Raw genomic sequence first — 1,086,457 nt, forward strand, 5'->3', positions numbered from 1 at the left:
AAGTAATTATCACAAGATAGTTAGTTACGCAATACGTAAATAAATATGACTTGAAGAAAAAAAACACAATGTTAACTTGACCTGTTACAGATTAGAGAGAGACATGTGTGACCTGGCCTGGCCTGAATCTAGATCTCTAAATTCGCATTGGACAAGTAGGTACGTACTTACGACGACAGTGGTTTAGATATTTTTGCAAAAAATGTGGTGGTAAATTTGGCAAAAAACGTGGTGGTTAATGCGGCAAAAAATGAGGAGATGGTTAATTAAGACAAGAAAAAAAAGTTGAGGTGAATAAGTAAGTTGAAAATGAAAACAGGAAAGTTATTGGTTTAATGAAAATGCGAATGAAAATGAGATGGTGACCGTGAATAATTATACAATTTGGATTACATTTTTTTTTAATTTTTTTTTATAATTGTAGGATGAAAATTTGCTAATTTTTGCAATGTTTGTCCTACTTCGTGTTCTGGATAGGCTAAAATAGACAAATCTGAGTTATTATGCAGATGCAAAAAAAAGTTATTTTAAAGAGTTTAATGAAAATGAGACGGTGATCGCAAATAATTTGAAGCTGTATACAATTTGAAATCAATTTTTAGAATTTTGCAATTGTGGAATGAAGGTTGGGAAATTTGTGCAATTTGTACCCCGTTTTGGGTTATGGGTGTTACAAAAATAAGTAAATCTCCGTTATTAGTAGTGGTCTCAACGGTGCGGTTCGGTTCGGTTCGGTTCGGTTCTTGGAAGAACCGGTTTGGAACCGAGAACCAGAATTGAAGAACCGAAACAGAACCGAACTTTTTTAACTGGAACCGAACCGGAACCGGCCAGAACCGTGATCGAACCGGCGGTTCGGGTCAAACCGGTAGTGTTATTAATATGCAATAAACAACAAACAATGCTAATTCACGTGTTTCTGATGAAATTTCACATACAAGCCAATAACTTATCTGTATTTAAACAAGCAAATTCTAACACATGTCAAAAGCAAAACCACTTATGTATGTATTATTGAAGTTAGAAAACAATTCCAAGTTTGGGGTGCAACCAAGTCAAAATTCCATTTTGGAAACATTTGGGGTGTGACCAAGTAAAAATTTCATTTTGGAAACATGGGGGGTGTAACCAATTCAAAATTTCATTTTGGAAAGTTTGGGGTGCAGTCACGTCAAAATTTCATTTCGGAAACTTTTGGGGGTAAAAATTTCGTTTAGGAAACTTTGGGGGTGAAAATTTCATTTTGGAAACTTTGGAGGTGTCATCAAGTCCAAATTTGGTTTTGCAAACATTGTGGATGTAACTGTAACCAGGTCAAAATTTCGTTTTGGGTAACTTGGGGGGTGTGGCCATGTCAAAATTTCATTTTGGGAACTTTGGAGGTACGGCCACGTCAAAATTTAATTTTGGAAACTAGGTGTATTTCGGGAAATTCGTAAAACTTTTTCGGAAATATGATCAACTTCGCTAATGTATTTATGTATGTAGTTCGGTTCAACCCGAACCGGCCGGTTCGGTTCGGTTCTCTAAGACTTGGAACCGGAACCGAACCGGTAATAAAAGTTTCGGTTCGGTTCGGTTCTCCGTATAAACCGGAACCGAACCGAGCCATCGGTTCCGGTTCGGTTCTATGAGAACCGAGAACCGTTGAGATCACTAGTTATTAGGTGTAAAAAGGGCTTTTGAAATATAGGAAAATGAGAATGAAAATAATTTTCCCCTTTTTTGTAATTTTTGTAACTTTTGTACCACTAAAAATTTGCAATGTTTTTGTAATTTATCCTATTTTATGTTCTTGAAAATAAACAAATCTGAGGTATTTAAAAGATGTACAAAATTTAGCATGGAAAATTGTTATAAATTGTAAAAATAGAGAACAAAATCTCTATCATGAAAATTAAGTTTGCAAATATGTGGATATAATTATTTGTGTCGTGTCAATTTACTTTATTTGCAAAAGAAATGAATGTGCATAAATCAGTGCAAATTTTTTTCGGGGTGTGTACGTGTGTGACACACTTCTCGTATCATTTTGTCACCAGGAAGAGAAGAGAGTCGAACATGAAATAAATGGATAAATATTTGACCAATTGTTATGTAATTGGTGTCTAATCTGATGGGTACATATTTACTCTGCGGAAATTAATTAGCCGTATCACCCTGTCTACATTATCACATTTTTCGGTATCATCACTTTCCACAAGAGAAGATTCGACAAATGTGCAAAATTAAACATATTTTGCAAAATGTGTCAATTTTTATGTACATTTTCTACATATCTCTGTAATTTTACTACTAATTGTACCACAATTTTCGGTATCACCATTTCTCACGTTACGTGAGTCACGTAGAAGAGAAGATTTTGAAATGTGCAAAATTAATGTGCAAAATTAATGCAAAATGTGCGAAGTTATTGCAAACTGTGCGAAATTTTTTTTCTGGAATCTTGTATCTCTATAACTTAATTTCACTACTACATAATTTTAATTTATTCTGATATATGCTTTTTCACAAAAAATTTATTCGAAATCTGAGAAATATTGAGTTTTAAGTTTTAAATAAAACTCATGACAGAAAAATAATTACAATTTTTTGGAGAAATTCAATACTATCTGTGTACTTTAATATTAACTCATTCCTAAATCTTAAAATCTTCATTTTAGTCATTTTAGTCTCACACTTCTCCAAAAATTTCACTATACATTTCAGTAAAAATTAAAAATAACAATATTTTTGGAAATATAAAAAACGATTCATATTTAAGCTACATTTTAGATTAGATGATTCATTGTTTACGGAAATCTTGGAAATATTGAAAGTTATGAAATTATAAAGCTTTACTAAAACTCTTGAAAAATAATTTAAACCGAAGCAATCAAACCTATTTAATTAATTACTACTTCAGAAATAAAAAAAAATTCCATGTCGTCATTGTAGTCTCACGTTTAGATTTCACAAAAAATTAAAAATGGAAAAAAATGAATGAAAAATGAAAACAAATGAATTAAAAAGTTGACTTAAAAAGTAAGAAATTTAATCCACCTTTTAAATTACATAGATGGTTAATTATTTTCGGAAATCTTGGAAATATTGAAAGTTTCAAAATTTACATTTGGATTTCCCTAAAAATGACAAATTACAAAATTTTTAAACAGGAAAAAATACGACATATTTAATCCACCTTTTAAATCAGATGATTGATCAGCTTCGTTGATCTAAATCGAATCGAAGGTGAATTACGGATAAGTAATTTTATGATGAATGAGATGAACTAATCCCAAAAATCGGACAGTGACAGATTTTTCTTTGTAATGGGGACGCAAACCATGTTCAACCCGGATTATTTTTTATCATGTTAGTTTGGAAGAGCAACTCTTTAGAAATAATGTTTAGTACGGAATTTGCGCAGACGCGAAAAAAATCAGTAAGTTTTCGGCGCCACAAGTTCGCGCAAACGCGCAAATGCTCCGGCAAGGCACAGATTCCGCTGGAAAACTAAGCGTTTTAGCGAACTTGTGGCTCCCAAAACTTACTGAATTTTTCGCATTTGTGCAAAATGTTGTTTCTAAAGGGTTTCTATTTCAGAGTAACATGGTCAAAAAATAATCTGGGTTGAACATGGTTTGCGTCCATACATACACAGCTTATCTATGTATGCACGTACCCAGTCAAGTTCATATATTTAGCTTATCTTAACCTGGGATGGGTTATCCTTCACATTAATTAACGTGTCACATTACTACAAAAGATAGCTTTCCGACGAGGGGGCGGCGATGACGCGGACATTTCCTTCCAGTATGCACATTTTACATTTATGTATCATGCAATAAATATGTAAGAAAAGATGTCATACAAAAAAATCTGTGGTGATTAATCCGCTAAAAATGTGCAAGTCTGGCTGGGTTATTATTTTAATGCTTAATCATACATAAAATTAGTTAATAGTTAAAATGACTAATTACTTATTATAATATGACACAACTGTTATGAATTGGATGTAAAATTCATGCTAATTTTAATGTTCCATGTAGCGGTGGTTGCATCTGAATAAAATAAACCCTTACAAACGAATATAAAAAAGTAGCGTCAGAACGATCGAAATTTCCTTAAAAATGACATCATATCTGACAATTGTGTATTTTTGACCCCTGACCTCGTCCTTATGGTCATGAGGTCAAAAATATTAACGTCCTTGAAATCGGGGTCAAATTTCCTTTAAAATGACACCCCATATGACAATTAAGTATCTTTTTGACCTGTGACCTCGTCCTTATGGTCATGAGGTCAAAAATATTAACGTCCTTGAAATCGGGGTCAAATTTCCTTTAAAATGACACCCAATATGACACTTAAGTATCTTTTTGACCTGTGACCTTGTCCACAAGGTCATGAGGTCAAAAACATTAACGTCATTGAAATCGCGGTCAAATTTCCTTTAAAATGACACCCCATATGAAAATTAACCTGAATTTAATTTTGGACCACACCCCCCGGCGCTGTGGGGGGTGGTCCGATTGACCCCACTTTCGAACTCGGCCGAGAACTAAAAATTAGAAGCAGAATGGCGAAAACCGCGTTTGATTATCTTGACTCGTTCTGGAGTTATCCTGCTGACGGACGGACAGACGGACGGACAGACGGACGGACAAAACGATCACAATAAGTAGCTAACGCTACTTACTAATTATTTATACGTAAACTTTTCAGATTCCTCTTTTCGACACTGTGGTTTTACATTTTTCATAAGTTTTTCATAAATTTATCATAATATAAGTAAATCGTAAATTTATTGCGATTATTTATTGCTCATTTTCATTAAATATTTCGTAACTTTTGTAAAAAAAATATAAACTTTCACTGCTCAGAAACAATTATCTATAAGCATTTATAATATAAACCTTTTACACATTTCCCTCTTCGACGCTGTGGTTTTACGTTTTTCAGAAATTTGTTATAAATTCGTATTCATGGCTATTTATTCCTCATTATCATATGTAAATTCGATAGAATATATTTTACTGAATTTGTAATTTACATATATTTTTAGTAAATTTTATTTAATCGTAAATTTTGTTTTTCAAAATTTCGTAAATTCGATTCACAATTGAAAATTATGAAATCATCTCGTGATAATGACGATTCGTCTCAAAGTTTAAGTTTTGCTGGATCTGAATGAATCACTCATTCCGTAATTTTCCTACATGAATGACCAGGTAATGTCTAATTAATGACCATATATCACACTTGGACTGGACTGGACTTGCCTATTTTTTTTACATCTTCATGTGCAAGTAAATACAATGACATAAAACCCAAGCCACCGGTTTTTGTCCTGTTCAAGGTCCAAAAATTGTATGTATGTACAAATACAGATAAGCAGTAATTATCAATCATCAAGTACAAAAGGCCATTATGCGATCTCATCCCAATTTCAGTCACACACTTTCATTCAATTGAATCAGTCAAGCAGTAGAAAGATAATAAGTCATGCTAATAATCGCGTAAACCACACATTACACAAAATCAGGGGCCGCGGAAGCCGTGGGGACATCGGGGGACATTAACATTGTAGGATGGGGGGAGGGAGGCAGGGGTTTATATAACATGGGGAGATGATGCGGACATCGAACAACCGTGGGGACATTGTCCCTCTGTCCCCACCCACGCTTCCGCGGCCACTGCATAAAAGCACGCTATACTCGTCTAATCAGTGACCGCGGAAGCCGTGGGGACATCGGGGGACGGTAACATTGTAGGATGGGGGGAGGGCGGGATTTATATAAGATGGGGAGATGATGCGGACATCGAACAACCCTGGGGGCATTGTCCCCCTGTCCCCACCCACGCTTCCGCGGCCACTGGCGTAAACCACACATTACAAAGTATAAGTAATTAAGTAAGTAGTGTTGTACTTGCACCTTTGCAGTTTGTACCGTGTTTTTTTTAAACCGACTTTTTGGCACAATGTAGTATTGCATCCGTGGTTTGGAGTTTGGTTTGGTGATGATGATGACTGATGATCATGTTAGTTTATTAATGTTAACGTATGTATCGTCACTTTGTTTAAGTGTGACAAAAAGCATTGTAATTTGCACAAGATGCAATTTTCCATGGTGGGATTGGCGATGATATAAATTTGTGATGTGGACCCACTTCCTCTTCACTTGCTGATTTGTCTCTCCATTAGTCGGACTGGATTCTTCTCTTTGGTCGTAAAAAAGTAAGTAATTTAACACTTGTTAGTTTATAAATTCGTTAATTTTTATGGGGGCGAGTAATAAAATGTAATAAAATAAACATCCATCAGGTTACTCAGTCAGTGGTTCTGAATGTATGGAGAGGAGTTAGATTTATAGTGTGATTTAATTATGGGGATTAAATTAGGGATTAAATTTATGATTAAATCTTGACGAACAAAAATTATGGATTAAATTAGCAATTAAATCTTGGCGAATAAATTTAGGAATCCACTTGCGATTAAATCATGTGGAATAAATTAGGGATTTAATTTGCGAATAAATCATTACAAATAAATCAGGGAATAAATAATAAATTTGGGATTAAATTTGCGAATAAATGCGAATAAATTATGGGGAATAGATTTGCGAATTAGTCCTGGATTCTGACATGTGCACTAAAAGTTTTTCTGTTTTTTTTTTTGTTCTTTCAGAAACTCAAATACTTCAAAATGTCTATTGTCGGAAAGTACGAAATGATCTCCAGCGACAACTTCGGGGAATACTTGAAGGCTGTCGGTAAGTAAAATTATTTGGAAATTTACTGTTTTTTAAGAGTTAAAGTTTCCATCATTCATTAAATGCATGCAAAGAGATAAAAAGCGAAAAAAACTTTGTTCAAGTATGTAAAATTCAATTAGTTCTCGTCTTATCGCGAATTTCTTGCCTGGACATTGTGATTGATTACAAGTTGACGTTTAGAATCGCGACAAGGCTAAAATTAAATAAATAGATTACACGATTACATGAAATAACACTTGAACTTGAAACTTATACTTTGTTGGATGGATCTGTCATAAAGATAAAAGTGTGCCATTTTTTTCGCGATATGCAATAAATTGCAACTTTTACATGCAGTGTTTTGGCTGCAATAAGTAACCACTTGCAAGAAATAACGGCAAGAAAGTGGTTTCTTGAAGCTAAATATTTTTGCAAAGTGCGCGAAATGCATGGCGCAAAAATGCCGAGAAAAATGCATGTTTCTTGCGTTTCTTGCTCTGTAGTCCAAAAAAATGTAGCAAACCCGCAAAAAACGAAACACTTTCTACATCATTTCTGGAAACTAATCCAAATAAATTATGAACAGGAAATAAATTCCCAATTTTCTTCCAGGTGTCGGCATGATCCAGCGAAACCTCGCGGAGAAGGCCAAGCCCACCGTGGAGATTAGCGAAAGTGGGGGCAAATACACCCTCAAGACGCTCACAGCCCTGAAAAATACGGAAATTGTGTTCACCCTGGGCCAAGAATTCGACGAGGAGACGGCCGACGGGCGCAAATCCAAGTCGACCATGACCAAGGAGGGCGACAAGTTGGTCCACGTCCAAAAAATTGGTGACGAGGCGGCCACCACGACCAGAGAATTTTTCCCCACCGAAATGAAGGCCGTCTTCTCCGCCAAGGGCGTCGTTGCGACGAGAGTGTACAAAAGATTGTAGATTTTTTTGTCCTGTTTTTCAAAAATTTGTAAATTGATCTTTTAAAAAATGAGGTGAATAAAGTGTGAATTTGGATTTAAAATATAATTTTTTTCAAAATCTTTCATACTTATTCAACATTCTTTAAACATCATTTTTTCAATTGTTTTCTTCAACATTTTTAAGAAAGTCGTGCATTGAATTGCTCCAGCATACATAAAATTTGAAATAATTTGAGAGTTAAAATAAACATTTCGAAAATTTAAGAGAGCAGTTTACAACAATATGAAAAAATGAGAATTGACAATTTCCGGAAATTTCATTTGTTTTAAGAATTAATGTCACAAATTGAAATGTTCATCAAGCATAAATAAAATTTGGAATAATTCGAAATTTCACCGATGCTAAAATTTGCTTAAAACTTTTCGAAAACCAGTTTACAAAAATAAAAATCCAAGTCGACCATTACCATAAATTTTAAATTTTTAACATTGATAAAATCCTTTTAAGGTCGGAATCCAGTGTGTACTTAAAAAATGCATTGCACTGAAATTATCTAGTATGCCAAGGGCCGAAATTTGGTTTCCCGAAAATTGAGGAGTGAAGTTGATAATTATTATTTTAAAAAACAGTGGATAATATTGAAGCAAGAAGTGCGTTGGAGAGGAAATTGAAACACCAATTTGAGACGGGAAAAGGCAGAAAGTTGAGACGGGAAATTGAGACAAAAAGTTGAGACGGGAAATTGAGACAAAAAGTTGAGACGAGAAAAGCCAGAAAGTTGAGACGGGAAATTGAGGCAAGAAATTGAGACTGTAATAAATCTAAACGATATATGGGCTAACTTCTAAATATAATTAATTAATCACTACATTTCATTATAATGATGTATATTTTTTGCGAAGTTTCGCCAAAATTTCGACGTGGAAATGCGATACGCACCGATATTTCGCAACGAACCCCGAATGTTCAGGCCGGGATCTGATTTTGGATCTGATTCTCTCCAGCCAGAAAACGTGACTTTGTTTTTTAATCGCTAAATTTAATTAAAATTAATTCTTTCTCCTTACTTAAAATACTTTTTGTGATAAATAAATTATACTTTTTACCAGACTGGTTGTGCTTATCTAAAAAGATAACGTAAAAAGTTGGCCTGAACGGGAACAAGGAGAATAAAATGAATACGTCCAGTGGATCTGGTAATTTCAAATTTATTTAGTTTAAATTCAATTATTTACAAATTTAGAAATAGTGTTAACTTATAATTGATAACGTCTTATCCTTTAGCCTCAGGTTCTTCGATTGGTGGCAGCGGCGGCATTGGGGCTTTAACTTCCTTCATAAAACTAGGATTTTTGGGAATTGGAATCTTCGGAATTGTCCATCTTATCGGGTGCTACTTCTTATCTTGGATTATCGGACATGACTTCTCCACCGTGGTTTACGTCACGGCCGCCGCAGTGGTGACGGGGACCCTGGTCGTGTTTACAATTTCGTTTCTCGTCACATTAAATATCGTGTTAACGGCAGTTACAGGTAAAAATTAAGAATTGTTAAAATACAGTATTTTGAACTCCGTTCTTGCCAGGATTTGGAGTTCCGGAGCTGTTACACCCACAAAACGAAAATCTACTTAGAGAAGGCAACAGTCACACGAAAATACGTTTTTTTGCTAAGAAATTAACTTTTTATCGTGGTCAAACTACTTTATTTAAAAAAAATCGTGAAAAAAATGCATTTTGACACCGATAAAATGTCAATTTTATCATATCATAATATCATAAAACCAGTATTTTAGTATGACTGCTGCCTTCTCCACGTAGATTTTCCGTCGTTTTGTGGGTGTAACATCACTGCAAATCCAAGAAAGGAGCTTAAAACACTGTGTTTTGACCATCTTTGAAATTACAAAAATAACGATTAATTAATTAATTATTTAATTACTGTGTTAATTATTTATTCGTGTCCTGATCTTATTTATTTATTTATAGGTCTCAGTCAAGGCGCTATGAACATGTTTGGTGGAATGGGTACAATGCCCGGTGGGGGAGGAGGAGGAAGTCGCGAATCAAGCATGGGTTCCGTCAATGGAAACCAGAGATCTCACATTTCCGAAGTGATTGGAGACATCGACCTCGATCATACCGACGGAGGGATGAAATTGGATTAATTAATTCAGTGGCTAAATTTAAATACGCTTTTAATTAAAGTATTTATTTATATGTATTTATTTAATATTGCGAGAAGTGTAGATTAAGGTAGGACTCGTCATCAAAATTGTCAAAATCATCACATTTGTAATCATTTCTTGGCTCTGGGAACTTATTTTAAAATTCTGGATCACAAATTTGTAGTCAGTGAGTTGATTAATGGAATGGTGACGAGTTTTTTGGGCCAGTTTCGACGAGTTCCAATGTTTCTGAAGGTGTCTTAAATTTCCTCCTTCAAAAAAGTTTCAAAATCTTGAGTGTATATTTCTTTTAAAAAATTGGCTACGACCTCCTGTACAATTTTGACATTTTTTGAAGGAGGAGCTCTCAAGTTTAAGAAACCTTCAGAAAAATTGGAACTCGTCGAAACCGGCTCAAAAGCTACGCCATTCCATTAATCAACTCACTGACTACAAATTTGTCGTCCAGAATTTTAAAATAAATTCCCAGAAACGAGAAATTACTAAAAATGTACTGATTTTGACCAATTTATGTCGATAAGTCATCGTGTCTTATCTTAAATAAGTTATTTTGTGATGTACAAATCCATATTCTTCAGTCAATAGTTCTTTATTATGGCGTCAATCGTGTTTAACTTAATTAAAAGGCATTTCATTATATTATTTAAAAATTAATTGAGCAAAATTCCATCATTTTTATTATCATTGTTCACGTCACATTTAAAATCTTGTTCCTTTTTTTCTAAAATTTTTCACAAGTCACGTCCCAACCGATCCAATTCGTCAATGAGGAAGTCAATATCGTCCTTCTGCACGGCCGGGTTTGAAATTATGTTTCTGAAAAAGTTGGGAATTTTGCCCTGCGGTTGATAACTGATCATCAAGGTGCCCTTCTCCATCATTCTGCGTTTCAGTTGGAGCGTCACTTTGCCTAGGATTTCCTGCTTTTCGGCGGAATGGGGCTGATTTCGGTACCGTTCGGGAATGTACCAGAAGCAAACGTTGGTGCATTCGGGTTCTTCTACGATAAGGTAGAACTTATCGGGATGGGATTTTAAGCAGGCGACCATATACTCGGTGACGCCCATCATGTGGTCGATGGCTTTTTCGAGGCCGGATGTTCCCTGAATTTTTGAGGAAATTTAGAATTTACACAATTAATCAAGGTCTCGCAGCGTATGCTCTCCGATTTTGAGCAAACTAGTGTCAATCGATCGCAAATTTGATTAGGATGAAATTTGCGAATGACACGATCTCCCAATGGGCACGTGAGGCAGAGATATTTGCATCCGAAGAGGAGAAATAGCGCAGTGAAGTTGGAAAGTGTAAAATTTGTCAACTTTAAAAGTTATGAATCAAGTGCAACTATTTCACAAAGATGTGAAAGCATGCGAAAGCTACATGTGATTTATGACTCGTCACCAAAATTGCCACAGTTTTAATCATTTCTCATCTTTGGAAATTTATTTTAAAATACAATTCTGGAGGTAGATTTGATGTCTTTATCTATTTGTTAACCTTTTAAAAACGGATTCCACCAATAAGGTGGAGGGCGATTTCGATCTCTTGGCGACGGACTACACCAATAAGGTGTAGGCCAACTTTTTCTCGTTGGCGACGGATTCCACCAATAAGGTGTATGGTTACAGAATTCCGTTGAGACCGGGCTACATCAATAAGGTGTAGGAAAAAATAAAAATAAAATGACCGAGAAAATTTTCTCAGTTCCATTCTTTCCTCCTTATTTGTCGTTGGTTTTTCTTCAAGCCTGAACTAATTTTTTTAGAGTTGTAGTTGTAGTGGGGGGAGGAACTCGGAGGAAGTGCATCAGAGGTCACGCCGCGCCCCCGAAAAATTATCCAACATTGGCGCCGCTAATAAATTGGTCGGCGTTGACCTCTGACCTGTATCATGTTGTAAATATGATACAGTTCATATTTTTTTTAAATTATCACAACGTTCTCTTTAGCTAATATATTCGCAATAGTGTCACCACCGATCGGAACAAGTCACAGAACACTGAAGGACAAAATTATAGCTAATAACTTGTTTAAAATATAAAATGCATCCCAAAATCAGTGTCATCAAATTGATGACATGAATGATGACGATTTATTCGTTTAGTTTATTTTTGTAGTACTATCAAAATCAAATCCGATCTTTTTATCAAAATTAATATCGTGTGTTCATTTGGTTCAGTTGCAATTTCATGTTAAAAATGTATTATGTTCTAATTTTTGTTGTCGAATCAGTTCCAGGTCTCTAATAAATCATAACTGCATCAGTAGAATATTCAAAATCGGTTTGCATTAATTCAGTCCCCAACTGATTTTATCACCGCCCCACAAGTCGGTCTCAATGGTATTCTGCCCCCCAGTAAATCCGCCCCCAAATGCAATAGAAACCATTTTTAATTCCGTTTTTAAATGGTATCCAGGTCAAAATTAATTAGTTTTTATAAGGTTAAAAGAAAACCTACATGAAAATTACATATATGTAATGGTATTCACAGTAACCGATTATTGCGATTATAATCATTATCGATTATAATCACCGAAAAATTCTCTATGGGGAAAAATAAACCAATGTGATTATAATCGTCAAAAAAATAATCCTCTCCGAGGACGATTATTTGGATTATAATCCTTGATCCAAATGCAATTTTTTTAAAGCGTCCGAAAAAGTAGCCGTTGCTATGATACCATTTAATGAATCCTGCTGGATATTTTAGGCAAAATAATCAAAATACAACAATAATCTGGTGCGTTCATGGTATATGATTATAATCGATTGTGATTATAATCGTCCTCACGATTATAATCGGTTACTGTGAATACCACTATCTAAACTATATAAAGCAGGCGAGTGTATCGCTGCTGGCTGGCTGGGTCGGTGGCTTATTTGAGAAGTTAGCCTCTCCTTTTCTCTCTCCACTCTGCAGAGAGAACAGGAGAGGCTAACTTCACTAATGTTGGGGCAACGGGCTTATCGACGGGCCTATTTTGCACGTCGATTGACGGGCTTCTACACTAGTTACATATAATTACCATTACATATATCGTCGTCAAAACGATCAAATTTTCAAGTACTATTTGTTTACTTAGGGTTAGTCTAGATTACAGAACGTGTCGAAAACTATTAATTTTTGGGCGAAATATTCGTTGTTGGATATTTTGAATGATTTCATCGTATTCCTTTTCTCATGAGGAATGAAGTTATCATTTCCAAAAAGCATAGCTTTTAAAGCCGGCAGCAGATTTTCTTTGAACCACTGTTCATCTAAAAGTTTGCAAAATGCATAAAAAAAATTTTATGTCCATTTGAAAAAAGTGTCGATCTGAAGTTTCAAATCAGAATTAAAGCACTGAAGGCGCATAACCGGACGTAACTACTTTATCTTTATGCAAAATAATTTAAATTCCGAATATTAAAAAAAGAATGGCTGCGTACTGGGCGGTAATCCGAGCGCTGTCAGAGAAAAACTTTCGCGTCGACCTCATATCTTCTGATCCTCGCTGAAGCTGTGCATATCTTGGTGAATAATTCAGCTCAGTGTACGCCCAGGGACCTGACACTTCGTTGCCAGTTGATTTTGAATTGAGAAAAAAATTATTGCCTTGTCCACATCAATTTTTCTTACGAGCGTCGGGTTTCTTACAGTTCGGGGAGCATGCGTTCGACGAGTGTGGCACCATCAAATTTCTTGCCTGGTTCCTTTTTTCAACTGAATCCTTTATTTTAGATATTGGGCCATTATAAATGACAATTTTTTCATTCTGGAGTTGGTTTAGTATTGTTTTGTACGTCATTATTGGCTGGCAAACTATTTTAACGGCATGTAGCTCTTTGGGGTCAATTTTTGGACCCATCTTTAAAATTTCGAAATTGAGCTTTTTAGTCGCGGTGCAGCTTGAACCGAGCTTCCAGAAAAGTTTCGAATATTTGGAATTGGCGCCATTATTTAACGTATATGGGAAAATTGCTACACGTTCTGTAATCTAGACTAACCCTCAGGAGGGGAGCTTGCGAGGTTGATAATAACAGATCTTGGTGCCCTTTGGATATGTGGTAGGGACCTATGAGTGTACTAAAACCCTGAAGTAGTTTGACTCCATGGCCACATTTGCGCCCGCCACACCCACTCAAAAATGCCCAAAAAACGCTTTCAATCGAGTTTTTACTCACTCGAATCCACGTCAAAAATCCAATTTTACTCGGATTTTGAAATTTCTTTCACCATTATACTCCCAGATAGTTGCTTTCTTCAATCCAATATCAAACCCAATTTTATTGATGATTATTTCGCAAACATAATTTGTTTTGTTGATGACTACAACAATGCTCATTCAGAATTTTAAATTTTAAAAATACTAAAAATTTCGAAAAAATTGAGTTTGACATTGGATTGAAGAAAGCAACTATCTGGGAGTATAATGGTGAAAGAAATTTCAAAATCCGAGTAAAATTGGATTTTTGGCGTGGATTTGAGTGAGTGAAAACTGGGGTGAAAGCGTTTTTTGGACATTTTTGAGTGGGTGTGGCGGGCGCAAATGTGGCCATGGAGTCAAACTACTTCAGGGTTTTAGTACACTCATAGGTCCCTACCACATATCCAAAGGGCACCAAGATCTGTTATTATCAACCTCGCAAGCTCCCCTCCTCAGTAATTTAAAATTTGCACATAAAATTAACGAATGAATTTTCTGTGCAAATTTGGGGGTCGATTTTATAGGATGCGTTTTCTCCTCTTCGGATGCAAATATCACGGCGAAATGTGTCCATTAGGAGATCGTACCTTTCACAAACTTCATCCTAATTTTTGTCATCGATTACGTGTGCAAAAAATTGCAAAAATTTATGATCCAAATGAACTTTACAAAATAAAAATTAATACTTATGTGATGTCTAACCAAGTTAGGTTAGGTTAAAAAAAGACGATCTTTCGAGAGAAATACTGCTAACCGAAATTTGCATAATTAAAAATTATAACAAATTAAAAAATCGTATCTTCCCTGAATAAAAACTTGTTCGAAATGTGATTGCAATTTGCAAACGAATTAGAAAATTTTTGCAATAGTTATCAAATTAAATGTTGTTGTTTGTGCAAAATGTGCATTTTTCGCAATTTTGCTTACTTACATGAGCACGCCATTTCAACCACAATTTGTAAATGTCGTTCCGTCTCCCACACTGGATGACCTTATCGCCCGTGTCGTACCGCACGTCGTAGTGCTTATCGGGTTGGAAGAGGTAGGCGGCGTGGGTCGAGTTGCAACTGGCCAAGTGACCCTGTAAAATTAGGTCTAGGTCAATATTTTGCGTATTTTTAAGGGGACTGATAAGACGACAAACCTTTTCCTTAAAGTGGACGGTGGAACATTGCAGCGACGTGGTGAGAAGTTTGTGAGGGTTCCAGGTTAAAGATCTCGCCCTGAAGGAAAGATTATTTTATATTATGCAAATTTTGGCAGGAAGTTTAATGATATTAATCGGAGTATTTATGTAATTCTTAAGAAAAAACGCCAAAATATTTTCGAAATAGGCACAAAAAGAGGTAAGATTCTTCGGAAAATTTGTAAGGGGATATGTATTCACGAAAAATTGCTGCTGAAATATGTGGTTATTTAATATTCACGAAAAATAACGCCAAAATATTTACCAAATATGTACGAAATAAATCATATTTTCGCAAAATTCATATTTTTGAATATTAATGCTCTGGATTTTTTTTGCTTTACTTTGAGCAAAAAAATGTCGTCCCACATCGTTTACATAAATACCTATCTACAAAATATGTACGTATTAAAAAAAATATGAAGGTTTCCACATTCTTTAAATAATAGCGGAAATATTTATATGCCTGAAAACCTCGAAATATGCGACAATGTGTAAAAATATTTTGAAATTTTTAAAAGTTTATTTGAAATTTTTGTGCTCTATGCGAGTTAGTGAACACAAGCACAAAGTTTGACCATCGGTCATCAAGTGAATGAAAAAGTTGAAAATAAATACATATCCGCCCTCTGATAACAACTTACCTCTCAACCCCGTCAAATCGACCTTGACGATACTTCTTGGAGAGGAGGAGACTTCCACCCCAGGCCCCCTGAAATTAAAAAAATGAATAAATTCCTCCTAAATTATTATTTGTAATAATAATAGTAATAGTGAAATGCCACTTAAATTATTTAGACAATTTTGTCTGTTTAAAATGTGTGGCAGATGATATTTCTAAATTCTTAAACAAATTCGCAAAAATTATTTCCTTCTCGATTTTATTATCCTTACGTCTTTTATCGATATAAAATTCGTATTTTTATTAATCTTGTCTCTTAAAATGAGCAATTTTGTAATTTGATGTGATTGCATATTTAAAATTGAATATTTTCTCAATTCACCAAGTTTTCGCACATAAATGTACCCAGACAATTAATAATATGTGAATAAATTTCGCACTTTTTATGCGCAAAAGTTTCTCATAATGACCTAATTTATCTTTTCAATTATTTATTATAAAAATATCTACTTCCGGCGCATCATTCTGTCAAATTTGCAAACCTCTAATTTTTGCATAATTTGCATTTCTGAACACAATTTCAAATCTCCTCTGCAAAAATTTGTAAACGTAACTCACATCAATATGCAACCACAAGTTGTGCTTGTCGCAAATATCGGCGATGTCATTGATGGGGTCGAACGCTCCAAAAACGGTACTCCCGCCCATCGCGGTGACAAAGAAGGGTTGCGATCCTGCCTCCTTCGCCTTCACGACGAGTCTCTCCAACTCCTCGGGAATCATCTTTCCCCTGAAAGGAAAGCGATATCATCTTATCATTATCAACCGATAAGCCAGAACTGTAATAAATTCGATAAGTACCTCTGGTCACAAGGAACGTTTACACAATGTTCCGTCCCGAATCCTGCCACTACGGCGGCTTTCATGATGGAATAGTGCGACTATTTAAAAGAGTAAAATGTTGATAAGTGTGTCTTATTAAAGATAAGTCGTTATCAATTAAATCTTGATGTTTCTTACATGCTCGGAAGTAAAAATAATGGGTTCCTTCACCATCGACCGCATCCCTTGCTTCTTATAATCCGGAAACATGCAGTGTCTCGCGACAATTACGGCGTACAAGTTGGAAATTGAGCCACCTGGGTAAGATATCATCAATGATAACTTATCATTGATAAGGCAACTCAAAATGGAGGTCTCCCAGCGATTTTGGGCAAATTAGTCTCAATCTACCACAAATTTAATTAGTATGAAATTTGCGAAAGACACGATCTCCCAATGGGCACGTTTGACAGAGATATTTGCATCCGAAAAGGAAAAAACACACAGAAAATTTGGAAAGTGTAAAATTTGTCGGCTTTTTGGTGCGTTTTCTCCTCTTCGGACGCAAATATCTCTTAATTCATTTCGTCTTCTATGTGATTTTGTAAATTTTTATTGTTTAACGCCGTTGAAATTATTTTCAAATAGATTTGATCAATTTTAGTTTTAAATTAGATTAAATTTTAGTAAACCAGCAAAAAACATTTGTCCGAGTTCATAAAAAAATTTTTTTTTCAAAAGACACGATCTCCAAATTTGTCCGAGATATTTGCATCAGAAGTGGAGAAAGCACACCCGAATTCCGACAAATTTTACACTTTCCAACACTAGGGTGCGTTTTCTCCTCTTCGGATGCAAATATTTCTCTCTGTCAAAAGCGCCCATTGGGAGGTCGCGTCTTTTGCAAATTTCAATTTCATACTAATCAAATTCGTGATCAATTGACACGTGCTGAAAATCGGAGAGCATGCGTAGGGAGACCTCCATTGTCAGCACAGGTCGCGGAAGCTGTGGGGACATCCGGGGAGGACATTAACATTGCAGGATAGGAGAGGGAGGGATTTATATAGCAAGGACAGATGATGGGAACACATTATCCTTCCGTTCCGTACCCGCACTTCTGCGGTCACTGATTATCAGTACAAGATAAGCTCTTACCCGGCGCCATGATCGTATCCCCTCTCGTATACCCGATAATCTCTCGCATCTTTCTAAACACGAATTTCTCCATGAGTATGAAAACGGGGGCGATCTCGTACGTGAACATGTTCGTGTTGGCCGTCGCCGTGATGAACTCGCCGGCCAAGGACATCGTATCCAAGCCGTTGGAGAGCTGGTTAAAAAAATGGGGGTGTCCCGTTCTCACGACGTGTTTCAGCGTGGTTTCGCAATCCTGCAGAATTTCGGCGAGGTTTCGAGGCTCATCGGGGAGGGAGAAGTCCATCAGTTTCATGAGTTCGGGTGGGTGGTGAATTCCAAGACGGGTTCGTTCCTATCACTGGATTTTTTTACGTAGTCGAGAATTAGGGAGAGCACCCGGGTGTAGAAGGTGGTGAGAGGGGGGAAACCGGAAGTCGGGTTGTGGGGGAGGAGATCTGTGAGAAACAAAGGAGGAAAATTTGCAGTGTGCGAAATGTATGCAAATTTTTGCAAGAGTGGGCAAAATCCAGTGTTTTGAGCTCGGTTCTTGCCAGGGTTTAGATTTCCACGGGCGTTAACCCCCCCCCCAAAAAAAGATGAGAATCTGCATCCAGAAGGCAACAGTCTTATGAAAATAGAGGTTTTGTGCAGAAATTAACTTTTTATCGCTGTCAAAACCGCATTGATTTCATGATTTAAAAAAATACAGTGTTTGACCGCGTTTAAAACATTAATTTCTTCAGAAAACCCATATTTTCGTACAACTGTTGCCTTCCCCATGTAGATTTTCGTCATTTTGTGGGTATAACAGCCCCGAAAATCCACCCTGGCAAGAACTGAGGTCAAAATACGCTATTTTTCCCACGTCCGAAATTTTGTCAGCAAAAATTGTGACCTTTGTAGAAAAGTTTGCTAATGTCAGATGACGTTGGGGTGGAATTGTCCCCCCGCTTGGTGGACATGGTCCGTCTGTCGTTGTGGTGGTCATTGAAAAGGTCATTGAAACTCCGAGGAACGCCACGACGTGACGAGAAGATCGTTCTGAATATGATTGGTGGCTGTGTGCAAAAGCGTCACATTCATTAAATTAGGTTGGGTTTCGATAATTCGTGTTTTTATAAAGCTTACCAACATGATAAGATAAAATTTTTGGTATTCAAAACTTTCCCCAGAATATCAACAATACATTTTCCGAAATTGTTTTATATTTATTAGTAATATTATTTTTAATTACTGTTGGAGATCTAAAAACAACCTGTCACAAAATTAGTTCGATAAAAATCTGCGTCCAATAAAATCAGTCGTGTCAGTGTAAAAATTTATAAAATAGAAATTCCTGTGTTTTATTTAAAAATCCACATTTACACATTGAACATTATATCTCTTCCCTTCCGACCGAACAAAAGTTTATAGTTTTCACAATTATAAATTAACTAATATTAATCATGCAAATGTTCTAAATTCCAATTATTCTTATTTTAAAATTCTTCCTAACTCGTAAATCTCACAAAATTCCTTCTGACCGGATGTCATACAGGATGAACTGACCTCTCAATTTCGGGTCAAGCTGAAGAAGAAGAAGGACCACGAAATCGGAGAAGGTACAAGATAAGATAGAATAAAATCAAATGTGTGTGCTTGTCAGCCTAGATTTTTTTAACATGAGCATTCTTAAAACTTATCATTATGTACATACACTCTTAATTATCTTAATTATAACGCAATTTGCATATTTGTTGTGGTGATAGATAAGAGCATCAAAATAAATTTACCTAATTTGATACCATATAAATTCTAACTTTTATGAATGAATGAAAGAATGAGGTGACTGCATGTTAATGAAGTACGGCGACTCACAGTTTGCGAGGGGTGGAATGGAAACTCTTATTCTTAAAATCTGTGGAGTAACTGGAACGTTTTTTTTTTGCTTGCTTGCTAAAGAATAAAGACGAACCAATCAAGCAATCACAGGAAAGTGTGGCAGCCAGCAGATTTACTTTAGTTTTAGTGTGTTCGATTCTCGACCAGGTTGACGAGACTCTGATCGAGCCAAAATATTAATTTGCCGTGTCTTGGTTTTGGTCTTCGTCCAGAACAGGTGAGTTTTGTTTAATTACTTTTAAATTAATTTGGTAAAGTTTAGGTCGCTTTGTATCATGTGCCAATTGATAGATAAGTATGTGTGGTTAGATCTCTTATCTATGTTGTAAGGGGCACGTTCGTAAACTTCGTAACGCAAATTTTTGTTTTTTTGACACCCACCAACCCCCTTTCTAACATGTGTCACATAGGCACGATATCATTGGGTCCTGACCACCCACCCCTTTATGTTGTGAAGTTTACAAATGTCCCCTCGAGCAGGAACAGACAGTTTTTGTGTTTTGCATATTAATAATTAATATTTAATTAATATGTGCAATTAATTGGTGCAGGCTATTGTTTTAAATACAAAATGGAGGTTCGACAGCGACCTGTAGAGCAGGCGCAGGCCCAAGAACATGTGGGTAAGTAAACAAAGAAGAAATTATTAAATTTCTTGACTTTTATAATTAATTTTCAAGTAATCATTTTAAACGTGGTTAATAAAATTTAGGCCCAATTAATTTTATGACATTTAGTTTATGATTGTTTATAAATGCAGGGCCACCCCCACCACGACGAGAAGGGTACGGATTCGGCCGAGGTTACGACCACGTTCGAACCAGACCGGACGGCTTGGGAAAAACCGGAACATCTGGCACCCCCCAAAAATTATTCGCCAACTATTTTAAATTCCAGATGAAGAAAACCATCGAGTTTTTCCTTTACAAGGTCACATTCTCCCCAGAAATCGAAACGATCGGAAAACGTTCCAAACTCCTCCACACCCTAGACGACCAGCTCGGCCCCTACTTATTCGAGGGCGTCCAACTCTTCACGACACACATCATCCCTCCCGAACACATGTCGCTGACCGCCTCCTTCCCCTCCCATCCTGAACAAGAGTGGACCGTCACGATCCAATTTATCCGCCCATGCGACCCCGGAGAACCCGTCGTCACCCAGTTGTACAACGTTCTCGTCAAATCCTGCCAAGAAATCCACGGTCTCACCCGCCTCGGCCAGTACTATTTCGACGCCACCCAGAAAATCGACATTCTCCACCACAAACTCCAACTTTGGCCGGGATTCGTCACCTCGATTCGTCAAATGGAGGACGACGTCTTGTTCAACGTCGACCTGACGTTTAAGGTCTGCCGAACGGAAAGTGTTTACACGCTGATTCGAAGTATTCGAGACAGCACTCGGGGCGATTTTCGGAAAGAGTGCGAAGCCGCGATCGTCGGAAGTACGGTGATGACCATCTACAACTCGAGAACGTATAAAATCACGGGAATCAATTGGGATCAACGACCGACCGACACTTTTGAAGCGAGGGTGAAAGGGGTCCTGACGCAGGTGTCGTTTTTACAGTATTTTAAAAAGAAGGGGCTCGATATTCAACCGTCGCAGCCGATGTTGGTGGTCGGACCGACGAAACGAGATATTCGTCGGGGGCATACAGGGGATAAGATACTGCCGCCGGATATTTCTTACAAAACTGGGATCGATAATGAGATGAGGAGGAACTTTAAATTGATGAAGGATTTGGCGACCCATTTTCATTTGCCGGCACAAGGAAGGATTAATCAGATTGTGAAGTTTGTTCGGAGTATGATTGAAAATCCGCTGGTGAGTTGGGTTGGGGGTGGGATTGATGATTTTAAATGTTTGATAATTTGTTAGAAATATGTTAAAATACAAGATTTTGAGGACAAGTTTGGGTTTGGATTTTCAAGGCTGTTACACCCATAAAAAGAGGAGAATGCACGTGGAGAAGGCAACAGCTGGGCTAAAAAATGCATGCTTTGTGCAGAAATTGACTTTTTATTGTTGTCGAAATACTTTATTTTTAAGAAAATCGTGAAAACAATGAATTTTGACGACGATGAAAAGTTAATTTCTTCACAAAACTTGTATTTTCCTGTGACAGTTGCCTTCTCCACGTAGATTCTCGTATTTTTGTAGGTGTAATACCCCCGGAAATCCAAACCCTGGGAAGAAAGGAGCTCAAAATATTGTACTTTGTCCGAGTTTGTCCACCCCTGTAATTTATAAATCTATTTTTGTATTTTTAGGTGGGACAATATTTACTCCGTTGGGGAGCCCGGATTCTGGGGGTTCCGGTAGACGTGCAGGGTCGTTTATTGAGCCAGGAACTTATTCGATTTCTTGATGGCCGTAATTATTCGCCTGGCGACGATGCAGATTGGACCGCAGCGTTGAGGAGTAAATAGACTAGTTGTGATTTGTACTCATTTAAAAAAACGTTTGCTTGGGTAATACAGATGAAAAGATGTTCCTGGCAATCCCCTTGATCCACTGGGCCCTCATGTACCCTCCCAGACAGTCGGAAAACATTGACGCTTTGGTCACCATGATGCGCCAAGTCAGTCGTCAGATTGGATTTCAAGTTTCGCCGCCTTTGCCGTAAGAAAAATGATGCAAGCAGTGTTTCGAATCTGCAAGAAATGCAAGGCGCAAGAAACTGCGCCCCGCCGCTGTACCATACCTGTTCAAGAATTTAGTTTGCATTCAAAAGTCACTCATCTGAAATGACTGAATCCTTCATTCATTTACACTCAAATAGCAGAAAATTCATTTTCATTCACAACGTATCATTCACCATCATAATGAATCAAATGAATGAAAGTGAACAGGTATGCGGCGCGTGGCTAGATGGCGCATATTTCTTGATCTGTCTTCCAATTTCTGGCACCTCGCATTTTCTTCCGTGGCTTGCTTTCCATGCAGTGCAAGAAATATAGCAAACCCGCAAAAGCGAAACACTGTTTGGCTTTTAGAAGTACATATTTCGATGGTGGAAATTTATGATTACAAATTTTTGGTTTCCAGCATACGACTGAATAACGATTCAAGAAACGAATACGTAAATCAGATCAACGCCGTCGTGAATAGTTTCAGTGGTCAGCAGGCCGATCTCGCAATGGTATTTATCGTTTTGCCGCATGAAAACTCGGATATCTATGCAGCAGTCAAAGTCCAATGTACCATCCAGCGCGGAAGTGAGGACATCATTATTATTATTTGAAGTCTAATTAACAATGGAGGTTTCGCAGCGTATGCGCTCTGATTTTGAGCAAATTAGTGTCAATCGATGTCAAGTTTAATTAGGATTAAATTTGCGAAAGACACAATCTCCCAATGGGCACGTTTGGCCGAGATATTTGCATCCGAAGAGAAGAAAACGCACCGTAAAGTCGACAAATATTACACTTTCCAAATTTGCTGCACGTTTTTTCCTCTTCGGGTGCAAATATCTCGGCCAAACGTGCCCATTGGAAGATCACGGCTTTCGCAAATTTCATCCTAATTAAATTCCTGATCGATTAACGCTAATTTGCTAAAAATCGAAGAGCATACGATGGGAGACCTTCATTTTTGTAAGGGCAGATTACTTATCGAAATGTCCTATTTTTCCAGTTCCATCGCAATGTTTCTTGGCAAAGAACACGACAAGCCGGAATCTTCGATCAATCTGCATGAAAATGCTCATACAAATGAACGCCAAGCTGGGTGGGCAACCGTGGGGCCTGGTCAATCCGCTCGAGGTGATGTTTATACAAATAAATTAATAACTACCGCCGCAATTAATTAATAATATGTAAATTATTGACTTAATATTTCAGGGCCTGATGGTTATTGGCTTCGATGTCCATCATGGAACTGGGCGAAGCTATGGAGCACTTGCGGCCACAACGTCGGCAAATTTGGCGTCGTATTTCTCAACAGTTATCACATTGGAACAGGGGAATAACATGGGCGGTGAAATCGGGGCGGCGATGATAAGTCCGTTTTCTTTAATGATTTCTATAATTAATGCCAAGTTTTTAGCCCGAGTCAGGGCTTTTGTACCCGTTAGGGGTGTATGTCTGTCTTTTTATAAAACTTTTCCAATTCCGTCTTGAAATTAAAATTTGGCACCCACGTGGAATATTCAAAAGCAGAATTTACGTTCGACGATGAAGGCAAAATTTGCTGAAAAAAAGTTGTATAATCCATCTCGAAATTATTACTTGTTAGTAACAACCCGACTCGAGCTAACATTCTGGGTTTTTGTGAAAATGATAGATTTTCGTCGCAATCTTTTTTCTGTTTTCTTTCCAGAATGTTTAAAAGCGTATGGAGCCCGGAACGGAGTTTTGCCGAGCAGGTGAATTTAAAAAAATCTGTATTTCCAATTTTCTTGCTTTTTTCAATCCCAAAATCTAACTTATTGGTTTATCTTCACAGGATAATTTTCTACCGTGACGGGGTCGGAGATGGTCAACTTCGTGTTGTTGTCGACACTGAAGTGGAAGCTATCAAAGTGCGTTTTACTTTAATGAAACGTGTCTCTCATCGGTATTTAATTTTATTTTTATGATTTATGTATCTTTCTTTTCAGAGTGCTATGGCCGAAGTTTACAAAAATGCGAACCAAATGTACCCCAAGTTTACGATGATCATTGTAACGAGACGCATTAACACGCGAATCTTTCTCGCAACTGGAGATAAAAATTGCGTGCTAAACCCACTACCTGGCTCGGTTGTGGATGATGTGATCACCTGCCCGGAAAAGTGAGTGGATAATTAATTGGTTGAAATTAACGTAGGAGTGGATGCCTCATCGTCAAAATCAACACATTTGAAATCATCTGGGAATTTATTTTAAAATTCTGGACGGGAAATTTGTAGAGCAAAAGTCGTTGCCAATTTTTTGAGAAATATACACTCCAGATTTTGACACTTTTTGAAGGAGATCTCAAGTTTAAGAAGCCTTCAGAAAAATTGGAACTCATTAAAACTGGCTCAAAAAACTCGACGCCATTCCATTAAACAACTCACTGACTGCAAATTTGTCGTCCAGAATTTTAAAATAAATTCCCAGAGGCGAGAAATGATTTAAAATGTGACGATTTTGACAAGTTATGGTGCTTCGTCGTCCAGTCCTGCGTTAATTATGCGATTTAATTGGTCATTTATGAATTAACTACTACATCATTAACAAAAAACAATGCTGGCATTAATTTTTACTATGAATATATTTCCAGATACGATTTCTACCTTGTGGCACAGACGGCTAGACAGGGAACCGTGTCCCCCGTGGCGTTCAACGTCATTTACGACACGTCTGGCCTGTCAGCGGACCAAATGCAGCGTTTCACGTTCAAAGTGTGTCATGGCTATTTTAACTGGACGGGCACAGTTGCAGTTCCGGCGCCTTGTCAGTACGCCCGCAAATTGTCCATGCTGACCGGAACGGCCCTGCTGAACGAGGCGAATACCGCATTGCTGAATAATCTACATTTTCTCTGAAATTATGTATTTAACTGACTTTATGAATGAATCATTGACATGTAAAATTCTTATTTATTTAGTGATTTAGAAGATACGTAGATTAGTGTAGAGTTTTTTTTAGTGGGGGTGACGACAAAACTTGTCGAAAAGTTAGTAGTAAAATTAGCTTGACGATACGAATGCGTAGTTATTTACATATCCGATAGTTTATTTTTTTTTAACCACTCTTTTACTGTTATTGTAACGCAGATCGTGTATTTAGTTTAGGAGGGTACAAAAACTTGAGTACAATTTTTGTAATAAATTTATTATGTAAAACGACTTTGGGGTTTGAATTATGCATTATTTTGGCACTTTCGGAATTGATAGAGATGTTTTGACTGTATATATTCGTTGAAAAAGTTGCATATTTTTGGAAAAGGTTGAATATTTTTTTGAAATGGTTGCATACATAATTTTTAAAGCTTGCACATTTTTAAAAAAAAGCTTGCATATTTTTGGTATTTCTTGAATCGTGTTATGCGTTACAATTAATTCAGATGCTGTCAGGTCATGAAATGTACAAGAAATTTTGCATGAAAATCTGTATGAAATAAAAATCTGCATGAAATGAAATTTTGCATGGAATAAAATTTTGCATGAAATGAAATTTTACACGAAATGAAATTCTGCATGAAATGAAATCCTTTTAAATTTATGCTAAATAGGTTTCATAAAAACCCAATAATTTCCAAAGTTTCCCCCAAAAATTTAAAAAATACAACAATTTAAAAGTAATTTTATTACTTTCTACAAAATCTAAGCAAATTCTGGATTCATGGTACACTCTTGGTTAACATATACAACAAAGTAAATTACAAATTACTCGAATCAAAATTACATAAAATTTGTTATGATACAAAAATGTCGCAAATTTATGCCAATTTGTGTTAACAAAAATACAAACCAAAATCATACATTTTTTTCATAAAATAAATTTCTGGCGTATGTAATAAACCGATAATTTTTTTACAATTTTTTTTACCACCATCACCACCACATCACGTGTTACATTAAATTACAGTTTTCTAATTCGTTTACTATTTTAGTTTTTCCACTAATTTTTCGTATTTTCTACGGAAGACGAAGACAATTTTTTAAGGTTCTTGGTAATATTGTCGTCTATTTTAAAATTTTGACATTTTTTTGGACCAAATTTCAATTCTACTTTTTTTTACGACGGATAGAAATTCTATATTTTTCTTGGCTAAATTTCATTTTCTAAGTTCATTCCTGCTAAAATTTCAGAGAGAAATCTGAAATTTGTTTGGTTTTTTCAGGAAATTTCGGATTTGTCTCGAAATTTTCTGAAAAAAGAGTAAACAAATTTCGGATTTTTCTCAGTTTTTCACTTATCTAAGTATGTAAATTTACACCTTATGCTAATTAGTTGTCACTGAGTTATTGTCACGATAGTCGACATGATACGGGACCTTGTAACGACGACGTGTTATTGTCAGTACAGCATTTAAAGTATAATTAGTTATTTAAATATTTAATTATTTGTCAACTGGAAGACTTGGATTCTGTGTCGAGAGGAGGATTTTTGTGGAAAATCGCTCTCTTTATAGTCGATTTATGTATGTATTGATAAGATGTTATCAGTGGTTATTACTTACATATTTACATAGTTAGGTTATCAGTTAATATATAATTTGTAGAAATAAATAGTATTCATTTTTTAACTAATTTTTTAAAAATGATTACGTAATTTTTAGGAAATAAATAATCTTCGAAAATTTGGGGAAAATTTTGAAAGTTACATAGTTATCCAGATTAATTTCGAATTTATGTAAATTAAGTTTCCGCATTAATTTAGAATTTTTGCAAATTACTCATCCACATTGATTTAAAATTTATGTAAATTAAGTGGCCCATTAATTTTGAATTTATGTAAATTAATTTAAGGGATTAATAAAACATTACGTAATTAAGTCACTAATTAATTACGATTAAAATTTGTATTAATTATTGTCTATGATACACAACTGATTATGTAGTGATACAGATGCATCTCGTCTAAGTAGATGATTTTCTTTCCTCTCTTTTATAATTAGTAATTTTAGTATAATTAATTACTTAATTAGTAAATTAATTGTAATTAATTAATTAATTAATTATGTATTGCTAACTAGCCTAGATTTCTATGATACAAATATTGCTACGATACCATAAAGCTGATTGATTGCTCTGCTACGTTGATGATTTTTTTTATTGATTTAGTTTAGTTTAATTAATTAATTAGTTAATTAGTTAATTAATTATACGAGGCTGAAATTGTGGGGGACGACACGATGCAATTAAGGCTATAATTTGGTAAGAAGGGGGATGAGTAAGATTTATTTATGTAAATTTTACTCAGCCACGGGTTTCCTTTTTTTACACAAGCTGTTAACAGATTTTTAGGAATGTTTATGTATGTCTAATATATTGTCCAAACCGGCAGACTTTCTGTTAGAATGAGAGATAGAGATAAGTAGGGGTTATCTGTTTTTTTAGGAGGAAATATAGTGTGCAAAAAGTTGTGAGAGAAGTGAATTTGTGCGAATTTGAGAGAGAATTGTGGTGAAAGCAAGTAGTAAAATTTGTGCAATTTGAAGTGAAAGCAAAATAGCGTGCAATTCGTGGTGAAAGCAAGTGCAAAATTTGTGCAATTTGTGCAGTTCGTGGTGAAAGCAAAATAGCAGAATTTGTGAAATTCGCGGTGAAAGCAAGTGCAAAATTTGTGCAATTTATTCAATTCGTGGTGAAAGCAAAATAGCAAAATTTGTGCAATTTGTGGTGAAAGCAAGTGCAAAATTTGTGCAATTCGTGGTGATAGCAAAAAGCGTGCAATTTGCGTAATTTTATATAATTTATATGCAGAATCATTACTTTTGACCTATTTTTCCTCCCCGTTTCTCCACCTTATCGCAACCATTATACTCTCGATAAGTCGGCATATGTATCTCGAGCAAATATTCCAATAGGATCAAGAAACGTATATGTATGCACAAATTAGATAACCCCAACTTATCTTATTTCTCTAATTACATAAATAATTAAATAATTACGATACATAATTAAATATCTCACTTTTCCCATTTCATGATTATTTCCTGTCTCAATTTATCACAACTTTTCTTCTTCTTTCTGTTCATCACTTTTCGTCTCAGCAATTTACATAAATTTATGTCCAGCACAATCCTTTTCTACACTTTCCTAAACAATATTTCTGAATTTCAAAATTCCTTCCCAGGTTTTTAAATACTCTGTCATAAAATTTCTGTCGTCATAATTTTTCTCTTCAATTTTCTAAATATTTAGAACACATAATAGTTTTCTTTAATGGTTTACACACTACCAGTTTGCAGCAGTTTTCGCAGGTACGTCCTAAGCACGCTTAATTACTCGTTCCATAATCTTTTGGTATATATTTAATTTACATATCATTTGCATATCCACCAATCGCATTTAATTAGTTAATTAGTAGTTAGTTAATCTTCCCTTAAATACTTTTCCAACTTAAAAATAGGGGCAATTAAGTAAATACAATTGATAAGAAGTTATCCGTGCGAAAAATTGTTGCGATCCTGCCTCAAAAACGGGATTTTGTCGGCAGAAGAACAGGTTTGCAATTTAAAAGAGTGCAAAATTTCGTTTTTATTTTCCCAAAATTTTGCAAAGTTTCTTGATTTATTTCATGTAAAATTGTAACCCTGCCTCAAAAACTGGATCCTTTTAATTGTCGGCGGAACAGATTTCGAGCCAGGATTGCAATTTAAAAAAAACAGTGCAAAATTTCAGATTTTTTTTGTCCCCAAAATTCTGCAAAGTTTCCTGCAATTGATTTATCTATTTCAAAATTGCAATCCTCTCCTCCAAAACAAAATTCTTTTAAGTAATTCTCGGCAGAAGAACAGATTTCGAGCCAGGATCGCAAATTTAAACAAAAACCTGTGCAAATTTTTCTCCTCAAAATTTTGCAAAAATTATTTAGAGATCATGTCCCAATCGATCAATCTCCGTGATGAGGAAGTCAATATCATACTTTTTCACGGCCGGGTTGGAAATAATGTTTCTGAAAAAGTTGGGAATTTTGCCCTGCGGTTGGTACGCGATCATTAGCGTGCCAGCGTTCATCATGCGCTGCTTGATCGTGGGGGTCACCTCGCCCAACATTTGCTCCTTCTGAACGGAGTGCGGGATGCTGCGGAAACGTTCGGGAATGTACCAGAAGCAAACGTTCGTACATTCGGGGTCTTCCAGGACGAGGTGGAACTTGTCCGGCATGGATTTGAGGCGTTCCACCATGTATTCTTGGATACCCATCATGTGGTCGATCGCTTTTTCGAGACCGTTGGTGCCCTGTGGGGATGGAATGAAAATGGGGGGAATTAATTTAGGGGGTTTTTGTAAATTAATGGATCTTTGAGGTTAAAATTAGGTTGGGAATGAAAATTCGATCTAGACGGGTACCAAATGTGGGAAATATTTCGAAAATGTGTGAATTTTATAATTTTATAATTATAATGAATTTAAAAAAATTAAAATTTCTAAGGTAAAAATCAGTTTGGATATGAAAATCGGATCTGATAGGGTACGAAATGTGCGAAATATTGCGAAAATTTGGGATTGAAATGAAATTTAAAGAATATAAATATGTAGGATTATCAGTTTGAAAATGAAAATTGGATCTTTCTCGAAAGTATGTAAATGTGTACAAAGTGTGCGAAATATTGCCAAAATTTGAGATAGAACTGTATTTTGCAAAATAAAAATGTGTCGAACAAAAAGCAGTTCGGAAATGAAAATTCGGTAAAAAAAAATGTACGAAATGTGTGCGAAATATTGCGAAAATTCGGGATAGAAATGGATTTTAATTAATAACAAATTTGTCGCGTAATCAGTTTGGAAATGAAAATTGGAGCTTTCTCGAAATTATATAACTGTGTAACAAATGTGCGAAATATTGCAAAAATTTGAGATAGAACTGTATTTTGTAAAATAAATTTGCAAGATAATCAGTTCGTAATTGAATATTTGAACTTTCAGGAACCTGAAAGTGTACGAAATGTGCGAAATATTACGATAATTAATTTGACATAAAAGTGTATTTCTTACAACAAATTTATCCGATGTACAGTTTAGAGATATAAACAAATGACCCCCCTGAATGGATCTGAATGTTTAAAATATGTGCGAAATATTGCAAAAATTTGTGATCGGCGTGCACTTTGCACGAGTAAATTTGCACAAGTAAATATGTTGCAACAGAAATAAAAATTGGATCTTTCCCCAACCAAAATTTTGCGAAATGTAACTCCTAAATTTCGGGATAATTCCGGATACAAATTCACAAAATAAACAAAAATGTAAGAAATCATAATCGTGTCTTTCGAAATTTGTATACAATCTAGGAAATTTCAGAACTTATCAAATTACAAAAAAATCGTGTCTTTTTGTACCAAATTTTGTACGAAATATGTATTTTTTTCTACTTACATGAGCACGCCATTGCAACCACAGTTTGTAAATGTCGTTATGTCGTCCGCACTGGATGACCTTGTCGCCCGTGTCGTATCGCACGTCGTAGTGCTTATCTTGTTGGAAGAGATAATCCGCATTCATCGAGTTGCACCCGGCCAAGATTCCCTGCGGAGGTCCAATTTACAGAATTTAGATTTTTTTCAATTAATACTAACAAATTGATAAAATATGGAGTACGAAATTTTTTGTGATCGAAATGCATTTTACGAAATGAAAATATGTCAGTTTAGAAATTTAAAAAACTGATCTTTCCCGTACCAAAATTTTCCGAAATCTTAATAGGTACGAAATCTTGAGAAAATTAGGGTTAGAAATTTCCAAAATGGGAAAATTTAAGAAACTTGTACATAAATGTGTGGGTTACACTACTTAACAAATGGAGGTCTCGCAGCGTATGCTCTCAGATTTTGAGCAAATTAGTGTGAATCAAATTTAATTAGGATGAAATTTGCGAAAATCTCGATCTCCCAATGGGCACGTTTGGCAGAGATTTTTGCATCCCAAGAGGAGAAAATTATGTTTGGAAAATGTACATTTTGAAATTTGTCAACTTTTTTTTCTCCTCTTTGAAGAAAGCGTTAAAATTGGCCTAAATTTGTGTCCAATTTATTTTAGCAAGTCTTACAAAACAGCGTCGATCGATCTAATTTGGAATTATAACTAATCAAATCTATTTAAAATAATTTCAACGGCATTAAACAATACAATTTCACAAAATGAAATAATTACAATAATAATTAGGATTTATTTGTTCACGTAAAATCAGTCCTTTACATTATCATTTCTACAACATATCATGCCTAATAGTTGATAGTATTTTCGTCACATAATTGAATAAATAATATAATTCTTAAAAGAGATATTTGCATCCGAAGAGGAGAAAACGAGCGGTAAAGTCGACACATTTTACACTTTTCCAAATTTACGGCACATTTTCTCCTCTTGGGATGCAAATATCTCTGCCAAACGTGCCCATTGGGAGGTCGTGTCTTTCGCAAATTTCATCCTAATTAAATTTGTCATCGATTGACACTAGTTTGCTCAAAATCGGAGAGCATACGCTGGGAGTCCTCTAATTTACAGTATTGTGGAACGGTAGTAAATAGTAAACACACAAGCCAGAAAACTTACGCGTTCCCTGAAATGTACGGTGGAACACTGGAGCGAAGTGGTCATCAATTTGTGCGGATTCCAAGATATAGATCGTGCCCTAGAATAAAGAAAAAAACATTAATTTTAAATTTTAAATTTTAAATTTTAATTACTTAAAATCTTACAAACTGCCTAAAAAACACGAAACTTTTATTTTGAACGGTGCAAAAATAGATACGTTACGCAGAAAGTAGGTAAATTCTTATTTAGGTAGTAAAATTTTTCTAAATTTTCTACCGAAATTTTGAAATTTACAAGTTATACCGAAAAAATAAAATGTAAATATTGAAGAGGTAATTCATACAGGTTTTGGTAAACTCTTTCATATATTTCTGAGTTTCCCAATTTTACAAATTGTATTACCACAAAAGGACAATCAACCTTTTTATTTTTAGAAATGACCGAGTTTTCAAAATTCTTTAAGCGGCGGTATAATTCGCAATTTTTTTATCCGTGCTATTTTTATGTAGTTTCTCAAGCAATTTATGCATTGAAGCGAAAATATTAAATAAGGCTTTATTTTTTTACACCATTTTATGAAAATTGGGCCGTTTTCATCATTTTATATTACTTTATACATACCGACAATATTAGGTCGTATTAACCTATTTAATTATAATGAACTGTTTTAACAAATAACTATTTATTTTGAACAAGTTCGACAATTTTGTGAAAATGATGCCTTATTTTTTGCAGTTATTTACTCATAAGATAAATTTCATGAAAATTTTGCAGTTTTATGATTTTAAAATTTATATGCAAATTATATCTATGATTCTACACCCAAATAACTTGATGAATCTAAATCTATTTAAGAAAACATAACTATTTATTTACTTTTACACAATTTTAAAAATTATGTTGAATAAAATTTAAGGTTGAAAACTTTGCAGTTTTCACCATTTCATAATTTATATTGCAACGTGTACTCCTCACCTCAGATACCTGAGTAATTTAAAACTATTAAACAAATGAGTATTTATTTTGAACGGAGCAAAAGTTACGCAAAATTTTGAGCTGATAATGCTTTCTTTTTTACACCATTATTCATTTACGGCATAAATTTTATGAAAATTTTGAAATTTTTATTATTTATGTTCAATTTACACATTTCTACATCCCATTGACCTGAATAATCTATATCCGGTTAAGACATAAATGTTTATTTTCAACGGTGCACAAGTTACGCTATAAGCACAATTATCTATGCTATAAGTACGAAATTATTTGCACGAAATTTGTGCAATGGAAAACATTCTTTATAATTTTACACAGTTTTTTTATAAATTTTATGAAAATTTGTTTAGTGGGAAAAAAAGTAGTAGAAAAATTACGTAGAATAAAATTTAAAGTTGAAAATTTTGCAGTTTTTATCATTTTAAGTTTTATACAAATATATGGCATCATTATTATATCCCATGAATCTGAGTTATCTAAAAGCATTTAAGAAATAAATATTTATTTGGAACGGTGCATAAGTTTTACGCAATTTTTGTGCAAATATTTAGTGCCTTATTTTTTACGGTGCATAAGTTTTACGCAATTTTTGTGCAAATATTTAGTGCCTTATTTTTCACACCGTTTTATGACAAATTTTGTGATAAAATTTTATGGTTTTTGTCATTTTATTATTTGTATGCGAATTCTACCTACAATCCAGCAGCCCAATAACCTTAATAATGTAAACCTACTTAAGAAATAACATGTATTTTGAACGATGCACAGATAAGGCAATTTTATGAAAATAATTTTTCTTTTATTTAATTAAAATAAATAACGGTGTAAAAAAGTATTTTCATTATGCATAGTTTTTGTTATAAATAATTTATGAATATATATGAACATTGTAGTTTCTAAAATTTTAATGCAAATTATGCTCGCACTTATATATATTTGATCTGCACAACTTAAACTGATTTAAGAAATTGATATCTTGGACGGTGCAAAAGTTGCGCAATTTTTGTAACGAAATTGTACATAATCATACCAATTCAAAAATTTAGATTTCATTCAAAGTCAGTCATCCCGATTTCTGATTGAAGATTTTCATTCACATTCAGTCATTTTCGTTTAAATTGATTTCATTTCACTTCATCAGCCTTCATTTCTTACTCGCCCCATGTATTAAGCATAGGGTGAAAAATGAAATGAGTGAGAAATCCTTTCATTCACAGCCTGAAATTACTGAATCTGTAACTCATTTTCATTCAAATCACAGGAAATTCATGTTTATTCACCATCATAATTAGTCAAATGAATGAAAATGAACAAGTATGGCTGCTCGTAATCCATCGTTATTTTCGTTTCAAATTTTTAACCTCATCATAAATATCTATTTTGAACGGTGCACCAGGCACACAATTTATGCAGCGAATGGAAAATAGTCAATAATGTTTTATTTTTTACAACGTTTTGTGAAAATCGTACAATTTTTATCATTTAAAAATTGATATACAATTTGTGCCCACGTCGTAATAACCTATATAATTTATACTTATTTAAGAAATAAATATTCTTCTTGAATGGTGCACAAGTTAGGCAATTTTGTAAAAATAAGGTTTTTTTTTCTTTTTTTACATTGCTATTTATAAATTTTATAGAAATTTTTGCCAGTTTTTTTTTATATTTTATAATTTATATTTAAGTATATCCCATGGACCTGCATAATCTAAGGCTGTTTACGAAATAACTATTTATTTTGAAAGGTGTACAATTTACGCAATAAAATGCACGCTGGCCAAAATCCTAAAGTTATTATGCGTAAACTTCTAATAATAACTTTCTCCTGGACGAAAATCGTAATCTTATTTAATTTCTTACGAAATTACTATTTTCGTTTCAAATTTAAAAAAATCCAAGCAATTTATAACACAAATTTTACAAAGATTTCTTTAACATGAAAAAAAGTAATGGAAAAAATCTCCTTGATAAAACTAAAAGTTAAAAATTTTGCAGTTTTTACCATTTCATAAATTTTATATAAGTATCTCCGCTATGGATCTGAATTATCTAAAACCATTTAAGAAATAACTATTTATTTTGAATGGTGCACAATTTACGCAATAAAATGCAGGCTGTTCATAATCCTAAAGTTATTTACGTACATTTCTAATAATAACTTTCTCCTGTACGAAAATCGTAATCTTATTTAATTTCTTATAAGAAATTACTATTTTCGTTTCAAATTTAAAAATATCTAATCAATTTATAACACAAATTTTATAAAAATTTCTTTCATATGAAAAAAGTAATGGAGAAAATCTCCCTGATAAAACTAAAAGTTGAAAATTTTTCAATTTTTATCGCTTTATATTTGAATACATTTCTGCATTCCAAGTAATTTAAGAAAATAATTTGAACTTTATGTTCTTTGAAGTTTGCAAGTTTTACGCAATAAAATGCACGCTGTTCGTAATCCTAAAATTATACGTAAACTTCTAATAATAACTTTTACCTGGAGAATCGTAATCTTACTTAATTTCTTAATATTTTCGTTTAAAATTTTAAATCTCAGGAATTTATAACATACATAAATTTTATGAAAATAAAGTAATAGAAAAATTATGATGGATAAAATTTAAAGTTGGAAATTTTACAGATTTTATCATTTTATAGTTTATATCATACAAATCAACATCAGGAACCTGTGACCTGAATAATCTAAAACTATTTAAGAAATAAATATTTATTTTAAACGGTGCACAAGTTAAGCCAACGGTAAATTGTATATATTTTTTTTGGCAGTTTTTAGCATTTTATAATTTACATTTAAGTATATCTCATGGAACTTAATATTCTAACGGTATTTAAGAAATAACTACAGGCAATGGAAAAAGTATGGGCAACCCCCACGCCAGCTAAATAAAATTGGCTGTAACCTTGGACTGCATTATACAATGTGCATGAACATCTGTTCGCATTTAGCAAATACAATGTAGTTTTCGATTATAATCATGTTTTATTTATTAAAATTAGATAAACAGTTTTCAAATAATTTGTTGGAAAATTTGCAAAATTAACCCGCAAAAAGTATTGGCAACCCTTAAATTTAAAAATCATTGTCAAAGATACGGCAATCTTGTTTCGATAAACTGCTTCCAGTACCGCGTAGCACCTCGCCTCGATGCAATAGAAGCAGAAATACGCCTTGGAATTGACTGGACAAAGTTCTTTATAACGCTTTTGGATATGGCTTCCCAATCTTGTTTCGAAGTTTTGACAAGCCCGTTTTTTGTAGAGTGATTTCCCACCAGTCCCTCTTTTCTCATCCCGGACAATCAGAATCACATCGGGAGACTGTGCAGCCAACGAAAGAAGCTTAATATTTTCGGTCCCCAAAAATGTGCATCGTTAATGTGGATGCATGTTTTGGGGCCACTGCATTTTTGGAATATGAAATTACTTCCTAGGTCAAATGTTTTCAAATTATCGTTTCGAATGATTAATTAGACCTCATTGGTCATAACTTCATCGATAGTGACCAGCTAACTACGCAACGACCTAGTCATTCAACCCCAAACCATATTCGATCCTCCTCCGAGCTTGACTCCCAGACGGCAGCATTCATTTTTGAGAGCCTCATTTTGCATCCTCTAAACTCTAACATCCAACCCGCACCGAATAGTTAAATTTACTGATATGAGACCACTAGACCCTTCTTCATCAATTGGAAGTCTATTTAGGGTGGTATTTAGCTGATTTAAATACCTTGGGTTGGTTCGTTTCGGGGGCCTTCTCTTCTATAGGGCTGCTGGACCCTGAAACCCCATGGCATGATTTTTGATTGATCACCATATGATATGAAATGTTGATTCCACAGTTGGTTCTCAAATTCTAATTGGTTTTGGGTATTGAAATCTTCCGATTTCAAGTAATTTGTTGCTTGATTCATCACTTGCGTTCGGGCGTAGGTGACTTTTTTCTTCCGCATCATGGAAAAATGGATACTAGAATTGTCATTTTATATTTCTTGGCTACATTTCCAATAGAAAATATGAAAAAGTATGTTTTGCATTGATTTTTCGATATCCAAATTATTTTTGCGAAAAAGCAATGAATATTTCTCGCCGCGCCAAATATAGCTCGTTTGGTGTCGCCATTTTGGTTCCAGACAACATAACTGCTGACTTAAAATGTAGCTATCGTCATATTTTGTCACCTAATTAACTTACCGTAATGAAATGTGGTAGGTGATTAAGAAATTGTTTCGCGTAATTAATTTGGCCACATGTTGCCAATACTTTTTGCGGGTTAATTTTGCAAATTTTCCAACAAATTATTTAAAAACTTTGTTTATCTAATTTTACTCAATAAAACATGATTATAATCGAAAACTACATTATATTTGCTAAATGCGAACAGATTTTCATGCATATTGTATAATGCATTCCAAGGTTACAGCCAATTTTATTTAGCTGGCGTGGGGGTTGCCAATACTTTTTCCATTGACTGTATTTACTGTTGAACGGTGTACAAATTTTACGCAATAAAATGCAGGCTGCTCGTAATCCCAAAATTATTTACGTCAAAATTAACTTTCTCCTGGGCGAAAATCGTAACCTTATTTACTTTCTTAATTACATAATATGTCACATATATCAAATTTTAAAAAATCTCAGTAAATTATTACAAATTTTTTGAAAAATTACGTTGAATAAAATTTAAAGTTGAAAATTTTGCAGTTTTTACCATTTCATAAATTGCATATTTAAGTACATCCCATATGGATCTGAATTATCTGAAACCATTTAAGAAATAACTATTTATTTTGAACGGTGCACAAGGTTTACGCAATAAAATGCAGGCTGCTCGTAATCCTAAAGTTATTATACGTAAACTTCTAATAATAACTTTCTCCTGGACGAAAATCGTAATCTTATTTACTTTCTCTTCCCCTCCTATTTCCCATAAAAGTGAGTCAAGTGCCTGCATTTTATGGGGGCAAGATACATAAATCTGCTACAAATAATGCCTTCCTTAATGCCCGAAATCCCACCGGATTTACTTAAAAGTAAATGTACCATAATAAACAAAATAGTACCACTAATCCCCCCATAATTGGAAATTATTCGTTGCATATGTACATAATTAATTAATTAATCAATTAAGGTTACCCTTTTAATTAATTGGATAATTAAAAGATTGGATCAATTAATCAGGGAAGGAGGAGAAGAAGATTAATTAATTAATGACATCACTCCCGATGAAAGTGAACACTTTCCCGTTCTGCTCAGCGGGACAGGGACAATGTCAAAGTGAGAGTGAAAGTGGTGTGACTTTGCATCTCCGAGTGGAATTAGGCCCTCGTTTCATTCTGTGACTTTGTGAAGGGCAAAAAGTGAGGCTGTTTGGAAATTTATTGATGATGGAAATTATGGAGAGTGTGGTGTGGTTGGTTTTGATAGGGAGGAGGAGGGTAATTAAGTATGCACTTTCTTCTAGATAGGACAGTGCGTAAACGATGTGGGTGAACTTTGACCTATAATTACCAGAGGGCGGATATGTATCCATTTCAAGCTTTTCATATTTAAAAAAAGGCATTGTCGCATATTTCTAGATTTTCAGCGTAATATATTTATAAATGTTTCCACCATTATTTGAAAATACTTAAATCTTTTACAGTTAAATTAATCTTTACAATTAAATTATTTTTATAAACAAATATTTCAACAATGTGAAATGAAATTTTGTTGCTGAAAGAAATTGTACCACAAAAAATTCAAGTGAGCAAATTCAAAAATATAAATTTTTGACAAAAATCTTGTGTTTTTTTGCGCATAGTTAGCAAATATTGTGGAGTTTTTATTGTAAATTTTTATTCCACAATTTTTCGTAAATACATATCCATATCTGATTATTAACGTAACAAGGTTGACATGACTTTGTTAAAATGATGACATTTTTATTGCACGGTCCCCGTATTCAGATCAGATCGGACAAGAAAGACGAACAGAAATCCTGATTGATTATGCAGACATGAGATTGAGCCGTACGTATTTAATACGCAGTGCCATTTGGAAACTTTGATTGTCACATGGAAAAGATGGATGGATGCTGATTTACGATTTTGTGTGTTCGAAATATTTCTTAAAATTCTATAAAAACTTTTCGTGCTACTTACCTCTCAACCCCGTCAAATCGACCTTGGCGATATTTCTTGGAGAGGAGAAGACTTGCACCCCATGCGCCCTGAAATATTTAAATGGTGTAAAAATAAACAAGGTCCCAAAAAATGGGAAATCTTAGTGAGGCAGTGCAATCTCAACTCAGAAATAAAATTAAATTGCAGAATTTTTGAATCACCGCTCTCAGAAATACACCCCATTAATAGTAGGGTGTGTATTTCTAAAACATAATGGTCCATTATATTTGATCTCAGTTAATTTAGCACATTTCTTTTTCACTAGTAAAAACGCATTAAATTCGCAAATTAAGATTGGAGAATTCATTCTTATAAGCAAAATTTAGTGCATCCAGTGAAAATGATATTCAGAGCGGTGATGCAAAAATTCTGCAATCTAATTTTATTTCTGAGTTGAGATTGCACTGCCTCACTAAGATTTCCCATTTTTTGGGACCTTGTTTATTTAAAACTTGTAAGTCGGTTGTCAACGACATTATTGCACCGCATTATACTTGCATCCACAGTAATTTTACTAAATTTTTAATTTTCAAAATTGAATAGCGTCGTGATTTCTTAACCGATTTCGGTCAACTTGGTCTTAAAATGATCAGAAGGAATAAGCGTAACTTTTTCCAATAATTTAGGACAATGTGATGCTCTGAAATGGAACAATGGATGGAAAGGTGACTCCGAGTGCAAATTTTTGCTCCATTTCGCCCATAACTCGGGTAAAAATCAAAAATTCGCCAAGTCAACTAGTACATCGTTTCTAAATCCTGTAACAATGATCTGTGCAAAATTTCATCAAAATCGGTTGAGAAATGGCCGAGAAATCGACTTATGTCACTTTTTTTGGGTGGGGTAAATGCATACTTAGTAAATTTTTTCGTTGTTAGGTATTTGCCTCACTAAGAAAAAGATTGTAAGTTTTTTTAGAAAATTTAATAAAATTCGTCTCTATTTTTTTAAATGGTTTCATAAATTCCTTTTTGAGTTAGTTTAAACGGTATGTAGACTGCAGATTAGTGAAATTTTTCGTGCGAAAAATGGCGAACTTTGTGCAATATTTTATAATAATTTTTGTAGAAAATGTTTTTCTATAAAATTCTCTTTAACTTTTTGTAATTCCATTTTAAGCTATTGTATTTTTTTAGTAATTTTCCGTGCAAATAATGGCGAAAAATCCAAAATATTTTATGCAATATTTATGAATATTTTTTAATTAAATTGCATGTCCGGTTTGTTGAGCTTGTCTTTACTTTTCGTTTTTGCATAGCGATTCTGCGCAGATCTATCTTTGTATTCTGTTTTTTTTTATCAATTATGTACATTTTTTCATATTGTCGCCCAAATTTCGCAAATTAAATAATTTAATTTTTATTGTAAATTTATAGAAAGCTCAGAGTTATAAATAAAGTTTAAAGTTCCTTGAAAAATAGTCCACAAATTGTTAAATGAATAAAATTTAATGTTTTTGTTTTAATCTTGGAAATAAATATTATTATTCATTTTCTTCCTCATTATTTACATATTACGAGTCTGATAGTGTATTGAAAATTTACCATTATTTTTGCGAATTATTTTGGCACATTGCATTGAGTATGCAAAACAGACTCTAAACTTTTTCGCCATTTTTGTCGAAAAAAAACATCGAAATTTTGCTGTAAATTTCTTGTGCACAAATCTTATCAGGTTTTGTAAATTCTTGTAATGTGAATAATTGCAAAAAATCTACCCGAGTTTTTCTGCACCGTGGTTATGTTTACCCTAAAAATTACATATGCCATTTTTTGCATTACGCAAAATTTTCCTATTTATCCGCCCTAAACAATCTACCTTGTGAATTTTATTATAATATATTTATTTGCTATTTTCACTTCCTGACGCATAACTTTACCACCGCGTCTTGCAAACTTTTTATAATCTGCGAAGTGTCAACTTTCGCGTGAAATAATGGAGCAAAATTTCCACGCTGTTTCTTTTGCATTATACACATTTTTCTATTTATTATACAACCAATCTTTTGATTCTTACCAAATAATTTTGTTGCAATTTTCACTTTCTGGTGCATAACTTTACCAATTTGCAAACCTTTTCTTACTAATTTTAAGTGTCAACTTTCGCGTACAAAAAAAATATGGATCAAAACTTACACCCTGTTTTTTTGCACGATGCATAAGTATTTTCCATATTTAAAAACATCTGTACTAGAATTAAATCTGCTAAATTTTACCAAATGAAGTTTTTGCAATTTTCTCCTACTGGCGCATAACTCTACCAATTTGCAAACCTTTTCTTACTAATTTTACAAAGTGTCAACTTTTGTGTATAAAAAATAATAGATGACAACTTACACGCTGTTTTTTGCACTATGCAAATTTTTCATATTTAAAAACGTCCGCACTAGAATCAATCTTCTGAATTTTACCTAATGATTTTTTTGCAATTTTCTCCTCCTGGCGCATAACTCCCCCAATTTGCAAACCTCTTTTTCCTAATTTGCATACATATTTGCATCTCTGCAAAATCTCACCTAACAAATAAGGGAACTCAACTTACATCAATATGCAACCAGAGTCCGTGCTTATCGCAAATATCAGCGAGATCATTGATGGGGTCGAACGCTCCGAAAACCGTGGTGCCTGCCGTCGCGTTGACAAAGTAGGGATGCTTCCCTTCTTCTTTTGCGACCAGGATGAGCCTCTCCAACTCGGAGGGGATCATTTTACCCCTGTAAAAAAACATTATGATAACATGTTATCGAGTAACTTGCCTTTTTGTTACTCTATGCTATAACATTGGGCGCAAATAGGAATAATAATTGCACTTCACTCACTTTTCATCGCACGGGACCGACACACAGTTATCCGTTCCTAGTCCGGTCACCATTGCGGCACTTTTGATGGAATAGTGACACTGTAAGAAGTAAGATGACATTATTAAATATGATAACATGTTATCCGATGTGTTATAAATTTTCAAGGGTGGGCTAAATACATGCTTTGTCAAAATCTGTACAGAATTTTAAGCTCGTTAGGATTTCCAGGCACAAAAAAATCGAGAATCTACATGGAGAATTCAACAGTCATACGAAAATGCAGTTTTAGGCCTTTTAAGATGGCCTTATAGATTTGTCAAGATGTCTGTCTGTCCGTCCGTCTGTGCGTACGTCTGTGCGCACGATAACTCTCTTTAAACACATGCTATCGACTTGAAATTTTGCACACTTCATCTTCGGGTCAAAAGTAAGGATGAGTTCGGAGATAGGCATGATCGGCCAAGTAGTTGGCCAGTAGGGGTCTTTTCCACCCAAATGTGTTGCCATTAACTACCAAGATGGTATTAATGCCATCTTAAAAGGCCCCGCAAAGTTGCTTGGAGTAGGTTTTTTTAAAAGAAATTAATGTTTTATCGCAGTCAAAAAGCCAAAATATTTTAGTTTTAAAAAATCGTAAAACCAATTTAAATATTTTGACAGATGAAAAGTTAATTTCTTTAAAAAGATTTTTGCCTTCTGAATCTAAATTCTAGTATTTTGCAGCTTTGATAATTCTGGAAATTTATTGCTTAAAATGCTGCACTTTCAGCAATTCTAATTTGCCCAACACTGTAAATTTTGGGCCTTACATGTTCCGAAGCAAACATGACCAATCCTTTGGGAAGGGAGCGAAGTCCGTTCTTCTTGTAGTCCGGGAACATGCAGTGTCTCGCGACAATGATGGCGTACAAGTTGGAGATTGATCCACCTGAAGGATTATATTATTTATTAGGGGAGGGCGGATATGCATTTACAAAAATCAATGAAATATTTATGAAAAAAACGTCAAGATATGTATGTACAAAATATGTATGCACAAAAAAATCTACTAAAATTAGTATTTCTGAATTTAATACTCCAGATTATTTTGTGGTCGAATTTCTTTAAGCAAAAACAAAAAGATTCGTCTCATATCATTGAAATATGTACAAAATGTAGTAATTTTTGAAAAAAAATATCTAAAATATTTAACCGTATTTTCAAAATAATAGCGGAAATATTTAGAACTTTTTTCTATTTCTATAAACAAAAAAAACTATTTTGAAATTTTTTTGCGATCTGTGAAAATTAGGGGACACACCCACAGCAAAGTTTGACCGTAGGTCGTGATTAAATGAAACATTTGATGATAAATACAAATCCTGATAAGTGCGATGATAACCCACGATATGTTCTTACCTGGCGCTAGGATCGAATCGCCGGCATGAAATCCGACAATTTCTCGCATCTTTTTGAGAATGAAATTTTCCATGAGGATGAAAACGGGAGCGATCTCGTACGTGAACATGTTCGTGTTGGCCGTCGCCGTGATGAATTCTCCAGCCAAGGAAATCGTGTCCAGGCCGCAGGATAGCTGGTTGAAAAAGTAGGGATGACCTGGAATAGATTAAAACAGTATTTCGTAAGTTTAAAAAATATATTTTGGAAATTAACGGGAATTTTAGAAATTTCAATTTGACAAAGATTAGGAAAATCGTGATATAATAATTTTTCTCATTTTACACAATCCGAGATTTTTCCAAAGTCCGAAAAATTATAAAGTACTAAATGCAAATTTGAACTCTTAATAGAGTTGCCAGCGAGTCGACTCATTGAGTTGTGAGTCAAAGCGAGTCGACTCATTGAGTTGTGAGTCGAAGCAAGCCGAGTCAGAAGCAAGCCGGCTTGGCTTGACTCGACTCATTACGAATCTGAGTGAGTCGAGTGAGTCGAGCGAGTGCAGGCAGCTATTGACGGAGCATACGTACATACGTGTACGTGCATTCTATGTTTACAAGTTGGAGACAACTGAATTTGTTTGTGCATGTGTGTAAGTACGAGGAGGCGGAGCCAGCCAGCTTATTGAGTGAGTGAGTCAAGCCGAGTCCAACTCACTCACAACTCACAACTCAATAAGCCGACTCATTGAGTTGACGGCTTACTTGAGGTCAACTCGACTCGGCTTGACTCGACTCACTCAATAAGCTGAGTCAAGCCGAGTTGAAGTGGCAACTCTAACTCTTAAACAATCTTAAATAAATTTTTTTTTCAAAAAAACTTAGACCAAAATCTCATTACAATTTAACAAAAAATGAAAACTAGAAAAATGCAGATTCAAATATTTTTCCATAAAGAAATATCAAATTTTGTGTAATGACACAATTTGCTCAGTTTATGCGACAAATAACAAAACATATTAAATATTATACGGTTGGTTATAATAGTTAGATCCGTACAGGGCAACAGAAGCATCTAATAAGGCATGACTGGGTTGGTTATACATTTTAAATTCAAAATCCAAAATTCAAAATATAGGCCAAAAACATGAAATATAATGGGCTCGTATAAAATACATTATTTGCAAATTTGACCAACAATGCGATGGTGTGAAGTGTAACCCTCCGATTTGGTTGAAATTTTGAAATTAAGTGGTCCATATCAATACAACCAACGTTCTTGAGACAGTTTGTGCGATGGTCAGAATTTGCCAAAATACTTGATGTTAAAGTTGAAAAACGAGCGATTTTTACCAGGCGGAAGAAGCAAACTCAAATTCCTGTGCTAAAAATTGCACATTTTTCACCCTTAACCTCAAATTTTTTGCCAAATTCTGACCATCGCACAAACCGCCTGAAGAAACGTTGGTTGTATTGATATGGACCACTTAATTTCGAAATTTCAACCAAATCGGAGGGTTACACTTCACACCATCGCATTGTAAATGCAAAATATCTATCTACTTTGGGATTTTTTGGCCATAAAAATAGTAAATTATTCCAAATTTACACGTGATTATTAACATTTTTTTAAAGAATTCTACATAGTCGGAAACACTCAAGTGTCAATGACATATAGCCTTATTACTTTTGTAAATCTCAGCTTAGCAATTTTTGATTTATTTTACCGAAAAGCCAGATAAATTTCAATTCAAAAACAATTTTTAGTCTTAAAAATTTCCTCCTCCTGCGTCAATGCCACGCTAAAGACGAGACGACCACTCCTCGATGGAATTACGCACCGATTCCAGGGACATTTTGTGGCATTCCGGGGTCAGAAATTTTTTCCAAGCCTCCGCACTTCTACGGGGCTTAGAACACACCTTTGCCCCTAACTTTGACCATTCTTCATATTCCGGTGGTTCAAATCCATCAAGGATGATGACCAATTCTGATTGGAGATAAAGACCGGAATTCGTTTTTTTAGCTACGCTTGGGTCATTTTTTGCACTATAAATTCGTGCTGAGTCCTGCTGAGAGGTCCCGTCGATTCCATTGAATTGGATCTCACTTAGGGGATGTACCACGGACTCAAAAACATATTTTAAGAAATTTGATTCCCCCACCTCCCCCCAATTTTCAGCAAAATGTAGAGAAATTACCCCAATTAGCTCCCACCTGCCAAAATCATCAAAAAACCTGGATAATGTGACTTTCTGACCTTTTATCTATATCGGGGGATGTCTCTGACCGATTTTGCGTATATTAGGACAATTCGCTTGTTAAAAGATTTTTCCTATGTTAAAATCTCCTCATTTTTAAAAAGTATCCTGCTCACTTTTCTGGAGCGTACCGCTTGAGGTGACTCCTGCATATATTTAATCTGGTTTTCCTTTGGGGTACGATCAGGATGTGGCAAGTACCACATTTCAAAGCCTTAAGCCTAAGCTTCAATTTGAGCACTCATTGGATAATTTGCATCGACACTGTCAGCAGTGAGCCCGGTTTCCCTTGGAATGTCGTGAATTTCTTCGGATGCCAGGCTTGAGAGGCTTCATGATGGGTGTGGTCCTTGGAGGTTTTCAAAAAATTCTTCTTCGACTGTTCATTGTCGATTCGGTCCCCATGAATGTTTTATAGTCCGTTGGGCTAAATTAAAGTACACCTTTGACTTTTTCAGCACATGTCAAATTCACTGTTTTTCTTCGATTTTTTTTGAGAAAAACTATCGCCGCCCGCTTCTCTTCAATTTCCTGTATATTTATCCAGATGTTCAAAAATTACAAAGTCCATAGTGAATCATAATGTAAATCGCATGGCGAATCTAATGCACTTATCAGATTTTAATTCTGCGGCGTAGTTTTTTAGCAATCGGCTGTTGACACTTGAGTGTTCCCGACTATGTATTGTAAGAAATTTACGGAATTAAAAAACTACACGAAATATCTTAATTAGGTTTGCGATAAGTATTTAATATATATTATTAATTTATTCCCTGTCTAAAACCATTCATAATTCTGAAAAACCAAAAAATCTATTCCCTCAAATTTTTGAAATTTTACACAAATTTATTTCATCAAATTACACAAAATATCTGGAATATGTACATTTGGGACAAGGAAATGTCTTATTTTCTTGTCAAATCCACCCCAAATTATGAAAAATGTTGCAAATCTGTCCAACCAATAATCCCCTCAAATTTTATGTGACATCCTAATCACACACAGACACAATATGTCATCTTTATTGTTCCTTTCTATTTTCAGATCAATTAATAATTTACACATGATTATTTATTAACACTCATTTTTTTTGGAATTCTGTAATCTAAATAGAAGAAATTTGAGTTTAAAAACTACACAAAATATCTCCATTACATACATTTTAATATTTCCTATTTTCCTGTTCAAATCCACCCAAAATTATGCAAAATAAAAAATCTGTTCACATAATCTCCCAAATTTTACAGAAATTTATGTCGTTAAATTAAACTACACAAAATTTCTGTATTGCATTTGTGACAAGTATTCATATTTCTTATTTTCCACATCAAAATCCACGCAAACTTGTTCGAAATAAATCTCAATCCCTCCAATTTTACGTGACATCCTAATCACACAATGCACAATATGTCATCCTTATTATTGCTCCATTTTCAGATCAATTTTAATATTTGGATGATGGGAGGATTTTGATCTTCTGTCAGGATTAGGGATGGTTCACTTGGCTTGGTTTCGTGGAGGGGGCCGAGGTCACCCGGGTGGAAGTAAGTCCGACAGGGAAACTATTACACGGCTCAATCCACCCGGATAAAAGGGAACGACCCTCTTTAAAAGCAGATCAACAACAAATACATACTTTCCAGGAATGACGAATGAACAAGTAAATAATCAGAAATCAGCAAGATTAATTATTATTTCGGGGAGAAAAATATCTGTATTTATTTTGTAAATATTTGTAAACTTTTTGTATGAATACGTCGATATTTAAAAAAATCGAATATTATTAACAGCTTAAATATTAAGGTCAAATCACCAATTTTGGATGATTCTATGCTCATGCAGTCAGACAATTGCAAATAATTGCATTAGCAGCAGGAACAAGATCGTAAAATTCTCGATAATTTTATGAATATGCATTGAGTCAATTTTTTATCCCTCTTTAAAAGCACATCAACAACAAATACATAAGTACTTGCCACGAAAAATGAAGAAATGCATAAATAATTCCAGCATCAGAAATAAGTAAAATATTAATTATTTCATTATTCTGCGTCGCTACAATGTGTAATAAAATTTAGAATATTTATAACCACTTGAAAATTAAGGTGTAATTGTTATATAACTTGAAATGATTTTATGATCATGCAATTTATCAGTTGTAAATAAGTTCAACAGCAGAAATCAATGAAAGATTCGTTATTTCCGGAGAAAAATATAAGTTATTGTACGACTACAATAGGGGCTTACAATGGACTTATTTTGTTTCCCCGCAAATTATAAGTCATTTCAATAAACCAATTATAAGTGGGTGAGCTATGAATGCTCCAGTTTTTGTTTGAATTTTATGTTGTATGCAATTCAGGCGATCGAATTGCATTAAACGTCAAAATCATTGCAAAAATAAACATAGTAACTTGAAAAGCCTAAAACTTCAACAATAGGTACAACCTTTGAATTCTTGCCTAATATATAAATTACATGATATTTGTGACGTGGAATGATTGAAAATTAATCTTCACTCTCATTTGAATTCCCCATTTTAAATATTTCACGGCACTATCGTAATTAAACCAATTTCAATTATGCACTATTTTAAATAGCTTGAATACGGATTAAAACTCCATTGAAAAATAATTTATTGAGCAGAAAGTACCCTGCAGCAAATTTAAGTGAGTGAAATTTCAACGGCAGCTGATGCTCAAAACAAGCGAAATAAGTGTCTTATTTCAGAAAAAAGTCAATCCAGGAGACTTATTTTCCGATCACTTATAAGTGAAATACTAGCTACTGCGCATGCTCGCGCAGTGTCATTTAAAAGTGGAAATGACTTATAAGTGGTCGGTACACTTATAAGTGATCACTTTGTAAACCCCTAATGTACGAGTTGGGCGTCGATATTAAGGAAAATTATAATAATTGAATATTTGAAGGTTTAGGTTTCATTGTAGATTTCGATTGAACTCATAGAAGATGTTGAGTAATAAAAATGCATAAGCCACATTCAGGGCCAAACTGACCAATAACGCTTATTTTATATCTGTAAGTACTTTTTGTATTCTAAATATCTCGTTTTATTAAACGTGTCGCATAAACTGTGCAATTTTAGGATAAATTTGTGATGTCTGTAATCTATTTAAAAACTTATTTTATTCGGTTTTAGAAATAATTAGTAAATCGGGATTTGAAATTTCAAAAATTTCAATAATTTCAAAAAGATTTGTAATATCGCGGCAATTTCATGTCATGGATTTTTATTCCTTGGTTCTGCTCAGTTTACTGTAGAATCCGAGATTTTCACATAGTCGGAAAATTAGAACATTTTATTCTGCTAATACTACGTGTAATTTTAAGATTTGCGATTTCTGCAATTTGTGAATTTCTTTTATTTTAATCGTTAAAATAATATCTGCCAAATTGCCCGATTTTCACTTCAAAAAAGAGGCACTTAAAAATGATGAAAATACGAGCAAAGATTATCAAAAAATTTATGAAAGTATATTTTTTTTTCAAGGTTAATATTAACATGTACAAATTATTTGTTGCTTTCTTTTCTTTACTTAAAAGTCTATCAATTAATTACATTTTTGAACATAAATTAGCTACATTTTTTCCACAAAAAGGGGCAAAAATCTACAAGGGAAAAGTAAAGTCGTCCCTGGAAAAAAATCTCTCCTATTAAAGAAATCCACTCCATTCTTTTCAGTAGTGCTAAAACATTGCAAATTTTAGAATTGCAGAAATTTCCTCAACCAACTTACAATTTTCCAGCTTTTTTGCACACTAAACATCTCGTTTTATAAAAATTGCTGCCAAAAACGTGTAAATTTTATTTTTTATTTCAATCCTCAAAATAGTATCTGAATTGTTCACTACTAAAAAAATCAGTATTTAAAATGCGATAAATATACCCAAAAAGTTGAACAAAGGATACTTTCTTTCGAGATTAATATCCAAATTTCTAAATTATTTGTTACTTCTTTTTTTACTTAAAAGTGTACAAATTAATTACACTTTCAGACATAAACTGTCTACTTTTTGTTTGGGTTGGTCATCCGATCCGATCGGATTATCCGAGATTATCCGACCACTTACTATAACATGTATCCGATCCGACCCAATACGATCCGTCGGATCGGAGCGGATGGTATCCGATCCTACCATGTTGTAGCAAATGGTCGGATACAAATATCCGATCCGATCCGACGGATCGGATATTATCGGATCGGATGGGACCAACCCTATATTTTGTTCACAAAAAAGGGGGAAAAATCTGGAAGGGAAAAGTAAATTCAGCCCTGGACAAAAAATCTTTCCTATTAAGAAAATCCATCCCATTCTTCTCAGAAGAATCCTACCCAAAACTCGTCGTAATCCTTTTCATTGCCCAAGTTCACATCAAATCAAGACAATCTTACACTTTTAACGAGAGCGAACAAACGGGAAACGAAATAAGTCTATCTTGCTCAATTTTACAAAAGTTCTAAATTGCTCAAGTTTCATGCCTTTTATTAAAATAAATTAAAATTGAGATGATTTTAGTAAAATTGAGATAAGGTGGGTGGATCTAACAATTGATGTGAAATGATTGCAATTAATGAAATTTTTATAACAAATTTGTGCAAAAAATTTGTTGTACAAATAAGTTGGAAAAAATTACAAACAAATTGTGAAAAAAATTTATACCAAAAATTTCTTGACTTCAGTATTTGTTAGGTTTTCCGTCTCTTGCAAAAAAAAATAAATGATTGCCAATTTAACTATCAACTTGATTTAATGATACTTGTGAAAAAATTAGCGTGAAAAAATTATCAAAAATTTTGCAACTAATTTTGCAACGAATCTCTAATAGAAAAAAATATTGCGACAAATTATATTATGACAAATTATTCATACACTTAAATTTAATAATCAGCTTCTTCAGAAAAATCGTATTAAATAAAGTTTCCAATTTGCTCAAATTGTTCCGTCTTTTTTTTAAGAAAACTTAAATGTATGTTAAATTTAATGATAATAAGGTTATATCATTCCAATTTCTTAATAAAAAATACTAATAATAATTAATAAATATCCTTAAATGTGTAATGTGATATTTATAAAAAAAAGCTGTCTCAAATTTTGCCATTTTTGTTGCCCCATGAAATCCAAAATACTAGGTGTAGAAATTTGTTTTTTAAAAAATATTTCCAACTTGTTCTAGTTTTCCGTCGCTTATAAGAAAATCTAAAATTGATATTAAATTTTGTAACACGCAGATATTCGTTAAGCCAGTTTCACAAGTAATAAAAAGTAAATTTTTGCAAAAATAAATATTTTTAAATGCAAAAATAAATATTTTTAAATGTATAATATGAATTTTTACAGAAAAAAATCATTTCGAAAAATTTTGTCATGTCAAATTTCTTTCTACACATTAAATAACACGTTAAATATGGCAATACTGTAGCATACCCCGGTTAAAGAAAATTGTAGTTGAAAAAGTTTTAGATTTCTCAAGTTTTCCGTCTTTTATAATAAAATCTAAAATTTATACTTGATTTTGTGACAATCAGATGTTCGTCTAGCCAATTCCATAAGTTAAGTTTACATAAAGAAATAAATGCTTTTAACTACGTAATTATGAATTTTTACAAAAAATTTAAAATTTTGCCTTTTTTGTATGAAATTAAAAATACGGCTCCCTTCATACCTCAGACCTTTCTATAGGGGCACGTACCAATGTATGACACACACTTCTTCAGAAATTTAAGGGTTTCCAATTGGTCAAGTTTTCCGTCGTTTTCAAGAAAAACTAAAATTTATAGTAAATTTTATGCCACTCAGGTAATAATATCATGGAAGTAAATATTTTTTTATAAAATTTTTAATACAAAAGTTAATGTTTGCATTAATTAATTAATTAATTAATTCGTAAATATATAATATGAATTTTTTAAAAAGTTATTTTAAACTTTTCCCGTCTTTTCGACTCATATGAAATAAATCCAAAATACGGGCTCTTTTTCTTCCAAACTTTTCGGAACATAGGGGCACGTTAAATATCTAGCATACTGTAAGATACAAAAGGTTAAAAAATATTTTGAAATGTGTAACGTGAATTTAAAATTAGAATCTCAAATTTTGCCCGTGTTGTGTTCCATGAAATACATAAATCCAAAATACGGGCTCTTTTCTTCCAAACCTTTCTGAATATAGGGGCACGTTAAATATGTATGTTGCATACTGTAAGATTCAAAACATATGATATATTTGGAAAAATGTAATGTGAATTTTTTTTGGAAATCTAAAATTTTGCTCGTTTTTTTCGCCCCACGAAATAAATCCAAAATACTGGCTCTTTTCTGTCATACCTTAAACATTCCAAAATATACGGGCACATTAAATATGTAACATACTGTAAGTAACATACCCTCATCCGTCCTTCTGCACCCTCTTCTCCATCTCATCTCATCTCCCTCGTCGTTCTCCTTATTGTCGCAAACAATTGGAGCCACAAACAAGTCAAATGAGCCAAAGCCACCCTAATTACGAGGGCTTCCTTCCACAAACAACGCTGGAATCCTATCCATCCATCCCTCTCGAACCAATGAATTACATCACATCACACAAGGAGGAAATAATCAATTGGAAATCAAACATGTCATGTCCATGATGATGCGCAGTGGCCGCGGAAGCTGTGGGGACTTTAACATTGTGGGATAGGGGGAGGGAGGGGTTTATATAACCATACCTGTTCACTTTCATTCATCTGAGTGATTATGGAGGTGAATGATGGTGAATGAAAATGAATTTCCTGTGATTTGAATCAAAATGAGTGAAAAATTCCGTCATTTCAGATAAGCGACTGTGAATGAAAGGATTATTTACTCATTTCATTTTTCACCCTATGCTTAATACATGGGGTGAAGTAAGAAATGAAGTCCGATGAAGTGAAATGAATTTGAACGAAAATGACTGAATGTGAATGAAAATCTTCAGTCAGAAATCGGGATGACTGACTTTTGAATAAAAACTAAATTTTTGAACAGGTATGGGGAACATTGCCCCTTTGTCCACCTCCACGCTTCCGCCGCCACTGCCCAAAATTGCATCATTTCATGCCATTCTGAACGGCAAATGCATTCCAGCATCGAAATTCCTATTGGATTTTCTATGCCACGTTCTTCCTCAAAGAATATCAATCTATCGTAGTGGAAAGGAATTTCATTTCATTTAGTTTTGTGGGACCAGAATTTGTTACTCTTTTTCGTTTTTTACTGGGGAGGAAAAAAAGACCAATAATTTGTTATTTTCTTCACCATTAAAGAGGGACAATGGAGTCAATAAACGGAGCGGGATTTGGCACAAGGCTGACGTGGGGGTCGGGGGGAATGTAGCGGAGAAAGCATTAAACTAAGCCGACCAACCCCATCCACTTTCACTTACGGAAATCTTTTAAGCTTTCTCTTTTCCATTCTTTTTTCGTGGGGGAAGATTCTTTTGGGTGGGATTTGATAGTGCTGTCTCCTTAAGGAAGATGTATTGTTGTATGTGTGAGGTCTAATTATTGGTTGAGAGTGGGTTTAAATGGTGAGGAGGAAGATGAGAAGAAACAAATTTTTTGGGGTATTTTTGGGGAAATAAAAACTGGGCAAGAAATTGCGATTTTGGAAAGTTAAAAAGTCTAATTCAGTGTAAAGTTGGTGAAGAAGAAGAGGAGAAATTTTAATATGGCATTTTTTGGCAATATTTGGCGAAATTTGCGAAATAATATAGAATTTTAATAAATTATTATTTCAAAAGTAAGAGTAAAAAGTCGAAAATAATTTGCAAAAATGGTTAACCTCCTAAAAATCAGGGGAATCAGATGATTAAAATTTGGGATTTGAAATTAATACGCCAGAAATTTTGGGCTGGTCAATTATTGCTGGTCAATTATTGAGAATTTTGAATTGATTTTTTTTCGAGTTGTGACATAGTTAGCCTTGGATATTTTAACGCTTTACAGATTTTCAAAATTAATACTTGTAAGAATTACCATTATTCGAAATATTTGAGATCATAATATTCGTAAGTCTTTAAAAAATCATGGAGTCAATTCACGCAATCATTCATTCATAACTTGTACATAAAATGCGTAAATTCACTAAACTAATAAACAGCCTGGCGTGAACTTCACTTTTAAGTACAATTTTGTATTTTACTAAAAATGTATCAAATAAACGAGAAACAATCCAAATTCATTTCCGTAAAAACGAAATTTATGGAAGAAACCTGTGAGGTTGGATTTATTGAAATCATAAACATCCCTATCAGCCTCGTCTAGCTAACCTCTTAACTTATTAAATTGTTTAATTCCAGTAAATTGCAAAAATGACGTTTTAATCGTACTTTTCCTAAATATTTATACACGGGGCGATTGTACACTTTATTCCAAGTCTGGAATCCAATAAAAGGTGTAAAAAGTGAATATTTACAAAGGTTTAAGAGCTTGACGTGAATTCACTTTTACATTATGTATGCATTTTAGTAAAAAAAACATATATCTAATAACACAATAAAATCCTGATCATTTCTAGAAAACGGAAATTACTAAAGGAAATTTGTGAGGTTGCATTTGTTGAAATAATAAACCGTCCGTTAGATCTAAGTCTCCATTTACCTCTTAACTTCTGAAATTGTTTAATTATAATTACTTAATTCTAACGCTGATGTGTAAAGTAAATCGTGTTATTGTAAGAAATGTTTATACATTTATTGAAGTTATAAATAGTTTTTCGTAAAAATTGACAGGATGATCTCATAATTTAATAAATTGTGTAACCAAATTTAATTACAAAAATGGCTTTAAAATCGTGCTTTTTTTAAATTTTTATACACGAGGCGATTCTGCATTTCATTCTAAGTCTGGAATCTAATAAAGGGTGAAAGAAGTATAAAATGTACAAATTTACCAGTTTGATGGGAATTAGTTTTTACAATTATGCACATTTTTAAATAAAAAATAGTGCCAAAATGCTGATCATTTCCAGAAAACGGAAATTTGTGAGGTTGCATTTGTTGAAATAATAAACAATCTTTTCCAGAAAAATTCCTGCTCATCTCATAATTTATTAAGTTAATAATCTAAAATGGAAGTTTCCATCTTCTAAATTTCAAATTTTATATAAATTTAAAAATAATTGTACAAACGACTTTTCAATCGTTCTTTTTTAATAAATATTTATACACGTGGCGATTGTGCATAAATTAAAATTTAATCAAAATAAAATTTTTAATTTTTAAACTTTGATTTTCAAAATTTCAATTTGATAGTTTAAATTAAAATTAATTATACAAATGGCGTTTAAATCATTTTTTTCAATAAATGTTTATCTACGAGGCGATTGTGCATTTCATTCCAAGTCTGGAATCCAATAAAGGGCGGTGGTGGAAGAAGTAGGAAAAAAGTGGATATTTACAGAACGGGGTGGCTGTGAAAATAGAGATTACGTATGAAAATAAGGTCGTGGTCTGTTGGGTTTGTTGGTGCATGTAAATTGCAGATTGGTTTGGGAACGAAAGCTATAGAATAATCAAGATTCGACTCGCTGCTGCTGGTTCCTATTCTCATTCTCATTTCATTCTCCGAACGTCCCAAATAACGAGGAGCAGGAGAACACAATGCGAGTTTAATTTCGAGAGAATAATAATGAAAGGAGGAAAGAATGTGGATGATAAATTGGCTGTTTTTTATATAAGCCAGAAACTTGCTGTTTTACAAAACCCAAAAATTTTCTGTGTTACAAACCCCAGAAATTTTGTACGTACGAAATGGTGCAATTTTGTAAATATTTATTAACATTTTGAGTGGCTTGGAATATAAATGAGAGAATTTTTAGAATTATATGAAATTTTCGGTTTTACACATCCAAAAAATTTGCTGTTTTACACAACAAAGAAAATTGCTGATTTACAAATCCTAGAAATTTGCTGCTTTAGAGAAATTTTTGTGAAAAAAATGTACAATTTTGCAAATATTTATTAACATTTTAACTGCCTCGGAAATAAAAGAGTGAATTTTAAGAAATATCGGTTTCACAAAGTCCAAAAATTTACACATGCAAAGCTTACCTGCATTTGTCCCTGTTCTGTATGTAGCGTTGTTTTATTTTTGCTAGAAATTTTTTAAATGCCCAAATTTCAAATAAATAAATAAAATTTGAACATTATTACAAACGTTCCACCGCTATCGTTTTCCAGACGAATGAAAACTTCGAAAATGGATACGAAATTCTTTGTAGAAATATATCTAAAAATACATAGATTTGCTGAGAAATAAATGCATCATAAAGGGACCTAACTTGAATTGTGGTTTAAATAAACTCAAAAAATTTCTATACGACTCCTGTATTTTTCAAATTTTAATATTTTTCTTGGTCAGAAATTAACGAATACATTTTCACAAATTGTGCATCGCATTCATGTCAAAGACGATACAAGATTTGTAGAAATATTAGATTTCGATTGGCTTTGGAATTTCTGAATTTCTAAAAATTTCTGCCAAAAATATGACTACAAATGCAAGAAAGGATTTTTAAATATTCGGAGCCCAAAATTTAAAAAAAATATGAAATTCTTCGTAGAATTCCCAAACCAGGCATAGTGGAATCTAGATATTTATTGAGTTGGTTATTAGAGAGATTTGGGTCGAAGCTGAAATCAAATCCGTTTCGGTTTGGCTTCAACATTTTACGAAGCCAAGCCAAAACAGATTGTCTTGGACGAAACAGGTTTGGCTACAAGCTAAATTGATATCAGCTTGGCCAGCCCGCAAAATTTAAACTTTGTTGACATTTAAAATGTGTTCACATTTCTTCCTCGGTGATAAAATTAGTTAATTTTTCGCCCTGGGCTATAGACACTTCCTCCATGCTTATTTACACTATGAGATGCTATTTCTAATTAGTTAATTGAAGAAAATGAAACTTTTGTAACAAGGAGAAACTGATGATAAATTCTCACATGTGTGAGATTCCGTTCAAAAAGTGCGCGGTACAAGGTGAGACAAAAAACTCGCTCTCTGATTGGCTGAGAGCGAGTTTTGGCGAAGCCAAAACACCAGCTTCTGGAGCCGCTCCCGAAGCCAGAACTTTCAGTTTAGCTAGCGATTCTGGCTTCAAGAAAAAAATAGTGACGTCATCAGTGACGTCACCAAGCCAAATTGGAAGCTAAAATGCAAAAACGCTTCGACCCAAACCTCTCTATTATATAAACCCCAAAAATTTCTGTACGACTCTGAAATTTTCTAATTTTAATATTTTACTTTGACCAGAACTGAATGAATGCATTTTCACAAATTGTGCATCCCATTCATGTCAAAGACGTTAAAAGATTTATAGAATTATTTGATTTTGATTGATCCTAGAATTTATGCATTTCTAAAAATGTCTACCAAAAATAGAGGGTGTTCCGAAAGTAATGCAACTTTGGTAAAATGCATATATCCAAGGGTATCAATTTGCCCCAAATTCGAAATAGGGTAAATATTGTAGTCCATACGTTTATCTAGTAGAATCCGAAAACCAGAAGTCGATATCTCTATCCGTTCCAAAATGAGGTCAAATACCACCAAGCAACTCGCAACCATCGTCTGCCACTATAACGAAAAAGTGGTTACGCGCTCCAAGAAATTGAGCTGTGTTCACTTTAAAAAAGAACAAATTTCAAAAGTGACAATTTGCTGTGTACTACTAAGGTATGAGCTGCAAAAAACTACTAATCGCAAAAAAATATCTGGTCGGCCCATTCGTGTGGCAGCCCCGAAAGTAATAAACTTCGTGAAAACAGAAATTTGCAATGTCGGAGCGAAATTCGCTGAAGTACTTGAAGTTGTCACCTAACACCATACATTATTTTAAAGCTTAGAAGTTGGACATCAAATCCTAGAAGGTTATATAAGCTTATAAATATAGTGAAGAGTAAAATAAAAGTAGCAAGCGGGAGGCCAGAAAAAATCCTTGACCTGAAGTAATCAAAATTAATCAAAATTGATCGTCCTGTACAAGACGATTTACTGCTCAGATTATCAAAATGCTTTTATTTGCACATAGTACAACTCTCCCACCTTCAAGAAAACCATTTATGCAAAACTGGGAAATAAATCTAAGCCAAAGTATCCCGTTCCGCCTTAAAACGGATCAAATGCAATTAACATGGGAGAGGTGAACAACGTTCCCAAATTTGTCAAATACAAGACCTATTGAACAATTTTAGTTTTTATCCAAAAAAAAATATTGCAATCGAAAAACTTCAGTCAAAAATTTGAACTTATTTCACCACATGTTGTCAAAAATCCCAAAAAAGGTAACCAGAAACAGTGGCGAAGCACGAATGGGAAGCCCCCGACAAAAGCTTCCCCAAATTGGGCGGAAGGAGATGTATGGACCATTCGAAACAAAAAGTAATTAGCTTTAACCTTTGTATATTTCTGACCAAAATTTCGCCTAAACTAATGCATTGCTTCAGTTTATATGTGCATTTGACCAAAGTTGCATTACTTCCGGAACACCCTCTAACTTCACAGAACAAAGGCAAATGCAAATATGTATAACAATTCGTTCAGAAATAATTCTAAAATTATCGGAACTCAAATTTTTAAAAAATAGGATATTCTTAGATAATCAGATCTACAAATAGATTTCGCCAGAAATAGAAGTTTCTTGGATTGGATCTAATTTAAATTTATAATTATAAATACACTCAACAAAATTCTAAACGGTTCTGAAATTTTCAAAGTTTGCAAATATTAATATTTTACTTGAATTAGAAATGAATTAATGTATTTTCACAAATTGTGCATCCCATTCGTCTCAAGATTATACAAGATTTGTAGAAATATAGATTTTGCTTGGCTTTGGGATGCATGTTCAGGAATTTACGAGTTTTTATTTTATTAATTTCAGATAAAAATAACTCAATAGAACAGTCTACATCAAAATTTGAAAATTTCTATAAATTTTATTAAATGTATTGGCATATAGGCATACAATTAAATATGTAAATTAGCTCAGAAATTTCTGCAATTTTCGAACAAAAGAACTCAACCGAAGAACAAAAAAGAAAATTTAACAATTTAATAAGATTTAGCATTTTAAGAAACTTAAAATTCTGTAAATGTCTACAATTTCATACATTTGCACTAATGCAAATATTAACATTTTGATTGTCTCAGAAATATTCACATGAGTGCCTGCATTTTTGCACAAGATTTATTCCTCCGGTACACTGAGAATAAAATGTTAGCAAATTGCTACTGGGCGGTGTCTATATATGACCTCACCGGTTTGGTAGCGATTTTCTACGGAATTGTAGTAAATTTGCTACCATCTTGTAGCATTTCCTTATCTCGCTGTTACGGTTAGTCAAAATGTGGTAGAAAATTTACTACAATTCTGTGGAAAATCGCTACCAAACCGGTGAGGTCATATATAGACACCGCCCAGTAGCAATTTGCTAACATTTTATTCTCAGTGTATACATAACTGAATTGAAATTTTGAAAGCTCTTTAAAAACTTACTGCACTGTTCAAATATTAACATTTTAATCACAAATATTTAAATGAGTGCATTTTTACACATGATTCATTCCTCCGAATTTCAGACCAAAATACAGTAACTCAATCAAACAATAAATCAAAATTCAAAAATGTTACCAGATTTTGAATTTTAAGAAACTTAAATTTCTGTAAAATGTCTGCAATTTCACTTATTTGCACTTATTCAAATTTTGATTGGCCCCTCAAATATTTAAATGAGTGCCTGCATTTTTGCACATGATTCATTCCTCCACAATTTCGGGTTCTGGACCAGATGCGGGTGACAGGGTGGGTCGCAGATGGGCTGGAATTCGGATTTTCATTTTATCCGAACTACTACCCGGACTTCCCCCTCCCGGGGCAGCAGCAGTGTTTCGGAGTCAGTGAAGAGTAAGTAAAAGGCAGGGGCTCTAAATCCCTTCACCTTTTTACTGTATTTCCTCTCCAGCCGACCAGATAAGTTTGGAGAGAGTCGGATTATGCCCACTTTTACTCAAGCCGCAATAATGTCAGAATCAGATAGTGCTCTCCTTTTCTCCCTTCGGATGAACCTCTTAATGCACATCAATCATTTCGTGGACTGGAAGGAGATGCAAGTTTTGGACATGCAAATTTTATCGCGAAATATATAATTACCGAAAAAATACAAATGAAAATTATGTTCATAAATTTTGCCACTTTTAATTAGATTTTTGCAATATAGTTGAATTATGTCTCTAAATACGTAATTACGAAGCAAAAAAGAAATATTCTTTAACAAATTTTCAAAAAAATGTATAGCTTTGAATTAGATTTTGCAACGTTTTTGCAATTTGCTCGATTTTTTCGTAAAATAATAATTACGACGAAAAAATTAAATACAATAAATGTTCATAAACTTCTCTTAATGCATACAAAAAACCACGTCAAATTTGATACGAGATACAATTTCTGAAACTCGATTTTTATCGAAAAATGATAATTACGGAGAAAAAACGAAATACGATAAAAAAATCATGATTTTTATAAATTTTGTAATCAATTATTTGGACAGAGTCGGATTATGCCCACTTTTACTCCTAAACCCGCAATAATGTCAGAATCAGACAGTGGCTGATTCTCCCTTCGGACGAACCTCTTAATGCACATCAATCATTTCGTGGCATAAAATGTAATTCCTGATAAGCAATTCTTATCGCGAAATGTATAATTATGAAGAGACGAATAAACAGAATTTTTTGTATATTTTCATAAATTTTGTAACTTTTAGTCAGATTTTTGCGACGGTTTTCGTTTTTTTAAAGAGTGCATTAGAGCATTAATTTAATTGGAGGTTGTAAAGAGAGTGGTTCTTTTTTGCAGTTAAAGTAACTAAAATCTACAATTACGATTATTACTTATTGCAGTCATTTCCGCGTTAATAGTATATTTAAATTACTTTGGGAGTATTTTAGCAATTATTTGCAAAGTTTTATAAATTTCAAATTTGCAATTTTGTAAGTTGAGCGTTGTGAATTGGTTGAAATTTTTGTAAACAGCTAATTTTTGTAAGTCGGATTATTAATAATTGACTAATTAATTGTTCGCCTATAATTACAGAGAAAAAAGTTTACAATTCTGTGCCAATTTTAAAGTGAAATTTAGAACAACTTTAAGCGTATTTCGTCATTATTATTACTTGAGCGTTGTAAGTAAATTGGTTGAAATTTACGGAAACCATTAAATCGAACTAATTAATTGTGGTCTTAATTACATAGAAAAAAGTCTGCTTACCCGTCTTGACCTGATATTTCAAGGTATCTTTGCAGTCAACGAGGAGCTGATCGAGATTCTGCGGTTCGTCTGGGATTGAAAAGTCCATGACTTCCATGAGCTGCGCGGGGTGGTGAAAGTCGACAATCTTCTCGTTCCGGTCGTTCGTCTTGTCCACAAATTCCAAAATGTAGGTCAAAAGTCGCTGGTAAAACTCGTGGAGTTCTTTCCCACCTTCTGGATTCCAGGGGACAAGGTCTACCGCAAAAAAATTGGAATTCAAAAACATGTCAGTACAGATAGGGATTTTTTATGAGTAGAATTATTTATGCAATTTCGAGGATACAAAAATTAGGAATTTTGGTAATAAAAACATCGAAATTGTAGAAATTTTTGTGTGCAAATATTTTGCATTGTGTGCACGAATATGAATTCCAGGCATTTGGGGAATAAAAAGTGGTAACAATTTTTTGCATGAAAATATCCTGCATTTTTTTGCACGAAAATGAATTTCTGACAAATTTAAATATCCACATTTTCGGTATTTCGTGCATAAAAATCAATTCTGACCATTTGCATGTTATACATACATACATAAATTCATTGAATATGAACTGCAATATTGGCATTAATTTAACTCCTGGATAAAAAATATTAGATATACGTACAGCCATAAATGCTACTCTGAATTTACATGAAAGTGAACGAGTGTGCTGAGCACATATTGAAAAAGTCAGGATGATTTCCAGGGGAGGAAAAGGAGAAGGATATTTATTGCCTCCAACGAGATTTTGATGAAGGGTGCGGATGGATGAAATATGTCCAGGGAGACACGTTTTAAGTGATCCCATCTCAAACTCAGTCGCCAAAATAAGTGATTTTTAACATGAAAATTTCCAACATTTCGGGGACCAAAACGAATTCCTTGCATTTTAAGTTTGAAAATTTTCGCAATTTCATGCATACAAATCAATTCTTGCCATTTGAACGTCATACATAAATGCATTGAATCCTAATTATGCATGTATAATATAATATTATACATGGGAGGAAAAGGAGCAGCATATTTATTGCCTCCAACGAGATTTTGATGAAGGGTGAGGATGGATGAAATACGTCCAGAGAGACACGTTTTAAGTGATCCCATCTCAAACTCAGTCACCCCTTGAGAGAGAGAGTGAGAATAACGAAGGAGAGATACATACATAAATAAATATGACACTGTTGCACTGCACCCAGATTATTGGGGTGATTGCATAAACTGCTTTAATCGAAAGGGTGGAGTGGAATAATTTAATTGGGGATTGAATATGTAGAGAAGAAAGTGCGTTAAAAAACTTAAAATATATTCACGTCAACTTTATCAATGATTTTTGTAAAATTTGCAAAATTATTTCTAATATGTTTCCTTGTTCGGAATATTTGTAAATTGTGAGGCAATTAACGCAATTCTTGGTAAGTTTGTAACGTTCGTAAATTTTATAACATAATTTTACAAACTTGTTCAAACCTTTGAATTACAAATTTGTAGGCTAATTTTCACTGGAATTTTTTGTAAAAGATTGTATAAACCAGGCAGTTCATGAATTTTACAAAGTTACTAACAATGCAAGTCTTTTACGTGTACAACTCAGATCTGGTTGGGACCAATTTTATTTTGTTCAGCACAAAAAATAAGCATACCCGTATTTTTGCATTTTTCATAATGCGCTAATTTGAGCGCGGGGCGCGAATTTTAAAACATTTTTCAGCCAAAACCTCGGTTTTTAAAAATTCTGTAAATTTTCGAATTTTAGCCCGAATCAAAAAATTCGAAAACATGTCTCCTCAGAATGTCTTACCTGACTTATGAAAAATCCACATGTATTATTTTTTGAAAAACTAAAAATTTGAAAGAGTTTATAATTTTAATAAATTTCAAAAACTGGCAAAAAATTTTGAAAATCAAATTTCGAGACAATTGGATTTTTCATAAGTCAGGTAAGTCATTCTGAGGAGACATGTTTTCGAATTTTTTGATTCGGGCTAAAATTCGAAAATTTACAGAATTTTTAAAAACCGAGGTTTTGGCTGAAAAATGTTTTAAAATTCGCGCCCCGCGCTCAAATTAGCGCATTGTGATAAATGCAAAAATACGGGTATGCTTATTTTTTGTGGTGAACAAAATAAAATTGGTCCCATCCAGATCTGAGTTGTACACGTAAAAGACTTGCATTGTAAGGCCTACGTGAATTACCTCTATTAATAGCAATATGATTATATGATTGATATGTCTCAAACGTTTCATGGAATGATGAAATTTCTCATGTTTGTCCACAAAATTTTTTTTATATCAAATTTCAACTTTTTTTCAGAAATTCATACCGCTGAAAGATTCTCTCTCTTCTCAAATTTCCTGGAACAACCCTACGGAAATGTTCGTACACCAGAATTTGGTGGCGGATATGTATCCCTGGGGAGTCGTGGTTGAGGGAGATATGGACACTTTGCCCAGAAAAAAAACGTCCCATTGTTTGCTTTCACCAACACCAACACCACCATCACTTTTACTTCTGTGTGTGCTCATCCAGTGGCCGCGGAAGCGTGGGGTCAGGAGAAAGGGACAATGTCCCCACGGTTGTTCGATGTACCCATTATGTGCCCATACCCCTCCCTCCCCTATCCTAACTGTCCCCCGATGCCCCCACGGCTTCCGCGGCCACTGTGTGCTCATCGCCACTGTATCTGAATTGAAGAGTAGATTCATTCAAGAGCTGACAATGGCAGACCACAATTGACTTGATTGATGCACCAGCCACACGTCCCCATTCAATTCAATTCAGAAGGGGGGAAACTTGTCGGGTGAAAGTGAAAGTTATCACGGGACAGATTTGATTATGACTGCGGCGGCTTATCAGGGATAATCCAAACGGAGGAATTTTTTGAGATTGGCAATAGCAACTTATTAATCACGGGACAGATTTGATTATTATTATTGCGGTGGGGGCTTATCATGGATAATCCATAGGCAGGAATTTGTCTCATATTTCCCCCGAACTCATCCTCTCAATTGATAAGCCAAGGGCATTGACATGCATTTATGAAAATTCGATGAAATATGTATTTAATATTTACGAAAAAAACGCCAAAATATTTACGAAATAAATATGTGCGAAAAAAGGCATAAAAATATAAAATATTCGCAAAATGTGTACATATTTCTGAACATAATGATGGCTATTTTTTGTGTTCAAATTTTGTTCAGTAAAAAAAATTCCATCTCGTGTACATACTTCAAATATTTATAAAAATATACGTTTTTTGTGAAAAAATATGTAAGTTTTCGTATTTTTCAAATAATAGCGGAAATATTTATATTTCTAAAAACCTAAAAGTATGTTCCAATATGCAAAAATATTTTGAAATTTTTGTGCTCCATCCGGCTTAGGGGACACACCCACACCGTATTAAATGAAAAAGTTGAACATTATTATCATTGATAAGACGGATGTGTACTTATCTGTGATAAGTTATCATTCATAAGGCGGAGAAGTGACTTAAATACTTATCATCTTATCATTGATAAGGCGTATAAGTGACTTACCCGTGTAGTAGAGATGACCAATGTCCTTAACCTGTCCTCCACCGCTGACGATGTTGGAGCTCTTGTTCATGGCCGTGTTCATGGTTTCCTTCACTTTGTCAGACGCTTCAGTGATCGTCTTCGAAATTGACTTCATTCCTTCACACGACTCCAGATCAATTTTGTGTAAGTTTTTTTTACACGGCACGAATTCCTAGATAATCTGTAGAGAAAATGGATTTTTTACAATTTTTTGGTAAATTTTTTTTATGTTTTAAGTAACAAAAATTAAACACATGTTTTTGTGTGACTAAAATGTCGAGAAATAGAAATTAAAAATAGTTGAATTTTGAAATATTAATGAAGATCGAGGTGACATCAAAGAGCAAGGAAAATAATAATTTGGAAGCAGATATTTGTTTTCGAAAAAATTATTAATATTATTATATTAAAAAATTATTGTTTCAAAAATAAAATACTGTTTTTTTTATATTAATATTTTTGTTTTTGTTTATTTTGTGTAAAAACAACTTTTGTGTGACTAAAACGTCGAGAAATGAAAATTAAAAATAATTTAATTAAAAATTTGTATTGAAGATTGATGTATCGGTAAAAAGTAAGGAAATTTAGAATTTGGAAGTAGGTAGATATTTTTTATTCGAAAAAATTAATCACGGTTAACTGATTTTTAGCGATTAATTGTAGATATATAGCTGTAATTACTACAGAAGAAAGAATAAACGGAAATCTACAATATATTTTCGTTTCTTTTTTTGGTTTGTGGTTAAATTTTCTGTCAATTTGAGCAATTTTTAAAAATTTATTTTTAAATGCAAAATTTAGTTAGAAAACGGAAATCTGCAATATTATCATCTTCCCCATACTTTTTTCGCTTACTGCCCAAATTTCTTGTCTTAATTTGAGTAATTAAAAAAATTACTTAAAAATTCAAAATCTAGATATAAAATCTTCAATATTCATATTTTAATTTTTCCCATACTTTTTTGGTTTCTGACTAAATTTCCTGTCTCAACTGGAGTAATTTTAAAAATCATATTCAACCCAAAGTATGTAACAAAACGACCTTCCCCTGTCCTTCATAAATATCGAATTAAGGGGGCAAATTGAGACAACTCACCTCTCTTTCACTCACCACTTCCAACTTTCTCTTCCACCTCAACCTTATGATTTCACCTCACAACCCTGAAAAATACGCTATTTTACTTTCTATATCACAAATTTGTCCGCACTAATTCACAAATCCAGTTTTCGCACAGGAGGAAAACTCAAAAATTTAGAACAATGAAACCACACAACAAATCGAAATTTTATTAAAGATGAAAGTGAAAGCTGTTACTTTTTTATAGATTAATTTTTATTTCCGAATAAAATTTTGAAACTTTTTTGAAACAATAATTTGGGAGAGCGGAGAAGAGGGTGAAAGTATTTAAGGGAGGACGTGTATCGGTGGAGTGAGTGGAAAGTGGGGTGCGGCGGTTGGGTCTGGTGTGGAGAAAGGAGGTGGGTCGTCTGCTGGAGAGGCTGCCGTTCCACTTTCTCCCCACCAATGGAACGCCTCGTCCTCATCGATTCTCAATTTCTCACCTTTGACATTCACGCAGAGTGGGTGGTGGAAGTGGTGCAAGTGGAATAAGTCGTCGTGGTCGTGGTGGTGAAAGTGAAAGTGAAAGTAAAAGCGATGGTGGTGAAAGTCGAATTTGCTACGTATTTACAGATACGTTTTGGGTGGATATTCAGACATTTTGAGGAAAAGAGGGAGAGAAATTGGAGAAAGTAAAGGCTTTAGAATGAATAAGGAGGAGTGTGAGATATTGTACTTCAAAATTGTAATTTGCAATTCTTGACGGATTTGTTAACGTTTTGGATCCCAATAGTCAGACATTTTGAGGAAAAAGAGGGAGAGAAATTGGAGAAAGTGAAGAGTTTGAAATGGTTGAGGTGATTCTTAACGAGAAGAAAGTGTGAAATATTGTACTTAAAAATTGTAAATTTTGACGGACTTGTTAACGTTTTGCATGCAAATAGTCAGACATTTTGAGGAAAAAGAGAGTGAGGAAAATTAGAGAAAGTAAAACTTGGAATGGTTGAGCGTTAAAACGAAGAAAATTTGAAATATAGACAAAATTTGGAAATTTTAACGAATTTTTTACCGTTTCGAATGAATTGGCATTCAGAAATTTTCAGGAAAAGAGTGAAAATTTGGAGAAATTGAAGAAGATTTTGACATTGTTGAGTTGAGCGTTAACAGAATAATGTCTGCAATATGTATTTACACATATTGAAAATTGTAATGGTTGACCGTCAACAAGAATAAAAATGAAGTAATTTGTATAAAAAATTAAATCAGGTGAATTTTTGAGCATGTATAATGTTAATTAAAGTACTAATTAAGTTAGGTTTTCATTTCATAATTTGCATCAAAAATATTCCTTTGGGAATTGTATTTCTCGAGTGATTTTTTTCATGAAATTATTTTATTCACTTAAATTTCAGAGAGGAATGATCATGTGAAAATTATGACTTTATATTTTCAGCCACGTGATCCCCTTCCATTTCCTCGTTGTCGACCGGAATTATTAATTTCCGATTTTGGCGTCCCTTCCTTTTGTTGAGAAGTGTGATTCCCTAAAAAATGATACTCGTCACACCACACACTTTGTTAAAAAGTACAAACTTTTTAAAAAAAATAGATAGAAATGATCCCTGATTCACATTGCATTTCCTGGGTGAAAACATGCTAACGTGATTTTTATCAAAAAGTTTTTGTTAAAAGTTATAATAAAAGGAATAATGGTAAAAAACCCAAGATATTTTATGAAATGGCTACAATACAAACTGGGTACAGGAATTTGTAACCAAGCGGTAACAATATTTATTACCACACTTTTTAACGGAACGAGTTCGACGAGTTGTGAATTTTAATACGATTTTTACCAACGTTTTGTAAAAAGTTGAGACGTTAAGTAAAAGTAAAATATTTTTTAAATATTTTACTATTTTTAATATTAAAGTGAGGAAATTTACTCACGTAAATTTGTAAAATTCGTAAATTTCGTAAAATAATGGAACAAAGTTTTTCAAAATAATGAGATGCCCTTGATCTGAACAAGTTTACAAAAAATTGGGAGCTAATTTTTCTCAGAAATTTTTCTCTAAAAGTTTGTAAGTTTATGGATTTTACGAAGTTACAAAGCACTCCGTGAACAAATATCGGGGACCTCATTTTTTACCGGACGGGAACAAGTGAATCAGTGGACGCATACGAAATGAAAATTCTCTCCTAGCGAAGGGAGAAAATCGTCTCATCGGGTTGCGTAATTCGTGCCATAAATCACATAATCGAGGAACGGAATGTTGTCAGAAGGGTTCCCAGGGCCGTACAGAAAGCCTGTCATCTAAAAATTGTTTATTTGTAAATTTGTAAAAAATCAAAAAATTGTCAAGATTCTTTAAAAAGTTGTTGAAATTTTCAAAATATCGAATTTTCAAAAATCTACCACATGGGTCCCGTCCCTATACATAAATACACAGAATTGGTAGGATTCCTAGGACCCAATATAAAGCATGAAGTCGTAAAATAATGGGCAAATTTTTTTAAAATCAAAAATTGTCGATTCTTAAAAAATTCTTTAAATTTTCAAAATATCGAATTTTCAAAAATCCAGGACGTACTTTACGAGGGGTCCCTTCCCTACGCTTACATGGAATTCTTTGTTTGGCAGGATTTAATTTGTTTGTGCGCAGTAATTCGTTCATTCGCTTCACAAGGATAATTCCGACACGAGGATGAAGACAATCTCGGTCGACGGATGGGATGGGACCGGACGGGATGAAATGATGATGATAATGGTCGCGTAGGATATTAAGATGATGATGATCTAGCCTCCCATGTGGCTGTAATGACTGACCAAAAATACCACTCATTTGTAGACAATTTAGGTGAAAGTGAAAGTAAGTAAGTAAATGGATATGAAATGTTTGTAAATTTTGAACAGGTAACAATTTTAGGATTGAAAAATTGACAAAAAACCTCGCGTTTATATTAACGAGACAATTTAGGTGAAAATTAATGAATAGGAAAAAGCTGGTAAATTTTGTCGAGTTTAAAATTCTTGTATTTAAAAATTATCCAAAAAATCTATAGGTTATCAAGCAGACAAATTTTAATTTCTTTATTTATCTCGTTTATTTGGACAATTGGTTAGTGTAGAATGCTCAACATTTTAAATTTTGTCGTCTTAAAATTTGGAAACAAAATTTACCTTATAAATGTCATATTTATGGATTTCTAAATTGCCCAGAAGTTTATAAACTAATAAACTGCTCTATAATTTTCAATTTTTCTCAAGTTTTTCCTAAAATTTTGAACCAAATTCAGTTCATATATACATCAATACAGACGCCTCTTAATTACCCACAACCGAAGTTTACAACCAAAACTATTGTACATACACACATAACCTTTTATCCAGTTTACGTAAAATAACCTCTTCTCATTTATGTAAATACTTTCGACAAAACTTTCGCCACAGAAGGAAATTACATAACATCTCGTTGCCGAGATTTTATTATACTTATTTTCCATTACCAATGAGGTAATTTCGTGACAAAAGCAATATAATCTTCTGCAATAAGAGAAATCTGGAACTGGCCCGGGCATTACTTCACTTTTACCGTATCGAGCTCTTAATTATCCAGAAATTTGCAAAGCTAAACTGTCATGTAATAACGCCACACATGCCAAATTTTTGCACAGTTTACATACGTAGATATGTAAAATAGCGTCATAACATTTATGTAAATACTTTCCTCAAAACTTTCTCCCCATAAAGAAATTAGATAACATCTCATCTCCGTGATTTATTTTTGCGCAGTTTACACAAAACAGCGTCATAACATTTATTTATACTTTCCTCAAAACTTTCTCCCCATAACATCTTGTCGCCGTGATTTTATTGTATTTTCCAGACAGCGAAGCCAGGAAATGGTGACAAAATTAATATAATCTTTTGCAATAAGAGGAATCTGGATGTGGATCTGGCCCTGTCATTACTTCACTTTCTTTACTTTTACCGTATCGAGTTGGGGGAGAAAATGGGCCATTATTTGCATCCTCTCTCACTCGCTAGCACCCCAACAACTTGTAATGTCAGAGTCAAGCTGTTGTTCCTGCGAGTGAGTGAGTGGGGTCCTCTTCATTTAAGGGATGGATGGATGGATGCTGGAGGGTTTGATCTCCATAATCTCAAATCTGTCCCTTCCTTCTGCTACGTTATTCGTCGTCTATGTACATGCGGGTAAAAAATAAGGAGATAGATACACTGTTAAAAATCTGGTAGAGTGACATACTTATTTTATTCCATCCTGGTATTGATTTGGTAATAATTTCCTACCGGATTGGTAGTAATTTGTTTCTGAGTTGTACATTTTCCCTACCACAACATTCCTTAACGGTAATCCCCGTTATCACCTGGGCTGGTAAAGTCATCCGTATATTTACCCCGGTTAGTAATGATTTAATACCAGTTTTCTAGGAGTGTTCTTCATACCCGTCGTCAACATACGGGCAAGAAATAAGCAAATATGCATCCAAGCAGTGGGGACACTTTGTGGAGTAAATAGTCGTAAAAATACTTACTTAGATACTTATATGTACCATCTAACAGTAAATGTCTTACATTTTTGACAATATTGAGAATAGGAAAGCAACAACAAGAGTCTTAATATCGGGGTGATTTGAAATTTGGAACTTTTTGCAGTTTTTAGTAGATAAAAATTAATACACCACAGAAAATTTTAATGCTTCGGAATTTTTTTGTAATTTTTAATTCGTTTTTGTAATTTTTTAAAATAACCATAACCTTTCAAGAATCGCAAGGATTACAGAAAATTCTCATATTTCTGCAAATTATTTGTGTACACGTAATTCTGTTTAGGATAAAATTTGATATTACCATTTGTAAGTTATGTTAATGTCGAAAATAATTAATTTAAGTTAAGTTAAGATAATTCCCATTTTCGAGATGAGATGGGACGCCATTCAAGAATTGATGGAAGAAAGTCGCACCGTTTCCTGAAATATGAATGCTGCCCGACGGGAGGAATATAAGTAAGTACCCACTTCACTGCACTGCTCCCCGGATTGCGTAACGGGCACCATGTGCACTTGACATGGCATCAGCCGTGTGGGCGACCTATTTATGTGTAGATGTAGGGCTCACTTTTTAGAACGACGTCATCCTTTCCGGCTTACGTCACCAGCCCGGCCCGATCCGTCGTTCGGTGGAAAACACGAAGTAACTTTCTTCTGGTAACTGAATTACGTCACATTTTGTGGTATAAACTATGATTTAAGTGTAAAAAATGCCTAAAAACGAGTTTTTTTAGGACAAGATTTTATCATAATTCCTTCATGGTGTTTAAGCAAACATGTATGTAAACAAATTTATTTGCAAATTTCTAATTAGAAACTTTCCACATGTACATTTTGATGTAAATCGTACAAGAAATCACATTTTGTGATATGTAAATTTTGATCTTGGTTAAAAAAGATCTCTAAAAATTAGTTTTCAGAACGAAATTTTATCATAATTTCTTCATCGTGTTTATGCAAAAAAAATTATTTGGCAAACTTCTAATTACAAACTTTGCATATGCAGATTTTGATTTAAACCGTACACGAAGTCACATTTTGTGGTTAAAATTCTGAATTTGGTGCTCCAATTAGGAATTTCTTCAGGACAAACGACTTTTAGGAGATATTTAATCACAATTTCTTTGTCGTACTTAAATATTTTTTATTTATTTGGCATACTAATTTATTAGTAATTTTGTAGATGTAAGGGTACGTGAAACGGATTAAAGTTTCGTGAAAAGTATGGCCAATTTACATACATAATATGAAGAAACCGTACATTCCCAGAAATAAAAACGGGTGAAAACTTTCTCCCCAACTATTTACTCCGCAATTCCATGAAATTCTCATCCTCAGTTTTGCGTCACAACCAAAATGTGAAATCAATACGGAAGAAGTGATCATCATCGCATCTCCTTGGTCACGAAAACTGCAAAAAAATCCAGTATTTAATTGCCAAAACGGGAGAATAAAACCCGGACAAAAAATGCGGGTAAAATTTATTACGTCGTAAAAATATTGGGGACCACCTACCTCCATATAAACAAACGGGTTAAAAATAGAAGGTAATTCGCAAATCCCACCCTTCTGGCTGCGCAGAAATATTGGCGAAAGTCGGGACGTGACTCTGCCAAAAAGTTGGAATCGTTTATCTTCAGTCCTATATATTCTCCAGGGTCTTGTTTGTCTCCTTTCTTCTTTCGGGCTTCTCGTAAATTTTCGAGCCTTGTGTGAGGTTTCCGAAATAAGATATGAATGACGCAGATTGTGCACGGTAAATAATCTGGGAGCAAAATTTGATAGAGTTGTGTATGCGACCAAAAATTAATTTCGGAAATCCATTAAAGTTAATTATGTATCATCTCGCAGTAAGAAATTTGAAAATTGTTGATACCGCTTTGTAGTAAATTTTAAGAATTTCAACACAATTTTGTTTTTAAAAAATTCTTTACTGGCTTCGGGTCTCAAAATTTGAAGAAAGTGGATCGAATTTAAAGAACAAAAACTTTTTTGCTACCGCTCGGTTGTCGGTGGTAAATTTCAGGAGTAGCTACATATGTACACAATTTTGTAACCATCAATTTTTACCTGTACGAGTAATTTTAAGAAAATTGACGAAATATCGAAGTTAAAAATTTGGTAGAGCGTAAAATTAAATTTTCTTTATTACCAAATTAGAATAAGTGTGTAGCGACCGAAATTTTCAGAAATGGAAAAATTTGAAGAAAATAGGTCGAATTTCGAAGAAAAATTAGTTTCCGTTCCGTAAATTTTGATAGACAATTTTCTTAATAAAATTTTTACCGGGTATTATAATCCCACAATTTGAATAAAATCCATTGAATTTAGTTTAAATTAATTTTTTGTTCCCAAATTATTAAGCGTGTACCCCCCGAAATTTGCGGAACTGGTCGGATCACTGTTTTGAGAAAAAGGGGAAAGTTGTACATGGAAGTTGGTCGTTGGGGTGAAAGTGGGTCAGGGATTAGGTTAAATCCACTCGTGAGAAGGAAGCACATAGGGTGCGAGAGACTCCGGTGCAGTGGCCGCGGAAGTGTGGGTGGGGACAGAGGGACAATGTCCCCACGGTTGTTCGATGTCCGCATCATCTGCCCATGTTATACAAACCCCTCCCTCCCCCTATCCTACAATGTTAATGTCCCCATATGTCCCCACCGCTTCCGCGGCCACTGCCCCCCCGGTGAAAGTACAAATTGCCTTCTCACGCCAGATATTTGCACCATTTGGACGGATACAAAATGATGCCTGGATTGGAATTTGGGGCAGAATTGAGACTCGGAATTGGGTCACTGACTGATGGCACTCGTGAATGATGGCTGTTTATTTGCAATATGCTGTATTATGCCAATTTTGGGTTATTATTTATCTGATTTTTGTGTCACGGGAAAAATGAGATATTTAGCAAGATGAAGACATTAACGTTATTAAGACTGGATTACTCGTCGCAAAAATCGTCAAAATCAGCACATTTTTAATCATTTCTCCGCCATGGGAATTTTTTTTAAATTCTGGACGATAAAGTTTTTTTATGACAAAATAATTTATATTTTTAAAAACGTAATAATTTCGAAGGGTTCGTAAGATCTTGGCACATTACGACGAATCAATTTTTCTAATTATTATTATTTCGACTTTGAAATTTGCAAAAAAATTGAGCATTATTTTAAAAATTCTGTTGTAAGCTTTTGAAATGATTGGTACTAATTTTGAGTTGGACTTTGTATCAACCTTAATTTCAAATTTTGATTTTGAAAATTAACTTTTACATGTAATTTTGAAATTTACGAAATTGTTAGATTATCATGTCGTCTGGTATGCATCTAATGATAAACAGCTATTTGTTCAGAGTTTTTCCTAAAATTTGCATTTCGACTTTGAAGTTGGTCAAAGGTTGGAGAAGATTTTCGTGAAATTTCCTAAAACAGAAGATGCCATATTTTTTAGAGAATTATTTCGGTCTCAAAATTTATTTCGAGTTAGAATTCGGTTTAGGAAACTGAAACATTTGCATAAAGTTTTCATGAAATTTTGAAATTTTTCCAGGCTATAAAGAAAAGCTATAAATATATTCAACATATATAATTTTCGCACAAATATTAAGTAAATATTTCGACTTTGAAGGTATTAGAAATTTTTTGAGATACATTAAAATTAATTTTGGCTCTACTCATTTGTCAGTCGGATACATTTTAAAATGTGGTTTTACTAAATTGGTTACGAGATTAGAAATTTCCCAGAAATTAAAAATCTGATTGTATTTTTCTTGTAAAAATTTGTTTTCCAGATTGAAGTTTTATGATTCAATCCGTTTAGAAAACTAGTTTTGAGACATTTAATTAAGTGAATATATAGAATTATCTGGAAATTTTAAAATAAAATAAATCTAAATTTTAAAATAAATCTGTCCCGGACGATCTAGACATAATTTTGACAACTACGTTTCAAACAAAAAATATTATTTCCACTTTAAGTGATAAGAATGTTTTCCCGATTTTCATTAATTTTTTTTACTCTTTAGTTGAAAATAGAGTTTAAATCGGATATATATACAAATTTCTTTGGTTTGTACATAGTCGGGAACACTCAAGTGTCAACAGCTGATTGCTAAAAAACTACGCTGCAAAATAAAAATCTGATAAGTGCATTAGATTCGCCATGCCATTTACATTATGATGCACTATAGACTTTGCAATTTTTGAACATCTGGATAAATATATAGGAAATTGAAGAGAAGCGGGCGGCGATAGTTTTTCACAAAAAAAAATCGAAGAAAAACAGTGAATTTGACATGTGCTGAAAAAGTCAAGGTTGCACTTTAATTTAGCCCAACGGACTATAAAACATTCATGGGGACCGAATCGACAATGAACAGTCGAAGAAGAATTTTTTGAAAACCTCCAAGGACCACACCCATCATGAAGCCTCTCAAGCCTGGCATCCGAAGAAATTCACGACATTCCAAGGGAAACCGGGCTCACTGCTGACAGTGTCGATGCAAATTATCCAATGAGTGCTCAAATTGAAGCTTAGGCTTAAGGCTTTGAAATGTGGTACTTGCCACATCCTGATCGTACCCGAAAGGAAAGCCAGATTAAATAAATGCAGGAGTCACCTCAAGCGGTACGCTCCAAAAAAGGGAGCAGGATTCTTTTTACGAATGAGGAGATTTTCACATCGGAAAAATCTTTTAACAAGCGAGTTGTCCTAATCTACGCAAAATTGATCAAAGACATCCCCCGATATAGACAAAAGGTCAGAAAGTCACATTTTCCAGGTTTTTTGATGATTTTGGCAGGTGGGAGATAATTGGGGTAATTTCTCTACATTTTGCTGAAAATTGGGGGGAGGTGGGGGAATAAAATTTCTTAAAATATGTTTTTGAGTCCGTGGTACATCCCCTAAGTCAGACCCAATTCAATGGAATCGATGGGACCTCTTACCAGGACTCAGCACGAATTTATAGTGCAAAAAATGACCCAAGCGTAGCTAAAAAAAGAAATTCCGGTCTTTATCTCCAATCAGAATTGGTCATCATCCTTGATGGATTTGAACCACCGGAATATGAAGAATGGTCAAAGTTAGGGGCAAAGGTGTGTTCTAAGCCCCGTAGAAGTGCGGAGGCTTGGAAAAAATTTCTGACCCCGGAATGCCACAAAATGTCCCTGGAATCTGTGCGTAATTCCATCGAGGAGTGGCCGCCTCGTCTTTAGCGTGGCATTGACGCAGGAGGAGGAAATTTTTAAGACTAAAAATTGTTTTTGAATTGAAATTTATCTGGCTTTTCGGTAAAATAAATCAAAAATTGCTAAGTTGAAATTTACAAAAGTAATAAAGCTATATGTCATTGACACTTGAGTGTTTCCGACTATGTATATATGTACAATTTTCTTTGGTTTTTGGTTTCTACTAAATTTTTTACAATATTAGAAATTCCGAAATGAAAAATTTCAAATTTGATCCAACTTCTAGTCGAGATTTTTGTGTACAAAATTAATTTCAATTTTGAATTATGACAATTAACTTATTAAATCAGGTTTGAGACAAACTTGCATTAAAACAATCGTTTATCGATTCCAACCCATCTAATAGTAGTTTGACGATTAATGTTTTTCACAAAAATTTTATTTCGACTTTAAGTTTGCGAAATTTTATTGTCAGATTTTCATTAATTTGGGATTTTTTTTACTTTTAAATATGTAAATAGAGTTTAAGTAGGAAATATTTTACGAGACAATTTTTCTAATTAAATTTGTCACGTGATTAGAAATTTCGTAATTCAAAAATGAAAAATCTAATCCAACTTCATGCTGAATTTTTAACAAAAAAAATTTTCAAATTTGAAGATTTATGATTCAGTCCGTTAAGAAAAACTAGATTTGAAACATTTACATATAATTTTCACAAAATTTTATAACATTTCACGAAATCTTCAATAATTTGCAATCGATCTAAAAATAGGTTGGTAATTATATTTTTCACAAAAATTTTATTTTGACTTCGAGTCTGTGAATTTATTTTGTCAGATTTTCATTAATTTGGGATCTGTTTACTTTTCAGTAAATAAATAGAGTTTAAGTAGGATATATTTTAAAAAGCGTTTTTTTACAAAATTTGTTACGAGATTAGAAATTTCATAATTCAAAAATGAAAAATCTAATCTTTTTAGTCCAAAAATGTATTTCAATTTTGAACCCAGGTTTGAGTCTGACGCATTTTTTACTTGTATTAGGGGGGCTCACTTCAAAGTTGACAATGGAATATTTTTTCAAGCTACACCGGGATTGTGTAACGAGTTAAATCAAAAAATCAAGCCAAAAATTAGGAATCACGTGACGCTTATCTTTCGGTTGATTTGCCCTTTGAAGAAAAATATTGGCGCCAAAGGTCACGCGCCCGCCTTAGTTTTCGCCCCGTGGAGGAAAATGTGAGAGAAAATAAACCCGAAAATCGAACTTTGCTGCTAATATTTTTCTTCAAAGGGACCTTTCAATGAAAAGATAAGTGCCACTTAATTCCTAATTTTTGGCCTGATTTTTCAATATAACTCGCTAAAAAATACGAGTGTAGCTTGAAAAAAGTTTTAAATTGTGTGTAGAACTTTATAAGTTTGCGTCAGGACTCCGTAAATTTTGAGGAAGTTTGCACATTACGAAATTTTTAAGTATTTGTTTTTTGTAATATTTTGTAGAAACAATTTCATCAGGGAAATTTAATTTTGCACAACTCTATAATAAAACCTACTAATAATATGTTAACTAATTTTTGTAGTACATTTTATTTCGGCTGTTTAGTATCTCAAATTTTGCAAAAAAAATAATTTGACGAAAGTTAAAACTTTGATATTGCGATTTAATAATTACGTCATTAAATCATTAATGACGTCAGTGATTAATTTTACATTGACCAAATTTTGGTTAAGACCACATGGATCATGTACACCTTCGCAAAATACGAGGTTTCTAAACGTAAAATATTTTTAGAAACAATTTAATTAAGAAATTTCAATTTTCAAAAAAATGTATTAGTTAATTTTTACATAAATTTTATTTCAGCTTGTTAGTAAATTTTGTAAAAGCCATTTTTTCTTATACAAAGTAAAGATTGTGATATTTTCTTGAAATTGTGAAATTTTAAGTGAAATTTATTTGTAAAAATATTAATAAAGCAAAGTTATAACCTTAGAGGAAATCCGACATCAAGCAAAATTCAATTGAAGGAATTTTCATGTGAATCTGGATCAGGGGACGTTTTTAAGAGTAAAATACTTTTAGAAACAGTTTCATTAATAAATTAAAATTTTCACCAATAAATTAATAAAATCTAGCGATATTTTCTTAAATTAATTAATTTTTATTAAGATCTTTTTCGGCTTTTAAGTATCGCGTAAAAATTGTTAAACTTTTTGAAAATACCTAGAAAAATACATTTTTTGAACAAAATAATGAGGTAAATCAAAATTTATAAATTTATACATTTTTTGAACAAAATAATGAGGTAAATCAAAATTTGTGCATTTTTATTCCATGAAAATTTTCACCCTTGTAAAAGTATGAATTTTGTCATACTTTTGCACTGGCAATACTTCAAATCAAAGATCGAGGTCAAATATTTTGCACTACAAATAAAGCAGTAACGTTTTCCGTGCCGTTTTTTGCTTCCATTGCTGTTCGGAACATGGAATTTGCAAAATTATAGCAAAATGGCGTGTGATATATGAAGGATAGTCTTTTTAGTTTTTGAAGTCCGAATTAGATAATTCATATTTATTTATCAGAACATTAGAATGTTCAAGTTTTCCTGGTCTCTGTTATTTAGTGGCATATTCACAGCCTATGTATTACACTCAATTTATTCCATTGTCGGGATTTACATTCCACCAACATGTGGGGACGGAAGTCATTGTCTCAAATCGTTCCTGGCGAACAAGCCCAAACTTCAACTTATCCTAGGGACCACTCACAAGTCAGAGTTAAGGTCATGGAAAGAACTCACCCTCGTGGACAGATGGACACCCTTCGACTACACCAAAGACTTAATTATCAAAAACATCACCATTCCACTGCCGAGACAAACGAGAAAAAATGGGACCCTTCATATTTATGCGTTTGCTGCGCCCATGCCACGTTCTGCGGATGAAACTGAATATTGGGACAAGAGTTTACAGAGCCCTACATGGAATTGAATGGAATTACCCGTATAACTCCCCCAATTACTCGGTAATGACGTCCCCACTACCCGCACACCACATCAAAAAAGCCTCTGAGGTCGCCCTGCGCCACATAAATATGGAAACGAGTTAGACCCCTCTATTTATGTATGGCTGCGACCTCAGCTGGCCAACAGGCCAGGCAAGTTGTATATAGTTATATAGTACCGTATATTATTTTGTGGAACTAAAATTCTAACGGGTTCCTCTTAAACTTCCATGAGGATGATATGCCAAATATGTAACATCCCCATCACTGGAAGATTTTACTACCTACAATGTCAACTTTGCTACAACCACTTTCACTGGAAAAAATGTGCCGTTATCCCCCATGGTGGAATCTATTCACAATTAAAACGTGAAGGATGGACTTGTCATCTCTGTAGCACATCTTCTCAACAATGTCTAACAACGACCGCACAACTTAATTCTACACTTCACATTTTACCATTTTCGACATCCGACCCCAATTCCTCCTCGACATTCGACCACTCACCGCCTCGTCGACCAAGTCAACTCAACGACAACTCTACACAACTATACAGCACACTCAAGTCGACGAAAGGACTAAAAATATGCCATCAAAATATTAATAGTCTGCGTAATAAGTTTGATGACATTCTAAACTTGCTCTCTGACTGTAAACCTGACATAATATCCTTCACGGAGTCAAAACTTAATTCAGACAGAGACAAGGATGGTATGTATATTGTTAATGGTTATAATATATTGAGAACAGACCGTAATTATAATTCAGGTGGGGGAATAATAAGTTATATCAAAACTAAAATTAATTTTGAACAAATAGAATGTCTTGTTCCGCTTGATGCAAAATCTGAATGTCAAATATTCAAAATTATTCTAAAAAACTGTAAACCAATTTTAGTAACTGTACTTTATAGCCATCCAGCTGTACCCGGAGCCAGATTAATCAGTTTTTTCCGAGAACTCAACACTTTTCTTTTATCTTTTGACTACGAATATTACATTTTAGGTGATTTCAACTTAGATCTTTTAAAAACTGACTCTAATTCATTTTCACTGTTTACTGCCTGCAGAGAATTCAAATTATGGCAGCACATAACTGGTCCAACTTTTCGGGGCTCCTCCCAGCTAGACCACATATACTCAAATATAAAAAGCAATGTAATAACATCAGGTCACTTTCCTTATTCTAGTTCAGACCATGACCTAACCTATGTAATAAGAAAAGTTAAGTACATGAAATATTTACCCACTTTATTAACTTATAGATGCTACAAACTTTGTAATTTTGAGGACCTCGAAAAAGATCTTGCCACCTACAACTTTGATGTAAATTCTAGCCCACATTTAGAATTTTGTAGATACAACAGTCATGTTATGCAACTGTTGGATAAATATGCTCCCATCAAGAAGAGACTAGTGAAGCCTAAACTTAACCCTTGGTACACCAGCAAACTTGCAGACTTACGCAAATGCAGAGATAGGTTACGAACTATATCAGATACTTCTAAATCTTCTTCTGATAAAAAACTATACACAAAAGCTCGAAACCACTATAATACTAGTTTAACCAATGCAAAAAAATCCTACTTTAACAAAGAATTTGTAAATTCATGCAAAAATACTATAAACCTTTGGCAAAATGTTAATGTACTCACTGGTTACCGTAAATCTAATTACACACCAATTAATAAATTAGTAGATCCTGATAATACTGTAATTTATGATACCCCTAATACTATCAATGATGCACTTGCGTCACATTTTGTTGTAACCTCAGATAATTTAATTCCTGAACATACTGTATTAGAAGAGATTACACGTTATGAGAATATTTACAATAACTCTGAATCACCTGACAAATTTGAATTAGTCACTGTTGAGGAAGTGAATAAGGCTATTTCAGACACAAAGAAAGATAGTAAATCAGACTTTTTTGTACCTTTATCAATTCTCAAACGCTGCTGCAATGTAGTTTCCTTTCAAATAGCTATTCTATTTAATATAATATTCACTAATTGTAAACTGCCCCACGATTTTAAAACAACATATGTAACTCCTATATATAAAGGGAAAGGTCCGCGTTTGAGCCCATACAGCTATAGACCAATAAGCTGTTTAATCACATATTGTAAACTATTCGAGAGAATACTTTTCCATAGAACACAAATTAGATTAGAATCGAAACTTTGTAATCAACAACACGGTTTTAGGACAAATCGGTCATGTCATACAGCCGTAACTGAATTCTCAAATTTCATTTATAAATCGTTAGATAATCCGAATACTAAATGTGTAGCTATTTATTTCGATGCGAAATCTGCATTCAATAGTATTGACAGATCTCTATTAATTAAAAAGCTAATGTTTAAGTACAAGTTACACCCCATATATATTAAAACAATACATAATTATGTTAGCGATACATTATTTAGATTTAAAAATAGTGATAAATACTATATTAATTCTACAGGTATAATTCAAGGTGGTACGATCGGACCTGTTGTTTACGGAGCTTATCAGGACGATATCGCTGAAATAATTACATTGCCGTTCTTATTACATGCCGATGATCTCGTTGTGTATATTGCAGGAACAGATTTGGACTTATTATTACAAACACTGAAAGACCAAGTAATTCGTATTCAACAATGGTACACTGACAATAACATGACATTAAATTACGAAAAAACTAAATACCAAATTTTTCATAAAAGTAGAGACCCCATCCCGGACAAGTATGTAAACTCGCCATTGGTGCTAGATAGTGGTCATATTATCGAGCAAGTTTCTTGTTTTAAATATCTTGGGGTGGAACTTGACTCGACACTGAGTTTTAAACAACACTTTGAGTCAGTAAGTAAGCGTATTTCCGGTAATCTAGGTTACTTATATGGGTTGAAGCGATATTTAAGTGAAAATGTAATGACGGTTATGATGAATAGTCACATACATTCTATTGCAGATTATTGTATTGACATATGGGCGACATTAACTAATCCACAACTTGACACTATACAACGAAAAGTTGACAATTACCTAATAAATTTTTATTTGCCCATTATTGCGAAAAAAGCTCGTACCCGCAAATCTCGACACTACAAAGACCTCAGACATAAGTTAAGTATAGTAGATTTACGATCAAAGTGTAATATGTTAACAATAACGGAGAGAAGAGACCTTTTTCTACTTAAGTATGCGTTTAAGAACCTGGCACATCTTAAATCTGTATCCTCAATTAGACGTACATTTCCTCTGTTAGCTGTTCCCAGTACTAAAACGACTTTCTCCCAGAAAAGCATAAATTATCGAGCTATTAAGCTATGGAACTCGCTGCCGCGTGACTGGGAAGATAACATAACTTATCCTAAATTTGTTGAGTCGCGAATGGATAATTTCTAGACGCAAGGAAGAATATATTTACTATTAATTTTAGTTGATAATTAGATACATGCTTATATATAGAGAATTAGCTTATAGTGTCACGGATTGTAAACCAGTTTGTATTTAACTGATATTTAATGACAGATGAATAAAGGATATCAAATCAAATCAAATCCTGTTTTCGTGTTGGTTAAAAGTGAAGGAATTTTCATGTGAACGAATCTGGATCATGGAATTGAGGGGGGGGGGCATTTTTAAGATTAGAATATTTTTAGAAACAGTTTCATTAAGAAATTTTAATTTTAACAAAACCTAATAAAAATTTGACAATTAATCTTTTTACAGATTTTATTTCGGCTTTTAAGTATCAAATTCTACTTTTTTTGAGTAACGATTGTCATACTATTTAAACAGTAAGAAATTGGAAAATTTTAAGCTAAATTTTCCAAATTTGGAACTTTCGAAGAAAAATTCAATTTTACACCAAAAGCTTGAGATGGGTCAAAATTTCTATCACATGAAAATCTTCCCCCTGTTTTCCTACGGGATTGAAGGAATTTTCATGAAATGGCTCATGGAATTGATGGGTGGGGAGACGTTTTTGGCTGAAATAATATTTTCCCAAGTAACAATGGATTGATTAATGTGTGAGGACAAAAACAGACCTAATCTGGTCGGATGTGATGTAAGAGTGGGATTTAGTTAGACTCTCGACTCAATCAAATCGGATAAATTGCCATATAAATCCTCCCCCTCCTCTTTTCTCCCATTCTTCTCCTCAACTAATTTGACATTTCGAGATGTCGGAAATTTAAGAAAAAATTTTAAAATGTTTTTTTTTTCGGCAAATTTTCTAAATAATTATAAAGAGAGTAAAAAATTGTTTAGTCTGATTATTTAGTGATGGGCAATTTTGGGCTGATTTTTGAAAATGTTTTCCTTCGATTCCTTTTGTGCCAACTAATTTAATATTTTTAGGAAATTTAACAAAAAAAGCCAAAAATTATCCTTTAAACGTTAACTGTAACATCACACACCCACTAAGTTCATCTAAAGTGGAATTTAACCAACGAAATTTTCTATATATTTTATTTCGACTTTGTGCATTACAAATTTATATTTCGGTCGATTTTTACTTATTTTTTGTTAGGAAGTAAGCAATAATTTGTGTATTTCACTTCTTAATAAATTTTTACCGGTAATCTTAGAAATTTATAGCCGGTCGTATATTTACCAAGTCGGTAAATATACTATTGGTAACGATTTTATGAATTATAGTGCGTGCACAAACCTAAATGAAGGACCATTCGTGAAGCTTTCTATTTAATAAAAATCTCCTAATTCCTCCTCCCGATTGTTACCAGCTAGTAAAAATTTGTTGTTTTACCATTCGGTAGTAAATCGGTCGCTTTTGGTAAGGATTTTATGAATTGCGTGAATAAATCTAAATGAGGGATTATTACTCGTGGAGCTTTCTATTTAACAAAAATCTCCTAATTCCTCCGCCCGAGGAGGAAAGTGCAAGTTGTGAGTTAAGTGGAAAACCTTGCTCGGGAAGAAAAGGACCTGTCACCTCGTGGGAACTGCATCTTCCGAACTGTTGAATGCAATCCTGGAGCTAATCCGCGTGGGAATGTTGTCACTTTTCCTGGACAAATTTGTCCCGTTATTTCATTTAAGTTGCGGAAATTGTCGTTTTTTTGATCAATTCTGAGTCGTCAGAAATTTTTTTTGGACGAATTATGAGGCTGGTTTTTAGGGGGGGGGGGGCGATACCGATAAATAAAAAGCAATACAATTATTTAACGAATGTGTTAAGTGCTCATTTAAAAAATATTTGTAAATTTCTATCGGCCGAAAATACGCAAAATTTCCGTAAATCAATTAGTAAATTTTCATAATAGTGGAACATAAATCATTTCCTGATTTTGTACATGTTTTATGAACAGACTCCGTTGTGATACAAATTAGATTTTTGAAGTTTTTATTAAAACAAAATATTTTGAAAATACGCTAAATTTCCGTAAATCTACAAACAGTATTAGCACATTTCATAAAAATGCATCCATAATTTTTATGAGCAAGCGAGACTGATTTTTGAGGGGGGAACGATGATAATGCATAGAAAACAAAATAAATAAAGTGAATGCTAGAAAGTTTTCATCAAAAAAATATTTATAAATTTCCATCAGCCGAAAATCCCACATTTTCATAAATTTGAAATATCAGCATACAAATAAATAATTTACAAATTTGTATCAAATCACGCGCCCGAATCGGATTAGAAATTAGTGCAAATATTAACAAAATAGTGTACCCCGTCATCAATTACGTACATACAAAACCCGCATACCTTTCCCCTCGCTCGTTCGTTCGCTCCCCCATTTTCAGCCCGACAGAAGAACAATCCGGAGGACAAAACAACATTCCAGAGAAGGATTTGAAGTGGGGGAGCAGATGCGGGTGACACGAAGGAACCCGGGTAGCAGATGGAATTCGGATTTTCATTTTGTTCCCCCTTCTCCTTCTCCGAAGAGTGAAGTGAAAGTAAAGTAAATGCTCAAATCCCTTCCACCTTCACCCATCCGGACGTGACGGAAATAGGGTTTCGCATGCAAGAAATGTCAGTTGCAAGAAATGTCAGTTGCAAGAAATAAGGGGGAGAAAGTGGTTTCTTGCAGGTAAATATTTTGACCTGTGCGAAATGCGAGGCGCAAGAAATTTACTTTCATACGGCTATATTTCATACGGGACGTGGATAGATGACGTATATTTTTTGAAGTTTCTTGCAGTTTCGTGCACCCTTGCATTTCTTGAATTTTTTGCAAATTCTTGCACCTCGCATTTCTTGCAATTTCTTGCAGTTCACATTTCTTGCAGTTTCTTGTGCTTCTTGCAATTTCTTGCACTTTGCACTTCTTGCAATTTCTCCCACCTCACATTTATTGTAGTTTTTTTGTGCTTCTTGCAATTTGCACTTCTTGCGATTTCTTGCACCTCACATTTCTTGCAGTTTCTTGTGCTTCTTGCAATTTCTTGCACTTTGCACGTCTTGCAATTTCTTGCATCTCACATTTCTTGCATCTCACATTTCTTGCAGTTTCTTGCACTTTCTTACAGTTTCTTCCACCTCTCATTTCTCTCCCGTTTCTTGCTTTCCTCTGCAAGAAATGTATGTAGCAAACCCGCACGACCCGAAACCCTGGATACATATCCCGATCTGTGTACGTCCTGCTGGGTGGGGTGAAAGGAGAGAGAAAGTGTGTGTATAAGTACTCTCATCTTGTGTCGGATTATGCCCACTTTTACAGTCCGAATGTCAGACCAGACCCGTCACTCTCTCACCCACCCAGAGAAACTTAAAAGGCCATCAATCAAGGGATGAGCAAGATTCGGATTAAGTTTTTTTTCGGGGAAAATTGTAAGAATTTGAAAATATTGGAAAAAATTTTATTACAGGATTTCGCACGAGGAAATAATAAGTGCAAATTTTAAACTGTAAATTAATAAATTGTAACACATTTAATTTAATCATAACAAAATATTTTTCAAATTTCCAATTTTAGTTTTCATTTTTTGCAAATTTTTAATCTTCCATAAATGCATTACCCGCGTGTCATATATTCGAGAAAAATATACAAAATATTTATATTTCTTGTTCCCCATTTCCACAATTTTGTGAACTTCCGCTTACATTTCTGGGAAAAATAAAATCAATTGGATTATTTTTAAATTAAAGCTATCTATCTCATTTTCTTGGGACATCTTTTATTTTCAATTTAAATGAAGCTCAACATAAAATACATAAGTTTTCAAGCTTTGAAACATGTATGATATACAAAAAGTAATTTTATTGTACTTAAATATTTCCATAATTCGTTTTCTTCATGAAATCAATGACCCTACTTTTATTTTTGGATAAAATAAAATAAAAAATACGAATTTGTTATCGAAACTGTCTCATTTTTTGTGTCATGTTTTACTTTTCAAAAATTCATTACAGGCGCAACAAGAAATTTCAAATTTTCAAATTTATTATATATAAAACGTACTCTGTTTTATTTCCACTTGCACGTTTGGGTAAAATCAATATGATTTTTTTATCAAAACTATCTCACTTTTTATGGCATGTTTTACTTTTCAATTTAAACGAAACCGAAGTACGGGTGCGTTTGAGGAGATGATTATGATGATGATGCCGAGGATTTGAGGGGGAGAGGGACGGGACGGAGGAAACGGAAGGAAGTGGCCGCGATAAGAAGCTGTCTCCGGTTTACAGCTTTTGGTTTTGTAAATAGTCTGGTGGTGGTCGCGATAAGGGGCTGATTTCCATATCGGGATGGAATTGACTACCAAATCGAAATCCTCACCACTACCATTCAATAAGTCGGTTTGTGTGTGTGGTGCGAATGACGCAAATCTGATTGTAAATTTACATTTTCAAACTACACCGTGTCCTGTGAGTTATATCAAAAAATCGAGCCAAAAATTTGGAAGCAAATGACACTTATCATTCCGCTGATTGAAGAAAAATATTGGAGACAAAGTTTAATTTCTTAGCAAATTTTCTGTCCACGAGGCGAAAACCAAGGCGCTCGTGGGTACTTTGACCCCCAATATTTTTCTTCAAAGGGGCCTTTCAATGGAAAAATAAGTGTCATCTGACTCCTAATTTTTGGCTTCATTTTTTAATATAACTCGCCATCGGTGTAGCTTGAAAAAAGGTTCCATTGTGAGTACCTTAGTACAAACTGGTATTACATAAATCTTTACTGACGTGAGTACGTATTTATGTATATATATGTATTTATGACTCTACCGGCACGGTAATAACCGTTTTGTGGTAATGAAAATATACCACTCACTCATTCTCAAAAAAACTACTACAAATCTGGTAGGAAATTATTACCAAATCAATACCAGTACAGAGTACATGTGTACTTTTCCCTTTTTATGGGTGGATCAGTTTAAATGGGGAAAGTACATAACTTTGCTTAGAGATCGGATTTTTGGGAAATATATTTTTTAATGAAGCTTTCTTCTTGATTGTAATGCGTAATTATGAAATTTTCCACAGGAAAATATAGATAAACGGATAATGTCAAAGTTTCTCAGCTAAATATTTTGTAATTACTGAATCAATAAGCTAGTAGAACTGTTAAATTAGGTGAAGGTATCTATTTATGTACATAAATATGTTGTTAAATTTTTACTTAAAGTTAAGAAATTTAATTGCCCTATTTATTTTTCTGATTTTACACCAATTTAAAACTTGTGAAATTTATAAAAATACATTTCACCACAATTTTCCTACCGATTTACGAATTAGGACGTCGTGGAAGATGAAAGGGATTTGTATCAGTGTCCAGGTGAATTTGAAGCTCTCGGTCAAAACAATGCTTATCTGGGACGAGATCTTTTCTCGGTTTGGGTTGTGCCAAACGATCCGAGGTTTTTATCTGGTGCCGGATCCTGCCGGGTATCCGGGGACGTTTCGGTCGTAACTTTGGCTGCGTGTTGAAAGCCGATTTTGGGCGTGGCGATACATCGACATCACCACTTCCTTCCACCTCGCCGGGTATGCGGTCACTCAAAATCGGCTGAGAAATCTGGGGGCGCAAAACATGTTCAAACTGAAGTGGTCAAAAAATAATCTGGGTTTAATTTCTGAGTTTTTACCTCGTTTTTCTTGATTACCCTGCGTTGCTGGAAAATGTTGAGGATTTGTTTCTCCTGAGTTACGTTGGGGGCAAAGGTCACATTCTTTCGGATGGGGGGTCGTCTCGTCGCCTCCATTTTGACGGGTCGACTATAGAAGAAAGCAAAATAATAGGGTATTTTGAGTTCCGTTCTAATTCCCAGGGTTTGGATTTCCGGGGCTGTTACACCCCCAAAAAGACCAAAATCTACGTGGAGAAGGCAGCAGTCGTGCGAAGATACAGATTTTGTTAAGAAATAAACTTTCTATCATTGCCAGAAATTCTTTATTTTCAGAAAATCGTGAAAACAATGAATTTTGACAGCGATAAAAAGTTAGTAGTTTCTTCACAATACGTTTAATTTCGTATGATTGCTGTATTCTCAGTGTTTCGTTTCTAGCTGGTTTGTTGCACATCTTGCAATGCCAAGGAAAAAAATACGAGGTTCAAATACGCCCCATCTAACCACGCGCCGTATGAATTATAACCGCGGGAAGGAGTTTCTTGCGCCTTGCATTTCTTGCAGGTCAGAATAGGAACCCTAATTTTTTCCACCCGAAACACTACATTTTTCACTTAATTTTTCGTCTTTAAGTCCTGGAGATGCAGTGGCCGTGGAAGCGACAGAGGACAGCGTCCCCACGGTTTTTCGATGTCCGCATCATATATAAACCCGGCCCTCCCACATCCTTCCTACAATGGCAATGTTCCCAGATGTCCCCACGGCTTCCGCGGCCCCTGATTGCACGAGGTTATGCATTGGTGATCGTAGCGTGGAAACAAAGGGACAATCTCCGCACAGTTATTCGATGTTATACAAACCCATCCCTCCCCTATCCTCCAATGTTAATGTCCCCACAGCTTCAGCGGCCCCTGCGAAATTCCAAACCATGGGAAGAACCGAGCTCAAAATACGGTATTTTAACCACCCTTGATCACTTCCGTTTCTCCACTCTTTCTCGAACTGTTCCCTCACCAAAGCTGTCGCGATTTCGTCCGCGGCCAGAGCGAGGCGCTGAATCCGTTTGAAATTCTTTTTCCTCTCGGCGCGGTCATAGTTGAGGTCAAGATTCGAGTACTCACTGCTGCTGGAGGAGCGAGGTGGCCGATTTTTGGCCACGTAGGAGGAAAACACGCGGATTTGGGTGTCCTGAAAGTTAGAGTGGGCTTAAAATTAGCATAAAATGAACTTTATTTTGGACTGGTCCAAGATTTTGAAAATGATCATAATTTTAAATTAAATAAAAAAGTGTTTCGTTTCTTGCTGGTGGTTTGCTAGATAAATTTCTTGCAGTGCAGAGTGAAAAAACTGCAAGAAACTGGGAGAAAGTGGGAGAAATAAGCGCGAAGCAGTAATTAAAAAGGATAAAAATTGATATCAGTTCATAGATATGATGGGGTACAATAAAAATTGTGCAAATTTAGAATAGTGGCCGCGGAAGCGTGGGTGCGGAAGGGGGACAATGTCCCCACAGTTATTCGATGTCCGCATCATCCCCATATTATAAACCTCTCTCTCCCTTATCCTACAATGACAATGTCCCCACAGCTTCCGCGGCCACTGACTTAGAATGACGCCGGTGCGGGTACCGTGAGAGGAAATGAGATCTTCCACGGGATCATGGGGTCAGAAAAGGACTCGGTTGGCAAGGTCCACACACAAGTTTGCATAGATGGCGATTTCCGGTCGAGTTTGTCCTCACTTTTTATTTTGGGTGTTACGTCGGGTAGTCCCGATTCTTTGCCCGGTTTGACCTTTGACCTCGTCCGTCGACTGAAGCTGAGATAGGACCCCATAATAAATTGGGGGGTATTTTTATGCCAGGCGGAAAAAAACTAGGGGGAAATTTTGAGAGTAAGTTATTTATCAGTACAATTTCTGAAAAAAAACACTTTTTCCAATGTTTCCAATCTGACCATTTATAAACAAGTGGTCAACTTGGAAACGTTCGAAAAAGTGATTTTTTAGGTTGATTGAGAAGCGACAATAAATGCACGAGATGCCAAAGTCCATAAAGTGACATTTTTTTAAATTTTTACTTTGTAAATTCTACTTTTTGATTGTATTTACTCTGATTATTTTTCGCACTCTTTTTACGAAATAACTAGTTTTTGCAAATTTGCATATATATTGAAGACCAAAATGGATTAAAATTTTGATTCGTAATTCGACTATAAAATAAAATTGGTAAAATTATTTCTCCAATTTTTACAATCCCGACAATCTTGCGAATAATTGGGAGGCAAAGCCAAATTTTTAAAATCAATTATCAATCACGTTTAAACCATAAAATTATTAACTAATCAATGAATTTAATATTCAATTATTTAATTAAGTGAGTCAAATTTATGAATTTTTCAATTAAGTTTTAACCCTCGCTTTAATTTCAAGGAAATTTTGGAAGGGTGCATGGGAAAAATTACTAAAAATAAGCAGCACATTTAAATTAAAGGAATCATTATGAAAATAAATTACAAACATTAAATTATTAAATTCCAATCAAAATTTATTAATCTCTCTAATCAAACTTACAAATCAAATTTCAATTTTTATGCGACATAAACAATTTAAATTTCTATAAAAAACTTACAAGTTCATAAACATTTATACAGAATCTTTACCACATGAAATTTGTGAAATCCAATAATTTTAATTTTGTTCAAATAACATCAATTATATATGTGAAATATACTTTAAGAACTGCCCTCGGTAGGAATGGGATGGTTAGCATTTCTGAAATTTGCATTTTAAATATTTAAAAAAAATCCAAAAAAATTAAATTCTAAAAAAAATTTTCAAAGTCCTCACCCTCCCGTCAGTGATACATTTTCTCATCTGCGCAAAGTCTGCGCAGTCGCCCTTGAAGTCGGTCGGAATCTTCTTGCCGGCTGGGACTGTGTGTGGGTAAAAAATTAAGTAGTTAAACCCAAAAATAAAAAAATGAAATTAGTAAAATATAGGGGGCTTCCTCAGACACAGGAAAAAATCGTCGCTTTGAATTTCGCTTAGTTTTTCGCTTACTTCCTGATAAGCGAGCTCTGGGGTAAGCGACCAGAAACTCAACTCAAAAGTGGGGTTAAGGTCCGTTTGCTGAAGTCGGAGCAAAATTTTGAAATTTTCATAATTTCTGCCATGCTATCGATAAGCGAAAAACAAAGCGAAATTCGAAGCGACGAATTTTTCGTGTGTCTGAGGAGGCCCAGGGTAAAAAAAATGCCCCTCTCACATTTCTCCGTGCATTTCTCCGCTTCCGTCACCCACTTGGTGATGGTTGCCTTTGATTCGGCAGTGTCGTCAAAAAGGGCCTTTAAGTCCTTCTCCCTCTCCGACTCGTGCTCTTCTCCAGCTTTGTAAATGCCCTCCTCCGTCCCCACGCAGGCGACGAAACACTGGAAAAAAAGTATCAGATTTGCATATCAATAGCTTAAATTTTAGGAAACAAAGCTCAATTTCAAAATATTGCGGAGGATGTACAAACGTAAATACGTAGGAAAAAAGCTTACAAATTTCCAAAAATATTTCTATAAAAGTTATGTAGGCAACAGAACACTGGAAAATATGAACAAAAAGAGTCTTCATCTGGAATCATGTTATTTACACGACAAATGTATTTTAAGCTTGTTAAATATTTTATTATACATTTAAATACGAACGATGGCTGAAATTTGTATTAAAGTTTAGAGGGGAAAAAATAACGCAAAATTATCACGAAGGAAAAAATAATAATCCAAAATTTCCGGAAAACTTTGTATTTTTCTATATACTTATGCCTGAAAATCTATCAATATGTATAGAAAAAAATGAAATTTTTTAGCTCTAAAAAAGTTAGGTAGCACACCGCCAAAGTTTGACCATCGGCATGGGCATGAAATATGAAAAAGTTGAAAATAGATAGATACATATCCGCCCTCTGTAAATAAACCGTCGCAAACACACATAAGGAAGTAGCTTCAGCCTCACTTCACCCCAATTTCACTAAAAATCTCATTTTACCCCGACCACACCCCCTGGCGCCAAGGGGTGTGGTCCCCAAAAGTTGATAGGATCCTCCCCCTGGGATCCTATGTATGATGGTGAAAACCGATTTCGATTATCTCAATCCGTTCTCCCGTTATCCTGCTTACAGACAGACGGACAGACGGACAGACGGACGGACAAAGTCTTCGCATAAAGTAGCTGAAGCTACTTAATAAATAACTCTTCGTCGTGCCAATGTCAGGCCTATTGCTCGGGATTTTTTGCAATCGAATTAAAAAGTCACTGTGCTCACGGGATAGGCGGTGATGTCCTTGCCCGAGCAGGTTTTAAGGGCCGCTTCCGTGGACCCAGCAGGCTTCCCGACGTAGCCCTTGTGGCACTTGTACGCAGCATATTCACTGTGCCATTCCGCGTCGAGATTTGATTGGATAGAAACAACCTGGAAGAAATTTTTTTTTAAAATTAGAGAAAATTATGACTTATTTTACCGCATATCTGTTCACTTTCATTCATATGACTGATTACGATAGTGAATGAAAATGAATTTCCTGTGATTTGAATGAAAATGACTGAAAGATTCCGTCGTCTCAGATGAATGAAGGATTTCTCACTCATTTCATTTTTCACCCTGTGCTTAATACATGGGGCGAAGTAAGAAATGAAGTGAAATGAAATGAATTTGAACGAAAATGATTGAATGTGAATGAAAATCTTGAGTCAGAAATTGGAACTTTGAATTGAAAAAAGTTTTTTTTGAACAGGTATGTTTTAGAGACAATTTTTTGTTTGCGAAAAGTAGGTGTGCCTGGAGACTTACGAGACTGAGGGCGAAGGCGACTTTCAAAAGGGACGAAAACATCTTCTTGTTTAGATTTGGTCAAGAGTACGAGAAAGTCGAGGGGTGGAGTAGCAGTGTTGTAGAGGGGCCTATTCTGAAGAGTTTTATACTCTCGGCAAATAAGTACATATTTTAATGTTTAAATTGTTGTGAATGTTCACAGCCTCAAATTATTGTGACCAAGGTTAAATTTCGCTTTGGAACAATAGGCCTGACGTTGGTACGGCGAAGAGGTACTTATTTACAGGGGGCGGATATGTATCTATTTGCAATTTTTTGATTTCATCGCGGTTAAACTTTGGAGGTGTGTTAACTAACTTTTATAAAGCTCGAAAATTTAGTTTTTTTATACATATTTATAGATTTTCAGAAATAAATATTTAAAATTTTGGTCAGACATATACGTAAGCTTTTTAGATACTTTTTCAAGAATACATTTCATATTTCAAGGATATGATACGATACGATTTTTTTTCCTCCAAAAAATTTTACCGTACAAAATCAAGAACATAATATTCAGAAATTCAAATTTTGTACAAAATTGTTATTTTTATGGTTTTTCTCGAACTTATTTCGTATACAATTTTTGAAAATAAATATTGACAGCATATTTCAGCTATTTGTCTTAAATACATATCCATCCTCTGATTATTAAACTTGAAGGCCTGCTGACGTAATGTGTAATGTTTAACTGTTTCGAGTGCATTTTGACTGCATTTTGTGCAGTCAATTTATGATTAGGCTGGTTTATGTTTAGGGGCTGTGCAGAAAGGATGCCATAGATTTTGGGGGGGAGGATTGGGGGTCAAGGCATCCTACCCTTCCCTATAACTGTTCAAAAACAATTTTTTCATTCAAAAGTCAATCGTCCTAATTTCTGACTGAAGATTTTTATTCACATTTAGTCATTTTGGTTCAAATTCATTTCATTTCACTTCATCTGACTTCATTTCTTACTTCGCCCCATGTATTAAGCATAGGGTGAAAAATGAAATGAGTGAAAAATCCTTTCATTCTCAGCCATTCATCCGAAATGAGAGAATCCTTCAATCATCCAAATCACAGGAAATTAATTTTCATTCACTATCATAATCAGTCAAATGAATGAAAGTGAACACGTATGTCCTACCATGTTAACTATAACGTGGAGCATATAGGTCACTCCGGGAGGGTAGGGGTCAAAATTCCCCAAAAATCGGTCACACGTTTTATGTATGGCCCCCAACTTCAATTTAAAAGCAGAGTTTAGAATTTGCATTGTGTTTGTAATCAGTCGTTAAGAATTAGTTTACGTCATTCGTAAACATGCATTCCGATTCGCACCCTATGCCCACCGCAACCTTCATAAATGCAAAATTAAACAATGTAAAATGCTGCTCAACACTATAAAATTAAAACACTTTGTTCTTTTTGCGACAATTTTTTTTATCAAAATCGTCACATTTTTAATCATTTCTCATGCGCCTGTGAGAACTTATTTTAAAATTCTGAACGACAAATTTGTAGAGCAGGGAGTTCCCAATTTTTTAAAAAGGTACACTTCAGATTTTCCCCATTTTTGACGCATCATTCGTAAACATTTTCCATGCTACACTCACCGCAACCTTCATAAATGTAAAATTAAACAATGCAAAATGCAGCTCAACGTAAATATTTGTATACAATTTGAAAGCCTTTATTATTTTCGGGTATTTACAATTTTAACGTACATACATCGATGACTCATCGCGAAATCACCACCATTTAAATCATTTCTCATGCACATGTGGGAATTTATTTTAAAATTCTGGATGACAAATTTGGAGAGCACGTCTTTCCCAACTTAAAAAATGATTTATTTCCCAAGAATTTCAAAATGTCACAAATTTTTGCAAGGACAGAAATAATAGCTTTATTTGCACACAATTTCAAAATGTAACACATTTTTGAAAGTGCAGAAATAAAAGTTTTATTTGCGCAGAATTTCAAAATGTCACACATTTTTGGAAGGACAGAAATAAAGGCTTTATTTGCAAAGCATTTCAAAATGTAACAAATTTTTGAAAGTGCAGAAATAAAAACTTTATTTGCACAAAATTACAAAATGTCACAAATTTTTGCAAGCGCAGAAATATTATCTTTATTTACACAGAATTTCAAAATGTCACAAATTTTCGCTAGCGCAGAAAGTATGAATTATTCATACTTTTTCTACATAATTTCTCCTCACTAATTAATAATTGCGATGTCTGCACATCCTCGAAATGTTTCTTGAGGACCGCAACCGATCGCGTAGGTTCCATCTTCACACTCGCCCCATGAATTGCCTAGATAAAATTAGGATAAAATTACAAAAAAAATACTTTTCCATAGAGTGGGTTGATAACGTTGCGTGAATTAAGGTCCCATTGCATTCGGGTCTTGAATTTAAATTTTTGTCTCAACTTTCCCTTCATCCATGAATTCAGAGTTATATGGTGAAGAGGAACCGTCATGGTTTGCAAACCAGATTTTCAATCTGATCCAATGACGTTAAAGGATAAATTTTCCAAAAAATTTTTTTTTCAAATGGCGATTTTTTAACCGGTTGAGTGAGACTAAAAACTCTAACAATGCGATGGTTTGAAGTGTAACGCTCCGATTTGGTTGAAATTTTGAAATTATGTCAATACAACCAACGTTTCTTCAGGCAATTTGTGCGATGGTCAGAATTTGGCAAAATATTTGAGGTCAAAGTTGAAAAACGGGCGATTTTTAACACGGGGAGAGAATGGAAGTTGTTAGCTTCCTCCGCCTGGTAAAAATCGCCCGTTTTTCAACTTTGACCTCAAATATTTTGCCAAATTCTGACCATCGCACAAATTGCCTGAAGAAACGTTGGTTGTGTTGACATGGACCACATAATTTCAAAATTTCAACCAAATCGGAGGGTTACACTTCACACCATCGCATTGTAAGTAAGACGAAGATATGGGACCTTAAGTACCCACCTGCATAGTAATGCCACTGGAGGACGCAATGGAAACAAACCAGGTTGGTGGGCAGGCTCGCTTTGATATTGTACCAGCCCACGCCACTGGTCGGGATTGGGTACCGGGTTGGAATCGTGGGGCTTCCGTTGCTCAATTGGAGCAAATTTTGCTCGAAACAGGCCTCACTTTCGGATTGATCATTGTCCAAGTTGCAGACTCTGAATTCGAAATAACCCATGTGGCCGAACGTTAGTTCGACAAGGATGACGATTTCCTGGAAATTTTGTGACATATGGTGTAATAATTGAGGTTGAAGGGTGGGCTAGATTTGTGGGGGCAGGGAAGCGGGGGAAAGTTTCCGGGAATTTTCAAGAATTTTTAGGACATTTGGTTTCCGGAAATTTTGGACCATTTTTAAACTGTTAGAAATCTGGTATTAAAGTTGCTACAGCTTTGTAATACCGGTCCGTGCAAATTTTCTACCGATTTGGTAAAACTTTAGTACCGAGGTATTATTACAGGGTATTATATACATATCAATACCTCTATGGTAAAGTCACATATAAATTGTATTACCGCTTGGTATTATTTTAATACTGGATTTCTAACAGTATAGGTAACCTACTTGACCCCTGGTGTACGTCTTGGTGATGATCCCCTTCCCGTAAAACCCCCCGTGCTCGTTCTCCCGGGGTTTCGTCGAGTTAAAAGAGTCCCCACATTCGCCACATTTCCCGTCATTGTGTTCATACTGGATCTGCAAGAAGATTTTGCGAAGTTTGCTAAGATGTCAACCTCATCGTCAAAATCGGCACGTTTTTAGTCATTTTTCCGCTGTGGGAATTTATTTTGAAATTCGGAACGATTAGTTTGCAGAGCAGAGAGTTGCCAATTTTTTGAATATGTACACTCTAGATTTTGACACTTTTTGAAGGAGGATATCTCAAGTTTAGGAAGCCTTCAGAAAAATTAGAACTCGTCGAAACTTTAAAAAAAACTCACTTTAATTCCATTAATCAACTAATTGACAAATTATGTAGAACTCAATGACTTATCGCCAAAATCGTAAAAAAATTATTTTAAAATTCTGAACCTCAAATTTCTAAAGTTGATTAATGGAATGGCTTCGAGTTTTTTAATCCAGTTTCGATGAGTTCCAATGTTTCTGAAGGCTTCTTAAACTTGAGACCTCCTCCTTCAAAAAGTGTCAAAATCTGGAGTGTACATTTCTTTTAACAAAATTGGCAACTCCCAGCTCTAAAAATTTGTTGTTCAGAATTTAAAAATAAATTCCCAGATTAAAAATGTGCTGATTTTTTTTGCTGTACTAGATTTGTTATACATATTTTTTTAAAAATTAAAATAAAATTACGATAAATCCACCACAAAATAGTTCATTGTCGTTGTAATTGATTGGTGGGTGGAGTTCCTCGTACTCGACCCGTCTCCAAATTGACGACCTGTTCGGAGGCTCCATCATTCTCCCGTGGCCAGAAACAAGTCGGTCGCCGGAGTGAAAGGCCACGAGTAAAGTGACCACAACGAGGTAAAGTGAGAATGGATGGAAGTTACCCATTTTTTTGGGGGGAGGTGGGATATCTGAAATTTTATGAAATTTTGAAATCCGTGTTTCGGGCAAAAGTAAGTAACCAACTGCAAGAAATAACGGAAAGAAAGCGGTTTCTTGCAGGGGAATATTTTGATCTGCAAGAAATACAATTTTCTTCTTACAATATTTCTTGCACTTTCTCCCAGTTTCTTGCACTTTCTTGGTTTAAAGTGCAAGAAATGTAACAACCTCGCAAGAAATGGTTTCTTGCAGCTAAATATTTTGACCTGCAAGAAATGCAAGGCGCAAAAAACTACGCCCCGCCGTGATAAATATTTCATACGGCGCGTGGCTAGATGGCGCATATTTCTTGCAGGTCAAATTATTTACCTGCAAGAAATCACTTTCTCCCAGTTTCTTGCACCTCACATTTCTTGCATTTTTTGGATTGAAGTACAAGAAATGTAACAAATTCGCAAGAAACTGCAAGAAAGTGATTTCTTGCAGGTAAATAATTTGACCTGGAAGAAATGCACGGCGTAAGAAACTAATTTCCGCCGATATTCCTTCATACTTCGCGTGGCTAGATGGCGCTTATTTCTTGCAGTTTCTTGCACCATGCATTTCTTACTTTGCACTGCAAAAAATATACCTGCAAAAAACGAAACACTGTTTAAACCACGGAAATATTGATAATTCGATAGAATTGGTGTAATTGAAGTGATGATGGTTTTCCTATTGCTTAATAATTATTAATGGATTTGGCAAACTTGACACGAGCAGGAGATTACATAATTGATCAATCGTGTTATGAAGAACTTGCGTTAATGATGACAAATTCTGATTGATTACGGTGTCGAAACGTCAATGAGAAATAAATTCGTTACCTACCGAGTCATCGTATCAAGTGCATGGTAAGTGTGTTTAAGTGCTTATCAACGATCAATTAATACTTGTCAGGAATAAGAGGATTCAAAAACGTTGGGGTTAAAGGGTTACATCAGCTTTTTGAAAGGGAAATCCCGGATAGATTAGTCAATAATTCGTCCGCTGCTTTATGTAATCGTTTTGTCCGTCCGTTTCAGGATTAATTTGTGCGAAAATTCACATAAAAATTTGCATGAAATACAATAAAATGCAGCGTTATGTCTGCATCATTTTCCATGTTCACTAGGCTGATTATCTATGTTTCACGATCAATTCGTGCAAAAATATATGCAAATAATAGCGAAATCTGCATGAAGTAAAATGTAGCGTTGTGTTTCATAATTTTCCACTCAGGATTAATTCGTGCAAAAATAAAACCTATTTCTGTTTTTTATGTTACGTTATATCTAACCGATCTAATCTAATTAACAAATTTTTCGCAATATTTGATTCGCCGTTGAACTCTCAAATTCACAAATAATTCTTAATTGCAGCAATTTTTATTAATCATTTTTCCCAATTACACAAATATTATGGAAGAAAATTTGTAAATACTATAATTACATATTTGTGTAATAAAATGCTCCCTTAAATTGACCCGTGTGTTAAACTGTTATAATTTTAGTTTTTTAGTTTCTTAAAGAATTGCGACGTCCGCGCAGCCTCGGAAAGTTTCTTGTTCGCCGCAACCAATCTGTTCCGTCCCGTTGGGACAAAGACCCCATGAGTTTCCTAAAAAAATGGAAGATTGAATTTCAAAATTTCCTAAAAATGGATTTTTAAATTTCTATGCAAAAAGGGTAAAAGGACTGGGTTTTTTGAAAAATCTACAAAAATCGTCAACTTTATTTCAAAAATTTTTCTCAACAAATTGCCAATTGGTTTCAAAGTTTATCTACAAAAATTGTCACTTGATTTCAAAATTTGTCTAGCAAAATGAGAAAACGAAAGAAACATTTCAAAATTTCCTGAAAACTAACTTCTAAATTTCTCTATACCTGGTATAAAAAAATTCTACGAAAATTCTCAACTTGATTAAAAAAAATTTTCTATCAAGATGATCACTAGATTTCAATTTTTTCTCAAAAAAAGTCGCCAATTGACTTCAAAATTTTTCTACAGCTATTTTCATTTAATTTTTGGCAAAAATTGTAACTCGGTTTCAAATTTTTTATCCAAAAATTGTCACTCGATTTCTAAGCTTTCAAAAAAAAAGTTGTAACCAGATTTCCAAATTTCCCCACAAAATTATGACTTGATTAGCTCACCGGTCAAATAGTGCCACTGGACGACGCAGTGGTCACACTTGATCTCCTGGGGCAGCTTGGCTTGGAGAAAGTATTCCTGCATTTCTTCATCCGTGACGGGATATTTCGTCAAACCGTTGGCAAATTGGAGGATATTTTGCTCAAAACAAGCCTCCTCCTCCAACTCGGTGGACGAAGAGAGTGGACACAGACGAATTTCGAAATGGCCAAGATGCACGGCGGTGAGTTGAACGTGAATATCGATCCACTAATTAAAATTCAAAAAAACTAAGGTTTACAAATTTAAGATTAAGGTTCTCTTGTATGCGGGGTCTGGATTTGAATTTTCATGTCTCAGCTTTCCCTTCGGGTATGGATTCAAATGGCGATTTTGAAACGTGTTCCAAGCCGTGGGTTTTTTATAAAATGAAGATTTTATGGCATCTAAAAATGGAGGATTTTTAGGTTTACAAAGTTAGGAGGGTGGAATTTTGATTTTTTCTTCCATGAGAAGATATTTAATTTTTGCTTACTATTTTTTATCAATTTTATTTTATTTTCACATGGAAGATAAAAATCAAAATTTTAACCTTGTAACTTTTTCAAACCTAAAAATGATCGGTTTTTGGTAGCAATAAAATCTACATTTTGTAATAGATAAGCCCACGGCGATGAACACGTTTCAAAATCGCCATTTGAATACGTCGAAGAAGGGAAAGTTGAGACAAAAAAAAATTAAATTCAAACCCCGCATACAGAAGAGCCTTAATGAATATGGTATTCTTAATTAGAAAATTTGTAATTATTCTTTATTTAATGGGGACCTGTCCAGCCGTGTAATTTCGGACGATGATCCCCCTCCCGAAGAGTCCCCCATTTTCATTATCCCGTGGTCTAGTTTGATTCCAGGAATCGCCACACTCGCCACATTTTCCTGCGTTGTGTTCATGTTGGACCTGAGGTGAGGGGCAGAATTTTCACGTATTTTTAGTGCATTTAAGTACAATTTATTGAATCATTATGCGGCGTTTATTGTGGTCGTTTGTCCGTCCGTCCGTCCGTCCGTCTGTCTGTCCATTTTGGGCAAAATATCTCCACAATTGTTAGTCCTCACTCGAGCTCAAAAAATGGGGCCAATCGCACCAGATCGAGGGGGTTCGGTCCAAAATTAAGTTTAACCTTAATTTTCATATGGAATGTCATTTTAAAGGAAACTTCACGAACTAAATTTTCCAAAATTTAAAAGAGATCCGTAAATTCCATAAAATATCCGGAAATTTATTTGCTAAAAAGTCATAAAAAAGAAGTCGCAGAAAGCTTTCCCATTTCCTTTCAATTTGGAAAATTTTTGACAGCGTTGGAAAATTTTAGACAGTTTTCAGTCCATAAAGGTTTTAGACGCCTAAAACGACCAAAGTCATGCACGCGCATGCATGCAAAAATATCGACAACTTTCTTACCACAACACCGCCACAGAATAAATTTGTCCATAAATTTAATGCGACCGATGACCGGAGTTACCAAATACTCAACAATCAAAGAATACTTCTTGAAATTTGTAACTAGAGTGACGGATTATACGATTGATCTCATTTTAGCGAAGCAATGATCTGATGATGCGCGATAATATGGAGGCTCGACAAAATATGAAAATCTCCGAAAGCTATTAAACCCATTTCTACGTTGTAATTAGTATAGTTTTCTTGGCATTGATAATAAAATATGGCAGTATTTGCGTAATTTTCTTAATTAATTAATGCCAAGTGGGTTTTTCATCGCTCTGGTTCCTACCAAACTAAGACCTGATTAAGTATATGTATACTTAATAGCATATGTATACTTAATAATTGAATTTGCGCTTGATAATAATGTACATTATTACCAAGCGCAAATTCCGGCGCTAGAGTTTTTGGGGACCCTACCAAATTAACTTATAATTTTAAGTTTAAATTTTATTGCACCTCATTGCAATGAGATGCAATACCGTAATAGTTCACAGAATCCCGAAAGATTAGCCGTGGTCGTGTCGTGGATAATTCATATTATGTAAACATACAAAATTCTAATAATTTCTTCCATTGTTTACGGGTGGTAAATGGTTATTTGCTCAAGCTAAAAACTGACCAACTTCCGCGCGAAAGTAGTTTTGCGTATTTATGTAATTTTTTTGTGAAACTGGAGTTGTCATAGGCCAATAAAAAAATTGGTTCGAAAAAGTTAGTCTAAAAATGCTGAAGAAATTGACCCCCGAAGTCGACCATCTCATTAAGCACTTTTCCAAAGGAAGATTGTCACACACAAATTGTTGAAAAGTTGAAATTATCCGGATATAGTGTTTCTCAAAGAACAGTGCCCAATGTACTTAATTGGAATTAGAACAAAATCTTAATTAGCAAGACTCCCCTCGAAAAAAGAGTTCCAGTCCCCAAAAAAGGTGTCTCGTACCGTTTTTCGAAGACTTGACGCCCTGGGAAGTGGGGACAATCCTGGTTCCAAACTAAAAAGTAGGGAACTTGTCAAAATCTCGCAGAAATATGAAAATAACATCATTATGAACAAGCTTCACATAATGGTCCGGAAAATCACAGAAATTCATGTGAAAACAAACTTAACGCTCAAAATTTCCCGGAAAACGACCCCGTATGCAGCGTGCTAAAAAAATGAGTTGGTAATTTCGATCATTTCGAATACCCAGATACATGTCAGAAGTCAATATATCCATCTCAATGGTTTATAAGGGGTTGGGACTAGCAAAAACCAAGGTTTACAAATCTACGAGGTACAAATTTTGGTGGGTTTTGGAAACTTTTTTAAAACGAGTATAATCTATTCACCTATAAAAATATGCAAAAAATGAATCTGCGGAAACGGCGATGTAGGCAAGTTAGCTAGAGGTCTGGGGAACACGTTGAACAAACGAAAAAAATTCATCGACGTCGACTTCATTTTTAAGGTCAGTTTTTAGTTTGAGCAAATAAGCGTAAGCAACCCTCGGTATTACTAAAAAATCTGACTACGAGCAATAACAAAACTCGGGATTGATAAAAGCATTGTTTGAAATTACTCAGGTAATCATATCGAACTTAAATTATTACAACTGCTTTTTAAACCAAGTTGTATTTAGTCATTTAATTAGGATGCAGCAGAAATTTGTAATAAACTAAATTGTTAATAGGCAAGTCAATTAGTAAATATATAGAGTAGCTAACAAAGTAATAACTATCAAGGAATTTAGGACAAAGTAATGTCAAGTTGAAGGTCAATAAGGATGAATAATGATAAAAAAATTTATATGCGGAGAATACATAAGTTGAAATAGCGTTGATTTTCCGTGAACCGTTGGACGTTAGTGGAAGAATGAGGTTGTAACCATGTTGTGTAGGGTTTTAATAACGAGTGGGATATATGGAGGTTAAGAAGCAATGGCAAAATGTGGGGCTCTATGGTCTAAAGGTATGACGCTTCGGATCTATCGAAGAAGTACAGGTTTCGAGTCCTGTTGGGTCCCCTATTTTTGCCAATTCGCCTATTATCCTCCAGAGAAGTTCTCAATACACTCACCTCCGAATTCCAAAGTCAATATTATCAGTTTACATATTCTATTTATCAATCATTCAAACTAACTACCATTCACTACCTCTCAATAATGTATCCCACAGTTGTGACCAGTTTTTCGGGCTTATCCTTAGAGGATTTCGCAAAGTTTTGTTCCAGGGGCGGCCCGGACGCTGCCTCGCACGAGCGACGCCAGCTTGTGAGGGTACTGAAATAAACTCCAAAATCAATATTCAACAATCCGAGAACATATTGACGAATAAAAAAGAAAGTTACCTGTGTCATGGCATGGCAGGGACGCGGACTGTTCCAGGCCGCGATGAAGGATTATACATGAAGGATGATACGTACGACATTTTTTGAATAATATCGGGTTTGGTGTCACCCACGTCAGAGATTACTGTGTGGGAGAGTGAGACGAGGACCCAGCGATGCGGACCCAACCGCTCAGTCCCCAGTACGATGAGTCCCCAGTGCAGTGAGTCCCCAATTTTTAGAAACGTGAATATGTGCATGCGAGTAACACAGGACCACGATAGTAAAATAACTCATCATTTAATTCGGTCATGTAATTCATAAATGGGCATAAAATATGCATACTAATTCAATCATTAAATTAAGATTATAAAAATCATAATTGAATGTATTTCATTGTATTTACGTATGAATCTGAAATTTTCACAATGAATTGAAAATAATTCTATATATTTACATGCAAACATATACATAGCAGTTCAACATTATTCCCCACGACATAAAATGTGACCCTGATCAAGCTATTGGATAATTTGTCCATGTATATATGTATGGCCTTACAAACGGACGTTGCGCATAGTTTATTTTGCAATTCCATAATGTGCGGAGTGAGGAATATGAATGTCAAATTTGTTTAAGTTCTATTGTTTAAATTCTACTAAATAGTAGTAAGCTTCCACTCAGGCTCCGATTTTGGGGCGGGCAACCCGGGTAGTTGCCCGGGGCGCCAAATCTCAGGGGCGCCGACAGGCGCCCTTGTCTATACTAGATATAATTGGCCTTTGCTGTAATCTACTCCATAAATAAGTTTGGCACTTAAATTTATCTCAAGAGATAGAGTAGGCAAAGATATAGGGTGTGTAGTCTCATCCTGTCATTGTAAGTTGATTTCGAAACCTGTGCATCCCTTATCTAACGCCGTATTTATTTTTTGAGTAATGAGAATGTGCACATTCTTGAACATTCATTTAATATTTTTTCCAAACATAATGTCGTTAAGAGGAAATAAATATGTATAGGGCGGAGAATAGAAAACACCAAGCAGCCAATGCTGAAAATTTTCGAATGATGATGGACGGTTACCCAAAAATTGGATTTTGTTTATGCTCTCCGAGCCCGCCAGCATGTGCCGAAATATTTCAGAGTTAAACTGTACGTTTTAATTCCAACACGTGAATAATTTCAACCTGAAATCAGACTCTGTATAAACCTGATGGTGGTAAATCCGGCTGGAATCACTAAAACCATAAAGCTACGTAATTGTAAACGATCTAGATGCTCTGTCCGAATTTCAGAGGACGAGCATTTTGAGAATTCCGCTCGATTTGAAGCATTATACTTTTTCTCCCACATGTAAAAACGCTGTCAATCTGGTACGAAATTTTAAATCGTATTAATGTTTATAACCATAGCGCCCACGCTTAAATTGAAATTAAGTAGGGGCTGACCTTGGCTTTTCAGACGACTAGTTGAAATATGCAGGAATCATATAAAGAAGGAAAATCAATTTGTGCCGAATCCCATCCGAATAAGTCCAAACAATTGCATGGACGCCGAGAAAAATACAAAGTTTCAAATTTTCTTAGATGTGTGGAGGTGATTGTTGCATCAAGTGGGAATTTATGATGAATAAATTACAGAAGTGCAGAATTTTGTTCGACTCTAACCTAATTTCGACAAACCGTCACAAGTGAGCTACGTACTTTCCCATTGCAAGGATTTACATATTTTAACGAATTTAAACTCAGAATTCTGACTTTGACGGATTACAACTTCATCAGAAATTATTAATTTTCAAAGATTCGTTTAATAGTAACTGTGAAAAGAACCCCGAGGAAATGCATATTTACTACAGCTCCTAAGGGAAATGTAAATGGACGAGGCCTTTCAAAAAATATAGGTATAATCCTTTGGATATCTTAATAATTCCAATAAATTTGGCAAGCTGCGAATGATCCTTCTCGAAGCTGAAGTTTATAAATACATTTGAAGTCCACAATGGGTCAAAGTTGATTTACAGAACTAGTTACTCTTTTAATTGAGGCCTTGCCACGAAAATTTAATTTCGGGTCACCATAGAATTTGTCACAAATACATATATAGTAAATCCCGCACAGCCAAATTTTAAAATCTGTCGACGGTACCAACCCCATAACAAATTTAGGGTTTTATTAAATTTTTTAACTATGTGTGCTTTTTATTTAACACATGTCTACAATTTATTGATAAACGATATTTATGTGTTAGTCAAAGAGCACTGGTTTTACTCATTGTCTATGTCAACGAGGGTAATTCTTACGCAATAAATGCTAATCTCTTATTGCGTACAAAAGAAAGCGGGGATGCAGGCGCGAGCGGCTTGGGGCCAGGATTTTTTGCCCGGGTTAGGTTTTTGGCAAGATCGGGGCCTGCAGTTCCACTGACGTATGTATAAAAGTTTACCTTAAATTATCCCAATTAAATTCCAATTCTTCCGATTCATGCAAATTGATCCATAAATTGTTATTTCCGGTCATAAAAAATTTGTACATTTCTTATGGGGTTACGTATTATGATATATATAATCACGTGTGTATGTACATATGTAAAGTAATTAGTCACAAGTAGTCGGTTAGGTACATACTTAAGTACATTTACATATGCATGTATACATGCATTAAGGTTGCTCATAATCGTCATTATTTCGCCAACCAAATAGACAGCAAAGTTATGAGCAAATACAATTTCCTTGTTGCTCCTGCACAGAATTTAACTTCATGTATTTAAGTTTCACTATTATTAATTATGAAGAGATTTCAAAATTTCATTGCAAAAAATTACTTCGGGTATCTCGTTACACTATATTTTGCCAGTTACGTCACCGGTCAGGAAGTAAGAATGAACTCCCCTTCTGCAATTTCTTCTTCAGATGTGCAAATTGCCGATTACGTAAAAGTATTTGAAAATTGCATCAACATACTAATTCTTTCCATAAATATAAAACTTGACAAAACTCCTGTCGTCATAACTAACTCGATTAACCAACAATCCAAATTAATTTATACAAAACTCTCAGTTCAGCCAAGGAAAACTCCATCCCTTCATTGTTGGGCAGTCTTCGAATTTCCACCACCACGGGAAAATGTCAGGAGCTATTTTGAAGAGGAAGGCAACAATCTGATCAAGTCATTAGTGTCGCCACAATATGTTATTCTACTTACTAATTCGAAATTCAATCTTCAGCGGAAAATTGGAAATTTGACACACCACATTGGCTCACTTTTTGGAAGAGACATTTTAATCCTGGACATAACTCTGGATCCCGATGGAATTATCTGGCCGACGCCTAAAAATCGGATAGAATTATACTATCATAATATTTATCACCATGACAGCCTACTTCTGGTGGGACAACCATCCAAACCCTGGTACAATGTGAATTGTTCAATTGTTGAAAAACATCTTTGTTTCAGCAAATTACAAGGAATTAGGAAAAAAGTGAGAAATATGAACAAATATTTTTGGCGAATGAAAAGAATTTATAACTTGGAAGATGCCAAATTGGAACATAACCTGAAAAATTGGTACGACAAGGGATCAAAGGAGCTGAAGATGAAGGAAGTATCCGGGTTAGAAAATATCGATCAGTTTGTACAATTTTGGTTGATCCAAGATGCAAATGAATATGCTCACCTAAATCTTTCGGCAATCTACACAAGTCCAAAAATAGGCAAATTTGGATTGCATAGTTACCCATTTGTAATTCAGCAAGTGCAAACCTTCAGCTTCCTCTCTTGCCACAAAGTGAGGCCGGAAACATTTATTATGAGCTCGCTCATCAGCCCATTCGATCTTGCATCATGGGTTTGCATAGTGCTAACATTGCTAATTGTTGTGCTTATTTTAACCGCACTGGTGGTTCCTCCTGGGTTGAACGGGGTTCGAGTTGCTATTGGAATATGCTTAGAAAATTCTGTGCTGGATAAATTGAACTCATTTCAGAGTAGATTTCCTGGGCAAGGAGACATATTAGGAGTGCATCTTTTAATTGGTATGTGGGTGGTTTTGACTGGAACTGTGCTAACAAACTGGTATAAAACCATCTTAACAATGGAAATGATTGTCCCTGCTACGTATCACACGCCGTGGGAAAGCCTTTTCGACATTGAAGAGTTGCAAGTTCTCCTTCCCTTCAACTTTCCGAATCCGATCGGTAAAATACCCTTGGAGTACCGTTATATGTATTTCTTACTTCAGATATACGAATTATTTGTCCCACAAAACGTACCAATTGGGTAAGTCTGTTTAACACATTGGCTTAGCGTTTTATTATACTTGAATGTGCATATGTACTTAATTGTATACATGTACGTACAAAGGTTGTTCAGAGTTTTAGTTACAAAACCCATACAGAACCTAAGTGAGGATGCATAGATAGTCTCCACACGCAGATAGGTCAGACTCTGAATAAATTGAGATTTCAAACCATGTCACTCTGAGTTTCGCATTCCCGCACCGAAATAATTAAATGTATGCAGGGTTAAATAATGCATAAACATATGTATGTACATATGTAAGTATGTATATTTATGCATTATTTAACCCTACATATATACATTTAACGGAGTCGATGCGGTGATCAAAGTGAAGAAGTTGTGTGCAATTAATTTATTTCACATGCGTATAATAATTTCATACAAACGTACAGATATTTACATATATATTTAATTTATCAAAGTCAGTTAAATGAATTTGTTAGGTCAGAGGGATGGAACCTGATGCCTGCCGGATACAAAAGGATGTCAAGATTATTTCGTGACATGTTTCATCTGTCTAGATACGAAATGCAGGAAAAAGACGGAGAAAACCAATTTGACGCATTTGCAAGGATCGAACAAAAGATGTACAATGATACAATCGCAATGTCCCCATTAAAGCCAATCGATTACAGAGAAACAGAAAGATTCCTGACGACACTGTCGACTTGCGACAAAATTGGATTTTGGGACACAAAAGAAAATATTGATTCTTTGTTACCTTTCGTAAATGATAATCCGAACGGCCAAAAGTATTTGAGAGTAGTTGAAACATACATTACTGTAATTACCGGTTGGCCAAATTTCCAGATTCTTGAAAATTATGCAGAAAAACGACTCAAGATTATGATATCCTCAGGAATCTATGCACATTGGGAAGGCTGGTTGCGATTAATGAGCAGGCCTCCCAAACTATTTCATCACTATGCTAATTGGACCCACCCGAGATTTGATGCTGAATCTCAACTCACCCCAGAGTCAAAAATTGTAGCTGGATTTTATTTATTTGGGATTTGCATAACGGGTTGTCTATTTTGTCTTTTGTTTGAAACGGCATTGCTGAGACGGAACTCGAAGAAAGCAAGAACAATTACGTTTGAATTTAAATATTTGGAATAAATTGTAATTTAGACATTTTATGTTAAGGTATTGAAAAACGGTTAGGTTTAATGGCATGCATCATTTGAAACTGAAATAAATGTTACAGGATCTAATGTTATATTCTGCAGAAATTAACTTTGAATTTGGGTAACCATTTGGATAAGACCAAAGACAGTTATGGCACCATTACATATTTATGTATTTAATAGGAATGTATGTACATACATACGTCTATGTATTGTGACTTCATCATTGTGACATTTGATTACTTATGACTAAATATTGTATTCACAATTTGTTTGAATTGGGTTTGATATCGGCAATACTTACATATGTATGTTATTTAAGTTAACGGAATTGTTAGCATGATATCGAACAATCTTTACTCGCGTAATCATTGGAACTGCCTGATTTATCGATGCGAAGCCTTGGAATAAAATATTGCCTACCATGAACACTTACCACTGTCCAAGGCAGAGCTACATAAATAAATAAAAATATATCAACCTCCCGACAAACGTTTATGTATTTACATACATGTATATAGTTCATGCCCTGAGTATAAATCCCCTAGAAACTTTAAAATACAGCCATGAAAAACAAAGAAAAAGCACAAAATCACAAAATTCCCATCCTTCAACTCCTCTTCATCGAGTTTTATCCATTCCAGTACAAACCACGCGTCGAAATAATTATCGACAAAAATGGCATCGCTATAATTCGGAAGACACGTCAAAGGTTTCCCCATTTCGTTGATTGGATCTCAATGATATTACTCAACTCTGTCTGGGTCATGTGCGTGGCTGCGATTTGGATTGTTGTCAAGGAAACTAAATCATATGGCAAGATGGGGATGGATCCACGAATATGGATGTGGAGCGTGTGGTTCCTTCTCGGATTTTGTGGCACGATCGCCTACAAAGTTTGGGTGCTTGATATCTTAGACATGGCAGTTCACATGGCAAACGAGATGATCCAGATGGACACCGAATCGACGGCAGGTATTCTAAATTCAAAATTAAAGCGTACCCCCAAAATCATGTAGTGCATAATGTGTGAGTGGACTTACGTTTTCAGAAACTGGTGGCAGAAAAAGTACTTCAGAAACTACTAGATTCGCGGGAACATTCGAATCTCTCACAATGATTTTATACCTTTCCCCACCGATTACGCTCGTTTCCATTGTTTCCAATGGGAACGACCCTGTCTACTACATTGTCATGTACCTCATGTCGTTCCCTCATTTCAATTCCTTCGTAAAAAATTGTTGGCTTCCCGGTTTCGGAAAAGTATTCCAAATTATTTTCATAATCTTGACGGCATGGCCAACTTGCAATTTTTTAATGTACGAGGGCGTCCGAATTTTTGTCTTTTTCATTTCTGCCGCTACTAATTTGGGCGCAAAAGCGACCTCAATTTTGCAAAAGTTGATAGAAATTGGCCCAAATCAGGGTCAGAAACGCTTTCAGTATTATAACAGATTTCGCATAATTTCTCAAAGTGTGGAGAACGCTGTAAAACTTTCCGTTGTCCTGATTCTTGCCGCAGTTGGAGTTATGCTTTGTGGATTTGCATTTCTCTTGGTTCGCCTTTATGGACGAGGTTCTCACCTAATGTTTGTCATTAATGGATTCACAGTTATATTATCCGTCCTAATTTTAGAGCTGCTGCTGACAATGTTTGGAAAATGTGATGCCTTGTGTAGAATTTTTTTTCGGTGTTGCAAAAACGAGCGTCACCTTGTCGGGAAGAGCGGATGTCGAAGAACAGTGTACCGGAAGAAAGTAAGAAGTCTGAGATTGCTCATTCTGCCCGTGGGATTGGGACAGTTTAGTTTAAGCAGAATAACGAAAGATAGCAAGTCAAGTATCTTATTTTATTTGGTGGAAATAATTGGCAATGTGCTAATAGCGTTTTGATCATAGTGCGAAATGGTCGTGTATTGCAAATTAACATAATTTCACATGGTACTTTAAAGAAATTGTTCTTATCAATTTCGTTATTTATTGACTTCTTTGGAATAAATGTTGGTTTTAGGATTGTCTCAAATTGATTTTAAATATTTACCTACTAAGAAATTGTCTTGGCCAATTTTCCACGAGTTATATTGAATTCATCGCCTAATCTTACGCTTATTTAATTTGATAGCATATCGAGATATACACAAAACCCACTCTACATACAACCAATATATGCATATGTGCATATGTACATAAGACCCTTGGTACAATACAATTCATCAACCGTTTACTTGAGAAGTCTAATTTTCGCCTCTTTTATCATCCACAAAATTAATTTAAATTCTTCATCATCTTTCAATCTGTCTGTCTCAAAATGACTTAGGTATGCACCAAATCCGCCCAAGTTTTACACACAATTCCACTTCACGGAAAAATCATACGACACGGTCATAACAGATAGCATGAGATTTATTTTACATGATTTATGCATTTATCATGCAAGGATTCACGCAAAGTTAAAGCAGGCAAATTTTCAGACATGCAAAACTAATTGGTGACATCAGTTTCATTATAATTCACATGAAGATAATTTGAGCATACATATGTAACCCTGCCTCATCACCCATGATAAATTTAATTCCCTCAAAGTCAACATCACATGAAAATTTAACGCGAGATGATAAGTAATTATCGCGATTTGCCAAACGTTTCCTCATTTCCGTCCTTCGTCATCGCCACATTCCTGTATTAACTTTCAACACAGATACAAAAATTGTCCTTTAAAAAAACAACATGAATTACGAAATTCTAAAAACCGAAGAGAGAACTGTTTCTCGCGGTACTGTGATGAAAAACGCTCACATGGGATTTAATGGGGTCACGTATCGTGTCACGTAAGCAAACTTAACTAATCAATAAGAAATTCTCCTGATTTTTTTTACAAATGTTTGCAATATTTCCAGGGTGAAAGTTAATCAACGCATCGGTCTGACCGGTCTAGGCTTCTTGGGTCCCTTCCTGTCCGATGGGTACTTCAAAGCGACCATTGTTATTGAAAGCGTCCCCAAGTGGCGTATTGTCCTTGACCATGCAAAGTTTAGCGTTTATGCGAAACAAGGGGAAATATTCTATATCAATTTCGACAAGATGTTCACCATGGAGGCGGATACTTACTACAGCATTGGCTTCATGTTGGATGTAGGTTGAAATATTTATGCAACAAATCTTTGTCAATAACGTGGTAACGATCCCGGTGACAATTTTAACAAATTATTGAAGTAAAACTTAGAAAATTGTACTGAACTTAAATACCTTAATTTTATATTTTACTTTATTATCATGTATACTTTAAGTCAACGCGTGCATTGACAAATAACATACATGTACATACTTTCTAAAACTGCTCCTAAATGTGTGTAATTTTCTTCAAATAATTTCGGTGTTGATCAGTAGTTAAATAAATATATACCAAATCGTGATAAATTGCAAATATATAATAAATGTAGAAACCATGAGTAGAAATGAAATATTTACAAGCTCAAACGATTTTTACCTGTATTTTCGGTCTTGTCAACGCACATAAACACAGGTATTCTCAGAAATGTGGGAAAGCAGCCTTCCAGGAAATGGATGCGATCGTTATTTTTATCAAGGTGCGACAAGTTAAGACGTGTATGTATTTATGTAAATGGAATGCATTTCCACATACCGTAAATTCTCTTTTAGAGGCCCGGGCCTATAATTGAAACTTCGAGCCTCGAGACCCGGCCTATATTAGAGGCCGGCCTTTATTAGAGACCCGGCCAATAACCAAAACCTGGTGTTGTTGACCCGGCTTGTATTAGAGACACTTTGCGGAATTTGTTAAATAAATAAATATAGCAAACTTAATTTATCTTCCTTCAAACAAAGAATAATGTTATCTTCTCAGCCATTCAATGGGCTTGTTAAACCACATATTTATTAAATATTGCGCCTGATGATAAACTATCCCATGCTTTCAAACCCCACTCGACAATTAAAGATTTTCCTTATTCGAAGATCAATTGAAGATTTTTTTATTTCGTGCATCCTCGCTGAATTATCTTTTGCTTGTTGTTTCGAAAACGAAAATTTTTGATGACATTTGTCATTCTCCTGTAAGTCTCGAGCCGCAGAATCGCTCGGAAAAGTCTACTGCTGGTAGTTTAAATTTTAATGTAAAGCTTCGGTGTGGAAGAATTATTCGTTATTAGTTATTACATACTTATTACTACATTTATTTATAATTACAAGTAGTATTAATTCGTCGTGGCGTATTGGGGGAGAAACCCGGCCTATATTGGAGACCGGCCTCTAATAGAGACCCGGCCAATAAACCAAAAAGCAGGCCTGTAGACCCGGCCTTTATTAGAGGCCCGGCCTCTGTTAGAACCCCGGCCAGTAATAGAGAATTTACGGTATGCGTATAAATACTTTAGCGAAATACAATAAAGGGTTCTTCTACCACAAAATTAACCCTCTCGACCAACAGTCGTAGTCTTCATCTCTCTCAAGTAATAGTGCCAGCGAAATTTACAGTATTTTTTTTAAAACAATCGTTGTTGACAACAGATTTTGTACAAAACAGAAATTTTTAAATATGTCGAGTGAAATTAAATTCGTTTTCACCATGATCACAGTGTTCATGATAAGTGCTACGAACGCGTATTCCGACACAACACTCCAACTCGACGCAAACTGTAGAAACTCTCTGAACAACTTTCTCTATGATTCTAACATGTATCCAACCGAAGTAAATTTTACTACAACAAAGGTCTCGGTATATGTTAACGCTAAAGTTGATAAAAGTTGGAATTCCAGTGCGATGGATAAGCTACCCGTCCAAGTTACTTATTCGTTAGCATGGAACGATCCCAGACTTGCTTATGGGAACCAGCCAGGTTTGTCCAACGTTGCAAAATTAAGCATGTAAATCGATTCATTGAGATGTCAATGAGTAAATTGGATCCATTCTCTTAAAATTACGAAAAATAACTGTTATCTTGAAATTTTGAAATATGTGAAATTTTCAAAATTATTTTAGGTTGTAAGCAGCGCTACGTAAAACTGGACCGTATTACGCCCTACTTGTGGATTTGGTACCCTGCCTTGGACCACGAGCCTGGAATGATAGATTACATTGGTAGCCATTTCTGCCGGAGGAAATTAATAGGGGCAAATGGAGACGTAAGGTCAATTATGGATAATTCAGTACGTGTCACTAAATAATATCACGATTTCTGACAGGTTTTCAAGAAATGTACACTTGGTCATATTTTGGACTTGGAGAGGCGAGGAGATACAAGAGCCGACTGGGCTGGGGTGCCTGAGGTCATCATGGAGGAAGACGAGGTCGACGGGTACAAAATTACTGGAGTGGGCAGTAAGTGTGAATCCTTGGAAAATCACGGACCCTTCGGTCCCATAGGAAGAAGCTGTCTCCGAGTTAAGTTGGACCTTAAGTCCTTGGTATAAGATATTCTACGAGTAGATTACAGCAATTATTTAAAAATTGCAGAGTAAGAAATTCAAATATTTTATAACAAGCAATTTATTGGTTTCAAATAAAGTAGTTTTTAGTTGTAAATGCACCTGCATGTTTTTTTATTGGACACAACGTGTATGATTTTGCCTACATAATGCTTTTGGAAATTTATCCAAGTAATTAAACGGAGCAGCCCAGGTGGAATAATTTAATTGAGGCGAATTGTGCTTCTACGATCTCGCATTGTTCTGCAAGTTGCACCAACTCGGTAGTCTCGCTTTGCCTCATCTGTGAGAACCAAGCAGAATGAGACAGACATCGGTCTCTTCCTGCCTCGCTTCGATAATATCATTACTACTACCTCTCTCAATTCGATTTAAATACGTGTGCGAATAAATTTTTCCATGACGACATTTCCTTGATTTCTTAATTGTATCTACATACATATATACAAATTTATTACTAAAATTCCATCACTAAATTCTCATCCTGATCTTTGTACAAATAACCATTTGGTGGTGGAGCATTTCTTCATTATTTTCAGACAAAAACAAGTGAGTCAACCTTAAATTTCTTCGTATTCATTATCCTTCCGAAATATCTAAATGTACAATTTAATGTAGCATATCTTTATATCCATTCTTACTTGAACGAACCTAACTGCAATCATGTTTTGCCTTAAGAGCGAGAACTTCCACATCAGCAGAATATTTGGAATCGGAGCATAATAAAATAATTTGTTTAAACTATTTTATTATTTACCAGTATTCGATATGTTAAATGTGTCGGTATGCACAACGCTTTAAAGAAAGTGAGGATAGATATCACTATTTTACTTATTTAACTGATGGCTTAAGACCAGCCAGATTAATACGAACGAGAAAGAGGAGAGAGAGTGGTTATATATATTGATTTAGTAAGCCATGGGTCATCGTATCGTGGTCTTCTCGCTTAAGACTCTTAAGCGATTTCATTAGGAAGATGCGTCCGATGAGTTTAATGGAAACGTCCTCACCTAATTGTCTTGTCACACATACATACATATTTAATTTATAGCAGCTGCATGATAATGGCATGTCAAATGAGATGAAACTGAATTCTAGGAAATTAACAAGGCAGCAACATTTTTTGGGGAATATGTTAATACTAAATTTGACGCGAGACTAGGAGATTTTGGTCAGTTTAAATTTTATTAACATTTTGTAGGTACAGATTTATATACGAGAGATTTAATCACTGACTTTTTTCCTTATTTTGTAGATAACTCCTGGTTTTTGGCAGCATTGGGAAATTTAACACTGAATGATACCCTGTTTACTAAAGTCGTACCGATCGACAACGAATGGTCTGGAAATAATAATGTTTACGCTCGGGTGTGCCATTTCAAGTATGTACATATGTACGAATAATATTCTAAGTTTCTTTGGAAAATGAAATTTAATATGCAATAGTCTTGCATTGGATTTCACAGTTTCTTCCAGGGTAACAAATGGAATGAAGTTATAATTGACGATAGGTTACCGACCAAGAATGGAGAACTGATTTACATGCGCTTCACGTGCGTTTCACTGACCCAAAAGTGTTTTGGAGTGCACTTATCGAAAAAGCGCTGGCAAAGTATATTAATAGCAAAGTATTTTATATATTTATTTTCTCCAGTTACATACCTTATATATTTATTCCATTAGCAAGTTGAACAAAATGTTATGTATCTATTGAAGTACATATTCATGTATATATGTAATCTACATATACTCATAAATAGTTACTTTGGTATTTTGGTATTGCTCATTTTGGTCAGGTTCTCAAGTTTTAGTTAAACAGAAGCACTCTTGTCGGCCTATTTCTCCCCTTTCCCCATAAAATCTCACATACAAACACCCCCAAACTAAGACCTATCCCAATCAATAAAATAATAAAAAATCCCTGCAAATTGCTCAACCCAAGCACCTTCACGCTCACCTCTCCCCCCATTATAACTTCCTCCCTTATTACCCTCCCCAGCCCCATAAGTCTCAGAAAAGCGTTTTAGCGTGGCAGACCAGTTAAACGACATTTTTACATTTTTACATAAACTTCCGCCCACGTCCCGTGCAAACGTTTCCTTGACCTCTCCAAAATTCCTGAAACGACCAAACCCTTAAACACACCTAACGTTTCGATCAAACCAGGTCGATTGTACAAAATCCAAACTTTCTTTCCCATGACAACATCCAACGACGCGCTGGCACTTCCAGTACCAATGAGTTGACGGAAGAGAACTTCCAACATTTGGATGTACTCGGTCGCTCCGACGAACGCAGTGGGCTTTGTGGTCAGGTTTTTGAATAGATCGACCAGGTCCGTCTCACCTCCAGAGCAGCACATTATAAAATATTTTTTCTCAAATTTTGGCTGCATGTGGGCAAAAATTGAGGCGTGTTCAGAGTCGGGAGAAGTGATGGATTTGAATTTTGATGAGGTCGTGATCACCGCATAGTCTGGAGAGCTAATCAGTTGGTCGAAATTTTGCGGGGGTGTTGTATAAGAAGGGAGAAATAAGTACTTGTACACGTTACTGCGATAAACTTCGGTCATAATGAGGCAATATACGAGCCAAGTTGTAATGACCAATTTGAACGTGAAATCCTTAGCAGGGGTATTACGACTACATTTCGAGTACATTTTGACCTCCTGGCTGAGTAGAGGACTTATGAAGAGCAGGAAGAAATTTGGATGGGAAAACTTCCGATATGTGAATAGAAGGTGGCACAATGCTGAAATTCCAAATAGAAGGGCGATTGTGACCAGTAAAAGCTCTAAACCGATGGGACATATTATCGCGGCAAATGCATAATTTCTCGGGTGTAAATAGTTGTAGGTGAGGAAGGAAATTTCAAACCGACTATCGGTGTAAAATCGGTGGTGCCTATTTTTGAATGATGCACCATCATAATCGCTCGCACTAAAGAAGAAGTTCATTTTTCGCTTGAAACACTTAGGTGGTGACTTACCTGTCGGTGCTAAGGGATGTCCTCGACAGGTGTGAAATGTGGCGTTAAGTTTTTCCGAGAGGTGAAATAGTGCGAGCAATTGTGGGAAGATGAAACGATTATCGTCTCTGTTGGCGAATTGGGTTTTAATTAAGTAAAAATTGTTGGGTTGTCCGGTTAGGTCAACGTCCCAGGAGAGTAATTCGTATCGCAGAAAATTGTTGAGATTTTTGTAAAAATTATTACTGGAATTATTAAAAGGTTTCCAAACCGGGGTGTAAAATGTGGAAGGGTGACAATTTCGGGAGAGATAATTTACATTAAAGCGTTGCTCGTTTTCCCAGTGTATTTCGAGGACGAAACGTAGGTCGCCATAGATGGATGTATCGGATAGGGAATTAGGGGATAGATTGATGGATACGACAGTATCCGACGTGAGGGTGAGAATTGAGGATTTGGTCATGGCAGACAGTAAATTTTGGATCCATTGTTGGGACGAGAAAATGACAATGTATCGTACTGATAGTTTGTCACTAAATTTCCTTAAAATTTTGAAACCTTTTCGTGTTTGATGATACGATAGTGTGATGTAGTTTTGGTTGAGGGTTACCAAAATGTGGGTAAGACAAGGTGATGATGAATCTTCCCATGTAACTGTTGATGAGCGAAGAGGGGTGTTTTGGAGTAATGATGAAAGTGCATGTAGCTTGGAGACTTTTTCAGTACAAAATATTGCTGAGGTTGTTAGAGCAGGAGAAATTAAAATTATTGACAACAAGTAAAGTGCTGAATTCATTATGTTGAACGCAAGCCTTAATACGGATTAATGAAGGAATGTTTCTCTTTGAAAATGGATGGATGTTGGCACCAGATTGGTTTCAGAATGCAACCTAAACTATGCACATGATTCATGTACATAGTATGCAATTCATGTAACATGAATTATATATGTATATGTAATAGATCGAAATTAGAGAACTGGGTATATATACTTACATCTATATAGGTATCTATATCAACTTACATAACAATGTACGTGTTTGTATCTATGATGTGTACACCAGTTCGATTATTCCACGAAATCTTACTTTTCACAAATTTCGTAATTGGAAAAAAGTTCGAGTATAAATAATTAGGATAATGGTACATGGATTTATTTGTGTTCGCTAAAACACACATTACGCCAATTTGGTAAGTTGGACCGGATAAAAAAACCATCCACACTCTTAAATATGTAGCTCAATTTAATTTGAGACTTTACGTAAATATAATCGTCGTGCATATATGTACATATTTGTATCTCTTCACTGCTATTTAGGCATTAAGTTTATAACCACTGCAAATATGATATCTGAATAAAATGTCATGATACATACATATGTCAAGTTGTTGCAGAAGGACGAGCTGTACCATCGACTAAAAACTTATTTTTTACTTTAATTGGAACAAATTATTTCGATTTATGCCATTTGTTTTACTTCACCCACGTACATAATTAGAAATTTTGCAGAAAAGTTTCAAAGTTCGATAAACATGTATAATTTGTGTTCGAATTTAACATATTCAACATTACCTATCCCTATATAATATTTATCATATGTATTATACATGTAGGAAATGCGAGGTCCAATTTTGTGGGAATATGCAGCTGCTTAAATAAACTCACATTTTTTTTACAGATAAAAAGACCATGAGAACAAATGCATGACTGATTCGTAAGAAAAAACTTTCAAGCATGAAATGTTGAATAAACATTTGACGAAATCTTTTGCCAGCGTTTCCTATGGTAAATTTATTTATAGATAGATAGATAGTTTATTAAAGATTAATTTAGCGTCGGCCTTTACAATCATAATTATTAAATTACAAATATTATTATGTTCATATGGATCTTGGTTTGGATTCATTTCTGCAATTGCTAGCTTATTTTACAAAATTTATTTGTAATTAGGACAATAAATAAGTCGGATTTATAATGCGACATCTTACAAATGTGTCTTCATTTAAAATTTTTGTTTTGAATTTATTGGGGTGCTGTACTAAATAAAGAATGTCCCAAAAGGTTTCGGACCAGACGCCTTTAACACCAAAACGGTTTAATGGAATTGGAATATTTTTTCATTTGTTCAAGGTCAAAGACACAGGATTGTAAAATAATTCACAGTGGAATTTTTACGACGTTTTTCCTCCTTCCAGACTCGATTTCTTCCTTAATGCTTTGAATTTTCGGAATGTAGTGGGCTTATCTTGAAGTGTTAAATCTGTTGATTCGGAAAAATACCACAATTTTTATATTCGTAAAATTGTGACACATTTGCAAGAGACTGAATATTTGGTGTATACTTAACAATGCTAAACATGCATGGCTTAATCAGTATATGTTTGCGGAATAATTTTTTTCTAGTTTTTTCTTCATAATCCACCTTAGAAGGCCTGGGGCTATAGAAAAGGCTTCCGGAAAAAATTTTCAGCGTAGCATACGAGCTATCATCCTGTGCGACGACTTTTTCGCAAATTATCTCCAAAAAATTCTTGCAACATTTTTTGGTCCAAGGACCTTAAAGCGTCTTATAGTTTGGGGCACTTTTCTTTGGCCAAGAGTTAATCCCCAGTTTGTGGACCTTAATTTGGCATAAGTGGTATTGAGAAATTTTGACTCTACTAGAAGCTACAGTCGCTGATATAGAGTGGCGAGATTTGAAAATTTTTTAAACCATATTTTTAACTTTGGTGTTCCATAACTTTACAAGGCGATAAGGTAGCTTCATGAAACATTCATTTTCGGAATCCTTTGGCATTTTTACGCAGGAATGCATATTTACTTCAATTATTTTCAGTTTTTTGTTGCTGCAAAAATTTCCAGGTACGTTTACAACAAGTGCTGGCCACAATTTTATATATTTTATGAAACTCAATCACCAAATTCGCGAGTCGCTGATTTTCAACCCAATTTTTTCCACCTTTGGCTTTGTTGAACAATTTAAAGTTGTATACCAAAATGGACCTATTGACATCATGTCAATGACATGGCCCTTCAAAAACAAAAATAGTCTTAATAATTGGTTTTCTCGTTTACTCAAATTCCCCGCCAGAGGGCGTCGTCTGAAACCTTTTGGGACATACCTTATTAGTATTTTTGACGCGATTAACAGTTTTGTAAATATATTTAATGTATGAAATTGTAAGGGATTTACGGATACATATGTTGGTTGATCATCTTGATTGCTTTCACATGTCCATCCTTAATGATATTGGTTATGGCTTTAATAATCATTACTTAAATCGATGCATTTATGCTTTTATTTGAATAAAATTTGTACACGTATGTATGTATCTTTATCAGTCGGTTCATATTAGCGTGTACATTGTATATACAATGTATATATTTATACGCATATGTACACATTGATAATACTATTATGTATGTACGTATGTGTACCCAAGTACTACATACGCAAGTATGTATGTGTTGTTCTCTCTCTAAAGCTGTCCTACTTTATCCAGACATGATTGCATATTACCAAGACTCGTTTTCATGCATTTACATATAACTATATATTTATGCGTAGAAATACATATTTACATTTGCCTAACGTGGGATTTCCAACAAACTAGTCCTTGTTCAAGTCTACAGATGATAAGGCAAGATGAGGCTTAGCTGCTAATGTTGAGAATGTTGAGGGTTGTCGAAGTAAAAATTTATGTATTGATTTTAAGCGAAGGCGACAAAAACTACACTTTTATGATTTTTGTCGTCTGAATTCTTAACTCAATTAACTGGATGTGGTACAAAATATGTATCACCTTTCTAGTTTGTGCTGAAGTTTATTAAGTGGTTCTCATGCTTGATTGATTGATTGATTTATTTCATCAAACTTGCTTTTTACAAAGCTTGTTACGTTTGACGGCTCATATTATTTTTACAATAATTATAAGGTTTGTTCAATTGAACAATTCGTAAACACGTTAATTAGTCATAAATTAGATTAGATTAGAAATATAGTGATGTGTCATTAATCAGTTATACATTAGTTACTTAATTTTATAGAAATTGGTCATTTAGTAGTATATGGGTTCGTAATTTTGTCTTAAATACGTTATCATCTACACAATTCTTTAACTCCTCCGGGAGTTTATTCCATGCAATAACAGGGTGAAAATGAATACTTCTCTCACTTATTCTATTTTTAGGACAAAAGTTACCTCTTAAGTTTAAACAGTTACGCGTAGAATATTTGTGAAAATTCATGCTCTTTTTGATAAAGTCCTGGAAGAATGGAATATGGTTGTTTTGTAAAGAATGCAAGAAACACAAAGACTTATAATAATAATTTTGCTTCGGGAGAAACCACTTTAAATTATCCTTAATCATGACCCGTATTGGATCATAACGTGATTTCCCCAGAATGAATCTTGCAACTCTACGCACCCCTTTCTCAATTATTTTTAGGTTTTTGGAACAAGACGAACCCCATATTATTATCATGTAGTTAAATAATGAAATTAGGCATGCATTAAAAATTAGTATGAGGTTCTTTTGTGACATCAGAGGCTTAAGCGGATAGATCGACCGTGCTACAAAGTGAAATTTACGAGACAACATGTTGATATGATTGTACCAGGATAGTTTTGAATCAATTGTTAAGCCCAGGCTCTTGATTTGATCTTGACTAAATATTTGTACCCCTTCCACCTCGATGGTTAACTGACCAACTTTTGCCAAGTTTGCAGCACTACCCATTATTATCATCTGAGTTTTTTGTAAATTTAATTTCATGCCATTACATTTCATCCAGTGTATTACAGCAGTCAAGTCCAGTTGTAGTTGTGTGACCATGTCAGTCAGTCGACTTACGTCGCCACTTTTGCATAGCTGGCTGTCGTCCGCAAAAAGTACCAATAAGCAGTGCCGTACAACTAGGGGGAGGGCATTTATGTAAATACAGAAAATTAAGCTCCCCATTACGCTTCCTTGTGGACATCCATGTACAGTAAATCGAACTGCTGACATTTTCCAATTCGAGTCTTTTACTACTTGTGCACGATAACTAAGGTATGACCTAAACCACTTTGGGTCGATGCCGTACCATTTAAGTTTTTCAAAAAGAAAATCCCTAACTATTAGGTCAAAAGCACGTGATAGGTCTAACGCCACCAGTATGCAAATCTGACCTTTATTAATGTTTTCATAAATAGACTCCGTTACGGCTAACATTGCAGATTCACAAGAGTGTTTAGTTCTGAAACCAAACTGTCCTTTGTAAAACATATTGTGAGAGTAAAGATAATTAATTATTTGGGAATGTGCACATTTTTCTATTAACAGAGAAAGAAAAGGTTGCACGGCAACGGGGCGATAATGTGCCGGCTCAGAAGAGCGTCAATCTTTGGAATTGGGGTAATTGTTCCAGTTTTCAAGAAATAAGGGAATTCTCCGCACATTAATGACCTATTGACAATATCGGTAATAGCTTGAGCAATTGTGGGGCTACCTATCGTATATTTTAACATTATTGGTGCAAAGTCAGTACTGTCATGGGTTGTTCTGCTACGAGTTTTCAATTTGTTGTATAGTTTAATGAGTCGATGGATGGTAACCTTTGTAAATTGGAATTTGGCGTCAAAAATGGTGTATGGGTTCGCTGGGCATGTACAGTTAACTTCTTCATTAGAAACACCTGCGAAAAAGTCATTCAAGATGTCGGGGTCAAAGTCGTTTGATCTGTTTTGGGAAAATAAATATTTCTTAGTTTTCCATACACCATTCTTTTTAATGTCGTTGTCAATTTTATTCCTGCAGTCGCGCCTAAACCAAATTTTAATAAGATTGTTTAGTATCCTTAGTCGAGTTTGTGTCAAGTGTGAAGGTGAGGTTTTATGTATAGCGTACAAATTGTCCCTATATGTCACCAAGCGTTTTGTATCATCTGACATATACCTGGGGGCTGTCGTTTCCCTAATCGATTTGGTAAGTATTGGTGCATATTTATTAAATAATTGAACATGCTTATAGATGAAGATTTGGCACGCTTCACTAACTGTCATAAATTTCAGCCCTGACAAGTCCAATTCCATTACCTCCGCCGCTAGTGTTGCTGTGTCCATCTTATTATAAGGCCTAAATGTGATTGTCTTCTTTTTCTTTGGGTACCTATCTATTCTCTTGTCAATAATTGTAGATTCGTGGTCAGAAATGTGTGGTTGTTCTACTGTCACAATTGTCACTTTCGCCTTGTCATTTGAGATTATTAGGTCAAGTCGTGCTTTTCCCCTTGTAGAGGATTGTATAATTTCGACAAGGTCGAGCCTATTTAGCAAGTTGTTGAACTTTTTAATATGCGTTTTGTTAGTGTCCTCCAAGTGGATATTAAAGTCCCCACATATGTAGAAAGTTAGGTTGGTACTGGCATGAGCAAAAAATATACTTTCCAAAATGTCAAGGTCAATATTTGTCAGTGTAAATTTTGGACGGTAAAGGCATGAAACAATAAATGTTTTGTTCTTACGTACTTGAATCTTCAGGGTCAATAACTCTATCTTCGAGCTACCCAGGTCAATATCGAGTTGTATTTTTTTACATTTGTACTCATCCCTATATAGCACGGCCAATCCTCCCCCTCTTTCAGTTCTGTCACATCTTGTTATTTTAAAACCTGGAATTGATATTAACTTTAAATCATGCTCAATTTTAGTTTCCGTCATGCAGAATATATCTATATTTTTTGCATGCATGTAATCTGATATTGTGAATATTTTATATCTTAACGAATTAACATTTAAGTGACCTATCCTTAAGTATGTCCTTGTCCTTGAAGAAGAATCCGTTCTGGGGATGTCGTGTAGTCAGTCCATATCCATCGTTGTATTAGCAGTAGATTTGATAATTTTTGTTGGAATAGTAGTTGGATTTTCGCCCTCCATTTGCTGGTTTTTTCGTTTTGCAACTCTCGCCCTAGTCTGTACCGGCGTCCTTTTTTGTAGCACCTGCTGCATTTTAGTGAGATCTTTTTTCACCGATACTTTGTTGAAATTATGTAGTCCTTTAAGTTTTTTGCAATTATTTAAGGCCGTTTGTTTCTCTACTTCATTGGAAAGTCGGATTCTCATTGGGCGGGGTTTTTCAGCATTTAAGTCGCGTCCTAATCTCTCATCCTTTATTTCAATAGTAGAGTTTGGTAGAATAATTTGCATTAGTTCCTCTGCAAGTCTGACTCCATCCTCCCCCTCTGGTAAACCCATCACGATGATATTGTTGATTCTCCTTAACCTATTTATTTCTTCATCTATTTTTCCATCAAGTTGGTCCAAATGTTGCCCCATATCTGTTCTCAGTGTTTTGACTTGCTCCTGTATAACGCTGTGGTTACTTTTTAGCTCGTCCTTTTCTTTTTCGACTTTGTCCAACCTCTCCAAAATATCGTTGTTGGATTTTTTTAATTCATCCAGCTGTGTCATAATGATTCCATTTTGATTTGTGAGTGTCGTGTATACAAGCTCCAAGGTCACGTTGCCAGGAATTTTAACTGGGGCCATCCTGTTTCACAAGAGAAGGGGGCTGACAGTATCTTTTGGGTCTCAAGAATAATGGAATTCCACCAGGGAGGACATATACAAAGTTTTGTGACTTACTTCTATGCGAGTGTATCGTTCTCTTTTTTTTGTGAAGAGTGTAGTCTGTAGTGGTAGTCACGGTAAAGATAATTTCCAATTTCTACTTCCTCCTCCTTCAGTTTTGTGGCGACATGTGTCGATTACCAATTAAAGGCGTAGGATAATTTTGTAGTACAATTGATCTGTAGAGTTGGGGCTTCAAAATGATGTAAGATTTGACCAGAAGGCCAAGGCCAAGTGGCAAGAAGGCCTTCTTGCCACAAAAGGCCACTCTTTTATTATAAGGCATGTATGTCTCACGTATGTAGATATATATCTACATACATGATATATATCATGCATGTCTCGTAATATATTACAGCTTACAATATGTACATTTGTGCATGTATCTTCATCCATGGTTCCTTATGAGTCGATCATTTAAAAATACTGTTAAGTATACTTGACTTAACAGTATTTAACCATGCAACTATAGTTGCATGGTTTGTGAAAAAGGGTTACTTTCCTTGAATCTTTCTATCCACATAATTTTAGGAAAAAGGCACAATATTTTTCAATCACGCGACATATGTATGTATGTAGCACATATCCGTGCTATACGCTACACTTCAAAGAATAGAAATCATCGTACATATTTATATGTATGTAAAATATATGTAGGCTGTGACGACTTCAACAAATAAATTCATTAGGAGCTCAACTTTCTCAAGAAATGGTTCAAAACTTTTCGTACATAGTTGGTGCATATCTCCCTACTGAATGCAATGTACGATTAGGATTTATGGCTCTCTGACGTCAACTAATGTCCATATCCATGTGAAGATACATATGTACTTGTACATACGTTAAATGCGCGTGTACGTATGCCGTAAAAATGGTTTAAAAATTTCACATCCACACTTGTACCTTATTTTTAAGTACCTCATCAACCTATGTATGTACCAGTCCGCGCCTGACTACAACGACCTTCACTTCTTAAAATCCCAGCTAAATAAAACCACAAGAATTTCCCAAACTTCACAATCACAATCATGCCTTATCAAATCTCACGATACATCCTACTTCTCTCCATTATCACGACATATCTCGGCCTCGCCCAAGATAACTACCAAATTCTGCAAGTGCACTCTAACTGCATTAATCAAACAAATATGAACAAATTTGATAACGCCTACGAAAAGTCCCCTACGAAATTTACCAACACTCCAACGGTCGTCATGCTAACCGCAAATGCGAAACTTGTCTCAATTTCTGACGCCCCTGAGGGCAAAGTGTCCATCAATTTCGATATATGGCAGTCGTGGAGCGATCCGAGACTCGCCTTTCACGAACCGTCCAGCTCAGGTTGGTCATAGACACATAATTAATAAATTACAAAATAACCTTAAAATGTTGGATTTCTAAAAAAAAACACGGACTTATAATGCATAAAAAAATGCGATAATTTTTTTCATGTTGCAATCGCTCTTCCATAAGTAAGGACGCCATTTACCCACCCCTTTCAATTTGGGTTCCATCAATGCTCGCAGGTTTTTACAACATTGGAGAACAGCAAACCTCCATCGGATCCAATGGGGAAGTAAGTAAAATTCATAAAATCCGATTTAACAAGTTTCTTAAAGCATGGATCTGTAGGTCTTTCGCCAAGTGTTGGCCGGTATTGATGCACCATTGACCGAAGTTGGCGATACAAAGTTTCGCACGAACGTAATGTTCAATCCCACCGAGTTGGAGGATGATGTCGTTTACAGGTGGAGTCCAAAGCCGGTCACTGTTTCAGAGAATAAAATTCGTGGGTGTGGAATTGCGGGTGTACCAACGACCTGTCCAACTTCCGAAGACACGGAGGGAGACGACAGAAGAATGAACTGCATTCGTGTCATGATCGATATTTCGTGTGCCTAAGGCTCAATATAAAATATGTCTCAACAGTTAATAGATAATTTGTAGCGAGTTTTAATACATATAGATCGCCCGCATATATTTGTATTTATCTATATAAATGTACCTATGTATGTACATTTCACAATAATTGGTAACATAAAAGAAAAAATTATGTACACAATTAATTTTATACTGATTTTTCTAATATCCGACGTGTTGGTGTTAATTCACGTAAGCTCATCGACATCTCATGACTCGTAGATACATACATGTATGTAAGTAAATCGAGTTGACTGCATGGGTCAATTTCAACATGCCATCACTAAAAGGCAGCTTTAGATTCAGCTTTGTGTACATGTTTGCCTGGGTCCATTTCTTATTCTTACCCCCAAATTTATAAAATAACGCTCGTTTTCTAGTCTTTCCTTGGGATGCATTCAAAGTTATGCATTCCTGTTCGGTGCCGTCCATAAATTACGTAACGCGATTTTCTAGACCCCCTTTAACATGTGCAACATAGGCACTATATCATTGGAGCCTGTACCCCTCCTCCCCCTCTCGTGTTACGTAATTGATGGACAGCTCCTCATGCAATTTTCCATGTAAGGAATAAAAGCCACAAGATAATTGTAATGCTCCCACTTTAGTTTACCCGTTTACTACCCCTTTTAATTCTATAAATAAAAGGGTAATAAATGCCATTTTTCATTTATAAGTTTATTTCATTTTTAGGATGATTTCACCCACGCCACATTCCTAGGGCTAGCCATTCTAAAATTTAACACTGTTGGAGAATAGATAGCATTCAGCCAGCTCGACATTCTACTTTGCATATCTTTCTGAAATTCCATTGATTGCAAAATGTGCTGGAAGGAAGACTCAGGAGATGTTCAATCTCAACCATTGGAAACTCTTGGGATGCCAAATCTGGTAATATGCATATCTAAATTTACAAAACTTATTTGTGAGTAGAGACATCAGTATATGAAATTATCTATACAATCTGGTCAGTTTCCTTCAGTCTGGTGGATTAATTATTTCAAGTTAGTTTTCTATATTTTTAATTATTTTTCCTTACCACGGTTACAGGTAATTTGTGTCTTCTATAATACTGATGTTATTCGTTCCTGTAATGTGCAAACCCCAAATAAATATAATTTTCATGTCGTGCTGTTACTAGATAATTTTGCTGTTTGTGCAATGTACAATTGTATATTATACATAATTAATTAATTGATCCTTTTCTAGAATCGTGTTGTAGAACAGCCAGCCGCGAGCAGGATGACCTGTCGACAACGTTTAGATGAGCTAGTCGGGAGATCGAGTATTATGTTCGGTAAGTAATACTTTCCCAATTTTTGGATTTAAACTCGAGAAAATGACGAATAATATTCCAGTTCGGTCGTATGTGTCACATATTTTTTTGTAGAAATGGTGGAATCCAATTGTAAAATTGCGAAAAAAATTCTCGCTGATGCGAAAGCTGAGCTAGAAAGTAAGTCGAATTTTATCATTTTAAAAATTATCCTTATCCTTCCAAAATAAAAAAGAAAGTGTAAATGAGAATTAATTTGGAAATTTTCAAAAGCATTTCCGTTGTTGAGTGGGTACGAAATTCGCAACCGTTTGACGCCACCATTGTGGGTGACGATGAGGGCGTATACATTCTTGCACCTATTTTTATTTTACGTTTATTTTTATATTTATTTTAGAATTTAACTTACCTGGTAACATTCGGGCCACCCTTGGCAGTGGTAACGTCGCTCCTATCTCACTCTGGGATGATATCGTAAAAGAAGTTATCGAATACAACGCAAAACATCAGCAAAACATTCTTCCATATACAAGTAAGATATACAATACGATTTAAACATTTAATTTTTTAACTGATGGGAGTTCAATCTAATTTTTTCAGGAGCACTGAAGGATTATATTGGTAAGATTTAAATACAAATACATAGAAATGTCCCGCAGTATGTAAAAATCTTAAGTACGTGAATTACTAATCTTGTCTATGTGTTACCAGACGCATTCAAGTTGGGACTGCGATCGTATCCACGACTTCAGGACGTTATCAAAAACCTAAACATTGCTGAATCATTTGCAACCAAATATGGTAATTCCAATTGTATAATTGATATTGTGTTCTGCAATTAATTGGCTCATATTTCTATTTTAAAGGTTCGGATTAAATGTTCCACCATTACACCGTATGCTCTCCATATTAAAAAAGCAACAACAGCATCTTTAACTTTTCTACTCAATGATATGTTTAATTCAGTTTATGGTGGATACTGCTACTTGTAGTAAAACAAGATGAATTTCTTTCAATTATAATTTGAATTATATACCAATTCAATAATATTAATATTGCATCGGCAATATAATCATAGTAATGTAGAATAACATTCGAAACAATATATTATTTTTGTTGTGTGAGTGTTTTCAAATTCTTTAATTAATTTTGAGCAGTAAAAAAAACTTTAAATTTAAAAAACAAAAACAAATTTTCCTAAAAATTTTCCTACTGATGTTTAATTTATAAGAAAATTCAAAAATAAATATTAAATATTAAATAAATACATGCATTATCATTATTTATGTATGCTTGACATCTGCTGAATTCAATGATCCATAATTTAATTCAATAGCTTGATACTTGACATTTGCAGTACTTAACATCCCACAAATGCTTAATTGCAATGCAAGTCACACAAAACTCGTCTGGCACGTCATCCCATTTAAATCTTCACAAATTAAGTGTCATTGGTTTTAATTCTGTGTCGGAGTCAGGTTTGCTGGGCAGAATCTTGTTGTTACGTCAATGGACTTGGCGTTATTTTCATATGAAAATAGACTTTTCTAGACCAGCAGAGATCTATAACACTAAACTATAATTATCGGGTTACTTTGCTTGACGGGTTTCGTAAATTTACGGGTGTTTAGTATTGTCCCAGATCAAACAGACAAACGAACAAAAAGTTGGAACCAAGTATGTACTGAAGTACCATTTAAATACATCACAAAATTTTACTCGGTTGCAATTCGCCAGATTTAAAATAATAAATTTCGACGAGCTCTTAAGTAGACTACGTCATATTTCGATTGAATTGTTTTGTAAAACATACATACATATGTACCACTGAACACGTGGACCATGCCATGGACTTAACGTCTACACGATACATTTGCATGAAACATTAATTGAAAAAAAAATTCGCATATGTTTGACATCTTCCAGTCAATTAAATAAATTAATCTTAGTTGCCCTAAATTTACAAGTAATACACTACAAATATAATACACATTGCATTTTCTCATTTCATAGTATCATCCAGACCGAGCTCTTAGTCTCAAAATAATCAAAATTCTTCAAAATTGCAGGGTTTAAACTAATTATACGACAATCAAACAGTTACCAATATAATCTTTGCAAAATATAATAATTCTAAAAATGGGCGAGCCGTCCATTGCTGGTGATGATCCTGCCAAACATTTCGGCACTATCGACTACCTGGTTTTTACCATCATGCTCGCAATATCTACCGGAATTGGTGTGTTTTACGGTTGCTTTGGTAACCGGCAGAAGACCACAAAGGACTTCCTAATGGGGGGCAGAACCATGGGATTAATCCCAGTCACCTTATCACTCTTGGCGAGTAAGCAAACCTCAAATAATGAATTACATATCTGTATTACTGATCGAAATACGCAGTGAAAATAATGTACAGATATACGGCTCAAGGTGCATAAATTGCATTGACTCTATCGTGTGAGAAATTATAGTCCACGGAAAACCGATAGTTTATTGTCACCGTTGTTTGTTACGTACAAATTCCTGTTTATGAACAGTACTAAATTTAATTTTTATAGACTATGAATTAAAAGATTTAAAAAGATTTAAAAAGACTCATATGTTGAACATAATTAACATTTCAGCATTCTTCTCTGCCATTGCACTGCTCTCGGTTCCTGCAGAAATCTATTTAAATGGTAAAATATTTTACTTGATTCATTATTTAAACATTAAATTTGTCATGCTACTTATGTAATATTTCTTTGAAATACAGGCACGATTTACATGATGATGGCACCTGCACACTTTGCCGTCATGGCGGTCTCAGCGTATCTGTATTTGCCTGTTTTTTATAATCTCCAATTGACATCAACATATGAAGTGTGTAATTACAAAAGTCCTATTCATAAATACTCCTTGTCCTGTAAAGTACATACAATTTGTATGTACTTTACAGGACAAGGAGTATTTATATTCATACAATTTATATACTGTATATAAATTGTATGATACAATTTATATACTCTAATTTTTACAGTATTTAGAGATGCGATTTTCCAAGTCTGTCAGAATTCTGGCCTCGTTTGCTTTCACAGTACAAATGGCAAGATACAATAATTCACATAAAAAATATGTATGCATGCACTTTGATGTAATTCAAACGTATCCATAAAACTCACATTATTAAATCATAGGTTCTGTACCAGTCTGTCGTTATCTACGCTCCAGCACTTGCCCTAAGTCAAGGTAAAGCGTTTTACAATATCAATTCTAAATAATTTCAATTAAAAAAATCACTATAATTTCCTAACATTTTTACTTTGACAGTTACTGGAATAAATCTTTATGGCTGTGTCACAACACTGTTCGCCATTGTAATCTTCTACACGTCCTTGGTAATTCGGATTCAATTAAACTTGTTAAGCATTTCATTCAAGTCTGACGCACAAAGATGTATGAACTTAAATTTTCATCTCGTGCTTAAAAACAGGGAGGAATAAAATCCGTTATGTGGACCGACGTTGTACAGATTATCGTAATGTAAGCAACATACATTACGTACACAATTTGTCCAAATAAAATGTCATTGATTATTTTTTATTATAATTTAATTTGTATAAATATTTACAAATAAATAATTTCGAAAAATTAAGCAATAGTTTTCAAATGCATCAAAGTAATTCGAACATTAAACATAAATATTTCACAGGTTTGGTGCCATGATCGTTGTCCTTGTGAAAGGTGGGATGGACTTGGGTGGATTTGGGAACATTTTTCAAATCGCTTACGACGATGGACACATCAAATATTTCGAGTATGTAAGCTTACTTACATACAACTCCTCATTACATATTTGTTTAGAAAATACATATGTATGTATTTATGATTTAATTATTTATTCTCACATCGGAACAGCTTTGATCCCGATCCGAGAACTCGACAGACCACTTGGACATTATGGATTGGGGCATTTTTCATGTGGCTGGCTGTATATGGAGTCAACCAAGCGCAGGTAAATTTTCGTTAATTGCAACGCTACCCCAAAAATATATGAAATGTAAATAATTTTTTTAAACAAAATTTTAGGTTCAACGCTATCTTACCCTCCCAACGATACGACAGGCTAAAATGTGAGTAGAAATTTTAAAACATTTTGAAATGGCATTAGTTGAAAATAAATTTCATTATTTTTAAACTTGAATTAAATAAATGTCTACAGCGCCATTTGGCTGAATGGTTTGGGTCGTTTCGTGTTATTAGTTCTCAATATATTGACTGGATTGGTACTTTACGCCAAGTATTCGAAATGCGACCCACTAATGACCAAGGTACTGCACTGCAATATATATTTATATATTTACCATGAGTTTCTATAAGTAAACAATTACCATTCTTAGCGAATACGGACAACCGATCAGATACTTCCAATATTCGTGATGGATACATTGGGCGATTTTAAAGGTTTTCCTGGCTTGTTCGTTGCAGGAATATTTTCCGGAGCATTGAGGTAAATAATTTGTTACGAAGATTAATAATTAATTTTCCATGTTTCCAAAGTAACGAGTTTTATTAAGTTTGTGTCCAGATTATTGCCTATAATTATTATAATATTACATGACTTGTTTGCAATAATTTGGCAAATATACATCTTTTGGCGCGAATCAACATTATCGCTAATCTTTGACAGACCTTAGTATTTCCATAAAAAAATGATTTATATATTTTGTCCGTAATAACGTGTATTTTCCCCACAGCACCGTATCGAGTGGACTCAACAGCCTGGCTTCCATAACTCTTGAAGATTACGTGAAATACTTTTACCCGAATATAAATGACGCCAGGGCGACGAATATTTCCAAACTCGCTTCCGTCCTTTATGGACTACTATCTTTTGGCCTGGTTTTCATTGCCGAAAGACTAGGCGGGATTTTCGACGTTTCATTCAGCATCTTCGGAATGGTGGGTGGAACTTTGTTAGGAGTTTTCAATTTAGGAATGTTTGTGCCTTGGTGTAATTCGAAGGGTGCATTTTGGGGCACGCTGACATCGCTCGTATTCATGTTGTGGCTGGGGATTGGAACGGCGTTGGCGAATAGTGGGAAACGCGGAGTGTCGAAATTGATATTAAGGTGATATTATATGTTACGTTTATCTGATGTGACTTAAGGCATGTGTATGCCTTGTATGTACATACATGCATACGTACATATGATTGTACCTCACTAATTTTAAAATTTGTATTTATATTCATTACATATTTCACGGAGAACGTATTTTATTTTCACGAAGCTGCAACCATACTCAATGACTTTACGATTCTATTTCGTAATTATGCATATATATATATATGTACCGCATTGCGAGATCGGATAATCACATTTAAAGCGTAAAGTATTGGACTAGCCTAAGTTCGTTAGCCAAAATTATCTTATACACAAATGCATGTTAAGTTGTTAACACTTGTGTGTTGTGATGCTTAGGTAAATATTTAGATACACATCTTCAGAGGATTTACGTGAGTACTCCCATTAATCATTATATTTACTTCTTCAATTAACAGTGTTGAAGGATGTTCCAACTATACTGCGCCAGCGACTAATTTCCTCAATCAACCTGTAGAAAGGTTAATTATTAAAATTTTAGTTTCCTTTGATTTCCCTGTCAATAAAATTTTACTGTTTTTCTGCAAGGATAGCCACGAAATATCCGAATTTTACAAAATATCCTACTATTGGTACGCTTTGATCGGATGCTGTGTCAACATGTTGGTAGGTACGGTTGTCAGTTTCCTCACAGGAAATCAGGACCCTCGAGACCTCAATCCACAGCTTATCAGTCCACCTTGGGATAAATTTATCACGAAATTTGTTCCTTTACACATACGGCAAAAAATATTCTGGGATTTGGGAGCAAATATCGTAAGCAACTTCTACTCGGTTTTGTAAAAATCTAAACTCAAATCGAAAGGACAATAACATTTTACTGTGTCATTGACGTATAGAATACCGATCATCATAAAAGTCAGAAATATGCTGGGAACCATGAACTTGGTAAAATTAATGGAAAAAGTTAATTATGTAGAAGTAGTAACTTGTTAAGCAAAATAAACCATATCGATTTAATTTTCGAAATAAATACATACATATGTGCACAAAAAATATTTCAACATTTGATGCAAATTGTATTCAATACCGAAAGTAAATACTTAAATTCATTGCGTTGATTAAACACAATTCAATGCTTAAGCAACTATAAAAAGTTATTTGATGTACACAAATTGCATGACAATTATTGCAAAAATAATCCAACTTATGTATTTAATTCAATTTTCTTAAATACAAACTGTTCCGCACCGGAGAGTTTGGCATTCGGAAAGATGAGCATAGAAGTAAAGAGAAATCGGAATAATTTCAAATATTTTTCGCTGTACAACACACTAATTTTCTTCCAGTTCTTCTAAAAATTTGCAAGCCAATGATACCCGGTGGCCTTTAAATCATCACTCATATCGAGGTAACCCTCCAGTCGAAAATACTTCCCACTTTGACGTAGAATTTTGTCAATGCTGAACACATAATGTCCGGGGAAGAAATATTTTGTTGCTGTTGCCAAGTTGTGGGGCATGTCGGGATGATTCCAGAAATCTTGAATGACGCAAATTCCATCGGGCTTTAAACAGGAGGAAATTTTGGCAAAGAATTCATCCAAGTTGTGCCGCCCCACGCGGAACATGACTTCAATTCCGACAACCCTGTCGAATCTGCCAATCTCGTCCAAGTCTCGCCAATCTACCTCTAACACGGTAACGTCAAGCCCCGCGCAATTCTTTTTTGAATATGCCGCCATTTCCCGTGAGTTTGTTATAGCGACGATACTTACGCCATGTTCGGATGCTAAATATCGACTCAGGCCGCCAAATCCGCAGCCAACATCTAGCACGCGCATGCCCTTTTTAAGTTTAAGCTTTTCGGCAGTCAGCGCCATCTTGTGGGCTTGTGCTTCTTCAAGGGATTTCGCACCTCGACCATAATAGGCGACAGAAAAGAGGAGTGAGCTACCCAGAAATTAGGTGAAAAAGTCGCTGGAAAAAATATTAGTAATTTACTTACATATATAGTAGTAGTGGCTTAGAGAGGATGTCAGCTCATGAAAATATGCCAGCTCGCTATATAAACTAATTTCGATTATTGTATTCTCTGGTTATAGTAAGTGAGGATAATAAAGGCTTATTATTATTATATAGTTAGCATTATTTGCAGGATTGATGTACATATGTAGGTATGCATAAATTAATATTTAATAAATTCCCGCTTACCAATTTGCGGAAAAATTAGGCATTTATTGGATGGAAATTTATCACATATTTAGATGTACTCACCCAAATTATATGCCGGATTACAAAATAATTTCGCCCTGTCTTTCGTCTGAATATTTAACATGTTCCATCGAATATGATACAGCGGAGCGATTAGGCCTGGTTCGAATTTAATAAATTTTACAACATGACGCGCTACATCGGTCAATCTGCCCATGCAGGTTTCCAGATTGTTAATCTTAATCCAACCTTCCAGCCAGGAATCCACCACACCCACGGTGCCATAGGTTACCATTTTGGAGTACGCTCTCCAGTTTAAAATTTGCACGTCGCCAGCGCCCTTCCCATTCAGGTGGATGTTGAACTGGGCGAAAAAATTTGTTAATGCTGCCCTTATCAATATAGTGAACGGGAGGAGGGTCAAGTATGTGACATGACCACAAATCAGGATCAATTTATCCACAAGAAAAATCACTCCAGTTACCAAGGAGTCCATGCTGGCTGAGGGGACTTTGCAACTTTGCTGATTGCTGGATGCACGGGAACAACAAATTATGTAGACGCTTTATCAAGGTTATAGATTTGTACATAGATAAAAATGCAATGTTGGGGATCATGGATGAAAATGTTGCTGACTTTCAGTTAAGGAAATCCGTCATTCTAAAATTTTATTCGCATTGGATTGTAAAAAAAACTTGATATGTGAACTTATCAGCTTTGTGAACCTGGGGGTTGTTGGAGGACTGGGAAAAGTTTCGCGTTTTAAAGTAGTTGCATAGACAATTTAATGGTATGTTTATATGTGTATGCATTTATAACATGAATTTGAATTCAAGTTTTTGCGGTTTCCCATGATTTAATATAGTCATGTAATTTTATTTTAATTCCGTGTAGGTGATGACCAAAATTATACATATATGCCATCACGATATATCTATGTATGTACAGATATTAGCGGAGCATTGGTTTAGCAAGTTAATTTAAGTGAATAATTTATATCGCTCAGTTGTCAGTTGTATACATATATCTAGTCACATATGTACATATATATGTGACTAGATATGTGAATAATGGAAGTGATGCAACTTCCATTATGCAGGAAATGCTGCATCAATAAATAATTTTAATTGTTCATTTCATAATTTGTATCGTTTCTTGTGCTCTTAAAACATATTTGAAATTGAGGAATTTTTATGCTTTGTAGAAGGTATTCTCGATAAATTCTCCGCATATTAAATATGTGCTCATTCTGAGTATCTGTATTTTCATAGTACACATATGTATGTCGAATAATAATTGGTGGATATCAGATGATTTACTCTGATTTCTGAAGAACAGATTTTTATGTAGGTCTCGTTTCTTCATTAGTTTCATATTTCGGCTAGTGATGAAATTTAAGAAATCGGTGCATATGAGTTATTTTAAAAAGAGACCATTTGCTACTAAATGCATTTTAACATTACTTCAAATATGGCAAGTTCTTTGTTTACATCTTTGTTTATATATTGCATGTGTATTACATATGTACTTCTTTAATCATACAGAATTTCCAAATATTTATTACGGCATTTAACCCATTTTTAAACTCTGTAATAACCTGAGGATTCATAGAAAGTATGATTTTATGGTAAAATTTTCAAACTGTGAAAATCAAAACTGAACTGTTCAAAATTACTATTGTCAAAATCTGATATGATCATTTAGTATTTTAGGTGGGGTATGTTATCAGTTGCAGTCCAGTGAATTGAACAGATTGATACGGATGGATGGAGAGTGGAAATTGATCAGAGTTATCGGCAATATGCGTCAATTTCATTTCGCAAGTTACCGATAACGAACGACGTACATATCTACATACATATTTATGTATAACGAGAGGAACGAGTGACTGATCACACTACACAAGTAAAAGATAACACATTTTACTGAACATATTCGTATATTTTACACATTGACTGATCAACTATTGTTTTGATCCATCAATTCCATACCTGAATTAGTTTTGCACACAGAGTTTGCAGTTATATTAATATTTCATTTGCTTAAACAGTAATATTAAATTTAAAATTATATTTAAACTTCTACTCTCAAGTCAAATTTACGGAATTTCTTCGTAATTTGAAACTTCGGTAAAACAACTATATATTTTCACATACCTAAATTTTGCAAAAAATAAAGACCGATCTATAAAATACTTCTTTTGTTCCTTCCTGCGATTTTAATAATTTTACTGTATTTTAACATTTTTATTCCAGTTTATGAAATGTCTCTTTCAACGTTGAAAGGAAAGCCGATCTCTATCTTGAAGATTACCAAGGAGAAAGTTACCATTGACACGCAGGCTATAAAATCCATCCTTGAAAAGATTGGGAACCACCATTTCGTAATCTACTCGATCAATGGGCCCAAACGGACTGGAAAGAGTTTCATGCTTTCGAATTTTATTCGACATCTGAATCAGCAAAGTACTGGGAACCAGGGGAACGACTGGGTTTTGAATTCTGGAGATATGAACAATTTTACTTGGAGGGGTAAGTCAGTTCATTTTGCTTATATGTATTACGTTTTATGGGACCATACACAGAGCATGTGACAGTAGAATTTGCGAGTAGTTGGGACAAGGCATCTTGTGCTAATTTTGTACAGCATTTAGCACATTTACATGCCTACATACATAAATATATATGTATCTCAATATTGTGTACAAAATGTTGCAAAAATATAGCATACGCATTTTGTACGGTTTCTAATTTATAAATGAATGCATATGTACATATTGTGTATGTATGCATATATGTATGTATTTATATACCTGCATAATATGCAGGTATGAAATTTACAAAGTACATATGTAAATACGAAAAATTCGAGCGAATTGTGCGCACATATTTTTCATAGCGTTTAATGTAATTGTACACTAATCTTTCAGGCGGATCTGAACGTCAAACGACAGGAATTGATGTGTGGTCAGAGCCCTTTTGGACCACAAACAAGGGGCGTCGAATCGCAGTCCTTCTAATGGACACGCAGGGGTCATTCGACGACCAAACGACTATGCAGCAGAACGCGATCATTTTTGCCATCTCGACCCTCCTCTCGTCCGTCCTCATCTTCAATATCAAGAACGACGTGGGGGAAGATGTGCTCCAGTTTTTCCAATTCTTCTCCAGCTTTGCCACCCTGACTATCCCACAAGTCGAAGGGGACTCAGCGAGTTTGGGGCATGGGTCCGGTGCCTTCCAAAAACTGGTCTTCCTCATCAGAGATTTTCAGTTTGTGCAAGACTACGAGTTTGGATTCTACGACGATAGTAATGTTCCTCAAAGGCAGGATCGGAGAAAGAATTATAAAAAGGATAAGTTGGACTCGAACCCTGACCAACCGACGGAAGTGCGATTCACCCATGATCAAGTTGTCCAAAGCTATCGGGTATTATTTTCAAAAATGAAAATACGATGTTCATTTTTCTTGTTTAATTACAAATTTGAGTAGGCTCTGTAAAATATGTACCCAACATTATTTATAAATTTATTATACTTCAAATGTGTGCCTATTATTTGTCTCTTTTCATTACGATACTTGCAACTAAACAAAATATTAAATTTCCTTCCAGGATGTCGGCGTCTATCTCATGCCCGAACCTGACAAGGGTTTAAAACAACGCGACACACTGGACAACCTCGACCCGGAATTTGCCACCCATGTCGCCGATTTCATCACCCTCATGCTATCTCCAGCTCATTTAGTCACAAAGCAAATGGGTGGCGTTGAGGTCACAGGGTTCGAAATGATTAAATACATCAAATCCTGGGCCACTCTGTTTGATGGCAACGAGCTCCCAGAAATCAAAAGCGTCTACCACTCCGCAGCAGAGAGCCAATTCATCATCGCCAAACGTTTGTCGCTAACGTTCTATGCGACCGAAATGGAGAAATTTATTCAACACAATTCCTTCGGCGTGGGTGAGCCTGCATTAGTGAAGAAACACTCTGAGCTGGTCAAGGAATGCTTCGCCATTTATAAGAGCAAATCCAAACTGGGTGGTGCAAACATGGATGCCAAATTTAGCGAAGAATTTGCCGCGGAGTCAGATCCTCTTTTTGCCACATATAAGTCCGTTAACGACAATAAGTTGCAGGCACAAGAGAGGGAGCGGAAACTACAGCGCGAAATTGAAGCTGAGAGGAAGGCGAATCATGATTTGAAGGCTGCCGTAGAGGCACAAAATAAGCAACAAGAACGTGCACAGAAGGAGGCGAAAGAAAGAGACCTGGAATTTCAAAGGCAGTTGAACCGTCAAAAAATGTTACAACTTTTCCAAGACCTACTAGTACCAGTAGTGGCTGGAACTGTGGCAACTGCTTATGTTGCAAAGAGTGGATCCCCAAATATGTTGGGGGCAGCAATGGGGGGTGGGTTACTTCCTGGGCTGCGAATGGAGGACAGTTTTGCATCTGGGAGGAACACGAGCAATAATCCGAGGTGGCAGGATTCAAGAGGAAGAGAGATGGCGTTTCAAAGGACGCTGGATCGTGCGAATAGGCCGGGGTTTCCCGGCCCTCAAATGGGTGCCAGCAGCAGTAGCGAGTTCTTGTCCTGCACCAGTTAACATTGGTAGAATCGAAGTTAAGGGTTTTCAAAATTTGTCCAGTCAACTGAAGCCAATTTAATGATTTTCACAATATCAATCATTATTCCAACTTCAAATCGTCGTTTTACGTAGATTAAATTTAGTTTAGCCTCGTGTAATTTTTATAATTATGTATAATGTTTTAAATAAAAGGTTGACATTTCCTAAAATAAATTTGTATGTATGTGCGTAAATCATGGACAAATGTATCTGTTTGAGTTTACAATTTCTTGGTTCAAATACGTGTTACATAATTTAAAGCATTAGCATAACTCATAAATTATTATAATAATTTACTATATATAGTAACCTCACATGAATATATAAATATATTTATTCATGACAACTTTTTATGTACATACATATGTATTCGCATCACAACTATTTAGCCAAGCCAACTCAGTAAAACTTGGGCGTGCATGGATTCGCAAACTATAATTTAACAAATCTAGCAACAACACATTAATTTCAATGGGTTATACATATGTTGTATGTATAAGAAAGAGATAGAGTTTGAGAAATCTTACAAAATAAAAACCTCCATTTTCCAGATATATATTTAAATCTTGAATATTTACCAAAAAATTCTCTACTCACTAAGCACTCATGTTATGTAATTAATTGTTGCAAATTTATATTCACTCCGACTCATTCTTCCGTTTCATAAGAGAATTGAAGGTGACCATTTTATACAATAATTTGATAAATAATTAACAATTACGACTACAAATTACTTAACGTGACCCACTCTTCTCATCCGAGTCTCTGAATTGGGCCAACACAATCAGCAAAGTCATCAAGATGGACAAAACCTAAAAGAAACAACTTCATCAATATTGCGATTTATTCCAATGAAATATGCTTCCGCCGTTGACGGGTGCCAGATGATTCATAGCGCATATAATAAAGTTACAATTCCTAGCGTGCTACAATTCATAGCACGTTTAATTCGTAGTTTTAACGTCTGATAGCTTGATACAATTCATTGCAATATAACTGATAGCATTTTTGTCACCTTCATTAGAATTGCCATTCAAAATTTAAAATCCTTGGACAAAATAGCATGTACGTGCTACGAATTGTATGCTATGAACTGTTAGTCTATGAATCGTTTGCTATGAATTGCCCTTGAATCGCCGTTGACCCACCGAAAGAATGAAGCTTCGATTAAGTGCAAAAAAATTTTCTGGAGTTATCCTCAGCTTGCAAGTGACCACTTTCCTCTGGAAATCTCGAATCTGCAAAACCACAAAATAGAGAACACATAATGTTAAAAACATTTTCTTTTTTTACTAACTGACACCTTATTTGCTGCGCCCATCTCCCAAGGTCCGTCACTTTCCTCCACCTCACACAGCAAATTCACCAATTTCAATCTCGCAACTTCCAAATTTTCACAATCGTTCCCATAAACGTACAACACATGCATCGATAACAGTGCACACGTCGCGTTTGTAATGGCATTACCATATTCACCCATCTTACCGGAAACAATGATGAAATAGGTGCTACCCAAAATAAAAATTAGATTGAATCCCACCTCCAAAAATATTCTTCCCCCCATTTCATCATTAAAGTGGTCTACAAGATTAACTAAAACATTGTACGTTTTCGAAAGTCTTGATATCTGTGCCCCCGTAATTTTACCCCCCTCAAACTCCCCCCGAATTGAAGACACCCCAGCGGAGTACAGTTTAATAAAGAAACTCAACCAAAGTGACAAAAATGCATTTGAAAAATAGGAATATGTCCAAAGTAACCCACCAACTAGGATGGGACCATTCTGACCCAAAACGGAATCCGTGATAACGCTATATTTAGAGATTTGGAAGATATCCACCAAAATAAAATCACTGCAAAACACAGTCATCAAGACGGCACAGAGGAAGAAAACAGTGCGCAAAAATGAAGCACGAATTTCTTTCTGTAAATCTGAAACAGTCTTGAAATCCCATAAATTTGGTTGGATAAGGCGAACCTTATCGACCTGATAAGTCCAAAATGCAAGGTTTTTTTTTACCCTGATCAAACTCCAGATTCTAATTCCCATCGTATAGCTGAAACCGCAGAGACTGTAAGCAGCAAGGATTCCTGCGTCTGATGACAGCTTTTCCATCCGTTTGAATGCGCTGTATCCTGTCTGTCCGAAGCAGATGATAATAACGGAGAATATCGTTAGGAGCAAGGCATGGAATACGAATGGGACACTATAAAAGTGAAATTGCAAAGATTTGCGATATTTCTTTGGTTGGGATTCTACATCGTTGTTTAATTTGCGTGAGATCACGGAGAGGGAGAGATGCCCGTTAAACTGGACACCAAAAATGGGCCACTTTGCCCATTTGATGAGAAGTTCTTCTTCTGGATAAGTTGATTTTTCAGACGAATCAGATAGTTTCATGGGGACAATTTTATTTATGAAATTTGAGTGTGGAAATTATGGGATTTTTGTGCTTTGCGAATACTGTCGAACTGTACATTTGTAAGATATTTGATTCGAAGGTAAATTGTTTGTACATTCCGTGACACGTTGTGAATCAAGTAGTAAAATTAGTGATCAAATTTCTCAATTAATTTTTTTGGGCGTTCGCCGTTTGTTTGCCTAATTTCATTTTTCTTGTTAATGTCATCACATTAACAAGATACCAAATGAATTTGGTATTTGAATTACGAAGCAAATAAATATGTACTTATGTACTAATGAAATTTGGCGTCGATGATGCTAAAGAAATTAGTCCGCAGGAATAATTGTATTGATTTTTATGTCAAGTAAGTGGTATGCATGAAAAATGAAGAAACAATATTTTTTGTCGTTTTTCATTTAATTATTTCACAAATATTGAATCCGGTAACTTATCACTGTATGCCAATGTGTAGTGTGTTAATTATTTGAGGAAGTGCACAAGCCCATGACACACATGTTTATAAATAAGCTCAAAATTACAACTAGACAAAATATTAATGCGAAATTTGTCTCATGGCAATCAGCAAGCTAACGCGACCTACATATATGGAAAAAAATAGCTAATGCAAATTTTACAACAGGAAATGTTGGTGAAAATTATTTCCTGTCAAAAATTAATTTGTGCTTGTTTTTTTTTACTCCTCTTGTAAAAATCACATCTATTTAGTCCATCCATTTTCTTGTCACCGTTCTTGAGAATACAACGAGTCACTGTATTCTTATGGAGGAAAATCTTTATTTTGTTAGTCGTTGACAACGACTAACAAAATAAAGGAAACAGTTTTATTTTGTTAGTAAATAAATAAAGGTAACAGTCAGAAAGGACAACAATTTTAAACAAAAATTGCACCATCATGATCACAGGATTAGTATTACTTCTCAGCCTGATAGCACAGGAGAGACCTCAAATCAACTCTGGAATTGCCTTATCCACCCTCCCCTGGGGCCAAATGTTTCATTATGGTCATTTCAACCACCAAACGACAATGTTTGAATGTTTGAATTATCATACAACCAGATCAAACCACTTCATCTTGCCCTCTTGGAATAATTTGCTGCCGAAATAGTTTGACGTTCAGCAAATAATTTGGTATGCATGCATATTGTAACAGAAATGCTTTCATACACTTAATTGTACACTTAATTGTAAATTTTGCCAACATTAATTAAGAATTTTATTAAAATAGAATCACATCAAGTCTTTACCACCAGTTTTTCCTGTACATGGACACGACACAAATATGTAAAACCGGATAATCTCCGGGAAACAATTATATTTGTTTTCAAAATGTTATTTTAAAACTACACGTAAAAAATTGTACCATCAGAGGCTTTTAATGACTTTGGATTAAGTCGTGAATGAAAACCTCGGCTAAAAAATTGCAACGAATGGTAAAAAAACACAAAAACTCAATTACAAATTAGTATAATACACATTAAAATTATGACCATAAAAATTATGACCATGTTGAGGATTCTTCTAGTGTCAATTCGATAGGTATGACTTTGATTCATACAGTGACACATTGAAGGAGCCAATTACGGCAAACGTGGAAGTTTTGCGATACGCTCACGGTCTTCCGGAGTGAGATCCTTTGCAATCAACAGTGAATGTCCAAACCCACACGCAATGTCCAAGATTTGGATTCCTAAAATAAAATATTACTATGATTGCAATATTATTAGACCGTAATTTACAAATGCTATAAACATGTGAAAACTTATATACTCACCCTCTAAGGGTTTAGCTTCCTTTGGAACTGTTGAGCTCTTATTTTGCCCATCACCTATAAATGCATGACACTAAAATTAGTTTTTCTGCACTATGTAATAATTGTAATAGGGGTTTGTCTTTTTTACCATAACAAAGTTCTCCATATGTTGGGCTTGGTCCCCAAGCTATTACCTGCATTAATTCAACTGTTTAGTTTTTGATAGTAATTAACCTAAATATTAATCTAATAAAATTCAGTTTTCGTTTAATCTGTCAAGTAAAGCACTACTAATTAATTAAATTTACACAATTCTGGATTTTGACTTACTGTATCATCGGCTACAACCATAATACTAAATAATAATAATAAATGAGATTCTATTATAACACATATGCACTTCTAAATAAGTGTAGTTATATATAATTCATACCTTTTGTTCGCACACGCAATGTTATTTATATTCCAGCCTGACAAATCCAGTACGGGTTTAGGGTACATTGTTGCTGGAATAAATTACAATTTACTTCAGTAAATTTGTAGTCACACACAAACTACATGGTCTGTGTATTATAATTAGAGCCAATTATCCATGCATTTCTTAAGAATTGTCTCTAATTATAATACACACACCATAACATGAAACATATAATGCATACCCTCGCCAGAGCTTTTTGTCTGTCCCCAGAAATAGAGGTTTTTAGTTGTTGCCTGCAAGAACAAGTGATATAATTTATTATAAAAAAATTTGGTTTAACATACCGCAGCAAGACAAAACGTCGACCCGGCTTAAATAACAAATAAATAATTAGGTCCTGTATAATTTTATAACCGCAATACCATTGGTACTGCGGTATATATACATATAACTTGGTATTATACCAAGTTATATGTATATATGCGAACACCTGCAATCTTGCTTATGACACAACGGAAATTTTCCAGTTGCTATAAAATAAATCGTAAACAGTAATTAACAAATTATATATGACATGATAATAAGCATTATTATGAAAAATATTCACACCTTTACTTGACGTGGAACCATCTCATCTTTAGTTTCAGCGTGCCCTAAACGACCATAGCCAGCAAAACCGAACGTGAAAACATGCGATTTATCATCCAAAACACTACAAAACAGACATTTGAACAAAATTAATAACCAGAACAAATAGGTTATGTAATGTAATGTAATGTAATGAAACACCTACATAGTATGATTTGTGCCACACTTGACGTCGGCAATGGAAACGTTCGTAATGGGTGTTGCAACTTGTTTGTTTTTCTCCACAAACTTGGTAATTTGTCGTGGGGATTTCTCACACACAAAGCTGATTTTGTTGGCCTTTTCTAGTAATTTGCCATCCGTACCGTGTCCCCTACGGAAAAAAATGTGCGGAAAATGAGAAAATTTAGTGAGTAGTTTATATGGTTGAAACAACAAATTACATACAATTGTCCATATTCAGGAGAACCGAATGACCAAATTCCTCCACCTATATCTACAATCATGGAGAAGTCCGCCCCACACGCCATCCTTACAATAGGCTTGCCAGTATAATCGATCTAAGCACCAAATAAGGTATCAATTACATTACATGATTTATTAATGATTTAAAATTGGCTTACCTTGGATGGAGTAAGTTTATCTTTTCCTTTGGTTCCTTGTCCTAACTGGCCCATTTTGTCGCTACCGCAAGCTAAAAAACAATTAGTTTATTAGTAACACATTGTATCCACTGATTGAAAAAAAGCTTACAGTACACAGCTCCATAATCCGTCAAGAACAACGTATGTCCTCTGCCCATAGCCACATTGACAATAGTATAATCAGAAAGATGTTTTACTAAGGTTGGCTTATGTTTGGTCTTCGTATCACCGTGGCCCAACTACATATGCACATGTATAACATATATAAGTTAAAAATTTTAACTTCAAACTATTTGTCATTGTTGCCCCATGTATCTAATGTACATAAATCCCACTCATCCGCTATCCACCAGACAAAGACATGCAAAAAATAATAAGGACGGTTCGAGTATCGAGTCGAGTACTCGATACCCGGTTACCCGGCATGATTTGACCTGTTTTTCGAGTACTCGTACTCGATCGAGTACGAAATGTGCATTTGTAACGGAAAGTTGCACAAAAAATACTAAAAATTGCGCACTCTACCACCGCTAGATTTGAAAACATTCCGCATGATTGATTACTAAATTTTGGTTTGTTTGCATCCAAAATTAACTGCATTTTTATTTATACGTAAAATGACCACATTGCCATCAGGGGGCTCGACCTCTTGGTTGGTTGGTAGTCATTTATTAACATGTTATTCCTTGATCAGTACAATTAAATGACTGGTTTACATCAAGTAACACGAAAAAAGAGAATGAGTAAAGAATTAATCTAACTTTTTAAAAACAAATAACAAGTCTCGTATTAAACAAACATATTTTTACGCTTATTCATGATCACTTCTGTGATTCGACTTCTTACATTTCCCGATACATGTATATCATCATCTAGTATTTGTTGAATCATCTTCTACATCAGATGAGACGGTCATGTTGACCAATACACTTCTTACTGCTCGACGTAATGCAGCAATTTTACGGGAGGGAAGTAAAGTAAACTCCAACTAGAAATGAACGACATCAACGAAGCACGAGCATTTGTTCAACCGGACGTGATTCAAGGTCAAGAAATAGTTAACCTCTTATCCCAAGCTGCGTCTACCAACCAACTGTCACAGCAAGGACCGTTGAACATCAATGATAATGCTCATGTTAGTTTTTGGTCTTGTTTTGAAGCTCTTTGTGCCCAACAGTCATTCTGTAATAACTTGCCCACCGAGTCTGAAACTCAAAAATTAGCAATTTCAGCCGAGATCAGTTTGTTTTTATCTGTCGAAAAGCTTCCGATGCAGTCTGAACAACAACAACTGATGCAAGAACAATGGGGGAATACAAGGCCGGTTGAACTGAATGATCCACGACTTTGGTGGAAGAATAATAAAGATTCCCAACTCTGCAGAAGCATGTTAAAAAATACTTAACAGCTCCAGCCACCAGTGTTTACAGTGAAAGAATGTTCTCCGAAGCAGGTCAAATTTATGATGACATGCGAAACCGACTTTCACCTGAGCATGCAGAATCACTTTTGTTTCTCTAACATAACTTGCCGATTCTGAATTACAAGTATTAATTTGTTCAACTCTTATGTTCTATAAAGTTAACCGCTTTGTTATTTGATTGTTATTAATATTTTATCGGATGAAATATAAATAAACCAGTGATTTAGCTTGTTGAGCAAGTAATAATAATGCATTTTTTGTTGTTATTTACACGCATAAGTGCATATTAAAAAAATTTAAATACCCGGGTATTGGCCCGGGTACTCGGTCAATATAGGTTCGAGTATCGAGTAGTACTCGACCCGGTTTATATGGTACTCGAACCATCCTTAAAAAATAATAACCTGTCCGCAGTCATTCCTCCCCCAGGTATACAATTTTCCATCCTCCGAGATAATTGCAGAGTCGCAAGCAACCTACAATATTTGAAGTGGTCAATATTTGAAGTCTTTGGTAACGAATGAGTTCCTGCTTCTGAGTTGATCTGAAAAATATATATAGCACACGCAAAACTGTAAATAATATCTGACATAAAATTGTAGATTAATTTTACTTTATTAACGGACGATGTTGGTTTTTGGAGACGTTATAGTCGTCCGTCTGTCTGTATGTCCTTCCAGACGATAACTCTCGTAAATTTCAAAATTTCAAAACAAATTTTGCACATGTTATTCGTACTAGCCTGGGATTGCTCAGAAATAAAAATGAACGATTTAGCGCGCGCCGAGCGCGCGTAGGCTCGAATAAACTATCTAGTGACAACTTTGTACGCAAATCTTATTAACTAGGCTTTAAGGGCCAACTATTGGCCCTAGAAGGTATGTGAGGTCACTTCCACCCCATCGTAACTATTTAAGCCCGTCATTCCACGTACTGAAGAAGAACATTGATTTTGGGGCAAGTGAGACTGTGTGCGGGCAGTTCAACGGCGCACAGACAGACAGATACACAGATACACATACAAACTTGTCGACTCGATTCTTTAATTAGATGATTTAGCAAGCAACACATAACAATTTCTACTATAATGGAGCACCACAAGCGAAAACAAATTGTCACCAAACCTTGAAGAGTCGCATTTTTATCACATTTATACTATAATACAGAAATACATAAATTGGTAAATGACCAATTTTTTTCCCTCACCTCACCAAATAGCCTAAAGAATCCAAAATAAATCGAATCCCGGGAAAGAGGACGATGAAAACGGACCAAAAGGCATTCGTCAATTCAAACATGTTCATCCAAAGATCGAACAAGGTGAGAATGGATTTTGACAACAAATGAGTCCCATCTTGAACGCTACAGTCAATCAACACTGCTCCAACAAAAGGTGCTTCGCACGACATCGTAGCTCCTAATATTGTTAGACAAAGTGGCAAAATTATCGAGCTGTAACATCCCAGCTTCATTACCAGGTCGGCAAGTGTATCCTTGGCGCAAATTGAGGAACCTGATAACAAAATGAACAAATACACAATACATACAATTATCAATTTTTAGAAACTTGGATAGTAATCGTTGAACAATAAATTACGAAATATTAGTGCAAAAATCCAAAAGAAATTGGAAAAGAACATACTTTTGTATCACCAGAGTTCACCATAAGTTATGGCTTGCATTTTAAGGAACAGGGGCTTTACTACGCTAAACTTATTAATACAGATATGTCTCACCTTCATCTTCTCCATAGTCGATAAATAGTTGTAACATGTCCAGGATTTCGACCCTTTTTGTAAAATTATACACATTGAAAAGGTTCAACAAGGCAGCCCCGTTCGCAAAAAAGATGCAGGTTGCGTGTCTCACGGGTGAGACATCCGGCGATAAAATGCACATGTAAAATAACCCGTTCATGAAAACCATTCGCCAAAAACAAATCGTCAAACCAAACATGTACAGGATAATTTTCAGTTTGGAAAATTCTTGCAGTGTCGTAATTTTCTGCTGCTTCCATAGAACCTTGATCTGGTGGGATGACCTTGACAAGCCACCTCCGGTTGATGAATTGGATGATAGGTATCCATTAAATTAATTTTATTCATTAAATTTATTCATATATTTTTTACACATTTTAACTATAAAAATAAAAGTGGTCTTTGTCATTGTTTGAAAAATAATTTTGAAAATAATTTTTGAAAGACATGTTTAACCAATTTTTGATAATGAAAATTTCCTTAATTTTGTTTTATTTTTAAAAAAATAATCATTATCGGTAAGGATTTGAAGCCGTTAGAAGTTTTATTTGTGAATGAATATCATTCATATAGTTCATTCACAAATAACAATAAAACTGTTACGGCTTCAAATCCTCACAGTTAATGATTATTTTTTTTCGAAATCAAACAAAATTAGGGAAATTTTCATTATCAAAAATTGGTTCATAATTAAGTTTGAAAATTATTATTCAAACAATGACAAAGACCACTTTTATTCAATTTCTAACCGCAAGATGTTAAATTATGTAGAGTTTCGATACCGAGTTTTGTTACCATTCAAGGGCAGATTCTTTACCAGCGTGGTGATGATTTTGTTAATAAGTTTGATAAATTATGATTTTTATTAAATTTTAACAGCCCGGTTTGGACAATTCGGCTGGAAATGATTTGAGGTTGAACTGCGCTGGGGGTCTGGTCCTAGAAGGAGACGGAATTACGGAATGGGGCGACTGGACGACGCCACAGCAATGTCCAAGGGGCACCGTCTTGTGTGGAATTCAGACACAAGTGGAAACTGCTGATGGTAAAAAAATATCTAAAGAACGTGAAATGAAAGTTTCCAATTCCAAGTTTTTCATATTTTTGATTTGATTTTTTCAGTCACGGATGAAACCGGGTTGAATAACGTGAAGATGGTGTGCTACGATAGGCCGACTTAATTTTTTGACAAAATTCTAAAATTATTTGACCTTTCAATTGTTGACACGATAATATAAAAGTGTTATTTGGAATAAATATGAAAATTGCAATGTATAAAATTAGTGGAAATTTTAAGCTAATTTCGCAAAAACGGATGGACATTAAATTCTCGGAAATTTTGCACCAAATGCTGAGATACCAAACGGTGACTGCGGAAGGGTAGGGACAGAGAGACAAAGGTTTTTGGATGTCTCCATCATCTCCCCATGTTATATAAACCCCTCCCTCCCCTATCCTACAATGTTAATGTCCCGACATGTCCCCACGGCTTCCGCGGACTCTGATACCAAATACTGTATGAGATACATATGTGCGCCGCAATTAAAGTTCAACCAAAAATGGAGGTCTCCCACCGTATGCTCCCCGATTTTGAGCAAATTAGTGTCAATCGATCACAAATTTAATTAGTGCGAAATTTGCGAAAGCCGCAATCTTCCAATGGGCACGTTTGGCACAGATATTTGCATCCCAAGAGGAGAAAATGCGCAGTAAATTTGGAGAGTTGGAAATTTGTCGACTTTTTGGTTTTTCTCCCCGTCGGATGTATGTAAATATCTCCTAATTCATTGAGTCTTCTATTTCATTTTCTGAATTTTATTGTTTAACGCCGTTGAAATTATTTAAATAGATTTGATTTATTGTAGACGCAAAATAAGATTAAATTGACGCTGTAAACAAATTCACGCCATTTTTATTGTTCCAGCATTACAAAAACGCCTTCGTCATTAAGGTTCCCATGGATGACGCGTTGGCGCGTAATCTCACTCTGCCCCTATCCAATGTATTCAAATGCAATTTCTAAAATGGCATCAACTTCATGAGTGTTGAGATAAATGGGACTTTTGATATTTTAATGTCAAGCTAATTTTTGGTACTACAAAACCTTGGTGTTTTGAAAAATTAGAAAATTCATTTGCTATTTTTGCACACTAATTTTTTTCAAAAATGAATTTTCTAATTTTTCAAAACACCAAGGTTTTGTAGTACCAAAAATTAGCTTAGTAAACCGTCTGCGCCCGAATTCATAAACTTTTTTTTCAAAAGACGCGATCTACTATTCGTAATAGGAATGCACACAAGGTAAGGAAATCCTGAAGGATTGTTCAAATATTTCTTGGAACAGCACCTTGAAAATGAAATGCATTGAAATGCATTCATCTGACTATGTAAGCTACCTGCTAATTATTATTACTGGTTGAGTGAACAATTGCTATTGCCATAATTGTCATCGAGGTCTTAAAAAGCCTGTATAATATCACGAGTAATTCGCACTTGTGATTAATTCTGTGACTAATTCGCACACGTGGATCTTCGCTTAATTCTGATCTTTTGGTGACCTTAACCTTACAAACAAGTAAGTCGTATTTGTCTGCAAGTAACCAAACAAATATTAATTGTCGTCTTGTGCTATGAAATTGTTTAATTAATTGTCGAAATAATTATTTCTGGTTTAAATTTTCCGGAAATTTCAACCTGCAAGCATAAAATTATTTAAAAAATTCGCACGTGTAGTTTGATTTCATCTTTTGGTAACCTTAACCTTGCAACGAGTCGTATTTACATTTATAGTAATTTGTCTGCATCAAGATTTTGTTCTTGTATTATGAAATATATTAATTATCTATATAATTTCTGAAATAATTATGATTTAAAATTTCCTGGAAATTTAAACCAGAGAATACGTATGTAGCAGTCTAAAAATAGTCATAAATGAATAATAATTGGTCACTCATCCGACTTTTAAAGTCATGACATCATCCTCCTCGTACCCAGAAACAGCACATCGTTAAAAACCTGCAAAAATATATTCATTCACCCCTATTTTTGCAAATATTTAACTTTGTTGTTCTGCAATCTGCATGCATGCGTTCGGGTGCATGATGATAATTACTGAAAGTGTTATTAACATGGATTACGTATAATTATAGCATTTCTCTACATGTTCATGAACTAGCCTGGTACAGATTTTTGCAAAAAAAAATTCGCAACACGGAGCAGAATACAATGCGCATAATATTCGCAAACCAAACTAACCCACTGTCCAGTAAAACTCGTTACCATCATCGTCATCATTTCATGATGATGATGAAGACATGATAATTTTATGTATTGTTTATGGATGGAGAACCTTTACGCAAATTTCTTTTGTGCAAAATATGTGTGCGGACTGTGGAAAGATGATGAGCGGAATTGCATTGTTGACTGGTTCTTTTTGATGGTGGGGTTTAATCGTTGGTTGGTGGAGGTACAGTGGCCGCGGAAGCGTGGGTGGGGACAGAGGGATAATGTCCCCACGCTTGTTCGATGTCCGTATCATCTCCCCATCTTATATAAACCCCTCCTTCCCCTATCCTACAATGTTAGCGTCCCCACATGTCCCCACAGCTTCCGCGGCCACTTCATATGTATGAAGTCATGATCGTCATCAGCCAAGTTTTTTGGTCATATTTGTTACCCCGAGATGATAAAATAATGGACACGAATGAAAGCCAAGTCGTTAAATGAAATGGACAATGCTGATCCTGATGATGATGGAGGGTATTCCCGCAGGGATGTTTTTACATGAGAGGATTTATATTTCTTCTTATTAGTTTTAGTAGTAATCTTGCCGAGTTAAGATTCGCACTAATTTGCATGGCTGGAAAAAATTCGAGATTTGTACATATAATTGAGATTACAAAGATTTCTGTGTGATCCAAATTTTAGTATTTTACATCCTTACAAATTACTTATCTATTGTGGAGAGTTTGTCTGTGCGTGGTATGATTTGTTGAGGGTGCATTGTTGAAATTTGGTTTTGAAAGTTTTCAAACAAATTTTCATGAAAATGTGGAAATTAATAGTAAGCTTGGAAAATTTCATTGTAATGCTGGCCTTGCTGGCGGGATCTTGTAGTGGGCAAGGTACGCAAAATAATAATGTCTAACTTATCTTAATTTTATTAGTGTCATATGTGCATTTAAATATTTTTGCAAATGACGTTAAAATCAAGCTGACCTGGAAAATGAAGGTTTCCCAGCGTATGCTCTCCGATTTTGGGCAAGTGTCAATCGATGACAAATTTAATTAAAATGAAGTTTGCGAAAGACGATCTCTCAATGGGCACGTTTGGCAGAGATATTTGCATCCCAAGAGGAGAAAACGCACCGAAAAGTCCACAAAGTGTACACTTTCCAAATTCCCTGCGCGTTTTCTCCTCTTGATGCAAATATCCCTGCCAAACGTGCCCATTGGGAGATCGTGTCTTTCGCAAATTTCATACTAGTTAAATTTGCCATCGATTCACACTAGTTTGCTCAAAATCTGAGAGCATACGCTGGGAGACCTCCATTCCCATGGCCAATTTTAAACTGTTTTTTAACCAGGGAAAAAATTTCCATGCAAAAATAAGCATTAATTTTTATTCTATTTGTACCGGCCAGCAGTGGTTTTCGAAGAGGAGACGCCACCTGCACCAAGCCAGCAGAGGAGACCGCAACAATGGAACAATGGAAATTGGGGAGGTGGTGGATTTGGGCAAGCTTCTTCATCAGCACCAGCATCAGCAAGTAGTAGTTCGGGGGGAGGGTTTGGGGGTGGAAATAGTCCCGGTTTCGGGAATGGAAATACTCCCGGGTTTGGGAATGGAAATACTCCCGGAAATGGAAATACTCCCGGCTTCGGGAATGGAAATACTCCCGGCTTCGGAAACAATAATGGAAATGGTCAAGGTTTCGGAAACAATAATAATGGAAATGGTCAAGGTTTCGGAAACAATAATAATGGAAATGGTCAAGGTTTCGGAAACAATGGGAACGGTCAAGGAAATAACGGTCAGTCCTCCCAATTTCAAAATGACCCCGACTTCCGAACCCCAGATTGCGAAACGTTTAACCAAGAAGGTGGCATCTGCACGCCGCTCACGAGTTGCGAACGAATCGGTCGCATGCTCCGAAATCGACCCCCCTTCGTCGCCGCGAGACTTTTGCGTAGATCCATTTGTGGTTTTAACGGCCTGTTTCCGAACGTTTGCTGTCCTCTGGGGAGAAATCAGGGGGGAGGGGATAATTCACTGGGTAATTTGTGCTAGCCATTCTATTTATATATTGATGACATAAAATTCGTGCAAAAATTCACTACGATGTTTGTAACTTTACAAATCTTGCAAAAATGTTAATTTGCAAAATTTTGCAAAATAATTTGCATATATTACAAGGTCGTAAAATTTTTGTGGGTTATGTTTCTTCCTAAATTATTGCAAGTTTTCGAATTTTACAGGCTTTATTAAACAAAGAGACGCCCGTCAAGGGCGTCTCTTCGTAGACAATTGTTTTGCACGCCTAGTTTCATTCTTAATCTTTGTAAAGTTTTGTACGATTAAGAATTTTAGAGAGACTAGTACATTACAAATATCGGAGTTAATTGCTGCTCGAGTAGAAAATTGTACTTGAGTCATTGACATTTTAATGTATGTAAAATTCGTCGCCAAAATCAGCACATTTTTACCCATTTCTCTCCTCTGAGAATTTGTTTTACAATTCTGGACGACTAATTTGCATAGCAGGTCGTTCCCAATTTTTTAAAAGAAATATACACTCCAGATTTTGACACATTTTGAAGGATGAGATCTCTAGCTTAAGAAGCCTCCAGAAAAATTGGAACTTATCGAAACTGGCCCAAAAAACTTATCGCCATTCCATCAATCAACTCGCTGACTTCAAATTTGTCGTCCAGAATTTTAAAATAAGTTCCCAGAAGCGGAGAAATGATTAAAAATGTGCTGATTTTACCACTTTTTGCGATGAACCATCGAGTCTTACGTTCTGAAATTTCATCCTCTTTTAGGAAACGGAAATGAGAACAGCTTCCCCCCACAAACCTTCCCCACCACGACGACGAGGACGACCACCTTCCGTCCCCCGCAAACGTTTCCACCAACACGACCACCCCCACCACAAACTTTCCCCACCACGCAACGAATCCAACCGACCCCCACCACGACGCGAAACCCGTTCGGATCCGGGGGAAATGTTGGGGTTACGCTAGTACCCCCAAAAACCACCACGGTTGGAGGCGGTAAGTACGAAAAAAATGCCCCCCCCCCCCAGATTTTTAGTTAAGAATATCCTGTTTTTTAGGCGGTGGGCTTATCATCATTGGACCAACTGCGTCTCCTCCCACGTCCGGTGGAGGATCAAGTCCTGGCCTCAGCGATAGCGGTCTTCCAAACGATTGTGGATTTAGCAATGCCAGCCATACGAGAATTGTGGGGGGACATGCGGCCTCTAAAGGTGAGCAAAAGTTTTACAATTATTAGACTTATTTTGCGCAGATTTGGCAAAATAAGCTTAATCATCAGAGGGCGGTATGTATTTATGGTACGAAAAACCACTGAAATATGTACTACTCCATTCGAGCACAATTGAATTTTACAGAAATTGAGAATTCCGAGAAGGAATTCTCATTTTCGGTGTTAAACTGCAAAGGAAAGATAGGTCGACGAAGGCGATTGACGATATATCAGAGGGCGAGTATGTTTGCGAAATATTGCGAAATATAATATCTATTTGCGAAAAGTTGCTGGTAAAATATTTACGAAAAAAACGCCATCTTTACGAAATACTTACAAAAAAATATGAAAATAAGAATTTTTGAAAAATTTGTATTTTTGAGTATTTATAATGCTCTGTATCCACTTTCTTTGAGGTTGAAGATTTCGTCCCACATCATTAAAATATTTACAAAATATGTTTATTTTTGACCAAAATATTTACGTAATTTTAATCCGCTCTCTGTTAAGAATCCTTTGTGATGAAATATTGTATTTTAAAAAAGTTTAAAATCCATACAAATTTTGAAATTGTTTAAGCAAAAAAATTATACATGTACAACTCGATCTAAAACTTTTCAGAAGCGGATAAGCACCCTCAATGGGTGTAAAATTTGAAAAAAAACTTATGGAACCATGTGTTTATAAAGTTTTTGAAAGTTCCGTCTTCTGAAGACTTTTTGAAAGTTTTTAAAATTGTGAGAAATTTATGTGGAAAAAGTTTTTGAAGTCACTTCTTTTGAAAGATTTTTGAAATTTATGTGCAAAAGTTTTTGAAAGTCAGGTATTTTGGACTTGTTTTTATCTTGATGCAAACTAATTTTTCAGGCGCGTGGCCATGGATTGCTGCCCTCGGGTATAAAGATGACTCTGGGAATGTCAACTATTTGTGTGGCGGCGCCCTGATTTCGAAGGACTTTGTCGTCACGGCGAGTCACTGCGTGTTTAAGAGGAACGACTTGTAAGCGAAAAATTAGCATGAAGAAAATTTTGCAAATTTGCGCATAGAAAATTTTGCAAATTATTTACACAGGGTAACAATTCGTCTCGGTGATCACGACCTCTTCACCGATTCGGATGGCGTGACCCCGCTCGACCTTGAGATAGGGGAAATTATCCAACACCCGAAATACGACTCGGCAACTTTCTACAATGACGTGGCCTTAATCAGATTGAAACGATCGGTCCCATTTAGTCGTACGTTGCATATTTCGAACACTAATTTTCAGTGATTGATTTCTTGCAAATCTTTCATATTTCTTGCAAATTTTTCACATTTCTTGCACTGTAAATAGCACAAGAAATTGCAGACGTTGTGAGGTGTAAGAAATGTGAGAAATGCATAGGAGCCAGTTGGCGGTTCTCCTTTTGTTCTAGGCATTATTATATAGATTTTCCGCTAGATGGCGCTTATTACTTGCATTGCTTGCACTGATGCAAGAAATTGTTTCTTTTGCAGACACAATTTCTTGCACCTGCATGTATTTTTTTACCGTAAAAACTGATCATTTTATGATAATTTTTTTTAATGTTTCCAAAAATTTAGGTCAAATTCATCCCATCTGTCTCCCGTCGTCTCCACAGCTGAGGACTAACCGGTTTGAGGACAACACCCCGTTCGTCGCGGGATGGGGGGCAGTTCAATTCAGTAACTAATTCGAAAAATTAGGCTATTTTTGAAATTTTATTCGCAATTTTTTATTTACCAGACGGCCCCTCGAGCTCATACCTGAAAGAAGTTCAACTACCAATCGTCCCAGATTCCGTGTGCCAAGAAAAGTTTAAATCTTTCAAATCCGTGAATGTCGACGGAACAAATATTTGCGCCGGGTTTGCAGCAGGAGGAAAAGGTACATTTTCTATTTTTTTTTTTTTGTGAATTACAAAATGAGTTTTGAATGAATTTTGAAATTTCAGATGCATGTCAGGGTGATTCGGGAGGTAATAATTAAATCCATACTTTACTCCGATGTAACCCGTGCCATAATTTTTCTGTCTTATAACATTGGCGCAAGTTGCTGTCGAATTTTGCGAATTGAATTTTGCAACTTTTGAGGTGCAAGTAACAATTTGCAAAAAATTAGGGCAAGAAAGTGGTTTTTGCAAATATTTTGACCTGCAAGAATGCAAGACGTAAGAAACTAAATTCCGCCGCTCTAAATACTTCATACCGCGCGTGGCTAGATGGCGCTTATTTTTCGCAATTTTTTGCAGTTTCTTGCACCTTTGACCTTGCATTTCTTGCGTTTTTTGATTTGCACTGCAAAAAATTTATTTGGCAAACCCGCAAAAAACGAAACACTAATTTGAATTTTGCAATGAAAACTTGACATTTTCTTAAATTTTCTAGGGCCGCTTATGCAACCCGTCGGAAACAATAAGTACGTGCTTATCGGGGTCGTCTCGTTCGGATTTAAATGCGCAGAGCCCGGTTATCCCGGTGTGTATTCGAGAATTACGACGCATCTGGATTGGATTGAGAGAACGATTAAAACCTGATAATTAACAATTAAGATTATTTCAATTGTTCTTATGTTAAGTTAATTTAACTGCAAAATAAACTCGGATTTACATATTTACTTGTTAAAACTGTTGGAACTGAAGTACTTTGAAATTCAGGAAATTTGTATAATAATGTGCACCATTTTTAAAATTACTTTGCAAATTTGAACTTGTTCGAGGTTATAAATGTTATTTCTGTAAAAATTGCAAGTATAGTACAGTGCCAAATTTTAGGTGAAAGTAATTGCAAAATTTGCATTTTGCATCTCAATTAAATGAAAACTGAAGGATTAATTCTACATCTCATTGTTTGAAAATATAGCACAGTGCAAAATTGTATTTGCAAAATTTACATTTTGCACCTCAATTAAATAAAACACTTACATATTATGAAGGATTACTTACATCACCTCATTGAGCAGAAACGTTTTAGTCCGCATTTGCGAAAAATCGCCAACTCAACTCAACCACAATTCGCGAATACTGTACATGATTTTAACCACTTTTTCTCCCATCAGCATCGGCCTGTTAGCACATTACAAAAAATAGAATTTTTTCTAATGTAAAGTTGCGAGATCGCATCTCACACAGGCCACGTCTCTTTTTGCAAATTATTTTTTTTGCAACTTGTATTGAAATGTGATCCTGCATTTTCTGCTGAAATTTTTTTTCAGTATTTTTTTTCATGTCCATTTCATTAGTAAAATAGAATTTAAACTTGTAAATTTTTGTGATAGCTGTAACAATATGTTTAATCCTGACGCCAGTTACATAAAATATTGAAATGTCACATAAATATAATGAATTTGAGATGTAATCCAATTGTTAATGAATTGTGTTAATCAATTATTAACAGTTTAATTATAAATATTTACAAAAATGTGTCATTAATTATTTTAGTGGATACAATTCATCCTCCGTTTAAAGAATTTAAGTAATTACTTACAATGGGGAAGTAAACCATGTTCAGTCCAGATTATTTTGCTCACAATAGATCTATTGTGAAGACCTCGAGGTCTTCCAGCGTATATTCTCCGATTTTGAGGAGCAAACTAGTCTCAATCGAGGACAAATTTAATTAGGATGAAATTTACGAAAAACATGATCTCCCAATGGGCACGTTTGGCCGGGATGTTTGCATCCAAAGAGGAGAAAACGCGCAGTAAATTTAGAAAGTGTAAATTTTGGCAAAATTATGGCCGCTACAAGTTTCTGTTTTCCAGCGGAATATGTGCCTATTCGTATTCCGCTGGAAGACAGAGGGGAGATGGACACGTTTCAAAATCGAAATTTGAATACATTCAAAACCCGCATGCTATCGACCAGTTTAAAATATCACCTATTTTTTAAGGGAAATTAGCGTTACCAAGATACTTTAGTCAAGCTTACATTTATTTTCAGAAATTAGTTATTTTCAGAAATTCTAAAATGTAAATAAATAAATACCCCCTTTCGAAATCTGCAACATTTTCATCCCAATTAAAACCACGTGCATACACCATGGCGAAAGGTAAACCTGGCAAGACGCATCATGACGCCGGTGGTGGCACCCATCGTCGTCCCGCCTCTGCCGAGGATTTGTCGGAAATCGACCATCCCACCACCGCTGCCACTGGGGAGGAAGTCTCCTCCACGTCCGACCCGACCCATCCGACCACTCATTCAAATAAAGGAGGCCCACACCGACGCGATGGCGGCGGTCATCATGACCACCACCATATCAACCTGTTCAAAAAGATGTCGGAGTACTGGAAGGGGAGCGCGATTTTGAAAGATGACACGGCAAATCCTGCAAGGATCGAGTCCCCGGCGAAAAAAGATTCCCCCGCGACGTCCGGAATGTTGGTGAATATGCGCGGAAAGGTGGTCAAAGACTTGTGGAAGGTTTGTTGTAATGGTGAGGAATTAATTAATTGTGGAATTTGAGGGGCATAGTGATATAGGATTTTTTTGCATGTTTTTTTTACATTTTTTGCAATGCGTAGGAGGAAATTGCAAGAAATGAAAGAAATTGGCAAAGCCATTTGGGACATATTTAATTATGGGTGGCTCTTGTTTTTTGCATTTTTTATACTCGTGTAAAAAAGTGCAGAAAATTGCAAGAAATTTAAGAAATTTACCCCACCATTTGTGGTACTTATTTAAAGATGATCCTTATTTCTTGCAATTCTTGGACTCGTGCAAAAAATTATACCTGCTAAAACCGATTTTTACTAAATGCGTATGTCCGTAGAAGTGGCAGCTGAAAGAGAGGATTGCAACAGAATATTAGCATCCCTTGGACTCCCACCGTACCAATTTTGTAAAGACAAGGCTTACCCGCTCACGGATTATGATATCGCACCGGATCTTGAAACAAGTAAAAATATATGATGAATGTCAAAATCTTAGTCATTTCTCTGTTCTGGGAATTTAATTAAAAATTCTGACGACGATTTTGTAGTCAGTTGATAAACGAGTTTTTTTAGCCAGTTTCGACGAGTTCCAATTTCTTTGAAGGCTTCCTGAACTTGAGGAACTTTTCCTTCAAAAAGTGTCAAAATCTGGGGTGTACACTATTAAAAAATCGGGAACTCTACAAATTCGTCGAGCAGAATTTTAAAATAAATTCCCAGAGAGGAAAAATGATTAAAAATGATTTTGACGTTTTTTTCAAATTTTTATTTATGTATTCAGGTAAAGGCAAAGATTTCCTGGATTTTTACATCTTTCCCGTTCTCCTCCCCGGAATTCAGGCTCTCCTCCAGTACGCCAAAGATAGTCGAGTTTTCCAGTGCAAATTTCACAGTTTCGACCCCATCGATTACATTGTGCACTATTTGCACAACAACAACCCACGCTATCCGGATAGAACGGCAAACCCGCGGGACTTGCATGACATCCCCTTCGTCAAGACGTGGCTGCATCGCTAGTAAGATTATTGTTTTTATATAATTATGATCAGTGTATCGGGTGGAAGAAATAATGGGAAGAAAATGGTTTCTTGCAGAGAAATATTTTGACCTGCAAAAAATGCAAGGTGCACGCGCAAGAAACTACGTGCCGCTATACATAGTTCATACGGCGCGTGGCTAGATGGCGCATATTTCTTGCACCGTCTCCCAGTTTCTTGCAATTTCTTACTTTGCACTGCAAAAAATTTAGCAAACCTGCAAGAAACTAAGCACTGTTTAAACCACGGAAATTTTAATAATTCGACAGAAATGATGTAGCTGTAGTTCATAGGGCGCGTGGGGAGATGGCGCCTATTTCTGGCGTTTCTTGCACCCCGCAATTCCTACGTTGCTTGTTTTGCAGTGCGAAAAATGTAGCAAACCTTGCAAGAAATAACTGTAAGAAAGTGGTTTTTACAGCTATTTTGACCTTTAAGAAATGCACAGCGCACGAAACGACGCCCCGCTGCGATAAATACTTCATACGGCGCGTGGCTAATGGCGCATATTTCTTGCACTTTCTCCCAGTTTCTTGCACCTCACATTTCTTGCATTGCTTTCTTTTCAGTGCAAGAAATGTGGCAAACCTTGCAAAAAACCAAACACTGATTGTTACGGTGAAGAAATTAAATATATATTAATTTTCTGATATTTCTCCCCAGCCCGCGACGCGCGTTAGCGAAATGGTTAACAATGCCAAGGGACGAAGCAGCTCGCATCATTCAGCGACACGTGAGAGGATTTTTTGCCCGAATTCGGCCCGACGTTCTGGAAATGCGACAATTTTGGAAGGTTTGCACATTTAAATGTACTCAAGTTTTTAGTATTAGTGTGAAATTTTGGTGTCTTTTTGGTTACAAATCAACCAAAAAATTGGGATCATCATTCAGTAAAAAAATTTCTACAAAAAACTACATTTTGTTTTCGAATTTCTAACCAAAGAACCTGAAGTGTTAAAAACTTTGCAAACACACCTTTCTACGAATCCGATTTTTATTTTTACTTTTTAAATTTCTGAAAAAAAAACTACTCTCACCTTTTTCCAGCTTCTTCGCAAAGAACAATTCGAAGCGAAACTCCGTACGGTGCAATCTTGGCGAAAACGTGGCGCAAAAATGACCCTTTACATGGCCGCGCTCACAATTCAGCGCGCCATTCGCGGCTTCATTATTCGGAAGCAGCCAGCAATTGCGGAAATGCGGGCGGGCTGGAAGGAAAAGCATGAGGAGGAGGGCTTCGACTTATTCAATTTGGACAGCCTGCTCGACGACGAGGGCGACGCGGACGGCGGCGGCGGTGGTGGCGCCGGGGTCGGCGGTGGTGGCGCCGGGGTCGGCGGTGACATGGATCTCACTCATTCGGAAACATGCGTCATATGTGCGAGATTACGGGAACTTTTGAAAATTGAGGAAACCAAGGAACCCATTCATCGTCCGAGTGTTAAGACGCCCCAAGCAGTTGATAAGCAAGGAGGAGTGTAGAAGAGAATCGCAGTTTGCGAATAATTTGCACATTCAACGTAGGACTGGATGACTTATCATCACTAAAATCGACGCATTTTTAAGCATTTCTCCGCCTCTGGAAATTTATTTTAAAATTCTGGACGACAAATTTGCAGTCAGTGAGTTGATTGATGGAATGGCGTCGAGTTTTTTGAGCCAGTTTCGACCAGTTCCAATTTTTCTGAAGGCTTCCTAAACTTGAGATCTCCTCCTTCAGAATCTGGAGTGTACATATATTTTTTGCGATTGGGAACGACCTGCTTTACAAATTTGTCATCCAGAATTTTAAAATAAATTCCCAAAGCCGACAAATCATTAAAAATGTACTGATTTTGACTTTGGCTACGAGTCCTACGTTAATAGAGAACATCAGAATAATTAACTGAAACCAAGTTGTTAAATGACTAACATTTAGTAAAATAAAATCTAATATTAAGCACGAATGGAAATTTTACTTTTAAAGTTTAAAATGCAATGATGCTCATACCGTAATAGATATTTGGTAATTATGGTTTATAAATATTTCCGCTATAATCTGAAAAATAGGAGAATATCTTATATATTTTTTTGTAAATGCGTATATATTTTACAAATATTTCAACCATGTTAGACGAAACTTTTTGCTTAAAGAAATTGGATCACAAAAAAATCAGAGAATTTAAATTTAAAAATACAAATTATGTTAAAATTCTTACTGTTTATGATTCTTTCATAAATATTTTGGCGTTTTTTCCCTAAATATTCAATACATATTTCTCCTTCGTAAATAAATAAGCGCCCTCTGAATTTCAGAAACAATAAAAAAACTTCCAAATTTTTGCCCAATCAATTTACGAGACATTAAAACTAGCATGGTTGTCAACAGAAATAATTGTTACTAAACTTCCTTGAAATTTCGTGTCTAGACCTTTCGCATTTTCGCAACAAATACCAATTCGCAAAAAAGTTTCGTACTCTCGAAACGTTCCAAACTACGTATTCAATTGTACTAAACAGGTTTTGTCCTCGGACTCCGCAGACATGGCGTCGATTTCGCGACCAGTTCGACACCTGTGTCCCACCGCGGCGCCATTATTTCTCCTCCTTCTCCTCGTATCCGCGCAGATGGGCGCTGTCTCCCCCCAATTGTACACTTATCTTGAAGACATCGCCCAAATCTGGGACCTCCACCTGCAAAACGTCGACCCGGACAACAAGAACGCGGTCAAGGATCCGAACGATGTTGCTTCGAATTATCACAAAGTCAGATATGTCACTTGTCTCGCTCTAAGCCCGGTGTAAGTAGAAAACTGATGCAGTGGCCGCGGAAGTGTGGGTGTGGACAGAGCGACAAGGTCCCCACGGCTGTTCGATGTCCGCATAATCTGCCCATCTTATCCTACAATGTTAATTCCCCCAGATGTATCCCACGGCTTCCGTGGCCACTGGTTTTAAGAATAAACCAACCAAGAATGGAGGTCTCCCAGCGTATGCTCCCCGATTTTGAGCAAACCAGTGTCAATCGGTAACAAATTTAATTAGTGTGAAATTTGCGAAAGACACGATCTCCCAATGGGCACGTTTGGCAGAGATATTTGCATCCGAAGAGGAGAAAATGCGCAGTAAATTTGGAAAGTACAAAATTTGTCGACTTTATTGTGCATTTTCTCCTCTTCGGATGCAAATATCTCTGCCCCACGTGCCCATTGGGAGGTCGTGTCTTTCGCAAATTTCATCCTAATTAAATTTGCGATCGATTGACACTGGTTTGCTCAAAATCGGAGAGCATACGCTGGGAGGCTTCCATTGTTTATTTATTTTGTCAATGTGTTTTTGTAAATTTTTCGGAAATACAAAATAAATTTGTGTATTTTTTCTAAATTTCGTAGCTACACCACGATCACCATCAACCCCGGGAGCGAGCTGTTAGAACCCTGGGACTTATTTCGAAATCAGGCACCATGGAATTTTAACCCGCACTACTTTTGCTCCAACGTCCCCAATCCGCGCGTTCGAGATGATAATGATGACCGTGAGTTTGGTTTTAAATTAATGCAAACTCTTGAACAGTGTGCAAATAAGTAATCAATTGCAAAAAATAACTGTAAGAAAGTGGTTTCTTGAAGGTAAATAATTTAACATGCAAGAAATGCACGCGCGAGAAACGACGCCCCGCCGAGGTAAATACTTCATACGACGCGTGACATCAAATAATTTACCTGCAAGGGACCTCTTTCTTCCCGTATTTCTTACGTACTTTCACCCGAAACACTGCTATACATTTCTTTGATGAGGTGAAACAGTGCCCGCGGAAGTTTGGGTGTGGACAGAGGGGCAATATCGCACTGCATTGGGGCCAAGATGATTGCCGGGACACTAATTCGACATTACTTGCCCCCCTCTGTCCCCCCATCCTCCAATGTTAATCAATGTCCCCACGATTTCCGCGGCCACTGGTTTCAGCAATTCTACCTCAACCCATATTTTAGCCAGTGGCCGCGGAATCATGTGGACAGAGGGACAATGTTCCCACGGTTATTCGATGTCGGCATCATCTCCCCATGTTACACAAACCCCACCCTCCCCCCCCATTCTACAATGTTAACGCCCGCCCCAGATGTCCCCACGGCATCCGCGGCCACTGAATCTAATCGATTTATATTATCCTTGCCTTGCCTTCCAGCAAATAAAGAAGCAAAACCGACGATTTCCGACGAAGTTGGCTACCGCACGCCGCATTCTCGTTTTTGGATGCGGGAGCCCACTTCCTGGCACTGGTTTCCGCGTTGGACTCCCAGCGGTCCAATCCGAGCCCAAGCATTACAACGAGCCAAAGGTTCAGAAACGGCGTACATTTTCCGCATCGAGGCGACCGGGATTCAAAGCAGGGGACGATTCCTCAAAGGTAAGAGTGGTCATTTGTACTGGTAAATTTGATCAGAGGGCGGATATGTAGTTACAAAAAATATATTTGCGGAATTTGTACGAAATGTAGTAACTCCCCAAAAATTATGTGACCACTCCCCCACAACAAAAGTTTCCGAAAAATTTGTATTTTGAAATATTTTTTAATTTCTTGGAGAAAAAAGCTTTCGTCGAAATATTTACAAAATGTACGTTTTTTAAGAAAAAATTGTAAAACGTGTATTTCAAATAATGGCGGAATAACATTTATAAATATTTCTATTTATAAAAAGCTTGAAATATGAAAAAATATTTTGAATTGTTTGTAATATATGCGAGTTAGGCAGCACACCGACAAAGTTTGACCGTCGGTCGTACCTGTTCAAAAATTCACTTTTCATTCAAATTTCAGTCATCCAGATTTCTGACGGAAGACTTTCATTCACACTCACGTCATTTTCTTTCAAACTCATTTCATTTCACTTCATCTGCCTTCATTTCTTACTTCGCCCCATGGGGTGAAAAATGAAATGAATGAGAAATCATTCACAGTTGCTCATCTAAAATAATTGAATCTTTCACTCATTTGCATTCAAATCACACGAAATTCATTTTCATTCAATATCATTCACCATCATAATCAGTCACATGAATGAAAGTGAACAGGTATGGTCGGAATCAAATGAAAAAGTAGAAAATATTTAAATACATAGCCGCTCTCTGGTCATAATTTTGTAAATTATTAACTCTGAATTCCTTAGGCTGGTTTCACCTGAAAATTACGCTCGAGAATGACCACAACGCCGGCAGCGGGCACACTTATCAACATTCCATAAATGAATCGGCGGTCGAACATGTTCGGAAAAATATCGTCGTGGACAAGATGATCGTCACGGCGCGGGGGAGAGCGCTCGTCCACTCAAAACCGCGCTATGTTAATAGAAGTATGCTAAATAAGTAGGGGGGGGGATCATTGCGGGATAGGCGAATTTATTAACATGGGCAAGATACATAGAATTTCTGTGGGGGGTCAATGTTCCCCGACTTCCCCCACTGCAAAAACCTATCAAATATTTAATAAATAACGGAGTGGATTATGTAGATTTTTTTCGGAAAACGGGGGAAGCAAATCGTGAAAAAGGTCGAAAATTTCCGAAAAATATTTCTTTAAAATATGTACTGGAAAAGTTTAAAAATTGTTTCACAGGGTGTTTACATACTCTTTTCCTCCCAGTAAACGCGTATTTAAAGAAATTTTTAAACATTTTTTGGAAATTTCGACCTTTCTTCTTCTCCCGTTCTTTTCGAAAGAAAAAACAGAAACCGAACCCACAATGGTTACTTTTTTCCGTTAGAGAACCAGTACGCGAGACGCTCCTGGGTCGGCGGAATTGGTCAGTTCGTTCAGGATTTTCCTAACTGTGCAGAGACCGGATATACGCAGGAATACGTGACGCAGCAGTTCATGCCGTGTGGAGTGGTGCAGTACGGAGAGGCCGTGGTGAGTGGTGAATATCTAAGAAATGGTCCATCGATGGACAAACAATGGTCATTAATCAAGTGAAAAATGGTTAATCGATGACACCTAAAAAATGGTAGATCCGTGACCATTTGAAAAATGTTCAAACGACAACAACTAAAAAATGGTCGATCGATGATCATCAAAAAAATGATCCATACTCCATCGATGACTATTCCAAAAAAATTGTCCATTGATGATCATCTAAAAAAAATCGTCCATGTTCCATTAATGACCACCTAAAAAAATGGTCCATGGTTCATCGATGAACATCTAATAAATGGTCTAAAGATGACAATGTAATGCTTCATGGACCAATGTTTTTTGTGGCCCATGGTCCATTACGACCAATGAGTTCATATTTCGGTCAGGATTTGTCCTTTGATAAGTGTTTTTTCTTCTGTTATCGTTCGCAGTATGGAAATAATTTCTACTACACGAGGACACAGAATGGCGCCCAAACCAAGTACGGCAAGACGCAGGTCAACAATGCAACTAACTTTACGGAAATTCATCTCAATTTCAAGTTGGATAACTCACTCTGTAATCGATATTATGATCTGGACTTTGTGTGAGTAAAAAAATTATGATAGTGAAATTACCTAAAATAAGATGAGCACTTTTGAGTAAAATGTAGGTACATGTAATTTCAGAGCCAACGGGATCGTTATCAGGAAAGATAAATGGGACGACAATTCAGTTTACCCCAACTTTAAGAATGATCGCAACATAGTAGCGAGTAAGTTATTTATAAGGATGCGATAATATGTATGACTCGTCGCCAGAATGGTCAAAATCAACGCATTTTTAATCATTGCACCGCTCTGGGAATTTATTTTTTTTTAATTCTGGGCGACGAATTTGTAGCCAGTGAGTTGATTCATGGAATGGCGCTGAGTTTTTTGAGGTAGTTTCGACGAGTTACAATTTTTCTGAAGGCTTCTTAAAATTGAGATCTCCTCCGCCAAAAAGTGTCAAAATCTGGAGTGTATATATTCCTAAAAAAATGACAACGACTTGCTCTGCAAATTTGATGTCCAGTATTTTTTATCATTCAATAATTTCTCGAGTTTGCGAATTTATTTTAACATACTTGACGACAAATTGGGAGCGCAGGTCGTTCCCAATTTTTTTGAAATATACACTCCAGATTTTGATGCATTTTGTAGGAGGAGATCTCAAGTTTAAGAAGCCTTCAGAAAAATTGAAACTCGACGAGGCTGGCTCAAAAAACTCAGCGCCATTCCATTAATCTGACGGCACTGACGGTAAATTTGTCGTTCAGAATTTTAAAATAAGTTTCCAGAGGAGAGAAATGATTAAAATTGTACAGATTTTGACAATTTTAATTAAAGAGTCATCGAGTTCTATGTACGTAGGTGTTTTATTATTAATTTTCAAAAGGTATGTTCCGCACTGTTTCTGACAAAAATTTTGATGAAATAACAAACTTCAAATACATTTAGGAGGCTGTGATTTTTTTCAGCTCTGTGGGTTAGCATAAACACTAGCAATAAATCGGCAAACTTTACCTCGACGGAAAAAATGCTAGATTTGCAAATTAAATATCGTAGTGTGATTTAATTTTTAATGCTGGATGGGCAATACGTGTCGCAGATTTATGATTGAATGCTTAAAATTTACGATGAAAACTGCCCAACACAAAACACAAATTCAATTGGGTTAATAATTTTAAATGATGGCGAAACGAGGTCTCGGGCAAAAAGTCGCCAGGACGCTCAAAATCCGTTTCTTCCACAGAAAGGCTCCGGAAACTAGAAGAACCAATAATGAGAGATCCGCGATTGAAACTGTCCTATTTAGCAGATGAGATGGGTGTTCCAAAACCAGCAATTTGTTCCATGTTAACTGAAGACTTAGGTATGAAAATGGATTCCGTCCGTTGGGTACGAAAATTGCTTTCGGCATCTCAAAAACATGATCGAGTCGACTTTTGCAATGCCAATTTTAACCTATTAAATGAAGACTTGAACCTGCTCAATATTTTATTAGCTAAATATGGTACCTGAGTTTACTATTATGACCCGGTGACCAAATAATAATTCCCTCAATGGAAGCAGGAGGGGTAGCCACCGCCCGAGAATTGAAAAGTGCAAAAATCTGACAAAAAATTGATGATGACCATTTTCAAGGATACCAAAGGTCCCCTCCTTATAAAATTTATTGCTGTAAATACTACAATAAATGGGGCCGTGTATGCAGGAACCCCGAAGGAGCTGCGTCCTCCGGTTGAAAAGAAACGTGGGGTCAAAATAAAGAGTTGGCCTTTTTTTAGACGACAACGCGCCACCTAATACCTGGCTTTTTGCGAGGGTTAGTGCAGACGAAAATCGCTTTACCTGCACAAACCACGCCCCGTGCAGTCCAGACTTGTCCCTTAGTGATTATTATTCGTTTCGAAACTTAAAGAAAAACATCAGGGGAAAACGGTTTTCGGATGATAATGAAATCAAGTCGTAAATTTTGGCATACTTTCGAGGTAAATTTTAATGAGTTATTGCTAGTGTTAATGTTAACCTACAGAACTGAAAAAAATCACAGCATTCTAAAAGTACTTGAAGTTTGTTATTTCATCAAAAGTTTGGTCAGAAACAGTGTGGAACATACATTTTGAAAATTAATAATAAAACACCCACGTACTATCCTCGTATTTAAGCTTCTCACCTCATTTGCATAAATCGTATTATACCAATTTTCGGCGATACGGGCTTGAATAAACTTTATGTCTGTCGCGAATGTGTCAAAATATGCAAATTAAGTGATCACCTATAAAAAGTCGACATTTCGAAATAACTTTTGACCTTTTTTTCTTATCCCGCAGTTGTCCAGCGTTCCATCTCGACGCGGTTTGTGTTCTCCTCCTCGCACGCCATGCATGGGCCGACCTTCTACGAAAATGGGGACCCCGACCCCCGCGGGGTCGAAAGTGTCAACTGTTCCGTCCCCCTGCAAGGCGAATGGGTCATGAACAACTCGACCAACTTCACGTGGCCCGGGACAAAAACGAAGCACCGCGCCTCCGTCACCGCCGGGGCAGACTTGGTCCTCAACCCGGACGCCACGGCGGATTCGACCTTCGGCGGCGCCATCAAGTTCGTCTTCCACCATACCTGTTCATTTTCATTCATTCATTTGACTCATTATGATGAAGATGTGAGTGAAAATGACTGAAGGATTCCTTCATTTCGGATGAATAACTGTGAATGAAAGGATTTTTCACTCCTTTTTTTACCCTGTATGCTTAATGCATGGGGTGAAATGAAGTCCGATGAAGTAAAGTGAAGTGAACTGAATTTTGACCAAAATGATTGAATGTGAATGTAAATCTTCAGTCCAAAAAAAAACTTTCTTCATTCAAAATTCAGTCATTCCGATTTCTGATTTTCATTCACATTCATTTCACTTCGCTTCATCTAACTTCATTCTTACTTCGCCCCATGTATTAAGCAAAGGAGCGAGAAATCCTTTGATTCACAGTCACTCATCTTAAATGACTCATCTTAAATGAATCGTTCACTCATTTCCATTCAAATCACAGGAATTTCATTAATTTTCATTCTCCATCATAATTAGTCACATGATTGAAAATGAACAAGTATGCTTCAGTCAGAAATCAAATCGGGATGACTGACTTTTGAATGAATGAAAACTGAATTTTTGAACAGGTTCGTCTTCAACGTGCCGACGAGTGCCGAACTGCTGAACTTGCACCCGCCTTGGTACAACGACTCGGGCAAACCGTACACCATCGAGAATGACGAGATTCGCAAAAAGTTTGGGGGTCGACGCACCTGGACGTTGCAAAACGGGTCCTACACGAGTCAAGCGCCTGGCGGGGCTATATCAGCTTGGACCGGGTGGGACGACTATTACGAATACCCGAGCAGTGGTAACACCAACAAACCGGAGGTAAAAGGCAGGAAAATCGGCGATTTTCCGACTTCGTACTACAACTAATTTTTGTAAAACCGGTTTTTATAACCTAATTTCTCCGAAATATGTTTAACCCCTAAAGTTTATTACACTTTAAATTTTACCAAATCAAATTTACAAAATTGTTAAAAGTTGGTGTAAAACCGGTATTTTAATAGAAAGTGGAAAATCGGTTTTACGAAACCTAAAAAAATCGAAAATCGATTGCAGGAAAGTATCCCAAAATCAAAATAATAAAGAAAAACAATTTTTCAAAATTTCAGGCCCACTACCACGCCGCCGTACAACGCGTCCTTAACGAATTCGACTGGGAGACGTATCGTGCCCACGCGGCTGACCGAATGCCCGGAGCACCACCGTGGGTCGAGCGCTGCATCCTCTACGATAAGACGCCCGGGACACAATACTTCGCAGCGTATGCGCACCCCCAAACTTGTTCACTTTTATTCATGTCACTGATTATGATGAGAATGAAAATGAATTTCCCATTATTTGAATGAAAATGAATGAAGGGTTCCTTCATTTCGGATGAATGACTGTGAATGAAATGATTTCTCACTCATTTCATTTTTCACCCTATGCTTAATACATGGGGCGAAGTAAGAAATTAAGTCAGATGAAGTGAAGTGAAATGAAATGAAATGAATTTGAAAGAAAATGACTGAATGTGAATGAAAATCTTCAGTCAGAAGTAGGCATTACTGTGAACAATGAATGAAAAAAGTTTTTTTTTGAACAGGTATGCGCACCCCTACTACGACATCACCTGTACCGGCATCGACGTCCAGTTTGATGGGAAGGGGTACACCCGAAAACCGCCGCGATTGGCAGAAATGATAAATTCCGATACGCTTGAAGGCCAGTTCCCCTACGGGGCCAAGGACACGGAGCAGATACTCCCGATCACGGGGCGTTGCCTGGACTCTATTTGGAATACGGAAGGCTACGGCAGGCAGAGATTCGCGCCACCGAAATGTGACTCCTTCTTTGCCCAGCACAACATAGTCAGCGTGGGTAAGTTAAGGATCGGGTGGATAAGAAATCAGGGTATGCTACCCCGGGTTTTTGGGGTATTGGTGGGTTTTGAGTTTTGGTTTCAAAAATGAGCAATACCCACGGTTTCAAAGTTAATAAAGTATAGTAACAGGGCTTTACTAACAATTCTATGAATTAATTAGTGTTTAAAACTGAATTAAAATGAGATTGTTTTCAAAGCTTAACACACGAGACACTGCCTCAATTTACCCCGATTACCCCAAAATTACCCCTTGGGTAAGGGTTTCAATAGCAAAACCCCGTAGTTTTCCTTACCCTGCAAGAAATATGAGGTTTCAAACGAGGAAATATTTTGCCCTGCAAGAAATGCAAGGTGCGTGAACAGGGTGGACAATTAATGGGTAGATAGTCCCTCCCTCAACCAGTTTTTCTCAATAGGGGCTCTCAAGAGCTGCTGTAAGCTGGTCCCAAATGTAAACAACTCAAAATTGGGCGATCGACTCGGAATTCAAAACTTAAGGGTTTAGTGACCTTAAAAAATTATTCCTATTATATTTTCATCGCCATGACCTTTTTTCGACACGATATGACCTGACTGGAAAAAATTGGGCGATCAATTCGAAATTCAAAACTTAAGAGTTTAGTGACCTTAAAAGTTATTGATACTCTATTTTCATTGCCATGACCCATTTTGGACAAGATATGACCTGACTGGCTAAAATTGGGTGATCTGTTTGCAAATTTAGTGCATGGATTAGGTCGGAAACAAGTCATGGCGATAAATATAGTAAAAATAAATTTTTAAGGTCATTAAACCCTTAAGTTTTGAATTCCGAGTCGATCGCCCAATTTTTGCAAGTCAGGTCATATAGTGTCGAAAAAAAGGTCATGGCGATGAAAATATAATAGGAATAATTTTTAAGGTCACTAAACCCTTAAGTTTTGAATTCCGAGTCGATCGCCCAATTTTGAGTTGTTTACATTTGGGACCAGCTTACAGCAGCTCTTGAGAGCCCCTATTGAGAAAAACTGGTTGAGGGAGGGACTATCTACCCATTAATTGTCCACCCTGTGCGTGAAACTGCTCCCTAGTACCGCTACTTCAAACAGCGCTTGGCTAGATGGCGCATATTTCCTGCGACTCGCATTTCCTGCTTCGCAATGAAAGCAAACAGTGAAAAATATCATGATTTTTGCCCCCATACATAAATTACAGATCCCGCGCTGGGAGTGGTCAAAAAAACGGTGGAAGCCCAGAGGAACAACGGCGCACGGATCACGCACGCGAAAAGATTGAAGCAAAACAGCGATAGGAACGAGATCATTTGCGATTTGGTTAAGGGGATGCGTGAGGCCGGGTTCAAAGAGTGCCCTTTGGTCCCCCCGAGACCCTTCACCATCCTCACAACGTTTGCCCCTGGATGTGAGCCATTTTCAGTCATATATAATTGTATATACAGTGGCCGCGGAAGCGTGGGTGTGGACAGAGACACAATATCGCCTAGGTTCTTCGATGTCCCCATCATCTGTCCATCTTATTAAACCCCTCCCTCCCCTATCCCGCAATAGCAATGTCCGCATCTTCCGCAGCCACTGATTTCATGGGTAAAAAATGTCTGTGACAAATTCTTGCCCCCGTTTTCCGAAAAAAAAACAGAAATTGTTTTCCCTACGTAATTATGACCTAGATAATTAACATATCGTACTGCCGTAAAAAATAAATTATTTCTCATTTCTGACAGCTAAGGAAGATTTACTTGAGAAAAAACTTGCAGCCCGTTTCAAGATGACTTTCAGAAAGTCGAACGCGTACAAAAGGGGCATGATGGCGGCGGAAGATCCCTTCTCGCTCTTCGTCTGGGTGAGTCCGTTTCATTCACGTGAACGACTTCCGGCAGGGATGGGCAAAATACTGGGTTTTTTATGGCGGCAGAAAATTCCGTCGTGGTTAAATAAATACTTATGAAATGTGGTTTAGGTCCACCTTTCCCTCTCTTTCGTCACGGTGCTTCTCTTCATCGTCGGGTTGACGCGACAAGTTGGGAGCAAGGCGATTTTCGGCGTCAGTTTGAGCCACTCAGCCACCGCGCATCGCATCATGGGCTGGACTTCCGTCGTAATTTCGGTCCTGCTCTTTCTCCTGGGTGGAATACGACCGATTAAGAGAGAAATTCGGGCAGTCACAATTATTATGCATGGCGTCATGGGGTTCTTGTTCTACTGGCTGGGTCGTAAGTACCATTTTACGACGAAGAATGGAGCCCTCCCAACGGATGCGATCCGATGTTGAGCAAAAAAAGTGTTAATCGATCGCAAATTTAATTAGGATCAAATTTGCAAAAGGACATGATCTCCCATCGGGCACGTTTGCAAATTTTGCGATTTTCAAATTTCACCCCGGGTGAAAAATTTAAGGGATTTTATGCATAAATTAGGCTGGGTTTTATGCAGGGAATTGGCTGGATTTTATACAGAAAAATTTATGCCGAAACAATTTGTGCACAAAATATGCAGAATTATGCATAATTGGGCAAAACCTTTCTGCAGAATATATCTGTCAGAAGTTTTAAGCAGAATCGTTCATATTTTTTCTGCACAAACCATTGTTCCGGGCACTTGTGTCGAATTATGTCAAATTCGACATACAATTTTGACCCGGGACATTTCTGATGTGATTGTGAAATTAGTGTCAATTGATGACGAATTTAATTAGGATGAAATTTGCGAAAGACACGACCTCTCAAGGGGCACTTTTCGCAGGGATATTTGCATCCGAAGACGAGAAAACGCCCAGTAAATTTGGAAAGTATAAAATTTGTCAATTTTACGACGCGTTTTCTCCCCTTGGGATGCAAATATCTCTGCCAAACGTGCCCCTTGAGAGGCCGTGTCCTTTGCAAATTTCATCCTAATTAAATTTGCGATCAATTGACAATAATTTGCTCAAAATCAAAGAGCATCCGCTGGGAGACGTCCGTTGTAGGACGTTTTGTGACCTCTGAATCCGTAGTGGCGTGCATGATAACGGCGAACGCGATTCCCGGCTCACCCGCGGCCTACCAGGATTTTGCGGTCCTCTCTTTTTTTGGACATCTGGATAAGGAGGCTGTCTTCCTCATTGTAACGTTTTGGATCCACTTCGATATTGCGATGCACGTCGTGATGACGGTATGATTCAGACCGTATGCATTGAGTGGTTATCAATTTTGCAGTGGTTATCGTCATATTTTTTTTACTTGCAGATTTTGCAATGTCGCAGTGACAAAGAAATGAAGCTGACCCAACGTCGTCTCATCCTCTTCTCGCCGATTCCCGTTTTCGATGAAAAGGAACGATTCGACGCGCCTGTGAGAGCAATAAATATGGAAATCGTGGAAATCGACACATTTTTAAGCATTTCTCCGCTCTCGGAATTTATTTTAAACTTCTGGACGACAAATTGATTGATGGAGTGGCGCTGAGTTTTTTGAGCCAGTTTCGACGAGTTCCAGGTTTTCTGATGACTTCCTAAACTTGAAATCTCCTCCTTCAAAAAGTGTCCAAATCTTAAATTAATTTTTTTATAGAAATATCCACTCCAGATTTTGACACTTTTTGGCGGAGGAGATCTCAAGTTTAGGAAGCCTTCAGAAAAATTGGAACTGGCTCAAAAACCTCTCCGCAATTCCATGAATCAACTCACTGACTGCAAATTTGTCGTCCAGAATTTTAAAATAAGTTCCCAGAGGGGAGAAATGAATAAAAATGTGCTGACTCGACGATCTATTTCTACGTTAATATTTTTGAAAATTTATATCAAAATTATGGAAATTATTGATCGAAGGGTCGTTTCGCCCGGATTTACATGCTGACCGCGTACATAGCTGTAGCGCTGATCTGCACCGTGACGATCTGCACCTTCATGCTGAACTATTCCCCGCGGAAGAAGGGGCTCGGATTCATGTCCTGCACGCACGAGGGGACCGACAACGAAATCCGCGAGGAGTACATGTGTTAAGTCATCTTATCACGGAAAAATCGCCTATTAGTCAAATCGACCCCGCGTAATTAATTTATGACGAAAAATGAAAAAAAGGACGTTCAGAACTATTTTGTCATGAAATATTCAATTTAAGTGCTAAATATGTACCTAATATAATAAAATAATAAAAGTTAAAAAAAATTACGAAAAACCGTGGTATTAACCAAATTAAGAGAAGGTATTTAAATCAGAAACATATTTCTTTTAATTTCAGTTTCAGCATAAAATAGAATTTTGAGAAAAATGACATCAATCTAATTTATGAATATTTGGGGTAAACTTTATTTTTAAAATAATATTTTGGCGTTTAAGTCATTCATGAAATTTTATATTTTGATAAATTTCATATAGATTTTTTTTGGGCTTAAGCAGATTTCGCATGTTTGATGGGATTAAAAATATTTATCGTAATAAATTTTCAATGATTTTTAATTACATGTTTTTTTTGGATCACATCGTGGCGCAAGTGTTAAAAAAATTCTGTAATCGATCTCAATAATGGAACCGATTATGATATTGACGTCTTTTCGTGTCATGTTCGTATTGACGGAAGCGAAAATGAAATCAAAATCATACAAATAAATCAGACATATATTTTTGTCTTTATAAAATTTCAGTTTCAACATAAAATAGAATTTTGTTGACAAATAGTACACCCACCAATCTAATTTTCTATCTAATTGGTTATTTGAGGTAAATTTTATTCAGAAAAAATATTGTGGCGTTTAAGTCATTTATGAAAATTTATATTTTGATAAATTTCATATAGATTTTTTTTGGGCTTAAGCGGATTTCACATGTTTGATGCGATTAAAAATATTTATCGTAATAAATTTTCAAGTATTATTTATTCGTCATAAGTTTTAATTACATGTTTTTTTATCACATCGTGGCGCAAGTGTTAAAAAAATTCTGTAATCGATCTCAATAATTGAGCCGATTATGATATTGACGTCTTTTCGTGTCATTTTCGTGGTGACGGAAGCGAAAGTGAAATTAAAATTATTAAAAATAATTCAGAAATATATTTTTGTTTTTATAAAATTTCAGTTTGACCATGAAATAGAATTTTGGTAGTTATAATGCGTGAATCCATCTAATTTGTTTATTTTAGGTAAATTTTACACTAAAAACAGATTTTGGCATTTAAGTCATGCATGAAATTTTATATTTGCTAATTTTCATATAGATTTTTCGGGTTTATGCAGATTTCGCATGTTTCATGCGATTAAAAATATTGACCATAATAAATTTGAAAGTATTATTTATTCGTCAAAATTTGTACATGGTTTTTGGACCACATCGTGGAGAAAGTGTTAAAAAAATGCTGCAATCGATCTCAATAATGGAGCCGATTATGATATTGACGTCTTTTCGCGTCATCTTCGTGGTGACGCTGAATTCGCGCAGGACGTGGGACAGGACAGATTTCATTTGAAGCATGGCGTACTTTTGGCCTAAATAAAAAATTGAGTTGAGATTAGTGAATAATTTGAATATTTTTGTATGATTTTATGTGCACTGTTAAAAATCTGGTAAAATCAGATATATTCTCCGTACTGGTAGCATACCTGTTCACTTTCATTCATTTGACTGATTATGATAGTGAATGAAAATGAAACTACTGTCATTTGAATGAAAATGGCTGAAGGATTCAGTCATTTCGGATGAATGATTGTGAATAAAAGGATTTTTCACTCATTTAATTTTTCATCCTATGCTTAATACATGAGGCAACGTAAAAACAGTGAAATGAAATGAATTTGAAGGAAAATGCTTGAAAATCTTCAGTACAATCATTAGTACAATCACTTCCGGGTTTGCTTTGTTTCCCTGAAGTTTGTTTGCAAAAATTTCATACTTGTTCAAAAATTTTGGTTTTCATTCAAAAGTCAGTCATCCCAGACTGAAGATTTTCATTCACATTTAGTCATTTTCTTTCAAATTCATTTCATTTCACTTCATCGGACTTCATTTCTTACTTCGCCCCATGTATTAAGCATAGGGTGAAAAATGAAGGAGTGAAAAATCCTTTCATTCACAGTCATTCATCTGACGTGAAGGAATCCTTCAGTCATTTTCATTCAAATGACAGGAATTTCATATTCATTCATTATCATCATAATCACTCAAATGAATGAAAATGAACAGGTATGCTGTTGATCGACGATTTAATGTAAAGTTATTTCAGAAAGGATCAAAGTGATATCTATCTAATAAGAAAGCAGTTAATTTACCGATACAACTACGGGGGCCTTTTGAAAATGGGATGTACGAGTAGTTGTGTCTCTTTTTTACTTCCGCGGGTAAAAATCGGTCCGGGTCGAATTTTTCGGGGTGCGGAAATACGGCGGGATCGTTGTGCACTTCGTACACGAAAATGCCAACGTCCGCTCCTTTCGGGACGAGGGTTCCGTCATCTAAAAATTATTAGAAATTTCATAAATCAAAATAATGAAAATAAATCTGAAATATATTTTTTTATGAAATTTCAATTTTGTCAGAAAATATCATTTCGATGAAGATGGCCCAAATCTAAGTTGTACGTATTATGTAAATTTTATTTTTAAAATTATTTTGGCACTTATATCATTCATAAATTGTTCCAAATTACAATTATTTGAGATTTCTGGGTTCGGCAAAAGTGCAAAATTTACTTATTTCTAAATTTAGTTGATGAAAAATGCAATTGTATGAGTACAAAAATTGGGAAACGTTATTTAATATAATTTTTTCAATTTTAGTTTCGTCAAAAATTAGAAATTTAAAATTTAAATATGTATATGGCCATAAAAGGATCTATTTTACGTAAATTTTACGTAAACTTGATAAATAAATATATTTGGGCATTTAAGTCATTCATAAATTGTTCCAAATACATTCATAAATTGTTCCAAATACTAATTATTTGGGAAATCTGAGTTTGGCTAAATTTCTAAATTTTTTTTTTCAATTTAGTTGATGATGCAAAAATGTAATTTTACGAGTGCAAAAAGGGACGACGTTTTTAAATATTTTATTACAATTTTAGCTTCGTCGAGAAACTAGAAATTTATGTAGTTTAAATCTGAGTTACACCCCTGTGATCTAATTTATGAGTAGTCTATGTAAACTTGATAAATGAATATATTTTGGCATTTAAGTCATTCAAGAATTGTTCCAAGTTACAATTATTTGAAATTTCTAGGTTGGCTTAATTTCAAAATTTCCTTATTAGTTTCTAAAAACATGTAAGATATGTATGCATGCAAAAAAGTGTAACGTTTTTTGCCATTTTTTGGTTTGGTTTGGTCTGGTTTGGTTTGGTTTCACTATTTTGCAATAATAGTAAAAATTTGGTCGAGAAATCAATCTTACAATGAAGGTCTCTCAGGTATGCTTTCCGATTTTGACCAAATTATTGTGAATCCATCACAAGTTTTAGTTAACACAAAATTTACAAAAAAAGATACTATTTTCTAATGGGTCCATTTGGCACAGATATTTGCATCCGAAGAGGAGAAAACGCGCTTTAAAGTCGACAAATTTTACTCTCTACAAATTTACTGCTCGTTTTCTCCTCTTTGGATGCAAATATCTCTGCCAAACGTGCCCGTTGGGAGATCGTGTCTTTCGCAAATTTCATCCCAAGTAAATTTGCGATCGATTGACACTAATTTGCCCAAAATCTGTGAGCATACGATGGGAGAGACCTCCATCATCAGTTATAGAATTTTTGTACATTACCGAGAACAATATCGGTCTCCAAATTTCTGGAAAACATTGGTGCCGGTGGGAAGTGCCGCATCGTTTCGAGAATGCACATTTCCATGTATTTTAGTTCTTTGATGTCCTTCGCAGTGGCGTCTCGTCTGCGGAAATTATTCGCAAAAAAATATATTCAAAACTAAACCAAGTTTTTCTGTGGAAAATTTTCATAATTTTGTGGGAACTATTCCCAAATTGTTACCGGTCCCCGTTAAAAACTTCGTCCAATTCTTGATGTACTTTTTTCTGACACGCCGGATTCAGTGCGAGGAGAAAAAGCAGAAAGTTCATCGCGGTCGCGTTTGTTTCGAAGGCCTGAATAAAATTTGGTTTTGAAATTTCGAAATTTTATATGTAAATTAAATTTCTTAAATTTGAAATTTATTTTATTTTGTCTCACCGCCGCAAAAATTGTGAAAGCATGATCCACAAGATTTTGATTTGAGCGAGATTCCAATAAAACGTCGATAAATGCTCGGGACGCGTCGTCACCTAATTTTTCAAAATGCAGAAACCGAAATTTTGTATTTTTTTCAAAATTCTACTTTTTTAACTTAAAAATTTACCTGGATTGTTTTTCAGGCTCTTTTTACGCCCATCAATAACCTAAATATTTTTTAACAAATATTTTCATATTTAAAATTTACAAAAAAAATATTAAAATTTTGATTTATAATTCCACCTTAATCATAAATTTTGTAAAATTCTTTTTCGTTTCTCTCTCTATTTTTGCAATTCCGAGAATATTGCGAACAATTGGGAGGCAAAGCCAAGGTTTTAAGCCCCTCGTTCTGTATGACATCATCACCCTGAAGAAAATTTACAAATTATTCAAATTTAAAAAAACACAAAAGATGAACGGTGGTCATAAAATTAAAATAATTATCCTGGAAATAAATTAGGAATTAGCTAATACATAACTTAAACGATTAATTACGGAACTAAACGTTTAATTAATTAAGTTAAATTTATTAATTTTTCAGCCTCACTTTGAAGAAAATTTTGCAATTTTTCAAATTAAAATAAATTGGTCAAAATATCCGTGAAACACATTGAAACTAAAATAGGTAATCGTTATAAAATTATATTTCGAACCGGTTAATACATGAAATTACTAATTGATTAAGTTAAGTTAGTTAATTTGTCGAATAAATTGTAAACCTCCCGTTCTGTAGGGCATCACCACCCTGAAGGAAATTTTGGAATTGATGGCATTAAAAATGACCAATAAAGATAACAAGGCCATCATCTCCAAGTAAAAATAATCATCATTATCTAAGAATATATAAGTTACGATCCGGTTAATAGGTAGGTAGGTAGGTAAATTTATTAGTGCTCGATTGATGTGGCCACGGCCTTTACAATCATATACAAAAAAGTTTCATAAATTTGCTTAAATATATAGAGATATTACTATTTCGATAATGATTTAGCCTAGTTTAAGTATTAAATATTAGCCTAATACTGCATCAGTATTATTATAGGCTTCTCTCGCCTCAGTAGCTTGAGTCAAATAATGCTTAATACATTTTAATTTAGTCTCATCTAAATCGCCTAGAAAACTTACAAAATCGTTTCTACTTGTGGGAAGACACTGGTCAAGTTTGGTATTAAGTACTTTGCGGATTAAGTTGTAGCATGGGCAAATACATATGACGATCCGGTTAATAAATGAAATAATTAATTAATTAGTTAAATAATTACTTAACTAAATGTCTAATTAATTAAGTTAAATTTATGAATTTTTCTAATCAGATTTTAAGCCTCTCGTTCTATGAAATTATTAATAAGTTAATTAGTTGATTACACATTTTGCTAAATAAATAAACAAAATTGACAAATTTCTCTAATTAAATAAGATTTCTTAAAAAAACTTACGATTTTAATCCTTCATACATCACATGCCCCTCGCCAACATACCCTTCGGAAGATTCTGATTGAATATTAAACGTGGCACCAAGAACGCTCTCTTAGGTAAAATATACATAAAAAATTGCAAAAATTAGTAAAAATTGCAAAAATAATAGTAGCATGAATTTAAAAATTCCCGCTCTCTTATTAAGGAAATGAATACAAATTCAAAAAAATTAGATCCGTATTAATTTAAGAACTCACGCTCTGTTATTTTAAAAAAATAGACAAAAAATTACCACAAATTTCAAAAATTAGTAAAAAAAAATATCAAAAATCAGAGCCGCATACATTTAAAAATACACGCTCTCTTATTAAGCAAATAAAAATTTAGCACAAATTGTAAAAATTTGCACAAATACAAAAATCCTCATGAATCGTTGATAAAATCGGTGTAATTTTTCTCCTCACCGAAAATGGTGTCCATCGTACAACGACAAAGGGCCGGATGCAGATCGACCTTTTGATCCCCATTTTTGAAATACTTTTTCAACACGGAGACTAAAATTTTGCCATTTTTATTAAAAGAATCCAGGAATCCGTCAAACCGTTGGTATTTGAAGGATGGATTTAGCAATTTTCTGTCTTCACGCCATACGTCGCCTGCAGAAAAAATGGAATTTTGAAATTTTGAGAGGACTAAACGCCATAAAATTATTTTGTGAAAAAGTAATATTATTAAGTCACGAGTAGGTCAAGTTTTCGTGGAACTACAAAGATACAAATTTCGGTTTATTCTTGGGCAAATCCGATTGAAACGGATCGGATCGGGTTTTTTGAAGAATTAAAAAAACGGATCGGATTAAGCTTTTTTCAACAAATTGATCGGATCGGAGAGTAAATTATTTTTTGCCTATGTGAATTAAAAAGTAAGCTATATATTACTTGTATTTTGCTAATTAGTTACCGTATTTCTGACAGGAATTTAAAAATTATTAAAAAGTTTTCATATTTCAAAAATCACTTTTCTACTCTAGCTTTCATTTAACCTAATTTTTTAAATCAAAATTTACCCCCTGACGTAATTAACCCGTTTCCATTCATCCAGTGAAGTTGGTGATAATCCCGACCTTTGTTGATGTGCTGGTTGGACGAGAGCACGTGCTAATTTCATAAAGCGAAAAAAAAATCAGCAAATCAAAAATGATCTATAAAAACCAATTGATTTTTATAATGTATACGTGCAGTGGCCGCGGAAGCTGTGGGGACATCTGGGGACATTGCCCCTGTAGGATAGGGGGAAGGGGTTTATATAACATGGGGATATGATGCGGACATCGAACGACCGTGGGGACATTGTCCCTCTGTCCGCACCCACGCTTCCGCGGCCACTGCGGAAATTCTGACCTCGATATCCTTCCCATCTACGAGGATGACGTACGGATTGTGAAATTTCCACAGGCGGAAACGTCGCCCATACTTTTTTATTAGGCCAGCAATTGTTGGAAGTACGTCTGCAGGCATAATAAATAAATTTATTTAGAAATCAAATACTTAAATAATAAATAAAATATGGGTTAAGTTTATGTACCATTAAAATTAAAATTTGTTTAGAGGGAAATTTCGACTAAACGTTTTACATCCTATTTAGTTTTTATGTTTGCATAGTCATAAATAAAATATATTTTCAATCTCTTGGACAATGATGATCAGAGGGCGGCTATCCATTTATTTTCAACTTTTTCACTAGATAGCGACCGATGGTCAAATATTGCGGGTGTGTCCGCTTACTCGAATACAAAAATTTCAATTTTTTTACATATTTCTAAATATTTTCGATATTATTTGAAAAATACGGAAATCTTTGAGTTATTTTCAAACTATATATATTTTGTAAATATTTCTGAATAAGACTGAATTTCATTTTTCAATTTAAAACAAATTTTTCAAATAAGTGAAATTTTCTTATATCTGTTAATTTTCACCCAGGCACGGATAATATTAGATTTTAGCAAACGGAAATAAATATGCACATAAAACTTGTTTGCAGCCGCAGGTATGTAGAAAGAAACCAAATCGATTCAATCGTATTTATTTTTTACCTGGAATGAGTTTATTTATATAATATAAAATTGTTTTAAATCTCGTAAACGACGTGAAACTATCTTTTTGTGGTAAACGTTATCATTATGCTAAACTAAATAGTTTAGATATTTTTTAAACGAGTATTTCAGGTTTTTTCTAATACTACTCTTTTTCAAGCTTTTTTGCCCCATGTTTCGGAGAAAATTGTAAATTTTCTGGAAATGCTTATATTTATGTTTTTGAAGTATGTAAATCTTTCAGATCTTTTTTTTCAAACGTACATTTTTTTGTAATTATTTCAACGATATGAGACGAAATTGTTTTGCTTAAAGAAATTGGATCACAAAAAAATCTAAAACATTAAATTCAAAGATAGAAAATACAAAATTTTGTAAAAATTTTGATTTTTTTTGCATATTGCATAAATGTTTTTTTTGCAAATATTAAACACGCATTTAAGCGATTTTATTAAATGCATATCCGTCCTCTGAATAAATAAACTCACTTTTAGGAGGTCCAAGGAATAAGTAGGCATTTCCGGCGCAAGGGACGAGCGGGGGTCCGGGAAATTTGCCAAGTAATCGAGACATCCGACTTCCGAACATGATTTTCCAATAGGACCAAATGCATAGGCCGATAAGACAGTACGGGATAAAATATGCGATAAATTGAAGTGTTGTGGACAATGCTGTAAAAAAAATATGAAAAGATTGTATGGAAATTTAAAGTCAAAAGTTTTGAATGATACTAAAATTAAAATTAATTACTTATACTTTATTAGTTAATTATTTACTTAATCATAGTTTAGAAAATTATTAATTTACCGAATTGAATTTCCATCTTGTAAAATGCAATGTGAAATTCCCTTGTCAAAAATCAATTGTAATAAAATTGCAATTGTTTTAAAAGACTTTTTTAATAACAACTTTTTATGAAATTCTTTATTCTAGCAAAGTTCGCGGAAATGTAAATAACAGTGTAAAAAATTCAGACAATTAATGAACAAAGCTGCGAAATTTATTTTGTCAAAAATCGCGTGTAATAAAAATGCAAGTTTTTTTAAGACGATTATCTTTCGAAAATATTAAACACAAATTTCACTCTTTAACTTGAAATGCTTTATTTCAGCACAATTTGAAGAAATGAAACAATTTTCAAAAATTTAGAGGAATGCACAAAGCTATCCAAATTTCAGGGAGCGACTAAAGGAAAATATTTTTATAGGCGTCGATGTTCCTTAATAGATACGCGTTTTTATACCCCATAAAATGCATCGAATAAGGAAAACAAAACAAAAAACAATTTTCTTCCGTCATCCGTGTAACGGAAGAATAAAAAAAGTGTATATACAATTAATCAGAGAATAGAATGTTTGATGCAAACAGTTATTATTCGGAAATACTTGTTATCTAAGAGACTGAATTTGCCATTAAATTACATTTATAATACAGTTAACTAACGAAGTAGTTTGTTAATTAAGTTGTAATATTGTCCCGGTTTATTACAGAATCTGGGTATCATCCCCAACTCCAGCGTTTCTCAGGGCTTCTAAAAACATATAAATAATATACAAATAGATAATTTCAAATTTCAATAAATTAACTAGTTGTAGTGTTTCGTTTCTTGCAGGCTTGCTGCATTTCTTGCAGTGCAAAGCAAGCCATGCGAGGTGCAAGAAGCTGGGAGAAAGTGCAAGAAATATGTGTCATCTAGCCATTTATCGCAAATTTTTATTAGCCAATTATCGCGGCGGGCTTAGTTTTTTGCGCCGCGCATTTCTCGCAGGTGAAACCATCTACAAGAAATCACTTTCTTCCATCCGAAACACTAATAATTTTGAGTTTCCGTTTTTTTCAGAAATTTAAAAACCTAGCTAAAAAATGTACAACAAAACAAACTCACGTGCCGCATCTAAATGTCCGCCATCTACCAAACATCTAAGGAGATGGCTTCCCTTGGCGTCTCTATCGTATCGAGAAGATCTCCACTGAACTAACACTTTACTGATAAAATGATCCGTCGTGTCCACGCCCATTATCATCCGGTGGAGAGCTGTATGAACGTCGCCAGGCGGCACGCCGAAATTTTCGTGAAGTTCCGCCAAACTTGTGAGAACGGAGGGAGTTCCTATATTTGAGGCGACTCTGGATGTCGTCATTGTTGCCTGGACTTGTACCCCGGGTGTCAGTGGTGGCAAAGGTATTTCGGCCATGGCGTAAAAAATTTGTATGTAAATAGTTGAAAAATTCGAAAATTTTGGTTAATTTTTAGTGGCTAATTTGGCAATTTTGTATACTGATGACAGTTGCAGAGTAAGTTATTTACTGGGGAAATCTAACGTTTGACCAAGTTTGTGCGTAATTTGTGTGTGTTTTGCAATGGTTGTATAAAATATTCAGATAAAAAATACGAAAAATTGTAATTTTGAGTAATTATTTGTGGAAAATTTTACAATTTAAGTAACGACTGATGCGCAGTAAGGGATTTTCTGGAAAAATCTGACCGTTGATGAATTTTATTTGCAATGTATGTTCATTCAATACATGGTTATCTTTGGAGCGATAAGCTACTGGGAAATGATGGGCTTCGGTGTATTAATACAATTACATATTTTATTTGCATATGTACATACAACATGCTTATCTATGCAAAATTCGTTACCAAATCGTCGCAAGTTTTATAATGACGTTTTGGGCGTTAAAAAACTACTACTGTTAGGCGGATGTCAATGAAAAACGTGGAATTAGGTATTTATAATTATTGAAAATATTAAAAAACTATATTTAAAAACACAATCAAAATAGTGATTCGAAATTATCTATCACAAAATAAATATTTGCAGAATTTTTCATGTTATGATTTAACGTCGGTGTGGAAAATAAAACATTTTGATATTTATGATTGATTGGAAAGATTACCAGTACCATCCCATGAATCCTAAGCTAATAAAAAAATATGCAAAATTTTAGGTCATGAAAATTTTACGCATTAAAAAAAATATGGATAAACGCGAAACATTGTGTTTGTTTCTTCTCTAGTAACGAATTTTTGCCTATAACTTTTTTTTCGCGAAAAAAATTTGCACATGATTTTTTTAAAGAAAAAACTTTTTTATTTTTATTACACCCACAATTAAACATTATTACAACAACGATTACATACATCCATACAACACATCACATGACTTCAACAAGCTAAATACTAAATACCATTGAACACCTACTTATTCATCTACGTATGTACGTATGCAAATTTCTATTGTTTTTTGCAGTGCGTTAATTTTATTAACTTGTCCGTACTTCTGCTGTTTCAACATCGTCAAACATTAATTATTTCTTAACAATTCTGTCTAAATTTTAATCTCAACACAAAATTGAGACAAATTTATTTCCTGTAACATCACAATCTAAATAATTTCAAGAAAGAAATCAAGAAATCTTTTTTATTCGTTTTTTTACTCAATTTTTTATTTTTTTGTCAATTTTTTTATAATTATTATTTGGAAACCCAGTCGGAGCAGTTTATGTATGCTTTTCATCTAAAATCGAAAAATACTTAAAGCTGCGAATATTTCAACGCACTTTCGCAATATTTCATTCAACTGTCTGCCCACCAAATTGCACTGCAAATGGGGTTTGATGTATGTAAAATTTGCAAAAACGATGATGCATGCATGACACAGAAGTTAAATAAATAAATGCTAATAATTCGCCAATTGTATTTAATCGTGCACTTAAAATTGATACGTTACAAATCATACACGCATCACAAAATCGGTCTTCTTATCAAGCCAGCCAGACTTATCGGATACAAAATAAAAACATGCAAATAAAACTGAATTGACCAGGAGCACACAGTTTATAGATGGATAAATAATATTGTCATTTCCTGTTTCTTTATGATACAATGACTCGAAATAATTTTTACATTCAAACATCATGCACAGTTCAAAAATTGGAAGATATCAGATTTTGGACAGAAAGGTATTGAATTGTTTTTTCAAAGATTACGTATTACGTGTGCACTGTAAAACATGTCGCACTGATTTCGAATTTCATGCAGAATTTGAAATTTTGATCAGCCTGAAATGCATTTATGAATCTTTGCATTGTTAAAAAACATGTATTGAACGGGGATTATTTTGAATTAGTGAGAAATAAATTTTAAGCACGTGATTTATTATTGCAATATTTATAGACACGTTTTTAGACGTCACGTCTCGTCTTAACTGTTAAAATTAAATTAAGATTATCTAAATTAAATGCCAATTTTCCCCAAAATTTGTATCTATCCATCCAGTATGGAGCAATCCAAGTTGTACTTTTTTCTCAAACTTTCTGAAAATCAAAATTATGCATGTGTAAAAAATAAAGACTAAAATCACAATAAAAAAACTCATTATGTTTTCGCAAATTACTTGCAGCCTCCATAAAACAAAGCCCGTCAGCGTCTTCTTTCTCCAAAATGGTGATCAGACCAGCGACGGTGGCGTTATTTCCGTTCTTCCCCTTCCATGAAGTTAAGACCTAGTTTTTGACATAATTTTTGACATTTTTTGAAGAAAATTTGATGTTTAAAATGGGTCAAGTTGAAGGAAACAATCAGTGCGGGTTTTGCTACATTTCGTGCATTGCAAAGTAAGCAATGCAAAAAATGCAAGAAACTGGGAGAAAGTGCAAGAAATGTGCCATCGAGCCACGCGCGTATGAAGTATAACGGTGGGAAGTAGTTTTTAGTATCTTGCATTTCTTGCAGGTCAAAACAGTTGCAAAAAACTGTAAGAAATTCAAGGTGAAATAAACAGCAAGAAATTCTTGGTGCAAGAAATTCAAGATGCAAGAAACTGGGAGAAAGTGCAAGCAATCCGCGCCACCTAGCCACGCGCGTATGAAGTATAGTAGCGGGGCGCAGTTTTTTGTATCTTGCATTTCTTGCAGGTCAAAACAGTTGCAAAAAAAAGGAAGAAATTCAAGGTGCAAGAAACCGGGAGAAAATGCAAGAAATGCTAGCAGCCATCTAGCCAAGAATCGTATGAAGTATAACGGCGCGGCCTAGTTTCTCGTGCCGTGCATTTCTTGCAGGTCTAAATATGTAGCTGCACGAAACCACTTTCTTCCAGTTATTTCTTGCGCTGTGCATTTCTTGAACCCGAAAGAGTGGGAAAGATTTCAAAATTCGCGAAATAAAAGAGCAGGTCAAACCTTTCGGATAACGTCTCTCGAATTCGTTGACCCATTGTTAAACTTGTCCAGAAATTGTTTCATATCGCTTAACCTGACTTTTGGAAATCGCGGGTAAAATGTGGTCAGATTTTCGATAATTTCATCACTTGTGTTCAAAATTGAGGCTATGTCGGACACTTTGACATCTCCAGTGATGAGAGTGGGGGTGGGTTCATTGGTGGCGCTAGGAGCAGCATTCTTGTGTAAAATAAGGAAATGATAATTTTGTGAGCATTTTAAAATTTGACGTAACAATGAAGGTCCCCCAGCGTATGCTCTCCGATTTTGAGCAAATTAGTGTGAATCAATCGCAAATTTAATTAGGATGAAATTTGCAAAAGACGCGATCTCCCAATGGGCACGTTTGGAAGAGATATTTGCATCCGAAGAGGAAAAAACGCGCTCTGAAGTTGACAGATTTTACACTTTCCAAAGTTACTGAGCGTTTTCTCCTCTTCGGATGCAAATATCTCCAAAAATGCCAAACGTCCCCACTGGGAGATCGTGTCTTTCGCAAATTTTACCCTAATTAAAGTTGTGATCGATTGACACTAATTTGCTCAAAATCGGAAAGCATACGCTTGGAGACCTCCATCCATTGTAAGGTGAAAAAATGCAAATTTTAATACCGTTCCCACACTGGCACTGACATTGGACTGGTCACTTTGTTGCGATATCGCGGATTCTAACGCCCTCAAGGCTTTCGTATTTGCAGATTTTTTCAGGGCTTCTTTCACCGTTGGAAGAGCTTCGTCGACGGCATTATTCTTTAGGAAAGTGTACAAACGAAGTGCTCGCCGTTTCGGGTCTGAGTCACTTTCCTGAAAAAATTGGAAATTTAGCCAAAATTTTATGGTAAAATTTTTTGAAGTTTTTTTTGTAGTACAATTTTAGAAACGAGGACTTCCGTGATAATCCCGCTTATTTGGAGCTCAGTTAGTAAAGGCGACGATGTACAAATATCGGTGCACGAACAAAGCTCGGCAATTAAGGTATCCGTAAAAATTTGCATATTTGCGAATCAAAATTAACTGAAACACTGGTATTTTTTCCGGTTTTATTAGACCGTAACTTTGCGAACTTTGCGAATAAAACGCACTTACAAACTTACAACGCAGTTTTTCAACGGTCCGCTCAGTAAATTGCACTGCAAAATCAATAATTTGCACTTATACAAATAGGATTTGATGAATGTAAAATTCGCAATAATAATGATGACACAGAAGTTAAATAAATACTGATAATTCGCCAATTGTATTTAAAATTGACACGTTATAAATCATACACGCGTAACAAAGTCGGTCCTCTTATCAAGCCAGACTTATCGGATACATAATAAAAAAACATGCAAATAAAACTGAATTGACCAGCAAAGATAAATAATATTGTCATTCCTGTGTCTTTCTTTACAATGCAAAAATGAGTTTTGAATTTATTTATGCATTCAAATTTTATACACAATTGTAAAAATTTGAAATTTTAGACTGCTAGACTTTAGACAGAATTTATGGATTTCTTTAATTTTCAGATTTTGCTATGTACATAAGTAAAATAAATAATTGTATGTATTATAAGACGAGTTTTGTAACTAAATATTTAAGTCGACAGAACTATCTAGCTAAATACCCATGAATTACATAAATCAGTCAAAATATGTAAATATTTGGCATATTATTGTCCTACAAAAATTGCAATGATTAAGAATTTAGTCAACTGAAAAGATGACAAGCTTATTGATATTTTGAGTAGATTTGACATGAATAATTTTTGTCTTGTTTTTCATGTAGATTTTTTTTTACAGAATTGATACATATATGATTTTTATTAATTTTTAGATTTTCTAAATAAGTGAAATAAATATTTATGTAAGGCGAGTTTTGTACTCTTAAAACAATATAAATAGGACTAACTGTCTGGAAAATATATAAGTCGGAATATGTAAATATTTAGCATGTTATTATCCTAAAAAAAAGTTGCAACCATTAAGAATTTAGATCGACTGCAATTGAAAATCCAAAATTTTACGTGGATAATTTTTGGCATTTTTGGCATCACATTTTTGATTTTGGCATAATTTTCCAGTGTTTAAATATGTAGCTCTACGATATGTGCACACTTTCAGTCTTTTTAATACTTTTAGAACGACGGTTTCTGATCATTCTTCAAAAAAGGGGGTAGAATTTTGTTCTTTGAAAAAATTTCAGTCACATCTTTAGTTCAGCAGGATCGAGGTGGAAGCTTGACTGGAAGTTGACGCTGTGGAGGACTGTCTGCTAAATCCTAAAAGTTTGCAAAAATAAAAATACAATTTAGAAATCTTATCATTCGTGGTTCGTCAGGTCATGTCGTTGCATTTTTAGCAAAGTTTTGGCAACAATTTATTGCGAATTGTATTTGCATATTTTGTGTGAAGTATGTTATATATCTGACCGACTAGCAATAGTAGATACTTTTTAGAACTGTACATGAGTTCAAAAACTTTCGCAATTTCACAAATTTGCCAATCGTAAATGTGCATATTGTTTAAATTAGTTATGATCTTACTTTGTTTGAGTCTCGCTTTAAAGCTCGAGCTTCTCTGCTGTTGTTTTTCCAGTTTCCGGTTTTGTCCCGTATTTTCGTCCTCATTGTTATCGGGCTGTGCTTGCGCCCCTTTGCTGAGGTAGGAGGCGAGGACGATTAAAAATATGGCTTTCGAGACCAAAGTCATCTCAATTTGTGGATTTTAATTTAATTTTATGGAAATATTGGCGAAAGTAAAATTTTTCTAGTTCTGTGAATTTTTTTTCACATTTTCACCTTAAAATCTTGAATTTGCAGAAATATAACTCTTTAACTTGATAGCACTTTTGTTGCAAAAATTTGTGTAATAAATTGTGCACAAGTTTTAATAAATTTCGCACAACTTTTAATACAATTTTGCACAAGTTCTACTAAATTTTGCACAGATTGTACCTTCTTCTTTAAGGAAAGACGAGTCGAGAATGATGAAAATTTCGCAAGTCAAGCAGAGATTATTATTATTCTACTATTTTTTGCTTGGTTGAATGCGATGCGCAATAAAAGGAGACGCTATAGTCCGAAGTTCTTAGATGCGGCTAGAATAATGGAGGTGAGAGATGATGTTGAACAACAAAACAAGGTGATTGATTGTCGTGCTAAAAAAGAGATGATGGATAAATTGCAAGACTTTGCATGGCGAATTTTATGATTTTGTAGACAAAAAAAAATTTATGATTTTTGTAGACAAATTTTGGTACTGAAGGTATTTTAACGATGCTTGGCCAGAGTACTGACTGACTGCCCTTAGCAATCCGGAATTTTGCGAATTCTATGATTTTTTGTAGACCTTTGTATTATAATTTATGATGAGATTTTTAACTGCAGATTTAGTGAAGAGTGTGATTAGAAAGTTCGAGTATTTATATAAATAATAGCCCTCAGCAATTCTATGATTCCAAAAGTAGCAACAAATTGTACACTTTACATACATAAGTCTGTACTGTACGCATCGCATCTGTTGGCTGGAAGGCACACGTGTTGCACTTTTTTTATAGGAAAGTTGTCCGACCAGCTTTCGGCTTTGGGAGGGCGATGCAATGTCATGTCATAAATTTGACGCTTAGTCGGTATTAACACGAAGGAATCCTCTATGATTAAATGGAATGGAACCTGCCATTAAAACAATGACGGAAAACAGGAGCACGTGGAGGATGTAGGTTTATAAATATTTAAAAGTCAGTCGGCATTTTGCAAGCATAAGGAAATGAAAATTAAATTTGTAAGAATTTTTATCCGGGTTTTTGAGGATGTTCAACTAAATAAAATGAAATTGCTTGCGTCTCTATCGGAAATATGTACGTAAAACTGTGCAAAAACATGCAAAATGTTACGGCCCGTTTGACAAAAAGTTTCGGAAACAAAATCGATTTTATTACTCAAGTAGAAAAAAAGTGCGTAAAACACAAAACAATCAGATGAACAGAGAGTTCCTAATAATATGTATGTCACTTTCACTCTGCATTTGCATAACTTATGTACATACATACTTACGCTTTCTTTAGATCGTAAATTATAAAGTTACTAAAGTTAACATGTTTAAACTTTACGAAGAATTATAATTATAATAACTGACAACTAAATACGGCAAGACCAATTTAATCGGAATGTTTCGATCTTCTCTCCTTGGATCTGGACCTATCCCTTCGTTCCTTGGAGCGTGACCTTTTTTTATCTTTATGGCTTCGCTTATGATCGCGGTCTCGTGGGCTTCTCGATCTCGATTTGGAACGACGGCTTCTCTTCTTCCTGTCATGGTCACTTCCTCGACGCCGGTCGCGGTCGTCACGTCCGGCCGACTTGTCCCTGAAATAATTCGATATTACTAAATTTTGACAGATAATGGAGGTTACGGACCAGATTATTTTGTGAAATAGAAAAAAAGTAAAGAAAACTTTAAAATAAGGAAACTATAAAAATAGGATTTGATAAATTAATGAAAATGCCACATTTTGAGAATCACAATTTTAAAAAACTTACAAAAAAAATTTGTTAGTGAAAAATTTAACGTGACTTTTGCTTATTTATTTACCTTGACGGAGAGTTAGATCTTTTCCTCTCAGATCGTTCTTTATCTCGCAATTCTCTCTCGCGACGACGCGTTTTCTCCTCCTCGTCAAGTCGGGCGAGACGCATGTGATCCCTCCGTTTTCTACGACGCTCTTCCGCAATTTCCTACAAAATCGAGAGCATATAATTAAATTCCCATTTATACATTTTGAACTAATAACGGACACAAAAAATACCTGGAATTCTTTCAACGTTTCCCGTATCTTGATAAATCCGAGGTGCAACTTCCCCCCAAAATGGTCCGCGAGTCGCCTGTCGTTATCATGAATTCCAAGATAAGCACAACAAACATCGCACACCCTCAGTTTTTGTTGTTGATACGTCGCCGCGGGGATGGAGGAGCGATAGTCCGACTCCGCCTCAGATTTTTGCTTTCGCAAAGCGTCAATTTCCTCCATAAGTTTCATACTCTCGTCGACGAGGCCTTCCGCTCCGAGCTGTTCCGCCCTTGCCAACGCCTCTCCAATTTTTTCTCCCAGCTCGTGAACCTTATCCGCCTTCCCGGAAACTTCGGTGGATAGTTCCTCCTGTGTTTCGGCGAGACGCTTGCGAGCCTGCTCCGTCTTACGGTCAGCTTCCGCCACGAAGATGGAGAGTTGTTCGAGCGCCTGTACAACAATTAAAATATGTACATTTAACAATTAAAGTCAACAATTAGTCGTAAAAATTAGCTAGTCTTACGTCCAAATCGTAAAAATAATCCTTCCCCGGACTCGCAATTTCGTAATCCGCCTTCAACGCGAGGTTATGCATCTTGACGCAATCTCCGAGGTCCATCCTCTGCAAGAAACAAGACCAAACGAAACGATAAGTGATTACCCCACATACTAACAAAGACAATAAATCCCAGGGCTAATTATTATTTAAATGACATCAACTTACGGCCGGGACAAAGTGTTTTTTACGAAATATTTACCATACCACCACGAGAGCAGAGACAGACTTAAACCAAATACAACGAACGGGGGCAGAGAGGTGAGAAGTTTCTTTAAAAATTGATAACGACATTTTTTGGACCAAAATGCGATATGGTCAACTTACCACATAAATGGTCAACCATGGAACCATGCACCCACACCGAATTATAATGATATCAACAATCAATCAATATAAAACAAGTATTCATTCATCAGTGATAAATGCCGAATTAATTAATTAGATAATTAACTAACTGACTGACTGATTAACTGACCAGAACTTTAAAAACTGTTTGTGACGATGCCTGGCTCGAGTATAGCGTATGAAATAGCGACATATGATACGACTGACTGGCTACTTTTTTAAAATTATGAACGTGCACTGTTAGAAATCTGGTAAAGTCAGGCAGCTAAGGTATTGAATTCTCGGTAGTAAAGTTGCTACCGCTTGGTATTCAAATTATACGTAAGAATTTCCTACCGAAATGGTAAAACTTTTGTACCGCGCTATTACTATAATTATCAACACCACTTTGGTAAAGTGACTGTGATGATACATATATGATTACCGTTTGGTATCGTTTTAATACTCGATTTCTAAGAGTGCGTTGTCCCAGCCATGCTTACTCATGACCAGTGAAGGAAGTTAGTTATCAACTTTTGTGTACTTACAGCAGCCAGGCGCAATCAAGACCAGCCCTCATCATGACCACAATCTATAAACTGTGCCCTGCCGTTTATTGTCTCTCTGGGATGATCCAGAACCGAGACGAGCTCATCCTTCTCTTCTAGTTAATTACACACCCACGACATTCATCATATTTATTTTAACAACAAAAAAATTAAACAATCGGTCGGTGCCAAGTAAGTTGCAGTGGAAAGAGCAACTTTTTTTCGAAATGAGCAAGGTTCACTTACAAAAATAGTACGAGGTATGGACATTGTTTTGTTTCGATAAAGCCTGAAAGAGGAGGATGTAACATTATAAGAGAGGAATTAGCGAGTAAAAAACAACCTGCTGCGCCAGTAATTAATTAATTATTCATTTTCGTGTTGAATTAATTAAAGGGTTGAAATAAAATTGGTAATTGGAATTTGAGGATGAAGTTTTATAGCATAAATCTCGATTCGGGCGGCGTTCGACTGACTATCAATTTGCGAATGACGGACCAGTTAGGTAACCCATCCATATTAAATGCGTACAAAGTTATTTATACTAACGATCGACACAATAATTAATTATTTTTAGGTAAAAAAACAACGCAACAAGTTTGACTCACCGTGGAGGCTAAAATCTCATGGGGACAACACCCCAGCAAGAAACTCTTACAGACTCGGGGGTCATCGAATTTGATGGATAGTTTTTCCTCCTCTCCTGAAATTCGAAATTGTGAAACACAATTAATTAATTAATAAACAAATAAAACGATGAGTCATTGATTAAATAAATAATAATATTGATTTTGTTTTTTTTTTACCATTGCGACTCGTCCCCATCAACTGATCTAGCATGGCCCTAATCTGGTCGTGTGCAGACATCTTGTCTCAACGCCTATTTTACTACTCAATTTGATAACTTTAAAGTTATTTCAATTAGTAATTTTTAATTTAATTATTTATTTCCCTTTTCAATAACAAACAACGAAAGTTCTGGCAATCAAACAATTCTGCAAAGTTTATCGTTCCCGGTGCGATGGAGCAGAATTTAGTCTTGCTTAACTACTTGCATACGTGTTGCATCTTTGTTGCATGCATGAAATGCCTAATCATGAATGTCGAATTGTCGAATTTGAATTCGACATGAATAATTAATGTCGAAAATTCATGATGAATTTTCGATCTGGCGTTCACCAATTACAAAATTGCTGTTCATATCATGTTGCCAGAAATTATAATATGCATGTCTTGTACCAAATTGAAAAACAGTACGATTAATATTTAAAAAATAATATATGTCCATGTTATTATTGATCTTATAAAATTGCATCAATACATATTTAGCAACGATTTTCATATATTATTTAAATATTTAAGCATCAATTATTACAACAGTATCATAACATTAAAAATAAGTGAGGTATAAACTTTGTCAAGAATTGTAACGCTTAAAGCAACAATTATTTTAAACAATAAAAACCCGCAGAATTTGTAGTGTTTAGTATCGGTGTAAAAAATAGCCTCCACCCGTTCCACAGTATTTGAAAGGCCTTCTAAGATTCCGACCACTAAATCAAAAAAAATTATGAATAAAATAAGTGCACTGAATAATTTATAACATTTTGATGATTCACTTACGTCGACGCCCGGAGGAATAATTTCTCCCTGGTAAATTCTGAAGGACCGGCGGATTCCTCGACCATAAAATCTGTCTCTAAAATAATGTCAATCCCTTGCAACAGTCGGAGTAGTTGAAGGCTGACCAGAATTTTGGGCCATTGTTGGAAATCTTCGAGGCAGTAAATATTGACTTCACATTCTAAATCCTGCATGTTAAAAATAACATCCAATTTAAAGCTGAGCAAGGAACAGGAATTTTCAAGATTATCAGATTAAGTACCCGAATTACAGCATCATTTGTGGAATTTCTTTCTCCATTCCCCTCCTTTTCAAGCTGAATGCAAAACACGGGCGGCGTTTCGGGGAAATTGGGGGTAAGTGTGACCAATGCAGTGACCAGAGCTAGAAAGTATTTAATTAACGTTAAATAATTAGCTTTTTCAGAGCTTCATTTTTAAGCGTCAAGTATTACCTCGACCTCGCTCCAGACATGCTCTAAAAAACAGATTCTCTTCGCTCACAATATCCGTCCGTAAATGTTCTTGTGCAAAGGAGTAGCTGCAATAAGTGGGAAAATTGATTGATTCCCAAGATTTAAACGTGGTGGACAGCTTGGCTGGGAACAGTTCCTTTGCATCGGTTGGAATCTGCAAATTTTTCGCTTCTGCAAACATAATCAGTTAAAAAAATAAATATACAATTAACATATATTAATTCGCTAGAAGGGATGCCTAAGACTGAGCATCTATTCTTCAAGTTAGGTATTGAAAATTGAAATACCTAAAAGTTTTAACTGGTTGTGTAACGTTGCTTGGTTCGAAAGACGCGATTGGATCGATTTTAAGACGTTTTCGATATTAAGATAACTCGTTTCCATCTTGGGACGAGTTAAATTTTCGTAATTTGCATCGTTATGATCCTATTTAAAAATAGAAATCGAGAATGTTAGTGGTTTTGCCCCTTAGAATGAAAACAATTAACAACTGTTACATATTAATCTTACAGTTAAAGGAGGAAATTCCACACCCGCGAGTCTCTGCGCCCAGAGAAACGGTCTGCCCGTCTCGGACACAAAATCTGCAATTTCCTTCGTATCAACTTTTTGAAATAGGTACTGATTTGCAGGATTTGGGCTGTTTAATCCCTTGTCGCCTGGAAATAAGTCTTCCAACAGACTATCCGATGACACGATTTCGCCACTATCAACAGTAACAAGCCAAAATAAAAATAAGAATGGTTTCCCATCAATTATAATTTTATATACAATTATTACGTCGGAATTTTCTTGACGTCATCCACCATTTTGGCCTTTACAGTAACAATTTTGAGTTTAATGAGGTAAAAGAATTGGATCAGTACTGCGTTTGACCCTGAAATAATTTTAATGAAAAAATACAAGTGTTATAATTTTCACGCGAGTTATTTTTATTGTTAATTTGATACCCTTCGAGCTCACGACCCACTCAATCCAGAACGGATGCTTTTCTATTAATTTTTGCTTGGCATCTTCCGGTGACAAGTTAATTGAGCTCTTTTTCCGCATTAATTGTCTTCTTGACGTCTAAAAAGATCGTAAATAATCATTTAATTGATCAAAAATTGAATAAACTTAATATTTACCTCAGTCACATCGGGATCTAATTCTTTATCCGAATCAGAATCCTCTTCATCTTCTTCTGGGGTAACAATTAACTCTTTAGCTGCCTCCAGATTTCCGTGCAGATTAACTACCAAATCTGTTTTTCCGGCTATTAAAAAAGTACAAAATTACAAATAGAGACCATTTGCATATAAAAATACTTGTTAAATATTTGTTATACCGTTTGCTTCCCTGAACGCATTCGACTGAATGAACAAAACATACAATTCTGCAGGAAGATATTGTGCGATCTCGTTTTGTTCCTTTTTCGACGATATTTCAATTCCAAAAATCTGCTGGAGAGGTTTTGTCGCCTCCAGTACACTGTTCAACAAGGGACCAATGCTGTCCAATTTTCCTTGCGTGTCGTCAATGCGTTTGGACGCAGATTCCTTTTCTTTTTCCAAGGAGTTGCAATCCTCAGTAAGTTTTTGTCTTTGAACAAACTCGTACTCCAGTCTTGCGATTCGGAGTAAGTGGGGATCCGACTTGGTAGCTTTCTAAGAGATGATTAATTGAATTATTAGCTCACCCTGCGTAGCATGAGAGCTATTGAATTCCTCTTGTTTAATTGTGCACGCTAAAATACTAATTGATGTCTAAATTACGGTTTTAGTTATCTTCTCTGGGGCCTCTTCATAAAATTGCTCGACGGGAATGAGGTCAATTGATTCATCCTTTCCCCTAAAATTTGAAAAACAATTATGAAATATAGATAAAATACTAAACCAGTTTTTGCAAACATCATGCTTTGCATAATTTCTTCTTACTTGTAATCCTGCACGGCTGCGACTTGGTTTTGCAAATGTGTCGCTTCATACAAAAGGTTTTGAAGGAGAAGGTGATCAGAATCGACGTCATTTCTTACACTGAGCTGCTCGTCCTTGACCGACTTTAGTTTCAATTTCATCATCCGATTTATTAAACGGAGGCTGGATATTTTTACGAGTCCTTCTTCCATTTTTTCTTCAAAATCGTCCTATATCAATAAAATATTAGCATAATTTAGCATCACAGTAAGATAAGATCACACACCAACCTCATCTGTCGTGGGCGCCGACAGCATTGACATAATTTCCTGCAAATTCTTTTCCAGTTGTGCACAAATATCGTGGCCTTCGCTCAAACTTTTAGCTGCGTCCAGAGACTTGGCCAAATTATTTTCATGCTCGACGACGCTCTAAAAATACAATACAATTAAAATAAGTGAAAGTGGGACCATTAATTTCTACTACGAAATCTATATCTTACTTCATACAACTCTTTCTTATCCAACGTTACAGGAAGTGGATCTTTATCCACTTCCATCTTCGATTCTGTGGGTGGCATTGGATTGGTTTTGCTTGAAGAAGAACTGGAAGTCTGTTTCGAACTAGAAAGGTCGGATTTGTTGGGGGATGATGACGACGATCCGCCGGATTTTACATGCGGTTCACCTTCATTTCTGAGCCGTTTTTCCTCCTTGATCGCTAGGCGATCTCTTCCGTCCCTTTCTCGTTCACGTAGGCTACTACTGCTGTCCCTCCGCCCTCCTGAATTGGAACGGTCAAGGCGATCTCGATCACTTCGGCTGGGTTCTTTCGCCATGAAAATATTGTCTCGGGGGAGCTCTCTAGAAATTAATACAATTTCAAATTAAAATCTCGACGTACTTTGATATCCCACCACTTTTATGATTAATACACTTACCACCCACACCGTGTCAAATAATTAATTGATTTTAAGTACAATTAACTAATTACAAATTAATTGGTGAAAGAGCGAAAAGAAAACCACAACTTTGTTGGTCAGCTCTTTGAATAAGCGGTGTCCACTAAATATTTAAACTTCCCGCCGGGGCAGACTTTAGTCTCTTTGAAATTTGTCCTCCACCTCCATTGTGATTTTCCAGGTGTTCGTTTCTCTCTGTTTTTGGGGCACGTTTAATTAATTAATTATTCGCCCAATTCGACACAAATTTTCGACATGATGCGTACCACCAATTCCTCCTCGGACCACGTTCTTTCCCCCGAAAGGACTGGATAAGCAAGTGGGACACATACTAAAACGAAGACAGGAGAGTTTTGGTGGAGTTTTGGACTGGAAATAAATAAATAAGTGAGATTTTAATCAACCAAAGATTGTGAGGTGACGACAAAGTTTTAAGGACTAATCGAGGTGATTTTTGGGTAAGCTGTTATCATATTAGATGCTCAGTTAGTTAGTTAATGAGATGAAATGAATTAATTAATCCAGCACATTTAACTAACTACACCAATTTACAATCTGTCATCTTCTTAAAGACCCGTGCCGTGCTGCCTGGCCTGGCCTGACCAGACGAGACGACGACTGATTGATTGCTTGATAAGCGTCGCCATCGCCGTCGCCGCTGCCATTTCTCCTTCTCGTCGCCATTGATTGGTCGCGCTGCTAAGTACGCTTGTCGCCATCCAGTTTGTCGTCGTCGTTTCGAACTCATCTCGAACCCACGACCACGACGACGAAGAAGATAAGAGAAACTCTGACTCAATTTTATGCATTGCATTTTACTGCTGCTGTTTATAGGCTGATCCCGTCTTGTCACTAGTGTACCTTCATTTATCGTGTTCATTAATAATTATCTGTGACACTAAAATAACTATAATCATTACAACATCATTATCATCAACATCACCTCAAAAAACCTCATCTCTTGACAAAGACTGTGTCTACAGAAGAAAAAAAAACAAACATTTTTTTGATCTTATACACAAATAATTGACTTCCAGTCAGTTTGTTAATTATACTCACTACTTGTCCTTAAAAAACACTTAACTAACATACCAAATATCAAGAGTTCAAAGGAAAGAAAGATTGTTATTTACTACTAATTAAGTAAGTCTTGAGATATAAAAAGTATTATTATTCGTAAAATAATTCAAAGAAAACTGTATTTATTTAATAATAATAATAATAATAGTGACCTGCTTAATTAATTAATTAATTACTGGACTGGACTTCTCAAGAAATCGTGTGCTCGAATCATCATTTAAAGTTTTAATAATAATTTAATTTAATTAAATCTCTGTCTCTGTACCACTTTAAGAAAATCCGGGTGATATTACTTACGACGACGACGAAGACGACAAAGTTCAAAAGTGGTGATTTTGCTCCTCCTCCTCCTCAATTAAGCAGATACAACTATTTATAAATACATAAATATCCATCTATATTTATCTATTTAGTATTACTAATAATTAAGCAGAATACTTATCGTCGACCTAATTAATTCTCAACTTTCCTCAGAAGATTGGTTATCGTCTGACTGTGAATCTGAACTGAATTTATCTTGTGCTGAGCTGAGATTCCTTAAAAAGTTGGGTAATTAAATGACATTTGACCCACGTAAATAAAACTACGGCCAATTAATTAATTAACAATCAAGTGATATATTTAACCAACGACGACTTTAGAAGAAGACAAGAGTGTGACATTGCTATTTACCAGCAGAGTGCCAATAATAATAATAGTAATAATTTTTTTGACGAAAGAAGAATAACTAACTTTTAATTATTAATTAATTGGTGTACCATTTAAGAGACGAGAAGAAAAGGGAGCTTTCCGTGCGGGATTAATAAGGAATCAATCACGTAAAAATAATCATCTCATCGCCAAATAAGAAGACGAAGACGAGACGACGACCCCTGCGCCTAACTGGATAATAAAGAGGAAGAAAGACGAATAATTGACCTCGTATATTCTAATCAAGCGATATTAATAAGGTAAGAGACACGTTTTATTAATTGGTAGTAGTTAATTAGGGTTTAATTAATTGCTAATTAAGGCTTAATTGTTAAGCATCATACAAATATCGACCACCACCACAACCAATGAAAATCGCACTAATTATTTTTCCAAAATACAAATTAAAATTAATAGAAATTCCAAGTCCGAATTGAGTCGCATATCTAAATTTAAGACAAGCTTGAATATCATGATGCCATGGCTTATGCATACAGTTTCCGAAAATCCGAATTGAGTGAGTCGCATAAATTTAAGATAAGATTGAATATCATCACGATACCATGCTTATCTGCACGTCATCACGTAAATTAGCAACTCCGCTCGATTTCTGTGTTTAGTTTATGTTATGCATATAATTTCCGAAAATCTGAATTAAGTCATCTCATCTAGTTCATAAATTTAAGATAAGCTTGAATATAATGATACCATGCTTATCATGACGTAAATTTCGGTATTTTAACAACCCGTCCCGTCTCTCTTTCTCTTGGCTGGTTTACTTTACCCAGATCCACTCTTCTATTTACTTATCCTCTGCATTCCCCACGTTCCAAAACTTGACCAAGTTTTCGTTTACCAACAAAGAGACCGACGAAAGGAAACCAAATCACCGAACCGAATTCGGGTTTCTTCTTTCTCGGGGTTGATTGGCTGCCTGCTGCTGCTCTGCTGTGATTACATTCTTACATTCGCTCTTCTTACTGCGTATCGGACGGGGGATACATTTTAGCCAAACCATGCGCACCGACCCTACCAACCAACCAGCTAAAAACTCCTCCATAGTCTAAGAAGGAAGTAGAATGGTAATGGTGGGAGAGGAGCCTAGTCGAGTGTGACCTTTTTCTTGACACAGTGGCCGCGGAAGGGTTTGGACAATGTCCCCACTGTTGTTCGATGTCCGCATCATTTGTCCACCTAATATAAACCCCTCTAATAGTAATGCCCCCACGGCTTCCGCGGTCAATATCTTCGGAGAAAGGTCGCTCCATGAAATCGGTGAAGTTTACCAATACAACAAAGTATTACGTAAAAGGGTGTCGTGTTCTCGCTCGGAACGGCACAAATGATCATTGGTTCACGTGTAAAAGCAACAGCTATTTATTTACGTACGAATCGCATGGTACTGATGATGATAATATGAATATGGGACACACTTATCTGGCTGGATAAGTGAGTGAAATTTCGCGTCGCGTGGGGGAGAAAAAGAAGACGTGGCATGATTTTTTTAAAGAAATGTTACGCCTCGTGTAAAAGCAACAGCTATTTATGTACGAATTGCATGGATTTTGTCCTTTTGATGATGATAATATGAATATGACGACACTTATCTGGCTGGATAAGTAAGTGAAAAATGTCATCTCGTGGGGAAAAAACATTTTTTAAAGAAATGCCATGCCACGCCACGAGACGGATGAGTTTTATGGTATGCATGGATTTGTACCTAGTTTGTAGTCCCGTCATGAAATATATTATTTACTACTTTTAACTCCTCTCTCTGGCTCTGTAAGTAAAATATATTTTGTGTTTTTTAGCCATTATATGAGAAGAGAGGAGCTAGGCGTGTAAAAAAGTAACTCGTTTTCATGTTATGTTATCCTCCTCTTTAAGCTGGCTGATTCCTCCTCTGGTTTAATAAGATGCAGACTTGGTTGGGTTCGTTCGTGATGTGAATAAAATGTTGTGTATTGTGGATGTGGAGGAGTTGGTTCGGCAGTGCATGTGTAGCTTATTATATACATGGTTTAATGGGTTTAGTTTAGTTAGTAGTTAGCTGGTTGGTGAGTGAGTCCATGTGAGTAAAGTAAAGTATGCAGCAAAAGTTGAATTGAATTTGGCGAGGAGAGTGGCCGCGGAGGGTGCAAGGGGGACATGTGGGGGCATTAATATTGTGTATTGGATAAGGGTTTAAATATAAGAGGGGGAGATGATGGGGACTTCGAATACCCTTGGGGACATTGTCCCTCCACTGCCCTAGCATACGCTTCCGCGGTGAGGACAGTGGCCAGGGAAGCTGTGGGGACATCTGGGGATGTTAACATTGTTTATAGGGGAGGGAGGGGTTTAAATAACATGGGGGACATGGAATACCCGTGGGGACATGGCCCCTCTGCCCTCATATCCACGCTTCCGCGGCAAGGGCCATGGCCAGGGAAGGTTGGGGGGACATTAATATTGTAGGGGGGTAGATAGCGAAGAGAGGGGTTTAAATAACATGGGGGACGTCAAATACCCCTGGGGACATTGTCCCCCTGTCCCCACCCACGCTCCCGCGGCCACTGGACGAGCTGCTGCTGCACGGGATAAAGTTTAGGTTTCATTTCAGTTGACAACATGATAGCCAAGTGCAGCCAGATATACATTGAGTTTTAGTTGGAGAAAGAATAAAGAAAGGTTGCTTGGTTGGATGGATGGATGGATAAAATGTATGCGCTTAGGTTCAGCTTCTGCTAAAGGGAACCACTTTTGGATGGAAGGATGGATGGAAACAAGCAGTTTTATACATACGTATAAAGACCTTTCAGTTAGTTAGCGTTGTTCGTTGGATTGGATATGATGACGATGATAGCCAAGTAAAAGGATGGATGGATGGATGAATTCTCTGCATGTATATAAGTACGTTACGTACATTACAACTCTTGCTTTAACCGAATAACCCAAAGTAAGTCAGCCTAAAGTAAGGGCGAGGTCGATTCACTCACCGTTTCTGAAACGAAATAATGAAATCTTCCCACAATTTGGGAACTTTTTAAGAAAAGAGAAAGCCTCATAGTCAAATTATCTTCTGGGGAGGAGAAAGTCCGAATTTTTTTTTCAAATTTACCCAGAAATTTTAGACCTAGCAAAATGCAACGATTCGTTTAAAGGAATCATTCCATCCTCGTTTTAACCCTTTCCTCCTTTCACTCTGTTGCTATGCTATGTCGCGTACCGTGGTATGAATCGACCCAAGCGTTTGAAGAGCATATCTCCTCCATTCTCTGAAAAATATATATATTCCCAAGTTACCCAATCCTGTTATGTCGTAGATGGATGTGTATATGTATGTACGTATATGTCGTAAAGTTCTCACCCTCCCTCCCTGTTGTCCCACCAACCAACCTCTCCCCCACTCCACTCCAATCCACGGCCCCACAAAACCTAAGCTATACCACCATCAATATTATTATGCCCAGGCAGGCAGCAGAGGCTTTTAACAGAAAATGCACACAAGCAGATCCTCTCTTTTGCCTCTATTCTACTTTAGTGGTGGAGAAGAAGAAGAGAGACGAGAAAAGAATCAGAATCAATACTAATATGGACAAGCCAAAGCCAAATACTTAACACAAAACAAAAAAACATGAAGATAATCTGGGCATAAGTTCACTTCACCCAAGAAGAAATTGACCAAAGTTGTATTCGAGAAGGGGGGTGGACAGTGGACTGGACGGACGTCTTTCCTGAAAAAAAAATAATAATAAAGCTACAAATCGAATCTCTGTACGCCGTATTAGAGAGAAGAGAGAGAGAGAGACGACTGAGCTCAAAAAAATTTGGGGGGGTTTTTGTGAAAATTTTGTGTTTTTTTTTCGGAGAGATCAAGAGTACAAGGAAAATAAAAATAGGACTAAATAATAAAATTCCTCCTGCTAAAAAAGAATGCCTAATATTACATGCCCTTATATATTCTCTCTGCTGATATTCGTCTAAGTCATATATATTTGAAAGTAAAGTAGGTTCCGAACCGATAAGAGAAGGGGTATGAAAAAAAGTGCTTAAAAAACAATATCTCAAACAAAACTTTGTTGTTCCACATACATCCAGAAGAGTGCTATTAATTAATTAAGACTAATAATTATCTTATCCCAGACTGATAACTCTGGTGTTGTTACCTTATCCATTTCTTGGTTATCATCGTTATCATCATCATCATCATCATCGAATTTCTCTCTTCGATATTAAATAACTCGCGCACAACTAACCTCATTGTTACGACAGAGTATTAAAAATTGTGGTGAAAAAGAAAGAAAGAAACACATAGATTTTTAATTTTTATGGAAAAGTATTTTAAAACTAGTTAATTAATTAAGTAATCTTGCCCGGAGGAGAAGAGAGACGAAGCCATTTACACTTATACAAAATTGATACTCATTCATCACTGATAAGCAAGGAAGAAGGAACTGCTGTGTTTTTTTTTCTGAAAAAAAATATCCAAAAAAGAACCCAGTCCAGATTTTGACATTAATCGTCCAATCCAAAAAATCCAGTGAGATAATTATTACTATATTGATAAAAAATATATATATATTTCTGTCTGTGTTCTCTCTATACAAAAAACAATTTTGAAAAAATATATTTTCTAGTTTTACTTTTTAGAGGAAAAGAAGAGAAAGACTTGTTTTTTTGATTTTGGGAGACTAAAAATATTACGATCTACATATGTACAAAAAAGATAGAAAAGAGTGACAAATAGTTACGTTACAACAATAATTAATTGGTGATATTTTGAAGAAGCTGACTTGGATAATTGATAATTGATGAGAGCTAAATAAGATTACTACTGCTAATAATTAATTAATTACTACTTGGGCTTTGATTGATATCGTGGATACTCTCCAAGTAGTATGTGAATACTGCTGCTAAAAAAAGTACTACCTCTCTACATACATAGATACATACACTGCATGGGAAGCAATATTGTAAGGTGAGTAAGTTTTCGGAAATTTATGCAAATTTTTTAGAAAAATATTGAGGTGTTTTTTTTTGTTTGGAGAAGATTAACGTATTTACGTAAGGAATTTTATAGGTTTTATTGCATATTTTTCTTGTTAGGGAATTTTGGCATTGTTTCGTCTGGAATTTTTGCATCTTAAAAAATACATGGTGCATACGTGGGTGTTTTATTATTAATTTTCAAAAGGTATGTTCCGCACTGTTTCTCACCAAAATTTTGATGAAAGAACAAACTTCAAATACATTTAGGAGGCTGTGATTTTTTTCAGTTCTGTAGGTTAACATTAACACTAGCAATAACTCATTAAAATTTACCTCGAAAAATATGCCAAAATTTACGACTTCATATCATTATCATCCGAAAACCGTTTTCCCCTGATGTCTTTCTTTAAGTTTCGAAACGAATAATAATCACTAAGGGTCAAGTCTGGACTGCTCGGGGTGTGGTTTGTGCAGGTAAAGCGATTTTCGTCTGCACTAACCCTCGCAAAAAGCCAGGTATGAGGAGGAGCGTTGTCGTCTAAAAAAAGGCCAACTCTATATTTTGACCCCACGTTTCTTTTCAACCGGAGGACGCAGCTCCTTCTGGGTACCTGCATACGCGGCCCCATTTATTGTAGTATTTCCAGCAATAAATTTTATAAGGAGGGGACCTTTGATATCCTTGAAAATGGTCATCAATTTTTTGTCAGATTTTTGCACTTTTCAATTCTCGGGCGGTGGCTACCCCTCCTGCTTCCATTGAGGGAATTATTATTTGGTCACCGGGTCATAATAGTAAACTCAGGTACCATATTTAGCTAATAAAATATTGAGCAGGTTCAAGTCTTCATTTAATAGGTTAAAATTGGCATTGCAAAAGTCGACTCGATCATGTTTTTGAGATGCCGAAAGCAATTTTCGTACCCAACGGACGGAATCCATTTTCATACCTAAGTCTTCAGTTAACATGGAACAAATTGCTGGTTTTGGAACACCCATCTCATCTGCTAAATAGGACAGTTTCAATCGCGGATCTCTCATTATTGGTTCTTCTAGTTTCCGGAGCCTTTCTGTGGAAGAAACGGATTTTGAGCGTCCTGGCGACTTTTTGCCCGAGACCTCGTTTCGCCATCATTTAAAATTATTAACCCAATTGAATTTGTGTTTTGTGTTGGGCAGTTTTCATCGTAAATTTTAAGCATTCAATCATAAATCTGCGACACGTATTGCCCATCCAGCATTAAAAATTAAATCACACTACGATATTTAATTTGCAAATCTAGCATTTTTTCCGTCGAGGTAAAGTTTGCCGATTTATTGCTAGTGTTTATGCTAACCCACAGAGCTGAAAAAAATCACAGCCTCCTAAATGTATTTGAAGTTTGTTATTTCATCAAAATTTTGGTCAGAAACACTGCGGAACATACCTTTTGAAAATCAATAATAAAACACCTACGTATTTTTAAGTTTTCGGAAATGTGTTTAAATTTTTAGAAAAATGTGGAGATTTTTCAACATGCAAGGAATTTTATATTGGGTACATTTTTCTTATTAGATGACGAATTTTGACATTGTTTCGTCTGGAATTTTTGCATCCTAACAAGACAAAGAATAAATGGTGCATAGTTCCAGGAGTTAAAATTTGTAGAAAAATATTTTGGTTTTCATTTTTTGTAATAGATTGACGTATTTATGTAGGGAATTTTATGTCGGGTTTTTATTACACCATTATTATTTTTCTTGCTAATTTTAGCATTGTTTCGTCTGGAATTTGTGCATCCTAAAAGGAATAAATGGTGCATATTTTTCATACTGTTTGAGTGAGGCGACAAAACAATATGCTGGAGTCAAATGGCAGTCGTTGTTTTTGTTTATTATTAATTGAGCCATGAGGAGGAGGAGGGGAATGAAAGAATTTGAAACAATTGGTGCGCATTGGCCGCGGAATCAGGGACAGGGGGGATTTCCCTCCCAGAAATTCGGCTAAACTCGTATATATCTTTCCATGTTAATAACTCCATCGTCCATTCCTTTGGTCCCCATATCCCCCCCCCCAACTTCCGCCGCCACTGCGTCTGCGTCGTCGTTTTACTTACACGACCAATTTATGCATGGTGCTGGAACTGGCACGATTTAAATTGTGATCATCACATTACTGAAGTGTTTCCCTCTGTTAAATTGGTAGTAACGGGGAGTGATTTGATGTATTGTATGTATGACAGTGGCCGCGGAAGCCGTGGGGACAGAGTCAGAGGACAATGTCCCCACGGTTATTCGGTGTCCCCATCATCTCCTCATGTTACATAAATCCCGCCCTCCCCTATCCTACAATGTTAATGTCCCCAGATGTCCCCACGGCCACTGATGTATTCATGGCGTAGCTGGAAATAAATGGCATGTTACGTTACTTACGTATTTACGTTGTTATTTCATTATCCGTTATTATTGTTGTTAGTTGTTGTACGTACAATAAGTGCCAAGTTTGGACGGACGGACTCGACTAATAATAACGGTAACATATAAACTAAATGGTACTTATGTACGTATTTATTTTGGTTTTTGATACGATGGCGATGCAGCATTCCGTATCTTTTTTATGATCACGAAAGAGGCAAGATTTAGATTGCACTTTGTACCAATAAAAAATAAATAAAATGGAGAGGAGATTGGATTGCAATAATAAAAGGCAGGATATTATAGCACAGCGCTGCCTGTGTCGCTCTATTGTTCTGTTACTTATTGCTGTACTATATAATTGTTACATATTTTTTTTAGGGTTGAGTTTACGTAGAGATTGCGAGATTGGTAGGTAGGGATTTACATATCTATGCAAATATATTTAGGAGAGGAGAGGAGAAGGAACGAATCTAAAATATGTATCGCAGATCGCTGTGTAGATGATCAGTGGCCGCGGAAGCCGTGGGGACATCTGGGGACGCTAACACTGTAGGATGGGGGGAGGGAGGGGTTTATATAAGATGGGGAGATGATGCGGGCATCGAACAACCGTGGGGACATTGTACCCGCGGTCACTGGTAGATGAAATGAGACGATGATGTTGAAATGGGCTACGTGTGTGCAGTTTAGTTTAACTCTGTGCATGTATTTATTATCTAACTAGCGTATAGCCCGGCCAAGGCCGGGTTCTAGAGTTCCAGTGGGGGGTGTGCCCAAAGCGAAAAATCCGTCATACTATACTTTAAATAATTCCCAGTGGAGACTTTGTCATACCACATACATACATCAGAGTGAGGGTTTGCCCAAGTCATACTGCATTTTAATTAATCTGGTCACAGTACAATTTGATTTCCCTCTGTGGGAGTAGTTGAATAGCTAATTACTTAAATTCCCGTCGCGTGGGAGTAACTGCATAGCTAACTATTTAAATTCCCACGCTCCCGTTAAGTTCCATAAACCCCGTTAACTTCTACAATTAACGCCAAGCTATTGACGGATTCGGATTCAGCGGCAAAAATACATTCGAATTGATGTGCGACATCACTAATAAGCCATATTTGGACACCACGGTCACGGCAAGGTCACGGGGGTCTCGCAGGTTGAAACCATTGGCGTTGGATTCACCGTCAAAAATACATTCGAATTGATATGCCACTCGCTGTGGGTGGAGTTTCTCAAACTAAAATAATTAATTAATAGTGTTTATCACGATCACTTATCATGATAACCACCATTGATGAGTGATGTATGTATGTGGGGTAGCAGTATGTACATGTTCATGCATGCATTCATTCATGCAGTATAGTGCATGCATGCAGTCGTCCGCTTCCTTCTTTGTCTCCTCTATGGGGCAACTTGCATTACGAAGACGGACCCAGGGACCCAGGGATCATACTAACACTTTATTAGAGTTGATAAGGAGTTGGAGTTGATGTGCATAATGTGCAACAAGAAGAGAAGGAAGAAGAAAACCTTATCTATTTACAGTTACTTCAGTATTTAGGGAGATAAATAGATGGGAGAAATTGTTATGAGAGAAGAATGCACGTGTTGTGAGAATGGGCTTCGTCGTTAAGGTGGTCGTGGTGGTATGGTGTGGTTGATTGGTTATTTAGGCAAATTAGGTGATCAAGTTAATAGTTAGTTATCAACAAAAGTTACCAACAAAAGTGCTCGCGTACATGGGGCAAAAGGTTGACAAATTTCAAGTCATTGTATAATGTATCAAAAAAGTTGAGTCAAAGTGAGATTAAGTTTTAATATGGAGTGGCCGCGGAAGCTGTGGGGACATCTGGGGACATTAGCATTGTAGGATAGGGGTAGGGAGGGGTTTATATAGCATTGGCGGATGATGATAGGAACATCGAATACCCTGTGGGGACATTGTCCCTCTGTTCCGCGGCCACTAGTTTTATTCTCCCAGTTTACTTTTTTTGGATGGACCTGCTCCTTTTGCTTGTGATTTAATGGCGTCAAGCCTGCATCGCATCCATGTAAATAAGTGTCGTCAAAAAAGAAGTCGCCATCATTAGGCCAAAAAAATAAAAGTCGAGCATATGATGGTGATAACAATGACGCAGGCGGTGGCGGCGGCGGCGGCGGTAGGGATTATGGAGAGAGAGAGAAAGAGGAGGAACAAGTTAGTTCGTTTTGGTGATGGTGACGAGGTGACACGATGCTGATGATGCTGGTTGGTGGTATGTGTGGTGCAGGTTGCATTCCTACTTGGTTTCATGGCGCAGTGCCAAAACCCTCCTGGAGAGCAAATCTTCCATGATGTTGCTTTTGCTTTGGGTAGAAATAGCAGACCTTTTTGGCTCGGGGTTTACTGTATGGTTGACTAAAAAACAGCATGTCACTTACTTATTTAGGAGGATATAATAATGATAATATGTATCTTTTTACGCTATGTCGAATGTCGTCGTCGTTGATGATGATAGTACAAGGAAAACTTGAAGTTTCTTTTTTGTTCCTGCATATTTTTCGACGCGGAATATGTGGAGAAACAGGGGCGGCGGAAGCAGGGGGACCCAGAAATTCAGGAAAATCGTATCTTACCCATGTTGATAAGTCCCACAATGATAATGTCCCCCCAATTCCGCCGTCACTGTGCCGAGAATATGAAGCATATTGTGATGCGACGTGACAGGGTGTGGAATTTACAAATGACTTGTTGCTGGCTGCCTGATTATCTATCACGAGAGGTTAGGTTAAATGCATGGCAAAATTCTGCGATGCGAGCTGGTTAAGGAAGAAAGAAGGTTAAGAATTAATTAGTGTCAGTCAATCAAAAGTAGGTGGAATGTAGCGAAATGAAAATGCAACCCCGCCATATTTTTAAGAAATTTACAGTTTGCCTTTTAGAAAAAAAAAGTAGTTGACGAGATGATATGATCGAGATTGAATTGAATAATATTATTGACTAGCAGACACATGATTAATGTCCCGACTTAAGCTGATTTAATCATCATACGTTCGTATTATCTTGTCAGCGGAGAGCATTTATCATTATCACTTTCTTCGCGTAAATAAATAGTGTGTGTGCATTTTAGTCGTGTTTCGTAATATGTAGAAAAATGGAGCTGATATTCGTTCAGTGGAGTCGAAGATATTAATGAATAAGTAACTGGGTTGACATTTGGCCTCGGATTTTAACTCTGTTTTCTGTCTCTGAATGCGAATGAGTCGTATGTGTAATGGTCCGACAGGACAGTGATGAATAAATGTCATTATTTTGAGGCGATTAGAGGACCATAAAGTTCCAAAGTCTTCACTACATTTTAAGCGTCTTGTTTTGCTTGCGGGATGAGATGACTGCGAATTAAGAGAGGGGAGATAATTACATATTGATAAACATTAGTCCACGTCCACATTTAGCACAATGTTTGTTGCCATTTGTTTGTGTAGTAAAGTAATGTGTGTGGGTAGATTTAGGATTTAGCTGGGATTTGGTAATCAAGAGGAGGAATTGGAAGATGAGGATCAGTGGCCGCGGAAGGACAGAGGGACAATGTCCCCACGGTTATTCGATGTCCGGATCATCCGCCTATGTTATACAAACCCGTCCCTCCTCTATCCGGCAATGTTTATGTCCCCACAGCTTCCGCGGCATCTGATGATGATCATTTTGTGTCTACGGAGTCAACGAGCCAGCTAAAATGGGATGAATTAAAGAGCGATAAAACCATGCAAATCAGTCCCCGTCGGACTAAATTAGTGACGATGATGATGTCGAATCCAGTAATTAATGACAATAGAGAGAGGTGACAGGGAGGGAATAATACATATAATTTCGGGGAGTGTGTATAGGGATTTGTATGTAATTTGCATATTTAATCGACTTTCGACTCGATGAGCAGGAGGTGAAAGGAAGGAGATTTCTTGTCGCATGAATATGGGCGAAATAAATAAATGAGTTTGAATTCCGGCCTTTACAGATATTTCATTTATTTATTCGGTGAGTGGAAATGAGGTGAAGGCTGAATAATAAATACTAAATTATTCCACTGTTTCATTTTCATTTTCATACGTGTAATCGTAAACTCGGGTTGGTGCTCAGGGGCCGCGGGGGCATATGAGGGGACGTTAACACTGTTTTTGGATAGGGGAGGGAGGGGTTTTTTTGGTTATATAACTTGGGCACATCGAGTAATCGTGGGGACATTGTCCCCTTGGCTCCACACTTCCGCGGCCACTGGTTGATCCTTACATTTCTAATGCATACTCCTGGTAAATTTTGGATTATTGTATGTGGAAATTTATTTATTTTGTCGTTCTCAGAAGAGAAGTTTTGTGTTAATAAGAGGAAAATGTGGCGGTGGTTAAATTGGATCGTTGGTTGGTTTGGTTTGATGGCAATTAAAATTTCCTAGTTAAAATAAAATGACCCTAAAATTTATAACTAACTATGTATCCGTTGTAAAAGTGTGATTTTTTAAGCCTTAAAATTTGTTCTTGTTTATCATTTAACCCTTTTCTGCATATAAAATGGATGGTAGGTGTCTGCCTGCCGTGATTGTGGTGGTCCTCCTGTGGTGCTACCATTCATAAATTAGGCGCATATTTTTTTATTCCATGTATTTTATTTCTGCAACGGCGGATTTCTGGTTAATTACCAGACTGCCAAGAGAGAACGACAACTAGTCGACGATGACATTGCTGGTTGTTTGGTTGCTGCGGCATTTTAAAAGGAGAGACGAGACACCAGAATTTTTTTAATAGCTTTTAACCCTTCCTTTAAAATTTAAAATTCCCTGCTGATTTCTTGGGGTTAGGAATCATTTACCTTTTTGGCTTTTAAATTTTGTACTTAACGAATGCATTTTGAAAAGAGTTGTTATTGTTGTTATTGTTAAGAAAAGGGTTTAAATTTTTGGGGACAGGATTTTAAGCCTGTGAGAAATGGCACTTGGCACTTTGTTTAATTTTATTTTAATAGAACTGGTTATTAAGTGGGTAAAGTAAGTAAAATTAGACAGAAGTACTTAAGGCGACATAAAAGGGTCAGAAAAAAGGGTACACAATTTTGGAAGGAAGAATGTCATGTTGTAAATACCCAGACCACTCTGGTTAAGTTAATTATGCACAAAATGGAATAAAATGTCGCTCTTTTTTATTTTATTACACTTTGTCAACTCTTTTTAATTGCTGGCTGGCAGTGGTCCTGAACTTATTAATAGTGGAATAATAAACATGCAAGGAGAAGTTTCTTATACCGCATTGATTGCATAACACTGCAATTTTATTTTAGTGATTAATTGGTTATTATATGGATCATGAACTCTTATATCACATCACATATTTTGGCGTACATTTTTTTAAATGGATTGCATGTAAAAAAGAGAGACGAGAATTAAACAGACTTGCTTCACGATTACATAGCAGCAGCAAGTAAAAGGTTTTACCTTGAGTTGTGCATTGAACTTATTTCACTTTATACCTGAGAAGCAGAAGCAAGAAGTTGCTACTCCTAGTAAAAACTACTACTGTTCTTGGCTTAGCAATCCAACCCAATCCACGGATGGATGGATGGATGGACGGGTTTCTTATGTAGACACATAAGTCTCAAGAAGATTCTTCAGTTTCATCTTTGTACTTTGTATATAGTAAGTAAGATGCGTTGCTTGCAGACTTGCCCGTGGCGTGGCTGTAAGAAATGCCATGTCTCTAAGGAAGATGCAACATTACATTATGTATTCTTAAGATTTATAATACTGACCACGTCCACCGAGTCCGAGTGGAATGGTCTTCAGTACATATGACGGATTGGATAACAAACGCCAAGATTTTTGGTCTGGCTAGCTGTTGGTTTTATATAACGTGTGACGAAGATGACTGGTTTGGTTTTGTTTGAAAATCACTTTTGGATACATTTTTGAGACGAGACTTTCTCTATGATTTGCATGCAATTGCAGTGCAGTTGTTACAGCGTCTGTATGTGTGCATTCTTTGGGCCTGATTTTTATTATATTTTGGGTCCCATTGTTGTCATCGAATGGTTGGGGATGAAAAAGGTTCCCGTTTTGTGTCAGTCTCTGGGTACCTTTCTTTTCTTTGGATTTATTATTATTTGGGTGCATCTGCTGCTAGTCATAAAAGGAAGGAACAAGTTTCAACAATAATTAAGAGCAAGAAAAGAAGGGTCCTTTTTATAAATAAGAAGTAGAGAGAGCTGAGGTTGAGGTTGTTGAGGTCCTTGGACTGGACCGTTTTGTTATTCATTATTCCGCCCGAGGTGAGTTACTGCGTAGGAGAAGGAATAAGGGCTTTCTGGGTCCCTTGGATTTTAGGAGACCTTGAGGCTGCCTACTTGAATTTGGATTTAAAGAAAGTTTCCTTGAGAGTTGAGGTGGCGTGACATGAAATGAAATTGTATGGACTTGAAGAAGACGGCTCAGGCTTATCTTAATGTTCGTGACGTTTCTTGACGATCGATTGACTTGACCAACAACAATGTGCCGATAAAGTATTGATTGATTTTTCTGACTATTGCAAATTGAAGGAGGGCGGAGGACGAGAAGGCAGCAGTGGCGGCGGAAGTGGGGGACAGGGGGACATTGTTCCCTCAGAAATTCTGAAAAATCATATCTTCGTCATATTAATAAGCCCCTCCTTTTTACAATGCTAATGTCCCCCCATATGTCCCTCCTCCAACTTCCGCCGCCACTGGAAGTCAGAGTGAAAATAATATATTTAATATTTATTTGCTTCCTCTCAAGTAGAAATATCTAGATGAAATTGCACCAGATAAGAGAAGACTATTGGTTTGGTTGGTGTAGATAGGCACGTAAAATATGCATTATTAATATTTGTACACAAAAGAGAGAGAGAGAAGTGGCTTGGCTATTTCGAGAGGGGGAAGAAAAGTGTTGGTGTGGTGTCTTTAATGAAGAATACATAAATAATTCAAGGAAATATTAAAATCAATCAGAATTTCCGATATGTTCTCTAACAAATAATATTGTTCTTCTTCTTATTTCTTCGCATGTTAGCGTCTTATCGTGCATGCAGTAGTCAGGCAGTTATTCATTATTAATCAGATTCTCATGTTTTTCGAGTACTGTAAGACTGTAATGTACTCGTGATGGTAAAAAGTAAACAGTGGTGACGAAGAAGAAGAGGGGGGAATTTTTGGTAGTGTTTCGGGTGCAAGTATTTTTAATAACCACGTGCAGGAAATAAGGGGGAGAAAGTGTTTTTTTTGCAGGTGAATATTTTGACCTGTGCAAGAAATTAAAAGTGCAAAAAACTACGTCCCGCGGCTATATTTCATACAGCGCGTGGGTAAAATGGCGCATATTTCTTGCACTTTCTCCCAGTTTCTTGCACCTCGCATTTCTCACGTTGCTTACTTTGCATTGCAAGACCAGTGTACCAAACCCGTAAGAAACGAAACCCTGATTATTTTATTATTCTGACAAAACAACTCTGTATGTGCCACCAAATTCTATTTTTTGTTTGTTTGTTTTATACATTTACATAAATTGAAATGGTCTCTTCTGGACTTTGTGCTGGAAGGAACAAAATCGATAAAAGTGATCGATCTTTTGTTTAAATATTTTGAAAGGAAAGGAAGAGAAATGACTGGATTTCATTATTATTTAGGTTTGATTTTAAGATATTGATCGTCGTATCAATAATAAATATAGATTGTAATTAGTAATTAGGACAACTCCACATGAATTATTCGGTACAAATGTACATATGCATGCGTGATAGAGAGTCTGTCCAGTTGACTGATTATATTTATGAACTTTCCATAAGTCGAGTGGGTTGTACGTGCACAGTGACCGCGGATGTCGTGGGGACATCTGGGGACATTAACATTGTAGGATGGGGGGAGGGAGGGGATTAAATAACACGGAGAGATGATGGAGACATTGAACAACCGGGGGGACATTGTCCCTCTGTCCGTCCTCACCCATGCTTCCGCGGTCACTGCATAAAAGTATGTTATACTCGTGGAATCAGTGGCTGCGGAAGCCGTGGGGACATCTGGGGACATTAACATTGTAGGATGGGGGTAGGGAGTGGTTTGTATATGGGAAGATTATGGGGACATATGTCCCTCTGTCCCCACCCACTCTTCCGCGGCCACTGGTTGACGTGGATTTTATTTATTTTGAGGAAAATGTGGGAGCGAAATTGTGTAGACTGTAGATTTATTGCAATCTCTTCTTTTCAATATGCAGCCTAGACCACTTGACTGATTTTTTTATCCAACCCAACCCAACAACTGTTGCACTTCATTTGTGCATGCATGCAAATTATGAGGAGGATGAAAAATAATATATAAATATGGCCACGACTGTTGGATTACGGCCGGAGTGCCATTATTTTTATCAAATGAAGAGAGAACGAGGAATCAAAATGTGATAACAAAATTCAGTTTGGTCTGGTTCTCGGTCTGATTGGGTAACTAAATATGTAGCAGTAGAGCAGTTAAAAGTTAATAAGTAACAGAAAGTTGGTGATTATCAAAGGGCGGATAAGTATGTATTTATTTTCAAATTTTTTAGACGACAGAGGGTCAAATTTTGTGGGTGTGTTCTCTAACTCGTAGAGATCGCAAAAATTTCGAAATATTTTTACATATCGGTACATATTAGATTTTTGGACATAGGTATCAATGTTTCCGCTATTATTTGAAAAATATGGAAATGTTTTAGCTATTTTTTAGAAATATATATATATTTTATAAAGATTTTGGGAGAATTTTTTTACAAAAAAATCCAGAACAGTACATTATGTACAGGTTTTGTGAAAATTCTTATGTTTTTCGTGAATATTTTGGTTCTTTTTTTGTAAATTCATATCCACCCTCTGGTCATGAATATAGATTATCAATTTCGAACATATTTTGGCGTTTTTTCATGCATATAAAATACATATTTCAACAATTTTTCGCACTTAAATACATATCCTCGGTCTGATCACGATAGATATATGTTACCGAGAGAGAGGAGGAGGAGGAGAGTAGATAAGCGCGCATCCAGTAGTTGTTGTTGTGGTGGTGGTGCAGTGGTGGTTTGGCGATAAGTTGCTTACTATTTACCCAGTGAAATTGACCGACCGTATGTTTTTATTTGCTTGCAGTTATAGTCCAAAACTATCGATTCGTGCTGTGTCAGAATGCGTCACAACGTTCACAATGCCTCTTAATACAATCGTAGTCAATCAGGTGAGTGTCAACAATACGAAGAAGCGGTATTTATACTCTTAGAAATCCGGTGGCAAACAGTTAAGTGGTTGGTATTGATGATGAGTAATTTCTCGGTATTAGAGTTTTACCAGTTCGGTAAGAAATTTGTACGGACCGGTGTAAATAAATTTGAATATCAACTTTAAAACCGAGAAATCAATCAATTTCTCGGTGATTTCTCGGTGTTAAAGTTGGTATTAAAATTATTTATATCGGTCCGTACCGAACTGGTCAAACTTTAATACCAAACGGTAGAAATCACTTATCATCAATGGCACTTTAATATCGTTTGGTATTAGTTTGTTACCGGATTTCTAAGAGTGTCCCGTAAATAATATGGTGCCTAAAATTTGTTATTGTTTTTGCAGGGTGATTTCCAAACCAATGTGCCAGAAGGCAATAGCGTACAAGAAATTATCCTTCCTTCTCCTACACGGACAACAAATAAGTTATCACTTTCTTCTGACCCTCCTTCATGGACTGAGACTCTTCTCGTGGGTGGAACCGTAGTAGAAGACGAATCCTCATCCTTATTACTGTCATGTCGGCCATCTTCACCGGGATCATCACCCGGAGGATCCCTCATTATTTCTACGCCCACTCATTGTGCTGAAGACAACAAAGATAATTCCCGTGCAAATCTAGGTTTAAGTCCTCCCACCCAAGTGCCTAGCCCGTCTTCCTCAGCAGCAGCACAAGTTATTATGACCACGATGAATATGCCGAGTTCCGGCCCGGTGACGACAAAGACGATGAATGAATCTGATGATGGAAGCCAAGGTGAGGGTTGGACGGGTTGAAATTGGGGAAAATTTTAATTAATTTTTAATTGGGACAAATTTTTTACTAATTAAATTCTACTTGTGTTAACAGGTTGTGATCTCGGAGGCTTTACCGTAGCTTCGAACAAAGGTTGGGGCCTTTCCGCCGGCTCCGGACTACGTGGCGGTGGTCTCAACTCGCTCAACAATGGAACTTCCGGCTGGGGTGCGGTTTGCATTGATTTAGTGGGATTTGTACACTGTTAGAAATCCAGTGGTAAAATAATTAATACCAGGCGGTATTCATGTATATTGTGGGGTTGATAAATAGTAGCTCGGTATTGAAAGTTTTACTATGTCGGTAGCGAATTTGTACGGACTGGTATACAACTTTAATACCAAGCGGTAGCAACTTTAATGCCGAGAAATCAATACCTGCCTAACTATACTAGATTTCTAACAGTGTAATCAGCCAATTTAAGCGAAATGCTTAACTAACAATTATGCAAATTTCTGTTGTAGGTGCGCCCCCCACAAATCCGAATGCAGCGTCCGGCTGGGGCACTCCCCCCGGCCCTGGCGCCCCTGGAAATAACCCTGCGCAAGGTGGACCTCATACCGGGAATCCGGTGGGACTTCAAGGAGGTGGTGGTGGTGCTCCATGCTCGTCGTCTTCCTCATCCTCTCCACCCGGAAATTTATTGACCGGGAACAATAACCACCAACAAGGCGGATCAAATCAGTGGGCTTCAAACTCTCCCAATCGTAATAATAATCCTAGTCAAAATGGGCAACAAAATATTTCTGGTAGATTATAGAATATAATTTAAAAAATCCCCCATAAAAATTCAAAATTCGAATGTTTTTACAACATTTTAAAAATTTGTGTCTAAAAAAGACAAAAATCCCTACACATTCACGCGTGGGTTCGATTTGTGGTGCAAGCGTTGGCCGGGAAGCCCTTGTTTTTGGGGTCCGTTTTGTACGAACTGTTTGAATTTTCCGGGATTTATTCCCCCCGTTTAAAAAAAAACAGAAATCGAACCCGCGCATTCACACTTATTTTTATCATGACTCGATTTGTAAAGCTTTGCTTCATGTATGCAATTTTTTGGATTGGACAGGATCTCAAATTAATAACAATCCAAACGGAAATGCAAGCGGAGGCGGTGGTCCTTCCCAACTGCCCATGCCCCCCGTTGGGAGTGGCTCTTCTTCATCCGCCGCAATGCAACTGAATAATCAGAACAACATGAACCCGAATTCTCAGCAGCAAGGAGGCATCATCCCGATCGGTGGTGGAGGAAATCCTTCCGTGGGAATCCCCTCATCAGGCTCCTCCTGGGCCCAAGCAGCCGGCAAGTCTCTACAAGCTAGTGGTGGTGGTGGTGGGGGTGGTGTTGGTGTTGTTGGTGGTGGTGGTGGTTCACTTCTTGGTGGTGGGTCTGGGTGCACTTCTAACTCGAATCCCAATCAACCCGGCAATTCTTCTATAGGCTCCAATTCTTCCTCCTCGTCATCCTCTGGCGGTGGGGGTGTGGCCGCTCAGACGTCTGGCGCTCCTGCTGCGGCCGGTGGTGCATCGAGCGTGACGAGCAAGCAGATCGAACAACTCAACAGCATGAGAGAGGCGTTGTTCAGTCATGATGGATGGGGTGGGGTGAGTAGAAAGAAGAATAAACAAGGTGTGTGTGGGGAAGGTGTGTTATAATAATTGTGCTTTTTTCTTTTGTAGAACGTGAATCAAGACTCAACCTGGGACATTCCTGGTAAATATAGGATTCTAGTGTGATTTTAAATAAATGGTTAAAAAATTTACTCAAAATTTCTACTAAATTGTGTCAGGTTCTCCAGAGCCAACTCATAAAGACTTGGGCGGTGGACAGATGTCCGCCCCGGCAGGAACGAACGTGTGGAAAGTCAACGTGAACAATGGGACTGATCTTTGGGAGGCAAACCTCCGAAATGGGGGTGCTCCCACGGTGGCACCCGTCGTCCAGAAGGCGCCCTGGGGACATACTCCCTCCAATAATATTGGTGCGTGGAGGAGGAGAAATTTTCTTATCAACTAACTTAATATTAATGGATTTTAATACATTGTTTTTAGGAGGAACATGGGGTGAGGAGGATGACGGAAGTGGTGAATCTGCCAGCGTGTGGTCCGGTCCTTCCGGAGGGCCTGGTCAAGGTCCAGTTAATAATAACAGCTCTGGCGGATCTGGCGGAAGCGGGGGCGGTGGCGCTGGTGCGAGCGGTTGGATGAATAATGGACCCCAGCAACAAGTCGGACCTGGACGTGGTGGCGGGGATGGAAATGGAATGTGGAATTCTGCCCCAAGTAAGATTCATAACATTGAAAAAATAGTGGATAGACTTTAATTTGTTGGCTTTGTTAACAGTGAAAAAGGAACAGTCCGAATGGGACCGTAGCGGCGGTGGGGGTGGTGGTCGCCCCATTGATTCTCGCGGACATTTAGGCGGCGGTGGACTTGGCGGAGTTGGTCCTGATTCCCGCAACGTTGTGGGTGGAATTGGCGGTGGTGGCGTCGTCGGAATGGTCAGTGGACACGAGAACAGCCACAATAGTCACAATGCCGTGCGAGGCGGTTGGGACAATGATGTACGAGGTGGTGGCGGCGGTGGAGGAAGGAGCAATCTTGACGGTGGAAATCCAGGCATGTGGAACAAACCGCAAGTCCAAGTTCAGCAGCAGCAACAACCCCCACTCCAACAGCAAGGTGGCGGATGGGGTGGACCAGGAGGTGAGGAAACTCGTAATAATAATACATAATTAGTACTTAAGTTTATGCTAATTTATTTATCGTGCGTTTTTTTTATTGGCGCAGGACACTCTGGTCTCGGTGGAATGGGCGGTGGCGGGATGAAACCTGACAAAGGGCCCGGCTCATCTGGATGGGACGATGTTTCTCCCACGACGCAGAGACGCCCAGTCCCCAACATTCCGAACTATGACGATGGCACTGCTGTCTGGGGAGGTGGCGGTGGTCCACAACAACAGCATCCCGGCGTTCGAGGAATGCCGCCAGGTCGGGGTGGCATGCCGAATAAGATGGATGATGCTCCAGTTGGATGGGGTGCAAACAGGTAATTTTTTAGACACACGAGTAATTACAGAGGCGGGGAAAATACTTTATTAAAAACCCTGCATTTTGAGCTCCGTTCTTCCCAGGGTTTGGATTTCCAGGACTGTTACACCCACAAAAGGACGAGAATCTACGTGCGGAAGGCAGCAACCAGACGAAAATTTGTGTTTTGCGAAGAAATTCGGTGTTTATCGCTGACAAAATACATTGTTTTTATATTTTTAAAAATCTAAAGTATTTTGAGAGCAATGAAAAGTTAATTTCTTCACAACACCTTTATTTTCGTACTCCTACTGAGTTATCCACGTAGATTCTCGTCTTTTTGTGGGTGCAACAACCCAACTCTGGGAATAAGGGAGCTCAAAATGCTATATTTTGGAAAACATTTTTCTCACCCCTGATAAATTAATAAATAAATCTGTCAATGTGACACTGGATGATACTTTCTTCTTTCAGAAGTAACGGATGGTCCGGCCCCGACGGTCCAGGCGGTGACCTTGGTGGTTTTAACGGCGGTCGTGGCGGTGGAGGTGGATGGGAAGACAAATCCATCGGCTCATGGGGTGAACCTCCCTCCATGCAGCAGCAACAACAACAAGGCGGCAACTCTCAGTGGGGCGGTAAACCTAAAACCCCCACCAACAATCCTTCCAGCTGGGGGGATGATGGCGGCATTGTGGACACATCAAATTGGGGCGCTCCTCCTAAAAATTCCGTACGTCACTCTTTTTCTCCCTTATTCATTAATTTCCAGCTAATAATAATCTCGTCGTCGTTTCCTTTAACTTATTAATTTCCGCTAAACACAAAAGTTGTAAAATTTCATAACAATAATTTGTATCCTTATCATTTACTTAATTTATTTTGGCGGTGATGGTGTTTACCAAATAATTTGCAAATATTTGTACATTTATTTTGCCATAATTATTTATAATTTTCTTTCTTTTAGTACCTTTTAATTTTGCTGAATAGCTACTTAAATATCCGCAAACTAGTAGAGTCTCAGTCTCACACACGCACCTACCAAAATCAATCAATCAATAGAAATTAATATGGCAAAAGTTAATTTATTATCATTTTTTATTAATTTGATTTTGTTTGTTGTGCTCGTTCTTCTCTCCTTTTGGACCAAACTCTTGACACTGAATTGACTGACCACAGAATTCGAACGCGACGTCCTCCTCTTCCACGATAAGCTCGAGTAGATACTGTAACGGTAGTCCCAATAATAATAACAACAATTCGATGTCCAATTCCTCCTCCTCCTCCGCGAACGGCATGGGTCTCAAGGAAGCCGCCTACTGGGCCGCACAAGCTAATAGTCACGCTAACAATGGTGGAAATCGCGGATACAACTCCTCCTCCTCTTCCTCCTCGAACAACAACAACATTTTGAAAAACCTCCAAGATTTTGGAGGATATAACAAGGTCAGAAGAACTAAAAGAGTGTGACGCACGCACGCACATCGGCGAAAATTCCTGTTTGTCGCTGTGTAGAAAATTTTGTGTTGTCCGGCCTTGTGTGTAAAATTATTAACAAAACTTGTCCAATTTTTAACACGGAATGCAAAAAAGAAGGGCGACGACGATTATTTAAGAGATTTAAACACGTGGTGTTTGTTAACTTCTTTTTCTGTGTGGCGTTAGTTAATAATAATATTGATTGATTATGGCTTTTTAAATTACATAATTGCTTTGTTTAAATGGTGGTGGATTTTAAAATGGGAATGCTTTTTTATGGCTTTTTTTGGTTTTTCTAAAAAGTTTTATGGAAATTTTGCTTGTTTTTTTTGTGATTAATTAACCCCGTTGAAATTAAGGTTTTATAAGGGAGGAGGTTGATCATGTTACGTTGAAATCTAAAATGAGTGCCCTTTCGTCTAGAAGGAAGACATGGAGCTCGCCCTGCGCGCCTCGCACATGAACCTTTCCGACGCCATAGATTCCTTGGACGGGGGACGTGGCGTGGTGCCGGTGGGGCCGGGTGGGATGGAGCCTCCATTGTGGGGTGGACCTTCAACTGGATCTGGAATGCCGGGACGACACGGTCGCCTTCCTGGTGGCGGACCACCCGTAGTGGATCATGATTTTGACCTTGGCGTCGGTGGTCCCATGGGAATGGGTGGACCTCCGCCCCAGCAACGATACGGGGTTCCGAACCCCAAAGGATTCTCCGGCAGTGGGGGTGGAAACTCACTGATGAACAATGTAGGGAACAACCCAGCTAGTCTTGGGGGCGGTGGGGGTGGTGGAAGTATTAATCCGACCTTGTTGCAACGGATCTTGAATCAACAGCAGCAACAACAAGGCCCCAATAATCCACAAGCGGTAATATATTTAGTAAATAAAATTGATGGGGTGTGGTTTGAACTCGTGTCAATATTTTGGAAATTGTGGGATGAAATTAGTCGATTTTTGGCGACATAATACGGAGTTAGTAAATCTGCGTTTTCAAGATTTCAGTAACTTTTCCTCTCTGAGGTTAAAATTTTCAGAAAAATTTTTAGAGGAGAGCCAATAAAGAGTGATTTCAAAATCGGCTCCGGAAATTTAGAGATAGGAAAAGTTACGGAAATTTATAAAAACAAAGATTTGCTAATTGCCTAATAATTTATAAATTTTAAATATTGACGCGAGTACGTCCACGGTTATTTTGGTGGGATCGTTTGTTTCATATTTTCCCCCTGTCCAGGGCCGACTTCAGCCGAACAATGGTGGCGGCGGATCACAAGGTGGTGGTGGTGGGAGCTCTGGTGGAGGTGCGTTCCCTCCCTTCAACAAGTCTGTGACCGTTTTGGTCCAACAAATCCAAATGGCTGTGCAAGCGGGCTACCTCTCCAACCAGATTTTGGCTCATCCCCTCCCCCCGCAAAGTCTCGTCCTTCTCAACTCGCTCCTCCAGCATATCAAAAGCTTCCAAATCCTGACACAGGCTCAGCAACAAATGGGGAACTCAAACTCACCCAGCGCGCTCCAACTTTCTGTCCAGATTACAAAGACGAAGCAAAACATTCACAATTTGCATAATCAGATCGCAGCGCAACAAGCGCATCATGCCAAACAGGTGGGAAAAGTGGAATAATTAATTTTATGCAAAATCAGAAAATTTTTACTCATTTTTCGGCTCTGGGAATTTATTTTAAAATTCTGGACGACAAATTTATAGAGCGTGTCGTTCCCAATTTTTTAAAATATACACTCCATATTTTGACACTTTTTGAAGGAGATTTCAAGTTTAAGAAGCCTTCAGAAAAATTAGAACTAATCAAAGTCCCTAGAAAAACTCGACGCGATTCCATCAATCAACTCGCTGACTACAAATTCATCGTCCAGAATTTTAAAACAAATTCCCAGAGCAGAGAAATTATTAAAACTGTATTAATTTTAACGATTTATTTGTCTTACATATAATAGTTTTTATAATGACATATCCTTAATTTCACCTTTACAGCAACACCATCACGGCGGTGGTGGTCCTGGTGGTGGAAATGATTTCATGAAGGCTGGCGGCGGTCCTCCTCTGATCAGTGGAGGCGGCGACGGTCGTGGTGGGGGTGGTCCCGGCGGAAATTTGATGGATCCCCTCGGCTCTTTCGGATCCGACTTCCTCCTCAATAATAAAGACGGCGGTGGACCTCCACACCAGCAGCAACAGCAACCACAATCCAGACTGAGCCAGTGGACCAAGATTCCATCCATGGAGAAGGAAGAGGTCGGTGGGGGCAATCAGGGTGGAGATTTCTCACGAGCACCCGGCCCACAAAGTGGCAATGGGGGAAGTGGACTTAAGAATAACTCGAGCTTGATTCTTGGCCCGTCAGAGTGAGTATTATTAATTAATTAATTAATTATCGGGGTGAAATTAATATTTATTTGTCACAGCACGTGGTCCACTTCTGTCGGCTCCCGATCCGGCGGGGACGGTTGGCCTACAGATCACGGAAATTCTGGCTCCGGCGGAAATGACAACGATCCCATGAAAGGCGGTGGCAATGTTGGTGACGGATGGCAAACTGATCTCGTGCCGGAGTTTGAGCCAGGAAAACCGTGGAAAGGGACGCAAATAATGACATCGGTGGAGAATGATCCCACCCTGACGCCAGGATCGGTACGTTACTTATAAAAATAATTATAATTAATTAGGGTTAAAATCAATTTGCTAATTAACTACGTATGCAGGTTGTCCGATCTCCTTTGAGCTTGGCAACTGTCGCTGCAGCCGAGATTTTCGCCAAGAGCTCCAACTCTCTGCAGAGCTCTTCCCTTGCCTCGGACTCACTGCCTTTGAGCCTCAGTTCTAGTAGTACTTGGAGCTACACGCCCACCTCGGGAGGGGGCGGTGGATCTACCTCCATTGCAAAGTGAGTAACTAATCCTCCCAACTGAAAATGGAGATCTCCGAGCGTATGCTCTCAGATTTTGAGCAAACCAGTGTCAATCGATGAGAATTTTAATTAGTATGAAATTTGCAAAAGACACGATCTCGAAGTTGATAAAATTTACACTTTCCAAATTTACTAAGCATTTTTTCCCATTCGAATGCAAATATCTCAAAATGTCAAAGCTGCATATGGGGGATCGTGCCTTTCGCAAATTTCAAATCAATTTATGGTCGATTAATACTAATTTGGTCAAAATCGCTGGGAGATCTCCATTGTAAATTAATTATTAATTAATTCGAATTAATTAAACTAATTACTAATTTCCACCAGTTCCTTGGCCAAACTCAACTCAACCCGGGACCTTTGGGACTACGGCGGTGGAAGTGGAAACAGTGGGCAACAGCAGCAACAACAACAGCAGCAGCAGCAACAACAGCAGCAACAACAACAAGGATCTCGCCCACCTCCAGGTCTACCCAAGAAGCAAGGAGCCCCTGTCCCCTCCGTGCCCTCGGGTGGAGGTACATGCTCCGGGGTGAATTTCTTTATCGAGCCCAAAAAACCAACTGACCTTTTGTTATTTCGTACAGGCAATCCACTCTGCTGGCTCCTCTTGAGAAATCTGTCCCCACAAACGGACGGCTCCACGCTGCGAACTTTGTGCATGCAGCATGGTCCCTTGCAAAAGTTCCACCTCAACCTCAACCATGGCATCGCTCTGGTCAAGTACAACGGACGAGATGAGACAGCCAAGGTAATAAATAAATAATTAATTAATTATGAAATTGTGAGAATATGAAAGAATCTAATCTGAATTTTTGTGAACAGACGTTTCTATTCCAGGCGCAACACGCCTTGAATAATTGTGTTCTCGGAAATACTACAATTTTGGCGGAAATGGCGTCCGAAAATGATGTCCAAGGTTTACTTCACAGCCTTAACTTAGCTCAGCAGAGTAATTCAGGTAGATATTACTTAATTTTTGACCTTACATTATGTCAATCCCCTTATCAATCTATAACTCACCTTATCTTCCAGGATTCTCATCCTCCTCCTCCTCCAACCGGGGTGGAAATGGAAACGGAGGCGGCGACGATAATCCCTGGGGTCTCCGTGATAACTCCCCCTTGTGGTCCAACAACCCATGGGGTTCTTCCGGATTGGACGCTCCAGATCGTGCCACACCCTCCTCGCTAAACTCCCTCCTCCCCGACGGTCTCCTCGGGGGCGAGTCCGCCTAAGAGAACCCCTTCTCTCTCTAAAAAAACCGTAACTATGTATTACGTCACACCCACACACATTACGTAATAACTTGTATTTAACCAACCAACCAACCAACTCACCACACACAATAAAAACCATCGTCTCGTCGACATCGACATCATCATCATCATCACTTCTCAACAAAGAATCGTGTCCTGTATACTCCAAGAAGAAGAAGAAAAAAAATGCTTGATTATTTTATTTAGCAACATTGCCACAATAAGTACTTCACTATTGTGTGACACTGTTCATCAACTACAACTACGTATTCAACTACAAGACTTATATAGCAAAGATATGTATGTATAATCCTATACAACTACTAACTAACCGTTACGAACGAAGAAAAACCATCCATCTCTCTTTTTTATGAATTATTAAGTAAAAAATAATTAATCATCATTGATTGGATTGTAGATATTTCATCCAATCCAATCCAACCCACTACCTACCAAAACCCTAACCAACCAACCAACCAACAAAAAACCTACCACAAACAAAGAAAGTGAGTGATTACACTATTACCTAAAATGAAAAACACTATGAACACAACATAGTACTGCTACCTACCTAAATAATTAATTAAGCGTCGTTATTAAGTATTAAGAATGTTCTAAATAACGAGTTTTTTTTCTGTTTTTAACCTACTTTTTAAGACGAAAGCCAACCTGCATTTTTATTATGATGCTGATAATGATATAAATATATATCGTGACTATTAATAATAATTAGGGGGAGACAGAAATCATGATATATATATAAATATATATTTATTATTGTCGTATTATGTATTATCGATATCCGATCTTATCATGAAGAAAGAGGCACAATTGACCATTATTATTATTATTATTGTTATTACTACTTTATCGTTGTGAATGCGTTGATTTGCTGATTTTCTTAAAGAAATGAAATATAGTTCAATTTTACCTGACAAGCGAGGATTTATGGAAAAGTTGAGAGAGAGAGAAAAATCCAATCCAAACCCAATCATCCCATGAATTAAATATTTAAAGTCAGTAATTAAGTAAGACTAGACTTGTTTTTTTGCCATCATTTTACCCAAGTTCGTACATAAATAGTTGAGTGTGACAAAAATGAGATGATAATAATACTACATAATTACATAAATATGCAATTAGTGTAATTAATCTTCTGTAAAAAAAAAAGTTGCACACATCAATTCAATTTCGATAGGTAGCGGGTGGTCGTGGTGGGGGTGGTGGCGATCACTAATTATACCACCCACCAATTTCAATCCAATCCAAAAAGAAGACAAAGACTTGTTGCTATTCATTCATCAATAATTAATAATAATTACGAAAACACAATTGTACAATTTTTGGCACTATTCACGCCGCAGTTTGCCTGCAAGAAGAAGAAGTTCTTGTTTTAATTAATTAAAATCAGCTTAATTATTATTATTTTTAGCCAAATTTACATATACATATTTAGAAAAATCTCCATAATCCAATCCAATCCAGCCAGTGTGTGTATGAAAAGGAAAACAATTACGATTGATTTTTCAAGCTCATTTTATTTAAAAATAAATAAATAAATAGTCAATCGATAAGTCAGGAAGGAAGGAAGGAGAGAGTGAGATGGTATAATGAATGATGGATTTTTTTGGCGTGGCGTGTGTTCAGATTCAGATTTAGATCCGATTGTGTTCCCAGAAGCAATTTTGTGTTTTTTTGTTTTCTTAAGTGCAGCAGGCCGGCGATAAATCGATCGATGTATGTATTTAGAGCAATAATACTACATTTAAAGATGAAGAATGACATATTATTATACATGCATATTTAATTAATTAATAATTAAAAACTACTATAATGTTGATCTTATCCTCTCGGGTGTGGTTTGATGACGATGACGACGATGATTACACTTTTAAGTTTGTTTTTCTTCCTCCTCGTCGCCAGTGATATATAAAAAGCCAAGCTAATAATACTATTTAGGGGAAAAACAAGCTCATTTTTAAGCAATTTTCACTATTATTTCACTCCCCAAACCCCCCGAGTAGCTTAAAAATATTTGAGGTGGATAAAAATCAATAATCAATTTACATACAAAGCTTTCTCCCAACCCAAACTTCTCAGAACCGATTCTAGTTCATTTTTTAAATTGACTTTTCTGTGTTTTTCTTGTATCTCTTAATTTAATCTTAATTAGTAAAAGTGTTAATTATAATTAAGTAAAACTTCTCCTATGCTAAATATTATGATCCTATTTACAGTACGTTACATTACCAATTGTGAAAGACTTATCTGTTTTATTACACTCTACGAAATAGTATTAATTATTGTTATCATCATCATTAATTATTATGCTTATTCAATTTTAAGTGCTGATAATTGATCTCACTCTACGATGAGTTATCTAAATATGTAGGAAGTTGTATCATATCATCGCAAGAAGGATGGGTCGATTGATTGATTGATTATCGATTGCTTATCGATTAATTCATGATAAGGTTGTTGTTCTATCAGGAAAGAGAAGAGAAGATGAAGAAAGTGATATTAAGAATCAACCAATAATTATAACATAATTTGTTAAATTGTTTATTATTGTTATTGTTAAAATAAGTTAGTTAATTTTCTCCCTCCTTTTTCCGATTTCATTTAATTGATGCTAATTAACTTTAAGGATTGATTTTACCGATTTAACCCCCCATAATTAAGAGCTAATTAATTAATTAATTATAATATTGTGTTTGTTTCAATCCTGGCAAAAAAAATTGATACGAGGAATTAATCGTTATTAATTGTATCATGAATGATGAAATTGAAATCGGGGGAATTAATAAGTATGAGACACATTTATTATTAATTAACTAATTATTATTACTTACGATTATTATGTAATTACATAACTAACTTAATTTTGTTTTATGCTTGTGTCCCGTTTAAAACTATAATATATTGAAAAATATGTACCTATAAGAATGAGAATGAGTTTTAAGGGGGCATCTTTTTTTCTTTTAGTTCATAGCATGTTTAGTTAATTGATTAATTAATTACTAATTATTTAGTAAGTGTGCTTAAAAAATCGCGGCCTATCAACCAAGATACATCACGAAGAAAGAACGCTTCTTACAAAAATGTTGTCTTAATTAATGCACACACATTAATTAATTACTAATAATAATCTTTAGGACAATATTGATTAATTGATTGATCAATTATCGATTAATTAATTACTGTATATAGATTTAAAAAATAGCGCAAGCATTCCCACCAGAAAAAAATAACCACCAACCAATCACATTTTGATGAAAATGTTACACACAATTTGCTAAATATTTACCACGTGTTTTAGGACCACGTGAGAAAAATGTCATGTGCTTTTGATAGGCTGTCGTAATACGTACGTACAAAGGAGTAAAAAGTAGGGCGCAATACGAAAATAACTCTTGTCCATGAGGTGATTTATCTTTCATTAGTTAATTAATTAATTAATTATTTAGTTAATTACTTACATTACATAATTACTCACACTCACCTACTCACAACCTGTTGACATTGCATTGATTGATAGGAAAATATTTTAGTCATGATGAATATTTCGTAGTTGGTGATCTGACTGATCCTTGATAAGACTAGTTCATTCATTCATTCATTCATTACTGATTTTTAATTCATTAATTAATTAGTAATTAAATATTTGTTTTAATTGTTAAGGGAAGAGCTTTTGCATGGTTGTTTGTTTGTTTATCAGGTCATGAAAGTTTTTTTGACGGGATTACGGATTAGTACAAAAACAAGTTGAAATGAAATTTTAATTCAGAAATTTTCAGAAATAGTCATGAATTTATTTACATCTTGATTTTTTTTCGGACAAATCTCTTGTCAAATTTAGCACAAAATTCTGCGCAAAATTCTGCATGAAAATTAGCAAATTCTGCCCAAATTTAAATATATTCCGCATTTATTAAAAAAAATTGTGCAACATTTTTGCTCACGGGAAGATGAAGAAGAAGGAAAAAAGTGCATATTTTTAATTGATCTTTAATTTTTGTGTTATTTAAAAAAATGATTGATATTACTAGAAAATAGTTAAATTTTTTAGTTCACGATGGGAAATCGAGGAGAATTTTAAAAAGTGTGCAGAAATCACTGGAATATTCAGGGTTCGCATTTTTTTGAAAATTGTAGTCAATTTCTATAATATTTTAATTTTTAGTGAAATTTTTCGTGAAAAATTTCACCTAATAAAATCGGATCAGATATCAGGGACTCATATATGCAAATGAGAATCGAAAGGAAAGAATCAGTAGTATAACAACAACGAAACGAGGCTTAATTACTTACCTGATTAATTAATTAACTAATTAATTACAATTACACACGTACACACACAATTGTTGGGGCAATACTTCTCATCTCGGGTAGGAAGGAGGACGTAAAAATAATATCTTAAAGATAACTAAGACTGCAAAAGAAGAATTCAATATTCCGAAAAATTAATTAGTGTAATTAATTAATTAAAATTCCTTAAAAATATACAACGTCCAGTCGAACAATCCAGTCCAATTTTACAGGAAAAAATTGATTTTTTTTTTAAATCAATTTTTCTCGTTAAAAGTAAAACCTATGCAATTCTTTAAATAATGACAATTTTTTCCTATTTATCTTGTTGTTCTCTTCTCTCTTGAATCGAGTGTAAAACAAAAAGGCATTTATTATATCTAGAGTTATGGTTTGTATTTTAAAATTAGACTCTTTTTTGTATACAGAAAATGGTCAAATTATAAAATACAAAAGGTTAACTAATTAATTGCATAACACGTCAGACATTTGTCTGATACGTACAAATAGTCAAGACTTGAAAAAGAAATCAAATTATTACTCTTATCACGGAGACTTTTTTAGCGGGAGGACTGATAAGGAAGATTTTTTTGCTTGGTTGAATTGAAAAAATATAGTTAAAATAGTTCCTTTTCTTTTTCGAATTTCTAGAAATTCAGAATTTCTAAAGAAAAAGAAAGAATAAACCGCCTTAAAATTCCAAATTGACAAATGCAAAGCAAAACAATTTAATTAATCGGGACTAATCATTATTATTCACGCTTGCCAAAAGATACGAATCAAAATAATTATTACTGAGATTTTTAAGTATACAAGAAGAAGAATTTCTGTTAATTTCTCTCTTTAATAATTTGCATAATTTCGTGATTTTGTGATAGATAAATTCCTGGGAAAATCTCTTGCAAAGTATTTTGTATTAATTTAATTGTTATTATTATATTTATTAATGATCTCTGTTTAAAAACCGATTGGCTGATTATTAATTAGTGATTTATTAGGTGACATTATTGATTAGTTAATTAATTAATTAATTAATTAATTAACGGACTAAATACATACACATGTACCGCCTTATTTTTCCTTCAATCATTGTTGTTTGAGACACGCTTAATTAAATATCTGATCAGCTCACAAGTTTAAATATGTAGCTTAAATGTATGTACGTTAAAAGCTGGATGTTAAAAAACTGGACCTTTCATTCTCAATAATTATACAAAAAATTAATTATAATTATCATAGTTAATTAATTAATTGATGAGATCTTTCCTTGTAATACAGAGGGTGCGACTGCATTGTTGTAACAATTTTTTTCCCTAAAAAATCCACAACAATGCATTCTCACCCAAATTATTTGATGATGACGAAGACCAACCAATGACAAAAAAATGTAATTGTGATTAATTAAGTTCTCAAGTTATTAAGGTAAATATTTAAAGAAGTAGAAGGAAAGCAGAGTCGATCCCGGTTTTAATTGATAATCTCCTCATCATAAAAATGCATTTCTTGTCTAAAAGTTCAACACGAAATTAATTATGTAATTATTAATTATTAAATATTATTACTTTCCCGTCTGTGATGTATTTACGTAGATAAAAGGATTATATTTGGCAATATTATAAACCTTAATTATAATTAATTTCCCTCTCTGTGTTCCATTTTAAGTTGGTTGGTTCTTGCTAAGAAAATATGTACTTATAATTTACATATTTTGTAAGGTTTACAACAATCTCAGAAAAGTATGCAAAACAAGGGAATTGTAAATTTGACGAGCAGCTACATATTTGCGAAATATTTGCAAAAAGAAAGCTTAAAAGAACAAGGATAGACTTTTTTGCGTGTTTTTTTAGCCTAATTTAAGGCATAGTTACCCTCTGTATTTAGTTTTTAGGTTAAATGCACCACCATTTTTAAGGAAAGATCATCGACCATGATGTATGTGAGTGAGATCAGTATTGTGAAGAAGAATTATACTTTGTGAGAGAACAAGGTGCATGCAAAAATGCAAAAAATAATGGCGAATTTCGCACTGCGAAAATGCGAAAACTCCAATTTTACGGAAATATCTACCTAACATAACAACAAAGATAACGAGACTAGTGTTTTTTTCGAAAAAAAACAGTTCAATTTTCAAATTCATACCAAAACTCCAAGACTTTACTAACAAGTTGATGTTGATGTTGATGAAATGAAGTACATGGAAATTCATGGAAAATCATGGAAAATTATACATAAATACACGCACATATTTACTTATAATTATGTAAATAAATACATAAATAAATATGTAAACGTAGGTACACCTGCCATGCCCAACTTTAAAATAGTCAGTTTGAATCATGTCATAAAAAATAATTACATAAATTATAATTATAATTAATTAATTATTAATTAAATAAGTGCTAATGGTTGAGGAGAAGAAGTGAAGTGATATTCATGAATTTTTAGCGTGGTAAAAATACATACACAAATTTTTAGAATTTTTAGGAAATATATCATCATTATCATCAGTATATATGCAATTATAAAGTAAAGTGCTAATTGAATAGTTAGTTAACTATTTAATTAAATAATTAGTGATTGTAAAGGACAGTCAATTGTGCCACACTGGAAGAAGAATGGACGGAGTTAATTAATGTCACATAATTACTAATTAATTAGTAATTAATTAGTGGTGGGTAATTAAGAAAACACTTCCATTTTACATAGTCCAAAAGCTATTAAGTGAGAAGAGAGGTGGATGGATGGATGGGTTTGGTTTGGTCAAAATATGTAATAATATGCAAATTATTACCAAAAACGAAAAATAATTTCGAAAAATGAAGAGACGATGATGAATATACAGGTTAAAAATGTACCAAAAAAGGTGAGAAATCGGTATCAAAAACATCGCAGATTTTGCCCCTAAATAAGATCTGATTAACTAAATGATGACGTAAATATGTAAATAATGCCTCATTTGACTATTAACAATGATGTGCAATTTACAATGGATTTCAAAAAACGAGTGAGAAGTGAAAGAAAGAAAAAAGAGGATGATTTTTTTTTCTGGAAATTTTAACCGGGATTTTTCAGGTTTACTTTTTCCTCCTGCGATTACATACGAAGTGTGTAAAAAATTTCAGAAATGTAAAGTACTTGACATTCATTATTATGCATTCAAAAAATACAATACAATTATTAATCTAGATTAATTTTAAATTGTTAATTAAAGACGATATCAAAATATTATACGTATGTATACTTGATGATTTACATAATTAGTTAATTACATACACACATTTTATCCCTCACATATTACACATTATGCATTGTACTCTTGTTCTAATTTTAATGATTTATTATTTTAAGTAAAATGTAAAAAATTATGTGTTTTCTTGTGTTCTTTTATTTTTTGCATAGCACGGATTTTTTTAAACGATTTTTCAAATTTTTGCAAATAAGATTTTTTTTGCAAAAATGGGTTCATGATCATTTTTGCAAAACCTTGTTTTATGATTATTGCTGCAAAAATTGCTTTAGGATTTACTGCAAAAATGGTTTTACGACTCTTTTTTTTTGGAAAAATGGTTTTATGGTTTTTTGCAAAAATAGTTATCTGATTTTTTTGCAAATATTTAATGGGTCAAAATTTCGGTAAAATTCAACTCAATCCATATCGATCCAGAAGAATAAAAAAACTCTAGGAAAATACGTCAGGGAATTAAATTACGTACATAAATACTTTGTCTCCATCCATGTGATACATACGTATTTATGCTTAGAAGATAACTAGTTATCAATGATAACTTATCATCATCCATTTTTCTGATAAGGTGAAAAAGAAATTGGGGGTTGGATTGGATTTTTTCTTCTTCTTCTTCTTTACTATTTCTTGTCGGGAAAAAATAAGTGATAAACATTTTACTGGCCAATTGTTCGAAAGAAAGAAATTACACAATAATAATCTCAGCGTTTTTGCATAATTAATTAATTAAATATGCTCATTAATTAATTACTTAATTAATTACAAGTATTTCTTCTTCTTTTCAGAGAAAAAAACTTTAATTAATTGTCACTCTTCGTAAATATTTAAGAAAAATATGTAAAAATTCGTCCACGTGCCGAGTATGCAATTTGGGTGCGATTCTATCTAAAATTAAGTAATAAACTGCTTTAATAGACATTTACCAAACTTATCAAGAAAAAACGACGACAACGAGACGATGATATCAACTTATCCTCGATAAGCAAAAAACAAATCAGTATTTCTTTAAAAATTCAGCTATTTATGCAAAAGAAAGAGAAGCTTATTATAAAAATAGTAAATAATTCTGCACACTGAAAAAACCAAACTTTGAGGCTATGCAATTTTAGGCGAAATATTTTGCAAAAATATTTTGCACAATAGTTAATCTCTCTTCTAATTCTAAACTCTTAGAACACTTATGTAGAGAACACACGGCTCAATGAAAATTGAAAAAAGCACAAGAACAATAATAGTAATATATAATCCTGATTGGCTTCATTATTTCTCTCTCAGAAATTTTCGAAAATTTTGAAAAATTTTATTTTTAATAAATATGTATGTACCAAGATAACTAAATAATCCGCTGTGTGATATCCTATATTCCAGACGAATACAAAATGTGTGCTGCTTACTAACAAGTATAAAAAAATGTGTAGATTTTTAAAAGAAGAAATACTTAAGAGTTAATTAATAATTATAATTAAATAATTAATCGTAATTAAAAAATTGCTCCTTCCGCTATACATAAATACATTTAAAAGAATTGTAAATACGTACTAAAAAACAAAACATTCCCGTCTGAGACCCATTTTTTAGGCTTAATTAGGGTTTCCATTTGCGCCAGACGTTGTAGCTTTTTAACTATGGCGCAAGTTAGTCGCACCTTAAATTCCAGACAGAGTATTAAAAATATGCAAGTCGTCCTAATAATAATTAGCTAATTAATTGCGAGGAAGCGCACTTATTTAAAAATGGGCCACAGATAACAGAGGAGAAAATGACATTGTGTTGAATTGCAAAATTTCAAAAATCCATAAATTTCCAATGAAAGTTTCCGAGAAATGTTTCCACTCCCTCAATTTATGCAGTAGCTTAAAATAGAAAATGATACTGTTTTAAACAATTATCAATTTCAAAACTGTGTAATTAAAAACAATTTGTTTTTAGTTACAAAATTCACTTCTTTTTTGCAATCAAAGTTTCCCTACAATGTTTCCACTCTTAATTTCTCCTCAATTTAGAAAGGCTTAAACAAGAAGTGGCTCATTAAAAATAACACGAAGATGATGATGTAACACTACACATAAGTCTGACCGATTGACTCGTAGGTTATTTATTAGTGTAAAAAACTGGATGCGATGACAATTTACATGATGACATTGTGACAAAAAACCAGAAATATAAAAAGGCCAACCATAATATTTTTATTTCTGATAAATAATTAATCATTATGAAAAATAATACCGGCCCGGCCTACGCAATTAAGTATTTATAGGATGCAAAAACGATGGTGGTGAAAGTGGAGAAAGTCGATGATGAATTATTCAAAAAAATGCGGGCAAATTTTAACTGCGCGGGAAAATTATTTGAATAACCCGCCAATTAAATATTTACCTAGTAAAAAAGAAGACACCTTAAAATGAAATGTCTTATCCCGAAACAATATATCTCAGACAAAGAAATTCACAACACAAGAAACGAAAAACTTTCCATGCAAAAAATATGGTCTGATTTTTCACAATATGTGAAAAAAATTGTGGAAACTCAAATAAAGTGGAACACCGGGATGCAATTATCCCGAAATAAATGGTCAAAATTTTGACGAAATACTTAATAAATGTCTTTTAAAGTAGTTCAATAATTAATAATTAAATAATGAAATTATCCAAAAAATGTATATATCACATCACCGCCAAGCAATTCTAAGCAAGTGGTAAAATTTATTTTAAACGGAGAATTGCAAAATTCCCAAAAATTTTGGCACAATGAAGACGAAACTGTACATACATATATATTTATTTAATTAATTAATTAATGGTAATAACAATTAAACGTTAAATATTTAGAAAATTAGCTCATTTTCTCGTTAAAAAAATTAGTAATAATTAAATAAATATCACGACGTATTTAAAAAAGTGTCCTAAACCACAATGACGAAAAACAACAGACTTAAAAAAAAACTAGTCCACGACTCCAATCCAGGCAAAGTTTTTCTCGGAAATTTTGCAGCCTTGATAAAACCCTTTCAAGGATTTCTTTCAAATTTCTGTGACAAAAAACATACATAAAAAACCAAATTGTTAATTGGGACGTGTGCTGAAGTGTGTGTATAAAAAATAATTAATTAATTACTAATTAATTAATTACCAATTAAGAATATGTAGTTTGTAGAAAATTAACACATCCCAAAGCAACACACACATTTCGACGGCATGCAATCAAACGGGAATTTACGGTGAGAATAATAAGATGCCAATTTTAATCATGTAGATTTTGATGGAGAATATCATGAAATTTTTCGTAATTTTTCCCAAAATGTGCAAAAATTTCCAGGAAGAAGGTAAGGATACGTAGAAATGCGAAACTGAAGGGTAAACAAAAAATATCTTCCTCTCTTTAAATTACTTAAAAATCATCACAAAAAACAAAATAATTACCTGTTCCATAAGTCTTAAAGAGAAGAGAAAGAAGTAAATTATGAATCGAAATTGAGCTGCTTAATTAACAAATAATTAATTAATTAACTATAGAATTAGTAAAAAGTTAGGAAAAAATCATCAAATTAGGTGAGTGGGTGTGCCTCTCTAGAAGAGCAAGCAATCTTGATCATTTCTGAAAATATTTAATTCCCAGTGTCAAAAAATAAATCATCATCAAAAAATGTGTTGAGATATGTAAAAAAAGAAACAGTGATTTGAAAATACAATGATGCAATTATTTAATAATTAGTTAATTATGGTTTCAAATCGTAAATAAATAACATTGATGAGTCTGCAATAGAAATCAGCCTATAATTAGAAATATTTAGGAGCCATGTTTCCGAAATTTGTCAAAAAAATGGGAAGGAAAAGTTCGTGTAATTTACTAATTTCTGACATAACCCGGCCTGGTTATAAATTGTTGTTGGGACATTAATTTTTTGTGAAATAGATACACAAAACTGGTAAAAAACGTCCATAAATTGGTAAAAATTACATACATTTGTTGGGAAAGTTGGGCAGGAAAAGTGCTAAACGTTTTGATATCAAAACGGGAAGAGAAAGTTGGTTGGATGCAAATAAATAAATAATGGAGCGTGGTTTTGGGTTTAAATTTATTATTTGTGACAATTAAGTATGTTAATTAGAAATTAATTATAATTAAAATTTAGCCAATTATGCCAACATAATTACTATAATTAGCAGAGAAAATATGTATATACGAGACGCATTTAAGAAAAGAGCTTCACCAAAAAATGTAAAAAATGAAAAGAAAAAAGATCAAAAATTGTATAAAATTTGAAAAAAATGTATACAAAAATTTGAAAATCATATAAAAAAACAATAATAATTTATGATCTCATAAAAGTCAGTAGGATATTAATAAATGTTGTTGTTTAGTGGAAAACTTTACATTCCGTGCAAATGGAAAACTTTAATGGTTGAGAAATAAACGTGTAAAACGTGTTAATTAGTTAGTTAATTAATTAAGCAATTAATTAGTTATGTATAAAAAAATGTATACAAAATATGGAAACCCAGTCGGTTCGGAAACGTCGAAAAAGGTGGAAAATCTGCCAAAAAATCCCGCGAGCAAATTCCAATTTTTCCTCTTTATTTCTTACTTTCACTCTAATTTCGAAAAGAAAACCGTACCTGACTTTCTCCTAATTTACATATTTCCTTTCTCCAAAAATATTTCATTTTTTAAGCGTACTGCCTAAAAAAACGGAAACCTTTTGACTTGATGATGATGATAAAAATGGAGATGCTCATATTCAATCAAATCAATCAATCCTATAAAAATAATAATAATTAAAATAAATAAATAAATACCTGTAATTAATTAGTCGTAAAAAAAAGCTGCTCTCATTTTCTCTCTGTGATTAAATACTTACAAAAATCTCCACCCAGTCAAAAAATCAAAATTCTCAATAATTTTTCTTTTTCCTTTCCTTGCTTATCCTTTCTCCTTAACGAATACTGATAATATCACGAAATTATTAATGCCTTCCTGAAAGAACAACGGATTAATTTTAGGATTATGTAGCACTAAATATTTAGAAAGAAAAGCTATACTTTCTTCAGTATATGAGGGTAATTACTAATTGATTAATTAGTTAATTGACTAATTAACTGATTAATTAATTGACTAGTTTTTACTTTATCTCCTTCCAAAACTTACTTACTTAACGTAGGACTCGATGACGCGTAACCAAATCTTGAAAATCTGAACATTTTTAATCATTTCTAAGCTCCGGGAATTAATTTTAAAATTCTGACGAATTTGTAGCCGGTGAATTGATTAATGGAATGTCGTTGAGTTTTTTGAGCCAGTTTCGACGAGTTCCAATTTTTCTGAAGGCTTCTTAAACTTGAGATCTCCTCCTTCAAGAAGTGTCAAAATCTGAAGTGAATATTTTTTAAAAATTCGCTCCGACCTGCTCCACAAATTTGTCGTTCAGAATTTTAAAATAAATTCCCACAGCCGAGAAATGACTAAAAATGTGCAGATTTTCACCATTTTGGTTATGCGTCATCCAATTCTACCTTAACTGCTGCAGCCATTAGAAAATGATAAGTTATCATTGATAACCTAGCGAAAAAATAATCATGACGAGTGACTTGATGAAAAAGTGAAAACGTGTACCTTGCTAAAAACAGAAACAACACAATTTTACAAACAAAAACCTTTTTGCTCTTATCAGGAAATGTGTTCATAAAAAAGTGGGACATTTTTCAAACTACAAAATTTCAAAGGTATGTAGGAAACCTTTTTCTTGTTTAGAATTTTCGAGTAAAAAAAACGATGAAATTTTGAATTGATTTTTGAACTAGTGTTCTTTCTCCCTCGCGCGATGAAATGATAGAATGATGCAAAAATTTATTAAATAGTTAGTTAATTGTCTAATTAAACTGAGCTTGAAACGCTTGATTGGCTTGTCTTGAGAGTCAATATAGTGATTCTAATGCTCAATAAGGTATAAAATGTGGGAAGAAATAGTCAGGAATTTTCGGGGTTGAAATTTTAAAAATAAAATAATTATTATTTTTGTTCATTATCATTTTTTTTAATTTCATTTTTCTCTTTCCGGGATTATAATAAGAGTTGAAATAAAAGCGTTGAAAATCGATAATCTGCTCCGACTGGGTTTCCAAATAATTATAATAAAAAAATCACATCAAAAAACAAAATTTGCAAAAAAAATATTTAAAAATTGGGTAAAAAATAACGAATAAAAAAAACATTTCTTGATTTCTTTCTTGAAATTATTTAGATTGTGATGTTACAGGAAATAAATTTGTCTCAATTTTGTGTTGAGATTAAGATTTAGACAGAATTGTTAAGAAATAATTAATGTTTGACGATGTTGAAACAGCAGAAGTACGGACAAGTTAATAAAATTAACGCACTGCAAAAAACAATAGAAATTTGCATACGTACATACGTAGATGAATAAGTAGGTGTTCAATGGTATTTAGTATTTAGCTTGTTGAAGTCATGTGATGTGTTGTATGGATGTATGTAATCGTTGTTGTAATAATGTTTAATTGTGGGTGTAATAAAAATAAAAAAGTTTTTTCTTTAAAAAAATCATGTGCAAATTTTTTTCGCGAAAAAAAAGTTATAGGCAAAAATTCGTTACTAGAGAAGAAACAAACACAATGTTTCGCGTTTATCCATATTTTTTTTAATGCGTAAAATTTTCATGACCTAAAATTTTGCATATTTTTTTATTAGCTTAGGATTCATGGGATGGTACTGGTAATCTTTCCAATCAATCATAAATATCAAAATGTTTTATTTTCCACACCGACGTTAAATCATAACATGAAAAATTCTGCAAATATTTATTTTGTGATAGATAATTTCGAATCACTATTTTGATTGTGTTTTTAAATATAGTTTTTTAATATTTTCAATAATTATAAATACCTAATTCCACGTTTTTCATTGACATCCGCCTAACAGTAGTAGTTTTTTAACGCCCAAAACGTCATTATAAAACTTGCGACGATTTGGTAACGAATTTTGCATAGATAAGCATGTTGTATGTACATATGCAAATAAAATATGTAATTGTATTAATACACCGAAGCCCATCATTTCCCAGTAGCTTATCGCTCCAAAGATAACCATGTATTGAATGAACATACATTGCAAATAAAATTCATCAACGGTCAGATTTTTCCAGAAAATCCCTTACTGCGCATCAGTCGTTACTTAAATTGTAAAATTTTCCACAAATAATTACTCAAAATTACAATTTTTCGTATTTTTTATCTGAATATTTTATACAACCATTGCAAAACACACACAAATTACGCACAAACTTGGTCAAACGTTAGATTTCCCCAGTAAATAACTTACTCTGCAACTGTCATCAGTATACAAAATTGCCAAATTAGCCACTAAAAATTAACCAAAATTTTCGAATTTTTCAACTATTTACATACAAATTTTTTACGCCATGGCCGAAATACCTTTGCCACCACTGACACCCGGGGTACAAGTCCAGGCAACAATGACGACATCCAGAGTCGCCTCAAATATAGGAACTCCCTCCGTTCTCACAAGTTTGGCGGAACTTCACGAAAATTTCGGCGTGCCGCCTGGCGACGTTCATACAGCTCTCCACCGGATGATAATGGGCGTGGACACGACGGATCATTTTATCAGTAAAGTGTTAGTTCAGTGGAGATCTTCTCGATACGATAGAGACGCCAAGGGAAGCCATCTCCTTAGATGTTTGGTAGATGGCGGACATTTAGATGCGGCACGTGAGTTTGTTTTGTTGTACATTTTTTAGCTAGGTTTTTAAATTTCTGAAAAAAACGGAAACTCAAAATTATTAGTGTTTCGGATGGAAGAAAGTGATTTCTTGTAGATGGTTTCACCTGCGAGAAATGCGCGGCGCAAAAAACTAAGCCCGCCGCGATAATTGGCTAATAAAAATTTGCGATAAATGGCTAGATGACACATATTTCTTGCACTTTCTCCCAGCTTCTTGCACCTCGCATGGCTTGCTTTGCACTGCAAGAAATGCAGCAAGCCTGCAAGAAACGAAACACTACAACTAGTTAATTTATTGAAATTTGAAATTATCTATTTGTATATTATTTATATGTTTTTAGAAGCCCTGAGAAACGCTGGAGTTGGGGATGATACCCAGATTCTGTAATAAACCGGGACAATATTACAACTTAATTAACAAACTACTTCGTTAGTTAACTGTATTATAAATGTAATTTAATGGCAAATTCAGTCTCTTAGATAACAAGTATTTCCGAATAATAACTGTTTGCATCAAACATTCTATTCTCTGATTAATTGTATATACACTTTTTTTATTCTTCCGTTACACGGATGACGGAAGAAAATTGTTTTTTGTTTTGTTTTCCTTATTCGATGCATTTTATGGGGTATAAAAACGCGTATCTATTAAGGAACATCGACGCCTATAAAAATATTTTCCTTTAGTCGCTCCCTGAAATTTGGATAGCTTTGTGCATTCCTCTAAATTTTTGAAAATTGTTTCATTTCTTCAAATTGTGCTGAAATAAAGCATTTCAAGTTAAAGAGTGAAATTTGTGTTTAATATTTTCGAAAGATAATCGTCTTAAAAAAACTTGCATTTTTATTACACGCGATTTTTGACAAAATAAATTTCGCAGCTTTGTTCATTAATTGTCTGAATTTTTTACACTGTTATTTACATTTCCGCGAACTTTGCTAGAATATGTTGTATTGATGGATGTAATTGTTGTTGTAATAATGTTTAATTGTGGGTGTAATAAAAATAAAAAAGTTTTTTCTTTAAAAAAATTGTGTGCAAATTTTTTTCGCGAAAAATGTTACAGGAAAAAAATAAGTTATTATAAGAAAAGAGACAAATAATAATTATAATTTTTCGCGTTTGCTAATTCACAAATTTTAAAAATGTGAAAATTTTTCCCGATTTATTTGACGTGACAGCTAGTTCGCTAAAATTATGTATACAATTTTTGCGTCTGATGTATTTTGTTAATTTGCAACCGATTCATCTATCTACGTTGCGCAATATAAACTTCAACATATTGTATTTTTCGTACCGGCGTTAATATGACAAATACTGCAAAATATTTATTTTGTGATTATTTCGCATTTTTACTAAAGCGAAAAACTTAGTTAATTCATCCCAAAGTTTCTTTTCAAAATAATTATTTCTCAAAAGTAAGTACCAAACCACATTTTTGTCGAGAGAAGAACTCGTTCAAAAGTGTCCAAAGGACCTTTGGCAAAGGTATACACGAATCAATTTGTAGGTGCAAAACTAGTCAAAAATCAATATCTACTTTGAATCCATTGATCTTCACGGTACTAGATTGTTCATCAACATATTTGTGTTATGTTAATAAAAAATGTGTTGATTTACCAATTACACCATGTTTTTGATAACCTTAAACTAGCTCCTGGTTTTGATTACGTGGCATGACTCGTGAAAAATTTTGACGGACGGAAGGAAGTACCAATACGTGACTTTTTGAAGTGTATATATCACTAACATTGTATGTAAATAGCGTCAATGTACAGAAAGATCATGTCCAAGATACCGTCTCAAATTCCCGAACCTTGGTGTCACCTCATATTCACTTGATGAAAGGATAAGGATTCACGGGATGATGACTGCATGCTTTTACATACAAAAATTGGTTTATTTATTTTTACATATTTATTTATTTCCGTTTAAAACAAATTATTTTATAAAAATTGGTCTCTTTTTGTACACAGTTTTATCCAAATAAATACATAAAAAATAATACAAATAAAAGAGAATTAAGAAATTATACTAATTTCAATTTTTGCAGATAAATACATTTGCAAAATTATGTAGGTTTGTAACCGCGACTATAATTTTAACCACCTATGTATGACCACTACTATTCCATCGCATTGCTTGACACGAGTTTTGCCTACATTTTTTGCACTTAAATAATTGGTTAAATGATTACAATTATTACGCTGGGTACCTACGTACACCTTTATTTATCCATTATCTATGGTACTAACAAAACCCAACCGACGCTATTTCTACGTAAAAGATGTCAATAAATTGAATAGAACAAAAATTGGGTCCGAAAAGCAACCTTAATTAGAAACATTTGCAAAAAACAAAATTGCAAAAAAATTAAGCAACATTGACCCACCCACAAATCAAAAGAAACCACTAATGATTACATACAGTAATTATTTGTCTACTCTTGTTTTATGGCGCACTCATCACTCATTTATTACCAAGTTTATGCTAATATACATAATTTCAATTTCAATTATTTATAAGCAACATTTATTTAATAGTTTAATGTCACGTCACTTTACCACGAGACATAAATCCAAAAAATCCAAGTCAAGATCACATCAGGATGTTGTTGTTTGGTGTCACTTAAATCTGCTACGGATCACTGACCACTATTATCTACGTATTGATTGAATCTATCTGTGCGTGGAGTCGTTTGGTACGAAAAATAAGTACAAAAAAATAATACAAAATAAATACATGAAAGTAAAGTAACAAACAGTAAATAAGCATATGCAATTTTCTTAGCATAACAGAAACAGAACAGACCCACACACATGCATAAACGTAATCACATCACGGTGCACATTATTTTCATGTAAAAGATCAGATCATGTAAAGGAAATGTTGTGGAGATTGTTAACGTATGTAATTCTAGTGGGCGAATCTGTGTTTAATGGATTGCAAAAAATCTGCACATAGTAAATGGCAGAATGGCACTTTTGTCTACTTATTGCCATCACTGGAGGGTACTTTGTATGTGTGTATGTATGTATGTACCTCTTTTTTAGCCAATAAATCCCCACAAAATGTCAAGTATGACTAACTAACTAACCTATTTTAATGTAAGCAGTAAGTTACTCAGGTTAATTTAAATGGTGGCAAGATTTGTTGCTCTCCAGGTCAGACTAATTGAACGACAAGTTCAATATTTTGTATAAAAGGGGAAACTATTCTGTAGGTCGGAATCACTTCAGTTTCTGACATCAGCAGCTTTACAGAGTTATAAAAAAGTAGCTAGACGCTAAATAAGAGCATCATGTCTCCTAAGGTTTTCGCCATTTTCGCCATTCTTGTCGTCGTCGCGGCCCTTGTGGCAGCGAAGGAGGAAGATAAGAAGGAAGAGATTCAGGAGGGGGCAGAAGGCAGATTTTATGGGTATGGTGGTTATGGTAAGAGAATTATGAATTTTTGGTAAATTTGGAAGGGTTTTTATGAAATTTTGATTTGGTTAATGGATAATTTTTATGAAATTTTGGGATGGTTAATGGGAAAGGGTATAATTTTTATGAAATTTAAGAATGCCTTTAATTGAAAGTTATCGAATTTTTATGAAATTTGGATTTGGTTAATGGGAAGGGGTAGAATTTTTATTAAATTTTTATTTTATTAATTGAAAAGTGTGGAATTTTTATGAAATTTTGAATTAATTAAGCAACGCAGCTAATAAATAAATTGAAAAGTGTGGAATTTTTATTAAATTTTGTTTTCTCTTAAATTTCAGGAGGATATGGTCTAGGTAATTTTTGCGAGGATTTCTGATTTTTGGCGTGCAAATATTTTTGCAGGGACAACTTTTATGTGTTTGATTTTTGCAGGTGGTTATGGTGGGTACGGTCTGGGTGGTTATGGACGTGGTAATTTTTTGCAATTTTTTTTGCACAATTTTAAATATAAGGGATCAATTTCATGGAACATTTTTGCGCAGGTTTTGGCTACGGTCACGGCGGTTATGGTCACGGATTCGGACGTGGATACGGTAAATTTTTATTGACGAACATAATTTTGAGATAATTTCATGCAAATTTGCTAAAATATTTGCTATCTATATTTCCAGGTGGATTTGGCCATGGCGGTTATGGTACTAATTTTTTAAAGACGGGTTTTAAAAATTTTGGAATATTTCTGGAATTATGAAAATGTATGCATTTAATTTGCAGGAGGATACGGATTCTACGGATAATTTCGCCCCTCAAATACTCTCAAAATTTGAAGCCTAAATTTTACGCCATACTTAATTATGTATCCTAAAATATAATCAGATAATTGGAGCTTAATTATTATCAAAATTGGAGTTTATTACAGAATGTTTGTAAATTATGAAAAAAATTCTAATTGACGAAAAACGAAATATAAACACCCACCTACATATTTTTCAAGAATTTTAATACAATTGTGTCTATTTATTGGAACCCATAATATTTCTGGAGGAATTTACATATTTCACAAAATTTGGTTTACATACATCTCGCAACAAATAACAAGGGATGAGTTTTATTGGTTTAAGAAAAATACGACAAATTTTCGCATGGATTTTATCTCAATTAAAAAGAAAATGAATTTTAATCCATAAATCTGTCGAAATTGGAAATTGAAAAAATCTTATATTAATTTTAATTAAAATAGATTTCAAGTTTTGCAACAAACAATTTTTTTATTTCGTACTTTTTATTTTATTTCGTTTTTTCCTTCGTGTTCTAAAACTGGCAGTTTAGTATCAGTTTCTGACGTCAAAAGTGGAAATTCTAAAAATACAAATTATATAAATTGTAGTTTAAAATAGATAAGTGAGTTTGTTACTAGTAAGAGCATTATTTTTTTTTTTACTAAAATAGTGTTTTTATTCCATATTTTTTAATTAGTTTTTTTAAACCTTTTTGAAATTATGAATTATGTCGTAATATGAGATATTTTTGTTTTAAGAAAAATGTAACAAATTTTCGTATTTAGTTTATCAATTAAAACGAAAATGAATTTTTATCCAAAAATCTGTCCTTGTCTAACGCCGAAATTGGAAATTGCAAAAATCTTATATTAATTTGAATTAAAATAGATGAATAATTTTGTAACGAATAATTCTTTTATTGTTTATTCGTTCGTTTTTTTCAATAATTATGAAATATGAAGTACAACTGTACAAGGAAATTAAGTTTTCAGTAAAACCTGACAAATTTTTGTAGATCTACGAAAATTTAGTAAAGTTGATGATTTTAATGGAAGAAAGGCATCTACGTCTTTCTGATCGGTATTCGAGGATAAAATTGGAAATTAAAAAAAAACGATCATACAAATTTTATTTTTTAAACTAGATTTTTATATTTCATTTAAATGATCTTTTAATTCCGGATTTTGAACTTGTTTTTCTTCGAAATTATTTTCGAATTATGGAGTCCGTAGATAGACAGGATTTTAGAAAACTGTTTCGTTTCTTGCATAAAATGAGTAAAGAACAGGAAAAGCTGCAAATATCTGGACATCGAAAATATGAAAATTTTTCGTAGGTGTCTTATACGAAACTGAACTTTTATAAGGATCGAGTTTTATCCTAAATTTTTCTGTGGTGGAAATGAAATATGTGAACTTAAATATCATCATTAAAATCGTGACCAATAATTGATTCCGGTGACCAATCAATTTAAAGATTTTACAATGCTTTTTTTGTATGTTTTGCATTTTTTCTCGTGAAACTTGGACTGAATATGAAGTTTTTTTGGACTATTTACTAATCATAAAAATCTTGAAAATGGGTGAGTTTTGAAGTTATAATGCGGCACTTAAATCGAATATAAACCTGCAACGTCGAAAATGAGTTATCCAGGAATTAATTAAGTAGTTAAAGTAATTCTTTAGATGAAATAGTGAGCAATTTTCTTGTTACCCACTATACAAAATTAAATTCAAGTTTTTTCGAAATTTTAGTTCAGAACAATATTTTGGATTTTTTGATCCTAATAAAATCTGAGGTACAACTATTCAAAGTGAAGAATTATGTTAATTACAACATTTTACAATAATTTGTTTCGGGTTTCGCATTGTTTCAAAGAAATTTGGACTGAAAATGAAGTACTTTTAAATAAAATCTTGAAAACTTGGGTGAGTTTTGAGATTGAAATGCAGCAGTTAAATCTAGTGTAAAACTGCAACGTCGAAAATAAATTATGTACGGAAATTAATTAGTTAAATAATCCTTTCAGATAAAATTTCAGAGACAGCGACATTTCGTAATGTCCAATATAAAAGTTCAACTGTTTGAATTGTTGGTTTAGCAAATTAAAAAAAAAATGTTTTGGGTTTATTTTTAATTTTGTTAAAAAAAATCTGAGGTACAATTGTTCAAAATGAAGAAGTTTGAAATTGATTGAATACACATTCTTCGAAAAATGATGGCATATATCAGATTTAAATGATAAATGATACAAAAATACAGAATTGGTCTATATATTAATGTAGAATTTTAATCAATTATCTGCAAAAAATACATTTGATAAAATAAAATAAATTTTCGCAACTAAAATTGCATGCATGCATGCACCCATTTTTTGCGTCATTTTGCAAACAAAGAGAAAAAATACACCTTCCAACTTGAGACGAAAGTGTGCATTGGCTCAAATTCCAACTCGTCAAGTCATTCGTCAAAATCTTTATTTTGTTTTGTCCAGAAAATAATTGAAATTAAACTTTAACCTATAAATAAAATAATTAATTGTGTTAGAATTTAGTTAATTGTCGTCGTTGGTTAAGAAAAGCTGCATTTAAATTACACGAAAAGCAGCTACGATGGAGCGACACTTGGACGAAAAGATGGACGACATGTGAGTTTGTTTACTTTATTTGGTTTCGCAATTTTGCAAAATAATTAACTAACTGCTTAATTATTCTTTAAATTTAACGTTGTTTTTGTAACTTGGTTTTCAGAATGAAGAAACCTGGTGTGGTGGGTGCTATGTGTGTGGATAAGAGGGGCCTTTGCTTATCAGGTGAGTGAAAGCAACAGATGTCAATAAATTAGGAATTCTCAAGCTAACCGTTGCACTTAGAAAATTAGTAAGGTTTTGATAAGCAATAGGTATCGAACAGACAGCAGATAAGCTAATTTTCGATCGCACCAATTTATTAGTTAGACGAGCAGTTATTTAATTCAATTGCACATTAAATCTTTGAAAACTGGCCAAATTTTTGCACGAAATATGACCAATTGGGAATTTGCAATTTAATTGATTCTCCTAATTATTTATGTCCACGATTGCTTAACATTTAGCATTTAAAAGCTTTTATATTAACTAAATGTCAAACAATCGTGATTTTTATGTCGTTATCTAATATTTAGCGAAGGGTGTGGCCCCTCCCGACATGGGTGGCGTTATCAGTAGTTTGGCAGATCAAGCTAGGAAACTTGACCCAAATTCTTCTTCGTCTTCTTTTCCCGTCATCCGACTCGAATCTGACCAAGGGTTAGTTAATTATTACATTTAATTGTGATTAGCTTTTCTCTCTGGGTCAAGTTTTTTGAAGTCATACACTTAATTAATTGCAGATACTGCTTGGTTCAAAAGAAGGGCGACGTTACGTTGGGCATTTTCAAGTCGGCTGATTAATTAACTAACTGAGCTATTTATAAAAATCAATTAAATTATAACAATTTCGGTTAATTCTTGTTTCAAAGTTAGTTAGCGTCGTAAATTAAGGCTGAATTAACTAACGATTATATCAGCGGCTTATCAATTACAATTTCCGTTAATTCTTGTTTAGAAGTCAGTTAGCCTCATAATCTTCCAGATAAGCTGTCTGTCAGTTTAATTAGTAATTAATTATCGTGTTACTTTTAGCAAGGGTTTTTGCAACTTAATAAACATTTTGTATGTAAATATGCATAAATATGAAAGAAATTGTAATGATTAAATAAAGTTAAATGCAATAAATAATTAGTTAATCACATATTTTCTTCTTATTCAAGACACACCTCCACCAACTTTTCGCAGTCCGACGCCCTTATCTAGTCCCCCATCGCCGTCGCCGCACTCCTCCCATGCCGACTGGAGTTCGTCCTCCTCGGATGAGGCTGAAATGGCCGGGTCCCCCAGACGGAGTCGCGCCGAGAGGCGGAAACCAGACCAAATTTTGTCCGGAAGTGTAAAGTCGGCTTCGTATAATATCGTTTTCCAGGTAAACGGTCACTAAAGTCAGGACATTTTAAATCATTTCTTGCCTCTGGGAATTTATTTTCAGATTCTGGATGACAAATTTGTAGAGCAGGAAGTTGCCGTTTTTTTTAGAAATATACACTGCAGATTTTGACACTTTTTGAAGGAGATCTCAAGTTTAAGAAGCCTTTAGAAAAATTGGAACTCGTTGAAACTGGGTTAAAACTCAACGCCATTTTATTAATCTGACTACAAATTTGCCGTCCAGAATTTTAAAATAAATTCCCAGAGGCGAGAAATGATGAAAAATGTGTTCATTTTGACAATTTTTGTGATGAATCGTCGAGTCTAACTTAAATTGATTAATTTTTTTGTGTTGATCAGGTGCTTACGCGAATTTTCACCTTTGCCCTGAACGCCTTCATCCTGCGGTACGTGTCGCACGAGGTTTTAGGCGTGTGCAACGTGCGTCTCGCCCTCCTCTACTCGTCCGTCATGTTCCTAAGCAGGGAACCATTTCGAAGGGCGGTTCTTCGCAAGAAGGAGACTGACTCGTGGAGCGATACGGTCAACTTAATTTGGCTGGTGTGAGTTTTTTATGTGTGTGCTGTTATATATTTTTTGTGTAAAGAATTTGCATAATTATGCTAAAATTTGTACAGTGTTCCCGTCACGACGTTCTGGTCGCTACTTTTTGGCTACACGTGGGCAAACGTGCTCTCGAATCCGGGGCCTAGTCCTGATTCTGCTGTGGCTCAACAATACCGGTCCTCCGTGTGGTGCATCGTTTTCGCACTGATTGTCGACTCCTTCTCCGAAGTGCCATACATTATAGGGCAGTATTTTCTATTCGCAAAGTTGAGGGTAACGACATTTTTTGTTTTGCACAAGTCTAAAACTTCAAATTTATTTGAACGAGTGGAACGAAGTGAAAGCAAAGTTATTGGGATCGTTTCGTTTTGTTTTGTTTTGTCCGTCTGTCCGTATGCATGCATGCAAACTCAGTCTCAAAAATTAATTTTATTCGCCAAAATGTATTTTTGCAAATAATTTTCTAAAATTTTGCACTACTATATCTACCAATTTTGTATTATTAAATGGACTCAGTCGATAAATTATGATCGTCTTGTCCTCCAAAGTTGAATTTAACCTTAATTTTCAAACTGAATCTCATTTTAAAGCAAATTTCCACGAAAGAAATCAGCGCCTTCAATATTTTTGACAATCCATGACCGCTTTCACTCCGTTTCCGCTTGTTTATTACATCTGTTCTAGAATTTACTTATATTTAGCCTAAAATTTGTTCCAGATCGTTGGCGACACTACGCTAATCATGGTGCGATCCATATTTCTCCTATGGACTGTGATTTTCTACCCGTCTTACTCAATCCTGGGTTACGCCGTGGGCTCGTTTGTAGCAGTATTAGTCGTGGGTGGGATTTACTACGGATATTTCTACTACTACATTGGCTTGGCGAGGAGAGATATCCCCTTTTTTGGGGTAAAAGACTTTTTTCCCCGCTATTGGAGTCGTGAAAGCGAAACAACTTTCCCCACCGAGTTGGGAATCTTGTCGTGGTCATTTTTCAAGCAGGGAATCCTTAAACAGCTCTTGACTGAGGGGGAACGCTACTTAATGACGTTTTTTGACATATTGGCCTTCGACGAACAAGGGGTTTATGATCTCGTGGCGAATTTAGGCTCTCTCGCGGCGCGCTTCATTTTCCTCCCGGTGGAAGAAAGTGCATACTTTTACTTTGCACAGACGCTTGAGAGGAGGGATTCGTTTTCAAGGAAGGATAAAGTACGTAGTAGCAGACGTCGGACTTGATGACTCAAAATAGTCAAAACAGCACATTTTTAAACATTTCTCAGCTCTGGGAATTTATTTTAAAATTCTGGACGACAAATTTGTAGTCGGTGAGTTGATTAAATAGTGGAATGGCTTTGAGTTTTTTAAGCTAGTTTCGAGGAGTTCCAACTTTTCTGAAGGGTTCTTAAACTTGAGATCTTCTTCAAAAAGTGTCAAAATCTGGAGGGTATATTTTCCAAAAATTTGCAACGACCTGCCCTACAAATTTTGTCGTCCAGAGTTGTAAACTAAATTCTCAGAGCTGAGAAATGACTAAAAAAAAATGTCCTGATTTTGACAATGAATCATCCAGTCCGACGTTAATCATTAAAATTTCTGACGAACTAAATTAAAATTGTGTATAAAATTGTATCAACAGAAATTAGCCCAAGCCACAGCCGAAGTTTTGGGAAATTTGGTAAAAATGATGCTCCTCATCGGATCCGTAATGATCGTGTATGGCATCCCGTACAGCAACACGGTCCTCTTTTTGTACGGAGGGTCAAAGTTGAGTGAACAGGGACCCGGGACGAGACTTCTTCAGGCGAATTGTGCTTACATATTCATCATGGCGTTGAACGGTGTCACGGAAGCGTTCACTTTTGCAGCCATGACGCAGGCCCAGATGGATAAGTACGTAAATGATAAGCGAAGCGATACTCAATTTTTACAAAATAATCAACTAAAGTTTCGTCTTATTTGTGCAGATTTAACCGGAGATTAATAGGCTTATCCTGCGTCGTGTTGGCAGCTTCGTACTTATTTACGAGATTATTTGGCAGCGTTGGATTCTTTTTGGCGAACTCGGTCAACATGGGGTTGCGAGTTTGGCAAAGGTATGTAGCTTTTATGCAAATTTTATGCAAATATGTAACTGCAAAATTTATAAGAATTCTAATCCAATTTTTTAGTATGATGCTGATTCGTAACGTGTTCATCTACTGTGACATCAACCCGTTCGAGAGCTGGAAATTGAAAAAGACTGTGACCCTCTATTTTGCAGCTGCGTTTATTATAATTAATTTGTTTTCCGTGAGTGTGATTTCCTTAATAATTAATTTGTTAAATGTGAATTTTGCCATTAATTAGTTTAATTTTGTCTAGATTTTCATCTACATCAACCGCTCCATCCATGTCGCCTTTGGAATTATGATATTTGGAGGAAATTGCTTAACAATTTATCACTTTGATCGTGAATTAATCCAATTTTTTGTTAAGATCTTTAAATCTAAGTCAGTCTAATTATTTACTTGACCGAGTCACACAATCGCAATTTACCAATTTATTTTTCTAATAACATGACCTCGAGGCTATTCAACTAATTAATAATGATAAGTAAGACTAATAAACTGGCGGAAGCCACGTGCTGAATATTCTATGTTAATTATCGATTATGCATTATCATTTGCCACTAAATTTTGACAAGAATCAAAGTTGCACAAGATATATAATCAATCATTTAATCATAATTTATTAAGTTCTCAAAATTAATTAAGTTTCAAAAGTAATTAAGTTCAAAATTAAACTAATACATATCAATCTTGCATATCTTCCGCGATTTCGTGCGGATTTAAAATTCCAGGCACGGACATTTGCACTTTCCTTTTTTCTGTCTCGATCTGTTGCAACATGGATTCACGCTCCTCCAAATAAAGGTCAGAGTCGTCCTCGCCAGTAAATTCCTAAAAGAATGCACAAATTGTATTTACAAAGTTTAACACAAAAAGACGCTTTAATAAAACTCACCCTAATCTGAACAAGAAAATCTCTTAAATGTTCTTTAAATCCGTTCACGTCCTGATCAAGAGAGAACATTCCTTGAACCGTGATCTTGACCTGGTTATCCGTCAAGTGGGGAAATGCACGCTTAAGGAGATCCGCTACGTAGGCTTGCACCACACTCACGACGCCATTACTACCTGCAATTAACCCATCACCAGAACAATTAAGTATACATATACTCATGTAATTAAGGATTTTACTTAGGACTAAATAATTCATCACCAAAATCGTCAAAATCAACACATTTTTAATCATTACTCAGTTCCGGGAATTTATTTTAAAATTCTGAATACCTTTGTAGATCAGTAAGTTAATTAATTGAATGGTGGCGAGTTTTTAAGCCAGTTTCGGTAAGTTCCAATTTGTCTGAAGGCGTCTTAAAACCCTCTAAATAACTAAAGATATCCTCTTTCAAAAACTCAAAATCTATTTTTAAAATATTGCTCTACAAGTTTGTCTTCCAGAATTTCAAAATAGATTGCCAGAGCCGAGAAATCATTAAAATATTCTGATTTTGGTGATGATTCATCCAGTCCTACGTTAATCTCAATTAATTAATAATCCACTAACCCGCTGGAGCTCCGGGTAGTTGAACTCGACCCATTTCCACGATGGAGAAGAGGTAAGCCAAAATGGTGGCGTGCATTGAGAGGGACGCGGTGTGGGAGGTGTCCGTCACGACGGAGAATATGTGTTGAAGAATATCGAGGAAGTAGGTCTCATAAAAAGATTGGGCGATCTCGGCCGGTTGGAGGGACATGCTTTGGAGGAGGGTGTACAAAATTTGGAGCCCGATATCCGCCACGTTACGCATCGTATGTTTTAACGCCCAAATTATCGAGTCCAGCACAAGTTTAAATTGTGGAGGTGGGATACTTAGGTACGCTGTAAAACAGTGGGTTGTCACGGCCTATTTGATATCAGAATAGTAAATGTTAAGTGGTTATCATTCGTATTAAATAATTCATAATCAGAGGGCGGATATGTTTACAAAAAATCGCCAAAACATTTATGAAACAGGTATGAAAAAACATTTAAATTAAAATTTTCGTATTTCTGAGCTCTGGTTTTTTTGTGATCGAATGTCTTCGACCAAAAAATTTCGTCTCGGATCGTTGAAATAATTACGAAATGTGTATTTTAAAAAACATGTAGAAGATTTACGTATTTCTTAAAATATCGGAAATATTTATGTCTGAAAACCTAGAAATATGTTCTAATATGTAAAAACTTGAAAATCAAAACATATCCACCCTCTCCTTACATATTTAACAATTTAATTACCTGAACCACTTCAAAGAATCCTAACCGATGTTCGGGAAACTCTTCGAAATCTTTGTTAATCATGTTAAGCGTGCATTCGAACACGGCATCAAATATTTTGGGCACTTGGGGCGTAATGCTGCCCTCCAACTTGTTCACGATGGCGGCGATGGTGGTCAGTACTTCCGGTTCACGGGCTGAGGGAACGGAGCAGAGCTGGTAATCGAGCAGGAGGGCGTCTAACAAGGGAGGAATAAAGTTTTCTAGGACCATTTGTGGATTATTGGAACGTGAGATCCAGCCCGAAATCAATTTGAGAGTTTCCTTCTTCACGACACGGATCCCTTTGATGATCGGCTGCTTCGTGACGGACTCGCCGTAGGTGCCAATCGCGGTCGTGATGTTGTCCGACATCACTTTGTACACGTTTAGCATGTCGAGATAAATGCGGCCGAGCTAATAATTAAGACAAATAATTTGTTAGTTAGTAAACCATTTAACTAAATGGGAGAGTTAACCTCATGCTCGTAAACTAATCCTAAGAATGAAGGTTTCCCAACGTATGTTCAAAGATTTTTATGATTTAGCGTCAATAGATCACAAATTTAATTAGTACGTAGTCATTTTGGAAGTGTAAAATTTGCCGACTTTAGTGCACGCTTTCTTCTCTTTGGATGCAAATATCTCGACCAAACGTGCCCATTGGGAGATTGTTTTCTTTGCAAATTTCATCCTAATTAAATTTGCGATCGATTGACACTAGTTTTGTCAAAATCTGAAGCTGAGTGGCATCCATTGTAAGCTGATTATAATAAAAACTTTGCAAATTTAAAAAATCATACCTTCCAGGAACTGGGCAAAAAATGGCAATGTCCGGAGAAATGGTTCGAACTTTTGGCGACTTAGCCGCCAGAAGAACGCTTCGGACCTCTGGTGACTTAGCCCCCAGAAGTCCGGACAAGGAAGAAAAGTTTGACCGACTTAGCCGATCAAACAATGTCTTCCGCCACAAAAAAGTGACAAGAGGCTTTCGGCGATTACCGAAAAGACACTCCAGGCAGGAAATAAATAAAAGTTTGACTGACTTAGCCAACCTAACAAAATTATTCCGCCGTCAAAAAATGAGGACTCTTCAGGCAGGGGGAGAAAGCAAGCAGAGCAAACTTCTTCAAGCAAGAAATCAGCTCCCAAACTGTTAGTCATAAAGGCAATAAAAAAACATGGTAAAAATTGGTACAGTTTGTAAACTGAATTTGTCCCCAGATTATAAAAACCAAAAAATGCGAATTTAACAAAGCTTACAAAGTTAGTTGGATAACCGTTAAATTTACCTGCACAACGTAAACATGTCCCAACGACTTGACCGCACGGACATTCGTCTTTAAAATGCTTCCCAACTGGCGAACGCACTCAATTTCTTTGAGAACGGAGACATTGGTGGCCGCCTGGCTAATTATTTCATCCCAAACCTGTGCAAAATTCAATTATTGTTAATTTCCTTCCATTTAACTAATTGTTTTGTTAATTATTTATGACAAACAATTAACCCACCTGATTCGGCAAAGCCATGTATTTCTCTATCAACGCCTCCTGCACGATACTGTCCGTCTGGGCGGAGATCATGTAACCAACGGCTTCATAAAATGTGTGCACCTGTCCCGGCATCAAGTCGCAAATTATGGTCGATGTTGTCGTCAGAATTTCCTCGATGAAGGGACAAATCTCTCCCATTTGTACGGTTACAAAGTGGCGGCGACACTTTTGAGCTGGATATCAAACAATTATAAATTAAATGTTCTTGAATTTAACAATTTGAGGGACGTACCAATCTTGATAAAAGTATCACAAGCCATGTCCTGCACTCCGTCGTGAGTCTCGTGCATAAATTCGAAGAGTTTGTTGACCACGGTTTTAAGAAATTTCCAATGAGCTCGGAGAAAGCGGGGGTATTGTCCCACGACGTACATGATGTTGGAGGCGATGATGGCCTTGTTGTCTTTTCCCTTCTTTTGCTCGCACAGCCCGAGCAAATCCTTTATCACGGTTACGATAAAGCGCTTTTCATCCTCGTCGTGCATAGAGCCAGAAATGGAGCCGATTGCCCAGCAGAGCTATGAACGAAATAATAATTAGTTAATTAATTTAAAGTTTAAGGTTATCAATTAGTTTAAAGTTTGACGTTGTCATTTAGTTTCGTGGGTTCAATTTGTTATGCAAACGTGACGCGTTTATCAGGAAGACGGCATAAGAACCGGAAAAATGGCCCTTTGCCGATTGAGGACCTTTTTTATGGTCCGTTTTTTTACGGGAATTTGTCTCTCCAGTAACTCCCGTTTTTTTTATAAAAAAAAACAGAAATTAAACCCACGAATTTTAATTTTTGCTCACCGTATTCAAATTCTTCCAACTCCACTCGCTTCCGTTGACTTGATTTTGCAATTTTTTCGTCATAATTTTCTCAGTATCCGAACAATCCAAGTGGGTCAAGTAGACGAGCGTTTCTCTCATATTTTTGTACAAGTTGATCGAATCTGTATCCTTCATGAACTCTCGGACCACTTCGCCATGCTCGTTCTCCACGACAAGAACTTCTTCCGGTTTTGCCATCCGAGATATCATTGTGAATCGAACTCTGGAGAGGAGAGGGGCATAGAAAATGCGGCGATTCGACTCAAACGAAGTGGAAGAGGGTTGGATTGGTGTTAAGAAGAGGGGCGTGGGCGATGTGGGGAAGGGGGTTTCCCTGTAAATACAATTTAGTGTTACAATTTGGATTTGAATTAGATTTTGTGAAAGAAAAACGCACTCAATGGAGATCTCCTAGCGTATGCTATGCTGTCCGATTTTGACCAAATTATTGTCAATTTGTAGCAAATTTAATCAATAGGAAATTTGCAAACGACACGATCTCCCGATGGGCACGTTTGGCAGAGATATTTTCATTCGAAGACGAGAAAACGGGCAGCAAATTTGGAAAGTGCAAAATTTGTCAACTTTATGGCGCGTTTTCTCCTCTTCTGATGCAAATATCTCTGCAAAACGTGCCTTTTGCAAATTTAATACTAATTAAATAAATTTGTGATTGATTCACACTAATTTGCTCAAAATCTGAGTGCATACGCTAAGAGACCTCCATTATTACTTAAAAACCTGCTCACCTATACAGCTCACTCGCCAAGGCGTTCCAATATTCCAAGCAGATTTTGAAAATCTCAACGTCGTCTACCTCAGAAATTAATGCGAGGTATTGCAACCCCTTGACAAGCACGTCGGGCGCCTGTGACTCCGCCAGTTGACCATGCTCTTTAAGAAAGGTGCACAAAAACATGGCCAGATTTTGGATAAATTGCTGCTCCTTGTCTGCCCCACGGGAATACGCTTCGCGAATGTTGATCGAGAGGGGGATCATCGTTTCCAGTTCGGACATTGTTTGGGTGAAAAGCTGGATAAATTTGGGGTCATAATTTGTCACCGTGACGGAGGCAATTTCCGTGAGACATTTCAACGTCGGGTTACGAAACGGAGGAGAAGAGAGGAACTGGAAATGAACAATAGTTAAATGTTAAATTAGTTTCAATTTGAGGGTAATTAATTAACGATATATGATATAATTAACGTATGCATGGATAATTTATCACCAAAATCATCAAAATCAAAACATTTTTACTCGTATCGTGGCTCTGAGAATTTATTTTAAAATTCTGGACGACAGATTTGTAGCACAAGTAGTTGCCAGTGTTTTTTATAAGTATACACTCCAAATTTTAAGTTTTTGAAAGAGGAGATCTCAAATTTAAGAGACCTTCAGAAAAATTGGAACTCATTGAAACCAGCTTAATAAACTCACCTTTATTCTATTAATCGACTTACTGACTATATATCTCTCTCCAAAAATATCAAAATAAATTCCAAGAGTCGAGAAATGATTAAAAATATATTGGTTTTAATGATTTTGTGATCTGTTATCAAGTCCTACGTTAAATAATAACTCACCTTCTTTGTCAACACGGAGATTAACTCAGTCTCAAATATATACCCTAATGGAATCCAGTTTAGAAATCGCAACAAAGTTTCTAACGTGGCCAACACGAGGCCAGGACTGGTCGTATTTTCCATAACGAATTGACAAAGGTTAAAAATTTGGGAGAATTCTTGGCACATTGTGTCTTTGAGGTGTTTCGCCTTGGTTTGGGTCATCTGGCCGGAAGAGAAGTCAAACACTTCCTCCGAGAGAAGTTTTAAAATCGCCATGTTGTTCTGACACAGGGATTCGTTGGTTTTCGAAGCGCCGACAATATCGGGGATGAAGGTGGTCCAGTTTTTCGGCCATTCTCTTTTTAAGATCTGGACAAACAAATTATTACCAAATTAAAATTTTGCAAACTTTATGGCTTATTAAATTATTAGTTTATGAAGTTATAAATTATTAATTTGGACAGAGGTGGGGCAAAATACTTTGTCAAAATACAGTATTTTGAGCTCGGTTCCTCCCAGGGTTTGGACTTACACATCTGTTACACCCACAGAATACGAGAATCTACGTGGAGATTACAAAAGTCATACGAAAATACATGTTTTGTGAAGAAATTTGCTTTTTATACGTCAAAATACTCTATTTTTTTAATCGTGCAAATATGTATTTTGACCGTTATAAAAATTTAATTTCTTCGCAAAACCCGTATATTCGTACAACTGTTGCCTTCTCCACGTAGATTCTTCGCTTTTTGTGGGTGTAACACCACAGGAAATCAATACCTTGATAATAACAGAGCTCAAAATACCGTAATTTCACTAAATACTTTCCCCACCCTGCAAATTAATTACTACTCACCTGTACTAATATAATATTAAGCTTATTAACATAAACCCTCTGATCCCCCTCCAACGCGCCGGGGACAGAACTCGTCTTAATGATAAGCGCCACAATAAACTTCTTAATCCCTTCACACTGCACTCTCGGCAGCGCTTTCCACCTCGTTTTGATAACCTGCTCCAATATTTGTAACGCATAATATTTCGTCTGCTGATTTTGTGAGTATTCTAAAATAGTGTCGACCCTGGTCCAGGATTCGGGGTGATTTTTCAACGTCGTTAAAATTTCCTGGGCTAGTTTTTGCTACAACAAAAAGTACAAGATACAATTAACTAACCATAATTAACGACCTTTAACCCTAATTAACTCACCTGTTCCCCCGTCCCTCCATACATGCAGGACACGACATGATCCAACAAGTCGATGTCTAACCGTTGCGTGAAATCGAGCAGTTTTGCCCCCGTGTCGGAAGGTATGATCATTTTTGTGTGGAATGTGGAAATTTGCACTTTTTTATGTTCAGAAATTTACGAAATTTCGTAAAAAAAAAACGTTTTCGAGAAAGTTTACGTCAGTCAGATCGAGAAGCAAAGTCAGATGCGAAGTGTGTGTGGCTGAGAAGAATATTCATTCGCATTGAGTAAAAGTGGGCAAAAGCAGCCGTGGTTGGTGGTGGTGGGTGCTTGCTTTTGGTGCTCGCTTTTACGTCCACACGACGAAGAAGGGCCACTAAAGTCTTTGTTGTCTAAAAAGTTAGTGAGCGAGGACAGGATTTTTCGTGTCGTGAAATGAACCGACGTTTCTGGGGATTGTGAGATGAGATGAGGTGAGATGAGATTTTGAGGAGGTGGGGGAAGGTGAGATTGTGAGATTTTTTGAGGAAAGTTGAGATTTTGAGATGGACTGGATTATGTATTTTTGGGGAGGTTGGGATTGTGAGATTTTTGTGAAAAGAGAGATGTTGATTTGATTTTGAAGAATGTGAGATTTTGAGATGGATTATGTAATTTTGGGGAATTTAGGATTGTGAGATTTTCAATTTTGAGGAATGTGAGATTGTTAGATTGATTGGATTATGTATTTTTAGGGAATTTGAGATTGAGATTTTTATTAAAGTGAGATTTCTAATGATTAATTTTAATTCTGAGGAATGTGAGTTTGATAAAGTGAGATTTTGTGTTTTGGGGGAATATGAGATTGTGAGATTTTTATGTAATGTTTATGAGAAATGTGACATTGCTGGTGAATGATTGATTCATTTTTGAAGGTTTTATAAAACATCTCCGGAGGAGGGGAATTTTTTAATTTTACGCAAAAAAGAGACATATTTACTTGTTACTCATAAATTTATAACATGTGTACTTTTGTAACCTGTTTGCAAATTTTTGCGACGAGTTGCAAAAAAAACTTTGTAAAACGTGATTTCAGTAAGTTGTAAACCATAAATGTGTTTATTTAATAAATAAGCAAAAAGTTATCAACAATTATGCAAAAATATACTTAAAGACAGCCGCCCCCACGGTAAAAATAACAGCAGCACTAACTTTAAGGGTGGCGGCACCCTGGGTCGTGGGGTCGTCCGTAGGCGCGGTCGTGGGGGCGCCTGTGGGAGCGGTCGTTGGGGCAGCGGTCGTTGGGGCAGCGGTAGGCGCGACCGTAGGCGCGGTCGTGGGGGCGCCTGTGGGAGCGGTCGTTGGGGCAGCGGTAGGCGCGACCGTAGGCGCGGTCGTGGGGGCGCCTGTGGGAGCGGTCGTTGGGGCAGCGGTAGGCGCGACCGTAGGCGCGGTCGTGGGGGCGCCTGTGGGAGCGGTCGTTGGGGCAGCGGTAGGCGCGACCGTAGGCGCGGTGGTAACGTCGACTACACAACCGCGGGCAGTTCCATCGTCAGTTTCTGGAACATAACCCTCGCTGCAAATGCACACATTCTCCACGCAAACCAAGTTCAGGCTAGGATTGCAAAACATGGAATGGTCGTCCCCACCACCAGATTCGTCACAATGTCCCCCAGTTCCACGTCATGGCCGAGGACGCAAGTGACCAGCAGGACCACGCCGAGAAGCAAGATTGTCTTCATGTTTATATGTATTTTTTCTGAAAATTTTGAAAATATTTTTTTATAAGAACGCAGCCATTTATCAATCTTTGTGTTCTAAATTTTTAATAAGAACGCAAAAATTGATTTTTTTATAAGAACGCAGCCATTTATCAATCTTTGTGTTCTAAATTTTTAATAAGAACGCAAAAATTGATTTTTTTATAAGAACGCAGCCATTTATCAATCTTTGTGTTCTAAATTTTTAATAAGAACGCAAAAATTGATGAATCTTTACATCAAATTTGTTTATTTATTTTTAAAATATTTACGTTAAATAGACAACAATTTATCCATTTTTCGTATAAAAATCTGGTACGGAAAAGAATGTCTAAAAGCCAATTTTCGATAAGAATTTTTAGTAAAGAACAAGATTTATCTCAAAATTTTATTAAATTGGGTACAGTGAAAAATGCAAATTTTTAAAAACTCGAATTTTCCGATACCTTATTATAATTTGTGACAAAGCAGACTTTCCTCCCCGATCTGGACTTGGGTGATGAATGATACGCACGTAATGAAACCCTGACCAGACAAAATTTCTTGGTAAGTCACCACTATTAGGTTATCCTCAGTAGATAACCCATCAATATTGTGTTATCTTTTCCATCCCTTAGTGAAGCATATGCACAACTATTTATTTATGTAGTAGTACTTTTTTAATTTGAATTATCTGCATGGAAAGCATAGCATTTCTATTGTGGTGCATCATCCATGTACAAAATGCGACCTTATCAATCATGCAGCTAATTTATTTATATTGGAATTCTACGTGTTCATCAATAAAATGTGGGCATGGATGACTAATGCGTAAAAATTTGGCACAACGGCACCGACTACACGTATCTAGTTAGTGACCACTCTTTAAGAGCATGAGCGTGATAAAAATAATACGGAATGTTAATGTTTACCTGATCATGATTAAATACTGCATGCACTCTTAAATAGAAAACTGGTATTAACCGGGGTACATATTTATACGACTCTACCGGCCCGGTAATAACTGGAATTACCGTTTTAGTAATGTTCTAGTAAGAAAATTTACCACGCAAAAACAAACTGTATTCAGCCAGGTTATTTTCAACTCTTTACAAACAATTTTTAGTGCGACAATTGGGCAGATGCGCAAAATTATGAGCGCCGCAATTCCGCGAAAACGCTCCTCGAGCGGAACTTCCGGCGCCTGGAATTCGCTGAATTTTTAGCACGCTCAAGTATCGGATTAAATCTTACTTTTAAAGAATCGGTCTTTCAACATGAAAAAAATATCAACAAATTAATTTATTAGTTCTTTTTAGAAATAATAAAACACAATTTTTCTCTACCCAATTAATCATTCAATTTTAATTAATCAAACTAATAAATTAACAACTATTATACAAAAATATACTTAAAGACAGCCGCTCCCACAGTAAAGATAACAGCGGCGCTAACTTTAAGCGTGGCAGCCCCCTGGGTCGTCGTAGGGTTGGGGTCGACACAACCGCGGGCAGTTCCATCGTCAGTTTCCGGAACATGTCCCTCGCTGCAGACGCAGAAATTCGCCACGCAGACCAAGTTCAGGCTGGGGTTGCAAAAAAGGGAGTGGTCGTGCTCCCCTTCGCCAGATTCGTCGCAATGTCCCCCCAATTCCACGTCATGTCCGAGGACGCAAGTGACAAGCAGGACCACGCCGAGAAGCAAGATTGTCTTCATGTTTTTTTTGGGGTCTGGAAATTTTGAAGATATTTTGGTTAAGAAGACAATTTAGAAATCTTTATAATTATCAAAATCTGAGTTTTCTGAAAATTTACGACATATTTTCGATAAGAACGCTACAATTTTTCAATCATTACATCGAAATCTGGTACGGAAAAAGTTTTGAAACACATATTTTTTCTCTAAGAATTTTTAGTACAGAACAATTTGTATCGAAATCTTGTCCAAATTTACGCAGAAAAAATTTCAAAATTTCTTAAATGCTCAAATTTTCCTTTAATTTACCATACGTCCAATGTGTGGCAGACTTTCCTCTCCAATCTAATGATACACAATGAAATGAAACCCTGACCAGTCAACACTAATCTCAAATTTCTTGGCAGACAAGTCACCACCACATTATTGCGTTATCTTTGTAACTAATTGTCAGTTATATCTAGATAACCCATCAATAATGTGTTATCTTTTTCCCGTCCTTTGTGAATCATATGCACAAGTATTTATGTGTACTACAAGTGCTTTCGTGGTGTGGACAGCATACGTATTTCTATTGTTTTGTACATAAACCACTTATCGGGATAAAATGTGACCTTATCATGCAATTTATTTATATTGCAATTAATTGGACGTGGGTATTCAGTGGCCGCGGAAGGGTGGGTGTGGACAGAGGGACAATGTCCCCACGGTTGTTTGATGTCCGGATCATCTGCCCATCTTATACAAACCCCTATCCTGCAATGTTAATGTCCCCACGGCTTCCGCGGCCACTGTCACCAGTGCATGACTAATAAGTAAAAATTGGGCACACCTGCACCGAATACGTGCCACACCACCTGCAATTAATTAGTGACCACTCTTTGGGGGCATGATCCCGATAATAAAGGACAATCAGGCCATGGTTTCTGTCCTCTGGAGTCACGTAATCAAAAATTACAAGCATTAGCGAGGGAGGATTTTAAATGATACGCATATTAAAATATTTAATAAATGATAACATTTACATTTACATTTTTTTGTAGTACAGATTAACATTTTTCTCTGAGAATTTTATTCGACATGTGACACGATGACGATAAAAATAGAATGTGTATGTACGTATTTTCGTAATTATGATGGCGAATTGGTCAATACAGGGTCAGACTTTTTGGCGAACCTTTAAAATATGTCAAATTAATTTTGCAATCTGTGTGTTGTCATTTCTCACGAAAACAGTGATGATGAACGTTAAAATTACTACCATAAATACATGGTGTAATTGATTTATGACTAGTTAGCATGAGGAACATTGGGCATTGACAGTGGCCGCGGAAGCGGTGGGGACATCTGGGGACATTCCCATTACAGGATAGGAGAGGGCGGGGTTTATATAAGATGGGCAGATGGTGCGGACATCGAACAACCGTGGGGACATTGTCCCTCTGTCCCCACACTTCCGCGGCCATTGATGATGGCAGCAAGGGTACATTGTTCCCGCAGAAATTCAACAAAATCGCACCTTTCCCATTTTAGTAAGTCTGTCATCCTTCAATCCAACAAAGCTAATGCCCCCCCCAAAGTTTAGACCGAAATTGTATAAGTGGCACGTCAAAATAAAAACAAACGGAAAATAAATAATAATATTTATTGGAGCCGTTCACTTCAGTAAAATCTCACATGTTTTCTTCCTCCACTCCGAAATAGTCCGAAATCTATAATGGATTTCGAAAACAATGGAGAAAACAATGTACGATAATCCATTGTTGACTCCATTGTTTGTATCTAATCATTCCAAATTCGCCTTTCATGGACAACTTTACGATCAAACGCCCGAAAGACTTCATCGTCATTTCGTCATCATATCATCAATCATCATGTTCTGCTCCGAATCCGATTTTTTAAATCAAAAGTTTCACCCACCACCGACAACAATTGAAAATTTCTACCACTCAAAATGATAACAAGCTCGGTACGATCTCCGTTTTGATGGAAAAAAGGCCGCGGTGCCATAGTCACTCAACCTGATTTATCAACAAACAATGGAATTTTGACAAAAAATGTCAAGTTTCCAGAAAATTTACCATCACACTCTCGAACGAAACGTTCCAAACTTATCGATATTACACAAAACTAACAGTCTTCCGTCTGACCCAGATTGTGTATGGCGCCTATTTCGCGACCCCTGTTTTCCACCACGACCTTGGCGACGTTTGTCCTCCTTCTAGTGACCGTGCAAGTCGGCGACGTTTCCCCCCAACTGTACACGTATCTGGAGGACCTCGCCAAGATCTGGGACCTCCCCCTCTTCAACATTGATCCAGACAACATTGACCTCGACAGGAATCAAGGTGACGTTAACGATAACATTGAAAAATTCAGACTTGTCACCTGCCTCGCCAAAGTTCCGGCGTAAGTAGAATTTCAAAATACCGTATTTTGAGCTCCGTTCTTCCCAGGGTTTGGATTTCCGGGGCTGTCACACCCACAAGAAGACGAAAATCCACGCGGAGAAGACAGCAGCCCCATGAAAATATAAGATTTATCAAGAAATGAGCTTTTTATCGCTGTCAAAATACTTCATTTTAATAAAATCGTGAAAATAATGTATTTCTGCAGCGATAAAAGTTAATTTCTTCACAAAACCCGTATTTTCGTATGACTGCTGCCCTTCCCCACGTAGATTTTCGTCTTTTTGTGGGTGTAACAGCCCCGGAACTCCAAACCCTGGGAAAAACGGAGCTCAAAATACTATATTTTGGCAAAATATTGGCAAAATAATTTTGCCAATATTTTGCCCACCCTCTTGACGGCGACTTTTATTTTTCGCAGGGTTGCCACCAACTCCTTCCATGACGGGAAGTGGATGATGGAGTGGTACGACTTTTTCCGCAGCGACCACGAGGGGAATTTTAACCCACATTATTTCTGCGCCAACGTCCCCAATCCGCGACTTAAGGTGGACAGAGATCTAAGTAAGTTTGGAGTGGGGTTAGAGTTAACGCGTAGAACTCGATGACTCGTCGTCAAAATCAGCACATTTTTAATCATTTCTCTCCTCTGGGAATTTATTTTAAATTTCTGGACGATTTTGTAGTCAGTGAATTAATTGATGGAATTGCGGTGCGTTTTTAGCCCATGAGGTCTAATTTTTAAGAAGGCTTCTTAAACTTGAGATGTCCTCCAAAAAGTGTCAAGATCTAGAGTATGCATTTTTTTAAATTGGCAACTCCCTGCTCTACAAATTCGATAATCATTTCTCGCCTCTGGGAATTAATTTAAAATCCTGAACGACAAATTTATCGTAAGTCGTTGTCATTTTTTCAGAAATATACACTCCAGACTTTGACACTTTTTGAAGAAAGAGATCTCAAGGTTAAGAAGCCTTCAGAAAAATTGGAACTCGTCGAAACTGGCTAAAAAAACTCACCACAATTCCATAAATCAACTCACTGACTACAAATTTTGTCGTCCAGAATTTTAAAATAATTTCCCAGAACCGAGAAATGAATTAAAATATGCTGATTTTGACGCTCATTAATTGAGTGATTAAGTATTAATTATAAATGAGGAAACACATTAAAAATGACACTATTTTATCCAGAGTTACAACCTGATCGGCCGGATAAGGTTTCAAAGGATGCTGGTTACCGGACACCCCACTCTCGCTTCTGGTTGGGAGAGCCCACTGCTTGGAACTGGTTTCCGAGATGGAGCATGTCCGGCTTGTCGATGGGCGAAGTCATCCACATGGCGAAACACAACGAGAACGATAACTACCCAACAGGGTACATCTTCCGCGTGGACGTTACCGGAATCAAGAGCAGGGGGAGGTTTCTCAAGGGTGACAATTAATGCAACGCTTTTATAATGATCAGTGTTTCGTGTGGAAGTTACAACTTGGAAGAAATAACTGCAAGAAAGTGGTTTCTTGCAGGTAAATATTTTGACCTGCAAGAAATGCAAGGCGCAAAAAAATACTTCATACGCCGCGTGTCTAGATGGCGCATATTTATTGCACTTTGTTTTGCAGTGCAAAAAAATGTAGCAAACTCCAACACGAAACACTGACAATTCGTAGTTAAAAAAATTTTAAATATTGATGGCATTTAACTTTAAAAGGCTGGTTCCACCTCAAAATCACGTTGGACGTGGATCACAACGTCTTCACGCTGAACGCCACCAGCCCTGTCCCGGTCATAGATCGCAAGCGCGTCGCTGAAGTTCTGAACAACAGTGTGGTTGACAAGTTGATGGTTACGGCGCGAGGAAGGATGGCCACCTCGGGGAAACCGCGCGCCATAAACGGTGAGGAGATAACCGCTAAGTCAGGACGCTTAAGGTTCCAGTGCATGCGGGTTTGAGTTTTAATTTTTGTGTCTCAACTTTCCCTTCGTGAATGTATTCAAATGGCGATTTTGAAACGTTTTCATCGCCAGGCGTTTTTTAAAAAATGGTGATTTTATTGGATCTAAAAGTCGATAATTTTTAGGTTTGTAAAGTTAGGAGGTTAGAATTTTGACTTATTTCTTACATGAAAAAATAGTTCAAAAATAAATATTAAATACTTTCTCCTGGAAGAAAAGAATTCAAATTTTGCCCTCCTAACTTTGCAAAGCTAAAAATTATCGATTTTTAGATGCAATAAAATTTGCCATAATTTGCAATAAAATTTGCCATGATTTGCAATAAAATTTTTTATAAACGCACGGAGATGAACACGTTTCAAGATCGATATTTGAATATGAAGGGAAAGTGAAAGTTGAGATACAAAAATTCAAATCGAAAACACCCAAATAATGGAAACCTTAACTTGAATAATCTTTCTTTTGCAGTACAAGGAATCATACGACGCTCCTGGGTCGGCGGAATTGGTCAGTTCGTTCAGGATTTTCCTAACTGTGCAGAGACCGGATATACGCAGGAATACGTGACGCAGCAGTTCATGCCGTGTGGCGTGGTGCAGTACGGAGAGGCCGTGGTGAGTAGGAAATACTTCCGGTTAGAACAATGGCCGTGGAAGGGTAGGGACAGAGGGACAATGTCCCCACGGTTATTCGATGTCGGCACCATGTTATATCAACCCCTCCCTCCCCTAATGTCCCCAGATGTCCGTACACCTTCCGCGGCTACTGGGTCAGAATTTGTCATTAGGCTTAAATGTGTCACTCTCCTTATCAGTACGGAAATAATTTCTACTACACGCGGACAGCCGACAACTTCACCCGGACCAAGTATGGCAAGACCCATTTGAATAAGGATGGTTTGACCGAAATCCATCTCAACTATAGGCTGGACAACTCATTCAGCAACCACTACTACGATCTGGACTTTGTGTGAGTAGAGTTATCATCAGTGACCTGGCCGCGGCAGGTGTGGGGACATCTGGGGAGATTAATATTGTAGGATGGGGGAGGGCGGGGTTTACAGAACATGGGGAGATGATGGTTACATCGAATAACTGTAGGGACATTGTCCCTCTGTCCATACCCTTCCGCGGCCACTGGTTACCACATGCATACATAAGCACTTATCGGATGATTTTGGCGGGTGTAACATTACAGGGTGAACGGCATCGTGGCGAAGGCTAACATATGGGACAATCCACCTTACCCGCCCTATCCGAAACATGCCGACAAAATTTTCAGTAAGTCTCGAGCATTTAGAAAACTGACAATGGAGGTCTCCCAGCGTATGTTCTCCGAATTTGAAGGAAACTAGTGTCAATCGATCACAAATTTAATTAGGATGAAATTTGCTGCGAAAGACGCGATCTCCCAATGGGCACGTTTGGCAGAGATATTTGCATCCGACGAGGAGAGAACGAGCCCTAAAGTTGACAAATTTTATACTTTCCAACTGTTAAATGTAAAATAAGTTTATGTATGAAATTTATTGATTACGCGTCTACAATTGCCCCCTGTCGTGGTAGTGGTTGCCATGGAGACGACGGGGGTGGGATTTTTGGGTGCGCGTCTCTCTTTGTTAAGTCGTAGTAAGTAAGTAGGAATAGTCAGTACAGTCGAGTTTTAGTCGTTGTCAGAGTCAGACATTTTGGATTTAGTCGTCGTGGTAGGCAGTCAAATTTATGAATTGTTAGTTCTTTTTTGTTGCCCACGATCAATTTATAATTAAAGTAAGTCATCAATCAACTCGTGTTAGTGCAGAGCTCTGAATTGTGTTGACAATTAGTAATTTGTTTGAAATAAAATCTAGTTTAAGTAGATAAAATAATCGTATATTCACTCAGTCACTTTCTTGAATTCCAACGAGCAAAGCACAATTAAATATTCGTAAAGACACTATACTCCGGGTAGGTGATAGCTTGGTTTTTACATTAGTGGTTTTTACATTACATTATCGAGGATTCACATCAAGCCTTGCCTCATTGAGGACCCGACCCTGAGTATTCGGGGGCTGTTCAGGTGATACCTTTCAAGTTTTTATTGTTGCTGTGAAGTAGTCCGTGAGGAAGGAGTGACCGACCAGATTGAAATCGGCGTGTCCGACCCGAGAGGAACTTCAACTTTATTCGTCTATTACTCAATTACTGTCTTGCCTCTTTTGAGGGCCCCATCCTGAGCGTTCGGGAGCCATAGAGGTCGGCGTTGTTGCTGATTGAGTTGATTAACGTGTACTGTTCTAATTGTTTTTGTTTGTTGACTTCGAGATATCAACATGGATCGACTGAAGAAGGCGAGGACTCCTGTTCGAGCTTCGATTACAAAGACAATTGATGGAGCAGTTGCTGAGTTGGCGAAGGATCCGAAGGATACAATGGAACTTACCATCAGGCTCAGAAAATTGCAATCTCTGCAGACGACGATCAGAGAACATGATGAAAAAGTGCTCACCCAGATGTTGGATGATAACTGTATGGCGGAGGCTTATACGGAAGAAAGTGCAGCAAATGAAGAATATTCAGACAAAATTAGTGTAGCTATTTTGAAAATTGAAAAGGTTCTTGATGCAGAAATCCGTCCACTAAGCCCAAGTCCTGCCAGCAGTTATACCACAGCGAACGGTGAACGTGTAAGAAGAAATAGGACTTTTAAACTTCCCAAGATTCAACTTCAGAAATTCAGCGGTGATACAAAGGAATGGCTGGGATGGTGGTCGCAGTTTAGGAAGATCGACGAAGATGATGAACTACATGCAAGTGACAAATTCCAGTACCTACTACAGAGTACGGTATCTGGGTCAAGGGCACGTGGACTGGTCGAAAGCTTCCCAATGACGACAGAAAACTACCCAAAGGCCGTCATCGCTTTGAAGGAAAGATTTGGGAAAGAGAAGTTCCTTCAGCAAGTGTATGTGAGAGAACTACTTCGGCTGGTTATCACAACCGCAAAATCAAAGGAAGTAGTCGTGCTCTCCAAACTTTATGATGACATCGAGACTCAATTAAGGGCATTGGAGTCTTTAGGAATTAAGGCGGAGCAGTCGACCCAGTTCCTGTTTCCTATGGTGCAATCCTGCCTCCCAGAAGAAATCCTACTCGTTTGGCAAAGAAGTCCTCTTCGCAAACAAGATGGGTCACAGCTTAACCCGAAGAAAAATGAATTGGATTTTCTAATGGAGTTTCTTCGAGAAGAAGTGGAGGGCGAGGAGAATAGAAAGTTGGTGCGATCCGGCTTCGATGCAGCCATCAAGGGAAAAGAAAAGAACAAGAAGAAGGGTCAATTGGAGAAGAATGAAGAATTCCCCACTGATGCCGGCCTCTATTCAGGTCAACAAGTTGAACAATGCGTTTTTTGTGGAAAATCTAACCACAAAAACCAGAAGTGTTTCAAAGCGCAGAAGATGCCACTCGAGGAGAAGAAGATCCTGGTTAAAGAAAATAAGGGATGCTTCATCTGCCTAGGAAGGGGTCATATTGCGAAGAAGTGTAAAGCGTCGGTGTCATGTCGTGTGTGCAAGAGTAATCATCATGAAGTAATGTGTTCTCAAGTCGAGAAGGATGATCAACAGGACAACTCGTACACGCTTATTTCCACCGATGCAGCTCAAACAAACATCCAATGCCAGAGTGATGTTTTGTTGAAGACAGTGCTAGTGAAAGTCGGCTGTCAAGAAAAGAAAGAAGATCGTGTTGTCAGGCTGCTTTTCGACGAAGGAAGTCAAAGAAGCTATATAACCTACAGCACTGCAAAAGCCATCAGAAGCAAGCCAATGGGATCAGAATTCTCCAGAAATGTGCTGTTCGATGGTTCCGTTACTGATGTTGGGCAAGTTTATAAGCATCAAATTTTGCTCCGAAGTCTGTACGGAAGAAATGAAGTCAAAGTGGTTTTGAGAGAGAAGCCAATTATTGGAGGGATAGTGCCAAGAGTTCAAAATGGTCCATGGATTCAAGAGTTGAAAGCCAAGGGGATCTTGCTCTCGGACTCGTCATCAAGTCGCCGAACCAGACATTCAGATTCTAATAGGAAGCGACCTGTGGGGAAGCATCATGACAGGAAGAATGATCAAGTTACGATGTGGGCTCGTCGCGTGTGAATCAATTTTTGGATGGAGTCTGAGCGGTCCAGTTCCAAAGTTTAACAGTGTGCTGAATGAATCGATCTCCATGTTCACGACTGAAGAAAACGTGCAGGAAATGTGGACATTGGAAGCACTCGGCATTAAGGATCCAATCGAGGTGAAATCGAAGTTGGATCAAGAGTTGATAGCGAAGAAGCATTTTGCAGAGACAGTATCTCGTCAAGCTGATGGACGTTATTCAGTTGGCCTACCATGGATTGGTGAAGAGAAGAATATTCCCAACAATAGGATGGTGGCAGAGAATAGACTCCAGTCAACAACAAGGAGATTACTAAGTACAGGAAAGTTTGACGTATACGGGAACATTTTCAAATCGTGGAAGGAAGAGGGAATAGTGGAGGAAGTAAACGTGTATCATTTGGATGACTTAAACTGCCACTACTTGCCCCACCATCCCGTGTTCAAGGAAAGTGTGACGACCCCGGTGCGACCTGTATTTGATGCCTCTTGCAAGACAAAAAGATATCCATCTCTGAATGATTGTCTTCATAAAGGACCTAATCTTATGGAACTCATCCCGTCAGTTTTACTCAGATTTCGGGAGAAGAAGATTGGGGTCGTCTCTGATATTAGGAAGGCGTTTCAAATGATAGACGTACAGGAATCCGACAGGGATTATTTGAGATTCCTGTGGTGGGAGGACCCTTCCGGAAAGAAAATCAAAATCTACCGTCACTGTCGAGTTGTGTTTGGTGTTAATTGTTCACCCTTCTTGCTTGCAGCAGTCGTCGACATGCATCTATCATCAATTGTGGATGGACGACAAGAAGAAGCCCTGAAATTAATGGGAGCACTATACGTGGACAATTGTGTCACGTCAGTCGACAGCGTGGACGAGTATGAAAAATTCAAAGAGACTTCAACCAAGATTATGGAAGAAGCGAAGATGGAGTTGAGACAGTGGGAGTGTAGTGTTGTGGGGGTTCCCGGAGTCGACTCGCCTGCCATGAGAGGGTGCGGATTGGGAGACGGCAACACTGACACTCCACAGGAGTCAAGAATACTCCCTACAACAATGGTACTTGGTCTAATTTGGGAAAAGTATGAAGATACGCTGTCATGTGACATAAAGATGGACAATCTCCCGGATAAGTTTACCAAGAGGAGCGTCCTTTCCATGGTTCATAAAGTGTACGATCCCATCGGTTTCAGTTGTCCAGCCTTAATAAAGCCGAAGATGTTATTACAGAAGGCGTGGGAGAGGAAGACCGGATGGGATGAACCGTTACCAGTGGAGGAGGCAAAGGAATTCAAGAAATGGTGCGAGGAGCTACCTCACCTAAAATCAATTCACCTCCCACGGTTTATGAAATTAGAAAGTACACGTGTATTGCAGATGCATGTGTTTTGTGATGCGAGTCAAGATGCATATGCTGCTGTCGTGTTTCTTCGCAGCGAAGTTGGGGATCAAGTGGAGATAAGCCTCCTTCAAGCAAAGGCGAGGGTGGCTCCTTTGAAGAAACCAACAATTCCAAGACTCGAGTTAATGGCTGCGTTAATTGGGGTGCGACTTTGTGAATCTGTCAAGAGTGCACTCAATTATGAGACCATCCCCACTACATATTGGAGCGACTCAACCACCGTGCTGGCGTGGATTCGAGGTAACGACAATTGGGGGACTTTTGTTGGAAACAGGGTACGAGAAATTTGCACGTATACGGATTCTAAGAAATGGAGACATGTTCCGGGTCTTCTCAACCCTGCTGACCTACCATCACGAGGATGCAATGCCAGAGAATTGCTACAGTCAGGATGGTGGATGGGGCCTGATTGGCTCAAAGAATCAGAAGAAACTTGGCCTCACTCAGATGAAGTTATGGACGAGGAGGAAATTAACCAAGAAATGAAGAAATTCAGCAGTGTTGACTTGGCTGGTACTACCGCCGTGGAGATAATTCCAGATCCGAGATTCTCTACCTACGTGAAGAATGTTGCAGTAGTTGGCTGGCAGCGTCGTTTTGTAGAGAATACTCGTGTACCAAAAGAAGACAGGATCATGAAGAATTATCTGACAGTCCAGGAATTAAGAGAAGCTGAAATAGTGCTGCTGAGAGAAATTCAGGCTAGCTTCGTGGACAAATTCCAGACTGGTGGCGGAGTAAAAGTTCAGAAAATGGAAGATGGACTTTTACACGTGAAGACAAGACTACTGAATCGAATTGATTCTGAAGAGTTCAAGATGCCGATGTTACTCCCAAAATCCCATCCGATGGTGCTGCAATTGATTCGAGATGCACATCGGAATTATTGTCATGCTGGTGTTCAGTTCATCATGGGGAAGTTACGAGAGAAGTATTGGATCTTGCAAGCTAGGAAGACGATCAGAAGTGTCATTCATAATTGTTCCACGTGTAGAAGATTCGAATCAAAGAAGGTCGAGGTGGAAGAAGCTGCTCTACCAGAGAAGAGGGTCGCTGCGACCGAGCCATTTCAGACGACAGGTGTTGACCTGGCTGGACCACTCTACCTTAAAGATGGATCGAAAGTGTGGATCGTTTTGTATACTTGTGCTGTGTTCAGAGGAATACACGTGGACTTGATCACCTCCTTGAGCACGGAAGCATTTTTGGAATCTTTGGAAAGATTCATTAACCAATGTGGACGTCCCAATACAATTTATAGTGACAATGGGACTAATTTTGTTGGAGCCGTCAACCTCTTCAAGTCACTGGATTGGACCAAGATCGAGAAAGAAAGTCAAGTGAAGAGAATCCAGTGGATCTTGAACCCACCCACAGGAGCGTGGTGGGGCGGATGGTGGGAGCGACTTATCAGATCAATTAAGGATCTTTTAAAGAGGATGCTGGGACGAGCCAGGCTGACCTATGACCAGTTGAGGACCTGTCTTTCTTCCGCAGCAGCAGTCATCAATAGTCGTCCACTGACAACCGTGAATGAGGATGAAGATGACCTCATTCCTTTGACACCAGTAATGTTCATGAAAGGAGCTTTAACGTGTAATTTTCCTGAAAGTATGGAAATCGGATCAAGAGAATTGCAGTCTCATTACAAAAGAACAAGGAGACTACAACAAGACCTTCAAGCAAGATTTAGGAAGGAATATCTCGGTCAATTGGTCCAGAAACAGAACGAGAAGAAAGCACGACAACTTCAAGTAGGAGATGTTGTCTTAGTCGGTGCTGATAACAAGAAGCGTTTTGACTGGCCGATGGGGCGAATTTTTGAGCTTATTCCAGGGAAGGACGGAGTGTGCAGAGTTGCGAATGTCAAGACGTCGAAAGGAACACTCAAGAGACCACTGCAACGACTCTATCCATTGGAAATCGCTTCCCCTACGGCAGCCGCTTTACCTATTTCAAGACCCTCACTGGACTCCAAGAAGAAGAAGCAAGTCCAGAATAAACCGGAAGTTGATACTATCGATGAAGAGATAGTGACCAAATCAGGGAGGATCTCTAAGAAACCAATTAGATATTCGCAGTGGAATTTGTAGATTACTCGTATTTTTTAATTGGATTTAATATTTTTGATTTTTTCTTAGGGTAGTTCTTTTGCTCTCACAAAAGAAAGTGGGAGGATGTTAAATGTAAAATAAGTTTATGTATGAAATTCATTGATTACGCGTCTACAATTGCCCCCTGTCGTGGTGGTGGTTGCCATGGAGACGACGGGGGTGGGATTTTTGGGTGCGCGTCTCTCTTTGTTAAGTCGTAGTAAGTAAGTAGGAATAGTCAGTACAGTCGAGTTTTAGTCGTTGTCAGAGTCAGACATTTTGGATTTAGTCGTCGTGGTAGGCAGTCAAATTTATGAATTGTTAGTTCTTTTTTGTTGCCCACGATCAATTTATAATTAAAGTAAGTCATCAATCAACTCGTGTTAGTGCAGAGCTCTGAATTGTGTTGACCATCGTTTAATTGATTTAAATAAAATCTAGTTTAAGTAGATAAAATAATCGTATATTCACTCAGTCACTTTCTTTAATTCCAACGAGCAAAGCACAATTAAATATTCGTAAAGACACTATACTCCGGGTAGGTGATAGCTTGGTTTTTACACCAACTTTAGGGCGCGTTTTCTCCTCCTTGGATGCGAATATTTCTGCCAAACGTGCCCAAATTCGCAAATTTCATCATAATTAAATTTGTGATCGATTGACACTAATTTCCCCAAATTCGGAGAGCATACGCTGGGAGACCTCCATTCTAAGCGTTTCTACTTTCGCAGTGGTCCAACGTTCCATCTCCACCCGGTTTGTATTCATCTCCACCCACCCCATGTTCGGACCGACCTTCTACGAAAATGCGGACCCTGTCCCCCGCGGCGTGGAAAATGTCACGTGCTCCGCCCCCCTGCAAGGCGAATGGATCATGAACCCTGACCCTCCCACCTTCACGTGGCCCGGCAACAGATACAAGCATCGCGTCTCCATCACCGCCGGGGCGGACTTGGTCTTCAACCCGAACGCCACGGCAGACTCGACCTTCGGCGGCGCCATCAAGTTCGTCTTCCACCATACCTGTTCATTTTCATTCATTCATTTGACTCATTATGATAGTGAATGAAAATGAATTTCGTCTCATTTGAATGAAAATCACTGAAGGATTCCTTCATTTCGGATGAATAACTGTGAATGAAATTTTTTTCACTCCTTATTCATTTTTTCACCCTATGTTTAAATGCATATGGCGAAGTAAGAAATGAAGTCGGATGAAGTGAAATGAAATGAATTTGAACTAAAATGATTGAATATGAATGAACATCATCCGGCAGAAATCAGGATGACTTTTGAATTTTGAATGAAAACTAAATTTTTGAACAGGTTCATCTACGCCTTACCAACGTCCGAAGAACTCTACAGCCTCCACCCACCCTGGTACAACGACTCGGGCCGGGCGTACACCATCGAGAATGACGAGATTCGCAAAAAATTCGGGGCTCGACGCACCTGGACGCATCAAGACGTCCCCTTCTCCCATCACGCGCGCAATTTTCACGGCGACAATTCAGGCTGGGCGGCGTAGGACGATTATTACGAATACCCGCGCCGCGGGAATATCAAAAACGAGCCGGAACCCCACTACTTCGCGGCGGTACAACGCGTCCTTAACGAGTTCAACTGGGAGACGTGGCGGGCCTATGCGCATGATAATCCGGATGTCCCAGGAAACACGTATGAGCACTGGATAGATGTGGATGGCAAAAAGCGTTGTATCCTCTACGAAACGGACCATAGTCAGGTACATTTTAAGGATGGAGCTTGTCCGTGTCAGGCTGAGATATGTCATAATTGTCATATTCGTGATATTTGTCACAAATGTCAATTTGACCATACAACTTCAATGTGACGACATTAATGACAAATATGTATGACGGATAAATTGGACATTTATGAGAATTTGGACTTGTCATATTTGTCTGACGAATTGGGCATTTCTAACTCTATCTAACCACAGAGTTGGATATTTAGGTAGAGGGAGTTACTCCGAGAAAACATGGCCAGATTTGCAGGAAGAAATATGGATAGTCAATAAGGCGTTATAAATTTTCCACCCTTGTGGAAAATTTGTAAGGGGAATTAAAGTTAAAATTTCGAAGTTTAAATTTACCAAAAATTACTGAATTGTTTTTGTAAAGCATAAGGTCAAAAATAGAAAGGCTTGCCCACAACGTTTGAACGCTCCTGACTTTCCAATTCTTCTATTGAAAGTTAGGGTTACCGCAGTTAAATTGTACCTCAAATTGTGTCCGGCTTTAAGTAAATCCCTTTACCTAAATATTCAACTCTGTAATTAGCATGTCAATTTGTCAATGACATGTCCGAACACATCCCTAGGTATATTTCGCCAATAGTTACACTCACCCCTACTACGATGCGACCTGCATCGGTCTGGACGCCCAGCACCTCGCGCGAAACCAAGTACCGCTGGATACCGTGACCCCCGCCAAACTGAGGGCACCGATAGTGCCGCAATTATCAGCGAATGAGGATGTCACCTTCATCCGGGGGCCGAAGCATGACGACAGACTGCCCCCCATCACAGGGCGGTGCTTTCCATCCCTCTTTGGCAACGATGGCGTGGGCAGTCTCCACAACAGTCCGCCGTCAGGGGATGCATTCTTCCAGCAGTACAGAGCTCACACAACTTTGGGTAAGTCGAGCCGTGCAAAATATATGTGGCTTTTTTGCGAAAAAATGATTTTTACTAGCGAAAATTACATATGTAGACAAGCTTCACTTTAACGTTTAACTTCACTTTAAGTTGTTTTTTTTTCATTTTGGACACTCCCAATGAAATTGATCTGTTAAATTCTATTCAAATCATAAATTGGCTAGACTGAGGATGGATGTATCTCAGCGAATGCTATCAGATTTTGAGCAAACTAGTGTTAGTCAATCGATCGCAAATTTAATCAGGATGAAATTTGCGAAAGACACGACCTCCAAATGGGCACGTTTGGCCGAGATATTTGCATCCCAAGAGGAGAAAACGCGCAGTAAAGTTGACAAATTTTACACTTTCCAAATTTTCTGCGCGTTTTCTCCTCTTTCGATGCAAATATCTCTTCGAAACGTGCCCATTTGGAGGTCGTGTCTTTCGCAAATTTCATCCTGATTAAATTTGCGATCGATTGACTGACACAGTGTCAGTGAGACTAGTTTGCTCAAAATCGGAGAGGATTCGCTGGGATACCCCTATTGTAAGAAGATTTCTAGTAACAGGCTAGAAATCTGGTAAAGTCAAGCAGGTATTAATTTCTCGGTATAAAAATGGCTCCGGTTGGTATTAAAATTATACGTTTGGTATTAAACTTTGCTACCGAACTGGCAAACCTTTGATACCAACCTATCCATCAGCACACAGTTATAAATACCACATTAGCAGAGTCATAAATATATTTAGATATACCGTTTGGTATTATTTTAATACTGGATTTCTCATAAGAATGCCTTAATTGCAGATCCTGCCCTGGGAAGGATCATCAAAACGGTGGATCTCCAGTGGAGAACTCAGTCCAGGAAAACGTTCAAAGTAAGCTTGGTAGAAAAACAGACGAAGAACAACTTGCTTTGCAACTTGGCCAAGGACATGAAGAATCTCACGAAAAACAAATGTCCCCTCCTCGTCCCGAGACCCTTCACCACCGCACCTACTCATCCCCATAGACGTGAGATTTCATAATTTTGACCCTGTCCACGTGATCTCTTATTTGTTTTTAAATATGCAGTAAAACTCCAAGAACAACTACAGAAAAGGCCAAGTTTCAAGAAGACAAACGCGTACAAAAGGGGCATGATGGTGGCGGAAGATCCGTTCACGCTTTTCATCTGGGTGAGCATCAGGTTTCGTTTCGTTTCTGGCGGGTTTGCTACATACATTTCTTGCACTGCAAAGTAAGGAATGCAAGAAAGAGCGAGAAATATGCATGCGCCATCTGGCGATGCGCTGTATGAAGTATGGCGAATTGGCGACGGGGTATCGTTTCTTGCGCCTTGCATTTCGTACGGGTCAAAATTTGTAGCTTCTAGTAATCGCTTTCTTCCCGTATTTCTTCCAAGTGGTTACTTGCGCCCGATAACAACTTATGGAGTTCGGGTTTATGCTAATTTTTCATGCTCTTTTTTGGAGACAGGATACGAGACTGATTCACGGGATTTTTATGACCATCATTGCCATGTTTGTGACGCCGGTGAGCTTCTTCTTGACGCGATATTTCAAAGAGACCTTCATGAATAGTCGGATTTTTCTCCTTCGGGTCTGGTACTTTGTGAGTGACAAGTTTAATGCAGGTTTAATCAAGTTTAATCATCATCAAATTCAACACATTTTTGGTCATTTCTCGGCTCTGGGAATTCATTTTAAAATTCTGGACGATAAACAAATAAATCAAATAATTAATGGAATGACGTAGAGTTTTTTATGCCGGTTTCGATCAGTTTCAATTTTTCTGAAGGCTTCTTAAATTCAAGATCTCATTCAAAAAGTGTCAAAATCTGAAGTGTACATTTCTAAAAAAAAATTGGTAACAACCTACTCTATAAATTTGTCGTCCATAATTTTAAAATAAATTCCCAGACCGGAGAAACGAGTAAAAATGTGCTGATTTTGACAATTTTGGCGATAAGTTATCGTTTCCTACCTAAATTGACTGAATTTGTGAAATAATAAATAATAGCTCATCGTGAATTCATTTACAGGTCCACCTTTCCCTCTCCTTCATCACCATCCTTCTCTTCATGGTCGGATTGTCGCGACAAATTGGGAGCAAGGCGATTTTAGGGGTCAGTTTGAGCCGCTCAGGGCTGGCGCATCGCATCATGGGTTGGATGTCTGTCGTAATTTCGATCCTGCTCTTCGTCCTGGGGGGAATACGACCGCTGAACCGGCAATTTCGGGCAATAGTTATCATTTTGCATGGCGTCATGGGGCTCGCATTCTACTGGATGAGTCGTAAGTGGTCAATATAAAAAGCAGCCTGGCAAAATCTAAAGTTTTGGAGGAATTTGTGAATATTATTGGGAATTATCAAAAGTTTAGGAGGAATTTATACCGGGAATTTTAGAGTTTGTGGATATCACCGGGAATTTACGAGAGTTTTCAAGGAATTTTTAAAATATTCCCGACAATTTTCGAAGTTTTCGAAAAACTTGACAATATAATTGGGAATTTATTTTCGAAAGTTCTCAAGGAATTTTTGAGTATTTCTGGGAAATTGTGAATGTTTCCGGAAATGTCTTGGCCCAAAACACACTCATTCCCTGGTTCGGAAATTTTTTGCCAGAATGATAAGAAGATTATCAAAGATCGCTAAACTGCAATGTTTTGTGACCTCTGAATCCGTAGTGGCGTGCATGATAACGGCGAACGCAATTCCCGGCTCACCCGCGGCCTACCAAGATTTTTCGGTCCTTTCTTTCTCCGGAGGACATCTGAGGAAGGAGGCCGTCTTCGTCATCGTCACGTTTTGGATTTTCTTCGATATTGCAATGCACGTCATGATGACGGTATGAAATGAAATTTTCACTAGGTTATCGTTTATGAAATGAGGGTTATCCTTCATATACTTTTTTTCTTAATTTCAGATTCTGCAATCTCGCAGTGACAAAGAAATGAAGCTGAATGAACGTCGTCTAATTCTGTTTTCAATGATTCCAGTCTTGTTGGAGAGGGAACGATTCGATGCACCGGTAAGAGCAAGGAGGAAAATTATAATAATGAATGAACAGTGTTTCGGGTGCAAGTAACCACCTGCAAGAAATGATGGGGGAGAAAGTGGTTTCTTGCAGGGAAATATTTCGACCTGTGAGAAATGCAAGGCGCAAGAAACTACGTCCCGCCGCTATAAATATTTCTTACAGCGCGTGGCTAGATGGCGCGCATTTCTTGTAGTTTCTTGCGATTTCTTGCAATTTTTGACAGTTTCTGCGCTTCCTTGGAGTTTCTTGCAATTTTTGGCAGTTTCTTGCGCTTCCTTGGAGTTTCTTGCAATTTTTGGCAGTTTCTTGCGCTTCCTTGCAGTTTTTTGAAGTTTCTCCCAGTTTCTTGCACTTCCTTTGAGTTCCTTGCAGTTTCTTGCAATTTCTTGCCATTTCTTACACTTTCTTGCAGTTTATTGCACTTTGCATGTCTTGCTTTGTACTGCAAGAAATGTAGCAAACACGCAAGAAATGAAACACTAGTTTAAATTAATTTCATAAGATGAACTTTGTAACCCTTATTTGTCTCGCAGGGTCGTTTCGCTCGGATTTACATGCTGCGCGCGTACATCGTTATGGCGCTGGCGTGCACCGTTACAATCTGTATTTTCATGTTGAACTACTCTCCGCGGAAGAAGGGGCTCGGATTCATGGTCTGTACGCATGAAGGGCATGATTTCAACATCCGCCAGATATACTCGTGTTAACTCATCTCGTCACGCGAAAAAAATAAACCGACGCTGTCAACTTTGTCACAATTGAAGAAAAACAACGCTCCAAACCGGCATAAAATTTAGGGGTGAACTAAACATTCCATTTCAGCGAATAATTTAAGTGCTTCGGATTCAGTGGGTTAGACTGCTAGCTAATCTTGTCCCCGAAAAATCGCCTCAAAATCAACCCAACGCCACCAAATTTGTCAGACTGGAAGAAAATCAACGTCCCAAAAGCTATGAAAATTTACCATTTAAAAGATCCGACTTTCGTGAGCAATATAAGTGATAAATAAGTAGAAATTAATTTATTCGGGATCCGTTGTTTTATAGAACTGTGCACATTTAAAAAATCTCTAAATCTAACTATTTTACATATACGGAAATTTATAAAAAATAAAACGTATTTTCATTTTGTGTAAATGTTTATGTTTCCAATATCACACGACACATTCAAGGTGAAGGTTGACTTGTATCGTAGAGCAGCTATGACGGCATACCTCAATTCGATCGAGATGTATGTACAGACTGGTAATTATGTAAATGAATTAATCAATGACTAATTAACTTATTAAATACATAATACTTTTAATATGACGGTAGCTAAGTAAGTTAAGTAATTGTGGAGTGAAACGCGAGACTAGAAATTATGTAATACAGATAATTACGTATTATTATTGGCAGTTATTTAATTTCGAGAAGGAAAAAAATCACGTGTATTTTTTTGACATTGATCCAGATTTTGATCCAGTTTTTTGGTCAATTATGAAAAAGTGCATGCAATTGCATTGTATAAAATTCGTCCCATTTTAAGATTTAAAAACCCTGTTTTTTTCTACAGATTGATTACTATTTTAGTAATCAATGTGCTTTTAGTAATCAATGTGCTTTTAGTAATGAGCTCATTTAAGTTAAATTAAAAAGTGGACCAGTCAACTTTCTTCATTTTGAATTCACATGGATTTTTTCTGACATTGATCCAGTTTTTTAAGTTAAATGTAAAAAGTGCATCAAATTAGTCCCATTTTTACGATTAGTGCAAAACTGATCTATGTTTTTGCAATTTGATTACTATTTTGGTAACGAGCTCAGTTGAATTAAATTAAATTAAAAAGTGGAATAGTCAACTTTCTTCATTTTAAAGTTAACTGCAAATTATTATGTTTACCTTGATGATTTAAATGGTTTGCAATTTAGCTGTTGCAGAAATTAAATATTATGATATGAGTCGTTCGTTATCGTTAATATTCATTCATAACAAGTTAATTCGCCTCATAGTTAAATAAATAGTTAAATAAAATCTATTGTTAAAAAAACTTGTCTGATTGTCAACTCGATGAAATGAATGACATTTGCTTGCCAAACTGAACAAACAAGTTCGTTCATCACGGAGGAAATAAGTAATAAATCGTGATTTGTATATTTATTAAAATTTTGCATGCAAAAAACTATTTGCAAAAATTGAGTCCAGTTACATCCAGATTTGTGATTTCGAATTTTGCGAATAAAAAAGTTGTATCGTGTGCTAATATTTTGCGCATGTTGTGTAATTTTATTGTCACTCACATCGTGCTGATTGACGGATCGTTGCGAATCGCAATTGTCGGTTTTTACGATTTTATTTAATTTGTTAAACACGCAGAAGTTGCAAATTTTGGCGTGCATGCAAATTATAAGATCCATATTTATGCGCAGTTAGTGAATAAATGTGCAAAAATACGTAATACGGATATCACATTAATCTCCTATTAAACAGTTTATGTTCTACCACCATTAATTAATTCCTAGTGGGAGAATATCTGTATTTAATAATAGTGCAAATTTAATTGCAATGTGTGCAAATTAAGGTATCTAAATAAGTTGAGGTAGGAAGGATCTCGAATTCGCGATACAGCTACCTTTTCATACATTTGACCCTGGATTATATAGCATGCATTTTTGCGAAATGTCCTTTAATCAATATCATGAAGGTGGTGGTGCTGATGATGTCATCCAAATTCGCGAATTATTGCCAATTTTCCACTGTCACCTTACACCAATAATTATACAGGTGTATGTATAAGTTAGTCGTGAACTTGTCCATGCAAACTAGAGACCAAACAAGTTTTGCTATTCTGCACACAATTCGCGAAATCTGGTGGAAGATAGAGTTGTTTTATTGGATTGGATTTGGATAAAATTCCAGTTTTGCACTTTCTCAGAAAAAAATTCCCCACTATTTAATTTATCAAATGGTCAATTTAATGGTTGATTTAAACTTCAAACTTGTATGTCAATGTCAAAACTCGTCAGAATTTAGTTGGTTCTTCGTGGTCACGGATTCGTCACGTCACGACGATTTACATATTTGGACGTTTTCATTTCCAGACAAAATTATGTAATTAATTAGAGTTGAGTGCGAACTGGAATCTTAAAAAAAGAAGAAACTTGCGACTTTGTTGCAAATTTCATGCAAATTTTGTGCAAATTTGTTTTTCGCAAGTGTCAAAATCATGTCACGATTGGAACTTTTTCCAACTAATTCGTCTCTGAGAAGAGTGCAGAAACGTTTAGAGGAGAGATTTTGGTTGGAAATTATTTGAAATTAAGGCGTGAAAAAATAAATAAAATTTCAGGAAATTAATTTCAAAATTTATGAAGTACCTACAAAGTTAGAAGTTAGGGTCAAAAGGAAGATTTCTTGAAAATTTACATACTAACGGAAAATTCCGTATTAGTGGCAATTTGTCACCGTATGCAAATTAGTTGTGTGACAGAGTCATAAATATTTAAAAATGGGACTAAAACAACAACAAATAAAAGAAAGTGCAAATTACTTGTGTTAGTGAACTTTTTTGCAAAACAAGAAACTCGTGTATTCTGCAAATTTGCAAAGAGCTTTGTGTCGACAAATCTAGGTACAAATAATAATTGCAACAAAAATCACATTATTTTGCCAATTCGTAACTAATCGGGATAAGTGAATTTTAAACCTAAAAAGTGTAACTAACATTAAATAAAATCAGTGTCGTACATATTTTAATTTATAAATAGTTTCAAAAAATCAAATAAAATTCAGAAAACTTCAAAATCAAAAATAATTTATTTTGCAAAAATATACAATTCTACAATTTGCGTATGTAAAGTTATTTCCAATTGTTTTAAAGATTTTATTATCTAAAAGTGCAAGCAGTACAAATTAAAAATACGATTAGTGATTAACAATTAATTAATCACTAATTAACTAATAATTTATAAGTAAATAAGACTTTAATTAAACGGTACAAACAAAATGGATGCGGTGATAACAGTGACATCGACGAGATATGAGGGCACGCAGCAGTCACAAAATTACGCCAGATCACTGCTCCTTGAGAAAAAGTCTTGTTCAAGAAAATGCAGGAAATTGGGTGGTTATCAACACTTACAAATATTTGGGATAAGGCCAGCCTCAACTTTTCTTTTCCTGATCCTGACAATTTTAGCAATTAGTGCTGCATTTAATATCGGACCAGTATCAGCAGCAGCAGCGTCTAAGGAACGTGATGTAAGATTAAATTATTGCAAAATTGCAAATTTTATGTTTTTGAAAAAAATAAGTTTGTGATTTTTTAATTTTTGTCCAAAAAATTTTACATACTTTTTCAAGATGATTTTCAAATTTTAAGGTATAATTACTCCAAGTAATTTTAAATTGCTTGAAAATTGGGCATGTCCTGCTAAAAATATTTACCTAACTGTGATTTTCATCCGAAATTTTTTTATACCAAGCTTTTTATAGTTTTTTATTTATTTTATGAATTTTTTTAAAACTTTGGAATAAATAAGCCACCCTTACTGATTTTACACAGTTTAAAGTATGATCAAGCTAATTTTTCAGATTCATTCTTTCTTCCCGTTGAAATTAATTTTTGTTTTGTGAATTAATTAATTGAATTAGACTGCTACCAATTGCTCATCATATTACTTTTGTCGAAGTGATTTGAAAATTCTGAATTGTTTTTTTGAATTTTGAAAGATGTAATCAATTATTTTGGCGAAGTACAAAATATGTATGATCCATTTCTGTCAAAATTTCAAAATTCATAAATAACGAACACGAAAACTTAACCCGACACAATTGTAATTTAATCAAATCACGCAAGAATTACTTTACCATCATAAATTTTATTCGACTTTAATTCCGAATTAAGAAAAAAAGATAAAGCAACGTTTTCGTACTTTTCAAAATTTGATTTTTAAAATTTAAACGCCAATAATAAATATTTGCTTTGTTATCAAAGTGAAAAATTTTGAAAGATTTTAAATACAATTATTAGAGTTAAATTAAAATTTAAGAACATCTGTTAACTAACATAAAAATTTCATATTTAAAACAACCCTGGGCAATTAATTAAGCAGTAATGCAAAATCTAGAAACTTACGTGGGAAATTTACAATTATTTACAGTCTGAGAAAATTCATGGCATCTTTCTCCCACAAAATATCGAAGTGACGTCTTCCTAAACATTTGTAATTTAGTCAAATTATGCAATAATTAATATTTCGTGATAAATTTTATCGATTAAATTGCACATCAAGTAAGAATAAAGGGCAAAACTTTATTAAATTGGGTTTTCCTCCTCCAACGCCAATAATGAATTTTCGCAGTCCTATCAAAATCAAACGTGCTATGAGATACAAAAAACTCTAGATATTGCAAAATGATTGTGTAAGTCCGCTAATTAACGTTAAAATTGCATAATTGCATATCTAAAATTAACCTGGACAATTAATTAAACAATGAATTAGTGCATGCCCCAGAATTTGCAATATTTTAAATTAATTAGTACAATTTTTACGTACTTTTAGAGTCTGAGGAAATTCATGCATCTTTCTCCTACAAGATATCGACTTCCAAAACATTTGTAATTTAATCAAGTTACGCAGAATTAATCTATCAGCATAAATTTTAAATTACAAATTAAATAAAAGAAAGAAAAAGCAACATTTAATTATTTTCGAAAAATTTGGGTTTTCAACCTTAAACGCCAATAATGAATATTTGCTGTGCTAAGCGACCATTAAATATTTTAAGATACCCATGGGTCCAAGTACAGTTAATTAAGGTTAAAATTGTGTAATCTGGGCACGTGGCCAAATTAGAAAAAAAATTCCAGGCACATCCAAAAAATTTGTAATATTGTAAATTAACCAGCACCATTTTTTACTTATAAATACGTCCTTGAAATTACATTTATATAATTAATCTAGACAATTATTTAATTAAACGATAAATTAGTGCAAAAAGCCGAAAATTTGCAATATTATAAGCTGATTAAAATATTTAACCATTTTTTGCATACTTAAAGTGTTGACTGACATCCTTCTCCTACAAGGTGTCGAAGTGACGTCTTCCTAAATATTTATCATTTAATCAAATTACGCAAAAATTAACATGAACATAACTTTTATTCTACGTATTTAAAGCACGAATTAAGTAAAACAAAGTCAGTATTTCAGAATTTTTGAAATTTGTAATTTCAACCTTAAACGCCAATAAAGAATTTTTACTGTGGTAAAAGAAAGAACGAAGCAGAAGATTTTACCAAACCGTATAATTGACACGACCCAATTGTTTGTGGGCTTTTAGTATTTAATATTTATGTACATACGTATGCTAATTAAGGTCAAAATTATTATTAAGCTGGACACTTAAATAATTAATAAATAAACAATAATTAATAAATAAACAATAATTAATAAATAAACAATAATTAATAAATAAACAATAATTAATAAATAAACAATAATTAATAAATAAACAATAATTAATAAATAAACAGTAATTAAACAAAAAATAAACAATAAATTTAAATTTAACAAGAAATTTAAAAGAAATTCCAGGCACATGCATAAAATTTGCAATACTATAAACTATGTAATCAGCACCATTTTTAATTAATCCGTTAATTAAGGTTAAAATTGCATTTCTATAATTAATCTAGAAAATTAATTAAGCAATAACTTAGTGCAAAATCCAGGTACGCAGAGAATTTGCAATATTGCAAAATTAATCTGTACCATTTTCGTATATTTACAGTCTGAGGAAATTCATGACATCCTTCTCCCCCAAGATATCGAAGAAGTGACGTCTTCATACCAGTTTTCGTCGGAAAGGTCGCTTCTCTTAGAAGCGGAAGGACACAAGTACGAAGACGATGACGACGACAAAATTCCACCCCCGCAAAACTTGCGGGTGAAAATTAGCGATGATTCTTCCACCCCGGTGGCAGCGTTTATTTGGGAGACGCCACAATTCACGGTATGCTAGCATTTTTTACAGTGTTTCGGATTCAAGTAAATAACCATTTGCAAGAAATAACTGGGAGAAAATGGTTTCTTGCAGCTAAAAACTTTTACCTGCAGCAAATGCAAGACGCAAGAAACCACCCTCCACCGCTATAAATATTTTATACGACGTGTGGCTAGAAGGTCCATGTTTCTTGCACTTTCTTGCACCTCGCATTTCTTGCGTTTCTGGATTTGCATTGCAAGAAATATAGTAAACCCGCAAGAAATGAAACACTGCTTGTAAAAAATAACCGCGAGAAATTGGTTTCTTGCATCAATTTTTACCTGCAACAAATGCAAGGCGCAGGAAATAAGATGGCGCCTGTTTTTTGCACTTTTTTACAGTTTATTGCAAATTGAATTTCTTGCACTTTCTTGCAGTTCCTTGCACCTCTCATTTCTTGCATTGCTTGCTTCCCAGTGCAAAAAATGTATGTAGCAAAACTGATAATTTTTCCAACGAAACCGGAAGTGGAACTTTAAAAAATTGCTCCTCATAATTTCAGCCCGTGTCGAAACGAAGGTCGCAAAAACTGACCGGATTTAAGGTCACTATAACGTCCCACCTACTCCCCAGCGAGGAGGCGTCATCCCCTTTGCGACACGTGCTCCACGCCGGGGAAGACGTGGACGTCCACTCAGACTCATTTTTGGTCGACGTGGACCAAACGACTTTCACCACGGATAAAGTTTATCGGCTCGAAAAAGGGAGAAGTTACGAGGTTGAGATTCAGACGGAATTTCATACCAGGCTGAGTGACCCGATTAGCGCGAATTTTACGATAAGTGAGTGCAGAAAAAATTTGCAAATTTGCGAAATAAATATGAAATAAATATAAATATGAAATGTTTTTCAGGGCCGAATCCACCGGATCGATTTGTCGTGTGGTATCGAAATGAGACGTGTTTCCTAGTTTTGTGGCAACCACCGACGGACGGAGTTTTCCAGCGGTATAAGGTAAGGGAAGTAATATTTATTTTGGAAAATTTTGGAAAATTTTTGAATAGATCAAAATTTCGAGAAATACGTAAAAACAAAATTATGTAGATTTTAAAAACTCGAGACTGTCAAAATATGTACGTTGCACTTAAAACTGATCAAATAGGATTGAGTCTTCCTGAATCTATGTTTCGAAATACTCCTGAATTTGAGTGAAAATTTCAAGTAGCATAATTTTGAAATTTCTGTAAAAAAAAATTAGGAATTAAATTTTTTTATTGAAAAATTTTGTTAAAAACGGAATCCGAGCCTGAAAATTCATTCATCTTGAATTCGTTTCTTATGAAAACTTATGAAAACTTATGAAAACCCAATTTTCATATTTCACCTGAGCTGACAGCTAATTTTTTCATATCCCACAGCTATTTTTAATTATCTTAACTTGCAAGAAAATTTTGGAGAATTTGAACGTCGTTAAGAAATTTTTATATAAAATTTAACGTGGAATAGTATTGGACAGATAAGCTAGCATCAGTAATTTATGGACCATAAATAAGCAACTTGTTAATTGTTGTAAATTAACGTTTTAATTGTGAGTCACAATTTGTGACTGTTAATTTGTATAATTTTGAAATGTGCGTAAAAAAAACTCAGAGTTGGAAACTGCTCACATTTTCTGAAAATTTTGAATTTCCTCAATTTCCATATTTCAAATAGAATAAATAATTTAGAATGTTTAAAACATTTGGAAATCAATATGTAAAAGAACTCTTCAGTTGGCCTTCAAAATCCATTGTTTGATTACGTAAAATTCATGCTTTGAAAATTTTTAATTTTTTTACTGTAAAAATCTGGGAAACTTTTACCTCAAAATTTTACAAATTTAAATATTTCCAGGCGAAACTTTCTCCCTCGAAATCATCAAAATATGTTTCACTTAAAACTGATAACATTTTCTGTAGATTTTAAATTTACTGTATTTATGTGAAAATTTCAAGTTGCATAATTTTGAAATTTCCTTAAAAAAAAGTTTGATGTAACTCAGAAACTCGAAACCTTTAAAATATCTATATTTTACTTGAAACTGACCAAATTTTCTGAAGATTTTCAGAAATCCGTAAAAAAGACTTCAAAATCTATAGTAAAATTTTACTATAGATTTTACGTAAAATTCATCACTGTCTAAAAATTTTGAATTTTTCTCAATGTCTAAAAATTTCTAAAACTTTTATCTCAAAATTTTTCAAATTTCTATATTTCCAGGCGAAACTTTCTCCCCCGCAGTCGCCCATTTCGACCTTGTACGTGACCCGGTGGGAGTACCAGTTTGGCGGCGTGCGTCCCGGTTTCTTTGCCCTCACGCCGGGTAAATCGTACAATATTTCGGTGTCGACGATTTCCGATGATCCCGTCGCTGGGACGGAAGTCGAATCCATCGCAGTGTTCAAGGAGTACAGGACGATGCCACTTCCGGTCAAAAATGTCACCATTTCACTCGTCTCGTTCGGAGTGGGGGGAGGAACTGGGCAGAAAGTTTTGGTCGAGTGGGATCCTCCGTCAAGTTTAGATGGGTATGCAAATTTTTCAAAATTTCAAAATATTTTTTTTTATTTCTAGGTTTTTCGACAGGTTTTGTAAATATTTCGCCGAAATATTTACAAAACCATTTTTGAAAATAGCCCGAAATAATTTCGGGCTATTTTCAAAAATGCGCAAATTTTGTTAAATTATATTTCTATATAGCCAGGTTTTCCGAAATAATTTTTTTTTCAATATTTTAGACAATTTTTCAAAAATGCGTAAATTTTGTTAAATTAAAAAAGGCATTATTTCTAGCCAGGTTTTCCGAAATATTTTGCCAACAAGTATTTCAAGCTATTTTTCAAAAAGGCGTAAATTTTGTTAATACGCCAGCAATTTAGAAATAAGTTATAAATTTTGTCAATTTTTCAAAAACTGCGTAAATTTTATCAGTATGCGGCCTATTTTTTCAAAATGCATAAATTTTGTCAATATTACTGCTGTTTTTTGACTAATGATTTTTGACTGACGCTTTTTGACTGACGATTTTTGACTGACGATTTTTGACTGACGATTTTTGACTGACGATTTTTGACTGACGATTTTTGACTGACGATTTTTGACTGACGATTTTTGACTGACGATTTTTGACTGACGATTTTTGACTGACGATTTTTGACTGACGATTTTTGACTGACGATTTTTGACTGACGATTTTTGACTGACGATTTTTGACTGACGATTTTTGACTGACGATTTTTGACTGACGATTTTTGACTGACGATTTTTGACTGACGATTTTTGACTGACGATTTTTGACTGACGATTTTTGACTGACGATTTTTGACTGACGATTTTTGACTGACGATTTTTGACTGACGATTTTTGACTGACGATTTTTGACTGACGATTTTTGACTGACGATTTTTGACTGGCGATTTTTGAAAATTCGATTTTTTTGTAATACAAAAAAGTCGAAGATTTATTTATGTATAATTTATATTTAAAATTATTCATGAAGATCGAAAGCTGGCAAAGCGAAAAATGAATTTGTAAAGATATTTCAGCTATTTGGAAAATTAAGTCGTCGAAAAAATTAAAAATCATTATTTTTCGAAATTTGTCACAAATTTCAAAACTATAACCAATCATTGAAATTTTGTACACAGTGAGCACGACGGTTTTAACGTGTACATCCAAAAGGAGAACTCGTGGGGGAAGCCGGTTCAGAAATTCGTGCCGAGAAGCAAGCCCCCCCGAACGCACCTCGACAACACGGGCCTCCTTCTGGGGGAAGAGTACTCCGTCGTGGTCAAAACAGTGTCCGGAAAAGTCTCCTCACTTCCGGTTTCGGCCAGATTTACGTATTTTATTCCGCCGCAAAAAAATGATGACGACGACACAAATATCGATGAAACGAAAGAAGAACAATTAACCTTGGGAGGACAAAGAGAGGAAGAAATTGGTCCAATTTTAGACGACGAACCGGTCATGATTCTGGAAAAGTGATGCCAAAATTTCGAAAATTTTGTAGCTGCAAAATTCTAAATTAAGCAAATTTGAAAATGTGAACTTTAGTGGAAAGCAATTCCATTATATGTCTCCAAATTTGGCGTAATTATTGTAATTTTAGGTAAACTGCTTTGTTAATTGTGCAAAATAATTAAGTAATATGTAGATGCATAACTTTGTGAAAATGTACAAATTATTGTAATAAATAAAATCAAGTTTAAAAAAGTTACAATTTTTGGAATGTGAAATTTTTTTATATGAAAACCTAGATTTTCAAATAATTTCATAATTGATGATAAAAAATACTGCGTCGTGGTGAAAACCGTGTTCGGAAAAGTGTCCTCACTTCCGGTTTCGGCCAGATTTACGTATTTTATTCCGCCGCAAAAAAGTGATGACGACGACACAAATGACGACACGAAAGAAGAACAATTAACCTTGGGAGGACAAAGAGAGGAAGAAATTGGTCCAATTTTAGACGACGAACCTGTCATGATTTTGGAAAAGTGATTTCAAAATTTGCAGGTTTTTTTAGTTTCTAAATTCTAAACTCTGTAAATATGAATTTTATTAGAACTCAATTCCATTATATTCCTTCAAATTTTGCGTAATTACAATAATTTTAGGTAAACTGTTCTGTTAATTGTGCAAAATAATTAAGCAATACATACATACATAAACTTTGTGAAAATGATGTACAAATTATTGTTAAAATAAAATAAAGTTAAACCTAACTTGTACTGGTTGAATATCAAAAAAAAATTTTATTTCGAAATTGAAAACCAAGATTTCAAAATAATTTGATAATTGATGATAAAGAATGCTCCATTGTGGTTAAAACCCTGTCGGAAAAAGTGCCTCACTTCCGGTTTCGGCTAGATTTAGATATGTACTTTATCTCCCCGCAAAAAAATGACGGTGACGTCAACGCGAAGGAATTATTGGTCCAGTTTTAGACGACGAACCTGTCATGATTTTGGAAAAGCGATTTGAAAATTTCGAAATTTTTAAACTTCTAAATTCTTAAATTATGCCACATATGAAAAACGGATCATACTGATGGATCTATGAATTTTAGAGGAAATCAATTATTACATTTTTCCAAATTCGGCGTAATTGTTATGCGAAAATGTACAAATTACGATTAAATTATTGTAAAATTACGAATGTTTTGTAAAGGTTGCAAATTTATCCGAAAATTTTTTAAATATAAAATTCATAATTTATTTAAAAATGACAAAGTTGGCCACGTTAGTGATTTTGCAAAATTAAAATGTTATTAAAGCATATTTAGATCTAGAAGAGCCGACGAATCATTGATTTTTTATTGTTTAGTTAGTTGGATTAAACTGTAATCATTTTTTCATCAAATTTTTTTATGTAGAAGTTATTTTAAAATTCTGAACTGGTTTTTTGAATTCTGGAAGTTTAATAGTTGTAATAGGTAAAATATTTTTATTCAGGTGTGGTTTACAGTCAAGAACGAGACGAAAGATTAAATTATTGCAAAATTGTGCAATAATTTAACTAGGGTATGCTACCCCGGGTTTTTGGGGTATTGGGGTTTTGATGGGTTTTGGGGTAGCAAATTAGAGCAATACCCACGGGTAGTCGGGGTAGTCGGGGTTTTCAAATTTTACAAAATATGATAACAGGGCTTTACTAGCAATTCAACAAATTAATTACCTATTAAAATATAATTAATAAGCAGTTTTGTTACGAAATTACTGAAAAACTGATTTTTTCATTAATTTCTGAAGTTAATACATGAGACACTGACTCAGTTTGCCCCAAAACCCCGACTACCTCGACCACCCCGACTACCCCGACTACCCCGACTACCCCTACTACCCCGACTACCCCGACCCAGGTAAAACCCCGGGGTATGGGTTTTCAATAGCAAAACCCCGGGTTTTCCTTACCCTGAATTTAACATTATTTGCCAAAAAAATAGGATTGCAAATTGATCCGAGTTTATTTTTGTACCAAACATACAGCTAAAAAAAATATGATTTTAATTTTTTTGCATAGTTTGCCACCTTTAGTGATTTTACAACATTGAAAGTACTAATATGCCAATTTCTAAGATAAATAAATGTGTAATTAGGGACCTGATTTATTATTATTGTTTAATTAATTGGATTAAACTATCATCATTTTCATTGTTTTGTAGAAGCGATTTTAAAATTCTGAACTGGTTTTTTGAATTATGGAAGTTCAATTTGTAATTAGTAAAATATTTTGTATTTAAGCGTGATCTACAGTAAAGAATACGACGAAAGATTACATTATTGTGAAATTGTGGTAAACGTTTTGCTAATAATAAAATTTAGAATTTTTTAATCCAAAAATCCAAAATCTTTTTGAAGTTTTTTAAAAAATATGATTTACATTTTTTTCGCATAGTTAGCCACCTTGAGTGATTTTACAACATTAAAAGTATCATTATACCAATTGCTAAGATAACAAATAGGGTGGTTTAAATGTCAGGTTACAATGGAAAATTTTTCAATGGGAAAAATTCGCAAATCTCCATTAGTTACCGAAATTTTGCCTTTGAAATTCAATATTTTAAGAATTTTGTCATCAGTGTTCCATAAGTTTTGATAAAAATTAATAAAAATCTCAATCCCAAATCCGTAACTAATGGAAATTTACGAATTTTTCTCATTGAAAAATTTTCCATTGTAACCTGACATTTAAACCACCCTGAATATAAGTTTCCAGAACTAATTTATTTATTTTTTTAATTAATTGGATTAATCTATCAAAAAATCGCCGTGAGCAGTAAAAAAGTTATTACACAAATGTGTGTACTTCGCCGTTAAGAGGTTAACCTCTTAGAAGTGACTTTAAAATTCTGAACTGGTTTTCGAATTCCGAAAATCTAACTAGTTTTAATCCTTTATTTGTTGTATTACTTTATTTTGATTTAGCACAAAATATGACGCTTAACTTGATTTCTGCTAACAAAATTCATAAATTATGAGGGAAGAAGAAAACCTCAACATAAGAAATTGTATTAAATAGGGCAAGAATTAATTTAAGCATTTAGCATCACAAAATGTATTCGATTAAATTGCAAATTTCATAAGCAAAAAAAAATAGGAAACTGTTTTTTAAAATTTGCCTAATTTTTCAACGTTAAACGCCTATAATGAATATTTGCATTGATATTTATTAAAAGTACTTTAAGATATAATGAATGTATGGTAGTCCGTTAATTAGTGTTAAAATTGCACATCTATAATCAATCTGGGCAATTAATTAAACAATAAGTTAGTGCAAAACCAAGAAATGCCGAAAATTTGCAATATTGCCAATTAATCGGTACCACTTTTACACATATACAGTCAGAAGAAGTTTATGACATCCTTCTCGCACAAGATATCAAAATAAAGTTCTCCTAAACGTTTGCTACTTAATCAAATTACACAAAATTAATATAGCAGCATAAATTTCATTAGATTATATAAATTTCAAAAAAGAAAATAAAAAAGAAAATTATTTTTCAAAATTAGCCCAATTTTTCAACGTTAAATAAATGTTATAATGAATATTTGCAGCGGTATTGATTTAAAACGTATTTTAAAATACCGTAAATTCGTGGTGTAGTTGAATTGTTTGTGCTAAACTTTTGAAAAAAGTTTTTTTCTTCAAATTTTATGAATTATAAAAACAATCATTTTTGTATAAGTAAGCCACTCGTAGTGATTTTGCAAAATTTAATAACATTTTCTGCAGATTTTGAATTTTTTAAATTTGAGTGAACATTTTAAGTAGCATAATTTCGAAAGTTTACAACTCAAATGAAAACCAAGATTTCAAAATAATTTGATAATTCATGCCAAAAAAAAAGTTGATCACACTTTCATTTTTTACTCATAATTTTCTCTTTTTATTTATTTCTTAATTAATTAAATTTTTCTCTCTTAATTAATTAATTACCACATTGTTTTTTACACTGTATAGATTTTTTAAAGATTTACATACAATATAATAATTTCAGTCTCTCCTTCTGCTTTAAAACTTTAGCCCCGAAAAAGTTTTAAAAGTGCATGTTTTTTCAGTGTCGGTGTGTGTAATAAGCTTTGTAAATATTCTTTTTTTTTGCAAATTTTGACCCTCAACTGACATCCATAAATCGATTAATTAATGTTTAATTAATTAAAATCTACTTAATTAACTAAACGAGAGAAATTTTTATCAACGGCTAAAAAGTGACTTCTTTTTCCTAGTGGAATACAATACATAAAATTCGAAATTCATGATTTTCACACAATATCAATCAATCAACCTTCTTAACTTGATAAGCTTTTAACTTATCGTGAAGATTATCTTCTACAATTACGAATTCCGTGCTTATCCACCAGTTCAATACTGCTATTCATTTACAACTAAATATATTAATTACATCACAAAAAAATTCTTCCCAAAATTCGTTTACAACAATTATGGAAGAAAAATCACAAATTTTTCAAACTTTCCGAAATTATCTGATCAAAAATTAGTTGTCATTCAACTAAAAAAATCATAATCGGCGTCATCACAAGACTCGATGACTCATCGTCAAAATCAGCACATTTCTCAATTCTGGAAATTTATTTTAAAATTCTGAAAGACAAATTTGTAGAGCATAAATCGTTCCCAATTATTCAAAAATATACACTCCAGACTTTGACACTTTTTGAAGGAGGAGATCTCAAGTTTAAGAAACCTTCCGAAAAATTGGAACTCGTCGAAACTGGCTCAAAAAACTCAACGCCATTCCATTAATCAACTCACTGACTACAAGTTTGTCTTTCAGAAATTTAAAATAAGTTTCCAGAGCTAGAAGAAATTGTTAAAAATGTACTGATTTTGACGATGATTCATCTTTTCCCCAAAAATGTGGAAATTTTCAATTCAATTCGATGTTTCAAATTATTTTCGAAATTATTCCCCTCTGGCCTGGCCCAAGTCAAGTATTTTTTTTTAATATTTACGAATGATTGTGCATTTGTTAAATTTTGTTTTACATTTTTTTATACTCTGTCTTGTTTTCTCTCACGCATAAAAATATTAATTGTATAATTTTGTGGGTAATTAATTAGTTATTTTAAGGTTTTTTATAAAGGTACCACGGATAGGATTTAATTTGGACATAAAGATCCTGATATTTCTGCAGGTTGTTAGTTAATTAGTTAGTTAATTAACTACTCGTAAAATTTTGGAGGCAATTTTGTTCCTAAATTTTCCCGTTGTTAGTAAGTAATTAATAATTAGTACATAATTAATTACTAATTAAAATGACAAGAATCTATGTAAATCTAAATCTAATCATCATCATCACAGAACTTAAAATATCAAATTCTTATCTTTCTTCTGAGGTATTCGATAAGCCTGAGTTTCAAGAATTATTAAGTAACCAATTTAATTAATTAATTGGTATATGCTATTTAATTAATCAATTAATTAATTACTATTAAATTCTTCCCCTTATCATGAATACCTCTTAAAATTTAGTTTGCTACAAAAGTCTAGAAAATTTTACTTTTTGAAAATCTACCCAATTTCTAAAAATTGGTTGGTGAGACAAAATTTTTCTAAATTTTGGTGATGCGATCGGCGTGCGTGTGGCTGGCACGTTGCTAAATCATCTCGATTTTACTGTAATAATACTCCTAAAAATTTCTAGGATTTTTGATAACGATTAACTATTTACTAATTTACATAATTAGCTAAGCTATCTAACTAACTTTTGTTACGATGACATGATTTTCTTAAAATGGTTATAAAATGATGATGTTCTTCTTCTTCTTTCTTTTATAACAAGGATTCGAAAATCCACGAGAAATACTAAATTGCCAAAATTAATGCTTCAGCTAATTATTAACAATGGAGGTCTCCCAGTGGGTGCTCTCCGATTTTGGGCAAATTAGTGTCAATCGATGACAAATTTAATTAGGATAAAATTTGCGAAATACACGATCTCCCAATGGGCATGTTTGGCCGAGATATTTGCATTCAAAGAGGAGAAAACGCGTCTTAAAATCGAAAAATTTAACACTTTCTAAATTTACGGCACGTTTTCTCCTCTTCGGATGCAAATATCTCTGCCAAACGTGCCCATTGGGAGATCGTGTATTTCGCAAATTTCATCCTAATTAAATTTGTCCTCGATTGACACTAATTTGCTTAAAATCTGAGATAATCCGCTGAAAATCCTCCCTTGTTTTACAGATTTTGATTGGCAATAATCAGGGTGGAATACATATCGGCTGGCTGGTTGGCTATCTCACTAAAAATTACCTCTTGGCTTTTCTAAATATTCTGTGCGTCTATCTTTTTCTTCTTCTTTTTTACAGGGATTTATAAAAACCTGCCCAGAAAAAAAGAAACTAGAAAAATTCGGTCACAGTAAGAAATCAAAAATTATGAAAATAAATTATTATCCGTAATTTGAAAAGTTTACACAAAAAATGGAAAAAGTTTTTTAAACCAAAAATAATGTAATGTAGGTAGGAAACTAAAAATTGACTGTAAATAAAAAGTGTACAAGGGGAATTTATTCTTATCATTACAGTTAGTGAGCGACTTGTGTAGGGTGGCATTATTAGGTTATCATCAGTTCTTATCCATGTGGCGATAAGGTAAATATTTATAGTAATAATGACTGAATTTTTGCAGACTAAAAAAACGTAGAGGGTCAAATAAATCAGTAATTGACTCCAGTGTTTGTTATATTTTTTGACCTGCAAGAAATGCAAGGCGCAAAAAAAGAGGCCCCGCCGCCAGATTTCATACGGCGCTTGGCTTGATGGCGCCAATTTTTTGCACAGTTTCTTGCAATTTCTTGCACCTCGCATTTCATGCATTGGTTGTTTTGCAAAGTAGCAAACCTGCAAAAACACTGCTGACTCCTCATCTCTAATTAATTAGTCATTTTCTAAATTAATTACATAATTAATTAATACAATTTTAATTGTCCTCCCTGGTTTCTCGTTAAACAACCAAAAGTCATACCTAGTAAATACATAAATGACTTAAAATCACTAATTAATTAATTATTGTTAAAGTTAGTGATGATTATTGATTGATTGATTTTTAGAGAATCGCAGGGTCCTGTGGGATCAGCGGGGCCATGGTGTTGGGCATTTTTCCGCCTGGAAGCAGGTTTGGATTTTCTAAGTCCACGAGATCCGAATCCGTCCCGCCTTGACGACGTTTAGACCTCTCGGGAATAAACAGGGCAACGCCGATGGCCAGCGCGACGGTGAACGCGCCGAAAACGAAGGGCGGCCCAGGTATTATCTAAGGAGGAAAAGAAAGTGGCGGTTAAAAATGTGCGAAAAAATGCAAAATTGCGAATTCAGTGTTTCAAGTGCAAGTAATAAGGACAATAAAGTGGTATTTTGACCCGCACGAAATCCAAAGCGCAAAAATATACGTCCCGCCGAGCGTAGTTCATACGGCGCGTATTTGTACATTCTTGAAATTTTTTGCACCTTGCATTTCTAGTTTTTTTTGCAAATGGCTTAGTTTTTGCGATATTGCGAAACTTCTTGCGAAACTTGCAGGAAATAACGGGAAGAAAGTGTTTTTAGCTGTTTTGACCTTGCAAGATGATAGAAACTAATTCCCGCCGCTATGATCATACGGCGCGTGGCTAGATGGCGCTTATTTTTTGCACTTTCTTGCACCTCGCATTTCTTGCATTTCTCGCTTTGCAGTGCGTAATTTGATTGCAAATGGATTTAGCAAGACACGAAACACTTGGCGAATTATGTATAAATCTATTTACATGACTAAGCGCATGATGAGGCTCGATTAATTCGGCCGTGACATTGTTGACCACCCCGCCTTCGCCGGCCGTGTCGAAAGTGACATGTTGCCCACTTCCGGTCCCCGTCATCTGATCAACTTTACTCAATTTGGCTTCATCCTCATTCAAGTCGACGTGAAAGAGGTAGAAGATCACGCCAAAAACGGCAGGACCCAGTCCATTGCATAAACCACGCATGCCAGTGATCATCCCTTGGGCCAGCCCTAAAAAGGTCAAGGGTCAAAGGTTAAATCAAGGTGACTCTATAATTTTTTGTCATTTTATTTCTTCGTCACCTTGTTTATCTGGATCTGCATGGGTGGACGCGAACGCAGAAATGGCAGGGTATGTAATGCTTGATAACGCGGCGAGAATCCCGGCAGCCCACATCATCCTGAATTTAAAAGATAACAAAAATGGTCACATTTACATTTTCGTCGTTCGTCGTCACATTTACATTTTCGTCACTCATCGTCACATTTACATTTTCGTCATTCGTCGTCACATTTGCATATTCGTCATTCGTCGTCACATTTGCATATTCGTCATTCGTCGTCACATTTGCATATTCGTCATTCGTCGTCACATTTGCATATTCGTCATTCGTCGTCACATTTGCACATTCGAAACTCCTCGCCACATGTATATATTTGTCACTCGTCGTCACATTTATGTACATTTTCGTCACTCATCGTCACATTTGCATTTTCGTCACTCATCGTCACATTTACATCTTCGTCACTTACCAAGTCTGAGAACCGAATCCGTACCAGGCAAGTTGCGTCATTTCTGAAATTTAAAGTGATTATTAATGAATGCAAATTGAATAAATTCGTACATACGTTTTGCTAATTAAGATAGAAACCTTACCGAACAGCAATCCAATCACTATTGTCTTCCTTGGTCCTACGTTTTTCATTAAGAGTCCCATTATCTGTGTAAAAATGAAAAAAAATCCGTAATTAATTATCATCCATCTATGCATAAGACTTTATCATTATGATAAGTTTTCCTACCGCAGTCTGCGCAACGACGGACATTATTCCCACGACGGCAATGAATGTGGCGACCTCTTCCTGATTAAAGCCCACGACGAGGCGCAGGTACACGAAGAAGCAGGAGTACTGACCCGCCTAAAAAAAGAAAGAGGTATACAAATGATAACATAAAAGTGCTTATCCATATTTCGATAAGATAACCACCCACCTCTGGCAGATAACTCAACAAGACGGCGACACACAGGAGCAAGACGGTCTTGTCTTTGCCGACTTTTCGCAACGCGGCGAATGGGTCGGCCTGCTCCCAGGCGAGTGGCGCCCACGCGTTCTGCTTCAATTTTTGCGGTAGTGACTCTGGCACCGCGACGAGGACTTTTGGAAAAATTCGAAATTTTTAAAATTTCTGAATAAAAATTTATGTAAAATTATGTAAGTAATTTATGTACCGAAGAGCACGTCCAGCGCGGCGATAGCGGTCGCCAATGCGACCACGGTTTCTCGCCCGTAGTTTCGAAACACGTAAACGCCTAGGGCTGGTGAGGTGACTAAGGAAGCCGCAAAAGTGGCGGAAACGAGCCCATATGCGGCGGTGCGTTCTTGCTCACCTGCAAAAATATAAAAATGATATTGCTTGGTTTTGCAACTGTGTAAAAATACACTGCAAAAAATTGCAAAGATTTTTCGCAATGTGTTAAGAATTTGGGGATTTGTTTTGCAACACATTTTTATAACATAGAATTGCAAGGCTTACAATCTGCAAAAACATAACATCAGCTATGGAAAAATACACTGCAAAAAATTGCACATAGTTTTCTTCGCAATGACTTAAAAACTTTGGGGCATTTGTTTTGTGACAGATTCTGGCAAGATTTTGATTTTGACAACATGGAATTACAAGATTTACAGTTTTTTTGTACATTATTTTTGCAAAATGTTTGCCAAAATTGTTCTTCACATTGCAAAAATTTCCATCCCCCGAATTGTGACTTACCCTCGATAACGTCCGCCACATAGGCAAATACGACGGAGAATGTGACCGCAAAGACGCCCGAAATCGAGATCATTGCGAAATACCACCACGTGTTGAGTTGCATGAGTGGAATTGGGGCACACGTGAAAAAGACGGTCAAGACTTAAAAAAAAATTGAATCCAACATTTTAACCAATTCATTATTATTTTAAATGTAAAAAACTTACGGAGAAACAATTTTCGCCCCCAAACATCACTTAACGCTCCGATAAGCGGAGCACTTAAAAAGGATAAAAGCCCCTGGAAAAAATATGCAGGAATTAAAATCCATTGTCAAAAATTAAATTATGTATAAAATTCCTTGCAAACTTCGCCAAGTTTCGCAAAATTCCTTGCAAAACTCTCACCTTTATTCCCACTATGAGTCCATTCATGAGAAATGTGTGGTCTGGGAAAGTCTCGTTGAGTACCTAAAAAAACCCAAAATTATAAAAATTACGATAACCACTTATCCATACAAAAGTTAGTCTTATCAGCCATGCTTACCGCAATCATCGGCGTGGTGAGAAGTCCCCAGGCGAAGAATTCTAGGAAAATAACGACTAACGCGTGATGCACGCTGGGCTCTCCGATTCCAGAACCCTGCAAGAAACAACATCAAATCATGAATTAAATTTTCAAAATTTCTAAACATTTCTGATCGTTTTTTTTTTTGAAAATTTTTGAAATCAAAACTCAAAGAAGATTCAAAAAACCTTAACACCTAAAATTAAACTATAAAATTTTATTTTCTTACAAAAAGGTGGCAAACTCGTTCAAAATTCCAGCACACCATGATTATTTTTTGTGATTGGCAAGTTAATTTACAACGTTTCCTCAGCACAACGAAGAATTTATTGCGTAACTTATTAAGTATTTACATATTATTATTCTCAGTCAAGTTCAAGACCGATCAATCAATGAGTCAGAACTTTTTCGTATTTATGTAAGTACATACTGAACTTTCCATTGTTAATTGTTCGTCAATTTTGTTAATGTGTGCAAATTTATATTTATACGTCGCAAATTTTACAGTGATTCACAAAATTTTTCGGCTTAAATAAAGTGTTAATTTGTAAAATTTTGTTAGTTGGACGCACTTGTTTTTGTTTTTAAGAGATGATTTAACTGGACAATAATATTTGTCAGATGTGAAGAGATGATGACGCTTATGCAGAAAATAATGGGACTGATTACTTTAAATTAATGGGTTTAATAAGTGGTGACTTATGTAAATTGAGTAGAAATTTAAATGTAGTTTTCCATTCATGGAATGGAAACGGAATTGAAGTTTCGTTTTTTTTATAATCGTAAATTTTTGTTTATGGTTTTATATTGTCATAAAATAAGTAAAATAATGTCTTATAATTTGAATAACCTCAAATTATGTAAATGTAAATATGTATGACTCGTTAAATGGCAAGTTGGTTAAAAATAGTGACGTTGCCTCTTAATTAAGTAATCGTTATTCCCTAACCTAGCCACGAATTAAGCAATAATTATTATTTACTTTTCGCCTAAATGAATGGCAATTTTACTCAAATTTATCCCAAATTAGGGCTATTTTTAAGGTACACTTATTCCATAAGCACCATTCGAACGCATATTTTGCCAGATATTTCAAAATTTTGGGCAAAAAATCATAGCTTTTCTTCCCTGCACAAAAATATTTTCAATATCAAGATCAATCAATATAGGAGTCTATACTTGGTAAAGAAAAATATCGATTTTCGACCACTCGAACCTGCCCAGCAATTGTCTTTGGGAGCCCGTTGTGCAAAAAATATTGCGAATCGTGACGACAGCCTGGTAATGTGAATAACTAAATAAATAACGGATTAATCAATAATTCTAGAGGTCAGGATTTTGACGTATGTATTTAATAAATATTTTCCGAAAAAGAAATTATGAAAATATTTCCAATATTTTTTAATGTTTTTAGTTTTATGCAAAAATTAAATATTCCTTTTCGGTTTTATGCAAACTATTTATATTTCAATTTTTATGAAAATTAGATATTTTCAAGGTTTATGCAAATTAAAAATATATCTTAACAGCCAACCAGCAGCTATTAATCTCTTCTAAATCCAACAACTTTCACTCGTGGTGGCGGTGACAGTTATTTATGGCAAATATTTAAATGGATTATTTATAATTCGCAAATAATTTTTGCACGAATTTGATCAGGATCCTTAATCTCGCGTATGTATTGTAACTTTCACTGGTGGTGGTGGTGGCAGTTAATTATGGAAAATTCTTCTAAAATTATTATTCGCAAATTATTTTTGCACGATTTTAAAGGTACTTTTTGTGTCTCTCTACTTAAACTACTTGACAATTCATGTGTCTTGTGTGGCTTCGGTTTGAGGACTGGGTGAACTGAATGGGAGAAGTGAAACCAAGGCCAGGCGAGATTTCCTCGTCGTCTGCTTTCTCTCTGGCTTTCTCTTTCTCGTCGGAGGAACAACGACCACTGCGGCTGCAGCTACACGATACGACGCGATATGCGATATGCTTTCTCCACCAGAGGAGCCTAACCACGAAAAGGGAACACACATTATTATTAAGGCTCTCTGCCTAAGCTAGGCCACCCGGGAGTTAGTTCAAGTATGTAGAGCAGGATCGGGTATCCTGAAACCCCCGCATATTGGTCAGACTGGCATCATTAATATGCATCCAGCGAATATGGAGAAAGTAATTTTTTAGTTGGACGTAAGTATTGTGTGGATTATTGTAGGGAAAAAATGAGCCTAAGATTACGTATTATTAGGTTTTTTGCAAAGAAAAATGGGGTGCCGGGTTTAAGACGAGATTTGGAAATTGTTCGTTTAATTTATCATGTGAAGTTTTAATGAGATTGTGGTTTTTTTGCCATTTTTGTACCTAAAAATTATCACTTAAATTTACGACGTTAAAATTTGACGATTTGATGAGATTGTGAATTTTTTGCACATTTTTTTTGCAACTAAAAATTTTGCGTGTAAAATTTATTGTGTAAAGTTTTAAGTATTTTGTTAATCATTTTTTGCAGTTACAACTAAAAATTATCCTACATTAGCTATAGAAGAAGTATACACCTCTCTTTGGTTTGACAACCTCTCTTTTCTGCGAGACGCCTTTGAGAGCGGTGAGCTTAAAGGCGTCTTATTCAGTCTGGACCAGGAGGCAGCTTATGATCGGTTAGGTCACGATTATTTATTTAAAATCTTAGAAAAATTTGGTTTCCCTTCAAAACTTATTAATTTTGTGAGATTACTTCACACCGAATCTTCTGTTTTGATTTCGGTTGGAAGTGATCTTACCGCCCCAATTATTGTCCGAACAGGAATCAAACAGGGCGATCCTGTTGCCTCGGCCCTATATTGTCTCGGGATTGAACCTCTGCTCTTTAGATTGCACAAAAAACTGTGTATTTCTGGCCCCAGTGCATGGCGCAAGCATCCTGATAAGTATTTATCGGCGTATGCTGATGATACAAACGCCCTTCTTGGTCACCCCAGCCAAATCACTATCATCGAAACGGAATATAAAAAGTACTCACAATTTTCCTCCTCGAAATTAAATACTCAGAAATCTGTAATTTTATTGCTTGGCGGTCAATTGCCACCCGTTACCAGATTCCCAGTAGTTTCTGATGGTATAAAAATACTCGGAATCTATTTTGGGAATAATAGCTATACGGCTCAAAATTTCATAATTTTAATGGATAAGTTTAGGTCAAAGTTGGATTTTTACACGAAAAAATGTGCCCCTGTAAGTCATATCTCTCGTAGTAAAATTATAAACACATTTTTGCTCCCCATATTTTGGTACCTTTTCAAGATCTTAGATCCTCCGGTGGAAATATTGGAGGAGATATGCAAGGAAATTGAAAAATACATATGGTCAGGGTCGAAGCGATGGGTGGCTAGACCATTTGTTTACTTACCGCTTTTAAACGGGGGTCTTGGCGTGCGAAATCCAGCGGCACAGATTGCCACGTTCCGACTCACTTTTCTAAACAAAATTTTAGCAATAAGTTGTGAACAATACTTTCACTCTGAATCTTTGAACCAAGTCCATAAGGTAATTAATTCTGACATTAATAATTTAACACCATTTTATAAACAATTATATGCTGTGACCCAGACGCTAGGCGTGGGACTTACTTCGTGCTGTAGAGATCTTTTACGTGAGATGATGATTAGTAGCAAATTTCTGTTCCGAAATTTGAGTGATAATTATATCTCACGTTGTAATATTATTAAGGTTTGTGATTTATTTAGCTTACGTCACATAAAAGCATTAGAATCATTACCAGCATCATCCAAACGGCATGCTTTTTCTGAGAGAAAAAAATACATAGATATTGGTGCCATGGTTACCGACTCGATTGAAACGAAATTTGATTGCTTCTCAATTTTTGACAAGTCAGTGAGGGTTATGGTTGCCAAGCAGACTAATTATTTGCATTGCTTACGAGTATTTCAAAAAATACGGTGGGTAGAGCCTAACATGGCTTTTTGCTCGCACAAAAAGTGGTCGCGCTTGGCTACCACTGCAGTAACCAACCCGGAGAAAGACACGGTTTTTAAGTTTTGGCACAACGTTGGGCTTACTCCCTCGATGGCTTTCTCTTTAAAAATTTATGATAATTATCTATGCCCTTTTTGCAATATGTCAAAACCAAAGGTTGCCCATTATTTGGAGTGTCCATATACGTTAAACTTGAGAAAAATTGTTGCAAAATTTCTGTTCAAAATAGGAATTGACACACGAGCCTTCGATGAGGCGTTCCTTCATGGGGTTTCGCATGCGGGAGGAAATATTTTGATCTTTTACGCTTATAATATTATATACAAAGCTTTCATTCATAAATTGAATAAATATTCTGGTGAATTTGACCAGATTTCCTCATACCGTCACATTTTATATGGGCGGATTCTCACTGATTTTTATGCATGCTCATTAAATGCAAGCCTTCTGCCGAAATTTCATACAAATTGGAATAGGTTCGATATTTACAAAATTTCAAATAATAAAATAAATATTAAATTAGGTTTTTGATACGCCATTAACTTTCTTATTCTGCATGAACTAACTTTTGACTGAAATATAGCAGTAAGGTTAAATCAGTTAAAGTAATCATTTTATGCAATGTGATAAGATGTGATAATACGCGTTTCACGTATTTTTTTACTAGGATTACTGATATTAGCATCATAAATTAATTTAATTAGTGAAATTTTGTAATTTTATAAAATAATTTTTAGACTTACTTAAGATTATGTTGCAAAAATACTTACAAATTTAAGAGACAAGAAGATTATAGGAGACAGGCCATGGCTTAGTTTCTACCTTGACGGCCAATAAAAGTAAAGTCCTGTCAAGAAGACGTCGTCTCATTTTACTAAAATCTGATATGTAATTGATTATTATAAACCATGATAATGATAAATTGGAATAAATTCAAGTGTTTTGTTAAAAAAAAAAAAAGAAGTATACAATTTTTTTGCAAATACCGTGCTAGACGAAATTTATTTACCCCGGATTTGCAGAATTTTATAAATTATTTGAAGTTTTTGATGAGATTTGTACCCTTCTTTTGAAGAAAATTGTTGGTGTGAAAGGGAGCCCTAATTTTGCAATGGCGTCGTGGCGAATCTATTTCCATTTCCATACGCGGGGCTCCTAAGTGGATGGACCACTCGACCGAGTAATCCCTATAAAATCCTTTCATGTCCTCATCTCGGGCGGAATGCTGATCAACAATATTTTATTTACGAGCAGAATCATCAAAATGAAAATATCGATGAAAGGAAGGAAACCGAAAGAGATTAGACGATAACAACAAAAATGTGTGCAAAAAATTCGCACACGTTCCACACAAACAAGGCAAGACCATAAATGCACATATATAGATAGTTCATACTACATATAGATGTCTCGAAATCGTAGATGATTCTCGACTTGCAAAAAAATAAGATCCGCGAAATAATAAAATTCGCACATGTTCTACACAAGCGAGGGGTAAATAAATAGGTGCATATAAGTACTACATACTACTTCTCGAATCGAATCTTCTCGATCGTAGATCGCTGCTCAGTTTGCAAAACAATGAAGATTTGCGAAAAGATTTTTCAAAAAAATTTTAAGGATTCTCGATATACAAAATAAATTCGCCTTTTGCAACACAAACACTACTGAAATTTTGCACTACTTTCCAAAACAATTTGAAATTTGCAAAAATGTTTATGTTCCAAAGTACCTACCTACATATTTCCATTACTTATTCCTATATACCAAACATATTTACATAATTTAATCTCCACAATAACAAAGCTTGCCACTTTTCCCATTAATCCCCAATTCGCAAAAACAAACAAAAACATCACGTCATCCAAACAAAAAATCCTGCCAAGAAAAGTGGAGATTTATCTCGAATCATCAGCCCAATTTCGCTCCCTTAATCTGGTTTTAATTGGGTCCTTATCTATCATCCACTTTCTCCTCTCGCTGCTTCTCCCTAACGACCGACCAGCATCCATCCATCCTCCGAGGAGAAAGTAGACTAAACTATATCGGATATGGACCAAGTGAGCCATCACACGTTGCCCTCATTCTTCTCTTACGGGGAGAAAGTAAGTAGAGTGAAAGCAAGGGCAGGCAGCAGAAAGTTTTGCTGGGTGAAAGTAGGACCCAACCCCCGATCTTTCTCTTCCAGTGGCCGCGGAAGCTGTGGGGACATCGGGGGACATTAACATTGTAGGATGGCGGGAGGGAGGGGTTTATGTAAGATGGGGAGATGATGCGGACATCGAACAACCGTGGGGACATTGTCCGCATGCTTCCGCGGCCACTGTTTCTTCCTTCCTTCATCCATCCATCCTCGTCCCAGTAACCTTGAGATCTTCTTCTCCTTTTCCTACCCGAAATGGTGGTGGAGAAAGTATTGATTCTATGATGAACTTTCTCCACCGACCGACCACACGCGCCACGCCACTTTCTCTCTCTTAATCAGTATACGACAAGACATGAACAAACGAGTAATGCTGAGGAAGACGAGAGAGGAGGGAAAACAAGTAAACAAAAATTAATGAAAAGTGTCACTCGATTTACTTATTTACTTCTGACACGACAAGAGCCCGCACTTTGAGAGGACGGAAAATATATAAAATCAAGGACGGGCTCGGAAGAGATGGAAATGGGAACCTCGTTACGAATTCTGGCCACATGTTTACTTGATGGTTGTCGTTGTCACTTTTATTCATTGATGGTTAGCGTGGATGGAGTGGTGCACTTTACTTCGGAGGCTAGAAATCGGTGGGGAGGGAGGTGATCATCTTTATTTTTTGGGGGAAGAGAAAGTGGGACAGAAACAGGAGACAAAAAAGGGATGGAAGAAAGAGAGATGATATGTAGGACATTAAGGGAAAAAAAGGTGGGAGGGATATAATGTTCGCAAAAAAATATTTGCAAAAAATTTACTACATTAAGATTATATTTGCATGCATATCGTATGTGTGAAAGACACGTTGTATATTGCAATTTTAGGAAAAAATTGTGTACCAAAAGTGCAAAATTCATGAAAAATTATTATATGTATTTACAATTTGCAAAAAATATGCAAAAACTGCAAAACTAATGAAAAATGATTACATGTATTTACAGTTTGCAAAAAATATGCAGAAAAATATGCAGTGCAAAATTCATGAAAAATGGACTCTCTTATGAATAAGGAAAATAGGCCACCATCACACCGCACATTGGAAATTTGCAATCTTTGCAAAAATCCAGTTTAACTTGACTCAATAAAATAACATTCCTTCAACATAGTGATAATCAAATCATGACCTTTCAGAATTTAATAAAACCAAACCACCACCACTAACACCGCAAATATTGTAAGAATGCAAATAATTTTTAGCACGAATTTTAGCCACGCCATACCACATCTGACCACACCACCACATTTTTCCTTCCCGTGATTCATTCACACCCTGTCAATAATTTCGCGAGCAAATAAACAAATCGGGATCCAATCCGGTTAAGAAAGAAATTGAATTTGAACCATAACGAAACTCAACTTTTGACCATGTTACGCAACGTAGCTCACTCAATTCTCACCAGTTTTCTAAACATTTACGTTATAATAATAACGTGCTAACTTTTGCCGCATATTTTTGCATATCGATGATGTGTAGCGAGGCTCGTTAGTTTGCACTTTTTTTGCAGTACTAACAAGCTTTTTCCAGACTAGAAGTCAAGGTCTTGGGCGTATTTACTACTTAATATTTATAACTTTTCATACATATTGCAACTTTGGACTTTGCAAAATTTTTGCAAACTTTTTTTTAAACTAGACTTAAATTAACCCAAACTTCCCCAAGAGAGAGTTAGTTCTGCATAAAGTAAAAACTCTATGTAAATAATGGTATGAATTTATGATTTAGTAAAATATTGAAAATGTAGACCAAAATGTGCACATTTTCTAAAAAAATAAAATGGATATATAATTTCGTTTTGGAAGATTTTTTTGTTCGAATTTATGCAAATATTCGACATTATTACAGTTGCAAAGTGTAAATATCATGTTTATAAGTGAAGATAAAATCGAAAAAATTTTGAAAAGTTTTAAAATCAAAAAAATATATGTATATAATTTCTTTTTTTGCAATAATTGTTGGTCCTATTAATCCGAATAATCGATATTATTCACAGAGTGTAAGTATCATGAACAGAAAATTTTGAAAATTTTAAAGATTTTCAAAATATTCAAAAATTTATAAATTTTGAAAATACGAACACTTTTCAAACCACAATAATATAATACTTAGATATCTGATTGGATTTCAACCAATACAAACTTTGCATTAAATTTATCACCGGCACCAAGATCTCGCAAATTACGCGATCTTTCATAACTTCGAGCTTATTAAATTCGCAACTCGTGCAAAAACATGGACTATTTTGCGATTTTGTCGTGTTGATCATAAGTTTCCTCGCTTTTACATAAGTTTCGTTTCATTTGAGTGAACGGATTCCATTAAAGGATTGAGCTTTGATTCGATCATGATCCAATTATTTAAGCAGAATTGGGTTTAAATTCAGTCAAGTGAGTTTTGCATACTGGCCTTGAATTTATTTGTTTATGCTTCGTTCCATCCGCACAAAACACTTTCTACTTTCTCCGAAACTTTCTTTCACGTCACTTCATTTGCATAAGTAACAAATTTTGTCGAATTTGTGTACCAGATTTATCGCGATTTGTTATCCTGGCCTATTTTTTTGCGAGTTGCAAATTATTTAGCATATTATAATATTGAATTTGCTCGAAAATAATTGAAATATGCAAAACAAATATGTTTTTGATGCATATTTTTGGCAATTTTTTTCCAATTCATTCCGTCACTTTATTTGCACAAGTAACAAATTTTGTCGAATTTGTGTACCTACAAGATTTATCGCGATTTGTTATCCTAACCTGATTTTTTGACATGCTAAATGTATTTGCAAACAGCTCGAAAATAATTGAATTTGTGCTAATTTTTTCTTGAAGTATCGGTTTTTAGTAAACCTTTTCTTCAAAGAATGAATAACTGTTTGAAAATAATTGAAATATGCAAAAATTTACTTTTTGGTGGTGAATAATTTTTTAGCAAACTATTTCTCTAAAGAAGGCGATTTTAGTAATTTTGTGTTTACTCAAAAATTTGCAATCAAAATTCAAAATTTAAATTTGAGACGTATCTTTTGCCAAAATTTCGTGTGCAAATTAGAATTTCAACTAGAAAATATGCATGCATTTTGGATTTTAGACAAACTTTGGTAAATTGAGAACCCAAAAATAAAAATATTTCTATAAGTACTCCCAAATTAAAGTAGCTTATCATCTCATTTGCATAAATCTCACAATTCCCCTTTTCGTCTTTATAAGAAAATATGCAAATGAACTAACATGCAAGTTTAATTTGAGCGTATGTACATATTTTGAACTTGTCAAAATCAGAAGCTCATTCCTTGAAACCTTAATTATTATTATCTACGCAGCATTTGTACCAAGTTTAGAATTTCAGCCTTGAATTTCAACCAAGGCCAACTGACAAAAGCACAAAGCGAATATCGGAAACTAATTTAATTTCGTGAAATAGAAAACCATCCCGATTAACAAACCGTAAATCTTGGCCGATTTTCAGCCTTATCCAAGTCTGCAAATGTGTCACTCGTGGAAGAGCATGGTTTGTTACTGTGAACTTGGTAGACACTTGAATAAAGCATAATCAATCAATCAATCAATCAATCAATCAAATTCACATGATTCTTCGGTAACCATCGCCCAATTTCGCGGATAAACCGTTATTTGCAACAAGTTTGGCGCCCGTTACGCTTTTAACAAGTTGGAAAAATATTGTCACAAATAGTCACAATACAAGATTTTGACCTCAATCTTCTAACGGCTTGGATTTCCAGAGCTGTTACAGCTTCAAAAAGACGCGAATATAGGAATTATGCATAAATATTTAAATATTTTGTGAAGAAGTTAACTTTTTATCATCAAAACTACTTTATTTATTTTTAATCTTGAAAATAAAGTATTCTGACTGTGGTAAAAAGTTAATTTCTTAACAAAAACCTAACTATATTTTGCTATGATTGCTACCTTCTCCACGTAGATTTCCATCTTTTTGTGGCTGTAAAATCCCCAGAAATCTAAAACTCTTTCAAAATACTGCATTTTCACAAAGTATTTCGCCCACCCTTTACTTTCAACATGTCAACTTTTGGCCACATGTCGACCCTGTTTGTCGGGCCGTATTTGTCGAGATTCTTTCCAACTTTGAACTTCATTTGATACAAAGTATGCTTCAAGCCTGGGGAGAAAGTAGCTAGATTTTGGCTTGACGTCCTCCTCCCTTGACGAGAGCGGAGATTGAATCCTGCTCCCCTTTGATTTCTTCCCGACGGGAGATTGAACATATTCTGCTTGAAAAGGGAATCCTTTGTCAAACAGAAAACATCAAAGTGCACAATGGAAAAGGCGACCTTGTTGAATGCAATTATACACATTTTTGTATACAGTTTTATTAAATTCTTTCTTCCCCTTTTTGTAGAGATCAAAAAAGTTTATACGAAATGAAAACCGGGTTCAGGTGTCTGTTGGGGAAAAAAGGCTAAATAAATTAAAAATTGGATACATTTTCAGGGTAGATTTTTATAAAAAGAATTCTCCTTTTGGAACAAAGTGGACTTTGTAACGTGTCAAAACAAACAGGGGCATGAGAAATGTGCAGGTTTAAATATTTAGAGAATTCAGGCAATACTTGGTAACTTTGTATGAAAAAAATCTATTTAAAACTCTAAATTTAAAAATCTAAATAAACTATTATAGAAACTTTTTTCAAAATTTTACAAATATTTCGAATAGCTTCCAAATTTTTGTAAACTTATTCGGGATCAGATCACGGGCGCATCTTTATTTTGCAAAATTATGTTGTAAAGGTTACACATTTTGTAAAGTGAATTGCGTCAAGCATGAAATTTCGACAAAATAATCAACTTTCTCTTAATTTTCATAAAATTTTTGTCACAAGTTAAGTTTTCCAAAACAAGGTTTAATTGGAAAATATGTGTTGGAGAAAATAAAAAGAGTAATAAATTGTCATAATTCTTCTCCAAAAAGAAATTTCCTCTGAAATTTGCCTGTTTGAATTTATTAAAAAAACACTTCTTTCTTCACGTCTCAAAAACTTAGAATTTATACGAAACAGAAATATTAAAATTTTAAAGCACTCTTGTCAGAATCCTGTCCAAAAACACAAAACAGAACAAAAGATTCGTTCTTTTGCATATCAGTTGAAAGATCTAAATATACACGCTTCACAATGTCAGTTAACTTTATGTAAGAAAACTATTTTAAACTTGAACTTACATCAGAAAATGTCGCCTTAAATACAAAAACGTCAAGGTAAAATCATCTCAACTTTTCTTCGCACAAAAGAAATCACAAATTCTGTCTGTCTTTCTCCCTCAGTTTAAAATAAAATATAAACTTTTTAGACAAAATCCGACTAAAAATCTAACCATATGACAAAATAATCTCCGTCTGGGATGAGAAAAGATCAAGTCGTGGCCACCAAGGTTTCAGGTGTTTAAAATACACTTTTCCAAGGACAGGTGGGATAAAGGGGGAAAATTGGAGAAATTCGGTGGGGAAAATGAGAAAAAGTCAGTGGGGCAAAAAGACACGGTTTCCCACCAATTTTGAATAGTAGTGGCGGTAAAGCGACACTTTGTCCCACGTGGTTTTTACCAGTCTTTCGTTTTGTTTGCCAAATTTCGTGCACTTCAAAGCAAGCCGTGCCAGAAATGCGAGGTGCAAGAAATATGCGCCATCTACCCACGCGCCGTATGAACTATTTATGGCCGCGGGATTTAGTTTCTCGCGCCTTATATTTCTTGCAGGTCAAAATATTCACCTGCGAGAAACCACTTTATTCCCGTTATGTCTTGCACCCGACACACTGCTTTTTACCAATGGTAACCTTAAGTTCCTACCAACTCCAACTTTCTCTAGGAATTACGTTTATCGCATACAAAACAACAATTCGTTTTCTTTCTTTCTTCCTTTTTTTACGACAACGTTCACCTTGCCAACTTTCTCTCGCCCGACAAATAAGAATATTCACATGCACCTGAGAGCTGAGCTGAATTGAACTCCCTTGAACTCAAGCTTTTCTAGTGTTATTTTTCTCCAAGTTTCACTTCTTTTTTCTGTTTTTTTCATCCATCCATTACTTACGAGTACAATATAACAATCGGATGCGGGGAAACATTTACGACATGATTTACATGGCGGGCATGATGATCGTCTCTATTTTTCGGGGTAACTTTCTCCCCGCAATTCCACTTCCGATCCGTCAGTTGAGCCATCCATCACTTTTTGGGGAATGAAGTCGCATCCGATTAGAGATGTGCAAAAAAATGTTTGTTTCGCATTAAGAAATTGCAAGTTTCATGATCTTTAAGAATTTTTAATAAATCATAAAATCATAAAGTTGAGTAAATTTGTATCTGTTTGGTGCTAATATATTTCAAAATTTGACAAATAATTTTGCAAATTGTTTAACTTTCAGTTTAATTTGATAAAGCCTTGATGAAATTTGGGAAATTTCCCCTCTTTGGCTGAAATAAGCTTGACAAATAATTGTGTATTTGATAAAACCAAGAAATTTCGTAAAAATTTTCCGTTGTTTACGACCATGCTTGCAAAAATTATATGCCTTGCTTCCCCTAAATTCGGGACACGTTTGTGCACGAGTTACTTATTTTATCTTGCCGCGTGTAATTCGTAAACTTTCCTCTAAAAACAAAAAGCAGAAACTTTGAAAATTTTATAACTGCGAAACTTTCTTCTCTTCCTGCAATTTTGCAGAGATCATGTCCTATGAGAATGTTAGGTTGTAATATATTTACAACTTAATTTTATACAATTTGTTGGAATGCCTTGCTTCCCATACGTTTGAAAATTTTGTGAATTATTTATCAAAATTCGACGCAAGTTTGTAAGTTGGTTATCTTGACACGTGCAAAATTTGCCTAAAACCAAAAGCATAAACTTTGAAAATTATCCCTACATTTAAATTTTTCACTTCGCTAAAATTTTATTACTGCGAAACTTTCTTCCCTTCCTGCAATTTTGCACACATCGTGTGCTATGCGAATATTAGGTTGTAATATATTTCAAAATTTCGCAAATAATTGTGCAAATTGTTTACTTTAAATTTTAAATTATATTTACAACTGATCATTTTATAAAATTTGTACGCCATACATTTGCAAAAATTGCAAAATTCGGCAAGTCAAGTTTGTGAGCAAACTTATCTTGCCACGTGTAATTCGTAAACTTTGCGCTAAAAACAAAAAGTAGAAACTTTGAAAATTCTCTGTATGTCTATATAAATTTTCCATTTCGCCAAATTTTATAACTATGCGAAACCACGTGTACCTCGCAAAATTCCCGTTAAAACAAACCCAGAAACTTTAAAACTCTAAATCTAAATTTTCCGCATCGTCGAATCCCCAAAAATTTTATAACCTCCAAACTTTCTTCCCTTCCTACAATTTTGCACATATCGTGTGCAAAATCCTATGTAATGCGAATATTTAATGAATGAAACGAAACGAGACAACAGATCAAGCCGAACTATGTAAGTAAAAGCTCAAAAGTGAAAGTAGCTCTCCTCGCAAACAATTTACAACCCTGGTCGTGAATAAATTATGAGCCTTCTACTTTTACTAACCAAGCAAAATTAAGTTTCACTCGGACAAGAAGAATGAGTCGAAAGTGAGTAAATCCTAAATTCAATCTCAGCCAAACAAAGTTTAATCGCTCTCCAGAGACGCATTTTACTCCGGATTGCATGTATTCCATTAAAGGAATGACTTTAATGTGGGCAGGAGGAATAAATCTTGGGAGGGTAGATTCCATCATCAGATTTTCTGCACTGGATTAAGAACAAGGCTATTTACGTGTGCTATTTAGGTGTGCAAATCTTGGGGGGATTTGGGCTTCATTCAGGATGAATTACAAAATTTTGAAAAGGTGTCTCACGAGAAATAATTAAATTATGTATTTATCTAAATTGGCACAGAAATTTAAGACTGGTTTTGATTTCCGAATCAAATAGCAAGAAACGCTTTCTTTGCAGTGCAAGAAATCTAGCAAACCCGCAAAAAAACGAAGAAGCATAGTTGCAAAAATTTTGCTGTTTCATTTCTCCCATATTCCAAAACTAACGAACTGATACATTTTTTTGCAGCTACATATTTCCTCCATCGGTAAATGTACAAATGTAACTTGCAAATTTACTGTAGGCCTGATTTTCGGTTAAAATAACATAAGTATCGTAGTTGGAACTGTTATGTGAATTTCCAATCAAAGTTTGCACATTTTCATGCGAAAACGATATGCCTCCATTTATAGCGTATGTTCATGTAGTGACATTACAGTTATATCTAAAATGCAATAAATATGTGTAACTTGCGTCATCTACTATTTTATAATGGTTGTTCCACCCGAGTAATTTCGTACAAAGTGACAACGTAAGAAAGTCGATCAACGGGAAAATCATGGTCGAATGGTGTTAACTAATTTCCCATGTCGAATTATTTCTTTTCCTTCACATCGTTCAAGACGAGTACTTTTAGGCACAAGATTTTATTACGATACATAAAATGTACCGAAATTTTACAAAGTTTCCAAAATATTTGATTTCAAGAAGTCTTTCTTTTCCATATAATTCTAACGTGTGTTGTGCTAATAAGTTTGCAAATTTTTGCAATAGCAAGACTCGAATTGGGTTGGTTGGATGCCTAATATTATTTTTGTGCGTTATTTTATTACTAGTTTATTGTCAAGATGGGTTGATTGTGCACGAAAATGTAAGTTATTTTTTATCCTATAAAAATTACGTCTCATAATTTAAAAAATCTTGCTTCAAAAATCTATCGAAGATGTCTCATGCCGTCAAAATCGACACACTTTTAATCATTTCTCAGCTCTGGGAATCTATTTTAAAATTCGAAAAATTTGTAGAGCAGGGAGTTGCCAATTTTTTAAAAATATACACTCCAGATTTTGACACTTTTTGAAGGAGGAGATCTCTAATTTAAGAAGCCTTCAGAAACATTGGAACTCGTCGAACTGGCTCAAAAAACTCAACGCCATTCCATCAATCAATTCACTGACTACAAATTTGTCGTCCAGAATTTTAAAATAAGTTCCCAGAACGGAAAAATGATTACAAATGTATTGCTTTTTACGATTTCGGTAATACGTCATCAAGTCCTTCAAGTTAACAAAAATTCTTCTCGAATTTTCAGAACGATTTGAAAACTCTACCGATTTTTCGGAGTGAATTGTACACCTCTCGAAATTCCACCTCCACCTCGTCAGCATCTGTCCTGCTCTCGGTGAGAGGTGGGATTGGAAACCAACTTTTCCAATTTGCTTGTGCTTACGCGTTGGCGAGAAAGTTTGGATGGCCACTTTACATCCATGTCCCATCGAGAACGACGCCGGCGGAAGTGGTGGAGAGATCATTTTCACTGGACCACTTTCATGTTCCGATCCACTCCTGGAATCGGGTGGACGATAAGTGGATATCAGAACGACAAGAGGACATTGTCCAGCTCGAAGATAGAGAGTTGCTAGGAATGACTGGTAGGTAATATGAACCGGAGATAAGTATTTTTGCAGGAAATGTGACAAAATCATGTGAAAAAATAGGTAATAAGAACCCGAGGATATAAGCAACTTTTTGCAGGAAATGGGGCAGAATCATGTTGCAAAAAAATACAGATTGTCCAAAAAACACGCAAAAATATCCCTTCAAAATTCTGAATAATTTAAAGTTGATGAGAAACTGGAGTATTTAGAAATTAAAGAGTTATAAATTAAAAATTAATGACAGACAAAATCGTGTGGGCTTTGATTTCTCGTAATTTTCTGTAAAAAAGCTACGCTTTTCCGAAAACATTTGGGCTTATTTACCATTATCTTTTCAAAAGATTCGATTTATTAACTAAATTTTCCTTCTTTTTCAAACCATTTGTAACAAAATCGACTTACAATGTATGTAAACACAACCTCCTATTTTTTCCACTGCAGAAACGCCACATTTTTTTGCAATACAACCCTTTATCAGAACCTCAGTTCTTACAAAAATTTTAAAATTAAAAATCATGTACACCTAAATTTCCAAGTTTTTTGACATCGTGTAGTAAAAATCTCCTATTTTTCTCCTACATAGAACGCCACCCATCAATCTCCGCCCACAAAATCGTCCAACTCTCTCCCAAAGATTACTGTCAATCTGAAACCTTCTTCGAACCTTATCGTTCCGAAATTGTCACCCTTTTCCAACTAAAACCCACCCCTCTTCATTCCAATAATAATACGGCCCTCTTCCACCACTACCACACCCTCATCACCTCCACCTCTTCCACCTCTTCCATCGCGGTCCACATTCGTCGCGGAGATTTCGTCTCGACCGGAAACGCCGTCCCTCTTTCCTATTATGTCGACGGGATCACATATTTCAACTCGGTTTTCAAAAACCCCACATTTTTCATTTTTTCGGATGAAATTTTGACCCCCAAAGATAAAGAAAAGTTAGGACTGGAGAAAAATTTCTGTTACGTTGAGGGACTAAACTCTGCCATTATGGATTTCGAACTTATGACTATATGTTCTCATGGATTGATAGGAAACAGTACGTTTGCCTGGTGGGCGGTATATTTGATGAAAAATAGGGACAAAATTGTACTAGCGGCAAGCCCGAATTTGCAAAATATTTGGTCACCTTATTTTCGATGGCAGTATAAATATCTGTATTATCCGGTTAGTTGGAGAAAGATTGAGGTAAAGTATGAATGACGGCACACTCTTAGAAAACTGGTATTAAATCATTACCGACCAGAGTACAAATATATGTAATGACTCGACCGTCCCTGGTAATAACGGGCATTACCGTTTAGTAATGTTGTGACAATAAGAAATTTACCAAAAAGAAAGAAACTATTACCAATCCGGTAGAAACTTATTACCAAAGCAATGCCAGGGCAAAGTACATATCTGACTCTACCAGATTTTTAACAGTGTATAATAAATTTGCGATTTATGTACATAAATTTGCGTTTTTTTTTACCCGGCGTGTAAGCAAATTTGGTATTTAATGGTACGAATTCAACCAAACTTTGAGAAATCATCCGTACATCTGTCATTAAGTATTTAATCGTTTTAAAACAATAAATGGACATTGGCGCTGGACTTGTACAGCACAAAAAAAAAATACAAAATTTATTTAACATAAAAAAAATTAAAATTTTATTTTTGAATTGCAAAATTTATTCTTAAGAATTTATTAACTTATCAAAACCGGTTTTTTAAGAGTAGATAATTTACCAAGTTGAATTTCTTTTACCGATTATCCTAAGGCATCTGTTAGAAAATGATCTTATTTTTTAGGCTGAATAAATAGATATTGACGTTGGCGTTTTACATTGCAAAAAAAAATATTTTACTTTGAATTTTTTATGCTTTCCATTCAAAAAAATTTTGTAAGTTTGTAACATTTGTCATTTCGCAAATTGTTGGCACTGAATAAATTGCAATGCAAAATTGCAAATGTGCCATTACATTCAGCAATACAATGTTCCTATCTTTATAATAAATGAGTAATAAACTAACGCACAAAAATAAAATTAGGCGTCCAACCAGCACAATTCGAGTCTTGCTATTGCAAAAATTTGCAAAATTATTATTGCAAATTCCAAGAAATGTGCGTACATACATATTTCGTACATCTAACAACATCTTTTGCCAGTATTGTTAGCTTTCCAACAAGATAAGCCCGTTACATACATATATTCTTATTTACTTTCTCCTCGCTTTCATATGCAAAAAAAATGCATTAATTTTCATGGAAATCTACACAAGTAGATTATGTCAAAGAAGAACAGTGGCCGCGGAAGCTGTGGGGACATGTGGGGACGTTAACATTGTAAGATAGGGGAGGGAGGGGCTGGTTTGTATAAGATGGGCAGATGATGAGGACATCGAACAACCGTGGGGACATTGCCCCTCTGTCCCCACTCACGCTTCCACGGTCACTGACGAAGAAAAACAGACGAATTTACTGAACAAGCGGAATAATTCTATAGGTTAATTTGCTCCAAAACTGAGGATTGACTATTGTATGTGACTCATAATTAGGGAGATGACTACAGTACGTAAGTAAAAGGATAGACTTCCTTCATAATTCAACAACCACGTTTGGACAGACAAACAGACAGACAAAACAAGGAATGGAGAGAGGCTAAATAATGAAACGGAATATTGCGACAGGGCGAAAACCGACCTAAACTGGAAATGTTTACTTCATTCGACTTTCCCAGCTCAGCATCCAGCATTTAATATTTCATAACATTTCAACCTCGCAAATTACGAATGGCTATATAACAAAGTTTGGCTAAATTAGTAAACAAAATTGCCACTGTTATATACCGAAAAGGGAGGTGACAAGTCTGCATGTTACAAAGTCATTGGAGTACGTAATCCTACAAATTTCAAAATTTTTATACAAACCCCAAATTTGCAATAACCAAGTAAAATTTTGTATTAAATTTGAAAAATTTGTCGCCAAATTTGTACCATTATTGACTGAACCTATTCGAGTGCATAAAAGATTTCGACGCAAAATCAGAAGTTGTATAACCCAAATAAAACTTTGCATCAATTTTTTCTCCAAATTTATACGCTTGCTGATTTGACCAAGTGCATAGAAAATTTCGAACTTGCATAGCATTCCAAATTACGAATGAAAATATACCAAAGCCTAACTAAATTGCATAGTAAACAAATTTATCCCTGCTATTCTACCTAGTTTCAACAATTTCCCACAACAGTGAAAATTATGTTACAACCTTATTTGGACTCATAATGAATTTCAAAAATCTCTTAGTTTTTACTCCAAAATAAAAATGTTCTCTAAATTTGTTTTGTACTCAAAATGCATAAAAGTTCTATAAATGTGATCCCCAACGTATACAAAAATATTTCACGTGCTTCAAGAAATTAGTCCAAAATTTCAAAATTGCTCCGGACTTTCACAAATCTCACAATTTTTATTTTTATTTTTCTTACTCCTAAATAATAATTTTCGCTAAATTTGAACTCAAAATTCATAAAACCTCCATAAAATGTGATCCAAATATACATAATTGCACGTGCTTCACAAAATGAGTCCATACTCCTACATGCAGATTAATTCGGCCAAAACTAATGCGCGCCCACATTACATTAAGAGAAGAGAAAGTGCTTTCTCCAAATTACCAAGCCGGGAGTAATCAGAGATGATGGAAAAGTACCAGACAAACAATTAGATCGCAACGTACATACGTAAGTAAACAAACCATAAACAATTATGCCATTTTATGTATGTATATCTACCCTCCTTTGCATGTTTGCAAATAGACCCTGGTCATGCTACCACTTACCCTAACAAAAAAAATGAAACGTAACACAACCCACAAAATAAATGGGTTCACTTTCATTTCATCCACTTTTTCACAAGCAAACAGCAAAAAATGGTGAAGAGAAAGTCAGAATGTAACAAAAAGAAAGTCGGAATTTTCTCGATTGGCAGAACCAGTGGCCGCGGAAGGGTGTGGACAGAGGCACAATGTCCCCACGCTTATTCGATGTCCGCATCATCTGCCAATGTTATATAAACCCCTCCCTCCCATATCCTGCAATTTTAACGTCCCCACATGTCCCCACAGCTTCCGCGGCCACTGATTACACGAATATAACATACTTTTATACAATGGCCGCGGAAACGTGTGGACAGAGGGACAATGTCCCCACGCTTATTCGATGTCCGCATCATCTGCCAATGTTACACAAACCCCTCCCTCCCCCATTCTACAATGTTAACGTCCCCCGATACCCCCGCAGCTTCCGCGGCCACTGTGCGACGCTACACTGTAAATATTTATCGTAATGTTTGAACAACAAAAGTTAATGAGAAGAAGAGAGAAAAAAAGAAAACAGATGAAAGTCAGTATGTATTTACTGTAATTAATAAAATGGCGTTTCTGTCCTGTTAGTTCATCCCATGTCACGGTCTGTACTGTTTAATGTTTCGTATTTGTTTAGCCGAAGAAATTAAGCAACTGAGCTGAGCGGGAGCCTAAAAATAAATAAAACAAGAGCAGAGTGAAAGCTCATCCGAGGTGAAAGTGGGTGGACTGGACGACCAAATGGTAATCATTATCTCGAATGGAACCCAACCCGAGCGTGTGAGTGAAAGTTAGTGGACGTGGACGACGAGGTGAAAATAGACCTCGAAAGTAAGTAAAGTAACGAACGGATAATGAAGCCTGTTTGATTACTGTTTTTATCTATGTACACTCTAAAATATGTAGTGGCAAAACTATAAGCGGCGGGAAAATGTAAATTTCTCAGGAAATGAAGTAGGCCTAAATCTTACCATTCGGTAAAAAGTAATTTGTACTTCGGGTGACAATTTTGTTACCATATTATTCACAAAACTATAACTAATCTCCGAGTAATTCGAATGATCATAAAACAATTATATAGTTAAAAAATGCATGTATTTACTCACCGTGAAATTTAAATTTGTCAAAATGAATGAATCGGAAACAAACATTTTGCTAATACCCTTTGTTACCACAGTCTTAACAAACTGGTATTAAATCATTACCAACCGGAATACATGTTTTAATATATGACTCTGCCGGCACGGTAATAATGTGAATTATCGTTTAGTATATGTGATGTTGCGGCAGTGACAAATTTCCTACTCAGAAACAAACTACTACCAATCCGGTAACAAATTACTACCAAATCAGTACCAGTACGGAGTATGTATGTGATTCTACCAGATTTTTAACAGTGCATACTATTTACAGTGTTATGAATCTATGATTAGTACATATGTTAATCCCTGAGTAACTTATTTACCGCGAATTTTAAATTTGCGACCATACCAGAAATCGGTAACAAACTTACTGGTAATACCGTTTGTTACCACCGAATTATTTGCAGTGTCCCCATAACCAAATGAATAATGACACCTGAAACCCTTGACAAGACCAGCATTATTATATTTTCCTTTTTTGGGGGAGAGAAAGCTTTGTAAGTTTCGTCCAATTTCATGCTAGAAACTTTTTGCTGCAGAAAATGAAAGTCGCCCACACGTTGTTTTTCTGCGTGATAAATTAGTCCTTATCGCCTCCAGCTTTCTTTCCCCACTTCAATTAACTTGCTTTCACAGAAAAACAGATTTCCCACACAAAATTGGAATCACCAACAATTTTCATTACTGCAGAAATATTTATATTTACAGGAGATTGCAGATTTTCGTTGTACAACTTTCTATCGTAGAAATCCGTTATTTTTTTCACCATTTGGAAACATTTGGAAGAACCTTTGTTTTTTGTCATTTGCTTTATTTTGAGACAAATTAAGGCAGATTTTTTTACAAAATTGGAATCACCAACAATTTTCATTACGGCAAATAAAAATATTTATATTTATGGGAAATGGAAAATTTTTCTTCTAGAAATCCCATTATATTTTTTCACCATTTGGAAGAACCACTATATTTTTTAAATGTGCTTCATTTTAGTGGTGCAAATTAAGGCAGATTTTCCACATAAAATTGGAATTAACAACAATTCTGATTACTGTACAAATATCAAATATTTTATTTACTGGAAATTGCTAATTAACGAAATTTTCATTGTGCAACTTTCTCTCCTGGAAATCTATCAACTTCTTTCACCAGAAACCTTTGGAAGAACCCCTGTTTTTTCAATGTGCTTAATTTCGACGAAAATTAAGGCAGATTCCACACAAAATTGGAATTACCAACAATTTTCATTACTGTAAGAATATTTATATTTTCGGGAAATTGCAAATGTTCATTGTGCAACTTTCTCTCCGAGGAATCCATCAACTTATTTTCACCTTGAAATAGAAACCTTTGGAAGAACCCCTATTTTCACCATCTGCTTCATTTTGCCGTAAATTAAGGCAGATTTTATTACATATTATTCCAAATTGGGGAGAAGAAATGATAGAAATTTACTGAGGATTTCCTGAGAGATTGATTTCTTTGTGTAATAATTCAATTTACCAAAAATGTTCTTTATTGTAAAAATAGTTATTGTAAATTTCTCTAGTATTTAGAAATTTAAAAGAAATCAAAATATATCAACTTTTTTTCACCTTGAAAAAGAATCTTTGGAAGAACCCATATTTTTGTCATCTGCTCATTTAGCCGTAAATCAAGGCAGACTTTGTTACATATTATTCAAAATTAGGAATAATGAGAAGAAATGATAGAAATTTCGTGAGAGATTGATTTCATTTTCTTGTGTAATAATTCAATTTAGCAACAATTTTCATTACTTGAAAAATAGTTATTGTAAATTGAAAATTTATTAAGTTTTCATTTTGGAACTTTCTTTCGTATTTAGAAATTTATAAGAAATTAAAATCCATCAACTTTTTTTCACCTTGAAATAGAAACCTTTGAAGAATCCCTATTTTTACCATCTGCTTCATTTTTCCGTAAATTAAGGCAGATTTTATTGCATATTATTTCAAATTGGAGAGAAGAAATGATAGAAATTTTGTGAGAGATAGATTTCTTTTCAACTTAAATTTTCTAACAATTTTCATTATTCAAAAAATGCTTACTGTAAATTGAAAATTCATTAAATTTTCATTTTGCAACTTTCTCTCATATTTAGAAAATTATAGAAAATCAAAATTCATAAACTTTTTTTCACCTTGAGACGGAAAGCTTTAGAAGAACCCATATTTTCACCATCTGCTTCATTTTGTAACGTAAATTAAGGCAGATTTTATTACATATTATTCCAAATTGGGGAGAAGAAATGCTAGAAATTTTGTGAGAGATAGATTTCTTTGTGTAATAATTCAATTTCCAATTTTCCTTTTAGTAGTAAAAAATGTGAACTTTTTTCCTCTTTTCACTTCGTCTCCGTCACGTTATTATACTTTCTTTGATTGCTTTTTCCGACTCCTCTTCTCCTCTTGTTAGTGAAGGATCTCGGATCTCATGGTTCGTCTGCTTTCACTCTGTGCAGTGGCGGCGGAAGAATGCGTGGGGACAGAGGGACAATGTCCCCACGGTGGTTCGAAGTCCGCATCATCTGCCCATGTTATACAAGGCCCTCCCTCCCCTATCAAGTTAATGACCCCAGATCTGCCCACAGCTTCCGCGGCCACTGATTACACTAGTGTAACATACTTTTATGCAGTGGCCGCGGAAGGGTGGGGACAGAGGGATAATGTCCCCACGGTTGTTCGAAGTCCCCATCATCCGCCCATGTTGAATGAACCTTTCCCTCCCTATCGTACCTAATGTCCCCAGATGCCCCACGGCTTCCGCGGCCACTGCCTCTGTGTGTCTATTATATACCAACTTTTTTTAAAAAATCACTAAAAGTAAAATCTCACAGGAGTCGGAATAAATGAAAGTATTCATCAACTCTTGTGTTGTGACCCTTACGATACGAATGGCCAATCCATCTATTCATTCAGCCATTCATCTTGTAAGGTCACATTTCTAGCGTTTACTTTCACCTTGCCATAACTTTTTGCGGTATTAACAACTTTTTCGCATCTGTATTTTTTTTAGCAAAATCACTCAAGCAAATTAACGACCGGGTAAATGAGTAACTTGAGTAAAAAATATAATTGAAACCTATGTACTTCTAGGGTAAAAAAGTTTTAGCAAAATGTTTGCAAATCGTTCAATTTGCAAGGTTTGACGTGACCACGCCATAAATACATACGTTAGATTATGTAACCCTCATCTTGTTTAAAGGAGGCATAACTTTACCAAAGTAAACGCATTTCAGACCAAAATTGCACATCTCGCCGCAATTTTTGCAAACGGTCCCATCCCCAAAAAGTTTACTTTGCCGTGTCCCCACACCAAACCAGGGTCATATTCCAAATTATGCAGATTATGCAACCCTACCCCATCTTTTTTTAAAGCGGCATACATAACTTTACCAAATTACGATCAAGGTGAACGCCAAAAATTTCGCCACAATTTTTGCAAACTGTCCAATCCGGAAAAACTTCACACTGCCACGACTATGCATACTGACATATATTCAAAATTATGTAACTCTTCTTACGCAATTTTATACCCTATTTTGCAAAACCTTTAAAATACAGTGTCATCATAAAGTTAAGGTTTATGCACAACGTCCAGTCCACTCTATCCACAAAGTCGACTTTATTGCTCCAGTAACATGAAGTGAAAGTGCCCCAGTTACTTAAACCCAAACCAACTTTTCCTACGTATGTAGCTTTCTCCATCCAAACTTTAAATTCCTTCGGGGAATGAAAGATCCGAATTTTCCAGGGATTTGAATTTCCACGAATTTTCAAACATCCCCATTTATTTTGCTATACAGCCTTCAGCCCAGCTCAGCTTAACGTTTAACCCCCGCATTTTATGGAGAACAACAAAAGACAGCCAAGTGAAAGTTAGTAGCTCGACGCTCGACGGGATTAAGGTCGACGTGATCATGGCGTGATTTTCCTCCTTGTTTTTCTTACTTGTTTCATACATATGCAAATCTAGCCAAGTCTGGGTCTATGATGGGTTTTATATATCCTTATAAAAATGGAGGTGTTCCAGCGTATTCTCCCTGATTTTGGGCAAACTAATGTCAATCGAGGACAGATTTAGTTAGGAAGAAATTTGCGAAAGACATGATCTCCCAATGGAAATATTTGCATCTGAAATCTGCTAAATTTGCTAGATTTGCAAAAATTTGCAAAATATAATTTTCTATCTGCAAACTTACAATGGAAGTCTCCCAGCGAATGCTCTCAGATTTTGAGCAAACTAGTGTCAATCGATCGCGAATTTAGTTAGGATGAAATTTGCGAAAAACACGATCTCGCAATTTGGCACAGATTTTTGCACCCAAGGAGGAGAAACTGCTCCCTAAAGTTGACATATTTTACACTTTCCAAATTTACTGTATGTTTTCTCCTCTTTGGATGCAAATATCTCTGCCAAACGTTATTCCCATTGGGAGATCGTGTGTTTCGCAAATTTCATCCTAATTAAACTTTTCCTCGATTGAAACTAGTTTGCTCACAATCGGAGAGCATACGCTGAGAGACCTCCATTGTGAGTAACCTCATAAAAATTGGATGATGGTGGTGAAAAAAAATCCCCAATTTTCTCTCCTACACACAAAACTGGAATAATGAACAGAGATTATACTTCATATTATGCGGCGATACATACAACACATCACGGCTTTAGTACAGATCAGCTCAACAACCTCATAAAAAGGATAAAAATACATGAAAAAAAATCCAGGCTAAAATAAACATAGAATAATTTCAGAAATTTAAAAAAATCCATGACCAAAAAATTCAAAGATGAAAATAACATCTCAAAACTTTAAGAAATACCGCATTTCTAGCCAAAAAAAATCAAATCACCTGCTTAACAATTTCGTAAAAGGGATAAAAATCCAGGTTAAACTAAGCACAGAGAAAAGAGTTTCAGAACTTCAGAATTTCGAATTTTATTAAATTCCATTATTGAATATCTACATTTCTGAGATTTGTTGTTTTGGTAGAATTTAGCCTCTAATTTTAGCACTTCAGAAAATTATACAACTAAAATTTCTGAAATTCCTAATTTAAAAAAATTCTATATCGAGAAATCTTAACCGAAACATCTCAAAAATTTCTAGTAAACCGCATTCCAGTAAAAAATCAAATTCGACTTTTAACCTGCCCAAATTTTTGCTCTGAACAAAAATTCCAACCAAATTCTACCCTGAAAAATCGGTTCTGTATTTACGTCCACACAAAAAAATTGTGTCCATATGTTGCCACATGTTTCCTTCCTTGGATGGATAAAGGAAACCCGAGAATCCGCTCGTAAATTTACATCCGCCCGGCGTCGTCACATTTTGTTATCCTTCCCGTAAAAAAATAGTGACCCAGATCGGATTTATGGGAACAAAAGGGTCCAATTTCTACCAATCTGTCTTTTATGTAGGAAACTGAATTAGCAAGTTAACGGAAATGTCCATCTCTGCATCGCAGTCTCATCTCAGCCAGGGTATGGTTTTTTGCACTATTTCTTGCACTACTCTGCAAGAAATGCATGCATGCAAAATATTGGCGCCACCTAACGGCTCTCCCAGTCTTTTGGGTTCAAGTAACCATTTAATTTGCAAGAAATAGCGGGGAGAAAGTGGTTTCTTGCAGGTAATATTTTGACCTGCAAGAAATGCAAGGTGCAAGAAACTACGCCCCACCGAGGTAAATACTTCATGCGACGTTTGGCTAGATGGCGTTTAATTCTTGCACTTTCTCCCAGTTTCTTGCATTTCACATTTCTTGTTTTGCACTCGAAGAAAGTAGTACAACCGCAAAAAAACATTGGGTCACCCTCTGTAAATACTATGCTGAGTTCAGTGTTGTAGTAATTAATTACAAAAGTAATTAATTACGTAATTAATTACAAGAAAAATCGAGAAAGTAATTAGTAATTAGACTTTAATTACTTTGTGGCAATGTAATTGTAATTAGTAATTAATTACTTCGCTTCAATTGAGTAACAAAGTAATTAATTACTTTGAGTAATTAATTACTTGATTGCATGGAATTGGAATGCATATTAGCAAAATCGTGATTTGCAAGATCACTTTTAGACTATCGTGAAGATTACTTTTGCGTTAATTACTCTCCCAGTATCAATTATTCATTTTCTTTTAATTTGATTTGTTGGAATATATATACTTAGAATTAGATTAATTTTAAAAGGTTAATTGCAGTTCTTTAGTATATTGCCGCTCTTAGAAATATAGCATTAAAATATTACCAAGCGGTATTCATATGTGACTCTACCAAAGTGGTAGTGGTTAGTAATGCAGTGTAGTAATACCTCGGTATTAAAGTTTTACCATATCGGTAACAAATTTTTACCGATCGGTAAAAATAGACCGGTGTCGACCGGTATACTTTTAAGACCAAGCGGTAGCAACTTTGACACCAGGAAATTAATACCTGTGTGACTATACCATACTTATAAAATTGCGCCGTCATGATTATATAAAAAATGTAATTAATTTGTAATTAAGTAATTAATTACTTTCGATGGAAGTAATTGTAATTGTAATTAATTACTTGACTGATGTAATTAGTAATTGAGTAATTAATTACTTTCTCTCGTCAAATGTAATTAAGTAATTAGTAATTAATTACAAATTCAAGTAATTAAGCAACACTGGCTGAGTTATACAGATTTCCCGCTAGATGCTGCTTATTTCCTGCATTTCCAGCACTCCAGCAATAAATTATTTCCCCAAAATAACAAATTCTTCCATTTCTCACACTAGTGCAAGAAATAATTTCTGCAAAAAAAAACAATTTCTTCCCATAATTTCTACCAGCTGTTTTTTTTCTGGGGAACCCTAATCTCATCTCATTATCCCTCCACAGAACAATTTCATCCCTAACAAAGCAAGCAAAATACTGCATTTTCTTCCCCACGACGATCACCTCAATCTCATCGCATTTTCATTTCATCGCCGCACAATGAAAATAATGTACCGTCGTTCGTCGGCCTGATTGGATTGGATGTCACGTCCACGTCACGGAGAAAGTTGAGAGCTTTCTTTTCTCTTCTGTCCGACACCCACACACACGAACAATAAGTTCACAATGTGACCAGTGGCCGCGGAAGGGTGGGTGGGGACAGAGGGACAATTTCCCCAGGGTTGTTCAATGTCCCTATCATCTCTCCATGTTATATAAACCCCTCCCTCGCCTATCCTGCATTGTTAACATCCCCACAGCTTCCGCGGCCACTGATTACACGAGTATAACATACGTTTGTGCAGTGGCCGCGGAAGTGTGTGTGGGGACAGAGGAACAATGTCACCACGGTTATTTCGAGGTCCCCATCACCTGCCCATCTTATACAAACCCCTCCCTTACCTTACCCTACAATGTTAATATCCCCCGATGTCCCCACACCTTCCGCGGCCACTGGTTCACACCATCACCACCACGACCAACCACCCGGCCCGGCAATGGGTGTCCTGACACGGAAAATGTTCATTATTCGGTCAAGTCCATGTAATTCGAGGTAAACTTTCACGCCAAAAGTTCCCCGTATAACGGATCGATTAGAAATACGGACTTTTGGCGTATTTCTGCATTGCGGATGCATTGCGAACTATGGAGAAGAGAGAGGAAGAGAGTGGCATATTGGGAATGAAATGAAGAGTGACTCGTGTTTGGACAGGAGGACAAAGTGGTTGTCGGATCGGATTGATAGGAAATTGTACTAATCTGATTGCGACATTGGTAAGTGGGGACCAAATTGTGAGACAGTTTGAATGAAAATGAGTCGTTAATTTGATGATAATGCTAAATTGGCACACCTGCAAGCGGCGAGATTAAGAAAATCTTTCGAATGCTGGTAAATTGTATAAAATTCGTAAATTTCTAGACAAATTTGGTTTCCCTTTCTCTGCAAAAGTTTGGCCAATTTTCTGCAGAGCGGTTTGTGCAAAAAAAGTTGCAGAATTATTCACATACAGTTCTTCACAATACAACGGGTAGAAATTTTCAGATTGCAAAAACAATAAATATGCAGAATACAATATAAATCGATTTCTACTGAACTGTATTCGTAATCTTTGTAAATTTTTGAAATTAGAAATATTCTGGATACAAACTATTTCAAATTGACACCGATCAAGGCCCCGTGGCTCTGATCTGCTTGGTAAAGTGGGCAAAAAATAATGCCACAAACATTTACTTCGTTACAAAGATCAGCGTGAAAACGTTCAACTTTTACTGGACACCAATTCTCCAAATTTTTAGGATATTAATAATAATTACCAAAAAAATGAATAATTCGACACACCTGAAACATGGCTAATCCCCCCGACCGCGGAATCACTATCCGACCACCACCCCCACTCCCTTTTCTCTTCATTACGCTAAAACTTGGCAGAATTGCATATTTTCCTCCTCCCCCTTTGAAGTTACACAGGCATCGCGAACAAATTATAAATTTCCAACAGGACGTGAAAAACCTTCGTTTTGGCCACCAAAGTATGGCCATTGAAGAGTGTAGTGTTGTAACGAAATCGTACAACACTACACTCTTCACGGGAACAATTGCCAATCAAAACTGAAACTGCGTCTATTAAAATGGTGGAACAATGAACCTTAAAAACTATTAAACACAATCCGCCACAATAACACGTGAAGTGTCAACAATCAATTCGGTGAATCGAGTTATAAAACATGGTTATTATTATCCGACTTGTTGGCATAATATTTGACTAATTAATCAATATCTACGGTTTGTATAATTTTGGAGGAATAATAATTCCTAATTTTAGCGGTATCCGTGAAATGGATCAATTATCGGAATTATTTACATGTCTGACGTTACTTATTAATGTTAAGTGGGTGATAAATAAGTAAGTGTAAATTTTTGAGAAAATTGAGACACGCACGGATGACTTTGACCTTCAGAGGTTCGTCAAAAATCCAATTTTCCTAAGGTTTTGAAAATTCTTACATAAAGAGTCCCCCGAGAGATGATATTACCCCCAATATCAAATTGAACTGTTTTATTTTTTTAACATTTCCTGACCTTCAAAATATCAAAAAAGCTCGAGTTTACTAATGAATACGTAAACGTAACGTAGCTAATATTTGAGCGAGAGTGTGTAGTAATGGCGCAAGGATTTTCAAAATCTGAGCAAAATTTGATTTTTGGCAAGGGTTTTGTAATCAATGTAAACTGTGCAAATTTTGTGGAACCAGGCAGTGCAATGGATGCCTCTTAAATGTTGTGCATACATAAATTGCTTCAAAATTTCTTGAAAACCTTACTTTATTCGTCCCATTAAAAAATATTCGTGCACCAAATTCTCGACGCTACCGCAAATAAATTGGACACCAGGATTGCAAACCGGTCCAAAAATCAAAGCGATAATCGTGCATACATGTGCAAAAGACGCATCCGAAATGTTGTACATAACTTTTTTCGACATTTCTTGAAAATATTACTTTGTCGCATTAAAAAATATTTATCCTTCATTCATCCCCCAAATTTTCGACGCTACCAACCACAAACAAATTGGACCCCAGGATTACAAACCAGTCCAAAAACCAAACCGATAATCGATTTCAATATCCACATTATTCCTTCTGTCCTGTCGGTGCCTAAGTAAGTACAAAAGTGCTCAAAAACTAGTATCTACTAATCGAACCATACAGAGTCCACACCGACACTTACTTAGTTATTAAGCAAACATGCAACTACACCCTTTCTGAAGGACACAAGCGAAGAATAACTAATATTGATTTGATTGATCAATTCCCACCCGAACGACCAACTTCAATTTTATTTGGCATTTCATTTCCACGCGGAAAAAGAAATAAGGTAGCAGTTTTATTAACACGCGAAAAAAATGGTGTGCAATAAAGTTGACCCATTTCATACCTACCTACATTCATATTGCACAATGAACGTGTTTGGTTACATGTGTGGAACTATGCAAATATTAATATACCTTCTTTCGCTATACATAAGGCTTTAAAAAAATAACGGAATTATTTATTCGTCACCTTTACGTGAGGAGAGAAGAGTAATCAATACAAAACTTTTTTTGGTGACATTTTGTATTTCATAGATGTTTGAACTTTAGAAAAGTTTGTGAACTTTGAAATATGTGGCCAAATATGAAATATGTACTCGATTCTCGAAAAAAAAACATGATAAAAAATGTGCAAATTTTCAATTTACTTGAGAAAATGAAAGAAAATGGGGCTTACTTTTCATTACACTATTCTTTTAAAACGGATACACTTTTGAAATATGAAATCATGCCCAAATTTTGGATCTTCTCTATTGTTCAGAATTTTTATTAAATCAAAATCCAAACAAACCACCGGAAATGACTATGCCAAACTTCTATTAGCCAATAAATCTTAATACAATTCTTTACGTGAGAGGCCAGTAATCAAATCAAATCAATGCGAATTTTTTTGTGATATTTTTTTCGTACGTGTTTCAACTTCACGCCGAAAGAGAAAAGTTTGTAAAGTTGGCCATATTTATATTGAAATATGTAGGTAGAAGAACGTTCTGATATTTGCTTTTCAGAAAGAAATGTGCAAATTCCGATTTACTGAAGAAAAACAGGGGTTTAAACAATTAAAAAAACAAACCGATAAACTTATAAAATCATAAAATATGGACCAAGTTTGGAATTTTCTCGCTTTTCATAATTGTTTGTGCTACCAGTTATTTAATCCAAACCAATTAAACGACCAGAAATGAGCATGATAAAATTAGTATTGGCATATCTAATTAGCTAATAAATCTTAATACAAGGCCTTACGTGAGGAGAGACGAGGAATCAATACGAAACTTTTTTTCATAAGTGTTTCACCTTTACGCCCAGGGCGAAAAGTTTGAGAAGTTTGATATATTTTTAAAACATGCAGATACATTGGGATTCGATTTTGCAAAAAAATGCGCAAATTTCCACTTACGAAAGAAAACATGTATGCAAATCTATCACCCAAATTCATACCTATGCAGAAATTTCTCAATATACTGAACCTTTGACAAATTAAAAAAACACGCAAAAAAATAAAATTAAAAAAAATCCCCCAATTTCCCCCCAATGACACAAACTTATCAATTCCCTTGTTGGTTATAGATATGCAAATCTCTCACCCAAATATGCAAATTTAACTGAACCTACACAAACTAAAAAAAATATGCGTAAAAAAATCAAAATTTGCAAAAACCCCTGGGTCAACCACGACAAAATTAGCATATGTATGCTTAATTAGCCAATAAATCTTTATGCAAATCACGCAATTCTTTACCAAATCAATATTTTCTAGCTACAGATATGTGTGCAAATCTCGCACCCGAATTCATACCTATGCAAAAACTTGTCACACTAAAAACCACGCAAAAATTCAAAATCTGAAAATAATCCCCCAATTTTTCCTCTCCAAATTACACACATTTATTCCTAAATATTTTCTGCTCATAGATATGCAAATCTCTCACCCAAATATGCCAATTTAACTAAACTTTGACAAACTAAACAAAAAACACCCAAATTTCTTTTAAAAAATCCCTCCAACTAAAACTTACGCAGGCATCGTTCAGAAAACAGAAGAGGAATTTGATGGAGTAAAAGTCATTCCGATTCCGTTCCCTGCGTTTCTTCAGATCTGTTTCCGTCGTCGTCGTCGTCGTTATCGTGTCCTCATCCGAGGTCGCTGAAATTTTCGAATTCGACCTTCCACCACCATTGCAACTCGTCGTCGTAATCGACGTGCACGTGGTCGACGGTGACGACGAACAACCGGCAATAAAAGTAGGGGCAAACTCATCGGATGGTTGCATAGTAAGATAAGATAAGATAAGTACTTAACACTTGCACTGCATTATCGTCTTCTCATCTCCTACTAATCCGGCCGGAAATATGTATGGGATCAAGTTAAATGGACATTTTTAGGTCTAAATTGGCCCATTTTTTGAAATTATTTTTGAAATGGCGATGAAAGATGTCGACAGATGGTTGACTTCCTCATTTTTTTCCCTTTACATACGTTTCCGACGTCGGGGCAAAAAATGTCATGGCACGAAAGCCGAGTTTGTAGGATGTGTTATGACATGAGGTGACACACGTGGTGACGAGTAGTGATGGTAATCCGTAACCGATCCTATCCTAGGATCGTAAAAACTCGGATAGGATCGGATTTTCACACGGATCGGATAGAGGATCCGAGGATCAGACAATCTGATCCGATCCGAACCGATGAAATCCTAGGATCGCACAGGATCCTCGGATCATCCCATGTAAACTCGTTTCACATTTGGTGAGTTCATCACATGGCGTACATTACCCGAATGAGCCGAATTATTTTATTATTTTACGCCAGTTATTTTTATTTTGGCGTTGAAATCATACGAAATTGAATAATTTAAACGCCGAAATAAAAATAACTGGCGTAAAATAATAAAATAATTCGGCTCATTCGGATAATGTACGCCATGTGATGAACTCGAAATAAAGAAAAGCAGCTGGTAAAGTTTTTCCATAGTTAGACACAAGGTGTCTCACACATATCAAGTGAATCTTGGATCATCCGCGGATATCCTACGATCCTAGGGTCGGATCGCATCGGATTTCGTGTAGAACCGGGAGCCGATCCGATCCTAAAGCGAGCAAATCCGATCCGATCCGATCCTGTATTTATCCGATCCTATCCTACGGATCGGTTAATTTAGGATACGGATTACCATCCCTAGTGACGAGAAGGTAAATAATTTCCGGAAAGATTAAGTTGAAAACTATTTTTAGATGTTCAAAATTTCCTAAAATTGTTATGTGGTTTTTAAATATATATAAACTTTTGTGTATATTTTTCTTCTCTTGAAGGTATTCTCAAATTTTCACACGTGGTGGAGACAGGATAAATAAATTGCAAGATTAAGAAACGAGAGAATTTTTTAAGTGTCTAAAATTTCCTAAAATTTTATTTTTATTTTTAAATATATAAACTCTTCTGTATATTCTTCTTCCCTTTTGAGGTTAAAAATTTTGTACTAGTAAATTTCTAAATTGTACTAGGTTTTATATTCTTTAATATATAAACTCGAATAAATAGCACACAGAGAATTATCCAGTCCAGGTACCCACAAAGATATGCAAATTTTTTCGCAAAAATCTCTTCACATAAATTGCAACAGGTACATACATACAGATAACGTAACCGGTAACGTAACGATAAGCTCAGGTACGTACATACGTTCACTCACCCCACTTTTTACAATAGCACCACCATAAAAACCTCTTTAAAAATCCGAAACTCTCTCTCCAAAAACTCCAAACTTTTTCCACATCCACGTGTCCGTGTCCGTAAAACTTATCGTGCGTCTAAATGTGAAACGATACAAAAAAATTGCACATTACACCACGCCACGCTCCACTCCGAAACTAACTAACCAACGAAAATGTTAACGGAGGACACGACCCGGTTGGCTGGCTGGCAAAGTCCCCGAGAAATGTGCAACTAAAGAGTGAGGAATCAAAATTTGCGACTAAACCCAGCTACATGGCTCAAATAGTCGTCGTCCGTCTTCTTCTTGATTCATGACATTACAGACGCGAGTAGGAGCTCCTCGGAACAAAAATCTGGCTCTGGTTCTAACTCGTCCCGTGGAACAAGAACAGAACAGAACAGACCAAGAACAACGAAGGAACAAGAGAAGATGAACATATATTATATCACATCACATCAAATATCATGTCACTAAGGCACTCTTAGAAAACTGGTGTTAAATCATTATTTTGTACCGGAGTTATATGACTTTACCGGAACTGGTAATAACGGGCATTACCGGTTAAGATTTACCACTGAGAAACAAACTATTACCAATCGGGTAGAAAGTTATTACTAATAACTAATAGTTATTACTAATAACGGGCATCACGATTTGTTTAGTAATGAAAAATTTACCACTTCTTATAAACAAACTACTACCAATCCGATAGAACCTTATTACCAAATCTTTACCAGTATATATATCTGTCTCTACCAGATTTTTAACAGTGCACACACCACACACGAGCGATACTAACTAAAAAAATACGAGATGATGATCCAATAATACTCGTAATATTTCGTCCCATGTAAAAACTTCTGGGCACTATATTTCATTTCATTTTGTCATTGTAATCCCGTCTCATTGTTAAAAAAGTAGACTGTTTATCTACATAATTCAGCTTTTAGTATTTTTGGCATGCCATCCATCCCTCCGTCGTTCTATAGCATAGCCCAATTATTTACGTAAAGAGCACACGCCAACAAAATTTAGACTCACTTATTAAATCTAAGCACTAAACTAAACGAATCCGCATTGTTCTCAACAATGAACTTGATGAACTAAATTGTAACTGAGACTGCCAGCCAACTCGGTAAACAATACGATCTGAATCCTGACCTCAAAGAAGAAGACTGAACTGTCTGAACTTTATCAAACTTCAGAATTGATCCATTTTTAAATCACTACAATGTGATTCACAACGTGATTCTTGTCCGAGATATGAGGCACAATCTTGTCAAATCGTGGTCTGTACATGTACAAATCCATTCACCGTGAACGACGCGAGCAGAAATTGTTGATCATTTATTAAGGCCAAGAAACATGATTAATGCCGTGGTGTGGTAAATATTATTAGCAAAGTGTGTACATAAATCGTCGTAAAGATCACTTCTAATCACAGTAATTTTTCACTCCCACGATAAATATCTGGCACTCGTCGATTATTATTTCGGGCGGACACACTTGCATATTTTTATGAAAACTTTGCCCCAACGGGACTACAAGATGAAGGTGGAGGGAGGGATGGGTCAGTTAATTCCTTATCTTTTAAACCATTTAAATCGCCACGAACAACCAAGCTAAACCTGTCTGGTCATCTTGGCTCGCAATTCTTGACTAACTCGGCTTCACCTTCGCTTGCCTCGTGTACAGGTAAAACAATTTATGTATGTGCATACATACATCTTTACTGAGTAAAGTAAAGTAAAGTAGTAACACTCCTCAAAAAAAAACTGGCCAGACCAGAGAAGAAGATGTAGAAGAAGAAGAAGTGGACAAGATTTTTATTTCACTCACAATGAGACGAGCACATTATAGTACACACTCTTAAAAAACTGGTACTAAATCATTACTGACCGGAGTACATATGTACATGACTTTACCCTCACTGGTAATAACGGGCATTACCGTTTAGTAATGTTGGGGTAATGAAAAATTTACCACTTCTTAGAAACCAGAAACTACCAATCCGGTAAAAAGTTATTACCAAATCAATTTCAGGACGGAGTATATATCTGACTCTACCGGCACTGGTAATAACGGGCGTTACCATTTAGTGTGGTAATGAAAAATTTACCACTTCTTAGAAACAAACTGCCACCAATCCGGTAAAAAGTTATTACCAGTATACCAGATTTTTAACAGTGCATAAATAAATAAATCTGTATGTACGTTACATAGACAGAGATGCATGCAATCTGCATCCTCATAGCTCAGCTCATGCCAAACGACTAGTAAAAACCAACACGAATAGAATAAAACATTGTTATTATTACGATACTACTACGACTACATTTAGCACGAGGATAACGTTAACCTCAACCCGAGAAGAAGAAAACCAACCCAAACCAAACTAAACCACAAAATTGTCGAGAAATGAAACACGACTTTTATTCACAAGACAATACAATGATGCTAAGAAATCGGCACGTCAAGACAAGAGTGTGGGTTGCGAATATATTTGCATACGTACATACTGTGCAAAATTAAATCCATCCGAATCCCATATAGTCCTCTGACTGAATATGCTAATGAATTATACGAAAATACAGAGGATTATAAATTGAGTTTTGTGCGAATATTTGCACACTGTGCGAAATCAAATCCACCCGGATCCCATATTGTTCCTTGATTATGGCTAATTAATTATTCGCTAATAAAGAAAAAGTTATGGCTGGTGGATGCGGATGGTAAATTGAGTTTTGTGCGAATATTTGCACACTGTGCGAAACCAAGTCCCATATTGTCCTCTGACTGAATATGGTTAATTAATTATTCGCTAATAAAAAATGTATTTATGGACAAGTTACAACTGGTAAATTGAATTTTGTCCCGTCATCGTCCCAACAAAAATGGATAATATTAATTGTTATGTCATCATCATTTTTCTATTATGCCATGAAATCATCACTGCTTTTACATTTACTTGCGTGTATATTTATCTATGTATAAAGCTCAGATTTGCAAAAAAAAGGTGAAGGTGAACAAAAGAATAGGTTTAAATGAGAATATTTAACTGAGAGTGATCTCATGAATTTTAATAATTTTTGTTGAATTTTAACAATTTTCGTTGCATTTTAATAATTCTTCATTGAATTTTAATAATTTCCGTTGAATTTTAACAATTTCTCGTTTTATACACAGATCAAAAATTAACTTCGAATGTATATAATTTCACGAATTTTAGATGAACTGATGCTTACCTAATTCAACCAAATTGTGTGCTGTACGATACTTTAGAGAGAATTGACAAGTTGTCGAAGCTATGCAAGCTGACGAGATGAATAAATTATTACATACACTCTTCGAGGGTGTAAACTCTGTAATGTGTAAATTATGAGTATTATGACATAGTATGGGTTTGATGGACGCTACAAATTTGTCATAGTTGTTATTTTATTAGCTATACTTGTAATTATTTACTGGGTTGTGTTTATTATAATCTGTACATGACATAATTAATTGCAACTTTGCTAAATTATTTGCAACGACGTCAAACTTTAGCGAAACAAAGGAAGCAGCAAAAAATATGGCAAAAACTAAATAGCAAAGAAAACATACATCCGAAGAAGCCGGCCGGTCGGTCGTGCTATCAATAATTAATTAATCACATTTGTTCTTATACGTTCTGTGTGACTGGGCAAATTCAATTTAGCAATTTCTTCATTCGTGACGAGTTGCAGAGATTGATCTGTTTGAGTGGAGATGAATTTGAATTTGAGCTTTGGCTGCTTCTATTTTCAATTTCGACTTGAAATTTTGAGGAATTGTTGGTTTAAAATTGCAATTCGTTAATATCAGATATATTTACGATGTAAATTTTACATTCGAAAATACAGTCACAAAAAAAACTTCCAAAACTGTATACTATTTTTTAGTTCGTTATATTTTTCAAACTCTGTAAAATTGTTCATTATTTAAAGAAATTGATGTGCATATGTAGTGTAAGTAAATATTTTTGATCTCTCTATACGAAAAAGATGATAGATTTCGAGCATTTTTTCACCAAAATATTGCTAGTGCATAGTTCAAAATGACAAAAAGTTTGTGGTCAAAATTTCCCCAGAAAATTTGGCAACAAAATTTATCGAAAGCATTTAAATAAATATTTAAAATTCAAATTTTAAATTAGTAAACTACGTATGTACAATAATCCATCCATATTGTAAAAGAATGGTTGAAATAATTAGGAAATTTTGAAACCTCATGAATTATTATTTTTTAACTCAAGATCTAAAAAGTTATGACGCTAATAAAATTCGAAAATAAATAAAAACCCGTCGTACTCATGAAATATATTTATAAAATGAAACTACAAAAAAAACAAAGAATTGATATTTCATGAAACCGGACATAACCCAACCAACCAACCAAAATAATCTATACATACATTAACCATCCTGCATATAATTACTCATAATTAGTTACTCTATATTATCCCCCAATTACTCATGATGATATCCCGTATCGCAATTACGTACGTACGTAGCTTGTGGCTTTGTTTGTCCTTCTACTTCATCATCAACTAATAGATAGAAATGTCCCAACACGAAATGAAACTCAAAACGAGGCAATATTTGGATATTGTATGACACAATTAAGCCTCGCAAATATTTGCTCTTCTTCCCTATCATGTCTTCTTTCCTCTTTGTACGGACACGATTTCCTTTTGTGGGAGATAATAATTCGTCATAATTTCGATTCATTATTTATTCACTATTCCTTTATTTATATCGATAGTTAAGTGAAATATGAGTGACGTAGGAAGATCTAAATATTGACATTCACTAAAAAGAATGGAGGTCTCGCAGCGTATGCGAACCGATTTTGAGCAAAAAAGTATTAATCGATCGCAAATTTAATTGGGATGAAATTTGTGAAAGACACGATCTCCCAATGGGCACGTTTGGCAGAAATGTTTGCATCCGAAGAGGAGAAAATGTGCCTTAAAGTTGACAAATTTTACATTTTGCAAATTTACTGGACGTCTTCTCCTCGTGGGATGCAAATATCTCTGCCAAACGTGCCCATTGGGGATCGTGCTTTCGCAAACTTCGCCCTAATTAAATTTGTGATCAATTGACACTAATTCGCTCAAAATCGGAGAGCATACGCTGGGAGACCTCCATTGTTAGTTTTACAAGTACGGATAAAAAAAAATATTTAGAAACACGACCCAAAAACCCTGACCGTCCAATCTATACTTAAAATAGTACGATCTTTTCTCAATTTATTTTTTGTTTTGGCGTGTAACTTGCACTATTAAATTTTAAAAATATTTTTTAAAGCATAAATAATAATGCTGAATTAATCAAATCCATTAAACAAATTGAGACTCTGAAATATTTAATTCAGATTTATTTGTTTGGTCCATCAATTCATTAGTGTTTTGTTTTGCAGCTTGTCCTAATTTTCGCCAAATTGAAGATTTATCATCATCTCCGATTCAAGACAAGCGTTAAATCTCTATCTCCCAACCGAATCAATAACACGACTTTGTTACATATAAATTCCGACTTGGGCTTAATCCCGATTCAATATTTATTACTGTGCCTCCCATTCATCAATCAGTCAATGAATCGAGTCGATATTCCAATAAATCTCACATTTCTCACGTTATTTTTCTCAACAATAAATCTCAATTTGGTTGATACGATGAGAAAATAAATTGAGGCAATTCATTCACGCACATCTTTGTAATTTTGTACATTTCGTAAACTTACAAACTTTCACAGATATAATTCGAAGGAAAATAAGCTAAAAATTTTTTGTAAACTTGCTCAGATCAAGAGCGTCTCTTTATTTTGCAAAGTTTGTAAAATTATTGCACGAAAGTTACGGATTTTACAAAGTTACGAAGGACTGCGTAAGTTTTCAGAAAATTTACAAACATCTCCACAAGTGATAAGTACTTATATTTCCGCAAATTAAGGAAGAAAGTCAGGTTATAAATCTATCCTACCCAAATTCAAATGGTCGTGGTTACATATCTCCTAAAACTTTATGAAGGTTAAAAAAATTGGTGAAATTCAGACGCTAAAAATAGAAATTTATGAAATTTACCATTATACGTTATGTTAAGTAGATTCTTGCGGAGCGTGTGGATTATTGAGTTAGTACAAACCTCAAAGTTACAAAGGACTGCGTGAATTGCCTCATTTCAGAAACCTATGCAAATTTTGACCCGAATTTAACCTTCTTTAAGAAAATCTAAGAAATTTTTTAGTAGGATAATCGTCTCCTCCTCGTGCCAGACACCTGTCCAATTGTGCAACCTCATTAAATATTTGAACTTGAATCGATTTCATTCAAGTAAGATTCCAGTGCAGTGGCCGCAGAAGCGTTGGTGGGGACAGAGGAACAATGTCCCCACGGTTGTTCGATGTCGGCATCATCTGGCCATGTAAATAAACCCCTCCCCCTCCCTATCCTACAATGTTAATGTCCCCACATGTCCCCACGGCCATTGCGCCCAAGGTCATTTATACGTAAAAAAAGAATCAAACAGAAATTCAATCCGCCAGACTGAAATCAATCAATATATGCCTAGTCGATCTCATCAATTGTAAATCGTTAGGACCCAATTGTCTTCGAGGGTGTATTAAACAATTAGATTTTTTGTAATTCAAGATTTTGATGTGTTTTTTTGAAAATGGAAAACTATTGACTGTTGAAAATAATGATAGTTTTTTCTCCTGGAATTTTTCATACTGAATTTAATCGGTCGAATCCAGACTTATCCAGCTGTCAGATAAGTAAAACACGAGAAAAACAAATAACAACGAGACAATTTCTTATCTTAAGGAAATACTGCGTGTTTTATTTTTGGTGTAACTTCGAACAACAACAAAAGTGGGTCAAATTCAGTCAGTCATTGCTGACTTGTTAAAAAAACATGACAAATTTTCGATAATTTTGTTAACTGTAATCAATTCCAAATCCAGCAGGTGACAAATAACAATGCAATTCCGTTACATGGAATGTGATAAATATGTATGTAAACTACATAAATTATGTAAATATGTAGTTGCGATTAAAATGATGTTTGTGCAATTTTGCTAAATAGTAAATTATTTAAATGGATTAATTTTAATGTTAATTATTTTATGTGCTAAAACTGATATTGTCATTATTTAATGGATTAATTTCTATACTAGTCTATTAACGTGGTAAAACTGATATTTTTAGAAAATTTGTCCAGAAATAATTCAACGCCATAAATTGTAAATATACGAAATGATGATATCATTTATGCGAGCAGATTGCAGATCTAGTAGTCACCAACTAAAAAATAATCATGATTTTTCTGCACAAAAATGAATTCGCCACCTTAAAATAGATGCAATAATTAATAATTAATCGATGGTTACAATTACCCGCATAATAGCCCAGGAACTCGAACCCCTCTTCCGTCCCCGCTTGGTCAAGTATCCGATCGATCTCCGGGCCGGGTTGCGTCCCATTTTTTATCCGATTTTTATGCGATTGATTACGATCTATTTCTAATTAATATCCACAATTAGCTTATCGGTGGGTGAGTCTAATTGATGGGAAGAGCACTTTTTTTAACCCATCGATTAAGCAGGTGATGGGCTAAGCAAGCCGCACATAATTTTAAGTAAGACACTTAAAAGTTTCCGAATTCTAAACTAATTTCCGTGTCGTGGAAGAAGAACGAATGCGAATTTGAGTCTTACTTCATTGTGACCGATTTTTTGCGTTTACAGCGACGTTTTTTGCGTGGTCAATTTGTTAAAACAATTATTTTTAGCGTATTTTAGCAGTTAATTGGTAACTTTAATTAAAAATACAGTCTTGCTTTTCTAGTAACTACTAGTAAGTAAGTTTTAAGAACTGTGCACTGTTTCTGCGTTCTGATAAGTCGTCATCGTGGTGTGGTCACTTTTAAATATTTTGTAAATGTAATCTGTAATTGCGCTTTGGTTTGGTTTATTAACTGGCGAATTTGACCATAGTTTTCTCCAGTAAAATTTGAGCTTATGGTCGATTGCTGCTCAATCTTGTTCCAATTTGCAATTATTCCTGTTTAGGAAACAAAATGAATCAGTCGTCAAGATTAGTCAAAATTAACGAAATACTGTTTTTATTTTAAAAATTTATTAACGAAGCCTAGTATAGTAACAGACCTGTCTCTTATCTTGTCGCTTATCCAATCCGCTCCTCCTTTCTTAACTGTAATCAAAAACGCTTATATAAATATCGCCAAATTCAGTCAAAATTAACGAAATTCTATTATTATTTTTAGAATTTCTTAACTAAGCTTTGCTCAATTAACAGACCTGTATCTCTTGTCTTCTCGCTTATCCAATACAATCCAATCCACCTCTTTCTCAACCGTTTCGTTTACCGTTGTTCTTATCAAAAACGGTTATACAAATTGAGTTCATTTTGCAAAAATCCGATTGCTATGTATTTGCAATTCTGGTTCGTGGCCTGGCAGATGGGCAATTTTTTTTATTGTTCCATTTATATCTCGTTGTCGAATGTGTCCAGCCCAGAGAGAGATAATAAATTAATTATGACGAAGACAAGTCAGCCCGTGACGATTTATTGTTATTATTTTTTATTGCGCAAATAATTTGCAATTATTTGGGATCGCACGCACGTTAATTTCAGAGTTCAGGCAGTATGTGGCTTTTATAAAGGATGATGATATTATTGTTACTCAGTTAGTAAAGTCAGACTTTATCCCACAGCAGTTAAAGTTAATTAAGGTGAAGAAGAGTGAATTGATGACGATTAAAAGAATACAAGTGGAGAATTGAGCAATAAAAATTCAAGCCTACCGCCACACTTTTCATTCGGGGGAGGGTAACATTTCCTAAAAATTTATAAATTTCTGTAAAAAATGGGGAAAGTTTTTTATTTTGGATGGAAAGAGTTGTTTAAATAGAAAATTTCATGATTTTGCAAAAAATTGTTAAAAATTTGCAACATTCGCAATTCATGAATCGTTTGGGGTAAAGGTAGATGTGAGACGGGCCGGGAGGTTTGAATATCTTGTATTCATGAAAATACAGACCCACCCAGAAATAAGAAACTGCTGTGAAACAATTAAATTTGCAATATTTTGTAAAATAATTAAATTTTAAAAGTTTTTCTGTAATTGGAGAAAGAAGTTGGGAAGCAGGGGTGGAATTAGAGTCAAAGGGGAACGATTTGTGGTCAAATATTTGCAAGAAAGTTGGTAAGAAAGTGATTATTTTGGAAAACTTTAAATTTAATTATTTTTTCGTCGTATTCGTTTTGAATTAGTTATGCCAATTAATTATGTTGTAAAATCTGCACTTAAATTCCTACACATTAATCGTTACGTTAGGAAACTAGTGTCGTAAAAGCAGTGAAAGTGAAGCTAAATGCAATTCTAATTAACTTTAATCATTGTCAACTTCACACTTTACAGGATTCTCTTTAAATTAAGTACGCCAATGAATTATGTTGTTAATTCTGCACCTAAATAGCTACACAGTAATCGTTATATTAGGAAAATAATGTCATAAATGAAATGAAAGTGAAAGTGAATTTAAATGCAAGTCTAATTAATTAAACTTTAACCATTGTCAACTTTACAGGTCCCCATCACCACCCACCCATTCACGCACTTTTGGCATCATGGCAGTCTGCGGTCCTAAATTATCCCTCTGCTGTCTCCTTCTCAGCGTTTGGGGGGTTATCCAGCTCGTAAGAAAGCTGAAATTCTAATCTATTTTTGTAAAATCTTAATTCTCCATCAAATTTAACCTCTTCTTTCTCTTTGCAGGGTTTGATGGGCATATTTTTCTACGTTAAGAGCGTCGCCCTCGTCGAAGATCTCGAGCTGGGCGAATACGGTCCACATGAATATCAACAATTCTACGCCGACGTGGATCAAGCTTATTCCCAGAGCGCGTACAACTGCTGGATCGCGGCTTGTCTTTACATTGGCACCTTCCTCTTCTCCGCGCAGCAATTTTATTCCAATAATAAGAGCAGCTCGTCCCCCACGGCGTTCTAATTAGAAGGAGAATGATCTGATCTAAAAATATAAAAATTTCCTGATTTCTTTCCGAGAATTTCGGAAAATGAAATTATGTATCAAGTCAATTTTTTTTGCGTTCCGATATATTTCTTGCATTCCAATATAAGATTATTTCCATACGTATGTATAATCGTCTCGGGTAAAATCAATTGTACTTGTAATTTCGAAAAGTAGTTAGTGGGCAGGGCACGTAGAATAGATAATGCAAGATGTCGATAAATGTATGTACAGTAGTCAATTCAGTCATTAAATTTAAATAAATAAATGTTGAATCAAGATTGTTGATGTATACTAATTAGCAAGAATCGTCACTTTATGTGCAATATTTTATTTCGCAAATTTTTTAAGATCACAATTTCGCTAATATGATAATTGTTCAGAAATTAAAAATTTTGACATACGTCACCTGTATCTTTTCTATCCATTATTATATGGGAATTATTATAATTTCCCGTAAGTGGTTTTACAACTTTACAAAAAAAATGACTTACAAAAATTGTCTTTCTCTCAAGATCGAAGAAAGTGAGAATTTAGTTATTTACACGAGTTAAAGTTCTGCAATTAATTAAATATTATGCAAAGGGACTAACATTTTAATAATTTATTTTTTTAAATAGGGCCATCACGATAATTAAGTAGAAAGTAATACGAAAATTTAGATTTTAAGTGTGTGAATTTTCGCCAAACCTCGGCTGGATTCTGAGAAATCTGTCATCTTCCGGAAATCAAAAATTTATTTGTCAAAAAACATGATTTGGAATAATTGTCGGAAAATTAGTACAGCAGGTATCTCTGATTTTGATAATTTAATAATTTATACGAATTAACGTTTTTTCAATTAATTAAAAGCACAAATGGAGTTACATTTTTAAAATAAATTTTAAAAAATTACGGTCACCACGATAAATAATTGGAAAAGCAAAGCTTTACTTTACTTTGAGGTGAGGAAAATACATTTTCAAATACAGTATTTTGAGCTCGGTTCTTCCCTTAGTTTTTATTTCCTGGGCTGTTACACCCACAAAAACATGAAAAATCTGCATGGAGAAGACAACTGTCTGTCGAAAATAGAGGTTTTCTGAAGAAATTAACTTTTTCTTGCAGACAAAATACAATGTTTTCACGATTATCACGATTTTCACGAAGTAAAAACAAATATTATTTATTTTTTTCATAATCAAAATAAATTTTTTTTAAATACATTTGTAAAATTTATAACTCTTTGTACACTTTAACGCCGAGACTAACTTATTATTTAATTCTTAATGCGACACAAGAGTTTAGATTCAACTTCATGGGGTTCGTTTAATTTATTGCGTTGATTACATATTTACAAATAAAATAATTTTATGATTCTAAAATGTGAACATTTTTAAAAGTTCGAAATTTCTTTTAAACTTGAACTAGTTATTTCAAAAAGCAAAATTATTTTTATTAATTAATTTTTAGTTAATTTTAAATTAAAAAATTTTTCAACCCATGCATTCGGGGTTATTTTTATTTTTTTGCAATAATTGCAAAAAAACAATTATTGTTTTGAGTTATTTAAGCAAAGTAAAAGCAAAGCTTAGATTTTAGTGTGTGAATTTTTGCAAAATCTTTGGATGATGAGAAATCTGTCTATTTCCGGAAATCTAAAATTTATCGGTAAAAAATACTGCACAAATTATCATGAGGAATGAAAAATTTCATGAAATTTCAGATTTTTTGTGCTTACTTAAGAATCTTCATCCTGGGTGTCCATGAAATTCAAGTTATTTGATTGTCATGTACGCTTGTTCTAGGAGCACAGCGTTGGATTTGGTTTACTTACGGATACTAAAATGCAAAATATAGATATTTGTTAATTCCGATGTTAAACTCGATTTAAAATTAGGAAAAACAATCTGTATTTAGAGTAATGTGATTGATATAAAAAACGAAATTCAATTTTTTCAGTTTTTTTTTTGAAAATATTGTGCCTGATGAACATATGCATTTGTGGTATTACTACTAAAATTCTGAAAATTGTATGTTGTTAGAGCTAACAACTAAGATTTTTAGAAAATCTTACCTACAGAAAATTACTTATTTTCTGCAAAATAGTCATCAGAGAAAGTTGTGATTTGCAAAATTTTCCAAAAGGTCATCAGAGAAAGTTGTGGTTTACACAATTTTGCAAAATAGTCATCAGAGAAAGTTGTGATTTGCACAATTTTGCAAAATGGTCACCGGAGAAAGTTGTGCTTTACACAATTTTGCAAAATAGTCATCAGAAAAAGTTATGATTTGCACAATTTTGCAAAATGGTCCCCAGAGAAAGTTGTGATTTGCACAATTTTTCAAAATGGTCACCGGAGAAAGTTGTGATTTGCACAATTTAGCAAAATGGTTATCAGAGAAAGTCGTGGTTTACACAATTTTGCAAAATTGTCCCCAGAGAAAGTTGTGATTTGCAAAATTTTGCAAAATGGTCATCGGAGAAAGTTGTGATTTGCACAGTTTTGCATAAATTTAAGTTTAATTTTTATTTAAAACTATGAGTCACATAGAATAACCTATTTATCAAATCTTCTCGTTTGCTCTGGTTGAGGCGTTCTGGAAATATCTCGCTTACGGACGGACAGACAGACAGAAAGACAGGATTACATATTAAAAAATGATAATAAATGCTACTGGAGATCGATAAGATTTTTTAAATATTTACAAGATTAATTTTTTTACAATTCGATTACAGAATGGAGACTATTTACTAAATAAACTTTTTAATACTTAAATTTTATGATACATACATATGCACATATATCGTACGACGTAATTTGTCTCTTTTTTAAAGACCTGTTTAATAATACGTCATATGATGTAATTTACGTGAGTGAAAGTGAATTAAGAAATTCTTTATTTTAACATTATTTAAATAATTTTATAATATCTGATATAATATTTAAACCGAAATATAATTACCATTTGCCTCCACGGCAAAAGAGATGATCCCGATGATAAAAGGGGTTATCATGGTTGATGGTGTAAGAAGTATTTTAATTCGTTTAACAAATAAGTAAGTACACTCACAAAGGATCGTTTTGCAATTAACTTAAAGAAACAAAATGTCCAGGCAGGCATTTTTAGGTCACCCAGTTACACGTGTGTAAACAAAGACGAGAACAATGGACTGGATTGGACTTCTTCCGGGTTGATAATTAATTAACGATATGACGCAATTCGAATGTCTTTACTCGTGATAAGGTCGATCCCGGATGGAGGTTAACATGTAAGGGATGGGGCTGTGCAGAAAGCATGGGGGGATAGGGGTCAGGTCAAGGCATCCTATCCGTCCCATGTTAATTATCACATGGGACATATAATCATGTAGGTCACACGGGGGGTGGGGGGGGATAGGGGTCAAAATTTCCCGGAAATGGATCACATTCTTTATGTTATGTCCAGCCCCGAAGACAATGCTGACCTAGATAAATATTTAAAAACAATTGACTCATAATAAGTTTATAAATTTACAAATAATTCACTCCAACCTGTGTAAAAATATATTTCTGAGCAGTAAATTTTATAAAGGTTTTGTAAGTTTATAAATTTACGAATATTGAAGTGAACTGCCTCAGTATTCATGGGAGCTTTACAATTTTGTAAAATTTGAGGAGTTATTTTACTCTAGTTTTAAAGACATTGCTGTCTTCTGATATTTTGTGGGGTGAGAAATTTGACAAAAATTACATGCACAGTTACAAAACTTCGCGTGAATGGTTTTAATGGTTTGTTTGTATATCCACGCCGAGACGGATTTTTGTAAGTTTACGGAGTTACATATGCACAAATATCTAAGCGAATTGTCTCAGTATTTAGGTAAGCTTCGTAATTTTATAAATTCTGTGAAGTTATTGTACTCAATTATTCAAAAGTTTTAAAGACATTCCTGTCATGAGTGAAAGACTGAGATTTTTGTGGGTTGAGCAATTTTACAAAAAATTGCAAAGTTACAAAGTTTTGCGTGAATTGTCTTATCAATTGTTTTTTGTTTATGTATGATTTTTTTTACCATGCAATTTTAGAAATCGAAGCGCTTCTATCCATCCGAGTAAAAGAAGCAAATTCAGCCTTCCGCTGAATTTATGCATCTCTGAGAAATCGGTAGGTTGAACAATTTTACAAAAAAAATATAAAGTTACAAAGCTTGGCATGAATTGTCTCATCAATTGTTTTTTATTTATGTATAACTTGTTTCTTACAATTTAATCAGGAAATTCGTGAAATCGAGACGCACCAATCCGCGCTGCTCGGTCGCTTAAAAAATTTCCCCTGACGCCACCAAACGCCATCAACTCGTCTTCCTCCCCGTCATCCAGCACATTTTACATCTCGACGAAAATTTTTGTGGGTTGAGCAATTTTACAAAAAAATACAAAGTTACAAAGCTTCGCGTGCATTATCTTATCAATTATTTTTGTTCATAAATGAATTAGTTTCTTGCAATTTTACAGAAAATTTTAGAAATCGAGGCGCTCCAATCCGCCCTGGGCTCAGTCGCTAAAAAATACAAAGTTACAAAGGTTCGCGTGAATTGTGTTACAAATTGTTTTTTGGTTATATAAAAATTTGTTTACCATGCAATTTTAGAAATCGAAGCGCTCAATCGCTGCGCTCTGTCGCGGAAAGATTTTTCCTGACGCCACCAAACGCCATCAACTCTTGATCCAGCACATTTTGCAAAATTTTTATCCTACCAACAATGGAACCTTTTTTCAAGCTACACGGGGATTGTCTAACGAGTTATAGTAAAAAATCTGGCAAAAATTAGGAGCCACATAGCGCTTATCTTTCCGTTGAATGGCCCGTTTGAAGACAAATATTGGCCGCAAAGTTCAATTTTTTCGTAAATTTCCTCTCCACGTGGTGAAAACCAAGGCGCTCTTGGGTGCTTTGAACCCATATATTTTTCTTCAAAGGGGCCATTCAAAGCAATGATAAGCGCCACGTGATTCCTAATTTTTGGTTTGATTTTTTGATATAACTCGTTACCCAATCCCGGTGTAGCTTGAAAAAAGGTTCCATTGTAAATGTCATTTTAACCGTGGCTATCCTTGCCTACAGAGAAAATGCTCAGGTAATCGTCGTCTTCATCGTCAACTTATCGTCAGTCCGTCCCTTAAGATGACGACCCACCATTCCGGACCCAGATGAATTTATTCATTCATTTACGGTGCATCGGAGCGGTCAAATAGTCCGTGGAGTCATTCGTTAAGGTGGCATATTATGCGGGGTTTGAATTTGAATATGTGTGTCTCAACTTTCCCTTCTTCCTTGTATCCAAATGGCGATTTGGAATTATTCATCTCTGTGGGCTTTTTACAATATGAAGATTTTACAAAATTACGAGGGTAGAAATTTGATTTTTTTGTGAGAAAATGAATATAAAATAGATTAAAAATAAGTAATAAATAAAAATTAAATATTTTCTCATTAGAAAGATAAATTTCTACCCTTGTAACTTTGTAAACCTAAAAATATAATGGCACGTTAATATAGTGCATGAATAGCACATGCACTGGATCTTACTTAAGTCATTAGCGTAGAACTTAATGACTTTAAGCAATTAAAAAGAAATTAATCTCTGAGATTTGTAGCTCCTCCAGATCATGAATGGTTATAATCATGATAAAATAAACTGGTCAAACATACATTTGTAATTTTTTAGTGATGATAACTACTTATCACTGCACTGATATAGTTGCCCAAATAGACTAGAAAGGCTAAAATATAAATATGCACAAATTGTATAAATAAATTTGTTCCGTTGATTTATTTGGTCAGATTATGAATCACGGTCTTATCCAGTGACCGCGGAAGCGTGGGGTCAGAATGTAGGGACAATGTCCCCACGGTTATTCGATATCCGTATCATCTCCCCATCTTATATAAACCCCTCCCTTCTCTATCCTGCAATATTAATATGTCCAGATGCCCCTCACAGCTTCGGTGGCCTGTGGTCTTATCCGTTCATGGCGTTGTTGACTCGTTCGATTCATGACTCGAAGAACACTTTACGCACGTTCTCCAAATGTAAATTTGTGTAATACTCAAGCAATTTTTATATTTAGATGATTTATACGCCGATTTCGGGTTTGTAATTTACCCGGAGTTATTTCTGATTGTCTGGTAGATTCGCCATCTTGAGTCGACCATGAAAAGGTAGTTAAATCATGAATGGTCATGAACAACTATGTATACACTTATCTAGATTCGTGCTTTACACGGTAAACATGTGTAATTTGGTACGGATGATAACTACTTATCACCGATATGGTAACCCAAACTAATCATCAGCACGGCCAAAATGTGTATGAAATTCATACTATGAATGTGTACAAATTGTGCAAATGCCTTTCTTTATTTGGCCAGATTATGAATCACGGTCTTATCCGAAGATACCCATTCCGTTCATAAACTCGAACATCAGATACGCAGTTTTTCCACATGTTAAAAGTAATCTTGATCTGCTACTGTTTTCGAGATATTTAAATCTGAAAATTGCCTAAATACTTGGCGTTAAAGCTAAGAAATCTAAAATTTTTGGAAAATCTTATTTACAGAAAGATTACTAATTTTCTGTAAACTGGCCAGCAGTGTTTGCACAATTTTACATAATTTGGTTTTTGGAGACTAAATAGCAAGAAGTCAACTGTGATGTTTTAAAAATTCAGGAAAATTAATTAACAATTTCTGTCCAAGGTAATAATGTGATGTGATCGATACAAAATTTGATAATTTGTATATTTTTGAAAAATATTATCTTCGGTAAATAAACTTAATCATAAGAGATTGGATCCAAGCTGTATCTGTTATGATTTTTGCCATGCATACATTCTGAAATTCGTCTATATGGCATTAAAACTAAGAAAATTTTGAAAATTTTATTTACAGGGAAAATTCTGCTGTGCACAATTTTCCAAAATAGCCAGAAGAGAAAGTCGTGATTTGCACAATTTTGCATAATTTGGATTTGGTTTTTGAAGACTAAATGACAATATAACGAGAATTACTTACATAAATTAATTGTAAAATTTTAAGAATTTAGAAAAATCTATTAAAGATTTCCGCCTAGATAAATCATGTTATTAATACGAAATTCAATTCGATTTTTTAAAAATATTGTCTTCGGTAAATAGTGTTTGATAGATAATGATCATAGATCGCCAGCCACAGGTGCATCTGTTATGGGTTTTATGACTTTTAACTTTCGTAATTTGTCAATATGGCGTTAAAGCTAAGAAAAAAAATAGTATTTTTAACTATTTCTTAAGAAAATGTTATTTACAGAAAAAGCTCTATTTTGCAAAATGGTCACAACAGAGAAAGAGGTGATTTGCACAGTTTTACAAAATGGACTACAGGGACAGTTGCGATTTGCAGAAATTGTAAAATAGAAGTGGTGATTTGGACAATTTTTCAAAATGGTCACCAGAGAAAGTTGGTACAATTTGCAAAATGGCAATCGAAGTATGTTGCGATTTGGATAATAGTCACCAGAAAAACTGTGATTTGCATAGTTTGCATTAGGCATTTGAAACTAAATTACAAAATTACAAAACGTACATTAATCAGTGAGATTGTGCTACGATTTTTACGATTCTTAAATTTTGAGATTTGTCCATATGGCGTTAAAATGCCAAAACTGGTTCAATTAATGCATGATTTTTTACTTTTCTGACTTCAAAGTCAACTAATACAAATACTTTTTGAAATACTGAAAACTTATAACAGATAGCCATAAGATATTCATTACTTCTTTATAGTGTTTCAACTGTCAAAAAACTCCTGCAGGGAAATAGTGCCCAAAAATATCGTTTGGTGTAGGTTGATGAGTTTTTCATACGGGTCACAGTTGTAATTTTGTAATATGTATTGGAAAAAGTCTGTCCAGTTTGAAGTAAGAAATACATGGCCCTATTTCTTTCAATTAAAATTCGCGAAATCCCAAATCCATACATAAATCTATATCTATGCATAAAAAATCTTATAGCTTACTTAAATAATCCTATTGAATAAATAAATTCTTTAAAAAAAGCTTAGGTGAGGCTTGCTTAAAAGGGGAAAACAAGCTGTTATCATCGTGTACTAAAATAATGTGGTGCATCAGTGTTTATCCCAGAATTATAATTTTCGGTAAATATCCCAGCAAATAATATGCATTAGTGACCATTTGCCTCACCGGGGGCCGTGATCAATTGGTTGATACAAATATACCTTCTTGACATATATATTGATATCATGTATTGATATGAAAAATTTACAATAATTAAACTCTGTCACTATTTGATTATGATATTATCTTTGATGACCAGCATGAATATATTTCACAAATTTATTGATGATGGACAAAATTCTTGAAATTCAGTATCATAAGTTTGACCATTAATCGATTATACGTAGATAACGAAATTCGATGAGTCTTACTCAATGATCAGAGCAAATTACTCAAAATTAGGAACGCACAGGAATATATTAAATAAGCAACAAATTAGACTACTCAACCCCAATTACCACATTAATGAAATTAAAAATTTATTTCAATTGTTTGTATTACAACACGGCCCAGGGTGAGGCAAATGGTCCCTAATGCATATTATTTGTTGGGATATTTACCGAAAATTATAATTCTGGGATAAACACTGATGCACCACATTATTTTAGTACACGATGATAACAGCTTGTTTTCCCCTTTTAAGCAAGCCTCACCTAAGCTTTTTTTAAAGAATTTATTTATTTTTTGTTTTTAAGCCTACAAATAACCTAGAGTCCAAAATTAACTATGCCCCTAGAGTGTAGATGCATACCAAATTAATTCCAACGTGTGACGTGTGGGTGCGTTACATGCCAGATTAATTCCCGTAAATGTGAATGCATACACTTTAAAAATCTGGTGTAGTGACGCCAGTATTGATTTTTTTGGTATTAAAGTTACTACCGTTTGGCATTAAAATTATAAGATTATACCGGTCCGTAAAATTTTGCTACCAAGCTATTACTACAATTTATTGCTTACCATTTATTGATACCAGTTTTAATTTGCTACCGATACTTACTACGCAGTATTACGTATGTATCAATACCACTGGTAGATTCATATATGAATATTGCTTGGTATTATTTTAATACTGGATTTCTAAGATTGTACATGCAGATGCACATATTTACATACGTCAGCACAAGTCTCAATAATTTCTCGTATGCTGGTTACTAATGGAGACCTCGTATTTAGGTATGCATGATAAGTAATGGAGAACTGTTATAAGTAACGTAACTGGTTGCAGATACCACCAAGAAAAGTCCTTCATTTCTTATCCGATTTCGCTCGGGTTTGTTTTAAATGACGCGTTATAGATTTCTGCATATGAAAATTAAGGTCCCGCACTATCATTGCATGGTAAAAGTGAATTTGCCAGTCATTTGAAAGTTTAAAATCGATTTTAAATGCGTTGAAATAAGATTGTCATGTCTCTAGACCTGACGGGCATCATCTACCCAGCAATGTCTGCACGATTGCCTTTTACACCATTTTGATACGATTAGTCGTTTTGCCACAATCTTCGGTGGAATATTTGGAGGGGGGGTCTGTTTGCATACTAAGGCTTCGCCGTAACCATGCAATTTTTTATGTGGTCATGGTTACTATGCCTCACCTAAGAAAAAGCATAGAAAATCAGAGTAAAATGTTTTTTCCAGTGCAAAACACCAACGTCAATACATATTTAGTATAAAAAAATATTATACTTATTTAGCGATAGATGTGTTTCATCGAAATTGGTTTTACTCTATATAAATAAATTCAAATTTAGTACTCTACTCATAAAAAACCATTTTGAAAAAGAAATAACTTTTCCAGAATAAAATTTGCGATTAAAAAAATACGTAATTTTTTTGTTAGATATTGCCTGGTATGAATATAAAATATAGCTTGAAAAAGTAAAAATTTCTAAGGTGAGGAAGTGCACTTAAAAGTATTAAACAAGCTCCCCACACCTCCGCCCAGATAATTTTACTTCGCCTGGGCTGTCTACTGCATGCAAAAAATATCTATAAATATTAATAAATGAAATCGTGCATTACCAATATTCAACAAAAAATAAATTTGTTGGACTTTATTACGTTATTAAAGTGTAACACAGACTGCTAAACCGGAATTTTACACGGTTATTAAAAAATCGGTTGTAATTAAGCCGCACAAAGACTTACCCAAAAAATCTAAAAACAATGGTTGCCACTGTATAGTGCATACATTCGGAACCTCCTTCAACGAGAACGATGACGAAGTAGTTACACAAATAATTGATGAATATTTAGAGACGGATGAGCCATAATAATTACTATCAAATGAACATAATTGGTAATACCCTAGCATCCAGAATTATTAATTGTTAATATTGTTGTATATTGTTTGTATATTGTTGATTTGTAAATTAACCAGTTCAAAAGTTACCTTTAGGTGAAGAAATTAATTCTAATGTTTATTTTCTTAAATGACGCCATTACTGTCGATTTTTTTTTGCATGCAGTAGACAGCCCAGGCGAAGTAAAATTATCTGGGTGGAGGTGTGGGGAGCTTGTATAATACTTTTAAGTGCACTTCCTCACCTTAGAAATTTTTACTTTTTCAAGCTATATTTTATTTAATTCTTTTTTAGGTTATATAGAACATAACCACTGTTGTACGCTATAAAGAAACATTTACACCGTTAGCCTTGCGGATATCGTAGCCAAATTAATTCGTTCAAATTTACAGCACACATTTTAAAAGTGTCAGTTGAAAGATATCAAGTTTTGATATTCCTAACCACTCTCAAATTTGTGCTTCGACTTATGGGTAAAGCTATATATAAGACCATTGGTGACAATTTCTACAAGGTGTGGGTGACTTCAAAGGGTCCCTCCACAAAAATTTCCCAATTCCAGTTCATATTCTGCAATTAGGTGCGACTAGAAACCGCTGTACTAAATTACAAATCAATTTGACGGTTATGAGAAATCAGAATGGGTGACCCCATAGGGTCCCTCCAGATGAAAATTGTTCCAATCTGAATTCATATTCTTCCGTTAAGAGCCATTAACCATCTGTATGCCAAATTTCGGCTTTCTATAATTTTAAAATCTGGTACATAGACCCCATCCACTTACATAACCCCCACGGGTCAACCATTTGACCGATTTCGCCCACCCTCGAACCCGTTTCCTAACTTTGTCAAATATCGTAAAATTGCAAGTCTATCGTGTTCACAGACGGACATGACGGTCCCATAAGCCCTGGCTCGGGCTATGACTATAAATACTCCATAGCGAGGGTGTGACTATATAGCAACCACTATGAAATTTTCCTTATAAGGAAAAGTCGCTGGTTTCTCAACCAATCGATCCAATTCTTGTTTCCCCTTATAGTACATTGGGGGCGATCTTTCATAAATTTAAATACCCAGCTATGCAGGTAGTCTCCTTCATACTTAAACTGTGAAACGCAACCATTCACCACCATCAAAACTTTTTTCTGGGAGGTCATATCGAAAAATCCCTTAGGATAGCACTAGATTATGTCCGTAATTGATTTTTCGGTCTCTTTATTTTTTTCTCTAAAACGCACCCCCTTGGCTGTAGGAGGCGGTCAAGGTTTTCGAAGGGGGGGGGGGGGGGTGAATGCATACTAAGGTGTAACTGTAACTATAGTTTTTTACCTCACCTTAGAAAAAAGTATTAAATACTGCATAGTAACAAGGAAAAGTAAAAGCACCCAAAATTAGTAAAAGGTAAAGCTGGAAGCATTTACTTGACTTGGTATGAATAAACCTTTACTTTTACTGCAAAGTAAATACTTGTACTTTTTAGCAAGTACTTGATTTTATTGCATGGAAACAGAGTATTTTCGAATTGAAATTAAAATTTAGCATAATTTCGGTTCAGCAATTTCACTATAAATTATTACTATTAGCAGGTGACTTTTTTAAAATATATTTTCCCTATTTAATAAATAACTTGCAATAATTATTACTCAGTAAACCATCTAGAATACGAATATTTTTTCGCTGTGACCCATCCTTAGCGATCAAAAATATTGCAAATGCATTTTTGAATTTAATTAGCTGCATTTTAGGGATAGCTGCATTTTAATATTTATAATTGTTTTTTTGTAATGTAAAACCATACCTTCAAAATTTGTAATCTGGTCGAAGATTCGCCATCCCCAAAAATTAGCAAAGGTGTAATTTGTACAATTTTTCAAAATGGGTTTCCGAGAAAATTCATTATTGATACAACTCATTTTTTTAAATGCGTCCAAAAATTTCTGGCCATGCACTCTCGAACTAAAATATTTACCTAGTAAGGTTGCAAAATGAAAATTTATTTAACGGATACAAAAATTAACATACAAAGTGAGCTGTGTAATGGGAATTCCAAAGTAATTAATTCATTTCATATCAATTACTGCACTCGTGTGGCCACACCTGTTTTAATCTGTGTTCATTAGGCTTGCATAGAATTTTTTAAATAGTCGTTTAACCTTTACATATTTTTTGCTAATATGGCTTTTTTGGCGAATATCTTTTTTTTGCAAATGCGATTCCTTCAGAAACAATTGATTTGCGTATTAATCCTACGTAAATGATAAATCCAGTGTAAGAAATAACTGCAAGAAAGTAGTCCTCGTCCGGGTCAACGCCAGATCAAAAATAAAATATCAAACTTATGGTGCCTGTAAATTTAATCCTTAGGATTTCATAGTAATCTGCAACAATTTTCTTAAACTACGTATTTATGATCGTTGATTTCATAAATTGAAAACTATTAGAAAAACAAATATTTTGGAAATGCATAGTTTGCCACAGAATATAGATTCTACCAGAAGAATCGATCTTATGTATTCGAGTGACGCTTATGGAGGAACGGGGAGAGCCAACCAAATAACTCGGTGTACATTTGGCCCACCTGGGGGATGGCACCTCCGCATCATCATCGTCACCACATCTCCTGGCATCAAAAAATGATGATGAAAGCACATAGGTGGCGGTGGCACCCCGATTTGTGCACCAGAACACACCCTCGTAGAGCATCAAATTCGTGGAGACGCAGCTCAGAATGGTGTGTTCTGGTGCACAAATGGGGGTGCCACCGCCACCTATGTGCTTTCATCATCATTTTTTGATGCCAGGAGATGTGGCGATGATGATGATGCGTAGGCACCTCCCCCAAATGTACACCGAGTTATTTGGTTGGCTCTCCCCGTTCCTCCATAAGCGTCACTCGAATACATAAGATCGATTCTTCTGGTAGAATCTATATTCTGTGATTGCTGCAAAGTTGCTACAAATGTGTGGCTTGAATAAAAATCAGTAAAATGATAAAACTGTTTTTGTACAGTTAAACTTTCTTTATGATTTGGTTCCCGACTAAAATTTCCAGTTAAACAATATGTCCAGCATAGTTAACAAAACTTTTAGCATTTTAAAAATTCAGACATAAACGAAACTGGCTTAAACGCCGATTTGTTTCAGATTTCGAATTTATTCAATGCTATAATTTCTTACTAGATTGATTTTTACGTTGATGTTATATAAAATGAAATTGCTTAAGTAATAATTTATGTCACGAAATTATTTTCAAAAGTACAATTTTACTCTGAATGTATTTAATCAAAATTTAGTATCAGATTTCAAAATGTTATCAGAATGGATATGTCGAGACACATATTTTGTTTATGGTATAGAATTCTATTGAATATGTAAATGCAGATAAGCTGGAGAATAGTTCGACGTGAACGATGTTTTGGGATTTTTTATTAACTCAAAATTCTTAAAGTTAAAATACTTAGAAACGATTATACTTGTGTCGTAAAATATTTAACTAATAATACAAACTCAAGAAAAACCAAGATATAATGATAAAAATGTGTTTATAATGTGTTGAAATTTTGTTATGGATTGATTTCCGAGTAAAGTTCTCATCCTGAATATTATGCCCGGCATAGTTAACAAAACTTTTAGCATTTTGAAAATTCATCTTTCAGATTTTCAGCATGGTTTAAACACCTATTTCAGATTTTGCATTTGTTTATAACTTAATTGCTGATTTGTTAGATGTGGTCACTACCTTGTTGAATTTTTTTTATTTTTCAAATAAGAATCAATCTCTAGAATTTTTTAAAAAGTTACAATTACTTACATTATTCGAGTTGTATTCATCAAAATTTATCATCAGTATGCAAAATTTTGTAATAATGGATACATATACACTCTCAGAAAAATTGTAACCAGATTATAACCAAAGTTTAGACGTATATGACTCTACCGGTTTGGTTATAATCAACACCGGAATGGTGTTAAATTGTATTGTCTTCAGCGCGGTGTTAATTATCACCGCAATGTATACCAACCACACCATAATGTACTACGCGTGCACAAAATTCCTGTAGTATTCCTTTACTTCATTGGTGATGATTAATACCGTTATGGTGACCGACTAGTTTTACGCGGTGACGTTTATAACCGGTATGTTGTAAATGATTAAGGTTACGGTGACGATTTTGCTTGAAAAATACGGTTTTATTTGATTTAATATAATGTATAATGTAATGTCTTTATTGCATAAATGGCCATTAGCCCTTGCAAATCACAATCATTTTGTTATTTACAAATATATAGAGATTATTATAACTCAAAATGAGAGAAAATTCTATAAATAGTCAGTGCATAGATCGAGGTATTTAGCAACATTATTCCAAAATAGAAATATATTTGAAAAGTACTTATTGGGGTCATCAGGTGTGATGGTGAGAATGTTGACTAGTTTTTCCTGGGAGCAACAGGATTCATCGGTGATGTAGTTTTTTAGAAGTGTTTGGCGTTCGGTGTTGAGGGGTCTACAATCAAACATGTTGTACATTGTTGGGGGCGTGAGACGTGCAAAGTGGACATCTTGTTTTAAGCTTGATGTAGTGGGGCCCAAGTTTAACGCTGAAACGGTTAAGTCTGAGTTGTGCGTATAGTTGGACAATAGGGAGTGAAAGGTTTTGGTTAAGGTATGACGGTCTGTTCTCGTCAGGTCGGAGGTATTGATACAGAGGGATAAAATTTGAGAGTCGGCATCTATCTAAGTCCTGCTGGTGAAGTATATCTGCATATTTGGCAATCATAACATTTCGAAGGGGTGATAATTCGTCATGAGAGAGGAGAGACTGGTAGGAAAGATCGCTTGACTTGATTATAGTTTCTACAATCTTGGCTGCCCAGCAATATTTGGAGGAATATATTGTGCTATTAGTGTCTCTATACTCGTACCATTTGAACTGTTCTTTTAAACATGAGAAAGTGAGAGAGGTGGAGTTTTTGATAGTCTTGATCCAAAAGTCGAGAGTGGCTTTAAAAATTTGTAGTTGGATTTTGGTAACTCCAGATTCTAATCTGCAGAAATATGCTGGGGTTGTTGGGGGTAGTCGTAAGAGTTTCCGGACGAAAGATGACTGGGCTTTTTCCGCTGTTTCTTCTTGACCCCACCCCCATATTGGTGAAGCATAAAGGAGTGTGGATTTAACAAGTGAGTTGAATAATTTTAGGTGAGTATCAATGGGTGGGACCCCGCTTTTTCTGCATATATCCCAGACTTTGGTTGCTGCCGTAGCTATTTTGACTCGTGATTCTAATGTATGGGTGGTGAATGTACCATTTGCGGAAAATGTTACTCCTAGATACTTGTAGGAGGGGGCAATTTCAAGTGATTGGTTTTCCCAGTGAAAATGGCTGCGAGCTAATAGTTTTGTAGATTTTTTCTTCGCGAAGATAACGACCTTGGTTTTATCTACATTGACTTGCAGCGATCTGCGGTGGAAAAATCTGGCTGCAATGTTGATCTTTTGCTGAATTTGTGATGGTGTGTCCCCAAGTAGAGCGATATCGTCAACGAAGAGGAGGAGGTGAAGCTTGGCATCTCCCACTTGTATTGGGGGTGGACCTTTTTCATCTAACTCTTTTACTAGGTCATTGATAAATATATTGAAATTAAGTCCAGATTGTGGTTCACCCTGTAACACCCCTTTTCGAATCTTGAATTTGTCAGAGAGGCCGGAAGGAAGCTTCACTTGTCCATTTTCTCGAGAATACAATGATATAAGTACGTTGATGATTTTTGATCCCATTCCAGCATTCGAGAGGACGTCCCATAAATCAGCATGGCCTGGCGAGTCATATGCAGATTTTAAGTCTACAAAAGTTACGTACAAACGCCCTTTTGGTAATCTTAGTCTTGATTGGATGAGGGTGAGTAGGGTAAAAAGATGTTCTTGGGTCCCCATCCCTTTCTTGCATCCTGCTTGGAATTTGGAAATTTTGTTGTTGGTAACAGCCCAATCATGGACTCGTTTGGAGATGATTGTAGAGAAAACTTTTAGTATTGTAGGAGCAAGTGCAATAGGTCGGTAGTTTTGGGGTAGAAGGGGGTCTCCTTTTTTGTAAATTGGTTGGAGGAGGATTGTTGTCCATTCCTGAGGAACGGTACCATTATCGAGAATGTTGTTGAAGATACGTTGCATTTGTTGTATGTAAGGGAGGGGAAGGGATTTCCAAACTTCATTTGGGATGCCATCGTGTCCTGGAGCTTTTTTGGTTTTCAGTTTGTGAAGTACATGCATGACTTCATTGAGTGTGATGGGGTAATCAAGTTGCGTATTTTCAGATTTGGAGATCGGTAGAGAGGGGGTGGTGGTTTTTGACGCGAAGAGTGTTTCGTAGTGGCAGGTCCATGATTCTGGAGGAATTTTATTCTGTGTGAATTCACGAGTTCTCATTTTATTTACTGTAGCCCAGAAATCAGTAGTATTTCTGTGGTTTAGCATTGCTTTGATTATGTCATTTTTGTATTTTTGTTTCGAGGCTTTGAGTTGTAGCGAGTATTCTTGTCGACTCTGGACGTACTTATCTTTTGCTTGTTCAAAGTCACTGGAGGGAGCTTTGCGTAATGATTTCAGTAAGGACTTTGTCCTTTGTTTGAGGGAGGAACACATCTCGCAAAACCAGGGGGGATTTGTTGGTCTCGATTTAGTGCTGCTTGGGGGTAGTTTGCGTTGATTTATCATATTTGCATCTCGCAAGGCCTGTGAGATCGCTTTTTGAAAATTGTGATAGCTATCATGGGATGAGTCAATTTCTGGGAGAGATGAAGTGAAAGTGTCCAGTATTGCGGGATTCCATGTGACCTTCGGAGGGAGTTTGTGCGGTGGTATTGGCAGGCTTTCACCTTGAGGTATTTGGCTTACTGCATGCAAGTCAAGCTGGACGGGAAGATGGGTCGATGTTACTGACTCTAGAACAGTAAATTGTTTTAGTTTTGAGAGGAGTGTGTGTGTAATGAAACACAAGTCAGGTATGCTACAGCCATTTTTGTTGATGAAGGTAAATTGGGCAGGTACGTCCGTAGGGAACCATCCATTAAGTAGGATAAGCTGTGATAAGTGGGCGTACTTCATCACTTTCTTTCCCCTTGAATTTTGGATTTTGTCTGAGCTACTCCTTTTTAAAGATTCGCCGTCATCGGGGTCTCGATTTGGTATTTCCCCGGTTCTGGCGTTGAAGTCGCCGATTACTACGAGGTTATTTGTTGGTTCGTTGTCCGTGTTTGAACAAATGTCGTTGAAGTTTTCGTCTCCTTCTTTGGTCGGTGCTAGGTATGTACAAATTATATTTATATTAGTGATTTTGACCATGATGTAGTGGTCTTTCTTGCTGATGAGAGTTGGGTGGATATGGTCTTTGTATCCAAGAAGTAGTCCACCTCTTTTTCTTCCACGATTGGTGGGTGAGGTAGCACTGACAGCAAGCAGAGTGAAACTTTTGGAGAGAATGGGAGTGGCGCATGCTTCCTTTTCGGAGCACCACGTTTCGCATAAAAAGAAAATGTCTGGGTCAAGTGAAATTAGTTCGTGGGAGAATGATGAGTTTTTGTTCAATAATCCGTCAATGTTCCACGAAATAATTCGTGTTGTCTTTCTTGGTATGTACATATTTGATTGGGATTTGAAAGGGAGGCCGATCTCTCATGCACGCATTGGCGATGGTGCATGTAAACGTCGCTTGGACATTGATCCGTCGAGTTGAAGATCGTACCACACACCGTCAGCTTTTATGGCACTTTCGTAAATGTATACGGTTTTTGCAGATTTGTTGTCCAATAGTTCCCTCCTTTTCGCTAGTAAAATTTTCCTATTGGTCAGTTGTTTGGGCGTCAGGTCATCAGTGACAGAGATCTTGGAGCCTTTCAAGTTTTTGTAATTTGATTGGAGATATTCTTTTTCTTGCATTGAGCCCAATGTCACAAGAAGGGGAGAGTGGGGGCCTTTGCCGAGGAAACGTGACTCTATAACGTGGATCCGTTTGTTATCTGCTTTAAGGTTTTCTTGCACTATTTGCCGGAAACACTGGTTTGGACCCGTGTCGGTTTTCGTGACCCCGTGAAGAATGATGTTGTTTTTCTTCTTGTGGATGAGTAGGTCTTCGACCTTTTTCTCAAGGTGGGCGATCTTATTGGCTTGTTCGGCTCCTTTAGTTATTTCATTTTGTAGATTTTGATCTAAAGTTTTGACTTTGTTTTCCAGTGACATGATGCGAGCAAGTAAATTTGCATAATCCGGGTGGTCATGATTAGATTTTGTAGCTTGCGAGGTGTTTTTGTTATTTGTTGCTTTAGAGGTGGTGGATTTGTTGGAGAGGGTCGAGCTTCTATCGGGGGTTGAGTTCGTATCACTGAGCGAGGAGTTGTTCGCCATCGTCGTGGACCTGGTGGTGACCTTTCCTTGTGCAGGTTTTACCATCTTGGCGAAGTCGCTTAAAAAAGATGGAGAGCTTTAGGTTGGTAAAAAATATTTATGATATTTTTAGGATGTTAAAACTTGCCAGCTTTGGGCACCTAAAGTGCGTCGCGGTGTACCTCCTTAGGGATCCAGTCTGGTAAGACTTCCCCGGTCCGACACACCGTATTTTAAAAAGCTTGGATTAATTTCTGCTAGGCACATTCATACCCGATATAACTCGTGATTGAAAGCAACTTTTAACGGTCAAGGAGCGAAGTATTTATATCAAATTAAGTTTTACTTATTCAGATCAATTTGGGCTACGTTATGTAATAATTTTTCTTATATGGTGGTGTCAGGATAATTAAAAATTTGAAAATTAAAAATATAAAATTGAGCATATGATGAAAGAAAGTCTGCTCAGTTCCGTCTATTTGATTTAATATTAAAATCCCATTGCTACTACACAAACAGATTAATAAAATTCATTTTAAATGGTTAATTACACAGTGAACTAATACTATACAAAATTATTCTAATAAATTTAAATAAGCTAGAGGTGTTGACGAGCAGATACAAAATTCCCATTAGCTTTACAATTTTGCATAATTTCCATGCAATCATGAATTACTAAATCTTTTACATTAATAAGACTAAAACTATCATTGCAATGTGTTACTCTATATGAGAAATAGTGACGGTCAAAATATTCAACCTGTAAGTTTTGAACAAGAAAAAAACAATTATTGTCATCAGTGAGCATAATTTCAGAAATAACCCCAAATTTACGGAATATATCTCCCATTCCAACACAGACCACAAAATTTAATTTATATATATAATTTCTGAACGAAATCTTATTAGATGTAAAAATTTCAGTTTGCAAGTTGCATTGCTCGAAGCCCGAAATTTTTCTAAGCAGCTCAACGATGTCAAACGAGTTTGAAAACTGTGAAAGTTTTGCACAAAGTATCTTGTCGGCTTTGATTTCACCATGTGAAATGTTGCGAAACATAACAGAGCTATATTGTTGATGCCGCATTGACAAAGAGTAGCAAATATTTTTAAAGTTTTTAATATTGTTTGCTAACCGAGAAAAATAATTATGTTTCCCTTCAAACCTCATGGTCCAAAGAGAAACCAGCGGCCCTGACTGCCTAATTACGTACGAATAGTGACACATAAAATGATGTTTAGGAATTAACCGATTTTCCGGGAAAAGTTTCAAAAATAACGAATGATGTGTATATATAAATTCGTCCAGTTTAATCAGACTCGCCTCGAAAAATTGTCTGCAAAAAACTATGCTTAAAATTTCCAAAAGCTGCAAAATCAACTCCCAAAATTTTTTTGCTCAGTAGATGATACTAAATCCCCCAATATAATTGGTAAATGGCGAATTAGGCACCGTGCTTGTGCAGCTTTTTGCCCAATTTTATTGCCAATTGAGTCAAGCTTAATTGAACTTGGTCTATTCTTAGCTTCCAAATATCCAAAATTATACGCCGAAACACGTTGATTTATAATTTCTAAACTAAAACATTTCAAGGTGATTAATTTTTGTAAAACGAGTTTTATCTCATAAGGAATTACACCCTCCAACAAGTCATGCATTATGTCGACTGTGGGAGAGTCAAGAAAGTGGAAATACTCAAGTTCATTAAATACGCATGAACGCTGTACGCCAAAACTTTTATCAGATAAGTGTTGCGCGTAATTAGTTTTATTCCTAATCGTCATTTGCGAATGTCTGAAAACTGTTTGCGCTTCATTTTTGCTTGTGCAACATATTCTGCAATAATAATGGGAACTAAAAGAGTCTGAAAACCCAAGAAGTGAATTAGCTCCCGAATTGTCAAATACAATTGTACTCACACTACCAAATACTTGACCTATTCCGGTAACATTTATTCCGACACTTTCTAAAATTTTAATATCTGGAATGATATGTTTAAATATGGCATTTATTCCATACTTTTTAGCATCCTTGGAATAAAATAATGCTAATAAATTGATTTTACTTAATTGAGAATTGTAAAAATCTGGAAAATTCCTTAAAACAAAATAAATACCTCCAATCTTGTGCACCCCCCGTTTTGATCCCAGCGGATTAACGGTTTCAAAGTCATCATAAAAAATCTGAATCTGCAAAGCTGTTGGATTTTGCGCAAACAATTTGTTATTTTTATATAAATTAGAATCTTTAAAACCTGAATATTGTCCTACTCTAGAATTTGTTTTGGACTTGAAATATTTAAAGTACACGGGTAACGAAATTATTCTCTCTAAACTTTTAAGGAGAGGAACATACATAAACGTGTCCTCTATAATAACTTGATGTTGTTTAAAATCCTTGAATTTTGTGTCAATTCTACTGCCTAAAGTAATTTCTCGTGGCAGAATTATTTTGTCATTTAATTCATAAAGTTTCTGCCTTTTATAAACTGACTTCACTTTTTCAAAAGCCTTAAGTAGTGATTTTGTTTTACTCGAAAAAGCTTGAAAATCTTTCTCACAATATTCTCTACCAATTTTTAAAATAATATCCGTGACTTCTGAGAAAGTGTGTTCTAATTCTTTAACTATAAAATCTATAGTCGAATTATTAATGCCTTCTTCAAGCAAGGAACCACAGAATTCTCCTAACTTTTTAACTAACAAACTAATTCCAAGTTCGACGGATATGTTTTGATCTTCACCTGTAATGACCTCAAATTCGTCCTCATAGTTATTGAGATCTGAACAAAAATCTACATCTACTCCTAAGTTTATACTCAGATTATTATTTTGAGTTACAGGGACATAATCATGAGTTTTAATATGACGCAAATACCCGCTCCAGGTGCTAAGTTCAGCGACACAATTTTTGAATGGACAAACTGAGCTCTTAAAACTTAAATGACCATAGTTGTGAACATACTTGACATGGTTCTGCAATTCTCTACTGCTAATAACTATCGTATTACAATGTAAACAAATAAACATTTTAAAGGTTTAATTAAAAAATTCCTGAAGTTGGCAGAAAACTTGCTTTACTCTGTTATTAGTAGACATCTCTGCGGTTTTCGAGGATAATACTTGATTTATTGAAAAATTGCTAGCTTTCAGTGACCCACAGTCATCTTCATCAGGCATGTCTTTGCTTTACTCTGGTTGGCAACTGGGAATTCAAGTCGAGCTTGTAAACATAAACTTGGAGAAACTTCCATAATCCTTTTAAGTTGACGTCGTAGTCCGTGCCAAATACGTAATGCGCTTTGAATAGTGAGTCAATCGCTTCTGTTGTATTCTGAGCGGCTACCGGAATCAGCACTCCATCGCAGATTACAAAAAAACTCGACAGTTTAGAAGAACTTTCCCCCAGGCTAAGTAGATTAGGCTGCGTAATTTCCTTATTCCATGTATCAATTATTGACTGAAGTGGGGTTCCTGTCTGTTATAATCAGGAGTATTTATAAACAATGAGAATCTTTCATCGATCAAGCAATTCTTAAAATTAATATTTCTTACCTTGTGAAATGTTATTATACGCCCCTTTGCTCCGTCAATTTTGCATCTTCCGCCTTTCCCCTTCCCTTGTGCGGTTGGGGGAATGAGATGTAACAAAATTAACAAAGCACCAATTTCCTTGTCCCAATTACCTACGCAAATTAGTAATACATGTGAGAAGGGTATTTCAAACGGATTTCTAATGCGTGTAAATTCGTAACAAAATTGGACATTACTAAATTCATCAGCTAAGAATTTCAAAAGGGATGGAGACTTGCTTATCTCCCGTGCGATTTTAATAATCCCTTCTGCCAAAGTGGGCCACAATTCAAGAAAATTGTTGCTTTCATTTTCATGCATCAAGAAAAACTCATAATTGATCTGGAAGAATTTAAATTATTTTATAATATAAGCTGCCATTTAAAATTAATTAATATGCGAGATACTAACCATAAAATCACACTCGGCAAATTTAGTGTAAGTCTTTAATATGGAATTGTCGCCTACAGATCGCAAGTGATTCCTGTGGCCAACTGTCTTTTCCATCAGCTGCTTAATGTCCGCAAGCCCTCCACCCTTTGATGTAGACGAATTCAACTCCGTCACCAAATTCTCGTCAAATGATGTAATATCTGCAGAAACTTGCTTGGAAATCTTTGCTGCAGGTCCACCATTCTTTTTCTGGGAAGATTCACGCTTCGATTTTGAAGTCGACTGATGCAAGTTTTTACAGATAACCCGCAATCGGGATTGGATGAGACCTGACATATTAATCTCGTCAAATAAAATATCCTAAAAGTAAATTAATAGTATTTTAGCAAAACCTAATTCACATAATGATGAAATCAAGTTTAACATTACAATTCCTTCGGTAGACAAAGAATATTTCCAGCAGGGTAAAATTGTCACAATTGCTTTTGCCAGCAATTTTTGATCGGCTGATGAAGGCGTCTCTCTATTAAAGTAAGAAGGAAAAATAATGAAAAAGTAAATAGACATTATAGATTAATGAATTTAGAATGTTCAATTCTTACCCTTTAACCTCTACTAATTTAGCAACAAATGCGTTTATTAATATAGCGGATGCACTCTGGTCAACACATCCTTTCCTGTTGCAATCCGCGACCACTTGTTTTAGGTCAGGACTGTTGTCCACTGTGAACTCCAAGATCTAAACATATAATCCTTCTAATTCAATTCAGTATTAAATATTTAAAACTTAAAAGTACCTGTGTAAAGTAGTTAGCATCTAAATAATGGGGCAAGGATCCAGAAGGCTGAGCATATTGCTGGGAAACTACAAATTAACAATTAAATATGTTAGGAATACGATCATTTTTAATTTAAACAATTTACTTACGATAAACAATTGGAGAAATTGTTGCAGGATTCACGGTCAACTCTGTTTGGATTTCGCCCTTCACTAAAAACTCGATGTTGGGGGTTGCCTGCTGCTTGACAAAAAAAGAGAAAACTTTTTCACTGATTTCTGCCCCTTGGTCATCTTGGAGAGAAATGTCTGATTGGTCATCCAACTCGAAGTCTAATTTAACTGAACCAAAAACATTTTATGCATTAAAAGTTTAAACCATGGTTACATATTTAAAAAAACATTTTTACCTTCGATTAAAAACTCCTGATAATTGTCAATCGAAACAATTATTTTTTTTCCACGTGTAATATTCGAGACACGAATTAAATAAGACATTTTGGCGAAGAGTTATACAAAAAAATGACTCAGCGCCACTAGCGTAGCATTGTTGAATCTCAACATCACCGAGTGGTGTAAAATTATAAAAAAATCTTAAAGAAACATAACCAAATAGTAAAATAAAGTATAACCAGACAATTTTCAGGCTGCATTACAACCCGGTAACAATATTGGTTATAATGCAATATAGCTTTTCGGTTATAATCATAACCATGTGGCAACAAAATGATACCGACTCTGTACAGCGAATGATTATCAGGCCGGTTTTAACATTTTTGTGCATTTGGTTATAATCTGGTTATAATATCCTTAAAATTATGGTGGTGATCGTTATCACCAGCGGCTTGGTGATAACGTTTATTAGAAAATCATAACCAGAATTCTAAGAGTGTATCCAGACATATGTACCTCTTCAAAAATTTGATTTTCACTCAAAAGTCAGTCATCAGGATTTCTGATTGATGATTTTCATTCACATTCAGTCATTTTCTTTCAAATTCATTTCATTTCACTTCATCTGACTTCATTTCTTAATTCGCCCCTTGAAATAAGCATAGGGTGAAAAAAATGATATCAGTGTGTAATCTTTCATTCGCAGTTATTCATCTGACACAGAATATAGATTCTACCAGAAGAATCGATCTTATGTATTCGAGTGACGCTTATGGAGGAACGGGAGAGCCAACCAAATAACTCGGTGTACATTTGACCCACCTGGGGGATGGCACCTCCGCATCATCATCGTCACCACACCTCCTGGCATCAAAAAATGATGATGAAAGCACATAGGTGGCGGTGGCACCCCGATTTGTGCACCAGAACACACCCTCGTAGAGCATCAAATTCGTGGAGACGCAGCTCAGAATGGTGTGTTCTGGTGCACAAATCGGGGTGCCACCGCCACCTATGTGCTGTCATCATCATTTTTTGATGCCAGGAGATGTGGCGATGATGATGATGCGTAGGCACCTCCCCCAGGTGGGCCAAATGTACACCGAGTTATTTGGTTGGCTCTCCCCGTTCCTCCATAAGCGTCACTCGAATACATAAGATCGATTCTTCTGGTAGAATCTATATTCTGTGTTCATCTGAAATGACGGAATACTTCAATAATTTTTCCTCAATTCATAGGTAATTCATTTTCATTCACTATCACTCACCATCATAATTACTCAAATGAATGAACGTGAACAGGTATGTATCCAGACGCGTAATTTGATTACGACTTAGCACTGCAAATGAAGGCAAATTATAAATTATTTAGACTTGAATACCGGTTTGAGATTTTTTAATGATTCAAAATCTAATCTAATCTAATTAATTTCAAGGGTATATACTTACGATTTCATTTTGCCGTGTTGTTATAAAATTGAATTTATTTATGATTTAATGTCCTAGTGTAATTTTGATTCTGGAACTTAGGAATTACATGACGCTTATCAATCCGTTGTATGGCCACTTTAAAGAAAAATATTTGGGGTCAAAGTATCCACGGGCGCGTTGGTTTTCGCCTCGTGGAGCGAATTGGGAGAGAAAATTTACTAAAAAATTGGACTTTACCTCCAATATTTTTATTCGAAAGGCCATTCAACGAAACGATAAGCGTTATGTGATTCGTAATTTTTGACTTGATTTTGTATTTATATAACTCACCAACTAATCCCTGTATAGCTTGAAAAAAGGTTCCATTGTGAGGAAAATTTTGCACCTCAATTAACATGCCCGGCATTGTTAACAGAACTTTTAGCACTTTATATTTGCATTTTTAAACGCCGATTACAGATTTTGCATTTGTTTGAAATTAAATTGATTATTTACTAGGTATTTCGTCTATTGGAATTCGTAAGTGATAATCAAAGTAGAGAAATTATTTTTAAAATTGCGATTTTGATTGGAATGTATTCCATCAAAATTTTGTTATGATGAATACATATATCCAGATGCAGAATTTGTCTATGGTTTCGCAATGTAAGTGTAGATTACATACATACCTAGCGAAATTATAGATTATTATGACTTGAACTCCGGTTTGAGTTTTTTTATTGATTCAAAGTCCGTATAATTTTGACACTAGATACTATCCTGGTTGTGATGTTCTTATAAAGTTAAAATTTTTCCTGGTTTACCGATTATACAAAATTTTCATCGTAAATAATATGCCTGGTACATGTAGGTAACAAAACTTTTATGATTTTAAAATTTGAATCTTCAAACTCCAATGGTTTAAACGTCGATTTCAGACTTTGAACTTGCTCAATAATTTGATTGTCTACCAGATAAAACAGTACATGGTGAAAATCAACGTGAACAAATTGTTTTGAAAATTACAATTTTGATTGAAATGTATTTCATCAAAATTTAGCATCAGTATGCAAAATTTTTTCATGATCGATACGTCCAGACGCATAATTTCTCTACGGTATAGAATTGTGAATGTGTAAATTCAAGCAAATTATGGATTATTTTGAGTAGAACTCCGGTTTGTGATTTTAGTTATTTCTTAAAAATTCCACTAATTTTATTCTAGGTGTTGTTTTCTATCCAGATAAGGGTCGAATATAAATATGCTCGGCATAGTTAACAAAATTTTTAGCATATCAAAAAGTCAGCCTTCAGATTAGTACAGTTTGAACGCCGATGTCAGATTAAAAAAAAATTATTCTGTAATTTAATTGCCTTCTAGATCACTTGGTTTTTTAGTTTAAGTGACAATCGAGGTCAAGAAACTGTGGTCAAAATTTTAATTTTGCTCTGGATGTATCCGTTAAAATGCGGTATCAGTATATGCAAAATTTTGTAATGATGTCCATACGCATAATTTGTCTATGGTTTTTTTTATAAAAGGCAAATTATAGATTATTTTTACTTGTACGCCTATTCGAGATTTTTTTAATTAAAAATTTTCATAATTTTATTTTAGATGTGATTATCCTTATAGATAAGCTGCTATAAATATGTAAATGACCCTATTTAATTTATAAGGGGGGCATAACCAGTGTAAAATCGTGTTGTTTTTCTAGATTGAAGGCACCGTAGGTTCGATTTCTGCTTTATTCCCAGAAAACGGGGGAAGAAAATCCCGGGAATTCCCACGGTGGACCCTAAAATTGCTAGGAAATTGACGGGAAGGTTCATAATTTCAGAAGCATGTTCGAAAATTTCCTAATAATGGTCAAAAATTCCTGAAAACTTTCCAAATCTAAATCTCATATTAGCACAGTGTGAACGCCGATGTCAGAGTTGTTTAAGATTGTTAAATAATTTAATTGCCTTGTAGATAGCGTTATTTCCAATCTGGCAAACGCATTTGCACCAAAAATTTGATAAACTATTAAAAATACATAAGTATTTTTCCAAACAATAAGTAAGACAAAATTTCAAAATATGAGCCAAATTTTTACTATTAGTAAACTCCATTTATTCAATTTTACTCGATTAACAATCTGTAACTTAATCTTCAGGTGAATATGTAGATTCATATAAATTGGCAAACTAAATAATTTCACAAAATTTGAAGTCATCAAGCAACAAAGGTTACAAAGTTCTGGGTAAAAATACACAGCATGTGCCAAAATATTGTATTAACAGGGAAAAATAATGTAATTAATTACATTATTTCTTGTTAGAAATAAGAAATGTTTTTGGACGAAATTTAATAATTTCCTCGAATTTTAAAAATTTTGCCTAGTTCGGGGCCGCAAACGTTATTTTTGTAAAAATTTAAAGCGCTTATTGTGGAACAAGATAGGAGAATTGTGAAAATTATTCTCCGAGTATTGACATTCTCCTTGAATTACGCAAAAGTTTTTAATTCAAAAATTTCTTACGGCAAAAAACAAACAAATAAATCACGATTTTACAAAATTTTCAAAGCAGTTCGAACATATTTGAAAAAAATTGCTGTAAATATTGCACAGTGAGAAAGTGCTACAAATATATTCTCTTACGTATGTCGAGTATCTTGATTCGCGTCGGTATGGATAATTATAATTTATAAAACATTGAAAATTTCGATAAAACAATTTTTGTGACATTTTTTTGCTTAATTATGAAAAGAACATTTCCACTCAATTGATTCCGAGCGTTTGCACAGAAATCCATTCTTAATTATGCAAACGGTATTTCTACCTGTATTTACAAATCAAGCAGACATTTTTTATGAAAAATTTTACTATTGTGTTCCGTTAACACTTTTCTCGATGTGTTAAATAGATTCTGAAAATTCATTGAGCAATAAGAAATCTTTATTGCATTTCATAAGACAATAAATGTTAAAAAATAGGAGATTTTTAGCATATAATAACTTTTACATACAAACACGGATCCAGAAATTTCAGACCAATTACCTATTTATTATTGGACTACTCAAACCTCCCACAAATTAAAATATGGCATCCACTCTTAGCAATCGTCAAAAATTAATCTTCCAGACTTCTGTACCTCTTCGAATTTATGCAATTCATTAACGGTTATGATCATGATCAACTAGATTCGGATTACACACTGAGCTCGTTTAAGGTGTAATCTGGTAGTGTTGATAACTACTAATCCGGATTTCAGGTTAAAAGCTGATTTCAGATTTTGAATTTCACAGAGGACTTGACTGTTTAAGAGGCACGTTGTTTCTCAAATGATTAACAAGGTTAACAAATTATTTTTAATATACTATTTTGCTCGAGATGTGGTGTCAGAATAGGCAAAATTTTGTCATGACAGATATGCCCAGATGCACACATAATTTGTTTATGGTTTACCATTCTAAATAAATGCATGCAACTTATTATGACTTAAACGCCGGTTGAAAAGCTTATAGCGATTTTAGAATTATGATGTCAGATACTATTCGCCTTTTAGCACATAAATTTTATTTTAATCCTGTTTTTATGAAGTTAAAATTTCTTTATGGCCTAATTTCCGAGTAAAATTTTCATCTTAAATAACATACCCATCATAGTTAACAAAACTTTTAGCATTTTAAAAATTCAAATACCATTTCAGATTAACGTGGTTTAAACGCCGAATTCAGAGTTTGCATTTGTTGCATAATTTAATAACTAATTTACTAGGTGTATTATAAGCTCATGCGTAGCACGGGAACTATTGAATTCCTCTTGTTCGTCTGTCCGTTGTGTGTTGACGAGTTTTTTGCATCAATTGATGCTAATTAAAAAGTCCATTATTGAATTGATTGGTCGCACCATTGGTGTCGATCAATCCATGACGCAAATGGTGCGTATCAATTGAAAACATCGATCGAGAAATGACACACCGTTAGGTGACGATTACTTCCGGGCTTTTGAGCGTGTACAGTTTTTATAAAGTTGGAATTTCTTTTGATTTTTAATAAAATTTCCATCTTATTAAACAATGTGCCTGGAGGTTTAAGTATTTAAAAAAATCCGACCTCCAGATTAGCATGGTTTAAACGCCGACTTCGCATTTTGCAATTGTTCGACTTTAACTGTCCACCAGTTGACGAGGCCTTGAATTTAAGTTCTGTATCAAATGGAAAACCAACATTCAGAAGTTATTTTGAAAATTGCAATTTTTCTTGGCACGTATTTCATAAAAATTTAGTACCAGCAAAAATATGCGTTAAGCTGTATATTTTGTTTATGGTGTAGAATTGTGAATAAATGCAGGCAAATTAGTAATTATTTAGTATGACTCAAACGCCGGTTTGAGATTTCGTATTAATTCAAAATCCTTACAATTATGATTTTAGATGTGGTTCTCATTAGCCCAAAGTTGATATAAATATACCTGTTCGCTTTCATTCATTTGGCTGATTATGATATTGAATGACATTGGATGAAAATGCATGTCCTGTCATTTGAATGGAAATAACTGAAATATTCCGTAATTTCAGATAAATGATTATGAATCACAAATTTTTCACTCATTTCATTGTTCACCCAATGCTTAATACATACATGCGGCGAAGTACGAAATGAAGTCGAATGAAGTGAAGTGAATTTGAAAGAAAATCACTGAATTTGAAAGAAAATCTTCTGTTAGAAATCGGGACGAGTGACTTTTGAATGCATACTAAATTTTTGAACATGTATGAATATAAATATGTCGATTTTGTCGAGAGAATAAAAATCAATAAAAATATAATACTGTTTTTATAAAGTTGAAATTTCTTAATGATTTGATTTCCGACTAAAATTGTCATCTCAAACAATATACCCGGCATGGTTCAGAAGACTTCTAGCATTTTAAAAATTCAGCCTTCACATTTGCATGTATAAACGCCGATTGCGGATTTTTAATTTATTTCCCAAATTTTACTTCCTAATAGGTGCTTCCAGGGTTTGGTGATCTCAAGTACACACACAAAGGCGTCTAAGATCCGAACATTTTTTAAAAACCGGGTTTTCGAGTATTTCGGTGTTTAAAATTTTGGTAAAACCGGTTTTCGATTAATCGGATTTTGAAAAATTCTAAGAAACCGGGTTTCGATTAATCGGATTTTGTAAGATCTTAAGAAACCGGTGTTCGATTCTGTGCAAAACAGGTTCTTAAAATTAGTTTTGGTTCAAATTTTGAAAAGTTTGCAAATATAATTACCAAAAATCAAAATTAATTGTAAGCTTTCGAATAAGGTATTACAGAACAATTATTTCTTATCTCAACAATGAGAAACATTAAATATTAGCTCCAAAAAAGTTTGTTTATACTTTTAAAATTTTGTTAACTAAAGTTAAATTTCTTCAGGCAAATTACAGACTGTTTTGACTTAAACGCCATTTTGAGATTTTTTATTAATTCAAAATTCTTAGAATTGTGATTTAGATGTGATGATTTTCCTTCCGGAAGAATTGATACAAGAAGAATAAAAATTAAGAAAAGATAATACCGTTTTATCAAGTTAAAATCTCTTTATTGTCTGATTTCTGATTTCCAACTAAATTTTGTGTCTTAAGCAATATACCCGGCATAGTTAACAAAACTTTGAGCATTTACAAAAATTCGGTTTTCAAGCATGGTTTGCCGATGTCAGATTCTGAATTTGTTCCATAGTTTAAATGCCTACTAGATATCGTCGGTAGTGGGTGGACTGTTGAAGTTGAAGTGATAGTCACTTAAATCATTTTCAAAACTGCAGTTTTACCCAGAATGTATTTCATCTAAATTTGGTATCAGTATATAAAACTTTGTCATGATGGACATGTTCAGCCAGACGCGTAATTTGTTTACGCCTTTGTTTACGCATTGAAAATGTCAGTAATTTATAGATGATTATAACTTAAACCAGATATACCTGTTCAAAAACTTAGTTTTCATTCAAAAGTCAGTCATCCCGATTTCTGATTGAAGTTTTTTATTCACGTTTAATCATTTTGATTCAAATTCATTTCATTTCACTTCATCGGACTTCATTTCTTACGTCGCCACATGTATTAAGTATAGGGTGATAAATGAAATGAATGAAATATTTTTCATTCATAATCATTCATCTGAAATGACAGAATCTTTCAGTCATTTCCATTCAAATGACAAAAAATTCATTTTCATTCAATATGATTCACCATCGTAATCAGTCATATGAAGGAAAGCGAACAGGTATGAAGTTGGATAAGTATTTAGATCCTCATTTTAAGGAGTCCGAGCATATATAACAAGCAGTATTTCATCAAAATTTGGTGTCAGAATGCAAAATTTTGTCATTTCGGATATGTCCAGGCGCGTAATTTGTTTTCAACCTTAGCACTGTAAATGTATAGATAAATTATAAATAATTTTGACTTACACGCCGGTTTGAGATTTTTTATTGATTTAAAATTCTTATAATTATATGTCAGGTAATGACATTTTTCTCCAAAAAAAATTTGTATAAGAATTTGAAATAAATAAAATTCAAGAAAAGGATTATACCCTTTTTATAAAGTTTAAATTTCTTTATGGTTTGATTTCCAACTAAAATTTCCACAATATTTCCGGAATAGTTAACAAAACTTTTAGCATTTAAAAAATTAAACTTCCAGATTTGCATTTTTAAACGCCAATTTAAGATTTTGAATTTGTTTTATACTTAAATTGACTACCAGATACATCCTTCCTTATCTCATCTGTATAGAACCAAGTGATATTGTTCAAGTGATAATCAGCGTTTAGAAATTATTTGTAAAATTGCAATTTTTTGGGTTGTATTCGTCAAAATCTGGTATCAGTATGAAAGGTTTTGTCATGATGAATAATCTCAGAAGCATAATTTGTTTATAGTTTAACATTGAAAATGCAAGCAAATTATAGATTATTATGATTTAAACGCCGGTTTAAGATTTTTTAGTGATTCAAAATTCCTATAATGTTAATTTAGGTCGCAAGTTTGTGAAGTTTTGCTTGTAGGAAAGGTGAAATAAATAGTATTGCATGGTCAGAGGCCGCGGAAGCATGAGTGGGGACAGGGGACAATGTCCCCACGGTTGTTCGATGTCCGCATCATCTCCCCATCTTGTGTAAGCCCTTAACCCCCTAAGACTGCAATGACAATGTCCCCACGGCTTCCGCGGCTACTACACTCTCAATAATTTTTTGACGATATTGTTACCGGCGGAGGTACTATGCAATTCTACCGCTCGGGTAATAATTTATCACCGAAGGACAGCATATGTACATAGGCTAAATCCTGCTCAACCCCCAATGTCAACGCTCAGGTAATAAAAATATTACCGATACCGGAGGCAATTTCTTACCCTCAGAAGACAGTTTGTTACTATATTGTTACGTGGTAGAGTTGCATAGTATCTCCGCCGGTAACAATTTTGTCAAAAAATTATTGAGAGTGTAGGGACAGGTATGTAGCGTGCCATTTGTGTATGTACCATTATTGGAAAATATGCATGGATGTACATCTGTATGTCCTGCCTCGTATAGAATTTTTTGTGGTTGTATTACTCACGTATTTTTTGTTACCGAGTTTTGCACGAAACTTCAGAATGGATATGCCGAGTTTCACGCATGTTTTGTTACAGAGCTGTTGAAATTGTGAATAAATTTTAAGAATGGACACGTCGAGTTGATTGAGTTGTAAATGCGCAGTTTAAATAGGCGAATTGGCGAATATGGGGATTTTGGGATTTATCCTGTATGAATGTATCAATAAAATTATGTATGCACATTTTAAACACGTTTCTGAGAAAAACAATGACATTTTTCTGGGAAATGTATGCAAATTACATATGAGTTACCTGATTGCATATGAGGACTTTTTCTGAAATGCAGATTGGTGTACATTTTGGGGGAATATGCTTTTAAATGATGGCATGCCTGAAGAATGCGAAAATCGGTTAGATTAGTGCACTATCGGAAAGCATGTTACCCACAATTTGCATGCAAATTGTGAGTCACGTGCTTTCCGATGAGATGAGATGACAAGAATACGAAAATCAGTTCCGGTGGGAATGACAAGCTTCTTTTTTTATCATTTAAAAATTTAGAGGTGAAAATTGACTATATGTAAATTGATTAACCCGTGGTTTTGGTCTGTTTAGCATTTTTTGCGCCTTTTTTGACCCCCTTTTTCGCCACTATTTTCTTCTTCCTGAGGTTCAAATTAAGCGGGGCGAGCCCGACGGCTTTGTTCTTGTTCCTAACTTTTTTTCCAGTCGTGAAACGGGACAGTTTGGTGGTACTTTTGAGACGGAAACCTTTCGTGACGCCCATGGAAGTGAGACCCACGCCGATGGAGGTAGTTCGAGAGAGGCTTTTGCCCTTACCGCCCTTCTTTTTTAAGCCGCCGGTTTTAAGGAGGGAGGAGGATAAGCGCCATTTTAACCCGCGACCGGCCAGGGCGCCCCCACCGACGAGAGATTTAGTCTTTTTCTTCGAGTTACGGGCCGCGTTGGCCATTAGTTTAGACTGTTTCCAGCCAAAGTTGCGTTTAACAAGGTTCATTTTGCCGCCGCGGGCGCCACCGCCGCCACCGGTAGTGGAGGACGAGGAAGAGGAGGAAGATTTTGATTTTCGGTTGCGGGTCTTCATGTTCCACTGATTGTTCCAGGCGGAGCGTTGGCGACCAGAGCGGCGACGGGAGGCGGCGGAGCCACCGGATTGTTTGATGCCGGATTTATTACTGGCTTGATTTTTTCTCTTGGCACCGCCGACTTTCCCTCCTCTACCGCCCGCATTTCCGCCTCCACCGTTGGCTTTTCCGCCTACACCGTTGGCTTTTCCGCCTCCACCGCCGGCTTTCCCGCCTCCACCGCCGGCTTTCACGCCTCCATTGCCGCCGCCACCACCGGCTTTTCCGCCACCGCTGGATGTGGATGAAGAACCCCCCGATGTAGCTGAGCCGGAAGAGGAGCCCCCTGAGGAAGAAGTCCCACTGGATGTGCTCCCACCAGAGGAGGATCCGGAAGATGACCCGGACGATGAACCCCCACTTCCGGAAGAAGACCCACCGGTTGGTCCACCCACTCCGACTAATCCTCCACCGGTGGATGACCCAGTTCCGCCAGAAGTACCCAAACCAAGGTCGACTCCTGCTCCACTACTTCCACTTCCGGTAGAGGATCCTCCTCCCGAACTTCCACTTCCGGTAGACGATCCTCCTCCCGAACTTCCACTTCCGGTGGAGGATCCCCCTCCCGAACTTCCACTTCCGGTAGAGGATCCCCCTCCCGAACTTCCACTTCCGGTAGAGGATCCTCCTCCTGAACTTCCACTTCCGGCAGACGATCCTCCTCCCGAACTTCCACTTCCGGTAGAGGATCCCCCTCCCGAACTTCCACTTCCGGTAGAGGATCCTCCTCCCGAACTTCCACTTCCGGTAGACGATCCTCCTCCAGAACTTCCACTTCCGGTAGAGGATCCTCCTCCCGTGCTTCCGCTTGAAGTCCCTCCTCCTCCAGCACTTCCCTTTGAAGCCCCACCCCCAGCGTTACCCCCACCTCCTTCACTTCCCTTTGAAGATCCACCCCCGGCGTTACCCCCACCGCCTTGACTTTCCTTTGAAGATCCACCCCCATCGTTACCCCCACCGCCTTGACTTCCCTTTGCAGATCCACCCCCAGAATTGCTTCCATTTCCTTCATTTCCCTTTGAAGCTCCACCCCCAGCGTTACCCCCACCTCCTTCACTTCCCTTTGAAGATCCACCCCCAGCGTTACCCCCACCGCCTTGACTTTCCTTTGAAGATCCACCCCCATCGTTACCCCACCGCCTTGACTTCCCTTTGCAGATCCACCCCCAGAATTGCTTCCATTTCCTTCATTTCCCTTTGAAGCTCCACCCCCAGAATTGCTTCCCCCTCCTTCATTTCCCTTTGAAGCTCCACCCCCAGAATTGTTTCCCCCTTTTTCATTTCCCTTTGAAGATCCACCCCCATCGTTACCCCCACCGCCTTGACTTCCCTTTGCAGATCCACCCCCAGAATTGCTTCCATTTCCTTCATTTCCCTTTGAAGCTCCACCCCCAGAATTGTTTCCCCCTCCTTCATTTCCCTTTGAAGCTCCGCCCCCAGAATTGTGTCCATTTCCTTCATTTCCCTTTGAAGCTCCACCCCCAGAATTGCTTGCCCCTCCTTCATTTCCCTTAGAAGCTCCACCCCCAGAATTGTTTCCCCCTTTTTCATTTCCCTTTGAAGATCCACCCCCATCGTTACCCCCACCGCCTTGACTTCCCTTTGCAGATCCACCCCCAGAATTGCTTCCATTTCCTTCATTTCCCTTTGAAGCTCCACCCCCAGAATTGCTTCCCCCTCCTTCATTTCCCTTTGAAGCTCCACCCCCAGAATTGTTTCCCCCTCCTTCATTTCCCTTTGAAGCTCCGCCCCCAGAATTGTGTCCATTTCCTTCATTTCCCTTTGAAGCTCCACCCCCAGAATTGCTTGCCCCTCCTTCATTTCCCTTAGAAGCTCCACCCCCAGAATTGTTTCCCCCTCCTTCACTTCCCTTTGAAGCTCCACCCCCAGAATTGCCTCCATTTCCCTTTGATGCTCCACCCCCAGAATTGTTTCCCCCTCCTTCATTTCCCTTTGAAGCTCCACCCCCAGCGCCAACTCCACCACCACGACCTGCACTGCCCCCTGCACCACTACCACCAATATCTAGCCCACCACCCGCACCACCTGCTCCAGCCCCTCCTCCCATCCCAGGACCAGCACTACCTCCTCCTCCCGCCCCAGCCCCTCCCCCCAATAATCCCGCCAGATCAACTCCCCCTCCACCGCTGGCACCACCCAGTAATGCGCTCAAATCCACTCCTGCACCCCCACCAGCGGCCGCATCTCCTCCCAACATGCTCGTCAAACTGGCCAAATCCAAGCCAGCCCCACCCCCTCCAGTTCCCAATCCTAGATCAAGCCCAGTTCCACCTCTGCCCCCGCCCGCCGATCCACGCCCACCCGCTCCGAGATCTTAAAATCCCAAAATAAATGCAAAATAAAATTCATGCAAAATTCATACCAAAAAATAAATACAAAATAAATTCATGCAAAAAATATGCACTCTTAGAAAACTGGTAGTAAATCATTACTGCCTGGAGTCCCATACAAATGTGACTCTACCGGCACGGTCGGTATTAACGGACATTACCGTTCAGTAATATCGTGTCAATGAAATTATTACCAATCCAGTAGGAAGCTATTACCTATCAACACCCATTTGGCACACTAGATTTCTAATAGTGTGTCAAATTTTCGCTTACCCAATAATTTCGCATTTGCAGGTTGGATTATTTGCACCCCACATAACGCCACCCCCACAATTACAGTGGCTACAAGTCTTCCCGACTGCAAACCACCCCTACGCAAATTGTCCCACAATTTCATGTCAATTTTAAATTAAAGACTTCCTTTCACCTGGCCTGTCCCCCAGTGAATAATCGCATCGTACTGTTTGACATCGTCGCACCGGGGTCGAATTTTTTTTTACGACTCGTGTGTCGCGTGTCGTCGAGTAACATGGTAAAATTTTATTAAAAATAAAATATGTAATACTTTCCGGGCACGTTTCGTCATTGAACTTTGATCTTGAGGATACAGCCTTTTTTTGGGTTTTATTCGGGAGGTGACGGCACGTGGGACATGAGATGACGAGATTTTATCGAGACATGCGGCATGCATGGCTAATTGGCTCTATTCTTGCTGTTGTGATTTAATCTTATTTATTTACGCGTATTTTTGTATTATATTTTTTTATAGATATTTTTTTCTGAATTGTATCCATACTTTTTTGTTTATTATGTAAAATGTTTTCATATTTCATTCATGCAAAACTTTTATTTATGTACTTATTGCTTTTCAGGAAGTCGCACAAAGGCATAAATGTCAAAAATGACTAATTGAGCTGTATATGTACATGCGATACGCTTTTGTTAAGCTGTATCTATATTTTATGTGGATAGGATTCGAAAGATTTTATGTAAATTTGAAATTTAAAAATAGATAATTAGTGAAACTGAAAATGAATTAAGACGTCGATATGACATCGTTTTCATACGATTTGCACCAAATTTTGACACATTTTTGTTCTTGATTTCGTCAAAATTTCTCATCATGTGGTGGTCTCATTTGGTCACCTCACTAAATCTGAAATTTGGCAAAAAAGTTAAAATGCGCTACTTCCGGTCTGAAAATATTTCTGGAAACATCTTGCACCACATACTCGTTTACTAAAATTCATGTATTTTCTTTTTAAAAAAGTGACTTGTTCCCATTTCATAGCATATATAGCATTTTCATGACATAATATTTACCCTTGTACCACAATTTCTGAAAACATCTAAAATTTTGGACCACTTTATTACACCCGTTTATACTAACAAGCTTCATGTCTTTTCTTTTTAGAAAATGTGTTCCCGTTTCATTTTTCCATGACATGCATATCGTCGTACTAATTCAGAAAAGACCTAAGTGCACAGAAAAAAAGCAAAAAAGACCTATGTGCAAGCATGTATTTACTTATGGCTAAATCTTGCCAAAATGATTTTTCATATATATCGCGCGATTTAGCCATAAGTAAATACATACTTGCACATAGGTTTTTTTTGTTTTTTTTCTGTGCACTTAGGTCTTTTCTGAATTGAGCATCGACTGGACTTCGGTCGTTTCTGAATTAAACACCGACTGCACTTAGGTCTTTTCTGAATAAAGCATCCACTGCACTTACAAGGGACACTCACGACCTGTCGTTTGAGTCCAGGGTACCCACTATGTTTTTTAGAATCTACTAGGACCCCAGATGAAGGATTCATTCATATTTCTGTGTAAAACTCATATTTGGCGCCATGGCGTGGCGCCAAATTCGCCAAATTTGATGGTTTTTCATTTTAAAACCGCCGTAACTTTTGAAATCCTGGACGGATTTTCAAAATTTTTGGCAAAAATCATGACAAGGAGTTCAACTTTCGTATTCTATGAAATTTTTTCCAAAATTGTCGCTTTTAACTTTTCGCAAAATTTCGAAATTTCGGGTTCGTCGAAAAAATGCTAAAAATATCTCAAAAATTAAAATTTTTTTATTTTTATTTTTTTCTCTAAAATTTCGACTTTTCTGATCATTTTAAGCATAAAATTTTAAAAATCCGACATAAACTGCAAAAGTTATGGGGGTTTGAAATTGGTCGAAAATGCAAATTTTTAAGTTTGGCGCCACGCCATGGCGCCAAATATGAGTTTTACACGGAAATATGAATGGATCCTTCATCTGGGGTCCTAGTAGATTCTGAAAAACATAGTGGGTACCCTGGACTCAAACGACAGGTCGTGAGTGTCCCTTGTTAGGTCTTTTCTGAATTAGTACGACGATATGTACATGATCCATACATACATATTTACATGTTTAATTATTGGTTCAAGTCTGTCTCGTCGTCATTTCATGGCATATGGGCCAATATGCCATGAAATATTATTGGCGTGGCCCTCCACCTGGACATTGTTTGGTTAGATGGTCCTCTCTCCAGGAATGCATGAAATGAAATAAGTCTCCATATTGTGCACGATGCGATGGAAATTCAAGTCATTCCTCACAAGGGACAAAAAATAAGGGCTGCCAGACCTCATATTCAGTCCAGATACTAACGATTCATTCGGCATTTTATGTCGTAGACAAAAAAAAGTGGTCTGTTTACAGTCTGAATAGTAACCAGTGGCCGCGGAAGCTGGGGGGACATCTGGGGAAATTAATATTGCAGGATATATAGGGGAGGGAGGGGCTTATATAACATGAGGAGATGAAGGGGGCATCGAATAACTGTGGGGACAGTCCTCACACTTCCGCGGCGACTGTGAGTAAATCAAACTTTTAAGTACTGCATGTCAATCCTGATATGATCTGATTTCCTGCACGAGCCATAGGTAATTCTGACGAATTTGAAGAGTAGCAAAAATAAATGTGGATACAACGGTAGTGCAAATTGACTATTTACAAATAAGTAAATATATATTGTGCACACTACACGTGTTACTCATGTACATTGTTTGGAATTTTTGCATAGTCAATGGCATGCTTTTTAGAGGCAATTTATGTAAATTGGTTTCAAAAAAAACAACATGCAATTATCGTCAGTTGCTATTATAAAGTAACGCGATAAGTATTTCATCAAATTATCGGTTTTCCCAAATTCACGAACTGTTTGGCATTTTTGCATGGTCAGTGTCATGTTTTTTTTTCAGGCAATTTATTTATATAAATTGGTTGTAAAAAAAACAATTGTTTTGTGCACACTAGATATACGTGCTGCTCGTTTACATTGTTTGGCATTAATGTCATGTTTGTTTCAGGCAATTTATGTAAATTGGTTTTAAAAAAACTACATGCAATTATCGTCAGTTGCTATTATAAAGTAACGCGATAAGTATTTCATCAAATTATCGGCTTTCCCAAATTCATGAAGAAATTTTATGGCAGTTTTGAAAAAGTTTTTCGGAGCTTTTTCTTTAGTCTCAAAATTGTGTGGCAGAATTGCTTTGCTTTACTTTTGGTATCTTAAGGAGCGCTGCAATTGTAATGTTTTATTTATTGGCTTGCAATTATTTTTAGCGTTGTTAATTTTTTTCAAAAATGAAACTTTTTCAGCAAAAACTCGCCATTCTGCGTAACATTAGCAGGGAAAGCCTTGTGGTTTTTATACGGTATTCAACACATAACCAAAATAGGGACTCATTTTTCGGAGGGACACAAGGGGACTTTACCTTGACAATCCTGCCGGCCGCTAAAAATTCGGCCCGCAAAAAAAAAACACATGTACAAACACAGTTTTGTTTCTTGCGGGTTTGCTACATTTCAAGAAAGGCAAGAAATGCGAGGTGCAAGAAATATGCGCCATCTTGCCACGCGCCGTGTGAAAATGCGCAGCGGGCATAATTTTGTGCAGGTCCAAATAAACCACTTTCTTGTGCTTATTTCTTGCAAGGCGTTACTTGCATTCGAAACGGTTTGGCAATATATATTCGCAAAAAAAGACGCATGAAAGAAACTAAGAAAAAAGCGCCATATAGCCGCGCGCCGTATGAAGTACAACGGTGTACAGTACACTAGATTTTTGCGCCGTACATTTCTTGCAGGTCGAAATACCTGCAAGAAATGTTAATTAGTTTAGTTAGCTTTTAAAAAAAATTTTAGCTTTAAAGTGTCATGGTTTTCAAACCAGTTTTGTAAACTGATATCCATTAACCTTTTAAGCATTTACATTTTATAGTCGAAAATGGGGAATGAACTTTGACCATGAATGTCATGGAGAAAAATTTTACACCAAGTTTCCTAAACCATGGTGTTCATGTCATATTTTTTACACATCGAAAGACCAAAACCATGTTAGTCATGGTCGCAAAAATTTGCATTGCAGGACCAATACCATCAAAGTCATGGCGATTGTTTTTGCAAGAAAATACTTTGACCATGACATACATGGAAGTCGAAAATAATAATTTCCACAGCTTTTTAGCCCGAGTCAGGGCTTATGGAACCGTCATGTCCGTCCGTCCGTCCGTCCGTAAACAGGATAACTCTCTTTAAACACAAGCTACCGACTTGAAATTTTTACCATGTGCATATTGGACAAAGTTAGGAATCGAGTTCGAAGATGGGCGAAATCGGTTAACTGGTTACCCGGTGGGGGTCATCTGAGTGGGTGGGGTCTTATGCACCAAAATTTCAAAATTGTCGTAGAAAGCTGAAATTTGGCACAGAGGTTGCTAATGGCTCCTAATAGATAAAACCTACAGTGCAGACTCCATATAGCCCGAGTCAGGGACATAGTCCCTGACTCAATAAGTCAGAGCCCGCTTCTAAATTTTTTCCGAATTGACGAACATAATATCACCAACTTCCGTGTTGTGGATGGTTAAAAGTTTGTTAGATAGTTTCTATTATTTGGTCCCAAATTTTTGAGCAAGTTACAGATCATGTGTCTTGACCACCATGACCAGTGGGCTTCTTTAACATCCTGAAGCTCTAAGCTGTATGTATGTGCTATCCAGCAGTGGTTTTCAGCCTCCATATCAAATTTCAGCTTGATATAATGATTTTGAAAAATCAGTATGGGTCACCCCATAGGGTCACTCTGGTTGCACTTTACTCACTTTTAACTTCATATTCTTTAATTAGAAGCCATTAAGTACCATTGTGCCGGATTTCATCTTTTTAAAGTAATTTCTAAAAATCAGTATGGGTCACCCCACAGGGTCCCTCAAGATTAAAATTTTTCCAACCTGAAGTTATTTTTTTCTATTAGGAGCCATTAGCAACCTCTGTATCAAATTTCAGCTCTCTACAACAATTTTGAAATTTTGGTGCAAAATACCCTACCCACTTATATGACCCCCACCGGTTCAAAACTTTTCTGATCGAACCCATCTTCTAACTCGGTCGTTGCATTGCCCAGATACATGTCTGCACCAAATTTGGTCAAAATTGGTTAACTCGTTCGACAGTTCGACTGACATGACAATTACATAAGTCCTGGTTCGGGCTAAAAATCACGACTCGAGAAAAAGTCAGTCTTTGGATGTAATCCGAATATTTTAACGTTGCGATGTGATTAAAAGTCGACAATAATTACTTAATAAATTTCGTAAAAAATTGATATATGTAACTAAGGACGGATCTTTTTAATTGTTGTGTTTTCGTCCGGCACTTCGTGTAAAATTGTTCGCCATGACATACATGGTCAAAATGCTTAAAAGGTTAACACTCGATTAAAGGTTGACTTGACTTGACTTGACTTGACCTGCAAGAAAACACTTTCTTTCCCTTATTTCTTGCAGTTTTTACAAGTTTTAATTTCCATTCTCTCCCAGGACCACGGACCCCTAAACTATAATGTCATTTTCCTCGTACGACTCGTACGATTCCTATTCGGTCGCAGTGGAATGTGAAATTGACCCGGTCATCTATCCCCCAACTAGCAACATGGGTCACGGACAATGTAATAATTTAATTACGTAATGCATCTATGTACATATATAGAACTCGATGACTTGTCGCCAAAATCGACAAAATTCCAACTTTTTAACCATGTTTTTGCCTCTGGGAATTTATTTTAAAATTCTGGACGACAAATTTGCATTCAGTGAGTTGATTACTGGAATGGCGTCGAGTCTTTTGAGCCAGTTTCGACGAGGTCCAATTTTTCTGAAGGATTCTTAAACTTGAGATCTCCTCCTTCAAAAACTGTCAAAATCTGGATTGTACATTGTGTAAAAAAAATTAGGAATGACCTGCTCTATAAATTTGTAGTTCAGAATTTTGAAATAAAATCCCAAAGGGGAGAAATGCTTAAAAATGTTCTGATTTAAACGATTTTTGCGATGATTCACGTTACAAAAAATATTTGGAATTTTTAAGAAATGACTTATTTAATTATCCCGAAAGGTGACCACTATCATGACGATGATGATGACGACGGTTACGTAGGATGCAACCAAAATCAAAATTTCGGCTGGAAAGGAATGTGCATCGTATTTCTTATAACTTCTGTGATTGTGGCGGTTATAGTCGGTGTTTCGTATCATTTCATCGGTGGGATCGGTGGTAGAAGTAGTCCGGCTATTCTTCATAACCGCCCGGTAGCCTGTTTGCACTGCCGAAGCCACCATGGGAGATGACAAGGAACCCAATGTTTTTAACGTACGCGTGGATAATTATCGAACAAATAGTCAAAATCTGCATATTTATAGTCATTTCTCCCCTCTGGGAATTTATTTTGAAATTCTGGACGAAAAATTTGTAGAGCAGGGAGTTCCCTACCTTTTTTAAGAAATATACACTCCAGATTTTGACACTTTTTGAAGGAGGATCTCAAGTATAAGAAAACTTCAAAAAAATTGGAACTCGTCGAAACTAGCTCAAAAAACTCAGCACCATTCCATTAATCAACTCTTTGACTACAAACTTGTCGTCTAGAATTTTGAAATAAATTCCCAGAGGCGAGAAACAATTAAAAAAGTACTGGATTTTGACGATTTTGGTGATTAGTCATCGATTCCAATATGCGTTAATTTCACCAGGAATCAGTCACACCCAGCTCTCAGGAATGACTCCAGATTTCTAATGGCGACTTTGCGACTGACCAAAGGAGCGAATGAGATTCGGGAAATTTCATGTTTTCAAAATATTTTGAAGAAAGTGATTGATAATGACTTTGTCAATAAAATTCATGATTCATTGCTTTAAAATATTTAATTGTCGATACCGTTAATAAATATTTTTTTACAGGAAGAAAATGCACGAAATATGCGCCATATAACCACCCACGGTATGGAGTATAGCGCCGGTGCATAATTTTTCGCACCATGCATTTCTCCAAGGTCAAAATAATTACGTGCAAGAAACCACTTTCTTGTTGCCGTTATTTCTTGCAAGTGATTCTTACTTTCACCGGAAACGCTACTTGGAAATTTTGCGAGTATCTGGATAGTTTTGAAAATTTACGGTCTCCCCAAAAATTTTGTGACACATTGAGGGTATTCATTTCGAGTTCGCATCGTTAGCAACGTTCGCAAAACAATAAAGTTCGCAAGTTCGCAAAAATTATTGGCTTGAGTCTTCGTGTCTTAGGAACATTGGTATTGTAATATTTTGTTGATTGGAATTGATTTTTCGTTTACATTTTCAAAACTGAAACTTTTTTTAAAGTCCCCAAAATTATTCTTTTTTCAACACTTCACTAAAATACGAGACACTTTGTTTTTGGGGAAGGCAAATCGGTCTCGACCTTGATAATCCTGCCGGTCAGTAAAAATTCAACCCGCAAAAATTTTACTGTGATTTGTAACACGTTTTAATTTCCATATATCCCCAGCAAGGGTCACGGCAGCTGATGGTACGCCGTCGAAAAATCATTCAACATTGATGTCGTCGCTGCTGCAGAATAGGTCGCGTTGACCCCGGATTCCCAAGACGCGTTGATCCACAATGGCATATTACTCGTACGACACGTACGATCCGTACTATTCCTACCCGGTCGCGGAAGTTGCAGTTGTCGACGTTCCCGTGGTTGAATACGGAATTGAACCGGTCATCTATCCACCAACGAGCAACATGGGTTACGCACAATGTAATAATTTAATTACTTAACTTACGTATGTACTTAGACAAAATCAGCACATTTCTAATCATTTCTCGCCTCTGGGAATTTGTTTCAAAATTCTGGACGACAAATTTGTAGTCACAGAGTTGATTAATGGAATGGTGCTGAGTTTTTTGAGCCAGTTTCGACGAGGTCCAATTTTTCTGAAGGCTTCTTAACCTTGAGATCTCCTCCTTCAAAAAATCTCAAAATCTGATTAATAAATTAGAAACTAACTCCCTGCTCTACAAATTGGTCGGACATAATTTTAAAATAAGTTCCTAAAGGATAAAAATGATTAAAAATATGGCGATAAATCATCCAGTCATGTGTTGAAAAAATATTATTAATTAATTTTCTCTCCTAGCATAGATGACGGGTATTACGACGCAGGCTACGTGGACGTTGGGTACGTCGACACTTCAAGTAGCATCAGGACAAAGCGGGCCATCGCCTTTATTGCTACCTTTATAATTGTTATGATTCTAATAATCGTTGCCGCATTCACCATTGGCCCTCGAAATTTTGGAGGAGGACGTGCCTACGTGTCGACGTACCATCCTCGCCCGGTTCGCACGATCGTCTATGGCCGTCCCCCTCCTCGCCGGTGGGGAAGATAAAATGGGGTGCAACATTTACATATTTACGATAATTAATTCGAGGCGACGAATCCAACTCTCCGAGAGCGTTAGTCAGTGACCCCGCCGGAAATAGTCTATATTTCTATAATGACAAAGAATATGAAAAAAATCGAAGTTTTTCATAACATTTCAGAAAGAAAGTGATGAATGAATGACTTTGTGAATAAAATTCATGATTCGATCCTCCGGCATTGAAATGTTTAATTGGCGTCGCCAATTTGGCGATACCGATCGTTATGTAGTAAATATTTTTTGGTGGAAGTAAGCATACCTGTTCACTTTCATTCATTCATTTGAGTGATTTTGATGGTGAGTGAACATGAATTTCGTGTGATTTGAATGAAAATGATTGAAAGTTTCTGTGATTTCAGAATCTGAAATTCAGATGAATGACAAGGATTTCTGACTCATTTTATTTTTCACCCTATGCTTGAAACATGTGGCGAGGTAAAAAATGAAGTTAGATGAAGTGAAATGACTGAATGTGAATGAAAATCTTCAGTCAGAAATCGTGATGATTGGGCTTTGAATGAAAACTAAATTTTTGAACAGGAATGGCTCTATCTCTGCTCCTGATTTCGACTTGACGATATGCTTATTCTCGAAATACGCTCACGTTACTCATCGAGTTTTAAATTTGTCACGTATTCTGAAACCCGGTGACCTCTGATCTCTACATTTTTACATGAATTAAGTATTCATAATGATTAAGATAGCATTGCGCCTTGCGCCTTTTCATTATTCCGGATTGATAAGGCGCTGTTCGTAAACTTCGTAACGCTGGCTAACCATAGGAAGATAGGGATTTTTCCCTATCTATTTAGCCGATTTTTCCCTAAGGGATTTTGACAAACAATTCGAATTTGTGTACTTCATGAAGCCGATAAAATAGATGTCATGAATTGCCATGATTATGATGGAATAAAGGAAGGATGATGATAAGTGCTTATCACTACATACAGACACATGTACATACTTAGACATAGAGCTGTTTACCTTATCCAACTGCAGCTTATCCGGCACAGTATGTATGCGATTTTGGGATGATGACCCAACTCACTCGACATCATGAACGCATCTCAATTTAAACAATGTTGTTAACTGATTCATAAACAAGTTCATAAACAGAAAGTCATGACCAAGAATTTCATAGTGTCGAAATTTGCATATAAAAAGGAAATTATGAACGACCAAAATTCACAAGCTTGCAGTCGGACCTGGATACAAGTAGAAAACTTTACCAACAAATATAAACACAATTGCACAAACAAACATTCCAAATAAATCAGGTTGGTTTAATTTTTCGTAATCATTTACATATTTTTATTGAAATCTTTGTCTTATTTCCGAAAATTATTTAGCTGAGCACCGATCATTGACCATGGCGTTTCAACATCCTCTTCACCACGGAATGACCACCGGATCCTCGTCCCGAATTTCGACCTGGGGGACGTGGACGTGGCCGAGCTGGGGATCCGATGATGACAGCAGTCCTGCCACGCAGTGCTCCACGTGCGGCGCGTATATTCATGGAAGTCACACTTGTTCAAAGTAACGTTTATCCAAATTTTTCGTGCCAATTTTTTTTATTCTAAATCACAATGGACATTGATGTGAATTAATAAGAATAAAGACTGAATAATTGACATTCATTTGTACTTCATACATAATTCATAATACATACATTTTATTGCGTTACTTTTTAAGAATTTCTAACCCGTACATAAATATAACATGGCATCAACCTTGTTGAAATAATAATGCGGAACATTTTTGCACAAAAATAGCAGAAATCCAATATAGGCAACTTAGCAAAATTCCGAAGGTACGGGAGCATGGGGACAGAGGGACAATGTCCCCACGGTTATTCGATGTCTGCATCAGCTCCCCATCTTCACAGAATATAGATTCTACCAGAAGAATCGATCTTATGTATTCGAGTGACGCTTATGGAGGAACGGGAGAGCCAACCAAATAACTCGGTGTACATTTGGCCCACCTGGGGGATGGCACCTCCGCATCATCATCGTCACCACATCTCCTGGCATCAAAAAATGATGATGAAAGCACATAGGTGGCGGTGGCACCCCGATTTGTGCACCAGAACACACAATTCTGAGCTGCGTCTCCACAAATTTGATGCTCTACGACGGTGTGTTCTGGTGCACAAATGGGGGTGCCACCGCCACCTATGTGCTGTCATCATCATTTTTTGATGCCAGGAGATGTGGCGATGATGATGATGCGTAGGCACCTCCCCCAGGTGGGCCAAATGTACACCGAGTTATTTGGTTGGCTCTCCCCTTTCCTCCATAAGCGTCACTCGAATACATAAGATCGATTCTTCTGGTAGAATCTATATTCTGTGCTCCCTCCCCAATCCTACAATGTTAATGTCCCAAATGTCCCCACTTGTAAGACACCATTGCACGATTGTTTGACTTTTAGTATCTTAACAACACCGGTATGGATTGTAATATTTTATTTATTGCCGTACAATTTTTTTCAAAAATAAAATGAAACTTTTTTAAAAATAACTGGCCATTTGACACGAACGATAATTCGTTTCTTCAAAGTCTTCTGGTCTTTATTCCATATTCAACACGTCACTAAAATACTGGCCGCTTTATTTTTTGGTGGGCAAAGAGAAGACCTTGACAATCCTTCCGGTCAGTAAAAATTCAGCCCGCAAAAATTACAGTTACATATTTACAAGTTTTAATTTCCATCCATCCCCAAAAAAGGTCAACACCACCGATCGTACGCCCGGAAGCCGCAGAAAATCTGCGGTATAATCCAACATTGATACCGCCGCCGAAAAATCGTCCAGAATTGACATCGCCTAAAAATAATTCAAAATTGACGCCGCCGCTTCCGCCAAGTGGTCGGCGTTGACCCCAAGAAGCGTTAATTCAGAATGGCATATTACTCGTACGACACGTACGATCCGTACTATTCCTACCCGGTCGCGGAAGTTGCAGTTGTCGACGTTCCCGTGGTTGAATACGGAATTGAACCGGTCATCTATCCACCAACGAGCAACATGGGTTACGCACAATGTAATAATTTAATTACTTAACACATTTATGTACATAGAACTCACCCAAATCGTCAAAATCAGCACATTTTTGGACATTTCTCACCTCTGGGAATTTATTTCAAAATTTTGGACAACAAATTTGTTGAGCAGGTCGTTCCCAATTTTTTAGAAATATACACTCCAGATTTTGACACTTTTTGACGGAGGAGATCTCAAGTTTAAGAAGCCTTCAGAAAAATTGGACCTCTTCGAAACTGGCTCCAAAAACTCAACGCCATTCCATTAATCACCTCACTGACTGCAAATTTGTCGTCCAGAATTTTAAAATAAGTTCCCAGAGGGGAGAAATAATTAAAAAAAACTGTCCTGATTTTGACGCTATATCGTCGAGTGCTTCGAATTAAACGAAATATTTAAAATTAACAAACCCATTTAACTTAACTTAATCATCTCCCCCCCAGATGACCCTGGCTACTACGACGCCGGCTACGTGAACGTCGCACCGGTGGCATACGTCGACAATTCGTCGTGCAACCTAAAACAATGTCTCATAACGGGTCTGCTTATCTTCCTGTTTCTAGTCATCCTCGTGGCCGCGGTCTGGTTCGGCCCGAGAGGTTCGGGAGGATCAAGTACTTACGTTTCACATCGGACCTACGGTCGCCCCGGTCACTCGATTGGCGTCATCAGTCGCCCAGTTGTTTATCGCCCCGTCTATCGCCCTCCTCCCCCTCGTCCAGTCAGATTTAGAGGATAAAATGGAATGCAATGTTTTTACATGATTGACAAAGAATCTGAAAGTTAGTGCGGAAAATAGTCCATATTTCTGTAATGACGGGTGAATATATGTACAAGAATGAAAAAATAATAATCTAATTCATGGTTGTGAAACATTTCAAAGAAAGTGATGAATGAATGAGTTTGTGAATAAAATCCATGATTCAGCCCGGTTTTGAATTGTTTAATTGGCGATCTTATTAAAGCATAAATAGTTTTTGGAGTGTGTAGTTTTGTACCAAAACTGAGTTATCCTAGAGGAATAAGTCTTTAATATTTCTATAATTGCGACTCACCAGAATATGAAAATAATCTTTCAACATTTAAGGACGCCGCCAAATATCGCCAAAATTGGCGCAAGATTTTTCCGCGTTAACTTCTCAATGACAGAGGAAGCTTTTTCAATCAGCTCGCAAGTCAGGGTTACAGAAATCTAGAATTTAAAAGATGTGTAAGTAGGTTATCCACGTCCGGTTTTAGTCTACTTCATGACCCTGATAAGTGTCATGAATGAATTTTCATGATCATGATACGTAGTAAAAAAAATTAAAGGCTGACGATAAGGACTTATCATTTCAGAGGTATAAACCCACCTAGGTGGTAGATCTTATCAGGTTGTGCAGCTTTTGTCGTAACCGATAAATCACGCATAATACTAAACTCCACTTTTTTGTTTGGGATGATGACAACCCGACCACGAAAGCATTTCAATTTATTCATTCATTCAAGTTCATAATGCTTCATGAGCGTTTATAATGTCGAAATTTGCATATGCATAAATAGCCGGTATGAACGATCAAACTTCACAAGCTTGCAGTCGGACCTGGAGGTGGACACGAGTAGAAAACTTGTTCAAGCAACATATAAAATATTGCAAAATTAAATTTGCAACCATTTCAAAAAAGTAAGTAAATCAGGTTGGTTTAAATTTTTCGCAAGTATTTAACTTTTCCAGAAATCTTTGTCATATTTTCGAAAATTAGCACCGATCAGCTTGCAGTCGGACCTGTTGGACACAAGTAGAAATAAAGAACCATTGCGAATAAATAAGGTTGGTTTAATTTTTTGCAAGTATTTAATTTTTCCAGAAATCTTTGCCTTATTTTCGAAAATTATTTAGCTGCGTACCGATCATCACAAAATTTCACGATGGCTTTTCATCATCCTTTTCACCACGGAGTGACCACCGGATCCTCGTCCAGAATTTCGACCTGGGGGACGTGGACGTGGCCGAGCTGGGGATCTAACGATGACAGCAGTCCGGCCACGCAATGCTCCACCTGTGGCGCTTATATTCATGGAAGTCACACTTGCTCAAAGCGTCCAAATTCGTAGCGTTCAAATTTCAAATGAAAATTTTGTGTACCAATTTGTTTTATACTTAATCAAAAATTTTTATTCAAAATGAATGTGATGCGAAATATTGATAAGAATAAAAGACTGAATTCAAGAATTGACATTCATTCATATTTACTTTTGTGGACGAGAAGAAAGTGACTTTTTATAAATTTTGTCCCCTGTAAAACACCATTAGCGAATTATTATTACTTTGATGGAGTCAACCTTGTCGAAATAAATGGGAAAAAATATTTTTGCACAATTTCGAAAGAATACGAATTATGTATTCGAAATTATTTTCTTGAACGTTTTTTTTTCAAGCTACGCCCGAATAGCTTATGGGAAAAAATCACACAAAAAATGAGGAATCACGTGGAAGAACTTATGTATCTTTTTGTTGAATGAACGACCAGTTTGGGGGGAGCAAATTTTTGGGCAACATTTGCCCAAATTTGCTCAATTTTGCCCAAATTTTTGGGAAAATTTCACGATTCTGCCCTGTTCTGAGATAAAAACAAGGAAAAACTGTGAACTTTGCCCCCAATACATGACCTCAAACTGGTCATTCAACGGAAAGATTAGTACCACGTGATTAATAATTTTTGGCTAGCTTTTTTTCGCATAAATCGCTAAGCTGTTTATGTGTTGATGGAAAAAAGGATTCCATTGTTAGCACAAAATTTAGGCAAAGGTTATGATGTCAATTTCGCACATACGCCGAGCACACATTCATTTTATGTCAAATTTGTCAAATCTGAAATTTTCCCTGCCAACAACGCCAATCAAAATGAAACACAGTTCATTCAAAAATTTGTGGAAAAAGTGTCCAAAAATTTCTCAACTATCCTTTTTTCTCTGCCCCCCTAACCACCGCGACGCTGTTTCGAACCGGAAGTCGAATAAGATGGCGTTCTGCAAATCAAACCTGCTCCTCGTCACTGTCATCATCGCGGTCGTGATGACCTTGTATCCCGTCCCTTCCGCTGAAGGTTAGTCTGTGCAGAAAAATATTAAGCAGTGTTTCGGGTGTAAGAAACCACTTGCAAGAAAATCCGAGGAGAAAGTGGTTTCTTGCAGCTTTTTTGACCTGACGGAGCAAGATACTACTTCCGGCTGCTATATTTCATAAGGCACGTGGCTAAATGTCGCATATTTCTTGCACTTTCTCCCAGTTTCTTACACCTCGCATTTCTTGCAAATGCAGTGAAAGAAATGTAGCAAATTCACCACTTGCAAGAAATAACAAGTACCTAAGTGGTTTCTTGCAGCTAAATTTTATTTTCCCCTGCAAGAAATCCAAGGCACGAAAAACTCCTTCCCGCCGCTATGTTTCATACGACACGTGGTCAGATGACACATATTTCTTGCACTTTCTCCCAGTTTCTTGCACTCCGCATTTCTTGCTTTACAGTGAAAGAAATTTTGCCAAACAAAACACTGCTTGCCCCTAACTCGTACTGTAATTTGCATCTTTTCATTACGTATTTATTGTTTGCAACCTTTGTAATGATAATGCAAATGCAACATTATCATTCCAAAGGTCAAGGGATTCAACTACATAGATTTAGTTTCATATGAAGCGTATTATATAAGTAGCAACTCGCCTCTCATGGTTGTCCAAACCATGACTTAGTGTGCAGGTAGAGACCATGCATGACAAGGGTTACTTCAGTGCGTGGGATAACAGCTTATCTTTAGTTTTCTTGTTATAAATATGATAATCAACTATCATTTTATATGTATATAATAGGAAAAGTTAAGATAAGTGCAAATTCAACGCATAAAGTCGATCCAATGATAGAAAATTTATCATCAGGATCATCATCAGGATTGGGTCCGACTTGTATGCGTGTAATATTAACTTTTACTTAGTTTTCTTGTTAAGAATATAATACTCAACTATCATTCTATATGATTTTAACAAGAAAAGGTCACATAGGTCAAAATTCCACGCACTGGATTAATCCTAAAGTGAAAGGTTAAGAATCGTGACGTAGTAGGTAACTGTCACGAAGGGGAGAATAGGATAGGGATGAGGAGCGTAGGGTGGTAGCAGCGCTACAAGCACACTACGTCATCTTAGCAGTGTTTCTGCTGTTAAAAAACAGCTGCACAAAATTAGTGCATAATAATGTTTTTATGCGTTTAATAACACCCACCTAGAAGTGCACAAAATGCACAAAAATGCACAAAAATAATTTTAATGCCCACAATGCAATAATGTTACATACTTAGTTTATTAGACCAATACTAACGTATGTACTACATGTTCTCATCGCTATTAATACTATCAAACCATTTCCGCTTCCTTGAAGTCGGAACTTTTTCCTCCCCAGTTTTGTGTAGCGTCTGATTTACTCTACATAGTTTCGATGCTTTCTCTACGCCAAGGCGATTGCGCTTCTTTGTCAGGATATTTCCAAGGGATGAGAAATTCCTCTCTAAAGACGCCGTCCCTGCCGGAAGATTAAATAGGGACACAGCAAATTCCGTAAACCCTTTTGGTAATTTGTTTTGATTTGCAGCTCTCCACCATTTTTGTGGTGGAATCGACCTCGTAGAACTTTCAAGTAGCATTGTTTCCGAGAAAACTGATGCATCAGAATTATGCAAATCCATTGCGGCTAATAAATATAAAGTTCCTTTCTTGTTCAGGATTTTACGACCTTTTTCTTTCTCAACTTCGGTTAGTCCGTCCCCTAGTTCAAATATTATTATAAATATTACTTTTTAGCCTATCAACAAAATTTAGGAAAAATATATTGCGATATATATTGCGAAAAATATATTTACGAAAAATATATTGCCTTTAAAATGAGGATGTAGCATATGCGCCGTAATTGCTATATCGGTCATTGCCATTTTCATTTTCTCCTGGAAATAATTGTCGTTCGCGTATTTGAGAGGAATTTCCTCCCGAACTGTGATCCACTGTTGACACATATCCGCCAGATTTGCGTCCTCGCGTTGCAACTAAAGTTGGAAATAAGAAATTTTTGTTTGGTTTTGCAAATTTTAAAATCTTGATTAAAAGTTTAAGAATACTTACACTATCAATCGCCTTAACCACAGAACTAAACAACTTTATCATTTGCTCCACTGAATCATACAAACTCGTATCCGATATTATGGCATACACAGAATCGTCTTCATCACGCTCCGATTTCGTTCTTTCTGACGTGTTCCGTCGAGCACGGATGATCTCTAGGTATTTGCCGTTATTTTCTAAATAAGACAAACAACAGTCGGTTTGAGAGTTCCAACGTACGGGCATAGGTAGAACTGGACGTTTCCCCTTTGAAGATTTCAAATCGGCTCTGGCGTAGTAATGATTCCGAAAATATTTCTGAACTTGTATAACTTTGTCCATCAACTCTTTGTTGGTATAGTGCTGGCCAACTAGATTTAGCAAATGGGGCGAGCATCCGTAAACAATTACATTGGGGTTATTTTTCTTGACCAGGTTCTGCAGCGCTAGCATTGTATTACAATTATCAGTGACCAGTCCTACAACCTCGCAATTAATCGTTTCAAGCTGCTTCAATTGTTTTTCGAATAATGAGTAACAAAATTCAGCAGTCTTCGGAGAACCACCTGTCGCCTCTGCACCCAAGAAAAAGGATTGTCCATTACAAATTGCGCTATGCGCAATCACCGGTTCTTGCTGGATAGTGCTCCACCCATCCTGAGCGAGGACCACTTTCTGATTTTCCAATTGCTTTGTTAATTCCAATTCTGTTCGCTTAAATTCATTATCAAGTAGAAAACCACCGACGGTTTCATGTTTGGGCAATACATAGCTTGGATTAAGGAGTCCAACAAATTTGCAAAAATACTCGTTTTCTACAACATTGAATGGTAAATTTGCCGAGTAGATAAATTTTCCAAGGGATTCGTCCAATTTGTCTTTTGTTCTGGGAAGCATTTTGTACATAAAATTGGTGATCTTTGTGGTTGCAGCTGATTCTTTTCCAACAGGCGGACTGATTGGGGTAGGGAGTCCTTGGGAGACTGGAGTTTTATTAAACTTCCTGCACTTTTTCAAGTGATTTTCCATTCGACTTGATTGAGCGCTTACTTGTTCCTTACAGTGTTTGCATTTATTTGAAATAAAATTCTTTCCTCTTGTTACGGTGATGAATTCCAGCCACACCTGATTTTGAGGTCGACCTCTTGACCGTTTTCTTCCGGTTCCAGATTTGGGAGTATTTGTGACAATTTCAACATTGTCTTGATTCCGATTCTCTGACAGGCTAGCTTCGACTTCAGAATCTGATCCAGGCTGGTAATTAGGATCCTGGCTTAATGAAGATGACTCTAAAGATAGAGATATATTGGATTTTATGGGTTGTGATTTAATGAAATTTCAAATTCATTCATACCGTCTTCGTCTTCGTCTGGAACCATCTGTTCGTTCTCGTGTTCACTGGGTCGGAATAGATCTAAAATTGATAATAATCTATATATTTATAATCGTCTAAAAGTAATTCGAACTATTATTCGAATTATTAGTAGTACGATAATGACAATATGCTTACCAATACTTTCCATGTAAGTTAATTTCGAATCAGTTTCGTTTTCTGCAATTTATTAAAAAATAATATAAATAAACACACGTTGAGTTGCCCATGAATATCGAATTTCGTAAAATAATTAATATTTTTTTTATTTACCTGAATTGTCCAACATGTCCCTAATCTCCTGAGAATCCATTGAAACCAATCGATAAGATTGTGCCATTGTCCTCGAGGAAAACGCGCCTTATATAACTTTTTACAATAGCTTTTACAGTTTTTAATCCTGGAAAATTCTACTGAGTTGAGTGGATATGAAAGATAATTTCCCGGCACTCTGCCTTTGTTTGCATTTTTATGCATTTTTGTGCATTTTTGTGCATATTATGCATTTTGTGCATATTATGCACTATGCATGCACAAAAATAATATTATGCGCACAAAAAGAAACACTGCATCTTAGGTTATAACACAGAATGTAATATATAGCGTAAGCAGAGGAGTGGAGAAGAGAGTTCTCTTTCAGACACGGAATGAGCAAGATAGGTAGGCAACCATCAAGGTTATTCACTTGTATAGAATTTCAGGAATATTGAACCCTCTTTCCTGCGTGTATTTTTTGGAAATTTAAGATTTAGTTGTTCAAAAGCTTTAGGTTAATTTCTCTTCTAGATAAAGTTAACAAATATAAATATATAAATTAGCTCTCCCACGCATAGAATAGTTCTTTATAATTAAATCAATATTTTTCAGTCGGTATTGATATAAATAAATATATTTATAATTCCTCTAAAAGTGAACTTCTACAAATTATTCGCACAAAAGTCACAAAATAAGGGGCACCTCGAAAGTGGGTGTGGACAGGGACACGCAAACCCCATAGTTAGAACAGGGGGCGTTACATGTTCCAGGCTTGAAGTGCTACTTGTGTCAGGCAGATAAACCGACAAGTAGCGATGGAAGGAGGGGGGCGGGCCCAGAGACCCCGGAGGGAATCGCGGTCTACGAAAAGTTAAGGAAATCCGTGAACTGCAAGGACTTCACCGCAACGACTCGAAAAGAAGCAAGGAACCAGATTGAATGTCCATCCGAATGGAAAAGTATATATTTTTTTTAAATAATTAAGGGTAATGGATTTGAATTGGGTATCACAGTTCAAATTCAAAACCGGCATATAACTCGCGATGTTCGTAAACTTCGTAACGTGGGCCAGTATGTGTAGAATACTTCTGATCTTGATGAGGAGCATACCTGTTCACTTTCATTCATTTAACTGATTATGATAGTGAATGAAAATGAATTTCTTGTAATTTGAATGAAAACATGACTGAATGAAAGGATTTTTCATTCCTTTCATTTTTCACCTTATGCTTAATGGGCGAAGTAAGAAATGAAGTCAGATGAACTGAACTGAACTGAAATGAATTTGAACGAAATTGACTAAATGTGAATGAAAATCTTCACTCAGTCAGAAATCTGGATGGCTTACTTTTGAATGAAAACTACATTTTTGAACAGGTATGGCAGGATAGGGGAAAAACCCTATACGAAGGTTACGAACAGACCTAAGAGAACTTCACTCTCTGAAATCGCTTCTAATCCTGCTGCTCTCGTGTTTTAGACCCGTACTGCATGACCTACAAGACTGGTACCAGGGTTTGTTCGGTTGCCGAGGCTGACGAGGGTATCAAAGTCGCCCCCATGAATACTTGCCCCACGGAGGCGAGATGGTGCAAGTGCAACAGCGCGGACTGATGCAACGACTTGGTGTTTAACAAACCCGAAAGAGGGGGGAATGGTTCTGACATGAATGATTTGTCGAAAGTCGTCGTCGTCACCTTGATCGGAATCAGCTGGTTCGTCCGACGCGTCTTTGGCAGCGGTTTCTGAATCGTGTCGCTAATTTCAACCCGACTCGTTATGATGCGGACACTAAAGGAATATTTATGTTGATCTCTGCTGGACACGGTTTATAATTTTTGAAACCAGTGTAAAATTTTTATTGCAAATTTATTGGGTAAATGGGGTGCGAATAAAGTATATATGACAGTAATTATCAGAGCTGGGAGATTAGTTGATTTTTTGCTCGGATTACGGATTGGGGATTGGTCACCAAAATTTTTGGATTAGATTGGGGATTAGAATTAAGCATGGATTCGGGGATTGGATTGGTTTCGGATTAGATTACTTTACAAAATTTATTTGGATTGGGGATTAGGGATTGGCCAATCTGGATTAGTTTCAGGATTGGGGATTATTTTTCACTACTATTTTGCTTAATAAATTTGTTTAACATTTTTTTTATGATTTCACCCTACAAAAAAAAAGTAAAGGGAATGAAAAATTGAAGGAAAATTTGTTAAACATATTAATGTTAAATTATCAATTATTACAACAGCACATTAACTAGTTCATCAGACAAAGAGGTTAATTCTTGTGCAAAAATATAGCAGTATGGATTAACCAATTAATTTCAAGTTTAAGGATTTTGTGTAAATGTTTTGTTTTCTAATTCATTTTTTAACAATGTTTTTATCATTTCGCGTCAAAAAATGAATTAAAAGAAAACCATTTTAAACCAGTTTAAATCATTTTAGAGCTGTAATAACAACACATTAAGTACTTAACCGGTTCTTTTTGTGTAAAAAATTTTAAAAAGTCAAATGCACTGGGTAATTTTAAGGGAAATTTGAAACGCGCAGGTGAAAAACAATTCAAAACTAATCCAAGATCTATGACCAATGCAGATTGGGGATTAGCTTGGAAATTTTTGTTGGATTGGGAATTGATTTGAATGATTTTTTTTCGGGATTGGGGATTGGTGGATTATTTTCAATATTTTCAAAGCTTGGATTAGGGATTAGGGATTGACTAATCCCTAATCCGGATTACCAATCCATCAATCCCTAATCTGGATTGTCCCAGCTCTGGTAATTATTAAGTCTGGGTCATTTGAATTAGATTTTTTGCAAGATTAGACAGTTCCGAATTTTATGCGGTTTTGAAAACTCGGTTTAGTTTTATTATACTGATTTTTTACCAGATATTTGAATTGTACAAAATTTTGGCCTGATTTTATTTGTTACTTTCCGCTGAGGTGGACATGACGCGTGACGATGTCCATCTAACGTCTGCCTGCTCGTCCTCATGATCAGAGGTCGACGCCGACCAATTTTTCGGCGCGGCGTGGCGTGGCGTGGCGTCACAATGTTGAAGGAATAGAAATTCAGATTTATTGGAGCGAGAGCGTGTAATCTGTGGCGTCCAACTCTCTCCTTCTGATTTCGACTTGCGATATTCTTATTCTCGAAATATGCTGAACCAAATTCGTCTCATATTCTGTCCCTTGGTGACCTTTGACCTCACCATTTTTACATGAATGATTCATAATACTATAGGATTGCACCATTTAATTATTCCGGAATGATGAAGGGGCACTGGCAAAAAATCCGAATTTGCATATGTACTTCATGAAGCTGATGGAATAAGTGGCATGAAATTGTCATGACCATGATGGAATAACGGAGGGATGACGATAAGTGCTTATCATTACATACAAATACGACATGTACGTGGTCATAGAGCTGTGAAGCTTATCTAGCACAGTGATGTATAACACACGGTACACCCATAATACTAAACTCCACGATTTTGGGATGATAACCCGACTCACTCGAGATCATGAATGCATCTGAATTTAAACAAATGTTTTACTTTGTTCACTCATTCATAACGTTCATAAACATAAAATCATGACCAGGAATTTCATAGTGTCGAAATTTGCATATAAAAAGGAAATTATGAATGACCAAAATTAACAAGCTTACAGTCGGACCTGTGGACAAGTAGAAAACTTGACCAACAACTATCAATATATGCAAAATTGCAAACTCATAATTTTCAAACGTTGCAAATAAATCAGGTTAGTTTAAATTTTTCCTATGATTGATTTTAAATTGACCGTTTACATACATAAGATTTTACAAAGTCCTTCTTATTTTCGAAAATTATTTAGCAGATCACCGATCTGACCGATCGTCCCAAAATTTGCCCACAAAACAGAAACTTGCAAAATTAAATTTGCCAACATTGCAAATAAATCAGCTTGGCTTAATTTTTCGTAATCTTTACATAACTTTTTACGAAATCCTTCTCTTATTTTCGAAAATTATTTAGCAGATCACCGGTCATCCAAAAATTTGGCCACAAAACAGAAACTTGCAAAATTAAATTTGCCACCATTGCAAATAAATCAGGTTGGCTTAATTTTTCGTAATCTTTACATAACTTTTTACGAAATCCTTCTCTTATTTTCGAAAATTATTTGGCAGATCACCGGCCATCCAAAAATTTGGCCACAAAACAAAAACTTGCAAAATTAAATTTGCGACCATTGCAAATAAATCAGGTTGGTTTATATTTTTGTAATCATTTAACTTTTTTATGATGTCTTATTTTCGAAAATTATTTAGCAGATCACCGATCATCCCAAAATTTGGCCACAAGACAAAGACTTGCCAAATTAAATTTGCAACTATTGCAAATAACTCAGGTTGGTTTAATTTTTCGTAATCTTTACATAACTTTTTACGAAATCCTTCTCTTATTTTCGAAAATTAATTAGCAGATCACCGATCATCCTAAAAATTTGTCCACAAAACAAAAACTTGCAAAATTAAATTTGCAATCATTTCAAATAAATCAGGTTGGCTTAATTTTTTGTAATCAATCATTTAACTTTTTTACGAAATATTGATCATATTTTCTAAAATTATTTAGCAGAGCACCGATCACCACAAAATTTTACGATGGCGTTCCACCATCCTCTTCACCACGGAGTGACCACTGGATCCCCGTCCAGAATTTCGACGTGGGGGACGTGGACGTGGCCGAGCTGGGGGTCCGATGGCGACAGCAGTCCGGCCCCTCAATGCTCCAAGTGTGGCGCTTATATTCATGGAAGTCACACTTGCTCAAGCTAACGTTGATGCAAATTTTGTGTGCCAATTTTTTATACTTAATTAAGATACAACGAATGCGATGTGAAATATTGATACAAATAAAAGACTGAATCAATAGAAGAAAGTGAATTTTTGAAAATTTCGAACAAGCAAAATGCCAATATTTAATTATTATGACATTGATGGCGAATTGTCGAAATAGATAGAAAAATAATGCAGATCATTTTTTCCACGCGGAATAGCAGAACTCCAATGCAACTTGTCATAAAATATGGAAATCTATATCAGATTTTGGCAAAAATTACCAATTTCGAGGGGCATACACGCCGGGCACGGTAAAATTCACACTCGTTTTCGAAATAGCTTTGTAAAATTCTAGTCTACGAAATTCCTGAAATTTATCTGGGCTTTTACCCTAAAATTTAGGGTAAAATTTCCCTGTCAACAAGACAGGAATCCAAATCAGACCACCCCCATTCTTGATAACAACACGCAGAACAGTAATTTATTTATGGCAAAAAAGTTGTGGAAAAAGTGCCAAAAAATTTCTCCATTGTACTTTTTCTCTACTCCTCGGACCATCACGACGCTGTTTCGAACCGGAACAGGAACGTCGTAGAAGATGGCGTTCTCCAAATCAAAACTGCTCCTCGTCACTGTCCCCATCGTGGTTTTGATGATCTTGGATCATGTCGCTTCCGCTGAAGGTCGACGCAAAAAAAATTAAGCAGCTCAGCCTGTAGAGTAGGGGGACGTTCGTAAATGTCGTAACAAAAATTTTTTTGACACCTTCTCACTTTGTAACATATCAGGATATCATTCGCCCCTGACCACCCACCTTTGCGAAGGTTACGAACGTCCCATTACTCGTAATTAAGTAACATTAATATCAGCTACTTTATGAGATGACTTCGTCTGTCCGTCCGTCCGTCAACAGGATAATCGAGATCGGTTTGCGGCATCATAATATTAAAGGGAGAATCTTATCAACTTTGGGGTCAATCGAACCACCCGCCTCGAGGTCAGGGGGTGTGACCGGGAGCAAAATGAGATTTTTACTTAAATTAAATATATTGATGTAATTACGTATTCCCCCGCGCTGGTTGGGGTGAACTGAGACTGAAGCTACTTCGATATACGCGTTTTTCACGGTTTATTTTCTGCTGTAGGCTTGAAGTGCTACTTATGCAAGTCTGATCCTCTGCCCAGCACCGGCGATGGACCTGATGGACCGACAGGGAAGCAGTATGACAAAATAGATTGGAAAGAAAAGATGGATGCAGCCGTGGCCTGCTCGAATTTCACCGCGACGACCCGAAACGAAGAAAGGAACCGGGTACAATGTCCACCCGGTTTTAAATCTATTTTTTTAGGGAACGTCCATATATTACGTGAATAAAAAAAAGGTGGTTGGGTCGCTGATCTTACTCGTGTCAAGCTTAACACGGTTTTTCAGCTAGTTTCGATAAGTTCCAATTTTCTGAAGACTTCTTAAACTTCAGATCTCTAGAAAGTGTCAAATTTTGGAGTGTTTATTTTTTTAATTTTTAACAAAGACTAGCTCTGCAAATTTGTTGGCCGGAATTTTAAAATAAATTCCGAAGGAGGAAATTTCAAATTTAACTCGATCGCAGATCGTTGCCAATTTTTAAAAATTTACACTCCATATTTTGACACTTTTTGAAGGAGGAGATCTCAAGTTTAGAAAACCTTCAGACAAATTGGAACTCGTCAAAACTGCCTTTAAAAACTCGTCGCCATTCATCAAATCACTGACTGGAAATTTGTCATCCAGAATTTTAAAATATAAATTCCCAGAGCGGAAAAATGATTCAAAATTTGTTGTTTTTGGCGATAGCGGTGGTCTAGAAATCTGCGTTTTTTGATGACGTAATATATGGACGTTCCCTGAGTATTACTTAATTTCTGAAATTTCCTGTAATCAGCTGCTATTTCCGTGGTCTAGATCCGTTCTGTGTCACCCACCAGAGTGGAGCGAGAGCTTGTTGGTCTGACCACAATATACCTTTCAAAGGTTTCAAATACGCCCCCATGAACACTTGTCCTGCGGAGGCGGAAGCGTGCAGGTGCGACAGCGACTTTTGCAACGACGTGTCCTTCAAGGATGGCAAAAACATGGCCGACAAGATGAATGATTCGTCCAAGCTGGTCGTCATCACCTTGCTCGTCCAACGCTACCTTGGCAGCGGTTTCTGAAGTTTTTTTCTGAGGTGGCGCCAATTTCAACCTAGCTCGTTATGATGCGGACATGAAGAAATGTTTAAATTGACGATTTTTGGAACCAGTGCAAAATTTTAATTGTGCATAAATTGATAGATTTGTTGAGTAATTAGGGAGCGAATAAAATATAACAAAGTAATCAGTAAACCTTTATCGTCTAATTTTAATTAGCTTTTTTTTACAAGATTGAATAATTCAGAATTTTAAGCGGTTTCAAAAACTATGTAAGGTTAAGGTGGCAGGTTAGTTTTGTCGCGATTTTTTTTACTAATTTGAACCGTATACATAATTTTGTCATGATTTTATTTATTACATGTCTAAAATTTGTTTCAAGTTTCGTTAAAGTTTGATTAAAATTTAAGTTTCCGGACACGACGCGATGGGGGGCAGGTCGAAAAATTCGAATTTACTTACATACTTCATGAAGCTGATAAAATATGTATGTAGATGTCATGAATTGCCATGATTATGATGGAATAACGGAAGGATGACGATAAGTACTTATCATCACAAACAATGGGCATAGGGCTGTTTACCTTATCAAGCTGTGCAGCTTATCGGGCACAGTGTGCATGCGATTTTGGGATGATAACCCGACCCACTCGACATCATGAACGCATCTTAATTTAAACAATACATAATTTTACTTTGTTCACTAATTCATAAACAAGTTCATAAACATTTAATCATGACCAAAGCTTTCATAATATCGAAATTTTCATATAAAAAGGAAGCTATGAACGACCAAAATTCACAAGATTTCCGTCTTACCTGCTGGACACAAGTAAAAAAACTTTGCCAACAAATATACATAAAATTGCAAAATCATATTTGCAACCATTGCCAATAAATCAGGTTGGTTTAAATTTCTAGTACTCATTTACATACATAACTTTTTACGAAATCTTTATTCTATTTTCGAAAATTATTTAGCTGATCACCGATCCTCACAATATTTGACGATGGCGTTTCATCATCCTTTTCACCACGGAGTGACCACCGGATCCTCGTCCAGAATTTCGACGTGGGGGACGTGGACGTGGCCGAGCTGGGAGTCCGATGGCGACAGCAGCCTGGCCCCTCAATGCTCCAAGTGTGGGGCTTATATTCATGGGAGTCACACGTGTTCAAAGTAGTGTTCAAATTTCAAATGCAAATTTTGTTTGCCAATTTTTTTAAATACTTAATTACAACGAATATGATGTTAAATATTAGTATATACGAATAAAGACTGAATAATTGCCCTTCACTTAATTTGTACTTCATACATATCTTTGATAGCGTGTGGAAACTTAATTTTAAAAAAATATAAAATCGACCCAGTAAAACCTGGGGTCGGAATACCCTGAGACCTTCATTGTCAGTCTTGTCGACATGTCCCGAATATAACCTGATTGGAAATCGTAATTTAATTATTATAATCGTTGCATAAATCTTGCGGCGTTATTCTCTCGCATGGAAAATATATTTGGTGTGTTTAATTTCTACATTATGTGTAAATATGTGTGTATGTTTAATATAGTTCACAAGTTATAATTAGTTTGCTTAAAATTTTAGTGCATACGCTGGGAGATCTCCATAATTTGTGAGTAGAAATAAACTTCCGGTTTACGGGATGAAATTCGAAATTGACAATATATTCAATTTATTGATGGTTAATTAATAACGTACATACTTATTTATTATAGGAAAGTAATTCTTAATTAGTTTGAATGTAGTTTTATATTGTGTACTTAAGATTGCGTTTATGTAGTAGAGTGCTGCTCAAAAAATCCCACATTGTCACTTTTTGACACGTTTAATTAATTGTTCAAACTCTTCGTCTCCACGAATTTGGCACGGTCCGAGACTGAAATTAATTAAATTCGTGATTAAGTTCCAGGAAATTTTAAAAATATAATAGAATATTTTTCATGTAAGGGCAAAATCACGCCAAAATTAGTGCAGTTTTTCAGGAGAAAGTAACCTCGGACAAGAAATAACTGAAAGAAATTGGTTTTTTGCAGCTATTTTGACCTGCAGGAAATGCAAGGCGGGAGAAATTACGACCCGCCAAACGGCACGTGACTACTGTTCAGACAATATTAATAGTCTCAATTCCTTGAAAATTTTTCTGAGAGGTTATTTGGTTTTTTCAACTTAATATCAATTATCTACCAGGAAACCTCTCAGATTTTTTTCAGACTATTAATATCGGCTGAACAGTAGATGGCACTCATTTGTCGCAATTTCATACAGTCTCTTGCATCCCGCATTTCTTGCCTGGCTTGCTTCCCAGTACAAGAAATGTAGCAAACCTCCAAGAAACTAACACTGAATTTGTCCCGCTATGTACGCCGCGGGAATTTTAAAATTTAAATCCCTCACCCTTCTTAAAGCAGAACTTCCCCCCCGCCGTATTATCATAGCAGCACCCCCTCGATTTACACTGCCACTGCTTAATCCCACCCCACCCACATTCCACCCTTTCTTTCGGATCCACCCCGCAATGCGAATCCTTCACGGTATCAAAATCCTTCTCAATCTGCCCCATTTTCCTCCGCATATCGTCCAACTCATTCTTCTGGCGGGTGATCGTATCCAACAACCCGGTCACCGTCAACTTCCTCGTGGCACAAACTACCCGGGACTTTTCGTAACATGGTTTCGGCCACCAGGAAATCGTGCTCGGATTAAACCCGTATCCGGACGGTTGTCCTAGGGACCCATGCGACGCGACATCTATCCGCAGCTCGCCGCACGTGTTCCCCGAAACCGACGAGGGCGACGATCTTCTCGTGTTTGACGACCACGAGGACGTATTTCGGTTAATTCGAAACTCGGAATTGGAATAGTTCGAAATTCCCAGGGAAACCGCGGCCGCGTTGAGGGGCGAGTTTGATGACGAGTTTGAAGTTAGCGGGCTTGAGGAGAAGGAAGACTCGGAAAGTTTGAGGTCGCGGTAAGAACTGGGGGAAACCCAGACGCCGATGGAGCCCCCCTCCCAAAGGTAGGCGCCCCACATGATGGCCGAAATGGCGAGGTCTTCGTCCTCCTTGGAATTTATGGAGAGCATGGTGGGCGTCAAGAGGTCGCCGGAACGTTTCTGGGAGGCGCAGATGGGTCCAGATTCTTCCGGGGTGGCGGTGTTCTGTAGGACTTTGAGACATTTGACGCCCTGTTCGCCCAAGTAGGAGCCGGAACACCACCAGCCGGGCCAGTCGGGGTCCTAGGGGGGAAAGTTTTTTATAAAATAAATTTGGACAATTTTGTGGCGTTAAATAATCACAAAATTTTGTAAGATTAGAAAAATATAAGGATAAATTTCTAGCAAGTAGAAATCTGAAAATTTTGTGATGTTTATTAGAAAATCAGAAAGGTTTGTTATATTACCAAATCAGAAAGTTATGATTAGAGCGAAACAAAGGAAATAATTTTTTATAGTTTTTACTGTTTTGATATACGAAGAAGTCGGAAATTTATAAACATAAAATGTTTTATTAATAGGCTACGTTTTGGAAGATTTATCGCTCCTCTTTTTTTCTTATTGATTTTCTAAAATTTCTAAAGGAAATATTCAAGCTTATTTTTTATCGAGTAAAAAATAAATGAGCCAATTCACGCGTTCATTGGAGACTTTTAAAATCCACAAGTTTAGAAAAATAATTTACAAGCTTTTACAAAACAAAAATACGCCCTTTACCTGGGTAAGTTTGCAAAAATTTGTAAACTTTTCCTATAAATTTTTGCAAAAGTTTACAAGTTCACAGAATTTACAAATTTTACAATGTTACCAAGCCCTGCCTGAATGGCCGCAATGATTTAAAATAATTTTTTTTCTAAAAAAATTTACAAAGTTTTTTGATTTTCTGGGGGAAACAAAAAACAAAATGCAAAATAAACCTGCGGTGGTGGCGATAAGGCATCCACTTCAATAAACTTGTCCAAATTGACGACCAGCAGGAAATATAAGTATCGTTTCCACATTTTGTTATTATATTTCTTTTTAAATTTTTATGTAATGTTTCAACGCCACTTGTATTTTTTTCAAAATTATTTGTAAATCCAAAATTTATTTATAGGTTTCTTTTTGTTTGTCCCGTTTGAATTTAAGGTTGTACAAAACTACTGGATTAAATTGGTGGATTAAACTTGATCTTTATTTTATTATTGGATTTTTGGATGCGATCGAGTGAATGGAATTTTATAGGAGTGATAAGGAGTAATATTTTTACGTAAATGTAACTCTGTAATGGGTGATGTTATGTACATATATTTGTTATTTTATTGCCTTCTTCTTGTTGATAAATGAATACATGGAAAGTGCTGGAACTGGCGAGATGGGTGGACGACGACAAGTTATCTGTAAATCCTGGCGGAGTTGACATTCTATTAATTGACTTCAATTAATCGTAATGGTCGCTGGGACAATTTGCTTTAACGAGGCGTCCCAATCCTGCTGGAGAGTCGTGCCAGGGTTTCGGGTGCAAGTAAAGTAACCACGTGCAAGAAATAACGGGAAGAAAGTGTTTTTTGCAGCTATTTAGACCTGCAAGAAATGCACTGCACAAGAAACGACGCCGCGTGGCGAGATGGCGCATATTTCTTGCACTTTCTTGCACTTTCTTGCACCCCGCATTTCTTGTATTGCTTTGTTTTTCAGTGCATGAAATATAGCAAACCTGCAAGAAACGAAATATACACCTTTCAGTCAGTGTTTCAAGAAATAACTGCAAGAAGATGGTTTCTTGCAGCTATCTGCAAGAAGATGGTTTCTTGCAGCTATCTGCAAGAAATGTCAGGCGCAAGAAACTCTTTCCCCGCCGCTATTCCTTCATACGGCGTGTGGCTGGATTGCACATATTTTATGCATTTTCTCCCAGTTTCTTGCACCCCGCATTTCTTGCATTTTTTACTATCCAGTGCAAGAAATGTAGCAAACACTGAGTCGTGCATACATATGTGTAATGTATCATCCCATCATTTTCTTCGTAATGTGAGGGTCAAAAGTCGATCGCATTCTTTATACGGGCTCCCCGTCCAGCATAAAAATTACATGATTTCATACGCTCACAACATTCATTCTGGACTGGACGAAGTCTGGAGTGTTGAAACTATTAAGAAATCTAGGCCGCTTTTTTACGTATTGTACGATGAGAGATTAATGATCTCTGTTTAAAACAATAATTCGTGAACGGGTGGACAAATACTTTGCTGTCATTGAGTTGTTTACAATGACAGAGGAATATTTACTGGCAACGGAGTATTGTGTTTGTTTGTTATGGATTTTTTTTATTTTTAAACTTTTTAAATTATTCTTTTTTTTCACAAGTTGCATAACAGATTTGACTTTAAACTGACTGCGACGGAGGGTTGATTGAGATTGAAATGAAAGAACGTGTCGTAGGTCACGTCCATACGAAAATTATGCATGATTTAAGAGGATGAGGAAATTAGAGGATAAAATAATATGACTAATTTAGCGTAATCATTATTATTATGCTCTTTAAATTATGAATTTAATTGGAGTATAAGAAGAATATGGAAAAATAGGGTTGGTATTATATTATGTATGATTTTGCATCCATAAGAAAATTTTAGACGCAGAGATTATCATAATAATAATTTTTTTTAGATAAGTGGTTGACAAATAACTAGTAAATATATACACTCTTACAAAACTGGTAGTAAATTATTAATTACTAGAGTGTCTACATATATTACTCTACCGGCACTGGTAATAACGGGCATTACCGTTTAATAATGTTGTGGTAGTGAAAATTTTACCACTCAGAAACAAACTACTACCAATTTGGTAGAAAGGTATTACCAGATCAATACCAGTACGGAGTATATGTCACTCTACAAGATTTTTTACAGTGTATGAATTTGGAAGGTCGGTAATTCGGTAATTCGGTAACTCGGTATTTTACTTAATCATGGTATTAATTAACCAGCAGTCATATTACGCAATGTATTCTCTTTGAGATATGTATGAAAACGAAAATAAAATCCAGTCAATAAATTGACACAAGCTGTGTTCGTGAACTTTTTTCTTACTACGAGAGAGGAAATATTATGAGAGTAAAATTAGTAAAAAGTAATGAACTAATTACAATAATTACTTAATTATCATCATCTTTCTTAACTATGATCTTGACTTTGTTGTTTCAGAGTGAAATATTTTTTTCTTAAGAGCACACGAACGAACGAACGGTCACGTTTCGTAAATAAATAATTTATACAACAATTCTTCCCTCGTTATTAGTATGCCGCATAATATTTTTTGCAAATGAAGAATCCCATCCATGGAGCATTGATTTGGTACGAGTTAATGGAACTGTTTGCCAAAAATTTGAATAAATTGGTTATTTTTAACCGCGACCTTTCCACATTAAGAGTAGATGCGTGACTTTAAAAAAATTGAAAGGGGCCGGCTACAAATTCGAGTTTTACAGTGTTTCACAATTTCGTATGAAATTATAATTCTGTTGAAAATTTGCAAATTTTAATCATGCAGATAATTCGTGCAAGATTTTCATAAAATTTTGTAATTATTTCAATTATACGTTAAATCATATATCTATAACAAGACCGATGATATATGTATCAACTTAAGTGGAAAATAGCCCAATTTAGCGCTCTTTTTTGTACTAATTTATACTAATTGTTATATAGCGAGGAGGGAATTATAATCTTTCCGAGCTGTACGTGACCATTAGGCGTCGGTTGAAAATAGAAAATATTTATTGGCCACTACGAACGATTTTGAATAAATTATTTGTTAAATTTAATGAGCCCGAGACAATTAGTGAGTTGTATAAAAGCTTGTTCCTCATCCACCTTAAAGTATCAGTTTAAACAGATCTTATTTCAAGGTTTGAATATTTAAAATCTTCGTACGCACTTTATTAAAATTTTTGAAACATTTTTCTAGCAGGAAGTGCAGTAAATGTTCATTAAAGAGTTTGCTAAATTACGATACAGCTTCAAGTTCAAGTTCAAGATTGCACACGTTAAATAATTAATAAGAGAGGTACAAATTTGCAATAAACCATTTGTACAAATTCCGGCAGTATTATTTTCAACGAATTTTAACCGATTTTTTTACAAAAGGTGGGTGAGATTTTTGATTACATTTATAAATAAGCTATTTTTATAGAGTTTGAGGCACGATTTTTTCCAAAAATTCATACATTTGCGAAATAAAATTACAAATTTATTTTAAAATTCAAAATTTTGCTTGAGAAAATCTAAATTTTATTTTTTTCTATGTTACAGAAAAATAACATAAATCTATGAATAGGTCATTTTTATAAAATTTGGTACACACCGAATACATAAATTTGCAAATATGTATATGAATTTTTAAACATCGGAATAAAATAAATGAAAAAAAATTATTTTGAATATTTTAAAATTATTTTTTTTGTGAAATTTGACGTGGATTTTTATTTAATTTTTTGTATATTACAGAAAAACAGTAAAAAAAATGAGACTCGCAACCACCTCTATTCGCATCGGATTGCTTTCCGTCTTCTTCGTCGTCCTGATCCAATTGGACATCGCCACGTGTCGCAGCGTGCCCCTGACTGACGAAGATACGGAATTAAGTCGCCCTTCGTTGGACGATGTTTCGTCTTCTTCAAAAGGTCGGAAATCTGAAGTCGAAGACTTTGTCGTGGCCCCAGCGGCGGATGATATTATTATAATCGTTAGCGCGGAGGATGACTCGCCCGCGCAGGCGGGAGATTTGAAACGCATCAAGAGAAACAAGACTAGAATAAGGTATCATAAGAAGATCATTATCCGTGGAGGGTTCGGACTGGACAACTAAATATTTAGGTTATATTTAAGATAAGCTAGAGATATATGCAATGTAAATAATTGATAAGTTAATCATTAGTAATTTAATGAAAATGTAAATAAATGAAGACGAATAAGAATTTAATTCGCAAAAATTTTAATCTTTTTTCGTGTTTCATTTCGCAAAAAAATTGGTTGCAACTGCAAAATGCAATTTTCTACAAAGCATTTCAATGAATTTATCGAAGATAAAATCGCAAAATAATTCCGCATAATTTCAGCACAAATAAGAATGGCAATTTAAGTAATTCGCACAAGCTTAATTTTTTTTGCTTATTTCATTTTACAAAAAATAGGTGTAACTTCAAAATGCGAATTTGTCACAATTTGCGCACCCAATTTAATTATCGAGGCTAAATAAAATCGCGAAATAATTCTACAATTTCTTTATTCAGTCTTATTTCTTCTTTATTGGCAATAATATCTGCAACTTGCAAATTTTTGAATTACAAAAACATAAAACGACAAAATATACACAAATTTCTTAAAAATAGGTAACAAAATGGTACACAATATGTAAAAAAAAATGTAAATTATTCACGGGTTTTTGCATCAATTGCTTAGATGCCTTCCATCCACGCGTTATCATCCACTTTTGGCGGGACGGTCCAAACCCCCAGCAAATTAGCGGCTTCTGGAATCACGCGTTCTTTGACTTCGGTGCTTAAGCGATTGTATGATTTTTGGAATTCTGTGGCGAACGTGGAGGCGAAAGATTTGCCCATATCGGTCATTCCACGCGCGACGGAGCGAACAAAACGGAACGGGGTGAGGTAATAGAGACCAGAATCGTCCGGGGATGAACTGTGGAAGATAAGGCAAATGATAAGTAAGATACTGATCAATGAAATAAACCTTAATTTCTTCTGTGGAGATCTATTTAGCAGATAATTAAGCAATTCATGCAGTCTTTGGTAACTTTGTAAAATCCGTAAATTTTGTTAAATAATTAGTTATTGAGTTAGTTTACTAATATTTGTAAGCAAATTTTCCTTCGAAATATTTGTAAAAAGATTGAAATTTTACAGAAAGCACTGCGTGAATGAATAATATTGCCTCAATATTTCGTCCAGTGCAAACTAAACCTTAATAAAATGATATTTGTAAATAAATATGTAGAAATTTAAAAAACTGTATTAGTAAAAAAATAAACAAAATTGACAAATTCGTACGTTTCGTAAAATAATTTTGGAAATTTATGCCCCCAGTTTTTTATATTTGTAACCTGGCATTTATCTTTGTAACCCTGCAACAAACCCTACAACAAACCCTACAAGCTTTGGCACTACGCATCTATGCTCCTTATAAAAATACACAAGTACGATAGATTTCTATTTTCGGCGTTCGAATCACTCACATTTTTGACTTAAAATCTTTCAATTTTATTTTACGAAATATGTAACCACAACCTTCTGGATTTTAGGCACGATAGATTGATAACCTTATTTCCTTCTTCATTTGTAAACACTTGTGGAATAGAAATGTTTATAAGTTTTTAGAGTTTGAGGCAATTCGCGCAATCATTGCTGGGCTTTGTAAAATCGGTAAATTTTACAAACTTTTACAAAATACAAAGCCCTTGATATGAATAGGTAGGTAGGTATTTATTTCAAGATTGATATGGCGTCGGCCTTTACAATCATCTCATACATTCGTTTCATACAAACAGACATTCATATATACATACATGATTTCATCTAATGATACACAAATCAGTTTATCTGGTAAACTATGTATCTAGTTGTGGGCATTATCCACAAGTAGCACCCGGCATCCCAATACAGGCTAAATACATACTATGACAAATACATGACAAGCTCATAGTCTAATGATAAAATGTATGTGGCAGTAAGGGTGTAGAGGGAAAACCGGAGATGGTCTCGGAAAACCTCTACATGTATTGGGAAGGTGACCCAATACACCATTTGGCCCATTACTTCCGTACACCAGGTAGGAAAATGCATGGCAGTGATGCATAGGCGGATTCCATGGGGTGGTGGTGATATCCAAATGAGGGTGGCGTCTGCATGCGGAAGTAGACAGGTGAAGATTGTTGGGCGGGGGCTGTCCACGGACCGCGGGATCTTGCCCACGTCCCCCATGGAAGCCGTAGCCGGGGCCGACGACACCCCCACTTGCCCCTTCCCCGTCACAACACAATCAGGTCATGGGACCCCCGTAGACCCGACAATGCCGCCCTCCGTCATGCACGACCCCCTCCGCCACTCTTCAAACAACCACTCCCCACGGTCACCACCCCGATATGCCAAACAAAAAACCTACCTAGGGAGTCCCTCCAAGGCGTAGATCCTCCAGTGCACAGGGTCCGGCGAAATCCTTATTCGCCTGATGGCCAGCTTGTCGTTGCTGGGACGGGTGTGGCAGGGGGTGTCACCAGGCACGCAGGTGGGGGAGTGAGTGGACGAGGCTCACATGGCGAAAGCCCTTTGGACACACTTTACTTGCCCTGGCACACCCGCGACCCAGATGGAAGAGGATCCAGCCAGATGCAGAGCGAGAGAGAGATACGTGGTGCACGGAGGAAGCCAAAGAGGAGACCCCCTTGATATGAATAAGTTTCCAAAAATTTAAGAGCTAATATTCCTTAAAAATGTTCTTACAATTTTGTAAGTTTACGAATTTTACAAAGTTATCAAGGCCTGTGGTCACAGTGGTGGTAAAAATATTGAGATCTTTCTACCAATATGTATGTCAAATTGTGCACACCTTTTACTTTCAAACTATCAAATTCCCCTCAGCTGTCTAAACCGTTACTTATCAATTTTTATCCCATCCCTAAATTTGCATAAAGCGGAAATGCGTACGTAATTATATAACGTGTCGGTCAATATCATAACTCATCATCCTCCTCCAATAGCATCTTCCTTCCCATAATTAATACAAATAAGCCACATGTACATAAATTTGTAGTAAATTTTGTAAAATAGCAATCTTGCAAATTTTACAAAATAAAGAGACGCCCTTGATCTGAGTAAACTTACAACAATTTACAAGTTGATTATCCTTCGAAATATTGGAAACATTTCGATAAATTTTGTAAGTTTACAGATTTTACGGATTTTACGAATTTTATGGTTTTACAGATTTTATGGATTTTACAAGTCTACCAAGCGCTGCAAAATTTCGAAATAGGGTATTCTATTTTCTATCATTGCTGGATGCAAAGTTAGCAATCTTAAATTTTTCTTCATATGAAATTTTGAGAAATTAAAATTATTCAGGTTCAAATCGTACAAATTCGAAAATTCAAAATATCAAAAATTGTTTAAAAATATAAAACATCCTTTAAATTTTGCTACTAAAAATTTTCCACTAAATTTGTTTTTCAGATCCAAGAAAGCCACTTCGCCAACGCCTTCTGATATTTTACATAAGTGACCTGAGTAGCTTTATAAAAATTGTAAGCTAATTTTCCTTAAAAATATTTTATAAAGTTTACGAATTTTGCAAAGTTACCAAGGACTGAGTGAATTGCCTCAATATTTTTCCCACACGATTATATTACCTAATTATTTATAAAATTGTAAAGAAAATCGATTAAAAATATTACGACGTGAAAACCCCACAAAAAATATAAATTTGATAAATGTAGCAAGTATTTACATTCAAAATTCTTATATTTCACTTTGGCAAAAATGTTCACTTCACTTTCGGAAATTAAAAAAAAAACGTACGAATTTTCCTGCAGAGATTTTTCAGCTTTTTTTATAAACTTGACCAGTTCACAAATCTAAAACCTTTTGTTATCTAATACTAAACCTTAATGTTGTTATAATAAAAGTTACATGTTGTGGCGTTAATCTCTCGCTTGAAAAATATCCTAATATTTTGCATGTTTTTGCATAAAATTGTTAGTACGTTACACTTATGTCTGTACGAATGCATAGAGGTAATTCACGCGGACCTTGGTAACCTTGCAAAACCCATAAACTTACAAACTTTTACAAAATTTTGCAAACATTTATGAGGAAAATGAGGTAACAAATTTTTGTAAACTTACTCAGATCAAGGGCGTCTCTTTATTTTGGCAAAATTATTTTGCAAAACGCCACAGAATATAGATTCTACCAGAAGAATCGATCTTATGTATTCGAGTGACGCTTATGGAGGAACGGGGAGAGCCAACCAAATAACTCGGTGTACATTTGGCCCACCTGGGGGAGGTGCCTACGCATCATCATCATCGCCACATCTCCTGGCATCAAAAAATGATGATGACAGCACATAGGTGGCGGTGGCACCCCCATTTGTGCACCAGAACACACCGTCGTAGAGCATCAAATTTGTGGAGACGCAGCTCAGAATTGTGTGTTCTGGTGCACAAATCGGGGTGCCACCGCCACCTATGTGCTTTCATCATCATTTTTTGATGCCAGGAGATGTGGTGACGATGATGATGCGGAGGTGCCATCCCCCAGGTGGGTCAAATGTACACCGAGTTATTTGGTTGGCTCTCCCGTTCCTCCATAAGCGTCACTCGAATACATAAGATCGATTCTTCTGGTAGAATCTATATTCTGTGGCAAAACGCACGGAGTTTACAAAGTTACTAATGATTGCGTGAATGATTTCCCTCATTAATTTTTTTTATAGCGGCTAAAAACTTATTTTCAAAAATATTTGAATGTAAAAATATATGCAATTTTTTCGTGAACTGGTTAAAAATTTATTTGCAAAATATTGCACTTTTTTCTGGTACTGGTTAAAAATTTATTTGCAAAATATTTGCATGCAAAAATATATCTTTTTCTTGAACTGGTTAAAAATTTATTTGCATTCAAAAATAAATGCAATTTTTTTGCATAAGCTTACCTTAACATACTTCTGACCATGTTGTACGCCGTATAACCCGCAATAGTTCCGGCAACTGGACCGGCAGATTCGGAGCCTTGGGAGTCGTCAAGATCGCCACGATTATTCGTTTTTTCGCCCGTCTCCGAATTTAACTCGGGTGGTTGCACGTATCCGATCAAGGTGTCATACGTTATACTGGGAAGGGGTCGCCTCGGCGAAGCGGAGACGGTAACGAGTACTCCGAGCGAGATCAGAATATTTAAAGTGATCATGTCGATGAATTTTTGGTGCAAAAATAAAATTCAAATTTTGGAAGAAATACAAATTTCGAGATGAAATTATATATTATTTTGGAAAAAATATATAAGAAATACTTTTTTAAGATAATTGTCCCTTGCAAAAAATATTTAAATTTTGAAGGAAGCAAAAAATTTGAAGTCGTATCTCAATTCGTAATTAAATTCTGTAACCAATATTTCTTAAGATTTAAGATTTTTAGACAAAATTTAACCGTTTATTAAATTATTATCAAAAATATGGATTTCTCCTTGAAATTTTCAATAATTAGGTCTCACGTAAATTTTAAAATTTTCACACAACTTTTTAAAAATTATTCTTCACGAGAGTTGACTTAATTGTCGCCTAAAACAATTCTGCAAACCGTGTGGACTGCCAAGCCGTCCTTTGCCGACTGAATGGAAAGGTGTGTTTGTGAAGTGAATTTCTCATTTTTTTCATGGGGATGCACTTTTGCCAAAAGTGAAGCAAAAAAAGAATGACAATGCCCAACCCTGACTTGGCTCATAATTGACTAGAAGAACAAAGTTCATGTGAAATTGATTGCGCATGCGGTTAAGAAAAAAATTGGATGCCAAGCATCTTCCGTCACTTTTCGTTTTAAAATACATGTGAAAATTTGGGCAGATTTGATAAATAAATACATTAAATACCGCATAATTTGGTCGTGGTGAACATCACGATTAAATTATGAAGAGAGTCAGTAAACAATTTGATCTTTGCGGTTGGGACAGATAATCCTTGCACAAGAAGTTAAATAGAAACTAAATATACTGTAATTAACTTTGATTTCATTCAAATTTGAAGAAGAAATGCGTTTAAGAGAAGAATTTTACCTTATTAAGGTCAAATTTTGGCAAATTTTCATGTGGTTTCATCGGTATTCTGCATGATTCTGTAAATTGTGAACTGTGCAACTTTGTAATAAGGCTGAATAAGTGTAGGTTTAAAGTCGAAAGACGAATATTTGTGCGACAAAGTTTACACAGTTGTCAAGTTTTTGGCAAATTTTCATGCGGCTACGGTATTGTATGCTTTGTAAGTTAAATAAATTTATCAACTGTGCTAACTTTGTAAGGCTAAATACATAAGTTTAACGATAAAATCTAGCAGACGAAAATTTCCGTCACAAATTTTTGCGCCTGTTATTATTACACAGTTTACAAGTTATTAGGCTCGAATTCCCTCAATTTACGTGATGATCAAGTGAATGCAAAAGCTACATATGTACATACAGCGAGTAAATAAGTGTACAGTATATAATGGCAATTTGCCGTTTATGTAAAAAGCATACATACGAAACGGATGGGATGGAAATAATAATGAGAAAAAACTGGTTTCCGATTTCCCTTTCGCAGTTGCAAATTGCAATTGCAGTTTATGTAAAGACTTTGTTGACTACGTGAGCACAATTATGACATAATTGACACGCATCCTTTTACATACATACGTTATTTACTTACTTACTTTTTGTGTGTGAATTGATTGAGACACAAACACACAGATTTTTTTTTACTTCCTTCCGTAATTGGAAATCAAGACGGATGAAATGAATTGCAAGTCAATAAATAAGTGAGTTGTGTAATGAAATATTTAGGAAGTTTTTTAAGTTTTGATATAAAAATTTGATGAGTCATTAATAAGCACACTGTTAAAAATCTGGTAGAGTCAGATATATATACACTCCGTACTGGTATTGATTTGATAATAACTTCCTACCGGATTGGTAGTAGTTTGTTTCTGAGTTGTAAATTTTTTTCAATGTCACAACACTGCTAAAGGGTAATGTGTGGTAAATAATGAACAACGATACAACACGACGGTTGCCAATCGACTGATAATTTATTGTCAACATGCAACATGATTATATAGACATCATGAGTAATAGAATATGTATTAATAAATGTATGAAACTGTTCCTCACGACACTTTCCAAAGTGTCTGACCTAAATAGAAAGGAAGTGCTAAATCCTTCTCCCAAGAATGGGAATGCTAAGAATGAGCTGACACTGTACAAAGGTCCAATAAAGTCGGTGCCATAAACATCCGTTATGAAAGGCTACTTGAAATAGCTAACCTAAATACCTAATATTAGATCATTTTATCCAACACTCTCCCTCATTCGCATTATTGGGAGTCCTCATCTTCTTCAATCTCTTGATTCCTCAGTGGCTTTGGTTTTGTTACCACTTTCACCTTTATCTTCCGGTGGTCCAAGTAGCACTTGGTGAGGATGCACGCCAGGACTATGATGACCACGAGCAGGGTTATGATCAATCCAATCTCCATATGCCAGGTTTCCGAATGGGTCCACGTCTCTCCCTTGCTGAAGACAAAGTGGTTGTTGACCATCGGGTCTTTCATCAGTTCCTGGTAGTCCACGCGCGGCTTGAGATAAGCATTTGTCCTCATCGTGAAGAGTGGGTCTGGGCTGTCCTGGTGTTCGATGTGCACGATGGATCCCGTAAACTCCTGGTTGTTGATCCGAAATCGAGCTCCAATGGGCAGGATGAAGACCTCCTTGGGACACTCTTGCGATAAGTTGTCAATTGTAATGTTGCATCCAAAGCAGTACACATGTAGGGACCCGTGATGTGGCTTGACTTGTATGAAGTCTTCTGCATCTTTCTCTCCTCTCCCTTGACAGTGTTTCACAGAGAAATAGGAATTTTCACTCTTGTTCTTGAATCCCTTCAGGCAGTCTTGCGAGGAGGAAAGAACCAGGTCGTACATGCGGGATGTCTTCAAATTCAGGGCGACTGGACATCCTTCCTTCTTGGAGAGAATAGCATTCTCTGGTCCGTTGTAGGTGATTCTGCATGTCTGGTTCCAGGTTTGTAGCATCAAGTCAAATGCGTCAGCTTCAACCAATTGCAGCGCCTTGTTGACCTTTGGCATGTCCACTTGAATGTACAGGTCTTTCATGTCTTCCCCGAAATAGCATCTCTTTCCTGTTGCGAGTGAAAGTGGACACTCATCTTCTCCGCATGGAAGAGTTATGTTAAAATAGTCCATCATCCCGTTTAGGATTTTCTTATTATTCCAGGCCCGGGTTGCTTCTTTAATAACCTGTTTCCCCATCATCAGCTTCGTAGTTATGTAGGAAATGGTAAAGTAAGTGTTGGGGCCCTTCTCTGTTATTTCGTTCAAATTCTTGTCTAGGACTTCGTGGTCCTTAACCAAAATGTTGAAATCAGTTCGCAATTTTTGCAAGGCAATTTCAGTGAAATTCATCTGCTCCTCCAATTGATTAATGGATTTTTCTTGGAGACTTGAAATTTCTTCCAGATCTGAAATTCTTGCTGCATTGTTGGCTGCCAGCACCACTCCCCCAATGCCAAGTCCAGTCACCACCACAGCGCCAAGAGCAATCAGGGCCACCAGGATGAATCTCTTCGGTCTGTGCTTGCTCATACTGAAGTTATGGAAAGAAGGACACATCTGCTTCATTTCATGGATGAAATAAGTCTCGTACATCTCGTTGCATATTTTCTTTGCAGTCTCCAGTTGTCCTTTCGGTACGATTTCTTCAGTGAGCAGGGTGCATGGGCTGATTAATTTTATCCTTAGGTAGACCGTCTCATATCCAGAAATTACAGGAACAGGGCTTCCTCTCCAGAGAATGGGTTGGGAGTTTTGGACATTCACTCCCTGTGTTACTCCCAAGAGACACATCATCATTGCCCAGGTCCAGAAGAGACTGCCCCCACCTCCCCTTGGTTTTCGGTTGACGGGTTTCAGGCCAATCTTCTCCACCATGTCAGCATGTTTGGACTTTCCCAATGGTTTGGTGAGAATATCCGCCTTCTGGTCTTGTGTGGGAGTGTAGACCACTTCAACTTTCTTTTCTTCCGCCAATTGCCTCGTGTAGTGGTATTTAACATCCACATGCTTTGTTCTTTTATGAAATTCGGGATTGTCCACAAGCCGAATTGCGCTGGTATTGTCCACCATTATTGTTGTTGGCTCCTCTTGTTCTCTTCCAATTTCCTCTGCAAATTTTTGCAACCAGGCGACTTCCTTCGCTCCGGCGCACAGAGCGGTGTATTCCGCCTCTGTGGAGGAAAGGGTGACCACATCTTGCTTTTGGGAACACCAAGTGATAAGCGAGTCGTTCACGAACGTTGCAAACCCAGTGGTGGACTTCCTGTCATTCTTGTCCCCGGCAAAGTCAGAGTCGGTGTAGGCACTGATTACGAACTCAGAATTGCATTCGTATTGAATCCCCAGAGTGCCGGTCCTTCTCAGGTACAGGAGGACATCTTGAGCTGCATCCCAGTGGGTCTTGTCATAGCATGTGTTAAATTGCGATAGCTTCGTCACAGCATACGCGATGTCTGGTCGGGTTACAGGGGCCAGGAAGAGAAGTGAGCCGATCAGTTCCTGATATGGGTATGCAGTGTCACAATTTTCAGCTTTCACCAAATCCAAATTCTGCTTCATTGGGACGGACGCAGTCCTGCGCTCGGTTATGTCGTACTTTTCCAGTAGAGCCTCAGTGTACTGGTGTTGGGCTAGTGTCATCGTCCCACCCTCAATGGTGATTTCAATTCCGACGAACACCTCCAAATCTTTTCGTGTGATCTCGAACGCCTTTTTCATGGCGTCCACAACAAACGCAATTGCTAGCTCGCTCTTTGATGTCACAATTCCATCGTCCACGTACAGAACGACGATAACTATGAATCCAAAAATGACACCGATGAACACGCAAGGGTCGCTGTGTGTAGGAAACAACCCAATGCTTTTCAGGAAATCTGAGAAGGTCCTATTCCAGCATCGTGAGCTTTGCTTCAATCCATACAGGCTCTTGAGAAGTAGACACACCAGATCATCCCCGTCTATTTCGAATCCCTCTGGCTGCGACATGAAAATCTCTTCATCAAGGACGCCATTTAAGTACGCTGTCTTCACGTCGAATTGTTTGTATTTCCACCCATCTGCTGCTGTGAAAGCCAGAATGAAACGGATGGATTCAAAACGAGCCACCGTTGAGAAAGTTTCCTGGTAGTCAACCCCAAACTGCTGTCAGTATCCGCGCACGACGAGACGAGCCTTGAATCGTTCAATCTCGCCATTCATATTTTTCTTGATACTGAAGACCCACTTTGGTTCCAGAACTTTGGCGTGACGAGGTCTCGGTACGTATTTCCAAGTACGATTCCCCTCCAGGCTGCGCATCTCCGTTTTCATCGCTTCCATCCATTTTTCTCCCTCAGGCTGAGAAATAGCATCTTCATAATTCCTTGGAATTGTAGGAGATGAAGCCACGAACGATTGGTACTTTTTAGGAGGTTTGATCATGTCCTTTGACCTCAGTTTCCTGGAGGGGATCTCAATCTTCTTCTTGTCTGGGTCGTACTCATAGTTCCCCTCTGGAGTTTCGACCAGAATTGTCGTCTCCCCCTCATCATCTGCATCCATGAAAACCTCTTCCTCATCTGGTTTTGTGGTATGAGATGAAGTGGACTGGGATGATGCATCATGAATCTTCTCTTGCTGCTCCTCCTGCTGTTGCTGCTGCTGCTGCTCATTTTCATGTTTCGCATCATCCTCCTCTTCCTCGTAACTGGTTAGGACTCCTCCGTCCTCAAGGAAGGATACATTCCTGGCTGGAACAACTTTCCTTTTCTCCGGAATGTAGACTTTAAATTTGCGTCCGAAGGTCCCATACCCCACTAGCTTGCCTATTCTTGCCTTCGGATCCGACGGGTCTCTGTCCTCCTCCGGAATTTGGGCGTAAGCTGTGCATCCAAATGTACGGACATGGCTCAGGTCTGGAGGCCACCCAAAAACTTGCTCAAAGGGTGTGCAGTTGGGTGAGTTCCGGTTTGGGAGACGGTTGAGTATGTACACGGCGAACCCCACGGCTTCCTCCCACATGCCCGGAGACTGTCCTGCCTTTATGATCATCGTTTTGCTTGCTTCCTTCACGGTCCTCATGTCCCGTTCAATTAACCCATTGGTCTCGGGACAGCGAGGTGCGGATGTTTGATGCAGGATTCCTTGGTCACGGAAATAATCTTGCAATTCTCTGCACATAAATTCTCCCCCATTGTCGGATTTGAAAATCTTAATGTTCTTGCTGGTCTGGTTTTTGAACATTTTCAAAAAGTTGATGATGTTGGCAGCAGCATCACTCTTCTTTTTCAAGAAACACACCTGCCGGAAACCGGTCTTCTCATCCTTGAGGAGAAGAAAGTAATTTGACCCCTGTAGAGACGTGGTGGAGTCCTTGCCCGACAGATCGGCGTGGATAACATCCCCCGGCTGCAGGTTCTTATTCTTCTCCCTCTCTGGAAAAGGCTGTCGTGTCTCTTTCCCCAGATGACAATCCGAGCAGTGAAAGTCCGACGCAAGATCTTCCATCTTGATCCCCTCAACTGCCCCAACTTTCACTGCATTTTTGATGTAGCCCATATTGACATGGGCCAATCGCTCATGCCACAATTTCGTCTTGTTGATGGTGGCTGAGTATGCAGAGTTTTTCGGGACGCGGAAACCCATTACATAATTTCCATTTAGCCACCAAGCTTGAGGTCCTTGTTGCCCCTTGAAATAGTAAGTGGTCTTCCCGTTTTCTTTCACGATTTTGAACCCCTTCTGGTCCATGATCCCCTCGCTAAAGAGGTTCACGGCACCAGGAATATAGTGGGCGTTGTGGATAGATATGGGATACCACTCCCCCTGCACCCAAGCTTCCACTTGTACGGTCCCCTTCCCCAGTGCCCGGATGGAGGAGTTGTCCGTGATGCTGACAGGAATGGGATTCTTGAACTCTTTGTAGTCCGTCAGCCAATCCTTTCTTCCAGTGATATGGAACGAGGCCCCGCTGTCACTAATCCATCGGGTGCTCCCCTCTTCCATCTCATGCCCCCCCAGGAACGCTTGGCAATCCCCAGGACCCTCATTCTGCTTTTTGTTGTTTTTACGGTTCTGCTTGCGGTTGGAGTTGTTGTTATTGTTGTTGTTGTTGCACTTAGCCTCATCACCCTCTTCCCTTTTGGGTTTACGGCATTCCCTCGCCCAATGTCCCTCTATACCGCAGTTCCGGCACGCCCCTTCTCGTTTCTTCTTCTGGGGTTGCTGCTGTTGTTGCTGCTGGTTGGATTTTCCTTTTTGGAATTTTTTGTTACCATTTTGGGCGTTGAAGGCGATGTTGAACTGCTGCTGCTCCTCCCCGCCTTCACCGTTGGCCTTAAATGACAGTTCCTCATTTTTGATTCTTGCAATGAGATTTGCCATGGTCTGACTTGCGGCGTCAACGCTGCCCCAGGCCCTTTTAAACGCGTGAAACTTCGACTCGGGAAGAGACGATACAGCCTTGATGACCAATGCTTGTGCAGTCACCGGATTCCCCATCTCTTTAAGAGCTCTCGCCAGCTCCTCCAGTTCACCGCAGGCTTCCACCGCAGACCGATCTTCAGAAATCTTAAAATTGTAGAACCTGGTGAGCGTCCGCTGCACGTTCAGAATGCTTGCATCGGAATTTACTTCCGCAATCTTTTCCCAGGTAGTTTTTGCTGAGTCGCATGCATAGATATGCGCCATCTGACCTTGCTCAAGTAGCTGAACAATGAGCGAGCGAGCTCCCACGTCGTTCTCGTCCCACTTGTCCACGTCTGTTTGGTTGCTCCCATCGGTCTTGAGGGTTGGCTTCTTCTTCGTACCATCTATGTACCCCCAAACGCCCCCAGCCTGCAACGCCAAGGTGACCTGTAGCTTCCAAGGCTGGTAGTTATCCCCGTTCAACTTGGGAATATGAGACGTCTCAACTTTCTTCATGATGATGACTCTCTTCCACGCTACCACTCGAATCTTGATTACGTATCTAGTTACACACCACTGCTGCAACTTCACACTGTGTAAACTACTGTGTACTGTGTAAACTGTGTAAGTATGGAGCTGTGTAATTTGACGATTATTATTTCACTACTCGAAGTAAGAATAAACGCGACGTTTTCGCGAAACTTGACGACTTTATCCTTAAACGCGAGTCTGGACAAACCAGTTTTGACGACAACGAGAAGGAGTCTCAGAAGAGTCTCAACTTTCCCGAAAAGTGAGAAGGATTAGCTAAAAGCTTTTACCTGGCTAATGCCCTCTGTTAGAGCATACCCAACCTCTCACTCTGTCTCAAAACGTAAAACTTGAGATAACTCGAAAATCTCAACTTGCCTCTTGTGCGATCGAAAACCACGATTAAGATACCATGTGGTAAATAATGAACAACGATACAACACGACGGTTGCCAATCGACTGATAATTTATTGTCAACATGCAACATGATTATATAGACATCATGAGTAATAGAATATGTATTAATAAATGTATGAAACTGTTCCTCACGACACTTTCCAAAGTGTCTGACCTAAATAGAAAGGAAGTGCTAAATCCTTCTCCCAAGAATGGGAATGCTAAGAATGAGCTGACACTGTACAAAGGTCCAATAAAGTCGGTGCCATAAACATCCGTTATGAAAGGCTACTTGAAATAGCTAACCTAAATACCTAATATTAGATCATTTTATCCAACATAATGCCCGTTGTTACCAGATCCGGTAGAGTCATATACCTGGTCGGTAATGATTTAATACCAATTTTCTAAGAGTGTGCATACAAGTTATTTACTTGTTGTGTGAATTGATTGAGACACATGTATTCTTCTATTTTTTACTTCTTTCGGTAATTGGACATCAAGACGGATAAAATGAATTGCAAGTCAATAAATAATTTGTGTAATGAAATATTTAGGAAATTTTGTTTTTTTAATGGAGGATGTAAAAATTTGATGAGTCATTAATAAATACATGGTCAGCAGTAAAAAAAAAGAGCGGATTGTTATTGTGACGTAATTTAATGCTTAATTTCTTTTGAAACAAGTGCATTAGTTTTTACGATGGGATTAATAATCGAGAGAAATTTTGAAGATTTTATTAGATGAATAGAAATTTTAAAGTTTCGAATTTTTGGTTTTAAAGAAATGTTCAGGGTTGGAATATATTCAAAACCTTAAATCTTCAAAAATGCAAAAAGGAATACGGTACTTTTTGAATTAACGCTAGTACTGGATGATTCATCGCCAATATTGTCACAAAATCAGCACATTTGTAATCATTCTTTGGGAATTTATTTTAAAATTTTGGACGACAAATTTGTAGAGCAGGTCGTTGCCATTTTTTAATTGTCAGATTTAATTACTTATTACAGATATACGATTTGTTGTTTGCTTATCCGATTTCATGTTTTATTCTGAATTGATAATGCTTTGCAAAAATAAAAAATAAAAAAAAATAAAAAATAAAAAAATTACATGCTTTTGATTTCTTTACACAAATTTAATTTGGAGTTTTTTATTTAGCTTAAAAGTTAGTAAAAATACGTCATCCCGGATTTTAAAATTATTTGGAAATTTATTTATTTCTCGCGATTTAAAACTTTATGACACGATTCTGTCAAGAATTGTAATATTGGGTTTTCAATTATGTTGCTGCCATCAACGTTTGAAGTGTTTTTGCGATTGTTATTTAAAATAGTAAAATGTACAGCTTAAAATAAAATCGCATTTTTTGTCAAACTTTGCTGCACACAAGTAAATTTTTGTAATTTTAATTATCTACAGTCTAAAATAGATCTAAATTATCAAATTGAACAGTATACAAATTTACACAACTAATTTTCAGATTGTTATTTAATTTACATTTTTAGCGTATTTTTTTCCCAAGTATTTTGCAAGGGAAAGTTTTTTTTTGCATAGAATTTTGGTCATAATTTTTACAGTTGAGGATGCATTAATGGGCATGATGATTTATTTAAAGGTGTGATTTTTCAATTTGTAAAATACGAGGAAGAAGATGCTGTTGGGGGCGGGTGATGAGTTATGATATTGACCGACACGTTATATAATTACGTACGCATTTCCGCCTTATGCAAATTTAGTGATAAAAATAATTGATAAGTGACAGCTCGATGGAATTTGATAGGTTGAAAGTAAAATATGCAGACAATTTGACTCACAAACCGGTCTGGTAATATTTTTTCATCGCCAATCACTGCAATCAGTGAGACAATTTACGAAGGCCTTGGTAACTTCGTAAAACTACGAACTTTTACAAATACTTTTACAAATATTTCGAAGTAAAATTATGTAGCTCCCAAATTTTTGTAAACTTACTCAGATCAAGGGGGTCTTTTTATTTTGAAAAAGTTTGTAAAATTACGATTTTACGAGCTCAAATGAAAGCGTGAATTCCTTCGTTTCAATTTTTAATAGCAAATTTGCCACCACACAATTTTTGACTCGTAAATTGTTCATAAAAACTTACGGAGAGGCAATTCACGAGGTTTTGGTAGCGTTATAAAATCCGTTAAAATATTCCGAATAAAAAAAATATCAAAATTTACCACCAATGCTTCGTACCTTTTTTACATTCTTCACACATATTTTTTTCAAATACCAAAACTTGGTGTTTAACTCTTATAACTTGGATTTATGTAGATTGGTGAAAAATTAGCATGTAATAATTTGAATTTGTTTAATTACGACAAAAAACAATCTTATTGACATTGGTTTATTTGCAGGAACAATAATCCAACCTTTAATTTTATACTTGTAATAAAGGTTTTTAGAAAAGCTTAAACTTGGTGTTAAACTGTCACAAGTCGAATTTGGATTTATGTTTGTGTAAGTATGTCGCGTTTTCTCCTCATCGGATGCAAATGACTCTGTCAAACGTGCCCATTGGGAGATTGTGTCGTTTGAAAATTTCATCCTAATTAAATTTGTGATCGATTGACACTAGTTTGCTCAAAATGTTTGCTGCAAGAAACCACTTTCTTCCCCTTATTTCTAGAAATTGGTTACTTGTAGCTAAAAAACTGCAATCAATAAGTACAAAATCAAATCAAAATCCATTAATTTATTTACTGCCTCTTCATCAACAACATGGACACGGTTTGACTAACGCAAAAATTTTGGGTGACTAAAGGTGTCCCTTTGTCGATATAATTGGCCCCAAACTTCACCATCAGTGACCTTAGTGACCTCACCTCTCTCCGTTTAACTTTACCCCGATAAATTTCCTGCTGCCCCCATTTCCCAATAGTTTGAGCTGATTTCGTGTTCAAGATGGCGGCCACGGTTTCGTACACGATCAGTGCGGACCCTGTTGTGATGAAGCCTTGGGGAAAAAGAAGAAATCCTGGGAGCGGGACTTGCCCGTGTAACTTAATAATTACGAATAAACTTAGCACTTCGATAACCGGGACGAGTGATATGAATGCCGGCATGACGCGGAGTCGGACATAGTCGTTCAGTTGTGCTTCTAGTATTTGGAGGGCTTTGTAAATATGAAGATTATCAGAGGATGAGCTGTAATAAAAATATTTTTGTGGATGTATCACAAAATTATTGTATTCAAATCGGTGTTCCCTTTCTTGCGGGTTTGCAACAGTTTTTGCACATTAAGAAATGCGAGGTGCAAGAAACTGCAAGAAGAAATATGCGCCAATCTAGCCACGCGAAGTTTGAAGCATACCTGTTCACTTTCATTCATTTAAGTGATTATGATGGTGAATGACAGCGAATGAAAATGAATTTCCTGTGATTTGAATGAAAATGACTGGAAGATTCCGTCATTTGAGATAAATGGATGTAAATGAAAAGATTTCTCAATCATTTCATTTTTCCCCTATGCTTAATACATGGGGCGAAGCAAGGAATGAAGTCCGATGAAGTTAAATGAAATGCATTGATAAGAAAATGACAAATGAATGTGAGTGCAAATCTTCAGTAAGAAATCGGGATGATTGATTTTTGACTGAAGAAAAATTGAACAGGTATTTTATGAAGCATTGTTACGGTGCGTAGTTTTTTGCACCGTACATTTCTTGCAGGTCAGAATAAGTAGCTGTAATAAACCAGAGGTCAACGCCGCCGATCTCACGCCGCTGCGCCGCCATATGCCGATAAATCTAATTCCCTAATCCTTCAACATTGAGAAGCCGCGCCGAAAAATCCCCAAAATTCGCGCCGCCGCCAAATTGGTCGGCGTTGACTTCTGCAACCAGTTTCTTGCAGTTATTTCTTGTAAATGGCACCCGAAACACATCACACGCGCAAACTTACCTTCTTATGATTTCCAAATAATCCACCATCCTCCCCGTTGTAGCAAATACGACATGAATCAAATAAAAAAATCCCTTATGCAAGATGGTAAATACGAAATAAAAGTCCGCCACCAGAATGACAATCAAAGCAACACAATTGACCTCAGGATTACGTCCGGAACAAGGGGAGCACTGAAAAAAGTACGCTCCAAGAAATGGAGGGGCGCAGTGATCCACAATCACGCGTCCTAGATTTATGAAGGCAGATGCAAATCCCACGATGGATGAGATCATCATAAATCCTTCCAGATAATGGTCGGTCCGAATCTTTTTGAAATCCTGGGCTAAAATAGGGCAGATTTTTTGAGGAAATATAACAGTGGGTAATATTTTGTTAAAAATACCGTATTTTGAGCTCCATATCACTTGAATGACTCCAAAAAAGTTTTTTGCAGCTATTTTGGCCTGCAAAAAATGTACAGTGCAAAAAACTACTTCCCATCGCTATACATATGTCACATGGCGCAGGGCTAGGTGGCGTGGCGCCTATTTCTTGCACTGTCTCCCAGTTTCTTGCACCTCGCATTTCTTGCATTGCTTGCGAAATGTAGAAAATCCGCAAGAAACGAAATACTTCTCAAAATACTGAAATTTTTTCCAAAATATTTTGCCCACATCTACGAAAATATTACAATTTTACACCACCATTACCTCTGAATTTTTCAGTAAGCTTTAAATCGGAATTGATGACTGACATCGCGGTCGCATTGGGATTTACACCAAAGCTCAAAATATTCATTAGGACAATTACACTGAGAATCATCCCACCTTCGGCAGTTTTTCCGATGCATTTGTTCTTCCAGTTTTTTCGCACCACGCTGAGGGCGCAGAAGAGATAAAACGATTCAAATATTGGAGAAAACCACGTGGTAAAGCAGTTCTTAAATCGACTTTTACTAACGACTAGATGATCCTGGTCGGGACTTAAGGTACTACGCTCCTTTTGTACTCCAGCAGTTGAGGAAGAGTGAACTGTTGGGTTGAAACAGGAGGTGGCAGAGGTCGCCTACCTCCTGTTTCTTCACCAACTACCACGCTTCCTCGTCTCACTCATTTTTGGCAGTTTCTTCAGTGCAACTGCAGCAGAACCTTCTCCTTTCTTCGACTCTATTTAGGTAAGCGAATTGGTTGCCATGACAACCAATTAATTACCAAATTAATTGGTTGTCGTGGTAATCCATTTATTCATTCTATAAATGTGCTTAAAAATTAATTTATTATTACAGGTGATATAGCCTCCAGGTCGAGGGTAGTTTGCCTTTGAGAGGAAACCAAACAGCCCTGGCGAACAATTAATAAAGTGACGACGCGGTGGTGAAGATTAATTCCGAAGAATTAATTGGACCGTTAATTGGGCTACATATCGTTACTCTTAAACTTTGACATTTTAGCAGAAGGTAAAATCATTACACCCTCCTGGTCGTCCGTTCGTCTGAATCAAGGTGGGTCAATTAATTGGTAGCAGAGTTAGTTGTTTATCCACAAGTATAAATATATCTCTATTTGTTGAGTATTTTGTTAAAATTTAAAATGTCGTATTTGTTGAAGCAGAAGCAAGAATTGGGTATAATTATTTATCAAGACCTTGATTTTTTTGTCAGATGAGTGCTGTAATGATGATGCCTCCATTTCCTCCACCCCCACCTCCCCCACCACGGAAACCTAACGACAAAGAAAAAGGTGAAAGAGTAGAAAAAGATGAAGAGGAGCACAAAGATAAGGATAAGGTGGAGAAGGAAAATCGACAAGAGAAGCAAGAAGACCAAGAGGAAAGAGGTAAAGGCGCCCCTGTGAAAAGGGTGAACCTACACGGGTCACCACCACCGAGTTGTGACCGGCGAGGCGGTGCTCCGAGGGGAAGGCGCGGAGCTCGCCCTCATCCCTACACACGGGGAGGACGGACCCACCCACAACCCGATCCACCTATTCGACGGGTATTTGTGTTTATTTTTAAACAGGGCTTCTGTACCTTACCTCCGTCTGTCTTACGATAACTGCCGCTCGCTAACCTTTCGCACCTCTCTTTTTAAACCCCAACTCCAAACATTTTTTATGATATTTTGCATTTTATGCTGGGTGATTTTATAAACTCTGTTATACACTAATTCACCTTATCTATTTTTTTTACAGAATTCGTTTGTTGTCCGGTTTTGCTTTGCCTGTGGAGCTGAGGCCCACCCCAGGGCTCCTGCTTGCCAGCGATGTCGTGTTCGGTTCCAAGGGCGAAGATGCGGAGCTTGCTTCGCCCCTGTGGCAGCTGGTTCGTCATCCTGTCATTTCAGGGGGTGAAAACATACGGAAATGTCTTGTCCGTCCGTGTATCCAACAACCTCCACTTCCTCCTTCCCGACCACCAAGCTATTTATCAATGGGAAATTTGTAGAGTCGAAAACTACCGATTGGGTGGAACTTCGAAACCCTACGACAACATTTCTGTCGCAGATCTGAAATGCAAGAAGCAGTACAATCTGCAAGGATGCATTTAAAACCTAGTCACATATGTCCATAATGGCTAGACAGCAAATTATTTTCAAGTTAGAGAGATTAGACGTTTGAAATACGTGGGTGGCGTCATGTCAGAAATGAAGGCGAAATTCTGGTCGAGTTTCGAATCGGGCAAAGTTGTCACCCAGCGCTAATCATTTTGGCAAATGTTTCATTTAATGTTGACCTTGCGTGAGGAGTATTTTCTCTCAATTTTCGTAAAATTAAGAACGAGGCGTAATGTGAGACAAAGACGGGGAGGTGGAGGAAGACGACGTTGGCGAAATACTAAGACATTTCCGTGTGTTTACACCCTTTTGCTACATTTCGTTTGCAATGGTTTATTTCAATAAATTTTACTTTTTTTAGATATGCAGATCGAGGGCCACTTCTGCATTTACTGTGGCGGTATTTTGGATGTCGTCGGAGTGTATTCTCCCAACTGATGGTTTTTTAAAATGAAAATAAATCGTTGAAAACTAATTACTGTGCTTGTTTGAAGTTGTATTTATTTAGTTTTTGCATAATTACTAACTTGCGCGTCAACCTTCTTCGATTTGGAAGTATCCCGAACGGGCATCGAGGAACCAGGAGCAGTCGAAATTCGTCGATATTTATGTTCCTCCAAATCTCTACAACAATATTTCTCGTCGTCAACATTGCCATGGCCATTCTCGCCTGAATCGTGGCGCTCCCAATGTGAGGCAAAACGGCTAAAATTCCAAGAAAGCAGTCAAAATCACTCCATAAATCTTTCCCCTAATTTCAAAATTTCTACAATTTACCACAATTTTTCAATTTTGTAAGTTCATGACCGACTGGGAGCGGTTCTGGGGTCATTACGTCCAACCCAGCGGCAAAAATTTGTCCCGTTTTAAGGGCTTTGATCAACGCGTCTTGCTCCACGGTGCCTATGCAGCGAAATAATTAATTTTTTCGCGAAAATTGTGTCCAAAATATTATTCTAAATTTCTGTGTTGGCCAGCTCGCCCAACACAAAGAAGGCCTCGAGCTACTCCTCGATTCCGGTGACATCCATCTCTTTGTGACCGTAAATTCTAAGTACGATTTGGATTAACTACAGGTTTGGCTAACGAGGGGGTTTACCCGTTTCCCGGGTATAAAATTCCAGCATTGAAACCCACACGATGAGGCGTCGGATAATTGAATCTCTTCAAAAATGTCTCCCAAATATCGGCTTTCATTCCATTTAGTAACAAAATGCACTCTCTCAAGAGGGGACGAATGTTTCAAAAGATAACGACAAAATTTTGAAAAGTAATACAAAGAATTGATGCTAGTTCATGCAAGAGTACAAAGTATTAGTACATAAAAATTATATTATAATCAGAGGGCGGATATTTATGTACCTAAAGGAAAGTATGTATGTACCCAAAATCCTCAAAATTTGTATGAAAATATGTAATATGTACGACAAACTTAAAATGCGTAAAATTTGGGAAACTATGTTTGAATTTTTGCGATCGTGCTTAGATCAGATGTCAGTATACGAAGTATTAGTATGATATGATTTGGTATAAGAAAGTTAGAAATAAATACATAAATTTAACTGGAATAAGTGACTTTAACTTAAATTTATTAAGTTATTCAAGTATTAAATTTGGTTCTTTAAATTAAATAAATTAAGTAATATTTTTAACCGATTTTCGGCGGCGTGTAGGCTTTTTTATTGGAGGTTCCTCCGTGTGATCTGCTTCACTGACTTGTGACTTTTCAGGTGCTTGTGATGTAATTGTGTTGATTAGTTTATTGGCTTTTATATTTTGTGCCGATCGGTAGGCTTCAAGCCTGTACGTCGGTTGAACCGACCTTTTTTTCTTGTAATTTGCGATAACTTTCGTAAAACGCGGAAATTTGTCATCTGTGATATTGCACATGAAAGATTATTAGTTGTACTACAATAGCTTGTGTAGCAGTTGTCAATATCTTATTTTTAGCAGAAGATATGAAGCTCGAAATGCATGCAATTGAAGAGGATAATGTTGAGCTTCATATCTTCTGCTAAAAATAAGATATTGACAACTGCTACACAAGCTATTGTAGTACAACTAATAATCTTTCATGTGCAATATCACACATGACAAATTTCCACGTTTTACGAAAGTTATCGCAAATTTCCTAAGCAAATACGAGCTATAAGCTGAGCATTGCGAGCCATTGGTGAAATAGGTGTCTCATGTTTCTCCCCATTACCGTTAACTTCTTCCTTCTATTTTCTAAATATCTATATCTATATTCTATCTTCTATCTATATTCTAAATTTCTATTTTCTCCGCGTAATTGCTACCTAGCTTTAAGCAATTTCGTAGCAGAGTATACGATGTAAAGATGAACAAATACACCAAACAGGAAGAAAACCTTGCAAAAAAACTATATATATACAAAAGCCAAACCCACAAAACTATGAACAAAAAAACACAAAACTATATACAAAAACCAAACCCAAAAAACCATATACAAAAATAAAAACAAGTAAGTATTTACAACAGTAAATCGATACATATCCCCGAAACAGACAAACCACAGTACAAGCCAAATTTTTGAAATTTACTTTTTTATTTTAAAAATCTCAACACAATTATCCATACAGTTAGCCAAATTCATTGGTAACTTGTAAAATTCGTCCCTTTTGTAAAACAATGCCAAATAAACAGACCCCCTTTATCGGGGTAAGTTTACAACGATTTGAAAGCTTGGAATTATTTTTAAAATTTTGTCAAAATTTGTAAACTCGGATAATTTACGACTTTTGCAATGGACTTCGTGTAATTCCTCATGCTATTTTGGCAGGGATAAAAAATTAATTTATTTACATGGCAATCAATATACTAGATAACCAAATTCCTGAGGGCCATTTACTAAACTAGAAGAAAGCTCATAAAAATGGGCAAAATAGTATTTCCAAAAAGTACAAAATTGAAAATCACAAATGTACGGATTGCAAACATCTCATAAAATTATTGCCAAAAGTTACAGTTACAAAAAAGTATCGCAACTTCGACACCGTTTAAAAAATTTGCAGAAAATTAGAATTAGTTAAGCTCATTAGATACGAAGTGCACCTGGCAAAATTTTGGATGTACAAAGACAACCCAATTTTACACTGGTTATGCCCCCATTATAAATTAAAGGAATATTATTAATCGGCCCAGTAAAATAGTAAAAAACACCCAGTAAAGTGGTAAAAATCAATAATAGTAATTGTTGCCCAGATAAAAAGTTTTATGAACCCAATATTAAAGTAAAAAGGTCCAATAATATTGTTCACCAAATTATTTACCTTCTTAACACAATATTAAGCGTGATATGCAAATACATAGTGGTAGGTATCTTTTACTCAGTGCTTGAAAGTTAGTCATTTAAACAGATAAATAATTGCAGTCAGTCACCCTCTCGTTGTTCATAGTTCTTGTCAGTTTTTTGGCATGGCCTCCAAAACATTGCGTTTCGACACAAGTGATTCTGAATCTGATTTAGAAAATAAACCAGAAGTTAAAAGGCGCAAATTAAGCACGTGGGAGGAGTTTAATACATTTTTAGACATTACTGATGCCAAAAAAATCATTAAGGATGGCTCTGAGTGGGTGTATAAAACAAAATATTATTCGTTTGAGGGAGACATTCTTCTTTACAACTGTATGAATGGTATGAGGGATACTGTATGGGATTTCCAAGTACAAACAACGGGTTTGAATCCACAAATTCATGGATAAAACGACAAGGTACCTTCAGAAATCTGCTGTCAGTTGGCCAATTATTTCAATACATGACAAATCAAATTAAAATTTGGTCGAAGGATACCAGGATTACCTAACTCAAAATCATTTCATGAAGAACCATCTTTGTCCCTCGCATTGCAGACATCTGCTTTTAATTGGGTTCAAAACAAACCTGATATCAAATATCGTACTCATGACTACAATGTTAACATCAATATATATCAATATATATTTACGATTAAGAGAACGACCAAGTTGGAAGACTTTTGACACATACAAGAGTTGTGTAAGCAGGCTTCGGTTAGTGAAATTTAATACTCATCAGTGGATTAAATCTTCATGCTCGTGCCCTGTTTTCTTAAAAATGTATGTCTGTAAACACATAATGGGCATTGCGATTGTACACAAATTGTTAGAAGTCTGTCCAGAAGCTAAAACGATTCCAATTGGAATTCGTCGCGGCCCTGGACGCCCTTCCTAACCCAAGAAGGCATTAATTACTGTTAAAATGTATCATCGAATAAGGTGGAGGAAATAAATATTTGATTTATGTTTCTAATTCTCCATTTTTTATCGTTTTTATGTATTACGACATTATTGGACCTTTTTACTTTAATACTGGGTTCATAAAACTATTTATCTGGACAACAGTTACTATTATTGGTTTTTACCACTTTACTGGGCATTTTTTACTATTTTATTGGGCGTGTTAATTGTATGCCTAAATTAAATAGGGTCATTTACATATTTAAAGCAGCTTTACTGGAAGGAAAACCATACCTGGAACGTAATTATGAGACATTTTAATTAATAAATATAACTCAAATTATTTTGTACTCTAACTATCACTAAGACTAAATCTAAAATTAATGTTAATTATGCCGGGCATGTAATTTCGGTTATATCTCAAATACAAATTACACTCATTGAAAAACATTCAAGAAATTCTAATTTTACAGAAACAGCGCAAACAAAATCGTATCTAGTGTTAAAATTATTTATGGAAGTTTTGAATCAATAAAAAAATCTCAAACCGCCATTTAAACTAAATAAGAATTTATAACGTGCCCATATTTCGAGTGCTAAAGGTTATTAACAAATTACGCGTCTGGACATGACAAAATTTTGTTCACTGATGCTAAATTTTGACGAATACATCCCTAGCAAAATTGTAACTTTCAAACCAATTTCTTGAGTTTGCATGATACCTGTACAAAAAACTTTTTTAATTCAAATTTCAGTCATCCTGATTTTTGACCGAAGATTTTCATTCGCACTCAGGATCAGTCATTTTCGTTCAAACTCATTTCATTTCACTTCATCTGACTTCATTTCTTACCTCGCCCCATGTATTAAGCACAGGGTGAAAAATGAAATGAGTGAGAAATCTTTCATTCAGTCATTCATCTGAAATGACGGAATCTTTCATTCATTTTCATTCATTTTCATTCAAATCACAACAAATTCATTTTCATTCAAATCACAACAAACTCATTTTCATTCATTTTCATTCAAATCACAACAAATTCATTTTCATTTAAATCACAACAAATTCATTTTCATTCGCTATCATTCTTTATCATAATCAGGCACATGAATGAAAGTGAACAGGTATGGGTTGCATATTACTTGAATTTCATTCAACAGTCATAAACCTAGAGATGAGATCTATTCACCAAATAATTTTAATTTGAACAAGTGTAAAATCTGAAATTGGCGTTTAAACGATGCTAATCTTAAGTTTCAAAGTTGTCAAAGTTAACTATGCCGGGCTTTGTATTATTTAGGATGAGAAATTTTAACTTTATAAATGCGGTATTAACTTTTTCCTGATTTCCATTTAGTTTACATTGTTATTTAAATTCTACATAATGAACACCCCATCTAAATTACAATTATAATCATTTTGAATTAATAAAAAATCCCAAAACGGTGTTCAAGTCAAAATATTCTGTAGTTTGTCGGCACTTACATGTTTAGAATGCTAGATCATAGACAAATTATGCGTCTGGATGTATCCATCAGGATAAAATTTGGCTTATTGATACCACATTTTGAGGAATACATAAAACTAAATTTGTTCGATGATTATTTCGCAGAAATAATTTGCTTTGTTGATTACTACAACAATGCTCATTCAGAATTTTAAATTTTAAAAATACTAAAAATTTCATAAAGTTGAGTTTCATGTTGGACATAAGAGAGCAACTATCTAGGAGTATAATGGTGAAAGAAATTTCAAAATCGGAGTAAAATTGGATTTTTGGCGTGGTTTTGAATGGTTGAAAGCTAGAGTGAAAGCGATTTTTGGGCACCTTTGAGTGGGTGTGGCGGGCGCAAATGTGGCCATGGCATCAAACCACTTCAGGGTTGTTGTACATTCATGGGACACTACAAAATATCCAAAGGGCATCGAGATCTGAGAGGGGCATGTAGAGGGTCTTTCCTCCTTAGAGCATCTATTAAGAAATAATATTATTCAGATGGATTCAACTTCTTAAATCGGCGTTTAAACCACGTTAATCTGAAATGCTAGTTGAATTTTTAAAATGCGTACAATTTTTTGAACTATGCCGGGTATATTATTGAAGATGAAAATTTTACTCGGAAATCATACAATAAAGAAATTTTGACCTCATAAAAACAGGATTATATTTTTCTTGATTTTTATAAAACCTGCACGCTTATTATCAACTTTGGTGCCAAGGGGAATAACATCTGATATCATTAGAAGAATTTTGAATCAAAAAATTTCAAATTTTAATTTTTAACTTTTTATTTTAAATCATAATAATTTTCATGCATTTATTAACACTGCTAAACCATACAAAAATTATGCATGCGTCTATACATATTCATCATGATAAAATTTTGCATACTGATCAGTAGGGTCAGTGCGGGTTAGTGTGGCCACTTTTTCCAACTCTACGTTCTTCAGTGAAACAAAAATGGTTGCGAGTCAAAAATACCTATTTAGAACATCGTGTATTTCTATTTAACTATTTGGCTGTGATTTATGGCCAAAAAAAGTTTAAAAATATAATTGGAAGTAATATTTATCAATTATTCAAAATCAAAAAAGTGTCCACACTAACCCCACCAAATAGGGTTAGTGTGGCCAGGGGAAGGGTTAGTGTGGACATGTACATATTTTTGTGCACACATGTTTTGCATTAAAATGCTGTTCGAATTTAAAGACACCAAGCGAGATGGTATGTCACCCAGTTCGATAAGAAGATTTCCACACACTCTGGGGGTGTGGTTTCCAAATTTTAGTTACTCAGCCGAAATCATATCGGCTGAGAGAAATGACATACGTACTACATCGCTTGGTTCTCTAAATTCTTAGGGTCGCTGAAAACCACACCCACTGGGGGTGTGGTTTCATATTTTAATTTTTGTGTCGAGATTCTTTCAAGGGGATAAGACGCTTCATATGAAACTAAATCTATGTAGTTGAATCCCTTGACCTTTGGAATGATAATGTTGCATTTGCATTATCACTACAAAGGTTGCAATATATACAAAAATCCACCAATAACGAAAGCGAACGAATTTCCGAGTGTTTAACTTTAAATTTCTATTTTTCTACGTAATTGCTACCTAGCTTTAAGCAATTTCGTAGCAGAGTATTCCACGTAGTGGTCGCAACGGTTCTCGGTTCTCATAGAACCGAACCGGAACCGATGGCTCCGGTTCGGTTCCGGTTTATACTGAGAACCGAACCGAACCGAAACTTTTATTACCGGCTCGGTTCCGGTTCCAAGTCTTTGAGCACCGAACCGAACCGGCCGGTTCGGGGTGAACCGAACCTCATACATAAATCAATTAGCGAAACTTTTCCGAATTTCCCGAACTACACCTCCTAGTTTCCAAATGAAACTTTTCACCCCTAAAGTTTCCAAAATGAAATTTTGACTTGGCTGCACCCTCAAAGTTTCCCAAGTGAAATTTTGGTTATAATGGTAACCCCATTTCTAAGATCATATAATAATATAATTTTTATTTGTATCTAATATATAATCTTTTGAATTTCTCTGAAAACCCTTTTAAAAAATCCGAAATCTGCGTTTAAACCATGCTAATCTGAAAACTGAATTTGTTCAAAGTTTGCTCAAAGCTCAAAGCTCAATGCTCTGCAAAGCTTTTTTTCACTATTCCACGCATATTTTTTAGGATAGAGATTGTAGTTCGAAGTAATACCATAAAAAATTTTAACTTCTTAAAACCATTATTATTTTTAGTTGGGTTTATTCGAATTTACCTTTTTCTATCAACTTTGCAGGAAATCGCACCTGATTTACAATTATGATAATTTGCAATCACAAAACAATTTTTCAAAATGGCGTTTAAGTCATAATAATCCAGTCTGCGTTTATTCACAATGATAGATAACCCATCAACAAATTATATATGCGTTGACAAAATGGACAAAATTAACAAAATGGACAAAATGGACAAAATTAACAAAATGGACAAAATGGACAAAATTAACAAAATTGACAAAATTTTGCAAATTGATAAAAAAAATTTTGACGAATGTGTTCTAAAGTGAAATTATAATTTATAAAACAATTTTTTGACCCTAACACAGTGAGCTATCTAAAATTAATGTTAATTATGCCAGGCATGTTATTTCGGTTATTATTTCAAATAAAAATTACACTCGGATAATAAATCATAAAGAAATTATAATTTTATAGAAACAGCGCAAACAAAATCATGTCTACACTCAGAATAAAAATTAAGCAAATTGCTACTGGGTGGTGTCTATATATGACCTCACCGGTTTGGTAGCGATTTTCTACGGAATTGTAGCAAATTTGCTACCACATTTTGACTAATCGTAACAGCGGGGTAAGGAAATGCTACAAGATGGTAGCAAATTTAGTACAATTCCGTAGAAAATCGCTACCAAACCGGTGAGGTCATATATAGACACCGCCCAGTAGCAATTTGCTTAACTTTTATTCTGAGTATACTGTTAAAATAATATATAAATTTTGAATCAATAAAAAACCTGAAGCTGGCAATTATCTAAGGATAAGTAAAAATAATTTATAACTTGCCTACATTTCCAGTGCTAAAGGTCAGTAACAAATTAAATACGTGTCTGGACATATGTACGTTATGACAAAATTATGACAAAATTCTGCATACTGATGCTAAATTTTGAAGAGTACATCCCAAGCAAAAATTGTAATTTTCGAAACAATTTCTTAAGGCTGTATATCACTTAAATTTCATTCAATAGTCTTAAACGTAAAAATGACATCTATTAATAAACTGATTCATATTTGAACAAATGCAAAATCTGAACTTGGCGTGTAAGCCATGCTAATCTGAAAGCTGAATTTTCAAAATGTTTCAAAAATTTTGTTAACTATGCCGGGCTTTGTATTATTTGGGCCGAGAATTTTAGTCGGAAATGATAAAGGGAGTTTAACTTCATAACCACAGGATTATATTTTTCCTGATTTTTATATGAGTTTACATTCTTATTTAAATTTTCTAAACGATCTAGGAGGAATTTTGATCCCATCTAAATTACAATCTTAATAGTTTAGAATTAATATTAAATCCCCTAACGGTGTCCAAGTCAAAATAATCTTTAGTTTTTCTGGATTTGCATATTTTGAAGGCTAAATCATGAACAAAATATACCACATTTTGAAGCATACCTGTTTACTTTCATTCATCTGAGTGATTATGATGGTGAGTGATAATGAATGAAAATGAGTTTCCTGTAATTTGAGTGAAAATGAATGAAAGATTCCGGCATTTCAGATGAATGACTGTGAATGAAAGATTTCTCAGGTCTAGTCCATCGTGATCATGACCATTGATGAATTTCATAATCTGGAGGAGCTACAAATTTGCGAAATTAATTTATGAAACTTGCTAATGTTTACAATTTTCAATTAATCAATTAATCTAATAATGTCAATTAATCTTAGTTAATTTTACCATTGTAAAAATTCTACTAAAATTCTTATGACGTGCAAGCCCTACAGATTACCCTACAAAATATAGACTTGCTAAGTGCAACAAGAAGCTGCAAAATTGAGTACTCAATTTTTGCAAAAATGTTCCCTTAATGTTTAGAAATTTGTAAAAAAACGGGTGAATTTGTCTGCAGAAATTTTTCACTTATTTTATAAATTTTCAAACTTGATTGATTGATTGATTGAAGTTTGTATTGATGGTGTCGTTAAAGTTGATTCGCCAAACGAACCTAATGGCAAAACGACGTGTTTTATCATGAAAAAACTTGTATACATCTCATTATCTCGCATGGAAAATATTTTTGCACGTTTTTTTGCATACAACATTTAGTCCGTTACAATTGTATGTAGAAACAAAACTGCAAATAATCTGTAAAAGTTGGATATATATAATATTTTTTTAATTCGGTGCAAGCCAAATCAGTATAGTTTTAGGTTTAAAAAATTGTAAGTACTTGTGACGCCAGATGAAGATGACATACGTAGATTTTCTAAAATCATGTAGTCATTGAAATGTAACTAATTAATTAGCTTATAACTTATAATTAGTTTACTTTTGAAATTTTACGATAAATCCGTTAAATATTCATTTTGCACGATTTTATGAAAAAAATGAATTTTACTTTTTCACTTGCGTTGACCCGGATGAGGATTTCTTGCAAGTGGTTCTTTGATTGATTGATTTATTTATTCAGCATAAAAACCCTTTCAGGCATAATTGCCCATAGAGTTACAGAGTTAAAAAAAATATATGTATAATATCGTTATACACATTATCATCATACATGAGTCCTTAAGAATTATTGATTAATTGGTTAGTGCATTGGTTAAGTAGGCTTAATTGTAATGTGTACATACATTAGATTTTGTTGACTATTCTTCCAAAATTAATTTTCTATGTCTAAGTTTGACTTGAAGGTAGTTGGAACCATTTATGCATTGTTCCCTGTTATCTAGATTTAAACATTTTGGCCAAAGAATTTCCTCCCCTTCTTTACGGTAGATCTTACATTTACAAATAAAATTTTCTTCCCTTATATTACATAAAGAGCAGGATTCCTTACAAATGACGAGTATTAATTATTATGTCGTTAAGTACATGAAAATAATTGTCTTAACAACATTTCCACGAGATCGATAAAAAATTTGTTAATATTCTAAAAGTATTTATTTATACTGGTATAAATTAAAAGGATTATCGATATATTTAAATCAGCTTTTCTGGAAGGAAAATCACACCTATCATAAGCTTCTGAGAATTTTAAATAAATACCAAAATCTCCAAACGGCGTTCAAGTAACTAAAATAATCTATAATTTTATCACTGCAAAACGTGACCAACGCCACAATTTTTTTATTAATTTCCACAAAACTAACCACTAATTTTTCCAAAAATCTTGTGACAAAATTTCTCATTTTCTTCTACGTCTTGATAATGAATGGCAGATAGCATTCGAAATATTGACAAATAAAAACAAACTTTTTCTTCGTTTTTTGTTCGCTAAAACTCCGTGTAATCAAATTATTATTGTCTATAATTTGTTGTATAATCTTTGAGCAGGTACAAATTTGCACGATCAATTTTTGAAAAATTGCTAAACTTATATTTTAATTTGAGGGAGGTTTAAGTAGTCTCAAAAAATACAGAGGTCACTGCGTTTCGTTTTGTTTAGAGCATACTCTTATTTCGCATCAAAATTCATTTAGGAAATTTTCCTAGATCACAAAATTTGCGTCGTGAGATTGAACTTTCGAAACATTTTTTTTTTCAAAATTCTCAGCACATTTACAGTAAGAGACATAAACCGACACTCATCTTGTACCACAAAAACCTCATTAAATTCTACAAAAATAACGTTTGCGACATGAAACTGAGCAAAATCAGTAAAACTCGATGAAATTGTCATATTTAAGCTCAAAAGTTTTTTTGAATTATTTTTCCCCAGAACTTTATAACCTTTGTTGCTTTATAACTTTCAATTTTTTGAAATTATTTAGTTTGCGAGATTATACGAATAGACAGATGGACTAGGTTAACTATTTACGCTAGTTTTTAACTATGTAGGCTTAAACAAATTTAAAGTCTTAATAAATTTTTGCAATTCACATAGATTTGCAAAGCTTGCGATTTTCATGGTTTCTATAATCCTACAAAATTTGTCTACAGTATTTAACGTCCATTTTTTCTGATAAATTTTGACCAGAACTTTGTAACCTTTTATACCTTTCAAGTTTATGAAATTATTTACTTTGCGATTTCACAGTGAGCTTTGTTCTTCCAGGCATAAAATTTTACCTATATAGTCACGATTTGGCATTACAATTTTTCTGCTTCATTTTTGCCAAAAGGGCATTCTCGTGAAAAAATGAAAAATTAAAATACAAACTAAACAAACATTAATCTAGTTATTTTTACCGTTGTAAAAATTTGACTAAAAAAATATTATGCTGTGTTAACCCTACAAATATACAAATTAGGTAAATGTAACAAGAACACAGAAAGGTTTAAAATTTCAATTTTGCAAAATTGCTTACTTTACTTATCGAACTTAGTCAAAAACTGCATACATTTTTCTGTAGTGATTCTTCAGTTTTTTTATAAACTTGACAAGTTTTCAAAGTTGATCTCCCTAACAAACCAATTTTTGTTTCTTTAAATTTCCCCAAAAGTGCATCCTCATTAAAACAAAGAAAAATTAATTGAAAATTTCAATTCGAATTATTTCAAATTGAATTTTTCAATTAATCTAGTTATTCTTACTGTTCTAAAAATTTTACTAAAAATGTCATGACGTATAAACTCTACAAATATACAAATTTGGTAAGTGGAACTGTTGCAGTTACCAAATTTGTATTTGTAAATTTTATGGTTTTATTTCCAACTTAAATTTCCATCTTAAACTATGTATATGCCGGATATGATAAAGAAAAGTTTTAGCATTGAAAAAATTAGTTTTCTCAGGTGCATATTTAAATGCCGATTTCATAATTTGAACTTGTTGCATAATCTATTTCACTACTAGGTAATGGTTTACAGTTTGGTCTCTTTGAAGGCGAAGTTCTAGTGATAATCGACTTAAGTCTAGTTCTAGTGATAAGAAATTATTTACAATAATTACAGTGTTTTTTAAAAATTCAGATTTCCGATTTGCATCCATGGTTAAAACGGTGATTTCAGATTTCGATTTGAACAGATATGAATCTAGTAGATTCATATCTGTTCAAATTTAAGTGATCTTTTTCAAGTAATAATCAACCTCACGAAATTATTTATAAGATCACAATTTTGCTGGAGATGCACATATTCATCAAAATTTAGTATCAGTATGGAGAATTTGGTCATGACGGATTTGTCCAGACGCGTAATTTGTTTTCCACCTTATTATGGCCAGCATTCACCAAAATTTGACTCCCGCCTTCGTATCCCTACCATGCTAATAGTATCAGAAGGATACCAGCACGTGATGGTCTAGGTTGTACGCTGATAGTATTAGCACTGCAAATGGAGATAAATTATAGATTAGTTTGACCTAAACACCAGTTTGATATTTTTTATTGGTTCAAAATTCGTATAATTTCGACTTTAGGTACGATCTTATTCGAACTGTTTTTTTTTAAATTAATATTTCTTCATGATTTAATATCCGAGTGTAATTTATATTTGAAATAATACGAAAACAATATGCTCGGTATAGTTAACATAATTTTTATCATTTAAAAAATTTCGCTGTCAGATTGACGCCGATTTCAAATTTTTCTCAATTATTGTAATATTTAATTGTCTTGTAGATAGCTTGGTTTCTTAGCTCAAGTGATAATAAACGTCAAGAAATTATTTTTTTAATTACCAATTTGCTTGGGATGTATTTGTCAAAATGTGGTATCAGAATGCACAATTTTGTCTCGATGAATATGTCCGGACGCGTAATTTGCTTTTGGTTTAGCATTCTGAACGCACGTAAATTATCTATTTTAATTTTTTTTATTGCTCCAAAATTCTAATAATTACCATGTTAGCTGTAATTATCCTTCCAGCTAAATTGAGATAAAAATGTAAATTTAATTAAAATTTAGACAATGATAATACTTTTTTTGAAAAGTTAAAATTTCTTTATAGTTTGATTTGCGACAAAAATTTCTATCCCATTGCTTGACAAGGTTGGCAAGACTTTTAGCATTTTAAAAATTCAGTCATAAATTAACCTGGCTTAAACGCCGATTTTAGGTTTTGAATTAGTTCGATGCTTCAATGGATTACTAGATCCATTGATAGGTGGGCAACAAAGTTACATTGTTCAAGTTATAATCAGATTATTTTCAAATTATAATTTGGCTTGGCATGTATTTTATCAAAATTTTGGTTTTGTTGGATATGTCCGGACGCAAGATTTGTTTATTCTTTATAGCTTGTCGATGGCAAGTTATAAATTATAATGACTTAAACGTCGATTTCAGATTTTTAATTTGATGTATAATTGAAGTACAGATTAGATACGCAGTTCGCAGATTTAGATGGTTTAAACGCCGATTTCAGATTTTTAATTTGTTCAATAATCTTAATGTCTAATAGATGACCTAATTGGAAATGATAATCAACCTAGAGATAGAGAAATTATTTTTAAATTTTAAATTTTTCTAGGAATATATTTCATCAAAATGTGGTATCGGTATTAGATTTACAAAATTTTGTCATACTTTGTTGATAATTGAGTATTGTAAGAATTGCATGCAAATTAGATAATTTTGACTTAAACGTCGATTTGAGATTTTTTTAGTGATTACAAATTCAAACGAGTATGAAGATATAATTCTTCATGAGTGCAAAAAATAATGTAAATTCAATAAAAATCAGGAAAAAGATGATACTGTTGATCTTAAACAATATGAATGGCAGAGTCAACAAATCTTTTTGCACCTTAAAAATTCAGCCTACAGACCATCGTGATTTAAACGCTGATTACGGATTTCGAATTTATTCAATAATTTAACTGTCGCAACTAGATCGTTCCATATGGCTCAAGAGATATACAAACTATAAAAAATATTTTTGAAATAACAATTTTACATGGAATCTATTTTTTTTATTTTCCGTTGAGGACATTCTAAGAAAGGTGTTGAAATAAAAATCAAAATATTTGGGTTGCATAAATGCAAAGTCTGTATCGCGGAAAATGGGCATGGCGAGATTTATGCAAATGAGGTGACACGCCTAAATAAGAGCACAGTACATACATAAATAAAAGTTAAACTCAACCCAATTTCAACCATGGCTTGTTGGTTGAGTGGTCTGTGTCGGGGATTGTGGGCTTTTGGAAATAATGCTGGGATTCGAACTGGTAACTAACTAATATTTATGTGTGGTTTTTTCCATTACAGAATATATACAAAAATCCACCAATAACGAAAACCAACGAATTTTCGAGTGTTTAACTTCTTTCTAGTCTTCTTCTATTTTCTAAATATCTATATCTATCTTCTATCTTCTATCTATATTCTAAATTTCTATTTTCTCCACGTACTTACTACGTCGCTTTAAGCAAGTTCGTAGCAGAGTATACCACATAAAGATGAACACATACACCCAAATAGCAAGAAAACCTTGCAAAAAAACTATATATATACAAAAACCAAACCTACAAAACCATATACAAAAATAAAAAACAAGTAAGTATTTACAACAATAAGTCAATAAAAAATACATATCCCCGAAACAGACAAACCACAATCCAAGCCAAATTTTTGAAATTTTCTTTTTTATTGTAAAAATCTCAACACAATTATCCACACAGTGAGCCAAATTCATTGACAACTTGTAAAATTCGTCCCTTTTGTAAATAATGCCAAATAAACAGGCCCCCTTGATCTGAGTAAGTTTACAACAATCTGAAAGCTTGGAATTATTTGTAAAATTTTGTCAAAATTTGTAAACCGAGATAATTTACGAATTTTGCAATGTTTAATAGGACTTCGTGAAACTCCTCATGCTATTTTGACAAGGATAAAAAATTAATTTATTTACACGGCAATCAATAGATAACCAAATTCTTGAGGGCCATTTACTTACTAGAAGAAAGATCATAAAAATAGGCAAATAGGTGTTTGCAAAAAGTACAAAATTGAAAATCACAAATGAACGGATCGCAAACATTTCGCAAAATTATTGCCAAAAGTTACAGCTAAAAAAATTCTCGCAACTTCGACCCCGTTTAAAAAAATTGCAGAAAATTAGAATATCAAGTTAAACTATCAGATTCGATTTTCAATTGGCAATGTTTTGGATGTAGAAAGGCAACCAAATTTTACACTGGTTATGCCCCCCTTATAAATTTAATGGGGTCATTTCCATATTTAAAGCAGCTTTACTGGAAGGAAAACCACACCTGGAATATATTTATGAGAATTTTTCATAAACAAATTAAACTCAAATCGGCTTTCAAGTCATAATAATTTATACTTTGCCTGCACTTATTAATGGGCGAATTCTAGCTTTTTTTAAGTAGCAGATTTTCCAAATGTTGGTCCCAACTAGTTAGTAACAAGTTCACGGTTTGATCGAGTGTTAAGATTACAGTTAATTTTACAAAATTTTTCATTGTACAAAATTTTGAAAATTGAAAATTATTCTTTTTACAAATTTAAAACATTCCTTTGATTTACAGACTTCATAGCTAGGAAGGATAGGAATTTGGAATAGGAATGATAGGAATTTCTTAACAATGCAAATTATTCACGCTGGAATTTATTTACACTCTTAGAAATGGGGTTACGACTATAACTAAAAGTAAGCGTATGTTACTCTACCGCCGTGGTTATAAATTTGTCATCGAATGGTTACAATTGTCACCGACAAATTATAAAGTTTCACCTACTTGGTATTAAATTGTCATCAGAGCTAATAAATTTATAAACCGTTGGCGACAAATTGATAATCACGGTGGTAGAGTCACATACATTTACTTTTTCGTTATAATTGTAACCCCATTTTTAAGTGTACAATCTTTTAAATTTCTCTGAAAACCCTTTACAAAATCCGGAATCGGCGTTTAAACCATGCTAATCTGAAAGCTGAATTTGTTAAATAAGCAAAGTTATTTTAACTATGCCAGGCATATTTTTTAAGATGGATATTGTAGTCGGAAGTAATACCATAATAAAAATTTTAATTTTTTTAGTTGGGTTTGTTTGAATTTACATTTTTATATCAACTTATCTGGAAAGAAAATCACACCTAATTTACAATTATGATAATTTGCAATCACCGGCGTTGTAGTCGTAATAATCTATAATTTGCCTGCATTTATTCACTGATAAACGATGATCTACAACATAGCTGTTCATTTCATCTCACCACAATCCACAAAACCACAATCCACAAACCAATCCACCAACTACAATCTACAAATCCACAAACCACAAACCTTTCCACAAACTACAATCCACAATTCCACAAACCACAAACCCTTCCACAAACTACAATCCACAATTCCACAAACCACAAACCTGTCCACAAACTACAATCCACAATTCCACAAACCACAAAAAAATGTTGTCCACTTTCCACACCACAGTCCACTTTCCACACCACAGTCCACTTTGTGGATCCACACTTTGGTTTGAACAGCTACATATGCTAATTACTAGTAATTACGTATACATAATTAAACACGTGTTTCAGAATTCTTCATAATGCTCAGTTGCAACGAAGTTATAACGTTATACGTGAGCGACAATTAGCATTTTTACAGCGAAATTTTAAGATCCGAATTCCCGCTTACGGATTATAACATGGGTTTCAGTGTGCATTTTGAAAAATCATGAAACGTGTGTTTAACTATTTATCTAAGGCTATATCATGCATTCACAAGAATGCCTCAAAACTTAACCATAACTATAAACTACAGACCTGTCCACATTGTGGACCAGTCTGTGGTTTTGTGGATTGTAGTTGCGGACTCCACAACTACAATCCACAAAACACAAACTTTTCCACAAACTACAATCCACAAATCCACAAACCACAAACCCTTCCACAAACTACAATCCACAATTCCACAAACCACAAAAATATCGTGTCCACTATCCACACCACAGTCCACTTTGTGGATCCACACTGTGGTTTGAACAGCTCTGATCTACAAATTATGCGTCTGGATATTGACAACATTTTGCATATTGATACCTAATTTTGACGAATATTTCCAAAGTGAAATTATAATTTTTGAAATAATTTTTTTTCGCGAACTACCACTTTACCACTAACATCATGCGCTATCTAAATTTAATGTTAATTATGCCCGGCATGTTATTTCCGTTATTATTTCAAATAAAAATTACACTCGGACATTAAATCATAAAGAAATTCTAATTTTATAGAAATAGCGCAAGCAAAATCGTATCCACTGTTAAAATTATTTATAGAAATTTTTAACCAAGAAAAAAATCTCAAGCCGCCATTATTTATGCTAAATAATAATTTATATGTATAACGTGCCCAAAAGTTCCAGTCCTAAAGGTCATTAACAAATTAAGCGTCTGGACATGACAAAATTTTGGTCACTGATGCCAAATTTTGAAGAATAAATCCCAAGCAAAATTGTTTTGAAAATTAGAATTTTGCTGCGAATGTATTCATCAAAATAGGATATTGATATGACATTTTGATGTGATATCAATATTCGAAAGTTTGTCCTAACTCAGGCGCATAATTTCAAATTTGTGTATGATTTAGCATTCTAAATATGCAAATGCAGAAAAACTAGAGTTTATTTTGACTTGAACACCGTTTAGGGATTGGTTACTAATTTAAAATTATTATAATTGTAATTTAGATAAGATATTTGTTGTATTAAATTTAAATAAGAATATAAACTAAAAAGAAAATATTTGTTGTATTAAATTTAAATAAGAATATAAACTAAAAAGAAAATCAGGAAAAAGATAATACTGTATTTATAAAGTTTAAATTTCTTGATGGTTTGATTTCCGAATAAAATTCTTATCCTAAATAATACAAAGCCCAAAATAGTTAACTTTGAAGGGAGATATGAGCGAGGTTCAACTGCACACATGTGTTTCTTTTGCTTCTCAAAAGTAATATTTTTCAAATTATAATAATTAATTAAAAGGGTCACACCCACTTTATAAAAATAGTGCAGATTAACAAGAAACCTTTGCAGAATTATTTCTTCCATAAAACAACTCGCCCCAATAAATAATTAGCACACAAATCATCCAATTAACTCAGCACTAGTTTATCACACGACTCCTCCTATCTCAAAACCTATCACCATGCCGTCATCCGTGTCAGGTGAGGAAGATGACGACAATTTCGACACTCTCAAAAACGTCGCCCAAACCACCCCTCAAAATCCCGGAAAGAGACACACCATCAAAAGGAAAAAAGTCGACGATAATGACGGCGACGAATATTATCAAAATCTCAGCGAACGAGAGCTCCTCCTCACCCTTGTGCGTGAGGTCAAAGACATAAAGTCTGATCTCGCAGAAATCAAATCCAAAGTTCACGACTGGGAAAAAAAGATCAACACAATCCAGCAGCAATCAAATAAAAACACGGAGAAAATTGCGTCCCAAGAGAAAGTGATTGCTGTCCAAAGCAAGAAAATTGACGACCTTGAGAAAGTGACCGAAAATCTCTACTGCAAACTGAATGAGAATAATGTGATAGTGAAAGGAACTCGGGCTAATAACCAACAACAGGCTTACCGTGAAGTGAATCGGATCTTCAACCAGCTGGGTGGACACGAACCAGGAATAAACTCAATTAGAGCAATCGGAAGTGGAAAATTGATTGTCAAATTTAATAATAATCACGATCCCACTTCAGAGGAATTCGAAATAACCTTCTGCGACAGCGCCGGGAGCTGCTTGAAAACAAAGTAGCAACCACGGTCAAGGTCACGACAACTTCCCTCCTCATAGATGGCACAGATTGGTATGACTACGACCGCAACACTGGTCTTATGGAAAAGCGCAGACCCCGGCCAATTCGGAATATTTGACATACCGGCCGAGCCTCATCATCAAAAACCGTAACAAATACCCAAATTTTAAAAACAACTTTTAATATAATTTCTTGGAATGTGGAAGGAATTTTAAGGAAAGACTTCGAATTTTACAACTTCTTAAAATCTTTTGACGCGGATATAATGTTTTTATCCGAGACTTGGTGCTGTGATCAGTGCGATTTAATAGAAAGCTACTTACCCGATTTTAAATATGTACATGTCCCCGCGACAAAGTCAAACCAAAAAGGTCGAGCAAAGGGAGGAATAGTGTTTGCTCACAAAATTATGTCACAAACATTGAAACAACTGCAAACTCAATTGTCTGTGATATAAAAACTAATTATGGAACTATTTTTAGTGTACATACCTCCTGAAAATGATGATGACTCAGTGTTTCACTCTATTATGGAATCTGCCGAGGGCTCAAATAATTTCATCCTAATGGGAGACTGCAATGCAAGGGTTCAGTGTAGTCGTGTTAATGATTATTTCGAGCTTTGGTGTAAACCCTTATGTGAGTGGTCAATTTCGATTTAACCTTTAGAAAGAAATTCAAGGGTAACAGTGCAAAATGAGAACATCTTCATAGAAGTGGGCAAAATATTTTGGAAAAAATGAAGCATTTTGAACGGCATTTCTCTTCAGGTGGGTTTGTTACTTTACCTGCAGCGCCCAGCAACCAACGCAAGCAACGCGAGGCGCAAGAAATGAATCCTGGTGGATGGAGTATTTGGTGGGTTAACTAACCAGCTATAGTTTGGGATCTTCCGGAACGTCAGCCCACATAAATGCATACAATTAATTCACACTACTCATGGAGCATATCAGGGAACAGAATTTACGCAATTCTTGAAACAGGCTTCCGGAAAATGTTGCCCGTCATGCCTCGACCAATTTCCTTTGGGGATATTTACCTCCAGCCAAGTATTTGCCGGGTAAACGAGTGCCGGGTAGTTATAACGCCGAATTTTTCCCATCACGTCACATGGATCTTTACTAACATCTGAAAGGATAAATGTGCAGAATTAATTCACACTATTCATGGAGCATACGAGGGAACAGAATTTACGCAATTCTTGAAACAGGCTTCCGGAAAATGTTGCCCGTCATGCATCGACCAATTTCCTTTGGGGATATTTACCTCCAGCCAAGTATTTGCCGGGTAAACGAGTGCCGGGTAGTTATAACGCCGAATTTTTCCCATCACGTCACATGGATCTTTACTAACATCTGAAAGGATAAATGTGCAGAATTAATTCACACTATTCATGGAGCATACGAGGGAACAGAATTTACGCAATTCTTGAAACAGGCTTCCGGAAAATGTTGCCCGTCATGCATCGACCAATTTCCTTTGGGGATATTTACCTCCAGCCAAGTATTTGCCGGGTAAACGAGTGCCGGGTAGTTATAACGCCGAATTTTTCCCATCGCGTCACATGGATCTTTAGGAACATCTGCCAGGATAAATGTACAGAATTAATTCACACTATTCATGGAGCATACGAGGGAACAGAATTTACGCAATTCTTGAAATAGGCTTCCGGAAAATGTTGCCCGTCATGCATGGACCAATTTCCCCTGGGGATATTTACCTCCAGCCAAGTATTTGCCGGGTAAACGACTGCCGGGTAGTTATAACGCCGAATTTTTCCCATCACGTCACACGGATCTTTAGGAACATCTGCCAGGATAAATGTACAGAATTAATTCACACTATTCATGGAGCATACCAGGGAACAGAATTTACGCAATTCTTGAAACAGGCTTCCGGAAAATGTTGCCCGTCATGCATCGACCAATTTCCTTTGGGGATATTTACCTCCAGCCAAGTATTTGCCGGGTAAACGAGTGCCGGGTAGTTATAACGCCGAATTTTTCCCATCGCGTCACATGGATCTTTAGGAACATCTGCCAGGATAAATGTACAGAATTAATTCACACTATTCATGGAGCATACCAAGGAAAAAAGTTACGCAATTCTTGAAACAGGCTTCCGGAAAATGTTGCCCGTCATGCATCGACCAATTTCCTTTGGGGATATTTACCTCCAGCCAAGTATTTGCCGGGTAAACGAGTGCCGGGTAGTTATAACGCCGAATTTTTCCCATCGCGTCACATGGATCTTTAGGAACATCTGCCAGGATAAATGTACAGAATTAATTCACACTATTCATGGAGCATACCAGGGAACAGAATTTACGCAATTCTTGAAACAGGCTTCCGGAAAATGTTGCCCGTCATGCATCGACCAATTTCCTTTGGGGATATTTACCTCCAGCCAAGTATTTGCCGGGTAAACGAGTGCCGGGTAGTTATAACGCCGAATTTTTCCCATCGCGTCACATGGATCTTTAGGAACATCTGCCAGGATAAATGTACAGAATTAATTCACACTATTCATGGAGCATACGAGGGAACAGAATTTACGCAATTCTTGAAATAGGCTTCCGGAAAATGTTGCCCGTCATGCATGGACCAATTTCCCCTGGGGATATTTACCTCCAGCCAAGTATTTGCCGGGTAGTTATAACGCCGAATTTTTCCCATCACGTCACATGGATCTTTACTAACATCTGAAAGGATAAATGTGCAGAATTAATTCACACTATTCATGGAGCATACGAGGGAACAGAATTTACGCAATTCTTGAAACAGGCTTCCGGAAAATGTTGCCCGTCATGCATCGACCAATTTCCTTTGGGGATATTTACCTCCAGCCAAGTATTTGCCGGGTAAACGAGTGCCGGGTAGTTATAACGCCGAATTTTTCCCATCACGTCACATGGATCTTTAGGAACATCTGCCAGGATAAATGTACAGAATTAATTCACACTATTCATGGAGCATACCAGGGAACAGAATTTACGCAATTCTTGAAACAGGCTTCCGGAAAATGTTGCCCGTCATGCATAGACCAATTTCACCTGGGGATATTTACCTCCAGCCAAGTATTTGCCGGGTAAACGAGTGCCGGGTAAACGAGTGCCGGGTAGTTATAACGCCGAATTTTTCCCATCGCGTTACATGGATCTTTAGGAACGTCTGCCAGGATAAATGTACAGAATTAATTCACACTATTCATGGAGCATACCAAGGAATAAAGTTACGCAATTCTTGAAACAGGCTTCCGGAAAATGTTGCCCGTCATGCATCGACCAATTTCCTTTGGGGATATTTACCTCCAGCCAAGTATTTGCCGGGTAAACGAGTGCCGGGTAGTTATAACGCCGAATTTTTCCCATCACGTCACACGGATCTTTAGGAACATCTGCCAGGATAAATGTACAGAATTAATTCACACTATTCATGGAGCATACCAAGGAATAAAGTTACGCAATTCTTGAAACAGGCTTACGGAAAATGTTGCCCGTCATGCATCGACCAATTTCCTTTGGGGATATTTACCTCCAGCCAAGTATTTGCCGGGTAAACGAGTGCCGGGTAGTTATAACGCCGAATTTTTCCCATCGCGTCACATGGATCTTTAGGAACATCTGCCAGGATAAATGTACAGAATTAATTCACACTATTCATGGAGCATACCAGGGAACAGAATTTACGCAATTCTTGAAACAGGCTTCCGGAAAATGTTGCCCGTCATGCATAGACCAATTTCACCTGGGGATATTTACCTCCAGCCAAGTATTTGCCGGGTAAACGAGTGCCGGGTAAACGAGTGCCGGGTAGTTATAACGCCGAATTTTTCCCATCGCGTTACATGGATCTTTAGGAACGTCTGCCAGGATAAATGTACAGAATTAATTCACACTATTCATGGAGCATACCAGGGAACAGAATTTACGCAATTCTTGAAACAGGCTTCCGGAAAATGTTGCCCGTCATGCATAGACCAATTTCACCTGGGGATATTTACCTCCAGCCAAGTATTTGCCGGGTAAACGAGTGCCGGGTAGTTATAACGCCGAATTTTTCCCATCACGTCACATGGATCTTTACTAACATCTGAAAGGATAAATGTGCAGAATTAATTCACACTATTCATGGAGCATACGAGGGAACAGAATTTACGCAATTCTTGAAATAGGCTTCCGGAAAATGTTGCCCGTCATGCATGGACCAATTTCCCCTGGGGATATTTACCTCCAGCCAAGTATTTGCCGGGTAAACGAGTGCCGGGTAGTTATAACGCCGAATTTTTCCCATCACGTCACACGGATCTTTAGGAACATCTGCCAGGATAAATGTACAGAATTAATTCACACTATTCATGGAGCATACGAGGGAACAGAATTTACGCAATTCTTGAAATAGGCTTCCGGAAAATGTTGCCCGTCATGCATGGACCAATTTCCCCTGGGGATATTTACCTCCAGCCAAGTATTTGCCGGGTAAACGAGTGCCGGGTAGTTATAACGCCGAATTTTTCCCATCACGTCACACGGATCTTTAGGAACATCTGCCAGGATAAATGTACAGAATTAATTCACACTATTCATGGAGCATACCAGGGAACAGAATTTACGCAATTCTTGAAACAGGCTTCCGGAAAATGTTGCCCGTCATGCATCGACCAATTTCCCCTGGGGATATTTACCTCCAGCCAAGTATTTGCCGGGTAAACGAGTGCCGGGTAGTTATAACGCCGAATTTTTCCCATCGCGTCACATGGATCTTTAGGAACATCTGCCAGGATAAATGTACAGAATTAATTCACACTATTCATGGAGCATACGAGGGAACAGAATTTACGCAATTCTTGAAATAGGCTTCCGGAAAATGTTGCCCGTCATGCATGGACCAATTTCCCCTGGGGATATTTACCTCCAGCCAAGTATTTGCCGGGTAAACGAGTGCCGGGTAGTTATAACGCCGAATTTTTCCCATCACGTCACACGGATCTTAAGGAACATCTGCCAGGATAAATGTACAGAATTAATTCACACTATTCATGGAGCATACCAGGGAACAGAATTTACGCAATTCTTGAAACAGGCTTCCGGAAAATGTTGCCCGTCATGCATCGACCAATTTCCTTTGGGGATATTTACCTCCAGCCAAGTATTTGCCGGGTAAACGAGTGCCGGGTAGTTATAACGCCGAATTTTTCCCATCGCGTTACATGGATCTTTAGGAACGTCTGCCAGGATAAATGTACAGAATTAATTCACACTATTCATGGAGCATACCAAGGAATAAAGTTACGCAATTCTTGAAACAGGCTTCCGGAAAATGTTGCCCGTCATGCATCGACCAATTTCCTTTGGGGATATTTACCTCCAGCCAAGTATTTGCCGGGTAAACGAGTGCCGGGTAGTTATAACGTCGAATTTTGTGAAAAGTAACAATTTTGAAATAAATTACAGATGTGGTAGCATAATAATTTATTAAAAAGCTTGGTCTCCATTTCTGAACTGTTTTTAAAAATAATTGGTTAATATGATGACAAATTTGTACGTAATGTGATGTTTTCATGCCAGTAATGAATTTTGGTGAAAAAGTAAATTAAGAACTTGGATGTAGGTACGTAGACACAAGATCTTTTTTACAAGATCTTTTTAAGGAATGTGCTAAATAGTAATCTGTGATATCCGGCTGGTTTCTATTTCGAGGCATTTTTTTCAATAAATTTCCTAATATTTATGAATAGTACTTTAAAAGTGTAGCAATTAGAAGATAAATTGTGTTCAACTTTTTTATTTCTTTTAGCGGTCTGATAAAATCGCGAGTTTCCTGTTAACTTGACGCCGGTATGATTTTTTAAAGAAATTAGTAACATTAAAATGATGTCTAGAAGTCTATAGATTAGATTAATGTTTCTGCTGCTGAAAACGCTTACACGAAATTGGTGTACAAAAATGTTTTCAAACGTTCAATAACATCTACCAAAAACCCGGAAAAGTATATGAAAATGTTGAAAAAATCATTTAAGCTCAATCAGTGCAAGTGATTTGTATATTTTGTAGCAGTGCGATTTTGTCTTAATATTTGATTAATTAAGAAATCGCCCTATTTCATGTTATTTTCCTCGTGAAAATTTCAGTTTTTAGTATTTTATTGTCAAACTATTTTCCAGTTTTTAACATGAAAAATTAATGAAAGTTTTTAAAAATTATAACTCGGCGAACGTTAAATACAAATTTGTACGGGCATGGTTCGTTTAATTTTTTTGGCATTGGTGACATTAAAGTTTCTTGCTCTCACAATTTCGAAATGGCAAAAAGAACATAATTTTTCGCTTTTAATATTTTAAATTATATTTTAAATGATTAATATAAATTTAGGTCTAAATTTAAATTAATAATTAAACTTGCCTAAGTTGAAATTGGTAATTTTATCAAAAGAAGTGAAAGTCAGGTTACCTAATTACCAATTTTTTTATTTTAGCTATTGTATCGCATCCTTGAAATCAAAATACGTTTACTTTTAAACGAAACACGAGATTCAACATAATTTTATATTTCTACTCTAACTTCGATCCGCTTTAACGCTACAAATTCAATTTAATTCCATTTGGAAATCTATTTTCAATTGTAATTAGCATTTCAATTAATCTATTACTCTATGTATTTATTTATTCAAATTACAAAAATATTTAATTCGAATTTCAACTTCTTCAATTTTTTGAAGCATTTTCTTATAATATGACATTTCTGTGGAATTAAGGATACTAATTTTTAAATTTAGCTTCAACTTCAACTTAGCTTGTATGCGTGAATTTTTAACGGATGGGATGGGACACTTGTAATGTTTATGATGCTCTAGTGAATTGAACATAAATTTTGTCGACTTTCAAAAACTTGGTCATCATTTTTTTGTATTAATTTGGAAACTGAAAAAAACACCCTGCACTTAAACTTTGGAAATTAAATTTCACGTTTATGCGCACTATTAAAAATGTGGTAAGTTATATATATACTCATTACTGCTATTGATTTGGTAAAAACCGATTCATAGAAGTTTTTTGTAAATGATAAATTTGTCATTACCACAACATTACTAAACGATAATACCTGTTATTACCAGTGTCTGCAAAGCCATACTTGTCTAATACCCGTTTTCAAAGACTGTGTTTTTATAAAAATAGAAATTATAAAAAATATTGATTGCATACATATATGTGTATTTATTGCATAAGTATTCGCAAAATGGATAATGACAAAAAATTGACACAAAATTAAAGTTGTCACAAATGCGGAAATTTTGGGAACTTACAGGTCAATTTTTCTGTAGTGTTCTCCTTTAATAAAGTAGTAAAAGAAATGTCAAAGGGAAAGTTATTGACAAACTACTTCATCTGCTGGCTTGCATCGCAAATCGATAGGATCGAACAGTGTGCCATCCGGACACCGTTGAGGGATTGGGGTACCCTCCGCGCACATGACGTACTCGACGCATGATCCTAAAACAAATTACATTATTGGTCGGTGTGTGGAAAATTTTGTTTGAAAATTCAAAATAGCCGACGATGAGAGCTTCTTATACTTCAAACGTCCCATCACGCCATAAATTCAGTACACATTTTTGAGATGAAAATGCATAGAATTTTTTTTTACAAAAATGTCTGCAAAGTTTGCGTCAATTCTTTGCATCTTGCTTATTTCCTTTACAAATAACTTTAAATTCAAGTCGGGATAAAAATACGGATTTTAAAATTGGAGAGAAAGAATGCTGAGGTAAATATTAAATTAGGCCGACAAATTGTCCTGGACAATAATGCAAGCATAATTGCTTGAGATTTAAGTTATTTCCCGTAATTTTATATCTGTAAAGTCATGTTAAATATTTTGAATTTTGCATTTTGCATGCAAAATACCTGAAAAACTCTTGCGAAAAATGCATGAACTGCATTGCATGTATTTTCCACGCCTCTGATTATTGTAAAATATGTCATGTATCCGTCGTGTACGAGTATATTTTCATAGTCGCCTCCTTAACTTTCTTTATGCATCAATTGACCTTCAAGATAAGTTAATACCTGGTTTTGGAACATTTACAACGCCCTCTTCTGGACAGATGATTTCGCACTCAACGTTCTCGGCAGGCTCGCACCGTCTCGTTACCGGGTTGAAGAGGGTACCATTCAGGCACCCTGTACTTGTGGAATGCCCTCGGCGCACAAAATATAAGATGTACAGTCCCCTGAAATTAGAATATGTGAGTAAATACCTAAAGAGCAAGGTAGAATTATTTATTATACATTAAATACCTGGGATAGGGATGAATTCTATCCCGTCTGGTGGACAGACTGAAGGTTCCGTCGTTGGGAAGGTCGTGAACCAAGGGCAGTCAACCAAGTCGGCAAAGTTGCACTCCGACATTGCAGGGTCAAAGAACATACCCGGTGCACAAGACTGTTCGTACGCATGGTAATTTACACATTGATAGTATTTTTCGCAAAATCCGGGAAACGGGATTCGATAAACGCCATCCTCCGTGCAGATGGGTGCTTGGGTCGTCGTTGTGTAGTCCGAGCGGTAAACTATAGATTAAAATAGGATTGTCAAGATATGCAGGAAAATTAACAGTTTTAAGTATTTACGAATTCATACCAGCTAAATAAGTCGCAAAAATTCCGCGATTTGTCGCTCCATCCCGAGAAACGAAACTTACAAAAAGTTTATTAGCGGAAGAAATGTAAATGGGGGGAAGTTGGCTACCCGAGTACTGTCCGACAATCGGGCTCGTATCCCTATCCCCATTCCGAATCTGTATAAATCATAGACTCTGTATATTAAGTAGACAACACGAGTCGCTTCTTTGTTATAAAGGTAGTGGAATGGTTGGCTAGCCAATGGTTCAAAGGGCGCGTTGTAAAAACAGCTGAACCGTTGGCTCTCCATCAAGCCTAAAATTTCGGTACAAATGAGCTCAATTTTATGAAATTTCCCATAATTGTTTAGGAAATTGGTTTCGCGTAACCATACATTTCCAACCCAGTAGTATAAAACAAATATTAATTTTTAAACGTTGGTGACTGTCTGATTTATTTTATACCGTGAGGAGATCACCAAGCTCTGTATCAAATGATTTGAATTCCAATAGGACGCTCATGTTTGTAAAGGGGACAGTGATAACCCACTGTTCAGCCAGGTAAGTGGTGTAGTTGGAGGGGAAATTGAGCGATTTAACCTCTCCAGAGGAGCCTCCCAATATGTAACGAAAACCTGATAACAATTTCTTAGTTATTTAAGAAAGTCCATGTAACTTTGGCATAGATATTCATGGTATCTTTATCTTGCCTGGGTGATATGTCGCATTGAAGCCCCTCCCACTTGAAAATCCATTTGATATAAAGCGCAAAAAGATAGCTTTCTCGGTGGACATGAAGGTGAACGGGGTGTAACCATTGTCGCCGGCAAGTAACTGCAATTCAGCTGAAGAAGAAGTCGGGCCGTTTCGAACGGACAAACTATCACAACACTCTTCGGTTTCAAAATCGTGAATTTCTACCCTTGTGAATGCATATGTGGGTTGTCGGATAGTCCAGTGAATGACTTCTGAATCCGGATATGGATTGGGATAATTTGGCGTTGAAATTGAGCCAGTTCCATCGGAAAGATTGTAGTGATTATTGACAGTAGCTAGAGACAATAGACGTAATTATTTTTAATTTGGAAGTTTGTACATCGCATCATTGGTGTAACTGTTGTATTCTTTTAACGTGTTGAATCATGAATCCAAGTTGAAGTGAGAAAATCACGGAGTTACACGTTACACCTCAGTGACGCATAACTCTCAAAGTGGATTTCCTTAGGGCTACATTTGTTCCCCTCAAGAGACCAAACCCAATAAAATTATCGATTCAAGGAAAACCCGCGAGACTGAGACAACAGATACTGATTTCATCAAACTAATTAAAAAATCTCATGAATTTTTTGAATTTTCGAACGCGTTCAAAATTCATTTGAAAAAAATCTAAACAATTAAGCTAGATATTTAATACCTTACTGTAACTATGGGGGACTAAAACGTGCGAAAATTATGAGAACCTGAGCAAAAATAAATTTTTTGTGCAACCTAGAGCACATTAAAAGCTTCTCTTTCGTTTATTTCACGCTTTCAAGTGGGTGTAGCAGACGCAAACGGTGCAAGTGGTGAGGCTTCTTGGTTTAAAATATTCTTTGTGTGACTTAACTGTATGTCGCGTAAACTCCAGACCCCGCCGCACCAGGATAAGAATTAGAACTAAAAGTCAAGTACATGTTGTTGGTTGTAGATTCGACGTCAAATGAGACTGTGTTTCCCGTAAACTCTGCTATTTTTTCAGAACTTGATGAAGTCCCATCGTACACCTATACAGAAATTAATTAAAAGTATTCTCGAGAGTATTCACAATACATCGACTCCTTAAGTCCGTACATTTTAGTCTTCAAAGTAAGTAACTTACCCTTAATAAGGCCGGATTGCTACTACTGGTAGATCTTAAATCTAGTTTCTCGAAATGTAAGAAAACGGTGGTATTTGTGCCTGGCAGTTCTATTCTGGTGTTCTGGGTTGAGTAGGATGGAAATGGACTGGGATACCCTGGACTCGTGTATATCCCACTTGCTGGAGAAGGGAAGTAAATATAGTAATTTACCTGAGACCATGCGAAATAATTTGGGTACAAGTTCGTATCATTAGCAAAAGTCGAAGGTCACAAGTTAGCAAAAGAACTGGCCTGAAAATTCATTTGCTAGCTTGAGCATCTCTAAGGCTAGGATTCAAATATGTCACGATGCGAACATGCGAGCTCGTAATGAATACCCCCAATGAAACTAAACTCTGTTTCACGCTACTTGATTTACCGCCTTGAGTACATTAGCAGAATTATTTTATTATTTGACACTGGTTATTTTTATTTTGGCGTGAAAAGCATACGAAATTGAATCATTTAAACGCCGAAATAAAAATAACTGGTATAACATAATAAATTAATTCGGCTCGTTCGGCCAATGTACTCCACGTGACGAAATCTAGTAACGTGAAACGGGGTTTATATATACTTACTCTCGTTTGCACCCCAAGCCACATTCCACCCCAAAGAAAGTAGACCCACGTAGGAAAGAAATATGCGCGACATTATTATTATTCCCTAAAAAATTGACTTTAACCTTTGTCAAAATAAGCCTTTCTGACCATTGGTACAACAATAGGCTACACACACCAGGTTTTATAATGACAGGGTGGGACAGATTTCGTAAAGAAACGTTATTGTTTGATAAGTTGGAAATCGTACCGGATGAATGATAAGCTTGCCGAAACAATCGATTCGGCCTTGTTTTAAGTGGATTGGGTGATTTGACGTACGTGATCTTCGTCGAATTGTTTTTTTATAACTGCAAACAGTTCCAACGCGTAGAAAGATTTAGATTACTTTATTTTTAACAATGGTAATTGTACATAATTCGTGTCAGATCTGAGTGCCACACATGGACAGATTTCGCAACGTCGACCTTTACTCTTCATCCTGCATGATACATGTCAATGTCAGAAACTTATTGAATTTAATGATTAATTGCGCATAGATTTGCAATTGAAAATAAAACATTTGAGTTAATCTGCATTGATTGGATTGTAGATTACAGATTGTAAGAAGAATTTTATTTAAAAAATGATTTTCCTATGGGATGAATTTTTAAATTTAAAATGATGAAAACTGTAAAATTTTCAAGTTTAAATTTTATTCAAATCCTACTTTTCCTAATTTATGAGTTTTTTCCAATTCTTTGACCAAGAGGTGCAACTCCTCGTGTAGAATTGTAGTGTATAAATCAGCGTCCTCTTCATTTCTGAATGCCTCATCGCACAGATACACGCTCACATCCACTTGATCCCCTCGAGTAAGTGGGGTCAGCACGACTTCTTAAAAATTAGGGTATTAGTGAGATTTGATAAGCAGCTTGTTTGTGACATTTAAACCTGAGGTCAAAGCCGATCAATTTTGTAGCGGTGGCGCCCCAATTTTGTAGGAATAGGAAATTAGAATTGTCGGGTAAGATGTTACCGGCGGGGTAGGATCGTCGGCGTCGACCTCTGATTTAAATATTAAGGGAACTCGACATTGTTTACTAAAATACGTTTACGAAAATGTTTACAAAGTCAGCTCATGTCAAGAGTAAATTTATAAATTTAAGGGTCCATTGCATGCGGGTTTGGAATTTGAATTTTTGTGTATCAACTTTCCTAGCTTTCATTTATTTAAATGGCGATTTTGAAACGTGTTCATTTCTATGCGTTTTTAATGAAGATTTTATTGCGTCAACCTGTTCATCGACATATGTACGTTTTTTTACAAATTGAAGACTTTATTGCATCTAAAAATCGATAATTTTCAGGTTTACAAAGTTAGGAAATTAGAATTTTAACTATTTCTTCCAGGAGAATATTCAATTTTGAGTTGTTATTTTGTATCTATTTTACTTCTATTTTTACCTGGAATAAAAAAAATATGGCCTCCTAAATTTGCAAATTTACAAATTATCGATTTTTACTTACATGCATTACAATCATCACTTTAAAAAACGCTCATTTCAAAACCCCCATTTGAAAATATGGAAAAAGGGAAAGTTGAGACATAACAATACAAACTCAAAACCCGCATGCAATGCCACCTTAATGCAGTTACGTAGTTAAATCTTGACCTGAAATCCCTTTTTAATTTTTATGTAGGTCTTACCTCTGCGATCCAAGTTGTCTTCTAAATGAACCAAGAAATACAGGTTTGTCACTCTAGGCCCGAGAATTTTGTAGTCCAACGGCGAGAATATGAATGGATTAAAGATGGTTGCATACGCATTTTTGTCAAGCTTGACCCTCGCGACGATAAAATTAGGGGTAAGTAAATCCAGATGCATCTCCCTCATTAGCTGATGAAATCTCGGACTTTTCAAAATCGACCAGTAGATCATGAATCGTTTGTAATTGTTTTAGTCGGTTACTTTCTCTCAATGGAATATCAATGGTGCACAAAGATCTGTAATGATAAGTTGAATTTAATTGTTAATCAGTTAAGGTTCCCATGCAGGTTTTGAATTTGAAATTTTCAAAAAATTCATTTTGGTGTCTCAACTTTCCTATTCAAATGGTGATTTTGAAACCTGTTCAACTCCATGCGTTTCTAAATGATTACGGGGTTTCGTTTTTTCCGTCAAAAACGATTTTTTACCGCGGCAGGTGGGAAAAAGTGGTAAAAACCGGGAAAAACGGTTTTTACCGTCCAAAATGGGAAATATGGCTGCCCATGTATTTAGTTATGGGGAAAGCTAACTTCTTTAATAATCAATATTTCCGGAATTGGACTTCATATTCGTGATCTCCACGAATTTCTGAAAATTTTGATATGTAATACGGGAACTTTTGAACAGTTTTAATTATTTTCTAATTTTCCCATATGAATACATGTTAATTTTAGAGATTGTTCGAATTGAACCGTATTACCAACTAATTTTCTGAGAATTTGATGGAGAATACGAATACGAAGTCAAATTTTGAAAATCTTAAGTTTTAAAGAAGTTGTTTCGGATTGCCCCAAAACCAGAGTTTTTCCCATTTCTTCCATTTTTCCCATTTCCTACCCATTTTGGGTGGGTGGTAAAAATGCCTTTTTCCCACTTTTTCCCGCTGCCCTGGTCAATTTGGTTTTTACCAATCGAAACCCGAAGATTTTATTCCATCTAAAATCGGTTTGCAAAGTTAGGAGGTTCGAATTATGATATGTTTCTTCCATGAGAAAATATTTAATTTTTACCTGTTATTTTTTACCTATTTTTAATTTCTATTTTCTCATTGAAGATAAAATCAAAATTCTAACCTCTTGTCTTTGCAAACCTAAAAATTACTGTTTTTTTAGATGCAATAAAGTCTTCATTTTTTGAATAGCGCACGGCGATGAACAGGTTTCTAAATTAGGAGAAATATTATTTACGGACATTGTGGATGTACAAATGAGAAAAACTTTATTGTTTTCTAAATGGTGTCAAGCTTTCGATCTCGATTGCGATCGTCATCAGGACGGAAAATATTACAAATCAATTATTATTATTCCCAGGGACTTGAAAATTAAAATCGAAATAATTTATGGTTGTTTGAGAAATGGAACCATTAGCGACGACCAAATTGGGTTAATTTCCATGCCGGAGTCCTTATTCATTGTGTTGGGGGTTTTTTGTATGTACAACGCCTCCATGAATTTTCTGTGAAAATATCTTGGTTCATGAAAAATTAAACTTGCTGAGTTAAAATTTATATCATGCTGTGGATATTCTATCTTGTGTGTTGCAACTGCTGAGCTTTCTTTTCGTTTTTCGGTGTCTTTAATGTGCTCCTTGATTCGTATTTTGAATGGACGAGAAGTTTCTCCAATGTAGGTACTGGAACAGGAACATGTAATTTTGTAGACACCAACTGCATCTGCTTGAGTTTTCTCTTTGTGGTTGCATAACATATTCTTCAGTTTTCTTCCAGGAATATAGCCAAATTCGCAATTAAGTGTTCGTCGTAAGTACTGGGTCAGTTTGTATGTAATTGGACCCATATATGGCAGGATCATCCGCGGTTTTTTGGCATTATTGGGGTTGTCTGAAGTTTGATTGGAATTTGCAATTTTCATTTTCATTTTCTCAATACGCATCTTGATTAGAGACTTGGGGTAGTTGTTTTTTATCAGCGTCATCTCGATATGGTCCAATTCTTTATCTAAGAATTCTTGGTCACAAATGATGAGTGCTCTGAAAACTAAAGCATCTATTACTGATAATTTGTGGGAGTAATGGTGGTAAGATTCATAATTCAAATAACGGCCGGTGTGTGTTGGTTTCCGGTATATATTTCGATGGATTGCGCCATTGTCGTCTTTGATAAGTAGTACATCTAAAAACGGTATCTGATCATTTTCTTCTTCCTCTATGGTGAATTGGATAGAAGGATGATATGAGTTCATGACATTCAAAAGTTGTTCTATGTAATCTTTATGGATGCATGCTAAGCAGTCGTCGACATATCTCTTGAAATATTCGATGTCAGGGTTGTTTAAGATTATTTCTTTTTCTAGAGATTGTAGAAAGAATTCGGCAAAAATTGGGGATAATGGGCTTCCCATTGGTGTTCCGTCCGATAACTTGTAAAACCGCGAGTTCCATGAGAAATAGTTTGATTTCATGCATAACGATATCAGTTTGATAAGGTCTTCTTTTGTGAGGCTGGTGTACTTTTGCCAAATTTTGGATTCTGATAGTCGAGTCTTTATGTGATTAAGGGTTTCTTGTAAAGGTACCTTGGTGAAAAGGGACACCACGTCAAAAGAAACGAGTTTGTAGTTTTTAGGGACACGAAATCCTTTAATGTCCTTTGCGAAACTGTAGGAGTTCTTTAGAGAAGTGGGAAATTGACCGGTGATTGATTTGAGAATTTTGTTGAGGAAGAACGATAACTTGTATAGGGGTGAGTTTCTGAAATCAACTATTGGGCGTAGTGGGGCTCCTTGCTTGTGAATTTTTGGGAGGCCGTAGAAGTTTGGACACTTGTGATTTCCTCTGGTAATTGTGTCATATTCTGATTTTGATATCCTTTTCAGCTTAAGTAAACTTTTGCAGGTATCCTTAAGTTCTTTTGTTAGAGCTGGTGTGGGATCATTTGATAAGGTTTCATATACAGGATCGGACAGAAGGGTTTCAATTTTGGAGTTGTAGTCGATTTTATTAAGGATGACGGTCGCATTTCCTTTGTCCGCAGGGCAGATCACAATCGAAGGGTCACTTTTTATGGATTTGGTTTGTAGTGCAATCCATGCATAATTTTTTTTTCTTCTTTTTGGGTCTTCTTTATTTCGCTCTGATTTATTATAGCAGCAATATCCGATCTAATCTTGTTCTTTGCTTGGTCAGTGATTTCGAAATCTTGAAGACATAGTTCGATGTTGATTCCAGCTTCAACGAGTGATTGCTGGTGGAGTTTTGTGGGGACGGCGTAGTTAAGGCCTAATTCAAGGATTTTCTCCTCCTGCGGGTTGATTGTTCTTGATGACAAGTTTATAGCGCTGGATTTATTTGAAATTGTATGAATTCGATGTGCGGGTTGTGAATTTTGGATTGGAATTGGAGTCATTTTTTTCATCAAGTGGTCAATTTTTGATCTTTGGCGTTGCTTGATGATATCGTTGTAGTTGCTTTTTTTCTTTTCCATAAGTGAGTTGAAATGTTGTAGTAGATCTGGCGAGAGTAAGTTTAATTTCTGATTCAAAATTTCCAGAGTTTTTTTAATTTCATTGAGTTGGGCGAATTTATAGTTAATATGTAGTTTTAGAAAAGAGGTTTCCGTTTTTGGAGAAAAGAATGACTTTGACGAAGGTATTGCAAGTGATTTTTTATCTTCAGAACATTGGGAACAATGCCAAGTGATTTGCATCTTTTCAGAAATATTATATCATTCCTTATCTTGATCTTCTTCATCTCTTGTTTTTCGTATTAAAGAATATGTATCAGCATAGACTCGCCGTGTTGTCTTTTTATAAGTAGTTTTAAGTTCTTCCATCCACAGAATTCAAAATTAGGAGAAATCTTATTTACGGACATTGTGGATGTACAAATGAGAAAAACTTTATTGTTTTCTAAATGGTGTCAAGCTTTCGATCTCGATTGCGATCGTCATCAGGACGGAAAATATTACAAATCAATTATTATTATTCCCAGAGACTTGAAAATTAAAATCGAAATAATTTATGGTTGTTTGAGAAATGGAACCATTAGCGACGACCAAATTGGGTTAATTTCCATGCCGGAGTCCTTATTCATTGTGTTGGGGGTCTTTTGTATGTACAACGCCTCCATGAGGTTTCTAAATCGTTATTTAAATACATGGAAGAAGGGAAGTTGAGACAAATTCAAAACCCGCATGCAATTGGAACCTTAATCTTTCTCATCTTGGTAAATAGAGATTCTTACACATGAGTACAGAAATGACCCTGATCTGCAGGGTGATTCGGTGCAAGTATCGGGCAAGAAAGTGGACCATCACTTCGAACACAGACGGCATCCCATTTGCCCAATTTGACGAACGTCTTCCTAATCGTGCTCGCATGGAAGGACATAAAAATTGCAGAAATCCTGTACTCGGTCTGTTTCCATATTTGTCTCAGTTTTCTAAAGTCTAACGTGGTTTTAGACCAGACAGGTTTCAGTAGATCGGATCGTTTATCCCCGATGGGGCGATATGGATGAACGTGTAGGTTTAAAGTTTTAATGTGCCGTACATAATTTAAAATAAGGACGGGGAGTTTGGCGAAAATTTTTGCCTAGAATGATACAAAAATTTCAATATAATATTTTACTGCTAATGATTTCTAGAATTATGCATGTTCACTAGAGGTGAGTCGGGTTCTGGGTCAACAGGGAAAAATCCGACCGCCCGTTACAGCATCGGGTTCAAAAAATTGACCGACTCGCACGGGTCGGGTTCAAAAATTGACCCGGTAGCATGGTCATATCTGTTCATTTTAGTTCATTTGACTGATTATGATAGTGAGTGAAAATGAAATTTCTGCAATTTCAATGAAAATGACTCAAGGATTCCGTCATTTCAGATGAATGAATGTGAATGAAGGATTTTTCACTCATTTCATTCTTCACCCTATGTTTAATACATGGGCTGAAGTAAGAAATGAAGTCCGATGAAGTGAGATGAAATGAATTTGAACGAAAGTGACATGAATGTGAATGAAAATATTCCGTCAGAAATCGGGATGAATGACTTTTGAATGAAAACTAAATTTTTTAACCCGACCGTTTTGTTAAAAAATTGGCCGAGTCTGGCAAGTCGGGTCCCCCCATTGATCGGGTCGGGTTTCACAAACCCTTGAACCCGACTGACCTCTAATGTTCACCTTGTACAATAGTCCACGTGGCTTTGCCGCGTCTGGAACCCGGTACGTGGCTTTGTTGTTTGTAAGGATGCCGACAAGAGTTCGAACAGAATAAGCGTCGACGAAGCCATGGCTCATTTTTAAAATCATGGTGCTCCTCCCCTTCTGAGTGTAATGAAGCAGGACAATTTCCCATTTTGGAACTTGGCCTTGTAAATTGGACTTCTCATGTGCGACCCGACTAAGCGCTTCGTTTTCAGTTTCTGCTGCAGCGCCCTCATCGAATTCTTCCTCCCGAATGTGACGATTCAGGTCAAGTGGGACACGCGTTCTGAAGCTGTAGCCTAGCACGGTAGCAAACGTGGAGTGGAAGATGGGAAACTGAATAAATAAATGTATCGGCATATACTCTAGTACTTTTCATCCACTTAAGTTTGACCCATGGCTAAATCTTGTTCCATAAGATAAAGAAACACCCATTTTTAGCATGTCTCAGAATTTAGCTATAGCTCAAACTCAAATGGACATATAATTAGGGCACTCAAAACCGGTTTTTCCGATTCTGTAAAGCCGATTAAAAACCGGTTTTTGATTTGGATCTCGGTTTTAAACTTAACCAATAAAAACCAGTTTTATCACATTCGAAAACCTTTTCGTCTTTTTCTAAAAATTGCTTTGGGCTTACTAAAAAAAGTCGTAATAACTAAAACTTGGCCTGACTCAGGCTATTTCAAGTCTGCAGGGTAGGTTTTATAGTAAATGCATACGTAGGTGTTTTTCAATCCTTGAGTTATTTGTGGTTTGTTAATATCTAATATATCTTTTTCTACGATTTAAATAATTAAACTCAAAATTTTCTTTCTGGACCGTATTAAGACATTTGTCCATTTAAAAATTTTAAACTCATGGCAAATTAAGACAAAGTAAATTGAATTTTGAGCGGAACCTTTAAGATAATCTCAGGGCCCTGTCTACTGAATACTTGTCCTTTACTTGGTTTTCATATAAGACATTATTGTTCTAAAATATTTACTATTTAAACTTTAGAGTAAAGTTTGTTATACTTTATAAAATTTATCAGATAATATTTACGAAGTTTTGTTTGGTGTAAAACCAGTTTTTAAAAATCTTCCGGTTTTGGATGCCCTATTTATGATCTTTTAAAAATGCGTGCATTATATTAGGAGTGTAAAAATTTTATTAAAAAAACCTGAGAACTTTTCCCATGCTTAATGAACGTATCTTCAAAGTGAGCCCGAAGTTTGACCAGGTTGATCTTCTCATCACTGACGAATGCATAGGCTATCATGCAAACAAAGTCATTGCCATTTGCGACAAACGTGGCGTCCGTAAAGGTCATCTGGTCAAACAAACTTGTCTCACCTTTGTATTTGAGTTTTATGTAGAGAAATACGAAACTTTTCCAGCAGGATAAAAATATTACAGTTAACGCCACAAAAGGAGATACGATGAGCCAAATTATAATCCCAGCAATTATTTGTTTAAATTCCTGAAAATATTGTGGCGACATTATTGTACGTATTTATAGCACTATTTGTAGCAAAATAAATGTGTCACTATTTTAAATAAAATTAACTTTAAGGCTTAAGGTTCCCTTGTATGTGGGTTTTGAGTTTGAATTTTTGTGTCTCAATTTTCCCTTCTTTCCATTAATTCAAATGACGATTTTTGAAACCTGTTCATCTCTGTGTGTTTTTTTAGAAATTGATGATTTTAGTATTTTATTTATTTAGTAAAGAAGTTATAATTTTTATTTTTTTCTTCCATGAGAAAATATGCAATTTTTACATATTTTTTATCGATTTTATTTATATTCAAATTCAAACCCCACATGAAGGGGAACGTTAAGAATTTTAAGAAAAAACGCCTGTTAGCTGATGGATCAAGAATGAACAAATGAACATATTCTAAACAGCACTTATCAGCCAGAAAAAAGCTGTGCGTACTGCATCCAATTTTACGTAACTTGCTTTTTCCTGGTCAATTATTACATTAAATGATTATTCATCAATAAAATATTATTACGTGAATTCTGAAATTAGTGTAATAAAAGATTAAACTCTCACTAAATCATTATGCATTTGAGAGGGATTGCTCATTAACTGGAGGAAAACGTCAAAGGTTATTTGACATACCTTTGCATAAAAGCCATATCCCCTCCCATTGTATAGCAATCATTTTGCATAACAAGTATTTTGCCAAGTCTTTTCACATAAATACAATACATGTTACACAATTAGGTCTGCACAATCTTTAGCTATTTCCAACATTAGGATAAGGGGCCGTCCATAAATTACGTAAGTCTAGAAGGAGGAGGGGGGTATAAGGTTCCAATGATATCGTGTCTATGTTACATATGGTACGGGGGGGTCTAGAATATCGCTATTTTTTCGTTTATGTAATTTATGGGCGGCCCCTAAAGCAATCATGCAATAAAGTTGGGTGTTACACAATTGATAATTACGTAAAAAAAAGGTAGCTATACAGCAGAAATTATGCAACGTGACCCATAGCTCGCAATGGACCATGGACCATTTTTTAGCATGGATACACCATGGACCAATTTATTTGCGAGCTATGGTACATTTATTTTTGGTTCGCGTAATTTTACCCAAACTGCTTATTCACCGATTTAAATATTCAGGATGTATAAGTATGGATAAAATGCATAGATTTTTATGGCCTAGTTTCCTTATAAGCAATGAAAATATATTAATAAATAGGTGTGCAAAATTTAATTTAATATTTAACGTGCTATTGCACTCAGGTTTTGAATTTAATTTTTTTTGCCTCAACTTCCCTTTCTTCCATGTGTTCAAATAGTAGTAATATTTTAATGGCACAAATTTTTGTGTAATTTAGCAAGGCAACAAGTTATTTATGTACATCTGAACCCTGACTGGACGTCATTTTCATAATTGCATACTGGTTTCATAAGCCATACATCTCAGGCTAGAAATTTAAACAATACATCAAAAATCCATCCTCATAAATTTACATGTTTATAATTCACACATTTTGTTTAATCCACAACATTTATTGGCTCAATTATAAATTTCATACGTGTAATCATGTAAATATTATACACACTCACATTTTTACATTTACATACATATCAAAGTACCAAATATGTATATTATTTGTAACATTTATATTATAATTGTAATTAATTATAATTTTTTAATTACTTAACTGCTAATAATAACAGATACAATTATTATTAATGAATATACATTAAATCACCTCCACAGAAGGTTAGTAACATTTCATAAAAAAATTTAGAGAGGTAGAGAATTGTAATTATATAGGTTGACGCTCTATTTCGGGTTAGACGAAGTGCATTGGATTGTTCTTCAGAATTTCCTCGTGACGACGCATGCGTTCATTCAATTTCGGCAAATTCCCAAAGTATTCTTCCATCCCGTCCGTGAGGGCCTTAGCACGAGCAGCGGCCCAGTGAGCTAAGTAAATAAACCGTTGTAACGTTAGAAATAGCTCGCCCTGAGACATAATTTGAAGATAACTTCGCACCGAAGGTGCAAAACAATCGGACAAATTAGATACATAATTTTGACACAATTTTGCACCAATGGTGCACAACAATTGCTGCAAATACATATATGCATCATATTTATGTATTTATATAATTTGGCACCAATGGTGAAAAATAAGCGGACAAAATAGACAAACAAAATAACAAAATAGATACATAATTTTTATGCAATGTTGCACCAATGGTGCAGAAAAATTACACAAAATAGATCAATAATTATTATCCATCGAGAAGAGTCCAGAAATTGTGCATCAGTGGTGCAGAATTACCTACCAACGATCAACGATAATTTTGAAAAATTTATGTCAAAATTGTATGATCTTTTCTCCCGGATATTCTGCATTATTGGTGCGTTTTGCGTCCCTGCCTCCAATTATTTCGCATCATTTTGTGTTCCCGATTGTTAGATATCAATGGTCCTATTAACTTGTTAAAAAATTTGATTCGGTTTGTTTAGTACCAATGGTGCGCCTAACGTATCCAATAATGGTCAAGGGGCTGTTTAATTAGCATCAATTGATGCAAAAAACTCGTTAACAGACAGACAGACGGACAGACAGACAGACAGACGGACAGACAGACAGACAGATGGACAAGAGGAATTCAATAGCTCTCATGCTACGCAGGGCGAGCTAATAAATAGGGATAGAAATTTCAAAAAATAATTAGGGTATCTAATTAATTAATATGCAAATTTTTAACCTAACCGTAATAAGTGGGGGCAGGAATGCGGACGCTCTTATTGCATCGGACGTACATATAACACAAATAATACGTGAGGTGTTGAATCTCGTCGGCAGTGAAATTTGAGTCGTCCCATAAAACGTGGTACCGCGTGGGTCGACTGGTCCCCTGAAATTGAGCAAAAAAAAAGATTCACAAAATTTTAGACAAGTGAGAATCATGCGAAATGTGCAATAAAATGTAAAAATAAAAATATTCATGAAGGTTTTGAAATGATATTCCCTGAAATTGTACAAATTCGCAAATTTTAGAAAAATTGCGAAATCCGTACGTCATAAAATTTAGAAGTGAAAATGAAAATATCAATCAATTCCCTCAAATTATGCAAATTTTAGAGAAATATACACGCAATAAAATTTAAAAATGAAAGGGAGAATACAACGTGTTTAAAATGATAAGCAATTGTAATTCGCATAACATAAATGGTAGAATTAACTTGCAAAAAAACGCAAAATTAAAAGCTCACCATCATCCCAGCGTGAGAACATAAGTAAAAATCAGTTTGCGTCTGGTGGACGATTTCTTTGTCGACGACAGTTCCCGGAGGCGGATTAACTATGCCGCGCGGCGAATGGTAGAAGAAGCGAGTCTTGTGCCGCTGTAAGTAAATAAAGATAAACCGTCGCAAACGCGCATACGGAAGTAGCTTCAGACTACTTCACTCCAAGCACTCCCACGACATCGCGGGAACACTTGATTTTACTGTATTTCATCTATACATTCAATTTTTTCAAAAATCTCATTTTGCCCCGACCACACCCCCTAGTGACGAGGGGGTGTGGCACAACTCGGGAGCACTTTATTCTACTGTATTTCATCTATGCATTCAATTTTTTCAAAAATCTCATTTTGCCCCGACCACACCCCCTGGCGCCCGGGGGGTGTGGCACAACGGGGGAACTCAAAATTTCACTCCATTTCATCCATAGATTCAATTGCACTAAAAATCTCATTTTGCCCCGACCACACCCCCTGGCGACCGGGGGTGTGGTCCGGTTGCACCCAAAAGTTGATAGGATCCTCCCCCTGGGGTATTATGTATGATGGCGAAAACCGATTTCGATTATCTTTATCCGTTCTCCCGTTATCCTGCTGACAGACAGACGGACAGACAGACAGACAGACAGACAGACAAAGTCTTCACATAAAGTAGCTGAAGCTACTTAATAAGACGTTATCATCACATAGATAATTTGCAACGTTTGTAGGATATTAAAAAGACAAATTTCAAAACTTTAGGAACAATTTAATTTTAAAATTTGTGAATTAAATCTGATTCTTAGAAATTTATCTAGTTTACAAAGTCGATGCCAATATTTTGCTACCTTTTGAACCGTGACGAATGTAATTTTTGGTTGGTAGGGACTCCCGTCGTAATCGGTCAATGAATTGCAAGCCTTCCGCATGGCAAGCATTTCGGTGTGTAAAACCTGCAGTTTATCAATTAACATAGTTAATTAAATGTGTAGTCAGGCTTTCTAAGTGGCCGCGGAAGCGTGGGGATAGAGGGGCAATGTCTCACGGTCATTCGATATTCGCATCTGCCCATGTTATATATAAACCACTCCTTCCCTTATCCTACAATGTTAATGTCCCCTCATGCCCCCTCGGCTTCCGCGGCCACTGGTTACACATACCTCGGGAAACTGCCCCTCTCCGACGCCATCCCGGTAATAAATTATCTTCCTGGGTCGAATTCCCTTAGTTTGGCGCCTAAACATTATCAACATGTCGAGCACGATCTTGTCCAAATCTTGGATGACTTCAGCCGCGCCGCGGTCAGCCTTGCGCTGAGCGCGGATATCCATCATAAACGGCATTCCGGTCATGTCAATGGACCCCGTGACACCGACGAAACTCGGGACTGCGACGTCTTCCGTTTTACCCTTGCCGATTTGGATCTAAAAAAACACGGGATTAAAATTATGAAAAATTTCAACACATAGAAACTCATGATTTTAAATTCTAACCAAAAATTGACAACATTTCAGTGAAAGTGATGGAAAACAGGGATAAACGTATAGCTTAAAAAACTCACGATTTTGATAAAAGTGAAAAATTTGTTAACTTGAAGAAATTCGACAGTTTAATGAAATTTCCAAACAAAATATACACTAAACACCTAAGATTTTGAAAAAAATAAAAGTTCTACAAAGAAAGGTTAAAGAAATTGTAAAAAGTTCCAAAATTAAGTCCTGGCCCATTAAAATCATAAATATTCATACCTTTTTCATCGACCCTGGTGGTGGATGGGTCACATCCGCGCCCATGATCAACATGGGACATCGCATGATATCAATCTGGTTCAAAACTTCGATATCCGGTGGGATTTGCATGGCATAATTTACACCACCCAACTTGCTGTTGATCTTGAGCAGGATATTCTGCACGGTGGCGTCCTGACCTTTCGTCACGTTTTGACCCACCACACACTGCGTCAAGAGTCCCACGTGGAGCTCGGCGGCCTGCTTGATGTGCGAGTACAGGGGTGAATTCTTCCTCGGAATGATGCTCACGACAAGGTCGCAATTTTGTGTCGCCAAGTTTTCAAACAATTCGACAAGCTGTGTCACATTGGAGGCTGCAGCATCGTTAGGGCGCAGATGGGCCATCTTGCCGTCATCTCGGATCGGTCGGGTCTTGAAAGAGATGCCTTTGCGATTCCCGTTGTTTCGTAATTGTTGAGCAAATTGCCTAATAAATATTTGCAATGCATTTTATTCATAAAATTTTGATATATTTTCAAAATCTGGTAAAGCAGGAGTCAAAATCAGCATATTTTTAATAATCTCTCGGCACTAGGAATTTATTTTAAAATTGTGTTCGATAAATTTGTAGAACAGGTCGTTCCCAATTTAAAAAGTATATACACTCCAGATTTTGATACTTTTTGAAGTAGGAGGTCTCAAAGTTTAAGAAGCCTTCATAAAAATTGGAACTCGTCGAAACTGGCTAAAAAAACTCACCGCCATTCTATTATTTAATCACCTTACCGACGGCAAATTTATCGTTCAGAATTTTAAAATAAATTCCCAGAGAAGAGAAATACTAAAAAATGTGTTGATTTGGACAGTACGTTAAACTTACAAAATATCGTCATCATTCGGTGCGAATTTGTCGCCTGCCCCGCCAACCTTGACGATAGTCCAGACATTGACCGTTTTAGAGTTGAGGAACGCATACTCACCGCTCCAAGGGTCCCACTGACCCTCCTTCGGAGTTATGATGGCGTCACCTTTGCCAGAATTGGACTAAAAACAAATGGGTTAATGTTGGATTAAAAATGTTTGCCAAAATCAGGTCATAAAATTTGCAAATTCATTCACACCCCATTCCCTGGCCCGTAACGTAACTGTGGCGCAGCCAATACTCTCGTGTTTTTCAAGAATAACATTTCATTTCCAATATTCATGCCCCAGGCGGACATGATTTCCTTATTATCTTGTGTGGGCAAATTGCTTATCTGTGAGAATTTGAATAATTAAAATTTACATATAAATAAATTTATAATTGAACATTTTTCAAGCTATATCAGAAATTAGGGACCACGTGACATCTATCAATCTATAATCATTTGAGGGCCAAAGTTCATACGACTGCCCAGGTTTTAACCCCACGGAGAAAAAAGCGACGGAAAATTGCTTAAAAAATTGAACTTTGCCGCCAATATTTGTCTTCAAAGGAGACATTCAAGGGAAATATAAGCGCCACGTGACTCATAATTTTGCCTTAATTTTTTGATATAACCCGATGTAACTTGAAAAAAGTTCCCATTGTTAATTGGAAAATGAAACACGGACCTCCTCCTCAATTTCGCACTTCAAGACGGCAGGCGCTTTTTTGGCCACGTTCAGCATATTGCTGGTTTGCTTGTCGTCCAACTTGCGACTAAAAGACTGTCCCTTCTTGATAATGCACAACTAAAAAGTTAATATAGTTAGTTAATTATGTAGATTAATTAAGGACTAAAATTACAATTACCTCGGCGGGAACTTTGCATCGTTTCCGTAATTCCAAACAAGGCCCGTTTTTATTCAGTTTAATCCCATGATGTTTCGTGAAGTAGTCGTAGACCGAGGTGGTGAAACCCTTCTCCTCCCAGTGGAACGTCTCTTGGGACACGGATCTTGGCAAAAGCTCCGTCACCGGTCCTCCAATGGTCTTCCCATTCACTTTGTACCTGATCTTGACATCTGTGTATAAGGTCAAAGTTGCAATTTTAGGGTGAGAATGTTCACGGATGGGCAAAATACTTTGTCAAAATATAGTATTTCGATCTCATTTCTTCCCCAAGGTATGGATTTCCAGGGCTGCAATCTACGTGGAGAAGACAAGTCTTACGAAGATACAGGTATCGGTATTGTGAAAAAATTAACCATTTATCGCAGTGGAAGTACATTATTTTCACGATTTTTTTAGAATACAGTATTTGACGGCGATAAATCTCTTCAAAAAACCTACATTTTCGAATGACTCGTCTACCCACTGTACAGATTCTCGTCTTTTTGTGGGCGTAACAGCCCTGGAAATTCAAACCCTGGGAAGAACGGAGCTCACAATACTGTATTTTGCAAAGTATAATCCCTGAAAATTTTCAGACAGGTTTTTAAAAATTACTTTTCAAGAAGGATTTTGCCTCTTGAAACTGCCACGGTTTCCACTGAGTCACATCATTCGGCAAGTCCCTTATCTTCTCTTTGAGTGCGTCCATCACCTTCGTGTCTGCCAGGAAGGCGCAGTGGGATAAGTCGGCTGAATAATAAATAAATTACCATGATAAATTCTGCAAAACTATGCGAAAATATGTATGCACGCCTACCGCTCAGATAAGGCTGCCACCCCATCGCTACATTGGCACTTATCCCTTTCCAGCAAACCACCCCGCCACCCAGGTCGCCCGTGCCTTGATTCTCTGGCCACCGAATCAAATTCGACCTCCCCAACGGAATGAATTTATAGGTCGGAAGACTCTTCACGATGGCATTGTTAACCTGTTCCAGGGTCGTTTTTATGCTAGTTTCCAACTCAAATCCGCGCCATGTTCCCTTCGTGTTGAGCTCCCATTGCATTTGGCGGGTATCAATTTGCTGTCCGGTCGACGTAATGGTGACTTTGATCTCGCCGTCGTCATCTTCTTGAAGAATGGTCTGATCCACCTCCGCCATGCGGACGGAGTGAACCCCCACGACGTTAAACTGTTCAAGGGGTTCCGTCGAATAGATATTGTTCGAAAGGTCGGACACGATGCCGAAGTGGCCCGTATTCTTTCGGAGACGTTTAAGCAGGACGGTCAGGACGAGTTGCGGGATGGGTTTGGGGAGGCGACGAGGTGGTAAAGGACCGCCGCCACCACTGCCACCACCACCTTTTTTTCCACGAGCTTTTGAAGAACCGCCGTCGTCACGTTTAACCCGTTCCATGGTGACTTCATAGTGGTAAATGTTCTTCGGAAAGGTAAAGTTCTCGAGGGGGAAGTGGTTTACGGAGATGGGAATTTTTTCTGTGAAAAGGGAGGCTTCCGGACCTTTCTAGGTTTGCAGGACGACGTTCTCCTTGCAGGTGAAGGGATAGTTGGCCCATTCGTCAACGCCACCGAGAGTGCGGTCGGCCTTTGTGTAGGTCGGGATGGGCTCCGTCGTCCAGTTGGGGGGTTCGAAAGAGATGCGGCCACGTCCTCCTCGCCCTCGGCCTGCACCACGACTGTCGCTGGGATTTAAAAGTGGGGAATTAATATTTAAATGATACAAATAATCGTGGTAATTAATAATTTATTTCGATGTATTTACTTGTTAGTTCCACCGCTGCGACCGCTGCTTCCCCCACTGGACGAGGCGCCACTGCGAGCACTATCTCCGCCTTAAATAAATGATTATTTAGCTAATTATTGTTATTAGTATTAACTGAAATGTACAATTATGATAAAAACTGACCACTCAGTATGGCCTTGCTACCTTGCCTTAGTACCTTGCCCGTTTTTATGCACTCTATTTACGATAACGTTACATTATCGTAAATAACTTATCAAGATTAAAGTAATAGTTGGGATTGGGAAGACGAATAATGCAAAAAACAAAAACTTTACGAAAATTACTCAATTTTACAAACTTTGTAAATTACAAATTTTAATTGAATTTTAATTATTCATTTTCCGGATACTTTTAACTTACCACCACCACTACCTCCTCCACCTCTCCCAGATCCACGACCACTCCCTCTCCCAGCACTATCACCACCTTAGGATAAATAATTAGTAATTAATTTAATTAATTACTAATTATTAACTTTTCATTAATTGACTTGACCCTTGTTCTCAATGCAAATGAGAAAGATTGGCAAGTTTAATTCAAAATACTGTTGTAAAAAAATGTCACTAATCTTGAAAGACTACCTCCTCCTCCTCCTCCTCCTCCTCGTCCTCCCCCTCTGGAACCAGCTCTTCCTCTGCCAGTCATAATTTGTAATTACTTTTTAATTAATCTTGATTGTGCGTGAAATGTAGAGATTCAGTTGACTTCCAAGACAAGGTGCAAATTTTTGGATGAAAATTAATTCTGCAGGGAAAGTTCGCGAAAATTTTTTTCGTGGTTGCCAAGATTCATCTTGAAGTAGAGATGTGCAGGGCCGGCATTTTTCATTGCCCGCCCTACCCTATACCCTACTTGGCCCTGCCCTGCCCTACCCTACCCAATAGGGTAGGGTAAAATTGAAACCCGGGCCTGCCCTACCCTAGAAAAATAAAGCCCGCCCTAGCCCTACCCTAGATTTTCTTTATCAATAAAAACCCTACCCTACCCTATAGGGCTTTGGGCCCAGGCCCTATTCATAATTGTTTATGTAAATCGTTTAAAGCAACTAATAATATTAATATATTATTAGTTCGCAATTATGATGATTAAAAAAAATTATGACACTAAAACTTCAAAAATGGTCTAGTAATTTTGTAAATCAAAGTTAATTTCGTTAACGTTTCCACCGGACAAAAATGAAGTTCTTGGCTCTCGTACTCGTGTGGTTGAACAATTCTTATATCTATGGAATGTGACGCAAGAAATTTAAGTCTTTTTGCAACTTTCCAAATTTTGTGTCCCCACACCAGTAACAAATGTCAACATGGAGTAGTCAATCTCCATAGTATAAACAATTTTAAGTACTTGTAACACAAGTGAATTAATACAGCAGAAAGATGACAAGATTGTCCCGCGTCTCATTTCTAATCGCCTGCTCGATGGTTGACTGCGTTATAGTAAAACGGAAAAGCCCTACCCTGCCCTACACCATATTGGTGTACATACAAAAAAGCCCGCCCGGCCCTATACCCTACTTAAAAAAGCCCTACCCTACCCTGCCCTTAAAAATTCAGGGTAATAAAAGCCCGTCCGCCCAAAGCCCTATAGGGTAGGGCAGGGTAGGGTTTTTTTAGGGTATACCCTACCCTATGCACATCTCTATCTTGAAGATTGTAAACCCCGGGCCTGCGCTGATTTGCTCCATTTTTATTTTCGACTATTTTCCATTAAATGACGTTAAAATTTAACAAAATTTACAAATTTTACACAATTGATTTAATTGCTTGCATGTCATTTAGGAAGGATTAGTTATGCGGAAGATCAATGAGTTGGAATATAAATAATATAATTAATTCATATTGCATGAATAAATAATTCCTTCAATGAATGAATTATGAATGAATGCGTAAACTTGACGAAGAAGTGTGAAATCCATAAAACGGGTTTATTTATATGAGTATGGAATCCTCAAATTTCTCATCGAATTTTAAGCATCAAACAATTAACGAACTTTTTATTCAAAATTTAAACAAAAATCCCAGAAATTAGTAAATTTGCTGGATTAATTTTAACATACGTGTCGAGTCTTGCAATAAATTAACGAAAACGAGCTACAATATTTAAATTAAATTGCGTCAATTGCGATAATCAAACGAGGAAAGTACATTATCAGTCAAGGTCATTGATAGTGTGTGTCTGTAAATGCATAGAAATTATGTAACTGCGTTTTGTTTTACACGCCCAAAAAATTTTTGGGCGTGTAAAACACCTCGTTCAAAAGCGTTTAAAACGTCCAAAATGTGCAATAGTTTTCAACATTGTAAAATGGGCCAAAATGTGACAAGTTCCGACCTTTTTTGCAAATCTAAGTACGCAGATATGTAATCTCATCTCACTTTAATTTTGAGGATTTTGGTTGGTGCATAATTAATACTACGAAATCTGAAAACAACTTGGTTTTGGCATGCTTTCGAAAAGAGAAATTAAGAAATTTTCTAAACTATGCAGTGTGTTGCTCAAAATTAATGGGAGATTACACAGAAGTCAACGGATTATAGAAAGATCCAATAATAAAGAACTTATAACATTTTGACCCATTTTATACTTTGGACACATTCTGGGTGTCCAAAATCTGGTGTCCAAAACCGGTTTAGTACGACTATTTTGAGCAGTGGTTAAAACCACAGCGAAACCCTAATCAAAAGATTAATATTTTAGGCAATTTTCTATTTTGGACATTTCGGACCTCCAAAATTCGGTGTCCAAAACTGGTTAAACCGGGTTTTGTATGACTGCTTTGAACAGTGGTTAAAACCGCAGCGAAACTCATTGTCAGTCCACCACCCGATCAAGATAAGGAGGAGGACGGCTTTTGTTAAGTAATTTTATGGCCCATACATATTTAATCATTCCTTACGGATTATGTTTTAGTGTATGTAAAATATGTAATTCGCAAAATTTTGTGCACAAGCACATGCAATTCTGCATATTTATTATTCAATTGCACTCCTGCTTTCTGCCTGATTGGTTAGTTAAACAAATATCAAAATATAATATTTAAAAATGGATCTCAAACCGTTACAAATGGACGCATACGAAATCAAGCCGTTCGTCCAACTGGGTAACGCTGAGGTGCCCAAATTATTACCAATTCTGCAAAAAAGATTGCCATACTCGGTTTTTGTAAGTAGAAAAAATTGCCGTTCTTATAACGCGAATTAAAAATTCGTAAAATAAGCATGTCAAACTTTGAACCACAAATTACTACCAAATTTCTAAAATATTTTATACAATTAAGGCATACAATGCGGTCTTGATGTATCCCCGATTCCTGGACCGGATGTCATTTTACACCCTTCACGGAGAAATTGATGAAACCACGTGGATCGTTTCGGTCGTGGTGGCGGAAGTAAATATTTTTCTACACGGCTTAACATTTAATTACTTTATGTGCACAATGATAAGGTCATATTTTCGACTACTTACGATTTATGTGCAGAATATGCGTATAGAAATGTAACAATTTGCTACATTACTTGCACTGCGAATCAAGAGAAATAAGCGCCATCTACCATCTAGCAACGCGCCGTATGAAGTATAGCGATGGGACGTCGTTTCTAGCGCCGTGAATTTCTTGCAGATCAAAATATTTAACTGCAAGAAACCACTTTCTTCCAGTTATTTCTTGCAATAATTGTTTCGTTTCTTGCGGGTTTGCTACATTTCTTGCACTGCAAAGTCAGAAACGCAAAAAATACTATGTAGGTGCCACAAACTACATGAAAGTGCAAGAAACAAGCGCCACCAAGCCACGCGCCACATAACGAAGTTTCTGGCGCCTTTCATTTCTTGCACATCAAAATATTTACCTGCAAGAAACCATTTTCTTGCCGTTATTTCTTGCAAGTGGTCACTTGCACCGGAAACACTGCAAGCTTTTGTCTAATTCTTCAATTTTTCACTCTATTAATACTCAGGACTTCGGTTTGGACTATACAATTTCCGCCAGCCAAGAAAGGTTATCGCGTGACGAGGCCATCCAAATCTTGAGCGATTGTCCCCTCTTCAAATGGCATGAGCCCCATTTCATCTCCCAGCTGGAGGAATGGCTGACCTCGATCATATTCGAAGTCAGTGTCAATAAAAAAGGCAATGTGGCCGAGTTCCACCCTTGCAAAATTTTCTGGATGGATGTCGAGGACGCTGAGAAGATCGAAATTTTGAGGTATATTTCCAAAATCATTTTGGTTATGAAAATTTAACGGTATTTTATGCATAAGATAGATGCATGTCAATTTTTTTGGGCGAAGTTAAAGCCAGTTTCTGCATAAATTTTTATGCTGCATTCATAAAAATTCATGCACATAATTTTATGTTGAAAATTCACTGATTTTAGTGCGACACAACTTACGCGTAATATTTTTATGCAGTGGGTTCCATGTAGAAAAATCCATGCATTAAGTTTTATGACGCAAATTCACTGTTTTTTTAGTACAGCCAAGCCTATTATGCATAAATCTTTATGCAGACAAATCAATGTAGAAATAATAGAAATATTATGGCGCAAATTCCCTGCTTTACTTGCGCTCAGTTTATGCATACATTTTTATATAGCGTATATTTCATGCAAGTTCATGCATATAGTTTTTCGACACAAATTCCCTACTTCTAGATGCGCCCAGTTTATGCATAAATTGATATACAAAACAAATCCATACACCAATTTTATGTCGCAATTCCGTTTCTGTATAGTTATGCACACAATTTTATGCAGGATACATCTGTATTTTATGCATAAAAATTCTTGCATACAGTTTTATGCCCCAACTTTTTTCACTTATCATGAATTTTATGTCGTTATATTTTTTTCAGCCCGGAAGACGATCCCTCCCTCCGCATTCAGAGATTAGACGTTGACAAAGGCGTCACTTTTATGACTTCCACGTGGAAATTCGCCAAGCCCGGGACAGCGATGGTCATGGCGAGAAATATTTCCAGAAATGAGTCAGGTGCCGTGTACATCGACGGAGAACCGGTTTGTGCCGCAATGACGATGCCGTTCGGAATGGTGTCAGCCCTCTACACTTTGCCCAACCATAGACAAAAGGGTTATGCAAATTTAGCCATGAAATTCGTCTTTAAAGAACTTGCAAAAAATGGGATCATTCCGGCGTCCGGGGTCGACATGAGGAACGCGGGGTCATTCGCGTTTCATCAAAAATTAGGGTGCAAAATGACACAAGGAATTGTTCACTATGTTATTTGTCATCAGGACGAGTTTTAACGGGGGTTAAATATTGCAAAATAATTTTGCAATACAAGTTAAAATATTTTTCGAACGAAATTTCCAACATCTAGAATTTGTACAATTATATTTTATCATTGCAAAAATTCAAGTGGACTTATTGTTCTAACAAATTAATTATTATGAAATGATAATTTAGCAAGAATTTTAACGAGGGTTAAATATTGCGAAATAATTTTGCACGATTATTACGATTGATAGAATTTCGTGTTATGAAATAAATAAAACGTGGGATCAAAATTTAATATGTACCACATTATATATATGTAAGTATTAATTCCTCGTAAAACAAGGTCCGCATTGCACGTTGAAAATTTTCTGTAAAATTTTGAGTAGTTTACTGGGTTACATTTTAAATTGAATTTGACCAGGACGTGATCTTTTCTTCCAATTTTGATCAAAATTTACCAAACAAGCTCAAACCGGCTTTATCATTAATCAAATCATTGTAAAAAAAATTGCACACTCGGCACTCATAAACAAATAGGTAAGTATTTTTCACTAATCATATACATGCAGAAATGACGTCGAGGACTTGTTTCACCTCGCATCGGGACGCGATCTCTCCCGGACCTGATCCTCTCCCGGACCAGGGATGACTTCAAGGTCATCATCCAGCGTCAAGTGGAGGAAGCTCGAAGAAGAAGCAAAATTCGTTCTGAGAAGGATCACGACGTAATAATTACGAGTAAAAAAGATGCGTAAGTTTTTGAAAAATACAATTCTCAGAACGGTTAGACCAGTGTTCTGTTTCTTGCGGGTTTGCAAAATTTTTTGCACTGCAATACAAGAAACTGGGAGAAAGTGCAAGAAATATGCGCCATGTATCCATGCACCGTAAGAAATATTTACAGCCGCGCGGCGTAGTTTCTTGCACCTTGCATTTCTTGTAGGTCAAAACAGCTGCAAGAAACCACTTTCATCCCGATATTTATTACAAGTCGTTACCGAAAAAATACATAATTTCAACCTCGATCTTTAAGGTCACGTGCTCGTTCCACGTCCCCATTTCATCGTCAAACTAAGGAACCGAATGTAGTTCACGCTCCGAAATTATTTCCACTTCGGAAGGAAATGGGTCTGCCACGTGGAAGCAGCGTGATTTTTGACCACTCAGACATTGCCACGCTGGTCTGCTTCCTCGCCTACGTGGTGGCCGTTTTCTACTGGATGGTCACTTCCGGTGGGCCTGGTCAGGGGGAGGACGGCGATACCTTCTGGTTTACAAGGGGATCCTGTGGCGCAGAGTATGGACCTACGATTTAGTTGGGGGTGTGTTTCCTGACCTCTGACCTTGATTGTGATTGTGATGAAAATATGTATAGCTGATACGAATTGCATATTATAAAATGAAAAACCAAGTGCGAATATACATAGGTATAAAACAGAACTATGCAAATAATTTTTAATGGTGACATCTTATCGAATAAAGTGAACGAAAAATAAAAATTGTATCGCAGATTAAACTGTAATTCATCAAATTCATGTTTTATCCAGGGTATTCCGACCCAGGGTTTTATTGGGTTGGGTTTTTTGGGTTTTAATGGGTTTTAATGGGTTGTTAACGAATAAAACCCATTGGGTTTTACCATGTTAAATGGGTTTTATTTGGGTTTTAATGGGTTTTATTCGGGTTTTAATGGGTTTTAACTGTGTTTCAGCTTAAAACTATATTCTAAAAGCTGAAAACAGCTGTCGTACGTTAGACGAAGTTGTTTCATGGCAGCTAAGCAGTTTATTTGATTAATACTGTAAGTTTTAAAAACCACTGTAAGTTTTAAAAACCAGGAATAAATCAGCGAGTGCCATTACAAGTTTCAAGTGACAAAAATATTTAAAAATAATAATTTCGGAACGAGGTATGTTTAAGTGAGCATACATAATTTAATTACATTTAATTTACATTTTGCTGTCATAATTAATACTTTTTTCCCGAATACTTCCTCTCATCTCAGCGAATAAATTAAACAAAATACTGTAGTATTTTTTTAATTTATAAAGTTTTTTAAAATGTTTCAAGGCGATCTTAATTATCACCTCTGGAAAAATCGAGTACTTATGGACAGCGAAGTACCTTATTATGAGCAAAAGAAGTGTGTCTGTAAAAAGCACTTATTATATTCTCGATCATAATACATACGTACTTTCATTGTTCATAAGTACTCGATTTTTTCCAGAATTGATAATACACGTTAAGATCGCATTGAAATATTAAATTTTAAAAACTTTGAAACTTGGATTTCATTATGATGAGAGGAAGTATTCGAGAAAGAGGTAATATATATTCTCATAAAGTATTAAACTATGATCAGTTAAACAGGACTATTTCGAAACGGATACAAATTCTAACATGGACAAGTAGGATTTGCATATTAATTGAAATTGGATTGCAATAGTAGTGAAAATTGTTGTTCAATGTATTACTTATGTAAAACCTAATAAAACCCAATAAAACCCATAAAACCCATTAAAACCCAAAAAACCCATTAAAACCCATTAAAACCCCTGGGTCGTTACTTTTTGATTAAAACCCTGGGTTTTTCCGAACCCTGACTTTTATCTTAAAATGGAGGTCTCCCAGCGTATGCTCTCCGATTTTGAGCAAATTAGTGTAAATCGATCACAAATTTAATTAGGATGAAATTTGCGGAAGACGCGATCTCCCAATGGGCACGTTTGGCCGAGATATTTGCATCCGAAGAGGAGAAAACGCGCCCTGAAGTCGCCCTAAATATTTGACACTTTCCACATTTACTGGGCGTTTTCTCCTCTTGGGATGCAAATACATATCTCGGCCATAACTTGCCCATGCAGTGGGAGATCATGTCTTTCGTAATTTGATTCTGATTAAATTTGTCCTCAATTGTCACTAATTTTCTCAAAGCGGAGAGCATACGGTTTCTCAGTTTCAAAATCTAAATTTAAAAATCAAGGGAGTTTTAACGATACAATTTTAGCGTATCATCATTCTTCCTGAAGGTCCAATTAACGATAAGTTATCGTCGATAACCCATAATTTCTCAGTTTGGGCTAATTCCTTCCAAATTAATGTATGCCATGCAACCGAACCCTTACAATGACGTACTTTGACCTTAAACAATTTGGTGGCACTGTATTTTCTGATTTTATTTATTAAAGTATTATTCTTAATTTATGCATTTCAAGAAAAAAATTCAAAATTATAAAAATTCATTTTATTTCATCCACAAAACTACAATAAATTCTGAATTCTGAATCACATTTGTATACTTAATTAACTGAAGGTCGCACTTTACAATTCGATTATTAATAATAATAAAACTAGCATCATTTACATGTTCATATTAATCACTTTGTTCATCAGTTCATCACTTTGTAAACTGTGAACAAATTTTGAGAAATCATGACGAAAATGCGTTCGTAATTCGTTTCGGGACTGAAACTACTTTCCTATTTTTTGTGAACTTTGCAAGTTTACAAAACATTAAAAACTTCGTTTTAATATGTCTAAAATTCATCACACACTTGCAAGATGCATCGTCTAAACGGTTTTTTGCTTCTTTTGGACTTGTCAAAATTTATAAAGTTTGCAAAGTTTACCATTTATCCAAAATTTAGATGGATATGATATATCTGATGACGTACGACTTCGTATTAATCACTTCGCTCACGCCTACTTTGTAAATTTGAGAAATTTGAAAAATTTTGCAGAGAATGCGATCTAATTTGTTCCCCGAGCTTAATCTTTACAAATTTTTGTAAACTTTGCAATTTTACAAAACACTGAAAACATCGTTTTTCCCAGGTTATGACGCCGCACGTGTTTTTAATATGTGTAAAATTCATCATACACTTGCAAGATGCATCGGTCGAAAGTGTGCGGTTTTTTGCGGACTTCTCAAAATTTGCACAATTTACAAAGTTCCTTACCGTGCATCCTAAAAACCCGAAATTTAGATGGAGATGATATACCGGAAGACGTACGGCTCATCTTTTCCTTCTGCGTAGCGGGCTTGCAATTTGTGGAGGTGAAAGGTCATGTGCGCCCGCGCCAGGCGACCCCTGTCCCCTTTCCATAACCACATGCGACAATCCTTCTTGCACCGATCGGTCAGTGCGGGTCGGACAAATCGGGGCAAATTGTTGACCAAGAGGGGAACCGTGGGGGCGAGGGGGATCGGCGTGTGACGAATGGTACAGCCGTTGTCCTCGTCGTCATCATTAATGTCGTCATCATTTCCGGAAATGAGGTGTGGTTCTTGCTCGTCTGAAAATTTTTCAAGCTTGTCAAAAAGTTGTGAAATTTCTAAAAATTTTGTTTTTACGGGAAATTGTGGGGACAAAAAGTAGGCCAAATTCGAGACAATTAGTTGAATATAAAAGTAGGCCATAATCGAGGGCTAAACGTGTCTAATTTTTGCGATATTAATGTAAAATCTGAAATCTTGTCACCATTTTCTGGAAGAGTTGTCAAATTTGGAAAATTCACTTTACGGGAAAATAAGGACAAAAATTAGCCAAAAAATTAGCCAAAAAATTAGGTAAAATTTTCATCGAAAAGCAACAATTATTTGAATCGTTTGTAAAAATCTTCCGCTAAACGTATCAAATTTTCAGAATTTCAATCTAAAATCGGCAGCCTTCCACCATTTTCTAAAACTCACACTCATAAATATGCTAATTTTTTCGAAAATATGCAAATCTTACATCATCAAATTTTATCAAAATCACTCCCAATAAGTTTCCAAAAATATACTCACCACTTTTGACCAGCCCCACGCGTCCGATCCGCTTCAAATACTCGTAGTCCTGCACGGAATAGATCGGTTGGCCGAAATTGTCCCGCGACGGGTGGGCCTGCGACATCCAGAACGCTTCGATCTCCTCCTGCGACGAGAACATTTTGAGGAAACGTTTCCCCGACCACAGCGACCATTTCGACGGAAAATTGGAAACTGGTTCCGACGCGACACCTCTGTCATTCGAGGAAATTCGACCGAACGCCAATTTTTGGACTAAAGCTTTGAAAAGTGCCATTATTCGGGGTCAATTTTTCAATCAATCAATGAGTCAATCAAAATCGGGGTCAATTTATTTTTCCAAAATTCGAAAGTACAAATGATAACAAAAAATTTCAAAAAAATAAACAAACAAACCATAAATTCATGGAAACAGTAATCATTTTTGGGGTCCAAAACTGCATTGCTAAGCGATTCCAGTATTATAACGGCTCCCGATACCGTTGAAAAAAAAACGGATGCATTTTCATATGCGATTGATTTTTATTGTGCAATTTTTTGTAATGCAGTTTTTTGTGCAATTTTTTGGCAAAATTATTTTATACGAAGAAAATTAATGACTTCGGTCTGTATGAAACTATGTATCTTCACTTGTAATTTTTATCATGCTTATGTAAATTGCAGCGTTTTATGCAGTAACCGCTTGCAAGAAAGTGGTTTCTTGCAGCTGCATATTTTGATCTGCGCGAAATTCAAGGCGCAAGAAACTACGCCCCACCGCTATACATACTTCATACGGCGCGTGGCTAGGTGGCGCTTATTTTTTGCAATTTCTTGCACCTGGCATTTCTGGCTTTGCATAATTTAATTTAATTTAATTAATCAAATCAACACTGAAATGAAACACATGATTCTAGTGGTCAAGCTAGGATTTACGCCAAGTATTTAATAAACAAATGTCGTCCCATGAATGACTTGAACATAACGCCACAGAGAGGAAAAAGCAACGTATGTATCTGATAATAATTAATTGAACAGCTTTAAATTACAAATTTTAACGAAGCATTTTAATGTTTCAAAGTCAAAGTTCTCGTTATACTCAAATTTTATTTAGGGCGTCAATTATTGTTTAATTAGAATTCAAACGTACACATTTTATTTTGGGTTATCATTTCACCCTGCATTACACGAGACGCAAGGGTGTAAGGTCAACATAGAAAATTTCGTTGTGCGGATACTCGGTCAAATTTTTCTCCACCTCCCACCCCCCGAAGAAGTAGATTCTGTCCAGCGAGGGGACAAAGACCATGGCGGGAGCTCGTACATAGGACTTGTGTTCAGTAAGGAGGGGTAAATTCGTCACAGGGATGAACTCGTTTTCGAACGTGACTGTATCAAATTGGTACAGGCCGTCTCCCAGCACCTCGTCGTCCCACGGGTCGTATCCTCCCATTAGGTAAATATACCTGAAGGGAATAAAACGAATCGTGGAAGAGATGACAAATATGACAGTTTTTTTTTAATTTATGGCAAATATGACGGACACATTAGAGATTTATGGCACGCTTAGACATTTATGACAAATTAGACATTTATGACGAATTAGACATTTGTGACAAATATGACGGACAAGTTGGACATTTATCACAAGTATGATGGACAACTTGGTCATTTATGATAATTTGAACTTGTCATATTTGTCACAAATGTTAAGTGTCTGACAAATTGGACTTTCTGACATGTCGGGCACATTCCTACTCTCATCACGTATTTAAACATACCTCCGATCAAAGACGGACGAAGGAAATAAGGCGAAATTTGGAAGAGTGGGAGGTCCCACGAGCATAGCACGGAATGATTCCAGGTCCAATTCCAACGCATTTCGTGGACCAATCAGCCCGTAAATGTAAGTTTTGCTCCCGACACGGGATGCAGTACCAACAAAAACCTGGAAGAAATTAATAAGCGTTACATATATCTAATTGTCATGTTACTTAATTACTGGAGTATGTAATTAATTACTAATTACTAATTAAATCAGTCGGTTGATTTATTATATGCAGAAATGTAAAATTACGCAAGTAATTGCAATTAGTTACTCGACTGATGTAATTAGTAACTTAGAAATTAATTACTTGGCCTCGTCGAGGCAAATTAAGTAATTAGTAATTAATCACTTACATATTCAAGTAATTAAACAACGCTGGCATCAAGTACCTCATATGGAAGAGTTGCTCCAGATCAACTTAGTACTTCCCGTCCTCCAATGATGTAGATAACGCTACTTGTCTCATTGTATGAAACGGTTGGATTATCACGAACCCTAACTGGGAGCTTGACCGCTGAAGTGCTCTTCGCTACAGGGTCAAACTTGAAAATCTCATATTCATTGAAATCAGAACCAAGAATTGTGCAGTGGTGTGTGTGTGTGTGTGTTACCAGTTGAACTTGGCGCTTGATTACACACGTGTCTCACATTGCCCAAGCTAACGTCACCTAGCGGCAGTTTGGGCACTATGTTGCATTTTTCGTTTCTAGAGGGCGTTTTTCGCTAAAGTGTCAAAACGTACAACGAACACACCCTTTAGAAACGTCGAAACTTGATCACATGAACGGGCACGCCCCCAGAGTTGACATTTGACCTGTGCACACCCCCTAAATTAGACACTTGATCTGTGACCTGGGCACACCCACTAGACTTGACACTTGACCTGGGCACACCCACTAGGCTTGACAATTGACCTGCGACCTGGGCACACCCACTAGACTTGACATTTGACCTATGACCGCGGCACACCCTCAAGGGTTGACACTTGACCTGTGACCCCAAGCTATGGTTTACACTTAACCCGTGCCTTACTAATTTAAATTTACCTACCAGCGCCAACTACCGGACGTTGGTTGCTTATCAGCGCTAGAGGGTGGGCTATCGCTTCAAGCGCCGAAACGTGTTTCAAACGTTACTGTTCAGCCAGTATTAATAGTCTTAATTCCTTGGAAATTTTTGAGACGCTATTTGGTTTTTGGAAATTATTATGAAATATCTGCCAGGAACACTATCAGATTTTTTTCAGATAATATCGGCTGAACAGTAGAACAATTGAACACTGCTGGAATCGACTACGCTTGAACTCTTGACCCAGGCCCGTAGCGAGGCTGGAGAGGGGTGGAGAGACACTCTCCAGGCCGTACAGCCCAATGGGCCGTATCGCCGGGGTCGGCAATAGAATACACTGGATAAAATCGGGATTTAAAGTTTTTTTGGGGGCATATTAGACCACGGCCAAACTCTCCAGGCCGGACGAAACGTCGATACGGGCCTGCTGGGCACACCCCGTAGAGTCGTGACTGAACGTTTTCCGTGGTCACACGCTTAAGAGTCGTGATCGAACGTTTTTCGTGGTCACCCCCTTTAGAATCGTGACCGAACGTTTTTCGTGGTCCACCCCTTTAGAGTCGTGACGACACGTTTTTCGTGGTCACAACCTTTAGAGTCGTGACTGAACGTTTTTCGTGGACACAACCTTTAGAGTCGTGACTGAACGTTTTTCGTGGTCACAACCTTTAGAGTCGTGACTGAACGTTTTACGTGGTCACAACCTTTAGAGTCGTGACCGAGCGTTTTTCGTGGTCCACCCCTTTAGAGTCGTGACGACACGTTTTTCGTGGTCACAACCTTTAGAGTCGTGACTGAACGTTTTTCGTGGACACAACCTATAGAGTCGTGACTGAACGTTTTTCGTGGTCACAACCTTTAGAGTCGTGACTGAACGTTTTTCGTGGACACAACCTTTAGAGTCGTGACTGAACGTTTTTCGTGGTCACAACCTTTAGAGTCGTAACGGAACGTTTTTCGTGGTCACAACGTTTAGAGTCGTGACTGAACGTTTTTCGTGGTCACAACCTTTAGAGTCGTGACTGAACGTTTTTCGTGGTCACAACCTTTAGAGTCGTGACTGAACGTTTTTCGTGGACACAACCTTTAGAGTCGTGACTGAACGTTTTTCGTGGTCACAACCTTTAGAGTCGTGACTGAACGTTTTACGTGGTCACAACCTTTAGAGTCGTGACCGAGCGTTTTTCGTGGTCACAACCTTTAGAGTCGTGACTGAACGTTTTTCGTGGTCACAACCTTTAGAGTCGTGACTGAACGTTTTTCGTGGTCACAACCTTTAGAGTCGTGACTGAACGTTTTTCGTGGACACAACCTTTAGAGTCGTGACTGAACGTTTTTCGTGGTCACAACCTTTAGAGTCGTGACTGAACGTTTTTCGTGGACACAACCTTTAGAGTCGTGACTGAACGTTTTTCGTGGTCACAACCTTTAGAGTCGTGACTGAACGTTTTTCGTGGACACAACCTTTAGAGTCGTGACTGAACGTTTTTCGTGGTCACAACCTTTAGAGTCGTGACCGAACGTTTTTCGTGGTCACAACCTTTAGAGTCGTGACTGAACGTTTTTCGTGGTCACAACCTTTAGAGTCGTGACCGAACGTTTTTCGTGGTCACAACCTTTAGAGTCGTGACTGAACGTTTTTCGTGGTCACAACCTTTAGAGTCGTGACCGAACGTTTTTCGTGGTCACAACCTTTAGAGTCGTGACTGAACGTTCTTCACGGTCACATAGTTTAGAGCCGTGACACGTTTTTCGTGGTCGCACCGTTTAGAGTCAAGACTGGACGGTTTTCGTGGTCACCCCGTTTAGAGTCGTGACGACACGTTTTTCGTGGTCACACCGTTTAGAGTCAAGACTGGACGGTTTTCGTGGTCACCCCATTTAGAGTCGTGACTGGACGCTTTTCGTGGTCGCACCGTTTAGAGTCGTTACCGAATGTTTTTCGTGGTCGCACACTTTAGAATCGTGACGTGATGAACTGTATTATTACGCATCGTCCTATATTACGTGACAATAAAGACCACGTTCCTCTGCTCTGTGTGAGTGTAACAATTATTCAGAAGACATTTGTATCGCGAAACTAAATAAAATCGATTTAGTTCGAGCCCGCATTGCGGGCTTAAGAGACTAGTAATACATATTTCCCTTCGTGTCGCCCTGACATGTTCCGTATTCCCAATCATCTCCGCAACGTATTTAATTGTCCCGGTGGAAATGGTGAAAAGCAGGATCTTGTTTTCCTTCTCGAACATACAGCCATCGAAGAGATAAATTCGGTCATAACCATCGTAGTAGGGCAGCTTGCAAGAGGCAACGTCTGGCAGTTTGGTGTCCAAGTGGACAGCGGTTAGCGTCTGGGCATTGGACGAGGTAAAAAATTCCAGGAAAAGTAAGGAAATAATGGAAATATTAAAACGATTGGGCGACATTTCTCCTGATTATTGAAATGTGACGAATGGTTTAACTTTAGTACGACAGGGACTATGATTTTAGTGCGATACTGGTCAAATTTGGTAAATCTGGCTTCATTTTATTACTTACCGAGAGGAAAACAACAAATTAACTTGTCTGTTAATCTGTATGGACCCCTCCAATTGACCCCTGATTGGAGCCGAGTTTGAGGAAAAGTAGGAAAACTGATAAAGTAATAAATTTGATACAAGATACCAATGGCATACGTAATGTTTCGAGTATTGACAAAAGCTGTATCCATAGTCCATGATTTGTTCATGATTTCGTCATGATTTCATGGTTTATCGCATCCATACTTGACCAGCATGACAACAACATGTTGTCAACATGATTAAAACAAACAATAAAACAAACTATGGATGGAAATCCGCACGACTCCAACATTTCACCAACATTTTTCGATCATCATTTTTTCACTGTCGTTTATATCACCCAAAATTTAAATAATGACTTCGAAAAAAGAGCTTGCATTGTCATTGGAGGTAAAATTGATAGACGGTGTCCGAGATCGCCCCTGCCTATGGAACAAATGTCACCCTAATTATAAGCTTGTAGGAAAGACACGTAAGTCAACTTTTCCGAAATATGAATGACTTCATATTCCCTAATTTCCCTTTAACCCACGCAGCCGAAGAAAGTAAAAAAAAATTGGGAAGGGCTGCGAAGCCAGTTTCAGGCTTTTCTCAAGCGTCTACAAAAACCTACTGGAAGTGGTGGTGGGCGAGCCTTCTTTAAGCATGAGGACGCAATGAGCTTCATCAGAGGAATCATACACCCGGATGAATGGTAAATAAGATTATCGATTGTTGTTAAAACGCTTCCTTTAGCAATATTTTAATCCATCGACTATTTAGCAAGTTTTCAAACATTGATTCATGGGATGATGATGAAGAAAAAGAAGTTGTTATAAATATTGATGCATCTCAAATAATTTTTCTTACTGATGGGTTGGACTCTCCAGCAGTTGTTCCCCGTAGCAAGGATATTCCTCAGGCCATTTTTCAGCGCCCTTCAACCAAAGTACAAGAACGTTCTGAAAACGCTGCCTACACCAGAACAACCAGTGGTACCCATACTTTACACTTGTCAATCAGAATCAAGAATTGTGCAGTGGTGTGTCTGTGTGTTACCAGTTGAACTTGGCGCTTGATTACACACGTGTCTCACATTGTACAAGCTAATGTCACCTAGCGGCAGTTTGGGCACTATGTTGCATTTTTCGTTTTTAGAGGGCGTTTTTCGCTAAAGTGTCAAAACGTTGACGAACACTAGAACAACGAAACTCACCGATTTGTCGAGAGTTGATCAAATCAACGTGCTCACCTCCAAGAGTTGACAAGTGACATGCGCACACGCCCTAAAGTTGACACTTGATCTGTGACCTGGGCACACCCACTAGACTTGATATTTGACCTGTGACCTGGGCACACCCAATAGACTTGACATTTGACCTGTGCCTGGGCACACCCACTACACTTGACACTTGACCTCTGACCTCGGCACACCCACTAGACTTGACATTTGACCTGTGACCTGGGCACACCCACTAGACTTGACGTTTGACCTGTGACCTGGGCACACCCACTAGACTTGATATTTGACCTGTGACCTGGGCACACCCACTATACTTGACACTTGACCTGTGATCTGAGCACACCCACTATACTTGACATGTGACCTCTGTGCCCCAAGGTGTAGTTGACACTTAACCTGTGCCTTACTAATTTTAATTACCTACCAGCGCCACTTATCGGATGTTGACTGTTTGTCAGCGCTAGAGGGCGGGCTTTTGCTTTTAGTGCCTAAACGTTCACAGAACGTTTGTCATACCATTTAGAGTCGTGACCGAACGTTTTATGGTCACATGCACCCTTTAGAGTCGCGACTGAACGTTTTTCGTGGTCACACCCTATAGAGTCGCGACTGATCGTTTTCCGTGGTCACACCCCTTAGTGTCGCGCAGAACGTTTTTCGTTGCCACACCCTTTAGTGTCGCGACATAACGTTTGTGACACCCTTTAGAATCGTGACCGAACGTTTTTCGTGGTCATACCCTTTAGAGTCGTGACTGAACGTTTTTCGTGGTCACACACTTGAGAGTCGCGACTGAACGTTTTTCGTGGTCACACCCTTTAGAGTCGCGACTGAACGTTTTTCGTTGTAACACCCTTTAGAGTCGCGACAGAACGTTTGTCATACCATTTAGAGTCGCGACTGAACGTTTTTCGTGGTCACACCCTTTAGAGTCGTGACTGAACGTTTTTTGTGGTCACACCCTTGAGAGTCGTGACTGAACGTTTTTCGTGGTCACACCCTTTAGAGTCGCGACTGAACGTTTTTCGTGGTCGCACCCTTTAGAGTCGTGACTGAACGTTTTCCGTGGGCACACCCTTGAGAGTCGCGACTGAACGTTTTTCGTGGTCACACCCTTTAGAGTCGTGACGGAACGTTTTCCGTGGTCACACCCCTTAGAATCGTGACTGAACGTTTTTCGTTGTCACACAAGTTAGAATCGTAACGTGACGAACTCTATTATTAAACGTCGTGCTATACAACGTGCCAATCAAGTCCAGGCTCATTTGCTCTCTGTGAATGTAAACGTGTAACAATTATTCAGCAGACATTTGTATCGCTGACTAACTAAAATCGTTTTGCTTAGAGCCCGCATTGCGGGCTTAAGAGACTAGTAATATAATAAATTTACATAATGTTTAATACTATTATTATGCAATTCTTAGCGTAAGCTAGACGCTTTCGACACCGAACTTCTTCTGGGTCTTCTCGAGAAAAAAGAAGACGAATACGACACCTTTTGCAAAACGTTATCCCAAAAATTGAGGACGTTGGGGGAATCAGATAGGAAGTCATTTTTGGAAGTGCAGCACTCAATAAACGGTATCGTGCATGACGCCGAAATGAAATCTTTGCTGGCTGAGTAATGTTTTATTCGAAGTTGTGTTGTCGTTTGGGCTGGACACCAGCCCACTCTTTAAATAAAAATTTCTTGCCGTGACTGATGCTGAAGTGGTCAGTTTATTTATTTTCACCGTGACCGTTATAATTATAATTAAATATTCAGACCTAAATTAACTATTATTTATAAAACCGTCGTAAAATTAAATATTTTTATGCACAACATCACGGAGAAGAGGAAGATGGCGACCCATATCAGCAGAATCTTCACAACCACAGGAAGCATATGTACAATAATTAACGTTTGGTTTCAAATCCCCATGTTAAAAATCCGATGCGCTTTGTGGAAATAAGGGAACCACTGCATTTATTTAAAATACCGACAATTATGGCGAAAATACATCAACCTCAAAATAATACGTATAATTACAATAAAATCAAATATTGTGTTAAATTATGCTCATATTTTGCCAACTAACTGAGCCTTCCCCATTAAAAAAATTACAAAATTCGTCTCGAACTTGTGAACCTGATAAAATTCCACCACTAATCTCTTGTTGCGATAAATCTTGAAAAGCCTGATTTTCATTATGTGGTCCATCGGCAGCAATCTCCATCATCTCATTTTTCGATATCAGGAAATTGTGGAGAATAACTGCGGCCCGCACAATTAGTTTGACTAATTCGATATCAGCCTGGATAGGGACATGAAATATTCTCCATCTTGCCGAAAGGATGCCAAAACTGTTTTCCACGGTCATCCTTGCTCTGCTCATGCGATAATTAAAAATTCTTTGATTTGCTGGTAGAAATTTTCCAGGGTAGGGTTTCATGAGATTCGGTTTGAGGGAGAAAGCATCATCACTTAGGATTACATGGGGCAGGAGTTTTTCGCCAACCGCTTTAGGAGGGGGAAGCCCAAGCGTTCCGCTCTCGAACGACGCTCCTAAAGGTGATCTGGCAAAGACACCACCGTCCGATTGGCTTCCACTCGACCCAATGTCAACAGCAGTAAATTGGTAGTCAGGTCCAACAATGGCGAGCAAGACAATTGAATAAAAGTTCTTGTAGTTATAATTATTCGAACCGGAAAACGCGGGTGCTCTTATTCGCACATGTTTCCCATCCATTGCCCCACATGCGTTGGGATAATTCCACTTGGCGTTGAATCCGGACTCGTTCTTAATCCAATCTTCCATTGTTGGCTTCTTTAAATAGATAGGGCCTAGCTTGTCACAAATTTCAGTCATGACGTCCCTCAGAATAACAGAAATTGCTTGGGGCGATATACGATTTAAGCAAAGGATAGAGCTATCTGTGAACTTCCAGTTCCCAAATATCTGCAAATGATAAATATCATGAATATGAGCGAATTTTTATTTACATGCTTTAATTAGATGGTCACCTGAGAGTAATGGCAAGCTTCTCATGAGCGGTAATGGGGCGACGATGGTTATTACAACTTTTAATTCCGGATTCAATGTGGTTATAAATTTCGTCGTAGCTCTCAACGTTCATGCTGCATAAATAAATTTACAAAATAATAATGATTACTAAAATAACTCATAACTTATTTACAAAATTTATTTCTTACCGGAAGTACCGCCGGCGGTACTCCGGATCGCTCCTCAACTCATTAGCCAGGTGGCTTTCCCCCTGGACTGCACGGTTTTCAAATATGCTCCTTATATATTCCGTGCGGGGTTGGCGTTTCAGTCGACGACGTATCCGACGGAGGAGTATAATTTTGAGAAGGAGATCTCGATTGACTCCAGACATTTTTACGTATGAAAGCGATTAAAAATGTAAGAGGAAAATAAGCTGGTGAAATAATGATGAGTTATTTTTCGAATGTTGATGATATCATGATAGAGTATGGATCACACGATAAGAAATGTAGCTTTGTTAGATAGATAGCTCAACTCGCCTCAACTTGGTGCGGTGCACGGGCCTTTCCAACACTTAGCACCAGAGCACGTCCACACAGAAAACTGTGCATAATAATACAACAAATGATCTGAATGAAAATCTTTCATTGTATGGGGTATAATTTATTCAAAATTACGATATATAGTCAAATTAATCAACCGATTTCAATTTTGTTCTCAATAAAAATAGTTTATAAAATTCAAGGTATAAAACAATCACAGGGACTCCTCTCCGATAGGGAAATGTGATACACCAAAATGAAGGGTTCTTCATACTGGTCAGGAATATATAAAATAACTTATTAAGGCCGGCAAACGTATATTAAGGTCATAAAAAAGGTCAGAGGTTAAAATTTGTATTCTATTTTTGGACGTTTTAGAGAATTTTAAGACCTTGTCTTACTTCCCCCAGGCGGGAAATTTTTGGGGTATTGTAAGATTTGTTGTTTTTCTTGTAGAATAGCGAATATAAATGTTTTTATGTAAGGCTGTAAATTTTTGGAGCACAAATTAATACTAATTATTAATTATTAGGGTAAAGTTATAATGTTCCATATTGTGGTAGCTAGGTAGGATTGCTAGCTAGTAAAGATATTTAGGATGGCTAGGTAGGATTGCTAGCTAGGATTGCTACATAGGATGGCTAGCTAGGATGGCTAGCTAGGATTGCTAGCTAGGATGGCTAGCTAGGATGGCTAGCTAGGATGGCTAGCTAGGATTGCTACCTAGGATTGCTACCTAGGATGGCTAGCTAGGATGGCTAGCTAGGATTGCTAGCTAGGATGGCTAGCTAGGATGGCTAGCTAGGATGGCTAGCTAGGATTGCTACCTAGGATGGCTAGCTAAGATTCTAGGATTGCTAGTTAGGATGGCTCCCTAGCACTGTGAGAAGCTAACAAAATGATCGACATTCAACATTCGTTAAAAGCTAGAAATCTTACATTACCCCCCAAAAAATTTATGAGTTTAAGTATTTATACATACAGGTACATATGAATTTGCATATATGCTTAATATGCATTAAACATGAGCAAATTTGAAGCAGTTAATCATTGGTCAAAATAGTGGTCATTTTTGAAACCTCTGTCCCAAATACTGTCTAAGCCAGTAAACAAAAATGCGAAAAAAGCAATTGCCCCGACTAGTATTGGAACCCACGACCCCGAAATGGGATAAAACGAATTTAAGCGTGCTCAAAATGTGTTATTCGTACATTTCAGAGCCACCACCGCGAGCTGAGCTATCTATCCATATATAACTGATCGTGTGAGTATGGATGTGATCAAAATTATGAACGCGGCACGGCAACAGCAAATCATGACGAAATCATGAACAAATCATGGACTATGGATACAGCTGAAGATATTTTATCGCGTTTTTCGCATGGAAACAGTGCAGTGGCCGCGGAAGGGTGCGGACAGAACAATGTCCCCACGTTATTCGATGTCCGAATCATCTGTCCATGTTATATAAACCCTGCCCTCCCCTGTCCTACAATATTAATGCCCCCACAGCTTCCGCGGCCACTGATTGGTGAGGGAGGACTATGCAAATCCTGATAATGTATATACCACTTTGAGGAAAGCAGATATAATAATAAATGAATTTAATTTATTACCCACCCATTCTTAGAAGTACCAAACGGTATTCATGCATGTGAAGTAACACCTTGAAGTAATGCATATATTAGCTCAGGAGTAGAAGGTCACTACTTGTCGGGCCCCGATTTCGATCTCCTTTGGATACGTTGTAGTACTACATGAGTCTAGAAAAAGTGAAGGAGGGTTAGACTCCATGAGCCCATTTACGCCCGCCACACCCCCTCAAAGGCGCCCAAACCCCCAGAGTTGCCGCACTAAAATCCTCGCCAAAAATCGAGTTTTGGTCAGATTTTCAAGAAATTTACATTTTTGTGATCCCAGATAGTTGCTCTATCATATCCAATAGCAAACTCAACTTTTTTGAAATTTCGAATTTTTTCAATACATACCCTTGGTCAGAAAATCTTCGAAAATATTGAAAATTTCAAAAAAGTTGAGTCTGCTATTGGATATGATAGAGCAACTATCTGGGATCACAAAAATGTAAATTTCTTGAAAATCTGACCAAAACTCGATTTTTGGCGAGGATTTTAGTGCGGCAACTCTGGGGGTTTGGGCGCCTTTGAGGGGGTGTGGCGGGCGTAAATGGGCTCATGGAGTCTAACCCTCCTTCACTTTTTCTAGACTCATGTAGTACTACAACATATCCAAAGGAGATCGAAATCGGGGCCCGACAAGTAGTGACCTTCTACTCCTCAGTAATAAAGTTTTACCAGTTCGGTAGCAAATTTTTACGGAACCGGTATAGATAATTTTAATGCCAGAGAAATCAATTTGTACTCCGTGGCTACATACATATACCAAATTTCCAATAAGTGAAGCCCGCAATAATAAGATGTCTGTCACTGTCAGAAAATTTGAAACATGCAGATACGAAATTCCGTTAGTGAAGTTGTTGTTCAGGTAGTTGTCGTCGTTTTTGGCGTTTTAAAGAACAATTGGATGTCAATATTGTGATCTGTATTGCATGCGAAATCTACATATCTGCATAATTCATAAGTAGCAAACAACTTAAGTCGTCTCCATTAACCTCGTGCCATGATCTGAATTAATTTTTTTAATTTCTAGTAACGTCACGTACTATACAACATGGAAAATAAGACGGAATTTACCGAATCAAATTCTCAGAAAAGTGCAATTTATTTATGTAGTTTATTTCTACAGGCGGACCGGAGAAAGGCAAATGAATGAGGAAAAACACCCAGTAAATAAATTGGGGCTGTCAATTAAAAAATCAACTTGTACGAAATTCAGTCAGTTACGTCAATGTGAATGCAGATAAAAGAAGAGGTGTTCTTGCAAAATTTGGATAAACCCTTCTCCAATTTCACACTAAATGAACTAGGATTTGATTGCATAAAATTCCGAAAAGCTGTAAACAAGATTAACCATGGTTCGTGTGGGAACGCTCGTCTTAGGCATTATTCTGCTCCACCTCTCTATCACCGTTGTATTTGGACAGGAAGTAAGGATCAAGGTGGAATTACTCCGTCATAAATTATTAATCTCACTCTACCCCTATTCAATAACTTTGAAATGATATAATGACCTCAATTTCATGAATTTTTGAGATAAATGCAAATTTTCATAGAAAAACCTGCCTGCACTACAAAACCTTAACTTTAAAACAGTTTACTTATTCCCCGTTTTTTATTACAACAAATTTCCTCTCAAATACGTAAACTAATTTCTTAAAGGTTCAAACTTTATAGTACCAAAAATTAACTTTGCATTAAACTATTAAAATTTGCATTTATCTCAAAACTCATGAAATTGATGAATTCAGGTACGATGGATTCCAGAGACTTTTCTTCTAGTGTCTTTTCTTCTACGCAATTTTGAATAAATCCTAGTTCTTCAAATTTCAAATTTTCTAAACTTTTTTTTATTTATAGGACGGTGAAAAAGAACGAAGACGCCTACCACCACCCCCACCACCACCTTCCTCCCCTGAGTCTTCCGATTCTTTGGGGGACTTTACTCGCAATTTCGCCTCAAAACATGGCGAAAAGGTGGCGCTCACAGTATTCCAGGAGGGCAATATCGAAGCCAGGATACCTCTGTATATAAAGGACCTTTCCCGTCGGAATAGAACCCAAGCCAAGGAAACCGCACAAATCTACGCCGACCTGCAAGAACAACTTTCCGTTGACGAAAAGGCGAACGAAGCCTGGACCGTGGTCACGCGGGGGAAGGCGGGAAGTATGGGGGACGTGATTGACGCAGCATATAGGCTCGACGCCAGCCTGGGCGAGGGAAATGGGACGGCGGAAAGTACTGGAATGGTTTCCGGAAGGCAAAGACGAGGTTTCTGGCGTTGGTTAAGGAGAAACTGGAGAACCATTGTTCGCGTCATTATTGCCGTTGTGCAAGCTGTCCAGAATGGGAATAGAGGATAATAATTAATTCCTCCTTAATAGTTGCGGGTTTTGGATCGCCGATCGGGTGCCTCCTCAACTTAAAAAGATAAGCATAGCAAATAATAAGTAAAAATTAAATATTATTTTTTCATCGGAGAAAAAAAAATCTAAATTCTAATCTCCAAATTTTGAGAACCTAAGAATTATCGATTTTTGAACGAAATCAAATCTTACTTTTGTAAAAATCCCACGGTGATGAACAGGTTTCAAAATCGTCATTTGAATACATCTGTAGAAGAAGGGAAAGTTGAGACACAAATTCGAAACCCGCATATAATGTCACCTTAAGTACCAATGATTTGTGTAGTTTTGCAAAAACTTATTCAGCAATAAATTAAGGTTTGGAAATTTAATAAAATTTAATCTCCGAAATTTTTATTTAAAAAATCTACTTCATATTATCATTGGAAACACATTCCCGATCAGAAAAGCTGACTGCAAAGGAGTCGAACATCCCCTAACCTAAAGGAGCAAGTCTTACACTTAATTTTAAAAAATCAAGAAATTGTGAAAAACTTAAAATAAATTTAAAGATAATTAGAGTAATCCTGGAGGTGGAAATATATACGTACACAAGTTGCATCGGTTTTCATAATACACAGCCGCATACCCGTCTAAATGTTCAAAAAGTCTCGGTGACAATTTATTACCCATCGGTAATAACTGCCCGTTTGCATACATACATACATCATGTTTCGCCTTCATACATACCTATTTGTATTATCGAAGTGGACAACGTAACCCTGCTTGATGTAGTCCGTTGGTGCAGATTATCTGCTGTACCGATAATGCATTCATTCAAGGCTCCATAAGCTTAAACATGGAACACACATGTCTGTCTGGCTATATGTACATATAATTAATTACTACAGAGTTGCTTAACACATATATTGAGAAATTTGCACAATATACAAAGCTTACATACATGCAAAAATGGACAGAAGGTTAGCATCAAAAAACATGTGCAATCTTAGTAAATAAACCGTAGCAAACGAACTGTAGCAATAGGGTGAAACCAGTAATTCCCAAAAAATTATGTGACCACACCCCCAGACCTCGAGGTGGGGGGGGAGTGGTTCAATTGACCACAAAAGTTGATAGGATCCTCCCCTGGGGTCAGATGTATGATGCCGCAAATCGTTCTCGATTTTCTTGATCCGTTAACCTGCTGACGGACAAACGGACGGACAAGGTCTTGGCATAAAGTAGCTACAACTACTTAATGATCATCAATCATGTACTGAGATAATTATGCAATAATCTAAATACTCACATACTTAGGTGCATTAAAATGTCAATACGGTGCAATGTCACTTATGTCAATGTATCTGATTTCCCACTTGACTTCTTGATGAGATATGCACTTATCTACCGTAGCTAAATTTGGACACTTGTCACTTGAACTCTTCATAACGTAGTTAAGTTAGTGGTTATCAAGTCAGTCAGTATGTAATACATGCAGACTCTGCATGCCAAAAGTATTTAGAAAGAGTTTCCTCCTTCCTTCGCGAGCAAAATGGAAATTTGTGAAGAAATCGGAGAACTATTTTGTGCTGAGGATGAAAAAGAAAAAACATGCTTACGTCTCACGTACAAATTGATTAACGGTAAGCGTGCAACAAGTACTTAAATGGTTATTTTATATCGTTAGTGTTAATTAATGTACATAGCTAATCGTCAAAATCAGCACATTTCAAATTATTTCTTGTTCGCTCTGGGAATTTATTTTAAAATTCTGTACGGCAAATTCAGAGTTAATTGATGGAATGGCGGTGAGTTTTTTAATCTACTTTCGACGAGTCCCAATTTTTCTGAAGGCTTCTTAACCTTGAGATCTGCTCTTTTAAAAAGTGTCAAAATCTGGAGTGTATATTTTTATAAAATTTGCAACGACCTGCTCTATAAATTTTTCGTCCATAATTTTAAAATAGATAAATTTCCAGAGGTGAGAAATGATTAAAAATGCGCTGATTTTAACGATTCATCGTGTCAGAGTCCTACATTCGTTAAGAAAAATTTACATATAAATATGTCATTGTTCAAAATTCAAGTATTTACGTATTTTGAAATTAAAATGTATAGATAACAAGGATTTGCAGCCCATGAGAAAATTTTGGACAAATAAGCTCGCACTGATAGCGATTCGCTCGTTTGGATGCGATGCTCATAAAGTGATTCGCGTGGTATTAGGAATTTTTGTTCTTTGCAATTTAACGTTCTCTTGTATACGGGTTTTGAGTTTGAATTTATGTGTCTCTACTTTCCCTTCTTCCATGTATTCAAATTGTGGTTTTGAAACATTTCCGTGCGGCTTTTAAAAAGTCAACATTTTGTATGCATCCAAAAATCGATAATTATTATTTGTAGATTTGAAAATTAGGAGCTTAGAATTTTGATTTATTTCTTTCATAAGAAAATATAAATAAATAGATACAAAATAAGAAATTAAATATTTTCTCATGGAAGAAAGCAAGCAAAATTCTAACCTCCTAACTCCGTAAAGGTGAAAATTATCGATAATTAGATGCATTAAAATCTTTATTTTGTAAAAACACAAGGAGATGAACACGTTGCACAATCACCATTTAAATACATGGAAGAAGGGAAAGTTGAGACACAAATTCAAATTTAAAACCTACATGCAATGAACCCTTAACACGGTGTCGTTTAACTAATATGTAGATGAAACGCCTCCTACACAGTTGCACCATGTCGTATCCTGACCTTTTTGCCTTGATAAACTATTCTAAACTTCAGCCAGTTTTGGACAAGAACATTTTTCAGATTATTAACACCGGTGGGAACGAGGGGTGTAACAAGTCTCCAGGAATGCTTGTCCTTAGGATTAGTAAGGCACATTTATTATTCATCAATTTGCACTAAAGAACTTTAAATTTACATATTTATCCATAAGTAGTTATGCGTGGGTTTTATTTATGGTGCAAGCACGTGCAATTGAAACCGGGGGAAAGTTTTCTGTCTCTTTGGATTTTCTCGAGATTTTGAAAGTTTCCTAGTATTTTCGAGCATTTTTCGGAAATGTTGAACATTTGCAGGAATTTTTTAAATATTTTGATGCTCCGTTTCTAACGGCTGTGGGAATTTTGCGGGATTTTCTTTTCCTCCCCTTTTCCGGAAATAAAGAAGAAATCAATCGAACCCACGGAGTTATGTATGAATAAGTGACGAGACCATTTTCAGAATTATTTGAAATCAATGTGTTATTTCCTGCAAGAAAGTAGTTTCTTGCGACTACATATTTTAACCTGCAAGAAATGCATGACACAGAAACGATGCCCTGACGCTATTCCTTCACACGGCGCGTGGCTAGATGGCGTATATTTCGTCCAGTTTTTTGCATCTCGCATTTCTTGCTGAAAGAGCCGCAACAAAGTGTTTATTTTACAGCGCGCCTTATGAAGTGCAGCGGCGGGGCGTCGTTTCTTGCGCTTTGAGTTTCTTGCAGGGTAAAATAGCTGCAAGAGACTACTTTATTGCACCCTAAAAAGTGCACCTCATTTATTCGCAACTCTTTTTTACGCACAGATCGTTGGAATCCCAACGAAGTCTCGCTCGATGAATTAATTGCCGTTGGAGTTCTCTACGCTTATACGGTCATCAAGGATTCCGCAGCGATACAGAGGAACGGCGGGGTGCTTATCATAGATGCGGATGGATTTAATTTTAATCACGTTAAAGTCTTATCGTTTGACACGGTTAAAAAGATGAACTGCTTGCTAAACACGTTGCCAATTAAATTTGTTGGTTCTGTAATTATAAACAGCCCAAAAGTGGTGGAACAATTGTTTAACATTTTCAAATACGTGTTACGAGCGAAGAATAGGAAATTGGTGAGTTAACAAAGTTAATAATTAGTTTTTTTGAGGGCCTGGATGACTCAACGTCAGAATGGACACATTTTCAATAATTTGTCAGCTCTGGGAATGTATTTTAAAATTCTGGGGGACAAATTTGTACGCACATTGGAACCTTTTTTCAAGTTATACTGGGATTGTGTAGCGAGTTATGGCAAAAAATCGAGCCAGAAATTAGGAATCACATGACACTTATCTTTCCGTGGAATGGCCCCTTTCAAGAAAAATATTGGGGGCAACGCAGGAGAAAATTTGCGAACTTTGCCCCCCAATATTTTTCTTGAAAAGGGGCCGTCCATAAATTAAATAACGCAAAAATTGCGATATTTTCTAGACCCCGCCTTTACCATGTGTAACATATGCACGATATCATTAGACCCTTTGACCCCCCCCCATCTCACGTTATGTAATTTATGAACGGCCCCACAGGGGCCATTCAACGGAAAGATGAGTGTCATGTAATTCCTAATTTTTTGCTTGATTTTTTGATATAACTCGTTAAAAAATCCAGGAGTAGCTTGAAAAAAGTTTCCATTGTCAGTCAGTTAGAATTGATTAAAAATTAAGTTGATTGAGTCAATTGAGTTGATTAATGGAATGGGTGTAGGTTTTGTAAGCCGATGAGTCTTAATTTTTCTGAAGCCTACTTAAACTTGAGATCTCATCCTTCAAAGACTATAAAAATCTGGAAATTCTTGACGTAGAATAATTTGTTTTACGTCCAGAATTTCCAAATAAATTCCCAGAGCGGAGAAATGAAAGTGAAAATGTGCTAATTTGACGATTTTGTTCATGAATCAACTTGAATGTACATAAATAAATAAATATATCTTTACCTGACTTATAGATTCATGTCGTCCATAAGAATTTAAAGCCGCTACATGACATGCTTCCGGCTCCAGATTCGCTACCAAGATGTTTTGGAGGAAAGGTTGATGACGAGATTGGACTTTTACATGGGGTCGAGGAATTTATGGGGGACGATACAACGTTGTCACGTTTAGTGGAAGGTGTGCAAAATGAGTACAAAATGCGGTACAAGTGACCAAATTGTTGTGCAAATTCCATACTTGTTGGCACAAATTGTTTGCAAAATTTTGATTTTTTACACCCTTAATTGGACCTCGGTGGTATTCCCTTCAAAATTCCACGTTCTGAGAACAATTGGCTGACAACTTCTGGTCACAATGGGACCTACATATCTACTAATTTTAAGGACGCAGGGCTGTATGTAAATTGAATATGATGCGGAATCTCGCATAAAATATAACTACCATTTTGTAGAAACATTTCGATGGGATAATTTAAAACAATTTATAAAATTTTAGACATGGTCGTTAAGAATATTATATTTTAATAGTTAGGTACGTACTTTTCTTTCAAACGAATTTATTAAATCTGCCGTGTCACCGGAAAGAATAAATTTTAGAAATGTGATGAATAATAAATTGCTCTCCATTTATGAATACTGACAAGGGAACCTTTACAGGTGCTGGTATTATCTGCGATAGAGGGTCAAATTTCATTCACTTTTTGAAATTTTTTTGACATGACGAAGCATGATTTTGAAATAGAAGTTGCTTCCTAATAAGTTTTATTTTGTGCTAATTTTGGTGGGGACATCGTTTCGAAGTTCGAACTGCACGTGGGCAGGTTCCCTTGTCAGTAGCTTTAAATATATATCAAACTTTATATACTTATTTAAATGATTTGAGCATCTCATGATATTATCGATCTCTCATAATGAGATCGATATCCAAACTTTTTTTGAACGGAACCTTTTTTTACCTATACATACATATCCTTTCAGGTAAGCCATACACGTCGGAATTTACATACAAACAGTGGCCGCGGAAGCCGTGGGGACATCTGGGGACGTTAACATTGTAGGATAGGGGGAGGCAGGGGTTTATATAACATGGGCAAATGATGGGGACATCGAATACCGTGGGGACGTTGTCCCTCTGTCCACGCCCACGCTTCCGCGGCCACTGGACCATTTATTTCCACGAGTTCATAATTGATTAAATCAAGCTAAGTATATACGTAAATAGATATTGAATATTTGACTTGCGAAGGTCGAAAAATGCTTCGTTTAAGACTCGGATTTATTAAATACCAAGAAAACTGAAGGTCCTGAAACGATGCTGGACGACGTCGCGCTCTACCTAATTCGGCGCGGCGTTACCGCGACGCAACGCGCCTCCCTTTATACTGCATATTGTTTTCAGTGGGATTCAAAAAATAAGCGGGTCATTGCGTTAAAGTCGGGTTATCATTACGGACTTTTTCAGCTGGCTTGCTTGTACTGCACAATTGTCGTGCTTCCCGCTCTAGCGATTAGAAGTTATCAGCTGTACAAGACCCAACCAGCTGTAGAAACTAAGATCACGGTGTGCACGACGTACATTGCGACATTTTTAGTGGTGACATTCCTCCAATATTGTAGAATTCTGGGACGCCGGAGGGGACCCAAGCGGTTCATCAAATGTTATGAGGGGTTGATGCGCATGGAGAAACGTTTAACGGGTTAGTCTCATTTATCAAAATCATCAGATTTTGAATCATTTCTCGCCTTTGGGAATTTATTTTAAAATTCTGGACGACCAATTTGTAGGCAGTGAGTTGATTGATGGAATGGCGTGAGTTTTTTGAGCGAGTTTTTCTGAAGGCTTCTTAAACCCCTTCAAAAAGTGTCAAAATCTGGAGTGTAAATTTTTAAACAATTGGCAACAACCTGCTCTAAAAATTTTTGCATAAATTCCCAGAGCCGGTAAATGATTAAAAATGTGCTGAGTTTGATGGGTTTAGAGTCTTCCAGAATTTTAAAATAAATCTCTGGAGCGGAAATTTCATTAGAAATGTACCGATTTTGACCATTTTGGCGACGAGTCATTATTCCTTATTTCAGGACTAATCCCAGAGATGAATTTCGACCGTGGGGACGACACCGACCGCGCCATTGCGACGATGTCCTTCTATCCAAAGCTCTTCTACTACTGTCTCGACTACATCATCCCCTTGCTACTTCTGCCCCTCGTATTTTCCTTCAACGCCCCCTTCTACACCTTACTTCGAGCCATTTATAACTTTGAACCGTACGGACGCCTCTTCTCCTGGATGATTTTACTCATGTCCGGAACGTTCACGTGGTTCGCGGGAAATCTCGGGATATCCACGATTGGCCTTTGCATCCTAATTGTGGGCTATTCAATCTCCTGCTTGTACGTGTGGACCCTTTTCCTCATCCCGTTTTACGGGCGCCTCCGCGTTTCTCAATTGCGCGCGGGAATCTCGTTCGAAACGGCGCTTCGAATGTATAATAGTCTTCGAATAATGACCGTCATTCAGGCCGCGCTGACGCGGGATTTTTTAAATCCGTGCCTCCACCATGCGCACGCGGTGCTATTCTCGACCCTAGCGCTGTTTTATTTAATTGTTGAGTTTATGCGGAAAAAGAGGCCGGATCTGTTTCTTGTCGCGGTTTGCGTGGTAATTTTGGGCTTTTGTGTGTTCATTGAGTTTTACGCGATTTGTTTGATTGCGCGGATAGCGCGTGGGGCGAAACTTTTTATCGCGAGGATGACACGGGACAGTGGAAGGAATCGGTACAAGAGGAAGGTTGTGGGAGCTCTGTTGCCAAATACGGTCAAGTTGGAGTTGTTGGTTTCTCTGGATTCGATCCGGAATGGGGTCGAGATGAGGTATTTTTTACGGTATGTGAGCAGAGTGACGGAAAATACGTTGACGTTGATATTAGCGAGTAAATAACCAAATTTTAGCGAGCTTGGCAAAAATTTCGCCAAGTTTGGCGGGCCAGAGGTTGACGCCGCTGGTTTCATTTTACGCATCGATAAATCTAATTTCCTAAGCCTTCAATGGTGGGACGCCGCCGAAAATTCATCAAAATTGGCACCGCAAAATTGGTCGGCGTCGACGTCTGAGCAAAAATATCTGTGCATCGAGATATCTGTATCTGTACAAATATTGGTTCAATACATAACTTATTGGAAAAGCTGACCATTTCACTTTCACGTGATTATTTATCTGCATTAAGGATTCGTCATCAGTCATCACCCTTACTATACAGCCTGTTAAACAATATAATTATTAATTGTGTAAATGACATTAAGGATTCGTCATCACCCTTACTACAACTTGCTAAACAATATAATCATTAATTGTGTAAATGATTCACGTTAAACTGCATGACGGAAGGCTGCAATTAATCTGCACCTGACTTGTAAGTATTGTAATATTTGAGTTTGTGAGCTTAAATTCTGATGTGAAAAGTATTTATTGTGTATCAACAACACAATTGAATTATGCATTGTGTTTAAACAACATAATTAAAGATAAGTGATAATATTTGTATAATATATGGCTGGCAAATGTGTGTAATACAGAATGATAAGACTTTTATACTACTAATATTATGCAAAAGATGAGTAAAAAGATCTTCAAGATATGGATAATTCCACAACCCCATAAATCTATCTATCCGTCTTCCTCGCTCTCGGCCATGGACGATTCACTCGAACTTCTCGTATCCGTCACCTATTTTCAATAAAGTTTAATCACATTAGCATTATTATTACTTATCCGCAAGGAATTAGGGCGGAAATCAGAAATATGTATGCAAACCTCGCCGGAAGCGAGAGCCTTTCGAATGACTTTGAAAATGAAGTAGGTCCAGAACACGTGCAGACCGATGAGGAAGGCAACCATCCCGTTGAATACGTAGTAGGCAGGAAACATTGGAATAATTTTGGGTGCTTCAATCATTGAACTAGGGAAGACGAATCTCATATAAATTTCAACTTTTCAATATAGGACTTGATGACTCATCACCAAAACCGTGAAAATCAGAACATTTTTTATCATTTCTCGGCTCTGGGAATTTATTTCAAAATTCAGAATTTTAAAATAAATTCCCAGAGGCGAGAAATGAGTAGAAATGTGTTGATTTTGGTGATAAATCATCGAGTTCTACGTTAAATGTCAAATATGTATCCACATACCTGTGGGCAATGTAAAATGGAAAAATCCAAAGTCTCGTGATAATCCAGACGATGGCAAAAAGTGAAAACGTGACGTCTGCAAATGTCTTCTTTTTGACGTAGGTTCCCATTTTGGCGGCCTAGAATTAATTGATCGTAAAATCTGTATTATAATACTTCTAAACCGATGCAGAAATATCGGAATAAAAATCGAACCTCTAAAAATATGTCGGACGTGTCGTGCAGCAGGAGGATGATGCACGCCATTCGAGTCAAGTTGACAAACCAGCCAAGTGCCATGAGCGTTAAGGTGACCACGTGATGAGCGAACATTTCCCAGAAATCTTTTCTCTTAACGTCCATCGATATCGTGATGAGGAGACTCCAGTACATACTGAACTCGAACAAATAGTAGGCCTTAAGGTCGAAGGGAATGCTCTGAGAAAAACAATCAATTATTATGTACAAATAAGCAAGGTACAGATATTCTTAAACTCGTATCACACATGTGCATACATACTTTTAGTACTACTAAATTAGTAGTACTCACGTCAAAATCGTACAAACCAGTAAATTTTTAATCATTTCTCCGCTCTGGGAATTTATTTAAAATTCTGGACAACAAATTTATACAGCAGGTGGTTGCCAATTAAAAAAAATTACACTCCAGATTTTTACAGGAGGATTTTTACTTTTTGCAGGAGATCTCGAGTTTAAGAAGCCTTCAGAAAAATTGAGACTTATCGAAACTGGCTTAAAAAATGTCACCTTGATTCTAAGGCCATTCTATTAATCAATTTACTGGCTACAAATTTGTCGTCCAGAATTTTAAATAAATTCGTGGAACCGAAAAATAATGAAAAACCTGTTGATTTTGACGATTTTAGTGATATGTAAGTCATCGAGTCCTACACGTTTTATCATTTAGCAAATAAATATTAAAATTACATACGTGATGCGGAAAATTGTACCAACACTTTGAAAAATCCCAGAAATACGGTTTTTCCCATAATGTGCATAATCCGACTAGAACCGAAAAGACGTAACAAGTACATCGCCACCTGGAATTAATTAAATCTTTGTTAATAAAATTAACTAAACTAATTAAAAATTCTATTTAACCGATAAAATTCATACCCGCTTTCACTAAATTTCGTAAAATTTGAAGCCCTATCCAATCTACTCCTTTTTCGAAACCATCTCTCGATCTGTCTAACTTTCAAATCCGTTCTTTTCGCCAACGCTTCAATGTCCTGGTGCGACAACTGTCCTCTCCCCTTCGTCTTGTAAGCCGTTTCAAGTATTGGATTATCCTCCGGCGCTGACAGGGCGGAGTGCGCTTTTAATCCGAATGATTGGCCCAACGGATTAAAAATCAGTCTGCAAGATTTCCACGAGAATCTTTATTTATATGTATGAGTATGCAGATAAGCAGGGGGGACATTGTCCACAACAGCAAAATCTTGTCCTGTCCAGTCAAATTATGTATAACCTCCACCATTATTTTTCTGTCCAATAAATAAATACTTTAGATAAACAGCTTAAATACTGACCTCTCCACCAGATATCGAATCGCGATAAGAACAAGTGCATAGAGAACGGTGTAATACACGTCGGCCGGGTCTGGATAACTGATTTCGTCAGTGGATCGCAAATCCGTCCACTTCATGCCAGGCGGAAGCCAGAATTCTGGATTCCAAAACCAATCCAGGAATTGTCCCATATTTTTGTGGAAGATTTTATTATTTTCAAACAATTAACTTAACTAACTACGGTTGTAACTACTTGTACGTGGAAGTTGTCTAGTGTGCAATTTATGACACTAACTACGAAGAATTAATTAAGTTTACGGTTTAATTTTGAGAGGAATTAAACAAAAATTATTGTAAAAAATAAAGGCGTGCTCTCCAGCTCCAGTCCAGCTGACGAGGGGAACTTATATAAATATTGGCTCGGCCCAGACGGGTATTTATGTACACAAAGTAAAACCGCAGAAAAAACGCATGCATGAAAGTTGAGAGCTTTTATGCATACTACATATTATCAGAGGGCGGATATATATTTACGAAAACTTGTGGAAATATGTGTATTTGTATTTGAGGAAAAAAGGGAACAGATATTTACTAAATGTATGCAAAAAAAATTAAATAAAAATTTTTGCGGATTTTCTTTATGAATATGAATATGCTCTGAATTTTTTGGTAGTCGGATTTTGATTGAACAAAAAATTGTCGCCTCGTGATGACGGACGGTAGAATCATTATTGTTTAGTAAGTTTTGCTATATTTTTCTTACAAGAAATACAGGATAGAGAAGTATTTTTAGTTTTGAGCACTTATGTAAATTGTTCACTGATATCGACTATTCAATCGAAGCCTAAATTTTATAAGAGTTCGGAGCGTGTTTTTTTTTCATTTTCGACACATTTCGTGGAGTCAGTTTGACTTCGAAGTAATTTTTGGGCGATAAGATGAGTTAACACGTGTACGCCTCGCGGATATCGTTAGCAGGCCCGCTGTGTGTGCAGGACATGAATCCGAGCCCCTTCTTCCGTGGGGAATACTTCAGCATGAAAGTGCAGATCGTGACGGTGCACGTCAGTGCCACAGCGATGTACGCCGTCAGCATGTAAATCCGGGGGAAACGACCCTGCCATTCAAGTTGCCGTAATTTTGATTCAGATTAAATTTTAAAATGCTAAATTTTTATATATTTATTTCTCTCACGGGCGCGTCGAATCGTTCCTTTTCGTATAAAACGGGAATGGGCGAAAAGAGGATGAGACGACGTTGCGTCAGCTTCATTTCTTTGTCACTGCGACATTGCAAGAGCTGAAATTTAGAGAATATGACGAAACAATTAATGACATCATCTCATTTGATTGACAATGGAGGTCTCCCAGCGTATGCTCTCCAATTTTGATCAAACCAGTGTCAATTGATGACAAGGTTAATATGTATGAAATTTGAAAACGACACGATTTCCCAATGGGCACGTTTGGCAGAGATATTTGCATCCCAAGACGTGGAGTAAATTTTGAAAGATTTGTTAATTTTACAGCGCCTTGGGTTGCAAATATCTCCGCCAAACGTGCTCATTGGGAGATCGCCCGAGGGAAGATTAGTCTCAATTAGAGATGTGCATAGGGCAGGGTATACCCTAAGAAAACCCTACCCTGCCGTACCCTATAGGGCTTTGGGCGGGCGGGCTTTTATTACCCATAGTTTTTTAGGGTAGGGTAGGGTAGGGCTTTTTGAGGTAGGGTATAGGGCCGACCGGGCTTTTTTATGTGCACATAAATATGCTGTAGGGCAGGGTAGGGCTTTTCCGTTTTACTGTAACGAAATCAGTCATCGCGTAGGACATGAGAAATGAGACACGGGACTTGAATTAAAATCTTGTCATCTTTCTACTGTATCAATTCACTTGTTTCACAAGTAATATATATTATTCTGCGAAAAGTTGCCAAAAAGACTGCGTTACATTCTACAGATATTATGTTCGACAACAGAAGCACGAGCCATAACAAGACGATCCGGTGGAACCGTATCGAAATTAACTTATATAACATTACTAGATCGTTTTTGGAGCTTGAATATCATTATTAATTTTTCCTAATCTTAAATATTGGACTCATTGTATAATATATTAATATTATTAGTTCAATTAAACAATTAACATAAACAATTACGGATATGGCCCGGGCCCGAAGCCCTATAGGGTAGGGTAGGGCTTTTATTGGTGAAGAAAATCTAGGGTAGGGCTAGGGCGGGCTTTATTTTTCCAGGGTAGGGCAGGCCCGGTTTTCGATTTTACCCTACCCAATAGGGTAGGGTAGGGCAGGGCTGGGCCAAGTAGGGTGTAGGGTAGGGCGGGCAATGAAAAATGCCTGCCCTGCACATCTCTAGTCTCAATAAATCAATCAATCAATCATTGAGAGATCGTGTCTTTCGCAAATTTCGTCCTAATAAAAGTCCTCAATTGACACCAGTTTGCTCAAAGTCGGTCAGCATATGTTGGGAGACAACCTCTACTGCGAATTGTGCTCATACCGTCATCACGACGTGCATCGCAATATCGAAGAGGATCCAAAACGTTACAATGAGGAAGACTGCCTCCTTATTCAGATGTCCAAAGAAAGAAAGGATCGAAAAGTCTTGGTAGGCCGCGGGTGAACCGGGAATCGCGTTCGCCGTCAGCATGCACGCCACTACAGAGGTCACAAAACATTTCAATCTGGTGACCTGACCTTGGATGACCTTGCTATTCACTTACGACCCAGCCAGTAGAACAAGAACCCCATGACGCCATGCATAATAATTGTTACTGCCCGAAATTCTCTCTTCATTGGTCGTATTCCCCCCAGGACGAAGAGCAGGATCGAAATTACGACCGACATCCAACCCATGATGCGATGCGCCAGCCCTGAGCGGCTCAAACTGACCCCTAAAATCGCCCTGCTCCCCACTTGACGAATCAATCCGACGATGGAGAGAAGCACCGTGACCAAGGAGAGGGAAAGGTGGACCTGTAAATAAATCACATTTCACATACCTAATCGCACCTGAATAATAAGCCGTGTGCCCATAAGTGTTTCGTTTCTTGCGGGTGTAAAAATATGCGGAAATGCGAAACACATTCCCGAATTTTTGCATTTCCACATGCGAAAATGCTAGAAATATGCGGAATTTAGCGACGCGCCGTACTTGGTTGCGCCTTGCATTTCTTGCAGATCAAAATATCTACAAGACACCAATTTCTTCCCGTTAATTGCTGCCCCCCAAATAAAGATTAACAATGGAGCGCGGCTGAAACTCAATTTGAAAATCCCAGCTTAAACGTGTCACTCACAAAGTACCAGACGTGATGCAGAAAAATCCGATTGTTCATAAAGGTCTCCTTGAAATACCGCGTCATGAAAAAGCTCACCGGCGTCACGAACATGACGATGATCGTCATAAAAATCCCGTGAATTAACCTCGAATCCTGCCGTCATAATTAAGTAATTTGCATGAAAAATTAGCACATGCAACAACCGAAGTCGTCAAGTGCTTACCCAAATGAAGAGCGTGAACGGATCCTCCGCCGCCAACATGCCCCTTTTGTACGCATTGCTCAGCTTGTAACGCTCTTTCCGACGCTTCAGTATGCCAATCTCCTCCACTGACACTACAAAATCAGAAGCCAATAATAATAACCGTTCTTCATTGTTGGGTCAAAGGTTAACCTGATATTTCTCACGATTTGGTGCCAAAGTTAACGGTCTCGGGACGAGGAGAGGACATTCGAACCCAGCCTTACGCATTTCTTCTTGCAGCCGACAAAGTATCTCGTTCTTTTCCAACCCGTTATTCACATACTTATCGTGCCAAGTGGACCTATTCCCCACGTTCTGCTGACGACGCACAGTTTTGACAACCCGCCCCAGCGCGGGATCTAACAGATAAACAAAATACGTGCTTATGTTCCCCTTTGCGGACTTTGAATTTGAATTTTTGTGTGTCTTTCATGCGTGCAAATGGCGATTTTGAAACCAATGTTGAGACTCAAAAATTCACATGCGATGGAATTAGGTATATTGTGAAAATATATGCTTTATTTTATTCCCCACTCACCCAACGTCCTGCCTCTCTCGTACTCTCGGAAATACAGGTCACAAAGGGGGGGACCATCCTCACGCCTTCCATAACCCATTGGAACCCAAAGACTGGGCCTGCACCGCCCCATAATGGGGGGGGAGTAAGCCGGTAATAGGAGTTGGTGAAATTTTATATAGATGAACAATCCACCCACCCGTCTTTACATGCTCCCACTCCCTGAAGTAATAGACGTGGAGGAACGTTGCCTGCACATTAGTATTTAGTACATTGTTCACTTCGTGGTCTGGATGTTGGGCTTGGACGTTGACACAGGTCGCGTCGTAGTAGGGGTGCGGGTAGTGGTTGATACCCTCGCCCGATATACTGTAGATGCTGCACCGACCCACCCCATTTCCCCAAGGACTGTAACCAGGATTTCGATCATCCGCCCGCTCCCGCCACGTTTCCCAGTCGAACTCATTAAGGACACGTTGTACGGCGGAGTGGTAGTGGGAATGCGACATTAGAAGGGTGGGATCCCTCCCGCGGGGATATTCGTACCAGTCGTCCCACAATTTCCAGTCGGAGGGAACCAATGGTGGGCGTGGGCCTTTATAAAAGACGTCTTGAGGGTCTCTCGTGACACCGTTAGAATAGGTCCAGGTGCGTCGCCCGCCAAAAGCTTGACGGATTGAGTCGTTTCGGGTGGAATATTCGGTCGCGTTGGTGTACCACGGGGGGTGCAGGTCGGACAGGTCGGTGCGGGAGGGGGCAGGGTAGATGAACTTGATGGCGCCGCCGAAAGTCGAATCTGCCGTGGCGTTGGGATTGAGGACCAAGTCGGCACCGGTGGTGATGGAGGCGCGGTGCTTGGTTTTTGTCCCGGGCCAGGTGAAGTTTGCTGAGTTGGGGTTCATGATCCATTCGCCTTGCAGGGAGGCGTTGCAGGTCACGTTTTCAACACCTCGGGGGACAGGGTCCGCGTTTTCGTAGAATATCGGTCCATGCATGGGGTGCGATGAGGTGAAGACGAAGCGGGTGGAGACGGAGCGTTGGATGGCTGCAAATAGTAAGATATTTCTAAATTCAAGGTCAAATGTCAGATATTATGTAAATAAGTATTACCAGAGACGTGACCCATATTGACGCCATTAGGCGAGAATGGTGGATCTGTCCACGCGTTTTTATGATTATCAATCGCGACTCCATTTGCTCTGCAATAATAAGAGGAAATTAATTACTCATTCCTCGATAAGTGGTTATCAAACCCTCTTACATAAAGTCCAGATCGTAATACATGTTGCAAAATGAATTGTCCAGTTTGAAGTTGAGATGAATTTCCGTCTCGTTAGCAGAATTTGTGTAGGTCTTGCCATACTTATCTTCGTTTTTTGTTCTCGTGTAGTAGAAATTATTTCCGTACTGGAAAAAATTAATAACATGCACAATTATCGAGTTTACCTTATCAGAAATATATTATTCACCGTCGCCTCTCCGCCTTGTACCGATCCACACGGCATGTACTGCTGAGTCACGTGTCCCATCGTCGAATTATAGCCGAGTTCCTCACAACGTGGAAAATCTTGGACAAACTGACCGATTCCTCCGACCCATGCGCGTCTCGCGGGTCCAGGTTCTGAAAATAGACGGGTCAAAGGTCACGATAACTATCATACCCAATTGTTTATTAGCTTCGGCTACTTTATGCGAAGACTTTGTCCGTCTGTCTGTCAGCAGGATAACGGATCGAGATAATCGAAATCGGTTTGCGGAATTATACATATGACCGCAGAGGGAGGATCCTATCAACTTTTCGGGTCTATCGGACCACCCCCCTCGGGGCCAGGGGGTATGATCAGGGCAAATGAGATTTTTAATGCAATTGAATCTACAGATGAAATACAGTGAAATTAAGGTTCCCATGGATGACGTTGGCGCGTAATCTCACTGTGCCCCTATCCAATGTATGCAAATGCATTTCTAAAATCGAATCAATTCCATGAGTTTTGGGATAAATGCAACTTTTGATATTTTAATGTAAAGCTAATTTTTGGTACTACAAACAAGTCGATTTGAAAAAAATTACAAAATTCATTTGTCAATTTTTCACAATAAATTTCCTCGGAAATGAATTTTTTATTTTTTTTTCAAATCGACTGGTTTGTAATACCAAAAATTAGTTTTAGATTAAAATATCAAAAGTTGCATTTATCTAAAAACTCATGGAGTTGATTCGATTTTAGAAATTGCATTTGAATAGGGGCAGAGTGAGATTACGCGCCAACGCGTCATCCATGGGAACCTTCAACTGTGGTGGGCATGGTTGGGGCGAAGTGAGACTGAAGCTACTTCCTTATGTGCGTTTGCTATGGTTTATTATTACCCGTTAAGTCCTTTCCATAATTATCCGTCCGTCTGCCCGAAGACAGAATTCTCCCTCGTGCCGTGACCATCAGCTTGTCCAGGATATGTCTCTTCCGAAGCCGTGCAATTTCGTCTGCTCTTTCCAGCTCTGTTTTTGGGACAGGGCGATGTTCCCAGTAATTGTGGTCAATCTCGAGCGTCACTTTGAGATGAAACCAGCCTAATTTTATAAAAAAATCAAATTTTCAACTTTTAAATTCTTACTCCAAGTAAATAAATCAAAAAATGCCTCCTCTTAACTCACGCACCCTTCAGAAATCGACCCCTACTTTTAATTCCGGTCACTTCCACGAGAAAGATTAACCCAACACCAGGTCCGCTCTCTGACCGTTTGGATTCAAGCATGCTGCGTTGGCGTGGGTAAGGCATACCTAAACAATTAGTGTCTCTAAAAGTGTCGTGTCAGAAATAAATTAAGGACCCACTGCATCCGGGTTTTGAATTTAAATTTTTGCGTCTCACCATCGATGTATTTAAATGGCGATTTCGAAATCTGTTCATTGAAAAATGAAGATCTTATTGCATCGTGAAACTAACTATTTGTAGCTTTAAAAAATTTGGAGGTTAGAATTTTGATTTTTTCTTCCATAAAATAAGTATTGTATGTTTACTTATTATTATTTTGTAAATAATAAATTCGGTATTACCGAATTTGTTTCTAGTTTCTCACGATCATGACAGAAAAAATTAAAATTCTAACTTTATAAAGCTAAAAATTGCTGGTTTTCATTTTAAAATATTTTCATTTTAAAAACTGAAAAGATTTCAAAATCCACATTTAAATACATCGAAGAAGGGAAAGTTGAGACCCAAAAATTCAAACTAAAAACCTGTATAATAGAGCGTTATAAAAAGTAACATAGAAGACAGCCCAACCTGACCATCTTTTTGCCCAATGCCACATAGTTCTGGAATATAAATACATATGTAGATTATTTAAATATTCACAAGATTATGAATTATACTTATTCTTTCATTAAATTATATTCCTCACGGTTCGCTCAGCCAGAATTGGGAGTGGGGGGTACGATGTCCGGCCTCCTTCGTGTGCCAAGGTCTCGGCCAGGCGTACTCATCTAGTTAAAAATTATGATAAAAAATTTCAAATTTCTGACACAATTAATTTTTAAACTTGATTTTTAATAAAACGTACTATCATCTCCATGTGGAATCCTCGGATTGGGCACGTTCGCACAGAAATATTGTGGATTGAAGTTGTATTGTCCCAGATTTCTGAAGTAATCCCACAACTCGATGGCCACCTCGTTTTTCGTTTGGTCGAACAAGTCGCTGCAAAGGAAAAAAATACAAAAAAGGAATAAACAAACAGTGGCCACGGAAGCCGCTGGGGACATTAACATTGTAGGGGAGGGCGGGATTTATATAAGACAGGCAGATGATGCGGACATCGAACAACCGTGGGGAAATTGTCCCTCTGTCCTCACCTCACCCACGCTTCCAGCTTCCGCAGCCACAAAAAAATGAAGTTAGACTAGATGAAATTAATGTGCCTACTTTGGAATTTTGGGGAGACAGGTGACGTATCGGATTTCGTTGATGATAAATTGGAGATCGCGTCCCTCCTTTTTGTAGTGCTTGAAGGACGGGTTGACATTTTCGAGGGGGAGGTCCCACACGGCGGCGACGTCCTCAAGGTACGTGTACAGCTGGGGGGACACTTTCCCCACCTGCTCGGCGGTCAGGAGAAGGAGGAATCCGACGGCTGAAAGTGGTGTCATTTTCCGCTACGTGAAAATTGTAAATCGTTCAGAAATAAAGATTGATAAATAAATAAAGAGTTGTTTTCTGAATTTAGGGACAGACATAATTTTCTCCGTTTCCATAGTTACGGTGTAGGCAGAGCACGATTGCTTGATTTTATTTTTCGTAGGGGTCCGTCCATAAATTACGCAACTAGAGAGGGGGGAGGGCGGGTAGAAGGTTCCAATATCGTGCATATGTTACTTACACGTGTTAAAGGGGGGAAGGGGGAGGGGTCTAAAAAATCCGGGTTTTTACTTTCCGTAAATTATGGACGGCCCTTAAATTCACCCTCTGTACATTATCGGTAGTAATTTGTCCTACTAAAACTAAAGTTCTGTCGCACATACTTTAAGCGTTTCAACATCAAATCTATTGTAATTTATTTTTAAAGAAAAATAACATCACGACATAAATTATCACCCCCATTTGTAGGATCACACCAATTTTATTAATTTAATATCACTACTGAATATAATTTATTTAAAATTAGTTTCGATCATTGGTTATTGATTTTTCTCTCAAAATATAAAATATGCCTCTTACAAGATTATCTTATTAGTGGCGACACTTTTGTAATCAGCACTGGTATTTATTTCGCACGTCGTTATCAGGCCCCTCATGTGTACACGACATGTGTCCCAGCCCCTTCCCCCGCGGAGAGTTCTTCAGCATGAACGTGCAGATTGTGACGGTGCAGGCCAGCGCCATTACGACGTACGCCGTCAGCATGTAAATCCGGGCGAAACGACCCTACAAACGTCGACATATTATAAATTATTATTATTAAACTATGAATATTTATTAAATATTCATTAAAGAATCATTTACGGGCGCATCGAATCGTTCCGTTTCATGAAGAACAGGCATCGGCGAGAACAAGTAGATGCGACGCTTCCTGAGTCTCATATCTTTGTCACTGCGACTTTGTAAAATCTGGAAAAATACAAAAATTAAATACGCGAAATTTCCTCTCTACTTCTAAACAAGTTGAAGATGAGTTGGCCTAAAGTGCACTACAAATAGTTGCCGGTTGTACTGAATTTTTTGGCCCCCAGATAAATTCGAGATGAATAAAATGGTATCAATTCCATCGAAATCAATAAATTGCAAATTTTTGGGTCAGCTTGTCTACATGTCATTTTTTACGGCTCGGTTCATTAGCAGTTTGGTCCTAAAATAAAATTTTCAGGATTCTTGTATTTATTCGAAAATTGAACTATTTCATCGTAGATTTATCTGGGAGTCCAAAAATGTTTAAAAATTCAACTTTGTACAAGTTGGTGAATATTTGTGGTGCATTTAACGCCAACTCATTTACAACTCGTCGACAACACTAATTTGCATCAAGACTTATGTATGTACTCACCGACATTCCAACGTGCATAACAATTTCAAAAATGATCCAAACCGTAACCGTGATGAAGATGGGTTCCGTGGTCAGATTTTTCCCGAAGAATGCAAGCACTGCAAAATCATTATGGGCAGCGGGCGACCCAGGAATCGCGTTCGCCGTCAGCACACAAGCAACTAGTGAGAGGTCACAAATATTAGATTCTTGACCTTTGTTGACCTTGACGGTAAAAGTGGTTAAGTCAAACTGAGTTTGACCAGGCACTTACGACACATAACGTAGAATGCAAGCCCCATGACGCCATGTAAAATAATGGTGACTGCGCGAAGTTGTTTTTCCAGCGGTCGGAATCCACCCAGGAGAAGGAGGAGGATCGAAATCACGATCGAAAACCAACCCATGATGCGATGCGCAGTCGCGGAAGGGCGCAAACTGACGCCAAGCAAGGCTTTACTTCCAACTTGACGCCACATCCCGAGCAAAAGGAGAAGAAGGGTAACAAAAGCGGAGGACATGTGAACCTATCAGAAATTTTCAGGGTCAAAGGTCAACCTTTATAGTGACATAAAATTACTACTCACAAAGAACCAGATGCGATGCAGAAAAATCCGATTGTTCATGAACGTCTCTTTGAAATACCGCGTCAGAAAGAAGCTCACCGGAGTGACAAATATGACGATAATGGTCATAAAAATGCCATGCAATAGCCGCGAGTCCTGCGAAAAAAATTAGCATAAACCGGAAGTCATAGTCATGACCATTATGATGACGAACTCACCCAAATAAAGAGCGTGAACGGATCCTCCGCCGCCATCATGCCCCTTTTGTACGCATTACTCAGCTTGTAACGTTCTTTCCGACGCTGTAGTATGGCAGCCTCCGTGGGCGACACTTGAATTAAAATAAAAAGGCAATAATAATAATAAGTGAGGTCAGAGGTCAAACTTATGCAAGGAACTATATCTACATGGAAGGTGGAGAGGGTCGAGAGAGTGGGTATCACTACGCTGAGAACTTATGTTTCTCACGTTCTGGTTGCGGCGTGTACGGTCTCGGGAGGAGGGAGGGGCACTGGAATCCGGACGGATGCAGTTCCTTCAACGCCTCGCAAACTCTGTTGTCCAGGATAATATTTTTCCGCGTGTGAGTCACATACTTCTCCCGCCAAGTTGTCCTATTTCCCAAAGTGACGTTCTGCAGACGTCGCACAGTTTTGACAACGCGGCCCAGTGCGGGATCTGACAGGTTAAAAATAAGCGTTTATAGTTCTCTTTTATTCCAATTTGAATTTTTGTATCGCAACTTTCGCTTCTTCTAGGTGTTCACAATGCAATATTGAAACTTGTTCATCGCCGTGCATTTTTTTCAAAATGAAGAATTTATTGCATCTAAAAATCCATAATTGGTATATTTAGGAGGAGTTAGGAGGTCAAAATTTTGTCATTTTCTCATCAAAGAAAAAAAATCAAAATTCTAACCTACTAACTTTCCAAACTAAAAAATTATCGATTTTTAGATGCACTAAAATCTTCATTTAAAAAAATGTATCGAGACGAACAGGTTTTTTAAAATCTCCATTTGAAAAGGGATCATGTAGTCAACCCAAGTTCAAATTTAAACCCCACATTTATCCCAAAAATTGATAAATTTTGAACTTTTCCCCCATACTGTAAGATACATCTCATTGTCAAGACGAAAAAGGTACTCACCCAACGTCCTGCGTGTCTCATACTGTCGGAAGTACAGGTCACAAACGGGGGGACGGTCCCGAGCGAATCCCATGCCATTGACAAACCAAATACTGGGCGTGCACCGCCCCTTAATCGGGGGGAGTTTGGACGTAAAGGAAGTCTTTCCTACCCAACTCCAATCAAGTTTATACCGATCTCCGACCACAACAACCGCCATCTTCGTAGTGGGATCTCGAAAAGTTGCCCTGGCATTGGTATTTTGTTCCCAATATTGGTCATGGCCTGGATGTTGGGCCATCAGCTGGACGCAGGTCGCATCGTAGTAGGGATGCGGGTAGTTGTTGAGCATATAGGCCGGTCCACCGTACACGCTGCACCGACCGTGACCCGGACCCTGTTCTCTCCACGTTTCCCAATCGAACTCATTAAGGACTCGTTGTACGGCGGAGTGGTAGTGGGAATGCGACGTTTGAAGGGTGACATCCGTCCCGCGGGGGTATTCGTACCAGTCGTCCCACAATTTCCACGCGGAGGACTCCGATATTATATCTAACATGCCGGAAGGATCTTTCATGGGGCGGTCGGAATAGGTCCAGGTGCGTCGGCCGCCGAAAGCTTGACGGATCGCGTCGCCCCGGGTGGAATATTCGGTCGAGTTGGTGTACCACGGGGGGTGCAGGTTGTACAGGGAGGAGCGCGAGGGAGCAGGGTAGATGAATTTGATGGCGCCGCCGAACGTGGAATCTGCCGTGGCGTTGGGATTGAGGACCAAGTCGGCACCGGCGGTGATGGAGGCGCGGTGCTTGGTTTTGGTCCCGGGCCAGGTGAAGTTTGTCGGGTCGGGGTTCATTATCCATTCGCCTTTCAGGGGCTCGGAGCAGATCACGTTATGGACACCGCGGGGGACAGGGTCCGCGTTTTCGTAGAATGCCGGTCCGTGCATGGGGTGCGAGGTGGTGAAGGCAAAGCGGGTCGAGACGGAGCGTTGGATGGCTGCAAGTAGTAATTTCTACATTCGAGGTCAAGATCAAAGGTCGGAGGTATGTGCAGAGGTGTACCGCTATCTGTACCCACCTACATATATACCTACCGTATGGTACCCTATGATAATCCCTGTTTTTAAAGGTGAGTGACCTAGGGTCGACCCATACATCAAATAAGAAAAATTAATGAGCAGATCATTTCTACAAATTCTACGCAATAAATTCCCAATTTTCACTCAAGTTTTTCCAGGAAAAATCAAAATATGTGCAAAAATATGCGATTTTTACGCATATCTTAATTTTTCCTGAAGAGTTTTGAGTGTAAAAGTTGGGACTTTTTGTGCAGAAATGATCTACTATAATTAATACCTTCAATATGGGTCGACCCTAGGTTATTCTGTTAAAAATAGGAATTTGTGCTACCATACCACACTGCGGCTGCCTTAATGGTATGAAATATCAGAAATTATTTTATGACATTTTTTAGCTATTTATGCATATAAGGTAGTATGGGGACGGATGACACAAATTATATGACTGTGGTGCGACCACACCCCCTGGGGGAGGAGTTATCTCCATTTGAGGGAGTGTGGCTTTGAAAACTATTGCATTCGATAGATCTTTGAAAGATAACCCAAATTCATATAAATTACGACTACGTGGGACGCTTCAGAGCCGAGTTATCAGTGTTCAAACATCGACATTTTGTATTTTGCGACCGTGTGACGCAGTGCGCGACCTGATTTATGGGTTCCTAGATATCTCAAACGACGTTATCCATACTGGAGTGTCACCTCCAGCAAGAGGCTTCATGAGGTCACGCCTCGTTTGGCCGCAGGAATTTTTTGAAAATCGTCAAAAATATAGCCAAATTACCTACCGTATGCATACGGTAGGTAAATACCTGGTTACAGATAGCGGTACACTTCCGATTATTTAAATACTACCAGAGACTTGACCCATTACGACGTAAGGCGTGTATGCTGGGTCTAACCACCCGTGTGTATCAATCGCGACCCCATTGGCTCTGTAATAATGATAGGAAATTATTTATGTAATCCTCGATAAGTAAGTGGTTATTAAGTAGTGTCAGCTGCTTATTGCGATCACTTTGTCCGTCCGTCCGTCTGTCCGTCCGTCTGTAAGCAGGATATCTCCTGAACGAGTCAACATAATCAGACCCCGTTTTCGCCATTGTGCTTCTAATTTTTAGTTCTCGGTCGAGTTCGAAAATTGAGTCAATCGGACCACACCCCACAGCGCCAGGGGGTGTGGTCCAAAATTAAATTCACGTTAATTTTCATATGGGGCATCATTTTAAAGGAAATTTCGCCACGAATTCAACGACGCCAATATTTTTGACCTTATGACCTTGACGACGAGGTCAAAGGTCAAAAGTTTCATAATTGTCATATGGGGTGTGTCATTTTAAAGGAAATTTGACTGCGATTTCAAGGAAGTTAATATTTTTGACGTCATGACCGTTAGGACGAGGTCATATACGGAAACGTTAAAGGAAACTAGAATCGCTCTGACGCTACTTATTTATATTCGTTTGGAGGGTTTATTATTTTCTCTTACATAAAGTCCAGGTCGTAATACATATTGCAGAGTGAATTGTCCAGCTTGAAGTTGATGTGAATTTCCGTCTCGTTAGCAGAATTTGTGGGCGTTTTGCCATACTTCTTTTCGTCCTTTGTTCTTGAGTAGTAGAAATTATTCCCATACTGGAAAAAGTACAGAGATTTAACACACACTTATCAACGTTACCTTATCACTCAGAAATATATTATTTACCATCGCCTCTCCGCCTTGCACCGATCCACACGGCATATACTGCTGAGTCACGTATTCCGTCGAAGTATAGTCTGCACAACTTGGAAAATCCTGGACAAACTGACCAATCCCTCCGACCCAGGCGCGTCTTGCGGGTCCAGGTTCTGAAAAAAGACGGGTCAAAAGTCACGATAACTATCATACCCAAGGCCCTTCCATTGTTTATAATTATTACCCGAAGGAACATGTCCATAATTGCCCGTCGGTCTTCCAGAGGTGAGAATTCTCCCTCGCGCCGTGACCATCAGCTTGTCAAGGATATGTCTTTTCCTTAAAGCGTCAATTTCCTTCTCTCTGTCGTCCTCTGTTTCTGGAACTTTGCGTCCCTCCCAGTAATTGTGGTCAATCTCAAGCGTCACTTTGAGATGGAACCAGCCTAATTTTATCAAAATTAAGTTTTTAACTGTTTTTTTTTACTCTAGATGAAAAATACCTCTCACTCACCCTTAAGAAATCGACCCCTACTCTTAATTCCGGTCACGTCCACGAGGAAGATCAACCCGACGCCAAGTCCAGGCCCCATCTTGTCTGGATTTCCATAGTTCTCGACCCGTTTGGATTCTAGGAGGCCGCGTTGGCGGGGGCGAGGCATACCTAAATAATTTTTATGTAAGGCATAGGTGAGCGCAATGGCCGCGGAAGCGTGGGGACAATTCCCCCTGGGTATTCGATATGCGCATAATCTCCCATGCTATATAAACCCCTCCCTCTCCTATACTACAATGTTAATGTACCCACGGCTTCCCTGGCCGCTTGTTATACGGAATCGCTAGAATACTTTAAAAAATGGTTTCCGCAGTGAGCGATCCGACGACGGACCTTAGTTGAACTTGTTCAATAGATGCAAAAATTTGGGAACTATATTTGAATAAACATAGAAAAAAAGACCAACCTGACCATCTTTTTGCCCAATGCCACATTGTTCTGGAATATCATATGAATAATTTAAATATTCACGGCAGGAATTATTTATTCATAAAATTATATTCCTCACCGTTCAGACAGCCAAAATTTGGCGTGTGGCGTAATATTCCCGGCTTCCTTCGTGGGCCCAGGCTTCGGCCAGCCGAACTCACCTAGTTAGTAAAAAAAGATGATCAAATATCACAAATTTTTGATAAGAATAGTTTTTTAAAGTCGATTTATGTACGGTCATCTACGTGTGGAATCCGCGGATTGGGGACGTTTGCGCAGAAATAATGAAATTGGAGTCATGCCTATTCCGGAAGTAGTCCCAGAACTCAATGGCCACTTGTTCTGGCGGTTGATCGTTCCAGTCTCTGCGAAATAAAAAATACAAGTGACCTTGTGATTAAATTCACGTAAAAAATGCAGCCTTATTTAGAAAATTCAGAAAAATTCAGGAAAAAACTGCAGCTTATTTAGCCCGAGTCAGGTTATTAACAGTTAAGATGGGCATAATACGACCACCACAATTTCTTTTATTTTTCCAGAGATTTTGCTTATCATCTTCTAATTTGATTCCTAATTTTCTTTAATTCTACGTTTGGTTTGACAGAGATGTTTGCATCCGAAGGGAAGAAAAGGCGCAATAAATTAGAAAGTGTAAAAGTCGTCAACTTTCCGGTGCATTGTCTCCTCTTCGGATGCAAATATCTTTGCCAAACGTGTCCATTGGGAGGTCGTGTCTTTCGCAAATTTTATCCTAATCAAATTTGTGATCCATTGATCGGCCAAACTCTGAGCGTATACGCTGGGAGACGATTGTAAATGTGTTTAGAAGTAGTGTTTAGAATTAATAAGCCCTATGCTGACTCGAACGAAAAATAGTTGCTGAACTGAAATACCTTGGAATTTTGGCGAGGCAGGTGACATATCGGATTTCGTTGATGATAGTTTGGAGATCCAGGCCGTCTTTCCGGTAGTCCTTGTGGGACGGGTTGATATTTTCGAGGGGGAGGTCCCACACGGCGGCGACGTCTTCAAGGTACGTGTACAACTGGGGGGATACTTTCCCCACATGCATGGCGGTCAAGAAGAGGAGGAGGAATCCGACGGCCGAGTGGTGACGACGTGGTGCCATTTTCTTCCTCTAATACAAATTAATACACGATAAAAAGTGACGTGAAATTTGTGAATCGTTCAGAAATTGAGATTCCCATAATTTATTTCCCCTCATATTTTTTCCGTTTCCATAATTACGATGCATCATGCTATCATGCACCTCATTATCAGTTCATTGTAGAGTCACATATGCATGCATAGTCGGGTAATGGCCTTGTTACCGGATTTTTTTAAGAGTGCACCCGATATTTAATATTATTTACGTCATGCATTAATTTCCGTAGTCCATCTTTGTCAAAAATGCAGTACACTATGTATGTACAACTTCTACGCCAAAAGCAAAGCAAATTTGTGATTTTTAATAAGCTAAAAAAAGTGACAGGTTATGGTGAAAAAGTTCAAAATAAAATATATAACTTTGACATGATAATCTTATCTTAATTTGCGACACTTGATTAGCACTCGTACTTCTCGCGCACGTCGTTATCAAGACCCTCATGTGTACACGACATGTGTCCCAGCCCCTTCCCCCGTGGTGAGTTCTTCAACATGAACGTGCAGATAGTGACAGTGCCGACCAGCGCCACTACGAGGTACGCGATCAGCATGTAAATCCGGGCGAAACGACCCTACAAATGTTGACAAATTATTATCCTATTAAAATTAAATATTCAATAAAAAATTGTGACTACCGGCGCATCGAATCGTTCCTTTTCATGAAGGACAGGAATCGGCGAGAACAAGAAATGGCGACGCGTCCAGATTTGCATGTCTTTGTCACTACGCCATTGCAAAATCTGAAAAAAATACATATGTAAAGTTTCCACAAGTATTTTTTAAGAGTATATGTCTCAGTGGCCGCGGAAGCCGTGGGGACATTAACATTGTGGGATAGGAGAGGAAGAGGTTTATATAACATTTGTGGATGATGCGGACATCGCATAACCGTTGTCCCTTTCTCCCCACGATTCCACGATCATTGGTCTTCCTCACCGTCATTCCAATGTGCATCCCAATATCAAAAATGATCCAAGTCATGACGGTAATGAAGACGGGTTCCGTGGTCAGATTTTTCCCGAAGAATGAGAGGACTGCAAAATCATGATGGGCAGCGGGCGACCCAGGAATCGCATTCGCCGTCAGCACACAAGCAACTACCGATGTCACAAATATTATATTGTTGACCTCTGTTGACCTTTGACGGTAAAAGTGGTTAAGTCAAACTGAATTTAACCAGGCACTTACGACTTCCGGTTTATGCTCATTTTTTTCGCAGGACTCGCGCCTATTGCATGGCATTTTTATGACCATCATTGTCATGTTCGTGACCCCGGTGAGCTTCTTTCTGACGCGGTATTTCAAAGAGACCTTCATGAATAATCGGATTTTCCTGCATCGGATCTGGTTCTTTGTGAGTATAGTAATTTTATTTCAGACAAGGGTTGACCTTTGACCTTGATAATTTCTGATAGGTTCACGTTTCCTCCGCTTTTATCACCTTTCTCCTCTTCCTGGTCGGAATGTGGCGTCAAGTTGGATGTAAAGCCTTGCTTGGGGTCAGTTTGCGCCGTTCTGCGACCGCGCATCGCATCATGGGCTGGTTTTCGATCGTGATTTCAATCCTTCTCCTTCTCCTGGGTGGATTCCGACCGTTGGAGAAGCAACTTCGAGCATTGACCATTATTTTGCATGGCGTCATGGGGCTTGCATTCTACGTTATGTGTCGTAAGTGTCATGTCATGACCGTGACGATGAACTAACCCAAACGAAGAGCGTGTAAGGATCCTCCGCCGCCATTATGCCCCTTTTGTACGCGTTTGTCTTTTTGAAATTCTCCTTTAACCTCTCCTTCTGTGCAATTTCCTCCTGCGTCACTACAAAATCAAAAAGCCAATTATAATCTCAGTTAGGTCAAAGGTCAAACTTCTCCATCTTACGATTTGGTGCCAAAGTTAACGGTCTTGGGATGACGACCGGACATGCAAACCCGGACGGATGAAGTTTCTTAAACGCCTCGCAAAGTATCCTCTCACGTAGAATCCTTCTCGGCGTGCGACTGACATACTTCTTGTGCCAAGATGATCTATTTCCCACTTTGGCGTTCTGCTGACGCCGCACAGCTTTGACAACCCGGCCCAGCGCGGGATCTGGTAGGTTAAAGAAAAATATGTGCTTATCGTGAAAATTAAGCCTGGTTAACACGCACTAATTGCAGAAAAAGTCGCATGACGTCGTAGCTGAACTGTCGTTGCCGATTCCACGGACGGATTTCGGTCCGGGCTAATTTTCAAAAAAATTCAAAATGGAAAATTGGACGGCGCTGGATGTACAAAAACATCAAAATTTGTTGCTTTGCATTTATTTTTGAAAATTATTCTGGACCGAAACCCGGGCCAAAATGCACCTAAGAGGTCATGTGACTTTTCTGCAATGTGGAAACCTTGTGTCAAACATCTTGCTAAAAATAGATGAATTTTGATCTCCCTCCCCCACTCACCTAACGTCTTTCGTGCCTCGTACTGTCTGAAGTACAGGTCACAAACGGGTGGACCTTGATCAAAGTTTCCAATGCCATGGATTAACCAAATACTGGGCTTGCATCGCCCCAAAATCGGGGGGAGTTCGGCATCGAAACTGTTAGCTATCAGCGTCCACTCCGTATGAACAAACCTTCCCTCCGTCTTGATTGTCTCCTTCCGCCTAATGATGATGCGAAAGGTGGCCCGGACATCAGTGTTTTGCACATTTGCCACATCGTGTTCGGGATGCTGGGCGATCAGCTGGACGCATGTCGCATCGTAGTAGGGATGCGGGTAGTGGTTTAAAATATCTCGTCCTCCTTCATACACGCTGCACCGATCGTGACCATTTCCCCAAGGACGATATCCAGGATTTCGATCGTCCCCACGCTCCCGCCACGTTTCCCAGTCGAACTCGTTGAGGACACGTTGTACGGCGGAGTGGTAGTGGGAATGCGACATTAGAAGGGTGGGATCCCTCCCGCGGGGATATTCGTACCAGTCGTCCCACAATAGCCAGGCGGAGTAGATTTCGTCAGGGTCTTGCATGGGGCGGTCGGAATAGGTCCAGGTGCGTCGGCCGCCGAAAGCTTGACGGATTGGGTCGTCCCGGGTGGAATATTCGGTCGAGTTGGTGTACCACGGGGGGTGCAGGTTGTACAGGGAGGAGCGTGAGGGAACAGGGTAGATGAACTTGATGGCGCCGCCGAAAGTCGAATCTGCCGTGGCGTTGGGATTGAGGACCAAGTCGGCACCGGCGGTGATGGAGGCGCGGTGCTTGGTTTTGGTCCCAGGCCAGGTGAAGTTTGTCGGGTCGGGGTTCATTATCCATTCGCCTTTCAGGGGCTCGGAGCAGATCACGTTTTGGACACCGCGGGGGACGGGGTCCGCGTTTTCGTAGAATATCGGCGAGTGCATAGCGTGCGATGTGATGAAGGCAAACCGAGTGGAGATGGAGCGTTGCACGGCTGTAAATAGTAACTGTAGTTTCTAAATTCAAGGTCAAAGGTCATATGTCGGAGGTGTGTAGTACCATATAGTCCACTTATATTGACGTGAGGCTTGTATGCTGGGTTTGACCATGTCGCATTAATTACGACACCATTAGCTCTAATGACATTAATGACATGACAGAAAATTAATCACTCTTCGTAACTGGTTACCATTTACTTTCACTTACACAAAATCCAAATCGTAATACATATTGCAGAGTGAATTGTCCAGTCTGAAATTGAGATGAATTTCCGTCTCGCCTGAATTCATTTGCGTCTTGCCGTACTTCGTTTTGGCATCGTTTTCTGTTCTCGTGTAGTAGAAATTATTTCCGTACTGGAATTAATTTAAAAAAATTAAAGATATCCAACATACATACATTATCAGCGTTTCATCGTATCATAAATATTACCACCGTCTCTCCGCCTTGTACCGATCCACACGGAATATACTGTTGAGTCACGTATTCCGTCGTCGAATAACCTGGTTCCGCACAATTTGGAAAGTCTTGGACAAATTGACCGATTCCTCCGACCCAGGCGCGTCTCGCAGGTCCAGGTTCTAAAAACGAGGATTAAAGTTTCCCATTATTAGCTTAATTTTTCCCCCTTGTTTCTGATTAGGGAGCGTCCATAAATTAAATTATGTGACACAAGATGGGTGGGGGTCCAAGGCTCCAATGAAATCGTGCCTATTTGGCACACATTAGTGGGAGGAGGGGGATCTAGAAATTCCCGATTTTTGCGTGGCATACCTTATGTCAGTCCCCTTACCTGTGTCATCCCTTGTATAATTATCCGTCGGTCTGCCCGAGACGAGAATCCTCCCTCGCGCCGTGACCATCAGTTTGTCGACGAAATGTTGTTTCCGAAAATTGTGAATTTCCTTCTCTCTGTCGTCCTCTGTTTCTGGAACGGTGCGTCCCTCCCAGTAATTGTGGTCAATCTCGAGCGTCACTTTGAGATGGAACCAGCCTAATTTTATCAAAATTCATGTTTTCTAGTGTTTTTTATTCTAAATAAAAAATGCCTCACTCACCCTTCAAAAATCGACCCCTACTCTTAATTCCGGTCACTTCTACGAGAAAGATTAACCCGACGCCAAGTCCGGGCCCCATCTTGTCGACGTCTTCACTGTTCTCGACTCGTTTGGATTCAAGAAGGCCGCGTTGGCGTGGGTGAGCTTGACCTAAACAATTTTTGTCACCTTGGTTCTTTTGATGCGATGACACTTGATAAATAATTATGCAAATAAGGCTGACCTGACCACCTTTTTGCCCAATGCCACATTGTTCTGGAATATTAAAGTATAAATATTTCAATGTAATTAAATAGGCAGTGACCGCGGAAGCGTGGGGACAGAGGGACGGTTGTCATTACCATTTGTCCAGTTATATAAACCCCTCCCTCCCCTATTCTACAATTTAATGTCCCCGGATGTCCCCACAGCTTCCGAGACAAAAAATTCTTTATTTATTTATCCATTAAATTATATTCCGCACGGTTCTTTCAGCCAAAATAGGGCGTGGGGGGTACGATGCCCGGCTTCCCGTGTGGGCCCAGGGTTCGGCCAGGCGTACTCATCTATAGGTAAAAAAGGTTATGGTCAAAGATGAGGAATTTTTTAAATGAAGATTTCTGAAATTCAATTTACGTACCATCATCTCTATGCGGAATCCGCGGATTGGGCACGTTTGCGCAGAAATAGTGCGGATTGAAATTGGTGTCGTGCCGATTCCGGAAGTAGTCCCAAGACTCGATACTCACCTCTTCTGCCGATATGTCGCCCCAGTGCCTACGAGTGAGGAAAAGTACATTAATAAAATTGTGTGACCTTATTGTGTAATCTACGTGAAAAACTCGCAGTGCAGCTTTATTTAAAATAGCACGAGTCATATTGTTCTTAGGGGAGATCCATAAATTATGTCACGCAAAAAAGCCCTTTTTGAGGCCCCCCCCCCTCCCCTATTGTGACGCCTTTGTCACGCTCGTCGTGACCCCTCCCCCCCTCTTGTCACGTCACGCCTGAAAATCTGAATTTTTCCGATACCTAGCAGGAATAACATTCATATTCGTAAAGTAGTAAATATTGTGTAATAGCAAGACTCACAAGGGAATCTTTTGTGCTGTGTCACCTGGGTTTATTCACAAATTAACTTTATTTTGCCAAACTTCATGAAGCCACGCCTCTTTCATAGAAGATGTATTGCAAATAGCGGTGAAGCGAAATATTTCCTCAATAACGAGTGAAACCCGTGTAATTTTACAGGATAGGAACAATTCTTAGCTCTGTTTATACTCATATCTATCACACCTTTGATGGAGTGAAAATTCATAGCGTTTTAGATTTGTAAATAAGCTTTTCCAAAATTCCCGTTATTTTATTTTTTTTAGATTTCAAAAGTTCCAAATAAGTTGAAAAAAATCAACGAAATTTTTCATTTATTGCTATACATTTTTTTAATTGTTAACATTTTTTAATCATGCAGCTGCCTCCAATTAGTACATATTTTTGAACTATGAATAATATGGTTCTTTCGGACGAATTTTTTAAATTGAGGAAATTTTTGGAGATTTAGTAAAGTTTCTTAATTGTTAAATGTTGTTGAACAAAATTACAACGATTTTTTGAAATTATACAAACTGTACGGCACTTTACGGCACGGAGTTTTTTTAATTTTAATTTTTTTTTAATAAACAAACAATTGGATATTGTGCAAATTATTAGAAGGCTTGAACAAATTTTAAAATTTTTATTAAAATGGTTGAAAATCTTAAAATCCAAACCTTGGTCGAAATTGTGGATGATCATCTTCTCATCTGATATTCGGGTGGACAAATATTTCTAAATAATTGCGAAACTTTAGTTTGGCCATTGTCGGAGAATTAAAATGTGAGTTAAAGTTTGCATCAAGTTAGGCCTGCGAAACGTGATGTCACGGATCGGCCGAACCCCCCCTCCCCATATGTCACACTTTGTCACGGATGCTAGGCACCCCTCCCCCCCATCTTCAGCGTGACATAATTTATGGATCACCCCTTAGAAATTTTAAAAAAAATTTCTTCGCACAGTTTGCCTATTTTACATATACTTGCTTCCAAATTTTGGGTACTCCACGTCTGTGCAAGTGGATAGGCAAAGTTTTACGAGCACAATTGATACCTTAGAGTATTTAATCATAATAATAATATTATTGTTATTATTATTAAATACTCTAAGATTGATACACAGACAGACAACCGTGACTGATGGATAAGCCCTGACTCTCTGGCTAATAAAAATACATAATAGTCGTTGAAAAAAAAAATACTTTGGAATTTTGGGAAGACAAGTCACATATCGGATTTCGTCGATGACAGTTTCGCGATCTGTGCCGTCCTTGGTGAAATTCTTGTGCTCCGGGTTAACGTTTTCGAGGGGGAGGTTCCACACGGCGGCGACGTCTTCAAGGTACGTGTACAGCTGGGGGGACACTTTCCCCACTTGCACGACGGTCAGGAGGAGGACGAGGAATCCAGCGGGGTGACGAAGTGGTGACATTTTCTTGCACAAATTACTAAAAATTTGTAGTAATTACTTTACGCGATAAAAAGTCTGGCTGACTGGACTGATGTGAATCGGTCAGAAATTGAGATTGGGAGAATTTATTTTCGAGAGTTCATTGACCTCCTCCATATTTTTTCCTTTGTCATAATTCTGGTGATTTTAGGTCATCATCCAAGATTGCAAGATCTCTTTGCTAACGAAATTGATTTGCAAAAAAAATGTCAAAAATGTTGACATTTTTAATTACTTTCTAGCCCGAGTCAGGGCTTATGTACCCGTCATGTCCGTCTGTCTGTCTGTCTGTCTGTCCGTCTGTCTGTCTGGTTTGCGATAACGGCCGTTAAACTAATCCGATCGACTTGAGATTTTGCACAAATGTAGTATGGGTCAAATGAGGAGTTAAGTTCGAAGATGGGCGAAATCGGTCAAGTGGTTGACCGGTGGGGGTCATATAGGTGGGTCGGGTATTATGCATCAAAATTTCAAAATTGCCGGAGAAAGCTGAAATTTGGCGCAGAGGTTGATAATGGTTTCTAATGAAGGAATGCAAAGCAAAATTCCAAAAATTTTCATGTGGAGGGACCCTAGGGGGTGACCCATACCGATTATTAAAACTTATCCAATCGAGCTGAAATTTGGTAAATAGGTTGTTAATGACTACCAATAGAAGAATATGAATTGAAATTGGACACATTTTCACCTGGACAGACCCTATGGGGTGACCCATACCAATTTTTCAAATTCGTCAAATCGAGCTGAAATTTGGTAGACAAGTTGGTAATATTGACTGGGAACTGGTTAAGGGTGATGGATTTGATTTGAATTTCAGCCCGCTCGCAATGTTAATCAAATGGGCACGTGTTTTTGGCGGGCAGAAATTCCATCACCCTTAACCAGTTCCCAGTCAATAGCTCCTAATGAAGTAAAATAAGAAAAATTTTCACCTGGAGGACCTTATTGGGCGACCCAATAAGGTGACCAGGGAGAAAAATATGTGTGCACCAGCAAATGTATACGAACCTAGTCACCCGCGTGGCTGGAATTTGCATATGTTGCGTCTAATATTACTAGGATAATATCCTGAGAGTTTTAGGAAAAACAATACACTCGTTTCAAAGTTATGGTCACAGTCAGTACTGGTGACCAAGGGAAAAAATGTGTTGTGCACGAACAAAAGCATATAACCCTAGTCACCCACATACCTGGAATTTATATATGTTACATTGAATGTTGGTAATATAATATCCTGAAAGTTTTAAGAAAAAATATACACTCGTTTCAAAGTTATGGTCACAGTCGGTACTGGTGACCAAGGGAAAAAAATGTGTGCACTAACAAAAATTTAATGATAGTGGATAAATTTTAGTATATGGGTTACTAAAGGCTCTTAATTGAAGAATTCGAAGTTTTAAAAATTTTAATTTGAAAACAGATTTACGCCTGACTCGGGCTATATCAAGTCTGCACTGTAGGTTTTTTGTAAATATGTCATTATTGCTTCGTTATTTCATTTCATGCATAAATCAAACTTTAAGAAGTATCATTATCCATTAATTTGATTGTACATTTTATTATTAAATTATGAAATTGAATTATTTATTTCGCACATTATCTCATTCTCCATCATCCTTCCATGAGAAATTTTGCTCCATTATTAAGTAGCGTCAGCTACTTATTGTGATCGTTTTGTCCGTCCGTCTGTCTGTCCGTCCGTCCGTCTGTAAGCAGGATATCTCCAGAACGAGTCGACATAATCAAACCCGGTTTTCGACATTGTGTTTCTAATTTTTAGTTCTCCGTCGAATTCGAAAATGGGGTCAATCGGACCACACCCCACAGCGCCAGTGGGTGTGGTCCAAATTAAATTCAACTTTAATTTTCATATGGGGTGTCATTTTAAAGGAAATTTCACCATGAATTCAACGATATCAATATTTTTGACCTTATGACCTTGACGACGAGGTCAGAGGTCAGAAAATACATAATTTTCATATGGGGTATCATTTTAAAGGAAATTCCACCGCAAATTCAAAGACGTTAATATTTTTGACCTTATGACCTCATGACGTTAGGACGAGGTCATATAAGGAGAAACGTTAAAAGAAACTGGAATCGCTCTGACGCTACTTATTTACATTCGTTTGGAGGGTTTATTTGATAAGAATTAATCCAATGATACGAAAAAGTTGTGTCCTTTGTCCTCTATCTAAGCTTATACAGGTAAACAATTAATTACCTAATGAATCTATCTAACCATCCATCTCTAAATCGTGCGTATGTATGCGATACTTTGCAAAAATTCGCATAATATATTAGCATATTTTCCACTCTTCCACATTCTTTTAAATAGTCTTTCTTAATTGGAGCATTTTTACCTGAAGGAGTTATCCATCCATGTAAATACTTTGATTCTAGTCAAATTTATGTGTGTGCTTTTGTAGAAAAAGAACTAGATTTGGATAAAGTTCACAAGGAAGGGAAGTAATTTTTTAAAGCCTTCTTGTCTTATAGCCCGTTGAGCAATGAATGAAATGACATGGCGTAATAGCATCGATGACGAGTCAACCAGCACAAAATCTGACCACGATTCATACGCTACCACCATAAATAAATGCTTAAACAATGATAAGCAGACGGCGGACAAGTATACCTATACATATATTTATTTTCAGCTTTTTCATTTGATAACGACGGACGGGCAAACTTTGTGGGTAAATATTCATCATTTTTTCCTTTAATACATATCCGCCCTGTGATGAAAAATTTAATGTGGGATTTCGTATGCACTACTTACTCTAAGAAACATCATAACATTTAACGACCTAACTAGCCGTGAAGTTTGTTAAATTAAATATTTTACACATAAAACAATGCGCGTCCTTTGAGTCTAGATACCTTATCTTTCCTCCTTCAGAATGTGACACACGCTTCGCCCTCAATTACTTAATTTGTTATCATTAGAAATAATATTTTTCTGATTTCTGGTATAAAAAGATACCACGATTTTTACTCGACTACCATTTATTTCCTTGGGTCGAAACGGAACAGTTGGTGATTTTTTTGGGGGCGCAGTATTTTTGAAAATCTGGTACAAAATGTTGTTCACACAAGCTTCATATCTTAGTCAGAAGTGGATTATGACCTTTGGCGTGACCTTCTTGATCTCAACGTGCTCCGCATTTCCACAATTTAACAACCAGCAGAATAATCATAATAATCAAGTACAACAGACAGGTATGATTTTTAAAATATTTTTTTACGTGTTTTTATGAAAAAAATAAGTAGGTATTGTCAATCAACATGGTATTTTTGTGCAAAAAATAGATTTTAACCGAGCGATTTTTTGCAAAAAATGAATATCAATCTATGTTTTGCAAAAAGTGGATATCTACAGACCTAGTTTTTGTGTAAAAATTAGACTTTAACCGACCTATTTTTGTGCAAAAAAATTTATTTTAGCGACCTGTTTTTGTGCAAAAAATTACATATTAAGAGACCTACTTTTTGTGCAAAAAAATTAACCAGCCCATCATTTGCCAGGTTTTCCTCTCGGAGCAGAATTCGATCCAGCGACGAGCTACTTCCCACAAAGGGTCCAAACCGGAAATAGCATTCCGACCGGAAGTTCTTCGTCGTCCCATCCTAAAAGTGAGGACGATTCGTTCCTGTCCCCACCCCCGCTAGAAGAACAACAGCAACAACAACACGTTCCTGCCCAAAATTTCGTCCCCACGACCACCACCCCCACGCGGGACTCGTATCTCAACAGCCATTTCAGTGACAACGTGCCCCCAACGTCCACCGGAGGTCCGGTCAATGTTAACATAAACGGGAACGAGTATGGCGAAATAATCCCGGCCCCGTTTCAAGGTGGGGTTGATTCCTACGCGGCGTATCAAAATTTTCAACCAAAATAAAAAATCTGAATAAAAAAATGAGAAAAGTACAAATAATTTTGATAAAATTGAGACGAAATATTTTACGTCGCGTTCCTCCTCTTGCTTGGACTGTGAGTTTGAAAATAATTTCATACACTGCTTAGAAATGTGGCAAACTCAGATATATACTTCGTACTGGTATTGATTTGGTAATAACTTCCTACCGGATTGGTAGTAGTTTGTTTCTAAATGGTAATTTTTTCATTACCACAATATTACTGAATGGTAATGCCCGTTATTACCGGTGCGGGTAGAGTAAAATATGTACCCCAATCAGTAATAATATAATACCAGTTATCTAAAAATTTACATTTTACATCACCATCAACATGAGTAAAATGAAATGCATCTGCTGAATTCATACGGTGGGAAATAAGTCGAGTTGCATTGCATTGCGTACGATTCCGTTTGTAAATATTTGTCTCAACTTGCCTCAAACTTGACAAAGCAACTTCACTGTGTCAAGTTTGAGGCAAGTTGAGACAACCGGAGACAGATTCCCCATAGTCTCAGAATAATTGACGCATGAGAAAGTAGACGCCAAAGTAAAATATTTAATTGAGCTAATAATGCGAAAATTAAAGATTTAATTGATTATTTTTATACCAATCTTATTTCTAATGGTCATGGATGTGAAAATCAAAATTATAACCTACTAACTTTGTTAAAACAAATTCCTGAAAGTTACAATTCTTAGATTTAAAATGTCTGCAACAATCTCCGAAAACCGGGTAATATTTAGTTAATTTGTTGATTTATGAATAACTCTTTATTTTTAACTTGACATTTCCTATACAAGCATCTGCATTTAAATAAATTATATTCAAAACTGCTCAAAACATTTAAATGAAGCCAAAGTTATTCAATTCAATTTAGTCACGATTTAAGCAATGACTTGCGATAAAGTTTGTCCACTTTTTATAAGTTTTTTTGGTAATATCTAGTAAATAATTAATGGCAATTTCATGATTTAAGTGTGACCAATAATTTTGCTTAATTTAAAAAAATAGTCATTCGTCAATTTTTTTGTATTTAGCGATATGAAAATTATTTGCCCGTATGGAAGTCCGTGAATGCAATAAATCACATAAAAACACCAAATTCACTAACTTAATCAGATTTATTTTAATTTTGAATCTTACGAATTATGCATTTCATTTAATCTGACATATATAATCCCAGATAAAATATGTAACGTCACCTCATAATAATTTCTATTATAATCCAGATAGCTAGTAGCTTAAATTCTACATAAATGATGTAACTCATGTGTCACTATATCAATCAATATCATGTGTATGTACATTATCCAAAATAATAGTCAATAACTGATTTGCTAATTAATTATAATTCATAATTAACGATGCGAACTGACTACGCAAAGTTTCCACTACTTCCAAACTTTTTTCTAATCAATCTGTCACTACTCCGTTACGAATTACAGGAAATTCATTATTAGGAAAGGTCCCCTCTTATTTAAATACATAATTCGATCGCACAGAAGCAGGTTATCAGCACAGTAGTTAAGATAAGATACGTATCATAAGCTTCCGTCCCATGTAATTTCATACTCGCTAAGATTTTCGGTAGCTTTTTACATATTATATTCTTCTTACACGAATTTGGGTTCATTTTCGTTTCAAAGTACAATAAACGAATTAAAACAATATAATTTTCATTAAATTCGTAAAAAATATTTAGGAATTGAAAACAGAACAATACATTTTTGGAAATATTTTTTAATGCGAATTAGAAATATTATTCGTATTTCTAAAATAACAACACAGTTTATATTAATTTAACGCGATACGATTTCAAAGAACGAGAACAATTATGGTGCTTTTTTAGTAGATATTTACAAGAAATAGTAGTTTTTCTCTCCAGTTGTGGAACAATGAAATTTAACAATATCTGAAAGTCCACTGCCAATTGTTACTTACTTAATTATGGAATTTTGAAATACAATTTAAGACAAAAATCACATATTTTTTTACATCTAGAAATACATAACCAAGATGTGTTAAAAAAAACTACAAGTATTTTCTAGTGGACAATTATGCATTTAAACACTTTTGACCCTTTTTTATTTTGCGCTGGGGCGTAAGATGACTTGAGCCGCCATGGCGTCGGGAAAGAGGTTATGATAATTGAGAAGGGGAACGTAGGCGGCGGTAATGAGACGGCCGGCGAACCAGCGGCCGTGAAACGTATTCACCGCGGCGACTGCGGCCGAGACCGTGGGACACTTGCAGTAAACGTTTCCCTCTGGAGATTTCCCGTCAACGTAGACGTGTACGACACCACCGTGCTCGAGACAGGCTTCTAACACGTCGTCCCCAATCTCCTGCTCGAGCGAGTCGTTCCCCATTTCACTAAAAAAAATAGAGACAAAATAAAATTAGTAACTTGTTGGATCAGGGTTTCAATTCATGGGTTTGATTTGTGGTGCAAATGCGTCTGCCGGGAAAGCGGGGGCGACCCTGTTTTCCGGGAAGTTTTCAGGATTTTATTCCACCCGTTTTTTTAAAAAAAAAACGAAATCCAACCCACGTTTAGATTTATAGAGATCAAAATAATAATAAAACTTACGCAGTGGGGTCGAACATATTGGCAAGCATGAAGCACTGGGTAGCAATTGGTGGAGCTACTGGTGTAATTGCAGCGGCAGACGGGGTGAGAAGGGCATGTTGGAGTTGATTCTGCAACTGTAGCGCGGATGCGGCCGCTTCAGGAAGTTTAAGATCCGTTCCTGTCAATACAAAATGTAAAATTAGTAAATCACAAATTTTCTGCTACTTTACTATTATTGTTTTTAAAACTTTACGCACCTTCCGCCAACTTGGCCATGAGTTGAAGTCTCCCTGTGACTCCAAGGTTGACTCCAGCCCGGTCCATCTCGTCCGAATCAAGGAAAGTTTGTGGGTTTGCGTAGTACGCCGTTTCCGCCTTATCCGTCACGTAGCCGACCTTCATGGGACGACCGGCGATTTCAAAACCGTTCAACTGCTCCAACGATCTCTTGGCATCTTCTCCCTCGTGGAACTAAGTAACGAAATTATTTACATTAATCTAAGCGATAACTAACAACGTATCAATTAATTTAAGATAAGACTCACCGTAATGAATCCGAACCCTTTTGACCTTCCCGTCTCGTGATCTTTCATAAGAAGGATTTCCTCGATGCGTCCGAAAGGTTCGAAAATTCCACGAAGCATTTCCTCCGTGATGTTAAAGTGAAGCGAGCCGACGTACAGCTTCATTGGACCGGGAGCGGATGTCGCCATCACGGCGGCCATCGCCCCAGCCTTCGCCATCTGACCGGCTCGGTTCTTCTCGGCCTGTGAAGGTTGCACGATTATTGGGATGCCCAGCAGTTTCTGGCCTCCAAGACCTAAAGCCTGCGATGAAAGATAAGAGAATAAGATAAGCAAGTTCACGGCAAATCTGACATTAATCGATGATAAGTCTTGAGAACTTACCAAAGCAACAGAACTGATATCCTTAAACTCCACGTAAGCAATCCCTTTAAATCGCCTCGTCTTATTACATGTTATCATCCTTACGTCTCGAACCTGGAATACAATTCGCACCAAAATTTAGATAACCACTTATCCTATAATTAACTTATCATCCACTCAACCTACCTTTCCTACCGAGGAGAAAAAATCCTCTAAATCTCTCGCTCGTACGCGTTGACTCAACTGCATGCAAAACACGGTCCGAGCATCGCGCTCTTCTGGAGTGAGCGGCTCGTCATCCCGGAGGCGAAGGGGGGATCGTGGCGACCTCGATCGGGAACGTCCACCTCGGCGGGATCCACGCCCTCGAGCTGGAGATTCAGATCTAGATCGAGCCCGGCGGGAAGAACGCGAAGTCGGAGAACGTGACCGATTTCGACTGGGAGGAGATTTAGAGGATCCTCGACCAGAGGAACGTTTAGAGGAGCGATCCTTCGACCGATTGCGGTCCGATCGGTGTGACTTTTTCTCGCGGGACGAGCTCCGACGACGGGACGATTTTGGAGATCGGGACCGGGAACGACGAGAAGATTTTTTAGAGGAGGACTTTTCCTTTTCGGAACGGTCGGAGCGACGCTCGCGGCGATCATCGCTTCTACAAAGAAATAAATTAAACAGAACAGTTAGTAAATCCAGGTCAATTATGAAGCATGGGCAAAATACTTGGTCAAAATACAGCACTTTGAGCTCCGTTCTTCCCAAGGGTTTGGATTTCCAGGACTGTTACACCCACAAAAAGACGAGAATTTACGTGGGGAGAGCAACATTGACCCAAAAATATAGGTTTTGTGAAGAAATTAACTATTTATCGCTGTCAAAATACATCGTTGTAAAAAAATCGTGAAAACGATGTATTTTGACAGCGATTAAAAGTTAATTTCTTCACAAAACCTGTATTTTCGCATGATTTCTGCCTTCTCTACGTAGATTTTCGTCTTTTATTGCGTGCAACAGCCCTGGAAATCCAAATCCTGGGAAGAACGGAGCTCAAAATACTCTATTTTTCCAAAGTATTGTTGTCCCACCTCTGTCAATTATTAATTATTTCTCACCCATATTTACTGCTCCCATTAGTCCCCACGCTTGGCGAGCCATCCTCCTCAGGTCCACTGCCTCCACCAAACTCTTCAAACACGTCGGATCGATGATGCCTGTGCCGCTCGCTGCTCCCACTTCCCTGTTGACACGAAATAGAGAGAGAGAACCAAACCAAGGCGGAGAAGGTGACCGGACGTCGCATTTTTTAAGGGATAAATACGGGCAGGAAGGAAGTAAGGAAAGATAAGGGTTGGGTAAAGGAAAGAGAAAAAAGAACAACAAACATCAAATTAGTTTCATTTCTTTTTACAATATTTAACCAATAATTAGACAATTAACATCATGAATTCCACATCCGTTGGACGTACAACGCCACACCAAACCACCAACGCACCTAATAAAGCATAGTCAATTTTCGATAACCAACCAACCAACCAAAACGACGCGACCAAACCAAACCTTCAATCAAGATAAGTGGACAAGACGTGAACGAGGCGAATCGATCTTATCAAAAAATACCTGCCTATTTCCCCCAGTAACTATTTTACTACTTAATCCCCCCGCCCCCACATCTTGGACGCATACACCATCACACTTACCATAAAAAGAATACATCATAATAATTGAGATTGACTTATTGATCTTTTGTCAGTACGATAGAAGTGTACAAATCTGGAATCAGAGAAGCAAAACTTGATTAATTTTCAGTCTCTGAGTTTCATTTCAAGATTTCAATTCATGCTTTTTCAATTTCAATTTTGATTTTTTTTGGATTTCCTCCATTCTTTCTTTTCGAGTGAGAACACGGCGACCGGAAAAACCTCACCTTTTGTCTGATTGGCTGATTCGTTGGCTTTTTGTTTGTTTAATTGTTGTTGCGTTTGATGATTAAAAAACAGAAGATTGTGCGGATATAAAGGTTGTGCGAGTTTGATGTTGTTTTTGATGATGGGGATCACAATTCACGCGCACAACGCGAACCACCCCATCCGACCGCCCGGATCTTGACCTGCTCCTTCGTCGTCGCATGTGTGGAAGAGGAGGAGGCATTGTTGCGGAATTACAACATTTTTCGAAATCAGTTCAGACATATTTCGTGTCTGCAAGGAGATAATGTCAAAGGTGGAATTAATTCAGGACGAAAAAGCGGGCAAAGTTTGCATCTAGAGGGTAAAACTAGTCGAGAATCTAACCACTTGGAAAAGTGAAACCCTAATCTGACTTAAAATCTTGATTTTGAACCATTTTCACGTTTTCGACTCGTTCGCGTCTTTGCTTATCCATTATTGTAAAATTTTGTGGAATTTTCTGAACCTAGGACTCGGTGACTTATCACCAAATTAGTCAAAATTAGTACACTTTAAATCATTTCTCTGCTCTGGGAATTTATTTTAAAATTCTTTGTAGAGAAAAATTTGTAGAGCATCTCGGTGCCAATTTTTAAAAATATTTTGACATCTTTTGAAGGAGGAGATCTCAAGTTTAAGAAGCCTTCAGAAAAATTGGAACTCGTCGAAACTGGCCTCAAAAACTCAACGCCATTCTATCAATCAACTCATTGATACAAATTTGTCGTCCAGAATTTTAAAATTAATTCCCAGAGCCGAGAAATGATTAAAAGCGTCCCCATTTTGACAATTTTGGTGATTCGTCATCGAGTCCTTCATGAAATAAAAAACCCCGAATGATTTGGCTTGATTTGGTTTGGTCGTCGTCTTGTTGCTCTTTCTTTATACGAAATCGTAAACCATATTTTTTCACGGCAGAGTGTAGGGATCGGTGAATGGATCTATAATAGTTTTAAGTTTATAGTTTAGTGAAATGAGATTATTTTTTAAATATGCGGTTATATGTAAAAGAAGACAAATGCTACAATGATTAACCCATCCGCTCAGTAATGAATTGAATGATGGACCTTTCTCTCTCTCTCAACTTTCTTTCTTTCGAATGGGACAATCTGTAAATATAAATGACACACAATGTGGTAGTTTAAAAAGAGGATGGAATTCTACTCGATAAGAAATAGTGACGCTGCCCTTGATAACCATTTTTTACATAATATTTTATGTATCCTGCCCATCAATCAACACTTATCATCATCATGGATGGCAGAGATGTGAGGTCACCTGAAATTTATACAAAGTATAGCGAATTTCTGATCGATGAATGAATAATATAACACCGTTCCACGGTTGAGATATTACATTTTCTAATATAACTGGTCAATTATTTAACATTTTAGGTACAAAAAAGCAGCAAAAAGTCGCCCGAATCGGGTCCGACTCTTATTTAGAACAACAACAACTGCAAACTGACAGATTATAATAATAATGACTGATAAATAAAATAATCAAAATTTGCATGGATGAATGAATATGCACGATATAAATATTTAGTGAAGGGACATTAATTAAATAGCTTTACATGTAAATGTGGTGATGGACATTTAATTGACATTTAATTTAATTAACGAAGGGAGAAAGACTCTTACCGATTTATTTTGATAAGCCGCCTCCAGCATGGCGTCCACATCGAAATCATCAGCCATCTTGACGGTATCAATCTGCTTATTGAAATTAAAGGAAGGATGAAGTTTGGATGATTATAAAGCGGGTGTTAATTAAATTGGCTCGGGAACTTGTTGACGTCTTCAAGTCCAAAAGGTTAATCAAGGTCAGATCCCAGAGAGAATTTGGCGACGACGACGTTACTTAATTGGGGATGACTTCAGAGTTTCGATAAAGGTGGTGACAAATTTTCAAGAATCAGCGTAAAAATAAGACAGGAACGAGACTTTTTTAGCCAGTTTTCAAGGGGACGACTGCAGTTTAGGGACCCCGATATCGCCCAGATCTGAAATAAAAAGATGAAAAAAATTAGTGACCCACTTATCAAAATTGTTAAATACATTATTTCAGTCGACTTAAATACAAATTAATTGCACTTTTAGACTAATTTAAACACCTGAAAAGATTAAATGAATATAAAAATATTTTTTGTACAATACAACGCAATATGAACGACCTGTATATAGATAACATAGAAATTTTACTTTAAAAACAACTCGTCAAACTTACCACTTAAAGATAACCTTATCACTTATCACAATCCTTGATATCCCGTCCAGAGAGGGTAAACTTTATTGAAATTAACTTTTCCAACTTTTCAAATTAATTTGGAATTAATTCGACGCCGTTTTCAGAAACTTTCTCTTCCAGACAAATTAAATGGTGGATGGGATCGTCTGGCTTTGAAGGAAGAGTGGGAAACAAGGGGATCCGCCCAAGTTTCACGTTACCCCGGAAAAAATGAGACGTGAACCTATGTAAATGAAACTGATTTTTGAAAGTTTTTTTCGAAATTTATTTATTAGAAATATAAAATGAATGAATTACAAACCCGAAATATAAATCAAAATTTGAAACCAATGCAAATTTCTGATTTAATTACACAACCGTTTAGAGTGAGCCAAAATCATGATGAATGATCATTTATCATGACTTGTTACTAATATTATTTTGATATGTACTTATCATCATCGATAAGCTCGTCGAAAGTTAACCTAAATCAATTTACTTTTACTCATCATGACATATATAAATGAATAAAAAATACTCTCAATTTGACGAACAAAATCATAAGCACATTTTTAATTGAAAGATTATAAAGATTTGAATATTTAGCATGACTTATTATTTTTTGGTTTTACTTATCATCCTCGATAAGCTTGTAGAAACTTAACCTAATTCAATTTACTTTTACTCATCATAATCACAGATATATAGGGAAGAATTTGAATTATAATGATTAGATCTGAGTAAAAAAAATACTTTCATTTATGTCGGTTTAAACCACTTTGGAGCCGGCGAAGTCGTTGTGGGACGAGGCTGTCGTTGCGGAGGGGGAGCGTGACGATCTTCGCGTGGTGGGGATGCCACAGCACCGGAAGTTGATGTCCCAGCATCGTCCCCACTCTGTGTCGGCGTCGCGACCTCCTTCTTCAACTTTTTGTGTAAAAATTCGTACACGGCGTCCGGTGCGCTGATCTTTGTGTAGAATTCGTCTTTCAAAAAATTCACGGTGTTCTTTCCCGTTGTGTTGTTTTCGGTCTGATTTGATGATGATGATGGTGCATCCTCTTCGCAGCCAAAATATAGTACCGCCATTCCAACTAGTTCCTGTTCGACGAGGGTGGACTCACGAGGTAAAATTTTCTTTGGGGGTGCGGTAACTGGAATAAAATAAGAATATTTTTACTCAAGTGACAATTGAGGTCTTCTAGCTTATGCTCTCCGATTTTGAGCAAATTAGTGTCAGTCGATGAGAAATTTAATTAGTATTAAATTTGCAAAGATACGATCTCCCAAAATGGGCACGTTTGGCCGAGATATTTGCATATGAAAACGCGCTCTAAGTTGGCAAATTTTACAATTTCCAAATTTACTGAGCGTTTTCTTCAGTTCGGATGCAAACATCTCTGCCAAACATGAACATTGAGAGATCGTGTCGATTGCATACAAATTGAATTTGTGATCGATTGACACTAGTTTGCTCCGAAGCGGAGACCTACATTTTATGGTAAGAGTGGGGTTCAAATAGTAAATTATGAATAAGTGACCAAAAGAGACTTCCGGTTAATTTCTTACAGAGATAAAAGGGCGTGTCTGGCTTGCGGAGGAAGGAGGCGAGCCACTGATGGAGAGAGGCCATCGAATCGGCCGTGCGGAAGGATGCTTGGAGAATATGACGGTCAGGGAAACGGATACGCACCAAAGTAGTCGGATAGTCGCGAAGCATCCGCAGCGTCGTCGTGTCTCGCTCCAACTCACGCGCTGACCTCGTTTGTAGCGGAGCTTCCTCCATCGCCTGTCTGAAAGAGGGGAGTAATTTGATAAGGTAAATTTGCATAGTAATTTTTGCATGAATAAAATATGATGTTTGAAACCTGTTCATATTTTGAGTCTAATTTTGTAGAACGTTTACATACTTTTTAAAAATTTTCGAAATCTGACATAATATTTAATTTACTAAAATTTCTGAATATCTTTTTCATAGATTTCATATTTTTTTTGCAACAGTTTAAATCCTGTTTTGTAATTTGCAGATCTTAAACTAAACTATACAATTTTTTACAAGATCATGTTCTTGAATTCTTGAAGAAAAGAAGTTTCAATTCAAATAATTTTCAAAAGTGTTTCGGAAACTTTCTTCCCACCTTTTACTCTGTAATTCTAAATACATTCGTTTCACTTCGTTCAGAGAAAGATCAAAGAATGAGTCATCTACAGAATCCTTGGCGTCAATTACGACATCGTCTCCGTGATACAGAATGGCGTCATGGGGTCCGATCTAAACAAACAAAGACATAATTTTGAAATAATTTGATAAGGTTTATATCAAAATTGTCACCATTAAAAAAAACTTACAATGTGAAGTTCCCCTTTTTTCGAAAACCTGGCAGCGTTATTTACCACTGGTGGTGTGAAAGTAAAGGTGTGTTCCTCCTCGACATGTACTAATTGTTCCGTATTTTTCTGAGCGTGAGCGTCGTCAATCGTCGGAGTCGTCGTGGTCATCGGTTCTGGTTGGGTTTTTGGCATCGATTTTGGTAGTGTTGGAGGAGTCACAACTTTGTGAGAAGGCTGTTTTGGATCCGGATGTGACGATGACGGTAAATTTCTTTGATCCACGTCAACTTCCATCGGTTGGACAATAGCCGGTCGTGACAATGGGGCTGAAACGTTCGCCTGAGTTTTTAGAGAGGATTCAGATCTGTAGATGAATCTGGAAGGGAAGAAATAATTAATGTTACGATTTTCTCATCTCGTGAGGAACAAAAAGTGGTGACACTGACGAAACTAAAAGTGATAAATACCTTATCATCGCACTCCCCTTTGTCAGCCCGAGTGAACGCAGCGTTTTCCTCTCCAACTGGTCCTGTCCAATGACTTCCTGCCGCATGTAGATGCAGACAGGTTTCACATCGTCTACACCAGAACCGGAAGTGGCACCATTGGCGACGATTTCACCCTTGTCCGACCAAAAGGTGACGATTTCCCACAAAGTTTCTAAAGTTTTAAATATTTAATTTAATTAGAAATCCTACTTGATTATGCAAATTAGTCGAATTAAATTTACGCTGGGGGTGGAAGGGGTGCATCAGTCTTTTTCCAGATTCGAGCTGCAGCCCCAGATTTATGGCTGACTCCGTTCTGGCCTTCGTGGACGCCACCATTTCGAGCGTTGCATTGTTCGGAATGCCAGAAAAGCGAATCGTGTTCCCCAAATCAATTATCTTGTTGTGAAATCTGAAAAATTGGATGATTCATTATTTTACAATCAATTTATGAAACGGTGATTGAATTTTGAAAATTGTGATCAAGATTTTATACAAAAATGTAATGAGAACTTACGTTAAATCAAACTCCACCGGATTTAGTTCATGTTTTTTACATACATCTTCCAACACCTGGGAATATAATGAATAATGCAAATTTAAATTACAAGTCATTTAAATTTAAAGCTTAATTATTTAATCAGATGCAAATTTACTCACCTCCAAAACTGTTGTATTCGTACTGGCTTTCACGTTAGCACGGCGTGCATTAGGTAAAATGACGACGAAGGCGTAAGTCGTCGCCATAATTAGTTAATTAATTAATTAGATAATTAGGTTTGGTAAAAAATTGAAGCGAATATTTTTCGCAAAACGAGATTTTCGCCGGTGGTGACGATGCACTAAAAGTTTGGCTTTGCACTCCCGGGACGGCGGATTGAGAATTTTACAGCAAATTCGTGTGCGAATCGAGCCACGTGCTTGTCCAGCAGAATTTTAAGAAACTTTAGAAAACCTGAAATTTTGAGGATTTTAAATTATTATACGTAATAATTAACTTCAGCAATTACTTGTTTGGTAGTGTGAGAGGTAAGGAATACAAGTATTATGTTAAATTGTTTATTAATTTCTTCAGGGAGTCAAATTCCAAAGGACTCCAAACTAATTTTTTTTGATTATTTATCTTTAATTATTAAGGTATTTAACTTGAATCGACTAATTACTTCTGATAACACGCCTGGCGACTCTGGTTCTGGTTGGGGCACGCTTTTAAGATTGTAAGCTGTTCTAATATTCAATTATTAATTAGTAATTCAATTAATTAAATTTCCACGTCAATTCACAATTAATTAATTGCCCACCTGCTCAAATTGACAGTTTGATTCATCTCCTCGAAATTATAAATCATGGACAATAACAAAGTTGAACCCGAAGATGAGATGGATATTGAACAAGCCGATGACGACGACCAGTTTGAAGATATCGACGAAGATGACGATTCATCTGGTGAAGACGACGACGACTCTTCTGAAGAAGAAGAAGAGGGTGGTGTCGTTCTGGGGGGTGGTGGGGAAGGTAGTTAATTTAACTATGGTTTAGACATAAATAGTATAAATTACCCTTGCAAATTATTCCAGGAAAACAAACAAAGAAGCAAAAATTAGCAAAAATCAAAGCCGAAATGAAATCGAAATCTAAACCGGCCGACGATTCCTCCGCCTCCACCTCTAAGAAAAAAGATAAGGTGATTAATCCCAATTAATTAAATATCAATTAAAAATTTACACATTTCTAAAAAGTTTAATTTACATAATATTTTGCTTTGTAGAGTAAAAAGAAAGCATACCTTCCAGGAATGCTTATCGCCGAGGGAGAATCTTTAATTTGTGACGAATCTGCTTACACAACCCTCCACACTTTCACCACCTCTGCGCCATGTCTCTCGTTCGACATTATTCGCCCCGACGGTGGTGGCAACGACAGGACGACGTTCCCCTTGACGTCGTACCTCGTGTCGGGCACACAAGCGCAACGCAGCCACGCCAACAATCTCATCGTCATGAAGTTGTCCAACGTGTACAAGACGAAGCCCAAGGGGAGTGATGATGAACTGAGTGACGACGAGTCGGACGGTGGGGATGAGGAGGATGACGCCATGACGAAAAAGCCGGAACTTGTGGCTGCCCTAGTTCCACATCACGGATGCGTGAACAGGCTCAAGTTTCGTTTCGTGGGGGAGAGACCGCTGGTCGCGACGTGGTCCGAGTTGGGAAAGGTGTCAATTTGGGATATAGGTGTGCCATTGAGAGTCTTGGATAATGGAGAGGTAATTCAAGTCAATATTGACTAATTTTGTTAATTAATGACATGGAGGTGTTCCAGTGTATGCTGAAATTTGCGGAATGCACGATCTGTCAGAGATTTTTGCATCAGAATAGGAGAAAACAAGCCTTAAAGTTGCCAGATTTTTAATTTTGCAAATTTGCTGTGCGTTTTCTCGGATGCAAATATCTCTGCCAAATCTGCGGATCGTGCCCTTTGTAAATTTCATATTAATTTTTGTGAGCATACGAACATATTTAATTAAACTGTGAACATACGTTGGAAGACCTCCATTATGAGTCTGGAAAATTAACCACTTGACTATAACTTTGGTTTAATTAATTATTTTGCATGTCCAGCACCTTCAAGACTATATAAAATCGAAGGAAAAGCCCAAGCCGCTCTTCACCTTTAAAGGTCATCGGGGAGAAGGGTTCGCGCTGGACTGGTCTCCCACCATGCCGGGCGTTCTAGCTTCCGGCGATAATACCAAGTTTATCCACATATGGCGTCCCCACGAGTCCGGCTGGCTCGTCGATCAACGCCCCTTCTCTGCCCACACTGCCAGCGTCGAGGACATTCAGTGGTCACGCAGCGAGCAGCACGTTTTCGCGTCATGCTCCGTCGATAAGAGGCGAGTGATGAATTTAGCAAGCAATATTAATTCCTTGATAACTCGTCACCAAAATTGTTTTTGAAGAAGTATGCACTCCAGATTTTGACAGTTTTTGAAGGAGAAGATCTCAAGTTTATGAAGCCTCAGAAAAATTGGAACTTATCGAAACTGGCCAAAATACTCACAGCTATTCAATTGATCAACTAAATTAGTCGTCCAGAAGTTTAAAATAATTTCACAGAGCCAAGAAATGAATAAAAATGTGTTGATTTTGACCCCGTTGATGATAAGTCTACGAGAAGCCCTACGTTAAACAACTAATTAATTAATATGTTAATTAATTTTTTCACCAGCATTCGGATCTGGGACGCTCGTTCTCCTCCCAACAAAGGCTCGATGCTGTGTCGACCCGACGCCCACGCGAAGGATATCAATGTCATATCTTGGAACGGGAAGGATCCCTTTCTCGCCTCGGGAGGAGACGACTGTGCCCTCAAAGTTTGGGATCTCCGCTCCTTCTCTTCCGCCACGGTTGACCCCGTCGCCGAGTTCAGCCACCACCACAAAGGCCCCATTTGCTCGGTTGAGTGGAGTCCACATGAGTCATCCGTTCTCGCCTCAGCAGGAGAAGACGACCAGGTCGCCATTTGGGACTTGGCGTTGGAAAAAGATGCAGAGGAAGAAGGAGGAGGAAATGTGAGTGACGAATAACAATAACAATCAGTCACGATTTTCAGACTCTTATCTAGTTTGATCTTATCTGACAAGTCCTCATTTTTTTGGATTTTGACCCATTTCTATAAATTTTGACCATAATTTTGAATGATGACAGGACAGTCATGATTTTCAGATTTTAGTTTCCTTTGATTTTATCTTGTCTGCCAAGCCTTTGGATCCATTTCTAGAAATTTTGACCATAATTTTGACTCAATATGTGTTAAGATTTTAAGTATAATTTGCTAATGATTGATTAATTTTTTGTGGGTAGGACGAGGATGAAGCCGCCGTTCCTCCGCAGCTGCTGTTCATCCACCAAGGTCAACAGGATATCAAAGAGGTCCATTGGCACGACCAGATCCCCGGCGTTCTCTTCACCACCTCCGCCACTGGATTCAACGTCCTCAAGCCTGTTAATTTATAACTGATGCAAATTAATCTATTTGGTAGATGTATTGAGCGACGATGATTTTTGTACATGTACGGCGGTGACGATGGTAATTGACAATTTGGTGTAACTTTTTAACGTAATTTCCCAAGATTATAATTTTTGTTAGCATTTCTTCTAAAATTAAAAATTTGTCAGGTACTATATATTATAATATATGTCATTTGAAATAAAATGTAATTCAAGAAAATAATTTCTATCACGTGACACAATTTTCATTAACATTACAATAACAAGAGATCATTTTACTTGTACTTTATGAGGAATAAATAAATATAATTGGAATATTTGTTGTATTAACAAAAACATCAAGGAATGAGTATCAATTCAATTAACAGCTTTACAAAATAATTCACTAATTGCACTATGAATTTAGCTAGGAATGCATCTTCAATTAAAAGCTTAAAAAAGTAATTTTACAGGGAATTTAACACGGGATTATTAATCTTCAATTAACAGCTTTAACAAAATAATCATTAATTGCACTACGAATTTAACTGTTCACAGCCTAAAATGTAACTAATTGCACTAGGAATTTAGCTGGAAATTATTAATCTTTAATTAACACGTTTAAAAAAATAATTCATTAATTGCACTGGAAATTTAACTGGAATTCATCTTCACTTAACAAATTAAAGAAGTAATTCACTAATTGCACTAGAAATTTACCTGGGGAGGTACTCAATAATCTTCAATTAATTAATAGTTAAACCTTCTATGAATAGATCATTATGCAATTACTGTATCAGAAAAAATTCTTGATAGAATTTCGATCTGAACCATGATAAATGCGTAACAATTAAATTAAGTTACGGCATACATGAATTCTCTTAATTAAATATTTCAATTTGCACCATTTTTGAAGTAACTTTAATTTGGACGTTGTGCTTCAGCATTGAATTTTTCAATTAGCATGGCCACCGGGTTGAACAATTGTGTCAAATCTTCATCCCTGCACATGTTCGACGAGCGCAACACGCGTACGGCGTGGCGACGGCAGAAAGCCTTGATTTCATTTTCACCAAGACTGTTGATATGTTCCGTTAAAAGATCGTTCATCTTAGCCTCCATGGCCTCTTCATTTGCAGCTGTGTCGATTATGGGAGCCCGAACTAAAAATTAGAGGAACGTCTATTTAGAAAAAATAAAATTTTCGTCGTCAATGCAAACTTACCTGCGTCATCCACCGAAATTTGGCCACCCTGTTCATCCCCCAATCCAAGAGCACTCACTGCGTTTGGCACTGAAATAAAATTAGCACAATTTTTTAAAAACATTTAGCTGCTGGTGTGTCAACCAAAACTAGTGCATACCTTTGCCATTTTTAACCACGTCACTTGCCTTGCTCACGATGTCCTTGGCTTTCTGACCTGGAAAACCACCAAGTTATCAAATTGCTGGTGACATCGACTTTATGAAAGAAGTATTGACTTCCTCCATGTGCACACGTATCTCTCTCTCGCTCTGCATCTGGCTGGATCCTCTTCCATCTGGGTCGCGGGTGTGCCAGGGCAAGTGAAGTGTGTCCAAAGGCCTTAACGCCACGTGAGCCTCGTCCACTCACTCCCCCACCTGCGTGCCTGGTGACACCCCCTGCCACACCCGTCCCAGCAACGACAAGCTGGCCATCAGGCGAAGAAGGATTTCGCCGGACTCTGTGCACTGGAGGATCTACGTCTTGGAGGGACTCCCCAGGTAGGTTTTTGTTTGGTATATCGGGGTGGTGACCGTGGGGAGTGGTTGTTTGAAAAGTGGCGGGGGGGGTCGTGCATGACGGGGGGCGGCATGGTCAGGTCTACGGGGGTCCCATGACCTGATTGTGTTGTGATGGGGGAAGGGGCAAGTGGGGGTGTCGTCGGCCCCGGCTACGGCTACCATGGGGGACGTGGGCAAGATCCCGCGGTCCGTGGACAGCCCCCGCCCAACAACCTTCACCTGTCTGCTTCCGCATGCAGACGCCACCCTCATTTGGATATCACCACCACCCCATGGAATCCGCCTATGCATCACTGCCATGCATTTTCCTACCTGGTGTACGGCAGTAATGGGCCGAATGGTGTATTGGGTCACCTTCCCAATACATGTAGAGGTTTTCCGAGGCCATCTCCGGTTTTCCCTCTACACCCTTACTGCCGCATACATTTTATCATTAGACTATGAGCTTGTCAAATATTTGTCATAGTATGTATTTAGCCTGTATTGGGATGCCGGGTGCTACTTGTGGATAATGCCCACAACTAAATACATAGTTTACCAGATTAACTGATTTGTATATCATAAGATGAAATCATGTATGTATATATTGAATGTAATTTTGTATGAAATGAATGAGATGATTGTAAAGGCTGACGCCATATCAATCTTGAAATAAATACCTACCTACTACCTACCTTATGAAAGAAGTATACTACGGTTTGACGTTGAAATACTTACGGTCGTTATCCAACCTAATTTCGCCACCTTGTTCATCTCCCATTCCATGAGTACTCCTTGGTTTTGTAGCTTTTGTTGCTGCTGCATACATTAAATTAGCACAATTTTTTACACATGCAGTTTGTGGTACCACCATTGTTCTGAAATAGTGCGTACCTTTGACAGCTTCAGTCATGTTGCCTGCTGCTATTTTCACGACGTCCTTGGCTTTCTTCCCTGGAAAATCATGAATAAAAGTTCAACTATAAAATTCATGGTGATAATGATCTGACGAAAGAAATATATATACTACGGTTTGATGTCGAAATACTTACGGTCGCTGCCAACTCTAATTCCGTCACCTTGTTCATTTCCCATTCCACGAATACTCTCTGCTTTTTGAGCTGAAATACATAAAAATTAGCACAATTTTTTATTAGACATTTATTTTCTAGTGTTCGGGTGCCAACCATGCAAAACTCGTACGTGTACCTTTGACAGCTTCAATCACGTCGCCTCCCATGTTCACAGCGATCTTGGCTTTCTTCCCTGGAAAATCATGTATAAAAGTTAAGTGTTAAGTTATCAAGTTTCCGGTGATAATGATTTGACGAGAAAAATATAGATACTGCGGTTTGAAGTTGAAATACTTACGGTCGCTACCCACTCTAATTTCGCCACCTTGTCCATCTCCCATTCCGGGAATGCTCACTGCTTTTTGAGCTGAAATACATAAAAGCAGCACAATTTTTTACCCATGCAGTTTATGGTGCGACTATTGTTCAAAAATATTGCGTACCTTTGACAGCTTCAGTCATGCTGTCTGCTTTTGGAGCTGAAATACATAAAATTAGCACCATTTTTTAAACATATATTTTCTAATGTGATTTATTTTGTATTACTATTGTTCAAAACTATTGTTCAAAGTGACTATTGTTCAAAAATAGTACGTACGTTTGATAGCTTCAATCACATTGCCTGCTCCCATATTCACGGCGTTATTGACTTTCTGGCCTGGAAAATCACGGAGAAGGTCAAGTTTTCAAATTCCTTGCGATAATGATTTAACGAAATAAATATATATAGTCGCTCTTACCACCAACATTTTTATCCGTCACTTCACGTCTCGCCGCTTTGGTGACCATGTTTTTTTTAACGATGCCGACATCTTTATTTCGCGATTGGACAGATGCCTTTGGAGCATTTTTGGAAGCCGACCTACTATTCGGTGAACCATAAAACGGTGTTCCTCGGTGGCGCTTCCCTGGAACTATCGCGTCCAGGTCCAAGTCCGAGTTCCATTTTTGTCCTGGGCTGGCAACTGCACTTCTCGGTGAACCGCGTAGACCATTCAGTGGCTTGACGGGGCTCAAATTAGTCTTGCGATGAGGTGATCGAGCTTCGTGAACCTTAGTGGAAGCTTTCTTCTTTTCGTCAAGACCACGTACAAGCTTGTGTTTTTCGGCGGACCCGGTCGTAGATTTGTTACGAGGACTCATAGCCCGCGTTGACATTGACACTGATGAGCGGGTAGGTCTGGACTTTTTCGCCAAAGTGCGGGCTGGTGTGAAGTCCAAATCCGGTCGTTCTTCCTCGACCACTACGTTCTCCTTGGCATTATTTGATTCTTGTGGAGCTGGTGGTGGCAATGGTCCAGCGGTAGGAGCCGGTTCGACCTCTGAGTTCTTCACTAGTTTCGGTTCTTCATTATTTAATTCATGTAGTGATTGTACTGCAACTGTCTCAACTGCTTCGACCTCCAGCATGCCATTAGGTTCGTCATTACTTGCTTGTTCTGATTGTGGTTCTGGTGCAACAGTCAGACCCACTTTTGCTTTTCTCGCAGGTGGTGTGACGGGATTCGAATCATACTCGCGATGAGGTGACCGTGATCTCGACCAACCGTTGTCAACCTCACCGTTAGCTTTCCTCTTCCTTTCGTGATTATCCATTTTGTCCCGAGATCGGCCACGATTTTCAAGTCCGTAGACTGACCCGGTAGGAGAAACAGGCCTGTTTTTTTCTGTGGTCTCCTCGCTCGTAGAACTATTTCGACGAGAAATCATAGAGCGCGTTGATACTGACGAGGGGGCTGGGCTGGACGTTCTTATCAAATTACGACGGCCTGGTGTGAAGTCCACATCCTGTTCGTCTTCGCTCAATGGATCCTCGTCATCACTTGATTCTGGTGGTGAGGGTGATTTTGCAATTATCAGTCCTGCTCGTCTTGCCAATGGATTCGTAATTTCGCGACGAGGTGACCATGACCGACGGTTGGCTTCCTTTTTCTCTTCTGTCTTCTTTTTGTCGCGAGATCGGCTACGATTTCCATTTGCGCGGAGGACGACTGCCCCAGTAGGAGAAACGGGTACACGTTTTGGTTTTTCTGCGGTCGTAGATTTATTTCCATGATCTGTTGTTCTTCGATGACGGGGCTCATCAACGATCGAGTTCAGGTCCAAGCCCGGTTTCACCCAATTTTTTCCTGGGATTGATTTAGGAACTGCTGGTGACCCGCTTTGAGGGTTCACTGGCTTGACGGGACTCGAACTAGTCTTGCGATGAGGTGATCGTGACCGATCCTTGTCAACCGAGGCGTCTGGTTTCTTTTTTGGCTCTGTATGCTTCATTTTTTCGCGAGAACGGCCACGATTTCCATTATTGCGGACGGCCGTAGTAGAAGAAGCAGATGCAGGCGGGTTTTTTCCTGCTGTCCCGGTCGTAGATTTATTTCGACGAGAAGCCATAGCGCGGGTTGAAACTGAAGAGCGAATAGGGCTGGGCTTTTTTGTCCGACAGCGACGGACTGGTGTGAAGTTCCAATTCAGTTGGTCTTTTTCGACCTCTAGATTCTCCAATCGCATAGTTTCGTGTGATGGTGGCAATGATATAACTGTCGGGACTGCTGCGACGCCTAGATTCTCCGTGAGCCTAGGTACGGCTTCAATATGTTCGTGTGGTGGTGGCAGTGGTATAACGGTCGGAACTGCTTCGACCTCTAGATTCTCCATTCTTCCGACTTGATCATTACTTGATTCTTGCATTGGTGATGGTGCATCGATAACGCCTTTTTCTATTAGCCATGGTGCCCAATGGTCATGTATTCGTTGAATACTCAGACGAGAAAGTGGTACATGAGCCATTTTGTTTGGTTTCTGCTATTTCAACTACTTAGTCGTCAATAGTAAAACCTTCCTAATCACATAACCATAATTAGCCACATTTTCGCTATAAACAATTGTATTATTTGCTAAAGGAAGTCTGAAAATTTACCTGAGTCTGCCAAGTTTTCTTTGAAAATGTTCAAGATGTATGTATTCCTCGTTTATATTGGTCACTTTTCTATAATAAAATTATTTAAAAAGTACATATCATAAATATTGCAACTTGCAAGAGTAATTCACTTTATATTTAATTACAAACTTTTTCTGCAACATCATGCCCTAACTATAAAATGTTTTCACTTTGCCTTTCTTCTCTTACCTAAAAATGAAGGCCTTGAATTTCCTATTTTCCCCTTTTATAAGTTTCACGGTGAGTTCAGTACAAATCGGCAGCTTAATTTATTCACATTTTATTATCAAATAATCAAAGCCATGTTTCAATTTCGATAAGTCAAAAGCAGTCAATTTTAAAATTATAAATTCTTACCAAAATGAAGGCCCCGAATTTCCGTTGTTATTTTTCCCTTTATTATTCACGACGAGTTCGACTACAAGTCACCAGCTAGCCTAATTTATTCACATTTTATTAGCAAATAGTTATAGCCGCCCTTCACCATCACCTCAGATAAGTCAAATACTCAATTTTAAAATTCGAAATTAAAATACTTACCAAACTTTCTCCTTATCCAATTAATTCTCCTCCAGACTGGAGCCTCCAGTTTATCTATCTCCGTCCGTGTCCACTCCTCTGATCTGACCTGCAAAAGTCAGCAAAAATCTCAAAACCACGTCACGTACGCACTTTTTTGCACAAAATTTTCAACTCTGCGGATTCATACTTATTCCTCACTTCAAAGTATTCAATTTGCAAATCTTACCCTCTTCCCCCCAGTCTTCCTCGTTTCCTCAACTTGCAAAACTTATCTTCTCCCAAAATCAAAGTTAACTGCCTTTAAAAATCAAAGTTTAACCCAAAAAATTAAATTTTTCGGACTGAAAAAATCGGCTCCTCTACGTGCGAATGAACTTTGCGTTTTCTTCTCCTTGTCTCGACCTGTCTTTCCCGCCTTCCAAATTTGAACCTCGTCCTCTCATTGGTCGCGAGAAATAGCCATTGAGCAATTTTGGGTGGTTTTGACTTCCACTGCTCTGCTCGGGTGTAAATAATGATACAATTCAATTTTTTGCAACTTTAATTAACAATATTTAAATTTAAATAAGTTTAATTATTATAGTTAGTGATACGGTACACGAATTAGGCTTAAGTAAGAGTGAAAGACTGATAAAAAAATTGTGACAAGGAGGAAATCAGTAGAGCAATTAAAGTTTAACTTTAGTCGTGTTTTGCTCGTGGGACGGACAAGATGATGTCATTCATGCAGTGACGAAGGGATGATGTGATTTTAAATAATTTTATTTAAAGTGACAGACAATTAGTGATTGTGAAATTTCCGAAATTTTCAGCAAGTTTCTGTGTTCATTCATTCATAAATTTGTGAGCGAGCGAAATGATTGAGCATTTAATTCGTAAATATGCCACGGATTAAGTAAATAGAGGAAGATAAGGTCTAATCGGGGTGAGTATCAGGATCAGGGAGCGAGAGAGAGAGTTAGTAGCAGGCAGAGTGTGGTTATCATCAAATTTCGTGCAAGGTGGATAAGGACGGACGGCGAGGAGGGGAGGGAGCCAGGCGTGCGTAGGCGTATTGTTGTTTAAAATAGTGCTCAATTAAAGTTAGAATTAATTATGAAGAAGATTAAACAGTTTGCGAATAATGCGTTCCGGTAAGTTTTAAAGTTTTGGTGTTAAATCATTTAAGAAAGAGTAAGAAAAAGAAATTCTGATTGATGTTTTCAAAAATTTGGAAATTTTTGTGTTTGAGTAACATTCATTAGTTAGCAATTTTGAAATAAAGGTTCATAAATTTCCTGAAAGTGAATAACCCAGTTTTAATTTTTCTCTTTTTTCTTAATCAGCTTATAATTTGCAATTTTATTTTGACAAAGAATTAAGTAATCAACTCTGCAAATTATTAGGTAGCATAAATACTTCAATAAATTAGTTCTCCCACGATACAGATAATTAGCAGGTATTTAGCTCCTTAATTTTCTTTGTTCCTATTTTGAAAATTAGCTCAAATCCATAATTGGCAGAAATATATAATTTGCATTTATGATTCATAAGTATTTGCAACCAGACCAGAGAGAATTATGCAATTTCATTTTATTATTTGCTAAATTAAATATGTACAAATTGCTTAATTTTGCTTGCATATTAGTTTTAATTCGTGTTTAAATTATGATTCTGGGCTAGTTTTATTTAAACAAATATTAAGCTCATAAAACCATGAAACCAGAAAAATGGTCGCCGCGTGAGAACTGGATCAATTTCACGCAATAATTTCATTCAAGGTTGAATTCATCAAATTTCAAGTCCAATTAAAATTAGTTAAAGAATTATGCATCTCCAGTCACAACAAAAAATGAATTACCGAAATGTTGTAGTTATACTCGCAAAATTTGTCATTGCAAATTTATTTCGATTCCTGTTAATTGTCAATTTGCATAATTCTGTATCTCTGACCCCCAGGCCGGACCGGACCGAAGTGTTGACCGAAAGTTTGCAAGAGGCTGAAAAACGCATCGACCAAATCAAAGTGACGTGCGAAACGGTTGCGAAAAAAGTGCACGATTGTCTTCAAGGGAGAGGAAAAGATGCCGGGATTGATAAGCGCATTGTGAGTCATTAAATTTTCTTACAGATAACATTTTATCTTCTTCATTTTGTTTTTTGCATTCGCTAATTTTATATTAACTAAAGAAGAAAATTAATTACCTAAACAATTAAGTGACTGAATAAATAAATCAGAATTAACATCATTGGTATTGAAACTGTGCAAATTTTTTACTGCTTTTTTTTGCAGAGAAAAGTTCCCGAATTTCTGTTGGGATCCGCCATGATAACGAACGGGAAGAATTTTGGAGACGGATCTATTCTCGGGTGGGTGAAATTAATGAAAATTTAATTAACATGCAAATTACTGATATCGTTAAGTTAAGTCATACTGCATTATTTATTAACGTCACTTGACATGAAAAGTGTTAACTTATCCTTAATCCAGTGGATAAGTTAGTGCTACATAAGATAGGACATAAGCAGGTCCTGCTAATTAGTTAATTAGTGTGTGCATCACGATTTAAATAAATATAACCATAATTTATGCATTACATTCGTGAAATATAGAAATACGTGCATTACATACGTTAACTTTACTGTCACAGGCATAAAGATAACCTCGACCTTGCTTGAAGGGCGGTTTAACAACTATGTAATAATTTAGCAAAGGTGGAAATGGAATATTTTATTTATTAGTTAACCAAACTTAACACAAAGTTAAATAATGTTGCGTTATCTTTATTATTTCGAATGCATTTTGTCATGCAGTTTTAAGTTTAATTGTATAGATAGTTAAAAAAAGAGTTAATTTTTCAAGCGGAAGTTGGTTGGTTAGATGGATGAGCATTATTTTTATCGGATTTTTTTATTTTTAAGGTTTGCATTTTACAGATAACCAGTCCTTTTATAATAACGAATGCACTTTTTAAGTAACGAAATGAAATGGTACATGCAATTAAGTACGTAAATAATAGCAATATTTAGCTCGTTTTTTAAATCATGTTCGTCTGGTTTGGGTTGTAAAATTGGTGGTGGTTGTGGTTCAAGTCTGTTAGTTACGCAGTAATTTGACGAGGTAATAATGCATCCTCAACTGTTTTCAAATAAGTATCAATTTCAATTAAGCTTTAAGGTTACATTTTCTACTTTATAATATGGTAACGTGACGCCTGTGCGAATTTCAGCAGTATGGAATTTGCGAAACTTGTAGAATTTTTCGCGATACACAATAATATACATAAATTTAATTTTTCTTTTGGGATGTGTTTTGATTTGCGAAAAAGCTCAAGTTCCAACTCCCTTTTTGTGCGAATTTAAGTACGAATTTGACAAACTTGTAGAATTTTGCACGCTATAAATTTTATGTACTTTGCTTTTGCGATGGGTTCTGATTTGATGGGAAAAGGTTCCGATTCGCTTTTGATAAGATAAGTAAAATTCTACGAAACGAATTTGAATTAGTTTCGTTGGGCGTCATTGGATTGCATTGCATTTGATGATTGCCTGCATTTTATGTCTGTATTTGAATTGATAATATTTAACTTGATAATTTTGCCTATTGCGTAATCGCAAAAATGACATGAGGGTAGGAAATGTGACTCGTAATATGACACGCTGTATCGTGTACGATGCACACGTATGCATTTTCATTGCACTTTTTATCATCATTATTTCAACTTTGCAATATTATGCATAATGATGAGGGTGGTATAAAATAAGGTTTGTTGGCTATGTATGACTCATCCCCACCAACCATGAGATAATACGTAATGTACCATATTCTCTGCACGAATACGCCATATCTCACTCATGAGAAGAAGTAATCCGTAAGTTTTCCGCACTTTGTAAGTTGTTGACAGACTGCAAATTTAATTGTGTGAACAACTAAAGTAAAGTAATGCTTACTTGATTTGAGTGAGTGAATGTGAATGAATTGCTCCCCAATTTTCATGTGATTTTGCTCGGTTGGTTTTTTGCTAATAAATTCGCTAATTCTGCTATACAAACCCAGCCAGGATTATATTTTTGTATGTAACTAACTATACAAAGCTATCTTTGTAGGATTGTATTTACGGGTAAATAATTTCTTTAAGTGGGGTATAGTTAGCTAAATACGAAAAAATAGGTTAGATTTCTACGAATGAATAACTATCTGGAGCGAGGATTAAAGTTTTTGAGAAGATTTAAGATGATGATGCGATGTCAAATTATTTTGCGAATTATTTTTGCACTGCAAATATTTTTCGTGGGGATCATGTCATGTCAATCGTATTAAAGATGATGACATTGGATTAGTCGAAGAAGATGAGGACATTGTTAAATTTAGTGTTGATTTGTATCACGTAATGATACGTAACTTTTTTTTTACTTTTACTTTACCAAGATGAGATTTGGCATTAAAATTTAAGATCATGCGGATGACGCCACAGGATGATGAGGATGACATTTAAGTAGTTTCGGCTCAGAAATTTAACTACGCTACGAGACAAGAGGGAAAGGAAGTACCTCCTCCTTGTGTATAGAAATGAGGAGGAAATACTGGCCATTTTTGTGCACGCTTGTGTATCGTATTCGTATCGTATTGTTTGTTCTTCTGTGAAGTGTGTAATTGTAATTGTTTAATATTTTGCAGGTTTATGTACTCGTGTGTGAGCTTAGAGTTTATTAGGGGAAGACAACCTGTACTTGGAATAGCCAGTGGCCGCGGAAGCTGTGAGGACATGTAGAGGCATTACATTTTAGGATGGAGGAGGGAGGGGTTTATATAAGATGGGCGGATGATGAGGGCATTGAATAACCGTGGGGACATTGTCCCTCTGTCCCCACCCACGCTTCTGCGGCCACTGTTTCGTAGCTTAGAGTTTAGGGGAGATGTATACTCGTTGAAAAAAATTTGCATTTATGGAATTAAAGAAAGCGTGATTCTGCACAAATATGGATTATGATGATGATGAGCAATATTGTGCAAGGAATCATGTCTTGTTTACATTCACGCAACGCAAAATGATTTTGTGTTTACGTTCATTTAGCCGGAATACGGCAGACGGAATTGAATTGAAATGCACTTAAGTTTACTTATTGGGGGCAGAAGTAGGTCAAAGTGTTGTTATTCTAACTATTTTTGGATGATGGAGTGTAGAATTTGACGTGATGGATGGATATTTTTATGCGATTTTGAAGACAATGCTCCCATTTATTTTATTTCCTTTGATAAAATTATGCCGGGTTTTGGTCCATCCTATGAGCAAGGGGGACGATTTTCTGAATGAAAGGTGCCGTTTTTGAATTTGAAAAGCTTTTATTTTTTCATAAATCATGGTTTTTTGCATCTTTGGAAAATAATGGGATTTAAGTCACAACTTATAAACTTGACAAATTGTACACTTTCCAAATTTACTGGGCGTTTTCGTCTCTTCGGATGCAAATATCTCTGCCAAACGTACCCATTGGGAGATCGCGTCTTTTACAAATTCCATACTAACTAAATTTGTGATCGATTGAGATTAATTTATTCAAAATCGGAGAGCATACGCTGCGAGACCTCCATTTTTAGCCAGTTCTAATTGTTTGGTATTTAATTACTTTACTAATTAGTCTTACTTAATTTCTTGCAGGGAGGTGTTAGCAGAGTCAGGTCAGATCGAGATGAAGTTGGGTCAAGCTGTTGTCGAGTACGAGGTGCGGATCGAGGAATCCATCCTCAAACCGCTCTCCGCCCTTCTTGAGAATGACCTCCCCTCAATTTACAAACTCAAACGACAACTCGCCAAGTACACGACGGACATGGACGTCGCGAGGGGCAAACTCACCACTGCAAATCGCCACTCCACCCTCTCCACCCTTGGTCAGCCCACGAATAACAAGGCCGATTCCATCCGTGAAGAGTATGAAGAAGCGCTGGGCAAGGTGGAGCAGTGTCGAGTGAGTTTATTTCCAGGGATGGTCAAAATACTTGGTCAAAATATAGTATTTTGTGGCCCTTTCTTCCCAGGGTTTGAAGTTCCAGGGCTGTTACACCCACAAAAAAACGAGAACCTGCATGGAAAAGGCAAAAGTCATGAGAAAATCAAGGTTTTGTGAAGAAATTTACTTTTGATCGCTGTCAAATCACACTGTTTTCACGATTTTTTAAATAAAGTGTTTTGACAGGGATAAGAAAATAATTTCTTGAAGAAATTTTCTTCATAAAAGCTGTATTTTCGTGTGATAGTGGTATTATCCACGTACATTCTTGTATTTTTGTGGGTGTAACAGCCCTGGAAATCCAAGCATTGGGAAGAACGTAGCTCAAAATACGTATTTTCACAAAGCATTTTGACCATACCTGCTATTTTCGTCACATTTTTTCTGAAAACTTTCCCCATTTTTACGACACGAAAACTAATACATTAATTTTTATAGGATAACTTGGCTGCCGAAATGTACGCCCTGATCGCCCGAGAGTCTGAGATATCTCGTCTGATCGTGGACTTTTTGACATCACAAAAGGACTACCATGCCTCCGTGTTTGCCATCTTGTCCGAGTTGATATCGAACGTGGAGACGTGCGTTGCGTCCTCCACACATAAACCGGTTTACGGAGGGGACTTGGAAGAACATCTCCGCTCGTCGGGGCGTACCATCGCGTATCCTTTGGAGCTCTGTGTTTGTGGCCTGCTCGAGACCGCGTTGGAGGAGGAGGGTTTGTTCAGGTGGGGATTAGACGATTATTTTATTTAGTCAGACAACATTTCGAGTGACTTATTAAATTATTTTCTTTACAGGATTGCTGGGAGTACATCGAAGGTGAAGAAGTTGAAGAGCGCATTTGACGCGACCTTGATGGACCTTGAGGCTCTACTCACAGAGTTTTGTGACCCTCACGTCATCGGTAGGATTACATGTGTACATATTGTTACTACGATTTTTATAATATTCAGATTAATTACTGTTTATATTTCATTTCCATTTAGCCAACGCACTAAAATGCTACCTACGCGAACTCCCCGAACCACTCCTCACCTTCCCACTCTACTCAGACTGGATGAACGCCATCAGGTCAGACATCTCAAAAAACACAGTTTGCGATAAAAATCTTTGTACCTTTTTTTATAAATAATAATAATAATAATAATAGCCTTTATTACCCTCATTTACTAGTACTAGGGAATGCACAAAATGAAATTTTAGCATAGCACACTAGCCTATTTTCGTGAGCTTACAAACTTTTTACAAAACTACTGTTTACAAACTTTCGTGACTACTGCTTACAAACTTACTGTTTACAAACTTTCGTGAGCTTACAAACTTACAAAGCTTTTTTTGGTTTTGAAAATTTCCGACTGTTCTGCAGTCACTTTTTCACAAGACCAGTGATATTTTTTGTAAGAAATATTCGTAAATTCACAAAATGAAGAATTGTAACCTCACAATTTCTACTTTAGTAGAAATATTTTTTATCGAAAGGTTGCTAGTTTAGTTCCGTGTGAATATTCAAAACCAATAACAATCAATTGGCCTTTTTTATGCAATTCGTTGTATGCAAATTGACGATAACTTGGTTTCTCATATATTTCTACAGGATCCAGGACTCTACACAGCGTCAAGAAGCATTGTGGGTCGTCTTAAAGAAACTACCGACCCCGAACTACGACAATCTGCGCTACCTCGTCAAGTTTCTACGCGAGCTAAGCAACCACCAAGATGCCAATAAAATGTCCCCCGCCAACATTGCCATCGTCATTGCGCCAAACCTTCTCTGGTCGCAGCCACCCCCGACATCTTCCTCCGATGACGGCTCTTCCCTCGGGGACAACAGCCAAATGGGGTTGAACATGACGATGACGCATTTATACAGCTCTCTGCTCGAACAGTTAATCTCCAACTGTGGATACTTCTTCCCTGACGGTATGCAAATATTTTTCGGGATTAATTTTCTACAATTTTTGATATTTCAGAAATTTATTTTTAAGCAATTCATATTTCGTGGGTTCGATTTCTGTGTTTTTTCGGAAACCGGGGGGAAGAAAATCCCGGAAAGTTCCGACGGTCCGTAAAAACGGACACTAAAATAAATAAAATAGTCCTCATCCCCGCTTTCCGGACAAACTCGTTTGAATGTTTCCATTCCACCACAAATCGAATCCACGCCAGAAATTTAAAATTTAAAAGTTTCCTAAAAACCATACTTTTTTTCTTCCACAGAACTCGACTTCTTCATAACCTGCACCAAACCAGCCCCACCCGAGCAACAGCACGATTCTGCCGACACCCGTCATCACACCCGAGGCCTCTCCAACGGTGGGACACACCACCCCTCCGAACACGACTTCCTCTCCGACATGAAACGCTCCGTGTCCAACTCTTCCATGAACTCGAACGACGATCCCAACTCATCCCCACCCGGCTCCAGTCCAAAACCAATCATCCGCCGGAAAAATAAACCCGCCCCGACGCCACCCACCGTCAAAAACGCCGCGAATAAAAATCCCCTCGCAAATATGAAACCTTTCAGTGGGGCGTATCCCGTCTCGCCGGTGTCCTCGACACCACCCGGAAATCATAAAACGGGGAGCATCATCGAAACTAATAAACTTATCTCGAAAGAGAAACGTGAAGGGGTTTGGATTCCGCCCAGCCCGAAAGACACTCAGCGGAGACGGTTCGACAATAACGCGCCACCCGCAAAACCACCCCCGCCAGATTCCAGCCTTGTCGCGAAACAGAAATGGATGTCGGCAGAGAATCAAAATCAGGGTCAAGGTCAACCACCCCCAAAACCAGAGTCACCGCTGAGATACAAGTCCTCATTTAAGGCGAGCAATAGCATCGAAGGGGGAAAGAGTGGGGGTGGAGGTACTAGCAACACTACGGATAACCTTGGAATTGGGCCGGGTGGAACTGGTGGTGCAACCGGAAATGGATCTATTGCCAATAACTTTGCCAGTTTGCCGAGACACTTTCATACGGAGCATTCACATAAAAATAAAGCCACGCCGCCAGCCAGACCGCCGAGTATGTTTGGGATTCCGCCCCCCGCTCCGCCGACGACGGCGGTCGTAGAGAAGGAGAAAGTTGGTGTCGCACCAGTCCCAGAATATCAAGCTCCCGCAGTATCACTACCCGTTCCTGTGACGGGAGGATGCATCGGGTTTGAAAAGCTGGCGGCCGAAGTGAGGAAAGAGTCGTCGACGTCGACATCATCCTCTGGCGAAGATGAAAGTAGTAGTGTCAAACCCGCAAGTGTGACGGTGGCAGATCCACCATTTCAGAGACCGATACCCGCCCCGAGGTCGAGTTTGTTAATGCAGAGTCAGAGTTTTAAGGAAGGCACGACCAATTCGAATAATTCGGGTGAGTGTATTGATTAGTTATTTGGAAACTAAATATTACTGATTAATTTTAATTAATTAATTGATTATTGTTCTCTTCAGAGTCCAACGCGATAAAAGAGCAAAATCTTGAGGTATGATTGAATTAATTCCAGGATTATCTTCAACACGACAGCCCCGAAATTTGCTTTACATAGCTAATCTAATTTTATTTTTAGGGAAAAGATACCAATTCTGACCCGGCGATGGCAAGGAAATTTATGCAACCGGGTAAGCTTCAGATTTATTAATTGATTATCGATGAATATTAATTGATTATCGATATTTTTCCAGATAAACCCTCCATCATGGCCAAACCTCGGGACCTCTCACGTCGAAATTTGAGTAACAACTCTTCCACCGGAAGCCAATCCGACCTCGTCGAACCTATCATGTCTTCCGCACCACCACCCACAGCACCAGCACCTAGTCATAGTCAACATCACGAGAACGAAGACGCACAACACGACATCAACGTTGAACCCTCCACCCAACAAACTAATAACGGCAAGCACTTCAAAATCACAAAACATTAAAATCCATCCATCCACCCCAACCAAAAAAAGAAGACGAAATCACAAAAACAATTTTGATATTTTGCAGGTGTCGCAAAATTCGCAAATTCTTCATCTTCCATATTACCTCCACTTTCTTCGCCTACGGGAAAAGGCGGGTCTTTTCCGAACCGTCCTCCACGCCCACATCCACCCGCTCCCCCGCCAAATTCGACATCATCAGTTGCACCAAAGACGAGTCGAGAGTCGACAGATTTGTGATCGTCGGCATCCACATATTTTGTCCATTTGTGTTATTATCCACTTCCGGTTGACGTTTTATAATGTCTTGTCTGAGACCTGACCTGTGAAATGAGGACGAAAAACCAAAACTTTATCATTTTAGGGAAGCATTTTTCAATAATTTTCATCAGTCACGTGCACAACAATCCTTAATTTGTACCTGTAAAATTATTGCTAATTTCTTATTTTTTTCCATTCGAGTTCATTCGCGTATAATTTTTGCACACTTATTTCCACACGTTTTCTATTATTTTTTTGCAATTGCAAAATCTTGTCGATTTAATCTTGTCATTTTTACGTGTTGATTGATGTGTTTCTTTGTATTTACATAATTCCATTATTATTATTTTGTTCTTTCGGGTTTTTTTTTGGTTGTTAATTACATGAAAAAAATTGTAGAGACTGCATTTTTGGTTGGGAAAAGTAATTAATAATTTAATATAATTATCCATTAGTTTACGTTACGTTAAATATTTAAATAATTTAACTACTTTAATTATAGCCCAGTTTTGTGTTTAGATTAGAAATTGACTGAAGTTTTATGTTTAAAATCTGCATTTATCTTTTTTTCTTTTTCTCCATCCGGTCATGTTAGATTCGAGTGAAAGTTGTGCCTTTTAAGCAACCACTGCTTCAAAAAATCGTAATTATTACATACACGAACAGATCCTTAACCACGTATTAATCACTAATTAATCAATAGTTAGCTAAGAAAAAAACTTAACGAAAATTATGATGAGAAACATATCGTGTTTTTAATTTCTGGGAAGATTTCTGGGATAAGTATTAAATTTAGTGAGACGAGCTACCAAAAAAAATCAATAATCAATCACCACTTAATTGCCAAATAATAACCAATCACCAAAACCAAAATCGAAGTGTATTTAACCTGCCGAAAAGAAATTTGCTACATTTACATAGCATTTATTATGAATTTATGAATTAATTAACTATTGAATTTAAATTGTTCTTAATCGTTCCTGAAAACAGTAAGTGATTTTTACCTGAGAAAGAAAGTAGAAAAGTGATTAAAATTTGATAATTATCTTTAAAAAACTATATTCCTTAATTGATATTATTTAATTAATTAATTGGCTTATGTATTTAACTTATAGGTGTAAAAAGTGCACCTTAATTAAAATTGAGTTATTATGTGGGTGTCTGTAGGTAATTACCTATTTTACTTTCCAAAAAATCAACTGAGATTTAGAAATGTGAGTGTAAATGAAATTCAGAAATATTTATGAAAAAGGAAATTTATATTATTTTAAGAAATGGAATAATAATAATAATAATAAACGCTTTGACAATGAAATCGTACATGTGTACTTATAAATTAATTTGCATGCGTATGTAAGTTCATATTTACGTAGTGGCAGTAAAATTGCAATTTTTTGCGTCAATTATGTTAATTAATTATACAATCAGAAAACAAATTAGTCAGAGTTTGTTCAGCATTCTGAAAATCTAATTTGAAAGTTTACATCATAATCTTGTAGCACATTGTACTTACATACTTGGTTATGCAAACATTCATTAGTGATATTCAAGTGCAGGACAAATAATGCAAATGCAGGATGAATCATTCATTAGTGTAGACGAAATGCAATTCATAATCTTCCATCATTTTTAATACTGCTTACAATGGAGGTGCCCCAAATTTTGGTGAAATTAGTGTCAATCGATCGCAAATTTAATTGGGATGAAATTTGCACAAGACATGTCTTCTGCAAAAGTTTTTTACTTTTTTTAGGATCTTCCAATGGACACGTTTGGCAGATATTTGCGAATATTTGCAAATATCTATTTGCGGATATTTACATCCAAACAGGAGAAACGCCCAGTAAATTTGGAAAGTGCAAAATTTGGCTATTTAGTTTAAGACGCGTTTTCTCCTCTTCGGATGCAAATAACTTTGCCAAACGTGCCCATTGGGAGATCGTGTCTTTTGCAAATTTCATGCAATTAAATTTGCGATCGATTGACAATAATTGGGTAAAAATCTGTCAGCATACGTTACTAGACCTTCAATGTTAGATTCAGTTCGCCTTCCAGATCAAACAATTCATGAACAAATTTTAGACAAAATTGAAATTAACAAAACTATATTTTACACATTTTTTATATTTAATTTACGGAACCATCCAACTCACTTTGAGTATTTTTATAGCTGAAGTATGTACATATATTTAGTTAGTTAACCGTTATTAACTAATCACATTTCGTCAAACACCCGTTTAACCGGTGCTCGATAAGAGCATGCAGGCATGATAAGGTGTTGAGTTGAGTCACAGTTTTTGGCTTTATTTACGTATACTAGGTGGCCCACTGAAACTGTAAGTGAAATGAAACCCTGTGGCTTCAACAGTTTTTATGTTACGAATTTCGAGTTAATTTTAACCGAAAGCCAGTTAATTTCTGAGTAGAAAACAATTTTTAGTTTTCGAAATTTCCTCCCCTGCCATTAATGCAGCGCTGAGGAAACCGCCTGCAGTTCTCCGCTGAAGCACGCACTAATTCCTGGGCAAAGTGTTCCATTCCGTGGTCAAAAATTTTTTTCCGATCTCTACACTTCTACGAGGCTTAGAACACACATTTGCCCCTAACTTTGACCATTTTTCATAATCCGGAGATTCAAATCCAGAAAGTAGAATTACCATTTCCGAGAGGAGGAAAAGTTCGGAATTTTGTTTTTTACCCACGCTTGGGTCATTTTTTGCACTATAAGCTGATTCCTAGTCCTACTGCAAGGTCCAGTCGACTTCAATGAATTGGATCTCACTTAGGGGATGTACCGCGGACTCGAAAACGTATTTTAAGAAATTTGATCCCCCCACCTTCCCCCCATTTTCAACAAAATGTAGAGAAATTGCCCCAATTAGGTCCCACCTGCCAAAATCATCACAAAGCTTGGATAATGTGGCTTTCTGACCTTCTGTCTATATTGGGGAATGTCTCTGACAGATTTGGCGTAGATAAGGCCAACTCGCTTGTTAAAATATTTTTCCTATGTGAAAATCTCCTCATCTGTAAATAGAATCTTCGTCACTTTTTCTGAGCGTACCGCTTGAAGTCACTCCTGGGTTTCTTTAATCTGGTTTCCCTTTGGGGGATGGTCGGCATGTGGCAAGTACCACATTTCAAAGTCCTAAGTCTAAGGTTCAATTTAAGCACTCATTGAATAATCTGCTTCTACACTGGCAGCTGTGAGGTTGGTTTCCGTTGGAATTTCGTGAATTTCTTCGGATTCCATCCTTCAGCGCCTTCATGATGGGTGTGGTCCTTGTAGGATTTCAAAAATTTTTTCTTCGACTGTTGTTAGTCCACCCCGTCCCCATGAACGTCTTTATAGTCTGTTGGGCTAAATTATACGGCTCGTTCGATTCCTGCCACACTTTTAAAATTCGCCATTTCTCTCCCCATTTTTGTAATGAAAAATTTTCGCCGCCCGCTTCCATTCAACATTTTCCATGCGAATTTGCATTGCAAATAGTAAAAAACTGATTTATGGTACTTATGCAAAATCGCACGGGGAATCCAATGCAATCATCAGATTTTCATTATCTCTGTCGGTTTCGAAGAAAACAGCCACTTACAGTTACAGTGGGCCCAGTAAGTACATAAGTACGTACGCAAGAGTTCGTATAGCAAAATGTGACGGATAGCTTGACCCGTTATCGAATTACTGATAACTATTCTTTGCCTTATCTGAGTCAACACTAACCATTTTTTCTGCGTCCTTTTTATACATACATACTTTCACCAGGTGTGTCACAAAACTGGTATATCAAAATTTCTTTAAATTTGCAATTTTCTTTAGATAAATACATTAATATCTTCGTTACATTTTTGGTTATGAAAATATGCAAGTTTAATACTCGTATTTCATTTTTTAATAATTTTAATACTCAATAGAATAGTCATTAATAGATCTTAAGAGTTTTTAATACCTACCTAGTTGTTAGTTATTTTTGATAATTTTTAATATTCATTTTAACAAATTTTTGGTTATTTTTGATAATTTTTAATATTCATTTTAACGATTTTTAGTGATTTTTAATAATTTTGAATATTCATTTTAACGAATTTTTAGTGATTTTTAATAATCATTTCGACAAATTTTTAGTTATTTTTAATAATTTTTAATATTCATTTTAGGAAACGTTTAATAATTTGTAATACTCATTAAAAATTTTAGTGATTAGTTTTAGTGATTAGTAATAATGTTTACTATTTTTTAAATAATCCATAAAACTAACTTTATAATTATACAAACTTTCTACTTCGTATTTCTCCACATTTTTCTAAAATGCCTAAAATTGCGTATCACCAACTTCCAGTAATTGAGCAGTTTCAAAGTGAAAGTGAAAGTGGTTCATCTTTACAAAACCTCAAAGTGAAAGCGAATAAGTGGTGTTACTTTCTCTCGTGTAAAATTAACGTGCGATTAACCCTGATAATTTGTTTCTCCTTCGTGCTCGCCTATTTCGTCGTGCTCGTCGTGTTTTCGAAGGATTATCGAATCCTAAACGGGACTCGGAGACGGTGGCAACTTGTCCGAAATCAAGTCAGGCACTCGTTTGGGTGGGGCGGCCCGGTGAAATATTTTGGAAATAGTAGGAATCTCAGCAGTAATCAAAATGTGGACGACTGGAAATTGGTGCCTGGTGGTGGGAGTGGTGACCAGTATTTCGTATATTCAGCATACATCGATAAAGACGGGTTAGTTATACTTAAGGTGGCATTGGATACGGGTTTTGAATGCGAATTTGTGTGTCAACTTTCCCTTTTTGCATGAATTTAAATTGAGATTTTGAAACGTGTCTATCTCCCTGCATTTTTACAAAATGTAGATTTTGGTACGTCAAAAAATCGAGAATTTTTAGGTTTGGATAGTTTGGAGGTTAGAATTTCGATTTTGTCTGACATCAGAAAATATTTCATTTGAACTTTTTTAAATTTATTATATTTCTATTCTGTCACAGAAGAAAATAAAATAAAAATGATAATCTCCGAACTTTGCAAACCTAATAATTATCAATTATCATTAAAATCTTCATTTAAAAGAACGCACGGTGGTGAACAGATTTCAAAATCGGCATTCAAGAAGGGAAAGTTGAGACAAAAATGTAAATTCAAAACCCGAGTGCAATGTAGTGTTAAGTTAGTCAGATTCTGCTAAATTTAGTTTTACGGTAAACAATTTTTTCTTTGGTTTTCATTCGTATTATAAAATTTGAGTCGAAAAATAAACTCGAAACTAATAACTATGTACATCCAAAATTTGAACTTGTGACTGGATATCTATCAAGTTTTACTTCTAAATATTTACAACAATTTTTTACTTTGACGTAAAAACTACACAATTAATTTTGACATTAAAATATGTTTTAGGCCTTTTAAGATGGCCTTATAGATTTACCACGATGTCTGTCTGTCCGTCCGTCTGTGCGTCCGTCTGTGCGCACGATAACTCTCTTTAAACACAAGCTATCGACTTGAAATTTTGCACACTTCACCTTCGGGTCAAAAGTAAGGATGAGTTCGGAGATGGGCATGATCGGCCAAGTAGTTGGCCAGTGGGGGTCTTTTCCACCCAAATGTGTTGCCATTAACTACCAAGATGACATTTATGCTATCTTAAAAGGCCCCGCAAAGTTGCTTGGAGAAGGTTTTTAATTTTCATTTTCATTTTTTTCAATAGACAAATAAATTCAAAAATTCAAGACAAAATTCAACAAATTATACAAGTCTGGTAATTCAAGAGTGGCAAATCTAGGAATTCAATCTGTTGAACGTTTACAGCAATTGTTTACTTTAAAGTAATTTTTTTACTAAAAATTGTGCAAGTTTACGGATTTTACAAATTTTCCAAGAACTGCGTGAATTGCCTCAATTAAGTTAATTGGCATATATAAATAGTCGTGAAGGATATGACTAATTAAAAATTGCATTTACCGTCAAAATAAAATTCTACGTACTTAAATATTTTTCAAACTTGTGGTTTCTTTCTAGATACAAATTTTGTAAAGTATGTGCAAAAACATGCCAAACATATTTTCCATGCGAGACAATAGAGAGTTGGAGATTTTTTGTACTTTTACTTGTACTGTACTGTGACTACAGTACAATACAAAAATTAGTACAAAAATCAAAAGACCTGGAGAATTTCATTATTTTGTACTCTGAAAAAATTGTATTGTAAAACTCCGCGAAATAGATGAGTCAAAAATTGAGACAAATCAACTCATGATATACAAAATGAGAATCCCTCCAACATGTGCGTTTAAAACGATCAAACCAAAAAGTCGAAATTTTTTACCCTTGACCTCGATTAAAACGGTCACCAGGCTGATATAAGCCGAAATGATAGTAATTTCTGAACTCCTCGCTTCAAAGTGAACTACGTCTGCAACGGTTGAAATAAAATATTAACATTTTTGACCTTTGACCTCGTGAACATGGTCACGGGGTCTTCATACGTTAAAGCTATGCAGATTTCTTAAATTCTCGCCTTAATACACGTCTAAAACAGTCGACACTTAAATTGCGACCTTTGACCTCGTCCTTTCGGTCATTGGTTGGTCGTAGGTCAAAAGTATTGACGACTATAAATTCTTGGTGAAATTTCCTTTAAAATGATACCGCATATGAAAATTAAGGTACAATTTTGCGTTTACTTCACGCCAGGGTGACCTTGACCTTGACCACAGGGAGCCCATCTTCGAACTCGACCTAGGGTCAAAAATTAGAAGCAAAATGGCGAAAACGGCGTCTGATTACATTGAGGCGTTCTAGAGATATCCTAGTTGCCAACCCTTGATTTTTCCACAGTAGTACAAATTGAGCCCGTGTTTCAATTTGTCTACTGTAGACTGTAGAATTAGTACAAAAAGCTGATGACGTCATCATCTAGAGTCCACAGTACAGTCTACAGTCAGAGTACAAGGAATCTCCAACTCTCTAATAACGTCACCAGATTTATAAAACTTTTATTATCATGACCCGACGATTTGGGATTAGGTGGATTTTCTGCAATATATGTATTGTTTTGTAAACTCGTGAAGTTTTTAACAACCTGAAACACCTCTGTACACGAATTCGTACATTGTTATAAATCTGATATAGTCAGACAGGTATTGATTTCTCGGTATTAAACTTGCTACCGCTTGGTATTAAAATTATCCAATTTGCTACCGATTTAGTAAAAATTTTAATATCGAGCTATTCCTACATTTGCCATATTATTAATCAATACCACTTTGGTAGAGTCATATACGATAAGAATAACGTTTGGTACTATTTTAATACTGGATTTTTAAAAGTGTACGCAGTATGTACATACGAAGAAAGTTTCAAAAGTGACGTGAACATTTTTGAAAATTTGCGGGGTTTCCACGTCAGAATATTTTTAGTCGAATTTTTGCAACGGTGAGGACAATTAGATACCATTGAGTCAATGAGTCTTCATCGGAATAGTCCGATTTTTTTAATTTGTCAAAAATTTTTAGTCAAAAATAGGATTGGGAACAGCACATGACAATAAAATAAAGTGAATTCGACAGCATTTATGCTGCAATGTCCCCACATTTTTGTAACGCTGTGAATGTAACTAACAAAACAATGGATGTCTCCCAGCGTATGCTGTCCGATTTCGAGCAAATTAGTCTCAATCGATCAAAAATTTAATTAGGGTGAAATTTGCGAAAGACACCATCTCCCAATGGGCATTTTTGACAGATATTTGCATCCGAAGAGGAGAAATCGACAAATTTGACTCTTTCCAAATTTACTGGGTGGTATTTCGTCTTCAGATGCAAATATCTCCCCCAAATAAAAGAGCATTGGCACATATTCTATTTTGCAATGCCAAACTAATTAAATTTTCGATTAAAAAGTCACAATAAATTTGGAAAGGGTAATATTTGTCAAGTTTGGTAAGCCTTTTCTCCTCTTCTGATGCAAATATCTCGGCCAAACGTGCCCATTGGGAGGCGTGTCTTTCGCTAATTTCATCCTAACCTAATTAAATTTTGATCGCTTAACACTAAATTGCTCAAAATCGGAGAGCATACGCTGCGAGACCTCCATTTTTAGTTGATGAAAAATATTTGCAAAAAATATCGGTAGAAAGTGTTACTGTTAAATTTTGTTTATAATATTTCACCAATTTTACATCTTTGTATACAGGAATAATCGCAGCATTCTCAGAATTATAGCAATTGCACCGTCGTATTCCACGCATAAATTTGAATGCTATCTAAAAGACGAGGATGAAAATACTTACGCCATTGTTCCAGGTCACGTTGAGACCGGAAAGACGTATATCGATACGGAATACAGGTGAGCGAATTTCTAAGCATGACCACTTCGAAAATTAGCATGTATTTGCATATGCCCCTGGGTTTTATGACATGCAAATTTTCAGTATTTAACATGTTTAATGATTATCAGATAGTCTTATTTAGGCCAAAACTGCACATATTTACATATTTTGATGCGTCGAAACACTCAATTAAAAATTATTTGTTACATGTTTTGAGTTAATTTACTAGCAGTTTCAAATTAATGTTTCAAGCTATGAAATGCGTGTACGAATTTTTGTACTCTTTCGTTTCTCGAAGGTCGAAATCGTGGTTAGCGTTTTATTAAAAAATACAATATATAACGGTTTTCATGAAAATTGTTTTATCAAAATCGAAACCTGCAAATCAAGCTTTTTAACTTTCATCCCAATAATTTAAGAAACATCACGAAACACGAAAAATTATGATTATAACGAAGCGATGGTGAACCTCAGTCAAAAACCTTTTGTGTCAGACTTACAAGTCAAAAATGTACATTTCCCAAAATTTATTTTGTAAGAAAATAAACTAGGTTTTATGTCGCTCGGGAATTCAAGTTATCTGAAGAAGAATTCCACTAACTACTTCCAATTTCTTTAAGAAGGTATAAAATTTAATTAATTAATTTAAGAAGGTATAAAAAATTACAAGTGTAACGAAGAGATGGTCAAAATCAGTCAAATATTTTTTTTTGTGAAACTTACAAGTCAAAAATTTGTATTTGCCAAAATTTATTACTATAATCTTAAAATAGATTTTTTTGCACCGTGTGTTGCATTTCCTCAGTTCCTCAATTCTTGTTTTGGACATTTAATTGCATAAAACATAACAGCAGATAACAAATAAGTTTGTATTTTTTTAAATTTCTACGCATGTATGTAGTTTTTCGAATAAACCAAATTCAAATTTACGAAAATTATTTATGAAATTCTTAACAAGTCTTCAACTTTTATCCCAACAGTTTAGAAAAACTGAAAATCTGGCAAATTAAAATATATTTATATTAAAAATTAAAATTAGTCAAATTCTTAATTTCCAATTTTAGTGCCGCCTTCATAATTTGTTCCCTCTACTTGACCATATCTTCCCTACCAGAGCCAAAATACGTGACGCTTTCACCCGGTGAAAGTTCTCAACAAGAAGACGACCAAGAACCGCCCACGTTGCGAATATATCAAAATCTTAACCGTATCAAACATCAATTTGGTGTTTGCGTCCAACCAATTTTTTCATACGATGACACCCCACGTTTTGTGCAGTGGATGGAATACAACATTTTGATGGGGGCGACGCACTTCACATTTTACAATATTTCGATTGGACCGAGTGTTTCGTGCGTTTTAGAAGAGTACAAAAATTCGGATAATGGAATCCAGGTACAATTTTTTTGTTGAAAAAGACAGTATTTAACGAAAATGGGGTAGCCCACCATATAAATTTCCTCAAAAATTGTGCTTCTCGGTAATAATTATGCGGTAATCAAATTTTTTGAAAAATCAAATATACGTAATATTTCTTGAAAACTAATTTTTCTGAAAATAAATTCATTGCATTTTTCATTGCATTCATGGCATTCATTGCACTATTTTTCACCTAATGCATCTAAACGTATTTAACCACATAAACCATTTGTAATTGCAAAAACGGTGTCCAGCCCTACAAAATTGCTGACAAAAAGGTTTGAACCAATTTATTTCCGTATAAAGTTTCTTGCAGCTATTTTGACCTGCAAGAAATGTAAATGCAGTTTCTTGCACCTCGCATTTCTTGCATTTGTTCCTTTGCAGTGCAAAGGACGTTTTTACCGGTTGGTAAAAATTTCTACTAAATTACGTATCAATCCCTGTAAATAAATAACGCATTATCAAGTTTCTTCGTAACTTTTCAATTCAAATTATTTCACGCCCTTTGTTTCAAACATTTTCCCTTCCAGGTCGAAGTCTTGCCCTGGTCGTCCCCCATCCAGGATGACGACCTGCTCCACAACAATGACCAGTACGGCCAAGCGAGCGAATGCGTTTTTCGATCCCGGGGAAAAATCGAGCATCTCTTAATGATCGATTTGGACGAGTATATCGTTCCAAGTTTTCCGGATCGGGTGCAAAATTATGGGGAACTTTACATCGAAATTAGTGCCCAGGCAAAGCTAGGGTTGCCCGAGGGCAAGGACGCCGTCCAGTTTGGATTTGCCAACGGAATTTTCGATCTCGACTGTGATAACGGAACTGAAAAAGGAGAAAAAAATGAAAATGAGGGGATTATGTCGGTACAAGATTTAATCATTTATCGAAGAATTACGAGGCCAAAGGCGGTCGATTATGGGCAGTAAGTGAAATTAGGGTTTTTTCATAAGGTAGAGAAAATTTTGAGAATTTTTGGGAAATTTTGTGGTAGACATTTTTATTTTTTCAAATTTTTAAAAGCTTTCATAAGTTAGAAATATTGTGGAAATGTTTTGGGAGTTTCAAGCTGGGCATTTCTACTCGTTCAAATTCTTAGGATTTTACAAGTAAGGAAAAATTTGGGAATTTTTTGGTAGTCATTTTTAGTGCGTAAAATTTTTAGTATTTATGACCAGACGGCGGACATATATTTATTTTCAACTTTTTAACTTGATGACGACCGATAGTCAAACTTTTTGTCAAAAACCGGTAGTCAAACATGGGTGTGTTCCCTATAACTCACATAGATCTCAAAAATTTCAATTTTTTTTTACATATTACCGCGCATATTTCTAGGTTTTTAGAAATATAAATATTTCTGAGCTATTATTTGAAAAATATGCAAATCAGTTACAATTGTTTTTCAAAAAGACATATACTTTTGAAATATGTATTTGAACAATGTTAAACGAAATTTTTTTGCTCAGAGAAATTGCTCCACAAAAAGTCCAAAGCATAAATATGTTTCAAAATACAAATTATGTGAAAATTTTTATTTTAATCTTTTTTGTGACTTTTATAATGAGAATCTGTTCGTCCTATGTAAATCATTTTCATTTCGCAATATTTACAATCGGCGTTCTTTACTGACATTGGTAATTCACACAGCATGAAAATCTCGCATTCATTCCTGTTCAAAAAAGCTTTTTTCATTCAAAGTTCAGTCATCCTAATTTCTCACGGAAGATTTTCATTAACATTCAGTCATTTTATTTCAAACTCATTTCATTTCACTTCATCTCACTTCATTTCTTACTTCGCCCCATGTATTAAGCATATGGTGAAAAATGAAAGCAGTGAAAATCTCTTCATTCACATTCATTCGTCTGAAATGACTGAATCTTTCACTCATTTTCATTCAAATCACACGAAATTCATTTTCATTCACTATCATTCACTATCATACTCAGTCACATGAATGATACTGAACAGGTATGCTCGCATTATGAAATTTTGCTAAACATTTTCTAGAAAAACATAAGATTTTATTTAGCTTGAAAATTTGTTCATGTAAACCATGAATATTTTCAAGCGTTTTATGATATCTTTTTCTGAAAAACTTGTCAAAAAGTTTGCTAATTTATTTACATTTCAGGATGAAATTTATAACCACGCCGAACCTCGTGATTGAGCCAGGAATTCACAACTTGGCAAATTCTGTGGATGAGAAATATGTCGAGTTTCAAGTCAAACCTGACCTCGCGTATTTGCATCATTACAAAGGAAATGGAGCCAATAATGACAAGTGTCAGAATCCGGACGGAGTTGATCAAAGTGGGCAATTTTATGCGGATAAATTACTTCCCTTGGTTAATAGCAGGATGCAATATGTTCAGAAATATTGCAAGTTTAAGAACAATTAGGACAAATTGTTAAATTTAAAAAAATAAGATAAGCTTTTTACTTATGTGTAAATATGTATTTTTGAATAAAATAAAGGCAATTGTCGCAAAAAACTCTAAATTTGTAAACACTAAAAATTTATTAGATCATTAAAATTACGAAGTTTACGAGGATGACGTGATAATTTTTGTTGGAGTTACAAGTCAAATATTTTTATTTCCAAAAATTTGTTCCAAAACAACTTGTTAAAGATTGGTTATTAAAGTTATCTAATGTTTTACTCATCCTCAGTGGAAACTTTCATACGGATGAATTACTTCCTTTGGTTAATAGCAGGATGCAATATGTTCAGGAATATTGCAAATTTAAGGATAATTAGGGCACAATTAAAATTTCCCAGAAAAAAATTTACTTTTGGTACTATTATGAATTTCAGTATTTATTTAAGTGCATGAAATACTAAAAAAATATGTCATAAAAAATTATTTTTGTGTACCTTTGATCAAATAAATGTATGCTTTACGGAAATTATATAAATTTTACAGAAATTTAAATTCTTATTTAAATGCCAAGTTTAATACGAATGATTTATTAGATCATTAAAAATTACGAAAAGTTATGAGGATATCGTGAAAAAAAAATCAATCAACTGTTGTTTAAAGGTCAAATTTTGTATTGGTACTCACCAAAATTATTTGCTAATTATTTGCTAATTTTATTAATTATTTAGCTTCTGCAGCGGACGATGAGGACGAAACCGATCCTCCACTCCGGACTCCCGTAAATCTTACCAGCTTCGGACTAAATTTTAAAAAATGTCCAAATTTATATTTCTATTATTACAAATAAATTATTCATTCAATTTTGCATACATATATTATCACTTACTGTTTTCCTAACCAATCCAGAAATTCCTGAAGACAATCGGGAAATTGCATGCGAAGTATTGGGCATGAGTCTTTCAGGAAATGAATACAGTTGTTTAAAGCTTTGTCATAAGTTTCTCTGGGATAAAATTAAGTCATATTAACCCAATTTCAAAAGAATATCAGTACTCATGCCATCCAGACTACCTGGAATATTTCGCTTGGACATTGGGCGAAGTCATCCATTCAATATAATTGTTAACAATTTCTTGTGAAACGGTGTAAGAGTAATTTTCCAGCAAATGGTAGCCTTTATCAATCTACAAATGCAGTAGAATAAATTACAAGTTTTATTTACTCTTTGATTCTCTCTAAAATGTTCAACAAATTTTTAAGGGGTGAAGCGAAATGAAATCCCTTTATGGAGATGTCTTGTCTGTCCGTCCGTCTGTCTGTATCCACGATAACTTTAGAACGGATTCGAATTTCGACATGCGGTTTTCGCCAACGTGTTTCGAATTTTTGAAGTACTGATAAGTTCGAAGATGGACATTGCAAGTTATAAGGTCATGACGCCAAAGGTCAAACGTGTCGAATTTGATTGTTTCGGCCGTATTACACGTAGTTTTTGGCGGGGATTTCAGAAATCGCCGTTTAATTCGACGTGCGACGACGCTAAAGTCGAATTTTTTGTCTAAATCGTTTTACACGCAGATTTGGGCGGGGATTTAAAAAATCAACATGGTTTTGACATGCTATGACCGCGTGACCGTGTCGCTTCACCCCTTTGCTACATTTTGTTTCGAACGGTTTATTCAAAAATCATTACAATTTCCTGTCCCATTGTTTTTGCTTCAATGCCACCTTCAGTATATTCATACACGATATCAGCATCATTTACGATGCGAATCCCTGCATGGTACAGAATATTTGGCATTGAATCCATATAACCTGGGTCGATCATTTGTGCGATAGCTACAAAAATATGAAGGTTTCACGTGACGGTTGATTATTGATGGAATTGAAATAATTTTGCTATTTGCACTGATAAGATAACTCACTTGTTCCTATCTTATAATAGAATGGGAGGTTCTTATAATCGTTATGATACTGGTCAGCTTTCCGTCTTGAACTAGAATGTCAATCTGCAAACAATGTCATTTATAAGCTTTTACAGTTAACTAATAGTGGGACCTTTTTTAAAAGCTACACAGGGATTTTCTGTTACATATATTAAAAAATTAAGAGTTATATTAAAAAATTAAGCTAAAAATTAGGAACCATGTGAGTGACAACTTTAATAAAAATATTGACGGCAAAGTTTAATTTTTGCATAGATTTTCTTTCGTTTTCTCCCCCACGGGCGAAAACCAGGACGGACCTTGTGAACTTTGCCCCCAATATTTTTCTTCAAAAGGGCCATTCAACGGAAATATAAGTGTCATGTGATTCCTAATTTTTGGCTTGATTTTTTGATATAACTCGCTAGAAAATCCCGGTATAGCTTGAAAAAAGATTTCATTTTGAGTTTGTTTGTTATGTATGTCAGATAAAATATATAATTAAACAATACCTTAACCATTATTATGAAAATGAACAGATTATTTAAAAAGAAACACGAACTGCCCGAAGGGTTTTGAATAAATGACAACGCATATTATTATCAGAGTTTTCTACAATATTTATTCTGGCTCACATGAGGATGAGATCATTTATTGATATATCTGTCAATTGTCACTTCCTGTTTGACATTAGAACGAGCGATATTGCTTATCTTATCAAACTCATTACTATAAAACTGTCCATGATAAGCCCATGACACTTAATAGCAAAGGATAACATTTTTTGGTTTCTAATCATATTCCACAACTATATTTTCATCTGAGCATATTATAAATAATAATTCGAAGAATTTTTAAAAACAAAAAAAATCTTTTTCATAATGGGAAGTGCTGAAAGTAAATCCTCATCAGAATGCAATGGAAATTCTACCGGTAATACGGTTTACGGGCTTTATTAGATATAGTAAATTTCTGTTAATACCTTATCCATTGGGATGTTGCTCATCGGGTATATTAATTATCAGTACTTATCAATATATTTATGATAACTAACATTCTTCGTATAGCTGTTGCTGTCACAGCAAATTACAAACCGCAGGGGGGAGGAAGTTCTTCTGTACCACCGAATACTAACCTGCCAACGTTTCAACCCCCTAAAAAACCGTAAGCCTTGTTCACAGCTTTGACTGTAAATGATTTGAAATTTAGTGAAATTTGATTTGAAAATAATTTCAAATTTCAAATTCACAGGAAAAACAAGAGCACTTAAAGCAGTTCTTCTTAGGCATAACTTTCTTCCTAGTAGACGTACACTTATTGTTAGTCTTTCATTAGAGTAAATATAATGAAGTATGGATAAGATGTTATCAATATTAAGGTTAACCATTATAACGGAGTATTTTCCAAAATCAGCGTGTAAACAAACCATACAAACAAGGGTTAATTTTATTACCGAATTAAAATAATTAATTCTAATTCAAATCATTAATTATAATTCTTAAAACAATCATTTTTTCATGAATATTCATAATTTCTATACACTTAATTTTTCAGGACTAAAAATTGTTGGGATGAAAATAATTTTATTTAATCAGTCAGTGTTCAGCCATGCATCATGCAAATCAAAAAGATAGTTGGGCCGATATACATAAGGGAAAATTTGGGGAGAAGATGCGACGGAGAAAGTGAGAGAAAGTTGGCGCAGAAAAAACAATGGGGAAAAGAAGAGGAACAAAAGCTGAGATGAAATTCATAAAGGAAACAATGAGAATCTGACAAAATCCGAATTCGATCATTTCAAGGATTCGATGGATTCGATGGATGAATCATGGATTCGATTGTTCATCAATATTGACTGTAATCACGCAAATTTGCAATATTTTAACAACTGAGGGGAAGAAAGTGGTAGAATGATTTTTAACTTTATAAACTTTGTGTGAAAGCTACAGCAAATCTATTTCAAATCATTTAGGGAATAAATTTTTATAAATAAACATATTTGACTTGTAAGTTTAACAATAATAATAAGTTTGATAAATTTGTAAAAAAAAAATATTTGACTGATTTTGGCTATCCCTTCGTTATATTTGTCGTGACCTCCTAAAAAAGTTGGGATAAAGTTGATAAATTTGGTAAAATTGTAATACTATTGTGGGGAAGAAATTTGGTGGACTGATTTTTTAGCCCGAGCCAGGGCTTATGTACCCGTTATGTCTGTCTGTCTGTCCGTCCGTCCGTCTGTCTTCGCGATAACTCTCTTCAAACTCAACCGATCGACTTGAAATTTTTACCACATCTATATCTACCCAAAAGACAAATCAAGTTCGAAGATGAGCCGAATCGGTCAAGTGGTTGGCCGGTGGGGGCCATATGGGTGGTGGGGTTATTATGCATCAAATTTTCAAAATTGTTGTAGAAAGCTGAAATTTGGTAAATATGTAACTAATGGCTTCTAATGAAAAGATATGAAGTGAATTTGCGAAAATTTTTATCTGGAGGGACCCTATGGGGTCACTCAAACTGATTTTTCAAAATCGTCCAATTAAGCTGAAATTTGGTATGGAAGTCGATAGCAGCTTATAATGGGAGTTTATGATGTACAATTTTGAAAATTTTGACCCAGAGGAACCCGGTGGGGTGACCCATACTGATTTTGCAAAATCACTCAATTAAGCTGAATTTTGGCGTAAAGATTGGTAAACAAATTCTAGTTGTACCCACCCTGGCTCGGGCTAAGCAAAGCTGCACTGTAGGTTTAAATTATTAGATTTCATAACTTTCCACCAGTTTCATATTAAACTTTATTTAATTAAACTATTAAACTCTAATTCTAGCCGAATCTATTTTAAGCCATTAGCGAAATAAAATTTGAAAAATTAAAATATTTGACTTGTAAGCCTGACAAAAAAATTTTGACCGTTCTTCACTATCTCTTCATTATATTTGTAATTTTTCATGACCTACCAAGTTACCCGAGTGAAAGTTGAAATTTTACAATTTCTAGCTTCATAAAACAGTTTTCGTAAAAACTCCGGATTTTTTTTATTTCGAAAATTTTAAATTTCAAAAATTTTAACTACTCTAAATCCACGCAGGGTTGAACTTTTACAGAAATTGAGAATTCTGAGAAACTACGGCACTGTCAGGCTCAAAGTCCCTCGTCAGAAAAATTTAAGGGAATTTAGGACCGACAATGCCGTAGTTTCTCAAAATTCTTAATTTCTGTAAAAATTCAATCCTGCATTGCATACCTGTTCACTTTCATTCATTTGAGTGATTATGATAGAGAATGATAGTGAATGAAAATGAATTTCCTGTGATTTGAATGAAAATGAGTGAAATATTCAGTAATTTCAGATGAGTGACTGTGAATGAAAGGATTTTTCACTCTTTTCATTTTTCACCCTATGCTTAATACATGGGGCGCAGTAAAAAATGAAGTCAGATGAAGTGAAGTGAAATGAATTTGAATGAAAATGACTAAATGTGAATGAAAATCTTCACCCAGAAATCGAGATGACGGAACTTTGAATGAAAAAAGTTTTTTTGAACAGGTATGCTGCGTTGATGGAGAGTACATATGGTATGACGTTAGCCACATTATGCGCTCCGATCGGGAAATACCGATGCCATAAGAATACATTGGTCCCGATCGGAACGGTACGGTACGGTAGCAATGTATTCTTATGGGATCGGTATTTCCCGATCGGAGCACTTTCGTAGATATGTGGCACATATCTACAAAAGTAAAGTCTTAACTATTTACAAAAAGTTTTTGCTTTGACGTAGAAGTTACACAATTAATTTTGACCGTGAACAATTTATTTGTGGTTTTCATTTGAATTTTTTAATTAAAAAATTCAAAAATATTTGCATCCGAAGAGGAGTAAACGCCATGAATGTAAAGGAAATAGTGTCAATCGATCACAGATTTAATTAGGATGAAATTTGCGAAGGACACGACCTCCCAATGGGCACGTTTGGCAGAGGTATTTCCATCCGAGGAGGAGATATGCACTGTAAATTTGGAAAGTATAAATATGTCGATTTTAAGGCATGTTTTCTCCTCTTTGGATGCAAATATCTCGGCCAAACGTCATTTGTATCTATTTTAAGTCATTCGGAAAAACATTTTTTGTAAATAAACGTCTTTGACTTGTAAGTCCAACCAAAAAATATTTAACCATTTTGTACGATCACTTTGTAATACTTGTAATTTTTCGTGACTTTTTAAATTGTTGGGAGAAAAATTTTCGAAATTGTTACAATTGAGGGGAAGAATTTGATAGCATGATTTTTATTTTTTTAGCTTTCTTAGCTCACCATGACGCAAATTAATCTCTTTCAACTAATTTTAAAATAATTAGTTGTCGATAGAAATATTTAGCTTCTAAGTTTCACAAAAAAAGTTTTTAACTGATTTTCACGATCTCATCGTCTTTTATTTGTAACGTTTCATGACTTACTACCTGGTAGGTCTAATTGTTATGACTAATACATAAATTAATTTAGCAAACCCAGTTTATGGAATTTTGAGAAACTAATATACCCATGTATGAACAAAACAAAATAATAATTTGACAATATCCTACTTCAATCATGTCACACGTATTTAAAGACATGGCATAATCTTGGATTTGATTGTTTATCAATATTGACCGTATTCACACAGAGTTCAACGTTATAAGAATTTTATGCAATTTTGCAGATAATGTAAAAAATAATTTGCAATATCGAGGGACCCTCGAGGGACCCTAGGGGGTGACCCATGCTGATTTTTAAAACTTATCCAATCGAGCTGAAATTTGGTACATAGGTTGTTAATGACTACCAATGGAAGAATATGAATTGAAATTCGACAAATTTTCATCTGGAGGACCTTATTGGGCGACCTAATAAGATGACCAGGGAGAAAAATATCTGTGCACCAACAAATGTATACGAACCTAGTCACCCGCGTGGCTGGAATTTACATATATTGCGTCTAATATTACTAGGATAATATCCTGAGAGTTTTAAGAAAAAATATACACTCGTTTCAAATTTTTTGTCACCGTCGATACTGGTGACCAAGGGAAAAAAATGTGTGCACTAACAAAAATTTAGTGATAGTGGATACATTTTGGTATATGGGTTACTAAAGGCCCGTAATTGAAGAATTCGAAGTTTTACAAATTTAAATTTGAAAACAGATTTACGCCTGACTCGGGCTATATCAAGTCTGCACTGTAGGTTTTTTTACTCAAACTTGAGTAAATTTTACTTATTTTTATTTAGAGTAATTCGTACGCACAGACAAAAGGACAAGAATCAAATTAGTTGATTCCTCTATGTAATTGTCAAATATTTAAAACAACAGCATGCTTGTGAGCATTTAACCAGACTAGCATACAGAGATTTTAATATCTTTGATATTTGCAAAAATGTACCTCTTGGGTTAAAACGTGGACCAGGGAGCCCAAAGAAATGCAAGCGAGCCCTTGTTGTTGAATTTTTTATTAATTTAAGATTCAATTCTTAGAAATGGTCTTAATAAATGATAATCGAGATGTAATTATCTAAAAAATGATGTAAATCAACGATTTTTAACTATCAGAACTTTAGGGTCGAGATTCAGCTATTAGCTATTTTTTTCGACCTGTTAGGGTAGGCCATTCAGTCCTCCGTAGGGTTTAGTTCTTAGGTATCCCATTCAGTCATTTTGGGTCACCATTAAATGCGACCCTTTTTGCAACTGCAGTTGCAAAAATACCAGCGTATTAGGTTGTAAAATGACATTTAAATTGACACATTTTATTAACTTTCTGTGAAAGCTAAAAAAATTTAATGTAAATCATTTTAGCAATAAATTTTGGCAAATAAAAATATTTGACTTGAAAATCTGACAAAAACGTATTTGACTGATTTTGGCCATCTCTTCGTCATATTTGCAATTTTTCGTGACCTGCTAAATAGTTATTATGATTGAGGGGAATAAATTCGTGGGCTGATTTACAAAAAAATAGATTTCTTCACTTCCCTCAAGTTCATCTATTTTAAACCATTTTAAAAATAAATTTCTATTAATAAAAGTTTTCGACATGTAAGTCTCACAAAAAATATTTTATCGATGTTCTTTATTTGTAATTTTTCATGACTTCCTAAATTGTTGGGATGAAAGGTGTAATTTTGATTATTTTTATTAATTTTTTTGTCTATTTTTAGGAAAAATTTGCAGAATTGTTACAATTCAGGGGAAGAAATTGGTAAACTGATTTCCAAATTCCTAGAGTTCATTATTCAGGTTTCTCACTCACATATGTATACATACGCCTTTATACATAAGCATAGGCAGTGATGCAAAATAACCAAAATAAAACATTATTAAGTACGGCTTAAATAGGAATTATGGGCGAGGCATTATAATTAAAGACATTTTTACATGCATTTCTTACGTAAAAATGTGTTTAATTTTAATTCCTCAGCCATAACAGGCCTCAGACTCGTTTAATTTAATTTCTAATTGAATAAGTGAGATTTTTACTTTTTTGCATTAAAAATTGCTACAAACATTAATTTATAAATTCATCAACGGCTTCACAGTTATTCATCTGAAATGATTGAATCTTTCAATTCGTCGCCGTAGATCCATAAAGTACCAAGACGAAAACCAGTTGGGACCATAAAGTACCAATATGAAAACCAGTTGGAACCATAACATACCAAGACTGTTTTGGGGCGTGCTGAAATTTTAATTGCTAAAAATTGGTTTGTTAATTGCGCACACAGTAGTTTTTTCCAAATTTTAATTGATCAAGTATTTTTGGAGGTATTAAAATTCAAAAACTAGTCAAATGTGCAGGATTTTGCTTTCTCTCACTCAGGAAAAATCGTGGTAAGATTGCCAATATATGCGATCTGGACACTATTTAATTTAAATTTAAATTTAAATTGCATCCAAAAAATTTGAAATTTGGCGTAAACATATACGAATATATTGTTAATCATAATATGACATCAATTCTCGTTCCGATCACTATGAATTGTTCAGGAAAAATCAAAGACTTTAAAAAATGTGGTTTTTAATTTTTCCTGAAAAATTCATAGCGATCGGAATGGGAATTGATGTCATATTATGATTAACAATATATTCATACATGTTCATGCCAAATTTCAAATTTTTTGGATGCAATTTAAATTTACACGGAACATTAAACAGTGGAAAAAGCAATACTTGAATACGTGGATATATTCCTTCAACCAGCAATCATGTGGTTCGAGTTTTCACGCTGTCCTGAAAAATCAAAAAAACAAACTTGGTACGTTATGGTCCCATCTGGTTTTTAACCTGGTATTTTATGGTCCCAACTAGTTTTCGTCCTGGTATTTTATGGTCCCAACTGGTTTTCGTCCTGGTATCTTATGGATCTACGGCGACGAATTATTTTCACTCAAATCGCAGGAAATTCATTTTCATTCGCTATCGCTCACCATCATAATCACGCAATTGAATGAAAGTGAACAGGTATGGATCAAAATTGAAAAATTGTAATACTTTTGTGGGGAAGAAATTTGGTGGACTGATTTTTAAATTATTAGATTTCTTAACTTTCCACTAGTTCCATATTCACTTATTTGAATGAAACTATTTATAAATAATTAATTTTGATTAATAAACATATTCGACATGTAACTGATCAAAAATATTTTACTGACTTTCACAATGTTTTTTATTTGTAATTTTTCAAGACTTCCTAAATGTTTGGGATGAAAATCGTAATTTTTTTTACTATTAATTTATTTTTGGCGTCTAGTATTTAAGAAAAATTTGCGGAATTTCTACAATCAGGGGAAAAAATTAGTAAACTGATTTTCAAATTTTGAGATTTCTTAACTCTCCACGAGTTACATAATAATCTATAAGTAATTTCGGAATAAATTGTATTTAATAAAAATATTTACATGGTTTGTGAGAGTTTGACAAAAAAATTGACTGATTTTCACGATCTCTTCGTTATAATCAATAATTATTTATGACAAACTAAATTGTTTGGATCAAAATTGATAAATTTTCGAACTTGTTGCAATTTAGGTGAATAAATTTACTTTTTGACTCTCGAGGATTTGTATTTACCTATTTTTTGTTACTTCAAACTATGGTTTCTTTAATAAAAAATATTTGACTTGTAAGTCTGATAACAAAATTTTTGACTGATTTTCACCATCTCCTCGTTATAATCATAATTATTCATTACCTACAAAATTGTTGGAATCAAAGTTGAAAAATTTCGAAATTGTTACAATTTTCCAGAAGAAATTACTAGAGTGATTTTTTTAAAAATAAATTTTGCTAAATATAAATTTCCGACTGTGGACTGTTAAGTTTAACAAACAAAATATTTAACTGGTTTTCACGATATCTTCGCTTTTATTTGTAAATTTTCATGGTTTCTTAAATTGTTAGGGGAAAAATTTAAAATTTTGCAAATTTAAAAATTTGCAAATTTTCAATTTCAAAAAATAATTTGAGCAAAATTTGTTCTTTAAAAATTTGTTCTTTGTTTTTTAAAAAATTTGAATTTATTTTTTATTTATTTTTTATTTTGAACTAATTTTATTTTTTGTATCTACTTCTGTTCAGCCAATATTAAAAGTCTGAACAAATCTGAAAGCTTTTCTGGTAGATATTTCGTAGTATTTTCAATTTCAAAAAACCAAATTAACCTCTCAGAAAGTTTTCCAATGAATTGAGACGATTAATATTGGCTGAACAGTAGGCTGTTTTTCTTAGCTGATTAAACTAGACAAAATTTTGCCACACTTCAAAATCCATACAAATCTAGAATGTATTTAAGTGTTTCTAAATTTTTCACGGATCATTTTACCCACCCCAAAGTTTACCAATTTTCATTTCACCTTTTATTTTAATACTGAATTTTTTATACTGATTCTAAAATTGACTAATTTCTGCACTATACACAATTACTGTTCAGCCAATATTAATTGTCGGAAAAAAATCTGAAAGGTTTTCTGGCAGATATTTAAGAATATTTAAAAAAAAACCTCTCAGAAAATTTTCTAATTGTTTGAGACAATTAATATTTGCTGAACAAAAGGTTGTTTTTTACCTGATGAATTAAACCAGACAAAATTTTACGAGTTAACAAGACGATACGGATCTAGAAATGTATTTCATAATTTACAAAATTTTTCATTTCCCATTTTACCAACGTCAAAGTTGACCAAAACTGGTCGAATGATTTCTCAGATTTTATAAACTTGTACGCACAAACTACCGAATCTATTTTAAACCATTAGCGAAATAAAATTTGAAAAATTCAAGTATTTGTCCGACAAAAAGATTTTGACTGTTTTTCACTATATTTGTAATTTTTCATGACCTACCAAGTAGCTCGGGTGAAAGTTGAAATTTTACAATTTCAAGTTTCATAAAATAATTTTCGTAAAAATTGTTCGATTTGTTTTATTTAGAAAAATAAAAATTACAAAAAATTTAAACTAATTCTATTTTTTGTATCTAGTAATTTGTTATATTTCACCCACTTATCCAAAACTGGAAGTTGGATACAAACGGTTAAAAATTTGAGAAATTGTTACAATTGAGGATAAGAAATTCGTCAAAGAATTTCTCAAATTTCATAAACTTAAATCCAAATAACATCGAATCTAGTTTTACTCATTTTCAAAATAAATTTTGATAAATAGCAATATTTGACTTAGAAGTTTGACAAAAAATATTTCGATTCTTTTCACGATCTCATCCCTTTTATTTGTAATTTTTCATTACTTTCTAAATTGTTCGAATGAAAGTTAGCAAATTTCGAATTTCATAAAATAATTTTCATGAAAAATCTGTATTTTATTTTTTTAAATAATACTTTAAACCACGATTTCGTCCTGCTTTAGTATTAAATTTAATACAGACCTCAAAAGTCAAATTACAAAATATAAATTACAATTACGTCACTTAACGTGTATGCGTTTTGAGTCTGTTTAAGCCAAAATTTCAGCATAAAGCAAAATACGTGTTTTTTGTGGCTTAATTACAAACATAAACATAAATTCTAGTCCAGCACGACGGAAATGAGCCACAAATTTGTCCTAATCAATGCGCGTCATTCACTTATTACGGTATTTTAAAGTGGTTAATTAATAACGTATTTAGTACGAATGGTACATGGTGCATCCGTTCCGAGATAAGGTTTACTCGTCAAGTGCAAAGTGCAAGTTTACCTTTGCAACTTTACATGTCATGTATTTAAGCATGCAATTTACGCAGTACTTTGTAAATAATACTGTAATTTTCATATATTTCCAAAATTTTACCCAGCCAAAATTAATCTACAAATCTTATCTAACCTTGTAAATAGTACATCACGCAAAAGGTTAGCAAACTAATTTTACAAAGTTACATCTGTACAAAGGTCACAGTAATAAATTGCTTCATGAATTTTATACACAACATGTAAACCTATGATTTCCGAATAAATTTCATGCACGCTATGAAACTAAATATTCAAACAGGACACGAACCACATTGGCAAATACATTAACTTTATTGCAAACTTCTTTATTTCGCATGTATGAATTTTCCCGTGTTATGTACAAAGAAATAAATTACCTTGTGTACATATGTATGTATACCTGTTATACCAAACAACCTATGATTATCTAGCAGGGTGAGTCATATCAGTGCTTACAAGGCAAGGTCGCCGTTGTCGTGGTTACACTGGATAAAAAATATCGACAACATTACACATTTCGTTGTCTGGATGGACAGTTAATTTTAACTTTGCTCTGATCCTGTTAAATATTTTTGCAAAATTTTTCCATTTTTGCAATTAATTTGTAATATTAAAACAGTTAACTGTGCTCTGATTCTCTCATTATTGCCAAATTTTGCAATTAATTAGTAACGTAAAAGGAGTTAACTTTGCTCTGATACTTTAATTTTTGCAAAATATTTGCCATTTTTGCAATTTATTTGTAATATTAAAGCAATTAAGTTTGCTCTGATCTTCTCACTTTTGCCAAATTTTTGCCATTTTTTCAATTAATTTGTAACATAAAAGTAGTTTAACTTTGTCGTCGATCGTCGATCGTCTTAAATATTTTTGCCAATTTTTGCCAATTTTTGCCAATCTTTGCAATCAATTCCTAACATAAAATGATGGCATATCCCGAAAAATATTATCCACCTGTAACCCCCCAATCTGTCCAAGTTTGTTCAATCCAATTTTCAAAAACGGATCGTATTCGAATCAATGGGATTCCTAATTTTCCCGAAAATTTGATCCCCATCGTTCGAACGGCGATTGAGACCGGGTGGACGAAGGGGATTCAAAGCGAGGGGGATTTCCATGGGGCGTATGAATTCAAAGTTAGTGGAAATCCGTGGCTAGGACGAACTGAAGATGGCGTCAATGCGAGAAGGTAAGAATAGAATTTAATAATTTACATAAATTTAGCAAACCTTGCAAATTTAGCAACTTGTAAGATTGCCTTTTTGGAGAAAAAATATATTGTTGGATAAGTTAACACGGAGACAATTTTTGCGAACTGCAGGTTTTACATAAAACAGAATTTCATTTTAAAAATTTGCTTGCACGCTATAATATTTTAAAATTTGTTGTCATACTTATAAGTCAAAAACTTATATTTTCCTAAATTTATTTAAGAAAGTACTTAAAATAGGTTCCGTTTTCGGCTAGAAGAGTTTAATAAAGATCTGTGGGATTGAAAGTCATTCTAACAATTTCTGCTCTTCAATACAACAATTTAGCAAATTTTTGGCACTATCTGCAACAACCAGAAGCTCTGGTTTTGGATAAGTGTGTCAAATATAACTGAATTACTAGATAATTAGGTAGTTTAAAATAATTAAAAAATCTGATTTTTTAAGAAAAAATTTTATGAAAATTATTTTGTGAAACTAAAAAGCTTGCAAATTTTAAAAATAAAGATGTAACTGGCTTAGAAGATTCGATGGCATTTTTAGAAACATATTTTGCAAGATACATTCACCCCGATTTTTCTGAACTCTAGTTTTTGTATGTAAAATAAAATTTCTCCTTTTTCATTAAGCTGTCCAAATATATTCAGAAATTAATAATCAAAATCTATCAGATGAGTGAAGGCATCTATATAAACTCGCTAAATAGAAATGTTTTTGAGTTATGAATTTTTTGTATAGAATCTTAATAGCAGTTTTTGGAAAAGAAAAATAGGAAATTTATTTATTTTTAATCCGTTATGAAGTGTAAATATATATAAATCATCCTCCATTCTTACGGTACAACTTTAGGCTGCTGTCCTCAATTCTACTTCACCTGGCCCGAGAGGGATGGGTCCACTTGCAAAGTTTCGACCCTAGCAAAAAATCCAACGACAAGGACACCATGTTCTTTGAGTACCAACAACCGGACCCGGAAGCGCAAATGTTTGCCATTAGTTTCAATGATACGGACAAAATCCGGTAAGTAAACTGATCACCATGCCTCGTGAAATATTAAATAATTAATCAATTCGAAATAAATTAACGCTTGGCTCAATGATCGTCAAAATCGTTAAAAATAACACATTTTTAAACGACTATCCGATGTGGGAATTTATTTTAAAATTTTGCACGACAAATTTGTAGATCAAGGAGTTCCCAATTTTTTGAAAATATACACTTCAGATTTTGACCCTTTTTGAATGAGGAGATCTCAAGTTTAAGAAGCCTACAGCAAAATTGGAGCTCATCGAACCTGGCTCCAAAAACTCAGCACCATTCCATGAATCAACTCACTAAATTTTTCGTCCAGAATTTTGAAATAAGTTCCCAGAGGCAAGAAATGATTAAAAACGTGGCGATTTTAGTAATGAGTCTTTGAGTCCTGTGTTAACACCGATAATTTATTAGACCAGACCATCTTACGAGGATGTTGTGAAAACTCGTCAAATATTTTTTGTCGGACTTACAAGTCAAATATTTGTTTTACCTAAAATTGATTTATAAATGCCTTAAAGTAGGTTAAATGCTATTTACAGAACAATTTGGAAAGTTAAAAAATTTGTGTAGAATTATTATGATTGGGAAATATGTATACAATGAATTTCTCCTATTTTCCACTTCTTAAAATGCAATATGGAAGATAACTTTGTGTTATAACGTAATTTTACATCCAAAAAAAACGAATTTTTTTTGCCTGCTGGTACTTTTTGTCATCTATTTCGACACTCATCCATTCGATATTCATTCATTTTCGAGGTACGCATAAGCATAAAATATTTCGTTCATTTTTGTATGCTATTACAAAATGGGTAAAAATGTAAAATGTAAAAATGTAAAAATGTAAAAATGTAAAAATGTGATAAAAAAATATAGAATTTTTAAATTACAAGTATAATAAAAAAAATATTCAACTGATTTTCATTTCGACGTTAAGAGACTGCTACAATTGACGGAAATAAGTTAAAGACTTTTTTTTAAAATCACGGTACCTTTTGACCTCAATCAAGTTAATCTATTTTCAGTCTTTCGGTAATGAATTTTTGCTAAATCGCAATATTTGGCTTGTAAGTCTGACATAAAAAGTATTTGGCCGATGTTCAGGATGTCATCCGGAATATTTCAGGATCAAATAAATTGTTGGGATGAAAGTGTAAATTTACGAATTTCATGTTTCGCAAAATAAATTTCGTACCTAGTAAAAAATGAGAATAAATTTTGACAAAAATAACTTATGACAGAGGTCTCCCAGCGTAGGCTCTCCGATTTTGAGAAACTAGTGTCGATCGATTATAAATTTAATTAGGATAAAATTTGCAAAAGAAGCGATCTCCCAATAATGGGAATAACGTTTGGCAGAGATATTTGCATCCCAAGAGGAGAAAACGCACCCTAAAGTCTACAAACTTTCCACTTTCCAAATTCACTGCGCGTTTTCTCCTCTTGGGATGCAAATATCTCTGCCAAACGTTATTCCCATTATTGGGAGATCGCTTCTTTTGCAAATGTTATCCTAATTAAATTTGTCATCAATTGACACTAGTTTGCTCAAAATCGGAGAGCATACATTGGGAGACCTCAATTCTTACAATTAGTGGCATATGCCACTAACAATGCGATGATAATAAAATGATACTAAAATAAAAATAATACTTAAAATAATACTAATATTACTATTATTTTACTTTCTAAGGATTTCTAAGAGCATTTTCTAAAGTCCAATTTTTTCAGACTGATCGACACCCCATCGTCCTCCTCCTGGCTGCTCGATACTTTTCGCGACACTGTAACCTCATCCTGGCCAAAAGGCGTCCAAGACGAGCGAGACTATTACGGATGCAGTGAAATCAAGTTGAAAGGAAATCCATGGTTCACATCGGACGGGGAACAAAGTATTGCTGCGAAATTGCTTTTGTGCCAATTAATTGGCGCTTTTCGCAAAATTGGATACAAGCTGTACGCCTCCGTCGATATTACGGGGCGATGGGGGAACGCGGCTTCGGGGGGAAATTCCCCCACAGAAAATGATCTAGATGTCTGGGTTCTTAGGAGAGTGACATCCATCTGGTATTAAAAATGGCTCGCAGCAAAGTTATTTTAGTTGCTATTTTCTGATTAAAATTTTAAAATTTTAATAAGTTATGTAATTTGGGATTGGGGATGTCATACGAATCACCAAAATCTTCAAAATCAAAATAAAAACATTTTTGATCGTTTTTCGACTCTGGGAATTTATTTTAAAATTCTGGATGACGAATTTGTAGTCATTTCCTATTTTGTTACTAAAATTTTTATGAGACACTTCACGTGGTCAGTGGTAATTCTGTTAAACCAGTAACCTTTGTGGTGTAAAATAATTTTACAAACTTTTACCAAATAAAGAGACGTCCTTGATCTGGGCAAATTTATAAAAATTTTGAAACTAATTTTCCTCAGAAATATGCATAAAAGTTTCTAAATTTACGAATTTTACCGAGCATTGCGTGAAATTGAAATATTACATTTGTAGATCTAATTATACATAAACGTTCAATTTAACACTACCGACTTGCAAGTAACACAATAAAATAAAATATAATTTTTTCTCGATTTATTTACCCAACAAGAGTTCAGATTAGTTTGAATTTATGTGAAATTTTATCTTTCCAAAGATTTCACATTTTTCATTCTCATCACACAGCATTGCGCATAATATGCGTAATGATTATGATAAATATTATTTATCATATGAAACAGAGAAAGGTTTATGGGGAAAGTTTAAGCGAATAATGAGATTCACGAGGTGCGAATTTCGTAGACAGGAAGATAGTTTATGTTGCAGGGTGAGAAGTCGAGGGCACCATCATTTATTCAGATTTCGGCCAGACAAGCAGATTTATTTCCGGTTTGGGAATACCGGATGTTGAGACACATGTTGCTGCATCACGTGCACCTTTCTTCCCGTAAGTAATTCACACTGATTTTACAAGGATGCAATTCTGGACGTGTGTAAAACGCAAGGACACGCCTTGGAAATTTACAACAGATTTGGGTACTTTGCGAGACAGATTATTCCTTCGTAATTAATCTTTGTAAAAAATTTATGAATTATAAAACTGTCCTAAATAACCAAAAATTGTATATAACATTTTGAGAGGCAAGAAGAAGATGATCGGAGACTGGCTTATAGTTCCTACCCATGACGGCCAAAATATGCAAATTTTCTCGAGATCTTAATATTTTTATAAAAATGATATGTAATTTATGATTTAAGTTGATTAATTAGAATAAATTCGTGCGTTATGTTAAAAAAAATCTTTGTAAAATTTTGCAAGTTGTTTTTGTTACAAATATCCGAGTAAATTTCCTCTGTCGATGTTATTGCGAAAGCACATTCTTTGTTTCAAATTTTACCAGGATGCGAAACTTTGCAATACCAGAAAGCATAATATCAATTTTGCAAATATTTGCAACTCAAACAAATTCACACACATGGTTTTCAAGAAAAAAATGGCTTTACAAGTCGCCTCACAGCTTTTACAAGTTATGAAATAAATTTCCCTGCCAACATATCTTCCAGAACGACCAGTTTGAAAAGTGTGGAAAAAGTGTAAACAAAAATAAATTTAAGTGTCATCTCCCAACTTTTCAACCCAACAGTACCGTTTTCTGTCCCAGTCTCGTATTTTTTAGCGCCTTGAGACCTTGTTTGTCGTCTGCTCGAGTTGGTCAACTTCGTCAGTGTCTTAAAATCTTGACAACCACGACGCTGTCGCCTCGAACTGCAAGGGAAACATCAAGGAAGATGACAATCTCGTCAAAATTGCTCCACGTCGTGGTCGCTATCATTGCCGTCGTGATGATTTTGGACCGCATCCCTTCCACGGAAGGTTAGTTAGTGGGGAGAAAAAGTTAAAAATATGCTCTAATTTTTACAATCAGTGGCCGCGGAAGCCGTGGGGACATTAACATTGTAGGGAGCTGTCCCCAGTCAACGAGGATTAGAAGAATTATTTTATATTTTAAATGATAGGTCGTTTTATTTACAAAAATCATGTAAGGGGCCGAATGGTGATCTCGGACGCCTATCCGGATCAAGTAAAGGTTTTCCCAACCCACCAACATCGGGTTTTTCCTCTACTTTCCAAGCCAACTAAGTGTATTTCATAGTTTATCAATGTTTATGTTAATAATAAATAATACATTGTAGGATAGGGAAGGGTTTATATAACATGGGGAGATGATGCGGACATCGAATAACTGTGGCGACATTGTCCTCTGTTCCGCGAACATTGATAATTGCAACTCGTAATTTGCATCATTTGCTTGTTTAGGATTGCACTGCTACATTTGTGTGGGACCAAATTTTAACCAAGCTGGTGATTCGAATGCCAAGAAAATCGATTTGGAGGAGTACCAGTATTCGTTGAAGCTGACAAGGACTTCGCCGCGAATAAGCACGACGAAAGAAGCCGGGCGAAATGTCCATCCAACTTTAAAAGTAACTTTTTTGGTACTATTGATTATGAAATGATGGACTTGAATTCAAAATCAGGCCGGGTTGTTGGAAAATGTAAAATTTTAGATTTTGCGACAAGTGCCGTAACCCAGATTAGTTGAGACTTTTAAAATTTACCATAATGTAAATTTTAAAAGTCTCTTTCAATCTGGTCACGTGTCGAATAATTTCCAATCAGTAACAATCCACGTGGCTGCATACCTGTTCAAAAAAGATCTTCATTCACACTCACAATGCAAGTCTTTTACGTGTACAACTCAGATCTGGTTGGGAACCAATTTTATTTTGTTCACCACAAAAAATAAGCATACCCGTATTTTTTCATTTTTCCTAACGCGTTAGTTTGAGCGCGAGGCGCGAATTTTAAAACATTTTTTCAGCCAAAACCTCGGTTTTTTGAAAATTCTATAAATATTCGAATTATAGCGTGAATCCAAAAATTCGAAAATATGTCTCTTCAGAATGACTTCAGTAGTTCTTAAAATAAATTTTGAAGTCTTCTCTAATCCTGATTTCTCTCTGTAGATCCATTCTGTGCGGTGAATAAGAGACTTGGCAGCGTGTGTGGCCCTGTTCCAGACAGCGTGCTCCCTTATCCAACCATGAATTCCTGCAAGGGCAACGAGTGCTACTGCCAAACGGACTTTTGCAACACGCCCGACCTTGAGGACAAGATCAAGAATGGTTCGTCCACCAGACTCGTCGTGGACAGCGTCACCCTGCTCACCGGCGTCAGCTTCTTCGCCTGACGCTACTTTTTTGGCAGTGGGGCAGGCTACTGAATCGACACGGAAATCCCGACTTATTTGTCTACCCGATGTGGTTATTAATCAGGGAAAAATTCAGATTTGTAAATGTTTAAAGAGACAATTTATTACTTTTGGAAACGGTGCAAAATTTATATTGTGTACAAATTTGTAACATGATTGGATCAATGGGGAGAAAGATTGTTAGGAGTAAATTGTAGCCTCTCTTTATAAATTGTGGGAAATTAATATTTAGTTTAAATATGATTTAGAGGCGTAACATAGAATATAGATTCTACCAGAAGAATCGATCTTATGTATTCGAGTGACGCTTATGGAGGAACGGGAGAGCCAACCAAATAACTCGGTGTACATTTGACCCACCTGGGGGATGGCACCTCCGCATCATCATCGTCACCACATCTCCTGGCATCAAAAAATGATGATGAAAGCACATAGGTGGCGGTGGCACCCCGATTTGTGCACCAGAACACACAATTCTGAGCTGCGTCTCCACAAATTTGATGCTCTACGACGGTGTGTTCTGGTGCACAAATGGGGGTGCCACCGCCACCTATGTGCTTCCATCATCATTTTTTGATGCCAGGAGATGTGGCGATGATGATGATGCGTAGGCACCTCCCCCAGGTGGGCCAAATGTACACCGAGTTATTTGGTTGGCTCTCCCCGTTCTTCCATAAGCGTCACTCGAATACATAAGATCGATTCTTCTGGTAGAATCTATATTCTGTGGAGGCGTAATTACTTAAACTTCAATTAAAAGGTATCCCATCCGTGATACCATACGAAGAGGAGGGCGTCGAGAACTTTGGCGGGAATGGCGTCGGTAACGTTGGCGGGAAGAGCGTCGGGAATTTTGGCGGGAAGGGTGTCCGTAACGTCGACCTTGGCGTCGCCTTCGAACAGAATCTTGTCCCCGGTCCGTGTCATCGTTAGCGCCTCATCGCCCTCGTTGATTGCCCACAGAAGCGCGTCCTGAGCTTGCAGCGAACAATCTCTTTTAAACTTGTAGAGAGACAATTTTGGCGACAGATTGCCTTTCCTGAAAGATAAGACGGGGTTAGATACATAAGTTAGTTGATAAGCGACGGATAACTCACTTTCACCGCACCGTTCCGCGATTTGGACCAATTTTTGAGCTTCCCGTTCATAAAATGGGTTCCTTCTGTGGAAACAGGTCCGAATGACAGGATCGCCCTTTCCACCATACTAGAGTTTTTGCAAAAAGAAAATTGAAAATACTATTACACTAAATTTTCTAATGGTCCGATTTTTTTGTTTCAAGAATTTTTCAATAAATGCAACCGGTCGAGCTGGAAATTTTAGGAAATTTTAGGGTCTTGAAAGCATACTTTGGCTTCGCCGTAACCATGTGCTTTTCTGTCGTGAGGGTAGCCCTTCTTACTTTCCTCACCTCAGAAAAAGTATAAAAATAAATAAATTTCTCAAATTTTCAAGGCGAACAGTACTGCTTTCTGTCCCAGTCTCGTATTTTTTTGTGCCTTGTGACCTTGCTTGTCCTCTGCTCGAGGTGGTCATCTTATCCTGCACCCACCCGGAACACGACCCTATTTTCAAACCGGAAGGGAAACATCAGTCTAGGAAGATGAAAATCTCGTCAAAACTACGCCACGTCGTGGTCGCTATCATCGCCATCGTGATGATTTTGGACAACGTCCCTACCGCGGAAGGTTAGTGGAGTTAAAAGTTAACAGGGGGGATTGTATCCTCTAACTTTTACCAGTGGCCTCGGAAGCCGTGAGGACATCTGGGGACATTAACATTGTACGATTGAGGAGGGCCGGGTTTATATAACAGACGATGCGGACATCGAATAACCGTTGGGACATTGTTCTTCCGCGGCTACTGCATAAAAGTATGTTATCGAACAATCGTGGGGACATTGTCCCTCCGTCCTCACCAATGCTTCCGCGGCCAATTGGAGAATTCAGGCTACTCAAACGCATGTACATGATGCAGTGCCCGCGGAAGCCGTGGAATCCTACATTGACATTGTAGGATTGGGGAGGGCCGGGTTTATATATGATGGGGACATCGAACAATCGTGGGGACATTGTCCCTATGTCCTCACCAACACTTCCACGGCTACTTGTCATATTTTTCGACACGTAATTCGCATCGTTGTTTATCTTGACTACGATAGGATTGTCCTGCTACCTTTGTTTTGGACCAAATTCTAAGCAAGTTGAGGACAGAGCGGAGGTCATAGAATCCAAGTGGGATGAGGCTGAGCATACTGTCAAGTGGCGAAATTCCGTGCTTTGCAAGGACTTTGACGCTGCGAGTAAAAAGGAGGCGAGAAACAAGGCTGAATGTCCGGAGAGCTTTCATAGTATGTTTTTTGATATTAACAATGGAATGCTTTCCCAGCGTATGCTCTCCGATTTTGAGCAAATTAGTGAAAATCGATCACAAATTTAATTAGGATGAAATTTGCGAGAGACACGATCTCCCAATGGGCACGTTTGGCGCAGATATTTGCATCCCAACAGGAGAAAATGCGCAGTAAATTTGCAAATTGTTAATTTTGTCGTCTTTTTAGGGCACGCTTCCTCCTCTTCGGAGGCAAATATATCTGCCAAACGTGCCATTGAGAGATCGTGTCTTTCGCAAATTTCATCCTAATTAAATTTGCAATCGATTGACACTAATTTCGTAAAAATCTGTGAGCATTCGCTGGGAGACTTCCATTTAAAGTATTTGTGCGTGTCACCTAATTTGCATAAATGCTCATTTTCGCGATACCTACCCAGCTTTCGAATTTGAAAATTAAATTACAAATTACAGTTTGAATAAACTTTATGTCTTGCGCATGCGTTTAAATATGTATGCAAATGAGGTGACACACACGCATATAATTCTGCTGTACATACTAAATTTTGCCGTCTTCTCTAATCCTGATTTCCTTTCGTATTTAGTTCCATTTTGCATAGCCCACAGCACGATTGGGAGCATGTGTGGCAATGCAGAAACTAACATTGGGATCACCCCAAAAATGAATTCCTGCCAAGAGGACCTCTGCATTTGCGATAAGGACTTTTGCAACAAGGCCAACGACATGAATGATTCGTCCAAACGCGTCGTCATCGTCGCCCTGCTCGGCGTCAGCTACCTTGTCCGACGCTACTTTGACAGTTTCTGAATCAACGCGGCAAAAAAATGGGCTTATGAAAAAAAATCTTTTCAAATTGTATTAGAATTAATTGCATATTAAATTTTATTATTCTTCATAAATATCCAAGTTTTTTATATATTTATTACAACATCAACTTTAATTTACCTGTATAAATTAATCAAGTAAGGAAACTATTTTTAAAATTGTGAATTGATTAAGAAACAAATTTGTCACACACTTTTTAATTTATTATATACTCCTCCTTTTCAACTTTCCATGAACCCAAAAGAGCTTCGGGGCGAGCACGTCGACATCAAAACAAGGAGTCCAGGCACGACGTCCAAGAATTATGTTAACCGAGAAGCCGAATTATCCTATTACTTAACTGGTGTTAAGTAATAGGATAATTCGGCTTCTCGGCTAATATAATTCTTGGACGTCGTGCCTGGACGCCTTTTTTTGACGTCGACGTGCTCGCCCCGAAGCTCTTTTGGATTCATGGAAAGTTGAAATTTTTTTTTTTTCGTACTTCAGTACTTTAGTACTTCAAACCTTTTAAAATTTTATAACATAAGATCAGATAAGATTATCGTCATCGATAAGGTAAATAATTTCGATAAGGTCAAAGTTCTACAAGAGAATCTGGGAATATGATACTTAGTTCATATGGGATGGAAAAATTTTTAAATTTGGAAATCCGAAAATTTTGGTGGCGGTGGGGGCGGTTGTGCCGTCGTGGTGAAAGAAGTCTCCTCCGTATGCGAGGAGTACCCAGAGCTGGACCGGACGCGCGGGATGATTTGCCTGCCGCCCCCACTGTTTGAAGACCCCGAGGTGGACTTGTTACTCCTTTTGTGGTGATGGCGTTGGTGTGGGCGCCCCCCGCGGTAAGTGGCGCGGCCTCTTTTGCTCGAGGTGCGACCCGTGGTGGGGGAAGATTCGTCATCCTGGGAGGAAGAGGAAGACTCCATTTCTTCCGAGGTGAGGATGTGATCTGTGGATGAAAGGGGGAAATTTTTATGTTAATCGCGATTTTTGGTCAGGGTTTCGATTTAAATTAATTTTGGACAGGACAAAATGTATGGACTTGAATCTTAACAGGTCAAAAATAATTTTGGACATAGTCTTTCGTTTTTTTGCAGGTTTGCTAAGTTTTTTGCACTGGAAAACCAACCACGCAAGAAATGTGAGGTGCAAGAAACTGGGAGAAAGTGCAAGAAATAAGCGCAATCTAACCACGCGCCGTATGAAGTATTTAAAGCGGCGGGGCGTAGTTTCTTGTGCCGTGCATTTCTTGCAGGTCAAAAAACCAGTTTCATGCAGGAATTTCTTGCAAGTGGTTATTTGCACTTGACGCATTTCCTACCTTTCATACATTTGAAATTCAATGCTACTTTGTTACCTTGTCTATTTCGGCGTCTAAATGTGCCAACTTGTTGTTCGTGGTATTGTTGTTGTTGCAAAATGATGTGTTGTCGTTGCTGTTGCGAAGAAGCGTAATCATTGTGGTGGTTGTGGGAGGAGGAGGAGAATTGGTTGTGGGGGTGGTGATATTTTGGCGAAATTTCGCCATCGTTTGCGCCGGTGGGGTCGTACTCGAGTGGGGGCATGTGCATGGCCAGGATTTTGGTGACTTCGGCGTCCTCCTCGTTACCAACAACTTTGCTAAAGCGACCAGATTTCATGTGTTCGGTGTCCTGTGGAAAGTACCAATTTCGTTTAACGAGTCAAATTTTAATGGAAGGAAGTGTATTAAAATCAAAATTTTGTAAATACGGAAAAAATTCTGTCGGATTTTTGCATGGATTCGATTTCTGCGTTATTTCCGGAAAACTGGGGAATAAATTTCAGAAAATTTCCACGGTCCGTTAAAACACCGACCCTAAAAATGCTCGAAATTCCCGGAAAGTTTTAAAATTTCTGAAAAATGTCGGAAATTTCCCCTAACTTTTTCGGCAAACGCGTTTGCACGTTTGCAGCAGAGCACGTAAATCGAACCCATGTTTTTTGTAAAAAAAAAAACTAAAAAATTTATTCAGAAATTTGCAGAGATTAGAAAAAATCTTTTTACCAAAGTATTGTAAATTTACAAGTGCAGTAGAATTCTTCCGGCGACATTGCATATTTTGACGCATTATTTAACATGAAAAGTCTGTATCACCGAAAATTGTCATATTTAGATTTATGCGAATGAGGTTGCCGTCATGGGTTAATAATTTTAGAATAAATAGATTCAAGATTTACGACATCTTATTTAATTCTAAAGAAAAGTCTGAAAAACCCGATGCGTTCTTGTAATGGAATCTGTTTTTTTCAGAATGTAGAGTTTTTAACCAAAAATTGGTTAAAAACTTTAAATTCTATTTGCAAAATGTTCTTTACAATTTATCATCAAAGTTCAAATTCGTCGTCAAATACTTACAATTTTTTTTCCTTTACAATTTTCGCAGTTGAATTGGAATTTTGGAATGTATATTTCTTAAAAAAATTGGCAACGACATTTTCTACAAATTTGTCGGGCATAATTTTAAAATAAATTCCCAGAGCGGGGAAATTAATAATTGTTAGAAATGTTCTGATTTGGACGATTTTTGATGAAACCATGTCAATATTTTTTTGCAAAAATTTTGAAAATATTTTTTCAAAAATTTTGGAAATATTTTTTGACTCACTCGGAGAGAAAGTGTGGCCATGAAATTTTGCGACTGGACGGCGTGGTATGGTCCGGAGTAGACGTTTCCCACGTTGTAGAGCGTGTCCCCCGTGTGGAAACCCCCACTGCCGCCCAGCCCTTTCGTGAGCAGGGGGCGTGTCGGGGGGTTCTCGGGAAGTTGGAAGGTCGCATACGGACATACGTCGTCTCCATAATCTGAAAATTTTGTAGAAAAAAACTTGTTAAATTTGCAATTAAATATGTAATTTCATATGTTTTTCGCACTCGTCGAAGGGTTGTGCATATTTCAAAACAGGAAATATTTCAGAATAATCACGTAATGTTTTTCGCAAATCTGAATATTAGAAAAATTTGCAAATTGTCCCCATCTTCTTAACTTTTTATTCTGTTAGAAATTTTTTTACATGCAACAACCCGAGCTCCCCTTCAAATCCATTTATTCATTACAAATTACATTTGAAATGCAAACTTCTTAATAAATAGATTTCTCAAATTTTCCCAATATCTTGCAAATTTGATAGAAAAGATGGTTAAATTCGTAATTAAATTTGCAATTTTATAGAAAAAATGGTTAAATTCGTAATTAAGTTTGAAATATCGTAATACTTATTTGTAAATAATATTTTTGTACTTTCACAATGCAAGGTTTATTCATATCACGAACTTTTCCAGAATACGTACTTGTGCAATGTTTTCCTTTATAGTTTCGCAAAGTCATATCAAAACATAAAATGCTCGTAAATTTATCACAATAATTATCCAATATTTCGTACGTATTTTGCAAAGCCAAAACCATTTGATGAACCAATATTACAAAAAAACTGCTAATTATTTCCCCTCTTATTAGATTGCAAATCAAATTCGACATGGAAAACTCTTCATAATGTAATTTCTCAAATTTGTAAAATATCTCTCAATTTCACAATATTTGTAAATTTTGCAATATGCTTTGCAAATAATAATAATAATATTATCAATAATGTCAAAAGCTCCAAATCCTCTTATTAGATTTGTCAGCGTGTCTGAAATTTCATTACTTTGATTACAACACGGTATTTCCTTCAAATTTATACTTCATGCACATTGAATTCGAGATGAAAAATTCGTATAAATTAAATTTTCCAAATTTGCCAAATATGTATATCTCCTCATCTTTGGCACTCATCTTCACATGTGCTACTAAAATTTATGGTAAAATTCTGCCTCAGTTCATTCCCATCCTGATAACTAGCAAGTAACACATCTTCATTTAGTTGTCGTCGTTGCAGGAGGAAGTGTGTCGTCGTGTTTGACTTTACGTCGGGCTAAAATGTGGAGGGTGCTGGCAGGGCTAAACTAATAATGACATTTCATTCCGTGCCATTACTTTATTATCAGATTACGCTTTCCTCGCACCCAGCCGAACGTTAGAGGAGGTGAAATTGTAATCGGATTGTCACCATCATCACGTCCGTAACATGGCTACTTTCGCACTCGGCTCACATAAATAACGAGCACAACCTTGCTCCCACTTTCACCTCGAGGTTGCTTTCACTCTCGATCTCGGCAAGCAGAACGGGACGATTTTACTGTATCGTGACTGCACAGTTATTATCGTGTACTTTAATACGTGTAGTTTATGCTGCCTTTATTTACTGGGGAGATAGGAACGTACCGATTTTCAGGAAATTTTTACTAACCGTGGCAAAAAACTGGGTCTGACCTGGATTTAAAATGTGATTTTTAATTTTTTGTTGCAAAATTTTTGTAGGACCATTATTTACGTAATTTGCAAAAAATGTGTCTGAACTTTATGCCGCCTTAATTTCGGGAGAGGAATTTACCGGATTTTCAGGAAGTTTTCACAAACTGGAGACTTTTAGTAAAAAAAATTTAGGGGTTTGTCTGGGCGTTGATGGCTAAAATAAAATATATTAACTTTCATGTTTTTTGCTGCAAAACTTTTGTGAAACCGTTATTTCAAATAGTTTGCAAAAATTAGGCCGACACAGAATTTTGGATGTTGTGAATAGTAATTGTTGTTGCATAATACGCTTAATACTTAAAAGAAGTAAACCTTTTTTTCGCAAAACTTTGTGCGAGTGAGTGTGTGAGTTCAACACCTCGATTTCGAATTTGGGAAAAAATAACGTAGTTAATACACTTGAGATTCCACGCATAAGTTTTAGTGACCGTTGTTTTAATTAATTTATACAAATTAGTCATTTGCAGGATTTTGAATATCGTGAAATGAAGTAATTAAATGTTTTTATTGCAAAAATTTGTTTGTGTGTGACTTCAACACCTGAAATTGGAATTTTGCAAAAAAATAATGTACTTGATAAATTATTAGATAAAATTTATGTTGACGGAAATTGTAATATGGGAACTATACGAAATGTTGTTGCCCTTAATAAAACAAGTAAATCACGTGATGCTTCATGTAATTTCATGAGAATACATGACTATCGTTTTATTTTGGGCTACTTTCATACCACAGTTTGTGACTTTCTCTACCTCACCAGGAACTTGAACTATGGGTTTTGAGTTTGAATTTTTGTGTCTCAACTTTCCCTTTGTCTTCTTCGTTGTTCTAATAACGATTTTGAAATCTTTTCATCTACGTGCATGGGTTTTTACAAAATTAAGATTTTAATGCACCTAAACATCGATAGTTTTTAGGTTTACAAAGTTATAGGAGGTTATAATTTGTTTTTTTTTTCCTCCATGAAAAAAATAAATATAAAATAGAAGTGATAAGTAAAGACTAAATTTTTTCTCAGGTAAGAAAAAAAAATCAAAATTTTAACATCGTAACTTCAACGCCTGTATTTGGAATTTTTGGAAAAAACAAGTTACTTCATACATTTAAGATAAAATGGTTCAGTTGAGGAAATAACAGATTTGAACAAGAAATGTTGTTACGCTTAATAAAATAAATAAATCACGCGATGCGTCATGTTCATGTAATTTCATGAGAATACATGACTTTCGCTCTACTTTCTCTCACATTGGCCTACATTCATACCAAAGTTTGTGGCTTTCTCTACCTCACCGTGATCCTGAAGTACCTATGTATGATGCAGTGAAAGTGAAAGTTGGCACTGGTTTCGGTAAGTTCATATCTCGACGAACTCCACAATTTACAACGTGGTGTCATAAATTTGGTGAAATTTTAAGCGCCAAACAGGAGGAATAATGGATGTGTTCAGGGTGAAAGTATGTGTAAGGTACATAAAGTGTGGTTGTAATCGTGTTAATAATTCTGCCATGAGAATTAGATGAACTTCGTAAAGTAATGAAATAGAGGAGCATTGCAAACAAAGGGATTTTGTTAGAATGTCAGTTTTCACGATAAAATAAATTTGAAAAAAAATTATTAACCCCCGAGTATTTTTTTTTACTATATTTCGCTGTCCTTCTTCAAAAAAATAGGACCAAATATCATAAATTGCAGTAAAAACCTGAAATTTGAATATAAGTAAATTTCAAGATTTTTTATTGCAAATAGAACTAATTGTCATTTTTTGGGTTGGTTTGGTTCCGATAACTAATTATTTCAATTGTGCAAATATTCAATGTTTGACAATTAAAGGTTATTTAAGACTAACAAGGGACACTCACGACCTGTCGTTTGAGTTCAGGGTACCCACTATGTTTTTTAGAATCTACTAGGACCCCTGATGAAGGATTCATTCATATTTCCGTGTAAAACTCATATTTGGCGCCATGGCGTGGTGCCAAACTTCAAAATTTGCATTTTCGACCAGTTTCAAACCCCCATAACTTTAGCAGTTTATGTCGGATTTTCAAAATTTTATGCTTAAAATGATCACAAAAGTCGAAATTTTTGAGAAAAAAATAAAAATAAAAAATTTCTAATTTTTGAAATATTCTTAGCATTTTTTCGACCCCCATTTATAACTAAATTAAGAAATTTTGCGAAAAGTTAAAAGTGATAATTTTGGAAAAAATTTCATGGAATACGAAAGTTGAACTCCTTGTCATGATTTTTGCCAAATTTTTTTAAAATCCGTCCAGGATTTCAAAAGCTATGGCGGTTTCAAAAATAAAAACATGCAAATTTGGCGAATTTGGCGCCACGCCATGGCGTCAAATATGAGTTTTACACGGAAATACGAATGAATCCTTCACCTGGGGTCCTAGTAGATTCTAAAAAACATAGTGGGTACCCTGGACTCAAACGACAGGTCGTGAGTGTCCCTTGTAAGACTAATGAACACCATCTTTATGATTTGGAGTTCACAAATTTTGTACAATTTTAATTTAGCAATATTTCATTTTCAGTAGTCTCAGAATTATATTGGCAATTTCTTCATATTTTATATTACCTCCTACAAGGAACTTGAAATAAAATAAATTCTGCAAAATATATTAGTATCTTTATTTACTTCATTTTGCTCTTTCCTTCTTCAAATATGTAAATTTCATAAATTCTAGTAAAAACCTGAAGTTTGACGTATTGGATTTAGATAAATATGAATGTAAAGTCAATTTCAAGATTTATTTTTTACAAAATTTGCGAAAAAAATCTTAAAATTTATGAACGGGGTTGAGAAAATTGGTTAGAGAAATTTTTAGGAGAATTGAAAACAATAGAACAATAAAGATATAGCAATTTTGGTAAAATGCTTGCCAGATGATTTAATTCATTCTTGATAATTGTCATTTTTGAGTTAATTTAGTACCGATGATTAATTATTTGAGGTAGTTAAATAATCAAAGTACGACAAGATGACATTGACAGGTATGAAATTCATGAAATTTCTTCGGAGAAGTGTTCGGAAAACAATCAGAGGTAATTAACAAATTATTTAATAATTAATTTGAAATTTTAAAAATTTGATTTGCACAATTTTAATTTTGCGAATTATTTCAAATATATTTTTTTTCAATAGTCTCAAAATTATATTTTCAAAGTTTTCCTTATTTTTCACTTTACCACCTGGGTGGTTTCTGCCTTTGGTGGCGTATTGTGCGGTCAGATCGGGCGGGTACTGGCCCTGAGACCCCTTCACGAGCGTGTAATGCTGATGCGGAGTGGCTGCATCGTACATGATTCCACCCTGATTGTGACCGTAACCTTGACCTTGACCTCCTCCACGGTCAAGATAGGACGTCCCATCGCCAGATCCGGCGTAATTGTGGTCGCCAATCACCGTTTTGGGGTGTGGAATGCCCAAAATTCCTGTCAATAATTTTAAATAAAATCCACAATTGATTTTGACATTAGAAAATAGTTGCATTTTATAAAAAATATGAAACCCTTGTTATAAAATTTTCAAAAATATGGAAATTTTAAGTTAATTAATATATTTAATAGCGTTTACTCGCGCTCTAAAGATTTAGAAGTATGAGAATTTAAAATGTGCGTAATTTTTAGTAGATAAATACTGAAGCTGGGCTCGGATCTGCGATGTCTAAAAAGTCCTGTTTTGGTAGGAATCGAGCGTACACGCGCTGTCACCTACTTTAGCACCGATTCATGTGAAATTTTAAACTTTGACCTAGAGATGCGAAATTTGGCATGCACATGCACCAACATATGCTGCATCATAATGTAACACCAATTTCCGTTCCGTTCGCTATAAATTTTTCAGGAAAAATTAAAAACCAAATGTCACCCCTATTCCACTTGGTTTTTGATTTTTCCTGAAAAATTTATAGCGAACGGAACGGAAATTGGTGTTACATTATGATGCAGCATATGTTGGTGCATGTGCATGCCAAATTTCGCATCTCTAGGTCAAAGTTTAAAATTGGCTATAGTAGGTGAGAGCGCGTGCACGCTAGATTCCCATCAAAACAGGACTTTTTAGACATCGCAGATCCGAGCCCAGCTTCAGTAATCAGTGATAAAATTAGGGAACGCTTAGCCAGTTTTTACGCTATATGTTCGAATTTACGATTTTTTGCTACTTTTTTGCTAAGGAAGAATTCCATCTATATTTAATAAATTTGTACTCAACATTCCCGACATTTCATAAATGACGTTTAACTCGTACGTGTCGCAAATATACAATTTCCTGCGGAAATTCCTGCGCGCATATTTTATTGAAACTTTGAATTTTGCACCAACTTTACACTACTGAAAACTGCAACGTTTTGTTTAACCACTCAATTCCGAATATTTTTACGAACATTGATCTTGTTGCAAGTGTAAATTTTATATAAATGATTTTTGAAATATTTGAAATTTTCAAATTTTGAAATGAATGATTTTTGAAATATATATGTAGATATACTCTGCAGATTTCTCCAGCCGAACCTGTTTCTACAAAAAGTAAATAGTAGTTCTATTTTCGAAGTAGGTGTGGTCTTATCCAGTTTCTGAGACACATACATACAAGCTGACATTGGCCACATTTTTTGCAATTTTGGAAAAATTTAGTTTTTGACCAAAACTCGGCAAAATTTTTATTTTTTGTACTGTCACCAACTTACGTTTTCTCCGGACGTAGCAGAAGAATGAGATGACGGCGGTGACCATGGCGAGTGCGAGGACGGAGGGGAACACGATCAGGAGCGACGTGCTCAGCGTGGACGCCTCGTTTTCTCCCAAAGCATTCTCGCCATCACGACTTTCTCCAATACTTTCTCCCGGGGATTTTCCACCACCTGCGGATCCAAACCACGCCATAAAAATCGTGAAAATTTACATATTTCGATTTTTGTGTAGTTCATTCATATTTCATTTTAATTCTGTTAAGAGAAGCATTAAAGAACGATATATGGTACCCAAAATTGAATCGGGTGGTTATGAAAATTATTGAAGAATGTATCATTTACTAGGAGAAATGTATTCAGCCCGTGGCAACGTGGGATTTATTGTTACCCTCTGGTAACAAATTACTACCAATTGTAGTCACAGAGTAAGTAAATTTACACAATTTAATGGAGTACAAATATATGTACGATTGAAACATTAAATTGTAATTGACAAATTTTAATGCCGAATTTAATTTTGTTTAAAAATTAATTAAACATTACAGGTTTTAGATTCATATATGGTAATTAGTTGGGTATTGATTTCTTAGTACTAAATTTGCTACCGCTTGGTATTAAAATTATCGATACCAGTCCGGAAAAAATTTGCTACCGATACGATGAAAGTTTAATATTGAGATATTCCTACATACACGGTATTACTTACCAAAACTACTTTTATAGAGTCATTTATTAACACCGCTTGGTATTCTTTTAATACTGGATTTCTCAGATAAATTGTGAGGGAAGATTAATTAGTGTACTTTGCTACCATGTAGGAATGTTTTAATAACCTGGGAAGATAATCTAAAATTTCGTGGATAATTATTATTGTTACCCTTCCATAATAAATCGCTACCAAGTCGGCATTAAGCTTCTTCTTACATTGTTTAGCTTGAGTAAAATGGAATATTTTTTGTTACCGTGACTGGTGGTGGCCAGTTTGGGAAGTGATCCGGTGAGAAATTCGTATTTGGCCAACGTGTCGCCGGCATGGTTTCCGCCCGTGACGCGAATGTCGTACCGCGTGTTGGCGTGAAGTCCCGTCAACGTGTACGACTTGGCAGAACCCTGGCAAAAAAATATTAACTGATAAGTAAATTATTGGCCAAAATACAGGTGACCAAAATAGTCTGTTCCTGATTATTGACAGTCAATCATCACATCACAGGAGGTAATTTCATAAATCACAATTTTTCGCACTGACAAAATAGGTAATTTGATTGATTCAGATACAAAAAACATGTCCAACTTAACATCTGGGGCGTAATTGTAAACAAAACCGAATTCGTTGAAATTGTAAACCGGCGTTGAACCAGAAAATTTGTGAATAATTTCGGTATAACAAGCAATAAATTGCAAACTTCATTTTGTGCGTGGAAAGAATTTCTTAAAATTGATTTGGAAAATTTCGCACATATGTATGCTGAAGTGTAAAATATGTCTTCATCTGTAAACGTACATACATATTTATTCGTAGCAAATAATATTTCGCAATACTTTTTTACAGAAACTATCTTTAGGAAACGAATGCGTGCAGATTTATTTATGCTAACGACTTTTTTTGGCAATTGCGAAAGAGTTTTGTGTACAGAAAAATATACAACTGTGCAAAAAAATTACGAATTTATTTATGTGCGAACTTACATTAAGCTCGGCTGGAATTCGCATCCAGATTTTTTCCTGGGACTGTTTGTACTCGATCATGAATCTGAGAATGGGGCAGCCCACGTCCTTCCAGAGGTCCAAACGCACCACGATTGTCGAGTGGTTCGACAGAAGGGCTTCCTCCTTCTTGGGCGAAATTGGGACTGGAAATTTTACAGAATTTTAAGAAATTAAATATGAAAATGTTAAAATGGCCTTTTTAAAGGAACTAAATTATGAAAAAATTATCAACATGTCCAAAATAAGTTGGTTATAAAATAAATACCAACCGAGTCAAAATTGCGAAGTTGCAGAAAACTCGGTTAATTTTTTTTTGAAGAAATTCAATTCTGTCATGATGTATACTTTAATTTCGAATAACATAATTAATATATCACCTAAAAGGACAGAATTTCAATGTATTTGCAACTGAAGAGCTCCATTGTTTCAGAAATTATTTGTAACAAGGTTTATGTAAGTTTTTAGATTTGGCTTTATTTTTTTCGAACAATCGTTGAAAAAGTTTGGATTAAGAAATAGACGAAATATTTCAAAATATCGTGTTTATGATAATGTAAAAACATTTTAAAAATATTTGAAATGCTGTGTTGATCAAAGTACCAAGTTTTCTAATCAAATAGTCGAAAACAAATAAGTATATTTACAAATTCTGCATATTTAAGTTATGAACAGATGTATTTTCTACTTATTTGCGAAATTTTGAGTGCCATATTTTGAAAAACTGCCTTGTACATATCTTTAAAATATATGTGCCGAAATATTTCCAAAATACCGTGTTAATCATATGCAGCGTAAAAATTGGAAATTCATTGGTTATCATGCCACAAAGTTTTTCTAATTAAACCGTCGAAAATAAATATTTGCAAATTTTGAATATTTAAAGTATCAACAGATTCTTTGGTTATATTGGTAAATCATTTGCAAAGTTTTAAGTTTTCAAAAACTATATTTCATAATTTTCCTCACCACTGCCTTTCGTGCTGCGGGTCAAAATATCTGAGGCCGGACCGGAGCCGATTTTGTTGACGGCGGTGATGTAGAGTTGGTAGGTGGACCCGCAGAGGAGCGGCTGCAGCGTGTGCCCCGTCGCACGTGGACCAACCTCCACCTCCTCCCAGTCGCCCCCGTCACGACGGTAGCTCAACAAATAACCTACGGGGAAAACAAGCTTTTGTTTAGGAACACAATTAAGTAATATGCAAAATCATCAATTTGCAAAAACTGTACGCGAAATTAGAAAAAGTTTGAAAACTACTAATAAATACATTTTGTAAGATTTGGAGGATTCGCAGAAAAATAAAACATTTTTTAGATGGATAACTTTCCAACATTTCAACACGTTTTGTTTGCAAAAAATTCACCAATTGTGACACATCATCATTTTATCTCTATTTTATCTGAAATAGTGGAAAGAATATAAATTAAATAATGATGTGCAAATTTTACAGAATTTTTGTGTGTACATTTAAAAAATGTCGTGGTAAAATTCGCACAAAAATTAAACTTTATTTCCAACGGTAACCAAGACTTTTGACCAGTTTAGCAGATTTAGTTGCAAACAATTTCACACATTGTAGCAAATGACCCCTCGATCTAATTTTAGTTTTAATAGTGCAAGAAACATAAATTAGAAGGCCATGATTTTAATTTACTAGCGTATAAGCCCGTCTCCGCCGGGCAAGAATTGATTTAATACTTGAAATTCCACTAATTATATTTTTTAGATGCTTACTAAAGGAAAGTATTTGTCGCCAACGGAAGGAAATCAAGGAACACTAAAGTGAAAATTCAAAAAGATCCTAAAATAATTTTAATTTTAATTTTCGCGCCATTCGAAACTTAACTTTCTCCACTTTCACTTCCGTGGCAGACAGACATTTCCATCTTATGATATAAATAGAATTTTTTGTCTATGCAAAATTTTTTCAATTTTTAAAAATGTCCGCATCTAACCTTTGACCTGACTCCCGCCCGAGTGTGGTGTTGACCAGACGACCTTTAAGGACGTGTAGCCGACCTCGATGACTTGGAGGATGGGGGCTCCCGGTGGGGTTTGCACTTTCACCGCGTAAACCACGCTCTCGCTCCCGTGCGCGTTGGTGGCTGTGCAGGTGTAATTTCCAACGTCTTCCACTCCAACGTCTTTCACGACCAGTTTCGTATTTCCACCTGGACTCGGTTGTACCTTTGGTAATTTAATCGATCGTTAAAACATGGGTTAAAATCCGTTACATATTTTTCTTGTAAACCTCTAAAAATTAGTTGTATACATAATTTACTATCGAGTATTTTTTTTAGATGACACCACTTTTTAACTAAACGCACCTTACAAATTTTACGATTATGCGTGTAAGTAAACAGTGAGGTGATTCATGTAAGTAAGATTGTAAACTCTTTAAACTTTTACAAAATGTTAACAAATATTTCGAAGGAAAATTAGATTACAAATATCTATTCAACTTGAGTGAGTGATTACAAAATAATATTTCATGTCATGCCTTGACTTCAACTCGCATTTATTTTTTATTTAATACTACTCAATATTTCTGAAAATGTTAAAAATATATGTTCCCATAAATTTGTATTTATGTATAATAACACAGAATTTTTATAATTTTGGAAACTATTTAAGACAAGTAAATTTAGAACTAGGATTTTCCATTAAATTTATTTACCTACAAAATGAGAAGAAATAACGCCGAAAGTCATAATTGGTTAAATTTGAAATTCAATAAGGAATAATAAATCACATCAGACGGATCGATTCTTCGAACTCTATTATACGCTTAGGTTTGTAATCTCATAAACCCTTCTAAACGATGAAGGCTATCAAATTTTAATTTGCAGAAATAAAATCTGCAAAAAAAAATTTGTGAAATTTATACATGCCCAATTGCTGCAGGATAATGCGGCTGGGCTGGGTGAATCCTATAGTTTTTTTAATTTCTGCAAATTTTTTTCCAAATCTTACAAAAATTCGCAAGTTGTACTCAATATGCGAAAGGTTGGTGTGAGTGGGCTCAGCGTAAAAAACTAATTTTGTTAACATTTTAGCAATCTATAATCACTTTCATTCATTTATCGACTTTTAATCGTTATGTGTTGATCATTTCACAATAAAGTATGAAGTGTCGTGTCATTTTGCGGTACGTCACGTACTCTTGTTTTTTTGGCTATAAAATCTCGCGGTAAAAAGGTTTCCACCTGGCCCACACAGTTCGCACCCAATTCCATTCAAAACCCTATGTCTAAAGTTTTAAGTTGCCATAAGCTTTGAATGGAATTGGGTGCGAACTGTATGGGCCAGGTGGAAACCTTTTTACCGCGAGATTTTATAGCCAAAAAAACAAGAGTAGTCAGCAAACTTATAAAAAGTGATGAGTGGATGACAAACGCTTTACTTTCACAATAAAAATTCCGACGTGTCCTAAAACCGGGAGAGGATGAGAGCTCAGCAATTCATCCAAAAATCCACTTACTTTCACTTTGAAGGAATACCGTTGTGATGATGAGCATCATCCGGCAGCCTTCTCTTCGTCATCATCATCATCAACTTCCTTCCGCTTTCTCTTTAAAAAATATATTTCATGCTGCTGTTCAACCCATCAAAATCGGATCCGGGGAAAATATGATGGTAGAAAGTGAATGATTTGCCGGGGGAGAAAGTAAAGTGCGTCCGATGGGTGTAGTCAAGTCAAACTTTGCAACAAATTATGGTGAATTTCGACTTCAACGGCGAATAACATATTTTGGAAGGTTTTTTAGATGAAACCAATTTTGTAAGGTGTATCGAAGAATTTATTTACAATTAGATGGCAATGATGAAATTTTGTATCAAATTTTATCCTGTCGTTTTCGAAAATTATGGAACTTACAGAATGCGTACAATACGCATATTTAAGCCAAAATTGGGAAATCACAGGGTGACGTTTTTTATTCCTGCGAGACTTCAATGACAACCAATATATTTTGACATTTTTTTTTAAATACAATTAATTGTTTGGGGTGGGTTCAATTTCAGTTTCGTTGGGTTTTGAAGAGATTTTGTATCGAATTTTCATTTCGAATTTATCCTTGGTTTTTTTTTCAAAAATTATTTAATGGAGAAAGTGCGTATAGTGGGTGCTTTCAAGAAAAAGTTAAGAAATGATTGTAAAAATTGTAAATATCATTTCGCTTAATTTTTTCCCCGTTAAACTGTGAGACTTCAACGGGAACTAATGCATTTTGAAGTTTTTTTATACCATTAAATTTTTGGAGGTTTATGAGTGTCTTGAGTTTGGATGGTGATGGTGAAGAAATTAGGAATCGAATTTTCTCGTCCAAATTTTATCCTGAAAATTATGAATGTAATAAAAATGAGGCAATTCACACAGTCCACTCAATAATATCATTGTGAAATTCGTAAGTTTCGTAAAAATAATTTTACAAACTTGTACAAAATAAAGAGACGTCCTTGATCGGAGAAAATTTGCAAAATTTTCTCAGAAATATTTGTAAAATTTTGTAAGTTTACGGAATTTACAAGACCAGCCTTGAAATAAACATTTGACGTGAGTATGACCGAAATTTATGCAATAATGCGTGCCCATCCTGCACGAATTTGAGTTTTTAGACGATCTTTCTCAACTTTGACTTGATTGTTGTGCTCTTTTTGTTCGCTAAATCCGCACTTTTGTTGATACGTCCGTCACACAAAAAAGAGTCAAAGGTTCCTAAAAAGGATGGGAAAGTGAGAGGAAGTCGGGAGAGGAAGACGCTATAAATCAGAAAATAGAGGAAAAAACGACGGGACAAAAAAGGATGATAAATCATACAGCGTAGATTTTGTGATGAGAATAATACCAACTTTTTTTCATGCGGGTTATGTCACTCAACAATCAAAATCATGTATAATAAAATAAACTGGATTTTTACCATGTTTTTTAAATAAATGTAATTTATTGCGAGTACAAGAGTATGCAAAGAATACATCGTAAAATTGTAATTTTTGTTGTAATTTATGTATTTGTGATCCCCCCCCACAAAAAATAGTGTCTTAAATGGTCAATTGTTGCCTCAACTTCAGTATGCAATAAATGATCAATTCACAAGAATTTCTAGGTCGGAGGAGGAATCTTTAACTTTTCACTTATAATATGGTAAATCAGTATTATTTAACCTGGGCGTCATAATCTTCCAAAAATTTAGATTTTGCACTGCAGAAACACTTTCACAAATGTTACGCGGTCGTACTTCACTCCTTGCATAATTTAGTTATAACATTGGCGCAAGTTACAATAACCACGTTAAGCGCCTAATTTAATTTGCATATCGACCCTTTATCCTCTCTACAGAAACATTCAAAATAAATTTAAATTTCGAAATTTCATTTTTTTTACTCACCTCTCGCTTCCCGTTTCCCCCGTGGATTTCCCCACCGCCGTTAAAGCTCCACTCCACCGTGGGTTCCGGCACGCCCACCGCGACGCAATCCAGTCCCAGCTCTTTCTTCCACGGGATTTCCACCGTTCCAGAAAAAGTCGCTATTTTCGCGGAAACTGAAAAACAATTAGGAAATCTTGGGGATAATAAATATTAAAAAATTCCTGAGATATTAAATTCTGCCGGAGTTATGATCAGGGCTGCATTTCACGACCAATTTCTCATGAAAGTAATTACAACCTGGAGACTGGGCCTCTCGTAGATTTAATGGAGTAATAAAGTCGGCCGAGAAAGAGTAATTAGTTCCGAAGAGGAGCAATTATTACGGGGCAAAATGAGCAATTTAGCCCAAAACTTGATTACTTTCTCCGTCTCTGACGAGCTGTGTGCATACACTGTTAAAATCTGGTAGAGTCAGATATACACTCCGTACTGGTATTGATTTGGTTATAAATTCCTACCGGATTGGTAGTAGACTTGTTTCTGTTTCTGAGTAGTAAATTTTTCATTACCACAACATTATTAAACGGTAACTACCTTTATTACCGAATCCAGGAAAGTCATATGTGTATGTACTCCGGCCAGTAATGATTATATACCAGTTTTCTAAGAGTGTATGCATAAAGCTACTTGCAATCTATTTTTTTGGGGTCGAGGCGTCATATTTACCAAGACATCCTAATTTTAATTAATGTAGGTCAAAATTCTCTGGAAATCAATAACATAATTTTTGCACTCTGCCTGTCTGAAGAAGTGCGGATATTTACTTATGTTTTTAGACCGATAAATTTGCCTTGTTGTTGAATGTAGATAAATTTGTTATGGCAGAGTTAATTCAGATCGGGATATTTGTAAAATTGTTAAGTTTATTGGACCCCTTTACACAAAGGTGGTACGATTATGAGGGGAAATGAGGCTACGAATTATTTTTCAGAGATTAATGCTAATTTTGTGAAAGCTTGTATGGTATACTTTATAAAATTTGCACGGTTTAACTTAGTTGCTAAAATTTGAGTAAAGTATTGTCTTTGTTTTGCAAATTTGAATAATTTGTACGCCATTTTTGCACTTTGGGGTTTAATTTATCAACTGGTTTGATAAATTCTAGATGGGGCAACTAGTTTTTGTTTGTCGAATAGGAGTTCACATTGAATAAATGTTGAACAATGCAAAGTTTGCACAGATGCATATGTTGTACACAAAATATCTGAAATTATTGAACCCGTCACCTTGGCTGCAAATTTCGTGAATTGAGTTTGTTTTATAAATTTGAATAAGTTTGAGCTTTAGTATTTCATTTATCTTCAATTTTATAACTTTAAGATTTGGTACGATTGACCTCGAATATGGTGGAAAGTAGTTTATGTTGAGGGTAAATAAATGCTGAGTAAAGTTTACGCAAGAAATTTCGTAAACCAAATATCTGAAATTATATAAATCGTTACCTTTATTGTTTGTGGGGGTGGTGGCGTTGATTCTTTTGGTGGGCGTGCCCTCCCCCACTCGAGTCGTGCAGCTGACCCAAAACTCGTACGTGGAGGCCTCCTTCAGCCCCACCCACTCCACGCGAAGGTCCGGAAACGACACTAACTTCTTTTCCTTAAATTACAAAGTGGTCAGTGTAAATAAGACCTTATAACGTATAATTATTTGCATAATGTGGTCACGTAAATATCTTGTTTTATGTCGGAACTCACTTCGTAAATAGTTTTCGAAATAATCTAGCAACAAATTCGGTAGATTTATGAAACAAATGTCAAATTTTGTTCAAATTTTGAACAAGTTGTGTTGATCTAATTAATGCTCTAGATTTCTGAGATGCAAATTGTTGTAATTAAGTACGCATAGAGAAAGTTTATGATGCCTGCGAATTATGAAATTCTCATCGTGCAGTCTTTAAACTATTTTGAAATTGTATGGAAATGCTGGTCTGAGCTGCCGAGTATCCAGCGGATATGTACTTATCGAAATTTAGTATGCTTCATAGAAGCGACCAAACCACTTATTTTTCACAGATCATATTGACCAAAATAAGTTTGGTACTTGCTACGATTTCGTTATTTCTTTTAAATATTTGGTTAAGTAAATTATAATGCAATTCACGCAGTCTTTCGTAATTTGTAAATTCCGAAAGTTTTGTTAAATAATTTTTACAAACTTTTACAAAATAAAACGACGCCCGTAATCTGAGTAAGTTTACAAAATTTTATAAGTTTACCCAGATCATGGGCGTCTTTTTATTTTGTAAAAGTTGGTAAAATCTTTTACAGAATTTACGGATTTTACAAAGTTACCAAGACCTGCGTGAATTGCCTCGTAAAATTTCTTACCACTTTGGTACCATCGGATATTCTGCTGTAGACGGTGAACTTGACGACTTTTCCGTTGGGGTTTGCCGGAGGAAGCCACGAGACCAGGATGGACCGTCGAGATGACACCACCGCCTTCAAATCCGACGGTGGAGAGGGAACTACGAAGAAAAATAAGGAAAAAACTAAATCGTAAAGTTTTTTTGCAAATTGCGACGCCGATTAAGAATTTATTTATTTATTTGTGAATTTGACAAATAAACAGATATAGTGATTTTGTGCTTGAAGTAATTCATTAATATGAAATAGTTTCGAATTAAATCACAATTTAAACCAATTTATTGTACGTATGTATCTACGTACATACAAAACTTTTCCTTAAACGTTAGTCGAAATTTATTGTATGTATTTCAGTAACCTCTCGTCGAAGTTGAAATTTGCCAAATATTTGCAACCTTTAATGATGCATGAAGAATTTGTGTGGAATATAAATGAAGTTTTGCACGCAGTTTTCCAAAAAACGCAAATATTTACCGTATAAATGAAAGAAGATATTTATCTCTCTTGTTTCACACATCCATCGAAACGTTACAGCTTCAAAAAGATTTTATTACTCTCGATTGAAAACTGTAACGAAATGCAAATATTTAGAATGCGGTTTGACAAGTTGTAAATACACAATTTTCAAAGGCTCAGATATTTTTCGACAGGATGTAACAAAATTCAAATAAAATGGGAATATTTTTCAGAAAATTTTCATCTCGGGAAAATAACCGGGAAACAGTTATTTTGTTAAGTAACCCTTCAAAATATAGTAAATATGCGATTGCTACTTAATTAATTTTTGCACGAATTTGAGAATTGAGTTGAGATTTATGTAATTTGTTTTATTCGGACGCCGTCCATAATAAAATATTGCGCGGATGAAATGTATACAGAATAGATTACGCACCAACCTTAGAAGTTTTTGTGATGAGATAATTAATAACAGTAGGGTGTCCCAACTTTGTAAAAAAATCGCTTTTTCCGCTCACCATTTTTTCGCTCTTTTTTTAAACCGCACTGCGCATGCGATTCCGATCTTTTTTCCGCTTTTTCTGCTTAAAAATAAAATCTACTTTAAGATGATTTTTTCGCTCTTTTTACTACTTTGAGTGAAAAATCAGTCTCTCCGAGACATGTTTAAGGGGACATCACCCGATTTTGATGCCCTATGGAATATATTGTAATAAAAGGTGAGTGCATGGAAAGTGAAGGAGGATTTTACTCCATGGCCCCACCTGCGCCCGCCACACCCCCTGAAAAGCATTGTAACCACTAAAACTACCGCATTCAAACCTTTGCCAAAAATCCTATTTTCATCCAATTTTGGTAATTTTTGGATTTACATGATCTTAGATAGTTGTTTTATCATATCCAACATGAAGCAAATTTAAATTTTAAAAGAAACTCCAAAGTTTCCTGACCACCCATTCTCTGCTCCTGCGTATTCAAGCGATAAAAAATCGGGACAGTCAAGTATTGAGCGAAAAAAGCGGATTTCAGATTTTTTAGCTTTTCGCTTTTTTAGATCTTTTTTACAAACTTGGGAGACCCTAGTATTCTTGTTAGTTAATTAATCAACCGAGCAAATTAATTAGCATAATTTTTGTTAAATTCATAATCTGCAGTACATTAACTTAACGAAGACAAGAAATTTTTTGGGAATTTGTACAATTAAATTTAAACAATATTGAATCAATTTAAATTTTGGAACAAATTATACTAATTAATTGTAAAATTGCATTCTTAATTAATTAATTATATAAATTCATTCTTTTTGGAAATCCAGTTGATTATTCGATTCAAGAGAAGAAATACCTAAGCTTTAATAACGTTACTTCTCCATGAAACTTTATACTGGACGGCCCCCCACTAAAGCAGTTCAGTTTGCAATTTTGAAAATTGGAAATATTAAGTACTTTTTTGAAAAATAAAAATTCTTGTACTCATTTAACGTAGGATATTTTTAATAATTTCTCCGCGCTTAGAATTTATTTTTAAATTATGGATAATAAAGAACACGGCAAAATTTCCTGATTTCGAATTCTGCTCCAATTTCTAATCCCCCACAATTTTAAGAAACTCACCAGCTTTCTCTGGACGTGGATACCATCACTTTAGTGCAATTGGACAGAAGGGATTTGAGCGTGGAATTTTTTCTGCTAGGTTTTCGAGGTTGGGAGAGATTTGATTCGATCATGGTTTGCTTTGATTGCCTGCCTCTCGATCTCCTCCATTTGGTCCGAGATCAAACGCTTCTTGGTCCTCGGGAGGAACGGGCAGGAAGGAAATCGGGACCATCAGAAGTACACATACAGAACATGGGACATTATATGGTTTTTATGGGGCTGGGCAGAAAACACGGGAGCGATTTATTGGGAAACTTGTTAGCAACCATGAAAATTTTCTGGGCAGGTCGATTCAACGAGGCAGCAGTCCTTGGTAACTTTGTAAAATGCGTAAAATTTTTCAAACTGATAAACGTTGCAAATATTTTCGAAGGAAAATTAGCTTAAAAGGTTTTTGCGGACGTATTTACTCAGATTAAAGTTTTTTGAAATATTTTTGTCAAATTTACAAACTTTGAGGATTTAATTAAGCAAGTAGATTCCAAGGTCGCATGTTGGGATCCAGTTGATAAATTTAAATTTACGAACTCCTATCAAATAACGGGACATTGTCGTAATATAATAATCTTACAAATACTTATAAACCGATTATCGTTTGATATTTTTTAGAATTTTATTTAAAAACATTTTCATAAGTTTTACGATGTACGAAATTACACCGACTGGGTAAAATCCTAATTAAATTGAGGGAAAATCTCTTGACAAGATTGCAAATTACTAGTGTGACATTCTTTGACAGTTTGTAAATCAATTTTAAAATCTAACGATTCGAAACTAACGTTTTACGCGAATGGCCAGCCGCAATATTACCCATCTTTTTTTAAATTATTTAATTCTGAAAGTTTATACATTCCACAAGTGTCGTCCAAATTAAATATTTTAATTTACGAAAATAAAAATACTCCAAATATTTTCGAAATTTTATTTTGATCCGATTAAATCAGATTGCTGAAATCCACTAAACTATGTATAAGTTTTGCCGCATTTTATTTTCAAAATATGTACAGAGTCGATCTCGATCCCTGTAGTAAGTTGGCAATAAATACATTTATTGCTTACAAAGTTACAAAATTGACATGAATACATGAAGTTTTAAAGGATAAAAAGACGCCCTTGATCTGAGTAAGTGTGCCAAGATTTGAATGCTAATTGGCCTTAAAAATATTTGTAAGTATGTGAAAGTTTGTGAAAGTTTAAGTAATTTCCGGATTTTACAAAGTCGCTATGGACTACGTGAATTGCTTCAAGTTCAATTTTTTGCGGATGTATTTTATGCACATCCCTCGAATCAAGGAGGCCAAAGGAAAGTAAGGAAAGTAAGGAAAGCGAGCCTCATGCCCAATTTGAATTACGTAACTGCATCCTGTATATCAATCTTGGTCGGAGAAAGTAATGGGGTAAAAATTGGCAATAAAAACTGTTTACCAACGATAAAATTGGCTCCCTGCAAATTCCGTTTTTGCGATTTACCATCTCTTTAAAGATTGAGACCTGGAGATAATGTCGTAACTCAGAAATAGCTGAGTTTCTTGCACATTTTTTTGCAGAATATTATATGTAACTTTATTTTTTACTAATGTTCATAACACGCGGCTTAAGATTTGCATCCTTGTTTAAATTTTACTTCAGAACTTGAAAGGAGTAGAAACTTTGCGAAAATTTTGATGTTTCTTTTCAATACAAATTTTATGCATGACATATCATATTTACAACTTTTAAATATTTAAAGGAATTGCATATTCGCAACTTGCAATTTTTGCAAAGACTTGTATGTACCCCGTCTCAAAAATTGAGTACTTTGTTTAAATGAAATTTCAAAATTTGGAAGGAATAGAACTTTCTTCGTGACATTTTTTTTTAGGTTTTTAGGTTCTTTAAATACAAGTTTTAGGTATGCACAGAATGTTATATTATTTCGAAATTCTTAGAAACGGCATATTTGCATTTTTTGCAAGCGTACTGTTTCGCAATTCTTGATTTTGTTCTTTATATAAAAAACCAATTTAACAAGTGAAAACTATTTAGGTTTAGGGAGTAAATGTCTATTTGGGTAAAAATTGGCAACAAATATCTCCATGGAACGCCCCCGGCGCGTGGAGTGGGGACCAAAATAAATAAAGTTACCACCACATTCACAGATTGAATTGCAAGGAAAAAAGTGGAACTTGGCACAAATAGGAAAATCCATTTTTTTATTGCGATGATGAGGAGAGATTGACCAAGTTTATTTTTGCATGCAAAATTTCCTTTAGGACACTATTTTTGCAAATATTTGATTTCGTAGTAGTTTTTTTCTGTTGTTTTTCGTGACAATCAGATCATACCTTAAATATATGAAAAGGTTAGTTACCATTGTCAATGCAAACTTTTGGCGAAGAATTTACTCAAATCAAACAATTAATATTTTATTGGAGGTTACTATATTTTATATCTTTCGTAGAATTTGCGATGATGACGAGAAATGAATCTAGTTAATTTTTTATGGAAAATTCCTTGGGGCACAATTTTGCAATATTTGATTTCGTAGCAGCGGTTTTTTATGTTCCCCTCGCCTATGCAGGCGCGCATTAGAACATGAAATCTAAAATATTTAAAACTATACTTAATATTTTCAATCTAAACTTTTGGCGTAGAATTTACTCAAATAAACAAATAATATTTTATATCACGTTGAGAGCTTGATATCTTCTCAAAACTTGCAGCGAAGTTAGTTCCTATTCAATTCGTATTTTTTTGTGCCGAATAATTCCTTAAAATGTCAAATTTAGGGGAACACAGGGGAACATTACGTAAATAAGCGTAAAAATAATCCAACGAGCAGTTACAATTTGTAACGACAGAGGCAAATAATTCGCCTCTAATAATTAACCAAATATATTTGGAAATGTCAGAATTTTCGACGGTTTCATCGTTTTTTATGAATTTTGAATTGCGTTTAACAGGATAAGGACTGGCCTCTACCTGTTTTCCCACCTATGTTTGTTTATTCGTATTCTCAAAGTTTGTGTATTTCACTAAAATCGTACAAATTATGCAAAATATTTTAATTAACATGTAAAGTCCAACAATTTCCAAAATTTTATTTTGATCCAATTCAATCAAACTTTTGAAACTTAGTAAATTCTACCTAACCATTTCATACTAAAAACGCATCGATGCTCTTGATCTCCTCCTTTTATTTCGTAAAAATTTGTAATATTACATATTTAACAAAATTTCTGGATGTTACAAGGTAACCCAGGAATGAGAGAATATTTTTTTCAAAGTTATGCAATTTTCAATCTTGCAACTTCAATTTAAACATTGCGAACTAGTAAATATTTTTTTAATAGAACTGCTGCCAATCTTACCGTCCTCGTCCGTCCTGCACAATAGCGGGGTTGAGACGGCCCCATCCCCGACGACGGTGAATCCTCGCACGGTGACGGAATAATTGGTCCATTTTCGTAACCCATGCAAAACGAGGTCTCTCTCCGTCGTCACTTTGGTCTCAATTCCGTCCCCCGATTCGGCCTCGCTGCCCGGCCCCTCGTCCTGCCCTCCGACGACGAGGACGTCCACTTTGTAGCCTTGTACGACCCCGTGACGCGCCTCGAGCGGGGGTGGTTCCCAGGTCAACGCCAAACTATGTGGGGACGTGGACCTGCACTCAAATTTCTCTGGAGGCTGGGTTGGCACTGAAAAAATTGAAAGTTATTTTGTTGCAATTTTTTTGGGGAGCGTCCATAAATCACGTGATCGATTTTTGGACAATTTTGACCACCTCCCCCCCCTTGGTGACCGGTGGTGATAATTTCTCTACCCCACCCCCCACCGGTCACGTGACAGGATATGATGCTCAAATTAAATCTTGTTGTCCGGAATAACAATATTTTTTAAATCATTAATCACATTCGAGCTACACTACACACATGTGTAAATAACTATTTAATACGCCAGTCAGACATAAGAATTTAAGTCGAAGCAGGTTTCTAAATATGCAAAATGAAAATGAAATTTATATAACGTGCGTGTGGTATGACAAGAGAGTTTAATATAACTCTCATGACATTTATTGGCATATACAAAAGTTAGAAAAACTTTACTCAAGTCACGTGACATCTGACCATCTACCCCCCCCCCCGTGATAATTGGTGACAAATTTCAGACCCCCTCCCCCCGTCTAATCGATCACGTGATTTATGGAGGCTCCCTTGGAAACTTAAAACTTACGTTGAATAATTTTTTAGCAATAGTTTTACGCCAAAATTGAGAAACTACTAAATCACGTAGGTCTAAAATAAATTTCAAAGGTATGTATGAATGGCCAGTGACATAATTTAGTAATTAGTTTTTGGCGAATTTAATTCTGAATTGTTTATATTGAGACAATTCACGCAATCATTGGGAACTTTTAAAAACACGTACGTTTAAAAAAGTACAAACTTTTAAACGCTCTTGATCTGAGCAAGTTCACAAAAGTTTGTAAGCTAATTTCCCTTAGAAATATTTGTAAAATGTAGTAAAAGTTCGTAACTTTGTAGAATTTACGGAGTTTACAATGTTACAAAGCACTGCGTGAATTTCCTCACCAACTACTCGTAATCTCAGCGCAGTCTTGATCATTGATCACCACATGGTTATTAAAAGTGTAGACTATGCAGACTTGGTAATTACAAGTGGACATGGAATTATTACAAGTTCATGATATCCGATGCTTCACGTGCTAACACCTTTCGCTCTCAACTTTCCAACCAACTTTGTCTTTACCTAATTCAAATCGGGTGAAAGTGAAAACCTAAACTTCAAGTTTATAGCTACATATAGTTCAACACCAAAATTGTGAAACTATTAACTTATCACGTTTGTCAAATAAAATTATGCAGGTCACAAGTCGATAATTGCATGTTTGTCCCCCAATAGTGCTAATATTTTGTAACCGATATTATGTTAAGCTTGTTGCCCATTTGTAAAAAAATTTCAGTATGGGATTCTCTAGTATATAAAAGGTTTTCTTGCAGATCCATACAATTCAATAATTAGTAATCTTAGGGAGCGTTCATAAATCACGTGATCGATTAGAGGGGGGAGGGGGTCTGAAATTTGTCACCAATTATCACGAGGGGGGGTAGATGGTCAGATGTCACATGACATCTGACAAGTTTCTTTTCAACTTTTGTATATGCCAATAAATGTCATGAGAGTTATATATAAACTCTCTTGGCATACCACACGCACGTTATATAAATTTGATTTTCATTTTGCATATTTTAAAACTTGCTTCGACTTAAACTCTTGTGTCTGACTGGCGTATTAAATAGTTATTTACACATGTGTGTAATGTAGCTCTAATTTGATTAATGATTTAAAAATATTGTTATTCCGGACAACATGATTTAATTTGAGCATCATCTCCTGTCACGTGACCGGTGGGGGGGGGGGTAGCGAAATTATCACCACCGATCACCAAGGGAGGGGAGGGGGTCAAAATTGTCCAAAAATCGATCACGTGATTTATGGACGCTCCCTTAGCACAATCTCGAATTTTAATCCCCAAATTATTATTTAGAGTGTCGACCATGCAGGTGTGAACATGTAATTATTACAAATTCATGACATCCGATCCATCACGTGCTAACACCTTTCACTCTCAACTTTCCAGGCAACTTTGCCTCTAATTCAAATCGGGTGAAAGTGCTGGCCAGGTGTCAGCCCCAATTTAATTCCGTACTCAGCAACTCCTCCCACGCTAATCTGCATATTTACATGGGGGCCCGACATCAAACAAGTGATCGATGTTAGTACAGATGGGAAATATGCCTCAACCTCGCAAAAATTCGGCACATTCTTTACGCACGTTCCATGAAATAAGTACTTCTTCTCATGGATCCATTTTACTCTCAAAATGAATGATTTATGCGAGAACTACACCATTCTAAGAGTGTTTTAAGCACGATTTTTACACGTTTTTAACAAAATTTTAGTTGATTTCGAATTAGTTCAATTACTCTACATCTTCTATATGAACGTTCAATGCAGAGTTTATAAAACATAGAGGATAAATAAGCGTTGGTAATAATTTAATTTAATGTCATGCTAAATTTATAACTGTGACGCCATCACAGTAAAATTGTAAATTGCATAAATTGAAACTAGTTACGCAGATTAGTGGTAGAACGGTCCCGTACAACGGTTATTAAGGGGTGAAAACCCCTTTATGGAAATGTCTTGTCTGTCCGTCTGTCTGTCCGTCCGTCCGTCTGTCCGTCTGTATCCACGATAACTTTAGAATGGTTTCGTATTTCGGCATGCGGTTTTCGTCAACGTGTTTCTAATTTTTGAAGTATGGATGAGTTCGAAGATGGGTGTTGTAGGTCGTAAGGTCACGGCGCCACGGTGATGAAGCCAACGGTCAAAGGTGTCGAATTTTTCGTTTCCACCGTTTTAGACGTATTTTTGGATGAGGATTTCAGAAATCGCCATCATTTCGACGTGCGATCACCGTGTGACCGTGTAGACGACGCCAAAGTCGAAAATTGTCGAATTTTTTGTCGCCACCGTTTTAGACGTATTTTTTAGCGGGGATTTCAGAAATCGCCATCATTTCGACGTGCGACGACTCCATGACCGTGTGGGAGGTGTCGAATGTCGAAAAAATGACTTTTGTCATGTGGTGTGTCTATTGAAAGGTATTGTCGTGTACGTTTGAATTACGGTGGGGTGTCAAAACGGGGCAAATTGAGACGTGGGGTAATGTGAGACAACGACGGGAAAGTGCTGAAAGACGCTGTGGGCGTGCCACAAAGACAATTCCGTGTGTTTTCACCCCTTTGCTACATTTCGTTTGCAACGGTTTATTGATTTTGAAGAGTATTTAGCAAAGAATTGTGTTTATATTATTTTACTAAACCTTTAGTCAAACAATTTGTAAAGGTTACACAGTTTTGAATCACCAAAAACCGAGTAAACTTGAAATTGTAAAATTTCCGACAGAATTTATTAAATTTATCGTTTTTAAATAATTAAAAAAATATGTACAAAGAGGCAATTCACGAAGTGAATAGTAACTTTGTAAAATAGGAAACTTCGTAAAATAATTTTACAAACTTTTCCAAAATAGAAAGACGCCAAGGAGCTGAATATGTTTACGAAAATTTTACTGGAAAATGTTTAAAATTTTTTAATAAGTGTTAATAGTTTACGGATTTTACAAAGTTGAAAGGCTTGTGTGAATTGCACAAAAGTTTATTTGAATATTTTGGCTCACCGTCCTGGAGCGTGGTGGCGACGGTGGGGCTGCTCGAGGGTCCGGCACCCTTCGCATTGAAGGCCTGCACAACGATGGCATATCGCGTAAACTTTCGTAAATTGTCAATCGTCGTTTCACCCCCAAAGTCCTGGCCAACCTGAAAATAAAGTAAAGTACGCGAGATATTTAATACAAAAACTTGCTTTTTTAACGGGTAATTTCAAAGATTTGCTGAAAAATTTTCCTAATAAATACTACAACATAAAATAAGGAAGTTTAATTAAAGTTTTACAAGAAATAAGAGATTTGGTAAATATATCTTCTTTTTGTAACTCACTCGAATATTTACAGCCACCTAAATTTACCAAGGTTTACACAGGTTACGAAGAAATATCTAGCTAAAAATCTATATTTAAAAAAAATGATGTACATCAATGTTACAAAACTTTTAAAAGTTTCCTGCGTTGCAAAATCCGAATGAACCGGAAGAAAATACATTTTGAAAATTTTGCTATAAATATACAAAGGGTGTAATTTTTATTTAAAATATTTGTACAACTTTGACGAGTTAAGTTAAAATTTGAGAATTTCAACGATTAAATTGAAAAATAGGTGGGTGGTACTGGATCATCATTTCTTACTAAAAACGGTCAAACATTGACATGATTCAAAAAACAAAGTTGAAACAAACAAAAACAAAATAAAGTTGACAAATTTCTCACAAAATTGCTCGAAATCTATCTCCATTTTCTTTAAAAAAACTCCAATTTCAACAACAAATTTTGTAAATCTTCCAATTTGTTCAACTGAAAAGTCGACTATCGTAAAAATATGTACGCAATCCTGCCAAAAAAGAATACCTTCTGTCACCCATTTTCGGCTTTCTCCTTTAAAAATAGTCATCCGCGTACTTTCTCTCAAAGTCTCGATTCTCTTCACCTCATTCATTCACATTCCATTCATAACCATTCACGTCACGAGAGCTTTGTCAAATAAGAATGTCACGCCGTCTCATAATCACCACAAAGAGGATATTAATTTACGAAAAATATGTATTTAATATGTACGAAAAACGCCAAGAAATTACGTTTACGAAATAACATTTACGAAACAATCATAAAAATAAGAATTTTCAAATAATTTGTGCTTTCAAATATAATGCTCTGTATTTTTGTGGTTCAATTTCTTTCAGCAAGAACTTTTGTCTCACATAGGTATATTTACAAAATATATGTATGTATATATTTTTGAAAAAAATGGGGAAAAGGTTTCCGTATTTTTTAAATAATAATATAATATTTATATGTCTGAAAACCAATGAATATGCAACAATATGTGCAGATATTTAGAAATTTTATCTATACGAGTTAACGGATATGCCCACAAAGTTTTGCCGTCGGTAGTCACCAAATGAAAATTTGAAAATAAATACATATCCGCCCTCTGATCATCACTTAACTTGCATCGCACAGCATTACACACAATGTTCTCCTCCTGAGCGTCATGACTTTTTCACTTTCACTCTCCACCAAAAACAGAGAAAGTGAACAAACGAGGGAGAAAGTGGATCCCTTCGCGGAGACCCGTTAAACGATTTAATGCTTTCATTTGGCCCGTGAAAGGGATCTGCGGCCCAAGAAAAAGTTCCGGTTAAAACGAGAAAAATGTCGAAATTTGGGTTTTAACGGTTTCGTTTGTGATTGTGATTGACATTGAGAAAATATATAGTTTTTTCCCGATACGCATTTTTAATTAGAGATCAGTTCAAATTTTGACGCCACTTAAAGAATAGATAACGTATATTTAAAATATGATATTTTGGGCAATACAAATTGAGTAAATAAATAGCCTGACCTTTCGAAATTGCTGTTTTTTAAGAATCTTAAATTTTGCTTAGCCCTGTGGTTTTTTAAAACTTACAATTACAAAGATTTCAAACATTCCATTTTATGAAAAATCAAGCAAACTTTTAAATTTTCGAATTTCCGTCGAGTTACATGGCTATTAAGGCTGATGAGTTTAGTTGAGAAATATTTTTGACATTCTGTAATGCAGAAAACTCGAATTAACACGAATTAAAAAATGGGTCGGCTTATCTTTCCCTGAATCAATTAAAATTAGCACGTGAAATACATTACTATGTATTAGAAAGCTAAATAAAGAGATCAGTTATGATCACTGACTGGTAAACTGAGGCAGAAATATCGGGAACTCTGCGATGATCAGTAGAACAATGTTTGATAAAAATTTGTTTTAAAATTTCTGTTAACATTTAGTGATAAAAAGTTGAGAGATTTTTTTTGCTTGGAAAAATCCTTGAAAGATGTGAAGTAACTTCAAACTAGTTTTGATGGCTTTGAAATTTTGAAACCATTGATATTCAGTCATTGGTGAGCATATATTAAATTTTGGGAGCTTTTCTCCATTGCAAATTGTGCTAAATTATGTCATATTTTTGTTCAAAATAATGGTTTAGCTCATCTGCTCAACGAGTACATTTAGCGACTACTTTATTTAAGATCAAGTCATGTCGTATATAAGCAAGTACAATTAATGCATTCATAATGCATGCATAACCTAGCAGGTTAATAAACTGATGCAAATCCACCCATAATAGTTGGTGGTCTAATATTTGATGCTATGCACATAATTGACATACATCATTGGCAGATCATATCATGGTTATTTTTAACAATTTTCCGTATAAGTGGAAATTGCTGTGATATTTTCAATAAATTTGGTGTATCTCAGGCACCGATACTTGATCTATTTAAACACATTAGACGTTTATAAGATCTATAAAAATATCAGAACAGACGTGCCACTAACAATTCGTAAATATCCTCTTCCTAATTTATCTTTTTGTGCAATTATATTTTTATTCAGCTTTTGCCTATGTATTTAGGATACTTTTGCTCGTAAGCAAAAATTACGTCTCAAAAACAATTGGAAACATTTTATTTGTCAATAATTTCATGTACCTACTTATTTTCGCGACAATTGTATGTATATGTAAATTATGGACATATCGCCAAATTCATAGTGACATCATATTTAGCGAACAGCTTGCGAAATAATCTTGCAAAATAAAACCATACTCGATTTCTGGGCAAATTTGGAAAGAAACAGACATATTTTTTTACGAAAAAAGAGTCTCAACTTCGCAAATATTGCAAACTTTTGTAAGTTGATTTGGTAAGATCCTTATATTTTCCTATGCAAATTAACTTCTACTAACCTTCAAGGTCCACAAAATTACAAATTGCAAGTAGGTATTTAAATCTCATACCTCCACCGTTTTGAAGTGGTATCCATGCAGGTCGGCCAAATTGCCGTGTAAATGAGAACGTAACAAGCTCCTCCCACTTTCTCCCGTCATGGTTCCACCCTCATTTCCATCCTCCTGTGAGAGCAGCACGGGGTGATCCGCCAGTGCGAGGGAGAGTTCTCGGTAGCCGAGATAGTAGCCTGAAATCTGCCCGTGCCAGAGCGCCCTTTCCGGCGGGGCCCAACGGACCCTCAGTCTCGTCGAGGAATCCGCTTCCGCCACGATTTCGATGGGCGGGCCTTCGGGGGCTTCCTCGGTCGTCGTGATCTGCACGACTTCCGAGGGCGGGCTGAAGCCGACCCCGTTTTGGGCGAGGACGCGGAGATGATAAGTCGACGAAGGGGTTAGGCCTTCGACCAGCGCGGTGGATTGGGTGGCGGGAACGGCAAGTTCTTCGACTTCGGCTTCTGTCCAGGTTTCTAGAATGAAGGAAATATGTATAGGATTTGTTTTAGGCGGGAATTTTATTTAAGGTCAAATTAGGAGTTTATTGATATTTACATTCCAAATAGGATGGTAACAAAATCGTTTAATCACTACGAGGCTTTACCAAAGCAAACAAAGATTTATCGCGGAATGGTATCATAAATTTCAGAATAACGCAAATTTGACGTTTTCCGATGGTTAGAAATTTTGACAATTTCGAGGCACCCGAAAATTATTGTTACAAGAATAGTAACAAGTGACAAAAATTCATTCGCAGAATTGTACCATTAATTTGTAAGAAACTCAAATTTGACATTTCCCGAGTAGAAATTGGTAACAACTTTTAATCTCTCGGAAACTAGTGTAACTAGTTTGTCAATACACGGTGACGATTTTATTACCAAGTTATGTATGTAAATGTACCCATTTTTCACTTTTGAACCTTAGTATGTCATTTTTCTCCAAAAGAATCTAAAATATTTATGTCGACTTGTTATTCTACCAATTCTAGCAAAATTATTTCTTGTGTTTTATTCAACTGCCAACAGCAAATTCATTCCATGACACGCCTCATTTGCATACTACGCTCATTAAAAACCCAACTGTTTCAACAGATTGGACTCGTTTGCTTGTTTTCTCCAATTAAAACCACTTACCAAAATTCATAACATTTTCTCATTAAATTTATTTAAATTATTTCTTTCCTTCCCGAAAACATTTCTCGTCTTGTTAGTCCCGACATTAATTTCTTTCTTCGCTGACACAAAGGAGGAGAAAGTGGAGAAAGTGAAGCTAATAATAAAATAATAGTAATGATAGCAAAACAGGCATGAAATTCAATGAACGTTATCATTCTTCTTCCCCTGCACAACCACACCCGGGTATTTTATCCGGCTAAATACACTAAATAATCAGGGAACAAAATTGTCACCGAGGTGGTAACAATTTTTAAGCATATCTCAGCCAGTCACGCAGTCATTGGTAACTTTGTAAAATCCTCATTCGTACAATTCTGTTGATAAAATGCTGTATCTGAAACAAAAAATCAATACTCCAAAATTTAAGAATATTAACTTTCGCCGTTATTACTTCACATAGTTTGAAGAAAACAAATTAACTTGAAAACCCGATTTCTTTATTTCCTTGTCCTAAATACTGAGGTAATTCACGCAGGCCTTGCTAACTTTGCAAAATCCTCAAGTTTTGTAAAGTAATTTTAAGGACTGCTAATTTTTTCACAATGTTTGTAACATTTTGTAAAAGTTCGTAATTTTACAGAGTTACCAAGGACTGCGTGAACTGCGTGTTTTACCGAAATAATGAAATCGTTACCACAGTCAGTTTTGCACCCTCAAACTTTTACAAAATATTAAATGACGCCATTGATCTTGCTAATTTTCGTCGAAAATATTTGTAAGATGTGGCAAAAGTTTGAAATTCCACGGGTTTCACTGCTTTGACGAAGTTACCAATAACAGCTCGAGTGAATTGCTCATTGTTTCTATCGTTTACGATCGAAAGAAATCGTTACCAATTCCACCAATTTTGGTCCCCGATTATTTCGTGTGTGTACCACCCGCCGCGAAAATGATGTCGTATATTGAGATGACAATTACTTGGCCCGTTGGCTCCTGGGACAAGAAGGAAAAAGTGAACGGAAGGAGAAAGCTGGGCATGACCGAGCTTCATCTGGGGAAGGATTTCTTTGCGAGTCGCGTGAACTGAGCCGTGCCCGGAATCTAATTTAATGGACTTCTTTCGCGAAAATAATTAAGAAATCTTCTGCAATGCACGGACCTATCTTTTCCTTTTCACTCATTTTCCCTTTGACTTTCCTCTCAATCATAAATTCCAGTGTTTCGTTTGACACGTCCAAAAGCGTATTAAACTGCCCAAAATAATTTAAAAATTTCCAAAAGTCATGTCGATTTGTAGAAAAATAGGGCAAAATGTTGAAAGTTTTTTATGAACCACTTTTTCGCAAATCTATGCATGGATATGTAATCTCCCATTAATTTTGACCATTTTGGTTAGTCTGTAAGTAATACGACAAACTTTGGAAAAATTTTTGTTTTGGCATATGAGAAATTCAGAAATTTTGGAAACAATGCTGCATTACACAGCAAAATGCTCAAAATTAATGGGAGATTCGCAAATATTCGTCAACTGATTATCGACAGATTTCTAATGAAAAACCCATATTCTAAGTATTTCGAACATTTTTAGACATTTTTGACTTTCAAATTTCGGTATCCAAAACTTGTTGAAAGCCCATTTTAGATGGTTGCTTTGGACAGTCGTGGACAGCGAAACCCTGCTAAATACCAAGTCATCCCGGACCCGAGCATGTTCCAGATTCGTGTACTAAATTAAAATTAAAATGTGAAGTGAAGTGAAATGAAAGTCAAAGTGGCCAAAGGAATGGATGCGAAGAAAGATAATTAATTTGCAAAAGGGAACACACAAAGTATGAGCATGCCGGAAAAGAAAGTGGATCTGTATGAAACTGGGACGACGAAAAAATCACCCATTTTTCTGGGAAATTAGTCAAAGAAAAAAAGTTGGCAAAATTGATAACATTTTTAACTGCAATGGAATGAAAGTGACTTTTTTAAGTTATAAAGAAGAGATGAAAAGAAAGTGGGGAGAAATTGGGAAATGATAAATAATGTTTCTTACGGAAATCTAAATGCATGCCTTTTATTCCTGTATTTAATCATGGCAACCGAATTTTGGGTATCTGCTAATGCTCTTAGATGTATTCATTTATACCATTTTTTTAAGTTCGATGTGGAATCTGTACTGTATAATTATATCAAAATTAATTGTTCAGTTTCTACGTCAAACTTAAAAAATTGATGCAAACGTGTGTAATAGTACAATTTTGTAGATATGGGCTCCCTCAATTGAAAAGTTTTCCATTTGTCTGACAAATTATAATGTAAATGAAAACCTAAAGAAATAGTTCACTCACTGTCAAATCCAAATTTATCAGAATTTGATAAACTTAAATATTCACCATCGACGAGAAATTAAATTATATTTCGCACACACCCACACCAAAATTGATTACATTTTTATTCTGCCCTCGAAATTATTGGAAATGATGACAAATCATGCGAAAAATTTATGCATTTAAAAACTCAAACCTTGTTGAATTCTTACCTGAGGGGAACTTGCTCTGAATGATGAAGTTGATGAGGGGACTGTTCCCGTTGAAGTTTTCCAGCCAGGAAATCCCACCGAACGACTCCCCACCTCAACCACCCGTAAATTACCCGGCTGCTCCGGAGGCTCTGGAATTAATGGTCAGATCAGTTCAAAATTTAGCAATAACATTTTTTTATTCTCTCGAAGTACATTTCATCTACTCGGAAACATGGTTTTCGAAGAGAATGGAAAGAAATTTGTGATAAAAGAAAGGTTATATTTTTTTACTGAATTTTGAAAAAGGACATGTTTTTCAAACAATTTTTAAACGTTGAAAGAAGCATAAAACTTCATCTGTTTAATGGTTTTAAAAGTATTGCACTTCAAAATTTATATTTTCGGCACGGAATTTTTCCTGTTTTTGACACAAGTTATTTTTGATGCAAGTTAAATATTTGGGACAAAAAACTCGGAATTGAATCTTAAACAGACAATTTTTATACTTTTGGAAAATATACCGAGTTGAATTTTTTTTTAAATATTTTTGGTACGAATTTTACTATAGTGTTTTATTAATATTTAAATGTAAGTTTGAAAACTCGAACCTGCCACATCTTAATAATAGTATTTTCACTAATTGAACTTTTATATTTTAATGATTTTTGACACGGAATATTTCCATATTTCTCGTAAAAGTTAAATTTTGGAAAAAAATCGGGACTGATTTTGTTTCTACTTAAATTTAAAACAGAGAATTTTGTTATATTTTTTAAATTGTTCAGGTTCAAAGATCCAACCCAAACGTAATGCTTTGGAATTTAAGTAGATTCAGAAATTTTTTGCCAGAGTTAATTTTATGTAAGCACGATTTAAACATTTATGATATTTTCTCCTATTTTTGAAAATATTTCAGTTGCTGCTTACCTTGCACGTTGAGCGTGACGATGGTATGATCGGAACCGAAAGGGTTGGAAGCTCGGCATGAATAAGCACCAGAATCGCTCCGGTCAACGGAGGCTATCAGCAATTCGGATAAGATCCCATCCTCCAACTCTTGCTGGCGAAATGTGTACCTAAAAATAGAAAAATTTGGTCAAAAATATTTTTTTTAATTTTCAGAAAATTCTGGTATTTTGAATAATTTGAAAATAAATGATTTTGTAATGATTGAATCGGGTCATGCGGTATTTGTAAGGTTGTCCCATAATTTGAAAAAGTATGCAATTTACAAAAGTGTGCAATTTGCAAAAGTCTTGCTATTGTAAGTAAATTGGTCCATTTTTGTTAGACAAATATCAAAATCGGTACTAATATGGCATCAATTTTGTGATTACGTAATTTACATAGGCAACTCACGCTTGGTAGCTTTGTAAAATCCGTAAAATTCATAAACTTACAAACTTCTTTTTGTACACGTTTTTGTACACTTACTCACATCAAGGGCGTCCTTTTATTTAGTTAAACGTATTCAAATTATTTTACAAAATGTAAATGCCTTACAAAGTTTCAAAGAAATGCGTGAGTTGCACCAGGTCAGTATATCAATTTTGGGACCACCTTATTTACAGTGTTAAATTTTCAAATTCATAGTTTGCCATTTAAAATACAATTAAAGATTGCATTTTTATCGTAAAAGTACAATTTTTGCTAAGTAAAATTGAAAATCAATTTTCACCTGTGATTCGAATGAGCCCCAATTTTGCCGTGTTTGTTGCCCCATTCGATCAGAATTGGAAGGTCGCCACCGACTCGGCAACCAAGAATCGCTTTCTCCCCGACTCGCACGGAAATCACGGCGTTTACTGCTTGCTCATCCGGATTACATTTGGCAGGTGCTGAAACATAAACATTTAATTTGTTTAGTTAACATACTATTTTTAAAAGTTAAGATAAAATTGTGCAAACAGTTTGAGTGCAACAAATATTCTTCCTTAACGTTATTACTAAAAATAGTATACATATATTATTGAGGAAATTCAGAAGTTTAGCAGTCAACTCTGTAAATTTTGTACGTAGTTGTACAAAATTGGAATTTTTATCTTTGCACAAAAATTACTAAAATTCGCGTGACACGTTTGTTAAGTTATATATCAACGACGTTTATCATTTTTATAAATGTTCAAGAATACTTATTAATTTTTACTTAGGTGGATTTGTGTGTCGATAATGTTCACAGTATTAACTTATTTGTTGCAATTGAGGGATATTTATAACTCAATAAGCTTTAAAATTATGCAAATTCTGTAACCGTAAATTCGTTAAATGTTAAGATCTACTTTAATTTTTTACTAGCAGGGTATTTTTGGAAGATAAAATAATTTCCCAAAAATATCGATATAACCTATTTATTTGAATATGTAGGTTAGATTCCTGTAATTTTTTTAGAAAATTTCTGTACCCCAACAAATACTATATCTACTACAACTAATCTCGATTTTTCTCATCAAAGTGAAAGAAAAATATTAATCAAGCCTAAAACCACTTACTTTTCTGCAAAAAGTGACTGACTTCCAACCAATTCCCACTTAATAAAATATCTCACGGAGAAAGTTCCCAGCTCCATGGCAGATCTAATCCCATCCATAAATCAGACAATCTCGAGACAAGTTTCTCTCTTTCACTTCGCCACCTTTTTGGCTCATGTCATAAATATTATCTTATCTTCGCCTCATCTCATCTCAGCTCATGATTTGATTCTACACCTTCTTCTACACTCACTTTTTACTTACATTCATCAATATTTACACAGATGGGAAACTTTCGCTGAACAAAAAAACCTAGATTTTCGTTTCCTCTTGTTGAACAAAGTTTTTTCTCCTGTGGCAAAGGTAACAAAGAGGAAGAGCGATATTTTCTAGCCTGGAGAGACAACTCGAGAAGACAAATACGGGACTCGATTCGCTTTCACTTTGTGATTTCTCTTTGATTTTACAGGGACAGGAGGCTCAGTGTCGTGTGCATTACGAGAGGATGAGGCTACCTTATCATCAGTGATGAGTAGCCCGGGGGATAGCAATAGGTTTTAAGGAGGTAGGGTTTGTGGTTCAGTGTTTTTATGCTGCTTTTGTGATTGAAACTTGCTTATCGCAATTTTCTTGTATGTTGTAAAATTTTGACCCATTTTTTATTTTTATATTTTTATTGTGTCACAATTTGATGTAATAGATTAAACAATTGGTTAAAATTAAATAATTTCAACGTCAGAGTAAAATATTGTAAGCAATACTTAATAGTTTAATTAGATGACGTTGAGACGGACATTGTGTGTTGACGTTATTTTAAGAACACTTTATTTTCCCAATATTTCGACAATAAACTTTTGTCTTCATCAGGGGAGATGGTAAAAATGTAATTTAAGATACACCGATATTATGAGAATGCACAAATCATGAAGATCACAATTATGACTAACAATGGAGACTGGTTGTTATGTTACAGTAAATGTAATAATGCGGATGTCCAAATCGGGTTGATTTTCATTCCATCTTTTTGATTCATTGCTGTTTTCTCGGCATTGATGTAGAGACCCTCTTTGAATATTCTTGAGAAGTATTTTTGTTCTGTTTCAATGAGTACTGCCGAATCAAAATCAATTTGATGGGATGAATATTGAGAAATATGTTGTGCTACAGCCGAAGATTCTGACATTTTTCTGAGGTCTCGTTTATGTTCATTGACTCTTGTTTTTAGATTTCTTCCGGTTTGACCAACATATGTAGCTTCACAATCGTGACAAGGGATTTTGTATATGCCACAGGTTATCGGGGGGTTTTTATCCTTGTGAGAGGTGAAGAATTTGTGAAGTTTCGTTCCGGTTTTGTAGCCAAAATCGAAATTTGTTCTCCTTCTGAGGAAACTTGTTAATCTTCCAGTTGTGGGTCCGAGAAATGGTAACACAAATCTTGGGGTCGGTTCATCACTAGAGGGCGGTTGTCTGGGTAGGCTTAGTTTGTGTTTCATAGTTGATATCCTTTTAGAAATTAGTAGTGATGGTAATCCGTAACCGATCCTATCCTAGGATCATAAAAACTCGGATAGGATCGGATTTTCACACGGATCGGATAGAGGATCCGAGGATCAGACAATCCGATCCGATCCTAACCGATGAGATCCTAGGATCACACAGGATCCTCGGATCATCCGATGTAAACTCGTTTCACATTTGGTGAGTTCATCACATGGCGTACATTACCCGAACGAGCCGAATTATGTTATTATTCTACACCAGTTATTTTTATTTTGGCGTTGAAATCATACTAAATTGAATAATTTGAACGCCAAAATAAAAATAACTGGTGTAAAATAATAGGATAATTCGGCTCATTCGGGTAATGTACGCCATGTGATGAACTCACCAAAAACCGTTCCAATAAATAAAGAAAAGCAGCTGGTAAAGTATTTCCATAGTTAGACACAAGGTGTCTCACACATATCATCCGCGGATATCCTAGGATCGGATCGCATCGGATTTCGAGTAGAACCGGGAGCCGATCCGATCCTAAAGCTAGCAAATCCGATCCGATCCGATCCTGTATTTATCCGATCCTATCCTACGGATCGGTTAATTTAGGATACGGATTACCATCCCTAGAAATTAGGTTTGATGGATACCTATTTTTCTTTAAAACATTTGTGATATGAGACAATTCAGATGGTAAAGAGTCTTTGTCAGATATTTTGATTGCTCGGTAGGAAAGGGCATCTATGACTGAAATTTTATGTGACATATGATGATATGAAGAGAAATTGAGGTACTTATCTGTACTGGTCTTTTTTCTATAGACTCTGTGTCCAAAGGTGTTGTCATCTTTTCGGTAGATTTGGACATCTAGGAATGGTAGTTGATTATTTGTTTCCTCCTCGATTGTGAATTGGATTTTCGGATGAAAACTGTTTAATTTCGCCAGGATTAATAGTTTAACTTGACTTAATAGTTTAACTTGATAGGTTCGTTTCTGTCAGACGTTTATAAGTTGTCAATCTTGTATGCTCGTGTTATCAAGTAAAAAAATAAAATAAATGTTGAATAACTTTACACTCATTTTCACCTCAAAAATGCAGAAAAAACACCACAACGCACCATATTCGGAACCCTATTAGTGCTTTTTAGTGACTCCATTACATAAGAACTAGTACAAAAGTTACCCCTCTCATCCATCCGCGTAAGGTGATAACAGTAAAACATTTACGCGGAAAGTTGTCCAAGACAGCAGGTGACTTCTTCTCCCAGTCCCACTTTTATTCAAATATTGATAACCTCCCCACTCAGAGATAAGCTGCTAAATAGATAACCGCCAAACTTTGCATCCACAACAACAACTTTATTTCTCCTACTTAGATTTAGTTCAGGCGGGTAACCTAAAACCTAACCACAAAACCCGGGTAAGATGTTTCTTTAATCAAGACACAGCAAGAAGGAGAGAAGAATAAGGAATGCATATCTTGTGTAAATTTGATTTTCACTCGGAAACTTTGCCCACTTTAAAGTCGAGTCGGTTTTAGAGTTGTACTCGGACTGATGTTCACACTCTTAGAAAACTGGTATCAAACAACTCATTATAGAGTACATGCATACCGGCACTAGTAATAACGGGTATTACTATTCGGTAATATAGTTATAATGAAAAATTTACCACTCAGAAACAAACTACTACCAATCGCGTAGGAAATTAATACCAAATCAATACCAGTACAAGGTATAAGTACTCCGTACTGGTAATTACCTAGTAGAGTTACCTAGTAGTGGTAATTCATGAAAATGTGACTCTACCAGATTTTTACAAGTGCATGTGTCGTCGAGATTTACATAATTATTTTAAATGATATTTGACATGATAATGAAAAAAAATCTGAATGTATTTGCTGTGATATGAAAATGACTTTGGTGGATGTATGTATGTACCTTTGAGACAGAGACCAGTTTGGTAAATTTGAATGGTGCCATTCTGTCGTCCTTTTTCCTGGAACTTGTCCAGTTTTTTAATCTTTTTCTTTAAAGTTTTTTGAACCTTTCGTGACCTCCTCAACCCCACCTCCAATAATTGTGTGGCCATCAGCCATTGGCTGGTGAGGTTGAGGAGACCTTCCCTTTGCCAGAAGTTGGCTTCGGTTTTGGCAGTGAATATGCCCTTTTTAAGTGAAGTTCAAGTTGAAATAATTTTAGTGTCGACTCACCACTACGAGGAAGAACATCGTAACCTCTAAATTGTCCCTCGTCTCATTTTACACTCTAAATTAGTAATAGTTGGCTTATGTGTAAAATAAATGACACCACCAAGTAATTGATTGTGACCACACCGTCGCCTTATTTACGCCTCACACGGTCACATTTCGCCCATCGCCATTTACACATTAGTCACACACACAAAAACACATAAAGTTCTCTTAAATCCGAAACAGCATGGAATTTATGGCCTGATTTCCCTGCTATTTAAGTTAAGGCTAGCCTCTATGATGTGATCTTCTCAAGAAATCATTGAGTAATTTAAACTGCGCGAAATTTGCAACCCCTTTGGACTTTGAATTACATTACCCGAATGAGCCGAATTATCCTATTATTTTACACCAGTTATTTTTATTTTGGCGTTTACATTATTCAATTTGGTGTGATTTTTACGCCAGAATTAAAATAAGTGGCGTAAAATAATAGGATAATTCGGCTCATTCGGGTAATGTAATCGCGGATCCAGTATTTCTTCAGGTGGACGGACTCGACTCATCACAAAATTTCCCATACTTTTACGTACATAAATACACATCAATATTCATAAATTTCAAACTAATTTTTCGAGACTTTGAAATCGAATTTCGAAATTCTGTACACCACTATTGTTGATAATTAGCTGCTTAAAAATATGCATTTAAAATTGATCGATATGGATAAGCCAATTTTGCCTGATGATTAGCATGTGTCCTTATGGAAATTACACTAATTGTGGCATCCAGCCATTCTCAAACTTCCAAATTCTTGGATTTCTGCTCGAGTACAACGATAACGGGATGGTCTACAATATCGTCGACCAGAATTTCGAAATTCGTCCTAGTTGCTGAGAATTAATTAAAAATATAGGGTTGTGACGTCACTGTTATGACGTAGGTGGCGCGTCATGGAAGCTTGCGTTAAAGAAAAATACCAAAAATACTTACGAAGAAAATATTTTCATTGAATTTTTCTAAAAATTTGAACCAGCTTTTAATTTTTTCAACATTTACTGTTTCATTTGCCCGGAGTTCTTAAAACGAGGATAGAGTTTTACAAGGGAACTGGCCAAGGTGTACAGCTGCTTCTCCCATAATGGACGAATCCGGGATAACATTAGCCGAACAGCCGAATTATTTTATTATTTCAGATCACTTATTTTCATTTTGGCGTTCAAATTATTCAATTTTCTGTTATTCTACTTCTATTATTTTTATTTTGGCGTACAAGTCATACGAAATTGAATAATTTGAACGCCGAAATAAAAATGAGTGATGTGAAATAATAAAATAATTCGGCTGTTCGGCTAATGTAATTGTGGATTCGTCCATTATGGGAGGAGCAGCTGTACACCTTGGCCAGTTCCCTTGTAAAACTCTATCCTCGTTTTAAGAACTCCGGGCAAATGAAACAGTACACTCCTCAACAGGACTTCTCAAACAGGAACTCCGGACCTGAATTGCATTTATGTATTGCCACAAAGTAATAATTGAGTTTTGGCACGTAAGTTATCCAATTTATGTGAAAAATTCAAACTCCGTTTTAAAAAAATATATTTCCATGGACCTTTTTGTCAGAAACAAAAGTTGGCTTGTTAAACAATCCATGTAATAAAATCGCGTCACCGCGTGTATTCATGATGTACAGCTCTATAACATAGGTAACGATTTACCCGAGAATGGTAACCATAATTTCGGGGAAATTCGAAATTGCAACCCCCTCTAAATCAATTTCTACCACGAAAAATACACGGTTAAAAATCTGGTAGACTTAAATAGATAGTCCTGGCTAGTATTGATTTGGCAACAATTTCCTACCGGATTGGTAGGAAGGTATTGAAATTAAGTCAAAATTTTCAAATTATCAAGCAGTTATTTTCATTGCTGATATGATTTTATCGTAAATTTGAACGAGATTTTAATTTTACGAATTTCCACAGCTTCACGTAACATCCAAATTAAGACTGGAAAAACTATTCACCTAAATTATGTCGCTGTATAGCACAGAACATAATAATCGACTTTCGACACGTGAGCTATTCAATTTATTTAAGTGACCACTTCAAAACGTGTAGAGAAATACATGTCGGTGGACTTTTTTGAAAAACGAAATTACCCTGCAAACAATTTGCTTACTTTGGTAACAAAATTGTCACCGCGTGTAATCCCTATGTGAATCACTGGTAACGATTTGCCGCCGAATAATTTCTGGCAGATTCAAATTCAAACTTGTCCTGCTTTAATCAATTCATTTCTACAGAAGTTTGAGCTTTCTGAAGTTTATATTATCATTCGGTGACAAATGTTGGTAGAGCATATACTATTTTATTACCAACTTGCTTTCCCGATAATAAATGTTTCAAATGCACTTCTGCCATAGCTGAAAAACTGCATTTCCTTATTTCATGCCCTGCAATTGTACAATTCTGCTCACTCGCTGTTATGCAACTCCCATAAATGATGCACACAGATCTACAAGAATTTCATTACATTGAGCTCTCCTCAAGTGCCGAACTTTCCTCTGAAGAAAAGAAAGTCTTCAACAAAACAAACTTTCCCCGCCAAGAAAATATCCTCAGCAGTTTAAACCGGTAATTGGGAATGAAACGAAAGTCAGATTTCTGAGGAGAAGGAGGAAGTAAGTGAAAAAAATTTTCATTGGCTTTCTCCTTGCTTAAAAATGCTAAAAAAGAAGTGGGAAATTTAAAAAAGGCAGGTTTCTTGGGATTTAAAAGTTAGAAAATAATTTTGAAATTTAAAAAAAGAAGTGGATAATTTAAAAAAGTATTGAATATATAAAAAAAACAAAGGCAAGAGTTAAAAGAGAGAGTTTTCTTTTTGAATATTTTTTTTAGCTAAAGCAGCAGTAGGAAATTTTAAAAAGGTTGAAAATAAAAAAAAGTGAGAAACTGAAAAAGTGGACAATTTAAAAAAGAGAACTTTCTTTGGAACGACTTCACATTCATCTAAATAAAGTCCAAGATAAGTCATTGTCTTTAACGACGCTTATCTGGCAACCTAAGTAAACTTTCTGCCTTCATTGTTCCCAGATTAGAAGGACCACACATGCACTCAGGCCTCTCGTGGGATTAGACTTTCTCTAAATACTTTCGGTCTTTTTAACTTCCACTCACTCGACTCTGTCCAACTTTCTCCCTCTCTCTTGATGCCGTCATCTAATTAATCCGGGTAATTAATTAATTAGAGACAGACTTGTTTCCGGGTGGTGTACTTTCTCCGACCCGGGAGAAGAAGAAAGTGAAAGCAGGGACAGGGGGCACCAAGTAGGTTATGTTTTGTCATTGTCGCATTATGCAAATTAGGGTAAACATGACACTCAAAAGTAAAGTAGACAAGCTAGGTCTTGAAATCCACTAACCGTTAACTTTGAGGAAGATGACTTTGGAGAGGCCGGAGCCCACGTCGTTTCTCGCCTCGCACAGATAATTCCCCTCGTCCGATTTTCGGACTTGGTCGAATCTGATGGTGCCGTTGGCGAAGGGGGACGAGCTTCCGGTGGGAGAAAGGATGTCCTTGTAGTCGCCCGGCTGCATGCCTGCTGAGGTAGAGATAAGAAAACGAGAAAATGAGTTATGTATTGAGAGAAAGATGACCAAAGAGGGGAAAATGTTAGAGAAATCTGGCAACGTTTAGTAAAATATATTTTTTTGAGTAATAAGTATACCTAATGAGTGTCGAAATTGGTAAAAAAATATTTCGAATGTATTACAAAAAAATACAAAATTATGTACGTGCTAGTAAGCAGTAAAAATTGGTACCGAAAAATAATCAAATTTTCACTAGTCAATATAAAGAAATCGGTAATACCTACATAGTTAATCTAATTGATGTCGGCAATTAGCCTTGAATGTGCTACCGCCGCTGGCCTGGCTGACTCTATTAATGAGTAGTCTGGTCACCCCACATAGGACATACATAATCTAATTGATAACTCAAATTGGTAATCAATTCTTTACCAAAAAATAAATAAATTTGATTGAACTACTTTCGATAATTAGGATTGGTAGAAGATATTTTTTACTAATAGAATGGGTGACCAAATTGATAGCAATGGATTACCCATTGGTAACACCAATTAAACAAATTAGTAACAAAATTGGGAACACAAAATGATACTACATGAGAAGAGTAATTGGTAACGAAATTTGTAACCACTAAAAAAACTCGCCGTAGGGAATATTCGAATATTTCTAAAAATTTCCACCAATAGATAACGTACCAGTGGCCCTTTTCCACGTGATTGAGGGGGTGGGATGGCCCTCAGCTCGGCACTGAAGTGAAAGCGAGTGTCCGGCCGAAACGTTGACGTCTCTCGGCTCCAAAATCCACTTCGGCGGAACTGCAAAATTATCCACCATTAATGATCCCTAATTTCAACTAATTGCCCATTTCTGGTTAGTCTGGGATCATAGGAGAACACAGAATTGGGGTCAACTTACTTAATTATCATGGCATGGATCTGATGGATCATCTTTACGATATTACGCTATGCATAATATTCATATTTTTTGCACAACGCAAAATATACACAATGGTTCCTTGAATACTAAAAAATTTTGTGGAATTTGGCCAAAATTCCGGTAATTTTTTCACTCAAATGTTACATATTTTTGGTAAATTTTCTACTGATTACATTGCTTGAAACATTTTTGTACTTCTAACAAATTTTGAAATTCTGTACTTTTTTGAAGCGAAAACAGTACAGCTTTTACCGGAATCTGTCTTGCAAGTTGGTATTACGCAGTTTGAAACATGGCTATATTTTTAACAAGGCAAATTTGCTTGCAAAATTCTTTCCCATTTCTGCAAACTAGTATTTCAATTATGATGTGAAATATTTAAAATATTATGCAATTCTCCGCCTCAATTTTTTCAACATGTGTGTTAAATTATTTCCTATTTTCGCAAATTAGTTTTTCAATCATGTGAAAAAATGTATCATGTAATTCTTTTTACTTTTCTGCATTCATAATTCTCCTACTTTTTTAATATGTTTTTGCAAAATTATTTCCCATATGCGCAAACTAGTTTTTCAATCATGTTGTATTACGCAATTCCTATTTCACTTTTCTGCATTTAGAATTTTTCGCATGGATTCGCAAACTATGCAAAAACTCATTAACAACCTTGTCTCTCCCAACTTTTGCGTCAGAAAACTAGGCCGACTTTCACTCACTGACTTTCTTGACCCGACTTTTCCTAAAATTTGACCACGAGCTGAAACTTCATTTTCCATCGAGATCAACTTTCTCCGTCCGCTGCCCACAAGGAGACAAAGACGGATAGGAAATCGAAACGCGTGGGTTTGCGGAGAGGAAGTTGAGCGGCTATTACGACCCTTAGTGAGACATGAAGTTGGTATTTTTCCCTTCGAAAGTAAACGCGTGTCATTAATCTTCTCCCAGAAAAACCAATCTCATCTCGCAATCCACTCCACAAACGCATCGCTTGACTCGCTGCCCCCATCTCCCACCCTGCCGGACAGCGGAATGCGATAGGGTTTGCAAAAAATGTGGGCAAAAGTTTGCCGGAGTAAAAAAGTTTGTAATTATGGTGAAATAAAATGGACAATTAACAAATACAAAGGTGCAGAGTATGTAATAAAAGTAGGAGATATTGTTCAGATAAAGCGGTCAGTCAAAATTTTATGAGATGAATTATGGTAATATTTTAAAAGCAATGAACAATGATCAAAATTACACAATTTTACCCCCAAAAATAAAATTCTCCTACATCCTGCGAACCCTGTTAGACTCAAGTGGTCAATCTTGCACTCTTTCGGAGTCCAACTTTCTCCCAGCTTTCTCCGACTTCCTCATTTCTCCCTCTCGCTCCTTCATCTCTCCCGATACCCGGGTAACGCACTTCTCAAACCCGAAAACACATTATGGCATTTGGCAAAGGAAATAATGGGACGATTAATTCCCTCTTCGGCTTCATCCCACAGCCACCAACGCGACCACGTCGTAAGAGATTCGCGGCCAGAAAACCATCCATCCGTCCATCCAACCACCAATTCTTTCCCCTTTTAACGAGATAAAGAAGTCCCGGAAGCTCGATTTAGCGCGACGTGACACATTTTTTTTACGTATTTATTACCCACATCAGACGTTCTTTGTGACGAGGAGGAATTTTTTTCGGGGAAGAATGCCATCATCGAAAATTATTCAAAATTCAAGATGCCTAATTTTATGGGATGAGGTGGTACAGCACAGATGTTGAAATTATGCCAAATTGGGGATAAATTATTCATATGGATTTAGGGGAATGTCTGTAAACTGTGCAATTTTTGTAAAATTTTTGTAAATTTTAATAAAAAAACATTTGTCAATTTTTGACATTTTTTGTTATAAATGAACTTATTTTATGAACTGATCAACTTATACGCAAAAACCCATTTAAAACCTACACCTACAATCCGACTTCAGAAATTCTACAGAAATCACAAACGTCGTTGTAGTCGGTCAAATTGTAATTTTGAAAATTTTAATCATTTTACCACTTACAAGCAAAGACCACTTTTGGAATAGGTAATCCAATATAAAACTCATTATTCAAAAATTGGATACATTGTGTATAAAATTATTTACTCACTTTGAACCGTAAGCTCGGAAGAATAGTGTTCTCGTCCCGCTGAATTTTCCGCGATGCAGGTATATTTCCCTGAATTATGAAATTTAAAAAATTAGTTTTTCTCCCAAAATTTTAAAAACTAATTAATGTAATGAAATGTCACGCACCGTTATGCACGGAAGAAAGGGAGTCGATCACCAAAGTTGAGGAATACTCGTCCGGAACTCGAATAGTAATGCCCTGTGAGAGTAGGGGCAAATTAACTTAAAATTATTACACGAGGTAATGACAGGTAGATAAGCACGATGACAAGATAAGACCACCAACTAACTAGGTACATATGTGGACAAAGTTACTCCGTGCGAATATTTGTGTCGTGATTGCAAGTCGATTTAGCAAATTGCGAAAAGGGTAACGTTAAAGAAATTTCGATCTTATTCTCCTAACGCCATTGGTCAAAATAAGAACTACTGTTCGTCCGGTATTATTAGTCGCAAAAAATTCTGAAAGGTTACCTGGCAGATTATTTATTTTTCAATTAGCAACCAAATAACCTCTCAGAAAATTTTCCAAGAAATTGCGACTAATAATATTGGATGAACAGTAGTTATTAGATTTTCGGGGACTGTTTGTGTCATTTGAAAGTCGATTTAGTAAATTATGCAAAAGTAAGTTATCATAATTGAGTTTCCAGATCCGTCAAGTAGCAAATAACAATCTGAGATGGATTTCATACTTAATTTCTCTACATTTGCCTACATTTTTTAACAAAATTTTTCATAAATTCTATCCAACTTATGGTTCTTACTCCTAAATTTCTCAAATTTTTCATGAATTTTGCCTTCACAAATTTTGCAACTCACATTGGCCACTCCTCCCGAGATTGGTTTCCCCTCGAATTCCCAGACGAGATCGATGGGTCGATCGCCCTCGAGCAGTTGGCAGGAAACCGCCGCCCGCATTCCTTCCCGCAAAATCGTGTTCAGGAACTGGAACGGCATCAGCTTCGGCGGAACTGGGGACACAAATTTGGTTCGGATGTAAATTCAACCGTGATCATGACCAATTTCGAGGAAGACGACATTTTATGGAGCACTTTGTATCATGCAAAATTTAGGTCGTAAAATTTATGGGATAAATGAAACCGTATGAAATATTTGAGTGGCCCGGAGGAGATCAAATTTTGTCACAAATTGGCTATGAAAAAGATACCATGTTTAAATTGTATGAGAATAAGAAATTTTGATGAAATAGGCCGCTTAAGGTTAATTTTTGTTTGCAGGTAAAATGAAAAGCTGGATATAAAATTTATGCATCAATTACACAATTAAAAAAAATGCGAGGCAATTCAAACAGGTCTTAATAACTTTGCAAAATCCGTAATTTTTGTAAGGTTACAAAAATTTAAAAATACTGCAAAGGATCATTAGCATACAAATTTTCGAAATTTTATGTAGATCTTGAAGTGCCCTAGTTTGTCGAAGTTTGTATACGGATTGAGGATGCAAACTATGAGTTTTTTTTTACTAATAGTTTGAAAATTTGAATTGTTGAGAGTTTATCCCCTTGAATTGGAAAAATTTATAGATTTCGTAACTTTGATTGAATTCTGAACAAAAACTAGTCTCCCGTCAACATCATCATCACATTGCACATTGCACATTGCACATTACACATTTGTATTCCCCATATCTAACGGATAACAAAATAAATTACATTTTCTTACAAATAAAGTCTGGCATTATAATTTGTCAATAACACGATTTTTTGCTCTTATATTTATTACGCGGTGAGTTGCGTAAATTTTATAAAATTGGGAGGCACAAGTTAAAAAAAGCTGTGCTCTGATTTTCTTCTTAATTCAATTTTATCTGTGTGTAAACTTTTACAACTTTTACAAAAATTCAAATGAATGGATTTTGGGTAATAAGATTTTTTTTAATGCCGATATTTATTACTAAATTACGCGAAACTAACCGACAACGCGGAGGTGAATGTCTCTGGAGGAAATTTGTCCCTGTCGGCCTTTCGCGTGGCAGGTGAGAATCCCTTCGTCCGCTTTCTGAAGGTGCTCCAAAATCAGGGTGCCGTTCAGGTAGACGCGCTGCATTCTCGTCACGGGCAGAAGACTTCCGCCTAAAATGGTCAAACTTGAATTGTGCGCAGGCATTTATCTCCAGTTCACGTTTCAAAAATCTTAGAAAACTAAATTAGTGTTTCGTTTCTTGCGTGTTTGTTACGTTTACAATTCTTGAAATGCTAAGCCAGAAACGCAAGAAATGCTGGGTGGAAATATAAAACTAAAACATTTCTTCATATGTATAAGTATCGTTAATACGCCGGTTTAGGAAAGTTTAGAATTATACTTATATGTTAATATTAACAGATTCTGAGTGGCTTTTTTCACATTTATTTTCCACCTCGATAACATGAAGGATAAAGTTATACTTGTCTGCAAACCGTATCATTTTATTAATTATCAATTACCTCTCTCCCAAGAAATGCTCTCGATCGGATATCCTGAGACGGGGCACTGGATTTGCAAATTCTTCCCAGCCACGCCCTTTATCGGAGGAACCGGTCGGACGAAAGGTGGACCTGAAAGAGCAAACATGGAATTAAAAATATTACCAATTTAGTAAAAACTTTGAAACTTGTATCACACACATTTGCCGACAAGTAATCGTTACGAATGCAGTTATACTATATTTTGTTACAAATTTAGACCATGATTCCCTTAAATGCTCCATTATTTAGGGAAAACTAGTTTCTTTCCCAAAAATTACACCACATTTTCACAACCACAAAATTACTCGTATTTTTTACTACTTTCTCCTCGATCGGGATAAATATACATTGAGTGATGCAATAAAATAAACTGGTTTACGCGCAAATGAGATAAATCGCCCGAAAAAAAGACGCGTTACGGACAAGACTAAAATAAAACATGGGGAAAGTTGAAGTTGAGGAAACATTTAATGAAATGCGACACAAGAAGAGAAAAGAAAGTCAAAGTCGAGTAGTCAACTTTCTCCGGGTTTCTTTTCCCTGGTCGCACACACTAAATAAATCTCGGACACAAATTTAAGTTTTGCGGTAAACAAATTATGACCACGCTGGTTACATGATAAAATGGCGAAAGGGTATTTAATTTTTTCTGTCTTATAAAAGTCTACTTTTCGTTCATAAAAAAATAGTCCGGTTCCTAAATTTGTTCAAATCATTTATTTTGTACTTGTAAACAAATCCTGCCAGTTAACTTCTCAAGTTTTTTTTGTCTCGATTTTTTCAACGGACTTTACATTCACTTCATACTGGCCTAGTTTTTCAGATTGTTAAGTGTGCCCGAAACTGATCCAGCTTATTTAAATGGGCAATAAATCATTTCTGGAAACCTTTCTCTTTCCACTTTCTCCTCGAAAACGTACTAAATCCACTCGAACGAGGAGTACTTTTCCTCCTAAGACCCATTATTTTACTGCTCACACTTTCTCTCGAGAGAAAATGGAGACTTTCTCCCACGACACGAGTTCCAAGTGAACGTGAACAAGAGGGTCAACTGCCACTTTTATTGCGAGTACTTCCTCCGACTTTATTTTACACTAAATATCATAAAAAATATGATAAATTGGAGATGATGCGGTCCGATTTGTGTTCGTGTGGGGAAAAGATTTCTTTACGAGGGTTCATTGTTCTTGTACGCGATAAAAATAAAATATGCTAATTTTACAAGGTTTTTTTGGGGGGAGGGAGGGGGATTAGAATTTGAGCGTAGTTTAAGGGATGCCTGATATGCATGACATTCAAGAGTTTTGGACAAGCTAAATTTTGATAATTTTTTATAAATGTTGATGAAATTCGATTAATTTTGACCGCATTTTGAAGAGTATTTAATGAATATTAGTTGGGATGCCTGACATTATATGGAGGGGAGTCAATTTATTTTTTAATTTTTGTAAATTTCAATAAATTTTAACTCCATTTTGGAGTGCAAATTAATTGTTGTAGGTTTGACACGTTGATTTGGGGAAATTCATGTCTTGTCAGGCATGCTGGAAATTTTCAGAATTGATTTTTTAGCACAATTTAGTCAAAAATATGTACAATATTAGCAAATCACCAAACTTCGTAAATCCGTAAATTCACAAGCTTTTGCAAGGATATTTAGCTTAGAAATATTTGTAAGCGTACTCATCCTCAGATGAGAAGGGCATCTTTTTACTTATATTGTGAAAATTTGGTAAAATAATTTTACAATTTACGGATTTTATAAAGTTACCAAGACTTGCATGAATTTTCGCAATATCCAAATGAACCTTATGGATAAGTTCCACGACATATTTTTATTTTCTTAAAATAATAATCCCTTTGTAAAAACCAAGCTATCACCTACCCGGAGTATAGTGTCTTTACGAATATTTAATTGTGCTTTGCTCGTTGGAATTCAAGAAAGTGACTGAGTGAATATACGATTATTTTATCTACTTAAACTAGATTTTATTTCAAACAAATTACTAATTGTCAACACAATTCAGAGCTCTGCACTAACACGAGTTGATTGGTGACTTACTATTGACAAATTAATCGTGGACATCAATTACAAAGAATTAACAATTCTTACTCTTGATTTCCTACCACGACGACAAAAATCCAAAATGTCTGACTTTGACAACGACTAAAACTCGACTGTGTAGATTTCTTCTACCTACTTACTTACTACGACTTATAACAAAGGACGACGCGCACTCAAAATCCCACCCTGACGTCACCATGGCAACCACCACCACGTCACGGGGTAATCTTAGACGCATATTCAACAATTTACCAAAATACATAAAACAATTTCATAAATACATCATTTTACATTTAACACCCTTCATGTTTGCCAGATGATATTGTTCACCATTTCCAAATTAAACTTAACAAAGTTCAGAGAGTAAATAGCACTTTAATTCATTTGTATATTTTTGTCATACTTTGTTACAAAATTACAAAGATACTCTTAATTTGTTTCTCTAATTTCCATGTAAGAATTAATGTGCTCACCATAAATGTTGAGTCTTCCAGTATGGAGGGCGATGCCCATGGCGTTTCTGGCCTGGCACGCGTACAGCCCGCCGTCCTCGTCCCGGGCCTGCGTTATGTTCACGTGGGAGATCACGTGGTCATGAATCGTGACGTACTGGCCGACCAAAAATCTGTAAGAAATTGGCCAAAAATTAATCGCAACTTTCTGAAAATAGCAAAAATGGGCGTATGTGGAGTGAAATTGAAGGATGTAAATCTCCAACAAGGATTGATGGAAAAGTTCTTCAGGAATTTTGAAACCCATCAAATCTTTTAACAAATGTCGAACATCAGAAATATATAAAAATCCCCAATTATATATAAATTTTTGAACATCATGTCACTGGTGTACGCATCCTGAGGGCACTCTATTCATCTAATTATTTTAATAAATTCCATAAAGTTTTCAATATCTAAATTTGGCGTTAAACCCATTCATAAGTTTATTACATTAAACAAAAACTACAATATCGCTGACTTGCTTTTAAAACGATTGGGAATTGTAAAAGTTTACACGTTGACTTATGTAAAGTAAAATTTGCCAAAAAACTTTCGCAGGCAAGAGAAACAATTGAGGCAATTCACCCAGTCCTTGGTAGCATTGTAAAATCCGTCAACTTTTACAAATTATTCGAGGAAAATTAGCTTCAAAAATTTTGAAACTTGCTCAGACCAAGGGTAAAAGTGTATAAAACAATTTTACACAATTTACGGATTTTACAAAGTTAACAATGACCCCATGAATTGCATCAATATGAATCTCGTCTAACTTTATAGTGAAAGTTGTGCACAAACTACCAATTTTTGCTTTCTGCACCCACCTTTCACTTTCCGGGAGTGTGAAGCCGTCCAAAGTCCATGTGAATTGCGGGGGTGGATTTCCGACGGCGGTGCATTTCAGCGATACGGAGTGACCCGGCTGGATCGTTTGTTCAGAAAAGCGATACACCAGCTCGGGCAGGACGGCTGAAAAAAATGTGAAAGTAAAATTAGGTCAAACTTTCTATTTACTAAAATAATAAAAATTCGTGTAGAATTTCATATTACAAAAAATAGATTCTACTGCTTGTTCAAAAAATAGAGATAAACAAATCTGAGGTTATTTGGAAAAGTTTGCTTATATAGAACATAAAACAATTTAAGAAATATAGGCGTTTCTCGACATTTTTTGAAGCAACGGTACGCATAAATTTGAAAAAAATAAAAGATTACAGATAAATTCACATGGTAATTTTACATGTGCTAGTTTGTAAGCTCTGTAAACTTTCGATTGTGTAATGCTTAGAAATTAAGGCAAAAATCTACAAATTTAATCGCCGTGGACATCATTGGGATTAACATTTGGATAATTTGCTATTTATAAATGGCGTCGTGGGTATGTCAACAACTTAGGTGTCAGGTTAGGCTGAATCTTCTTATTTCCTTATCATATAAAGCCATTTCTTTCAGTTTTTCGTGAATGAATGAAATACGAAATTATATCTCTAAGTTTTCGGCATATTTTAAATCATGGCCTAATTATAGCTGCATTTGTATGATGATTATTCCGTTTTTTTTTAGAATAGTTGTGTTTGGAACTCTCATTGTACGAACTAATCTTAAATATATGTAATAAAGGGTTGAAATTCCCTAAATTTATTTGAGTCGAAAAAAAAGCTATTTATAAAAGACACAAAACCAACGAAAAAAATAGAACCTGACGTGCAATATATGCAAAATTGAAAATATAAAATAAATCCAAACTTCTAAATAATTGAATTCTGTCAAATACGTAATCCAAAAAAGTGTGCGTGTTTTTCTTTCATGGAAATGTGCAACTTTACGCAATTTGCCGAATTACAAATATACACGCGAATCACTTGAAAAAATTCTCATGTACGAAATTGAAATTTTAAGAACTTTCTAAGCTTAAATTTTCGTCAAATTAATTACGCGCAACACATAAAGCGTTTTTTCAAAACTCAGCGTCATCCTTACATCCTAATCGTATTAACCTCCCATAATTTGAAATTTTAAAAATTTTCCGGCGTGGATTTACGTCGAATTAACTATTAGAAAGATTAAACATATTTCTAAAGAATTCAAATTGAGCGCCATCCTTACATCCTAATCGTATCTGGGAGGAGTCCTGCCCCGTCGTGAAGTCATTGGAGGCGAGGCACTGGTACATCCCCGCGTCGTCGGGCTGAACACCCACCAATTTCAAGACTTCGCGCGGCCCCACTTGGAATCTGGGGGAGGAGCTGGGCCCGTTTTCCAGCTCGGCGTGGGGCACGCCGTCCTTGAGCCAGACGACGGAATGGATCGGCGAACCGGAAACGAGACATCGAAGCGAAGCGGATCGCCCCACGTCCACAATTTGCGTCAAAGGAGATACTTGCACACGGAGAGGAACTGCAAAAAAAATTCATACTTTGTTAGAAAACTTGTGCCAAAAGGTTTATAACGTTTTTCAAATTATGTTAGAAAATGTAAAATTTCCATTCATGTAATACGTTAAATTAGCATTGTTTGCAATAATGATGGGTTATTAGTAATTTTGTAAAATTTTCAAATTTAGGAATTTTATAAAGTTTATACCACCGTGGAATAAATGTTTGAATTGATGGCGAGTAATTTTTTCCATTCAGCTTTTTTGAAAATCTTGTGTACCTTGAAGGCCAGAAGTTTATTTTTTGTGGTAATAGCTTATTAAACAATTCAGCAGGTTTGATAAGCTTGAGTAAGAAATTTGCATTCCAAGAAAGCAAAAAGTAACCCAGAATTGACAAAAATTTCAAATATCTCTGCCAAACGTGCCTATTAGGAGATCGGGTCGTTTGCAAATTTCATACTAGTTAAATTTGTGATCGATTGGCACTAATTTAGTCAAAATAGGAGACCATTTTTTGTCTCACTTTTCTCTTCGCATATGCACCACAAAAGTCGCGTAATAAATAATGAAGTCGCAAATTAGGCTACGAGCACCACCACCTCGTAAACTACCCCTCGTCGTTACACACTTGTATTTGACGACTTTCTCGCCTCGTGAAATAAGCCAACTTTCACTTTGGACAGGACAGCCAACACGGAAATCCATCAATCATCCCATTCAGCCAGGCATCCATCGAGCAATGGGGAAAGTCGTGTCGTTCAAGTGAAACCTTGCAGTCGGTACAGGTCCGCATAGCCCGAGCCAGGCTTTATTGCCGAGAATACAATAAATCCGCGGAAATTGATAAGAATCACGATGAAGCTAACCCACACTGGTAGATCTATAAATTTAACTCCAAATGGTGGCTGTAATGATGCACGAAATTCAAATTTGCAGCTGCCAGTGAATAATTTTTGGGTGAAAAAACACGTTACCTATTTTTTGTGTAGGATTTATTTTTAGCTTTATAGAATTAAAATTACAGAAAATGTAAAAAAAAACAAATTTACTTGACCCGATAATGTAATCTCACTGGGCCAACTTTCTGTCAAAAATTATGAATTTTTTCCATAAACTTAAATTATTGGTGAGCTATTTTTTACAGTGTTTTTATCAGTTTTGTTCGAAAATTTAAAAAATAATGTCAGCAAAATAATCAATGGCATAATAAGCCCGAACCTGGCTGTCTCGCTCGATTACATGTCCGTTTTTTCATATTAGAGAAAACCGCAAAAAATTAAGTTACTAGAACCATCTGCGCAATCATAATATTAATCTGACTTTTCCCAATTTTTCTGACAAGGCCCCGAAATCTAACAACCTTTACAAATAAAAGATTTGATTCTTAATTTACCATTAGGCGTAAATAGTTAGGGTAAGTTCAAGACAGGAAAATTAAGAAAAAAATAAATAAAAACGGCATTTAAACAACAGATCACAGGCAGAAAGGCAGAAAATCACGCCGGTTACATGAGGCTCCGACTAAACGGATAAAGTGTAAGGGAGTTCATTTAATTTTGGTGCAAATATGGGACCCTCGGGACTACTTTCACGTCATCTCGAAACAAATTTATTTATACAATAAAACGATTTCTGTCCTGTCCCACTTTCACTTTGACTTTCTCTCCCGCTTCAAATCCCACTTCGACTCGGATTGATTCCTCCTTTGACTCATTTTCACTTCGAAAGTTTTCTTACAAGTCGAGAAAGACATTTGTTAAGCTTTTTTGTTAAGATTGTGTAATGGATGGGATGTTGTGATTGTGAAGTTTGACGAAATTAGCAATTTTTTCAAGGATCTTTCAGAATTTTTTAATGAAAGTGACTGAAGAAATTGTACATATCTCGTAAACTTGTCCACATTTTAGAAATTCGCCCGAAAATGCAACAAATTTAAAGTTATATAGTTGATAAGTTGAACAAAATTCAGAGAGAAATATGCTGTCAACAGATTTATTTTCACCGATAAGAAAAGTTGTAAAAGTAACCGCGACAAGGAAATTTTGCGATGATTGCGATTTTAAAACGTAAAATATAAACTTATCAGCATTTCGTTGCTACTTAATTTTCTTAATTTCCTCAAATTACATTATTTTTGTAGTTAAAATTTCTTAAAATGTATGATACATTTGTATTGGAAAGATTTACAGGTTTTTCAAATATTTAACAATTTACAGAATATTTTGTATTTCAGAAAATCAAGAATTGAAAAAGAAACGGGAAATGTTATAAAGTTTTTAATGCAAGGAAATCAAAAATTCGAAAATTGATAAATTATTGAAAACGCGTAAAACATTTTCACCTTTTCTTCAAGAATTAAACCAGATCTTTCCAATTATCAAATACACAATTTTCACTCATTTAGATTAACGACGTCTAATTTTGACTGCAAAAAGTACCTTAAAATCTCAAAGTTTTTTGAAAGATTTGAAATTGTAAATTTTGAGAAATTTTATCTAACCCGATAATTATTATTCAAAAGTTTGCAAAACTTAGAATCCTTGACTATGACAAATTGTTGCGAAATTTGATTTGATGTTCACACTCTAAATAAATTTGGTTAAAATTTACTCAAGGTTGAGTAAAATTTGCGATGACACAACTGGTTGAGTAAAATTTACACTATGAAAGTTAGAATTTATCCAACGTTGTAGAATTTTAGCTCAACCTTGAGTAAATTTTACCTTCGTCGGGTAAATTTTGCACAACCCGTTGTGTCATCGCAAATTTTACTCAACTTTATTTGGAGTGCACACTTTAAGATGCATATTTTCAACAATTAATAGTTTCTACTAGTTGAAAATAATTACATATTCAATGTGCAGTAACTTGTTTGCATACTAATTGGATTCGCATTTATGTGAACAAGGTCGTCGGACAATACTAGAAATTTCATATAGGAAATTTTATCTGTTTTTAACGAGCGTTTGAATTCAGTATTTATTTTTAAAATTCATAATAATTTGCAAATATTTGTCTAATGTACAACTTTCATGAAAATTTATTTATCATAATTTTGGTTTTCTTACCATAAACGACGAGTTGAACGACGGCTTGGTCGACGGAGTGGGAATTGTTAGCGCGGCAGAGGTAGGAGCCCGCGTCCTGGGGCCGCACTTGCGCCACGTGCACCACACTATTCTGCGGCGAGGAAGACGAAGTCGGCGGCCTTTTCAACGTGGGAGGAAGGTCGGATAAAACACCCTCAATTTCTCGATACCACCTGAAATTTAGCAATAAATTGGAGAAACTTATTTTAATTTAAATATAAAATTGTGTAGAAAGCGTCCCATTTTTCGGCTGGATTTTGAGCAACATATTATATAGTCTAACTCTGTGAAAAATATTATGGAAATTCACTATCAAATTTGGTATTTGTCTCTAATAGTCTCTGTGGATATAGTGCAGTATGGGATCTGCATACTTGAATTAATCCGTAAAACCTATTTCGTTACGACGTTATTGTATTTCAAAATAAGTTCAAACTGACTCCATAATCCTGAAATTTACTAAATAATTTTACATGTTTATCAGAACGGATTTTTTCTTAAAAATTATTCGTTTTTTCGTAAATTTCCTATTTTCTCTAAATGGAATTTTCATGTGTTATCTTGGAAAAGGAAGGATTTTGAGTTTTTGAGAAATTAGTAGAAATGTTGTTTATTACAAAAATTATAAAATCAATAATTGTGTAAACCTAATTTTGCTATTTTGTGCTTAAGGATCTAGTTTTTATGTTGAACTTTGAGTTATTTATTAACGAACAAATCGTACGTTAGTTGATATTGTTTTCTTTTCGTTAAAAATCCCAGATCAAATTATGGATATTTTTATCATGATATACACACAACTGCATAATTATTTTTTAACTGTAGGACTTCGCAGTCACTAAGACTTAATTTGCTAAATTAAATTATTCAATGTTTGGCAAACAGATCGAACATATAGATCGAGGGGATTATAGCAATGTCATTCATGCAAACTGTAAAATATTCACAAATAAATCACAACTAGTATTAAATTTTTTTTTTGTTTACATATATGATATTTCGGGTATTCCAACCCTTTATTTCACCAAAATAAAAATGTTTGTACATGAGACGATTCACTAACTAAAATTAAACTAAAAACATTTAGAATCGTACCACGCACTTAATTAATTATGGGATGCGTTTAAAGCTATTACTGATTTATTGACAAAAAAAAAAAAAAGAAAGTGATTATCACAGAAAATATCACATTAAATAATTTTTAAGAAATTATTTAATTTCATAGACATGACAAGCCCACGAGGCAACTTTCCCCTGAAAAGATATCAGGAGTCGGTGTACCTCACCCCCGGAGTTTAATGGAGTTGGGACTCCTCCGGAGGAAGGCTTGTCATTCTAGACCCTAACCTGACCGAGCCAAAATGACAAGGAAAGCTGAAACGAAAGAGCCTCCCAACCCCGTATTTGCGCATTTTTAGAAATTCTTAGCTCTTTTAAATAGTATAGAGACAGGAACGAAGCCATCGTTTAAAATTAGAAGAAAATGTCAAAAATTATATATTTAAATTAAAATATTTTGATGGTGGTTTCTTCATGGGGAGGACTTTTCAATTATGCCGTCAGGGTTGGAACTAAGCATGTGCCTACACCCCTTCTGCTTGAGGACCACGGGTTTTTGGTGTTTAAAATAATTACAAATAGCCCGAGAATATTGAGAGGAGAAAGTTTATGCAACATTTATGTGAAAATTAAAATTAACCTATCCTTATGATAAAAGTATAAATCATGCAATAAGTCATGCAAGAATAAATCAGTGGCAGAGTTTTGTGCATGGAGTAAAGAAAACATACATAATTGAAACGAAGTTAAGCATACTTATAAGCTAGATTATGCAAAATTGAGATTAATTAAAATTTTGTTATTATCAACCTTGTACATTTTGTATTTTTTCCATTTACGATGGAAATTATTTACAAAAACTCTGCCACTTCTCATGCTGACATGATATTCAGTCAATAAACGACCGAAGATCATATGCCGAAGATGAGCCAGAAAATCAAACTGATCATCAAAATTATTTAGAAAGAGGACATACGACTTGTAGGTAGTGCAAAGACCATAAAAAATTAAAATATTGCCCACTCTGTCTTTGCACCCGTTTAACACATACAACTTGAGACTCGAGGCAGTTAGATTGTTACCTAAAATCTTAAAGATAAAGCGCCACATTGGCTCAAAATGTTCGCAAAATGGATAATGACTTGAGTTAATATTTTTAAAATTACAGAAGGGGCAATCCCTTCCCTCTCTCAAGTTCATAGCGTCCGCCAATTTGGGAGTCAAACCAGTCTTGTGCCAGATCTTGTACACTATGTCTTTTTCTGGATTGGTGACCTCCGCCCTTTTTAACTGTTCCCATCGATCAGCATTTATGATCTCAGGGTCAGCCATAGGCCAAGATATTTTTGAAGCCACAGGGGTACACACCAGGTAAAGTGTTGCTTTGGTAATTACTTGATAATTTTCAGAACTGCCAAAATTGCGACACTGTAAAGTCGCCAAGTCAGATATTATTTGCGCATCAAGTACTTGACGCAAAGTTCTCGACTCTGCATCAGTGAGACGCTTTGATGGAGGTCTGGTTTGACTAAGGCGAGGATTATGGGTCAGAAAATCACCAACAGTAACGTAACCCGATTTTACCAAGTTTGGGAAAGTTACATTGTTGAAAAAAGTGGTATTTGAAAGGGAGATTGAGTGTAGTAGGTCCTCAGTTACATTTTCAAACCTAAGCCCCACAGTTTTAACAACATTACTCAGGTTATCATAAAAAGGGGAGGAGTCATCGGGCTTATTATCGGTCAAAATATTTAAAATATTTCTATGCCCATACGCACAGAAATATAAATCTTGAAAATTTATCAATTTATTCACAAAACTTACTCGAAAAGTGGCCACTTGCACCAAAGGATGTCGAACGCCAATCCCCCCATTTGCAAGTGGCAAATAGAGAAAGTGACGCCCCACCCATCGTTTCGAACCTTTCCATACAAAATTTTCGCAGAGTTTGGTTATTTCGTCAATAAAGTTAGAAGGGGGGTCAAGAATCTTAAAAACATACCAAAGTATAGGCAATATATATATATTTAAAATTTTGGCCCTAGAAAAAAAACTAATGGCAGAAACCTTCACATTATAGAAATTGAGTTTCTTCTTGAATTTCTCAAGCAGAATTGAGAAATTCAATGACACGAAATCAATATTTCCAAATAAAATTCCTAGAATTTTTACAAAGTCAGTTTTGACAGGAAAATTGAGAACAGACCACGAGACTCCACCCAATAGTAATATTTCAGATTTTCTGACATTTAGCTTTGATGCTGAGAAAGTTGAAAATCTAAGATATTCATTCTCAACAATTGGAATCTGCTGCGCATTGCTTAACAATACATTTGTATCGTCTGCATAAGCAGAGAGATATTTATCAGGAGCCCTGGGCCAAGAACTCGGACCCGATACAAGCAGCCTCCTATTCAGATTAAATAAGAAAGGCTCAATCGCAAGAACGTACAAAACCGAGGAGATAGGGTCACCCTGCTTCAAACCTACTTTAAGCGGTACCTTAGAGGTCAAGGTGCTTCCAACTGATATGGCCAAGGATAGATCAGTGTGCAAAAGTCGAATGAAATTACAGAATGTGTCAGGGAACTCATACATGTTTAAAATAGCGAAAAGGTATTTAAAGCTTACGCGGTCAAATGCAGCCTCCTGATCTAAACTGAACAGGCCACCATGCATTTCACCCGAAGCAAAAGCATCTCGAAGGAAAGTCAAGTTATCATAAATTGACCGTCCTTTAATACCACAGGTCTGCCACGGACCTATTAAATGGGGGAGAGTCAAGATAAGTCTTGACTTTAAAACATTGGAAACGATTTTATAGTCCGTATTTGTCAGAGCTATTGTGCGATAGTTTTTCATATCATCATGACAGCCTGCCTTGAAAAACAGGCTCGCAACAGCAGTTCGCATGGAGCTAGGTAGCTTACCATTTGAAATGCAGGTATTGATCAAATTGGACAAAATAATTGCAAAATGCTTACTGAAATGTTTAAAAAACTCATGACTCAGTCCGTCAATTCCAGGAGATTTGTCATTTTTTAATTTAGAGATTGCCTTTGCAAGTTCCGCTGGACCTATGTCCTCAGACAGCTGAGAGCACAGGTCATTGGGAACCCTAGGCATCTCTGACATGTAATTTTCCAGCCCTGTCAGATTGACTTGCTTATCATCAAATTTGTCTGTAAAAAAATTTGTAATTAAACTAATTTTGGCATCGTTGGAAAGATGTGTTAATGATTTCGAAATTGTAACGTCAGAATTGTTGACTAAAATTTTACGTTTTGGATAGTCATTACAAACCGAGTAAGTCATAAATTTTGTGTCCAAGGTGTCAATAAAAATTTTACAAATGTCACTATTGGTAAGGTTTTGATTTGAAGGGATATTTTGGATGTCCGATTGTACTTTCCTTACTAATCTCTTAAATTTGTACCTCAAGTGTAAATCAGTCTCCATTGCAATCTGTGTAATTTTTTGCTTTAGTAAAGTATAACTTATGTCTGAGTAGTCAGAAATGCGAATAAAATTGTCAAGCAGGTAGGACATGGAAAACACAAAGTCGTCACAATTTAGGAGGTGATTTGGAAAACGCTAAATATTTTTAAAATCAATGTCTTTGTCAAAACGCAAAATTGCATTGTATACAACATGATCACCAATAAATGGAAGCATTTGGCATGTAACAAGGCTCCCAAGGTGAACAGAATTAATATAAATTCTGTCCAACCTGGCCTCCGAGTTATTTTTGAGTTTACTAAAATAAGTCATGTCTTTACCAATAGGATTAAAATGTCGATATGTATCATAGAGATTTAGATTATTGCATGCCAAAGTGAAATCCTTCGCAATCTTAGTGCGACGTTCAGTCGACCGTAACCTGTCCAGGGTATCATTTAAAACAAAATTCCAGTCACCTGCTAAAATAACATTGTCAGAATTTGTCAGTGACGAAATATTTGACTTTAAAATATTTAAAAATTGAGCACTGTCATAATTTTTAAAAGGAAAATGTGCATTATAAATGTCAAATTGTTGATTATTAAATTCAATTGTAATGTGTTGTAACTTTCCGGGGACTAAATTGGTCTCATTTAAAATGTTTATTGTCGTTTTAACTAGAAAAATTGTACCACTTCCAAGGGTGGTAGCAGAATTATAGCTGGTCTTATAGGAATTAATGTTAAAATGGTCATGTTTAGTAATGTCAATGTTGGTTTCTTGTAAAATTATTACGTCAGGCAAAAACTTAAGAATTAGTGTTGTTAAGGAATGTTGTTTAACAGAGTTGTTTAAACCCTGACAGTTCAAAGTCCATATGTTAAGGGAAGACATTGTTAGTTAAAAAAGTATTTTCGATAATTTTTTATTTCATCATCCGAAAGTTTCCTCCCAGACTGAAAAGCTTTCATTTCGAAACTGCGAAAGTTTAGGTCTACCTCTGCCAAAACTTTCGCAGTTTTCTCAGGGGACATATTAATGAAGTCCTTGATAAGCTTCAGAACGTCGCTCATCTTGGACTTTGTTAAAGAGTGTTTAGTCCCCAGGGAGTTTATGACCTCAAATAGAAGGTCATGAAGTTCCTGGGGCTCTTTTGTTATCATGCAAACCAAATGGTTTAAGCGATGATAACCACCCTTATCATAATTTTCCTTAAGTGACTCCAAAAAAACTAATAATCCATCGGTACTGATGGTTTTGTATTTCCCAAAAGATCCATTTTTCCAACTATCAAAAGCCCAAGGAGGTGATGAATTGGACGAGGTTGGCACAGACACAGACACCTCTGTCTGCCTGCCACGTTTCCGAAATATTTTTTTCTTCATGCGTCCATTTGAGACAACGGTAGAATCCGTCCCCTCCCCCTCACTCGAAAACTCATTCTCAGCTTGACTTACGTCAAATCGAGACCGCTTTTGAGAGTCAATCTCTGAGTCATCAAAAGTGGACTCCGAGATGGACTTTCTTTTCCGGATAGGAGTTTTCCTAGGATTTCCCTGTGTTTTCTTGGGATGCATAATCTTGTTGGGACAATTTTTATTAGTATGGCCAGATTTGCCACAAGAAAAACATTTTTTTGCACCAACTTGTAAGTATATGTTGTGATTGATCCCGTCCCAACGTACTTTCTCACTGGGGGGGATCATCACACCATTTTGAATTGAAAGGGAGATGGTGCGGGTAAAACTTTTGACATGGGAAAATTCCTCTCCCACTCCAAAGCAGGCCTGATGCTCGACCCCACTCCGCACCTCCCCATATTTCTCAAGCAATTGTAATAATACATCATCCGGTATGAAAGGTGGAACGTTACGTAGTACCACCCTTCGTACCGGATTTAAATACCGATTTATTTTTGCCAATTGGCCTTTTATCGTGATGGTATCAAACGCCACAATGGTGTCAACAGACTCCACAGAGTCAAACCACACCCCAAAATTTGCAGCTCCACAAAAATCAGCATATTTTATCTTGGAAGGTAAAATCACCTTACCGATAGCATCCAGCAACTCGGGTAAGGTCACTCCTGCCAATCTCCTTATGAGTACCCCCTTGGTCTTATCTAGGGCAGGATCACACCAGGTAGTTGGCACGACCCCCTTGGCAGCTATGATGTTATAATTTAGATGTCTTTGAGGAGAAACAGGTGATAATGTTTCCATTTCACCTGCCTCAGACATGTTGGTGATGGTGGTGCACTTGTGTACACAAAGGGTTAAACCAACTTAAAAAACAACAGTTTTTTAAAGTTGGAAATTACCAAAATTCGATTTGAAAAATTTGAAATTCGAGTTAGTTTGTTGAAAGTTGATATGAAACTACTAAGTGAGCTTAAAATCAAACTTTAAATTTCGCTAAAATTCACTAAAAAATCAGTTGATTAAAAAATAAATTTAAGCAGAAAAAATGACAATCCACTCGAGCCTCAAGTTGCACTCTTAGTATTAAATTTATGCAGAGTTTACACATCTGGTAATTTTCGCTTTAGAATTTCTAAAATATCACTCTTAAAGGTAGTAAAACTACATAGAAATTTTGAATTATAATTCTTGCAAGTTTGTAAAAAGAAGAAGAAGATTGCAGACTGGCAAATTCGACGGATATTAATGAGTGACAATTAATTCAGAAGAGCTGTGTGAAATATGTATTTTATTTACATACTTTTTCCCCGATTTTTGTAAGTCGAAAATAAAATTTCAATTTAACGAAAATCCTAGACAACCCGATTTATGTAACAACTATTTTCTTATAAAATTATGCATACAAAGTCGTTTTAAATCCTTGACATATTGACCTCCTCAAAAAAAGAAATTCTACTCAAATGAATCTCGTTTGCCATTTACATACAATTTTAAACTGGGTCGACAAATCTGTTCACTCAAATCCACTTAACGTCAATCACGGGAGAAAGTACTTAAGTACCTGCTCAGAAAAGTAATCTCTGCATTTTTGCAGGAAAACTTGAGAATATTTGAGCATCGTATGCAAATTACTGTGGAACAAGTTTCCCCAAATCCCTGCTAAAAATCGGGAAGCTACACTGTTAGAAATCTGGTATAGTCACACATGCAGGTTTTGATTTCTCGATAATAAAGTTGCTACCGTTTGGAATTAAATTTATGTTTACCGGCCTGTAGAAATTTTGCTACCAATATGCACGATAAGGCTCTAATACCGATATATTACTACATGTCACTACTTCACTTTAGAAGAGTCATATCTGAATACCGCTTGGTAAATACCGAATTTCTAAGAGTGTAAAAATAAATATAATATATGTTTCTTTTTGCATTTTCATTTCATTTGTATTCTTAATGAGATCTCAAATCATGCAAAAACAAATTTTACCTGCGACATGTAAGGTTTCGGTGAAAATAGATAATTGAAAATTTTTGTTATTAAATTACATTTTATTAAATTTGAATAAATATTTTTTTATTTTATTTTATTGTTAAATTTGTTTTGAATTTAAGCTAATGTGATTATCATATGAATTTCTGCACTGTAACATAAACCGCTAAGATAACAAATTGCGACTTATTTGTGGAAGCGTAACGCCGCGAATTCAAAATGCGTATCATTCATCTGGTTAACACCAAAAAAAGATTTGTCTGGCCCGCTGTTGTGCCAACGTAATAAATTGAAGTTTTTAACTTGATAAGAATGTATGCATGCCATGATTAAAAGGAGGTTTCTTACGAAAAAGATGGTGGCGGGTTTCCCTCCGCGTGACAGGATAGGTACGTTTCTTCACCGGCGCGAACGCGTAAATTTGTCTCCCTTTGCCCCAATATTCGCACCGCTTGTGGTTCCTCAGGTTCTGGAAAAAGTAAAAAAATACGTAATGATTCATTTCAGAAAAACAAATACGATCTTATTTCCTTGTCCCTGGGAATTTAGAATTCATTCCGAATTTCCGTTCCAAATTAGTAATAAAAGTTTCCATGATTTAAAAAAAAAAGTGCAAACTTCTTATATTTAAGTGGGCGTGGTTCTCCCTGCTTGTTAGGTTAATAAACCACTCAAAACTTTCTCCGGGAGGTTGACGAAGACGATTTTTTTATGTAGTTAACATTTCGGTGCTGTGTTTAAGTCGAATCAAAAATGTCTTCAATCTTTCTACATCTGACACAATACTATCTTCCAAAATAATTAATAATGGAATTTAAATTTTGACGAAAAATTTGTTATTCAGAATTTGTGAATTTTATTTATTTTTATCATGAAAACAAAGAAAACAGGGAAAATTGAGCAACCACACATGTTCATTTGTGTATACGCATAAAATATTTAGAAATGAATTTGCTGGATGGGTGTCATTGTCATTTGCGTAAAATTGTACAATTCACTGGAGAGAAGACTGCTTCGTATTCGGGTTACGTAACAATTTCGCCTGCGTAAAACATTTCCCTCAAGTGACGAACAATTACATACAATTCAATTATTCATTAATGACCCGGGCTCAATTGTTCCCTATCAACCAACCAACTTGATTACACTCTAAAAAATGAGGTGAACAATCAGGGTAAAAAATGCAAATAAATTCGCTGTTAAAAAAGTATTCTTAAAATAATCTCTGAAATTTTCACGATAAATTTGATAAAGAATATTACCGATGATTCGGTCGAAGCGCAAATTTGTTACGAAACTGGTGGCAATTTCACACACTAATAAAGTTCTTTTTTGACTTTATCGACCATAACTCTTTATGAGATAGATGATGCTTAAATCTTAGCAAATCAAGTAATGCGATATAGTGAGGCAATTGACGCATGCAGTCCTTCGCAATTTTGAAAAATCTATAACTTTGTAAAATAATTTTGGTAAATTTTTATAAAGCAAAAACACGCCTTTGCCGTGAGTAAACTGGTACAAATTTGTAAGCCAATTTTTCCAAATTGGTAGAATATCTTTTATGAGATGTAATTTCTCATGATTCTCATTTCTTGGTTTGGGTCGATTTCGTGCCGAAAGTTAAATAGTTTGATTACAAAAGTATTTAAAATTTGCAAAGGTTGCACGAATTGGGATGATTACAAAAAATGTTTGACAAGTAATTAGATGATTGCAAAATTTGTGTAACTTCAATTTTCTTTAGTTCACGCAGACATTGGAAATTTTGTGAAATAATTATAGAAGCTTTTACAAAATAAAGAGACGCCCTTGATCTGAGGGTGAGTTAGTTTTCAAAAATTTGTAAGTCAAGTTTCCTTCAAAGTATTTTCAAAATTTGTAAAAGCTCGGAATTCATGGATGTTTGAATGCTATCAAGTCCCAATGGAAATTTTGTCCCCAACTTTTTTAGTGTGTCACAATGTTCGGATTGTTTCAGAGTTGTCGGACTAACGAAGGAGGAAGGGAGTTGAACATGCAGATGGTCGTGGGACGCAGCCTTTAATAAATAATTGATGCGAACTTTACGCATTTCTTTTGAGCCACGATCTCATCAGGGCAGCCGAGATCTGTCCGTTCAACGAAGGAATTAATGATGATGACTTCGCCACGTTTTTTCCATCACGGTTTTCCTCCCCTTCCTTTTGGGCAGGCACGCTTAAAAATTTGACAGAGAGAAAGATAGATATGATGTATCCAAAGGTTGAGAAATATGTATGAGGCCCGCATAAATTGGTAACAAAATTTGGTAACAAAATTTGGTAACAAAATTTGTAGCAAAATTGGATTTGTTTATCAAAATGTTAAATTTTAAAACGAAATTTTGAACTAAAAATTATCTGCAACGAATTTTAGTCGTCAACAACAACGAGGCAATTCACGCAATCCTTGGTGACTTCATAAAATCCTTAAACTTTGTAAAAAATGTTCGCAAAGTTTACAAAATAATAAGGAACCAGATTATAAGCTAATTTCCTTGGAAATATTTGTAACATTTTGCAGGTGTACCAATTTTATAAAGTTACCAAGAACTGCGTGAATTGCCTAAATCCTTTACACCAATGATGTAAAAATAGGTCATCACATACAGTTGCAAAACTAGCTTCGCGACCTTAAAATTTGGGGAAACTGTGCAAAAACTTTGTATTACTTAAGCAACGTGCATAAAATTTGAATTAAAAATCTCATTTTTTGTCCAAATTTTGAAACCTTAAAAAAATTTCGCCATTACAAAGTTTTACAGAAAAGAAATTGCAAAATTTTCGTGCATAAATTTTTAAGAGTAGTTCACCTCCCTGAAGAGGAATACAATTATTTTATTACGTCCATTTTTCTCCCCATCTTTCCAGAAACTTTCTCCTTTTCTACTTTTCCTGTATGAGCTAAACCATTTGACTCGGATTATTACTAGACGCGAGAGGGAAAAGAAAGGAAGAAAAACCACGTGTAGGTAATCTAAAAAAAACTTTCCGAGTCCAGATATGGACGAAAGTTGAAAGTGAAAGTGCGTAAAATTTTGACGAAATGAGGCCCCGGATTAAATTCCGTGCTTCAATTTTCATTGGAATCATCATCATCATTATTACAAAGAGACAGAGAAGACATTATATTTTAAAAGACTTACATTTTTCATGCCATATAAGCCCTGCGAGACGATAAATTCCTGCCAAATATGTCAGAGATCAATGCTAACCAATTTCGCGGGGGGCGCCAAATTATAAATTTTTATAAATTTTCGGCCACGTGGTGCGACGCGACGCTAAAGGAATAGGAGCTCCGACTTATCGAAGTTGATGACAGGTAGTGCAAAATGCGAATGTTTGACACGTGCGTGTAAAGATTGGTCAACATGACATGGGCTCAATTTATCGGGGTGTCAATTTGGGGTCAATCTATGGCGTAGAAACTATGGATCTAAGAAGAGTTGTGCACGGGAATAATTATATATATAACACATGGCGTTTAACTTGCTCAACTTTTAAAATTCAAGGCAATAATTCATTCATACTTTCCCAACCCATGTAAACGGTGTAACTTTTTTGAAAAGTAAGTAGAATACTAAAATTTTAACAAGATGTTAATTTGTTCAAATTTTTTTCACATCGTACCAAGAAAGATTACCTAAACTGTTCATGCTTCATATTCAACTCTTTAATTAAGATTAAGCAACTATTTAATTAAGATTATATTAACTATTTAATAAGGATAAAGACATTTAATTGTGTTTATTTTACCTTTGTGTTAAGATTTTGTAAAAAAAATCATCCATATTTGGTCAATTAGATATTATTTATTCCAGATCTATTTTTAGCTTGGTTAAAATTTTTGAAACAAGGTTGCATAACGTTGTTGATTTGCACTTTGATATATGTCCAACTTTTGCACCAATCTCACAAACATTTACGATTCAGTTCAACCCCAAGTTTTATTTGTTTTGGGCAATAATTTGGATTTCAAGGTCTGCTGTGTCCATCGTGCCTTTACTAAAATCCGTCGTTCCTATCCTAACGACCATTCTGGGCACGCGGTCATGTCACTCCATGTTTTCACCCGTCCTCCCAAAAAACTCACTTTATCCTCTAGAACAAGGCAACTACGTCAAGTGGACGACTCGGATTTTGATGATGGAACACATTCTGTATTCATTACCAAAACAGGAATATTTTTAAAATTTGCGAATTTGCCTAAGCTGTATATTTTTTTAATGTGTAATTTTACTGTGAAATCAATATTAGGAGAGTGCTTAAAAAATCTATTTTCAACTTTTTTCAAATTTCAAAGTTTAAGTCAAAGAATGATTTTAATTTGGTTTTCTAATTAAAAAATATGTAAAACAGTTTTTTGAAACTTTATCATATCTTAAAAAAGTTTCAAGTTAATGCAAAGGCAGCCTGAATGTTCCACGATTTTCTCCACAAAATATTTGGTAAATATTTTGCAAAATATTTTGCAAATCTCGACGCGCCCTCAAATTCATGTCGTACACGATAAACACAATCATACAAAGCATCTTATGTAACTATCAAAGATCCATAAAATTTATATAACCAAACAAAATTCTAGCTTTTCACCCAGCTAACATCCCCTCTCCGCAACGTCGTCCCAACACGACTCAAACGAAAACGAGTCAAAATGAACATGAACCAACAATTCGATTGCAATTCTTTCTCCTTCAACAATCCAATTTTATCTCAGATCACGTCCCGCCGCCAACTTCGCCTCCTCGCTCGCCCAACTTTCCCTCCTTCTTCCGCAGAGAGTAATCACAGGGAGAAAAGTTGCATCTTATTTCATTTCACGCTGCAGTGCCGTCCACTCCACGAGGAATCCTTATCCTCTCGTGCGAACAGAATTTCAAATTTTTCTTCCAGAAATCACAGTTTTTTTTCAGACGTTTCAAAATTGTCACGTTCCCATATTTCTAGGGATGCTTAACTTTCACTCAAAACGTAGAAAGTAACGGTCCGCATGCAAATGAGGGGGAAAAATAGGGGAAAAACTTGTAAAAAACCATAAATAAGCCTCGTTTTTCGATACAATTTTCTCCTCTAAAGGTGGGGAAAGTCGGGATCATTCGAGAATCATGAAGAACAAAAAACTTGTCCTTTTTTGGGAGAAAGTTTCTCCACCTTCAGAAGTTTTATTATATTTAATACTTTCACCAGATCCCACTTCGACCTGTCAGTCGCATCAGTCAAGCTGGGAGAAAGGCGAGAAGAGTTTTGCTCTCTTTTTCCCACTTCCTCCTCGTCTTTATTGTAGGTTTGGATTGGCCATGTGAAGATGCACATTTGAAGAGAAACGAGGTAGGGCTGGCTGGATGGATGGGTGATGGAGTGCAGGAGAGTGAGATGTAATGCGATGCGGAGAGAAAGTTAGCCAACAATGGAAAAGTATTTAGGAAAAGGGAACAATGTTGACCAAATGGGAAAAGTAGGGTGCCAAAGGTAACGTAGGTTTGTTGTCAAAGTTGTGGCGAATTTTTTTGATGCGACTAGTTTGGCATTGGGCGCCCCTTCAAAGGGGTGTGGCTGGCGAACTAGGGCCCATGGACCTTGACCCTCCTTCACTTTTTCTACACTCGTATAGACCTACAACATATCCAAAGGGTATCAAGATCTGGCATTGAAAAGGTCGTACGTACTCCTCCTAAGCATACTCGAAACCCCGTTTTGATATTCATTTATGTATTGGGGCAGGAGATATTTATGGGCTGGAAATAATTACGGCTGGAGATAATTAAGGGCTGGAGTTGGTGGGCTGGAGATCGCTGGCTGGAGTTAATCACGGGCTGGAAATGGTGGGCTGGACTCCCACGGGCTGGGGTCGGTGGGCTGAAGTCTTCCGCACACCTATAGAATCTATCCTTAAATTATGCACAGCTAAAATGAGATTCAAATCTTAATAAATCAAATCCATTTAAATCAACTCTTAATTTATCAAAAGTTGGTAGAGGTCGACACCTTTTTACAAAAATTCGGAAACATCATTATCGAACTTGTTGAGCAGATAACCTGCCGCTCCCCCCCTGCCGTGTGGTCGTTTTGCCTTTCTCTGGTTCAGTCGAACGTAGGAATGGGCACGTAATCGAGTGAGACAGACAGTTTCGGATTTTTTATAAAATTATTTTAAAAAATGCACTGGTTTTACAAATTTACTAAGGCCTTCGAGATTTGCCTCAGTGTAATATTTGAGCATCCCCTCGAATCAGATGCTGCAAGTTGCAGCCTGCAACTAGAACGAGACGAGACCAGACCTTGAAGAAGTCCTTCAATTCAACCCAAAAACGAGAAAGGAGCAGATGGGACCGAATTCAATCCTTGTTTTGGGGACATATTTACATAGGTCGGAAAATTTAGGTTTGCTTCTAATAATTTTCTGAGAAATTCTAAATTTTTACCAGTCTGGTAATACAGAACTGGCAACTGGTAGTAAGACTACGATTAAGAATTAGCTGGGTGAAAGTTTTGGTCCGCGATAAGAAGGATAATTACGATTTTTTGCTAACATTATGTCACAATTCTTGTAAAATTAGTTTTTTAAGGTTTATTATTATTCTTAAATTTGGATTTGTAAGTTTTGACGGGTTTTGATGAGATTCGTGAAATTTTTGTATTAATTGTTTTTCTTTTTATTTCTTGTTTCAAGTTTAGAAAATTGAATACGGTTCAATATGCCCCAAATCTCTGACCATTGCCGACCTATGTTTTTTACGATTCCCCTCTTCTCTTTTTCAACTTTCTTAAGTGAAAAGCAACTGCTCCATTTATTCCACATCGCTCTTGGTTTCTCTTTCTCTCCGAGAGCTTGGGAATTCGGGGAAGAAAAAGAAAACTGAAATAAAATGTGGAGGAAACCAACCCGCAAACCACCCGCAAAGCAAAACCGAGAAATTCTTGCGGTCTGTTCTCCTCTCGAGGAAGGAAATCCTTCAAATTTTGTGTTTCTTTGTTGGGCCGAGAAGGATCAAATCGAGATCACTTCGAGTTGATGCTTGTCCAGGAGCGAGGAGGAAAAGGTGAACGGAGGTTAGCGACGGATATGTTTAATCGATGATGCTGCGAAATGGAAAAGTTCTCGACTTTCTCTTTTCTTTCTCTGCAAGTGTAAATCTGGTCGGTTTCTTTTTCTACTTCTTGATTTTTATGGCATCAAATTGGTTGTGGTTTTTGAGGTGTTAATAAAATAAATTTCTGAGGAGGAAGGGATCATGTCATCATGTGAGGACTAAATCGTGGATAATTTTTGGTACACGAGTGGATATTGTGGACAAATTACGGAAGTAGTGTTTGTTTGATGGAAAATGTCTGAACAAAAATAAAGCAAAAATTTTTATATTTTACTTAAAAACTTTATATAAAACTTTATATTTTTTTAACACAATTTTGTAATTTAGTAATTTCTATTTCTCTGAATTCAAAATTCAGAAACAAATTTTGGAGGTGAATTGGTTCCGGAAATTATTCAGATTAGAGGAGGAAATTGAACCGGGATGCCCTGTAATAAAAGAATTTGAATTTTTTGCAGGGTTTTCAATTTTTATACAATTTCTATTTTTTCGGATCCACCGGAACTCAATTTTTTTCAGGAAATTATGCACCTCCATGACGGAATGCAATTGGAATAATTTTACAATTTACAAGGGAGAGAGAGATCTTGTTTCGGATTTATTTATTTTTACAAAAGGAGCAGATAGGAAATTGTGCAGAATTGAGGAGCGTCTGTTGCTACTTTTGCTAAAATATCCCTATGGACTTGAAGGGATCCCATTTAGATCCAAATCCAGTTTTGGGGGCAGACAGGGTTCTCCGCGAGAAATGCAGTTCACAGAAATTGGAAATTCAATTATTTATAAATAAATTTAAAAAAATAAAACTAAGGCGAGAGGCGCTATTAAAAACAAGAAACAAGCCCTCCCACCAACACCCCCGTCTCGCCGTGGCCCCATTAATATTTTTATATCTGGGGGTGTAACCACAATTTTATTCAATACAATTTTATGATGCAGGGAATAATTCTTCCCTGCATCATACACAGCAATTTAAAAAACAACTTACAGTAGGGCATATTTGGCAAAATAGGTGACGGGATAGCGTCATAAAATGGTCAGACAGATGTCGGAAATCAAACTACGAAAGCTTATTTATTTAACTCGTTTACCTGAGCAGCAAGCTCAATTCTGAAATGTATGAATGCAGATTTGGAATGTCTTTAACCGCATGACTACCTACGTTAAAATAGTTGGTTTTAAGAAGTAAATATTTTATTTTTGTACGATGGTTGATGAATAGAGTCAGGGTATGTATATATTCCAAACTTTGTCAACAACACCGATTGATTTGAAACTTTATGATCTTGATTCTAGATTTGTTTTAAACAAACAAAAAATTGTTTTTGTACATATTTTGTCGATTTGGTTAAACATTTTATATAAATGTTTTGGGGTCTTTATGAATATATTTATCCGTACTCTGTTGATTAATGCTAAACTAAATACATATTTAAATTGAAATTAATGCAAGAACTGCAGATAATAGGTTTTATAAGTGCAATGCAATATAAAATTGTAATAATTATCAATTCAAATGCAGTTTACATTAGTAGTTAAAAGCTTAAATCATAAATTGCGGTTACACCCCCAGATATAAAAATATTAATGGGGCCACGGCGAGACGGGGGTGTTGGTGGGAGGGCTTGTTTCTTGTTTTTAATAGCGCCTCTCGCCTTAGTTTTATTTTTTTAAATTTATTTATTTTGGGGTTTTTAAGTGAACAATTTTGTAACTCCGTCATTAAAAACCTACAATGCAGGCAGACTTGATATAGCCCGAGTCAGAAAAAGGTTGGGATTATCACCCAATCCGAATTTTTTTACGAAATTCTATATAGGGTCCCTTCAGTTCAAAATCTTCTCATTTCAATTCATATTCGTCCAAATGAAACCATTATCACCCTCCGTACCAAATTTCAGCTCGCTTGGATGATTTTGAAAATCGGTATGAGTCACCCCACATACCACCCCTTCCGTTGAAAAATTTTACAATTTCATTTCATACTCTTTCACTAGAACCCATTATCAAGCTCCATGTCAATTTCGGCTTTCTAGCGCATTTTTAAAATTTTGATGTCTATTATGCACGCCACCCACTTATATGGCCCCCACCAGTCCAAATCTTGTTTGGTCCCATCTTCAGAGTTCAGACTCGGTCGTTGCATTGCCCAAACACATGTTTGTACCAATTTTTAGTCAAAATCTGCCAGCGCTTGAGAGAATTGTCGAAGGACAGAATGACGTGACGATTATATAAGCTCTGGTTCGGGCCACCATTTACACATACATATAAAGAATTTCTCTACTAAAGTTGCTATGGATGTTAACTGAATTTTAAAAATTTCAAACCTCCATAACTTCGTCATTTTGCATCCGATTTTCATGACCCTAAAGAATGATCTTAATAATTTTTTAAGCCCTTTCGATTCCCCTTTGCCGATTTTTCACTTTCAGCGGAATATTTTGAAATACAGAAAAAAAAGTCACTAAAATGAGAAATGCACCATGAAGATGTTAACCGATTCAGCCCAGAGATCTATAAACAATACTACAAAGAATTTACTACCCATTGGTCGAAACCGCATGTCTCTACGACGTATGATTCTCTCACAATTTTGTCTGACTGTTTTGAGGTGGGCACTTAACTGCATACTATGGCTTCGCCGTAACCATGCACGTATTTTTTTTGGGTGCATGGTTACGGTTGGTGTCTCGCCTTAGAATAAAAAAAAAACTATAACTACAACAGTTTAGTTTCGAAGTACACGGTGCGGGTGTGAGTAGCTCCTTTTTGGTAAAATTTACTTTACTGTTGGGCCAATTATTTAGTCATAATTTACGCTGTAATTTAACGCATAAACTTCATAACGTTGTCCTCATTTTGAGACATTGAGATATTTCTATAGAAATTTTCGCACGATTTGCAAGTCACACTGACAACCGGAAATGTTCAGTTCGCCGATAATAATGTTTGTAATTTGAATTTAGCGAATCCTATTTTAAACATAATTCCCAATTTGGAAGCCGACATCCGGAACACTGCGATCTCATCGAGCCGTCCATCCATCTGTGCGAATCATAAGCCGACGACCCAGCAACAGCGAGTTGGCTGTACGAATGTAGGGAAATGACCTAATTGTTAAGGATTTGTGTGCTTTTACTGCTCAATTCTCCTGAGATTTTACAACGGATTATTTTCTCCAGATGGAAAATGAGAGATAAACAGAGAAAGCTGGAAAGCTCACTCCAGATTCTCTCACAAATGAGATACGCTAAGAATTTTGCAATAGAAAATTAAACTGAAAGACTTTAACTGGTTTTCGAAATGATAGTTTAATTAAATTTTCGTTAAAAAAAGTTTACAATTTTATTTAGTTTTCGAAATGAGGGTGAATTTGGATCATAAAAAGTTTACAATTTTACATTTATATTCTTCCAAATTGAGGAAATTGAAGAGTTCTGGTATGTTTTTCGAGAGCGAAATTGTGCGTTGACCTAACAAAGTTATACGTACAAATGTGGGGCAAAATTTCAAAATTAAGCAACTCTACTTTGGTGATAAATTGCAGTCAAAATTAAAATAATTCATGTTACGCGAATACATACCTGCACAAAATGATATATGCAGACTCGAAGAAAAGTAATTAATTGCAAATAATTACAGTTAACGGATATAAATTAGCGGGTAGTTGCAACCAGAATTAATCGAATAGTATTTAAATGCTGTTGCGAAATTATGTAGTATCGACCCACATGAATATTCAGAGTAAGTAGATTAAATGAAATGTAACAGTTTTTTTTGCATGCATTAGTAATTCTGCATCGGTTGTAACTTATTCAGTAAAAACCGTAGAAATCTAGTTGTTCTCAAACTATTATAAATTCGAACCAAGTCAAATTTTGTACATAACGGATTCCCAATAATTCCAAATTCTTGTAAAATTTAAGTTCCGTGAGTAATTATAAGAATTAATTATATTGAATAGTATTAAAAAGATAGGATATTCTGAGACAAGTGGAGTTTTTGAACACTTCATAAAATATGCAATTGAAATTTGAAAAACCTACACTGCAAAGCCCGCTTCTAATTTTTTTGCTCGAATTGACCTAGGTATATAGTATTACCAATCTCCGTGTTGTGGATGGTTAAATGTTTGTTAGATATTTCTATTATTTGGCACCTTATTTTTAATGTATTTGCACATGTCGCATATAAAAATTTCCGACGTCGGATGAAGCGACTGATCCCCGAATTTTATTTGCCGACCAGACCAGACTTTCTCCACTGGAAAAAAGTACAAATAAAGAGGAAGAACTCACTTACCTTTCACAACAATTCTCGCCCCTTCACTCGTCTTGACCTCGTTCGTCAGTTTGTGCAGGGTTCGGCACGCCCACACCTTTCGCCCGTCAGACTCGTCCACGCTGAACACGTGCAACTCTCCAGACGGCAGCAGGAGCCATTTGCCTGCAAAAAGAAGAAGAAAGAAAAGTGTGACAAAAAAAATCTTGACACGAAAAAGGTGGTTTCGACTCAAAAAACCTTCTCTATTACTTTATCCTCTCTCTCGCCATACTTTTTTACTGTGTGACAATTTTTTTTGGAGAGGAAATGACCCAGAATAAAATTAGAGTGAAAGTAAACTGTGACGAGGTGGGGAATTGCATCATCTTTCTATGGTACAGAGAGTGCTTCATTTTTTTGCAAAGTTTTCGAGAAATGGAAGCTTGCACTTTTCCCTTTTTGAAAATCTACTAAAGGTTTTGTAATAAACACCTTTTTGTACATACAATCACCGGGTGTGATTTTTCGCAAGTATTTTTGCAAAGTTACAGAATGCTGAGAACCTAATTTTTTATGAAATAATTGAAAAAAAAACTTCAATTCAAGAAGAAGGTTTACACCTGAGTAGTATTTTCGATAAACACTTCTTCGCAAATAAAATTTATGGCGTATTTCTTTTCAATTCTTTGCTGCAAAGTTTTTAAATTGTTGGAGGAGACTAAAAAACGAATAAAATGTTTGTGTTGCATAATAAAGAACGTCCGGGAATGAATGGGAATGGTCTGAAAATGTGGTCATAAAATCACAATGAGTTATCGGAATTTTAAACTTTTTGCATATGTATAATACCAAATACGTACCTACATAATTTAATTAATAGCTAAGGCCGCCACACCCCCGTTGGCGACTAGTTCGATTTTCTTGCGAAGATTTTTCATTAAATTTTTTCCCGAAGTTTTTGCCACTTCCGAGGTGATTTTCTTCCATCGTCCTTTGAATTTTCGAAAGGTGTCAGGCACATCTTGAAGCCGGGAGTATACTGACTTAGAACGTGCCCAGAATTTTTCGATTGGGCGGAGTTGGGGTACATTAGGTGGGTTGATATCTTTTGGTACGAAATCAATATTTTTCTTTCTGAGGTACTCGGTCACTTTCTTTGCATAGTGACAAGTGGCGAGGTCAGGCCAAAACAAAACTTTATCATTTTTGTGAAACCTATTAATAAATGCTTCCAATCCAGCCTTGACGCAATTTTTCAGATAAATATCTTGATTGATATTCCCTTCGAGAACTACCGGGTCTGATACATGTCCGTGACTGGAGATGCATTGCCAAATGCAATATTTCTTTGGAAATTTGTCTTTTTTTCGTACTTTTTCTTCATAAGCCACTTCAGAGGGATCCGAGCTATGAAAAAAATGACGCCCTGGAAGATTTGAAGGGTCAACCGGAACATACGTTTCGTCATCCAGGATCACTACTTTTCCACGCATTTTCTTCAACAATTTTTGACAGCAATCCTTGATCCGACTTTCTTGTACGGGCTTGTAATTTGGTGCAGGTTTTTTGGTCCTTGCTTTGATTCCTAATTTATGGACCTTAATTTCCCCCAGGTAGCTTTTGGAAATTTTGACTTTCCTGGCAGCTACAGCTACTGACGTTGATGGCTTGGTTTTGAAAATTTTTTCAATTCTATTTTTCACTCGAGTGGTCGCTAGCTTCGCCGGACGACCAGCTGGCTTTTTGAATTGCACATTTTCGGAATCCTTGAACTTTTTTATGTAGGAATACACATTTGAACTTGGAATTCCTTCCTGCTTAAAAAAGTTCTAGGTCACCTTGGAGTCTCGGTTGGCTGTCGTGTTGTAGAACTCCATCACTCGTTTTCCTAACAGCTCCCTTTCAAACAAGCTTCTTCTACCCTTATCCATTTTTGAAATTTAAGAGTGATATACCAAATTGACCCTAATGAAGTGGGCTTTCAGAAATTTAAATTATTATAGTTCGCGGGTTTATTGATTTGTCAATATACTCGCTAGAGCGCGCATTCCCATTCATTCCCGGACGTTCTTTAATTTCATTATTTTTTTCTAAGTTTCACCGAGTTGGAATAAATTTGTGATAGAATAAATTTGCAAAATTAATTATGTCTAGCAAATATTTTTTTGCAAAGTTTTGGTAATAGTGGGAACACAGGGAAACAAGTGAGTGCATAAACAACGGACCTGTCTGGAAGTTAGGATAAATGTTGAGTGATCCATCTTGCACCCAGGAAGTCACTGTGATATAGTCCACAAGCTCAGGAGGCGCGAGACAGCTGCAGAAAAAGTGAAGATACAAATTATTCAAATTTTAATTACATCAGTCAATTCGCCAAAATTTTTTATGAAGGTCGTCAAAATTTTTTAAACGGTAATAATTGTTATCCTTGACATTTTCATCAGTCTAAAATTCGTAAATTTATTTAGAATCCTCATTGTATGAAACAAGTAAATAAATGCTCTCGTGGGCATTAATATTAATTAATTAATTAGATACGGGCAAATTTGCGCATGTCACAAATTGAGTCCGTTTCACACATAATCACCCACATTAGCCAAGATTGCCAATATTACCTGATTTGTATTTTTTAGGAACATTTTTTATTTATTTCAATAAAGGCGCTTTGGTTTACAAATGATTCAAATACGAAAATCAAATTCGAAATATATTTTTTTTGAGTTTGTCAAACTAAAACAATTTGTTAATTATTCCTAAATATTGAATAAAAACAAAAAGGCAATTCAGGCAGTCCTTGGTAACTTCGTAAAATCCTTCAGTTTTTAAATATAATTTAGAAAATAAATAGACGCCTTCCATCCGAGTAGAATTATAAAAAATTGGAAGCAATGTCATAAATGCATCGCACCTTCATCATCCAAAAGAATGGCGCATTTTATTTCACTTATCTACGTTTCTCTAATTATTCAAATGGCGTTTTAATTTGACAAATTATTTAAGAATTACGAAAATAGATTGTCATAATTTTCTTAATGCTTCGAGCTAAAGAGATCATCCATTTTTTTAATTGCTTGCAAATGCTAAAGAAATAATTTTATAAGGAAATAATTTTAGTAAGTAAAAACAATTAGGCAAATTCACGCAATTTAGGTGTTGTAAGGTAACTTACAAACTGTTACAAAAGTTTACACATATTTCGAAGGAAAATTAGCTTCCAAATTTTTGTTAACTTGCTCAGGAGCCTCCTTATTAAGGGGTGAAAGCCCTTTATAAGATCGTTATGTCCGTCTGTCTGTCCGTCCGTCCGTCTGTCCGTCCGTCCGTCTGTCTGTCCGTAGCTCCGATAACTTTTGAACGAAAAGACATAGACACTTGAAATTTTCAACGTAAACTCCTAACGTCAATGGACAGGACGAGTTCGAAGATGGACACTGTGACATCGTCACCTGTGACGATGACGTCGTCCCAGTGACGAAAAGTGACGAAAAAGTGTCACGTGTCAGTTTTGACATGTGACACATCATTTTTAACTATTTTTCAATGAGGAATTCGCAAATTCATGTCATTTTGTGTTTGGACGTCACAGTGACGAAAAGTGACGAAAAAGTGTCACTTGTCAGTTTTGACATGTGACACGTCATTTTTAACTATTTTTCAATGTCAAATTCAATGGTGACCTCCATTTTTACCTCAAAGGTCATGTAAAGGTCATAGGACATATCTATTTCAATTTCAACTGAAATTTAACCCCGAATTCAATGGTGATCTCCATTTTGACCTCAGAGGTCATATAAAGGTCACATAAGGGTTATCAACTGTTAAATTTGACACAAATAAGACACAAAAGTCGAAAACACGTCAGAAGTGTCAATCTTAACAAATTTTCGAACAATTTGATATTCACATTGACGTATGACACTCCTTTCACCCCTTGGTTACATGCGTTGTAACGGTTTATTTTGTAAAAGTTTGTAAAATCATTTTAAGAAATTTACGGATTTTACAAAGTTACAAGGGACTGCGTGAATTGCGTCTGTATTTTGATGAAATTTTAGACTTCTCATACATTAATTACAAGGTGCTTGATTTATTGATAGGAATCGCTTAATCTCACAACTTGATGTGACCACGTGTCCGACAGTTTGTACAATTAGTGACAAGAAGGGGAGAAAACTGACCGTAAAAGGGCATTGTTTCCCCGGATCACGACTACGTCCGGATTTTCGATGTGGAACGGGGTGTCCAGCACTGCAAGAATTCCAGTGATGAAGACACAATTTCTAATTAAAATGACATAACGACACAAAGTTTGGGGAGAAAAACTCATTATTTTTTGTGCAAGTTTTCCCCAGAAAGTTTTGCTTTCACTTTTCCCTGGATTTCTTACCTGCACGAACCACGACTTCCGGACTGATGATTGTTCCCGACGGATTACTGAGTTTGCACCGAAGCGTCGCAAAGTGAACGTCGGGTCGGAACTTGTCAATGGGAAAGGGGAGAAAGCGTATATTTCCGGTTGGCAGCACCTGCAAATTAATATTTCGTTAATTACTTTAATGTTAGAAATCCGATGCAGTCAGGCACGTAATGATTTCTCGGTATTAAATTTGCAACGTAAAATTATACAAGTAGGTAAAATTGTAAAATCATTTTGAAATTTGCTGCAGGTGTGGCAAAACTTTAATACCGAGCTATTACAACTTTATATTACTTATCGAGACAACTTGGTATATTCTAACTCTGAATTTCTAAGAGTGTTGAATTTGATTTTTTTTCTAGATATTTCAAGAAAACTAATTTTCAAAGTAAAAATATCAATTGTTTTGAGTATTCCTCAAGTAGATTATAACTATTTATATGATGTTTAAAATTGTACGATTTATTTAAAATTTAATCAGTGTAAAATGCGAGCTTTACGTGTTCATTAACATTTTATGAAATCTATGGACTCTAGATTCTCAACTAAAAATCAAAGGATAGCCTAATTATCGTGAGTAAAGTCTTACGATTTAAAATTCTGAAAATAATAAGAACCTCCCAGACGTTGATGGAAAATTAAATTTTTTCGATGAAACGTCTCAAATCATTTTAGAGATTCTTTGTTATTAAATATAATAAAGCCCGTTGTAAGGAAAACCTTAGAAATTTTCGGATTTTGTTAGTATACAAAGAAATGAGAGGGGAAAGCTATGTATGTTTCGTATTTCTGATTTTAATTAGTTTGACGCCAGGTATAATATTTTTTAGTAAATTATAACAGCTTTAAGTGCTTAAGATGGGTGACAACTAACTGCTTAGGATCTGAGATTAATATAATAATCGACCTAAATTTCGAAAAAAATTCTATATTTTTGAATTTACGGTAAAGAGTATTCATTTCATTCGACCCCATTTTTCCTAGCTTATTACTTACAAGCCGTGACTTTTTACAGCACAGAGAATAATTCTCCCAGTTTTTACAAAATATAAATATTAATTACATGAATCCACATCTAGTTTGACGTTAGATGTAATATTTTATAATAAATTATAACCGCTTTAAATGGTTAAGATGTATGATAATGCTGCTTTTGCTATAAGAGTTCGAAGTTATCCACGATTACATTAGCCTAACAACATGAACATTCATATTAACCTCGAAGTTATTCACCCTGTACTACTTTAAGTGTAAATGATTATCGACGCTAAAATTTATTCACTAGCAAATTCTGAAAATACTAATACAAAATCTCAGAGATCGATAAACTTATATAAAATTTAGTTTTTATCCTGAGACGTTTCAAACCCTACGAATTGCACATTGCTAAGTATAAACAAGGCTGGAGCAGTTACTTTAGGTGTTTTAAATTTTGCTTATATATGTAGAAGTGGAATTAAAGGATTGTAGAGATGAAATTCATATAGTTTTGTATATTTCCGATTTTAGAAGTAGTTTGACGTCAAGTGAAATATTTTGCAGTGAATTGTAATGTTAATTAACGATTAATGCACGTTGTAAATTTAGCGAAATTAAAGTTTGACAAATTTATGGTAACGAGAGTTCATTTGCATAATTCGATCCCATTGTTCCTACAAAATTTTGATTGCTTGTCACTGAAAACGGTGAAAATATTTTTTACAACGGAGAAAATAATTTTACCAACTTTTACAAAATATAAATATAAGTAAAGTTGGTGAATCCACATACCAGAAATTTGCATATACAGCATTGTTATATCGCAAGAAACAGTCTTTTTTGTGTCAAAAATTTGTAACAATAAGAATTTTTCGAAATAATAAAATTTATTTAACTAAGGAAATTAATCTAGCTAAATTTTGTTAAATTTCTGCGTTTTTGAGATTGTAAAGAGTGTTCATTTACATAATTCGATCCCATTCTGCCGGAAAATTTGTCACTGAAAAATGGTGATACATTTGAAGCCAATTTTTTCAACGCAGAAAATGATTTACCAATTATTACTAAATTTAAGTATCAAATACATTAATCAATGCCCCAACTATTAAGCCTAAATCATTACTAGAATTACATTAGAAAAGCAGGTGATCCATTTTTATAAAATTTTGAAAATCCGCAACCAATATTTTAAAATTAACATGGAAAATGGGATAGCTGGACCCGTCCATGCAAATCGATCCCACAATTTTCGCACAGTTCCCAATTTTCCTTTCTCCGCTTTTACTACGCTGAACCACTGTAAATTTAGATCTCGCTTTCACCACTCAAAAACCAGACAGAACAACCCACACAACACTCGCAAACAAATTCCGTTCCTGCAAATGGATGGACTTGGTCAGCCACACAAACACTCGTTCACTTTCACCAGACCACTTCATCATCTCCACTAAATTTTCTCTCCCTCCATCCAACTTTCTCTCTCTATGGATGAAACGGGGACAAATTTGGGTTCACATCATAACCCAAGAGCCATGCATAACACGAAACAATCATGCTTTGTGACGTCCACGAGTTTAATTCTGCTTTCAGGACGGGTGCTTTCACCCAATTAAAATCTTGATGCTTGGGGGTGTTAATCACAAAAAGAGTGTAATGAAATTACGTAATTTTATTGTTTCTCAGTATGTTGAATATGTTAGCACCCTGGAATAAGCGCTCAAACGAACTCAAAATTGTTAACATAACTGTAGCAGAATATGTGAGGCTTTACCGCATTGGTAACGATTTGTCGTCACAAATTTTACAGGAATACAAAAATTTTGAACTATAGTTTTGAGTTGGATAAGAATTTCTGTACCATACTAGTCCAAATCATCCCAATCTTGGAATAAGTAATAGTAAGGTTTAATTTTGCACACAGCTCTGGTAACGATGTTTCACCAAATGGAAACAGATTTTCTCCAGATTATTTAACCAGTCCGTTGACATTAGTAAGGAACAAGAATAAGTAAGCACGATTTTCAACTTGTCTCAACCTCAATATACAAAAAATTCACAATTTAAAGGCATTTATTCCGATCAACCGAAGTTTCATTTCTCAATCTTCTTCTTGTCTTTATTTATTATCAAACGGTAACAATTTAAAATGTCAATACTTTTATATTATAAAACACGTGACTTCCTCATGAGTACCCCTTTTCTCACTAATTTCACTAATTGTATCTCCCCAGCATGTAATTCCACTCTGTGTAAAATCAGGGATTACATAATACACCTGTCTCTCCATCTGTCCTATCCACCGACTTCATGGCTTTACATGCGTACATGCTTTCACTCATTTCATCCCTAATCTAAAATCATCTCGAACAAAATTTCTCGTCAAAACACATATTTTGGTGAAAGCAGCCTCCGAAGAACACATTGTGATCGTCTGGTCCGGAGTTGTCCCCTGATTTATGTTCTCGGTGGGTGAAAGTAGAAAGGAAATAAATAAATCGTGCCGCCGACTTTCACCGAAATTCTAATTTTGTCCTTTTCTCCATTCATTCCTCTCCGCTTGTTCCTTGATTCCTCGTCCTATTAAAATCCAATTTTGCTCACGGGGAGGGCAAGCCGGTAACCAAGAGATGGATGAAATTGGACGGGAGAAAGCACGGTTTATGTTCCCAAAGTCGGAATAAAACGTAATTTCGACCCAACATAAAATTTATGTGGGTTTAAGATTGGAATAAAATGGACTCGAACGGCGAATTCTTCTCCCCTGAATGGAGGAGAAAGGTGGAGAAGAAAGTCTTCATTTTTTAGTCGATTAATGTAATGATTACGTATCTATTATAAGGCGGATTATTTTGTAAATCGATCACATGCTTTATGTACGGCCCCAAAATATAATTTAAAACTTTTACAACTTTAAAAATCAATTTAAAAATTTCGATAGCAGACATCGAATCTAAACTATTTTTTCGCATTTAAAACTAAATAATAAATTACTCCTGGCGCTGAAAATGTACAATTTATAATAATTTAAGATTTTGAAAATTTCAAAGACTGTCTGCATCCGAAATGTTCTGAGATTGACTTATTTCAAAGTTGATGAACATTCTCCTTAGAACGTAATTGAATTTTGTCCTTTTTCGCAAATTATTCAATTAGTCAGCACCCGAAAAAATGAAGTACTTTTAACAAGCTTCGTTTTATTAATATAAACTTGCAATATTTCTGCCTTTTTAATACCCATGAAATTATTTTCCTTATTATGAAATTACGTAATTTACGCAGTAAACATTGACTTCCCATCTAAACTTTTACAACATTTTTCACAAATAAATATTAAATTACTTTCGTTGCTAAAGATGCATAATTTGTAAGATTCTGAAAATTCCTATTTCATTACTCAGAACGTTGTGGATTGATTTTTTCAGTTTTTTTTTCACTCTACTGGATGCATATTGTTGCTCAAGATATGAATTAATAATTAAACTTTTCACGTGTGCTTCCTTAAATTATCGAACAAAGTTAGTCTTTAAAAGTTGTCTGCGACATTATAAATACTAAAACACATTCAAAATTAAGAGACAATTTTAAAGTTCACTTTCTTCATTTTGTTGTCGAGAAGCTATAAATTCAAACTAATTTACTGTTTAACCAATTGAAATTATAAAGTTGGGGAAACACCTATACCATGGAACATTCGTAACTGACTAACGTATAACGTTAATTGCTTACGTATCATGTATATATTTTGTCGTGCACAGTGCTTCATTAAATTGATAAACTTGATATTCCAATATTGCTATATGTTATACCGTATAGTCGGTAACACCGCCAAACCACATGATAATATACACAGTCCTTGGTAACTTGAAAACTCTGTAAATTTTGTAAAATAATTTTACAGACTTTTATAAAATGAAGAAACCCCCTTGATCGGAGCAAGTTTACAAAATTTTGTGAGCTTACTTCCTTTCGAAATGTTAGTGAAATTTTACGAAAGTTAGTAAATTGAAAGAATTTACGGGTTTTACAGTGTTACCAAGGCCTACGTGAATATACTCAGTAGCATAGACTCGAGAACCTCAGTGTACAAGGGAACGCTTGAAATTGTTCCACTTTACATATTTCCTCCACCTGTAACAACGTGTTATTCGCGTAAATATTTGGCACGAAATGGTGAACTATATAACTACACTAGGATAAATAAGCAATAATAATGCAAAAAAATGAAGTGGAGTAAGGAATCATGCAAAAAGGGAAAATATCATACCCACAAAAAAAAACATTCTCCCTTTCATCTGCTTTCTCTCTCACTTGCTGCGACAAGAAGCTGTCACTCTCACGCCAACAATATACAAAAACACAATTGGAAATAAACAAGTTTGGGGAGAGGACATGATTTCACTTTCACCACGACTTTCACCTCGTGAGAAAATTGGACCACTTTTCTCCCAAGGAAAAAAGTGTCTCATTCTATTTAAGGAAAGTAATTTATTCCTTGTGCAAAGTAATGGGGGTACTCAAGTCAAAATTATTCGGGATGAGGAAAAGTTATTAAGTTTGCGAAAATAATGAGAATTCTTCAATTTTTGTAAAATTAAGATATGTATGCATTCATGAAAGTTTAGATTCGCAAATTAATCGGGCACTATTTTGCAAACTTGTGGAAACGACCTTCAATTTTTTCGAAAATTAAATGTGCTTAAATTAAATTAAATTAAATATATTTTATCATAAATTTAGGTAAATTCAATTGGAAAAATTCATGGTAACTTTAACATACGCAATTTTAAATCATTTAAAAAACATGTAAATTACATGAGAGGAGCCGATATAATAGCCAAGAAAACAGATTCTACAAAAATTACTTGCAACTTGTGAGTGCTTTTCAATTTGCTTTGATGACCCAAACAGCGAGGTGTGTCACATCTGTGTGACGTGATCGTTAATTCAGTTTTGAAAATTATGCCTTACCAACAGCAAAGTCATCCAGTTACATAAATTATAATAAAAATACACTTGCATCGTGATAAAAATACCTCTAATTTGATTTGGTCCGTGTACTTTATAATTTTTAAAATATTTCTAACAAGAGGATAATCGAACAACTAACGAGTTGTTATTTCAGAAACTTAAATTAAGATGAAAATAGATAAATTAAATTAACAAAATTGGTAATTTTATAGATATTATAATAAACACAATCTCTGTTAATTTGCCAAATTAAAATCGGTCCTTTTCCAAATTAATGCATGAAAATGACTGAATTGAAGTGAATATCCCGAGTAAACCCCATTTTTTTACCTCATTTACCTTTTTCCCATTCAACTCTCTGTATTCAAATCATATCCAAATTTTATTATATTTTCATTTTCCTCTCGTCCCAAAGAATATTTGGATTCCATTTTACGATCGTGATCACTTCTTCCCATTCTCCCTTTCTTTCTCTGCGAATCTTTTGTGGTGGGGAAAGTTTGGGGAAAGTAAGTATCGTAAAACGAGCAATTTATAACTCTTTCAATCCAAATCGAATTTAGGCCACAGTTCACAACAAAAAGCACCCCACCTGGTTTTCCCTCCTCGTCCCACACTTTCACCACTCGGAGGACAAGGAATCACCAGGATCAAATAACTCTGCGATCCATTGTTGCTACTTCCCCAACAAACGAAATGTTCGTATCTTCTTTCTCTTTTTGGTGGACTCGCTCTCTCTTCAGGACCAAATTTAGTAATCCTTTCTCTACGAAAACCACACTTTCACTCCGCGAACAGAAAGCATTGTGAGTTTGGGTACAATATCTGTGGATTAAATACACGCTAGGAAATTTGTGAGAGCTTAAAAAAATATGCGAGAGTAAATTTTCTTCATTTTTCGAAGTAAGTTTTAAAAATTATTTGAGAATTAGAATTTTTAAATTTTTTTCTAATTTTTTGAACCTGCCCATCAAACAAAAAAATTATTAAGAGTAGAATTCTCGGAAGACATGGTTGTTGGTATGTAAAGCAATTTATTACAAGCTTTCGATGCCACACTTGCATCATCATCAGACAACTTTTTTAAAAATAATATTTTTAAAAATAAAATTTAAAAAAAAATTATTATTTCAAGGCACGTTACATAAATTTTGTATAGTCTTTGAGAAGTTAAAGCCTTGCTGTTTTAAAATCTTCAAACTTTTTAATATACTAAAAAATTGAGGAAAACTATGAAATACTTACGATTTAAAATTGCATTAGGATTTGTTATTATCAGAAGTTTTAAAATTAACAAAAAATTGAAAACATTTAAATTTGAGGTTTTTTTTGTTAATTTAAATTTTGCTGTGCGGTATTATTTAGAGTTCCGCTTGTGGGTTTCACCATAAAACGAAATTCTTTCTCGAGCATATTCGCACAACAAAGAAGAAGTGATGGTAACAGAACGAGCAATGACCTCGAGTTTCACCTCTGCAAGGAGGAATGGTGGCAGTGAGGCAGAAAGAGAAAATGGAGAAAGTACAAGGGCAACATTTCCTTTGGAATTTTACTATAATTTCCCCCAGTTTTGGGTGGTATTGTTTTCGACAAAATTACAAAGTTGAGATAAAAACGTGAAAGTTTGGAATAATTGGATGACTTCTTAGCCCATGTAAAATTGGCACGATTTTTTAATTACTAAAATTAATAAACATAGATTTGGTTTTCCATATTTGTTGCTATATTATTAAATAAATATTTTCTTATGTTTTGGAAGTATTTATCAACATTCAAAACTGCAAAATTAAGCAAACGTCTCAAATTTCATATGCAAAAATGTATAAAGTTTACATTATTTCGAGAATAAGGTGTAGATGAAAGTTACCAATAATTAAATGACTTCTGATTGTGAGCCAATCCTGTGAAAGTAATAATAATTAAAAGTACAGGTGAATTTCAAGTTGAAAGTTTGCATATAATAGCATGACATCTGAGCTAATTTGTAATTTAAAGAATTTTTGTAATTTTTTGAACGTGGATAATCGAGATAAGTCCAGGGTTAGCCAAATTAGATGCTTCTTGGTTATAACGGTAAATATTCGCATACTACTTATTTTTAGAAGTGGTTATTAAGATCGAAGTAAAAAATACAAAATGTTTCAAATTTTTTTGTGCAAGAATTGGTGAAATTAGCATTATTTCGAAAATATGGTTTGACCAGGATTTTATTCAAGGGAAGTTCCCATGAATTCCGAACATTCTTAATCTAAAGTTCAATGTGTTGTGTTTCGACAAAATTACAAAATCGTAGTAAAAAGGGGAGGAAAATGTTTGTAATAATGCATGCATGATTTCTGAGCCGATGTGAAATTCAAACGGTTTTTGTAATTACTAAATACATTTAACCCAGATGCAAATCTTTGACTCTTTGACTATGTTTATATTTTTCTGGTTTTTGGAAGTATTTATTAACAATCGACATTGAATAATTCGACAAATTTCCCAAATTCATGAAATTAGTATTATTTTGAAAACATGTACAACAAACTGACCTCTCTCAACCCGGTGACGTTTCCGATGGGAAATCCATCCCGGGAGACCCACTCGACCCGCGGGTGTGGCGACCCGTGCCCCCCACAGCGCAAACTCCCACCCAATCTGCTACTGAAAGCGTACGAAGAGCTCCACTCGTCCAAAAAACGGGGCCCACTCTCATCCAGGGATAAAGTCCAGGCTGAAATTTCAGAAAAAAATAGATATTAAAACTTTTATTCAGGTGTTCATAGTTTTTCCACATTAATCCAGCATCGAGATTGATTAGTTTTAGACAAATATTTTGTTTTGTGCGATTCTGTATGTGAGAGCAAACAAATTTTAAGATGAGTTCAAAGAAAAATTTTGAAATAAATTGAAATGAGACATTTTTAAGTAACAAGTTGTGAACTGAATTGAAAAATTTCTAAACGACACAAAAATAACGAGTAAGAATTTTTTAATCATACATTTTTGGTTTCGCTTGTGAAAGTTTTTTAATTTCAAGGTTTATAATTGGAGTCAAATTTTTAAATAAAAATAATTTAACAAAAATTAAGGATTGATAAAAATAAATGAATTATTCTGCACAATATTTAATCCTGGCGATTTGTTTCGAAGGAAAACCTAAGTTTTGTATTCATTATTTTTAACCTAAAATGCATATTTTCGGCGTCTACCATAGCCAAATAATTTTTATTTCGCAATTGTTCGCAATAAATTTCGAAAAAATTTAATTACGTTTAATGAGAGATGCTGAATTCCACAACGAGGCTTCACTGTCACCCTTTCGTTACAAATCAAAATTGATCATTATGAATTTCTCCGTAATTTTGAAAATAAAACTTAATGCCGAAATAATCTTAATTCTTATATATGACCCAAAATATATTTATGGTTTGGTCTGTGTGAAAGTTTTTGCATATAAATTTTTACAGAGTTAATTATTTTTAATATATAAATTGATAAAAACAAATGAAATAGTGTTCTTTATTTAATTTTAGCAAGAACTTCATCTACATATAACTAATCTCAACTCACATTACTTCATGTGTAATCTAAAATTTTCATTTTCGGCGCATATAATAACCAAGTCACAATTATTATTATGTCACTATATTTCGTAGTAATAATTTTCGCGAAAATATGCTTCTGCTTAATTATGAAAAACTCTGAAATTGGATTTAACTTGGATTCACTTCTGAGATTCATTCAAGTTATATACAAGTTTGAAATCGATAAAATAATCAAATATAAATACAATAACTGTAAAAGTTAGGTTTTGCATGTAAAGTTTCATAGCTGGAATTAAACTGCAATTTTTTTAAATTTGTAAAATAAACAAATTGATAAAAACAAAAACATACTTAATATTATATATTTGTAATATTTAATTTTTAACCATATCAATCTAACGCATCTAAAATTGAGTTACTTTTGTTCTTAAGCTATAATTCTTATTTTCGACGCCTGGCAAAACCAAATAATTACTATTACTATTTATAGCAATGTTTCGCAATAATGATTTCCGCGAAAGCATGCTTACATTTAATGAAAGATGCCGAATTACATAACGTGAGTTCACCCCTATTCACTCCTTCACACGTACCTCATTTGGATACCAATTAAAATTTACCATTATGAAGTCTCTAATTTTGAAAACAAAACAAAATACGGAGTTTTGATGATTCAGGTCTAACATTTGCCCTAGGCCGGAGAGAATTCCCTGCACATCAATATTCCACGCTGTTCTGGTTCCTCTCTCGCTTTCACCACTTTCACCACTATCTCTTCCCGCTGGTCGAGTGGAAATGCAAATGCAAATCCGTACTCACTCTTCGCCGCGTTGTCACGGCGGAGAAAGTTCGGAACGGAGCAAGCTTAAAAGTTTGGGGCGATATTTTGTATGTAGGTTGACGATACGTATTTTGATAAATATTTTGTTATGTGCGAGTTGGGTTTTGTGCAAGGTTTCACAAAAAAATAATTGAAATTTGAAAACTTACACAAAAGTTGTACTCCATTTGTGAATGAAACATGAATCACACATACATAAAAATTAAGATAGTTGTCACCTATTAGGTCTGTGTTTAAATGTATTGTTTATTTATTTCAACAACGACATTTTAGTTTGACAAATTCTTTAAATATTGAAATTTTAAATTGTTTGCAAATGTTGATGAAATACTTTCATCGAGGAAAAAAATCATGCATTCCTGGGTAACTTTGGAATATACGTAAACTTAGAAACTTTTCAACAAAATTTTGAAAATATATCGAAGGAAAATTAGCTCACTTTCTTTGTAAGCTTACTCAAATCAAAAGCGCCTTTTTATTTTTAAAATTGTGTTTAATTATTATACACAGTTTACGAATTTTACAAAGTTATCAAGAACTACGTGAATAGCCTCACTGTTTTTTAAACGCTGTTTGTGATTTATTGTGAATTTCTTACGATTTTTGATACCACTTTGGTGTGAGTATTTATTATAAGTGACGATCTTATTACATGAAAGCTTCCAACTAATTTTTAAGGGTGAACTTGTAAATTCGAAGAGTACTGCAAACACGGCACCTTCTTCTGATAAAACAAGAGAAACGGGTAGACAACAACCGTAGCGGGATAAAATCCATCCGATTCAGCATCATGCATCATTCCACCCGGAATGATAAACAGAACGGAGGGCGCACAGACTAATAGTGCTTTCCCCACTTTCACTTTTTTTGAAAAATACAAAATTACCACGGGTTATGAATTTTTCTGGAAATTAGTTTTTACAAGAAAAAATGCAATTTTTCACGAATTTCTTTAATTCCCCTGTTTTGGTTTCACCTGCAGTGGGGGAATTAGTTCATTGGCAAAATGTAGATAAAGATTTTACTACCAAATTCTCAATAAAATCAGAAGAACCTTGGTAAATAATGTTGTCAAACAGGATAACGCACCCCGCTTTCAGCGCAATGAGAAACAGTTTCTTTATCCAATTTGGCGGTATATTAACCCGTATGAAAGTCGTGTATAGAATTCTGTAGAGTAGGAAATTTATTTATTGACAAATTTACATGATAGACAAGACAAGATTTCTTGATAAGTATGAATTTTTGCATTAGTGCTCTCTGCATGCAAAATTGGCATGCCTTTGCAGAAAATTTCTGCTGGGTCGGTTGTCCAGAATAATTCGTGCATATTTCTGCATATTTGGAGTTTATGCTCAATTCGCTCTGCACAAATACTGTTTTTCTGCATATAAATTCGGCTAATTTTCGCCAGGAAATAAGTTTAAATTTTAATATGGCAAAATTGTTGTTAAATTCGGAAAATTGTAAAAAATTTAAATTTTCTCTTATCCTCCTCGACCTTTGATATTTGGAATCAGAAGTAGTGAATTTTTAGTACGGTGCACCATACTAAAAATTCACTACTTCAGATTCCAAATATTTCAAAATATCCAAAACCTAATTAAATATTAAAATTCCAGCATTAAGTGTAGCGGAGAAGTGAGGTGGTTCACTTCTCCTCTTTCTCCTCCAATTTTCGGCACTTTCAAAATTCTCTTTAATTTTCAAAAACAACAAATTAGATAATGATTCCTTCATCTCTAAAATGATAACGGCCCAGTTTTCATCTTGCATTATGTTGGTACCCATCATTCCTGCAATATCTACCTCGACAGGAATTGGGCCCGAGAAGGAAATGAAATCCATATAGAGACGAAGTCAAAGTGAAGTTTCTGTTGAACGGAGTCGTTTCAGCATTGCATTTCATATTTGCTTTCACCTCGCCTCACTTCACTTTCACTTCACGGCACGTCACTCCGAATTGTGCTCACATTTGCACTCCCTTCTTCATCCTCATTTCCATCCTGCCAGGGCAGAGGAGGATCCATTTAGCTCTCGGTGGCTTGGTCTCGGTCTGCGGCTTCGTTGCGGTTTTGAATTCGGATGAGGGTTTGGATCGCATATTTGTTTAAAATTTTATTAGGTTTTAGTTCAGATGCAAAATTTTGAATGAGAGATGAGATTTGGATTTTGTGTGGATGAGATAAAATTTGTAGGCTTGATGGGAATCATTTTGTTTTAGTATTCGGTTATTTGGATGGAATTGGAAATGAATTGTATTTCTGAGGGAGAAAATTTATGCAAAGTTGAGAAAGTGAGAGGGTTGAATTATTTATAATTGGTAGAGAAAGCAATGGGTGATTGATGTCCGTAAAGTGGAGATGAAGACGAATTTTAATGTTTTTTCGAAATTTAGAAGTGATTTTTTATAAGAAATTAAAGTATTCAAATTTTAGGTTCCGTCTTAGTTTTAAGGTTCTGTCGTGTTGCGTTGTTTAGGTGATTTCTTTTTTCCCAGGAATGGCAACTTTGCCAATTTTTGATCAAAATAGTGTCCAAATTATAAAGGCAAGAATGCAAAATCAATTAGACAAATATCGATATGTTTAAACATAAATAAACAATTATGTTGCGTTTCGACGCCATTCACTTTATTAACAAGTTTTTAGTAAATCATATAAAACGTAGGTCCGTTTAGGTGACGTGTATAGAATCATAAAAATATGTACTTATTAAAGGTTTATTATTATACGACCGAACGGCAACAATAACTTCGGGGAGGTTTAATTTGACACCAGAAAGTGTCAAATTTGAGTTTCCTGGAAATTAGTGATATCATATTCAGCAACAAGTTTTTACCTGCCTGACACACGCAAAGCCGATTTTTTTACCAACCTATTTTGAGTATAGATTTTGCAAAAGGGAGCGTCCATAAATCACGTGATCGATTTTTGGACAATTTTGACCCCCTCCCCCCCCTTGGTGACCGGTGGTGATAATTTCTCTACCCCACCCCCCACCGGTCACGTGACAGGATATGATGCTCAAATTAAATCATGTTGTCCGGAATAACAATATTTTTAAATCATTAATCAAATTAGAGCTGCATTACACACATGTGTAAATAACTATTTAATACGCCAGTCAGACACAAGAGTTTAAGTCGAAGCAAGTTTTAAAATATGCAAAATGAAAATCAAATTTATATAACGTGCGTGTGGTATGCCAAGAGAGTTTATATATAACTCTCATGACATTTATTGGCATATACAAAAGTTAGAAAAACTTTACTCAAGTCACGTGACATCTGACCATCTACCCCCCCCCCCCCCCCGTGATAATTGGTGACAAATTTCAGACCCCCTCCCCCCGTCTAATCGATCACGTGATTTATGGAGGCTCCCTAAAGATATCGGCCCTTTTCAAAATGAGACAAATTGAAATTCATAACTAAGAAAAAAGTACAGACATTTCCAAGAACTAGACAAAACCAATGTCATCTCCCCTAAGAATATATGATCTTCCTCCTTCTCCAACTTTTTTCCATGATGAAATCAACTCGGACACATAAGTAAAAGATAAACAATCGAAGAAAGTGGATCTCCTTTCACTTCGCGCGCAATTTCCACGTGTTTGTTGAGTTACGTAACTCATCTACTTTCACTCGAGTGAAAGTGCACATCCTTGAGCCCGGTTTGGTTTGATTTGGTTTGTCGTGAAGGTTTCGACTTTTGGACAGACGAGGACGAGAGTGGGAGTGGAATTGTATTGTCTCATTAAAATTTGAAGAGATTCAAAGAATTGGAATTGTGTTGCGATCGGAATGAACGAGCCGGGTTGAAGTGCACACTTCAAATCTAATTGACACCGACAAACAGACAAGAGAGGAAAAAGAGGGAATGCTATATTTTGCCAAACTGGCCCAAGCCCGAGCTGGAGTGGGCGTGGAATTTATGGGTTAAAAGACATGATTTGATTCGTAAATTGCGTAAATTTTAGAAATTTTATAAATAACTTGAAGATGATAACCTGTCATTGGACCAGTTTTGCTTTTGAGAATTGCGTTTTTGCTGTTTCCCTAAACCCATTAAAGAATGGAAAAAAGTCATCTGCCTTATTGCATTACAATTATGATGATTTATAAAAAGTTACAAATGTCGCATAAGTCATTCAACTTATGCAAACTGATGGGATACAAATACTTTTCATTTGTTCACTAATTTCCCTTCGAAATGGTTACAAAATTTTGCAAAAGTTTGTAAAATAAGGTTACAAAATTGATTTATTTTACAATGTTACCAAGACCTGCATTAATTGCCTAAATATGCGACAACCAAGACTCTTATACCGAAACGTTTGTACAGACAGACATTCCAGTCATATAAATGCTTGATCCCACCCAAACCAAAGTCTGTATAGAGTTATTCGAGTTATTCTTTACTTACAAGACCGTACACAAAGAATGTGATCGATTTTCACTGAATTTTGACCACAATAATTACTATTCGCTCAAAAAATAGAGACAACAAATTCGCAAGGTTATCTTGGAGATTAACAAATTAGCATATTTTAACCTTTTAGAAAATTTTAAGTACTTTTGTCACTATTCTTTTACTAACAGTATTCAACATCCTCTCCGAACCATCCCAGTCTTTGGGTGGCAAGGAGACCCGTTTCCCGTACTTTTATGTATTTTGGAATTTGCACGAATCAAACAAGATCAAACAAGACACTTGAAGTTGCACGAGTTTAGCACGCTGTCACTTTAACTTCCACTCTCCGACATGACACACGGATGGCTCGAGGGAGATCGTCCTCCCACGCGCAATATATTTCTGGATGGCTTTTACTTTGCTAATTGCGTGAGGGATCAGCCGGAGGGAATTGGCTAAGAATAATACGGAATGTCGAAGGTTAATGGATTGCAGGTGTATTTTTGGACATATTAAAATTCTGTTTTAATTTGTTAAATGCAGAATTATTTAAAATGTTTATAGCATGTATTTGCAGGAAATTTATTTATTTGAATGCATGCAAGTTGTACTCGAGCAGCGCTTGATCTGAAATTGCAAAATAAAAAAAAAATCCTCCCCCCCCCCAAACGGTGCAAATCATAATCCAAGAAATTTTGTAATTAAAATTTGTAACTAATTTGAAATCGTTTTACTTTTGAATAGAAACGCCTATCTAAAAACTGTTATATGTATGTTCAAAATTAGAATTCACGCCAAGTTTTGTACGCTTAAAATAATTTCGAAGCTAAATTATCACGGACTACCAAACAAATTGGTAAAGCCAGATAACATAACTGAGGGTATATTGAAATTTTGTGAGAGTTAGGCACCATTTTATTAATTACAAGTATTTTATATTATTAAATACATTGGCCTAGATTATTTGGATCTCAGTTATTTAATTTATGTGCAGTTTGCAATTATTTTACAAAAGTCTACAAAATTAAGACACTGATCTTGTAAGTGTAACAAGAATTTGTTGTTTTTCATCCGTAATTTTTTAAAATTTACGTTAACTATTCGCATGCAAAAATATTTTATTGATAAAATAAAATGTGCAAAATATATTTCGGACATTTCTTCCTCATGAACCCCTGGTCATACCCCACAATGAGACGAAGGATCTCATAAAAGTGAAAGCTGCCCCTAAAAAACCTCTCATCTTTCCTTTTGTATATCTCTCCCCAAAAACGGCGTGGCTGGTTTAGCCTAGCCCGTCGCAATAATTCTAAACAATGGGTCGGCATAAATAAGGAAAGTGGTGGGAGAAAGGCATCGAGAGAAAGCTGGCGGAGAAAAACAATGGCGAAAAGAAGAAGAACAAAAGCTCGGATGAAATTCATAAAGGAAACGAAAGCACAATAATAATCCTCCAAAGTCGACTTTATCTTTATGTCTGCTAAATTTCGATGGCTTCTGGGTAGAGCCAGGGAAACATTGAATACTTTATTTATGGAGGGTATTCACGCTAGGTTTGTAAACGCTGTAAAAAAATGTGGAATGAGTTGTTTGTAGCCGAATGGAGACAAAAATTTCTGCGAGTTTCCCACACAGACGGTTAATTGGGGTAGATAAGCCAAATCAAATTAACTAATTTTCGTCATTCTGTCAAAAATTCTAAATTTTCATGATTTGTCGTTTCAAATTCTGGAAAAATGTATTTAGTCTCTTTTTCCCTTTACGCATTCTGCCTCTTTTTCATGACGCCATGAAATTCAAGATACGCGAAAAACCCCCAGGAAACGAGCCACGATTAAACAACTGACACGGACGAGACGCATCATAATTCTGTTTCTTGGAACATTCCTTTCCTGCTTTCACCAACTTTCTTCGCACCCACGCGAACCGTAAAGTGAGAGAAAGCTTAATAAACATCTTTCTTTGAGAGTGACGTGACACTTCGTGAGTTTTGTGGTTTCTGTGCTCATCTGTCTGCACCATTGTTGTCGGGTCTCTCGTCTTGTTAATAATCCTCTTAAAGAGTGAAAGTTGGTGTGAAGACGGTGTTCGTCGTCGCAGAACCACTATCACTCTCCAGTTTCGTCTCTGTCCTCATTTGGGAGCGACAAGCATAAACAAACTCGTCGACACGAAGATAAAGTTCAGGTTTTATGTTTACATGATGTGATCATGCGATGTCTTTTTCACGGGGTTGGGAAAAATTGTGACAAATTGAATATTTTTGATGAAACCTTAGAGTTAAAGAAAATAAAAATTTCTTAAAAATGAAATTCTTTTCTTCTTGGTAGTTGTTTGCAACCTTTAGAATACCACAAACAAGAGATCTTACTTTTAACATTTTAATTATTATTTTATAAATAATTATCTACGGCGTTGAGCTGTTCAAAACGTATTTGAAGATTGAAGTAAAGTCAAATTAATAATTTATACAATATAAGGACTCAATGACTCATTACCAAAATCGTTTAAATCGTTTTTAATGTTTCTAAGCTATGGAAATTTATTTTAAAATTCTGATCAACTTTATGAGATTTGAGAAAAAATGAAATTCTTATTTACGATATACAAAATGTAGTTAGCTTGCAAAATCTTACCTTGACAAAGAGTAAGCTCGAGAAAGAGAAGCGTTCCATAAAAAATATTCTTCCCCAGGTTTGAGTTGTACTTGAAATTTCGAATTAACCGTTTTGTATCGGTTTTCCCTTTCACTTCGAGCGTTGGTTTCACCATTTAACTTGCTAATTTTTACACGTTTCCTTGCATAGCTAAAATTGACGTAACATTACGTTTTAGTAATATCAGGAAAAAAACTGCACAACGGAACTGTACACAAATAGAAAGATATTTGGTATTTTTGACGCACTTGTTGATCCGATAAAAAGCTGTGTAGTGATTTTCAACTTTTTCTTCACTATTTTTTGTAGTTAAACAATAAAATCTGCTCGAAACACAGAGAACATTGGCACACACATTTTTAAATAGCATTATTTATTTTAAGGAAGCTAGCACGATTTAATTTTAGAATTAGTATTAAACAGATGCTGCCTCGCCTCGACTCAGAGTGTGCAAGGGCAAAAAGGCATGCGGTGCCTAAAATTCCTTTTTGCCTATTAGGCACGTGAATTTTGGCCATGCCCGATTGCCCGAAATGCCTCTTTGGTTAAATCGGGGCAATGTGATAATACGATCCCATGATTTGTTCGTTGCAATCTTTCACAGTTCACAGGATTTGTCGATGTGTGAACAATTAAGATATTAAGCCGATTTGAATTATCATCTATCTATATATGTAGATGTACATATACATATGCAGATTATCATCTACATATCTGTACACCACTAAAAAATGTATGCACGTCTTGAGGTGTACAAATACTCACAAGTACTCTTAATTGTCATACGTGCGTAGGGAAATAATGTTATGGAGTAGCTATGTATAAGTGTAAGGTTGGTAACGTTTTAGAAAAACCGAAATGCAAAGCGAATTACATTGTTTTCACTCTTTCTTGTCCATAGAAAAATTTGTCAATGGTTCAGGCAATACCCAATGGAAACATACGGAAAACGGCAAAAAGGCATCAAACGGGCAAAAAGGCACACAAAAAGGCAATTCGGCATTGAAACGGGCAAAACGGCAAAAAGGCATGAATTTTTTCCCAAAAAGGCGCCTTTTTGCACACTCTGCCTCGACTAAATCAAACGTCACTTATAAAACATATTCAAGTCCTGCAAGTGGAATTAAAAATCGTGAAAAATACGAATATAGCTTCGTACATTAGAACAGCGTGGACGTCGGTTATAATTCTACAGAAACCCGACGATTAAAAATTTTCTGGCAGATTGAACACTTTCGTTCCCCAGAAGAATGAGTGGCATCCGTCACGAGAAAATAGTAAATTACGTGATCGACTTCGTAATTAAAATTTAATTTGTGAAAACGATTTTAATTTATTTTTATGAATTACAGTTAATTCCAGGGTGCCCCATAGTAAAAAAATATATAACGGTAATATTCATATCACACACCTTTCAGAATTTATATTCAACTCACTTATTCACAAAGTTAGGAACTCCTCAGTTGAAAAAAACAGTGCATATTGATTTAAATTATTCCACACAATTTATTATTGGGTTTTCCAGTCGAGCGAGTGAAAGCAGACTGACCACTAGCCGAAAACTTTCTCCACTTTTTTTTACCAACCACCCAACAAAACTGTCCGAGATTCGGACTAAACTGGAGGCTTGATTGTTCTTATTGGGATATAAATTTGTCTTCGTCAAATTTATTTTAATTTTAATTTTTGATAAGGTAGAAACCAGAAATTTAACAATTTCAACTTTCAGGACAAGATGAAACTCTAATATCCTCAACTAATTTGGTGAAGCATGAGTGTAGGTTTGGCTGAAAGTGGATTTCGTGATGGCGAGATTGCAGAGAACGAGAGCAAGAAGTACGAGTTGTTTCCCATCGAGCGAATGAAAGCAGACTGAGCACGTGCTGGAAACTTTCTCCACTTTTTACGTCATGCACCCAACAAAACTGCCCGGTTTCGGGTTTGACTAAGGTGAAGGTCGTCTGAGGAGTCTGGCTCATTGCTCCCTCAGCTGAAGTGGTTAGTCTTGAAGCACGCGCTGGGATAAAATAGTGACAGTTAGGACGAAAACTGAGAATAAGTATGTAAAACTAACGTCCCTTTAGATACACCATAAATATGTAAATTTCCATTACGTATATGTACGACCTCTGAGCACTAAACATTTCTTGCGAATTGAGTGTAATCTTGTGTGTAAATACTACGCGGAGATAACCACAATCTGACTAGATTTTTGTTAGTTAGTTTGTGGAATTCTATGCAAAATTTATTTGCAAATTTGCTAAATTTCTGCAAGAGAAGAGATGTCATGTGAAATTTAGTTGGGTTACTTTGTGTCGGATTTGTATCATCATCCCCACACAATGAAGCAGTCTTGTCTGACTCTGAGGCAAGTTGAGACATCGTATGCAAATGAATTATTCTATCGGGGTAACGTAACACAATTTATTTCTCACGGTCACAAATTCACACTTTGTAATTGAAACTTTGTTGATCAGCAGACATGCAAAATTATTTTGAAGCTGCATTTGATCGAGGCGAATTCAGACGTATGCATAGGGAAAATTGAGACAATCTCACTTTCCCAATGACATGACACGGTCACTCCACTTCAAACCACAAGTATGAACTGCCATCAGAAAAGTGGAAACTTTCACTTCGGAAATAATAACACAGTTGTAACATTTTGGTTGGATATTCAAGTTTCGAATGATGTTATAACATTTTATTTTCATGTGTAAAAATTATACAAAACGTGAGATAACCACTCATCTCATCCGTTAACAGCATATGTATAGTTTTTTTACATATCTAACTATCATAATTTAGAACGATATTTTTTTTATAAATTTTGATAATCACATAGTTATGTTCTTATATTTTGAATTTAAGAAATTCAAATATAAAATTCAAAGTGTTATTCAAAAATTTCATAGATAGACTCCTTCATAAAACGTATATAAAACTTTATATAAATTTCATAATTTGTTTGATTTCATAATTTCATATTTTTTTCATTTCTAAATTTCAAAATTCCGAATATAGGGATACATATTTTAATTATAACCAACTTTAAGCTCCTCTTCCCACATCATCATGAACTTTTATTGTACAATAAATGTACTTTCTCCCGCGGCCTAGTGCCCCAACTAATCGTGTCAAACATCGATATGGAAGCCTCCCTTATTTTTACTTCGACTTTGCTTTTGTTGTTTCCCCTGATTCCGCTTCATTGAAAATCCTTTCGCCCCAGAAACTTCCTCATTTCCGTGAAGAAGCTGATCTTCCGCTTCGGAAAATTTTTTGGGCGGTTGTGCCGTCGTGGTGAAAGAAGTCTCCTCCGTGTGCGAGGAGTACCCAGAGCTGGACCGGACGCGCGGGATGACCTGCCCGCCGCCCCCACTGTTTGAGGATCCCGAGGTGGATTTGTTACTACTTTGGTGATGGTGGCGTTGGTGGGGGCGCCCCGCGCAGTAAGTGGCGCGACCTCTTTTGCTCGAGGTGCGACCCGTGGTGGGAGAAGATTCGTCATCCAGGGAGGAAGAGGAAGATTCCATTTCTTCCGAGGTGGGGATGTGGTCTGTGCAAGGGGGAGGAAGAAATTTGTAAGTTTAATCGTACATGGATTACTCACAAGGAGGTCTCCCAGCGTATGAATACCCCCAGATTTTGACCAAATTAGTGTCAATCGATCACAAATTTAACTATTGTGAAATTTGCGACAGACACGATATCCCAATCGGCACGTTTGGCAAAGATAATTGTATCCGAAGAAGAAAAAACGCGCAGTACATTTGGAAACTTATAGCTTTGTCGACTTTAGGGCGCTTTTCTCCTCTTCAGGTACAATTATCTCTGCCAAACGGGAGCATTTCGTACTTTTGCATTAAATTTGTGATCGATTGACTTATTTATACTATCGGTTGATAGGTTGTTTAAAATCTGTGAGCATACATTTAGAGAAATTTAGTAATTTTTAGTTGCAAGAATTTGTAAGCTAATTTTCCTCAGAAATATTAGCCGGACCACGTAAGAGCAGGACAGCGAGCAGACAAATGTGCAGTAGAAACCGCTTACCGTCCGTAAGAAATACATGGGAAGCCGATGGCGGTGGTGCACCACATGGTTCCCATGTCTTTCTTACGGACGGTAAGCGGTTTCTACTGCACATTTGTCTGCTCGCTGTCCTGGTCTTACGTGGTCCAGCTAATACTTGTAAAAGTTTGTAAGTTTATGGTTTACAATGCACTATGGGCCAGATTTAATAAATTGTGGCCAAAAATAATTATGAGCGGAATTTGAAGACACACAAATAGTTCTTCCGGCATAAAAAATAAACTAAAACATGGGCTATCTGATGAACTATTTCATGGCTACCTGACACACTCCCAGGGGGTGTGGCCATAAGCGACTTTTCATTAACAAGGTAAACCCAGGCATGCGACATAGCATTCTCCTTGGGAACTTCAGGGGATTCAGATGGAAATATAAAATTCGAAAACTAAACCCACCCCCAGGGGGTGTGGCCATAAACGACTTTTTTATCAAGGTAAACCCAGGCATGTGACATATCATTCTTCTTGGATATGTCAGAGGGGTCAGATGGAAATATAAAATTCGAAAATTATACCCCCCCCCCCAAGGGGGTGTGGCCATGAACGCCTTATGTAGTCCAAGTAAACCCAGGCATGCGATATATCATTCTTCTTGTCTACATCAGAGGATTAGGATGGCAAACACGAAATTCAAAAACCAATTATAAAAATTAAAAATTATACTTCAAATTTCAAATGAAATTTGAATTGCCACATAAGTACGGAAATTTTGAAGCATAATAAATTTCAAAATTAAGTAAAATGAGGGGGTGACTTGTACAAAGGAAGTCGTGGTTCAAAGCCTTTTTCTTCTTGTAACCTGATGACTGAATTTTCTATTTCAGAACAGCTACAATTTTAGTTTTTGTTGCTTTGAAATATCTGTTTTTTGTGAGCAAAGTTTCTTGTAATAAACTAATAAACACATAATCTAACTTCAATTTCGGAGGCTTGTAAAATTTGTGACGTTACATTTATCAACTCCACCCAATTTGGCCAATTAAGGTTATCATAATTTGTAATGATGATTATAATTTGAAAATTAGAGCTGCAGGACTTATCAATTTGGTTATCAATTTTAGTAAAATAATTTTAATGACAAGCAAATTACGTTGATCCAAATAGTCAGAGTGAGTTAATGAATTTCGTAGACGTGTTTTCAAAATTCTGGTACGATGATTTTTCAGTCGAACGTATCCTTCCATTAAATTCTTCACTTTGAATTAGACGCACCAGAATGTAATATTTAAATTAAGTTTATTCCATCTGATGGGCTACGCCCACTGGGGGTGCGGTCTTTAAATCCTCAGCTCCATACCGAAATCCCCCACCTCTAGAAGAGGAAATATATATAATTATATATCATCACATGGTCATGCAGAAATCGAAAAGCCTCTGACGACCTCCCCTCGCTGAGGAGTGTGGTCACTAAATTAGAAGAATTAAATCGATGGCCCCTCGTCGTTCTGAGAAAAATGATATATCACATGGCCTGGTTTCATTAAAATCCAAGAGTCGCTAATGACCACACCCACTGGAGGTGTGGTCTATCAATTTTATATATTCAGTCAAGATCCCCCGGCCGAGCTGAGAAAAATGATATGTCACAACCCATGTTTTGTAATGATTAGAAAAGGCGTTGAGGGCCATACCCACTGGGGGTGGGGCATGTGACCACTTGAATACTGCTCAGGGTGCCCGGGGGGTGGGTTTATTTTTTCGTTATGCATTTCCTCACTAGATGCTATAAATAAAGTAACAAAGAGTCCTGGCAAAGAAATTCCCGTTATATCACCTCGCGCTGCGAAGGAGGACCTAGTTCGAATTCTGCTTGACGGACGCAGCTTGTCGCAGCAGAATATATTCCCGACACTATTAGAAGTTGAACAGTACAAGTAGTGGCTCAGATGAGGGCGGATTGGGGCGGATTGGTGAGAAGATGTCCAAACCCTATGTCCGTAATGTATTATGAAAAGTTTGTCAATTTTTTTCTCTCAAATGACTTTAACGCTGGCCTTTATATTTTGCATGGATAACAAGTTGGTAATGGAGAACACAATGGCATACGTCTGTTACCAATTCTAGATAGTGCCTTAATGGCCACAATTTATGGATCCTGGCCCATTGTGCAATGTTACCAAGGCCTGCGCGAAGTGCATCAGTGTTCCAAACATTCACAAATATGAACAAACCTTTTTTGTGTTATACTTAAACGATTTTTTACCTTGTCTGTTTCGGCGTCTAAACGTGCCAACTTGTTGTTCTTGATATTGTTGATGTTGCAGAATGATTTGTCGTTGCTGTTGTGAAGTGTAGTCGTTGTGGTGGGAGGAGGAAGGGGAGAATTGGTTGTGGGGGTGGTGATATTTTGGCGAAATTTCGACATTATTTGCGAGGGTGGCGTCGTACTCGAGTGGGGGCATGTGCATGGCCAGGATTTTGGTCACTTCCGCGTCCTCCTCGTCACCAACAACTTTGCTTAAGCGACCAGATTTCATGTATTCGGCGTCCTGTGGAAAATTATAAATTTCTTAATGAGCTAAATTTTAAAGTTTAAATCAGAACTTTGTAAATAGGTATGAAATTCGTCGAATTTCTCAATTTTTGTCAACATCAACACATTTTTTAATTATTTTCCGCTCTGGGAATTTATTTCAAAATTCTGAACGACAAATTTGTTGTCAGTGAGTTGATTAATACCTAGAATGGTGTCGAGTTTTTTGGGCAAGTTTCGAATCGAAACTTTCGACGACTCTCAATTTTTTGGATGGCTCCTTAAACTTGAAATCTCCTCCAAAAAGGGTCAAAATCTGGAGAACGTATTTTTCTAATTGGCAACTCCTTGCTCCACAAATTTATTGTCCAGGATTTTAAAATAAATTCCCAGAGCGGAGAAATAATTAAACATGTGCTGATTTTGGTAATGAGTTATTGAGTCCTCCGTTAATGTGTTTTGTGCAATAATTTTACAATATGTAAATGATGTTTTTACTTACTCGGAGAGAAAGTGTGGCCATGAAATTTTGTGACTGGACGGCGTGGTATGGTCCGGAGTAGACGTTTCCCACGTTGTAGAGCGTGTCGCCCGTGTGGAAACCCCCACTGCCGCCCAGCCCTTTCGTGAGCAGGGGACGTGTCGGGGGGTTCTCGGGAAGTTGGAAGGTCGCATAAGGACACACGTCGTCGCCATAGTCTGAACATTTCGTAGAAAAAAATTTGTAAATTTTCAATTAAATTTTCAATTTTATAATACGTTTTAGTTTTTGTACATAGATAATTTCGCAATAGACACAATTGAAGACTTTTTCATATATATCACAAAACACGAAATTCTTGAGAATAATTACACAATAAATATAATAGCAAATATCAATATATCAAAAAACTGCTAATTTTACCCCTCCTCATATTTTTTTACCATAATTGAAATTTCTTTACATGCAGCACAACCTTCCTTCAAATTCATTCATTCATTGCAAATTAAGTAATTTAGTTTTGCAAATTTCTTAATAATTAAATTTTCAAAATGTCTCAATTTTGTAAGATTTGCAAATTTCGTAATAGACACAATTCAAGGTTTCTCTTAATAACACAAAACACGAAATGTTCCAAAATTTAGAAGAATAATTATGCAATGTTTTCCCTTATGTTTCGCAAACGTCAATATTGCAAAAAACTGGGAATTGTTCCCTTCTTATTAATAGATTTGTTAGCATGTCTGAAATTTCATTACATTACTTATAACACGGTCTCTCCTTCAAATTCATACTTCATGCCCATTGAATTCGAGATGAAAAATTCTTGTAAATTAAGTTTCGCAAATTTGCCAAATATCTTCCCTCATCTTTGGCACGTTTCTTAACATTTGTTACTAAAATTAATGATAAAATTCTGTCCCAGTTCATTCCCATCATGATAACTAGCAAGTAACACATCTTCATTTACTTGTCGTCATCTTCGTTGCAGGAGGAAGTGTGTCGTCGTGTTTGACTTGATGTCAGCCCAAAATGTGCAGGGCTAAACTAATAATGACATTTCATTCCGTTCCATTCCATTACTTTATGATCAGATTACGCCTTCCTCGCACCCAGCGAACGTGAGGGCAGAGGTGAAATTGTAATCGGATTGTCACCATCATCACGTCCGTAACATGGCTACTTTCGTACTCGGCTCACATAAATAACGACCACAACCTTGTCCCCACTTTCACCATGAGGATGCTTTCACTTTCGATCTCGGCGAGCAGAACGGGACGATTTTACTGTATTGTGCCTGCTCTCTTATTATCGTGTACTTACAAAATTTTGGTGTGGTCGTTATTTTAAGAAAAAAAGCGAAAAATAATTCCAATACAGAATTTTCCATGTTGCGAAAATAGCAATTGTTATTACGTATGCTTGATAAAAGAATAAATATTTGCATAATAATGTTGTAGCCCTTAATTAGCAACTAAATCACGGTATGTTTGACGTGTGAGCAGGGCGAGAATGGGATAAAATGTATTTTTTGGCACAATATTTTTGTGAGACAGTTATTTCAAATTTGCAAACACTAGTCCGACGCAGAATTAAAAAAGTTTTTGTGGAACTTCAACACCTGTATTTTGGATTTTGCAAAACATGAAATTATATGAATTGTTGTCACATTTTGAATTAAAGAATTAAAGTCTTTATAGGCTGTTATGTCAATTAATTTTGAAAAATTTGCCTAACATAGAATTTTATATATTGCGAAGAGCAAGTATTATTGAAAGAAGTAAAGAAGAATCCTTTTGTGGTAAAATTTTGTGTGAGAGATCGACACATTGATTTGGAATTTTCCGAAAAATATTTTGCCCAATAACTTTTAGATAAAATTAATGCAGATGGAAATTGTTATGTGCCAATTATAAGAAATGTTGATGCCTTAATAAAACAAATAAATTGCATGGTGTGTCGTGTATGTAATTTCATTAGAATACATGACTTTCACTCTACTTTCTCTCACATTAGCCTACTTCCATACCAAAGTTTGTGGTTTTCTCTACCTCTCCCATACCTGTTCACTTTCATTCATTTGAGTGATTATGATGATGGGTGATAGTGAATGAAAATAAATTTCCTTTGATTTGGGTGAAAATGATTGAAATATTCCGTCATTTCAGACGAATGACTGTGAATGAAAGATTTTTCACTCATTTCATTTTTCATCCTGTGCTTAATACATGGGGCGAAGTAAGAAATGAAGCCAGATGAAGTGAAGTGAAATGAATTGGAAAGAAAATGACTGAATGTGAATGAAAATCATCAATCAGAAATCGGGATGACTGACTTTTGAGTGAAAACCAAATTTTTGAACAGGTATGACCTCTCCAGGATCCTGAAGTATGCATGATTCGATGAAAGTGAAAGTTGGCACAGGTTTCGGTAAGTTCATATCTCGACGACTCAACAATTTACAATGTGGTGTTATAAATTTGATGAAATTTTAAGCAGGAAAGAGAAGGAATAATGACTGTGTTCTGTTGTAATCGGGTTAATAATTCTACGATGAGAATTATATGAACTTTGTGCTGTAATGAAAATGAGGAGGGGCTGCATTGCAAATAAACCATTGCAAAACGGACTTAACAAAGTGGCAAAAAACGTGTTTTTTTTACTTCGTATTTCTCTCTCCTTCGTTGTGGAATTAGTTTAAGAATATGTATCTGCGTAAATGTGAAGATGGATATGTCCAATGATTTATACATAAATCAATAGGCCAAAATTCGTAACCTGTGCAATAAAAATGTCAAATTTGGCATATCGGATTTAAATATGAATGTAAAGTAAATTTCAAGATTTATTCAAAGCGGAACTCATAGTTGACAAGTGTGAAAAAATTGGATAGAAAAATTTTAAATTTGAGTAGAAAATTTATAATTGTGTCACTTTTGTCCCGATAATAAATTATATGAGTTATTAAAATAATATAACATCGCAAAGATACATATGATGGTCAGAATTAAGTATTCGAAGTTTGACTATTTAGTTGTAGAACGATAGTTTTCGTAGATTTTCGTAAATTTTCGGCAGTCTCAAAATTATATTTTCAAATTTTTCCTTATATTTTACTTTACCTCCTGCAAGGTCCCTTCCTTTGGTTGCGTATTGTGCGGTCAGATCGGGCGGGTACTGGCCTTGGGACCCCTTGACGAGCGTGTAATGCTGATGCGGAGTGGCTGCATCGTACATGATTCCACCCTGACTGTGACCGTAACCTTGACCTTGACCTCCTCCACGGTCAAGATAGGACGTCCCATCGCCAGATCCGGTGTAATTGTGGTCACCAATCACCGTTTTGGGGTGTGGAATGCCCAAAATTCCTGTAAATTTTAATTAAAATCGACAATTGATTTTGTCATTAAAAAATAATTTTACTTCATAAAAGTATGAAGCACATGTTATAGAATTTTGAAAAATATGGACTTTTTAAGTTTATTAATTATCGTTTTTTTGCGCTGTAGCGATTTTGATGTATGAGAACTTAACCTTTGCGTAATTTTTATTAGATAAATAATAAAATTAAGGAACGCTTAGCCAGTTTTTATGCTATATGTTCGAATTTACGATTCAATTCTTTCGCTATTTTTTTTTGCTGAGGGAGTTCCATCATCCCATCTTTAATTAACAAATTTGTGGCTCAACATTTCCTACAGTTCACCAACGACGTTTTCCTCGTACACGTTTTAAAAATGCAATTGCCAGCATAAATTCGTATGCTTGAAGCTTTCAATTTTTCACTAACTTTAACTTTTAGAAAGCTGCAATAACTTACGTTTTCTTCGGATGTAGCAGAAGAAAGAGATGACGGCGTTGACCATGGCGAGTGCGAGGATGGAGGGAAACACGATCAGGAGCGACGTGCTCAGCGTGGACGCCTCGTTTTCTCCCAAAGCACTCTCTCCATCACGACTTTCTCCAAGACTTTCTCCCGGTGGAGATTTTCCACCACCTGCGGATCCACAGAATATAGATTCTACCAGAAGAATCGATCTTATGTATTCGAGTGACGCTTATGGAAGAACGGGGAGAGCCAACCAAATAACTCGGTGTACATTTGGCCCACCTGGGGGATGGCACCTCCGCATCATCATCATCACCACATCTCCTGGCATCAAAAAATGATGATGAAAGCACATAGGTGGCGGTGGCACCCCCATTTGTGCACCAAAACACACCCTCGTAGAGCATCAAATTTGTGGAGACGCAGCTCAGAATGGTGTGTTCTGGTGCACAAATGGGGGTGCCACCGCCACCTATGTGCTTTCATCATCATTTTTTGATGCCAGGAGATGTGGTGATGATGATGATGCGGAGGTGCCATCCCCGAGGTGGGCCAAATGTACACCGAGTTATTTGGTTGGCTCTCCCCGTTCTTCCATAAGCGTCACTCGAATACATAAGATCGATTCTTCTGGTAGAATCTATATTCTGTGCTGCGGATCCAAACCACACCATAAAAACGGTGAAAATGAACTTATTTTGATTTTTGTGCGGTTCATTAATATTTTATTTCAACTTTGCCAAGAAGCAATTAGGGAACGACATGGTACCCAAAATTGAGACGGTTGTTACTGGGTGGTTATGATAATTAATTATCGAAGGATATATCATCAACTAGAAGAAATTTATTCATTCCGTGGCAAGGTGAGATTTATTGTCACCTTCAGGTAAAAAAGCTTACCATCAATTTTAGTAACGTATTTAGGTGTCTAACAAGTAAGTAAATTTAATGGGTTGCAAAGCTACGAGTGAAACATTATGTCTTTGAGAAATTTGAATGCCAAACGCTCATATATTAACTCATATAAGCTATAAGCTATTAACTCATATAAGCTATAAGCTATTAACTCATATAAGCTCATATATTAGACCACTCATATATTAACACCGCATGGTAATAGTGGATTTCTAAGAGTGCAGATAAATTGCGAGTGAAGGTTAATTAGTGTATTTTATTACTTCTCAAGAATCAATTATTTAACGGGGAGGACAAACTTGAATTTTGTAAATAATTGTTATAAACCTTCCGTATTAAATCGTTAGCAAGTCGGCGTCAAGCTTGTTTTTAGTTTTTACGTTATTTAGCTTGAGTGAAATTCAATTATTTTTTTACCGTGACTGGTGGTGGCCAGTGGGGGAAGTGATCCGGTGAGAAATTCGTATTTCGCCAACGTGTCGCCTGCATGGTTTCCGCCCGTGACGCGAATGTCGTATCGCGTGTTGGCGTGCAGTCCCGTCAACGTGTACGACTTGGCAGAACCCTGGCAAAAAATATTATTTCCTGATAAATAAAGTATTGGCCAAAATACAGATGAACAAACAGTTTGTTCTTATTACTTTTTCAGTTAAAGCCTAGTACTCAGGACGAATGTTCACGCGAAATTTCATCGTGCTTAAATTCTGTTAAATTTTTCGCTGGAAAGAAATTCGTAAGCGGACAGAAAATGCCACTATTCCACGTATATTTCGCTCAATTTTCACTTGTAGGTACTCAGGTCGTTTGAGCTGAAAAACAGGTTTTACTTTACCCCATTTCACATCAACCGCCTTATTTGACTTCTCAAATTTTTGCTGCCTCTCTTGCTTTTCAAATGTTGTTTTTACAAAAATTAAAATTCAAATAATCTTAAATAATTTTAATTCAAGGGTTTCGTCATACGATAAACGTTTATTAATTTGTGGATTGACAAACTACGAAATCATTATGGAGTCAGATATTGAAGATGATATTTTAATATTGTCGGCTGCCTCCTTGCTTCTTCGTCGCCAGACTAAAAAGAAAAAAATGAAGAAACGTCGTTTCACTGTCAGTCCATATTTGAAACTTCGAAATATCAAGGGCCGTTTCGTCAAAGACGTGAGTTATATGGATAATGGTTAATGGTGTACACGTTTACATAACTAGCATCACAATTTTGCAGTTTGAAGATCTCAGGCAGTTTCCCCCAGCGTTTAAGGAGAACTTCCGAATGACACCTGCTGATTTTGATAATTTGTTGAAACTTCTGGAGCCACAACTTTCTCCAAAACACCACTCGAGACCAGATTCCTTCACTTCGTCCGAAAAATTAGCAATGACATTGGAGTGAGTTTTATTATGAGTCAAAAATTGTATAAACGTGTACTTAAATATTGTTGTGATTTGTTTTCCACAGATATTTGGCGTCCGGATCGTACCAGCGCCACATTGCATCGGTGTATAGAGCAAGTAAACAAGCTATCGGAAAGGTTATTGCAGATGTTTGTGATGGATTATATCAGGCCCTCAAGACAGAATTTTTAAAAGTGATTACTTTGGCCTATGTGAATAGTTGTCTTTTTGTTAACGTTTATCCTATTTATTTCTTTACTATTTTAGAAACCTACATCATCTGATTGGTTAGAAATTTCGAACAGGTTTAATGCCCAATGGAATATGCCCAACTGTCTTGGAGCAATTGATGGGAAACATGTAGCAATCACCAGTCCACCAAATAGTGGCAGTGCATTTTACAACTATAAGGTATATATTTTGATAATAATATTATTCATATTCAACTAAACGTGTAATTTCCTCAATGTTTCCTTTATTGAAAGGGATTCTTCAGCATAGTTCTAATGGCAGTCGGTGATGCCGATTACCGATTATCGTATATCGACGTTGGATCGTGTAAGGGGTTTTGTTTGGAAACAACCTTACGAAAAAGAAATGAAGGATAACCAGTGGGAGTTTTGTTAAATAATGAAAATATAAAGTTTTATTTCTAATTAAGCATCATTCAAATTGCTTACATACTAGCCGAAATATTCATAATGTTAGTTTCCGAAATATAAGGAAACCAATCTGCCCGTCCCAGGCGTCACGGGAGCAAATCTCATGCTCAAGGAAATGGGAGTGTTAGTGATCATACATATATTAGGTATGCAACCGTCTCGGTTGCATGGAGGTTGTTGTTGTTGCAACGGTCACGGTTGCAAACTGAATGATCTCAAGTTGGGCTGAAGCTCGTCCTTTTATAGGGGACCGGCTCGCTTAATATGTAAATAATAGCTAACTAATAACTAACTAATAAGTAATGTGTAGGTTTGATCTCAATCTCAGAGATCAACCGAACTTAACAACTAATGATAATGTAAATTATTAGATTGCCTGTCTCAGGCACAGAGATAATGTAGATTTGGTTATCGCAACCAAATCTACCAAAGTAAAGTTGAAGGTCTCACTTCATAATCGTATGGGAGTGAGGGAGATAGCACAGTATTCAGGAATTCCGCCTTCGGTCTTTCTTCCTTGTAAAAAATCAGCTGGAGTTACCCCCAGATGCAACCATTGGCACAGAACGACTTCCATACTATTTTGTAAGGGACGATGCATTCCCATTGCACGAGAGAATAATGAAACCATACGTTCCAGTAAAGGGATCAACTTTACACGTGGATGAAAGAATTTTTAACTACAGGTCTAGGATTTTCACAATTCGGAAATGAACAACTAATGAAAATCAATTATTTATATAGGTTGAGCCGAGCCCGGAGATGCATTGAGAATAGCTTCGGAATCATATGCTCTCGTTGGCGAGTTCTTGCAAGAACAATGCAAATCAGCCCTGATCGAGCCCAGAAAGTCATTGCGGCATGTTGCGTCCTCCATAATTATTTAATGACAAATTCAACTCCCACTTACTGCCCTGACGGATATGCAGATACTTTCAATCCTGATGGTGAATTGGTCGAAGGGTCTTGGCGCTCAAATATCCCGTCAGATTCATGCTTTTTGTCGACAAGTACTCTAAGGACGCGTGCTGGAAGAAGTGCAGGAAAAGCCAAATTTGTTCGGGATTGTATTAAAAACTATGTTAATTCAGAGGTTGGTGCCGTTCCCTGGCAAAATCAGCGAGTATTTGGGGTGCCAAAATCATAGTAAAATAAACGTTTAATTAATGCAACAATTTTTATTAGTGAACAAAATTTAAAAAATCATTTGTTTACATGGTATTCGCATATTTCTTAACCTCATCATAAGCTTGTTGGTAGAATCGCATACAGAGATCCTCAGCTACAATTTCAGGAACTTTGTTCAGTAGTCGTTCCAAATTGTTGAGGGGTGCTTCAAATTTGCGTGATGATTGAGACGATCCCTTTGCAGCATCCTTCCTAATTTGGACTAGTTCAGTAATAGCATTCAGTATTGGTTTTGATTCCTTATCCTTGCTATCGGCATGTCTTGACTTCTTGGTTGAGAGCATCTAGAATGGGGTACAATCATTACAAACTGCAATAGGCATATCAAAAATTCTATACGTGTAATAACAGAATTACATAGTCATAATTGCTAGCCATCATCTTTGGAGTGTCTTTGCTTTCAATTGTTTTGGGTGCCGGGCCGGCTTCGTCGCTTGAAGTCTCCAGGATCGATTCTTGAGTACTTGCAGTCTCCTCCTCAAGGATTGTTGAAATTGTCCTGACATTCACATACACGAGTAATAAATAATAAATAAACCTCAATTTACACGTATCATTAATTATTATTCCTTACTTCCTCTTTGGTTTGTTATCCGTAACAAACTTCAAATCTTTCCATAAAGCCCAGGACGTTAGAGAATTTTGTACATCGGTGTCATTTTGATCTGCGGCTTCAAGATCGTCGTTATCGTCATTATCAGAACCTGAATCTCCTGACTTGCCAATTTTAGATTTCAATCGGTAGTTCAGCGAGTCTTTCAAACATTTCCATTGTTTCTTGCATTCTGAAACTGCAAAACCGGAGGTCCATCATTTAATATTTATTATATATTCATTGTTTAATGTATGCACGCAAATAATTTTTTATCGTACCTTCCAGATCAATTATTTCAGAAACTTTATCCCAGCAAGAAGCAACCACGTCGCGTTTCTTGTAGGATAAATCCGCAATGTTCCAAAGAGCAGGGTGTTTTTTAACTGCAAGTGCCAATTGCTTCTTTTTGTCATCAGTTATCGTAATTTTTGTCTTTTTGGATTTCACTGTTGACTTCACTGTTGACTTCACTGATGACTTCACTGTTGACTTGCCCATTGTTGTTGATAGTTGGGTCGAAACGAGATGATAAACGTTTATTACGAATTAAATTGATTTCTTTCTAATTTTCAAATAAAAATAGTAGGAAGGAAACCAGATGTTATTAAGTTTAAAATGAGATTATGAGATTGCTCCACCTTCTTATTTTAAACTCCGTGGGGCGGGAGTCACTTTCCGCTCACATTTCACGTGAAAGAATTGCCTCGATTTAACGGAAACTTTGAGCTTACATTGAGCGTAAACTGCTCGCGCGGAAAATTCCGCACAAGTTTCACGCGAAGACCTGAGTACCACTCGGGCTTAAATTGAGCAGAATTTCTGCAAAAGTCGTTTTCCGCGCGTAAAGTCCATCGTGAGTACTAAGCTTAAGCACATTATATGAGGTAATTTCATAAATCATAATTTTTTGCAGTGGTGAAAGAGGTGATTTGGCTGGCGAAGCTGCAAGAAATGCCTCACACCAAAATTTAATATCTTGGGCATTTTTGTGAAGTAAATCGAAATTCTTTTAAATTGCAAACTGGCGTTAAACCAGTGTAATTGTGAATAATTTCGGAACAAAGTTCACTTCGAGCGTGGAAATCAGTTCTTAAAATTGATTTTGAAAGTGTCCAATGCAAATATGTATGGTAAAAGTGTAAAATGCATATCTTTAAACATTCATACATATTTATCCCAAATACTATTGCGCGCAATATTTTTTTACTGAAATTATTTTTATTACAAGGTTGCGTACAGATTTATTTATGTTAACGACTTTTTGGGGCACTTAAGATCAATTTTTATGTTTAAAAAATGTGCAAATGTGCAAAAAAACACGAATTTATGTATTTGTGGACTTACATTAAGCTCGGCTGGAATTCGCATCCAGATTTTTTCCTGGGACTGTTTGTACTCGATCATGAATCTGAGAATGGGGCAGCCGACGTCCTTCCAAAGGTCCAGACGCACCACGATCGTCGAGTGGTTCGCGAGAAGGGCTTCCTCCTTCTTGGGCGAAATCGGGGCTGCAAATTTATGCAAAATTTTAACAAATTATGAAAACATTTTACATTTTTAAGGAACTAAATTAGAAAAATTATCAAGTATATCCAAAATAAGTTGGTAACAAAATAAATTAATAGGATTATAAGTTATGAAAATTATCGAATATGAAAAATTGCGGAAAAAATTCAAAATTGCCCAAAAAGTCGGCGGAAATTTGATTACGAATTATATTTCTTGATGAAGTTAAACTTTGTTGTGATTTATTCTTTATTTTGAACAAGATAATTAAGATTCTATGTTAAAAAACTGTAAGTTCAGAGCTTCATTGCTTAATTCTTTGTCGGCTTTGGCTAAATTTTTGCTTCTATTTTTTCTTGAAATCGTTGAAAAATTATGTATTACAAATGATATAAAAAATATAAACACAATAATTTGAAAATATGGCGACTATGCACATGCATATTTTTCAAATGTGCCGAAATATTAGTAAAAGATTCTTGTTCAGGATAACGTAAAAATAGTTCAAAAATTCGTTGTTGAACACGCTACAACGTTTTTCTAATGAAACCGTCGAAAATAAATATATACAAATCTTATATTATAAGCTGGAAGTGTTTGTCTGCAACGAAAGCAAAATAATTTTCCGTGACGGAAGTGAAAGTTGAGAAAGCAATAATATTAATTGGTGAAATTTTTAACATCAAATTAACTCTCGCCCGGCGGGAGACGGGCTTATACGCTAGTTTTACATATTTTAAATATTAAAAGATGCGTTAAACACATATTTCCAAAATTTTGAGTAATATGTTGAAAAATTATGTTTCAAAATTTTCCTCACCACTGCCTTTCGTGCTGCGGGTCAAAATATCCGACGCAGGTCCGGACCCGATTTTGTTGACGGCGGTGATGTAGAGTTGGTAGGTGGACCCGCAGAGGAGCGGCTGCAGCGTGTGCCCCGTCGCACGTGGGCCGACCTCCGTCTCCTCCCAGTCGCCACCATCTCGACGGTAGCTCACCAAATAACCTACGAGGAAAACAAGCCCTTAGTTATTAGGAACATAATAAATTAATATGCATAATCATCATCTTGCCAAAATTGTTGCGAAATTATAAAAATTATAAAAACTATACTTATAAACAAATTTTTCAAAGTTTTTAAAATTCGTTGAGAATAAAACCTTTTTCCACTGTGGATCAACAATATTAGTATCATTTTGGTACATTTGTTTGCAAAAATCCACAAATTTTGCCATCTGTAAAAATGATCTTTATTTTATTCAAAATCGTTGAAGAAATGCAAATTATATAATGACGTGTAAATTAGGACGTTTTCTTGCGAAAGTTTTACATTTTTTGAACATTGTTTCCGCCGTGGATATCTTTTTTCTATAAAATTTAGCACATTTTTTTCCATTAAATGTCGCAAATTTTGAGTTATGATACTGCTCTATCATCTCATATGGTCTTCTGGATTTTATTTTAAACAGTTTGTGGAAGAAATTTAGATTCAATAATGACGTGCAAATTACGGATTTTTTATTTATTTTTACGTCAAAAAATATGGCGATCTGACCTTTGACCTGACTCCCACCAGAGTGTGGCGTCGACCAGACGACCTTTAAGGACGTGTACCCGACCTCGATGACTTGGAGGATGGGGGCCCACGGCGGGGTTTGCACTTTCACCGCGTAAACCACGCTCTCGCTCCCGTGCGCGTTGGTGGCTGTGCAGGTGTAATTTCCACCGTCTTCCACTCCAACGTCTTTCACGACCAGTTTCGTATTTCCACCTGGACTCGGTTGTACCTTAAAAATCACAAAATTCGTAAAAACTTGGATTATAATCTCTAATATAAATAAATATTTTTCTTATGGAGAAAGTACACATCCAAAAATTAATAGCACAATTTACTATAGAATTTTTCGAAACTACGCAAATTTCACAAGTTATCTTGCAATGTTCAATTTTTCGAGATTTGCGAAAGTTGAAGTGAGTAAGCTCATCGTGAAGACCAATTTTGTCAACATTTTACCAACAGATAATCACTGTCATCCATTCATCGACTTTTTTTTTGTTATGCGCTCATCATTTCACAATAAACTATCGAGTGTCACTCCATTTTACGGCACGGGACGTCACGATTTGGGCAAACTGATGCGTGACGACGGCTTAACTTTTACAATAAAAATTCCGACGTGTCCTTCAAACCTGGAGAGGATGAGAAGTCAGAAATTCATCCAAAAATCCAAAATCCACTTTGAAGAAATACCGTTGTGATGATGATCATCATCCGGCATCGTCATCATTATCAACTTCCTTCCGCTTTCTCTTTTTTCCTTTCTCTGTTAAAAATATATTTCATGCTGCTGTTCAACCCGTCAAAATCGGATCCGTTGAAAATATGACGGGAGAAAGTGATAGGTTTGCCGGGGGAGAAAGTAAGTGCGTCCGATAGGTGTATTCAAGTCAAACTTGGAAAGAATGATTTTGCGAGACTTCAACGACTACCAAAACATTTTGGAATTTTATTTTACCATTAGTTATTTTTAATTCTGCAATATATTTAAAAACTGTTAACGTGAGCACGACCAAAATTTATCCAATAATAATGCCCACGAATTTGAGTTTAGACGATCTTTCTCAACTTTGACTTCATTGTTGTGCTCGTTTTGTTCGCTAAATCCGTACTTTTGTTGATACGTCCGTCACACAAAAAAAGTGTCAAAGGTTCATTCAGAGGATGGGAAAGTGGGAGGAAGTCGGGAGAGGAAGACGCTATAAATCAGAAAATAGAGGAGAAAACGACGGGACAAAAAAGGACGAGAAATCATGCCGCGTAGGTGAGAATAATACCAAGTTTTTTCATATGCGGGTTATGTCACTCGTTAGTAAATATCATGTATCTATAATAATATAGCTGGATTTTTGGCATCTTTTTATCTAAATAAATATAATTTAGTGCGTGATTACAAAATGTCTCATAAAATTGCAATTAGGTTTGCATTTTTTTGTTCTGGTTATGCTAACTCATTGTTGGTTTACCCTGGACGTCATAATCTAATCTAACTAAAATTTATAACTTGCACCTCCAACTTGGGCCATGGTTAAACATGTAATGCAATTAAACACAAAAGTGTGTCATTAATTTATCCTAAATTGTAATTGGTTTTACAATTTTGTTCTTCCCCCCCCCCCCTCCAAAAATAGGCGTCTCAAATGGCGATCATAATTAGGAATATGTATATTATAAATGGCGCAATGAATAAAGACCTGCGTGATTTTAGTAAATAGTAAAAAATCAAACTTTTTTAAGTATTGTGAGTAATAAGAATGACTAAATCGGTAACACACCAATTTTTGATGTTATGAAGAATGCTAATTATTGTCGCAACTCAAGAAAATTCAAAATTCTCAAAATGTATGTATGACATAATTGCAAATATACTCCAAGAGAGGGTACGAATCTTTAATTTTTTTAACGTACGGCTAACACATTATTATTTTACATGGGCGTCATAATCTCACTAAAAATTATATTTTATACCTTTCATTTTCACCGCAGACTTCATACTTCATAATAAAATCTTGCTAACTTGCTCCATACTTAATTTACTTAGAAATGGCACAATTAACGAACTTAAGCACCCAAGTTAATTTGCATATCGAAATACATTTCTCCACAGATTTTATGTTCAGAAACATTCCAAATAAATTTCGAAACTTTTTCGAATTTTTTTTCTCACCTCTCGCTTTCCGTGACCCCCGTGGATTTCCCCACCGCCGTTAAAGCTCCACTCCACCGTGGGTTCCGGCACGCCCACCGCGACGCAATCCAATCCCAGCTCTTTCTTCCACGGAATTTCCACCGTTCCAGAAAAAGTCGCGATTTTCGCGGAAACTGGAAAACAATTAAAAAATCTTGGAGATGATAAATATTAACAAATTCCTGAGATATTAAATTCTGCCTGAGTTATGATCAGAGCTGCATTTCACGACCAATTTCTCATCTGGTTGTGAAAGTAATTATAACCTGGAGTCTGGGCCTCTCGTGGATTTAATGGAGTAATAAAGTCGGCCGAGAAGGAGTAATTAGTTCCGAAGAGGAGCAATTATTACGGGGCAAAATGAGCAATTAAGCTCAAAACTTGATTACTTTCTCCGTCTCTGAGGGGCTCTATGCATACACTGTTAAAAATCTGGTAGAGTCAGATATATACACCGTAAGGATATTAATTTGGTACTAGCGGATTGCTAATAGCTTGTTTCTCAGTTGTACATTTGTCATTACCACAACATTACTAAACGGTACTGCTCGTTATTTCCAGTGCCGGTGGAGTCATATGCATATGTACAAGGGTCAGTAATGATTTAATACCAGTTTTCTAAGAGTGTATTCATAAACCAAGGGCAATCAAGTTTTTTGGGGGTCAAGGCGTCTTATTTACGAAGGCATCCTAATTTTTTAATTAATGTAGGTCAAAATTCCTCAGAAATCAATGACATGATTTTTGCACGGTGCCTGCCTGGAATATGGATATTACTTATGCTTTTGGGCCGAAAATTTGCCTTGTTGTTGGTTGTAGATGAATTTTTTATTGCGTAGCTAATTCACTCGATATTTGTGTAACGACGTAAAAATTGTTTCATTTATAGGAACCATTTTGGAAAAGGTGAGGTGGAAGATCAGGTTATATACGAATTGATTATTTTACAGATATCAATGTTAATGTTGCGAGGTTTGTAGTTTATAAAATTTGCACGGTTTAACGTGGTTACAAATATTTGCTGGAAGTGTTGTCCTTCTTTGCAATTTTGAATAAGTTGCACGCCATTTTTCATTTTGGTGCTCAATTTATGTTCGATGTCGTAATTCCTAGATGAGGAGATGCCGGATCAGAATACCGTGCAACGAGTGTATGTTGAGGGTAAATGTTGCGTAAAGTTTACGGAAGGAATTTCGTTAACCAAATTGTCTGAAATTATTTAGCTCGTTAATACCTTTATTGTTTGCGGGGGTGGTGGCGTTGATTCTTTTTGTGGGCGTGCCCTCCCCCACTCGAGTCGTGCAGCTGACCCAAAACTCGTACGTGGAGGCCTCTCTCAGTCCCACCCACTCCAGGCGAAGGTCCGGAAACGAAACCATCTTCTTCTCCTTAAATTGTAAAGTGGTCATTGTAATGAAGCCTCGTAGCGTATAATTATGTTTATAATACAAAAATATTGAATTGCGCGTGGTCACGTCAATATCTGATTTCATGTCTGAAGTCACTTTGCAAATAGTTTGTGAAATTATCTAGCAACAGATTGGGTAGATTTCCGAAACAATTGTCAAATCGTATTCAAAATTTTGAAAATTCTTAAAGTCGAGTTGTGTTGATAATGTTAATGCTCAAGATTTGCGAGATAGATACACGCAAATTGTTGTGACTTGGCGTAGAGAGAGTTTATGATGCTTGGGAATTATTAAATTCTCATTATTGTGCAACCTTTAACCTGGTTTCGAAAACTAGTTGAAAATTGTGATACTATATGAATGATTAACTCATTACCTTCACGTTTAAGCGAGTATCCGGTAGATACGTGCTTATCAAAATTGTTTTTCCTATGAATAACGCCGAAACCTTTTATTTTTCAAATATCACAGTTTCCAAACTAATTTAGATATCCCATGCTATGTGGTTTCTAAACATTCAATGAAGTAAATTATGAGGTAATTCACGCAGTAAGTATTAGGCCACTCGTATAATCCGCCAGTTTTGTAAAAATAATTTTACAAACTAAATAAAAAGACACCCTTGATCGGAGTCAATTTCCCAAAAATTATCATCTAATTTAGCTTAAAAATATTTGGAAAACTTGGAAATCTTGTGGACTTTACAAAGTTACCAAGCACTGTGTGAATTGCTTCGTACTATTAAAAATATTTCTTACCACTTTGGTCCCATCGGAGATTCTGCTGTAGATGGTGAACTCGACGACTTTTCCGTTGGGGTTTGCAGGAGGAAGCCACGAGACCAGGATGGACCGTCGAGAGGACACCACCGCCTTCAAATCCGACGGTGGAGATGGAACTGCGAAGAAAAAACAGGGGCAACATTAAATAATTACATTTTCTGGCAAATTGCGACGCCGATGAAGAATTTCTTTATTTTTTGATAAATTGTAATGATCATCAGATATCTTCAGCGCAGCGTCTAGAAAATTAGTTTTAGCACGGGATAATTTATTTTCATTAAAAAAAACATATTGAAACTTAATGAAAGCTTGTAAACTGTGTAAAAAATTGTACAAAAGGTTTACAAAGCATATACATAACAATAATTGCATCTAGTAGAATTTTAAAATTCTCTCAAATAAGAAACAAAACTTCCACAGTGTAAATTTGCAACGTGTTACTTTCTCGGCATAATTGCAAAATTTGGAAAGCGCACAGAAAACATGTTTGCACAATATGTCTTCCTGGATTTGGATTCTAAAAAATTATGGTTTCGAAATAGTTTCCAATTATTACACAATTGGAAACAAGTTATTGTATCTACGTACAACTTTTTTTAAACGTCAGTCGAAATTTATTGCAGGTGCATATTTTAGTATATTTTCCAACCTCTCATGGAAGTTGAAATTTGCCAAATATTTGCAACGTTTAATGAGTTATGAAGATCTTGTGTGCAATACAAATGCAGTTTTGCACGCAGTTTTCTAGAAACTGCAAATATTTATTGTGCGAAAATACCCCTCTTGTTTTACGCAACCATTGAAACGCTACAAGTTCAAAAAGATTTTATTATACACGATTGGGAATGGTAACGAAATGTAAATATTTACCAAGGTCAAGACTTTGGTTTGATTAGTTGTAAGTATGAAGAGACAAGTTTCAAAGGGACAGATTTTTCGGCAAGACGTTGTTTTCGAATCTTTAACAAAATGCAAATAAATCGGGGAACATTACACAGGGAATTTTTATTTCCGGGAAATAACCAGGAAACCATTTTATTTACTAATCTTTCGATGTTATAGTAAATTATGAAATTATAATTAATTTTTGTACCCATTTAACAATTGTGTGGAGACCTTACGTAATTTGTTTTAGTGGGACGCCGTCCATAATAAAACTTGGAGGAGACGAGATTTTCAAAAGACGTTAGAGATACTCCTCGCCCTATAAGTAAGTGTTTGTGGTGAGATAATTAGCAGTGTTATTGCCGAATTTAATTAATTAATTAATTACTCAACTGAACAAATTAATTGATATGACTTTTTTCAAAAATTTATAATATTTTCAATATATTCAATTACAAGGGCCTTTTTCGGGAACTTACATAAATAATATTGAATCAATTTAATACATACCCGACTATGCGGAATATTATGAACGAATATTAGAAAAAAACTGTCCTAATTAATTCCGTAATTGCGTACTTAATTATGCAATTTATTTAATTGACCCTACTCGGAAATCCAGTTTATTTGGACAAAACAAGAAACATCTTAAATTTCATAATATTGCCTCTCTATTAAATCTTATACTGGACGGCGCCCCACTCAAGCAGTTCAGTTTGTAATTTCTAAAATTGGGAGTATTAAGTACTTTTTTAAATATAAAAATTTTTCATTTCACGTGGGACATTTTTAATAACTCCTCAAGTTTTGGAAATTTATTTTAAAATTCTGGATAAATTACACAGTAGAATTTCCTGATCTCGAATTCTGCCCCAATTTGTAATCCTCCAGAATTTTAAGAAACCCTCCAGCTTTCTCTGTACGTGGATACCACCACTTTAGTGCAATTGGGCAGAAGGGATTTGAGCGTGGAATTTTTTCTGGTAGGTTTTTGCGGTTGGGAGAGATTTGATTCGATCCTGGTTTGCTTTGATTGCCTGCCTCTCGATCCCCTCCATTTAGTCCGACATCAAACGCTTCCTGGTCCTAGGGAGGAAATCGGGGACATCAGCAGTTCACATACAAGAACGTAGGACATTACATGTTTTTAAGGGGCTGGTCAGAAAGGATGGGAACAATTTTGTGGCAGAGGCCGACGCCGACGAATTTTCGGCGGCGGCGGTACCAGTTTTTGGTGATTTTTCGGCGGCGTCGGCGGCGCGGCGCGGCGTCGCAATGTTGGAGGAATAGGAAATCAAATTTTTCGGCGGCGGCGGCGCGTAAAATGCTACCAGCGTTCGGCGGCACTGACATATGTTTTATGGGTAATTGGTCACCACGCAAATTTTCTAGGCGATAAGTCGATTCAATGAGAAATGTATATTTAGGTACGTAAGTAGTGTTTTGTAAATGTGTATTTTGCAAAGTTTCTGAATGTTTTCGAATTTTGTAATAGTTTTTAAAACAATGGTTACGGTGATGTTTTTAACTGACAACAGCGTCGGACATTACATGCTTTTTTAGTGGGCTGGGCAGAAAGGATGGGACCATTTTTCGTGTAATTTGTAACCGTGCAAATTTTCTAGGCAATGAGAAATGTACATCTTTCTGCAAGTTGTGCTTTGTAAATGTGTAAACAGAATATATTTTGCAAAGTTTCTGACTGTTTTTGCTCACACTGGTCACTCGGTTGGTTTTAATTTCGTAAAATTCTTAACGTTACAATTATTTCGAGCGATTTCCCAAAATATGAAGGACAATATGTAATCAGAGTCAGACTACAAGAAATATATCTGCTAAATTATTTATCTACTACAGAGATCGAGGGCGTCTCCGTATTTTTTGCATGGAATGCTGCAAAACTTTAAAGTAGAGTTTACTGGGTTTCCATAAAGACGATTGAATGGTTCAAAATATAATTTTGGAAATTTTGGAGTTTTTAGATGGTAATTAAAACATTTGCGTAACAATTTTTATAATCTGCATAACTTGAACGATTTTCGTGAAATTTACAAACTTTTGATAATATAATTAAACATACAGGTCCACCTTAAGTTCAAGCTTTAAATTCACGCTGAAGGTAATTTAAAATCCGTGTGGCTTTAAAATTATTTTACAAACTTCTACCAGATAAGGTGACATTGCCGTAATTTGCAATCTTGCTAATATGTACTTGCAAACCAATTAACTCTTGTTTTAATTTTATTTAAGAACATTTTCATGTAAGTTTTAGGATGTACTGAATTTGCGGTGACTGGCTAAAGTCAAATCATTTTTGGCAGTTTTTCGCACATTTTGTAAAAAGCTAAAACTTTAGCGAAAATAGTTACAAAATTGTATTTAAAAAAAATCGAGGGATAATCCGTCGACAAAGTTTTGCAAGATTACAAATTACCAGAGTCTTGGGATTAACGAAAGTGGGATTAATGATTAGGATTACGGATTGATTTTAAAAAATTCGGGATTGAGGATTGAGATTAGGGATTAAATTAACTCGGGATTAAATCTCTCAAGTCATTCAATGGGATTAGGGATTAGGATTAATTTAGTCCGATTTTAATCCCGGAATGGGATTAAAGTCGTGTTTATCGTCGATCACATTTATATCTAGTTAATGTTTCTGATGTCTTAATTAAATTGTTTTATAAGTCTTAACAGTGCGATTGAATTTGAATAACCTAATGACCATATAAATAATGACCTAAAGTGTGAGTTGTCGCTTAAGTGACTTAAGTCCAGTCTCCATTTGATTAACATTCAAGTGTGAATGAGTGGGCATTACCACTGGCCACTCTAGGTTATTATTATACGGCCACAAGAATATGAAGTGTACAGATGAGTGACATAAAATAAGTTTACTTAGTCATCAGTGAACTAAAATCAACTTTAACAGATGAAGTCTTATCAAATGTTTTTAAATACATGAACTATTTGTTTAATAATATCGAATTTTTGTTTGTGAAATACAACGATGGAATTTTGATAGTTATGGCCCATAACTTATGGGAAACATATTTTTAATTGAAACAAAAGGAGAACTGGCAAAGTCTCTGAGAATTTTCAGCAGGTGGAGCTGATTTAATCCCATTATAATCCCAAACTTGGATTAAGATTAATCAATGCGCTCCGGGATTAGGATTAGGGATTAATTATTTTTTCAAAACTTTTTGGGATTGAGGATTAGGGATTAAAAGTCAAAACTTGCGGATTGAGGATTAGGATTAAGGATTAATTAATCCCCAATCCCAATCTCAATCCTCGCTCTCCTTAGTAAATTGGCATTAAACACATTTTTACAAAGTTACAAAGCTGTCATGAAGTTTTAAAGGATAAAAAGACGCGTGAATTGCCTGAAGTTGTAATTTTTTGCAGGCGTACTTAATGCACCTGCCTCGAACCGAGGAGGACAAAGGAAACAAAACGAGACTCATGCCCGATTCGAGTCACATAACTTGGTCCTGTGTATCAATCCGGGTCGGAGAAAGTCTGCGTAACGGGGTAAAATTGGCAATAAAAACTATTTACCCACGAAAAAATTGGCTTCTCTCAAATTCCATTTTTGCGATTCACTATTTCTTTATAGGATTGATTCCAAGGAGAAAATGTCATAACTCGTAAGTATTTGAATTCCTTACAATTTTTTTTGGAGAAGATTACATGCAAAAATGTTCGCAATGTGAAACTTAAAAATTGCATACTAGTTTAATTTCAGAAGTTTGAAAGAGTCGACATTTTTTGTAATAATTTTTATTTTTTTTAACACAAGTTTTTTTTACGCAAAATGCCATATTTATAATTTGAATTTCTTAAAAACTGCATTAGTTTTTTTAAATGCACTTTTTAGAAATTCAATATTTTATTCCATAAATAGGATCGATTTCGCAAGTAGAAAGACGCTACACTAAATAAATGTTTATTTGGGTAAAAATTGGCATCAACCACGCGGAACGCCCACGGTACGTGGAGCAAGTGGGGAGCAAAATGAAATTACCGTTACATTCACAGATTGAATTGCAAGTAAAAATGTAGAACTTGGCACATATCTATTTTTTGGTATTCCATGATGAGAAATTGATTTTTCAGTTTATTTTGTATTCAAAATTCCTTGCAACACTATTTTTCTAATGTTTGATTTCGTAGTAGTTTTGTTTCTGTTATATCTGAAATTCCCAAAAACCTTAAGTATTTAAAGGATTAGTAACTATTTTGATAGTAAACTTTACGGCGTAAAATTTACCCAAATAAAATCATTAATATTAATCAGGTTAAATGCCTAATATCTTCTAAAAATTTGCAGCGAAGTTAGTCTCAATTTAATTTTGATTTTTTTTCGTGTCGAATAATTCGTTAAAATGTCAAATTGATTTTCGGCACACATGAGAATATTATGTAAATAAAGGGAAAAATATTTCAACGAACAGTTAAAATATGCAAGGAAAGAGAGAAATTGGCCAAATATGTATATTTGGAAATGTCAGAATTTTCGAGGTTTTCTCCACTGTTTTATGCAAAATGCAATAGCCGGTTGCAAATATTTTAATTATCAAGTAAAAATATATTAATTTCAAGATATTATTGACGAGGTCATAGGTCAAAAATGTAAAAAAACGTTACACGTGTCAATCCTAACAAATTTTCGATGGACAAAAGTACCATGATAAATATTCATTTTGACGTATTTTGACACACCGATTTCACTTTCACCTCTTGGTTGCATGCGGTTTTTCTTACTTTGAAAGATCGACAATTTAAATATAAGCTTGCAAATTAAAAGCATTGCGAAAATATTGCAAAATTAATAAATATTTTTTTAATAGAACTGCTGCCAATCTTACCGTCCTCGTCCGTCCTGCACAATAGCGGGGTTGAGACGGCCCCATCGCCGACGACGGTGAATCCTCGCACGGTGACGGAATAATTGGTCCATTTTCGTAACCCGTGCAAAACGAGGTCTCTCTCCGTCGTCACTTTCGTCTCGATTTGGTCCCCCGATTCGGCCTCGCTGCCCGGCCCCCCCTCGTCCTGCCCTCCGACGACGAGGACGTCCACTTTGTAGCCTTGGACGACCCCGTGACGCGCTTCGAGCGGGGGTGCTTCCCAGGTCAAGGCCAAACTTTGCGGGGAGGTGGATCTGCACTCAAATTTCTCTGGAGGCTGGGTTGGCACTGAAAAAATTGAGATTTATTTTGTTACAATTTGTTTTTATAAAAATTTAAACTTTAGTTGAAAATTTTTTCATAGTTGAACGCCAAAATTGGGAAACTAATAAATCACGCGTGTCGAGTGAAATTTTGTAGGTAGCATCGGTATGTGACATAACTTAGCAAATATTTCTTCTGACAAATTTAGTTCAGAGCTAAATTATTTATATTGAGACAATTCACACAATCGTTGGTAACTTTGTAAAGCGGTAACTTTGTAACTTTGTAAACTTTCACTAAATAAATAAACGCCCTTGATCTGAACAAGCTTACAAAAGTTGATAAGTTTATTTTCTTCAAAAAATATTTGTAATATTTTATAAAAGTTTGGAAATTTAAGTTTTCGATCTGAACAAGAAATTTGTTTCGAGTTGCGTTAAGAAAAGTAAATTCCGCTGACATGATTAATTAAAATGAATAAAGGTGAAAGAGAAAGTGAACAAGTAATGCAAAAATTAAACTTTATTGTAATCTCGTAAACTAGATTTTAACCCACTAAATAATATTGGAAGGGTTTGTTTGTTACCAATATTGAAAGAGAGATCAACGTGGATAATACATGATATTTAGGGGACCCAGATGATTAATTGATTAATAAATTAGAATTATTATTTTAAACTAATATTTAAATTACTTTAATTATATTTAAGAATGAAATATGTATGATTGTAAAGGCCGAGGCCACATCAATCGAACTTAATAAATACCTACCTTGTTACCAATATTGTAATAATTTTTATCGTGGTTTGTTGAATATTTGGTAATACGTAATCTGCTACCAGTGATTTTAGTATATCACGATTTGTTACAAAGGCCTGCGTGATTGCGTAAATGATTAGTAACCTTACCAATCTTGATCATTACATTATTATTTAGAGTGACGACCATACAGGCTTGGTAAATCCGCTTGAACATGTAATTATTACAAATTCATGACATCCGATCCATCACGTGCTAACACCTTTCTCTTCCAACTTTCCAACAAACTTTGCCTCTACCTAATTCAAATCGGGTGAAAGTGCTGGCCAGGTGTCAGCCCCGATTTAATTCCGCACTCAGCAACGCCTCCTCCCACGCTAATCTACATATTTATATGGGGGGCCCGACATCAAGCATGTTATCGATGTTAGTATCGATAGAAAATGGGACGCTTCAACCTCGATAAAATTTGACACATTCTTTATGCAGTCTCCATGAAATAAGAATACTTCTCACGGATTTATTTCATTCTCAAAATGAATGATTTATAAGAGAATGACACCATTCGAAGTGTTTCAAGTAGTATTTTTGAAACATGAATAGTAGAATTTAAGTTAATACAATTTCAGTTTCAAAATGTGGGCAACTGTTTGGAAATATGAGACATTAAATGCTAAGGAAATTCGAACAGGCCTTGGAAGCATTGTAACATCCTTAAATTCTGTGAACTTACCAACTTTTAAAACAATTTTGGAAATATTTTTGTATCGAAAATTATGTCTTTTTTAATACTTTCTTAGACCCTTTTTTTTGTTATGAAAATTTGTAAAATTTTTACAAAATTTATCAACTTCGTGAATTCCCTCAAGATTTGGAGGTTTCATACTTCGTAATACAAATGTTCAGTTTGTAACAAATAGAGAATAACCAAACATAAATAATTTAGTTGAAGAAGTGGTTTTTAAAAATTTAGTACCAATTTCATAACTTTGACGACACTGCAGTAAAATTAGAAAGGACATAAAATCATGCAAATTAAACAGATGCACGGAAAGCGAAATCGGTCATACACAAAACTTGATTTTGAGGATTATTTTGCTAGAATTATTTTTGGAATCCCTAAGAGTTAACCAATCTTTAATGATTACACAATTTTTATTCACTGAAAACTGTTTAAAAATAAATTTGTAAAATTTGTACAATAATTTCTATAATGTGTCTGTTCAAGTATTTTTTTTAAATTACAAAATCAATTACAATGGGCAATTAACGGAGTCCTTTGTAACTTGTAAAACCCGAGAATTTTGTAAAATATTTTTGCAAATAAAGAGACGCGAGACGCCTTTAATCCGAGCAAGTTTAAATTTGTAAGCAAATTTTCCTTAAGAATATTTGTAAAAGTTTGTAAGTTTTCAGAATTTACGAATTTTACAATGTTACCAAGCCCTGCGTGAATTTTGAAAATTGAATTTTTTGGCTCACCGTCTTGCAGCGTGGTGGCGACGGTGGGGCTGCTCGAGGGTCCGGCACCCTTAGCATTGAAGGCCTGCACAACGATGGCGTATCGCGTAAACTTTTGTAAATTGTCGATCGTCGTTTCACCCCCAAAGTCTTGACCAACCTGGAAATAAAGTAAAGTGCGGTGACACTTAATACAAATACCTTCTTTTTTAACGAGTAATTTCAAAAATTTGCAGAAAATTTTTCCTAATATACTTAAAATATAAAATAAGGAAGTTTAATTAAAGTTTTACAAGAAATAAGAGATTTGGTAAATATATATTATTTTGAATATTTACAACCACCTAAATTTAGAAAGGTTTACAAAGGTTACGAAGAAATATCTTGCTAAAAATCTATAACTTTTTTAAAATTTTGTGCATATTAATGTTACAAAACTTTTCGAAGTCCCCTGCGTTGCAAAATCGGAATGAACGGGGACAAAAGAAATTTTGAAAATTTTGAAAATTTTGAAAATTACAGCGGGTGTAATTTTTACGTAAAATATTTGTACAACTTGGACGAGGTTAGTTAAAACATGAGAATTTAACGAATTAAATGCAAAAATAGGTCAATTATTGAGTAGACCGTGGGATCGCACTAAATTCGGTCAGCAAAAAAAAGTTTACAAACGTCTCAAAACACGGCTCGAAAATTTGTCTTCATGTACTTCTCAAAAAGACATATTTTGCAAATCTTCCAATTTGTACTGCTGAAAACCCGACTTTTTTCAAAAATGTATACGCAACCCTGTCAAAAGAAGCAAACTTTCTGTTCACCCATTTTCCACTTTCCCCTTTAAAAATAATCGTCCAGATACTTTCTCTCGATTCATTTCACTTCATTCATTGCACATCACTAAAGATTTAGCAAATAATAACCTCACACCGTGTCATCATCACCACAGGGCGGATATTTATTTACGAAAAATATGTATCTACTTAATATTTACGAAAAAACGCCAAAATAGTTACGAAATTTTGATGATGCTCAGAATTTTTTTTTGTCCAATTTCATTCAGGAAATCAAAATTTGCCTCACATCGTTGAAATATTTGTTAAAATGATTGTATTTATTTAAAAAAAAATAACATATAAAAGATTTACATTGTTTTAAAATACCAGCAAAAATATGTATATGCATGAAAACCTAGAAATAATTAACAATATCTGCGAGATAGGCAACACACGCACAAATTTTTACTGTCAATCGTCATCAAATAAAGAAGTTGAAAATAAATACATATCCGCCCTCTAATTCATCGCAGAGCTAGTCACACAATATGCTTCTCCTTCTGAGCGACATGACTTTTTCACTTTCACTCTCCACCAAAATAGAGAAAGTGGGCAGGCGAGAGAGAAAGTGGATCCCTCCGCAGGGACCCGTTAAACGACTTGATGGCCCGTGAAAGGGATCCCCGACCCAAGAAAAAGTTCCCTCATTTGCGAAAACAAAAGGAATATGGAATCCAATGCGTTCTAAATTTTTGGAAAACTATTCACATTTTATTCCTCGAGTTTATGGGTCAATTGAGAAATTCAGTTTTATTCAGTGGGTGTCCCTTATTTAGGAGGAAAATGGAGGAAAATAAGAAAAGTTTTTGCTGCTTGATCTTTAATATTTTCATGGGTCGATGAGAAGGAGAATAAATATGTTTGATAAAAATTTAGATTGCAATATTGGTAAATATTTGATTATGAAAAGTTGAGGGAAATGTTTTCGTTAGGAGATGTCCATGAAAAATGCATACATGAAATGCATGTCAAAGCATGAAAAAATAATGAATAATTCATATATTCAAAATTTTATAAGGTAACTTCAGATCTAAATTTAACAATCAACTAATTAAAATATATAAATTTTTAGTCTTTATTTTTATTAATTGGTGAGCAGATATTAAAAATGGGGGAATTTTCTCCATTACAAATTGTGCTAAATTGTTGTTTATATTTAGCGTACAAGTGGAAGTTGTTCATATATCCAATTTGATAGCTCCCTAACCGATAATTCATCTGTTTTAATACATTAAACGTTTATAAACTCTGGAAAAATATCAAAACCGACGTCCTGCTAAAAGTCCGTAAACATTCTGTTCTTAAATAATTTCCCCTTTTCTGGATAAATTTGGCAACACATTCGTCCATATATTTGTTAAATAAAACGTGTTTAAAACTCTGAAATTTTGCACACTCTTGAAATGAGTTGATGAAAATTATAAATTTTCCTTTGCAACTTCCACGAACCGTCAAGGTCCACAAAAATTTCAAAAATGTAAAAATTTAACATACCTCCACCGTTTTGAAGTGGTATCCATGCAGATCGGCCAAATATCCGTGTAAATGTGAATGCAGCAAGCTCCTCCCATTTTCCCCCGTCATGGTCACACCCTCATTTCCATCCTCCTGTGAAAGCAGCATCGGGTGATCGGCCAGAGCCAGGGAGAGTTCTCGGTAGCCGAGATAGTAGCCTAAAATCTGCCCGTGCCAGAGCGCCCTTTCCGGCGGGGCCCAACGGACCCTGAGTTGCGTGGAGGAGTCCGCTTCCGCCACGATTTCGATGGGCGGGCCTTCGGGGGCTTCCTCGGTCGTCGTGATCTGCACGACTTCCGAGGGCGGGCTGAAGCCGACCCCGTTTTGGGCGAGGACGCGGAGATGATAAGTCGACGAAGGGGTTAAGCCTTCGACCAGCGCGGTGGATTGGGTGGCGGGAACGGCAAGTTCTTCGACTTCGGCTTCTGTCCAGGTTTCTAGAATGAAAGAACTATAAGGTAAGATTTAGCCGGAATTTGATGTAAGGTCAAATTCGGCTTTTATTAATATTTTTCACGATAGCATCAATTTCGGCATAACCAGGGTGCATAAACTTTTTTGTTGTCCGTGGTTTCTCCTAAGGGGGTGATGCAAGGATGATTTTTTTTCAAAAAAATTAAAAGTTCGGGAATTGCATGCGATTTTGCCATGGAAACCACCAAAGCAAAATCGCATGCAATTCCCGAACTTTTAATTTTTAGCCCGAGTCAGGGCTTATGGAACCGTCATGTCCGTCCGTCTGTCTGTCTGTCTGTCCGGCACGATAGAGCCAAAACGGCTGAACCGATTGACTTGAAATTTTTACCATATGCATATTGGACAAAGTTAGGAAACGAGTTCGAAGATGGGCCAAATCGGTCAAGTGGTTGACCGGTGGGGGTCATTGGAGTGGGTGGGGTATTATGCACCAAAATTTCAAAATTGTTGTAGACAGCTGAAATTTGGCACAGAGGTTGCTAATGGCTCCTAATAGAAAAAAATAACTTCAGGTTGGAAAAATTTTCATCTTGAGTGACCCTATGGGGTGATCCATACCGATTTTTCAAAACCATCATATCGAACTGAAATTTGGTGGAGATGTTGCTTATGGGTCTTAATGACAGAATATGATATGATATTGGTAAAATTTTTATCTGGAGAGACCCTATGAGGTGACCCATACCGATTTTTAAAAATTACTTTAAAAAGATGAAATCCGGCATAATGGTACTTAATGGCTTCTAATTAAAGAACATGAAGTTAAAAGTGAGTAAAGTGCAACCAGAGTGACCCTATGGGGTGACCCATATTGATTTTTCAAAATCATTATATCGAGCTGAAATTTGATATGGAGGCTGAAAACCACTGCTGGATAGCACATACATACAGCTTAGAGCTTCAGGATGGGAAAGAAGCCCACTGGTCATGGTGGTCAAGGCACATGATTTGTAACTAGTTTAAAAATTTGGGACCAAATAATAGAAACTAGACTTTTAACCATCCACAACACGGAAGTTGGTGATATTATGTTGGTCAATTCGGAAAAAAATTTAGAAGCTGGCTCTGACTTATTGAGTCAGGGACTATGTCCCTGACTCGGGCTATATGGAGTCTGCACTGTAGGTTTTTTGAAAAAAATTCATCCTTGCATCACCCCCTTAGGAGAAACCACGGACAACAAAAAAGTTTATGCACCCTGGGCATAACTCATGCTTTCCTGTGTTTAGAAATTGAGTAACAATTTCGAATCTCCCTAAAATTATTGTTACCATACGGTGACGGTTTTATCGCCTTTTTCAAAAATTTTTACCATAGAATATTATTTTTCTACTAAAGAATTCAAAATTTTTACATATGTCTTGTTATTCTAGCAAAATTATTTCTTGTTATATCTGTAATTGCGAAAGGAAATTCTATGCCATGACACGCCTCATTTGCATACCGTCCTCATTAAAAACCTCACTGTTTCAACAGATTGGACTCGTTTTCTTTCTTTCACCAATTAAAAACATTTACCGAAATCCATAACATTTTCTCATTAAATCCCGAAAACATTTCTCGTCTTGTTAGTCCCGACATTAATTTCTTTCTGGGCTGACACAAAGGAGGAGAAAGTGGAGAAAGTGAGGCTAATAATAAAATAATAATGATAGCAAAACAAGCATGAATTTCAATGAACTTTATCTTTCTTCTCCCTCTTCACAACCATTCCCGGGTATTTTATTCGGCTGAACACGCTTAATAATCGGGCAACAAAATTGACATTGACACTGACATGGAAACAAATTCTAAGTGAATATCTCCGTCAGTCAGTTACGCAGGCGTTGGTAACTTTTTCTAATCCACAAATTTCGTAATAAAATGATTTTGCAAATCTTTAAGATTGTTATGCAATTACGAACATCCCATCTAAACAATTCAAGTTTTATAATCCAAATTCCGTGAATTTTAACTTTCGCCGTTCTGACCTCTCATTTTTTGAGTAACCAACTTAAATTGAAAATCCTGTTTCTTTAAATATTTCCTTTGCTTAAATACTTAGGTCTTGATAACTTTATGAAATTCGTGAGTTTTATAAAATAATTTTGCAAACTTTCCTAAAATAGGGAGACGACCTTGATCTGCGTATGTTTATAAAAATTTATATGTTAATTTTCCTTCAAAAAATTTGTAAGATTTAATAAAACGTGCAAGTTTACAGATTTTACGGATTTTACAAAATTACTAAGGCCTTCGTGAATTGCATAAATAATTCGTCACACACTTCAAACCTCATCTGAAATTATCGTTTCCATTTTTTAAAATCGTTACCAATTCGACTAATTTCGGTCCCTGATTAATTGGTGTGTGTACTACCCGCCGCGAAAATGATGTCCTATATTGAGATGACAATTACTTGGCCCGTTGGCTCCTGGGACTGTGAAAACCGGGCGGAAGGAGAAAGCTGGGCATGAACGAGCTTCATCTGGGGAAGGATTTCTTTGCGAGTCGAGTGCACTGAGCCGTGTTCGGAATCTAATTTAATGGACTTCTTTCGGGAAAATAATTAAGAAATCTTGCACACGAAATGTATGGACCTCTCTTTTCACTCTCGTTCCCTTTGACTTTCACTCCTCTTCTCAATCATAAATTCCAGTGTTTCGTTTTAGACGTTAAAAAGCGCCCAAAACTATCCAAAATAATTTTTGTTCAAAATTTCCAAAAGTCACTATAGGAAATAAGGGCAAAATATTGCAAGTTCTTTATTAACGATCTTTTTCCAAGTCTATGCACAAATATGTTCATATGCACCAATTAATGTTCAGCATGTTGGTTGGTCTGTAATACCAAGAGATTTGGAAAACCTTTTGTTTTGAAATGTTTTCGTATGAGAAATTCAGAAATTTTGAAGACAATGGCGTATTACAAAGTAAAATGTTCAAAATTAGTGGGAGATTATGCAATTGTATGTCAATTGAGTATCGAAAGGTTAGTAATGAAAGTCTTATAACATTTTGCCTCATTTTCTAATTGGGTCTGGACGCTTCTGGACACTTTTGACGTCCAAAATTCGGTGTCCAAAACTGGTTAAACCTCATTTTGGATGGCTGTTTTGGACAGTGGTCAAAAACAACAGCGAAACCCTGCTAAATACCAAGTCATCCAGGACCAGAGCATGTTCCAGATTCGTGTAGTAAATTAAAATTAAAATGTGAAGTGAAATGAAAGAAAAGTCAAAGTGGCCAAAGGAATGGATGCGAGGAAAGATAATTAATTTGCAAAAAGGAACTCAGAAACTATGGGCAAGTCGAAAAAGAAGTGGACCCATATGAAATTAAGGCAACGAAAAAATCACCCATTTATTTCTGGGAAATTAGTCAAAGAAAAAAGAGAAAGTTGGAAAAATTGATAACATTTTTAAGTGTAACGGAATTATAAAGTGACTTTTTTAGTAATAAACAAGCGATGAAATGAAAGTGGGAAAAATTGGGAAATGATAAATAACAAGTTTCTGACAGAAATCGAAATGCATGCATGCGTTTTATTCCTGTATTTACATGGCAATCGAATTTTTTTATCTTCTATTGCTCTTCGAAGTATTCATTTAGGTATACCAATTTTTCAAGTTCAACGTGGAATCTGTACTGTACAATTGTATCAAAATTAATTGTTCAGTTTCTATGTCAAACCTAAAAAATTGATGCAAACGTGTAATAGTACAATTTCGAAGATATGGGCCCACTCAATTGAAAAGTTTTCCATTTCGTCGTACTAATTCGTAAAAGACCTAAGTGCAGCAGATGCTTTATTCAGAAAAGACCTAAGTGCAGTCAGTGTTTAATTCAGAAACGACCGAAGTGCAGTCGACGCTTAATTCAGAAAAGACCTAAGTGCACAGAAAAAAAGTAAAAAAAGACCTATGTGCAAGTATGTATTTACTTATGGCTAAATCTTGCCAGAACGAGTTTTGATATATATCGCACGATTTAGCCATAAGTAAATACATACTTGCACATAGGTCTTTTTTTACTTTTTTCTGTGCACTTAGGTCTTTTCTGAATTAAGCGTCGACTGCACTTCGGTCGTTTCTGAATTAAACACTGACTTCACTTAGGTCTTTTCTGAATAAAGCATCGACTGCACTTAGGTCTTTTATGAATTAGTACGACGATTTGTCTTTGATCTATTACGATGTAAATGAAAACCTAAAGAAATTGTTCACTCACTGTCACATCAAAATTTAGAAGAATTTGATGCACCATGGAATGATATTGATGCACCATGAATTTGATATTCACAATGGACGAAAAATTAATTTATATTTCGCACACACGCACGCCAAAATTGATTGCATTTTTATTCTGTACTCGAAATCCCACGAAATTATTAGGTCTGAATAAACACGGGGAAATTAATTTGTAAAAATCAAACCTTGTTGAATTTTTACCTGAGGGGAACTTGCTCTGAATGATGAAGTTGATGAGGGGACTGTTCCCGTTGAAATTTTCCAGCCAGGAAATCCCCACCGACCGGCTCCCCACCTCAACCACCCGCAAATTACCAGGCTGCTCCGGAGGCTCTGGAAATAAGCAAGCACAATTTAGCAACACTTTTTATTTCTGGAAATACTTTTCAGACGTACTCAGAAACTTATGGTTTTGGAAAAGAACGGGAGCAAATTTTTGGCAAAGAAAGATTATATTTTTTACTAAATTTTGTAAAAATACATGTTTTTTAAAATAATTTTGGTTTTGCACTTTTTAAACGTTCATCAACATTAAAGATTTAATCTAGTTACTTGTCTTAAAACTATTGATAAACTCACAAATTATTTTTTTGGCGAGGAATTTTCCCATATTTTTGGCATAAGTTACACTTGGAATAACAAGTCGGAGGAATTGAAGTTTAAACATACAATTTTTTATATTCGTTTATAAATTATACTAAATTGAATTATTTTTAAGAATATTTTTGGTATGAATTTGATTATAGTGTTGTATGCATATTAAAATATCAATTTGAAAGCTCGATGCTGCTATAAAAAATAGGATTCACACTCAAAATTAATTGAATTATGAAATTTTAGCACTTTCAAGAGTAATAAAAGCATGGAGAGTTTCATATTGGAAAATAATGTTTAACAGTTTAATAAGCTCAGAACCAAAATTATTAAAAAAATATAGTTTCAAAAATTCAGTCCAAAATTAGTCGAAAATTTCTTTCATGAATATATTAATAACTTTTATCTAAACGCTGCTCAAGTTCTTAAAAAATAAGTTTCTGAAAAATATCGACGCGATTTAAACATGATTTTTCCCCAATTTTTGAAAATATTTCACTTTTTGCTAACCTTGCACGTTGAGCGTGACGATGGTATGATCTGACCCGAAAGGATTGGAAGCTCGGCATGAATAAGCTCCAGAATCGCTCCGGTCAACGGAGGCTATCAGCAATTCGGATAAGATCCCATCCTCCAACTCTTGCTGGCGAAACGTGTATCTAGAAAGTGGCAGAATTTGTTTAAAATAATTTCAAACTTTTCCCCAAATCAGGGATAATTTTGAATAATTTAAAAATAAGTAATAATTGGTTGAATCGTGTGATGCGCAATTTTTACAAGGTTGTCTCATAATTTGTAAAACCATGCAAATTTGTGTAAATAAATTGTCTCACTTTTCGCACTAAAACCCATGCTAATGACTAATATACATAAACTTTTGCAAAATTTTATTAAGGTAATTTTTAAATATTTACTCAGAACAAGGTCGTCGTTTTATTTTGTAAAGGTTTGGACACTTATTATAGCAAAGTTACGGATTTTAGAAAGGTTACCAAGTACCGCATGAATTAACAGTTTACCATTTTAAAATAAACACAATTGAATATTACATTTATTATCGTAAAAGCATTTTTTTTAACTAAAATTGGGAATAGATTTTCACCTGTGATTCGAATGTGGCCCAATTTTGCCGTGTTTGTTGCCCCATTCGATTAGAATTGGAAGATCGCCACCAACTCGGCAGCCAAGAATCGCTTTCTCCCCGACTCGCACGGAAATCAGGGCGTTTGCTCCTTGTTCCTCCGCGTTGAATTTGGCAGGTGCTGGAACAATGAAAACGTATCTACTGAAGTATTTACTTAAAGTTTGAGTTAGGGAACAGTCTGAACATCCTAGTGAGCGAGTTGACTTTTTCTCCTCGCCACTTACCAGTAATGTAAATGATTTTTGTCACTACGACTTCTAATTTGCAGCTAATACAAAATGGATTGATTTCGTTTTAGTGGCAATAAATTCCCAAGTTTGTGCTTTACAATTGCCATGTTGCATAAATTCCATAATAAATCTCGGTGAAAAGTATTGGACTGAAACATGATATGAGTCCATGTTTCAGTTCAATACTTTTCTCTGAGATTTATTATGGAATTTATGCAACATGGCAATTGTAAAGCACAAACTTGGGAATTTATTGCCACCAAAACGAAATCAATCCATTTTGTACTAGCTGCAAATTAGAAGTTTTAGTCGAAATTTTTCTCCTTTTCTGGTTCGCGATGCCCCGTTTGGAGAGTGGGAACGGTCACTTTCAAAACCCAAAGCAACTTTTTACATGCAACTGCCTGCATTGTTTACATGAAAATCAGCTGCAATCAGCTGCTCTCTTCGCCCCGCCCCCCCTCATTAGCAAAAAATCTCTCGGCACACAAGGAGACGCAACCGTCGTCTCTGTCTTTTAGTTATGAGATTTTTTCAACGTATATGCATTCTTAATTTATGTATGTGATTAGCGAATTATTTTGCATAGTTTAAATAAAATAGAAATAAAATACATTTTATTCAAATTCATATTTTTCTTTAAATTTGTATTAATAAAAATTATATGCAGATTTATTGAAAAAAAATCAACAATGTTTAGCAACTAATCCTATCGGCAAACTTTTGTTTGCCGATATTCAATGCACATTCAATCGAAAACTATTCACACAGAACCTAAATGGAGGAAAGAAAATCCAAATGAACTACCACCAGAAATACCGAATAGAATCGCTCGTTCACTAATGCGAAGCATCGGAAACAATGAATTTCAATTCACAAATGAATCAATCTCAAACAGAATAATACATTTTGAAGGCTCAGTGAGATCCAATATTCCGGAGGAGTTGCACTCTTATCAAAAACGTAGACCCTGGAGAAATCAAAGATATCAAAACAAGTCGAGATATTATGCTAACAATGCAAATAAGTCAGCACAGCTCCCAATGAGTCACGGCCAACAAAATAGGCTGCACCAAGATCGGCAAAATCATAATTTTGTCCAGCATCAAGGTCGACGACACTTTGATGAACACAAGCGTTCTCATGCTAAAAATCATGGACAACACAATTCTAACTCATATTTTGTAAAAAATAACAACCCACCACAACAAAGGAGCAAGTTGTCACATTCATCTATAACTTCGCGAGCTAATTTAGAACCACCACTGAATAATACTACCACAAAGTCACCATCAAAAATCTACACAGCGTTCACATGAGATACGGAAGCTACTTTGTACAAGAATAACCCGAAACGGAAAAGGAGTTTTTATAATTTGAATACCATTTTAAAATTTAAGGCAAAGTTGAGCGGAACTCACTACAATAAATTATATAAAGCTTTTAAGAAATTTAAGGAAAGTGAACCCCCACTCTTTAATTTTACTACATTTATTCTCCCTACTTTTGTTCAATTCGTGCTGTCTTTCGGATTAAATTTCTCCAATCCAACAAAACCTAATTTTAAATTAATTGGTGAACATTTTGATGAGGCTTTAAGGAAATTAAGTTGGCATATATATTTTAAACAGAATGGAAAAGAAAGAGAAACAATAACCAGTTTTGACCAATTTTGTATAACATCAAAGAAACGAGTGAATAACAATAAACCAAGTTGTGATTTACAATCTAAAATATTTGTGAACCCGGACATTACATCAGATTTTGTTCAACATGTAAAGTTAAAAAGGAAATTTTCGTATTTAATCCCAAATGACACCATAACAAATTGTAAACAATGGATTCAAGAGCATGATATCGTCATCAAAAATGCAGATAAAAATGCCGGTATATGTATACTTTTGAAACAAGATTATGAAAATGAAATATTAAGGCACCTAAATGATGAATCTACATACACCCCGTCAACCGCAGCCCATTACACGAAAAGCAGAGATGATTTTGAGGACCTTGTAAAGTGTCTAAAAATTCAATTTGATAACGGTACCCAACTTCAACATTTAATAATTCAAAACGACCAACCTTGTAAGTTCTATATATTGCCTAAAGTACATAAAACCTTTGTCAGAATACCACCTGGTAGGCCCATTACAAGTACATGTAATGCATTTAACAGAAATATTAGTGGATTAGTCGACTTAATTTTACAACCAATAATGAATTTAATTCCATCATTAATTCTTGACACTCGACATTTTTTACTATTATTAAATAACCTTACACTGCCTAAAAATAGAAACTTAGTATTACTTACCTATGACATTGAAAGTATGTATACAAATCTTGATGTAAACCTATGTAAAAAACATTGTCTAAATAAGTATCTGAAATTTAAAGGTACATCATCGGTACCGTATAAATTTTCCTCGTATCAATTTCAAAAACTTATGAGTTTATGCTTGGATTACAATTTTAATAAATTTAAAAATCTGTATTTTAAACAAACTAAAGGGATCGCGATGGGAAATGCAGCATCGGTGAGCGTGGCAAATATTACTGCGGAGTGTGAATTGTCGCCACTATTTGATAATTGTGAATATATATTTTTCCATGCTAGATTTGTAGATGATGGTTTCATGATTATTGATTCCACTGATATTATTTATTTCAACGTATGGTGCATGAATATTTTTTCACATAGTAATCTTAAATTTACACTAAACCATAGTACAACCGATATTTGCTTTTTAGATGTTAATGTAAGTTTATCAAACAATAAGCTTTCTACAACTTTATATAAGAAACCAATGTCACGCCCATTATATGCTCACTATCTTTCTAATTTACCTAAACAACTTCTGAATTCATTACCGTATAGTCAAGGATTACGAATTATAAAAATTTGTTCCGAAATTGAGGACAGAGAAACGGAGATTGAAATCATGCTGAATACATTTCATAATCGTTGTTATCCTAATGATTGTATAGATAATACGCGACAAAGATTAGCTCAAATATCAAGACTAGATTTATTAACTAAGTGTAAAAATTTAATTATAGATAATTTAAAATTACACCACCCAGAAATTCTTTGTAATATGAAGGTCAAAACTGAAACTCATGATTCCATTTTACATAGATCGTATGTTGTAATGCCATATTACAAATCTTTACCAACTCTAAATAGTCTCACCATTGAGTTTATTATGAAAGAAAGTGATCGTATATATACACACATGTTGCATACGCTCAATGTTAAAGTAAGTTACAGAAAGATAAACTCACTTACGAGGCAACTATGTAATAATATTTAGTATGTAATATGTATATGTACATATCATCACCAAGGACGCCAACTTCTGCCCAACAAACTACTCCGTCTTTTTACTTTGACATAATCACATGGATTTTTAGTCTTTCCAATTCTAAATAAATACTACTAAATATATTTTTATAAATATTTTTAAGAAAAACTCCCTGTTTCAGGTAAATTTTATTGTATTTGGTAGCGACGTATTATTATTATTACTATTATACATTTTTGCATTTAATTCATATATTTTTAGGGATGAACTTGAACTATTTTATATAGTAGAGATCTTCATTTATTAAATTTACCACTTTGTAAAGGTATCAAGTCATTATATATACATTTTACAATAATTTTACAATAAGTCTACAATAATTTAATTACAATTTTTTGCCATTTTTCACATATGTATGTATGCAGCCTGATGAAAGATTATGAAACCGGTCGCTACTGCAAAATTACTTCAATAAACAAATCTTTCCATTAGTTTGAAGTGCTTTAATTCATTCAAAAAATTTTGTAATTGCAGCAAGTCGAAATTTTTAGGTTTTGACAAAGTTCGTGTCATAACTCATTTTTAGGCATATATTAACGACGTTTACAAATTTTGGAGCAATAATATGTAACATTATATGTATGGTAGATACATATATGTATGGTAGATACATATATGTATGGTAGATACATATATGTATGGTAGATACATATATGTATGGTAGATACATATATGTATGGTAGATACATATATGTATGGTAGATACATATATGTATGGTAGATACATATATGTATGGTAGATACATATAGTGCAACTCACAAGAATTCTTTTGGACATTTTTAAATTCAGTAAATATTGCAATTTCTGTAAATTTTTGAATTCTGTATTTTAAAAATTTTTCTAAATTTTGTAAATTTTACAAATTGGGTATGATGGGTATGATGTTTCTTTAATCAAGACAGCAAGAAGGAGAGAAGAATAAGAAATGCATCTCTTGTGTAAATTTGATCACTCGGATACTTTGACCACTTGAAAGTCGAGTCGGGTTTAGAGTTGTATTTGTACTTGTGCTGGTGCTGATACCCAATGGCATGCCCACTTTGTTTAATACTTGAATTAAGGCGAAATGTAAAAAAAAAACTATAAGGAAAGTATTTTTTGCCCTATTTTTTGGTAAATTTGAAACAAATTTTAATACTTTGAATTCTTAAATACACTTCAACATCATTTGTCAAAAACAAATTTTAGATCTAGATGCTTTTTCTTAGTGAGGCAAATACCTAACAACGAAAAAAATTACTAAGTATGCATTTGACCCACCCCAAAAAAGTGACCATCTGCGATATCTCAGTCATTTCTCAACCGATTTTGATGAAATTTTGCACCGATTATTGTTGCATAATATAGAAATGGGATCTGATCCGACTAAGCGATTACGTGATCTTGACCGGAATTATGGGCAAAAATGTAGCCTTAGAAACACATTTGTAATTATTGCTGGTTACTAGCAAACGTTATCAACAGTTTGATACCCACGAATTGTAGGGCAGTTTATCCCGAAAATTTAAAGCATAAATATATCAAAATCTGTTAAGAATTGGCTTAGTTATTCCAATTTGAAGTTCAGAAATTCCTGCTCGTGCTACGAATCATTGCCATTGACAACGACGCAAGACTAATAAATTGAAAACAAATTACATTCAAAACTGTAAACAGCACAACTAGTCGTTTCTGTAACATGCTTGGTAAACTGCGTGAAATTGTTGTTGTTGGGTTTGCACCTCCAGATCAGGTGTTTAGTAATCTAGGCCGGACATTTTGACCAAAATGATATAAATCGGTTAAGAAATAACGGATTTATTCAATTTTAAACACCCAGCATTTAATAAAATTATTCCGCATCAAACTACTGAAAAGGGGTAGTGCAATGCAGTTATCCAATGGGCAATCTAATTACCCAATTAAAAGTTATAAATAAACAAGGTCCCTAAAAAGGGGAAATCTTAGTGAGGGAGTGCAATCACAACTAATAAATAAAATTAGATTGGAGAATTTTTGCATCACCGCTCTCGGTACCATTTTTACTGGAAGAATTAATCGTTTAAATAGAACACTTGCTCCCTCAAAAGGTTCGATGATTTTGCATAGAGTAGCCAAATTAATATATGAAATTGAAATTTGTATATTTTTTTAAAGAAATACGTAGCTCATAATTATTTAGTCATTATATCTTACATATCTACCTCAGTTAATTTAACCCACTTCTCGTTCACTACACAGTAAAAATGTATTTCTTCCTCAATTTATTCAATAATACTAACAATTCATGCATATGCAAAGAAAAATTTATACTGTATCCAGTAAAAATGGTACCGAGAGCGGTGATGCAAAAATTCTCCAATCTAATTTTATTTATTAGTTGTGATTGCACTCCCTCACTAAGACTTCCCCTTTTTAGGGACCTTGTTTATGATCTAAATTGCATCGACGAATTGCACATATAACAACAATCGGCTTTTGGCACGTAAGTTATCCAATTTAAGTGAAAAATTCAAAATGTGTAAACGAATGGATTTCCGTGAATATTTTTGAAAGGAACGAAGTTGGTTGGTAAAACAATCTAGGATCGTTTTTCGCGATGTAGCATTGCTAACGGTTTACTACAGCATGGTAACAATAATTTCTAGGAGGTTCAAACTTGTCACCCCGTTTTGATAAATTTCTTACCCAAATTTGAGTTTCTCTGATGTTTTTGTTATCATTTGGTGACAAATTTTTTCCATGTCTACACGATTTTATTACCAACTTATTTTTAGTGTAGGTAACAAATGTTTAAAAGGTACTTCTGCCATGGTTGAAAAACTACATTTACTAAACATTTCATGCCCATCCTACAATTCTACTCTACTCGTTGTTACGTAACTCGCATAAATAGGTGGACTTAACCGTGTACACATATCAACTACAATTTCATTACATTGAGCTCTCCTCAAGTGCAAAACTTTGCTCTGAAGAAAAGAAAGTCTTTAACAAAACAAACTTTCTCCGGAAAGAAAATATCGTCAGTAGTTTAAAGCAGTAAATGGGAATGAAAGTCAGATTTCTAAGGAAAAGTAGAAAATAAGTGAAAATGATTCTTTTTTTCGGTTTCTCTTTAAAAAGCGGCCAAACAAGACGTGGAAAATTTAAAAAAGGCAGGTTTCTTTTGATTTAAACGTTAGAAAAGAATTTTGAAATTTAAAAAAAGAAGTGGAAAATTATAAATAAAAGTAGTAAATATTTTTTAAAAAAAACAAAGGCGAGAGTTAAAAAAGAGACTTTCTTTTGAATATCTTGTTTTTAGCTAAAGCAGCAGTAGGAAATTTTTAAAAATGCGGAAATTTTAAAAAGAGGGCTTTCTGTATAGAGCAACATAAATAAATTCCAAGATAAGTCATTGTTTTTAACGACGTTTATCTGCAAACCAAAGTAAACTTTCTGCCTTCATTGTTCCCAGATTAGAAGGACCACACACGCACTCAAGCCCCTCGTGGGATTAGACTTTCTCTAAATACTTTTGGTCTTAACTTTCACCTACTCGACTTTCCCCAACTTTCTCCCTCTCTCTTCATGCCGTCATCTAATTAATCCGGGTAATTAATTAATTAGAGACAGACTTGTTTCCGGGTGGTGGACTTTCTCCGACCCGGGAGAGGAGGAAAGTGAAAGCAGGGACACAGAGTGGTTCATGGTCATTTTGGTGAAAGACAAATTGGCAAAAATTCATTTTCGCCAATGTGGTAAAAAATATCATGAATGTAACACTTGACGAAATTAACGTCTCACTTGGCAAAAACGTAAAATTTCTAAAATTATATTTAGCGAAACATAAATTTTGCGCTAATTTCGTGTCAAATCACTTAAAATTTAAATAAATTCTTATTATTTTATTAGCTAATTTTAGCTAATAACTTATAATAATTTTTAAATTATTTTCGATGAAAGGTGATTTAAAAACATTTGGTCAAATGTATTGCAAAATGATTGAATTTTGTTTTCGCCAAATGTAATTATTTCATGGTGAAAGTTTTTCTCCAAAAACGTTTTCGCCAAACCGACCGTCTTCACAGGGAGCAACCCACCAGCAGGTTATGTATTGTCATTGTCGCATTATGCAAATTAGGGTAAACATGACACTCAAAAGTAAAGTCGACAAGATCCACTAACCGTTCACTTTGAGGAAGATGACTTTGGAGAGGCCGGAGCCCACGTCGTTTCTCGCCTCGCACAGATAATTCCCCTCGTCCGATTTTCGGACTTGGTCGAACCTGATGGTCCCGTTGGCGAAGGGGGACGAGCTTCCGGTGGGGGAAAGGATGTCCTTGTAGTCGCCCGGCTGCATGCCTGGTGAGGGAGAGATAAGAAAACGAGAAAGAGCTATTAAAGAGAAAAATGGAGAAAATGATCTAGAAGTTTGGTAAGGTTTAGTAATTATTATTTGTTGTAAAGTTGTATTACCGTTTGATGAAAGTTTTTTTTGTGAGAGAATGAGCGACCAAATTGATAACAAACTATTGCCAATGGTTTACACAAAACGATAAAATTACATACTAAAGAACAGTAATAAAGTAAAATTGGTGAAAACAAGAAATCAAATTTACAATCAAATTTATACACAAGTTTGTAATAAAATGGGCAACTCAAATTATTTTTTTTTTAAATTTGGGTTTTGGCACTATGAATGCATAACTTACCAGTGGCCCTTTTCCAGGTGATTGAGGGGGTGGGATGACCCTCGGCTCGGCACTGAAGTGAAAGCGAGTGTCCCGCCGATACGTTGACGTCTCTCGGCTCCAAAATCCACTTCGGCGGAACTGCAAAATTATCAACCATTAATGATCCCTAATTTCAACTAATTGCCCATTTCTGGGTAGTCTCGGATCATAGAACACAAAATTGGGGTCAACTGACTTAATTATCATGGCATGGATCATCTTTACGATATTACTGCTTCATCCATAATGTCCATATTTTTTGCATAGCGCAAAATATGTACGAGGGTTTTTGAATACTAAATAGTTTCCTGGAATTTAGCCAAAATTCTGCACTTTTCATACAAAAATGTTACATCTCTTATGCAAATTTTTTGATTATTATATAGCTTGAAACGTCTGTATTTCTAACGAGTTCCGAAATTAAGCATCATTTATACAAAAACAATACAGAATTTCGAAAAATTTTCGCAAATTTGTCTTCCAAGTTGGTATTACGCAGTTTGAAACATTTCTTTATTTCTAACAAGTTAAACATTTTTTTGCAAAATTCTCTCATTTCCAAAAAACAAGTTTTACAAGCATGATGTGAAATAATTTAAATATTATGCAATTCTTCTATTTTTCAACGTTTGTGTGTGCAATTCTTTCTCATTTTCACAAATTAGTTCATCACTCATGTGAAATGATGTATTATGCAATTCTCTTAACTTTTCTGCATTCATAGTTCTCCTGCTTTTTTAAACATGTTTTTGGAAAACTCTTTCCCATATGCCCAAACTAGGTTTTCAATCATGCTGCATTATGCAACTCCTTCTACTTTTTTCACTTTTCTGCATTCATAATTTTTTGCATGGATTCGCAAACTCTGCAAACTCATTAACAACCTTGTCTCCTCCAACTTTTCCGTCAGACAACTAGGCCGACTTTCACTCACTGACTTTCTTGACCCGACTTTCCCTAAAATTTGACCACCAGCCGAAACTTCATTTTCCATCGAGATGAACTTTCTCCGTCCGCTGCCCACAAGGAGACAAAGACGGATAGCAAATCGAACCAGCTGGGTTCGCGGAGAGGAAGTTGAGTCGCTATTACGCCGCTTAGTGAGAAATGAAGTTGGTATTTTTCCCCTCGAAAGTAAACGCGTGTCATTAATCTTCTCCCAGAAAAACCCATCTCATCTCGCAATCCACTCCACAAACGCATCGCTTGACTCGCTGCTCCCATCTCCCACCCAACTGGACAGCGGAATGCGGCAAGGTTTGCAAAAAATATGGGACAAAATTGTTATTGTCTGTGTGAAAAGTTTTGATAATTAGTGCGGAGAAAAAATGGACAATTCATATGCCGAATTTATATGCCGAATTTATATGCCGATTAACAAATACAAAGTTACAGAGTATATTTAACACCTTCTTAAGATATCCTCCTTAACCATTGGTTGGAAAAAGTTAAGTACAATAAGCGCAATAATATGTCCAAAAACGGGCAATATTTTAAAAACCAAAGAACACGCAAAATTTACATACACCCCAAAAAAATCCTAGAACTCAATAAATCCAACAATAATCTCATCAAAATTAAACAATTTTACCCCTCATGAGACCCTACCATCTTGCGAACCCTGTGCCACTCAAGTGGTCAATCTAGAACTCTTTCGGAGTCCAACTTTCTCCCAGCTTTCTCCGACTTCCTCATTTCGCTCCCTCATCTCTCCCGATACCCGGGGAACGCACTGCTCAACCCCGAAAACACATTATGGCATTTGGCAGAGGAAATAATGGGACGATTAATTCCCTCTTCGGCCTCCTCCCACAGCCACCAACGCGACCACATCGTAAGAGATTCGCGGCCAGAAAACCATCCATCCGTCCATCCAACCACCAATTCTTTCCCCTTTTAACGAGATAAAGAAGTCCCGGAAGCTCGATTTAGCACGACGTGACACATTTTTTACGTATTTATTACCCACTTCAGACATGCTTCGTGACGAGGAGGAATTTTTTTTCGGAGAAGAATGCCATCATCGAAAATTATTCAAAATTCAAAATGTCTAATTTTATGGGATGAGGTGGCACAAGACATGTTGAAATTATGTAAAATTGGGGATAAATTATTCATCTGGATTTAGGGGAATGTCTGTAAACTGTGCAATTTTAGTAAAATTTTGGTAAATTTTATTGAAAAAACATTAGTAAATTTTCGACAATTTTGTTATAAATGAACTTATTTTGAACTGATCAACTTGTACGCAAAAAGCTATTTTTTAAAAACCTACAGATACAATTCAACTTTAGAAATTCTACAGAAATCACAAACGTCGTTGTGATCTGTCAAATTGTTATTTTGAAAATTTTAATCATTTTGCCACTTACAAGCAAAGACCACTTTTGGAATAGGTAATCCAATTTAAAATTTAGGCTTCAAAAATTGGATAAATTTAAAATTATTTACTTACTTTGTACAGTAAGCTCTGAAGAATAGTGTTCTCGTCCCGCTGAATTTTCCGCGATGCAGGTGTATTTCCCTAAATTAGGAAAGTTTAATAAAATATTTTTTACTCCAAGTTTTACTAATTAATCAATTAATTAAATGAATTCGTGTCACGCACCGTTATGCACGGAAGAAAGGGAGTCGATCACCAAAGTTGAGGAATACTCGTCCGGAACTCGAATCATAATGCCCTGTGAGAGTAGGGGCAAATTAACTTAAAATTATTACACGAGGTATTGACAGGTAGATAAGCACGATGACAATTAAGATAAGACCACCAACCAACTAACTAGGTACATATGTGGACAAAGTTACTCCGTGCGAATATTTGTGTCGTGATTGCAAGCAAATTGCGAAAAGGGTAACTTTAAAAAAAATTAGATCTTCTTCTCCTAACGCCATTGGTCAAAATAAGAATTATTACATTTTCGGGGACTATTTGTATCATTTGAAAGTCGATTTAGTAAATTATACAAAAATAAGTTATTGTAATTGAGTTTCCTTCCAGATAGGGTACGTAGGAAAAAATAATCTGAAATGGATTTCATACTTAATTTCTGTGCATTTTTTAACAAAATTTTTCATAAATTCTGTCCAACTTATGTTTCTTACTCCTAAATTTCTCAAATTTTTCATGAATTTTGCCTTCACAAATTTTGCAACTCACATTGGCCACTCCTCCCGAGATTGGTTTCCCGTCGAATTCCCAAACAAGATCGATGGGTCGATCGCCCTCGAGCAGTTGGCAGGAAACCGCCGCCCGCATCCCTTCCCGCAAAACCGTGTTCATAAACTGGAACGGCATCAGCTTCGGCGGAACTGGGGACACAAATTTGGTGGGGATGTAAATCCAACCGTGATCACCACCAATTTCGAGGAAGACGACATTTTATGGGGCACTTTGTATCATGAAAAATTTATGTCGTAGTAAAATTTATGGGATAAATGAAACCATGTGAAATATTTGAGTGGCATGGAGAAGATCAAATTTTGTCACAAATTGGCCATCAAAAAGATATCTTGTCTAAATTTAGGAGAAGAAAGTTTGATGAAATTGGGCCGTTTAATAAAGCTAAACTTTTGCATGGAAAATGAAAACCTGGATGCAAAATGTATCCATCTACTACAGAATTTAAAAACACTGAGGCAATTCACGCTATCCTGGGTAACTTTGTAAAATCCGGAAACCAACAAGCTCTTACAAATATTTCGGAGGAAAATGAGCTCCCAAATTTTTACAAACTTACCCAGATCAAGGGCGTCTTATTATTTTGTGTTACAAATGTTGCAGATTTTATAAAGTGACATAGGACTTGAATTGCGTTAGTTTGTCAAGGGACGTAAACGGCTTTAACTTGTAAGATATTAGGTTTTACTACATTAAATTGTGAAAATTAAAATTATTGATAGACCCTTTGACTTGGATAAGTTTTCAAGATTTTGTAATTTTAGGGAATAATGCTTCATCAAATTTAATCGGTCATCGTTTCCCGTGAATTATACCCAAACTAAAGTTGATGGATCTTAGGAGGGGAGCTTGCGAGGTTGATAATAACAGATCCTGATGCCCTTTGGATATGTGGTGGGGTCTCATGAGTGTACTAAAACCCTGAAGTGGTTTGACTCCATGGCCACATTTGCGCCCGCCACACCCACTCAAAAATTCCCAAAAAAACGCTTTCACTCCAGTTTCCACGCACTCAAAGCCCCGCCAAAAATCCAATTTTACTCGGATTTTGAAATTTCTTTCACTATTACACTCCCACATAGTTGCTTTCTTCAATACAATATCAAACTCAATATTTTCGAAATTTTTAGTATTTTAAAAATTTATAATTCTGAATGAGCATTGTTGTAGTAATCAACAACGCAAATTATGCCTGCGAAATAATCATCAACAAAAAAATCTGTACAAAAGCAACTATACTAAGATCTTGAAAATTCAAATTGTTCAGAGTTTAACTCCTTGAATTGGACTAATTTCAAGATTTCGCAATTTTAGGGACGAATCCTGAATAAAAATTAGTCAATTCCCACATATGTTTTTACTTCCACGTACCTAACGTCTAAAAAAACTAATTACATTTTGTAACAAAATCAAGTCTGGTATTATACTTTGTCAAGAATACGATCTTTCACCCGTATCTTTGTAACGCGATAAATTGTGTAAATTTTATAAAATTGGGTGACACAAGTTAGCAAAAAAATTGTAATCTGATTTTTCTTCTTAATTCAAGTCCACATTTGTGTAAATTTTTACGGATTTTACAAAAACCATAGTGAATTGATTTTGCATAATTAACAAGAATTTATGCAAATTCCGATTTTACTAAATTACGCGAAACTAACCGACAACGCGGAGGTGAATGTCTCTGGAGGAAATTTGTCCTTGTCGGCCTTTCGCGTGGCAGGTGAGAATCCCTTCGTCCGTTTTCTGAAGGTGCTCCAAAATCAGCGTTCCGTTCGGGTAGACGCGCTGCATTCTCGTCACGGGGAGAAGACTCCCGCCTAAAGCATGCGAAAAGTTAAATAATTCACGGGTATTCTTTACGAGTCACTTTTCAAAATTTTTTAGAAAACTAAATTCGTGTTTCGTTTCCTGCGGGTTTGCTACGCTTCTTGATTTTCTAAGCAAGAAACGCAAGAAATGCTGGGTGGAAATTTATAAAACATTTCCTTCAATGTATCGTAAATATGCCGTTTTAGGAAACTTTAGAATTATACTTGTTGTTAATATTTACAGATCCTGGGTGATATCCTCCAAAATTATTTTAGACATCGATATCGTTAAACATGAAGTTAGGCTTGTCTGCAAACCGTATCATCTTATTAGTTCTAAATTACCTCTCTCCCAAGAAATGCTCTCGATGGGATATCCTGAGACGGGGCACTGGATTTGCAAATTCTTCCCAGCCACGCCCTTTATCGGCGGAACGGGTCGGACAAATGGTGGCCCTTTGGGAGCAATTATGGAATTAAAAATATTACAAATTTAGTCAAAACTTTGAAACTTTTATCACACACAATTGATAGCAGCCCAAGTTTGATTTTGGGGGCAAATAATCGTTACGAACGCGGCGATACCTTATTTTGTTCAAATTTAGACAATGGTTCCCTTAAATGTCCCATAATTTAGGCGAAACTACTTTCTCCAGAAGAAATAACACCATATTTTCACAACCACAAAATTACTCCTATTTTTTATTACTTTCTCCTCGATCGGGATAAAAATAAATTGAGCGATGCAATAAAATAAACTGGTTTATACACAAGTGAGATAAATCGCCCGAAAAAAACCGCGTTACGGACAAAAACTAAAATAAAACATGGGGAAGTTGAAGTTGAGGAAACATTTAATGAAATGCGACACAAGAAGAGAAAAGAAAGTCAAAGTCGAGTATTCAACTTTCTCGGGGTTTCTTTTCCCTGGTCGCACACACTAAATAAATCTGGGGCAAAAATTTGAATTTTGAGGTAAATAAATTATGACTACGCTAGTTTTCTAGTAAGTACTCTTTTACCGATTGATAATATATTATCAATTCAGTAAAAGAACTTGTCATGGACGAATTATACTAATAAATTACTCGGTACTTGAGAGGAATCGTATCACTCATAAATTAACTACCAATGTAACTTTGTAAAACCCGTAAACTTACATACAAACTGTTATCAAATTTTATTTTAGTTTTAGTAACAATTCTTCTTCAAAAACGAAAAATGATTTCTCCGAAAATCGAAATTTGTTATCATATGTGTCATCAAATGTGTTATCAAATGTGTTATCAAATGTGTTATCAAATGATATCAAATGTGTTCTCAAGATGGGAGAAATTTCTCTGAAAATATGAATTACAATTTTGTAATTTTAAATTAGCAACACAATACAATTCCACCCAGGGTAAGGAAAACCCCGGGGTTTTGCTATTGAAAACCCATACCCCGGGGTTTTACCTGGGTTTTGCGGGTAGTCGGGGTAGTCGGGGTTTTGGGGGTAAACTGAGTCAGTGTCTCATGTATTAAGTTTAGAAATTAATAAAAAAATCAGTTTTTCAGTAATTTCGCAACAAAACTGCTTATTAATTATATTTTAATAAGTAAATAATTTGTTGAATTGCTAGTAATGCCCTGTTATGATATTTTGTAAAATTTGAAAACCCCGACTACCCCGACTACCCGTGGGTATTGCTCAAATTTGCTACCCCAAAACCCACCAAAACCCGCAATACCCCAATACCCCAAAAACCCGGGGTAGCATACCCTGATTCCACCACAAAAACAAGGTCAATGTTGCAATAAAATAGCTAAAATACCAGACAGTTATTTTTTTGTCCGTAAAAATCTACTCGCATTTCAAGACGGCAACGTTTTTCAGATTGTTAAGAGTGCTCGAAACTGATCCAGCTTATTTAAATGGGCAATAAATCATTTCTGAAACCTTTCTTTTTCCACTTTCTCCTCGAAAACGTACTAAATCCACTCGAACAAGGAGTACTTTTCCTGCTAAGACGGGACATTATTTTACTGCTCACACTTTCTCTCCCCGGAGAAAATGGGACTTTCTCCCACGACACGAGTTCCCAGTGAAAGTGAACAAGAGGGTCAACTGCCACTTTTACTGCGAGCACTTCCCCCGACTTTATTTTACACTAAATGTCATAACAAATATGATAAATTGGAGATGATGCGGTCTGATTTGTGTTCGTGTGGGGAAAAGATTTCTTTAGAAGGGTACATTGTTCTTGTACGCGACAAAAATTAAATATGCTAATTTTACAAGGTTTTTTTGAGGGAGCGATCTTTGGGAGAGGATAATGTGATTTTTTTTTGGGGGGGGGGGGATATTTGAATTTGAACTAGTTTGAGGGATGCATGACATTAGTTTTGGACAAACTAAATTTTGATAATTTTTATAAATTTCTATGAAATTCGATGAATTTTAACCGAATTTTGAAGAGTATTTAATGAAAATTAGTAGGGATGCATGGCATTACATGGAGAGGAGTGAATATTTTTAATTTTTGTAAATGTTAATAAATTTTAACTCTATTTTGGAGTGCAGATTAATTATTATAGGTTTGACATGTGAATTAGGGGAAATTCATACGACTTAAGAAGCATGCGGGAAATTTTTAGAATTGATTTTTTAGCACAATTCAACCATCTATGTACAATATCAGGAAGTCAGCAAACTTCATAAATCCATAAAATAAGTAAACTCACAACCTTTTACAAGGATATTTAGCTTATCGTTAGAAATATTTGTAAGCCTACTCATCTTCAGATGAGAAGGGCGTCTTTTTACTTATATTGTGAAAATTTGGTAAAATAATTTTACAAAATTTACGGGTTTTACAAGTTACCAAGGCTTGCATGAATTGCCGAAATATCCAAATGAACCTTGTGCATAAGTTCCACGACATATTTTTATTTTCTTAAACTAATAATTCCGTCTTAGGTATTTGCAAGATACCATTATTCACCAATTCGAAGTTAAACTTAAAAAATTAAGATAATAAAAAGCAGTTTAATGCAATTGTAAATTTTTGTCATACTTCTTTTTTACAAAGTTACAAAGATACTCTTAATTTGTTTCTCTAATTTCCATGTAAGAATTAATGTGCTCACCATAAATGTTGAGTCTTCCAGTGTGGAGGGCGATGCCCATGGCGTTTCTGGCCTGGCACGCGTACAGCCCGCCGTCCTCGTCCCGCGCCTGCGTTATGTTCACGTGGGAGATCACATTGTCATGAATCGTGACGTATTGGCCGACCAAAAATCTGAAAGAAATTGGCGAAAAATTAATCACAACTTGCTAAAAATGGCGATAATGTACAAACTTCGACTGAAATGTAAAGATAAGAATCTGCAACATAGCATATGTTGCAGAATATCATATGTTGGAGGATAAATTCTTCAGAAATTATGAAACCCATAAAATTAGTTGGAAAAAATTTTGAAGATTGAAAATTTTATGGAAAGCTATGAAATTATCAGAATTTCTGACGTTTATGAAAATATTGTTAACTCAAAGGGATGTTATGCATCTGCAAACGGTCTGGAGAAATTACATAAATTTTTCGAAAACCAAATTTGTCGTTAAATCCATTCATAATTTTAATATCCACGCACAATTGTCTTGCATTAAACAAAAATGAAAGCAACCTCATCGCTGACTTGTCGATTGACCATTTTACAATCCTCAATGTAAAATTTCTCAACTCGTACAGGAGAAATTTTGAGGCAATTCAGGTCACTTTGTAAAATCCGTAAACTTGCAAACTTTGATAAATACCTTAAAGAAAATTAGCTTCTCAATTTTTGTAAGCTTGCTCAGATCAAGGGATCTTATTTAGTAAATATTTGTAACATAATTTTACACAACTTACGGATTTTGCAAAATCACTGGGTGAATTATCTCAGCTTCTCGAGGTGTACTGATTTAGGTTGTAAAATACGAATTGTCTACTAGAATAGTGCAAATTGGAATTCTGGAGATTTTGATAAATTAAACGATTTGTCAAATTTTTGGGACTAATCCTGCATTAAAATTAATTAATCTGTTGTGTTGGGAATTCAGATACATCTAAAATATGTTAGTTTAATTAGGTTTTCAAGCGAAATTTAATATGGCATTAAAATTTTTCAATCACAAAATTTTTCCATCACAAAATTTTTCAAAATTTTATTAGTACATTGTGTAAAATTTATTAAATTGGGAGACACTAGCTACGAATTGCCTCATTGTACATAACAATGGAACCTTTTTCAAGCTACGCCGGGATTTTCTAGCGAGTTATATCAAAAAATTAAGCCAAAAATTGGAAATAACGTGACGCATATCTTTCCATTGAATGGGCACTTTGGAGAAAAATATTGTGGGCAAAGTTCACGTACCCGCCTTGATTTTTGCCCTCGGAGGAAAAAGTGGAGGGAAAATTAACTCAAAAGTTGAACTTTGCCAACAGTAAATTTCTTCAAAGAGGCCATTCAAAGGAATGATAATAGCCATGTGATTCCTAATTTTTGGCTTAATTTTTTGATATAACTTGCTATAAAACCCCGGTGTAGTTTGAAAACAGGTTCCACTATAAGTATTATCCAACTACGCAAGATAATTTTTCTTGCGTAATTTACAAACTCTACAATATTATTAAAACTATTGACAGAATAGTTTTCTAAAAAAATTATGACGAGACAATTAACGCAGTTATTGGTAACCTTCTAAAATCCGTAAATTTTGTAAAATAATTTTACAAAATTTTACAACATAAAAAAACGCACTTGATCTTGAGTAAGTTTACAAAAATTGGTAAGGTGATTTTCCTTCGACATATTTGTACCAATTTTTAAAAGTTTACGCATTTTACGGATTTTACAAAGTTACCATCAATATAAGTCTCGTCCAAGTTGATGGTGCAATTTTTTTTGCGAAAACTACAAATTTTTGCTTTCTCCACGCACCTTTCACTTTCCGGCAGTGCGAAACCGTCCAGAGTCCATGTGAATTGCGGGGGTGGATTTCCGACGGCGGTGCATTTCAGCGACACGGAGGGACCCGGCTGGATCGTTTGTTCTGAAAAGCGATACACCAGCTCGGGCAGGACGGCTAAAAAAAATGTGAAAATAAAATTGGGACAAACTTTCATTTATTAAAATTATAAATAAAAATTGTAGTTTCATAATACAATAAAAATTATGATCTACTGTTCGTTCAAAAAATTGAGGTAGAAAATCTGAGAGGTTATCTGGTAGAGTTTCCTTACATGGAACATGCATTTTTTTAATTTAAATACTTTGCTCAATATTTTTTTGAACTGATAAATAGTAATTTTGAGAAATTTAAAAGATACTGATTGCAGGAATTGCAGGCGGGGATGTTTGTAATTCTGTAAGCTCTGTAAGCTTTTGATTGTTTAGCAATCAAGGTAAAAATCTATTGTGCCATTTTGAAGTCTATAAATCAAAGGAATCTTGTAAATTTGTAATTAAAAAAAATTAACTATTGACACTTGTTCTCCTTAAACTTCTTAGCCATTCGTCCGGAATATCTGATACTCATAAAACTGACAAAAACTAACGAAATAAATGAAATCTGGCGTGTAACGTATGCAAATCTGAAAATATAAAATAAATTCAACCTGGCAAGTCTATAAAATAAACAACCAAGAAAAGTTTTTCTTTTGTGGTACTGCGTAGATTACTGAATTAGAAATATACAGGTGAATCCCTTAAAAACTGCTCATGTACGAAGTTGAAATTTAAAAACTTTCTTTCTTCAATTTTTATCAAAGTAACACGTGAAACATTTTTTCACAACTCATAATTTGAAAATTTTACAAACTTCCGCTTCAGGTACATATTAATACACCTAAAATATATTTTAAAATTCAAAATTGAGCACACTCTTACATCCTAATCGTATCTGAGAAGAGTCCTGACCCGTCGTGAAGTCATTGGAGGCGAGGCACTGGTACATCCCCGCGTCGTCCGGGTGAACACGCACCAATTTCAAAACTTCGCGAGGCCCCACTTGGAATCTGGGGGAGGAGCTGGGCCCGTTTTCCAGCTCGGCGAGGGGCACGCCGTCCTTGAGCCAGACGACGGAATGGATCGGCGAACCGGAAACGAGACATCGAAGCGAGGCGGATCGCCCCACGTCCACAATTTGCGTCAAAGGAGATACTTGCACGCGGAGAGGAACTTCAAAAATGATTGTAATTTGTTAGGAAATTGGTGTCAAAAAGTTTGTTAATTTTCAAATTATGTTCGAAAATTAAAAATTTTCATTAAACTACTTCTGCGATAAGTTAAATTTGAACTGTTTGTAATAATCATTAGTTATTGGGAATTTTGTAAAATTGGCAAAATTAGAAATTTTATAAAGTTTATACCACCGTGGAAAAAGTATTTGAATTAATAGCGAGTAATTGTTTGCATTCAACTTTTTGAAAATCTTGCGTATCTTGAAGGCCGGAAATTAACTTTTTATGGTAATGGTTTAATCACAAATGGTTTAATCGCAAATGGTTTAATCGCAAATGGTTTAATCACAAATGGTTTAATCGCAAATGGTTTAATCGCAAATGGTTTAATCGCAAATGGTTTAATCGCAAATGGTTTAATCGCAAATTATGAAGGTTTGATAGATGTCACTGGAAAATTTGCATTAAAAAAGGACAAATGCACCCCCATAGTTGACAATTTTTCCATTTCCAAATTTTTCCTCTTTGGATGCAATTGCAAATTTCTCTACCAAACCTTCATATTGGCACATCATGCCGTTTGCAAATTTTAATGTTAGTCAAAATTTGTGATCGATTTACAAAAATTTTGTGAAAGTCGGAGACCATGCTATGGAAGATCTCTATTATTAACGTACGATTTTTTGTCTCACTTTCCCTCTCGCATATGCACCACAACAAGTCGAGTAATAATAAAGTCATAAATTAGGCTACGAAATCCACCACCTCGTCCATTCTCAGCCAGGCATCCATCGAACAACGAGGAAAGTCGTGTCGTTCAATGGAAACCTTGCAGTACAGGTTCGCGTAGCCCGAGCCACATTAAATATGTATTCGTAAATTGATAAGAAAATTGAACTTGATTACCAAAAAGCTACCCCGCATTGGTTCATGTATCAATTTGTCACCAAATATTGGCAGTAATAACGCAAGTTCAAATTTCCTATCCCCGATGAGGTGAAAAAAAACCTAGAAATCCTATTTTTTAATAAGGAAATATAAAAAAACAGATTTTTTTGTGACTTAACCGGATAAGGTTATCTTTTTGGGTCAACTTTCGAGTAAAAATTTTCAATATTCCCCAGAAATGTAAATAAATATTTTTTCAAGATGTATTTTCACAATTTTTTGTTCGAAAATAACAATTCAAGTAAAATCCACAGTTTGTTCATCTGCCATTATTAGTAACCCTTTTAAACTTTTGAAAAACAGTAAAAACGGCTTCAAAATCAAAACTAACAGATGAACAGACAGACAATTATGTTGGCTAAACAAGGCCAATCTCGGACTAAAGGGAGAACGTGGAATGTCTTTAATATTTTGGAAAATATAAAAATGAAAACGCCGTTTTCAACAACCCGTCGAATTAATACTAACTGATGCAGACAAACAGACAGATAGACAGACAGACAGACAATCACGTCGGTTACATGAGGTCTATCTCCACCCAAAAGGAGAAAGTGAAAGGGAGTTCATTTCATTTTGGTGTAAATATGGGACCCTCGGGTCTACTTTCACTTCATCTCGAAACAAATTTATTTCTACAATAAAACCATTTCTGTCCTGTCCCACTTTCACTTTGGCTTTCTCTCCCGCTTCGAATCACACTTCGACTCGGATTGATTCCTCCTTTGACTCATTTCACTTACGAGTCGAGAAAGACATTTGTTAAGCTTTTTTGTTAAGATTGTGTAATGGATGGGATGTTGTGATTGTGAAGTTTCCCGAAAGTATGAGTTTTTTGCGAGGATTTTTTTTTGTTCCTGAATTTGTTAGCAAAGTACCCAACCAGAAATGATAGATGATACAACGTTGACCCAACGGATTTAACGTGCAGATTTTGCACTGTTGAAATAAGGTGCAGATTTTCGCAAAAGTCTTGTAATTTTAACGTTATATTTGTGTGATCATCACACCGTTATAATGAATTGTGCGAAGCACGGTAAACTAACAGTCGAAATTCACGTTAATTTTACTATATCGTTGACACAACGCTGAAATACCGTGATAAGTTCACGGTAAAACATGCACGAAGATTTAACGTGTCATCAGCGTGAAATCAACGTGTTAAAGACATGACGCTGCACGTTCCCCCATTTTAGATTCCACCACTCCATTTAGCTCCAAATTTTCCACCACCACACCGGCAGCAGCAGAGCTCTACATTTACTTATGTAATATCTTTGTACTTTCCGAATTAATTATCCTGCTCATAAAATTTAAATATTTAGTAGTTTTTTTTCCTCAATAACTGGAAATGAGTCTGGCTGTTATAACGAGTAAACCATTTGTGGTGTTAGAATTCCCCGAGGAGCAAACTGTTGAAGCAGTTCCAGCAATTTGGCTAACGTCTGACAAGACCGGATGTCGGTGGCCCAATAAAGTGACCCCTTCTTTTACAAACAAGAAAAAAGACAAGAATTCATCCCCAGGTGATGGTTGGACTGTCTACAAATGTCGAGTGCTGGGAGAATTTGGTAAATATTAATTTTAAGGTGTTTCATATAGTTTAAATTTTGTGTTTTATTTAAATTACTATAAGGAAATTACTTTGCAGATAACTATACTAGTGCCAACGCCGCCGCACACAAGGCGGAGGATACCTCAGAATTAGAGGTGTCGAAAGTGGACTTCTCTGCGGGAAAACGCACAAGGAGGACAACGCAACGTCCAGCGCGGTCATCGTCGTCTGATTGTGAGGACCTTGACAAACCAAGCCAGGCGAATTTGACTACCACAATTCCACAAATTCCAGTTTCAGTCTGTGAGCCGCATAATAATTTTATTGGTAAATGTTTAACTCTTAACAAACATAATAGCGTAACATTCATACTTATATAGTTCGGTGATTTGTAATATTATTATTTTCAGGAGGAGCGGTTAATGAACCTGGGGCTGCTGGCTCCTCGCAAAGTCTTTCATCATTGGCTGAAGACGAGAGAAACCAACTAAATTTTCAAACGGTGGAAATTTTGCCGAATTCTCAAACTTTCTTCATTGACTCCAGCGGAGTTTTATGCACATCTGCTCCTACAAAAAACGTGGGAACGTCAAAGTCGCCAAATTCAGGTTTTTCGGAAGGTATTTCGAAACATTTACGCACGATGTGGATTACCTACACATTTTTTTAATATTTCGTAGGCTTCCAAGGGGTAATCATTAGAGCGTTGGCACGTATTGAAGCCAATCAAAGAGACTTCCGGCAAATCCTGGACGAACTAGTCTTGAATCAACGGTCAGGGGCAACACCGCATGTGGAGGTGGATTATTCATCGCTACCAAAATTCCCTATCGAGAGTGAGGCCGACTTAACAGCATTTGATGTTCAATTATCTATTGATACGGAAAGGAAAGTATTTGTACGTTTTTATGATTTAATTTATCATCATGCTATATCTATACATATGTGCAACAGACCAATTTATTAATTTATTTTGGTAACAACTAACAGGAGCAGTACCTTGTTGGGATAGGAGGAACAACACTTCCTATTACAATCACCGAAATTTTGGAGAGGATATTTGCAAAAACACTACGGATCGGATTGACTTACACGGGCAAGGGCGATGGAAAAAAATCGTACATATCCTTCTCAAATATCAACACGGCTATCGTCGGTAAGATATTTAAAACCGCTTCAATAAATGTTCCACTAGATATAAATAAATTTAATGCATCACTATTCTCCAACAGCTGCTGTGAAACGCAACAGAAAACTAGTCACGGTGCCGGATGATTTAGAGATTAAATCAATCATAATGGATAAGCTTCGATTTTGCCGGAAACCGGAGAAGAAATCGTCTGATGAATAATTGGAGAATAAGTTAATTTGCTAATTTAATTAATCTTAAGTCTAGATCGTGTAAAAAATTAATATGGCTTCTGACAGGACAAGATATCGGAGGATAGAAAGTAATGTACAGTTAATGTTAAGTGAAATGGAAACTGATGTACCAGATGTACCAGATGTAGAGTTAGAGTTCTTTAGTTCATATCACTGATGATGCAGACATTTTTGGTTCGTTAGAAACAATTAATGCGTTTGCGTTTGAAAACGATATGCAAACAATCAAGCGAATGATACGAGGTAATAGCAATCATTTAGCACAGGTGATAAGACGTATAGGAGAAAAAGAACGTGTTAAAGAGAATGCAAAAATTATTGAGACAATCTCCAGACAATTTAAAATTTCCGACAAACCAAGAGATCGAGGCTTTATTTTACAAAACAATGATATTGTTGTAGTCATTTCTATTGAGGGACAAAAGATTCGTATACGTAAATTGAAGGGAAAGTCTGATTATTTTACAGATCCATGTAAATCGACAAAATTTATGATCTGTAAAGTAACAGATCTTTCATTCACTTCAAAGTTAATTAATGAATTTGACATAAAATATAAGGTAATGTTGTTTCCCATAGCATGTAGTAAAAAATCAAGTTACATTTGTGTTCCTTTATGTGAAGAATAGATTACTAATCATAATTGACATGTATATTTACACATAGTTTATATTGTTATGTATTATTTTGTTGTGAGTAAGCTTTGAAATAAAAATATTTGGATATAAATATTTGCAAAATGAACGTTCAATTAACAGTGCATCACCGAGAAACCTACGATATACCATCGTGCGATTAACGTTGACAGAAAGATAATATAAGGTGCCATGCACATAAATTTTACCGTGCATTAACGTTGATTCAAGGTGTAAGTAACGGTGAAGTCACTGTGCGATTACCATGAAATGCACGGTGCGTGGGACGTTGAAAACACTGACACGATCACCGTGATTCAACGCAGATGAATTAATGTTATTTCATCGTTAAACTTCTGGTTGGGTATTGATCAGAAATTTCGAAGAAAGCGTACATAACTTGTATAATTGTCAAAACTTTAGAAATTTGCTCAAAAATGCCGCAAATTTGGAGTTATAAAATTGTGCAAATTTCATTGAAAAAATTCCGTCAACCGATTCACTTTCTTTTGGAAAGAAAATGTAAAAGTTGCAAAATTAACTGCACCAAAAACATTTTGCGATGATCGCGAATTAAAAAATTACTTAAATTTATTGGCATTTTGTTTCCGCTAATATTACTCTATTTCTTCAAATTATTTTGTTTTGTAATTAAATTTTATAGAAATGTGTGCCTCTTTATGAAATCTTTGAAATGTTTACAGATTTTTTTCAATTAGGTGTTTAATACTTTACGAAATATTTAGTATTTCAGAAAGTTGAGAAATATTGACAAAAGAAACGGGAAATTTTTTAGTAATGCATTATCAATTCAAAAATACGAAAATAAATAGATAAATCACCAATAACACTTAAATTTATCTTTCGATCTAGCCAAATACGTAATTTTCACTAATTTTGGTTAACAACGTCTAACTTCGAGTAAAAAAATAACTTCAAAATTTCAAATTTGTTTACAAGATTTGAAATTGTAAATTACCTATTTGAAAACTTATCTACCTTGATAATTATTATTCAAAAGTTTGCAAAATTTACGGTACTTACCTATATATGTGCGTTAAATTTTGAGAAAGTTTGTGATAATTGCAAAATATGAACTTCTCAGGTTAAGCCATTTTCGACAATTAGATTTTCTACTACTTGGAAATAATTATTCAGTGTGTAATTAATTTGTTTGCACACTAATTGGTATGGGCTGGCAAAAGTTGAAATTTTATCTATGAAATTGTATCCGTTTTTAGCGAATATATGTATCTGAATTATAAAAAAATTGCAAACTAATTTGCAAAAATTTTGTCCCGTTTGCAAACTTATCACTGCGTTTTTGATTCATTAGATTGGATTACCAACCCACTAATTATATAAAAGTTTACAAAATTTATAGTATACTATAAAAATGTATATCATAAGTAGCACAAAAGTAACTACTTGTGCTACTTATGATATACATTTTTTTCTGCAGAATTATTTGCAAAAAAATTCTCCAGTATGAAACTTTTCAGTATGAAACTTTTCAGAAAATTTTTTTTTATTATTTTGATTGGCTTACCATAAACGACAAGTTGAATGACGGCCTGGTCGACGGAGTGGGAATTGTTAGCGCGGCAGAGGTAGGAGCCCGCGTCATGGGGCCGCACTTGCGCCACGTGGACCACGCTATTCTGCTGGGAGGAAGACGGTGACGAAGACGGCGACCTTTTCGACGTGGGAGGAAGGTCGGATAAAACACCATCAATTTCTCGATACCACCTAAAATTCAGTAATAAATACGAGAAACTTAAATTTGTTTTTATTTGAGAATAAGATCATGTAGAAGTCATTGAGCGTACTCACGTCAACCTTCGCATATCTCGCAAATTGAGCATAGCAATATAACTTGCGAAGTTTTGCGAGATATGCGAGATTTCGCAAAAATTTTGCTGGAAGACCATGGGATTTTTTTTACAAATTTACCCACCAATTGGACATGTTCTTAAAAATTATTTTGCAAACTCATTGTCACCATCGCCAGTAAGGGAAATTAAAGAAATCCATGGATACAATACCAAAATAGGTGTTTCTCAGTAGATTGGCGAGATTTGCGAAGTCATATTTTGCGAATCCCATCACGACAGAAAGATTTTGATCTTCGCAAATTTGCTAAATGAGTTGCGATGCGAAATAAGACGTTGTCGTGAGTACGACCATCATTCGATTAAATTTCATAAAGGTATTATGGAAATTTTTAAATGATGCAAATTTGTTCTGGAGAACTATGATCCGCGACCTAAATATGATTACAACTAAACTGAAAACCGTACATTTTTTATTTACGACGTTATTGTTACTCAAAATAAGGTCGAGATCAAACCATAATTTTGGAAGTTTACAAATACCACACTCTAAGAAACCCGGTAACTAATTTATTACCAGGCGGAGTATCTATGCGACTCTACCGCATGGTAATTAATTCATTATTGAGTGGTAGAAAATTAGTTACCAACTGGTAATATTTTCAAATTTCGCGACCGATTTTATTACCGGTTTGGTAACAAAATGTCTACCACTCAATAATAAATTAATTACCATGCAGTAGAGTCACATAGTCACATAGATACTCCGCCTGGTAATAACTTAGTTACCGGGTTTCTTAGAGTGCATTGGTGGTAACTCTGACTGCTTTTTCCATAAAATTATCTATTTCCCTAATGGAATTTTCATGTGTTAACTCGGAAAAGGAAGTATTTCACGTTTTTTAAAAATCCACAGAGATGTTGTTTGTTACAATAATTATCAAATCATTAATTTTTTCAATTTAATTTATTTTCTGGATAAGGATCAACTGTAGTTCTTTTGAAATTTGAGTTTCTTAAATACTTAACAACTCGTAAGTAGTTGATGTTGTTGTTGTTTTTTCGTTAAACATTATTTGTAAGTACGCAGATCAAGGTATTCGTATTTTTATCATGAAACGTATTTTTATCATGAAACGTATTTTTATCATGAAACGTATTTTTATCATGAAACGTATTTTTATCATGAAACGTATTTTTATCATGAAACGTATTTTTATCATGAAACGTATTTTTATCATGAAACGTATTTTTATCATGAAACATACAAGAGCATTATTATTCTGTAATTGTGTGACTTTGCAGTCAGTAAGACTTAATTTGCAAAATTAAATTATTAGCTAATTAATAACAAGATGTTGCATAGTTCTTGCTTTAAAGACAATTTGAGAAATAGTAATAAATAAAGTGCAATTTGTATTTATAAACAATTTACGTAGAATTTATACATCTGGTAATTTTCATTTTGGCTTTAGGATTTCAATTATAGAAGGCATTACTATTTTCGTCTTCACGTAGGTATCACTCTTAAAAGGAGTGAAATTAGAAATTTTGAGTTACAATTCTTGCAGAACTTAATTCGTAAAAATTATAAAAAATTGATACAAGGAGATTACAGACTTACAAATTTCAAGGATATTAATGAATCGCACATGATTCAGAGAAGCTTTGTTCATACATTTTCAATAATTTTTGCAAATCACAAATTAAATTTCAATTTAGCGGAAATTCTAGACAACTCGGCACAACTATTTTATTTAACTCTTTTCTTTTGAAATTATGCATACAAAGGCATTCTTAAATCCTTCTTGGCATATTTATTCCCTCAAAAACCAATCTAATCCTACTCATACGAATCTCGTTTGCAATTTACATACAATTTTAAACTGGGTCAACAAATCTGTTCACTCAAATCCACTTCACGTCAATCACGGGAGAAAGTGAGTACCTGCTCAGAAAGCAATCTCCGCATTTTTGCAGGAAAACTTGAGAATATTTTGGCATCGTATGAAAATTATGGAGGAATAACTTTCCCCAAATCTTTGCTAGAAATCGAGCAGCTAAAAATATAATTGGTATTTCTTTTTGCATTTCCATTTCATTTGTGTTTTGAAGAAGTTCTCAAATAAATCATGCATAAAACAAATTTTTCTTGCGAATGTGCATAAATTTTTAGCGGAAATAAATAATTATGCAAAAATTGTTATATAAGTTTAATTTAGGTTGAATTTAATCTAATTTAATTATTTTGATTTGTAACATCAATCGTAAAGATGAACTAAAAATTGTGCGTTATTTGTGGAAGCGTAACGCCGTGAATACATTTGTGCGTTTTTGATTAGGTAAAACATGAAATAGATTAAAAACCCGTCATTAATCAGCATTTATTGCTAGTTTGACAGAAAAGATTGGTAGTTTTTATAATGATAAAAAAATACATTGCATAGATTTTTATATTCTTAGGACCCAAAGTAAATCAGGTCCAAAACAAATTTTGCTCGGGACATGTACATAAATTCTTAGCGGAAGTAAATAATTATGTCAAAAATTCCTATAAGCTAATTTTATTTTGTTATTATGATTTTCTGCATAAATCGTAAAGATCAAGTAAGAATTGTGCGTTATTTGTGAAAGCTTAACGCCGTAAATACATATATTTATTATTTTTCGTTTAAAACCAGTAAAAAATTGGACTGGAATTCAGTTCAAGTTGTTGAAGCGAAAAACTTCGTTGTTGATTTTCAAATAAATGATGCAAAAGATTTTTTGTAGTTTTCAAAATAAAATTGTGTAAATTTAATTTACGGGAATGGGATGTGTGTTTAGTTATTTTTTATTTAATGCTCAACTCGAAGAACAATAATCTAACTAGATACATATTTACTAATTATTATCAGCTTAATTAATAAACCATGATTAAATGTGGGTTTCTTACGAAAAAGACGGTGGCGGGTTTCCCTCTGCGTGACAGGACAGGTACGTTTCTTCACCGGCACGAACCCGTAAATTAGTCTCCCTTTCTCCCAATATTCGCACCGCTTGTGGTCCCTCAGGTTCTGGAGAAAGTAAAAAACAAAATATTGTAAATAGCATGAAACATAATAATTCTCCACTGGGAAATAAATACGATCTAATTCCCGGGAACTTTGAATTCGGCTCGTAAAATTATACAATTCACTGGAGAAATGAATGCTTCGTATTCGGGTTACGTAACAATTTCGTCTGCGTAAAACATTTCCCTGAAGAGACGAACAATTACGTTAAGTTCAATTATTCATTAATGACCTAGACTCAATTGTTCCCTATCAACCAACCAACTTGAATACACTCTTAAAAATGTTCCCTCAAAATAAATCTGTCACAGTTTCACGTTAAATTTGGTAACTAACATTACCAATTGTTCTTCGGAAGCACAAAATTGTTACCAAATTAGTAGCAATTTCACACTCGGTTTGCAATCTTAACATTTTGCCACGCGATATATGTAGACAATTCAGGCAGAAACTTTGTAACTTTGTAAAATCCGGATAAGTTTTATAGAACAATTTTACAAGCGTTACAGAATACAGTAAAAAGACGCATTAAAACTTAACATTAAAACGCATTAAGACGCATTAAAACTGCAAACATTTGTTAGCTAATTTTAGAAATTGGTAAAATATTTGTCATGAGATTTACTTGCTTGTAATTTGTTGGTGCCGATAATAAATGTTTTCAGTCATTTAAATATAGAAAGTTTACGCAGGTTAAAAAGTTCTCTGCCGTATTTCTAATAATTTTCTTTCGAAATATTTATAAACTTTTGGTTTACACAGTTTACGGATTTTACCAAAACCTACGTAAAACGGGTGAGTGGAAATTTTGTCCCCACATTTTTTTTACGTGTCACAATGACTCGATTGTTTCGGAGGTATCGGACTAACGAAGGAGGAAGGGAATTGGATATGCAGATGGTCGTGGGACGCAGCCTTTAACAAATAATTGATGCGAACTTTACGCATTTATTTTGAGCCTGAATCTCATCAGGGCAGCCGAGATCTGTCCGTTCAACCAAGAAATTAATGATGATTACGCTGCCACGTTTTTTCCATCACGGTCTTCCTCCCCCTCTTTGGGCAGTCATCCTTAAAAATTGCACTTTCACGGGGTAGATAATGTATATAAAATATGGTGCAGACAAAAATTGGTAGTAAAATTTAATAACAAAATTTGTGACAAACATTAAATGTTTTCTGATGAATTTACAAGGTAATAAATAGGTATATTAAATTTGGTATCGAAATTTGGAAAGGATTTGACAAAAAAATCATCTGTAACAAATTTTTGTGGCCGACAACAATAAGGAAATACACGCCTTTCTTGGTAACTTGACAAAATCTGTAAGCTTTGTAACATAATTTTTTCAGCTTGTACAAAATAATAACACACCCATTTGTAAATTAGCGTTCCTTGGAAATTTTTGTAAAATTTTGTAAGGATACAAATTTTACAAAGTTACCAAGAACGGCGTGATTTGCCTAAATATTTTACACCAATGAGGAAATAAAAAGGTTATCAATAAAAGCCGCAGAACTTTATGACTTTAAAATTTTAGTAAACTGTGCAAAATATTTTACAAATTTCTCCTAACTTAATTGATACGCATCAAATTTACACATTCCATAATAAAATCTAATTTTTATGCCCAAATATAAAAAATTTACAAATTTTCACAGAAAATAATTCGCAAAATTTTCATATCTAAATTTCTAAGAGTGCGTAACCTCCCTAAAGACGAATATAGTTATTTTATTACGTCCATTTTTCTCGTCTACTTCTTCCCATCTTTCCACAAACTTTCTCCTTTTCTACTCTCACTTTTCCTATATGAGCGAAACCATTTTATTCGGATTATTACGAGACGCGAGAGAGAAAAGAAAGTAAGAAAAGAGCTACGTGTAGGTAATCTGAAAACTTTCCGAGTAGTCCTGATACGGACGAAAGTTGAAAGTGAAAGTGCGTAAAATTTTGACGAAATGAGGTCCCGGATTAAATTCCGTGCTTTCTATTTTCATTCGAATCGTCATCATCATCATCATTACACAGAGAAGCCATTAGATTTTAAAAGATTTACATTTTTCATGCCATATTAGAACTGCGAGGCGATAAATTCATGCCACATATTTCAGAGATCAATGCCAACCACTTTCGCGGGGAAGATGGCGTCAATTTTCATGAATTTTCGGCCGCGCAGTGCGGCGCGACGCGAGGTCGCAACGTTGAAGGAATAGGAACTCCGACTTATCGAAGTCGATGACACCATGACACGTAAAACGCTACAAGCGCGGCAGCATGCGATCCGATGACATTTGACACGTGTAAAGAAGGGTCAACATGACATCATTACATTGGCTCAATGTATCGCCTTGTCAATTTGGGGTCAACCTTCGGCGTACAATCCAGGGATTTTTACATATTTATGCGCGGCAATAATTAAACGCATGGCGTTTAACTTGTTCAACTTTAAAAATTCAAGGCAGTAATTCATTCATGCATTTCAAACCCATGTAAACGTTGTAATTTTTTTAGAAAAGTGGAATACTGTAAATTTTAACGAAATATTAGTTTGTACAAATTTTTGTGGTTAATCATACCTAAAGAAATAATGGATTTATTATTCGTTAGAAGTATGAATTGTATCGCAGAGTAGAGTACTTATTTACATCTCATATTTAAAAAAAAAAAAGAATAATAAAGAAATAATCTAATGTACATATGCGTTATTATCAACTAAATAATAACTTCTTCTCGTCGCCAACGTTGTACAATTCATAATACTGTTTCTTAAAGAATCTGAAAATTCTCGTAATATAATATTCTCCAATAAAGAAACTTTATTGGAGAAACGAAAGAAAGAAGGAAAGAAACGAAATAATCTGAAATTTAAGATTCTATTAAGAAATTTATTTTCACTTCACGACATATGTTGGGGAAGAAACGAATGAATTTTATGAATGATTCATTAAATTTACGAACAAAGCAATAGGTTAAAAGGTTACCAGCATTATTATAAATAGTTAAGTATGTATATGTTCAAAATACTTAACCATTTAATTAAGATGATATTAACTATTTGATAAGGATTAAGATATTTAAATGGATTTATTTTTCTAAGGTGAGGTAAAAAAACTATAGTTACAGTTACACCTTAGTATGCATTCCGACAGGTCTCGAAAACTTTGACCGCGCCCTACAGCCAAGGGGGTGCGTTTTAGAGAAAAAAATAAAGAGACCGAAAAATCAATTACGGACCTAATCTAGTGCTATCTTTAGGGATTTTTCGATATGACTTCCCAGAAAAAAGTTTTGATGGTGGTGAATGGTTGCGTTTGGCAATTTAAGTATGAAGGAGACTACCTACATAGCTGGGTATTTAAATTTATGAAAGATCGCCCCCTCTTTACTATAAGGGGAAACAAGAATTGGGTCGATTGGTTGAGAAACCAGCGACTTTTCCTTATAACGAAAATTTCCGAGTGGTTGCTATATAGTAACTATATAGTTACACCCTCGCTATGGAGTAATTTATAGTGTTAGCCCGTGCCTGGGCTTATGGGACCGTCATGTCCGACCGTGAACACGATAGACTTGCAATTTTACCATGTGCATATTGGACAAAGTTAGGAAACAAGTTCGAAGGTGGGCGAAATCGGTCAAATGCTTGACCCGTGGGGGTCATCTGCTATTTCAAAATTGTCATAGAAAGCCGAAATTTGCCATACAGATTGTTACTGACTTTTAAAAAACGTTTCAAGCTGTCTGAGTTCACCGCCTTGAGGACATTACATTACATTACCCGAATGAGCCGAATTATTTTATTATTTGACACCACTTATTTTTATTTTGGCGTTTAAATTATTCAATTTCGTGTGATTTCTACGCCAGAATTAAAATAAGTGGTGTCAAATAAAAATAATTCGGCTCATTCGGGTAATGTAATGTAATGTCTTTAAGGCGGTGAACTCAGACAGCTTGCATTGAACATACATTCATATAGAAGATGTAGAGTAATAAGAATGCATAAGCCACATTGAGAGCCAAATTGACCAATAACCAAGGGGGACGAGGTTTTCGACCCCTCCCTCCCGTCGCCAGCCAATCAGAAAATTTTTTAAATTTAATATTTTTAATTTGATGTTCTCTTAATTTTCGGAGTCTGAGATTATCAAAAATGCAGTAAATTGTATAGTTTGTACGCCAAAATCGAAACAAATGTATATTTTCGATTGTTTAAGAAGCCGAAAAAACTGAGAGGTTATGGTGAAAAAGTCAGAAAACCTCGTCCTTTCCTGTGATTGGCTGTTAACGTGGCTTACGCAGCCTTATGGAGTTAAACCTTCTAGGTCTCCTTTAGGAGGCTTATCCACTTTTCTCTGGACAGCTTGAAACGGAGTTTAATGGAAGAATATTAATTCAGATTGGAAAAATTTTCATCTGGGGTAACCCATACCGATTTCTCAAAATCATCAAATTGAGTTGTAATTTGGTACAGTGATTTCTAGTCGCACCTAATGGCAGAATATGAACTGGAATTTGGAAAATTTGTATGTGGAGGGACCCTTTGAAGTCACCCACACCTTTTAGAAATTGTCACCAATGGTCTTATATATAGCGTTACATAAGTCGAAGAGCAAATTTGAGTGGGTTAGGCATATCAAAACTTGATATCTTTCAACTGGCATTTTTATAACGTATGCTGTAAATTTGAACGAATTAAATTGGCTACGATATCCGCAAGACTAGCGATGTAAACGTTGCGGCGTACAATAATGGTTATGTTCTATATTTGCTTTTAAAATTCAAACCTAAAAAAGAATTAAATAAAATATAGCTTGAAAAAGTAAAAATTTCTAAGGTGAGGAAGCGCACTTAAAAGTATTAAACAAGCTCCCTCTGCCACCCAGATAATTTTACTTCGCCTGGGCTGTCTATTGCATGCTAAAATATCCACTTTCTATGATTGCATGCATCGACAATAATGTTTCGGCGTCATGTAAGAAAATAAAGATTAGAATTACTTTCTTGGTCGAAAGTCAACTTTTGAATTGGTTAATATCCAGATCAACATTGCTGGGTATTTGCAATTATGATCATTTAGTGGTAATTACTACGTATGGTTCATCCATCAACAAATATTTAATAATTATTTGTATAACTAGTTCGACATCATGCTCGTTGTACATTCAAGTCAAAATGTATGAACTGATAAACCGATATATTTTAAACCTGTACAATAACAAGACAACCTTTGTTTTTAGATTTATTGGGTGTGACTATTTGAGGGACTTATTTACAACAGATATTTTAGCATGCAGTAGACAGCCCAGGTGAAGTAAAATTATCTGGGTGGCGGAGGGAGCTTGTTTAATACTTTTAAGTGCACTTCCTCACCTTAGAAATTTTTACTTTTTCAAGCTATATTTTATCTATTTTGTGCCAAGATTTTGTAAAAAAAAAATCATCCTAAATATTCGTCTATTACGAAGAATTTGCGATTCCGTTCACCCCAAAGTTTTATTTGTTTTGGGTAATAATTTGGATTTCAAGGTCTGCTGTGTCCATCGTGCCTTTATTAAAGTCCAGTCGTGCCTATCCTAACGACCAGTTTGGGCACGTCATGTCACTCCATGTTTTCACCCGTCCTCCCTCCAAACTCACTTTCTCCTCTGGAACAAGGTAACCCTGTCACGTGGACAACCCGGATTTCGATAATTGGACACATTTTCTTGTACATAGGAAATAAAGGGCATAAATTTCGTCCCACTAAAAAAAATCCCCGTCTTCCCCCCGGCGAACATCCCTTTACCGCCAAGTCGTCCCAACACGACTCAAACGAAAACGAGTCAAAATGAACATGAACCAACAATTCGATTGCAATTCTTTCTCCTTCAACAATCCAATTTTATCTCAGATCACGTCCCGCCGCCAACTTCTCCTCCTCGCTCGCCCAACTTTTTCTACTTCTTCCGGTGAAAGTAAGTATACGACAAAAAGTTGCATCTTATTTCATTTCACGCTGCAGTGCCGTCCACTCCACGAGGAATCCTTATCCTCTCGTGCGAACAGAATTTCAAATTTTTGTTCTCCAAAATCACAGTTTTTTTTAGACATTTCGAAATTGTCACGTCCCCATATTTCTGGGAATGCTTAACTTTCACTCAAAACGTGGAAAGTAACGGTCCGCATGTAAATGAGGGGAAAAACAGGAGCAAAACTTGTAAAAAATAAATAAGCCTCGTTTTTCGATACAATTTTCTCCTCGAAAGGTGGGGAAAGTCGGGATCATTCTGATTCGAGAATCATAAAGAACAAAGCCTGTCCTTTTTTGGGAGAAAGTTTCTCCACCTTCAGAAGTTTTATTATATTCAATACTTTCACCAGATCCCACTTGGACCTGTCAGTCGCATCAGTCAAGATGTGTGAAAGGCGAGAGGAATTTTGCTCTCTTTTTCCCACTTTCTCCACATTTTCAATATAGTGTTTGAAGGGAGAAGAGGTGGGGATGGCTGGATGGTTGGGTGATGGAGTGCAGGAGAACGAAATGCAATGCGATGCGGGGAAAGTTAGCCAACAATGGAAAAGTATTGAGGAAAAGGGGACAATGTTGACTAAATCAAAAAAGTAGGGTGCCAAAGGTGACCTGTTAAGATGGAATAACTTCGTCGTAGATTTTTCATCTCAATTTAATGTAAATGCAACCTTGGATTAGTTAAGCCAAGCCTGAGAGTAAATTTTCTTAAAACGGCGTAATTACGACACATTAAAAATAATGTTTTAAATTTTTATCCAAATAAAATGTCATTCCTTCAAAATCACAAAACTAGTAATGTAAGAAGTAAAAATTTATTTCGGGAATCAACCTGACCACAAAATCTGGATTTTTCTAAAATTCTAACCACGTTTAAGAAATAATAATTAAATTAAATTTTTATCCATAAAATAAATTTTGATTGGTAACATACGCCATAAATTTTGTGATTTTTCAATTTTATTTGGGCAGAAATTTAAAACATTTTTTGAAATATGTAGTAAATACGCCGTTTTGATAAATTCTATAATTCTGTCATGCTTAATATCTTGAAAATTTATAGGTAAATTGTTCCCATCTAAGGTTCCTGACTAAAAGAACACGGCACATTTTTATTTACATTTTGGGAATCCATCCTCCTTATTTGAATCCTTCTGCGACTCTTTGCACGAAAAAAAGTTGTTACAGATTTTGAAACTTTATTTGGATACAAGTATAAAATATTTTTAAAATGCCTTACAAATACGCCGTTTTGAGAAACCTTATGATTGTCGAATGTTTTAAAATTTCCGGGTAATGATGGCTTTGAACCCTGACTAAAGGAGCACCACATTTTCATTTTCTTTACATTTTGGGAAACAATCCTCCTTTTTTGAATCTTTGGGCGACTCTTTGCCCGAAAAGAAAGCTGTCCCAGAGAGGATGTCGATCGTCTCTCTCGACGACAGAAAATGCACCGATAGCAAAAATCTGAACGAGTGGGAAGCATTTATTTTAAGGTTTAGTCGATTTTAAGGTGGAGATTTATTTTACGAGGATTCTCTTTTTATATTCCCGATGAGATTTTATATGTCTTGATGTTTTCCCCAAAATATTTTAAACTGAGAAAATGCGAGAGAGCAATTTGAGGCAGATGTTTTCCACGAGGAAATTGGAACGAGATAGAAATCATAGCGAAACCAGTTTATATTTATTTTGAGGAGAAATTTCTCTCCGTGAGTTTGCATTTTTCTGCAGAGCAAAGCTGGGAAAACATGCATACTTATTTGTACTTTTGTGAAACAAGTGTGCAAAAATGTGGTGGTGTTTTATTAATGCAAAAAAATGTCCTAATGCCAACAATATTTTGGCAATTTTTTTAACAGAATAGTAATTTTTATGTTTTCACCAAAATTAAAATTGTAGAAAGTTTATCAGTAGTCTTACTTTTTTAAATTCTTAAATTTGAATTTTGGTCTAAATACTTGAGAAATTTCTACCAAACGAGGATAAATTGTTGCTACAAAATTGGTTACTTGGTAGTGGAATTATTACTTTGTACTTATGCTTGATGTGACAGTCCGGTAATAGTTTTTTACCAAAATAATAAAATTGTGTAATTGTGTAATTACAGCAAAAAAAGCCTAACCTTGGAAACCGGGAAACTAGCTACCTGATAAACGAAGACGTGTATTAGGTCTCCTCGAAAAAATATTTCTGGCGTTATTTACTAGCAATAATACTACCAAATTTTTACACAAACAAAATTTAAGATGTCGCAAAATTTTTCGCAAACTCAAAATTTTGGCATACAAAACGATGTTACTCTGCTGCTGCTCATCCAAAATTGAGCGCAGCAAAATAATAACATGATAAATAAGCAGCCTTACAAAATAATCCCTTAATTCCCTTTAATTCCAGAATTTAAGTCCTTTACGCGAGTGAACATTGAGTGAAAAATAAGATAATAATTTTTTCCTAAGGTTTTGCACATGACTTAAATTTTCGCAAGTGTCAAATGCTGCCTTACATATTACGTTATGTAATAATCTTGGTGTAAAACTTGGCTAAAATATTTACGCGTATGACGCAAGAAAGAAGAATTGTGTTAAAATATTTACATCTCTGCCGTCTGCCCGACTTTCTCTCCATCTGTGGAAGCAGTTTTTTATTCATGACACGCTTAAAGATGATATCATAAAATTTTGAAAGTAGGAAAATGTGATGGAATTGGTAACAAAAAGTAGAAAATGACAATGTGGAGCCATTACTAAAAGAATTATCAAATTTGGAGTAATAATTCTGTTGCTAAATTGTTTTCGCACGAAATTCGAATCTGCCACTATCTAATTTTGTAAATTCGGTTGATCGTTAATAATTTGAATTTCACGGAAACAATGTGGCTGACATTCTAACTAAGCAATAAATGAATGGGTCAATTATGTATTATCAAGTTGAACGAGAAATTTTAATTTCGCGGAAAATTATTAGCTGCAATAACTCGTTGAGACACTTCGTTACGCGAAATTCGAGTTTTCCATCATGTAATTCTGTTAATTGGATTGATCGTAAGTTGAATTTCGCGGAAACGTATGTACTTAAAGCTTAAATTCTAACTAAACTTGCTCAAGAAAAAATATCCTTCCGTGGACTAAATATGTATTACCAACTTGGAAGAAAGTTTGAATTTTGCGGATAATGATTAGCGGTAACATCTCGCTTACTTTAAATCGCAATATTCCTTCTCCAATTATTAAGAGTGCAGTGACACCATATGTGTCTCTCTGTGTGCAAAACTGATTGAAGTGCTCGCTAAACGGGGGACAGCTATCTTCATCCCGCAGCAATAACTCCCCCATCAATCTTGTCCGGATGACAAATTGACCATACATCCCGCCAGAAAAGATCTCGGACAACGTTCTTAAGAGCATTTGGTCCTCCTCCACCGCATTGTTCTTCATCTTAGTCTCCAGCTGAATTTCGCCAGAATTTTGCAAGTGAGCAGTAGATGAATGTGTGTGGCTGGGCGGGTGCGGGGCCACTAAATAAATTTCTGTTAGTCTGTCCTCCTCTCTGTTTCGGAGAGCGGAGTGAAAGCGGTGGTGCTACAGGTGCTCGACGGAGAAAGTGGGTGAAAGTGGATTCTCCCACAAAATCAAATTAGCCCGTTGTCGTCCAGGCCTTTCTCTCCTTTTTTCGGCAGAAAATAGGTACAAAAAATATAAAATAAACAAATATGGCGAGATTGTTTTAAAGAGAAAATTGCCTCGTGGTGTTTTTTTTATATTTTTAAAGAAAATTATTGCCGGCGAGGTTTGATACAGCAGGAAAATTAAGATATTTTTTTGTGCATAAGTATATAAAATGTAAAGATATTCTGGAGTTGGTATAGCATACGACCATGTACATGGGATTTACTTATATTAATGGCATGCCTTCTTTGCCCATTTAATACATTAGACCAATACATATGTCCAAAATGTGATTGTATGTTAAAGTTGTACTTACTTGTTAGAGTTATGTCGAGGGGATTTAGCCATTTATGGCATGCTTTATTCGTCCGGCATTTAATAAATATAGCCAAAACGTGAACTATATGCGTTTTCATTTTATGTAGAATTCCATGTGTTAATGACCATTCTATTTACAAATATTGGAAGATTTAATGATTAGTCGTCACAATTTGTATTCAAAAATTAAGTCACGTGTAGTTACTGCGAAATTATGAACACTTTAGCGATGTTCATGTGAAATTAAAATTTTGTAATATTGGGAGACTCAAACGCCAGAAGACAGGTGGTACATGAATGAGCAATTTTGGTACAAAATTAGATGGCCACTCGTTCTGAAAAGTAAAATTAATTGTTTATTTTTAAAACTTGAGTTGCAAATGCGACAAGAAATCAATGTTACAGCCGATGTTTTGCATACATTGAAAATACTCTAACACATTTTTATCAATTGGTTTCAAATTTCAAAATCGCCACGAAAAATGTATGTTTCCCTTCCGATTTAATATTTTATAGATTTTAAGCCAGGTTTTCGTTATACAAAGATTATTTCTTTATAAATTTGTTTGCACGAAAAAAGTTTTCAAAATTTTATTTCTACAGTTCCCATTCTTTTTTTATCTTATTGCTCTCACATGCTGCACAATACGCCTCAAAAAAATGCAAAAAACAATCCCACATAAAAAGTTCTCGACTTGAATTGCTTTCCGAATAAAATCAGTTTTGGCATTAAATTGAGTTCGTTTCCTAAGTTCAATTTTATGTAATCGGCATTTCACCAAAATGAAATGCTTCATCACTTTCGCTTTACTTTCTACGCGGCAGCCTTTTCGCTTCGAGGGACCGACAAGGATCACGTGATCAGAAATTGTGGGAAATATTTACAAACCCGGCATACAATTATTTTTTTGAGATGGGAAATAGAAAGAATTGAACAACTTGATAAGGAGACAATTAACCATTCCTGTTCAAAAATTCACTTTTCATTCAAAAGTCAGTCATCCCGATTTCTGACTGAAGTTTTTAATTCACATTCAGTCATTTTCGTTCAAATTCATTTCATTTCACTTCAGTTCATCTGACTTCATTTCTTACTTTGCCCCATGTATTAAACATAGGGTGAAAAATGAAACGAGTGAGAAATTTTCATTCATCTCAAATGACGGAATGCTTCAGTCATTTTCATTAAAATCACATGAAATTCATTTTCATTCACAATCACAATCACTCACCATCATCATTACTAAAATGAATGAAAGTGAACAGGTATGCAATTAACGCAGTACTTCGTGACTTAGTAAAATCCCTAAATTCCGTAAACCTGTACAAAATTTTACAAATATTTCGAGGGAAAATCAGCTACAAATTTGTGTAAATTTTCTCAGATCAAGGGCGTCTTTTTATTTTGTAATAGTTTGTGAAATTATTTTCACAAAACTTATAGATTTTACTAAATTCGCAATAGTTTCGGGGATTGTTTATTATTCACTTGGTCAGCATGCAATCTATCAACACAATTATTAGCTTAATGATTTTTTAAGTTTAAATGCAACCTTCAACCTGTTCAAAATGATTTATGAAATATCCAAAGTTTACAAATATTTTTTATTGCTTATTTCGATAAGTGTTGAAACTGTTGAGTTTCGAGTAAAAACAACCGCTTTCCGAGTAAATATTTAGCCTTTTACGGAAGTTACTAATCAATTCAAAAATTCCCAAGATGTATTTAAAATTTTTTGAAAGCATGTAGATTTAATTATGTACAGCTAAAACGAGATTCAAATCTTAATAAATCAAATCCATTTAAATTAACTCTTAATTTATCAAAAGTTGGTAGATGTCGACACCTTTTTACAAAAATTCAGAAACATCAAATTATCGAACTTGTTGAGTAGATCCTATTTGCATGAATGCGTTGGTTTCTCTAATTCAATCACAAGTCATAATCGAAGGAGACAGACTGGTTGTGACTTTTTATTTTGTACAAGTCTGTAAAATTATTTTAAAAAACCCACGGGTTTTACAAATTTACTAAGGCCTGCGAGATTTGCCTCAGTGTAACATTTGAGCATCCCCTCGAATCAGATGCTACAACTAGAACGAGACCAGACCTTTAAGAAGTCCTTAAATTCAACCCAGAAAAGAGAAAGGAGCAGATGGGACCGAATTCAATCCTTATTTTGGGGACATACATAGGTCGGAAAATTTAGATTTGCTTGTACAAATTTTCTGAGAAATTCTAAATTTTTGCCAGTCTGGTAATACAGAATTGGCAACTGGTAGTAGGACTACGATTAAGAAAACTAGCTGGGTGAAAGTTTTGGTCCACGATAAGAACGATAATTACAATGTTCTGCTAAAATTATGTCACAATTCTTGTAAAATTAGTTTTTTAAGGTTTATTATTATTCTTAAATTTGGATTTGTAAGTTTTGACGGGTTTTGATGAGATTTGTGAAATTTTTGTATTAATTGTTTTTCTTTTTATTTCTTATTTCCAGTTCAGAAAATTGAATACGGTTCAATATGCCCCAAATCTCTGGCCATTGCCGACCCATGTTTTTTACGAGTTCCTCTTTTCCCTCCCGACTTTCTCAACTTTCTTAAGTGAAAAGCAACCGCTCCATTTATTCCACATCGCTCTTGGTTTCTCTTTCTCTCGGAGAGCTTGGGAATTCGGGGAAGAAAAAGAAAACTGAAATAAAACGGGGAGGAAACCAAACCGCAAACCACCCGCAAAGTAAAACCGAGAAATTCTTGTGGTCTGTTGGAAATCCTTCAAATTTTGTGTTTCTTTGTTGGGCGGAGAAGGGATCCAGTCGAGTTGATGCTTGTCCAGGAGAAAGGAGAGAAAGGTGAACGGAGGTGAACGACGGATATGTTTAATCGATGATGCTGCGAAATGGAGAAGTTCTCGACTTTATCTTTTTTCTCTCTGCAAGTGGAAATCTGGTCGGTTTATTTTTCTACTTCTTGATTTTTATGGCATCAAATCGGTTGTGGGTTTTTAGGTGCAATAAATTTCTAGGGAGGAAGGAATATAATGGATCATGGGTTGGCTAAATGGTAGATAATTTTTAAATTTTTTCGACAAATTAGACAACTTTGTATAGTTATTGGGTTAAAATAATGGAATATTCCATCAAGTTTGTGCAGATTTTGGGTTATTTTCAAAATTATGGAACATCGCTTTGGATGATTTATTTTTTGAGGGGAACCAAAAATAGAGAGGAAAGAGATGAAATCTGGAAACATTATAAAATCTGAAGTAGTTTATGCAAAGATTTATCTTTTGGAATTAAAGGCTTGCAGTTTTCTTATGGAAGTTCTGAATAAAAGAATTTACAAAATCAAGCAAAAAAAATGGAAACTAGTATTTGTTTGAGGGAGAATGTCTGAACAAAAATAAAATAATAATTTTTCGATAAAAATTTTATGATATTTTACAACAGATTTTAGTAATTTAGTACTTTCCTTCGTTTCTAAATTCAAAATTCAGACACGCATTTCGGAGATGAATTGGCTCCGGAAATTGTTCGATTAATGGAGGAAATTGGACCGGTATTAATAAGAAATTTTTGCTGGGTTTTCAATTTTTATACAATTTTTATTTTTACTGATCTACCGGAACTCAATTTTTTTTGGATAATTATGCAACTCCACGACGGAATGCGATTGGAATAATTTTACAATTTACAAGGGAGAGAATCTTGTTTCCCATTTATATATTTTTACAAAGGGAGCAGAATCGCAGCTGCGAGACTGCAGAATTGGGCAGCGTCTGTTGCTACTTTTGCTAAAATATCTCTCCGGACTTGAAGGGATCCCATTTAGATTCAAATCCAGTTTTTTGGGGGCACACAGGGTTCTCCGCGAGAATGCAGGTCTAAGAAAAATTCGAAATTCTGTTTTCAAAGTATGAGTACAAAAGTTTAGTCTGGGAACACGTTGGTAGCAAAATTTTTACCAGGGGCAGTAGAAACTAAGCATAGTACAGAAATTGACACGAAAATAAGATTACAAATCTATCGTAGACTTTTACAGATGAAATGAATCTCTTACTTTTGCAATTCGTTTTTGTCAGACTAAAATCAGAAAAATAATAACTTGCTGATCATTTATCATTTGAGTTCGTCAAAATTTGATAAGTTAAGCGTCATATTACGTTTTTTTAATAATTTTATACACATATTTTGCTACAGGTCTAAACTTTGTTTTGGAGTTTTATGGATGTCAAATTTTCTACAAGTTTGTTCATATCGGGGAAATTTTGGTAAAATTCACGTTCGTAATACGCGAATAAATTATTCATAATTTACCCTGTAATTTAACACAAAAATTGCACAATGTTGCCCTCATTTTAATACAATACAAGTTTTAGCACGATTTGCAAGTCATATTTATGTACAATCGGAAATGTTCGTTTTGCAGATAATAATGTTTACAATTTGGATTTAGCGAATGCTATTCTATTCATAACTCCCAATTTTGAGAGCACTTCCGGAACACTGCGATTTCATCGAGCCGTCCATCCATCTGTGCGAACCATAAGCCGACGACCCGGCAGCCAGTTCGCTGGTCGAATGTAGGGATGTGGCCTAATTGTTAAGGATTTGTGTGCTTTTACTGCACAATACCCCAGAGATTTTACCAAGGATTATTTTCTCCGGATGGAAAATGAGGGAAAGGCAGAGAAAGCAGGAGGAAATCTTGTTTCGTTCAATTCCATATTCTCCCGAATTTTGCAATAGAAAATTAAACTTAAAGATTTTAATTGGTTTTCGAAATGATAGTAAAGTTTAATTGAATTTTCTTTAATAATATTCCAATAAGGCAAAAATTATAAAGATAGTGAGGTATCAAATTCAAGTTCCGTTAACAATTGTTAGAACAATTAATTATATCAATTAGTGTGTATAGGATGAGAGACTACTTTTTCAAAATAGTTTTTGAACAATTTTTATGGTGTAAATGGAAATTAAATTTTTAAACTATGCAAGAGAAACTATTAGATCTGGGCAAAATCCATATCGCGAAATAAGACTTTTCAAAATTATGATATTAATACTACAAAAAACATTGCAAATTTATATCTTGTCTGTTTCTATATTCGATATTATTGCAAATACCGAATGTTAAATATGTTACAAATTTTTGTAACAAATGTGTAAATATACAAAATTCCAGTATGACTACGTTATCAATTTGTTCAGTCGATCACCTTCACTAACACATGAAATGTGACGACTGTCCAGCCCATGATACACACGTTTTGTCCCCGATTTCTTAAGCTAAACCTTCGGAAATCGGAGGAAATGATTGATACCAGAATTTTATTTGCCGACCAGACCAGACTTTCTCCACGGGGAAAAAGTGCAAATAAAGAGCAAGGACTCACTTACCTTTCACAACAATTCTCGCCCCTTCACTCGTCATCACCTCGTTCGTCAGTTTGTGCAGCGTTCGGCACGCCAACACCTTTCGTCCGTCAGACTCGTCCACGCTGAACACGTGCAACTCTCCAGACGGCAGCAGGAGCCATTTGCCTGCAAAAAGAAGAAAGAAAAGTGTGAGAAAAAAATCTTGACACGAAAAAGGTGGTTTCCACTCAAAAACTTTCTCCATCACTTTCTCTCCATTCTGTTTTATTGTGTGACATTTTTTTCGGGGAGGAAATGACCCAGAATAAAATTAGGGTGAAAGTAAACTGTGACGAGGTGAGGAATTGCATCATCTTTCTATGGTTCAGAGAGTGCCTTAAATATTTTTTTGCAAATATAGATTTGGCAAAGGTTTCGGAAAATGGAAGCTTGCACTTTTCCCTTTTTGAAAATCTACTAAAAGTTTTGTAATAAACACCTTTTTGTCTACATACAATTACCGGGTGTGATTTTTCGCAAGTATTTTTACAAAGTTACAGAATGCTGAGAACCTAATTTTTTTATGAAAGAATTGAAAAATAAACTTCAAGAAAATTTACACCTGAGCAATATTTTTGGTAAACACTTCTTCGCAAATAAAATTTATGGCGTATTTCTTTACAAATATTTGTTGCAACGTCTTTAAATAGAGAACTTGTGTGGGCGAAATTGTTGCAGGAGACTAAAAAAACGAATAAAATGTTAGTGTTGCATAATAATTTCATTATTTTTTTCCTAAGTTTCACCGTGTTGAAATAAATTTGTGGTGGAATAAATTTGCAAAATTAATTATGTCTAGTAAATATTTTTTGTAAAGTTTTCACAATAGTGGGAACACAGGGAAATAAGTGAGTACATGAAACACGGACCTGTTTGGAAGTTTGGATATATGTTGAGTGATCCATCTTGCACCCAGGAAGTCACAGTGATATAGTCCACAAGCTCGGGAGGCACGAGGCAGCTGCGGAAAAATGAAGATACAAATTATCAAATTTTAATTACATCAATCAATTCGAAAAAAAATATTTTACGAAGGTCGCCAAATTTTGGCTCAACCTTTGAAAATTTTTGAGGCCCAAAATTTAGATGTTTTTCAGTACTAGTCTAAAGGTGCGTTTATAATTTAACCCTTTGTAAGTTGCGCCATAGTTGAATTATCACATTGGAAAAAGATACCAAAAGGAGTGAAGTATAAACTCATCTTAAATTTCCTAAATTGATGGAATGTTTTGGTGGAATCCTCATGGTATGAAAATCAAAAAATGGCAGCTATGGTATTTTAGGTATTTATTTAAATACTGGCAAATATGGCATATTGTAAATTTCATTTGTCTCATACACTACCCCTTAGTTCAATCAATCTTTTGTATTTTTGGGAATCTATATTTTTATTCATATCAAAAACGGCGTCTTTATTGGACAAATTATTAAATACGAAAATAAAATGTCATTAATTTTTTTAAGTCAGTCAAACAAAAAATATTTCTAAATTATTTGCAAATGTTGGTGAAACAATGTCCTCAAATAAAAACACTGAAGCAATTCACCCTTTGGTCTTTGGTAACTTTGAGAAGTCTGCGCGTTTTATTGAATAATTTTACAAACTTTTACAAATGAGACGCGTTAGCGTCGATGCACCGCAAAGTATTGCGGTGCATCGAAGTCAACCGGATGGATTTGATTTGAATTTCGGCCCGCCTCCAATGTTAATCAAATGGGCACGTGATTTTGGCGCGTAGAAATCCTGTCCGGTTGACTTCGATCCACCGCAATAGGTTTACAAAAAATTTACAAGTCTTGTGAGCATATTTTTTTTACCCTTGCTTATGTTTTCGAAATTTGGAATTTGCTAATTTCTTAAAAGGCGTTTTAATTTAACAAATTATTAACATGAAAATAAAATGTCGCTATTTTTTGCATGTGTCAAACTAAAGAGATTATCCACATTTTAAATTATTTGCAAATGTTGAGGAAATAATTTTAGCAAATAACACTTTCATAAATTCGGTAGACTTGAAAACTCACAAAATTTTATAAATACATATTTCTAAGTAAAATTAGCGTGCAAATTTTTGCAACTTTATTCAGACCAAGGGGTCTCTTTATTTTGTAAATTCATGTAACATTATTGTATAAAATTTGATTTTACAAAGCTAGCAATGACTGTGTGGATTCCTTCAATAATTTGATGAAATTTTAAACTTGACATACATTAATTACAAGGTAGTTGATTGATTTATGGGAGTCGATTAATCTCACAATTTGATGTACCCACGTGTCCCATAATTTGCAAAATGATGAGATAACTGGCTTCATGACAAGAAGGGGAAAAAACTCACCGTAAAACGGCATTATTTCCCCGGATCACGGCCACGTCCGGATTTTGGATGTGGAACGGGGTGTCCAGCACTGCAACAATTCCAGAGATTACGAACACAATTTCTAATTAAAATGACATAACGACAGAAATTTTGGGGAGGAAAACTCATAATTTTTTGTGCAAGTTTTCCCCAGAAAGTTTTGCTTTCACTTTTCCCTGGATTTCTTACCTGCACGAACCACGACTTCCGGACTGATAATTGTTCCCGACGGATTACTAAGTTTGCACTGAAGCGTCGCAAAGTGAACGTCGGGTCGGAACTTGTCAATGGGAAAGGGGAGAAAGCGTATATTTCCGGTTGGCAGCACCTGAAAAGGGATAAAAGTGAATTTATATTTTTTGAATTACATTTATACAGTTGAATTGGATTTTTTGATAGAAATATCAGAAACACTGTTTAGTTCTCAAAGTAAAAATATTAATTATTTCGAGTAATGTTCAAGAACTTTACTAGCCGTACGGTTTTTGTGAAATTTCTAAGTATACTTTTAAAAAATGGAACAAGTTTTCATTGTTTTATCATTTTATATTTTACTCTCGAAAATTTCTAAGTGAGAATTGTTGGATATTATAAAATTTCATCTGTGCAAAATGCGAGCTTTACATATTTATACAGTCGATCAAGAAGAAACCCAAAGTTTAATTTGAATATTACATTTACAGTATATATTTATTATCGTCACTAAAGTCTGAAAATACCAATAAAAATCCCAGAAATTCTTATAAAATCAATTTTTTACGAAACATCTGTCTCTGGGTTGTAGCGTCAAACTGCTAATGAGCTATAGAACAGCGAATAACTGATCTTTCTTATTAAAAAAGCGTTATACTTTCAGTTTACATAAATTACTATCGTCATCAAAACTTGAAACCTTTAAAATTCTGATGCATGTGACCAATTTTTTTATATAGAATTGGGAACCCCATAGAAAATGTGATCCCCCCACACAAATCGATACCAAAATTTTCGCACAGTCCCCAAGTTTCCATTCTCTGTTTTCACTGAACCATTGTAAATTTTGATCTCGCTTTCACCACTCAAAAACCAGACAAAACAACCCACACAACACTCGCAAACAAATTCAGTCCTTTCAAATGGATGGACTTGGTCACCCACACAAACACTCACTCACTTTCACCACGACCACTTCATCATCTCCACTAAATTTGCTCTCCTCCATCCAACTTTCTATCTCTGTGGATGAAACGAGGACAACAAAATTGGGTTCACATCATAACACGGGAGCCATGCATAACACGAAACAATCATGCTTTGTGACGTCCAGGAGTTTACTTAATTCTGCTTTCAGGACGGGTGCTTTCACCCAATTAAAATCTTTGGGGGTGTTCATCTCAAAAAAGTGGATGCAATTCTTGGTGAGACAATACTTAGGATTATCCTAAATATTGTCCCACCAAGAATTTTTAGTGCTTTCCACTATTAGTGGAAAGCACTAAAAATTAATTGTGTGGTAGAATTAGGCTTTACCGCGTTGGTAACGATTTGCCATCAACAATTTTTCATGAACATAAAAAAGTTCGTATTATCCTCTTGACATAATAAATAGTAATTTCTATACGAATTGAAAATCATGTCGATCTTGGCGCATATAAATAGCTTCACACTTCCGGTAACGATTTTTCATCGAACGGAAACAAATTTTTCCCGGAATAATAAGTCGATAAACGATAAGAATTTTGTTAAGCATGATTTTCAACCTCGAATTTATTTCGATCGACCAGGTTTTCATTTCTTGTTCTTCTTCATGTCTCTATTTCCTACCAAACGGTAATAATTACAAAGGTGAATACATTTAATTCATAAAAGATTTGACTTTCTCACTTATTCATGAGTACCCCTTTTGCAGTTTTGCCACTAATTGCACAAGTTGTATCCTCCCAGACCCCGTCCCAGTGAATAATTCCACTAAAATCACGGATTGCATAATACACCTGTCTCTCCATCTATCCAATCCACCGACTTGATGACTTTGTGTTCACGTACTTTCACTCATTTCATCCCCAATCTATAATCCTCTCGAACAAAAATACTCGTCGAAACACATATTTTGGTGAAAGCAGCCTCCGAAGAACACATTGTGATCGTCTGGTCCGGAGTTGTCCCCTGATTTATGTTCTCGATGGGTGAAAGTAGAAAGGAAATAAATAAATCGTGCTGCCGACTTTCACCGAAATTCTAATTTTGTTCTTTTCTCCATTCATTCCTCTCCGCTTGTTCCTTGATTCCTCGTCGTATTAAAATCCAATTTTGCTCACGGGGAGGGCAAGCCGGTAACCAAGAGATGGATGAAATTGGACGGGAGAAAGCACGGTTTATGTTCCCAAAGTCGGAATAAAACCTAATTTCGACCCAACATAAAATTTATGTGGGTTTAATATTGAAATAAAATGGACTCGGACGGCGAATTCTTCTTCCTTTTTGAATGAAGGAAGAAAGTCTTCATTTTTTAGTCGATGAATGTAACGATGACGTATAACGAGGCGGATTATTTTGCAAGTTCTTTGTATGATTTTTTAGATAGGATTTACGTAGGTGTTTTATTATTGATTTTCAAAAGGTATGTTCCGCACTGTTTGCGATCAAACTTTTGATGAAATAACAAACTTCAGATACATTTAGGAGGCTGTGATTTTTTTCAGGTTTGTAGGTTGACATAAACACTAGCAATAAATCAGCAAACTTTACCTCGACGGAAAAATGTCAGATTTGCAAATTAAATATCGTAGTGTGATTTAACTTTTAATGCTGGAGGGGCAATACGTGTCGCAGATTTATGATCGAATGCTTAAAATTTACGATGAAAACTGCCCAACACAAGACACAAATTCAATTTGGTCAATAAGTTCAAATGATGGCGAAAAGAAGTCTCGGACAAAAAGCCGCTAGGACGCCCAAAATCTGTTTCTCCCACAGAAAGGCTCAGGAAACTAGATGAACCAATAATGAGAGATCCGCGATTGAAACTGTCCTATTTAGCAGATGAGATGGGTGTTCCAAAACCAACAATTTGTTCCATGTTAACTGAAGACTTCGGTATGAAAATGGCTTCCTCCCGTTGGGTACCAAAATTGCTTTCGGCATCTCAAAAACAGGATCGAGTCGACTTTAGTAATGAAAATTTTGCCCTTTCAAATGAAACCTGGAACCTGATTCATATTTTAATAGTTGGATATGATACTTGGGTTTACTATTATGACCCGGAGACCAAATAATAATTCATACAATGGAAGCACGGGGGGTCGCCACCGCCCATGAAAGCAAAAGTGCAAAAACCTGCCAAAACATTGATGATTCCCATTTTCAAGGACACCAAAGGTCCCTTCCTTATAACATTTATTGGTAAAAATACTATGATAAATGGGACAGCCTATGCAGGAATCCCGAAGGAGCTGTGTGCTGTGGTTGAAGAAAACGTGGGGTCAAAAAAAAGAGTTGGTGCATTTTTAGCACGCCAAAGCGCCACCTCATACCTGGCATTTTGCGAGGACTGCTGCAGACGGAAATTGCTTCGCCGTCATAAACCACCTCCCGTACAGTTCAGACATGACCCTTGGTGATTATTATTCGTTTCGAAACTTAAAGAAGGACATCAGGGGGAAACGGTTTTCTGATGATAATGAAATCAAGTCGTAAATTTTGGCATATTTTCGAGGTAAATTTTGATGAGCTATTGCTAGTGTTAATGTTAACCTACAGAACTGAAAAAAATCACAGCATCCTAAATGTATTTGAAGTTTGTTATTTCATCAAAAGTTTGGTCAGAAACAGTGCGGAACATACCTTTTGAAAATCAATAATAAAACACCCACGTAAATATAGTGTATTTATCGAATTGGTTTGAAAATTGGGAGGGAATTTAAGCAAAGCGGATTACAAAATAAAGTATTATGTTACTATTTTTAGTGATGTTGTTGGAATTTTGGATTTAAATTAATTTAGTAATTTATTTAATTTATAAGTCAACAAAAGAAGTTTGGATAGAATATTTGTACATGAATAAAAGAATTGCATATGTAATTCTATAATAATTTTAAAATTGTTAAAAGTTTGAATTTTTTAAATTTAGAATAATTATTTCAAATAAATTATTTGAAAAATGGCTATTTCAATAACAAGAGATTTTGCGATTTATCTAAACTTCTCTCACGTATGTGAAACTAAACTATAACTTACACTCTTCGCCAAATGGTAGACAATTTTAAGATTCTGAAAATTCCTGTAACATTCATTTCTTAAAATGTTCTGAAATTGATTTTTTTTTAATTTATTTTCACTCAAGTCCAAATTGTTGTGAATTTAATGTTAAAACGCTAACTGATTATTATAATAATACTACGTAATTGTAATAACGACAACCAACCAATAAATCATATGTTAATAATTTGCAACCGAGGAAACGAGCGTGTTCTTCCATCTGATTTAAATTTCTTATCCTACTTAACTTTTACGAAATCAATCAAGATCTCTAAACTCGTACAGTACTGTACGAGTAAAGTTAATACTTATTGACTTTTTCATAAATCTTATTAATAGTCTTATTAATAATAATAATCTTATTAATAATCTTATTAATTGAATAAATCAATATTTGTAAAATTTTGTATAAGTTTTTAGGTTTACAGATTTTTCAATGCTATCAAGGTCTGCGTGAATGCCGCACAGTTTACAAAGGAACTCTTGAAAATGCGAAGATGCATTAAATATTTCCTCAACCTGTTATAACGTGTAACTCACGCAAATATTTGGCACGAAATCGCAAACTATACAACTATACTGTATGTTGTACCCCTGGATAAATAAGCAATAATAATGCAAAAACTGAGGTTGAGGAAGGAATCATGAAAAAATGGAAATCATCACGCCCGCAAAAAAACATGTTCTTCCTTTTATCTGCTTTCTCTCTCACTTGTTCCGACAAGAAACTGTCACTCTCACACCAACAATACACAAATGCACAATTGGAAATAAACAAGTTTGGGGAAAAGACATGATTTCACTTTCACCACGACTTTCACCTCGTGAGAAAATTGGACCACTTTTCTCCCATGGAAAAAAGTGTCTCATTCTATTTAAGGAAACTAATTTATTCCTTGTGGAATGTAATGGGGGTAGTCAAGTCAAAATTATTCGGGATGGCGAAAAATTATAAAATATTAGTTTGCAAAAATGAAAATACTGATAATTTAATACTGAAAATACTCAGTAATTCTATAATCGTCATAAAATTAAGATATGGATCCATGAAGGTTTAGACTTGCAAATTAATCATGCACTATTTTGTAACGTTTTTGAAAAGCTCAGACATTTGTTTTCCAAAATTACATTGTTTTAAATTTAAATTCATTCGCTAAAAATTTATGGAGACGTAAATATTCATAATTTTACTCAGATGGACCATGCGACAACTGGAAGTGTGTTCCTACGTAATTTTACAAAATTTCTAAAAATATTGAAAAAATGCGGTTTGGATGTTTGTAACCCAAAAAAATTTGTAATCTTATGTACATACCTACAAAAAAAATTACAGAAATTTGCAAAAATTAATTAGCAGCCAAAACGGATCTATATAAATTCCTTAAATCTATTTACAAAACTAACATATAATTTACTCGGTGACAAACCTTTACATTAAATATTTGTTATTTTTTAGTGTATTTTTCACGCTAGGTTTTATTTTTTAACGTACTTGTCGCCTTTAAATCTTATAGGTTCGAGTAAAATTAGCTTTCTGTGTGGTTTTATTAATTCGAAGGTGTCATTGTGCACACTGAATAGAAATCCTAAACCGAACATTATAAGATGTACATATAAATTTCACATAACTTGATTACAAATTGTAATTAGATCTGAATATTTTTCTATTGGATTTAGTGCTTACATGAACATCGTTTGATCTTTTCAACTAGTAACAGCTACTCTAGTTTTGCCATAAAGTTTTAACAACGACAAAGTCGTAAAACTAATAGTGAACATGTATATGAATGTGAAAATTGCGTTAGAGAAACCGATATAAAATCCAAAAAAGTGAAATTTTGCACTTCTCATAAGCTTTGGGTTGTAATTTACAACTTGTAAGTCTTCATCACAACGGAATCCTTATGGAAAACATCTAATTTCTTAATTAACACTGAGTTTTAACCAAAACGGAATACCAGTTTGCCGCAGAGAACGTTGAATATAAATCCTAAACAAAAAATTAGAAGATGTTTAAATTCTGCATAAATTGTTTGCAACTTGTAAATATTTCAATTGAATTTGGTGAACCCACCTGAAAAGAAACTTCTATCTTTTTATGAAGTAATTGATAATTAATTTTTGAAACATTAAGCCTTAACGACATCAAAGTCCTCCAATTACATAAATTATAATAAAAATAGCGATAAAAATAGCGATAAAAATACCTCTAAATTGACTTCATCTGTGTATTTAACAATTTTGAAAACTTTTTTAAAACATTTTTAAAACAAAAGAATAACCGGACAACTAACGAGTTGTTATTTCAGAAACTTAAATTTCATATGAATTAGATCATTAAGATGAAAATGGCTAAATTAAATTTACAAAATTGGTAATTTTATAGATATTATAATAAACACAATCTCTGTTAATATGCCAAATTAAAATCGGTCCTTTTCCAAATTAATGCATGAAAATGACTGAATTGAAGTGATTATCCCGAATAAACCTCATTTTTATCATTCCCTCATTTAACTTTTTTCCTATTCAACTCTCTGTATTCAAATCATATCCAAATTTTATTATATTTTCACTTTCTTCTCGTCCCAAACAATATTTGGATTCCATTTTACGATCGTGATCATCATTTCGTCCCATTCTCCCTTTCTTTCTCTGTGAATCTTTTGTGGTGGGGAAAGTTTTGGGAAAGTAAGTATCGTAAAACGCGCAATTTATAATTCTTTCAGATCCAAATCGAATCCAGGCCACAATTCACAACAAAAAGCACCCCACCTGGTTTACCCTCCTCGTCTCACACTTTCACCACTCGGAGGACGAGGAATCACCAGGATCAAATAACTCTGCGAACCATTGTTGCTACTTCCCCACAAACGAAATGTTCGTGTCTGCTTTCTCTTTTTGGGCGACTTGTTCTCTCTCCAGGACCAAATGGTGAGCTTAGGTTACAATAATATCTGAGGACTAAAAACACGCTAGAAAATTTGAGGGAACACAATTTTTAAAAGAAAAAATAAAATATGAAAATGAGAATTTGATATTCTCGTACGACAAAGTGTCGATAAGGAAGTAAAAATAAGTTTTAATACCCATCATAACACTTGAGAGAAATTTAAAAATAAAAAAATAATCATCTGCATAAATATAACATATTTTATGTAGGTTTCTGACACAGCCATGAGTCCAGAAACTGAAAATAATCGATGAGATCCTATTTAGCTGAAACCGTAAATATTGGTTTGCAATAGATATCGCATGGACCAACTATTGTTCTTCTCATGAGCTCGTCTCATATTTGCCAAATGTATTTTGTAAAGTATTTTTGTATTTTAAAATACATTGACCGACCCAAAAATTAGAAAATACAAAATACCTGGCTAGCTTCAAAATACAAAATACAAAATACTTTCATCTGAACCATGGCCCTCAAAATACAAAATAGTATTTTGTATTTTGTAATTTGTATTTTGTATTTCAAATAGTATTTTGCCCAACCCTGATTGTTAGCCAATCCTTTGAAAATTAGGCAATTTTTTAATTGAACATATCTAATCCTTATTAAAACTCAAGGCTATCCAAATTTAATCCAGTTATGGTTTGTGATTTAGCAGCAAACAAGAGGTGTTTATTGACATTCGAAATTGAAGAATTTAGCAAATGTTACAAATTTTGTGTGTAAAAACTTGTGAAATTTGGATTGTTTCAAAAACACGGTTTGACCAGAATTTTATTCATGCATTTTATTTTTTACAACAGTACAAAGTCGTTATTGGAATGTGTAAAAAGGATTAGGTTGACTTTTGAGCCGATATGAAATTCTGGGGATTTTTTAATTACTGAACGTATTTAACACAGATTATTCCCTCTCTTGTTGTCATTATATTATTAAATATCTGTTTTCTTATGTTTTTAAAAGTACTTATCAACATTTGAAGTTGCAAAATTGGGCAAGTGTGTATTTTGCTTGTAAAAATTTGTGAAATTTGCACTATTTCGTGAGTATAAGATAAAAAGGTGTAGGTGAAAGTTTGCATATAATAACATCAAATAACATGATATCTGAGCCGATTTATAATTTAAATAATTTTTGTAATTTTTTGAACGAGATAAGTCCAAGGTTAGCCAAATTATATACTCTGTGGTTATAACGGTAAATATTCGCATACTTCTTATTTTTAGTAGTTATTAAGATCGAAGTAAAAAATAGAAAATGTTTCAAATTTGTTTGTGCAAGAATTGGTGAAATTAGCATTTTTTCTTAATCTAAAGCTCAATGTGTTGTTTTTCGACTAAATTACAAAATCGTAGTAAAAAGGGGAGGAAAAAGTTAGTAATAAAGCATGCATGATTTCTGAGCCAATGTGAAATGTACTGAATACATTTAACCTAGATGCAAACAGTACAGCTTCTGACTATGTGATTATAATTGAAAATATTTATATTCTTCTGGTCTTGGAAGTATTTATTAACAATCGACATTGAATTCTCAAATTGGTGAAATGAGTATTATTTTGAGAACATGTACAAAAAACTGACCTCTCTTAAGCCGGTGACATTTCCGACTGGAAATCCATCCCGGGAGACCCATTCGACCCGCGGGTGTGGGGACCCGTGCCCCCCGCAGCGCAAACTGCCGCCCAATCTGCTACTGAAAGCGTATGAAGAGCTCCACTCGTCCAAAAAGCGGGGCCCACTCTCATCCAGGGATAAACTCCAGGCTGAAATTTTATAAAAAAATAGTGATCAGTGCTTGGTTTTCATATATGCACTCTTAACACATTATCATTTACATTCACCAAATATTACGTATTTATACATTTGGGAATCTACATTTTTGTACTCCATAAAAGGCGTTTTAGTTTGACAAATTATTAAAAGGTGAAAATAAAATATGATTAATTTTAAACAGATAAATCTGAAAAAATTATCTGTCCCTTACACACTCTTAAGAACCCGGTGTTAATCGTTGTGCATATTGTATGACTTCACCGTTCGGTAATAGTTTCTCACTTAACGGTGACAAAATCAACACCAGCCAGTGACAACGGGTTACCATGTGGGCAAGGTTTATTATCATGTGGTGAAAAACAATATCACCATTTAGTGAAATCACATCGTGCAGTGAGGATTAACACCGTTATTTAGAGTGCTCAACGTTTTTGCGAATTGATTACTTGTATCAAAATATTGAGGCACTTCACGCAGTCATTAGTAACTTTGTAAAACCCGTAATTTTTGTAAAATAATTTGGCAAACTTAAAAAAATAAAATGTGATCTGAACAAGCTAATTTTACTCCGAAATATTTGTAACATTTTGCACGTTCTTAGAATTTACGAATATAACAAAGTTACCAAGGACTGCATGAATTGTCTCATTTTATTTTGTGCGACTATGCCATGTCAAACAAAATTTTAGAAAATTTCCAAACGACACAAAATAGTGCCAGTACGTCTTACTTCTCATCATAAAACATTTCTGGTTTGGTTCGTATAACGTTTTTGGATCCCAACTTTTACAGTTGGATTTAAAATTTTTGAATTAAAAAAATATACAAATTGGTAAAACATTATTTTTTGCAATACTTAATTTTGAAAATGACCCGTCCCAGGAATTTACGATCAGGAATGACATGGTGACTTATGAACGCATGAATGACACTGAGAACAACCGGATTATCTAAACTTATATTACTGCTTGTTTAGACTCAAACTATTATTTTCGGCGTCTATCATAGCCAAGTGATTATTACTTTTATCTCACAATATTGCGCCATAATTTTCGCTCACGAAAATATGACATGCAAAAACTTAGGTTTTACATGTTAAGTTTTATTTTTACGAGTTACATTTTTAGTCGTTGCAATTTTTTAATAAGAAAACGGTTTTGCATTATTTAAAACACCCCATTGAATCAACCTACCTAATCTTACTTTACTTCTACATAAACCTAGAATTCTCATTTTCGGCGCTTATCATAATCAAGTTACTATTCTCAATTATTATCTTGCAATATTTCGCAATACTAATTTTCGCGAAAGCATGATTACATTTAATGAAAGAGGCCGAAACACGTATCTGAACATCCGTACCTCATTTGAATACCAATTAAAATTTATTACTATGAATTTCTCTCTAATCTTGAAAACAAAACAAAATATGGAGTTTCTCTTTGTGATTCTGGTCTAAAATTTGCCGAGGGCCTCAGAGAATTCCCTGCACATCAATATTCCACGCTTTTCTGGTTCCTCTCTCGCTTTCACCACTTTCACCACTGTCTCTTTTCGCTGGTCGAGTAGAAATGCAAATGGAAATCTGTCCGTACACACTCTTCTTCGCGTTGCCTGCACTCTTAGAAACTTGGTATTGAAAAAAACCTAACGGTATTAATACGTGACTCTACTGCCTTGTTATTAAACGGTTATACCATATTGGTATTGAACCGGTATTGAAATTATACCTCATGGTAATAATTTTAATACTAATTGGTATTAATTTTTTTTAATAGCACAATTTTACCCCCAATTTCTAAGAGTGAGAACTTGTAAATTCGAAGAGTACTGCAAATACGGCACCTTCTTCTAATAAAACTAGAGAAACGGGTAAACAACAACCGCAGCGGGGTAAAATCCATCCGATTCAGCTTCATTGCATCATTCCACACGGCATGGTAAACAGTTGGGAAGACGCAGACAGGATTCGGAGCTTTCTCTACTTTTACTTTTTTGAAAAAAACACGAGCTATAAATTAAAAAAAATATTTTTTATGAAAAAATAAAGAAAGCTTTTCACAAATTTCTGTAATTCCCCTGTTTTGGTTTCACCTGCAGGGGAGAAATTGGTTCATTGACAAAATGTAGATAAAAATTTGACTACCAAATTCCCAATAAAATCAGATGAACCTTGGTAAATAATGTTGTCAAACAGGATAACTCACCCAGCTTTCAACACCATGAGAAACAATGTCTTTATTAAATTTAGCAGTATATCAACCCGTATTAAAATCGTGGATAGGATTCTGCAGAGTAGGAAATTTATTTGTGAATAAATTTACGAGATTTATTGATAAATATGAATTCTGCTGATGCAAGATTTGCAAATTCAAGTGGTATCTGCTGCAGTAAGAACTGGCATGATTTTTCAGAAAATTTCTGTCTGATTCGTTCTGAACAGTTTGGGCATAATTCTGTATATTTTATTCACAATTTGCTGTCCATCAATACAGTTTTCCTGCAGAAAAATCCGGCAAATTTTCTGTGGAAAATGAGGGTTGAAATTTCCAGACTGGAAAATTGTTATTAATTAGAACCATTTGTTTTAATTTGTAAAAATTTCAAATTTTATCTTATCCCCCTCGATTTACACCATACTAAAAATTAACTACTTTCTCTTTCATCTGATTCTAAACACTTAGAAAAAGCCCGAAACGTAAAATTAAAAATTATTTAAAAATAAACATTGACAAATTAAAATTAAAATTAACCCTAAAATCCTAATAAAAGTTAAGATGGTTCTATTCTCTAATTTTCTGCACTCAAAATGCTTTCATAATTTTCAAAAACAACAAATTAGATTATGATTCCTTCCATCTCCAAAATGATAACGGCCCCACTTTCATCTCTGCATTATGTTACTACCCATCATTCATGCAATATCTTCGTTCCCCCACCTCGACCGGAGTTGAGCCCGAGAAGGAAATGAAATCCAAACAGAGGGACGAAAGTGAAAGTGAAGTTGCAGGGGTGGGAAAAATACTGGGTCGAAAACACAGTGAGGGTTTCACGTAACGTTGAGTCTTTTTGGTTCGTAAAAAAATTTCGTAATAAAAAAAAATCATGATATTTCGAATACCAGTTTCTGATGATATTAGGCAAATAATAATTCAAATGAATTTTGTACGAGATATTTTTTATTGAGGATCTTTCACGTCAACCAACCGTTTATGAATTTACGAATATGTTTTTCTTCACGAAACAACAGGTACGAAGGTGATGAAAACCAGTAATGTATTTTTACAACGATAAAAAGTAAATTTGTTAACAAGACCATCATTTTTGTGTGATTGTTGCCTTCTCCATGTAGATCTTTTTGTGAGTGTAACAGCTCTGGAAATCCAAACCCTGGGAAGAATAGAGCTTAAAATACTTCATTTTGCCCCAGTGAAGTTGTTGGAGAAAGGAGTCGTTTTAACATTTCATTTCATATTTGCTTTCACCTCGCCTCACTTCACTTCACGGTCGGCACGTCAATCCGAATTGTGCTCACATTTGCACTCCCTTTTCCATCCTCATTTCCATCCTGCCAGCGCGGAGGAGGATCCATTTGGCTCTCGGTGGCTTGGTCTCGGTCTGCGGCTTCGTTGCGGTTTTGAATTCGGAGGAGAGTTTGGATCCCATATTTGTTTAAAATTTTATTAGGTTTTAGTTCAGATACAAAATTTTGAATGAGAGATAAGTTAGATTTGGGTTTTGTTTGGATTCAGACAAAATTTGTTGGCTTGATGGGATTCAGTTTGTTTTTGTATTCAGTTGTTTGGTTGGAAACGAATTGAGAAAGAAAATGTATGCAGAATTGAGAAACCAACGGGGTTGAATTATTTATAATTGGTAGAACAAGCAATGGGTGAGAGATATCTGGATGGAGATGGAGACGAATTTTAACATATTTTCGAAATCAGGAGATTTTTTAAAAGAAAGTAACTTACTAACTAGTTTCAAACGTAATCTACGGGAAAACGGATCGGAGATGTGGATTCCATAGACATATTTTTGATTAGTTTTAATAAAATTTTGTATAGGTTTTTTATAGGAAAGGAAAGTATTCACTAGTTTCAATTTATCCCATAGGAAAATTGTCCTACCGAAAATTAGCGATAAATAAATATTGAAATATAAATAATTACGTTGCACTTCGACGCCATACACTTTATTATCGAGTTTTTAGTAAACCTTATAAAACTCAGGTGCGAGAACTGCTGTTTGGATTTTGGATTGGATTTATTGAAAATATTGCTGATATAAATAAATTTACTAATAGATGAAAAAATTAAGCCAGCAAATTTGTAATACCACTGCATTACGATTAAGTAACGGGAATTTCCTTAATTCCGCAAAGTTGGAAAAGAAAGATGCACACTAAAAATAAGGTGGTAACAAATTCATCTACCGCTTGTATGTAATCGCTACACTCTCAGCAAAATTGCCACCAAAATCGTCTCCTCGTGTAGGTACTATGCAACTCTACCGTATGGTGATAATATACCTCCGCCGGTTGACAAATGTGTTTTGTCTCCCGAACGGAGGTAAACAGTATTATCACCTGTTTGGATATAATTTGTTACTCCCGATGACAGAATGTATACAACATGGAGGTAACTTGTAGGGATGGTAATCCGTATCCTAAATTAACCGATCCGTAGGATAGGATCGGATAAATATAGGATAGGATCGGATCGGATTTGCTCGCTTTAGGATCGGATCGGCTCCCGGTTCTACTCGAAATCCGATGCGATCCGATCCTAGGATCGGATCGATCGTAGGATATCCGCGGATGATATGTGTGAGACACCTTGTGTCTAACTATGGAAATACTTTACCAGCTGCTTTTCTTTATTTATTGGAACGGTTTTTGGTGAGTTCATCACATGGCGTATATTACCCGAATGAGCCGAATTATCCTATTATTTTGAAATCATACTAAATTGAATAATTTGAACGCCAAAATAAAAATAACTGGTGTAGAATAATAACATAATTCGGCTCGTTCGGGTAATGTACGCCATGTGATGAACTCACCAAATGTGAAACGAGTTTACATCGGATGATCCGAGGATCCTGTGTGATCCTGTGTGATCCTGTGTGATCCTAGGATCTCATCGGTTCGGATCGGATTGTCTGATCCTCGGATCCTCTATCCGATCCGTGTGAAAATCCGATCCTATCCGAGTTTTTACGATCCTAGGATAGGATCGGTTACGGATTACCATCACTAGTAACTTGTGTCACTGAATGGAAATAATTTACCTACATGTAGTGATAATATGGGTGATAAGTTATATCCGTCTTACGCATATATTTATCTCCTTGTGGTAATAGATAGATTAGAACCCGGGGGAAGCAAATATAGTTTCTAAAATATGTATTTATTTATTTAAATACGATTTGGTTAGAGATCAAATTTCTTCACACGTCTCCACATACTACATACATCCATACACGTAAATATAAAACTTAAATTGTGCATGCTTACATATATATATATATCTACATACTTATATTACTTATCATGTTAGTGAAAATTGATTCTCGTACATACTAGCTGGCTCTCGAGTTTGTTATTTTGCTGAAGATTTGCCTGTTATCTGTAAATCCAATAAAAAAAAAATGTCACGTGATGAAGCGTCAACTGTATAAATCACACTCAAAGAGAAATTAAACTTATTTACTATTACTTTAAATGGAGTTTTATCTTACCATAAAAACATCTTCCAGTTCCGTGGAGCACGCAACGTTAGAGATCGAATGTTGTTCCAGTAAAATTGGGAAAATATCGTCATCTCAATCTGCGCCGTATTCATCTTAGAACAAAATTTGCGCATCCGGATCTAGAAAAAACTTGTTTTAGTGTAAATATTTATAGGACAAAAAACAATAAAATTACAGCATAAGCATCATATGAACTATGAATTAAAATTATTTACCTGAAATGTAGAGTAATCCATAATTTTAACCTCTAATAAGTAATTTTTCTTCTGGTAAGATGCAAAAACTCGAACAATTTTCGTTATTCTGCCAGGTGCGAGAGCGAAACGTTTGTGAGAGAAAACTTAACTGCCACTAAACTTTAGTGACTAAAGTTTGCGCTTGGCTTTAAGGTGACAAATTGTCACCTATAGGAAATGATTTTGGAGACGAAATTATTTCCACGAAGGAAATAAATTATTTCTGGATAGGATATACTGTTTGTCACCTCCAATGTTGACAATTTTGGTGACAAATTTATTACCTAATGAGAGACAGAGGTTGTTACCTTGTCAGGGTAGTAAAAGTGGTAATAATTTTCCTTCTAAATTATTGAGAGTGTATATGCAGCTCTATGCAGCTCTCTATGCAGTGACGTTGGCAAAGATTTTCTATCGAAAGAGGACACCCATTCCTGGGAGTTTCAAAATGATTAATCAATTTCCAATCGGAATATATGAGTTTGGGGAAATTTTGGGTGCCATTTTCAGTGACAAGTCTTTACCAATTTAAATATTTTGAGGATAGATTTGTCAAATTTTACAAAAAATATGCTACGTCTCATAATGAAGTAAAATTGAAATTTCTAACTCGGAAAAAGTACATACGTTTCCTAAGAACTGTATAAAGCCAATGTTATCTCCACTAAAAATATATGATTCTTCTTCTCCTCCGCTAACTTTTTTCCATGATGAAATCGACTCGGACACATAAGTAAAAGATAAACAATCGAAGAAAGTGGATCTACTTTCACTTCTTGCGCAATTTCCACGTTTTTGTTACGTAACGTAACTCATCTACTTTCACTCGAGTGAAAGAGCACATCCTTGAGCCCGGTTTGGTTTGGTTTGTCGTGAAGGCTTCGACTTTTGGACAGTTCGAGAATGAGAGTGGGAGCGGAATTGTATTGTCTCATTAAAATTTGAACAGATTGGAAGAATTGGAATTGTGTAGCGATCGGAATGAACGAGCCGGGTTGAAGTGCACCCTTCAAATCTAATTGACACTGACGAACAGACAAGAGTGGGGAGTTCCTCTTTGGCCTCCTCTCGTGCATCACGTATCTCTCTCTCGCTCTGCATTTTGGATCCTCTTCCATCTGGGTCGCGGGTGTGCCAGGGCAAGTTAAGTGTGTCCCAAGGCCTTATCGCCATGTGAGCCTCGTCCACTCACTCCCCCCACCTGCGTGCCTGGTGACACCCCCTGCCACACCCGTCCCAGCAACGACAAGCTGAGCCATCAGGCGAAGTTTGATTCGCCGGACCCTGTGCACGGGAGGATCTACGCCTTGGAGGAGCTCCCCCAGGTAAGACCTTTGCTTGATATATTGGGGTGGTGAGCATGTGGGGGTGGTCGACGGAAGAGTGGGTGTGTGCGGTGCTGGTGGGGGTGGCTGGGGTAGGTTTACGGGGTTCCCATGACCTAGTCATGTGCTGCGGTGGGAGGGGTTAGTTCGTGGGGTGTTTCATGGCCCCTTATGGGGTCACTTAGGCCGAACCCTGATGGGTCATTGGTTAGTTTGTGGTCCATGGATGCTCCGCTCCAGCCCAAAACCCGTCGTGTCCCCACCGGCACGGCGCCTACTCACTTGAATGTCACCATTTTTCCTGATATGCAAATCGCCTATAATCTCTGTCTTGCATTTGGTCGAACCTGGGTTTCATAGGTAGTCAGGGCCGAATGGTGAACTGGGCATCCTTCCCAGTTCAGGTAGAGTTTTTCCAGACTGACCACCATAGTCTGGTTTTCCCTCTACTCCCCTGTCTACTATCACAATTATTATAATCTAAAAATTTGACTATACAAAATATATGTAACAAACTATGATTGTGACTTGCAAGAGCTATTGGCTATATATGCAATAAAGATACATATGTTAATCGGACACCGAGCTGGATAACATTTATGATGCTAACAGACAAGAGTGGAAAAGGAGAGAATGCAGCCAAAATAGAAAATGTTCTTTTTCGCAAAACTTGCCCAAGCCGGAGCTGGAGTGGGCGTGTAATTTATGGGTTAAAATACATGATTTGATTCATAAATGGCGTAAATTTTAGAAATTTTATAAATAACTTGAAGATGATAACCTGTCATTGGACCAGTTTAGCGTTTGACTATTGCGTTTTTGACCGGTTGCCCTAAACCCACTAAACAATGGAAATCCATAAACCATCTGCCTACTGCATTTCTATTTTGATACTCTATAAAAAGTGACAAATGTCGCGTAAGTCATTCAACTTGTGCAAACTAATGGGATATAAATACTTTTCATCAGTTTACAAAAATTTGTTCCCCAATTTCCCTTCGAAATAGTTGCAAAATTTTGTAAGGTTACAGACATACAATAGATAACATCCTCTCCGAACCGTCCCCGCCTCCGGGTTCCAAGGAGACCCGCTTTCCGTACTTTTATGTGTTTTGGAATTTGTGTGAATCAAACGAGATCAAACAAGACACTTAAAGTTGCCCGAATTTAGCACGCTGTCACTTTAACTTTCACTCTCCGACATGACACACGGCTGGCAAGAGGGAGATCGTCCTCCCACGCGCAATATATTTGTGGATGGCTTTTACTTTGTTAATTGCGTGAGGGAACAGCCGGAGGGAATTGGCTAATAATGCGGAATGTCGAAGGTTAATGGATTGCAGGTGTATTTTTAGACATTTTCAAATTCTGTTTTAATTCGCTAAAAGCAAAATTATTTAAAATGTTTAGATGAAATATTTTAAAAAATAAATGCATTTTCAGGAAATTTATATATTTGACTGCATGCAAGATTCGGCACTTAAAATAATGTGGTGGAAACCTGCAACCTGGCAGATAATGAAAATTTGAATAACCCGAAAAATGTGTTTGGGATCTTGATATTATAAATGATATTCAAAAAATTAAAAATATGTCGCGCAACTTGTCCAAAATTTGTACTGAGGGGTTTTTAGCACACTGTTTAAAATCTGATGGAGTCAGATATATCCTCCGTACAGGTATTGGTTAGACAATAACTTCCTACCAGATTAATGTCGAAGGTTAATGGATTGCAGGTGTATTTTTTGAACATGTTGAAATTCTGCTTTAATTCCTTAAAAGAAAAATTAAGCGTTGAATTTTTAGATTGAATATTTTAAGATAAATTTATTTTCAGGAAATTTATTTATCTGGATACATGCAAATTTTATTGTGCCACGTATGTGTTACTCAAGCCGAAAAATTCAACGCGTGAGATAATTATTGTGTAAGATATGTGTCCAAAAAAGTACACAATGTGCCAAAAAGTCTTAAAATGGTTAATTTACTTATGGAATGCTTTAATTCGTTAAAAGCAAAATTTCATTTCAATTCCAGAGGGAACGTTTTACAACATATTTATTTTCAGGAAATTTATTAGTTTGAATGCATGCTTTATAAGTTTTATGCATGCTTTACTCGAAAATACATCTACAGAAGAAATCTGCCAAACCTTCAACCGGATAATGATGTTCAAAAAAATAAATATGTCGCCCAACGTATTCAAGGTTCGAGGGCTTTTCTTTTCGTAACCTTTATAAACTTGTAGAAATATTTTTGCTCGTGGAAATTACCTTATAAGGTTATCATGCATTTGCTGCCTGTCGCTCGTAATTTCGAAAATTTATGTAAATAAACGATGATAACCTTAATTAATATTCCCAGAAATTTGTGTCAATATGAAAGAACTGATGCTTTCATGAGAACTACAAATTCGGAGGAAAAATGATTCCTACATTCCAACCAGGTAAATAGTTTAATGATATTATATATGTTAGGTCATGACCCATTTGCATTCATTTTGTACCCGACACACAATTTGACATGGAAATAAAGCGAATTGTGGATGGGGCACGGAATGCGAATAACGTTGACATTGTTCACATTGGTGCATATTAGCGAAATGAAAATTAAATTTGATGAGAACGTTCTTTTGTGCTGTTTGTTTTTAGAGGCACTTTTATTTTACTTAGGACGCTCGTTCATACCGTTGAAAAGCCAATAATGCAACGCAACAAGCTAAACTGGTAGATGTACGGAAATATGTACGAGTATGTGTAAAGTTTAGGGTTCAGGATAATATAGGTACAGAAACTTAAAGAAACGACTTACAAAATTTAGGCAAGCCCTGACAATTTTTTAAAAATTCGTAAATTTTGAAAAAATAATTTTGCAAACTTTTACAAAATAAACCGTTACAACGCATGTAACCAAGGGGTGAAAGGAGTGTCATACGTCAATGTGAATATCAAATTGTTCGAAAATTTGTTAAGATTGACACTTCTGACGTGTTTTCGACTTTTGTGTCTTATTTGTGTCAAATTTAACAGTTGATAACCCTTTTGTGACCTTTATATGACCTCTGAGGTCAAAATGGAGGTCACCATTGAATTCGGGGTTAAATTTCAGTTGAAATTGAAATAGATATGTCCTATGACCTTTACATGACCTCTGAGGTCAAAATGGAGGTCACCATTGAATTTGACATTGAAAAATAGTTAAAAATGACGTGTCACATGTCAAAACTGACAAGTGACACTTTTTCGTCACTTTTCGTCACCGTGACGATGTCATCGTCACAGGTGACGTCCAAACACAAAATGACATGAATTTTCAAATTCCTCGTTGAGAAATAGTTAAAAATGATGTGTCGCATGTCAAAACTGACACATGACACTTTTTCGTCACTTTTCGTCACTGTGACGACGTCATCGTCACAGGTGACGATGTCACAGTGTCCATCTTCGAACTCGTCCTGTCCCTTGACGTTAGGAGTTTACGTTCAAAATTTCAAGTCTCTATGTCTTTTCGTTCAAAAGTTATCGGTGCTACGGACAGACAGACGGACGGACGGACAGACGGACATAACGATCTTATAAAGGGCTTTCACCCCTTAATAAAAAGGCGCCCTTGTTTGAAACGGTGTCACTTTTCAATATAAAGGCATATCTAAAATATTCTAAAAACGATTATACGCATATTCAAAATTAGACATCATGCCAAACTTGGTACGCTTAATATAATTTTGAAAAAATTGCCACCAATTACGAAATAAATTGGCAAATCTTAATTTAGAGGAGATCAGAATTTTGTGGGAGTTAGACAACGTTTTAGTAATTACAAACCATTTATGTGATTAAAGGCCATACAGATGCTTTATCCGTGACCATGAAGTTAATGTGACGAACTTATTTATCTACAAGTTTTGCAAATAATTTTACAAAATTTAAAAAAATTACGATACTGATCTTATAAATTTAAGGTTAATCTGTTGTTCTTCTTCTGCAATTTTTTTTAAACGATTTGTAAGTTTACGAGTAAAAGTGATTTATAACGGTGGAAATATTGCAAAATTATTTCACCAAATTCTGTCAAATTACCTTATAAGGTTTTCATGCATTCATTTCGAAAATTTATGTAAAAACACAATAACTTTAGTTAATGTTCCCCTTCCTAATTATTTAGTAGATAAAATAAAATGTGCAAAATATATTTTGCACATTTTTCCCAACAAACCCTGGTCGTACCCACAATGAGGAGAAGGATCTCATAAAAAAGTCTCTCATCTTTCCTTTTGTATATCTCTCCCCAAAAAACGGCGTGGCTGGTTTAGAGCCCCGTCGCCATAATGCTAAACAATGGGTCGGCATAAATAAGGAAAGCGGTGGGAGAAAGGCAGCCAGAGAAAGCTGGCGGAGAAAAACAATGGCGAAAAGAAGAGGAACAAAAGCTCGGATGAAATTTATAAAGGAAACGAAAACACAATAATAATCCTCCAAAGTCGACTTTATCGTTATCTCTGCCGCATTTCGATGGCTTTTGGGTGGAGGAAGGGAAACATTGAATACTTTATTTATGTATAGGGGGCTGTTCACACTAGGTTTGTAAACTCGGCAGAAAATGTGCAACGAGTTATTTGTAATCGAATGGAGACAACAATTTCTGCGAGTTTCCCACACAGACAGTTAATTGTGCCACATAAGTCAAATCAAATTAACTAAATAATAAGTTACAATTTTCCAAAATATTTCATTATACTTGGTCGATTTAATAGAAATCAATTCGATAATGTGCGCACAAAATCGTTGTCGAATTCCATTCCACTCTATTCGATTCCATGTCATTCAATCTCAAAATGTCGCTACCTCCACCTGTTGTTCCAACTTAATAAATTGCATGTTTGTTACGTTTGTAACGTTTGTTTGTACTGACGTAGAATTATCTCAAAAATGATTTTAAAGAAATTGGTCAATTGCAGTATTACAATTGCATATATGCAATTGTAATAGGAAAAGTTGAAAGGATAAGGGCTCACTTGTAGACTTGAAGGGGTCCGGATTAGGCCTTTTTGTCAACGTTTCGACCTCTTGGGTCTTCTTCAGGACGACGAGGGTTAGAAAGTTATGCTCATAACGGTTCTCTCTTCCTATCCCATAACACATTTCTAACCCTTTTTCACTTTTTCCTCATCCTTTTTTCCTACTCACTCACTTTTTTCCTAATCACCATGTGAAGCAACCCTCGTCGTCCTGAAGAAGACCCAAGAGGTCGAAACGTTGACAAAAAGGCCTAATCCGGACCCCTTCAAGTCTACAAGTGAGCCCTTATCCTTTCAACTTTTCCTATTACATCCTCACTGCACAATTTTTACATTATATGCAATTGTAATACTATGCAAATGTAATTCATAAAGTAACATATATGTTACTTTATGAACGGTCATTAATTTCAGTTCAAAATTTGCAAATAATATTTGTTCAAGTAATTGTAGTTCATTAAATTTATTTGACCAATATTTGAATAAATTTCAAATAAATTTTTTCTCAATATAATCATTTGTCTTGTTCGTTTGGTAATGTTTACAAAAATTAAATTATTTGCTGAAATAAGTCTTCTAATCCTAATTGTTCTAATCCAAATTTTACAAAATTGCATAAAATCAACTAATTTTCGTCATTTTGTCAAAAGTTCTAAATCTTTAACCCGTGATGATTTGTCGTTTCGAATTCGGGAAATATTTATTTAGCCTCATATTCTCTTTACGCACTCGGCCTCTTTTTCATGAAGCCATGAAATTCAAGATACGCGAAAATCCAGGAGGATATTTTTATAGATATGTATTCGAGTTTTCTGCGTTTGGTGTCCAAAGCTGAAAAACAGTACTTGTACTGACGCTTGTTCGACACCCTTAATAAAAACCTAATCAATCAATCAATCAATCAATAAGAACCACGACTAAACAACTGGCACAGACGAGACGCATCATAATGCTGTTTCTTGGAACATTCTTTTCCTGCTTTCACCAACTTTCTCCGCACCCACGCGAACCGCAAAGTGAGAGCGTGTAAAGAGTGGGAGAAAACGTAATAAACATCTTCCTTTGAGGGTGACGTGACACTTTGTGAATTTTGTGGTTTCTATGCTCATCTGTCTGCACCATTGTTGTGGTGTCCCTTGTAGTGCTAAATAATCCTCTTAAAGAGTGAAAGTAGGTGTGAAGGTGGGATTCGTCGTCGCAGCACCACTTTCACTCTTCACTTTGGTCTCCGTCATCATTTGGGAGCGACAAACATAAACAAACACGTCGACACTAGGATAAAGTTGAAGTTGTATTTTTATGTGATGTGATCATGTGATATGGTGTCGGTTTTACGGGGTTGAGAAAAATTATGCCAAATTGAATATTTTTGATGAAACGAGAAATCCTTAGAATTAAGGAAAATACAAACTTCTTACAAACAAAATTCTTTGTAGTTGTTTATAAAATTTAGGATACGACAATCTACGGATTAGACATCTTAATTAGTAAGGTTAAAATCATTATGTTTTAAATAATTATCTATGACATTGAGCTGTTCAAAATATGTTTGAAAACGAAAGTCAAGTCAAATAAGTAATTTATATAATATAAGGACTTGATGATCCATTACCTAAATCGTTCAAATCAACACGTTTTTAATTGTTTCTCGGAACTTATTTTAAAATTCTGGACAATTTAATGATATTTGAGAAACAATGAAACTCTTATTTACGATATACAGATCTATTTAGCTTGCCAAATCTCACCTTGACAAAGGTTCAGCTCGAGAAAGAGAAGCGTTACAGAGAAAATAGTTTTCCCCAGGTTTGAGTTGTATTTGAAATTTCGAATTGACCGTTTTATATCGGATTTCACTTTCACTTTGAGCGTTGCGTTCACCATTTAACTTGCTGATTTTACACGTTTCCTTGCAACTTAAAGTTAAGATAAAATTACATTTCAGTAATATCAGGAAAAAAAACTACACAACTGAACTGTTCACAAATAGAATAATATTTGGTATTTATGACGCACTGGTTTGCCTGATAAAAAAATGTGTAGTAGTGATTCTCAATTTTGTTCTGCTATTTTATTTAGTGAATGCGAAGCAGACGAATCTGCTCGAAACACGCAGAGAACATTATTTATTTTTACGAAGCTAGCACGATTTAATTCAGTTTCATGTAAATTAATTAAGAATTAGTATTAAACAGGTTCTTCCTCCGCTAATTTAAATTTTCCTCATAAAATACAGCCAAGTCAGTCAATTAGAATTAAAAATCATGAAAAATACTCAGGAATGTAGATTTGTATATTGGTACAGCTTTGACGACGTTTCTAATAATGCAGAAACTCTATAATTAAAATATGTCGGAGCAGATTTCCATGTACACTTTTTGAGAAAGTAGTAAATTACGTGATCGACTTAGGAGGGGAGCTTGCGAGGTTGATAATAACAGATCCTGATGCCCTTTGGATATGTGGTAGGGTCCCATGAGTGTACTAAAACCCTGAATTGGTTTGACTCCATGGCCACATTTACGCCCGCCACACCCACTCAAAAATGCCCAAAAAACGCTTTCACACCAGTTTTCACTCACTCAAATCCACGCCAAATCAAACTCAATATTTTCGAAATTTTTAGTATTTTTAAAATTTAAAATTCTGAATGAGCATTGTTGTAGTAATCAACAACGCAAATTATCCCTGCGAAATAATCATCAGCAAAATTGAGTTTGATATTGGATTGAAGAAAGCAACTATCTGGGAGTGTAATGGTGAAAGAAATTTCAAAATCCGAGTAAAATTGGATTTTTGGCGAGGTTTTGAGTGAGTGAAAACTGGAGTGAAAGCGTTTTTTGGGTATTTTTGAGTGGGTGTGGCGGGCGCAAATGTGGCCATGGAGTTAAACCACTTCAGGGTTTTAGTACACTCATGGGACCCTACCACATATCCAAAGGGCATCAGGATCTGTTATTATCAACCTCGCAAGCTCCCCTCCTTAGTAATTAAAATTACATTTTCGAAAACGATTTTAGTTAATTTTTATGAACTCCAGTTAATTTCAGGGTGCCCCATAGTAAAAAATAAATAACTGTAATGATTTTCTGCGTTTCTTTAAGTTAGGGACCTTTCTTGTGCCACTCTTGCGTAGTCAGCTTTTTGCGATACTTTTTGTGATTTTTTTTCGTACAAACTCTGCGAACACAGCTTATACTCTGATCAATAAAATAGTACCAATAACTGTAATATTCATATGACACACTTTTCACAATTTCTACAACTCACTTATTCACAAACAGAGGAACTCTTCAGGAATCGGAGGAAAAAAACCTCTGTGCACACCTCTCACTTGGATTAATACATTTAATTAATGGTGCACATTGATTTAAATGGTTTGACACAATTTATTATTGGATTTTGCATCGTTTTGAATTTTCACGAGAAAGTGGAGCTCGTCAAGAATTCGCCATGACATGATATTAGCTCAACTGATTTTGTGAGGGATGAGATTCACGTTATCCGACGGAAAGTAATAAAGTTGAACTTCGATGAGATGAGGTGTTACCCGTCGGGAAAGTGAAAACAGACTGACCACGAGCCGACAACTTTCTTCACTTTTTTTACCATCCACCTCAACGATTAATATTAGACTGGAGGTGTCATATCATATCGACACGATTGTTCTTCTTTATTCTAATTTGTGTGCTTTTAAGATTCTTCTTCGTAGGCTTGTTTTAATTTTAATTCTCGATAACGTAGAATTGCAATGAAACTCTATTTTCTAGTTAACTTGGTGAAGCGTAAGTGTAAGTTTGGCTGAAAGTGGAGATTTCAGATTTCGTGAGGTTGCGGAGGCCGAGAGCGAGAAGTGCGAGTTGTTTCGCGTCGAGCGAGTGAAAGCAGACTGAGCACGTGCTGGAAACTTTCTCCACGTTTTAAGCCATGTACCCAACGAAACTGCCCGGCTTCGGGTCTGACTAAGGTGAAGGTCGTCTGAGGAGTCTGGCTCCCTCAGTAGTCACACCTTGACTTTAGTCTTTTAGAAAAAAATGATGACAATTAATGAAGAAGAAAACTGAGGACGGGTATACAAAACTAGGGTCACTTTAGATACACCATAAATATGTAAATTTCCATTACGTTTACGACCTCTGATCACTTTACATAAACATTTCTTGCGAATTGAGTTTAATCTTGCGTGTAAAGACTACGCGGAGATAACCACAATCTGATTAGATTTTTGTTACTTAGTTTGTGGAAATCTGTGCAAAATTTATTTGCAAATTTGCTAAATTTCTGCAAGAGAAGAGACGTCATGTGAAATTTAGTTGGGTTACTTTGTGTCGGATTTGTATCATCATCCCCACACAATGAAGCAGTCTTGTCTGACTCTGAGGCAAGTTGAGACATCGTATGTAAATGAAATTACTCGATCGGGGTAACGTAACACAATTTATTTCTCACGGTCACAAATTGAAATTTGTAAATGAACTTTGTAATTGAAACTTTGTTGATCAGCAGACATGCAAAATTATTTTGAAGCTGCATTTAATCGAGGCGAATTGAGACGTATGCATAGGAAAAATTGAGGCAATCTCACTTTCCCAATGATACTCCACTTCAAACCACGAGTATGAACTGCCATCAGAAAAGTGGAAACTTCCACTTCGGAAATAATAACACAGTTGTAACATTTTGGTTGGATATTCAAAGTTTCGAATGATATTATAACATTTTATTTTCATGTGTAAAAATTATACAAAACGTGAGATAACCGTGTATCTCATCCGTTAACAGCATATGTATAGTTTTTTTTTACATATCTATCATTATTTAGAACAATATTTTTTATAAATTTTGATAATCACATAGTTATGTTCTTATATTTTGAATTTAAGAAATTCAAATATAAAATTCAAAGTGTTATTCAAAAATTTCATAGATAGACTCCTTCATAAAACGTTGTATATAAAACTTTATATAAATTTCATAATTTGTTTGATTCATAATTTCATATTTTTTTCATTTCTAAATTTCAAAATTTCGAATTTAGGGATACATAATTACATAACCAACTTTAAGCTCCTCTTCCCAAATCATCATAAACTTTTATTGTAAAATAAATTACTTTCTCCCGCGGCCTCGTGCCCCATTACTCGTGTCAAACATCGATATGGAACCCTCCCTGATTTTTACTTCGACTTTGCCTCTGCTGTTTCCCCTGATTTCGCTTCATTGACAACCCTTTCGCTCCAGAAGCTTCGTCACCGCCGTGAAGAAGCTGACCGTTCGTGTCGGAAAATTTTGGGGGCGGTTGTGCCGTCGTGGTGAAAGAAGTCTCTTCCGTGTGCGAGGAGTACCCAGAGCTGGACCGGACGCGCGGGATGACCTGCCCGCCGCCCCCACTATTCGAAGACCCCGAGGTCGACTTGTTACTACGTTTGTGGTGATGGCGTTGGTGGGGACGCCCCGCGCAGTAAGAGGCGCGCCCTCCTTTGCCCGAGGTGCGACCCGTGGTGGGGGAAGATTCGTCATCCAGGGAAGAAGAGGAAGACTCCATTTCTTCCGAGGTGGGGATGCGATCTGGGGAGAGGGGGAAGAATTTGCATAAATAAATGTTTTGTCCATATGTATAAATATTTCCGCTATTATTTGAAAAATATGTATGTTTTTTTAAATATTTTTTTTTTCAAAAATGCAAATATTTCACCCATATAAGGCAATTTTTTGGGGGGCTCGAAGAAATTGGACAACAATAAATACACAGTATTAAATTTAAACGTACAAATATTTCGAAAATTATTGGTTTATGTTTTTTCATATATTTGGTAAACAAGTTTGTGCTTTTTGCGTAAAATTAAACGCATACATATATCTCCATACATATTCGTCCTCTTTTAATATTTTCCCAAGTGTGTAATAAAATGTATAATAAAAATCTAATTGAGTTTAATGCCGAGCATTTTATTTTTAAGTTGAAAATATATTATAAAAGATAAGTAGGTTAATTTTTGATGTATCAAAAGCAGTGTGTGCAAAAAGGCAGCCTTTTTGCTTTTTCTACATGCCTTTTTGCCTTTATCAATGCTCTTTTGCCTTTTCCCGTGCCTTTTTGCCATTTTGATCCCTCTTTGCGGTTGATGCGTTATTGCTCGATTTATGACGATGGAATTCGATTTATTGTTGTTCAAAAGGTATTAAAGAAATTGCAGAATCTACAATATGTTTTAAAAATTATATTGGAGGGTTTTGACTTTCATCAATACTTCAAATTAGTCTAAGGGTCAGATCAAGGCATTCTTAGCAACAAAAAAAATACAAAATATTAATGCATTTTCTGCATAAAATCTTGCCCTACTGGGCGCTTCAACCTGCGCTCATGTAACACTTTTTAAAATTTGTATACATTTTATTAAACACATTATGAGTGTAGGTACCACGAGTAATCAGTAAATTTTCGAAATTACTCGCGACACACTCACTAACCAAAAAATGTCACAATTATTCGAATTTGGATGCATTTTTCAGTTTTAAAATACATATGAAGGAAAATGATGCATATTAAAATTATTCCAGTGATTACTCGCGATAGTCATAACCCCTAAGTACCAAACAAACATATCTGAAAGTAGAAATTAGCCATACCGGGGGTGCATTGAGCAGCCCCAACTGACTAAACCTCTTGGTTGTTATGTAGGTAAAATAAATAAAACGGGCACAAAAGTTCCGACTCGGGCTAAAAATTAAGTTGTTGCTAACCTCAGCTTATTTATATGTTTTATTGCAAATAATTGCTTTGATCTGACCCTTAATACTTTGCCCTAGATATTTTCAGCGTTGTTTCTACATCGCCATCAGCTTAATTAATCCAATTTTGACTCTAAAGATCATATTTGCTAAAACTATAAGAAACGCAATGAATAACTTTCAGCTGAATTTTATCTCAGGGTTTTCGTCTCATTTCGCCCCAATTAGCAAAACGGCAAAAAGGCACCCATTTTTGTGGTACAATTATGAGGCAAAAAGACACTTTTTGGCTTTTTGCTCTGCGCACACTGACGTTTATGTTTATGAAAGTCGGTTCCTCGTAAATTTTCGAATTAAACAAGTAAATTTAAAGGCAATTCACGTAGTCCTTGGTTATTTGTAAAGTCCGTGCGTTTTGTAAAATAATTTTACATATGTTGACAAAATAAAGGGACGCCCTTGATCTGAGCAAGTTTGCAAAAATTTGGGAGTTAATGCCCAACCCAAGCTGCCACACTCATCCTCAGTAGCTCCCATTCTTATCCCATCTCGTCTTGGCGCGACATGTCGTGATTAAGACGTCTTAGGTATATGCCTATGATATCGCGATTAGTATGTCATGACCAAGTAATCTTATGAATCTCACTGCATAGATATCTACTGATCATCGTCCAAACACATCCTTATGACGTTCCAACTTTGTCTGGCCAAGTTATCTTAGTCTCAAAACCAATGAACCTACGGAGCGGGTTTCCCAAAAATTATTGAGTTTTGTTATCCCATGATGAAATCCTGTAGCAGTTTGTCTAAACGCCAATTGCCTCGCCGTGTCGAAAAAACAGTTTCGACTACAATTAGTAATTTTGAATCCTCGGTGCCTTCGACCTCCTCCGTAAGTGCAAGTTTGCCACAAAATAACATCCCAAATTCACCCACTTTTAACAACGACCTGGTAGAGTTTGATTCAGAAACGAGTGATACTCTCGATATCGAGTTTGACCGGCTTAATAACGACACTAATGCTGAGTCATCATGTTTATCCGATTCCTCTACAGATTTTGAAGATGAGGTAGACGAGTTAAGAGAAAATCTCAGAAAGTGGTCGCTAGATAATAACGTGACTGGTAGTGCAACAAGTTCTTTATTGAAGTTATTAAGAAATCATTCGTGTTTTTCAAAATTGCCAGCCGATGTCCTTTCGTTATTGTTAACTCGCCGAGACTTTGTTAAAAGAAATGTGCCACCGGGTAGGTATGCACATTTCGGACTCGAACGTGGCCTAAAAACTTGCCTGGAAAAAGTAAAACCTGTTCCTGAAGTGATTAGCTTGTTAATTAGTGTGGACGGAATTCCCATTAGCCACAGCAGTAAAAGTGAATACTGGCCAATCTTGGCATCCCTTTATTGCGAAAGGAAATATAAACCGTTCTGTGTTGGAGTTTATTAAGGTTCCACTAAGCCAATTGATCAAAATGAATTTTTAAAGGATTTTGTCGCCGAATTCAAGGAACTAATTCAAACTGGAATATTATTTAATAATAAATTAATACCTGTGGAAATCAAAGGGTTCATTTGCGATGCACCAGCGAGAGCATTTATCACCTGCACGAAATATCATTCTGGATTTTCAGCATGTTCAAAATGTACACAAGTTGGTGAGAGATATCAAAACCGTACAGTATTCACTGATGAAATTGCGATAAGAAGAACCGACGACACTTTCGGAAATCGATTGTCATTGGAGGATTGTCATCATCGTGGGGAAACTGCTCTATCCGAACTTGGAATTGGACTTGTTTCGAAGCTTCCACTCGAATCTATGCACTTAATTTATTTAGGAGTGGTAAAGAAAATTCAGTTCCTTCCAAGTCTCAACAATTTCTGAACGCTTAACTTCTTTACGATTGTACTTGTGTAGTGAATTTAACCGACAACCAAGAACACTAATAGAATTACCAAGATGGAAGGCGACTGAGTTACGGCAATTTTTGTTATATACTGGCTGTGTTGTGCTAAGAAATATTTTGCCAGCGGATTATATGAAGCACTTTTTAACTTTGCAGTGTGCGGTGACAATTTATTCAAGTGACGAATTGATTAAAGTTTACGGTGATTATGCAAAACAACTACTAGAATATTTTGTAGTACAATTCAGTAAACTTTATGGGAAAGAAAACTTGTCTTATAATATCCACGGATTACTGCATGTCCACGAAGATGTGAAGGTCTTCGGAAATCTTAATAATTACAGTGCTTTCAGTTTTGAAAATCATCTTGGGATATTGAAAAGATTAACGCGAAGTGGATATGCTCCTCTTTCACAAATTTGCAGGCGACTTTCCGAACGAGAATCGTCCCTAAGCACAGCTAAATTACAAGAATTTAAAAACATTCACAGCAGTGGCCCATTAATTAAAGGGTTCGGCGACCCACAATATAAAACATTAGTGAGAGAAAATTTCACATTGAAAGTTAACAAACGTAATCAATTTGTTAAAGTCAGAAGTGGAAAGTTGATTAAAGTGAGAAACTTCGCCACCAACCTGGAGAGCGGGGAGCTTTGTATTATTGGACACGCTTGCCAGAATATTACTCCACTCTACACCTCGCCGTGCAGCTCAACATCACTTGGCATATTTTCATTTACAAAATTTGGACCGCTGGAAGAATTTGCACTTTTAGATCTTACACAAAAATATTTAGTCTTTCCCAACATTAGTGGTGAATTTGCGGCATTTCCACTCATCCATTCCTGACGAATTATGGTATTTTCCGTGGTCCATTTCCCTGAGACTGACGAAGTAGAAGTTGTGCCGGACGTCTGGTTGGATCGAGAGGATGAAGGATGCCTGAAGTGCTGGTGGCCACCGTATAAAAATTCGGATAAGGTGAAAACCGCCGTAAAAAATCAATCCGTAGTTAATTTGGAGACTTGGAACATTTACAATGCTCGGATTTTGAGAGGTTTCGGTTAGTGAAAAACAAAAATTCTACTTTAAATCCATTGCAATTTTTTTTATAGAATTACAACATCATTTAAGTTTATAATTAATATTTCATGCTTGATTCAAATTTTTAGTCACGTATTCGGCTGCCCGTGAGCACTTATCCGCAGCAGAATTAACTATCAGAATTAACTATCAGAATTAATCAAATTTGGACTCAGATATCGATGTCGTGACGATGCACGTGATCGCTGTGTGCGATTCCGAGGAATAAGCAAACGCAAGTCTGACAGTGAAGCAAGCTCGACCGGAAGCAGCGAGAAACAGTCTCCAATGTTATCAAAGCGTGCACCCTCAGCGAAGGCAAAGGCGAAAGCACCAATCAATCTGACGCCCCCACCAGTAATATACAAGAACAGTTTCATGGAGCCTAGGTTTGAGTTAGCACCCGGATCTGGTACAATCATTCAGGTGAACCAAGATGGTTTTCAAGGTCAAAGTTCGCGGTCAATATTAACGTTCTCTGCTACAACATTTTCTGTTATTACCTTTAGGATATGTAATAGAAATTATGGGTCACAAGTGATCCAACTAATAATTGTGATTTACTGTTTTGCTGCAGATCAATCAATGGATTTAAACTGCAGGTCAAGTAATGATCAAGCGAGCTCTACAATTCTTGATAAATCCTCCGGTAATAATTTTATTGCTCATCTAGTAATGCATTATATAATTATGCACATTCAATCGTTTAATATTCTCATCATTAAAATTAGGAGTAACACCATTTGAGAGACATGTCATTAATGCACTTGCTGAAATTAAGCAGCGATTGGATATTCAAGCAAAGAATACTAAACAGATTTATGACTACATGTGCAAAGCTTCCGAGAATATCAATGTTGATGAAGTTGAATTCGGTTTTCCGCATGACACTATGGAAGTTTTCGATGAATTGGAAAATTCGCTGCAAGACAAGAAGAGGAAAAAACAATTGGTAACTAATACCACAAAAATATGCGAAAATTTTGTGTGAATGCACTGACTCTAATTAATCTCATGTCAAATATTTTGCACAGATTAACCATTTAAAGACGATTGGTGGCAATGATTATAAAGAGAACGTCGCGAATATAATGACGGATAATGACATATCGCCTTGCGAGTAACTTTTGTTGGGAAGGGATAAGGAAAGTTAGCCCGAAACGTGCCTTCAAAAACTTACAAATTAAGGACGCTATATTTAGTGAGCAATTCAAATTTTAAAATATATTTAAGCATAGCAAAATGCAAGTAATTTTATTATTTTTTTTAGCTGCAGTAAGGGACAATCCAAAATGTGTTTCTGCAACAGACTCGGATATTAAAATTAAATTAGCGTCTTGGCTCCAACATGCACCCGAGAAATACAAAGCTGTAATTTTGATAATTTGTCTAGTTTTAATCTATCCAGTTTCTGTATATTGTGTAAATTTCAAACATGGTATTATTAATAAAAATTACAGGAGGCCAAAAAATCGGACGCGGCGGATTGGAGAAATTAGTTAAATGATCATAACTTTCCATTTTGTTACTCATTTATTGATTATTTGTTATTAATTATTTTTCTTTGGAAATAAATGTGAACTCAAAAAAATTGAAACATGAGACTAAATACTGCCCACTGATTCACTCATACAAAGTAAGATGTCCTGGGGACGACTTGAGGGATGTCCCTCAATACGTCCTACGGCATACTCCAAACTACGACTTTTCGGCGGACATTGGCTCATCCTACAGACGTCTTTATTATGTATTCGAACCAAATTCGTCGTCGTGAAGATGAACTATTCATCCAATTTTCGTTTCGTTGCTACAAGCTTACCAAGCCCTTCATGAATTACCTCATTTCTGTATTCGAAGGCTATAAAAATGATTATGCGATTGTACCTAGGTATTTTGAAATTACATCGTAAACCTTAATTTTTTACCTTGTCCGTTTCGGCGTCTAAACGTCCCAACTTGATGTTCGTGATATTGTTGTTGTTGGAGAACGATTTGTCGTTGCTGCTGGTGCGAAGTGTAGTCGTTGTGGTGGTGTTGAGAGGAGGAGAATTGGTTGTGGGGGTGGTGGTATTTTGGCGAAATGGCGCCATCATTTGCACCGGTGGCGTCGTACTCGAGTGGGGGCATGTGCATGGCCAGGATTTTGGTCATTTCGGCGTCCTCTTCGTCACCACCAATTTTGCTTAATCGACCAGACTTCATGTATTCGGCGTCCTGTGGAAGTTACCAATTATTTCTTAATTATCCAAATTTTAAAGTTTAAATCAGAACTTTGTAAATAGGTGTGAAATTCGTCGAATTTCTCAATTTTGAATTTGTCGTAGGTGAGTTGATTAATGTAATAACGGTGAGTTTTTTAAGCCAGTTTCGACGAGTTGCAACCTGCCCTACAAATTCGTGGTCCAGAATTTTAAAATAAATTCCCATGGGCAAGAAATGAATTAAAATGTGCGGATTTTGACTCTGAGTCATTGACTCTTACGCTTAATGTTTTTTTGTGCAATAATTTTGCAATGAAATTCAAATATTTTGACTCACCCGGAGGGAAAGCGTGGCCATGAAATTTTGCGACTGGACGGCGTGGTAGGGTCCGGAGTAGACGTTTCCCACGTTGTAGAGCGTGTCCCCCGTGTGGAAACCCCCACTGCCGCCCAGCCCTTTCGTGAGCAGGGGGCGATTCGGGGGGTTCTCGGGAAGTTGGAAGGTCGCATACGGACATACGTCGTCTCCATAGTCTGCAAATTTTGTGGGAAAAATGGTTAAATTTGCAATTAAAGTTGTAATTTTTGAATAGACACAATTCCAGGTTTGTTTATATCACAAAATTTTGGAAAATAATCATGCAATATTTTCCTTGATATTTCGGAAACTAAAGAAATACCAAATATTTTGAGAAATATTGTAAAAAGCTGCAAATTTAATTATTAGATTTATTAACATGTTGGAAATTTGAATACATAACACGAGCTCGGTTTCAAATTCATATATTGCAACTTCAACTCTCGATGTAAAATTCTAAATAATTAAATTTCCCAGAATGTCTCTTAACTTCATAATATTTGTAAATTTCGCAACAGTCACAATTCAAGGTTGCATGCTCTTCTTAGCACAAAGCACGAAATGCTCGAAAATTTAGCAGAATAATTGTCCAATATGTTTCCTCATATTTCTCATACATATGTCAATATTGCAAAAAACTGCAAATTTGTCCCCTCTTGTTAGATTTTTTAGCATGTCTGACTGAAATTTCATTATGTAACAAGCCTCCTTCAAGTTCATGCATTTTAAATTAAATTCACGATGCAAAATTCTTATAAATTAAATTTCCAAAATTTGACAAAATAGGTATCTCTCTTCATCTTTGGAACATTTCTTGACATGTGCTACTAAAATTTATGGCAAAATTCTGCCTCAGTTCATCATTCCCATCCTGATAACTGTACATCTAACAAGTAACAAATCTCCATTTAGTTGTCGTAGGAGGAAGTTTGTCGTCGTGTTTGACTTGATGTCGACCCAAAATGTGGAGGGTACTGGCAGGCTAAACTAATAATGACATTTCATTCCGTGCCATTACTTTATGATCAGATTACGCCCTTCTCGCACCCAGCAGAACGTGAGGGCAGAGGTGAAATTGTAATCGGATTGTCACCATCATCACGTCCGTAACATAGCTTTCGCACTCTGCTCACATAAATAACGAGAACAACCTTGCTCCCACTTTCACCAAGAATTTGCTTTCACTCTCGATCTCGGTGAGCAGAACGAGACGATTTTGCCGTATGGTGTCTATCATGTGTTAAATACGTGCACTTAATTTTGCTGGGGGGAGGAATGTATCCGATTTTCAGGAAATTTTCACAGATCGTGGCAAGCTTTTAGTAAAAAAAAAGAACTACTCTGCCTGGGGTAGGTTGGTCTTAAAACATGATTTCTAATGTTTTTTATTGCAGAATTTTTGTGGGATTTATACTAATTTGAATAATTTGCAAAAATTAGTCTGATACAGAATTAGCACTAACCAGCATGGCTACTTTTGCACTCAGCTCCCATAAATAACGAGCACAACCTTGCCCCCACTTTCACCACGAGGTTGCTTTCAGTCTCGATTTCGGGACGATTTTACTCATGTGTTAAATACGTGCACTTAATTTTGCCGGGGGGAGGAATGTACACGATTTTCAGGAAATTTTCACAGACAGTGGCACACTTATACTAAAATATATTTAACATGTTTGACGTGTGAGTTGGGCTTACAATGTGATTTCTCATGTTTTTTTTGTGCAAAATTTTTCTACGAATTTGTGTGTACTTTAAATAATTTGCAAAAATTACCCCAGTACAGAATTAAGACCAACTAACATGCTTATTTTCGCACAACGGGACGATTTTGCTGTATCGTATCTGCCCTGCTATTATCGTGTACTTTAATACGTGTACTTTATGCTGCATTAATTTTACGGGGGATAGGAATCTACAGGATTTTATGAAATTTTCATAAACGTGGGAGACCTTTACTAAAAAATTAACTGCTTTGATTGGGTGTGAGCTGGTTTAAAATGTAAAAAAGTAATTCTCTTTATCGCAAAAATGTTTGTGGTAGTCCAACACCTTTATTTTAAATTTTGCAAAAATTATTTGCTTTATAAATTTAAAGATCAATTGGATGCACACTGTAATTGTAGTATGGAAATTTAAAAAAATGTTGCTACCCTTAATAAAGCAACCAAATTACGCCTTGTGTGACGAGGATGGGATATTTGTAAAATGTACTTTTTAAGTGAAATTTTTTTTCTGAAACTTATGTTAAACAATTTTCAAAAATTAGTCATGTGCAGAATCTTAGATGTGGTGAATAACAATTATTGTTAAAAGAATTAAATCCTTTTAACGCAAAAATAATAATAATTTACTTAATAAATTTTAGATTACGTGATTGTAATTGCAAATTTCATAATCACAATATCGTAAATATTTTTTGTATGTTTTGTAGGACTTAACCCTTTAATTTTGAATTTTGCAAAAATTTTGCACCTTACAAATTTTAGATTCGATGAATGTTGTCCAGAAATGTCTAACACATGAATTCTAAGAAATATTGTTGCCTTTAATAAAACAAATAAATTACGTGATGCGTCATGTAATTTCATGAGAGTACATGACTTTCGCTCTACTTTCTTGGCCTACACACATACCAAAGTTCGTGGCTTTCTCTACCTCTCCTTGATCCTGAAGTATGTATGATTTAGTGAAAGTGAAATTTGGCACTGATTTCGATAAGTTCATATCTCGACGAACTCCACAATTTACAATTTGGTGTCATAAATTTGGGGAAATTTTAAGCAGAGGGAAAGAGAAGGAATAATGGTTGTTTTTGTGTAAGGTACATAAAGTGCGGTTGTAATCGCGTTAATAATTCTATACGATGAGAATTAGATGAACTTCATGATGTACTGAAACCAGGAGGGGCTGCGTTGCAAATAAACCATTGTAAAACAGATGTAACAAATTGGCGAAACCCATATTTCTCTCTCTCCTTTGTGAAATTAGTTTTAAAATGCGTATCTGACAAGGGACACATCCGAGGTGCCGGTCGTGTCCAGGGTACCCACTATGTTTTTTAGAAACTACTAGGACCCTAGATAAAGGATCCATTCTTATTTACGTGCAAAACTCATATTTGGCGCCGTGCCGTGGCGCCAAATTCGCCAAAATTGAATGTTTTTATTTTTAAAACCGCCATAACTTTAGAAATCTTGGACGGATTTTTAAAATTTTTGACCAAAATCATGATAAAGGGTTCAACTTTCATATGTCACAAATTTTTTCAAAAAATTGTCACTTTGAAGTTTTTGCAAAATTTCGCAATTTTCTTAAAAATAGGGGTTCGTCGAAAAAATCGTAAAAATTTCTCAAAAATACAAAATTTTGTATTTTTTATTTTTTTCTTAAAATTTCGACTTTTATGATCATTTTAAGTACAAAATTATGAAAATCCCACTGAAACTATAAAAGTTATGTAGGTTTGAAATTGGTCGAAAATGCGAATTTTTAAGTTTGGCGCCACGGCTCGGCGCCAAATATGAGTTTAGCACGTAAATATGAGTGGATCCTTCATCTAGGGTCCTAGTAGATTCTAAAAAATATGGTGGGTACCCTGGACACGACCGGCACCTCGGAAGGTTCCCTTGTGAGTAAATGTGAAGATAAACGGGATATGTACATCGTTAAATAAATAAATAAATAGCGCTAAATTTCAAAAATTGTAGTAAAAATCCCTCACCTAGGCACATTGGATTGGATTTATGAATGTGAAGTAAATTTAAATCTGTTTGTACAAGCAGATTATTTTTCACGGGTTCTTAAAAAATTATCGCAAATTTAGGATTTTTGGTGAAATGAATAACTGAGAAATCAGGAGACAACCTTACGAAAATATTTGTCATGAATGTCTTTTTGGGGTTGAGTCGGTGTCGATAAGGGATTATTTAAGCAGGTGAAATATTCAAAATTGTTCGAGGTCACATTGAGATCACGAATGAATTATTTGAATGCTATTTTTTGGAATTTTAAAATTTTCAGCAGTGTCAAACTTGTATTGTCAAATCATCCTCATATTGTACTTTACCTCCTGGATGGTCCCTGCCTTTGGTGGCGTATTGTGCTGTCAGATCGGGCGGGTACTGGCCTTGGGACCGCTTCACGAGCGTGTAATGCTGATGCGGAGTGGCTGCGTCGTACATGATTCCGCCCTGACCGTGTCCGTAACCTTGACCCTGACGTCCTCCACGGTCGAGATAGGACGTCCCATCGCCAGATCCGGTGTAATTGTGGTCACCAATCACTGTTTTGGGGTGTGGAATTCCCAAAATTCCTGTAATTTTTAAATAAAATCGACAATTTATGTGCTGATTTTGCAATTTAAAAAATTGTTGCACTTCGTAAAAAATATGGAACACATTTTATAAAATTTTATAAAATATTGGCATTTTTAGTTGACATATATTTAATGCACAATCAAATAGCATTTTTATCACGCTATAACGATTTTGACGTGTGACAACTTAAAATTTGCGTAATTTTTCGTAGATTATTTAATCAGTAAAATTAGGGAGCGTTTAGCCCGTTTTTTCGGTACAAGCCAAGGGTATTATTTTTTCGCAATTATTTTTTCTAGGGTAGTTACCTATACTGTATCTATTTATTTATTTGTTTGTAGTTTAACACTTTCGACAGTTCACAAACGACGTTTAACTCGTACATCGTACGTCTAATAAATATTTAGATAAATATATTTGTAAATATATACCTAATACAATTCTTCGCGGAAATTCGTGCACGCATATTTTATTTAAATTTTGAATTCTTGGCTAATTTAACACTATTGCAAACCTGTAATATTTTTTTCCATCGATTCAAGTCCTAAAATTTTTGCGAACATTGTTGTTATTGCAAACTTAAGTACATATTGGTTTTGGTAAATTTTATGCAAATGTATTTTATAAAGTTCGTGAGTTCCTCTTTGACTTCCAACCGTGCACAACGTGTCTCCCTCTCGCTTTGCATCTGGATTCTCTTCCATCTGGGTCGCGGGTGTGCCAGGGCTAGTAAAGTGTGTCCTAAGGCCTCTACGCCATGTGAGCCTCGTCCACTCACACCCCCCACCTGCGTGCCTGGTGACACCCCCTGCGACACCCGTCCCAGCAACGACAAGCTGAGCCAACAGGCGAAGATGGATCTCACCGGACTCTGTGCACGGGAGGATCTACGCCTTAGAGGAGCTCCCCCAGGTAAGACCTTTGTTTGATAAATTGGGGTGGTGAACATGTGGGGGTGGTCGACGGAAGAGTGAGTGTGCGCAGTGCTGGTGGGGGCGGCTGGGCTAGGTCTACGGGGTTCCCATGACTTTGTCATGTGCTGCGATGGGAGGGGTTAGTTTGTGGGGTGTATCATGGCCCCTTTATGGGGTCACTTAGGCCGAACCCTGAAATGGGTCCTTGGTTAGTTTGTGGTCCATGAATGCTCCACTCCAGCCTAATACCCGTCGTGTCCCTGCCAGCACGGCGCCTACTCATTTGGATGTCACCATTTTCCGATATGCAAATCGCTTATAATCTCTGTCATTCACTGGTCGAACCTGGGTTTACAGGTAGTCAGGGCCGAATGGTGAACTGGGCAACTTTTCCAGTTCAGGTAGAGGTTTTCCAGATTGGCCACCATAGTCTGGTTTTCCCTCTACTCCCCTGACTACTATCACTACTATCACAATTATTAAAATCAAAAATTTGACTAAAATATGTAACTAAATGTGATTGTGACTTGCAAGAGCTACTGGCTATTTATGCAATAAAGATACATACATTTTATAAAGTTCGTGCATACTCTGCAGGTCCTCGGCTGAACCTGTTTCTGTAAAAAGTAGTACGTAGTTCCATTTTCGAATTGTGGGTTGATTTTAACTAATTTTAAGATATAAGCGAAAATATTCAAATTTTTACGAATTTCTCTAAATTTAGTTTTTGACAAAACCTTGGGCAAAACCTTTTTTTATTGTAATGAACTTACGTTTTCTCCGGATGTAGCAGAAGAAAGAGATGACAGCGGTGACCATGGCGAGTGCGAGGATGGAGGGGAACACGATCAGGAGCGACGTGCTCAGCGTGGACGCCTCGTTTTCTCCACTCTCACCATCACGACTTTCTCCAACACTTTCTCCCGGAGATTTTCCACCACCTGCGGATCAAACCAAACCATAAAAATCCTTAAAATTAACGTATTTTAATTTTTGTGTGGCTCATTCAAATGTTTTTTAAACTTTTGTTAAGCAATTAGGGAACGACATGGTACCCAAAATCGAGTCGGTTGTCACCGGGTGGTAACTATAATTATTGAAGGGCGTATCTTCTACTACGAGAAATTTATTCAGCTCGTGGCAAGGTCAGATTTATCGTTACCCTCCGGTAAAAAAATACCACCAATTTTAGCCACATGTGTATGTATCTATCGAGTAAGTAAATTTACACAATTTAATGGACCACAAAGAAACGAGTGAAACATTATGTTTTTGATTAATGTCGAACTTAATTTTGGTAAAAAGGGTTAATACAATATTAATATTTTAGATGCGTAGCATTTGGGCATAGATAAAATTTAGGTGTTAAATTATTACCGGCCAGACGTACCTTCCGGTGATAACGAGCATTACGATGTAGTAATGTTGTGGCAATGACAAATTTACCAGTCATAAACAAACTTTAACAATCCGAACTTTAACAATTATTACGGAGTTATGGTAATGCGGGTATTTATTCCCCAACATTAAGTTGTTACCGCTTGGTATTAAAACTATCTACACCAGTCGGTAAAAATTTGCTCCCGATCTGGTAAACCTTTAATGCAGAGCTATTCCTACACTGTATCACGTATGAAGACCACTCAGGTATGGTCATATATTAACACCGCCTGGTATTATGTTAATACTGGATTTCTAAGAGTGTAGATAAATTACGAGTGAAGGTTAATTAGTGTATGCACTTTGCTATCACGCTGGAATCAATTATTTACCGGGAAGGATAAACTAGAATTTCCTGGATAGTTAGTTATTATCCTTCCGTAATAAATCGTTACCAAGTCGGCATTAAGCTTATTCCTACATTGTTTAGCTTGATTAAAATGCAATAATTTTTTTCTATTACCGTGACTGGTGGTGGCCAGTGATCCGGTGAGAAGTTCGTATTTTGCCAACGTGTCGCCGGCATGGTTTCCCCCCGTGACGCGAATGTCGTACCGCGTGTTGGCGTGCAGTCCCGTCAGCGTGTACGACTTGGCAGAACCCTGGCAAAAAATTGATAACCCTGATAAATAAATGATTGGCCAAAATATATGTTGCAAAAATAGTTTGTCCGTGATTATTTTTTCAGTTAATCACATCACGTGAGGTAAATTCATAAATCAGTTTTTCGCAATGGTAAAAGACGTAATTTGGTTGACGGAGAGACAAAATCTGAGGCGTATTTGTGAAGTTGTTCGAAATTCTTTTAAATTGCGCACTGACATTTAACCAGTGAATTTGCAAATAATTTCGGAATAATAAGCAACAAAGTGCGAATTTCACTTTGTGCGTGGAAATCATTTCGTAAAATTGATTTGGAAAATTTCACATGCAAATATACATAGTAAAAATGTAAAACATAAACATATATCTTTAAATATACATAGATATGTATTTGTCGCAAGTAATATTTCGCAATACTTTTTTACTGAAATTATTTTTTTATCACAAGATTGCGTACAGATTTATTGGTGTTAACGACTATCTTGGGGCAATTGGGATTGATTTTTATGTGTAGAAATGTGCCAACTGTGCATAAAAGTTCCAAATTTATGTGCGGACTTACATTAAGCTCGGCTGGAATTCGCATCCAGATTTTTTCCTGGGATTGTTTGTACTCGATCATGAATCTGAGAATGGGGCAGCCGACGTCCTTCCAGAGGTCCAGACGCACCACGATCGTCGAGTGGTTCGAGATAAGGGCTTCCTCCTTCTTGGGCGAAATCGGGGCTGGAAATTTCAACATAATTTTACGAATTTGTGAAACTGAAGGAAATAAAATAGAAAAAATTATCAAGTATACTCAATATAAGTATCATAATTAAGATTTCAGCTAAAAATACAGAAGTTCAATGTAATTGCAATTGAGAACGTTAATTGTTTCAGAAATTATGTGTTTGGTTTATGTTAATTTTTAGGAATTTTCTTCAATTTATTGATGAAATTTATCGTTGAAGAGTTATGTATAAAAAAAATACCCGAAATATTTCAAAACTTCCTGGTTATGATAGCATACAAATATTTATTGCAAAATACTTTTAATTCTTTTTTTGATGACAGTACCATGTTTTTCTAATCAAACGGTCGAAAACAAATATTTACAAATTCTACATATCTAAAATACGAACAGATTCATCACGTAGCATGAATTTCTCATTGTGGAAATTTTGAGTCATATTTTCAAAAGTTATGTTTCACAATTTTCCTCACCACTGCCTTTCGTGCTGCGGGTCAAAATATCTGACGCGGGTCCGGAGCCGATTTTGTTGACGGCGGTGATGTAGAGTTGGTAGGTGGACCCGCAGAGGAGCGGCTGCAGCGTGTGCCCCGTCGCACGTGGACCAACCTCCGTCTCCTCCCAATCGCCCCCATCACGACGGTAGCTCACCAAATAACCTACGACGAACAAAGGCTCTTATTTATGAACACACTAAATTAATATGCACAATAATCAATTAGCAAAAACTTTTGCGAAATTAGAAAGACGTTTGAAAAATACTTATAAATACATTTTGTAAGATTTGGAAGAAGTCAAATCGCAGAGAAATACAACATTTTTGTTAATCGAAAGCTTTCCGACGTTCTAAACCTGTTCGTTGCAAAAAAATTTCTCAAATTTTGCTGTATTACAACTTTGTTTGATCTCTACTGTTTGATCTATACTTTCCTCTAAATACCAAAATGAATATAAATTATATAATGGCGTATATGTTTGTGCGACTTTTTTCGGATCGGATTTATTTAAAAATATCGCACTAAAATTCACCCAAAAGTAAAACATTGTCTAGATAGAAAACTTTCCGACGGTTTGCTACATTTGTTTCCAAGAAAATTAATTTGGACAATACTGTTGATCTCTCTTTTTATTTAAAATAGTTTAAGATATCTTATTTATTTAATTACGCGCAACTTCTCCGTTTTCTTGTCAAATATTTGCTATTTATAAAGACATCGCCATCTGACCTTTGACCTGGCTCCCGCCCGAGTGTGGTGTTGACCAGACGACCTTTAGGGACGTGTATCCGACCTCGATGACTTGGAGGATGGGGGCTTCCGGCGGGGTCTGCACTTTCACCGCGTAAACCATGCTCCCGCTCCCGTGCGCGTTGGTGGCTGTGCAGGTGTAATTTCCACCGTCTTCCACTCCGACGTCTTTCACGATCAGTTTCGTATTTCCGCCAGGACTAGGTTGTACCTTAAAAATAATGGGATTAAAATATGGATTAAAATCGATTATATATTTTTGTTAAGGAGAAAGTACACATCGAAAAATTAGTAGTACAATTTATTATCGAGTTTGTTTAGATATCATAAATAATTTTCCGCTAAATAAAAATTTGCTGCATACACCACTCAAATTTTATGATTATGTAATCAGTAAAGCAATTCACGCAGTGCTTTGCAACCTTTTAAAACTTCCGTAAACTTGCAAATTTTTCAAATATTACAATATTTATAAGACAAATAGCTTACAAAATTTTATAAGTTTACTTATTGTTAGATCCTTTGGAAGGTTGAAGGTCTCTTTATTTTGTAAATGTGTGTAAAATTATTTTGCAAAATTTATGCATGTTACAAAGTTACCAAGGATCGCGTGAATCGCCTCGCCAGATATTTAGAACAAGAAAACAAACAGGATCCAATTTTTTTATTTACAAAATGAGAGGAAACAACGTCAAAATCGAAAATTTATAAAATTAAGAATCACAATTGATGACTCCAGATAAAATATGCCTGGAAAGAAAGAATAATTTTCACGCTATACTTACTATTTATACGCGAAGGTTTGTAACTTCACAAAACGCAAACCTTCTAAATGTTAAATGATATCAAATTTTTCATAGAATATACAAATTGAATCCTTTATACGCTCTTACTTTTTAATAAGTTTTAATAAGTTTTAATAAGTAATGTTTATGTTACGATAATTGACCCGAAGATTCGTAACTTTGCATGTCCCCGTACATTCAATTGCGAGAAATATGCGAAAGTTGGCGTGAGTACGCTCCGCATAAACACCAATTTTGTCAACATTTTACTACCAATATTTCATCCATCGACTTTTTATTGTTGTGTGATCATCATTTCATTCTTAGGCTATGAAGTGTCGCATCATTTTACTCCATGTCACGCCATGTGGACAAACTTATAAAAATGATGAGTGGATAAAGAACGCTTGACTTTCACAATAAAAATTCCGACGTGTCCTTAAAACCGGGAGAACCATGAGAACTTAGCAATCCATCCAAAAATCCGAAATCCACTTGCTATCACTTTGAAGGAATACTCTTTTGATGATGATCAGCATCATCCGGCAGCCATCTCTTCGTCGTCATCATCATCAACTTCCTTCCGCTTTCTCTTTTTTCTTTTCTCCTCTAAAAATATATTTCGTGCTGCTGTTCAAGCCGTCAAAATCGGATCCGGGGAAAATATGAGGGGAGAAAGTGGAAGGTTTGCCGAGGGATAAAGTAAAGTGCGTCAGATGGGTGTACTCAAGCCAAAGTTGGGAAAAATTATGGTGAATTTTGCGACTTCAAAGGTGACTAATTTATTTTGGAAGGTTTCTAGACGAAAAAAAATACTAGGGTTCATCACAGAATTTATTCACGATTAGTTGGCCATGTGAAATTTTGTAAATATAATTTCGCTTAATTTTTCTCGGTTAAACTGCTAGATTTCAACGGCAACTAATACATTTCGAAGTTTCTGTTATATTAATAAATATTATTAGGTCCTTGGGTGTGTGGTTTCGATGTTGATGATGCAGAAATTATGAATCGAATTTTCTCGTCCAAATTTTATCCTTAGTTGTTTCGAAAATTATGAATGTAGTAAAAATGAGGCAATTCGCACAGCCTACTCAATATTCTTGTAAAATTCGTAAGTGTTGTAAAATAATTTTACAAACTTTTACAAAATAATGAGACGCCCTTGACAGGAGCAAATTTACGAAATTTTGAAGCTAATTTTCTTTAGGAATGTTTTTAAAATTTTGTCAAAGTTTGTAAGTTTACGGAATTTCCAAGACCAGCTTTGAAATAAACTAAATTTGACGTGAGTATGACCGAAATTTATGCAATAATGCGTGCCCATCCTGCGCGAATTTGAGTTTTTAGACGATCTTTCTCGACTTTGACTTCATTGTTGTGCTCTTTTTGTTCGCTAAATCCGCACTTTTGTTGATCCGTCTGCCACACAAAAAAAAAGTGTCAAAGGTTCATTCAGAGGATGGGAAAGTGGGAGGAAGTCGGGAGAGGAAGACGCTATCAATCAGAAAATAGTAGAAAAACGACGGGACAAAAAAGGATGATAAATTGTACCGCGTAGATTTTGTGATGAGAATAATACCAAATTTTTTGTGAGGATTGTCACTCGACAGTAAAAATTATATACATAAAATAAACTGGATTTTTACCATGTTGTTTTAAATGAATATAATTTAGTGTAAGTACAAGAGTATGCAAAAAATATATAGTAAAATTGTAATTTTTGTTGTCATAATCTACCAAAAATTTAGATTTTGCACCGCAGAAACACTTTCACAAATCTTACGCGGTCGTACTTCACTCCTTGCTAACTTGCGCCATACTTTAGTTACAGCATTGGCGCAAGTTGCAATAATCACGTTAAGCACCTAATTTAATTTGCATATCGACCCTTTCTCCTCTTCACTGAAACATTCCAAATATCCAAATTCAAATTTCGAAATTTCATTTTTTTTACTCACCTCTCGCTTCCCGTTTCCCCCGTGGATTTCCGCACCACCGTTAAAGCTCCACTCCACCGTGGGTTCCGGCACACCCACCGCGACGCAATCCAGCCCAAGCTCTTTCTTCCATGGAATTTCCACCGTTCCAGAAAAAGTCGCTATTTTCGCGGAAACTGAAAAACAATTGGGAAATCTTAGGGATAATACATAGCATGCCCAAGCTAACTGGGAGTGAAATGAAACGCTGTGGCTTCAACAGTTTTTGCTTTACAAACTTCCAGTTAATTTTAATGGAAAGCCAGTTAATTTCTGAGTAGAAAACAAGTTTTAGAAATTTCCTCCCCCTGCATTAATACTACGCTGAAGACGCTGCCTCCAGTTCTCGATTTGTGCACGCACGAAATCCATGGATAAATTGTATCATTCTGTGGTCAAAGATTTTTGTAAAGCTTCTACACGTCTGTGAGGCTTAGACCACACCTTTGGCTCTAACTTTGACCGTTTTTCATAATCCGGGGATTTAAATACGGCCAGAATGGTTGTCATTCCGAAGTGGAGATAAAGTTCAGAATTTAGTTTTTTAACCACGCTTGCATCATTTTTTCCACTATTTGGTGATGCTGAATCCTTCTGGGAGGTCCAACCGATTCCATTGAACTGGATCTCATTGAGGGGATGTACAACGAACTCAAAAACGTATTTTAAGAAATTTGATCTCCCCACCTTCCCCCCATTTTCAACGAAATGTAGAAGAATTACCCCAATTTGCTCCCACCTACTAAAACCATCATAAAACCTGGATAATATTCCTTTTTGACCTTTTGTATATATTGGGAGGTGTCTTTGACCGATTTTGCGTAGATTAGGTCAACTCGTTTGTTAAAAGATTTTTCCGATGTCAAAATCTCATCGTGTTTAAAAAAAATCTTCTCCACTTTTTTGGTGCGTACCGCTTGAGGAGAGCTCTTTATTTCTTTAATCCAGCTTTCCTATGGGGGATCGTCAGGAGGTGGCAAGTACTACGTTTCAAAGCCCTAAGTCTAAGGTTCAGTTCGAGCACTCGTTAGATAATTTGCATCAACAATGTCAGCTGTTATGATATTTTCCGCTGAAATTTCGTGAATCTCTTTGGATTCTAGCCTTCAGCGGCTTCACAGTGGGCGTGGTCCTTGGTTGTTTTGAAAAAATTCTTCTTCGACTGCACTTAGTCGATTTGGTCCCCATGAACGTTTTTATAGCCCGTTTGACTAAATTAAAGTACACGTTCAATTCATGTCACACTTTTTAAATTTGCTATTTCTCTTCCCATTTTTTTGATGAAAAATTATCGCCGCTCGCGTCCCTTTAATATTTGCCCTGTTGATATACTTTGCAATAATAAAAAAATCGATTATCGGCATTTATGCAAAATCGCACGAGGAATCCAATGCACTTATCAGATTTTCATTATCTCCAGCGGTTTCGGGGTAAAGAGCTACTACCAGTTACCTTGGGCATGCTATGTACATATTAAAAATTCCTGAGATATTAAATTCTGCCTGAGTGATGATCAGAGCTGCATTTCACGACCAATTTTTCATCTGGTTCTGAAAGTAATTACAACCTGGAGATGGCCCTTTTGTGGATTTAATGGGAGTAATAAAGTTGGGGAGAAAGAGTAATTAGTTCCGAAGAGGAGTAATTATTACGGGGCAAAATGAGCAATTAAGCTCAAAACTTGATTACTTTCTCCGTCTCTGAGGGGCTGTGTGCATACACTGTTAAAAATCTGAGAGAATCAGATATACACTTCGTGCTTGGATTGATTTGGTAACAACTTCTTACCAGATTGGTAGTAGTTTATTTCTGAGTAGTAAATTTTTCATTACCACAACATTATTAAACGGTAACTACCTTTATTACCGAATCCAGGAGAGTCATGTGTGTGCTCTGGCCAATAATGATTTAATATCAGTTTTCTAAGAGTGTATGCATAAAACGAGATGCAATCGATTTTTTGTGGGTCAAGGGGTCGTATTTACGAAAATATGTTAATTTTAATTAATTTAGGTCAAAATTCTCCTTGTTCTTGGGTCCAGATGAATTTTTTATGGCGGAGCTAATTTACATTTGGATATTTGCGTAACGAGGTAAAATTGTTAAACTTATAGGCTCCGTTTAAACAAAGATGGGAGTGGGACGATTACGAAAGGAAAATTAGGCTAGGAATGGATCACTTAAATTTTTCACAGATTAATGCCACTGTAGTGAAAGGATGTGTAGTATACTTTATAAAATTTGCACATTTTAACTTGGCTATAAATATTTGAGTGAAGTTTTGTCTTTGTTTTGTAAATTTGAAAAAGTTGTACGCCAGTTTGCATTTTGGTGTTTAATTAATCTTCTATATTATAATTATTAGATAAGTCTGAATTGAGTCCAAATACAAGAGTTCATGTTGAGATTGAGAGTAATGGTTGAGTAAAGTTTACGCAAATATTTCGTAAACCTAAATGACTGAAATTATTCAAATCCTTACCTTTATTGTTTGCGGGGGTGGTGGCGTTGATTCTTTTTGTGGGCGTGCCCTCCCCCACTCGAGTCGTGCAGCTGACCCAAAACTCGTACGTGGAGGCCTCTCTCAGTCCCACCCACTCCAGGCGAAGGTCCGGAAACGAAACCACCTTCTTTTCCTTAAATTGTAAAGTGGTCAGTGTAAGTGAAACCTCGTAGCATATAATTCAGAGATTGAATTGGGCGTGTTCACGTCAACGTCTTATTTCATGTGGGAACTAGCTTTGGAAATAAATGATCTAGCAACAGGTTGGGCAGATTTACGAGATACACGTCAAATAGTTTTCAAAATTTTGAAAAGTTGTATAGATATTGTCAATATTTTAGATTTCCGAGTTAGATATACGCAAATTGTCGTCACTACGCGTAGAGAAAGTTCATGATGATTGCGAATTATGAAATTCTCATCGTGTGGCCTTTAAACTGGTTTCGAAAACTAATTGAAAATTGTGCCACTATTTGCGTATGAATGATTAATTCATTCTTAACTTCACGTCTAAGCGAGTATTCGGTAGATACGTACATACAAATACTTATCAAAACTGTTTATGCATGCTTATTAATAGCGTCGAAACCTGTTATTTTCAAATATCGCATTAACTAAATTAACTTATGTATTATAACATCGCTTGGCTATGTGTTTTAATATATTAAATAAAGTAAATTATGAGGCAATTCACGCAGTAATTATTACGCAACTCTTAAACTCCTTAAGCTTTGTAAAATCATTTTACAAACTTCATAAAAGGACACACTTGACCTGAATATATTTCAGATAATTTGTGTGCTCATTTTCCTTAAGAAGATATGCAAAATTGCCTCGTAAAATTTCTTACCACTTTGGTCCCATCGGCGATTCTGGTGTAAACGGTGAACTTGAGGACTTTTCCGTTGGGGTTTGCCGGAGGAAGCCACGAGACGAGGATGGACCGTCGCGATGACACCACCGCCTTCAAATCCGACGGTGGAGATGGAACTGGGAACATAAATAGGAAAAAAGTTAAATAGTAAAGTTTTTGGTTCAAATTGCGACGCCGATTAGGAATTTATTTGTTTGTTGATAAATTTTACAGATTAGCAGATATTTTTGCTTGAACAAGTTGATTAATATGAGAAAATATGTACAAACTTAACGAAAGTTTGTAAACTGTGTAAAAAATGTAGAAAATACTTTATGAAACATGCATATTAAAAAATAAAAGCTTCTGGTATAATTTTCAAAACTCAAACAGAAATAAAAAATTCCACGATGTAAATTTGCAAGGTTTTTTGGCATGATTACAAAATTTGGAAGCAGACAAACCATGCTTGTTCATTATGACTTCCTGGATAAGAAATTACGGTTTCGAAATAGTTTCAAATTATTTCACGATTGACGATTGAAAACAAGTGATTGTACGCACATACAAAACTTTTTTTAAACGTTGGTCGAAATTTATTGTGCAGATTTTCTAACCTCTCTTCAAGTTGAAATTTGCTAAATATTTGCAACCTTTAATGAGGTATGAAGATTTCATGTGCAACACAAAGGAAGTTTTGCACTCAGTTTCCTATAAAATGCATAATATTTACAGTGTAAATGTAAGATATTTCTCTCTTATTTTACTCAACCATTGAAACGTTACAAGTTGAAAAAGATTTTATCGCTCTCGATTGAAAATGGTAACGAAAGATCAATATTTGCCAGGGTCAAGAAAAGAACACGGTTTGACGAGTTATAAATATAAGTTTCAAAGGGATAGATTTTACGACAAGAAGTTGTTTTCGAATCGTTAACAAAATGCAAATAAAGCGAGAAACATTACCCGGAAAATGTTTCATTTCCAGAAAATAACCCAGAAACCGTTATTTCATTAAGTAATCTTTCAAAATATAGTAAATATGTATATAATTATAATTAATTTATGCACCCATTTGATAATTGTGTGGAGATTTTAAGTAATTTGTTTTAGTGGGACGCCGTTATAATAAAATTTGGTAGATACGCAATAGTTACACAAAGTAGATCAAAAGAATTCTTGGCGATGAGTTAACCAATTTAATTAGTTAATTATTTAATTGAGCAAATTTATTTGTATATTTTTCAAAAAGTCATAATATTCCACACATTAAATTTATGTGGAGGGAACATTTTTCCGGAATTTTCGCTATTAAGTTTAAATGATATCAGATTAATCTAAAGTTTCTACTCGGCCAGGAGCTTACGAATCTTCGAAAAAATGTATACCAATTAGTTGTAAATTTGTATTCTTAATTAATTAATTATTAATTAATTAAACAAATAAATTCACTCTTCTTGGAAATCCGGTTAACTATTCAATTCAGGAGAAAAAAACACCTTAATTTCAATGATGCTACTTCTCAATTAAATTTTAAACTGGGCAGCGTTCCAGTAAATTCCTAAATTTTGAAAATTAGAAATATTCGTTTTTTGAAACATGTAAATCTTTCTACTCATTTACTGTAAGAATCAATGACGCATCCCCATAAGACCAAAACATCCTAAATATTTTCTCGGTTCTGGGAATTTATTCTAGAATTCTGAATGCCAAATTCACCGGTAAAATTTCACATTCTGTCCCAATTTATAATTCCCCACAATTTTAAGAAACCTACCAGCTTTCTCTGTACGTGGATACCATCACTTTAGTGCAATTGGGCAGAAGGGATTTGAGCGTGGAATTATTGCTGGTAGGTTTTCGTGGTTGGGATTGATTTGATTCGATCCTGGTTTGCTTTGATTGTCTGCTTCTCGATCCCCTCCATTTAGTCCGACATCAAACGCTTCCTGGTCCTAGGGAGGAACGGGCAGGAAGGAAATCGGGGCCATCAGCAGTGAACATATCAGAACGCGGGACATTTTATGTTTTTTAGGGGGCTGGGCAGAAAGGATGGAAACAACTTTGTGGGTAATTGCATGGTCACCACGCAAATTTTCTAGGTGATAAGTCGATTCAATGAGAAATGTATATTTCGGTAACTAGTGTTTTGTAAATGTGCATTTTGCAAAGTTTCTGAATATTTTCGAATTTTGTAATAGTTTTTAAAACAATGGTTACGGTGATGTTTTTAACTTAAATACATACATTACAACAGCGTCGGACATTACACGCTTTTTTAGTGGGCTGGGCAGAAAGGATGGGACCATTTTTCGTGTAATTTGTAACCGTGCAAATTTTCCAGGCAATGAGAAATGTACATATTTTTGCAAGTTGTGCTTTATAAATGTGTAAACAGAATATATTTTGCAAAGTTTCTGACTGTTTTTGCTCACACTGGTCACTCGGTTGGTTTTAATTTCGTAAAATTCTTAACGTTACAATTATTTCGAGCGGTTTCCCAAAATATGAGGGACAATATGTAATCAGAGTCAGACTACAAGAAATATATCTGCTAAATTATTTATCTACTACAGAGATCGAGGGAGTCTCCGTATTTTTTGCATGGAATGCTGCAAAACTTTAAAGTAGAGTTTACTGGGTTTCAAAAATACGATTGAATGGTTCCCAAAATTTTGAATTCAAATATAATTTTGGAAATTTTGGAGTTAATGGGTTTTTATATGGTAATTAAAAATTAAAACATCTGCGTAACAATTTTTTTAATCTGCTTAACTTGAACGATTTTCATGAAATTTACAAACTTTGATAATATAATTAAACAAACAGGTACAACTCAAATTAAGTCGGTTAATTCACGCTGAACGTCATTTAAATTAAAATCCGCCTGGCTTTAAAATTATTTTATAAACTTTTACCAAATAAGGTGACATTGTCGTAATTTGCAATGTTACGAATATGTACTTGCAAACCGATCAACTCCTGATTTTTTTTAGATAATTTTATATTTTATTTAAGAACATTTTCATGTAAGTTTTAGTATGTACTGAATTGCGGCGACTGGCGAAAGTCAAAACATTCACGCAGTCCTTCGCACATTCTGTAAAAAGCTAAATCTTAAGCGAAAATAGTTACAAAATTGTATTTAAAAAAATCGAGGGATGATCCGTCGACAAAGTTTTGCAAGATTACAAATTACTACAGTGTGGCATTGTTTGATACAAGTTTGTAAAATAATTTCAAAATCAGACGGATTCGAAATAAAATTTCCTGTGTGAATGGCAAGCGTTAGCTTTACATACCTGTTTCTGTATTTAATTCTTAAAGTTTACAAATTTCACTAGTGTCGTCTAAATATGCAAAAATTATAATTAACAAATATCCAAAAATTTTCAAAATTTTATTTTAATCCGATTTTAATCAGATGTTTGAAACCCAATAAATAAATTTTTGCAGCATTTAATAAAAGAAAATATATCGAGGGGACGCCATCGATCTCTGTAGTAAATTGGCATTAAATACACATTTTTTACAAAGTCACAAAGCTGTCATGAAGTTTTAAAGGATAAAAAGACGCATGAATTGCATGAAGTTGTAATTTTTTGCAGGCGTACTTTATGCACATCCTAGGAACTGAGGGGGCAAAGGAAAGAAAACGAGACTCATACCCAATTTGAGTCACTTATGTAACTTGGTCCTGTGTATCAATCGGAGAAAGTCTGCGTAACGGGGTAAAATTGGCAATAAAAACTATCTACCCACGAAAAAATTGGCTCCCTGCAAAATCCATTTTTGAGATTAACTATTTCTTTATAGGATTGATTTCAAGGAGAAAATGCCATAACACTGAAGTAGCTGAATTTCTTGCAATTTTTTTTGCAGAAGATTACATGCAATTTTTTTACACATGATCATATGCAACTTAAGAATTGCATCCTGGTTTAAATTTAATTTCACAATTTGAAAAGAACAGAAATTTGTTTTTGACAGTTTTCAGGTGTTTTTAGACACAAGTTTTAGGCACAACATGTCATATTTACAAGTTTTAAAATTCTTAAAAACTGTATATTAGAAACTTGTAATTGATCGTAAATGTAAGGTTTTACAATTTCAATAACCGCCAGGTTATTTAAATTCAATTTCTGAATTTAAAAGGGATAGAAACTTCTTTCTGGCATTTGATACATTTTCTAAAAACAAGTTTTATGCATAAAATGTCATATTTACAATTTTGAAGTGCTTAGAAACTGCATAGAATAATATTAGCAATTTTTTGCGAACGTACTTTTTCACAATTGAAGATTTTCTTGCTTACATAAAATCAATTTCGCAAGTGGAAAGAAACTCTAAAAAATAAATATCTATTTGGGTAAAAATTGGCATCAACGATCGACACGGAACGCCTCCGGCACGTGGAGTGGGGACCAAAATGAAATAAATAAAGTTACCGTTACATTCACACATTGAACGTGATTGCTTGATTGTAGTAAAGAAAAAAGTGAAACTTGGCACAAATCGGAATATCCATTTTTTGTAATATGACGAGAGATTGATCTAGGATATTTTTTCATGCAAAATTCCTTTAGGACACTATTTTTGCAATAGATATTATATTTTTCGTAGCAGTTTTGCTTAAATTTTACATATGAAAAAGCACATGCACCTAAAATATTTTTAACATTACTGACTCTTTTCAGTGTAAACTTCTGACGTTGAATTTACTCAAGTATAACCAATTATTTTTTATATCACGTTGAAAGCTTGATATCTTTTCAAAATTTGCAGCCAAATTAGTCCCATTTCAATTTGTTTTCTCGTGTCGAAAAATTCCTCAAAACTTCAATCTAATATAGAAACAGACGGGAACATTACGTACATAAAAGTAAAAAATAGTTAGAATATGTAAGGAAGGAGGCAAATTAACAAATTTGTGTTCGAATTTTTGACGTTTTTTTACGAAAAGTGTATTTAACAAGATGAATATGTGGTAACTACGAAGATCAGTTTATAGAAATTGAAACGTTCTGTGTCAACAAAATGGCCGGTCTACCCACCTGTTTGTTCATTAATTATTTTCAACGTTTATATATTTCACTAAAGTCGTCCAAATTTGCAAACATCTAAACTATATAAAGCAGGCGAGTGTATCGCTGCTGGCTGGGTCGGTGGCTTACAAGGGACACTCTGAGTGTCCCTTGTAAGTGATTAAAGTGGTCGTGGTCGTGAGTGTCACACTCACGACCTGTCGTTTGAGTCTAGGGTACCCACTATGTTTTTTAAAATCTACTAGGACCCCAGATGAAGGATTCATTCATATTTCCGTGTAAAACTCATATATGGCGTCGTGCCGTGAAACCTCTCTCCCTTCACTGGGTGGCTCAGTCCCAATGTCCCCTTACTCTACTACCCTGTTGACCCAGTCCTCGCTCGCCCTATGACCCTTGATGCTGATAATGATGCGATGACGATGATGATAATGCGATGATGAAATGCCGGCAGCGGGTTGGCCAGGCAATAAGCAATGTCTGGAGGAAGGAGAAGGTTGTTGCTGGTCCGAAGGTTACTTTATTACTGACTGTCATTTGGCAAATCTACACGACTTTATATTTTACAATTATGGCTACTGCTTTGCTCCTCCTTCACTTCCACATCACTACTTCTTCCCCTTGTGCACGTAGATGCACTGCTCATTCCCAGAGGGAGCACACGAGCGAGTATGGGCTAAGTGGTTACAGCCGTGGCGCTAAATTCGCCAAATTTGAATGTTTTTATTTCTTAAACCGCCATAACTTTTGAAATCCTGGACGGATTTTCAAAATATTTGGCAAAAATCATGACAAGGAGTTTAACTTTCGTATTCCATGAAATTTTTTCCTAAATTATCGCTTTTAACTTTTCGCAAAATTTCGTAATTTTCTTGGTTCGTCGAAAAAATGTTAAAAATATTTCAAAAATTAGAAATTTTTTATTTTTATTTTTTTCTCAAAAATTTAGACTTTTGTGATCATTTTAAGCATAAAGTTTTGAAAATCTGACATAAACTGCAAAAGTTATGGGGGTTTGAAATTGGTCGAAAATGCAAATTTTTAAGTTTGGCGCCACGCCATGGTGCCAAATATGAGTTTCACACGGAAATATGAATGAATCCTTCATCTGGGGTCCTAGTAGATTCTAAAAAACATAGTGGGTACCCTGGACTCAAACGACAGGTCGTGAGTGTCCCTTGTTAGTTGAGAAGTTAGCCTCTCCTTTTCTCTCTCCACTCTGCAGAGAGAACAGGAGAGGCTAACTTCACTAATGTTGGCGTAACGGGCTTATCGACGGGCCTATTTTGTACGTCGATTGACGGGCTTCTACACTAGTGCATCATATATTATGCAAATACTTTAATTAACAAATAAAAACATTTTAATTCTAAAATTTACAAAATTTTACCTTGGTCCGATTCAGTCGGATTTTTGAAACCTAATAAAACTTTTCTGATACGTTTTGTAGAAGTTCGTACAAAAAAATTCATAGACGTTCTCAATCGATGTAGTAAGTTTGCAATGTATTCTCTGTACCCTGATTATTATCCTTCATATTTTTGTAAGCTTGTAGAAATATTTGTAACTTTACTAAATTAAAAGCATCGCAGTGTCCATTAATTTAAAACTTTTACAAAATTCGGAAACAATTGGAAACTTCGCTAAGTGTATTCTGTTTACACATTTACAAAGTGCAACTTACAAATCTAAATACACTTCTGATTAAGGCAGCGATTGATAATTTTGTATCATTTCGCAAATTCTGTAAACTTTTACAAAGTTGTATAATTTTTTCTGAGGAAAATTAGCTTCCAAATTTTTGTAAACTTACCCCGATCAAGGGCGTCTCTTTATTTTGTAAAAGTTTGTAAAATTATTTAACAAATTGTACGGATTTTACAAGTTACTACAGACTGCGTGCATTGCCTCAGTATTTTCGGTTCTTTGCTTCGTAATAGAAACGTTCATGTGAACAATTTGCAAAAAATAGAGTGAAAATATGTGAAACAAATTTTTCAAATGAAGTCGGTTTAGAATTTAATCCAAATTTAAAACTTTGACGCCATTAGAATCAAATTATAAATGACACATAAAATAAAAAATTTCATAGGTTTTATGCAGCGCAATACGTTTGGGTGAAATCATTGATGCTCAGGTTAATTGAGTTGTTTTGTTTTCTATAATTTGGTAAAATTTTGACTAAGTTTCCAATGAATTGCCTCATTATTTCTTGTTTTGAAAGATAAAGAATTTGCAACCTTGCAAATCAAAAACATTTCAAAAAATATTGTGAAGTTAGTAAACAATTTTGGTAACTGCAGCCAATCTTACCGTCCTCGTCCGTCCTGCACAAGAGCGGGGTTGAGACGGCTCCATCGCCGACGACGGTGAATCCCCGCACGGTGACGGAATAATTGGTCCATTTTCGCAACCCGTGCAAAACGAGGTCTCTCTCCGTCGTCACTTTGGTCTCGATTTGGTCCCCCGAGTCGGCCTCGCTGCCCGTCCCCTCGTCCTGCTCTCCGACGACGAGGACGTCCACTTTGTAGCCTTGGACGACCCCGTGTCGCGCTTCGAGCGGTGGTGGTTCCCAGCTCAGCGCCAAACTTTGTGGGGAGGTGGATCTGCACTCAAATTTCTCTGGCGGCTGGGTGGGCACTGAAAAAATTTGAAATTTATTTTGAAATTTTATTTTTCTTGTCTGAAAACTTAAAATATAAGTTGAAAACTTTAGGCGATGTTTAACGCCAAAATTGTGAACCTTCTAAAATCACGTATACGTATAAAATTTTAAAGGTCGACGCAACCGTAGTCTCCTGGTAAATATTTAATAAATTGTTGGTAAATTTAATTCATTATTAAGTTACATATGCATATCTATTGAGGAAATTCCCGTGGTCCTTGGGTGCTTGAAAAATCCTGAAGCTCTTAATCTTTTTACCAAAGTACTTATTATACAAAGTTTAACGCCAAAATTGAGAAACTACTAAATCATGCGTATCTGGAACAAATTTCACAGGTAGAAATGGTGTGTTCCTGTAACAAAATTTAGCAAATAATGTTTGGCAAATTTAATTCAGAATGAATTAAAGACTTAATTATCTGTATTGAGACAATTCACGCAATCATTGGTAACTTATTAAAACGCATAAGTTTCCTAAAAAATACAAAGCTTTAAACGTTCTTGATGGGAGTAAGTTTACAAAAGTTTGTAAGCTAATTTTCCTTCGAAATATTCAAAAAAGTTTATAAGAGTTTGTAATTTTACGGAATTTACGGATTTTACAATGCTACCAAGGCGTGCATGAATTGCCTCAATAAAACAATTTAATTTGTAATCTCAACAATCTCGAATTTTGATCGCCATAATTATTTATTCAGAGTGTCGACGATGCAAACTTGGTAATTCCAGTGAACATGGAATTATTACAAATTCATGACATCCGATCCATCACGTGCAAACACCTTTCACTCCCAACTTTCCAGCCAACTTTGTCTCTAATTCAAATAGGGTGAAAGTGAAAGCTTAAAATCTAAGTTTATAGCTATAGTTTAACACCAGAATTGTGAAAATATTAAAATCACGCTTGTCAATTAAAATTATGTAGGTCTTAACTCGATAATTGCATGTTTGTTAGTTTGTCACGGAATATTGGTAATATTTTGTAACCGATATTTTGTTAAGGTTCTTGCCCATTTGTAAAAATTTGTCAGTTTGGGATTCGCTAATGTATAAAAGCCTTTTATACATTAGCTTTTATTAAAAGGTTTTCTGGAAGATTGAAAAAATTCAAAAATTATCAAACCCATGGGATTGATAATTCGAGATTTCTGCAGAGATCTCGAATTTTGATCCCTACGTGATTCTTTAGAGTGTCGACCATGCAGATGTGAGCATGTAATTATTACAAATTCATGGCATCTGATCCATCACGTGCCACCTTCATTCTCAATTTCCCAACCAACTTCTAATTCAAATCGGGTGAAAGTGCTGGCCAGGTGTCAGCCCCGATTTAATTCCGCACTCAGCAACGCCTCCTCCCACGTTAATCTGCATATTACATTGGAACCCGACATCAAACAAGTGATCGATGTTAGTACAGATGGGAAATAGGACGTCTCGACCCCGATAAAATAGGACACATTCTTTGCGCACGCTCCATGAAATAAGTACTTCTTCTCTTGGATCCAATTCACTCTCAAGAATGAATGATTTATGAGAGAACTACACCATCCTAAAAATGTTTTAAGCACTATTTTTTTTGCAATTTATAATTTTAGCAGATTTTCAATTAATGTAATTTTAATACAAATTCAGTACAAATTTCAACTTTCAAAATGTGGGACAATCCTTGCGACGTTTGGAGATTGACAAACCCATAAATTCCCTAAACTTACAAACTCTTGCAAAACTTTACAAATATTTCGAAGTAAAATTTGCTTAAAAATTTTTGCAAACTTACTCTGATCCCGTTTTATAAAAGTTTATAAAATTATTTTCCAAATTTATGGACTTTTTCAAATTGCCAATTACGACAAAGTATTTTAGTATCATACTTCGTAATATAAATGTTTATCTGCAGAATTTGTAAAAATAGAGGATCACTACGCATAATTTTTTTTACAGAGGTCGTTTGAAAATTTAATGCAAAATTTATAACTTTGACGCCACTCCATTAAAATTATAAATGACCTGAAACCATTACAGTTGTACAGATGAGTGTTGTTCTATACTGTACATAACTTAATTTAGAAAGTTAGAATAGTCAGAATTTGGCAAAATATTTTAGGTTAAAGTTAAAAAAAATATGCCATTTTTAGCATGGGAATGGAATAGAACTTGAGCCTGCTTTCTCCGCCTGGTAAAAATCCCCCATTTTTCAAATTTGACCACAAATAGTTTGACAAATTCCCATCCTCACACAAACTGCCTTAAGAAACGTTGGTTGTATTGACTTGGACCACATAATTTCCAAATTTCAACCAAATCGCAGGGTTACACTTCGCACCATCGCATTGTCAGAGTTAAAGAATTTGTAAAGGCTACACAGTTTTGATTCATTAAAAAATGAAGGTGTAAATGAAGTTGTAAAATTTCGAAAGGAATTTCTTAAATTTGTCGGTTTCAAGCAATTTAATAAATTTTACAAAAATTGTTTACAAAGCTGACGTAATTGCATTTTTTGGCTCACCGTCTTGGAGTGTGGTGGCGACGGTGGGGCTGCTCGAGGGTCCGGCACCCTTCGCATTGAAGGCCTGCACTACGATGGCATATCGCGTAAACTTTCGTAAATTGTCGATCGTCGTTTCACCCCCAAAGTCTTGGCCAACCTGCAAATAAAGCAAAAGTAGCGATACTTAATACAAATACCTTACTTTTTGTAACAAATAATTCGAAAAATTTGAAAAAATCTCACAATTAAATACTAAAATATAAAATAAGAAAGTTTAAATAAACTTTTATAAGAAATAGGCGCTTTGGTATAATTGCAATTAACTCGAATATTTGCAACCACCTAAACTTACAAAGGTTTCCACAAATTACGAAGGAATATGTTGCTAAAAATCTATATTTTTTAAATTTTGTATACACGAATGCTACAGAACTTGTGACGTCCCCCGCTTTACAATATCCAAATGAACCGAATCAAAATAAATTTTGAAAATTTTGATTGAATATTAATTGGGTTTAATTTTTATTGAAAATTTTCATAACTTGGACGATGTTAGTTTAAATTTTAGAAATGCAAATAATGAAATGGAACAATAGGTGATGTGGAGAAAATTTCTCATTTCTTGCTAAAATTGGTCAAATATTGAAAGTGTCAACATAACAATGTTTGCAAACTTCTCAAAAAATGTCTCGAATTATTGCTTCCAATTGCATCCTAAATAAAATTTCAATTGCAAAAAAAAACATTCGTACTTACATACCGAATACCCTCATTTCTTAAAAACGTATCGCAACCCCGTTAAAAGAGAATACCTTCTGTCACCCATTTTCCACTCTCCCCTTAAAAATAATCATTTTCTCTCAATTCTCTTCACTTCATTCATCGCACATCACGAGAGCTTTGCCAAATAATAATCTCACGCCATGTCATCATTACCTTATTTACATATTATATCGCAGCATTGCACGCACTCTTAGAAATCCGGTATTAAAATAGTACCAAGCGGTATTCATATATGACTTTACCAAAGTGGAATTGAAAAATAATATCGTGTAGTAATAGCTCGGAATTTACCATATCTGTAACAAATTCTGTACGGACCGACATAAATTTAGTACCTAGCGGTAGCAACATCAATACCGAGAAATCAATACATGGCTGACTGTACCAGATTTCTCCACTGTTAGAAATCTGGTAGAGTCACATATATACTCCGTACTGGTATTGATTTGGTAATAACTTCTTACCGGACTGGTAGAAGTTCGTTTGTAAGTGAGAAGTTTTTCATTACCACACAAACTTACTAAAGAGTCATTTCCGTTATTTATTACAGTGTCGGTAGATTCACTCCGGTGGTAATAATTTAATACCAGATTTCTAAGAGTGTAACAATGCCCAGTGTTCTCCTCCTGACTTTTTCACTTTCACTCCACCAAAAAAAGAGAAGGTGCACAAAAAGAAAAAGTGGATCCGTCCCGGAAGACCTGTTAAACGACTTAATGCTCTCATTTGGCCCGTGAAAGGGATCCCCGGCCCAAGAAAAAGTTCAGTCATTTGCGAAAACAAAATGAATATGGAATCCAATGCGTTCGAAATTTTTGGAAAACTATTCACATTTTATTCCTCGAGTTTATGGGTCAATTTAGAAATTTAGTTTTATTAGTTGGGTGTCCCATATTTTGGAGAAAAATGAGAAAAGTTTTTGCTGTTTGATTTTTAATATTTTCATGGGTCGATCAATTCAGTAGAAGAATACATTTGCATGATCAAAACTTAGAATCGAACTTTTGCATAAAAATATCGATAACTATCTGATGATTAAAAGTTAAGAGAATTTTATTCGTTTGGAAAAATTCATGAAAGTGCATGAAAAACGAATGCATGGAAAGATTTAGATTTTGACATCTGTTTAACACATTGGACGTGTTCAGGATCTAGAAAAATATCAAAACTGACGTTCTGTTAAAACTTCGGATACACATTTTCTTCGTAAAATTTCTCATTTCCTGCACTATTTTGTAATAATTTATTTTTGTTTTCGTATAGTTTTGCTAATAAACAAAAATTATGTCTGATAAACAACTATAAACAACTATTGCTTTTGCAAGTTATGTTGATTTCACAAGATTGTCGTTACTATACTCAATATTTTAGCATGCGAATTAAATTCTACGAACCATAAAGGCCACCAAACAACAAAATTGAAAATATTTAAATATCAAATTTACCTCCACCGTTTTGAAGTGGTATCCATGCAGATCGGCTAAATTTCCGTGTAAATGTGAATGTAACAAGCTCCTCCCATTTTCTCCCGTCATTCCTACACCCTCATTTCCATCTTCTTGTGAAAGCAGCACGGGATGATCGGCCAGAGCGAGGGAGAGTTCTCGGTAGCCGAGATAGTAGCCTAAAATCTGCCCGTGCCAGAGCGCCCTTTCTGGCGGGGCCCAACGGACCCTCAGTCTCGTGGAGGAATCCGCTTCCGCCACAATTTCGATGGGCGGGCCTTCGGGGGCTTCCTCGGTCGTCGTGATCTGCACGACTTCCGAGGGCGGGCTGAAGCCGACCCCGTTTTGGGCGAGGACGCGGAGATGATAAGTCGTCGAAGGGGTTAAGCCTTCGACCAGCGCGGTGGATTGGGTCGCGGGAACGGCAAGTTCTTCGACTTCGGCTTCTGTCCAGGTTTCTAGAATGGGAGAAATATAGGATAAGTTTTTGGCGAGAATTTGATTTAAGGTAGAATTAGAGTTTTATTAATATTTACATTCAAAACAGGACGGTAACAAAATCGTTACCGAATGCAGCTACTCTAATGCTCAACCAAGACCGAATGGTATTGAAAATTTGTGCTAGTTTAAATTTGACATTTCCAGGTTAAGGAATTGGTAACAACTCGAATCTCCTGGAACTTATTGCCACCACGCTGACAACGATATATCGCTGAAGGGTACCACAAAGAAACTCAAATATGACACTTCCCATTTAAAACGATAAAACGATACTGATTTTACTGATTTTCATGCAATAAACTGAAGTTATAACGTAGTTATAATTTTGAATCTCCCGGAATTTATTGCTACCAGCGTGGCAACAGGTGGTAAAAAGTCATCGTAGAATTATACCATAAATTTCTACAAAACTCAAATTTGGTATTTCATTTTGGCATAAAACTGGTAACAATTTTGAATCTCCCAGCAATTAGTGTAACTAATTTTGAATTTTTCGCAAAATTAGTGCAACCAGTTTGACAACAGACCCATACCTTTGGTGACAATTTTATTACCAGTTTATGTAAATGCACCGGTTTTTCATTCTCCCACCTAAGTATATTACTTTATCCCAAAAATTCTAAAATATTTACGTCGGCTAGTTATCCTAGCAATTTTAGCAAAATTATGTCTTTCTATTATTTATGAGGCATAAATTATGACCTCTGCCAACGGAAATTGTATGGAAAGACACGTCTCATTTGCATACCATCCTCATTAAAAACCTCACTGTTTCAACAGATTGGGCTCGTTTGCTTTCTCTCAAATTAAAAACATTTGCCAAAATTCATAACATTTTCTCATTAAAGATTTATAAATGATAAGCATGTTTTACCGGCCCACTTTGGGGGGTTCATTAGGGTCGATACCAGTGGAGCCAAGCTTAGCTTTTTTTAGCATCCAAACTTCAGGGCATATTACATAACATACTCAAAAAAGAATATTTGGCTCCACTGGGGTCGACCCAAACCACCCCCCAAAGTCGATATGATTTTTGTATTTTATTGGAAAATCCACCCCATTTTCCACCTTTTTGTTGTCGTTAACAACTTATTTTCTCCCGAATTCTCTATGGGATAAAATGATACTTTCAATAGCCCGAGCGTGTGTAACCATGTTTGTCTATCTATCGGCAATTTGATAATTAGGTTTTGTAATATTTACTCGATTGACTTAAAATTTTATATCCACTTGATTTATCTCAAATATACAATTCAGTTAAAAATGGCCCATGGGAATCTCTGGTTGTGGTACAATTTACAGAAAACCACATATTCAGATCAAGAAGCTCTGTTTTTGAACCTTTTGATTTACCCTAATCCACGTAATATAAGACCGAAGATAATGACAATTAAAAATTTCACACCTGGGTTGTCTGGTTTCAGGTGCGTATAAATCCGATCTGCATGATAAGATTTGTAGGGTCGAAAAAAAATCAATCGTCCCCGGAGTATTTTTTCAACCCTGGAAATCTTATCATCACGGTGAAAAACCAACATTCTAAGGCCATATACGGTATCACAATCACAATTTATTCCTTATTGGAACTTGACAACCAATCGATTAGCGGGTTGGTTTGTCACCGTGCTTATCATCCCTAAAGATGATATTTTTATAATTTTTTCCACCGTGGCTCTTGAGAACATCCAGGGATTCGATTACTCTTCTAACTTACAACTGGGCCGTCAAAATCATAGCTTCCAATTTCAGTATCCACTATCGACGGTTTATAAAATATTTTATTTTTCTTGACAGCCAGACTCTCCCAGGAAAAATAACCCATATTCCAATGACCCTGTCTAGAAATCCTCCAAGGAAACAGTCAAAGGACCATGATCCCATAGCAAAAAATCTTCGAAATTGACCTTAAGGTCAATTTAAAAATTGTAATTTTTAAATTCTGTAGTATCGTGGCAAGTTTCAGCCTTCTGGTATCAGTTTCGAAAATCGGTGGGGGTCACCCTGAAAGGTCCCGCAAGGCAATACTTTGGTCGTTATAGCTTTATATTTTAGATTTTGTACTCAAATCTAATTAATTCTCCTAATATTTGCCTTCTACGACTATTCCGAATATTCTACCCAACCTATTTTTAGTATGTTACTCCTACCTGGTCAACTGCTATGTGGCTCTTATTCGAACTCGCTTCTTAATTTTGTCCAATAAGCAAATGGTGAAAATTTCAAGTCAATCAGTTAAGCCGTTTTAGATCTATCGTGTTCACTCACAAACAGACATACAGACATAACGCTTCCATAAGTCCTGACTCGGGCTATGCATTGACAGTTTTCATTCTTTCTCTCTTTTATTGTACTTTTGTTACCAACGGAGTTTTTACTTCAAATTAAAAAAAATAAATTTTCGCTCAGGCCGAAAAAACCCCCTTGGACGGTATTAACCTTTATTAAAATTATTTCTTTCCATCCCGAAAACATTTCTCGTCTTGTTAGTCACGACATTAATTTCTTTTTCCGCTAACACAAAGGAGGAGAAGTGGAGAAAGTGAAGCTAATAATAAAATAAAAATAATGATAGCAAAACAAGCATGAAATTCAATGAACTCATCTTTCCTCTCCCCCTTCACAACCATACCCGGCTAAAAACAACCACGCTCAATAATCCGGGAGCAAAATTTACACCGAGGCGGTAACAATTTTTCAAGCGGATATCTCTGTCTGTCATGCAGGCGTTGGTACTTTTTTGAAATCCGTACATTTCGTAAAATAACTTTTCAAATTGCAAATGTTTAACCTCTGTATTTTACCAGGGCCATATATCATCTAAACCATTCAATTTATAATCTAAATTTTACAAATTTTAACTTTTGTCGTTCATTCTTCTCATTTGTTGAGTAGTAAACAAATTAAATGAATAACCTTTTTCTTTATTTCCTTGCCCTAAGGCAATGCACGCAGGCATTTTGGTAACCTTCTAAAATCCGCAAGTTTTGTAAAATAATTTTGCAAACTTGGTCACAATAAAGTTTATTGTGACCAAGTTTATTGAATAAACCTGACCTGAGCAAGTTTACATAAAATTGGTAATTAATTTTCCTCAGAAATATTTGTAAAATTTTGTAAAAGCTTGTAATTTTACGGGTTTCACTGATTTTACAAAGTTACCAGCGACGGCGTGAGTGAATTGCCTCATTATTACCATACTTTACCAGAAAGAAATCGTTACCAACTCGACCAAATGTAGTCCCTCATTATTTCGTGTGCGTGCGTACTACCCGCGGCGAAAATGATGTTGTATATTGAGATGACAATTACTTGCCCCGTTGGCTCCTGGGGAAAGAGAAAGCTGGGCCTGAACGAGCTTCATCTGTGGAAGGATATCTTTGCGAGTCGAATGAACTGAGCCGTGTGTAAGGAATCTAATTTAATGGACTTCTTTCGGGAAAATAATTCAGAAATCTTCAACTCGAAATGTATGGACCTCTCTTTTCACTCTCTTTCCCTTTGACTTTCACTCCTCCTCTCAATCATAAATTCCAGTGTTTCGTTTGGGACGTCCAAAACTGTCCAAAATTTTCAAAAGCCGGTCGATAGGAAAATACGACAAAATGTTGCAAGTTATTTATTAACGACTTTTTTGCAAATCTATTTACGCACAGATATGAAATCTCAAATTAATTTTGAGCATCTTGGTTGGTCTGTAATACAAACGAAACATTTTACGAAATTTAGAAAAATCCTTGTTTTCATGTTTTCGCATGAGAAATTCAGAAATTTTTGAAACACGTATTACATAGCAAAATGCTCAAAATTAATCGGATATTACGTAAATGTACGCCAACTGATTATCGGAAGATTAGTAATGAAAGAATTTTAACATTTTGCCCCATTTTCTAAGTATTTTAGACACTTTTGGACAATTTTGACGTCCAAAATTTGGTGTCCAAAACTGGTTAAAACTCCATTTTGTATGGCTGTTTTGGATAGAGGTAAAAAACAGCAGGGAACCCCTGACAAACACTGAACCCATCCCGAACCCGACCGTGTTCCAGATTTGTGTAGTAAATTAAAATTAAAATGTGAAGTGAAATGAAATGAAAGTCAAAGTGTTCCACGGAATGAGTGCGAGGAAAGATAATTAATTTGCAAAAAGGAACACAGAAAGTATGGAAAGGCCGGAAAAGAAAGTGGATCCGTATGAAATCGGGGCAACGAAAAAATCACCTATTTTTTCTGGGAAATTAGTCAAAGAAAAAAAGAGAAAGTTGGAAAAATTGAGAACATTTTTAAGTTTAACGGAATTATAAAGTGACTTTTTTTTAGTAATAAAGAAGTGATGAAAAAAGTGGAGAAAAATTTCGAAATGATAGCTAATAAGTTTCTGACAGAAATCTAAATGCATGCGTTTTATTCCTGTATTTACATGGCAGTACTTCGATTTTTTGTATCTGCTGTTGTTTTTAGAGGTATTTATTTTTAGTTGACGTAGAATCTGTACTTTACAATTGTGCAAAATTAATTGTACAGTTTCTACGCCCAAGTTAAAAAATCTTTGTAAACGGGTAAACGAGTAATAGCTCAATTTTGAAGATGTGGAACGCGATTAGTTTAAAAATTTTCGATTTATTTTTGATCTATTAGAATGCAAATGAAAACAAAGAAATAGTTCACTCACTGTCAAATCAAAAGTGAACAGAATGTGACAAACTTAAATATTCACCATGGACGAGAAATTAATTTATATTTCGTACACACGCACACCAAAATTGATTGCATTTTTATTCTGTACTCGGAATCCCACGAAATTATGGGAAATGATGACAAATCACGAGAAAATTCACTTAAAAAATTCAGATCTTGTCGAATTCTTACCAGAGGGGAACTTGCTCTGAATGATGAAGTTGATGAGGGGACTGTTCCCGTTGAAGTTTTCCAGCCAGGAAATCCCCACCGACCGGCTCCCCACCTCAACCACGCGCAAATTACCTGGCTGCTCCGGAGGCTCTGGAAATAATCAGGACAAAATTTATTAATAACACTTTTATTTTTTGCAGATACTTTGTATCTGCTTCAGAAACTTATTGCTTTAGTGAGAGAACGGTTATATTTTTGACTGAATTTTGAAAACTGCATGTTTTGTAGTGGTCGCAACGGTTCTCGGTTCTCATAGAACCGAACCGGAACCGATGGCTCCGGTCCGGTTCCGGTTTATACTGAGAACCGAACCGAACCGAAACTTTTATTACCGGTTCGGTTCCGGTTCCAAGTCTTTGAGAACCGAACCGAACCGGCCGGTTCGGGGTGAACCGAACCTCATGCATAAATCAATTAGCGAAACTTTTCCGAATTTCCCGAACTACACCTCCTAGTTTCCAAATGAAACTTTTCACCCCCAAAGTTTCCAAAATGAAATTTTAACTTGGCTGCACGCTCAAACTTTCCCAAGTGAAATTTTGTAGTAGTTACACCCCCAACGTTTCCAAAATAAATTTTTGACTTGGTTACACCCCCAAAGTTCCCGAAATGAAATTTTGACTTGGTTACACCCCAAACGTTTCCAGAATGGAATTTTGACTTGGCTACACCCCAAAAGTTTTCAGAATGGAATTTTGACGTGGTTACACCCCCCAAAGTTTCCAAAATGGAATTTTGACTTGGTCTCACCCTCAAAGTTCCCGAAATGAAATTTTGACTTGGTCACGGTCACACCCCCAACGTTTCCAAAATGAAATTTTGACTTGGTCACACCCCCAACGTTTCCAAATTGGAATTTTGGCTGGGTTACACCCCCAACGTTTCCAAAACGGAATTTTGACTTGGTCACACCCCCAAAGTTTCCAAATTGGAATTTTGACTTTGTTACACCCCAAAGTTCCCCAAATGAAATTTTTACTTGGTTACACCCCAAAAGTTCCCAAAATGGAATTTTTACTTCGTTACACCCCCAAAGTTCCCAAAATGGAATTTTTACTTCGTTACACCCCCAAAGTTCCCAAAATGGAATTTTGACGTGGTTACATCCCAAACTTGGAATTGTTTTCTAACTTCAATAACTGGATTTGCCGTTGACATGCATTAGAATTTGCTTGTTTAAATATAGATAAGTTATTGACTTGTATGTGAAATTTCATCCAAAAAACGTCAATTAGAATTGTTTGTTGCTTATTGCATCTTGATAACACTACCGGTTTGATCCGAACCGCCGGTTCGATCACGGTTCTGGCCGGTTCCGGTTCGGTTCCAGTTAAAAAAAGTTCGGTTCTGTTTCGGTTCTTCAATTCCAGTTCTCGGTTCCAAACCGGTTCTTCCAAGAACCGAACCTAACCGAACCATTGAGACCACTAATGTTTTGTCAAACAATTTTGGTTTTGCACCCTTTAAACATTCTTCAACGAAGTTGAAAATTTCATCTATTAAGCAGCCACAAACTATTAGGACTTCGTACTTTAATTATTTTCGGCATCAAAACGTGCAAATGTACATTATCGCTGAAAATCTTTGGAAAAATATTATTTGTTTATAATCGGAAAGACATAATACAAATAAATTCCGCTTTTTTAACAGAAGTTTAACTTTACCCAAAAATATGGAAACGTTCCCTGTCAAAAATAATTAAATTAAGAAGTTCTAGTATTTTCAAGCGTATCGAATAGATGGAGAAATTCTCGTTGTAAAATAACGAAATAAGTCTGGAACCAAAATTATTTGAAAAAATACCTTCTTCAAAATTGGGTCAAAAATTGGTCCCAAAATTATCTCATGAATTGTTATTAAAAATAAAAAGATTTTGACGATTTTGGCGATGAGTCATCCAGTTCTACGTTAATTTTTGACTCAATGTTTGAGTTAAACATGATTGTTTCCCCTATTTATGAAAATAATTTCACTTTTTTCTTGCCTTGTCCAAAGTTAGTCGAAAATTTCTTTCATGAATATATTAATAACTTTTATCTAAACGCTGCTCAAGTTCTTAAAAAATAAGTTTCTGAAAAATATCGACGCGATTTAAATATGATTTTTCCCCAATTTTTGAAAATATTTCACTTTTTGCTAACCTTGCACATTGAGCGTGACGATGGTATGATCTGACCCGAAAGGATTGGAAGCTCGGCATGAATAAGCTCCAGAATCGCTCCGGTCAACGGAGGCTATCAGCAATTCGGATAAAATACCATCCTCTAATTCTTGCTGGCGAAATGTGTACCTAAAAAATGTAAAAACTTAGTAAAAATAGTCTCAAACTTTTCGAAAAATAAGGAAGTTTCGAATGATTTGCTAATAAGTGATTTTTCAATAAATGATTGAATCTGGTCGTGTGGAATTTATAAAGCTGCTCACAATTTGAAAAGGTATACAATTTGCAAAATTATTGCTATTATAACTAAACCTCTTGGGTGACAAATATCATTGCCAAAATTGATACTAATACGGTATCAATTTTGTGATTACATAATTGACACTGAGGTAATTCACTAGCTTTGTAAAATTCGTAAACCTAGAAACCTTTATACAAATTAGCTTTCACATTTTTTCACACTTCTTCAGATCAAGGGCTTCCTTTTATTTAGTAAAACTTACTGAAATTATTTTACAAACTGTAAAGATTTTACAAAGTTACGAAGAACTACGTGAATTGCCTCGGTTCATCATACCAATTTTAGGACAACCTTATTTACATTATTAAATTTTCGAATTCATAGTTTACCATTTAAATTACATTTTGATTACATTTTTATCGTAAAAGCATCATTTTTTTGTTAATAAAATTTGAAAATAAATTTTCACCTATGATTCGAATGTGGCCCAATTTTGCCGTGTTTGTTGCCCCATTCGATCAGAATTGGAAGGTCGCCACCGACTCGGCATCCAAGAATTGCTTTCTCCCCGAATCGCACGGAAATCAGGGCGTTTGCTGCTTGTTCCTCCGCGTTAAATTTGGCAGGTGCTGGAACACAAGTATTTAATTAAATTAATTAGCGAATTATTTTGTATAGTTGAAATATGTAAAATTGCGCAAAAATTTGGATGATACAAATTTTATTTAAATTTATTTTGCCTGTGTAACAAATAAGTATATTCTTCCTTAATGTTATTAATAAAAATAGTATACACATATTATTGAGGAAATTCAGATGTTTAGCAGTCAACTCTGTAAATTTTGTAGTTATAGAAAATTGGCACTTTTATCTTTGCAAAAAAATTACTAAAGTTCGGTCGACACATTTTTTTTTATGTATACTAACGACGTTTATAATTTTTGTAAATATTCAAGAATTCTTATTGATTTTTTACTCAGGTCGGGCCGTGTGTTCTGAAATGTGCTAAATGTAATTTAGCCCCTTTCGATGACCCCACAATGGCCAGGAAGCTGGGTCACTTGGAGATGAGATGAGGTGAGGAGATGAGGAAATAAATATCTCGACTTGAGGCAGGTTGAGATTCGGCAGATCGACTTTTATTCTCTTTATTTCTCGCACACACACAATAGCAAAGAGGTTGGATCAGGCCAGCAGCAGTCAGGAACTCGTTCTACAATTGACGACCCCAGTACTGTGGCTGCGGTCGGTTTATATAGTAAACTGGTACCTAATAACTATGCCTATATGCTATGTCGTTATTGGCCCGTCGGTCAGATAGACAGGAATGGAAAGTGGGTTTCCATTCCTGTGTCTAAGAACTTGTATCTTGCGAGAGATGATTCGCGATGATGATCGCGACATTAATCCATCAATGCCCTGAGGCAATCATGATTAATGAGAGGAAGGAGGGATGGGTTGCATTCTAAATGAGGCTGACCTATTATGCCAAAAGCTGCGCTTTTCAGTTCACATTGTTGACGGTATTAATTTTTTTGATTCATTTGTTGCAATTGAGGGATATTTATAACTCAAACAGCTTTAAAATTCTGCAAATTCTGTAACCGTAAATTCGTTAAGTGTTAAGATCTACTCTAATTTACCACTAGCAGGGTTATTTTTGGAGGATAAAATAATTTCCCAAAATATCGATATAACCTATTTATTTGAATAGCTTAGATTCTTGTCAATTTTTAAGAAAATTTCTGTACCCCAACAAATACTAAATCTACTACAACTAATCTCGATTTTTCTCATCGAATTAAATTATTAATAAAAAGTGAAATAAAAATATTAATCACGTCGAAAACCAAAGCACAATTACTTTTTCTGCAAAAAGTGACTTCCTTCCAACAAATTCCCACTTAATAAAATATCTCACGGAGAAAGTTCCCAGCTCCATGGCAGATCTAATCCCATCCATAAATCAGACAATCTGAAGACAAGTTTCTCTTTTGGCTACTTTCACTTCGCCACCTTTTTGGCTCATGTCATAAATATTATCTTATCTTCGCCTCATCTCATCTCAGCTCATGATTTGATTCTACACCTTCTTCTACACTCACTTTTTACTTACATTCATCAATATTTACACAGATGGGAAACTTTCTCTGAGCAAGAAAACCTAGATTTTCGTTTCTTCTCGTCAAACAAAGTTTTTTTCTCCTTTGGCAAAGGTAACAAAGCAGAAGAGCGATATTTTTCTAGCCTGGAGAGACAACTCAAGACAAAACAGGTCTTTCACTTTGTGCTTTCTCTTTGATTTTACAGGGACAGGAGGATCCGTGTCGTTTGTATTACGAGAGGATGAGGCTAGCCTATCATCAGTGATGCGTAGCCGGGTAGCAATAGGTTTTAAGGAGGTAGGGTTTGTGGTTCAGTGATTTTATGCTGCTTTTGTGTAACGTGCTTATCGCAATTTTCTTGTATGTTGTAAAATTTCGACCCATTTTTTATTTTTATATTTTTATTGTGTCACAATTTGATGTAATAGATTAAATAATTTGTTAAAATTAAACAATTTGAACGTCAGAATGAAATATTGTAAAAAATACTTAATAATTTAGCTTGATAGATTCATTGTCGCTACTTACACGTTTACAAGTTGCCAATCGTGTGTGCTTGTGTTATCAAGTAAAAAAATAAATGTTGAATAATTTCGCACTCATTTTCACCTCAAAAATACAAAAAAAACTCCACAACGCACCATATTCGGAACCCTGTTAGTGCTTTCGAAAGTCGAAAGTCGACCCTCTCATCCCGCCACGTAAGGCGATAACAGTAAAACATTTACGGAGAAAGTTGTCCAAGAAAGCAGGCGACTTCTTCTCCCAGTCCCACTTTTACTCAAATATTGATAACCTCACCACTCAGAGATAAGCTGCTAAATAGATAACAGCCAAAGTTTGCATCCACAACAACTTCTTTCTCCTACTCCTCTTTAGACTTAGTTGGGGCGGGTAACCTAAAACCTAACCACAAAACCCGGGTAAAATGTTTCCTTAATCAAGACACAGCCGAAAGAAGTAGAGAAGAATAGGAAATACAGATCTTGTGTAAATTCGATTTTCACTCGGAAACTTTGCCCACTTTAAAGTCGAGTCGGTTTTAGAGTTGTTCTTGGACTGATGTCCACACTCTCTTAGAAAACTGGTATTAAATCATTACTGACCAGACTACGCGTATATGATTCTACCGGCACTGGTAATAACGTTTAGAAATGAAAACTTTACCACTCAGAAACACACTACTACCAATCGGATAGGAAGTTATTACCAAACCAATACCAGTACGGAATATCTAGGTGACTCTTCCAGATTTTTACCAGTGCATGGAATTTATGACACGTCCGATTTGTCTGCTAAGAAGTTAAATTAAGGCAAAATACCCAAAATATAAGGCAATATTTTCATTTAATTGTTTTCGGTTTTGAACCAGATTTCAATATTTTGAAATCCCGAACCATGACAAACAGAAGCGAGGAACCTAAATTGCATTTCACGATTGCTGATAAAATTAAACTCCACTTTTGGCACGTAAGTTATCCAATTTGCATGAAAAGTTCAAAATCTATAAAAAAATATATGTATCCCTAGTCTGGTCAGATAAAGTGTTACTGATATATACGCAGAGAACGCTTTCATTTTTGGGAATTTAAATTTCATTTTTATTTCATTGGAAAGCCAGTTAAATTTTGAATAGAAAACATGTGTCAAACTTGAAAATTTTATCCTCTTGAGCCGGTAAACTTTTGAAGATCCGAACGCCAAGCACCCACCACGACACGCACGGAATTAATTGACAAAGGGTCAGATTCCCGGGTCAAAAATTTTTTTGCGAGCCTGAAGCTTATATGGGGCTAAGAACAAACCTTTTCCTCGACTTTGATCGACATTTGGTTTTGATATCGATTTCGGTTCGAAAATGCGAGAGACAAACCTAAAGTGGAAATCAAGTCAGAAATATGGATCTCAATTCCGTTTTTCATGAATTTCGAGGTATTTATTAATGTAGAACCCTGCGCAAAGGGCGGCAGCTTTCCACCCAATATGGACTGGTTGAGGGGGTGTTCTCGCTTCACCAAGACGTTAGCCAAATATATTTTTAAACTATCTGCTCTCCTTAATCGAAGAAATTGGGCGGTTTTTGCCCAATTCAGCCGATTCTCGCCAAAACCATGAATGGACCCCGATAAGACGAAATTTGGACCTCTATTTTGTAATCAGCCAACCCTTAGAATATCTAACCTCAAATTAGCTAGTTTTTTGGTTGAGAAATCCGTTCGTTCTAAAGGAATTCTAACCGATACACGGATAATTTTTAATTTATTTTTCCCCGTGCCGCTTGAAGAAGGAGTTGATTTTTTTTAGGCTAGCGTCTTTCCGCGGATGGCTGACATTGTGGTACTTACTAAGCTTGAAGGCCCATGTCTGTGGGTCATTCCGCAGTGCTCATCTGATTGCTGAAGTTGAAAGGCTATTTGTGTAGTCAAAGTCTTTGGTGCCGGAAGGAGATTTTGTGCTATTCTGACCTTCAAAGCTTTGGACATCACTGGAATTCTCCTTGACCTTACACAACCGAAACGCTTATACCATAGATAGGCACTGTCCCCAGGGACACTTTAATAGTTTCGGCAACCAGATCGTAGCTGTCCTTGAATTGCTACACTACTCAAATTTAGTGATTTTTTCTTCTCACGAAAAAAGTGAAAAATTATTGCCGCGCGCGTATGTTAAAACTCCTCCATCTTTTGACACAGTGAGGTCAGGTAAAAGAGCTTAACACCAATTATAGCCACTGAATGGATGTACAAAATACAACTTGCGTTTTAATTTTATCTTACCGGGGTCAAAAGTACTGGGCGAGTAACACTTTATCTGAATAGACTAGGTATATCTGTGGATCTTTTTGAAAGAAATGAATTTGGCTGGTAAAACAATTTACCCACTTCAGTAACAAAATCGTCACCGCGTGTAGTCCCTATATGGCTCGCTGGTAACGATTTGTCGCCAAATATTAGCAATAATTTCTGGGAGATTCAAACGTCGCCCCGCTTTAATCAATCCCCTTTCTACTCAAATTTGAGTTTCTCTGAAGTTTTTGTTATCATTTGGTGATAAATCTTGTTAAGGCCTACACGATTTTGCTACCAGCTTCCTTTTTGTCCAGGTAATAAATGTTTAAAATGTACTTCTGCCATGCCTAAAAAACTGCATTTCTTTAATCATTCCATGCCATGTCCATGCTACAACTCTACTCTACTCGCTGTTATGCAACTCCCATAAATAGTTGGACCTAACCGTGTACACATATCAACAACAATTTCATTACATTAAGCTCTCCTCAAGTGCAAAACTTTCCTCTGAAGAAAAGAAAGTCCTTAACCAAACAAACTTTCCCCGGCAAGAAAATATCGTTAGTAGTTTACAGCAGTAAATGGGAATGAAATGAAAGTCAGATTTGAGAAGGAGAAAATAAGCGAAAATGATTCTTGTCTTTGGTTTCTCTTTTTTAGACTAGATAATCACTAAGAAAAAAGAACTTGGGAATTTAAAAAAGATAACTTACTTTAGACAACAAACTTTCCCCAGCAAGAAAACATCGTCAGTAGTTTAAAGCAGTAAATGGGAATGAAATGAAAGTCAGATTTCTGAGGAGAACGAGAAAATAAGTGAAAACGATTCTTTTTTTCGTTTTCCCTTCAAAAAACGAGTAAAAAAGGAGTGAACAAAATCAACAGGAAATTAAAATACGCCTTTGTTTTTGAAGAACCAAAAAGAAAGGTGGAATTTTTTTTAAATGTTGGAAGTTTGAAGAGGATGAAGTTCCTACTTTAATAAAAGAGAGCTTTCTTTGGATTTATTTATTAAGAAGCTAAAAAAGAACTAGGAAATTTTAAAAAGAGACAGATTTCTGTATAGAGCAACATAAATAAATTCCAAGATAAGTCATTGCTTTTAACGACGCTTATCTGGCAACCTAAGTAAACTTTCTGCCTTCATTGTTCCCAGATTAGAAGGACCACACACGCACTCAAGCCTCTCGTGGGATTAGACTTTCTCTAAATACTTTTGGTCTTAACTTTCACTCACTCGACATTGCCTAACTTTCTCTCTCTTCATGCCGTCATCTAATTAATCCGGGTAATTAATTAATTAGAGACACTCGTTTCCGGGTCGTGGACTTTCTCCAACCCGGGAGAAGAGGAAAGTGAAAGCAGGGACCGGGAATGGTTCATGGTAATTTTGCCGAAAGAAAGACAAATTGGCAAAAATTCATTTTCGTAAAAAATATCATGAACGACGAACGTAGCACTTGGCGAAATTAACGTCGCAATTGGCAAAAACGTAAAGTTTCTACAATTATATTTGGCGAAACATAAATTTCGCGCTGATTCATATCAAATAACTTACAGTTGAAATGCATGTTCTAATATTATTCGATAATTCAAATTATTTTCGCCAAAAAGGTGCTCTAAAAAAATTGCTCAAAAATGCAATATTTCATGGTGAAAATTTTTCGCCAAAAGGGTTTACGCCAAATCGACCATAATCCCAGGGAGCAACCAGCAGGTTATGTTTTGTCATTGTCGCATTATGCAAATTAGGGTAAACATGACACTCAAAACTAAAGTAGACAAGATTTCGAAATCCACTAACCGTTAACTTCGAGGAAGATGACTTTGGAGAGGCCGGAGCCCACGTCGTTTCTCGCCTCGCACAGATAATTCCCCTCGTCCGATTTTCGCACTTGGTCGAATCTGATGGTGCCGTTGGCGAAGGGGGACGAGCTTCCGGTGGGGGAAAGGATGTCCTTGTAGTCGCCCGGCTGCATGCCTGGTGAAGTGGAGATAAGAAATTGAGTTACGGAGAAGGGAAAGGGAGAAAATGGGGGAAAAATTGATCGTGTTGGTAAAATATGCTTTTGGTATAGTTGTATTAAGGTTTGGTAGATTTTTTTTCTGATAGAATGGGCGGCGAAATGGGGAACAACAATATTACCAATTGATTACACAAAACAAGAAAATTACGCAGTAATAAACAGAAATAAAATCAAATTGATAACAAATAATAATAATAATAATAAACATATTTTGGTGTGCGGATCTTTGCCCCCCATTATAAGCTACCCATGAAATGCTACCCATTATATGCTACCCGAGATGATCTGCCCCCCATTATATCCTACCCCACCCGTTTTCACTTTCTTCCTGCAAATTAAACCAACATGGATACCCTGTTTTGCGTCGTAGTGCAACATAACAGTTACTGTTTATTAACGCAAAATTAGTCAAATAATAAATTCTCAAAAAACGAATCAATACATAAAATCTCGTAAAATTAGCCGAACAATAAATTCTCAAAAAAACTAATCATCACATAAAATCTCGGAAAATCAGTCGGACAATAAATTCTTAAAAAATGAATCAAAACATAAAGTCTCGTAAAATCAATCGAACAATAAATTCTCAAAAAATGAATCAAAACATAAAATCTCGTAAAATCAGTCGAATAATAGATTCTCAAAAAAATTAATCAATCAATCAATCAAATTAATCAATCAAACAATCAAATTAATCAATCAAACAATCAAATTAATCAATCAAACAATCAATTAATAAAAAATCTCCTTGTCATTTAATATTTTAATTTAATGGATTTTTATCTCTTTCCAATAAAGATATAAAAAAGGTCCAGGTTTATTGTTGATATTGGTCTATTGATTCTATTTGATTTTATTGAATTAGGAACCCACAATCACCCTACAAGTTCCGTCAATGTCAATGTTTTGATTCATTTTTTGAGAATCTGTTGTTCGACTGATTTTCCGAGATTTTAGGTTTTGATTAATTTTTTTGAGAATTTATTATTTGACTGCTTTTCCGAGATTTTATGTGATGATTAGTTTCTTGAGAATTTATTGTTCGGCTAATTTTACGAGATTTTATGTATTGATTCGTTTTTTGAGAATTTATTATTTGACTAACTTTGCGTTAATAAACAGTAACTGTTATGTTGCACTACGACGCAAAACAGGGTATCCATGTTGGTTTAATTTGCAGGAATAAAGTGAAAACGGGTGCGGTAGGATATAATGGGGGGCAGATCATCTCGGGTAGCATATAATGGGTAGCATTTCATGGATAGCAGATCATCACGGGTAGCATATAATGGGTAGCATTTCATGGGTAGCTTATAATGGGGGGCAAAGATCCGCAAATCCATATTTTTTGGCAACTTGGATTAGACGTTTGGTAAAATATACTATAGTTTGTCAAATGTGTGAAATGGGTGACCAAATTTGCAGCAAAATATTACCAATTGGTAACAGAAAATAAACCAATTAGTAATAAAATTGGTAAAACAAAATTGTAAAATTGATAATACATAAAAACAGTAATAGTGCGAAAATTGGCAAATAAATTTGTTACCGCCAAAATAACTCGAGGGTAACGATTTTTTTAAATTTCCAGCATGATGAATAAATAACTTACCAGTGGCCCTTTTCCAGGTGATTGACGGGGTGGGATGGCCCTCGGCTCGGCACTGAAGTGAAATCGAGTGTCCGGCCGATGCGTTGACGTCTCTCGGCTCCAAAATCCACTTCGGCGGAACTGCAAAATTATCCACCATTAATGATCACTAATTTCAACTAACTGCCCATTTCTGGGTAGTCTGGGATCATAGGAGAACATAGAATTGGGGTCAGCTTACTTAATTATCATTGCATAGATCATCTTTACGATATTACTGCTTCATGCATAGTGTCCATATTTTTTTTTGCATAGCGCAAAATATGTACAAGGGTTTTTGAATACTACATAGTTTCCTGGAATGTAGCCAAAATTCTGCACATTTTATACAAAAATGTTACATCTCTTACGCAAAGTTTTTAATTATTATATAGCTTGAACCGTCTGTATTTATACAAAAACAATACAGAATTTCGAAAATTTTTGCCAAACTTATCCTGCAAGTTGGTATTACAAAGTTTCTTTATTTGTAACAAGTTAAACATTTTTTACAAAATTCTCTCATTTCGAAAAATTTAGTTTCGCGATCATGATGTGAAATAATTTAAATATTATGCAATTCTTCTATTTTTTCAACATTTGTGTGAAATTCTTTCCCATTTTCGCAAATTAGTTTTTCAATCATGTGAAAAAATGTATTATACAATTCTCTTTACTTTTTTACATTCAAAATGCTGCTACTTTTTTAACATCATCTTTGTAAAATTCTTTCCCATATGCGCAAACTAGGTTTTCAATCATGCTGCATTATGCAACTCCTACTTTTTTCACTTTTCTGCATTCATAATTTTTCGCGTGGTTTCGCAAACTCTGCAAACTCATTAATAACCTTATCTTTTTCAACTTTTCCCTCGGAAAACTAGGCCAACTTTCACTCACTCAAACTGACTTGACTTTCTTGACCCGACGTTCCCTAAAATTTGACCACATTCCGAAACTTCATTTTCCATCGAGATGAACTTTCTCCGTCGGCTGCCCACAAGGAGACAAAGACGGATAGGAAATCGAACCGGCTGGGTGTGCGGGGCAGTGGCCGCGGAAGCGTGGGGACAGAGGGACAACGTTTCCACGGTTATTCGATGCCGGCATCATCTCCCCATGTTATATAAACCCCTTCCTCCCCTATCCCACACATGCCTGTTCACTTTCATTCATTTGAATGATTATGATGGTGAGTGATAATGAATGAAAATGAATTTCCTGTCATTTGAATGAAAATGACTGATGGACTCCGTCATTTCTGATGAATGATTGTGAATGAAAGGATTTTTCACTATTCTCATGTTTCACTCTATTTCAGATGAATGAAATGATTTCTCACTTCTTTCATTGTTCACTCAATGCTTAATACATGTAGCGAAATTAGAAATGAAGTCCGATGAAGTGAAATGAAATTAGCTTGAAAGAAAATGATTGAATGTGAATGGAAATCTTCAATCAGAAATCGGGCTTACTGACTTTTGAATGAAACCTAGATTTTTGAACAGGTATGATCCTACAATGTTACTTTACTGTCCCCAGATGTCCCCACGGCTTCCGCGGTCACTGTTGTGGGGAGGAAGTTGAGTCGCTATTACGACGCTTAGTGAGACATGAAGTTGGTATTTTTCCCCTCGAAAGTAAACGCGTGTCATTAATCTTCTCCCAGAAAAACCAATCTCATCTCCCAATCCACTCCACAAACGCATCGCTTGACTCCCTGCCCCCATCTCCCACCCTGCCGGACAGCGGAATGCGGCAGGGTTTATGAAGAATACGGAACAAATGCAAAAAAGGCCTCAATTAATTCAGAATAAAAATGGGCAATGTATACGCCGATTAACAAATGTAAAGTTTCATTGTATATTAACTACATTGTTCAGATTTTGTAACGCGATAATGTGTAATTGACAGGTTTCCTTATTAATACCCGAGGGTTTTAATTTAAAAAAATAAGGTCCAAACGGGTTTTAATGGGTTTCAATTCGCCTATTCGTTTATTTTGGTTGGAATTCGGACAGCGGAATGCGACAGGGTTTGCAAAAAATATGCGACAAAATTGATGTTGATTGTGTGCAAAATTTTTGCATAATTATTGCAAAATAAAAATGGAGAATTTATATGCCAAATTTGAATGTAGATTAACAAATTCAAGGTTGCAGAGGATATTAAGTCCTGTTTCAGATGTGGTTTGTATAAAACGCAAAATAATAAGGGAAAACGGGTTTTGTTCAGAGTGTGCCAAAAAAACGCCTTTTAGGAAATAATTTATGCCTTTTTGCCGTATCGTATCGTCGGTTTCAATGCCAAATTACAATTTTGCGTGCCATTTAAACCCAATAATAATTTCAACATTAAAATTACACCATTAAAATACTCCCACAAAATCTTTCCAATCACAGGAACCCTGTCGCACTCAAGTGGTCAATCTTGCACTCTTTCGTAGTCCAACTTTCTCCCAGCTTTGTCCGACTTCCTCATTTCTCTCCCGATACCCGGGTAACACACTTCTCAAACCCGAAAACACATTATGGCATTTGGCAGAGGAAATAATGGGACGATTAATTCCCTCTTCGGCCTCCTCCCACAGCCACCAACGCGACCACGTTGTAAGGGATTCACGGCCAGAAAAACATCCATCCGTCCATCCAACCAAACCACCAATTCTTTCCCGTTTTAACGAGATAAAGAAGTCCCGGAAGCACCATTTAGCGCGACGTGACACATTTTTTACCTATTTATTACCCACATCAGACATGCTTCGTGACGAGGAGGAATTTTTTTCGGGAGAAAATGCCATCACATCGGAAATTATTCAAAATTTAAAATGCGCAATTTTATTAGACGAGAGGTACGTTACAGATGTTGAAATGATGTAAAATTAAGGACAAACTATTTAAACTATTCATTTGGATTTAGGAGAATGTCAGTGTATGATGTGCAATTTTTGTAAAATTTCGTAAATTTTACAGTATGAAATTACACTCCATTATTGAAAATTTTTGTTATGAATAAGGCCAATTTGAATCATATTGATGCGTAAAAACTACTACACTTATAAAACCTTCATGTACAATTTAACTGCAGAAATTTCCACAGAAATCACAAACATCGTTGTGGTCGGCCAAATTTTTAGTTTGAGAATTTTACTCATTTTTCCACTTATGACTTACAAGCAAAGACCACTTTTGGAATCAATTTCAAATTTGGGATTAGAGTTGCCACTTCAACTCGGCTTGACTCAGCTTATTGAGTGAGTCGAGTCAAGCCGAGTCGGGTTGACCTCAAGTAAGCCGTCGACTCAATGAGTTGGCTTATTGAGTTGCGAGTTGTGAGTGAGTTGGACTCGGCTTGACTCACTCACTCAATAAGCCGGCTGGCTCCGCCTCCTCGTACTTACACACATGCACAAGCAAATTCAGTTCTCTCCAAATTGTAAACATAAAATGCACGTACACGTATGTACATATGCTCCGTCAATAGCTGCCTCCACTCACTCGACTCACTCGACTCACTCAGATTCTTAATGAGTCGAGTCAAGCCAAGCCGGCTTGCTTCTGACTCGGCTTGCTTCGACTCATAACTCAATGAGTCGACTCGCTTTGACTCACAACTCAATGAGTCGACTCGCTTTGACTCACAACTCAATGAGTCGACTCGCTTTGACTCACAACTCAATGAGTCGACTCGCTTTGACTCACAACTCAATGAGTCGACTCGCTTTGACTCACAACTCAATGAGTCGACTCGCTTTGACTCACAACTCAATGAGTCGACTCGCTGGCAACTCTATTTGGGATTAAAAATGGATTAAAATTGAGCATAAATTGTGTTTTCTCACTTTGAACCGTAAGCTCGGAAGAATAGTGTTCTCGTCCCGCCGAATTTTCCGCGATGCAAGTGTATTTCCCTGAATAAGGAAATTTACAAAATTATTTTTTACATCGAATTTTAATAGTTAATTTATTTCACGCACCGTTATGCACCGAAGAAAGTGAGTCGATCACCAATGTTGAGGAATACTCGTCCGGAACTCGAATCATAATGCCCTGGCAGATTTAGGTCAAATTAATTTACATTTTACAAGAGTTATCGACAGATAGATAAGCACAATGGAAAGGCCTCTGTCTATATGGACAAAGTTACTCCATGATTTTTTTTTGTTATTTTTCGAGATATCATTTTCTCGCACCAAAGTTATATGAAAATTAGATAAGTACTCAATTTTTTAGCCTATCAAGACGACACCTGGGTACCCACCAAATTTAGCGACGGTTTTAAATATCTAGTGTTACCGTAGTAAATATCATGAAATTTTGTGAATCCTTAAATTTCGTGTGCATGTTTTTTTTCGTTAGTGACGCTTGAGCCTTATTTGTAGTCTACCAGGGGGATCCTTTACAGAAATTGATACCTTAATCAATCCCCACGTGGAGTATACAAGTTTGTAAAGTAATGCATAAATTAATTTTTGAATATGAGTATTTGTAATTTTTGTAAGGATTGGAAGTCGATTTAATAATTACATGTAAAAGATGATGGTTATGAAAAATGTAGATACATATGTTCTGTTACTACATATTCAAAAGTGAACGAAAATTTATTATGATTTCAAATCGATTTTTAAAATATCGTGAATAACGTAAAAAAATTAAAGGACAAATTAAAAAAGTTTAGTTTGGTCATTTACAATGAAAATGTAGTCTCAAAATAGAATTTTTAATTTTGCATTCTTTTCACAGTTTAAAAGGATCAAATTGGCAAATATGGTCGCAAAATCTGAAATGATATTTCATACATAATTTCTAAGATTCTGCATGGATTTTGCAGTAATTTTGCCCATGCTTTTGTCGAATTTTGTCCAACTCACATTCGTCACTCTCAAATTTATAAGATTTTTCAGAAATTTATAAACTCACATTGGCCACTCCTCCCGAGATTGGTTTCCCGTCGAATTCCCAAACGAGATCGATGGGTCGATCGCCCTCGAGGAGTTGGCAGGAAACCGCCGCCCGCATTCCTTCCCGCAAAATCGTGTTCATGAACTGGAACGGCATCAGCTTCGGCGGAACTGGGGAGACAAATTTGGTACGATGTAAATTCAACCGTGATCATCACCAATTTCAAAGAAGACAAAATTATATGGGGTACCTTGTATCATAAAAAAATTATGTCATAGTAAAATTTATGGGATAAATGAAACCATGTGAAATATTTGATTGAGTGGCATAGAGGAGATAAAATTTTGTCGCAAATTGGTCATCAAAAAATATCAGGTTTAAATTTAGGAGAAGAAAGTTTGATGAAATTGGGCCGTTTAATAAAGCTAAACTTTTGCATGGTAAATGAAAACCTGGATGCAAAATTTATCCATCTACTACAGAATTTAAAAACACTGAGGCAATTCACGCTATCCTCGGTAACTTTGTAAAATCCAGAAACCAACAACTAACTTTTACAAATATTTTTTAGAAAAATTAGCTCCAAAATTTTTGTAAACTTACTCAGATCAAGGGTTTTTTTTATTTTGTGTTACAAAATTTACTGATTTTACAAAGTTACAAAAGACTCCGTGAATTGTGTTAGTTAGTCAAGGGACGTATACGGCTCCAAGTTGTAAGATATGATTTTTTACTACATAAAATTGTGAAAATTTACATCCTTTGAATAAGTTTTCGAGATTTTGTGATTTTAGGGAATAATTCTTCATCAAAATTAGTCGGCCGACATTTCCCACATAGGTTTTTGAATTCCAGGTACCTAACGTCTAAAAAACCAATTACATTTTGTAACAAAATCAAGTCTGGCATTATACTTTGTCAAAAATACGATCTTTCGCTCGCATCTTTGTAACCAGATAAATTGTGTAAATTTTATAAAATTGGGTGACACAAGTTAGCAAAAAAATTGTAATCTGATTTTTCTTCTTACTTCAAGTCCACGTTTGTGTAAATTTTTACGGATTTTACAAAAATCAAAGTGAATTGATTTTGCATAATTAACAAGAATTTATGCAAATACCGATTTTACTAAATTACGCGAAACTAACCGACAACGCGGAGGTGAATGTCTCTGGAGGAAACTTGTCCCTGGCGGCCCTTCGCGTGGCAGGTGAGAATCCCTTCGTCCGTTTTCTGAAGGTGCTCCAAAATCAGGGTGCCGTTCGGGTAGACGCGCTGCATTCTCGTCACGGGGAGAAGACTCCCGCCTAAAGCATGGGGAAAAAAATTAAATAATTCATTACTATTTAGTTCAGATAACACATTAGCAAATACAGTGTTTCGTTTCTTGCGGGTTTGCTTTGCTGCTTTCCTGCATTGCAAAGCAAACAACGCCAGAAATGCGAGGTGCAAGAAACTGGGAGGAGGTGCAAGAAATATACGCCATCTAGCCACGCGCCGTATGAAGTAGAGCGACGGGGAACCGTTTCTTGCGCTTCGAATTTCTTGCAGGTCGAAATATGTAACTGCAAGAAACCCCTTTCTTGCACATATTTCTGACAAGTTGTTACTTACACCCGAAATACTAACAATGGAACCTTTTTTTCAAGCTACACCGGGATTGTCTAACGAGTTATATAAAAAAATCGAGCCAAATATTAGGAAAGCAAAGTACCCACTAGCCCCTTGATTTTCGCCTCGTCGAGGGAAATGGAGAGAAAATTTACTAAGCAATTGAACTTTGCCGCCATTATTTTTCTTCAAAGGGGCCATTCAAGGGAATGATAAGCGCCATGTGATCCCTAAGTTTTGGCTTGATTTTTTGATATAACTCATTCAACAATCCCGGTGTAGCATGAAAAAAGGTTCAATTATAAGCTATTAATTTGCGAAATTATAACATGTCAATTTGCCGGGTAAATTTTACGAGTACAATTTTGAGCAGGAAGCTTTACGAAATATCTCGAATTTCGTACCACATCTTACTCTCGAGTATTGACAAATTAATCCGGTCATGATTCTTAATTTAGCTCCATGTTAATGGAGCTAAAATAAAACCTGTGGGTAAAGAGTATGACTCTACCGGTGCCGGTAGAGTCATCCATGTACTCCGGCTGGTAATGATTTAATACCAGTTTTCTAAGAGTGTAACACAGTTCCTCCTGAATTGTCTCAAATTCGTCCTGCACATCACATTCGTGTATTTAGCTTAATTTCACGTATCGCATGAATTAATTCGACCGAAGTTTTGAAATCCTATGCGCTTTATTTAAGAAGGTCGCTTAATAAGTAATGCCGTCGAAATTGCCCTTTACATTTTTCCGCATAAATTTTCTCGGCTTGTCTCCTTCTGACATTAATACTATTAACAATTATTACTCAGGTTTCATTGCGTTGGCATAATTGCATGCAAACTTATTTATTTTGCCGTATCTGATAAATATTTCATTCGTTGTCTTTCTGGTACTCAATTTAGCAATTTTCCAATATTCTGTACACGTCATACGTCTTAACGATTCCTGATCGGTCAGCCTTATATTTTTAATAAAAGAAGACGGTTCCCCTGTTATTAACAGGGGAACCGTCTTCTTTTAGCAAGAACCGTCAAGATAATCTTGAACTATATATTTTAGTCTTGCCAATCTTAAGACCATTATTCCGAGGATTTAATGTGATCAAAATTATCTTTAACCTAAATTTAATTGGATTTCCACCAATTTTGGCTCATTTTTTTGTCTTCTTCAAGGCATGTCTTGATGATAAATGACAGATGACATTCGAATGTCACATAAATCAAACCTTTTCCTCGTTTTTTCCACTAAAACTTCGGTTTTAACTTTCCGTTTTTTAATCCAACGGAAAACAAATTCTTCATGTCAGTCTAAATATCTGCGGTTTTTACAAAATGAAGATTTTAATGCTCCAGAAAACCGATAATCTTTAAGTTTACAAAGTTAGTTTTAAAATCGGCATTTGAATACATGGAAGAGAGGAAAGTTGAGACCAAAAAATTCAAATTCTAGATCCGCATACAATGGACCCTTAACTATCAATCTCCCAAAACCAAGTTATATACAGCTACAATTCTCTCGTCCATGGATCTGTGTATCTATTTTGGTTATAACATTTATATAATTTTACTGCAGTGGCGTCAAAGTTATCAATTTTATCATGGAAGAAGGGAAAATTGAGACAAAAATTCACTTCTAAACCGACATACAAGTGCACCTTAATTACACATAATGCTTCACGCATTTGACACCTACTCCAAGTGGATGCAACACTTTACCTCGCCCCCAATCAAGTGGTGTCTCAAAAGCAGAAAATTTTTATTCACAGTTCGCCCCCGTAAAAATTTTCTCTGGTACTTTCACACCTTTGTTGGGCTCGGATTCTGCTCCGCTGGGGGAGCAGTGGTCATACTTTTGTCGCAAATTTTCGACTCTTATCCACCACTCACAGTCGCTCACATATTCCTCCTTGTGGTAGTATTGTGCACTGCTGGGACAGGATTTGCGATCAACCTGGGAATGATTTTGTACGGGAGGGAGTGTGTCGAAGGGTGGAATGTTTTGCTCGAGATGCACGCGAAGCTTCAACGCAGAGGTAAAATGAACTAGTTAAATCATTTGAATTTGAATATTTGTGTGTCAACTTTCGCTTCTTCCATGGATTCAAATAATGATTTTGAGAATTGTTCATCGTCGTGAGTTTGTTTTACAACGTGAAGATTTTTAGGTTTTCAAAGTTAGCAAATTTTGATTTTTGTTTTCTTCAATGAGAAAATATTTAATCTTTACTTATTATTTTTCATCTATGTTATTTCTATTTTTTCATGGAAGAGAAAATCAAAATTCTAACCTCTTAACTTAGTAAACCTAAAAATTATGGATGCAATGAAATCCCCATTTTAAAAAAACCCCAAGGAGATGAACAGGTTTCAAAATTTGAATTCATGGACGAACGAAAAGTTGAGACAAAAATTTAAATTCAAAACCCGCGTGGAATAGCACGTTAAGTATCGATAGCATGGCAGAAATTATGAAAATTGTAAAATTGTGTTCCTACTGGAGCTAACCAACCTTAAACCTTCTGAGGATGAGTTAAGGGGAAATCTGACACCGATCTCTATCCGCTGTGTTTGAACTACGTCCACCCTCACAGTGCATAAGCCTTCGTGTAAATCTTTTTTTGACAAACATTGTAAATTTATGGGTTACAGACTATCAAAATTGGATATCTTGGTGTCATTCTCTTCATAAATTCATACTAAACAATAGTACGACCACAGTTGATAGATTATATATTTTGATCCATGTCCAACTGGCTCTTTGTAATTTTTGCGGAATTTGTCACGTGGGAAGGCCCCCTTATAATTTGACATAGGCAACTGGTCGTACTATTGTGGTACAAGTATCACTGATTCCAAAAATGTCAAAACACTTGAGGTAGAAAGACTATTCGCCAAGAAATTAGAATTTGAAAATAAAAAAATGTGCTTTTTTAAGTAATTGTCTCGAGTTCCACTGGATCTACGATTACATCAGCCGAATGACCGAATTATTTTATTATTTAAATAATAAAATAATTCGGTCATTCGGCTAATGTAATCGTGGATCCAGTGGAGGGCTGGAGCACTTTAATCAGGCAATTTGAAATTGAAATTTGCCTCACAATCGCCATCTGGTGACCGGCGAGTTGAGACAACATAGTCAACCCATTGGCCACTCGATGACATGCTCTCCAATCCCCCTTTTCTCCCACCCCCCCCTTAAGTTTTTGTTCGCTTTCCTAAGAGTTCACTTACCTGAAAGTACCTCAAGGCTTGTATTAAAAGCCTAAATCCTTTCAAATTTCAAATTGGCGTTTAAACGGTGAAACAGTAAAAAATGAGAAAAACAAGCGACAAGCTACAATATTTTTAGCAGATATTATTTTAAAAATTGCAAAAGAAAGTGAATATTTGTCATGGACGAAAAGAAAGTTGAGACACAAACGTTCAACTTCAAAACCCGGATACAAGCGAATTTTAATAATGGTAAAAAATCTGAAACTAGGTTACGGATAATATCCGATCTAACCGTTACCCGACCCGACGAAGCGGATATTTATCTACACCTGATACAAAACTTACAAATTTAAGTACTTATGTCAACCTCCATTATTCCAGGGGGACGCCATCCTCCCTCAAAAAAGAGCCTCGTTTGGCGTATACTTCCCGCCTTCGTCTGGGCCTTGAGCAGCTACCCCTTTGTCTTCTCCCTGGCCGCCATTTTCTTCAAGTTGGACCCACCCTATCACATCCTTGCCATCCTCAACATCACTCATCCCCTCCCGCACATCTTCCGATTCTATATTGTCTGCACAATTCCCGCCGAATTGTGCCGCTTACTCGCCTTCATAGCCCTGTTCTCGATAAGCACCCCCATCCTGTTGCGCGACACGTTGATTCTCTTAATCAGAGAAAATTCCACGCCGGTCGCCGCCATTGTGGGAAGAATCAGCTGTACGCGCGCGATATCGCAGTACCGCCAGGTTCAAATCGTGATGCTATCCATGGAGGAATTTCTCGGCTACAGTTGTTTCTTTGTGCAAGCTTTAGCCCTACTGAACAGCATATTGTACAATTTTGTGTCCCTTAAATTCTACGCGACCTTGCCGATCTGGTTCTACGCGATATTTCCATCAATGGCGGTTATGACGTTGGTCATAATTCACGTTTTGATGCCCGGCTTGCACGTGGTGTTGGATAATTCGAAAAAATTGTTGTAAACTTTGACCTTGTTTACGACATGCCAGTCGCACGTGGGTAGGGACGGGGTGATCAAGGAGCTTCGATCGCTCAAAAATATTACCATGTCACCGATGCTGATGGGGTACAAGTTCTGCGTTTATACGAGAGATACCAAAGTTACGTTTCTCGTTAATGTGGTGACACATACGATCAATTTGTTACTCGCGGTGCCAAGAAGGGTGATTCAAAGGGCGGCATATTTGTTCTAAGATTCAACATGTATTCCTATAAAAGGTGCATGAGCCATCTTCATCAATGGAAAGCTAGGGGCAATCATTACTGACCGGAGTACATATTTATATGACTCTACCAGCACTAGTAATAACGGGCGTTACCGTCTAGTAATGTTGGCGTAATTTACTACTGAGAAACGAACTACTACCAATCCGGTAGGAAGTTATTACCGAATCAGTACCAGTCCTGAGTATATTTGTGGCTTGACCAGAGTTTTAATTGTGAATAGAAAAATTGAAAAAGTGCGATTACGATTACGCGAAGCTTATGCACGAATAAAGTATTTTGTGTTTTACTTCGCTTTTAAATACATAAAAGCTGTAGAAAATATTTTCCCCCAAATTGCAACATATCTCAAACCTGTTTAGATGATACGTATAAATTGGTCTTTAAGCTGCATCATTTGAAATTATCAATTACCTCTCTCCCAAGAAATGCTCTCGATGGGATATCCGGAGATGGGACACTGGATTTGCAAATTCTTCCCAGCCACGCCCTTTATCGGAGGAACCGGTCGGACGAAAGGTGGACCTGAAGGATAAATTATGAAATAAGAAATATTAACAATTTAGTAAAAACAAACAAAAAAGAAACTTGTACATATCACACACATTTGCCGACAGGCTTAATTTTAGCGACAAATGATGGTTGCGAACATGGTGATAGTGTTTTTGCCATTATTTAAGGGAGACTATTTTCACTAGTAAAAATAATACCACATTTTCACAACCACAAAATTACTCCTATATTTTTATTGCTTTCTCCTCGATCTGAACAAAAAGTAAATTGAGTGATGCAATAAAATAAACTTGTTTACACACAAATGAGATAAATCGCCCGAAAAAAGGACGCGTTAAGCACAAAAGTAAAATAGAACATGGAGAAAGTTGATGTTGAAGAAACATTTAATGAAATGCGACACAAGAAAAGAAAATAAAGTCGAAGTCGTGTAGTCAACTTTCTCCGGGTTTCTTTTATACACTAAATAATTTTAGGATAAAATTTTGAATTTTACGGTAAATTTTGACCACACTAGCTCTTTAGCATTTATTTCCCACTCGATAGAAAATGCACATGAATGAATCGTACCGATAAATAACTCTATAACAAAAACGGCTTAATTATGTAACTTTATAAAATCCGTAAACTTTCAACTTTTTGAAAAATTGTATTTTAGTTTAGGTAATAATTCTTCTCCAAAAATGAAATATAATTTCCCCTCAAATGGAAATTTGTTGAAATATTGTATGTTTTCTCAAGATTAGAGAAGTTTCTTTGAAAATATGGATTACAATTTTTTAATTTCAAATTACGAACACAATACAATTCCGCTACAAGGATAAGGCCAATGTTACAATAAAATGGAAAAAACGGGTATTTCTTTTCCTGTCCTACAAAAATCTACTCACACTTCACGCCGGCCTGGTTTTCAGATTATTAAGAGTGCTCCTAACTTATCCAGCTTATTTAAATGGGCAGTAAATCATTTCTGGAAACCTTTCTCTTTCCACTTTCTCCTAGAAAATGTACTAAATCCACTTGAACAAGGAGTACTTTTCCTCCTAAGACGGGACATTATTTTACTGCTCACACTTTCTCTCCCGGGAGCAAGTGCGGACTTTCTCCCACGACACGAGTTCCCAGTGAAAGTGAACAAGAGGGTCAACTGCTTCTTTTAGTGCGAGTACTTCCTCCGACTTTATTTTACACTAAATGTCATAAAAAATATGATAAATTGGAGATGATGCGGTCTGATTTGTGTTCGTGTGGGGAAAAGATTTCTTTACGAGGGTAACATAGTTCTTGTACGCGATAAAAATAAAATATGCTAATTTTACAAGTTTTTTTGAGGGAGTGATCTTTAGGAGAGGATAATGCGATTTTTTTGGGGGGGGGAGGATATTTGAATTTGAACTAGTTTGAGGGATACATGACATTATGAGTATTGGACAAACTAAATTTTGATAATTGTTTCTAAATTGTGATGCATACGATGTATTCGATGAATTTTGACCGAATTTTGGAGTATTTAACGCAAATTAGTAGGGATGCATGACATTATGTGTAGAGGAGTCATTTTGTTTTAATTTGTGTACATTTTAATAAATTTTAACTCCATTTTGGAGCAATTATTATAGGTTTGACATGTGGATATCGCGAAATTTATACGTCTTTACAAGCATGCTGGAAATTTTCAGAATTAATTTTTTAGCACAATTTAATCAAAAATATGTACAATATCAGCAAATCACCACACTTCATAAATCCATAAAATCCGTAACTTCACAAGCTTTTATAAGGATATTTAGCTTAGAAATATTTGCAAGCTTACTCATCCTCAGATGAAAAGGGTGTCTTTTTATATTGTGAAAATTTGATTAAATTATTTTACAAAATTTACGGGTTTTACTAAGTTACTAAGGCTTGCATGAATTGTCGAAATATCCAAATGAACCTTGTGCATAAGTTCCACGACATATTTTTATTTTCTTAAAATAATAAACTGCGGCAACGCAGGGTACCCAAGTAGCGCAATAATGCTGAGAATGCGATACAAAATAAAGAAAATATAGATTGCCGAATCTGAATTATTTAAAAATAACAAAATAATAGATATTTCCTTATTCTATCTTGGTATTCTGAAGAATCATGCATCTTACATGTTTTACTGTTTTATCAATCCTGATTAATTAGTCAATCTTACTTTTTTATATATCCTACATGCTAGATTCAATTTTTCTAAAAATCTCATTTTGCCCCGACCACACCCCCTGGGTGCCAGGGGGTGTGGCACAACTCGGGAACACTTAATTCAACTCTTCTTCATCCATAGATTCAATTTTTCTAAAAATCTCATTTCGCCCCAGCCACACCCACTGGGCGCGAGGGGGTGTGGCACAACTTGGGAACACTGAATTTAATTGCCCTGCATCCAGAGATTCAATTTTTGTAAAAATCTCATTTTGCCCCAACCACACCCACTGGCGCCCGGGGGGTGTGGTCCGGCTGACCCCAAAAGGTTAGGGGATCCTCCCCCTAGGGTCATACGTATGATGGCGAAAACCGATTTCGATTATCTCGATCCATTCTCCCGTTATCGTGTTGACAGACAGACGGACGGACAGACTAACTAAGTCATCGCATAAAGTAGCTTGCGCTACTTAATAATTTCATTATGTTTATAAGATAATGTTGTTAACCAATTAGAAATTAAACTTAGGATTAGCAAAATTAAGATAATAAAAAGTAGTTTAACGTATTTGTGTATTTTTATCATACTTTTTTTTTACAAAATGACAAAGTTACAAACATACTCTTAATTTGTTATATGAGTTATATGTAAAAATTATCAGTCTTACCGTAAATGTTGAGTCTTGCGGTGTGGAGGGCGATGCCCATGGCGTTTCTGGCCTGGCACGCGTACAGCCCGCCGTCTTCGTCCCGGGCCTGCGTTATGTTCACGTGCGAAATCACATGGTCATGAATCGTGACGTATTGGCCGACTAGAAATCTGAAAAAATGGCGAAAAATTAATGATGACTTTTTAAAAATAGCGAAAATGTATATACGTCGAGTGAAATTTTAAGAATACAAATCATTAACAAGTGCTGTAAGATAAAAAATGTCGGAACTTTTGAAACCTATAAAATAAGTTGTTGCAAAAAAATTTTGAACGATCGAAGCATTGTGAAAAGCTATGAAAGTATGTTAATTTTTAAATTCATGTAAACATAAAGAACTGGATAGAGACAACTAATCTTCAAATGATTTGAGCAAGTTAAATATTTTTTTTAAAATCAAATTTGTCGTTAAATCCATACATTATACAACATCTCTGACTTGCCTTAAGAACAATTGATTGACAAATCGTTAAATTAAGAAAATAAATTTTGAATGTTAGATTTATTTTTCAAAAATTTCGCGAAACCATTGAGGCAATTCATTCACGTAATCCTTGACTGACAACTTCGTAAAACTCGTAAAATCCGGAAACTCACAAACTCTTACGAACTTTTACAAATTTTCCAAGGAAAATACAGCGTATCTTTATTTTGTAAATACTTTTGTAAATACACAAATTTACGGATTTTACAAAGTTACCAATGACTATGTGAATTTCCTCTTACCTTGTCGAGGTATACTGATTTAGGCTGTAAAATACCAATTGTTTGCTAAAATTGTAATTCTGGAGATTAGGATAAATTTAACGCTTTTCCGATTAATATTTGGCATTAATTCTGCATAAAATTAGTTCGTCGTTTTTCGACAACAATTGTTCAAAGGCCCAAGATGTATCTAAAATTTACTAAACCCCATAAAACTTTGAGACAAAATTCAATATGGCATTAAAATTTGTCAATTAGACTTTTTCACTCGTAACCATTAAATGGTGTAAATTTTATAATATCGCTAGGCACAAGTTACGAATTGCCTCATTGTAAATAATATCCAATTACGCGAGGGATCTTTTCTATGTAATCAAGTAGTTTTCAAACTCTACAAAATTGCAAGAATTAGTGACAGAATAATTTTCCAACAAATTATAATGAGGTAATTCACGTAGGTCTTAGGTAACATTGTCAAATCAGCAATTTTGTGAAACAATTTAACTTTCACAAAGCAAAACGACACCCTTGATCTGAGTAAGTTTAGAAAAGTTTGGAATGTAAGCTAATTTTCGTTGGAAATATTTGGAAAATCGGTAAAAATTTGTAAGTTTACAGATTTTACAGGTTTTAGGGCATTCATACAGTGACCAAACACTGTATGAATGCCCTCAATATGAAATTCATCCAAATTGATAGTGCAAGTTTTTACACAAACTACAAAAATTTTTGTTTTCTCGACCCACCTTTCGCTTTCTGGCAGTGCGAAGCCGTCCAAAGTCCATGTGAACTGCGGGGGTGGATTTCCGACGGCGGTGCATTTCAGCGATACGGAGGGGCCCGGCTGGATGGTTTGTTCTGAAAAGCGATACACCAGCTCGGGTAGGACGGCTGGAAAAAAGTGAAAATAAAATTGGAACACACTTGCAATTTATTCAAATTATGAAAACTGTTGAGTTTTAAATTTAAAAATAGAGATAGACAAATCTGAGAGGTTATCTGGCGAGTTTTTTTACACGGCACAAGAAAAAACAAATTTCAACAAATTTAATACCTTTTGCCACCATTTTTTGAATGAACACTACTAATTTTGAGAAATTTGAAACTTATAAATAAATTCACACCAGGATTTTGCATCTAACATTTCTAATCCTGTAAACTCTGCAATCTTCGAATTTTTAGAACAGAAGTTCCATTATGGAACGATTAGGAAGAAAAATGAAGGTAAGAGCATATTGTGAATTCTTTAAATCCAAGGAATCTCTTGAGTTTGTAAAGTTTTGTAAAATTTACAAAGTTCATCGGTCACTCATTGAAAATATACAAATTCAGAATTTGCAAAATCTATTAATTAATAAACTTAGGAGCATGTGGTTTACAAAATCTGATATTCATAAAAGTTACCAAACAAATAAATAAATACAACGTGACGTATAACTTTCTCAAATTCTAATAAAATTCGAATAAATCCAAACTTTCGAAAAATACTTGTAATTGAATAAAATATTTATCTGTGACCTAGAAAAGTGTATATTTTTCGTACTAGCTGGCTTAAGGTCAATAGGAATGTGCGAGGTTACAGGTTCAGGATTGAATATATAGGTCTGTATGAATGACTTGAAAATTTTGAAATTTGAAACCTTATAAAAAAATTGAAATGTTGAAACTTTCCCGCCTCAATTTATAACAAACTGAGTACGAGGAACACCTAACATTAACAATTGTATTAACAATTCAAAATTGAGCGCCGTCCTTAGCCTGTAATCGTATAAACTTGTCATCCCCCTATAAACTGGTCATGTACGAAAGTGAAATTAAAAAAAAACTCGCTTTTATTTAAATATATCAAATTAATGACTAGAAACACCTGAAATATTTCTTTAAAAAATTCAAAATTAAGCACCACCCTTACATCCTAATCGTATCTGGGAAGAGTCCTGGCCCGTCGTGAAGTCATTGGAGGCGAGGCACTGGTACATCCCCGCGTCGTCGGGCTGAACACGCACCAATTTCAAGACTTCGCGCGGCCCCACTTCGAATCTGGGAGAGGAACTGGGCCCGTTTTCCAGCTCGGCGAGGGGCACGCCGTCCTTGAGCCAGACGAGCGAATGGATCGGCGAACCGGAAACGAGACATCGCAGCGAAGTGGATCGTCCCACGTCCACAATTTGCGTCGGAGGAGACACTTGCACATGGAGCGGAACTGTAAAGAAAATCTAATTTGTTAGAAACTTCTGTCGAAAATTTTGTGATGTTTTCCAAATTATGTTAGAAAATTAAAAATTTCCATTTAGCCACATGAATATGCAATAAGTTAAATTTGTATTATTTGTAGTAATGATTCGTTGTTGGGTATTTTGTAAAATTGACAAATTTAGAAATTTTATAAAGTTTATAAAGTCGTTTCAGAAACGTTTTGAGTGAATTATTTGCGATTATTTTTTTTAAACCTTTGTATAGTCTGCAAGTCTAAAATGCATTTTTTGACAGTAATGGTTTATGAGGAATTACACAGGTTTATGAAGTCGTTTAGTCGTTTAGGTAAAAATGCGCCGTATAGTTCACAAACTTTTCAAATTTACCGTGGGTTATCCCCTCTTTGGATGCAATTGTAAATATCTCTGCCCAGTCTAAGAATTGGGAGATCGTGCCGCTTGAAAATTTCATACTAATCAAATTTGTGATAGATTGACAAATTTGGTCAAAGTCGGAGACCATACGCTGGGAGACCTGCATTGTAATTGTAAGCGTACCATTTGTTTGTCTCGCTTTCCCACATGCAGCACAACAAGTAGCGTAATAATAAAGTCATAAATTAGGCTACCAGCACCACCACCTCGTAAACTACTCCTCGTCACACGACACTTGGACTTGAGGACTTTCTCGCCTTGTGAAATAAGCCAACTTTCACTTTGGACAGGACAGTGAACACGGAAATCCATCAATCAGTCCATTCAGCGAGACATCCATCGAGAATCGGAGAAAGTCGTGCCGTTCAAGTGAAACCTTGCAGTCTATACAGGTTCGCGCAGCCCGAGCCGACTGGCTTTATTTCCAACATGGCATAAAAGTGTGTAAATTGATAAGAAAATTGTAAATAGTCACGATAAAACTAATCCGCATTAGTAGATCTGTTAATTTATCATTGGCAACAGTATTGATCTCATCTCATTTTTTTCATGTACATTTCGAAGTCGTAGCATGCAGGCACGGATCTGAACAATTAGTTCAATAATCAATTTTCAGAATTTTTTTAAAAAGGTGTTGAAATTTACCAACTATCTTCCAACTAACAACTTTTTTGAAATCTACCAACTTTTTTGAAATCTACCAACTTTTGATAAATTGAGTTTTGGTTTAGATTTGATTTATTCAGATTTATTTCTCATTTTACGATTCGTTGTATAAAATTAAAGGGCAAATCCAATTTTTTTTGCCCCAATAATTGTTTACTGTTTTTCGTGACCCAATTTCTTTAAGCCAAAAAATTCGTCTCACATCATTGAAATATTTATATTACATATATGTATCGAATTACGAATTACTTATAAGTAATTCTGAAAAAAATGTAATAGATTTACGTAGTTTTCCAAATAACCGAAATATTTGTAGTTACATATTTCTAAATATTTTTAAACATTTATAATGTCTGAAAATCTAGGAATATGCAACAATATGTGAAAATATTTGAAAGTTTTGTGGTCTATGCGAGTTAGCGAACACACCCACAAAGTTCCGTGGATCGTCGTCAAATGAAAGAGTTGAAAATAAACCTTCGCAAACGCGCATACGGAAGTAGCTTCAGACGTACTTCACCCCAAACGGTCCCACCACAACTCGGGAACACTTAATTTCACTCTATTTCACCTATAGATTAATTTTTTGTAAAAATCTCATTTTGCCCCGACCACACCCCCTGGCGACGAGGGGGTGTGGCACAACTCCGGAACACATAATTTTACTCTATTTCACCTATAGATTAAATTGCACTAAAAATCTCATTTTGCCCCAACCACACCCGCTGGCGCCGAAGGGGTGCGGCAAAATCGGGGAAACACTCAATTTCACTTAATTTCACTTAATTTCATTTAATTTCACTCAATTTCACTTAATTTTACCCATAGAATAAATTGCACTAAAAATCTCATTTTGCCCCAACCACACCCCCTGGCTCCGAGGGGGTGTGGCACAACTCCGGAACACATAATTTTACTCTATTCCACCTATAGATTAAATTGCACTAAAAATCTCATTTTGCCCCGACCACACCCCCTGTCGCCAAAGGGGGTATGGTCCGGTTGCCCCCAAAAGTTGATAGGATCCTCCCCCTGGGGTCCTATGTATGATGGCGAAAACCGATTTCGATTATCTCGATCCGTTCTCCTGATATCCTGCTGACAGACAGACGGACAGACAGACAGACAGACAGACAGACAGACAGACAAACAGACAGACAAAGTCTTCACATAAAGTAGCTGAAGCTACTTAATAAATACATGGCCGCCCTTTGATCATGCAATTAAACGGAGAAAAATTGATATCAGTAAGTTAAATTTGGGTTATTACCCCTATTTACGCCGACATTGTCTACACGGTGATGATTTTGTTACCAACTTGTCGTCGTTTGTGGTAATCTTTGTAATGTTTTACAAACGTTGTTTTTATGGCCAAATTGTACGAATAAATTGAATTATATGCAAATATAAGTATCAAATATGTAATAAATTTTGAAAAAAATATTCTTGTAAAACAAAAGTATCTCTGCTAGGATTAGTTACGTTTTAAAAATTCGGAAAAAAACGGCTTTATTTACAATTAGGATTAACTGATCACGAGCAGACATATGGACATGCACGCCGGTTACATCAGGTCTAGCTGAACATATTAATATAAATAAGTACGAAATAATTAATTTTGCCAAAATAATCTTGTACCGAATGCATCCTCAAAAATTAGCAAAAATTAGCAAGTCTCAAGACAAGATGTCTTATTGCACCTTCATAGCATTAACTTTTAAACTTTTGGAAACTAAGAAAAACCTGTATTGAAACCTAACAGATCCCGAACAGACAGACAATAATGCCGCCTACATGAGGCCTAGCTCCGACCAAACGGAGAAAGTGAAAGGGAGTTCATTTCATTTTGGTGTAAATATGGGGCCCTCGGGTCTACTTTCACTTCATCTCGAAACAAATTTATTTCTTCAATAAAAACATTTCTGTCCTGTTCCACTTTCACTTTGACTTTATCTCCCGCTTCGAATCCCACTTCGACTCGGATTGATTCCTTCTTTGACTCATTTTCATTTAGAAAATTCACTTACTAGTCGAGAAAGACATTTGTTAAGCTTTTTTGTTAAGATTGCGTAATGGATACTGTTGTTATTGTGAAGTTTGACGAAAATAGTAATTTTTTTCAAGGATTTTTTTTGTGCCAGAGATTGTTAGCAAAATAATATCAGAAACTTTGAAGAAATTGTACACACATAACTTGTGTAATACATTCTCGAAATTTGTCCAAAAATGTAACCAATTTAGAAAATTGTACAAATTTCATAGGAAAAAATTCCATCAACTTTCTTTTGAGTAGGAAAACGTAACAGTTGCAGAATTAGCTGTACCAAAAATGTAAAAAAAAATTACTTGAATTTATTTGCATTTTGTTTTCGCTTATATTACTCCATTTCCTCAAAGTAGTTTGTTTTGTAATTAAATTTTCTTGAAATGTGTGCCTTTTTTGAAATACCGTAAATACTCTATTTGTAGCCGGGTCTTGAGCCCAAGTTTGAAAAATTTAATAATCTTGTCCCTAATCATGAGATTCCTTTAATGTCCGTTTTTAGATGCTTCAAGTTATGCATAACCGAAAAATAATTTACCCGGGTTTCTAATTATACCCGGTTTGAAATTGTACACGGATTTGTGTCGTCTTTAGACCCAGCTATAAATAGAGTCTTTACGGTATTTGAAATATTTAGAGATGTTTCAAATGCTTAATATTTCGGAAAATAGAGAAATAGTGAAAAATAAACGGGAGATGTTATCAAGTTATTAGTGATGCATTATCAATTCAGAAATTGGAAAATACATAAAAAGTTACAAACACTTCAATTTTTTTCAAATTTATCTGGCCGAAATGATGCATATCTTTTTATTTTATTTAATCCCCAATTTCTACACATAGGGAAGGTAATCCGTATCCTAAATTAACCGATCCGTAGGATAGGATCGGATAAATACAGGATCGGATCGGATCGGATTTGCTCGCTTTAGGATCGGATCGGCTCCCGGTTCTACTCGAAATCCGATGCGATCCGATCCTAGGATCGGATCGATCGTAGGATATCCGCGGATGATATGTGTGAGACACCTTGTGTCTAACTATGGAAATACTTTACCAGCTGCTTTTCTTTATTTATTGGAACGGTTTTTGGTGAGTTCATCACATGGCGTACATTACCCGAATGAGCCGAATTATCCTATTATTTTACACCAGTTATTTTTATTTTGGCGTTCAAATTATTCAATTTAGTATGATTTCAACGCCAAAATAAAAATAACTGGTGTAGAATAATAACATAATTCGGCTCGTTCGGGTAATGTACGCCATGTGATGAACTCACCAAATGTGAAACGAGTTTACATCGGATGATCCGAGGATCCTGTGTGATCCTGTGTGATCCTGTGTGATCCTAGGATCTCATCGGTTCGGATCGGATTGTCTGATCCTCGGATCCTCTATCCGATCCGTGTGAAAATCCGATCCTATCCGAGTTTTTACGATCCTAGGATAGGATCGGTTACGGATTACCATCACTAGTTTTTGTAGTCGAAGTTAGACGGTGTTAATCAACATGTGTAGTCTACACATGTTGATTAACACCGTCTAACTTCGACTAAAAAAACAATAACTTTAAAATCTCAAATTTGTTTGAAAGAATTAAACCTTGATTTTTAGAAATTTTGTCCAACCCGACAATTATTATTCAAAAGTTTGCAAAATTTACAGTACTTATATAATTAATTAAGAGAAACTTTGCGATAATTACGAAATATGAAGTTCTCACGTTAAACCATTTTCGACAATTAAAATTTTCTATTATCATGGCCAGCATGCAACCTCGACCAAAATTTGATTCCCGCGATCGTATCCCTACCATACTAATAGTATGGAAAGGATACGGGCACGTGATGGTCGAGGTTGTATGCTGACAGTATTAGTTGGAAACGATTATTCAATGTGAAATTAATTTCTTTACACACTAATTGGATTCATATTGGTGGAAAAAATTTGAAATTTTATCCAGGAAATTGTATCCATTTTAGCGGGAGTGTCAGACTAAATTATAAAAAAAATCAAAATAATTTGCAACAATGTGCCCCTTTTGCAAACTTATTAATGCGTTTTTTATCTTTTAGATTGGCTTACTAATCACCTAAGTATATAAAACTTTGGAAAATTTACAGTAGTTACTTAAGAGAAGTTTTGTGCTAATTGTGACTTATATTTTTTGCAGGATAATGTGGAAAAAATGTGTCCAATATGCAACGTTCATGCAAATTTATTTTTCGAAATTTTGATTGGCTTACCATAAACGACGAGTTGAATGACGACTTGGTCGACGGAGTGGGAATTGTTGGCGCGGCAGAGGTAGGAGCCCGCGTCCTGGGGCCGCACTTGCGCCAAGTGGACCACGCTATTCTGCGGCGAGGAAGACGATGACGAAGACGGCGGCCTTTTCGACGTGGGAGGAAGGTCTGATAAAACACCCTCAATTTCTCGGTACCACCTGTAATTCAGAAATAAATTTGAGAAACTTATTTTAATTTAAAGATAAAATTCTGCAGAAAGCGTCCCATTTTTCCTCTGGATTTTGAAAAAATGAAAATATATATATATGATGAAAATATGAAAAATTTGATGGAAACTTATTATCTGACTGCATATTTGCTTAAAGGAAGACTGAACCTCATAATGTAATGAATTGATCAACCGATTTTTATTTTAAGTTACGACTTTATCGTATCTCAAAATATTTCAAACTCACTCCATAGTCCTGGAATTTACTAAATAATTTTACGTGTTTGTCAGAACGGATTTTTTTCTTTAAAACTATCCGTTTTTTTTAGGAAATTTGCTATTATCGAATGGAAGTTTCATGTGTTAACTGGGAAAAGGAAGGATTTTGAGTTTTTGAGAGATGTTGCTTATTTGAATAAGTAATTATGAAATCACTAATTTTGTAAGTTAGTGATTTCACCCATGTCTGCGTAATTTATATCCGCATATTTTACGACCAAGGTCACCATGAGAAAATGCATAGTTTTTGAGCCTCTCGATACCACTTGAAATTTAGTAATGAAAAGGAGAAACATTCAGATACCTACAATTTTTTTCGCATCTGAAATTTTCAGGTCAGATCAGACACACGATTATCTGATCTGTTCGGAACCATAGTTATCTTTCTCAGACCTAATTTCTCCTCGGTCAAATTTTAATTGGTTAGAAATCTCCGGTATATTTTTTCAATTCGAAAAATAGAACTCTATAATGCTATCAACAACAATGTGTCTTAAAATTAAAACTTTACAACAAATTTAAGTTTATTTTAATTCAAAGACACAATTGTGTAGAAAGCGTTGTATTGTTTCATTGAATTTTAAAAAGTACAGTGGAATTTTTTTAAAAATAATTCTTTCCCAATCGGTTGTACTGAATCTCAATCTGAATAAAATTACGAGTAAACTATAGACATTTTTGAAGTTTCGACGTTATTGCATCACAAAACTAGTTTGAAATCATACCAGACCTCTGGAATTTACAAATACCGGAGTCGTTACTCTTACCCCGTTTTTTGGAAATTTGCTATTCTAATGGATTTTCCATATTTTAACTTGGAACAGAAATGCTTGTTACAATAATTATGAAATCACTAATTTTGTAAATTTAATTTTGCTATTTTGAGCTTAAGGATCTGGTTCTATTGAAATTTGAGTTTCTTAAATTACAACTAACAAAAAGTCGCATTGTCGCCTTTTCGTTAAAAATTTGTGACTACGCAGATCAAATTATGAATATTTTTGTCATTTATTTCATTGTTATTTGATATACATACAAGTGCATTATCATTTTTTAATTGTATGACTTCACAGTCTTTAAAACTTAATTTGCAAAATTAAATTATGCAATGCTTCGTAAACAGGTCTGACGTACCCTCCATTCGCACACGGTAGAAATTTTACAGAAATTGAGATTTCTGCATGTAAAAATTGAAGGGATTGTGGCTATGTCATTAAACCCAACTTAAAAATATTCACAAATAAATTACAACTTGTAATCAATTTATGTAGAGTTTACACATCTGGTAATTTTCGCTTTAGAATTTCAATCCGAAAAATAGTTACTTTGTGAAGTTAAATCTATTCGTCTTCAGGTAAAAATCAATCTAAAAAGCAGTAACACTATAATTTTTGAATTATAATTCTTGCCAAACTTACTTTCAAGTTTGAAAAAAATGCTGCAACGAGATTGCAGACTTGCAATTTTAAAGGATTGTTAATGAATGACAAGCTTTGTGAAATGTGTATTTTATTTACACTTTTTCCAAGATTTTTGCAAATCGCAAATAAAATTTCAATTAAACGAAAATTCTCGAAAACTCGGCGCAATTATTTTATTTAGCTATATTCTTTTGAAAGTGTACATAAAACTCGTTCTGAAATCCTTGAAACGAATCTCATTTGAAATTTACAATGTTAAACTGGGTCAAAAAATCTGTTGACTCAAATCCACTTGACGTCAATCACGGGATAAATTGAGTACCTGCTCAGAAAAGCAATCTGTGTATTTTTTCTGGGAAAACTTCAGAAATTCTGGCATCGCATGCAAATTACGGAGTAACAACTTTTCCCAAATCTCTGTTAGAAATTTGGAGACTAAAAATATAATAAAGATATCTTTTGCATTTTCATTTGATTTGTATTCTGAAGAAGTTCCTAAATAAATCATGCACAAATTGTTATACAATTTTAATTTGTTTTTAAAATTCAAGCTAATTCTATTGTCATAATTTTCTGCATACTTAAATTGTAAAGATCAAGTAAAACTTGTGCGATATTTGTAGAAGCGCAAGGTCATGAATACATATATGTATTATGATTCGTTTAAATCAAGTGACAGATGGGTTGGATTTCATGTCTGTTGAAATGAAAAAAGTCGTAGTTTTAAAAATTTGATTAAGAAATCCATTCAAGATTTTCTGTACTGGTATCAATTGAAAACTCCAGATTGGCATTTTTGTAGTATTCAAAATATAGGATACACAATCATGAAAAATTGGATTAAAAAATGTGCAAATTCAATGTACAGATTGGATTGTATTACTTTTTTGAGTTCTTAACCTGAAGCAAAATAATCCACTTAAGTAAATATTTAATAAACCGTTGTAGCGGTAGAAGTAGCTTGCCCTATTATACTTAAGTGGGTGGAATCTGTACACAATTTTGACATAATCATGACTCAAACGTACACTCGTGTATAAAAATGGATATTAGGAAATAGATTCTAGAAATGCATCACTTAATTTAAGTTTTTGTAGCTATGGTCCGGCTAATCAGACATAGAAACAATAGAAAACCCTGTGAATTAAAAAACATCCGTATTTTTAATTAAAAAACATCCGTATTTTTAATTAAAAAACATCCGTATTTTTAATAATCCAAAATTATTAAAAATTCTTGGTCGCTGTTTTTTGAATTGCATACCCAATTATTTACTCGAGAAGGAGAGCAACTTATCAAGAGGGAGAGCAACTTATCAAGAGGGGAGCAACTTATCAAGAGGCCGAGCAACTTACCAAGAGGAGAGCTTATCAAGTCGCAGAGTGCATATCACCACGTGACATATCAGGCGGTTTGACGTATCGAGGGCTGTGACTTATCGAACGGCGTGAGAGGTACGTAACTGTTAGTATCATAATGCCTCGCAAAAAAATAAGTGTAAAAGAAATAATGCGGAGAAAAAGAGAACACGAAAAGTTCCGGAGAGCAGAAGCCGCGAAAAATGCAGTTGCCCAAAAATTACAAAGGATGGATGAAACCTTGCGACAACAAGAGCAAATCATACAATACAAATCGATATAATTCCACCTGCAAAACTACCTATCTGCTAGCACTGAAACACGCAATTCATATGCATCTTTATCATAACCATTGAAAATTGTTCTGGTAATGTTGAAATACACATTACCAGAACTAGCTCATAAAAATATGCATCTTTATCATAATCACTGAAAATGACAATAAATTATTTGCATTACCTCTCCCTGTATTGAGAATTTGTCTTTGATAGCTAATATCACATCAATACTCTAATAAAAAAAACCATTAGGTAGCTCGGTGTATGCAGTTATAATTGAGGAACCCGTAGCCTTCAGACCGTGGTGCCCCCTCCGATATCAAATACAAATTCTTTAAAATTCCATAAATTCCTCAATAATTTTAACGTATTATCGTACTGCGGACATAGTATGCCACTACCAGCCCTTATATAATTTTAGGGTCATATATGTATTTAATCTAAGTTTATTCAATTTTCAGATCTTCATCTTTTTGGTTCAATCGAAATATCCAAGTTATTTGATTGGTTCACTAATTGATTTTTTCAGATTCAAACGATACATCAAGGTTCAAAGTTACCCAAGTTCGTTTAAAAAAGGTACGTGTATTTTATTGCATTTTTGCAATGAAGTCATCGAGATTAGGGTGTCCCAAGTCATTAATAGTGTCTCATTTGAGTGCACTCCTGGTCGGAGTTAAGTACAAGGAAATTATTTCCCAAATGAGATACTGACTGGGACAGGTAGTGGCATCTAATGGCGAGTGGTAACGGTTAATCTGCAACAATGGTGCGGTTTTCAGCTAGTCTCTCAATTGTTCCGCATCATTTTGGACAACCGAATGTTCGATACTAACGGTGCAGCCTATTCCAAAAGTGTAGTCCTTTCTCGATCCATTTGCACAATTAATTGGCACCATTTTCGCCACGGATTGTTCGATACCAATGGTGAGCCTAATGTATTCACTAATGATCAAGGGGATTATTAATTCGCATCAATTGATGCAAAAAGGTCGTTAACACACAGACAGACGGACGGACGGACAAGAGGAATTCAATAGCTCTCGTGCTACGCAGGGCGAGCTAATAATTATAACTATCTTTTAATTAATAAGCCATGACTAAATGGGGGTTTCTTACGAAAAAGACGGTGGCGGGTTTCCCTCCGCGTGACAGGACAGGTACGTTTCTACACCGGCGCGAACGCGTAACTTTGTTTCTCTTTGACCCAATATTCGCACCGCTTGTGGTCCCTCAGGTTCTGCAAAAAATTTAAACAAACTGATTTGCATAGCATGTCATGAAACGTAATGATTCAACTCTGGAAGATAAATACCATCTAACTCTCGTAAAGTTTTTATTCGATTCGTTCGAAATTAATATGCGAAATTTTTTAAATTCCAAGCTCCCACGATCGACCGTTTTTGGGATTATGAATACCACTGCTGAATAGTAATTAATAATGGAATTGAATTTTGACAAAAAAATAGTATTCAGAATTTTGCGAATTATATTGTACGTTTTATCATACAATTCGATTTCAACTAACTGACAAACCTCAACATATTGTACTTTCTCCTTGTATTCTTGATTTTTCAACCTGACATGAAAACAAGGAGAATTGAGAAAACCACATGCATATGTGCATTTGGCTGAGTTTATAAAATATTTAGAAATGAATTTGCTTGAGTGTCATTCTCATTTTGTGTAAAATTGTACAATTCACTGGAGAAAAGAATGATTCGTATTCGGGTGACGTAACAACTTCGTCTGCGTAAAACATTTCCCTCAAGAGGCCAACAATTACATAAAATTCGATTATTCATTAATGACCCAGACTCCATTGTTCCCTATCAACCAACCAACGTGAGTGCACTCCAAAAAATTGTGGTGAACATTTTTTGTTTAAAAAATCCCTGAAAATAAATCTGTTACAGTTTCACGTTAAATTTGGTAACGAATATTACCAAAGATTCCTTGGAAGCACAAAATAGTTACCAAACTAGTAGTAACAACTTCACACTCATTTCGCAATCTTAATATATTAAGTCATGCGCGAAATATATGTATATAGGCAATTCAAACTTTGTAAAATCCTGATAAGTTTTGTAAAATAATTTTTCAAATTTTTACAAAATAAAAAGACCCCGTCGATTAGACTTCAAAAACTTTACTAATTTTGTAAATTTGTAATAGCTAATTTCCAAAATTTATAAAATTTTTGTCACTAGATTTAATTGTGATTTGTCATTTTTTGGTGCCGATAATTAATTATTTCGGTTATTTAAATACCCAAAGTTTGCGAAGGTGAAAAACTTCTGCCATTTCACTAATTTTGTTTAGAATTTTTTTAATTTTGTAAAGGTTCACGCAGTTTAAGGATTTTTCAATGCTACCAAGACCTCCATGAATAGCCTCAGTGTAAATTTTGTACCCACATTTTTTAATGTGTAACAATGACTCGATTGTTTCATAGTTATCAGACTAACGAAGTAGGAAGTGGGTATGCAGATGGTCGTGGGACGCAGCCTTTAATGAATAATTGATGCGTACTTTACGCATTTATTTTTAGCCTGGATCACATCAGGCCAGCCGAGATCTGTCCGTTCAACAAAGGAATTAATGATGATGACTCTGCCACGTTTTTTTCCACCACCGTCTTCCGACCCATCCTTTTGGAGGGGCACGCTTAAAAATTGGACACTCGTTGAGGGATAAAGGTTAAGAAGTACGTATGAGGCAGGCACAAATTGGTAATAAAATTTGATGACAAACTTTGTAGCAAAATTGGATTTTTCTGATAAAGTGATGAAGTCAAATATCAAATTTAGTGTCTAAATTTGGAACGGGTTTGATAAAAAATTGTCTGTGACAAAGTTTACAGATTTTACAACGTTACCAAGAAATACGTGAATTGCCTACACCCATGAGATAACAAAAAGGTAATCTCAGGGATTTTAGAATGTGTGTAAATTGTGTAAATATATTTTACAAACGTTTTGTAGTTTAATTAACATGCATACAATTTATACGTTCCAAAATCTGATTTTCTTGCCCAAATTCGAAAACTTTACAAAATATACACCTTGACAAAGCTTCACATGAAAAAAAATGCAAAATTTTCCTCAATAAATTTCTAAGAGTGAGTAACCTCCCAGAAGACGAATATAGTTATTTTATTACGTCCATTTTTCTCCCCATGTTTCCAGAAACTTTCTCCTTTTCTACTTTCACTTTTCCATATGAGCGAAACCATTTGACTCGGATTATTACGAGACGCGAGAGAGAAAAGAAAGTAAGAAAAAAGCTACGTGTAGGTAATCTAAAAACTTTGCGAGTCCCCCTGATATGGACGAAAGTTGAAAGTGAAAGTGCGCAAGATTTTGACAAAATGAGGTCCCAGATTAAATTCCGTGGTTTCCATTTCATTGGAATCATCATCATCATCATTACACAGAGAAGCCATTAGATTTTAAAAGATTTGCATTTTTCATTCGAAATTAGAACTGCAAGACGATTAATTCATGCCAAATATGTCAGAGATCAACGTCAATCAATTTTTCGGTGGCGCGGTGCGAGGTCTCAATGTTGAAGGAATAGGATCTTAGATTTGTGGGAGGCAACGACACGTAAAATGCTACCGGCGCGGCGGCATACGATCGGCGACCTTGCCCTTTGACATATGTGTATGAAGAATACGACAGTGGGATATATGGCATGGATTAATTTGTCGACGTGTCAATTCAATTGGTTTCAACGTTAGGCGTAGAAATAATCGATCTTTTGATATTCATACGCGGAAATAATTAAAAAGTGAAACACATGGCGTTTAATTTGTTCAACTTTAAAAATTAAAGGCAATAATTCATTAATATATTTCCAACCCATGTACTAAACTTTGTAATTTTTAGTATACATTTATATAACAATTAGTATAATAGTATAGTATAGTATAATAACAATTAGTATACATTTTAGCAAAATAGTATTTTGTTCAATTTTTTTAGGTTAATCTGATTATAAAAAGTGAATGTCAAGTCAATCTCAAATTCTTTGGTTAATATTTTCAACTAAATCATAACTTCTCGCCGCCAAAGTTGTACAATCAATAATAGGTGTTTCTTAAAAATTCTGAAAATTCCCGTAATGAAGAATCTTTACACGAAACGTTCTATGTATGTCTGGTCAAACTTAAGGTTAGTTTAAGTTTGACGCCAAATATGAGTTTTACACGGAAATATGAATGAATCCTTCATCTGGGGTCCTAGTAGATTCTAAAAAACATAGTGGGTACCCTGGACTCAAACGACAGGTCGTGAGTGTCCCTTGTCAGATCACGTCCCGCCGCCAACTTCGCCTCCTCGCTCGCCCAACTTTCCCTCCTTCTCCCGGAGAAAGTAAGCACAGGGAAAAAGTTGCATCTTATTTAATTTCACGCTGCAGTGCCGTCCACTCCACGAGGAATCCTTACCTTCTCGTGCTCTCAGAATTTCAAATTTTTCTTCCCAAAAATCAGTTTTTTTCAGACATTTCGAAATTGTCACGTTCACATATTTCTGGGAATGCTTAACTTTCACTCAAAACGGGAAATGTAGCGTTCCGCATGTAAATGAGGGGAAAAATAGGAGGAAAGCTTGTAAAAAATAAATAAGCCTGGTTTTTCGATACAATTTTCTCCTCGAAAGGCGGAGAAAGTCGGGATCATTCTGATTCGAGAATCATGAAGAACAAAACCCGTCCATTTGTGGAGGAAAGTTTTTACTCACTCAGCATGGAGGTCTCCTAAAGTATGCTCTTCGATTTTGACAAAATTAGTTCCAATCGATCACAAATTTAATTAATGTGAAATCAGCAAACGATACCATGTCCCATTAGGCACGTTTGGCAGAGATATTCCGATCCGAAGAGGCGAAAACGCAAATAAAAGTTTACAAATTTTGCAATTTCCAAATTTATTGTATGTTTTCGATAAAAATTTTAAATAATTTCACCTTTTCAAAATATAATATCTACCAATGCTCGTTAGTTGGCAGACATATTTGCATTCGAAGATGAGAAAACGCAAAGTAAGCTTGGAAGGCGAAAAATTTCTCCTCCTCGGATGCAAATATCGTGTGTTTTACAAATTTCATCCTAATTAAATTTGTTATCGATTGACTCTATTTTGCTAAAAATCGGGGAGCATCCACTGGGAGGCCTCCATTGTCACAAGTTTTATGATATTCAATACTTTCACCAGATCCCACTTCGACCTGTCAGTCGCATCAGTCAAGTTGTGAGAAGAGCGAGAAGAGTTTTGCTCTCTTTTTCCCACTTTCTCCGCGCTTTTGGTGTAGGATTGGATGGGACTTAGCGATGGCAAGATGCACATTTGAAGGGAGACGAGGTAGGGCTGGCTGGATGGATGATGGAGTCCAGAAGAAAGAGATGCAACGAGATGCGGGAGAAAGTTTGCCAACAATGGAAAAGTATTGAGGAAAGGGGACAATATTGACTAAATGGGAAAAGTAGGGTGCCAAAGGTAACGTACATATAGGTGTGTTGTCACAGTTTGAGCATTTTTGGAGATAATTTGCCTAAATAATTTTTGCATGATTTTTGTGAAATTTGGAAATTTTATATAAATTGTAACAAATTACTATTTACACAAATTTCGCTAAAAATTTCAAATTTATTGAATTGCGTGAGGTCGATTTTCACTTGGTGATTGAGATTGACCGGTTTAACGTAAATTATAATGAAACGAAAAGGCTATCTTTTATGAAATTAGTTAAATCGGAATCCGAAAGTTTCTTAAAACGACGTTTTTATGGTACAGTTTTAAAATGTTACAAATTTTTATCAGAATACAATTTTCAAATGATAATACTTATAATGTAACCAATCAATATTTCTCATTGTGAATAAAATCGAGTAAAAGAATTATAACTTTCTAGAATTGTTACCCTATTTAAATCGTGTTTAGATTTTTATTCGAAAAATAAATGTTCATTGATTTGTAAATTTTCTAATTTTGAAGTTTTATTGGGATAGAAATTTAAACGATTTTTAAAATGTATAAAAAATACGCCATTTTGAGAAGCTTTACAATTCGGTCGTATTTAATTTGTTAATTTACAGATAAATAAAAAATTAACAGATCTTGGAATTTGCCTCCTCTTTACCCTGACTTATTTAAACGACACCAAATTTTATTTTCTTCGCATTTTGGGAAACAATCCTCATTTTTTGAATCCCTGGGCAACTCTTTGCCCGAAAAGAAAGCTGTTCCAGAGAGGATGTAGATCGTCTCTCGCGACGACAGAAAATGCACCGATAGCAAAAATCTGAACGAGTTGGAAGCATTTATTTTAAGGTTTAGTCGATTTTAAGGTGAAGATTTATTTTATGAGGATTCTTTTTTATATTCCCGAGGAGATTTTCTATGTCTTGATGTTTTCCCCAAAATATTTTAAACTGAATGAGCGAGAGCGAGAGAGTAATTTGGGGCAGATGTTTTCCACGAGGAAATTGGAACGAGATAAACATCATGGCGAAACCAGTTTATATTTATTTAGAGGAGAAAGTTGTGGGGATTTGTGTGAGTGAACCCGCTGGATGGAAGGAAATGTTGCCGTAGGTGACCGTGGAAGCAGGGAATGAATGAGTGGTTGATGAGTGTTTGAGATGAGAATCAGTCGTGATGATGAGCACAAGTTATCACAATCAAAATAGTCACATTTACTTCAGTTAAAAATATATTGATGTACAAATGGGGCGAAATTGAGACGTGTGGACTTGAGTGACAAAGTGACGTGGTCAAGGTACGTACAAAAAGAGAATGACAGTGAGGAGGGAGAAATGACCTTCTTTTATAGGAAACTGCTCAAGGTAATGGAATATTACAAGAGGGACAAAAGATAAAAATAAACTTGAGCAGAATGAATGATTTGGACTGGACAAGAGAATTGAACTTAAACTGCTGAGCAAGATAGGCAAATTAAATTAAGCGCATTGGCTGTCAAAGTTGAGAAAATGGTCTGAAATCTGAATTACATACACAATGAATGATAAATAAGAATATGGTCATAGTCATAAAATTACATAAAGCAATTGAACTCAAACAAAAGTTATCTCCGTGATTTTACATTTTTTGCAGAATAAAGCTGCTGTGACCGTGGTTTACATTACATAATCTGCAGTGTGATGTAAGCATAGAAAAACGTGTGGAAGAATCTAAACTTACTAAATTTGCAGAATATTCAAAATATTTACTTTCTGCCATCGAGATACTACATATACAAGAAATTTATTAAATTCAAACTTTTTCGTACGTAACAAATACAACTTGTAACTTTTGCACATAATTGTGGAATTAAATTGTGCACTTCAAATCGAACCTTGGCTCTCACATTTTTCAGATTAGCAACTTTTACATTATGGTGGAATTTGTAACCTTTTAAGTGTCAAATTTTGTACATAAAACTGTGCAAAGCTCATCGCCATTTTGCGAACTTGAACACAAGAAAAGTAAACAGACAGGAAAGAAATGCTTGTTGTTTTACAAGTTTTGTAAAGTTTATCCATGAACATGTATAGGATACATATATACTATATAAATTCATGAGTTTACCGAGTTACAAAACATGCAAAATTCTTCCAAGGTGCAAAAAAATTATTATTTGCTCTTATCATCTTGCGTTCTTGCTCATTTTGTACCATTTTCGCTTTTATCATTTAGATTATAACCAGAATTAATTTTTAATATCAATTAGCTTAAAAAATTTGCACAGTTTTCTTAAATTTGAGCCCTGACCTGCTAATTTGCTACCTGATAAATGAAGATGCGTATTGAGTTTCTAGAATCTTTCTGTACTGGCAACTATATTAACCGATTTTGGGCAACAATATTATTCAATTTTTACAGCAGCAAGATTTTAGACAACACAATTTTCCGCAAATGTAAAATTTTGGTGTACAAAACGTGTTTACGAGTATACTTTAAGGTCTGCAATTTCCCACCCAAAATGGAGCACAGCAAAACAAGATAATAAATAAGCAGCCTTACAAAATAATCCCTTAATTCCAGAATTTAAGACTTTGACGCAAGTAAAAATTGAGTGAAAAGTAAGATAATTTTTTCCTATGTTTTTGCACATGACTTCAATTTTCGCAAGTGTCAAATGCTACCTTACGTATTACGTAATGTAATAATCTTGGTGTAAAAGTTGGCTAAACTATTTACGCGTATGACGCAAAAAGGAAGACTTGTGTTAAAATATTTACATCTGCCCGACTTTCTCTCCATATGTGGAAGCAGTTTTTTATGGTCATAATATTTATGACACGCTTAAAGATGAGGTCGTAAAATTTTGACAGACGAACAATTTGGTGGAATTGGTAATAAAATCTAGAAAATGACAATATGGAACCGTTACTAAAAGAATTATAAAATATGAAGTAATAATTCCGTTGCTACATTGTTTTCGCACGAAATTCGAATCTGCCACCACCTAATTTTGTCAATTCAGTTAATCGTAAATAGTTTAAATTTCACGGAAACGTGTGTGGATGAAATTCCAACTAAACAATAAATGAATGGGACGAATTATGTATTAAAAAGTTGAAAGAAAGTTTGAATTTCGCGGAAAATTGTTAGCCGTAATAACTCGCTGTGACACTTCATTACGCGAAATTAGAGTTTTCCATCATGTAATTCTGTTAGATAATTTGATTGGTCATAATTTGAATTTCGCGGCAACGTATGTACGACTAGCCTTAATTCTAACTAAATTACCTCAAAAATAGATGAATAGCCCTCCATGGACTAAACATGTATTACCAATTTTGAGGAAAATTTGAATTTCGCGGAAAATTATTAGCGGTAGCAGCAGCTCGTCTCCTTTAATTCTTAACAATCTTCGTTCTTCAATTATTAAGAGTGCAGTGAGATCACATGCGTCTCTGTGTGCAAAACTGATTGAAGTGCTGGCTAAACGGGGGACAGCTATCTTCATCCCGCAGCAATAACTCCCCCATCAATCTTGTCCCGGATGACAAATCGGCCATACATCCCGCCAGACAAGATCTCGGACAACGTTCTTAAGAGCATTTGGTCCTCCTCCACCATTGTTCTTCATCTTGGTTTCCAGCTGAATTTCGCCAGAATTTTGCCAGTGAGCAGTAGATGAATGTGTGTGGCTGCTGTCTGGGTGGGTGCCAGGCCACTAAATAAATTTCTTTTAGGCTGTCCTCCTCTCTGTTTCGGAGAGTGGAGTGTAAGCGGTGGTGCTACAGGTGCTCGACGGAGAAAGTGGGTGAAAGTGGATTCTCCCACAAAATCAAATTAGCCCCTTGTCGTCCATGGCTTTCTCTCCTTTTTTGGGGAGAACGTAGGTACAAAAAAATATAGAGTAGACAGATATGGCGAGATTTTGTAGAAATGGAAAATTGCCTCGTGGTATTTTTGTTTATATTTTTAAAGAAAATTATTGCCGGCGAGGTTTGATACAGCAGGAAAATTAAGATATTTTTTGTGTATAAGTATATAAAATGTAAAAATATTCTAGAGTTGGTATAGCATACGACCATGTACATGGGATTTACTTATATTAATGGCATGCCTTCTTTGCCCATTTAATACATTAGACCAATACATATGTCCAAAATGTGAGTGTATGTTAAAGTTGTACTTACAGTTATGTCGAGGGGATTTAGCCATTTATGGCATGCTTTATTCGTCCGGCATTTAATAAATGTAGCCAAAACGTGAACTATATGGGTTTTCATTTTATGTACAATTCCATGTATTAATGACCACTCTATTTACAAATATTGGAAGATTTAATGATTAGCAGGGTTGGCCAAGATAATTTAACAAGATATCAGATAAAAGATACAAGATATATCTTGTATCTTGTATCTTGTGTAACGGAGTTTATCTTATCTTTTATCTTGTATCTGAACGTTTCGCAAAAGTATTTGGTATCTTGTATCTTGTATCTGGAGAATTTATTTCAATCATATTTTATTTGAAACACTAGTCAAGATACAAGATACTTTTTTTAGTGAAAAACCGGGAAACTTGCATATTTGGTAGTATTAAAACTTGGAATTATGAAGATTTAAAAAACTCAGTGTACAGCTTTGCCGAGCCGGACGCAAGGTTCTGTTGTATAACGTCGTAATATTTTTTTATCCACAGTAAATAAACCCTCGCACGTTGGCAAATTTTGTAATTTGCATTATATTCCTAATTTGTACCACCATTAGAGCAATTATTCCAAATTTCAACTGAATATACTGGTAATAATAATTTCAGCTCCATACAATAATTTAACAAAATCAGTATGGGTCACCACAGATGAAATCCTCATCTTTGTTTATAAATTGTAAACGGAGGGTGAGGACTCGCATTATAAATTACAATGCCAGTTATGAGTCGTATACTATCATTATTAACAAGTTACTCGGCTACAATACAAAAAAATCAAGTGGTGCTTCGTTATTTCATGTTTTTTTTTGCAAGCTCCGAATAATTTATCTTGTATCTTGAAAAAATTATTTCAAATAAATATCTTGTATCTTGTATCTGGGATCACAGCAGATAAAATTTATCTTGTATCTTGTATCTTGTGTAACTCTAATTATTTGTATTTAGTATCTTGTATCTTGGGTTTCGTTCAAAATATTTTGTATCTTGTATCTTGTATCTTTGAAACAAAATATCTTGGCCAACCCTGATGATTAGTCGTCACAATTTGTATTCAAAAATTAAGTCACGTGTAGTTACTGCGAAATTATGAACACTTTAGCGATGTTCATGTGAAATTAATTAAAATTTTGTAATATTGTGAGACTCCAACGCCAGAAGTCAGGTGGTACATGAATGAGCAATTTTGGTACAAAATTAGATACCCACTCGTTTTGGAAGGTAAAATTAATTGTTTATTTTTAAAACTTTTGAGTTGCAAATGCGACAAGAAATCAATATTACAGCCATGTTTTGCATGTATTGAAAATATTTTAACATATTTTTATCAATTGGTTTCAAATTCCAAAATTGCCAAGAAAAATGTACGTTTCCCTTCCGATTTAATATTTTATAGATTTTAAGCCAGGTTTTCGTTATACAAAGATTATTTCTTTATAAATTTGTTTGCACGAAAAAAGTTTTCACAATATTATTTGTATTATTTTGTATTGGTCCCATTCGTTTTTATCTTATTGCTCTCACATGCTGCACAATACGCCTCAAAAACAATACAAGAAACAGTCAAACATAAAAAGTTGAATTGCTTTCCGAATAAAAATCAGTTTTGGTATTAAATTGAGTTTCCTAAGGTCAATTTTATGTAATCGGCGTTTCACCAAAAGGAAATGCTTCATCACTTTCGCTTTACTTTCTCCGCGGCAGCCACTCCTTTCAGGGGGCCGACATGGATTACGTGATCAGAAAACACGGAAATATTTACAAACCCGGCATCCAATTATTTTTTAAGATGTGGAAATAGGACGAATTGACCAAATGAATAAGGAGAATTCACGCAGTACTTGATAACTTTGTAAAGTCTGTAAATTCTGTAAACTTACAAATTTGTAAAAAATCTTACAAATATTTCGAAGGAAAATTAGACTACAAATTTTAGTAAATTTGCTCAGATCAAGCGCGTCGTTCTATTTTGTAATAATTTGTAAAGCAATTTTACAAAATGCGCGGATTTTATGGCAGTTACTAATCAATTTGAAAATTCCCAAGTATTTGAAATTTTTTGAAACTCTGAAGCTAAAAAACAAAAAATAATTTTAATGGTAGTGAAACTCTAGTTTTTTTTGCATGTATGTATATAATTTATTGTTTAACTATGTACAACTAAAACGAGATTCACATCTTGAATAATCAAATCCATTTAAATCAACTCTTAATTTCAAAAGTTGGTAGATGTCGACACCTTTTTGTAAAAATTCAAAAACATCAAATTAGTGAAGGCATTAAGTAGATCATTAGGATCGTTCCGGGCAGTGACAAATGGTTTCTCTAATTCAGTAACAAGTCGTAACGGTTATGTAAATAATCGAGTGTGTCCGACAGATTCGAGCTTTTTATCTTGTACAAGTTTGTAAAATTATTTGTAACATGCACGGATTCTACATAGGTGAATTGCATCAGTGAAATATTTGAGCGTCCCCCCAGCTCAGATGGTACAATTAGAACGAGACCAGACCTTGAAGAAGTCCTTCAATTCAACCCAGAAAACAGAAAGGAGCAGATGGGACCGAATTTAATCCTTGTTTTGGGGACATATTTATATACATAGATCGGAAAATTTGGGTTGCAATAATTTTCTGAGAAATTCTAACTTTTTCCCAGATTGGTAATACAGAATTAATACTAATCCAAACCATAATTGGTATTATGTGATTAAGACCTTTTTACCAGATTGGTAGTACAGAATTAATGCTGGAGGTACTAATTCAAATCATAATTGGTATATTATGTGATTAAGACTATGAACTGCTTAAAAACTTAACTTACAATGGAACCTTTTTTCAAGCTACACGAGATAAGCTTCGTGACATATGCTAAAAAATCAAGCTAAAAATAAGAAATGAAGTGGTACTTATCTTTCCGTTGAATGGGCACTTGGAGGTCAAATATTTGAGGGCAAAGTTCACAGTAGCGGCCTGTTTTTTCTCAAGCGGGCGAGCGGAGTAGTGAAAATTTTCTCCTTCGAAGTCACTCCGCTCCCTTCACTGTCGCGCTAGTTTCGTTACTAGTATGCATTTCCAAAAATATACAACGAAATGTGGCAATAAAAATAAGTCAACTTTAAGGATTATGATTTCTAATTAATTAATACATTAATTAAATAATTAGACGCAGTTATAATTTTTAGTAGTCATCTCTGCGGTTTTCGAGGATAATATTCGATTTATAATTTTAATTTATAATATAAATAATAATAATTTATTGAACCTATCGGCACTTTTTTATTACGGATCGGTGGATAGTAGGATTTTAAAAAGAAAATATAAAATTAGATGAATGTATACACCAATTTACGAGATTGTGAAATTTTGTCAAAAATAATATGCATTGAATGAAGTGCGAGCGTGCGAGAGTGACCTCGAAGGAGAAAATTTTCACTCCTCCGCTCACCCGCTTGAGAAAAAAACCTGCCGCTACTGTGAACTTTGCCCTCAAATATTTGACCTCCAAGTGCCCATTCAACGGAAAGATAAGTACCACGTCATTTCTAATTTTTAGCTTGATTTTTTAGCATATGTCACTAAGCTTATCTCGTGTAGCTTGAAAAAAGGTTCCATTGTTAGTGAAAGTTTTGGTCCACGGTAAGACGAATATTGTCGATTTTTTTCTAATATTATGTTACACTTTGGAAAATTTGTATGATTTTAGCTTTCGAACGATTCATTATTTTAAAATTTGGATTGGTGAGTTTGTTGAAAGTTTTTGATGAGAACTTAATTTGTTTCTTGATTTTTGTTCTGTATGTTTTATTCCCACTGCAGAAAACACATTTTTCAACATGCCACAAATCCCTGTACACTGCTGCCGACCTATGTTTTACGATTTCGCCATTTGTCTCCCGACTTTGTCAACTTTCTTAAGTGAAAAGCAACCGCTCCATTTATTCCACATCGCTCTTGGTTTCTCTTTCTCTCGGAGAGCTTGGGAATTCGGGGAAGAAAAAGAAAACTGAAATAAAATGTGGAGGAAACCAAACCGCAAACCAAAACCGAGAAATTCTTGCGGTCTGTTCTCCTCTCGAGGAAGGAAATCCTTCAAATTTAGTGTTTCTTTGTTGGGCGGAGAAGGGATCAGATCGAGATCGAGTCGAGTTGATGCTTGTCCAGGAGCGAGGAGAAAAAAGTGAACGGAGGTTAGCGACGGATATGTTTAATCGATGATGCTGCGAAATGGAGAAGTTCTCGACTTTATCTTTTTTCTCTCTGCAAGTGGAAATCTGGTCGGTTTCTTTTTCTACTTCTTTATTTTTATGGCATCAAATCGGTGTGACTTTCGACGTGCAATAAATTTTTGAGGAGGAAGGAATATAATGGATCATGGGTTGGCTAAATGGTAGATAATTTTTAAATTTTTTCGACAAATTAGACAACTTTGTGCAGTTATTAGGTTAAAATAATGGAATATTACGTCGAGTTTGTGCATATTTTGTGATATTTTCAAAAGAATGGAACATCGAACATGTATTTTTTTGAGAAAACCAAAGAAGGACAAAGTAGAAAATCTGTAGATATTATAAAAGCTTAAGTAGTTTTTGCAAAGATTAATTTTTTGGGATTAAAGTTTTGCAGTTTTCTTTTGGAATTTTATAATAAAAGAACCTAAAAAAAGCCAAGCCAAGCAAAAAAAAATGGGAAGTAGTGTTTGTTTGAGGCAAAATGTCTGAGTAAAAATGAAGTAAGAATTTCTCGATAAAAATTATATGATATTTTTTGACACATTTTTGTAATTTCGTAGTTTCTACTGTTGGTTATGCGGAGAGAGTTGGAATCCATCGCCGATTTACGTTACCCGAATGAACCGAATCGCATAAGGTTATCTAATTATTTAATACCAGTTTATTTTATTTTGACGTGAAAGTCATTCAATTTTTCAAATTTCAGACACAAAATTGAATGATTTTTACGCCAAAATAAAAGCACTTCGTATTAAGGGGTGATCTGATACAGTCTCACACCGCTACCTGACGGGGAGTGTGTCCTCCCATAAGCTCCCATGTTATCGTTTTAAAAACTTTCAGCGTCTTCAAAAGACAATAAAATTTCGATTTATTTGCACCAATCGACGCGTATATTTAGTCCCTACAAAGTTACTGAAGTTTTAAAGGATACGTGGAGTATACATGGAAAAATGCGTATTTTTCTGATTTTTTTTCGTGAAAAGAATTATGGTGTGACCATGAAAGCGACTTTAAGGTCAAACTCCAGTAACTTTGGGAGTTGAATATTTTGACACATTTTGCAACAAAAAAATCCGATATTAATGCAAAAATAAGGATGCCCAAATGTTTTCAAAAATTGTTTTTTAGAAATGGCGCTAAAAGCATGACCCTCAGCTCCAGTTTCCCCAATTTTTGTTATGTTGTAGGTCTTTAGTAGTAGAACAATACTCAAATTGGACTTATAGTCGAAATCGGCCTGCGTGACCTTGTTTCGGCGTCGAAAGGTTAGTAGGTCAAAGGTCACCGATCCCCACAAATGGGGTATCATTGGAAAGGTCTCGGTGAGAGGATTCCGAGTATATATACTTTGTTGGGTGTATGACCACTCCTTCATGTTCCAGAAGCAGAAGAATGAAAATCTGCAATTCTCCACAATTTAACACAGCAAGTAGATTGAGAGCTAACATGCAGTAGATGGGCACAAACTCAGAAATATTCTTCGGTCTCTGGAAATTCAAGGAGTGGTGATAACCTTATGCGATTCGGTTCATTCGGGTAACATAAATCGGCGATGGATTCCAACTCTCTCCGCATAACCAACATTATTTCTCTGAATTCAAAATTAAGACACGAATTTTGGAGATGAATTGGATCCGGAAATTGTTCAGGTTAAGGGAGGAAATTGAACCGGTAAATAATAAAATAATTTGAAATTTTTGCTGGGTTTTCAATTTTTAGACAATTTCAACTTTTACGGATCAACCGGAACTCAATTTTTTTCGGGAAATTATGCAACTTCATGACGGAATGCAATTTGAATAATTTTACAATTTACAAGGGAGAGAGATCTTGTTTCCGATTTATTTATTTTTACAAACGGAGCAGAATCCCAGCTTGGAAACTGTGCAAAATTGGGGAGCGTCTGTTGCTACTTTTGCTAAAATATCCCTCAGGAGTTGAAGGGATCCATTTAGATCCAAATCCAGTTTTGGGGGCAGACAGGGTTCTCTGATTATTTAAAAAAAAACTGTAACTACAAAAGTTTAGTCTCGAAGTTCACGCTTTCCGGTTGTGAATAGCTCCTGCTCGTTAAAAACATAAGAGTTACGAGTTCAGATAAAAATATTTCCATTTCCGCGTCCATTTAGAAAAAATAAGAGGAAAATCGTAGTCAAAATCGAATGAATCTCTTAATTTTACATTTTTTTACTACGCTATTGAGGGAAATATTTAGTACTCGTTGACAAACATATTTTGCATTATTCACAGGTAATTTGCTAAAATTGAATAAGTTACACGCCATGTTTAAATTTTTTTTAAATAAATTTTCATTATCAAATGTCAAATGCCATCATAATCGGTTAAATTTTTGTTGTAAGATTGCATTACCGCGTTGGAGGTTTATAGATGTAAAATTTCATAAAAATTTGTAAAATCCCAGGAACTTTGGTAAAATTTACTCTACTGTTGGTCGAATTATTTAGTCATAAATTACGCTGTAATTTAACGCATAATTTTCATAACGTTGCCCTCATTTTGAGACATTGAGATATTTCTATACAAATTTTCGCACGATTTGCAAGTCACGCTGACAACCGGAAATGTTCAGTTCGCCGATAATAATGTTTGCAATTTGAATTTAGCGAATTCTATTGTGCACATAAATCCCAATTTCGAGGAGCATTTCCGGAACACTGCGATCTCATCGAGCCGTCCATCCGTCCGTGCGAACCATAAGCCGACGACCCAGCAGCAGCAAGTTTTCTATACGAATGTAGGGAAGTGACCTAATTGTTAAGGATTTGTGTACTTTTACTGCTCAATTCCCCACAGGTTTTAGGACGGATTATTTTCTCCGGATGGAAAATGAGAGAAAGGCAGAGAGAGCAGGAAATCTCATTTCAGACTCTCCCACAAATACGATACGCCAAGTTTGGCAGAATTTTGCAATAGAAAATTAAAATTATAGATTTTAATTGGTTTTCGAAATGATAGTGAAATTTGTTTGAATTTTCGTTAAAAAAGTTCATAATGCTGTTTAGTTTTCGAAATTCATGTGAAGTTTCATCACAAAAAGTTTGTAATGTTATAGTTATTTGCGTTCAAATTGAGTAGCATTAAAGATTTCTGGTGTGTGTGAAATAGTGCAACATTCTGATCCAATACATCTACAGTACAAATGTGGGCCAAAACTAATAACTCTAGTTTGGTTGCAAAATAGCAAATTTCAGCCAAAATTAGAATAACATTTCCAATGCCTTGGCAAAATTACAATAATTGATGTATCGCGAAGGAATACGTGAAGAAAATGATTTACAAAAGCTCGAGGCAAAGTACTTAACTATAAATAATTGTAATTAATGGAGGTAAATTAGCAAGTAATTGTGCTAGAATTGTATGGGATAGTATTTACATAAATACTGTTACGCAACTAGATATCGATACATGAATGTACAGAATGCATTAAAGGAAATTAGTTTACGCATTGATTAGTAATTCTGCATCGTGGGTAAATTAGGGAGTAAAATGTTTGTCTTAACACTATCATAAAATAAAGCCAATTTCAATTTTGCAAATAAGTTAAGACTCAAACATTCCAAATTTTTTTGTCAAATTTAAGTTCCGAATTAATTATTATGAGAATTAAAATTAGAATAATATTTCCAAGATGTAGCGTCTTCAACCTCTATAAAATTTATGATATAAGTAGTAATTTACAATTGTATATATATGTCATTTTTTATTTAATTCTTACAATGCACATGTCAGACATGTTTCGCACGGATCTTCTTCAAACCACCACTAAAATATCAAGGAACTAAAGACAAACGACAATTGGTGTGATACTTGAGCACTTCTGCAGAATTCGCGAAGTTATGGAGGTTTTAAGTTGGCAAAAATGCACATTTTCACCATGCGAAACTATACGGAGTTCGCCTCTCCGCTTTCCGATTTTCTCTTGCGCTTCTCTTCTCCAGGTCATCGGTTTTCACATTTCATTCAACATTGAATTTATTAATTTCCCAACCAAGTTCTCGTCCGATTCTTCCCCTTGAGGTTTTAAATGACACTTTTAAATATTTAAAAGTCAAATTAAATGCAAGAAATTAAAAAAAATCGAATCCACTATTCTGAATCAATTCTTTTTAAAAAATTCCACTGATAAAAACTTAATTGAACCCATTTTAAATATTTAAAAGTGTTAGAAAATTATTTAAAAACTCAAGATGATAAACGGACGAGAACTTGGTTGAGAAATTAATAAATTCAATGTTGAATGAAATGTGAAAACCGATGACCTGGAGAAGAGAAGCGCAAGAGAAAATCGGAAAGCGGAGAGGCGAACTCCGTATAGTTTCGTATGGTGAAAATGTGCGTTTTTGCCAACTTAAAACCTCCATAACTTCGCGAATTCTGCAGAAGTGCTCAAGTATCACACCAATTGTCGTTTGTGTTTAGTTCCTTGATATTTTAGTGGTGGTTTGAAGAAGATTCGTGCGAAACATGTCTGAAATGTGCATTGTAAGTATGTACATTACCTATATTTTTGAAAATACTGAATTTCAAATATGTAACAAATTTTGTGTCAAGAATTTGTTGGAACTTTAAGTATTTAAATATTTCACAAATATGTAAATATGCCAAATTCAACTACTTATTACATGTTATAAATTTAGCCAGTCAGTCATTTTATCCTATCTTCCCGTTTTACATAACATCTATATTATAAGCTGGAAATGTTTGTCTGCAACGGAAGTGCAAGTAATTTTCCGAAACGAAAGTGAAAGTGGAGAAAGCTAATCTTAATTTAATTACTTCCGGTGCGGTCTGGTATTCAAGGTATGGAACTTATCGCCCGGTGGAAGACGCTAATCCATGATACATTCTATTTAATCCTTCCCGAAATCGGAGGAAAATTTGATACCCGAATTATATTTGACCGACCAGACCAGACTTTCTCCACGGGGAAAAAAGTACAAATAAAGAGGAAGGACTCACTTACCTTTCACAACAATTCTCGCCCCTTCACTCGTCATCACCTCGTTCGTCAGTTTGTGCAGCGTTCGGCACGCCCACACCTTTCGCCCGTCAGACTCGTCCACGCTGAACACGTGCAACTCTCCAGACGGCAGCAGGAGCCATTTGCCTGCAAAAGAAGAAGAAATAAAAGTGTGCCAAAAAAATCTTGACACGAAAAAGGTGGTTTCCACTCAAAAAACTTTCTCCGCCACTTTCTTTCGACACGCTTTTTTATTGTGTGACAATTTTTTTAGGAGAGCAAATGACCCAGAATAAAATTAGAGTGAAAGTAAAAGTGTGACGAGGTGGGGAATTGCATTACATCATCATTTGTTGGGTACAGAGAGTTCCTTATATTTTTTACGAATGCATTAAGTTTTTGCAAATTAAAAAAATGCATTTATCTATTTTTGAAAATTGACCATAGGTTTTGCACTGAACACTTTTTTGCAAATAAAATTTTGTAAAATTTTGAAGTTTTGCAAATACGTGTTCCAAACTTTTTTTTATAGAAGATAAAACTCGTGTGGGTGAAATCACTATGGTTCAAGAAGAAGAAAAAACAAATAAAATTTTAGTGTTGCATAATTTTATTATTTTTCCTTCAACCAGTTGGAATAAATTTACAAGATTAAACATTTCTGCTAAATTTTTTGCAAAATTTTCGCAAAATGAGAGCTTGCGCTTTTCCACGTATGAAAATCTAAGGGTAAAGCTCGATAAATGTAGCTTTTGTATTAAACAATTTTTGCAAATAAAATTTACGGGATGTAATTTTTTTACAAATATTTCCAGAATACTTGGAACATCATTTTTTAAGGAATTAAAAAAACCATTGGCAAGCATTATTCAAATCTGTGTATTGTTTTTGATAACCATTTTTTGCAAATAAAATTTACGACGTATATCTTTGGCGATGTTGCAAAGTTGTTAGGTAAAGAATAAATAGGTAAAGAACTTGTGTGGGTGAAATGGTTGAAGGAAATTAAAAAAACAAATAAAACCTTAGTGTTGCATAATAATTTCATTATTTTTTTCCTAAGTTTCACCGACTTGGAATAAAATTTGCAGAATTAATTATGTACAGTCGGTTTATTTACCATACGACCCTCAACGTCACCACTGCAATGCTATTAGTAATGAGAGTGATGACGTCGAGGATCGTATGGTAAATAAAACAGGAGTATGTCTAGTAAATATTTTCTGCAAAGTTTTCGCAGCAGTGAGAGCATGAGGAGGGGAGTACATGAAACACGGACCTGTTTGGAAGTTTGGATATATGTTGAGTGATCCATCTTGCACCCAGGAAGTCACAGTGATATAGTCCACAAGCTCGGGAGGTACGACACAGCTGCGGATAAAGTTATGACTCAAATAATTCAAAATTTTACTTACACCAATCAATTCGCAAAATTTTTGTGAAGGTCGCCAAATTTTGGCTCAACTTTTGGAATTTTTTTGGGGCAAAAATTTTGAACATCGTATCGCTAACTTAATTGTTAGTGTAAAGGTGCGTTTATACTTCACTTCTCGGTAACTTGCGCCTTAGATAGTTGGATCATAACATTGGTACAACTTACCAAGGACTAAAATATAAATCCACCTTAAATTCCATAAATTGATTTAAGGTTGTATTTAGGACATGAAAATAAAAATGTATGTCTCTTAATTTTGGGGATTTATTTAAATACGGGCAAATAAGGCATGCCAAAAATGACATTTCTCTCACACATCATCATCCACCCTCACCATCGAGTAATCTTCTAATTATATATTTTAGAATCCACATTTTTTTATTTCGAAAAGGGCGGTTTAGTTTGACAAATTGTAAAATTATGTAAATAAAACGCTACTATTTTTTAAAGTCTACCAAAGTAAAGAAATTTCTAAAATATGTTGATGTACTAATTTCATTCAATAAAATACATAATGCCGCAATTTATGCAGTCCTTGGCAACTTTGCAAAATCACAATTTGATGTGACCATGTGTCCCATAATTTGCTAAATGTCGAGATAACTTAATTACAAGGGAGAAAACTCACCGTAAGACGGCATTATTTCCCCGGATCACGGCCACGTCCGGATTTTGGATGTGGAACGGGGTGTCCAGCACTGCAAGAATTCCAGAGATGAGGAACACAATTTCCAATTAAAATGACATAACGACACAAAGTTTGCGGAGGAAACCTCATTATTTTTTGTGCAAGTTTTCCCCAGAAAGTTTTGCTTTCACTTTTCCCTGGATTTCTTACCTGCACGAACCACGACTTCCGGACTGATAATTGTTCCCGACGGATTACTGAGTTTGCACTGAAGCGTCACAAAGTGAACGTCGGGTCGGAACTTGTCAATGGGAAAGGGGAGAAAGCGTATATTTCCGGTTGGCAGCACCTGAAAATTAATATTTCCTGAATTATTTTTGTGCAGTTAAATTACATTTTTGTTAGGAATTTTAGGACAACTAAATAGTCTTTAAAGTAAAAATATTGATTGTTTCAAGTATTTTTTTAAAAGATTTTGACTGCAGGTACGATTTTTAAGAAATGAGAATACTTTGTACTAAATGGAAAAATTTTCATATTGGAAGAATCGGTGTGGAACCAAAAATTTGTAATAATAAAACTGTTCGAAATTATCAAATTTATTCGAACTTTCATCTGTGCAAAATGCCACCTTTACATATTTTTGACTAGATTACAAAATATAAATAATCCAATCGTTCACAATTGACCTTAAAAGTCATCAAGCATATTACGATGGGTCGCATTTAATGGCGACCCTAAGTGACTGAATGGGATACCCTAAAAACTAAACCCTACGGTGGACTGAATGGCCTTCCCTAACAGGTCGAAAAAATAGCTAATAACTGAATCTCGACCCCAAAATTCTGATAGTTAAAAATCATCTATTTACATCATTTTTAAACGCAATTACATCTCGATTATCATTTATTAAAACAGTTTTTTAGAATTAGTTCATAAATTAATACAAAATCAGTCAACAACAAGAGCTCGCTAGCATTTCTTTGGGCGCCCTGCTCCACGTTGTGACCCATGTGGTACATTTTTGCAAGTATGCAAGATATTAAAATCTCTGCGAATGTGTTGATACGGCAATTCCAATCGGGTGCATGTTGCAATTTTTGTCCGAAGTACAAATAACGATAACTGGGAAATTTTCCCTAATTAATTTGTACGTTCTTCAACACATGATTCCGAATCGGAACTATATGGGCTTAGGGTTTCGAATTTACTCATATCTTAGTATTTTCTACTTTGACAATTTGTTGGAATAAAGTTAAGTGGCAGCGAACTTGCCAAGGAGTAAAAGTTGCATGAACCTATCCTTGGTACGTATCATACCTACGTACATATAATTTAATTACGAAATGGGCGTAATTTGATTCTTTATGCATGTGAACTATAATTTAGTTAGTTAAAATATATTGGGAAATTAGGGTAAAGTTTAAGATAAATAAGGATGGTAATTGGCAAGTTAGGGAAGGCCATTCAGTCCACCGTAGGGTTTAATTCTTAGGGTATCCCATTAAGTCATTTAGGGTCACCATTAATATTTGCCCTATTACGATTAGATTGCAAATTATTATCGTCACTAAAATCTTCCAACTTCCAACTTTAAAATTCTGAAAATAATAATCAAAATCCAGAGATTGCGTTCCAGGCCAACTGATTACTTAGCAAATATTATGGTCAAATTAACGTTATATATTACATGCTTTGTGTGGCCAATCTATTTATCTGAGCTTAATTCACAATTTGAGTTTAAACTAATATCGTCATTAAAGTCTTACAACTGAAAATTCTGAATCATGCGATTTTCAAAAAAAATTTAACACCTATGATAAAATTAATATGGGAAAGGCGCTAGCTTAACCAATCCATACACATCGATCCTACAATTGGCGCACAGTCTCCAAATTTCCTTTCTCTTTCTACTTTCACCGCTCTGAACCATTCTAAATTTTGATCTCGTTTTCACCACTCAAAACCCAGACAGAACAACCCACACAACACTCACAAACAAATTCCATCCCTGCAAATGGATGGATTGGTCAGCCACACAAACACTCGTTCACTTTCACCAGACCACTTCATCATCTCCACTAAATTTTCTCTCCCTCCATCCAACTTTCTCTCTCTCTGGATGAAACGGGGACACAATTGGGTTCACTTCATAACCCGAGAGCCATACATAACACGAAACAATCATGCTTTGTGACGTCCACGAGTTTAATTCTGCTTTCAGGACGGGTGCTTTGAGCTTTCACCCAATTAAAACCTTGGGGGTGTGCATCCCAAAAAGTGGTTGCAATTCTGGGTGGGAAAATATCGAGGAGACTGGAAAACACTCAAAATTAATTGGGTACATAACTGTGGTAGAATTAGAGCTTTTACCACGATGGTAACGATTTGCCACCACAATTGTTTTACAAATCAAGTCAAAGAGTGTGTACTATATTTTTGAGATCGACATGAATTTCCGTACGATTTAAAAATTATGTCCATCTGGGTACATTTAAATTATTTGTAATTTCCCACCATTTCCGGTAACGATTTGTTACAGAACGGAAACAAATTTTTCCAGGATTAATAAATCTTTTGGAAGAAATAGAATTTTCTTAAACACAATTTTTAACTTGTGCTAACCTCGACATGCAAAAAATTCGCAATTTAGAAACACTTCCGATCCACTGGATTTTCCTATATTTTTCATGTCTTTATTTGGCACCAAACGGTAACAAAATTATGTGACTTCTCTATCGTACCAAATTTAAATTTCTCACATCCTCGTGAGTACCCATTTTCCTCACTAATTTCGCAAATTGTATCGCCCCAGTACCGTGTAAAATCAGAGATTACTTAATGCACCTCTAATCCACCGACTTAATAGCTTTACATGCGTACATACTTTCACTCATTTCATCCCCAATTTAAAATCCTCTCGAACAAAATTACTCGTCGAAATACATATTTTGGTGAAAGCAACGGCAGAAGAACACAGTGTGCTCGTCTGGTCCGGAGTTGTCCCCTGATTTATGTTCTCGGTGGGTGAAAGTAGAAAGGAAATAAATAAATCGTGCCGCCGACTTTCACCGAAATTCTAATTTTGTCCTTTTCTCCATTCATTCCTCTCCTCTTGTTCCTTGATTCCTCGTCCTATTAAAATCCAATTTTGCTCACGGGGAGGGCAAGCCGGTAACCAAGAGATGGATGAAATTGGACGGGAGAAAGCACGGTTTATGTTCCCAAAGTCGGAATAAAACCTAATTTCGACCAACATAAAATTTATGTGGGTTTAATATTGGAATAAAATGGACTCGGACGGCGAATTCTTCTTCCGCGAATGGAGAAAGGTGGAGGAGAAAGTCTTCATTTTTTAGTCGATGAATGTAATGATGACATATTACAAGGCGGATTATTTTGCAAATTCTTTTGTATTTATCTTTTCTAGAAAGGGTTTAAACATTTATAGAATTCGAATTGATTTGAAAATTGGGGAGAAATTTGAGTAAAGAGGATTATAAAGTAAAGCATTATGTTACTATTTTTGGTGATGTTGTTGGAATTTTGGAGCAAAATTAATGCACTGAACGTACATGTATAAGTGTTTTTTTTCGCAAATTATGTGTTGAATTAACAATCGAAAAAATTAAGTGTTCAAGCATTTTAAAAATACTGACAGTTTCATTCATCAATTAAGCTGGCTTTCAATAATTCTATATCCCTTTTTTATAATCTAAATAAAATTGTCCATATAAATTTATGAACTTCACAAAATTCGTAGTTTTTGGTACACTTTAGCGACGAGAATACGGTCCATTTAATTTTTAATTGATCAATACAAGGTAAGTTCACCTGGTGGATTAGTTTGGGTTTAGTTATATTTATTGCGTTAATTAGGTATTTATTTATGAAAGAGTTGCATGCTTCTAAAATTTTAAGATTCTTAAAATTTTGAATTTTTACGAATTTAGAATATTAAGTTTAAAAATATATTTTTATTTTATTTTATTTTATTGGCTATTTAACTAACAAGATTTTTCGTTGTATTTAAACCTTTGTTTCGTACATATTTAAAACTAAATAACTTACTCTCGTAGATAAAGATATACAAACTATGCTTATAATAGTTTAAAATTCCTATAATATTCATTCCAAAAATGTTCTGAAATTGAGTTTATTTTCACTCGTTGTGCATGTTAAAAAATGAAATTTTAAAACGACCACCAATAATTGTAACAAAACGATGTAATTGTAATAACATCAACCAACCAATTAATCAACACGTTAATACGTTAATTTTCAACTTAGGATGCGATTATTCCATCTAATTTAAATTTCGTATCTTATTAAACTTTTACGAATTTAAACAAAGTCACTAAACTCATACATTTTTAAATCCATTTTGCACTTTGTACAAATCCAGTTTAGTTTTTTACTATTTTGTCAAAAGAATATGTCGTATTCGCCAGTTTGAGGTAAGAATTAAATTCGACAGTTTATGCAATTTGTCCTTTATAACTCAATTCAATCTGTAAATTTTATAAAATGACTGTGCTATCTTTCACGAAATAAAAAGACGTCCTTGATCTAAACAAGTTTACAAAAATTTGTAGGCTAATTTTCCTTCGAAATATTTGCAAAAGCTTGTAAGTTTACAAGGGGATTTTACAAGCTACCAAGGACTGTGTGAATTACACGGAAATACTTGAAACTATTATACCACGCTAAGTATTTCCTCAACCTGTTATAGCATGTTACCTGCGTAAATATTTGGAATGAAATGGCGAACTATACCATAAACACGGGATAAATAATAGTGCGAAAAATAAGGTGGAGTAAGGAATCATGCAAAAAATGAAACTTTTCACGCTAACAAAAAACACATTCTTCCTTTTATCTGCTTTCTCTCTCACTTGCTCCGACAAGAAGCTGTCACTCTCACGCCAACAATATACAAATGCACAATTGGAAATAAGCAAGTTTTGGGAAAAGACATGATTTCACTTTCACCACGACTTTCACCTCGTGAGAAAATTGGGCCACTTTTCTCCCAAGGAAAAAAAGTGTCTCATTCTATTTAAGGAAAGTAATTTATTCCTTGTGGAATAAATGGGGATCGTCACGTCAAAATTATTCGGGGTGACGAAAAATTATAAAGGTTGCGAAAATCAGAATCATACAGATTCAAATCAAATTTTCGGTGGGGTTTTATAAATTCGGAAGTGGCAGCGTGCTGCGGAGTACACTGAATAGAAATCATAAAGTTCTAAATGCATAAATTTCACATAAATTACTTACAAGTTGTAATTTAGTTGTGAATGTTTTTCGATTGGTTTGAGTACAAAGCGAACCATCGTTCGATCTATAACCTCAGCAACGGATATTTTACTTTGCAAATTAAATCTTAATGACGGCGAAGTCGTAAAAATATTAATGGACCTCAATCTGAACCTGGTAAAAATACCCTAAATTCAATCTGCATACTACAAAATATTGACGAACAGACAATCATCTGACTACTTACGAGTCATTACTTAAGAAACTAATATTTCAAAAGAATTAGATCCATCCGCAGAGAACAGCTAAATTAATTACAAAATTAGGGATTTCATAATTATTGCAATAAATAACATCTCTGTTAATTTATCAACTTAAAATCATGTCTTTTAATTAATCCATGAAAACGCGGAGTATTTAGACCGAAATTGAGATGAATATGCCGAATAAATCTCATTTTTATCATTCCTTCATTTACCTTTTTTCTATTCAACTCTGTATTCAAATCATATCCAAATTTTATTATATTTTCACTTTCCTCTCGTCCCTAACAATATTTGGATTCCATTTTACGATCGTGATCACTTCTTCCCATTCTCCCTTTCTTTCTCTGCGAATCTTTTGTGGTGAGGAAAGTTTGGGGAAAGTAAGTATCGTAAAACGCGCAATTTATAACTCTTTCAAATCCAAATCGAATCCAGGCCACAACTCACAATAAAAAGCACCCCACCTGCTTTTCCCTCCTCGTCCCACACTTTCACCACTCGGAGGACGAGGAATCACCAGGATCAAATAACTCTACGATCCATTGTTGCTAGTTTCCCAACAAACGAAATGTTCGTGTCTGCTTTCTCTTTTTCGTGGACTCGCTCTGTCCAGGACCAAATTTAGTAATCCTTTCTCTACGAAAATCACACTTTCCCTCAGCGAGCAGGATGCATTGTGAGTTTGGGTTACAACAATATCTGAGGACTAAACACACGCTGGGAAATTTGAGGGAACAAAATTTTTAAAAGAAAAAATAAAATATGAAAATGAGAAATTGATATTCGAATTTAAGGACTTTTTTATCAAAGTAATTACAAAATTTTTTAGCAAACGCAAACTGTGGGGTCTTGAGATCATACAACTTTTCAACCTACAACACAAACCAATTATTTTTCGAAATGCCTGAGCAAATGGGGAAATTTTAAAAATTTAGAAAATTAAAGCCTTGGTGTTTTGAAATATTTTTTAAATAACCAAAAAATTTAAGAAAAAATAATTTTTGCCGTTTTTATAATTTATAATTACGTATTTAAGGGTTTGATATTTTCAGAAATTTTAAAATTGTCAAAGAACTCAGTGCATTCAAATATTACGTATTTTTGAATTTCAAATTTTCTACGTAGTATTATTAGAGTGGCGCTTGTTGGTTTTACTATAAAACGGAATTCTGTTTCGAGCAGATTCTGAGAACAAAGAGGTGAAAGTAACAGAACGAGCAACGACCTCGAGTCCGTTATTTCACTTTTGCGAAGAAGAAGGGGAGCAGCGAGGCAGAAAGAGAAAGTGAGAAAAGTACATGGGAAACATTTCCTTTAGAATTTTACTCCCATTTCGCTCAGTTTTGGATGATATTGCTTTTAACAAACTTACAAAGTGGGGATAAAAAGGTGAAAGTTTGCAATAATTGCATGACTTCTGAGCCGATGTGAAATTTAGCCTGGGATTAATTAATAAATTTAATATAGGTGTTACCCGACGGTGATATTACATTGTAAAATATTTGTTTTCTTATGTTTTTAGAAATTTGCAAAATTGAGCAAATGCTGCAAATTGCGTGTAACAATTTGTGAAATTTGAATTATTTCGTTGGGATGGGATAAAAAGCTGAAATTTTGCAATAATTGCATACTTCTGAGCGGATGTGAAATTTATACAATTTTGTACTTTTTGGACACGTTTAACCCAGATAAAAACTTCAGGGATGTCCAAATTTAATCGAGTATTTATATACTTTATGATTATAACGGCAAATATTTGTATTCTTCCTGTTTAGAAGTATTTATTAACATCGAAAATAATCGAAATTAAAATATTTAGCAAATGTGGCAATGTTTTGTGTAAAAATTTGTGAAACTTTATTTCGAAAACTCGGTTTGACAAGCATTTTATTTATGCAAGGTTCCCATCAAGTAGGAACATTCTTAATCAAAAGTTTAAGGTATTGTTTTTCGACGAAATTACGAAGTTGTAGTAAAAAGAGGGAGGCAAAAGTTTGCAAAAATTGCATACTTCTAAGCCGAGGTGAAATTCAGACATTCTTTATAATTAGCGAACGCATTTAATATAGATCCAAAAATCTGCAGCTTGTGACTGTTATTATAATTGCAAATATTTGTATTCATCCTGTTTTTAGAAGTATTTATTACCATTCAAATTTGAAAAATCAACAAATTTTCCAAATTGGTGAAATTACTATTATTTCGAAAGCATTCAACCAGAATGTTATTTCTCGGTCCTAATCTAAAGTTCAAGGTCTTGCCATCCTAATAAATTTGTTCTTTTACATATCCCAGTTTTGTAATTCAATTTTGCAAATTAAAACTTTCCCAAATAAATAATATTATATTCTCGCCACAAATTGCGAATTAGAAATTCTTTTTTCAGATTTTTCTGCAATAATTAGCTGCAGTACTGAACTGCACAAAGTGAAAAAAAGATTTATGTGAATGTATGTTCAAAGCCGAAACACGATCTAATATTTAACGATGTCAATTTTCAATCGCAAAATAAAATATGTAAATTGCAAATGAAATTAGATGCATAGAGACTTTTGTTATTCAATGTGAACAAATAATTTAAAATAAGCAAAAAAACTGACCTCTCTTAACCCGGTGACGTTTCCGACGGGAAATCCATCCCGGGTGACCCACTCGACTCGTGGTTGTGGGGACCCGTGCCCCCCACAGCGCAAACTGCCGCCCAATCTGCTACTGAAAGCGTATGAAGAGCTCCACTCGTCCAAAAAACGGGGCCCATTCTCATCCAGGGATAAAGTCCAGGCTGAAATTTTACAAAAAAATAGAAATTAATGCTTGGTCTTCATTTTATATGTGCAACTTTTGATTAGAGTGATTGATTACTCTTAGAGAAATATTATCTTAAATTTGTGCAATCTCAAGGCAAACAAAATTTTGAGAAAATTTATAAAGGCGCAGAATAACCTGCAAGAATTTATGTATCTAGTTTGATTATCCAGAATATTAAAACTTTATCCGTGAAAAGTTTCATAGCTGGGGTTAAATTTCGTAAATGTTTACAAACATTCAAATTTGTGACTCCAATCCAAATCAATCAAAAATCGTTGTTTGTAATATTTAATTTTTCAGTCCTTCAAATCTAACAAGGGACACTCACGACCTGTCGTTTGAGTCCAGGGTACCCACTATGTTTTTTAGAATCTACTAGGACCCCAGATGAAGGATTCATTCATATTTCCGTGTAAAACTCATATTTGGCGCCATGGCGTGGCGCCAAATTCGCCAAATTTGATGGTTTTTCATTTTAAAACCGCCATAACTTTTGAAATCCTGGACGGATATTCAAAATTTTTGGCAAAAATCATGACAAGGAGTTCAACTTTCGTATTCTATGAAATTTTTTCCAAAATTATCGCTTTTAACTTTTCGCAAAATTTCGAAATTTTGGGGTCGTCGTAAAAATGCTAAAAATATCTCAAAAATTAAAATTGTTTTATTTTTATTTTTTTCTCTAAAATTTCGACTTTTCTGATCATTTTAAGCATAAAATTTTAAAAATCCGACATAAACTGCAAAAGTTATGGAGGTTTGAAATTGGTCGAAAATGCAAATTTTTAAGTTTGGCGCCACGCCATTGGACCAAATATGAGTTTTACATGGAAATATGAAAGAATCCTTCATCAGGGGTCCTAGTAGATTCTAAAAAACATAGTGGGTACCCTGGACTCAAACGACAGGTCGTGAGTGTCCCTTGTAAGTTTAATTACATGGCTTTTGTTTAGTCTAAAATTCTCATTTTCGGCGCCCAACATAACCAGATAATTATTATTATTATCTCGCAATATTTCGCAATAATAATTTTCGCGAAAGCATGGTGACATTTAATGAAAGATGCTAAAATGCATAACGTGAATTCATCCCCATTCGCCCGAACATCCGTACCTCATTTGAATACCAATAAAGATTTATTATTATGAATTTCTCTCTAATTTTGAAAACAAAACAAAATACGGCGTTTCTCTTTGTGTTTGGCGATGCAGGTCTAAAATTTGCCGAGGGCCTCAGAGAATTCCCTGCACATCAATATTCCACGCTATTCTGGTTCCTCTCTCGCTTTCACCACTTTCACCACTGTCTCCTTTCGCTGGTCGGGTGGAAATGCAAATCGAAATCCGTACACACTTCGCGTTGTTGAGGCAGAGCAAATTCGGAAGGGGCACGCTTAAAAATTTGGGCGATATGTGGAAACTAACCGATTTAGTACTAAAAATTAATTTTAGGTCGTGCTAATAATTTGGTTTAATACCAGTGCATCGAATACTGTTTTTTCAATGATATGATTTATTGCGACTTTCTTACGATTTTTTTACCACGTCGGTGCTAAAATTTTAGCACTTATTTTTAAGAGTGTGAACTTGTAAATTCGAAGAGTACTGCAAACACGGCACCTTCTTCTGATAAAACAAGAGAAACGGGTAAACAACAACCGCAGCGGGGTAAAATCCATCCGATTCAGCATCATTTCATCCTTCCACCCGGCATGGTAAACAGCACGGAGGGTGCATACAGGATCACGGTGCTTTCCCCACTTTCACTCTTTTTTAAATAACCAAATTAGCATGAGTTACGATTTTTTGGGAAATTTTTTTAAAAGGAAAAAATGAAAAAAAAATCAATTTTTCACGGATTTCTTTAATATTAATTCCCTTGTTTTGCTTTCACCTGCAGGGGAGAAATTGGTTCATTGACGAAATATAGATAAAAATTTGACTACCAAGTTCCCAATAAAATCAGAAGAACCTTGGTAAATAATGTTGTCAAACAAGGTAACTCACCCCATTTTCACTGCCACGAGGAACAGTGTCTTTATTAAATTTAACAGCATATCAACCCGTATGAAAATCATGTGTAGCATTCTGCAGAGTTGAAAATTTATTTATTGGTAAATTTGCAAGATACGAGAATTGAGAAATATGAATTTTGTATAAGCGGTGTATGCATGATAAACTTCCATGATTTTGCTGAAAATTTCGTTGTGGTCCATTCTGCAGATCAATTTATCCATAATTCGCTCTGCAGAAATATACTTTTTCTACAGAAAAATTCGAACAATTTTCGGCATGACACTCATTGAAATTTATACACAGGGAAATTGTTATTTGAATTGTTATTGTTATTGAACGCAAAATAATTTACAAAAAAAAATTAAAATTTGCTTTTATTCTCCTCGGCTTTCCCCATACGAAAAATGTCTATACTTTGTATTTCACCTAGTTCCAGATATTTCAAACTTACCGAAACGTAATTAAACCCTAAAATTCCTTTAATTGGAGATGGTTCTCATCCGTCTCTAATTTTCTGCGCTTTCAACATTTTCAAAAACGACAAATTGGATTATGATTCCTTCCATCGGGCCCGAGAAGGAAATGAAATCCAAACAGAGAGACGAAGGGAAAGTGAAGTTGCAGGGGTGGCCAAGACACTTTCTTAAAAACTGCATTCTGAGCTCCGTTCTTCCCAGGGTTTGGATTTTCAGAGCTGTTACACACAAAAATAGGTGAAAATCTAAAAAAAACGCTGAAAAAACAGCAGTCAAATAAAAATAGAAGATTTTTAGAAATCAACTTTGAAATCCACTGATGTGAGTTCCCGCAATGTTTGTTTAGCAATAAAAAGCTGTTTTCTTCACGAATCATGTATTTTTGCATGTCTTCTCCGAGTAGATTCTCATCTTTTTGTGGATGTTAAAGCCCTGGAAATCCAAACCCTGGGAAGAACGGAGCTGAAAATACTGCATTTTAACCAAGTATTTTGCCCGCCTCTGTGAAGTTGGAGGAGAGAGGAGTCGTTTCAACATTTCATTTCATATTTGCTTTCACCTCGCCTCACTTCACTTCACGGTCGGCACGTCGCTCCGAATTGTGCTCACATTTGCACTCTGCTTGCTTTCCATCCTCATTTCCATCCAGCCAGGCCGGAGGAGGATCCGTTTGGCTCTCGGTGGCTTCGTTTCGGTCTGCGGCTTCGTTGCGGTTTTGAATTTGGATGAAAGTTTGGATCCCATATTTGTTTAAAATTTTATTATGTTTTAGTTCAGATACAAAATTTTAAATGGAAGATGAGACGGGGCTAGTTGGATTTGGATTGAGACAAAATTTGTAGGCTTGATGGGATTCAGTTTGTTTTAGCATTCAGTTGTTTTGTTGGAATTGGAAATGAATTGTATTTCTGGGGAATGAAATTAATGCAAAGTTGGGAAAGTGAAAGGCTTGAATTATTTATAATTTGTAGTGGAGAAAGTACTGGGTGGGAGATGTCTGGGCGAATTTTAACGAATTTTAACCAAGAAAGTAAATTATTCCAATTTAACCAGTGCACAAATTGACCTGCCGAAAATTGGTGTTCACATAAGGATTCTGATTTGATTTGCTGTGTACATATATAAGCTTTCTTTAATTTCAAATAAAATGTGTCAGATTCTCTTAGAATTGATAGAACGTTTATAAACGTTTTTCTAATTATTTCTGTTTTTCACGCTTGACTTTCCGGCTATGTCGGTCTTTAGTCGAAATAGTGCCCTGATCAGAAGGAAGCGTATTAAATCAGCCATAGTGGATAAGTTTAGATATCATTAATTATGTTGCGTTTTAATGTCATTTACTTTATTCATGAAATTTTGGTTAACGAAGCAGAGACTAGATTTGTGTGGCCCTGGATCGTTTTTAAGACCTAACTTGACCGCATTGAAACATATATTTAATAAGGAATACATTTCATGAAAAGCCTCATACAGATTTATGGTACCATATTCAAATTATTAGTGACAAATCTTTACCAGCCTCATTAATACTGAATACACGATTTTGTTACCAACTTATATTAGGTGTAGATATATTTGTTAAATTTTACAAAAAATATGGCCACTTTTCAAAATGACATAAAATTGAAATTTGTAACTCAGGAAAGGTACAGACATTTCCAAGAACTAGACAAAAACAGTGTCATCTCCACTAAAAATTTATGAATTTTCTCCTCCGCCAACTTTTCTATGATGAAATCTACTCGGACACATAAGTAAAAGATAAACAATCGAAGAAAGTGGAGCTACTTTCACTTCTACTTGCGCAATTGCCACGTTTTTGTTACATAACGTAACTCATCTACTTTCACTCGAGTGAAAGTGCACATCCTTGAGCCCGGTTTGGTTTGGTTTGTCGTGAAGGCCTCGACTTTTGGACAGTTCGAGAATGAGAGTGGGCGCGGAATTGTATTGTCTCATTAAAATTTGAAGAGATTCAAAGAATTGGAATTGTGTTGCGATCGGAATGAACGAGCCGGGTTGAAGTGCACCCTTCAAATCTAATTGACACCGACAAACAGACAAGAGTGGAAAAAGAGGGGATGCAGCCAAAATAGAAAATGCTCTCTTTCGCTAAACTTGCCCAAGCCCGAGCTGGAGTAGTTGTGCAAATTATGAGTTAAAAGAAATGATTTGATTCGTAAACGGCGTAAATTTGAGAAATTTTGGAAGTAACTTGAAGATGATAACCTGTCATTCGACCAGTTTTGATTTTGACTCTTGTGTTTTTAACCCGTTGCCATAAACCCACTAAGGATAAGTAAAATGGAGAGGTATCATCTGTTTATTGCAGTTTACTTATGATACTCTGTAAAAAGTTACAAATGTCGCCTAATTTATTCAACTTGAAAAAAAAAATTACCAGATTTTCCTTCAAAATGGTTACAAAATTTCGTAAATTTTTGTAAGGTTACGGAATTTACAGATTTTACTATGTTACCAAGATATGCGTGAATTGCCTCAATATACGACAACTAACACTCTTTCCGAGAAATACTCTCAGACAGACATTTCGGTCATATAAATTCTTGATCCCACCCAAACCAAAGTCTGTGTCGAGTTTTACTTAAGGGACCGTACACAAACAATTTGTTTTTACCACAATTTAACAGTATTCAACATCCTCTCCGAACCATCCCCAACTTCGGGTGGTAAAGGAGACCCGTTTTCCGTACTTTTATGTATTTTGGAATTTGCACGAATCAAACAAGATCAAACAAGACACTTGAAGTTGCACGAGTTTAGCACGCTGTCACTTTAACTTTCACTCTCCGACATGACACACGGATGGCAAGAGGGAGATCGTCCTCCCACGCGCAATATATTTCTGGATGGCTTTTACTTTGCTAATTGCGTGAGGGAACAGCCGGAGGGAATTCGCTAATAATAAGGAATGTCGAAGGTTAATGGATTGTATGCCGTGTATTTTTAGGCATGTTAAAATTCTGCTTTAATTCGTTAAAAGCGAAATTATTCAAGCTTTTCAGATGGAATATTTTAAATAAATTTATTTCAGAAATTTATTTGTCAAAGGTTAATGGACTGTTTCCTTGCAGAGTATTTTTGGACATATTAAAATTCTGCTTTAATTCGTTAAAAGCAAAATTTATTCACAATTTTCAGATGGAATATTTGGAAATACATTTATTTTCAGGAAATTTATTTATTTATTATGCTGGCTTTATTACTTTACAAGTTTTATGCCTTACGGAAATTGATGGACCCTACCTCATAGATATAGAGTAGAGTAGATTCGGCTACTTTTGAAAAAAGCGTCTCGGCATGGAGGAGAATTTGGGGATAATTTGGGGATAACGCATGGTTGCACGGTAGCGCATGGAATGCTTAGCACGCTTGCACATCATTAAAAAATTATTATTTCACACCTGTTATTTTTTTTGGCGTTTAAATCATACGAAATTAAATAATTTAAACGCCAGAATTAAAATAAGTGGCGATAAATAATAAAATACGGAGTTTAGCAAGCTTGGTTTGTAGACACAGGCAGGGTTTAGTCGCACCTCAAAAACATTGCCGAGTTTTTAACATTGACTATATGGAAGAAGCCTGATCTATTCTACTCTATATCTATGCCCTACCTTAACTACGTTTTTTATAACTATTATGTACAAAAAAACACGATATGTCGTGCAACCTGCAAAAAGTAAAATTTTAATTGATGGATTTTTGAAATTGTCTACATTATTTTTTTTGGTTTGCTGAAAATCAAGTATTCGAAATTATTCTACACTTAAAACAATAATTCGGTAGAAGGAAATCTGTAACAGAGCAGTAATATAAGCCTGACGGACGAAATGTGGTCAACATTTTATAAAAAAGAATGGCATAATACTTTATTTCTTTTACAAATCCGTAATAAATTTAAGGAAACCTGGTGACAAGTTATTTCCTAGCACGTCTATGTCGACTTGTTAAGTACACTAGAAAAGTTACAGAATAATTTCGAATTTTTTTATAAATTTTATGGAGTTCTGTAGTTAATGAAACTGGAATAACTGAAGTGATTTTTTCATGATGTGAGACATGTTTTTGGTTCGTAAGCTGATCTTCGTAAATTTATGGACTTACGAAGGTTGAAGTGAATTGCCTCACTAAGGAGGGGAGGTTGGGTACTATCAACTCCCGGATCTCGATGTCCTTTGGATATGTTGTAGTGTCTCATGAATGTACAAGAACCCTGAAGTGGTTTGATTCCATGGCCACATTTGCGCCCGCCACACCCACTCAAAGGTGCCCAAAAATCGCTTTCACTCCAGCTTTCACTCATTCAAAACCACGCTAAAAATCCAATTTTACTCCGATTTTGAAATTTCTTTCACCATTATACTCCCAGACAGTTGTACTCTTATTTCCAACATCAAATTCCACTTTTTGAAATTTTTAGTATTTTTAAAATTTAAAATTCTGAATGAGCATTGTCGCAGTAATCAACAAAGCAAATTGTGGCTGCGAAATAATCATCAAAAAAGTTGAGTTTGATGTTGGAAATAAGAGTACAACTGTCTGGGAGTATAATGGTGAAAGAAATTTCAAAATCGGAGTAAAATTGGATTTTTGAGGTGGATTTGAGTGAGTGAAAGCTGGAGTGAAAGCGATTTTTGGGCACCTTTGAGTGGGTGTGGCGGGCGCAAATGTGGCCATGGAATCAAACCACTTCAGGGTTATTGTACATTCATGGGACACTACAACACATCCAAAGGGCATCGAGATCCGGGAGTTGATAGTACACAACCTCCCCTCCTAAATCTTTCACTTACGTCCGAAGCAAATATATAAATTGAAATTGGTTAAAATATTTCAAATAACGAAATGACCAAACTTCATTTTCTTAACGTTTCTTAACGTATGCAGAGTTTGAATTTAAATTTGTGTGTCTCAACTTTTCCGTCTTTCATATATTCAAATGGAAATTTTGTAACCTGCTGATTTTTTTAAAAATGGAGGTTTTATTGCTTCTGAAAATCGATAATTATTGTTGGGTTATATATCTTTTTTTTATTTTTAGACTAACAATTTTTCAAAACCCGCTTAACGGCGTTACTACATGCCAACTGAAATGAAAAACATGCACGGACAAAAGTATTTTTAGTTTTTTAATGAATTATATTCTTTTATTTTAATCGTATACAACAAAAAAATCAAAATTATGAACATTATTCTAAAATGTATTTGACATATAGCGTGGCATTCGAGGAGGACGAGAGGGGAAGGACGGACTGCTGCTTCTTATCCGCGAAAGGTTCTACTTCCATGAATGCTTCTCCTATAACGTCATCCGCAGTGATTGAGTCAGCATCTTTCACGACAAAGTGGAAAATCTGGATAAAAAAATGATAAAAAAATGATAAATTTCTGAAACTAAAATATCTTCTGAATTTGATCATTTGGCAAATTTGGCAAGTAAAAAAAATCTGGATAAAAAACTGATGAAAACTGATTAATTTCTGAAACTGAAACATATTTTCCAAATTTTACAATTAACATTTACTTAATCAATAAAACTGGATAAAAAATGATCAATTTCTGAAAGTAAAATGCCCACTAAATTTTATAACGAAAATTTGATACATAATAAAAACTTTGGAAAAATTATCAATTTCTTGACTAAAAAATTTAATGAAAGTTTGGTAAATAAATTTCTATTTTTTGTTTAACCCGACCTGATCCGTCCCCCTGCGAAAGTTATCAAACGTGATTGGATTTTCCCACGTGGCGCTGTCGCTATTGTCGATGGTCGGGGTTTCGAAGAATTTGAAATCTTTCCCCTCCTTCCCGTAACGAAAATAACATTTCACAAATGGATCGCTCAACCCGCCAAATTCATCCAGCGCGGGAATATTTCTAAAGGTGCGAAATTAAAAATAAAATAAAATACAATACAATTTGGATATTAATTTGTCATCCGATTTTCAACCACGAACACAATACGCCGGATGAGAATTATTAAGTAGCGTCAGCTACTTATTGTGATCGTTTTGTCCGTCCGTCAGCAGGATATCTCCAGAACGAGTCAAGATAATCAAACGCGGTTTTCGCCATTGTGCTTCTAATTTTTAGTTCTCGGTCGAGTTCGAAAATGGGGTCCATCGGACCACCCCCCACAGCGCCAGGGGGTGTGGTCCAAAATTAAATTCACGTTAATTTTCATATGGGGTATCATTTTAAAGGAAATTTCGCCACGAATTCAACGACGCCAATATTTTTGACCTTTGACCTCGTCGCCAAGGTCATGGGGTCAAAAAACACTTAATTTTCATATGGGGTATCATTTTAAAGGAAATTCCACCGCGAATTCAAAGACGTTAATATTTTTGACCTTATGACCATGAGGACGAGGTCAACGGTCAAAAGATTCATAATTTTCATATGGGGTATCATTTTAAAGGAAATTCCACCACGAATTTGAAGACGTTAATATTTTGGACCTCATGACCTTGAGTACGAGGTCGAAGGTCAAAATATTCACAATGGTCATATGGGGTGTCATTTTAGAGGAAATTTTACTGCAATTTCAAGGACGTTAATATTTTTGACCTCATGACCGTTAGGACGGGGTCATATACGGAAACGTTAAAGGAAACTTGAATCTGTCTGACGCTACTTATTTACATTCGTTTGGAGGGTTTATTTTGTTTACAAAAAATAGCGCAATTTTGGACGAAAAATAAAATTTCGGAATTGATTTGTCATCAGGTTTTCGGACCACGCTTCATTTTGCTACATAACATTTGAGAAATTTTTAAGGAAATGGATAATTTAATTGATAGAAGGAATCAAAAATGAGGCAAAACTAAATTTTGATAAGTTATGTGTAGTTGAATTGCATAATTTCGAAAACGTGTAACAGTTTAAAGCCATAAAATGAATATATGAAAACTTGGAGTAAAAAATATTGTTCAAGATTCCCAGTCCTGTTGATTGAGATCACACAATAATTTGCAAATTTCCCACAAGAAAAAAGAATTGGAAATGTAAACTTCCTAAGTTAAAAAAATTATCGCTTTCTCCAATAAATTTGTAACTAAATTGTAAATTTGTAACTAATGTGTCGCAAGCTAAAACTTTTCTTAGCTTGGAAAATAATACGCTATTCAGTCGTAAACTTATTGTTACCGCGTGGTAATAAATTAAGGTTACCAACGCGGTGACAATTTTGTCCCCAACTTATTTTTTAGTAGAATAATTACTTGAGAGCAAGGGAAAACCGGAAAGGCGCCGTATTTTGGATCACGATAGATCCAGATTTTGATCCTTTGAGCGGAACGGTAAGTTGCTGACCGTGTTCCATGTACTCGTCCAAGTCGATGAAGGCTTCGCCCACAACATCGTCGGGATTGATGGGATCATGATCTCTCACTTCTACCCAAATTTTCTAATAAAATGAAATAAAAATAAATTATTTATATAAAATGAAAATAAAATAAAATAAAAGCAAATATAAAATTTCAAAATTTAGTCGGGAAAATAAATTATTTAGATGGAATAACTCCGGCATAGATTTTTAATCTCACTTTGTCCCTGTTCAATTCCTTGAAAATGCATTTTTTCTAGATTAGCGTCAATTTCATGAATTTTGAGATAAATCCAACGTTTCATACTTTCATGCAGCGTTGATTTTTGATTGTCGGAATTTTTGGTATGTACTACAAATTTATGGATTTTAGACAATGTTACCAAGGCCTGCCTGAGTTACGTCATGGTTTGCAAAAATTGTGCCTATTTCATCTGCGCAAACTGTATATAAAATATTAATATTTACGTAGTTTGCGTTAATCTGCCGTTGACGCGTAAAAATTTAAAAAGCGTAAACCCTAAAATGCAGTCCAGGTAATATTATACTAAAGAGTTTTGAGTATTTCAGAAACAAATACATACATCAAAAAAATTGTGGGAAATTTTTCCCAAAACAAGCTCTTGCTAAAACTGTACAAAGTTAACGCGAAATTACAGGAGTATGAAGTCGGGAAGTAAAAATTTGTGGTGGTCATATGACTCAATTTAATTTCTAGATGACCATGTCATGAATGTGCAATAAACAAATCAGAAAAAGAATAAAATTGTTGTTCGTAATTTTTAAGGAACTGTCCCGAAATGAGGATGAAATTTCGAGGAAATATTTTGAAGAAATTGTACGGTCGAAATTACGATAAAATTAATTGTTAACTTTCTTTGTATGCAACATAATTTCTTCAAAAAGTTTAACAAAATTGTGCCGAAATGAGGTCTAAGTTTCGAGGAAATTTTAGTTCTGGAAATACGATTGAAGTTACGAGAATATATTTAGAAAAAAGATTTGTGGTCGAAATTACGAGGAAATTAATTCTTACTTAAGTTTCTACATGGATGACATACCGGCAGTTACAATTTCTTCGTAATTTTGAAGAAATTGTACTGAAATGAGGTCGAAATTTTGAGGAAGTTAAATGCTAATTTTGTTTAATGTTTAGATGACGTGTCCGTACTCCAAATTTCTTCATAATTTTCAACAAATTGTGGTCAAATCAGAAAATTAAAAACCAGAAATTACCAGGAAATTACCTGATTAAGTCCTTTGATATATTGCACTTTAAAAACTTTGACCCATTGTGGATTCGCTTCATTCACAATGGTTTCAGAATCTCCCACTTTGTCGAGATCCTTCCCCTGCTTTTGCGAATATTGGGGCACAGATCCGAAATGGACTCGAACGTAGGGATCTGCCACGCCATGGTTGGCATCGTGAGACTCAAGATTTCTGACAATTTGAAAAAATAAATTATGAAAATAAAAATAACAAAATTTGAATGAAGCAATTAATAAACTACAAAAAATTATGCAAAAAACTCGCAAAATAAATACAGCAAAAATAACAAAAACAAAATTTAAATGCACCTCGCTCGTGTTTTAATAATAAACTGTACAAATTTTGGGAAATGATTTTGCAAAAAATCGCAAAATCGTGGGACAATAAACAATAACAGAATTTGAATGAATAAAATAATTCGTTCGTGTTTTGAATATTAACCTGTTTAAATTCTGTGGCAGAATAACAATTTGCAAAATAAAAATTGGCTATTAAACTGTGCTGTTTGCAAAGTTACAAATACCTGAGTAAATAAATCTAAACTCGAAAAATAAGCTTTTGCAAGGAACTTTTAAGTTTTGAAGTCTTATGAAAAAATATGTATTCAAATTTTACAGGAAATTGGATCTGCTAATTGCTGTTTAAGTATCAAATTTTAAATTAAAAATCAAGGTTAATTATTAATCGGTATGTCAGGTATTTTATATAAAATACCTGTTTTTTTATTCCATGAACAAATATATAATTTTTCCTTATTATAGCTCACCCTTTCAATAAATTTTTAAATCTTCATTTAAAAAAAACCAGATGAACACGTTTCAAAATAACCATTTGGAGACATGGCAGATAAAGTAAAGTTGAGACGAAAAAAATTAAAGTTCAAACCCGCATGCCATAGACCCTTAATTTCGGACATGGATTACTAGATTCCCTTACTTTAGTAGCGGAATCTATATCCTGTGAATTTCGGATAAAAATCAAATAACTACCATCCGCCTACAGGACTTTAAACTAAATAAAATTTAGTCTTTTTTCATAACCGACGTGGAAGTTCTTCTAAGCCGGATTTGATTTGAATTGATCTATTGATTACAAAATAATCTTGTGTCTTGTAGAAAAATTAACATGTGTTTTTACTGAAAATGGAGGTCTCCCAACGTATGATCACAGATTTAGGCCAAACTACTGCCAATCGATCACAAGTTTAATCAGTGTGAAATTTGCAAGAGGCACTATCTGCCAAGTTTGATGCGGTAATATTAGAACAAGAGGAGAAAACGCACAGTTAATTTGAAAAGTGTACAATTTGTCTACCTTGGGGCGCGTTTAATCCTTTTTTATGGAAAAATCTCTGCCAAACCTGCGCAGATAGTGGAATTTGCAAATTTCATACTGATTAAATTTGAAAACTGTGAGCATACGTTGGGAGACCTCCATTGTGAATAAGCATAAAAGTGCAATATCTACAATTGTGTTTAAATTTAAATTTAAAAAGTGTGTAGTCACAAAAAGCTATAAGTATTTCAAAATTTGTATATATATATATCGAGCGTAAGTTCAAAAAGTGAATGCAATGCTTCTTAAGAGACAAACTTTTGACGTAATTTTTTGCATGTTTCTTGCAAGTAAAATTAGGGGATTAATGACTTTTACGTTAATTTAACCTTTATTTTAATAGAGTTATGGATGGTTGTGACATAAAAACGATGTCAAACAACCACCCCCAACTGTTTTGCACTTTTAAAAATGTCAATCATGATTTTATTTCTGATCGTCACCAAAATCTTCCAATTTGCAAATTTCTCACCTCGCGGACAGCACGAAGTACAAATTCTGTGCTAATTCCTCCCTTAATTGTCTCGATTGGGAAGCTGTTTCATATTTAGCTCCCCTTTGTGGGGACGAATATACGGATAAAAATCCCACACAAAGTAACCCAACTAACTTCCACATGATATTTAGTTTCACTTCAAAATTTGCAAAAGAAATTGCACAAATTGACACAAACAGAACTTCAGCAAATTTGCGACCAAATTTTGCACAGATTGGCACAAAACAAACTAAGTAACCACAATCTAATCTTGTCTCTTAGTCTTTATGCGCAAGATTTAACTGCGTGACTCAATTCGCCAGAAATGTTTACGTAAAGTGCTCAGAGGTCGTATAAGTAGTGGAAATTTGCATATTTATGGTGCATCTAAAGTGACGCTTGTTTTGCATACTTGTCCTAAGTTTGCGTCTTCATTGTCACCACTTTTTTTGCCACTGTGTTCTTCAAGATTAACCAGTTCTGCTGAGGGAGCAGTGAGTCACACCTGGCAGTAAAAAAATATGTGTATCTTGGTCACTAACAACCAGCCAGCGTCGAACGTGACTAATGTAACAAATAAATACAAAACTGGAGAGATGACGTAATGAAAAAAATTAGCGAACAATTAGCAGTATTTTTTGCATCTGTGTAATAATACAGGAGTCGTAGAGGTGCTAAAGAAGTACACATAATTTTATGGAGCTGGAAAAGCATGATGTATTTTATGTAAGAACTTTTATTTTATTTTACATTTAGGAAATCAGCAAATGTTTTGTGATACGTGGTAATCAAGAACATTATTTAGAAATATATACGCATGGGGCACAAATTTTCAAAAATAAATGTACCGGTTTAAGAAATTGTGGTAATAAAAAATGTGTTACACATATTTAAAGATATAGCTCGTCCGTGTCAAATCGATAAGTGTCATATTCGCCAATATGACCATCCAACAATTCCTATGTTACCGACATTTATGACAAATATGACAACAACGACGAATGTCAATTTGCCAGTGACATGTCATAACGCTACATCCCTACTTGCCCATGAGAATTGTACCTAATGCTATATAAATTCATGATTAGTCATGCGAAGAATATATCTCACTGTTAATACACAATTAAATAATCGGTTTCTTTGAAAATGGGCGTGAACGTCTCACATAAATTTATGAATTTTGCAAATTTTTTAATAAAACTTGAAGAAACTAAGTATGTAATATGGGGGCTAAATAATTATGACATGCGTAACGTTTTGTTATTTTTTGCTGTTTGTGCAAATTTTTCGCACAATAAAAACCTCACCGTCAGCCTGGCGAGTTTATTTATCATCTAAAAATCTATTGTTGTTTGTTCCAGTGCCGAGTTTCATTAATCTTGTACTCGACACGCAATTTTATGTGGAAATAAACCGAATCGTGGATGGGGCACGGAATGCGAATAACGTTTACATTTCACATTGGTTCATATTAGCGAAATGAAAATTAAATTTGATGAGAACGTTCATTTGTGCTGTTTGTTTTTAGAGGCACTTTTATTTTACTTAGGGCCCCCGTTCATACCGTTGAAAAGCCAATAATAATAATAATAAGTCTTTATTGTCAAAAGGTAACAACGTGATAAAATGCTGATTTCCAACCATTGACATTTAACTAAATACTTAATTAGTAGTATATTTAATTTCAAGCTTAAGATTAACATCTCCTTTTTAAAATATACGCCGTCAACTTGAATTTGAAGACATCAAGATTTTTTTCATCTTTAATTTCATTTGGTAGTTCATTCCAAAATTTTATTAACCTATATTTAACACTTTTTTCAAAGAGCACAGTTTTGTGTGGTGGAATAACGAAACAATTTGTGGACCTTGTTTCATGAACCGATCCATGAATAGTAACAAAATTTTGAAGTAATTTAGGAATATATATTTTATAATCATTTGTAAAACTTTTAGCAAAAAGGGAAAGATAGTAGTTTGGGTACTCATCTAACTTAAATAAATTAAACATTTCATATAATACATTTATGTTAACAATACGTGGAGAAACCCAAGATCTGAGACAGTTATTTACGACTTTTTGGACGCGTGTTAAAGTGGTACTGGAAGATCCAGCCCATATTTGAATACCATATTCAAGACAAGACATTACAATTGCGTTGAAGATTAGATGAAACTTATAGGTAGGAATTTTCCTTTTGAGTTTCAGCAGATAATGAATACGAGGTGTAATTTTGTTAATAATTTTATCTGCATGCACGTCGAACCTTAACTCCTCATCTAACCAGACCCCTAAATATTTAAATTCAGAGACCCTGGTTATTTCAAAATTTACCGTTTTTATTGAATCCAAATGGGGTATTTTTTTCGTGCGACTATTTCTAAAAATCATAAAATGGGACTTAGTCCAGTTTATTTTCATGCAGTTTAAGTTACACCATGCATGCAGGATTTCAATCCTTTCAATTGCTATTTTTTGAAGTGTGTCAAAGTTTTTATGGGACACTAATGACGAAATATCATCAGCAAATACATCCTTGTGACCTTCAAGTTGGTCAAGGCCGTCGTTTACATATAAATTAAATAGAATTGGTCCAATTTTTGACCCTTGGGGGACAGATGCATATATAGGGAAAGAGTCAGATATAAAGTTCCCTAGTTTAATTTTAATGTGTCTGTTTTTCAGGTAATCCGAAATTATGACTATAAGGTATTCTGGGAAATGATAAATGTGACGCAATTTATCAATTAAAAGCTTGTGGGATATCGAATCAAAAGCACGAACCAAGTCAAAATATAAAACTAGTGTGTAATTGCGTTTTTCAAGTGTGTCATAAATTTTTTGAGTCAAATGAGTTAGTGCATGGAACGTAGAGTGCTTACTTCTGAACCCAAATTGTGATTCTGAAATAAGTTTTTTTTTCGTGCATATTGTTGTGATTCTAAATGTTAATATGTGTTCATAAACCTTACTGAAAAACGGTAGAACTGATATCGGACGGTAACAGTTCGGATCCGTTTTTGTGCCCCCAACTTTAAAGAGTGGAGTGACTAAAGCTGTTTTCCATTGAGATGGAAACCTCCCCATGTGTAAACTATTATTAAATAGAACTGAAAGTATAGCAATAATGCAACAAGCTAAACTGGTGGATATACGAAAATTTGTACAACTACAAGGCTTAGGGTTCGGGATCATCTTATAAAAATGGCTTACGAATCTATTGAGGCAATTTACGCAGTCCTTCGTAAAATACATAAATTTTGTAAGTGATTTTAAAAACTAAATAAAAAGCCGTTCTTGCCTTTATCTGAACTTACAAAATATAAAAGAAACCCAAAAAAGGATAGCTTAGATGAGGCTAAGAAGTGCGATAAAAAGTACTTAATAAATTTCTTCTCCAGTCAAGGATACAGAATTTTAATATTTCCAGCATCAGCGCCCCATTTATTTCATTTTAAACTGACTAAATTGCATAAGCGACATGTTTATGTATATATATTACAAAGGAAAAGAGTCGACTGTATTTGGTCAGACCTGTATATCATGTATCAACTTTCTGCGTATTTGCAAACATTCAAAAAAAATTAGGAACAATTAACACAAGATTTTAAAAATTATCTCTGCATCATATTTGAGATTTTATGCATATATGAATGTTCATGGTAGTGAAATGGGGCGCTGATGCTGGAAATATTAAAATTCTGTATCCTTGACTGGAGAAGAAATTTATTAAGTACTTTTTATCGCACTTCTTAGCCTCATCTAAGCTATCCTTTTTTGGGTTTCTTTTATTTATTATTTTTATTTGTATTGAAAAGTTCTAATATTCCAAAAATCAGACTGGGTACATTTCCGACAACTTTTTCCCAAACAATTCAGAGACTGACAATTCAGAGACTTCATCATCATTTTTTAAGAGACCCATGCGTCGTCTAGATACTAAATTTCAAGCAATCGTGTTCTGAATTGAAAAGTTGCTGGGCCGACCTTAGTAACTCAACTTTAGGCGGCGGTGGGAGTGGTCAAATTTCACCACCATCAAAACTTTTTAAGTTTTAAACCGATTAGTAAAATTTTAATTTTGTATTTTTATATAAAATATGTATCAACGTTTTATCCGTGTACATTTTTCATACATGCCTTAATATTTTTCTAATCTCCAAAAAACACACTTTTGGTGAGGTTTTTATTGAATATCTTACAAACCGTTGGATGATTCAGGCGGCCAAATCAGGGCTATACTCGATATAACCATAATTAACTCTGGCCAAAATGTCATTAAAATCGGTTGGAAATCAACGGAGATCTGAAAAAATTAAGCTTTTCAAAACTGTAGTGAATGCTTACTTAGATGATTTTTTTTCGATATAGTAACTATGGCCTCATCTAAGAAAAAAGTGCAAATTTTTGTAATTGAAATTTGAAACTTATTTTAGAACGTTTTCATTTTTTAATACAAATTCCTAGCTAAAACTAATGTAGGTATGTTCAAAATTAGAAAATTTGGTATTTGCAAAATGGGGTTTCGAAATTGTGTAGTGTTTCGAAATTTGTTAGGGTTAGATACCCTTTCTAGGATTATAAACCACTGATATTTATACACACGCTATGCAGATGCGATGTTTGTGGCAACAAAGTTAGTGTTCTGAATTACGTGCAAGCAATTTCGCAAATTATTTTACAAACTTTTACAATATCACCTTGTAAGTTTATCATGAATTTGTAGTCGTTCGCTTTTTAAATTTATGTAAACCATGTCAACCTTAATTAATATTCGCGTGCCAAAATATTTGGTGGATAAAATAAAACTTGGCGAAATAAATTTCGCACATTTCTTCCTACGAAACCCTGGTCGTACCCAAGATGAGGAGAAGGATCCCATAAAAGTGAAAGCCGCTCCTAAAAAACCTTCATCTTTCCTTTTGTATATCGCTCCCCAAAAACGGCGTGGCTGTTTTAGCTTAGCCACGTCGCCATAATACTAAACAATGGGTCGGCATAAATAAGGAAAGTGGTGGGAGAAAGGCAGCGAGAGAAAGCAGGGACAGAAAAACAATGGCGAAAAGAAGAGGAACAAAAGCTGGGATGAAATTCATAAAGGAAACGACAACACAATAATAATCCTCCAAAGTCGACTTTATCGTTATCTCTGCCGCATTTCGATGGGTTTTGGGTGGAGGAAGGGAAACATTGAATACTTTATTTATGGAGGGTGTTCACGCTAGGTTTGTAAACTCTGCAAAAAATGTGGAATGAGTTGTTTTTGGGTAAAGGGTTTTTTTATGAAATATGCTTATTTTCTTTAGGATATTCAGTTAAAAATCTGGTAGAGTCAGATATATACTTCGTACTGGTATTGATTTATCAATAATTTATTACCGGATTGGTAGAAGTTTGTAAATTTTTCACTACTACAAAATTACTACACGGTAATGCCCATTCTTACCTTGAAGGACTGTTTACAATTAAGCAACGTATGTAATTTTAATTTAAGAATGGAATGGTACCAGTGTTTGAGATATTTCGACCTCAATTACAAAATTAACTAATATTCTAATTATTTTTCTGCAATCAAAGGTAGCTTCACTTATTTCTTCCAGCTTAAGGTTTACTGCATTGCGAAATGATTAAATTAATCGTAAATGGATTGGATTGGATGAATCGTAAATGGATAAATCAGACAACAACACACATAAAAATATGTTATTGTACGTAAAATAAATTAAAAATCACTTCTCACCCGATTAATTCAACACCTTTTGCACAAACGAAAAGTTGAACCTTTCCTTCCAATTGGGTAATTTGAATATTAGTTAATTTTGTAATTGACGTAGAAATCTTAAAAAAATAATTTGCAAGAAATTCCTCATTTTCAGATTTGCCATTGCCATAAACGGTCAAATTAGAGTTCTAAAGTTAAAAATTTACTAACAACAATTTGCAAATCAAATGTAGTTCATTAAATTTATTTGACCAAAATACATCACAAATTAAATTTTAATGATAGCAACCATTTGACTCGTTAGTCTAATTCTAATTCTTCTAATCTGTCCAATCGAAATTTTACAAAATTGTACAAAATCGACTAATTTTTGTAATTTTGTAAAAAATTCTAAATTTGCTAATCCGTGGTTTGTCGTTGCGATTCGCAACCTGCGAATCCCAGAAACGTTTATTTTTGAACGTTGAATTTTTATACTCTTTACCCGGTCTGCTTCTTTTTCATCATAATTTGAAATTCAAGATACATGGAAAAACACGCGAAAACCATTAAACAACTGACACGGGCGAGACGCATCATAATTCTGCTTTCTTGCAACATTCCTTTCCTACTTTCACCAGCTTTCTCCGCACCCACACGAACCGCAAAGTGAGAGCGTGTAAAGAGTGGGAGAAACCGTAATAAACATCTTTCTTTGAGAGTGACGTGACGCTTTTGCGAGTTTCGAGTTTCTGTGCTCATCTGTCTGCACCATTGTTGTCGTGTCTCTCGTAGTGCTGAATAATCCTCTTAAAGAGTGAAAGTCGGTGTGAAGATGGTATTCGTCGTCGCAGCACCACTTTCACGCTCCACTTTGGTCTCCGTCCTCATTTCGGAGCGACAAACATAAACATAAACAAACACGTCGACACGAGGAGAAAGTTCAAGTTATATTTTGATGTGGTGTGATGTGATGTTGGCTTTACGGGGTTGAGAAAAATAGTCACAAATTGAATATTCTTTATGACATATAACCGCTACATTGCTAGATTGGTTTTTCCGTTGTAACACGTTAAGTTAGAGCAGGTCTGGAGGAGTTATTTACCCATCCTCCCCCCAAGCAGCCCATATAGCACAACGGTCTTCGCGGCAAGCCACCAAGTTTTGGGGTCCTGGTTCGAACCCCGGTAGGGGCATATATCCTCGTTTGCATTTTTCTTGATTTTGTAGACCATTTTTTAAGTGGGGGTTTCATAACTTTGACATATGATGACCTGGTGACTATGTGCACCGAAACCGAATTATCCTAATATTTTACACCTGTTCATTCTATTTTGGCGTTCAAATTCTTAAATTTGGATAGTTGAATGATTTTCACGCCAAACTAAAATAAACTGGTGTTAAATAATAGGATAATTCGGATGATTCGGGTAATATAATCGAAGTAAATTAGCCGAATCATCCGAATTATCCTATTATTTAACACTAGTTTATTTTAGTTTGGCGTGAAAATCATTCAACTATCCAAATTTAAGAATTTGAACGCCAAAATAAAATGAAGTGGTGTAAAATAATAGGATAAGTCGGCTTCGGTGCACATGGTCACCAGGTCATCATTGGTCAAAGTTATGAAACCCGCACTAATAAAACGGTCTGCAAAATCAAGAAAAATGCAAACCAAGATAAATGCCCCGATTGGGGTTCGAACCCAAGACCCCAAAAATTGGAGACTTGGCGCGAAGACCGCTGTGCTAAATGGGCTGCTTAGGGGGAGGATGGTAAATAACTCCTCCAGACCTGCTCTAACTTAACGTGTTACAACGGAAAAACCAATCTAGCAATGTAGCGGTAATACGGGAAATTTTTAAAATTTTAACGTGTTGAAACGAAATTCTTGCTAATTGTTTACAATCTTTGGAATAACTCTATCCTTAATTCGATATTAAACACGTTTATTATTTTCTTAGATAGTTGTGAATGGATTCGAATGTATATAAAAGTGTTAAGAAAAACTTGTACGTTCAATATTTTCTGGGTAAACGGGAAAAGTTTAGAATTTAGAAAACTTTAAAAACTTATGAAACCGAAATTCATACTTATATATTAATAACTTTACAATAACTCTGTAGTTGATTACTGATCTTGGTCTTTAAACCGATTATTATTTTTTTATTTAGATAGTTGTCCATGACGTTGAACTTTTCAACTTATTCAAAACTTAAAAAACTTATTCAAAATATATTTCAAAATAAAAATGAGTATCATACTGTGCAACTTGTACAATTTTTTTTATTTTGAGTAATTTCACCTCTTTAAGCTAAAAAATAAGCCTCGATGCCAGAAATTTAAGATTTTGAATAATTTGTAACAATAGACGTGCATTTTTTGGTTTCTTGTCGGGTTCAATTTAACTGTGCGATTGTATTTAACTTGAAATAATTTTGTATTACAATCTTATCTAATTCAGGACCCAGCAAAATTGAGTATGAAAATTTCACATACAAAGACAGTAAGACACTGATATTTGTTTAGTTTAAAAATCCTGTACTTCGACGCCAGAAATTAGAAGTTTTGATTAATTGTAAATTTATTGGGAGATTAGATTGCTTGTGAGCTGCATTAATCAATTATGCGATTGTAATTTAACTACAAACAATTATTGTTAATACAATTTTCTCTAAATGCAACGAAGTTCAATGCGGAAACCTCATATACTACACAGAAAGTAGAAACACTGCTCTTTCCCACTTTCACCACTGTATTTTCTCCTCCACTTTCTCGTCTGGGTCGGAATAAGCAATACTATTTCATCTTCCACACTTTCCCGTCTGCACTTTATTATTAGTTTATTACACGCCACGACAGCCACATTTTACTTCTCTGCACACAAAAAGCCCTTTTCTTACTTGGTTCGTGTCTCACTTTATTTTCATTTTTATAAACTCAAACTCGTCTTGGAAACTTTAATCCCAGAGTTGTTTTTACTTTCAGGCCGAGAAACGTGACTTTTTTAAGATGTGATGTTTTTCTATAATAGCTTTTCGTCGTACTAATTCTAAAAAGAGATAAGTGCAGTCGCTCCTTTATTTTAAATCCAGCTAAGTGCAGTCGACGGTTAATTTTACAAGCAGCTAAGTGCAGTCAGTGTTTAATTTTAAAACCAGCTATGTGCACAATAAAAACTCGTAAAAACAGCTAACTGCAAGTCCAAAATTATAGGAGTTAACAATTGATTAAAACCGTACTGTAAACCGAAATCTGAATATTTGGGCCGATAAGGCTAGCTCCAACAGAATATTCGAAGTTTTAAAGCCACTCCCTCAGTGGGTGTGGTTTTCGTCGCCTATACTAAATGAAATAAAACATGGCATGCAATATGTCTTTTTTCTCAGGCAGATGAGGCAATCCTGATAGAATATTCAAAATTTAAAAGCCACATCCTCAGGGGGTGTGGTCCTGCCGCCTATATGAAGCTAACGAAACTTCTAGCATGTAACATTTGTGTTCCACCCAGATGACGCTATTCCGACAGAATATTTGAAATTAAACCCCCCTCTTAGAGGTCGTGGCCCTAACTAAGTAAAACTGGGGTTCAATATGTCATCTTTCTCAACCTTGTGGGACAATCGTGGAGTAACTATAACTGCTTTCCAAATTTAAAAATCACATTATTTTTTCTAGGTACTGACGTATTTTTAAGAGTTGGTTCCGCGAATGTCACATTGAACATAAAATACCTATAGGGGTGGGCGTGGTTTTAGCATTGGCCATATTTACGTAACCTAAGGAAGCATGTCGAAACACCGTACGACCGAAATTTCATGCTGTGTTATGTTTAGTTTAACAGGGGGGCAAAAATTAAAAGCCACACCCCCTGAGGGTGTGGCTTTTAAATTTTGAATATTCTGTCAGGATTGCCTCGTCTGCCTGAGAAAAAGACATATTGCATGCCATGTTTTATTTCATTTAGTATAGGCGACGAAAACCACACCCACTGAGGGAGTGGCTTTAAAACTTCGAATATTCTGTTGGAGCTAGCCTTATCGGCCCAAATATTCAGATTTCGGTTTACAGTACGGTTTTAATCAATTGTTAACTCCTATAATTTTGGACTTGCAGTTAGCTGTTTTTACGAGTTTTTATTGTGCACATAGCTGGTTTTAAAATTAAACATTGACTGCACTTAGCTGCTTGTAAAATTAACCGTCGACTGCACTTAGCTGGATTTAAAATAAAGGAGCGACTGCAGTTATCTCTTTTTAGAATTAGTACGACGTTTTATTATTTGACGAGTTTTAAGTAATGTCGCGATAATTATTTAACTTTGCGAGGGATTATAAAAACTCGTGTTTTCGAGTTGGGAAAAAGATTGAAATTAATGTTCACAATTATTTTATAGTTTTTGTTACAATTATTGCGTTATTATTTTGTTACAATTATTTTTCTCCAAAAATAATTGCATTTTGCTCTGAAAATAATTGTTGGGTGACGATTCCTCGTACCTTTTTGGACTTGCCGCTCCTCAAATTTGTCAAATATTTGCGATTTTAAGAAACATCGCCACTATAAAAAATTCTAATTTTTTTATCCAATGTTCTTCATTGGTTGACTGGTAATTTGAGACAATAAAATTTTTTATTAGGAATTTATTCAATTTATGAAAAATAAAAGAAAAATCGTGGGTTCCGGGGAATCGTAACTTTTGCGTAAGAGGGTACCGGGGAATCGAAGCCCGCTAAATCCTGCGACAAGTGGGTTCCGTTTCCCTGTAACTTGCATAACTAAAACGACCAGGGAATCGGAACTTTTGGGTGACGTTTCCCAGGTACTAAGTTCCAATTCCCCGGCACTTGAACCAGACTGTTTGTGCAAAAAATCAACTTCAGAAATGTATTGAATTTGAATCGCTAACAAGAAACATTGTAATATTTATGAAATAGAATTAACAATGCCGCCATAAAGGTTCTGCCTAAGATTTTAAAATCTTGCTCAATGTAATTTTTTATGAGTAAAAATAGGTACCATTTTTATTCAATTTTTATATAATAATTAAAAATGTAAAATTCCTCAAAATTAGGTCAACGTGTTGGCGACCTTTCTTAAAGGAAATTGTCACTTCTCGCATAAATGAAACGGAATGACGTTTCCTTTCCTCCACCAGCCGCCAAACGGTCACATATCACGCCGTAAGTGAAAGGACGGGAGAAAGTAAAACAATAAAATTCAACTACAAAGTAAATAAGTACGGCAAAAAAAGTGAAAAAAAGTTTTATAACGCTTTTAAACTTTGCTCATTGTTTGTGGGCGAAGGAGAAAGTAAAATTGAAAACGAGGCAGTACTTTCTCCTCCGAAAGTTGTGTAAGAAAACGTCACTAAATAATATGGAATATTGCAAATTTCCTTGAATGTAAAAATTTAGTTAAAAATTTAGTAACTTTATATGATAACCTAAATATGAACTGATTTAGTCTTGCCAGACTTAAAAGTTTATAAAATTATTAGATTTCGCATCGATCAGCATATGGACTGTCCGGTGAAGTTAAGTGTCAAGCTAGTTTGACCTGCAGCAAATGAACGCATGAATCAAATCCAAAGAAACTTTGGTGGAATACGAACGATGAACATACCAAAGTTTTTCAACCCTTCAGTGGTTCAGATACCCCCTCCGTACCGGTGGAGAGACAACTTTGTCGAGGACCCCTCACGAGCCCTTTGCCACTCGTTTTACTGATGCATATGACTCCTTAACTCGCCGAAATTTTTTGAAATTATTTGGAGTCCTTTTTTCATGAGAGTATTATTTCTCAATTTATGCCCAAAATCTTTCACTGGGTCGACACTGAGGTACTTTTGGGGTGCTGTCTTTCTTATCGACGAAATCAACTTTTTTTCCTCGAAAATACTCTGTCACTATTTTGGTGCTATGACACGTAGCCATGTCGGGCCATCTTCATTGGAAATTTTGCTTGGTTTTGAATTTATATTTCGAACAAACGTCATTTTTACTTCTACGTGAGTAGAACTTTACAGGATTGACGATTCGAGGTCAACGGAGCAGTAGTTCTCATCATCCATGACAAGAAACTTCTGGGAGCCTATTTTAACATTTTCTCAACAAGTTTTCCAAAAATTGTTTTAGATATGTCTTTTTTATCTTCGTTGTATTTTGGCGCGGTTTTAGTGTTGCAAGTTTTGAAGCCTATCTTATTGGCCTTGATTTTGGGACGTTAGGTTTTTGAAATTTTTAGTCGTCTGGGCGCAACCCTCACGGATCTGTTGGGATTTTTTCAGAAAAACTTTTTCACGTTTCTGGTCAGTATTTTGGTCCTCTGGCGGACAGGTCGACAAGGCCAAATTTTAAATTTTGCATTTTTACGATCCTTAGATATGTCTAGTGTGTGATTAATTTTGTCGGGTGCATCCCTTGACGGATAAAGTGGTCACGAGCCGAAATTAATACGTGTAGGTCACTTCGATCGTCATTTCCATTAAATGCGGTTCAATCAAGGATTGTGCTCCTAAGTGCGATTTGAAGTGAACTTAACTAACATTTCTCGAAGCAGGAAACAGGAATTGCATAAATTATGCAAAATAAAAAAAATTGTAGAACGAAAGGTTCAAGTGAAATGACTTGACTTATTTCAAGAAGAAATATTTTACTGTCTCGATTTTGACATTGTCCAGTTAGCGGAGTTATTTATGATTTACGAATTTCAAATTGTTACAATTTGGAGATGATAATTTACTGATCTCTGAATAAAAATTAATTCGGCATAATATTATCATGATGACGTAACATTTTAGGAACTGGTTTAATCCCACGCTTCACTTTTTCCGCAAAATTCCCCCAGTTTTGGAGGATCTGTTTACAGATATTTTGATCTAATCTAGCGACATTCCAGCCTCCGATGCGAGAATTTATAGTTAGGGCAACACTTTTATTCATTCACTATGACATTCTATTACTGACCACTTAAGTACACCTCCGCACAAAAAAATAACAACATAACAACATCCCCATTAATTTAATTACACAATAACGTCGTATTTGCTTTCACCTGAAGAAACTTGAGCCGAATGGAATGACGCAGATCACAAGTTTAATGAAGAAGAAGCCCAACTTTCACTCCGCTCTTTCCAACTTTCCTTCTTGTTTCGGTTATTTCTGTTTTTTGCCACTTTCATCAAATCATTCCGACGCGGAGACAAAGTTTGTGTGTTTGTGAAGGAGGAGAGAAAAACACGATGGAATAATTCACTCATAATGAATTAGCTCAGAAATAATTTTGAGGAAATTTTTAGGTTTCCTTAATTGAATTTCATTTGATGATTACGGTGGAGCGTTTCAATAGGAAACATGGACAGAATTTCTATCTTGCAGGGAGAAATGGGATCAAATAATTTTTCACGTTTCTTTGAATGTTACGAAACTAGTTTTGCAAGAAAAATGTTATCAACTTAAGCAATGAAGAGTGAAAGAAACCGGACATGTTATTTGCTTCCAATTAAATTCTGTAAGTATGATTTAATGGATTTCATTTTAGTTTAGATGTTGGTGAAAGTTTCACAAACTAAATTATGTAATGTGGTAGGTATGATATTAATGAGAATATAAAGAAATGTGCAACTGGTCGGACTTAATTTTCTTGCGAAATCATTTCGTCTCGAAAACATCGCAAAAATTTACGTTTTTATATAAATTAATATTCTTATCCTTAAACTTATTATTCTTATTTGTCATCTTTTATATAAATTTTTGTCAACAGGAATTTTTCTAAGAATTAATTAGAACGACAAAATAGTTACCTGTAAGATAAAACTTGTGTATAGTTCATCCTCCGTTTACCAGTTAATCAACACCCGTATTCGAAATTTACATTTTGAGATGTTGAGAATAAAATTTCATAAAGTTACAAAAATATGCCTACAAGATCAAATTTTTTAACAATATGCGCATGCAATCGGTAAAAGTTTGGTAACGTTCAAAATTTATGTGAAAAATATTTTTATATACAATTGGCGGATTTTGGTGCCCATTCCAGTTAGTTGAAAACAAAATATATTTTATGATACAATAGATTTGAAAAATGTATGCTTTTTATGCGAGAGGTTTGACACATTAAAATATTTAAAAAATTACTTCCTAACTCTTAAAAGGATTTTAAGACTTGTCTGTTCCTAAGAATTACGAATTATGTAAATTTCTCTCTGCTTTATAATAGTAAAACGGGAACACAAAACAATGTGGGTCGAATTGAGCAAAAATTTTGACCATGGTTCACTTGCACATCTCATCATAATCATACCTGTTCAAAAAAACTTTTTTCATTCATAGTTCAGTCATCCGGATTTCTGACTGAAGATCTTCATTCACGCTAATCCATTTCATTTCACATCATCTGACTTCATTTCTTACTTCGCCCCATGTATTAAGCATAGGGTGAAAAATGAAATGAGTGAGAAATCCTTTCATTCACACTCATTCATCTGAAATCACGGAATCTTTCACTCCTTTTCATTCAAATCACAGGAAATTCATTTTCATTCACCATCATTCTCCATCATAATCACTCAAATGAATGAAAGTGAACAGGTATGGTCATAATCTCGTCATTTCATTGATTTCCTTTTATCTTTTCAACATAACGGGACGGGCAACATCTTGTTCCCGACTTTCTCCGCGCCCTTCTCTTCCGCGTAATTGCCATCGCGTGCCCCATTTCCAGATGCAGATCAACATCAACCTCACGTCGAAAAGGGATGGATCTCTATTCTGCTGACTTGTTTATTTATGCGGCAACAACGGACAGTTTTCCGTGGAAGTGGAGTTGGCCCATATTTCTGGGCGAGTGAAAGATCGGCAGCAGACTTTCTCCTAATAAATCAATCCTTTCCCTTCCGCCATGCATTATGAACGAGGAGGAAAAAGTGGGATCGGATCGGGAGGGAAGAGCCGATTTCTGTTTTACATTTTGTCTGAATATTTATTATTTAGCTTGACAGGTATTTCTTAACAACCTCTGAGAAATTGGTTGATTAATATAGATAAAATTCACACAGAAACTTTATAAAATTCGTAAATTTTGCAAAATGATTTTACAAAATAAAAAGTTGCCCTTGATCAGAGTATAAGAGTAAAAAAATGTGTAAGCTATTCTTCGATAGCAATATTTTTACCATAATTTTGCAGAGTTTTACAAAATACTTAAAATGACGTGCTTGCATACGTTTTAAAAAGTGTTCAATCTCATTTTAATTGAAATATTTGTAAAAGTTTGTTCGCTTATAAATTTTATGAATTTACTAAGAACTGGATGAATTGACTCATTGTTGGGAGTTTTGTTTTAAGAAAGTAAAGAATTTGGTACTTCCTATAAAAACGGGAAAATCGATTCTGGCGAAATTTGTCATGGCTAGTTTTCTGCTTTGTTTTAATAATAATTAGGATCCATGGGGCGATAAAATATAATTTGCATATTTGTCACATGAAACAAGACTCATCAAGTATATTACATTCAGTTATTTAACCTTTTATTGTTATTAGCGGAGATCACCGTCATCGTTAATGTTGCACTTTTGTGTAATTTTTCAAGAACCGTTTTTACGAATGTTTTTGAAGTATGATTAATTAGAGTATCTAGTTGACAGAGGGATGGATAAAATACGCAAATTATCTATTCTCATGCCGTGAATAAATACATAATTTGCGTATTTTGTCATCAAATTCGTGGCAAATGTCGCGTGTGACTATGTCATAATTTATGAAAGCTTGGCATACGCTGAAAATTTCTGTTATTAAATAAGTATAATTTTCACTAACGTTTTTAAACGAGAAATTATTTATTATTTTTCTTACCTTGTAAAATTGCATCCATTCCGAGCAGGAAGAGCGTTGCACACATAATTTTTGTCATTTTGAAGTCGAATTTTCCGTTTCGAGACATTTAATGCAATGCACTTGTAAAAACTCACTTTGAATAATGCACTTTCACTTTTTGCAGCGACTTTCAGCACTGAGTATTTATTCTACTTATTCTAAGCTCTATAAATGCTACACAAACAAATTGTTCATGTTCTTGGCACCATGTTTCAGTTAGGAAATTTCACAAAATTGTCAAAACACTAAAGTACACATGTAATATTTAGTAAGTCTCGCTTTAATTAAGCGATGCAATTTACGATACATTTACACATCCTGAAATATTATTTAGTAGTGAATTTTCATCTTTTCGGTTATCCCAATTTAGTGAAAAGTCATGAAATCCAACCTGTCAGAATGAAGGAGAAATTTAGTAACAAAACGAGACAATGGATTTTATGTAGGTTTAATTTTTCGTACATTGCTGAATTTTTGTAAGGTTATTGTAATGTGTAGTTTTTGTAATTTTTGTAAAGTTCCGACGCCGGTATTAAGTGTGTAATTAAAACCTATCGTTTAAAACCAGATGTATTTAATCCGTACTACAATTTATGATTAACGAATTAACAAACAAATTTTCTTAAAATTTAAAAACATTTGATACAGGCTTCACGTTTTATTAATTCTATAATTCACCCGAAATAAAATTAAAAACACGAATAACGGTTTGAAAATCATTTTCAAAAACACGAATATATTAATTAAGCCATTTTGTCACACCAGAATACACATTTCGTAATTCATTGTTGTTAATATTAGTTCACAAATTCTATAGAAAAAGTTCTACCGTCACTTTGGCACAATTAATCGTGTTAATAACTAAAGTTCTATATAGTTCGACCAACCTTTGACTTTGACTTACGTGAAGGACGTTTTAAATTTAGAGATCAAAGTGGAATTCGTTTCGTGATATGCTCAACTATCTAATTTGATGAAACCTGAGTGCAAATTTGGATGAAAGTGGAGACACTGCATTTCGACACGACGAGATTCCGGAGGCCGAGATCGAGAAGGGCGAGCTGTTGGCTGTCGAGCGAGTGAAAGCAGACTGAACTCGAACCGGCAACTTTCCCCACTTTTTCACCCAACAAAACTCACCCGTTCGGGAAGATGTGGACTAAACCGTATCATCACGAAAAGCAAAACTTGTGTACTTTATCCAATTAAATAAGATGCCATTGTTTCCAGAACATTATGAATTACGGGGAAGATATGATATCCGTTATTTCTTTCTACAATTGATAAACTCCGTCTCACGCTGACTGAGCTCATGGCACAGGCAAGGAAAATGAGAATCCTATGTTATTTTCGTGTGACGGTAAGATCAGTCAGCGTGAAACGGAGTTTAAATGTGCAAAAATTTGGTAAATATAATGACACTTAAAAATTTAATCATGGGTAATCTCCACTCCGGTAGAAATTAATTGGACTAAATAAATACATTTTTACGAAGTAGTAATTTGTCATCTTTAACACATGTATATAATTCAGATCTATTTCAAAAATTAAAACATTTAAAGTTGTTACCTTTCAACGAAGAATTCTAATAATGAACAAAATTTATTGTCACTCATTTAGAATAATACGGACTTACTTTCCCTGATATAACAATTTTTGGTACGATCATGTTTACGTGCCGAGCTCCAAGGACGAACAAATGAAGGACTGGAATACATAAATGGGTAGAAAGTGTTTTTTGTTGAAAATGTGTCCTTAAATTTCTGGAAATTTAATCCCATCAATCAATCACTCAACCAATATGATTTTGCCACAGATGTGAGAGTGAAAGTAGAAAAAACAACCGTTAGCTTTAACAATTTCACCAAACAATGAGAGATTTTAATGGCGACGAAAATCTGACACAATCACATTTTTGGAAGACGTGGAGGAGCACATCTTCCAAAAAAACCCACATGTTTTAATTTCCGTTTGAAGCCCTAATGAGTCGTCACTTACAATGCAGTAGTTACCAGTCGGAAGGAATAGTGCATTTTTTTTCACTTGTGTTTATGTATTTTCGCATAAATTTGGGCAAGTTTTACCAAAATTATTTTACAAAATTTGAAATTCCTAAAGTTTTGCTTAAGTGCTAATAATTTATTAGATCATTATAAATTACGAAATACGAAGCTTACGAGAATCTCGTGCAAATCAGTCAAAAGTTTGTTTGTATGACTTACAAGTTGAATATGCTTATTTGCAAAAGTTATTTAAAAATGAATCAAAACAGATAAAGGGGCTTCCTTGTAAAAGTTGAACAAGTAATATTTGACGCAAAAAAATTTCTATCAATTTCTACCCGTCGATTGAAATAGTTTTACAATTTTTTAGCACAGCATGCAATACTAATTTCAAATACTTGCACCCCAAAACAAGAAGACAATAAGGGAACTTCATCACGCAAATATTATCCGCTTTTAGCCCTGCAATACAGACGAACAAGATAGTGCGGCCGACATCCATGAGGGAAAGTGGGGAGAGAAGGCGACGGAGAAAGTGAGAGAAAAGCTGGCACAAAAAACCAATGGCGAAAAGAAGAGGAACAAAAGTTGGGATGGAATTCATAAACGGAACGAAATACAATAGTAATCCGACCAAAATCGACTTTATTTCACCCGCAGTGCATTACCTTGGGTGGAGTAGAGTCCATTGTTTATCATTACTGAGGATAGTCACCCCGAGTTTAACGATATAAGAATTTCAAGTAATTTTGAAGAGAGTGTGGGAAATTTGTAAAATTGTTAGAAATGAAAAATTGTTCGAATGATTTTTGAATTCACAGAATATTACCATCTCCGAATACTGGATTCCAGGAATCTTTTTAATTTAATTTGAAATAAATTTTATAAAATATCTATATTTGATTTTGAAGTCCTACTTTCATATTTGTCATGAAAACCTTCGTGTATTTTATTTTAAAAGTAACATTAACCTGGATTTCAAACAGATCATTTGTTATAATTATCTACGCATTATCGATACAACTCCGTCCAGAAACTAGGAAATAGTTTACGAGTAAACATATTAATCGATTTTTTGTGACCAACACTTTACAAAAATTTTAGTACCACTGAATTTCTTAGATTCTTAACTTATGTCCAATTAATCTTTTGTGGTTCGCTTCGCAAATAACTTGGTTTAGTTTCTTGGCCACATTTCCTTGCGCGATCTGTCTCTTTTCCAGGACGCTATGAAATTCAAAATATACGGAAAACCACGAGGAAACCAACTACCATGAAACAACTGGCACGGACGAGACGCATCATAATTCTGTCTCTTCTAACATTCCTTTCCTACTTTCACCGACTTTCTCCGTACCCACGCAAACCGCAAAGTGAGAGCGTGTAAAGAGTGGGAGAAAACGTAATAAACATCTTTCTTTGAGAGTGACGTGACACTGTGAGTTTTGTGGTTTCTGTGTTTATCTGTCTGCACCATTGTTGTCGTGTCTCTCGTAGTGCTAAATAATCCTCTTAAAGAGTGAAAGTCGGTGTGAAGATGGAATTCGTCGTAGCAACACCACTTTCACTCTCCACTTTGGTCTCAGTCATCATTTGGGACCGGCGAGCATACACAACATGTCGACAGTTCCGGACGAGGATAAAGTTAAGGTTGTATTTGTATGTAATGTGGTGTTAATTTTTAGGGGTTTGGGAAGATCGGGATGAAATGAATACTTTTCGTCAAAATGTTAGAAATTTTTAGAATACGAAAATCTAAAACTAACATTAACATTTAATACTAACTAATTACAACCAAATTATTTCTAATTTATTAAAAAGTTAAAATACCTCACAGAACGGGATTAATATCGGATCTTTGATCTTGAGGCCTTTTTTATTTTTTCGATAATTGCAAATCGTGTTGAACTTGCTCAACAACTTGCACAAAATATATTTGAAAATAAAAATTTATATTGCAACAATGTTACCATTCTTTTAATTGTCAGTAATTTTACCTCTTAATTATTTTAGGAGCTGGTGGCATATGTAATTTAATAAACATACTCGAATTATGTTGACAATATTGATGACTTTATTATCACATAAGTGATAAATCACAAATTTTTCTCTAGACACGTGCAAAACATGTGAATTTATACGCTTTCAACAACCTGCATAGGATTTCAACGATTATCAGGTTTTTTTTGTGGAGGGAATAGTTTTCATGGTAAAATTGTAATTTACAAATTTTGGCATCGAATTTTCTGAAAATCATACTAAAAGACAGTAAAAGGAAAGAATCTTGTTATTGAAACTAGTTTTTATTTTTTTGTAATAATTATCCAAGGTGTTGAACTTGCTCAAAATTTGTTTGAATATCTACATTAACACTTAGCTATTTTAATGTAAGGTAATGTACTTTCTTCTATTGAAAGTTCCTAATAGGAACTCGTAAAATTAAAATGTTTATGTAATTAAGTGTGAATACAAAATTAAATACATACGAGTTAAATACAAAACGGTAAATCAGCAATCTAAACACATGTTAAGAGTTTACAAATTAATCAAAATATTCCATTTCTGGCATTAAGACATAACACCAATGTAATTTTTGCAATGGTAATCGATGCGAAATCTGGTACGCGTATTAACTTCCATGTTTGGAACGACAAAAGAAGCTCAAATGTTGATTACTTTAATAATTAAAATGCAATTACAAATTTTCACCCAAATTTATAGTTTTCTCTAATTCAGGCATCCAACAAAATCCAGTGCGAAAGACACTTTTTTAAATTTAATTTACACATCTGTTGCAATGCAATTGTAATTTAACTTGAAAACTTATTTTAAATACATTTTTCTCTAAATCCAACTTACAAAGAATTGTACGCAAGAATTGCAAGTTCAGTTTCGAAAATCTCATGCACAAAGAAACACTGTTATTTACCACTTTCACCACTGTATTTTCTCCTCTCTCTGCTCATCTGGGTCGGAATAAGTAATAATATTTCCCCCACGTTTTCCTGTCTGCACTTTATTATTAGTTTATTACAAGCCACGACAGCCACATTTTACATCTCCGTGAACAGAAATACCCATTTTTTTTACTGGGTTCGTGTCTCTCTTTATTTCCATTTTTTTATAAACTCAAACTTCTACGAAACTGAAATCCCAGAGTTGCTTATACTTTCAGGACGAGAAACGTGACTTTTTTAAGATGTGATGTTTTTCTATAATAGCTTTTATTATTTGGCGAGTTTTAATTAATGTCGCGATAACAATTTAATTTTGCGAGGGATTGTAAAAACTCGTGTTTTTTGGTTGGGACAAAAGATTGGGAGTTATTTCTTGTGTAAATAGTGAAACCTTTACAGAAGGTGGAAATATAAGGGAGGAATGTATCCTGAAAAGAAGAAGATACAATAGTTCGTAAATTTTTCTAAGGTGGAATTAATTCAGAGACGAGTAGAACAAAAAAGGTTTGGCAAGTTGAGACAGGTTTTACAACTTCGTAAAGAAAAAGAACAGGAAAACAGTTATGAGAACTTTTTCAATTCGAATTTTTAAGACGTGGAGAAATAAACTAGAATGTCTACGATGTAAATTTTTGTTTCAATAAAATAATAATCACCGAGTGAATTAAATCGAGGGAAGAACACATAAAAATAATTTTGAAAGAGGAGACTGAACTTTAATATAGCAGTTCTTCTCCAATTTTCAAACATTACGGAAGACAATAAATTATTTAAACTGTATATTTGAACGAGTTGAATTTTCTGGTAAAGCTTGTTATAAGTACAATATGCTGAAATTTATTTATGTACACAGATCAACTTATAAATTGTGCACAAAAATCGTAATATAAAAAAGGCACGTAGTAATTCGAGAGCAAGAGACGCCTTAATATGTTTGAAATCTAATTAATAAGGCCGAAAATTTGAGAAAAGTAATGGATAGTCCCCATTTATTTGTCTATTATTCTTATTTATAATCTAAAATCCTCTTCAGGGAGATTTTGTTGCGAGCAAAAAAGAAATAACAATTTTTTAATTCAATTTTTGTATAATAATTAAAAATGTAAAATTTCTAACGTGTTGGCGACCCTTCTTAAAGGAATTTGTCGTTTGTCGCATAAATGAAACACAGTGCCACTTCATATCTTCCACCACCTCCAAGCGGTCACATATCACTTCGTAAGTGAAAGGTTGAGAGAAAGTAAAACAATAAAATTCAACGACAAAGTAAATAAGTACGTAAAGAAGTGAAACAAGTTTTACAACGTTTTTAAACTTTGCTCATGGTTTCTGAACGAAAGAGAAAGCAAAATGGAAAACGAGACAGTACTTTCTTCTCCAAAAGTCGCATTCGGGCAAGCCACTCTAAATAATTTGGTCACAAAATTTTAAGTTTCCTATAACGTACAAATGCAAATTCTGATAAAAAAGTAATCACTATAAAACATAAATTTGAGCTTATTTAGTCATGTTTATATAATTACATACTAGATTTCGCATCGAGTGTCATAAAAGTTGCAAAAATTAGGGGGAGAAAAAGTTAGAATTTAATGAATCTGTTGTATTTCGCTGCCAGAAATTAAATATTTGGAATAATTAGTCAATTTAATGTGAATTTCAAGGTTTGTCTCGAACTCCATTCAGGTAAATCCGAGTCGTAGGGTAACTTTACACTTCTCGAAGTGGTCAGGAAATAGAAATTACATTAATTATTGCTGCCAAATTAGAAATAATTTTAAATGACTTAAATAGCTTGCAAGAAATATTTTACGTTGTCCCGATTGTGATGCGGATCTATGTATTATTTACGATATTGCTAATTGCAAATGCTTGCAATTTTGAGATGATAATTTACTCATGGAAATCAAAATTAATTCTGAAAAATATTTACTTGATGCCATTACATTTTTGGAACTGGTTTCATCCTACGCTTCGCTCTTTCCGAAAATTCCCCCTGGAGCGCTTGTTTGTAGAAATTGTTGTCTAATTTAGCGACATTCAAGTCTCCGATGAGAGCACTTATGGCTAGGGCAACACGTTTATTCATTCATTACAACATTCCGTTGCTGCCCACTTAAATACACCTCCGCACAAAAACAATAATAACATAACAACATCCCCCAGTAATTCAATTACACAATGCCGTCGTATTTTCTTTCACCTGGAGAAACTTGAGACGAATGGAATGACGCAGATCACAAGTTTAATGAATAAGAAGCCCAACTTTCACTCCGCTCTTTCCAACTTTCCTTCTTGTGTTCGGTTCCTTGCGTTTTTTGCCACTTTGGTACAATCATTCCGACGCAGAGACGAAGTTTGAGTGTTTGTGAAAATAGGGAGAAAAACGTGATCGAGTAATTCACTCATAATGGATTAGAGGACAAAAATAATTTTGGGGCAATTTTTTGGCTTATTTAATTCAGTAACCGAATTTCAATTGGTGATTAAGGTGATGATTTTGTATGGAAAGCATGATCAAGATTTCTATTTATCTTGGAGAGAGAACTGATATCATAATAATTTTACACTTATTGCGAAAGTAGTTTTGCAAGAAAAACATGATCAAATCGAGAAACGAAGAGTGAAAGAAGCCGGAAATTGTTATTTGCGTCCAATTAAATTCTGGAAGTATGATTTAATGGATGTCATGTTAGTTTTGGTGTTAGTGAAAGTTTCGAAAACTAAAGTACGTAGCGTGGAGGGAAGGTATGATATTATTGAGAATACGAAGAAATCTCTAACTGGTCGGGATTCACTTTCTTGTGAAATCATTTCTTCGCGAAATCATCACAAAATTCTCGTTTACATAAGTTTTTATTAATAGGAGCATTTCTAAGAATTAATTTGAGCTGCAAAATAGTCGCCTGTAAAATAAAACTTGTTTATAGTTCAGTTGGCCAATTAATAAACACATATGCGAAATTTACATTTTGCGAAGTTGAGATTGTTCGTGAGAATACTTTCACAATGATACAAAATATACGTTACTAGTAAATTACTAGGCTTGCTAAACGGTGTGTATACAGAATTGATGTACCTGTATACAGCTGTATGTTGAAATGTTGTCAAAAATATGTTAAGTTTCAGCGAAAGAAGTATGAAATCTGCAACAGCTTAATTGCAAAACTCAAAATTTATATGAAAAACATTTGCCAATAGTTGAACGCCAATAGAAATTAATATAAAATTAGATGTATTTTTTAATACACTAGATCCGAAAAATGATTAATATTTAGAGTCGTTAATCACAGAAATTTGGTATTTTTTACGATAATTTTCTCTGTTCTTATTTTGGAAATATACATTCAAACATCTTCAATAAAATTTAAATTGTATTGGATAGCAAAAATATATTTTTATAACGGGACCAACGCTATAGTGACAGATTTTTATAGGGATTCTGTAAATTTCTTTTTATTTTAGCGACGCGATGTACATCGAATCGACTAAAAATTTGGCACATGTTTTACACAGCTCGTCATAATTCCGTCATTTCATTGATTTCCTTTTATCTTTTCGACACGACAGGACCAAGAACATCTTGTTCCCGACTTTCTCCGCGCCCTTTCTTCCGCGTAATTGCCATCGCGTGCCCCATTTCAAGATGCAGATCATCATCATCCTCACGTCGAAACGGGATGGATCTCTGTCTGACTGACTTGTTTATTTATGCGGCAACAACGGACAGTTTTCCGTGGAAGTGGAGTTGCCCATATTTTTAGCCGAGTGAAAGATTGGCAGCAGACTTTCTCCTAATAAATCAATCCCTTCTCTTCCGCCATACATTATGGACGAGTAGGTAAAAGAGGGATCGGATCGGGTGGGAGGACGCGAGGTCTGTTTTATATCTCGTAGGAATATTTATCATTCAGCTTGAGAGGTCTCAGAGTATAGGTTTACAAAAATGTTCAAACTGATTTTGCTTAGAAATGTGGAAGTTTACGGATCTTATCAAGTTATCAAGGTCTGCGTGAAGTGCCTCATGGTTGGGAATTTTATTTTTTTTATAAGCCAAGAATTCATTACTTTGTATGAAAACGGGGATATCGATTCCTTGGAAATTTTCCATACTTTTTTGTGTTTTGTTTTAATAATATGGAAGCCTAGCGTGATAAAATATAATTTGCATATTATTCACGTGCAACGCGACCGGTTGAGTATATATCACGTTCTGTTATTTTGACCTTGGACTATCATTGTTATTATTATAGTCATCAGTGATGTTGCACTTTTGTATAATTTTTCAAGTAAATTAGGAATAAGGATCTACGTATTTTGTCACTTGCGAAATATCCAGTTTTTAGGATGAACCATTGGCCCAGTTTTAGTTGTTGACGGACCGATAGAATGCGTGTCATGGGAATAGATAATAATTTGCATATTCTGCCTTCACATTCGTGGTATACAAAGATCGAGTTCTGCAATTATCTGTGCAAGCTATGCACATGTCGAAAATTCGCGTTATTAAATATTTAACTCTAGTTTTCGCTAATTGTTTTAAAACATTTGTAATTTTGCTTACCTTGTAAAATTGCATTTATTACGAACAAGAAAAATGTTCCGTACAAAATTTTACTCATTTTGAAGTTTGATTTTCCGCTATGGGACAGCGTCTTATTCACTGAACTAATTAAACCTCACTATGACTGCACTTTCACTTGTTGCTACTTTCGCCACTAAAAAAATTATTCTACTTGAGTTAGAACAAGTTGTTCTAGCTGAATATGTGTCATACTTGATTTAATAACTATTACACGAAAATTGTAAATGTCCTTGGCACCATGTTCCACTTAAAAAATTCAGAAATTTTAGAAAATTACGAAAACCAAGAGGTTACTGCTTCGTTTGTCCGGACTTCTTAAAACGAGGATACGAGTATAAATACTGCCAACTTACCCAATTCACAGAGCGCATCGTGTAATTAGGTAAGTGGGCAGTATTTATACTCGTATCCTCGTTGTAAGAAGTCCGAACAAACGAAGCAGTACATCCTAAGTGCACTACAAGTTTCGCTTTAATGAAGAAATGAAATTTATGATAGATTTCCACATTCCAGTAAAGCTGTTTAGTGAATGGTTATCTTTTTGGTTATCTAAATTTAGGCAAAAGTCATGAAATTCAACCTATCAAAATGAGCGAAGAAAAGTTAGTACGAAATTGAGACAATGAATGTTATGTAAATTTCCAGTTTTTCCAGAATTTTTGTTAGGTAACGACACCATTTGTGGGTTTTGCATGGGTAAATAAGTTAATTATTTCAACATAGATTCCCAGTTCGTTGAATAGGTGCTAATAAAACGTGAAATTTGTGAGACAGGAGAATTACGTTTTCAATTCCACTGAAATACAACTAAAATCACGAATATATTAATGCAACAAATTTTTTTCACACCAGAACCCATATTTCCTAATTCTATGCTAATATTACTTCACAAATTCTATGGAAAAAGTCCGCACTCACTTTGGTACAATTATGTAATCGTTAACTAAAGTTCTACCAACCTTTGACTTTGACTTAAGTGAAGGACGTTTTAAATTTAGAGATGAAAGTGTTTCGTGATATGCTCAACTATTTAATTTGGTGAAACATGAGTGCATGAAGAAACCGGGTTTCGTTAAGACGAGATTGAGGAGGCCGAGTGCGAGCTGTTGGCCGTGTAACGAGTGAAAGCAGACTAAATTCGAGCCGGCAACTTTCGCCACTTTTCTATGTACCCAACAAAACGGACCCGTTTCAGATGTGGACTGGAGGCTTCACGAGAAGCAAAACTTGTGTATTGTATTACGATTAAATAGTATGTCAGTTTCCAGAGCGTTATGAATTATAAAGAATATGTGCCGTCCGTTGTTTCTTATTGCAATTGATAAGTCCAGAATAAGTTAATTTAATAAAGCTGATAAAAATTGGTAAGTATGGACGCCTGTAAAAAATTAATTCGATAAAATTAATATTCAAAAAATACTAAAGATTCTTTCGAGTTCGAATTGCACGAAGAATTTTTAATCTTTGATATTAACATTAATATATTATGTTTAATATTATCGCCTTGTTTAAAACATAATTCTGACATTTGTTTAGATTTTGAATTATGAAGTGAACTTATTTAAAATTAAGAACCTTGTTTCCAGACGTTATCTATATTATAAGCGAGAATGTCTGGTGGCAACGGAAGTGAAAGTAAATTTGTCTGTGACGGAAGTGAAAGCAAGGAAAGTTAAGTTTCGAATGGCGCGAAAATTCAAAATAAATTAAATTCAAAAAATTAAATGCCAGAACCTGCGGTACTCTTTGTGGCTTATTTATGTGGGGGTAGTGGTTATCTGAGGGTGGGTGGTTATCTGCGGGTGGTGGTTATCTGGGGGTGGGTGGTTGTCTGTGGGTGGTGGTTATCTGTGGTAGGTTATCTGATGGTGTTAGGGCCAAGGTGTCAAATTCCACTCGTTGGTGGTACAAGACTTCAGGTGGCCAGGCGGGCCGGGCCGAGCCACCGGGAGTAAACCACATTACGGATGAGCATTGGTGGTCTTGGTTGGCGGGTCGCCCTCAGCCGCGACGAGCCACGGGACTAAACCCCATTACGGATGAGCATTGGTGGTACAAGATTTCAGGTGGCCAGGCATAATAATATGTATTACTGGTATAATCTTATAAGGCTCATTGCCAATAGAGTTAGTACAATTTTTCTATTGTCATGTGTTGGCTGGAATCGATTAAATTTTGTATTAAATTTGTAAAGTTTGAAATTGTTCGCCATGAATTTGTACTCTTCTCAATAAATAAATTTAACGCTACAATATGGTGTTTTGATATGAGGTAAATAATTATCGTTGGGTTATGCGATACGATTATGCATGGTAATTTACATCCGCCAGGAAGCTCTATATTAATTAGGGTTGTTATCTTTATTTACTTTTTTTGCCGTTGCCGACAATAATTCACGCTGATAGTGTAGCTTTTATGGTCCGGCGAAGATGGGCTTATTCGCTAGTAAGTTATATATGAAAAACATAAAGCATTTGTTATTTCTTGTTGCATTTGAAAAGTCTGTGACATATTTATAAGTGGGAAGACGCTAAGCTGTTAAAGCTAATCAAAATGATAAGTTTTGACTCCTGCAAAAATTAATTTTAATAAAATAATACCTGTCAAATGATTCAGGTATTGTGCTTGCAGAATATTTAATAACTCGATTAGAATTATCCCGACTCAGTAGTTTTTATAACTTCATAAGAATTCTTAGGACCTTTTTGGGTAAAGGTGGTGGCAATATTTGGTGAACTATTCAACATTGTGAATTCGATTATGGCTAAGTGCCAAGATCCAGTGACGAGTAAATGAAGAAGGACCAGAATATTCTTATGGGTACAAAATGGTGTTTTTTGTGGTCAATTTTCGGATATTTCATCCAAACCAGGATGATTGCGACACAGATGTGAGAGTGAAAGCATAAAAAAAACAACCATTAGCTTTAACAAAACACACCTTTCAGTTCATAACCATTAGTCGAAAAGTGGGGCAAAATAAATTGTAGGCAATTTCACCAAACAATGAGAAATCTTAATGACGACGAAAATTCTGCATTGTTGGAAGATATGAAGTATTTTAATTTCCGTTTGAAGCCATAATGAAACACTTACCGGTCGGAATTATGGTTATGCAGGGGTTAGTGTGACCAAAATCGCATGTAATTTTAAAGTATCGTTAATGTTACAAAGTACTTTGTGTTACGCATCTTAGGATCCATGGAAAATGTACTTTAAGAAAAAAACTCATCTTGGCATGATTTGTTCTACCAATGAGGAAAACAAAAGGCTGAAATGAAGCTGTACAACTTTAATCAACCCAAATATTGACATTTCACCACCTTCTCCACCCTTATTTCCTCGCTAAAAAGTGAACTACTTCATTTGCACCATTTGCCCTCCCCCGATTTCCTAGCGAGTTATATCAAAAAATTAAGCAAAAAATTTGGAATCACAAGACACTTATCTTTCCGTTGAATGGTCCTTTTGCAGAAAAATATTGGAGGACAAAGTTCCCAAGTCTGCCCTGGTTGTCGCCCAGTGGAGGAAAATGCGAAAGAATATTTACTAAAATAAAACTTTTCCTCCAATACGTTTTTTAATTGAGAGGAAAAAAATTGATAGAATGAATTTTAACTTTACAAATTAATACAATAATATTCTAATATTCTAATGGAACGTTATCTAATTCAAGTTATTCGTAAATAAATTTTTGTAAATGAAATTATTTGACTTGCAAGTCCGACAAAAAAAACTCTGACTGATCTTCCCGATCGCTTCATTAATTACAACTGCAATTTTTCATAACTTACAATGGAACCTTTTTTCAAGCTACACGAGATAAGCTTAGTGACTTATACTAAAAAATCAAGCTAAAAATTAGTAATGACGTGGTACTTATCTTTCCGTTGAATGGGCACTTGGAGGTCAAATATTTGAGGGCAAAGTTCACAGTAGCGGCCTGTTTTTTTTCTCAAGCGGGCGAGCGGAGGAGTGAAAATTTTCTCCTTCGAGGTCACTCCGCTGCCTTCACTCTCGCGTTTTCGGGTTTGCAGTAGTTTGCACTTTCATTCAATGCACATTGTTTTTGATAAAATTTCACAATCTCGTAAATTAGTGCATACATTCATATAATTTTACATTTACTTTTTAAATCGATCCTACTATCCACCGATCGGTAATAAAAAAGTATCAATTATTTCCCCGCTTTCGCAATCAATAAAATTTACATCATGCACTATACCACCTAATAAAAATAAGACTAAATTCGTAATAATTAACATAAGTGCTAATAACTATTCATTTATCACCGATTTTCATTTTCTTCGATAAGTATGTAATTGTAAGTTATCTCGTGCAGCTTTACTAGTAAAACTTCAGTAATTAAGAAATGTTCTTCATCTGGGTCCGATTCATCATCCTCGAAATTGTATTATTTGGGTGAATGTTTTAGCGACGCACTTATAATTTACTGCACCCATCGTCACTTTTTTAAGGATCGATTTAAAAAGTAAATATAAAATTATATGAATCTATGCACCAATTTACGAGACTGAAATTTTATCAAAAACAATGTGCATTGAATGAAAGTGCAAACCCGAAACGCGAGAGTGAAGGCAGCGGAGTGACCTCGAAGGAGAAAATTTTCACTCCTCCGCTCGCCCGCTTGAGAAAAAAAACAGGCCGCTACTGTGAACTTTGCCCTCAAATATTTGACCTCCAAGTGCCCATTCAACGGAAAGATAAGTACCACGTCATTACTAATTTTTAGCTTGATTTTTTAGTATAAGTCACTAAGCTTATCTCGTGTAGCTTGAAAAAAGGTTCCATTGTTAGTAAATTTTGGGGAGAAATTTACAATTTATGGGTATAAATCGTTAAGTGTGGAAAATAATTTTCATGAAAACCTTCATGTGTTGTATTTTTTTAAAATAAGAAAGTGGTCACAATTTCAACCTGCTCAATGTATTAATGTATTACCCCGGCGTTTTGAAAACAGAAGAAACTTTGCGAATAAATAAAATTGACCTCTTTTTGTGATTAACACTTTGCAAAGTTATTGTAGAAAAACTTGTGAGCGAACAATTTTCTATTTGAAATATTTTAAAAACTTTTATAAGGTTTATAACAATTGGCGATGTTTAAGAAAAGTTTGAATTTTTTGCAAATATGATTACCTCGACGCCAAGAGTTAATATTACGATTTGATAATACTTAAAAAAATCCTGAAGGTAATTGGCTTTTGTGTTCGGATTTAAATATTTAAAAACTCAAGCAAGCCAATTCTGATGTGTCATTTATTTCAAGTCATTTCTAAATAAATTTTAATAAACAGGAATATTTCACTTGGATGTAAGTCAGACTCAGACAAAAAAAATATATGACTGATTTGCTCGATTTCTTCATTATACATTGTACATTGTAATTTTTCATGAACGTTTCGGAAAAAAAGTTTTCAACTTTAATGCAAACCTTTATGTATTTTATTTTGAAAATAAGACATTAATCATATCTCGACTTTTATATATCGTACAACGCCGTCGCGGAAACAGGGAAAACTTTACGAACTAAAGTCGTGGCATTTTTTGGGGGTCACCAATATTTTACAAAGCTATGTGTAGCCTCCTGAAATAATTTTAGTACCCGTGAATTACTGAAGTTAGTTAAAACTGTGTGCATTATTCTTCTGGTTTTCTAAATGATTTTTTGGTTTCTTGACCACATTTCTTTCCGAGATCTGGATCTTTTTCATGGCGGCATGAAAGTTAAGATACACGGAAAACCACGAGGAAACCAACCACCATGAAACAACTGACACGGACCAGACGCATCATAATTCTGTGTTTCTTGCAACACTCCTTGCTTATTTTCAGCAACTTTCTCCGCATCCACGCGAACCGCAAAGTGAGAGCGTGTAAAAAGTGGGAGAAAACGTAATAAACATCTTTCTTTGAGAGTGACGTGACACTGTGAGTTTTGTGGTTTCTGTGTTTATCTGTCTGCACCATTGTTGTCGTGTCTCACGTAGTGCTTAATAATCCTTTTACGGAGTGAAAGTCGGTGTGAAGATGGAATTCGTCGTGGCAGCACCACTTTCACTGTCCACTTTGGTCTCCGTCCTCATTTGGGAGCGACAAGCATAAACAAACTCGTCGACACGAGGATCAAGTTCAAGTTGTATTTTTATGATAAGTATGTATGTGTTATTGATTATAGAAATCGTGAACGATAGAATATTTCTGACGCAATTCGAATTTTTAGAATTACGACAAAATTCTTCTTAAAACATAAAGTTCTTGCTAATTTTCTAAAAACTTTAAACCAATGCACAACAGGGGAAAGGGATCTGCAAATTTAGTCCCTATTCTTATTTTCTTCGATAATTGCGCATAGCGTTGAGCTTATTCAAAATAAATTTGGAAATGAAAATTACTGTAGCACAATATTCCAAATTTTGCAAATTTTTTTCGATAATATTAATTACTTTTTCGCATTTTTTCATATTTGTCTTAGATTTATACACGATGATTAATATACGACGATTTTTTGGGGGAGGGAATAGCTTTCATGGGAGAATTGTACTTTACAAATTTAGATCAAGCGGTTCCAGATCTTCGTATTATAATAAACTAATATTTTTCGCAATAATAATATATGGTGTTGAACTTCAAATTATTAATAGTATGTTGCAAATTTAATTGAAAGTGGTTTCTGCTTTTGAAACTATTATTCCAAAAGTTTATAATTTTGTATCGATTTCGATTATCATTGCAAAAATTAGAGGGGTAAGAAAAATCTAGAATTTGTCGCATCTCACTGCCAGAAATGACATTTCTTGAGTAATTAGGTAATTTAATTAATACACTCAGATTGGTAACGTGGATATCAGAAAATTTGAAACAAATTATTACAATTTTCCCTAATTCAGGCATCAACGAAACCCAGTTCAGAAACCTCATGAACAAAGAAACACTGTTATTTCCCATTTCACCATTGTATTTTTTCCCTTCTCTGCTCGTCTGGTTTGGAATGAGTAATAATATTTCATCTCCCACACTTTCCCGTCGGCACTTTATTATTGGTTTATTATACGCCACGACAGCCACATTTTGCTACTCCGAGCACAAAAATTCCCGTTTTTTTACTTGGTTCGTCTCTCTCTTTATTTCCATTTTTATAAACTCAAACTTGTCTTCGAAACTAAAATCCCAGAGTTTTAGGAAGAGAAACGTTTCTTTTTTAAGATGTGATGTTTTTATGTAACAGCTTTTATTATTTGACAAGTTTTAATTAATGTCGCGATAACAATTTAATTTTATGAGGGATTATAAAGACTCGGGTTTTCTGGTTGGGAGAATTTACGGAAGGTGGAAATATAAGAGAAATGCTTCCTGTAAAGATGAAAATACAATATGTCATAAAGTTTTGTAAGGTGGAATTAATTCAGAGAACCCAAAGAATTAGAAAGGTTTACAAAGTTGTGCCAGGTTCTAAAACTTTGGAGGGAAAAGAATCACGAAATTAATTAACAGAACTTTTTCAATTCGAATTTTTAAGACGTGTATAAGTAGAAGTATCTACAAGGTAACCTTTTTTTTGAATAAGATGATAATCATCGTGCGAATTAAATTAAGGTAAGGACACCGAAAAATAATTTAGAAATAGGAGACTGGTTTCATTCCACGCTTCACCTTTTCCGAAAATTTCCCAGCTTTGGAGTGCTTGAAAATAGAAATTTGTCTCTTATTAAGCGACATTCCAGCCTCCGCACTTATCGTTAGGACAACATGATTATTCAGTCACTGCGACATTCTGTTACTGCCCACTTAAAAACACCTCCACACAAAAAGAATAATGTGACATAACAACATCTCCCATTAATTCAATTACACAATATCATCGTATTTGCTTTCACCTGAAGAAACTTGAGCCGAATGGAATGACGCAGATCACAAGTTTAATGAATAAAAAGCTCAACTTTCACTCCGCTATTTACAACTTTCCTTCTTGTTTCGGTTGCTTGTGTTTTTTGCCACTTTCATTCCCACGCAGAGACGAAGTTTGAGTGTTTGTGAAAGAAGGGAGAAAAAGAAGATGGAATAATTCACTCATACTAAATTAGAGGAGAAAAATAATTTTGGGGCAATTTTTTGGCTTATTTAATTCAGTAACCGAATTTCAATTGGTGATTAAGGTGATGATTTTGTTTGGAAAACATGGCCAGGATTTCTATTTATCTTGGACAGAGAAATGATATCAAATAATTTTGCAAATATTATCAAATAGTTTTGCAAGAAAAACGAGATCAAATCAAGCATTGAAGAGGGAAAGAAGCCGAAAATTGTTATTTGCGTCCAATTAAATTCTGTAAGTATGATTTAATGGATTTCATGTTTGCTGTTGGTGAAAGTTTTACAAACTAAATTACGTAACGTGGTAGGTATGATATTGAGAATGTGAAGAAATGTGTAACTGGTAGGGATTCCCTTTCTTGCGAAATCATTTCTTCGCAAAATCATTACAAAATTTGCGTTTTCATCTTTTAGTTTTTGTCAATTGGAACTTTTCTAAGAATTAATTTGGACTACAAAATAGTCGCCTGGAATACAAAACCTGTGTATAGATTAGTTTCCCAGTTAATAAACACACGTATGCTAAATTAAGATTTTGCGAAATTGAGAATATCTTCATAATGATAAAAATATATAATTAAAATCATGTGAAACACGGCTTGTGAATTTCCGTGTTGCAAAAAATATGCGTGAAATATCATATTTCTTAACAATAAGCGGGATGAAATTGGTCAAAGTTAACTTCTAATGCACTTTCACTTCTTGGAGCGAATTTCACCACTAAAAATTTATACTTGTTCTAATTGCTTGTCTTATTTTTTGTTTAAAATTACACAACAATTGTACATCCTATTAGCACAATGTTTGAGTTAGGAAATTTCACAAAATTACCAAAATACAAAAGTTTCACGTTTGTGTACTGAGTCATTTTCGCGTTAATTAAGCGATGCTATTTTTGATAGATTGTACATTTAGTGGCGGGTCCTTTTTAATCCTTTTTAATCCTTTAATCCTGTCCTTTTTAATGGCGACGAAAATTCTCCATTTTTGGGAGATATTAAGTATTTTAATTTCCGCTTGAAGCCATAATGAAACACTTTCTGGCCGAAAAAGACTTTTTGGGGACTATTTTGACCCAACTTTTATACAGGGTTAAACTACGGTGAATTTTTACTCCTTAAAAAAATCCAGTCACGCAATTCATGCAGTCATTGGTAGTATACGAAGGTTTTGTAGATTATTTTGCAAATTTTTTAAAAATAAAAGGGCGTCCTTGATCCTTTGAAGTTTACAAAAATTTGTGAGCATTTTTCCATTTGAAATATTGTTAAGATTTGTAAAACTTTATAACGTTAATAAAAGTTGGCGATAAGAAAAATTTTTTTCAAAAATGATTACCTCGACGCCGAGAGTTAATATTAAGATTGGATAATATTTAACGAAATCCTGCAGGTAACTTGGTCATTGGCCAGATTCAAAAATTCAAAACGATAAAAACTGTGATGTTCTAAAGTGTCATCTATTCATTTCTAATTTTTCATTCATTTTCTAATTATTCATTCATTTCTAAATAAATTTTGATAAACAAGAATATTTGACTTGTAAGTCAGACAAGAAAATATTTGACTGATTTTCTCGATTCCTTCAATATATGTACATTGTAATTTTCCATGAATGTTTGGAAAAAATTTTCAATTTAAATCTAAACCTACTTACATATATTTTATTTTTAAACTAAGACATTAATCATATCTCACCTTTCGTATGTTGTACAACGCCGTTGAGGAAACAGGGTCAATTTACGAACAAAAGTTGTGGCATTTCTTTGGGGTGACCAACATTTTACAAAGTTACATATGCAGCCTTTTGAAATAATTTTAGTACCCCTCAATTACTGAAGTTAGCTAAAACTGTGTGGATTATTCGTCTGGTTTCCCAAATGATTCGTTGGTTTCTTTATCACATTTCTTTCCGAGATCTAGGTCTTTTTCATGTCGCCATGAAAGTCAAGATACACGGAAAACCACGAGGAAACCAACGACCATGAAACAACTGACACGCACCAGACGCATCATAATTCTGTCTATCGCAACATTCCTTTCCTGCTTTCACCAACTATCTCCGCACCTACAAGAACCACAAAGTGAAAGCGTGTAAACAGTGGAAGAAGGCATAATAACCATCTTTCCTTGGTAGAAACCGTAATAAACATCTTTCTTTGAGAGTGACGTGACACTTTGTCAGTTTTGTGGTTTCCCTGCTCATCTGTCTGCTCCATTGTAGGCGTGTCTCTCATAGTGCTAAATAATCCTCTTAAAGAGTGAAAGTCGGTGTGAAGATGGTATTCGTCGTCGCAGCACCACTTTCACTCTCCACTTTGGTCTCCGTCCTCATTTGGGGGCGACAAGCATAAACAAACTCGTCGACACGAGGATAAAGTTCAAGTTGTATTTTTATGAGATGTGTTATTGATTTCAGAAATCATGACCGATAGAATATTTTTGACGCAATTCGAAATTTTTAGAATTACAAAAAAATTCTTCTTAAAACACAAACTTCTTGCTAATTTTCTAAAAACTGTAAAACACTGCACATCATGGGAAAGAGAAAGACATCTGGGTCTGTAGTCCCAAATCTTATTGTCTTCGATAATTGCGCATGGCGTTGAGCTTATGCAAATTATATTTGGAAATGAAGATTACTGTAGCACAATGTTCCAAATTTTGGTAATTTTTTTCGATAATATTAATTACTTTTTTCATATTTCTCTTAGATTTTTACACGATTATTAATATACGATGATTTTTTTGGGGAGGGAATAGCTTTCATGGGAGAATTGTGCTTCACAAATTTAGACCAAGCGGTTCCTGATCTTCGTATTGTAATAAACTATTATTTTTCGCAATAATAATATATGGTGTTGTAGTGTTTGTCGCATCTCAATGCCAGAAATGACATTTTTTTTAATAATTTGAAAGTTTAATTGATAAACTCAGATCGACAACGTGGCTATGTGAATGTGATTCTAATAAAATTTTAAACAAATTGTTAGAATTTTCTCTAATTCAGGCATCAACGAAACCCAGTTCGGAAATCTCATGAAGAAAGAAACACTGTTCTTTCCCACTTTCACCACTGTATTTTCTGCTCTTTCTCGTCTGGTTTGGAATAAGTAATAATATTTCATCCCCCACGCTTTCTCTTCTGCACTTTGTTTTTGTTTATTATACGCCACGACAGCCACATTTTACTTCTTCGCAGATAAAAATGCCCGTTTTTACTGGGTTCGTGTCTCTCTTTATTTCCATTTTTATAAACTCAAATTCCTCGGAAGCTGGAAACCCGGAGTTGTTTATACTTTCAGGGCGAGGAACGTGACTTTTTAAGATGTGATGTTTCTCTGTAATAGCTTTTATTATTTGACGAATTTTAATTAATGTCGCGATAACAATTTAATTTTGCGAGGGATTATAAAAACTCATTTGAACTTAAACTCGTGTATTCTAGTTGAGGAAAAGATGAGACGTATGTCTTATGTACATACTGAGGAGGAGAGACCCTCTACATGTCATCTTCAGATCTTGATGCCCTTTGGATATGTTGGAGTACCCTATGAGTCTACTAAAACCCTGAAGTGGTTTGATGCCATGGCCCCATTTGCGCCCGCCACACCCACTCAAAGGTGTAAAAAACACGAAAGAAGCCCTGTTTTCATGTACTTAAACTGTCACCAAAAATCCAATTTTGCTCGGATTTTCGTAAAATTTACATTTTTGTGATCCAAGATCCTTGTGTGATCCTATCCAATAGCAATCTCAACTTTTTTGAAATTTTGAAAATTTTCGAATAATTCATGAGCAGTGGAATGTCCAAAAATTTCGAAAATTTCAAAAAAGTTGAGATTGCTATTGGATATGATCACACAAGTATCTGGGATCACAAAAGTGTAAATTTTATCAAAATCCGAACAAAATTGAATTTTTGGTGGATTTTTAAAGTTGGTAATTTTTGTGGTTTTCATCCCGTTGAGTGGGTGTGGCGGGCGCAAATGGGGCCATGGCATCAAACCACTTAAGGGTTTTAGTAGACTCATAGGGTACTCCAACATATCCAAAGGGCATCAAGATCTGAAGATGACATGTAGAGGGTCTCTCCTCCTGAGACCTTTACAGGTGAAAATATAAGGAGGAATGCTTCCTGAAAAGAAGACGATACAAAAGTTCGTAAATTTTTCTAAGGTGGAATTAATTCAGAGACGAGTAGAGCAAAAAAGGTTTGGAAAGTTGAGCCAGGTTTTACAACTTTGGAAAGAAAAGGAGCAAGAAAACAATTATGAGAACTTTTTTAATTCGAATTTTTAAGACGTGAAGAAATAAACTAGAATGTCTATGAGGTAAATTGTTGTCTCGATAAAATAATAATCACCGTGTGAATCAAATCTAGGTAAGCCCACGTAAAAATAAGTTTGAAAGACGAGACTTTAATATAGTAGTTCTTCTCAAATTTTCAACAATTGGGGAAGACAATAAATTGTTTAAACTGCATATTTGAACGAGTTAAATTTTGTACTAAAGCTTATTATAAGTAAAATATGCTGAAATGTATTTATGTACGCAGATTCACTTGTAAATTGTGCACAAAAATCTTAATTAGAAACATCGCACGTAATAATTCGAGAGCAAGAAACTCTTTAATATGTATGAAATCTAATTAATACATAGGCCGAATTTCGGCCATGTGTAAGGCCGAAAATTTGAGGAAAGTAATATAAAGTCCCCATTTATTTGTCTATTATTCTGATTTTCAGCTTTATAAAATTCTGGGAGATTTTGTTGCGAGCAAAAAGAAATAACAATTTTTTAATTCAATTTTTGATATAAAAATTAAAAACGTAAAATTTTTAGGTCAACGTGTTAAAGACATTTCCTTCCTAAAGGAATTTGTCGTTTGTCGCATAAATGAAACGAAGGGACGTTCCCTTTCTTCCAAACGGTCACATATCGCGTCGTAAGTGAAAGGTCGAGAGGAAGTAAAACAATAAAATTCAACTGCAAAGTAAATAAGTACGACAAAAAAGTGAAAAAAGTTTTACAACGTTTTTAAACTTTTCTCATGGTTTCTGAGCGAAGGAGAAAGTAAAATGGAAAACGAGACAGTACTTTCTCCTCCTCAAGTTGCATAAGCGAAAGTCACTCTAAATAATGTTGCCACAAAATTGTAAGTTTCCAATATAAAGTACAAATGCAAATTTTGGTAAACAAAATTAATCAATTTAATAAAATATGTTTCAGCTTATTTTGTCATGCTAACTTTATCACTTTATATAATTACACACTAGATTTAGCATCGATTATCATAAACGTTACAAAAAGTAAGGGTAAAAAAAGTTGGATTTTAATAAATCTGTTGTATATCGATGCCAGAAATTGAATGTTAGGAATAATTTGTACATTGTATATGGATAGATGTTTTTGCAACTACGTTTGTAAGTTAAACTCACATTTTTCGAATTCAGCAGGAAACTAGAATTCCATTAAGGGGGTGTGGGAGGAAGGGGGGATTGGAGAGCATGTCATCGAGTGGCCGATGGGTTGACTATGCAGTCTCAACTCGTCTGTCACTAGGTGGCCATTGTGAGGCTAATTTCAATTTCAAATTGCCTGATTAAAGTGCTCCAGCCCTCCACTGGATCCACGATTACATTAGCCGAATGACCGAATTATTTTGTTATTTTACACCAGTTATTTTCATTTTGACGTTCAAATTATTCTGAGCTGCGTCTCCACAAATTTGATGCTCTACGAGGGTGTGTTCTGGTGCACAAATGGGGGTGCCACCGCCACCTATGTGCTTTCATCATCATTTTTTGATGCCAGGAGATGTGGTGATGGTGATGATGCGGAGGTGCCATCCCCCAGGTGGGCCAAATGTACACCGAGTTATTTGGTTGGCTCTCCCCGTTCTTCCATAAGCATCACTCGAATACATAAGATCGATTCTTCTGGTAGAATCTATATTCTGTGGAGACGAATGGAATGACGCAGATCACAAGTTCAATGAAGAAGAAGCCCGACTTTCACTTCGCTCTTTGCAACTTTCCTTCTTGTTTCGGGTACTTGTGTTTTTTGCCACTTTCGTACAATCATTCCGACGTGGAGACAAAGAGCGTACTCACGTCAACCTTCGCATATCTCGCATATCTCGCAAATTGAGCATAGCAACATAACTTGCGAAGTTTTGCGAGATATGCGAGATTTCGCAAAAAATTTGCTGGAAAACCATGGGATTTTTTTCGCAAATTTACCCAGCTACTGAGCATGTCCTTATTTCGCAAAATTATTTAGCAAAGTAATTCTGCAAGAGAAATTACAGAAATCTATGGAAACAATACCAAAATAGGTGTTTTTCTGTAGATTTGCGAGGTAAGGGAGTTTTGCGAATCCCCTCACGACAGAAATATTTTGATCTTCGCAAGTTTGCTAAATGAGTTGCGATGCGAAATAAGAAGTTGTCGTGAGTACGCCTAAAGTTTGTTTGTTTGCGAAGGAGGAGAGAATAAAATAATTTTAAAAAAGCTTGCTTAGGCGAGGCGCTGCTAAAAGTGAAAAACAAGGCCTGTGGCATATCTTTTAAATATCTCGTACCTTTATCATTGTAACAGGAGTTGGTGGCTTTGTCTCACCGCGAGAAAAATCTGCATTAGGAAGGAAGATTATTTAATCTGGATTAGATTATAAATTACAAAATGAACTTATAAACATTTAAATCCAAAATATATGCATATAGGATGTTCAAATTTAAAATTTGTAAATTTGACACAGTACTTAAATATAAAATTATTGAAATTTGAATTTGCAAAAGAATTTGTAATTAATATGGATTAATAATCGTGCCCAACACTGATAGGAGGAAATTTTTTGTGCGATTGGCCAAAAATGGAAATTACAATTGACCAATTAATTTGGCAAATTTCCTAACACAACTACTTGTATTTGGAAAATTGTTATATTGATAGCTAGTAGCAACCAACTAGGAATTGTAATTTTTGGTTAGCAACATGAATGGTTTCAGATGCTTCCATCAAAACTCTTTCAGTTTTGGACCGATCTCAGTCGGATTTGTTTTAAATGACGCACAACCGATTTCTGTATGATCAAATCAGGTTTTATGCATATAGTCCTGTGGCACAAGTATCTCAAATTTTGATTTTAAAGTTTCAAATCCAAATTTGAGAGTGAAGAATAAAACTTTTCTATCGGGCATATTGAAAAACCACATCTCCTAATTCTCCTCTGCACGATTGCTCTTTACAGCATTTGAGTAGGATTAACCGTTTAGGCTCTGGCCTCGCTGACAGTTTCAAAGGGCGTATACGAAAGCATACTTAGGCTTCGCCGTAACCATGGTGACGCTTTTTTGCGGGCACCCATTGTTACTTTTGCCTCACCTAGGAAAAATAAGATGGGATAATTCACTCATAATGAATTAGAGGGACGTAAAGAAGTTTGAGGCAATTTTTAGGCTTCCTTAATCCAATAACTGAATTTCAGTTCATGATTACGACGAAGACTTTATGTATATGGCTAGGATTTCTCTGCTGAGGAGAGAAATGATATAAAATAATTTTGCACATTCGTTGAAATATTGCGAAACTAGTTTTGTAAGAAAAGTAAGATCAAATCAAGGCATGAGGAAGGAAAGAAGCCGGAAATTGTTATTTGCTTCCAATTAAATTGTGGAAGGATGATTTAATGAGTATCATGTTAGTTTTGGTACTGGTGAAAGTCTCGCCAACTAAATTACGTAACGCGGTAGGTACGATATTGAGAATGTGAAGAAATGTGTAACTGGTGGGACTTCACTGTCTTGCGAAATCATTTCTTCGCCAAATCATTACAAAGTTTGCGTTTTCATCTTTTAGGTTTTTGTCAATAGGAACTTTTCTAAGAATTAATTTGGACTACAAAACAGTCGCCTGGAATTCATAACCTGTGTTTAGTTCAGTTTGCCAGTTAATAAACCTACTTATGCGAAATTAAAATTTTGCGAATAGGAGAGTATTTTCATAATGACAAAAATATATAATTAATCATGTGAAACACGGCTTGTGAAATTCCATGTTGCAAAAAATATGCGTGAAGATCATATTTTTAACAATAAGCGGGATGAAATCAATCAAAGTTAACTTGTAACGTACCAAAATGTGTGTGGAAAATATTTTGTAATAAATTTGTCGGGTTTGGACGCCAGTGCAAATTAATATAAGTTAAGATATATAGTTTTCTGTGCAGATTATTGGACGCTATGTGGGCGGAGCAAAAAGGCTGGCAGGGCCTTTTGTCTGCTTTTATGCCCGACAAAAATCTGTGCCTTTTTGCCTTTTTGCTAATTGGGGCGAGATGAGACGAAAACCCTGTGATAAAATTAAAGTGAAAGTTATTCATTACGTTTTTTATACTTTTCTCAACTATGATCTTTAGCCCAAAATGTAAAAACAACCCTGAAAATATATCTAGGGAAAAGTTTCAACTAATTTGAAATATCGATGAAAGCCAGAACCAATTTTAGAAACACTACACAAATACATATATTCTGCATTTAAAAAAATAAATTATAGACAAACAATTGGATTCAATCGTGAAAAATCGAGCAAAAAGACATGAAACAGGCAAAAAGGCAAAAGGCACGCAAAGGGCAAAAGGCACGCAAAGGGCAAAAAGGCACGCAAAAAGGCAAGAGGGCATTGAAAAAGGCAAAAAGACATGAAGAATAGCAAAAAGGCTGCCTGTTTGCACGCCTGACAGGATTTTTGGGAGTAGATAAACCTTTTTAGGTGGGGACATCTAGCATATCAAATATTTTTGTAAAACTTCACAATAAGGCGATCGCTAGACTTGTCTTATACTAATAGGTAACTATTACTTTTAAACTGCTTCTTTTGTAATTTTTCTCTGCTTTGGCGATACAGAAAAACATTGGGGATCGAATCCAACAATAATTTGGAGCATGTTTCATTCACTCAGCTCGTCATAATTCCGTCATTTCATTGACTTCTTTTTATCAATTTCGACGTGACGAGACGGACAACATCTTGTTCCCGACTTTCTCCACGCCCTTCTCTTCCGCGTAATTACCATCGCGTGCCCCATTTCCAGATGCAGATCATCATCATCCTCACGTCGAAACGGGATGGATCTCTGTTCTGGCTGACTTATTTATTTATGCGGCAACAACAGACAGTTTTCTGTGGATGTCGGGTGAGCCCATATTTCTGGCCGAGTGAAGGATTGGTAGCAGACTTTCTCCTAATAAATCAATCCCTCCTCTTCCATGCATTATGGACGAGGAGAAAGTGCGGATCGGATCGGGTGGGAAGAGACGAGACCTGTTTTACATTTCGTCTGAATATTTATAATTTAGCTTAAGAGGTCGTTCTTGATGCCCGTAAGAAAAGTGGTTGATTAATACAGAGGCTATTAATACAGAGGCTAACTTTATAAAATTCGTAAATTTTGCAAAATAATTTTTACAAACTTTTGCAAAATAAAAAGACGCCCTTGGTAAGCGTATAAGATTATAAAATTTGTAAGCTAATCTTCGGTAAAAATATTTTTAACACGTATAATTTTGCAAAATACGCCCTGTAGTAAGGTTTAAAACGTGTGCAAGCTTATTTTGCATGAAGTATTTGTAAAAGTTTGCAAGTTTACAAATTTTATAAAGTTACTAAGAACTGCGTGAATTGCCTCATTGTTGGGAGTTTTGTTTTAGAAAAGCAAAGAATTTGGTACTTCCTATGAAAACGGGAAAATCACTCTGGCGAAATTTTTCATAGCTATAGTTAACAGCAGGATGGATAAAATACGCAAAGTATCTACATATTCTCATGCCGAGAATTGGCGAGAATAGATAGCTCGTCATCAAATTCGTGGCAAATGTGACTATGTAATAATTTATGGCCTAAATTTAATGTATCACTTGATTAGTTGAAACTTTACACTTTAACATAACCTCCTTCTAGCTGAAATCATCACTGTGTCGGTTTTTTAGCTAGTGGTAGCCACTCATTTATCAGTTTTCTCATTTAAAGTGATTACGCAATAATTTTCATAAAAAATCATTACAAATTTATAATTTATGCAAGTTTGGAATATGTTGGAAATTTCTGTTATTAAATAACTATGATTTCAGCTAACTTTTCACACAAGAAATTATTTATTAATTCACTTACCTTGTAAAATTGCATCCATTCCGAGCAGGAAGAGCGTTGCGGACAAAATTTTTCTCATTTTTAAGTCAGATTTTCCGTTCCGGAACATTTAATTTAATGAACTGGTAAAAACTCTCTTTGAATAATGCACTTTCACTTTTTGGAGCGACTTTCACCACGAGGATTTATTCTGTTTGTTCTAAGCTATATAAATATTACGCGCACAAATTGTTCATGTTCTTGGCACCATGTTTAAGGTAGGAAATTTCGCAAAATTACCAAAACACTAAAGTACATGTATAATATTTAGTAAGTTTCGCTTTAATTAAGCTATTCGATTTACGATAGATTACACATCCAGAAATCCTATTTAGTAGAGAACTGTGATCTTCTCAGTTATCCAAATTTAGTCAAAAGTCATGAAATCCAGCCTGTCAGGATGAGAGAGAAAGTTAGTACAAACATGAGACAATCGATTTTACGTAAATTTCCAGTTTCTCTTTTGTGAGGTGAACTTTTGTGAGGGGACGACACCATTTTTAAATGTTAGCCATTTAACCAGAATCTATTAACTTCAGTTAGATATCGACCACCCATAGATTGTGGACGATATTGAATTAATTAATTGATATAACATAATATGTTATATAAATATTAAATATTATTTAATATTTGTATATCACCAATTTTCGAACTTAAATTTTCTTGGCCAAATCGCGTTTCCAATCTCATGATACGCGATCATTAAATTTCTCAAAAATTTTCTGATACGGGTTTCTCGATTCAAAATAATATGTTTTTAGTAGTAAATTGTCATCTTCTCAGTTATCCAAGTTTAGTGAAAAGTCATGAAATCCAACCTGGCAGAATGAAGGAGAATTTTCGTAAAAAAAATGAGACTATGGATTTTTAGATAAGTTTCATTTTTCCGTGAATTGCTGAATTTTTGTAAAGTTTTTGTAATTTGTAGTGTAAATTTCCGACACCATTTTTAAGTGTGTACGAAATAATTAATCCATATTGTTTTTAAACTAGATGATTTAATTGGGTATACTCGATTTATGTTTAACCTCACAAGCGAATTTGCTCAAGATTTAAAAAGATTTGATGCAAGTATAACGTTTAAAAATCACATCAATTCTACTATATAATTCACCCAAAATAAAATTAGAAACAAGAATATGTTAATTAAGCAATTTTTCACACAGAATACACATTTCGTAACGCTGTGTTAATATTACTTCGCAAATTCTATACAAAAAGTTCTACCGTCACTTTGGCACAGTTAATCGTGTTGGTAACTAAAGTTCTACCAACTTTGACTTTGACTTTGACTTACGTGAAGGATGTTTTAAATTTAGAGATCAAAGTGGAACTCGTTTCGATTGTTTCCAGACCGTTGTGTATCATGGAAAATACACGATATCCGTTATTTCTTACTGCAATTGATAAGTCTGCGATAATTAGGAAAGTAAAGTATAGGACTGCCAATGAGTTGAGTTGAGCTGAATTGAGGGTTAACTCAACTCAACTCAATAAGAAAAATCACCGACTCAAACTCAACTCGACTCAAATTAGCCTCAACTCAAACTCGACTCAACTCAAATGTTAATGACTCAAACTCAACTCATATCATATGAGTCGACTCACCTTTTTTAGAGTGAAATATTTATTTAAATAAATACGTTCAAAAGGGGTTAAAAATCTCGTGTTAAACTTCAGATTTTTAAATAAAACTTCCGTTGAGAACGATATTGGTATTCACCAATTACAATTTTCATGATTTCCTACAGAAGATTAAGAATTTTAATTTAAAATCTAAATACAACTATAAAATTGCTGTTAATTTCGATAAGCTAGCTAATCAAAAAATTGGTATATGATTACGACGTATGTGTATGTGTATTTAATAGTGTAGTTTTTCATTTGATTTTTTTGACAATTGCAAATTTTTCCATTTTTTTATTTCACTCAGCCCAGTAAATTTAATCTTGAGAAATTTGGAGAAAAAGTGATTCACGAGGCTCTGAATGTAAAAAAAGTGAATAATTTTATCACAAATCGCTGGCTAGAGATTTAGCAACTTGCTTTCATCAAGGTAAAAATCTCGAAATGGACAAACTGGCAGTAAAAAATCCTTAATGACTTGACTCATGAGTCAACTCGAACTCATTTTCCGTAACTCAACTCAAACTCATTATTTTTCGACTCACAATGAGTCGAGTTAAACTCTCGACTCAAACTCAACTCAACTCACTAACTCAATGAGTCAAATGAGTTGACTCGAACTCATTGGCAGTCCTAGTAAAGTACACTTCTAGTTAAAAAAAGTGCAATCTCGACGCCTGTCAAATATTGTTAGGTCGATCAGCTCCGATCTTTTATACTTATAATTCGCCCTGTTTAAACATATAATTCCGAAAGGAATTTCAAGAAAGACGGAAGTATGAACAAGAAAGATTGAAAAAGTGGCTAAAAATCAATTCTGAAATCAAGCCTCAGGTTGTAAAAAATTTTAAGGAGTTCATTACTTTAGATCGAATTAGTTTTTTACAATTTGATAGCTTCATTTAAATCTTGACATGCTTTTTGGGTTAAGCACGTGGTGACCAATTCAACATTGTTGATACGATTATGTTAACGTGCCAAGTTCTAATGACACAAGTAAATGAATGAGTACCAGAACATCAAAATGGTGCTGTTGTGTCCGTCAATTTCCGGCATTTCATCCTGCACTCACTCAGCCAACAAACTTGATTGTGACACAAATGTGAGAATGAAACCAGAAAAAATAACCATTAGCTTTAACAAAATACACCTTTCAATTTGTAACCATTAGCCGAAAAGTGGAGCAAAATATAATTACAGACAATTTCACCAAACAATGGGAGATTTTAATGGTGACGAAAATTCGGGAACAATGCATTTTTGGAACATGCTTTAATTTCCGTTTGAGCCCATAACGAGACACTTTTACCTTTCGGAAATGCAGTTTTACGGGGATTATTTTGACATGATGAAATCTTATGCCGTCTTAAAGTACGGTTAATTTTTAAACACTGAAAAATCCAGGAGGCAATTCACGCAATCATTCATAATATCTGTAAGTTTACACAAAGTTGTTAGCAAATTTCCATTTGAAAGATTTTTAACATTGTTAAAACTTTTAAAGTTTATAGAAATTGGGGATAAGGAAAGTTTGAATTTAAAGAAAAATCATTACCTCGACGCCAAGGGTTAATATTAAGAGTTCATAATATTTAACAAAATCCAGCAGGTAACTTCAAACTTGCTCCCTTGGTTGGATTCAAATATTCAAAACCCTAAACATTGTGATGTTCTGTAGTGTTATCTATTTCAAGGACATTTTTGTAAGATACAAAAGTATTTTAATTTCCGTTTGAGGCCATAATGAGACACTTATTTACGTAGGAATTGTGGTCTTACAGGGATTATTGTGATCAAAATCGCATTCAAATAAAAAATACTCCCGAAACACATCTTCGGGGGTGTGGTCGATAAAATTTTTTGAAACGAATTTCCTGGATCCCACTCGTCATCCATATATATATATATATTGACAGTGGCACACCCCCAGGTATTTTTACAACACTAATAAGGTCTAATAATACAATGTGGAATATCGTGAAAATCAGTCAAATATTTGTTTGTATGACTTACAAGTCAAATATTTGTATTTAAAAATTTGTACTTCTACTGAAATAGATTGTCGGTGACCTCATAGGAGTGAAAACAAAATTTGACGAAATAATTACTCTACCAATGTCTTCCCATCAATTGTAATAGTTTTACAACTTTTTTAGTCTTTAAACATGTTTTAGATAATTGCCAATGGCGATGACCTTATCCATTTACATAAAATTTAACTGGAAATGAAAATTACAGATAATGTTGGAATTTGTGCTTAATGTTTAGCAATTTCACATCATGAAATTAAAATTCCTTGTGGTACTGGTATCATCATTAAATAGTAAAAAATGCTTGGAATATTTGTGACTTTATCACATAAATTTATCTCGTTCTAAGCGTGTAAATTTGAATTTTTATAAAATCTCTATTCAATTCCGTTAAAAGCATTTTTAGTGGAATAGTTTTCAAGGTAAACTTGGTATTCAAATATTTGTTATGAATATTTGTTACGAATATCGTTACGAAACTTATTTTTAAGAAAAAAAAACAGAATTGAAAAAAATATGGTATATCTCGACGCCAGAAATTAAATATTTGGAATAATGTAAATATATTACAAAGAGAGGTCCATTGTATGCGTGAACTTTCCATAATGAGATTTTAATTTAACTTGAAAAACCAATTGTTAATAAAATTTTCTTTAAATTCCAACGAAGTTCAATTCAGAGTTTCAGAAATCTCATGTACAAAGAAACATTTTTATTTCCCACTTTCACCAATGTATTTGCTCCCCACTATGCTCGCCTGGGTCGGAATAAGTAATACTATTTCATCTTCCACGCTTTCCCTTTTGCACTTTATTATTTGTTTATTATATGCCACGACAGCCACATTTCACTTCTCCATTACACAAAAATTCCCGTTTACTTACTGGGTTTGTGTCTCTCTTTATTTTCATTCTTATAAACTCAAACTTGTCTTCAAAACTTGAATCCCAGAGTTATTTTCACTTTCATGACGAGAAACGTGACTTTTTTAAGATGTGATGTTTTTTGCGTAATAGCTTTTATTATTTGACGAGTTTTAATCAATGTTGTGGTAACAATTTAATTTTGCGGGGGATTATAAAAACTCTTGTTTTCGGGTTGGGAGAATTTACTGAAGGATGAAATATAAGAGATGAATGTTTCCTGAAGAGATGAAGATACATTATTTCATAAATTTTTGTAAGGTGGAATTAATTCAGAGTCCAAAGAATTAGAAAGGTTTAGAAAGTTGTGCCAGTTGGAGGGAAAAGAATCAAGAAAACAATTAAGAGAACTTTTTCAATTCGAATTTTTAAGACGTGAAGAAACAAATAAAAATGTCTACTAGGTATATTTTTTTTAATGAGATGATAATCATCGTGTGAATTAAATTAAGGTCAGAACACCGCAAAATAATTGAGAAAGAGAAGACTGGTTTCATTCCACGCTTCACCTTTTCCGCAAATTTCCCAGCTTTGGAGGGCTTGAAAATAGAAATTTGTGTCTTATTAAGCGACATTCCAGCCTCCGCACTTATCGTTAAGACAATATGCTCATTCAGCCACTGCGACATGCTGCTACTGCCCACTTAAAAACACCTCCAAACAAAAAAAATTACATTACATAACAACATCTCCCATTAATTCAATTACACAATATCATCGTATTTCTTTCACCTGAAGAAACTCGAGACGAATGGAACGACGCAGATCACAAGTTTAATGAATAAGAAGCCCAACTTTCACTCAGCTATTTGCAACTTTCCTTCTCGTTTCGGGTAATTGTGTTTTTTGCCACTTTCATCCCCAGTCATTCCAACGCGAAGACAAAGTTTTTGTTTGCGAAGGAAGGGGGAAAAACAAGATGGAATAATTCACTCATAATGAATTTGAGGGACAGAAATAAATTTGGAGCAATTTTCAGGTTTCCTTAATTGAGTAACTGAATTTCAGTCGCGCTGAAGATTTTGCACGGCTAGGATTTCCCTGCGGAAGAGAGAAATGTTTACCAAATAATTTTGCATGTTCGTTGGAATATTGCGAAAGTGGTTTTGCAGTAGTGACTGAATTTTAGTCACAGATTACGGTTAAGATTTTGTATGTATGGGAAAACATGGCCTGGATTCCTATGTAATGATATCCAATAATTTTGCACATTCTGTAGTTTCTTGAAATCTTACGAAACTAGTTTTGCAAGAAAAACAAGATCAAATCAAGCAATGAATAGTGAAAGAAGTCGGAGTTTGTTATTTGCTTACAATTAAATTCTGGAAGAATGATTTAATGTTAGTTTTGCTACTGGTTTTACAAACTAAATTACGTAACGTCGAAGGTTTGATATTATTGAGAATATGTGGAAAAGTGGAAATTCGTTGGGCTTAATTTCTTGTGAAAGTATGGTTTCACAACATTACCATGAAATTTACGATTTCGTCCTTAATACAAATTTTTGTGAAAATGAACACTTCTAAAAATTAATCTGACTACAAAATAGTCGCCTGTAAGATAAAACTTATCCATGATTCAGCTTGCCAATTTATACATCTCGCATTTCGCAATTTACATCGTGCAAAGTTGAGAATATTCTATGTTACAAAAGTATGCCTGTAAGATAAGATTTTTTAACAATAAGCTGAGTGACATCGGTAAAAGTTTAATTGTAACGTGGCGTCAAAATGTATTTGAAAAATATTTGTTGATATTTTTGTCGGACTTTTGCGCCCTTACAAATTAGTTTGAACTAACAAATTCCTTCTGGTAAATAAGATTTAATGACCGTTTATATTATTTGGGGTAAGATTTTTTTGTATGTGGGACATTTGACGCATTAAAATATTTTTTAAAACACGTCATAATTCATAACACAACCGCAAGACTTGTCCTTTTCTTAGAATTGGATTACGGAAATTACTCTTACTTTAGCAACACGAGAAAATGGTGGAGATCAAACATAACAAAAATTAAGAGCATGGTTCACATAGCTCGTCATACAGAACCCGTAAGCCCTGTTTGAAATTTAATAAGAATTTTTTTATTTTAGAAATTTTTGCGACACATATTTGTATACAGCTTGATAATTTGTAATGTTAGACTCATCTCCGATCAGTTTTTACTTTTAAACATATCAACATTGCACTCTGCTTTTAGCAACTGAAGAAGAATGTCGAGCATGTTTCACTTATCTACATAGCTCGTCATAATTCCGTCATTTGATTGATTTCCTTTTATCTTTTTCGACATGACGAGACGGGCAACATCTTGTTCCCGACTTTCCCCCACCCTTTTCTTCCCGTAATTGCCATCGCGTGCCCCATTTCGAGATGCAGATCATCATCATCCTCACGTCGAAAAGGGATGGATCTCTGTTCTGGCTGTTTTACTTATTTATGCGGCAACAACGGACAGTTTTCCGTGGAAGTGGAGTTGGCCCATAAATCTGGCCGAGTGAAAGATTGGCGGCAGACTTTCTCCTGATAAATCAATCCCTCCTCTTCCGCCATGCATAATGGACGAGGAGAAAGCGGGATCGGATCTGGTGAGAAGAGGCGATGTCTGTTTTACTTTTCGTCTGAATAGGTATCATTTAGGTTGATAGGTCGTTTTTAACGGCCTGGGTGAACTTGGTTGATACAAAGACAGTTCACGTAGTAGCTTCGTAAAATCGGCAAATTTTGAACAATATTTTACAAATTTCTACAAAATAAAAATACCTCTTTAATCAGAGTAAAATTCTACAAAAATGTCTAAGGTAATGTTGTTTAGAAATATCTCTAAAAGTTTGTAAGTTTACAGATTTTGTCAAGTTGGCAAGGACTACGTGAATTGCCTCATTATTGGGAATTTTGTTTTTATAAAAGGGAAGCATTTGTAAATTTCGATAAAAAGGTAAAATCGACTAGGGTGAAATTTTTCGTAGGTTACCTAGTTTTTTGTTCTGTTTTAACATAAGGGTGCATAGTGTGATAAAATATAATTTGCATATTTTTCATGCGAAATACGACTGGTGGAACATATTACATTCGCAGTTATTTAACCTTGGACCAAATTTTGTTTATCACAAGGGAGATCACCATCCTCGGTGATATTGCATTTTTTCGAGTATCTCCTTGTTCTTTCCCTTGCCTTGCGAAATATCAAATTTTTGCGGAGGAATTTTTGGCTTAATTTGAGTAGCTGACAAAACGATGGATTGCTTGAAAATGAATAATTTGCACGTTTTGTGATCACATTAGTGTAAAATATTCAGTTTTGTATATGTAATTAGTTATGCAAACTTTGCATATGCAGAAAATACTACTTATGTTACTTTTTAAACGTGAATTTATTTATTTATTAGCTTGCAAATTTGCATTAATTCCGAACAGGAAAATCGTTCCGCACAAAATTTTTCTAATTTTGAAGTTGGATTTTCCGTTTTGAAACAGCATTTCATTGACTGAACTGGTCGAAAAACTCACTTTGGATGCACTTTCAATGTTTGGAACGAATTTCACAAATGAAAGTTTAATCTGTGTATTATAATTGTTTGTCAAAATTTTTATAAATATTACACAAAGATTGTTCTCGTTCTTGGCACAATGTTTGAGTTAGAAAATTTCAGAAACACAGAAGTTACACTGTAGCAGAAGTTTAGTAAGCGATGCCGTTTATTAAGATTTGCATATCCGGTAAAACTGTTTAGCAGGGAATTGACATCTTCTTGATTATCCAAATTTAGTCAAAAGTCATGAAGTCAACCTATCAGGATGAGCAATTGAGTTAGCGCAAAAATTATAAAACGAGAGATTACGACACCATTTTTAAGTTTTTACGAAGTGCGTAATAACAATTGTTTTAAGCTAGATCCTGTGGAGTCATGTCGTAAACGAGTTTGTTTAAAATTTGAAAACTTTCGAGTCAGGTTTAATGTTTCAAAATTAAGTTCTATCATTGCCCCAAATTAAAAAACGAATATATACACAAGTTTTTAAAAAAATAAATACCAGAATACATATTTCGTGATTCTGTCCAAATATTAGTTAAAAATTCTATTGAAAAAGTTCTGTAGTCACTTTGGCACAATTATGAAATCATGTTGGCTAAAGTTCCATCAACTTTGGCTTTCACTAAAGTGAAGGATGTATTAAATTTAGAGATGAAAGTGTAATTCGTTTCGTGATATGCTCAACTATTTAATTTGGCGAAACACGAGTGCAATTGGTGAAAGTAGAGAAACTGGATTTCGAGATGGCGAGATTGAGAAGAGGCCGGCTGTTGGCCGTCGAACGAGCGAAAGCGGGGTCAATTCGGGTACATAAGCTTAATCAAATTAACTGCTACCATCATCATCATCATTAAATCAACGTACTTAAATAATTTCGATAATATTAATGGCGTTATCACATAAATGTATCTCGTGCTAACCTTGTAAGTTTGTACACTAATAAATCTCAATTCAATTGGGTCAATTACTAAAATTTTTTTTGTGGAGGGAACAGCTTATCCATTGATGGTAAAATTGTAATTTAAAAATTTCGGCAGCGAAATCCTCTGCAATTACTTATACTTCGAAATTAAGGTACAACATGAAAGGATCTAGTTATTGATACCGGTTACTATTTCTTGCAATAATTATACATTATGTTGAACTTACTCAAAATTTATATGGAATCTAAATTAGTTAGTTGTCAAAAATTTAATTTAATTGAACCAAATTTCTGCTTTAAAAATTAAAATAATTTTAGGAGCTTGTTAAATTACATTGTTTTTGTGATAAAATGTAGATTTAGTATAATGTCAAAATGTACCTATGGGTAAAAATGGTCACTTTAATGACCTGAAATTGAACTAATTTCAATGTTGATTATTTTTTTTGCTTGTGTTGTGTGTCAACGCCAGAAATTAAATATTTTTAATAATGTGAATATTATACGCGTATTTATTTAGGTAAAACTAAATTCAGGAAGATAAAAAAATGTAGTTGCAATTTTCTGAAATTCATTGAAATCTAGTTCAGAAGTCTCGTGTACAAAGAAACGCTGTTACTTTCCAACTTTATTTTCTCCTCCTTGTGTTTGTCTGGGTCGGAATAAGAAATAATATTTCGTCTCCCGTACTTTCCAACTGCACTTTATTGTTAGTTTATTGCACGCCACGACAGCCACATTTTATTTCTCCGCACGCAAAAATGCCCGCTTTTTTACTGGGTTCGTGCTTCTCTTTATTTTCATTCTTATAACTCAAACTTCTCAGAAACTTGAATCTTAGATTTGTTTATACTTTCAGGACGAGATGGAAAGACAATTTTTAACATTTGGAATTTTTAACAAAACTTTGAAGTTTTAACATTTAACAAAATTTGAATTTTTTAACAAAATTTTGAAGTTTTAACATTTAACAAAATACATTCTTGAAGTATGATTTAATCGATTTCGTATTAGCTTTGATGTTGGCCAAAGTTTTGTAGAGTAAATTACGTAACGTTGTAGGTACGATATTATTGAAAATATGAAGAAATTTGTCGGGCTTAATTTTCTTGTGAAATCTTTTGTTCGCTAAGTCATCACAAAATTTATCTTACTCTTTTATAAAAGTATTTGTCAACAGGAGCATTCTAAGAATCAAATGGGACTACAAAATATTCGCATGTAAGCTAAAACTGGCATTTAGTTCAGTTTCCAGTTAATAAACACATGTAAATATATTCTCGACTTCGTCGTTGAAGGATGGAAAAGAGCCATCTCCATTTTGTGTTAAATAAGGAAAGAGCCTTCTCCATTTTGTGTTAAATAAGGAAAGAGCCTTCTCCATTCGTCGTCAAATAAAAAAGGGGCCTTCTCCAAACTCCGAGTTTTTCCAGGAGAGTGAGAAACAACAAGCAATCTGAAAGTGTGAAATCAACTCTAACAAATATTTATTTCGAGAAGTATATAATTTGTTAAAAATGATAATAATCGCGAAATAAATATATGTTAGCTAGAGTTGATTATTATCATTCTTAACAAATTATATACTTCTCAAATTATGACACGACGTATATACAAATTAGGTATGTGGCCACTTATCATAAATGATAACTTTTTGGGATCACTGATTTGAGATTTAGGAGGTCTTTAAATTTTCTTAACATTATCTTCTGACTTAATAATTTATAATCAGGCTTAACAATTGACATCTGCTGATTTTTCTTCTATATGTTCAGTTTTCCTCACCGTTTTTATGCCCCAATGTTTTTCTTTCAGCCAAGCCATAAATTGAAGTCATTTATTCTAATTTTCACTCAAGTATATTTTTCTTCTAATAACTGGTTGGCGACTTGGTAATTTAAATGACAGCTTATGATTTAATAAACAACGCTGCTCAATTATTTACTTCCCTTGAATTGGAAGAGATTCGCTCGACTCGAGTCGGGCGGAATCATATGTAAACACCAAATGCATCAACTTTCCGATTTTTTTCTCGTCGATAATTAATTTAAATAAATATGTGTGATATATTTTCTGATAAATTAGACCATGAGGATTCTGAATTTTCAAAAATCGCAGATTGCCCCATAAGTGGAGAAGGCCCCTTTTTTATTTGACGACGAATGGCAATAGCTCTTTCCTTATTTAACACAGAATGGAGATGGCTCTTTTCCATCCTTCAACGACGACTTGCATTTTGAGACGTTGAGAATATTTTGCACATGATAAACAACGAGTATAATAAATCATGTTGAGTATAAACACGATGAAATTGTGGATTTCAATGCCTGTAAGATCACATTTTTTAACAAGCGAGATGAAATCCGTGAAAGCTTAATTGTCAAAATGTATTTGGAAAATATTTTTTAATACATTTGTCGGATTTGGGCGCCCGCAAAAAGTAATCTAGAAAAAAGATATACTTTTTAATACATCAGATAACGATGCTTCCGACGTCATTTGGGATTTCGTATAGGACATTTGACACATTAAAATATTTATGATAAAATATTTATAAAAATAAAATTTTGAATATTGTATTGTTTCAAAATATTATTGAAAAGCTTCATAATTCCTAAAGCGATCGCAAGACTTGTCCTTTCGTAAGCGTTACATTTACACGGATGACGTAAATTTCTTCCTGCATTAGAGGCACGGGATAACAGTATGGATCGAACGTAACAAAAATTTGTAACCTGTTTCACACAGCTCGTCATAATTCCGTCATTTCATTGATTTCCCTTTATCTTTTTCGACATGACGGGACAGAAAACGTCTTGTTCTTGACTTTCTCCGCGCCCTTCTCTTCCGCGTAATTGCCATTGCGTGTCCCATTCCCAGATGCAAAGCATCATCAACCTCGCGTCGAAACGAGATGGATCTCTGTTCTAACTGACTGACTTATTTATGCAGCAACAACGGACAGTTTTCTGTGTTGGCCCATATTTCTGGGCGAGTGAAAGATTGGCTGCAGACTTTCTCCTAATAAATCAATCCCTCCTCTTTCGCCATGCATTATGGACGAAGAGAAAGTGAGATCGGATCGGGTAGGAGGAGACGAGGAATGTTTTACCTTTCGTCTGAATATGTATCATTTGGCCTGAGAGGCCTTTCTTAATCTTAAATTGTGTACATTAATTTTATAAACTTGTACAAAATGAAAAGACGCCCTTGATAAATGTACAAAAAGGTGTAAGTTAATTTTGCTTAGAAATATTCTTATAAATTTGTGTGTTTAAAGACAAAGTTATCAAGGACTGCGTGAATTGCTTAATTGTTGGCAATTTCGTTTGAAAAAAATATAGAATTTGCAACTTTCTATATACAGAAGGAAAATCGATTCTGGTGAAATTTTTTACAGCCAGTTTTTTTACAGTTTTACAGTTGTTACTAAATTATGAGTAAAATCGGGACTAATTTAGATTAAAGAAACTTTCTGGAGGAGGAAATTGTGATTTTTTATAAAATTCAAGTCGAGGATCAGTGTGGCGAGAGATTATGTTCTATTGCTGAGAGTAAAAATTGTGGTGGAAATTTTGCACATTTTTGTAAAATTATTAATTTATCGAATTTTACATACATTACACCGGTTCTTTTTGCTACTTTATTGACTTTTATTAAACTAACAAATTTTATCAGCATATTATTTTTATTCGGTTTCCAAATCTTACAGTTTTATTAAATTGATGACTTAAAACTCAATAATTTTGTTACAGAAAATATACTTATTTTAATAACAAGGATGCGTAGCGTGATAAACTATAATTTGCATATCTTTCCCATGAAACACGACCGTTAGGCATATTGCATGCATTGCGCAGGTATTTAACTTTGGACCATATCAATGGAGATCACCGTCATCGTTGGTGTTACACTTTTCCATAATTTTTAAATTAAAAACGAGAAACAATTAGTTTTAGGAATGAAGTTTTTGTTTAATGGATAATTCAAAGAGCGATGAAATGAATTGAACGAGAATACAAAGATAATAATTTGCATATTTTATCCTCACATTAGTGGAAATTGTGCAATTGTGATGTGACTATGAACATAATTATTTATGCAAACTTTGCACATGGCGAAAATTTGAGTTATCAAATAACTTTGAAAGTTAACTTTTTTTTAATGAGAAAGTATTTAATTATTTTGCTTACCTAGTAAAATTGCGTCAAATCCGAGCAAGAACATCGTTCCGCACAAAATTCTTCTCATTTTAAAGTTGGATTTTTCGTTTTGGAACAGAATTTCGTTCACTGAACTGAAAAAACTTCACTTTGAACGTAATTTCACTTCTTGTAGCGGCTTATACCACTAAACATTTGTTCTATTTGTTGTAACAAAATATTTGTTGAAATGATTGTTTTAATAAATATTACGCACAAATTGTACATGTTCTTGGCACCTTGCTCCAGTTAGGAAATTTCGCAAAATTATCAAAACACTAAAGTTACGTAGTATTTAGTTCGTAAGTTTCGCTTTAATTAAGCGATGCACTTTAGGAGAGATTTACACATCAAGCAAAAATTGTTAGAATAGTGAATTGTCATCTTTTCGGTTATCCCAATTAGTCAAAAGTCATGAAATCCAACCTGTCGAGATGAGAGAGAAAGTTATTTAGTACAAAAATGAGAAAATGGATTTTTCGTAAATTTCTATTTTCTAGAATTATTGAATTATTGTTAGGTTACGACACCATTTTTAGATTTTATAAGTCGTCAATAAATCTATTACTTTAGTACAATAGAGAGTTGGAGATTCCTTGTACTCTGACTGTAGACTGTACTGTGGACTCTAGATGATGACGTCATCAGCTTTTTGTACTAATTCTACAGTCTACAGTAGACAAATTGAAACACGGGCTCAATTTGTACTACTGTGGAAAAATCAAGGGTTGGCAACTAGGATATCTCTAGAACGCCTCAATGTAATCAGACGCCGTTTTCGCCATTTTGCTTCTAATTTTTGACCCTAGGTCGAGTTCGAAGATGGGCTCCCTGTGGTCAAGGTCAAGGTCACCCTGGCGTGAAGTAAACGCAAAATTGTACCTTAATTTTCATATGCGGTATCATTTTAAAGGAAATTTCACCAAGAATTTATAGTCGTCAATACTTTTGACCTACGACCAACCAATGACCGAAAGGACGAGGTCAAAGGTCGCAATTTAAGTGTCGACTGTTTTAGACGTGTATTAAGGCGAGAATTTAAGAAATCTGCACAGCTTTAACGTATGAAGACCCCGTGACCATGTTCACGAGGTCAAAGGTCAAAAATGTTAATATTTTATTTCAACCGTTGCAGACGTAGTTCACTTTGAAGCGAGGAGTTCAGAAATTACTATCATTTCGGCTTATATCAGCCTGGTGACCGTTTTAATCGAGGTCAAGGGTAAAAAATTTCGACTTTTTGGTTTGATCGTTTTAAACGCACATGTTGGAGGGATTCTCATTTTGTATATCATGAGTTGATTTGTCTCAATTTTTGACTCATCTATTTCGCGGAGTTTTACAATACAATTTTTTCAGAGTACAAAATAATGAAATTCTCCAGGTCTTTTGATTTTTGTACTAATTTTTGTATTGTACTGTAGTCACAGTACAGTACAAGTAAAAGTACAAAAAATCTCCAACTCTCTAATACAGGTTCCTTTCATGCTTCCTTTCATGCATTGCATAGAATTTAATAAAGTCGTGAAATTTCTGAAACAGGTTTCATGTTTTCTTCATGTTCATGTTTCATTTTAAAAATATTCACCTTTTCAATTGCCCAAAAATAAAATACAAATCACCAATACGTTAACGAGACATTTTCTGATTCTGTGTGTTAATATGACTTCACAAATTCTATTGAAAAAAATCTAGTCACTTTGGAACAATCAAGTAATCGTGTTACTGTTTTTACTAAAAACTTTTTAGTAACTAAAGTTCCACCACAATTGACTCTGGCTAAAGTGAAAGATGTTTTAAATTTTGCGATGAAAGTGGATTCGTTTCGTGATATGCTGAACTGTTTAATTCGGTGATAGACAAGTGCAAATTTGGTTGAAACTGGAGATCCTGGATTTCGTGACGACGAGATTTCAGAGGCCGAGAGCGAAAATGGCGAGCTGTTGACCGTCGAGCGAGTGAAAGCAGACTGAACTCGAGTCGGCAATTTTCCCCACTTTTTCACCCCACAAAACCGACCCGTTTCGGAAGATGTGGAATATACGGGAGGCATCACGAGAAACAAAACTTGTGTGCCTTATCCAAATAAAATAAGATTCCATTATTTCAGAATGTTGTATATTATGGAAAATACACGACTTCCGTTTTTTATTAATGCAATTGGTAAATCTGTGATAATTAAAAGAATAAACTACGCCGCTATATCGTTAAACAGCTAAAGTACAAAAGAATGAGTAAGCTGGACGCCTACAAAACGAATGTGATAAAAATAAAATTATTAAAAATATTTATAGGTCTGATGAAGTCGTTAACCTTTTATAAGTACTTGTAATTTGGCTTGTCTAAAAAAACAATATTTATTAAGAGTCTTGGATTATTTGAAAGTAGGAGGCATTTGAATACTGAACCAAACTTATTTCAATTAACAAATTACTTTCCCCTGAGATAACAAAAGGCATATTTGCTCTGAATGACGGAGAATATGAGACTTCTGTAATTTCTTATAGCAGTTGGTAAGTCTGTAATAAGTAATTGAAAAAATAAACTTCGCTCCTATGTCGTTGACCTGTTAAATAAATACAAAATTAGTAATCTTGACGCCTGTAAAAATTAATGTGATATAGTTAATGTCGATGAAATACATACTTTTAGGTTTTCTGCAATTCCACTCACAAGTTTGAATGGTTTTAATTTGTCTTGTTCAAAAACATAATTGTGGTATTTATTAAGAAATTAGGATTATTTGAAAACACGAGAAACTTATGAAGGAATTTGAATAATGAACTTTCCCCTTAAATAACAAAAGAAACATTTGCTGGAAGAACAAAAATTGTGTAGCTCCATTTGATTCTTGTTAACAAGCTCTTTGGATTAAGGACATGGTGAACATGCAGCATTTTTAATACGATCATATTTACGTGCCAAGCATCAATGACAAGTAAATTAACAAGGACTAGAATATCAAAATTGCACAAAGTGGTGTTTTTAGTGGCAAATGTGCCATCCTTCAATTTCCGGACATTTAATCCTGCACTCAATCACCCAAACAAGATGATTGTGACACAGATGTTAGAGTGAAAGCATAAAAACAACCATTAACTTTAACAAAACACACCTTTCAATTTATAACCATTAGCCAAAAAGTGGGGCAAAATAAAATTGTAGGCAATTTCCCCGAACAATGAGAGATTTTAATGGCGATGAAAATTCGACACAATAATACATGCTTGGAAAACGTTGAGTATTTTAATTTCCGCTTGAAGCTATAAAGAGACACTTTTACCGGTCGAAATGTTTGTGTTTCAAGGATGCATGTTGACCAAACTCTTATGAAGTCATAAACTACGGTTAATTCTTAATCATTAAAAAATACCGTGACGCAATTCACGCAGGCATGGGTAAAATCCATCGGTTTCGTAAAATAATTTTTAGAAAAAACAAGACGCCCTTGATCTGTGGAAGCTTATAAATATTTGTGGCAAATTAATTACATAATTACATTTAATTTGAATTAATTACATAATTACATTTCATTTGAATTAATTTCTCTCTTCTAGAACTTATTTGGTTTGTGGACTTGTTAAATTAAAATATACAAATGGTGATTTAAAATAGGTATTACATAATATGATTCATATTATATGAAGTTGATACAAATTGGAGATCAGAAGACTTTGAATTTTTACAAATAGCTTGACCTCGACGCCAAGAGTTAATCGTATGATTTGATAATATTTCATAATTCCCTTCAGATGAGTTAACCCCACAGATTTGAATTATACACACTGTTGACCCGTAAGATTCAAATATATCCGACAAACCTTTCTGAGCAATGTATTTTTAAAAAAGTCATGTTAATCATATTTGTGATTGGTTGATACAAATTTGGTTAAAATTGGAGACAATACGTTGGAGGACCTCTATTGCAATATTACTGATTGTGAGCCACTGTAGAGAGTGGACGAGATTTATTGGTGATTAAATCAAGTTTAAGCAATCTCATGGTTTCGAATAAGTGTGCGATGTAGAACACAATTGATAAGTATAAACACACAAAAATAATATAATTTGTATTTGTATTTTTTTTACTTGTGTTTATGAGTGTACTTTGAATAAAATTTGTGCAATTTTTTACCAAAATTATTTTACGAAAGTTTAAATTCGTTAAGTTCAAGTTTAGTGTCAATAATTTATTTGATCATTATAATTACCAACATGCCTATTTACTTTCATTCATTTGACTGATTATGATAGTAAACCAAAATGAAATTCCTGTCATTTGAATGAGAATGACTGAAAGATTCCGTCATTTCAGATGAATGACTGTGAATAATAGGATTTCTCACTAATTTCATTTTTCACCATATGCTTAATGACAATCTTCACTCAGAAATTGGGATGACTGGCTTTTGAATAAAACTAAATTTTTGAGCTGGTATAAATTCGAAGAAAACGAAAATGTCCTGAAAGTCGGTCAAATATCTGTTTGTTTGACTTACAAGTCAAATATTTTTATTTACAAAAGTTTATTCGTAAACGAATTGTAACAGATTCAGCGGATTCCTGAAAATTAAATGAATATTAACAAATTTGTTATTAGTAAAAATATTCTACCGATTTCTTTCCGTCAATTGTAACAATAAATCTTTTTACACAGTGTACAAAATTAAGTTGCTCAAATACTTGCCCCCAAAGTCCAACAAGGTAACTTCATTATGCAAATATTTTCCAGACTTTTTTCCATGAGACGAAATTCAAGATACACGGAAAACCACGAAGAAAGCAATCACCACGTAACAACTGACACGGACGAGACGCATCTTAGTTCAGTGTTGTTTCTTGCAGCATTCCTTTCCACCTTTCACCAACTTTCTCCGCACCCACGCGAACCGCAAAGTCAGAGCGTGTAAAGAGTGGGAGAAACCGAATAAACATCTTTCTTTGGGAGTGACGTGACACTTTATGAGTTTTGTTGTTTCCCTGCTCATCTGTCTGCACCATTGTTGTGGTGTCTCTCGTAGTGTTAATAATCCGCTTGAAGAGTGAAAGTTGATGTGAAGATGGTATTCGTCGTCGCAGCACCACTTTCACTCTCCACTTTGGTCTCCGTCCTCATTTGGGAGCGACAAACATAAACAAACACGTCGACACGAGGATAACGTTCAAGTTGTATTTTGATGTATTTTGATGTTGGGTTGATGAAGTTGGTTTGTTTTGTTTCAAGGAGAAAGTTCAGGTTGTATTGTTATGTGAAATCTGATGTTTCATGGGGTTGGGAAAATCGAAATAAATTGAATATTTTTACATCAACCGGAAGTTTTTAGTCAATCGGTAGAATTGAAAAACTTGTTAAAAACCAATTCTTGCGAATTTTTTGAACCTATATCGCAGAAGAGGTGAACCGATCTTGGTACATAACAAATTCATTATTCTCTTTCGAAAATTACATATGGTGTTGAACTTATTTAAAAGATGCTTGAAAACAGAAAATAAGGTATAAACATAAACCAACATGTCGATACGAGGATAAAGTTTTCTTACAGAGTGACCTTTTTGAATCTTTACTTTATTATAGGTTTCTTAATGTGTGGAATAATATGACATTTCTGAAATAACGTAACGAAGTACTAAGTTCGAAGTAACTTCGGAGTCCGAACCATTAATTTCTTAATAACATTGTAAATTATGAAACGAAACGCGAGGATAATTTAACTGCTACAAAAATTACTAAACGGTTTATTGCCACGATTTACATATGCACAATTTTTTAGGTCCGGAATAAACAATTTTTAATTGCTTATTTTAATAGTTGGATTACACAGAGTTTTAATAGAAAAACTAAGAAACGATTTAATTTATGTCAATATTTCGAATGCATACATATTTATACATACATTTTTACATACAAGTAATATAAATACATTCGTCAAAGTTGGCCTTAATTTTTAATTTTAAGACCTGTCTTATTAGCCAAACCGGTACTGCCTCTATTTTTGAACGGATTTGTATCTATACGTACACGCTTTTCGGGACTTAAACGAGTTAAAACCTGTCGTTTGCATTCATGCAGATCAATTTGAAATCTTTTATACGAATACCTAATCCTAAGTTCAATATGGTATGAAAAATGAAGTATGTATATACTTACTTTTGCAAAAAGTTAGAAAAAGTAACCAGTGATAAATAGTCTATATTTGTGTAGATGGATTATGTTTATGTATCTAGGGTAAGGAAACCTCCAGGGTTTTATTATTGAAAACCCATACCCAGGGGTCTTACCTGGGTTTTGAGGGTAGTAGAGGTTTTGGGGGCAAACTAAGTCAGTACCTCATGTATTACTATGTATTACGTTCTGAAAACAATCTACTTTTTCAACAATTTCGCAACAAAGCAGTTTATTAATTCTGTTTTTATATCTAATAAATTAAAATGTCAGTAATGTGCTGTTTTAATATATTATGGACTCTTTTTAATTTGAAAACCCCGACTACCCCAACTACCCGTGGGTATTGCTCAAATTTGCTACCCCAAAACCCACCAAAACCCCCAAAACCCGGGATAGCATACCCTGATTATGTTGATGGTTTTACCCTCCAAGCATTATTGTTGGGGGGCAGTGTGGCGTTCCTTACACTTTTCCCCCTGGGCAGTTGAACTGAAGGAGCATGTCGTGGCACACACTGGACATCTCGGAGTCTCCCTGCAATTTTTGTACTTGTATTTATAATTATTACAGAATGAAGTTGGTAGACACTTTGTTTTGCAGAAACCATTATTCTGGGGGGCGTATTCTACATGAAATTATTTAGAAAATGGTTTATTTCTATTGATTTTCTTGTAATGACTGAGTATTCAGTATGTAAATTAATTAGTGATTGACCTGGTTCGCCAGGTCCTCCCGAAGGGTAGTAAGGTCCGTTATCCGGGTTGCTAGCAATTCCAGGATTGCCGCCGCCAGATGGAGTCCACCCACCTGGTGGATACCCGCTATTTAGTTGATTCCCACCGCTAGGTGGATACCAGCCATCTGGTGAAGACCCACTATTTTGTGGATACCCGATGCCGCCGTTGCCTTGATATTTCCCATCAATATACACATTGCAGTAATAGCAATTCAAACTTCCACCGCCAGGTAAATTAAATTGCTGTGAAATCAATTAGTGCAATTAATTGATAAGTTAATTTATTACGTTTCAATTCTCCAAAATTTTCCAAGGAAGAAATTATACTCATAAATATTCAAATTCTTTACCCGAGCGCGTCTCAAACTTGTCGAATTTGAAAATGTGACGTATGAAGGTATTATTCCTACATCGTCAATATTAGAGTTGACAATTCCGAAATTGATTAGAAGAATGGCTCCAATTTGTTGAATCTGAGTTTCAAAATCAAATTATTGCGATCCTTCGAAGTCAACCGGATGGATTTGATTTAAATTTCGGCCCGCCTGCAATGTTAATCTCGTGATTTTGGCGCGTAGAAATTCTGTCCGGTTCACTTCGACGCACCGAAATAGTAACAAAACTATGAGGGTATTCATTATTTCTTCGTATCCTTAGTATTCTTCGTATCGTAAAATAACTTACGACGCTTACGAGATTTTGTAAGCGTCGTAAGATTTTGTCATCGAAAATCGCGTTACTACGCTTACGATTTTTACGAAAGCTGACCCCTTGTTTTATCTTCGTAAACTATTTTACGATACTACGGATACGAAGAAATAATGAATACCCTCTATGGAAATTTATACTTGAAGATAACTTACTGTTATAAATGACATATTTTATTCCTGGTGCAAGATGAAGTCTGTCATGCAGATTAGTTTTGGGCAGACTAAATTGACGAAACGTGAAATCTCAACTGTAAATTTGGGCTTGAAGATGTGCAAGGACATGTTTATATCATGTTACTTGATCAACAACTTGATCAACTCTACATTAGCCATTAATTTTAACCGTTGCAAAAAATACAATTTACAGATTGGGATGTGCCATTTTATCAATATTACATATTTTTTTAGCAAAAACTGGTTTTACATTTTATCTGGCGGAGACAGTAAGTAAATGCATGCATGCATTTCTGATGGGCCGTGGAAAATCAAGGACAAAATAAATTCATAAATTTGTATTCATAAATTCATAAATTTGTGCACTCGGGTTACAACATATTTACAACATTTTGATGCCACATAACTTAATATTTGCATGTTTACACCTTTACATATAATTAATATAAATATAAATAACTCAAAGCTGACCTCAATTTTTTATTTTAAGATCTTACTTCTTCATCAAACCGGTACCATTTATATTTTTTAAGAATTTATACTTGCATGATTTTCGGGGCTTATTAATACCAGTTTTAAACCTATCATTTGCATCAAAGCAATTCTTGAAATCTTCGTAACGAGTAAGCAAATTAAGTCTGATATTAATACAGGCAACAATGTTTACAGAATTTGAAAAGTCAGCGTGTACGTAAGAAGAAAGTAAAATAAAAGCCGCGGCGGTGGCCTTTTTCTCTTTAAACTTACATAAGATAACGCACAACACGCTCTGAATTATGTGAGCAAAAATAGTGTGTGCACGCACTATGTTTGAGCGGCTTTACCGAGTTGGTAACGATTTGTGGTCAAAGGAAAAAAATCCATTTTAAATTTCGTAAACCAGATTACAATTGTTTGATTCCAGCGTCGAAATTGCGAATTACGGAAATTAATGCTCCTGTATTGCTTATCCAGATCACTGGTGTACGGATGTCGTCGATTTTTACTTGGTAAACTCAACTTTGAAAGTCGAGAAAGGGTAAAAAATTTGGAGAACAATAGTGTGTAACACTGCGTTACACAACAAACACAAGGCGTTACTAACGCCTTTACTGAGTTGGTAGCGATTTATTGTCAAAGGGTAAAAATAGAGTTTTAATTTGATTAAAATTGACTGTGCAAATTAAAATTTGTGATATTTCAAATACGGATTGCTCTCTGCTCTGGGTACTTTGTAAACTAGAATTTATCAGTTTGTTATCGCATTATTTAGAGTGCAATCCCGAGTGAAGGTTGAACAAACGCGGAAATAAGTTGGAGGTTTAGGTTAGCAAAAAAAAAAACGAAATTCATTTTGGAAAACCGAAATTGTTTCAATTTGAAAATAGCTTAAATATAAGGAATAGATAAGTTAGGAATTAGGTTAGGAATTCATTGACCACTGCCAATCCTAGAATATCCATTACGTTAAACATACAAATGATTTTTTAGGATTTGTAGAAGAGCAATAATTATCGATTTCAAACTATATAAGCTTCTCTGCTATATCAATTAGTTTGAAATTTAATTAATTTGATGACGATTTTTAACATCCCTAATATATTTTCAAATATATGTATAAAGTAATGTATTTTTGTTACAGAACATGGAAAAATTTAGTATAAAATATCCTCCTTAAATTATTAAATTACAGAGATGCAATCCGCCTACTTTTCAGAATATCAATGTCCAAACTACATAGATTCTCTTTGAGTTTTATATTACACACAATTTTATTCGATTTGTTTTTTTTTATACAAATGTTTCCAATTCGTAGAATTTGGTTTAGAAATGTTATATTTCGCTTAAGTGCAGTGACACTCATACTCCCACAGCACTTACCTACTTGAAAAAACTTTTGTTCATTCAGCACTTCCCACGACGTGCTGTTTCTGCCCACTTCCGCCTCCACAGAAAAATAACAGCATGACATGACATCCACCATTAAGTGAATCACACAATATTTTCCTATTTGCTTTCACCTGAAGAAACTCGAGATGAATGGAATGACGCAGATCACAAGTTTAATGAATAAGAAGCCCAGCTTTCACTCCGCTATTTCCAATTGATGTTTTTTTGCCATTTTCATCCCCAATCATTCCTACGCGGAGACGAAGTTTGTATTTTTGCGAAGGAGGACAGAAAAACAAGATGGAATAATTTACTCATAATGAATTAGACGGACAGAAATAAATTTGGTGCAATTTTTAGGCTTCCTTAATTCAATGGCTGAATTTCAGTTGGTGATTGATTACGGTGAAGATTTTGTAATATATTTGTCCGATTTGTAAGCCTATACTAATTAATTTAAAATTAGATGCGCCTCTTAATTTTTAATACATTAGATTTCGGAGTCAGATGATAAATTTTAGGAAAATACGAAAATCCTGAATAATGACAAAAAGTGTTACCCAGCCGGGCATATGTATAGTGTTTCTTTATTTAGTGAATTTCGGGGATACATTAAACATTTTCGGACGCTTCATAGTTTTTAATGCGAACATAGTGTTTTACCAGGAATTATAACTTTGTACCGATTCTATAAATTTCTTCTGTGCTTTAGCGACCCGGGAAAAAACTGTACATTGAACCAAGCAAAAATTTGGAGCACGTAATGTTTCACTCACACAGCTCGTTGAATTGTTAAGCATGTTAAGTATGAAATATGTGCGAAATTTTAGATTCATACGCTATAATAAGTAAGATTATATTTTTCAGCAAAAATAAAAATGAAATCGATTAAAGTGTAACACGTCAAGGTTAATCTGAAAAATATTACGTAATAAATTTGTTAAATTTGGGCGTCGGTAGAAATTAACTTAATTGAAATATTCCTTAGAACATATTAGATTTCAAATATATCGACCAGGTTTAATAAGTTTTGGTACGCGTCAAAATGTTTTTTTAAAACTTCATAATTTCTAATGTGATCCGTAAACTCGTCTTTTATTAGCAAAATTAATACTTTTCAAAGCAATCTTCTATAAATTTCTCCTTGCTTTAGCCACATGGAAAACAAATCGAGTGGACTAAAAATTTGGAGCATGTTTCACTCCCACAGCTCGTCGTAATTCCGTCAAGTTCATTGATTTCCTTTTATCTTTTACGACATGATGACGAGAAGAACAACATCTTGTTTTCGACTTTCTCCACACCCTTTTCTTCCCGTAATTGCCATCGCGTGCCCCATTTCCAGATGCAGATCATCATCATCCTCACGTCGAAACGGGACGGATCTCTGCTCTGCTTGACTTACTTATTTATGCGGCAACAACAGACAGTTTTCCGTGGAAGTGGAGTTGGCCCATATTTCTGGGCGAGTGAAAGATTGGTAGCAGACTTTCTCCTAATAAATCAATCCCTACTCTTCCGCCATGCATTATGGACGAAGAGAAAGTGCGGGTCGGGTCTGGTGGGAGGAGACGATGCCTGTTTTACATTTGGAGAGGTCTCATTTTATTTCCCGAGAGCAATTGGCTGATTGATAATATTGTTGAGAATTGTGTATCGATCGAATTAATTTATCAAGAATTAATTTCTTTCGAAATCCTTAATTGACAATGGATTGAACATGTATATAATTTCCTTAATAAACTTGAAAATCATTACATTTTTGTATTGCCTACTTGTTAGCACAAGTTTTTAAGAAATGGGTTGACTTATACTTCTTGGATTCTAATGATAATCGTTTCGCACAAATTGATCAACATTTCCATTTCCAACTTGGATTTACCATTCTGAGCCAGCATTTTACATTGAATGAACCAGTCAAAACTCAATTTTTACATCATTTCTGTGACTTCATTGCAATAATTTGTGTAAGTGCAAGTTACGCAATAAGCTGATGTGTAAACTTATTAATTCTCACTTGGCCGGATAATAAGAAAAGTTTTATATAAGATGAACTTTATCCATAATAAGTAGTTTCTCATACAATGTTTGCAATTTATGATGGTACGACAAATACACCAGAAACCCTATTTCCTAGCGCAGATTAAATCATCACTTTCCAACCTGTCAAATTAAACGAGAGAAACCTGTCACATAAATCCTTCTGATCTCAAAGTTTAGAAATTTATTTAGATAAGTTAAAACGCCGTTTTTAATACATAGTAATTTTGATTAATGTTTTTAGTTGTACTTCACATTCGTCACGGTGTTTTGTGTCTATTTTTCGGTAATGCAATTTAAAAATCAAAGTTAGAAATAATAAAATGTGTTTACTTCTCTCATGAATGTAAATACTGTATAGTATTTACATTCATGACTTCTCTCCGCAGTGACACTTCAATTTAATAACGGATTTCGCTTTATACTTCATATTCGTTAAAAAAATTAAATTCAATAAATTGACTTTCGCTTCATAGATTTGGCACAATATTTCCATTACTTTTAGGAGAAAATGAACCTGTTTTCTATTCGATGAAAGTGGAAACACTAGATTTCATACTGACGAGAGTGAGGAGGCCGAAAGCAGGAAGGGCTAGTTGTTGGCCGTCGAGAGAGTGAAAGCAGACTGAACTCGAGCCGGCAACATTCCCCAATTTCTTATCCTCACCCTGAAAAACTTCTCCGTTTCGGAGATTCGGATTAAACTGGAGGAATCGTATCGTCACGATTGTTCTTCTTTATTCTAATTGGAATGCCATTGTCTGTACGTATTTATGTATATCGTATATTTTATGCAAATATGTACATATATTATTCCAGAACATCTGATATCCTGGAGATAAAAGCATTGTATACTTTCTTATGAAAATCTTGTAGAAACTGTGCTTAAGTTGTATCCATTTTGTGTACCTCGCAATGTAAATATTTTCGCTTCCTACTCGACTAAATACAATTTAGACATATTTAATACTATATTTCGTTATGATTGCGGAGAAGTTATGGAAAATTGTGACACTATAACTATAACTAATGAAATAACTAATGAAACTATAACTATCCAACATGACAAGATTGTAAAGGATCAAAGTTCATTCACTGAATAAGAAATCCATGGCTGATTTTAGGGAAGGATTTCTACAAATTAGCCTCTATTTTTCTACTTATCATCACTTTGTCCATCGAAATGAAATTTTCCACAAAATGTGTTTTATTAAATGTTTTTTTTCGTACTGTGTCAAATTTATTTCAGTGTTAACGGTAATCAGCATTAATTGATTTCCTGACTTTCCCGGAAATTACAAGTGTTTTTTGCAAAAAAACATAAGGAAATCAACATCTTGTCAAGAAATATGGGCCCGACTAATCTACCCTTTCGTTGGAAATTTTATATACAAGTTTAAATAGTTTTTCGGCATTTTAGTCATGCATGCAAGAAATGTGATTCAAGTAATCATTTTTGTGACCCGTAAATTATGATCCAAAAACTTTTACCGTCAAATTATGGACATAATTCGACAAAATCATATGCAATAATTTTCAACACTTAAAGAATTACTTAAATAATTAATTGTTGATGATAATAATTAAAAATAATTTTGTTTAATTATTAAAATTACAAGACTAAAAAAATAATTTATAAAATTAATTTTTGTAGGTCTGAATCCTTAAAAATTTCATGGCTGGAACATTTTTTGTTGTATAATAGTACGAACGAAAAATCCTTGTAAATAAACAACAGATAGAAAGAATATTCATCATTTGCATTTTAAATTTTGACTTTGTTGGTATGAAGATTACAGATGGAATTACATAATACTGACCAAATATTTGCGAAAAGTTTGTTTTATTCATCACAATTTGCAATTTGCTACAAGCTTAAAGAAAATCTGTAATTTCGTTTCGTAAATAATCAAAAGTAAAAATAATTTTTGGACGTTTTAGTCACGCATGTAAGTTGTATTATCATTATATTATATTCATGAATTGGAAATATTAGGCCAATTAATTATAATTATTGACTTGATTGACAAGATTATAGATAAAATTACATAATAACGACCCAATATTTTTGAACAGTTTCACATAAATGTGATAAAATTTCTGATTTCTTCCTATTTCATATCCGCCGTTCTTGTAAACGGCATATGAAAAAAATATGCCTTAAATTGTATGATAGTCAGTCTGCCTGCCCAGTTCATAATTTCTCTTAAAATTTTGAATATACGCCTACCCGCCGACGTACATATGTCCCAAAAACGCTTTGTTTTAGAACCCTGATAGGTACTTTGGGTTAATATTATTATCAACATACGCAAATTACCGTTAATAAAAACAATTTTATTTCAAACCCCAGAAAATTTCATAATTGGAAAATGTGGACATATTCTGACTTTGTTGACAAGAAGATTACAGATGAAATTACGCAATTAGACCCAATATTTTTGAAAAGTTTCACATTAATGTGATCAAATTTCTAATTTCTTTAACATTTCATCTCCGACGGATGACATATTCCGGCTTATTTTGGTCATGAAATGGATCCCGAGGGAGTGACAGAGTGAGTACATGAAGGGAAAAATAGGGCGAAATTAACGAGAATTACAATATACGAGACCTTTTAGCAGTGTCATTCAGTTTGCATGACATTTAATATAGCATACTTAAAAACATACTCAAAGCTTTCACCTCCTCCAGATTAAAATTACGAACACGAACACGTGTTTCCTTGTGTAACGTGAAAATTGTCATAACTCCGCATGTGTTTTTAACTTCTTTTTTTACGTTTTTTCGAGAATTAAAAACCGAATAAACAGATGAAGAGTGACTGAATATTAAATGCGACCCGATTCCTCAAATCCGCTGTATTTTAGGTTGGCAATTAGTTTTCATGATTTCGGGTAATTTTGTGAGGGAGTAGACTACCAAGTTTACGGGAAAATCATTTAATTAATATGTTACAAAAATAGACTAGACTTTTTTTTGTACCTTATCTATAGTTCAAAGCTTTGTACAAATTCTTTACTTACAAATGCATTTCAATTAAATCTGCATAACAATTAGTAATACACAATAATTTTTAAAAATTCAGAGAGTGAACAAGAGAAATTTTTGTGAATTACTGTTCGTCCAGTATTATTAGTCGCAAAAAATTCTGAAAGGTTACCTGGCAGATTATTTATTTTTCAATTAGCAACCAAATAACCTCTCAGAAAATTTTCCAAGAAATTGCGACTATTAATATTGGATGAACAGTAATTATAAATATCTGTACCCCAGATTCTTACAAAATTGGATGGTAACGCAAGGAAATCTGCGTAACAGATAATACACAATCTTTGGAAATAATAACATTTGGCTTCTAAGTTTGTCAAGAAACATAGTAATATGAATACTTAATAGTGTTTTATTTTTCGACATTTGGCTTTAAGGATTTCGGATAAGTTTGTGCAGCAGAAAACAGCCAAGCCTCCTGGCAAACCATTTAATTATTAAATTAAAAAAATCAAGTGAGTATTTTTGTAAATTAGATTGATTCCAAAGCTTTACGAAATTTGAATCTTTGTCAGTCCGGGAACAAAACCTTCTCAACATTTAGTACCCAGTTTGTGTAAACTATTACCATTTCGCTGCTAAGTTTGACAAAAAATATAATCTTACAGCGCAATTTATGTTAATATAAGATATTTTTTACCTTTTCATAAACTTATTAATTTTTTACCCCAAATTTTAAATGATGAATTTAAACTATTTAAATTCTATTTTGTACACAAGTTGTTTTGCATTTCTTTGCAAACTTTTCTCCGTTTCGTGCATTATATTTATTTCCAAGATAATTTTGTATGCTAATTTATGACGACATGAAATTCAGGATACCAGAGAAACCACGAACGACGACCAAACAACTCATACGGACGAGACGCATCATAATTCTGTCTCTTTCAACATTCCTTTCCTACTTTCACCAACTTTCTCCGCACCCACGCGAACCGCAAAGTGAAAGCGTGTAAAGAGTGGGAGAAAACGTAATAAACATCTTTTTTTGAAGGTGGCGTGCGTGACACTTTGTGAGTTTTGTGATTTCTGTGCTAATCTGTCTGCACCATTGTTGTCGTGTCTTTCGTAGTGCTAAATAATCCCTTAAAAAGTGAAAGTCGGTGTGAAGATGGGATTCGTCGTCGCAGAACCACTTTCACTCTCCACTTTGGTCTCCGTCCTCATTTGGGAGCGACAAGCATAAACAAACACAAAGTTCTATCTTGAAGTGAGGTTCAGGTTGGTGTTAAAATCGAGTTTTGAAAAATTGAAGAATGGTAACCTTAAGTTAGCAAGGAAATTTAAAATAAAATAAGTTTTCACGTTGGAGTAATTTTGGCAAAATAAAATTTCGTAATTTTGGAAGGAATACAATTTTTCATGAAGTTGTACCTGAAAAATTTAGAAAATCAATACCTTGCTAATTAGTGGACAAATTATGACATACATGCCTTCGGGACCGCGGATCTGTGTAACTTTTACTATAATATCATTTTATGACCAATAATTCTGCAGGTGTTAAAATTATTCAATTAAATCAAATTTACCATATTCAACCTTGTTTGTACATACAATTTGTGCTACAGGTGTACGGTGCATGCATGATGTCGCTTCATTTGATATGAGAGTGGCAAGTGGTCCACGATTAATTACATCAGCCGATCAACCCATAAACAATATGAATTGAACATGACAAATGGACTGTTTACCATGGATTAGTTTTTATCTGGATACATATTTGTGATGGAGAAAATCCCCCATTGTTGGTATAGCGTATGATGCTTTATTCATGGTGAATTTTGGATACAAAATATTCCCCTCCAGTTACTCACATGCTTGCAGGGTCACTAAATTGCAAGGGAAAAATTTGGATTTCTACAAGTCTAAATTCACGTAAAAAATACTGCAAGTCCTTCATGGCAATTTGCATCTGACGAACAATGTTTCCACAATTTCCAATGTTTCTAAGATGTCATTTTCGAACATGAGTATTACTCACAATTCGAAACCTGCGTTTATGCTTCACTCATTCGTAACTTACGCCAAAGTTGAACCAGGATGTGGGGCGAACTTTCCGTTAAATCTAACGCACTTTCACTTGCGTGAAGTGTCCATTATAGATTTAACCTTTTCCGGATTTTTAATTTATATAAAAACATATATTGGTTATTAATATCAACGTTTGGCATGTGTTTCTTGAAATAATATGATCGGTATATTGTTTGCGTTAGATTATGTCTTATCATGACGTTTATAAGTATTTGCTTAGCAGGGCTAAATCCACAATCCCGTTCGTTCAACTTGCCACGTAGACACGAATAATATTTATTTTTTGATAGCAAAGAAAATTATAGCTGAACCGATTTGGTCAGAATTTTATGAAATTTTCTCAAAACGTGAAAATTATTTCCGTCATTTGTAAAATATACATAATGCGTAAACTAGTAATTTATTGGTAAAAAACGTTTTTGCTTACGAATTTAAAATCATAGGAAGATGAAAGGCACGCTTTTGGATAGTAACCTGATATTTATAAATTTACGTGGTTACGGAGTTACGAAAGCTGGCGTGAAATGCTTTAACGAATTTCTCTAATTCATCTAATTCTTAGCCATGTCAAGATCTAATTATACACAATTTACAAATTATATAGTTTGACACCCATATAAATATATTTTTAATGTGAAATACGAATTTTCGATTAAAAGATCGAATAGTTTGTTCGGTGAATTATATAAATTTAAACTGTCACAAAATAAATTTTTTTTTCAGAAATCGTCAAACTTTTTACCAAAAATGTTTTATATTCTGATAAAAAGCCCGTTTGAAATCCGACTTGACTTTCACACCACATTGGGATTTTTGTAAAGATTTGCGTGTTGGTAACATGGCAAAGCAGGTGAAAATATTTGTGAGCTGAATGAAAAAAGGTGGTTAATTGTATTTTTGAATTGCAGAAATAATGGACCGAATTTCACGAATAGATGCAATTGTTTCTACCATTAAAAATTCTACATAGTTTGACGCCGATATAATACTTTTTAGAATGAAGTATTAGTTTGAAGCTTAAAGATTTCCCATTGCCCACCTTGGGATTATACACATTTCAGTCAAAACCCGAAAATTATTTGGTTGAAAAATTTTCGAGGTTTCTGCTAATTTTTTTTAATTGTGATGAAATGCTACCCCGTTTGAAATCTGACTTGAATTTAAAATCAAATTTTCCAAGAGTCAATCCGAAATGAACGTTGACAACCATTTTTTTAAATTTACCATTATGTATTAAATTTGAATTTCCCTGAACTTATTATTACCATTTCTACGACAAATCGTAACCCACGTGGTAGAGCCACATAGTCATTCCGCATGGTAATGATTCATTACTACCTTATTTTGAGTGTACCTTGATTTGAGTAAAGTCAAAAAAACTTGTAAGCTAATTTTCCTTAAAATTATTTGTCTACAAATATTTTACAAAAATCTTTGGAATTTTGTAAGGCTTGCAAGTTTACAGAAATTTTCAGTGTTATCAAGCACTGCGTAAATTATTTACTTCATGTATTCAAAGGGTTTGCATGTTTTGTAAACTCCAGAGGCATTGTTTCTTGGAGGCGGTAGAGTTGTAAATAACCGTATTTGTTCGAATTTCGAAACCGACCTTTATATTTGTTGGTCAGGGTTCGGAAAAACCCAGGGTTTTAATCAAAAATTATAAAACCCATGGGTTTTAATGGGTTTTACCATGTTAATTGGGTTTTATTTGGGTTTTAATGGGTTTTATTGGGTTTTATTGGGTTTAAATGGGTTTTATTGGGTTTTATTAGTTTTAAGTAATAACTTAACAAAAATAATTCGGAATTTGTATCTATTCGGAAATTATTTTTGTTTTATAACACTTGAAATCTGTGATGCTAAAGGATGGAGTCAATTGTTGATTTGTTCCGAATTTTCATACACTAGAATAGTAATGAAATAGACTACTTTAGAATGAATTGAGATAACGCCTTCTAACGTATAGGAGATGTATTTAACTTCTAGAATGTAGTTTTAAGGTGAAACTCAATTAAAACCCAATAAAACCCATTAAAACCCAAATAAAACCCACTTAACATGGTAAAACCCAGTGGGTTTTATTCATTTACAACCCATTAAAACCCATTAAAACCCAATAAAACCCAACCCATTAAAACCCAGGTCGGAATACCCTGTTGTTGGTACTCCTTATTATTTTACAAATTTTAAAATTAACGTCACCACTATCATTCAATTTTTCGAAGATTAGTATAAGAACTCGTGTTTTCCATTCGTTGAGGGAGATTTTGAGACTTCTTATGGAAATGGTTCGGTTTTTTAGGTGAAATATGTGTCTTGGTGAGTGGAATTAAGAATTAACAAGACGGCATAAACCAACAAAAGCTTTAGAAATTTGAAATGGATTTGAAGACTTTGGAACAAGAAGAAATTAATTAGGAAAACTTTCCCAATTAAAATTTTTTTGACGAAAACAAGTAAAAATAAACCCTCCAAACGAATATAAAAAAGTAGCGTCAGAGCGATCCAAGTTTCCTTTAAAATTATCCCATATCCCTTGACAATTATATATCTTTGACCCTTGACCTTGATCTCAAGGTCATGAGGTCAAAAATATTAACGTCCTTGAAATCGCAGTCAAATTTCCTTTAAAATGACACCCCATATGACAATTGTGCATTTCTTGACCTTTGACCTGGTCGTCAAGGTCATGAGGTCAAAACTATTAACATATTTGAAATCTCCTTCAAATTTCCTTTAAAATGACACCACATATGACAATTAACATACAATTTAATTTCGACCACACCCCCTGGCGCCGTTGGGTGTGGTCCGATTGACCCAATTTCCGAACTCGACCGAGAACTAAAAATTAGAAGCACAATGGCGAAAACGGGGTTTGATTATGTTGACTCGTTCTGGAGATATCTTGCTTACGGACAGACGGACAAAACGATCACAATAAGTAGCTGACGCTACTTAATAAATCAATGTTGGGTACGTTTTTCGTGAATGAAGTGATAATCGTAGGAATTAAATCTAACTTTCACTTAACAAAACATTTAACAAAGGGAGAAAACAAATGTTGTAATGTTAGTATTATTATTCCCTTAAATTTCCAACCATCATAAAATAAAGTTTGTAAATTAAAGATACATGAAAAGTCCGACGGCTCACATATGCACTTCCATGCTTAGAACTTTGCGTGTTTTGTAACATGCCAAAATTTATATAAAAAATATTTTGTAATACAATTGTTGGATTTGGACTCCTATACAAATTCATTTAAAATAAGATATAAGGTTTATAGTATATGAGGTATATCATACATTTAAAATTTTATTTTGCTTTTATAAAGCATAGAACAAAGGACACTAAAAAAATCTTTGTCAGGTTGCATGTTGCATACAGGTTACAACAAATTTGCAAGACGCTCTTCCCTCGTAAAATTGATAAACTTGCAAAAACGTTCATAAGTTTGCTTGGTTGTACTAAAATGTGGGGAAAATTCCAAATTTCCTTTTCAGAAAAAAGTGTTTTTTTCTCGTCGTGTGCCGCACTGAAATCAAGAAACGACGTTTTCCACTCCCTATTGGACCCTGTAACGTTAAAAGTGAAGAGAAAGTAGAACAATACAAGAAAACAAGAAAATAAATAAGTTGGTCGTCAGTCTGGTAAAAAGTTTGTGGCACATTTTCTCCCAGAGACAAAAAGTCAACGTGTAAAGAAGGAGAAAGTAAAATAATTGAAAACGAGGCCGAACTTGCTTCCCAAAAAGTAAAGTACACTAAATAATTCGATAGCAAAATTGTAACCGAATTCATTTGCTAAGCGATTAAGCGACAATAATTGCTCACCATAACTTTTTTGCCAAATTTGTACTTGGTTAAACTTTTGAATTTCGTGCATAGTTCGGGAATGATTTGTCACAAAAGTGGTAGAACAACGGGGGACGTTTTTCTTACAGCATTATTTAGAGTGTGACACCAAACGGTAGAAGTTTTGGGAAAGTTGGAAATAAAAAAGCTTTGAGATTGAAGGCTTAACTTAGAATAAAATACGTTTCGAAAAGTGAGTTGATTAGGGAAACAATTTGGAGGATAAAATCCAGATTAAATGAGTTCCATCCAAAGCGGGTTCAAGACCGACGAGACGTTAGACGCAGGATTTTGTAGCTTTGAATCGTTACCGATTTACGCATTTACGAATTTATGGAAGTTAATGGTACGGCTCGAACGAATATCGCTTCGCTTGTTTTTCATTTACATATCGGCTTTTCCTTTGTCGCTTATATTTTAAGCAGTGCACACAATTTTCTGAATCGATTTTTTCCTCCTTATGTAATGCAATTTAAAGATGAGCAATGATTAAAAGTCATTATACGGATGGATCTCATGACAAAGCTTCATTTTCATAAGTGTAATCTCCATAATGTGAAGAAAAACAGGTCGATGCAGCTTCAATACCCATACCTGTCCAAACAAAGTTTTTCACTCAAAGTTAAATCATCCCGATTCCTGATTGAAGATTGTCATTCAAACTCATTTCATTTCACTTTACTTCATCTAACTTCATTTCTTACTTCGCCCCATGTATTAAGCATAGGGTGAAAAATGAGAGGAGTGAGGAATGCTTTCATTCACAGTCATTCATCCGAAATGCTTGAATCTTTCACTCATTTTCATTCAAATTACAGGAAATTCATTTTCATTCACTATCATTCTCTATCATAATCCGTCACATGGATGAAATTGAACATGTCAATACCTATATTTTTTGTACGCAAAGCTTATTCACTAGAAATATATAAATTAAGAATAAGTATCACGTGTATATACTCTCACAAGGTATTCCACCGAAAGGTAACAATAATTTCTCTCAGGACATTAAAAATTCGTACCCATTTTTAACCAATTTTAAATCAAACAGTGCCGAATTTGAGTTTCGCAGAAATGTAACTTGTAACCATTCCGTTGAAATTGAACCAACGTAATTAGCAGAGTTACATAGTGACCAAATACACGATTTTGTCAACTTATTTTGATTTTATGAACTTGATGCCAACAAACTTGCCCACTCAAATAGCATGAGTTTCAATGGGATTTACCCTTATTTGTAAAAAACTACAAATTCTTATTAAAACATGGCTTTAAAAATCTTACCTTAAAAAATGCAATAAAGTCGTCCCTGCTCGATAAGGGAAGAGTTACGCACAAAAACAACCCCACTTTTGAAGTTGTACATATTTGAAATTTCGAAAAAAAACACATTTAATAAGTCTGTCTGCATTTAGTTTTTTGTATCGGATTTCACTTTCACTTCGATTGTCACTTTTACACATTTACTTCCAAATCCCAATTTTACCTTAGATTATGTTTAAATACTATCAATGAAAAAAAATACACGAAGGAACTTTACATACACAATTTCGAACTGTATTTATTTTGATGTTTACGACGGACTTGTTTATCTGATAAAAATGTGTAGTTGTGATTTTTAACTTTTTCGTCCATATTTCAGTAAAGTGTAATATATTCGAAAAATAATGAATATTTACTAGCACAAATATTTTAACTTCGTCTATTTTAGCGAAAATAGGAGGACGTATTTAAGTTGTATGTGAATTAGTTAAAGTTTTGTTTTAACCAGATTTTGAAAGTTCCTGATTTAAATTAATTGTCAAACAGAAAATATCTTGAATTAGTACAAATTTGAATTAAAACTCGAAAAATGAAATTACTACACGAGTACAAATACGTGTTTATAATTTTTTTTTCTTCGTATCGTAGAAGTACAGCTTGGACGACGTTTTTGAATTTTATATCAATTTAATAATCGAAATGTCTCGAGGCAGATCGAACACTTGTGGGACGGTAATCAATAAGAGTTGCAGAAAGGTAACAAATTAGGTAAACAGGTGTTGGAACTAGTAATACGGTATACGATACCGGTTAAATTTTCGAAAACAATTTTAACATATTTCAATGAATTTCAGTTAATTGCAGGCTGGGTGCTCCATAACAAAAAATAAATAGAGGTAGGTAATTCATGTGACGAACTTTTCTGAATTGACATAATTTAATACTTATTCAGAAATTCCTCTCAAAGTTCTATGCAACTTGATTAAATGCGTTGACATAATGATGCAATAAGCGCCGTTCTTAGTAGCATTTTATAATCTGTAAATTCTATAAACTTGAAAATTGTTAAGTGCGACGACAAGCCCAACGGATATTGCGAGGAGTGAGATTACCGTTACGATCTGACGTAGAGTAACTTTTATGTAAAAGTGGAAACGCCATGACCAGACTGAGACGGTTGTTGGCTGTGGAGCGAATGAAAGCAGACTGAACACGTGCCGGCAACTTTCTCCACTTTCTTATGCCATCCACCCAACAAAACTGCCCCGTTCCGGGGATACAGACCAATCTGGAGGGTGCTGTCGTGTCATCAAGCGTAGCAGAACTTATACTTTATTCCAATTAGGATGTTTTTCTTTGCATGGGCTTAGCAATTATGGCCAAAATATATGATACCCATATTTTCCTTGTAACTGCAAAATATGCAATTTAACTTTTTGTTTATTTGTTTATCTCATGGATGGTAAAATACAGGAGTTTCAAGATTAGATAACATAGTATAAACAATCCAGTTACAACTAGTAAAATATGAATTTAAGATATACCCCGGAAATTTAAGAAGCCGAATTAGTCCAATTATAGGTAGAATTAGGCGCTTCGATTATTAATAGTTTGTACAAAGGTTGCAAAATTAATTTTCAACAGTAAAATCTAATTACTAAATTTGTAATTGACGACTCGGAGCCGTACATTTTCATTTCCAAAAATGCATTTGCGACTTTTCATATTAGTTCGGATTATGATTATCTCTTTTCAGAGATGTAAATAAAATTCTGAATGGAAATTTCAATTCTAAAGTAAGAAAATTATCAGGTAACACTCTCCTAAATAAATTGTCAATCAACTTGAGATTTCTAACTAAAAACTGAACATTTTAGAATAAAGGACTATGACAGAAATTGATGTCGAAATTTTCTCCAGGTTTAACACCGACGTTATTTACTTCTTAAAAAAGATGCAGCTTTATCATTTCAAGACGAATCATTTGATATTTATGATTTCCTCCATTTTTTACGTTAAAAATCCGATCTCATTTAATACCGAACAGAAATTTTATCTGATTTTGACAGAACTCGATTTTGATCCCCCACTTTAAGAGCTAATCCAGCCTAAAACGTTTCTTGACATGCTTCCATCCAGCCATCTGGAAGCACTTGCGTTTCTCGTGTTACTCAAATATTTACCTTTCTCCATTGTAATTCGTTCATTCATTCTTCGCTAAAAGTGAACCAGTTTCCGCCTTCCAGACTTCGTCTCCCACTTGACAACGCAGGCACACACTCCAATCGACTTGATGCTTTCACCTCCTCAGGTGAAAGTGGGATGAAATTTGGTAGCGAAACGCTGTCTAGAAAAATTTTAGCTCGACGTGTGTGTGCATTGATGCATTTAAATGTGTTCATTATTGTATTTTTTGCTCTACATGTTTTTCGCCAATTCGAACCCTTGACAAAATAATGATTACGATTCGTAATATTTATTTACATAAATATATACTTTTTAGCATTCAACAATTGACCTGAATACTATTGCTTTCAGACTCTCCATCCACCCAAAAGAGCTTTGGATCAAGCAAGTCCGACGTCGAAAAAGGGGGTCCAGGCACGACGTCCAAGAATTATATTAGCCGAGAAGCCGAATTATCCTATTATTTAACACCAGTTTATTTTATCTTGGCGTAGAAGTCATTCAATTCGTGCCAAGAATTCGGGTAATTTAATTCGGCTTCTCGGCTAATATAATTCTTGGACGTCGTGCATGGACCCCCTTTTTCGACGTCGGACTTGCTTGATCCAAAGCTCTTTTGGGTGGATGGAGAGTCTGAAAGCAATAGTACTCTAAGGAATGTGATAAATTCCATTACCTATAAGTGACTCGATGAGGTAATAGCCAAACTCATCTTCATTCAGCACGAAATGGTAAAAATTAGTTACAGAGAAATTACAATTTGTAATAAACCAGTGACAAATTAGAACAAATACAAAGTCTAATTAGTCAAAGACTAAATAAATAAATTTAAGCTAATCATGCTGCTTCCTTATATAAATATGTCATATATTTAAACCACAGATTTAAACAAACGCTATTCACCACAAAAATTATGCTTGCGGATGTAGGAGGCCAAAATAAATTTCTAACCTGATTGTGTAATATTTAGTAAAGTTAGGTCTGTTGGCGTAAAGGAAATATTTTGGATAATTTTATAAAAATTGAAAATCGTTAAAAAATTGGGAAAAATTGAAGATTGAAAATATTTTATTTAAAATGTTAATGAGGCCTTTGCATGTATATTCAAATGGGCAAATGTAGATATTCTAATTTCAGCAATAAATGTTGATTGTTGTGGATTTAAATCATCTATTCATACATACAAGTTGACGATAGGATACAATATTTGTGATTACGTTACTTGAAGAAATTCAAACATCAGTGAAACTAAAAAAAGAGTCGAAAAACTTATTAATTTTCGATTTTGCCAAATTATTCAAAAACTCTGTCAACTCATCGCAACATCATAAACCTTGTCATGCACGCACTTTCTCACTCTATCAGCTTTCCCTCGTCATGATGATGAGTAACTGCGTATTAGACAAGCATGCTCTTATAATCACTGTGTAATTACATATATATGGGATAATTATTTAATTATACGTGATTTTCCCATCACATTGTTCTCATGGCCGTTTTAGCATTTACACATGTAACGATTCACACACGAAAAACGTTGGCCGAGCTGTTGTAGACTGAACCTGAGCCAATAGTTTTCTCCGTTATTTTAAGATCCCAGTAAAATAAATCTCATTACCACAACATTACCAAACGGTAAAGCCCGTTATTACCAGTGCCGATAGAGTCATACATGTACCCAGGTCGGTAATGATTCAATACTAGTTTTCAAGTTGATTGGATCATTTTGAAGGGATTTATTAAGGCTGGTACGTTCGAAGGGTTTTGTTAGGCTTTAACGTCTTTATTGCTACATAAATAATTTTAATAAAGGTCTAACTTATGTTCAGATTATTCATTTGTCTAGACTTTCTGGTTACAGTGTAAAATGTAAATGCTAGTTTTGTCTTTTACTTTGTGTCTGAAAATTTCTATCGGTAAATTGAAACGCTCGGATGTAAAACAGCCTTCGCGACAATTAAAAAAAATTCAACCTAGTTACATTTAAATACCGTTTTGTAAAAATAATTGAAAAAATTTAATTTCAATTTTAGCCCGAGTCAGGCTTATTTTGAAAAATCAGTATGAATCACTCTGGTTGCACTTTGCTCACTTTTAACTTCATATTCTTTAATGAGAAGCCATTAAGTATCATTCTGCCGGATTTCATCTTTTTAAACAATTTCTAAAAATCGGTATGGGTCACCCCATAGGGTAGCTCCAGATAAAAATTTTGACCCCCACTGGTCAACCACTTGACCAATTTCGCCCATATTCGAATTCGTTTCCTAACTTTGCCCATTATGCATATGGTAAAAATTTCAAGTCAATCGGTTCAGCCGTTTTGGCTCTGTCGTGCCTGACAGACAGACGGACATGACGGTTCCATAAGCCCTGACTCGGGCTAAAAATGAAATGAAATTATTTTTCAAACGGTATTTAAATGTAACTAGGTTGAATTTTACAAAAAAATTGTCGCGAAGGCTGTTTTACATCCGAGCGTTTCAATTGTGTATCCAAATCTGGATACATGGAAAACTTTCACAATTGTTAGACCACAAATAAATATACATTTATTAAGAATCTGTTCCACAAGTATGCTTCAGTTTCATCGTAATCGCACATTAAGCATTGAGAAGTGACAAGTTCATGGAGAAAGTTACGGTGAAGGGAGATAACTGCGACTAAAGATATGTACGCACGTGAACTTATTTCTTTATGCAGAAAGATGGTTTATGTATGTATGAAAATGTTGCAGGGTGAAAAGTTAAGGGTTGAGTGCGGACCACATAATTTATTAAGATCTGGCAGACAGCTCGGCAGATTTATTTCCGGTTTAGTTTGGCCAGCTTTTTCCGCATGTTGAGCCACCTGCTGCTTGCATCACGTGCAACTTTCTTTCACGGGTACGATATTCACACCTCTGCCATGTCTGCCAAGAAGGCGAGTGAGCGTAACGTAATAAAAATGCAAAACTTACAAGCTTTACTGGGTTTCGATACAGCTATACGTCGATTATATAATTAACTAATACTCGAATTAGTACATGATAATAAAAGGTTTAATTTCTTTTGCAAGTACAAAATAAAAAGTTTTCGTGTCCAACAATTGTATATAACTAACAATGGGACGGTGTGAGGTGGTTATCGCCGATATCCACCGGACTAATTTTAAATTGTTCACGTTCAAAAATAAGTGGACCCGTATTTTTTCGTTTTCCTGAATGGGCATGTTTACGCCCTTGGCGGAATTTTCAAAAAAAATTTCAGCCAAAATTAGGATTTTTAAAAACGCTGTAACTTTTCGAATTTTAACCCGATTTCATAAAATTAACCCATTTTTTGTTCATAATTACATCCCTGAAAATATAAAAATTCATTTTTAACTATAGAGTACTATAGAGTTTGTTCAAACAATCTTTGAGTGAACACTCTTTGTAAATCTGTTTAAGGATTAAAAAAATAGAAAAATTAAATTAAATTAAATTTGTTTTACAAATGATCAAATTGTGCAATACCAATTTTTGCATATAACTTCACTCAGATCGACCAAGGATAATTAAATATTTTGGAAAATCGTAATTAATTATAATGCATTTTGTTATTTTATCAAGTGTATTTGCTTTGTCTGTCAGAAATTTTTGACTCGCTATATGAAGTTGAGCCTCATATTTACTAGGCTACACGCTCTGACAATTTTGCTACAAACTCAGTTTTGAAAATTTCTTGCACGCACGCGATTTTGTGTTTCCAGTACAAATTGAGCACGTAACAATTAGGTTAGCACATCCGAACCTGAAAATGACACCTTAATAACAACTAGTAACCAAATTAATGAAGACTGATCATAATTTGGCGGTGATCAAAGGTTTAAATAATTGCAGATCTATTTTGCGTACGCAAATTTTCTGTGACATGCAACACGTCGGTGGACACTGCTTAAAGAATGTAATCAATTTTAAGGGGAGAGAACTAAGCAAGATCTTGCTTGTCCTTATTATGATAACAATATTTCTATAAAAGCCCCATATCCTGCAGGAATGAGTAAATATTCTCCTAAAATGAATCCCATGCTTCATGAACGGTCCTTAATTAGAGATCAAAATTTACAAATGAAATATTTTAATGCAGCGTCCTAAATGAATTTTTTGACAAGAAATTTCATGCCCAACGTGTCTTTTTATTGAATTTAAGTTGGAGTAAATAATCAGTATTTAAATTTAATTATCTATCTACAATAATTACTTCTTCAAAGATTAGATACTTAATGAGTCATTAATAATGGCAATGAACAAATTATTGTTTCAAATACTATCTATATACCATATTCCCAAGGATTTATAAAATCTGTATTCTTTATAATGTGGTATTTAAAATGCATTTTTTGTATTCGGGTGTAATAATAATAATAATAATAATAGCCTTTATTACCCTCATTTACTACTACTAGGGAATGCACAAAATGAAATTTTAGCATAGCACACTAGCCTATTTTCGTGAGCTTACAAACAGAAATAACTTATTTTAAATGATTAAATAACAATAACTAAGGGCTAAATTACTATATTTAACTTAACAATATATATGTACGTAAGATATTATCTATTAGCTTGTATAAAGTTAGCTATAATCTATCAAATTTGTTAGAGCTTCAAATGACAAGCCAAAAACCGTGGATTTTGATTTCCATTCGTCATTAATTTTGCTGATTATCATATTAATGGGGGAATTTTTAAATTTTGACGACTTAATTACCGGTTGAAATAGTAAATCCTTGTTTGACCTCAATGACACACCACTGCACGAAGCACGCTGGAATTGCGGCAAAAAGTGCCTATACCTACCAAAAAATAACTTGTAAGCAAATTTATTAAGAGCCAATTCTCTCCTTTCATTTAAAGTTATCAACTCAGCTTCCTGCATGCATTCAACATAATTTAAACGATCAACTCGTTTTCGGAAAATTATACTTAAAGCTTTTTTCTGAACACTTTCAATTTTGTAAACTAATTTCTGGTTCAAGCCAGAGCCAAACACAACTGAACAATACTCAAGATTACACCGAATATATGCACCGTAAGCTATTAATAATTCTTTACTGGAGAAGCCAGCATTGAATAATTTTCTTAACTGAAATAATTTAGAGTTTGCTTTCGCAACAATGTTTTTTATATGACTATCCCGACTAAAATTTGGGCAAAAAGTCACCCCTAAAATTTTTAAGCTCTTTAAAACGGGTATAGGAACTGAATCAATACAAAAGGACTTAGTAGGAAAATTAACTCTTCTTCCACCAAAATTAACTACCAATATTTCACATTTACGTGGATTGGGCGTTATTTTAACTGCCTTACACTCTTCACTCAAAATATTGAGTGCAGATTGCAATTTGGGTGCATTACCAATAACTCTTTCAGCAATAACCAAATCATCAATGTATCCAGCTATACAAAAATTGGGGTTAATATCAAGTAATTTGATTTTTAATGCATTCAGAATCGGATTAATTAAGATAATAAACAGAAGAGCAGCTAGTTTGGTACCGGCTGGTGTACCGCATGTTAATCTCTTGGGATTTGAAAACGACTTTTCAAACTTAACAATCTGCTTACGAAATTTTAAGAAGGATAATAACCATAAACTATCAATGTCGTGTACACCAAGATCAACAAGAAGTGCGGTCAACAACGAGTGGTCAACTAAATCGAATGCTTTGAGACTATGAATAGCAGCAATTAAAACTGTAGCGCCAGGAATTTCGATTGATTTTAAAATAAAATGGTTAATTTGAATTAAATAATGCGCAGTAGACGATTTTTTTAAAGCACCAAATTGGTTAACGTTGATTTTATCAATTATTTGAGAATAAATCCTGTCAAACATAAAACTCTCTGCAATTTTTGAAAATACGTCAGTTTGAGTTATCGCACGGACGTCATCAAATCACGGACGTCATCAAATCGGCCCAAGAAATTCGAAGCGTACTTTATAAGCTCAGTAGGGACTAAATTCGGACAGTTGGACTTTTTCTTATTTAGTTTTCTAATTACTCTCGCTACCTCATGAGCACTGACTTTAATAGGGGAAGAGTCTAGAGGGAGTGGACACAGCGAAATAGATTCACATTCATCAAAAGTGTTACAAATTAGTGAGAAATGTGAATTTACAACATCGGCTAGCTCTTTATCAGTTAGCTGACTAAATTTCAGATCTATTAATTTAATTTTGTCGATGGCAGACACGGGATTTAGACCACAAACTTTACGAATTAAATGATACCATTCGGATGAATTCATACCAGGTATCTTATCTTTGAATTTTTTACGCACTTCAGACTGAGCAAAGGTAATTTGCGTTTTAATTTCGCTTTGTAACTCGAAAACTAGCTTGACATTATTACTCTTTTTTGCTTTGCGCTTAGCTTTGAATAACCTTTTCAATGTAATATTCATCCAAATGGATTCACCATCGTTTATAACCTTGTCATAAGGACACGATACTTTAGTTTGTATTGAGAGTAATAAAGAATTTAACTCATTGACTTTGGTATTGATTGGTAACGATTCAAATTTTTGGATATCAATATCTAAATTATTTAATTCTTCGACAAAGGGAATAGCTAATTGATTAAGTTGGGGTTTACATTTAATGATTTTTAAAGGCTTACGTAATTCAAACCATGGACAAGGTGAAAAGGAGATACAAGCATGTACTCTATTTCTTGCCGTTCCTTTGACAGGGCAGTGGAACAGGCTCGCAATAATATGATTTTAAATTAGTAAAAATTAAGTCAAGGTTACTCATACTATGTGATCTAGAATTAAAAAACGTAGGGAAACGTACTACTAAATCTAATTTAGAAGTTTCGACAAATTGGCCATAATCCCACCGGTTAAAATCGCCAAACAAAAATATACCAGGCTTAGAAAATTTGGTTTTTACATTGGTTACCACATTACTTAAAAACTCGTTAAGCTCTTGACTTAGTTCAGTTACATATTGAGGCGGAATATAAATTAATATAATAATTATATTTGAAAGTGAGTAAGGCAACAAATCAGGTTTAACAGATATTACAAGAAACTCAATACGTTCGTCGACTTTGACATTAGGATTATATATTCTACCTCTAAATGTGTCCCTGAGAAAGATAGCTAATCCACCACCCTTTTTTATACGCCCCTTACTATCAGTATAATTTCTGTTCCTAGCGAAAGTATTAAAATGCGGGATATTTTTAACCTGGTCATTTTTCCACCATGTCTCACAGAAAAGCCCTAAATCATGGTCAACCAGTAAACCTTCAAAAATGTCCAATTTTGCTTCGGATAGAGACGTTGGGTTTGTGTAAAAAAATCTGGGTAAATTAAATTTGAGAGGGGACGATTTTTTACACTCCGATATTAAAATATTAATTAAATTATTCAAAACTAGACCACGAGGGATGTTATTTAAATATTTAGTAAAAGATTTCTTCGCTTCAAACCGTCTTCCTCGTTTAGCGCCTTTCTTTTTCTTCTTCTTTTTTGAACGATAAGTGGAGGTGGAGTAATAATAATTGAAGTCCTCAATTTGGTTCCATAATGATGACGAAATCCCAGAAGAATGATTTTCCAGCTGCCTGAATAAGTTAATCCTTTGTGAGATATCATTGAACTTATGACACGCAATTTTCTTTGTACAAGTTGTAAAAATCAGGGGGAGGAGACTTGCCAATAAAGGGGCAGTTAGCTCGCCAAACTGCCCCTCCGTTCATTTATAATGATATGAGAACAGGAACAGGAAACAGGAACAAGAAATCCAGCCAGATAAACCCATGTCGTTGGCGGAATCAGCAATTAATTAGTAGTGTAATGTATAGAGCACTTTATACTATTAAATTAAAACAACCTTTGATGGAAAATTCGCTCAATGAATTAATTTAAATGGTAGAAAACTTAAAATTATATAAAATATGTGTACAATTTAGCAATTTTGAAATTTTAGATTTTGCGCTTTACTTAAAGCTTGCAATTTCATTTACGATACGAAGAAGTAAAAATTATTTTTTTACAGTGTAGAATTTGCTGCTTTAAGAATGAAATTTATTTTAAGTGGAAAGGAGTAGAGCACGTTCTTGTCCTGATAACAATATAGAAAAGATACATTTCCTGCAGAAATGGGGTAAATATTTTCCTAAACTGAATCTTCAAGAGTGGTCCTTTCATTTTTAATAAATACTTCTTTATAGGATTAGGATACTTCGGATTAATGACAATGTACATATTCCTGTTTCACAAATTAAATAAGAATGCGAAATGGATTCATCTGTGAATCTTTAAAATATGGTATGTAAAATGCATTTTTTGTATTCGGCTATAAAATATAGCAATTTGGAAATTTAAGATTTTGAACTTAAATTTAAGTTTGCGATTTTACTTATTTACCAAGAAATGAAAGTTTTTTTACAATTTTCAATTTTTAATGGAAAATTGACTAAATTTACATTTCACTTTTCAAACCATGCAGTCTTGAAAGATGAAGTCCGTGATTCAGGAGAAACTACTAAAACCCATTTATCAATAACCGAAGATATAAATACGAACAATAACAAAGCAGGATGAAAAATATCTATTTTCGCATATTAATTCGGATTGTTCTGAATTTCGTGACATTTTATTCTACAAAATATTCCCTTTCTTTTTGGTTTTTTGCTCCGCAACGCAAGAAATGTAACGTGCTAAAAACGGCAAAAAACTGCAAGAAATATGGCCCATCTAGTAACACGCCGTATGAAGTATAGCGACGACGTGTAGTTTCTTGAGCCGTGCATTTCTTGCAGGTCAAAATACCTGCAAGAAACCACTGTATTGCAAGTTGGTTACATACAGACTGATTCTACAAAGATTTTACATTTTTCATTCTAATCGCAGAATGGGGAGAAGAAAGGAGAAAGTCTTATGCAGAAAATTGCGGCGAAGCGTGGGGAATGATGTATGTACACTACACGTGAAGCAACATATTTATCTCCATGACAGAAGATGGTTTATGCTGCTTGGAGGGTGAAAAGTCGTAGGGTAGACGGTATGCATAATTTATTCGGATCGAGCCGACAAGCAGATTTATTCCCAGTCTGGACTGGATTACATAACTTTCTCCGCATGTTAAAGCACCGTTTTCCCTGTTGCTTGTTGCAGCACGTGCCATGTTCTCCGACACATACAATTCACACGTACGTGTTAACCATCGTGTGCAAAAAAGTTGCGAGTGTGTATAGTGACCCAAGGCATATTGAGAATATTTAATTAGGCAGGATGGATAACGAGGCAGGCGACCCGTGCGGTCTTTGTCGCGTGCAAAAAAATAGTGTAGGGGAAGACGAAGTGTGACCGATAGATTAAAAAAACATTTAATTACGATGCAAATGCAATGGATAAATTGGTTCATTTTTTATGTTACTCAACTCCAGAGGTCGTGTTCATATTTATAATTCCAGCCGTTTCCAGCCGTCGTGTAATATTGTTAAATCATACTGAAAATTTACCTGTAATTCCATGGGTCATGAGCCTTGTAAGAATTATTCATCGAATATTGGTTTCCTTCGTTCAAGAATGAGAATTTCGATGCGATCGCCTGGAATAGTTTTCTAATAAAATGATACTTAATAAGTGCAATAAAAATTATGAATCACACAATAACGAATCTCATTCGTACATATGTAACAACTTCGGATTAGCCAGCCTTGTATAATAAATGAATTATATTTTACGTATATCGCTGTGCATACATGTAAATATGTGCATTTATTGATTTACATTACATTACAAAGGATTTATCTTGCAAGGTTTTAAATTAAATGAAACTTTGCCGATTTTTTAATCAACTACACACTATTTGTGAGTAAGTCTTACCATCTGCAAGTAATACTATTAAAAATCTTATATTCGCCAAATTATATTTGAATACACTTTGAATTATACTTTGAATTATATTCGCAATATGTGTTATTTGCCAATGTTTTATTTTATTTTGACGTGAAACTAATTCAATTTTGTGTATGGAATTTGGGAAATTGAATGATTTTCATTTTCCACATCACAATAAAATAAACTGATATTAAACAATTTAAACACGGAACTGTACATACATACATACATATACATATGCAACGATATTATTTAACAATATTATACACGTTAGTATACAACGACATTTGCTTTAAATGTATGTGCATAGTGTGCAAGTGATCAAGCATATTTTAGTTTAAAAATAAGGTGCTTAATTTGCCCTTTTTGCATTCTGTGCATTACGGATAGGGTGGCTCATTAATACTCGGTGATTTTCAATGTGAATTTTTCTGGGACAATTGTAAGGCTACATTACATATGCAGATTACTAGAACTACAACATTTTTCTGAAGGAATCATTCATCTATTTTAGCAATGGGAATCATTTTGTAAGAGATACGACATGTAAATTATATTGCTCGCAAATCATATTTTGAAGCTCTCGAACTTTGATTAGCAGTTAATAACAAACTCTCGTTTGTTGTGCATTTACAATTACTTACTCCCTTAGTAAAATCACTTAGCTCCTTTTCGCAATCCCAACTTGAGCTCAAGTAGAAAACATGACGCTCCATAAACGAAAGCAAGGACCTGAAATAACGAAATGAATAATTTTGTTCAAACAGGTCTCATTTGCCTTATTAATAACTCGAATGATTCTACTTACGCAGACAATCCATTTGTAATGGATCGAGAAAAATCCAAGACATCGGAGGGTGATGGGTTCCTTGGCAGCATTTTCAAAATCGGAAATCAAAGCTGCGCGATATGCTCGTCTATCGGACCGGGTCGGAGTACCAACGAGACGTTCGGTCTCAAGGTCGCGGTAGTCAAGTCTAATCCGAATTTCATTGTTGACATTCATTATCTGTACAAATATTTGAAAGCAGGGTATTCCGACCTGGGTTTTAATGGGTTGGGTTTTATTGGGTTTTAATGGGTTTTAATGGGTTGTAAATGAATAAAACCCAGTGGGTTTTACCATGTTAAGTGGGTTTTATTTGGGTTTTAATGGGTTTTATTGGGTTTTAATTGAGTTTTACTTAAAAACTACATTCTAAAAGTTAAATACATCTCCTATACGTTAGAAGACGTTATCTCAATTCATTCTAAAGCACTTTATTTCATTACTATTCTAGTATATGAAAATTCGGAACACTTCAATAATTGACTCCATCCTTTACCATCACAGATTTCAAGTGTTATAAAACAAAATAATTTCCGAATAGATACAAATTCCTAATTATTTTTGTTAAGTTATTACTTAAAACTAATAAAACCCTATAAAACCCATTTAAACCCAATAAAACCCATTAAAACCCATTAAAACCCAATTAACATGGTAAAACCCATTAAAACCCATGGGTTTTATAATTCTTGATTAAAACCCTGGGTTTTTCCGAACCCTGTTTGAAAGATATATTGCGATTAGTCAACTATAATTATCAAGTGTGGGACGTCTAGGTTATATGTAACAATAATTAGTAGTGCCATATGTTTTGTCCAATATGCTAACCAATTTTGCGCTAGTTAATGCAAAAACCACTGTAAAAGAGTTACAGATAAATTTATAAAATACACGGACACATAGATTTACTAGTCAATCCTGCTCGGATTAAATCAAAGCTGTATTAATAGGTTATGCCTTCTACAACACGCTTCGTTGAACAATTCTGCATTATGTCACACTGTGCCACTAACAATGGATTCTGATGGATAATTTCATGGTAATTTGAGAAAAATAGAACTGCCACTAACTTTCCTGACCGAAAAGCGCTGCACAAAACATATGATATTACTTGGTACATACCATTTCCGATCCAATAGATGCAACCAGAGGCACCACAAGTTTAAGCATCAGGAAAATTGTATTCGATTTGAGCCAATCACATTTTCCATTCGCAATACAATTGGTTATCTCGAAGGCGGATACCGTCAAGAATGGAAACGTTAAAGTGAAGTAAATTAATGAAATCTCCCAGATTGATTTATTCAAGTCGTCAACCAAACTCCTCGCAGCAGAGAAGAGTTGAGTACACTGTAATTTAGTAAGGATCTATTGTACTTATCAAAACTACTATTTGATATTAAAATTTAATGGCAATCTTTCATTTATTAAGTAGCCTAAAAATCGCAAAAATTAGGATTTTTTAGTTGCCAAATCGCGAAATCAAATCTTTTACTGAGGTTACACAGTCTTACCGAAAATAGGAATTGTGAAATATATGCAAACTAATATGGCTGTTGGTAAGGCGAAAAGTAGATACTACGTCATCACTCTCATTACAAATTGCATTGCAATGGTGACGTCGAGGATTTCATAACCGAAAAAAACAGGTGTATATTCGTGTATAAGTTTAATATGTAGATTTATATATGCACTTACCACGATAATCACGGAGTTACTCAGGTGTCGTTGCAGGCACTCGCGGCGTAGAGTTATCCCGATAAAAAGAATAAACGTGGAATATGCCAACATCTGCATTTTCAGTGAATATTTTTATAATGTATTTCCACAGATTTTAAACGATTTAACCGAGTGTGTTACTGATTTTTTACTAAAATTTCCCTTAGGTACGATGTGGAATTCATAATTGCACCTGATAGCAACCAAATAAAATTTGCAAATAGTCCCCAATTTTTTTGAGGTGAGGAGGGCCAAGGGCCACCCACACGACAGAAAAGCGCATGGTTACGGCGAAGCCTAATTAAGTATGCTGTCAAGACAGGGCCCTAAAACTCCTGTCAACGCTACAGCTCGAACGGTTGTGTTGAAACAAACAAATCAGACAATTACAAAATTTAATGTCTTTTCAATTTTATTCTTGCAAAACTCTAATATTACAAGACATTACGATATAATTTGTAGCATGTTTCATGTACACAACTCGTCAATCACATGTGAATATGCATATTCAACGATAGTTATACTCCACGGTCGGACTTGACCATACATCCCCCCGTAGGAAGGGGGCAAGGAAATACGCTCGTTTACACCCTTATGAAAAATCCTCCATCTGAATATTTATTTGTACTATTGCTTTCAGACTCTCAACCTTGCCTAAATTTTATAATATAATAACTAATTTAGAATGTAGTTGTGCAAACTATCAATAAACTTAGACGACAAACCATAAAATATTTTATTATCTTGAGCCGACCTTTGACTTCGCCATTTCATGCTTGCGAATTGTACACTAGTATACTTCTTCAGGCTAATAAGTAACAATTCAAAGGCTATTATTCTTTTATTTCATTTTCCAAATTAAATATGACGCATTTCCTGCCATTTTTTCCCTACTTTGTTCGGGAGGAATTAATGCTCCATAAATAATTGCACAAAGCCTTTATTCGTGTCACTTCTATTTAGCTTCAACAGCCTGAAGGAAAGCTCCTCCACACGAGACACCAGATAAGATTTTAATTTTGATTACTAAGCGGTAACTATTTGGACAAAGTGAATATAATTCTTTTAAAATAACTAATTGGGGTAAAATTATTTGTTTCACAGAATCTGTCAATAATTAAAATGGCAAGTTGTATCATCTTGATTCTACTCACAGTGGTATTTTTGAATTCCGAAGCGATACCTTACAGTAATTAAGAATCTATTTATACATGATTAATTTTTAATTGAGCGTTCATGTCGCATCGTAATTTTCTGAGCAAACTTGCGAAGCTAAAAAAATCGTGTTGTGAGAAGCTTCGCAAAGTATGATTTAGCAAATATTTAAAAAATCAGGGTTGCCCAAGATTATTTAACAAACTACAAGATACAGAAGATACAAGTTACAAGATACAAGTTACAGAACATTTTTTGCATCTTGGATTGTGTGTAAGCACTATCGTATCTTGTATCTGAATGTTTCAGATACAAACGGTATTTTGTATGTTGGCCAACCCTGATAAAAAGTTCTCTTATCCTATAATTAAATTTGGTTTACATGGATTTCTGTAATTTCACTAGCTGATGATTAGTTTAAGAAATAATCTTCTAAATATTAAAAACATGCCCAATTGCTGGGTAAATTTGCGAAAAAATTTCGGGAAACTTCGCAAGTTATGTTGCTATGCTCAATTTGCGAGATATGAGTGGCGATTGACGTGAGTACGCCCAATGTATGATTTTTGTGCATATGTACCCCACAGGATGCAACAACGGTCTTCCTCCTATTAACAAATATTGTACAGAACATCCTGAAGTAACGAGATGGAAATTCGACTCTTACTTTACAGAAATATGCATTGAAACAACAGATCCAATTTGTATTCCTCATAACAAAGGCCGTGGTTACAATGAGAGTCGGTATTTTGATCGTCTTGAAGATTGCAAGAGAATTTGTGAAGGTAAATGAAGCAAGATTTTTGTATATTTTACTCCATTAAATAAAAAAATGTTTTCCACAAAACTGTACATAGGGATAAATTTCCCTATTAATATCTGTATTATTCTGTAATTTCACTATTAATAATCTAATGATAAGCACATTAGCGTCTTATACTATGTAGTTGTGTATGATTTTATTAAGCCATCATTATCATAGGCTACATCCAAATTATTATTATAAATCTATATAGAGTACTGTTAATACACAGAATATAGATTCTACCAGAAGAATCGATCTTATGTATTCGAGTGATGCTTATGGAAGAACGGGGAGAGCCAACCAAATAAACCGTCGCAAACGCGCATACGGAAGTAGCTTCAGACTACTTCACTCCAAGCACTCCCACGACATCGCGGGAACACTTGATTTTACTGTATTTCATCTATACATTCAATTTTTTCAAAAATCTCATTTTGCCCTGACCACACCCCCTAGTGACGAGGGGGTGTGGCACAACTCGGGAGCACTTTATTCTACTGTATTTCATCTATGCATTCAATTTTTTCAAAAATCTCATTTTGCCCCGACCACACCCCCTGGCGCCCGGGGGGTGTGGCACAACGGGGGAACTCAAAATTTCACTCCATTTCATCCATAGATTCAATTGCACTAAAAATCTCATTTTGCCCCGACCAGACCCCCTGGCGACCGGGGGTGTGGTCCGGTTGCACCCAAAAGTTGATAGGATCCTCCCCCTGGGGTATTATGTATGATGGCGAAAACCGATTTCGATTATCTTTATCCGTTCTCCCGTTATCCTGCTGACAGACAGACGGACAGACAGACAGACAGACAGACAGACAGACAGACAGACAGACAGACAGACAGACAGACAGACAGACAAAGTCTTCACATAAAGTAGCTGAAGCTACTTAATAACTCGGTGTACATTTGGCCCACCTGGGGGATGGCACCTCCGCATCATCATCATCACCACATCTCCTGGCATCAAAAAATGATGATGAAAGCACATAGGTGGCGGTGGCACCCCCATTTGTGCACCAGAACACACAATTCTGAGCTGCGTCTCCACAAATTTGATGCTCTACGAGGGTGTGTTTTGGTGCACAAATCGGGGTGCCACCGCCACCTATGTGCTTTCATCATCATTTTTTGATGCCAGGAGATGTGGTGATGATGATGATGCGGAGGTGCCATCCCCCAGGTGGGCCAAATGTACACCGAGTTATTTGGTTGGCTCTCCCCGTTCTTCCATAAGCATCACTCGAATACATAAGATCGATTCTTCTGGTAGAATCTATATTCTGTGCTGTTAATAATAAACTCTGTGCGGTGGCAAAAAGGAGATGGGCGATCCATGAAAAGGCCACCCAGATACCGCGTAACAAAAAAATTAATACCTTAATCCAGTAAGAGAGCGGGTTTATTGCGCTGGGAATTTAAAGTTGACAACGTGTACCATATGCTTGACACTTTTTTTAAACTCAACCACCACAAACAATGCAGAAAACAAGGGATTTCGGTGGAACTAGATTTCGGGGTGGCGGAGGAAACAAGGCGATTTGGTTGGGAGCGCGGAGTGCTACACTAAATATTATTAAACACCACTTTATTATTATTTTGACGTACAACTTATACAAAATTGAATGACTTTTACGTCAAAATAGAAATAAACTGCTGTTAAATAATATTTTATTATTGTAGCCCTGCGCGGCGCGATCGGCAAATCACGCCTCTTCTCCGCCAGCCCGAAATCTAGTTCCACCGAAATCCCTTATTTTCTGCATTATTTGTGGTGATTGAGTTTAAAAAAATTGACACACATACATATATATGGTACACCTTTCAATTCCCAGCGTAATAAACCCGGTCCCTCATTAAATCGTTATCAACTTACCATGCACATAAGCAAACAAACGTATTCAAATTAATGAGTTTTACCCCTTAACAACAGGTCACAGAGGTGAAATATCGAAAAATTTTATAGGAAAAATGATTTTCTATTATTTTTTTTCTAAATACTGGCAAAGTTTGAAAGTTTTTTTGTTATATGGTATGTGGGTGACCTTTTCATGGATCGCCCATCTCCTTTTTGCCACCGCACAGAGTTTATTATTAACAGTAACAATAATGAAAACCAGAATCACTTCACAAAAACAAAATTTGATTTTGATAAGATTCTCAGCATTTGTAGAGCTGATTTTTATGAGTTAAGCGGCGCCAATAATTTGGAAATACTCCGCCCCCTCGCTGAGTGGGAGGAGCCCAAAGTTGGAAAAATTCGCTCGGTCTGCGATTTTTAGCGCAATGGCGGGTCACTATTTTTGAAATCGGTTTTCACCAAAAGTTTTCTCATTTTGTTCCATACAACCGTTTTAGACCGTTTTTGGAAATTTGTAAAACGAATATCACGATTTCATCCATCCAGAACTGTGTTAAAGAATAGTGTTAAATAGTGTTAGTGTTAACTAGTGTTAAAGAATTTCAAAGCTATTAATTTTTTGTATGGTTTTTCAAATTAAATATGACGCATTTCCTGCCATTATCTCCCCCTTTCAGTTCGGGAGGAATTAATGATCGATAAACAATTTATGTACAAAGCAACAGTTCTCCATGCGTGTCACATCTGCTAAGCTTAAACAGCCGAACGAAGAATTCCAGTTAATTGACGCCTATTAAAATTTCGAATTTACAAAACGGTAAAATTATTGGAACAAATTGAAAATTATCCAGTTTCAATCAATAATTTTGCTTGCTTCACAGAATCTGTGGATGAATAAAATGACACGTGGCACCATCCTGATCATACTCACAGTAGTATTTTTCACTACCGAAACGAGCAATTACAAGTTACCTTCAAGTAATTAAACAATTTATCTAATTTTACATTGATCGTACCTACGACAACAACTTACTTCGCAGTAAAAATCACGAAATATGCGAAATAATCTTTTCAAATTTACGAAAACTCATAATTTTCCAGCAAAAGTTTTGCTAAACATCGCAAATTTCAGAAAACTTGCAATGGTATGAAAATTATGTTCCTATTGTAATGTAAAAATCTGAAAGACGGAGAAATACAAGCATTGGCCTCTTTGAGCATTCAGAGCGCGAAATTTTCCATCTCACAGAGATTTTTAGTTTGCAATATGCCCAATTTGCGAAATATACGAAGATTGACGTGAATATGCTCAATGTATAATTTTTGTCCACATGTACTCCAAGGATGCTACAACGGTCTCCCTGAGGCTAATAGATACTGTAGGGAGAAACCAGTATAACCAGATGGGAGTTCGACGTCCACTTTGAAAAGATATGCATTCCAACAACATACCCAATTTGCATTAATAATAAGATTGGCCGAGGTTACAATCGGTATTTTGATCGCCTTGAAGATTGCAAGAGAATTTGTGAAGTTGCATGAAACAAAAATTTTATATCTCTTCCGCTCATGGAAAAAAATAAATAAATTTTTAAGCTGCTACCGTTTTATACATAACTAAAAAATTAAATAAAATCTTAAATTTGTAAAAAAAATGTATAATCAGGTTTCAACGTCGATTTTTTTATATAACAAGAAGAATGACACTATACAGATAAACTTCGAATTCAAAACCCGCATACAAAACAACGTTAAAATAATTTAATGTATGCATGCTTGTTTATCTAATTTAACGTTTAGTCAAGTTTTCTCACTTTTTTCCAAACTCAAATTAAATTGAAAATCTACTTACCATCTGCGGGACAAATTTTCGCAAGTGATAGCGCCCTTCAAAAATGTGGATCCAATAAGTCCCCAGGCAGGGGTCTCATTTAATGGGCCAGACTTTTAATTGAAATCACATAACTAAATATATTGAAATTCCATAACTTGAATTTCCAGTACTTTATATGCCTTAAAACAACCTCTATAACTGAATCCATCAGACACGGAATTTCATAACTTATGCATTTAATTATATGCAAAACCCCATTAATTTAGTGCCTTTTCAGGTAAATAACACCATCTCTTGCTTTTGTAACCAATAGTAAACGATACTACCATGACCTAAGGGTGCAAATTAGTATAAAATCGGACACAATAAGGAATTTTGCAACTATTTTAGTGTAATAAATCTGGTATAATCAGGTATTGATTTTGATTTCTTGGTGTTTAAGTTGCTGCAGTTTGGTATTAAAATTATATCTTTCCGTAAAACCTTCCTACTGATACGGTAAACTTTAATACCGATCTATTACTACACCATATCAATCAGTACCACTTTCATAGTGTCATATCTGAATACCGTTTGGTATTATTTGGATACTGGATTTCTAAGAGTGTTTAACACAGAATGTCAGAGACAGAATGTCTTTAATGTCTTATGACACGCGGCATATGATTATGACCTCCAACTGCAAAAAAATCTGTTAACTAAAGCATCGACAAGAAACAAGCTCCTTTAAAAAGTAAGTTGGGGTGCCCGGATTTCGTTGTCTACTAATCCTAAGTAACCGGTATGCCTGCACTTATATGTACATCTACATATATCCATTTCATTGGAATTGCAATAATCCAGAGAGATGAAGCTGTGACTATTGGGACAAAGTGACGTAGGGATCGCTCCGCGAAGGCACACAGGGCATTACATACTTGCCTAAATTAATTTGCAACACATTTTAAAACAATAACTGATGTTTTCCTTAAATTTTTAATGGTAAATTTTTTAAATTGAATAAAATTCACGATTTTAAAAAGTCTGGCAGATTTCAATTTTACAATTTTTAAATTGAATTAAAGCACTGGAAATTCAAGTTATGCGATTTCAATATATTTAGTTATGTGATTTCAATTAAAAGTCTGGTGGATTAAAAATAACCCCCCAGGCAGAAAATGAAGGCCAAGTTGTACATGTATCTGAGAGGAGCCACACCTCCGGCGAAAGTGTCGATTGCCCTTTGCTCATCCTCCATGACTAACGCCCTGTGCGCCAAGGTCCTGAATCTGCCACTCGTTGTTGCCCTTTGCGAGTTCAAAGAAGTCTCAGAGCGAGCCGTCCTTAAATCTGTGCATTAAAAAAATCAAGCCATAAAACACTATGCACTTTTGGAAATCCAGTACCAAGCGGTATTCATATATGACTGTACAGAACTGTAATTAATAAGTAATACCGCGTAGTAATAGCTAGGTATTAAAGGTTCACCATATCTTTACCAAATTTTCACCAGTCGGTATAATTTTATTACAAGCGGTGTCAACTTTAATTCAATACTTGTGTTACTAAATATACCAGATTTCTACTAGTTTGCGAGTATTCATTTCGCTCAAAAACGTCGCTTCGCAACTTTCCACCGTTTACGAAATCGGTGTGGTGAACGAAATATTTGAAATTAATACCTAATTACCTATACATTTTTCTTCTTATGCATGCACACAATATTAAGTATTTTTATTTTGCATACATAGTGCATGAAAGTGCATGAATACGCATAAATGCACAAATGTGAAAATGCACAAATGTGCATAAAATGGATGAAATACAATTCATGTATGGAATTTCATATTTTGAAAAAAATTATATTTTCTGTTCATGTCAAATGAGGTCAAGATTCACTTATATGAACTTCGAGTTATAATTCCAGAAGGTTAACAAACTTTCATTCATTTTCCATAGTAAGAAAACTGAAACATACTTTTATAAATTTAAAAATCCGTTGCCCTTAAAATACTAAAATGTTGAGGAAAGTACCACAAAATAGCCCAACGATTTGTAAATTAAATAATTACATATTTACAATATTATTTCCACTTATATAATTTACATGCATTTGTGTGCATTAGCAACCACTTTTCCGGAATTTCGGTGGGTGTTGTTAAACGTTTAAAAATATTTTTGTGCAGTCATTTCGTGCAGGTATTTTTTAACAACAGATACACTGAACATAAACTAAACATAAAGAATGAGAGGAGATATTGAAATTCACATAACAACGAGTTTGCGAAAAATCTGTTTTTTAGCGTAAACAGATGCCTGTTACTTTGCATATAAAGAACGGAATCCGATTGGTTGTCTCATTCGCAACGGAACTATTCGCAAACAACGCAAAGTTGCGAAGATAAGTTGCGAAGCAACATCATCCACGTCACTTTACGAAGGTGACGTGGATACTGTGTTGAATTGGCTCAGGTCGTTTCGAGTTTTGAAAATTTGAAACTTTTGGGTTTTGAAAATTTTTGATTTACATCTAATTTACATTTTCTCACATCTAATTTACTTTGCATAAATATTTCAAAAATATATTTTTCCGTAAATATGTAAACGTTTTTTAGTAACTTTTCATAAATATGAACACATTTCCGTAATGAGTAAGACTAACCTGAATTTCGTCTTGGTCTTGAGGGGACGATTTCATGCGTACTTTCCCGTTGGGGGTTAATGGGCTGAGACCTGCTTCGTGGAATACGTCCCACGGGGGCAGAGTGAGACGCCCGATGTCCTCTCACTGTTCGAGATCCTTCGCCAAATCCATTTTCCTCGAAGGAATGCATATCATCATATCCGCTCTGATCATCCTTTCGACGCTGTTCGTGTCGTACGAAATCTTGTTCCGCTTGAGATAACATCTTGTCAAGAGATGTTATCGTGTGTGGGCGGAGATGATGATGTCGCCGTGGGCTCGGTAGGGGAATATGGGCGCGAGTCATCGAGTACCGGACGTCAGGGTCCTTGGGGGACGGATGCGACACGCTTCTGATCACGGGACACCTTCACTGGCCACAGGGGGGTAGCCGGATGGGAGCTACGACGCACGGGGAGGAGGATGCATTGTCTCTCGCTTGGCAATTAGAAATACTGTCTTGTTTTTTACTCCGATTTCCACTTATGCACCGTTTCTAAACTAAACTGCACCTAGCACGACTCAATGTACGATTTTTTATGAACAATGACCCGAATAAACTGTTCAATAGCGGTATACTTCGTAATTTTCACTTGACAAGAGTTTCAGAATCTTTACTACTCACATTAGCAATTATTACTCTTACAAAATGAATTTTAGGAACTTAATTTAGGTAGGAGAATTTATTTTAAAGATGGCAGCCACGCAGATGGCGTGGTGCAGGGAAATATGGAGAGAAGAGTTGTGGAGGTGTTCACACTCGGAATCCTCGGGTCGGTCTGTCTGAGCTGGAGAGAGGTTCTTCCTTTTTACAGTCGAACTCGGCCACGGTGGCTTCCGTGTGCCGAGTAGTAGGATCGTCGGGTGGGGGATATCCAATCCCTACACGTGGGGCGAGTTTCGGAAGATGCAGATCTACGGCTTTTTCCTTGAAGATCGCCATCAGATTCCCGTGACACAATTCTTTCTCGGCGAGTAAATTCGGGTTGAAGTACCGAAGCAGCGGTCACATTTGCGATTCCAACAAGCGCCGAAGTCGCAGTTGGTGGAAAAGCGGAAGAACTTCGCGACACGAGAGCAGATTGATTTCCATGACGAGATGGACGCTCGTTAACTACTTGGACCGTATTCAGGGCCGATCTTGGTCTACCCTCTTGGCGTCCGCGTCCAACCCTTTTTGGGCTCTGGTTAAAATCTTCGAGCTCAAAATCCTTATCCATTTTGAAGCCGAGCCGAGTAAATGAAATGAAATGATGCTGGTGAAAGTTTGGTGTGAAGAAAGAAAGTCTTGAAATTATAATTTATTCACAATACGCTAATCTTTTAGTTGTGATAATCTGAATTCTCGAAGAAAGTGGCTTTCACGAGGTGAAAAAATTGAGAACAAATTAGATTAAAATAATAAGCTGTTCTGGAGAACCAACAATTTGAATTTTGTAGAAAACACTGTATCATCATATATGCATGATACTGTAGTTAACTCATTGTTGCCAGAAGGACAGATTTGTGAAAATGTCAAAAATATCCAATATGTCAATGTCAATGTGTCACCAAATTTGACAAATACTTACATTGACACGTTTTAAATGTCAGTTATATTTGAAATTTATGACAATTATGATATGTCGACGTGTCAATTGGCACATTGACAGCCCGAATTTACTGGACGAGAAAAGCTGCCAAAGACCACACCCACACAGGGGGTGTGGTTATGAGATTGTAAGTATCAAATCAGAATCCATGCAGTTCGCTGAGAAAAATGATATGCTACATGCCTTATATGCGAATGATCTGAAAATCACGCCGAACAATACCCACAGGGGGTGTGGTTTCCAGATTCGAAGTATTGCATCGTAATCTCCTCGGTCCGCTGAGAAAAATGATATGCTACATGAGCTATCTGCAAGGGATTGTAGAAGTCGCCGGGAACTACACCCACTGGGGGTGTGGTTTCCAAATTTGAAGTATTGCATCGTAATCTGTTCAGTTGGCTGAGAAAAATGATATGCTACATGACCTATCTGCAAAGGATTGGAAAAGTCGCCGGGAACCACACCCACTGGGGGTGTGGTTTCCAAATTTGAAGTATTGCATCGTAATCACCTCGGCACGCTGAGAAAAATGATATGTCGCATGCCAGGTATTGATCAAGTTGATACAAAAGCGCTGATAGCCACACCCCCTGCCCCCATGGTCATACAACATAAGGTCATTGTGTTGAGGTGGATAACACGGTCAAAATTACGTTAAATAGGGATGGTTAATTTGTGAAACCATGGTGGAAACGGATTTTACTCATTTGTTTCCACTTTCGACCACACCCACCACGGCCCATATTAGAGGGGTGTGACCTACTGAGCTCTCCTTTGATGACCCTACAATTCGCCGTGATTTCGCCAAAAATTGGTAACCGAGCCATTATACATCCATTTTAAACTGAAATAACTAGTTGGAAAAATGTATCTCGCTTGTTGACCTTATGACCTCAATATCCGGGGGGTGTGGTCGAATTTAAAAAATCTGGGAATATATATTTCGCCCAACGGTCCAAGGCTTCAAAAACATTTGGAATTTTGAAAATCCATCAACAACATAAGTCACAAGAAATTTTCAAAATCTTGCATGTTTTTATTTATGGCCAAGTTCTATTGACCTTTGACCTCGGTTGGAGGTCAAACCAGTGAAAATCTGGGGTCGGAGGTATGGAGACTTTTGTTCAGCACATCGAAGTCTACAAAATATCAAAAATTCAGAAAATTCGACGGCAGGCAGGTTTCCCATAAGAAGGGTGCCTCCTCCTTTGTTGGAATTGGAATGAAATTGAGTGAAATATTCAAGTTTTTATATCGACTCGTACTGTGAAAAGTAATGCGTACTTCGAAAAACGGCTATAAATCGACTATTTTTTGGAATAATTTGCTCAGATTTCATACAATGGTGTATTTTCTACTAAAGAATCATATTTTATAATCAAACTTGAAATTGGATTTGTAAAACTCAAAATTTTTGAACGTATGTATGAACTATTGGGGCATTTTGAGAATTTCGAAAAAATTTGCGCAGGGGCTTGTTAGGACATGTATCTTTTCAAAATTTAGCTATTTTAATTTATTTTGCCTTGGGGTAATTTGAGAAATTCAAAAACAAATTTTGCCAGGGTTTTGTTTGTAAAAACGCCTTTTTTCACTTTTATTAACAAAATTAAAATTGCCTGGGGCAATTCGAGAATTTTTGAAAATTTTTTCGAAGGGAATTGTTTAAAAATCTACTTTTTCATTTTTTGAAAACGGAAAATCTATCGGCTTTTTGTTAGTTGTAACAATATTTCGACATATTACGTACCGTACTATAACTTAAGAAGTGGGAGGTTTTCAGAACTCACGAATCCACCACATTGTGGGCGGAGATGATGATGTCGCCGTGGGCTCGGTAGGGGAATATGGGCGCGAGTCATCGAGTACCGGACGTCAGGGTCCTTGGGGGACGGATGCGACACGCTTCTGATCACGGGACACCTTCACTGGCCACAGGGGGGTAGCCGGATGGGAGCTACGACGCACGGGGAGGAGGATGCATTGTCTCTCGCTTGGCAATTAGAAATACTGTCTTGTTTTTTACTCCGATTTCCACTTATGCACCGTTTCTAAACTAAACTGCACCTAGCACGACTCAATGTACGATTTTTTATGAACAATGACCCGAATAAACTGTTCAATAGCGGTATACTTCGTAATTTTCACTTGACAAGAGTTTCAGAATCTTTACTACTCACATTAGCAATTATTACTCTTACAAAATGAATTTTAGGAACTTAATTTAGGTAGGAGAATTTATTTTAAAGATGGCAGCCACGCAGATGGCGTGGTGCAGGGAAATATGGAGAGAAGAGTTGTGGAGGTGTTCACACTCGGAATCCTCGGGTCGGTCTGTCTGAGCTGGAGAGAGGTTCTTCCTTTTTACAGTCGAACTCGGCCACGGTGGCTTCCGTGTGCCGAGTAGTAGGATCGTCGGGTGGGGGATATCCAATCCCTACACGTGGGGCGAGTTTCGGAAGATGCAGATCTACGGCTTTTTCCTTGAAGATCGCCATCAGATTCCCGTGACACAATTCTTTCTCGGCGAGTAAATTCGGGTTGAAGTACCGAAGCAGCGGTCACATTTGCGATTCCAACAAGCGCCGAAGTCGCAGTTGGTGGAAAAGCGGAAGAACTTCGCGACACGAGAGCAGATTGATTTCCATGACGAGATGGACGCTCGTTAACTACTTGGACCGTATTCAGGGCCGATCTTGGTCTACCCTCTTGGCGTCCGCGTCCAACCCTTTTTGGGCTCTGGTTAAAATCTTCGAGCTCAAAATCCTTATCCATTTTGAAGCCGAGCCGAGTAAATGAAATGAAATGATGCTGGTGAAAGTTTGGTGTGAAGAAAGAAAGTCTTGAAATTATAATTTATTCACAATACGCTAATCTTTTAGTTGTGATAATCTGAATTCTCGAAGAAAGTGGCTTTCACGAGGTGAAAAAATTGAGAACAAGTGGATGAGAAATGCAGTTTGCGAATGAACGATTTCATGCATTGGGCATATTTACCCCTTTGAAATCAATAAATAAATGATATCATTTGTCCGATTTATGCATATAAGTGCATCACTTGGTGTACTAATATCCAGTTTGACCAATCGTATGCAAAAATATTGCAAGTGTGCATAGTGACTCAAGGTACGTGGAGAATATTTAATTAGGCAGGACAAATAACGAGGCGACCCGTGCGGTTTTAGTCGCGTGTAAAAAATAGTGTAGGGGAAGTGTGACCGATACATATATACATTAAAAAATATCCTTAATTACGATGCAAGCGCAAGGAACAAATTGACCCGATCCTCCTTTTGTTGTGCAGTTCAACTCCACGCTTCGTGTATGCAAATAAACTCAAAAACTGTTTAGAGTTTATTTCATATTTTATAAACTGTAAGAAAAATTGGAAAAAAAGAATTGGCAAAACGATTGCATTCTTTTAAAATGACGCATATATGACAATTATCTATTTTTGACCTAAATACTCCTCGTTTTCAACTTTCCATGAACCCAAAAGAGCTTCGGGGCGAGCACGTCGACGTCAAAACAAGGCGTCCAGGCACGACGTCCAAGGATATTTAATTTGGCTTACTCGGCTAACATAGTTCTTGGACGTCGCGCCTGGGCGCCTTTTTTTCACGACGACGTGCTAGCCCCGAAGCTCTTTTGGGTTCATGGAAAGTTGAAAACGAGGAGTACCTTTGACATTTACATATGTATGTGTAATAACGGTTTTTGGATCTCATTTATTTGTAATGCTTGCAAATTATGAAAATATGTGTGTACATGTTTTCATAATTTGCTCAAGCTATATAGCTAGAGTCAGTTATTTAGGAGATAGTTGTATCTGTATGCAAGATACATTTTTCAAAAAGCGGAGATAGACGTTGCCCTTAAATATTTCGACCAATTTCAATCATATGTAGTACAAACTGCCTCAAGTTGCATTGACTTAGACCACATAATTTTATAATTCCAGTCAAATCGGAGGGTTACACTTCACATTATCGCATTGTTAGTGAGATTTTATTATAAAGAGTTTACACTTTTCATTTTAATCTGAGAAGACTGAGGACAAGAAAAGAAATAGTTTTATGAAGGAAATTACGTTGGAGCGAGGTGAATGTTTATGTAAACCAACATATTTATCTCCATGACAGAATATGGTTTATGTTGCACGGAGGGTGAAAAGTTGTGAGACAGGCTGGCAGCATGGAACATCAGATCGAGCCAACAGAAGACTTATTTCCGGTTTGGATTGGACTAACACTAACTTTCTCCGCATGTTAAAGTACTCGTTTTCCCTGTTGTTTTCTGCAGCACGTGTCATGTCCTCCCACACTTACAATTCACACTTTTGCTACACCAATACAATCCAAGTTCTTGAAAACTGGACATACATTATACATGCGTAGATAATTTATCATGTTTTTATACTACATTCTTCACTCAATAATTTCATGAACAATTATTGTTCATGAAATTGTTCTCCTCAGGACAGACATACTGTATTTCTCATCACAACCCATTTAGCAAACTTATGAAACTAATAAAATTTGTGCTGAGAGGGGCTTCGCAAAATAAGATTACGCAAATTTAGAAACTTTATACAAACAACTCGGTTATCCTATTGTAATTTGTTTTTTGTTCGCAATTTCAAAACCGATCAATATAGAGGATGAGTGCAAATAAATTTTGCTAAATAAATACCTTCCCAATTGTTAGGTAAGTATTTATAGAAAAGAGATCTTTTCCCAATTTCAATTTCCTCGAAAGGAATTTATATCGCCATATCCGTCATTTATATCAACCATTCGAAGCTGTTGATCTCGACCGAAATCTAGATCCACTTGAGATGACATGCTGTCAAGAGATGTTATCGTGGGTCGAGTTTCGGAAGACGCAGACCTCCGACTTTCTCTCTTGTGATCACCATCAGATTTCCGTGACACAACTCTTTCTCGGCGAGTGAATTCTGGTTTAAGTAGCGATGCCACAGTCACATTTGCGACGCATAAAAAGTTTCGAATTATGCTGGTGAAAGTTTGGTGAAGAAAGAAAGCCTTAAAATTGTGATGTATTTCCAACCCGATAATCTTTATCTTGTGACAAATTTAATGTGTGGAGAAAGTGGCTTTCACCGGTGACAAAATTATAAGACCAAGTGACTGAGAAGTGCAGTTACGACTGATCGATTACATATTTACTTTCTTGAAATCAATGATATCATGTCCGACTGATGAGGTGAATCACTTGGTTTTAATATCCATTTTAACCAATCGTATATGCAAAAAGGGCGCAAGTATCTATGTATTATAATGACGCAAATTGTCTATTTAGGCTCGACGAATTACGAGGCGACAACAGTTTTAGTCGCGTGTAAGAAATGATGTAGGGCTAGGAGGAGTGTGACCGAGATATGTACATTTAAGTAACAATACCCTTAATAAACGTATTTAAATAACTATCCAATTCTTACACACATATTTGTATGTAAGAATTGCTGGTACATTTGTATAAGGAATATGTAACAAGTTCTTTATCCATTAGTTATGTAAAAAGGTGGCTCAAGCTTGCATGCATTTACGAAGCTTCGTAAGCATGGAAGTGTCGTAAATTTACGAAGTTTACTAAGGTGACGTGAGAACAATCAACTTCACTATTCATCGCTTAGATACGTATGTACATACATATATATATTTTTATACCATTACTATTACTTATCGTACAATGCATTTATGTATCTTGTAAGTTTCTAAACTAAATGAAACGTTTTCGTTTTTTTGTCTACTCCACAGTATGCACTCGAGGACAAATCTTATCATCTATCTAACACTATTATTACATATGTATGAAACGAGATTACGTAACATTGCTATGTATGTACATACTCGTCAGTTCAATAAAGAGACGTCTGCTCTATGTACATTTTGCATGTACTTATGCATCAAGCATACTTTTTGCACTGTGTGCGTAATGTACATACGGTGACTACATGCTCCGTGATTTGCAATGCAAACGTTTCACGTAAATTGCAAACTGAGACAATATGAAGATTAGATTGGAGTACGTGGATTATTACAACGGCAAAGGTTTATATAAAGGATCTATTCGTTCTAATGCTGGACTTGGAGAGGAAAGATTTCTGCTAAATATTTTGTTACCAGAACAAATTTGGGACTATTTATTGTTTCCAGAAACATTAATATTTTGGTATGATCAAATTATTTAAACCACTCGCTCATGGAATTAAATGACAATTTTTCTACAAATATGTGTCATTCACAAAATTTTGGCCAATTCAGTTTGATAATATAAGTATTGGGTGTGTAGTGTAACTTGTTCTATTTTTTGCATTCTTTAGTTAATTCCGCTACTGGGGCATCTTATCAGGCCGTTTAAATCTTTCAACTCGAGTCGTAAGTGGAATTTCAAATATTTGAAATATTTGATTTATATACAGCTCTGTGATTTGAAGTTAATTTAATAACGCTAGCTTAGTTTTCCAATACATGGATAATTGAGATATTTTGTGTTTTATCATGCTTATTTTCCAAGTTATGAATTAGGTATCAAGGGTTGTTTTAGATTTGAATTTAATAAATACATACATACTGATAATGATGACAGATAAGGTGACGAGGTCCAATTCAAGATGTCGGACTCGGACGAGTCAGACGATTCGTATAACATCCATCGTTACGGCGATGATGACAACGACGAAGACTTTAACATGGCTTATTATCAGGATGATCATTATCATCAGGTACTTATAATGGAGGTCTAGCAGTGTAAGCTGCTCCCCGATTTTGACCAAATCACTGTCAAACGATCACAAATTTATTTAATACTGGCGTATAGCCCGGCCAAGGCCGGGTTCTAGAGTTCCAGTGGGGGGTGTGCCCAAAGCGAAAAATCCGTCATACTATACTTTAAATAATTCCCAGTGGAGACTTTGTCATACCACATACCTACATCAGAGTGAGGGTTTGCCCCAGGCATACTGCATTTTAATTAACCTGGTCACAGTACAATTTGATTTCCCCCTGTGGGAGTAGTTGAATAGCTAATTACTTAAATTCCCGTCGTGTGGGAGTAGTTGAATAGCTAACTATTTATATTCCCGCGCTTCACGCTCCCGTTCAGTTCTATAAACCCCAACTTCTATAATTAACGCCAAACTATTGACGGATTCGGATTCAGCGTCAAAAATACATTCGAATTGATATGCGACATCACGAATAAGCCATATTTACCCGCCACGGTGACGGGAAGGTCACGGGGGCCTCGGAGCTCAAAACCATTGACGGTGGATTCAGCGTCAAAAATACATTCGAATTGATATGCCACTCGCTGTGGGTGCAGTTTCTCAAACTAAAATAATTAATTAATAGTGTTTATCACGATCATTTATCATGATAACCACTATTGATGATGATGAGTGATGTATTGCTGCTCACTCACTCAATTTACTTCAACACTGTTTCTCATGCAGTATGAAAATTCATGCATGCAGTGGTTGCTCCGCTTCCTTCTTTGTCTACTCTACGGGGCAACTTGCATTCGATCACTCACTCAGCGACTTAACACTAACGCTTTATTAGAGTAGATGACACTTGCAAACGCCATACCATCTGCCAATGCTAAGAGTTTGATGGAGATACATATTTACATCCAAAGAAAAAAATAGAAAAATTGTAAAATTTGCTAATTTTAAGGTGAATTTTCTCCTCTTTGCGTGCAAATATCTCGGCCAAACGTGCCCATTTGGAGATCGTGTCTTTTGCAAACTTCGAATGAATTAAATTTGTAATCTACTGACAATAGTTTGCTAAAAATCGGAAAGCATACGCTGAGAGACATCCATTTTTAGTCCGAAATAAAATAAAAAATAAATGGCTTAAATGAATTGGAGTTTTTTTAACTTAAATTATTTATGTATAGCGGATACATCCACGTCAAATCGTTGTGAGGAGCAGTGGTAACTCGGGGGTGCAGATAAATCGACTGGTACATAATTTAATTAGAAGTTAATGTATTTTGCCTGCTTTTTCCAAAATTCGGAATGATGCGAATGAATAAATTCACGCGATATTTGCAAGCTCCTTCTGTTTACACATTTTACACCAGATAATAGATTTGAAACCTGATTTTTCTTATTGCTTTATTCTGTAATCTTTGCAAACCTGCCAAATATTTATCAAATTTTGTCGAATTTTACTGGGTTGGAAACATCCGGGTTGATTTTACCTAAGCTTCTAGTTAATTTTCTTTTTATGAATTTCCTTTTTAGCGGAATCAAGGCACCACTATTGCTGCAAATTCGGGCCCAAATGACCTCCCTAAAATCAACTTGGACATCAACACACTACTCGCGCACGTGATATTCACTCCATCAACTCTTCCACGATCGGAATCCAATGCAAAGTTTTCTCCATTTTTGGATTTGATTACTATCACCGCGTCGAAGCTGTCACCCGAATTTGCTAAACTGATTCCCATGTCTGTAGCCAGCTTTGATGCGTGGAATTCATTCCTGTCGTCACCTTCTCAGCAACGAAATAAAATTCCTGAGAAAATTGAGTCGTCTCACAGTAATAATGATGCAGGCTCCCCGTAAGATATTTGTTTTATTTAATTTCCTTAACAATTTAAATTTAGGCTAAATTTTCCAAATTTAAAGCTTTTTGGCTATGTGTGTATGTATGTGATTAAATGCGCAGAGGTTATAAATTATTTGAGGGCGGATATGCATTTGCGAAAAATCGTTTGGATATGCATTTAATATCTAAATATGCACTAATAAAACGTTAAAATATTAACGAAATACGTACTAAAAAAATATAAAAATAGTAATTTTTGCAGGTTTTATTTTTTAGTTTACTTAATCGTGTGGGTTTTAGTAGTCAAATTTCTTCAACAACAAAAATTCGTTTCACATTATTAAAATAAAATATTCTCGAAAGATGTATTTTTCGAAAAATATTTAAACAGAAATACATATTTTTCAAATAATGGCTGACATAAATATAGGTACTTTTATAAATACATGCAGTAAATTTTTACTAATTATTATGTCTTTAATTTCTATAATTTCCAGTCAGACGAAAACTAGAATTGCGACACAAATTGCCTGCATGAAACCCGGAACTTTACTCCCATTCTACCTAGAAAAGCACAACGTGGCCATCCTCCTACGAAAAGATGCACATGAGGACACCATTTCCATGTCTTTCTTCCAAGTCAAACCCGACCCTACTTTGGTCACTGAAAATCAAAATCTGAGAACGACCTATCCCACTCACGCGGTTCGAATTCCATACTCCGACCTCCTCAAATCCGACCACTTTGCCATCAAGATTTCCAACTTGGCTCAAATTTACGACACAATTCCATCCCACCAAATCGTTGAGTGGTTAACAATCACCTTGCTCGGAGAAAGTGATCCCGTCCAAAGTCAAGACGACAACTTTCTCCCGATAAATAAAGCTGTTCGGGATGAAGCATTTAGCAAGGAAACGGCCCGATCTGGCCATTGGACCGTACTAAAGGTGGCCATACATTTAAATATGGTACAAGAACTTGGATTAGAAGAAGGAACATTTATCTACAAGAATTTCATGATTCGCATGACGCTGAAAATAATGCAAGAGTTTAAAAACATGGATACTTTTGATGTCAATATTTGGGACGAATTAAGAAAGAAACTGTGCTTCAAGGGGGTCAAATTGCAGAAAATGCGGTGTCCAGAGGGGCAAGAATTTAGCAAAATACACAAAGAAATTTTAACAGATGTCGGTCACACTCTTGACTGGGTGAATAATTTCATGGAAATTAACATCCAACGGGGGACTAAATATAAAAGGGAGAAAGTAACTGATGAGAAGACACCATTCCTTGAGGGATTGATGGGATACTTAAAATCAAGGAAAAATCAGATTTCTATCGCCAAAATAATGGATTCTAGTACGAGACAAGATCGTCAGAGTGGGCATGGAGAAGGCACGCGTAGCTACTTTTCTACCAGCGAAATGACATCGGAAGATGTACATGAATTCGAAAATCGCGTTCAAACCAACGAACCAAAATTTGACGGATTAGAAGAACTTCGCGACAAATTAATCAAGTATTCAAACCTATTCCCACCCGCTTTCTCCTCAGATGCGGTGGCGTCCTCCCGAATGGTTTTAACATTACTTAAGGGCCTTAAGATTTGCGACGAGGCGGCAACCAAAGAATTTCCACTCCTCTCACAACACAGTCCTCTCCAGGGAGATATATTCCCAATCTTGGAGAAATTACTCGTCACGACGAAACAAGATGAAATACTGGCAGAAGAAATTCGAGCATATTTTCAAGCAAGAAAAATCCCTGTGACATATTTAACCACTCTGATAAATCAAGATTATCCATCCCACGAATCACCCACGGTTCGACTGGCCCGTCAAAGTGGACAAGTCCAAGATACAATTAAAAAATCGGTAGAAACTATTGGTACCAATGTAACTCAAAAATACGAGGAAATTGCTGCAGCACGAAAAAAGAAAGAGGAACTTGAAATTAAACATAGGTATGCGGCGTGCACATGTGATTTTACAGATATTCCCTACAAACGGCGGCGATACAACCCTCATCCGGACTACTCTTGTGAGAAGAATATTCTCTACAAGGAAATATCTGCGCTAAAAGTTTCAACTTATGTTTACCCAATGCCTGTGGACAGCTCAGATAATCAGAATGCATTAATGTACGAAAAATGCATCCCACCATCGGTCGCGGCCTTGCGGGACGTAATGCTATTAACAGCCATTTATTTATTCCCGTCCGTAACGAAGGAACGATTAACACGGTCCACGCCGGGAAATTATTCTTCGATCAAGAATATCTCAAAACTATTTGAGCTAAAGAAACAACACACATATCAAGATAATTTGTCCATCAAAGACACTCACAGTGACTACCCGTTCTTTGTGAAGAATGAAAGTGTCCAATTTGTCTGGAATTCGTCCTATAAATATAACAAAATTCCGGAAATAATTTTCCACAATAAATTGCAACCTTCATCGTTGTACAAAGGATTGGAACCATTTCTCGCCAACTGGACCCCAAATCATAATAAGGTTATGGCGTTAAGCGATTTCGACGATTTAAATCAATCCGAACGTATCGAATTTGGACAGTTTCGTACCGGTCATCGGCTCCAGTATAGAAATATGTATCGTGCCTTATCCAGCGGAACGTTATGTCTGAATCGGGATGTTTTGACCCTCGTTGTCCAATCATTATGGCAGCTAGGACCCTGGGATGTTAACTTTGGGCGGGAATCGCATTTTGAACTGAAATCTAATAGTCTATTCGTCGCTCAATTTATAAATTTATTGGAAGAAATTCATCAAAATACTAAGGACAATTGGACCGCGGCATTCACCTTGATGATCATTCAAGTTATTGCAAAGCAAATTCTGGAATATAACGAAAATTCCGAACTTCAACAGAGGAGTAACAACTTGCTACAAATTTGCAGAAATACAGCGCATCGGTGGATACAAGAAATTAATAAGTTTGTCGAGACATGCCCAAAGGAACAAGCCGGCGTGCGGGAACAATTATTAAATTGTGCGATATGTGGGGCTCTCACTTTCACTGGGAGTAATATGGCCCTCCAAATGTCAAATTCTCAAGATGCAATGGATTGGTTATGCTTCAGAGAAATAATTTTCAACGAGAATAAGTCAACAGGAAGTAAAGACAAGAATATCCAGCAGATTCTCCTATCGTTATTGAACCACGAGAATTATTCAATCAATAAAAAATTGCAGGAAATTATCAAGACAGATATCTCCGTATTGAACAAATTCGCCAAAAAACATCCCGGCCTTGAGTCACTTTCTGCTTCAAAATGGGAAGAAAATAAAAGTATTTATTCTCTTTCTAAGAACGAGTTCTATTTATCTCTTGACTCGATGACGGGAGAATTTTTAATAAATGGAAAACCAAGCAGCCGGCTCCCTGAAGAAATTTTTTTAGACAAAAACTTTCAAAAAGTATTCGGTCAAACAAACTTTCAAGTTTCGTGCAAACCTACTCCAACCCAATTTGTCTATTCAACTAAGGAAACTGCAAATGGATCTACCTTCCAATTTCACCAACCGAAAAATCGACACTACTTGAGTTACAATGAAGCACCTCAACGGCTAATCATTACGGAAAAAAGGAACACCTCCGCGTACGAACTCATCCCTATAGATAAGATCGACCTTCCTGAAGCACTACTAGAAAAGTACAGTCACTGGTGGAATATAGATCGAAATATTGTTGAATTTAGATCAGAGTCGTTCGCCAATTTTCATTTCCTCAAACCTAAATATATCCTCCATTTAAACTCCAAAGTGCTTCTGGACGTTGCAACGCAATCCTGCCTTATCCATAATGAACAAACCGCTCACATGCTGACAGTATTATCGAGTTTCGAGAACCCCAAGTACGTCCTAATTTGGCTAGAAGGAGGTGAAATTATTGCCAAACTGCCGCGACACAATATCAGCCTTAGGTATCATTCTGACCTCGGAATTATTTGTCAAGAATATAATATGGTGGTGATGGCGGACTACGATTTGCAAACTTTAAGCGGGTTACGGCAGGCCTTAGTATTGGAGGAACTTAATGCGCAACAAAGGGGAATGAAGCTTCGTAAAGTTCTCGTTCCGCATGGAAATATTGAGGTTCAATATGGCGGCAGAATTACAATTAACACCACAGAGTTAAGAAACCCGCCATCTTTGGTGATTGATGTTGACGAAGTTCTCAAAGTCCTGACAGCGGGACCTTACACCTATGCCTGGCTCTATTTGGCGGCGCTTCATGCAGTAACGACGTCTCCAATGAGGGATTCGTTCACAGGTCAGACCGGATTAGAAAGAGCGGTACAGATTTTAAGCTCCGGTAGATGTCGATCTTCCTCGCCATATGATGATGAGTCACTTGTCACTATTAAATTCTTATGTGGATTATATCCAACACGAAAAATTCAAGAAGACAAGATATCCCGCCGTTTGAGAAACAAACCCATAGAACAAATAAAAGTCAAATTCGAGAGGGTCGCATTTCCAAAACATCTTTCTGCGTATGCTGCCTACGAAGGTTACTACTTTATATTGAAGGCACTGCTACAGGAGTCAAACTCATTGAATTTTTTATTCCCGACAACAAAGCGACTTGAGAGTTCTGTGGAATTAAATAATGTAGATGAAAATTTAATGGCGAGGTCGTACTGGCGAAGAATCCGGTTTTATAATCCAGCTGCTGCAATTCCGTTCGAGTTTATGCCAGCCTCATATAATGCTCCAAATCCCGCGGTAAATTTTGAGAGTGCACATTTACTCCAGATGGACAAGAGGGTTCGTAAGCAAAACTACTTACATATAAGATACGATGTCTTACTAAGATATGAATTATGGCATCCAATTTGTATGATCTTGAAAATCGAGTTTTGATTATTCCGATTATGCAAAAAACTTAACAAACCATTAGACAGGTTTTTAAACCCCACTAGCTCGAATTTTCAAAAACGTTGAGCTTATGGAAAAGGAAAATTTTAAAATCAAATCAAGGCTTGATGATAAAGTATTTCTGAATAATTACTTCTTATTTCATCAATAAAAAATACTAAACATTAACTCCAAACAGTCTGAGTTATTAAAAATCAAAAACCAGTTTCACGTGTGTAACATTGGATTTTGTTCACGTATTTAAAACCTAAATTAAGTTAGATCGAAAACCCCGTTTCAAACCTAAACGTTAATTAGATGTCATGTTTATTCTATTTACAGGCTTATCACCTTCGAGTTTTAGCTGCCCTTTGTTCCTCGAGGAAATTCACTTCTGCCAATCCGGACAGAGTCAGGACTCTAATTTACAGATCGGAACACTTAGAAGGGCTTAAGCCCACGGCAGTAGATGACTTATTGGATCTCTACAAAGATCTGAGACCTCACTGGATACAACTATATCAGAAAGCCATAACTCAACCATGGGAAGAGTGGACACTTACTGTTTGCGAAATTGGGTATAAATCCGTACTAGATTTGGCTGACTTGTTAATACTGCAAACAATTGCCGCGAACCGACTCAAATTTCCAAAGGCGCCAATAATTCCGGAATACAAAAATATCAATGAAATTGAGTTCAACTCTGCCCGAGTTGCTACTATTCTTAAAGATAGAAAGACTGGATTTAGTGAGTATAACAATTCAAGCATATGGTCCACCATAGGAAACGTTAACTCAAAAGATGTTCCGGATAAAAAACAATTTGAAGACTCTGCAGCATGGGAAGCCGCCCAGGCAGCGTATATTAGTGAGGCGATCAAGAAAATAGAGCTGGCTTGGATTGCTTGGAGTGGTGCAAAAAGAAGCAACAAATCCACTTCTGACGCAACAGAGATCTTTAGTGAAATATCGCGTACCATTTCAAGTTCAATATTTTTTCAAAGACGCAACTATTATTCCAGCATCATTGAATCTTCGCACGACAAAATCGCTATGCTTTTGTGCGAAGTATTTCAAACCTGGGAGGATAACTATGCATTAAAATTATTTGTGGAGGCAGTCGAAACCCGACTATCCACTTGTGGGGGATACAAAGATTTTGACCAAATTGGGACCTTGGTTATGCCAGAATCTTCAGAATTCGTCAGGTTGATGGGTAAATTAGTTCTTTGTAGGGGCGAAATTCGCGCGAGGTCCTGGTCTAAATTAAGAATAATACGTATGCCTAAAATCACAAAGAATACGAGTCATACGACGGAATCGGTGTATCAGAGCTTGAATTCGCTCATTACAGCAATGTGGAAAAATTTGGAAGATTGTTACAAAGAAGACGACGTTTTAGTTTTTCCCGCCGATCTGTCCGAACGACTAGTGCCGTCTCGATTATTTCCGAAATTATTGGAACAATTACCGCCCGATTTAAACCAATTTTTGCTTCATTTAGCCAGAAAGACAAGACACTTTCAGCGATTATTTCGCATCCTCAGTTACAAACGGGACGAAAAGAAGGCATATTTGTACAAGAATGAAAAGCTGAACAAGCCTGAAACAAATTGGACAAGTGAAGAATTTCCGGAATGGCTCCTATTAGAATTGGAGCTCAATCTCACAATTCGAGGAATTCAAGCGCGAATTGCGAAACACATGATGGATTTGAATAGTGGGGGGAGCAAAGTCACCCAGTTAAACATGGGTGAAGGAAAGACTAGCGTGATTTTGCCCATGGTAATTTCCCGCCTGGCCAAAGCGAAAGAAAAATGTGTCCGTGTTACCGTTTTGAAGTCACTTTTTCAAACAAATTATCAACAATTGAAACACGCATTAGGTAGTTTGCTTGGCCAAATGGTATATTCAATCCCTTGTGATAGAAATTCAACTCTGGAAACGGATCAGGTCGAGGCGGTTCTTGCCCTGCAGAAAGACATCCTTAAAAGGAAAGGGGTCATTGTGACGGTGCCAGAGTATCGTCTTTCCTGGGAACTTAGAGCGTATGAAAGCTATGGGAATCCCATTTTTTGCCGCAGCCTAATTAACCTTTTCTCATGGAACGAAGTAAATTGTCAGGATATTTTGGACGAATCGGACGAGATATTAAGTGCCCGGTATCAAAAGGTTTATGCAATGGGGGCATCTTCAAAAATCAGTGAGATCAGGTGGAAAACTTGTCAAAAAATTTTGAAATGGATTCCCAACATTTTGAGGAAGCTCTCACGTGACGCAAGGTTTACTGATTGTGTCGAAATAGATGATAATATAGGGACCAAGAATAAATATCCGAGGTGCAGACTTTTAAATTATACGACACAATCTGACCTTTGCTATGACACATTTAGTGCGATAATTACGACAGATTTTATTGAATTGGAACTACCACATTTGCCCGAAGATTTACGTGCAGATATAAAGAAATACTTGACCGATTCTTCCATCACTAGCGATTTATACTACCGTTTGGAAAGTGAGGAGCTCCTTAAACCAAAATTTGCCTTGATTCAAGCAGTTGCCGAGCTGCTCAGCCACCCAGGAATTTTCAAGTGTGCCTTAAACAAACGATGGCGTGTCAATTATGGCGTAAGTGGAAAAAACTCCAGGATGGCGGTTCCCTTCAAAGCGAAAGACGTGGCTTTCGACAAGACAGAATTTGGTCATCCCGCCATGGGCATTGTTCTGACGCAATTAAGCTATTACTATTCTGGTCTCACGGAGCAACAGGTGGACGTGTGTTTGGACGTTTTGGAAAAGCGGGAAAATCCTGTAGTTGAATTTAACGAATGGCTCGCATTTTGTGACAATTTGGATATAAGTTATCAATCTCTGAATAGAGCATTCCCCCCGCAAAGAGTCAGGCTATATCCCGCCCTTATGTACAATACGGTCGTTATCGATTTTTACCTCACCCATTGCGTCTTTCCCAAGGAGTTGAAATGTTACCCCGGGAAAATCACAACGACCGCGTGGGATCTTTGTTATTCTGAGGGTAACAATGTGGCGGGATTTAGTGGGACAAATGATGCACAGCTTTTACTACCGATGCACATCAAACAGGACGATTTGGTTGAGTTACAAGATACGAATGAGCAGGTTCGTAAAGCTGTAGAGCAAAGTGAGGATTACTGCGCTTTAGAATCTTGGATTCCAGAGGGTACACACATTTTGGAGATGATTGCGAAGAAGCGAATAAAAATCTTAATTGATGCGGGCGCATTGATGATTGACATGGACAATTCAAAGGTAAGTATTTACCGTGACAATCTGTTATCGACATTTGATATGCAGAAAATATGACAAAATTTTTCCGCATGGAAAATAATTTCCACGAGCATCACTTTCCCCATTCTCACTGAAGTACGATAAAGTTAAAGTTCGCTTAAAGTTTTTTGCACGTTTTTTACCCCATCGTCCAAGGTAGAAATTTGATTACAAACTTGGTGTTATTGGTAGTGCTAAAAATAGTAGCACTTTTTTGCAAAACCATTAATGTTAACCGTAGCCGCCAGTGTCTTGAGTTCAACTATCCACGTGCAAGGAGTAGCAAGAAGAAAGTGATTTCGAGCAATTATATTGACCTGCAAGAAATGAAGGGCAAAAGAAAATATTCCCCGCCACTATAGTTCATACTGTTACACTTCCTTGCATTCTCTTGCACCTCGCTTTTCTTGCGTGGCTTGGATAACCACTTGCAAGAAATAACTGCAAGAAGTTGGTTTTTGCAGCTATTTGACCTGCATGCAAGAATTTCACGGCGCGAGAAACTAGGCCCGCCGCAATATTCATACGGTGGGTGGCGAGAGGGCGCATGTTTCTTGCACGAATTTGCAAGAACTTGCAAGAATTTTAAAACTTTCGTAAGAAATTTATAAAACCTGTAAGAAACAAGACAGACAGATTTTTATATTTATGATCATGTAGTTGACGTATTTATTTCCGTCCAACAACAATTTTTGCACGAACAGCGACTCTATGTATGCATTGTAATTTTCCCTAAAAATCAGGTTGCTGACGTAATGTTGGAATTGGACTATTCATTGGAAGGGGTCGTATTCTTCAACGAGGACAATAAGCTCATCGTACGAAGCCGAAAAGGCAAGGATGCCGATTGCGACTTTGTTTCCAGCCCGCTGCGAGAATCACTCGCGGACAAGTGCGCAATTTATATAGATGATGAACATACGAGAGGAACAGACTTTAAGTTTCCGGTTGGTGCGGTTGGTTGCGTCACATTGGGTACGTTACGGACTAAATTACAAATTAAAAAAAAATGGGCGTACTCACGTCAACGTCTTAAGCATTTCGCTTCGCTACCTAATTCGCGAAAAACATACCGGTTTTAAGTAGTAAATTTTCGCATGAATCGTAGTACGGAGTTTTTGCAAAATTTGTGGGATTTACTTACAAAAGTTGTCAATCGTAACTTTCTAACGAATTTTAAGGATTTTCAAAAACTTCAAACTCGAATGAACAACCTTAAACTTTCATAGGTCTTAATAACGACAGTATTTTACTACATTTTCGAACTCTGAGGGTTGAGAGACTACGCATACTTTATTTTTTGAACGCAGCGCTTTAAAAATTATAGGTTTTCAAACATCTCAATAATTACACAAAATTTCTATATTTCTCGAAAATGTAAAAATATTAGTATTCTTATTTCTGTTTACAAGAGAGTTGAGTCGGTTTTATAAATTTTTCTTTTGATCAATCCGAACCGAATCCGAATTTTTCGGTTGAAAAAATATCACCTGGAACTGAATTATTCGGATTCGGGTTGGATGGATATTTTACCCGAATATAGGATAACCGACTCAACTCGTGCGGACAACTAAAAATTAGTTCTGTCGAAATCGTATAATCTTACCACGTGGCAAAAATATTAACTCTAAATTTTCGTAGGTGGCCGACTCCCTCGCGACAAATTGGTTCAAGCCTGCATGAGAATGCGAATGCTCCAAAGTGGGGAACACAAAGTATCCTTCATCGCGACAAAAGACGTCGACAACCAAATAAAAAGTCTCCTCGCTACAAATCCAGACTGTGACCCGACCCGCTCCATCACCGCATCCGACGTGATGACCTGGGTCATTAAAAATAGCGAAGAGTACGAAAAAGAAGGTCTCATCTTCTATTCCAACAATGCCCTCAATTTCGCCAAAAAACGCGCCGGACTACTTAATCTTCAAAGTTACGAAGATTTCTCCCGTTTCGGGAGGGAGATCACCGACCAGGAAAAAGGCGGGGAACGTAATGAAGAATTCGCCAGCGAAGAAATATTCGCCAAAATAATTTCGCACTGTTTCGAATCTGCACGGTGGCCTCTAGTTGAAAATAGTTTGGCCTGCGATAAAATAACCGCGCTATTTGAAGAGGTAAAGGGGCACATTGTGACCCTTGTTACGGACAAGATTCCAAACCGGACTTGCTTCTCGACCAATCTGGAAGAGCAGCAGGAGCGGGAAATTGAATTGGAGAGAGAGGTCCAGGTTCAAATTGCCCGCCCAGTCGTGCAACACCCCTGGCCACACGGGTTGGATAGAAACGTTCGTAATTTTGTGGTCGAGAAGCATTTCGTCGATTCAGGTGAGGGAATTGTAGAATTGCAAGTTCCGTCGATTTTTGCGACTCGTGATTTCATCAGAGTTGTGCAACATGGGGAGATTTTGAGACCGGTTAATTGGGTTGTTAGTCGATCTGAAGGCGGGATTTTAATTCTAAGTCCGTACGAAGTTAATGAGTTGCTCCCGTATTTTTGGAGGGGCGAGGTAAACTCGAACTTGGACATGTTTTCCGCAAGGGTGAAAAATTTGGGGGATATTTTGATAAATGTGTCCAGTTTGCAATTGGGGCAAAGATTGGGGGGTAAAATTGAAGGGGACACGTTAAGTCGGTTGCATCTTTATGGGGGAAGTTTGTACTTTGAGGATAATGAGGCAGCTTGGGTGAAAAAATTGATTAAAGAATTAAACGGAAAGTTTAATATAGTAAAAAATGTGGAGAAAAGGCTTCAATATTTTCCGGAGAATTGTGATCTTCGTAAATTTACTAATTGTTGAGGTTTGAAAATTGTGATGCGTCGGACTTATGTAAGTATTCGAAAAGGTGATTTCATAAAATGTGTCTGTACATAATATGTTTTAATTTGCTTAATTATCATAATTTTTAATATATAAATATGTTCATTTATAATTTATTTCGTCCAGTCTAAAACAACAAAGTGTTAAATCTAAATTTGTATCTGATTTTAATTTAATGAATTTTATGAAGAGCATAAATTCTATTCAAAATTGTATGGAATTTTAGGTTATTTTGTTAGCTATAGTTAAACTTAGCTTAAACCTTTAAATAATTTTGCAAAATTAAGTGAATCAGGTATTTGAGTTGGATGTTAGCAATTACAGGTAAATTTGGTATAATTGCAAATTTGGCATAATTATAAATAACTTTTACATAACTATAAATAAAAGCAATTGGAAAATCCAAAGTTATGTATTTACTTTACCCACCTTTACTTACAACCTCTTCTTTTTTAAGTCTTTGACACAGGCTAACATGAAAAAAATGGAAGCATTAGAAATGTTAAATTTTTATGAAACCATTCTATTTCAAACAATTACTTGGTTTCGTCTTTCAATTTTGCAGTTTTGTGCAATGTTCCAGTTCGGGAGACTATTTTTTTCTAATCTGTGTTTGCTAAACTTAACAGTTTATGAAAAACCTCGTATATTACCTTTATACATTCTTCAAAAACTTGGGTTGCAATATAGGTGTGAATTGTAAGTGTAAGAGAAGAAGTGAAGTCTACATGAATGAAACCAAGGAGCCTTAGACTGAAAATAATATTGTATATTAATAAAATAAAGGATTGTAGTTAAAAATAACATCTGGGTTGCATTCAGAAAGTACTGTGAAAGTCTATCTTACACTAGTAAGAAGCGAAAAATCGCGGTCAGTTTCGACCTGAAAAATTTGGGTTCTCCCCTTATTTTAAAGGAAGCCAAAGAAGCGGCGAGCCACTGTTAATGGCTAGTAGGCACTCAGCCTCTTTAATAAGAAAAGGGAACCAAATTTAAGCCGCTAACTTAAAATTTTAACGGTTAAACTCCGTTATTTTCTTTTTTCTATTTTAGTTTAATTAAAAACAAAACATTTTCAATGTTTAAATAAATAAATATATTTTTATGGAATACATTTTCAAGACTCAGTCTTCCCCTACAACTTCAACGTAGTGCTCTTTTATATAAGCTATAAAAATATAAACTAAGCTAAAAATAAAACCAATACACCCATAAAGAAACTAAATATGAAGAATTTCATTCTTACGAAATTTAATACATCTGCCTTGGAAGAAATAAACTTAGATTTGTCAATAAATCCTTGCCCCCCTAAAAATTCCACTCAACCTTGGTCCACAAGATTTAAAATTTTTACGCCGTACTTAATAATACGAGTCAGAGCAAAAGTAGAAATAAAAGGAAGAAGTCACATAGAACCTAAAAAATAGTCTAAGCCTGAGGTAGGGCTAATTTTCTTTATGACCTTAAAGTCTACTAAGAAAAAATAAATAAAGAAAAAACTAAAAATTATAGTAACGACCAATAATTTAAGCCACAGGGGTAGAAAAATAAAATTCATAGGAAATAGATAAACTCTAAGCCACCCGCCAGCCAAAACTGACATAAAAATTAAAAATGTTATCGGAATTAGTATGTTAATTCTCTCAGCTAAACTTAAAAGATACCGGTTACCCATATTATTAAAGAAAGAAAAATACAAAAGGCGTACAGAGTACGTTAATGTAAACAATGTAGATAAAACTATTAAGCATCCCATAATTAAATTTATTTTCCCTTGAAAAAAAAATTCAATAATTATATCCCTAGAAAAAAATCCTGATAAAAACGGAAACCCACAAAGAGCTATTGAAGAAATAATGAAATACAGAGATGTAACTGGGCAAGAAATCATTAGCCCCCCTATCGCTCGGATATCCTGAGTGTCCCCTATAGAATGAATAAACACCCCAGCACATAGAAATAATAGGGATTTAAATATGGCATGAGTTAAAAGATGGAAAAAGGCATACTCGTAGAAGCCCAACCCCAAAGATGTTATTATTAACCCGAGCTGACTTAGTGTTGATAAGGCAATAATTTTTTTTAAATCTATCTCAAAATTAGCCCCTAAACCTGATATAAATATAGTCAACATACCAATAAATAATAAAAAATTATTAATACCTAAAGTGTAATTAAACCGAATTAATAGATACACCCCAGCTGTGACTAAAGTAGATGAATGCACAAGAGCCGAAACTGGGGTGGGGGCTGCTATAGCCGCAGGTAGCCAGGCAGAAAAGGGTATTTGAGCTCTTTTTGTTATAGCTGCTAAAATTACTAGGATAACTATAAAAGAAACTACTTCGTACGAATAGACAAACTGCGAATAAAAAAAATTCCATCTACCAAAATTCAGTAGTCATGAAATGCATAAAAGAATAGCTACGTCACCCACACGGTTAGAGAGAACTGTAATTATACCCGCATTTGCTCTTTTTACATTTTGGTAATAAATTACTAAACAATACGACACAAGACCGAGTCCGTCCCACCCCAATAAGATTCTAATTATGTTAGGGCTTAAAATTATAAAGACTATACTCAAGACAAAGAAATATACTAAAAAAATAAACCGAGTTAAAAACTTGTCCCCCTCTATATATATGATTCTATAGAAAAGTACCATAGAAGAAATAAATATTACGAGCCCTGTGAATCTCAAACTTATTCAATTCTTCGTGATGCACCAAGCAACAAGAAAAACGAGCACGCAGAGAAAGTTGGAGAAAGTTATGTAATCCAGTCCAGGCCGTAAATAAATCTGCTTTTCGGCTCGATCTGAATAAATTATGCATACCGCTCACGCCCCGACTTTTCACCCTCCATGCAACATAAACCATCTTCTGTCATGGGGATACATATGTTGCTTCGCGTAAATTGTACTGCATTCTCCTCGCAATTTTCTTCATAAAACTACATATGTATCTCTTTTCTTCTCCCCAATCTGCGATTAGAAGGAAAAATGTCTTTTCCTTCTAAATTCTGTCTATAAATCTTTGTGAATCAGTGTGTTGGGTGCAAGTAAGTAAATTTAGTAAATTTGCCACTGAAAATTCCAAATTATTGGGAAAATAACTTATTTTCTGTAATTACAATGTTTCAAATCTGGTATAGTCACCCAGGTATTTATTTCTCGGTATTAAAGTTGCTACCGCTTGGTGATAAAATTATACAAATCCTTAAGAATTTCCCACACATACGATAAAACTTTAATACCTAGCTACACTCAAAACAAAACGGTGTCAATATATGACTTAACCGCCTTGGTTATAATTGTGATTCCGAGTAGTAATGAATTTTTACCGTCCGGTCATAACATTATACTACCGGTATCAAAATCATCATAACTCGGATTCAACATTTTAACCAAGGCGGTTAAGTCATATATTGACACCGGCGGTGTTGATTCGACAAATTTTTATTTTGAGTGTAGTACTACACGGTGTTACTTTTCAATACTGCTTTGTTAGAGTCATATATATGAATACCGCTTGATACTATTTTAATACTGAATTTCTATAATATTAAATAAAATTGCAACGGATTAAAACTCGTAATTGAAATTTGCAATTGCTACATTCTGCTACATGTTGTTGCAATTATTTGAAACATAAGCACAGTCAAGTTAAAATGTTAAAATGTTAAATGAAATATGTTAAATATGATCGGTCTTCATTAATTTGGTTAATTTCCGTAATTAGTTTGGTTATTAATTTAATTAATTGTTAAGTGTACAGTTTGTACTGGAAATACAAAATCGTGTGCATGAAAGCTCTAAAAATTGAGTTTGTAGCAAAATAGTTAGAGCATGTACTCATTATGAGGCTCAAACTTGTAGGTAAAAATTTGCAACCGAATGGACAAAAATTTCTGCGGATTTCGCAAACAGACAAACAAAAACATAATCAAATTAATTATAACAAGCTACAATTTTCAAAAATATTCAATCATAATTTGTCGATCTTACTGAAGTCCACATGCAAAAACAGATTTTGCGCAATTTGATAATGTAATCGCTCATTTTTCTTCGGAATGAATTGAGGTATACACATTGCATGATCATTCTGAAGGATCTATTACTAAAATAAGACAACTCAAATACTAGCAAATTTTATAATTGACGTGTAAGTATCTCAGAAATTTATTTACAACAAATTCCCCAATTGCAGATATTTATGTTGCAAACGTTCCGAATTAGTAAGATTGAGGGTCCGATGTAACACCTTCTTGTGACTTCGTAATTATGCATGTATAAAATACTTACTGGTATTTTTTAAATGTGCCACAATTGTGAATCAGAAATAATCAAAATATATTTCCATGCTTGTTTAAGCAACTATCATTTCTTGGAGGTCAAAATAGCTGCAAGAAATCCATTTCTGAATTGCAAGTAGTTACTTGAACACTGCATACACCTAAAATTTTGCGTTTTCCATGATTTTGCAGTCTTTCAGCGTTCATAATTTTCTTAAAATGGCTGCACAATTCACGCATGCAGGTTTTTTTGCAGCAGTTCACTCACACGTTTCAAACCCAGGAAACCATGTAAATTTTGTAATTATGTTACGTTATGCGCACTCGCCTTGGCTGAGGTGGGTCTCTTAAGCATGAAAGAAAGTTGCACGTGATGGAAGCAGCAAGTGGCTCAAGATGCGGAGAATGTTGGCCGAAACAAACCGGAAATAAATCTGCCTCGCTGTCTGCCAGATCTTAATAAATTATGCTGCCCGCTCTCCGCCCTCCACTTTTCACACTGAAAAATGTTCGTACATACATAAACCATCTTTCTGCACGCAAAATTGATATTTAGTAATTTGATAATTGCAAACGAAAATTACGATCAAAACTTAAACATAACTTTTGGGTTTTGTTTAAATCCTTAAGCAGATTAGAATGTTCACTCCAAGATTTTACGAGCCGAAAATTCGAAAATTGTCCCAAAGTTTGATTTTTTACATTTGTAAATTTGTTGGACAAGAAAACTTTTCATTTGTTCTTGCAGAAAAAATTAAATCTTTTATTAGAATGTCCTTATTTGAATATTAGTTAATTTTATAATCGACGTAGACGTGTATCGTAACCCAGCAAACCTGACAAGGTTTTTTGTTACGTTACGTACACTCGCCTTCTTGGCTGAGGTGTGAATATCGTACCCGTGAGAGAAAGCTGCACGTCATGCAAGCAGCAAGTGGCTCAACATGCGGAGGAACTTGGCTAAACCAAACCGGAAATAAATCTGCTTAACTGTATGCCAGATCTTCTTAAACTATGCGGCCCTCCACTTTTCACCCTGCGACATACATAAACCAGATTTCTGCATGCATAAATAGGTTCACGTTTATATGGGTGTAGATTTACATAAGTGTGGATTTGATTGATTGATTGATAAATTTATTCCACCACTCTTTTAGGCCTACATAAGTGTGGGAACGGTTTTTTAATCTTACAATTTATATCGGTATTTGTCTTGCAACGAAATCTGTATTTATATGCCTTATGCCAGTTGGCGAACCTTTGCCCATTTTCGCTGTTTCGGGGAAATTTACGAGCATTTTTTGGGAAGCTTTTCTACTAACAATGGAACCTTTTTTCAAGCTACACGAGATAAGCTTAGTGACTTATGCTAAAAAATCAAGCTAAAAATTAGAAATGACGTGGTACTTATCTTTCCGTTGAATGGGCACTTGGAGGTCAAATATTTGAGGGCAAAGTTCACAGGAGCGGCCTGTTTTTGTCTCAAGCGGGCGAGCGGAGGAGTGAAAATTTTCCCTTCGAGGTCACTCCTCTGCTTTCACTCTCGTGTTCGCACTTTCATTCAATGCATATTATTTTCGATAAAATTTCACAATCTCGTCAATTGAATACATTAACATAATTTTATATTTACTTTTTAAATCGATCCTTCTATACACCGATCCGTAATAAAAAAGCGACGATTGGTTCAATAAATTATAAGTGCGTCGCTAGAGCATTCACCCAAATAATACAATCTAGTTTCGAGGATGATGAATTGGACCCAGATGAAGAACATTGCTTAATTGCCGAAGTTTTACTAGAAAAGCTGCACGAGATAACCTACAATTACATACTTATTGAAGAAAATGAAAACATAGGTGGTAAATGAATAGTTATTAGCCCTTATATTAATTATTACGAATTTGCTCTTATTTTTATTAGGTGGTATAGTTCATGATGTAAATTTTATTGATAACGAAGACGGGGAAATAATTGAACAAAGGGAAGAGGCGCCCCTTACTTCAAAACGAGATTGTGAAATTCTATCAAAAATAATATGCATTGAATGAAAGTGCGAACGCGAGAGTGAAGGCAGCGGAGTGACCTCGAAGGAGAAAATTTGCACTCCTCCGCTCGCCCGCTTGAGACAAAAACAAGCCGCTACTGTGAACTTTACCCTCAAATATTTGACCTCCAAGTGTCCACTCAACGGAAAGATAAGTACCACGTCATTACTAATTTTTAGCTTGATTTTTTAGTATACACCACTAAGCTTATCTCGTGTAGCTTGAAAAAAGGTTCCATTGTAAGTTGTTGGGAAATAGTTGAGATTTTGGAGCAGTGCCTGAGACGACAATGTGGCTCCTTCCCCGTACCTTCTTCTTGTGGGCCCTGAGAACAACTAGTGAACCGAAATGGCACCACGCTGCCAAAGTCATTCCTTTGTAATTTGTTGGAATTCATTTTTTTTCAGATACATACTTCGACGTCAATTGTAAAATTAGCAAGTATTTTAGCAATCATCTTTTAACAAAAGGTTCTTCATCAGGATCATGTAATGTAGTCACAATATATTCCATTTATATACTGATTACATTGAAAATATAATTTTCCACATTTTTGACAATGCACAGGTTCTTTGAGCATGGAGCAGTATCTGCACTTTCTCCCAGTTCCTTGCACCTCGAACTTCTTGCTTTGCAGTACAAGAAATGTAATTACCGTAAAGACTCTATTTATAGCCGGGTCTAAAGACGATACAAATCCGACTATAATTTCAAACCGGGTATAATTAGAGACCCGGGTAAATTATTTTTCGGTTATTCATAACTTGAAGCATCTAAAAACGGACACTAAAGGAATGCCATAATTAGGGACAAGCTTATTATTTACCACTGAAAATTCTAAAATATTGTAAAAAACTGTTTTTATTTGGCAGTAAATAAAATTGCACTATTGATTAAAACCCATAATTGAGAATTTGTAATTGTTACATTTTGCAGTTGAAGATAAGAAATAAAGGGTGTTGATTTAATTCGCCAACATCAATTTTTCGGTCCGGGATCGGAACAAAATTACCTATAATTATTGACCCCTTCAATATTTCTCTTTGAAATTTTTACCATGGTTGGAGGCAAGACAAGTGCTAATTATAGGCGTGATAGAATTGGCATACCACTGTTAGGAGCGGGTAATTTTAAATAAATAAAAATTCCACCAAAATTCGTATGTAAACCGGAAAAAGTTCGTGGCAATGCGCGAACAAATTTTTTTTTCAATTATTTAAAACAACCTGTACAACCCGAATTGATCCGATCTACCAGGAAAACGAAGACTATGCTGAAATTTATCCGAAAACTGGAAGTTCTTGTCCAAATGGTGCAAGGGAGTGGAACAACGGAAAACGAATTGAATGAAAATCAAATATGAATACTTCATTGTAGTGAAAACTATCGTCGAATCTGCATAATCTTGTCACAGAATTTGCAGGCTAACCAAAAAAAATCATTCCTCCAATAAAAATATTGCTGACCGGGCTGAATTTGCGTAAAAGATTTGAAAAAGTGGGTATTTGACAACCTAAACAATTTCGTCGTCATACCCTTTGCACGGATGAACCTCAAATTGTGTTATATCCAAAATTACATTAACAAACTAGAGGATACGGAACAGCAAAAAAATCTCGTCAATCATTAATTAGGATCCTGAAATGTGATATGGAAGTTGTGGTAACATGTGGGTTTTATGCGCGACGAAGATATAGCTGCACAGAGCCTTACTCGAAGATTTGATGGCATGATTGAAGTCCATTGTGGAATTACAAATTACTAAGGTATCTCTCAGAAAAAGTTGGGATTTGTCATACCTTCACTTTTCAAAAACAAGCATTTTCTTTGCAGAACGAAATGTTGGCGAATTTATTCAACACCCTTTAGAGTTTACATACTTCATTTTCAAGAGATGAATAGATTCATTATTTGTTCTGCTCTTCTGCTTAAAATGGATTATGTTCTTTAAGCAGTTAGGGTACGTCAGAAAGTTTATGTATATAAAATAGACTAGTAAAAAAATCAGAAAATTTACGAAGAATATGAGTTGTTACATAATATAGTATGTAAAAAATCGTGTCCACAAAATTTACTTACTATGTAAATTTGTCAGGAAACGATTTTTTACTTGCAAAAGAAAACCATATGTATTCAGTAAATCTTTGATTGTAATGATTGTATTTGAATATTACTTAATTTTATAATCGACGTAGAAGTGTATCGCAACCCAGTTAACATTGTAAGTGTTACAATATTGTTACATTACGCACACTCGCCTTCTTGGCCGAGGTGTGAATATCGTACCCGTGAAAGAAAGTTGCACGCGATGCAAGCAGCAAGTGGCTCAACATTCGGAGAAAGTTGGCCAAACCAAACCGGAAATAAACCTGCCTAGCTGTCTGCTAGATCTTAAATAAATTATGTCGCCCTCCACTTTTCGCCCTGCAACATGTTCACACATTCATAAACCATCTTTCTGCATAAATAGTTTCATATACACGCGTATCTTGCATCGCATTTATCTTGTCTCGGCATGAACTTTCTCCATGAACTTGTCACTTCTCAACTCTTTAATGTGCGATTAAGATGAAGGTGCGAAATACTTGTGGAAAAGAATCTTAATAAATTTGTATTTATTCCTGGTCAAACAATGGAACCCGATTTTGAAAGTTTTGCGTGCATCACAAAGCAAACAAGATTTAGACTTGGAAATTACAAATAGAAATGTTCGAAAGCTAAATAAGCATCGCTTTATTTACAAAGGGTAAAATTCATAAGAATATTTTTCCATTGTAGCAATTGGAAGCAGAATCTTTGCAATAGCATTTGTTACGAAATCTGAATATGTATGTATGTATCTTTATTGCATAAATAGCCAGTAGCTCTTGCAAGTCATAATTACATAGTTAGTCAAATTTTTAGATTATAATAATTGAGATAGTAGTCAGGGGAGTAGAGGGAAAACCAGACTGTGGTGGTCGGTCTGGAAAACCTCTACCTGATCTGGGAAGGATGCCCAGATCACCATTCGGCCCTGACTACCTGAAAAAACCCAGGCTCAACCAAAGAGTGACAGAGATTATAGGCGATTTACATATGGGGAAAAATGGTGACATCCAAATGAGTAGGCGACGTGCTGGCGGGGACACGACGGGTTCTGGGCTGGAGCGGAGCGTCCATGGACCACAAACTAACCAATGACCCATCAGGGTTCGGCCTAAGTGACCCCATAAAGGGGCCATGAAACTCTCCACAAACTAACCCCTCCCACCGCAGCACATGACCAGGTCATGGGAACCCCTTAGACCTACCCCAGCCGCCCCCACCAGCACCGCGCACACCCACTCTTCAGTCGACCACCCCCACATGCTCACCACCCCAATATAACACTCAAAGGTCTCACCTGGGGGAGTCCTCCAAGGCGTAGATCCTCCAGTGCACAGGGTGTGGCAGGGGGTGTCACTAGGCACGCAGGTGGGGGGTGTGAGTGGACGAGGCTCACGTGGCGTAGGGGCCTTAGGACACACTCACAGAATATAGATTCTACCAGAAGAATCGATCTTATGTATTCGAGTGACGCTTATGGAGGAACGGGAGAGCCAACCAAATAACTCGGTGTACATTTGGCCCACCTGGGGGATGGCACCTCCGCATCATCCCATGTTATATAAACGCCTCCCTCACCAATTCTTCAATATTCATGCCCCCAAAGCTTCGGTGAGCACTGATTTTTGTGTTTGCGTATGTAAATTTGTTAGACACGAAAATTTGTTTTTTTTACTTGCAAAAAAAACAAGGACCCATTTATCTTTTATTAGAATGCGATTATTTGAATATTATTTAATTTTGTAATCGACGTAGAACTGTATCGCAACTCAGAAAACCTTGCAAGTTTAGAATGCAATTTTATTGATTTACGCACACTTGCTTGCTTGGCTGAAGTGTGAATATCGTAACCGTGAGAGAAAGTTACACGTGATGCAAGCAGTAAGTGGCTCCACATGCGGAGAAAGCTGGCCAAACCAAACCGGAAATAAATCTGCCTAGCAGTTTGCCAGATCTTAATAAATTATGCGGTCCGCTTTCAACCCTCCACTTTTCACCCTGCAAAATGTTCACACATACATGAACCATCTTTCTGCATAAATAAATAAGTTCACGTGCGTACATATGTTTACTCGCAGTTATCTCCCTTTACCGTAACTTTCTCCATGAACTTGTCACTTCTCAACTCTTAACGTGCGATTACGATGAAACTGTGAAACATACTTGTGGAACAGAATCTTAATAAATGTATATTTATTTCTTGTGTAACAATTGTGAAAGTTTTGCATGCATGTATCGCAAACCTCACCGAATTTGGTTATAAAATTTACCGATACAAATTTTCTGACACGATGTAAAATACAGAACTAGCATTTACATTTTACAATATAAAAGTCTAGACAAATGAACAATCTGAATATAGGTTTTACCATTAGTAAAATTATTAAGTAGCTTCAGCTACTTTATGTGAAGACTTTGTCTGTCTGTCTGTCTGTCTGCCTGTCTGTCTGTCTGCCTGTCTGTCTGTCTGCCTGTCTGTCTGTCCGTCTGTCAGCAGGATAACGGGAGAACGGATAAAGATAATCGAAATCGGTTTTCGCCATCATACATAAGACCCCAGGGGGAGGATCCTATCAACTTTTGGGTGCAACCGGACCACACCCCCTGGCGCCAGGGGCTGTGGTCGGGGCAAAATGAGATTTTTAGTGCAATCGAATCTATGGATGAACTAGAGTGAAATTTTGTGTATCCCTTATGTGCCACACCCCCCTGGCGCCAGGGGGTGTGGTCGGGGCAAAATGAGATTTTTAGTGCAATCGAATCTATGGATGAACTGGAGTGAAATTTTGTGTATCCCTGATGTGCCACACCCCCTGGACGTCATGGGGTGTGGTCGGGGCTAAATGAGATTTTTACAAAAATTGAATCTATAGCTGAAATAGAGTGAAATTAAGTGTTCCCGAGTTGTACCACACCCCCTGTGCGCCAGGGGGTGTTGTTGGGGCAAAATGAGATTTTCAGTGAAATTAAAAAACATGGATGAAATACACTGAAATTAAGTGTTCCCCCGCTGTCGTAGGGGTGGAGTGAATCTGAAGCTACTTCCGTATGCGCGTTTGCGACGGTTTATTTATGTACCAATAAAGTCGTCAAAACCTAACAAAACCCTTCCAACGTACCAGCCTCGATAAATCCCTTCAAAACTCAAATAGAAAACTATAGTATTAAATCATTACCTACCAGAGTACATGTATGACTCTACCGGCACTGGCAATAACATGCATTACCGTTTGGTAATGTTGTGGTAATGAAAAATTTACTACTCAGAAGCAAACTACTACCAATCGGGTAGGAAGTTATTACCTAATCAATACTAGTACGGAATATATAACTGACTCTACCAGATTTTTAATGGTTCACAAACCAGGGAAAATATTTACGAAGGCGGGGTCGGATTGTATAGGGCCATAGCGTTTTATGTTTTTTAAAAATAAAATTCATGTTAGCAGCACTTTCCTCATGAGTTGTTGTTTTTTTTATTTTATATTTTTACATGTCAAATTAATTTTTTTTATAGATTGATTTATTTTACTGGGATCTTAAAATAACGGAGAAAATTATTGGCTCAGGCTCAGTCTACAACAGCTCGGCCAGCGTTTTTCGTGTGTGAATCGTTACATGTGTAAATGCTAAAACGGCCATGAGAACAATTTGATGGGAAAATCGCGTATAGGTAATTAAATAATGATCCCATACATGTAATTACATAGTGATTAAAAGAGCATGCTTGTCTCCTACACAGTTACTCATCATCACGACGAGGGAAAGTTGACAGAGTGAGAAAGTGCGTGAATAACAAGGTTTATGTGTGCGATGAGTTGACAGAGTTTTTTTAATTATTTGCTAAAATTGAAAATTAATAAGTTTTTCGACACTTTTTTAGCTTCACTGATGTTTGAATTTCTTAATGTTCAAGTAACATAATCACAAATATTGTATCCTATCGTCAATTTGTATGCATGAATAGATGATTTAAATCCACAATAATAAACATTTATTGTTAGAATTGGAATATCTGCATTTGTCCGTTTCCATATACATGCAAAGGACTTTCACTCCATAATAGCTTGTCCACGGCCTCATTAACATTTTAGCCTCAAAATAATTTAAAATGTTTTAATTTATTTGAACTTTATACAATGGAAAATATAAATGTACAATTCTTAAACCTCACTAAATTTAGTGAAGAAAATTGCCCCAGATTTTATAATTACGTATAAAGTGAGTTATTTTATTTTCATGGAATTGTTTGAACAATGCAGTTATTGAAATTTCTGAAACGAAATATTACTCCTGTCATTTAGAAAACAAAATAAAATGCTGGATTTCTGACGAGAAAGTAAAAGACTCGCTAGATCTTTTGAACGGTGTAACTTAACGATCTTCAATTATTTTTATAAAATTATCAAAAATACTTCCTTTAGACCAACAAACCTGACTTTGCTAAATTACAATCAGGTTAAAAATTTATTTTGGCCTCCTCCATGTGCATCAGCAGTCATAATTTTTAGCGTTTGATTAAATATATGTAATCTATAAGGAGGCAGCATGATTAGCTTAAATTTAATTATTTAGTCTTTGACTAATTATACTTTGTATTTGCTCTAATTTGTCACTGATTTATTACAAATTTGAATTTTTCTGCAACTAATTTTTACCATTTCATGCTCAATTAAGATGAGTTTGGTTATTTCCACATCTAGTCACTTATCGATAATATAATTTATGACATTACTTAAGTATTCAGGTCAATTGTTGAATGCTAAAAAATATATATTTATTTAAATCAGTATTACGAATCGTAATCATTGGTTTGTCAATGGTTCGAATTGGCGAAAAACATGCAGAGAAAAAAAATACAATAATTAACACATTTAAATGCATCGATGCACACACACGTCGAGCTAAAATTTTCCTAGACAGTGTTTGGCTACTAAATTTCATCCCACTTTCACCTGAGGAGGTGAAAGCATCAAGTCGATTGGAGTGTGTGCCTGCATTGTCAATTGGGAAGCGAAGTCTGGAAGGCGGAAACTGGTTCACTTTTGGCAAAGAATGAACAAATGACAATGGAGAAAGGTAAATATTTGAGTAACAAGAGAAACGCAAGTGCTTCCAGATGGCTGGATGGAAGCATGTCAAAAAACGTTTTAGGGTGGATTAGCTCTTAAAGTGGAGGATCAAACTCGAGTTCTGTCAAAATCAGATAAAATTTCTGTTCGGTATTAAATATGATCGGATTTTTAGCGTAAAAAATGGAAAAAATTGTAAACAGTAATTCATCTTTAAGTGATACGTAAACCTGCATCTTTTTTAAGAAATAACTAACTTCGGTGTTAAACCTGAAAATTTCCACATAAATTTCTGTCCCTACTCGAAAATGTTCAGTTTTCAGTAAGAAATCTCAAGTTGATTGACAATTTATTTAGGCGAGTGTTACCTGATAATTTTCTTACTTTAGTATTGAAATTTCCATTCAGAACTTTATTTACATCTCTGAAAAAAGATAATCAGAATCCAAACTAATATTAAACGTCGCAAATGCATTTTTGGAAATGGAAATGTACACCTCAGAGTCGTCAATTGAACGTAGTAATTAGATTTTACTATTGCAAATTGTGCATCACTTTTATACAACCTTTGAACAAATTATTGATAATCAAAACATGTTCGATAATTTTTACTGCCGTCTAATTCTACCTATTTTTTTATGAATTTGGCTTCTTAAATTTTCGGTGATATATCTTAAATTCATATTTTACTAGTTGTAAGTGGATTGTTTATATTATTTATCTTACCATGTTATCCGACATTTTGGCCATTGAAACTCGTGTATTTTACCATCCATGAGAGAAACAAATAAACAAGAAGTTAAAGTACATGTTTTGCAGTTACAAGGAAAATATGGGCATCATATATTTTTCCTATAATTGCTAAGCCTATGTAGAGAATGACATCCTAATTGGAATAAAGTACAAGTTGTGCTAATACGATGGCTCCCTCCAGTTTAGTCCGTAACTCCGAAACGGGGCAGTTTTGTGGGGAGGAGGGCTTAAAAAAAAGTGGGGAAAGTTACCAGCACGTGTTCAGTCTTCTTTCACTCGCTCCACGGCCAACAACTCGTCTCAATCTGGTCATCGCGTTTGCACTTTTGCATAAAAGTTACTCTCGGTCAGATCGTAACGTTAATGTCACTCCTCGCAATATCCGTTGAACTTATAAGCTCAACTGAACTCAAGCGGTTCCACTTTCTCGTAAAATTCAAAACAATAAAAAATTCAAAACAATAAAAAATTCAATCTTGACATTGAGACAATTCACGCAGTCATTGGTAACTTTGTAAAATAATTTTACACACTTTTACAAAATAAAGGGATGCCCTTGGTCTGAGCAAGTTTACAAAAGCTAATTTTCCTCAGAAATATGTGTAAAATTGTGAAAAAGTTTGAAAGTTTACGGATTTCTGTAAATCTAGAGGGTCTGAGTTTGTGAATAAGTGTTGAGTTGCATGGTAAATTCTGAAAAGTGTTATATCGATTGTCGTGATTTGTTTTACTTTGGGACACCCTTCAATTTGGCGAAATTCGCAGAAATTGATTAAAATTATTTTCTAAAATTTAATTGGTATTTTATGACTGAAACTCCAGAGGATGATTTGTATTACACATCACATGAGCAAACATACGCATCTGATGTGACTCATATTGCGATTATAAAAGTGCTATAAAATGAAAACTGTCAATCAAGCTGAACGTATCAAGAAACATATTTTTTATAAATACGAATCTTAATTTATTTATTAATACATAAGGGTCCTCACAGTATCTGCAAAAGCAAATTGTTAACTAATTCATATGAAACTCAAATAAGTCGTCCTAATTTCGCTAAAATAGGCAAAGTAAAATATTTGTGCTAATATTCATCATTTTTCGAATATATTTTACTGCTTAACTGAAATATGGACGAAAAAGCCGAAAATCGTAACTACAGAGTTTTCGCCAAATTTACGTTGGTTCGAAATTGTGTACGTAAAGTTCCTTTGTGCTATTTTTCCTTGGTAGTATTAAAACATCATTTAAGGTAAAATTGGGATTTGGAAGAAATTGTGTAAAAAGTTGCAATCGAAGTTAAAGTGAAATTACAAAAGACTAAACGCAGACTTATTAAATGTGTGTTTTTTTAAATTTCAAATGTGTACAACTTTGAAATTGGGGCAAATTTTTTGTGCGGATCGCTTCTCTTTGTCGTGCTGGGACTTTATCGTACTTTTCAAGGTGAGATTTTGCAAGCTACATCGTAAATAAGAATTTCTAGTCTTCCATAAATAGGGATTAATCTCATTAAACTTATGTTGGTAAAGTTTGCAACAAAAATTTCCTCAAAAAAACTTACGTTTAACATAGTCGGGTCTGAAATGGATTAAAAAATGGTTGCAATTTTGAATCTCCCAGAAATTATGGTTGCCTTTCGGTGGTAAATCGTAACCAATGTGGGGTAGTGACTACACATGGTAATGATTTCTGTTTGTTTGAGTGTAGAAATTTTACGTACAAAAATACATGTATTTCAGCTGCATCGATCTGTTTTTCTTCCCATTATGGAGATAACACTTATGAAAATTATGCTTTGTCATGAGATTCATCCGTATAATGACTTTTAATCAGTGCTTATCTTTAAATTGCATTGTTTAAACGAGGAAAAAATCGATTCGTGGCCTGCTCAAAATTGAAAAAAACTAAGAAAATCCGTTATGTAACAAAAAATATGTCATACATAAAAATAAGCTGTTCTAAACTCTACATTCGTTCGAGTTGAACTTTCGAGTTGAACTAAATACGTACATCTCTAAAATTTGGAAGCTTCAACGCAACAAAATCGTGCATCTGACGCCTTGTCGGTCCTGAACTCATTTGGAACTCATTTAATTTGAGTTTTCTCCCCGAAATTGTTGGACACGAATACAATTTATGTTTTCTGAAATTTCACTTTTCGAAATGTGTTTATTTTTTGTTAAACATTCACCCTCAAACCTTCTTTCTAACTTTCCCAAAACTTTTACCGTTTGTTGTCGCACTCTAAATAATGCGGGAACAAAGATGTTACCGGTTCTAAACCCACTTTTGTAGCAAATTGCTATACCGAATTATGTACGAAATTCGAATATTTAGCTGGGTAAAAATTTTTTAGGAAATTTATGGCAGTAGCAAATTTATTTACATAACTTTGCTGAAAAATTTTTCTAACTTGTTCGTTTCGTGAGTGCACTCGGTTACAATTTTGATATCGCGTTATTTAGTGTGCTTAACTTTTTGGGGGAGAAAGTAGGGCCTCGTTTTCAATTATTTTATATACTTTCTCCTTTACACGTTGACTTTGTATCTTTGGGAGAAAATGCACGACAAACTTTTTACCAGACTGACGACCAGCTTATTTATTTTCTTGTATTGTTCTACTTTCTCTTCACTTTTAACTTTACAGGGTCCAATAGGGAGTGGAAACGTCGTTTCTTTATTTCATGTGCGGCACACGACGAGAAAAAGAAACACTTTTTCTGGAAAGGAAATTGGGAATTTTCCCCACATTTAAAGACAACTCATTTGTGCGCTTGAAGCTTATGAACGTTTTTGCAAGTTTACCAATTTTACGAGAGAAGATCGTCTTGCAAATTTGTTGTAACCTGCAACCTAACAAATATATTTTTTTAGTGTCCTTTGTTCTATACTTTATAAAAGTGTGCAAAATAAATTTTTAAATGTATGATAGACCTCAAATACTATAAACTTTATGTCTTATTTTAAATTAATTTGTATAGCAGTCCAAATCCGACAATTGTATTACAAAATATTTTTATATAAATTTTGGCATGTTACAAAACACACAAAATCCTAAGCATATGTGTGCCGTCGGACCTTTGATGTATATTTGATTTACAAACTTTGTTCTATGATAGGTGGAAATTTGGGGGAATTAAAATGTTGACGTAACAACATTTGTTTTCTCTGTTTGTTAAATGTTTAAACTAAGTGAAAGTTGAATTTAATTTCTATGATTATCACTTCATTAATGAAAAACGTGCCTAACTTTTATTTATTTTTTACTTATTTCGGTCTAAAAAATTTTAATTGAAAAAGTTTTTCTAATTAATTTACTCGTGTTCCAAAGTTTTCAAATCTGTCTACAATTTCTAAAGCTTTTGTTGGTTTATGCTGTCTTGTTAATTCTTAATTCCACTCACAAAGACAAATATTTCACTTAAAAAACCGCACCATTTCGATAAGAAGTCTCAAAATCTCCCTCAACAAATGGAATGGAGTTTTTATAATCCTCGAAAAATTGAATGGTAGTGACGACATCGATTTTCAAATTTGTAAAATAATAAGAAATAGTAGGAAGTAGATATAAAGGTCGATTTCGAACAAATACGGTAACATACAACTCTACAGCCTCAAAGAAACAATGCCTCTGTTACAAGTTTACAAAAGTTTATATGAGTATTGAGTTGACAAAATGCAAACCCTTTGAATACATGAAGCACATAATTCACGCAGTGCTTAATAACATTGAAAATTTATGTAAACTTTCAAGCCTTACGAAATTCCAAAGACTTTTGTAAAATATTTGTAGACGAATATTTTTAAGGAAAATTAGCTTATAATTTTTTTTTACTTTACTCAGATCAAGGTAGACTTTTTATTTTGGAAAAGTTTGAAAAATTATTTTACTTACATATTTTATTACTTACCAATGACCGCGTGAATTGGAGTTATTAATGACTGGCAAAATAAGAGAAATTATAGTTTTACGAGGAGTCAAGGAATGGTGGATGGATACATTTTATTTTGTCACTTTTGCAATTTGTGAGAATTGCAGACTATTTTTTTCCCTTGTATCACTTCACCAAAAAAAAAATATTAAATAACGACAGATTTAAATGCATGACTTAATGGAATCGATAAGTAATTTAAGCTATAATTTTTCTTGATTGTTGTCACTTTACCCAACATTTCCATTCCCTGTCCAATTCCTCTTTCACCTGGTGAAAGGTGAAAGAATTCTTTGAGTGTGTGTGTTTATCCATATGTAGCAAATGTCACGGTTGAGTGCGTCGAGTTAGATGTGAAAGCCAGAAGCCATTTCCCTCTTAAAATTGTGAAAGTAGAGAAAGGCAAATATTTGAGCAACACGGGATAAGAAAATACTTGCAAATAAATGGTTGTCAATGCGTGCCACCGTTTCATTTTGGATCGTCGGAAAGGTGACGCCAAAATCTTAAATGGCGTAGAAATCCATCACAATATAAAATATATTTTTGGTCAAAAATATTACAATTTTTTAACCAAACAATTTTCTATTTTGTGATAATTTAAACTTATAAAATCGAAACGGACATCTAGCATCTTTTAATTTAAATGGGTTTTGTATGCTAAAATATATTTATATCGGCGTCAAACTATGTAGAGCTTTAAATTTTATAAATAAATACGTCATGACTATTTATTCTTGAAATGCGGTTCATTATTATAAGTAATTTAAATATAATTAACCACTTTCCTTCATTAAGCTCGAAAATACTTCACCTGTTGTGTCATGTTTTTCACGTTTCACAAGATCACAAAATTTCATAATCGATTCATCTACAGGGGAATATATCATATTTTCACAAAATCACAAAATTTCATAAAATCTCGACCAAATCGGCTAAGCTATAATTTTCTTTGTTATCAAATATTATTCGTGTCCACGTAGTAAGTTGAACGAACGCGATTGTGGATTTAGCCCTGGTAAGCAAATACGTATAAAGTCAAGATAAGAAATAATCTAACGCAAACAGTATGCACACCACGATCATATTATTTTAAGAAACATATGCCAAAGTTTGATACTAAAAACCAATATACAGTCAATGGAACAAGTATAGGCACCATCCACGCAAGCTACCTAAAATTGCCTATAACTTTGAAATGCATTATCAAATTAGCATGAAACTTTGTACACATTTAGTAAATCTAATGTAGTGTTCGATTATAATCATTTTCCCGACTGAAATTATATAACCGTAACGTTATTCTGATTTCGATACGAACACGTCAGGTT

General features: G+C 35.6%; 69 protein-coding genes and 8 long non-coding RNA genes across 111 annotated transcripts; 38 read left to right on the forward strand and 39 right to left on the reverse strand.

Annotated features, from left to right (window-relative positions):
* The first annotated feature begins 6,073 nt into the window (after positions 1-6,073).
* Positions 6,074-7,762, forward strand: LOC110848691 (fatty acid-binding protein, adipocyte). The gene is made up of 3 exons (XM_022095959.2): positions 6,074-6,220; positions 6,671-6,755; positions 7,350-7,762. The coding sequence occupies exons 2-3, from the start codon at positions 6,689-6,691 to the stop codon at positions 7,673-7,675; spliced, it is 393 nt and encodes a 130-aa protein (XP_021951651.1). The 5' UTR covers positions 6,074-6,220; positions 6,671-6,688; the 3' UTR covers positions 7,676-7,762.
* An 866-nt stretch (positions 7,763-8,628) lies between these two features.
* On the forward strand, positions 8,629-10,499 carry LOC110848162. 2 transcript variants are annotated; one of them, XR_004834661.1, is made up of 4 exons: positions 8,629-8,853; positions 8,942-9,190; positions 9,646-9,912; positions 10,367-10,499. XR_004834661.1 is itself a non-coding variant. In XM_022095301.2 (3 exons), exons 1-3 carry the CDS (start codon positions 8,832-8,834, stop codon positions 9,822-9,824), a joined length of 450 nt encoding a protein of 149 aa, XP_021950993.1. In that variant the 5' UTR covers positions 8,630-8,831; the 3' UTR covers positions 9,825-10,152. The 2 variants fall into 2 exon arrangements, 1 of the variants encoding a protein (XP_021950993.1); XM_022095301.2 differs by lacking the exon at positions 10,367-10,499 and having other exon boundaries at positions 8,630-8,853; positions 9,646-10,152.
* Positions 10,419-19,437, reverse strand: LOC110848161 (glutamate decarboxylase-like). The gene is given in 11 exon segments (XM_022095300.2): positions 10,419-10,948; positions 14,964-15,113; positions 15,177-15,255; positions 15,863-15,930; positions 16,459-16,630; positions 16,702-16,781; positions 16,861-16,979; positions 17,821-18,135; positions 18,138-18,257; positions 18,698-18,860; positions 18,931-19,437. Coding segments are annotated over 11 exon segments (1,644 nt in total). The 5' UTR covers positions 18,937-19,437; the 3' UTR covers positions 10,419-10,576.
* Positions 19,438-19,650: 213 nt separating this feature from the next.
* LOC110848224 (piwi-like protein Siwi) lies at positions 19,651-25,503 on the forward strand. The gene is made up of 12 exons (XM_022095386.2): positions 19,651-19,900; positions 20,235-20,306; positions 20,444-21,513; positions 21,960-22,110; positions 22,170-22,311; positions 22,738-22,907; positions 23,326-23,453; positions 23,532-23,691; positions 24,010-24,055; positions 24,136-24,211; positions 24,290-24,462; positions 24,936-25,503. Exons 2-12 carry the CDS (start codon positions 20,255-20,257, stop codon positions 25,198-25,200), a joined length of 2,433 nt encoding a protein of 810 aa, XP_021951078.1. The 5' UTR covers positions 19,651-19,900; positions 20,235-20,254; the 3' UTR covers positions 25,201-25,503.
* A 1,777-nt stretch (positions 25,504-27,280) lies between these two features.
* On the reverse strand, positions 27,281-65,793 carry LOC110848148 (glutamate decarboxylase). The gene is made up of 11 exons (XM_022095287.2): positions 65,465-65,793; positions 64,348-64,549; positions 60,786-61,022; positions 43,242-43,439; positions 42,653-42,771; positions 41,862-41,941; positions 41,585-41,756; positions 39,023-39,090; positions 31,882-31,960; positions 30,706-30,855; positions 27,281-29,568 (listed from the first exon to the last, which is right to left on the reverse strand). The coding sequence occupies exons 2-11, from the start codon at positions 64,481-64,483 to the stop codon at positions 29,197-29,199; spliced, it is 1,611 nt and encodes a 536-aa protein (XP_021950979.1). The 5' UTR covers positions 64,484-64,549; positions 65,465-65,793; the 3' UTR covers positions 27,281-29,196.
* Positions 65,794-89,825: 24,032 nt separating this feature from the next.
* LOC110849522 lies at positions 89,826-92,182 on the reverse strand. The gene is made up of 5 exons (XM_022096941.2): positions 92,074-92,182; positions 91,549-91,695; positions 90,505-90,667; positions 90,087-90,172; positions 89,826-90,011 (listed from the first exon to the last, which is right to left on the reverse strand). The coding sequence occupies exons 1-5, from the start codon at positions 92,113-92,115 to the stop codon at positions 90,003-90,005; spliced, it is 447 nt and encodes a 148-aa protein (XP_021952633.1). The 5' UTR covers positions 92,116-92,182; the 3' UTR covers positions 89,826-90,002.
* A 1,959-nt stretch (positions 92,183-94,141) lies between these two features.
* LOC110848803 lies at positions 94,142-97,438 on the reverse strand. Of its 2 annotated transcripts, none has more exons than XM_022096124.2 (5): positions 97,247-97,438; positions 96,418-96,644; positions 95,671-95,802; positions 95,064-95,319; positions 94,142-94,400 (listed from the first exon to the last, which is right to left on the reverse strand). In XM_022096124.2, the coding sequence occupies exons 2-5, from the start codon at positions 96,619-96,621 to the stop codon at positions 94,303-94,305; spliced, it is 690 nt and encodes a 229-aa protein (XP_021951816.1). In that variant the 5' UTR covers positions 96,622-96,644; positions 97,247-97,438; the 3' UTR covers positions 94,142-94,302. The 2 variants fall into 2 exon arrangements, with proteins under 2 accessions (XP_021951816.1, XP_021951817.1); XM_022096125.2 differs by having other exon boundaries at positions 97,226-97,438.
* A 13,189-nt stretch (positions 97,439-110,627) lies between these two features.
* Positions 110,628-111,902, forward strand: LOC110849385. The gene is made up of 2 exons (XM_022096789.2): positions 110,628-110,828; positions 110,898-111,902. The coding sequence occupies exons 1-2, from the start codon at positions 110,728-110,730 to the stop codon at positions 111,139-111,141; spliced, it is 345 nt and encodes a 114-aa protein (XP_021952481.1). The 5' UTR covers positions 110,628-110,727; the 3' UTR covers positions 111,142-111,902.
* A 519-nt stretch (positions 111,903-112,421) lies between these two features.
* On the forward strand, positions 112,422-113,546 carry LOC110849316. The gene is made up of 3 exons (XM_022096724.2): positions 112,422-112,856; positions 113,000-113,142; positions 113,203-113,546. Exons 1-3 carry the CDS (start codon positions 112,556-112,558, stop codon positions 113,428-113,430), a joined length of 672 nt encoding a protein of 223 aa, XP_021952416.1. The 5' UTR covers positions 112,422-112,555; the 3' UTR covers positions 113,431-113,546.
* Positions 113,547-124,461: 10,915 nt separating this feature from the next.
* Positions 124,462-128,425, forward strand: LOC118435502. 2 transcript variants are annotated; one of them, XM_035851665.1, is made up of 9 exons: positions 124,478-125,367; positions 125,500-125,602; positions 125,659-126,837; positions 127,156-127,243; positions 127,337-127,402; positions 127,620-127,754; positions 127,823-127,843; positions 127,934-128,023; positions 128,089-128,425. In XM_035851665.1, the coding sequence occupies exons 3-9, from the start codon at positions 126,769-126,771 to the stop codon at positions 128,097-128,099; spliced, it is 480 nt and encodes a 159-aa protein (XP_035707558.1). In that variant the 5' UTR covers positions 124,478-125,367; positions 125,500-125,602; positions 125,659-126,768; the 3' UTR covers positions 128,100-128,425. The 2 variants fall into 2 exon arrangements, with proteins under 2 accessions (XP_035707557.1, XP_035707558.1); XM_035851664.1 differs by lacking the exons at positions 127,156-127,243; positions 127,337-127,402; positions 127,620-127,754; ... (1 more) ...; positions 127,934-128,023; positions 128,089-128,425 and having other exon boundaries at positions 124,462-125,367; positions 125,504-125,602; positions 125,659-126,088.
* A 339-nt stretch (positions 128,426-128,764) lies between these two features.
* On the forward strand, positions 128,765-133,364 carry LOC110848578 (sodium-coupled monocarboxylate transporter 1). Its single transcript, XM_022095824.2, has 17 exons — positions 128,765-128,899; positions 129,292-129,566; positions 129,847-129,900; positions 129,978-130,084; positions 130,242-130,307; positions 130,399-130,450; positions 130,532-130,599; positions 130,695-130,744; positions 130,914-131,018; positions 131,120-131,216; positions 131,291-131,334; positions 131,424-131,532; positions 131,602-131,711; positions 131,959-132,333; positions 132,765-132,827; positions 132,900-133,122; positions 133,206-133,364. Exons 2-17 carry the CDS (start codon positions 129,362-129,364, stop codon positions 133,275-133,277), a joined length of 1,800 nt encoding a protein of 599 aa, XP_021951516.1. The 5' UTR covers positions 128,765-128,899; positions 129,292-129,361; the 3' UTR covers positions 133,278-133,364.
* Positions 133,365-133,660: 296 nt separating this feature from the next.
* On the reverse strand, positions 133,661-134,188 carry LOC110848226 (cyclopropane-fatty-acyl-phospholipid synthase). Its single transcript, XM_022095388.1, has one exon. The coding sequence runs from the start codon at positions 134,186-134,188 to the stop codon at positions 133,661-133,663; it is 528 nt and encodes a 175-aa protein (XP_021951080.1).
* Positions 134,189-136,486: 2,298 nt separating this feature from the next.
* On the forward strand, positions 136,487-139,475 carry LOC110848468 (atlastin). Its single transcript, XM_022095693.2, has 4 exons — positions 136,487-136,648; positions 136,775-137,050; positions 137,449-137,948; positions 138,133-139,475. Exons 2-4 carry the CDS (start codon positions 136,783-136,785, stop codon positions 139,126-139,128), a joined length of 1,764 nt encoding a protein of 587 aa, XP_021951385.1. The 5' UTR covers positions 136,487-136,648; positions 136,775-136,782; the 3' UTR covers positions 139,129-139,475.
* Positions 139,451-142,108, reverse strand: LOC118435364. Its single transcript, XM_035851348.1, has 3 exons — positions 140,453-142,108; positions 140,298-140,387; positions 139,451-139,961 (listed from the first exon to the last, which is right to left on the reverse strand). Exons 1-3 carry the CDS (start codon positions 141,548-141,550, stop codon positions 139,884-139,886), a joined length of 1,266 nt encoding a protein of 421 aa, XP_035707241.1. The 5' UTR covers positions 141,551-142,108; the 3' UTR covers positions 139,451-139,883.
* Positions 142,109-142,275: 167 nt separating this feature from the next.
* On the forward strand, positions 142,276-143,014 carry LOC118435302. The gene is made up of 2 exons (XR_004834671.1): positions 142,276-142,703; positions 142,801-143,014. It is a non-coding gene; the product is annotated as an uncharacterized LOC118435302 (long non-coding RNA).
* Positions 143,015-143,088: 74 nt separating this feature from the next.
* LOC110848469 (protein RCC2 homolog) lies at positions 143,089-148,473 on the reverse strand. Its single transcript, XM_035851149.1, has 16 exons — positions 148,135-148,473; positions 147,610-147,911; positions 146,803-146,874; positions 145,085-145,214; positions 144,955-145,025; positions 144,779-144,891; positions 144,537-144,704; positions 144,353-144,455; positions 144,234-144,273; positions 144,088-144,113; positions 143,985-144,036; positions 143,759-143,831; positions 143,656-143,680; positions 143,474-143,519; positions 143,347-143,400; positions 143,089-143,262 (listed from the first exon to the last, which is right to left on the reverse strand). Exons 1-16 carry the CDS (start codon positions 148,352-148,354, stop codon positions 143,153-143,155), a joined length of 1,605 nt encoding a protein of 534 aa, XP_035707042.1. The 5' UTR covers positions 148,355-148,473; the 3' UTR covers positions 143,089-143,152.
* Positions 148,474-151,965: 3,492 nt separating this feature from the next.
* Positions 151,966-157,273, forward strand: LOC110848344 (clotting factor B). 3 transcript variants are annotated; one of them, XM_022095537.2, is made up of 11 exons: positions 151,966-152,279; positions 152,799-153,086; positions 153,153-153,431; positions 154,201-154,431; positions 154,494-154,646; positions 155,513-155,645; positions 155,718-155,881; positions 156,231-156,332; positions 156,394-156,534; positions 156,602-156,625; positions 157,035-157,273. In XM_022095537.2, exons 1-11 carry the CDS (start codon positions 152,198-152,200, stop codon positions 157,181-157,183), a joined length of 1,746 nt encoding a protein of 581 aa, XP_021951229.1. In that variant the 5' UTR covers positions 151,966-152,197; the 3' UTR covers positions 157,184-157,273. The 3 variants fall into 3 exon arrangements, with proteins under 3 accessions (XP_021951229.1, XP_021951226.1, XP_021951227.1); XM_022095534.2 differs by having other exon boundaries at positions 152,799-153,431; XM_022095535.2 differs by having other exon boundaries at positions 152,802-153,431.
* A 15,832-nt stretch (positions 157,274-173,105) lies between these two features.
* On the forward strand, positions 173,106-175,042 carry LOC118435469. Its single transcript, XM_035851585.1, has 4 exons — positions 173,106-173,204; positions 173,984-174,141; positions 174,216-174,320; positions 174,797-175,042. The coding sequence occupies exons 1-4, from the start codon at positions 173,165-173,167 to the stop codon at positions 174,968-174,970; spliced, it is 477 nt and encodes a 158-aa protein (XP_035707478.1). The 5' UTR covers positions 173,106-173,164; the 3' UTR covers positions 174,971-175,042.
* A 1,199-nt stretch (positions 175,043-176,241) lies between these two features.
* Positions 176,242-183,403, reverse strand: LOC110848229 (cytochrome P450 4C1-like). Its single transcript, XM_035850643.1, has 12 exons — positions 183,183-183,403; positions 182,000-182,106; positions 181,666-181,756; positions 181,064-181,255; positions 180,620-180,710; positions 179,424-179,550; positions 179,308-179,347; positions 179,142-179,233; positions 178,944-179,056; positions 178,721-178,845; positions 177,232-177,414; positions 176,242-176,451 (listed from the first exon to the last, which is right to left on the reverse strand). Exons 1-12 carry the CDS (start codon positions 183,280-183,282, stop codon positions 176,267-176,269), a joined length of 1,446 nt encoding a protein of 481 aa, XP_035706536.1. The 5' UTR covers positions 183,283-183,403; the 3' UTR covers positions 176,242-176,266.
* Positions 183,404-183,772: 369 nt separating this feature from the next.
* LOC110848715 lies at positions 183,773-185,419 on the reverse strand. Its single transcript, XM_022095993.2, has 2 exons — positions 184,580-185,419; positions 183,773-184,225 (listed from the first exon to the last, which is right to left on the reverse strand). Exons 1-2 carry the CDS (start codon positions 184,887-184,889, stop codon positions 184,179-184,181), a joined length of 357 nt encoding a protein of 118 aa, XP_021951685.1. The 5' UTR covers positions 184,890-185,419; the 3' UTR covers positions 183,773-184,178.
* A 1,397-nt stretch (positions 185,420-186,816) lies between these two features.
* On the reverse strand, positions 186,817-189,164 carry LOC110848414. The gene is made up of 5 exons (XM_022095623.2): positions 188,786-189,164; positions 188,529-188,720; positions 187,879-188,097; positions 187,095-187,203; positions 186,817-187,014 (listed from the first exon to the last, which is right to left on the reverse strand). Exons 1-5 carry the CDS (start codon positions 188,909-188,911, stop codon positions 186,965-186,967), a joined length of 696 nt encoding a protein of 231 aa, XP_021951315.1. The 5' UTR covers positions 188,912-189,164; the 3' UTR covers positions 186,817-186,964.
* A 2,646-nt stretch (positions 189,165-191,810) lies between these two features.
* LOC110848848 (putative RNA-binding protein Luc7-like 2) lies at positions 191,811-195,125 on the reverse strand. 2 transcript variants are annotated; one of them, XM_035851076.1, is made up of 8 exons: positions 194,924-194,970; positions 194,726-194,820; positions 194,364-194,406; positions 194,118-194,233; positions 193,210-193,308; positions 192,705-193,136; positions 192,491-192,633; positions 191,811-192,264 (listed from the first exon to the last, which is right to left on the reverse strand). In XM_035851076.1, the coding sequence occupies exons 5-8, from the start codon at positions 193,303-193,305 to the stop codon at positions 192,057-192,059; spliced, it is 879 nt and encodes a 292-aa protein (XP_035706969.1). In that variant the 5' UTR covers positions 193,306-193,308; positions 194,118-194,233; positions 194,364-194,406; positions 194,726-194,820; positions 194,924-194,970; the 3' UTR covers positions 191,811-192,056. The 2 variants fall into 2 exon arrangements, with proteins under 2 accessions (XP_035706969.1, XP_021951873.1); XM_022096181.2 differs by lacking the exons at positions 194,118-194,233; positions 194,364-194,406 and having other exon boundaries at positions 194,924-195,125.
* Positions 195,126-195,382: 257 nt separating this feature from the next.
* Positions 195,383-199,189, reverse strand: LOC110848541 (THO complex subunit 5 homolog). Its single transcript, XM_022095790.2, has 15 exons — positions 199,051-199,189; positions 198,613-198,973; positions 198,401-198,541; positions 198,132-198,340; positions 197,970-198,045; positions 197,543-197,861; positions 197,343-197,470; positions 197,166-197,283; positions 196,996-197,092; positions 196,726-196,921; positions 196,503-196,641; positions 196,195-196,386; positions 196,003-196,124; positions 195,741-195,928; positions 195,383-195,670 (listed from the first exon to the last, which is right to left on the reverse strand). Exons 2-15 carry the CDS (start codon positions 198,946-198,948, stop codon positions 195,601-195,603), a joined length of 2,331 nt encoding a protein of 776 aa, XP_021951482.1. The 5' UTR covers positions 198,949-198,973; positions 199,051-199,189; the 3' UTR covers positions 195,383-195,600.
* Positions 199,190-199,388: 199 nt separating this feature from the next.
* LOC110849520 (protein Gawky) lies at positions 199,389-234,650 on the forward strand. 9 transcript variants are annotated; one of them, XM_022096938.2, is made up of 23 exons: positions 199,389-199,529; positions 199,644-201,101; positions 217,366-217,450; positions 217,840-218,251; positions 218,345-218,458; positions 218,755-219,039; positions 219,357-219,892; positions 219,968-220,001; positions 220,078-220,269; positions 220,340-220,570; positions 220,632-220,994; positions 221,079-221,337; positions 221,793-222,051; positions 222,498-222,764; positions 223,221-223,664; positions 224,029-224,400; positions 224,788-225,158; positions 225,219-225,444; positions 225,516-225,697; positions 226,049-226,239; positions 226,309-226,472; positions 226,547-226,682; positions 226,757-234,233. In XM_022096938.2, exons 3-23 carry the CDS (start codon positions 217,421-217,423, stop codon positions 226,957-226,959), a joined length of 5,271 nt encoding a protein of 1,756 aa, XP_021952630.1. In that variant the 5' UTR covers positions 199,389-199,529; positions 199,644-201,101; positions 217,366-217,420; the 3' UTR covers positions 226,960-234,233. The 9 variants fall into 9 exon arrangements, with proteins under 9 accessions (XP_021952630.1, XP_021952629.1, XP_035707077.1 ...); XM_035851185.1 differs by lacking the exons at positions 199,389-199,529; positions 199,644-201,101 and adding an exon at positions 204,214-205,801 and having other exon boundaries at positions 219,357-219,590; positions 219,729-219,892; positions 226,757-234,650; XM_022096937.2 differs by lacking the exons at positions 199,389-199,529; positions 199,644-201,101 and adding an exon at positions 204,210-205,801 and having other exon boundaries at positions 226,049-226,188; positions 226,757-234,650.
* A 6,786-nt stretch (positions 234,651-241,436) lies between these two features.
* LOC110848681 lies at positions 241,437-243,081 on the forward strand. Its single transcript, XM_022095949.2, has 2 exons — positions 241,437-242,274; positions 242,629-243,081. Exons 1-2 carry the CDS (start codon positions 241,965-241,967, stop codon positions 242,673-242,675), a joined length of 357 nt encoding a protein of 118 aa, XP_021951641.1. The 5' UTR covers positions 241,437-241,964; the 3' UTR covers positions 242,676-243,081.
* Positions 243,082-245,502: 2,421 nt separating this feature from the next.
* LOC110848888 (neuropeptide-like protein 31) lies at positions 245,503-246,712 on the forward strand. Its single transcript, XM_022096230.2, has 6 exons — positions 245,503-245,722; positions 246,055-246,069; positions 246,149-246,187; positions 246,259-246,309; positions 246,388-246,411; positions 246,491-246,712. The coding sequence occupies exons 1-6, from the start codon at positions 245,590-245,592 to the stop codon at positions 246,511-246,513; spliced, it is 285 nt and encodes a 94-aa protein (XP_021951922.1). The 5' UTR covers positions 245,503-245,589; the 3' UTR covers positions 246,514-246,712.
* Positions 246,713-248,921: 2,209 nt separating this feature from the next.
* On the forward strand, positions 248,922-253,696 carry LOC110849563 (protein RFT1 homolog). Its single transcript, XM_022096988.2, has 10 exons — positions 248,922-249,142; positions 249,246-249,307; positions 250,285-250,493; positions 250,856-251,058; positions 251,134-251,335; positions 251,781-252,275; positions 252,703-252,956; positions 253,031-253,159; positions 253,235-253,355; positions 253,428-253,696. Exons 1-10 carry the CDS (start codon positions 249,108-249,110, stop codon positions 253,563-253,565), a joined length of 1,848 nt encoding a protein of 615 aa, XP_021952680.1. The 5' UTR covers positions 248,922-249,107; the 3' UTR covers positions 253,566-253,696.
* A 73-nt stretch (positions 253,697-253,769) lies between these two features.
* On the reverse strand, positions 253,770-260,812 carry LOC110849562 (exportin-1). Its single transcript, XM_022096987.2, has 12 exons — positions 260,553-260,812; positions 260,200-260,484; positions 259,362-259,712; positions 258,527-258,906; positions 257,757-258,111; positions 257,194-257,479; positions 256,920-257,134; positions 256,700-256,837; positions 255,390-255,824; positions 254,676-255,015; positions 254,070-254,242; positions 253,770-254,005 (listed from the first exon to the last, which is right to left on the reverse strand). Exons 1-12 carry the CDS (start codon positions 260,661-260,663, stop codon positions 253,859-253,861), a joined length of 3,216 nt encoding a protein of 1,071 aa, XP_021952679.1. The 5' UTR covers positions 260,664-260,812; the 3' UTR covers positions 253,770-253,858.
* Positions 260,813-261,609: 797 nt separating this feature from the next.
* LOC110848230 (G8 domain-containing protein DDB_G0286311-like) lies at positions 261,610-262,815 on the reverse strand. The gene is made up of 2 exons (XM_022095393.2): positions 262,720-262,815; positions 261,610-262,272 (listed from the first exon to the last, which is right to left on the reverse strand). The coding sequence occupies exon 2, from the start codon at positions 262,143-262,145 to the stop codon at positions 261,666-261,668; it is 480 nt and encodes a 159-aa protein (XP_021951085.1). The 5' UTR covers positions 262,146-262,272; positions 262,720-262,815; the 3' UTR covers positions 261,610-261,665.
* A 787-nt stretch (positions 262,816-263,602) lies between these two features.
* On the reverse strand, positions 263,603-264,398 carry LOC118435313. The gene is made up of 2 exons (XR_004834685.1): positions 264,257-264,398; positions 263,603-263,982 (listed from the first exon to the last, which is right to left on the reverse strand). It is a non-coding gene; the product is annotated as an uncharacterized LOC118435313 (long non-coding RNA).
* Positions 264,399-264,505: 107 nt separating this feature from the next.
* LOC118435312 lies at positions 264,506-276,810 on the forward strand. 3 transcript variants are annotated; one of them, XR_004834684.1, is made up of 7 exons: positions 264,506-266,356; positions 266,777-266,919; positions 267,549-267,788; positions 268,067-268,252; positions 268,780-268,925; positions 269,509-269,591; positions 276,674-276,810. XR_004834684.1 is itself a non-coding variant. In XM_035851190.1 (7 exons), the coding sequence occupies exons 1-7, from the start codon at positions 266,109-266,111 to the stop codon at positions 269,663-269,665; spliced, it is 1,275 nt and encodes a 424-aa protein (XP_035707083.1). In that variant the 5' UTR covers positions 264,506-266,108; the 3' UTR covers positions 269,666-269,706. The 3 variants fall into 3 exon arrangements, 2 of the variants coding, with proteins under 2 accessions (XP_035707083.1, XP_035707084.1); XM_035851190.1 differs by lacking the exon at positions 276,674-276,810 and adding an exon at positions 269,126-269,280 and having other exon boundaries at positions 269,509-269,706; XM_035851191.1 differs by lacking the exon at positions 276,674-276,810 and having other exon boundaries at positions 269,509-269,670.
* LOC110848231 lies at positions 272,514-275,942 on the forward strand. Its single transcript, XM_022095395.1, has one exon. It carries the CDS (start codon positions 272,514-272,516, stop codon positions 275,940-275,942), a length of 3,429 nt encoding a protein of 1,142 aa, XP_021951087.1.
* LOC118435238 lies at positions 276,724-283,889 on the forward strand. The gene is made up of 11 exons (XM_035850926.1): positions 276,724-276,947; positions 277,269-277,410; positions 277,471-277,686; positions 278,283-278,598; positions 279,410-279,616; positions 279,677-279,780; positions 280,082-280,216; positions 280,647-280,899; positions 281,293-281,453; positions 281,532-281,636; positions 282,179-283,889. The coding sequence occupies exons 1-11, from the start codon at positions 276,724-276,726 to the stop codon at positions 282,350-282,352; spliced, it is 2,037 nt and encodes a 678-aa protein (XP_035706819.1). The 3' UTR covers positions 282,353-283,889.
* A 476-nt stretch (positions 283,890-284,365) lies between these two features.
* LOC110848887 (tyrosine-protein phosphatase 10D) lies at positions 284,366-292,828 on the forward strand. The gene is made up of 6 exons (XM_022096229.2): positions 284,366-285,884; positions 288,420-288,641; positions 289,177-289,456; positions 289,528-289,628; positions 290,874-291,181; positions 292,301-292,828. The coding sequence occupies exons 1-6, from the start codon at positions 285,630-285,632 to the stop codon at positions 292,638-292,640; spliced, it is 1,506 nt and encodes a 501-aa protein (XP_021951921.1). The 5' UTR covers positions 284,366-285,629; the 3' UTR covers positions 292,641-292,828.
* Positions 292,829-296,606: 3,778 nt separating this feature from the next.
* Positions 296,607-298,606, reverse strand: LOC118435333. Its single transcript, XR_004834714.1, has 2 exons — positions 297,499-298,606; positions 296,607-297,165 (listed from the first exon to the last, which is right to left on the reverse strand). It is a non-coding gene; the product is annotated as an uncharacterized LOC118435333 (long non-coding RNA).
* A 310-nt stretch (positions 298,607-298,916) lies between these two features.
* On the reverse strand, positions 298,917-345,896 carry LOC110848443 (hippocampus abundant transcript 1 protein). 4 transcript variants are annotated; one of them, XM_035850785.1, is made up of 15 exons: positions 345,290-345,896; positions 345,137-345,182; positions 344,366-345,032; positions 302,962-303,057; positions 302,823-302,885; positions 302,643-302,715; positions 302,437-302,577; positions 301,892-302,050; positions 301,654-301,817; positions 301,464-301,580; positions 301,318-301,381; positions 301,194-301,236; positions 300,744-300,841; positions 300,427-300,671; positions 298,917-299,936 (listed from the first exon to the last, which is right to left on the reverse strand). In XM_035850785.1, exons 3-15 carry the CDS (start codon positions 344,450-344,452, stop codon positions 299,730-299,732), a joined length of 1,557 nt encoding a protein of 518 aa, XP_035706678.1. In that variant the 5' UTR covers positions 344,453-345,032; positions 345,137-345,182; positions 345,290-345,896; the 3' UTR covers positions 298,917-299,729. The 4 variants fall into 4 exon arrangements, with proteins under 4 accessions (XP_035706678.1, XP_035706680.1, XP_035706677.1 ...); XM_035850787.1 differs by lacking the exons at positions 344,366-345,032; positions 345,137-345,182; positions 345,290-345,896 and adding exons at positions 306,383-306,450; positions 335,250-335,330; XM_035850784.1 differs by lacking the exons at positions 344,366-345,032; positions 345,137-345,182; positions 345,290-345,896 and adding an exon at positions 335,250-336,015.
* LOC118435208 (O-antigen biosynthesis glycosyltransferase WbnK-like) lies at positions 318,253-320,544 on the forward strand. Its single transcript, XM_035850788.1, has 2 exons — positions 318,253-318,655; positions 319,245-320,544. The coding sequence occupies exons 1-2, from the start codon at positions 318,649-318,651 to the stop codon at positions 319,868-319,870; spliced, it is 633 nt and encodes a 210-aa protein (XP_035706681.1). The 5' UTR covers positions 318,253-318,648; the 3' UTR covers positions 319,871-320,544.
* Positions 345,897-345,994: 98 nt separating the features above from the next.
* LOC110848591 (ribonuclease kappa) lies at positions 345,995-347,330 on the forward strand. 2 transcript variants are annotated; one of them, XM_022095838.2, is made up of 3 exons: positions 345,995-346,197; positions 346,583-346,691; positions 346,771-347,330. In XM_022095838.2, exons 2-3 carry the CDS (start codon positions 346,623-346,625, stop codon positions 347,002-347,004), a joined length of 303 nt encoding a protein of 100 aa, XP_021951530.1. In that variant the 5' UTR covers positions 345,995-346,197; positions 346,583-346,622; the 3' UTR covers positions 347,005-347,330. The 2 variants fall into 2 exon arrangements, with proteins under 2 accessions (XP_021951530.1, XP_035706682.1); XM_035850789.1 differs by lacking the exon at positions 345,995-346,197 and adding an exon at positions 346,287-346,430.
* A 33,183-nt stretch (positions 347,331-380,513) lies between these two features.
* On the reverse strand, positions 380,514-383,578 carry LOC110848232 (uncharacterized transmembrane protein DDB_G0289901). Its single transcript, XM_035850930.1, has 3 exons — positions 383,554-383,578; positions 382,202-383,403; positions 380,514-382,130 (listed from the first exon to the last, which is right to left on the reverse strand). The coding sequence occupies exons 1-3, from the start codon at positions 383,576-383,578 to the stop codon at positions 380,514-380,516; spliced, it is 2,844 nt and encodes a 947-aa protein (XP_035706823.1).
* An 11,061-nt stretch (positions 383,579-394,639) lies between these two features.
* On the forward strand, positions 394,640-396,188 carry LOC110849289. The gene is made up of 3 exons (XM_022096692.2): positions 394,640-394,866; positions 394,942-395,256; positions 395,699-396,188. Exons 2-3 carry the CDS (start codon positions 395,115-395,117, stop codon positions 395,992-395,994), a joined length of 438 nt encoding a protein of 145 aa, XP_021952384.1. The 5' UTR covers positions 394,640-394,866; positions 394,942-395,114; the 3' UTR covers positions 395,995-396,188.
* Positions 396,189-410,689: 14,501 nt separating this feature from the next.
* On the reverse strand, positions 410,690-413,403 carry LOC110848752. The gene is made up of 3 exons (XM_022096053.2): positions 412,951-413,403; positions 411,436-412,276; positions 410,690-410,917 (listed from the first exon to the last, which is right to left on the reverse strand). Exons 1-3 carry the CDS (start codon positions 413,032-413,034, stop codon positions 410,871-410,873), a joined length of 972 nt encoding a protein of 323 aa, XP_021951745.1. The 5' UTR covers positions 413,035-413,403; the 3' UTR covers positions 410,690-410,870.
* Positions 413,404-415,912: 2,509 nt separating this feature from the next.
* LOC118435314 lies at positions 415,913-417,014 on the forward strand. Its single transcript, XR_004834686.1, has 2 exons — positions 415,913-416,163; positions 416,524-417,014. It is a non-coding gene; the product is annotated as an uncharacterized LOC118435314 (long non-coding RNA).
* A 270-nt stretch (positions 417,015-417,284) lies between these two features.
* Positions 417,285-423,132, reverse strand: LOC110848868. Its single transcript, XM_022096206.2, has 2 exons — positions 421,747-423,132; positions 417,285-417,717 (listed from the first exon to the last, which is right to left on the reverse strand). Exons 1-2 carry the CDS (start codon positions 421,998-422,000, stop codon positions 417,474-417,476), a joined length of 498 nt encoding a protein of 165 aa, XP_021951898.1. The 5' UTR covers positions 422,001-423,132; the 3' UTR covers positions 417,285-417,473.
* Positions 423,133-435,808: 12,676 nt separating this feature from the next.
* On the forward strand, positions 435,809-437,157 carry LOC118435239 (WASH complex subunit 3-like). The gene is made up of 3 exons (XM_035850931.1): positions 435,809-436,126; positions 436,323-436,452; positions 437,046-437,157. The coding sequence occupies exons 1-3, from the start codon at positions 435,809-435,811 to the stop codon at positions 437,120-437,122; spliced, it is 525 nt and encodes a 174-aa protein (XP_035706824.1). The 3' UTR covers positions 437,123-437,157.
* A 26,353-nt stretch (positions 437,158-463,510) lies between these two features.
* Positions 463,511-467,544, reverse strand: LOC110848448 (tolloid-like protein 2). Its single transcript, XM_022095672.2, has 9 exons — positions 467,403-467,544; positions 466,801-466,961; positions 466,549-466,705; positions 465,653-465,994; positions 465,408-465,577; positions 464,963-465,119; positions 464,620-464,892; positions 464,389-464,552; positions 463,511-463,812 (listed from the first exon to the last, which is right to left on the reverse strand). The coding sequence occupies exons 1-8, from the start codon at positions 467,473-467,475 to the stop codon at positions 464,494-464,496; spliced, it is 1,392 nt and encodes a 463-aa protein (XP_021951364.1). The 5' UTR covers positions 467,476-467,544; the 3' UTR covers positions 463,511-463,812; positions 464,389-464,493.
* Positions 467,545-467,993: 449 nt separating this feature from the next.
* Positions 467,994-475,783, reverse strand: LOC118435176. Its single transcript, XM_035850669.1, has 5 exons — positions 475,460-475,783; positions 474,271-474,630; positions 473,333-473,682; positions 469,072-469,368; positions 467,994-468,257 (listed from the first exon to the last, which is right to left on the reverse strand). The coding sequence occupies exons 1-4, from the start codon at positions 475,778-475,780 to the stop codon at positions 469,224-469,226; spliced, it is 1,176 nt and encodes a 391-aa protein (XP_035706562.1). The 5' UTR covers positions 475,781-475,783; the 3' UTR covers positions 467,994-468,257; positions 469,072-469,223.
* A 1,615-nt stretch (positions 475,784-477,398) lies between these two features.
* On the reverse strand, positions 477,399-484,789 carry LOC110848242 (protein argonaute-2). The gene is made up of 14 exons (XM_022095409.2): positions 484,735-484,789; positions 484,354-484,423; positions 483,387-484,273; positions 483,185-483,319; positions 482,549-482,760; positions 482,368-482,487; positions 481,896-482,030; positions 481,655-481,818; positions 480,793-481,261; positions 480,205-480,468; positions 479,893-479,997; positions 479,034-479,165; positions 478,531-478,675; positions 477,399-477,731 (listed from the first exon to the last, which is right to left on the reverse strand). The coding sequence occupies exons 3-14, from the start codon at positions 483,985-483,987 to the stop codon at positions 477,598-477,600; spliced, it is 2,616 nt and encodes an 871-aa protein (XP_021951101.2). The 5' UTR covers positions 483,988-484,273; positions 484,354-484,423; positions 484,735-484,789; the 3' UTR covers positions 477,399-477,597.
* Positions 484,790-487,328: 2,539 nt separating this feature from the next.
* LOC118435349 lies at positions 487,329-489,917 on the forward strand. Its single transcript, XM_035851321.1, has 4 exons — positions 487,329-487,536; positions 487,652-487,762; positions 488,331-488,578; positions 489,226-489,917. The coding sequence occupies exons 1-4, from the start codon at positions 487,417-487,419 to the stop codon at positions 489,635-489,637; spliced, it is 891 nt and encodes a 296-aa protein (XP_035707214.1). The 5' UTR covers positions 487,329-487,416; the 3' UTR covers positions 489,638-489,917.
* A 5,504-nt stretch (positions 489,918-495,421) lies between these two features.
* On the reverse strand, positions 495,422-497,834 carry LOC110848247. Its single transcript, XR_004834734.1, has 3 exons — positions 496,558-497,834; positions 496,158-496,324; positions 495,422-495,842 (listed from the first exon to the last, which is right to left on the reverse strand). It is a non-coding gene; the product is annotated as an uncharacterized LOC110848247 (long non-coding RNA).
* Positions 497,835-502,811: 4,977 nt separating this feature from the next.
* On the reverse strand, positions 502,812-505,197 carry LOC110848248 (protein ALP1-like). The gene is made up of 3 exons (XM_022095416.2): positions 504,252-505,197; positions 504,063-504,176; positions 502,812-503,997 (listed from the first exon to the last, which is right to left on the reverse strand). The coding sequence occupies exon 3, from the start codon at positions 503,905-503,907 to the stop codon at positions 503,107-503,109; it is 801 nt and encodes a 266-aa protein (XP_021951108.1). The 5' UTR covers positions 503,908-503,997; positions 504,063-504,176; positions 504,252-505,197; the 3' UTR covers positions 502,812-503,106.
* A 2,210-nt stretch (positions 505,198-507,407) lies between these two features.
* On the forward strand, positions 507,408-508,982 carry LOC110848744. 2 transcript variants are annotated; one of them, XM_022096038.2, is made up of 2 exons: positions 507,408-507,663; positions 508,082-508,982. In XM_022096038.2, the coding sequence occupies exons 1-2, from the start codon at positions 507,577-507,579 to the stop codon at positions 508,583-508,585; spliced, it is 591 nt and encodes a 196-aa protein (XP_021951730.1). In that variant the 5' UTR covers positions 507,408-507,576; the 3' UTR covers positions 508,586-508,982. The 2 variants fall into 2 exon arrangements, with proteins under 2 accessions (XP_021951730.1, XP_021951731.1); XM_022096039.2 differs by having other exon boundaries at positions 507,422-507,651.
* Positions 508,983-509,949: 967 nt separating this feature from the next.
* Positions 509,950-514,173, forward strand: LOC110849270 (alpha-tocopherol transfer protein-like). Of its 2 annotated transcripts, none has more exons than XR_004834756.1 (5): positions 509,950-510,213; positions 510,689-510,789; positions 511,289-511,778; positions 512,153-512,457; positions 513,329-514,173. XR_004834756.1 is itself a non-coding variant. In XM_022096669.2 (5 exons), the coding sequence occupies exons 1-5, from the start codon at positions 510,123-510,125 to the stop codon at positions 513,524-513,526; spliced, it is 861 nt and encodes a 286-aa protein (XP_021952361.1). In that variant the 5' UTR covers positions 509,997-510,122; the 3' UTR covers positions 513,527-514,173. The 2 variants fall into 2 exon arrangements, 1 of the variants encoding a protein (XP_021952361.1); XM_022096669.2 differs by having other exon boundaries at positions 509,997-510,213; positions 511,289-511,454.
* A 2,586-nt stretch (positions 514,174-516,759) lies between these two features.
* On the reverse strand, positions 516,760-519,425 carry LOC110848678 (ceramide synthase 2). Its single transcript, XM_022095946.2, has 7 exons — positions 519,035-519,425; positions 518,619-518,861; positions 518,434-518,542; positions 517,698-517,919; positions 517,503-517,621; positions 517,126-517,270; positions 516,760-517,038 (listed from the first exon to the last, which is right to left on the reverse strand). The coding sequence occupies exons 1-7, from the start codon at positions 519,202-519,204 to the stop codon at positions 516,979-516,981; spliced, it is 1,068 nt and encodes a 355-aa protein (XP_021951638.1). The 5' UTR covers positions 519,205-519,425; the 3' UTR covers positions 516,760-516,978.
* Positions 519,426-519,792: 367 nt separating this feature from the next.
* On the reverse strand, positions 519,793-523,311 carry LOC118435179. The gene is made up of 8 exons (XM_035850686.1): positions 523,097-523,311; positions 522,723-522,917; positions 522,538-522,650; positions 522,333-522,467; positions 521,757-522,009; positions 521,534-521,691; positions 520,208-520,312; positions 519,793-520,130 (listed from the first exon to the last, which is right to left on the reverse strand). Exons 1-8 carry the CDS (start codon positions 523,206-523,208, stop codon positions 519,957-519,959), a joined length of 1,245 nt encoding a protein of 414 aa, XP_035706579.1. The 5' UTR covers positions 523,209-523,311; the 3' UTR covers positions 519,793-519,956.
* Positions 523,312-527,675: 4,364 nt separating this feature from the next.
* Positions 527,676-536,605, reverse strand: LOC118435177. The gene is made up of 20 exons (XM_035850670.1): positions 536,380-536,605; positions 536,128-536,288; positions 535,827-535,931; positions 534,918-535,763; positions 534,260-534,389; positions 534,104-534,185; positions 534,002-534,033; positions 533,554-533,703; positions 533,285-533,485; positions 533,071-533,213; positions 532,855-533,000; positions 532,221-532,300; positions 530,309-531,283; positions 529,628-529,837; positions 529,378-529,490; positions 529,181-529,315; positions 528,868-529,120; positions 528,615-528,775; positions 528,077-528,181; positions 527,676-527,998 (listed from the first exon to the last, which is right to left on the reverse strand). The coding sequence occupies exons 7-20, from the start codon at positions 534,027-534,029 to the stop codon at positions 527,825-527,827; spliced, it is 2,874 nt and encodes a 957-aa protein (XP_035706563.1). The 5' UTR covers positions 534,030-534,033; positions 534,104-534,185; positions 534,260-534,389; positions 534,918-535,763; positions 535,827-535,931; positions 536,128-536,288; positions 536,380-536,605; the 3' UTR covers positions 527,676-527,824.
* Positions 536,606-537,319: 714 nt separating this feature from the next.
* Positions 537,320-539,398, reverse strand: LOC118435241. The gene is made up of 6 exons (XM_035850937.1): positions 539,338-539,398; positions 539,059-539,207; positions 538,834-538,982; positions 538,687-538,763; positions 537,632-538,621; positions 537,320-537,414 (listed from the first exon to the last, which is right to left on the reverse strand). The coding sequence occupies exons 1-6, from the start codon at positions 539,396-539,398 to the stop codon at positions 537,320-537,322; spliced, it is 1,521 nt and encodes a 506-aa protein (XP_035706830.1).
* A 736-nt stretch (positions 539,399-540,134) lies between these two features.
* Positions 540,135-542,292, reverse strand: LOC118435242. Its single transcript, XM_035850940.1, has 3 exons — positions 541,957-542,292; positions 540,304-540,440; positions 540,135-540,229 (listed from the first exon to the last, which is right to left on the reverse strand). Exons 1-3 carry the CDS (start codon positions 542,184-542,186, stop codon positions 540,135-540,137), a joined length of 462 nt encoding a protein of 153 aa, XP_035706833.1. The 5' UTR covers positions 542,187-542,292.
* Positions 542,293-545,077: 2,785 nt separating this feature from the next.
* On the forward strand, positions 545,078-546,145 carry LOC110848102. Its single transcript, XM_022095223.2, has 2 exons — positions 545,078-545,426; positions 545,733-546,145. Exons 1-2 carry the CDS (start codon positions 545,288-545,290, stop codon positions 546,107-546,109), a joined length of 516 nt encoding a protein of 171 aa, XP_021950915.1. The 5' UTR covers positions 545,078-545,287; the 3' UTR covers positions 546,110-546,145.
* A 1,086-nt stretch (positions 546,146-547,231) lies between these two features.
* On the reverse strand, positions 547,232-553,927 carry LOC110848103 (RNA-binding protein 39). 3 transcript variants are annotated; one of them, XM_022095224.2, is made up of 9 exons: positions 553,764-553,927; positions 553,178-553,539; positions 550,701-550,825; positions 549,775-550,243; positions 549,610-549,702; positions 549,247-549,528; positions 548,959-549,172; positions 548,720-548,879; positions 547,232-548,502 (listed from the first exon to the last, which is right to left on the reverse strand). In XM_022095224.2, the coding sequence occupies exons 2-9, from the start codon at positions 553,232-553,234 to the stop codon at positions 548,214-548,216; spliced, it is 1,689 nt and encodes a 562-aa protein (XP_021950916.1). In that variant the 5' UTR covers positions 553,235-553,539; positions 553,764-553,927; the 3' UTR covers positions 547,232-548,213. The 3 variants fall into 3 exon arrangements, with proteins under 3 accessions (XP_021950916.1, XP_035706957.1, XP_035706956.1); XM_035851064.1 differs by lacking the exons at positions 553,178-553,539; positions 553,764-553,927 and adding an exon at positions 551,513-552,125 and having other exon boundaries at positions 550,701-551,358; XM_035851063.1 differs by lacking the exons at positions 553,178-553,539; positions 553,764-553,927 and having other exon boundaries at positions 550,701-552,125.
* A 380-nt stretch (positions 553,928-554,307) lies between these two features.
* Positions 554,308-557,437, reverse strand: LOC110848104 (tether containing UBX domain for GLUT4). Its single transcript, XM_022095225.2, has 8 exons — positions 557,243-557,437; positions 557,100-557,155; positions 556,825-556,994; positions 556,562-556,754; positions 556,113-556,470; positions 555,902-556,035; positions 555,333-555,556; positions 554,308-554,917 (listed from the first exon to the last, which is right to left on the reverse strand). Exons 1-8 carry the CDS (start codon positions 557,327-557,329, stop codon positions 554,523-554,525), a joined length of 1,617 nt encoding a protein of 538 aa, XP_021950917.1. The 5' UTR covers positions 557,330-557,437; the 3' UTR covers positions 554,308-554,522.
* Positions 557,438-557,441: 4 nt separating this feature from the next.
* On the forward strand, positions 557,442-560,818 carry LOC110848221 (glutamate-rich WD repeat-containing protein 1). The gene is made up of 8 exons (XM_022095384.2): positions 557,442-557,611; positions 557,720-557,799; positions 557,900-558,097; positions 558,160-558,266; positions 558,351-558,848; positions 559,204-559,478; positions 559,814-560,156; positions 560,449-560,818. The coding sequence occupies exons 3-8, from the start codon at positions 557,929-557,931 to the stop codon at positions 560,599-560,601; spliced, it is 1,545 nt and encodes a 514-aa protein (XP_021951076.1). The 5' UTR covers positions 557,442-557,611; positions 557,720-557,799; positions 557,900-557,928; the 3' UTR covers positions 560,602-560,818.
* A 25-nt stretch (positions 560,819-560,843) lies between these two features.
* Positions 560,844-567,232, reverse strand: LOC110848220 (serine/arginine repetitive matrix protein 2). 8 transcript variants are annotated; one of them, XM_022095381.2, is made up of 16 exons: positions 567,080-567,228; positions 566,872-566,959; positions 566,689-566,768; positions 566,521-566,594; positions 566,311-566,379; positions 564,134-566,228; positions 563,992-564,051; positions 563,837-563,872; positions 563,692-563,760; positions 563,530-563,586; positions 563,373-563,441; positions 563,215-563,274; positions 563,059-563,139; positions 561,939-561,995; positions 561,800-561,868; positions 560,844-561,737 (listed from the first exon to the last, which is right to left on the reverse strand). In XM_022095381.2, exons 6-16 carry the CDS (start codon positions 566,178-566,180, stop codon positions 561,496-561,498), a joined length of 2,847 nt encoding a protein of 948 aa, XP_021951073.1. In that variant the 5' UTR covers positions 566,181-566,228; positions 566,311-566,379; positions 566,521-566,594; positions 566,689-566,768; positions 566,872-566,959; positions 567,080-567,228; the 3' UTR covers positions 560,844-561,495. The 8 variants fall into 8 exon arrangements, 6 of the variants coding, with proteins under 6 accessions (XP_021951073.1, XP_035706952.1, XP_021951072.1 ...); XM_035851059.1 differs by having other exon boundaries at positions 563,059-563,136; positions 564,134-566,232; XM_022095380.2 differs by having other exon boundaries at positions 564,134-566,232.
* A 150-nt stretch (positions 567,233-567,382) lies between these two features.
* Positions 567,383-578,344, forward strand: LOC110848535 (rho GTPase-activating protein 44). Its single transcript, XM_022095780.2, has 13 exons — positions 567,383-567,986; positions 568,792-568,939; positions 569,126-569,202; positions 572,493-572,799; positions 573,280-573,569; positions 573,642-573,748; positions 573,831-573,915; positions 574,439-574,764; positions 575,062-576,210; positions 576,291-576,322; positions 576,407-576,458; positions 576,522-576,734; positions 576,831-578,344. The coding sequence occupies exons 1-13, from the start codon at positions 567,949-567,951 to the stop codon at positions 577,001-577,003; spliced, it is 2,997 nt and encodes a 998-aa protein (XP_021951472.1). The 5' UTR covers positions 567,383-567,948; the 3' UTR covers positions 577,004-578,344.
* Positions 578,345-581,165: 2,821 nt separating this feature from the next.
* LOC110848686 (beta-1,4-galactosyltransferase galt-1) lies at positions 581,166-589,206 on the forward strand. 2 transcript variants are annotated; one of them, XM_022095955.2, is made up of 5 exons: positions 581,166-581,746; positions 585,215-585,367; positions 586,415-586,745; positions 587,303-587,694; positions 588,907-589,206. In XM_022095955.2, exons 1-5 carry the CDS (start codon positions 581,334-581,336, stop codon positions 589,172-589,174), a joined length of 1,557 nt encoding a protein of 518 aa, XP_021951647.1. In that variant the 5' UTR covers positions 581,166-581,333; the 3' UTR covers positions 589,175-589,206. The 2 variants fall into 2 exon arrangements, with proteins under 2 accessions (XP_021951647.1, XP_035707046.1); XM_035851153.1 differs by having other exon boundaries at positions 581,525-581,746; positions 585,325-585,367.
* Positions 589,207-589,687: 481 nt separating this feature from the next.
* On the reverse strand, positions 589,688-591,734 carry LOC110849286. The gene is made up of 6 exons (XM_022096685.2): positions 591,594-591,734; positions 591,082-591,165; positions 590,850-590,995; positions 590,228-590,340; positions 590,043-590,159; positions 589,688-589,955 (listed from the first exon to the last, which is right to left on the reverse strand). Exons 3-6 carry the CDS (start codon positions 590,982-590,984, stop codon positions 589,877-589,879), a joined length of 444 nt encoding a protein of 147 aa, XP_021952377.1. The 5' UTR covers positions 590,985-590,995; positions 591,082-591,165; positions 591,594-591,734; the 3' UTR covers positions 589,688-589,876.
* Positions 591,735-591,838: 104 nt separating this feature from the next.
* On the forward strand, positions 591,839-593,134 carry LOC110848569. Its single transcript, XR_002547754.2, has 3 exons — positions 591,839-592,014; positions 592,149-592,245; positions 592,333-593,134. It is a non-coding gene; the product is annotated as an uncharacterized LOC110848569 (long non-coding RNA).
* An 8,695-nt stretch (positions 593,135-601,829) lies between these two features.
* Positions 601,830-606,176, forward strand: LOC110848663. The gene is made up of 3 exons (XM_022095928.2): positions 601,830-602,514; positions 603,386-603,556; positions 605,306-606,176. Exons 1-3 carry the CDS (start codon positions 602,249-602,251, stop codon positions 605,646-605,648), a joined length of 780 nt encoding a protein of 259 aa, XP_021951620.1. The 5' UTR covers positions 601,830-602,248; the 3' UTR covers positions 605,649-606,176.
* Positions 606,177-612,487: 6,311 nt separating this feature from the next.
* On the reverse strand, positions 612,488-643,597 carry LOC110848253 (Down syndrome cell adhesion molecule-like protein Dscam2). The gene is made up of 15 exons (XM_035851224.1): positions 643,225-643,597; positions 639,954-640,092; positions 636,058-636,384; positions 630,558-630,697; positions 629,673-629,826; positions 628,189-628,343; positions 624,757-624,988; positions 623,770-623,955; positions 622,783-622,946; positions 622,059-622,206; positions 621,094-621,267; positions 619,592-619,837; positions 614,648-614,844; positions 613,378-613,672; positions 612,488-612,969 (listed from the first exon to the last, which is right to left on the reverse strand). The coding sequence occupies exons 1-15, from the start codon at positions 643,312-643,314 to the stop codon at positions 612,659-612,661; spliced, it is 2,958 nt and encodes a 985-aa protein (XP_035707117.1). The 5' UTR covers positions 643,315-643,597; the 3' UTR covers positions 612,488-612,658.
* LOC118432950 (Down syndrome cell adhesion molecule-like protein Dscam2) lies at positions 643,553-713,102 on the reverse strand. 3 transcript variants are annotated; one of them, XM_035851222.1, is made up of 23 exons: positions 711,504-713,102; positions 711,235-711,405; positions 702,347-702,528; positions 693,837-693,975; positions 693,628-693,697; positions 691,675-691,766; positions 689,489-689,632; positions 678,421-678,541; positions 670,141-670,334; positions 666,802-667,092; positions 665,520-665,664; positions 664,678-664,829; positions 662,119-662,229; positions 661,609-661,767; positions 660,495-660,646; positions 659,799-659,871; positions 659,653-659,721; positions 657,278-657,397; positions 656,417-656,596; positions 648,515-648,674; positions 647,764-647,912; positions 646,855-646,985; positions 643,553-643,682 (listed from the first exon to the last, which is right to left on the reverse strand). In XM_035851222.1, exons 2-23 carry the CDS (start codon positions 711,368-711,370, stop codon positions 643,608-643,610), a joined length of 3,045 nt encoding a protein of 1,014 aa, XP_035707115.1. In that variant the 5' UTR covers positions 711,371-711,405; positions 711,504-713,102; the 3' UTR covers positions 643,553-643,607. The 3 variants fall into 3 exon arrangements, with proteins under 3 accessions (XP_035707115.1, XP_035707116.1, XP_035707114.1); XM_035851223.1 differs by having other exon boundaries at positions 656,417-656,593; positions 711,235-713,102; XM_035851221.1 differs by having other exon boundaries at positions 711,235-713,102.
* An 842-nt stretch (positions 713,103-713,944) lies between these two features.
* Positions 713,945-823,246, reverse strand: LOC110848261 (Down syndrome cell adhesion molecule-like protein Dscam2). Its single transcript, XM_035851077.1, has 37 exons — positions 822,374-823,246; positions 821,122-821,747; positions 806,850-807,031; positions 798,267-798,405; positions 798,057-798,126; positions 796,587-796,678; positions 795,700-795,843; positions 780,177-780,297; positions 776,959-777,158; positions 770,599-770,889; positions 769,651-769,795; positions 767,815-767,966; positions 765,031-765,141; positions 764,536-764,694; positions 762,854-763,005; positions 762,305-762,377; positions 762,152-762,220; positions 759,676-759,795; positions 759,149-759,325; positions 751,365-751,524; positions 750,773-750,921; positions 749,870-750,001; positions 744,943-745,400; positions 742,637-742,775; positions 740,090-740,419; positions 734,307-734,446; positions 733,374-733,527; positions 732,119-732,273; positions 729,949-730,180; positions 729,214-729,399; positions 728,232-728,395; positions 723,465-723,612; positions 722,124-722,300; positions 721,426-721,671; positions 718,325-718,521; positions 717,553-717,838; positions 713,945-714,814 (listed from the first exon to the last, which is right to left on the reverse strand). The coding sequence occupies exons 2-37, from the start codon at positions 821,255-821,257 to the stop codon at positions 714,393-714,395; spliced, it is 6,408 nt and encodes a 2,135-aa protein (XP_035706970.1). The 5' UTR covers positions 821,258-821,747; positions 822,374-823,246; the 3' UTR covers positions 713,945-714,392.
* On the forward strand, positions 752,369-755,432 carry LOC110848809. The gene is made up of 3 exons (XM_035851078.1): positions 752,369-755,122; positions 755,203-755,266; positions 755,367-755,432. The coding sequence occupies exon 1, from the start codon at positions 753,853-753,855 to the stop codon at positions 754,948-754,950; it is 1,098 nt and encodes a 365-aa protein (XP_035706971.1). The 5' UTR covers positions 752,369-753,852; the 3' UTR covers positions 754,951-755,122; positions 755,203-755,266; positions 755,367-755,432.
* An 820-nt stretch (positions 823,247-824,066) lies between the features above and the next one.
* Positions 824,067-960,886, reverse strand: LOC110848263 (Down syndrome cell adhesion molecule-like protein Dscam2). Its single transcript, XM_035851003.1, has 37 exons — positions 960,721-960,886; positions 959,796-960,207; positions 931,105-931,286; positions 923,190-923,328; positions 922,980-923,049; positions 922,196-922,287; positions 920,920-921,063; positions 903,151-903,271; positions 898,485-898,684; positions 892,808-893,098; positions 891,642-891,786; positions 890,149-890,300; positions 887,210-887,320; positions 881,871-882,029; positions 880,741-880,892; positions 879,798-879,870; positions 879,663-879,731; positions 875,804-875,923; positions 873,969-874,145; positions 867,740-867,899; positions 867,010-867,158; positions 864,827-864,958; positions 859,460-859,917; positions 857,250-857,388; positions 854,389-854,715; positions 847,028-847,167; positions 846,157-846,310; positions 843,657-843,811; positions 840,890-841,121; positions 840,137-840,322; positions 839,493-839,656; positions 838,791-838,929; positions 837,661-837,828; positions 835,724-835,969; positions 831,634-831,830; positions 831,021-831,309; positions 824,067-824,941 (listed from the first exon to the last, which is right to left on the reverse strand). Exons 2-37 carry the CDS (start codon positions 959,881-959,883, stop codon positions 824,520-824,522), a joined length of 6,342 nt encoding a protein of 2,113 aa, XP_035706896.1. The 5' UTR covers positions 959,884-960,207; positions 960,721-960,886; the 3' UTR covers positions 824,067-824,519.
* On the reverse strand, positions 938,946-944,570 carry LOC110848603. The gene is made up of 5 exons (XM_022095851.2): positions 944,234-944,570; positions 942,402-942,597; positions 941,051-941,235; positions 939,524-939,704; positions 938,946-939,181 (listed from the first exon to the last, which is right to left on the reverse strand). The coding sequence occupies exons 1-5, from the start codon at positions 944,377-944,379 to the stop codon at positions 939,017-939,019; spliced, it is 873 nt and encodes a 290-aa protein (XP_021951543.1). The 5' UTR covers positions 944,380-944,570; the 3' UTR covers positions 938,946-939,016.
* Positions 960,887-1,038,279: 77,393 nt separating the features above from the next.
* LOC118435460 lies at positions 1,038,280-1,039,514 on the forward strand. The gene is made up of 3 exons (XR_004834763.1): positions 1,038,280-1,038,455; positions 1,038,527-1,038,611; positions 1,039,165-1,039,514. It is a non-coding gene; the product is annotated as an uncharacterized LOC118435460 (long non-coding RNA).
* A 1,382-nt stretch (positions 1,039,515-1,040,896) lies between these two features.
* LOC110849430 lies at positions 1,040,897-1,042,858 on the forward strand. The gene is made up of 3 exons (XR_002547815.2): positions 1,040,897-1,042,063; positions 1,042,128-1,042,224; positions 1,042,590-1,042,858. It is a non-coding gene; the product is annotated as an uncharacterized LOC110849430 (long non-coding RNA).
* Positions 1,042,859-1,053,377: 10,519 nt separating this feature from the next.
* Positions 1,053,378-1,059,746, forward strand: LOC118432933. Its single transcript, XM_035850952.1, has 7 exons — positions 1,053,378-1,053,529; positions 1,053,681-1,053,735; positions 1,053,947-1,054,082; positions 1,055,261-1,055,326; positions 1,055,610-1,055,932; positions 1,056,417-1,059,596; positions 1,059,707-1,059,746. Exons 3-7 carry the CDS (start codon positions 1,053,972-1,053,974, stop codon positions 1,059,744-1,059,746), a joined length of 3,720 nt encoding a protein of 1,239 aa, XP_035706845.1. The 5' UTR covers positions 1,053,378-1,053,529; positions 1,053,681-1,053,735; positions 1,053,947-1,053,971.
* On the forward strand, positions 1,059,589-1,068,177 carry LOC110848267. Its single transcript, XM_035850983.1, has 4 exons — positions 1,059,589-1,060,713; positions 1,061,146-1,064,094; positions 1,064,856-1,065,087; positions 1,065,754-1,068,177. The coding sequence occupies exons 1-4, from the start codon at positions 1,059,763-1,059,765 to the stop codon at positions 1,066,908-1,066,910; spliced, it is 5,289 nt and encodes a 1,762-aa protein (XP_035706876.1). The 5' UTR covers positions 1,059,589-1,059,762; the 3' UTR covers positions 1,066,911-1,068,177.
* The last annotated feature ends 18,280 nt before the right edge of the window (positions 1,068,178-1,086,457 follow it).

The sequence above is a fragment of the Folsomia candida genome, unplaced genomic scaffold (genome assembly GCF_002217175.1).
Source record: "Folsomia candida strain VU population unplaced genomic scaffold, ASM221717v1 Fcan01_Sc004, whole genome shotgun sequence".
NCBI lineage: Eukaryota > Metazoa > Arthropoda > Collembola > Entomobryomorpha > Isotomidae > Folsomia > Folsomia candida.

Coding starts and splice junctions, on each gene's coding strand:
- LOC110848691 (XM_022095959.2), top strand. CDS start 6,689: ATGTCTATTGTCGGAAAGTACGAAATGATCTCCAGCGACAACTTCGGG. Junction 6,756..7,349: donor GGAATACTTGAAGGCTGTCG/GTAAGTAAAATT, acceptor ATTTTCTTCCAG/GTGTCGGCATGATCCAGCGA.
- LOC110848162 (XM_022095301.2), top strand. CDS start 8,832: ATGAATACGTCCAGTGGATCTG. Junction 8,854..8,941: donor GAATACGTCCAGTGGATCTG/GTAATTTCAAAT, acceptor CTTATCCTTTAG/CCTCAGGTTCTTCGATTGGT. Junction 9,191..9,645: donor CGTGTTAACGGCAGTTACAG/GTAAAAATTAAG, acceptor ATTTATTTATAG/GTCTCAGTCAAGGCGCTATG.
- LOC110848224 (XM_022095386.2), top strand. CDS start 20,255: ATGGAGGTTCGACAGCGACCTGTAGAGCAGGCGCAGGCCCAAGAACAT. Junction 22,908..23,325: donor ATGTACCATCCAGCGCGGAA/GTGAGGACATCA, acceptor CTATTTTTCCAG/TTCCATCGCAATGTTTCTTG. Junction 23,692..24,009: donor AATCGGGGCGGCGATGATAA/GTCCGTTTTCTT, acceptor TTTTCTTTCCAG/AATGTTTAAAAGCGTATGGA.
- LOC110848148 (XM_022095287.2), bottom strand. CDS start 64,483: ATGAAGTCAATTTCGAAGACGATCACTGAAGCGTCTGACAAAGTGAAG. Junction 41,757..41,861: donor TCGGTCCCGTGCGATGAAAA/GTGAGTGAAGTG, acceptor GTTTTTTTACAG/GGGTAAAATGATCCCCTCCG. Junction 29,569..30,705: donor GGTTGCAATGGCGTGCTCAT/GTAAGTAGAAAA, acceptor CCATCCCCACAG/GGCACCAACGGTCTCGAAAA.
- LOC110849522 (XM_022096941.2), bottom strand. CDS start 92,115: ATGTTTTCGTCCCTTTTGAAAGTCGCCTTCGCCCTCAGTCTC. Junction 91,696..92,073: donor TCGCCTTCGCCCTCAGTCTC/GTAAGTCTCCAG, acceptor AATTTCTTCCAG/GTTGTTTCTATCCAATCAAA. Junction 90,173..90,504: donor GGAGAAATGCACGGAGAAAT/GTGAGAGGGGCA, acceptor ACCCACACACAG/TCCCAGCCGGCAAGAAGATT.
- LOC110848803 (XM_022096124.2), bottom strand. CDS start 96,621: ATGGGTAACTTCCATCCATTCTCACTTTACCTCGTTGTGGTCACTTTA. Junction 95,803..96,417: donor TATTTTGTGGTGGATTTATC/GTAATTTTATTT, acceptor ATCTTCTTGCAG/ATCCAGTATGAACACAATGA. Junction 94,401..95,063: donor CCAGTGGCATTACTATGCAG/GTGGGTACTTAA, acceptor AATTTTATCTAG/GCAATTCATGGGGCGAGTGT.
- LOC110849385 (XM_022096789.2), top strand. CDS start 110,728: ATGAATTACGAAATTCTAAAAACCGAAGAGAGAACTGTTTCTCGCGGT. Junction 110,829..110,897: donor GGGGTCACGTATCGTGTCAC/GTAAGCAAACTT, acceptor CAATATTTCCAG/GGTGAAAGTTAATCAACGCA.
- LOC110849316 (XM_022096724.2), top strand. CDS start 112,556: ATGTCGAGTGAAATTAAATTCGTTTTCACCATGATCACAGTGTTCATG. Junction 112,857..112,999: donor TGCTTATGGGAACCAGCCAG/GTTTGTCCAACG, acceptor AAATTATTTTAG/GTTGTAAGCAGCGCTACGTA. Junction 113,143..113,202: donor TAATAGGGGCAAATGGAGAC/GTAAGGTCAATT, acceptor GATTTCTGACAG/GTTTTCAAGAAATGTACACT.
- LOC118435502 (XM_035851664.1), top strand. CDS start 125,254: ATGCGAAACTTGTCTCAATTTCTGACGCCCCTGAGGGCAAAGTGTCCA. Junction 125,368..125,503: donor TCACGAACCGTCCAGCTCAG/GTTGGTCATAGA, acceptor TCCATAAGTAAG/GACGCCATTTACCCACCCCT. Junction 125,603..125,658: donor CCATCGGATCCAATGGGGAA/GTAAGTAAAATT, acceptor ATGGATCTGTAG/GTCTTTCGCCAAGTGTTGGC.
- LOC110848578 (XM_022095824.2), top strand. CDS start 129,362: ATGGGCGAGCCGTCCATTGCTGGTGATGATCCTGCCAAACATTTCGGC. Junction 130,308..130,398: donor TTGCTTTCACAGTACAAATG/GCAAGATACAAT, acceptor ATTAAATCATAG/GTTCTGTACCAGTCTGTCGT. Junction 131,217..131,290: donor ATGGAGTCAACCAAGCGCAG/GTAAATTTTCGT, acceptor ACAAAATTTTAG/GTTCAACGCTATCTTACCCT.
- LOC110848226 (XM_022095388.1), bottom strand. CDS start 134,188: ATGGCGCTGACTGCCGAAAAGCTTAAACTTAAAAAGGGCATGCGCGTG.
- LOC110848468 (XM_022095693.2), top strand. CDS start 136,783: ATGTCTCTTTCAACGTTGAAAGGAAAGCCGATCTCTATCTTGAAGATT. Junction 137,051..137,448: donor GAACAATTTTACTTGGAGGG/GTAAGTCAGTTC, acceptor CTAATCTTTCAG/GCGGATCTGAACGTCAAACG. Junction 137,949..138,132: donor AAGTTGTCCAAAGCTATCGG/GTATTATTTTCA, acceptor ATTTCCTTCCAG/GATGTCGGCGTCTATCTCAT.
- LOC118435364 (XM_035851348.1), bottom strand. CDS start 141,550: ATGAAACTATCTGATTCGTCTGAAAAATCAACTTATCCAGAAGAAGAA. Junction 140,388..140,452: donor AGATGGGCGCAGCAAATAAG/GTGTCAGTTAGT, acceptor GTGGTTTTGCAG/ATTCGAGATTTCCAGAGGAA. Junction 139,962..140,297: donor ATCGAAGCTTCATTCTTTCG/GTGGGTCAACGG, acceptor TGTTTCTTTTAG/GTTTTGTCCATCTTGATGAC.
- LOC110848469 (XM_035851149.1), bottom strand. CDS start 148,354: ATGTTTGGTTTGACGATTTGTTTTTGGCGAATGGTTTTCATGAACGGG. Junction 147,912..148,134: donor CGACTATGGAGAAGATGAAG/GTGAGACATATC, acceptor TTTTGTTATCAG/GTTCCTCAATTTGCGCCAAG. Junction 143,520..143,655: donor TGGTTGTAGCCGATGATACA/GTAAGTCAAAAT, acceptor GAATTAATGCAG/GTAATAGCTTGGGGACCAAG.
- LOC110848344 (XM_022095534.2), top strand. CDS start 152,198: ATGAAAATGTGGAAATTAATAGTAAGCTTGGAAAATTTCATTGTAATG. Junction 154,432..154,493: donor AACCACCACGGTTGGAGGCG/GTAAGTACGAAA, acceptor CCTGTTTTTTAG/GCGGTGGGCTTATCATCATT. Junction 155,882..156,230: donor ACGATCGGTCCCATTTAGTC/GTACGTTGCATA, acceptor CCAAAAATTTAG/GTCAAATTCATCCCATCTGT.
- LOC118435469 (XM_035851585.1), top strand. CDS start 173,165: ATGCATGGCGTCATGGGGTTCTTGTTCTACTGGCTGGGTC. Junction 173,205..173,983: donor CTTGTTCTACTGGCTGGGTC/GTAAGTACCATT, acceptor CTGAATCCGTAG/TGGCGTGCATGATAACGGCG. Junction 174,321..174,796: donor AGGAACGATTCGACGCGCCT/GTGAGAGCAATA, acceptor TATTGATCGAAG/GGTCGTTTCGCCCGGATTTA.
- LOC110848229 (XM_035850643.1), bottom strand. CDS start 183,282: ATGTTCGGAAGTCGGATGTCTCGATTACTTGGCAAATTTCCCGGACCC. Junction 179,234..179,307: donor GAGCCTGAAAAACAATCCAG/GTAAATTTTTAA, acceptor TTGAAAAATTAG/GTGACGACGCGTCCCGAGCA. Junction 177,415..178,720: donor GGAGACCGATATTGTTCTCG/GTAATGTACAAA, acceptor AATAATTTTTAG/ATGACGGAACCCTCGTCCCG.
- LOC110848715 (XM_022095993.2), bottom strand. CDS start 184,889: ATGGCCGAAATACCTTTGCCACCACTGACACCCGGGGTACAAGTCCAG. Junction 184,226..184,579: donor CGGACATTTAGATGCGGCAC/GTGAGTTTGTTT, acceptor ATATGTTTTTAG/AAGCCCTGAGAAACGCTGGA.
- LOC110848414 (XM_022095623.2), bottom strand. CDS start 188,911: ATGCAAATTTTTACGGATACCTTAATTGCCGAGCTTTGTTCGTGCACC. Junction 188,721..188,785: donor AAGTCCTCGTTTCTAAAATT/GTACTACAAAAA, acceptor CAATTTTTTCAG/GAAAGTGACTCAGACCCGAA. Junction 187,204..187,878: donor CGAGAGACGTTATCCGAAAG/GTTTGACCTGCT, acceptor GTCAAAAACTAG/GTCTTAACTTCATGGAAGGG.
- LOC110848848 (XM_022096181.2), bottom strand. CDS start 194,984: ATGTCTGCACACGACCAGATTAGGGCCATGCTAGATCAGTTGATGGGG. Junction 193,309..194,725: donor ATGAGATTTTAGCCTCCACG/GTGAGTCAAACT, acceptor TGTTTCTTGCAG/AGGATGGACCTCGGAGATTG. Junction 193,137..193,209: donor ATTATTTTTACGATTTGGAC/GTAAGACTAGCT, acceptor ATTGTTGTACAG/GCGCTCGAACAACTCTCCAT.
- LOC110848541 (XM_022095790.2), bottom strand. CDS start 198,948: ATGGCGAAAGAACCCAGCCGAAGTGATCGAGATCGCCTTGACCGTTCC. Junction 197,471..197,542: donor TGCGTTCAGGGAAGCAAACG/GTATAACAAATA, acceptor CTTTTTTAATAG/CCGGAAAAACAGATTTGGTA. Junction 195,671..195,740: donor TTATTCCTCCGGGCGTCGAC/GTAAGTGAATCA, acceptor TTTTTGATTTAG/TGGTCGGAATCTTAGAAGGC.
- LOC110849520 (XM_022096934.2), top strand. CDS start 205,782: ATGGGAAGCAATATTGTAAG. Junction 218,252..218,344: donor ATCTGATGATGGAAGCCAAG/GTGAGGGTTGGA, acceptor TTGTGTTAACAG/GTTGTGATCTCGGAGGCTTT. Junction 225,159..225,218: donor TTGATTCTTGGCCCGTCAGA/GTGAGTATTATT, acceptor TATTTGTCACAG/CACGTGGTCCACTTCTGTCG.
- LOC110848681 (XM_022095949.2), top strand. CDS start 241,965: ATGGCCGAAATACCTTTGCCACCACTGACACCCGGGGTACAAGTCCAG. Junction 242,275..242,628: donor CGGACATTTAGATGCGGCAC/GTGAGTTTGTTT, acceptor ATATGTTTTTAG/AAGCCCTGAGAAACGCTGGA.
- LOC110848888 (XM_022096230.2), top strand. CDS start 245,590: ATGTCTCCTAAGGTTTTCGCCATTTTCGCCATTCTTGTCGTCGTCGCG. Junction 246,310..246,387: donor CGGATTCGGACGTGGATACG/GTAAATTTTTAT, acceptor CTATATTTCCAG/GTGGATTTGGCCATGGCGGT. Junction 246,412..246,490: donor ATTTGGCCATGGCGGTTATG/GTACTAATTTTT, acceptor TTTAATTTGCAG/GAGGATACGGATTCTACGGA.
- LOC110849563 (XM_022096988.2), top strand. CDS start 249,108: ATGGAGCGACACTTGGACGAAAAGATGGACGACAT. Junction 249,143..249,245: donor GACGAAAAGATGGACGACAT/GTGAGTTTGTTT, acceptor CTTGGTTTTCAG/AATGAAGAAACCTGGTGTGG. Junction 251,336..251,780: donor TTCTATTCGCAAAGTTGAGG/GTAACGACATTT, acceptor AATTTGTTCCAG/ATCGTTGGCGACACTACGCT.
- LOC110849562 (XM_022096987.2), bottom strand. CDS start 260,663: ATGATCATACCTTCCGACACGGGGGCAAAACTGCTCGATTTCACGCAA. Junction 260,485..260,552: donor ATGGAGGGACGGGGGAACAG/GTGAGTTAATTA, acceptor TTTTTGTTGTAG/CAAAAACTAGCCCAGGAAAT. Junction 254,243..254,675: donor ACTACCCGGAGCTCCAGCGG/GTTAGTGGATTA, acceptor GGTTAATTGCAG/GTAGTAATGGCGTCGTGAGT.
- LOC110848230 (XM_022095393.2), bottom strand. CDS start 262,145: ATGTTTTGCAATCCTAGCCTGAACTTGGTTTGCGTGGAGAATGTGTGC.
- LOC118435312 (XM_035851190.1), top strand. CDS start 266,109: ATGGCGCCTATTTCGCGACCCCTGTTTTCCACCACGACCTTGGCGACG. Junction 268,926..269,125: donor TGCAGTACGGAGAGGCCGTG/GTGAGTAGGAAA, acceptor TCTCCTTATCAG/TACGGAAATAATTTCTACTA. Junction 269,281..269,508: donor TACTACGATCTGGACTTTGT/GTGAGTAGAGTT, acceptor GTAACATTACAG/GGTGAACGGCATCGTGGCGA.
- LOC110848231 (XM_022095395.1), top strand. CDS start 272,514: ATGTTCACGACTGAAGAAAACGTGCAGGAAATGTGGACATTGGAAGCA.
- LOC118435238 (XM_035850926.1), top strand. CDS start 276,724: ATGTTCGGACCGACCTTCTACGAAAATGCGGACCCTGTCCCCCGCGGC. Junction 279,617..279,676: donor ACCTACTCATCCCCATAGAC/GTGAGATTTCAT, acceptor TTAAATATGCAG/TAAAACTCCAAGAACAACTA. Junction 279,781..280,081: donor CGTTCACGCTTTTCATCTGG/GTGAGCATCAGG, acceptor TTTTGGAGACAG/GATACGAGACTGATTCACGG.
- LOC110848887 (XM_022096229.2), top strand. CDS start 285,630: ATGGATGCGGTGATAACAGTGACATCGACGAGATATGAGGGCACGCAG. Junction 285,885..288,419: donor CAGCGTCTAAGGAACGTGAT/GTAAGATTAAAT, acceptor GTATATTTACAG/TCTGAGGAAATTCATGACAT. Junction 288,642..289,176: donor GGGAGACGCCACAATTCACG/GTATGCTAGCAT, acceptor TCATAATTTCAG/CCCGTGTCGAAACGAAGGTC.
- LOC110848443 (XM_035850784.1), bottom strand. CDS start 335,504: ATGCAACCATCCGATGAGTTTGCCCCTACTTTTATTGCCGGTTGTTCG. Junction 302,051..302,436: donor TGTGGCGGACGTTATCGAGG/GTAAGTCACAAT, acceptor ATATTTTTGCAG/GTGAGCAAGAACGCACCGCC. Junction 301,818..301,891: donor CGCGCTGGACGTGCTCTTCG/GTACATAAATTA, acceptor TTTTTCCAAAAG/TCCTCGTCGCGGTGCCAGAG.
- LOC110848591 (XM_022095838.2), top strand. CDS start 346,623: ATGGCAGTCTGCGGTCCTAAATTATCCCTCTGCTGTCTCCTTCTCAGC. Junction 346,692..346,770: donor TTTGGGGGGTTATCCAGCTC/GTAAGAAAGCTG, acceptor TTCTCTTTGCAG/GGTTTGATGGGCATATTTTT.
- LOC110848232 (XM_035850930.1), bottom strand. CDS start 383,578: ATGTCCGTTAATACCGACCGTGCCG. Junction 383,404..383,553: donor CGTTAATACCGACCGTGCCG/GTAGAGTCACAT, acceptor TGGGATTTTAAG/ATCTCGGAGCGGGTGGGCGT. Junction 382,131..382,201: donor AGGGAAGTCAAGGCGGTGGG/GTAACGATGGGG, acceptor GGATCTTCAAAG/GGAAGTGAAGGAGGTGGGGG.
- LOC110849289 (XM_022096692.2), top strand. CDS start 395,115: ATGGCATATTACTCGTACGACACGTACGATCCGTACTATTCCTACCCG. Junction 395,257..395,698: donor CAACATGGGTTACGCACAAT/GTAATAATTTAA, acceptor TCTCCCCCCCAG/ATGACCCTGGCTACTACGAC.
- LOC110848752 (XM_022096053.2), bottom strand. CDS start 413,034: ATGTGGAAACGATACTTATATTTCCTGCTGGTCGTCAATTTGGACAAG. Junction 412,277..412,950: donor CCTTATCGCCACCACCGCAG/GTTTATTTTGCA, acceptor TTTCCCCCCTAG/GACCCCGACTGGCCCGGCTG. Junction 410,918..411,435: donor GAAGTTCTGCTTTAAGAAGG/GTGAGGGATTTA, acceptor AATTAATTTCAG/TCTCGGACCGTGCCAAATTC.
- LOC110848868 (XM_022096206.2), bottom strand. CDS start 422,000: ATGATCACTTTAAATATTCTGATCTCGCTCGGAGTACTCGTTACCGTC. Junction 417,718..421,746: donor ATGGTCAGAAGTATGTTAAG/GTAAGCTTATGC, acceptor TATCTTCCACAG/TTCATCCCCGGACGATTCTG.
- LOC118435239 (XM_035850931.1), top strand. CDS start 435,809: ATGATGCCTCCATTTCCTCCACCCCCACCTCCCCCACCACGGAAACCT. Junction 436,127..436,322: donor CCGATCCACCTATTCGACGG/GTATTTGTGTTT, acceptor TTTTTTTTACAG/AATTCGTTTGTTGTCCGGTT. Junction 436,453..437,045: donor CTTCGCCCCTGTGGCAGCTG/GTTCGTCATCCT, acceptor TACTTTTTTTAG/ATATGCAGATCGAGGGCCAC.
- LOC110848448 (XM_022095672.2), bottom strand. CDS start 467,475: ATGTCGCGCATATTTCTTTCCTACGTGGGTCTACTTTCTTTGGGGTGG. Junction 466,962..467,402: donor GGCTTGGGGTGCAAACGAGA/GTAAGTATATAT, acceptor TCCCTTCTCCAG/CAAGTGGGATATACACGAGT. Junction 466,706..466,800: donor GCAATCCGGCCTTATTAAGG/GTAAGTTACTTA, acceptor ATTTCTGTATAG/GTGTACGATGGGACTTCATC.
- LOC118435176 (XM_035850669.1), bottom strand. CDS start 475,780: ATGTCGCCACAATATTTTCAGGAATTTAAACAAATAATTGCTGGGATT. Junction 474,631..475,459: donor AGCATGGGAAAAGTTCTCAG/GTTTTTTTAATA, acceptor TTATTTATTCAG/TTTCCCATCTTCCACTCCAC. Junction 469,369..473,332: donor GGTCATTTCTGTACTCATGT/GTAAGAATCTCT, acceptor TTATCATTACAG/ATCTTTGTGCACCATTGATA.
- LOC110848242 (XM_022095409.2), bottom strand. CDS start 483,987: ATGGAACGGGTTAAACGTGACGACGGCGGTTCTTCAAAAGCTCGTGGA. Junction 479,998..480,204: donor GAGAGGGGCAGTTTCCCGAG/GTATGTGTAACC, acceptor GATAAACTGCAG/GTTTTACACACCGAAATGCT. Junction 477,732..478,530: donor TCCTGCCCCCACTTATTACG/GTTAGGTTAAAA, acceptor TTATTTACTTAG/CTCACTGGGCCGCTGCTCGT.
- LOC118435349 (XM_035851321.1), top strand. CDS start 487,417: ATGGATCTCAAACCGTTACAAATGGACGCATACGAAATCAAGCCGTTC. Junction 487,537..487,651: donor GATTGCCATACTCGGTTTTT/GTAAGTAGAAAA, acceptor TATACAATTAAG/GCATACAATGCGGTCTTGAT. Junction 487,763..488,330: donor TTTCGGTCGTGGTGGCGGAA/GTAAATATTTTT, acceptor ATTAATACTCAG/GACTTCGGTTTGGACTATAC.
- LOC110848248 (XM_022095416.2), bottom strand. CDS start 503,907: ATGACTGAAATTTGTGACAAGCTAGGCCCTATCTATTTAAAGAAGCCA.
- LOC110848744 (XM_022096038.2), top strand. CDS start 507,577: ATGGTTCGTGTGGGAACGCTCGTCTTAGGCATTATTCTGCTCCACCTC. Junction 507,664..508,081: donor GACAGGAAGTAAGGATCAAG/GTGGAATTACTC, acceptor TTTTATTTATAG/GACGGTGAAAAAGAACGAAG.
- LOC110849270 (XM_022096669.2), top strand. CDS start 510,123: ATGGAAATTTGTGAAGAAATCGGAGAACTATTTTGTGCTGAGGATGAA. Junction 510,214..510,688: donor CACGTACAAATTGATTAACG/GTAAGCGTGCAA, acceptor TAAAATGTATAG/ATAACAAGGATTTGCAGCCC. Junction 510,790..511,288: donor CTCATAAAGTGATTCGCGTG/GTATTAGGAATT, acceptor ACTAATATGTAG/ATGAAACGCCTCCTACACAG.
- LOC110848678 (XM_022095946.2), bottom strand. CDS start 519,204: ATGGGACAATTCCTGGATTGGTTTTGGAATCCAGAATTCTGGCTTCCG. Junction 517,920..518,433: donor GGTACAATTTTCCGCATCAC/GTATGTAATTTT, acceptor TGTTTTTCTCAG/AGCATTCCCTTCGACCTTAA. Junction 517,039..517,125: donor AGGCTCTCGCTTCCGGCGAG/GTTTGCATACAT, acceptor TATTGAAAATAG/GTGACGGATACGAGAAGTTC.
- LOC118435179 (XM_035850686.1), bottom strand. CDS start 523,208: ATGGGGCGGTGCAGGCCCAGTCTTTGGGTTCCAATGGGTTATGGAAGG. Junction 522,651..522,722: donor GTTAACTTTGGCACCAAATC/GTGAGAAATATC, acceptor CTGATTTTGTAG/TGTCAGTGGAGGAGATTGGC. Junction 522,468..522,537: donor CGTTCACGCTCTTCATTTGG/GTAAGCACTTGA, acceptor TTATGACGGCAG/GATTCGAGGTTAATTCACGG.
- LOC118435177 (XM_035850670.1), bottom strand. CDS start 534,029: ATGTGGCATTGGGCAAAAAGATGGTCAG. Junction 531,284..532,220: donor CGTAATGGGTCAAGTCTCTG/GTAGTATTTAAA, acceptor TACTACTTGCAG/CCATCCAACGCTCCGTCTCG. Junction 528,776..528,867: donor TGCATTCTACGTTATGTGTC/GTAAGTGCCTGG, acceptor ACCTCTCACTAG/TTGCTTGTGTGCTGACGGCG.
- LOC118435241 (XM_035850937.1), bottom strand. CDS start 539,398: ATGCCACGCAAAAATCGGGAATTTCTAGATCCCCCTCCTCCCACTAAT. Junction 538,764..538,833: donor TATTACGATTTGGATTTTGT/GTAAGTGAAAGT, acceptor TAATGTCATTAG/AGCTAATGGTGTCGTAATTA. Junction 537,415..537,631: donor CGAGGCACGAAAGACGTTAG/GTGAGTGGGGGA, acceptor TTTGAAAATTAG/CCCGGACCGAAATCCGTCCG.
- LOC118435242 (XM_035850940.1), bottom strand. CDS start 542,186: ATGTCACCACTTCGTCACCCCGCTGGATTCCTCGTCCTCCTCCTGACC. Junction 540,441..541,956: donor TGTCTTCCCAAAATTCCAAA/GTATTTTTTTTT, acceptor CCTCACTCGTAG/GCACTGGGGCGACATATCGG. Junction 540,230..540,303: donor GATTCCGCATAGAGATGATG/GTACGTAAATTG, acceptor TTTTACCTATAG/ATGAGTACGCCTGGCCGAAC.
- LOC110848102 (XM_022095223.2), top strand. CDS start 545,288: ATGTTGTTCACACAAGCTTCATATCTTAGTCAGAAGTGGATTATGACC. Junction 545,427..545,732: donor TAATCAAGTACAACAGACAG/GTATGATTTTTA, acceptor ATCATTTGCCAG/GTTTTCCTCTCGGAGCAGAA.
- LOC110848103 (XM_035851064.1), bottom strand. CDS start 550,888: ATGCGACGTCCGGTCACCTTCTCCGCCTTGGTTTGGTTCTCTCTCTCT. Junction 550,244..550,700: donor AATGGGAGCAGTAAATATGG/GTGAGAAATAAT, acceptor ATTTCTTTGTAG/AAGCGATGATCGCCGCGAGC. Junction 548,880..548,958: donor CATGGCCAAGTTGGCGGAAG/GTGCGTAAAGTT, acceptor TTGTATTGACAG/GAACGGATCTTAAACTTCCT.
- LOC110848104 (XM_022095225.2), bottom strand. CDS start 557,329: ATGGCGACGACTTACGCCTTCGTCGTCATTTTACCTAATGCACGCCGT. Junction 555,557..555,901: donor TTAGAATTACAGAGTAAAAG/GTGGGAAGAAAG, acceptor CCCCTCTTTCAG/ACAGGCGATGGAGGAAGCTC. Junction 554,918..555,332: donor AGACACGCCCTTTTATCTCT/GTAAGAAATTAA, acceptor ATTTTATTCCAG/TTACCGCACCCCCAAAGAAA.
- LOC110848221 (XM_022095384.2), top strand. CDS start 557,929: ATGGACAATAACAAAGTTGAACCCGAAGATGAGATGGATATTGAACAA. Junction 558,098..558,159: donor TCTGGGGGGTGGTGGGGAAG/GTAGTTAATTTA, acceptor AAATTATTCCAG/GAAAACAAACAAAGAAGCAA. Junction 559,479..559,813: donor TCATGCTCCGTCGATAAGAG/GCGAGTGATGAA, acceptor TTTTTTCACCAG/CATTCGGATCTGGGACGCTC.
- LOC110848220 (XM_022095381.2), bottom strand. CDS start 566,180: ATGGCTCATGTACCACTTTCTCGTCTGAGTATTCAACGAATACATGAC. Junction 563,442..563,529: donor CGTGATTGAAGCTGTCAAAG/GTACACGTACGA, acceptor TATGTATTTCAG/CTCAAAAAGCAGAGAGTATT. Junction 561,738..561,799: donor AATTTCGGTGGATGACGCAG/GTAAGTTTGCAT, acceptor TCTAATTTTTAG/TTCGGGCTCCCATAATCGAC.
- LOC110848535 (XM_022095780.2), top strand. CDS start 567,949: ATGAAGAAGATTAAACAGTTTGCGAATAATGCGTTCCG. Junction 573,749..573,830: donor TTGTGACCCTCACGTCATCG/GTAGGATTACAT, acceptor ATTTCCATTTAG/CCAACGCACTAAAATGCTAC. Junction 576,459..576,521: donor AAGGAAATTTATGCAACCGG/GTAAGCTTCAGA, acceptor ATATTTTTCCAG/ATAAACCCTCCATCATGGCC.
- LOC110848686 (XM_022095955.2), top strand. CDS start 581,334: ATGCCTAAAATTGCGTATCACCAACTTCCAGTAATTGAGCAGTTTCAA. Junction 585,368..586,414: donor TATATCGATACGGAATACAG/GTGAGCGAATTT, acceptor TTCCAATTTTAG/TGCCGCCTTCATAATTTGTT. Junction 586,746..587,302: donor ATTCGGATAATGGAATCCAG/GTACAATTTTTT, acceptor TTTCCCTTCCAG/GTCGAAGTCTTGCCCTGGTC.
- LOC110849286 (XM_022096685.2), bottom strand. CDS start 590,984: ATGATCGACCCAGGTTATATGGATTCAATGCCAAATATTCTGTACCAT. Junction 590,341..590,849: donor AAACAATGGGACAGGAAATT/GTAATGATTTTT, acceptor CTGCATTTGTAG/ATTGATAAAGGCTACCATTT. Junction 590,160..590,227: donor GTCCAAGCGAAATATTCCAG/GTAGTCTGGATG, acceptor ATTTTATCCCAG/AGAAACTTATGACAAAGCTT.
- LOC110848663 (XM_022095928.2), top strand. CDS start 602,249: ATGATGGCATATCCCGAAAAATATTATCCACCTGTAACCCCCCAATCT. Junction 602,515..603,385: donor GATGGCGTCAATGCGAGAAG/GTAAGAATAGAA, acceptor GTACAACTTTAG/GCTGCTGTCCTCAATTCTAC. Junction 603,557..605,305: donor AATGATACGGACAAAATCCG/GTAAGTAAACTG, acceptor CAATTTTTTCAG/ACTGATCGACACCCCATCGT.
- LOC110848253 (XM_035851224.1), bottom strand. CDS start 643,314: ATGACGGGAGAAAGTGGGAGGAGCTTGTTACGTTCTCATTTACACGGC. Junction 640,093..643,224: donor ACCACTTCAAAACGGTGGAG/GTATGAGATTTA, acceptor CTTTATTTTCAG/GTTGGCCAGGACTTTGGGGG. Junction 612,970..613,377: donor TAGACGCCGAAATAGACAAG/GTAACAAAGTAG, acceptor TTTCATCCACAG/ATCACATCCTCACCTCGGAA.
- LOC118432950 (XM_035851222.1), bottom strand. CDS start 711,370: ATGGTGAAACCAACGCTCGAAGTGAAAGGGAAAACCGATACAAAACGG. Junction 702,529..711,234: donor CGAGCTTACTCTTTGTCAAG/GTAAGATTTTGC, acceptor CTGAAATTTCAG/CCTGGACTTTATCCCTGGAT. Junction 643,683..646,854: donor TCAGAGCAAGTTCCCCTCAG/GTAAGAATTCAA, acceptor CCTTCATTCTAG/AAACCTGGACAGAAGCCGAA.
- LOC110848809 (XM_035851078.1), top strand. CDS start 753,853: ATGAATTTAATTCCATCATTAATTCTTGACACTCGACATTTTTTACTA.
- LOC110848261 (XM_035851077.1), bottom strand. CDS start 821,257: ATGGTGAACGCAACGCTCAAAGTGAAAGTGAAATCCGATATAAAACGG. Junction 798,127..798,266: donor GGAAGTCGTGGTTCGTGCAG/GTAAGAAATCCA, acceptor GAATTGTTGCAG/TGCTGGACACCCCGTTCCAC. Junction 750,922..751,364: donor GGGCCACATTCGAATCACAG/GTGAAAATCTAT, acceptor GCCACTTTCTAG/ATACACGTTTCGCCAGCAAG.
- LOC110848603 (XM_022095851.2), bottom strand. CDS start 944,379: ATGTGGAAGTTAGTTGGGTTACTTTGTGTGGGATTTTTATCCGTATAT. Junction 942,598..944,233: donor TACTTCGTGCTGTCCGCGAG/GTGAGAAATTTG, acceptor TCAAATTGTCAG/AAATCTTGAGTCTCACGATG. Junction 939,705..941,050: donor CGGTTTTCCCTTGCTCTCAA/GTAATTATTCTA, acceptor TCGCACCTTTAG/AAATATTCCCGCGCTGGATG.
- LOC110848263 (XM_035851003.1), bottom strand. CDS start 959,883: ATGTCTCGAAACGGAAAATTCGACTTCAAAATGACAAAAATTATGTGT. Junction 857,389..859,459: donor ACCACTTCAAAACGGTGGAG/GTAAATTTGATA, acceptor CTTTATTTGCAG/GTTGGCCAAGACTTTGGGGG. Junction 847,168..854,388: donor GTGCAGGACGGACGAGGACG/GTAAGATTGGCT, acceptor TTATGTTCCCAG/TTCCATCTCCACCGTCGGAT.
- LOC118432933 (XM_035850952.1), top strand. CDS start 1,053,972: ATGTCGGACTCGGACGAGTCAGACGATTCGTATAACATCCATCGTTAC. Junction 1,055,933..1,056,416: donor AATAATGATGCAGGCTCCCC/GTAAGATATTTG, acceptor TATAATTTCCAG/TCAGACGAAAACTAGAATTG. Junction 1,059,597..1,059,706: donor CCTGAAGCACTACTAGAAAA/GTACAGTCACTG, acceptor TAAACTCCAAAG/TGCTTCTGGACGTTGCAACG.
- LOC110848267 (XM_035850983.1), top strand. CDS start 1,059,763: ATGCTGACAGTATTATCGAGTTTCGAGAACCCCAAGTACGTCCTAATT. Junction 1,064,095..1,064,855: donor TTGACATGGACAATTCAAAG/GTAAGTATTTAC, acceptor CCTAAAAATCAG/GTTGCTGACGTAATGTTGGA. Junction 1,065,088..1,065,753: donor GGTTGGTTGCGTCACATTGG/GTACGTTACGGA, acceptor AAATTTTCGTAG/GTGGCCGACTCCCTCGCGAC.